The 1,153,433-nt window shown below is 37.6% G+C and overlaps 3 protein-coding genes, 6 long non-coding RNA genes and 5 pseudogenes across 23 annotated transcripts; 4 read left to right on the forward strand and 10 right to left on the reverse strand.

Moving 5' to 3' along the window:
- Nucleotides 1–15,841: 15,841 nt before the first annotated feature.
- On the reverse strand, nucleotides 15,842–23,127 carry LOC145542200 (uncharacterized). Its single transcript, XR_014079649.1, has 4 exons — nucleotides 21,775–23,127; nucleotides 20,727–20,756; nucleotides 19,913–20,006; nucleotides 15,842–16,059 (listed from the first exon to the last, which is right to left on the reverse strand). It is a non-coding gene; the product is annotated as an uncharacterized LOC145542200 (long non-coding RNA).
- A 2,123-nt stretch (nucleotides 23,128–25,250) lies between these two features.
- Nucleotides 25,251–479,829, reverse strand: MBD5 (methyl-CpG binding domain protein 5). 4 transcript variants are annotated; one of them, XM_081580531.1, is made up of 16 exons: nucleotides 479,259–479,829; nucleotides 312,921–313,012; nucleotides 272,283–272,430; nucleotides 173,455–173,576; nucleotides 94,624–94,797; nucleotides 84,358–84,617; nucleotides 83,945–84,223; nucleotides 79,023–79,125; nucleotides 77,710–77,890; nucleotides 71,234–73,369; nucleotides 58,032–59,057; nucleotides 56,236–56,444; nucleotides 51,210–52,418; nucleotides 40,303–40,376; nucleotides 31,405–31,480; nucleotides 25,251–26,393 (listed from the first exon to the last, which is right to left on the reverse strand). In XM_081580531.1, exons 7-16 carry the CDS (start codon nucleotides 84,055–84,057, stop codon nucleotides 26,322–26,324), a joined length of 5,199 nt encoding a protein of 1,732 aa, XP_081436657.1. In that variant the 5' UTR covers nucleotides 84,058–84,223; nucleotides 84,358–84,617; nucleotides 94,624–94,797; nucleotides 173,455–173,576; nucleotides 272,283–272,430; nucleotides 312,921–313,012; nucleotides 479,259–479,829; the 3' UTR covers nucleotides 25,251–26,321. The 4 variants fall into 4 exon arrangements, 3 of the variants coding, with proteins under 3 accessions (XP_081436657.1, XP_081436656.1, XP_081436658.1); XM_081580530.1 differs by having other exon boundaries at nucleotides 83,945–84,617; XR_014079644.1 differs by having other exon boundaries at nucleotides 25,799–26,393; nucleotides 51,039–52,418; nucleotides 83,945–84,617.
- Nucleotides 318,935–323,597, forward strand: LOC145540788 (uncharacterized). Its single transcript, XR_014078552.1, has 2 exons — nucleotides 318,935–321,118; nucleotides 321,194–323,597. It is a non-coding gene; the product is annotated as an uncharacterized LOC145540788 (long non-coding RNA).
- Nucleotides 479,830–480,220: 391 nt separating the features above from the next.
- Nucleotides 480,221–580,332, forward strand: ORC4 (origin recognition complex subunit 4). Of its 9 annotated transcripts, none has more exons than XM_081580551.1 (15): nucleotides 480,221–480,289; nucleotides 526,454–526,527; nucleotides 534,667–534,743; nucleotides 535,234–535,324; nucleotides 543,823–543,898; nucleotides 544,449–544,534; nucleotides 548,692–548,740; nucleotides 550,586–550,737; nucleotides 556,501–556,674; nucleotides 565,812–565,898; nucleotides 571,553–571,661; nucleotides 572,358–572,453; nucleotides 572,540–572,607; nucleotides 575,571–575,761; nucleotides 580,091–580,332. In XM_081580551.1, exons 2-14 carry the CDS (start codon nucleotides 526,471–526,473, stop codon nucleotides 575,757–575,759), a joined length of 1,311 nt encoding a protein of 436 aa, XP_081436677.1. In that variant the 5' UTR covers nucleotides 480,221–480,289; nucleotides 526,454–526,470; the 3' UTR covers nucleotides 575,760–575,761; nucleotides 580,091–580,332. The 9 variants fall into 9 exon arrangements, with proteins under 9 accessions (XP_081436677.1, XP_081436681.1, XP_081436682.1 ...); XM_081580555.1 differs by lacking the exon at nucleotides 580,091–580,332 and adding an exon at nucleotides 542,950–543,217 and having other exon boundaries at nucleotides 575,571–576,150; XM_081580556.1 differs by lacking the exon at nucleotides 580,091–580,332 and adding an exon at nucleotides 542,950–543,173 and having other exon boundaries at nucleotides 575,571–576,150.
- LOC145544072 (U2 spliceosomal RNA) lies at nucleotides 551,358–551,525 on the reverse strand (annotated as a pseudogene).
- A 1,068-nt stretch (nucleotides 580,333–581,400) lies between the features above and the next one.
- Nucleotides 581,401–674,912, reverse strand: ACVR2A (activin A receptor type 2A). 3 transcript variants are annotated; one of them, XM_081580546.1, is made up of 12 exons: nucleotides 674,599–674,912; nucleotides 674,219–674,352; nucleotides 618,953–619,160; nucleotides 612,717–612,826; nucleotides 612,371–612,525; nucleotides 594,714–594,857; nucleotides 592,695–592,838; nucleotides 591,545–591,690; nucleotides 589,732–589,846; nucleotides 586,549–586,687; nucleotides 583,205–583,335; nucleotides 581,401–582,269 (listed from the first exon to the last, which is right to left on the reverse strand). In XM_081580546.1, the coding sequence occupies exons 2-12, from the start codon at nucleotides 674,271–674,273 to the stop codon at nucleotides 582,075–582,077; spliced, it is 1,542 nt and encodes a 513-aa protein (XP_081436672.1). In that variant the 5' UTR covers nucleotides 674,274–674,352; nucleotides 674,599–674,912; the 3' UTR covers nucleotides 581,401–582,074. The 3 variants fall into 3 exon arrangements, with proteins under 3 accessions (XP_081436672.1, XP_081436673.1, XP_081436674.1); XM_081580547.1 differs by lacking the exons at nucleotides 674,219–674,352; nucleotides 674,599–674,912 and adding an exon at nucleotides 631,012–631,305; XM_081580548.1 differs by lacking the exons at nucleotides 618,953–619,160; nucleotides 674,219–674,352; nucleotides 674,599–674,912 and adding an exon at nucleotides 614,462–614,627.
- LOC145542195 (protein RUFY3 pseudogene) lies at nucleotides 601,629–608,863 on the reverse strand (annotated as a pseudogene). Its single transcript, XR_014079645.1, has one exon. The product of XR_014079645.1 is annotated as a protein RUFY3 pseudogene (transcript).
- Nucleotides 650,774–659,359, reverse strand: LOC145542204 (uncharacterized). Its single transcript, XR_014079653.1, has 2 exons — nucleotides 656,468–659,359; nucleotides 650,774–651,136 (listed from the first exon to the last, which is right to left on the reverse strand). It is a non-coding gene; the product is annotated as an uncharacterized LOC145542204 (long non-coding RNA).
- A 381-nt stretch (nucleotides 674,913–675,293) lies between the features above and the next one.
- LOC145540456 (large ribosomal subunit protein uL24 pseudogene) lies at nucleotides 675,294–703,255 on the reverse strand (annotated as a pseudogene).
- Nucleotides 703,256–756,209: 52,954 nt separating this feature from the next.
- Nucleotides 756,210–756,925, reverse strand: LOC145540457 (NADH dehydrogenase (ubiquinone) complex I, assembly factor 6 pseudogene; annotated as a pseudogene).
- A 134,667-nt stretch (nucleotides 756,926–891,592) lies between these two features.
- LOC145540458 (TBC1 domain family member 17-like) lies at nucleotides 891,593–892,719 on the reverse strand (annotated as a pseudogene).
- Nucleotides 892,720–991,722: 99,003 nt separating this feature from the next.
- LOC145540961 (uncharacterized) lies at nucleotides 991,723–998,052 on the reverse strand. The gene is made up of 3 exons (XR_014078670.1): nucleotides 997,692–998,052; nucleotides 993,300–993,439; nucleotides 991,723–992,685 (listed from the first exon to the last, which is right to left on the reverse strand). It is a non-coding gene; the product is annotated as an uncharacterized LOC145540961 (long non-coding RNA).
- A 35-nt stretch (nucleotides 998,053–998,087) lies between these two features.
- On the forward strand, nucleotides 998,088–998,662 carry LOC145540962 (uncharacterized). The gene is made up of 2 exons (XR_014078671.1): nucleotides 998,088–998,383; nucleotides 998,473–998,662. It is a non-coding gene; the product is annotated as an uncharacterized LOC145540962 (long non-coding RNA).
- Nucleotides 998,663–1,013,869: 15,207 nt separating this feature from the next.
- LOC145543032 (uncharacterized) lies at nucleotides 1,013,870–1,023,790 on the forward strand. The gene is made up of 2 exons (XR_014080363.1): nucleotides 1,013,870–1,014,539; nucleotides 1,022,995–1,023,790. It is a non-coding gene; the product is annotated as an uncharacterized LOC145543032 (long non-coding RNA).
- The last annotated feature ends 129,643 nt before the right edge of the window (nucleotides 1,023,791–1,153,433 follow it).

Consider the following 1,153,433-nt stretch of genomic DNA (forward strand, 5'->3'; position numbering starts at 1 on the left):
TCACAATCACCTCTTAATATCATCACATTGTGGGTTAGGATTTCAACATGTGAATCTAAAGGGACACAAACATTCAGTCTGTAACGGCATTCTGCCATAGAGAAGGCCCTAGGTAGAAGCTGGCTGCCCCTATGTCTTGCCCAAAAGGGGCCAAGTTGGGCCAGTCTTTTTGTCATTCATATCAGGTCCCAGGGAAGCCTTTATGACATTTCACACAGTGAGCTGGTGGGTTCTCTTTTCTCTTATTGCTTCGGTCTGAACCAAGTTAAGTAAATAGTTACATTATGGGTTGAATTGTTTCCTCTCCCCAATTTGTATGTTAACACCTTAATCCCCAGTATCATCTCATCCTTGGGCCTAATTGCCTCCATTTAGAACCATTGCTTTGGAAACATTTTCACCAAGCACCCCCAACCTCTGAAGACACCATAACCTTGGTGATCTGACCCAGATCCCAGGGTCTCCCACAGAAGCATAACTTTCTGCTAAGCCTCCTCTGATAATAAAAATTCACATGGATTGTACATTCTATTCTGTAACACAGCTGGGTTCTCACCTATATTTTGAGCTACTCGCATCTGAGTGGTACAGATGCTTTCTGAATATGTGTCATGTCTATGGTGGCTTTCAGTGCCTTTGGCACATCACTGTGTATGTCCCGGGTATCTGTGTACCCCCAAGTGATCAGCCAAGGTTTAGGCCAGGGTGCATAGAAAATATTTGAACTCCTACTCATAGGTATTTTCAATTGTGTCATTTTAGTGTATGTTCTACCCATATTATTAATGTTATAGTTTAGAAAGTAGTACATGTCAATAAACAAACACATTGCAAGTGCCTTCAGACACAGTTTTCACTAGGGGTTGGTACTTTCAGAAACGTTGGGAGACTTAGCCAAGACTAAGAACCAGGTGTCCCTGCCCAGCCCAAGGTCTGGACCCCAGGCCCCCACATTGGGGTGCCCATGCTCACAGTGGGAGAGCACTTGAGAGCTGACTTTCCTTCTTTCCCTCCCTCCTCCCCGCCCCTGCCCCATTTCTCTCTCTCTCTGTTGGTTGTAGTCATAGCTGATGAGGAAAGACATGGGGTACAAAGCACACCCTTGGGCAGCTTTCTGGCTGACTTACGGAGAATGCAAGGCCTGGCTTTCCTGATCCTTCCAGCTGTACTGCTCTCTATTTCTCAAGCAGGTAGCCAAGCCCTTATTCTTGGAGAGTCCATGCCCTTTGAAAGGGTGAGGAAGAAGAGGAGACAAGGAGAGAGCAGTGTCTCCTAGGAAACTGGTCCACAGGGAAAACTGCTGCTGCTGCTGCTGCTGCTGCTAAGTCGCTTCAGTCGTGTCCGACTCTGTGCAACCCCATAGATGGCAGCCCACCAGGCTCTGCTGTCCCTGGGATTCTCCAGGCAAGAACACTGGAGTGGGTTGCCATTTTCTTCTCCAGTGCATGAAAGGGAAAAGTGAAAGGGAAGTCGCTCAGTTGTGTCCGACTCTTAGCGACCCCATGGACTGTAGCCTACCAGGCTCCTCCATCCATGGGATTTTCCAGGCAAGAGTACTGGAGTGGGGTGCCATTGCCTTCTCCGCAGGGAAAAATAATTTGCTCCTTTTAACGTCGGGGAGGAGAGGAGGTCTATGGGCTCTGCAGGTCCCTGTTCTCTGCCTGCTCCTGGCGGCACCCAGGTGGACTTGACTTCCCACAGGAGTGGCTTGTGACTCCTCACCCCAAGCAGGCTGCATGTCCTCCTGGTGCCTGGGACAAGGGACATCTCTCACAGGAATCTCATGCGTATTGCGGAAAATGAACCCCAGGTCAGAAGGGACTTAGAGAATCTGGAGTCCAACTCCCTATCAAAAAATGCAGAAACTACAGCACTGAGAGGTTAAAATGATTTTCTCAAGGCCACATAGCTAGTTAATGGCAGCTTCTTATGCTTTTTTAAGCAGTAGTTTGGTTTACAATAAATGTTGGAGAGGGTGTGGAGAAAAGGGAACCCTCCTACATTGGTGATGGGACAGTAAATTGGTGCAGCCACTGTGGAGAACAGTATGGAGGTTCCTTAAAAAACTAAAAATAGAGCTACCCTATGATCCAGCAATCCCACTCCTGGGCATACATCCAGAGAAAACCATAATTCTAAAAGATACATGCATCCCAGAGTTCACTGCAGCACTGTTTACAATGGCCAAGACATGGAAGCAAACTTAAGGTCCATTGACAGATAGATGGATAAAGCAGATGTGGTATATATATATAATGGAATATTACTCAGCCATTAAAAAGAAGGAAATAATGCCATTTGCAGCAACATGGATGCATCTAGAGATTATCACACTACGTGAAGTAAGCCAGAGAAAGACAAGTATCTTATGATATTGCATATATGCAAAATCTAAAAAAAAAAAAGGTAAAAAACAAATGAACTTATTTACAAAATAGAAACAGACCAACAGACATAGAAAACAAATGTATGGTTACCAACAGGGAAGGTGTGGGGAGGGATAAATGAGGAGTCTGGGATTAACATGTATGCATTACCATTATAAAACAGATAACCTGAGGGTAGGACAGGAACTTGGAGGTTTATTCAAGGATGGGGGCCCAGAGATGAAGACACCTGGACTGAGGATTTGGAGAACAGCCAGAACATGCAGACAGTTCTCGATAAGACCTCAGCCTTTCTGCCCATCACCTGGGACATCTCAGTGAAGGCAACCCGACTCTTACCATTGGACTCCCTGCCTTCACTCTGGGGCTCCCTGCCAGACACTCCTGCCACATCTTTCTCTCACAGTCCTTTCACAACTCAGTGTTGACAAACACTCATGAACCATCTGCTTTATGCAAGGCCCAGTGTTTTTCCAATAAAATGCAAACATATATAAGACATAAGCTCCTCCAAGATCCTGAAATCCAGGGTGTGGATCACATTTTAGATAATAATATATCAGAACCGGGAATTATGTCTGTCAAGCCTCCAGTGGCTTCTTCAAATGCTTTCTGAGCTTCCGAATGTCTGGAATCTCCCAGCTTTTTCTGGCTCCAGCATCCCATCTCTCCCAAGAATTGGACTTTCAAAACACCCAAGGGCCATCCTTTCACCTCTTGCTGCTTTCTCTCCAGGGTCTTCTAGCCACTCTCTGGGCCAAGTTTACCTATGGTGACCATGCGTGCATGCATGCTAAGTCACTTCAGTTATGTCTGACTCTTTGCAACGTTATAGACTGTAGCCCGCCAGGCTCCTCTGTCCATAGGACTCTCCAGGCAAGAATACTATAGTGGGTTGCCATGACCTCCTCCAGGGGTTCTTCCGGATTCAGGGATCAAACCCACATCTCCTGTGGCTTCTGCATTGCAGGCAGATTCTTTGCCATTAGTGCCACCTGGGAAGCTCCTTGGTGACCATACTTCCTAAATAATAAAACCAAGAGAATTCCCTGGTGGTCCAGTGTGGGGGATGGGGGGAACCAACAAGTACCTATGGTATAGCACAGGGAACTACACCCAATTTTTTGTAATAACCTGTAAGGGAAAGGAATCTGAAAAAATGTATATATATAACTGGATCACTGTACTGTACATCTGAAGCTAGCATTATAAATCAACTATACTTCAATAAAAAAGATGAAAACAAAATGCAGAATTGTATACTTTAAAAAATTAAATATAACACATTTTAATATTTTATAATCATTTTGTCATTTCAAATGATTGTCCTGTTTCTCCCCTTTGATTTAAGCATGTTTAAGACCCAGAACTGGCTACATTTCTTTAAAGTATTCTCTCATATAAACTAATTCTTCTTCCTTTTTTATGAAGAGACTTTCTCTGTCTTGGCTTTCTCAGCACCGCCAGCACCCCTAGCTTGGATTACACAGTCACTGACTATCTGTTTAGTCACCTACATGATGTCACCTGGAGGTCACATTTTCTCAACCACACATTTGGAGATTGTGTACCTAGGGGAGAGTTTTCCTCTCTCAAGCTGTTCGTTCATTCCAATAACACAGCTGCTGCTCAGATGCCGCCTGAAACGCCCTTCAGAATTGCCTCAACCACTGTCTTTGGAGGACTTCCCTGATGGCTCAGTGGTAAAGAATACTCCTGCAATGCAGGAGACCCAGGTCTGATCCTTGGGTCAGGAAGATCCCTTGGAGAAAGACATGGGAACTCACTCCAGTATTACTGCCTAGGAAATCCCATGGACAGAGGAACCTGATGGGTTTCAGTCCATGGTGGTCACAAAAGAGGTGGACATGACTTAGTGACTAACCAACAACAACAACAACAGTCTTTGGAGTAACTTTGATGACAGCAAGTCTGTGTCATTCAGGAGGTTAACTTAGTTTTAAGAACTACAGAAAGTCATTTGGGCAAGCCTGGTGGATCAAGTGGGTAATTTATCTAGGGGATAGCATTTGGAGTCAAACATAAGAGGTGACTATGAAGCTATAATATATTCCACCTTCACCCTATGGCTATGCAGGCTCTCCCAGAGATGTTCAGACCAGGGACAGCAGCATTGGAATATGTAGGAAGGTCCCAAGGGGCCAGTTCAGATGGCACTGGGGGCTGCATTACCCATGCCATAGACACTGCTTGTCCCCTCAACTTCTCTTCAGGACCAGACTTACTCATGGGCATACTGATGACTGACTATGGGAGATATTCTAGATATTCTAGTGTTATTTAGATAAAATGACACTAGGAATGATTTTCCCTCTTACTCTCTCACTTGTTCATTTACTCATAACACATTATTTAACAAATATTTATAAAGGCATTATTCTGAGCCAGTCACTGTGCTAAGTAGTAGGAATACAGTGAAGAACAAGAAAAACTTGATCTATGTTCTCTCAAGATTATTTATGATCTGACAGGAAGATATAGTCATTGAACAGATAACAATGAGAAAAATCACAGAGTTAAATTTTTGAAAAATTCTAAAAGAAGCTAATTCTAAAATAACTATTTTAAATATTCTTAATAATGAGTTTAAAGTTTAAAAAGAATTCCTTTTAGTGAAGGGATATTCTACTAAGTACAAATAAAACTTGAGAGGAAGGCATATTGGGATGTGACTAGTCATTAACACTTTAGTATGAATCAGTTACTGCACTTTTCCCTAGATTACAGCAGGACCAGTCCTCTTCTAGGGGTCATATGTACAAATGAGACCTAATTAAACTTAAAAGCTTTTGCACAGCAAAGGAAACCATAAACAAAATGAGAAAACAACCCACAGAATGGGAGAAAATATTTGTAAATGAAGTGACCAACAAGGAATTAATCTCCAAAATAGACAAACAGCTCATGCAGCTCAATGACAACAACAAAAACTAGCAAACAACCCAATCAAAAAATGGGCAGAAGATCTAAATAGGCATTTCTCCAGAGTAGACATACAGTTGGCCAAAAAGCACATGAAAAGATGCTCAACATAGCTGATTATTAGAGAAATGCAAATTAAAACTCAGTGAAGTATCACCTCATATTGGTCAGAATGGCTATCATTAAAACTATACAAACAATAAATGCTAAAGAGGGTATGGAGAGAAGGGAACTCTCCTATACTGTTGGTGGGAATGTAAACTGGTATAGCCACTATGGAGAACAGTATGGAGGTCCTTAAAAAATTAAAAATAGAGCTATTCTATGATCCAGTAATCCAACTCCTGGGCATATATCTGGAGAAAACCACAATTCAAAAAGATCCATACACTCCAATGTTCATTGCAGCACTATTTACAATAGACAGGATAGGGAAGCAACGTAAATGTCCATTAACAGAGGAGCGGATAAAGAAGATATGGTATGTATACACAATGGAATATTACTCAGCCATAAAAAGAAGGAAATAATGCCACTGACAGCTACATGGCTGGACTTGAAGATTATCATATTAAGTAAGTAAGACACAGGAAAACAAATATTGTATGTTAGATGTTAGCTATTTGTAGAATCTAACAAAATGGTACAAATGAACTTGCTTATAAAACAGAGTTCCAGATGTAGAAAACAATTTTATGGTTACTGGGGGCAAAAGAGGGAGAGGGAAAAATGGAGAGATTGGGATTGACATATACACACTATTATATATAAAATAGATAACTAATAAGGACCTACTGTATAGAGGTCCTTCTCAATACTCTAATGACCTATATGGGAAAAGAATCTAAAAAAGAGTGAATATATGTGTGTGTTTAACTGATTCCCTGTGCTGTACAGCAGAAAGTAGAACAGCTTTGTAAAATAACACTGTAAGTTCGTGCTGGCAGCAATGTGAATTCTCAATTAGGAAGGGCTGAGCTGGAGCAGTGGGCCCAGAGAGGAAGCAGTCGCAGGCGTGCAGGATGGGGTGATTGTGGCCTGACCTAAGACAGTGGCAGGATGAATGGAGATTTTATCTGGGGTACAGGGGACCTTCTGGTTGGGGGGAGCTACATTTCACTGAGAGGGAAGAAGGTGGGTGAGGAGTCTGTCTAAAGGGCAGCTGGTGAGCACCCTAGAGCGGAGGTTCTGGTGGGACAGAGGGACACAGAGATAAGCCCTAACGGATCCAACAACAAAAAGGCTGGTGGCGAGCTTGGTGCACTGGTTTCAACGCAGAGCCTCAAAGTGACTCTCAAAGTTTCAAGCGAGCCTCAAAGTGGAAGGGGGGCATGCCTGAGGCTGCCCTGTTCCCCACTCCTCACCCCTCCTGGCAACAGAATAGCAAGTTCAAGACCTCTGCTCTCCGCTGGTGACCCACCCACAAGGATAAAGGATACAACAGAATTGATGCTGCAAACCAAGGAACCTAGGCATGTAAATACAGAATATTTAAAAAGTGAATGCAAGAAAAGGAGTGGAAATGGCAATGGCATGCACTCTTGACAGCGTTGTGAACAGGGAGAAGAGGGGGACGAGGGGCTTTTCATGCAAAGTTTTGTTTTGACCCTGCTAGCTCGGTTGGTAAAGAATCTGCCACAACACAGGAGACCCTGGTTTGATTCCTGGGTTGGGAAGATCCCCTGGAGAAGGGAAAGGCTACCCACTCCAGTATTCTGGCCTGGAGAATTCCATGGACTGTATAGTCCAAGGGGTCACAAAGAGTCAGACATGACTGAACGACTTTCACTTCACTTCACTTTGATGAGGAGGGGACCTGTTGACTGAGAGGGGCGGGCAGAAAAGGAGAGGTACCCAGGAGAGTCAGGAGGGGCTGGTGCAGACAGGGACTGGTCTTAGACAAAGGGAGCAAGGGTTTTTCTGCAGCAAAAGTCAGGAGGGAAGGACACAACGTACATAGCCCAGAGCAGTTTTGTCTGGGGAGGTGAGCGGGCTTCTCCATCCCAGCTCACAGGCTCAATCACTCGGGGCCACTCCTCCAGCTAGACCTCCCCACCTGGCTTCTCACCCCACCCAGCCCTCCATCCCTCCTGTGGGGAGTGAATGGATGGATGCTGAGTTGAGGAGGAGTAGCTGAGGACCCTCCCCTAGGCTCCAGCTCCACTGGCTCCCCCTCAGTTTGGGGAGATGGGACTACTGACTCCTCAGAGATTGCAGACCGGAGGCCAGAGGAGGATTTCAGAGATGATAGTAAAGTGATTTCAGAGCCTGGTCTGCAGAGCCTGGCCTTGCTGGGCAGGATTCTGGAACTCACCCCTCCCCTTTGATCCAAGCAGCTCAGCTCATGTGTACTTCCCTTCTTTCTGCTTCCTGGTAAGATTTTCTTTGAAGAAAGCCTTCTTGTGGTTTTTTTTTTTAAACCACAAATCTAGTACAACTGCCTCATTTTTCACATAAGGCCCCTCTCTTACCTTTCTCGTTCTCAGTTTTCAGTTTAGATATGGGCGTTGAATACTTTCTTAAATTGGGTCATACTTTTTAGCCAAGTTCCAAACTGGGATCAAAAGAATTACAGTGAAACAAATGTCCCTTGCGAGCTGAATTCAGGTCAGTGACCTTAGCAATGGCCAACAAGCAAGCACATAGGTGGCGGGAAGTGAAGAGGGGTGTGTGTGTATGTAGCTGCTTCTCTTCCCTTTACTTCCTCAAGTGCCTGCAGCTGGTGACCTCTGGCCTGAAAGCCGATTGGCAAAGGAGCGCTGGAGGCCCTGGTCTCCAGTGTTACACATTTGTGTGTCCACAGTTACATGCACCCTTGGAAACCCATCTCTGCCAGGCGTCCTCTGGCCACTGACCATCCCCTCCAGGGTCGGATCGTGTGAGGCAGGAAAGAGAAGAGAGAGAAACAGGGAACACATGTGGGTAGGTCTTGCCTCCTGCACCAACCTTCTCAGCCCATGGCTTCCTGCCTCCCTGTCTCAGTCAGCTGGGGCGGCCATAACAAAACACCACAGGCTCTTTGGTTTAGGCAACAGAAACGAATTTCTCACCATTCTGGAGGCTGAAAGTCCACCATCAAGGTGCTGGCGGTTTGCTTTCTCCTGAGACCTCTCTCCTTGGCTTGCAAGCGCCTCTTGCCAGGTCCTCAGGTGGCCTCTGTCTGTGTGTACTCCCCTGAAGTGAAGATGCCTCAGGCATAGGCTTATCCTCTCATTTCATCGTGTGTCTCCCGAATCAGGGCTGGGGCAGTTCTCAGTGACGAAGCCCAGACATGGGCTGGGGACACACATGCTGCAGAGAGGCGTTTCTATTTCATTCTGGAAGTGCTGAAATCCTCCAAGCCCAGCTGCATGCCAGGAAAAGAACGTGTCTTTAACATGACACACCTGAGACTCCACTGCCCACTGGAGATTTAGGTTCAGCTTGGCCCAGACTGTGATCCAGCGTTCTCCCTACAGTTTCCTTGCCTCCTTATCTCCAGTTTCTCTCTGACTTTTTAAGTTCCTTGGATTTCTTGGCCCCAGACAAGATACAGGAGTCCCTCCCTTTACAGTCTCCACATACACACATGCAGACACATGCAGCATTTTCACAGGTTACATACTTTCCCAACAATTTCAGGTGGGGACAAGGAGAGAGCTTATTAGTACAGAACCTTCTGCAGTCTCCTCCTGACCACTTTCAGTCCCCACTTTCCCAAAGCCCAGGCTCCCTGCCTGATTTGGCCCTTGAAAAGTAGGGATTCAGTTTTTATGTGTTGCAAGTACCACTCAGATCCCCTCTTTCAAGACTGAGGCATTCTCTCCCGCCCCTCGCACCCCGATCTGCATGGAGTGTTCCCTGCTGAAGCTCTCACAGCCGTGTCTCTCCCCAGGATCTGCCCCCTTGACTCAAGGGAGCTGCCACACCTAACAGGGCATCCCAGGTACCTTGACTTCTCAAAGGGGGTGGGGTTCAAAGGCTTAGCTCCATCCTCAGTTAGGGATGGCTCTGCGCGGGCCATCCCAGGTCCAGTTCCCCAGAATCGACTGCTGTCTTTGCTGTAACTTCTACCTCTGCTTATTCTGGCTGCCCTCAACCCTCAAAGGTGTCGCTCCAGAGAGCATTCCCCTACACACTGCCTGCTCTCAGCCCTCCCCCTCAGAGACCGACTCTGGAAAATCTGACTCGAGACCTTGGGTCTGGCTGCCACAGTGGGCAGCCCCACCATGGTGCTCTGTACCTCTGCAGTTTCCCCAGAGTCCTGGAAAGTCAAATTCTCTCCACTTATTAATCATCATCCCCATTTTATTGACAGAGAAACTTGGGCTCAGAAAGAAGGAGGCATGCAGGTCCAGCCTCACCTGTTCCATTCATTAGTGGCTAAGCCAGCTGGAAAGGCACAGCCACTGGACTATGTGTAACTCCTGTAGGTTTGGTTAGTTGGTTAACTTGTCATGTGGCACTGTGGGAGCCTGATTGTAAAACTAAACCATATGGTTCTGTCTGTGGGACAAGAAAAATCTCTCCCTCACCCTTAGTTACACCCCTTTGTGCTTCCTTATAGGTCTGCTCCATCAACAATCTCCTTTTCTCTCTAACATTTCCAGTTTGCCTTACTCAGAAAACTCCCAAATCTCCCCATCTGATTTGGTTGAGTTCTTTTGGATGACAGGAACTAGAAGCTGTTCCAGATGGTCAGATAGGCTCAGACGATCTCAGGAAATCCAATAAAGCTCAAGCATATGAGCTGAGGAAGGGTCGACTCCCAGGAGCTTAAGGGAGTGCCCCTCATCTCCCTTGGGAGAGGCAGTGATCAAAATGGCTCAACAAGAGGACAGTCTATGGTTTTTATCATGGCTCTACTTTGTGCCTGAGTCTTCTCAGGCACAACTCCTTCGTGTCTTGGGTTCCTAGAATGAGGACGATCACAGCACTTGTCTCATAGAATTGTTATGAGAAATAAGGTGATATTCATGCAAAGACTTACATCATGAGGCACCATAGATTCATTATTGCCATCTTTTACTCATGGCCTCTCCACTTTTCTCATGGTATCTGTTATTCTCTGTTCTTTCTCAGCCACTTCCTTTGGGTCCTCATGAGTTAGCTATGCACATGACTGGATAGAGGCTGCTCCATTCTCCTGTACCTATTTTCAGCTCAAGGATCCATTCCCAAAGAACATCTTTCATCGGTATCTCTTGGCTTAGGGGCCCTATGAGAAGGAATGTGATTGTCCCCAGTCACCTTTTTGAGCCCAATCATTCAAGCGTTATGTCATTAGCAACTTGGGTTGGCCCTTCTCAAATCAGGTGCCCCCCTTGGTCCAATCACCTGAGGCTGGAGATCACGGATCCCATCTCCTCTCAGCAAGCGCAGTGGGTGGAGTAGACTCTATGAGGGAATGTAGGGAGGGCAGAAACCCCAAGTGCACTTGCTTGCTGCCTCATCCTGGAAAACAGCGCACTCCTGATCTCCCCCATCACTATGGTTTCTCTCACCACACATGTTGAAAGAGAAATCTTTCTTGATGGCTTTGCTTCCTCTCCATCTCCTTTAGCCCTTGATCACCGCCTCTACTCCCTCATCTGGAAGTACTTCCTCAAAGCCCCTATTTGTCTCCTAGAAACAAAATCCACAGATCTCTCCTTGGTCCTTTTTCTCTTTGAACTCCCTGCATCATTGAGCCTCAGATCATCCATCCTCTCTGAAATCTCCCCTCTTATTTTCCATGCTGCTAATCAGCCTTGTGGTCCTCTTGCCTCACTCATCAGCTTGGCCACTTCTGCTACCTTTGCAGATACTTGTGTGTCTAACCTTCTTAGATTATAAGCTTCTGGAGGTCAGAGACTGTGTCTTGGACAACTCCATATTCCACAAACCTTCCACACAGTAAGTGTGTGATTTACATTATGAGTGTTTCATAACAATCCCCAAATCCTAGTGGTTTACAATAGCAAAGGTTTATTTCTTGCTCACATTTCATGACTCCTGCAGGTCAGTTTCAACTCTGCCCAGCTCCGTCCAGCTCCAGTCTCCAAATCTCATCTCTTTTGTGGGACTGTGACCAAAGGAATAACAACCTTCTAATTTATCTGGTACCCACCACAGAGCTTTGGGTTAATCATGAGTACTTGGAATTGGTTTCATAAACTCACTGAAGAATTGTTATGTATCTGGACTGAGAGGGACCTAGCTTCCTGGTAGATTTCTCAGATCTAGAGTGGGCAAAACAAGGTGAACAACCCATTGTCCACTATTTAGTCTTACTGAGATTTGTTAGTATCTGGGTGTGATTGGTGTTACAGGTGCTCAGTAAGCATTTGTTCAGTGGAAGAGATTTCCTGTTCCTTGAATGGACTGGGCCTGATGTCAATTCCTGGCAAGGATAAAGAGTCCTAGTGGGAATGCAACTAGTTAATGAATTCCATCACTCTGTCAGGTATATGAACTACCTGTTAGAGGGTATGATTTAAGAACCCAGAAGTGAATGCCCGCCTCTTTTAGCACTAGCTGATTCTGAGTCATTCGTGATACAAAACTCAGTCCCTAAACTAGTTCTAACAATAAATCCAACTACACCAAAACCCATCGTGATTTTTTGCAATTTCACTGAAGATTTTCAGAGGCATGGGGGGAGCTCACGTTGCATAGCAGATAGCATCTTTCTTGTAAATCTCTTTATAGGAAAGCAATCTTTTTTAGATAAGTCTCTTCTCAAGTCTCCTCTGGCTTCGCCTGTGGGAAATGGGGTGGATGAGAGGGTGGGAGGCCTGCCTCTTTCTGTCCTCCCCCACAACAGTCAGCACCTCCTCCTCCAAGCTCTCTCCTGCCCTGTCATGTGGCTGGGGAGGCTCTCTCATACTTCAAAAAGGGATTATCACGGCATCTTCTTAAATCCAACCTCTTCCCTCCAGAAACTTTCACATAAGAGCTACCTGGAAGACATTTTCTCCATTTTGTTAGGAACTGTACAAATACATTTTTTGTGAGGTTGGATACAGTTATATACCCACTCATTAACTGTGAGAAATCTCTTTCACGTGCCTGAACTTCATCTTATATATAAGCCTTGGGGAAACGTGACAGTTTGGCTTAGTGGATAAGTGCTTGTACCCGAGTCTGCCCAGGCTCTTCCCTGGGGGCTGCCACTTTCTACCTGGGTAAAACAGACAAATTACCTCAGACCTTTCAGTTTTAGATTCCAGATCTGTGAAATAGGGAAATAATAGTACTTGTCCCATAGGGTGGGGAGTGGTGTGTCATTTAACTCTCTCAACATGTAGAGAGCTTAGCATCGTTCCAGGCATATGATCAGTGTTTCCAAAATATTAGCGATTATTTTTATCTTAGCAATAGTTATACCAGCAAAAACAATATATTTCAAGCACATATTCTGTTAAAAACATATGTAGAAGTTTTAAATGTGTCTGCAAGTTTTTGTCCACTCCATCAGGAGAGGCAATCAAATTCCCCTCTTCCAGGATATGGGCTGGCTTTAGGGCCTTGCTGCTAATGAAACAAATTAGGCAGAAGAAATAACATGTGACTTAGGAGGCTAGGTTAGTAAAGGCAATGTAGTTTCCCCTGGCTCTTTCTAATGTGTGTTGGGACACTTGCTGTTGGAACCCAGACACAATGCTGTGAGGATGCCCAGACCACAAAGAGAAGCCATGTGTTCTGGCCAAGGGTGCCAGCTGTGGTCCTGGTTGACAGCCAGCATCAATCACCCACTGGACACATGGGCAGGAAGCTTTCATCAAGACTCCTCGGCACCATGTGACTGCAATCAAGACCTCAAACGATAGCCACCTAGCTGAGACTGGGGTAGGCACACCCAGGTGATGTGGCCATAGTAGTGGCACATCTTGACCAGAGTCGCTACTTACATTCTTTGCTATTTCCTAGCTGTTCTGCAGCTGTGAATATCTCAGTTGCAGAACAAAAACATGTGTGTTATATGTCATCATCTAAGTGGCCTCATTTTTAGGTGTATTGGCAAGAGCACCACCTTTTTGTCCCCTGTGATGAGAGGATGTAACACTGGAATGTCCTACCCCCATATTTCCTGCTATCTTCTATACAATTATCTGGCATTCAGGTCATTTCTTTGATCTTACAGGGACTTGTAAATCTCGGCCATGGAAATTACATGGGACAGACATTGACATCGACTAGTGAGGGTCTCTGGTGCCCATCAAAGTTCATCTTATGTGACTTCCTGCTCAGGTACCGGGAAAAGCATTATCTTCTTGCCTTGGGAATTTTGCCTCATATAATCTGTTACAGTAAAAAAGAGGCAAAATCCATTCCAAGGAAGATAATAGCCTATTGTGAGAAAAAAGGGGCAATATAAGGACAACATGTACACATTAATTGGATTCTTCCTTGTCACCCCATCTGTTTGATTTAACTCAGTCCAACGAAAAGTGTAGGTGTGGAGTGAGAGTGGGGGACCCAAGTTATATGGAGAAAGTGTCTCAACAGATTTTCTCTTCACTGTCAGGCCCTGAGTAGGTAGAACTGATAAAGGTGAACACTGTAAACCCTAGCAGAAGTCTCCTTCATAGACATGGAGTAGCTAGAACATGCTGATCACTAGCCCTCTTTCATAGAAATCTCAGAATATTGTTCTAAAAAGAACTATATTATTTCCTTATAATCATGAGGCCCAGTGAGTAGTGTGACTTGCCCAAAGTCACACAAGTAATCAGGAACAGAGCTGAGATCACAGTATAAGCCTTCTGACTCCAACTTCATGGCTCTGAGTTCCAAATATAACCCTATTAAACTGCTGACCTTAACCTTCCCATTCCCCATGTCTTAACTTTGGAGTAGCCTTAACAGCGAGAAAAGCTGCTACAATGAGAAGCCTGCATGCTGCAATGAGAGAGTGGCCCCTGCACTCTACAATTAGAGAAAGCCTGTGCACAGCAGTAAAGACCCAGGACGACCAAAAATAAATAAATAAACAAAAGAAAAAAAAAATATATATATATAATTTAAAAATTAAAAAAAAAAGACCTGCTGGTACCCTAGTCTTACCATGAGTTGGCTTCTGCTTACCTTGTCTACCCCTTTCTTCTTAGACATCACACTCAAGACTTACTAGAGTTCCCAGAAAACCATGTTATTCTCTTCCCATTCCCACCCTCCACTCTACCCCTGGCCTTTATACTTCATTCCCTCTCTCTGGAATGTCCTTTACCCTTCCTGGCAATGTCTGAATTCCTATTCTTCCTTAAGTCACTAACCTGATTCCCCAGTATTTAAGCCTCCCAGTATCTCTGTAATTCATAACTGGCGGTGGCTCTTGTCAGTGTATTGCAATGATTGCTCACAAGTCTTTCTCATTTACTGGAACAAGAGCCCTGGAGGGAGGGGCCTTTATCTCAGCAACAAGTTGCTCTATAAATATTTACTGAAGGAATGAACAGACAACTCACCTTCTTTGGAAATCTTGGTGTTATCTGGAGAAACGGAAGTCTACCATCTCCATTTCCAAAAAATGGAAATCTGCTTTATGAGTATTATCATTGTTCATTCGGTTTATTCTTTAGGCTTATAAAGCCTCCAGAACTCTAGGTTCAGATTAGAAATCTATTATAAGCCAATATCCCTCTGAGCTGGCCTCCTCATGAGAAAGTTTCTCAGGATAGTAAACTCCAAGATTTCTAGGAAATGTCTGTCTTTTTGCCTTGAAATGACCTTAATACATAAGACTAAATATGTTATGACATTGAGGTACTATGTTTTGCTTTTTTTGCAAAACAGCTTCCTAAGTGCATTCACATGAACTTCATGACAACCCTCTGGGGCCAGTAGGGTGATATCGGTTTCTCTCAGTATAGATGAGAAAACTCAGGCTAAGAGATGGTAAGGCACTTGCCCAAGGTCACACAACAGAGCTGAGACTAGAACCCAGTTTAGCTTCTTTTGTACAATACTATGACCTTAAGAATGAGCAGCCTAGAACCATAGATCTTGGGTGTGAGAAAGGTCCAGGACTTTCCTGGGGCTGGGAGTGCATAGAATATACATGCATGTGCACACTCAGGGCGCCTGATCTGCTGTGTGAGTGGTCAGGCCTACCATGGTATTGGCCTGCCCTCTCACTTCTACCAGAGGTGGTGTCAGCAGTGCTGGGCCTATGGTCTGGCCTTTGCACACTGGGTCAGCAATTCTCCTGAGCAGGTGACCCTGTCTTACATGCAAAGAGGTATATTTGATAGACACTTGGTGCCTCAGATAGTAAAGAATCTGCCTGCAATGCAGGAGACTCAGGTTCAATCCCTGGGTCGGGAAGATCCCCTGGAGAAGGGAACGGCAACCCACTCCAGGATTCTCGCCTGGAGAATCCCCTGGACAGAGGAACCTGGCAGGCTATAGTCCCTGGGGTCACAAAGAGTCAGAAATGAATGAGCGACTAACACTCAAACTTATAGAAAGACAATGTTATTCACTTCACATAACCTAATATAAAACACAGATTCCACATCAGTTATCAGACTTTAAGGAATGCTTCCTTCATTTCTTTTTTTTCCTTTACCTACCATTTAATTAGAATTGAGCACAGAAAGTTGAATAAGGAAAACCAGGTCCTTCCTCAAGGAGCTCCTGTTGACGGTCTGTTCCATCGCTGCCTTTGCTACTGGAGCAACATGCTATGACCTCCGAGCATTTCACCACTTAAGAGTCATCTCCAAAGTTGAGTGCACACACCCCAAGCATGGGGCAAGATAATCCACTGGGGTAAGAAAGAGGGAAAAGTTAAGATTTCTATTTCTGTTTGGTTCATCTCAGTCTTTCCTAATTTTTATTTTGGGTGTTTCATAACACACATTAATTCAGTAGTATACATAATACACACAAATGTGTATATTTATATATAGTATGTCCTCAATTTTATTTTTATTTTACTGATAGGAATTTCTGATAATAAAGTTTGAAAACTGCTGCTTTAGAACTAGGAAAGGAATTCTTTGAGGCAGAAACAACGTCTCTTTTTTAAAATTATGTTCTCTGCTCTGAAAGCTGTGAGCTCCTCACAATGGCCATGGCTACACGGCCTGATCTCTTGGCTGACCCGATTGCCTTACGAAGCACAGAAACGCAGGGCACACACTTTCTCCTCCTCCCAGGATGCCTTACCGGCTTCATCATCACCTTGGACATTTGGGAGGAGCTGGAAAGCCAAGAGAAAGGTGGGGGTGAGGGAAGAGTCTCTCTTCAGTTTGCCATCTCTCCCTCAGATGGTGGCTTGGACTGTCCAGGAAGAGCTGGCGTATTACTCCACACCCATCCTCGCACACTTTCTTTCCCGGCTCCTGTGAATTTTTTGCTCCCCATTCTGTACCAAATAAACCAGAACAGTGAGACTCAGGCTGCAATCACAGGCTCCTGAAATCACATGACCCTACATGCTCATGTTGAAATTGGAAGGAAACCACCAATGCAGGTAATCCCTATTTGATTGGAAAAGGGGGACAGAGCTTGTGACAGACCTCATTAGACTTCCTAAGGATATCTTCCCTGACCATGAAAGCTTTTAAAGATTAACTTGGCAGGCATAGCTATGTTCTGGGAGGATTCCATCTCAGTCTACGGACCAAAGCCTTGGGCGATGAGTCATCTTGGCCCTTTTCTCCATAAGCAGTTTCTTTGGTGGCCCAGGGAGCTGAAGTTGAAGCTACCCCTGACAACTGAGTGTTCAGTTGAGCCTATTCCCTTCCTTCATCAGTGTTTGACAAGCTCTGTCCCCTGTTTTAGCAAGATGTGCTTCAGGTTTCGCAGTCTCAAAAGTGTTTTTCACATACTTCAATAGTGTACCTAGCCTTTTTTGTCTATGTACAAAAAAAGGCTAGGTACAGTATTCAGACATGAATTTCCAGTTAAGAAACAAATAGTAATCCTTAATAGCACTAAAAAAGACTACCAGATTATTAGTTCTTTCCTCTTTGAATATTTATTTATTTTTAGCTGCACTGGTCTTCACTGCTACGAGAGGGCTTTCTCTACTTGCAGGGAGTAGGGGCTACTCTCTAGTTGCAGTGCACAGCAGGCTTCTTGTGTGGTGGCTTCTTTTGTTGCGTAGCATGGGCTCCATGGCACACAGGCTTCAGTGGTTGTGGTGCATGGGCTTCAATATTTGTGGCCCGTGGGCTCCAGAGTGCAGGCTCAATAGTGTGGCACTTGGACTTAGTTGTCCTGCAGCATGTGGGATCTTCCTGGACCAGGGATCGAACCAGTGTTCCTTGCACTGCAAGGTGGATTCTTAACCACTGGACCACCAGGGAAGCCTTCCTCTCCTCTTTTAAAAGCATGCCTCAATCTATTTTCTGTTTTCATTTTCATGCATGTCTGAGAACAGTTCAGCCCAGTACAGTTATGAACATTTTTTTCCCACCCTCTACATTCTCAAATCATTTGGGAACTTCCTGACACTTGCTTGGTTCAAAGGTTTACCCCTCTCAGGAGCACCTGTGTTGAAGTCAGGGAAGAGAAATAAATGCTTCAATGTGAACAGCAGGACCCTCTTAAGTGACTATCCCACAGAAGACTGGTTCTTTCTTCAAGATAAGTGAAGACTTTCTCATTCCCATCTACGGATGAAGGAACTGAGTGAGGCTCCATTTCTACTACTAACAGTAATAACAATACAGTAGCTTGACTTGCATAGCATTGACTCCAAGTCTATATTCTGCTAAGTGCTTCATGTAGATTAATCTGTTTAACTCTCAAAGTTCCGATTCTATTATCCCCACGTTCAGATGATGACACTAAAGCACTTAGAGGTAATTTGCCTGAGATCACACAGCCACTGAATGACTGGACTCACACCCTAGGAGTTTGGCCCCAGAATCTTTTCAGGGATTTGTCCTAACACCAAATTTCAGGCTCGCCCCTGCCATCCCACCCAAAGTCAAATACACTTTCCCCTGGAGCAACCCACTCCAGTATTCTTGCCTGGAGAATCCTCAGGGACAGAGGAGCCTGGTAGGGTACAGTCCACAGGGTTGCAAAGAGTCAGACACAACTGAGTGATTAAACACACACACTTGTAGTAAAACTCTGCATTCCCTGACCTGACTGACTGTAAATTGTTCAAACTTTTCACATCTTGAGCTACTTATTTAAAGAGCTGGTTCTAACTTCACTCTGAGGTTGAAGGTTGGAAGTTCTGTTTCTGTTCTGGTTATTACAGCCAGTGCACTTGGAGATATTATCTTCCAGACTAGTTTCTTGGGACATCATTTTGCTGGTCCACTTCTGAATGTGGCATTACAGGCAAAAGAATTCATCTAAGAAACACCTCAGGGAGCAGATTCAGAAATTGGGTTGGACAGGAAGCACCAGAAAAGGCCTCCGTGTCACAGTTTGCCCTGGACAGGGAAATCACTTTACCTTTAAAGGCTTCCTGGGGAGACAGCAACTCTACACACAACTCCTCCTCAGGTTGGACAACCCCTTTCCCTGACAGCAAGTTCCCTTTTCTAATCTAAACCTTTTAAACTACAGCTTAAAAATAAACTTCCTGGAGAAGGGAATGGTAACACACTCCAGGATTCTTCCCTGGAGAATCCCATGGACAGAGGAGCCTGGTGGGTTACACAGTCCACGGGGCTGCAGAGAGTTGGACACGACTGAGTGACTAAGCATGCACACACAGATGCCTACTGTGTGACAGACATTTGAGAGTTTACCTGCATTATCTCATTGTATCCCTCATCAAACCCATGAGGGAAATACTGTTATTATCCTTCTTTTTTAGACAAGGAAGCTAAGCACAGATAAAGTAACTTTCCCAAAGTCAAACAACTAGTTAGTGGCACAGCCTAGATATGAATGCAGACGAACCCTCGCCAAGGACCAGTTTGGAAACTTTATAATGGGCTGCCTGCCCACTGAGGCACCATTTCTTGTGCACAGGACACTGTGCAGAGAGAAGGGCTATTTGTTCGCATCTGGATCATAGGATTAGATGCCTGTTATTGCATTGCTTCTGCCTTTTTTCTTTAAACAGATGATTAGCTTTAAAAAGCTCTCAAGTTCAATGATCATTGAATGTAGGAGGTGACTAATTGTGGCTGGGGATACTTTGAAGGGCATGTACATAATCATGGACTGGCATGGATGATGAAAGGCCACTGTGGTCTCCCCTGCTGTGAGGCAGAGGTCCTTGTAGCCAGATGGCCTTGTTCTGGGCCTGACTCCCTGCGGTCCTGCTTTCCTGTGTTTTCATAACCCCTTGTGCTCACCTGGTACCTCCGACAACTCGCTGCACGCTCCTCTGCAGCTTCCTGTTTTCCAGTGAGATGTGCAGGATGAGGCATCATGCCAAGGACCTAGACCTGATGTACATTTACCTGTGCATTCTGAGAAGCAGGCCTTGCTTTCTAACAATCTAACAAAATGCTTTGGGACTTCAAACTTTCCCAACCTCTGATCATCCTAGTAGAAACATCATTGCTCTTCTAACAGAGAACTAATTTGTGTGAAGACACTGAGAATCATGTTGTTAGAAGTAACTGTAAGTGTGCTGAGTGGCATTTCTTCATGACTATTAAAGTGAATTTACACAAATATAGTTATATACATACCTCGACTGGGATGGAACTTGTTCAACAAATGTAATATGAAGAATTATGGTGGGCCCCGATCTTTTAGAAATTTTGCTTTTAAAAAATGCTGCACCTGGAATATAGCCAATATTTTATAACAACTTTAAATGGATATACTCCATGAAAGTCTTGAATCACTAATCACTACATGGTACTACTGTAACTAATATAATATTATAATCCCCTATATCTCAAAATAAAAAATGCTGTTGTCCCCTTCCATATTCCTGTTCTTCACCCTGCAGTCAGAATAATCTTTCCGAACCACCAACCTAGTCATGTCATGCATGTCCTTAAACCCTGCAATTGTCCCCATTACTGTCATGCGACAGTGAGGTCTTTTTTTAAAAAATTAATTACTGGCCACGCAGTGTGGCTTGTGGGATTTTGCAGCTTGTGGGATTTAGTTCCCTGACTAGGAATTGAACCCAGGGCTTTGGCAATGAGAGCAAGGAATCCCAACCACTGGCTCACCAGAGAATTCCTGATAGTGCAGTCTGACCTGCCCAAACCCCTTGCCCCGCATCCTGTTCTTTGCTTAACCTCTCTCATTTTCCCTCACATTCCACTCTTTAGCTGGTCTTCTCTCCTGCTTCCTCTAACCTCCAAGTTTCACACTAGCCCTTCTCTCTGCCCATAACAAGCTCTCCTTTACCCTCCCCCAGAACACACACTTCTCCTCTCCCTAATTCCGATTCACCTTTCCCTGACCCTCCTTCAAGCCTCCATTCCCATTAAGCTAGGTGAGGGGCCTGCAATGCACTTCCCTATCCCAGGCCTTTTTCATACTTACATGTTTAAGTGATCTCCTCCTTAGGCAGCTCTGTGAGGGCAGAAAATGGGTCTGTCTTATTCATATTGCTGCATATTGGGTGTGGCATAGAGTGGGACTCAACAAATATTTACTGAATGAATAAATGTATCAGTGACATCTCCAAGATCTATCGAAATGCTTCTGTCAGAACTTCAAAGAGGATCACACAAAAACTACTAATACCTGAATCAGCCTGCTGTAGAGAGGGTTTAAACTAGATCCTTATGTACATGGGCTTCCCTGGTAGCTCAGTTGGTAAAGAATCTGCCTGCAGTGCAGAAGACCTGAGTTCAATGCCTGGTTGGGAAAGATCCCCTGGAGAAGGAAATGGCAAACCACTCCATCATCCCTGCCTGGAAAATCCCATGAACAGAGGAGCCTGGCAGGCTGCAGTCCATGGGGTTGCAAAGAGTTGGGCATGACTGAGAGGATAACACTTCACTTCATATACATATATTCATACACATCCCCTTAGCCATAGTCATCATTTTGACTCAGAGGAGACAGCTATGCTGTCACCAGGAAGCCTTCCACCAAAGTGGGCCATCACTCTTCCTTCAAACTCTGAACCACACTATTTAGGTAATTCTAAGCCCTACCTGGGAGTTCTCAAAACGGATTATCCTGGGTCAATCTGATAATCAAAAGAATCAAACAAGTTCAAAATAAAACTGAAGCTAATACACTCACTTCCTTTAACCATGGACTGAGAAGCACTTCTTTGGCATGGGTTTTGTTTTGGATTTTGATCCTGGAATCAGTTTCCTGTTGATTATAGCATGCAAAACATGCCCATATTTTACACAGACATATGTTCCATAACTGATTCCATCAATGCTGTGGTTTTCAAATCTCACTCTGTCTCTCACCCCCATTCCTACCCCCAGAGATATTTGGCAAGGGCTGGCGTCATCATTGTTTGTCACAATTTGGAAGGGACACTCCTAGCATCTGGTGGGGAGAGGTACGGGAGGCTGCTAAACATCCTAGGATGCACAAGGGCCCCCACGACAAAGAATAAGCTCACCCACAATGTCACCAGTGCTGGTGCCGAGGAACCCCGAGTCGAAGTGACACTCTGTAGACACCTTGGCGCACAAGAACTAGGCCCTCTTTGTCTATGTGGGGCTCTTCATGAAGTATGGAAACAAAGCAGGAAAGAATAAGTTAAAAAGCAGTAAGAGAGCTGTGGATCTTCCCCTGCCTGTGATTTAGAGATTAAGATGTCCAGCTTGTCTCTAAAGTAGAGTTATTCAGTTTGGGGAGGTTTCCTAGGTAGATCCCAATCCTGAATCAATGAATCTCCTATGGAAATCTCATAAAACAAGGCATTTAGTGTGCAATTGAACAGACTCTTGCGTGTGAAAAGGACTTTTGGTGAATTCAAAACCATATTTGTTTTTCATACTGAAAATGTTCTGGTCATTTTCTTTTTCTAATAGGATAACCATTTGGACAAAAATATCCATCTGATATGCAGGTGAAATGTAAATTGCTACTCTTCTGCACAGATAGTCCAGTATATTTATACTTAATCCATAAAGGCATGATGTTACAAAACACATTTGTATATTGTGAAGCCATCTGGCACCAAATTTTCCAATTTATAGACAACTTTGTATTTACATAACAAATTATTAAATCAACCACTTTTCCGGCTTATAAAAGGTCACTGAGGTACACACACAGTGTGTATAAAAGCAGATAAGGCTGATAATACATATTTACAGTAGATACAAATTAATCTTTCATATTTGAAGATAATGCTTTTTATATTTTTTCTACATCAGACTCCCCACTGTCAGCAGGTTTTCCCATGCTTGAGTTGTTTATTGCTTTTTGGCTCACTGGTTTAATATTCACTTCTGGGTTGTTTACACATATGAATTACTAATATTCTTATCTCTTTGGCTAATGCAAATGTGATATAATGAATGAAAGAAAAAGATAAACGATAATTCAACATTACAGTTCTGGTTGGTTGATAGTATTTGTTCATGGTCCCCAAATGAGTCAAGTAATGCACCACTCATATATGACAATGAGAAGTTTTGGGTCTCGCATTACACCATTTGGGCAAAAATGGGCAAAGTAAACAAGATATCAGAGTTTTGGTAAGGTCTAAAATCTTGGCTTTCTTTTCAGAAAGAGTAATGTCATTAGCATGTTAAGCATCTTAGATTTAAAAATCTCAATGCAAAACCACTTGTGATTTACAAGGGAACTTTGCAAACTGAATGGAAGATTTCCAAAGTTAACTACAATATGTTATCATGGTCTGAAACGAAAAAGAATCATCTCGTGGGATAAGTCAGCTGAGAATCTCCATAAACCTTACAGAAAGCAGAAAAACCACTCCCCACTCATCTCAAAGTTCTGCAGTGTTACGTTCAAAAAAGAAGCTTGTGTTTACTTAAAAAACAGACACAGCAAATAACTCAAAGTTGGGGTTCAAATAAAAGACTAAAAGTGGCCCATGATATCACAAGGGATGAATATTCTTCTCAAAGAATTTACATGCACAATAGGACTGAAAAGTACAAACCAAAAATGTTCCTTTAAATAAACAGAAACCCTGACTGCTTTTAATACTACAAACAAGACAAATTAAATAAGAACTGCTCAGTTAGATTTCACTCATTTGAAATAATCTTAAAAACCACTTAAAGGTATAGTTTATTCTTCTTGTGCATCCTAAGACTGTTAAAAGGCACAAAATATAATTAGATTTCCTTTTCCAAGAGGGGCTATATGTTTTTTAAATGAGCAAAAATTTTTCATTCTGTTTTCATTCTCTGATTTGTTGAAAAAATTTTATTCTAAAGGGAATTAAAAAATGTAATAATGTAGAGGGCTAGCCTTCATTTTTAAAAAATGAATAGGCTTTAATACAAAGAGAAAGAATGGCTCTATGGGCAAAATTCAAGTATGAGTGACCAATTTTTTAATTGTAAAGTAGGTGCAACATTTAAAAAGAAATGTTACAACTGCATGACTTGTAATGCTAACAATATTTACATTAACTGGTTACATGAAAGCATAGAACTATAGAAGAGAGAGAAAAAAAAAAACCATGTGGACTGAAACAATACCTAGAACTCACAACCAGCGGTAAGCAACCAGTGAAATCATGGGCACAGACATACTTTACATGGTCTATTGATGTAAAGTATACATGGGTGGGGGAAAGCACAAACCTAATTAGCTCAAAAATACCCAAAAGAAGGCTTGGTAGACACAAACTTAGTCTGAAGAGAAAAAACTAAAGGCTAAAAAAATTTCCACGTCAACACACACGAACATCCACATTTACGTAGACATACCCAATACACACACACACACATATGCTGTGAATCTGTAAATAAAAACACCTGTGTAGACAAAACAAGAAAAAAGCAGGTTGGTGCAAAAAAAAGGGACATTAATGGTTTAAACATACCAAACACATCAACTTATAACAAAAATATGTCAACTAAAGTACACAGAAGATGACTTCAGGGGACTGTGGGAAAGACCAGGCAGGCAATCCCACTATTACATCAAAGACAACTCAACCTACCCCTAGAAGGAAGGGTTCCTGCCTCCGGGTCGTGAAGCCCAGTGTAGCCAGTTGCATTCTGTCAGGCTTGGGAGGTAGGAGTGAGGGTGGAAATGGAAAGGACAGAGAGACACAGGAGACCTGGTGAAGAACTAAGAGCTGTTGATATCAAAAGTGCGCCCCGCAGGGTGCTCTGTGCTGTGGCCCCGAGAAATCATATGGAGGAATGACCTTGGTCTCCTTTTTCCTGAGTGACTGGAACTCTGCTACATCATGGGATGGAGGAGTTGCAGGGGTGGATGAGAGAAGAGGAGAGGGAGGTGGTGGACATCAGGGGTTCAGAGTTGGCCACTGTCTCCCAGTGGCTGAAGCATTAGGCAGTTGAATGAGCCCCAAGCTGGGGGAAGAGGCAGTCCTCTCCAGGGAGTTAAGGGTTTGGAGGTGGGGCTGGTGGTTCTACACCAGAACAAAAGGAAAAGGAATCCCTTCCTTTGACAATCCATCAGTTGAATCCAATCCAATTAATTTCAGGCAGGGGGCCTGAAACTTGGCTCCATTGCCTGGGAGATAGGGTCACACCACCACCACAAAAAAAAAAAGAAGCAGAAGAAAATGTGAAAAAAAGACGGAAAATTATGTTGTGCTACATTTCTTATTAATAACCTTGTACTTTACAATGGCTCACAGTTTTAGGTTTTGTATACTTGCAATGTAGTATTTTCTCTCTACATTTGTTTCACATTTTTTTACTTACTTAATATAATATAAATAATTTGGTTAATAGATTCAACCTGCACATTTCAGCCACATTAATATATATAAGAATCTGTTAATGGTATAAATAATTCTTTAAATAAAATAAATCTGATATGTTACATAATACTGATAAAAAATTACCATTGCTAATAATTTTGTAAGCCACCTTAACTTCTGGTATAAGTAATGCGGATGAATGGATATGAAACTTGGTTTGATGATTTGCATTTATTTTTGCTACTACAGAAAAACTGAATTATAATCAACCTTACCTCCGATAAAGGTTTCAAAGTGGGGGTTTGCCTCCAGGTATGGAAACAGAAAGTTTTATCTTGTCAGGTACTGTTTGCAAAAAGCCTCAACTCTGAGCATCAATGGTGGTGCAGCATAAGTTTTCTAGTTCAACAGGTGGCTATCAAATGTTAACTACAGAAATGACTGAGTAAAATATCCCATCTAAGATTTTTTTATAAAACCTATTCTACTTTAAAACTTAGGTAAAAAAAATATGCAACAAATGGTTGCAGTTTCTGAATTCTTAATTTAGATCTGTGAGCCCTCGTCCCTTTAGAAATCTGCAAGGTTTCAATTTCCTAGACACCCAAAATCAAGTCCAGTGCTTCCAGGCAAGGTTCATTCCAAACAGACAATATAAATGGACATTCGATGGTGTGCAGTGTATGTCATAATTCAGGTAATACATCATCATGCCTTTTCTCTGCTGTTAAATACAAAAACAGCATCTTTTACATTATCATAGAAAAGCATTTAGGTTGTATTTTTATTTATCACTTTACACTTGTAGTCTCTGGTAGGTGTACTCCATAGAAACCAAAGAATTTTGTACACTATTTCTTTGTACAATAAAAGATAAAGTGTGCATTAGGTACGCTTGTACATGACAATATTGTACAATATTTACATTTCTGATGTCACCATGAAATTCTGCATTTTCTATATACAACATTGAAAATTCTTCAGAAACATCTGGACTATTTCTTATAATCACAATTTTAGTATTATAGAAAAAGAGTTTCTCAGTAATCTCTTGACCATTTACCACTCTCATCATTCAGGGATTCTGATTGGTTTTCCAGCATTCTTTATCCTTCCTGATCAAAAAAATATTGTATCACCGTTTCTTTTAGCACCCTGTGGTGGTGGTAACTATCTGCCATAGAATAAATATTGATATAACAGTGGCTATATCAATACTTATCTACAGACATATCTGTGCACATTCCTTTAATAAACACTGTGCATTGGTGGAGTAGTCCCTGTTATCTGGAGATCTTCCTCCTCTTGGGTTTGGGGGGTCTCATCTGTCTGTCTCCCTGTGGGATTTGGTGAACCTGGAAATAAAGAGGTAGGGAAAAAACAACAACAACAGAGATTGATATCACAAACACCATAGGATTTCCGACAAAGAAACAGGGTAGGCAGCAGACTCTGGCTTTCATTTTCAATCACGGCTATCTTGAGGCATTTAACACTTTTACAACACTCAGATGTCAATGTGCCTACAGTCACTACAGAGGATAAGAAATCTTGGAAACTGACAAGCAGAGCAACACTCTGTGGATCTCCCAACCAGTGGAATACAGAGGAGGAACTGGAAAAAAAATCAAAGCGGGAGAGGGGATGTGCAGTTGCTACCCCTGCTGTCCATTGAAGATGAAAATAAGATCTTTCCCATCAGAGATCTCTGGATTACTAACTTCACTAGGGTTCTGGAAAAGTGGATAAATATATACTAAACATTTTCTTCTTTATTTCATCACTGTACTTATTTTATAACTACTAAGAAGGGTCAAAGATGATAAGAACATGCACACAGCTCAGCCCAAGGAGGTTTACTTATGAGAAGAATAAGGATGGAAAACAGAATACCACTACCATCTGTTGGCAAATCTAAGCTTGTGTAGTCTGGGAAGAGCAATGCATACAACTGATCTTTATATACTAACAGGGAAGCTAGCAGCATTTAAGGCTCTGTATCAGATTGAACAGAGGTGGATAAATAGCAGAACTTGATTCCCAGGTATCAGACAGCAGGTCTGGTTTTAGGGGCAGAGGACAGGTGCTAGGGAGGTGGTCAGGTGTCCCACATTGTATTGTGGCTGTTGTGGTACCGGTAGGAGGGGTCAAGGTCAAGATCCAGGAGAGGCAGGATGCGCCCAAGGCAGTGGTATAGTACATGCTTAATAACCAGCTCCCCGTGGAGCAACATAAGCCCATTGTAGTGTATGCCAATCTCTGTGGTATAAATGTTTTTACCATGGCCAATTTCAAGCTACCAATGTGATATCACAGAACTCAGGCTTAGGAAGAGATGGGCACAGTCAGCTCTGAAGATCCACTACAAGTTGGCTCAACTGCATGTTGTAAAGATAATGTAACAGCAAAGACCATTGCTATTCAGAATCAAATACAGAAAACTATTTTTTAAAGATTTTTTTTAATGTGGACCATTTTTAAAGTATTTATTGAATTTGTTACAATATTGCTTTTATTTTATGTTTTCATTCTTTGGCTGTGATGCATGTGGGATCTTCACTTCCTGACAAAGGATCAAACCCACACCCCCCTCCACTGGAAGGCAAAGTCTTAACCACCGGACCAGCAGGGAAATCCCCAGAAAACTTTTTAAAGTATTACATTTAAAAAATAACACCAATGAGTTTCTCACACTGCCTCATCCTCCTAAATGCTCCATATACTTTCTTTAACTCCACTAGTCTCTGATAAAGAGTCCATTGAAACCTTTTTTAAATTGAGGAAAGAAGCCTTTATTCAAAGCTGCAAATTAGTAACCTGTGGACCAAATGCAGCCTAGTAAGGGATTGTGTTTAGCCCTATGGTGTTTTAATATGTTAAAAATAGCTGGTAACACTAAAGAATGAGAAATTTTACTTTCACACTTGCAATGTCTCATGAAAAAATGGGAAGATCTTGCAACACTGGCACAGTTCCCCACATGGCTCGAGCTTGCTGCAGCACGGAAGCAGAAGCTCCTTCTAGAGAGAACACACCCCCAGGTTGCCACGGCCCCCATCACTCCTGAATGCTTGCTGGCCACAAAGGCCAAAGATCTTGAGAGAGAGATTAGCGAGATGCCTGCCAAACACATTTCTCTTCTTCCTGAGCAGGCATGGTGTACAACACTTTTACCAGTCCCCTGAATTAAGAAGGGGCTTCCCTGGTGGCTCAGAGGGTAAAGCGTCTGCCTGCAAAGCGGGAGACCCGTGTTCGATCCCTGGGTTGGGAAGATCCCCTGGAGAAGGAAATGGCAACCCATTCCAGTATTCTTGCCTGGAGAATCCCATGGACAGAGGAGCCTGGCAGGCTACAGTTCAGTTCAGTTCAGTTCAGTTCAGTCGCTCAGTCGTGTCTGACTCTTTGCGAGCCCATGAACCGCAGCACGCCAGGCCTCCCAGTCCATTACCAACTCCTGGAGTTTACCCAAACTCATGTCCATCGAGTCGGTGATAAATAAAAAATAAAGTCTGACACTGTTTCCACTGTTTCCCCATCTATTTCCCATGAAGTGATGGGACCGGATGCCATGATCTTAGTTTTCTGAACGTTGAGCTTTAAGCCAACTTTTTCTCTCTCCTCTTTCACTTTCATCAAGAGGCTCTTTAGTTCCTCTTCACTTTCTGCCATAAGGGTGGTGTCGTCTGCATATCTGAGGTTATTGATATTTCTCTTGGCAATCTTGATTCCAGCTTGTGCTTCTTCCAGCCCAGGGTTTCTCATGATGTACTCTGCATAGAAGTTAAATAAGCAGGGTGACAATATACAGCCTTGACGTACTCCTTTTCCTATTTGGAACCAGTCTGTTGTTCCATGTCCAGTTCTAACTGTTGCTTCCTGACTTGCATACAGGTTTCTCAAGAGGCAGGTCAGGTGGTCTGGTATTCCCATCTCTTCAAGAATTTTCCACAGTTTATAGTGATCCACACAGTCAAAGACTTTCGCATAGTCAATAAAGCAGAAATAGATGTTTTTCTGGAACTCTCTTGCTTTTCTGATAATCCATCGAATGTTGGTAATTTGATCTCTGGTTCCTCTGCCTTTTCTAAAACCAGCCTGAACATCTGGAAGTTCACGTTTCATGTATTGCTGAAGCCTGGCTTGGAGAATTTTGAGCATTACTTTACTAGCGTGTGAGATGAGTACAATTGTGTGGTAGTTTGAACATTCTTTGGCATTGCCTTTCTTTGGGATTGGACTGAAAACTGACCTTTTCCAGTCCTGTGGCCACTGCTGAGTTTTCCAAATTTGCTAGCATATTGAGTGCATCACTTTCACAGCATCATCTTTCAGGATTTGAAATAGCTCAGCTGGAATTCCATCACCTCCACTAGCTTTGTTCATAGTGATGCTGTCTAAGGTCCGCTTGACTTCACATTCCAGGATGTCTGGCTCTAGGTGAGTGATCACACCATCATGATTATCTGGGTCATGAAGATCTTTTTTGAACAGTTCTTCTGTGTATTCTTGCAACCTTTTCTTAATATCTTCTGCTTCTGTTAGGTCCATACCATTTCTGTCCTTTATTGAGCTCCAGTTCACAGGGTCGCAAAGAGTCGGACACGATTGAGCGACTTCACTTTCACTTTCTTTCACTTGAATTAAGAAGGCCACATGACTGGGTCAAACCAGTGGAAAGTCAATGGAACAGATGAACTTCCCGGTCTGGCCCATGAAACCTTATCCTGCCGTCCTCTGGGTACATGGTCTTCTCTCCCACTGCTGGGCTGGATGCTAAGGATGTGGTGGAGCACTCTGAGGCCCTAGGGAATGGGGGACACTAGATATAGAAAGAACCTGAGCCCCTGAATGACTGTGTGAAGCAAGACTTCCTCAACCAGAATGAGACCCAAGTGAGGAACAGCCTTTTTAAAGCATTAAGCCTCTAAGACGAGAGTTGGTATGCAGCCTACCTTGACCAGGGCATCTTGGTTGGCATTTCTTAATTCACTAAAATCACTGTTTCACTCAAACCTGATCCCTTGTACTTAATGATACTATTTGCCCAGCCCTAGAAGGTGTTTCAGGGGGCTTTCCTGGTGGCTCAGACAGTAAAGAATCTGCCTGCAATGCAGGAGACCTGGGTTTGATCCCTGAGTCAGGAAGATCCCCTGGAGAAGGGAATGGCAATCTACTCCAGTACCTTGCCTGGAGAATTCCAAGGACAGAGGAGCCTGGTGGGTTATAGTCCATGGGGTTGCAAAGAGTAGGACACGACTGAGTGACTAATGCACACACACAGAAGGTGTTTGAGTTTATAATCTCTGATCCAGACTTTTCCTGTAATTCTATCAGGAAATTAAACATCTCAGGGGCTCAATTTACCCATCTTTGAAATGATGGTTCGGATCACAAAATCCTGTACCAATCCCAATACACTATGAATGTGTAAAAACTTATTTCTGTCATTCAGTAGCCACTGGATGGCTTGTTAGGATTCAGATAACCTTGTTAACACAATATCAACTGAAAGTAAAAGAAATAACCCTTTCATTGCTGAGTAGCTTTTGATAATTCACATTTTTTAGAGATTATCAAAATTATAGTTTGAGTGTTTGTTTATGTTAGCCAATATGTAAATTAGAGAATGATGATTAAACTCACATTCAACACTATTACATGCAACATTCAATAAAAATGTAAAGAAAAAATAGACACTTTAAAACCAGAGGTTATGGGTGGGGGGTCCAGGAAGGGGAACACATGTAAACCCATGGCTGATTCATGTCAATGTATGGCAAAAACTATTACAATATTGTAAAGTAATTAGCCCCCAACTAAAATAAATAAATTTATTAAAAAAAAAAAAATCCAAAAAAAAAAAAACCCAGAGGTTATAGTGTTAAATATCAATAATTTAACAACAGGATTTGTGGCCAAATATTTAATTTTTTTTAGGTAATAGCAGAAAGGAAATGAGATGACTGTATACTCTTGATCTTGACCCTATGTTCAATTTCCCTTTTTGTTCTATGGTAGAGTGAAATTTATATTATTGAATACTTAGGCAATACTAATAATCACTGCTATTCTCAGAGTCAAATGCAAAAGCTATGATTTTAACTTCAATGTTTTGCTGCGTACATTTTAAACGTATTTTATGTGAGGAAAAAAGTTACTTACCTCAGAAAAAATACATAGTTAATACCACTAGGTTATTTTTTCTTAAGTTATTTTTAATTTTTTTCTGATATCAGTCTTTTTTGAGCCCAGTAATTTAGTATTGCTATGTGAATTGCCTGACAATATTTAAGAGACTTTACCAAAAAGTATAATACAATTTATTTTCAAAGAAACACAGTATAATGGAAAAATAAATTAACTTACAGTCCCAGACATTTTGTCCAGTTCACTCATGGCCTCATGAATAGCAGCTTCTAAATGGTTATTTAGCTTTCCACTTCTGGAATTAATGAAAACAACACAGCAGATTAAAAAATTAAAGAAACAATAATCTCAATTTAATTCCCTAATCAGAAAACAGAAGTACCAATTCCATGAGAGAAAGTCAATTTATATTCACATTTGGAAAATTCCGATGACAAAACACTATGGGATTCTCATGACTAAACACCAATGATAAGGTCACATAACTACAGAAAGAAAAAAATGAACAGATGATTAGGGAAAGTGGATTCTTTCCCCTTCCACATGTTTCTTCGACTGTCTGATGATTTTGCAAGGAAGCTTGGCAACAGGTCTCTATTTCTACAGACGAGCTTGTGTTCTTAGATTCCAGCCTGCTCCACATTGCCTTTTGTTCTGGCTTGTCTTTCTCAGGCTGTGTGGCTGGAGGAAGGGCCCTGAACTGCAGGCTCTGGCCACTAGGGAGCTCCCTCTGCCCTCTCTGGAGCATCCTGGCTTTAGGAGTTCAGCAAATGAAGGCTGAAATCCTGGTGCACTTTCATTACAGGTGGGAAACAGCTTAACTCGCCACACCTGAGGCTCTACCACATTTCCCCGCCCCCGCCTCCCCAAAACCAAAATGACAAAACTATTTGAGAAGATAAAGGATGATGGTCTCAGAATGTCTATCACTTGTCTGATCTTTTCTCTCTACTCAGCATACCAGGCTTCCCTTGTGGCTCAGATGGTAAAGCATCTGTCTGCAATGCAGGAGACCCAGGTTTGATCCCTGAGTCAGGAAGATCCCCTGGAGAAGGAAATGGCAGCCCACTCCAGTACTCTTGCCTGGAAAAGTCCATGGACGGAGGAGGCTGGTAGGCTACAGTCCATAGGGTGGCAAAGAGTCCGACATGACTGAACGACTTCACTTTCACTTTCAGCATACCACTACAGGTATTTAACACAAGGAGCATCTGCCATGACTGAAACATTTAACTAGGAAGCTACTGAACTAATTACTAAAACAAGGCAACTCCACACTATCCACCTCTAGGAATTATGTCTACTCTAACTTTTCCTTCTTGGTGCATACAAAGAATTACCCAATTATTCTGAGTACTAAGGTGATTCATTTCATTTATCTCATCACAACGATTACTAGAGAAGTTGTAGAGGTAAACGGCTTTCCAAGAGTTAAGTCCTAGCCCAGCATTTACATGGAGATCGGAAATTTGCAGTTGTAGAAGAATTTGGCTCATAGTCCCATTTAGTTTGGCTCACATTGTGTTTAAAAACATATTTGAACTTTAGTGGAATGCTTCTAGATGAGGCCTTTTGGTTTACCACAGTCCTCACCAAGTTTTACCCTCATACACCAGGACTGGACAATTCACGCATTTAGTTTCTTTATACAATCATGAGTAGTATACTGCTAGGTATACACATCGTGGATGCTCCATATGGTGTCTAAATAAAAATGTGTCCAAAGCTAAAACAACGGCTCTGTGTTCTGGGAAACTTATATGCATTTAAGTCAGCTTAATTGAAAGAAAAGATTGTAACTGAAATATAAGAGCAATGCAGCATCAACCTTACCTTTTGTCGGCCTGAAAGCTAGCCTACAGCTTTTATATTCTTCCCGTTTACTTTAAAAATGTAAACAATGCAGAAACGTGCATAGAATAAGTTATCAACCCCTATCAAACCTATTTCCAAAAATAAACTAATAAATTACATATTTCTTTTCTTTTTTATTAAAAAATTAAACCAAAAAAAAAAAATTAAACCAAATTTCCCATTTGATATCAATTCCTAGTCTCATTCTCTCCCACCCTCCTCCCCAGAGGCAACTGTGTTGTGTATTCCTATAAAGAAAGAAAGTGAAATAGTTCAGTCGTGTCTGACTATTTGTGATCCCATGGGCTGCAGACCACCAGGCTCCTCTGTCCATGGAATTCTCTAGGCAAGAATACTAGAGTGGGTAGCCTTTCCTTTCTCCAGGGGATCTTCTCAACCCAGGGATTGAACCTGGGTCTCCTGCATTGCAGGAAGATTCTTTACCATCTGAGCTGCAAGGGAAGCTGTGTATTCCTACAGTGTGTTTTAATATTTTATATGATATATCCATGAACAGTACCTAGTATTGTCTTTTATGTGTTTTTTAAATATATATCATACAAATGTGTCCTCATATAAGTACCATTCTACAACTTATCTCTTTCCCTTTTATCGCTATTTTTAAATATGTCCAAGTTGACATCTATTCACATGCTATCTTTTATTCACCTACTTATTCCAGTTTTACAGGGCCCTGGTCATCTCATGGGGTCAGGCTGAGTTGTTTTCCCACCGAGGAGTTTGCTAAGCATGATTCTGGGGAGGAATGCAATCCCAGGACTCTGTAGGGCTATTTAAGCTGAGCTAGAGTTGGGCTGGGTTGGGGCCTCTTTTGTGGATTGTTTAGCAAAGGTCTTGACAGTACCACATACTGCCCAGCTATCTGACAATATTACACTTTGTGCAATGTGTTAAACAGTTTTATCTTTACTATCTCTTTTGTATTTGTATAAAAGTATGAAGAGAAGTTTTAAAAGATATTTGTCATGCATTTTTATTATACTATCTTATGGGTTTAAAATTGACTACATAAAAGTCTAAATGTCTAAAAAAAAGGAAAATATTTCAGTGAAAAACCGTCAGAGAATCTTGGTTCTCTCATCTTTAATAACAAAAACAGCTAGTATTTATTGAATATTTTAAGGCTTCTCTGATGGCTCGGATGGTAAAGAATCTGCCTGCAATATGGGAGACCTGGGTTCAATCCCTAGGTGGGAAGATCCCCTGGAGAATGGAATGGCAACCCACTCAAGTATCCTTGCCTGGGAAATCCATGGATGGAGGCTACAGTCCACGGGATTACAAAGAGTTGCACACGACTGAGGGACTAACACTTTCACTTTTTTATATATGCCAAGAATTGTATTAAATCTTTATATATATTATTTCATTTAAACCTTATAACAACTCAGTGAAGTAGGTATTACAACAGCTGTTTGTATGTCACACTTGATTTTTTAGGGAAAATTAGTGAAATCAACTATAATTTTATGACAAAGAAGATGATATTTAACTATAAATAGTCTTCAAAAGTAATAGAGTCATAAAAGTTTTGTCCTTTAATATGAAAAATTTCAAATTTCAACAGCATCATCATTAAAGTATAAAAATAATTCAACATTATTTGTTGAATAAATAGACAAAATTTTAGGAGTTTGTGAGTTCTTTCTTCAACAAGATATTTAAAATATTTATAAACTCCTTGTATTAGTTTAAGGTAATTAGTATAATGTTTTTCCTTTAACACACTTAAGTAGTTATTAGAGGGTGAAATGACTACTTTTGGAAGAGAGAATAAATACAGAGATATGGGGCATGAAATTACATGAATACATCATGGGAATCAAGAGGTATAGAGAGACTTTTCGCATGTCAAACCTGCATACCATATTCACACTAGCTGGTCAAGTCAGGAAAGAATGAGCTTAAAAGAGGAAGAAAAAGCTCCATGAGTCCATGAAATGAATAATTAGTCAAAATTCAATCTTCTAGTCCAGAGGCCCTCCTTGTGGAGTCTCTTCTACTATTTTCTCTTCCCCACTGACATTTAATAATAAACATTTTTACTAATGGACACTCTAAAAGCTACTTGATTAAGCAATAGATGTTCATATAATCACATTTCTAGTTATTAATGGAGATAATTGCCACTTCTCATCTTCATTGCATATACTATCACACATTATCCTTATCTTTATTAATAAAAAAAAAAGCCAGGTACACATCTTTGAATAGTATGAGAAATCAGAGGGAAGTGAGAATTGCACATTGCTCTGGACTATCAGTTCAGCATTTAAGCAACTCACTTCATGTAGACCACAACAAACTTGGACCAGACCTAAATGTCAAGAATCTTGGATTCTAAAACCTAATCCATAGGGAAAGTATGCAGATTTAAGAAAATTTAACATATGAGAGATCAAGATGGTAGTATATGAGGATACTGAGCTTACTTCCCACCTCCACCCCCAATGAATATACCAAAAATACAACTACATGTTGAGTAGCTTTCACTGAAAATGACGCGGAGACTGGCATAACAACTTTTCTACAACTAAGACTGTCCACATAGAGCCTGGTAGGAAGGGAGGAAAAGCTATTGGAAGCCACATACAGAAGAGGAATGCAGTATCACAGGCTTGGAGATCTTCCCTGGGGAGCATGGAGTTCAATATGCCTTTCAGGCACCCTAGCCCTGGCGTCCAACTCTGGGAAGATGAGCCCCTTAGCTGGTTTGAAAACAGGGCTTACTGGAGGGCTGTAAGAAACCAAGACTCTGCTTTTGAAGTGTGCATGCACATGCACAGACTTGCTTACTCCCATCCCCACCTGCCTCCCCGCTCCAGCACAGTGGAGAGGCAGCAGACTGGAAATAGCCTGGTACTCTGGCTGGCTTGCCAGCACACTCTCTGGCCTGCACTAGACCCCTGCTCCAGCTCTTCTTGCTCTGGCACCACCCTCCACTATAGTAAAGGCTGCCATTGCCAACAAGAGTACACACACTTAGAGGGAACAGAGCTGCACAGACCCTCTGACCAGGGCAGAGGCAGTCATTGCCAGTGTGCATATCCCTGCCCACATCTGGAGGGAGGAGAATTAACTCAAGTGAAAACACTAATTCAAAAAGATGCATGTACCCCCATGTTCACAGCAGCATTATTTACAATAGCCAAGATACGGAAGCAACTTAAGTGTGTCTACCAATAGATGAAAGGATAGAGTGCTATGTGTATATATATACACCACAATGTATATACACACAATGAGACTACTACACAGCCATAAAAAGGAATGAAACTTTGCCATTTGCAACAACATGGATGGACGTGGGAGGTATTGCGCTTAGTGAAGTAAGTCAGTGAAATAAAAATATTGTATGTTTTCACTTACATGCAGAATCTAAAAAACAAAAAATGAACATAACAAACCAGAAGCAGACTCACAGATACATAGAACAAACTAGTGATTACCAGTAGGGAAGGGGTGGGGTGAGGGGCAAGATAGGGGAACAGGATTAAGAAGTACATACTATTAGGTATAAAATAAGATACAAGGATATAATATACAGCACAGGGAATATAACCAGTATTTTATAATAACTTTAAATGGAGTTTAATCTATAAAAATATTGCATCACTATGTTGTACACCTGAAGTAATATAATACCATAAATCAACTAATTTCATTTTTAAAAAATAAAGAAAATTTAATACACAAGTATCATTTCTTGGTTTTAAAGTGTTTACTTAAGCATTTTTATGTTTATGTTATCACTTTATCACTTTCTAGATTCACAAAAATAAGGTTACTGAATACATATATATGTACATATAGACAGAAGATTTGATCCTCACTTTAAAAAAAATTGTAACATATCTAAAAGTTACACAAATCTTTTCTTTAATGAAGCTATTCCCACTTTTAAGTACAAAATGACCCTAAGTTATTGAGAGGCCTGGCATGCTGCAATTCATGGGGTCGCAAAGAGTCGGACACGACTGAGCGACTGAACTGAACTGAATTCTTTAATAAATATGTAAATATTTCTTTTGTGATTAGGCAGTAATAAGCGAATCACTTTAAAGATATTTATTGTATAGTATGATTATAGCATATTGAGGGTTAAATGACTATATAATGCTCTAAATATCTAATATGGTGACAGAATGTTTCAAATGGTAAAAATAGGTAATCATTTTGTTTCACCTATATCTTTATCAGAAAAATAATCGTTTACTAAATACCATGTGCCAAGAACTGTGCTAAGGCTCTCTTTATAACACTTCTCGGAGGCTGGTATTAATATCCCACTTTAGAAATGAAGTATTTAGACTCAGAGAGGTTAAGCAACATACTCAAGGGTACACACACTAGGTAATGATGGAAACATTTGAACTCAGGCCAAAACCCAAACTTTCAGCCACTTTGCTCCAGTGCCACCTTCCTTTTTTAGTTTCTTTCTCCTTGTCTATAAAACTAGCCAGATATTTGTTAGCTCAAATTTCTTTCCAGTTATTCTTTGGGAACTTTTCACATAAAGGGTAGAAAGGAGAGTAAATAATAGATACCAACTCTCTCTGTTCCTTTTAATTTACTCTCCAATCCATGGCCATTTTATTTTTATATGTGCTATTCTACCAGAAACTGTTTTCACTGAGGTCACCAATGGCCTCCAAACTGCCCAGTCCAAATGGAGATGTTTCAGATCTTCTCTTACTGGACCTCTGTTTTTCACTGTATTATCCCAGAAATTTTGGGTCTTTGGCTTTTAACACCCTACTCCCCTACCCCCTGGGTTTCCTCCTCCTTTCTGATCATTATTTCCATCTCTTTCATTATCTCTAGTAAATATTCAAATACCCCAGAATTCGCTCTTTAGTCCCTTGTTCAAATTGGCCAAAGTACCTCTGCGTGACTGAAGTCATTTTTCATAGTCGAATATCATTTCTTCCCAGTTTCAGACTTGTGTCTGTGGAATCACAGGAACCTCATGTTGCACTCGACAGTTTTCTCCTGTATGCCCCGTTTCAGTGCTTCCACTACCCACTAAGGCACTTGAGAGTTGTCCTTGATTACCTGTTCTTCTTCACATTCCAACCAATCACCATGATGTTTTGTCGATTTTATCTCCTAAATATTTCTTGACCACACTCTTTCTCCTCTGTTCTCATGGATCCCCTCCTGGTTTGAGTCTTCCTCCTCTCTTGTCTCCTGACATGGCCTTCTAAATGGATATCCTTGTCTCCAATACTGTTCCCCTAAAATTTATCTTCCATACAACCATAGCTAAAGTGAAAAACTCAACCATCTGTCCCCTCAGGCACTTCCAATAATGTAAAGACCTCTGAGGTCTTACCAGGCCCTTCATGGTCTGGCTCCTGCTTATTCGTTTGGTTCCATCTCTTATAACTTCCTGTCCCCTAAAGCGAACTGCTGACCTCATCTAAACACTATTCCAACCCATCCCATCTTGTCCTGTTTCCTGTGTCTGGCTAATATCTATGTAGTGTGTAAGGCTTGGCTGAGATATCATCTCCTCCAGGACATCTTCCGTTACCTGAGTTTAATGTCACTTCTCTGTGACCCCAAAATATACTACACTTATTCCTGTCACTGCAAATTTAACATTTTAATTATTTGTTTCTAAATCTGCCTCCTTCACTAAACAGTGAAGTCCTGGGACTACAGCATTGTGCCTGGTTGGCATAAATTCTTTTGCTAAATCAGTCTCCTTGACTTGGGAAATAAATAAATGATTGGGTTCAACATACCATTTATCACTTATGTGGCCTTTACCTAATTATTTAAGCTATTTGGGTCTGAGTGTCGTCATCAAAAATGGGTTCAGTAATTCTGGCCCATCTTATGATTGGGAGAATAGAATAATGGATTTTAAATCATACATGCAAAATGTAAAGTATTCTACTAGGCATTTATAAGGCAAGTCCTTCTACTTAGACAACAGTCTGATAAACAAAGCTGTTTTGCTTCATATTTTTGTCTTTTACCTCTGTTCCTTTAGATAATGCTACTTAGGATCCATGTAAATTCACCTCAAATAGTAAGCTGACTTTGAAGGAAATTTTTTACATTGCTGTAAAAAGGTAATGAGTAACAAACTCATTACCTTTGAGAAACTGCTTAATAACAAATATATGAGGAAAATACAGCTCATTTCAAGGCAGTATATCTAAATATTTGTATTATCAACAGTTGTGGATATGTTTCACATATCCAGCTAACTGGCATATCTCACTAAAGGAAAGATTTCAGGGATATTTTACTTCTAATAAACAAGTACTATTGAATATTCTAAAGCAAATGGCCAATGAAAATTCGTGATGTAGGTAGCTTGCATTGTGTGGTAAAGAGAGTCTCCCCAAGATTTGTTGCATTCTAAAATTTTAGCTCTGGCAAGAATTACTGAGGACACCACTAAGAGAATGACTACCCTTTAAAAGATGTCATTATCATTATATAAGTCTTTTATACAAGATACACTGCTAATAATTACAATTTCATAATTCTTAGATATTTGATAATATGAAAATTATAGTAGCTGAGTAGGTATATTGATGCTATATATTAAAATAATTTTCCATGTACATATACATAAGCACATTTATAGTTCTCTATCTTAAAATGAAATAATAGTTATGATATATGACTATATTGTATTACCTACAAGTTGTGTAATAAACATCATCTACTTGTCAATACTACATTTACTCAAAATATAAAGATCTGGAAACACTTGAATAATTAAGAATAACGTCCCAAAGTTCAACTTATTATAATTCCAAAGAAAGTCTATTGCCCCTGCTCCAAGAAAATAATTACTTATCATCACTTTGACTAACTGCCAAAATTATTCACATGTGTACAAGGGGGGTTATTCCCCCTCCCAAAGTATTTGAATTACAAAGGGATACACTTTCACTACACTTTTAGAGACTATTTCATTGCTACATGTTGAGAATATTAATCATATTTTCTTTCCCCTCAAGTGAGAGGGATGGAGATGGAGGGAGTAAGGGAAGAGCTGATGAAGAGGGAAGTCCCACAAACGGTATAAATTGTTTCAGAAAATATTTTCTGTAGGAGCTAATTCATCTATAATGGTCCTCTTGGATAATAACTATTAAATTGTACTTAAGCAGGGCTCAAGATGGACTAAATCAGTGAGATTTCATTGTCACTTTGAAGGAAAGCCAGTAAATTATATCCTTGAAAAATAAAACGGGAAAAAAAAATTGTGCTTACTTTCTGTTCCTTTTCCGGGCTCGGCTGTAGGCTTCTAAACCTTCCGTTAGTGTCTTCAACTTCTCGGGCTCCACCTGAGTGAAGGCATGAAGACCAGACCACATTACCCAGACCTGCAATTGTTAACACTGTTTTTACTTTCCTGCCAGACAAGCAGGTGCTTGTACGGCACTGGGGGTAGGGAGGCTTAACTCTCACTGTCCTGTCAAGTGGCCTGTCCTCGCTGGGGTAGAGGTTGATTCCGCTTCTCCAGGCTGCAACATCAATGGAAATGAAAGACTGGGTGGCTTTCAAAATGTCAACATTTTCAAAGTAATGCTTGAAGAACAAAACATGTAACTTAAATAACCTTCAATTCACAAAATCATGTAAGTCAGAGATCCTGGTCTGCTTTTTGCACTGCCTGACGCTCAGCAACTGTGAATCTGTATTCCATCAGATGAACAACAACAGTGGTGAGTGAGGGTGCTGGGCTTTGTAGATAGCACATAGAAGTTTGTATCTGACCTTCTCACTTTCTAGCATGAATAACACCCTTAAATTTCCTGAGCCTCCTAAAATTTGAATAATTTAGAGAAATATTTAGTTTGTTAAATCTTTGCTGTTAGCCAAAGCTTCGGCTTTTAAAAATAAAGACACTTCAAGAAAAATTTCCTGAGGACATTAATACCTACCTTCCTGCTAGAATTGCTGTGAGAATTAAAATGCAACAAGCATGGTGAACACAGCCAAGCACAGAACAGCTAGTATAACATAGTTGTGTGTTAGGCTCTGCAGAGGCCAGAAAAAAACGAGTAGGGCAGTAGGCTGCATGTAGTCCCTAGTGATGCGGAAAGAGGGTGTGGCTACACCTGATGGGCGTGTCCTCTCCGTGGTCCTGCTTTAACACTGCCAGCCTAGGCTATATGAGACTTGCTGCCTCATCACTGTGAGCCATCAACTGGTGGCTGGGGGATTGGTAGGGGAGGGAGGTGCAGTCTTTGCCACCTGCCCCTAATAATCTCTATCATAGTTCTTGAAGTCACTTCTCCTAAGGAGAACAATTAACAAATAGGAAATTTAATATGCAAATAAAAACACATTTAGAAAAGCACTGTAACTTTTACTGATCTTAAACACAATCTCAGTAGAAACAGTATTGCTTGCTGTGTAAATATAGCTTCAAATTAAGTCCCCCCCCCAACCCCTTAACCCAGTTTTCCCCCACCCCACATTCCTTTAATAAAAAAATTCAGAGGTTGCCAAGACACCTAATGGGTAAGAAAATACACTCTAATAAACAAGGAAATGATTAACTTTTGCCTTTGAATCTTCCTGACTCATGAATACTGTTCATAAATAATTTTCTTTGACCTCTTCAAATCTAGTACACAGTGATGATTATTAACAAAGGGTCTCCATTATCAAGTCTGAAAACAAGCATTTCTAAATATTCAATGAGAATAACAGTCAAATAATGGAAATAGTTTCCTTTTCATGACTTTTGTATTTTGTCCCAAAGGATCCAAATATCTTACACACACAAGTTCACTGCAGATACTCAATCTATTGTGTGCCAGAACAAGAGATAACTTTGTTCCAATAACATTTCCACAGGAGTAATGAAGTGTCTTATTGGAATGACTGGAAAAGCTTAAGTAAGATGAATATATCCATGTGTGTGTGTTTTTTTTAAAGGTGCCTGGATATCTTTTCACATTTCATGTTAGAAATGGGATTTCATCCTGTACTCACTCACACAAAGAAATTATGAAAGATAGCTCACAATTAATTTATAGCTAATTCCCCTTATATTTAAATTAGTTTCTTGGCAGCAAGGAGAAAGCTTTCCTATAATAGGACCTTCTGTTAGACACAAACTGGTATAGTGAGAGATCTCAGAAGGGACTGATACAGGCAACAGAAAGCAGATTCAGAGTGAAATAATGCAACATGCCACAATGAAAAGTTATCCCATTGGTCTTGATTTTAAAAAACTAACTTAGGCCAAATGATTTTTTAAAAATCATCTATTTTTATTTTTAATTAAGTAAGAAATAAGGGGCAGTAAAAGCATTTATTGCACATTTATTATGTAGAAGCCACTGTTTTATTATTTAATGTGGTAATACTACACACTAGTATTGTTATTTTCCAGATGGGAGTAAGTGAGTTTAAGTTACATGGCCAGCATCAAAACTCAGGATGACTCCAAAGCAACCTTTCTCTACCACACGAACCCTAATATATGCTGAAATATACATATATTATATATAGAGATGTATATGTGTATATGCATATATACATACACATGTAAGTATATATGTCTATATATAATACTCAAAAATTAGGTTAAATTATAAATCCAATTTTTATTTATAGAAATTTAGATGATGCTTGCTCAAATTTATCTTCAAAAATTTTTTTTATACTTGAATAATTTTCTGGTGATTTTTAAAACTAATTCTCCACCATGATTTCTTCATTTAAATATGCCTCTAAGGTTCTAAGGTACTCATAATAAAATATATTATTTATAAAGGATTCAATGACCTTGAAAGAGAAAGCAATGAGAGTGATTTCTGAAACTATAAGATACACATTGCTTTGTATTTCTAACATGACAAGATCATACATATCCAGAGGTAAATGTTCAGTTTATTTGGTTTCAGAATTTCAGTACTCTTCTGTATGGTGAAATATAATACACGAAGAGTGTGTGTTTTTTGGGGGAAAATATTCATCCACTTACACAATATTCAAGAAAGTCTTTAAAGATAACCCCCTACAAAGGTATCAGGAAACAACAAAATAAATTCCATTTCTAGTCAAATATAAACCATATTTAATGATTTAATGAACACTCATAAATTGATTAGCTACCTTGTAAATAAAGAAAGTACTGGGAATCAAATACATAAATATAACATTAAAAAGATTAAACACATACATATTTTTAAATAAAACTTACACTGAAGGAGCAAGTAATTTAAGATACTTACTATTTTAATCTGGAATTTAATAATCTTATATTCCTATATACTCACAAGCCAGAAGTTTCATAAATTATTTGATCGTTATCTTGGTGAGAAGTTGGGGGAGGACTTTATAATATATCTTTACTCATAATCGGCCAACATATTCTTATTCTAACAATGATGATGCTAATAGTAATGGCTATCATGGTATAACTGTGTACCTATATGATTTAGGAATTAGAAAAAGATAACCAGACTTTATGTATTTATAGTACACATATTATCTCATGTATAAATATACACATATGCTGAATTTTTAACTCCTAAATCCCTTCTTTCATTCCTTCAGATTCTTTAGATATAATAATTCTTTGGCTTAACTAGACCTATACCATGTTTAGTAAGGTTAGAAACATACCCATAAAGCCAGACATGATTATATGGTGGATGTTTAAGAGTTTCCTGAACAAGTCTGAAACTCTGGCTGCTTATTTTGTTCACAAGGCACATATTAAACATTTGATAATTAAATTCAGTTTGATTTGAGGTCAGCACAGTAGCATGGAGTGTATCTCAGAAGTAGTCTATGACATAAAAGAAAACATAAACATTTCAGATAGTCAGATTGACCCTCTGAAAGTGAGCTACAGTGTATATTAGAAGAACCTGGATTAAAGATCCTAGATCACTTTTGAGCCAGTTAACTAGAGAAGATGTCAAAACTCCCTTCAGGTGTTAATCCCCGATAACAGGATTAAATCTCTTGGTGATTCCTTTGCTGGTACTTAGCGCTGAGGCTAAGATGTCACACAAAGGTCAAAAGAGCACAGCCATTATCACAGATTTCACAGCAGAGAGAAAGCAGCTGACCTCAGTTGCCCCTGTTCCTTCTTCACTTCCCCATCCTTTTTTAACAAGTCATCAGCTCCTGTTGTTGGGGGAATGGTATCGTGCAAAGAGTACTAAGCTGAGAGTTAGGAGACCAGGGTTGGGCCCTGGTTTAACTGCTTGTGGTTTGTGTCTTTAGAAATGCCTCTTTCCTGAGCTCCAAATGGAAATAGTTGTGCACATCTTTATAAGTCATCGAGATTATCTACTGGGATTATCTAAGTATGAAGGTGCTTTATAAACACCAAAGCAGTCTTTCCCAAAGTGCCACTGCTAGCATGTGAAATTGTTTCAGGTGGAACATAGACCATTAAACATTTTTAATAGTGATATATTCATATAAATTTATATTAGAAAAATACAAAAACATTATACCTATGCTTTCACATATATCTTAGAATAAGACTAGGTATTATTTTTAAAGTGGTTTGAACAGTGCCTACTACATAACGTGTCAAAAATGTTTGTTGAATGAATAAAAAATTAGTAAATAAGAATTTAAGGACAGATTTTAACTAAGTATTTGTACAGGTAACATGTGACTTGAGCTGAAATCTTGGAAAATCAATAAGCAATAAGCAAATATGAGGCATTTATTAGGTTTATTATCAAACATTTATTAAGTAGTAACTACTTTAAACTGAAAAAGTCCTGCTAACTTAAGCGCAATATTTCAATATTTTTTCAAGTATGGGAATTAATGATAAATAATTTGGGGTAGAAAGTTGACTCACCTGTGACAGAAAGGATGAATTTAACAACAATACTTAAGGAAAAATTCATAAAGTAAACCATAGTTTTTTCAAATGGACTAAGCCAATTGACATTATCGCAGTTTTAGTCAGTGGCACTATCTGAGGGTTTTTTTTTCCTTTCATCTTCACTTCAGATAGAAGCCTTTTTAAGTACTAGCGAACTATACTACAGGACTAGAGTAAATCTATTCTAAATGTGATAACAAATTTTATATAGATCCATAATACATACAGAATTAAATGTTTTGAATAAACTTGTATTTTTAAGGATACACTGTTGAAGAGTTCATGTAACAGAAGCATGTATTTGCCTCATACTTGAGATCCCATTTGCTAGTAACCACATGACAACTGTATTGACAAGCTCAAGAACTCCATACTCAGTCTCAGTTATCTAGGAATGGAGACAGGCCTCCTCCTTTTCCTCTTTAATTTTCCTCAGGGGGAAGAAGACTTCACAATATTCCACAATTACTAAAGTTTACCTAAACTTTGTACTCAGTTTAGTCTTTTCCCCAATATTCATATTTTTGGTGTTACCTAGTTTTTCCTTTTTATTATTTTTCAAATTTTGATCAGGTACTGCCTTTGTCTGGATTTTAGCTTGCTTATCACTTTCCAAAAATTATTCTTCTTTTTCAAAGAGATTTTGTTGCTGCAGACCATTGACTGCCCCAGCCATCCCACCAGTCAAAATGCAGCCCAAATATCATGGATATTGATTGGGTATAGAGAAAATAATTCATTTCCAGAAATGGTTAAGAAAATATATATGGCAAAGGAAATATACAAAGAATACTTTCAACAGAGAATGACTGTACCAAAGAATACAAATAGCTAGCACTGATAAGCCCAGAAAGAATATTCTTCAAAGTAAAAGTGTTTAAACATCACAGAAGGGCACACCTCCCAAATTTAGTTACCAGGCTCAACTTCTTAGGTTATACATCTGCAGAATACCACGGTAAGCTGTCTCTGGTTTTGCTCCATAGCATCAAAACATGAGTGCATGTGATACTGAATGACAAACAGAAAGTGACTGTCCCAAAATAAATCTGGCATGAGTTTTAATAATGATGAGTTCTGTCTGTTTTGAACAACGTTCAGAAAGCTACTTATATCTCCTCCTGCCAAATATAACCATGTGAAAAAAGTCAAAGAGTGAGTCTAGAGAAGGAGCACCCTACCCATTGCTTTTAAAAACTTCATTTAACCAGGTGATTTTTCTGGATAGAATTTTTCTGGATAATTAGGACTGTCTCTACCTGTCCAACAACAACAAATATTTCATTGAAAAGAAACATTTTGGTGCCAATATAGAAATAAATTCTTTCTTAAATGTGCTTCCAGTCAGAACACACACTGAATATAAGAACAATGAAATACGAAGACCAATGGGACAATGTTCAAAAAGAGTAAAAATTATCCACTCAGAAGAAAAAAAGAATTTCAGTTTTTTGATTATTATTTGAGTCAACAGTTTTAGGCTAGTTAATGTAAGATCAAAGATGGTAGATGATAATTACAAAATATGTTTTAGAAAAAAAAAGAACATTTTTTTTTTGCTTTAAAATAATTATTGAAATACATACATAAAGATAAGCATCTCCCCCCACAGTTGCACAGGGTTAAAATGTCTGTACATTATAGTGTATAGGTGTAATGCCAGCAGAAGCCATTTTCCTCTCCAAGAATTCCTTAATACTGTGTCAAGATCTGGCAGTACATTTCTCCAGCTCTGACTAAGCACTGAGGTCTTATTCTTGGCTGCTAAATCTGAAACTATAAAGGGTTCATGGTTCAGAGAGAAACCTGCACCACTTCTTTAGAAAAAGTACACATATCTTCTAGGGTGTTCTTATTACAAACTGATAGGCAAGGGAAAATGTATTAGTAAGGAGATACCACTTCCTGAATGGTATTATATAAGGCACATAATATCCTTCCAGTGCTGTAACATAGCTTCAGTATTGGGACAGTATTAAATAGGGGTGATTCAGTCCAACTTTTCACAGACTGTTAAAAATATCTACTAATTAATCCTGTTGAGTGTTTTGGTGGGTTGGAGGGTAGAGGAAGACTGTCTGAGTTTATAGTTTTTTGAAACACTGAGGAGAGGGGGACTTTCAAGTTTATTCACAAACTAAGTCCTTTAAAATGTTTTCAAGTAGAACTCTTGCCTAAAATGAACAGTTAATATTAATTTATAATTAAATATGCCAATTTGTATGCAATGTCCTGAGGTCCATAAAAAATAGTTATAAACTATTTCATTCATTAAATATGTTATTACTATCCTTTAATCCCCAACTTGGTTAGCAAGTTCTTTATTTATGGATAATTCATGGATAGGTATACAATAATGAAGGTCAAATGACCACAATTTCATAATGGTGAAATACAAATTCATAAGGTTGTTTAATACAGAGAACAGAGAGGAGGAAGTTAATTTTTACTGAGCCTCTTTTGTGTATCATCTATTTATGGTGGTGGATGGTTCAGTCACTAAGTCGTGTCTGACTCTGTGACTCCATGGACTGTAGCCTGCCAGGCTCCTCTGTCCATGGGATTTTCCCAGGCAAGAATACTGGAGTGGGTTGCCATTTCCCTCTCCAGGGGATCTTCCTGACTCAGGAATCGAACCCAGGTCTCCTGCATTGCAGACAGATTCTTTACTGACTGAGCTATGAGGGAAGCCCCATCTATTTATAGTATTGCATTTAACATCATTCTGAGTAGGAATTAATACTTCCACTTGAGGAGCTCTGGAAATTAATACACCCACTCAGGACCATTTAGGTAACTGGTAGAGCTGTATTTAAGCTCACATCAGAATGCTCGAAACCCAGGCCTCTTCTTATCACATTGGCTTTCTCTCTAGTCTCCTCTGACTGTGTTCACGCAGTATTTGATATTTAGAAATCCTACCTCCTAGAAAGTAATCTTGAAAACTGCAGGATATTTCTAATGCACTATTAGCAATTCTACTACATTTAACACCCTGCTGAAGATTTAAAAATGTCTTTCTAAAATCATAAGCTGACCAAGTCATTTACACTCATGACAAACAGTTGGCTAAAGTATCAGGTTATGGACGACTTGGAGATCTCAGTCTCTGCTCCATTCACAGCCCTGACCTATCAGTCCAGAGACTATTCAGGCAACCTGAAGACATGAGAGGTGTCCAGCTTATTCTGAATTAGTTACCTGTAATCGTGGTAATTATTATTATTTTTTCTAGTTTTTGTTGTTCAGTTGCTCAGTTGTGACCAACTCTTTGTGACCTGTGCTGGACTGCAGCATGCCAGGCTTTCCTGTCCTTCACTATCTCTCGGGGTTTACCCAAACTCATGTCCATTGAGTCGGTGATGCCATCCAACCATCTCATTCTCTGTCACCCCCTTCTCCTCTTGCCCTCAATCTTTCCCAGATTTTTTTCTTCTCTGCTTCCAAAAAGAATTTGAAGTGACTTGTTGAGAACAAAGATACTAACAAAAAATAAATGATAGGTTTGTGAGATATAGGGAGTGGGAGGAGATAATAAACCTGTTCTAAAATTTGAATTAACATAGATGTTATCTGGTGGGGTCTGACAGCATTCTGGATTAATTTACTCAGGTGAACATAGAAATACTAGTATGAAAAATGGAGAGGCTAAAAAGGTTTTAAATGATTATGTGTAAGAAAAATTTTCAGCAAACCCTTTCTTCTGAGATATTACAGAGAGAATTACTGGGGAAAAGGGTCCACATTCCACATCAGCAAGATGGAATTAATAAGATTTTACTATAATAAACAAATTGTTCATGAAGTCAGTCTCTGTCTTTCTCTCTTGACTTTATTAAAATGTCAGGCACTGCGACAGTATATGGAAGAAAACCTACTGTACTGCTTATCTTTTTAAAAGCAGAAGTCTGGTTATAAATGCACAAGGCTTTATGTATATGACATTGTGAGAACTAAGAGGTTCAATGTAAATGAAATTTACATCATAATTGGTTCACAGTTTTAAACCAATTTTAATGTAAAATATGTTTTACAGGAAATCTTTTCAAACAGATCATGCTTTGTCTTACACAGATAACTACAGTTTAATATTTTCTACATGAACCAGGATCAACAAGACATCAGGCAAAGGACATTTAGCTGAAGTCAGAGAGACCTGTTTTTGAAATTTCACCTTTTCTTGTGTTATGAATTGAGAATGGTGTTTGACTAGCTGGGCATCATTAACGAGGAAGACCTTCCTTTGTTTTGTGAACTGTAGGAGAAAAAAGGGGTTGTGAAGTAGCACTTTGCTTTTTTATGTAAAAAAGTGAGGTGTCCTGAAAAGACCAGAGATATTTTAAAATATTAAGTGCCCTAGAGCTTTTAAGACTGATATACTTTGCTTTTTAATGACAGATAAATATTTCATGTGTTATTATTAATATTTTATTATAAATTTTTAGTTTTTCACCTCTAAATGTATGCTTTCAATTACTTTCTCTGATTTACTAAAAGTATTTTTAGTGTATCTTTTTATCAAGATTTTGATATCAAAGTTGTGAGAATGCAAAATTACAATGTCAGCCAATGGGTGAGGGGATATTTGAATTTACATAAACAATTTTATGCTCCCTGTTAGGAATTCATCTATTGTCAATAACAAGGAAAAAGAATCTGGATTTTGTGAAACACTTTTACAGTGATTGAAAACCAGCTGATTATTTAAATAAAGTAAAAAAATGTTTCTTGGACTCTTAGATAATGATTTGTCTTTTTAGGTGCATCTCCCTAAACATCAGTGAGGAGTTCAATCCCAGGAGTTTGCTAACACAGACTAAGCAGAAGATTAGGGTCATGGTTTAAAGTGAAATGTGTTAAAAGTACGTGCCTTTATTCTCCTGAGGACATAAAAAGATATTTAGACAAGGCTTGTAGGACAGGAAGAATGTTTCCAGGGAAGGGAAGCCATAATCTTTTCATTAGTTAAGCTTTTTTTTTTTTGGTAAAGTGGTACATAAAAAAGACTTGGTTTTATTTGCACAGATTATAAAACAGTTCAATGTCTACATCTTGTATTTGTAGCAATTTCATTTGTATCATAAAAGCCCAATTTTGCTGTTTCTAATTATTTCTTGAATAAACTGTCAAAAATATTTAGGTTTATCAACCCAAAGTATGTTTGTCTGGTCTTAGAGAGACTAGAGAGTAAAATGTTTTGTGAATAGGAATATGGAATTCATTTTCTTATCAAAGGTAGAAACATTATGCTGAAAGTGTATCCTGACAAGTATATATTAGGCATTATAAGCAATGGGTTTAAGGACCTCCCGGTCATTTGGAGAAAGACAATCCTTTTATTGTGCTGGCAAAATGCTTTTGGTTTCCTTTGCCATTAAATGCCAGTGGAGGTTTGAGCAGAGTTGAAATAGCTTTATACAATATAATCTTTAAGAGAATAATATATACCTGTAAAAGGAATTTTTATTTCCTAAGGAGATGAAAAATTACATGTTTCTTCATCCTATGTAGGGAATGTGCATTATTTTCATCTCCTGCTCAGATATAAATTTTTCTATCTACTTTGAACATTCTGCATTTTTCTTGCCTAGTGAGTCAATTCTACCAATTGTGGGGAGGGGGAAAGCTCAGAAGACCCTTACTAATTTCTTCTAAATTGAATGGTAGTTTCATGGAGTTTTCATTTAATTTATGTGATCAGATTGTGTTAAGTAGAACCAGACTATGGGGTTAAACAGTTCCATATGTTTCAAAGACCCAGAACCTTTCCTGAAAGGAGACACCATTCTAAACTCAGATGTTACCTCCTGCTTCCAGAAATGGCTGCAACTCCATCCCAGTTTTAGCTTCTCCCCAGCTTTGTGTATCACACATCAGCACATGGAAGAGTTCCAATCCCCTGGTGCTTTCTGTCACCTGGGAGGACCCCTACCTCTGCCACACTGCTGGGTTCCAACAACCGCCAGATTTTTCTCCCCCCATCATTGTTACTTGCCTTCATTCTCTGTATGAATGAAGAACTAGGCACATGCAAGGAAGAAAGGCCAAGTTAACCAAATTCTGGAAATCTGGTTCCTGGGTCAGAGCCATGCTGAACCCTAATGGGATCTACAAATGCTTTACAACTCACCCCTTGACGATACGACATTTTGGTGACTACAACCATCCCCTCTTCATTTTATGCTCCAGAAGTTTGTGAGACCTCAATGAGTCATGAAGAATCCAAAGTGATGATAACAGAAAATAAGAACTGACATCTGAACACAGGTTAGTATTTGACAATGGATAAAGATTGGTATACCTTCCCTTCCTCGGGACTTTGTTGACAAGAACTGTGAACGTCGTCTTCTCTGACTAATTTTCCAGGCCAGGAAGTCAGTCCTTTGATTTGGCCCCAGACCAAGTCGCCAACGTTGAACGTCCTTGGCCTATAAGGGATCAATTCATTTGAAGAGGGGGAGTCTGGGTTCCTTAGATCATCTTCACTACTAATGCTTTTAGCGTCTGAAGGGCTAGGTACACACCCGTTAATGCTTTTGGCATTAAAGTCTCCATTGTAATGGATGTAGTCTTTGACCAGAGAACTCTCCAAACTATTGGAGGAGCTTGGAGATTGCTCCTCTAGGACAAGGTCTTGCTTTGTGGTGCTCAGCAGCTCTCCAAAGCCCCGACTCTGCCGAGATCTGTTCCCATTAATGTGTGTGCATCTTTCCACAGTGTTCTCTAGTCTCTCCTTAAAACTCATCATAGTTCTTTTGTAGTTATTATACCTGAAATTCTCCTCCAAAATTTTATCCCCTTGACAGTTTCTTGGTGGTAACAGTATTGGGTGCTGTTCGCCAGGAAGAAACGGCAGTGTAGAGACATTGTTGGGCCTTTCGTGACAAGGACTATTGTGGATGTGGCCTGGATGATCTAAAAATTCCTCACACTTCCACCTGTTTCGCTCCCCTCCAGGGCTTTGCTCCCCATCCCACTGTTTTTTAGATGTGTGGCAACCTGCTGACTTGAAATATTCAAAGCCGTCTCCTTCGCTGGAGTTCTTCCCATGGTCCAGACTGCTGGGGAGCCGAGCCCCTCTTGCACTCCTCAGCCGCCCATCATGATCCACACTGCCCATGTTTCGTCCATGAATGACTGCACTGACAGCACTGGGGAGACTTAATGGGTCACCAATGGAAGCAGTGAAGGCACTCATGGCACTCAGAGCTGGAATGGGGCTGATCTGAGTTGTACTGTTGACAGCAGTGGTGATGACAACCTGCATTCCTTTGCTGGCTGCATCCACGACTGCTTTGTAAATGGCATCTACGGAAGCATTGCCTTGGCCCCCCACGATGAGGCCATCCTTCACTTGCTGACCTAGAGATGGGTCAATCCGCGATTGCAACTCACAAGAGGTGTCTTGGAAAGGTGGAAGTGTAGTGTTTGGATTTTCAGGAAGTGCTGTGAGCCCCGGTTGAGTGCTTATTCTTTTGTTTAGGAGAGCTGCATCTTCCTGCATTCTCACCTTAAAGAAATAGACAGGAAGTAGTGAGACAGAGAGAGAAAAAAAAATTCAAGTCCTTAAAGTGAAAGACTGTAATTTTAAGATTTACCAGAAGACCAATGACTATAACAAGGAAGGCCATATAAAGAAAGAATAAGACTCAAAAATGAAATTAGAAGTCACTCTGTATAGAAAGACATGTCTTGATTATACTTGGGTACTGTTTCTTTGATTGGAATCATATTACAGATTAAACAAAAAATCATATTACTAAACATTCTCTAGAAAAATTACAGTTGAGATGGTTGGACACAAAGGGTTTCCAGGCGATGATTCCATGTTTTTAGTGTCACTGCAGGTTTTCAACTTGGAATTCAAAGAGAGAAACAAGTCTGTCACGAACACTGCTCACATTAAAAAGGGAAACGGGTTTTAAAAATGATCTCTAACTCATTGATATTTCTACTGAATTAAGTGAAATATAAGATAAAACAAAACAAAACAAATATATATATACCCCTTTCTTAACAATGAACTATTTCTGTTGAGTTGTGCTCAGTCATGTCTGACTCTTCGTGACCCCACAGACTGTATCCTGCCAGGCTCCTCTGTCTATGGGATTTTCCAGGCAAGAATACTAGCCTTGGTTACCATTTCCTACTCCAGAGGATCTTTCTGACCCAGGGATTGAACCCGTGACCCTTGCATTTCCTGCACTGACAGGAGGATTCCTTACCACTAGCACCACCTGGCAAGTCCCCAAACTATTTCTGAGATGACACTGAATTTTTGAAGTCTTTAGATAGGGTAGTAACACCAGCTCTTCAGCCTTACTGGGTCACTGCCTGAGGGACATTCCCATGCTGTCAACAGTGACAATGGCTCTCCTCGGAGGTGATGCTTCATTGGGAAGAGGTGATGGGAGGAAATGGACAGTGAAGAGTATCAATGCTCCGCATGGGAGTGATGAGTGCACTTTGAAAAAGTCCACAGGTTATTCTAATTTCACCAAACCCAGCTAAGAATTGCTCTCCAGAACCTTGATACTTTGGATTTCCTGTCCCCCCACCCCCTGCTTCACTTACCCATGATCATTCCCTTTCTGTCTTTACATCTTTTCCTGCTAAACCAAAACATCAGCAACATAACTACTTTCCTGCCATTCTCCGCTTATCTACACCTACCAGATAAAAATCCCAATCTTGGGTCAATTTAGCTCCCTGCCTTATGTATCTTTATGCACAGTGAGGATGCTGAGTATCTATCTATAGGAACTTATGGCTTCCAAGCTCAGCTGGGGTTTTGTATTCCCATCAATCCTATGATCCTCTGGTTAGGTATCATGTTCCATCACAACTATTCAGATTTTATCCACTTCCTCAAGCCAGCTGCTATACTATCTTCCACATTACTCTTAGTAATTGACCCTACTTAACAGAGATAATCAAGTTTATAGGTTAGGAATTCTCATTATTCTTATACTATGTTACTCCCTGCCTTCTGGCAGCACACAGTTCCCCGCAACAAATGTCCCTGATCCTGTCCTGCTTCCCAGTGTAAGAGGCGATCCCTCTGCTCTCTAAGAGTAAGTCCTTTGTTTATGCTCTGGATACCAAGCCTTGCCTCAGGGATCTTGCCTTATCTGTTACTTCTTCTCTTTTTATGTTCAATCTCTTCTATTTTTTCATTTTTTGTCTCTTTTCTTTAGCATTCAACTATATGCATGTCTTCCCTATTTTATCAATAAAAGTTTGCATTCAACCTATGCCTGCCTTGGGGCACTATTTTATTTGTTATGTTCTTTGTAGTTAAGTTTTAAAAAGTTTTTAAAAGAGCAATCCAAACTCTAGTTTATTTTTCATTCTTCCATCCATTGCAATCTGGCTCCTGCTCCCACAACTCTGCAAAAACTGCATTCTACGAAGTTACTGATGTTCTAACTGCTAAATCTAACAGATTCCCTTCAGGCTTTACCTACTTATTTACTCAATGACATGGTTGAGAGCTTATTCTCCTCTTCTAAATTATTTTATTCTATGAGTATCTTTTCATTGTCGCTTTCTTCATCACTTTCCCACCCAAATCTATACTTTTGCAGCCTACTCTGATTCCATTTCTTTATCAAAAGTCATCAGTGTTCGAGTACATCCTCATAGACTTGTTTTTAATACCTTAAGTGCGCAGATGTACATCTAATTTCCCTTCTTTCTTTCACACCTTCCTTTTCCCTTGCCCCATTTCTTTTTTTCACATAAGTGGTATTATATTTTAGTATTGTTCTATAATACAAGTGTTGGAATTCTGTAATCTTGTGGATCTTTCTACATCAGATTATATAAACCTACCTAATCTTTGAAACTACTAGATAGATGAAGATAGCAAAACATACTCAATATTTAACTATTTTCTTACTGATGGTTGCTTAAGTGGTTTCCAATTTTTGATACCACAAATCAAACTGCAACAAAACATTCTAGATTGTGCCTTGATTTCTCCAAAATATAAAAGTTGAACTTGTGGGTCAAAGGACACACACATATATAGACACACACACGTGTGTGTGTGTGTGTATAAAATTGATAAACTATCAATCACCCTCTAAAAGGACTATGTCAGCATACAATCAGACAAACAATATATCTGAAAGAATTCATTTCCCCACACCTCTGTCACAAAGGATATTATTTATCTGATGGCCATAGTAATGTTGTAATTTGTATAATTCGGATTATTCTTTTCATGTTTATTACTAATTATTATTTAATTTTCTGAAATGTCTGTTCATTTCTATTGCTCATTTTTCTAATCGATTCTTTTTTCTTCCTAATTTGTAGGAGCTTTTTAAATATTATGAATGGAAATTATTTGCTATTATTATGCATGTATTAGGTTGGCCAAAAGTTCATTTGGATGTGGCCGATGAACAAACTTTTTGGCCAACCCAGTAACTTCTGCTAGGTTGCCACCTTAATCAAACTTGGGTCTCCCGCATTGCAGGCAGATTCTTTATCCTCTGTGCCACTAGGGAAGATTCAACTTTGTTTAGAATATCTTTACTCGTACAGATTTAAAGTTTTATGTATTCAACTCTGTTACCTCTTTTTTGACTTCTTGATTTTGTGCCTTGCTGAAAGAGCCTTTTCTACCCTAAGATTATTTTACAATCTTCTATATTTTCTTCATGTATTTATTTAATGTTCCTCCTTCCATCCAGCTCCTTAATCTTTCAGGAATTTATTTGTTTTTAGAACTAAAAGAAGACCAAGTGGCTGAAGCCAGGGAGAGGGTGGTGTGAACTGGTGCTGGAGAGTGAGGCAGGGTAAACACGTTAAGGATGTGGATTTTAATCATGGGAGCAATGTTGTTGTTTAGCTGCTAAGTTGTATCCAACTCTTTTGGCGACCCCATGGACTATAGCCCACCAGGCTCCTCTGTCCATGGGATTTCCCACAAAAATACAGGAGTGGGCTGCCATTTCCTTTTCCAGGGTATCTTGTTGACCCAGGGATGGAACCCCAGTCTCCTGCATTTGTAGGTGGATTCTTTACCACTGAGTCACCAGGGAAGCCCTGGGAGCAATGGGAAACCACAAAAGGGTTTAAGAGGGTAACATGATCAGTTTTTAATATCAACTTCTAAAGGACCACTGAGATGCTTCAGACAAAATAAAATGCTTCAAACAGAAAAACTGAAACTTTAACAACATTCATTACTGAGGAATAATAGTAAGTAGAGGTGAAAAGGTACATAATCACCTTCTTTTGTCTGTTCCTCCCGATTTAGCAAAACAAGTAGTAAGCATTGTTTTCTACTAAAGTAACCCAGGAAAGGAGAGTACCTGGAAGTTCTGAAACAGACAAGCCATGGGGTTATTGTTAGCTGGGCAAGGAATTGTGGACTGTCCTTGAAATGCCTGGAGATTCTGGTACCCCTGAAGAAGTTGCTGCTGCTGTTGATTTGGAGGAAACATCTGATTGTTGTTTAACAGCGACTGTAGATGAGTCAGTTGATGGTTATTCAAAGTACTGTTTATTGAGGACATGTCACCTATAGTATGAAAAATATAAAATATAAGTCAATGTGGTTCTTTGGAGGTCCTATGCCTATCTTTCTTGAGGATTCCTAAAAAAACTAGAAACTAGACTTAAATGGTAACTCTTTTCTCTTTTTCTCCTCAAAGACTTACTAAGTGGTAAGAAAGACTAATTTTATTATATCTTTCGTAATTAGTGTTTTGATTTTGTATCATGGAGAGACTAGTTAGTCTTTGGTCTATCCATCAGCCAATCCTTATATATTGATCTTCAGTGTCACAGAATTCCTTGAAGCCATTTTTGTTAAAGCAACCACAGTTGAAGGTTAAAATTAGCCCTAAATGCTTTAGCAATCATAAGATAGTTAAAATACATGGGCCTGACCAGGCCTGTTCACAAAACTTAGTTCTCAAGCCATAATAATAACTACCATCAAATCAAATTAAATTTGGTTTATAAATATGTATTAATATGTATTTTGTCTTTAATATATATTTTGCTTTTACATAAAATGTGTATTTGGTATTTTGGTTACCTAAAATTAAAATTGTAAAGAAAGCTGGTAATACAGAAAAATTCACTGTCATAGTCATAAAAAATAAATGTTATATAATCAGATAGGATAGTTAACACCAAAGTTATATTTGAATTTCAAAATTAACTTGTTTTGAAATTACATTGACATTATTTTGAGGATAATGTCATAGAAATTGTCCTATGACTTGAAATCTGTAGTGCTTTTTAGGTTCTTTACTACACTAATTTGATTGCCAAATAGGACTAATTAAACGATTTTATAAAGGTGCATAAGAAAACTAGAAACATATTATTTTTTTAGATACTGAAGATGCCCTTAACAATATCATGTACATTTGCCTATGTTTCCAGATTTTATGGGCACCATCTCTATACTACAATTACCTGCATCAAACAGCTGAATATACTTGACATGATTCTATAAATTTTTTGAGATAAGATAATCTACATAAAGGATTTTGTTTTTAAGCCACAAAGTTCTAAAGAATAATACTGTTTGAGAAAACTGAGCAGTAGCTATTTGTTTCCTTGAAATTGGGCAAGCATTAACTTTGAATGTTTTTACGTCTTGTTTCTTATTTTGCTGGATAAGCATTTAGTTTCATTAATTTAGGGATCACCTGGAAAAGCACTTCCTCAAACTGTTTTCATCCACAGTGCAGCTGCTCATACTAACCCTGTGATGCCACATCAACTAAAATTCAAATAAATGTTATTTTTAAGGTGTACCTGTGCTTTAATTATTTGAAAAATAAGACACTACTTGGCTTAAGAGAATGATGAGTAGGTTAGGTTTAGGTGGCATCAGAATTAGAAGAGAAAGCATATTAAAATGACATTTAGTATTTCTAGAATAGGGGAAAAGGAAAAAGTCATTTTCATGTTTGTATAACTATGGTTGTGTGTGGGTGTTATTATATTTAGTTCTTCCTTAAGCAAGCTGTGACATAACAAAAACATTTTTAAAAATAGTGTGACAAAATGGAGTTTTTTTTTTTAAAAGGAGAAAATAGAATTAGAAAAACGTTTCTTTTGTAAAAATTTGTGAAAAAATTTAACTTACCAAGCAGACCTGTCCCCAGTAGAGGGTTAAGTAGCTGTGGCACCACAGAGTTACTGTTGAGTTTAGCTGGACCAGGTGTATTCCCAGCATTATTAGATATATTCAGCAATGTTTCTGCCATTGACACCACTGCTGTCCCACCAAGTGTTGAGACAGTCAGTGCTGCCACTGCTGATGATGTAGTGGTTGTGGTAGTGGTTGCCTGGGAAGAAGTTGCTATGGAAACCTCTGGATGATTAGCGGTGTTGGCCGATGCCGAGTTCAGGACACCTCCCAACAGCTGGGGATTCAAGGCCATTAATCCTGAGGCCCCAGTGACAGCTGGGAGGAAGAGGGGGTTAAAAGTAGTGTCACTGCCTGCAAAGCTTGGTAAAGGGTTCCCCAGGGAGTTGGTTAAAATGGTCTCAGCTCGGCTGTTCTCTGACTGATTGCTTGGCAAGTGGTCTGGTGGGGCTGTCATCTGTGTTAATGAGGGTAAGGGGGTATTTTGCTGTTGCAAAAGATCTGAGATGGCCAGATTGAAAGATGGCAGGGGAAGCATGGCAGCTGCGTGGGCTTGGTTCTGAAGCAGGGCTGCTAAGAGTTGAAAGTGAACAGGCTGCAATACCTGCCCATCCATGTCACCGGAGAGAAAAGCTAAAGCAGCGTTTACATTCGGGTTGAGAAAACCTAAAGGGTGGAAGTTGATCTCAGACTTGCCTTCTCCTGCTGAAGGCTGGAGGATATTTAATAGATTCTGGTTTAGGAGATGCTGTTGATTCACTGGCAAAGAGATAGGTAGAGAACTGAGGAGGCTGGGGTTCAAGGGGTGTGGAAGATGGTTGTTTGAAGTGCTGTTGGATGGAAAATGAAGTGCGTGCTCCTGGCCAACAAAAGGAAAATCACTCCCAATGGGCAGCTGACTCTGCAGTGGGTTTCCAGCTGCGGTGGTGACTATGACGCCGTCTTGAAGAACAGATGTTGTCTTTGTGATGGCAGGGTGGTTGATGCCAGCTATGGCTATGGAGGAGGATGGTCCTGAACAGCCTGAAAGAAAGGGGAAAAAACCCACTTATTAATTACAGAGGTTAAGGAAGACTTCTCTATAAAAATACATTGAGATACATTTCGATGAATATATTACATGCCATCTTTGTAGAGGCCAACCAGATTAATTGTAATTAGAGATGATCTGACATGTTAATGTAACAAGTTCAACTTCATACTTCTTAATCTACTTTGAACATAAATATGCTGGAGAAGTTTAGCACTTTAAGAAATAGCTGTTCTAACTGTCAAATATCTTGTTTCTCACAGCCAGTCAAAGTGAAAATGGGGGAAGCTATGTTGTAGACCATTCATTTGGGTAGAAAAAAGTAACAAGGCTTCATTTTTCAAAATATACTTTTACATTACAAAAAAGTTTTTGGTCTTTATTTATACTACTAGTGTTTTCTTTTAAGGGAAAAAAACAATAGAATATGCATGAGAATACAAAACAGAAAATAAAAAGTACCTATGTAGATATAACTATTAATATTTTAGTGTATAGTTAGTTTTCCAGGTTTTTCCACCTGTATGTATGTATTACATATGCAGACACACACACACATATATATATGTTACATATATTTTTAACAAAAACAGAATCATATTGTTTTGTAACTTTTCAGTTATCAATACACTGTTACTATTCTTTCATGTTAACTATAGATCTATTTTACTAGTATCATGTATGGATATACCATAATTTATTCAATCCATAGTTGTGGATATTTGGATAGTTTACAATCTTTTACTATTTTAAACAACACTATGATAAACATTCTTATTTACTCATCTTTGCTAATATGCTCAATTGTTTTCTAAGGAAAAATTATTAAAAGTAGAGTTCCAAGGACAAAAGGTTTATATATTTTTTTAAAGCTCTGGATACACATTGTCAGACTGCCCTCCAGTGTAGCTGATCAATATGCATTCCATTTATATTTCTATAAACAATGTAGGTACTGCTCATTTTTCTCACCGACACTGTGTTTTATCATTATTTTCAAATCTTTGTCATTCTAATAGCATAAAGATACATTATACTCATGATTCCTTAAAAAGACCAGTCTTCATCCAAATAGTATTCTTAACTGTGAAAGTCTCATGTATGCTAAAGATGAAAATTCAAGGAATTTAATAATAAAATTAGAGTTGTGTATTATAATTGTTTTAGTTGTTACCAATCCAAGCTGGATAAAACAAACAAACCAACAAACCAACCAATGTCTGAGCCCTAACCAAGATCAGTAGAGAACTCATCTCGTGGGGTACAGCCTGGGCAGTAGTATTCTCTGAAATCACCCCTGGTGATCCAGATGCACAAGCAGGGTGTGGGGAGGGTGAGAATCACATTCTGTTGAAAAGGAACCTACAAGAATCTTTTGGAAAAATGTCTTACCCTAAAGAAATGCATTGTTTTATAATAATACATACATTTAGAAAATACTAATTATTATAAGCACATACATTTATTAAAGTATTAAACATGTATGTTATAATGAACAATACAATGTTACTGAAAATCTAAAATAATTCAAACTTCTGTGCTATGCCATCACAACAAACTTTATATATGACTGTGTTACCATTGAGGCCTTGTCCAAATACACAGAAATGTTTCCATAGTTGTAATAGAAGTACAAATACAAGGATATATTTTCCTTATTTTCTCCTACCAAAATAACACAAGGGTTTTTCCTTTTTGAAATATAGACTCCATATGAATACTTTTAACCATGTAGCATATGGACTGATCATATTTATTGAACTATCTGATAAAGTTTGGCATTCATATTTTGATTTTTTTCATTATTATATATAACACGGGGATGGACATCTTCCTGTATATTAAAGTTTCCTACCTTTGAATTTTTCTAAGGAAATTCACTGCATGATCGTTGTGAGCATCAAGGACAGGTAAGAGAAAGGCTTGCAACATGTAAAAGTATACAAATAAAAGGAGCTATTATTGTCATCATTATTGACATTAGTAGCTAAAGTTAGTTGTGATGATGTGGTAACAGTAGTAAGTATAAAATCAGCATATCCAACACATATATCTCTATAGCATGACTTTGCAAGTCTTCTAGCTGTTGTGGTCTACTTTATTTATTTTTTTAAAGCTCTCACTGTTGCATTTAAAGGAGATAAGATGCTGAGGTAGGCACAGGGTATACAAATCTTTAAATATTAATTCAGATCTGTAATAAAAAACAGTAACATCTTAAACATTTCGGTGCTCCTTAAATCTTGCTGCCATTTCCACAAACAGGTACTTTGCTTTATTTGCATTTGGAAACCATTTTTTTGAACAAGCTAATAAACTCTTATTTACTCGTAATCACTATCTATGGCTTTTTCCCCTATCTGCTAAATAATAATGACTTATTTAAATGTACAGATCACCATTCCTCTAATCACAGTCAAGAGTACATTTCCGAAATAGTCTAGTGTGTATATGACAAGGCTTTGTAGATGAAGGATTTCCTTGGAGGTTATTACCCTTTTATCTTTATTTTGTGAAAGAGAAACATCCATTTTGAGGATTTATGAAAGTAGTCATTTGGGGACATTATTCTAAAAGTTCTCCATCTAAATATTCTTGAGAAATTACAATAAAGACTATACAGTTATTCTGGGTATATTTTTGCATTACAAACAAGGTGGTGGTATCACAAGCTTCTTAAGAGTAATAATGGATCAAGGCATATTTTTTATTTTCCCTAGTTTTCAACACACCAATTCAACAATCAAGTATACTCTGCTGAACAAAAGGGTAAAAATGATGATACAAACAACAACAATAACACAACACCCTGCCTATTCTTTCAGGAAAGTAGAATTTAGACAATGAGATAAACACACAGATCTACCTGTCTGTCTCAAATAAACATTTATTGAGAGATTATGAACCAGGAAATTTTAAAGCTCTTTTCATATAGTTAGTATAACTACAAGGCAATATGCTAGAACTATAGCAGGTATATAACAAGGGGACAATTGTAAAACTGAAGGTATTAGGAAAAACTAAGCAAGTGGTAACCTTTGATCTGGGATATGAGAGTGGAAAAGGAGAGAGAATGGGCTTCTAAGTGGAAGCAAAGTAATTTTTAAAATAGACAAGGAGGTAATAAAGTGTATGGAGGGTAATAAGAATCCTATGTATCCTCAAAACAAAGAAATATGACTGAAAATATCGTACGCTGCTTTTCTATCCACCCCAGCCCTCCCAATCCTGGTTAAACCTGCTGCCTTAGACAAGCAGTAAAGGTATTTAAAATCATCTTTCTAAACCATTAAAGGCAAGGATCACTTATTTGTCTCTGTATTTCCAAGACTTAAGAGTCTCTAACACATGGTTGGCATTCAAAAAATGTTGGTTGAATCAATCTATTAAGACTGTAAAACATGCATTCAACTTCTAGAAATGAGATCACTTGCTCTCTATGTGTGGCAAGTGTGTATGTGGAGGAAAGAACACCACCCATTTGTAGAGAAAGTGAAAACTGACTCTTGTATCATGTATTGTGACTTTTGTATTGTGAAAACTGACTCTTTATCTCCTGGTCCAGTGCCAGGAGATAAAGGCTGCTGGAAAGGAGATGGTTGGAAGATGTCAAGTTACTTTAGAAGACTCCCAGATATGCTGGAGAGTTAAAATAATCTTACAGAGGAAGAGGTCCATCCCAAAGTACTCTGAATTCTTACAGTCACTCATTATTGCTTGGGGTCACCGAAAGAGGATCCCGTCAATTTTTATAGCTGGAAGGAAAACTGGAAATTGCTTATTTTTGAACCACTTAATCCTGAATAGGCATTCTCTGGTGAACTTACTACTTATCTTTGCATAAAAAACTATGATCTGTTGAAGTATGTGGGGAAAAATGTTTTCTCAAAGCTGATTTTTTTTGGTGGGAGCAGCTGTTTTGTGCTTAATCTAATGAAGGAGATAGTTTTTTTTTTTTTTTTTGAGTTTTTTAAAAAGCAAACTATTCACTGAATATTTAGCAGTTAAATAACTAAAAGGCAGCTGGGAGCCTGGAACAAGTTAGCGAGCTGGAGAAGTCCTTTAATTGGAAAGAATTTTTATTTCACACCAGCCAGCAGCACCACAAACTGGCATAACTTCTTTTTCTCATTGTTCCTCTTACTTTTAAAGAAATAAGAAATTAAGACTGTAAAGGCACCCAAACAAACATTCCTGGTGTGAGATCATATTCCTAGACACCCAATCAGAGACTGAGATAGTCCAGTACAATTAGGAAACAACAGTGGGAGCTTTTTCCTGTGGGGCAGATTTCCAGATGTAAACTGTATTCTTCACACACACACATAATTTATAATGTCTGTGTCTGTATATGAGTGTATATACAGAAATAGCATCAGTAATTTATTTTTAGGATTTTTTAAAGCATATTTTTCCTATTACTAAATTTCGTTCTTGAGATGTTTCATCTCATTTTTAAAAAATTGCTTTTCAAAACAAAGGTAATGTCTACCTCTTTCAATTTTTTTTCTCTTGTCACTAACACTGAGAAAAGTCATTGTTCATATTAGGGTAAACTCTTTCACAGTTGGCCCTTAAGTATTAATACTGTTGCACATGTCTTTGTATGTGCACAGAGAGGGCATAAGGCTCATTCCAATTGACCAACAGGTGTTTTTAAAATATCATTATAATGGGAATTTGCTGTATGACTCAGGGAACTCCAACTGGGGCTCTGTGACAACCTAGAGGGGTGGGAAGGGGTGGGAGGTGAGAGGGAGGTTCAAGAGAGGCGGGACATATGTACCTATGGCTGACTCATGTTGATGTATGGCAGAAACCAACACAATATTGTAAAGCAATTATCTTTTAATTAAAAATAATTTAAAAATGCCATAACACCAGTTCGGCCTACATTCCCAATTTTGATAAATATAACTTCATGCTACAAAACTTTTTCTAAATTGATAAGCCCCAATATTGATTTTTAGCCACAAAATTAAGAACCTAAGAAATAAATCATATAGAAGGTACTCCTTCACTATCTGACCTTTATCATTTGCTTTGGCAAGTGTATTTCAATTGCAAACAGGATCAATGATAATCCTTAATAAAAATGAATGCTTCTAGAGACAAGAGAAAATATCATGCCCTAGTGACTCTAGTAAATACACTTTTCAATCCCATGAAAATAGAAAAAATTTCTCTTCTCTATTTAAAGGATTGATTTAAAAAATTGAAAGATAACTTTTATGAGCAGTCTAGATCTTCCAACATTAGTTTCCCAAGCCTTAGTAATGACATGGTAACATGTATTTACAAAGAGATACTGATCTCTGTCTTGTGCCTTGGATATTGATACCAGAAGTAGGCAGGAAGCCCTAGGAACTAGTGTCTATTTGTTCTTCATTCAAAACCAAAACAACTTAGGAGAAAAAGAGCGGGGAGGGATTGGTGGCAGTATCTGAGAAAATACTCTCTACCGTCAACAGGGCCAACCTCTTAGAGAAGAGGCAAGACCAGTGGAAGGAAGGAATGTAGCCTGTACCTTGGAGTATGAGGTCAGTGATGATGACTGGATCGAGGAGGCCATTCTTATGGGGTCAGACAAAATTGTGTGTTTTATCACTGATCATTTCTGCTTCCTTTATTAACACATAGGATTACTCTAAAAGCTGTTGAAATGAAAAAAAAAAAGCTTGAGATTTTTCAGTTTCTCAAGTAACAATGGTTTTTTTGTTTTGCAAATGCTTTTTATCACATTTTTCTTAATAGTTATTGTAAAGAAACAAATGCTGAGAGGTTAATTCCCTTGGTTGGTAGGATTTCTGTTCTCTCTGTATGCTAGAATAACAGTTAATATGCTCCATCTATCAATATTCGAACTGGGAGTTTATCCCATATTGTTTAATGAGCAGAGCAAGTAGTTTCTAGGTTATTAATAGTTAACTTTGTGTCCTTCCATTGTATACTATTTTATCTTCAGTGCTAAAGAGTGCTGAGCACATACTAGATGCACAATAAATACTGAGCTAACTACTTCATGAATATTTTAAGATAGTGTTTAGAGCTATTTAAGGGCTGTAAAATCAATTTCATATACCCTCAACCAGTATATTTTGATAAATGAAACAGTAAAGAAAAAAAAAGGACAATGCATAGCCATAATATTATTTTGTGGAAACTGATTCTGTTAACTTATACATGTGAATGCTGGGGCATGCTCTATTAGTGGGTGATGAAATAATTTCAGTGGATCATGACTGTCATAAAAATAGAATGAGATAGGATAAGATAGGATGAGATAGAATGGCCGAGTGCATCACATGGAGTGTTTTCTCAGGAAATTTTTGTTGTACATTAAAAACTTATCTTTGGTGAAATGGAATCCAAGTTAATTTCTTGTTAGAAAGAAATTAGATGTAAAAAAAAAAGTTTGAAAAACACTGCTTTAGGATCAGGTCTCTCAGTTGCTCAGCTCTGTGGGGGATGATCTATGGAGCTGTGTTTCAGGAGGCATACTTATCAGACTCTAGTGTGGCAGGTATCCCTGTGGAGTTATGCAGTCCAGGAGCCCTGCTCTAGGGCATCTGTGATAAATACTGCTCTCTCCTATACCTGTACCCATGGGTCTTGGAGAGATATTCTGAATTTCCCTGGATTAGCTCCTACCCCAGGAGTATCTCAGCAACACCTGCAGACTTCTGTCTAGTCCCATTCTAAATCTGTAAAATGGTGAGTTGTTACTTTGGCTTTGCCAGAAGTATAATTCTTAGAAAATAACTTTTACTCTGCTCTTTCTTTCGTTAGCATTAATGTTGTTTGATAGAAGTTCCTAGAAGGTACAAATTTATGATTTATTTAGTCCTACATGCACATGGAAATGAAATGTTTTGATGACACTGTAGGAATTATGTTTCAGCATTATTTTAATGAGTCAGATCTTGGTAGAGTTAACTTTACTGCCTAGAATTTGGGTACTTTTAGAGGCTACTTCAATATTTTTAGACCACTTGATTTTAGTAAATAAAGCTTAGGCATCTCCTTGAGATCTTAAGGATTTATAGGGGTTTTATAAGTGAGCTTAGTGTATTGCAATAGAATAAAATTCTCCCAATTTGCACACTGGGACAATTTATTTCTTGAAAGGTACAAAATAGATCATTGAATCAGCAAACATATCACACCACTATGAGTTCTGTTATCATTTTTGATTACACAGACTCAATGTCTAAATTCAAACATATTTTAATTCCTTTTTTTTTGTACACGAGGAAACATTAAACCTGGATTACGTAAACAAAGCAAGTGGTGTAACCCTGATATTAGGAAACCTTCTTAAACAGCAAGACATTGTCTGTTGTAAAAATATCTTACAGCAAAGAAGAAATGGCTCATTTTGCAAAAATTTATCTAAAGAATAGACATAGATTTTTATCACATAATCAAGAATTTAATATAGTTTTGGTATTTGGTTAAAAAAACAAGAGCAAAGGGCAACTTTCAACCTAGAAGTCTGTGCATCAATCAGATGAGGAATCTAGGCATTTAAAAACTTAGGTGGAAATACTTTCAATAGCAACTATTGTTAATTTAGTCACAGCCTTAAAGGAATCTTTGCCTTTTTTCACTCTATGTAAATCTACATTAGACAAGAGGCTTACTTCCCTTCAAACGCCCCATATCCTGAGAGAGCTAACATGTACAATAATCCATCCTGGAGTATTTTCATCCCATAACCTTTTTGCAACTATAACCTCAAATGAAGGGAATGACAATTTGCCTTTCTTTACTGGGATGTTCTAAGAATAAATAAATACAGAGAACAAAAAGCCAAGCTTATATTTGCAGTATCCTTTTGTGGTCTCTAAGTTTCTTATACCTACCAGTTCAGAGGCTGCACTGAGTTTCAATCAAATGTATTTTGTGCTGAAAAAACACTTTCTTTTCCAGAGTTAAAAAAGATATATATAAATATTCATGAGCATATATTTATTCACAGGTTTATTTATATTCTTGTTAGTTGATGTATATCTTTAAGAGTTAAGGCAAAGAAATGATTGAATTATTTACTCTTTTGGTACAAACTCATACTCTGCCCCTTCAGAGGACTTTTTTTCATGTGTTTAGAAGAGCTGATCAAATGTTTATTACCAAAAAATGAGAATATAAAAGGCATTTTAAAGTGAAAAAGTTGTATTTAATGACTTTATCATTTGGAGGAAGGCAAGCTTCAGTTATTAAGTTGGTTAGCAGAATAGTCTAAATCTTATTGCTTCTTTGAAAATTGTGAAAACCACAGGGCCATGAAAGGCTGGGTCCTCTGCAAAGGCCCCAGTTACTGGCATGTGTGTTTTTGTTCTGTGGTAAACAGGCGGGCAGCGGTCAGAGGCCTGAGAAGGCATGGCCCTGATGAATCTGCCTGTCAGGGCACTTGATTTTGAATTCTACCCTAAACCAAACAACAGGACACATGCTGGAACCACTTAAGTGTTGAAATTCATCTAACTGCATAAACTGAAAGTTGCTTTAAATGTATATAAGACTGATGGATTTCATAACATACCTGCATTCAGCAGTTTGAATGTTTGGACTGAGACTCAGGAGCTGACTGGGTTTGGTTGCTAGATCCACCAGAACTTTGTTTTACAACTTGAGGAATGTTACCAAGTATCCTACTGGTCATTTTCTAAATCTGTTACATGGAAATATTAAACTTCATTTGTAATTTCATAGCCAAAACGTTAATAGAAACCTTTAAACTTTGCAATGCAAAGTGTTCAGAGACCTTTAGTGGAAAGGCAATTTCAAAACACCAAATATAATTAATAAAACCTGATATCTTCTAAGTTTTAGAAGTGTTTTCTAAGCATTTTGTATCTTTTATCTGATTTTTTTTTTTTTTTTACCATCTTTGCCTTCGATTCTCATATATGAGTTATAATACATTTTAAATATGGACTGGTATTCACATATAGGCCTAGAACATGAATATTTGGGTTGTTTATAATAAAAAGCTCTCTATAAAAGAAGTTCTTGAAAATAAATAATCTATCAAGTTAAATGTTTTCAGAGTGATTTCTGGTCTTCAACGAAGTCTTAATGTAACAGTTTTGAACTGCTGCTTAGGGGAGTGGAAAGAAGGCACCGGGGTGAGCAGGAGGTATCTGAGTTCTGTTCAGGCTCCACCACCACAAGGAAGACTTGGGCCATGTCACCTGCAGCTGTCCCTCACCCTCCCTGGGCTATCAAAACTGGAGTGATAGGGCTGGCATGGGCACAGCTGTCTCCTACAAAGGCCCACTGACACATCACCCACTAGGAAACCCATTCTTATCTGAGTGAGGCAACACAAAATCATTTACATAGAGGTTACCAAATGTAATTCACAAATGAGGGGTAGTTCTTTTGATATTGTGGACATTTTATCTGCATTGACACAAACATCCTAGTTATTGTATACTAGGATATCAAAGTCCAGAGAAAGAAGGCAAAATAAGTGACTTTGGTCTAAAAGTGCATCAAAAGTTTACAAACATGGTTTCTAACATGCGTTGATGTGCTTCAATTTACTGTCTTTTGTATATTTTTAAAGATTTGAAAGGGAAAACAATATTTTTGACAACTAGATGCTTCCAATGAAGAACTTATGCAGCTGGGAAGAAAATGGATTTTAGGATCAGATGAACCTGAATTCAAATCCTTATTCAATTATGTATGACTTTGGATACTCAAGTTCTCTGGGGCTCAATTTACCCATCTGTAAAATGAGCACAAGAACACCTTATACTTTGGAAGACTGCACAAATTAGAAATAATACAGGTAAGTCACCTAGTACATCATAGGTACTCAAGGATAACTAAAAGCAACATTTTAAGAATAAAATATGTTTTCTTCTAATGTCTTCCTAGTATGCTAGGAACACTTAGCAAAACTTGAAGGGAGAGTTATGTCTCTCATCAGCTGTCTCACTGTAAATGCCCACCTCTGGTGTTTATTTGATGGATGCTAAGCAATTATCATGACAGTACATTTAGCTGACACAGTTCACTGTGTATCTAAAAAAAAATGATATTAGAGACCTCTTCAATAAATCAGCTCATCAAAAGAGCTACATTAGTAAATCTACCCATTTTTATTACCAGCTGCACATCAGATCTATGTACATTAATTAGTATTTAATTTTATTAAGTTTAATACTTAAAAAAATTCTAAATGACCTAGATTTTTATCAAGCATGTTTTCTGTTATCTTACACATGATTGGTCATATCCATATCATTATTACACATTTATTCTCATCCCTTTTAGCTATTTATATGCTAACACTTTCCTTATATTAATAAATTTTCAACATATGTGTTTTAACAATCCCAGCACTGGCAATCCAGATCTGATGTTTTACAGAGAGGCATGGAACAAGAAATACATGTCTAAGACTATATAAAATAAGTCTAAACTTGACAATCAGAAGAAACAAGAACATAAATAAATGTCGGTCTTTTCCATTATAGATAAATTAAAATACATCATTAATAAAATACGTACACTTTGCAATATGAACTTAGACCTGAAACAAAGTAAGTTGAGGTAAGGGGTATCAAAATTTAAAAATATAATACAATGAGACAAACAATGTCTCATCCAAATGATTGAAGGTATGCGTAATAAATATAGTGTATTTTTAAATAGTTACTGACTTTATGTAACTTTAATCTGCTAAATGCATAAGATTAAATTTTCATTTATTTGAGATTATCTAAAAAGAAATATGAAGTCACTGAGAAGCTGGAAGCCCCTTTGGAATAAGTATCCTGTTAAACACATAAAAAATAGCTTCATGAGATTTCTTAGACTATCAAGAAGGCACTAATCATTTCAATTATCTTTTTTACCTTATATTCTTTTTAACACAAGAGGTCAATGAACAGTTCTTCATTAAATACTGACATCAAACATAACACATAACAGAAGTTGTGGAGAACGGCAGGTATAAGTAGTGACACCAGGAAGGAAAACACTTGATTTTACTATCAACAACAAAGACATGTAGGTCATAATGCCTTTCTATCATGGTGGTATAACACAGTCTATATATAACCAAACAATAGCTTACTATTAAAAGCCTCAGCAGTTTTCTCACTTCCAGTAGCAATCTGGTTTTAAAAGCCCACTGTTTTCATATCTGAGTAATACTGTCTCTATATTCATTTTTTATTTCCACCTTGTCATTTCCCACTGATCTCTCAAATCATTATTGTCGGATTCTGGGTATTTCTAATATTCTTATGGTCAAATTTTCAGATGTCTCCATGAATTTATCTCTGTAGTGCTTCTTTAAAGTTTTTCTTTTATAACAATTTCTGAGGACTCTACTGAACAAAATACAGTTCTTTCTAATGTGTCTACTTTCAAATAAATCTGTCTCCATTAATAGCAGATAACGAGATACAATAATGTCAATGGTAAAAATAATGGTTTAGTTCTATAAGAAAACTGCAAAATAATTTCAAGATCAAAAATTCTGGAAATCAGGTTTTCAAGCCTTTTTTATTAGAAAACTTAAATTATTACCTTTTTTAAAAAAGGAAGTAGCCAATATCCATTTTTGAATTTTTTCAAACAAATAGTAATAAAGGATAGCAAACTAGGATAAGAAAACACATTAGAAGACAGCTCTCTACTTCATACAACTTCTAGTTAACTCCTCCTATTCATTCACCTGTTTCTGGTCAGCAGCAAGAACAAAAAATATCCATTTATTTTTGCCTCTTTTTTGGATTTTCCAAGGTGAGCTTCATTTACCTGAATACAAACAAAAGCTAGGGGAAACGGCTTTTATATTGGCATTGACCAGTACATGTCTCATGAACCAGGAAATCCTGCCTTCTATGGCTTCTTTTGTAGTTTAGAGTCCAATGGTTATTGAACCAACTGAAAGTCGAACGAAATTCAAAACGACAGATTGACAACGAATAACGGAAACACATGGAATCCTCTTGGTTGTTATTTTTTCCTAAGAGACAAATCCCTAGCATTCTGTAAATAAAATTATAAATACTAAAGAAATGATGAGAATTTCACATCGGGGAAAGGATCATTTCTTATCATAATAAATATTTTGGTACAAATTTTAAAAAACGTATAAAAGTTTAGTACCTTTGGGTACTTTTTTCTAATAAAACCATACCTGCTTCAGAACTTGTTTGATTATAGCTGCTAACAATGCTGTTTGGTATCACTGGAGTGGAGGACGTTGAAATTCTTGACTGAGGTGGATTGGGATGTAATGAATTTCCTAAAGCCATGCCCGACTGACTGAGCATCCCACAGTTCCCGCTAGCCTGAATCTGATTTATTAAACCTGTAAGATGGTGGTTTGGGACTGGACTGTTACTGTGAACAAAGTTAGTGTTTGCATTGTGGCAGTGCACGGCTTCCCCTCTTAAAGGTATGTTCTGTGTCAGTGAATTCTGAAGAACACTGGAGTTCATACTGGGATCTGTAAAATGCAGCTGGTTAGCAGAGCAAGGCAAAGCAGTATTTGAGCCCCCACAACCCGGGGTACTATTGCTACTCAAGTGAGAGCTTTGACAACTCATAGACTGTAGTAACTGAGACATTGAACTGATGGGAAACGACCCCTGACCCTGCTTCCTTAGCAAGTCGGGTCCAGGTTTAGGAACTGCAGAACTATCCATTTGAGACTGTCTGAGCAAACTCAACACTGTGGTAGGTGGCTGTTTTCTTTTCCGCAGGGAGTCTTTTTGCTGAGACATCAGCTTATCTCTTAGTGCTGCTCGACCACTTTGCCCTTCACCTGACGGGAGAAGCATGTTGGCAGTAGGAGGGAACATGGTGTTTAAAGTGCTATGTCCTTCAGTGTTGCCACTGCCAGCAACAGCTCCAGAATTGCTACTGCTGCTACTGTTGTTACCAGCAAGTTTGTTTTGATTTGCTAGCTGTGCTTTGGCTGCTGCTGAGAGTAAACTACTTGCTGGAAAGGAGGCAGCATTGTGCTGGTTCAAGATCTGATTTAAAGGCATTCCCAGCAAACCAGGCTGACTCTTTACAGAACCACTTCCGGCAGATGCAGTAGGAAAAGCTGCACTGCTTGGGGGATTTAGTACATTACTCATTCCAGCAATTAATGGATTAGGGATATCCTTGTACTGATGATGTCCATCGGACTTGGTAGAAGGGCTTGATGGCATTGATGGCCTTGGGGACCCTATTGTTGACCTTGGTGACCTGGGTGGAACCTTAATACCACTGCAATTGGCCTGGGGTCCTAGAGGTGGCATCATGAAATTTCCGTGATCTGATGATGTGGAAGATGAGCGTGATCTTTGGGGCGATGCCTCAATCCTTCCAATTCCAGTCCCCATCATGTGCACTGGGGATGTCACTGGAGAAGGGGACAGGGAGGTTGAAGCTGAATGCTGAACTCTTTGTACATGACTCCCATGATTCATATGACCAGGTTTTACGGTTGGCAAAGGGAGATTACTTGGCAAAGGAACAACAGCAGGAGGCATGCTTACATTCATCACAGGTACCTGAGAGTGGACATTTGAATGGAAACTAGTTGGATTAATGATAACAGGGTTCTGATTCACCGGTTTACTAGGAATAGGGTCAAGAATGCCAAGTGGATCTTTCTCAGATGTTAATGGCTTTTTCTGAAGAGCACAAGAAGGTGGAGGAGGGGGAGGTGGGCCTTGGGGTGGTTTGTGGTGGAACATTGCTCGTGGTATTTCCATATTAGTTGAAAAATTACACATTGGTTTTTTCATTACTGGACTCTTTGTAGTCAAGGTTGGGGAAAGAGGTATATTAGTCCTTCCAGCCATTGCACAGGATGACTGTACAGGAGAACCATGTAGCATTACTGAAGGTGGAGAAAGAGGAGTCCTATTCAGGTGAATAGGACTAGAATTGGGAGCTCCGTGAAAACCAGGATTATTTCTTGTGAACACATCAGGGCTTCCAAGTGGGTCAGTCCTTGGTGAGATTGAGCCGTCTCCATATATCTGGGAACCTGACGACGCGGGGCTGGGCAGGCCTCCATGGCTGCCACGGAAGGGAGACTTCTGTCCATGCTCATTGCTGCCCAATCTCTGCCGGGGGTAGACAGGGTGGAGTTCCTGTTGCTGGCTTCCAGGCAGTTCTTGTACATATAGCCTTCCCATGGCATTTGATGATCCAATCATTAACTTGAAAGGATTCTTACATTCAGGCATTACAGAATTTGTAATTCCTTCATGTGACTTATTTCTTACAGATCTTGGAGTTGCTGCCCGTGAAGGTACTACTGGAGTTGCATCTGATGTGAAAGAGAGAGAGAGAAAAAATCTGTTAGTAGTCTCAATCCTTTTGTGTGAGAGTGGAGGAAAGGAAGGAAAGGAGAAAATGAGGAAGGAAGGGCATCTGGAAAAAGAAATTTGCAAATAGAAACTGTGACTCTGCAATTAAAAAAAAGTTTGTATTCTACAATAAATTTTGACTGAAAAAAATGCACATTAGTCTCCCTTAGTTGACCAAAGGTTCTCAATAAATGCTCATTATGCTTGTTTACCTCCTATCGGTTGAGAACGGATGGGGCTCTGAATCTGTACATACAGACATTAGTCATTCTAATAATGTTTATCACATGGAAAATCAAGAATGACAGCCCAGATGGAAATGATAATGTTAGTATCACTTGGATTTGAACTTTTTTAAGAATACAGTTACAAGAGAAAATTGTAATCTGTCTGGCATACTATTTTCTTGGATGATTTAAATGAACTGCCATTTTCACCAGAAAATTTGTTACCTTATAAATGTTTCTATAAACCTCTACAAGACAGCTACAAAAACTCTTTCTTATCCCAAATTTTCACTGTGAGAGTAAAAGAGTTAATTTTTGTGAATTAAATAAACAGGATTCTGAATCTTTTATAAAGGGAGTGCTAACAACAGTAAATACAGTGAAGTTAAAACAATCATGCTAACTTCACATCAAGTTGGTAATATTGCAGCACTTCAATTACTTGACCCTTAATCAGTCATTGTTGTAAAAACAGCTGTCATCAACCAACTTTGGTGAAAGATTGCAATTCTTTTATTAGGATAGAATTTTTATGCAAAATTTAGTCAGAGTGCGACAACCTTCAGTATTGGGTTCCAATTGAGTATTCTCTTTTTAGAGTGCATTGCTCCCTTGCTGGTTTCTTGGAATCCCTTCAGTTCTTTCGGAGATCAGACAGAATACAGGCAACAAAAGCAAGCTGGTTCATCATACAGAATTTTCATTCAATCATGTCAGAATTCTAGTTTTAAGTTTTTTTAGTCCCTAAAGATGTTTAACTATTTTATAAAGTTGTGACATCTAAAACAGGGGTGGCAAATAAAATTACATTCATATGCCAATTCTCATCAACTGGTAGTGGCTGCTTACAGACCTGTGCTGAAAAGGATGCTGAGTTCTAGGTGGGCTGCATGAGAAATTGCCAATGATTCTATTAGAGACACAGGATATGGGAGTGGTACTGTTCACATTATATACTGTCCATCCCAATTCTGAGACCTACAGCATATCAGCAAGTATACTCGGATTCATTTGCAATCAGAGGTATATTTGCTTGAATGGATAATTACACATTTAAGACAAATGTATTTCTACCTGCTGGGTACTATACAGGTTGAATCATAACGTAACAATTTCTGAGACAGTGGTTTTCAACCTGGATAAACAGAAGTCTTGGTAGGTTACAATTAAGAAGTAAAAGAATGCAGTGAACATATATAATTTTCTTGGGAGGTGTGGGCTTTCTGTTTCTGGCATGGTAGAGATTCTTTGATAGACTGATTTCTGGACAATACATGAAAATTAAGAGAAACAATCATATAAGAATTGCAGTAGATAAATTCAACTGAAATCATTTTTTTGTTAAAGAAAGTTTTAAAGTTCGTAACCAAGGAAATAACACATGAAAATGTTTGTGGCACTAAGCATGGTATTCAGTGAGAACAGAGTTGTCTCTATTAACATCACTAACATCATCACAGGATTGACTGTGTCCTCTTCAGTAATAAAACCACAAAATTGTGTCTTTTCTTGTTTATTTATATAGCCATCTATGGTTCAATGATAAGAAATATAGACATTGGCATTTTTATATTCAACAGAATTTAGAAAGGAGCTGATGTTTAGAAAGATTTCTTCCCTACTGGGGAAAAATAGTTACCATTTTTAAAAAAACAGGAATACTAAACAAATAAATGTCATGCTGCTGTTATGTGGCAGTAAGGAATTAAAGCATTACAAGAGTTGGGAAATGTAAATGCTGTGCACCCACCGAGTGCTTTCCTATATATCAAATAGACCTTTTGAAAGAGATAAGTTACATGTTTATGCACGTAAAACAAAGAGAGGTGAAAACTACTGAGCCTTTTTAATCCTTAATTATTTAAATTCTAACCTTTTAATATAGTTTAAAATTAAAAAATTGAAATAAATGCTATGTCTGAAGCTGGTACAAGAGGAGAAATTAATCCAATTAAGTATATAGTTTTAAAAGGAGATGGAGTTATACCTTATATGCCTATACTAATTTAATTAAATATTTATCTTTAATTTCATTAATGAAACTAGAATGTATAGAATATGACAAAGGACCTAGATCAAGATTCTGCTTCAGTCATTAAAAAGGCAACAAGGCAGACTCTATAGGCAGGACTGAAACTGCTATGATGTGAAGTGAGAATAGCAGTAGATATGAATATGTGAAAACACATGTGCAAGGTAAGGTGTGAAAATGAAAACATACTTACATCAAGGTGGCAGGACAATGGTAAATTTTAAATAGCTTATTACTATTAAATGTTTTTAAATTGTTGCAATACCTTTTAATTTAAAAAATGTAGCTTGTTAAAAAAAAAAGGAAAATTCACTAAAATGTTTTTTTCTTACATACCTTAGTGGAGCAATTTTTCTGATCATTCCTGTTAAAGTTTAAAGGTTAGTTTAAAGGTAATAGGGTTACTAAGAGGAACTCTCTGCTAATAATTACCAAATTTGTCTCTCCCTGCCCTCTTCAGAGTTCTAGGAGTGACTATATGGTATCACAACTGCTTCTCTTTGTATCTAAAGCTATCAATAATTTGGCCCCAATTCACTTAGGCAGGTTTAATTTTCCACTTGTGTCACATTAGTCTCCACCTCATTCCTTAACTATTCTATAGTTGTTCTGGACAAGAATTTTATTTTTCTTATATGTCTAAATCCTACCATTTTCCAGGGCTGGTTCAAATCTGAGTTCTACAATAAAGCTTTCTGATCACTGCAGGTTACACTCCTCATCCCTATTTTTTTAACTATGCAGAGCAATGTTACTTATCTTTCACAAACAAATGCTTTGGTGTTCAGCCACATTTTATCCAGAATTACTATTCAAGTGTTAACTGTAATATTTTAGAGAGTTCATATTCTAGCCCTTAGAAAGAAAAGTTCCTCAGCCTCAGAGTATAATTCCACAAATTACATATGAATCATAAAGGGAAAATGTACCTCAGCAATGACATAACTTTAACCAAGCAATCAAACTCGATGTCATCAATATGGGATAAACTGCCATTATGTGCTTCCTAATGAAGACATAATGTCGCCTATGCAGTATTCCTACCAAACTGTGTTTAACTTGAGTAAAAATATAAGGAAGCAATCAGGCAAATCCAAATTGAGGAACATCTATAAAACTGGCCTCGACTATTAAAAAAGATCAGTGTCATGAAAGATTTAAAAAGACTGGGGAACCAGTCTAGATTAAGGAAATAAAACAACTAATTACAGTTGCATCATCTTTGCATTCTGCATTAAAAAAAGAGATTGGGTTGAAAACAGCTATAAGAATATTATTAGGACAACTGGAGAAACCTGAATATAGACTGCATATTAGATAATACTATTATATCAGTTTTAAATTTCCTGAATGTGATAATTAGACTGTGGTTTATGTAAGAGAACATCCATGTGTGTTGAAATACTTATGGGTGAACTGTCACAATATCTGTAGCTCCTGAAACAAAATATTGATTGGTAAGTCTAGGGTATTCAATGAATTGTTTATGTAATTTTTCTGCAGCTTTGAAATTTTAAAAACCTGAAAGCATGTGTGCATGCATGTGTTGGATGGAGGTGTAAAAAGTTCCTGGCAAGGTGATTTCTATTAGTAGGTATTCAATATACAGCTATTAAATGACTCAAAGAACAATACTGCTAGTTCTTGACAACATTGCTAGCTGCATTTGTGGACTGATACTACATATTCCAATTCGGCTCTAGGACAAAGGCTCCATTTGTTTCCTAAAAACCAATGACACTTTCTCTTTTGTTAGCTCAGCTCTGTATACCTGCATAGTATTTGTAGGTGCTATTCGGTGTTTATTCTGCTCATTTAACTAAATGACTTGGATAGGAAATTTTGGGAGACAACTTCATGGGAATTTTTCAGAACTAATTATCAACTGTAGTGAAAAGATAAAACATATATAATTTTAAATGCATTGTGTGTGGTTGAAAAGTAGAATCGGAAAAGGCTTGGCTAACTGGTTTCTAGTGACTCCTTCTCCAGGAGAAGAGTGGGGGAGGAAAATTCCTAAACCCTTCACCATATTACATACTTGTTCCTCCTCCGGGACTGGTGAGCACCAGAGAAGGGTGTGGGGTTTCCATGCTTTTATGAAGTGTGGCCACTGCAATGATTTTTCTTTTATGTATGCATAGCTTTGTGACATCTTCATCTGCTTTAACATCTTCTGCAGTTCTTTGTTTCACAGCAGCTCCAGGATCAAAATTAAACACCTGGAAAAAGCACAGCCTTTGTTTAAAATATGTCTGTAAAAATATTAAGTAAAAAGATCCCCTTGTTAAAAAATAGAAGTTCTGCATAGATTAACCCATATATCTGAAGAAAACTTTCTCAAGTTTTTAAATTTAAGAAAAGCAACTATATATATAATGTAATAAATACCTTCTGCTGAACTTACAGGTTTTAGTGGCAGGGAAAATAATGAAAATTATTCTAATTCTATGACAGCCAAGATAAATACATGGAAAAGTGTAGTATCTGATAATGTTCCCAATTTTAGATACTTCCCGCTGTTACAATAGTACAAAAAACATATGAAATACAGTTAAAACCCCTAAAATCTGACATTGCTACATGCTAATTTTTTCTTTGACTTTATTTTATTGCTATATTAATATTACCTTTTTACTGATTTAAAAAATCTACTACTCTATTTAAAAAATATTATATATATATATATATATATATATATATATATATATATATATATACACGAGCTGTTTCAGGTGCTTTTTCTTGAAAGAGGTGACACAAATAAAAAAGAAAAAGTTGTCTATTGATCTTTAGTTCTAAGATTAGCACTATTGCAGGTATTCAGAGAATAATGACCTGTGTCTATGGTATATACTTATAATCATTTAAAATGATTTTGCCTTTTACTTTGCAAAAGAGTAGAACAGTTTCACTTTTGGCTAGAAAGGTTCAGCTTTGTGATTTTAGAAATATTTGTGGCAGATTTATCAACACCAGCAACACCAGTGCTAAAAATAGCATTGCAGACTGAGCAGTAAGGAAAGAAAATACTGCACTATTAAAGAGTGAACATGGGTATAGCTCTAAGAAAAATGTGCAAAAGAAGTTTTTATTTTTTTGCAAAAGAGATTTTGATGAAATATTTAATAGGAATATAGGTTTGTCACCTTTGAAAATGACTCTTGGACTTGAACTATTTTCCACAATCTTTAAGCATTCCAAAATGCATGCAAAAGATATCTAACTTAAGACTTTAAAATGCATATATGATTGGAGAAGTAATATAAAAATGAAATGCCAAATGAGAAAAGCAAATATATGAAACACCTAAAAAATAAAAAATTGCTGATACATCTATTGCAAAATGGTTACCTTGGGAAGTATAAGAGGACATTCCAAGCCACACTTGCAAGTTCCGTCAGTAAGCAGGTATGTTTTAACCTGCTCCAAGCAAGATAACAAAGACCCACTGGGACTGTAAAAATAGTTTAAAAAAACATCAGGAAATAATTCTGACTGCACATATTACACGAAAAAAAAGGCATAATTTATAGTCTCACTGTCCTTCACAGGATAATATTTTCCTACTAAGGAAAAGCATTTTCTTTGTCAATATTATGCTAGCTACTAAATTATAGCCTTTAACACTATTGCTCTTTCTTTTGAACCAAAATATTTCTCAGAAAAATACAGATCTTCATAGAAAAACAAAAGTACTTTGACAACCAAGAGCAGAGTAAGGATGAGAAAAATGATATTCTTAAAAAAGAGTAGGTAAGAAAGGAACAAGAAAACTACATGAAAGTAATCATTATCATTTTGAACCAGAAGATCTATTTTGAAAGCTGTTTGGAGAAAAACTGAAATTTAGGAGCGTGTTGGAGGTCAAACCAGAAAGTCACTAAGTCTATGAAACTTTGGGCTAACAAGTTCTTCCCTTTAATCTTGCAGCTCTAGGACCAAGCTGTCCCTCTGTAAAAACAAGTTTCTCTTGTTTCCCCCTCATTCATGTGCTTCTTTGAAGATAGATTAGTGTGGCCAAGCTCAAATTCCAGTGAAGAGGACTGATAAGGATGGGGAACTCAAGAAAACAGTTTTAGGTGGCAGAAAAGTGCCTTGCAGGCCTTCCAGCTGGTGACTGGGTAGTGCTCTCAATGTTACTACTCTTTGGGTGACAGAAGTCAGTATTACGTGATTACTGATCAAATGTAAGTCCATACATTAGGTACTAATTCTGATGACAAGTTAAGTCTTTAATGTTTATTTACAATGAAGATTAGTTTAAAGTGGGCAGTTATTATCTTAGGACTTTCATTATTACTGTATTGATTTTACAACTTGCATATATATTATGTTTTGAAAATTATTATATACTTTTCATTCAAAAATATCTTTTATTTACGACTATTTACCAAAACTTTCACTTAACGCCTTCTGATAAAATTTTTCCAGAAACAGTGCTCTCCATTTTGTAAACAGAGCATCACACTACTTATTGTTGTTGTTCAGTCGCCTAGTCGCATCCGACTCTTTGCGACCCCATGGACTGCAGCATGCCAGACCTCCCTGTCCCTCACCATCTCCTAGAGTGCCCAAGTTCATGTTCACTGCATCAGTGATGATGTCCAGCCATCTCATCCTCTGACACCCTCTTCTCCTTCTGCCCTCAATCTTTCCCAGCATCAGAGACTTTTCCAATGAGTAGTCTGTTCTCATCAGATGACCAAAATACTGGAGCTTCAGCTTCAGTATCAGTCTTTCCAGTCAATATTGAGAGTTGATCTCCCTTAAAGACTGACTGGTTTGATCTCCTTGCTGTCCAAGGGACTTTCAGGAGTCTTCTCAAGCAACACAGTTTGAAGGCATTAATTTTTTGGCGTTCTGCCTTCTTTACGGTCCAGCTCTCACAACTGTATGTGACCACTGGGAAAACCATAGCCTTGACTATACAGATCTTTGTCCATAGAGTAATGTTTCTGCTTTTCAGCACACTGTCTAAGTCTGTCATCACTCTGCTGCCAAGAAGCAATCAATCAACTTCTGATTTCATGGCTACAGTCACCATTCACAGTGATGTTGGAGCCCAAGAAGAGGAAATCTGTTACTACTTCCACCTTTCCCCCTTCTATTTTCCATGAAGTAATGGGGGCAGATGCCATGATCTTAGATTTTTTTTAGTATTTAGTCTTAAGCTGGCTCTTTCACTCTTCTCCTTCACCCTTATCAAGAGGCTCTTTAGTTTTTCTTTGCTATCTGTCATTAGAGTGGTATCATCGGCATATCTGAGGTTGCTGATATTTCTCCTGCCTATCTTGATTCCAGCTTGTGACTCATCCAGCCTGGCATTTCTCATCATGTGCTCAGCATATAGGTTAAACAGGGTGACAGCAGACAGCCCTGCCCTACTCCCTCTTGATCTTGAACCAATCAGTTGTTCCATACAGGGTTTTAACTGTTGCTTCTTGACTCATACACAGGTTTCTCAGGAGACCGGTAAGATGGTCTGGTATTCCCCTCTCTCTAAGAGCTTTCCACAGTTGTCATGATCCACACAGTCAAAGGCTTTAGCGTAGTCAATGAAACAGAGATAGATGTTTTTCTGAAATTCCCTTGCTTTCTCTATAATCCAATGAATGTTGGCAATTTGATCTCTAGTTCTTCTTTCTTGTTTAAGCCCAGCTTGGACATCTGGAAGTTCTTGGTTTGCTGAAGCCGAGCTTGCAAGATTTTAAGCATGACCTTACTAGCATGGGAGATGAGTGTGATTGTCTGATGGTTAGCACATTCTTTGGTACTACCCTTCTTGGGAACTGGGATGAGGATCGACCTTTTCCAGTCAATCTTTTACACTGCTTTTTATAGACCTTTTACACTACTAGGTGTAGACTATTCTGCTTCTACAAAAATACAGGTAGTAGTTTGGGATGTCTATAAATAAACCTGCTTTAGAATGCAATTCATATTTTATTTATGGACAACCATATAAGTGACTTAGGCATGTAGAAAAATCACAATTAAAATCCTCAACTTTGTTAACTCATTCATTTATCTTGGCTAACACTTTTTTCCAGATGATATGCAAAGAATAAGAATTCCCATATTACAGATTGGAATTCCACCCAATGGGAGGGCCAGCAAGGTGTTTTTGGAGGTCTGGTAACTTTGATAAAACAAAATCACTAGTTATCATGTGAAGAATTCAAGAATATTGTGAAAAGAAACTGCCTCATGTGTTATGGTTAAAGAAAGTCTATGAATGAATCCTAAAGGATTTAATTGTAACTTAAACTTGAATACAAGAATTCCTGAATTCTATAATATTAGAGTACTCCAGACACTTTAGAAACACTTCCTCTCAATCAGTCAGTTGGGTTCTTTCCTTCAGTTGCAGCTCTTTAATTAACTTTTGGGAGTAATAATTAACATAAAAATAGTTAGAAGTCTTATGGCACAGATAAAGCTTAGAAGATTGGAAGCAGGTGGGAAATTTAATGTGCAGCCTCAATGCCACCCTGAGGCAGGAGCAGCTGGAAACTAACCTAAAAATTATAAGCAAACTACACTTTACAAAAGAAGCTATAGAAGGAGGGCTAGCCTCTTATATATATTCAAGTGGTAATTTAACCAGTTACACATACACACAAATCAAACCTATGCTGGATTGAATTTATCTGAAGGTGTTTTACCTTATCTGGCAAAGTTAGTTTCCAAAATAATCCCTAGATTTGGGTTGGGAGAATTCAAACTAACTCACACTAACAGTAAAGTCTACTCAGACTTGGGATGTCATGAGCAAGACAACTGATAGACTTCCAGACTTAATTTGCCTTAAGTCTCAGCAACCTAAAAAGCTGATTTATCTTTCACAAGGATAAAGAAGAAACAAAACAAAACAAATAAACTGAAATTATCAAGATTTTTGGAGTTAACTGCTCTTAGTTGTAAATATATAATATTTGCTCTTTACAGACTAGAACAACTGAAAATAGGAACACAACACCAGTATCTTGCTACATTACACTGATAAAGTATTTCTGGAAGCTTGGTAACAGGATTGGCAATAGAAACACTTTGGGAAAGTTATCCCAGGTGTCCTAATCCATCTAATCTTTAATGGGGTCAGCTCCACATTCCCTGCTTTCTTATCCCTTCACTTCAATTAATATAGAGCACCTCCTAAATATTACAGAAATTAAAAAAGATGTTCAAAAGAATTTCAATTGGTCATTAAGTTTACCTCAAGAAATAACTTCTACCAAACAAACAAATCCAGGACAGGATCTGAACTGACTTCTGAGATGTTATAGTATGAAGTTGTTTGGGTATGTATCATGGGAAATTCCTCATTTATATAAATACAGCTTTGCACAAACAAGAATTCTATTGAAGCTGAGATACAAATAAAAGTAATACTGATAAACTGAAAGCAACATCATTAATCTAATGATGCAATGCGATATCTTTTAAAAAGTTCTCTTCATCATAGCTTTTTTTTTATTACATCACAGAGAAAGATTTATGGTATCCTACTCACATATATACTGATAAACTACAAAGTAATCTACTTACATATTTACTGATAAACTACAAAGTAAGGAACTTAGGTGCCGATTCTTTAATAATAAGACTAAAAGTTCTTGCCAATAGTTATTTCATTCAACTTGTTCAACATAACAAAGGCCATCAAAATTTAAAAGAACAGGTATATACATGTAATCTGTATGATTTTTACTTGTTAGATGACTCCATCATGACTTTTTCTTTTTTATTATCATATGCAGGGAATAGATTAAAAACTGCACAGGAAAAACAGGTAAATTATTTTTAGTTAATATCAGGCATTAAGAAACTGGTAATTGAAACTGCCTATAGAGAAAAACACAACCTTACATCAGAGTAGCCAGCGGAAGCACTATGAAGGACAATAATATTGTCAGGAGACATCGGGTCTATTTTCAGTATTTTACATTCTCCTGCGAATGTGGTAATGACGCTCATGGGTTTCTTTTAGAAATCTTCATCTTTTTCTTTATCCTTGTTAGAGAGATAAGCAGGGCGACACTTTATATAAACAAATAATGCATAAAAATCCTCTCTTGTAACCTAAAGCAGGTTTTATATTGCAAAATAGTATAAATAAAAACACTTAATATTTCTAGCACAAAGATCACTTATTCAAATTGATTTGAGGTGCTACCAGTCACAATATTTTACGTCCTCAGAGGAACAGGCTGTACCTTCTTTATTTGGTGGCTGCAAACTTGGAGATAATGCAGGTAATAGGAAGGGCTCACCTGACGTAAAGCACTCCATTTTGATCCACACGACGCTGCCAACCCACAGGAACTTGTATAGCTGGAAGACCTCCATCCTTGTCCCCTCCGTCACACTCCTTGCCTCCATTCATTTTCTGTGTCTGCTTGGGACTCCCCAAAGATATCAGCAATAAGATGATGTCCTTGTACTACAGGGCATCGTGGCCTTCAAAAATGGCCAATGCAGCACAGTTTTCCCCAGACTGTACAAAATGCATTGAGAAGCTTCGGCTCAGTTTGGAACCAAGTCCTTGAAATCTGCCATTGTAGAAAAAATCAGTTTCCCATTATAATCTACATTAAATAACCAATATTTAATTCCTAAGGATGGTCTACATGGGTAAAAACAAGTGCTTCTGACTAAAGAAAATCATATTCAGCAATGCTGGTACCTGTCTGAAGTGGGAGAGGGGAGGAGTGTAAGTTTTTAGTTCAACATTTTGTCTTGAATCTTCATGTTGGACTAGAAGAACCTCTATTGTTTAGAAACCGGTCTCATTTTTACAGTGTGAGTCAGTTAATATTTCCAGGTACTACCCGCCTTTATAGGCCACATTCTTTAAAGTTTCTCTTCATCTTCCTATCTGAATCCAAGATGTTGCAGGTTGGTTCATCTGATGTTTTCATGTCTTCAAAATGCCAATAAGGTAGCCTGAAACACATATAAATATGTAAACACTATATTTAATAATGAAAAACTGAGAAGCTGCACACTTATAAAAATGGAATAAACTGGTAAGTGTACCAAGCCATTTTGATGTCCTTTGTTGTCAAAATCACATGTAAAAGTCAACTTTTCCTCTTCCAGCTTGATCCACTTACTCCAGATCAACCAGTTTGCTGGCTCTACAACACATGTAGCTTTCTAATTACTAGAGACAGACTCATACCATGGCATTACAACCTCCTTCTGACAATAAAAACATATCTATCACCTCTTGTGACCTAACAACTAGAAAGCTGTGTGTTAATACAATCACTTTTGATTTCTCTTTAATTCTACAGACCCCTACGATTTACTTTTCTAATCATTATATTCACCTAAACAAGAGGGTTTCTTTATGTTTTTTTGAAGAGAAAATTAAAAGGAAATAAACACATAGTGCATTCCCAAGTATGAGAAGACTTGCCCCCACTGTTCTTAGCTATAAGAGCGGGAATTGCTTTACTTAAGATTTATAAATTCCCTTCTATTATGTAGTATTCTCTTAATTCCTTTTTTGTGTCACAAGGTGCTGTCTGGGGTGAAGATACACTGGCCTGAAACAGCAGCAGTCAGTGCTAAGGTGGAATGCTTTCAAGAGGTCATCTTAATGGAACTGGTGAATAAAGAAAGATGGCAAATAAAATTTTTAAAAAGATTTAGTACTTAATTCTGGCGAAGAATGTGATACCACAGTTGCTAGCATTGTTGTGGCAAACAAGATTTTTTATAATCAATCTAATACACAGTGTGTGATTACCTTGTGGAATTCACAAAAGCACACTAAAGGATGAATGAAAAAAACTGTTCTAGTGTTATATGAGTGGAACTTGTAGTTTGTTGATAAAAATTTCTGGTGACAGCATCATCCACGATTAAAAATGCTGAATCTTAAACAACTTAACTGAAAGTAAAGGTAACATGCTCTCAAAAACTGTGTTAAATGACTTAAGATTCATATCACAGTATTAAGACTATTTAAATTTTAAATAAAAAATAATACTTTAGATAGTTTTATATATGCATGTATGACTCAGTCAACAAATTAAATAAATTAAACAGTGTTAACAGACATAAAACTACTCAAGTTCCAAACCTTTCTTCCGATTTTTTCATTGGGAAAGTAGGAGAATGCTTTATAGTAAAAAGCATTATGTATTCAGGCATATGCCTTATTTGTAGCCTTGGCTGTGAGGCAGATTAAAGGTGTTGTAATGAAGCATATACTAATTTAGCTGAAAGTCAAGAACCATAGGGATGGGAGTGGGAAACACTGGCAAGCAGTGGGAAAAGTAGCAAAAATTTATTGGGAAAAATGTGGAGTATAAAGGAAAGTGCCAAGTAGTGCATTCTCAGTGGTGACTCAAGGTGCTAATTACATTGCTAGGCTCACTCCACTGGGTCTATGCCTCTTACAGAAATGACCTGCTTGCAGGCATAGCACCTTATTTCTGTCTCCCATTCACTACACCTTTAACCATGACTCCTGTTGATCATGTATGTGTTTATTCATGTTTCATTCCACAGTTCAGTTCAGTTCAGTCGCTCAGTCGTGTCCGACTCTTTGCGACTCCATGAATCGCAGCACGGCAGGCCTCCCTGTCCATCACCAACTCCTGGAGTTTACCCCAATCCATTCCACAGTTAGTGAGCAGCTATTATGTATGAGGCCTATGCTATGTGCGGGAGTACAAAGGTGGTGTGTGTGCTTAGCCGCTTAGCCGTGTCTGACTCTTTGCAGCCTCAGGCTCCTCTATCCACGGGATTCTCCAGGCAAGAATACTAGAGTGGGCTGCCATTTCCTCCTCCAGGGGATCTTCCCAACCCAGGGATTGAACCCTCATCTCCTGAGGCTCTTGATTCTTCACTACTGAGCCACCTGGGAAGTTCCACAAAGGTGGTAAGACACCACTTTCTCCAAAGCCCAGGGAAATGTCTGGCACTAAAGAGCTGCTGAGGAAAAAAAAAAAAGAGCTGCTGAGTGGGGAAGAACAGAAAAGAAAGATGGAGGGAGGGGGTCAGGAAAGGATGGAGAAAGCAAGGAAGGGAAGAACAGTCCTTCTTCTCAGGAAGTTTCCTGCCTAGTAGAGCTCCTGGTGCTAGTGAAAGATGGGAAGGAATTCTGTGTCATCCTGGACTCCCAGTCTGATCAAACAGCAACAAACACTGATGAGTAAACATGATTTTTACAGTCTTTTTCACGCTCATTTTATTACCTTACTTTTTCCTAAAGAAAAGTCTGTGGCTTTTGGTCTTTAGATTGGACCAGCTCTCATTTCCCTTACTTTCAAGCTTTCTGATCATTTGATGCCAATTTCTATTTCTTTTTGGTTTGCCTACTCTTGTGTGTGATTCCAACTTTCCTGAGACAGACTGGCTCACCCCCTTAAGTAATTTGTGGATCTGCCAGATAATGACATCAGACTGATTTCTGCCAAATATCTTCCTCGTATTTCAGTAATCAAAACTACAAAGATCTGACGGCTGGGCTTTAGTTAGACCTGCAGTTTTGAAAGCATGGTCCTGGGACCACCATCATTACTGTTAACAGCTGGGATCCTGTTACAAATGCAGAATCACAGAACTGACCCCATACTTTCTGAATCAGAAACCCTGGAGGGCAATTTTTTAAAACAAACAAACAAACAAGCTGTCTAGGTGATTCAAAGGCATGCTCAAGTTTGAGACCCACTGACTCAGATTTCTGGACCAGCTTCCCTTCCCAGGACAGGACCCGTTTTTACATTTCCACAGCTGGCCCACTTCTTCCTTTTGTTCCTGGGAGGGTCATCCTTTTTTTTGGCTGATACTTTGGCATTTTAGAGGCAGCTTAATTGAAAGGGCCTTAGGAACTCCTCACAGAGTTGAGGTCCAGTGACTTTATCATTTGTTTATCTCTAAGTGGGACTGATTTCCTCAACATTTATTTTGTAAATTTGGAAAATTCAGAGATGTTTGTGATGAAAATTAAAATTGAACTCTAATCTCACTGTTGAATAATAACCACTGCAAACATGGATGACTTTCAATCATTGTTTTAAAAAGTTTTAAAAGCACACATTAAAAAGAGTCTAATAAACAATGAGCCACCACTCCAAATTTACAATGCCTTTTGTCACTTTGCTTATTTAAAAAAAAAAAAACACTTAGAAAATATTATAGATGAAGTTCAATACTATCCTTCACTCCCATCCAGTTTCTCTTTTTAGTCCTGTTCCCCTCCCCTCTGGCCTAAAGAAAACTAACACTCTTATTCTGGTCTGTAGAGAGCCCCCTGGACTGCAAGGAGATCAAACCAGTCAATCCTAAAGGAAATTAACCCTGAATATTCATTGGAAGGACTGATGTTGAAGCTGAAACTCCAATACTTTGGCCACCTGATGTGAAGAGCTGACTTACTGGAAAAGACCCTGATGCTGGGAAAGATTGAGGGCAGAGGGAGAAGGGGATGACAGAGGATGAGATGGTTGGATGACATCATCAAATCAATGGACATGAGTTTGAGAAAATTCTGGGAGATGGTGAAGGACAGGGAGGCCTGGCGTGCTGCAGTCCATGGGGTTTCAAAGAGTCGGACACGACTCAGTGACTGAACAACAATCAATCCTTCTAGGTTATGTTTTTATATGTTTATTCCCTATGTATATAGGTAAACAATATTTGGCTTTGTTATATGTATTTTAAAGTTTTTACATAAGTACTATTATACATATATATTCTTCAACTTGCTTTTTAAAATTCAACATTGTTTAGAGCTATCTCTGCTGACATATACAGATCTATCTCTTCTGCAGATATATAGATCCAATTTGTTCATTTTAAACATTTGAATAATATTCTATCATATAAATTTACAAATATTCATCTATTGGAATATCAATCATATTAATGTTGGGTCTGCACATTTAAACTCTGGAGGCACTGCCAAATTGCTCTTGAAAAAACCTAAGCTAATTCCAATTTTTTTCTATGTATAATAGTGCCTTCTTTAAATATTGAATTATTATCACTTTGCACTTTATTTTCAACGTAAGCATTTCACTATGGCATTCAATATTTACTTCTCTTTTGTGGAAATAGATTTTTCTCCTAAATTTTCAGTTACAAATAAATCTGAGATAAATATCTCTGCACATAAATCTATTGCCATTTTGATAGTTCACTGAGAAGGCCATGCTTCTCAAACTTTTGAAAACCCATGCATGCCCTCTTTTGTTAAATATTATAGTCTATTCTATTTGCCTCTGAGATTCTGATAACTTTATCTTCTATACAGACCAATTATTCAAGACTCATTCAAGTTTTATGATTAAAAACAACAGTTTATCCTTTTTTTCAAATTTAACATAAAAACTACATATCCACAACATTTTCCCTTCACCTCTCCTGAAGATTTCATATGACCTACCCTGTTTACATGGGCTTTAAGCCCAAAAGACACAGATTAAAACAAAAATGATACGGAAACATGAAAGGCACTTTTGTCTCACTAACACTGAGGATCAGGGATAGATCTTACACATAGGACATTATTTAAATTGATGTCACAAACATTTCTGGCAGAAATAAAAATAAAATTAAAAAAGTAGGGTATGTGCTGTGTATGTGTTCTGAGGAGAATATCTGCCACCATTCCACCAACATTTTCATTTTCCAACCCCCTTTCAATATGCAAATAAGTCTATGAGAGCTGGCTTTTGTTGAACTGAATTTTAGTGACCTGATTTAATTCTTTGCATTGGCTTCATTCAGAATTCAAATTAGACTTCACCTCCTCAAAGAGACACTGTAAACCCTAAGTATTCTCCCACACATTGTTAATTCACTGATACTTCTTATTAACTGATTTTTTTTTTTTTATAATTTATTTGTTTGTTAATATTTCCCCACAGGAATGTAAACTAACTCCTCACACTGTCAGGGACCTTGTTTCTCTAGGTTCCTCCAATAGTTTCATTTCCTGGTTTAGTGCCTGGCCTACAGGAGGTGCTTAAATACTTGATGAAGACTACGTATATTCCAATTAGCCAACAGAGTTTTACATTCTGATTTTTACCGTGTAGACTTGTAAGGTTTTAGCAACACAGGCATCTGAAGTGAAAGAGACGCTTTAAAAAGAAGTCAATAGAAGCTAGTGACTATGCGCGTTGACAAAAAACACAAAGGATTCTTTTTTTTTGCTCTAGCTTTGTCCCTAATGATCTCACAATCTCTGAGTAATAATTTTTGTGTAGAAAAAGTATGATAGGGCTTCTAAGAAAAATAATATGCTAACGTCTTATTTTATTTGTTATTTGATAAATTCTTATTTATCAGAATTTTATTTAAATAGCTTATATACACACTTTAATTGGATTAATAAAGGAACCACTAAAATGAATGCAACCATATAAAAATGAAACCTGTATTTCAACATGATGCTAACTAAGGCAATAGACGGTTTTTTCTCTCTCTGCTTTACCAACATTCTTGTCAGCCTAAGAATAAACTCACTGTGTTATGCAGTGTTAAGTGTATATTTTAAAAGTTATACCTACATGTATATTATCATATGTGAAACAGAACACCATTCCATGTTCGATGCATGAGACAAGGGCTCAGGGCCAGGGCAATGGGATTACTCAGAGGGATGGGATGGGGAGGGAGGTGGGTGGGGGGTCCAGGAAGGGGAACTCATGTAAACCCATGGCTGATTCATGTCAATGTATGGCAAAAACTATTACAATATTGTAAAGTAATTAGCCCCTAACTAAAAAAAAATAATAATAATAAAAAATAAATAAATAAATAAAAGTTATACCTAAAATACCAAGAAGACTAGATATCAGAGAATATGACATCATGAATAATGTCACAAACTTGATTAATGGTGAAAACAATGAATTGATTTTTAAGTCATGTGATACTATGAGTAAATTCTATTAAAATGTTTATCATATTAATCACACATTAATCTTGTGCTCAATGGCATTACTTGGATACACAGTAGGACAGAATGAATACTGAATGAACTACTGATTTATTAAAATGAGACCATGTAAATTAGATAAAGCACCAATATTTAACAGAAGTGTAAATTATCACGTATACTTTATATACAATGATTATAAAGCTAACTTGTGAAATATTCAAAGTTTAGAAGTCTCCTCCAGTAAATCAACTATATTTCAATAATAAAAAAAAGGAAGTCTCTTCCATTGTGACATTTGCAAGGGTTAATGCCTCATGTTCAACACTTGAGAAAATATGCTCATATGAAACCTACCTCTCTACCTAAATTCCAAAACAATATGTACATGCAACAACAGATATGATTGGATTAAGAAATAATATGAGCATTAGCATTTTGAAGCATAATGTCTGAGTAGCTACAACATTATTATTATTATTTGATTGGGTAATAAATGGATATACTCATCCTCTTTCTATCATTATTAGTTAAATTATGCTTGTTAGGGTAACCCTAAATGATATATGCCCCTTTCAGTTATCTTTCATCCTCATATCAATTTACACAGTTCCTTTATAGCACTTAGCCAGCCCTCCCATCCAACCTTGCCATCTGTTTCACCTTTCACCTATTTGTTTAAACTATGCATTTTTATTTATGAGCACGCTCATCTTACAGTTTTATCTTCTTTCATTAAAAAAAAATCTTCCCAATAAATTAGCTTCATTTCAACTCTGGTTGTTATTTTCATTTGGTTCTTATCTTCACTGTGCAGCCATCTCTTCCAAAACAGACCTCTCAGATACATCTTTTTTAAGAGACCTAATGCCTCTGCCAGGCTCCACTTACTCACCCCAAACTACCCCAGTGCATTTACATTTGTTTTACAAAATTTATCAGGATATCATAAGCACATCTTTCCTGCCATGATCATTAAAACTCTCTGGTTTCAAACATCCTTGCCCTTTCAGTGTAGAAGAGTGTTAATGTTCAAAAACTGTGTATGAGGATGACATCAATGTAAGAAGGTTACATTCTTTCATGATCTCACACAGGGCACAGGGATAGGCTCCTGAGGATGGGGCCAGTCCTCAGAAGCAAGGTAACAAGCAAACTGAACTCTGCCCATCAATGGTCAGGAGGATAATTTATACAGGTCATTTCATGTTACCAACATTCAGCAACTTACACATTCCAGGCACAGAAGCCTTTAGAAGACTAAACGCTAAATGTAGGAGGCTGCAATTGGCCACAAACATCTTGTAGTTCCTTCCACTAGGAAATGAGATTTATTACTCTGCCCTTTGGATCTGGGCTGGCCTTGTGACTTGCTTTGATCAGTAGAATGTGATATAGCTCAAGGGATGGGCCTAAGCCTCAAGAGGCCTTGTATCTTCCACTCTTGCTTCTTGAAACGCCACTGTCACACGAAGAACTGGAACTGGCCCTTTGAGGATAAGAGACCATGTGGACAGAGAGAAATTCAGCTGGTCCGTCTGAAGGCCCAGACACATACATGAGTCCATCCAGCACCATGTGGAACAGGGATGAGCTGTTTCATGGAGCGTAGCCTAGCCTGCCAACCCACTGAATCAGCAGTATTATTTCAAACAGCCAAATACTACACTGGAAGTGATCTGAAAGTCTAAAATAGGGTTTTATTTAAATTAACTACAGTATTGAGATGCTATGTAGCTCTATCTTTTCTTTTCCTAAGTTTTGTTGAGGATAGTCATTTCAGTTTATTTTGTTTTTATTTTTTTAATTTTTTTGCCACACTATGCATCATGTGGAATATTAAGTTCTCTGACCAGGGATTGAACCTGTGCCCCCTGCCTTGGGCACTTGTAGTCTTAACCTCTGGACTGCAGGGAAGTCCTGTAGCTCCATCCTTGTGACCTTGGGTAGGTTTTAAAAATTTCCTTTCCTTATAAGATGGAGATTTTATAGAACTGTTGTGTTTGGGGATACAATAAGCTAAAAGTCTTAAGCCAGTACCTAGCACATAATAAATATCTACATTATTATTTATGTGTGTGCATGCTAAGTTGCTTCAGTTGTGTCTGACTCTTTGCAACCCCATGGACTGTAGCCCACCAGGCTCCTCTGTCCATGGAATTTTCCAGGCAAGAATACTGGAGTGGGTTGCCATTTCCTTCTCCAGGATATCTTCCCAACCCAGAGATCGAACCCAGGTCTCCTGCATTGTAGGCAGATTCTCTACTGTCTGAGCCACCAAAAAGCCCACTAGTATTATGCTGTTACTTCTCTACGTGGAGAAAAAGGAGAGTCAGAAAGAACACATTAACCAGAATGACCTACATAGCACAAACAAAAACTAAGGCTATCCCTTTGACTGCTTCTAAAAATGCCTCAGCCTGTCACCCTTACTTTTCTGCTTGGAATGCCATCTCACCACCACACTCATGTTCTTCATTAAACCAACTTCTGTTTATCTCAGTTTAAACATCTCTTCCTCAGAGAAGCCTTCTCGGTTTCTCCAGTCATTATTTGACTTTCCATCTAAACTGAGTTCTCCTTATAATTCTCCCTGATAATATTCAGGAATTCACATGTATTACTACATACCACTGAGCTCTTTCTTTGCCCTCTACATGACTACAAAGAAAACACAATTGAGACAACTAAGCTAAAGCTTCCTTTTGTGCTTTTGAAAATATAGAAGGAAAGTGAGGGTTTGTATGCACATGAAGAAAATGCTTACTATGCATTTTACTTTCTTAACAGTTGAAAAGAGAATAATCACGGATTCCAAATACATATTATTTAAAAAAAATTCAGAGAATTATCTTAAAGTATAGTAGGTCACACCAGAACACCTAGGACATAATAAACTCATTATAACTCTGAGGGAAAATTTATTTATGATTTACTTCTGTATATTAAGCATCAACATACTTGGCTATTTTTGCTATTTTATAGTAAAGTTTCTCATAAGGATTATTTATAAAAAAAATACTTGCCTTCGTTAACATGATCTTTTTAAGAGTGCAGTAAGCAAGCTGAAGGGGTGATTTTCACATTTTATCTGTGCATGATTGGTATTCTGGTTACTCAAGGTATAGCTCAATAGATTGAATCATTGTTAAAAAATAATGTATATCAGCTTTTTAAAAATTAAAATTGTACTAAGAATGAAACAAACATGACTTTGGTCCATTTTTGGGCTGCACAACATATTGAAACAGCTAATGTTTATGTACTCTTTTACTTAAAAAAATGTTTAGCATTCTTCAATTCACCTGGCAATGGGGTTACTCAAAGTGAAAACAGGGAGATTCCTCAGCCACTGGAGAAACAAATACATTGTCTCTAAATATGTATAAATATTTAGGAACACTCAAGTCTAATCAACATCTCTAGCAAATATAGTTAAATGTTAAAGATAACCATAGTTTAATTAATTATCTGAAAAGTTCTCTCAAGATGCAAGAGGAGGAAGATGGTCTCTGTGTTAATTCTAGAAGGGGGAGCCCAAAGCACACAATCTCTAAGTTCCATGAAATAAATGATATTTTACTGTGTCTATTTAGCTTACACATCAGGAATGAAATGACTAAGTAGTAATACCTGTAGATGGTTAGGGGTGTCACATGAAAAGTGTCTCAAGGAGACTCCATTTAGCATATGACTGCTCACTGCAATGATGAAGGTAGCAGAGAAAATGTAGCAGACAAAGAAAACTTACGCACAAAACATTCAATTTAGAGAGGCAGGTAGTTTCAATAGTACAAAACCAGGCATAGCATATTTTACTGAACATGCTGAAGAAAAGCAAAACCTGTAGAAAATAAAGTCTCCAATTCAACAAACAGGAACTGGAGAGCAAAATATAAAACCAAGTTACAAACAGGAGGGCTCTAGGCCAAATCTCACCAGTGGTAGTATTTTGGTGCACGCATGGTTAGAGAATAATAATACAAGTGAATTAACTGACAATATTTAAATCAGAAGGCATATGAAAATTTGCATTTCTTGCTTTACCTGGGAAACTGGACAATGTGGTAACACCAGGTCAGCATTCCTGCCTTGCAACAATTATCTGGAACAGATCAGTGGCTGCTCCTTCAGACAGGACTCGGCTCTCCAGTTCACTGCAGTGACTTCCTGCTTCATTCCCACCAGCCTGGCCTCTGTAGGCACTTGGGTTTCCAACCTCTGGAATAGAAAGGACCTTGAGGTAAGGTTTGAAGGACAGATTCTAGCCCTTGACAAGAGGTACAACTTACTCTTTTTAATGACCACTTAACCTTTACTTCACAGTTTCTTCACAAGGGTAGAGGATAAACTCTCAGTGGATATGCATTATTAGTTTATGAAGGAATGCCAGCCAGTAAGCCAGCTAAAAACACAACCACAATCAACTTTCTCAATGAAGTTGATTTGACCCCCAGATGCTCGTGATTGTTGAGTTAGAGGCAGAGGGTACAGAGAATGCTCATCCAACTTTAACCCTTTTTCTTTCTTTCTGTCTTAGTATCACTGTCAGCAATACCACTATTTCAGGAACTTAATGTTGGGATCAGAGAATTATGGAACCAAACTGTAAATTATCAATACTGAGTTACAAAATGACATTGTCCCTCTGACATTTAAAAGTGCTTTCTTTTAGCAAATAAGAAAAAAATTTGTAAACACTTTCAAAACACTTGAGACCTTATTACCCTTTACTTAATTTTCTCCTAGCCATCAGGGAAACAATGACAAGGCTGTTCCTCAGCTTCGGTTAAATTATCCTTGGTGCAGTTTAACTCATTTTGCTCCGTTTCCATAGTCACTGAACCATCTTCTGATTATTTTATGGATTTCACAGGGGCTTTGATATCATTAAGTTATGACTTAGGCATCAGATACAAGTATTTCAATCAGTGTAAACAAACCAATCAACAAATGGTCAACTGGTTTATAAATTAAGTTCTTGGAAATATAGATGGCCTGTGTCAGACCCTAGAGGCCCATCACCTTGAGATGAATGGCAAAACCAATGTTTCTAAATTGGAAGAGTAGGGGTCACATCCTGGACCATAACTACCCGACAGGATGCTCCTCTAACTTTGGGATCTTTCCAAATATCTGGCCTTCTTTTTCTTTTTCATTTTGGGCCAAAGAAGGACAGGGACGATGTAGGACAGGGGTAGCAGCATGCTTGAGCAATGCTATTTCTCAGAAAGCAGCCAAGAGAGATAAAGAAACAATTAAGGGATGTGGGACCAAGGTTAAATAACTAAGTTTCTATAATCTTGATATGTTAAAGGTACTCCAGGCATTATACTGAATGTTTTAAGTATTTATTGATAATCAACTATATGTGAAGCACTGTAATAGATACTCAGGACACAGACATAAAGAGAACCTAGTTGCCCTGGTGTCCACCACCCATCCCAGACCAAGGAGCTTACTGCCTGAGAGGTGGGCATAGGGAATTGGGAAGTCAGGTAAACAGGTAATTATAATACTGAGTAATACCAGCTGTGATAGGGCTAGGTTTGGAGTGCTAAAGGAACACAAAGAGCAAGTCTAGTTTTCAGGGAAAGGGGGAGGCAGGATAGATTTAAGGATGCACAGAGGTTACACAGGCAAAGAAAGGTTACTAGGAGACCTGAAACTTTAGCTAATCTAAGCAAATGATTTTAGTTTGAAAAGATTAATATTGAAGAATGGCTGCTATCCAAAAGACTACAAGCAATAAATGCTGGAGAGGGTGTGGAGAAAAGGGAACCCTCTTACATTGTTGGTGGGAATGCAAACTAGTACAACCACTATGGATAACAGCGTGGAGATTCCTCAAAAAACTAGAACTAGAACTGCCATATGACCCAGCAATCCCACTGCTGGGCATACACACTGAGGAAACCAGACTTGAAAGAAACACGTGTACCCCAATGTTCATCACAGCACTGTTTATAATAGCCAGGACATGGAAGCAGCCTAGATGCCCATCAGCTGATGAATGGATAAGGAAGCTGTGGTACATATACACAATGGAATATTACTCAGCCATTAAAAAGAATACATTTGAATCAGTTCTAATGAGGTGGATGAAACTGGAGCCTATTATACAGAGTGAAGTAAGCCAGAAAGAAAAACACCAATACAGTATACTAACACATATATATGGTATTTAGTCAATCGGTAAAGATAACCCTGTATGCGAGACATCAAAAGAGACACAGATAAATAGAACAGTATTATGGACTCTATGGGAGAGGGCGAGGGCGGGATGATATGGGAGAATGGCATGGAAGCATGTAAATTATCATATGTGAAACGAATCGCCAGTCCAGGCTCAATGCATGATACAGGGTGCTCGGGGCTGGTGCACTGGGATGACCCAGAGGGATGGGATGGGGAGGGAGGTGGAAGGGGGATTTTGGAAGGGGAAAACATGTACACCCATGGTGGATTCATGTAATGTATGGCAAAACAAATACAACCTTGTAAAGTTAAAAAATAGAAAATAAACTAATTAAAAAAAAAATTGAAGATTTTATATTTATTTGGTAATAACAATTCCAATATTCTACTCATTTTTAGCTGGAAAGCAAGCATAAAGGTCTCATTTTCTTAGACCTATTAACCTTGAGATGTAAGTGATGCGGGATTAATGAATATTTTCCACAGGAAGATCTGGATGATCTGGATGCCTGCTTGATGACTTAAATAGAAAATGACCTGACATCTAGATAAGCAAATATTGTTCTGCAGAAGAAATACTATGAAAGAATGATGATTTGCCTCTAAGAAAGTGATATCAGAAGTGACTGTATTGGAACTAGAAGCTAGAAGAAGCAAGAGATGGATGAGGGAGTCTTATCCTGTATATAAAGTAGCTCAAAACTGTAACTATATCCTTTAATAAAAGAAGTCCATAAGTGATGAAAATAAGATTACTACTTGCTAAAGTTGTTTTAGACAAATGTATAAATATTATTGGCTGATATCCTATCATCTGGGACTTTATACATACACATATCTCATTTAATCTTTGTCACAACCTTATAAGTAATCCCCACTATTTTTCTAGAATTGAGAAAATCAAGGCAAGAGAAATTAAATAATTTTATCTTCCCTTTTCCTCTCAAATAATTAATTTCCCCTCTCTTCTAACTTTATATTTTCTTCTTAGTATTTATCACTATTAATAACATGCTATATATTTTACTATCTATCCTATTATTATCTGTCTCCTCTGATGAGAAAGTAAGCTTTGTGAACATATGGATGTATTAGTCACCATAACAGGCAAAGGATTTTCTAGGTGGCCCTAGTGGTAAAGAACCTATTTGCCAGTGCAAGAGACACAGGAGACATGGGTTTGATCCCTGGGTTAGGAAGATTCCCTGGAGGAGGAAATGGCAACCCACTCCACTATTCTTGCCTGGAGAATCCCACAGACAGAGGACCCTGGAAGACTGCATTCCATTGGGCCGCACAAAGTTGGACATGATTGAAGTGACTTAGCACACATAATAGACAAAAACCTTGCTAATTAAAATGAACAACTGAAGTATAGTTGATTTACCATGTTGGGCCAATCTCTGCTATACAGCAAAGTGAATCAATTATACATATATATACATTCTTTTTCTGAATATTCTTTTCCATTACGGTTTCAGTTCAGTCGCTCAGTCATGTCCAACTCTTTGTGACCCCCACAGACTTCAGCATGCCAGGCTTCCCTGTCCATCACCAACTAACAGAGCCTACTCAAACTCATGTCCATCGTATCGGTGATGCCATCCAACCATCTCATCCTCTATCGTCCCCTCTCCTCTAGCCTTCAATCTTTCCCAGCATCAGGGTCTTTTCCAATGAGGTGGTTCTTTGCATCAGGTGGCCAAAGTACTGGAGTTTCAGCTTCAGTATCAGTCCTTCCAATGAATATACAGGACTGGTTTCCTTTGGGATTGACAAAGTGGATCTCCTTGCAGTCCAAGGGACTCTCAAGAGTCTTCTCCAACACTAAAGTTCAAAAGCATCAATTTTTCAGCACTCAACTTTTTTTATAGTCTCTCACATCCATATGTGACTACTGGAAAAACCATAGCTTTGACTAGACAGACCTTTGTTGGTAAAGTAATATCTCTGCTTTTTAATACGCTGTCTAGGTTGGTCATAGCTTTTCTTCCAAGGAGCAAGCGTCTTTTAATTTCACGGCTGCAGTCACTACCTGCAGTGATTTTGGAGCCCCCCAAAATAAAGTCTCTTACTGTTTCCATTGTTTCCCCATTTATTTGCCATGAAGTGATGGGACCAGATGCCATGATCTTAGTTTTCTGAATGCTGAGTTTTATGCCACCTTTTTCACTCTCCTCTTTGACTTTCATCAAGAGGCTCTTTAGTTCTTCTTTGCTTTCTGCCATAAGGGTGGTATCATCTGCGTATCTGAGGTTATTGATATTTCTCCTGGCAATCTTGATTCCGGTGTGTGCTTCATCCAGTCTGGCATTTCACATGATGTACTCTGCATAGAAGTTAAATAAGCAGGGTGACAATATACAGCCTTGACATACTCCTTTCCCCATTTGGAACCAGTCTGTTGTTCCATGTCCAGTTCTAACTGTTGCTTCTTGACCTGCATACAGATTTCTCAGGAGGCAGGTCATGTGGTCTGGTATTCCCATCTCTTTAAGAATTTTCCAGAATTTGTTGTGATCCACACAGTCAAAGTCTTTGGCATAGTCAATAAAGCAAAAGTAGATGTTTTTCTGAAACTCTTGCTTTTTCGATGATTCAGTGCACGCTTGCAATTTGATCTCTGGTTCCTGTGCTTTTCCTAATTTCAGCTTGAACATCTGGAAGTTCACAGTTTGCATCCTGTTGAAGCCTGGCTTGGAGAATTTTGAGCATTACTTTGCTAGCATGTGAGATGAGTCCAATTGTGTGGTAGTTTAAACATTCTTTGGCATTGCCTTTCTTTGGGACTGGAATGAAAACTGACCTTTTCCTGTCCATTATGGTTTATCCCAGACTAATTTTCGCTTTGGGTTCAATAGCTCCTTGAACTCTGGTTTTGTATCACTACTTTTTTTTTTTTTTTTTACTTCTTATAGCACAAAGTATAAAATCTTATACATGCTGGAGCCAAAAGTATTGATTGAGTGAATGATGAGGGTAATTAATCAGTAAGGGTATACAGAGCCCTTGCCATTTGTGGTACTGCACTTGTCATCATGAGATGGAGAAGTAGTGTTCTTAAAGAACTTAGGAACATAAACAGGTAGAAGTATGAGGAATACTTGGGATACAGTATAAAAAGTCACATTTCATTACTTTTGCTGTTCAAGCATATAATGATGCCTAAAAATGCTTATACACCACACTTCTCAAGACATCCTAGTATTCTGCTGCATTAATCTTTCTCGAAAATGCCAGAACTGTTCAGAACTCTGCCTATGAACCTATTGTTCCCTGGGCATAGAAAGATTTCCCCCCACTTTTTTAAAGCAAACTTCTATTCTTAAAGAAGGGTCTACTCCTCCATGATGGCTCTTCCAGTCCTGCTTAGAGTTACTATCTCATTCTACAGTGCTGTTTTTATGTAACAGCACTCACCATATTCTCTTTTACATACTGACATTATCAGGTACTTGGTATAAATATAGTATGATTTGAGTTGACTTTTTTGTTTTTTTTTTACCTAGAGAACTTTTTTACTCCCCCCAAATATAACCATAAATAAAGAAAAGTTCTCAATGATACGTTAAAATCACTCAGTGATACACAAGCCGGTTATTTAACCAAATCAAATGAGGGCTGAATAGAATCTACTTTTCTTATCTTATTTTCAGCTCAACTTCTGGGTTCAGGGACTATCTTCATTGACTAGAAGAGTACCTGGCAAACAGATATTACTTGTTGAATAAATAATGAATGCCTGTATACAAACCATGGCAATAAATGCTAAATGGAAATAAACTAATAAATAAACTAAAATGCTAAATGGTATAAACTAAATGTACTATAGGAACTCAGAGATAAGAAATACTAGAAAGAACAATGAACTAACAGGAAGTTTAGTATCCACAATTTTCTAGCTGTATAATTGAGCAAGACATGTAACCTGAGCTTTATTTTTTCAATTTGTTAAGATTAATGGGCTGAACTAGAATAGCTGTTTTCAAATTATTTTAGGTGTAGCTCTCTATTGTCTAATAAAAATCTAAATGGAACCCCCATTATATAAATAAAGAGACCACATTATAGTATTATTTATTAGCTTTATAATATTGAGACAATTGTGATTATCACAGAAAAGCTATTATAAATGGCAACTCTAAAATAATAGCAAATTTGACTTTGGCAATATTTAAGACTGTTGCAGTCAAAATGGTCTAGAAGCTTGAAGGGAGGTAAAGAAAATCTCGTTTCCACTACCGAATGACTTACCTAATCTTTACTCACATCTCTGGTCACGAAAATAAAATATGGGCAAGAACCACCCAAAACTTAAATTAAGCAAGAGGACTTACTTTAGTATAATATTGTCTGATTTGCCACTGCAGAACTATAAAGGAGCGATAAGGATATACGGTAGAAAGATGCCTCTAAGTCATATTTGTATTTTTTTAATGGAGCATACATACACTGTAGCTGTTCTCTTGCTTGCATAATTTGATTTGGATATATAACAATGGTGGGCTCCCCTGGTGGCTCAGACTGTAAAGAATCTGCCTGCAATTAGGAGACCCAGGTTCAATTCCTGGGTCTGGAAGATTCCCAGGAGAAGGGAATGGTTACCCACTCCAGTATTTTGCCTAGTGAACTCCATGAATAGAAGAGCCTGGCAGGCTACAGTCTGTGGGGTTGCAAAGAGTTGGACATAACTGAACAACTAAGCACACATATAACAATGGACTCAATTTTTTTTTAAAGGCCAGGTAAAAACTTAAAAATAAAAATAATACTCTTAAGAAGTCTAAATATCTACATGGAAGTTGGTGGCTTTAGTCAGCAGTTCATAAAATATAAACAAGCAGCATAGTTTTTGTTTCACGATGTGTTTATGTGTTATAATTTGGTATACATCTGAGTGGACATGTTGTTTTTATGACAGTGTTAAAATACTTCATATAATTTTAAAATTAAAATTTGTGTCCAACATTGGGAAACTCTGAAGAACCTCCTCCGAGTTAGATGTTCTTCTGATCCTCCTAATGCTGTCATTTCTATGTAAGCTAGAAAAGCAAGAAAGACTATAAAGATGACTTCAATGTCTTCAACTCAATTTATCTATGTTTACCAAGATAAGATACCCATGGGACAGAGGTGATCAAACTGAAGTGGAGAACTTGTGCTAGGGAGTATCAGAAATACAGCTTTAAAAAACATGTCAGGGCTTCCCTGGTGGTTCAGTGGTTAGGAATCTGCCTTGTAATGCAAGGGACACTGGTTCGATCCTTGGTCTGGGAAGATTCCTTATGCTGTGAGGCAAATAAGCCTGTGTGCCACAACTACTGAGCCCACATGCAGCAACTACTAAAGCTGGCACATCCTAGAGCCCATGCTCCACAACAAGAGAAGCCATGAGAGTGAGAAGCCCGCGCTCCACAACTAGAGAGTAGCTCCCACTCTGCGCCAACTAGAGAAAGCTTGCACACAGCAACAAAAACCCAGCACAGCCAAATAAACAAATTAAAAAAAATGTCAGTCTTCCCAGTATTGGATGAATCTCTATGCACATAAAGCTGAAAACAGTTTTTGTATCAGAGATCCATGACATTTCTAACATCAGCATTGCTGGTATACAAGTATCTAAATTTATAAATGTAATTTCATTCCTATGTAGTAATTCACTGACAGTGACATCTGTCAGATGGAGAATAACTTTTCAGTGATTTTTGTTTTTATTTATTTGAAGAACATATTCTGATTTCAACTACAGAGGAAAGTCTCTTAACTGACCGCTACATAAACAAATCACTGAATTAATCAAAACAGCATTTCCATTTGAAAACAGACAAATGTTTACTTGTGCTCTTATCACTTGAATCATATGCTGTTGACTATCAGCTGTGTTGTCTGCAAAGCTGTCTGAGTCAATAACATTTGCTGGTGTCATTTAGGCATTTAATAAAATGTTTTGTAAATAAATGAAATATAAATAAAAAAAGAGAAAGACTATGTCCATGTAAATTAAGTTGAAAGCATAGCTTTTAACACTAGCCTTTTAAAAAATGAGGTTGAACAAGATGGAAAAGAGCAGAATCTTGCGAGGAAAACCCTAGAAATCGTGATTAAGAGCACCAATTCCATACCCAGACTGCTGATATTAAAATTTCGGCTCAGTGCTTGGTGTATGACTTAGGGTAAGTTACATGTCTGTTCTTCAATTTTCTCATGTGCAAAATGAAGGTAATACTAATACCTACCACAGAGTGTTGAACAAATTGAATAAGTAAAGATTTGTAAAGTACTTCGTGTCCAGCCCACAGTAAGCACTATGTAAATATTTGGTAAATAAATAAAAATAACTGGCCATAAAAAAACTCAATGGCTCTAAACAATTGAAATCACACACAATGTATCATCTGATCAAATTTCCATAGAACATCACAAGAATGTGACATCCTCAAACATCCCTGTGTTCATAAATTTAAAAGAGTCACCTATATATAGCGGTGAAAGCCAATTTGAGTTCAACAATCGTAAATTTAAGGCAGAATCCAAAATGTGACCTTATTCACCAGAACGTGAGTTCTCAGACAAGACAGCAGTATGGACGGAACCAGACCTCTGACTTGCTGAGTATATAGGCATAGGAAAAAACAGATTATATAATTTCTGCAATTTACTAGCAAACTATTCTAAAAAACATACACAAACACTCACATAGAGTGGGGCAAGAGAGAATGATATAGTAAATATGGCAAAATGTTAATTGCTGAATTTGTGTGAATAGAGTTCTTTGCACTACTGCAGCTTCTTGGTAAGTTTGAAATTATCTCAAGTTAATAAGTTTAAAAAATGTAAGAAAATCACAAACAAATAAAATAGGACCATGGTTTTGAAGACGGGTGAGTAAAAGACAGAGGGGCAATGAAGTCTGAGATATGGCAAATGTGTTACTAAGATACAGAACATAGAATCTAAGCTGGAATAACAGTTTATATGAAGTTAAAGGCGCTTCCCAGGTAGTGCTGCAGTAAATAATCTGCCTGCCAGTGCAGGAGACACAAGAGACACAGGTTCCATCCCTGGGTCAGGAAGATCCCCTGGAGAAGGAAATGGCAATCCACTCCTGTACTCTTGCTTGGGAAATCCCACGGACAGAGGAGCCTGGTGGGCCACAGTCCAGGGAGCTGCAAAGAGTTGGACACAACCGAGCACACACACACACGCGCGCGCGCACACACACACACACACACACACGAAGTTAAAGAACATGCAGTACAGGTACCCGAGGAGGAGGAAAGGAACTGTGAGTATATGAGAGGCAGGAGAAATAGTCTAACCTGAAGAAGTTAAAATGCTGGGGAGACAAAACATAGACTTTTAAAAATTATAAGGCAAAGTGATCAAATGCTCAAACAAAGAAGAAAGAAAACTTCCATTTCAGGTCAGAGAAGGTTAATATAATGGGTTATTTTACTTTTGAATCTCTTTTCTACCTTGCTAACTACCCTAGCCTCATATCTTGGTTGGAATAACTCAAGCTTAAAGAATTGTTTATACAAAAAAAAAAGTGGAAGAAAGAAAACTCCAATTCATCTTGCATGAATGGAGGACTAAATTTGAGACAGGGACAGGTAGAGAAGGAAAAAACCTCCTGGAGCAGTTGATAAAAATATGTCTTTTCCTAGGTGTTTATATAGAATTGGCTTGGTCTTGAATATTTAGTCAGACAAATGAGGTATAATTAATAAAAATAAAGACAACATGATCATTTTCCTAGAGAACCCAAATTGGAAAATTATTAGAACCAAAGATGAAGGGATTCAGAAGGTAGTTGCTGTTGTTCAGTTGCCCAGTCTTGTCTGACTCTTTGTGACCCCACAGATTGCAGCTTGCCTCCCTGTCCCTTATCATTTCCTGGAGTTTGTCCAAGTTCATGTTCATTGCATTGATGATGCTACCCAGCCATCTCACCCTTTGACACCCTCTTCTTCTTCCACTCTCAATCTTTCCCAGCATCAGGGACTTTTCCAATGAGTCATCTGTTCACATCAGATGACCAAAATACTGGAGCTTCAGCTTCAGTATCAGTCCTTCCAGTGAATATGCAGGGTTGATCTCCCTTAAGATTGACTGGTTTGATGTTGCTGTCCAAGGGGCTTTCAGGAGTCTTCTCAAGCAACATAGTTCGAAGGCATCAAGTTTTTGGCATTTTGCCTTCTTTACAGTACAGCTCTCACAACCATACATGACCACTTGACTATACAGATCTTTGTCAGCAGAGTAATGTCTCTGCTTTTCAATACACTGTCTAGGTTTGTCATCGCTTTCCTGCCAAGAAGCAATTGTTTTCTGATTTCATGGCTGCAGTCACCATTTGCAGTGATTTTGGAGCCCAAAAAGAGGAAATCTGTCACTACTTCCACCTTTCCCCTTCTATTTGCGTTGCAGTAATAGGGCCGGATGCCATGATCTTAGTTTTTTTAGTCTTTAGGCTTAAGCCAGCATTTTCACTCTCCTCCTTCACCCTCATCAAGAAGCTCTTTAGTTTCTCTTCATTATCTGCCTTTAGAGTGATATCATTCATATATCTGAGGTTGTTGATATTTCTCCTGCCTATCTTGGGGGTTCTGGCTTATAACTTATCCAGCCTGGCATTTCTCATGATGTGCTCACCCTGTTAAACAAACAGAGTGACAGCAGACATCCCTGTCCTACACCTTTCTTGATCTTGAACCAATCAGTTGTTCCATACAGGGTTCTAACTGTTGCTTCTTGACCTGCATACAAGTTTCTCAGGAGACAGGTAAGATGGTTTAGTATTCCATCTCTCTAAGAGCTTTCCACAGTTTGCCATGATCCACAGAGGCAAAGGCTTTAGTGTAGTTGATAAAACAGAGATAGATATTTTTCTGAAATTCCCTTGCTTTCTCTATAGTCCAGCGAATGTTGGCAATTTGATCTCTAGTTCCTCTTCCTTTTCTAAACTGAGCTTGGACATCTGGAAGTTCTTGGTTCGCATAATACTGAAGCCTAGCTTGCAAGATTTTAAGCATGACATTACTAGGATGGGAGATGAGTGCAATTTAGAAGGTAACGGGGTATAAAACAAGAACAAAACAAAACAAGAACACAAAAAACAAGAAGGGGATAACTGCTCTATCAGTTAAATATATTAATAAGCTGTAGTATTGGTGTTAGAATAGGCAAATAGTATAATAGAAGAGTTCAGCTCAGTTCAGTCACACAGTTGTGTCCGACTCTTTGCGACTCCATGAATCGCAGCACGACAGGCCTCCCTGTCCATCACCAACTCCCGGAGTCTACCCAAATCCATGTCCATCGAGTCAGTAATGCCATCCAACCATCTCATCCTCTGTCGTCCCCATCTCCTCCTGCCCCCAATCCTTCCCAGCATCAGGGTCTTTTCCAATGAGTCAACTCTTCACGTGAGGTGGCCAAAGTATTGGAGTTTCAGCTTCAACATCAGTCCTTTCGATGAACACCCAAGACTGATCTCCTTTAGGATGGATTGATTGGATCTCCTTGCAGTCCAAGGGACTCTCAAGAGTCTTTTCCAACACCACAGTTCAAAAGCATCAATTCTGCAATACTCAGCTTTCTTCACCGTCCAACTCTCACATCCATACATGACCACTGGAAAAACCATAGCCTTGACTAGACAGACTTTTGTTGGTAAAGTAATGTCTCTGCTTTTAAACATGCTATCTAGGTTGGCCATAACCTTCCTTCCAAGGAGTAAGCGTCTTTTAATTTCATGGCTGCAATCACCATCAGCAGTGGTTTTGGAGCCCCCCAAAATAAAGTCTGACACTGTTTCCACTGTTTCCCCATCTATTTCCCATGAAGTGATGGGACCAGATGCCATGATCTTAGTTTTCTGAACGTTGAGCTTTAAGCCAACTTTTTCACTCTCCTCTTTCACTTTCATCAAGAGGCTCTTAAGTTCTTCTTCACTTTCTGCCATAAGGGTGGTGTCATCTGCATATCTGAGGTTATTGATATTTCTCCCGGCAATCTTGATTTCAGCTTGTGTTTCTTCCAGCCCAGGGTTTCTCATGATGTACTCTGCATATAAGTTAAATAAACAAGGTGATAATATACAGCCTTGACGTACTCCTTTTCCTATTTGGAACCAGTCTGTTGTTCCATGTCCAGTTCTAACTGTTGCTTCCTGACCTGCATACAGGTTTCTCAAGAGACAGGTCAGATGCTCTGGTATTTCCATCTCTTTCAGAATTTTCCACAGTTTACTGTAATCCACACAGTCAAAGGCTTTGGCATAGTCAATAAACAGATTGGGAAAGACTAGAGATCTCTTCAAGAAAATTAGAGATACCAAGGGAACATTTCATGCAAAGATGAGCTCGATAAAGGACAGAAATGGTATGGACCTAACAGAAGCAGAAGATATTAAGAAGAGGTGGCAAGAATACACAGAAGAACTATACAAAAAAGATCTTCACAACCCAGATAATCCCAATGGTGTGATCACTCACTTAGAGCCAGACATCCTGGAATGGGAAGTCAAGTGGGCCTTAGGAAGCATCACTACAACCAAAGCTAGTGGAGGTGATAGAATTCCAGCTGAGCTATTTCAAATCCTGAAAGATGATGCTGTGAAAGTGCTGCACTCGATATGCCAGCATATTTGGAAAACTCAGCAGTGGCCACAGGACTGGAAAAGGTCAGTTTTCATTCCAATCCCAAAGAAAGGCAATGCCAAAGAATGCTCAAACTACCGCACAATTGCACTCATCTCACACGCTAGTAAAGTAATGTTCAAAATTCTCCAAGCCAGGCTTCAGCAATACGTGAACCATGAACTTCCAGATGTTCAAGCTGGTTTTAGAAAAGGCAGAGGAACCAGAGATCAAATTGCCAATATCCGCTGGATCATCGAAAAAGCAAGAAAGTTCCAGAAAAACATCTATTTCTGCTTTATTGACTATAATAGAAGAGACTGGCCACCAAAAACCCCATAGATAAGCAAATTCAGTTTATGATAGAGGTGGCATTTTTATTTTTTGTGGTGGCATTTTATAATCAGTAGGGAAAAGATGGCCAATTCAATATATGGTGCTGGGACAAGTGTATACTCAGGGGAAAAGATGAGTTACTTTTATAACTCATGTCATTCACAAAAATGCATTTCAGATGATACAAGATTTGAGTCAAAACAAAAACTAAATCAGATTAAAATATCAATGCAGTAATACAATATAAAAGAATATGTGTATCTGTACCATATTTATGAAAGTCTTCTAAAGGAGATACAAAAAGCAAATGTCATAATGAAAAAGACTGCTGAATTTGACTACATCAAAATTTAAAACTTCTGTTCAGCAAAACAATCACCAAAAAACTGAAAAGACAACTGATGGCCTGGGGAAAACACCTGCAACATATATAACACTCTAAAGCATTAGTATCTAGAATATATAAAGAACTTCCAAAAAGCAATAAAAAAGATAAAAAACCCCAAAGAAAAACTGACAGTAAATATGGATAGGCTGAGAAGAGGACATGTGAAAGACCTGTGAGCTTAAGATGCTCAATGTTAGCAGTAATCAGAAAATGCAAGATAAAGCATTTTATGCAAGATAAAGATAAAGAAGTATCACTTTTCACTTGTAAGATGCACATTTTTAAAAGATTGCCATATGACCCAGCAATCCCACTGCTCGGCATACACACCAAGGAAATCAAAATTGAAAGAGACATGTGTACCTCCATGTTCATCGCAGCACTGTTTATAATAGCCAGGACATGGAAGCAACCTAGATGTCCATCAGCAGACGAATGGATAAGAAAGCTGTGGTACATATACACAATGGAATATTACTCAGCCATTAAAAAGAATACATTTGAATCAGTTCTAATGAGGTGGATGAAACTGGAGCCTATTATACAGAGTGAAGTCAGCCAGAAAGAAAAACACCAATACAGTATACTAACGCATATATATGGAATTTAGAAAGATGGTAACGACAACCCTGTATGCAAGACAGCAAAAGAGACACAGATGTAAAGAACAGTCTTTTGGACTCTGTGGGAGAGGGCAAGGGTGGGATGATTTGGGAGAATGGCATTGAAACATGTATATTATCATATGTGAAACGAATCGCCAGTCCAGGTTCGATGCATGATACAGGGTGCTCGGGGCTGGTGCACTGGGATGACCCAGAGGGATGGGATGGGGAGGGAGTTGCGAGGGGGGGTTCAGGATGGGGAACACATGAACACCCCTGGCAGATTCATGTCAATGTGTGGCAAAACCAATACAATATTGTAAAGTAATTAGCCTCCAATTAAAATAAATAAATTTATATTAAAAAAAAGACTGGCAATAGCAAGTTTGCTCAAGAGTATGGGAAAACAGCTAACATTAAACTACCGCTAGAAGGACCAACTGTTAACTCCTTTTGGGAAGGTAACGTATAGCATCAATACAAACTTAAGATATACATATCCTTTGAAATAGCAACTCCTCTTCTTCATCATGCCTGGAAAAATAATCAAATATGAGCACAAAAAATTATGTAAAATTATATTCACCAGCACTGATCATTAGAGTGAAAAATACAAAACAAGTTAAATGCCTATTAAGTAAGGAATGGGCAAATAAAATTCATGATATGGAAGATAATACAACACTTAAGAGAGGTGGTCTTACAGTGATATGGAAAAATTTCTAAGACATACTGTTAAGTGAATTGAGATTCTAAAAGTGAAAACATTTAGAATAGAGATCACTAATGTACTGCTATGGAGAGATCAACAGGACAGAATGCTGTTCACTGAAAAGGCAAGAAGCAAAGACAAACCATTAACAATGAACATTCCCAGCATAAGACTAAAGATTTAAAACACCACAGTCCAACTGAAAGAAACCAGACCTCCAGTTGGCTGTGATGCACAGACTTAAGGCAGGAAAAAAAAAAAAACCAAATTCCGATGAATTTTCCTAGGCATTGGAGGGTGATTAATGTACTACTATTTAGAAGACATCCAGCATCTACCAGGCAATGAAAGCCACTTTAATGATTTATTTAATTCTGACAATGCCAGGGTAAGCATTATGGGTTCCATTGTACAGATCAAGAAAGCGAGGCTCAAAAGTTAGGTATCCTTTTCCTAACTTAAAAGGTCACTTAACTAATAACTGCTATTTGAAGTGAGGTCTGGAAAACACCATCAGTCTGTAAGAACAGTGTGTGAAAGTGTGAGAAACTGTGCTATCAATATACAGAGTCATGCTATGTTTGCTGAATCTTAGAATAACATCTGTCCTTGAAAAAAGGATGTAGAATTTTTAAAAAATGTATTTCTTTTTCTTTAAAAGAATGTTCTTAAAAAAAAAAACCAAACAAACATTTAGCTACATTTAAAATCATACATAAGGATGTAGTACTTTTTGTATCTATTGATGGTGAAACTAGGTTCCTTTCAATGTCTAATGCCATGAATTTTCAACCTTTCTTCCTTGGATGGCTTTAGCATGTTATCTTCAGAGACTAAAATTACACGTTAGTTCAAAGAAACATGTACTGAATATCTACTGTATATCTAGGTGCTCAAAAACAAGTAACACAAGGTATGCTCCCTCAAAACCTGAGGAATAACTTTTGGAAACCACTTGGGAGCTTCACTCAGGAGGAATGAAGCAGTTAAGTACTTAGGACAAAATTATGTTTATTTGTAGCACTCTACAAAAGCTGAAGTTCTACTTTTCAGAACCGAATCAGGTATGAATTTTAACATATTATACAAAGGTGTATATGGTCCAATTACTCAAATCAAATACTGTTTTTATCGCCTATTAATTTGGATTTTAATATTTTATAGCAAAAAACTGAGGATATTAAGTATAAGCCTTTATAAAATCATTTGATTTTGTTTATTTGTATTATATAAATGTCCTTGGAATTCTTCAGTTTATAATTCAATGTCTTTCCTTGATGACTTAAGGTATTTAAAATTCTTTTTTGGACTAAGAGTGAAAACATGGTAGTAACCTTAATACTAACACTGAACACAGAGTGTGTTACATTTGAGTTTCAGGAACACTAAGCATGGCAGAAATCTTGGGAATCTGGAGCAACTTAAGAGGTTAAAACACTAAAGTTGGCTTAGGAGGCTTTAAAGGAATATTAGGAGATGAGATGATACAAGCAATTTTATCTCTGGAAAAAATCTAATGTTAATGAAAAAATTTCCATGGCAACCTGATACAGAGGTAAAGATGCAGAATAAAAAGATAAAAGATGTTTTTAGTTCTAACTATGGGTATTGTTTGAAGACTTTATTAAAGCTTTCTGTTTCTAAACTTCAATTGGGATATGTTTTAATATCTTTATTTTTACAGTTTTCAAGAAGGATACTGATGACCCAGATTAACCTGTAAACTAATAAACTAGTCTCTATTGACCCAGAGAGTCAAAGTTACTGGAATAAATTATGTAACTTTTAGGAGCCTTTATTAATTCTAGTTCATAGTTGAGCAGTAATACTATTTATTGATCCTTTTTTTTTTGGTCAGAAAGATATTCAGATTTGAATTAGAAAGCAGATGTTGACATATAAGTCATCTAAACACAGCAGGCAACAATAAAACACACCTATGAATTTTTACAATAAAAACAAAAGAGACAAATAAAAGGAATTTACCTAGTTTATAAAAAAAAATCATGAAAGCTTCAAGTAAATTTCAAATTTAAATTACTAGGTCATTTCTTATTAGTAATAAACAATTAATAAATAAATCCAAAGACGTGACTGTAATAATAATTCTAATGTTTCAGGCATGAATACTTCAAAAGACAACTGTAGCAATAATTTGTATACTTTAAGTGTGAACACTTCAATAGACAACATCTTTTTCTTTTTTTTGCTGCACTGCATGGCTGATAGGATCTTAGTTCCCTGACCAGGGATCAAACCTGGGCCATGGGTGTGAAAGCGCTGAGTCCTAACTACTGGGCCACAAGGAACTCTCCTCTACCCCGATTTTTTTTTCCAACAGACACTATCATTTTTTGGAAAAAAAAAATGCCAGGATATTGTAGTACAAGTATACTGATTTAACTGTATTATAAAATTAGTGCTGAATGATAGATAAAATCCCATGGTATTTCATATTTTCAATCTTGTTTTTTATCAGACATCACAACAGCTCACGACTACATAAATTGTATTTTTCTAGAAAAAAATTTGGAAGCTTCAGTCTACTTCATATATATATGACCATACATATAAGTATAAAAATAAACACACATACAGATAAAATGCCAGAGAGCCACTGAGAAATTTCATATTACCAACTCTTCATTAATCTGACAAAATACAAAGACTTGCCATTAACAATTAAAAGTGAAATTATATGTTGTCAAAATGCATGTTGTGAGATGTTATTGTTTTTAATCCTTTTCATTTGTTCAGCTATAGATGTGTGAGAGTACTTGGGTCAAACTGAACCAGTAATTCAGATAATGAGAATTTTACAATACTTTTATCCCTTTCTTTCAATGGACTTTTTAATATTTCAGAATTAAAGAAAATCTTTGTTGAAAAGAGAGTATTTTTCTAAGTTTTATGATTGGTTTATAATATGGTTATTCATTCATTTGTACAAAAGTACATGAACTGGGTATAAAATCAAATGAAATAAAATCCTTCATTAGGGCCTACTATACACCAGACATAGTTCTAGGTACTAGGGATACTACAATTGGGAGGCTTATGCTGTAGAGGTTAAGACCAAAAATCAATAAATGAATATATAAGTAAAATAACTACCGGCCATGTGAGGTGCTATGAAAGAAATAAAGAAGGATCTAAGAGAGAACAAGGGTAAGGAGTGGGAAAGATCTCCTTTACAGGGATCCCTGAAGAAGTTCTCTCTGAGGAGATGAAATTTAAATGAGACCTGAAAGATGAGAGAGAAACTGGGCATGAGAAGGGAATAAGGGGAATAGTTTTCTAGGTAACAGAAACAGCATGTGCAAAATCCCAGAGGTGGACGAGTTGGGTGTGTTCCAGAAACTGAAGAAGATCCATGGTGGTGGAATGTAATGAGTGAAGTGGGGAGTGGCATGAGATGAGGCTGGAGAAATAAGCAGGGAGGGAATCATGTAGAGCCTTATTTTTCATAATCATGTCGTGAATTTTACTTTAATTTCAATGGGAAGTTGTCAAGAATATAAGCATAGGAGTAATATGACTTTAATTGCACTTTAAGAAGGTATCTCTTTTTTGCTGTGTTAAGAATGGATTGGAAGAAGCAATGGCTAGAACTCTTTGTGATAAAGGCTGACAGCCTGGTAAAATTTTGGATGCTTGTTCATAACTGCCTCTTAAAACTACTTCTTTGTATTAAGCTGTGACTAACAACAACAGGCGGAGAAGGCAATGGCAACCCACTCCAGTACTCTTGCCTGGAAAATCCCATGGATGGACAGGTATGGGTTTCTCAGGTTGTTCAGGGGTGAAGACTCCACCTACAATGCAGGAGATGCAGGTTTGATACCTGGGTTGGGAAGATTCCCTGGAGAAGGAAATGGCAACCCACTCTAGTATTCTTGCCTGGGAAATCTCATGGACAGAGAAGCCTGGTGGGCTACAGCTGACAGAGCTGCAAAAGAGTAGCACATGACTTACTGACTGAATAGCAACAACAATAATAACAGGTTTAATTATGATTCCCCTTAATGGATCACAACCTTGTCGTGGCAAAGGAGCTTGGGTAAATCAATGAAGCTATGAGCCATGCCATGCAGGGCCATCCAAGGGCCAGGGTCATAGTGGAGAGTTCTGAAAAATCATGGTCTACTGGAGGAGGAAATGGCAACCCACTCAGTATCCTTGCCTCGAGAACCCCATGAACAGTATAAAAAGGCAAAAAAAGATGACATGGGAAGATGAGTCCCCACAGGTTGGAAGGTGTCCAATATGCTACTGGACAAGAGTGGAGAGCAGTTACTAATAGTTCCAGAAAAATGAAGCACCTGTGCCAAAGTGGAAACAATGCTCTGCTATGTATGTGTCCAGTGGTGAAAGTAAAGTCTGATGCTGTAAAGAACAATATCGCATAGGAACCTGGAATGTTAGGTCCATAAATCAAGGTAAATTGGAAATGGTCAAAACTCCCCAAATAGATGACCTTTTAAAACATAAGGATAAGAAGACAAAAGTATGGGGGCCACTTCATGGCAAATAGAAGGGGAAAAAGTGTAAATAGTGACAGATTTTATTTTCTTGGGCTTCAAAATCACTGTGGACTTTGACTGCAGTCATGCAATTAAAAGACACTTGCTTCTTGGAAGAAAAGGTATGACAAACCTAGACAGTGTATTAAAAAGCAGAGACATCACTTTGCCAACAAGGTCCATATGGTCAAAGCTATGGATTTTCCAGTAGTCATGTACGGATGGGAGAGTTGTACCAGAAGGAAGGTTGAGTGCTGAAGAATTCATGCTTTTAAACTGTGGTGCTGGAGAAGACTCTTGAGAGTCTCCTGGACGGCAAGGAGTTCAAACTTGTCAATCCCAAAGGAAATCAACTCAATACTCATTGCAAGGACTGATGCTGAAGCTCCAATACTTTGGCCACCTGATGCAAAGAGCTGACTCATTGGAAAAGACCCTGATGCAGGGAAAGACTGAAGGCAAAAGGAGAAAGGGGTGGCAGAGGATGAGATGGTTACATAGCATCACCGACTCAATGGTCATAAATTTGACCAAACTCTGGGAGATAGTGGAGGACAGGGAAACCTGACATGCTGCAATCCATGGGGTCACAAAGAGTTGGATATGCTTAGCAAATGGACAACAACAACAATTATGGTTGGAGAAATGGGTCATGTTGGAGATTGTAATACTGTTGGAAGGGTACACTGGGCATGGTCACACAGGTATCTTAGACTTTGGAAAAGCATACTTCAAAGTATTCAAAGAGAGATAAACGCACATTTTTAGCATCTATTATAAGGAATGCAAAGAAGGTTTTGAAATTAAAAAATAAAAGGACACTCTGACCATGATCATATATCTAGCATAAGCAGAAAGCTGAAGGAACCAATGTTATGTAGAGGCTCAAGGAGTTGCACAGAGAGCTTTCCATGTGGCTTAAGTATAAAGAGGTAATAATTCAAAAGCAAAATAAAAGTCATATAAACCTAAGATTCAGCTTTTAAGACCTTACGTGATTGACTTCTGAATACTTCCCGACTGCATTTTGTATCATTCTGTTCTTTGTAAATGACTCTAATTGTGTCCTTCTTTCAGTTCCTTGACTGTGTATATAAGCCCAAACTTATTCTTTGGGTTTTAGCAGTTGCTGTTCCGTCTTCTAAACTCTTCTAATACTTCAGTTCAACTATCACTTCAAAATGCCATCATGTTTATTTTAATCACAGCCCACATTGTTAACTAAAATAACCTGTTTTTATGTTTACTGTCTTTCTCTAAGCAATTGCATTTATGCAATAGAACAAGGCCTTTGTCTACCCTTTCATGACATGATCCTCAGTGCTTAACACAACTTCTGGCACATTATACGTTTTCAGTAAATACTTTCTGAGTAGAAAGGAGGAAGAAAAGTAGAAGGAAAAGAAGGGAAAAATCAAAAGGCATCAGAGAAGAATACAAAATTTTTTTATCAAGTTCAGAATGAACTGAGCTTTAGAAAAATCCTAAAAATACAAAAGGAACTTTTAAAGTTATGATTGGAACAAGAAGAGGATTAAGAGAAAATCTTTTACTTTGATAAACACTAAAGTAATAAAATGAAATTAAAAGAGAATTAAATTTCAATTTTGTTTTCCTCAAAGAGAACAAATCTTACGTCAAAATGAAAAACTAATTTGATTAAGAATAAATCAGAGAGGACTCTGGCTTGTAGCCAAGATGGAACAACAGTGGTCATATTTGCCCTCATGCCTGAAATAATAACAACAACAAAAAACAGATAAAATATATGAAGGAAGGGGTTTTTAAGACATTAGATATCAGTCAATCAAGGACAGTGACTTTTCAGAAATAGGAAGCAAAGGAAATGAACTGTAAAACTGTCCTAGGTTATTGCCTCGGGTGAGTTTCCAGTCTGTGTGCAAAGACGGTGAACCCAGTTGAAGCCCAGTAGACTAAGTTGAGGAGATGTAGCTGAAGAGTCAGTGACAATCAAGGCAATAGGAATCTACAGGGGAGAATGCCAGAGAAGGAAGAGCTGCAAAGAGAGAAATAAAGAACTCTGGGGAGAATTCCCTTTGAGCATCCATCAGAGTACTTCAGTGCATGCATATCAGGAAAACAGCAGAGGCTGAGGAAAGAAGCCTGGCTTGGAAAGTTCTCCAAGTCAGGCTTCAACAGTACGTGAACTGTGAACTTCCAGATGTTCAAGCCGGGTTTAGAAAAGGCTGAGGAAAGTGAAAGTTGCTCAGTCGTGTCCAACTCTTTGTGACCCATGGCGTATACAGTCCATGGAATTCTCTAGGCCAGAATACTGGAGTGGGTAGCCTTTCCGTTCTCCAGGGGATCTTCTCAACCCAGGGCTGCATTGCAGGCGGATTCCTTACCAACTGAGCCACAAGGGGAGCCCAAGAATACTGGAGTAGGGAGCCTATCCCTTCTCCAGTGATATTCCAAACCCAGGAGTCAAACCAGGGTCTCCTGCATTGCAGGCAGATTCTTTACCAACTGAGTTATCAGGGAAGAGGAACCAGAGATCAAATTGCCAACATCTGCTGGATCATCGAAAAAGCAAGAGAGTTCCAGAAAAACATCTATTTCTGATTTATTGACTAAGCCAAAGTCTTTGACTGTGTGAATTACAAAAAACTGGAAAATTCTTAAAGAGATGGGAATACCAGACCACCTTAACTGCCTCCTGAGAAATCTGTATGCAGGTCAAGAAGCAACAGTTAGAACCGGACATGGAACAACAGACTGCTTCCAAATTGGGAAAGGAGTACGTCAAGTCTGTATATTGTCACACAGCTTATTTAACTTATATGCAGGATACATCATACAAAATGCCAGGCTGGATGAAGCACAAGCTGGAATCAAGACTGCCGGGAGAAATATCAATAACCTCAGATATGCAGATGACACCACTCTTATGGTAGAAAGTGAAGAAGAACTAAAGAGCCTCTTGATGAAAGTGAAACAGCAGAGTGAAAAAGTTGGCTTAAAACTCAACATTCAGAAAACTAAGATTGTGGCATCCAGTCCCATCACTTCATGGCAAATAGATGGAGCAACACTGGAAACAGTGAGAGACTTAGTTTTTTGGGGGCTCCAAAATCACTGCATATGGTGACTGCAGCCATGAAATTAAAAGACGCTTGCTCCTTGGAAGAAAAGTTATGACCAATCTAGACAACATATTAAAAAGAAGAGACATTGCTTTGCCGACTAAGGTCCATTTAGTCAAAGCTGTGGTTTTTCCAGTAGTCATGTATGGATGTGAGAGGTGGACCATAAAGAAAACTGAGTGCCAAAGTATTGATGCTTTCGAACTGTGGTGTTGGAGAAGACTCTTGGGAGTCCCTTGGCCTGCAAGGAGATCCAACCAGTCCATACTAAAGGAAATCAGTCCTGAATATTCATTGGAAGGACTGATGTTGAAGCTGAAACTCCAATACTTTGGCCACCTGATGCAAAGAACTGACTCATTTGAAGAGACTCTGATGCTGGGAAAGATTGAAGTCAGGAGGAGAAGGGGACGACAGAGGATGAGATGGTTGGATGGCATCACCGACTCAATAGACATGAGTTTGAGCAAGCTCTGGGAGTTGGTGAAGGACAGGAAAGAGTCGGGCATGACTGAGCGACTGAACTGACTGAACTGAACTAAGGAAAGAATCCCCTGAAAGGAGAGAGAGAATAGCACTTGGAATTCACACTGGGCTAGGAACTAGAATACTTCATAATTCATGAGATATACAGTACATACTCAGCAGTGTCTTACCCAGTAATGAGGAATATACAGACTTAGACTAAACACTGTTCTGGTATTAACCTACTGAGTTTCAAAAGCTAGATCTGAAAGGATCAAACTGCTATTTCCAAGTAGCTTAACTGCATTCCAGAGCAAAGCTGAAGAATATTTTAAAAGCATTCACAAATACCCAGGACCCCACAAGGAAAAATTTACAGTGTCTAACATGAAATAAAAATGATCAGACATGGCATAAAGCAGGAAAATAAAACACATAGTGAGGAATAAAATCAATTAATCTTGAATGAAATCCCAGGGAATTATGCTGAAGATTTGATGCTTTTGAACTGTGGTGTTGGAGAAGACTCTTGAGAGTCCCTTGGACTGCAAGGAGATCCAACCAGTCCATCCTAAAGGAGATCAGCCCTGGATGTTCATTGGAAGGACTGATGTTGAAGCTGAAACTCCAATACTTTGGCCACCTGATGCGAAGAGCTGACTCACTGGAAAAGACCCTGATGCTGGGAAAGATTGAGGGCAGGAGGAGAAGGGGACGACAGAGGATGAGATGGCTGGATGGCATCACCGACTCGATGGATATGGGTTTGGGTAAACTCTGGGAGTTGGTGATGGACAGGGAGGCCTGGCGTGCTGCGGTTCATGGGGTTGCAAAGAGTTGGACACGACTGAGTGACTGAACTGAACTGAACTGAAACTCAAGCTGAGGGACATTAAGCAAAATGCGTAACTAGCTGGTACTCAAAGTGTCAAGGTCATAAAGGGTAAGGAGAGATTAAGGAACTCTAACAGATTGGAAGAGACTAGACTAAGAGGACATGAAAGTAAGTGTAATGTGGGATCCTGGAGTGCATCTTGAAAAGAAAAAGTATACTAAAGGAAAAACTGGTGAATTCACAATAAAATATATAGTTTAATTAATAATATTGCATCAATATTAATTTCTTAGTTTTGACAGCTGTATTATACTTATGTAAGATGTTAACATTATGGGAGACTAGGTAAAACCTACATGGAAATGCTCTGTACTATTTTTATAACCCTTTTGTTAGTCTGTTTCAAAACAAAAAAATTCAAAATAAAAATCAATCACATGTTCAAGCAGATGAAGAAAATAGTAGCAGAACTCTTACCTGCTTTGACCGATCTCTCTTTGGCATCATGACCTACAAGACTGCCTGAAAGAGATGAATGAGAGAATCTGGAGATGAAATGACTGGATGGATGATGGTAATCTTTGAAGAACTACAGAAACTAGAACAGACGATGAGAGACTAGATAATGAAACTTTATAATGGTTTTGAAAAGGAAAAGAATGTAGAGATCTCAAACTATAAACCAGTCAGGCTTTAAATTGTGCTTTTTAAGCCCTGCATATTTCTAGAAAGAATTAGTGAACATGTAGTTTTATATATGATTAGAAAGGAAAACAGGGATAAATATGAGTTAGGTCAGTTTCACCAAGAACAAGTCATGTTAGGCTAACCTCAATCATTTCCTGAAAGTATTGCTTGCTTGGCAGATCTGAAAAATACTATAAACCTAGTAAATTTGATTTTAAGGAGGTATTTGGCAGAGTCATTAGAACGCTTGTGGGCCAAATGGTATAAAATAAGAGCTAGATGACATTTCAAAAGTAATATATATTTACTATTGATTGAATGACTACAGATTTATGACTCAATGTCCAAGATCAATCTCCTGTTAGAATTCTCTACTGGGAGATCAAAAGGCTTCTTCTCTGCAGTCCTATCCAAATAAACATTTTCCATTAACTAGGATGAGGAAACACTTAGATGGAAGGATGGCTGATGGCTGCATAATAGAATTAGGATCCTAATATCCTTAAAGGAATTTAAAAAATCAGATAAGGTATTGATGAACTTATTTACGGGGAAGGAATGGAGATGGAGATGTATGGAACGGGATTATGGACACAGTGGGGAAAGTGGAGAGTGGAATGAATGGAGAAAGTAGCATTGTGTGTATATATATATATATATATACACACACACACACAAAACCATGTGTAAAATAGATAGCTGGTGATAAGCTTCTGTATAACTCAGGGAACCCAGTTTGGTGCTCTATGATGACCTAAAGGGGTAGAATGAGGGGAAGGGAGGGAGACTCAAGATGAAGACGATATATGTATAATTAAGGCTGATTTGCGTTGTGCGGCAGAAACCAACACAGCATTGTAAAGCAATTTTCCTCCAATTAAAAAAAAAAAAGATCAAATGGAAGATAGAGGAGATATATAGTATATGACATAAAAAACTTTTCCTTTGGTTAATTCCAAGTTCAGTAAGTTTTGCTGTACAGTATGGATGGTATTGGACCAATGGGATCATACTTATCAGAGAATAATAGCCTATATTAGAATGGGGAATTTTGAAAAACTGTAAATGTTGCCATATTTCATTCATCAAATTTCTTTCATAGAAAAATGAGAATAAGGAAACTCTCATGACAGAATTTCCTTATGCCTTTGAAATAAGAATCTTTCTTAAAAAGTCATCCTGTACAAATAGAATGAGAGCCAGGATTTCATTTTAAGCAGTTTCTGATTGTCTTGGTGAATATGGGGAGAACAAACTCTATGTTAGTATTACAGACCAGCCTCTTTATTAATGTACCATGGCTAAGGCTGGGTGAGAATATCTATACATGCTAATTTGGCACAGCACCAGGATGGCAGTAGCATTAGAGCTGGAGAAAATAAACAGGAGAAGACAAATACTTATTAAGTTCTGGTAACAGATGCTGAGCAGTAATTTTCCTATTGTGTCTGAGGTGCTAACCTTACTTTAATGAAAGCCAGCTCCACTTTCATTTTATATAAAAGGACTCCATCTGAAATTCCATTAGATAAAAGCTTCTTATATTTAAAATAAAGCAACACCTCCCAAATCAACGATCTTTTAAAACATAAGGATCAGAAGACAAAAGTATCAGGGTCACAGGATACACACTCATGAATTAACCAGAGAATAATACTAATAAAACCAAATATAACCCAGTAGGCCATGTAATCAGTTTGGCAGGGATTGGCAAACTTTGTTAAACAGTTTGTCTCAATACCAATCCTTTTCCATTTCATATATTTTTATCTTATAGAGAGATACTGAGGGCCTGAACTGGGATTTTGAGAGTGAGAATAGAGAGAAGGAATACAATTGAGTGGATCTGAAATAAGCAAATCTTAGTGATTACATGGATGTGTGGGGTCTGAGGATAATGTAAGGAGTATAGGAAAGGGATGGAAAATGAGTTTTAATTCACATGTTATCTGATATAGCACAGACCTCAGCAGAAACAGAGTGTACTCAAATTGGGTAATTGGTGAAAAACTTTACCTGCAAAGATGTGGGCAAGATTTAGGGGAAATGGCAAGAGGTAGTATATGACACCGGGGCTGGCAAAACCAGGGACCCATTATCGCCCCTGAGTGAGAAAAGAGCAGTTTCTGGCATTGAAGTGGGTATTGACAGAAGTTTGTCCTTCAGTGAAGCCAATCTGTGACAACTCCTGTAAAAATACGTATCTCAATAACAGTTTTCTCCCACTCTCTGATCTTGTGTACATGCCTCTCAGCAAACCCACCCAGAAGTTAAGAGAACAAGAAAGCTCTTGATATACTCCTAAAGGTGACTGCACAAAGTGCTGGGTGAAGAGAGTCCGAAGGATAATAATTCATACTGATCAACAGTAGTTGCCTACATCATGTAGAAAAGGATTCTGTGATGTCATCCAACCTCACCAGGATGAATAACCATGAGAGCCATATGACTTTCCTGAGAATGGGATGAGGCAATATCAGCATGTGCTCATGAATCCTATGTCTGGAAAAAGCATGTAATTGAGGAATAGCACCCTGTGTATCCTATGCTTCCCAATCCTGGACTATGAAGACTTTCACACTTCTAGTTTGTCTGAATGATAAATACCTATACTAACAAATGAAACAAAATATGTAAGAGAAACATATTAGGGAGCAGGGATGATAAATTCAGTTTAGGTTATCGTGACTTTGAGATGCCCAAAGATCATTCATGGATAAATGAATCTGAAGTTCAGTGGGAAAGTCTAGACTAGAAATCAGAATTTTGGAACAGTCGTTTATACATGATAGTTGAAACCATAAAAGTGGAGAGAACACAGAAAAAAGGGAGTCATGGGTAAGTATGAAATCTGGGGAATCTCAACATTTTAAGTGAAAGGCACAGAGAAAAGAAAAACAGCTACAATAGTCAGAAGGTTACAAGCAGCACCATGGGATGTAAATTCATAGAAACCAAGGGAGTAGAATGTTCGTAGAAGAAAGTTGCCATGAATGTCAAATGTTGAAGAAAGGGCACTGAAATAAGGACTGAAAAATTTTCACTGCATATGACAATTAGAAGATTACTGGTGTACTTGGTGAGAGCAGTTTCAGGAATTTAATGAAAGAGGAAGCCTAGTTTCAGTGGGATGAGAAGTTAATGAGCGGTAAGGATGTGAACACTGCAAATATTGCTCTTCTGAATACAATGGATGAGGTGAAAAGGAGAATGAGTTGATGTAGCTAGAACAAAAATAGGATCAAATGAGAATTTTTTTTATGACCAAACAAAATTAAACTATGAGGAGAAGCTGCTAATGGAGTGAAACGGAATAAGTAAGAATGAGAGAACTACTAGAGATAGCTGGAGACTAGTCTACCAGTACATCCCTAAGGGAAAATGTTTTGCCCACAGCTCTTGATACAGGTGACTAGCTATATAGCAGGCATATGGGTTAGTTAATGACCTATTAAGAAAAAATGACTTGAACCAATTGGATTCTCTTTGTCAGGAGGATGAACTATGAAATACGGAGGATGAAATATGGAAATAATTGGTTGATTAGCAGTGGAAACTCAAATGAAAGAGTAATGATTAAAAAAAGAAAACAGAAGGAATAGCACAGCAGTAATGAGTTAGATAAAATAAAACTATGAGTAGATAATGGAAGCATTTATTAGGTAGAGCATGAGGAAGTTAGACGTTAGAGACACAGAAGAGAACAGAGATGTGTGGGAGAGGCAGAGGCTCCAAGAGAGGCCATGTCCCTCTAAAGGAGTGACAGAGAGCGCTGCTTTGGTATCTGATAGCTTTCCAGTTATGGCTCACTGGTATCCTACACTAACTCATCTTTTCTCTTAATATGAATGGGTTTCTGCTCCTTGAATTTCAAACTCCAATACTAACACAAGGACTAAAAGCAAAGGAATGGAGGAGGTAGGAAAAGTTGAGTGAAAAGGGTTGCTTTGCACAGTAAGTGAAAATCCAATGCTCAGTGATCCAAAGAAAGAAAGGACACAGGCTGATGCAGGAGTTAGAAGGAAGTCCATAGTCTAAACATTTTTTTTTTAGAATAAGGATTAAAATTAAATGAGTTAAACATTCAGCTAAAGAAGTTTGAAAAGAGCCACAGAGAAAGCTCAAGGAAACATGAAGGAAGGAAATATAAATACAGGGGCAGGTGATGCAGAGAACAACATCAACAACCTCCATAGCAGTAACAAACAAGAACAGAAAACCGAAAGCTGATTATTTGAAAAGATTACTTCAATAAGCAGACTTTGGACAAGAAAGAAAAAGAGACAAAAGAGAATGTGCAAAGAAAACACAGAATGAAAAAGAGGAAATAACTACAGACACCACAAGATTTAAAAAGGACTACTATGAACAAGTATATATTAAAATATTTGAAAATAGAGATGAAGTAACTTCCCAGGAAAATATAAAATACTGTAACTGTTACAAGAAGAAATAAAGAGCCTGAATAAGCAATACAGAAATTGAAGTAAGAGTCAAAGAGCACCCCTCTGAAGAAACCCCAGGACCAGAAGGCTATGCTGGTAGGTTAACCAAATTTTAAGACATATGGAACTCTTATTCCATATAGTTGTATCCAGAAAATATAAAAAGAGCAAAGGCTGCCCACATTATTTATGAAGCTAATATAATTTTAGCTAACAAGATAAAAGCACACTGCAAAAAATAATCTAGCTGCTTGATGAATTTAGTATGGAATAAAAGCAAAAATATGACCTTACATGTTTGTTAATGCAAAAATGCATTTGCTATTTGTAAAAGATTTTTTAACATGCAGCAATAAAAAGTATAAATAATATACTACACAGTAATTAGTTAATATTGCCTAAATGTCTGCCTTAGAGTTAGAAGCACAACCTTCTCCTTCCAATTCAAAACTACAGTGGATCCTCAGTGGTTCTCAACAACTTCTTTTCTTACTTTCAATCTGCCAGCCTTCCCTCCTCTGCCATCATTGCTACTAATCCCTCATGTGTGTCAGGTTGAACATGAACTTCAGAACATCTGCTGCATTTGTAGTTCATCTCGGAGGAGGCTGAACTTTTTCTTCCAAGCCCGTGAACTTCTGAGACTAAGAAAATCAGATTTCCCAAATTGGGATGAAAGTGAGAAGAAATCAGAATCTTGGACAAAGAGATGTCTCTACCATTGGTGCTCCAAATCTGGTACATCTGGTTAACCTGTTAGGATAACTTAGAAGCACTGGTTTATAATGCATAAGAATCAATGAAATGAGCAGTTTGTTGTTTTGACTGCTGGGGGTGCACAATCTGTTTTTCATGGCTTCAGCGTCTACTCTCTGTTAATCTGTGAAGAGGACATAAGGCTAGTAACGCCTTTGGATTAGGGAGATGTCAATCACAGACCACGTTGCTTTTCTATTTTGTTATTTTAACTGGTTAGGGGTAGAAAAAGTTTGAGTACTGTACTATCCTTAATTTCAGATTTTTGACTCTGGAGGTGATTTCTTTCTTTTTTTCAAAAAGTTTTTATTTTGAATTGTGGTATAGCCAATTAGCAATGTTGTGATAGTTTCACGTGAACTCATTCATACATATACATACATCCACTCTTCCCCAAACTCCCTGGAGGTGATTTATTTCTTTATGTTAGTATCATAGGGATTGAAGAGGAGATTCTAAAAATTATGGAAAACAGATTAGGTGGACATACTTTTAAAAAGAGTATGTAGGAATATTCTTCACAGATTGTCAAACTTCTCAATGCTCTAAAACATGCTGATGGTTTGCTTTTTCTTTTTTCCAGAAACTCTTACAGAGTGAGAGCTGAATAATTTGCAAGAAGGTCTTTATCTTTACCTCCCTTGATCTCTATCTAACAAAAAGGATATCAAAAGGCTTGTAGCCTATTAGGTTTCTGGAACTAACTAAATCCCAGTAATGCAGAGTTAAAATTAAATTTAGAAATATACCATAACTCCTAATTGAGAATTACAGGCTGTACTTAAGAGGCTGAAAGGAAGTGAATTTTTCTGAACTTAGTTAAAAAAGGACTTTAATGTGCAGTTACACTGAGTGAAAGAATGAAAGTGAATCTTTCATTGTAAAACATTATCCTGCAAGTTAATACTGAACTTAAATATTTCTTTTAATAAATCAAGAGATAGTACTTCCTACACTCATTGTAATAAGAAAGAAAGGGACAGATTTTTACAAACGCTATCTATACTCTAGACCTGACAAACGGCAGCCATTGGCTGTAAAGGTTCAAGAGAAATTCCTTGGGTAAACTAGTACAGAGAAGACCATTTAGCTCAGAGCCAGAGCTGAGGCTAGTTTGCCTTGGTTTAAGATGCTGTCTGATTTAAACCAAGGTATAAAAGCACTGTAATGCAAATATAACACCATTAAGCAGTAACTTGAAAAGATGTTCAACATCTCTGTCATCAAAGAAATGCAAATCAAAAGCACAATGAGAAATCACCTCATACCTGTCAGAATGGGTATTATCAAAATGACAACTTTGCAATATAAACAAATACTGAATAATGCTGTATACCTGAAACTAATATAGTATTATATATTAATTATCCCTCAATAACAAAGTAGTAACTTGGAAGATGAAACATACCAAAAAAGGCAGAGAAAAAAAGTTTTTTCAGTTCTCAGGCTATGGTGTACATTAGTGGTTCCGGAACTAGAGTGCTTAAGAATCATCAGTGATACTTGTTAAAATGCAGATGTGCAGGCTAGATTCGACAGTACTCTGACCGAGAAACTACAGGGTAGCATTTAGGCATCTGCATTTTTTAACAAGCATTTCCACTTCCAAGTGGAAGTCTAAATGCAACATATTGAAAAACACTGGTCTAAAAATATAAAAAAAGGTTGACCAATTTTCCCAGCACCACTTGTTAAAGAGACTGTCTTTTCTCCATTGTATATTCTTGCCTCCTTTGTCAAAGATAAGGTGTCCACCGGTATATGGATTTATCTCTGGGCTTTCTATTTTGTTCGATTGATCTATATTTCTGTCTTTGTGCCAGTACCATACTGTCTTGATGACTGTGGCTTTGTAGTAGAGCCTGAAGTCAGGCAGGTTGATTCTTCCAGTTCCATTCTCCCTTCTCAAGATTGCTTTGGCTATTTGAGGTTTTTTGTAATTCCATACAAATTGTGAAATTATTTGTTCTAGGTCTGTGAAAAATACCATTGGTAGCTTGATAGGGATTGCATTGAATCTACAGATTGCTTTGGGTAGTATACTCACTTTCACTATACTGAATCTTCCAATCCATGAACATGGAATATTTCTCCATCTATTTGTGTCCACTTTGATTTCTTTCATCAGTGTTTTATAGTTTTCTATATATAAGTCTTTTGTTTCTTTAGGCAGATATATTCTTAAGTATTTTATTCTTTTCGTTGCAATGGTGAATGGTATTGTTTCCTTAATTTCTCTTTCTGTTTTCTCATTGTTAGTGTATAAGAATGCAAGGGATTTCTCTGTGTTAATTTTATATCCTGCTACTTTACTATATTCATTGATTAGCTCTAGTAATTTTCTGGTAGAGTTTTTAGAGTGCAGACTAGTACAGCCACTATGGAGAACAGTGTGGAGATTCCTTAAAAAACTGGAAATAGAACTGCCATATCACCCAGCAATCCCACTACTGGGCATACACACTGAGGAAACCAGAATTGAAAGAGACATGTGTACCCCAATGTTTATCGCAGCACTGTTTATAATAGCCAGGACATGGAAGAAACCTAGATGTCCATCAACAGACGAATGGATAAGAAAGCTGTGGTACATATACACAATGGAATATTACTCAGCCATTAAAAAGAATACATTTGAATCAGTTCTAATGAGGTGGATGAAACTGGAGCCCATTATACAGAGCCAGAAAGAAAAACACCAATAGAGTATACTATATTGAAACTGGAGCCAATATAGTATGCTGCTGCTGCTGCTGCTAAGTTGCTTCAGTCGTGGCCGACTCTGTGCGACCCCATAGATGGCAGCCCACTAGGCTCCGCCATCCCTGGGATTCTCCAGGCAAGAATACTGGAGTAGGTTGCCATTTCCTTCTCCAGTGCATGAATGGGAAAAGTCAAAGTGAAGTCGCTCAGTCGTGTCCAACTCTTAGCGACCCCATGAACTGTAGCCCACCAGGCTCCCCTGTCCATGGGATTTTCCAGGCAAGAGTACTGGAGTGGGGTGCCATTGCCTTCTCCGCAATATAGTATACTAATGCATATATATGGAATTTAGAAGGATGATAACGATAACCCTATATGCGAGACAGAAAAAGAGACACAGATGTATAAAACAGTCTTTTGGACTCTGTGGGAGAAGGCGAGGGTGGGATGATCTGAGACAATAGCATTGAAACATGTATATTATCATATGTGAAACAGATCACCAGTCCAGGTTCGATGCATGAGACAAGTGCTTAGGGCTGGTGCACTGGGATGACCCACAGGGATGGGATGGGGAGGGAGGTAGGAGGGGGGTTCAGGATGGGGAACACATGTAAACCCATGGCTGATTCATATCAATGTATGGCAAAAACCACTATAATATTGTAAAGTAATTAGCCTCCAACTAAAATAAATAAATAAATTTAAAAAAATATAAAAAAGGGGAAATAATCCTATTTGGCAGTTCCCCAGTTGATTTTGTTAATAAAAACCAATCAAATCCCATAACAAAGATTTGGAGTTTGGAATTATGCTATGTTGCTATGTACTGCCTACATTGCTCTTATTACAGAAATAGCTATGGTAATAATAAAATGTTATATCATGTTTTTCAGAAAACCAGAAAAACATTGTAATATACAATTTTGTCTGTATTACTAGAACAGATATTTGCAATATTTTTTTTATATTCAGGAGAAAACCAATGAGAAATTTCTACTTTGTGAGCAAAAATTAAACAGAAATTTATATAGCATATATACCAGACTAAGGGAGGTGTACAGTAAAATATTGTTAAATGTTCTATTTGGTTTTCAATAGTTCAATATATCAGAGAACTGAAAAAAATTAGATATATAAAAGGTCAACAGAAATAATCTTTTAGAGAATACATATTGTTATCTATATCCTTTGAAAAAATGTAAAACTGAAGACAAATGAATATTAACTTATCTGTTTTCAGAATGATGATTTGTAAATATTTGCTTTTATCTGACAACTTTACCAATATATCTATTAGGTTTCAGGCTATTAAGCTTTGATAAGATACAGACTAACTGAAGAAATATGTCTATTGTAAGAGTATCTGGATGCTTCCATTAATTCTTACATGCTTATTAATATCAGGCAGGTTGAACATATTAGATGAAAATGCAGTGTGCTGTTAAAAAATGCTTTTTGTTTTAGGTGACCCCCCAAAGGCATTACTGGTGAAATACATGATGTCAAAAGAAAAGCATTCTAGAGTCAAAAATTACTTTCAGGCAGGAAAAAGATTTAAATAGTATAAATTATATTAAATCATTGGATATTTGCTAAAATTCCTCATATTCAATGCAGAGACATATTAAGTCACTGAATCTAGTAAAGTAAAAATATGTCAAAAATATAGCTGCCTGCAAATTAAATCTGTAAAAAATTTTTGTTTGTGTGCTGAAATACAAATTCATGTGATAAAACAATTTTTAGATTTTTTTCCCTAGTAAGTACTGCTAACATTGTTGTCTTAAACATCTAAAAAATAAACAATATTTCTCTAAATCCTTTATAGAAGATAAAAAATACCATGAAATATAACCTGTGAATATCTAAGATTAAATATTCACAAATCTCACAATGTTTTCTTCTCTGGTCTCTTCCATTATTAGGTTTTTACAGAGTCCTGGGAGTATCAATTTACTGGCTTGAAATGTAGACTTTACAGACTTATGTGGTTTATGAATATGCCTGTTAAAAGGATGTAACCATTCCTAAGGCAATCAGTCCTCTTTTCTTGCTTTTTTGCAGTTAAGTTCAGTTCAGTTGCTTAGTCATGTCTGATTCTTTGCGACCCCATGGACTGCAGCACGCCAGGCCTCCCTGTCCATCACCAACTCCCAGAGTTTACTCAAACTCATATCCATTGAGTCAGTGATGCCATCCAACCTCTGTCATCCCCTTCTCCTCCTGCCTTCAATCTTTCCCAGCATCAGGGTCTTTTCCAATGAGTCAGCTCTTCGCATCAGGTGGCCAAAGTATTGGAGTTTCAGCTTTAGCATCAGTCCTTCCAATGAATATTCAGGACTGATTTCCTTTAGGATTAACAGGTTGGATCTCCTTGCAGTCCAAGGGACTCTCAAGAGTCTTCTCCAACACCACAATTCAAAAGCATCAACTCTTTGGTGCTCAGCTTTCTTTACAGTCCAACTCTCACATCCATACATGACGACTGGAAAAACCACAGCCTTAACTAGATGGACCTTTGGTGACAAACTAATGTCTCTGCTTTTTAATGTGCTGTCTAGGTTGGTCATAACTTTTCTTCCAAGGAGTAAGCATCTTTTAATTTTATGGCTGTAGTCACCATTTGCAGTGATTTGGGAGCCCCCCAAAATAAAGTCTGCCACTGTTTCCACTGTTTCCCCATCTATTTGCTATGAAGTGATGGGGCCAGATGCCATGATCTTTGTTTTCTGAATGTTGAACTTTAAGTCAACTTTTTCACTCTCCACTTTCACTTTCATCAAGAGGCTCTTTAGTTCTTCTTCACTTTCTGCCATAAGGGTGGTATCGTCTCCATAGCTGAGGTAATTGTTATTTTTCCCGGCAATCTTGATTCTTGCTTGTGCTTCATCCAGCCCAGCATTTCTCATGATGTACTCTGCATATAAGTTAATTAAGCACTGTGACAATATGCAGCCTGATGTATTCCTTTCCCAATTTGAAACCAGTCTGTTGTTCCATGTCTAGTTCTAACTGCTGCTTCCTGATCTGCATACAGATTTCTCAAGAGGCAGGTCAGGTGGTCTGGTATTCCCATCACTTTCAGAATTTTCCACAGTTTATTGTGATCCACACAGTCAAAGGCTTTGGCTTAGTCAATAAAGCAGAAATAGATGCTTTTCTGGAACTCTCTTGATTTTTCGATGATCCAGCGGATGTTGGCAATTTGATATCTGGTTCCTCTGCCTTTTCTAAATCCAGCTTGAACATCTGGAAGTTCACGGTTAACATACTGTTGAAGCCTGGCTTGGAGAATTTTGAGCATTACTTTTTTAGTGAGTGAGATGAGTGCAATTGTATGGTAGTTTGAGCATTCTTTGGCATTGCCTTTCTTTGGGATTGGAATGAAAACTGACCTTTTCCAGTCCTGTGGCCACTGCTGAGTTTTCCAGATCTGCTGGCGTATTGAGTGCAGCACTTTCACAGCATCATCTTTTAGGATTTGAAATAGCTCAACTGGAATTCTATCACCTCTACTAGCTTTGTTCGTAGTGATGCTTCCTAACGCCCACTTGACTCCACATTCCAGGATGTCTGGCTCTAGGTGAGTGATCACACCATCATGATTATCTGGGTCATGAAGATCTTTTTTGTACAGTTCTTCTGTGTATTCTTGCCATCTCTTCTTAATATCTTCTGCTTCTGTTAAGTCCATGCCATTTCTGCCCTTTATTGAGCCCATCTTTGCATGAAATGTTCCCTTGGATCTCTAATTTTCTTGAAGAGATCCCTAGTCTTTCCCATTCTATTGTTTTCCTTTATTTCTTTGCATTGATCACTGAGGAAGGCTTTCTTATCTCTTCTTGCTATTCTTTGGAACTCTGCATTCAAATGCTTTTCTTAGAGAAAAGCATTCCTCTCTTGGAATTCCAAGAGAGGTTAATATAAGTAGATATCCCCAAAATTCTTTAAAACCCTGTTATAGTTTTTCACTGGAATCACATTGATTTATGTGAATCTAATATATTAGTGTAACTCTCCACTGAGATCTTTACTGTTGTTCAATAAAGTTTACAATTTTTTCACAGAGATCTAGTGTACTTTTGTTCATTTTATTTCTGTGTACTTTTAGTCTTTGTGGCTGTAGTAAATAACATGTTTTTAAACTTTTTCTTTTAATGTTAGGAATTCAACTTGGTTTTGTATATTGATTTTATAGTCAGTCATCTTGCTAAACTCTCATGTTATTTTTAACAGCTTGCCTGTTAACTATTTTGAGTTTTCCATGTAGACAATCATGTCATCTACAAATGAGTGCAGTTTTATTTCTCCCTTTCAAATGCTTGTACTTGATACTTCTTTTCTGTTCTTGCTGCCGGGACTCTGACCTCCACTACAACGTTAGATTCTCTTGGTTAATTTTAAAGAAAATGTCTACATTACATTGGTAAGAATAATATTTGCTGCATATTTTTGATAGACACCCTTTATCAAGAAAATCCCATGCACAGAGGAGCCCTGTGGGCTACAGTCCATGGGATCGCAAAGAGCGATCAACTAACGACTGAGCAACTAACACTTTTTCACACTTAATCAAGTTAGGGAATCTTCCCTTTTTTCCCAATTTCATGAAGAGTTTTTTTTTTTTTTTTCCCTCCCGTAATTTAGGTGAATGAGTCAACTAAATTTTTAAAAAATCTATTGAGATGACTACGTTTTTTTCTCCTTTAATCTGTTAATATGCTAAATGACACATACAGATTTTTCCCTCTAATGTTAAACCATACTCACATTCTTTTGATACCCTTCTTAGTCCTGATGGATTTTTTGTTTTTATACATTGTTGTATTCAGTTTACTAATGTTTTAAGATTTGATATTAACATTTATGAGTGAGAATGAATCGCAGTTTTATTTTCTCTTGCTGCCTTTGTCTGGTTTGGATATTAAGATTTTGATATATATGTATCTGCTGAGTTTGGGGGTATTTATTCTTTTTCTATTCTCTGAAATGGTGTGTAAGTTTGAAATGTTTTTTTTTTTTTAGAAATGTCACAGGTCAGTTGTACTCTGCCAGAGCAGTGTTTTTTTTTTTAATTTTTTAATGAAAAGGTTTTAACAGAGTATTTAATTCTTTAATGATTACAAGATTATTTTGGCTTTCAATTTTTTTGAGTCATTTCTGGTAAACTGCAATTTGTAGCAATTTGTATATTTTACCTAAGTTTCCAAAATTTATTGGTATAGAGCTATTATAGTATTCTCTTACCTCCTTTAATCTCTACTTGATTTTAAGGTGTGTACCTTTTAAAAAAACTGATAATAGAATTTATTTTTGCCTTTTCTCTTTAATTTTTAACTGATTAAACTTCTAGAAGTTCATCTGTTTTGTAGGTCTTTTAAAAGAAGGAATTTCAGGCTTTGTTGATCCTACCTACTAAATGTATACTTTCTATTTCATTTATTTCTGCTCTTTGTTATCTCATTGTTACTTTTTGTTTCTAAAGCTAATGTTCATTTTCTAACTCATTAAATTGGAAGGAAGCCTAGGTCATTAGTTTTCAACTTCCCTCCTTTCCTAAGGTTCTTTCGCTCTAAATGTAATAAGCATTTAAGGTTATGTATCCTGTACATTTGATATGTTTAGTTTTTGTCCAGTTAGGATTATTTCATTTTGTTTCATGAGTTACTCAAAGAACTTTTTCCTTTAAATTTCCAAATGTATAATCATTAAAAAATTTATCTTTCAGCTATTGACTTTAATTTATATGTCAGAAGATGTGCTCTGTTAGATAATTCTGTGAAATTTATTGACAATTTGTGGTTTAAAACATGATACATTTTTTAAAATGACTAATCACTTGAGAAGAATGCATATTGTCTAATTATCGGGTACCCAGTTCAATCAGCCAAATGTATGTTAAAATTTATGATTCTGAATTGATCCATTTCTTCCTTCAGTTTTATTGAATTCTAATATATTTTGAACTCATGTTTTTATGGGCATAGAGGATTAACATTATTACATATATTTTTTTCTTTTATCTCTTTAGTTTGCCCTGATTGTTGGAAAGTTTAGTCATGTCAGTTCTCTAATATTGTTTTTGTTTAAATTTCACTCATTTCTCTCACTCCCCAAACTCTACTTCATGCAAGCACCAATCTGTTCTCTATATTTATGAGCTTGATTTTTTTTTTTCTAGATTCCACCTATCAGTGAGATCATACAGTATTTGTCTTTCTCTGACTTACTTCACTTAGCATTATGCCCTTCAGTTCCATCCATGTTGTCTCAAATGGCAAGACTGCATTCTTTTTTATGGTGGAATAATATTCCACATTTTCTTTATCCATTCACCCACTGATGGACACTTAGGTTGTTTCCATCTTTTGGCTAATGTAACTAATGTTGCAGTGAACATAGGGGTGCATTTATCTTTTCAAATGAATGTTTTCACTTTCTTCAAATAAATACTCAATAGTGGAACTACTGGATCATTTGGTAACTCTATTTTTAATTTTTTGAGGAACTTCCATACTGTTTTCTGTAGTGGCTGCATCAATTTACACTCCTACCAACAGCACACAAGGGTTCCATTTTCCCCATGTTAGTCAAGACATTATTTCTTGTCTCTGATGACAGCCATTCTAACAGGCATGAGGTGATATCTCATTGCGGTTTTGATTTGCATTATTTATATATTAATGATGAAAAGTGAAAGTGAAGTCACTCAGTCATGACCAACTCTTTACAACCCCATGGGCTGTAGCCCACCAGGCTCCTCTGTCCATGGGGATTCTCCAGGCAACAATACTGGGGTGGATTGCCATTTCCTTCTTCAGAGGATCTTCCTGACCCAGGAATTGAACCCAGGTCTCCATGTTGCAGGCAGACTCTTTACCCTCTGAGCCACCAGGGAAGCCCATATTAATGATGTTGAGCATCTTTTCATGTACTTGTTGGTCATCTCTATGTCTTTTTGGGAAAAATGTCTATTGATCTTCCAATTGATCTTCCTCTCAATTTTTACTTTTTAATTTTGAAAAATGTGTGCTACTGAGTTCTTGTACATTTGTCCCTTATCATATGTAAGATTTGCAATAATTTTCTCCCATTCAGTAGGTTACATTTTCATTTTGTTGATGGCTTGTTATGGAATAGAAGATTTTCAGTTTTATGTAGCTCCTCTTGTTTATTTTTGCTTTTGTTGTGCTGTTTTTAGTGTTAAATTCAACAAATCATTGCCAAGACCTGTGTCAAGGAGCTTACTGTCTATGTTAACTTCTAGGAATTTTTATGGTGTCAGGTCTTGATTTCAAGTATTTAATCTAATTTTAATTAATTTTTGTGTATGGTGTAAGGTAGTGGCCCAGTTTCATTCTTCTTCATGTGACTGTCCAATTTTTCCAACTCCATTTATTGAATAGACTATCCTTTACCCATTGTATATTCCTGGCTCCTTTGTTGTAAATTAATTGACCAGACATGCATGGATTTATTTCTGGGACCTTTATTCTGTTCCATTGATCTCCATGGCTGTTTTTTGTTAATACCACATTGTTTTAATTACCACAGCTTTGTAACAAGAGTTTGAAACCAGGGAGCATGTTATATAACTTTCTAGTGAATCGAACCTTACATTATTATGTAGTGACTATCTCTAGCCATGCCTGTCACATTAAAATTGACGCCCCAGCTTTTGTTTGGTGTTTGCCCAGAATAACTTTCTACTATGCTTTTACTTTCAACTTTTTCAAGTCTTTATGTTTTCAGAGTGTCACTGATTGTAATTGCTAATGTATCTAGACTTGTTTCAACTGCCCTACACCTTTTGCTTTCTGTTGGTCTCACTTGTTTCTATTTTTTTAAAACTCTTTTTATCTTAAAAATTGATTGTTACAGTTCTTACTTGTTTGGAACTATTTCTGTTTTCTCCCTTCTACTGGACTGGACATCATGCACTTTTTTTTTTGCAGGTCTGAGTGGCTTGTTGGATTTTAATTCCCTAACCAGGGATCAAACTCTGGCTCTGGCAGTGAAGGTGCCAAGTCCTAACCACTGGACTTATAGGCAATTCCCCTTATATACTCTTTTTATACTTTTTTAATTTCCTTGGAAATTTTACTATGCATACTGATAATCCCTGCTGTAGTCCTCCCCAGGCTTTCATGCTATTATTATCTAATACTACATTCTTTACGTTTTCTTCAACCTCTGAAACTTTAAATAATTATCTATTATCACTACTACTAGAATGGTATTTTTATATAGATCTTATTGGATTTATTTTATTTGCCAATTTTTTTCACTAATCATTCCTTCTAGCGTAATATATTTGCCTTTGAAATTTCCTTTTTTTCCTGTCATTTTACTGATTTTTTCATAGTTAATCGTTTCCTTTTAAAGTTTCTTTAGTTTATGTCTGTTGGTAGTGAACTCTGCCTTTGGTTTTCTACCTTTTTTTTTTTTAAGAACTTCGGCTTGAAAAAAGTATTGTTAGGCACACAATTTTAGATTGACAAGTATTTTCTCTCAGTACTTTAAAGACACTCCATTGATTTCTAGCTTCCATTGTTTCTTCTGAGGGGTCTGTTGTCCCTTTCATTGTTTTTTTTCAGGTGATATGTTTTTATCCCTTCAGGCTGCTTTTAGTATCTTTTCTTGTCTTTGATATCTTACAGTTTCAACATACAACCTCAAGGTATGGATTTCTTTTTATTTTTCTTGCTTGTTACATTTTGTGCTTCTGCTATTTGTAGGCTCTATTCTTCACCATTTTTGAAAAATCATCAAGTTATTAGCTCTTCAAATATTGTCTGACCTTCATTTCCTCTATTTTTTCTGTGGGAGACTTTGATTAGTCTCAATATTGTCCATTTAAGCCTCCAAATTGCTCCTTTATTTCATGTTTTTTATGTATTTGCTTTTCTCGTGTATTCTGTCATTTTAAAACATCTCATCTAACCCACCAATTCTCCCTTCCGCTGTGTTCAAACATGCAAAACCCATTCTGTCACAATTTGTTTACTGACTATTTACTTATATTTTAATTTTTGGCTATGTTGGGTCTTTGTTGCTGGGTGGGCTTTGTTCTAGTCGTAGTAAGTGGGGGCTACACTCTAGCTGCAGTGCACGGGTTTCTCATCATGGTGGCTTCTCTTGTTGCACAGCATGGGCTTTAGGGTGTGTGGGCTTCAGTAACTGTGGCACATGGGCTCAGTAGTTGTGGTTCCCGGGCTCTAAAGAACAGACTCAATAGTTGTGGTACGTGGGCTTAGCTGTTCCATGCCATGTGGGATCTTCCTGGACCAGGGATCAAACCTGTGTTTCCTGCACTGGTAGGTGATTCTTTACCACTGAGCCACCAGGGTCTGTTGACTCTTAAAGTCCTCTTGTTTCCAATGTTCTATGATCTCCTTTGTACTGTATGGGGTGAGGAGTTGAATACGCCTGGTTCACCTGACAAGTTTCTTATTAAATTCTTCCAATAAAAGGCACCAGTTGCAGATTATAAAGAAAGAGTTGCTATTTCGCCAATAGGGAAAAGGTGATTCTGGAACCTAACACTTTGGGAAGAGGAAGTGATTTTTTGATAATTCTGGTCATGGTTGAGGTAATACAACTTTGGTGGACCCAAAAGTGACTGCAACAGCACCTCGGTGAGTCTAGGATTACAGGCTCCAACCAAGAAATGCTAACAGCTTCTGAGCTCTGGCAATCACTCCTGTTTCTTTTTTATTTGATCTGCCATTCATTCTTTGTTTTTCTGGTCCTTTCTAAAAACCAATTCCATGTATTAAATTGTCTACATATAAAATAATTGTGTGCTCAGTTGTGTTTGACTCTTTGCAACCCCACAGACTGTAGCCCACCAAGCTCCTTTGTCCATGGAATTTTCCAGGCAAGAATACTGGAGTGGGTTGCCATTCCCTTCTCCAGGGCATCTTCTGGACCCAGGAATTGAACCTGCATCTCCTGTGACTCCTGAATTGGCAGGAGATTTTTTACCACTGAGCCATCTGGGAAGCCCACAAAATAATTAGAATGGCTTTTATTTTCCTGAATAGATACTAACACACCTATCCATTGAGGATTTCTTTTTCATTTCAATGATTACGTTTTCCACTTGTAAGTTCAATTCTTAGGATTATTTTTTTAAAAGCATTTCAGATTTGCTTTCAATATTCTATATCTGATAATTTCAATATCTGCAGTCTTTAGGGTATAAATTTGTAATCTGCCATTCCTACTGTAAAAATTGATAAACAGAAGCCTCGATTAAACAGAGCTAGGATACCAGAAGAGGGAGCTCTCATGCTCTGAGATGACAGCAGAATCCAAGAGGACTCTTCTTTCCTGGCAACAACTCCACCAATCATAAATTCTTAGTTTACTATAGCCCTCCTAATGTCCTTTCCCCCTCCAGAGAGGAGTTAAGTTTTCCTTCTCTTGCTTTGTGGAGACTTGCATGTGGCTCACCATGGTTGCAGAGTCCAAACTGCATTTCTCTGCTGATCTTAAATTAACTTTGTGTGTGTGTGTGTGTGTTTTGCTGGAGAAACAACAGGTAGTCTTTTTTTTTTAGTTCAATACTGCTAAATCTCACACATGGTGGGTTATTTCCTTATGTGTTTGCTGGACTTTGATTACGAACTCATATATGGGTGACATAATTTGAAACAAAATAGGAGGGAAAAAAAGCCCACTTGGGAGTTTTAAGTGAGCATAGTTTCCTTCAGTTTCTTATCTTGCTGTTGGCCTACAGGTCTCTTCTTGGATTAAGTGTTTTTTAGTTTCATTTGCCATTAAGACAACATCCTTGTCTTGCATGTTTATGGGTCATGCTTCAGTTTCAGTCCAAGTTTTTGCTTTCCCTGCCTGTTGAAATTTTACTTCAATCTATGGAATCTAAAATGACACAATATTAAGTTTTATGCAAGATTTGGTTATTTTGAAATAAGACAGCCCTTCAGAGCAATCTGTAACACTGCTAAAAATGGATGTTTTTATTCTGATTTTCTACTTACTCATCTTCAAAATAGCATTATTTTTATAATAAAGACAATAGTTGCTAAAAAATTTAATGCTAATTCAGACTTGAGCAAGAATGTTACTTTTCTTTTTCCAATTATTATTACATTTTCTTTCCAATTAAATATTTCCTTTCATTTTAACCATAAATAATAAAATATGAATACCAATTTCTTAATTTTATTTTATATGCTGTACCTTAATCTCTCCAAATTCTTTTTATTTCATGTTTTATGTAAACTACTAATCTCACTAATATTAAAAATAGAAAGATGTAAGACACAAAATATTTGTTGCTTTCCAAACAGGTTAATGGATAGGAAAAAATTATATGTTTGTGATTACCTAATCACACATTTATAAATAAGTACTTTTCCTATATTTTCCTATATTATTAAAATATATCTAAGCTATAACAAATTCTAAGTGAGTTTAATTATAATAATGGACACTCTGGAGATAATTCAGATGAAGCTAGCTAAAATTAATAAATAAAAATGTATTTTTTAGAATTAGTGAGTTATTTTAAGATGGAATGAGATCAACATTTCTCTTTTTTCAATAATAGAAAAACCTTAAGTATTTCTGGTAAGGTGAAAAAAATCTTTTTAACACAGCTGATGAGCTATTTATGATACAGTATAAAAACTGAAATTATTCTGATAAAAACTTGATTTATTCTATTTAGTAGCAATACAAAAAGAAATTTAATCATGCTCTCATAACTTGCAAAGCTATAACTTATTAAGCAGTAAAAGAAAGGCTTAAAATAAGGAAATTACATGCTACTTTTCAATTTTGGAAAGGCATGCTCCTAAACTTTTAAAACAGGTTAGAAATTTTGGAGGTTAATTTGAAAAAGTAGCAATATGTCTCATGAAATTTATCAGGAAACCAAATGTCATTAAACTGATTTTTTTTTTAACTTTTTATCTTTGCTTGAACAGTTAAGGATTAATATAAAAAAACATTTTTCTCATATAAACTTTTTTAAGGAGTGAAAATATATATAAAGTAATGAATACTGCAGTAAGCATGAAAAGAAAAAGGCAATTTATATGGCTTATCTACATTTCCTTGCATATGCTCTGAATTACAAAAGGGAATATAGAAAGGCTTTTTAAAGAGGGCTTCCAGGCTCAATACCAAATCTCGACTACATAATAGCTAATCTCTGTATTCTGGGAACATTTTTTCAAGTAAATTTAATGTACTGACAAAATGGATACTTGTATTTCATTTGTTCCCATGATAAACTTAAGAAATATGTAGTCACTCAATTAACCAAACTTCTGGAACATAAAGTTTAAATTGAAAATATGAACTAACTTTCCTTCTCCCTTCCTTCCTGGAGGTACCCACTGTCAAGAATACCCTTGAAGAAGGGAGAGGATGTAGAGTATTTACACTGTGCAGAAGGGACAGAAGACAAGGTAAAAGAGAAGTATTGGAGGAAGCTACACAGAAGAGATACTTTCTTAATCTCCTTTCTAGATTGATGCAGTTTCTTACATTTCGATGAAAAGAATTTAGGGGAAGCAGTGAGACAAATAATTACAACATCAATGTTAAGACTGTAAGAAACCCAGAGTAGTCAAAGGTGGCTTCTATTTATTTGTGTAAGCTGTCCACTTAAGTAAAAACATGGTTGTATCATAGTGGATCCAACTAGCAGTGATTTTGTAGCCCAAGGGACATCTGTCAATGTCCAAAGACATCTTAATTATCTTTATGGGTGTATATGTGTATGTGCGCACGTGTGTTTGTGTGTGTGTACACATATATGCTCCTTGTACATATGCTACTTGGGTAAAGGTCAGAGATACTACTAAAATCCTAGAAGGCACAGGAAAGCCCCCAACAACAAGAAATTATCCATTCCAAAATGTCAATAGTGCTGAGGATGAGAAATCTCATCTTACAACCACAGACGTGCTCTTTTCCTTCAGTTCAAGAATGAATGATGGTTAGAGGAGTTAATATTTGGTGGGGGACTTCCCTGATGGCTCAGTGTTTAAGGGACTTCTCCAGTGGCTCAGTCAGTAAAGAATCTGCCTGCAATGCAGGAGACCCAGGTTTGATCCCTGGGTTGGGAAGATCCTCTGGAGAAGGAACAGCAACCCACTCCAATATTCTTGCATAGGAAATCGCATGGACAGAGGAGCCTGGTGGGCTACAGTCCACGGGGTTTTAAGAGTCAGACACAACCTAGCAACTAAACCACCACCAACAGTGGTTAAGAATCTGCCTTGCAACGCCAGGGACACGGGTTTGACCCCTGGTTGGGGAACTAAGATCCTACATGCCGCAGAGCAACTAGAAGCTGGCGGGCCACAACTACTGAGCCCCTGCATCACAACGAGAGACTCCATGTGCTGCCCCAAAAGATCCCACATGACACAACAAAGATCTGGTATGCCACAACTAAGACCTGATGCTGCCTAATAAATAAACAAATATTTTAAAAATATCTGGTGGAAGTGATTTACTGGGAAAATAATTTATTGCTTATTGAAGGTAAAAATTGGGATACATTTACTATATAAAGACAATGACCTATATCTGACCCCTAAAGATTTTAAATGCTACAATGAACATTTAAGATGAAAATTAATCTAGTTCACTGTCATCTATGGACACTGGTCACCTTGGCTGCCAGAAAGTTTTGAACACTTTATCTCTGGTTAACTTTCTACAACATGATTCCAATCTTCTCAAGGCAGAGACTAGAAAACTAGTATTCTCAGACTGTCTTGCAGCTAGGCAAGTGTCTTTGGTCCCAACAATCAAATTCAGAGTGTGATTTGAAATTGAGAGCAAACAGCCAGAGAATGCAACTCTTCTTGGAAAACTTGATTTGATGGTAGAAACATGAGGTTCTTTGGGGATAATAGTGGTGTTTAGATGGATGCATCATTAAGTGCTGGGAGCCACTGGAAAGACTGTTTTCTTTTTTTTTTTGTTAGAGGAGCTCCTAGAAGATGCTTAGATAATGTTATTAACTTCAGAGTCAGCTCTCTGGTCCTAATGGAGTCTGTTAGCAATTTATTTAATTATAATTAAATTTATATAAATGTAAAATATCTACTTTATAATTAAATAGTACAATAATTTTATATTATTTATTATATAATAATATAATAAATGTTATTATATAACATATATTTTATATTTATACATAACTGATATAACAAAATAATTAGAAATATACAAATATAAACAAAAATACAATTAAAAGTTAATACCTTTTAATGTTTTCTTTAATGTTAAACTGGTCAGAAAGGATTACGTTACTAATATTTATAATAAAGAATCTTGAGTGATACAAAAACATATGATTTAAAAATATTTCTTCCCTAAAATCTTGTTACTAATCAAGATTCAGCAACAGACCTGATATGCTATTAAAACATGGTGTTCTGGAGCTGGTGCTTATAGACTTTTTATTAATTACACTATGATACTTAAAAGACACTTGTTCCTTGGAAGAAAAACTATGACAAAGCTAGGCAGCATATTAAAAAGCAGAGACATCACTTTGCTGACAAAGTTCCATATAGTCAAAGCTACGGTTTTTCCAGTAGTCATGTACAGATGTGAGAGTTGGACCATAAAGAAGGCTGAGCGCTGAAGAATTGATGGTTTCAAATTGTAGGCTGGAGAAGACTCTTGAGAGTCCCTTGGACAGCAAGGAGATCCAACCAGTCTGTCCTAAAGGAAACTAGTCCTGAATATTCACTGGAAGGACTGATGCTGAAGCTGAAACTCCAATACTTTGGCCACCTGAAGCGAAGAGCCAACTCATTGGAAAAGACCCTGATGCCGGGAAAGATTGAGGGCACAAAGAGAAGGGGATGACAGAGGATGAGATGGTTGGATGGCATCATTGACTTAATGGACATGAATCTGAGCAAACTCTAGGAGATAGTGAAGGACAGGGAAGCCTGGTGTGCTGCAGTTGGACATGACTGAGCAAGTGAGCAACAACATTATACTTTGGAAAGGATGCTAAAATAAAAGGCTAGGGCTGTGGCATTCAGGATCTATATTTAATATAATATTTGTATACAACAGGCACTAAATAATGTTAGCTAAGAAGTTAATTTGAATTCAAAATAAAATCATTATGCTGCAATAATGATCAAGTATTTGAAACAGTATTATTTTCTAATGTTAAGAAAAAAGCACATTTAGGAGTAAAAGAAAGAAATGCTTTAAAATATAAGTATAGTGACATGCATTTGTGATTGAGATGAGGCTAGATATGACCATTCAGGAGGACAGTATAATTTGTATTATTATTATTTTGTATCTGCTGCACCAATTTGCACATCTCTTTGAAAGACCATCATCTTTATCCCAGACTCTTGAGAGGATGTACTCTGTCCTCCACACCTCAACCCCAGGGCAAGGGAGCAGACTGGTCACCTGCTGGTGCTCCTACTATGAGAAAACACTTCAAAAGAAGGTCAACAGGGGCCCCGGTTTCCTTTTCTTCTCTTTAATTTCACTTATTTAAACTTTAGGTTACATTTAGAAAGTGTTCAACAAGCACCGGTTGACAAAGAAATTTATTGAGGTTAAAGAAGAACTAAGGAACCAGGATTCCTTAGACCCATATCAAGAAATAACAGAACCTGGTCTTATATTGCTTAGTGGTGCTCAAGGGTCTTTCACATTGTAAAAGATAGTATGATGATTGAAGATTGTTAAACAATACATATACATTCAGAATTGTTCTACCCTCTATCTTTGCAATAAAGGAATACATGGGCATACACGTGTATACACACATATACAAAGATACTTCTTTAGTCTAGAACCAGTAAATAGGCCTGCGTGCCACGTTCTAAGCTTTGCAACATTCTAGGTGTGGCAAACTGGCATCTGGTAAGTTACTCCGATCCTATCAGATATCTCAGTATATTATATTAGTAATATCATCAGGTAAGCCTAGATTCAACATGTACAAAGAATGCTCTGAAAAAGGAGAGTGTGGAGGAAAGACACAAAGCCTATGTTACAGTATTAAGAATAATTCCAATTGGTAAATACGAAAAAAGGATTATAGTCACCTGATGTCTATTGAGTATATTTTACTTGGTTCATGCTTTAATTGGGGATTTTTCAATAAATGTAAGTGGTTTCAGAGTTTCCTAAAAAAGTAGACTTGCAGGTAGACAGAAGCTTATTCATTTTAAAATTTAAGCCAGGATTTCCCTGGTGGTCCAGTGGTTAAGAATCTGCCTGCCAATGCTGGGGACATGGGTTCAATCCCTGACTTGGAAAGGTTCCACACGCCGTGGCCGGAGCAACTCAGTTCGAGTCCCACAACTACTAAGCTTGCGTGCTACAACTAGTGAAGCCCATGTGCTCTAGAGCCCATGATTGACAACAAGAGAAGCCAGCGCAATGAGAAGCCAGTGCACGGGGAGGAAGGGTAGCCCCCGCCTGCCACAACTAGAGAAAGCCCATGCACAACAACAAAGACCAAGCGCAGACAAAAATAAACAAATAAAATTTAAGCTATTATCAACATTAATGTTATATCGATACCATCAGTTTGAAATTTTCAAAATCTTAAAGGTTCCAGCATACTTTCACCAAGAAAGTTTTTACCAATAATTTATCAATTATTGAAAAGAACAGATGCAATATATGATAAGTGAAAGCAAAAATAGGATTTGTAAAACTTCTACTTTCAATAGCAAATACAGATGAACGTGTTTTTATTTTGCCCCATATTAGACAGAAATCAGTAAGAATCATTATTGTTCTAGGTCATAATCTTGGTTATTCACTAGGTACTTCTCACTGTAATGAAATGGCATCATTGAACAAGAGGTATTATTCCCCCAATGACTGAGATATACCAAGATCATGAGTGTAAATAAAAAATAAATAAACAAAATCTTCTCAAAGATATTCTGCTTCCTGAAAACTTTGAATAGTTGAATTTATTCATAAATTAGGCCTTCTTGCTTTCCCGTGACATTATAGAACTAATTTGTCATTTTCCACTAAAGCCTCTTCTTAACAAAGTTACAAATTTATTTTGTAGCCATAGCAACACATAATTCTTTTAAAAATTAGATGATTATATACAACTAAACTATGGCTTATTCCAGTATGCAACTAAAGATAAAATATAGGTTTCCATTACACTAAAGAGAGCTAATTACGACAACTGATCAAAGACTGTTAGTTTTCCTCAGTTACTGTGCTAGCAGAGTTAGTGAAGATCACAGACAGAATTGTAGAAAATAACAAAGACTGCCCAACATCCCAACTTCAAGTACAAGTGACTTTCCATTAAGTCCTTCTGCATGATATTTAACTATTAAACTCCTCAAACTTGAGCCCACTACACTTTTTTCCATTTACCTTATTTCACTGAAACTCATGTCCTCTTTGCTAACCTTTCCCACTTTCTTACCTTTCATCTTAATTTCTGTATTATCTTTTTCTTGTATTTGGAAGTCGCCCTCTCTGTTCAAGGTTGCTTCTTCAAATTTATTACTACTACTTTTCAGAAACACTACATCCCAATACTTTTTCTACTAGTGAGGGCTCACAGTGTAATCAAGACTTACTGTTCTTCAAACATAAGGATGAAATGATCCAACAATCACTGGTAGGACATGAGTTTGAGCTGGGGTTTACAGCAGTACAGAATGAATTTTTACTAACGAATCCATAGTTTTCTTGGGTACCCCCAAAAGTCTATGATACATGTGAGTTGTGTGGTTGGAAGTGGTGTATACAAGCTAACCATAGAGAATCCAATAAGCAGAAGGAATAAAACAAATGTTTTCTTAGGGGAAAATCCTCAATATTATTATTTAAGATATATGATAGATTGTATTTACTGTAACATTTAACATATCATAGACATTCAATAAATTGGTAACGTTAGTAAGACTAACATTTATCTTGAAAAAAGCTGACGTGATATGAAATTCACTTCGTATTTTACTAACCCCATCTTTGGTAGTCAAAATCACTGACTTTCACAACTACCAGTGTGGGTTAGGAGCTATTACTACGTAACTACATAACACATTGTGCTTATTTTATCACATTTATTGTATGCATTGTTATGGTTCAATCTGCTTGTCTTAAGCAACATGAGAATGTGAACTATATCTTCTGTGTCTGCAGTGTTACTCCAACTACAGAACCTGACACACATGTGCATGAATTATACTCAACAAATGAATGAATGCCAAAGCAGCTTTTCCAACTGCGCATTCCATCATTGACAATAAGGGTAAATTTAACACAATGATTTTTTTAAATGGGAAGGCCATTAGATGTATAAAAGAATCACAACACTGGTATTATGGGGGAAAATCACTTTTCTATTCCCAATTGAACTACTTCTTTGAACCCACCCAACCAGTGAGGAAATCAGAGATCCAAAAATGGCTTTAACAGAAAGTTTAAGAGGATGATGAAACCATCTGAAGTATATAGACCTCAACCTGAGATTCTATGCCTTTCTTTCCCACTCTAAACTATGATTTTCTTACTAAAAGATCAGACAGTTTATAGAGGCTTTAGCAAAAATCTGAAAATCTTGAAATTCTGGAATTAACCTAGTATTTATAGCCTAGCTTCCAAGAGCTTTTTTTTTTTTCTCTCCATCTGGTAGCTGTTGATAGGGTATAACCTGGTATCCAGATTAAAGAAACACAAGAAGAATGAGTTTCTCTTCTTTAATATATTACAATAAAATTCTGGCTTCAAATCTTGGTGTGAGACAGTTATTCTCTTGTTAAAAAAATCTGAGAAAAAAAAGTAGGTCAACACTGGTGCTGAATCCCTCCTTATGTAGATAAGAGTGCCAAGATTTAATTCTCTAAATAATTTTACATGATGACATGGACAAATTTCTCAGAGAAGTTATATGGTTGCTAACAGGGCAAGAATGTTATTGACATACTTTATTCAATAAATTTTGAATGTAAACTATAAAATTCTTGGTGGAATTAAAAAAAGATTCAATAGAAAAAATAATTTGCTGAAACGCTTATACATTTACATTTCTTAGAAAGCTATTAAATTTTCTGTGAGAAAAAAAATCTTTCATCTCTCTTAATATTTATAATGTTAAGAATATTCCTTCCTGGGAGGTCCCTGGCAGTACAGTGGTTAAGACTTTGTGCTTCCACAGCAAGGGGACATGGATTCAATCCCTGGTCAGGAACTAAGATTCCACACGTGGCATGGCATGGCCAGAAAAAAAAAAATCATTACACAGAGGCATCAAAGTAATTTAAAAATCTTGTTTCAAACATACTCATATATTCACATATAATTTGGTCCCTCTTAGTTAACCACTCTTAAATATTTGTTTTTGGTTTAGACTCTTGGATTCAAAAATTAGGCCAGCTGTTATCTGAATCTATTATAGTCTTTGTCTTTTGATTATCTATTAAATGGAAAATATCTTAAAAAATTAAACCATAAAACAATTCAGTCCTCTGGATTTTACTCTGACTTGCCAACTCTGATGTCAGCCAAAAAGTTATATTTAACTTCTGAAAAAAACCCCAAATATTGATTTGTGTATAAAGACTATATAGCTTATGGGTACAAACAAGGTGGAATTTATAATTTGAGAAAGGTAAAAGAAGTAAAACATATTACTTCTTCTACATAAAAATATATATAACACATGCAAATAACATACATAATGTAAATATACGTATTGTGCCAAGTTTTAAAAAATGGTGATACTCTCAAAATATTTAAAATTGAGGATAATTTAAAGATTATTCCACTTAAAAAATAAAACATACCATAATTTATGACCTAAAGAAAATATCAAAAATTAGACAACTTTTTTTAGTTGAAAGTCTTTTAAAAACTATCTCTCTCAATTTAACACATAATCTATCACCTTTATAGAATGGTGACAATGATTACAAAATACAAAAAGATTGCTGGACAGAGTTTTTGTTGCACTTAAATTAACCACATAAAGTGGAGGCTGAGGAATAAACAAATGTGTAGCAGGTAGGGTGGAGGCTGAGGTAAATGAATGCAGTCTAAATTTTATTTGTCTCTCGAAATAGCTGTCCACTGTACATTCTCTAAGTGTATTCACTTTAAATACTAATACTCTGAATTTACATGTTATATTTAACATAAAAGATTTAACATGGCTCACAAATACACTATAAACTACCTTTTCTTGAGGGAGGGGGATTAATCATCATATTTATTTAGCTTTATAGTTTTATCAATTTGGACAAAGAGTAAAGAGTACATTTCTAAGGTCTGGTCTTTTTTCTTAAATATTTGGAACAATTTGACCTTATAATAATAAAATGGGCTTTAAGTCTCAGTAGCATCAGTTCAGATCAGTCACTCAGTCATGTCCAACTCTTTGCGACCTCATGGATTGCAGCCCGCCAGGCTCCCCAGTCCATGGAATTCTCCAGGCAAAAATACTGGAATGGGCAGCCATTTCTTCTCCAAGAGATCTTCCCAAACTAGCGATAGAACCTGGGTCTCCTGTATGGCAGGCAGATTCTTCACCGTCTGCGCCACCAGGGAAGATTCTTTAGTGTCCTTTAAAACGGATCTTTTACTTGGCCTTTCTTTGTCTTTCCTGATCTGGACATTTGTGAAGAATTCAGTTCAGTCACTTAGTCGTATCCCACTCTTTGCGACCAAAGGACTGCAGCACACCAGGCTTCCCTGTCCATCACCAACTCCCAGAGCTTACCCAAACTCATGTCCATTGAGTCAGTGATGTCATCCAACCATCTCATCCTCTGTCGTCCCCTTCTCCTCCTGGCTTCAATCTTTCCCAGCATCAGGGTCTCTTCCAATGAGTCGGCTCTTCCCATCAGGTGGCCAAAGTATTGGAGTTTCAGCTTCAGCATCAGTCCTTCCAATGAATATTCAGGACTGATCTCCTTTAGGAGGGACTGGTTGGATCTCCTCGCAGTCCAAGGGAATCTCAAGAGTCTTCTCCAACACCACAGTTTAAAAGCATCAAATCTTTGGTGCTCAGCTTCCTTTATAGTCCAAATCTCACATCCATACATGACTATTGGAAAAACCATAGCTTTGACAAGACAGACCTTTGTTGGTAGGGTAATGTCTCTGCTTTTTAATATGCTGCCTAGTTTGGTCATAACTTTTCTTCCAAGGAGCAAGCGTCTTTTAATTTCATGGCTGCAGTCACCATCTGCTGTGATTTTGGAGCCCAAAAAAGTAAAGTCTCTCACTGTTTCCTCATCTATTTGCCATGAAGTAATGGAACCGGATGCCATGATCTTAGTTTTCTGAATGTTGAGTTTTAAGCCAACTTTGTCACCCTCCTCTCTCACTTTCATCAAGAGGCTCTTTAGTTCTTCTTTGCTTTCTACCATATGGGTGGTGCCATCTTCATATCTGAGGTTATTGATATTTCTCCTGGCAATCTTGATTCCAGCTTGTGCTTCATCCAGCCCAGCATTTCTTATGATGTACTCTGCATTTAAGTTAAATAAGCAAGGTGGCAATAAACAGCCTTGACGTACTCCTTTCCTTATTTGGTACCAGTCTGTTGTTCCATGTCCAGTTCTATCTGTTGCTTACTGATCTGCATACGGATTTCTTAAGAGGCAGGTCAGGTGGTCTGGTATTCCCATCTCTTTAAGAATTTTCCACAGTTTGTTGTGGTCCACACAGTTAAAGGCTTTGGCATAGTCGATAAAGCAGAAGTAGATGATTTTCTGGAACTCTCTTGCTTTTTCAACGATCCAATGGATATTGGCAATTTGATCTCTGGTTTCTGTGTCTTTTCTAAATCCAGCTTGAACATCTGGAATTTCTCAGTTCACGTACTGTTGGTTCCTGGCTTGGAAAATTTTGAGCATTACTTTTTTAGTGTGTGAGATGAGTGCAATTGTGCGGTAGTTTGAACATTCTTTGGCATTGCCTTTCTTTGGCATTGGAAGAAAACTGACCTTTTCCAGTCCTGTGGCCACTGCTGAGTTTTTCAGATTTGCTGGCATATTGAGTGCAGCACTTTCACAGTATCATCTTTTAGGATTTGAAATAGCTCAACTTGAATTCCATCACCTCCACTAGCTTTGTTCGTAGTGATTTTCCTAAGGCCCACTTGACTTCGCACTCCAGGATGTCTGGCTCTAGGTGAGTGATCACACCATCGTGACTATCTAGGTTGTGAAGATGTTTTTTGTATAGTTCTTCCGTGTGTTCTTGCCACTTTTTCTTAATATCTTCTGCTTCTCACAGGTCCATACCATTTCCGTCCTTTATTGTGCCCATCATTTCATGAAATGTTCCCTTGGTATCTTTCATTTCCTTAAAGAGATCTCTAGTCTTTTCCATTCTACTGTTTTCCTCTATTTCTTTGCAGTGATCACCGAGGAAGGCTTTCTTATCTCTCCTTGCTATACTCTGGAACTCTGTATTCTAATGGGTATATCTTTCCTTTTCTCCTTTGCCTTCACTTCTTTTCTATTCACAGCTATTTGTAAGGCCTCCTCAGACAACCATTTAGCCTTTTTGCATTTCTTTTCCTAGGGGATGGTCTTGATTCCTGCTCCTTTACAATGTCACAAACCTCCGTCCATAGTTCTTCAGGCACTTTGTCTATAATATCTAATCCCTTGAATCTATTGAATATATTTTGAAGAATGCAGGCCAGTTATTTTGTTAAATGTCCTTCATTTTTTCCCTGAATTTCCTCAGGATTAGCTTTGTGTTATGCATTTTGGTGGGAATACTACAGAGGCAAAGTTGTGTGCTGTTCAAGTGCATCACATCAGGAGGCACATGAAATGTCAGTTTAATATAATATAGGTAGTGTTATGTTTGATCAGTTTGTTAATGTGATATCCATCAGTTTCTCCATTGCTAATCTACTTTCCTTTGTCTCCTTTATAATTAAAAAGTTATACATGGGGAAAGATTTTGAAAATATTTTATGTAAAATTTTACTCATTAATTTTAGCATACCATTGATGGTTTTCTAACTCCATTGTTTCTTGTTTTAGCTGTCATTATAATTTAAGGAAAAGCTTTTGCTCATATTGTCCCAAATTTTGTCAGTGCGAATCTCTTCAAAAGGTCTTTTACCCCAAGTAATTTTTGCAAGTAAATTTACCTTAAGAAAACCTGAATAATTCTGTGTTCTACTCTACCACCATAGAAATAAAATATCCTTCCATTATTTTTGCTTTTTTATAACAGAAAGTTACTACAATGTCACATTCTGAAATGTTTTAGAAGAATATGCAAAGATATGTGACACTAAATCTAGTGACATAACCCAACACTGCTCCTATTTTCGAAAATCTATTTCTTCTTTAGCTGTTACTTCCTTTGAGTTGTAACATGCAAATTTTTAAAGTAAAAAATAATATTTGCATAATTTAGAGTATTTTATCTAGAAACCATAAAGACCAATACTACATATAACTTAAAATTTTTTCACACTCTAAATACCCTAAAATCATGCATATAACATTTTTAATTAAATAGATTTAATTACATGTGGAGTTGTTATAAGACAATTCTGCAACCTAAGTCATTTTTCTTTGCTTATAAATATATAATCCTCTTTTTATGTAAGGAGAAAAATATAAATAGATAACTTAAAATCATTGAATATAACATTTCAGAATTACAAGAAATTTTGGAATATATTTAGTCCTGTATTTCCCAATCTATGTTTGGAGGATCACTTAAAATACAAGGTAACAGAGAAACTTTCAATACTATATCCATCTTTTGGAAAGTCACATTAATATTGGATATAGAATGAGCACAGAACTTAGAATTTTTTAGAAGTTCATTTTTAATATCAAGCTGGGAAGTGGCAATCTCCTCATTTTTCAGATAATGTCTATAATGTCTCATAGACAGCTGATGGCAGATTCAGAACAGAAAGTACAAATCTGGCTACTGGCCATTCTGTGTGTCTTGGTGAGACAAGATCACTTCAGGAGCCTTTTAGTTGGAGTCCTCTTTATAAGGAAGTACTAACAGCACAGTATAATTGTTGTGAAACATGATTTGGGGCTATTATTAATGTCTAGTGACTGCTGCCCAAAATATAGGATCAGTGGTTCTGTGTTGTGGATTCTAGCTTATATAACTCAACAAACTAAGTGATCTTTAAAAATCAGTAGCTATGGTGATTTCCTATTTGTTTGACTATACAAATAATGTGAGCCTTTCCTATATCAAAGACGGGATCCTGTGCAAAGTTGAAACAGCTATGTTAGCAAATACTGACAAATTCATTCATTTATTCAGCATATACCTTACCTTTTAAAAATGGCTTTGCCAACAGTTTACTGAAGTACTCATAAAAAAACGATAGTTAGTTTCCCAAACTGGTGTCCTGGAGAAGAAAGCTCCAAAGGGTGGGATTTGATGTGATGCAAAATAGTGTTCTAGGTCTAACAAGTTTAGCAAAGCTTGGGTTCACAGATTTCTTTTTTCTTGGACTGCTAAGAAACTTACATGATAAGGTTAAGGGCATTGTGAAGTTTCAAGAAAGAAAATATGAAGAATATATGTGTGTGTATATGTGTGTGTTTTAATTTTCCAGATTTACTTGACAACTGATATTTTTTCCCGGCCTTCATTATACAGCTTTTAGAAGACTGTTCTATGAAAAAGAAATAATGGTTTGGAAAAAAAGGAAGAGAAAATTCATCCGGGAGCTGGAGACAAATCAGAGCTAGATGACTATTAAATTATAAGAAGTTTCTAGTCCTGATATGCTTCCCATTCCCACTTTCCAAAAAGGTATTAAAATGTTCTTGCCCTTACTTTCTATTAGAGCCCTGGTTCTGGGCCACTCTCGTGTATTTGCTTTTTGTTTATTTGTTTATTGCATCACATTCTGCTCAGCTTCTGGCTAACCTGGTTGTACTCCTTACATATTTCTGCCTCTCCTTGTACTTCAGACTGGATTCTACACACCTAGTTTCCAGTTTATGGTCTTAGACTTCTCAATAAGGATTCTGGTTACCTGCCCTGGTACTTGGTAGCTTTCCCTGACTACATAAAGAAACTTATGAATTAGTTTGGTAAGCTAATCTTTCTGTCATCAAGAAGACAAATAAACTACAAAGTTGATCTTTAGCACATTTATGCTTTAATTTTCTTAGCTGAGAATCGTGATGTAATCAGTTATTTCTTCTTTTGTACAATATTTTTATAATGAGTAAAGAAAAAACAAATCAGGTCCTTTCAGAACATATATGACTTGAAAGTTAGTCACTGTTCAGATGATTTAACTCATTCAGTGCTTTCCTTTCCAGGTTTTATTTTTTACACATAAATATTAAAGGGTGAAACAACTTTTCTTGCCGGGAGAACATGGCTTCCTGAATGCAAAACCTGATTTCTTGGAAGAGATGCTGTACATTAATCTGACAGATGATAAAATAACTTCTCTTAATGAGCATAATTTTATACTGAAGATTCTAGATATTATTTTATTTTCAATTAATTTAACAGAGTTCACCCAAAATTAGGAAATAACAAAGCACTAACTGCACCTTATTGGGTTGGATTTCAAAATAAGTAGATTACTGTAATTCTAAACACAATGTAAACAACAGGGAAAAGATCCATAATGAGTCTTACCTAGCAGATTTAAAACTTTAAAATGAACAATGATTATGTGTGTATTTTTAACTGGAACACAAATGCATTCTCTTTTATTATTTGAATATTTTAAAACAATATTTTAATGTCAGCTTTAAAAATGATTGTACCGACTTTCAGAGACCTTTTAAAATACCAGCAATATTAAACAGTGTGCACCCTGTAATTCTAGCATGTGGAAGCAGAATGTTTCCAAGGTTTCACAGTAAATATCAGCAATGCAGCACACTCTACTTCAATTTTCAATATCTAGGTCACATGGACCACTCTGAATACTGTGAATAGAAAAAAAAGCAAGCAGAAAGATTTTTGTAGCATTATCAAGGAATCATAACAACATTCAAATCATGAAAAAAAATAGTATAATATGAATTTAAAAATAATTCCCATGTAAAATAGAAGCTAGTGCCCTAAAAAATGAACTTCTGGTCTATTATTTAAACTGAATAAAACCTTTGACGAGTGTTACTTAGTTAATAAAATACCTTTTGTTTTTACTACTCTCTCAGTTGTGTGTGTGCGTATCCACACTGTATGTGTGCATGTGAGTGTGTGTGTGTGTGCACGGACACATTGAACACTCAGAAAGAGACAAGAACGTACTGAAGATTTCCACTTTCAATAAAGGCAACAAATAGGTATAATAATGATATCTGAAATTACAATCTTTTTATTTATATAAGGAAACATGAAAGGTGGACAATATATTTTAATTATGAAAAATGCATAGTGGTTTTGCAGTATCTTTAATCCATAATCACACAGTTGAAGATATTTGGAATCTGGAATCTTCTTTATTGTTATTTTTATTATTTTTCTTGAAATCTACTGAATTTATTAGTTTATGGATTTAAAATTTCCCCCTTTCCCTTTACCAGGTTATGTGAAAGACAGGGAGCAAATGAGAGATCCTAACAGTCTATAATAAGCCTCTGCCACCACTTATACTTTTTATACATGTGTAGGTCTTTTTAAGGGAGATTCAAATGAAAGTAACTTGTCTAAGTGCATTTTCCTTAATCTATTCAATAACACAAAAGAGAAATCACACGACAGTGTAGTAATTAAGATGGGAAATACTAAAAAAACTGCATTTAAGTGACTAGAATTTATAGAGCTATAACTTTGATATAGAAATTATTCATAGCATAAAGATTTAGCAATAATCAATGAATATTTCTTTAACAGCACTAAAGCTTACCAGTATTTTTTAATCAAGTACACAAAAGAGCTGAAGAAAGCAGGAAGAACACTTTTTATACACATTTATATATATTCCATTGGAGAAGGAAATGGCAACCCACTCCAGTATTCTTGCCTGGAGAATCCCAGGGACGGCGGAGCCTGGTGGGTTGCCGTCTATGGGGTCGCACAGAGTCGGGCACGACTGAAGCGACTTAGCAATAGCAGCATATATATTCCATAAGTTGGCAAAAGCCCCCTTTAAAGCACCAATATTTTCAGACAGATACAGATTAGGGGATTTGGATTACCAAGTTGACTCTAGTAATGGAGATATTCTAGAGATAGTTTAAAAATGGGCTCAGAGTACAAAGAAAAAAGGGGAAAATGAAATCATGTATTTTATCTCAGTTAATCATCATTGCCACTGTAATGAGATAGTATTTTGATCTTCAAAGCTGTGTCATTTTAAAATCCTGCAAATAGGATATAAAATTAACACACAGAAATCCCTTGCATTCCTATACTCCAATAATGAGAAAACAGAAAGAGAAATTAAGGAAACAATACCATTCACCATTGCAACAAAAAGAATAAAATACTTAGGAATATACCTACCTAAAGAAACAAAAGACTTATATATAGAAAACTATAAAACACTGATGAAAGAAATCAAAGAGGACACAAACAGATGGAGAAATATACCATGTTCATGGATTGGAAGAATTAACATAGTGAAAATGAGTATACTACCCAAAGCAATCTATAGATTCAATGCAATCCCTATCAAGCTACCAACGGTATTTTTCACAGAACTAGAACAAATCATTTCACAATTTGTATGGAAATATAAGAAACCTCGAATAGCCAAAGCAATCTTGAGAAAGAAGAATGGAACTGGAGGAATCAACATGCCTGACTTCAGGCTCTACTACAAAGCCAGTCATCAAGATAGTATGGTACTGGCACAAAGATAGAAATATAGATCAATGGAACAAAATAGAAAGCCCAGAGATAAATCCACGCACCTATGGACACCTTATCTTCGACAAAGGAGGCAAGAATATACAATGGAGAAAAGACAATCTCTTTAACAAGTGGTGCTGGGAAAACAGGTCAACCACTTGTAAAAGAATGAAACTAGAACACTTTCTAATACCATACACAAAAATAAACTCAAAATGGATTAAAGATCTAAACATAAGACCAGAAACTATAAAACTCCTAGAGGAAAACATAGGCAAAACACTCTCCAACATAAATCACAGCAGGATCCTTCATGACCCACCTCCCAGAATATTGGAAATAAAAGCAAAAATAAACAAATGGGACCTAATTAAAATTAAAAGCTTTTGCACAACAAAGGAAACTATAAGCAAGGTGAAAAGACAGCCTTCAGAATGGGAGAAAATAATAGCAAACGAAGCAACAGACAAACAATCTCAAAAATATACAAGCAACTCCTGCAGCTGAATTCCAGAAAAATAAACGACCCAATCAAAAAATGGGCCAAAGAACTAAACAGACATTTCTCCAAAGAAGACATACAGATGGCTAACAAACACATGAAAAGATGCTCAACATCACTCGTTATTAGAGAAATGCAAATCAAAACCACAATGAGGTACCATTTCACACCAGTCAGAATGGCTGCTATCCAAAAGTCTACAAGCAATAAATGCTGGAGAGGGTGTGGAGAAAAGGGAACCCTCTTACACTGTTGGTGGGAATGCAAACTACTACAGCCACTATGGAGAACAGTGTGGAGATTCCTTAAAAAACTGGGAATAGAACTGCCATATGACCCAGCAATCCCACTGCTGGGCATACACACCGAGGAAACCAGACTTGAAAGAGACACGTGTACCCCAATGTTCATTGCAGCACTGTTTACAATAGCCAGGACATGGAAGCAACCTAGATGTCCATCAGCAGACGAATGGATAGGAAGCTGTGGTACATATACACAATGGAATATTACTCAGCTATTAAAAAGAATACATTTGAATCAGTTCTATTGAGATGGATGAAACTGGAGCCCATTATACAGAGTGAAGTAAGCCAGAAAGAAAAACAACGATACAGTATACTAATGCATATATATGGAATTTGAAAGATGGTAACGATAACCCTATATGCAAGACAGAATAAGAGACACAGATGCATAGAACAGTCTTATGGACTCTGAGGGAGAAGGTGAGGGTGGGACGTTCTGAGACAATAGCATTGAAACATGTATATTATCATATGTGAAACAGAACACCATTCCAGGTTCGATGCATGAGACAAATGCTCAGGGCTGGGGCAATGGGATGACCCAGAGGGATGGGATGGGGAGGGAGGTGGGAGGGGGGTTCAGGATGGGGAACACATGTAGACCCATGGGTGATTCATGTCAATGTATGGCAAAAACCACTACAATATTGTAAAGTAATTAGCCCCCAACTAAAATAAATAAATTTATTAAAAAAATAAAATAAAATCCTGCAAATAAATGATTATAAGCTTCTAGAAGTCAAAGGCTGGTTTAAGACTCATTTATTGATATTCTATGTAAAATCACATTTATATTCTATTATAAGAGAGGTTGGTATTCAGCAATAAGAGTAAGTAGAGATGCAACAATTTCTGAATAAATTGTTTGGCATGGGGATAATATATAAATAAAATCCCTTAATATTTAATGTTTGTATAATACAACAATAAGTATATTTAAATTAATATTTTCACTAACTATTGATCTATTTATATATAAAAATATATTATTTAGGTCATTATTTTAATAAATAGTTTATTACCTATATCATGTACTGTTAGAAGCATCACATAATTACTTCCAGGAAAACCTAGTCTGTTCATTTATGCTGCTATACTTCAAACTATAGTTAGAGTGACCTTTGTAAAATAACATTTGATCTGGTCATTTTCTGCTTACATACATTCAATGACTTCTAGTTCAAGAAGGGAGATAGACTATACATGTTTCTACTTCTTTTAAGAACTACTAAAATGAGAGTATAGGAATAAAAAGTAAATGATACCATAAGGTATGCAGGACAGACCATCATCAGATGAGAGATTTTGGAAAATAAATGTGAACAGGAAAATATAGTGAGAAAAATGATGTGAGGCACAGGAAGCCTCAGCCTGTAGTAGACATGCAGTGACAAAAGCTAAGATGGGACCCATCAATTTGCAGAACCCCAGAGAGGTTCAGAGGCTCACAGAGGCCCTGAGTGAGGTGGGCAGCAGTAAGAGATGGGGCCGAAAATGGGGGGATTAATTTAATGTTTGTACCAGGAACAGTTGGCATATGCATCCACTAGAGCAAGGCACTACTAAAGAAAGAATCAAAGGGGAAAATCAATCCCAGAGCAAAGAATAGCTTTTATCTCTGACATTTAGGGACTCTCAATTGAAATAACTGGGTCCCTGGCCTTGTCACCCTAAACACCTGAAATCAGGAAAAGCTGCCTTTGCATGCAAAGCTCCCAATAGCCTGTTTATTTTCTCACTGCCATCTATGAATCTGTAACCAAGAATTGCCAGATATTTAAAGGAAGCTTCCTGCATAAAATAGAGGGGGAAAAAAGCAAACATAAAAAAGAAGTTTATTGTAGAAAATGGGTAACTTAAAGAAAAAAGATTAAATTTAAAAAGATCTCTAGCTAGGATCCTCAAGGACGGTGAGCAGACATTATATGCAAAATAATAAAAATGATGATTATAATAGTAATGATAATAGCACATACATATAAGGCTTACTATATTCCATATTTTATTCTTAATGTTTTATGTTTACAAAATCATTTAAACCTTAGAACTCTGAGGTAGGTAGACTGTTATTATCTCCATTTCAGATTAGGATAGAGACAGAGAATTAAAATGCTCAAGGTCACAGAGTTACTAAGTGGGAGATGGGTATTAAAACTTGAGTGTCCCAAATCTGTGCTCTTAATCACAAGTACAAAAAAGATTATCATGACCCAGAAAATCACAATGGTGTGATGACTCACCTAGAGCCAGACATTCTGGAATGTGAAGTCCAGTGGGCCTTAGAAAGCATCACTACGAACAAAGCTAGTGGAGGTGATGGAATTCCAGTTGAGCTATTTCAAATCCTCAAAGGTGATGCTGTGAAAGTGCTGCACTCGATATGCCAGCAAATCTGGAAAACTCAGCAGTGGCCACAGGACTGAAAAAGGTCAGTTTTCATTCCAATCCCAAAGAAAGGCAATGCCAAAGAATGCTCAAACTACCGCACAATTCCACTCATCTCACACGCTAGTAAAGTAATGCTCAAAATTCTCCAAGCCAGGCTTTAGCAATACGTGAACCGTGAACTTCCAGATGTTCAAGCTGGTTTTAGAAAAGGCAGAGGAACCAGAGATCAAATTGCCAACATCCGCTGGATCATCGAAAAAGCACGCGAGTTCCAGAAAAACATCTATTTCTGCTTTATTGACTATGCCAAAGCCTTTGACTGTGTGGATCACAATAAACTGTGGAAAATTCTGAAAGAGATGGGAATACCGGACCACCTGACCTGCCTCTTGGGAAACCTGTATGCAGGTCAGGAAGCAACAGTTAGAGCTGGACATGGAACAACAGACTGGTTCCAAATAGGAAAAGGAGTACGTCAAAACTGTATATTGTCACCCTGCTTATTTAACTTAAATGCAGAGTACATCATGAGAAACGCTGGGCTGGAAGAAGCACAAGTTGGAATCAATATTGCCGGGAGAAATATCAATAACCTCAGATATGCGGATGACACCACCATTATGGCAGAAAGTGAAGAAGAACTAAAAAGCCTCTTGATGAAAGTGCAAGAGGAGAGTGAAAAAGCTGGCTTAAAGCTCAACATTCAGAAAACTAAGATCATGGAATCTGGTCCCATCACTTCATTTTAATAGATGGGGAGACAGTGGAAACTGTGTCAGACTTTACTTTTTTGGGCTCCCAAATCTCTGCAGATGGTGACTGCAGCCATGAAATTAAAAGATGCTTACTCCTTGGAAGGAAAGTTATGACCAACCTAGATAGCATATTAAAAAGCAGAGACCTTACTTTGCCAACAAAGGTCTGTCTCATCAAGACTATGGTTTTTCCAGTGGTCACGTATGGATGTGAGAGTTGGACTGTGAAGAAAGCTGAGTGCCGAAGAATTGATGGTTTTGAACTGTGGTGTTGGAGAAGACTCTTGAGAGTCCCTTGGACTGCAAGGAGATCCAACCAGTCCATCTTAAAGGAGATCAGTCCTGGGTATTCATTGGAAGGACTGATGTTGAAGCTGAAACTCCAATACTTTGGTCACCTCATGCAAAGAGTTGACTCGTTGGAAAGGACTCTGATGCTGGGAAGGATTGGGGCCAGGAGGAGAAGGGGATGACAGAGGATGAGATGGCTGGATGGCATCACCGACTCGATGGAGATGAGTATGGGTAAACTCCGGGAGTTGGTGATGGACAGGGAGGCCTGGCGTGCTGCAATTCACGGGGTCACAAAGAGCTGGACATGACTGAGCAACTGAACTGAACTGAACTAATCACTATTCTCTTCATCACTGAACAAAGAGAAACAAACAAAACTCCCAGAGAATATGAAAAACTCTTGGAAAATGAACGCATAATTTTATATTTCAACATCCTCTGAAACTTTTTTTTTCAGGGGGGGGATTGGTTTTAGGAATTGAGAGAATTGCTTGGAAACAGATTTAAAAAGAAATAGAAAATATCATTGTAAAGAAGAGAGATTAGATGTTCTGCTCATGTCATCCTTCACAGAATAACAAAAGTTACAGAAGGAAAGAAAAACAAGAAAAAAAAGAGAGGACACTACTAAAGAAATAGTAAAAGATGATTTTCTAGGGAGTAAACACCTCAGATGACAAGTGTTCACCGAACACAACATCAACAGAAAAAAGCCTACCCCAAGACACGTCACAGAACTGAAAAACAAGAAAAACAAGAGTGGACCCCAAAAGTTACCAGAAGGAAAAAGCAGATGAGCTACAAAGGACTAACAAGCTGCAATTAAATAAGTTTTAAAAGACTGTGAAGCATTGCCATCCAAGTTCAGAGGGAAAATGATTAGTACCCTAGAATACCAGACAAACTAGAATTCAGATGGCAAGCAGTTAAGACAGGCAGCAACTAGATATCCTCAGCACATTAGTCAAAGGCAGTACCTTTTCTATCATTTTAAACACAATAATTAAAAATAATATTTACAAAAAATTTAGTAGTAGAGGTGGTGTGTGTTTGTGTGTGTTCTCAGTCATGTCTGATGCTGTGACCCCAGGGAATATATAGACTGCCAGGCATCTCTGTCCATGGGATTTCCCAGGCAAGAATACTGGAGTGGGTTTCCATTTCCTTCTCCAGGGGATCCCCCCACCCAGGGATCGAAGCTGTGTCTCTTGTATCTCCTGCATTTGCAGCCAGATTGTTTATCACTGTGCCACCTGGGAAGCCCCAGTAGAAGGGGTATAAAATGTCAGTTTTTAGATGGTGTCTCATGTACAGCAGGTAGTCAAAAATGTGTCATCTTTTAATGCTTTTTTTCCCTTTCCAATACTGATGCACAAACCCTACTCTCCCTTCTCCCCTAGTCAGGCCCTTCTCCCACCCTTGCGCTATCCATGCTAGAAGCTAGATACATTTCATGTGAGAATAAAATAAAGAACATTCAAACATGAAAGTTCAAAAAATTTATCATCCATATATTCTTCCTTAGAAAGTTGCTAAGGGATATGCTTCAATAAGGAGGATGTACAATGAAAAATAGAAAAAATATGGGTTGAGAAGAGGACGAAAGAAAGCCTTAGGGTAACAGCTGTGTAGTCAAAGAATGAAAGGATCTAGAAGAACAGTTCCCAGGGAAAAGAACAAAATCAGAAAGAGATGCCCACAAACGTTTCACATAATGAAGAGCTGGAAAGAAATGGGAATATGATAAAGAAAAACAATGCAGGAAAAACAAAAATAGGCAATTAGAAATTTTAAGAAAACTGAAAAATGCCTAAGGAAATACAACCAAAGACGACTACTTGGGACTATAATTAATCATTAATTCAAATGACACTGTATCTGGTACTATTTTAGCCACTGAGATTGTAACAGTGGGAGGAAAATAATAAAACAAACAAATAAAAATCAAACAAAGTAGGTAATCCTTGTCTTTTTGAAGCTGTAGTCAAGAATAAAAAGAGTGACAATAATTTTAAAAATTAAGTGAAATACAAGATATGATTTGTATTAACAATAAAACACTACAGAGAAAAATACAACAGAAGGTAAAGCAAGAATCGCGGGTAGGAGAGTTGCTATTTCCGATAAGATGGTCAGGAAAAGCCCTACTGAGCAGTCGCCCCTTTTGTCAAGAATTTAAGGAAGGGCTGCTGCTGCTGCTGCTGCTGCTAAGTTGCTTCAGTCGTGTCCTACTCTGTGCGACTCCATAGACGGCAGGATCAATCAATGTGGTCCTGTGGGTGAATGGATGTTCCAGGCTGTGGGAACTGAAAATGCTAAGGCACTTTTCACATAACAACAGAAACACTTAACTGTGGTTATAAAATAGCATCATTTTTAGAAATGCAAAAATGAAAGAACTGAGAACAGAACCACAGAGAACATGGGTGTACTTATCCTCATCTGATAGAGGGGACAATCCCAAAGCAGCATGTATAGTTAATGGGACAAGAAATAATGGTATTTATCATCCACAGTACAACAGTGAAGAATGACAGAGAAAAGGTGGAGGTGGGGTAGGGTAATTGAGTAAATTTATAATGTCCCCTTTATTTGTATGTATATATGTGTATGTGTTACTGTATGATGTCTAAAAGTGGTAAAAAATCTAAGGTGGAAGCAAATTACTTTAACCTGGATAAATGAAGACAAATATCAGAAGGAAAAATAGAATAAGAAGTGAGGGTTCAGAGGGAAAAGCTGAACCAAAGAACTATTGATATTAAATCATGTGCGTATATTAATTTAAGCATACACACCAACACACACACAGATAACCCCTTTGAAAATTTTCCATAGCTCTTAGGATAAATAATATGGCTACAGGAGAAGGGGGTAGCAGAAGATGTGTTGGTTAGATAGCATCACTGACTTAATAGACAAGAATTTGAGCAAACTCCAGGAGAGAGTGAAGGATAGAGAAGCCTGCAGTTCTTGCTACAGTGCATGGTGTCATAAAGGGCTGGACATGACTTAGCAACTGAACAACAACAGGGCCCTGCCTGCTTTACCAGCCTCACTTCATGCCTCCCTCCCCCACACTCTCTCTCTGGCCATTCTGGCCCCCTTTCAGTTTCCTGAGCAAGCAAGCCCCTATGTTGTTCCTTCCATCTGAAATGTTTCTGGCTCAATATTCACCTCCAGGCTAACTTATTCATTAGGCGCAGTGGGCATAAGTGCCTAGGGTCCAAAATACTTTTAGGAGTCTATGAAAATGTTTTACTATCTTTTAAAATAAGAAAAAAAAAAACCCTTTTAGGTCAAAGAAAATGTTTTAGTATATAATATTAACATATTTGTCTTCATACCAGTATAATGACAAGACATGACTTATAATACTTTTAAAGAGGAAGGGACCCATGAAGGCAAAGATGTTTAGAGCCTACAGAAGTCACAATGTGGCTCCTGCCTATCCTATTCCCCATCTCTACCTGACCATGGGACTCCCACTCGTCCCTCAGCCCCAAAGCCCCTTCTTTGGAGATTCTTTGCCTGATTTTCGCAGACTATATATGAGTTCCCTATATAAGTTCTCGCATTACCTTATAATATGGAAATGAAGTAAACTGTATAATTTTCTGTTTGATGGAATCAGGAACTGTGCCTACCTCATTTACCAATATATCCCCAGCACAAAGCCTTATATGCAGTGATGTGAGACTGTGAAGGGCAGAATTTTACTGTGGCTCTCTGAAGCCCTGCTTCAGGTTTCTGATCCTGAATTTACTACTTAATCTTTTACTGACTCAGTTTCCTTACTTAAAAATGGGGATAATGATGGACTTTTGAGTTAGAATGTGAATTAGAATAGTGCCTGACATACACTAAAGCCTATGTAAAGCCTAGTTACCCTTTCTTCATGTGATCAGATGATTATTAGAACACTACCCCTTTAATTACTATTATCATTACCATTATTATTCCATACATTGGGTGAGTTAAGTAAATGTTTTGGTTTGCTAATTTCCTCCCTCTTACCATCTATTATGTAAATATGTTTTAAAGGAGGGAAGTCATTTTAACAACTTAAGTCACAAAGTTTTTAGAGACGTTAGAGCAAGCAGCTATAAGGATGAAAGGAAACTTGAGGTTTTGGTAATTGACAATACATAATTATCCATAAATTCAAAATTTCAGGGCTTTCAAAATATCCACACTAACCATTCATGAGTTTGAGTAAACTACGGGAGACAGTGAAGTACAGGGAAGCCTGGTATGCTGCAGTTCATGGGGACACAAAGAGTCAGACACGACTTAACGACTGAACAACAAAACCAGTTCATAATTTCACATGATAAGATTGTGCAAGAAGAATGTTTTCAGTGAAGAGTAGTAAATGAGAATCCTCTGAAACATAAATTTCCATGAAAATCTAATAAAAATGAGAGGTAAATTTACTGAAAGTGAAAGTCGCTCAGTAGTGTCCAACTCTTTGAGACCCCATGGACTGTAGCCTGCGAGGCTCCTTTGTCGATGGAATTCTCTAGGCCAGAATATTGGAGTGGGTAGCTGTTCCCTTCTCCAGGGTGTCTTCCCAACCCAGAGATTGAACCCAGGTCACCCACATTGCAGGCGGATTCTTTACCCTCTGAACCCCCGGGGAAGCCCAAGAATATTGGAGTGGGTAATCTATCCCTTCTCCAGCGGATTTTCCCCACCCAGGAATAGAACTGGGGTCTCCTGCATTGCAGGGAGATTCTTACCAGCTGAGCTACCTAAATTTATTTTTCTTTTTTTAAAAAAACCTTACCTGTTTTCCCCCAATAGATGCTCTACACAGTTGATAACAATTTTCAATAGTGATATTACTTTCTTGGGGTTACAATTCTTTACACATAATTCCTTCTGCACATAAATAAAAATACACACCTCAAAGCAGTAAAAATAAAATGAAGCAACAGTAAATGAAATGACTGTTAAGGGCTTCCGTTTTGGTAAACATTTATCTTAACATTTAAGCTTCAGACTCCTGAGATGACCCTTAGGATGAAATGACAGACTCAGGTTTGATTTCTTCTCACAATTCAAACAATACTCCACAAACTAAGGATCATTTTTTTTGGAGGATAAATGACTGGCTAGGAGCATTAATGTCCTCAGGCTTTGCTAGAGGCCTGTAATCTCACCTCATTATTATTCACAATCACCCAGAAAAGCCTCAAGCTAGAACTATGATTGTTACTTAGAACTAAACTTGCAAGTTCATTAAAAGAAAAATCCTTCCTTCTTTCATGATCTCATTTTTTTTTTGTTTAATTCATGTGTATCTTTAGACATGAACTTCAGCAAACGTTAAAACCTAGAGCAATAGTCAATTTGAGTGTTGCTTTAGTCACTAATTTATAAAATGATAAGCCCAGCTTTCATTTGAAAGACCAAAATAAATTTTTATAAGTGTAAAAATGAATTGAGGGATGCAATATTCCCTGAAAATAAGGTAATAATCTAGAGTCAAATTATGTCACAAATACCTTGATTTTTTTTTTTGTTACTTAGGATGTAACTGCTTGCCATCTATTTTGCCAAAACTTTCCATTCCTGCTTTATTTCTGGTATTGATGGTTTGCAATCTTCTTTCTGTTCTTCCAATAACTCTGTCTGCTTCAGTTGATAGAGAAATACAATTACTTACTGATTATAACACTTAAGAGTCTCTTCTCTGAATAAAAGCAAATAAGAGTTAGGGCTCTGTGTCTTGGACTGCCTAGGTTAGAGTCAGATTCTTTACTTCTATAAAAGGTGACAACAATAATTTTTACCTCAAAGCACACTGTAAGGATTAAATGAAACAAATGATTCAAAGTATTTAGTAGATTGTCTGCTAATCAGTAAGCACTGAATAACTGTTATTATCAATAAGGATAACTTTTTAGAACCTTTTATTAGTTCTTAAATATCTTCTGAGAAAATTGGATAAAAAAAACATTTGTGTGACTTTGGACAAACCTGAGTTAAGCTCTCTGCTCTTCTGTTTTCTCATTCATAAGATGAAACATTTTGGCACTATTAACCTGATGGACTCCCTTAACTATAAAAACATGATTTTACTAGCTATGATGAGGATTCAGACTTATTTTCCTTTTGTGTGTTTGATAGGTATCGACAATCCTATTTCCAGCTGAGACTAACTCTGGTTTTGTACCATTATTCTTTGAATAGGAATCATAGCTAATAATGCTATTCTGTACTCTTTCTGGTATTAGTAGTCATGAGATACTTCTTGAATTTCTTATGATGAACTTTTATATTCAGTATTTATCCCCAAAGAAGATCGCAAGATTGTATTGCTTATTCTGAAATGATAGCTCAAACACCAATCATATATTAATTACATATAACATAAAATTCTATCTAGTCCAAAGATTAAAAAAATGCTGTTACATTTCTGGAGAGGTAAATACAAACTTTTATTCAAAAGGCTTGCAAAATATTTTTAATATATAATATAATTCACAGTTTAGGACAGTGCCTTCTGAAGACAACAAAATTTATATCATGGTATAAAGAGATTTATGGGTTCTAATAAAGTCTAACTTTAGAAAAAAGGAAGCTAAAGCTTTTTATTGAGATATAACTTTAGAAACAAAAATGTTATACAGATTTCCTACAGATATGTATATTTAATCCATGAGAGATGAGCAACATAAGTATTTACTATAATTAACTTCTCATGGAAACTATTTTAAAATCCTAAATTATGTAAAAATAATCTTAACTAATGCTGACAATTGGTTTAACACTGTAAGTATCTTTCAGTGAAAGTCAGTGATTGTAGCAAGACAAACTATGTCAGATGCAAACTACAGGTTAGTTAAAAATACCTTTAAAGTCAGTGTGCATACTGAAATATTTAATGACAATGTCTGAATTTGCTTCAAAATAATATAGATGGTATAAACAAGATTAGCTATGGGTTCTTAATTACTGAAGCCAGACTGAAGTACATGGGGGTTCATTATACCATTCTGCCAAATATTCTATGTTTGAAACAATCCGTAATACACACTTAAAAAAAAAAAGCCAATATATAGGCAGACATCAAAACCAGAACCCACGAGGAAGATGACAGATTTAATCTCATAAAAACGTTAACTTTATAGGGCAAAAAGAAAGTACATAAAACAAAAACAAACAGCTTTACAACAAATGTTAAAGGCACTTCCCTAGGTGGGAATGAGATCAACAACTTAAAACAACCTTGTACACATCTAGACTGCCATCTCAAAACCTCATGGGATGAGCAAACCAAAAAATTACAACAGATATACACACAGAAAATGCAACCCAAATATAACACTAAAGCTAGTTAACAAATCACAAGAGAAGAGAACAAAGGAGGAACGGAAGGAAAAAGACATATAAAAACAAATCGAAAACAAGAAAATGTCAATATGAACATACACAGATCACATGGACCACAGCCTTGTCTAACTCAATGAAGCTATGAGCCATGCCATGTAGGGCCACCCAAAACGAACAGGTCATGGTGGAGAGTTATGACAAAATGTGGTCCACTGGAGAAGGGAATGGTAAACCACTTCAGTATTCTTGCCTTGAGAACCCAATGAACAGTATGAAAAGGCAAAAAGATAGGACACTGAAAGATGAACTCCCTAGGTGCCCAATACGCTACTGGAAAAGAGTGGAGAAATAACTCCAGAAAGAATGAACAGATGGAGCCAAAGCAAAAACGAAGCCCAAGTGTAGATGTGACTGGTGATGGAAGTAAACTCCGACGTGGTAAAGAACAATATTGCATAGGAACCTGGAGTGTTATTGCCTGAAGAACTATGGACAGAGGTTCCTGACACTGTATAGGAGGCAGTAATCAAGACCATCCCTAAGAAAAAGAACTGCAAAAAGGCAAAATGGTTTGTCTGAAGACGCCTTACAAATAGCTGTGAATAGAAGAGAAGTGGAAGGCAAAGGAGAAAAGGAAAGATATACCCATTTGAATACAGAGTTCCAAAGAATAGCAAGGAGAAATAAGAAAGCCTTCTTAAGTGATCACTGCAAACAAATAGAGGAAAACAACAGAATGGGAAAGACCTGAGATCTCTTCAAGAAAATTAGAGACACCAAGGGAATATTTCATGCAAAGATGGACTCAATAAGGGACAGAAGAGGTATGGAACAAACAGAAGCAGAAGCTATTAAGAAAAGGTAGCAAGAATACATGGAAGAACTATACAAAAAAGATCTTAATGACCCAGATAACCATGATGGTGTGATCACTCACCTAGAGCCAGACATTCTGGAGTCAAGTGGAAGCAACACTGTGAATAAAGCTAATGGAGGTGATGGAATTCCATCTGAGCTATTTCAAGTCCTAAAACATGATACTGTTAAAGTGCTGCAATCAATATGCCAGCAAATTTGGAAAACTCAGCAGTGGCCACAGGACCGGAAAAGGTCAGTTTTCATTTCAATCCCAAAGAAAGGCAATGCCAAAGAACGTTCAAGCTACTGCACAATTGCACTCATCTTAGACGCTAGCAAAGTAATGCCCCAAATTCTGCAACCCAGGCACCAACAATACGTGAACCGAGAACTTCCAGATGTTCAAGCTGGATTTAGAAAAGGCAGAGGAACTAGAGATCAATTGCCAACATCCATTGGATCATTGAAAAAGCAAGACAGTTTCAGAAAAATATCTACTTCTGCTTTATGACTATGCCAAAGCCTTTGACTGTGTGGATCACAACAAACTTTGGACAATTCTTAAAGAGATGGGAATACCAGACCACCTTACCTGCCTCCTATGAAACTTCTATGCAGGTCAAAAAGCAAGTTAGAACCGGACATGAAACAACAGACTGGTTCCAAAATGGGAAAGGAGTATGTCAAGGCTACATATTGTTACCCTGCTTATTTAACTTCTATGCAGAGTACATCATGAGAAATGCTGGGATGGATAAAGCACAAGCTGGAATCAAGATTTCTGGGAGAAATATCAGTAACTTCAGATACACAGATGACACCACCCTTACGGCAGAAAGTGAGGAGGAACTGAGGAGCCTCTTGATGAAAGTAGAAGAGGAGAGTGGAAAAGCTGGCTTAAAACTCAACATTCAAAAAACTAAGATCATGGCATCTGGTCCCATCACTTCATGGCAAATAGATGGGGAAACAATGGAAACAGTGACAGACTTTATTTTCTTGGGCTCCAAAATCACTGTAGATGGTGACTGCATCCATGAAATCAAAAGACACTTGCTCCTTGGAAGAAAAGCTATGACCAACCTAGATAGTATATTAAAAAGCAGAGATATTACTTTGCCAACAAAGGCCTGCCTAGTCAAAGCTATGGTTTTTCCAGTAGTCATGTATGGATGTGAGAGTTGGACCATAAAGAAGGCTGAGTGCTGAAGAACTGATGCTTTTGAACTGTGGTGTTGGAGAAGACTCTTGGTAGTCCCTTGGACTGCAAAGAGAACAAATCAGTCAATCCTAAGGGAAATCAGTCCTGAATATTCATTCAAGGAACTGATGGTGAAGCTGAAACTCCAATACTTTGGGCACTTGATGGAAAGAAGTGACTCACTGGAAAAGACCCTGATGCTGGGAAAGAATGAGGGCAGGAGGAGAATGGGACAACAGAGGATGAGATGGTTGGATGGCATCACTGACTTGATGGACATGAGTTTGAGCAGGCTCCGTGAGTTGGTGATGGACAGGGAAACCTGGCGTGCCGCAGTCCATGGGGTCGCAAAGAGTTGGACACGACTGAGTGACTGAACTGAACTCAACTATCGATAATGACCTAAACATAAATAGGTTAAATGCTCCAATCAAAAGACATACTGGTTGAATGAATACAAAAACAAGACCTGTATATATGCTGTCTACAAGTGACCCACTTCAGATCTAGGGACACACACAGAACAAAAATGAGGGCATAGAAAAAGGCATTTCATGTAAACAGACACCAAATGAAAGCTGGAGTAGCAGCATTTTTATCAGACAAAATAGACTTTAAAATAAAGACTTATAAGAGACAAGGAAGGACACTACATAATGATGAAAGGATCAATTCAAGAAGAAGATATAACAATTGTAAATATATATGCACCCAATGTAGAAGGACCACAATATATAAGCCAAATGCTAACAGCTATAAATGGAGAAATCAACAGTAACACAGTAACAGTGGGGGACTTTAACACCTCACTTACACCGATGGATCATCCAGATAGAAAATAAAGAACACAAGCTTTAAATGCTACACTGGATAAGATGGATCTAATTGATATTTATAGGATATTTCATCCCCAAACGGTAGATTTCACTTTTTTTTAAAGTGCACATAGAACATTCTTCAGGATAGATCATGCCTTGGGCCACAAATCAAGCCTTGGTAAACTTAAGAAAACTGAAATTATATCAAGCATTTTTCCCAACCACGGTGCTATAACATTAGACACTACCTACAGAAGAAAAAAAAGAAAAACCACAAATACATGGAGCTTAAACAATACTCTTCTGAATGACCAAGAAGTCAGTGAAGAAATCAAAGAGGAAATCAAAAAATATTTAGAAACAAATGACAATGAAAACACAACAACTCAAAACCTATAGGATGCAGCAAAAGCAGTGGTAAGAGGGAAGTTTATAGCAATACAAGCCTACCTCAAGAAACAAGGAAAACACTGAATAAACAACCTAACCTTACACCTAGAACTAGAAGAAGAGAAAAAAACACCCCAAAGTTAGTAGAAGGACAGAAGTAAGAATGGTCAATGCAGAAATAAACAAAATAGAAACATAGAAAACAATAGCAAAGAGCAATGAAACTAAAAGCAGTGCTTTGAGAAGGTAAACGAAATTGATAAACCTTATGTCAGAGTTATCAAGAAAAAAAGGGAGAGGACTCACATCAGTAAAATTAGAAATGAAAAAGAAGTTACAAGTGACACCACAGAAATACAAAGGATCATAAGAGACTATTACCAGGAACTATATGCCAATAAAATTGACAACTTAGAAGAAATGGACCTCCACAAATCAATCAATATGATATACCCTATTAACAAAATGAAGAATAAAAACCATATGATCATCTCAAGAGATGCAGAAAAAGCTTTCAGCAAAATTCAACTCCCATTTATGACAAAAACTCCAGAAAGGGGCATAGAGGGAACCTACCTCAACATAATAAATAAATAATAGACCTACCTCAACATAATAAAAACCACACACACACACATACACACACACACACACAACAAATCCACAACAAATATAATTGTCAACAGTGAAAATCTGAAAGGATTTTCTCTAAGTTCAGGTACAAGACAAGGATGCCTACTCTCACTACTTTTATTCAGCATAGTTTTGAAAGTCCCAGCCATGGCAAGCAGAAAAGAAAAATAAATACAAGGAATTCAAATTGGAAAAGAAGAAGTTAAACTGTCACTGTTTGCATATTACATGATACTATATATAGAAAATCCTAAAGATGCTACCAGAAAACTACTGGTGCTAATCAATGAATCTGGTAAAGTCGCAGGACACAAAATTAATACACAGAAATCCCTTGCATTCCTGTACACTAACAACAAAAGAGCAGAAAGAGAAATTAAGTAAACAATCCCATTTACAATCGCATCAAAAAGTTAAAATATGTAGAAAGAAACCTACTTAAGACCTGTACTCTGAAAACTGTAAGCCACTGAGGAAACAAATCAAAGATGACACAAACGGGAGAGATATGCCATGTTCTTGGATTGGAAGAATCAATATTATCTAAATGACTATACTACCCAAGACAATCTATACATTCAATGGGACCCCTGTCACCAATGGCATTTTTCACAGAACTAGAACAAAAAATTTTACTATTTTGCATGAAAACACAAAACACCCCAAATAGATAAAGCAATCTTGAGGAAGAAAAACAGAGCTGGAGGCATGAAGTTCTCTGACTATGGACTATACTACAAAGCCACAGTAATCAAGACAGTATGGTACTGGCACAAAAACAGAAGTATAGATCAATGAAAAAGAACAGAAAGCCCAGAGATAAACACACCCACCTATGGTCAAATAATCTATGACAAAGGTGGTTAAGAATATATAGTGGAGAAAAGATAGTCTCTTCAAGAAGTGGTGCTGGAAAAACTGGATAGCTAACATGAAATTAGAATACACCCTAATACCACACACAAAAGTAGACTCAAAATGGATTAAAGACCTAATTGTAAGGCTGAATGTTACAAAAAACTCTCAGAGGAAAATATAGGCAGAACACTCTTTGACATAAATTGTAGCAAGATCTTTTCTGTCTCACCTCCTAAAATAATAAAAATGAAACCAAAAATAAAATAAATGGGATCTAATTAAACTTAAAAGCTTTTGTACAGCAAAGGAAAACATAAAAAAGAGAAAAACCCTAAAAGACAAACCAAAAAGGAATTAATCTCCAAAACATACATGAGCTCATGCAGTGCAATTACAAAAAAACAAACAAAAAAACCACCCTCAATCCAAAAATGGGCAGAAGACGTAAATAGATATTTCTTCAAAGAAGAAATACAGATGGCCAAAAAGAATATGAAAAGATGCTCAACATCACCAATTAACAGAGAACTGCAAATCAAAACACAATGAGGTATATGACCTCACACTGGTCAGAATGGTCATCATCAAAAATCCTACAAACAAGGCATGCTGGAAAGGGTCTGGAGAAAAGAGAACCCTTTTTTACTGTTGGTGGGAATGAAAATTGGTACAGCCACTATGTAGAACATATAGAGGTCCTTAAAAAACTGGTTGTTGTTTAGGTTCTCAGTCGTGTCAATTGTTTGTGACCCTCATTACCATATGATCCAGCAATTCCACTCCTGGGCATGTATCTGGAGAAAATCGTAATTCCAAGATACATGCACCCCAATCTTCATTGCAGCACTACTTACAACAGCCAGGACATGGAAGCAACCTAAATGTCCATCAACAGAAGAATGGATAAAGGAGACATGGTACATATGTACAATGAAATATTAGCCATAAAAAAGCACAAAATAATGCCATTTGCAGAAAGATGGATGGGCTCAGAGATTGTCATACTGAGTAAAATAAGTCAGACAGAAAAGGACAAATATTGTATAACATCGTTTATATGTGGAATCTAAAAGAAATGATACAAATTAACTTATTTACAAAACAGAGTTACAGATGTAGAAAATAAACTTAAGGGGGAAGGAAAGGGGACGAAGGATACAGTGGGAGACTTGGATTGACATATACACAGTACTATATATAAAATAGATAATTGACAAGGACCTACTGTATAGTTCAAGAAATTCTACTCAATGTTCTGTAATAACCTATATGGGAAAAGATTCTGAAAAAGAATGAATATAGGTATATGCATAACTGAACCACTCTGCTGGACACTGGCAACTAACACAACAACATAAATCAACTATATAATATTAAACTAAAAAATTAAAATAGAAGCATTCTAGGAGTTCACTGGTGGTACCAAGGATTAGACTCCACCTGCCAATGAGGGGACATTGGTCTGATCCCTGGTCTGAGAAAATCCCACATGCCATGGAGCAACAAAGCTCGTATGCCATAACTACTGAGACACGTTCTAGAGCCCGTAAGCCTCAACTACTGAGCCCATGGGCCACAACCACTGAGCCATGGGCCACAACTACTGAAGCGTACACACTCCTGGGCCCATAAGCAATAACTATTGATCATGCATGCTGCAGTAACTAAAGTCTGCAAACCCTAGAGGTCACAAACTGTCAACTACTGAGTTCATGGGTTGCAAATATAGAAGCCTGCACCTAGAGCCTGTGTTCTGCAACAAGATAAGCCACTGCAATGAGAAGCCCAGGCACCACAACAAAGAGTAGCCCTTGCTTATTACAACTAAAGTTGAGCACAGAATGAAGACCTAGTGCAACTACAAATAAATAAATGAATAAATAAATAAATTATTAAAACATAGAAGCATTCTAGCCAAAGAGCATTTATATCCTATTATTTCTAGTCATAATATGTATGTATATGTGCATATAATAACATATGTGTATACAATAGTATACTATATATAAAATACATATAATAATATATACATATATCAATAAACTCAGAAAGGCAAACAAAATACAAAGAGCACTTATCTCAAGATGGTAGGATTATTATACATTTTCTGTTTCTTTTTCTTTTATTTTTTACAATGAACAGGTATTAATTTTATAATAGAAATATATTTTAGAAGTGTTTTTATGTCTTAACTATTTGGAGATGTGTGGCATTTAAGTCTATAGATGTCAGGTGCTTTTCAGATTTAATAAAAATTAAGTTCATAGACAAGAAAACTGTAATTACGTGAAGAATTCATGGAGAGAAAACAATTCCTACCTTGTGGAGAGAAACTGATAAAAACATAACATGTGCTGTGGGACCCAGCAGCGTAATGGAGGCAGTAAATCTCTAGATGCTCTATGCCTTTATGAGTCCCTATAAAGGAGTACCTCTTCTCTCTGTAACAGGAATAACATAGACACACACATTTATTTAAAGCAGAGGCTAAAAGAAAATCATCCTTAAGTACACACTGCAGGTCAATAGGCTGCCTGTTTGCAAGTGGGATCTCAAAGAGAAACAGCTGGATGTATCATTTATTGGTTGTATGCCCTTAGGAAAGCTATTTATCCACCCCATGCCTCAGTTTCCACATCTGTAAAAGGGGATAATTATAGTACCAAAGTAGAAAGGTTATTATAAAGATTAACATTCTTAAATACAACACTGTCAGGTACAATAATAATAGTAAATACCATTTGTGTGCTAGGTGTGTGCTTAGTTGCTCAGTCGTGTTTGACTCTTTGTGACCCCATGGGCTACAGCCCGCCAAACTCCTCTGTCCACGGGATTCTCCAGGCAAGAATACTGGAGGGGTTGCCATGCCCTCCTCCAGGGGATCTTCGCAACCCAGGTATCGAACCCTGGTCTCCCACACTGCAGGCAGATTCTTTACCAGCTGAGCTACCTGGGAAGCCCATATATCATTTATGTGATTTTAAAGATAAATAAATGGGTGGGGTTGATTTACAGAACATATTACTGTCAGTGATATTTTACTTCTGTTAGCATCTCAAGTATTTCTCATTTCAGAGTTTTGAGTGGATATTATTATGACCTGGCCCTCAGATTTGCAAATCAGAAATTTGATTTTATCAGAGCTACCCAAACTTACAAACAAACTCACAGGAACAGATAAATTTAAAAAGGGAAATTTTTTGATTTTTCAAAATGATAGCCAATGGACTAGATAAAATATTATTTACTGATAGTTGATCTATTTAAGGACAGACCACTTAGAAATTACCTGGTTAGTGTAAAATTAAAGAAAATAGAATTGAAAACCCAAATTGGACCGTCTATCAAATCACAGCAGTGTGCCTTTCTACTTTGTTACCAATTTCTTCTTATACTTGATATGAAATCTTGAGAAGGCACAGCATTACCAATGGAGCATTCTTGTCAAGAATGTTTAATTTGAACCTAATAATTTAAAAAAAAAGTCAGAAAAATTTTAATTAAGGGACATTCTGCAATTTGTCTAGACTTTTAAAAAAGATGTCAACAACATGACATAAAAAGGCTGATAATTTTAATATTTTTTAGGATTAAAGGATGCTAAAGAGGGGGCCTTCTGGGACTGTGGCTGCCAGTGTCCCCACCCCTACTGCATGCTACTGCCAACCCATGCCTCTATGGGAGATGCTCTAATACCAGCATTTTCCCAGTCAGAAATGAAACCTGTGTCCCCTGCATTGGAAGTATGGAGTCTTAATCACTGGACCTCCAGGGAAATCCCATTAAAAAAAATTTTTTTTTTTATATGGGTTTTGTACAAAAGTTTTGAAAATCCATCTCTGAAATTGTTTTCAGAGACGTTTTTGAACTCAGTTTCATTAATACATGATACCATACTGATGAAGGTAACAAAGACAGTGGTGACCTCCTTCAAAAGATCTCATGCAGGCACTGCTACACTCAGTCTCCCAACCCAGCAGCAGGACACTGCTGACCTAAGTCTCAGCTGGAGACTCCTGGACACACACAGGCAAGTCTGGGTCAGTCTCTTGTGGGGATACCAGAGACTGAGACAGAACTGTGTTTGAGTGTCTCCTGCGGAGGTATGGGTCAGCAGTGGACTGTTGCAGGGGCAGGGGCTCTGGGTGCAATAGACCTGAGTATGGTATAAGTCCTCTTGGAGGAGGTCACCATTAACCTCACCATAGAGCTGCAAGAACTTACACAGGACTAGGAAACACACTCTTGGAGGGCACAAAAAAAAAACCTTGTGCACACCAGGATCCAGGAGAAAGGAGCAGTGACCCCACAAGAGACTGACTCAGACTTGCCTGTGAGTATCCAGGAGTCTTTGGTGGAGGTGTAGGTCGGTGCTGGCCTGCTGCAGGGTTAGGGGCACTGTGTGCAGCAGTGCCTGCATGAGACCATTATCTTCATTACCTCCACCATAGATTAGCCTCAGGTCAAACAACAGGGAGGGAACACAGCCCTGCCCATCAACAGAAAATTGGATTAAAGATTTACTGAGCATGGCCCCGCCCATCAGAACAAGACCCAGTTTTCTCCACAGTCAGTCTATCCCATCAGGAAGCTTCCATAAGCCTCTTATCATTCTCTATCAGAGGGCAGACAGAATGAAAACCACGAGCACAGAAAACTAACCAATCTGATCACATGGACCACAGCCTTGTCTAACTCAAAGAAACTATAAGCCATGCTGTGTAGGGCCACCCAAGACGGACAGGTCATGGTGGAGAGTTCTGACAAAATGTGGTCTACTGGAGAAGGGAATGGCAGACCACTTCACTATTCTTGCCTTGAGAACCCCATGAACAGTATGAAAAGGCAAAAAGATAGGACACTGAAAGATGAACTTCCCACGTCAGTAGGTACCCAATATGCTACTGGAGATCAGTGCAGAAATAACTCCAGAAAGAATGAAGAGATGGAGCCAAAGCAAAAACACCACCCAGTTGTGGATGTGACTGGTGATGGAAGTAAAGTCTGATGCTGTAAAGAGCAATATTGCATAGGAACCTGGAATGATAGTGCCTGAAGAACTATAAACAGAGGTTTGTGACACTGTACAGGAGGCAGTGATCAAGACCATCCCCAAGAAAAAGAAATACAAAAAGGGAAAATGGTTGTTGGAGGAGAACTTACAAATAGCTGAGAAAGAAAAGATGCAAAAGGCAAAGGAGAAAAGAAAAGATATACCCATCTGAGTGCAGAGTGCCAAAGGATAGCAAGGAGAGATAAGAAAGGCTTCCTCAGTGATCAATGCAAAGAAATACAGGAAACAATAGAATGGGAAAGACTGGAGATCTCTTCAAGAAAATTAGAGATACCAAAGGAACATTTCATGCAAAGATGGGCTCAATAAAGGACAGAAATGGTCCTTTATTAACAGAATGGTCTTTATTAACAAAAGCAGAAGATATTAAGAAGAGGTGGCAAGAATACATTCACCTCACACGCTAGCAAAGTAATGCTCAAATTCTGCAAGACAGGCTTCAACAGTACCTGAATCATGAACTTCCATATGTTCAAGCTGGATTTAGAAAAGGCAGAGGAACCAGAGATCAAATTGCCAACATCCCTTGGATCACTGAAAAAGCAAGCGAGTTCTAGAAAAACATCTACTTCTGCTTTATTGACATGCCAAATCTTTGACTGTGTGGATCACAACAAACTCTGGAAAATTCAAGAGATGGGAATACCAGACCACTTGATCTGCCTCCTGAGAAATCTGTACACAGGTCAAGAAGCAACAGTTAGAACTGGACATGAAATAATAGACTGGTTCCAAATTGGGAAGGGAGTACGTCAAGGCTGTATATTGTCACCCTGCTTATTTAACTTATATGCAGAGTACATCATGAGAAATGCTGGGCTGGATGAAGCACAAGCTGGAATCAAGATTGCCGGGAGAAATATCAATAACCTCAGATATGCAGATGACACCACCCTTATAGCAGAAAGCAAAGAAGAAGTAAAGAGCCTCTTGATGAAAGTGAAAGAGAGTGGAAAGGCTGGCTTAAAACTCAACATTCAGAAAACTAAGATCATGGCATCTGGTCCCATCACTTCATGGCAAATAGATGGGGAAACAATGGAAACAGTGACAGACTTTAATTCTTTGGGCTCCAAAATCACTGCAGATGGTGACTGCAGCCATGAAATTAAAAGATGCTTGCTTCTTGGAAGAAAAGTTATGTCCAACCTAGACAGCATATTAAAAAGCAGAGACATTACTTTACCAACAAAGGTCCATCTAGTCAAAGCTATGGTTTTTCCAGTAGTCATGTATGGATGTGAGAGTTGGACTATAAAGAAAGCTGAGTGCTGAAGAATTGATGCTTCTGAACTATGGTGTCGTAGAAGACTATTGAGAGTCCCTTGGACTGCAAGGAGATCCAACTAGTCCATCCTAAAAGAAATCAGTCCTGAATATTCATTGGAAGGACTGATGCTGAAGCTGAAACCCCAATACTTTGGTCACCCGATGTGAAGAGCTGACTCATTGGAAGAGACCCTGATACTGGGAAAGATTGAAGGCAGGAAGAAGGGGACGACAGAGGATGAGATGGTTGGATGACATCACCAACTCGATGGACATGAGTTTGAGTCAAGCTCTGGGAGTTGGTGCTGGACAGGTAAGCCTGGCATGCTGCAGTCCATGGGTCGCAAAGTCAGACACCACTGAGCAACTGAACTGAACTGAATGTTTAAAAAATTCATTCTCACAATCTGAAATTTTATATGTCTGCATATTCAGACTGCTATTTTATTCTTAGTTTAAGATTTAATTATAGGGGAAGACAAAAAACAACATTTTAAAATCTTTATTATTATTTCATTCTTTCCCAGAAGCACTTTGGAACATATTGACTTCATGGGTTCTGCCTGTTCACAAAATATTTATGTAATTGCTTTTGTTCCTAAAAATGTTTTACACACACATACTGGTTTCATCTGAATTCTTAAACCAACTAAATGTCATCTCAAACTAAGCTTAGTTTAGTGGGTCAGAAGTTGTGTATGCCTTTTGGGGTCAAAAACAAGCGGTCTTGTGTGGTGGAAAAGTTAATTGCAGAGGCAGTTACAAAAGAGAAATTCCAAAAATATTTTGAACAATTCTAGCATTTCTAGCCTCCAAAGATAACCATTTGAGCAACAAAACTGACTTAAAGTATATTTATTAAAGTACCAGATTCTTCATAGTCCCAGTCTGTAACTTTAGTTTATTAAAAAGAGTTGTTGGTTTTGTTGGACTGGAATTTAAACATTTTATTGTTTCCTACTTATTGAATACTATTTTAATTGGTATTAAACTCTTACAAGTGACTCTGATATTATAACTTGTCTCTAATTAAATAATAGTATACTTATATCAGCAATTTCATTCTCCAAAAAAATGCCTTTACAGCTCAGTTTTATTTTTTGTTTTGTATTTGGTATTTTCCATTATGAAAAAGTGTATACATTCATGCTCATAATTGTTTCATTATTATAGTCCTTGTTATTTTTAGATATTGATAATGAAAGATGAGACCAAAATTATCCTTATTATCCAATTATCTAATCCTTTATCTAAAGAAGCCTAATCTAGATATAAGACTAAGGCCGTATCAGATGGAGCAGATACCACAAAGCAGCATTTGTTTCAACTGCATGCACTTAATTTCTGAGAAATGAGACAGGAGTTGAGCTAAAACTTTTGCTTTAGCCAGAAAGAGAGCAATTGTCAGTAAAATTAATGATATAGACATGAAGAAATGGATGTATTTTAAGAAAACAAATGCATTTTCATAGCCTCTGTGGTCATCTGTGATATTTATTTCTAATTTTTATTCTGATTTCAGAGAGTTTTATTTTACAAGTTTATAAAATTGGCTTTTATAGGGACTAGGTACCATTTTTCAATTTTTCTTTAGTTGGTGTTGTTTTACTTATAAGTATGAAAATGATTTTACTTTACTACTCATTTCACACACTAGCAAGAGTATCCTCAAAATCCTTCAAGCTAGGCTTCAGCAGTACATGAACAGAGAGCTTCCAGAAATACAGGCTGGATTTAGAAATGGTAGAGGAACCAGAGATCAAATTGCCAGCATTCCCTTCTCCAGGGGACCTTCCCAATCCAGGAATAGAACCTGCATCTTTTGCATCTCCTGCTTTGGCAGGCGGATTCTTTGCCACTAGCACCACCTGGGAAGCCTTGTGCTTAGTCACTCAGTGTCTGACTCTTTGCGACCCCATGGACTGCAGCCCACCAGGCACCTCTGTCCATGGGGATTCTCCAAGCAAGAATATTGGAGTGGGTTGCTATGCCCTCCTCCAGGGGATCTTCCCAACCTAGGGATCGAACCCAGGTCTCTCACACTTCAGGTGAATTCTTTATTGACATGAGCCAACAGGGAAGCCTTGGATCACAACAAACTTTGGAAAATTCTTAAAGAGATGGGAGTACCAGGCCACCTTTCCTGTCTCCTGAAATACTTGTACGCAGGTCAAGAAGCAACATTTAGAACCAGATATGGAAGAACTTGTTCAAAATTGGGAAAGGAATATGACAAGGCTGTATATTGTCACCTTGTTTAATTAACTTATATACAGAGTACATCATGCGAAATGCCGGGCTGTATGAAGCACAAGCTGGAATCAAGATTGTCAGGAGAAATATCAACAACCTCATATATGTAGATGTTACCACTCTAACGGAACAAAGTGAAGAGCAACTAAAGAGCCTCTTGATGAGGGTGAAAGAGGAGAGTGAAGAAGCTGGCTTGAAACTCAGCATTCAAAAAACTAAGATCATGGCATCCAATTCCATTGCTTCATGGCAAATAGAAGGGGAAAAGTAGAAACAGTGACAGATTTTACTTTCTTAGGCTCCCAAATCACCATGGATGGTGACTACAGCCATGAAGTTCAAAAATGCTTGCTCCTTGGAAGGAAAACTATGACTAATCTAGACAGCGTATTAAAAAGCAGAGACATCCCTTTGTTGAGAAAGGTCTGTAGAGTCAAAGATATGATTTTTCCAGTAGTCATGTACAGATGTGAGAATCAGACTAGAAAGAAGTCTGAGCACCGAAGAATTTATGCTTTCAAATCATGAGGACTGGAGAAGACTCTTGAGAGTCCCTTGGACTGCAAGGAGATCAATCCAGTCAATCCTAAAGGAAATCAACCTTGAATATTCATTGGAAGGACTGATGCTGAAGCTCTAATACTCTGGACAGCTGACGCAAAGAGCTGACTTTGATCAGAAAAGACTCAGAGGCTGGGAAGGGCTAAAGGCTAAAGGAGAAGGAGGCAACAGGATGAGATGCTTAGATAGCATCACTGACTCAGTGAACATGAATTTGAGCAAACCGGGAGACTGTGGAGGACAAAGGAGCCTGGCTTGCTACAGTCTAAGGGGTCACAACAAGTCGGACACAACTTAGTGACTAAACAACAGCAGTAGCTGATTCATGTTGTTGTACAACAGAAATAGCACAATATTGTAAAGCAATTACCCTTCAATTAAAAATAAAAAAAATCAAATTAAAATTCTTAAATGTTAAGGCATATGAATTGTTGGGTAAGTTTCTAGAAAGCAGGTGTTACATCAGAAAAACATCTGCCATGCCTGCCAGCACAGCCTTGTTTCTGGTCCAACTCTAACATTTGTAAATGACTATTGAAAAAAAACCATAGCTTTGACTATACAGACCTTGTCACCAAAGTGATGTCTCTGCTTTTTAATAGCTATTTGGATTTGTCATAGCTTTCCTTCCAAGGGGCAAGCATCTTTCAATTTCATGGCTGCAGTCACTGTCCACACTGATTTGGGAGCCCAAGGGGGGAAAAAATCTGTCACTGCTTCTACTTTTCCCCTTTTATTTGCCACGAAGTGATGGGACTAGATGCCACGATCTTCGGTTTTTGAATGTTGAGTTTCAAGACAGCTTTTTCACTCTCTTCTTTCACCCTCATCAAGAGGCTCTTTAGTTCCTCTTCACTTGCTTCCGTTAGAGTCATATCATCTGCATATCTGAGGTTGTTGATATTTCTCCTAGCAACCGTGATTCCAGCTTGTGATTCATGAACAACTGACTAGTTCAAAATTGGGAATGGAGTGCAATAAGGCTGTATGTTGTCACTTCTCTTATTTAATTAATATGCAGACTACATTATCGAAAATGCCGGGCTGGATGAGTCACAAACTGGAATCAGCTCCAAGTATACATATATCCCCTTCCTCTTGAACTCCCTCCCGCCACCTCATCCCACTCCTCTAGGTCATCACAGAGCACTGAGCTGAGCTCTCTGTGTTCTTTTATCAGCTTCCCACTAGCTTTCTATTTTATACATGGTAGTGCATATATGTTAGTTGCTAAGTTTCTACAGACCATTGTTAATGTTAATATCACGCTGTTTGGTTTTGAATTTACACATGCAGATAGTTTAAAAAATCAAGTAGTCCTATAGACTCATTTTTTACACCATTTTCTCAATATCCAGAAGCAATCATTTTCAACTGATTTTAGGTATTTCTTTTGGCATTTATGAAGAAGAATATCTCTAAATAAATGACTGTATTTCTAACTCTTGATTAATCTATTAATTTCCCACAACTCACATTTAAGGAGGTAAGAAAGGGATTATAGATAATACATAACTGGGGCTTGATGACTGTGGATTCCATAGAACTGATTATGCTGTTTTGTTCAGTAACCTCCAATATCAATTTATTGAGAACCATCTTTTTAATCCAGTTAAGATTCTCCAAAAAAGAATCTTTCAATCTTCTGCCTAGCGTTACTAGCATTTTACAAACAAAATAGTAAGGACTTGGGGTCTCATAGCAAGAGTGTAAAATCTCAGTCTGGTCTGTTTTCAGTAAAGTACTCTGCCAACTAGAATTCTCCAAATTTCCCAATTTGGGCACCTTCTGATTTACCAAAGAATAAACATTGTCTTCTGCTAGGATGATAGGTGGAAAGGTACTTGTCCAGTTGCAGATGACAGAGCCAGAATGCAAGAGACTGTCTTATTAAATAGACTTCCAACCAGGCTTGCTCTTATTTTTCCCTTTAACCTGCTTCTGTAAGTCTGGGTGGTACTAATACTTAAGTTTCTTGGAAACCATAATGCAAACAGAATTGTTTCCTGGCTTTACCTACCGCTGGTTTTAAGATTCAACTTGCTTGGATTTGCTAAGTCATTTAGCTGTAGACCTTCTGCCGTCTAGTTTCCACACTTTGGTACTATCATTCTTCTCTTACTCTTTTTCTCTTCTTGTTTCATCCTTCTTAATAAAATATTTAATATTATGTTGTATTTTAATGTGGTTTTGAAAGGGGATGGAGTTAAATATATATGTTCACTCTACCTTCTTTAACCAGAAATCAACATTGCTAATTTTATTATCTACTGAGTAGTTTCTTCTTTTTAACATTTGTTAGATTTGAGATAAATACTTTTTTTAAAAAAAGACAATTTCTATTTTAAGAAATGGGAAATTACCATAACCAATCCCTATACTCAGTCTCAGAGTAACATTGCTCAGAGATTGCTATTTATATATCATCTATTTTATATTGAATGCTTTTATTATGGCACAGGCCTGAGTTCTTCACAGCATGGGGGGATGTTTGGCACTCTATTGCCCTGGTAACAATAACTAAGAGTCATATGTTACAGAGCTCAATCTGTTAAGAGTCAGGACATGGACAAGATTATCAAAATTTCCAAATCAAAAACTGGGCACACAGATTAACCTTTAGAGGAAGTAAGCAGGCCCACCAATCATGGGCTGGACAATGTACTATGTTTGTTTCATTATCTTACTTAATATATATATATATATATGCAATGATTTTTAGTTATTAAAGACAATGTCATATATACATTTCATGACTTCACATAATACATGTATGCCATAGTTTTTACTGTATAAGCTTTATGAAAAAAATACGTAATAATGCAGCTCTGTATGTACTCAAGTGATCAACTGACAAAACATAGTAGCTAAAGAAAGTAAGGTATAGAACAGAGTGTATAACCTGCTGCATTCTGTCAATACCTATATAGATGGGGCGACGCATTCAGCATTTCTGGAGGAATGCATGAATGGTAGCAGGGACTGCCTCTCAAGAAGGAAAATAGATAGCTGTGGGACAAGACTTGGAAGGGTAATTTTTCACTGCCTTTGTATACCTCTCAAATTCTATGTCGTGCAAATAACCTATTCAAAAATAAATAAAAGATAATTATAAAACATGTATAATTTGGCTTCTTCAGTCCTGCCAAGCTCCAGATCATCTGATTGTCAGCCACAGACAGAAAGTAGCTCTTTTGGAAAAGATATGTTTTTTTCCCTTCCCTGCTTCCTGATGTGCCCCTCTTTTTTGTCAAACTTTATTGAAACTTCATAAAGCAGCAATTGACTCCAGCAATCTGAATTTTTCTCCTTCATTAGAAGTGAAAACACTTTGGAAAAAAGATGGCCTGACTCTCAAATGTATCAGATGATGGCTTAGATACTTTGCTAACTTACCAGACTGAGATGGTGGGTGGGGTCCTCATCACCCTTCACCTGACTGCTTTGGCCAAGCCAAGATTGTATTTTAGGGTCTGTTACTTGCAAGAATTTTTGTTATCTGCAGGCCTATCACATTGAATAGCTTATCAAATTATGGTAAATATAAATGCATAAATGAATAATTTTCTTTATAGGATTAATACACCTAATTTTAAAAGGATTATGTAATAGAGGTTTTTCAGTCTGTATTTTAAATTTCCCAACTGTTTAGTAATTATAGCTGTCTTCTTTCCCCGATTCCAAGATCTAGTCAAGGGTCATGCATTTTACTCAGTTGTCATATCCATTTAACCTTCCTTAATATTTTTTTGATAGCAGTATGGTCAGTCAGTTCAGTCAATTAAGTCGCTCAGTTGTAATTCACTTTTTGCGACCCATGGACCACAGCACGCCAGGCTTCCCTGTCTATCACCAACTGCTGGAGCTTACTCAAGGTCGTGTCCATCAAGTTGGTGATACCATCCAACCATCTCATTCTCTGTTGTCCCCTTCACCTCCTACCTTCAATCTTTCCCAGCATCAGCGTCTCTTCAAATGAGTCAGCTCTTTGCATCAGCTGACCAAAGTACTGGAGTTTCAGCTTCAACATCAGTCCTTCCAATGAACACCCAGGACTGATCTCCTTTAGGATGGACTGGTTGGATCTCCTTGCAGTCCAAGAGACTTTCAAGAGTCTTCTCCAACACCACAGTTCAAAAGCATCAATTCTTCAGCTCTCAGCTTTCTGTATGGTCCAACTCTCACATCCATACATGACTAGTGGAAAAACCATAGCTTTGACTAGATGGATTTTTTTGGTAATGTCTCTGTTTTTTAATATACTGTTTAGGTTGGTCATAACTTTTCTTCCAAGGAGCGAGCATCTTTTAATTTCATGGCAGTTATTTTGGAGCAAGTCTGTCACTGTTTCCATTGTTTCCCCATCTATTTGCCATGAAGTAATGGGACCAGATGCCATGATCTTAGTTTTCTGAATGTTCAGTTTTAAGCCAGCTTATTCACGCTCCTCTTTCACTTTCATCATGAGTTTCTTTATTTCTTCTTTGCTTTCTGACATAAGAGTGGTGTCATCTGCATATCTGAGGTTATTGATACTTTTCCCAGCAATCTTGATTGCAGCTTGTGCTTCACCCAGCTCGGCATTTCGCATGATGTACTCTGCATATAAGTTAAATAAGCAGGATGAAAATATACAGCCTTAACGTACTCTTTTCCTGATTTGGAAGCAGCAATTTTTTCTCTGGTTGCTCTGCCTTTTCTAAATCCAGCTTGAATATCTGGAAGTTCATGGTTCATGTACTGTTGAAGCCTGTCTTGGAGAATTTTGAGCATTACTTTGCTAGTGTGTGAGATGAGTCCAATTGTGCGGTAGTTTGAACATTCTTTGGCATTATCTTTCTTTGGGATTGGAATGAAAACTGACCTTTTCCAGTCCTGTGGCAACTGCTGAGTTTTCCAGATTTGCTGGCATATTGAGTGCAGCACTTTCACAGCATCATCTTTCATGATTTGAAATAGCTCAGCTGGAATTCCATCACCTCCACTAGCCTTGTTTGTAGTGAGGCTTTCTAAGGCCCATTTGACTTTGCATTCCAGGATGTCTGGCTTTAGGTGAGTGATCACACCATCATGGTTATCTGGGTCATGAAGATCATTTTTGTATAGTTCTGTGTATTCTTGCCACCTCTTCTTAGTATCTTCTGCTTCTGTTAGGTCCATACAATTTCAGTCCTTTACTGTGCCTATCTTTGCATGAAATGTTCCTTTGGTATCTCTAATTTTCTTGAAGAGATCTCTAGTCTTTCCTATTCTATTGTTTTTCCTCTATTTCTTTGCAGTGACACTGAGGAAGGCTTTCTCATCTCTCCTTGCTATTCTTTGAAACTCTGCATTCAAATGGGTATATCTTTCCTTTTCTCCTTTGCCTTTTGTGTCTTTTCTTTTCTCAGCTATTTGTAAGGCCTCCTCAGACAACCATTTTGACTTTCTGCATTTTTTTTTCTTGGGGATGGTCTTGATCACTGCCTCCTGTACAACATCACGAACCTCTGTCCATAGTTCTTCAGGCACTCTATCAGATCTAATCACTTGAATCTATTTTCCATGTCCACTACATAATCGTAAGGGAATTGATTTCGCTCATACATGAACGGTCTAGTGGTTTTTCCTACTTTCTTCAATTTAAGTCTCAGTTTTGCAATAAGAAGTTCATGATCTGAGCCACAGTCAGTTCTGAGCCTTGTTTTTGCTGACTGTATAGAACTTCACCATCTTTGGCTGCAAAGAATATAATCATCTGATTTTGGTGTTGACCATCTGGTGATGTCCATGTGTAGAGTCTTCTCTTGTGCTGTTGGAAGAGGGTGTTTGCTATGACCAGTGCGTTCTCTTGGCAAAACTCTGTTAGTCTTTGCCCTGCTTTGTTTTGTACTCCAAGGCCAAATTTGCCTGTTACTCCAGATATCTCTTGACTTCCTAACTTTGCGTTCCAGTCCCCTATAATAAAAAGGACAACTCTTTTCGGTGTTAGTTCTAGAAGGTCTAGTAGGTCTTCATAAAACCGTTCAACTTCAGCTTCTTCAGCATGACTGGACAGGGCACAGACTTGGATTACTATGATACTGAATGGTTTGCTTTGGAAATGAACAGAGATCATTCTGCCATTTTTGAGTTTGCATCAAAGTACTGAATTTTGGACTCTTTTGTTGACTATAATAACTAGTAGCTTATAAAAATTAATTCAACTCTATATTCAATGTATTCTGTATTTCTATAGGAGTGCAACTATAATCAGTTCAGTTCAGTTCAGTCGCTCAGTCATGTTCGACTCTTTGCGACCCCATGAATTGCAGCACATCAGGCCTCCCTGTCCATTACCAACTCCCGGAGTTTACCCAAACCCATGTCCATCGAGTCGGTGATGCCATCCAGCCATCTCATCCTCTGTCGTCCCCTTCTCCTCCTGCCCCCAATCCTTCCCAGCATCAGGGTCTTTTCCAATGAGTCAACTCTTTGCATGAGGTGGCCAAGTATTGGAGTTTTAGCTTCAACATCAGTCCTTCCAATGAACACCCAGGACTGATCTCCTATAGGATGGACTGGTTGGATCTCCTTGCAGTCCAAGGGACTCTCAAAAGTCTTCTCCAACACCACAGTTCAAAAGCATCACTTCTTTGGCGCTCAGCTTTCTTTATAGTCCAACTCTCACATCCATACGTGACTACTGGAAAAACCACAGCCTTGACTAGAAGGACCTTTGTTGGCAAAGTAATGTCTCTGCTTTTTAATATGCTATCTAGGTTGGTCATAACTGTCCTTCCAAAGAGTAAGCATCTTTTAATTTCATGGCTGCAGTCACCATCTGCAGAGATTTGGGAGCCCAAAAAATAAAGCCTGACACTGTTTCCACTGTTTCCCCATCTATTTCCCATGAAGCGATGAGACCAGATGCCATGATCTTAGTTTTCTGAATGTTGAGCTTTAAGCCAACTTTTTCACTCTCCTCTTTCACTTTCATCAAGAGGCTTTTCAGTTCTTCACTTTCTGCCATAAGGGTGGTGTCATCCGCATATCTGAGGTTAATGATATTTCTCCCAGCAATCTTGATTCCAGCTTGTGTTTCTTCCAGCTCAGTGTTTCTCATGATGTACTCTGCATATAAGTTAAATAAGCAGGGTGACAAAATGCAGCCTTGACATGCTCCTTTTCCTATTTGGAACCAGTCTGTTGTTCTAGGCCCAATTCTAACTGTTGCTTCCTGACCTGCACAGAGGGTTCTCAAGAAGCATGTCAGGTGGTCTGGTATTCCCATTTCTTTCATAATTTTCCACAGTTTATTGTGATCCACACAATCAAAGGCTTTGGCATAGTCGATAAAGCAGAAATAGATGTTTTTCTGGAACTCTCTTGCTTTTTCGATGATATGATCCACCGGATGTTGGCAATTTGATCTTTGGTTCCTCTGCCTTTTCTAAAACCAGCTTGAACATCTGGAAGTTTACGGTTCATGTATTGCTGAAGCCTGGCTTGGAGAATTTTGAGCATTACTTTACTAGCATGTGAGATTAGTGCAATTGTGCGGTGGTTTGAACATTCTTTGGTATTGCCTTTCTTTGGGAGTGGAATGAAAACTGACCTTTTCCAGTCCTGTGGCAACTGCTCTGTTTTCCAGATTTGCTGGCATATTGAGTGCAGCACTTTCACAGCATCATCTTTCAGGATTTGAAATAGCTCAGCTGGAATTCCATCACCTCCACTAGCTTTGTTCGTAGTGATGTTTTCTAAGGCCCACTTGACTTCACATTCCAGGATGTCTGGCTCTAGGTGAGTGATCCCACTATCGTGATTATCTGGGTCGTGAAGATCTTTTTTGTACAGTTCTTCTGTGTATTCCTGCCACCTCTTCTTATTATCTTTTGCTTCTGTTAGGTCCATACCATTTCTGTCCTTTATCGAGGCCATCTTTGCATGAAATCTTCCCTTGGTATCTCTAATTTTCTTGAAGAGATCTCTAGTCTTTCCCATTCTGTTATTTTCCTCTATTTCTTTGCATTGATTGCTGAGGAAGGCTTTCTTATCTCTCCTTGCTATTCTTTGGAACTCTGCCTTCAGATGGGAATATCTTTCCTTTTCTCCTTTGTTTTTCATTTCTCTTCTTTTCACAGCTATTTGTAAGGCCTCCTCAGACAGCCATTTTGCTCTTTTGTATTTCTTTTCCATGGGGATGGTCTTGATCCCTGTCTCCTGTACATGTCACGAACCTCTGTCCATAGTTCATCAGGCACTCTGTCTATCAGATCTAGTCCCTTAAATCTATTTGTCACCTCCACAGCTTAATCACATGGGATTTGATTTAGGTCATATCTGAATGGTCTAGTGGTTTTCCCTATTTTCTTCAATTTACGTCTGAATTTAGCAATAAGGAGTTCATGATCTGAGCCACATTCAGCTCCCGGTCTTTTTTTTGCTGACTGTATCAAGCTTCTCCATCTTTGGCTCCATCTCCATCTCCATTTTGGCCAAGTATAATAGAAAACAGCAAAATAAATAATAAATAGGCCAGGTCCTCAGAGCAAATATAAGCTAGTGGAAGAGAGAATTATGTACAATATTCAGTACAACATTCCACTTCCATTCTAGACTTGGAAATTCTAAATGAAATAAAATCTTAGTTATAGAAGCTAATTTACGTTCCAACATTCTAGTCCACAGTTTTTCATGTCAATCATTTTACCAATAGTATTGTGTACCATTATAAATACATATCACATTACATTATACAAATTTGTTTATATATCTGCTTCCTCAGCTGGTTTATGAGCTCCTCCACAGCAGGAACTAGAGTTCATGGCTAACATCTACTATAGTGTACACACAATAACTGTGTGAATCACAAGGTAGGAAGTTAAATTGTTGAATGAAATGTAAAGTGGTATTAGAAGATTAGATAAGGAGTAGTTTTAATTCCCACTGGATAGCTTGAAGAAAGCTACAAAAACAAGGGAGCACTTAAAGAAAACTGAGATCTTAATATATAAAAATATAATGAGACAGAGGATTATGTGCAGACAGAACAGGAAAACTCTGCAAAAGTATGAAGGTAAAAAAGGTACTGGGTATGCCTTACAATGTTCATAATCCAGTGTCATTGGAATTTCAAGTTTCTGCGACTGACTGATAGATGTATTAAATATAGGGAGGAGTAGTGGGAATAACACCTACACAAATTAGCAGTGATCTGAGTGGGTCATCTTTCCCAGAGCTGTACTACTGTGGCAAGCATAGTACAGGTCTATCAAAATGGTGCACAAAATGGCCTTTGAGAATTTATCCATATGTCTGAACACAATTCAGATGTCTATATATTATCTTGGAATAATGTAGAACACCCTTTACCAATGGCATTTCATGGAAATAATATACTCCTAGAGAAATGCAAACATCTGAGGAACCGAGTTCAACCCAGTGTATTTTCCCAAATAATCTGACCATGGGAAACTTCTGTCATAAAATTCCTATTAACATCTCAGTTTGGAAAATATTATTGTTATTTCCCTACATTTAATATATAAGGTATCACTACTACTTTGAGTCATCAAATGGGTCTATTTCAAGCTTTATGATGTTATATTACTACAATATTACTACTTGGAACAACTCCTAAATATTTACCAATTTGGTATCAAACAGAGGATATGAGCTAGTATCAGAAGAAATTATCACAATAAGTTTACTTTTGTCTTATATATCCAGACTACACGAATTGTTTAAGAGTTTATGGTGGTTTAACCTAAGCTATAGTGAAATTTAGTCAGATAAACATAAAGTTTAATTTAGCTATACTTCACAAAAAATATAAAGAAAGAGGAAACAAGATGAAAGTCTACAAATAGGGGAATAGTTAAATAAACTTCTGTACCTCATACAACACAATATTGCAGTCTTAAAAAAAATAAATTAGAGCTATTTCTACAATGTATTGAAGGGTGAGAAATGCAAGGTGAAGGTATGTATGTATGTATGTGTGTGTGTGTGTATGTGTATGTAATCCCATCTTTTAAAGCAATGAAAAATTCCTCTCTATGTATGTGCATGTACATATGTGTTATACTAATTGAGAATAGGAAAGATACTAGGTTAAGAAAAGAAGATTGCATGGTATGAATATGATAAGAATTTTATAAGCATATAAAAATAAGATCTAAGAAAATCAAGAAAACCTAGAGAATTTACATCAAAGTTGATTCTAACTAATACAATAAATCTATTCTGATTTCTTTGATGACTTCCTATTAATTACAGTAAAGGCTTGGGCAAGTGGGATATAGCATAAATTACATATTCTATCGTGATCTGATTCTTATTTTTCTCACATTCCCAGTATATATTCTACATTCCAGCTATAATAAACCACTTAGTATTTACTGGAATACTCTGTGTTACTGCATATTCCAGTACCTTGGTATATACCAGGTCCATTGCCCAAAATGCCCTTTTATTTTTTGTTTCTTTGCACGTGGAACTCTTACCTAAAAAATCTGCATAAGACATAGTTGAACGAATCTTAAAAATACGTGATGCATAATAAGCATTAGGGCTTCCAAGGTGGCACAGTGATAAAGAATCCACCTGCCAATACAGGAGATGCAAGAGATGCTGGTTTGATCCCGGGGTTAGGAAGATTCCCTGGAGAAGAAAATGACAACCCACTTCAAGTATGCTAGCCTGGAAAATTTCATGGACAGAGGAGCCTGGAAGGCTACAGCCCACGGGGTCCCAAAGATTTGGTAGTGACTGAGTGACTGAGCGCATATATATAATAGGCATTAAGTATGACAGAAATTCAGAGTCCCGACTAGAGTTGTCAGGAAAACATAGTATATGAATTAGTTCTTGAAAGATCAGCACTTTAACTGAAGTGAGAAGAGAAGGTACAGGCATACTTTAGATATATTGCAGGTTCAGTTCCACATCATCACTATAAAGCAAATATTATTCTCAACAAAACAACTCACACAAATATTCTGCTTTCTTAGTGCATAAAAAATTTATTTTATGTTATATTTTAGTCTATTAATTGTATACTAGCCATATATCTAAAAAAAAAAGACGTGCATACCTTAATGAAAAAAAAACTTTATTGCTAAAAAACACTAACCATCCTCTGAGTCTTTAGTGGGTTATAATCATTTTGCTGGTGGAAGATTTTGCCTCACTGTTGATGGCTGCTGAATGATCAGGGTGGTGGTTGCTGAAAGTTGAGGGAGTACCACGGCAGTTCCTTAAACTAATGAAGCAATGATGAAGTTTGATGTATTGAGTGACTCTTACTTTCAATCGAAATTTCTCTGTAGCACACAATGCTGTTTGATAGCATTTTACCCACAGTAGAACTTCTTTCAAAACTGGATTCAATCCTCTTAAACCATGCTATTGCTTCATCAACCAAGTCAATGTAATAGCCTAGATTTTTTGTTATTTTCAACAATCTTCATAGCATCTTCATTATGAGTAGATTCCATTTCACTCAAGAAACCACTTTCTTGTTTATCCCTAAAAAGTAACTTCATCCATTCAAATTTTATCATGAGATTACTGTAATTCAATTAAATCTTCAGGTTCCACTTCTAATTTTAGATCTTTTGCTGCTTCCACCACACTCACAGTTATTTCCTCCACTGAACTCTTGAACCTCTCAAAGTTATCTATGAGAGTTGGAATCAATTTTTAAGCTCCTGTTAATGTTGATATTCTGACCTCTTCCCATGAATGACAAATATTCTTAATGGCATTTGGACTGGTAAATCCTTCCCAGAAGGTTTTCAGCTTACTTTGCCCAGACCCATCAGAGCAATCACTGTCTATGGCAGCTATAGCCTTATGAAATGTATTTTTTAAGGGGTAGGGCTTGAGAGTTGAAATTACTCCTTGATCTGTGGAGCTACAGAATGGATATTGTGTTAGCAGGCATGAAAATAACATGAATCTCATTGTACATCTCCATCAAAGCTCTTGGGTGACAGGTGTATTGTTAATGAGCAGTAATATTTTGAAAGGAATCTTTTTCCTAAGCAGTAGGTCTCAACAGTGAGCTAAAAATATTCCGTAAATCATGTTATCAACAGACTGTTGTCATCTAGGCTTTGTTGCTCTATTTACAGAGCACAAACAGAGTAGATTTAGCACAATTATTAGGGTCCTAGGATTTTCAAGAATGGTAAATGAGCACTGCCTTCAAAGTCATAAGCTGCATTAGCCCCTAACAGGAGGGTCAGTCTGTATTTTGAATCTTTGAAGGCAGACACTGACTTCTCCTCTCCAGCTATGGAAGTCCTTAACAGCATCTCAATATAAGGCTACTCTGGAAATCTGTTGTACAGTGCATCAATCTTCATTATCTTAGCTAGATCTTCTGGATAACTTGCTGCAGCTTCTACATCAACACTTGCTGCTTCACCTTGCACTGTGATGCTATGTTATGGAGATAGGTTCTTTCCTTAAACCTCATGAACCAAGCTCTGTTAGCTTTAAACTTAACTTCTGTAGCTTCCTCAACTCTCAGCTTTCATAGAAATGAAAAGCACTAAGGCCTTGATCTGGATTAGGCTTTGGCTTAAGGAAATCTTGTGACTGGTTTGATCTATCCAAGCCACTAAAATTTTTTCCAATCAGCAATAAGATTGTTTTGTTTTCTTGTCATTCAGATGTTCTCTGGAGTAGCATTTTTAATTTTCTTCAATAGATTTTCATTTGCATTTACAACTTGGCTTACTGTTTGGCACAAGAGGTCTAGTTTTTGACCTATATCAACTTTTGACATGCCTTCCTCACTAAGCTTAATAATCTAGTTTTTGATTTAAATTGGAGAGATGTGGAACTCTTCCTTCCACTTGAATACTTAGAGGCCACTGTAGGGTTATTAATTGGCCTAATTTCAATATTGTTTTGTCTTAGGGAACAGGGAGACTGAAGGAGAGGGAGATAGGGGAACAGCCAATTAGTGAAGCAGTCAGAACACACGCAACATTAATTTCTGCATCTTATACGGGTATGGTCTTGGTGTCTCAAAACAAGTACACCAGTAACATCAAAGATCACTGATTACAGATCACCATAACAAATATAATAATAAAGAAAAAGTTTGAAATACTGCAAGAATTACTATCAAAACTTGGCACAGAGAGATGAAGTGAGCAAACGTGGTTAGAAAAATAGCACCAATAGACTTGCTTAATGCAAGGATTGCCACAAGCTTTCACTCTCTAAGAAATGCAATATATGTGAAGTGCAATAAAGTGAAGCCCAATAAAATGAGGTATGGTTGTATTACAAGCAGGGAGAAAAGACAAAAAACAAGGTATACAGGTGGTATACAGTAATGACATCTTTAGGAGGGCGTGTGGCAAGTAATTGTGGATGGGGAGATGAATGAATTTATCAGAAAATTAATACAGGGAAACAGCAAGTTATAAGATGGGAAGGTTGGAACAGGGCCAGCTAATTTAGACTTAAATATGAAGCAAGGCACCTAAAATTTAGCTTAAATACCTAGGTTCTTCAAATAGGACAATGTAAACCTCATGTGATCCTAGAAGGCCCAGAATACACATAAAGCGTCTTTCTGAATCATGAAATTTATTTGGAAATTCTAAGAATTAAGTAATTTAAGGATCACATGAGCTTTACATTGTCCTATTTGAAGAACCCAGGTATTTAAGCTAAGACAGCATATTAAAAAGCAGAGACATTACTTTGTCAACAAAGATCCGTCTAGTCAAGGCTATGGTTTTTCCAGTGGTCATGTATGGATGTGACGGTTGGATTATAAAGAAAGCTGAGTGCCGAAGAATTGATGCTTTTGAACTGTGGTGTTGGAGAAGACTCTTGAGAGTCCCTTGGACTGCAAGGAGATCCAACCAGTCCATCCTAAAGGAGATCAGTCCTGGGTGTTCATTGGAAGGACTGATGTTGAAGCTGAAACTCCAATACTTTGGCCACCTGATGCAAAGAGCTGACTCATTTGAAAAGACCCTGATGCTGGGAAAGATTGAGGGCAGGAGGAGAATGGGCAGAGGATGAGATGGTTGGATGGCATCACCGACTCAATGGACATGGGTTTGGGTAGACTCTGGCAGTTGGTGATGGACATGGAGGCCTGGCATGCTGTGGTTCACGGAGTTGCAGAGAGTCGGACACAACTGAGCGACTGAACTGAAACCTCATGTGATCTTAGAAGGCCCAGAGTACACATAAATCATCTTTCTGAATCATGAAATTTATTTGGAAATTTTAAGAATTAAGTAATTTAAGTTTTAACTTAAATTTAAAGTACTATTTAAAAACATTTATTTAAATTTAACATATTATTTTTATATTAAAACAAATACAGACATTTCTCCAAAGAAGATTAATAGATGACCAAAAAACACATGAGGCTTCCATGGTAGCTCAGCTGGTAAAGAATGTGCCTGCAATGCAGGAGACACCAGTTTGATTCCTGGGTAAGGAAGATCTGCTGAAGAAGGGATAGGCTTCCCACTCCAGTATTCCTGGACCTCCCTGGTGGCTCAGTTGGTAAAGAATCCCACCTGCAATGCGGGAGACCTGGTTTTGATCACTGAGTTGGGAAGATCCCTAGGAGAAGGGAATGGCTACCCACTCCAATATTTTGGCCTGGAGAATCCCATGGACTGATAGTCCATGGGGTCGCAAAGAGTCAGAAATGACTAAATGACTTTCACTTTTCTTTCAATAAACACATAAAACGATGCTCAATATGACTAATTATTAGAGAAATGCAAATCAAAACTACAATGCAGTATCACCTCACCTCAGTCAGAATGGTCATTGTGAAAAAATCTGCAAACGGTAAATGCTGGAGAGGATGAGGAGAAAAGGGAACCTTCCTACACTGTTGGTGGGAATGTAAACTGATATAGCCATTGTAGAGAAGAGTATGGAGATTTCTTTAAAAACTAGAAGTAAATCCACCATATGACCCAGCAATCCCACTGGGCATATACCCTCAGAAAGCCACAATTCTAAAAGACATATGTACCTTAATATTCACTGTGGCAATATTTACAACAGCCAGGACATGGAGCAACTTAGATGTCCATCGAGAGATGAGTGGATAAAGAAGATGTGGCATATGCAAGCAATGGAATATAAGCCATAAAAAAGAATGTATTTGCATTAGTTCTAATGAGGCAGATGTACCTAGAGCCTGTTATACAAAGTGAAGTAAGTCAGAAAGAGAAAAACAAGTATTGTATATTAAAACATATATATGGAATCCAAAAATGGTATTGATGAACCTATTTGCAGGGAAGGAATGGAGACACAGACACAGAATGGACTTGTGGACATAATGGGGGAGGAGAGAGTGGGACGAACGGAGAAAGTCGCATCGACATATATACAATATCATATGTAAAACAGATAGCTGGTGAGAAGTTGCTATACACCATAGGGAGCCAAGGCTGGTGCTCTGTGATGACCTAGAGGGATGGGATGGGGGGAGGCTTAACAGGGAGGGGATATAATTATGGCGGATTTACTCTGTCTGCCCTCTGATGGATAAGGATAAGAGGCTTGTGGAAGCTTCCTGATGGGAGGTACTAGCTGTGGGGCAAATCGGGTCTTGCTCTGATGGGTCATGGTCATGGTGGAGGGTTCTGACAAAACGTGGTCCACTGGAGAATGGAATGGCAAATCACTTCAGCAATCTTCCTATACTAAAAAGATCTTCATGAACCAGATAACCATTGTGGTTATCTCAGTAACCATCACTCACGATGGTGTGATCATTCACCTAGAGCCAGACATCCTGGAGTGAGAACTCAAGTGGGCCTTCGGAAGCATCAGTAGGAACAAAACTAGTGGAAGTGATGGAATTCCAGCTAAGCTATTTCAAATCCTAAAAGATGATGCTGTGAAAGTGCTGCACTCAATATTCCAGCAAATTTGGAAAACTCAGCAGTGGTCGCAGGACTGGAAAAGGTCAGTTTTCATTCTAGTCCCAAAGAAAGGCAATACCAAGGAATGTCCAAACAACTGCACAATTGCACTTAATTCACATGCTAGCAAAGTAATGCTGAAAATTCTCCAAGCCAGGCTTCAACAGTACACGAATTGAGAACTTCCAGATGTTCAAGCTGGATTTAGAAAAGGCAGAGGAACCAGAGATCAAATTGCCAACATCCGCTGGGTCATCAAAAAAGGAAGAGAGTTCCAGAAAAATATCTACTTCTGCTTTATTGACTATGCCAAAGGCTTTGACTGTGTGGATCACTATAAACTGTGGAAAATTCTTATAGAGATAGGAACAGCAAAGCACCTGACCTGCCGCTTGAGAAACCTGTATGCAGGTCAAAAAGCAACAGTTAGAACTAAACATGGAACAAAGGACTGGTTCCAAATTGGGATAGGAGTACGTCAAGGCTGTATATCATCACCCTGCCTATTCAACTTATATTCAGAGTACATCATGCGAAATGCCGGGCTAGATGAAGCACAAACTGGAATCAAGGTTGCCGGGAGCAATATCAATAACCTCAGATATGCAGATGACATCATCCTTATGGCAGAAAGCGAAGAGGAGCTATAGAGCCTCTTCATGAAAAAGTGAAAGGGGAGAATGAAAAACTAGCTTAAAATTAAACATTCAAAAACTAAGATCATGGCATCTGGTCCCATCACTTTATGGTAAATAGACGGGGAAACAATGGAAACAGTGACAGACTTGCTCCAAAATCACTGCAGATGGTGACTGCAGCCATGAAATTAAAAGACGCTTGCTCCTTGGAAGAAAAGTTATGACCAATCTAGATAGCATATGAAAAAGCAGAGATATTACTTTGGGGACAAGTCTGTCTAGTCAAAGCTGTGGTTTTTCCAGTAGTCATGTATGGATGTCATAGTTGGACCATAAAGAAGGCTGAGTGCCAAGGAATTGATGATTTTGACTGTGGTGTTGGAGAAGACTCTTGAGAGTCCCTTGGACTGCAGGGAGATCCAACCAGTCCATCTTAAAGGAAATCAGTCCTGAATATTCATTGGAAGGACTGATGCTGAAGCTGAAGCTCCAATACTTTGGCCACCTGATACAAAGAACTGACTCATTATAAGGACCCAGATGCTGGAAAAGATTGAAGGCAGGAGGAGAAGGGGATGTCAGAGGATGAGATGGTTGGATGGCATCACTACTTGATGGATATAAATTTGAGCAGGCTCCAGTAGATGGTGAAGGACAGGGAAGCCTAACATGCTGCAGTCCATGGGGTTGCAAAGAGTTGGACACAACTGAGCGACTGAACAAAAACAATGGCTGGTTTGTGTCGTTGTATGTCAGAAACCAATACAACATTATAAAGTAGTTCAAGAAAGAATGTGAAAGAAAGTGTTAGTCGCTCAGTTGGGTTCGACTCTTTGCAACCCCATGGACTGTAGCCTGCCAGCCTCCTCTGTCCATGGGATCTCCAGACAAGAATACTGGAGTGGGTAGTCATACCCCTTCTCCAGGGGTTCTTCCCAACCTAGGGACTGAACCCAGGTCTCCTGCATTTCAGGCAAATTCTTTACCATCTAAATTACCAGGGAAGCCCTGTGATGTAGAGGGGTGGGATTGGAGGAAGTTCGAGAGGGAGGGGATATATGTATAATTATGGCTGATTTGCATTGTTGTTCGGCAGAAACCCACACAACACTGTAAGGCAACTTTCCTCCAATTAAAGAAAAAAAGACAAATGGATGTATTACCAAGTGGGATTTAAAATATGTGCAAATTTTTAAGATAAAACAGGAAACTTCCAGGAAATACTGAACTTGTCATGAGTTGTTTCCAGCTATGCTACCACATCAAATCCTAGTGGGTTTTCTCCTTTACATCTTGTCCTGGCAGTGGAAAGACAGTTATGAAAGGGATTTGGGCAAGGCAGTAACCGGATTTAAGTGATGACTTACTTATATTAAACTAGCAGCAGGATGCAGGCTGGCCTAGAAATGGGGAGAAGATTAGAAATATGTATCCTAGGTAAAGAACTACTGCACCAGTCCAGACTAGCACTACTAGAATGGAAAGAGGTTTGACAAGCTCCATTAAGGAACTTAGTATTTCAACTAATATTGCAGCCCTTGCAATGTATTAGAATTGGTTCAATGATACTAGATCTTCTTTATATTGAGAGGTCGTTTACTGTTGGTTAAATATCAAATCTGGTGCCAGAATTCTTAGGCTTAAATTTTGGCTCAAGCACTTACTTGCTGTATAACTTTGTACAAGTTACTTAACTGTTCTGTATCTCTATTTTCTCATCTGTGTAATGGGAATAACTATAGTACTACCTACTCCACTGTAGGACTAAATGACTTAAAACATATAAAACATCTAGAACAGAGCCTGGCACAGTAAGTACTATTTAAGTGTTAGCTGCTGTAATAACTTTTTAAGAAAATTGTTTATATTAACTCTTATCTTTCCTGAGATTTGAAGTTTTGGGAAATTATGGAGATATGCAGTGTGAGTGTATATTCTCTAATTCTATGATGACTCTGGAAAAATCTCTGAATCCTAGAGTATCAGCCCAGAGATCAATGAGGGCTTTAAAAGCATTATATGTTGGGTTAGTTCATCAGTACATTTTGTACCCTGTTGTACCTTCATTATCATTAAAAAGTCTCTTATAAATTTGATAATGTACTTTAAAAAGCAAGTGTTTTTGGTACCTAATAAGATTAAATTTATTTGATAAAAGATAACTGTTGATACTAAAATAGTAGAGAAAAGTTATACATATCTTGCCAGAATGGGCAAACTCAGTGATTTGCTATATATTATGGTATGGTACAGTGCAATGGTAGTTTTATTAATATTAGGGTGGACCACATAAAATTGTTATAGTCAATCATTTTTAACTTACAAAAAATGACAAATTCATATAGTTCAGGTTAATACTGCCTTAAATGTATTGTGGACAAATAATATATACTTTTGTTTTTCTCTAACAAATTCTACACTTTTGTTTTTAAAAATAATCATGGAATGATTTGAACAAACGAGGTCAACAATAGCAAACAAAGTCACTCGTAAGTAAGATACCTGTCTGGAACCTGAAAAACTCCTTTGTCTCAACCTTTAACCCCTGATTCCTCTCTTAGTTCCTGCAGTGCTGTTGTGAGCAGGCTGGCTCAAAGGGTGGCCTTAAAGATGTCTCTCCACCAATTTTGCATACATTAGCCACCAAATGCCTTGCTTTGTTTGGGATATTGATTTTTAATAAATTATTATAGAAGTATAGTTGATTTATCATATTGTGTTAGTTTTAGCTATACAGGAAAGAGATTCAGTTATACACACACATATACATATTTTTCAGATTATTTCCATTGTGGGTCATTGTAAGATATTGAGTATAGTTCCCTGTGTTATACATTGTTTCTTATCTATTTTATACATAGTTTGTGTCTCTTAATTCCATATTCCTAATTTATATCTTTGGTATGATAAATGATATCATATGATAAGTGATATCATATCAAGCTAAAAAAAAAAAGTACAAATGAATCTATATATGAAACAGAACAGACTCATAGACTTAAGAGACAAACTTATGGGATATTTCTTGGAAAGATTTTCTAGAAGGGTAACATTATTCCTCAGAAACTTAAAGGGTTTTGACTACGCTAATGAATGAAAAAGTAAAATGACTCTCCACTGAATGCCTTTTGCTATGTTTTGGGGGATATGCTAAAATTCAGAAGGTCATACTTATTAAAATCAGTAGCAGCTCTAATTATTTGACTGGCCATCTGCAATCATTGTTTCACCCTCTGAGACCAATTGAAAATACAAACACTACTTCGAACATATAATATCTCCCAGTTAAAAACCTTCAATAGCTTTACATTCTTCAGCTTCAAAATAAAAATGTCAGATGGTCCTGTACAGCTACTATGATCCAGTTACTTAATTCCTCTAATAACTTTCTATCCATTGACATCTTTCACCAAGTAGTTTACTTTATCTCCTGGCTACACTGTCCCTTCAGTGCCTGGTATTCTCTTATGTTCCTTCTGGTGACATGGCTTCCTACTATGTCTTCTGACTAAAAATACTCTTTTCTTCTCTCTTGATGGAGCTAACCCATATTTTACTGGCAATTAACTATAAGACAATATAACTCATTGCCATGTTGGCCTGTGAATGAAGAATAATGGGGTGGTTATTCTATTAGGTGTCCCTGTATCTTAGTTACTAGCAGTAGAAACCAACTCAGTGTAATCTCAGCAGAAAATTTTTCTTAAAAGATAGGAAGCATCTCACAGAATTCCAGGAAGTTACAGAATCAGCTTTGGAGGCTACCTAGCCAGGAAAAGAGGCAGCAGTGTACAATGCTTCTGCCTGGGTGCTGCAAGCTGAATGCTGCCACTAGAATGACTTTTCTGTTATACCAGACACTGGAAGCAGCTGCCACTGCTAGTACTATTTTTCTCCATGAAAATAGTCTGTGATCTGTTTTTAAATGTCTCTGGGTTTTGCTTCAAAGATGTGTGTATGCTTGATTGGCAGAGTCCTGTTTGTGGAGTCACACTCAATATGTAAGGAAGGCTCAGAAAGTAAGTGGTCAGCATTTTAAGTCTTTAAAGTAGGAACTAGCTCTAACTCAGAATGTAGGGAATCCTCTGAGCACAGAAAAAGGACTCTAATACTAATGAACCAAGAGCAACAACACATATCCATTAGATTTAGAATGGAGACAGAATTGACAAGTTTTTTTCAGAGAAGGTAATACTTTAGTTGGATCTCTCTTTCTCTTTCTTGCTTCTGTCAAATAAGAATTTGTCAGGAAATGTGAAAGCAAGTGAAAGGGAAGATGCTGCAGAGAGAGAAAAGAGACTAGCAGTGGTTCCTACGCAGCTTTATGATCAAAGGAGCTTTTAAAAAAATTCATCACCTATAAAGAATCTGATTCAGTAGTTGTGGACTGGGGCCACAGCATCTCTTACCATTATCAGGATACTTTTGAAATCACTTGGTTGAGCAGATCTGAAAGTAAAGGCATGAACAGGTGAAGTAAATGATATGTCTGGAGAAAGTAGCAAGTTTTTGACTCAGTGTAGCCAAAGCACAAGAAGATCAGAGATGAGGCAAGAGCAGTAAACTATGGCCAAATAGGAAAAGTTATAAAAGCCTTCCAAAGCAGTTTGAAGTTTATTCTACAGGCCACCAGACATTTTTGAAAACTGGAATGATATGACATAGAAACCGTTAACTCTGTATGTGAGTGAAATGTAACACCCCAGTGAACAACAGGGAATGGTTGGATATCAGTTATCAAATAAAACTGAAAAATTATCACTGAGAACATGGAATAAAACTGAGCCTTTTATATATACTGTATGTAGGTGTCTGAAGGCTTAATCAAGCAGTAGATCTAGAAGATTTTTTACTCTAGTTTTCTTGGGCAAATCAGAGTGGAGGACTCATAGACTAGGTGGGGCGAAGTGAGAACTCTTCAAATTCTTTAACTTCTTACAGTCAAATTCTTCAACTTTAATTTCACAATTCTTAAAATTCTAAAGAACCTGAGACAGACTACTTTAAATGGAGGACAGAACAAAGATCAACTTTTGCCAGGGAAGCTATGGGAAGAAAATGGCTGCTGGAAAAGGAAGGAGAGAGCCTGTCCCATCCTGGCTGGTGTAGCCTAGGTTAACTAGAGAATTATCTTCTCTTAGAGAAAGGGGAAAGCTTCCTCTTGGGCTTAGTCACATTGTGGATGGATGAAGGCAATAACATGTCAAAAAAATAAGATTGGCTGTGACCCAGAACTGCTTATTTCTTTTCCTTGTATGTGACTTACAAAGCATCATATATATAAACAGGTGATCTGAAGTTAGGCTGAGTATACCTATTCATACTGTTGGCCCTAAGTCTATACATCATTATTTTTATTTCCAACAAAAATTAATTTAAAAAAGCCTCAATAAATTTAAAAGGATTGACTCATACAAAGTATGTTCCCCAGTCAAAATAGCATGAAATTAAAAATCAGTACCAGAAAGAAATTTGGAAAATTGAACAGTATATTGATACTAAACAATACATTCTTCAATAATCAATAGGTCAAGAAAAAAATAAAAGGCATAATAGAAAATATTTTAAGATGAATGAAAACAAGCTATAATGTACCAAAATATAAGGGATGAAGTAGTGCTTAGAGGAAAATTATAAGTAAAAGCACCTATATGAATAAAGAAGAAAGGTCTCAATTCATTAATCTAACTTTCTACCTTAAGGTATCAATAAGAGAAACTGAGAGTAAGTTGAAGGAAGGAAACAATTAAAGTTATAGCAGAAATAAATAAAATGGAGAATATCAAAAAAATGGAGAAAAATCAATAAAGTTACAATTTGGTTCTTAAAAGGTCAACCAAATTGACGAACTTTTAGCTAGATTAATCAAAGGGAAAAAAGAAAGAGAGAAGGTGAAAATTGCCAGTATGAGAAATGAAAGAGAGGATGCCACTGACTTGCAGAAAGAAAAGAGTATAAGGCAAAACAAAATAAAAATTAGATAACTTAGATGAAGTGGACAAATTCCTAAAATATATAAACTACTACAAACGACTCAAGAATAGAAAATCTGACTAGACCTATGACAAATAACATGCTTAGTCACTCAGTTGCGTCCAACTCTTTGCGACCCCATGGATGGTAGTCCACTAGGCTCCTCTGCCCATGGGATTTCCCAGGAAGAAAATTGGAGTGGGTTGTCATTCCCTTCTCCTGGGAATCTTCCTGACCCAGGGACTGAACCTGCATCTTCTGTATTGCAGGCAGATTCTTTACTGCCTGGGTTACCAGGGAAGTGACTGAATTAGTAATACAAAAACTTCCCACAAGTGTTAATGTAGATTCATCAGTTATTACAAATGTACCACTCTGGTGGAGGAGGTTGATGATGGCAGACACATGCATGTATAAGGAAAAGGGAGTCATGGGAAATCACTGTATCTCTCCCTAAATTTTTCTGTGAAGTTAAAACTGCTCTGTAAAACAACAACAACAAAAACTTGCCATATATAAAAGCCTATATAAAAGCCTAGGCCCAGACAGATTCACAGAAGAATTCTTTCAAATATTTAAAACATAATCAAAACTATTTCTTCACAAACTCTTCCAAAAAACAGAAGAGGAGAGAACATGTCTCAATTCATTCTGAAGCCATTATTATCCTTATACAAAAATTAGACAAAGTCATCACAGGTAAAGAAAAGTACAGAACAATATCTCTTATGAGTACAGACACAGGTATCTTCAACTAAATAGTAGCAAACCAAATAAAGCAACATATGAAAAGGTCATACACCATGACTATGTGGAATTTATCTTACAAATGTAAGGTACGTTTAACATACAAAAGTTAATCTAATACCACATCAATAGAGTACAGACAAAAATTCATGTGATCATCTCAATAGATGCAGTATATGCATTTGACAAAATCTAACACCTCTTTCGGAGAAGGCAATGGCAACCCACTCCAGTACTCTTGCCTGGAAAATCCCATGGACGGAGGAGCCTGGTAGGCTGCAGTCCATGGGGTCATGAACAGTCGGATACGACTAAGCGACTTCACTTTCATTTTTCACTTTCATAAAGTGGAGAAGGAAATGGCAACCCACTCCAGTGTTCTTGCCTGGAGAATCCCAGGGACGGCAGAGCCTGGTGGGTTGCCGTCTATGGGGTCGCACAGAGTTGGACACGACTGAAGCGACTTAGCAGCAGCAGCAGCAACACCTCTTTATAATAAAAGCATCCAACAAATTAGAATCAGAAGGGAACTTCTTTAACTAACAAAAGGCATTTATTAAAAATCCAGGCTTCCCAGATGTGCTAGTGACAAGAATCTGCCTGTCAATGCAGGGGATGCAACAAATGTGGGTTCAATCCCTAGGTTGGGAAGATCCTCTGCAGTAGGAAATGGCAACCCATTCCAGTATTCTTGCTGGAAAATTCCATGGACAGAGAAGCCTGGAGGGCTACAGTCCATGCGGCTGCAAAGAGTCAGACACGACTGAGCACACAACACACATACTAAAAACCCATGGCTTACATCATACCTAACGAAGTAAGAATGAGTGCATTCCCCTCAGATCAAGAAGAAAACAAAGGATGTCCACTCTCACTATTTTGTTTAACATTGTACTAGAGGTTCTAGCCAGGGAGACTAGGCAACTAAATGTAATAAAAGGCATCCAGATTTGGTAAAACGTGTAACTACCTGTATTTCAGATGGTATGATTTTATATACAGAAAATCCAAATAAATGCCTTGAGAAAGTATAGAAATAAACAAGTTCAGCAAGGTTAAAGAATGCAAGATCAATATACAAAGAAAGAGTCATATTTCCCTATACTAGTTACGAACAATATGAAAGGAAATTAAGAAAAATTCTATTTAAATCATTTCAAAAGAATAAAATATTTAGGAATGAATTTAATAAAAGAAGTATAAATTTATACTTTCAAAAGTATAAAATATTGTTAAAAAAATTAAAGAAGCCAAATGAATGGAGACATTTCATGTTCATGGATGAACATGAGCCTTAATATTTTTAGGATGTCAGTATTCCCCAAGTTGGTCTTTAGATTAATATCTATCAAAAATTACAACTGGCCTCTACAGAAATTGACAAGCTGAACTAAAGATTCATATGGAAATTCAAGGGAAACAGAATAGCTAGAGTGAAGAAAAACAAAAGCAAAGGTAGAGGTCTCATACTATCTTATTTCAAACATCAACAAGCTATACTACTTAAGACAATAAGGTATTGGAATAAAGACAGATATATAGATAAACAGAACAGGACTGAAAATTGAAAACCAAACCCTCACATGTATGGTCAGTGAATTTCAAGAAGGGTGCTAAAAACAATTCAATGGGAGAAAGAATATTCTTTTAAAGAAATGGTGCTATGATAATTGGATACTCACATTAAAAGAAATGACACTGGGTATATTCTTCATACCACACACAAAAAATTAACTCAAAATAGGTCCTAGACCTAAATGAATAAGCTAAAAGTATAAAACTCTTAGAAGAAAATACAAAATTAAATTTTTGTGATCTTCAGTTAGACAAAATCTTAGATATGATACTAAAATCACAAGTGATAAAAACAATAGATAAATTGTACATGATCAAAACTGAAACTTGGTTGTGCTTTACAAGAAATGTATTTAGAGTATAGAAAGAACTCTTAAAATAATAGTAAAGGCAACTCAATAGCAGGCAACCCATCTAAACAGGCATTTCTTCAAGAAGATAGACAAATGGTCAATAAGGACACAAAAAGATTCTCAACATCACTTGACACTAGAGAAATGAACAACACCACAATCAGGTACCACTTATATCTATTAAGATGGGTTATAATAAAATAAAAGATACTAGTAAGCACTGACAAAGATATGAAGAAACTGAAAGCATCATATGTCCTTGCTGCTGCTAAGTCGCTTCAGTCATGTCCGACTCTGTGCGACCCCATAGACGGCAGCCCACCAGGCTCCGCCGTCCCTGGGATTCTCCAGGCAACTGGAGTGGGTTGCCATTTCCTTCTCCAGTGCATGAAAGGGAAAAGTGAAAGTGAAGTCGCTCAGTCGTGTCCGACTCTTAGCGACCCCATGGACTGCAGCCTACCAGGCTCCTCCGTCCATGGAATTCTCCAGGCAAGAGTACTGGAGTAGGGTGCCATTGCCTTCTCATATGTCCTTAGTAGGTTGCAAAATAGTACAGCCAGTTTGGAAAACTGCCTCAAAGTTCCTCAAATATTAAAAACAGAGATATCATAAGACTAGTAATTCTATACCTAGTTATATACCAAAGAGCAATAAGAACACATGTTCACACAAACACTCGTACACAAATGCTCATAGCAGCATTATTCATAATAGCTAAAAAGTAGAAACAATCTAAATGTTCACCAACTGATGGACAAATAAAATTGGTATATCCATAAATGGAAAATTATTTGGCATTAAAAAGGAACAAAGTAGTATTAAATTTACAAAATCGATGAACATTAAAAATACTGTGCCTAGTGAAAGAAACCAGTCACAAAAGACCACATATTGTATGATTCTATTTTTAAGAAATGCCAGAATAGGAAAACCTATGGAGATAAAAAGATTACTGGTTGCCTAGGGTGGGGCAAAGCAGGGAACACAACTTGGGGGTAACTGAGGAGCTACTGCTAAAGGATTTCTTCTTGGAGTGAGGAAAATGTTCTAAAATTCATTGTAGTGATGATTGCAAAACTGAATATACTAAAAAATATTAAATTATATAATTGGGAGAATTGGATGATACATGAATTACATGCCAGTAAAGCTCTTACATATATTTTTAGAAGTTAATGGCCCAACCATACTAGTATGTACAAATTATAAACAATAATGCCTGAACTAGAACTCTGATGTGAGTTGAGTTTCAGAAAATAAAATTTTGTGTCTTTATTTGAGCCACCCATGTCAGTGAAATTAAATAATATACGGGAGATATAAAGAACAATTCGTCTCAAATAGAGGCAAAGCTTTCCTTTGGTAGCTCACTAGTCTCTTAAAACATGAGGGTAGACTCAGCACACATAATTAGATCAAAGCTACTGGGACAATTTTATCCTGTCTCATAAGAGGGATATGAAGAGAAAACAATGGATAGTAAGGGCAGGAGTTTGGAGCTGCCACACTAAAATGGGCAGGCATTTGCTCAGACTCTAGTGAGTCAAGAGAAGGCCTATAAGGACCTACAGGATAGCACTGGGAACTCGACTCAATATTTTGAAAAGACCTGTATGTATAACTGATTCACTTTGCTGTACAGCAGAAACCAACACAACATTGTAAATCAACCATACCTCAATAAAAATTTTATATATATTTAAAATTTTTATTGTAATATAGTTATATATATATATATATATATACGAGAGAAGGCCTGTTAGGGCATGCAAAGGAGACTGATGATTTGATTTGTACTGGGGTCTCTTTCATTTGGAAGGAGGAAGAGTCATGGTACTGTGACTGTAAATTTGATCAGGTCCTCAGTATTTTAAAGTAGTTCTAGTTTTCCTGTTTTATTTTGAAGTTGCTAAAAACTACTAAAAGGCAGGGCTCTCATTTTCTAAAAGTATGTCTTCCCCCAAAGAGATACAATTTAAGTATTGCTTCTTGGATTAAAAAAAAAAAGCAGCTTGTTTTTTGCATTCCAAATTTTATAGGACTTTTAGAGAATACAAATAAGTATAAGAAAGAAGCAGTTCTACCACTCAAAACAAATCATTGTTAAACTGTTAATTTTTTTGCATAGCTTCTTCCAGATGTTTTCTTCTATGTCTTTCTTTTGTAAAGCAATGATAATACTATACCTAAATTTTATACATTTTGAAACAAAAAGGTCCATGTTTCAACAAATTATTTGCAAACATTATTTACAACACCACCATATGATTGCACTGTAATTTGCCTATTTCCATTCACTCTTATTTGTTTCTCAGGTTTTCTCCAAAGTTAATTATTATAAACTATGTTGCAGTTTCCTTGGAATAATGCTTTTTCTATACCTCTTTAGAACAGATTTTAAGAAATTGGGTCAAAGGATAATAATATCTTTAGGCTTCTGGTATACATATATATCTTAATTGCTTTCCAAGAGTTGTACCAATTTACATCCACCAGCAGTGTCAGAAAATACTTGCTTCTGCACACTTTCACAAAGATGTCACCTCATCTTGATGAGCACTATAGTCTCAGAAAGTCTTTAGAGTGTGAATCTGAAATTCTACTCACAATGCATATTAGGAGAACTTACTATAAGCTTAGTAATGGGGTGTGGTTAATATTTGCTATAAAGGCTTTGTGTAGCTTCGTGAGAGTATTTTACCACACATTAAATAAAAATCAAATTAATTTTTCTTATTCTGGAAAAGAATGGGTCTGTAACAGTCAAATCAAAAAAATACTTTGTCCATGTCTACCATTAACAAGGCATAATAGTAGAAGCTGAAGAGTATGATGGAAGCTTAGATTTTGGTTGGAAAGGTATGAGCACATAAGGAGTTCAATAACAATATGACATTTAAATGCATTTCAGAATATAGCAGAAGAGTTTTTCAGGGTTGGTATAAAACTATCTGTCAAAGAAGCAATATGGACAATGAAACTTCCAGGAGTTCGCAGGGAAGAGAAACCAGTTAATGTGAGATGAGCTTTATTTGCTAATCACTGATCTTACTATATATATAGGAAACCTAGAAAAGTCTTTGTCTTAACATTATTCAAAAGTCTTTGAACAATAAATGACAGAATTTTTGAAGTTCTGTCCAATTAGTGTTTTATAACATTTGGCCATTATATCCCTCATTTCTAGATTACTGTTCTTTCATTTCGGAGAAGGCAATGGCACCCCACTCCAGTACTCTTGCCTGGAAAATCCCATGGATGGAGGAGCCTGGTAGGCTACAGTCCATGGGGTTGCTAAGAGTCGGACACGACTGAGCAACTTCACTTTCACTTTTCCCTTTCATGCACTGGAGAAGGAAATGGCAACCCACTCCAGTATTCTTGCCTGGAGAATCCTAGGGACGGCGGAGCCTGGTGGGCTGCCGTCTATGGGGTTGCACAGAGTCGGACACGATTGAAGCGACTTAGCAGCAGCGGTTCTTTCATTTTATTATTTCTACTTTAAGACTCACTTCTAACAAACTAAGTTGTGACAGATTAACTAAATTCATCCCTGCAGTGAGTGGTAAACTACACGTGCAGTTCATCTAGTACTGTCATCAGGGCTTTGTTTTCTTTGGTATGGACTTAACTTTGGTGTATCTATTGTAATATATGGGCTTCCCTGGTGGCTTAGACAGTAAAGAATCTGTGCAATGCGGGAGACAAAGGTTTGATCCCTGGGTCAGCAAGATCCCCTGAAGAAGGGAATGGCAACCAACTTCAGTATTCTTGCCTGGAGAATCCCATGGACAGAGGACGCTGGCAGGACATAGTCCATGGGATCCCAAAGAGTCGGACACAACTGAGTGACTAACATTTCATTTCACTTTTATTGTAATGTACATCTGACCTGTCTCTTGAGAAACCTGTATGCAGGTCAGGAAGCAACAGTTAGAACTGGACATAAACCAACAGACTGGTTCCAAATAGGAAAAGGAGTACGTCAAGGCTGTATATTGTCACCCTGCTTATTTAACTTATATGCAGAGTACATCATGAGAAACGCTGGGCTGGGAGAAACACAAGCTGGAATCAAGATTGCCGGGAGAAATACCAATAACTTCAGATATGCAGATGACACCACCCTTATGGCAGAAAGTGAAGAAGAACTAAAGAGCCTCTTTATGAAGGTGAATGAGGAGAGTGAAAAAGTTGGCTTAAAGCTCAACGTTCAGAAAACTAAGATCATGGCATCTGGTCCCATCACTTCATGGGAAATAGATGGGGAAACAGTGGAAACAGTGTCAGACTTTATTTTTTGGGGCTCCAGAATCACTGCTGATGGTGACTGCAGCCATGAAATTAAAAGACGCTTACTCCTTGGAAGGAAGGTTATGGCCAACCTAGATAGCGTATTTAAAAGCAGAGACATTACTTTGCCAACAAAAGTCCGTCTAGTCAAGGCTATGGTTTTTCCAGTGGTCATGTATGGTTGTGAGAGTTGGACAGTGAAGAAAGCTGAGCGCCGAAGAATTGATGCTTTTGAACTGTTGTGTTGGAGAAGACTCTTGAGAGTCCCTTGGACTTCAAGGAGATCCAATCAATCCATCCTAAAGGAGATCAATCCTGGGTGTTCATTGGAAGGTCTGATGTTGAAGCTGAAACTCCAATACTTTGGCCATCTCATGCGAAGGGTTGACTCATTGGAAAAGACCCTAATGCTGGGTAGGATTGGGGGCGGGAGGAGGAGGGTACGACAGAGGATGAGATGGTTGGATGGCATCACCGACTCGATGGACATGGGTTTGGGTAGACTCCGGGAGTTGGTGATGGACTGAGAGGCCTGGCGTGCTGCAATTCATGGGGTCGCAAAGAGTCGGACATGACTCAGCGACTGAACTGAACGGAGTAGTGAGTCAACTGGTGCTACGTTTTATTGTCTAACATCTGTTACATAGAAAAATTATCTTTCTTGGCCGGGAGGATATTATTCATGCTAAATGAATACCAGTTTCAACACTAGCAGTCCAGTTTAACCAATGCTATGAATGAATTTCCATCTTATTACTTTGAAGAAATCTATTCATCTTTTTTCAAAGTCTAAAGTTTATACTTTCTCACACACACTTTTTTTAAATTAACTTATTTATTTTAATTGGAGGCTAATTACTTTATAATATTGTAGTGGTTTTGGCCATACATTGACATGAATCAGCCATGGCTATACATGTGTCCCCCATCCTGAACCCAGCTCCCACCTCCTGCCCCATCCCATCCCTCAGGGTCATCCCAGTGCACCAGCCCTGAGCACTCAGTCTCAAGCATTGAACCTGGACTGGTGATCTATTTCACATATGATAATATACATGTTTCAGTGCTATTCTCTCAAATCATCCCACCCTCACCTTCTCCCACAGAGTACAAAAGTCTGTTCTTTACCATCTGTGTCTCTTTTGCTGTCTCACATATAGGGTCATTGTTACCATCTTTCTAAATTCCATATGTATGTGTTAATATACTGTATTGGTGTTTTTCTTTCTGACTTACTTCACTTGTATAATAGGCTCCAGTTTCATCCACCTCATTAGAACTGATTCAAATGCATTCTTTTTAATAGCTGAGTAATATTCCATTGTGTATATGTACCACAGCTTTCTTATCCATTCATCCGCTGATGGACATCTAGGTTGGTTCCATGTCCTAGCTATTGTACACAGTGCTGTGATGGACATTGGGGTACACATGTCTCTTTCAATTATGGTTTCCTCAGTCACACACACATTTTTATGGTACTTGAATAAATATATAGTTGATGACTTTATGTCAGATAGGAAGTTTTATATGAAAATTGAAAAATTTAGAATTTGCCACCCAGAAAGCCATAGTTCCCTATCTAGAACACTAAAGACAAAACAGAGTCCCCATTACCTGAATATTTATCACTCAAGCCAAAGTTCCACATCATAAAATACTAACTGCATTCATCACTCACTGACTGTGGCCTACTCAAATATTCTTCCCAGCTCAACACTAAAGCCTGTCAAGTGAAGTAACTCAGAAAGAGGAAAACAAATACAGCATATTAATGCATATATATGGAATCTAGAAAAATGGTACTGATGAACCAATTTGCAGGGCAGGAATAGAGATGCAGATATAGTGAACGGACTTGAGGACAAACCGGGGCAAGGAAAGGATGGGACGAATTGAGACAGTAGCATTGAAACATATATATTACCATATGTAAAATAGATAGCTAATGAGAAGTTGCTGTATAACAGAGAGCTCAATCCAGTGTCTGTGACAATCTAGAGGGGTGGGATGTGGAAGGGAGGTTCAAGACGGAGGGGACATAGGTGTACTTACGGCTGATTCATGTATGGCAGAAACCAACACCACATTGTAAAGCAATTATCATCCAATTAAAAATAAATTTTAAAAACTGTAAAAAAAAAGAAAGAAAAAGAGCTGTCATTACCCATAATGACCAAAGTTCTGCTGATCAGTCTTTCCTTAATCACTGGATGATGTAAATGCATATGTTCTTTGGGATGCTGTTTATGGATATAAATAATGTAATTCAAATTAACTCAAAGTCAATACTGGGAAATGCAGAATTTCATGAAGTTAATGAAAGTGATATTTGAATACTAATCAAGTCACACATAAAGCCAGTTAGACCAGTTAAAATGAAACAGAGAAAATGGATGATGATTCAATGGGTGCTACAAAGAAGAATAATTTTAGTATCAAAGGATTGGAAAGGCCATTGGGAAAACTGGAAAAAGTGCTCTGAATATTTTTGCAAAAAAGGAACCTTTTAAAAAGCATGCTAGAAAGTTAAACATTAAGGATAGGATATCATACTGTGTTATCAACTGTGTTAGAAATCACAAAAAAGAAAAAAAAATGTTATTCACTCTTTGTTGATTTTTGTTATTTCCACAGTTTAAATTATAACCTGTTTTTAAATAGCATTTGGTTTAATACTTTTCATAATAAAGCCTTACTAAATCTTCCTTCTCCACTCCCATGCCCCTACTATTTACCATAAATCTTTAGTTCCTATTTCTTTAGATTTCTTGTCCTGGTACCACTTATTCTTAGATAACAATAATAATACAGGACAAGTCATAAAATGAATTTTGATTTTTAAAAGTGAATAAAATCTGATTTAAGTGAATTTCTTTTAAATATAGATGCGAACCTTATTTAAATGTGCTCATACCCAAAACATTCCATAGTTCTGATAGAGTGTTAACAAAGAAAGCAATGTCCATCATCTTCAATCTTTGTTTATACCATGAGTGATTTTAAAAGTGTAGGGAGTTAGGTGAACAAGTGATTAAAGCTCACCTAAATAAACAGAGATCTGAAAAATCTGGAAGATTAAAATCAATGAGAAATTTTATGGTTAAGTCAGCTTAGGGATCGAAATGCAGAAGAAATATGGTCATAATTCTGATGAACTTTGCTGTAACGTTTCTCAGCAACTAAGGTATTTTAAAGATACATACTAGAAGTCAAATGACATGGATATGGAATAATCTATCAGGTGAAAAAAAGTAAGAATTATTTGGAAAGTGATGAAAATAAGTGAAAATTTTAAAGAACGGTAAGAAAATACATTCACTTATTAAGAAGAAAAAAAAAATCCTCTATGTTACATAGTCCAACCATTAAATCAAATGTCAGATTTAATGTTTGTAAGAACAAATAGTTTAATCATGATAACTATTTACTTTGCTGAAATATTACTGCTAAATACTCCGCAGAAACCTAAAAATATTGGTCATAAAAACAAGATTTGTTGACATTAAAACCTGTTAAAATTAAATGATCATAGTACTCTGAAGAAGATGTAGGAAAAACTTAAGTGAAGTGGCCATGTATAGAAATGTAGTGAATTACAGTGTACATCCCAATCAATAGTGGTTATTCAATAATATGGGTAATTGTGGTCAGATATTCTCATTATTCAAGATAAGCTGGAGATTTGGATTTTAATGCAAAACGTTTCAATTTTCAAAGATTATGTGACACAGATGATACAAGCCTGCTAGCTGAATCTAGCCTGTAGGACAGTTGTTTCCAGACTAAGTAAAAAGGAATGCTATTTTGGTTATCTATGGCTGATTTACATTTATAGTACAGAAAGAAAACATTTCAAACACTTTAGTCCAATTTTCTCATGTCAATCTTCTTTTTTTAGTAAATTCACAAATGAAAATACAAAACTGAAATATCATTCTATTCATTTCTAAATGTTTTGACACTTTGCGTATGTGCCAAGTCGCTAAGTCATGTCCAACTCTGTGACCCCATGGACTGTAGTCTGCCAGGCTCCCCTGTCCATGGGATTTTCTAGGCAAGCATACTGGAGTAGGTTGCCATTTCCTTCTCTAGGGTATCCTGACCCAGGGGCTGAATTTGCATTTCCTGCATTGGCAGGTGGATTCTTGCACCAACTGGGAAGCCCCATTTTGACACTGGGTAGGTGGCAAAAGAGAAAAGAGAAGATACAAGTGCATCTGAACTTGGCAACATTTAGTGAAGAACAGTTACCATCTCAAAGACATACAACTTCAATCTACACTACTTTTTCTGCTTTCCTTAGTTATTCAGAAAGACAGAGTGCTGTAAACTGAGCTGTCTATTTGTTTCAGGAGCAGATGGGAAAAATAGCTACTTTTAAATGTGATTAAAATGTGAAGCCTCCGTTTAGTACTTATTTTTCTTTGTAAGCTTCTGATTTTAGGCTTAAGCAACTTTAATCAAGAGAAGATAGATCAGACAGCTGCTGCAGCCCTAGTCCACTGCTTATGTCTCTTCATGGAGAATGCTATAACAACAAACAAATGCAGCAAACAATCAACTCTATCTTTTGCCAAAGCTGTGAGACAGTCATTCATATGTTACTCGGGGAAGTCCAGTGAGGGTGTAAAACGTTTGAAGTGGACAGCAACTAGTCATTTTACTTTATTTATTAAAATAAAAATGTACTTACTATTTTGTATCCTGATTATGGTGGTTGTGACACAAAACTACATGATGTTAAAATTTATAGAACAAGACATCAAAAAAAGAAAGAAAGAAAATAGTTTCTTTATGACAGTAAGAAAACACAGCAAGTGAGCCTAGCATGTAGGCATCAGGGTTGTGGACAATTTCAGGTTGATGACCACAGTATCTACTTTGATAGTCACCCAGTTGAGACAGGGGCCAGTCTCCAACTTTTGCAAAGGAGCACACCAAGGTCCCATGAGAGGGGAATGACTCACCCAAACCCACATGGCCAGGAAGTAAAGAAGCCTGGACCAAATCCAACAGGCTATATTACGGATGCCTCCACTCTCTATTGTTTTGACGTGTTTGAAACAATACAGTTATTTTTAAAAGAATGTATTTACTCTTTCATTCCATAAATCTTATTGTGGCAATTTATCCTATAGATATCCTACACGTGTACAAAATAATAATATTCACTTTTTTTTTCCTGCTTACTATAGTAATGTTTATGCCAGCAAAAGATTGAAAACAACTCAAATGTTCCTATGAGGACTGATTAGATGAACTGTAGCAAGTATAATACTTCTAATGGAATATCATGAATGGTATTTTAAGAAAGAATGAAAAAGCTTTCTATGTATTGATATGAAAACAAAATCAAAATAAAACTCCAAGATACACTGTTTGGTAAAAAAAAAAAGCAAAGTGCAAAACAGTATACAGAGTATGCCTCCATTTGTGTAAGAAGCGTAAGAATGTATCTATTTACACTGCTGTGTTTGTGTATATAAACAAGTACCGGAAAGATACATAAGGAACTATTAATAGCTTTGACCAGAGCTGGTGATGGTTGGGGCAGATGGGGACAGGAGTGAAAGTAGCTTCGCAGTGACTACTTTTTCATACTGTTTTGATTTTTGAGCCATATATGGAAAGATAAGAAGACAGTTAACAAAGAGGTTAAAAGGAGCTGAGTGGAACTACAAGTTTACATGCTAACCTTTTACTGGGCTTCTAGTAATTGTAATTTTAGTTTAATGTTTATCTGGCTCTGGTAATAACAAAGCATGTTCCACTTGTTTCTGCTACATTTGCGTCTGGAGAAAGAAGGAAGAAACTTTATTGGAGACTTAGGTGGGGAACACATTTTCTTGTGACTTAAAATAGAGCCATCGACTAGGGATAAATAGCTCAGCTCTTAGATTTGTTCAGCATAGTCCACTAAAGGTATGTAATAATTTTATCTGAATAGGGAAGGAAATGCCTGCTCAGCTGACTTCAGAACTAAAATTAGGATTCCTTTATTGTTGTTCCAAACTGCTAAGAACTAAATATTTTATGCTGCGTTTGAAAGGGCAAAGGATTCTAAAACTTTGGTCTCAGCACTTAAACGGTCATATACAAACACTAGATAATGTATATCTACTTCACTGCCGTCCCCCAAGAATCATTCTTCAAAGACTCCTCACTGAGAGCTTTTCCTTATTACAAAAGTACAGGATGGATTGCAAGTGATACCGACTTTATAGGCTTAGGGTAACCTGCCTTCCACATGAGTTCAGTAAAGCCGCTCTAACGATGGCAACAATCACAGTTTTTATTTCTAGACTGATGTACAGTTTACAGATTGCATTCTCATGTCTTATTTAACCTCTCCAAACACTGGTATGTGAGTATTATTATCTCTGTTTTAGAAATTAAAAAACTGAGGTTCAAAGAGATGACGCTGTTGAATAAAATCCACTTCCAGGGACCAGCCGAGTCCAGACATGTACCCAGATCTTCTGATTCTGAACTCAGATCTATTCAGTTCAGTTCAGTTGAGTCGCTCAGTCGTGTCCGACTCTTTGCGACCCCATGAATCACAGCACACCAGGCCTCCTTGTCCATCACCAACTCCCGGAGTTTACCCAAACCCATGTCCATCGAGTCAGTGATGCCATCCAACCATCTCATCCTCTGTCGTACCCTTCTGCTCCTGCCCCCAATCCTTCCCAGCATTAGGGTCTTTTCCAATGAGTCAATGCTCCGCATGAGGTGGCCAAAGTATCGGAGTTTCAGCTTCAACATCAGTCCTTTCACTGAACACCCAGGACTGATTTCCTTTAGGATGGACTGGTTGGATCTCCTTGCAGTCCAAGGGACTCTCAAGAGTCTTCTCCAACACCATAGTTCAAAAGCATCAATTCTTCGGCGCTTAGCTTTCTTCACCGTCCAACACTCACATCCATACATGGCTACTGGAAAAACCATAAACTTGACTAGACGGACCTTTGTTGGCAGAGTATTGTCTCTGCTTTTCAATATGCTATCTAGGTTGGTCACAACCTTCCTTCCAAGGAGTAGTGTCTTTTAATTTCATGGCTGCAGTCACCATCTGCAGTGATTTGGGAGCCCCCAAAAATAAAGTCTGACATTGTTTGCACTGTTTCCCCATCTATTTCCCATGAAGTGATGGGACCAGATGCCATGATCTTAGTTTTCTGAATGTTTAGCTTTAAGACAACTTTTTCACTCTGCTCTTTCACCTTCATCAAGAGGCTCTTTAGTTCTTCTTCACTTTCTGCCATAAGGGTGGTGTCATCCACATATCTGAGGTTATTGATATTTCTCCTGGCAATCTTGATTCCAGCTTGTGTTCCTCCCAGCCCAGCGTTTCTCATGATGTACTCTGCATATAAGTTAAATAAGCAGGGTGACAATATACAGCCTTGACGTACTCCTTCTCCTATTTGGAACCAGTCTGTTGGTCCATGTTCAGTTCTGACTGTTGCTTCCTGACCTGCATACAGGTTTCTCAAGAGACAGGTCAGGTGGTCTGGTATTCCCATCTCTTTCAGAATTTTCCACAGTTTATTGTGATCCACACAGTCAAAAGCTTTGGCATAGTCAATAAAGCAGAAATAGATGTTTTTGTGGAACTCTCTTGCTTTTTCGATGATCCACTGGATGTTGACAATTTGATTTCTGGTTCCTCTGCCTTTTCTAAAACCAGCTTGAACATCTGGAAGTTCATGGTTCACGTATTGCTGAAGCCTGGCTTGGAGAATTTTGAGCATTACTTTACTAGTGTGTGAGATGAGTACAATTGTGTGGTAGTTTGAGCATTCTCTGGCATTGTCTTTCTTTGGGATTGGAATGAAAATTGACCTTTTCCAGTCCTGTGGCCACTGCTGAGTTTTCCAGATTTGCTGGCATACTGAGTGCAGCACTTTCACAGCATCATCTTTCAGGATTTGAAATAGCTCAGCCTGAATTCCATCACCTCCACTAGCTTTGTTCGTAGTGATGCTTCCTAAGGCCCACTTGACTTCATGTTCCAGGATATCTGGCTGTAGGTGAGTGATTACACCATCGTGATTATATGGGTCGTGAAGATCTTTAGTACAGTTCTTCTGTGTATTCTTGCCACCTCTTCATAATGTCTTCGGCTTCTGTTAGGTCCATACCATTTCTGTCCTTTATCGAGGCCATCTTCACATGAAATGTTCCCTTGGTATCTCTAATTTTCTTGAAGAGATCTCTAGTCTTTCCCATTCTGTTGTTTTCCTCTATTTCTTTGCACTGATCGCTGAGGAAGGCTTTCTTATCTCTCCTTGCTATTCTTTGGAACTCTGCCTTCAGATGGGAATATCTTTCCTTTTCTCCTTTGCTTTTTGCTTCTCTTCTCTTCCCAGCTATCTGTAAGGCCTCCTCAGACAGCCATTTTGCTTTTTTGCATTTCTTTATCACGGGGATGGTCTTGATCCCTGTCTCCTGTACAATGTCACGAACCTCTGTCCATAGTTCATCAGGCACTCTATCAGATTTAGTCCCTTAAATCTATTTGTCATTTCCAGTTTATAATCATAAGGGATTTGATTTAGGTCACACCTGAATGGACTAGTGGTTTTCCCTACTTTCTTCAATTTCAGTCTGAATTTGGCAATAAGGAGTTCATGATCTGAGCCACAGTCAGCTCCCAGTCTGGTTTATGCTGACTGTATAGAGCTTCTCCATCTTTGGCTGCAAAGAATATAATCAATCGGATTTTGGTGTTGACCATCTGGTGATGGCCATGTGTAGAATCTTCTCTTGTGTTGTTGGAAGAGGGTGTTTGCTATGACCAGTGTGTTCTCTTGGCAAAACTCTATTAGCCTTTGATCTGCTTCATTCTGTACTCCAAGGCCAAATTTGCCTGCTACGCCAGGTGTTTCCTGACTTCCCACTTTCGCAATCCAGCCCCCTATAATGAAAAGGACATCTTTTTTGGGTGTTAGTTCTAATAGGCTTTGTAGGCCTTCATAGAACCGTTCAAGTTCAGCTTCTTCAGCGTTACTGGTCGGGGCATAGACTTGGATTACCGTGATATTGAATGGTTTGCCTTGGAAATGAACAGAGATTATTCTGTTGTTTTTGAGATTGCATCCAAGTACTGCATTTCGGACTCTTTTGTTGGCCATGGTGGCTACTCCATTTCTTCTAAGGGATTCCTGCCCACAGTAGTAGATATAATGGTCATCTGAGTTAAATTCACCCATTCCAGTCCATCTTAGTTTGCTGATTCCTAGAATGTCGATGTTCACTCTTGCCATCTATTACTGCACAGTTATATATAATTATTAATGCCTGTCATAAATACAGACATGATTAGTTCAGATATAACTAGTGATATTTATATCTGATGAAATGATTTAGTCTTAAAGTTGGTCTATTAAGGTAAAAAAGACAAAAAAGATTCAAAATGACCATTGAAGAAAATTTAAATCATACATAAAGTATAAACATAGTATGGGGAGTAGACAGTCTTAGCAATATTTAACTTCACAGTACAAATTAATATAACACATATACCTATACACCTAAAAACAATTATATATATATATATATTATTTACACATATTTCACTAAAGGATGGCTCTAGGTGAATTTATACAATTAAATGTGCGTATCTGTATGATAGTCACATTTAATTGTATATGTACGTAAACTGTACTGACAGGACTTATGATAAAGATGACCGTATTTGGGGAGGACACATTTTAGAGATTTTTGTGTTTAAAATACCTAGTAATTATAGATAAAATATCTAGAGAAAAAAGCTCAACATCACTGTAAAAATAATACCTAGTTCATTGAGGGCTTACTGTAAGTTATGGCTGACTCTGTGACCCCATGGAGTGTAGCCCGCCAAGCTCCTCTGTCCATAGAATTTTCCAGGAAAGAACATATTAATATTATACTAATGTTTTATATATTACCACATTTAATCCTTTACAGATGTCTATGAGGTAGATACAAACTCATAAATACAGATGAGGAAACAAAATGCTTCAAAAGGTAGAATCACACAGAAAGTAAATACCAATGCCATGATTTGAATCCATTCACTTTGAGTTTAGAAATCATGCCCCTAGAATAAGAAGTGTTCATATTCTTGTTTGATGCACCAAATCTATGACATTAAACAAGGCAGCAGGATGAATCTTACATATATAACAGACAATGGTTTTGACAAAGATTCATTTCCTAACTTTCAAATTCTTAACATAAAAACTGAAATGATAGCACTTATGATCAAGATGACCATAGTAGGGGAACACACATTTTAAAGATTATTCTGTTTCATAAACCTAGTAATTACAGATGAAGTATCTAGAGAAAAAAATTAAAAGATACAGTTGTATAAAAAATTCTATGTAATAGAACACAAAGTGGTAGGCAAAGCTGACAGCATAGACTAGTTTGGTTCCAGGTCTGGTAGCAATCAGAGGCACCAAGGGTTGATACTGCATGGTGGTGGGGATTAAAAATAATTCCCTGGCAAAAGACTTGAGCCAGTCTCAGTGCATGGAATCTATACTGAGGAATGACTCCTCTATGAAAAGAGCCTGAAAAAAAGCTCTTGGAGCTAAAGGTTATAAAAACCCAGGCGACCAGAGGACACAAAATTTACTTCTTAAAATCAGGCCAAGCCACATACTGACTCAGGTAGAGTCAGTGTGATTAAGATAGAAAAACAGAGAAAAAAAATTTCCCTTCAATATGAACCTGCAAAATCATTTCCAAAGTACATGAGGCAAATTAAAGCTAAGAAAAAAAGTCAACAACCTCAACAATTAGGAAAGTATGCACATCTACCCTGGAATAGTGTCTATTTAGGTCCTCTGTCCATTTTCTGATTGGGTGTCTTGTTTTGTTTTGTTTTGTTTTTTGGATTTGAGCTGCATGAACTATTTGTAAATTATGGGGATTAATTCCTTGTTTGCAAATATTTTCTCCAAATCTGTGGCTGGTCTTTTCATTTTGATATGGTCTCCTCTGCTGTGCAAAAGTCTTTGAGTTTAATTAGGTCCTATTTGTTTATTTTTGTTTTTATTTCCATTACTCTAGGAGACAGAGTGAAAAAGATACTGCTGTGATTTATATCAAAGGGTGTTCTGCCCAAATTTTTCTCTAAGAGTGTTATAGTATTTCGCCTTACATTTAGGTCTTAATCCATTTTGAGTTTATTTTTGTGTATGGTGTTACAGAATGTTCTCACTTCACTTTATACATGTAGCTGTACAGTTTTCCCAGCACCTTTTGCTGAAGAAACTGTTTTCTCTATCATATAGTCTTGCCTACTTTGTTGAAGATTAACTGACTATAGGTGCATGGGTTTATTTCTGGGCTTTCTATTGTGTTTGATTGTTCTATATTTCTGCTTTTGTGTCAGTATCACACAATTTTGATTACTGTAGTTTTATAGTATAGCATTGAGAACTCTACTTAATATTCTATAATAACATAAGTGAGAAAAGAATTTGAAAAAGGATATATATATAACTGAATCATTTTGCTGTACACTTGAAACTAATGTAATGTTATAAATCAACTATAGTACAATAAATAAAAATTTTAAAAAGACTATGTAAAGTTTAAAGAAAAAGTACGCAAAAACAAATATATACATGAGGAATCAGAAAACATTTTAAACATAAGAGTTTAAGATTCACAAAGATATGTTATAAACATCTATAAAAATCAAAGGAAAAATAGAAAAAAATCAAAAGAAAAGACAAGAGTAGATTTATATGGAAAAAACAAACAATTTTTGGAGATGAAATATGCTAGTTGAAAAAGAAAATTCTAGTATACAGTAGAAATTCTTGACTGGATATAGTAGGAAAGACAGTAAACTGGAAGACAGGATTAAGAAATTCACAAAAAGGAGATTCAGAGATGTAAAGAGATGAACATTGTGAAACAGCTATTAATGGTCATGGAGGACACAGGCTTTAACATATATGAAAACAGATTATTTCAGACATAGAATATAAAAGTCATGGCAGATAAGCATATATAACATACGTCTGAGATAGTTCTAGTAGTAAAGATCATTATGATATTTAAGATCAAAAGCATCATCATTAAATCTACAGAAAGATACATGAAAATAAATCCACACCTCAACTCCCACATAGAGCAAATAAAAGGATAAGAAAGCCTTAATACTATCAGAGAGAAAAAAAGATTATCTGTAAAGTAATAATAATTAAATAGCAGATTTCTTATTGTATCCAAAATGCTGCAAGATAATAGAGGAAGATCTTCAAAGTGCTGAGGGAAAAATAACTGCAACCTAAACATTTAAAACTACCTACCATTAAGCAGTAGGGCCAAAATAAAGAAATTTCTAGGTTTATAAGACTTGGTTTACCTGCTAGACACGTTTGTTGAAATAACTACTTCTTTTTTTTTTTTTTTTATAAATTTATTTATTTTACTTGGGGGCTAATTACTTTACAATATTGTAATAGTTTTTGCCATACATTGACAAGAATCAGCCATGGGTTTACATGTGTTCCCTGAAATAACTACTTCTTAAGGCAAGAAAAACACCACATTGCGAGAAAGCATGGGACATAAGACGTAATTGTGAGCACAAAAATTAACCAAATCTTTTAAAAAATAAAAGAAAGCACAAAGACATTATTAACATTCTAGAAAAAAGAAAGGTGGAAGGTAAAACATGCAGAGATTACTGAGGGAGAGGATATACAAAATGATTTTAAAGCAAGAGAAAATACTATAGTACTTATGTATATGAAAATTTATGGGTCATGGTTAAAAGGGTCAAAATATAAAGTTACAGCTTCCAAACCAGCAAAGGAGAAAAAAAGCAGAAAAAAATATCAGCTTAACAGAGTGCATGAAAGGAGGAAAAAAGGAAAGGAAAATTAAATAAAACCAAAATAAAGTGGCAAAAATAAGTCAAATATATCTATGTCTACAACAAAGATAAATGCATTAAATTAACTTTTAATAAATAATATGAGAATGGAATTAGAAAAATGAATCTAACTTCATGATGTTCAGATGAGATACACCTAGAACTAAATGATTCAGCAGTATACAAACAAAGGAAAATGGAAAAGATATTCCAGGCAGCATTAGCTAAAAGAAAGTTAAGAATGCAGAAGATTTGAACAACAGAATTAATAAGTTTTTGTAGCAGCTATATATATATATATATATAACACAGCACCAAAAAATAGAGAGAATTCCTTTTAAGTACAGATGAGGCCATTGATAAAAAATGAGAACATATTAAACTTCAAAATAAGCCTCAAAAAGTATCAAAGAATCAGAATCATATAGACCAGTCATCTGATCATAATGAACTACTGATTCACGTAAAACCACAGACAAATTTCAAGTGTATTACATTAAGTGAAAGAAGACAAAATCAAAAGACTACAGGTGATATAATTATATTTATACAATAATATGGAAAAGATACAAACCAGTGGTTTTCAAGGACTGGAGTTGAGGATATGAAAGACTACAAAGGGGCACAAAGAAATATTTGTAGGTGATGGATATTCTATACTTTGATTATGATGGTGAATAAAAGAAAGTAAGAATGTAGAAGATTTGAACAACAGAATTAATAAGTTTTTGCAGCAGCTATATATAGAATACAGCACCAAAAAATAGAGTGAATGAATGAATATGTACATTTGCCAAAATTTGCCAAATGAATATGTACATTTGCTAAAGCTCAGAGCTGTATACACTATAAAGGTAATTTTATTCTATGCAAGTTATACCCTAATTAACCTGATTTCAAAACCCTGCTCAATTAATAAATGTATTACTTCAGATGTACTTATTAAATCAGAAAAAAGTTTTAAAACATTTGATTAAACATTTCAATCAAAGACCTGGAGAAGAAAATGGCAACCCACTCCAGTATCTTTGTCTGGAAAATCCCATGGACAGAAGAGCCTAGGGGTTGCAGTCCATAGGGTGGCAAAGCACTAGGCATGACTGAGCGACTAACACTTCACCTCTTCAATCAAAGAAGTGAGAATAAAAGAGTAAATGTAAGAAAGAAGAAGGAAGGAAAGGATAAAGATAATGTAAACCAATCTCTAGTCAGCTTCATGAAGAAAGCAAACAAAACACATTATGAATGAGAAGGGGACATTATCACACATAGATATGAAAAATAACAAAATATTAAAAACAACTTTAGGAGGTATTTGATACTTTGGAGGAACTGTACAAGTTATGCCTGTTTTTTTAATCTTTAAGTAAAGGGGTAGGTTTTAAAAATGCTTCATAGTGTCATAATACAATCAAATTTTAATGATCTATATTCCTCCTGAGATCTCACCAGGAACACTACCCCTACTCAAATCTTACACATCTTTTCAGTCCCAAGGCTCTGAGCTTTCTGTAAATTGTTCCCATTTCTCATAACTGCTCTCTGATTGCCTTCTCTACATGATTATTGTCCATTCAATCAGACTTTATGCTTACTTTGCATTCTCAGATGGGCTTAACAAAATGATCTATAAATACTATGAATAACAACTGAAAATTGTTTCTCAAGAATGATGCTAAAGAAAGGAAGACACAATTGCTCTCTAAAGTTACAAGAGTAACTCAACTGAGTATACTAAAACTAGAAAAAAAGGTAAGCTTCCCCTTTTCCTCTCCCCTGGGTTTCAAGTTTTTGAAAGGACTAATACAATCTTTATCAACTTCTGAACTCCTGGTACTGGATACATATAGAACTCCTCTTTATGATAAGAAAACAAACAAAAAACATGCTTCATCATATACATGAAAATTAAGTGTTTGTTCTGAAGAGTCACACTGAATAGTTCCCTACAAAAGGGATGTATGTCAAGAAAGAACATATCACTTAGAAAAAAAAATCTCCTAAATTGTAACTAATGGCAATTCATAATTCTTGACTGGAAACTAGACTGGAGAAAAAAAATTACTATAACAGGACAGTGTTGAAATAATTGCCAAATTTGAATATAGATTGTGTATTAGATAACAATTTTTTAGCAATGTTAAGTTTAAAGTTTCTGATTTCAGTAACTGTTTTAAGACATGTAAAAGAATGTGCTTACTTCAGGAGATACCTACTGAAGCATTTAGAAAAAAGTCAAGGTCTGTAATTTAGTCTCAAAATGTTTAGCCAAATAATGATAAGGATGGATGGATATGATAAGAGATAAACCAAATGTGGTAAATGTGTAAAACTGATCAAGGTGAAGAGTATATTGATATTAATTGAAGTATTCTTCCCAATTTTCTGTAGCTTTGAGATTTTTCAAAATAAAAAATTTTTTAAATAGTCAAATATATAAGTATCCAAGAAATACTTCAAATTAAATCAGAACATTTATAAATATATGAAATCAGTAAATACATTCTAAAATATATAATCACCAAATTTATAAAATATAATAAATGCTATAAGCAGCAAATATGTGAATTTAGAAGATTATTTTGAGAACTTCTCCTAGAATTCAAACTAAAAGAAAAAAGAAATCAAAGACAAAGAGAAAGTGATTTAGAGGATTATTGCTGTTAGTCGCTAAGTTGTGTTTGACTCTTGCAACCCCCATGACTGCAGCCCACTAGGCTCCTCTGTCCATGGGATTCCCCATGCAGGAATAATGGAGTGGGTTGCCATTTCTTTCTCCAGAGGGTTCCCAACCCAGGGATTGAACCCGTCTCCTGCATTGGCAGGCAGATTTTTATGACTGAGCCACCAGGGAAGCCCAATTAAGAGAATATGATGGTTAATTTTATGCTTCAACTTGGCTGCATTGTGCACACTGGTGCACAGTGGTTTGATCAAATACCAGTCAAGATATTCCTGTGAAGGTAATTTTTAGATGTAATCAACATTTAAAATCAATTGATGTTTAATAAATCAGATAATTTTGGTAATGTGGGTAGGTTTCATTGAATCACTTGAAGGAATCTAGAGGAAAGACTGAGGTCCTCCAAGGAGGAATAAATTCTATCTACAGACTGCTCTGGGATACAAGGCTGAAACCATCTCCTGCTGGAATTTTCAGACTGAAATCTCCCTACAGATTTCAGACTTGTCTGTCAGCTGCCACAACTGCACAAGCCAATTCCTTAAAATAAATCTCTTTATGTAAAGTAATCTCTCTATACACACGAATATGTATATATACATCCACATGTATATGTATATATATACATATATACATCCCACTGTTTCTCTGGAGAACCCTCATACAGTGGATAACCCAGGAGGTCCAGTATAGTAAGAATTTGAGTGGGAGAAGAGATAGTAGGAGAGATGGAAGCAATAGTCGAATAAATGATACTAGAAATTTTCCTGAGATAAAATAAAATATGAATTTTTTACAATAAAAAGGGTTACTGAAACTTAGGCAAATAAGACTTAAAGTCCTGGTGATACATTTAAATTTAAAGAATTTAAATAATAAAGAAAAGACAAAACCCTATATGGGCTTCAAGCAGAAAAAACAGCACCTAAAATGAAAATCATCAGCTTGACAACAGACTTCTCTCATACCATATGTAATAGTAGACAATGGACCATAATCAATTAATTTTTAAAAGTAAAAGATTTCTACCCAAGAATCTAAAACTAGCCTAGCTCTATTATTCATTCTGGAAGACACAAAGCCATTTCACAATCATTCAAAGACTCAGAAACTTTACCATCCGTCATGAAAACAAATGAGTTTAAGAAATGCACAATATTTTAATAATGAAGTATCACCAATAAAACTATTAAAACTTTGGGTTACACACCCAAGTTAACATGGTTCAAAGGCAAATAACATGCTAAAATAATCATTTAACAAAATTTACATCATGTGAAAAAGATAACACTGATTTAAAGCTAAGAGGCAAGATTATTGCAACAAAAAAGTGGTATGTATGCACACACACATGCAAATGCGTGTGTGTTTGCAACAAGGGTAAGAATGAGAATAAGTAAAATGTTGAATCTCTCATTGTACTTATGGGGAACTATTATATAATTTTATTCATGAGCTTGAAAGAAGAATAAAGCACTAGTAGAGTAAAAATACAATGTAAAACTTCAAAGTAGGAACCAGAATAAAGAAAGATCAAGAAAAACTCAGCAGGTATAGCAAAACAAAGTAAGAGAAAAAGAAAAGCACAAACTAAATAAACAGCCCAGAAAGTGAGGCAAAAAACCTCAACTAAATATCAGCAAATCAAATTCAAAAATATGTTTTAAAAGGATAGTATATCATGATCAAGTAGAATTTATCCTAGGAATGCAAGAATGGTTCAGTATCTCCAAACCAAGCAACAGAGTATACATACCACATTAACAAACCAAAGAATAAAAGTCATATGATCATTTCAATAGATGTAGAAAAAAGCTTCTGACAAAATTCAATATCCATTTATGATAAAAACTCTCAAAAAAGTGGGTATTGAGGGAATCAACTTCATCATAATAAAGGCCCTATATGACAAGCCCTTTTTGGTTACCTGATACAAGCAGCTGACTCACTGGAAAAGTTCCTGATGCTGGGGAAAAAAAGGGAGTCAAAGGATGAGATGGATGGATGACATCACTGATGCAACAGACGTGAACTTGGGCAAACTTCAGGAGATGGTGAGAGACAGAGAGGCCTGGGGTGCTGCAGTCCATGGGGTCGCAAAGAGTCAGACATGACTGGACAACTGAACAACAACAACAACAAAACAAGAACATGACAAGCCTACGACTAACATCATATCCAATGGTCAAAAGCTGAAAGTATTACCTCTAGAAACAGGAATAAGACAAGGACACTTATTTCTATTCAAAATGGAAAAGAAGAAGTAAAACTGTCATTGTTTCCAGATGAAATGATACTATACACAGAAAATTCTAAGGATGCCACCTAAAAACTACTAGATTTAATTAATAGATTTGGTAAAGCTGGAGAACACAAAATTAATATGCAGTAATCTATTACATATCTATATACTAAAAATGAACTATCAGAAACAGAATTAAATAAGGAAACAATCACATTTATAGTTGTGTCAAAAAGAATAAAATACGTAGGAATAAATCTAACTCATGTGGTAAAAGACCTGTACTCAGAAAATTGTAAAACACTGACAAAATAAATTGAAGATGACAAAAACAGATAAAAAGATATACTGAGTTCATGGGTTGGAAGAATTAATATAGTTAAAATGTACAGAACTACCCAAGACAATCTACAGAGCCAGTGCAATTTCTTTCAAAATATCAATGGCAATTTTCGCAGAACAAATAATTTTAAATTTTGTATGAAAACATCAGTTCAGTTCAGTCGCTCAGTCGTGTCCTGACTCTTTGCGACCCCATGAATCCCAGCACGCCAGGCCTCCCTGTCCATCACCAACTCCCAGAGTCAACCCAAACCTATGTCCATCAAGTCGGAGATGCCATCCAGCCATCTAATCCTCTGTCGTCCCCTTCTCCTCCTGCCCCCAATCCTTCCCAGCATTAGGGTCTTTTCCAATGAGTCAACTCTTCATATGAGGTGGCCAAAGTATTGGAGTTTCAGCTTCAACATCAGTCCTTCCAATGAACACCCAGGACTGATCTTTAGAATAGACTGGTTGGATCTTCTTGCAGTCCAAGGGACTCTCAAGAGTCTTCTCCAACACCACAATTCAAAAGCATCAATTCTTCGGTGCTCAGCTTTCTTCACTGTCCAACTCTCACATCCATACATGACCACTGGAAAAACCATACCTTTGACTAGATGGACCTTTGTTGGCAAAGTAATGTCTCTGCTTTTAAATATGCAATCTAGGTTGGTCATAACTTTCCTTCCAAGGAGTAAGTGTCTTTTAATTTCATGGCTGCAGTCATCATCTGCAGTGATTTTGGAGCCCAGAAAAATAAAATCTGACATTGTTTCCACTGTTTCCCCATCTATTTGCCATGAAGTGATGGGACCAGATGCCATGATCTTAGTTTTCTGAATGTTGAGCTTTAAGCCAACTTTTTCACTCTCCTGTTTCAGTTTCATCAAGAGGTTCTTTAGTTCTTCTTCACTTTCTGCCATAAGGGTGATGTCATCTGCATATCTGAGGTTATTGATATTTCTCCTGGCAATCTTGATTCTAGCTTGTGTTTCTTCCAGCCCAGCGTTTCTCATGATGTACTCTGCATATAAGTTAAATAAGCAGGGTGACAATATACAGCCTTGACGTACTCCTTTTCCTATTTGGAACCAGTCTGTTGGTCCATGTCCAGTTCTAACTGTTGTTTCCTGACCTGCATACACGTTTCTCAAGAGGCAGGTCAGATGGTCTGGTATTCCCATCTCTTTCAGAATTTTCCACAGTTTATTGTGATCCATACAGTCAAAGGCTTTGGCATAGTCGATAAAGCAGAAATAGATGTTTTTCTGGAACTCTTGCTTTTTCGATGATCCAGCGGATGTTGGCAATTTGATCTCTGGTTCCTCTGACTTTTCTAAAACCAGCTTGAACATCTGGAAGTTCATGGTTCATGTATTGCTGAAGCCTGGCTTGGAGAATTTGAGCATTACTTTACTAGCGTGTGAGATGAGGGCAATTGTGCAGTAGTTTGAGCATTCTTTGGCATTGCCTTTCTTTGGGATTGGAATGAAAACTGACCTTTTCCAGTCCTGTGGCCACTGCTGAGTTTTCCAGATTTGCTGGCGTATTGAGTGCAGCACTTTCACAGCATCACCTTTCAGGATTTGAAATAGCTCAACTGGAATTCCATCACCTCCACTAGCTTTGTTCATAGTCATGCTTCCTAAGGCCCACTTGACTTCACATTCCAGGATGTCTGGCTGTAGGTGAGTGATCACACCATTGTGATTTTCTGGGTCGTGAAGATCTTTTTTGTACAGTTCTTCTGTGTATTCTTGCCACTTCTTCTTAGTATCTTCTGCTTCTGTTAGGTACATACCATTTCTGTCATTTATCGAGCCCATATTTGCATGAAATGTTCCCTTGGTATCTCTAATTTTCTTGAAGAGATCGCTAGTCTTTCCCATTCTGTTGTTTTCCTCTATTTCTTTGCATTGATCGCTGAGGAAGCCCTTCTTATCTCTCCTTGATATTCTTTGGAACTCTGCATTCAGATGGGAATATCCTTCCTTTAAAGACCCCAAATAGCCAAAATAATTTTGAGAAAGAAAATGCTGGATGCAGCATGCTCCCTGACTTCAACTGTACTACAAACCTACAGCAATCAAAATGGTATGGTAATGGCACTAAAACAGATACACAGATCAATGGAACAGAATAGAGAGACCAGAAATAAACCCACACACTTAAAGTCAATTAATCTACGACAGAGGAAGCAAGAATATACATTGGGAAAAGACAGCCTTTCATAAAATCATAGGCAGTAAGCTCTCTGACATTAGCCTTAGTAATGTCTTCTCAGGCAAGGGAAATAAAAGCAAAAATAAATAAATGGGACTACATCAAACTAAACAGCTTTTGCATAGTTAAGGAAACTATCAATGAAATGAAAAGGCCACTTATTAAATGGGAGAATATACTTGCAAACAATATATCTGATGAGGATCAATATCCAAAATATACAAAAATCTCATACAACTCAATATCAGAAATACAAACCACCCAATTAAAAGATGGGCAGAAGACATGAATAGACATCTTTCCAAAGAAGACTATAAATGGCCAACAGACACCAGAAAAGATGCTCACCATCACTAATCATTAGGGAAATAAAAATCAAAATGAGATATCACCTCACACCTGTCAGGATGGCTATTTTCAAAAAGACAACAAATAACAAGAATTCTCAAGAATGTGGAGAAAAGAGAACTCTTTCGTTCTGTTGGGGGGAATAAAAATCGGTGCAGCCATTATGGAAAATAGTATGGAGTATCCTAAAATAAAAAACAAAACAAAAACTAAAAATGGAACTAGCATATTGATCCAGCAATTCCATTCTTGGTTATATTAATATATCCAAAGAAAATAAAAGCAATAAATCAAAAGGACAAAAAGATATATGCACCCCAACGTTCACTGCAGCATTGTTTACAATAGCCAAGTTACAGAAGCTACCTAATTCTCCACTGACAGATGCATGGATAAAGAATATATAATAGATTACTGTTCAGCCATAAAAAGAATGAAATCTTGCCACTAGCGACCATATGGATGGAGCAAAGGGTATTATGCTAAATGAAATGTCAAGCAGAGACATTTGTCAGACAGAGAAAGGCAAAATATCGCATGATTTCACTTATATTTAATATCTGCAATCTGAAAAACAAGTGAACAAACATAACAAAAGGGAAACAGACTTACAGATACAGAGAACCAGGCGGTTGCCAGAGGGGAGGTAGCAGGGGCAAGGTGGTGGTGAAGAAGAACTAGGTGGAGGAGAGTAAGCAAATTTCCAGTTGCAAAATAAATTAGGATATGAAATAGATCACGGGTATGAAATTGTGGGGAATATAGTTAATAACTATGAAATATCTTTGTATGGTGATAGAAGATAACAGACTTACTGTGATCACTTTGTAATATATAAGCATATCAAATCATTATGTTATGTAACAGGAACTAACAATGTTGTAGATCAATTACACTTTAAAAACAAACAGATTTAAAAAAAACCTCACAGAAAAGAAATCAGATTTGTGATTACTAGCAGCGAGGGTAGGAGGAGAGAGAACTGGATAAAGGTACAACCTCCCTGTTAAGCACTAGGGATGTAATGTATAATATGACAAATAAATGATAAATAATAAACACTACTGTATATTACACATGAAAGTTGTCAAAAGAGTAAATCCTAAGTATATCAATAGTCATAAGGCATACTAATGAATTTTATTTTTCCATTAAAAGATAATGATTCTAACCAAAAAAAAGGAAGAAAAAAAAGAAAACCCAGTGATATGCTAGTTTAAAAATGCCTACTTTAATCAATATGATAGAGACATGCTGAAAATCAAAATACATAATAATCTTTAGTTGGACGGTGAATAAAGCTGAGCGCCGAAGAATTGATGCTTTTGAACGGTGGTGTTGGAGAAGACTCTTGAGAGTCCCTTGGACTGCAAGGAGATCCAACCAGTCAATCCTGGAGGAGATCATTCCTGGGTGTTCGTTGGAAGGACTGATGTTGAGGCTGAAACTCCAATACTTTGGCCACTTCATGCGAAGAGTTGACTCATTGGAAAAGACCCTAATGCTGGGGAGGATTGGGGGCAGGAGGAGAAGGGGACGACAGAATATGAGATGGCTGGATGGCATCACTGACTCGATGGACATGGGTTTGGGTGGACTCTGGGAGTTGGTGATGGACAGGGAGGCCTGGTGTGCTGCAATTTATGGGGTTGCAAAGAGTTGGACACAACTGAGCAACTGAACTGAACTGAACTAAATATTTAGAAAAATGTTTTCTCTACACACACACACACACACACACACACATATACTATTAACAATATATGTACATGCATACACACAAACACACAAATGCCAGGAGAAATAATCATATCCACAACTATGGCAGGAAACTAGAGGGCTCTCATAAATCAATAATCCAGTAGTCAAAAATACATGGCAGAAAAATCAAACTGAATCAACAGAGAATATGTATTATATTTAGATGCTCATAGAAAGTGATTATATATTATGCCATAGAGGAAGCTTCAATAAATTCCCCAAGTAGAAATTATACATACGACATTATCTAAACTAAAAAATAAAACTATAAATCCATAACAAAAGACCACATTACCTAAATTAATAAAACTGTAAATCCACAACAAAACCCAATAAACCCTTAGAACTAAAAAAAAAAAAGCATTTTCCTAAATAATATCTGTATTAAAGGGGAAATAAATAAATTGTACACTATTTAGAAACAATTGACCTCTGAAGAAAATGTAGAACCTTAAATCCATTTATTAAAAAAATAGTTTTAAATGTATATACCACGCATTTAATTTAAAAAGTCAGAAAAGAATAGTAATATAAATCTCAATAAAAAGAGCAAAAAAAGGAGACTATGATAAAAAATAGAAATGAATGCAACACAACCCTCAAAGTTAGACTTTAACAACCACAACAAAAGCTAGCTCTTTTTAAGACCAATAAAACAGATAGTTCCAGTGCTACTTCAATAATTTGAATGATTTAGAGAAAGAAGAAAAGTCTTTAAATACATTTTTATGAAACTACTGTACTGTGGTAAAAAACATGAAAATGAGAAGATAAAAAGAGAAACTGAAAAGTTATCTCATCTGTTCTTTAATTCAGTAAATATTTGCCACGTGTCTACTCTACGTCAGGCACTCTACCAGAAACTAAGGGCAAAAGATGTAAGTAAAAAGACAAATTCCTGGTCTAACTACACAGAAATTAGATTTTAAAATAAGCGAATCAAATATATGACCAAAGAGACTTTACATGAGAATTGTGAGATATCTATCCTTGGAAATTTAAGAAAATATACTATTAAATTCCTAGAGTAGGAAATGGCAACCCACTCCAGTATCCTTGTGGAAAAATTCCATGGACAAGGATACTGGCTTGATGGGCTACAGTCCATGCTATTGCAAAGAGTCGGACATGACTGAATGACCGAGCATGCATGCACTATTAAATTAATATGAGGTGAACCCACCTCATATGATTATCACCATAAATGATTCAAGTTATTTGATGAAGTTCACTAGCTACTTCTATTTTAAATACTCTAAGAAAATAAGAAACTGTACACTTTTCAACATTATTTTGTAAGAATTAGCCAATGGACCTGAATGAGAAAATCATGAGATACAAATATTAGAAAAGATCTGTAATTATCATTATTGCTAATTATAAAATTATCTACATAAAAAACCCTAATGTAACAACTAAAGTAATATGGTATTTCACGAAGGCAGTTTGTTAAAAATGAAATTAGAACAAAAATAAGAACAAGAAGAATCTCAAATAAATATAAAGAGTAGAAAATGTAATAGGAAAGAAAGTACACAATAGCAACAAAAAAACATACAATTATTAGCTGGTAATGCTAATAAACCTCATTAAAATCAGTGGGAATAGAATGGGCTCTTTTGGACAAAATGTTATTCATGTGGAAAAATTAGATCCCATACCTTAAATCATATGTAACGCATGTTCCACGTGGATTTATGCCCTGCACATGAACATGGACTTAAACATAAGTTTAGAAAAAGTAATGAATACTCTTGTTTATCAATATACATTTAGAAAATATATGAAAACATCCATGCATTTGAACATATTAATTTCAGGAGAGTGGTTACTTCTGAAAAGGGAAGATTGGACAAGGGATAGAAAATGGATTTTAGCTTTGTCAGTAATATACTATTACTTTTTTAAAAGTGAGAAAAAAATCATTGAAAGTTACTTACTCTATAGTTTATCTGAAATATTTCATAGTGAAAAATAAGATGAGAAAAACTGCAACTTTAATCCATTTGATCTTTACTTAGGTGTAAATTATGAGACTAATGTTATTAATGGCACCCCACTCCAGCACTCTTGCCTGGGAAACCCCATGGACAGAGGAGCCGGGTAGGCTGCAGCCCATGGGGTCGCGAAGAGTTGGACACGACTGAGCAACTTCACTCTCACTTTTCACTTTCATGCACTGGAGGAGGAAATGGCAACCCACTCCAGTATTCTTTCCTGGAGAATCCCAGGGACGGAGGAGCCTGGTGGGCTGCCATCTATGGGGTCGCACAGAGTTGGACACGACTGACGCGACTTAGCAGCAGCAGCAGCAGCAGTGATTAATTTCATTCCAAATTTTCACAATACTATTTATTGAATAATCCACAATAATTTATTGAATAAATACCGAATAAATAAAAAACATTTCCCATGTTTAATTTGAAATGCTTCTGTGCTATGTTGCATCTTTTCCATAAATAGTCAAACCAATATATATCTGTTAATGTGTTTTTAAATCTCTCTCATCAAAGCTTTGTAATTTTATAATTTTCTTCAGATATACTGTTCAGAACATTCTTTTTATGTTTATTCTTGGTATAATTTTTATTACTAATATTGTTTTTACCTTTTTAAAAAGCTGATTATTAGTAGATGGGAGAGTTACTGATTTTGTGAGTTTATTTTCTACCCAGAAAGTTTGCTGATGTGTTATTTTAATTCTACACAGATAACAGTAACAATTACAAAAAATGAAATTTTGTTTTTGTTAGCCAATCTGTGTATTTGTCTCTGTTTTATTTACTGTATTGGGCAGAACTTTTAATATGTTGAAAAGCTGGAATAATAGGCAATATTTTATTTTATTCAGACTTTCAAATGGCCTCCTTGCTGGTTTTTGCTTTACTCATTTAAATTTTTTTTATAATTATTGCTATATCTAATTGAATGTTCTTCTCACATTTATTATGTTAATCATATAATTTTCCACTTTAATTTGTTCAATGTAGTAGATTACCTTGATAGTTTTTTTTTTTTTTAAAGAACTGAACTATTCTTGAATTCCTTTCATAAAACCTACATGGTCTGGAGATACTAACACTCACACACAAACATTACTTCAATTTGCCAATATTTTATTTAGGAGTTTTGCATCATACTGTTCCTGTGAAACTGGCCTATAACTTTTCAGATTTGTATTATCTTTGCCTTACTCTGATATTAAAACAAAAAGAGAAAAGCTTTCTCACTTTTCTTGAAAACCTTCTGTCCTCCTCTACCCTAGTCCAAGCCACCATCTGGATTATCCTCTAATCCTCCCTTCTTTGCAAATGCATTTAAGTATTTTTTTCTTCTCTTTCCTAACCCATTTTTCTTACCCTAAGGCTACAACCTCATGCACTCTATACAATGTAAGCTCCACAAGAATAAGGAACTTGTCTACTCCCAGAAGTTAGGCCTGTGTCCAATCTATGGAGCAAGGGCTCAAAAGATGTGTTTAATTAAAAAAAACAACCCTACTCTTTATCAGTCAGAATAGCAAAGACAAAAAGCTTGAAATGTCTGCATTAGAACTTTGGGGAAAAAATGAGCACATATTTATATGCATATATTCATACAGTTTTCTGAAGAGTAACTTGAAGATAACAACCAAGGATCTTTAAATGTGACGCCTTTTAACAAGCAAGTATATTTCTAGCAGTTTATTTTTCTAAAGTAATATGATAACATGGAAAACATTTACAAGCTCTATTTATGATAAAAGACTGTAACAACCTACGTGTTCAATGATACGTGATCTCTGAATTATGATACATCTATACAGTGGAACAAATATGTATTTGTCATACAAAATGTTTAGTAGAAACTGTAAAATTGCTGGAGTTCTGGTAGAGAAATTAGAAGTAACTTATATAAAGCCAGATGGCTCAGCGGTAAAGAATTTGCCTGCCAAGCAGGAGATGTGGGTTTGATCCCTGAGTCAGGAATATTCCCTGGAGGAGGAAATGGCAACCCACTCCAGTATTCTTGCCTGGGAAATCCAATGGACAGAGGAGCCTGGTGGGTTACAGTCCATGGGGTCACAAAGAGTTGGACATGACTGAGCAGCTAAACAACAATATAAAGCCAGGCTGCCTTTTAGGCATACTCATAATACTCATAATACCATAAAAACAAACATCAGCCTATATCCCAAAAGCACTTCAGTGAAAAGAGATTTTAAATGTTTACTGAACTCTCATGAAGAAGGATTTAATTGTTAATGCATAATAAAACATCTTAAAATTCTCTTTTGCCCAGAGCAGGGTGCGTGTCCCAGAATCTCATCTTATACTCCCAATCTTCCTCAAACTCTCTCTCCAAGTTCCCCCCAATATGACATTTTTCTCCAATACATCATCTTCTTCACTCTTTCTGGATTGATTCTTTTCTCCCTCTAACTTCCTAATGTTAATCAGTCAAGATCTTTCAGCTTCTTTCAATTCTCCTCCTTTCCCAATTTATAAAACAGCACAAAGAATTGGCCATGAAGCTAAGCAGACAAGCAGGAAAAGATTTATTAACTTTTAAGTATTTATAACCTTTTATCCTACCTGCCTTTCCAGATTTCTCCTTTCTGTTTTCCTCTCCCAAACCCTGTCCCCCTTCCACCTATCCCCACCCCGGCCAACCATCTCTCTATTTCTGTCTCTCTCTCACACACACAACATACACCATAATTTTAAAGATTTGGGCTAAAATATATTTTTATCTAAAACCTCAACTGTGTCTTTAAAACTGCTTGGCAATCTTACATCCTCATTGCAGGAGGATTCTTTACCATCTGAGCCACCAGGGAAGCCCAAGAATACTGGAGTGGGTAGCCTATCCTTTCTCCAGGGGAGCTTCTGAACCCAGGAATTGAACAGGGGTCTCCTGCATTGCAGGCAGATTCTTTACCAGCTGAGCTATATAGATTAGGCAGCCTTTCTGTACTTCAGTTTCATCTATAAATATGTACAACACAGTTTTTTGAACATTAGATGATATAAATAGACTCATGTCACATTCTCTGTTAAAGCATTTCCAGATCTCCCAGTTATTCATGTCAGGAATAAATGTGTATGCCCCCACTGCACCAATATGTATTCTACATAACAGTATTTATCATATGTAGTTACAGTTGACTGCTTTTGTGTTTCCCCCATCACACTGGATGTTCTTGGGTTGAAGGAGCTACATATTCTCTAGCAGTTTTCCTACCGTATATCATAGCAAAATTTTATTTTACAAATGAATGAATATATCCATAGTACCTTTTCTAATGTCTAGCAAATAGTAGTTGGTCCATATGTGACAATTCCCTTTATCAATTTTCTCAGTCTATGGTGTGGATGGTAGTATGACAATCTCCAACTAGAGTTCTCTAGCTTTGAATCTTGATCTTTACCAGATAAAATACCAGGATATTTAGTAAGCCTTTTTACCTGGATTTAAACCAATTGTTGATGTTGAGTTTCAGTATCTCTGTGTTAATAATCTCCTAATAATAAAGAGATTAAGTCCCTATTTCCATTTCCTCACTTTTTTCTTAAGGGCCAACACTGGAGAAAAATGCTTCCAGGAACAGTTCAGGAAACATTGTTCAAACACCTACTGCCATGTGACATGGGTAAATTTGATATATACGCAATAAACATCCTCATGAGTGGAGAAGGTTTGTTCAGTTTAAAGATTTAGCCTTGGAAATCCCTGAACTCTCAGAGACCTCTCATAAAGTTACCTAGTATCTTACACTTGTTCATAAGTAGAAATATGAATCAATATCTTTCAGTGTTTCTTAATGGAGACATCTCTGATATGCTGGATAAGAAAGATCTTTGTTAGCTAGGACTGTTCTATGCTCTGCAAGAAACTTAACACTATTGGACCCTTCCAGTAGTGCTCACCTAAGGCAGTAGTTCCCTCCAACCATTGTGACAGCCAACCATGCCTCCAGATCTATCCAAACTCCTTCTTGCATGGGTGAGGGGTAACCAAAGTGAGCACACTTAGTTGAGAATAATTTTTAGTAAGATCATTCACATAACCTCTAAAATATATCCATTTCTCTAATATACTTAATACTTCGTTCCCGATTTCCTACTGATGAAAGCAAGGCAGGAGTTTCAAAGGTTATGACAACTTATTCCCCCTCTCAAATTGACTTATACTCTTGACACAGGTAAGTAAAATGTTAGAAGAAATCAATATTTGCATTAACTATTGAATAAATATACATTTTAAAAATATTACCTTTGATATGCTTTTACATTTACTCAGTTTTAAGTTACACATGCAGAACTAAAATTAGTTTAATTTCTATTAAAATTAGGAATAATTCTTCTGAAAAATGACTGCAACTCTTAGAAAAAATCAGGACTAACAGATACTTTAAACTGAATAAAAATGTAAAATGTATGCTTTAAATCAATTAATATAGACAATTGCTTATAAGGTATAGTAAGCTATCAAAAACTTTCTTTTATATTATGAATAGTTATTGAATATTTTCAAATGACTTTTCTCATTTCATCAAAATGCTCATATAGACCAAAAATATTATGAGAATGAAGACCAATCATTTTTTATTTTGATGATAACAAGAATGGTGAGTCACAAGGAAGTTCACAATGCATGGGAGGTCTTGCTTTTCTTTACTCATCATGACACTTAATCTCACTGCAACAAGAAGATACAAATCAGTAAAATAAATGATTCAAATGTATCAAGCAGTAAGGGCTTCCACAACACAGTATTTCTTGAGTCAAAAGGAAATATAAACAAAGTCCTAATTTATAATGCAAACCTAGCCTTTTCTGTTTTGAAATAACTGCTCTGGCAGATTTCTTATTATATTGTTTTGAAGAAGTAAATCATTCCTACCTTCCCTCTTTATGCTCATCTGCCACCAACCTGTTTTTGTTTTTTCCTTTTTAAAGAATACTTGTTAAGCATTTTTGTACCCATAGCACTGGCACTCTGAATTATGGCAGAGTGAAAAATGAAGAAAAGGGGAAATGCAGATTAAAACAATGAGATACCATTACGCTTTTAGAATGGCCAAAATGTGAATACTGACATCAAACGCTGGGGAGGTGTAGAGCAAAGGTCACTCTCATACATTGCCAGTGGGGATGGAAAATGGTACAGCTACTTTGGAAGACAGTTCAGTGGTTTCTTACAAAACTAAACATATTCTTATCATGTAACCCTGTGGATCCTTGGTATTTACCTGAACGAGTAGAAAACTTAAGGTTCACAGGAAAATCTGCATACAGATTTTACAGCAGCTTTTTTTAAATTGTCAAAACTTGGGGGCAACCAAGATGTCCCTTAGTGATGAATGGATCAAGTATTGTATATCCAGACAACAGAAAAGTATTATTCAGTGACAAAAAGAAATGACGTATTAGGCCATAAAGAGACACAGAGGAATCTTAGGTGCATGCTAAGTAAAAATCGCCAATCTGAAAAGGCTACATAGTGTATGATTCTAACTATATGATGTCTGGAAAACACAAAACTATGGAGATAGTAAAAAGATCAGTGGTTGCCAGGGATGAGGTGTGTATAGGGATCAGTATACAGAGCACAGCAAAAGAATTTTTAGGGCAGTGAAAATACTCAGTAAGATATTATAATGATGGATATATGTCATTATATTTTGGTCAAACCTATAGAACGTACCAAGAATAAAGACTGCTGCTGCTGCTGCTGCTAAGTCGCTTCAGTCGTGTCCGACTCTGTGTGACCCTATAGACGGCAGCCCATCAGGCTCCCCCGTCCCTGGGATTCTCCAGGCAAGAATACTGGAGTGGGTTGCCATTTCCTTCTCCATTCCATGAAAGTGAAAAGTGAAAGTGAAGTCGCTCAGTCGTGTCCAACTCTTAGCGACCCCATGGACCGCAGCCCAGCAGGCTCCTCCGTCCATGGGATTTTCCAGGCAAGAGTACTGGAGTGGGTTGCCATTGCCTTCTCCAGAATAAAGACTAATGTAGGTGATTATGCTGTGTCAGTGTAGGTTCAGGCTTGGTAAAAAATGTTACCATTCTGGTTAGTGATACTGATAATGGCAGAGGTTATGCATATGCGGGGTCAGGGGTTATATGAGAAATCTCTGTAACTTCCTCTTAACTTTGTTGTGAATGTACAATTGCTCTAAAATAGTCCTTTAAGAAATGAAGGAAAGCAAGAAAAGAGGACTTATTATTTTTTGTTAAATCACACTATTTTTCAAATAGTTTATTTTCTGGAAAACAGAATCAAATCTTAAGAACGAACTACATAAAATAGACATGTTGCAAGTAATAAAGTTTAAAGTGGTCGAGTGGGATAGTAGAAAGAACATTAAACTTGAATTAGAAGTCTTGGGATCAAATCCCAATTTCTGTGTGAAGCTGGGCATGGCATTTATGTTTACTTAGTTTCTAAGTCCCCGTTTTCCTCTAAAAATTAATACTAATAAGCTTTCTCTTAGAGTTGTTTTGAGAGCCAATGAGCTCAATTGTGGCAAACACTATCTTTGTATAATGACTGGCACACATAACTAGCCACTCAGTAAATGTTTTTTCTTTCCATATAGTCTGAGAATGAAAAATAAGGCAGGATCACTATGTGTGTTTCATTAATTTTCTTAAAGATCACAATCTACAGGGTGAAAACCTCTGATACAGGAAAGCAGGAAACAGGAAAACCTATTTCTGCCATTCCACCCTCCACTTTCTGTATTATTTTGTGGCACCCAGTGAAGATAAAGGCCATTTCATGGCTAGGCATTAGTTGTAGTAACAGAATTCAGAACATAGTATGTATCACACATTAGGAAGATGGCTTAGAAGGGCAGATACATCCAGAAGAGCGAAAAATAGAAAGAAGATAAGAATGATAAGAAATTATCTAGACAGGCAGTTATATAGGGCAAGGTTTCTCAACTGTTTCTCCAACTATTTACATTTTGGGGGAGATAATTCTTTGTTATGGGAGGCTGTCCAGTGCATTGTCTGATGTATAGCAGCATTCCTGGCCTCATATCATATTGCACTCATAACCACCCCAAATGTCACTAGGCATTGCCAAATGTTCATTCAGGAGAAAAAACTACCCTTGTTTGAGAACCACTGATTTAGATGGTAACAGCAGAGGGGAGAAAAAGAGTAAGGTAACTAATAATACTGTCCAAAAAGATTCACAGTTAAAACAGGGGACAATTTAAAAAGATTTATCAACAACAACAAAAGGATATATGTTTATATGAATCATGTCTGGGGAAAACTATCAGCAGGAACTCTCAAGTAGATAATATAGTATCTACTTGATATTATAGAAGAATGATGAATGTAATGTAATGACCGTGTCAAAGGTCAGAAACAGAGAAGGGACTAATGGATTGAGTGGAAGTAGGCAATGGCAGCCCACTCCAGTACTCTTGCCTGGAAAATCCCATGGATGGAGGAGCCTGGTAGGCTGAGTCCATGGGGTCGCTCAGAGTCAGACACGACTGAGCGACTTCATTTTCACTTTTCACTTTCACGCACTGGAGAAGGAAACGGCAACCCACTCCAGTGTTCTTGCCTGGAGAATCCCAGGGACAGGCGAGCCTGGTGGGCTACTGTCTATAGGGTCGCACAGAGTCGGACACGACTGAAGTGACTTAGCAGCAGCAGCAGCAGACACAGACATGAGAGTGAGTCAGCACAGAGGTAACTTTTCCAGTTTAACAATTTAAGTATTCTCCTTAATTTTTCCCCCCAAAACAATAAATGAGGAATTCAAAGTAGTGGATTTTTCCCCATTAGATAAGTGGGCAGGTGGATAAACAGGTAAAAGGCTTAGAAATAAAAGATCATTTGAAAGAAAAATCTAAGTAAAAATATAGGAAGTATTTCTGTCATGTCTTCCCTTACTGAATAATCAATGAGCCCAAATCATTTATCAAATAGTCAATCCTTATCATAATACTAGCTCTGTTATATTTTAAGTTACCATCCACATAGATATTCCTGGGCTATCTTGTTTCACTGGCCAATCTATTTATCTTTGTGCCAGTATATCGCTGTATTCAATTACTAAAACTTTATACCAAATCTTCACATCTGGTAGGTGAAGTCTCCCCACTTCCTTATTCTTCTTTTACTACCTTTTATTTCTTTATTAAAACAGATTTGTTTCATTTTGTTTGATAATTTTAATTTCTGAGATTTTTGCAAATCTTACTCTCTTGAATATGGTTTCTCATACTTGTTTATGACACCTTACTTTTAAATTTTTGATTGTAAACTCATTAAAAAAAATTACCTGTGGGAATTTTTTGAGTCCTGTATTGAATGTAGAGTCCTTCAGAGGGGATTTATGTTTGCTTCTGCCAGGTACTTGAGGGATTTTAAACTTAGGACCACTGTAAATTCTTGCTTTAATTTTATTATTTGTAACACCTAAGTAGTGTGAATTTCAGTAGCAAATCCACAAGACCAGCTCGGGGTTAAAAGTGATTAGGGAAATATTCTTTTCACTGTATTCAGTGCTAAGGTTTCAACCAATCATTTTTACTTGCAGTGCTGTGGGAGGTGACAGGCTGATTTTATTACGCACTCCTACAATGAAGGTATGGAGATTTGGAAGTCTATACTGAGGGGACCTCATGCTTAAACATAAGGATTTTGACTGTCTTCTGTTCCTCTTTCAGTAAGGAACACGTATGTGAAAACTCAAGCCCAGGGTTTCACAGGTTCAATAAATACTCTAAGGCATACATGACTGAGTTGCATTTCTACCTAAGTTTTTTGTTGTTGTTGCTGTTTGTTTGCTTTAACCTCTTAGGCTGAACAACCATCACCAGCTTCCACACCATGTTTCTAGTTCATAGCTGCATGCAAACACTATTTTTAAACTATCACATCCTTTTTATTCATTTATGCTGAGATGTTAGGATATGTAGTTTGCCATACTAACAAGACGTAAAGGTTAAATTTTCTTTTTTCCTTCAGGTTTATCTATCTTTTACTAATTTCTTTAAAATATCTCACTTTTTTTTCTAGTTTAAAAAACCCAGTTACTCACCTTGAAAAGAACCTCAAATTATATGGAAAATAAAAAGTAAAAAGTTGCATCCCTTCACCCCAACTGCAAATAACTCTACCAAAAAGACATTTAATAATTTGTTCTCATCTGATATATATTTTTATTTTTACAAAGTAGTATTATACTTAACTCATATTCCTCTACTGTCTTTAACACTGTTTTAAAAAATTAACATTGTATCAGGCAGAATTTAACATGTTAATTATAGCTCTTCATCAAAAAACTTTTCAAAAGGAAACACTGTTTTGCAAATCTTGAATTTATTTCTCTTTTGTTCAGTTTAGAATCCTACTTTCTGAAAGGTATCCTGGAAGTATATTTTAACACACTTTATTGAATATGCAATGTTTGATTGCAGACCTTCACTATTTCACTTACATTATTTATTAATACATGATTTAAATAGACTCAACATGACTTATTTCCAAGGTCTGACATACTCATTTATTTTTTTATAAATTCCATCATCAGGGGTTACTAGCACCAGTGGATTTAGGATTTTATAAGTCATTAGGTATAGTGGGACTTCAAAATATTCTCAGTATACCCAATATACTACATAACTTATTCCAAAGACGCTAAGTAGATTTAAAGGGCTTCCCTCATAGCTCAGTTGGTAAAGAATTTGCAGGCAATGAAGGAGACCCGGGTTCGATTCCTGGGTTGGTAGATCCCCTGGAGAAGGAAATGGCAACCCACTCCAATATTCTTGCCTGGAGAATCGCATGGACAGAGAAGTCTGGCAGGTTACAATCCATGGGTTCGCAAGAGTAGGACACAACTTAGCAAGTAAAGAGAGAAAGATAGATATCTGTTATTTGTGACTAATTGTGGCAGCTGCGTGGGGCTGGAGTGGTGGCTATGTGGTGCTGGAACTACTTTGAGGAGATACCCCATGTCCAAGGGCAAAGGAGAAGCTCCAGCAAGATGGCAGGAGGGGCAAAATCATGTTCAGAATCAAACACTGCCAGAGATGCTCAGAGGGCTCAAACAAACCTTGTGTGTACCAGGACCCAGACACCCCACAGAGACAGACGTAACTGTGTTTGAGTGTCTCCTGTGGAGGTACAGGTCAGCAGTGGACTGCTGCAGGGGCAGGGGCTCTGGTGGCAGTAGACCTGGGTATGGCATAAGCCCTCTTGGAGGAGGTAGGCATTAACCCCACCACAGAGCCGCCAGAACTTACATAGGACTGGGAGACAGACTCTTGGAGGGCACAAAAAAAAACTTGTGCAAACCAGGACCCAGGAGAAAGGAGCAGTGACCCCATAAGAGACTGACCCAGACTTGCCCATGAGTGCCCAGGAGTCTCTGGCAGAGGTGTGGTTTGGCAGTGGCCTACTGCAGTGTTGGGGGCACTGTATGCAGCAGTGCCTGCATGGGACCTTTTGAAGGAGATCACCATTATCTTCATTACCTCCACCATAGTTTGGCCTCAGGTCAAATAACAGGGAGGGAACACAGCCCTGCTCATCAACATAAAATTGGATTAAAGACTTAATAAACATGGCCCCACCCATCAGAACAAGACCCAGTGTCCCCCTCAGTCAGTCTCTTCCATCAGGAAGCTTCCATAAGCTTCTTATCCTTCTCCATTAGAGGGCAGAGAGAATGAAAACCACAATCACAGAAAACTAACCAATCTGATCACATGGAACACAGCCTTGTCTAACTCAATGACACTGAGCCATGCCATATAGGGGCACCCAAGACGGAGTGGTCATGGTGGACAGTTCTGACAAAACATGGTCCACTGAAGAAGGGAATGGCAAACCACTTCAGCATTCTTGCCTTGAGAACCTCATGAACAGTATGAAAAGGCAAAAAGAGAGGACACTGAAAGATGAACTCCCCAGGTTGGTAGATGCCCAATATGGTACTAGAAGTCAGGGGAGAAATAACTCCAGAATGAAGAGACGGAGCCAAAGAAAAACCACTACCCAGTTGTGGAAGTGACTGGTGGTGGAAGTAAAGTCTGATGCTGTAAAGAGCAATAATGCATAGGAACCTGTAATGTTAGGTCCATGAATCAAGGAAAATTGGAAGTGGTCAAACAGGAGATGGCAAGAGTGAACACACCGATATTTTAGGAATCAGTGAACTAAAATGGACTGGAATGGGTGAATTTAACTCAGATGACCATTATTTCTACTTCTGCGGGCACGAATCCCTTAGAAGAAATGGAGTAGCCACCATAGTCAAAAAAGAGTCCAAAATGCAGTACTTGGATTATTTCTCAAAAACAACGGAAAGATCTCTGTTCGTTTCCAATGCAATCCAGTCAATATCACGGTAATCCAAGTCTATGCCCCAACCAGTATTGCTGAAGAAGCTGAAATTGAATGGTTCTATGAAGACCTAAAGACCTTCTAGAGCTAACACCCCAAAAAAGATGTTCTTTTCATGACAGGGGACTAGAATGCAAAAGAGGAAATAAAGAGATTCCTGGAGTAACAGACAAATTTGGTCTTAGAGTACAAAACAAAGCAGGGCAAAGACTAACAGAGTTTTGCCAAGAGAACGTACTGGTCATAGCAAACACCCTCTTCCAACAACACAAGAGAAGACTCTACACATGGACATCACCAGATGGTCAACACCAAAATCAGATTGATTATATTCTTTGCAGCCAAAGATGGTGAAGCTCTATACAGTCAGCAAAAACAAGGCCAGGAGGTGACTGTGGCTCAGATCATGAACTCCTTATTGCCAAATTCAGACTTAAGTTGAAGAAAGCAGGGAAAATCACCAGACCATTCAGGTATGACTGAAATAAAATTCCTTACCATTATACAGTGGACATGATAAATAGATTCAAGGGATTAAATCTGATAGACTGTCTGAAGAACTATGGACGGAGGTTCGTGATATTGTACAGGAGGCAGTTATCAAGACCAATCCCAAGAAAAAGAAACACAAAAAGGCAAAATAGTTGTCCAAGGAGGCCTTACAAATATCTGAGAAAAGAAAAGATGCAGAAGGCAAAGGAGAAAAGAAAAAAATATACTCATTTGAATGTCGAGTTCGAAAGAATAGCAAGGAGAGATAAGAAAGTCTTCCTCATTGATCAATGCAAAGAAATAGAGGAAAACAATAAAATGGGAAAGACTAGAGATCTCTTCAAGAAAATTAGAGATACCAAGGGAACATTTCATGCAAAGATGGGCACAATAAAGGACAGAAACGGTATTGACCTAACAGAAGCAGATGATATTAAGAAGAGGTGGCAAGAATACACAGAAGAACTATACAAAAAAATCTTCATGACTCAGATAACCATGATGGTGTGATTACTCACCTAAAGCCAGACATCATGGAATGCGGTCAACTGGGTCTTAGAAAGCATCACTATGAACAAATTACATCAGTAGTGGAGGGGATGGAATGCCAGTTGAGCTATTTCAAATCCTAAAGATGATGCTGTGAAAGTGCTATACTCAATATGCCAGTAAATCTGGAAAACTCAGCAGTGGCCACAGGACTGGAAAAGGTCAGTTTTCATTCCAATCCCAAAGAAAGGCAATGCCAAAGAATGCTCAAACTACCACACAATTGCAGTCATCTCACACACTAGCAAAGTAATACTAAAAATTCTCCAAGACAGGCTACAACAGTACGTGAAGTGTGAACTTCCAGATGTTCAAGCTGGATTTAGAAAAGTCAGAGGGAGGAACCAGAGATCAAATTGCCAATATCCATTGGATCATCGAAAAAGCAAGGGTTCCAGAAAAACATCTACTTCTGCTTTACTGACTATGCCAAAGCCTTTGACTGTGTGGATCACAACAAACTGTGGAAAATTCTTTGAGAGATGGGAATACCAGACCACCTGACCTGCCTCCTGAGATCTGTATGCAGGTCAAGAAGCAACAATTAGAACTGGACATGGAACAACAGACTGGTTCCAAATCGGGAAAGGAATATGTCAAAGCTGTATATTGTCACGTGCTTATTTAACTCAGAAGCAGTGTACATCATGAAAAATGCTGGGCTGGATGAAGCACAAGCTGCAATAAAGACTGCTGGGAGAAATATCAACAACCTCAGAAATGCAGATGAAACCACCCTTATAGCAGAAAGCAAAGAAGAACTAAAGAACCTCTTGATGAAAGTGACAGAGAAGAGTGAAGAAGTTGGCTTAAAACTCAACATTCAGAAAACTAAGATCATGGCATCTGGTCCCATCACTTCAAGGCAAATTGATGGTAAACAATAGAAACAGTGGCTGACTTTATTTTTTTGGGTTCCAAAATCACTGCAGATGGAGACTGCAGCCATGAAATTAAAAGATGCTCGCTCCTTGGAAGAAAAGCTATGACCATGCTAGACAACATATTAAAAAGCAGAGACATCACTTTGCCAACAAAGTTCCGTCTAGTCAAAATTATGGTTTTTCCAGTAGTCATGTATGGATGTGAGAGCTGGACCATAAAGAAAACTGAGTGCCAAAGAATTGATGCTTTTGAACTATGGTGTTTGAGAAGACTCTTGAGAATCCCTTGGACAGCAAGGAGATCCAGCCAGTCCATGCTAAAGGAAATCAGTCCTGAATATTCATTGGAAGGATTGATGCTGAAGCTGAAATGCCAATATTTTGGCCACCTGATACGAAGAACTGACTCATTGGAAAAGACCCTGTTGCTGCGAAAGATTGAAGGCGGGTCAACAGAGGATGAGATGGTTGGATTGCATCACCAACATGATATACATGAGTTTGAGTAGGCTCTGGGTGTTGGTGATGGACAGGGAGGCCTGGCGTGCTGCAGTCCATGGGGGCGCAAAGAGTCGGACACGACTGAGCGACTGAACTGAACTGAAGTAGATTTAAAGTAATTGTTATATTCCTTAAGGGCTTCTCTGGTGGATCAGTGGTAAATAGTCTGCCTGTAATGTAGGCGACATGGGTTTGATCCCTGGGTTGGGATGATTCCCTGGAGGAGGAAATGGCAACCCACTCTAGTATTCTTGCCTGGTAAATCCTATGGACAAAGGTGCCTGGCAGGCTACAGTCCATTCGGTTGCAAAGAGTCGGACATGATCTAGGCAATGAACAACAACAACATTCCTAAAGGGACTAAATATTCTCACTGGCTTTGAGCTACCATCTTCTGTAGCTGTTTCTATATGCCGCAAAAGGATAGCTTTTTTGAGGGATCAAATGAACAGCTAATGCCATCTACCATTTCAATATTTTGGAGGTCCACTAACCAAGAGGGTATCATTATACATATTTCTAAGCTGTGCTGAAAGCCATTGTTAATTTACTTAAAATACTTGCTGTTTAAAATAAAATATTGCTCCTACCATTGAAGCTATTTACTGTGAGGAAAAGAGCAACGATCTTTGTTTAAATTTGTCTATCAAAAGATGTTTTAAATGTGGATTTTGGCAAAATTTTGCAAGCAAGAGCATTGGCTCTTTAAGAATTAAAATGAATTTCTGGCAGGGATCGGTTGCAGAGTCTGCAAGAAAACATGCTACAAGTTTAATAAAGAAACTAACTGGATAAAAATGAACATTTATATCAATCTCAGTTTCAAAGAATAGTGATAGATATAGGAAAAGGAATAGGTGAAAAGAAAATTTCTTTCCTATTATAGAAAGCTCTTAACAGAGAATGAGAGAAAAACTTGAGGCAATAAAAAGTGCTATAAAAGAAAGTAAAGGTAATTACAATGTATTACTTGGTTTTGCAGTGAATAATATTTATATAACATCAATAAGGTAAATGTTAATTTTTAAAACTATATTGCAAGCTAGGGGCACAGTGAGCTAAGTCATCATCTATGATAAAATGTAATTTCTATCAATAAATAATGTCTACCATTGGTAAACACAGACACAGCAGTGATAAAACACACATGATTTACAATTAGGTGGCTAAATACTTGAAAAAATTTAAAGCAATTGAGAACTAAAAGCAGTTATCTTCAAGTGGATTCCTATGTAGGGGACACTCAACATTATTTGATTTTACATGTACCTATAATGAGTAAATTTTTTAAAAAGAGGAGAAAAGAGTAAGGCCATAACAGGGACTTGAAGGCTGCATATGCTTTCTCACTCCACTCCTGTATTTTAGCATCCAATAGAGAGAGGCAATATGGTGCAACAAGCACTGGATTCAGATTGACACAAACATGGGTTTGAATTCTAGCTGTGCAACTGACTATTTCAAATACCTGTGGAAAAGTCAGTTAATGTTTTTGAAGACCATATTCTTTTATACATAATTAGGCAATAATTATTCATATCATGCAGAGTTACAGTGAGGACTACCAAAACCAACAATCTATATGAAGCATATGGCACTTAGAAAATGCTTAATTAATAGTTGTGGGTGTAATAATTCATTCTTTCTTGCCAATTAAAACAATAGCTAGCTATATCAAAGTTCATACTTTCTAAAACCTCATCCTTATTTTGAGATATGAATCACAATACGATCCAGTAGAGGTTTACCATCTGCACCGTATAGCTGGGCAAAAAGGGGCAAGCATATTTGCTCAAGTCTTCCTATTGGTAAGAAATTAAACTCAAAACAAAACTGAAAATGCTTAGTTTGTTCAGTCTCTCTCAAAAATAGTTTTGTTTCATTCAAACAATAAATAGGAAAGCAGAGAAGGAAAGGATATATAGGCCTTTCTGAGGTTTAGTATACTGTTTTCATCAACAAAGTTCTTTCACAAAGGTAGCAACAAGGGGATTAATGGTGGAGAAGCAGGAAGAAAAGTTTCAAACAGAAAATAGCTATGAACCTGGGTACCAGTCCAAGGTTCAAACTTTTCTAATATACAAAAGATAGAGAAACTTACTTATTTTTACTTAATGTAGCCTAGATAATTAACAGAACTGTAACAGTAGAGTTAGATTCAATCATGTACTTCCTGACCTCACTTTATTTATTTGTACCTAAGCCCTCATAATTTCCTAAAGCAGACTCAAAAATGGATCTTTCCTTTAAAATGACTGAGGAGAACAATTACATATAACTTTCAGGAATGTGGGCTAAAATGTAACTTCTCAAGACTATTGGTGTCTCGTCGTGTTATAATTCATGGATTCCAAAAAAGAATCATCATGTGACATCTATGTCTAGGACACTGCTCATCACCTGTGAGCCATCTATGAAGGGCTGGACTTCCAAATCTAGGTCTGTGAACAGTGAACTAGAATTTCTTGAAGGCATGTTAGTCATGTTCACTGCTATCATCAATGCATACCTAATGCCTGGTAAACAGCAGATGCTCAATTAATAATTGTAGAATGGGTGAAAGAGTAAATAATCATTCCTAAGTGGCTGAATTTTCACTCTACAAAGACAAAATTACCAAGTATAAAATCAAATAATAAATTTATTTATAACTCATAATATTTTTCCTTATTTAAAAAATCAAGTATTATAGATAAAATGAAGTATTACTCCATTTGGAGTTAAAATTCTGCTACTTATATGCAATGTAAATGTTATGGTTTAACTACTTCTGTTTCATAATAGGTACTTTCTCTTATTTGCAAAAATAATGAGAATACTCAGAGTAATTGTAAATTTGTACATTTTTTTGTAACCTAAACTATTATAGCCACTATAAATAGGCCTGAAATACATCATCTCATTTACTCTTTACAACAAATTTGTGAGATAGATACTACGGTCACATAGGACACATGAGGAAAACTGAGTTAAAAACAAAGGCATACAAGGTCACAAAGATGGTAAAGTCCATATAAAATTTCTCTGTGCTGAGTTCCTCAGTTGTGTCCAACTCTTTGCAACCCCATGGACTGTAGCTCGCCAGGCCCCTCTGTCCATGGAATTTTCTAGGCTAGAATATTGGAGTTGGTTGCCATTTCCTCCTCCAGAGGATCTTTGCAGCCGAGGGATTGAACCCAGGTCTCCCATACTGCAGGCAGATTCTTTACCATCTTAGCCAACCAGGGAAGCCCATGTAAAATTTCTCTAATTCTAAAATAACTGGTTTAGTAACAGAGAGAGTCAACACACATACCCAGACTCAGAATACTCCTACCCTGTATCCAATCTCAAGTATGAGAGAATATTCATCTACTCTTTCAACATTCACTGAAAGCTTGTTACGCTCCAGGCACTGTGCTGGGCAATCTTAAAGATCACTTGTAATTCTGAAATAAGCAGCATACAACACTGCTCTAAGAGCTTACTGTTGGAAACTATACTCTGAAAGTTTCTCCACTCTGTTCGTATCGAGGTGTGACACGTGTGCTTTTGCTTGTCCTTCTAGCTACCTACTTCTTTAAGGCAAGGTGTACGATATTCACTTTTTTCATATTCCCTAGAAATGCCTAGCACAGTGTAATGTTATAAAAAGTTCTTAGTAAACACAGTTTGAATCAAATTTCTTGAGCTGAGAAAAAATGTAAATAAAGATTTTATTTTCAAATCTTCTTTGCAATTATCTTATATGTAAAAAAAGAAAAAATGCCTCAAATAAGACACTCTTAGTATTTTAATATATTGGTAAGTTTTAATAAAATTGTTAAATTTTTACAGAGGCAAATATAAAATATATTCTTATAAATTTAATGTTTTATGTAAATAGGCTTTGCTTGCTTTTCATATATTATAAACTTAGGTAATGCTCTTTTTATAATATGGCCTTTCCCTACAATCTGAGTTTGTGCATATGACTGCAAAAGGATAAAAGATTCCATTTTAAAAGGAATAAATAATAATTTATCTATTTTCTCAGTCATTATTATGATTATAGAAATATGAATGCCTGATTTAGTAAGAATTATGTATAAAAAAAGAATCCACATCTTGACAGGAATTATTTTATTTCCTCTTCTGACATTGCATTTTGCCTTTTAGTCGAGATAAAAATAAAATGAGTTCGAAAGGACAGATTTTAATCTCAGATGCAACTGAAGATTTTTTTTTGTGGAAAAAAATATGTGGCAATTCATAACATGCATTAGAGATCAGAATCTGGCCCTAAGTTTACATGATTGATGGGTTTCTATTTGAACAGGCATAAATATGAATAGTAACTGTAATAATGCTTACCAGAGAGAGAGCTGATGGAACATCAACCAGTTTCCTCTTTTATCTACAGCATTAAATTGCTACACTATAGAAAAATACTTAAAAAAAAAACCTACACACAAAATCCTATGCATTGCTTAAATACAACCCCAAACAATACGTAAGGACAGAAGAAATACTGATGTTAACTATTCACGGAGAAATTCACTCAATAACAAATTTCTGAAATTCCATGTTTGTCCAGGGTACCAATTATCCATTTGTGAGTCATAAATAAATCCAGAGGAGAGAACAGTTCATTACATAGTGGTACTCAATATTTACTGACCATACATATGAGCACTTACCTTGCTGGACCTAAGTATTCTCACTGAATATTCTGGGTGGCTCTAAAAAATGGAAATTTACTTTAGTCTCATTATTCTCTGAGAGGAAAAATAAAATGCTACAGTAGTATCTTCTGGTCACCAGTCAGTTGGCTGGCTCTTAAATGCTCAAAGAAGAGAAATGGACATTGCCTAGAACGTTGACCTCACAACCTTACTGTTAGTATCCTGCTTTTCTATTCCTTATTTGAATCATAATCTGATAGGTTCTCCTTAGTATATGGATGATACTGATATAGGAACCCCTGGGAGGCATATAACTATCTTGCAGAATTGACTTACTTAATCTATACTCCTATAGATCTTACTCCTTACCTAGCAGTGCGATCATAGTAAGGCATCCCATATGGTAATAGTTAACCTTCTAATCTTATAGAATCATTATGTTAAGAAGAGTAGCAGCATTATGAGTGCCAGTGAGGTTCTGGGCCCTGTGCCATATGTTTCACATATATTTTCACATTTAATATTAGCAACTAACCTTTTATGGTACATAGGCTCATTTCCATTTTACAAATAAGGACATTAAAGATCAAAAATTTGAAGTAATGACATAATAAATGTCAGAGCCAGGAATTAAATTTAGGTCTAAGTGACTAAACTGATCATGAACTGAAATAATATACATGAATGCAAAATAATGAAGCAGATAAATATGAAAATAAAAAAACTCCAGGAATTTCAATTCTGGTAAATGAGGAATATTTGATTCAGACTTGTTATCCCACTGATAATAATTATGAACTGTGGAAAAATACTAAACAAATAAAAAAGAACTATTTGAAAACACAATAGAGAGTGACCAAAAAATAGGCAGAAAAGAAAGAATTTTACCCTTGAAAGAGAAGAATGTCACTGGGCAAAAATCTACATTTATATGAGTTTCCTTGAGGGAAAAAGATGGGGAATAAGCTAGAATTAAAGTAAAAGCCACACTTTTACTGGCTGAGGTATCAGAGGACAGAATTCAAAGCTGAGAGAATGGCTGATACTTGAATGTTCAGGGAGGTGGATTTCAGAAAAGAGAGAAACACAGAGGAGTTAACAATTTGCATATCTACTCCCATCATAGTTGACCCCTGAACTGTGCATTTATGGGGAATATGCTAAAGAGCCCATGGAAAGTAACAGATGGAAGGTTGAAACAGGGATTACTACTGCTGCCCACTGTGTGAGACAGAGTTTGAAGTTTGAATCTCACCAAATTAAAGCAGGTTGGTGAAAAACCCAGGCTTTCCACAGAAATCCCTCAAGGGCCAGGTTTTAGGAGTAAAGATTATACCCTTGTACTGAAAGAGTCACTCTTGGATTAAGGGCAAATCCCAAAGAGACTACTCTAACATAAAACCAAGCCTTTACTAGACAACGACTAGCAGCCAGTGATTTAATTGTTAGGAAATAAGTCAATACTCTTCAGAAGAAGATATGGAGTCCAGAATCTCTAACATTTATCATCTATTCTGTATAGAGTAAAAAACAAGAATAAACTGTAAAATGTGACCCAAAGGCCATAGCAAAAGCCTCCAAAAGAGCAGGTTCTGAGAAGACTCAGACAAATAGTTTAAGGAAGCTGTTAAGAAATTTGTCAGGAATACAAAGGAAAATATCATCATAATAAATTCACAAACAGAGATTTATCAGGGAAATAGAAACAATAAAGAACAATTGAATACACTTACAAATAGTTAAAGTAATATATCTCGTTATATATATTTTGGGCTTCCCTGATAGCTCAATTGGTAAAGAATCCACCTACAATGCAAGAGACCCTGGTTGAATCCCTGGGTTGGGAAGATCCCCTGGGAAGGCTACCCACTCCAGCATTCTAGCCTGGAGAATCCCATAGACTGAAGAGTCCATGGGGTTGCAAAGAGTAGGACACAACTTAGCAACTTTCAATAAATACAATATGTATATTTTACCACAATATATGTTTTAAAAAAGAATCAAATTGAAATTGTAGAAATAAAAAGCGCAGTATCAAAATGAAAAATTCACTGGTTGGCCTTAACAGCATATTGGAGAGGATAGAGAAACAGCAGAGAACTTGAATATGGATGAATAAAAACTTCTCAAGGACAGACAGAAAAATATTAGGAAAAACAAATCCAGTCTCAGTGACCCATGAACATATCAAACAATATCAAGTAATCTATCACACACATTATTTGAGTCTCTTAAGGAGAAGAGAGAGAAAATGGGGGAGGAAAAATATTTGAATAAGTAAAAATATTTGAAAATTCCCCATCTGTGGTAAAAAAAATCAAACTACAGATCCAAAAAGCTGAGCAAAACTCAAGAAGGAAATATATAAAAAAAGATATTCTAGGCACATCATGTCAAATTGCTGAAGATCAAAGACAAAGAGTAAATCTTACAACAGCCAAGGAAAAAGAGACAGTTATCCTTTTAAAAGTAATTATATTAATATTTTCTGAATATACTAGCCAATTAAAATGGAGAAGAAAAATAAAAGATATAAATATTAGGAGGAAAAGGCACCCTAGTCAACAATGGATAGGCCAATCTATACAGAGACCAAATAAGGAAATATTGTATTTGAATAATGTGTGTGTGTGTGTTGCTTAGTAGTGTCCAACTTTCTACAACCCCATAGACTGTAGCCCACCAGGCCCCTCTGTCCATGGGATTCTCTAGGCAAAAACACTGGAGTGTGTTGCCATTTCCTTCTCCAAAAGGAACTATAGAAAGAAAGTAAGTGAAGTTGCTCAGTTGTGTCCAACTCTTTGCGACCCCATGGACTGTAGCCTACCAGGCTCCTCCATCCATGGAATTTTCCAGGCAGGAATACTGGAGTGGGTTGCCATTTCCTTCTCCAGGATTTGAATAATACTATAGACCAAATAGACCTAAGAGACATGTACAGAACATTCCACTTAGTTGTGACAGAATATATATTCTTTACAAGTATATATGGAACATTTTCTAGGTAGATCATATGTTAAGCCACAAAAGAAATGTCAACAAATTCAAAAGAGAGAAATTACACCAAGGATGTGTTCCAACCATAATGGTATGCAATTAGAAATCATTACAGGAAGAAATTTGAAAAATAGACAAATACATTGAAATTAAAGCGTATGCTCCTAAACAACCAATGGATCAATGAAGAACTCAAAAGGGGAATAAAAATTACTGAAACAAATATATATGGAAATACAGACCACCCAAACTAGTGTGATACAGCAAAAGCATTTCAAGCAGGAAGTTTTATAACTATAAATGCAAACATAATAGAAAGATCTCTATAAACAACCTAATATACTTCAAGGAATTTGAAAAAAGAACAAACTAAGCCCAAAGTTAGCATCAGGAAGAAAATAGTAAAGATGAGAGAAGAAATAAACAAGATAGAGAACAGGAAAAGAATAGAAAAGATTAACAAAACTAAGACTTGGTTCATTAAAAAGATAAACAAAATGGACATATTTTTAGCTAGACTAACTAAGCAAAAAAAGAGAGGACTCAAATAAATAAAATTACAAATGAAGGGGCAGACATTACAACAGATACCACAGAAACACAAAAGATTCTAAGAGACTGCTATGAACAATAATATGCCAGTAAGTTGGGAAACTTAGAAAAATGGATACACTCATAGAAATATGCAACCTGTCATGACTGAATCATGAAGACATAGAAAAACATGAAAGAGCAATTAAGGAGATAAGAGTCAAAAATCAATAACTTCCCAACAAACAAGAGGCTAGGTAGGCTCAGATGGTTTCACTGGTGAATCCTTCACAAACCCTTCCAAAAACTGAAGAGGAGAGAAAATGCCTAAACTCGTTTCACAAGGCCAGCCTATCCTAATTCCAAAGCCAGATAAGACTATCACAAGAAAAGAAAAATATAGGTCAATATCTCTAATGAAAATACATGCAGAAATTCTCAACAAAACATTAGCAAAGTGAATTCAACAGCACATTAAAAGGATCATACATAATGAACAGGTGGGAGTCATCATGGAATGTAACGATGGTTTAATATACGCAAATCAGTAAGTGTGACACATCACATTAACAGAATGAAGATCAAAACCATATGATCATATCAACAGATGCCAAAAGCAAGCATTTGAGAAAATCCAACATCCTTGCATGATAAAAACTCTCAATAAAAAAAATCTCAACATAATAAAGGCTAATATATGACAAGCCTACAGCTAACACCATACTTACAGTGAAAGGTTGAAACTTTTCCACTAAAATCAGGAACAAGAAAATGATGCTCATTCTCATCTCTTTTATTCAACATAGTACTGGAAGTCCTAACCAGAGTAATCAGGCAAGAAAAAGAATTAAAAGCTGTCCAATTGGAAAAGAAGGGATAAAACTTTCCTTGTATGCACCAGTATACAGGATCTTATGTAAATGGGAAAACCTTAAGATTACACCAAAAAACTGTTAAAACTAAGAAAAGAAGTCAGTAAAGTTGCAGGAGAAAAATCAATATGCAAAAATCAGTTGTATTTCTACATTCAATGAATAATCTAAAAATGAAATAAAGAAAACAACTTGATTCAAAAAGAATAAAATACTTGGGAATAAATTTAACTAAGGGGCTGAAACATCAATACATTGAAAACCAGAACATGCTGATGAAAGATATTGAAGAAAACACAAGTGAATGGAAAGATATTTCATGTTTAAGGATTTAAAGAATTAATACTAAATAAAATGCCCATACTATATCAAAAGCCATCTTTAGATTCAATACAATCCCTATCAAAACTTCAATGGCATCTTTTACAGAAGAAAAAAAAAATGCAACAATTTGTACAGAACATAAAAGGTCCCAAATAGTCAAAGCAATCTTGACAAAGAAGAATAAAGCTGGAGGCATCATGTTTCCTGATTTCAAACTATATTAAAAAGCTTTAGTAACAATATAGTATGGTATTAACACAAAACAGACAGAGACCAATGGAACAGAATCAAGAGCCCAGAATAAACCCACGAATTCCGTCAGCAAGGGACCAAGTTGATAAGGGAACCAAGGAAAATCAGTGGGGAAAAGATAGTGTCTTCAACAAACGGTGTTGAGAAAACTGAATATACACTTGCAAAAGAATGAAAACGGACCTCTATCTTACAGCACTCACAATAAGTAATCTTAATTGGATTAAATGCTTATTGTAAGACTTGAAATCATTAAACTCCTAGAAGAAAACTTAAGGAAAAAGCTCCTTGACATTGGTCTTGGAAATGATTTTTTTGTATGTGATATCAGAAACAAAAGCAAAAATAAATTAGTGGGACTGCATTAAGCAAGCATCTACACAGTAAAAAAAAAAAAAAAAAAAAAGATCCACAAAATGAAAAGGCAACATATAGAATAAGAAAAAGCATTTACACATCATTTATCTGATAAAGGGTTAATATGCAAAACACACAAGAAACTCATTCTACTCAACAGCAAAAAAAACCCCAAACAACTCAACTTTTAAAAATGGGCAAAGGAATTGAATAGATTTTTTTTTCAAAGAAGATATACAAATGACTAACAGTTCCATTAAAAGGTGCTTAACATCATTAATCATTGGGGAAATATAAATAAAAACCATGAGATATCACTCTACACCTGGTAGAATGGCTATTATAAGAAAGACCAAGAGATAAACAAGTGCTGGCAAGGACTGAAAAAGAGGGAACCCCTGTGCACTGTTGAAAGAAATGTAGATTGGTACAGCCACTATGGAAAACAGTACAGTGGTTACTCAAAAAATTAAAAGCAGAACTAGCATATGATCCAGCAACCTTACTTCTGGGTATATAGCTGAAGATAATGAAATTGGTATCTCAAAGAGATATTTGTATCCCCATGTTCACTGCAGCATTATTTACAATAGTCAATACATGTAAGTAACCTAAGTATCTGCCAATGAGTGAATGGATATACAAAATATGATACATATAAAAATAAATGGAATAGGACTTCTTTGTAAAAATGAAGGAAAGTCTGCCGTTTGTGACAACATGGATCAACCCCATCGTCATTATACAAAGGAATCATTTATACATGGACTCTTTATTTTTTGGGCTCCAAAATCACTGCAGATGGTGACTGCAGCCATGAAATTAAAAGACGCTTACTCCTTGGAAGGAAAGTTATGACCAACCTAGACAGCATATTTAAAAGCAGAGACATTACTTTGCCAACAAAGGTCCATCTAGTCAAGGCTATGGTTTTTCCAGTAGTCATGTATGGATGTGAGAGTTGGATGGTGGAGAAAGCTGAGCACTGAAGAATTGATGCTTTTGAACGGTGGTGTTGGAGAAGACTCTTGAGAGTTCCTTGGACTGCAAGAAGATCCAACCAGTCCATCCTAAAGGAGATCAGTCCGGAGCGTTCATTGGAAGGACTGATGCTGAAGCTGAAACTCCAATACTTTGGCCACCTCATGTGAAGAGTTGACTCATTGGAAAAGACCCTAATGCTGGGGAGGATTGGGGGCAGGAGGAGAAGGGGACAACAGAGGATGAGATGGCTGGATGGCATCACTGGCTCGATGGACATGGGTTTGGGTAAACTCCAGGAGTTGGTAATGGACAGGGAGGCCTGGCGTGCTGCGATTCATGGGGTCGCAAAGAGTCGGACACGACTGAGAGACTGAACAGAACTGAACTTGAGACAAAAACAAAACAAAACAAACTGAACTCAGAAACAGAGTAGATTGGGGTTGCTAGGGGTGGGGCGAGATGAGGCTGGGGAAATGGTACAAATTTCCAGTTTTAAGATGAATAAGCTCTAGGTATCTAATGTACAGCATAGTGACTATAGTTAATAACACTATACTGTATACCTGAAAGTTACTAAGAGAACAGATCTTATAAGGTCTCACCACACACACAAACACACACACACAGAGTAGCTATCTGAGGTGATGGATGTGTTAACTAACATTATGGTAATCATTCACAGCATATACATACATCAAATCATCACACTGTATAGCTTTAAGTTGCATAATGTTTTATGTCAACTGTATCTCAATATACTCAGTAAAATAAAAAGAGGAGACAATTATATCCTAATTTTCATGATGACATGCTGTATACTTGAAAAACTAAAGAAAATCAATGGAAAACTAAGGGGAAAAAAAAAGAATCTAGAAATGCAACTAGTTATATATAATAAGTGTAGGGAATCAATGACTTTCCTTATAAGCGAAGCACAGTTTAAAAAAAATAGAAATAAATCCATTTAATAAGAAAAACAGAAGAAAAGTAAATAACTCAAACAAATCCAGATATCTGAGAGACATGCAATTTGTTTTCAGAATAGATATAGTCAATATTTGAAGACTGCTGATTCTCCTAAATTAATCTATTAATTTAATAAGATTCCGATTAAAATACCAGTAAGAATTTTTTTATTTTGAGAATTGAAAGATGATACCAAAGCTCATACGGCTAATAGCATGTCATTATCTTGGAATATTTTGAGAAAAAAGAAGTAAAAAAGTCATCAGTCATTCCAGATGTTAAAAACATTGTAAAGGTATAGTAATCAAAGAGTTTAGTTCTAGAGAAGAAACAGACAAACAGAAAATGTATGAGAATCCTGAAATATACTACGATATATATAAGATTTTGATATATGATAAGGGTGACATTTTAAGAAATGGTTACTTCAATCAAAGCTGCTGGAATACAAGCAAAATTTCAGGTGATTTAAAGACTTAAACACACAAAAATTTATGAAATAATTGGGGGGTTGGTGGATAGGCAGAGCATAGATTTTTAAGGCAGTGAAATATTAGGTATGATACTATGGACGGTGAAGACACGGCATTATACATTTTTTTCAAATCTGTAGAATATACAATACCAAGAGTGAACCCTAATGTAAACTGTAGACTGTAGATGATAATGATGTGTCAATAGGTGCATCAATTGTAACAAATATACCCTATTTTGGGATATTGACAATGGGAGGCCATGAATGGTTTGGTCAGGGAGTCTATGGAAAATCTCTGTACCTACCTCTCAGTTCTGTTGTGAAACTAAAACTGCTGTTATAAAAAATTAAGCCATAAAGTTGGAAAAGATAAAATGATGTTACATATTTCATAATCTTGGACATAAATTCCAGAAGCTGTAATAGAAAACAATGATAATCTGACTAAAACAAAATAAAAAATTTCAGTGTGAGAAACAGAGACTACCATAAATCAAATTGAAGGACAAAATTAAATGACAAATTAATGTTCAATTTAAGCAACTGAAATGCATAAAATATACATATTTTATTAGCATAGAAAGAGCTCTTAGAAATCAGTAAGAGGCAAATAGCAGAAAGGCCACTAGCAAAGAACAAAGAATTTCCTGTGTTTATGTAAAGAAAAAGGTATAGAAAAGTATATGTATGTGTTTGCATGCATATCTGTGTCACATGTATGTCCATACATGTACTTGTATATGAATAGATTTCTGAAATGACATTTTAAAAAGTTAACAGAAGTTACTTGTGGGAAGTAGAAACAGGATGGTTTCAAATTTTACTTTTTATTTCATACCTTTCCATGCTCTACATTTCTTATCTTAAAAACCATGAGTATATATTGCTTTTATAATTCAAAAGCAAAACCTAATAGAAACACATTACTTCTGGAGAACCCCACCAGTAAAATGCTGACTGTCTGAACCAGTATATTCATTTCTGTCATCCTTCTCTTCATTCACTGACATTACATGTTGAATAATATTATGGTGTTAAAAACATTTAAAAAAAAGAGTGTCTTAGTAAAATGCAGTAAAACTAGACTTATGGAAGTTTACTAAATAAACATAGCACCATTTTACTTATGAACTTTTTTTAAGCCTTAAATTATTTTTGAAATATACAGCAGAAAATGATTACTGCATTTTCATTTTGGCTCTTTAAAGTCATAACTAGAGAGTTTTGTCTCTTTCCTTGTGGGGTTCTGAAATCAATCAAGTTGTGCCTTTCAAGGCCCATCACACTCAGTCGTCTCTCTTATGGATCCATTCTCTCTATCCTCAGCAGTTTTTCTTCCAGGAAACTGGTCTCTCTCCCCACGATTTTAGCTATTAACAAGCAACAGCTGCATCAAAAGCAACTTGATCAGTTGCATGCTCAGTAAACAAGCATGTAGACAAGGGACAATGACAGTAATTCATGTAAGGATCTGAGTCTGACCCATTAGTAGAGTAATTTGAGATACAGCAAATTGCATATTGTAGAGAGTGTAAGAAGTTTTTCCTCAAAGATCCTGGATCAGGATGACACTGTTTCTCCAATAAATTGGACAACCTAGAAGATATGGACAAATTTCTAGAAACATACAATCTGCCAAGACTAAAGCAAGAGGAACAGATAATTTGAACAGGTTGATCATTAGAAGTGAAATTGAATTTTTAATTAAAAAAAATCCCAGCAAACAGAAGTCTAGGACTGGACAGCTTCAAAGGGAATTCTAATAAGCATATAAAAAAGTTAATAACTATCCTTCTCAAACTTCCAAAAGACTGAAGAAGATGGAATACTTCCAAATTCATTCTATGAGATCACCATTACCCTGATAACCAAAACCAGATAAAGACACTAATGTAGATATAAAAATCTTCAACAAAATGTTAGCAAACTGAACCCAGTGATATATAAAAAGGATCATGCAGCATGATCAAGTTAGATTATTTCAGGGACACATGGATGGTTCAGTATTCACACATCAGTCAACATGACACATCACACTAACAAAAGGATAAAAATCTCATGATCGTCTCAACAGACACAGAAAAAGCATTTGACAAAATTCAACATGCATTCATGATTAAAAACTCATATCAAAGTGGGTACAGAGGGAACATATCTCAACGTAATAAAGACCATCTATGACATATGCACAGCTAAAATCATACTCAATGATGAAAACCTGAAAGCCTTTCCTCCAAATTTAAGAATAAGACAAGGATGCCCACTCCCAAGACAAGGATGCCCACTTTTGCCATTTTAACGGTGTTGGAAGTCCTAGCCACAGCAAGCAGACAAGAAAAAAAAAAAAAAGGCATCCAAATTGGAAGAGAAGTAAATACATTACTATTTGAAGATGACATGATACTATCCATATATAGAAAACCCTAAAGTCTCCACTAAAAAAATATTAGAATCAATAAATTCAGCAAAGTTGAAGGGTACACAATATACAGAAATTTGCTTTCTATACACTAATAATGAACCATCAGAAAGAGAAAACTAAAAAACATTCCTGTTTAAAACTGCATCATAAGGAACACCTAGGAATAAACTTGACCAAGAAAGTGAAAGATCTATAGGCTGAAAAATATAAAGCACTGATGAAGGAAATTGAATAAGATATAAAGAAATGGAGATATCCTGCACTCTTGGATTGGAAGAATATTATTAAAGTGGCCATAAATACCCAAAGCAATCTACAGATTTAATGCAATCCCTACCAAAATACCCAAGACATTTATCATAGAACTAGATCAAATCATCCTAAAACTCATATGGAACCATAAAAAACTCCAAATTGCCAAAACAATCTTCAGAAAGGAGAACAAAGCTGGAGTTATCATCTTTTCAGGCTATACTTAACCTACAATAATCAAAACAGCATGATACTGACACAAAACCGACATAAATCAATGGAACCGAATTAAGACCCCAGAAATAAACCCACAAACCTATGGTCAATTAATTTATGACAAGAGGCAGGAATATACAATGGAGAAAAGACTGTCTCTTCAATAAGTGGTGGTGGGAAAACTGGAGAGCTAGATGTAAAAGAATGAGATTAGAACACTTCTTCACACCATATACAAAAAGAAACTCAAGTGAATTAAGATGTAAATGTAAGACCTAAAACCATAAAACTCCTAGAAGAACATAGGCAGGATACTCTGACATAAATTGTAGCAATATTTCTCTTGGATCTGTCTCCTAAGGCAAAAGAAATAAAAGCAAAAATAAACAAATGGGACCTTATTAAATTTAAAAGCTTTTGCAGAGCAAAGGAAACTATATACAAAATGAAAAGACAATCTACAGAATGGGAGAAAATACTTGCCAAAGACATGACTGAAAAGGGAGTTAATATCCAAAATAAATAAACAGCTCAAATAATGCAGTATCAAAAATGTCACCCAATCAAAAACTGGGATAAGGATTGGAACAGATATTTGTGTAAGAAAGACATTCACACGGTTAATAGGTACATGAAAAGATGCTTAATATGGCCAATTATTAGAGAAATACAAATCCAAACAAAGAGATATCACCTCACAACTGTCAGAATGGCTGTCATCAAAAAGTCTACAATTAGTAAATGTTGACAAGGATGTGGAGTAAAGGAAACTCTTGTACACTTGTTGGTAGAAATAGGCATTGTTGCAGCCACTTAAGGAAAACAATATGTAGGTTCCTTAAAAAACTAAAAATAGAACTACCACATGATCCAGCAATTCCACTCCTTGGGATATATCTGGAAAAAGAAATCTCACAATTCGAAAATATACATGCACCTCAATGTTCAAAGCAGATGTATTTATAATAGCCAAATATGGAAGCAATCCACATGTCCATCAACAGACAAATTAGTAAGATGTGGTCATCTATACAATGGAATATGTCAGCCATAAGAAAGAATAAAATTCTGCCATTTGCAGCAACATGGATGGATCCAGAGAATAGTATACTTCGTAAAATATATCAGACAGAGAAAGAAATACTATATGAAATCATATGTGTAAGCTAAAAGATAAAACAAATAAATGTATAGCAAAACAGAAACAGACTCACAGATATAGAAAATAAACTAGTGATTTCAAATAGGGAGAGGGAAGGTAGAGGGAAAGAATAGGGGTAGGAGATTAAGACAGAGAAACTACTATGTACAAAATATTTAGATAAGGAACAAGGATATAGTATTTAGCACAGGGAATTACAGTCATTATCTTGTAACAGCTTTTAATGGAGTATATATGTAAAAACACTGATATACTATGCTATACATCTGAAACTAATATAATATTGTAAATCAACTATATTTCAGTTCTTAAAAAAATGATACTTTTTCTAATAATCATAATGTCTTTCTGAACATTTAATTACATGGAAATTCCTATTTCATACATTTCAGTTAACTCCTAAATGGTAACAGAACATGTATATAAATGAAATAGAATTATGTCATTTAATTGCCTCCATTATATTGTTCTGAGCCTGGTGGCTCAGAAGGTAAAGCATTTTGCTTACAATGCAGGAGACCTGGGTTCGATCCCTGGGTCGGGAAGATCCTCTGGAGAAAGAAATGGAAACTCACTCCAGTACTCTTGCCTGGAAAATCCCATGGATGGAGGAGCCAGGTAGGCTACAGTCCATGGGGTCGCAAAGAGTCGGACACGACTGAGTGATTTCACTCACTTTCACTCACTATATTGTTCATTCATTTCATTTCAGTTGCTCAGTCAGGTCTGACTCTTTGTGATCCCATAAACTGCAGCATGCCAGGCCTGCCTGTCCATCACCAACTCCCAGAGTTTACCCAAACTCATATCCATTGAGTTGGTGATGCCATCTAACTATCTCATCCTCTGTCATCCCCTTCTCCTCCTGCCCTCAATCTTTCCCAGCATCAGGGTCTTTTCAAATGAGTCAGCTCTTCGCATCAGGTGGCCAAAGTATTGGAGTTTCAGCTTCAACATCAGTCCTTCCAATGAACACCCAGGACTGATCTCCTTTAGGATGGACTGGTTGGATCTCCTTGCAGTCCAAGGGACTCTCAAGAGTCTTCTCCAACACCACAGTTCAAAAGCATCAATTCTTTGTTGCTTAGCTTTCTTTATAGTCCAACTCTCACATCCATACATGACCACTGGAAAAACCATAGCCTTGACTAGACGGACCTTTATTGACAAAGTAGTGATTATCAAATATAGTATATTCTATTTTTCCTCACATCCATAAATTTTATCTTCCAGTACAGTGTCTGGCACATACAAGTGTCCAAAACATATAGAAGAATAAGTAAGTGCAAAGAAAAGACTGCTATTTACAAATATAGTATATCAGAATTGGAAAGGATCGTAGAGGTTCCCAGTCCATGAGAATTCCATATCACCTATCCTAGACCTAATCATCACCATAACTACTACTGTCATAATCCTAGCAAATGGTAATTCAGTCCCACTGGGAATACTCCATTGATGTTAAATCCTCCAACCTAAGAAATCAGTCCATTCCAGTTTCAGATGTATCCTTGGCCTCTGAATACCGACATTTGAGGGCAAAATACAATTTCCTTAAATTTCCACCAGGTTTTTTGTTTTGTTTTTTTGCCATAGATAGAGGATATTTACTGTTACTGATCTTCTTCATACTATAAAGTCTTTATTGGTTTTTTTTGCTTTTTTAAAATTTCAAATCCCCTATTTTTCAGTTCCAAGTTTTCTTAATTAGATCACCACATCTCTAAGTAAATATTTTATTCCCAATTTTTGTGAGGTACATTCTCATCCAAAAGTCTGCTATTTAATGAAGTATACTTGATTTACAATGTTTCAGGTGTACAGCAAAGTGATTCAATTATACACACACATATATTCTTTATTCTTTTTCAGACTTTTCCATTATACATTATTAGGAGGTATTAAATGTAGTTCCCTATGCTATATGATAGGTCCTCATTTATCTATTTTCTATATAGTACTGTGTATATGTTAATCCTAAATCCCTGCTTAAAGCTCAACATTCAGAAAACTAAGATCATGGCATCTGGTCCCATCACTTCATGGCAGACAGATGGGGAAACAGTGGAAACAGTGGCTGACTTTATTTTTCTGGGCTCCAAAATCACTGCTGATGGTGATTGCAGCCATGAAATTAAAAGACGCTTACTCCTTGGAAGGAAAGTTATGACCAATCTAGACAGCATATTAAAAAGCAGAGACATTATTTTGCCAACAAAGGTCCGTCTAGTCAAGGCTATGGTTTTTCCAGTGGTCATGTATGGATGTGAGAGTTGGACTATAAAGAAAGCTGAGCACCAAAGAATTGATGTTTTTGAACTGTGGTGTTGGAGGAGACACTTGAGAGTCCCTTGGACTGCAAGGAGATCCAACCAGTCCATCCTAAAGGAGATCAGTCCTGGGTGTTCATTGGAAGGACTGATGTTGAAGCTGAAACTCCAATACTTTGGCCACCTGATGCGAAGAGCTGATTCATTTGAAAAGACCAATGCTGGGAAAGATTGAGGGCAGGAGGAGAATGGGACGACAGAGGATGAGATGGTTGGATGGCATCGCCGACTCAATGGACATGGGTTTGGGTGGACTCAGGGAGTTGGTGATGGACAGGGAGGCCTGGCGTGCTGCGGTTCATGGGGTCGCAAAGAGTTGAACACAACTGAGCGACTGAACTGAACTGAAATCCCTGATTTATTCCTCCCCTTCTTTCCCATTTGATAATCCTAAGTTTGTTTCCTAAGTCTGTGAGTCTATTTCTATTTGTAAAAAATTCCTTTGTATAATTTTCTTAGATTTCACATATAGAGGATATAATATGATACTTGTCTTTCCCTGTCTGGAAAATCTACTACTCTTGTATCAACTCCACTTACAGAGAATTTGATTCTGTGGACTAAATAATGCTCACAGTCATGCAACTAGTAACTGGCAGAATCAAGATTAACCAGTAGAGAGAGGACCAAAACATCTGTGTTTTTAAAAAACTTTCCCAGGGTATGTGTGAAGAACCAGCACCTTACTAATTTGATCCATAGTTTGGAAAATCAGATCCCATTCCTGAAATACACAGTCAACTGGTCATTTAACCATGCATTTTGCTTTTTTTTCTCCACAAAGTTTCAACTTTCTTTTAGAAAATTAGATAAAAATAAAAACCAAAGCCTTGAGTTCTTAAGGATTAAGTTCTGGGAAATACAGAACATATCTCATTTTTATGCACTGCAAACTTTCTAGTGCCTACCTATGTTTATCTTTTATACCAAATTCAAGGAAAATATTTAACATGAATGGTGTATAACTGAGTTTGTTTTAGCTTACCTTGCAATAGCAATCCTTCTGGATGCTGTCTATAAGCAAAGGCATGATTACAACATTCTTCATTTAATTCATCAACATTATTCAGTGTCTATTACATGCAAAGAATAATTTGAGCAGGTTTTACCTGCAAGAAAAGTATGTTTTGGAAACTTTATGTGCTTCATGCAAAAATGGAAAAATACAAGGACCCTACAATAGGATTTTATGTTTTACCTTCCTTCCTTTCAGAAGCTCAAAGAGAAGAAAACATATATAAAATCCTTTTATTGAAGGGCTGAAATAAGAGTACACACCCTGAATAAGTTTTATTATATGAAAAATATATGAAAATTGTCTAAATACATGGGAAATGAATACAAAAAAGACATGATAAAAATGTACTGATGATCTGTATACCACATGTTGTTGCTGTTCAGTTGCTAATTCATGTTTGATTCTTTTACAACCCTATGGATTGCAGGCCACTAGGTTCCCCTGTCCATGGGATTCTCCAGGCAAGAATACTGGAATAGGTTGACATTTCCTACTCCAGAGGATCTTCCCAACCCAGGGACTGAACCTGTGTCTCCTTCACTGGCAGGCAGATTCTTTACCACTGAACCACATGGGACGCCCAGCATATATATGTACATAAAAAGACAGCGTTATTGTTGAATTGTGTTCCCCAGAAAGATACATTCAAATCTTAATACTCAACACCTATGAATGTGACCTTAGTTTGGAAATAGCGTCTTAGCAATTATAATGAAATTAAGATCAAGTCATGCTGAATCCAACATGATTGTGTCCTTACAATAAGAGAAGAGACACAGACACACAGGGAGAAAACCATGTGATGAGGGAGGCAGAGATTGGAGTGGTGAGTCTATAAACCAGTAGATGCCAAGGAACATCACTATCACCAGAAGCTAAGAAAAAGGCGTAGAGCAGATTCTCCCCAATGCCATCAAAACAGCATGCCCCTGTGGACAATTTGACTTCAGACTTCTGGTGTCAAGGATCGCAAGATAATACATTTTTGTTAATTTCAACCACCCAGTTTGTGGTATCTCTTATAGAAACATTAACAGAGAACCAAACTGCCTATTCACTTTTATCTTTCCAGTGAAAGATCAAATCAGTTTCTCATATTAAATAAATACCTGATCAATGTATATATAAAAGATATTTAATCCAAATGAGAAAATTCGTCAAATCACTCTGCCTTGCACATGGGATATTTCTTCAAGTAATAGTGGTTGATATGAAGTCAAAATTTTAAGCAGGCAGTGACTCCATGAATATCCAAGAGAACTTGCTTAAAAAATTTGGAATATACATAGTTTTCATGAGGCTAAAAGGTTAACAACAATTTTTTAAAAAATATTTTTTAATGATTATTTTTGGACAATCTATATTTTACATGTCTAAAAATAAACTTTAGAATTGCTCATTGGGAAATCCAATGTGAATAAAATTTACTAGCAGTACAACAAACATGATGCAAAAGAAATTTGGCATGAGCATAATGGATAAATTCATTATTGCTTTTGCAAGAGTTCAGCTTACTACCACAAGGAAAGTTGTTTACATTCATTTTGCAAAAAGTAGAAAAACTTCATCACTTACTTATTGAATTATAAAAGCGTTAGGCACCTAAGCTATTTACGTACATTATCCATCCCATTTAACCCTTATAATTATTATTATCAAATTTAAAGATGTACAAATTGAGGGACAAATACAATCAATAATCTGCCCAAGTTAACACAGCTGGTGGGTGCAGCACAGGTGTGGTTAGTCAATCTGTTCTATGAATTTGTGTTCTTGAATAGCAAGCTTGTAAGTCATACCCACTATGTTCTAACTGCCTAACTACTAAAATGTTTATGAAACATAATTTGCAAATAAACCTTAAAATATGTGAAATGAGTCAGCACTTGTGATTAGAATTATAAATATCTGTGGCTTATTAATGACATGGTCATAAATAGAATGCAATTCAAAGAGTAAAAAGAGCTGATTTTTAATATAATGTGGAAGAAATATAAATTACAGCTATATGACACAAGATATGATGCTGTGATTAAAGAATAACTGAACACCAAAATAAGATATGACATGTGGCTAAGTTATAAAAGGAAATATCAGAGAACAAAATTCAACAACAGGTGGCTTATACAGAAGCATTGTTTATGGGAACCATTTTCATTAATTGAGCAATGGGTCAATTTGAAATATTTTCTTAAATAGGTGAAATATGTCTACCAAATTAAGCGAAGATTTACGTCATGATTAAAATGTAATTCTGAGAAGAGAATTTTTAGAAACAGTCACTGAATAAAAGGGTAAAGAAAGATCTCCCTAACTCCTGACAGCTGTTATATTGGTTTACTGAAGGAAGCAATGAAATCTATTTCTTTGAAGATCCTTGAAAAGAGAAGGCATATATTATCAGCAGTTCAGAAAGGCTGAGGTGTCTCTCTGCCAGAAGGCAACCAGTGGATAATCATTTATGGTTCTATAAAGCCTAGTGTCTGCATAATAATGCTATTCTTATAACTATGAGGAAAGGGTAACACAGCTGCTTTTTCTTTTCTTTGGAGATCAGGATTTGCTGTCCAAAAAGTTGCAGAATAATTTGAATGTAATTAGATGAAATTTTCCCCAGCAGAAAAGCAAAAATTAATTTTGACTCTAGTTACTGAAAGAAAACTCACTGGGCTTTTTAAACATTTATGGTCTCCTTCACTTAGAAAGCAGTCCTTTATGTTCAACTTAAAAAGCAAACTTGTTTGCTGGATGACCTCAGGCCTATGAGTTGAATTAACACTAAATTTAAAATTCTCAACATCTCTATGGTTTCTTAATTTGTATAAAATGCTTGGAGAAATTCACTTTTACTGCATTCTACTCAAGTTTTTATGAGTTTACCTTTATTTCATTTCACATTATTTACTTAATCCTTTATTTTTCATGAAAGTGGAGAAGACAGATTCCTTATATTTATTATTTTTTTCTTTATAATGCAGTCAATTTCTTTCCAAGCAAATCTCCTTTAGAGGGTAATGCAATTAATTTCAGTTTTGAAGATGGAACTGTGGTCTACAATTCTTGGTCTGCTATTTTTGCAGGAGCAATAAGAGCTGTTATGAAAGTAATGAAAAGTTCAATGGGATCTTATGATGGATGATTCTCACAAAATATAAAGCTGCTAGAGATGTAAAATCACTGCAGATGGTGACTGTAGCTATAAAATTAAAAGACGCTTACTCCTTGGAAGGAAAGCTATGACAAACCTAGTCAGTGTTTTAAAAAGCAGAGACATTATCTCGCCAACAAAGGTCTGTATAGTCAAAGCAATCGTTTTTCCAGTAGTCATGTATGGATGTTAGAGTTGGATGGTAAAGAAGGCTGAACACCAAAGAATTGATGCTTTTGAACTGTGGTGTTGGAGAGGACTCTTGAGACTCCCTTGGACTGCAAGGAGATCAAATCAGTCCATCCTAAAGGAAATCAACTCTGAATATTCATTGGAAGGACTGATGCTGAAGCTGAAGCTCCAATACTTTGGTTACCTGATGTGAAGAGCCAACACATTAGAAAAGACCCTGATGCTGGGAAAGATTGAAGGCAGGAGCAGAAGGGGACGACAGAGGACAAGATGGCTGGATGGCATCACAGATTCAATGGACATGAGTTTGAGCAAGCTCTGGGAGATGGTGAAGGAGAGGGAAGCCTGGTATGCTGCAGTCCACGGGGTCACAAAGAGTCAGAGACGACTGAGTGACTGAACAACAACAGGGATGTAAAGGGATGACATCCCAAGGTTTTAGAGCACTTTAGAATAGTTGTTTAAAATAAGCAGGAGGAAATGCAGAAATTAAAAAAAATTATATATGGTATAAAATGAAAGTGAAGTGGTTCAGTTGCATCCAACTCTTTGCGACCCCATGGACTGTAGCCTTCCAGGCTTCTCAGTCCATGGGATTTTCCAGGCAAGAGTACTGGAGTGGGTTGCCATTTCCTTCTCCAAGGAATCATCCCAACCCAGGGATCCAACCTGGGCCTCCCGCATTGCAGGCAGATGCCTTACACTCTGAGCCACCAGGCAGGCCTGCGATATGGTATAGATACTTTTAAAATAAATAGAAAATAATTCTAACTTCATGAACTTTTTAGTATTTGTAGTTCTATATGTGTCCAAGATAGACATAAAGAGCCCTGTTTTCAAACATGGGTACTTATTTGCTATTCATTTTTTTTGTATTTAGGGATATAATGAGTCCTATATACTATATAGTACTCCAGGGTAGGGTAAAAGCAGCTTACAATAATTTTTGACATGAAATAGTGCTCAGGGGAAAACACAGGAAGGGAGAAATAGTTATGATAGAAAAAGTATTAAAAATACTTTTTATTTTTTCTAAAACATAATTATATTTATTTCTATAGACTTAATAATATAAAATTCATAGCACATATATTTCATTACTTGCCTCCAAAAAATTGTTGACATCCTCTGTGGCCATCTGTCAAGGTAGTCATTCCTTTGTATTTGATGAAATTAGAGAAGGATTGCGCTTCTATGGATTGATGAGGGAAAATATTCTGTGTTCTTGTTTTCTGGTATTTATTTCCCTGGTCCTGTTAAAAAGGAAATAAGCATAGATTTTGAACAGATAGCCAGTTATTCTACATTTCTTTAGATTTATATTTAAGAACATTTTGAGATTCTTACTGAGGTCTCATTAAGAATCACTGAGTTTTAGTCTTACACACAGGATTTGCTAAATATATAATTCCAGGTAAGAAAGAGTTATATCATATGATCCAATCCCCATATATTTAAGGATAGGAAACTGAAATCCAGACAGGTTAAAGAGCTCAACCATTTTTACAATCAACTGGTGGCAGGGCCAACACAAGAAACCAATTCTTATCATTTCAAGTTTAGGGCTCTTTCCTCTAGATGTCTCCCAGTAGGCAGAACAGAAAACTCTCTGGAACAGGGAAGAAGATTGGGAATAGTATTATCATGACCAAGCTCAATTTCTCAGCCCTAATAATGAGAGAAAAATCTAGAAGGAAAAAACATCATAGTTAAATAACATTTAGGTTATTAATTCAAGTACAGCATGTACTCAATGGATATCTAAGATATTTTAAAATTAAAGTACGATCAACATTATTTGGTTTAAAATGACCAGTTACCATTTAATTTCTCAGTTTCACCTAGTTATGATCATTTATTTTTTCTCATCTTTGGTACTATAACAATCTATTATCCACAGAGCAAAAGAGGGGCATTTTTATTATCTACAGAGCAACAGACCAATATTTTTAAAAAGAAAATTGGATTTTAGACACTATTAGTCAAAATCTTTCAAAGATATCCTAGAGCATCCATGATAAAATCCAAAGGATCACATTGCCTTAGATGACTGGGCGCCCTCTGATACCTATCCTAACACATTTGCCCTTGCTGGGTGTCCTACAGCCTAGTTGATCTTGTTTTTCCTTAAATATGCTAAGCACACTTTCAGTTTACGTCTCTGACCCTGGTCCTTCCTTAGACTGGAACACTTTTCCACATAGCCACATGCCTGTTCCCAACGACTGAAACATTCTTTTCTCTGACAGCAACACCACGTTTCAAGAATTTACTCAAACGTCACCACCCAGAGAGGTCTTCTTTTATCACTAGCTAAACAACTTTCCCACCCTCCACCACTCATCCCTCTCCCTAATGACCCTCATTTTCTATACCCATACATGCTTCAGTTCCAGGCAGAGTACTTTTTAGATATTATACAACCCAACATAATCCCTAAGGGACCAGATGGGTCTTGGAATTAAGTATTGAGTTTTTATAGGTAATATAGTAAACGTACTATAATTATGGACCCTCTCTCCTGACTCTGAGCACTCTGAAATGAAATGTCAGTATCTTTAAAAGCAAAACATATATTATTTCTAAGTGATATTTATAAAAAGACAACAAATAGTTCTTCTTATCAGTTTTACTACTAAACAAGTTAATATTCAGTTCAGTTCAGTCGCTCAGTCGTGTCCGACTCTTTGCGACCCCATGAATTGCAGCATGCCAGGCCTCTCTGTCCATCACCAACTCCCGGAGTCTAGGAGTCTACCCAAACCCATCTTCATTGAGTCGGTGATGCCATCCAACCATCTCATCCTGTCATCCCCTTCTCCTCCCGCCCCCAATCTTACCCAGCATCAGGGTCTTTTCCAATGAGTCAACTCTTCGCATGAGGTGGCCGAAGTACTGGAGTTTCAGCTTCAACATCAGACTTTCCAATGAACACCCAGGATTGATCTCTTTTAGGATGGATTGATTGGATCTCCTTGCAGTCCAAGGGACTCTCAAGAGTCTTCTCCAACACCACAGTTCAAAAGCATCAATTCTTCGGCGCTCAGCTTTCTTCACCGTCCAACTCTCACATCCATACATGACCACTGGAAAAACCATAGCCTTGACTAGACGGACTTTTGTTGGCAAAGTAATGTCTCTGCTTTTAAACATGCTATCTAGGTTGGCTATAACCTTCCTTCCAAGGAGTAAGCATCTTTTAATTTCATGGCTGCAGTCACCATCAGCAGTGATTCTGGAGCCCAAAAAAATAGTCTGACACTGTTTCCACTGTTTCCCCATCTATTTCCCATGAAGTGATGGGACCAGATGCCATGATCTTAGTTTTCTGAACGTTGAGCTTTAAGCCAACTTGTTCACTCTCCTCCTTCACCTTCATCAAGAAGCTCTTTAGTTCTTCTTCACTCTCTGCCATAAGGGTGGTGTCATCCGCATATCTGAGGTTATTGATATTTCTCCCTGCAATCTTGATTCCAGCTTGTGTTTCTTCCAGCCCAGCATTTCTCATGATGTACTCTGCATATAAGTTAAACAAGCAGGGTGACAATATACAGCCTTGACGGACTCCTTTTCCTATTTGGAACCAGTCTGTTGTTCCATGTCCAGTTCTAACTGTTGCTTCCTGACCTGCATACAGGTTTCTCAAGAGACAGGTCAGATGGTCTGGTATTCCCATCTCTTTCAGAATTTTCCATGGTTTATTGTGATCCAATAAGTTAATATTAGGTCAGGTTTTATCACTATATGAGGTGCAAAAACTTTGTTTCCGAGCTTTTGGATTTTAGAATTGCAGGTAACTGCTACTGCTAAGCCACCTCAGTCGTGTCTGACTCTGTGCCACCCCATAGATGGCAGCCCAGCAGGCTCCGCCATCCCTGGGATTCTCCAGGCAAGAACACTGGAGTGGGTTGCCATTTCGTTCTCCAATGCATGAAAGTGAAAAGTGAAAGTGAAGTCGCTCAGTCATGTCCGACTCTTAGTGACCCCATGGACTGTAGCCCACCAGGCTCCTCCGTCCATGGGATTTTCCAGGCAAGAGTACTGGAGTGGGGTGCCATTGCCTTCTCCAATTGCAGGTAAAGAACAGCGGAATATAATATATATTTATTTCTCTATTGCCTGTTTCCTTTAAGTAATGTAAGCTTACAAGACCAATTTTTTTTTCCTGCTGTATGCCCAGTGGCTAACAGATAAGTATTCAAAAATATTAGATGAAAGAGTAAGTAATCTTCTGTAAAGATAGTTTTAATTCTTAACATTATAAATAAATCCTATTCTATAATAATAATATTCTTCTCAACCGAAGGAAAAGTTGAAAAACTTTGAAAGATTCTTAAAATGACTTCTTCTTGTATAGTTCATTGAAAGAAAAAAATATGATAAATAGCATTTAGATAAAACTACAGGAAACAACACCTGGGCTCAATAGAATTCTAGAAATCTAGGTGCTTCCTTGCGTTCCCATTTTTCATTTAACTACTTATCTATTTATCACTTAACCATCCATCTTCCATCTGTTTACCTTTTTCTCTTTGATTTAGATATTTCACCATTCTTGGCCCAACATATTATCTCTAAAATGAGAGGGCAGAACTCAATCTTTAGTAGTTCCACGACTTTACTAACAGTTAAATAACCGAGGCAGTAATCATTCTGACTATCCCAGAAGTTGACTGGCTGGTCTCAAAGACATATAATCTTGCTCATCTAATCTACAATTAAAAAACAGAAACTAGTTTTTACTTAAATTTAAGCATGTATGTTTAACTAAAATGAAGTGACACACTTGTCAAATAACCACTTTATGTCACAAATACAGAATACTCAACTTTTGTGTAAGTTTCTGCTGAAGAGTATGCCTAATAGTAACAAATATTTATTTAGCATTTACTGTGTGGCAGGTATTATTCTAAGTTCTTACAGTATATTATTAAACTTAAAACAACTGTACTAGCTAGATACTAATATCAAACCCCTGTGGTAGCCTGAATTACTCCTCCCTTTCCCCACCACATGACCATGGGAGGTGCATATACCTCTCTGCTCTTTGAGTTTGGAACTAGCCACATGCCTTGCTTTCACCAAATGGGGTAATAGCAGACAACACACAAGCAGAGCCTTGAAATATGTATGCTTTAGCAACTTGGTTTCGTCCTTGCTATCTTGCCTTTGTCTCTGAGGAAAAAATGTTTCAGGTAGCTACAGGTCCAAGGAAGATGAGACATGAGGCACAGACCCAGATGCATCTTCCACTTGAACCCACATCTGGTTGAGTTCAGTCTGGATCAGACTTACTCTTCTTACCCACAGATTTCTGAGCAAGAACTAAATGCTTATTGTGGTATGCCAGTGAGATTTTTGTGGTGGTTTGTACTGCAGCAAAAGTTCACTGATAAACTTCCTCTTTATAGACAGCAAAAATGAGGGTCAGAGATTAATTTGTCCAAACATTCATAGCCAATAAAGTGGTAGAGCTGGATATGAAGCCATGCAAGTCTAGCTCAAAGGTCTATACTCTTAAGTCTCTATGCTATATTGCCACTGCATTAAATTTGCTGTATCATGAGATATTAAGCCATTAATTAATATGGCAGTGGGTGATTTGGCACATTAAAATTCATAATTGTAAATTTATCTAATTGTCAGTGGACAAAGATGTCCTGCAGCATTCAGTATAATATTTCATCTTCAGACATTAATAGATATAAAATAAATGTAGTTTCTGAAGTCTGATTAATAAGACTACACATCTCATGATGTAGCTTTTCAACTCACCCTGGCACTAAACAGTGGCTCTAAGGACTGACAGCTCTACTGCATGATTCTACTCTCTGACTTTGGCTGACCTTTTCAGGCATGCATTAGTGATCCAAGCTGAATTTCTATTTTAGTAGCCTGAAATTTGGACGTGTGAGTGGGAACCCTCATCAAATGCTCTACTCTAGGGAAAGATGAAATCCCCAGAGCTACCCTTGTTCCTTTTCTTCTCGCCTGTCAATTGCATGATACTTTAGTATCTTCTCAGGCAAATGCCCTTTTTAAATAAGTTTGCCAAACTGTTTTTCTTGTTGCAACCAAAAGAAATTTAACCAAAATAAAGTTAAAAAATCCACTGTTCTTTTTGTTATAACTTAAAAGTGCAGAGGAAGGACTTATTAAAAGATTGAATAAAGCTTGCATTTTTTTTTTTAATCCTGTTGAAGTAATTTCGCAATTATAGTTATGGATTGTGTGTCTGCTGATACAAGTTAAATATTCTTCTATATTTTAAAAACTAGGGCTCATGGACCCTAAAGGATCTGTGGCTAGATCTACATTTTATTAAAGCTGCAAAAGGAGATTTCCTTTGTAAGCCTACATATTTTCTGTAATTAAATACATTTTGTTTTTAATGTATTTAATGAACTGTCTATATTCCTTTTGATAATGAAAGGCAAATTAACATATGGGATTATTTTTGTCATTGATTCACTCAAATTATTTATGAGACTCAAATCTATTCCAGATATTGTTTTAGATACTGAAGATACAACAGGGATGAAACAAAGTCTCTGCCCTCATAAAAGAATAAGAATATGAGGCATATAATTTAAAAATTTCATAGCACTGTTAGTAATGAATTTGATACATCTATACAGTAAGGAGATGAGAGTAGCTTAAAAGTATGAAAGTATAAAGGTAAAATGCCTGTGAAAGTTTATGAGCGATCTTTAATCTTCAAGGGGAATACATCATCATATATAGGAAATTCTGCAAGAAATCATATGTATGAGTTAACAACAGAGTACAACCATCACCACAAAGGCAATGTTTTACACACTTTTTTACTTTACCAGTGATTTCATATTGACTAGCGCAATGGAGCCTCTCAATACTTCTTACAGAGGAGCAGGAAAGAAAATGGAGCCTCAGAAGTTTTAGAAACTTCAGAATTTTGTGTAGTGGTAGAGCCAACCATGGGCTTTCCTGGTGGCTCAGAAAGTAAAGAGTATGCCTGCAACACAGGAGATCTGGGTTCAATCCTTGGGTTGGGAAGATCCTCTGGAGAAGGGAATGCGTACCTATTCCAGTATTCTTGCCTGGAGAAATCCATGGTCAGAGGAGCCTGGTGGGCTACAGTCCATGGGGTCAAAAAGACTCAGACACAACTGAGTGACTAAGCTTAGCACACAGCACAGAACCAACTAGGAGGGGCATCTCTGGTGGTTTGGTGGTAAAGAATCCGTCTGTCTATTCAGGAGACACATGTTCAATCTCTGGGTAACGAAGATCCCCTGGAGAAGAGAACAGCAACCCACTCCAGTATTCCTGCCTGGAGAATCTCTTGCACAGAGAAGCCTGGTGGGCTATAGTCCATGGGGTCACAAAGGAGCTAGATGTGACTTAGTGACTAAACAAGAAGAACCAACTACAGCCTGGTTTCCAAGCTTCCTAGCTTTTGTTTCCATTATTGATGCTTTTGAACTGTGGTGTTGGAGAAGACTCTTGAGAGTCCCTTGGACTGCAAGGAGATCCAACCAGTCCATCCTAAGGGAAATCAGTCCTGAAAATTCATTGGAAGGACTGATGCTGAAGCTCCAATACTTTGGCCATCTGATACGAAGAACCGACTCAATGGAAAAGACCCTGATGCTGGGAAAGATTGAAGGCGGGAGGAGAAGGGGACGACAGAGGATGAGATGGTTGGATGGCATCACCGAAGCGATGGACATAAGTTTGAATAGGCTCCAGGAGTTGGTGATGGACAGGGAAGCCTGGCGTGCTACAGTCCATGGGGTTGCAAAGAGTCGGACATGACTGAGCAACTGAACTGAACATCATCTTAACAAAAGACAATTAGTTTCACGGCAGGCAGTGTTGAAATTTCCTTTTATTTACTTTTGTGAGCTACTTGTGAAGTGGGACAAAGAAGCAACATTATTGGGGTCACACAGAAGCTGCTGGTAACAAGTTGAACATCTTTTGTCATCAGGCATAAGCTCAAATCACTTTGGGACAGCATGAGAGAATTGGTAGTAGAGGAGTTTGAGAATGTAATACTAAAGCTGGTTTTCTCAACCATTAGATTTAACATAGAGCAGAGGCTGGCAAATTTCAGCCAGTGAACAAATCTGGTTTGCCACCTGTTTTTGTATGCCCCCGTGCCCCACCCCCAAGCCAAGAATAGTATTTATATTTTAAACATTTCAAAAAGGATCACAAGAACAAAAATTCACAACACCTGAAAATTATATGGAATTTAAATTTCAGTGTCCATAAATAAAGCAGAAACGCCATGCTCATTTGTTCATGTATCACCTGTCACTGCTTTCAAAATGCCCTAAAAGCAGTTGAGGACCTGCTGGTCAGCCAAGCCTAAAATGTTTACTATCTGGCCTTTAACAGAACGAGTTTGCTGATCCCTGATCTAGAAGGTCACAGAATTTTCCAAGGAGATCATAATTTTAGAGGCAGTAATAACATCTGTTTACAACTTTAATTTAAGAAATTAATAACTGTATAGTTATTGGAATTAATGGAATGATTTGAGAGCCCCTGAAGCATATGAGTCAGTGACTATCCTAGGGCCCTGAGAAGCATGCTTGTATCTTAGCCACTTGGGCAGCTGATCACTTGGATGACCTCCTTTGTCCCATGCTGTTTGTGATTATTACAGAAGTTTAAATTGTTTAACTACTAGTCCTACATTTTCAAATTTGCTGTCTCATAGATTGTTGGTTTAAGACAGCAAGCACAAAGAAACTTCTGGTGACATATAATCAATGAGTAAAAACAGTGTGGAAACAGTGACAGATTTTATTTTCTTGGGCTCCAAAGTCACTCCAGATGCTGACTGCAGCCATGCAGTTAAGAGACGCTTGCTTCTTGGAAGAAAAGATATGACAAACTTAGATAGTGTATTGAAAAAGCAGGGATAACACTTTGCTGACAAATTTCCATATAGTTAAATGGTTTGTACAGAGGTCATGTATGGATGTGAGAGTTGGACCAGAACAAAGGCTGAGCACCGAAGAATTGATGCTTTTGAACTGTGGTGTTGGAGAAGACTCTTGAGAGACTCTTGGATGGCAAGGATATCAAATCAGTCAATTTGAAAGGAAATCAATCCTGAATATTCACTGGAAGGACTGATGCTGAAGCTGAAGCTCCAATACTTTGGTCACCTGATGCAAAGAGCCAATTCATTGGAAAAAGGCCCCCATTCTGGGGAAGAATGAGGGCAAGGAGGAGAAGGGGGCGACAGAAGATGAAATAGTTGGATGGCATCACAGACGTAATGGACGTGAATCTGAGGAAACTCTGGGAGATAGTGAAGGACAAGGAAGCCTGGTGTGCTGCAGACCATGGGGTCACAAAGAGTTGTATACAACTTAGTGACTGATCAATAACACCAAAAAAAAAAATCACTGAGGGAGCGTTCCTGGTGGCTCAGCAGTAAAGAACCTGCCTGCCAATGCAGGAGATGCAGATTCGATCCCTGGGTCAGGAAGATCCCCTGGGATGGCAACTCACTCCAGTATCTTCGTCTGGAAAACCACATGGACAGAAGAAGCCAGGTGGGCTACAGTCCATGGGGTCATAAAAGAGTCAGACATGACTTAGGAACTAAACAACAACGATAATTAACGAGGAGCATAAAAATCCTATGAATCCTGTAAATCTGCCTTAGATGACAGTCATCAAATCTGTAAGTTGCATTTATCTAATCAAAAGTAACCGTTAGAAGACTCAAATATTCTAAAAGTCAGTATAAAAAAGAATATGGTGAGGATCATATTCAAAATTTCCTTGATCAAAAGAGACACAGATAAATAGAACAGTATTATGGACTCTATGGGAGAGGGCGAGGGCAGGAAGATATGGGAGAATGGCATGGAAACATGTAAATTATTGTATGTGAAATGAATCGCCAGTCCAGGTGCAATGCATGATACAGGGTGCTCGGGGCTGGTGCACCGGGATGACCTGGACGGATGGGATGGGGAGGGAGGTGGAAGGGGGGTTCTGGAAGGGGAAAACATGTACACCCATGGTGGATTCATGTCAATGTATGGCAAAACAAATTAAAAAAAAAAAAGAGAAAAAAAAATTTCCTTGAGCAAAATTTTCTCCGATTTAGAAATTAAAATCAGCTGATACTAAAAACAGATTTACAGGCTTCATAGAAGTTTTATGTAATAGTTTTCTAAACTTTATGCTTTTGCAACTTATCATATTTAGAAATGTTATTTCTCTGAATGTTCACTATAGAGGTCCAATTCCCCTTGATTTGCAATCGTACCTCATAAAGTTCTGGGTTGTGATCTGATTTTTAATAATAAAGGTTCCTAACATTTTTTGTAACTGAAAACAATGACATTTCTTGAAAATTTTAACACTTATTTTAAAAATGTTGATAAACACTGTACCAAAGATTAGGAAAAATGAGATAATATTTATTCACTCTACATATTCATTCATTATTTCTCCGGTAAACGGATGAGTAGAAACTCTTTGCCAGCCTTGTAGAAAAAAAGAGATAAATGATAGTTTTTGTTTTCAAGGAGGTTACAGGAAAGTAGCTAGACAAGTGACAAGTATACAGATTTTTGAGATTTAGTCTGTTAACTTCTTTAATAGATGTGAGCTGCTCACAGAGGTAAAGAAGCTGCTAGAACTACCTAGAACAAAAATGAACTTAGTTTCTGGTGGTGAAGGCAGAAGAGAAACTCTCTTTTCAAAAAGGATGCACTTTAGCTACAGAAACAAAGCAGGCAGGGTTAAGTGAATGTTTACCTAGAAAAAACAATAAATATTCTTAATAGATGACCAAATTCTCCTTTTCTCTTAATTTACAGATAGTTTACACAATACCAATCCAAAACCTTTGGGAGTCACATGTGTTTTGGAATTCAGAACTTTCTAGTTTTGAAAGGGAAGTTTAAATCCATTATAATGGTTAAAAACATACCAAAACTGAAAAAAAAATTCGCCAGTTTTTAATGTCTAAAACATACATCAAAGACTGCTTGGTATCAAATGACAATTTGAGAATTCTTGTCACTGATAATAACTGATTCAAAAAGAATAAACTATCATGAATTGCTGAATTAATACATGAAATGTAGTACCACCCATGCGATGGAATATTATTTGGTCATGAAAGGAACGAAAATTTGACACAAGGTACAGTATAAATGAAACTTGAAAACATTATGCTAAGTAAAAGGAGAAAGACACCAAAAGCAGTACAGTGTATGACTCTATGTATGTAAAATGTTCAGAATAGGCAAATCCATAGAGACTAAAAGAAGACTTATGTTTGCTAGGGCTTGGCATAGAGGGGAATGTAGACTGACTGGTAAGGGATACAGAATTCCTTTCTGGGGTGATGAATATGTTCTGAAATAAGTGGTAATTGATGTACAACAAGGTGAATACACCAAAAAGCATTGAACTATATAATTTAAAATTGAAAAATCTATAGCATATAATATACCTGTCATCAAAATTTTTTCTATGAAAAGAATGAACTCATTTTATTAGAGAATTTTATTTTTAAAGTATTAAAAATAAACTACTAAGATAAACTACTAAACTATAAAAATAAACTACTAGGCACATATGAGTACCTATGTGCTAAGTTGCTTCAGTCATGTCCGACTCTTTGCAACCCCCTGAACTGTAGCCTTCAGTCTCCTCTGTCCATGGGATTCTCCAGGCAGGAATACTGGAGTGGATCTTCAATTTTTCCTCCAAGGGATCTTCCTGACACAGGGATCGAACCCATGATTCTTAATGTCTTCTGTGTTGGCTTTGGGACCTTTACCACTAGTGCCACCTGGGAAGCCCAAGATGAACTATACTAGGGAACGATTTCAGTTTATGACTATGAATAACTACACAGTTCTAATAAGACCTCGCTAAAAGAAAATAGTAATAAAGCTCTTCAGACACTTCATATTTCAAAATCTAAGCACAAAGACAAAAATCTAATCACGGAACATGTATAATGAATATGGATAAATAAAGAAACATAGAAAAAGAATAAAATAATAGATTAAACCTGGTTTAGACTATAGTGTGTCCTTATTTCAAAGACATTATTTCAAAAATTAAAAATTCCAGATGCTGAAAACAGTTATGAAGAATTAATCTGGTATTTTTTCTTCTAAATTCAAAGTTCAAAATCTTTATATTCCAAATTAAGTTAGGAAGTATTTATAAACCAATCTAAACCCTTAAAATAGAATCACTGTGAACAATGGATTTTGAAAACAAAAATAATTTGAAGATTTAAATTCAATAAACTGAAGACGATTTAAAAGAATAAATTGAAAATTTAAAATTGAAGATTCAACCAGAAGAATGAAAGAACAAAGAAATTAGAATCTGTCTGAATATGAACAATTTTAAGTTTCAACATGCAAAATGTGAATTATTGAGAAAAAAGAAACCAGAAAAGAAACAGACAGCAAAGTTTGCAAAAATCTATGTTCATTTACTTGGGTCCCAAACTGATGTTCCAGTCAGGACTGAGCTGAAGATATTACTCACTAGAATACATACACTGGTGAGATGATTCAGGTGTTAAAATTAATCGAATGAATGCTTCTATTGGCAGATGACATCTAGTCAGCAATGGGTAAAGAGAGAAATTTGTATTCCAAAACTGTATTCGTAAAGTCAACACTGAAGTTGTAACTGCATAATTTTCACACATATAGTGGAGAGTTCTCATTAAACGTGGTCCACTGGAGGAGGGGATAGCAAACTACTCCAGTATTCTTGCCATGAAAATCCCATGAGCAGTATGAAAGGCAAAAAGTTATGATACTGGAAGATGAGCACCCTAGGTCTATGGGGTCCAATATGCTACTGGGGAAGAGTGAAAGGTAATCTCACATAGCCCCAGAGAGAATGAGTGGCTGGGTCAAAGCAGAAACAACACTCAGTTGTGGATGGTTCTGGTGGTGAAAGTAAAGTCCAATGTTGTAAAGAACAGCACTGCATAGGATCCTGGAATGTTAAGTCTGTGAATCATGGTAAATTGGATGTGGACAAGCAGCAGATAGCAACAGTGAACAGCAATATCTTAGGAATCAGTGAATTAAAATGGATGAATTCAGTTCAGTTCAGTTCAGTCGCTCAGTCATGTCCGACGCTTTGTGACCCCATGGACTGCAGCACACCAGGCCTCCCTGTCCACCACCAACTCCCAGAGTTTACTCAAACTCACGTCCATTGAGTTGGTGATGCCATCCAACCATCTCTCCTCTGTTGTCCACTTCTCCTCCCAACTTCAATCTTTCCCAGCATCAGGGTCTTCTCCAATGAGTCAGTTCTTTGCATCAGGTGGCCAAAGTATTGGAGTTTCAGCTTCTGCATCAGTCCTTTCAATGACTATTCAGTACTGGTTTCCTTTAGGATGGATGAGTTGGATCTCCTTGCAGTCCAAGGGACTCTCAAGAGTCTTCTCCAACACCACAGTTCAAAAACATCAATTCTTCAGCACTCAGCTTCCTTTATAGTCCAACTCTCACATCCATACATGACTACTGGAAAAATCATAACTTTGACTAGAGGGACCTTTGTTGGGAAAGTAATGTCTCTGCTTTTTAATATGCTGTCTAGGTTGGTCATTGCTTTTCTTTCAAGGAGCAAGCCTCTTTTAATTACATGGCTGCAGTCACCATCTGCAGTGATTTTGGAGCTCAAGAAAATAGTCTCTCAATGTTTCCATTGTTTTCGCATTTATTTGCCATGAAGTGATTGGACCGGATGCCATGATCTTTGTTTTCTGAATGCTGAGTTTTAAGCCAACTTTTTCACTCTCCTCTTTCACTTTCATCAAAAGGCTCTTTATTTCTTCTTCACTTTCCGCCATAAGGGTGGAGTCATCTGCATATCTGTGGTTATTGATATATTTCCTGGCAATCTTGATTCCAGCTTGTGCTTCATCCAGCTCAATGTTTTTCATGATGTACTCTGCATATAGGTTAAATAAGCACGGTGACAATATACAGCCTTGATGAACTCCTGTCCCGATTTGAAACCAGTCTGTTGTTCCATGTTCAGTTCTAACTGTTGCTTTCTGACCTGCATAGAGATTTCTCAAGAGGCTGGTCAGATGATCTGGTATTTCCATTTCTTGAAGAATTTTTCACAGTTTGTTGTGATCCACACAGTCAAAGGATTTAGCATAATCAATAAAGCAGAAGTAGATGTTTTTCTAGAGCTCTCTTGCTTTTTCGATGATCCAATGGATATTGGCAATTTGATCTCTGGTTCCTTTGCCTTTTCTAAAACCAGCTTGAACATCTGCAAGTTCATGGTTCATGTACTGTTGAAGCCTGGTCTGGAGAATTTTGAGCATTACTTTGCTAGTGTGTGAGATGAGTGCAATTGTGAGGTAGTTTGAGCATTCTTTGGCATTGCCTTTCTTTGGGATTGGAATGAAAATTGACCTTTTCCAGTCCTGTGGCCACTGCTGAGTTTTCCGATTTGCTGGCATATAGAGTGCAGCACTTCCACAGCATCAACTTTTAGGATTTGAAGTAGCTCAACTGGCATTACATCATCTTCACTAGCTCTGCTCATAGTGATGCTTCCTAAGGCCCACTTGACTTCACATTCCAGGATCTCTGGCTCTAGGTGAGTGATCACACCATCATGATTATGTGGGTTATGAAAATCTTTTTTGTATAGTTCTTCTGTGTATTCATGCCACCTCTTCTTAATATCTTCTGCCTGTTAGGTCCATACCATTTCTGTCCTTTATCAAGCCCATCTTTGCATTAAATGTTCCCTTGGTGTCTCTAATTTTCTTGAAGAGATCTCTAGTCTTTCCCATTCTATTGTTTTCCTCTGTTTCTTTGCATTGATCACTGAGGAAGGCTTTCTCATCTCTACTTGCTATACTTTGGAACTCTGCTTTCAAATGGGTATATCATTCCTTTTCTCCTTTGCCTTTAGCTTCTCTTCTTTTCACAGCTATTTGTAAGGCCTCCTCAGACAGCCATTTTGCTTTTTTGTATTTCTTTTTCTCATGGATGGTCTTGATCCCTGTCTCCTGTACCATGTCACGAAACTTTGTCAATAGTTCTTCAGGCACTCTATCAGATCTGATCCCTTAAATCTATTTCACACATCCACTGCATAATTGTAAGGGATTTGATTTAAGTCATACCTGAATGGTTTAGTGGTTTTCCCTACTTTATTCAATTTAAGTTTGAATTTGGCAATAAGGAATTCATGATCTGAGCCACAGTCAGCTCCCAGTCTTGTTTTTTGCTGACTGTATAGAGGAATCAGAACAAATTGCAAACACTTACTGGATCATAGAGAAAACAAGAGGATTAACAAAAACATCTACTGCTTCATTGATTACATGAAACCTTTTGATTGTGTGAATCAAAACAAACTGTGAATATTCTTAAAGAAATGGGAATACCAGACCACCTTGTCTGTCTCCTGAGAAACCTGTATGTGGGTCAAGAAACAACGGGCAGTACCTTACAGGGAACAACTGATTGTTTCAAAATTGGAAAAGGAGTAGGAAAAGGCTGTTTTTGTGACCTTTCTTATTTAACTTATAAGTCGAGTACATCACGTGAAATGTCAGGCTGGATGAATCACAAGGTGGAATCAAGATTGCTGGGAGAAATATCAACAACCTCAGCTATGCAGAGGATACCAATCTAATGGCAGAAAGTGAAGATGAACTAAAAGCTTCTTGATGGGGGTGAAAGAGGAGATTGAAAAACAGGCTTAGAACTCAACATTCAAAAAACTAGCATCATGATATCCAGTCTTATCACTTCATGGCAAATAGAAGAGTAACAGTGGAAATAGTGACAGATTTTATTTTCTTGGGCTCCAAAATCACTGTGGACAGTGACTGCAACATGACTATGGACATGAAATTAAAAGAGACTTGCTCCTTGGAAGGAAAGCTGTGATGAACCTAGACAGCATATTAAAAAGCAGAGACATTACTTTGCCAGCAAAGGTCCATATAGTCAAAGTTATGGTTTCATGTACAGATGTGAGAGTTGGACCATAAGGAAATTGAGTAGTGAAAAACTGATGCTTTCAAATTATGAAACTGGCGAAGATCCTTGAGAATCCATTGGCCTGTGAGGAGATAAAACCAGTCAATCCTAAAGTTAGTCAATCCTGCATATTCATTGGAAGGACTGATACTAAAGCTCAAGAACTAGTACTTTAGTCACCTGATGCCAAGAGCTGACTCATTGGAAATGACCCTGATGCTGGGAAAGATTGAAGGCAAAAGAGAAGGAGGAGGCAGAGGATGATATGGTTAGGTAGCTTCACCAACTCAATGGATGTGAATTTGAACAAACTATGGGAGATACTTCAGGCTGGTGTGCTGAAGTCCACAAGGTCCCAAAAAGTCAGATGCAACATAGTGATCAAACAAGAACAACACATGAAAATTTATATATATACTAAATTTTGTAACAATAAAAAATCTTTATATACATCTATTAAGAAACACTTTAATATTCACAGCAAATAAACTGATCCTAAAAGATGATGCTGTGAAAGCGCTGCACTCAATATACCAACAAATATGGAAAACTCAGCAGTGGCCGCAGGACTGGAAATGGTCAGTTTTCATTCCAATCCCAAAGAAAAGCAATGCCAAAGAATGCTCAAACTACCACACAATTGCACTCATCTCACCTGCTAGTAATGTAATGTCCAAAATTCTCAGAGCCAGGCTTCAGCAATATGTGAACTTCCAGATGTTTAAGCTGGTTTTAGAAAAGGCAGAGGAACCAGAGATCAAATTGTCAAAATCCGCTGGACCATAAAAAAAGCAAGAGAGTTCCAGAAAAACATCTGCTTTATTGAGTATGCCAAAGTCTTTAACTGTGTAGATCACAAAAAACTCTGGAAAATTCTGAAAGAGATAGGAATATCAGACCACCTGACCTGCCTTTTGAGAAACCAGTATGAAGGTCAGGAAGCAACAGTTAGAACTGGACATAGAACAACAGACTGGTTCCAAATAGGAAAAGGAGTATGTCAAGGCTGTATATTCTCACCCTGCTTATTTAACTTATATGCAGAGTACATCATGAGAAACATTGGGCTGGAGGAAGCACAAGCTATAATCAAGATTGCTGGGAGAAATATCAATAACTTCAAATACACAGATGACACCACCCTTATGGCAGAAAGCGAAGAAGAACTAAAGAGCCTCTTGATGAAAGTGAAAGAGGAGAGTGAAAGAGTTGGCTTAAAGCTCAACATTCAGAAAACTAAGATCATGGCTTCCGGTCACATCACTTCATGGCAAATAGGTGGGGAAACAGTGGAAGCAGCGGCTGACTTTATTTTTCTGGGCTCCAAAATCACTGCAGATGGTGACTGCAGCCATGAAATTAAAAGACGCTTACTCCTTGGAAGGAAAGCTATGACCAACCTAGACAGCATATTGAAAAGCAGAGACATTACTTTGTCAACAAAGGTCCGTCTAGTCAAGGGTATGGTTTTTCCAGTAGTCATGTATGGATGTGACAGTTGGACTACAAAGAAAGCTGAGCGCAGAAGAATTGATGCTTTCCAACTGTAGTGTTGGAGAAGACTCTTGAGAGTTTCTTGGGCTGCAAGGAGATCCAACCAGATCATCTAAAGGAAATCAGTCCTGGGTGTTCATTGGAAGGACTGATGTTGAAGCTGAAACTCCAATACTTTGACATCCTGATGTGAAGAGCTGATTCATTGGAAAAGACCCTGATGCTGGGAAAGATTGAGGGCAGGGGGAGAAGGGAACGACAGAGGATGAGATGGTTGGATGGCATCACCGACTCAATGGACATGAGTTTGGGCAAACTCTGGGAGTTGGTGATGGACAGGGAGGCCTGGCGTGCTGCGGTTCATGGGGTCGCAAACAGTAGGAGACGACTGAGCGACTGAACTGAACTAAGTGAAATTGATTCAGGATAAAATTCTTACCAAATTAGCAATATTTAGTTATCTATTTTTAAAATAATTCATGTGTTTTATTCATATCAAACAATGCAAGTAAAATAAGTAAAAGTTTAAGTATACCATAATGTGATTACTCAGTTCAATTCAGTTGTGTCTGACTCTTGGCGACCACATGGACTGCGGCATTCAGGGTTCCCTGTCCTTCACCACCTCCTGGAGCTTGCTAAGACTCATGCACATAGAGTCGGTGATATCATCCAGTCATCTCATCCTCAGTCATCCCCTTCCCCTCCTGCCTTCAATCTTTCCCAGCATCAGGGTCTCTTCCAGTGCATCAGCTCTTTGCATCAGGTGGCCAAAGTACTGGAGATTCAGCTTCAGCATCAGCCCTTCCAATGAATATTCAGGACTGATTTCCTTTAGGATTCACTGGTTTGATCTCCTTGCTGTCCAAGGGACTCTCAAGAGTCTTCTCCAACACCACAGTTCAAAACCGTCAACTCTTCAACACTCAGCCTTCTTTACAGTCCAACTCTCATATCCCTACATGACTACTGGAAAAAACAAACCTTTGACTAGATGGACATTTGTCAGCAAACTAATTTCTCTGCACTTTAATAATGCTGTCTTGGTTTGTCATACCTTTTCTTCCAAGGAACAAGCGTCTTAATTTCATGGTTGCAGTCACTGTCTGCAGTGATTTTGGAGCCCAAGAAAATCAAGTCTGTCACTTTTTTCATTGTTTCCCTATCTATTTATCATGAAGTAATAGGACTGGATGCCATGATCTTAGTTTTTTGACTGCTGAGTTTTAAGCCAGCTTTTTTACTCTTCTCTTTCACCTTCATCAGGAGACTCTTTAGTTCCTCTTTGCTTGCTTTTTGCCATAAGGGTAGTGTCTTTTGATAGCAGAGGTTACTGATATTTCTCTCAGCAATCCTTAATCCATCTTGTCTTCATCCAACCTGACATTTCACATGACGTACTCTACATAGAAGTTAAATTAAACAGGGTGAGAATATACAGCTTTGACGTATGCCTTTTCCAATTTTGTACCAGTCCTTGTTTCATGTCCGGTTCTAACTGTTGCTGCTTGACCTGCATACAGGTTTCTCAGGAGGCAGGTCAGGTGGTCTGGTATTCCCATCTCTTTCAGAATTTTTGATAGTTTGTTGTGATCCACTCAATCAAAGGCTTTAGCGTAGTCAATGAAGCAGAAGTAGTTGTTTTTTGGAATTCTCTCGCTTTCTCTATGATCCAATGGATGTTGGTAATTCGATCTCTGGTTCCTCTGCCTTTTGTAAATCAAGCTTGTACATCTGGAAGTTACCGCTTCATCGGCTGTTGAAGCTTAGCTTGGAGGATTTTGAGTATTACCTTGCCAGCATGTGAGATGAGTTCAATTGTGTAGTAGCTGGAATATTTTTTGGGATTGGAATGAAAATCTGACCTTTTCCAATTGTGACAACTGCTGAGTTTTCCAAATTTGCTGCCACATTTGAGCAGCATTTTCACAGCATTATATTTTAGGATTTGAAATAGTTCAGCTGGAATTCCATCACCTCCACTAGCTTTGTTTGTAGTGATGCTTCTTAAGGCCCACTTGACTTTGCACTCCAGGATGTATGTCTCTAGGTGAGTGAACATACCATCATGGTTATCTGGGTCTTGAAGAATTTTTTTTATAGTTCTTCTGTGTATTCTTGCCACCTCTTCTTAATATCTTCTGCTTCTGTTAGGTCCATACCTTTTCTGTCCTTTACTGTGCCCATCTTTGCATGAAATGTTCCCTTGGTATCGCTAATTTTCTTGAAGAGATCTCTCGTTATTCCCATTCTATTATTTTCCTCTATTTCTTTGCATTACTCACTTAGGAAGGCTTTCATATCTCTTGTTGCTATTCTATGGAATTCTGCATTCAGATGGGTGTAACTTTTCTTTTCTCCTTTGCTTTTAGCTTCTTTTCTTAGCTATTTGTAAGGCCTCCTAAGACAACCATTTCTGCCTTTTTTTTCATTTCTTTTTCTTGGGGATAGTTTTGATCATTGTGTCTGTGCAGTATTACAAATTTCTGTCCATAGATTTTCAGGCTTCTATCAGATCTAATTCCTTGAATCTATTTGGCACTTCCACTGTATAATGTAGGGATTTGATTTAGGTCAGACCTGAATGGGCTAGTGGTTTTCCTACTTCCTTCAATTTAAGTCTGAAATTTGTGATAATGAGTTCATGATCTAAGTCACAGTCATCTCCAGGTGTTTTTTTTGCTGACTGTATAAGGATTCTATATCTTTGGCTGCAAAGAATATAATCAATCTGATTTCAGTATGATTAATAGATTCTAGTAAATGACAATGATACAAATTCAAGCAGCTCCCAATATTTAATATGGTGTATATCATAAGACTCTTAAAAATTTTTTTAGTTTGTTTGGTCTTTTAAGATTGTAAGTTTATACTGAAAAGTTTAATAATGTAACATATGAAATATAATTAGATCTAGATAATTTAGCAAAATATGATCTTCCTAATTATTTTATAGAACCTACTGTCTCTTGAATAGTTTATATAAAATCATGCGGTGTGTCTGAAGTATTAGAAACAAAGAATTCAGAATTCTTTCATAAATAGCACACTTATAACCCTGGAGATAGAGATGACGGGTAGATATATATACATGTGTGATGGTAACATATCAGCAGCAACTGACTTGTATGAAAATCAGTCTCTCTATAGGTCCCATTTAGGATGAAGAAATTGGATAATTCTTGTAGTGCAAGTTAGCAGATTTATGACTTTACTTTTTTTTTGGAATGAAAAAGATATCAAAATAAAAGATATATGTAAAACAAAAAGTAATACGTAAAGATACTATGAATCATATAAAGATACTATGATCATATAGTATTTACTAAGCTTCTTAAATAAAATGTACATTAGAAGTTTAGCTGAAACTGAAAAGCAATGAAAAACTAATGCCTTCCTTCAGTAGGTAGTAGTTTTTGTTTTATATTTTTATTACTAAGTGACACATGACAATAAAAATTTCAAACAACACAAAAATAGATACAAGACAATCATTTGTAGCAAGTGAGCTATATGAACTACTTCTATTGTCATAATCAGTTTTTGCAGATGATAGAAAAAAAAACACAAACCTATGTATTCAGGATACTTCTAAACACATTCTATGCATCCAGCATTACCTTGATACCAAAACCAAAGACAGCACATAAAAATAAAACTAACAGGCCAACATCACTGATAAACACAGAAAAATTCTCAACAAAATATTCACATATTGAACAATGCATTAAAAGGATGATACATTCAGATCAAGTGAGATTTATCCCAGGGACACAAGGATGACTCAATATCAGCAAATCAGTCAATGTGATATACCACATTAGCACATGTGCAAATGAGGTATATGAATCAAATGATCACCTCAACAGATGAAGAAAATGCTCTTGACAAAATTTAACATCTATTTATGATTTAAAAAGCTATGAATAAAACAGTTTATGATTAGAAACTCTCAACAAAGTGGGTATAGAAGGAACATACCTCAACATGTTTAATATTTGTCATAAATACATGACAGATCTACAGCTACCATCATACTCAATGGTGAAAGCTGAAAGCCATTCCTGTAAGATCAGGAATAAGAAAAGGAAGCCACTCTTGCCACTTGTATTAAACATAGTTTAGAAAACCTGGGCAGAATAATCAGACAAGGAAAAGAAAAAAAAAAATCCAAATTGGAAAGGAAGAAGTAAAATGTGATTGGTTGCAGATAACATGATACTTTAGAGAGAAACTCTTCAACCCTCCAACAAAAAACAATTAAAACTAATAAATAAATTCAGTAAAATTGCAGGATACAAAATTAATATACAGAAATCTTGCATTTCAATAGAGTAACAATGAACTATCAGAAGAGAAATTAAGAAAGCAATACTGTTTATAGTTAAATCCTATAAATGAACCTAAGAAAGTGAAAAATCTATACTTGGAAAACTGTAAGACATGGATAAAAAAATGACAGAAACAGATGGAAAGACATTTCATGCTCACGGATTAGAAGAAATAACATTGTTAAGACAAACATACTACTCAAGATTCATTGAATCATACAGTTTCAGTGCCATCCCTATAAAAATGCCTATGGCATTTTTCACAGAACTAGAACAAATAATTCTAGAATTTGTATGGAAACATACTAGACCTCAAATAGCCAAAACAATCTTGAGAAAGAAACAAAACTGGAAGTGTCAAGCTTCCTAACTTCAAGCTACACTAGAAATGTCTAGTAATCAAAACAGTACAGTGCTGGCACAAAAATTGACACAGATTTTTGGGATCAGTGGGATCCCATTAGGATTAATGGGGACAGAACAGAGAGTCTAGAAATGAACCCATCCTTATATGGTCAATTAATATGTGACAAATGAGGCAAAAACATAGCAAGGAGGAAAGACAGCCTCTTCAATAAATGGTGCTGTGAAAATCGGACAGCCATAGGCATAAAAATCAAATTAGAGTACTTCCTCACACCATATACAAAAAGAAGCTCAAAATGCATTAAAGGCTTAACTGTAAGAGCTGAAGTCATAAAAATTCTCAAAGAAAACACAGGCAGTATGCTCTTTGACACCAGTCTTAGTAATATTTCTTGGGACACATTTCCTCAGGCAAGGGAAACAAAGGCAAAAATAAACAAATGGGATCATGTCAAACTAAAAACTTGTGCACAGGAAGAGAAAATTATCAACAAAATGAAAAGACTGCATCCTGAATGGGAGAAAACATTTGCAAGCAATATATATGATAAGGGGTTAATATCTAAAATATACAACTCAATAACAACAACAACAAAACAAAGTCCTATTAAAGAATGGGCAATAGCTAGGACATGGAAGCAACCTAGATGTCCACTGACATATGAAGGGATAAAGAAGCTGTGGTACATATATACAATGGAATATTACTGAGCCATAGAAAGGAATGCATTTGAATTAGTTCTAAGGAGGTGGAAGAATCTTCACTATATAGAGTGAAGTAAGTCAGAAAGAGAAAGACAAATATCATATATTAATGCAAATATGGAATATAGAAAGATAGTACTGATGAACCTATCTTCAGGGTAGCAAGGGAGACACGGACATAGAGAACAGACCTATGGACACAGTGGGTAAAGCAGAGGATGGGACGTATTGAGAGAATAGCATGGAAACATACATATATTCTGATATGTAAAACAGATAGCCCGTGGGAATGTGTTGCATGATGCTTATCTAACTGCTTATTTAACTTCTATGCAGAGTACATCATGAGAAATACTGGGCTGGATGAAGCACAAGATGGAATCAAGATTGCTGGCAGAAATATCAACAACCTTAGATATGCAGATGATACCACCCTTATGGCAGAATGTGAAGAGGAACTCAAAAGCCTCTTGATGAAGGTGAAAGAGGAGAATGAAAAGGCTGGCTTAAAACTCAACAGTCAAAAAACTAAGATCATGGCATTGTAGTCCCATCACTTCATGGCAAATAGATGGGGAAACAATGGAAACAGTGACAGACTTTATTACCTTGGGCTCCAAAATGACTGCAGATGGTGACTGCAGCCATGAAACTAAAAGACGCTTGCTCCTTGGAAGAAAAGGTATGACCAACCTAGACAACATAATAAAAAGCAGAGACATTACTTTGCCGAGAAAGGTCCGTCTAGTCAAAGTTATGGTTTTTCCAGTAGCCATGTATGGATGTGAGAGTTGGACCACAAAGAAAGCTGAGTGCTGAAGAACTGATGCTTTTGAACTGTAGTGTTGGAGAATACTCTTGAGAGTCCCTTGACAAATCCTAATTCCTGAGGATTAGTCAATCCCAAAGGAAATCAACTCTGAATATTCATTGGAAGGACTGACACTGAAGCCGAAGCTCTAATACTTTGGCAACCTGATGTGAAGAGCTGACTCATTAGAAAACACCCTAATGCTGGGAAAGACTGAAGGCAGGAGGGGAAGGGGATGACAGAGGACAAGATGGTTGGATGGCATCACCGACTCGATGGACATGAGTTTGAGCAAGCTCTGGAAGTTGATGATGGACAGGGAAGCCTGGTGTGCTGCATTCCATGGGGTTGCAAGGAGTCGGACACAACTAAGCAACTAAACTGAACTAAAAGTAGGATGAAATCTTGCTGTCTGTCACAACAGGATCAACCCACAGGGTACTATACTATGTGAAATAAATTAGAGAAACACAAATTATTTCACTCATGTGGAATCTAAATAACAAAATAAGTGAAGAAACAGAACAAAACAGAGTCACAGATTCAGAGAATAAATAAGTGGTTGCCAGAGCGGGGCAGGGAAATGAGTGACAAAGGTGAGCAAATTTAATAGGTACTTAACTTCCACTTATAAAATATGAGTCATGGGAATGAAACACATAGCTTGGGAAATACAGTCAATAAAAATGTACTATATTTGGGGGGAAAAGTGCAAAAAAAAAAAAAAAACTGATCAGAGTCCCTAAATCATTAACTCATTATATACCCTAGGGTACTCCTCTCTTACTTAAAATAGCCTTTTCACCTGTAATATAGCAGTAATAAATCTTGAAGTGTCATTGTAAAGAGAAAAAAAATAATGTACTATATTTGTATGGTGACAGACAGAAACTAGATTTACCGTGGTAATTTTGTAAGGAATACCAATATGGAATCACTGAGTTGTCACCAGGAACTAATCTAGTGCTGCAGGTCAATTATACTTCAAAAAACAACCAACCAGACTCATAGAAAAAGAAAACAGATTTGTGGTTACCAGAGGGAGAGAGGAAACTGGATGAAGTTGGTCAAATGTACAAACTTTCATTTATAAAATATAGGAATACTAGGGATGTAAAATATAATATGAGTAACATGATTAACTCTGCTGTATATTATATATAAAAGTTGCTAGGAAAGTGAATCCTAAGAGTTCTTTCTCATCACAAGTAAAAAAAACATTTCTTTCTATCTATACAAAGTCATGGATATTTATTAAACTTATTGTGGCAATCATTTCATGATGTACTTAAGTCAAATCATTATGCTGTACACTTGAAACTTATACAATCCTATATGTTAATTATATCCCAACAAACCTAGAAGGATAAAAAACCTTCAGTATTCATGGAGAAATCAAATGAAGACACTATAACATATTATACAAATATTAATGAAAATGAGAAATAATAACAAAGGTAAATATAACATTTGGAAATTTTCTATATTAAATACAAAAAAGATGTTGAATAAATCTTATGCAGAAACATTCCTGGAGACACAATTACAATTTGCTTCAAATAAATTCTTTTACTATAACTTATAGAACAGAGGCACATGGTGACACTATTTCTACTAACTTTATACTTCATGAAGAAGACGGCACGGTGACCCACTCCAGTATTCTTGCCTGAAGAATTCCCATGGACAGAGGAGCCTGACGGGCTATATACAGCCTATGGGGTTGCAAAGAGTTGGACATAACTGAGCTACTAAGCACACAGACACATAGTGCATTAAAGTACTTGATTTGTTATTAAAAGTTTTGGTTTAAATTTTCTAAATAAAGTAATAATTAAAGAGAAAAGCTGGAAAATGAAGAGTCCATGTAAGTGACAAATACACAAAAGAATCTATAAAAATAACCAGTAGTTAAGTGATGGTGGTAGACAAGTTAAAATTACTGACAGCTAGAAAGTAAAACAAGAATTAGGTATACAGCAAGATCACAAAATTGTTTCTCTTCACACATTTCACCTAGAAGAAATGAAGTCTTATAGTTAGAGTATTAAAGTAGTTAATGGGTGAAGTAAAAACACAGTACAATGTCTTTATTTCATGTCTTCACAATTGTACAACATGCCAGCTATTTAAAATTCATTGATTAATTCATAAAGTGAGGGAAGTTCTACTAACTCTACACTGTAGAATTTCAAGTCCCATACACAGATATTAAGCTATATTTGCATAATATAAAGTAAAAATAAACAAATTTATACAATTTGAAGCTCAAACAAACACATTATACACTATATGTATTTTCATCTAGTATCACCCTTCCTTTGGGTTTGCTCTTCATTGCTTTTCTTGTTCTCTAACCATCCCTACTCCCTCATATTTTAAAACTTTGCCCAAGACCCAAATTTATACAGTCCATCCTACCCACTCTAGAGCATAGTATGTGCCCCTTTCTCTGGACTCTTGGTTGAGAATACTACCCACTTAAAAGTCATATCATAGAGTTAAGAGCAAATTGAGCTTTTCTCCATAGCTTACGAGACAGTCTATCATATGTTTATTTCTAAGGTTATTTTAAAAAATTTATTACAGTAATCAATAACACTGGTAAAGTTCAAAGAGCATTGAAGGTTGAATAGAGAAAAGCAAAAGCCTCATGTCTCTGTAGATGAATACCATTATAATTTACCCTTAGAAACTCTTGGGGAAAAGTGAATCTGGAGTTTTTCAGATTTAGAAAGGTTAATTTGACGCATTTACAACATAAATAATTTCACATAAGTAACTTTTTTTTTCCCTTAGAGGATATGTTTCTTTTCTCCAGCTCGGTTGAGATATAATTGATATATTTCTGCACAATGTGACAATTTGATACACATAGTGCAAAATGATTACCCCAGTAAGGTTAGTTAACCCATCCACCACCTCACCTAATTATATTTTGGTGTGTGTTTAAGGTCAGGACATTTACGATCTATTCTCTTTGCAACTTTCAAGTATATAATACACTACTGTTAACAATAGGCACCACGCTAAATATTAGTTCCCAAGAATTTACTCCACTTATAACTGGGAATTTGTACCCTTCGACCATTTGTACCATTTCCCCATTTCCCTCACTTCCCAGGCCTTGGCAATCACCCTTCTAATCTGTTTCCCTGAGTCTGGCTTTTTTCTTAAAGATTCCATATTATATGTGAGATCATGCAGTATTTGTCTTTCTCTGTGTGACTTATTTCATTAAGCATAATGCTCTCTAGGTACATCTATGTCACAAATGGTAAGATTTCCTTTTTTAAAAAAAATGGCTCAATAATATTCATGTATCTATATCTATATATATTCATGTGTAAATATATATGTGCCATGTAATATCTCACATTTTCATATATATGTATCACATTTTCATTATCCACTCATTCACTGATGAACACTTAGGTTGTTTCCATGTTGTGGTTATTTGTGAATAATGTTGCAATAAGTATGGGTGTGCAGGTACACTCTGAGGTAATGATTTCATTTCCTTCCAATATATTCCAGAATTGGGATACATACACAGATGTGGGGCCATATGGTAGGTCTATTTTAATTTTTTCCATAATGGATGTACCAATTTACATTCCACCATAGGGTTCCCTTTTCTCCACATCTTTGCCAAGGCATTATTTCTTTATTATTTTTTGCTTGTTTGTTTGTTTGCTTTTGATAACAGCCATTTTTACAGGTATGAGGTGATACATCACTGTGGTTTTGATTTGCATTTCCCTGATGATTAGTGATGTTGAACTCCATTTCATGTACCTGTTGGCCATCCATGTCTTTCTGAAAAATGACTATTAAGGTCCTGTGTGTGTGCACACACGCTCAGTTCTATCTGACTCTTTGCGACCCCATGGACTGTAGCCAGCCAGGCTCCTCTGTCCATGGAATTTTCCAGGCAAGAGTACTGGAGTGGGTTGCCACTTTCTACTCCAGGGGATCTTTCCATCCCAGGGATTGACTCCCTGTCTCCTGCACTGGCAGGTGGATTTGTTACCACTGTGCCACCTGGGAAGCCCATTCAGGTCCTACACCAATTTTTTAATCAGATTGTTCATTTTTTGGCTCAATATTGAGTTGTATTGAGTTCTTCCAATACTTTGGATATTAACCTCTTATCTGGTACGTGGTCATAAAGAACTTTTAAATTCTCAATGAACATAAGTGGTTAGTCAGGTTTTACCACCAAAATGTACTGAGGGAAAACAAACCTTTTGTATTTCTGAATCTTTTTCCTTTTAGAGTTGCCACTATAGACTTGTATTAACTCTACACATAGAAACACCATATATTACTATATACTAAATGATAAATTGTATCCTTTTATTCATTCATACGCTTCATTATAAATCTTATTCTTAGTCACAGTGTTCAATGATTGAAATCTAAGAACACTACATATTTGACTCTCCCTAAATACAGAAAGTAACTTAGTACCCACTATTAGAGGGTCCCATTGTTGACCTATTTCTGTATTATTTCCTGGAAGCAGCTCATACAGAGAATTTGGAAAAGAGAGCTTGTATAGTGAGTCAAGTGAAGATTCTCTATCACATGGTACATGGTGTATTCATTCAATGTCTAACTATTGTCTCCAACATCAAGCCTTACATTGCTTCTAGATGTATCCTACACACATTCCCTCTTTGCTATTGATTGTGGGTTATTATTTAAATCTCCTGTATATGTTTGATTCAGTCTTTGATATTTGCCTCCTTTCATTTTCAACTCCCCCACCTTTTATGTTCTCTTACCAGCTATGTTCACTAGATGTTTAATCTGGCTGTTAATTCTTTTAACTCTCTTGATATTTTCTTAAGTATTTGTTTCATAGTCTCATAAAGTTTTGCACACTAAATTTTTAAGCATTTTAAGTAAACATATGATTAGAAACACATAAAATTCATATAAACAATTTTATATACGTTAAGTTGAAAATAAGTACCATGTTTATCTTTTAAATTGCATCTCTCTCTCTCTAGTTGCAGTGAGTGAGTACAATCACTCAGCTGTGTCTGACTCTTTGCGACCCCATGGACTCTAGCCTACCAGGCTCCTCAGCCGATGGAATTTTCCAGGCAAGAGTACTGGAGTGGGTTGCCATTTCCTTCTCCAGGTGATCTTCCCAACCCAGGAATCGAACCCAAGTCTCCCGCATTGCAGGCAGACGCTTTACCGTCTGAGCCACCAGGGAAGCATAATATAAGCTTAATTTATAAAGAAGATTAAATAAGAAAGCACTCTAAAATGTATTCCTGCCTTTAAAATGCTCATTACTGGTCTGTCATCTCAATTTTTATCTTATTTTCATTTATTTATTTTTGCTAGACAGTAGGCCCTTGGTGGTTATCCATCTTAAACATGGCAGTGTGTACATGTCAATTCCAAACTCCCAGTCCATCCTTCTCTACTCATCTTAATTTTTAAATTGAGACCTATCTTATATTTGCCATCTGCTAAATAGTAAAAATAAGAAACATGGTTTATTAAGGATCATTTGATGCTCATGCAGTTATGTCTAGAATTAGCATATAAAGACCATATTCAGCTAAACCTTGGGGGAAACTATCTAAATTTTGTATAAACATAAATCAGCATATATGCATTCCTTTTACAATTAATAAGGTGAGAACATTCTATATATAATATCCTACAATTCACTTTAAAAAAAACAAATTTAACAAGAGTACCCTTCCATTATTCCACAGAGATCTACATTTTAGGAAGGGATGAGACCTAAGTTAACAAGAGTACCCTTCCATTATTCCACAGAGATCTACATTTTAGGAAGGGATGAGACCTAAGTCATGCAGCTGAATTAACTGGAGAAAAACCCATGACTCACTTTTAAATTCAGGAAGAACTCAAGTGGGCTCTTAACACTTTCAGCCAATCAGTATAACTTCCTAGTCCATTCAGGCTCCCATTTTCCTAGATAACGTTTTCACACCTTCTCTTCTTTGAGTCCTCTCTCTCGCACTCCACCTCTGGTCTGTCAGGAATCCAGTTGACAATTTCAAATTACTTCCAAAATCCAACGACTTCTCATCACTTCAATTCCTGGTCTAAAGCGCAATTATTTCCAAATTACCTCCCAGCTTTTACTCTTACGCGCCATCAGCCTATTTGTAATACATATAATAGGTAAAACCAGAGCAACTTTTCAAAATTTTTCAGATCATGTTACTCCTCTGCTAAGACAAAGTCTGATTGATATCATTATCTTTCTGGCCCCATATCTACCACTATTCCTCTGCTCAAGACACACTGGCCTCTAACCCTTTCGTTTAAAACATCTGACATGTTCCTTTCCCAATGAGTCTACACTGGATGTTCTTCCTACCTCAGAACATTCTTTCCTCACATATCCACACAACTAACTCCCTTGCTTCTTGTATGACTCTCCTTCAATCTGTTCTTTTTTGATAAGACTTTCCCTGCTAATCCTATTTAGTGTTGCAACACCTCCTCCTAATTCCACTGACATTGCCAATACAACTTACCCTGTTTTATGCTTTTTGTCTTTTTTTCTTATAACACATGTTATTTTCTGAGGTACAACATTATGTCTATATTATGATTATTTTCGAGCGACTAAGCACAGCACAGCAGCATGCACATATAGACATACATAATACAAGACACAGAGATCTGATAGCTTGGGCTTCCTTGGTGGCTCAATGATAAAGAATCCGTCTGCAGTGAAGGAGACCTGGGTTCGATCCCTTGGTTGGGAAGATCTCGTGGAGGAGGGCAGAGCAACTCATTCCAGTATTCCTGCCTGGAGAATCCCCATGAACAGAGGAGCCTGGTGGGCTACAGTCCATGGGAGCAGAGTCAGACACGACTGAGCGACTAAGCATAGCATATGGATATTTTCAAATGTCTGTCTCTCACCACTTGAATGTAGGCTCCACAAGGTTTCTGATTTTTATGTTTTATTCACTAATCCCCAAACTAAAACAGTGCTGGCACAAAGCAGGCCCTCAATAAATATTTGAGAAATAAGTGAACAAAAGTTTACTCATTTAATATAAGTAGTTAAGATAGGTATTTATTTTAATAATTTTTAAGAGCTTAAAATATTTTATAATAAAATTTATCTCCCATTCTGGTTCTCCAATTCCTATTCTCTCCCCATGAGATAATGTCATCCCTGATATTATTTCCTTGTGTGTCCTTGCAGTGATTTTTCTGCATAAATAAGCATATATAAATGAACATTCTCTCCCCTATTATACTATATGTACTGTTAAGCATCGGTAAGGTTGTACTTTTAAGTATAATTTGAAAAACTAAATAGATCATGAAGATTTTTCTTTATTAGAAATAACAAGTTTCCTGGTTTGTTTTTAACAGCTGCATAGTATTTCATCTGGACATCTTACAGTTAAATTTGTCCTATATAGATGCACATTAGGTCTCTCCAACATTTGGTATTAAATATTGCTAAGAATAACTTTCTACCTGTCTCAAAAGTAATGTATCAGTGGATAAACTGCAAGAAGTAATTAACTAGGCCCATGGAAAATGTGTTTTTCTAATTTTGACAGCTATTGCCAATTATCCTTCATATGATTTGTGTCAATTTACATTCTACCAGAAACATAAAATAATGCCTCCTTTCTCACCAAAACTATTATATTCAATTTTAAGAATTTGGGAAATCCCAATATGTGACAAGTGGTATTTCACAGTGGTTTCTATTGAGAGTGAAGTTGAAATTTTCATGTGCTTAAGAGGCATGTATTTCTTTTTTTCTGTAATCAGCCAGTTTATGTACTCTGCCATTTGTCTGATAGCAAAGTTGGTCTTTTATCTTCTTGTATTTTTTAGGTTTAGTTAAAAAAACAGCCACTTCAGTGTTTGGAAAGTTGGACAGCCACATGTAAATCAATGACATTCAAATACTCTCTCACACTATACACAAAAATAAACTCAAAATGGTTTTAGGACTTAAAAGACATGATACCATAAATTTTTCATAAGAGAGCATAGGTAAACATTCTCTGACATAAATTGTAGCAATATTTTCTTAGGTCAATCTCCCAAGGGAAAAGAAATAGAAGCAAAAATAAAATAATGTGACTTAATCAAACTTACAAGCTTTTGCATAGCAAAAGAAACCATCAACAACAAAAAGAGAATCTATGAACTGAGAGAAAATATTTGCAAATGACATGACTGACACGGGTTTAATTTCCAAAATACACAAACAGTTCATACAACTAAATAATAACAAAAACTCAATCAAAAAATGGGCAGAAGACCTGAAGACAAAGAAGACATACAGATGTTTTCCAAAGGAGACATACAGATGGCAAATAAGCACATGAAACAATGTTTAAAGTTGCTGATCATTAGAGAAATGCAAATAAAAACTATGATGAGGAATCACCTCTGTTCAGAATGGCCATCATTAAAAAGCCTATAATTAATAAATGTGGGAGAGGGTATGGAGTAAATGGAAACTTCCTATACTATTAGTAAAATGTAAATTGATGTGGCCCCTGTGGGGAACAGTATGGAAATTTCTTAAGAAACTAAAAATAGAGTTACCATGTGATTCAGCAATCCCACTCCTGAACGTGTATTTGGAAAAGATAAAAAGTCTAATTCAAAAAGATATATGCACTGCAATGTTCAGAGAAGCACTATCTACAATAGTCAAGATATGGAAGCAATCCAAGTGTCAATCAACAGAGGAATGGATAAAGAAGATGTGGTAGATACACACAAAGGAATATTACTCAGTCACAAAAAAGAATGAAATAATGCCATTTACAGTAATATGGATGGACACAGAGATTATCATATTAAGTGAAGGCCAGACAAAGAAAGATAAATATCATGATATCACTTATATTCAGAATCTAAAAAATCATACAATTGAACCTATAAAACAGAAACAGAGACATAGAAAAAACTTTATCATTTTCAAAGAGGAAAAAAGAGGAAGGATAAATTAGGCATTTGAGACTAACAGATACGTACCACTATATGTAAAATAGATTAAAAATAATAAGATCCTATTATATAGCAGCAGGAACAATATTTACTATCTTGTAATAATATATAATGGGAAAGAATTTGAAAAAGAATGTATCTGTATCTATATGAAACTGACTCACTTTGCTATATAAAACTTATATATGCCAATTACCCTCCATATGATCTGTGTCAATGTATATTCCGCCAGGAACATTACATATATATATATATATATACACACACACACACATATATATATGTGTGTATATATATATACATATCTGAATCACTTTGCTATATATCTGAAATTAACACATTGTAAATAAACTATAATAAAATAGTTTTTTAAAAATTAGCCAGTTCAGTAAGAATTACAAACTTGTTTTTTAATATTTGTAGTTTGTCTTTTGATTTTGGTTGTGTGTTTTGGAAAATGTGATCAAATTTATTAATCATGTCATTTTGTGGCTTCTAGATCTTGTTTTGAAGAGATTTTCTGCTTTAAAGTCATAAGAAAAAAAAAACACTCCTGTGTTTGCTGAGTACCTCTGTGATGTAATATTTTACATTTAAGTATTTGATCCATTTATAATATACTTTGGCATATGGTGTGAGATATGGATTCAGCTTTTCTTTCCAGATGGCTGTGCAGTTGTCTCAAAATGTATCAAGTAATATATCTTTTCCCACTGATATGAGATGCCATCTTTATCATTTTCAATATTCTTGCATTTATTAAATCTATCGGTGAAGTTTATAATCCTGTTCATTTTGTCATTTCATACACCAATAAAGCCTTTTACAACTAGGTTTCTGTGAGAGAATTAAATTATAAAAAACATGTAACTAAATCATGTGAGAACACTGTCCTGGATTAATCAAGGTAGGCCCTAAATGCAATTATAAGAGTTCTGATAAGAGAAAATCAGACACACAGAAATGGAGGAGGCAATGTGGCCATGGAGCCCAAGGTTGAAGTGATGTTGTGGCCATAAGCCACGGAATGCTATCAGTCACCAAAAGCTTGAAGAGGTGAGGAAGGGATCCTCCTAGAACCTTCAGAGGAATAACAGCCCTTGGTTTCGATTTGGGCCCAGTGACACTGCTTTAAGACTTCTGCCATCTGGGAACTGTGAGAGAATAAAAATCTGTTGTATTAACCCCTAAATTTGTGATAATTGTTATAGAAGTCATAGGAAGATAATAAGCAATATTCTTATGTTTGTGGCACATAAACAATATATGTAGGCAAAATATGGCACTAGGGCTTAATCTAAAATTACTGTTATACATGAAAATTACCTATATGGACACATTAATCTTGTTTTACAATAACTTAGTGAATTCTATTATTTCTAGTAGTCCATCAGTTGATTAAATAAAATCCACCGGATGGTAGTTCTAGGTATATAATCATATGATCTGCACATCGAGCTTTTCACTTCATCTTTCTAAATTTCATTTCAAAGTTCTAATATTTTTCTCTTGGCTTTTCCCCTCATCACAATGCTAAATAATAGTCATGACAATGGGAATCTTGCAAAGGTCCTGATTTGTGCAAATGCTTTCAATGTTTCCTCATTCTTCCCTCACCCCCATGCCTGGCTGACCTGTTTTGGACTGAGACAATGAATAAACTTTCAAGTCTAGTGTGTTTTTGACTATTTTCCCTTGTACCTGCTTTATTTTTGCTTTGTAAATGTTGGTACCATGTTATTATTTGGTTTGTAGATATTTGTAATTGCTACATCTTCATTGTGAACTGCATTTTTTGTATTAAAAATGACTTTATTCATCTCATTTGATGTTTATCTGAGCTGATTCACCTGGTCTGACATTAAGTATTTGCTTGCCTTTGTTGTTCAGTCGCTCAATCATGTCCAACTCTTTGTGACCCCATTAATTGCAGCATGCCAGGCTTCCCTGTCCTTCACTATCTCCCTGAGATTGCTGAAACTCATGTCCATTGAATCAGTGATGTCATCCAACAATCTCATTCTCTGTCACCCCCTTCTCCTCTTGCCCTGAATCTTTCCCATCTTCAGGGTCTTTTCCAATGAGTCAGCAGACCAAGTATTGGAGCTTCAGTTTCAGCATCAGTCCTTCTGATGAATATTCAGGGCTGATTTCCTTTAGGATTGACTATTTTGATACCCTTGCAGTCCAAGGGACTCTCAAGAGTCTTCTATAACACCACAGGTCGAAAGCATCAATTCTTTAGCACTCAGACTTCTTAATGGTCCAACTCGCACATCCGCAGGGGACTACAGGATAAACCATAGCTTTGACTATACAGACCTTCATCGGCAAAGTTATGTCTCTGCTTTTTAATATGCTATCTAGGTTTGTCATCGCTTTTCTTCCAAGGAGCGACCATCTTTTAATTTTGTGTTTGCAGTCACCATCCGCAGTGATTTTGGAGACCAAGAAAATGAAATCTGTCACTGTTTCCACTTTTCCCCCATCTATTTGCTATGAAGTGATGGACCAGATGCCACAATCTTAGTTTTTTGAATGTTGCTTGCCTTTATCTGGCTTAATTTTTTATCCTTCAGTTTTCAACATTTTAAAAGCAATTGATTGTGTTACTTGCATATAGCATTTTCCTCTGTGATTTAGTTTAAAATCCACTTTCTAAAATACCAACACAAGCCAAAAACCCATTTACATTAATGTTTTCTCTTGGCTGATTCCCTTCAGTACAATGTTAAATGATAATTGTGACACTTAGCATCTAATAAATACAATTGCTTTTCACTCTTAATATTTTAACTTGTTTTAGGGATTTTTGTTTAAAGAAAATATTTTAACATTAGTTATCTCATTTTTCTTCATGTGTAGTTTCTCTGTACATGTCTTTGTTCCAGTAGTTATGATCTTATAATGATAACTTTATGAAACTCTGTATTAACTTATATAATTTATACATCTTTGTTTTTTATTTCTCTGTTGAAACTCTGTTAGTTTACTTCTATGAGCAATAAAGGTATTAGCATATTTCCTGTTACTCTGTCCTTCTCTTTCTTTCCTTCACTATATTTGTTAGTATTTTTTTAGTATTTTTCTCTGTACTGTTAAATTCTGCTTTTATTATTTGCACCTTCATGGACATTCTTTGACTTGCAAGTGTTAAAGAGGTGGAAATCAACAAACTACAAAACCCAGGAAGAAAAGGAGAGAAAAGAGGTCAAGGTAATATGTCATTTCTATTTTAAGGGAACAGAATACAGTGTTTCCATTTTTTTTCTCCTTTGTATTTTATAGTCAAATCCTTTCAGGGCTCACTGCTCATCCTTCTGTGGTAATTTTTAAGTTATTTCAATGTAAGTGGCAGTAGTTCATCTTCTATTTTTTTTCAAAACAATATTCTTTGATTTCAAAACTATGTAGTCTTTATACCCAAAGACACTTAGAATTTAAAATACAAAATGCTCTATTTCCATATGATCATATAGATGTCATTCCACTGTCAACTGGCCCTAAGAGTTGATGTTGATAAATAAGAGAGAAGACCAAATATTTTCTCCCTTTACATTCCAATCAGTAATTTAATCACTCTTCATGCTTGAAGTCTGTAAGTTCATGAAGCTATGTCTTGGTATTGACAATTATAGGTTAATTTCCCATGGCCTTTTCCAGGTGTGGATTCAAATTATCTTCTATTTTACAAAAGATACTAAATTTTATCTTTAAATATTTATTCTCTTTTTTCTTTAGTGTCTATCTCAATTTACCTACTTTGACATATTAACACACACGATTTTCCCTATAATTACTTAATTATTTATTTGGTTTCTCTTATTCATTCTTCTCATTTTAATCTTTTATATCCTTAAAAGTACTTTCCATAATATCTAGTCACACTTCTGTTCTTTCCATTTCATCTTTTTCTTAATTTATTTTTTACTTGGAGGAAAATTGTTTTACAATGTTATATTAGTTTCTGCTGTACAACAACATGAATCAGCTATAATTATACATATATCCCGTCCCTCCCCTCTCCTCATCCTGCCCTTCTCGGTCATCACAGAGTGACAGGCTGGGCTCCCTGTGTTATATAGCAACTTCTAGCCAGCTATCTATTTCACACATGGTAGCATATATATGTTGATGCTACTTTCTCTGTTCCTCTCATTCCTTCCTTCCCCCACTGTGTCCACAAGTCTGTTCTCTATATTAGCATTTCCATTGCTTTCCTGCAAATAGGTTCATTAATACCATTTTTCTAAATTCCATATATATATGCGGTAATATTGTACTGTATTTGTTTTTCTGTAACTTACTTCACTCTGTATAATAGGCTCTATGTTCATCCACCTCATTAGAACTGAGTCAAATTTGTTTTTTTATGGCTGAATTATATTCCATTGTATGTATGTACCACATCTTCTTTATCCATTCATCTGTTGATGGGCATCTTGCTTTCATGTCCTAGCTACTGTAAAGAGTGCTGCTATGAACAATGGGGTATGTGTGTCTTCTTCAGTTATGGTTTTGTCAGGATATATACCCAGTAGTGGGACTGCTGGGTCATATGGTAGTTTTATTCTTAGTTTTTAAAGGAATTTCCATATTGTTTTCCATAGTGGCCATATCAACTTACATTCCCATCAACAGTATAAGAGAGTCCCCTTTTCTCCACACCCTCTCCAGCATTTATTGCTTGTAAATTTTTTGATGCTGGCCATTCTGACTGGTGTGAGGTGATACCTCATTGTGGTTTTGATGTGCAATTCTCTAAGAATTAGAAAAAAAGATATTGAGCATCTCATTATTGGCCATCTTCCATTTTATATTTGAAGTATGTATTGAAGGTTGTTTTGGCCAGCTCATAATTCATCTTCTGTCATTTTACAACAAGAGTCCTTGCTTTCTGGATTAGTTTTGCTTCTAGAGTTGATTGCTTTATTCATTTTCTCTCATCTCCTTCTCTTTGTGTCCTATCCATCCCTCCCTGTCTGTTTCCTTTTCTTTCTTTATGAAGAAATCAACTCAATATGTTTTCAGAAATATTAGGATTCAGTTGTAATACCCATACTCTGAAATAGGCAAAAGGACCTGAGACCTAATAGGAGCCACATGAGAGAATAAATGAAGAGAAGCAATTTAGGAGAAATGTAGTGGTAAAGGACACCATGGCGAGGATCTCAGAAAATGATGGCAAAAAGTATGCCCTGAAGGTACATAACACACCCTAAGTTGCCACAGGCTCTGTCTGTAATCACAGGTATGGGAACAGAGTTGAGTTGGCAGCAGAATGCAGTAAACCCAGTTAGATTTAGAAAATTAAAGAAGGTAGGAGCCACATAGACAGTACACAAACAAGTCATTTTTACAGGAAACATTTTGTGTCTGTGGCAGCAGAGAAGACTAGTCCTTGGAAAGCAAACTTGAAACAATATCCCAGACCCTTCCCACCAACACATACATACATACACACCCCCATGTACATGCCAGGTAAAACCATTACATCCAGTCATGAATAATAAAAGGAAGACTAGCACAGCATTGATAACAAGGGTACTCTAAGCAAATGAAAAGAAATAGCAAAACATAGCATTAGGCAGCAACTGATCAATAGAAAAATGTTACTACAATGCAATGGAGAGGCTGGAAAATTGAAAATGTTCATGTCTATTAGTCATTTGCATTTCTTCTTTGATAAACTATATGTTTTAATATTTTATAAAAATGGGTTGTCTTTTCCATATTGAATTGTTGACACTCTTTGTATGTTAATAAAACCAGCATCTTCCTTGTTGTAGCTACCAACTATTAATTCTTAGGTTTTGAACTGCCTTTGAATTTATACACATTTATAATTATTTAAAAAATTTTAGTAAAAATTACAAATCTATTATTTTATGGCTTTTAAAGAGTTCCTTTTAAAACAAAATACTGAAGTCATAGCTATGTTTTCCAAAGATATTTTAAATTTCACAAAGCATATCCATTCCATGTGATTTGTAGGTTCAAAACCTATGAATGGCTTCTTGAATCGTTAAAATAAAACTTAAACTTTAAATTCCTTAAAAAGACCTCTAAGTCCACTACACATCTTGGCCCTGTAAGATTCTTGTTATGGGAGATATATAAAGTTTAAGTAAGAAAGGATTAAAAAGAAATAAAGTACACTATGAAAGTGTGTAAGAAAAACTGAAATAAGATCTTAGGTATAAACATTAAAATGCATCAAAAATTATAATAACTATTATGTTTATTGATCACTTCCTTTTGTTATTGGATCTATGAACTCTCTGCTAATGCTCTCTATTACTTTTTGTTTTTGTTAATGAAAATACCTTTAAGTATTCTTCCAATAATAAATAATCATAAGAAAGTTTCAAACTCTGGAGGTAAGTGAAAATCTTCTAAAGTTAACTATAATTTGGTATATACTGTACAGGACATTAGACTAGATGACTGTCTATTTTTTTCTGAAAACTTACCTTCCCTGAACATAACAACCTTACTTAGTCTTTTTCAAAATATTTGTCTTTTACACAGCCTTGAGACACATAACCAGTATGTAAAAGGTTTTAAGAGATGTAAAGACATCAGTTAAGAGCACTGTTAACCAAAGTCTCTGGTTATAGAATAGTAGAAAACTAATGGAGCTCAGCATTAATCTAGGTATGTGTCAGTGGGACTTTAAGTCAAGCAAGATTGGGCATATCAGGCCAATGATGAGGGTTAAAACATTAAATTCCTGGTCAGTTCAAAAAGAGAGTGACTATTATGTGGCTCAGATGTGGACACTGAGATTGTCCAAGTATTTCCTGACTAAAAGGAAAGTGTGTCTGGTCTACACTGGTAGGTGGGGAGACCATCAGGTGTTACCGGTAACCAAAGCTGAAGAGAAAACTTAAATAGATCAAAAAGCATTAAAGACATAATTAGCATTCAAAGACATCGCTCAACCAGATACTTTACACATGAGTCTTAGCACATATTAAAGAAACAGTAAATTCATATTATATAAAGCTATTTTAGAAAACAGAAAAGAGTAAAAAGTTGCTCATCTCATTTTATAAGGCTGGCGTAATCTTAATTGCAAAACCAGACAAGGAAAATGAAGGAAAAAAGTATAGTACATTTCACTTAAGAATGTAGATCCTAAAATCCTAAATAAAATATCTGCTAACCAAATACAATAATGTATGAAAATAATGCACCAGGAGATACATAGCACAATCCATTTATGCATATTAAAATTTCATATGTATAAGTGGGGGAGAAGGCAGTATAGAGATATAGTTAAGATGAGTTCAGCCATGAGGTAACTGTTGAAGCTGAGACATGGGCACACGAAAGTTCATGATATTATGCTCCCTTTTCTTTTTTACTTGAAATTTTCCATTTAAAATTAAAAAAAATATTTAAAATAATATGTTATGAAAATACATATAAACAAAAGAGAACAGTGCAACAGATATTAGACTACATATCAGAATGATTTCCTATGAGTCCAGGTCAGCAGCATGATAATGGAAATGAGAATAAAAGAAAATATACAAATAAAATAAGTGCTTTGCAAGGACCAGTGATGAAAGTGTGCCTTGAACTAAGAAATGTGATTAACTCTATTTTCTATGCAAAAGGTACAGTGAAAAGGGAACCTCTCTTTTAAAAAAATCAGAAGGATCTATGACTATGGAGATAAAGGAACTATAAAAATAATTGCACAACTATTATAATTCAGAAAACAATTGAATAGCTATTCTAAGCAACCAACTCACCACATAAAAGTATAGATGAATTATAAATAAGTAATATAATTAATATTTTCAAGAAAAGTCATTTCTGACAATAATATTTATCATAAAAAACTAGCAAAAAATCACTAAGATGCTAATCAGAAATTATGGAGAAAAAATAAAGTCTAAGTACTTGTACTCTACAAGAATAAAGAAAAATAGAACAAAGGAAAATAATTCCTGCACCAGAGGCTGTATACTGTTTTATTTGATTCACACAGTTGCAAAAGTGGATACTGTCACAGGAAAAGTTTTATGCTGTTTTTGAAAAATTAGGACTTTTCAAATTCTGTATTTCTGGTTTCTTCTGGAAAAAAGTCATGAGATTTGATATTACTGGTCTCTTATTCCCACTTAGAAAGGATTTTAGAGCTAAACAGAAGTGCCCCATTAAGAGGTTACACACTCTCCAAGGTTCCCACTGTAACTATTTGACACACAAAATTATTATTATTTTTTAAATGTGTTTAATTTTTAAATGTGTTGTAATTGCTTTACAGAATTTTGTCATTTTCTGTCATACATCAACAAGGATCAGCCATAGGTACACTCATGTCACCTCCCTCCTGAACCACACAAAATTATTTAAAGTACCCTTTTTGCATTTTGTACTCTGTATCTCACTCAAAATTTTACCAAATGTATTCAGAATTTACTTAGCAACATAAGCATGTAAGCAGTCAAGGGAGACATGAACAGAATATGGTAAGTGAAAGGATATGGTAGGTCAAGACAAATCTTCAGGAGCTCAAGCAATAGTGAAAAAGAAGTTAGGTATTCAGAAGTAATACTATGAGTGTTTGAAACTGTCACAGGGTTTTTTTTGGAGTGGTTAAAAAACAAGCTCTTAACATGGTTAAGGACATAAATATTATTAAAAAATACAGTGCATAGCAGGTTCTGAAAAATTATTTTTTCAAGTTAAACTCTGAGTTGGGCACCCAGTTTTGATGGATGCTACTTAGTATCTTCTTCATTCTTTTTAATTAGTTTGCACTCTTCCATAATACATCAATTTTATCAACTGCCTGTTATAAATGAAATCTGATACTTTCTGTCAAGATGGTATTAAGGCATAACAATTTGCATCTGAATATGAATGAATGTGGTTGTCAGGGCCAGTGACAAAAAAGTAAGCAAGTTTAGCAAGTTAAATTATAATCTGGCAACACTAACCATTTAAATTAGATTATTTATGAGGCTATGGTCATTACTTACCTTCAGTGTCTATTTTTAAAGATCTTGTCTGTAAACCAGAAACCTTCAATATCTACTTCCCACATGCAGAAACTGATCTCCTCAATAATCATCTAAAAGAAAAACATAAGAAAATATCATGACTTTGAGGTTATAAGTATTTTTTCATTTATTTTAAATATTAAAGGAAATCTTAAAATTATAAGTATGGGCAAAGGGAGGTGTCTATTGTAGGACATATTTTATGCAATTAAACGGTAATAATAATTTTTCCCTTTAGAAGAGTTAGAAAGGCCTGTGAAACATACATTGACATTTTGATCCCTGGCACAAAGTTTAGTATCAGTGGACATGAATTTAAGCAAACTCTGGGAGATAGTGAAGTACAGGGAAACCTGGCATGTAGTAGTTCATGGGGTGGCAAAGAGTCAGACAAGACTTAGTACCTGAACAACAACAACATGGAGTCTAGTACTTTTTATAGTACCAATTTTATCTTGCTAACCTAGTTTTGTTCATTTTGAAGAAATATAATTTTAAACACATTAATTCTGATGTTCTACAGGAATGTAGCCCTACCCTAGAAAATACTTTCCTTGTTTAGAATGGATAATTACCAAAAATATATTCTTGATTACACTTGAGTTGCCTGTAAAAGTCAGAACCATAGAAATCAATTAGCTAAATATTCTGTTTTCATGAAAAGTGAAGTGAGTGAGTAAAGTCGCTCAGTCGTGTCCAACTCTTTGCAACCCCATGGACTGTAGCCTACCAGGCTCCTCCATCCATGGGAGGAATCCAGGCAAGAATACTGGAGTGGCCTAGAGGAAAACATAGGCAAAACACTCTCTGACATGAATCACAGCAGGATCCTCTATGACCCACCTCCCAGAATATTGGAAATGAAAGCAAAAATAAACAAATGAGACCTAACTAAAATTAAAAGCTTCTGCACAACAAAGAAAACTATAAGCAAGGTGAAAAGACAGCTTTCAGAATGGGAGAAAATAATAGCAAACAAAGCAGTGGACAAAGAATTAATCTAAAAAATATACAAGCAACTCCTGCAGCTCAATTCCAGAAAAATTAACAAATGCAATCAAAAAACGGGCCAAAGAACTAAACAGACATTTCTCCAAAGAAGACATACAGATGGCTAACAAACATATGAAAAGATGCTCAACATCACTCATTATCAGAGAAATTCAAATCAAAACCATAATGAGGTACCATCTCATGCCAGTCAGAATGGCTGCTATCAAAAAGTCTACAAACAATAAATGCTGGAGAGGGTGTGGAGAAAAGGGAACCCTCTTACACTGTTGGTGGGAATGCAAACTAGTACAACCACTATGGAGAACAGTGTGGAAATTCCTTAAAAAACTGGAAATAGAACTCCCATACGCCCCAGCAATCCCATTGCTGGGCATACACACAGAGGAAACCAGAATTGAAAGAGACACATGTACCCCAATATTCATTGAAGCACTGTTTACAATAGCCAGGACATGGAAGCAACCTAGATGTCCATCAGCAGACGAATGGATAAGAAAAGCTGTGGTACATATACACAATGAAATATTACTCAGCCATTAAAAAGAATGCATTTGAATCAGTTCTAATGAGGTGGATGAAACTGGAGCCTATTATACAGAGTGAAGTAAGTCAGAAAGAAAAACACCAATACAGTATATTAATGCATATATATGGAATTTAAAAAGATGGTAATGATGACACTATATGTGAGACAGCAAAAGAGACACAGATGTATAGAACAGTCTTTTGGACTCTGCAGGAGAAGGAGAGGATGGGATGATTTGAGAGAATAGCATTGAAACATGTATATTATCATACGTGAAATAGATCGCCAGGCCAGGTTCAATGCATGAGACAAGGTGTTCAGGGCTGGTGCAATGGGATGACCCTGAGGGATGGGATGGGGAGGGAGGTGGGAAGGGGGTTCAGGATGGGGAACACATGTACACCCATGCTGATTTATGTCAATGGCAAAAACCACTACAATATTGTAAAGTAAATTAGCCTCCAATTAAAATAAATGAACAAATAAAAAAAAAAAGAATATTGGAGTGGGTTGCCATTTCCTTCTCCAGAAAATCTTCCTGACCCAGGGATTGAACCTGGGTCTCCCACACTGTAGGCAGATGCATTACCCTCTGAGCAACCAGGGAAGTCCCAATGAAAAGGTCAATATTATTCAACCTTTATCACTTAAACTGACCAATCAGTGCTTTACATCAACCTAGTTAAGCTTAGCAGAGGCCTTTTAAAAGAAACTGCCATCTAATAGAGAATTGGGATTATTCAGAAAAAATGCTTTGTTGAAATGATTTTGATTCTGATTTCCTCTGATTGTGTATATAAGCCTGAGACAAGCAGTTAGGGAAACAGACTTTGGATGCCACAGTGCCATACCTTTAGCATGTGGTTTTGAGTATATGGATTCCAAAGTAAATCAAAAATTTTTTGATTAGGAACATCACTGTTCCTTTTGTTCATTAGTGGATACCCCTGATTCATTGCAGGTACACACTAAAAACATGTGGGACACTTCTAAATGTATAGAGACTCAGTCTCTCCCTTAAATAGTCAGATTTTAATTGGTATCACATGGGGCTACACCCTAGCTAATTTTCAAAAGCATTAAGGCAGGATATTCTACTGGTTAAGACACAATCTCACTGCAACTGTCTGATTTAATTTCTACAGATAACTAATAAGACATTAACTTAAAAAATACTGCCTACAGATGTTTATGAAAATTAGTAAGATACTTGCTAATCTGACTACTCAATATTTAAAATGACTTCAAAACTTCCATCACACACACAAATATACACAAACCTATAATATCTTAGATTACATGGATCCAAGCACAGCGTAAATGGTAGTTACAGTGAATTTAAATTATAATGCACTTAAAGACCAAAGGTATTACTTTAAAATGTAGATTCTCAGGTGTCCTGACCAGAGATTTTCATTCAGAAGAACTAGGCTAAGGCCAAGGAGTTTCTATTTTTATAGATGTCTCTGGTGATTATAATATAAAAGGTCTCCAATCCCTGTAAAACAGTTCTCTAAGTCTTTATGAACAGTGACTACTACCAGAACTTCAATATTAACATTTATAAAAATATCTCTTAAATTTGTTCTGAGTTATATTTCTAATCTTAAAAGATAATCTCAAAATCCACTGGTAAAAAATAACTTTAAACTTAGAGGAAATAGGACTTAAGCAATACATCAACACAGCTAAATCTGAGATAATGTTTATGGATCATATATTTTGGTAAGCCTTACTAGCCTTCTAAGTAAATTGTACTGGTAATCAATACAGTATAATGATTTTATTGTATATGTGTATATATATATAATATACATTGTGGCCAAAAAAGAGAGAAAACTAGGTTATATTCTATAATGAAAATTTAACTTAAAACCTCATATATAACTAGAAACATGTCTTCAAAGTCTCAAAATTAAAATTTTTTGTCCCTAAATTAGTGGGGTGGGGGGAAGCTCCTCTAATATCATCATTTACTCTGTTTAAATACAAAGCCAAAATATTAAAAAGAAAGTCTTAATAATTCATTTTCCTCAAGAACTACACATACGCAACTTACTAAAAATAACATAAAATAGAGTGTTAACATTTTAGTTTTGAAAATTCTTATAAACAGGCCCAGAAGTACTCCACAATAAAAATAATATATTCAATATCATATACTCTTTAGATTCTTTCTGAAAATGAAAAGTCTAATAAACAGAGGTAAACATCAGAGTCTCTGCTATACCCAGTAAGGAAGATGATACACAACTACTAAACCTTGAAAGAAAACTATACATAGTTTCTCTTATATGCCTAAAATGGAAGTCCTTCTAATATTTTTTCTATATGCACATGCCGCTGAAGACTTCAGGTTTTTCTAGTAAGTTAACATCAATCTTCAGTTTGTGACCAAAGTTGATTTCCCCCCCAGGCTTAGTGCTGCTTAGTAGCAACAGTCATGGACTTCTCAAATGTCTTCACAAACAGGGAGCTAGTCCATCTCTCAAATCTGTAGCAGAGGCTGTATGTCTACCTATGTGATTTACAGCTATGAAATGAAGCACCAATGTCTTTTGGCAAGACTCTTGATCTTCTATTATCTGACCTCAGCTGCCTTTTGCTGTTTATCTCTCATCTCCTGGTCAACCAAAAATTAGCTCAGATACTGCTCCCTCCTTAAAGGAAATTTCCATCAACTTGATACTAAAGTTATCTTTCTATTACTGATTTCCTACGCTCATTATTGCAAATTACTTAGCTAATTAATCAGGTACTAACTTACAGTCCCTTATTTCCACCTTTTTTTTTTTTAATTACTTAAGACTTGGCATATTTGTTAGTGTTTCTAGTAATTAAGTATAGTGTTTTACAGTGATTAGGTGAGGCACCCAGCTTTTCTCTTGAGTACACTTTATGATGATGAAGGATCTAAAACTTGTAATCTCCCTGTGCTGTATGAACTTTCTCATCTGTTCTGAGGACTACTGCATCTAACTCTCTTAATGTCTAAGCCAGGTAATTTTGCTTGAGAGTGACATTGTAATTACTACTGGTATTAATAAAAACTAAATTAAAAAGAATGAACAATTTTCAGTAAATTAGAATCTATTTAAACATATTTAACACAGAAGTCACTGGGAACACGGTTTAGTGTTTCCTTAGGAACACTATTTTAAGAAGAACCAATAACTCTGTAAATCACAAAATGCTATATATCACAAAAGAATTCAGCCTATACATATTACTCTTAAATGATTAAAAATACAGACTTCTAGATAATGGACACAGGTATCTCTAATATTGGTTATGTAAGTTGCTAAAACTTATTCCTTGTTTTTAAGTAGAGTAGTAAGAACAAATATTTATATATTTCTAAATTCTAATTACCATTAATTAATTTAGTCCTCACAACAATCAAAAGAAATGTTACTATCACCTACATTTCATAAGCAAGTAAGTTGAGGAACAGAGAGAATAACTTGCCCAAGGCTTCACAGCTAACATTAATAACTGGCAGAGCTGGGTTTCAAAACTCATGCAGTCTACAATTAACTACAGCATTTCTTGAAGGTCTCATACTTAAAACTAAAATCTTCAGTAGTTTTGGAAGCCTTACCTAATACATCCTCATATCATTTCTGCCTCACACTTTCCACTCTTGCAGTTTATCAGGTTTCACACTGACTTCGGACCCTTCCTCACAACAAGATTACCTCTAAGTTCTCTTTTTGATCTATATGCTTTCTAGTATTTCTGTACTATTTACATAATAAAGCCTCTGTGATATTAGGGTTTATCCTAAAAACTTCAGTCTTGCTTCTGAATAATGTTCTATAAGCCTAATCACATTAAAATCCATGAAATATGGTTCAATACTGGGATACAAAATTTATGGCTTTAACTCAATTTTTTCTACAAAAAAATTCGCCTTCTTAAAGTATTACTGCACTCTCAAGTTTAAAATATGGCAGATTTTACAGGAAGAAAATAGACTGTCTAAAACTTCCCTGAGCTATGGAATTATGTTCAATCTAAACTTTTACCAGTGATTGCTTTCATACCATTAGCAGTATGCAATTTCATAGCCCTCAACATCCCATTTATTCTGATCTGATAGTGACTTAGTAATTTTTTTAATTCACAAGTTTCATATATGGTTGAGTAGAAACAAATTACAGCAAGAAATTATAGAATAAAATAAAACCTCATAAAATCTCAACAGAAAAGATTCAAAGTATTTTTATTTATTCAAAGAATTAAAAATATTTTTAGCCTATGTTTGCTTCTCTAAAGTTTCCAATTTCTTCTGTACAACAAGAACTCTAATCATGCAATTCATGGACCATTTGTTTTCTCAACTGTTTTTATAAAAGTAATAATCTTAGCTGGAGCATATTCAAGCTATTCTTAGTAACAGGACCATTATTAGATTTATTCCAGATCACTCTTTTAGTGGATCTGGGATAACTTTTCTTTATTTCTTTTTTGTAGTTATTCTATGTTTCTGTGGTAAACAGCCTAAGAGTCCCTTATTGAGTATGGCCAAGTCACTTTCAAAAACAAAGAACCATAGGTTATTCTAAATTTTGTCCACCAAACTAAGCCTTGTCTTTAGCCCTCCTGCAACTTGTCTAAATGATCTGGCTTCAGTAAGAAACTATATTTAAAGTCCAAAGCAACTGAAGTTCTATGAAAGTTGATAATAACCAGGCAATTCAAGGTATTCACAGTAAATGATACATTTTCATTAGATAAAAAAAAAGCCACCTTCTCCTTCCCTTTCTCCCTGCTACTGCTGCTGCTGCTGCTAAGTAACTCAGTCGTGTCCAACTCTGTGCAACCCCATAGACAGCAGCCCACCAGGCTCCCCCGTCCCTGGGATTCTCCAGGCAAGAACACTGGAGTGGGTTGCCATTTCCTTCTCCAGTGCATGAAAGTGAAAAGTGAAAGTGAAGTTGCTCCCTGCTACTAGCATTCTCTAAAAACATCCATATAGTTCAGGCAGGGTATCTCTTCAGCTAAAATACATCATCAGTTTGGTTCTGATAGACCTCCTTAATTACATCTGTTATTTGGGGAATACTAGTGAGTGATGTTTTGGCTACACTAATATGCAAACACTGACCTTTCTGGAGAGAAACAATTAGGTACAACATTTTGCCAAATATGGTACCAAGAATACACATATTTATATTCTGGCAATAATAAATTCAACTGTAGTTTTATCTTATTGGACTTCTTGATAGGCAATTAATGAGCAAATAGAAGTGGGACCAGTAAATGGGTTGGCAGTTCATTTATCACTTTAATTCTACATAGTCTCACCCAACCTCAAAAATAAGGTTCTTGAAAACTACTATGAATGATAACTCAAGGTTGAGAAAGATGAGTATGTTGTGGGGGGGGGGGACTATTGGGAGAATAAAATCATGTGAATATGAAGGTCTGTGTCAATAAGCTCACATCCAGTAAAACAAATTTTAAAAAGGGATCATTTCATTTATCCTTCCATGTATTAGAACTTTTCAAGGACTTCCTCAGTGGCAGTGTTACAGAAAAATACTATAAAGCTATGTTGTATAGCTTTATTATATTTTATAAAGCTATTTTACTTTTGGAAACAATACACTATAGACCTTGCTCTCTGCTTCCCTCCAAATGTTGACTGTTAGAAGTTTATGACTAGGATGGTGTTGATGTTATCTTCTTATCTTTTCAGGTTCTGTCTCTTGCCTCCCAAGTCCTGACTCAGTAGTCTCTCAACACATTTTTAGCAGTCTGACTCCACTTCATCTTTTTTTGTGATTCCCTGAAGAAGTCATTACTATTGACATTACATCCATTTTCTAAAACATCATATTTGTTTTCTCTCATTCTCATCACCAATAGGAGCTGCCTATGTTTCCAGAACACCAGAAATGATCTGTTTTTCAATGCTGGAGAGTTCTATAGAGGAGGGGAAAGAAGGGAAGAAAAACAAGAGTAATAGCTACTAGTGATTTCATTGCTCAGGATTATGCTAAAAGGGTAGATGGAATTGCTGGACAAGAGAGAGGGATATCAAAGAAGGAAATTTCAACATCAGAGGGTATGCTTCAATCCTTCTAAAGGCCTCTTCCAACTCCATGATTCTTTGAATTTATGATGAGGAATTACAAGCAATTTCATTAGCAAATAAGAAAAGAATTTTTTTTTTGAAAAAAGCATTCAGAAGTCAAACACAAAATTTGCACTGCCTCTTTTTAGAGAAAGAAACAGAAATTCATGAACATTTAACAGAATATCATTAATTTTTAGAATTCCAAAGCAACATAGCAAGATATAGGCATGAGTCATATCCAGTCAGCAATTTATTACCTAACATATGTATCTAACAAACAAAATACTATAAACTGATGGTGAGCCAACATGAAGAATAAAACAAAAACCTGGGGAGTGATGCTGAAATTCATGCCACCAAATGAAAGAGTTGGAATTTCGCCCAACAGAAAAAGATGTTCTGCTGCTGCTGAAACAGAAAATGGCTCCATGGTCGTGTGTGTGTGTGTGTGTGTGTGTGTGTGTGTGTGTGTCTGTGTGTGTGTGTGTGTGTGTGTGTGTGTGTGCATGGTCGTGTGTGTGTGTGTGTGTGTGTGTGTCTGTGTGTGTGTGTGTGTGTGCGTGTGTGTGCATGGTCGTGTGTGTGTGTGTGTGTGTGTGTGTGTGTGTGTGTGTGTGTGTGAGAGAGAGAGAGAGAGAGACAGAGAGAAAGAGAGAGAGAGAAAGACCACTGTTTTTGTGCACAAATATTACGAGGCCTTAAGTAAGTTTCATATATCTTCAAGTATTTTAACAATGCTGTAACAACATTTTGAGGTATCTGCCACAAAAGACAATGACATTTCAAAGAAAAACAGTCTTATGAAGATAGATTCCATGAAGCTATAGTAAACCCATTTAATGTCTAAAAAGAAATCCGGATTCAGAACTATGAACCATAATGTTTTATTTACATGGTGGTAACAAAGATTATAATAAGTCTAAAGTAATAGCTCCACTATATTTAATTGAATAAATTACTAGGTGTTATAGGAAGTTTAGCTGAAAATACTGAATCAAAACTCAGAAAAAGTCTTTTTGGAATATATTCTCTATATAAAAACAAAATTGTTATGTAAGTTAAAAAATTAATATGATATGCTAGACTGATTAATTAGTACTTCTTAATTAAGACTAATTTGAGAGAAAACTAATTAGAAGGAATATATGTTTAAATCAACTTGTAGAAAAATTTTAAATAAATACAATTTTAAAGTATGTGCATATAGACTAAAAACTGCGCTCTTGTAGATATTTTTAAAATAAGATGCTTCATATTACAGCTATAGATTTTTAAAACTGGCATACAAACTGCTGATAGGGAAACATCAAAATTATGCTATAAGCCTTTTAAAATGTCCTTTAATATGTATGACATTGATAATGTAAAGAAAGCATGATCTTGGACTTCCCTGGTGGTGCCGTGGATAACAATCAGCCTGCCAATGCAGAGGACACAGGTTTGATCCCTGGTCTGGGAAAATTCCACATACCACGGAGTAACTAAGCCTGTGTGCCACAACTACTGAGCCCTAGCACCTAGAGCTTGTGCTCTGCAACAGGAGAAGCCACCACAATGAGAAGCCTGAGCATCACAACTAGAGTCGCCTCACTCACCAGAACCAGAGAAAGCTCACACAAAGCAACTAAGACTCAGTGCAGCCAAATAAATTAATTAATTAAAAAATTTTAATGTGTTATATAAAGCCAAAGTGACTTTTCAAATTATAAATGGAACAACCCTCCAAAATGATGACTCATTACTCCTCTCTAATGGAAATAAATAATCAAGGTAATATCATAAGAAAAGAGACTTTAGCCTATATAATTGAAAAAAAGCAACAAGTGGTTGCATCTTAGGAAAATATTAAAAAGTTATAAAAGGAACAGGGAAAAAAAAAACAAAATGAAAATTACCTGCATAACCAAATCAAATTCTACCACAATTTCCAATAGAAAAAAAAGATAGTGGGGAGAGGTGATAGAGCCCTGTGCAAGGAGGTAATGTTCCTATTTATCAACCCATTTAAAGAATAAAATAACAAGCAGAAAAATGCAAATAAATGCACACAAGAATAGGAATATTGTCCTTAGTGATGTCTGAAAACAAAAAAAACGTTCATGTGACTAAAGTATCAAAGCTACCAGTGCTGGGGGAAACTCTAGGCTCTGACTTTCTGCAGATTTTCGGTGCAGGCACTCATAACAGCAGAAGAAACCATATTATGTGAGAAATTCTATGAGCCAGTAGTAATACCTAATTTTATGATGTCTAGAATCAGCTATCTTTTACCAAAGAATGATGTTTCAAATCCCACTAAGAACAGCTTAATATTATGCCAACCTGTCAAATAATGAGGGACTTCATCAGGGAAAAGAAAACACTGACAAACGAATAAATTCTTTATAAATAGAAAAAGATGTCTGGATTATACAAATTACCTCTAGGTTACTGTAAACAAAGATGGGTTCGTTACTGACATGGTGAAAGATAACTGAAAAATAAAACAGTGAAATCTAAATATATATAAGCAAATACAACCAAAAAGAGCTTCTGAGTCACTCTTGTTTATTAGCGATTTTTCAGATTTAGAGGATTGTCCTGTCAAGGTTATGTGGGATGTGTAAAAATTAACAGGATCATTTTAGATCTTTCAAAGATGACAAGTCAAATGCTAAACATATAAAATGTAAAGTATTTCCAGAAATTTGTTTCACCTTCCCTGCGTTTATAATGAACTGAATGACTATGCAGAAAAATATCTGAATTTTTAAGCCAAGACACTATAGGCCATCTAGGGGCATCCCTGGTGGTTCAGAAGGTAAAGATTCTGCCTGCAATGCAGGAGACCAGGTTCGATCCCTGGGTCAGGAAGATCCCCTAGAGAAGGGAATGGTAACCCCCTCCATTACTCTTGCCTGCCAAATCTCATGGACAGAGGAGCCTGGTGGGCTACAGTCCATGAGGGTCACAAAGAGTCAAACATGACTGAGCAACCAACATTTTCACTTTTCACTTTCACAGACCATTTTGCTCTGAGTGATGCAAGTCTTAATATTACCTCTCACATACAGCTTTAAATGCTACTTAAAATTAGTCGAATATTAAATGTTCCCAATGTTGCCAACATTTATAATGCTGTGATTTTCTGATCATTCCTTATCATGAGAACATAACTGTAGATACCATGGTAGATACAGAAATAATAAAATGCACCCTATATAAACATATAGTAAGTAGATTTTAAACTAGGTACAGTAAACTGCAAATCGGTATGTGGAAGTAAAACTTAGTATGGTGGGTTCACGCTCAGTAAAAACTGAACGTAAAACATTTAATGTATCTACTGATTGGCTGGTTGCAAAGAGCAAATGAAGCAAAAAATAAAATAAAATATTCAGTTCTTTCACATAAAAATAATAAACACAAATGACCTCAAGGGAGTGAATCAGTTGGCAACAGAGGCCCCTCTATTGGACTGAACAAGGTGAAATTGTCTTTTTTACTGTTTAAAAAAGGCTGAATACTGGTAATTACATACGTTTCAAAGGAAAAGCATTAGCTAACAGTTAATTCATTTAATTTCATGAAATACTGAAACAAACCAAGAAACAATGTATTCATCTACTGAAATCTGCATTTTAAGTAAGTTTCCTATCACACAAAAAAACAAGAATAAATATTCTCGGTGATTTCTGTTGCTCCCAGATTATAAAATTAAGAGATCAGGTTTCTAACAAATTTGAAGATATACTACATAGATTAACAGGTAAAAATCATCATTGCTTTATTCTTATCGGATGTGAATAAAGAACATATAGCAAGAAGGTTGCTTAGGAGAGCAAATTCACATTTGGAAAAGAAAACCAACAAAGTCTTTACAATAACATAATGAATATTTTTTGGCCAAAAAACCATAAATTGCAAGCTTCTTCTAAACTATTGCAAGTTCATAATTTTAAAAAAAATTGATGACTATAAATAAAGGCAATGTATGTTAAGTGGAGACCAATAAATCAATATAATTGAAAATCATACAATGAATGTTTAGCAGAAATCTCAAGGATGGAATTCTCAATTAGGCCTGATTCTATAAATGTGTCTTAAAAATATTAAAAATTAATACAGTACTCAAATCTTAACATACCTATCCTGTTATTAGATGCATCAAAAGTACCTATTTTGAAACATCTAATATTTGATTAGAATGAACACTGTGGCTGTACTAGCTAAACATGAAAAGACCTCCATAATTGTTGAAAAGTGGCCACTGCTCTAACCTCCCCATATGTTCCCTTCTTTAGGGACCTCTCCCCCACCAAGAGTTCTCCAAGTTCTAATCCTTAAGGAGATAATACCTGGCAGAGCATAAGGCCTCTAAGACTCTTCCATCTACTTTGGTTGGTCGGTACCTGGGTCATGCCAGTCCTTACATAGTTTGAATCTCTCCTCTGTTAGTAATACAGGGAGAGTAGCACAAGCTTTAACCCTGGAGTCAGAGAGACTATATTACAGAAGCTCTGAACCATTCTGAAATTTCAACTTCTTTTGAAACAAAGTGATTACTAGCTACCTGGTACCGCTGTGGATTATGTGAAATGACATAAAGTGTTTATTATTAGCACATGGTAGGCATACCATTTACTTTCTCCTCACCTTAGCAGAAACATAGTAAATATCACATGGAAAAATAAGCAAAACCTGCAGTCCTCCTTTGTCACAAATGGGTCACATTTTTTTTTAATTAATTTATTTTTTAACTTTACAATATTGTATTGGTTTTGCCATACATTGATATGAATCCACCATGAGTGTACATGTGTTCCCCTTCCAGAATCCCCCTCCCACCTCCCTCCCCATCCCATCCCTCTGGGTCATCCCAGTGCATCAGCCCTGATCACCCTGTATCATGCATTGAACCTGGACTGGTGATTTAAATATTCATTTTTGAAATGAGTAGAATTAGAGTGCATTTTCCCCATAGTTGGGCTTCCCTGGTGGCTCAGATGGTAAAGAGATTGCCTGCAATGTGGGAGACCTGGGTTCGATCCCTGGGTTGGGAAGATCCCCTGGAGAAGAAAATGGCAATGAACTCCAGTATTCTTGCCTGGAGAATTCCATGGAAGGAGGGGACTGGTGGGCTATGGTCCATGTGGTTGCAAAGAGTTGGACACAACTGAGCGACCAACACTTTCCCCATAGAATTCATTATATGAAAGTAGTTATGTATCTCAACATTATAAATTTCAATTTTATCCATAATTCACTGTTATCATACACAAAAAATGTATTGGGAATAAATATATGGTGAGCAATAGTCTAAGAATTTTATATTTAAGCTATTTAATCCTCATAAACTCTTATGGAGTAGCATGTTCTTATGATGCCCACTTAACAATCCAGGAAATCAAGGCAAGGTAAAGTAACATGTGCTTGCTGACATTAGCAAGTTAAGTGGCAGATTCAGCAATGGACCAAGGGCCTATGCTTCTAATCACTATATTGCATTGTCTTTGCGGTTATTTTAATCATAAAACCTATACATACTTAAAAAATCAAAACACTGAGATAAATGCACAGTAGTTTCTGAACTGATCAAACTGAGCAAATAAAGTGTTACACTAAATTTATCTTGCATGCTGATGGCTAGGTAAAAAGCATGCTATAACATATTAGATTTGGGGAGATATAAAGTGGATAGTCTGTTATCAAAGGTTTTAAATGCTGCTATCATCGGCTCTTCATCACAGTTAAAGTTCTTGCGTTATCTTTCCTTTTTTTATTACATATCATAGGCTTTTACAAAATGTTATTTAAAGGGTGAGAAATGCAGCAGTAAGTCTATAGTCCCTGAAATGGGCTTGTTTTCATTCTCTTCTTTCAGAGTGTCTTTTTAAACATAGTCTGCAAATAGTTTGCAACTGGTTTTGGGGGCTCCCCAGCTCGGATTATCAACAGTGACCAGGCTCTTGCTGGGCACTGCCTGATTCTCATCTTCTTCAAACTAGACCTAGTGCTTCTTTTACTCTTGAGACTCCTCTGAATGATCTGTGTCCATTTCTGGTTTTAAAAGATTGCTTTTTAAATTCACGTTTTCATGTGCTAAATGATTTATATCTAACTCTTAGTATTTTTAGATTGCTCTTAACATTTCACTCTGAGCATTTAATTACATTTTACTTCTAGTATCAAGGTAGCTGTTAAATATTTTATTCATTTATTTGGTATATTATATTCTCTGAATACTAGTTCTTGTCTCTTAGGATTTTATTACTTTACTATTTTGTTTTCAATTCTTAGCAATTTTAGGCATCCCTAAACATTTATATTTGAGTGTTATAAGGGTATTGGGGTTTATTTTAGTTTAGACTGTGGGTCTCAGTAAAATTTTTGTAAGAACTATATTCAATTTTTTGGTTAAAATGCATTTTTTCTTACTTCCAGTATTAAGACTTTGCTATTATATTGACTCTAGTATTTTAAAGCTATGCTTAGAATTTTAATAAAAGGGTGGCCATTTAAGATACTTTCATTTACATAACTTAGCCTACTTTTACTAGTATTTGATGGCTAGTGATTTGAATTAACAATTTTGTGTCACAATAAATAGAAAGGGATCTATCATACTAAATATTTCTAGTCCCAAACAATTAGCAGATGAACTTTATAACTGCCCATTTACTCTAGACAATTTATCATAACAGTATAAAATAAATTATACCAACAAAATAGGAAGGATTTTCATCTTTGGTTTATTAGTTATCTTAGTGGGGTTTCCTAGGAAATCAGACCCTGAGACTAGGACTGAGTGGGAAGTTTATTTGAGAGGTTCAGCATAACTGGTAGGGGAGTGGGGAAGGTGATAACAACGGCAGGCAGCTAATACAGGGTATGCGATTATGTTAGCTATTGCAGAGACCAATGGAAACTTAATCTAACAGGGGAATCTGAAAATGGTATAAGATACATGTCTCAGAATTGTCTAAGCCAGGACTGAGGAAGCTGAAACCTGTCAGCCATTGCTTAAGGTCTTCGCCCAGTGGCTTTCAGCTGCTCAAAGGCAGCCCCACGACTTAGACGTAGGTGCTGCCCTTTGGAAGGCCTATGTGTACAAAACGGCAAAGGGCTACAAAAGCAATGGACAGAGCATATATGGACATATACAAAAGCATATGGACATTACCTATTAAAACTGTCAGGTAGCTCCCAATCACCAGAATCATCATTCCAACAAAATCAATTTAGCCCAAAATGTTGGTGAAATTTTGGCAAACCAATTTTACCTGGAAGCTGAAGGTATGCTGACATACTAAGTATTACTAATAATAAGGTAGCTTGTAACTTTCTCAATACAAAATGCTAACACAATAGGAGCCTCGTACAAAGATACTAGGAAACATACATTATAAGTTCAAGGAATAATAACGGCTTCTGATTTAGCTCTTTCAGGAAATAATCCTTATAGATTCCTAAAATGTCACAAATAAGGACCAACAACTACCAGAAAAAAGAATGTGAAGCATCATAGCAAATAATCAATCTGGCTGGGCCCTGATAAATGGCTACATTCTTACTGAAACTTGAAGGCCTATACTACTAAAAAAAAAAAAATCAATTTATGGATAAAGTCAGGTGGAGGATCCACAAATACTTTCTCCAAGAAAATAATATTGCCTTGACCTAAGCAAAATTTCTCTTACTCAGATTTGAATTCTTCCTCAGCTGTAAAGGCTTTCTTGGCTCTTCTCAGCATCTGTCCAACTTGCATCTTAGGGTTGCATCTCCCTTTTGCGTGTCCCATAGTATTTATGTTTCTTGGGGTCAGGTGATAGTTGCTGACCAGGAAAGCTCAGGTCCAGGTCCTGGTACCATTACCATAATGCCAGAGCTCCTGTAAGCAATGTGATGCCAAATCTGATGGATTGGTATTTCTGGATCTTCACTCTGCTCAGTGTCTCACTTGGATTAGTGCTTACAGCCAACTGAATACCTAAAACAGACTGGATGGCTAAGTCTTGAGTGCTGTGGGCCATATAAGGGAATCTTTGGTCACCTACTACACACTAATGTAGGTTTATTAAAGTTTATTTATTATTTGGTGATCTTCCAAAAGCTAAACATACCACTGGGAAAAAAAAAAACAACTGTACACAAATTATGTATCTTAACCAAGAGCAATAATGTAGCTGTGAAACTGACTCTAGTTGTGATTTTTTGCAGAGAACTGAGAAAAAAGGTGGAAACAAGTGTGTGTGTAAAAGAAATGACATTTCTCTTTAAGCTATGCTATGCTACATATTGTGCTATTCATAATTTCTGAGTAAAAATAATCATTTTATGTATACTATGCCTAATTTCATATCATCTCAAATTTTAATAACAAGAATAACAGCAATGTATAGCTGGGGAGCAACATGGATGGACCTAGATATTATCATACTAAATGAAATAAATGAGAAAGAGACAAGTACCATATGATATCACTTATGTGGGGAATCTAATATATGATACAAATGAACTGATCTATCAAACAGAAATAAACTTAGAAAATAGAATTGTGAATGCCAAGGGGGAGGGAAGATGGGAATTTGAGATTAACAGATGCAAAGTATTATATATGGAATAAATAACAAGGTCCATAATCAATATCCTCTGATAAACCACAGTGGAAAAAGAGTATGCAAAAGAATACATGTGTATGTATAACTAAATTACCTTGCTGTACACCAGAATACAACATTGTAAACCAACTACATGTCAATAAACTATATTTTAAAAAGAAGAAATTTATAGAAGAAACTTAACAATCTCCCAGGGCTTGGTTCATTTTCAAGAAGAGAAAACAAGCTAAAAGGTTGACTTGCCAAAGGTTATAACAGTGATAAAAGGGCTAGGATTCAGGTCTCCTTATTTCCTCTCAAATATCCTTTTCACAAATAACTTCAAAATATTATTAACAGTTATTATGCAATTTCCAGAACTTTTCATTTGTGATCCATAACATAACACCTTCTTCATATATATAATACTTGTAGGAAGTATTACTAGCATTGCACCAGTTCCCAACATGGACAAAGTAGGACAGAGGAGCCTGGCCTGCTACAGTCCATGGGGTTGCAAAGAGTTGAACATGACTCAGTGACTTTGAACAACAACAACCTCCCAGTATGAGCATATTTCAAATATGTGTATCTCTTTTAATTTTCTAAGTGAAAATCAGGAAAAAATGTTTATGTATGGCTATATATTAAAACTACACTGTTAACAATTCCATTAAATGAAATACATCTGAACTACTATAATTCATTTAAATTTTATAGCAAGTCACTCAACTCAAAAGATAAAGAGCTATTTTCTAAAAGTCATACCTTCTAAGACTAAGCAAAGTGTGGAAAAGGGGGATGTGGACTTGTTGATTTAAAAAAAAGTTACCTGAGCACTTGAATACGAAGTTTTTCTCCCCCCACCATTATTTTTTTTTAATTGTTTTTCACTTCTCTTGAAAACTCATGTAATATGAGTAAAGTGCTTCTAACAGCTTATCAATCTATATAAGGTTTTTAATCAACAATACACTACTATTTCATTAACAAGTTCTCTGGGTACAGAGTTTTTTGGCTTGGACATGAAACAGGCTGAAAGAACTTCCAGTCTGAAGAAAAAGCTGACTCAGAATCAAGGTCAACATGAAGGTAACTAGTCTAGTCCACCTGAGGGAAAGGCACATTTACAATAGGAAATACAGTGAGTACAGTTGTTTAATTATGTTAAGAATACAACAACTTTGGCGGGGGGAAACATGAAAATCAATCCTATTAACAGCACAGCTCCTATAAGATGTGTTTAGGTTCCTAATTCGGAGGCTTGCAGAATGTTGTCTATGGGCAGAGGAAACACAAAGACTCAAGGAATAAACCTTTTTCTGTACAGGAAACTCTGAGGGCACGGCACAAATGTGGCATTCATTAGATCTTCACAAGTCAGATGCTCAGACTCCAGAATGCTTAGACTCATTCCTTGTGAATGGGACAACCTATATTCAGTCACAGGAATTAAAGGTTTTAAATGAAGAGAAATCAAAACATGTTTTTCCCAACCTGTGAAAATCTGATCTGGATTAAAAGAATATTTAACTGACTTTCTAGTTTATTAACACACTTTCTAGTTCATGCCATAAACTTTCCCTAGTATAATGCGATTTAAATATTAAAAGCTTAGGGTATAGGTGTTATCATTCTCATTTAGCAGATGAGAAAAACAGAGGAACTGGGAGGCCAAAGCTCTGGCCCTAGACTGAAAATTCTGGTGGTAGAACCCAAGCCCTAGTCTAGTACTCGGCTCCACCTTTCCACATGGTTTTGTTAGTTGTTAGCATCAAAGTTAAGGTTTATTACATTTTAAAATTATATGTCTGTTATATTACAAAGTGATCAAGAGAGCTTCTAAAGCACCTGTATGCATAAATGGAATTTATAAAAATAGCACAAATTCTTGGTACAGAAACTATTTGCAGAGCAGGAAGAGACACAGATGCAGAGAATGGACTTGTGGACACAGTAGGGGAAGGAGAGCGTAGGATGTGTTTAGAGTAGCTCTGACATACCTACACTGCCATATGTAAAATAGATAGCTAGTGGTAAGCAGCTGTATAGTACAGAGAACTCAGCCTGCTCCTCTGTGACCACTAGATGGGTGGGGCAGGTAAAAGGGAAATTCAAGAGGGAGGGAATATCTGTATACTTACAGGAAAAAAACAGTACCAGTGCCATATATTACTGTGTGGATCACAACAAACTGTAGAAAACTCAAGAGACTGGAATACCAGACCACTTTACCTGCCTCCTGAAAAGTCTGTATGCAGGTCAAGAAGCAAAAGTTAGAACTCGACATGGAACAAAGGACTGGTTACAAATTGGGAAAGGAATATGTCCAGGCTGTATATTGTCACCTTGTTTACTCAACTTATATACAGAGTACATCATGAGAGATGCCGGGCTGGACAAATCACAAGCTGGAATCAAGGTCGCTGGGAGATGTATCAGCAACTTCAGATAGGCAGATGACACCACCCTTATGGCAGAACACAAACAGGAACTGAAGAGCTTCTTGATGAAAGTGAAAGAGGAGAGTGAAAAAGTTGGCTTAAAGCCCAACATTCAAAAAAACTAAGATCATGGCATCTGGTCCCATTAATTCATGGCAAAAAGATGGGGAAACAATGGAAGCAGTGACAGGCTTTATTTTGGGGGGCTCCAAAATCACCGCAGATGGTGACTGCAGCCATGAAATTAAAAGACGCTTGCTCCTTGGAAGAAAAGTTATGACCAATCTAGACAGCATATTAAAAAGCAGAGACATTACTTTGCCAACAGAGGTCCATCTGGTCAAAGCTATGGTTTTTCCAGTAGTCATGTATGGATGCGAGAGTTGGACCATAAAGAAAGCTGAGCATCAAAGAATTGATGCTTTTGAACTACGGTGTTGGAGATGTTGACAGTTCCTTGGACTGCAAAGAGATCCAACCAGTCCATCCTAAAGGAAATCAGTCTTGAATATTCATTGGAAGGATGGATGCTGAAGCTGAAGCTCCAATACTTTGGCCACCTGATGTGAAAAACTGACTTATCAGAAAAGACTTTGATGTTGGGAAAGACTGAAGGCAGGAGGAGAAGGGGATGAAAGAGGATGAGATAGTTGGATGGCATCACCGACTTGATGGACAAGAGTTTGAGCAAGCTCCAGGAGTTGGTGATGGACAGGCAAATCTGGTGTGCTGCAGTTCATGGAGTCACAAAGAGTTGGACACAACTGAGCTACTGAACTGACTCACTGACAGGGAGATATTAATATAAGACCTGCTTTAGCAACATAGCACTTTTTTCAAAGTATCATTAAAGCAGCAATGTTGTAACATGTAATCTCTGAGAATCCTTTTTTATGGGTTCATCTATTTCCAGTGATATAGTTGTCAACAATGATACAAAAATGAGAGAAGCCTTTCCTTTTCACAGATGGTCAGGTTGATGCAATCTCTGGGAACTCTGTCCTAGGAACCTAGCTACATTTACTATTAATACATGGTTTTCAAAGGTAGAAATATATTTCCAATTCCAAAGAAGTAAATTACCAAAAACAAAAATAAAACCCACATAATTTGGAGCTTGAGGGTTTCAGTTATCCTGTTTGATGGAATATTGCAGAAAAGTCTACAGGAGAATTAGTAGAGGGATCAAGAACATCTACACAGTTGTTTCTAGTTTCCAACATATTCATTTCCAGAAAATTCATTTCAATAAATTACATTAGTATGCGGGCGGGCATGCTAAGTCCCTTCAGTTGTGTTTGACTTTTTGTGAAGACATGGACTGTAGCCCACCAGGCTCCTCTGTCCATTGGGTTCTCCAGGCAAGAATACTGGAGTGGGTTCCACTTCCTCCTCAAGGGGATCTTCCCGTCCCAGGAATCGAACCCTGGTTTTCTGTCTCTTCTGCATTGGCAGGGGAATTCTTTACCACTGAGACAACTGGGAAGCCCATTATATATTACATATGGAAAACAGAAGGAAGAAATCAAAGCCTACCTTCTTCTAAGTGTCAGCACTTTTCAGAAAAACATCTATGCAATCAATCTCAAACACATCTTTTCAATTAAATATTTATTAATTAGAATTCAAAATACAGTTGCCTCCTGGGAAGAAACAGAGTGTATGCATTTTATATAGCACAAAAACAGCAGACATAACCAGGTTTACAAGCCTGGTTTTTACCCTATAAATGTTTTTGGATCTTAAGAGATAACAAATTCTTCATTATGGTAAAGAAAGCTGACACACTCCTCAACTGGGCTAAGGGTCAAGTGTCAAGGGTATCTACCAGTATTTAAATTCATGTGCGTCTGAAATGACTGATATAGTGGGAAAAATGCAAGGGGAAAGAAGTACAGCACTACTCCTGCAAAGCACCATTTGCATGATATGCTCCTGCTCAGCACACACTTTCGTTTGCCGAGTAGGTGTGGTGCTTTTTGGTTTACTGAGAATCTGACATTCCAGGTACTCTGCTTCCAAGTCTGCCACTGTAATATCTTGTGAAGGGACAAAATTACACAATACACATTTTAGATTCTCCTCTCTGCTCATTTATTTCTCTAGCCTGTTTCCTTTCTTCACTCTCTTTCTCACTTCAAAGACAGAGATTAGATATGGTATGACTGACTTCTCCAAACAGACTATGGGAATAAAGAACGTCATTAGGTTTGACACTAAAAAGAGATGGAAATACCAGACCCCCTCACCTGCCTCCTGAGAAAACTGTATGCAGGTCAAGAAGCAACAGTTAGAACCAGACTTGGAACAACAGACTGGTTCCAAATTGGGAAAGGAGAACAACCAGGCTGTATATTGTCACTCTGCTCACTTAATTTACTTGCAGAGTACATCATGCAAAATGCTGGGTTGGATGAATCACAAGCTGGAATCAAGATTGCCAGGTGAAATATCAACAACCTCAGATACACAGGTAACACCACCCTTATGGCAGAAAGTGAAGAGGAACTAAAGAGTCTCTTGAAGAGAGTGAAAAGAGGAGAGTGAAAAAGTTCGTTAAAACTCAATATTCAAAAAACTAATATCCTGGCATCCGGCCTCATCACTTCATGGCAAACAGATGGGAAAAAATTGGAAGCAGTGCCATATTTTATTTTCTTGGGCTCCAAAATCAATGTGAATGGTGACTGCAGTCATGAAATTAAAAGATGCTTTCTCCTTGGAAGAAAAGCTATGACAAACCTAGACAGCATGAAAAAGCAGAGACATTCCCTTGCTGACGAAGGTCCATATAGTCAAAACTATGGTTTTTCCAGTAGTCATGTATGGATGTGAGAGTTGGACAGGGAAGAAGGCTGATTGCTAAAGAATTGAGACTTTCCATTCTGTGGTGCTGGAGAAGACTCTTGAGAGTCCCTTGGACAGCAAGGATATTAAAACAGACAATACTAAAGGAAGTCAACCCTAAATAGTTATTGGAAGGACTGATGCTGAAGCTGAAGCTCTAATACTTTGGCTACATGATGCGAAGAGCTGACTCACTGTTAAAGACCCTGATGCTAGGAAAGAGTGAAGGTAAAAGAGGAGGATAGCAGAGGATGAGATGGTTAGATTGCATCACCGACTCAGTGGACATGAGTTTGAGAAAACTCTAGGAGATAGTGAAGGACAGGGAAGCCTGACATGCTGTAGTCCACAGGATCACAAAGAGTCAGACAGGACTTAGCAACTGAAGAACAACAACAAGGTTTGACACTAAAGTTTAAATGACTAAAAAATGCATCTTGGAAGAAATAACAAATGGTCACCTACCAAAAGCATTTCCTGGTTGTTAATAAGACCTAGCTCTTGAAGCTACAAATAATTTATTAACTCCGCCGTAGATATCTCAACATAAACCTAATTTTAGACGTCCATATTGTTAGTATTATATATACATCATAGTTCCTCTATTAAACCAACATCAAAGAACATAATTGGGTCTTCTCTTTCGATTCAATACAGTAACATTTGGAAACTCTACTATATATGAGACTGGTTTCAGGGTGCTCTTGCGCGTTTTCAGGAGAACAAAGAGCTGGAGATATCAGTCTGTACAAATCACCAAAAAAGCATATATACAAATAAAATACCATGGAAGCTAATAGGTAGGACAGAGTAATAACTCCTTTGTAATCCTTAAAGAAACAAGATATAAAGCAAATCAAATTCTGGTGGATGGAGATCCAAAATCCCATATTAAGGAACTCAGATGCAAGTCTATCTCTAAATATAACTTTCAACAAAAATTTTAAACTCCTCTGCTTATTTTTCTCAAAGATTTTTCCCACTGTAGATCCAATGTCTTGGAATGATCCCACTTAACAGGTTCCTGCCATATTTCACGTGACCTCTGAAAATGCCTTCACTTCTAGGAACCTCTCTTACGTGGTCTGAAAATGTTCTGGTTGTTCTCTGTAACACGTAATGACTACTCTACCCACATTACTTTCTAATTATTTATACTATCAGTGTATACTTATATATCTACCTTAAACTTTGGGAACTTTATCTTTCAGGTACTGTGCTGAACTGCTTTGCTTGTATTTATTCTCTTGATCCTCAAACCAACCCTGAATGCTACTTAACAAAATTTACCGTGTTTCATGCATCAAGAAACTAGGGTTAACACAAATTACATAACATGCTCAAACTGACACAATTAATAAATTATAGTCAGAAAGTAAAGCTCCATAGGCCATATTACCAATCAATAAGCAATACTACCTTGTTTAACATTGTTGTAAACATTAAAAACTGCCAGATATGAGAGCCTGACCATTACAATTCTATTTGCTTTGTGTATACATGAGACAACTGCACACCTAAATCATTTGTGGAACTTCTTAACACAGACATCCATTACTCACCCTTGAAGATAATGATTCATTTGTCCATAGCCGGATTGGGCCTCTATATGTCAAGAAAACCCCACAAGTATTTCTGATGTGTAGTGGGTATTTCTGATGTGTAGACAGGGTTGACAACCAATGTACATTACACACTTTTAGAATGCAGAGAGATTTTAAATCTGTGTCAATTTGGGTTTCTTAGTGGCTGCCAGGAACACTGTGTTAAGAATGATACCAGGGCCAGTGTAAGCTCAGATTATTTGGATTCAAATTTTGGCTTTGGCAGTAATTACCTATGTGACCTTGTGTTCGGCTTCCTCATATAAAAATGTGAATTATACTGGTATTTACTAGGGTTGCTGAGGTGATTAAAATGGTTACCAAGAATTTAGAACAGTGCCTGGCACATGGAAAATTTCAATAAATATTAGCAGTTGTCATGGGAGTGGCACTCTAAGTATTAAGTATTTACCAATTCAGACCTGAGAAACAACACACTTGAGAGTTGACCCTTAATGAGCTTAATGCTCTATCTACGAGAAAAGATGTTTAATATGTACACTTCTAACTGAGAAACATACTTAGAACAGAATTTATTTGCAAACTGAGGACTACTCATACTTGAGGGTTTGTGGTAGTGAGGTGTATTGTGGTGCAACTAGTTGTGGAGCAGAAAAAGCATGAGTTTAGAAGTAGGATACTAGTGTTTGACCCTCAGTTTACTGTTCCTCAGTTTAGTAATTTACTCAATTTAGTATTCAAGTGTATTCAATTTACACTCACTCTGTATAAGCTAGGGAAAAATGTTTTACTTTTTTCCATCTGCAAAGTGGGTATATAAAGTTTTAACTATGCAATGTTTCCATGTAGATTATAGGAGATGATGAATGAAAATGTATTTAGCATACAGTTGGATCAATGGTACATATTTAATAAATTTGATATTCCCCACAAGTAAGCCCTCCAATACTATTTAACTTATTTACAGGTAAAAGACAGTATAAACTGCCAAGTATAACTTTCCAATGCAGTATGTTAATAACATTTTCTTTATTCTGGCTCTTTGTACCATGATGGTTAAGGTTCTGGATATAATGAACAGACTACTGACAAAATTAGAGCCCCCATGGCTGATGATCTTAACAGAGTCATCTGCAACAGATTCGAATGGGAAGCATGCCATTTAAACTTTGGTACAAGGAAGGGCTTCAAGTATTAAAGGAGCTCAGTTCGGTTCAGTCACTCAGTGGTGTCCTCTCTTTGCAACCCCATGAACTGCAGCATGCTAGGCCTCCCTGTCTATCACCAACTCCCGGAGTTTACTCAAACTCATGTCCATGGAGTCAGTGATGCCATTCAACATTTCATCCTCTGTTGTCTCCTTCTCCTCCTGCTTTCAATCTTTCCCAGCATCAGGGTGTTTTCAAATGAAGTCAGTTCTTTACATCAGGTGGCCAAAGTATTGGAGTTTCAGCTTCAACATCAGTCCTTTACATGAATGTTCAGGACTGATTTCCTTTCCACAGTTTATTGTGATACACACAGTCATAAGGCTTTGGCATAGTCAATAAAGCAGAAATAGATGTTTTTCTGGAACTCTCTTGCTTTTTTGATGATCCAGCGGATATTGGCAATTTGATCTCTGGTTCCTCTGCCTTTTCTAAAATCAGCTTGAACATCTGGAAGTTCACGGTTCACGTATTGCTGAAGCCTAGCTTGGAGAATTTTGAGCATTACTTTACTAGCATGTGAGATGAGTACAACTGTGCGGTAGTTTGAGCATTCTTTGGCATTGCCTTTCTTTGGGATTGGAACGAAAACTGAACTTTTCCAGTCCTGTGGCCACTGATGAGTTTTCCAAATTTGCTAGCATATCAAGTGCAGCACTTTCACAGCATCACCTTTGAGGATTTGAAATAGCTCAACTGGAATTCCATCACCTCCACTAGCTTTGTTCATAGTGATGCTTCCTAAGGCCCACTTGACTTCACATTCCAGGATGTCTGGCTCTAGGTGAGTGATCACACCATCATGATTATCTGGGTCGTGAAGACCTTTTTTGTACAGTTCTTCTGTGTATTCTTGCCACCTCTTCTTAATATCTTCTGTTTCTGTTAGGTCCATACCATTTCTGTCCTTTATAGAGCCTATCTTTGCATGAAATGTTCCTTTGGTATCTCTAATTTTCTTGAAGGGATCTCTAGTCTTTCCCATTCTGTTGTTTTCCTCTATTTCTCTGCACTGATCGCTGAGGAAGGCTTTCTTATCTCTCCTTGCTATTCGTTGGAACTCTGCATTCAGATGGGAATATCTTTCCTTTCCTCCTTTGCTTTTCGCTTCTCTTCTCTTCCCAGCTATCTGTAAGGTCTCCTCAGACAGCCATTTTGCTTTTTTGCATTTCTTTACCATGGGGATTGTCTTGATCCCTGTATCCTGTACAATGTCACGAACCTCTGTCCATAGTTCATCAGGCACTCTATCAGATCTAGTCCCTTAAATCTATTTGTCACTTCTACTGTATACTCATAAGGGATTTGATCTAGGTCATACCTGAATGGACTAGTGGTTTTCCCTACTTTCTTCAATTTAAGTCTGAATATGGCAATAAGCAGTTCATGATCTGAGCCACAGTCTGCTCCCGGTCTTGTTTTTGCTGACTGTATAGAGCTTCTCCATCTTTGGCTGCAAAGAATATAATCAATCTGATTTCGGTGTTGACCATCTGGTGATGTCCACGTGTAGAGTCTTCTCTTATGTTGCTGGAATAGGGTGTTTGCTATTACCAGTGCGTTCTCTTGGCAAAACTGTATTAGCCTTTGCCCTGCTTCATTCTGTACTCCAAGGCCAAACTTGCCTGCTACACCAGGTGTCTCCTTGACTTCCTACTTTTGCATTCCAGTCCCCTATAATGAAAAGGACATCTTTTTTGGGTGTTAGTTCTAGAAGGTTTTGTAGGTCTTCATAGAACCGTTCAACTTCAGCTTCTTCGGCGTTACTGGTCGGGGCATAGACTTGGATTACTGTGATATTGAATGGTTTGCCTTGGAAACGAACAGAGATCATTCTGTTGTTTTTGAGATTGCATCCAAGTACTGCCTTTCGGACTCTTTTGTTGACAATGATGGCTACTCCATTTCTTCTAAGAGATTCTTGCCCACAGTAGTAGATATAATAGTCATCTGAGTTAAATTCACCCATTCCAGTCCATCTTAGTTCGCTGATTCCTAGAATGTCAACGTTCACTCGTGCTATCTCTTGTTTGACCACTTCCAATTTGCCTTGATTCATGGACCTAACATTTCAGGTTCCTATGCAATATTGCTCTTTACAGCATTGGACTTTGCGTCTATCACCAGTCACATCCACAGCTGGGTATCTACTTCTACTTTATTGACTATGCCAAAGCCTTTGACTGTGTGGATCACAATAAACTGTGGAAAATTCTGAAAGAGATGGGAATATCAGACCATCTGACCTGTCTCTTGAGAAACCCGTATGCAGGTCAAGAAGCAACAGTTAGAACTGGACATGGAACAACAGACTGGTTCCAACCAGGAAAAGGAGTATGTCAAGGCTGTATATTGTCACCCTGCTTATTTAACTTATATGCAGGGTACATCATGAGAAACGCTGGGCTGGAAGAAACACAAGGTGGAATCAAGATTGCCGGGAGAAATATCAATAACCTCAGATATGTGGATGACACCACCCTTATGGCAGAAAGTGAAGAAGAACTAAAGAGCCTCTTGATGAAAGTGAAAGAGGAGAGTGAAAACGTTGGCTTAAAACTCAACGTTCAGAAAACTAAGATCATGGCATTTGGTCCCATCACTTCATGGGAAATAGATGGGGAAACAGTGGAAACAATGTCAGACTTTATTTTTTTGGGCTCCAAAATCACTGCTGATGGTGATTGCAGCAATGAAATTAAAAGACGCTTACTCCTTGGAAGGAAGGTTATGGCCAACCTAGATAGCATATTTAAAAGCAGAGACATTACTTTGCCAACAAAAATCCATCTAGTCAAGGCTATTGTTTTTCCACTGGTCATGTATGGATGTAAGAGTTGGATGGTGAAGAAAGCTGAGCGCCGCAGAATTGATGCTTTTGAACTGTGGTGTTGGAGAAGACTCTTGAGAGTCCCTTGGACTGCAAGGAGATCCAATCAATCCATCCTAAAGGAGACCAAGCCTGGGTGTTCATTGGAAGGACTCATGTTGAGGCTGAAACTCCAATACTTTGGCCACCTCATGTGAAGAGTTGACTCATTAGAAAAGACCCTAATGGTGGGTAGGATTGGGGGCAGGAGGTGAAGAGTACGACAGAGGATGAGATGGTTGGATGGCATCACCGACTCGATGGACATGGGTTTGGGTAGACTCTGGGAGTTGGTGATGGACAGAGGCCTGGCGTGCTGCAATTCATGGGGTCGCAAAGAGTCGGACACGACTGAGCGACTGAACTGACCTGAACTGATTTCCTTTAGGATGGTCTGGTTTGATCTTCTTGCAGTCCAAGGGACTCTCAAAAGTGTTCTCCAACACCAGAGTTCAAAAGCATCACTTCTTCAGCGCTCAGCTTTCTTTATAGTCCAACTCTCACATCCATACATGACTACTGGAAAAACCATAGCTTTGACTAGATGGACCTTTGCTGGCAAAGTAATGTCTCTGCTTTTTAATATGCTGTCTAGGTTGGTCATAACTCAAGGAATACTCAAAATTTTCCCATGTTTTTCTATGTATGCTTGTTTTAAAAAACTGTCCAAAAGTATAATTTTGTATTCTATGTTCCTGATATGACATATTGCCTTGAGCATTTCCCCATTTCATTAAAAGTTTTTTACAAATGTTATTGCAATAGCTACATAGTTGGCTAGCATATAGGTATATCATATATAATTGCTCCCTTTCTATTAAGCAATGATTTTGTTTATAATTTTTTGCTATCAAAAAATGCTGAATGGAATATCCTTATTCATTAACATTTCTGCATTATTTCCTTAGGATGAATATTTTAAAACAATTTGAGGTAAAATTCACATAATATAAAATTAAATATTTTACAGTGAACAATTCAGTGGCATTTAGTACATTCACAATGTTATGTAACCACCACCATTACTTCTAAACCATTTCCATCAGGATGAGATTTTTAGGCATTCATAAGTATGAACATTAAACAATTTTCAATATATACTGTTAAACTGCTTTCAAAAAGCAGGCCAATTTATACTTTCATCAGTAGTATCTGAGAGAATCCATCTCACAGCACACTTATTTTCAAGTGTATTGCTAGTATTAAAAAGTAAAAACCTCTGCCAGTGAGAAAGGCTTGAAAAATCCATCTTTATTGTCAGTGATCAATATTAAAGTTTTAATTTTTAAAAATATTTACTTGTCATCTATGTTTCTTCTTTTTAGAACTGCCCATAGTGATAAGACAATTCTGAGATTCTGAGGCATCTGTAGTAGGTTTTTACAGTGGGTGCTTTAATGGCTTCTATGGAAGGAATACATGAGCATGGATGAGGTGAAGCTTGAGACTATTCAAGGTCTCTGGAAGTGCCAGGAAGGCTAGTTTTGTGTTTCAGGGATACTTATATACCTACATTGGTGAAATCATTTCACTGTCTATGATTAAACATTAGATTTTTAAAGAATAGTTACCAGAGATGGAAAATATAAAGCATTATTATAAGAAAATAAAAATGAACCTATATTGATTCAAATATTAATTTACAAAATGATTTAAATATTTCATTGTGAGCCTATCACTTCATGTGACTAAAAGAAAGGAATTCTAAAGGTAATAAAAACAGTGAAAGTGGACAAGTATGACAGGGAAATTTCTGCAAGTTTTGAAAGTAAAAACTAAAGACATTGCTAAATTAAGAATATAATGCCTTTAGACTCTTTAAAAAGATGCAAGTTATATTCATATATCAGACTGACTTTGGTGGGACATTCTCTGAGGAATGTCTGATTTCTTTGCTAAAATGTGCTGAGTGCTATCAAAATCTTTTGATTTAAATGAGCTATAAATGAATGTTATTCTTTCCTATAAATAATTCTCATTGTTTTTTGGTCAAAATCAACTGAGCTTTCCTTTATAGTAGTTAAATTCACTAAATGTTTATTAAGTATGGCTAAGTGCCATGTACTCAGGATACACAGATAGAAACAAAAACAAAAAGCCCAGAGACCTTCAGAGTTCACACTAGTGGAGACGTTTAACATATAAACAAACTGTTATAGATTGAGATAATTGCAACGAAAAGATCACACAGAAGTGGGTGGCAGCACAGAAGAGGAAATGATTAGCTTTGAGTTTTCAGGGAAAGATTCTCAGGGAAGATGACATCTGAGATTAATTTTGAAAGCAAAAATGAATTTAAAAAGCTGGCAAGGTCCAGAGACTATTCCAAGTATTTGCAAAGGCCTGGAGATTTAAAATTTCTCTCTTTTGGAGGGCAATTACAAGGAGTTCTACACTACTGGTATATAAACATAAGAGTGGGGCCTAAGGAAGTGACACCGAAGAGGCAAAAGACAGATTAATGAATCTTGTGTGCTGAAAAAGGAACTTGCAGAGACTGTTGGTGGGAATGTAAACTGGTGCAGTCACAACAGAAAACAGTATGAGGATTTCACAAAAAATTAAGAACTGAACTATCCATATGATCCAGCTATCTCACTTCTGGATATTTACCCAAAGAATACAAAAATTCTAATTTGAAAAGATATATGCATTCTTATGTTCTCTGCAGCATTATTTACAACAGCAAAGATATGGAAACAACCTAAGTGCTCATCAACAAATGAATAGAAAAGAAGACGTTAAAAGATATATATTTCTTTTTAATTTATATTTATATGTACACACATATATAAGTATATGGGATACTACTCAGCCATAAAAATGGATGAAATCTGTCCACTTGTGACAACATAAATGGACCTTGAGGGAATTATGCTAAGTGAAATAAGTCAGATGGAGAAAGACAAATATTTGTATTAATTTCATTATGAGAATCTAAAAAACAAATAAAATAAATGGACAAACCAAACCAAACAGACATGTAGATACAGAGAACACAGCAGAGGTTAGCAGAGGGCAAGGAGTGGGTGGTGGTAGGGGTGTCTGAAATGGGTAAAGGGGATCAACCAGATAGCGATGAATAGAAATTAAACTTTTGGTGGTGAGTACTCTGTAGGGTATACAAAAGTGGAAATAAAATGTACACATGGCACTTCTGTTATAAACCAGTGTTACAATACAAAAGAAATGAAAAAGAAGGGAATGTATGCTATATTATAGAACTTGAATTTAACCTAAAGTCAATAGGAAGACAAACCTAGACAGTATATTAAAAAGCAGAGACATTACTTTGATGACAAAGGTCCACATAGTCAAAGTTATGGCTTTTCCATTAGCCGTGTACAGATGTGAGAGTTGGACCATAAAGAAGGCAGAGTATCAAAGAAGTGGTGCTTTCGAATTGTGGTGTTGGAAAAGACTTTTGAGAGTCCCTTGCACTGCAAGGAAATCCAACCAGTCAATCCTAAAAGAGATCAGTCCTGAATATTCATTGGAAAGACTGATGCTGAAGTTCCAATACTTTGGCCACCTGATGCGATGAACTGACTCACTGGGAAAGACCTTGACGCTGGGAAAGATCGAAGGCAGGAGTAGAAGGGGATAACAGAGAATGAGATGGTTGGATGGCATCACCCACTTAATGGACATGAGTTTGAGCAAGCTCTGGGAGATGGTGAAGGACACGGAAGCCTGGTGTGCTGCAGTCCATGGGGTAAGAGTCTGACAGGACTGAGCGACTGAACAACAACGGTAGGAAGTCACTGGTGGATTTTAATTCTGGGAGATACATTACTATATTCAAGTCACAAAACGATCATTGTGGTAGCAACTGGATTAACTGAACACTTCAAAAGGACCTTAAGATACCAGACATGATCTGGCTCCCTTGTACCTCTCCAGCTTGAGTCTGAGCTACTCTTCTCTGTCTTCTAGCTGGTCACATTATGCTACCTTCAGTTCTATTATCTGGGCATTCACAAAAGCAGTCCCTTTGCTTGGAAACACTTTTCTCCTTGAGGGTCTAACTTCCAGTTATCCTTTAGAGTTCAAAAGAAAGATAATCTCTCCTAGAAAGCTTGTGCTAATCCACATATATCAGTTGCCCAACAATCACTAAGTACTAAGAGTGCTTGTACTTCCCATCTCAAAGTACTTATTATAGTCATTTTACTAACCGCCTGTATGATTTTCTCTCCAATTACTGTGAATTTTGTTAAGGACAATGGCCATGTCTAGGTTGATGACCATTATATCCACAATACCAAGCACAAGGCCTAGAATACAGAAGTTGTTCAAAACGATCTCTTGCATGAGTATTGAACATGAAGTGTGAGGCTAGCAGCATATCAGCTAGTTGGTCGATAATAAAGGCCTGAACTAGGGCAAAAGCAGTGAGAATGAAGAGGATAGACAGGAGAGTAATATAGGCGCTGTAACCCATAAAATTTGCTGAGTTACTAGAGATAAGAGGAGGAAATGAAATGAGAATGATAGACTAAGTACTGAAGGATAGTTCCCAATTTTTAAGAAAATTTGTAGACAGGACTAACACAATCATGTTTCCTATAACTCTAACCTCTCTCTGCTGCTCTCTCCCTCAACAAGCCAGGCACTATGGCTACCTCACTGTTTCCTCAAAATGCCAGACACACCCTTGCCTCACAGTGTGCAGCTGCTATTTCCCCATCCTGAAATAACCTTCCTCCAAATATCCACATCACTGGCCTCACCTCCTCAGATCTTTGCTCACATGGCACCTTTTCAGTGATTGGCTTCCCCAAAAATCCTACTTAGAACTGCAACTTATCCTCATCTTGTTGCTGTTCAGTCGCTAAGTCACATCCAACTCTTTGCCACCCGTGGACTACAGCATGCCAGGCTTCCCTCTTCTTCACTGTCTCCTGGAGTTTGCTCAAACTCGTATCTACTGAGACAGTGATGCTATTCAACGGCCTCATCCTCTGTTGCCCCCTTCTCTTCTTGGCTTTCCTCATCTTGGCTTTCCTTAGTTCTCTTCCCTGCTTTACTTTTCTCCACAGAATTTATCAGTATCAGACACACAACAGATTTTATTAGTTTTGTCTCTCTCTAGAAACAGGATCCCTGATGGGTAAGGATTTGTAATTTGTTTACTCCACTACTGTATCCTCATGGCTTAGAATATAGTAGACACTCAATGAATATTTAATTAATTAACTGAAAGAATGAGCAATGTCCATATGGGCAGAGAGAAGAAAGAAAAAGTATGCAGAAGATGATTATAACTTAATTCTTAGATATACTCTGTTGGGAGAGGTCTCTGGGATATTCCCAATGGTTCTTGGGAAAATGGTTTCAGCTGGTGTCATGAAGCATTTCATACCTAGAGACAATGCATAAGAGGAAAAAGAAAATTATAAAGACCTAAAGAAACTGGGCATGAGTTTGAGTAAACTCCGGGAGTTGGTGATGGACAGGGAGGACTGGTGTGCTGCGGTCCATGGGGTCTCAAAGAGTTGGGACACGACTGAGCGACTGAACTGAACTGAAGTGAAAGAAACTGGGAAACACCAATATTTAAGGAGGGGACAAAGGAAAAAAAGCAAGCAAACAAATCTGAAGAATACCCACAGGAGTAAGAAGAACTCTAGAGAAGGAGAAAAGAAAGAATTTATGAAGGTCAACAGTACCAAATACAGTAGAAACTAAAATAATGTATGAGTAGGTAGGATCCATAGGATTTTGCAACTAGGTCAGTGTTGACTTTAGGCAATGCAGTCTTAGAGGAGCACAAAACATCACAAGAATAACCACCACTTACTGGGCACTCACTTATATGCTATGCAAGATGCTTCACACTAAAATACAGCATATCTTGAATCCTCCAAACCACATTGCCAGGTAACTATTCTATTACTTAAATTTTATAGAAGAAACTTAGGCTCAGAAAGGGTAAGTAAAATGGCTTAGAGCTGTATAGATGAATAACAAGTGAAAGAGCTAAGGTTTGGATTATAATGAAAAAACACTTAAAAATATTTTATTCATTTGACATTCAATATAAATTCCACATAAATTAATTTTCCAGGTACAAAAAGCTTGCCACTTTAAGCACCAACACTCACATATTTTAAATATCTTCAAAAAAAAAAAAACTTTAAATCTTACACTTGATAACTCAAGAATGCAATTATGAATATCAATTGCTGTGTTTACGCCTTTGGGAACTTGTGAGTTGTCTAGAATTTTTGCTTTTATCATGAAAGGCACTACAATGATTTTTTTTTAATTGAGTATCTATCCTCATCTTATAATTTTCTGCCTATGGGCCTGAACAAGGCTAACTGCTATACATACGTCATTTTAGGTAATCCTCAACACGATTTTGTAATGTAAATTCTATTATAGGAAAAAGAGTCACGGAGAGGTTAAATAACTCACCCAATGTCACTTAGCAGTCCTAGTAAAGGTTCTAAGTGTCTGAGCCTCCAACGTCAAAGCTCAGGCTTAATTTTGACTCAGCTGTTTTTCAGGCTAGTTTTACAAGACCGTCCCTTGTCATTTTGCAGATAGTTCAAATTTCCAGGTAAGTAATTGCAGATAGAAAATGTTTGGCCTAAATAAACTCTGAGTTATTAAACTTCCAAAAAATACGTTAATTGGAAAAAAAAGTTAACCTTTTAGAATTTTGGACAAATTCTAACAATTTGAGGAAAAAATGGAAGCGTGTAGCATAGTAAGCATAACTTTACACACCTGTTAAACCATCAAGCAAATCTTCAGTATTTGTGAGGGCTCTGTCCTAATTGTTTAGTAACTGCATTAATTTCCTATTTGCTGCCAAAATAAATTAACACAAACTTCTGCCTTAAAACAACAAAATTTATTACCTTATTATTCTGTAGGTTAGCAATCTTGCATGGATCTCATGGGGCTAAAATCAAGCTGCTGGTAGAGCTGCATTCCTTTCTGGAAGCATTTAGTAAGAATCAGTTTCCCTGCTGATTCCCACTTCTAGAGGCCTCAGACCACTCCTTGGCTTGTGCACAAGGGCAGGCTGAGTCCTTCCTTTTCACATGAAATCTTTCTCGCCTCCTCACCTGCCTTTCCCTTTCACGTTTAAAGACTCTTGTGATTATATTGGATCACCTGCATAATTCAGGATACTCTCCCTATTTTAAGGGTTAGCTGATTAAGAATTTTAACTTCACCTGCAACCTGAATTCCCCTTTGCAATTTAAGGTAACACGGTCACAGCTTTTGAAGATTACAACATGGATATCTTTGGGGGGCTGTTATTCTGCCCACCATAGTAAGAAAGAAAATCCTCAACTATAGCATGATATGATCCTACTAATTGAAGAACGGGATGGAGATATGTCTTTTCCATTTCTTTTTATTTCTTTTACCGATAGAAAAAGAAGGAAAGAGGTGCTAGGGTGATTGCTGCTGCTGCTGCTAAGTCGCTTCAGTCGTGTCCAACTCTGTGCGACCCCATAGACGGCAGCCCACCAGGCTCCGCCATCCCTGGGATTCTCCAGGCAAGAATACTGGAGTGGGTTGCCATTTCCTTCTCCAGTGCATGAAAGGGAAAAGTGAAAGTGAAGTCGCTCAGTTGTGTCCGACTCTTAGCGACCCCATGGACTGTAGCCTACCAGGCTCCTCCATCCATGGGATTTTCCAGGCAAGAGTACTGGAGTGGGCTGCCATTGCCTTCTCCGGCTAGGGTGATTAGGAAATACTAAATTGGATTACACTATCTGCCAGGAATATTTAGACTGAATTCAACATATCAATCTTGCAGATCTAAAAAATAATCTTCAGATATCCTTAGTCTAGGCAATAATATTTAGCAGCATATTGCTACAGTCCCGGAAGGTTCTTTTACCTTCTGTAAAAGTAAAAGTATTTTTTTGTTAGTTGACATTCCTTCATCCTTTGCTCTTGGAATTCACAAAGACTTCTGGAATGCCCTTTGGCCTCAAAATATACAATCAAAACTCAAGCTATTTGATTGAAAAATATTAGTAATTCACATAATTGTCATGTAAGGACTATACTTTTCAGAAGTTTTACTGTATTTTAGAATAGGTAGTTATCCCAACTAATTTTTGCAGCAGTAGAAGAAACACATGCGGGCAAGACATTTTAAGCCACGAGTAGGGAAAGCTTTGGTATCATCTACATATCATAGCTCACCTGCCTCTCTTTTGGTTTCCTTCAATTTCTCAGAGGGTAACTTAAAACTACCCCCACTTCCACTGCAAGAAGTTTAACAAGGAGGAATTGTTAACCATAAATAATAATTCACAAATTGCCAAATAAAGGAGGAATGACTCTGATATTTGCATTGTCATTTCTGACAACTGCACTCATCTCACATGCTAGTAAAGTAATGCTTAAAATTCTCCAAGCCAGGCTTCAGCAATATGTGAACCATGAACTTCCAGAGGCTCAAGCTGGTTTTAGAAAAGGCAGAGGAACCAGAGATCAAATTGCCAACATCGGCTGGATCATCGAAAAAGCAAGAGAGTACCAGAAAAACATTTATTTCTGCCCTATTGACTATGCCAAAGGCTTTGACTGTGTGGATAACAATAAACTGTGGAAAATCCTGAAAGAGATGGGAATACCAGACCACCTGACCTGTCTCTTGAGAAACCTGTATACAGGTCAGGAAGCACAGTTAGAACTGGACATGGAACAACAGAATGGTTCCAAATAGGAAAAGGAGTACGTCAAGGCTGTATATTGTCCCCCTGCTTATTTAACTTATATGCAGAGTACATCATGAGAACCGCTGGGCTGGAGGAAGCACAAGCCGGAATCAAGATTGCCAGGAGAAATATCAATAACCTCAGATAAGCAGATGACACCACCCTCATGGCAGAAAGTGAAGAAGAACTAAAGAGCCTCTTGATGAAAATGAAAGAGGAGAGTGAAAAAGTTGGCTTAAAGCTCAACATTCAGAAAACTAAGATCATGGCATCCGGTCCCATCACATCATGGCAGATAGATGGGGAAACAGTGGCTAACTTTATTTTTCTGGGCTCCAAAATCACTGCAGATGGTGACTGCTGCCATGAAATTAAGACGCTTCCTTGTTGGAAGGAAAGTTATGACCAACCTAGATAGCATATTAAAAAGCAGAGACGTTACTTTGCCAACAAAGGTCCGTCTAGTCAAGGCTGTGGTTTTTCCAGTGGTCATGTATGGATATGAGAGTTGGATTATAAAGAGAGCTGAGCGCCGAAGAATTGATGCTTTTGAACAGTGGTGTTGGAGAAGACTCTTGAGAGTCCCTTGGACTGCAAGAAGATCCAACCAGTCCATCCTAAAGGAGATCAGTCCTGGGTGTTCATTGGAAGGACTGATGCTGAAGCTGAAACTCCAATACTTTGGCCACCTGATGTGAAGAGCTGACTCATTGGAAAAGACCCTGATGCTAGGAAAGATTGAGGGCAGGAGGAGAAGGGGACAACAGAGGATGAGATGGCTGGATGGCATCATTGACTTGATGGACATGAGTTTGTTTGGACTCAGGGAGTTGGTGATGGACAGGGAGGTCTGGCGTGCTGCGGTTCATGGGTTCGCAAAGAGTTGGACACGACTGAGCGACTGAACTGAACTGATACCCATTATAACAAAAGCAACAAAAAATAAGATGTATAAGAATAAACTTATAACTTAAGTAAGATCAATACAAAGAAAACTATGAAACTCTACTGGGAAAACAGGACAAAAATGAAACAACATATTTTGTTGTTAGAATGATATTAACACTGGATGTGTAATAAGTATCAAAAATGAATGCATAAATATATTTACTACAGTGTTTCTCAAAGTACAGTGCCTCAGACCAGCAGCATCAATGTCACCCTTGAAATTTATTAAAAATGCAAATTCCCAAGCCTCAACCCAGACTTAGTGAATCAAAAACTCTTTAAAGGTGGAGCCCAACAAACTATGTTTCAACAAGTTTTCCTCATGATGCTGATTGAAACCTGCCAAGATTTGAGATCACTGTTTTTTTTTAAGGTAACCTCAACAAAAGTAACAACAGGATTTTTTTTCCTCCAAGAAGGAAACAGAACTAGACTAGCTGATCCTAAAGGTCTTATGGAAAAATAGACATTAAAATTCTGGCACTAGAGAAGGGACAAATTGTCAAAGACATCAATGAAAAAGAATAAAGAGTCCGGAAATATTTTTAAGAATTTAATGCCCAAAAAGAGTGGCATTTTAAATCAGAGGGAAATGGTGCAGAGACAACTTGTTAGCACTCATAAACAATGAACCAGCCAAATAAACAAATACATGGAACAATAAGTTCTTGGAAGAAATTATGCTTGAATTTTCATAAACTGAGAGAAGCAAAGACCTTTCTAAAAAGACAAAAACCATAGGAAGAAGACTAGAAAATTTGGCTGTTTTTAAAAAATTAAGGAAAAAAAAAATTCTGTAATTATGCCAAATGAAATAATCAACTAGAAATAGGAATATCTGTAATAAATAAAACAGACTAAAAATCTTATCACCCTAACTCACAAAGATCTATTGCAAAATCAAAATCTTCCTAAAAACATAAGTGAAGGTTATGAAAACAGGTACTCTTACGGTGGTGTGTGGTGTGAAGGAAGATTTACAAACATGTAAAAAGAGAAGAAAATTAAAACAGTAAAGGAATTTTTCAATCTGAATTTGGCAAAATATAGTTTGTAATACAATGTGGTAACAGTGAAGAGAAACAGTATTCTTTTTTACTGCAGGCAGAAATACAGACTGATGAAACATCACTGGAGTAGCAATTTAGCAACATCCATCAAAATTTAAAAATAAATACATCTTATATTACATGGGTAAGATGTTTTTAATTGTTTAAAAATTATTTTATTTTAATTGGAGGATAATTACTTTACAATATTGTGATGGATTTTGCCATACATCAACATGAATTGGCCACAGGTATACATGTATCCCCCCCATTCTGAACCCTCTTCCCTCCCCACCCTATCCCTCTGGGTTGTCCCAGAGCACCCGACTTTTGGTACCCTGCTTCATGCATTGAACTTGCACTGGCCATCTATTTTACATATATTTTCCAGTGCTATTCTCTCAAAGCATCCAACCCTCAACTTCTCCCACTGAGTCTAAAAAGTCTTTTACATCTGTGTCTACTTTGCTCCTACAATGATCTACCGTCTTTCTAAATTTCATATATATGTGTTAATATACAGTATTTGTTTTTCTCTTTCTGATTTACTTGATTCTGTATAATATGTATCCTACAGTAATATCAGTACACATGGTCAATAGGTAAATGCAATAATGTTCATTTCATTCTTGTTTGAAATAACAAAATAGTAGACAACAAATATCTGATACTAGAAAATGTGTAAATAATGGACTATCCATGAAGGAATACCAAAGAACTATAACAGCTGCAATAACAGACTGAGATAGCTTCATCAATATGGATCAACATGGACCAATATCTAAGGTAAATTACCAAGTGCAAAGAAAATGGTACAGAATATATAGCATATTTCTACATGTATAAAGGAAACAGAACTTATCTCTACTACATACATGCTTTTCTAGGCATATATTTATGAAGAACATAGTAATTGCTAGTACTAGCTAATATTCCGGATAAGGCAATGGCACCCCACTCCAGTACTCTTGCCTGGAAAATACCATGGACAGAGGAGCCTGATAGGCTGCAGTCCATGGGGTCGCACAGAGTTGGACACGACTAAGCAACTTCACTTTCACTTTTCACTTTCATGCATTGGAGAAGGAAATGGCAACTCACTCCAGTGTTCTTGCCTGGAGAATCGCAGGGACGAGGGAGCCTGGTGGGCTGCCGTCTATGGGGTCGCACAGAGTCGGACACGACTGAAGCGACTTAGCAGCAGCAGCAGCTAATATTCTGGTTGGGACTAGGGCAGAAGGTGTGTAGGGTAGACATCTTATTTACAATACTCCTTTGTTTTATTGGTACCATTTGAATTATTTTCAAAAGACACAGCAGAATATTTGGAATGGTGGAATAAAGACCTCCAAAAACAGCTTCTGTATAAAAGCATGGTATTACTGGAAAAAATGTCACAATCACTGTTTTCAAAACTCTGGAAATTAGCTGAAGGCTTAATGACAATCTAGACTGTTTATTCAAAATAACTAGCTGAATCTTGGTAAGAAGAGCAAATCTTATGACATTTTAATTTTCCATGATTTCCTTCCTCTCTCAAGTCCGGCTGGAGCAGCCTTGAAAACGAAGAGCCACTAACTCTGGTAGCTATATAAACTTGCAGCCTATCAGCCATTTAAGGGATTAGTACAGATTTAGAGTTCTCCAAAATGTCCAACTCCAGAGGACTGTCACTATTTGACTAATCTTGCAGGTCATTAAATGGCCCCATTTTCAGGGCACTTCACTTCATGTGATTCAGCCCTACCTCTGTGAAAACAGTCCTATCCCGAAGGAACTTGTTGAGAACAGTAAGCAGTAAGTGTTTAACAATAAAGCTAATTGGTGGTGGCTTTGATAATTGGGGCTAACAAGAGGATGATCAAAAAAAGTAAATGGAAAACTGGAGAATGGAATGTTCACGGAAGACTACAAAAAGGTCCAATATATTTTTGAGACTTTAGATGGTGATGAACAGTTGGAAAAGGCAATGGCAACCCACTCCAGTACTCTTTGCCTGGAAAATCCCATGGACAGAGGAGCCTGGTAGGCTGCAGTCCATGGGGTCGGTAAGAGTCATACATGACTGAGCGACTTCACTTTCACTTTTCACTTTTATGCATTGGAGAAGGAAATGGCAACCCACTCCAGTGTTCTTGGCTGGAGAATCCCAGGGACGGGGGAGACTGGTGGGCTGCCGTCTATGGGGTTGCACAGAGTCGGACACGACTGAAGCAACTTAGCAGTAGCAGAATAGGTGTAGGGCTTTGTGCATGACCATGAAAGACTTGAGAGGTTTTATGCTTTCACTGCTGGCTGACTTTGAGGCTCTGTGTGAGCAGAAAGTGAAGGCTAAGTCTAAGGCAGGGTTGTAAACTGCTCGTGGAGCATTGAGAACATATTCCAACATGTACACAGAGCCTCCTCAGCAAAAAGCTAAGAGATTTATCAGTTCAAAACCCTATCAGTCATTAGATGGCTAAAGGAGTACATCAAGGCTGTATATTGTCACCCTGCTTATTTAACTTATATGCAGAGTACATCATGAGAAACGCTGGGCAGGAAGAAGCACAAGCTGGAATCAAGATTGCTGGGAGAAATATTAATAATGTCAGATATGCAGATGACAACACCCTTATGGCAGAAAGTGAAGAGGAACTAAAAAGCCTCTTGATGAAAGTGAAAGAGGAGAGTGAAAAAGTTGGCCTAAAGCTCAACATTCAGAAAACTAAGATCATGGCATCTGGTCCCATCACTTCATGGGAAATAGATGGGGAAACAGTGGAAACAGTGTCAGACTTTAATTTTTGGGCTCCAAAATCACTGCAGATGGTGACTGCTGCCATGAAATTAAAAGACGCTTACTCGTTGGAAGGAAAGTTATGACCAACCTAGACAGCATATTAAAAAGCAGAGACATTACTTTGCCAACAAAGGTCCGTCAAGTCATGGCTATGGTTTTTTCAGTAGTCATGTATGGATGTGAGAGCTAGACTGTGAAGAAAGCTGAGCGCCAAAGAATTGATGCTTTTGAACTGTGGTGTTGAAGACTCTTGAGAGTCCCTTGGACTGCAAGGAGATCCAACCAGTCCATCTTAAAGGAGATCAGTCCTGGGTGTTCATTGGAAAGACTGATGTTCAAGCTGAAACTCCAATACTTTAGCCACTTGATGTGAAGAACATTCTCATTGGAAAAGACCCTGATGCTAGGAAAGATTGAGGGCAGGAGGATAAGGGGACGACAGAGGATGAGATGGCTGGATGGCATCACTGACTCAATGGACATGAGTTTGGGTAGACCCCAGGAGTTGGTGATGGACAGGGAGGCCTGGCATGCTGCAGTTATGGGGTCGTAAACAGTCGGACATGACTGAGCGACTGAACTGAACTGAACTGAACTGAAAGTAACAGAACAGACTTTCATGGTCACAAATAACAAACAACACAAACTTCACAGAAAAATCACTTATAAAACAAGCAGCAAATGTATGGCAAAAACCACTACAATACTGTAAAGTAATTAGCCTCCAATTAAAATAAATAAATTTAAAAAAAAAGAAAACAAAACAAAAAAACAAGTAGCAAAACAACAAAAGAGACAGCTACAACCAACAAATGCTTCTTTGATTTTAAATCACCTATAACAAATAGATTCAAAGAACTAAAAAACCTATAACAAATGGATTCAAAGAACTAAAAAAAGAATTAAATGAAAGTATGTAAATATTATTTCACCAACTATTGAATTAAAATAAAGAGAGAAATTAAAAAAAAAATTCTGGCATTGAAAAGTATACTGAAGTGAAAGACCTCACTATTTTGAGTAGCATATATGAGCTGGCAGAAGAAGGTATCAGTTAACTTAAAGTCAATGAACTAAAGGCAGGTCAATTGTGATTATATCATTCAAGAAGCAAAAAGAATTTTAAACTAATTTAAAAAATAAAAATAAAAATTCACATAAATTTGCTTAGATAGAAGGAAGAAGCAAACCCACAAGTATATAAAAAAAAAAATTCACAGAGCCACCGACACCAGTGGAACATCATCTAGCATCCCACTGCATGCAAAATGGGAATCCCAGGAAAGCAGAGATAGGAAAAGAAAGAATATCAAAGAAATAACGACTGAAAACTTCCCAAAGATGTTGAAAAAGCAACGTTAATCCTAATATCCAAGACGCTCAACAAAAGTACAATAAAATCAAAGGGATCTGCACTCAAACACATTATAGTCAAAATGTCAAAAAATATTATAAACAAAGACAAGAGATAATCTTGAAAATAGCAACAGGAAATAGACTCATTGTGTCCAGGGAATCCTCATTAGGATTAAAGGCTGATTTCTCATCAGAAGCCATGGAGGCCAAATGGCATTGGGATGACATATCCAAAGCACTGAAAGAAAAAGACTATCAAAAAAGAATCTTACATTCAGCAAAACTATTCTCTAAAAATTAAGGAGAAATTAAGATATTTCCAGATAAACAAAAACTGAGGGAATACGTTGCTAGCAGTTCTGCCCAGGAAATAAAAGAATAGAATCCTTGGGACTAATACTAGACAATAACTGTAACCTACATTACAAAGAACACCAGTAAAGGTAACTACATAGGTAAGTATAAAAGATAGTATATTTTTCATTATAATTCTTTTCTTCTATATGATTTAAAAAGCAGTTGCAAAATTTTAAAGCTTTTTGTATGGGCTGATAATGTATAAAAATGTAATTTTTATGACAGTAGTACAAAGTAAAGAAGGGAATGAAACCACAGTGAAGCAAAGTTTTGCAATGAAATTAAGTTGGTATTAATCTAGACTAGACTGTTGTAGGTTAAGATGTTAATTACAATCACCAAGGCAACCATTAAGAAAGTACCTCAAAAACATAGTAAAAGAAGCAGTAAGAGAATTGAAATGGTACACTAAAAAGAAAAAAACAAACAACTATCAAACACAAAAGGTGAAGATGACAAAGAGGTGGAGACATAAAGGACACAGACAGAAAGCAAGTAGCAAAATGGTAGATGTAATTATCAATAATTACATTATATAAATGGGATAAACACCCAATCAAAAGTCAGAAATTGGCAGAATGGATTAATATACATGATCCTATTATATAATGTCTACAAGAGAAATACTGTCTATTCAAAGACAAAAATAGGTTGAAAAAAATATGCCCTGCAAACAGTAACCAAAGAGAGCTGGAATGGATATACTAATATCAGACAAAAGAGACTTTAAGACAAAATTCTTTACTAAAGGACATTTTATAATAACGAGTCAATGTATCAGAAAGACTTATCTATTGTAAATATGTATGGAGATAACAAAAAAAAAAATCCCAAAATACCTGAAGCAAAAACTTACAAAATTGAATGGAAAAAACAGACAACTGAAAAATAATAGTTGGAGAGTTTGCTATTCCATCTTCAACATGCAGTGACTAGGGAGAAAATCAGTAATGAAATAAAAAGAGTTAAAGGGTACTAAAAATCAACTGGACCTAACAGAGATCTACAGAACATTCCACTCAACACTAGTCTATCATTCTTAAACGCACATGGAAATTCACAAATATGTGGAAATTAAATGACACATTCCTAAACAGTCAATAAGTCAAATAAGATATTGTAAGAAAATCAGAAAATATTTTAGAGAAAAAATAATGTAAACAGAATGCACCAAAACAAATATGATTCAACTAAAGTACTGTTAAGTAAAATCAGGAATAGAAGAGGGGAATCACTACTAACCTCACAGAAATAAAATGGGTTATAAGGAATACTATGAACAATTGAATGTCAATAAATTAGAAAACTGAGATAAAACAGGCATTCAATTAAAGACTTTTTCTGTTGCCTTTAAATGTGTATTATGTTCGACAAAGTGCCAAAACAATGCACAATTAACTCTTACTTTCACAAAAAGGAGGATATTGTATTTTTTAAATTGATTTAACTTTTATTGAGGTAACATAGGCATGTAGCTTATGAAGTAAAATAATATTAAAAGACTTACAGTGAAAAACAGTACTCTTCTGCCACATATCTTTCTACTCTATATCCCCAGAGGCAATTGTCCTCAATTGTTCTGGCTTTTTCCTTTGGGATTAATCTATGAACTTCTAAATGATATTCTTATTCTTCTGATATTTACTCATTTATCAATTTTAAACAGTATTGGTTGACTCCTCATCATATATATGAAGACAACTCTTCTATACACTTATCTCGCATTTCTACACATTGTTGATGCCAAAAATAAAATTTTGGGTTAACTGAATAGCCAATATTTACATATCATGACTTATAAACACTTATAGGCCAAAAACTGAACTAGGCCCATGCTATTTTTTTCTAGTGGCATTAATAATTTCCTCTCTTTTTCACTAACCAAGGTTTCTAGGTACTTAATACAATTATTATGTACTCCTCCAACATCCCTGCAACATGTATACGAATACTTTTTCTATATGCTCAAATATATCACTTTCCTTTGTCTCCTGGGGGAGTTCCTTCCTTCAGCTTTGCTGAATAGCACCCATGCTGACATTTTTATTTATCCCTTTCCTGACTGGGATCCTTTATTTTCAGTTGTCTGTGTCTTCTTCCTTCATAATTTACTTAACCATCTAGCATAATCACATTCTGCAGTAATTTCCTAGAAATCAGTCCATGGAAGGTATTTTTTAGGGTGTTGGAGGGAGTACTCATTCTATTCTACCATCACACTTGATTTGTTTAGGGATAAAATTCTAAATAATGAAATTGATATCCTTAAAGCTTTGAAGAAATTGTTTCACAGCGTATTTGTGAGAAGTCTAATGCCATTTATACTCCTTTGGATGTGAACTATCCCCATTCTCTGCCCTTGGGAAGCTCTTACCATTGTTTTCTCTATCCTTGGTATGCTGAAATCTTGTGATGATTTTCTGTGGTGTGAGCATTTTTCATTTACTGTGCTGGATATTCAGTGGGCTTTTTCAATGTGAAGACATATATCATTTAGTTCAGAGAAACTGAGTAACATTATTTCACTGATAATTTCCTTTTCGAATTTTTCTGTTATTTTATGGAAATCCTATTTGCAATATCATAGGCCTCCTGGGTTAAGATGTGAATCTCATGTTTTTTTCTGCCATTTGGTTTTTTATCTCTCTGCTTCTTGTTCTCTTTTCTAGGAGCTCTCCGAACTTTTTCTCAGCCTATTTAAATTTATCATTAAATTTTATTTATGTTATAGTATTTTAAATTTAAAAGTTCTGCCTTTTTTTTTAAGTGCTTTTTTATTTTTATTTATTTATTTTTTTTATAAATTTATAAATTTAAAAAAATTTACTAATTAAAAAATTTAAACAGCACCTTGCTTAATGGATTTTCTATTTTCTTATTTAATGGACTCCATATTTTTTAATGGACTCTCTTGCTTCCCATTTAGCTCAGCTGGTAAAGAATCCACCTGCAATGCAGGAGGACCTGGGTTCAATCCCTGGATTGGGAAGATCCCCTGGAGAAGGGCAAGACTACCCACTCCAGTATTCTGGCCTGGCGAGTTCCATGGACGGTATAGTCCATGGGGTTGCAAAGAGTCGGACATGACTGAGCGACTCTGACTTCACTTCATATTTTCTCTTAATGCTCTGAGGATAGTTTGTCTTACCCTATATTGTGTATGTTTCTTTTCTTTTTACTTTTGTATTTTAATTATTTGGGTACTTTTGGTCAGTTTCCTCTGTTTAGACTTACGTTTTTCATGTTAGAGGCTTTTCTTAAATTACTGGACAACTTTTGGAATGCACTATTGGACATTTACTCCCATTAAGGATGAAACACCAAAAGAGATGTCTGGGTAAGGTTTGTCAATTGTGGGCTTGACTGAGAATTAAGATGTACTATTTGTAGGAGGATCTCCAAATGTTAGGATCTGAAGATCTCTTACTTGGAGGATACTGAACAGGGATCAACAGTAAAGTGCTATTTTCTTCCTCTGTTTTGCTGTACACGTTGAAACTATTTCAAGCAGGCTTTGCAAAACTATTTCATAAATACATTCACCTAATCTGACATTACAAAAATTATTTTATAATTAATTTTGATGAAAATTTTAAGTGATTTTTCAATTTAAAATGATTTAGGCAAAATAAAGTTCAAACTAGATGAGACATTTCCACAGACTTTCACAATATGTTAGATATGTTTTATACTCCTTCTTACTTTTAAATGCATTATGAAAAAAGCATTTTGGACAACACAGCATTTTAAAATTCAAGTTTTAGATAACTCTGCTTTAGATAAATATAGACCAAGAAAAGATTTTGAGCTGTTATTCCTAATCAACTATCTCATTCTGTAAATAGAAAATAGCATCTGAATCATTCTTCCAAGGTAAACAGATTTTGGAATTTCAAAACCTGATGTTTTACCAGTTCTTCAACAAGGGTTTATCTTGTAGGGTTCTATAGACAGAGAATTGGGGGATTTGAATTATGTATCCTCTCTCTCTTTTGCTCTCCATATCCATTCAAATGTCAGGTACATATATATGTTCACCTTCTATATGTCAAACATTCAAATTCCCCTTTGCTTTCCTATTGCTCAATTAGTTAAAAATCATAATATTTTTGATTAGATTACTGTGACAGTTGTCTAACCTCCCACTTCATACTATGCTACCGAATAATCCCTTGAAATACCAATTTTCCCATCGTATTTAGACAACATTCTTCTATATTGGTATCAGTTCAGATGGTCACTCAGTTGTGTCTGACTCTTTGAGACCCCATGGACTGCAGCCCGCCAGGCTTCCCTGTCCATCAAGAACTCCTGGAGCTTGCTCAAACTCATGTCCATTGCGTCAGTGATGCCATCCAACCACCTTGTTCTCTGTTGTCCCCTTCTTCTCCTGCCTTCAGTCTTTCCTAGCATCAGGGTCTTTTCCAAGGAGTCAGTTCTTCTCATCAGGTGGCCAAAGTACTGGAATTTCAGCTTAGCATCAGTCTTTCCAATGAATATTCAGGACCAATTTCCTTTAGGATGGACTGGCTGGATCTCCTTGCAGTCCAAGGGACTCTCAAGAGTTTTCTCTAACACCGCTGTTCAAAAGCATCAATTCTTTGGCACTCAGCTTTCTTTATAGTCCAACTCTCACATTCATACATGACTACTGGAAAAACCATAGTTTTGACTAGATGGACCTTTGTTGGCAAAATAATGTCTCTGCTTTTTAATATGCTGTCTAGGTTAGCCACAGCTTTTCTTCCAAGAAGCTAGTGTCTTTTAATTTCATGGCTGCAGTCACCATCTGCAGTGATTTTGGAGCCCCCCAAAAATAGTCTCTATTTCCATTGTTTCCCCATCTATTTGCCATGAAGTGATGGGACCAGATGCCATGACTTTAGTTTTCTGAATGTTGAGCTTTAAGCCAACTTTTTCCCTCTCCTCTTTCACTTTCACCAAGAAGCTCTTTAGTTCTTCTTCATTTTCTGCCATAAGGGTGGTGTCACCTGTGTATCTGAGGTTATTGATATTTCTTCCTGTAATCTTGATTCCAGCTTGTGCTTTTCACATGATGTACTCTGCATATAAGTAAAATAAGCAGGGTAATAGTATACAGCCTTGACATATTCCTTTCCCGATTTGGAACCAGGCAGTTGTTTCATGGCCAGTACTAACTGTTGCTTCTTGTCCTGCATACAGGTTTCTCAGGAGGCAGGTAAGGTAGTCTGGTATTCCCATCTCTTAAGAATTTTCCACAGTTTGTTGTGATCTACACAGTCAAAGGCTTTGGTATAATCAATAAAGCAGAAGTAAATGTTTTTCTGAAACTCTCTTGCTTTTTCTATGATCTAATGATGTTGGCAATTTGATCTCTGGTTCCTCTGCCTTTTCTAAATCCAGCTTGAACATCTGGAAGCTCAAGGCTCATGTACTGTTGAAGCCTGGCTTGGAGAATTTTGAGCATTATTTTGCTATCGTGTGAGATGAGAGCAATTGTGTGATAGTTTGAGCATTCTTTGGCATTGCCTTTCTTTGAGATTGGAATGAAAACTGACCTTTTCCAGTCCTGTGGAAGTCCACACTGGTATAGGTCAAGCCATTTAGCTATATGCTACATTATAAAAGTTTATGTGGACATGCAATTTTTAGACTAAGACTTATTCATAATGAATTAAATAAAATTCCTTGGTGAATATCTATTTTCTCCTATATTGTGATACAAATTTAAGTCTCTGGTTAGACTGCCTGGATTTGAATGTGATTGTCAACAAGCGTCTTTACCTATTAAGTGCCTCAGTTTTAATATTTGTAAAATCAGAACAGTAAGAATATCTTATAGGATTGCCTACAGAAAAAAATGTGTAAAAATACATATAAGTCTTAGAATCACGTGACATTGTGTAGGAGGCTTTAGTAGGGTACCTCGCACATAGGAAATCACTCCTAGTTCTACTTTTTTTTTTCTGCTACATTTTATTAGCATTATCTTTGTTACTGTTGTTACTTGAGATATAAGTTTCTTTTTTAGTCAATATTCTGACAATTTATAATTCACACTCTGACATTAATACACAGTTTCATTCATCATAATGTACACGATGGAGTTTTAGAATTGACCCTGAAGGACAGGTAAGATTTTAACAGGCAAAAATGGACAAGAACGATGCCCAAGGAGAAGGGAAGATCATCACAAAAGCAACAAGTTAGGGGCAATGTAAAGATCCATGGAGAGCAGAGGGGCTTCCATGATATCTCAGATGGTAAAGAATTTATTTGCAATGCAAGAGACCCGGGTTCGGTCCCTGGGTCAGGAAGATTCCCAGAAGAAGGGAATGGCTCCTCACTCCAGTATCCTTGCCTGGAGAATTTCATGGACAGAAGAACCTGGTGGGATACAGTCCATGGGGTCGCAAAGAGTAGGAAACAACTGAGCAATTAACGTTAACTCACTAAATTAAGATTTCATCTTAAAGATAGCTACTGCCTGATTTAGTTACTGCCTTTACAAACAACCAGATAAAACCACACATTTTAGACGAGTAAATCTACTGATTCAATGTATGCTTTACTGCCTTCTTTTCAGTATGGGAGAAATTGAGTTACAGGACCAAAGATTTTCTGGAAGGAGACATCAAGTTCCTGGTGATGGTCATAAAAAATGTACCCAGAAAGAGACTACTGTCTTATTAGATTTTGTTTAACTTGTTCATTTGTAAGTTTTGTCAGTATCAAATTTCACTAATGTTTTATTCTTTTAGCCAAACTTTCTATTTCTCCTTTTTCTAGTTATAATTTGTCTGGGAACATTCTTTCCATCCAGCTTCCAAGTTACAAATTGGATCTGAACACACTGAAATTCAGAATATAGTTTCTTGTCTCAGGTTCTTTAACTGTAAACCAAAATATCACAACCAGAGGACATCTAAGACTATCATTCTATAGTTTTCTATAAAAGATGAAATTTAAAGTTACATAAATTACTTCCACTTAACTTGTTGAGAAAGTGGCCACCTAAGAAAGTGTCCCCTGTGCCTTTTATCTTCCAATTCAAGATATCCTCCCTCTGATGAGTACCAGGTTGGTGATGAGATAGCTCAGAAAATGTGCAAGACCATACGATGTGCTGAGATTCCAGAAGGAAGGATCAAGTATCCAATTTTGTTCCCTTCTGGGACTGACAGAGGCTGGAGAAGCTGTGGCTGACAGGCCAGAGGGTCTTACCAAATCTCCCGAGTTTGAGAAATCTTGGCCTTTGCTGAAAGTAAGTATAGACCAATGTGTGTAGTCCTAGGAGTTCTGGTTGATGTTTGTGGAAGACCTTCTAAGCAAACATAAAGATGGTCAAAGTTACCCTCTATTCCTTAGGAGGACTTTAACCCTTCTGTTGTCTCAAGAAATGGTGAATAAGCTTGCCAGTCTGTATATTTAAAGATCACAGAGCAGACAACGTTAGGCCTCTCACCACTCACTCAAAGGTTGCACAGAGCCATTATTAAGCAAAAGGAGACAATAATATACACAAGGGGCTCCAATAAGCAGAGAAAGAAAAAGCAAACAAGCACCGAGATCAGCAAAGCACCAAGTTATTAGGTCTAGTAGACTGGAATTGCTAGAGGAGAAGGAAAAAAATATTAACAAAGTAATACATAAAGATCCCTGGGTCAGGAAGACCCCCTGGAGAAGGGAATAGCAACCCACTCCAGTATTCTTGCCTAGAGAATCCTCATGGACAGAGGAGCCTGGCGAGCTACAGTCCATGGGGTTACAAAGAGTCAGATACAAATAAGCGACTAACACACACAATACATAAAGATATTCAGCTTTAAAACATACCCTGTAATTTAGAAACCTGACTTTTAAATTTAAAAATAGAGAACAAACTAGTGGTTTTTGGTGGGGATAGGAAAGGGGGAAGGGGCATGTAACGGTAAGGGAGTAAAAGGTACAAACTATAATGTATAAAATAAGCTACAAGAATATACTGTAAAACATGGGGAATACAGCCCATATTTCATAATAACTTAAAAATGATTAAGATTATACATTTCAAGGCATGTATATTTCACCACGATAAAATCTTTTTAGAAACAGAAGAATTGAAGTATGTACCTGTTGAGCCTAGAATTATTATTGTAAGATGAAATGGAAGAAATATCTCAAAATATAGAGCAAACATACAGAGAGATCAGAAATATTTAGGAAAAACAGACTTGAAAAATAACTCCAAGAGAAATATCATGTAAGGAATATAATAATCATAAGAAAAATAAAACCAGAAAAAAATACAGATGGAGGTTAAGTATGAAGAAATAATGTAAGTTCCCTAGTTTGAAGAAAGTGAGTTTGTGAATGAAAGAGCTCACTAAGTTCTCACAAAGGATACAGTTAAATATATTTTGGTAAAATTTCTATATTATAATGAGTAAAAGAATATATTACAAATTTCAAGAAAGAATGAACAAGTTACTTAGCAAAGAAAAAGAATCAGACTGCTGTTTTCTTATCTGCAATGGTTGAAACTAGAGGATACCAAGGACAGAAAACAAGACTGTCAACAAACAATTCTATGCCCTTCCTGAATATTCATTGGAAGGACTGATGCCGAAGTTGAAACTCCAATACTTTGGGCACCTGACGTGAAGAACTAACTCCTTGGAAAAGACCCTGATGCTGGGAAAGATTGAGGGCAGGACGAGAAGGGGACGACAGAGGATGAGATGGTTAGATGGCATCACCGATTCAACGGACATGAGTCTGAGTAAATTCCGGGAGTTGGTGATGGACAAGGAGGCCTGGCGTGTTGCAGTCCACGGGATTGCAAAGAGTCAGACATGACTGAGCAACTGAACTGAACTGAACTGAAAGGAAAGTAAAAGCACCCTAAAGGCCTCTTTTGGTGATGGGGATGGAATGAGGAATTAAAATATTCTAAAGCCTTCATCTAGGAGAGGGAATAGAGTGAATACCTGTGGGGAAATACATGTCAGATAGTGAGTGTTAAAATAAAAAAGCACATTATTTCCAGATTAACAAGGCACAAAAGGAAATAAAAATGAATTTAAAAACATCAGTAAAAATAAAGGGAAAAGAGCAAAAAAAACAAAATAATGAACATAAAGTAATATAAAAGAAAATAATAATAAAGCAATATACTCCAAGAACTGTATCAGTTGTCACTGCACACAGTGTTTAGAGTATATTCCTCTTAACAGAGGGAGTTTAAGACTGGGTTAAAAAGCAAAACTTGTTGATATATTTTACAAAAAAGACATTCAAATGAAGATTACTATATATATTTCTTGTTTTAAGAAAGTATTAAGAATGTAAAAATATAAATGTAAATAATTGCATGTCTGTCTGTCTATCTATAGATCTATCTAACATTAAGATAGACAAGAGCTGGGCATGTTAAGTAGTTATCAAAGTCAAATTTTGTTCAAAGATTGAATGATACATAGCTATTTAGAGGAAAAATATTTTCTACATTTTCCAGAATACTCTTAGAGGAATATTTTCTTTGCAACATTCATGGCAATTTAGATATGTCTCCTATTACCCTTGCTTTGCAAATAAATTTTTCTAATATAATATGAATTTTGAGACAATTATTTATCTTTTCAAAATAAGTTAAAAATAGTCTAACTTGCCTTTTTTCTCTAAACAGTTTGGTTTTACATTTACATACTATTTTCTCTATTTGACAACCAAAAGACAAGAACAAAAAAGAAAACGAAGTAAAGGCAGAAATGCCATGTAGGAAAGCTTATCCAAATGAAAATTAAAACTCGGGGATAAACAAGGGCAAATTCATACCTTAGTATTCTACTGAAAATACCTTACTTGAAATGATATAATTAGTAAATATAAGGTTTTTAAGGTAAACAACACCACCAAATCTCTTGAAATATGAAAAAAATGTATATATTCTGAGAAGAGGACGACAGAGGATGAGATGGTTGGATGGCATCATCAACTCGATGGACGTGAGTTTGAGTAAAGTCCGGGAGCTGGTGATGGACAGGGAGGCCTGGTGTGCTGCAGTCCATGGGGTCCCAAAGAGTTGGACATGACTGAGCAACTGAACTGAACTGAAAATAACATTTAATTACACCAAGAAAAACTCATACAAAGATTGTCTTAAAAACATGTATGCTTCTTCAAAAGATGAAGAAACAAATTAAACTACTATTGGACCTCAGGAATAGCAGAGGTGAACTTTTTGATTTCTTTTATAAATGGCTGTATAATCTCTCCAAATTACATTTTCTGAAACATTAACAGTTCATTTTAATTTCAAAGTAACATGATGGTATAGTCCTATCAATATCACCACTTTCCAATTGAAAAATTTGTTAATAATGGACCATCAAATTATTTTTATGCAGTAAGGACAGGATATGAATACATAAGATATGTTTTATTACTAAGACATCCTTCAGATAAGGTTCCACTGTTTCATTCATAATAAGTAAACGAATAAATATTCTTGTGTAAATATATGCATATGCCTGTAAAAGAATGAAGGACATAGTAGCTAAAGCCTACAAAGCCAGGTTCCGATAAAAAGAAATCATATGAGATTTTAATATTCCAGTTATACACAAAATATCTTAAAAAATGATGTATGACTAATGATTAAAAAATTTACCAGTCTACCTTCACTGAACTAACCTAGATGAAAAAGTAATTACAACTGAAATCTCACTTACACTCCTGCATAAACTTTCTGAAAGACTTGTTTGGGGATTGTCTCATGCTTAGTCATCCTCTAACTATATATATATTTTGGCTGTGCCATGCGGCATGTGGGATATTAGTTCTCTGTCCAGGGATCGAACCTCCACTCCCTGTAACTGGAAATATGGAGTCTTAACCACAGAACCACCGGTTCAGTTCAGTTCAGTTTAGTCGCTCAGTCGTGTCCATCTCTTTGCGACCCCATGAATCACAGCACGCCAGGCCTCCCTGTCCATCACCAACTCCGGGAATCCACCCAAACCCATGTCCATCGAGTTGATGATGCCATCCAATCATCTCATCCTCTGTCATCCCCTTCTCCTCCTACCCTCAATCTTTCCCAGCATCAGGGTCTTTTCCAATGAGTCAGCTCTTTGCATCAGGTGGCCAAAGTACTGGAGTTTCAGCTTCAACATCAGTCCTTCCAATGAACACCCAGGACTGATCTCCTTTAGGATGGACTGGTTGGATCTCCTTGCAGTCCAAGGGATTCTCAAGTCTTCTCCAACACCACAGTTCAAAAGCATCAATTCTTCGGCACTCAGCTTTCTTTATAGTCCAACTCTCACACCCATACATGACTACTGGAAAAACCATAGCCTTGAATAGACGGACCTTTGTTGACAAAGTAATGTCTCTGCTTTTTAATATGCTGTCTAGGTTGGTCATAACTTTCCTTCCAACGAGTAAGCGTCTTTTAATTTCATAGTTGCAATCACCATCTGCAGTGATTTTGGAGCCCAAAAAAATAAAGTCAGCCACTGTTCCCACTGTTTCCCCATCTATCTGCCATGAAGTGATGGGACCGGATGCCATGATCTTAGTTATTTGAATGTTGAGCTTTAAGACAACATTTTCACTCTCCTCTTTCACTTTCATCAAGAGACTCTTTAGTTCTTCTTCACTTTCTGCCATAAGGGTGGTGTCATCTGTATATCTTAGGTTATTGTTATCTCTCCTGGAAATCTTGATTCCAGCTTGTGCTTCATCTAGCCCAGAGTTTCTCATGATGTACTCTGCATATAAGTTAAATAAGCAGGGGGACAATATACAGCCTTGACGTACTCCTTTTTCTATTTGGAACCAGTCTGTTGTTCCATATCCAGTTCTAACTGTTGCTTCCTGACCTGCATACAGGTTTCTCAAGAGGCAGGTCAGATGGTCTGGTATGCCCATCTCTTTCAGAATTTTCCACCAGGGAAGTCCCCTAAAAGCAGCTAGCTATTTTTGTGTTATACAAGATGGGAAAAGATGTATGAGTATTCTTTTTTAGGCAACATAATTTGACTTTTATGCTTATTCAATATAAAAAAGCAGTTCATTTTTACATTTTAGAATTATCATATGGATGCACTTCAGTGAAGATCCATTCCTATTCAAAGCCTAGAGAACTTTTGTTTACAATAAGAGGTAAAAGCAACAGACGATAATATATGCATTGCCTATGTAGATTTTATTTTCATTCCAGTTTTTGAACAGTAGACTTTGAACAGTAGACTAAATACATTTAGTCTACATAAAAATAAAAATATGAAGGAACAGATCCTGAAAAAACTACCACAATACACATAAAATTCCTTTTCTAGTTTTCTAAAAATAGTTTTGATGGTTTACTGAGAACTTTCAATGTTGAAGACACTGTTCTTAGCGAATTATCTCATTTAATACCCATAATAGATCTATGCAGCAAGCATAATTATTCCCATTCTACTAGTTAGGAAACAAAGTTGGAGAGGTCACATGGGAAGAATCACAGTTCAAGTTTGACTTCAAATCTCTTTCCTCTAAAATAATATAAAGGTCATTACTGAAAGCATTTAAGATGACAATATCCAAAGTAGTTGTTAGTGAACCAAACACTAAAAGAACAGACACACACACACACATACACACATAGATGCCTTAAGTGAAGAGGTCATCATGCTGAAAAGATCTAATAACATCTCAATCATCTGGAACCATCAAGAACTTAGAAACTAAAAGGACATTTTTCCAGATAATTAAAAATAATTTCCAGATAATTAAAAATTATCTATTCATCATTAAAATATTGAAGGGAATTTTTCTAAGTACACATTATACATTTTCCTATATTCGTAACAGAATAAACTTTTAATAATCATATAACTTTTCTTGATGATACAAATTTAGTCTTACAAAAATTGGAATCTCTTCTGGTAAAAAAGAAAAGTTAGTGCCTGTGCTGTAATTACAGAGGTGACCTTAGCTGTCAATGAGAGTATTTGCCCTTATTGTGACAGGAACACCGTTGTCCATGTTTTTTGATTTCTTAAATCTTTTCTAATATTTTATGCCCCTCATTCCATACTAAAAAAAAAAAATCCCCAAACAACTGCAGGTTGGGAAACAGAGAAATAAGTATATCTTTCAATTCTTCTAACATCCTTCCTCTCTTTTATCTATTCACTCAACAGATATTTTGTAGCTACTTTAGGAGCTGGGCACTAAGGTAGATGCTTGCTAGAATTAGATTTTACGTTCTAACAACTATGAACATGACTGATAAACAATTTTTCCTGGCAATACTTTATGAAATCACCCAGCCAACATTGATGCTTGTGGCTCAGGATCTACATTTTGCTAAATACAATATTACAGGAAACTGGGGTAAAAATAGTATCAATATATACTTGAAACAGAAAGATAAAGTTTGATACAAATTGGAGAAAGAAGAGAGGATGGCTGTGGCAGCTCAGATATGAACTGGGTACAGGTTTGGGTGCAGTGTCTCTCAGCATGGCTCAACTAGTACCTGTAAAATAACCCATAATGCTTATTAATAAAAGTGGATTCCTCTGTTTTATCCCAGATCTGTTGAATAAGAAAAGGCAGGGGCTAAGCCTGAGACTGCATTGCTAAGAAACTCACTTCTAAGAATCTAACCACAATCCTTTATAATAAACAGCGATAACAGAAACCTATATTAGAAACAAAATACCCTTACAACTAAGTCAAAGTAGATTTTCTATCTTACATACATATGAAGGCTATTTTTTCATGAAAGAGTTATAGAACACTCATCATATGTCAAACAATGGATCTAGATGTTGACAGTATAAAGATGACCACAAGATAGTTCCTAAACTAAAAAAGCTTAGAGTTTAGTGTTTTTTAAAGACAGTAAAAGCAATAGTTCTTTCACCTAATAAGCTCTAATTAATTTCTATTTTAGAATATGGACAAGTGACCGTTGTAATTAGTTGATGATATAACTTGACTAATAAACCCTCTTTAAAAACAGGAACAAAATAAGTCCTTTTGAATGGCCTCTGTAACCACATTTTATGATAAAGAATTCCTCATTCATGCCTTATTATGAGGAAATAAGATGTTACAGATGAATGCTGTTTTCCGGTAAGTGAAGCTTCCTTTAATAACTGCCCAAACTATTTTAACTCTAATCACTTTTGGAGAGCTTTCTAAAATATATTACACATTAGCTGGTCTTCCCAACCTTGCCCAGGAGAATAATTAGCTATCATTAGGTGAGTAAATCCTTGTTGCTACTCTGGAGCACACAATATAAGCAAAAGCTAGACAGTAAATCAAAGTCTGCAATATGGCAGGTCCATCTTTGGGAAATTTGATTGCAGACATAGTTAACCATTTTCTCCTTGTACAGTGTCTTAATACATATGCCTGTCTCACCCGATCAGAAGTCATAACAACTTTTTCAGTATAATTTATCTGATCTGTGAGATAGGTTCCTTGGGTTCCCAGAGTGAATTCTGATTACATCACATGGCTTATAAGTTTCAAATTTGATGAATTTTGATGAAAATTTTCTACATGCTTATATCTAGATGTTTGTATCGTGACAGAAATACCCCAGTTATAGGAAACAATATTTGTTGTTGTTGTTTAGTTGCTAAGTCGTGTCCAACTCTTGTGACCCTATGGACTATAGCCCACCAGGCTCCTCTGTCCATGGTATTCTCCAGGCAAGAACACTGGAGTGGGTTGCATGCCCTCTTCCAGGGGATCTTTCCAACCCAGGGATCAAATCTGCGTCTCCCGCAGAGCAGGCAGATTCCTTACCACTGAGCCACCAGGGAAATCCTAGGAAACAATATATTGAAACTAATTTTGCATGGTTTCACTGACCTAATCACTTACTGCATTGTTCTATAAAAGATGATACTCTAGATGCATTTTGCGATGTACAGGGTCATTGCTCTACTGTGTCAGCTTCCAGAAGTACAGTGTTTCTAATGTACTACGGAGGAAGAGTTGAGAGTTGTCAAAAAACCAAAAGACAAAGTTTATTTAATCAATTTACCTAAAACATACTAACTTTTTCTCAAAATAGTGTATTACATTTTTTTTCAAGATAGTAAGTAAAATTTTCTTTCAGAAAGTAATGCATGGGCTTTGAAACTATTAGGCTTTCCTGGTGGCTCAGCTGGTAAAGAATCCACTTGCAATGCGGGAGACCTGGGATCGATCCCTGGGTTGGGAAGATTCCCTGGAGAAGGGAAAGACTACTCACTCCAGAATTCTGGCCTAGAGAATTCCATGGACTGTATAGTCCATGGGGTCGCGAACAGTCAGACATGACTGAGCTACTTTTCCTTTTGAAAATATTATTTCCCTAAGTGTTCCCAGAGACTTTGCTTCTAGATCCATGGAGCAGACTTTCCTCTGCCCATATAACGGAGCTATTTCAAAGCCTATAGAAGCCACCAAATGTCTGCAGTGTCACAAAATTTCTTAAATTTGACAACTATTTGAATCACATAATTTCAACAACAGAAGTTAAAACTTCTTTAAAGTGTCAATTAGGGAGGTAGTCCAAATTTCAGAAGGCTGTTAAATTATGTTTAAATATTCTAAAGATGGAAATCAGTAAGAAAGAAAAAGGAATTTAAAGTCCCTTATTAATTATAAATTAAATATTAAAACCACAATCTGCATTTGTCTAGTCAATTATTTAGTAAAATATATTTACATTACCTGAATTATCAATTTTAATAGTGTACAGCCACAAAACAAAGAAGCTAAGGTGTAGAACAAGTTCTTCCTCCAAATTTCAACATTTTCATCAATTGCCAAATTCTTAACTTATTACTAACAAAATGTTCCTTTTTTGTAATGATCAGTGATGTTTTCAATACAGTGACAACCTGCCTTGTTCAATATGTCAGCTATATTTCCATCGAGCCTATTTTTTTAAGATATAACTCTATGATCTGAGTATTTTGGTTAAGAAATTCCTTAAGTTTCCTTCAGCTATAACTTGTGTTTTCTTGTTCAGGACTGCTAATAGTTCTGTGTTGCTTTTAATTCTCCTGAACTGTAGTATCTTTAAAATTTGGATTGGATGTATAAAGGCATTTTGGAGATAATCATAAAAATGACAAAAAAGCAATATGAAATTGATAGCCTAAAAAATATAGAACTAAACCTTCAATTCTTATAAGATCAAAACTGACAAAATCTACAGTTGTGCTGATAGAAGCATTCAACGAGAAGCCAGACTTTTTTTTTTCTTACAGAAACAGAAATTGTGCTAGTATACTGAATAAGTGCAAACACTCATACAAATGAAACTATTAACTTTAACTAAAGTTTTTCTAAGACAGAGGTGGAAGTGAAGCTTCAGATATCTGTTGCTGGTAGAAGAGTTTTCAGATATTTAAAGAGTGACTCACAGATAACAATGCATATACTTGAACTAAGTATCTGAGTGTGTGTGTATATGAAAATTTACACGCTATATTTTTGTTGCTGATAGTCACTTTCAGTCCATGCAGGGATATGTGGTCTGAAGGAAAAATGACAGGCCCATAAAACAAGAAACTTGGGACTCAGTTTCTGCTCCAACCCTAATTAACGTCTGACATTGGACAGACAAAGGCTTGTTATTGTCCTTCAGGATACCAGGGCCTTTTTTACCCCAAATATAGGTCTACTGTAAGGGTGAAAAATGTATGCATTTTATTATATGCATGTAAAGAAACATATGTTGACATGGTTTTTAAAGTAGTTTCTCAACTAAGGTGTCATTGTAATTTATTATTAATAATTAAGTACTGAAACATGCAATTTTAAATTTATTTTTAATTCAAGGAATATTTAATATTATCATTAAACTGTAAGCTATCTTATTTCTCTTTTAGTTAAGTGCATTCTGATATGTTTTCTGGAGTATGGAATGTGTTGTACATGTGACTACTACCCATCATTCAGTCATATTGGATAACAGATTGTCAACTTCTATTTAAATATAAACTCAAGGAGAAAGAATGCAAACAGAGGAAAACAATAGAATGGAAAAGACTAGAGATCTCCTCAAGAAATTAGAGATACCAAGGGAACAGTTCATGCAAAGATGGGTACAATAAAGGAAGGAAATGGCATGGACCTAACAGAAGCAGAAGATATTAAGAAGAGGTGGCAAGAATACACAGCAGAACTATACAAAAAAGTTCTTCATGATCTGACCCAGATAACCATGATGGTGTGATCACTCACTTAGAGCCAGACATCCTGGAATGCAAAGTCAAGGGGGCCTTAGGAAGCATCACTATGAACAAAGCTAGTGGAGGTGATGGAATGCCAGTTGAGCTATTTCAAATCCCAAAAGATGATGCTGCAAAAGTAGTGCACTCAATATGTCAGCAAATTTGGAAAACTGAGCAGTGGCCACAGGACTGGAAAAGGTCAGTTTTCATTCCAATCCCAAAGAAAGGCAATGCCTAATAATGTTGAAACTAACACACTATGTCACTCATCTCACATGAGAGCAAAGTAATGCTGAAAATCCTCCAAGGCAGGCTTCAACAGTACGTGAACCAAGAACTTCCATATGTTCAAGCTGCATTTAGAAAAGGAAGAGGAACCAGAGATCAAATTGCCAAAATCTGCTGGGTCATAGAAGAAGTAAGAGAGTTCCAGAAAAACATCTACTTCTTCTTCATTGACTATGCCAAAGCCTTTGACTGTGTGGAACACAAGAAATTGTGGAAAATTCTTAAGGAGATGGGAATACCAGACCACCTGACCTGCCTCCTGAGAAATGTGTATGCAGGTCAAGAAGCAACAGTTAGAACTGGACATGGTACAACAGACTGGTTCCAAACTGGGAAAGGAGTACGTCAAAGCTGTATATTGTCACCCTGCTTATTTACCTTATATGCAGAGTACATAATGTGAAATGGAAGGCTGGATGAAGCACAAGCTGGAATCAAGATTGCCGGGTGAAATAGCAGTAAGTAAGTTCAGATATGTAGATGACACCACCCTTATGACAGAAAGCAAAGAACTAAAGAGCCTCTTGATGGAAGTGAAAGAGGAGAGTGAAAAAGTTGGCTTAAAACTCAACAGAAGACTAAGATCATGGCATCGGGTCCCATCACTTCATGGCAAATAGATGGGGAAACAATGGAAACAGTGAGAGACTTTATTTTTTGGGGCTCCACAATCACTGCAGATGGTGACTGCAGCCATGAAATTAAAAGATGCTTGTTCCTTGGGAGAAAACTTATGACCAACTTAGACAGCATGTTAAAGAGCAGAGACATTACTTTGTCAACAAAGGTCCATCTAGTCAAAGTTATGGTTTTCCCAGTAGTCATGTATGGATGTGAGAGTTGGACTGTAGAGGAAGCTAAGTGCTGAAGAATTGATGCCTTTGAACTGAAGACTCTTGAGATTCCGTTGAACCACAAGGAGATCCAACCAGTCAATCCTAAAGGAAATCAGTCCTGAATATTCATTGGAAGAGCTGTCGCTGAAGCTGAAGCTCCAATACTTTAGCTACCTGATGAGAAGAACTGACTCATTGGAAAAGATCCTGATGCTGGGAAAGATTGAAGGCAGGAGGAGAAGGGGATGCCAGCAGTTGGATGGCATCACCAACTAGATGGACATGATTTTGAGTAAGTTCTGGGAGTTGGTGATGGACAGGGAAGCTTGGTGGTCTGCAGTCCATGGGGTCACAAAGAGTCGGACACGACTGAGTGACCGAACTTAACAAAAACTTTTCAGTCAGCATTTTTAAAATCTTTGGAAACATTAAAAAACACTTCACATCATTATTCATTCCTTCACTATTTACAGACCTATCAAGCGGCAGCTACAAGTTATGCTAGCTATACAGTCCCAGATCTTAGGGAAGCCTAATATAAGAGAGAGAAAAATAAATAAGGTATGTGTAGTACAATTATGAGAAATATTGAAAGGAGTTCAGCACAGGGGGCTATTGGGCTATGCTGGAGACACCATTAAGGTTGAAGATAGTCTTCCAAGATGACAAGGCTGAGTCCTGAATCTTCTTGGGCAAACAAAAATTTAAATAGGGTAATCAAACGAAGCGAATATCATACGAATTTTTATACTGCATTATATATTTTTCATAACTACATTTACCTTTTAGAATGATTATTATGACTGAAATAAGGAATATGAATTAGAAAAAGGCAAAACCAAGAAGTTAACCACTATTCCATTTTTATAACATACGTAAATTAGCAATGTAGCTTATAAGCACTTAAATAAAATGAAATAAACACATTTAAAGGAGAAAAACATTAAGTAAGCCATGTTTCATAACAGTAAAAAGCTAAAAACGAAACAAAAGCAAAAACCATAAAGAACAATAATGAAAACCTCTAATTTGTAAATAAGGAATTGGTTGACTCATATAATGGAATAATATGTAGCCGAGAGAGAATTAATCACTGTACTTTTGAGTCTAAGATACTAGAAGTGGTAAAACAGAACCCAGATTCAGAGACATTAAAGTAAGAAAAAAGTACCTCTTGAATGTATGAAATATGAAATTATATATATATGAATTTTTCTATATTTCAAAATTCTTAAAGTTAAAAAGCATTATAAATATATGTATATTCCTATTTCCACTTGGATAGTAAAAGGTCATGTGCTTATATGTATTTTATTGTATATCACTTTATATATTTTATTTATACACATATATATTTCTTATGTTTAGATAACTTTATTTTCTTCATTTGTTATAAATACATGTGTACTTTTATTTTCATTCACATATATATTATTTCTATTCCTAGATTTTTCAGTATATGCAGGAAAAATGATTAGCAAGATGCAGGAGAAATTAAAAATTTAATAATCCAGGGAAGAATACAGTGGGAGAGGGACACTTATTTGTCACTTTTTATCTTTCAAAAGTTTTTTAGTAATTAAAAAAAAAAAGATACTACTCTGGAAATTAGTTTCTTAAAAAAATCACTATGAACATTTGTCTTAAAGTTCATCATTTAAGTATCTATCTTTGGTCTTGCTGGATCCTTCACTATTCTGAGTTCCTGCTTTTCTTAGTGTTTAATTTGATTTCCTTTACTGCATCCCCTTTTAATACCCAATTTTCTATTTGTTCCCCCACGTTTCAGTTCTGAGCAGTCTTCTTCCTATATGGATAGCTCCTTTGGAGATTTTATCTATTTAATGATGTCAGCTCATATCTACATGTTCTTTAGGTCTCACTTCTCATATGTGAATAACAGATAACATTGGAAATAGCTTACTACCAGTTGTCTGGGGGGACATTTCCAAGTGGATATCACACAGTCAACACACAATGAATACATTTTATCCATTCTCAATTTACTTTTATAATTGCTCTACATCATAGTTAATGGGGTTCCCTGATAGTTCAGTTGGTAAAGAACCCGCCTGCAATGAAGGAGACCCTGGTTCGATTCCTGGGTTGTAAAGATCCCCTGGAGAAGGGATAGGCTACCCACTCCAGTATTCTTGGGCTTCCTTTGTGACTCAGCAGCTGGTAAAGAATCCGCCTGCAATTTGGGAAACCTGGGATCGATCCCTGGTTTGGGAAGATTCCCTGGAGAAGGGAAAGACTACCCACTCCAGAATTCTGGCCTAGAGAATTCCATGGACTGTATAGTCCAAAGGGTTGCAAAGAATTGGATATGACTGAGGAACTTTCACTTCCACTTTTCACGGTTAATGAATCAAACTTTTATGATAGAAACCCCAGAAATACCTCTAATTCCTACCCTTTTTACAAGGTTACAAGGTCCCAAATACAGGCAGTCATCAGTCAGCAATCACCAAAAAATGTTTAACTTATACCTCTTCAACATTCTGTCCCTTTTATAACAATCTGTCCCTTTCAAAGTCCCATAATTGCATTCATCTCTCATTTGGATTATCATAACTTTCTGAGTTCTCTTATTTCTAATCTCCCCATGCCAATTTATGTTATCAAGTCATTTTCCTAAAATACAGTAAGTCTACTCAGTTAATATTCTTAATCTGAAAATCTGAAAAGCTTCCCACACTGTAAAACTCAAACTCTTCATTTTCTAATATATCCATAGTTTTTTACTAAGTATATATTATGTACCTATATATGTCATAAACAGGAGAAAGACTTAAAAATCAGGATTGGAAGTTAAGAGCTAAGGAGAAGAATGGCACTTGATGAGACCACAAAGTTGCATGTCCTTAGCTACTACTACAGCCCACCCATACAGTTTCTGTCCATTATTGTGCCCATCTTTGCATGAAATAGTCCCTTGGTATCTCTAATTTTCTAAGATCTTGGCATCCGGTCCCATCACTTCATGGCAAATAGATGGAGAAACAGTGGAAACAGTGACAGACTTTATTCTCTTGGGCTCCAAAATTACTGCAGAAGATGACTTCAGCCATGAAATTAAAAGAAGCTTGCTCCTTGGAAGAAAAGCTATGACAAATCTAGACACCAGATTAAAAAGCAGAGACATTACTTGGCAGACAAAGGTTTATATAGTCAAAGCTATGGTTTTTCCAGTACTCATGTATGGATGTGAGAGTTGGATCATGAAGATGCCTGAGCACTGAAGAATTGATGCTTTTGAGCTGTGGTGTTGGAGAAGACTCTTGTGAGTCCCTAGACAGCAAGAAGATCAAACCAGTCAATCCTAAAGGAAATCAACCCCGAATATTTATTGGATGAACTGATGCTGAAGCTGAAGCTCCAATACTTTGGCAAAGATCAACTCATTAGAAAAGACCTTGATGCTGGGAAAGATTGCAGGTAGGATAAGGGAATGACAGAGGATGAGATGGTTGAATGGTATCACCGACTCAACAGACATGAGCTTGAGCAAACGCCAAGAGATGGTGAAGGGCAGAGAAGCCTGGCATGCTTCAGTCCATGTGGTTGCAAAGAATCAGACATGACCAAGCGACTGAACAGCAACAATAACACCCCACCTAACTCACCATTGCCCACCTCCACCTGTCCCACCCTTCCTGGATTCTACCTTTGGCCAAATCATTTGGCTGATATATGACCTCTAATATTCACCTATCCTTCTTGAAGAGACAGTCTTATAGGTGATAAAAATGGCCAAGAATTAACTGTATATAACACTTAAGATTTTACAAAAACTGCTTTCATATGGACTACATTTAACATAATTATTGACCATTTACTTCACATTTTGAGTCTAATAAAGCATAGTTTATGATACAGGCAAGAGAAAAGATAAAGGTATATATTATTTTCATCAAGCTAATCTTAGGAAAACTGAAGAAAATAAATCATTTATAAGTAATGAATATTCACCTCTTCAGATACCAAACTTTAAAAAAATTAACCAGTTGTGAAGAAAAATATTCTATAATGTACCATACACATTCCTAACTTGTTAAATAGAAAGATAAAGAATAATTTTAAGTTTATTGAATGATTCCAGTCAATATGATACACTGTCATAATACCATTATGTCTCTTTTTTAGATTCCTATTTAACTAAAGATTTTTCCTTTTTCCATCCAAATATCTTTACCTACCTCTATATTTAGGTATTGTTTCTAATCTTTTTTGTACTGGACAACTAGAAAATGATGTTGGGGTTTAATAAACTTAGTGTGGGCCTAAAGAGAAAGGAAACTGCTTCAATACAAGAACTTCATGATAACTATTTTCAATACTCAGAGTCTTCATATTATTTCACATCTGTATTAGGAGTTGTACTCAAATGGTAGCTTGTGCTAAAATTTATTTCCTATCAAAAGTGGGGGGAATCGATTAAATTAAAAATTTCTCTAGATAGTTAAAGAGTAATTTAAAGATGATATTTAAATTTTATGAAAATAAATTATATTTCATGATTTTCCCTAGGTAAGGAAATTCACATGCAGAAAATGATGCTCTCACCTGACTTCAAAGAAATCATAAGAATGTCATCTTAAAACGTCTTAGCTCTTTTTGTCTAACTCATAAGAACAGGAGATAACAAAACATTTTATCTGTCTCCTTTCAATTTACATCAAAGTAATTCTCAGAACACAAAAAGATTTTTTTTTTGGTAGCTTAACTGGTAAAGAATCCGCCGGCAGTGCAGGAGACCCCAGTTCAATGCCTGGGTTGGGAAGATCCCCTGGAGAAGGGATAGGCTACCCATTCCAGTATTCTTGGGCTTCCCTGGTGGCTCAGATGGTAAAGAATATACCTGCAATGCGGGAGACCTGGGTTCAATCCCTGGGTTGAGAAGATCCCCTGGAGAAGGAAACAGCTACCCACTCCAGTATTCTAGCCAGGAGAATTCCATGGACAGAGGAGCCTGACTGCCTACAGTCCATGGGGTCCCAGAGTCAGATACAGCTGAGCAACTTTCACTCCAATGGTGGTGTTAGTGGCAAAGAGCCCGACTGCCAATGCAGGAGATATAAGAGACATGGGTTTGATCCTTGGGTCAGGAAGATCCCTGGAGAAGGGCATGACAACCCACTCAAGTAGAAAATAAATAAATAAAAGGCCTAGAAACTCAGTTCTTTAAATTTTAAGATGCCCTTAATGAATCTAGACCCTCATGGCAAGATGTGCTGCTTTTCATAGCTATTCATTCATGTTCTAGCTAAATAATTAAATATCAAAATCAGGAAGATGGATCTCAAGACTTTTTAGACACAGTACATAGCTTTGTAAAAGATACATTATCTGAGGAACCAAAGTCATCTTTAGGAACACGTAAGACATACTTACAAATGAAACAAACAACTTTTCAAATATTAAACAAGGGTTTCGCATGATACAGGGTGCTCGGGGCTGGTGCACCGGGATGACCCGGAGGGATAGGATGGGGAGGGAAGTGGGAGGGGGGTTCTGGAAGGGGAACACATGTACACCTATGGTGGATTCATGTCAATGTATGGCAAAACAAATACAATATTGTAAAGTTAAAAAATAGATAAACAAAAAAAAAGAAAAAAATAAACAAGGGTTTCTGAGTCTTACATCATCTAATTTTGTAAGTGCTAGACATGAACCCTCAGACAAGCTTGTTTAAATATTTTTCTACTAAGACAGGTATTTATCACTGTGAAAAAAATCCAAGAGATTAAAAATTAAGCTTTGAAAGAAATGTTATTTTCTCAAATCTCTTCTAAGTAAGGTGTACATGTGAAAAAAATGTACTGGGATTAATTAATGCATTAATTATGCATATCCTTATTAAAAACTAAAATATTATGTTTACAATGGGACCAGCAGCTATCCTAAATGCTCTACTTGTAAATAGTTCAGTCTTTTTCTAAAAATCTTTGTAAGGTAGGTAATGAAATGAATCAAATCCAGGGTTGCAGATGAGGAAACTCAGAAGTTAAAATTGCCCAAGTTCATACAACTGGAAAGTAGAAATATTTACTAGAGAGCAGAAGAGCTAATAACATAACTGAAAGATACTTTAGTTACTGCAGTCTCCATATGATGTGGATTCTAAAATACAAAATGTTAAATCCAATGTAAAATTGGATTAATGAGTACTTTTAATTCAACAATTTAAACATTGCACTAAACAAACTAGAAATAGAAGGGAACTGCCTTAACTTTATAAAGGGAATCTATGAAAAATCCACAGCTATTATACATAATGATGACAGAGACTACATTCTTTCTCCCCAAATCAGGGATGTCTTGCCACTTGTATTCAATGTGGTACTAGAGTTTCTGTGTTTGTGTGTGTGTTAGTTGCTCAGTTGTGTCCAACTCTTCATCACCCCATGGTCTGTACCCGCTACGTTCCTGTGTCCATGGAATTCTCGAAGCAAGAATACCGGAGTGGGCAGCCATTCCCCTCTCCAGAGGATCTTCACAACCCAAGGATCGAAACCAGGTGTCCTGCATTGCAGGCAGATTCTTTACCATCGGAAGCATGAGGGGCGCCTCACTAGAGTTTCTAGCTAGAGCAATTAGGAAAGAAAAAGAAAAAAAAAAGGAAGAAAGAATGAAAACACAGCCAGATTTGAAAGGAAAAAGTAAGTTGATCTTTATTTACAAAGAGCATGATTTTATATGTAAAATTCTAAGGAATCAACTATAAAAACTATTGGATCTATAAATGAGTTCAGTAAGACAACAGGATAAGACTCAATTGTACATCAATACACTAGCAATGAATAATCTGAAAGTGAAATTAAGAAAACAATTCCATTTACAAGAGCATGAAAAGAAAATATTTATGAATCAACTTATAAAAAGTGTTAAGATTTAAGCTCTAAATTTTTAAACTATAAAATATTATTTTAAGATATTAAAAAAACCTAATTAAGTTGAAGAACATGCCACACTTTTGAATCAAAAGGCTTAATATTATTAAGACAGTAACAGTAATATTCTTGAAATTATCTACAGAATAAATCCAATCCTTAGAAAAAGTCTATCAAAATCTGCTGAGTTGACAAGTTGATTAGGATTCACATGGAAATGTACAAATAACCAAAATAATCCTGGAAAAGAAGACCAAAGCAAGAAACCTACACTTCACAGAATGAAAATAATGTGGTGTTGGCATAAGGATACATGTGTGGACTAATGGAATAGATCTAAGAGTCAAGAAATAAACCCTCACACTTATGGTTAACTGGTCTTTGACAAGGATTCTAAGACCATTTAATGGATAAAGAAAGGTCTTTTCAATAAAAGATGCTGAGTGCAATCAAATATCCATATGAAAAAGAAAAAAGTGAACTAATTCCATATATCATACACAAACATTCACTCAAATGGACAGCAGATTTTGATGTAAGAGATAAAATTATAAAGCTCTTAATAGAAAACACAGAAATAGGCTTTGTAACCTTGGAACAGACAAACCCTTCTTTAGATACAAAACCAAAAGCACAAGTGATAAAAGAAAAAAAAAAGACAGACTTCACCAAAATTAGGAACTTTCATGTTGTAAAGAATACCATCAAGAAAGTGAAAAGATAACCCACAGAATGGTAGAAAATATCTGTAAATCATGCATCTAATAAGGGACAATCCAAATGTCCATCAACTGATGGATGTACAAACAAAATGTGGTGTACCCATATACTGAAATATTATTCACCAACAAAATGAATGAAATTAGGATACATATTATAACATGGGCAAGCATGATCTTAAATGGAAGAAACCAGCCACAGAAGACCACATAGTATATTATATTACATGATTTCACTTGTATGAAATGTCCAAAATAAGCAAGTCTATAGGAAAAAAAAAAGAGTAAATTAGTAATTTCTTAGAGCTGGAGGGTGGGGGAGAATAGGGTGTGACCACTAACGGGTACTGAGTTTTACTTGGGGAGGGTAATTAAAAGTCTAAAAATTGTGCTGATTATTGTACTATTCTGTGAGTACATTAAAAAAATCATTGAATCATACACTTTTATTGGGTGAATTATTTGATGTAAGCTAGACTCAATAAAGCTGTTAAAATAACTTAAATATCATATGTTTACCTTATATAAACTACTTATGACTGAAAGCTATTTTAGCTGACCTGGGGAGATGCCCTCTTTGTGAAAAAGAATAAAAAAAGTTAAGATCTTTTTTGTCATGTGTTCCCTACTTTGACCAACACCAAGCTAGAACAGTTCTAGCATTAAACTATAAACTATATTATCACATATAATGGTTTAATATTAATGATTATAAAGCTAAAATAATTAACTTTTAACAGGATTTTTTTTGGAGGATACAACTGTATTATAATAATAATACAGAAAATTAGTTCATTCCTGAAATTGGGAACCCATTTTTGAAAACAACTTATTTGACAGAATTAAACTATGTCACCCATTGTTTTAGTCAGTCCTTGGGAACATTACATAGGTACACTCATCTTTTGTGAATATTTGTTGCATACTGATTATGGGCTCAACAGTACTGTGGTTAAGTGCTGACTATTCAGCAGTGACCATTTCTTGAGGGGTATAGTGGAATAATGGTAAATGTCTACTCTAGTAATAAGCAGGACATGATGCTTTGTGTTGTTTTATGCTCTATGGTAATGATTACCAGGACTCAATCAAAAAGTTTTTTCATGTGTCCTGGTTGTTGTGTTGTGCAGCTGCTAAGTCATGTCCAACTCTTTGCAAAATTCTTTTACTGAAGATGCAGCATGCTACAAACATGAATTTTTAATTAAATCTGTATGACTTTTTTTTATTCCTAGGTATAATACCTTGAGCAAGTTATTTAGATTCTCTGTGCCTTAATTTCTATATTAACAAAATGGGGATAATGGTTATCTACCTTATTTAATTCTCTTATGAAAATTAAATGCGATAATTCATTTAAATTCATTTAATTCATTTAATTCATAGACTATTGCCTATGTGCCTGAGTAAAAACTCAATGAACATGATTAATGATCATGAGGATGATGTAAGCAGTGGTGGTGGTTTTATATATAGGTATTTCTTTGTGTACGGAGGCAAACACATTTTCCATCTAGGTCTGTGCTCTTTGTCTATCTGGCTTTCAAAAATATATGGATATCCCCTGTACTGGCAATTATAATCAACTAGTTTCTGTCTAAATTGTATGCAATGTCTAGCTGCAAGAAGTGATATGTAGAAAATTACTTGAAGGTGATATCATTTGTCCATTCTTCCACATATTCTAAGGTCTATGGTTAGATAAAACATAATTGCCAAAAGGCCACAACCTTGGTATGTGTATCTATCTATCTATATATCTTAGCCCTCTGCACAAACACCATTTTTATTAATAATTAAAAAATAATAAATAGCCACAAGGAACCAATTTAAAGACTTTTTATTGAAATACTGTAGATGCTACAGCTACGTACCTTTCATCATAATCTTAAAAAATGTTTTCGCATTCTAGAAATCCTTTTTTTCCTCAGCTTCTCTTGTGAGTAATTAAACAAAACAGTAGGAGAAACAATGTTTATGGAAAATAATTTGTAAGCTACGTTTTTTTCAACCCTTTCAGATAGTATTTCTTAACATTCATTACCAGAAGGCTATATACAAATTCAAACTATATGATCATATCTATATTATATAAAGAGGTATAAAAAAACAAGGAATGACTTATTTGACCACTGTAATTTATGGAAAAGGACTGAACCTCTATTGATCATATTCAGCAATAAAAATTCACTGTTTCCCAGCCCACTGCTGCCAGGGAACCCACTTTAGCCTATCAATATGCTGAAGAAGTCCAAGAGAGACAATAATACTATTAATGGAGATCTCACTACACAAATAAAAATTATTGGATATAAAAGGAAAATTAGCAGCTCAAAAGAGAAGAGCAAAGTGAACATGCTGTGAAAATGGCACCCAGTGAAGAGAAATAATTCAAGAAACAGGAGAGGTGACTGAAATTTTCTAATTTTGTTTTCAGTTATATGTGAGGGGTATTGTGGCAATAAAACAAGAATAAACTCCCATGGAAAAGCAGCAATCAACAACACAACAACAACAAAAAGGTTGTACTATTCAACATTCTCCTCCTGGTATATGAAATTTAGTTCTTCTCTACATACTGAGGTGTTACTATTTTTGAATCCACTTAATCTGAGAAGCAATACATTAAATCCACTGTTATTTTTATTTTAATTCTTAGATACTTAGTTTTCAAATGTTTCTTATTGGCAGAAAGCAATGGTAACATTCAGAGGTCTGGCAGGGCATTTCAAAGTCAACTAGGACTCAGAAATTCTTTGCTGAGGGAAGTTCTGTGCAGTGAAAGAGTCTGGCAGACATCCCTGGCTCCTGACCACTAAATACCAGTAGTGCCTTCTCAATCATGTTGATAACCTAAATAGGACGCTAGCATTTTCAATATGTCCCTTGGGGGAATACATGAGTTGAGAAGGAGCAGCCCTTAGCAACCCCCTTCCCGCCAACACACACACAAAGAGGTAAATACTTAAATGCAGAAAATAAAAATAGTAAGATCTCTAGAATAAAACAGAGGATGACAATTTTATAACCTTACAGTAGAGATTTCCTTTCTTAGGATGACGCAAAGAACAGAAACCATAAAAGACTGACACACTTGAGCAAACCAATATGTAAACATGATAAATTAGGAAAACATAACTTACAAAAAGGATGAGTAAATATCCTTAATAGAAAAAATTTCCTGAAAAATTAATAATAAAAAAAAGCTCTTCAAAAGAAAAACAAACAAAAGAAATGACTGGAAAACTTACTAAAGAAAATTTACATAGCAATAGGGATATTTTAACACCTATTTCCTGCCAGGTGCAATAGGTACATAGCAACTGCCTTACATGAATTTTGTTATTAAGGAGGAGATACAGAATTCAACAATTCTATAAAGTGTTTTCTAATTTCAGATCAATTTTATAGTAAGGTCAATTAGCGTGCCAAAGTTACACAGCACGTCAGTGATGGAGGCAAGGATTCAAGCTTTAATACCAGAGCTAAGAGTTTTATCACTGTTTTCTATCAATAACAATTCCACTACTGCAAGTGTATTTAATATGTGGAGTAATAAGGCAGACAGATGTCTGTACAGTAAAATAAGTGCACTCAATTCATAATTGAGAAAAAGTAAACAATCTAGATAATTATCAATAAGGAATTTATTTACTAACGTACAGTATATCCATAACATGTACTATTCAGGAACTAAAAACAGTAAGGTAGATCTATGCAGCAATATAGGATGATCTTAGAAATAAGTTGGCAGATTTTTAAAAAGCAAATTGCAGAACAGAATTAAGAGTATGATGCCATTTTTTTATTATTAAGAATAATCAATAAAACATCCCCATTTTGAAACAAAGAAGTGAAAACTACATTTATAAAATCATTTCCTACAGACGGTCACAGCCTTTATATACTGGTAAAATGTCAGGAGGAATCCAATATACTACTGGGGAAGAGCGAGAAGTAGCTATATTAAGAATGAAGAGGCTGATCTAAAGTGGAAATGATGCCCAGTTGTGGCTGTATCTGGTGGTGAAAGTAAAGTTTGATGCTGTAAAGGAACCTGGAGTGTTAGATCCGTGATCAAGGTAAATTGGACGTGGTCAAACAGGAGATGGCGAGAGTGAATATTGACATTTTAGGAATCAGTGAACATGGACAGGAATGAGAGAATTTAATTCAGATGACCATTATATCTACTACTGTGGGCAACAATCCCTTAGAAGGAATGCAGTAGCCCTCATAGTCAACAAGAGTCCGAAATGCAGTACTTGGTTGCAATGTCAAAAATGACAGAATGATTTTGGTTTGTTTTCAAGGCAAACCATACAACATCACAGTAATCCAAGTCTCTGCCCCAACCACTATGCCTAAGAAGCTGAAGTTGATGGATTCTATGAAGACCTCCAAGACCTCCAAAAACTAACATCAAACAAAGATGTCCTATACATCATAGGGAACTGGAATGTAAAAGTAGGAAGTGAAGTAACAGGCAAGTTTGGTCTTGGAGTACAAAATGAAGCAGGGCAAAGGCCAGCAGAGTTTTGCCAAGAAAAGACACTTGTAATAGCAAACACCCTCTTCCAACAACATAAGGGACATGGACATCACCAGATAGGCAGTACCAAAATCAGATTGATTATATTCTTTGCAACTGAAGTGGAAAAGCTCTATACAGTCAGCAAAAACAAGACTTGGAGCTGACTATGGCTCAGATCATCAGCACCTTATTGCAAAACTCAGGATCAAATTGAAGAAAGTAGGAAAAACCACTAGGTCATTCAGGTATGACCTAAATCAAATCCCTTATGATTATACAGTGGAGGTGATGAATAGATTCAAAGGACTAAAATCTGGTAGATGGAGTGCCTGAAGAACTATGGACAGAAGTTCATAACACTCTACACAAGTGGTGACCAAACCCTCTCAAAGAAAAAAGAAAAGCAAGAAGGCAAAGTGGTTGTCTGAGGAGGCCTTACCAATAGCTGAGAAAAGAAGAGAAGCGAAAGGCAAAGGAGAAAAGGAAAGATATTCCCAACTAAATTCAGAGTTCCAGAGAACAGCAAGGAGAGATAAGAAAGCCTTAAGTGATCAATGCCAGGAAATAGAGGAAAACAATAGAATGGGAAAGACAAGAGAACTCCTTAAGAAAAAACTGGAGATACAAAGGGAACATTTCATGCAAAGGCAGGCACAATAAAGGACAAAAATAGCAAAGACTAACAGAAGCAGAAGATATTAAGAAAAGGTGGCAAGAATACACAGAAGAACTGCCCAAGAAAGATCTTAATGACCCAGATAACCACGATTGTGTGGTCACTCACCTAGAGCCAGATAACCTGGAGTCCGAAGTCAAATGGGCCTTAGGAAGCATCACTGCAAACAAAGCAAGTGGAGGTGTTGGAATTCCAGCTGAGTTATTTCAAATCCTAAAAGATGATGCTGTTAAACTGCTGCACTCATTATGCTAGCAAATTTGGAAAACTCAGCAGTGATCACAGCAATGGAAAAGGTCAGTTTCATTCCAATCCCAAAGGCAATACCAAAGAATGTTCAAATTAGCATACAATTGCACTCATTTCATATGCTAGCAAGATTATGCTCAAAATCCTTCAAGCTAGGCTTCAGCAGTATGTGAACCAAGAAATTCCAGATGTTCAAGCTGCATTTAGAAAGGGCAGAATAACCAGAGATCAAATTGCCAACATACACTGGATCATAGAAAAGGAAAGAGAATTCCAGAAAAACATGTACTTCTGCTTTATTGACTATGCCAAAGCCTTTGACTGTGTGGATCACAACAAACTGTGGATTATTTTTACAAAGAGACGGGAATACAAGACCACATTATCTGCTTCCTGAGAAATCTTATGCAGGGGACATGGAATGGACTGGTTCCAAACTGGGAAAGGAATACACCAAGCTTTTTAAATACAGTTTGAAAGAAAACAGCTGCAGATGTCATACAACAGAGTGGCCAGCTTACAGTACGTTAGAGCAGAAGCAATACTGGTGACTGTTTTCTACATATCTGATCTAATGAAACTTTTAGATTACCAAACATATGCCTGAATTTTTAGAGCTAGCAGAACTGAGTCTCTAAGGATTTCTGAGTCCAACTGAAAGACTTTTTTAAATTTCAAGTTCAGCACTAATAGAAGATCAAATAAGACCAACAAGCCATAAACACAATGATGATGGAGATAAGATTTAAATACAAACTAGTATAACTGGATGGCAAAGTAGATAATGACTGAATCATAAGCATTTAAAAGTTGTAAATATGTTAAGAGAAGAAATAGCACTTTAGACTCTTTATTAAGCATCAGAGACCATGAGCTGCAAAGAGGCTGCTCCTGTGATAATTCCTCAAAACTTTCAAAATTTTGAAATGTGGGAAAAATTCATAAAGACAGTCATTTTACACCAAGTAGAAAGTATCTGATGCAAACGTTTGTTAGGCCATTTTAGGAAAACAACTCAAGAGAAGCTAAGAAATGGTATAGCTTCTTCTTTTTTTTAAAGAAAGAATATTTTAGTTCAGGATATTTATGACAAAGCAGAACCTCTAATAAAAAATACACATGTTGAGGAGATTCCTTGAAGAACAGGATTTTAGTAGAGATACCAGAGGAAATGTCTCACAAAAATGTGTACACACACCCACTCACACAGACATACACACACAATTTCTTACATAGGCTGAAAAAAAACCGGAAACTGAAATTGTTAGAGAAATTACTACTGAGATATAGTTGTAGATATAGAACTCTGCATGCTATGTGCTTAGTCACTCAGTTGTGTCTGACTCTTTGTGACCCAGTGGACTATATTCCTCCAGGCTCCTCTGTCCATAAAATTTTCCAAGCTAGAATACTGGAGTAGGTTCCCATTTCCTACTCTAGGGGATCTTTCTGATTCTAGGATCAAACCCATGTCTCTTGTATCTCTTGGACTGAAAACCTTCAACTTTAAGGAAAGCTCCAATAACAGTACCTTCAGAGAACACCTAATATCTTTCACCTAGTTTAAGGTATTTTCAATCACTTGCCACATCTGCCTTCCTCCCTTTAAAGGTATGTGCTTCTGTATGTGCATATCTGTATCTATACAAGTAGTTTTTGTTTTTTTCCTTTACTGTTGAGAGTTACTTGTATACGTTGTGGCAGTTGATAAATACTTCAGTATTTATCAGCCAATAACAATGATAATCCACAAACTTGTGATAATATAATTATCACATTCAGGACACTTTACATTGATATTAATATGATGTAATTTACAATCCATATTTCCATTTTACCATCTGTCACCAAAACCATTTTGTGGTTTTACTGTTTTTTTTTTTTTCCTTTTCAAATTTGGATTCAATCAATATTCATTCTCCTTTCATATAGAGCAATTCCCCAATCTTGCTCAGTTTTTCACATCACTGTCATTTTGGAAGAGGCTAGGTCAGTTTTTCAGACTGTTTCTCAATTTGATTGCATCTTATTAATTCCTCATGATTATATTTAGGTTAAACATTATTGCAGGAATATAACAAAAGTAGCATCTTTATGTGCTGAAGTGTAACATTTTAGGAGGCATATGATGCCAGACTGTCCTTCATTGGTCTTCTGAAGTTTAATACTATGGTTAAGATGGTACCTGCCAGATATCTCCATTTTCTAGGTAACTTTATAATTAACAAGTGATCTGTGAGGTGATACTTGGAGACCATGTGAATATCCTGTTTCCAAGTGGTCCTTTACCCAATAATTTAAGCATTAACTTGTGACTGTTGTCTTAATCAATTATTACAGTTGTTATAAATAAAAGTGATTTTCCATTTCTTTAATCCTTTCTACATTTATTAGATGGCATTTTATAAAAAGCAACTTTCCCTTCATCCATTCTTCTAATTTCTTTAATGTATCAGCATGGACTTATGGATTATTCCTTGCAATTCTTTCTGTTATCATCCATTTCTATCGTTGTTTGACTGGGACATAATTGTCCCAAATACGTTCAGAGGAAGCTTCCTTAAAGCAGGCTACTGTGTCCTTAGGACATGACTCTTCAATTTTTGAACCTGTCCCAAGACACACTATAAAAATAATGACATTTCAAAAGAAAAGTCAATATTATATCAAATAGAACTCTAAGAGAAGTACTCCTTCTAACTCAGTGGTAAAAATAAGAATATTAATTATTACCAACATTATTCAAAACAGTAAAATATGTATTACAAATGCAAAACAACAGAAAAAAGAAACATAATGAACTGATAAAACACACAAAGAGGCAAAATATTATTCTGATACAGTGTATGCTGTGAAATATAAAATAATTAGTTCAGAAATTATAGAACTGATGAGTTTAATATTTTTTCCAGATGTAAGTTAAATATGCTAAAATAATATCACCAACTAGGCAGAAAATAGGAAGAAGAGACTTCATTCTAAATAACAAGGGAAAGCTGCATTATTTAGAATGTAATTTAATAAGAGCTGCATTTAACCTCTATGAAGACAACCATTAAACTTAATTAGTAGATTTAAACTATGACTTAAATGTTCTTGGATAGGTGGCCCTAATATTAGAAAATGAATATTTCAGTTAAACATAGAGGATTAAACATGTTCCTCTCTACTCCTCTTGAAATACCATTTAAATGAGAGTAAATATATATACATATATATATTTAAAATTATAAGAAAAAACAAGAAAGGAGACAAAAACAGAAGATATCAATATACTTTTGAAACTGGAAATTAGATTAAAGATAACACAAGGATGAGAAAGGTAAAGGAGAAAGAGAGGGAGTAGGAAGAGAGGGAGGGAGGAGAGTGAGAGAGACAGAAAGAAGTTTTACTGTAGAATCTCAGAAAAGGTAGAGTATTTTTGGACAGAAGGGTATAATAAGGTAGGGCATTAAATGGAAAGATTTGTTCACAATTTTTTTAAATAGCATGCCAAACTGAGCTTTCCTACTCTGAAGCCAGGTGACTGCTTAAGTTTTACTCTGCAAAAGTTTGAACCAGAGAGGCTTTAGATTATTAAGTCACAAAGAAGAGCTGAAAGTGGAATAAGCAGTCTTGTTTAACAACTGGGATTGAATAAAGGTTTATTACACCACTCCCGTTCTTCCATTTCCACTGAAAGCTTCCCAGAATGCTGACAACCAGGCTTTTCCTACAGTGACAAGATACTTGGAAATTCCTCTCTATGTAATCTGAACTGCCTGAGAGTATATTTGTTGTTCTTCATCAGTTGTTCAGTTGTGTCTGACTCTTTGTGACCCCATGGACTGCACGCCAGGCTTTCCTATCCTTCACCAGCTCCTGAAGTCTACTCAAACTCACGTCCACTGAGTCCCTGATGCCATCCAACCATCTTGGCCCATACTGCCCCTTCTCCTCCTGCCTTCAACATTTCCCAGCATCAAGGTCTTTTCTAATGAGTCAGCTCTTCGCATCAGGAGGCCCAAACATTGCAGCTTCAGTTTCAGCATCAGTCCTTATAATGAATATTCAGGATTGATTTTCTTTAGGATTAACTGGTTTTATGTCCTTGCTGTCCAAGGGACTCTCAAGAGTCTTCTCCAACACCACAGTTCGAAAGCATCAGTTCTTCAGTGCTCAGGCTTTCTTATGGTCCAGTTCTCATTCTGTCGATGACTACTGGGAAAACCAAAGCTTTTAATATATGGACCTTTGTCGGCAAAGTAACGTCTCTGCTATTTAATACACTGTCTAGGTTTTTCATAGCTTTTCTTCCAAGAAGCAAGCATCTTTTAATTTCATGGCTGTTGTCAAAGTCTGCAGTGATTTTGAAGTCGAAGAAAATAAAGTCTGTCACTGTTTCCATTGTTTCCCCATCTATTTACCATGAAGTGATGGGATAACATGCCATGATCTCCATTTTTTGAATGTTGAGTTTGAAGCCAGCTTTTTCACTCTGCTCTTTTACCTTCATCAAAAGACTCTTTAGTTCCTCTTCATTTTCTGCTATAAGGGTGGTGTCTTCTGCATATCTGAGGTTACTGATATTTCTCCCACCAATCTTAATTTCAGCTTGATTCATCCAGCCTGGTATCTCACATGATGTACTCTGAATATAAGTTAAATAAGCAGGGTAACGATATACAACCTTGATGTACTCCTTTCCCAATTTGGAACCAGTATGTTTTTCCATGTCCATTTCTAACTATTGCTTGCTGACCTCCATCCAGGTTTCTCAGGAGGCAGGTAAGGTGGTCTGGTATTCCCAACTCCTTAAGAATTTTCCACAGTTTGTTTTGACTCATATAGTCAAAGGCTTTAGCATATTCAATGAAGCAGAAGTAGATGTTTTTTCTCGAATTATCTCGCTTTTTCTATGATCCAATGGATGTAAGAGTACACATCTGGGAAATAACTGATATTTGGTGATCTCCCAACAAATAGATCAGCCCAGTGCTCATTCAAATCTCAGGGTAGCTCTCCAATCAAATGCGCCACTCACAGAACACAGAGACAAGAATTCAAACCATAGAAAGAGAAAAAGAGTGAATGTGGAGAAACTGATACTATTCATGGAACAGAAGGAACTTCAAAAATATGTATTTAAAAATCTCACATAAATAAGAAACTATATATTATCCAGGAAGTAAGAGTCAGAAGACATTAAAAACAAAGATCAAAATGGGAGAAAAAGCATAGAGTGGTAAAGAGGATTCAGAGATAAAGGTGAAAATTCTTCTCTAAGGTAGAAAGAAAATGAAGGAGAAATGAAAAGGAAACAAAATACATGACAATCAGGGTCAAAGAGTCCAGTATCCAAATAAAAGTGCTTCCCAGGTGACTCAGTGTTAAAGAATCTGCCTGCCAATGATGGAGATGTAGATTCAATCCCTGGGTCAGGAAGATCCCCTGCAGGAGGAAATGGGTATCTACTTTTGCATTTTTGCTTGGAAAATCCCACAGACAGAGAAGCCTCGTGGGCTACAGTCCATAGGGTTGCAAAGAGTTGGACAAGACTTAGTGACTGAGCACACACACAAACACCAAGCTGCAACAATAACAATATTGTCAATAACAGCAAACTTAGAAGACAGGAAGCTATCAAAGAAATACAACATGAAAAATTTGCAAATGAGTACTCAGATCAAAGGATGAAAATCTAACAAACAAGTAGGAGAAACATCAAGAAAGTAGAAAGCATTCAGAAAAAAGAGATTCTAAAAGAGTACAGAGACTGGGCAAGGAAAACTATGCTTAAGATGAGATTGTGAAAGGTTTTAATAAACAATATTGGAAACTAAAAGACAATAGTCTTAAAAATTTTAATACCCAATTCAGGAAATTGAATTAAAACTATTTGTCATCCCTGTTAATATATCCTGTTAACAATTATGGAACACAATTTTAGAAACTCTAGTGGAAAAAGCTTAGATAAATCAGAAATACACTCAGATAAACCTGAACTGAATTCTAGCTCAACTTCTCACTAGCTTTGCAATTAATGAGTTATTTAGCTTCTTTAAACCTGTTTCATTTTAATAAGAGGACAATAATGCCTAACTCTAAAAGTGTTCTACGGATTAAATATTACTTTTATGACACACCAAAAAGGTATCTGATAAAGTTACTAATTTTCAGAATTATCACTGATATTATTTAATCGATGTACTAGCCATATTAGATAAATGCTAAAAAAGTAAACATTTAAGCAATTGCAGAAAATATATTAAGTTTTCAGTTCAGTTCAGTTGCTCAGTTGTGTCCGAATCTTTGCAACCCCATGGACTGCAGCATGCCAGGCTTCCCTGTCCATCACCAATTCCTGGAGTTTACTCATACTCATATCCATTGCATAAGTGATGCCATCCACCCATCTCATTCTCTGTTGTCCCCTTTTCCTCCCACCTTCAATCTCTCCCAGCATCAGGGTCTTTTCCAATGAGTCAGTTCTTTGCATCAGGTGGTCAAAGTATTGTTTCAGCTTCAGCATCAGTTCTTCCACTGAATATTCAGGACTGATTTCCTTTAGGATGGACTGGTTTCCTTTAGGATGGACTGGTTGGATCTCCTTGCAGTCCAAGGTATTCTCAAGAGTCTTCTCCAACACTACAGCTCAAAAGCATCAATTCTTCAGCCCTCAGCTTTCTTTATAGTCCAACTCTCACATCCATACAAGACTACTGGAAAAACCATAGCTTTGACTAGATGGACTTTTGTTGGCAAAGTAATGTTTCTGCTTTTTAATATGCTGTCTAGGTTGGTCATAGCTTTTCTTCCAAGGAGCAAGCATCTTTTAATTTCATGGCTGCAGTCACCATCTGCAGTGATTTTGGAGCCCAAAAAAATAAAGTCTGTCACTGTTTCCACTATTTCCCCAACTATTTGCCATGAAGTGATGGGGCTGGATGCCATGATCTTAGCTTTCTGAACTTTGAGTTAATATTTAGAAAAACTTTCTGCATATTAAATTTTAGTAATCAAATAAATAAAGTGGTCATCAAATGGATCACTGCAAAACTATGTAGAAACATGAAATAATTAGAAATTCCCAAAGAAAATGGCAGTTAAGTCACTATACAAAATTATAAATAGTTAGAGTATTAGCTTTTTGAATTATGATTCTTCTTTAAGAATTCATTTACTAGCATGTTACTATTTTTAACAGTGTTCATATTTTTGTAGAAAATAAAAATAAGCAAAAAAGAAAATGTGTTAAAAATCAGCCTAAACCTCATGCCCAAGCACTATTTTAACTTTTGAGATTATGATTATATAAATATATATATGTTTATACATGTTTGTCTGTATTTATACAATACATTAAATAATATATACATTAAATTTATATTTATAATATAAATTATATACTCACACACACATACATAACACCTTTTACTGAACTTTTTATTTTGTATTGAGATATAGCTGAGGAACAATGTGGTAATACCTTCAGGTGAACAGTGAAGGGACTGGCCATACATATATATGTATCTATTCTCCCCCAAACTCTCCTCCCATCCAGGCTGCTATGTAACAGTGAGCAGAGTTCCATGTGCTGTACAGTAGGTCTTCTGCAGGTACACACCACTGTTTGTTAAATAACAGGTTGTTTGTATATTTTAACTTGCAACCATGTTTTCCCTTCAACAAATTATCACAAACTTCGTTTAGTGGCATAAATACTACAAAGAAATCTTTTAAAATTGCCATTTAGCATTTCATTATATGGATATTTCACACAATGCATTCTCTTGCTGTGAGGCAAATACTTGTTTCCAACATTTTAATTTTCTATTAAGTGATATAAAAACCAATCTTATGGCTAAATCTCTATACATCTTTGTTTTTATAAATTCTTAGAATTTTAAAAGTATTTGTCATAAATATAAATTTATGTGTCATAAATATAAATGTTTTAACTTGGATACACACTGCCAAATTGTGCTGCACAGGAGTTGTAGCAATTAACATCTTTGCCAATAAGAGATAAGAAGGTATATGGATTTTTGAATGCTTGTTAATTTGGGGTTTCAAGTTTCTGTTTCCTTACTTCTTCCTTACTTTTCTTAACTTTTCTAATTTGATAAGAACAATGATACTGTACAGTTACTTCCATCAGTATTGGGTTATAATGGTTTTAAATATTAGAAACATTTGTGTCTATGTTGTTCCAATTTTCTTGAAGCACCATGCTCAGAGTCAATTTAGGATTTTAGTCTTGGCACTGCCATTTACAAGCTATATAATGGATTTCTATTCTTGGAACACGAGTATCACTTGAAAACAACTAAAATAACAAAAATAAAATAAGTAACATAAAAGATATTTCTTAAATGTGCCCATCAGGTAAGAAAAACAGTAAGGAATTCTGAGGACAAGACTAAGTGAAGACTTGTATTCAGAGTAGTAATGTGCACTTGAGTTCTCTTTTGTCTGAAGAATATTTGCTGCATCAGCTGAAAGTGAAAGTGAAGTGAAAGTGAAAGTCGCTCAGTCGTGTCCAACTCTTTGCGACCCCATGGACTATACAGTCCATGCAATTCTCCAGGCCAGAATACACGGAGTGGGTAGCCTTTCCGTTCTCCAGAGGGTCTTCCCAACCTAGGGATCGAACACAGGTCTCCCACATTGCAAATGGATTCTTTACCAGCTGAGCCACAAGGGAAGCCCAAGAATACTGGAGTGGGTAGCCTATCCCTTTTTCCAGAGGATCGTCCCAACCCTGGAAGTGAAACGGGGTCTCCTGCATTGCAGGTAGATTCTTTACCAACTGAGCTATCAGGGAACTTGAGTATTAATTTTTGTGGCCTCAAAAGGCAGGATGTATAACAGCAGAAATCCTCTAAAAATGTTCAGACCACTAAGTACTACTCCCTTAGTATAAGAGGTCATTAGACACAATAATGAAGATTATAATATACTAGGAAACACTTCTAGAACTTACGGTGTTCTAAGTGCTTCAAAGATATTAACTCATTTTATCCTCACAAACAACAAAATAGGCACCATTTTAATCCTTATTTTGGACACTATGACACTGAAGAACTGAAAGGTTAAGTAATTTGTTCAAGGTTAGTAGTAGAGCCAAAATACAAATTCAGATGGTCTGATGTCCAGAGACAATGCTCTTAAGTGTTATTCCATACCACAGCCACCCACTTGCTTCCTTCCCTAAGAGGAAATGTAGGGGAAATTGCCTATACAGAACTTTGGCACTGGATGGATGGGAAAAATAAGTCCTTTCTGATCATTTTTAACCATAAGCGATCCTCACTGGAAGTGTCACTCTCTTCAGTTACATAAAATCTCAAGCCAAGAATTTAAAGTGATGGTATATTAATCATTGTTGCTGTTGTTGTTCTATTGCTATTAATAGTATTGTACTATTTTTTAGACATCTGATAAAAACAAATGTAAACCTTGAAAAATTCACTTTTAACACAGGTATGAAAATATTTTCACATGTAAAATTCAAAGGAAAATGAGTATTTCAAGATGTTAAAAATCATTTAAATACATTAAAAAATAAGACATATGTAAAACAAACAACACATGGCAGAGTCACTCCTAAGTAGTTGCCAGATATTAGAATAGCTGCACACACAATAAGTATGTCTACTGTTTCAAGTAATAAAAAGTTTAACACTCTAAGAAAAGAAGATTGATTCTGAAAAAGTAAAGAGAATTTTTTAACATGCAAAGTATGATACAGTGAAAAAGTCAATCAACAGGTTAAGCAATAACTTCAGTCTAGTTGAAAAGAGAATTAGATAATTGTGAATAAATTATGTCAAATGTAGTCCTGAGAGGTAAAGAGCACAGAAAATACTGTAAAAAGATATCATATACATCTGAATTAGAGCTGTAGCAAAGCAAGAAAGAGATTGAGGCTACATTGGAAGAGGAAAATTGTTAATACAAGAAAAAGAAAAGAAATCAAAAGAACAAAAAAAAGATAAATTACATTCAAAGGACTGACAGGACCAATAATTAAACTTCTGAAAAAAAAAAAATAGAATCCACAAGACAGTGAAATAATATATTTCATGAGCTAGAAGAAATTAACCTAATAACCTAGAATTCTATACCCAACAAAATTCTTCTAACAATGAGAGTGAAATAACGTCAATTAGAGATAAAGACTGAGAGTTTATTACTCTCATATCCTCACTGAATATACTTTCAATCAAAAGCTCTGAAATAATCTGAGGAATGATGAGGGGAAAAAAGTGGTAAATATAAATAAATAACATTAAGATTATGAAATATAATATTTGTTTCTTACAGAATTAAAAACACTAATAAAATACATAAATTTGGGAATGGTAAGCAAATTTAAAATATTCTCTTCTAGTAAGCAAATTTAAAATATTCTCTTCTAAAGTCTTTTCATTTTAGTAGAGAGTAAAGGTATGTACATAATTTAAAAAGTATAAATGAAAATATTTCTAGGTTAAGTATAACCTCCAAACTAGGTAAGGAAATTAAAAAATGAGAAAAAAATACTGAAAAATACAAAAAGAAGTCAATAAAAGAAAGGAAAATAAACAAAGAAATGATGGAAAAATAAAAACACTAAATAAAATGGTAGAAATAAACCCAAAGATATCAGAAATTACAATTAAAGTAATGGGCTGTATATTCCAGTTCAAAAATGAAAAAGATATTAATGCAAATATTATCAAAATTATATTAATATCAGGAAAAAGGCATTGCTAGAAATAAGGATCATTATAAATGATAAAAAGTTCACTTCTTCAAGAAAATATAACAAAGTTGTATGTAACTAACAACCTCAAAATACAAAGACCAAAATTTGACAATGAAAACTAAACCATGTGAAAAGGAAGATCCATAATTTGGCTTAGCAATTGAAAGGTCAAGAAGACAATGTTATAAAAACATAAAAGATTTGAACAGTTAACTTTATCTAATGGACATGTATATGAAATAGTACCAAGAGTTGTAAAATATACATTATTTTCAAGTACATTTCTAAAACAGAACATTTAAAAACCTGATCACAAATAGGACACCAAAGCAAGACTCAGCAACTTAAATAATATTATACAAAGCAGATTCTTTCACAACCATGAGATTAAGAGAATTTAATAACAAAATGATAACCAGAAATAACTCAATTGTTTTGAAAATAAACAGCATATTTCTAAATAATGCAAAATGGAAATTAGAACTAAATATTCCTTTATATGGAATATTTGACCGTATTAAATGACCATATCAAAAGAATTAAATGAACCCTTAATATGAAAACTTGTGGTATACACTGTAATCAATAGTTGAAGAGGATTGTACCTTAAATATCCACTATGGGAAAGAAGAATGAAAATTAGTAATCTGAGAATCCAATAAAATAAGATTGTATAAGAGAAGCAAAATAAAGTTTAAAAAAAAAAGGACTTGGAAAAAAAGCAGAGGATAATTAAGTAAGAACAGAAGTTAATGAACTAGAAAACAGAGATAAAAGAGAGGTGACAGGAAAGCTAAACGTTGACTCTCTGAAAAGCCTAAAACTTCAAACCTCTGGAAAGATTCAGCAAAATGTTCTAAGAAAGAAAAGAAGAAAAAAAAGGGGGGGGGGAGTGGAAGATAAGGAGGAAGGAAGGCATGCAGAAATAGCTAATGTCAAAAACTACACGATTTCAGATTCTGTAGACATTAAAATGACAATACATTTGAAGATAGATGAAATGAACAAACTCCCAGAAAAATATATTTAGCTTACTGACACTGATTCAAGATTAAACAGAAAAATCTGTACAAAATTATTAAAGAAATAGCTGCTGTTGCTGCTGCTGCTAAGTCTCTTCAGTCATGTCCGACTCTGTGTGACCCCATAGACGGCAGCCCACCAGGCTCCCCCATCCCTGGGATTCTCCAGGCAAGAACACTCGAGTAGGTTACCATTTCCTTCTCCAATGCATGCAAGTGAAAAGTGAAAGTGAAGTCGCTCAGTCGTGTCTGACTTTTAGGGACACCATGGACTGCAGCCTACCAGGATCCTCCGTCCATGTGATTTTCCAGGCAAGAGTACTGGAGTGGGTTGTCATTGCCTTCTCCAAAGAAATAGAATCGATAGTAAAAATCTCCCCACAAGTAAAATTCTAGATTCACTTGTAGAATCTAAGGTGTTACTTAAACTCTATGATTTTTAGTTCACTTATGACATCCTATTAAATAATTTCGTATTATACTACCTCACAAGAAACTTAACTTGAAGATTACGTTAAAAAGTACATAAGGCAATCTGTGAACTCTAAGGTATTACAAAACCTATAAATATTTTTCACCCAATTTAAATTAAAATCAGAAAGCCCATAATTTTAAAAATAGATAAATTCCAAAGAATCTTCCACAAGGTCAAATTTTCTCAAGGCAAATCTTTCTTTGCTACTGCATCCACTAAATACTTAATGACACATTCTTTCGGAGGTAAAATGGCCACAAAACAATACAAGTGCAAATTTAAAATGCTGAAAAAATTTAGATTTTTAAAAACTCAATATTGTGTTAAAAACTTACTGACAAAAGAACAAAATGTAATTTAAGCAGTAGCTATTTTTTCTTTGGTACTATAGGTTAAACAGGGCTTCCCAGGCACTGATAGTGGTAAAGAACCTTCCTGCAATGCAGGAGACTTAGGAGAGGAGGGTCAGATCCCTGGGTTGGGATGATCCCCTGGAGGATGGCACAGCAACCCACTCCAGTACTTTTGCCTAGAGAATCCCATGGACAGAGAAGCCTGATGGGCTACAGTCCATGTGGTCCCATACAGTCAGACATGACTGAAGCGACCTACCACAGCACAGCACGTAGGTTAAATATACAAAGGAACAAAAATAATATTCCCAAATGGGATGAGGAAGCACAATGACAGAATGTTTCATGGGTAATGAGTTAATGCATTTTTCCTCCTGAAACATAACCTTCTATAATTGTGTTTTCATAAAATTCATGTGAATATATTCATATTCATCTTTTCATGTTTGTATTCATTAAACAAAGATGGTAGTGCCTAACAGGTATGAGGCACAGGTATAGATGCTGAGGATACAAAGATGAAAAACAGTGAATCTCACAATTTTACAATCCAGTGAGGAAGAGAGAGAAATATAGAGAAGTACCTGGGTGTACACAGAGTACTACAGATCACAGAGGAGGTACATCTAATGCAAAATGAAAAGATCAGAGAATATCCCTAAAAGGAATGACTTCTAAGCTGCACAGTAGAGAAGAAATTAGAGATAGCCAGGGAGAATGGAGAAGGTGGGCCATTCGAGAAGAAGGGAATGAAGCCATTACTGCCACAGCTCCTCATACTACTTCTTACACCTTCACCATGCACATGTTATATTACATTGTTCAAGCATGGCATTTGTCACAAAAATTTCATAAAGAGCAGGATTTTAAATTTAGTATTGAATAATGCTAAAAAGATCAAATTGCAACATCCACTGGCTCATAGAAAAAGCAAGGGAATTCCAGAAAAATATCTACTTCTGCTTCATTGACTATGCAAAAGCCTTTGACTATGTGGATCACAACAAACTGTGGAAAATTCTTAAGGAGATGGGAATACCAGACTACCTTACCTGCCTCCTGAGAAACCTGTATGCAGGTCAAGAAGCAACAGTTAGAACTGGACATGGAAAAACAGACTGGTTCAAAATTGGGAAAGGAATATGTCAAGGCTGTATGCAGAGTACACCATGCAAAATGCCAGGCTGGGGGAAGCTCCAGCTGGAATCAAGATTGCTGGGAGAAATATCAATAACCTCAGACATGCAGATGACACCACTTTTATGGCAGAAAGCAAAGAGAAACTAAAGAGCTTCTTGATAAAGGTTAAAGAGGAGAGTGAAAAAGCTGGCTTAAAACTCAACATTCAGAAAACTAAGATTATGGCATCCGGTCCCATCACTTCATGGTAGATTGATAGGGGAAATGTGGAAACAGTGACGGATTTTATTTTCTTGGGCTCCAAAATCACTGTGGATGGTAACTACAGCCATGAAATTAAAAGAAGTTTGCTCCTTGGAAGAAAACCAATGATAAAACTAGACAGAGTATTAAAAAGCAGAGGCATCATTTGGTCAACAAAGGTTTCTGTAGACAAAACTATGGCTTTTCCAGTAGTCATGTAGAGATGTGAGAGTTGGACCATAAGGAAGGCCGAGTGCCAAAGAATTGATGCTTTAGAATTGTGGTGCTGGAGAAGACTCTTGAGAGTCCCATGGACTGCAAGGAGATCAAACCAGTCAATCCAAAAGGAAATCAACCTTGAATATCACCAGAAGGACTGATGCTGAAGCTCAAGCTTCAACACTCTGGCCACCTGATGCAAAGAGCCATCTCGCTGGAAAAGACCCTGATGCTGGGAAAGCTTAACTGCAGGAGGAGATGGGGATGACAAAGGACGGGACTGTTGAATGCATTACTGGCTCAATGGACATGAGTTTGAGCAAACTCCAGGAGACAGTGAAGGACAGGGAAGCCTGGCATGGTACAGTCCATGCAAAGAGTCGGACAGGACTGAGCAACTGAGAAACAACAACGATAATGCTAAAAATGAACTCTAATAATATGAATTACATAATGTATTTGAATTATTCTTCTGACAAACATCTTAAATTTATTTTGCAATCAAACTTTAGAGATTCATGTTTGATTAGTATACAATGAAATTTTTAAAAAATCATGCACATCTTGTTTCCGTTTTCTACGTACAGTTAGAAATTCTAAGAAGCCAAGTGATCTATAATGGGATGGAAAAGTTGGGCCTATCTCTTGTCTAGAACAAAGAAAGGGCACTTCACTGAATAGCATTCTAAAATAGTCCATGTACTAATTTGCCACCTTAGCATATAGGATGTATCAGAACATCAACAGGTTGTGTTTTCCTGAAAAGGTTCCCTTAACAAAGGCCACTATTGGCTCTTCTTCCCATGGTAATTGTTTCTTATACCAATACTTCTATCTTTTCTATGACTCCAGTAGTATTTACTCTTGAACCACTAAGTTAAATATTAAAATAGTTTCAAGGCTGTAATGTTTTCAATTATATTAATTTTGATCTCCGTAAGAAATGTGACCCCACCATTAGGGATATCTGTTACACTGAAGAGGAAGAAAAGCCACCAATGGAAAGCAAAATAGAAAGATCAAGCAGGAAGTAGCAACACAGCTGGGACTGTGTTCAGCTTTGGTTTAAAAAAGAAAAAATAATACAAGTGAATAATGTACATTTTATTTTCTTTATGCTGCTTACATGGATATATGACGAATTTATTCTAAGGCAACAGTCTGATTTTTCACAGAATGTTATATTTTCTTATAGGAACTTATACTCTGAATAAATTTTTCCCCTGGTGACTAAGAATGTTCTAGTCTTTTACAACATAAATTATGCTTTTCATAGTTTCTTCTGTATACTTTTTTAGTCATAACAAGGACCTTAAAATTTCTTTGATTCTCCAATGAACAGACTGTGAGCTCCCAGTAGGGCCAATGTTCTGTTCTTGTAAATCTTCTGCTTTGTAAATGCCTGAGACAGCAGGGAAGCCCAAGAATACTGGAGTGGGTAGCCTATCCCTTCTTCAGCTGATCTTCCCAACCCAGAAATTGAACCAGGGTCTCCTGCACTGTAGGTAGATTCTTTACCATCTGAGCTACCAGGGAATCCCACAAAGAATCCAGGTTTACATATTCAGCTAGCTGAATAAACTAAGCAATTCTGATTACTCACATAAATGTTACATCAAAATCAAAATACTCAGCTGAGAAATAGTCCAGGAAAAACTACAGGTACTAATACTTTATTGAAAGAACTCAGCATTTGGAATCAAACAGATCTGGCCTAGAATCTTACTGTATCCATGATGCCACAGATGTGTAACAGACAAGCTACTTTATTTTCTCTAGGCTTTTGCTTTTTTTTTCTTGAAATAGAGGGAATAACATATACTCTTCTGAGTATTAAATGAGGTAATAAATGTACAGCAGTAAAACAGTGGAGATTACCATTTTCAACTCTGCTTTTTATCAAAGTACATGCAGAAGTATTTCTTAGGTCAGTGACTCAGAGATTTTGCTAAAGTAGATAAAAGCACTATGTTATTTAACTTCATGCCCAGATCAACCTTATTCCTACAATATTTCTGAGGCAGAAGAAAGGAGGATGGGATGAATTAGAACAGCAAATTGTTACATGACTTTAAAAAATTTTCCTTCTAATTTAATTCTGGCCTACCTGGATCACTTTAAGTCTGAAGACTCTGTGAGTGGTTAACACCAGTAAGTAAAATAAGAAAGGGCTTGCTTTGTGTTTATGGATATGTATTATGTATACAGACACTGTTCAACATATTTGTGTATGTATACATATGCACATGCACATGTGACACATGTATATACATAATACCTTACACAAAAACACACATATAAGACAAATCTACATGGGAAAATCAAGGCCAAACAAAAACAAAGAGTAATGTAATGAGTCGTAGCTTAAATTTTTAACATGTATTTTTACTGGAAACAGAATTTTTAAGAAGTTTAGTATTCAGTTCATATTATAGCTGAGGCTAGTAGTCACTATAGTGAAATAAAATGAAGCTTTTAAAAAAAGCAACCCCAAGCTCTCCAATTTAACTCTCCAATCTAACTAGCTAGCTTACATAGATGGTAAAGTAGTACTGAAATTCATTTACTTAAAATTATTTTATGTTCCAAAAGGATGTACATTTAATTCTGTTTATTTATATGTTTACAATGACATCATACAAGCAGTAGTTATAGTTTTATCACTGTTTTAATTTTAAAAACTTTGTTGATCTTTCTTTGTACTATGTCTAACTTTCTTTTCTGCTTTTGCACTTATTAGACAGATGGAGCTACTAATATTTATAAAATATCTCAAAAGTAATATTAAAGATATCATGGATGAATAACCAACAGTTAAGCTATACAGGACAATTAGTGACTGCTACTGGTGCAGTAGAATATAGATTTTTTCTTAATTGTGAACATCAAGTGAGGAAAATGAAAGATTGTACTTTACAAAGATGCTAATCAATAAATCAATCTTTTGCCACATTCTCTTCTTACAGTGTGACTGACGCTTCTCCCACTGAGAGGTAGATGCTATTTTCACTTCTCTTCACATAAGCCCATGACTGTTCCAACAAGTAGAATATAGTAAAGATGAGGTCACCTGAGGTTAGGTCATAAAAAGTGTAAAACTCCTACCTAGTTTTCTTCTTCTTTAGACACTTGCTTTGAAGTGGTCACCATGCTATGAAGAAGCTCAAATTAGCCCAGGAGGAGACCATACAAAGTGCCCCTTTTAGAGAAGAATTAATCCCTCAGCCAACATCCAGAATTAACTGCTAAAAAAGATGAATGAACAAGGATGCAGATGATTTTACTCCTCAGAGCCTTTCAATCAAGTTGGACCTCAAACATCATGGAAGTGACACAAACCATTCCCACTATGCCCTGTGTGAAAACCTGACCAAGAATCTATGAGTATGATAAATGGATGTTTTAACCAATTAGTTTTGGGTCATTTGTTATACACCATTAGATAACTGGAATAAGGTACTTCTATACATGCAAGTTTGAGACTCTGGCATTGAAGGCTATTTATAGAGGGCTATTTGTACAGGTTTGTACTTGTATGAAAATCTGAATATATAGCTCTGATGATGGAGATGGGGAAGACAAAGGGAGGTTAACTTCTGAACCAATTTTCCCAGTTATATGGCTCTTGCTTTCTCTTGCCTTAGGGACATCCTGTTCTATTCCCTCAGCCTGAGCATTCATCCTCCTCTGTGACCCAATACTCACTCTGATCTTCACTGGCAAATTCCTGCTTTCCTCAAAGGTCTTAGGTCTTACATGAAATGTCACATTCTCCTGGAAGACTAATCTAACTGTTAAGGAATGGGTTTAGGAGCCCACTCTACTAGAATGTGGTTAGTTTATCTCATTATATTCCAGTTATTTATCTCTCCATTCTACTATTCTGTAAGTTCCTTGAGGGTATGAACTTTCTGATTTACTAATACATACACAGCATAGCTCAGTTGGTAAAGAATCCGCCTGCAATGCAGGAGACCGTGGTTCAATTCCTGGGTTGGGAAGATCTGCTTGGGAAGGGCTAGGCTACTCACTCCAGTACTCTGGCCTGGAGAATTCCACGGACAACATAGTCCATGGGGTGCAAAGACAAAGAGTCGGACATGACTGAGTGACTTACATTTTCACCCAGCATCAAGTAGTGATTGATAATCTATAAAAATCAGTTTGATGAATGAGAATATGAGTGAATGAATGCTCCTTTCTACCTCTACCCTGCACACGGACGGCAAGGGAAGACACTGGAAAATAAGAAAAGGCAGATACTCAGAAATTATAGGAGGTTAGACAGGAATGAACAAAGACACAAGGAAAAGTTAGCAGCTTTTCAAATGAGTCTTTCCTAATTCAGAGTATCCCAAATATACCAAAGGTTTCGGGTGGTCTGATGAATTTCAGAGATAAAAGTCTTCATCCTGGTTTCAGAAAACTCTGTAAATCAGACTCAGTTCTCCCTGTTTGTTTTACCTTTCTCTTTTGACACATACTCTCATTTCAAGTCATCCTGGCCTGTAGACCCTCATGATAACCACCAGAAATTCAAAATATCCTAATTTACTGAGGTCTGCCATTAAAAATGCCCCATACTGGTGGGATGGGGAGGGAGATGGGAGGGAGGTCCAAAAGGGAGGGGATAAATGTATACCTATGGCTGATTCATGTTGAGGTTTGACAGAAAACAGCAAAATTCTATAAAGCAATTATTCTTTAAATAAATAAAAATTTTAAAAATGCCCCATACTTAGGATCATACACCTGGCAGATTTCCAGACTGTATTGATTTCATATATTTTATTCTTTTCATTCACTAAAACAATCTACATGAAATAATATCATTATAAAAACTACCATATAAACACATTCATGAATTGACAAAAGTTTAAGATGGATCCCAATTTTCTGGAGAAAAAATAAGGACATCTGACTAAAGATTACAAAATTATGCTCCAATTCTTGGAAGTTTTTGCTTCCATTCCTTAGTGCTGATTTAACCTAAGTATTGATTTAATTACAACAATTAACTCAGGAGTACAAATCACTTTATCCCTCCCTAGAGTTATTAATGGAAATGAGGGACTTCTTTCATTAAACAAATTAGCGAGTAACAATCACTTTTGAGTTAGGAACATCTTTCAGCATTTACTGACTACTGGAGGTAGTCTTATACAATAAGTCTCTTCAAGGAGTACAAGTCCATGCTTTTTGTAAGCTTTTGTATTTATCCCTCTTCCTCGTTGTCAGCTACTATATAACTACCTCTTCAAAAACTCCTCTCTTTTTTTTATCCTTTGGCACCTGGTTCATAGACTTTTCCTTTTACCCAAAAGTTGCAGTCAACCAGAGTAACCAATATGTGCTGCCTTCAATGACCCTGTACATATCTTCCATTTCTTGATTTTTCTTAATGACTCAATCTGCCATTTCTTTACATGGACATGCCTCAGATATCATTACTGCTCTACCTTCAAATAACATATTTAGACATTCTGTATTACTCTCTAATCATGATCCACCCCCAACATTGCAGCATTCTCTTCTAATTACAATCCAATATATATAGATTCTCAAGGCAAGTCATCCCTGAAGTAGGAAGTATAGAGTACAGTAGGAAGTATAAAGTCTTAGAACTTCTTAATCTTTTAGTTATTTACACTTTATATTTTTATAATGTATGGTTTTACAAAATATATAAAGTAGATATTATACTAGTATAATTTAATGTACTTTTAGTAAGCTTTATATAAAGTATATGAGTATGGAAATTAAAACAATAAATTTATAAATACACGTATACATTGGTGGTATGTGTTAAAAAAAATTGGAGAGGACTTCACTGACTACTTTCTATATTTTGTCCTTTCTCTTACTGGCTTCCCTATTCTGCCTTTATTGCATTGTACATCACTTAAACCACTCCCCTGTCAATGTATTCAATTTCTCTGCCACACTGTCCTCCCATCATACCTGGGTTCCTGAGTGCTTCAAGAGAAAAATTACAAAATATAAAGCTCTAGGGATAGTGGCCACCATAAATCCTTGGTTAGCATCCTGAATTTGGGCCTCAATGATGCCTGGTAATCCTATTAGCTTCTCCTCTTTAGCTCTCTCATCCTCCATAGTGATTATTTGAAACATTCATCACTTTTCTAAAAACTCTGCCTTTACCATCTCATCCCTCACACCCAACTAATCATATAAAGTGCTGTTTGACAGGGAAAAAAAAAATCATTTTCCTTAGATTATACTAAAAGCTAATATTCACAGATTTCCAACATTTCTTCTTCCCTCCTCTTAGAATGGAAAGGTATGTCTGTGTCCTGGTTTCGAAGTCTCACTCTTCTTACCTGTTTATCATTTCTGTTGCTAATTTGTTTAGTCTCTCTACTGCCCTTAGCAGTTAAGCACAAGTCACTTCCATTATAGCAACAGCCCTCCTTCAACCTCAAGCTCTGTCTCTCCAGCTAGTACCCTTTTTTTTCTCCTTCTTTTTACAATCAAACTCCATGTAAGAGTGGAGACATCAACTGTCTCCTTTTCTCCACCCTTCACTTACTACTCAATTACAGTAACTAGCCTTCCAAGACCATTAATTTAGGTCATTAATTCATATTTATATTGGTAAATTCAAAGACACATTTTAATCATTATTTTTCATTACATCTCATCAGCTTTTGACCCAGCTGTTTCTTCACCTTGGAGACACCAAAGAGTTTTCCTCCTGTCTCACCGATTATTATTCTTCTTTGTGCTCTCTTCATCATCAATGCGGAGAAGGCAATGGCACCCCACTCCAGTACTCTTGCCTGGAAAATCCCATGGACGGAGGAGCCTGGTAGGCTACAGTCCATGGGGTCACTGAGAGTCGGACACGACTGAGCGACTTCACTTTCACTTTTCCCTTTCATGCACAGGAGAAGGAAATGGCAACCCACTCCAGTATTCTTGCCTGGAGAATCCCAGGGATGGCGGAGCCTGGTGGGCTGCCGTCTATGGGGTCGCACAGAGTCGGACACGACTGAAGCGACTTAGCAGCAGCAGCAGCAGCAGCATCAATGATTCTGAAGCTGTGGCTGAGTCACCCGGGAGCTTTTGAAACAAAGATATCTTAGGATACACGAAGACTAACTTGAATCACAATCCCTGGAGAGTGGAGCCTGGGTATCATATTTTTAGAAAGCTCATTAGGTGATTCAGATACAGTGTGAAAATTAAGAATCTCTGCTTTAAAAGTTGTCCACAGGGCTCTGCCACAGGCCCTCTTTCCTTCTTTTAGTACACATGTACAAACTCACCTAATCTTGTGGTTTAAGTTATGATTTACATACTGATAAATTCCAAATGTGTATCTTCAACTCAGATCTCTCTTCTGATCTCTAGACCAATGTATTCAAATCATTCATTTAGACAAAAAACATTCTGATGGCTTGCATGTTTGTATATCTCAAACTCAAAATGTCTCTGATTGCACCACTCACTCACTTCCCATCCCCCATATAACCTGCTCTTAATACTTTCCATCCAACAAACTATTAAATTCCAACAACTATGCCTCTTAAATTATCTCCCCAATCTATTACTTTCTAATCTCATTCTTCCTAAAAGTCACCATTTTTGCTTAACTGGATTGATGCCAGAGATTCTTAACTGGCCTCCCACCTGTGATCTTGCTCTTTCCTGTAATCTATACTCTTCAATGTAACCAGAATGATTCTTCTAAAATGCAAACTCTATTGCATTATTCTACTCCCATTACTCAAACTTTATCATGCTTTAAACCTTCCAGTGGCTTCTCTTTGCCTTCAGAATAATTTTTAAATACCTCACCAGAGCTTATAAAGCCCTTCATGACTGTGCCCCTGCCTGCCCTTCGCCCACCTTCAAAGTTTAAATACTGAACCTCCAGTTCTTTAAAGGGCCATCATTCTCACTCCACTAGGCACTGGCGTAAGATTATTTCTACTTGAAATAATTTTTCCATCTCTTTACCAGTCTAGGTGACTAATTATTTTTCAGGTCTTAATTTAAATGCTGCAGCTTCCAAGGAGGCCTTTCCTAAATTGTCCAATCTGTGGTAAAGACCAGTGGCACAGCTGATACTCAACAAATGGTCAAATGTAACTCCTCTGATTTTCTAGTATGCCTTCAAAAAGTTGGAGAAGGAAATGGCAACCCACTCCAGTTTCCTTGCCTGGAAAAATCCCATGGACAGAGGAGCCTCGTAGGCTACAGTCCATGGGGTCCCAAAGAGTCGGACACAATTGAGCGAATTCACTTCACTTCACTTCACTTCAGGAAGGTCAGGGGAATGAGACTGATTTCTGGCCAGTAAGATGTAAAGGAAAAAGATGTAAACAACGTACAGACTGTTCTTAAAAATGTCCAATTCTCTACTTCCTACAACGTACAGACTGTTCTTAAAAATGTCCAATTCTCTACTTCCTACTACCTCTGTCATGACACCTGAAAAAGTCATAATGTTTCTGCAAGATGGAGAAGCAATGCTTGATATAAACTGGACACTTACTGTGTGAAAAAACAAATTTCTTGTGTATTAAATTACTGAGATTTCTGGGTTAATTTGCTACCAAGTTTAACCTAGCCAACACTTGCTAACAATAATACAGGGCTCCAGCTATATACTCTCCCATCAAGATTCTTACTACATAGCACAGTTTGTTATTGCTTATCTGTCTGCCCTGATAAGACTCTGAACATCTTAAGGAAAAGTTTTGTGCTTCTCCTGCTCCCTGACTTATCTCTAGCATTAAAAAAATATTTTGGTACATAAATGAAAGTATCAATATAACCTACTTTGTCTAGAAGAATACAATAGAACCAGCAGTTTGAATTTATAATACTATATACCAGATATTTTATCTGTATTTTTTTTCTGTATCTTTTACTCTTAGTTAAAAGCAGTTGTACATATTTTGAATTGTTTTATTTTTTTCACTTAACATGAGGATGTACCTTTGTAATTACAAATTCATCACAAACTTCATTTATAGTGAGTACATAATAATTCTTTATGTATAAATACTGCCAGGTGCCCAAACATGTCCTGTTCTTGGACATTTAGGTGGTTTCCTGCAAACAATTTTAGATACAAGACTGTTTCTATGCTTGTTGAACTTACTTTTTTAATCTTTTCTCCTACGATTTAAAGGCTTACTAGATGCCTTGAATTGAATGAAACACTGATAATATGTATTGATTAAGTTTTTAGTGGGGAAAAATTATATCAATTCCAAAACAAAGGGTACTACCAGATATTGCATAAACAAAATGTCTGAACAAAATACAAACTACGATAAAGAGGAACATAACCAAAATGAAGACAGCATTGACTTTGATGATTCTCTTGCTCCTCCTCTACTCCACCCTAATTCTCCAATGATAACTGAAATTTTAATTCTAAGGAGAGTAAGAATCAAGGAAAGCACAATGCTTGGCATCAGTTCAAGTTCTGGCCACTTCATTTAGTAGCTGTACAGCCTTATACATGATCTCTCTGTATTTCTATTATTTTTGAGAGGAGTGTGTCTCTTTCTACAGCAGGGTTTCTCAATGTATGTAACACTATGGATATTTTGGACTGGATAACTCTTTGTTGTTGGGGGCTGTCTTGCACAGTGTAAGATGTTTAGCAGCATATCTGACCTCTCAGCATATCTGACCTCTACCCACTGATGCCAGTGGTAATACCTTGCTACTGTCAGGTGAGGAAAATAAAAAATATCTTCAAAGATTATGAAATGTGCTATGAGGGACCGAGAACTACTGCTTTAAGATAAGGAAGAACAATACTTTTTAGTTCTATGTGTGTGTCTGTGTTCAGTTGCTCAGTTGTGTCTGACTCTTTATGGCCCCACTGACTGTAGCCTGCCAGGCTCCCTTGCTCAAGGAGTTTTTCAGGCAAGAATAGTGTAGTGGGGTGTCATTTCCTACTCCAGGGACCCTTTCAGACCCCAGGGATTGAACCTGGGTCTCTTGCGACTCCTGAATTTACCACTGAGCAACCTGGGAAGACTTTATAGTTCTATATTTTTGTTATTTCAGCAATTTATTTCACAATTTTTCCAGAACTCCTAACAAATTATCAGGTTAAATGTTTATAGTCTGTCTATATCATTTTCCTTTTCCTTCTTTGTTCTCTTGTGATTTGCTTTTAAATTGTCAAAAGCATATTAAAGAAAGAAAATGGAAAAGTGTAAATGTTAAACTATACAGTTTGTCCTAGGGTAATTAAAAATGGATAATATTGCTCTTTTAACTCTTAACAGTATTTCAATTACTTTTCTATATTCTCTTTTAAGAAGAAAAGGGTTACTTCAATTTTCCTTCTCCCACACATGACCATTAATGGTGGTTTTATAGTTCAGGGATCCCAATTAATATTTAACATTGCAAGCACTGAAAAAAACCTAAAACTGCTTCTTCTCTCTGAAAACTTTTTTCCCAAGTGTGTTGAAGGTACCAAGAATACTCCAAAAATAATCTAACTCATATTAATAGAATTTAAAATGATCATTATGCAGAGACATTTATTGCTCATATTAAGCAATTTGTATTTATATTATTCCACACACTCTCTAAATACTTTATAAATGTTAAATCTACTTATTAAATGTCCCCACTTTTTATACAAAAGGCATAAATTTTAAGCAAATAAAAATGAAGTCTTCAAAAAAAGATATTTCCTTAAAATACAATCTATATTACTAAAGCACTTTGACATTAAATAATCCAGGTAAACTTATTACTTAAATAAGGATTATATATAAATTAAAGGGATGAAATAATGCAACCAATCATATGAAATATGACAGGTGGTCAGCCATAAACCAAATAACAAGTAATTACATTTAATTTTGTATTTCCCTCAATATCTAATATACAAATAACATGAAAAGGTAGTTTTAATTTCTAAAGCAATAGAATAAGGGAAAATTTGCTCACTCTCAAATGCTTCTTTAAATAATGTTATCTTGATATTCACTGTGTTCTTTTAATAATTTGAAAATGAACATTTCTATCACAAACAACATTTTCCCACCTGTTAAAAAGAGTTGCTGAATCTGGATTTCTTAACTGTGATCCAATATTTTCAACTGATTAGGCATATGCTGAGAGTAATGTTAACCTTTCAAGTATATTTAGTGAATAAAGAGCATAACTCCCCATAATTTTATTTTTCATTTATTATTTATACCCTGCTGGCTTCTAGTAATGTTTTAAGATGATTGACTTGGTCTTTTACATTGGAATTATGAGGCACCTCTGAATGGTAGAAAAATCACTGGCTTTGGAGACAGACACAGTTAGGTTTGAATTCTGTCTTGGCATAGTACCCATGGAACTTGGATCAAGTCACTTATCTTACTCTCTGAACAGCCGATTCTATACCTAAGAGTCTGCTACCTGTATGTACCTGGCTTGTGGCTGCCATTCCGTAAGTTACATTTCTTCCTCTTAAAAACTGGTTAGACTTTTAGAAAATGAGGTATATTATTTTTCATAGTATTCTCTTCTAGCTCAGAAAAAGATAAGGCTTCGGTACTGTGCCTAATAGAAAAAACATCAGTATCTCAAAATACCAAAGCAGATGCCATTCTGGATTCATTCTTTTTTTGAACTACTTTATATGTACTCATACCACTAAACTTAGTTGAATACTACTTAATGGGTACATATGAAAATGAGAGTAGAAAACTGAGAGTAATATTTCAAGACAGACAAAATGTTAAGTGGGCTTGTGAAAATATTTTAACATCCTAAGGTAAACCTTCAGTTTAGAGCAGAGGACTTCAAATATAGTGCGCTGTACTGAATTTTCCTTCTGAAGATTTATATGAGATACTATAGTAATCCTTAGAAAGCCAATGCACTTCTTTGATCAAGTTTTGTCTGAAACTTATTAACACATTTACTTACTCTTTGGAGAAGTTAGCCTCTGTTTTAATTAAAAAAAAAAAAAAATACTGCGAGGTCCTACATCCAGAGTTTCTGATTCAACAGGTCTTGAGTAAGGTCCTTGGAATTTGCTTTTCTAACACATTCCCAGGCTGCTGCTGTTATGTAGGCTATTTTAGCAGGATATGAGAACAGGCCGGGCAGTATATTAAAAAGCAGAGACATAATTTTGCAGACAAAGGTCCATATAGTCAAACCTATGGTTTTCCAGTAGTCATGTACAGATGTGAGAGTTGGATCAAAAAGAACGCTGAGCATCAAAGAATTGATGCTTCCGAACTCTGGTGCTGGAGAAGACTCTTGAGAGTCCCTTGGTCATCAAGGAGATAAAACCAGTCAATACCAAAGGAAATCAACCCTGAATTTTCACTGGAAGGACTGATGCTCAAGCTGAAGCTCTAATAACTGGGCCACCAGATGTGAAAACCTGATTCTTTGGAAAAGACCCTGATGCTGGGAGAGACTGAAGACAGGAGGAGAAGGGGGTGCCAGGGGATAAAAAGATTGGATGGTATCATTGACTCAGTGGATAAGAGTTTGAGCAAACTCTGGGCGATGGTGAAAGACAGGGAAGCCTGGTGTGTTGCATTCCATGTGGTTGTAAATAGTCAGACATGACTGAGTAACTGAACAACAAATGAGAACCACTGGTCCAAATATCTCTAAATCGATATTATTCCTAGTCTTCTGTAATCTGAATCAGTTCAGTTCAGTCGCTCAGTCGTGTCCGACTCTCTGCGACCCCATGAATTGCAGCACGCCAGGCCTCTCTGTCCATCACCAACTCCCGGAGTCTACCCAAACCCATGTTCATCGAGTCGGTGATGCCATCCAACCATCTCATCCTCTGTCGTCCCCTTCTCCTCCCGCCCCCAATCCTACCCAGCATTAGGGTCTTTTCCAATGAGTCAACCCTTCGCATGAGGTGGCCAAAGTATTGGAGCTTCAGCTTCAACATCAGACCTTCCAATGAACACCCAGGATTGATCTCTTTTAGGATGGATTGATTGGATCTCCTTGCAGTCCAAGGGACTCTCAAGAGTCTTCTCCAACACCACAGTTCAAAAGCATCAATTCTGCGGCGCTCAGCTTTCTTCACCGTCCAACTCTCACATCCATACATGACCACTGGAAAAACCATAGTCTTGACTATACGGACTTTTGTTGGCAAAGTAATGTCTCTGCTTTTAAACATGCTATCTAGGTTGGCCATAACCTTCCTTCCAAGGAGTAAGCGTCTTTTAATTTCATGGCTGCAGTCACCATCAGCAGTGATTCTGGAGCCCAAAAAAGTAAAGTCTGACACTGTTTCCACTGTTTCCCCATCTATTTCCCATGGAGTGATGGGACCAGATGCCATGATCTTAGTTTTCTGAAAATTGAGCTTTAAGCCAACTTGTTCACTCTCCTCCTTCACCTTCATCAAGAGGCTCTTTAGTTCTTCTTCACTTTCTGCCATAAGGGTGGTGTCATCCGCATATCTGAGGTTATTGATATTTCTCCCGGCAATCTTGATTCCAGCTTGTGTTTCTTCCAGCTCAGCGTTTCTCATGATGTACTCTGCATAGAAGTTAAATAAGCAGGGTGACAATATACAGCCTTGACGTACTCCTTTTGCTATTTGGAACCAGTCTGTTGTTCCATGTCCAGTTCTAACTGTTGCTTCCTGACCTGCATACAGGTTTCTCAGGAGACAGGTCAGATGGCCTGGTATGCCCATCTCTTTCAGAATTTTCCACAGTTTATTGTGATCCACACAGTCAAAGGCTTTGGCATAGTCAATAAAGCAGAAATAGATGTTTTTCTGGAACTCTCTTGCTTTTTTGATGATCCAGTAATCTGAATAAGCTGTTATAATTTCAGGACACAATTCATTCATTTATTTCTCTAGCTATTACTTGGCCAAGCTATCTAAGGTTCTGGTGATCAAGTGATGGGCGAGATAGACAAGGTTTCTGCTCTCATGGAACTTAAATTCTAGCAGTCAGGGGCACAATAAATATATAAATAAAGGAAAATACTGGTAGTAGTAGGTGCCATAAACAAAATTAAAACAATGCAATGTGACCTGAGTGATTTCTTTAGATTTGGTGGTGGATGGAGAAAACTTTTCTGAAGAGTTAACATTTAAGCTAAAATCTGACTAACAAAAGCCACCTATGGAAAGACTGAGGGAAGAGCATGCTAGGTAGAGGGAATAGTTGTGTAAATGTCCTAAAGGAGAAACAAGTTTTAAGTTTGGTGTGTCAAGAAATAGGTTAATTTGCATCGCAAAGGAGAGTGTATAGACAGTGGCCAAGTCAATCATGTAGTATCATTTGTGGTGGGGTAGTTTGGAGAGTTTTCTATAAGTGAAGAGCTCCAATACACCACACCGAAAAATTCTGCTATTAGAGTACAAATAATGAATACAGAAATTATCTGATGAGATTGTATCTGTAAGAAAAGGTCTCACCATATAAATAATAGAATATACAACTAATTGTTCAAAGGATGGTAGGCATGGTCTAAAAAACTTAGGACTAAAAACAAAAGTCAAGACTTAGAAGGCTCTACTACCTACTAGCTATGTGATCAAGGACATGGTAAAGTCTTCAGTTCTCTGGATCTCAGTTTTCTCATCTATAAAAAGGAACAGAGTAAGTATATCTAAGAACTGTTATGAAGATTAAACATGATAATGAATATATCATACCCAGTAATTACCCATTATTTTGTGGGTACTTAATGTTATTCCAGATCAGTCTCTTCTATTCATACAGATAAATTCATTACCTCAAAGCAACTAAAGAACAATTGAAACATGCTGCGTTTTCAAGAAAATTCTTTCTTTTGTATCTGAATTTCCATAGCTTCAACTTTCCAACAATTCCATATCATTAGAAAGTCTATATCTGAATGTTTAAATGTTACATAATAATAAACCCAGGAATAGTAGGTATTTTAAAATCAACATACAAGAACCTATATACCAAATAAATGTAGCTCCATTCAAAGTATGGGGTTACATGGACTTCCCTCTGGGTCCTGTGATAAGACTCTGTGCTCCTACTATAGAGGGCATGCGTTCCATCCTTAGAGCTCTGGTCAGGGAACTAAGGTCTCACATGCTGCATGGTACGGCCAAGAAAAACCCCAAAAAACAAAAAACAAAGTGTAGGGTTGCTGGGCTACAGTTGTTCTGAATAGCTTTGAACCTCCTCTTCTAGAACTATTGTAAGAATCTATTTAGAAGCCCCACAGAGGTCTACTGATTTTAAACTTTCACTTCTTCTTAACCAAGAAACAAAATGTAAAAACTCTGCTTATCAGACATTACTCAGAAAGACAGTTGTTCGTAAACTCAAACTTAGCTTTCAACAAATGACCGATAACATTCATCATGTCACACTGTTTATAGACAACCTAAGGAGTTCAAACCTAAGTATTTATTTGAATCTAAGCATTTAATTGATTAAAGGGACACAGTACCTCAAGCATCACCATCTGGTAAAAGAGCACTTCTATAGTAAACAGATTCTGAATAACAAAACTGATATACAAATTACTGACTATCACTCTCTTCAGGATGATGAGGCCTGACATAAGTAACAGTTACTAAACAAGTAATCCCAAGGTCATATAACTAAACCTACTAACAGTCATAATATATTTCACTCAAAACCACAGGGGCCAGCAGAATTTCAGCACTGATACATATTTTTTTCTTTAATTTTAGAAAGGCAATATAGTGCATATACTATATATGATGTGACATCCTCAGAGGTGACGGGGGCAGCACCTGAGAACCAAACAAGTATTTCTGCAGTAAAATACAGCAGTATTCACATATGGGAAATATAAAGCCTATAAACAGCCTCACATAAATTCAGTTCTGGATTTGCCAACTGAGTTAAGTTTAAGTCAGATTTTGCTACCTTAACTAAATATAGTTTTCCTTAATTTTCTATTTAAAAAAGTGTAGGTTCCTTCCCTCCCTCCTCTGAACGTTATACAGTTCAGAGTTATGATAAGGGACTATGGACCCATATCATTATCTGGAAATGTTCTCTCAACATGCTCCATGGTCACTTTTAAAAAAGAAAATTTGGAAGGCTTCTTGACTAGCTAAAGACAGGGACAATAACCAAAATGCTTTTAAAAGCCCTGGATATCAGTAATTGTGCTAGTGACAAAGAATTCCTGCAAAAGTTTCAAAAGGCTGAGGTAATACGAAGAATGGTTTCTCTTGCAGTTGATGTTAGAAAATGCCATTATTCAAATATGAGATTTAGATTAGCTTTTCTGCCACAAGCAACAATAATTACTATAATAATCATTACAGTGATGTGGGAAACCTTGCTTTATACTGGCTGCCAAGAAAACCAGTCATTCCTTGTTTCCTCAGGTTTAAGCAGAAATGCCCTGAACCTGGAGAGCGCTGCTTAACCCTGCCCTCGTCTCAGTGGTCAGGACCTGCTGCAATTGGTTACTCAGACCAAAGAGATATCTGTGGCACAGAAGACCCATCCTTGGGTCACCCTGCCTACTGTTTCCTTCTCCCTCCTTCCTACTGCCTCCTTTTCTGTCAGCTTCTAACTGAGTAGCTGGAATCTACTCACTTCTGCTTTCAAGTGCTTCTCTGATTTAAATTAGACCCCACCTTCTATTATCAGAGAATTTATATTTTCTCTAGAGTAGCTAATTTTCTGCTTGAAGTTCTCTGTTTGCTGAGACCCTCACTATCTGTCACCTCTTATCAGCCTAAATCAGCTTTGGTCCCATGCTTCTTGTGGCCCGCCTCATCCTGTGTCATTGGTGGTAAGAGAAGTGCTGTTATTCTGAAAGTATTGGTTTTCAGTTAAAAATATGTCTTCCTTGTATGTTTTCTCTTCTTCACAGATCTCCCTTCAACTTCCACAATCAAATAAAATGGAAGCCATGAGCCAAATATTTCGAAAAAAGACAAAAATGTTTTATTAGAAAAAAAAGAACAAATTTAAAGGCAATCAAAAATGTTTAATAAAACTCTTTAAAATGTGTCAATTTTCAACCAAAAAAATAAGGAAAAATGATGGCAACTAGAAAATGCTATTAGTTGAAGATGGAAGATAAGGGAGTGGATTGCTTGAGAATGAGAGAAAAAAGGCCTCAGGAAAAAAAATCTGCCACCACTGAATGTCAAAAATATTCTATAAATAGAACAAGATACCCTGTATTTACATAATGACTTTCTTCCAAAGAATTCATGATGATGTATTTTTTTGAAATGAAGACAAGTTTTTAAAGAAGCTAAGCTAATGTAGGGTAAGCTTGAATCACTCTTGAAAAGTATATATTTGTGCAGTGTTTCCAAAATAAAAAAAACAAAAACACAACTGTATTAAAGACATTTTTTTTTTTAAATCTGAGATGAAGATTTTATCAGGCCTAAGTTTCCACTGAAAGGTCAATGTAACAATGATAAAAAATTTATACTTATTGAAATAATGACTTGGAAATCAACAAACATTTACTGAAACATTTAAATATTTTTAAAAGCTATATTTTAAGAGGTAGAAGATAAGGGAAAGTAATATCAAAGATCTGCCAAAATTGCTTTATTTATTCAACAGCTATTATAGTATCTTTTGTTTTATGTGTCCTTGTGTTTGGAATATTTTAAATTCTAGTTGGGTTAATTTTATAATCCCCAAATAAAGATGAAGCTTCTAGTTAGGCATGTCATAGGGAGTTGGTGGCATCTTTTATGAGAAGCATGGGAAAGGTTAAGTGATTTGCCCAATATTAATGGCAAAACAAGGTAGAGATCTTGTTTCTGACTTCAAGTACAATGCTTTTATGTATTACATAAATCTGTAATCCACAAAATGAAACTAAGTATTAAATTGAAAACAGGCAAAAAAATTTTATATAGTATTTCTAAGCCAGGCTGTCAATTTTGGGGGGTAATCTTTATCTAGCAGGAAAGTTTCCTGATAGCAAAAATGTGAAGGATTAAAAAATATTTGTTATAAATGATATAAACAATGGATAAAAAGAAATATTTCAATAAGGGCATGGTGGAATATAGGGCTTTGATTGGGATGCTCTATATCTAATTTTTGGGTGAAATACTATAAATGAATATTATAAAGTAAAAAATATACATAATATACTTGGGGAAAGAATGTATGATATCTTTTCATCTTCTCATTTAAAAAAATATTCAACAATGAAAGTATGTTTACTGACTCTCAATCAAGCAGAGGTTATGATTTAAAACCATAAATCAATATGCAATCCTTTTACAAAAATATTTTCCACTTGAGAGTATTTCTCAATATTTCAAAAGTCATAATCATAATCTTTCATAACCAATCAAAAGTAGCTTTGTGAATATGCTTATATCTTGATTTTTGAAACTAAGATTCACTAACATGTTATAGAGCAGATATACTCGATGGTTATTAAGAACAAAGTGAAAGTGAAGTCGCTCAGTCATGTCCGACTGTTTGTGACCCCATGGACTGTAGCCTATCAGGCTCCTCCGTCCATGGGATTCTCCAGGCAAGAATACTGGAGTGGGTTGACATTTCCATCTCCAGGGGATCTTCCCGACCCAGGGATTGAACCAGGGTATCCTGCATTCCAGGCAGATGTTTTAACCTCTGAGCCACCAGGGAAGAACAAAAGGGCAACACAAATTTTACACATTTGACTTCTGATTAATTTCACTATAATCAGAAGTCAAAATTGCAATGTGCTGCTGATGGAAATCAGCAAACATGGGCAATAACAGAGTTTACATTCTAGGACTGAATATATTTGGTTTGAACCTCCACTCTCTCACATAGTATTTGAATAACTATGGGCAAGTGACTTCTTTGTGCCCATTTCTTCATAAATTTGTTGTGAGGATCATAGGAAATCGTGCCTAAATGAGCAAGAAAGCATAATGCTTAGTAAATATTGGTTATAATTACTCACAAGAACTTTATAGAGGATAACATATTCATTCTACTGGAAACATGCCAAATGTTTTGAAATTGTGCCAAGGCTACTAGCAAAAAGGTAACATTATTTTGTTTCTTTTTGGGTTGCAAATGCACAAGACAGTTCTGTAATAAAAACCTCCTTCCCCTGAATTCTCATGCAGATTAAGAAATGCACGTATAACAATTACATGAGGTTAATGTTTTATCCTTCAACTGGACAAAAAACTTTGTAAGGTTTCGTATCATGTTTGTTTCTTTTACCACTTACCCTAATACTAGTGCTCTGGTGTATGGCAGTGACTCCGTAAATAACTGTTGAATGAGTAAGTGAATGAATGAGCTAGTATCAATCAGAGAAGATACAGAAGGGTCAAAAGATGAATAATGGAAAATATGACCATCCGAGATAAAGAAAAATCCACAATGAGATGCTAGTGATCCTGGGCAAATGGCAAAGACCTGAGAAGTTTAAAGAATCTGAGAGTCAAAAGGAATAAAGACTTGAAATCTTGACAGGGAGACGGATATAGGCTTTAGAAAAGGTAAGATAACACAGAAAACACTGAATGAGTGACAAGAATCTGAAAATCCAGGTTTTATAATGAGAGATCCTCACATATAAACATTGCAGTATTTCTGGAGAGAGCAGTTTCAGTCTAAGACTACAGAGTCCTAGTCTACTCTAGGACCAGAGAGAGGAAATTATACTTTCACAAAGTCTGAAGGATCCAGGAAAAGTGCCTTTGGTTTTGCATAAGAAGGATGAAAAACCTTCTGTATCTTTCCCTAAAGAGGAAAGAAGCATGGAAGGACACAGCACCAAAAAGAATGAGGCTACAGAACAAATGAAAGCAGAAAGGTTCAGAAGAGTCTAAAAGTTATTTATATAGTATCACCTTGAAGTGAATAAAAGGAAATATTAAGTATACTGGCCGTGTGGAAGATTAAGTGATTTACCTACTAAATTAATGTAATCACTTTCAAAATGAGTAGTTACTGATATTTTATATGGTTTATGTGCTAAAATACCTGAAATTACCCCCACAAAGTTCTGAGTGACAGTTCAGTAGGCAATGTGTAAAAGAAACAGAAGGATTAAAGCTATGATTCTGGAGCAGACCCAGAGTTAGGGGCATCAGGTCATCTAAGCACATGGGCATCCATCTGGAGAAGCCTTCTGAGTGAGTGCCGCCTTGGGTTGTGCTGCAGAACAGGATCCCTTCACAGAGAGTAGATTAGGATTTATGGGGTGTGCCCATCACCTGTCTCGGAGAAGGCGATGGCACCCCACTCCAGTACCATTGCCTGGAAAATCCCATGGATGGAGGAGCCTGGCTGCAGTTCATGGGGTCATGAAGAGTCGGACACGACTGAGAGACTTCACTTTCATTTTTCACTTTCATGCAGTGGAGAAGGAAATGGCAACGCACTCCAGTGTTCTTGCCTGGAGAATCCCAGGGACAGGGGAGCCTGGTGGCCTGCCGTCTATGGGGTCGCACAGAGTGGAACACGACTGAAGCGACGCAGCAGCAGCAGCAGCAGCAGCAGCACAACTCTCCGCGCTGTTGACTGCGAGTAGTCCCTTGGTATTTGCAGGGGAGTGGTTCAGGACCCATGGAGGATCTGCAGATGCTCAAGTTCCAGAGTAGGTTGTTTCACGGAGGGCCAGCTCTACTCTTATTCCTCCTCAGAGCCAGATATTTTGCTATGAGTAACAGGGATGTAACAGTAACTGCTTGTCAAGGTTGATTTTGCTTGGCTTCATTTTCCATACATTCTCTATAGTTCAAACTATCTTTAATCTTTGTGAGAAATTTCATATTCCTCTGATTTTACAGCTTAAACCACGGAGACAGTAAGGGAGCAGAGAACATAGGTAATTTCCACTGGAACATAATTAATTAGGAGTTAACTGCATATATCATATGTTACATCCTAGAAATGATTATAAATTTACAGGTATAACAATTTAAAAAGACAAGAACTCCATGTTCACAGAATTTTAATTCCGATGTTTGGGAGAATGCAGAGGTTTGAAGTGAAAGTAGCTCAGCTGTGTCCTACTCTTTGCAATCCCATGGACTATAGTCCATGGAATTCTCTTGGCCAGAATACTGGAGTGGGTAGCCATTCCCTCTCCAGGGGATTTTTTCAACCCAGGGATCGAACCCAGGTCTCCCACACTGCAGGTAGATTCTTTACCAGCTGAATCCAAGAATTCTTTACCAGGGAAGCCCAAGAATATTGGAGTGAGCAGCCTATCCCTTCAGCAGATCTTCCCAACCCAGAAATCAAACCAGGGTCTCCTCCATTGCAGGTAGATTCTTCACCAGCTAAGCTTCCAGGGAATCCCATGGTAGCAGAGGTTTAGAGGAGACAGTCAATAAGTGAACATTTATTTAACCACTTTTACTTTGCCTAGCATTCTAACACTATGAGCCATGAGCTGCTTCTTATAGTGATATATACTATAAAGAAAATATGGTCTTTAGGGTACAGGAATTATCCTTACATTTAATATAAATGCCTCTGCAGCAAATGCTTCTCGATATTTAATCCTAGCTTCCTTTATTGCATTTTGCAAAAATATATTTATTCTTCTCATCATAAAAGTAACAGCTACATTACAGAAATATTGGAATCTACAAGGAAAAAAAAAATAAGGTCCTAATCTTAGCAACTGAATACAACCATTTAGCATTTTGCTACATTTTCTTCTAACATTTTTTTTCTTTTCCTTTTCTTTTTAAAATTAATTAATTCATTTTAACTGGAGGCTAATTACTTTACAATATTGTAGTGGGTTTTGCCATACACTGACATGTATCAGCCATGGGTGTACAGGTGTTCCCCATCCTGAACACCCCTCCCACCTCCCTCCCCATCCCATCCCTCAGGGTTATCCCAGTGCACCAGCCCTGAGCACCCTGCCTCCTGCATTGAACCTGGACTGGCGATCTATTTCACATATGATAATATACATGTTTCAATGCTATTCTCTCAAATCATCCCATCCTCGCCTTCTCCCGCAGAGTCCAAAAGATTGTTCTTTACATCTGTGTCTCTTTCGCTGTCTCGCATATAGTGTCATCGTTACCATCTTTCTAAATTCCATATATATGCATTAATATACTGTATTGGTGTTTTTCTTTCTGGCTTACTTCACTCTGTATAATAGGCTCCAGTTTCATCCACCTCATTAGAACTGATTCGAATGCATTCTTTTTAACGGCTGAGTAATATTCCATTGTGTATATGTATCACAGCTTTCTTATCCATTCATCTGCCAATGGACATCTAGGTTGCTTCCATGTCCTGGCTATTGCAAACAGTGCTGCAATGAACACTGGGGTACATGTGTGTCTTTCAATTCTGGTTTCCTCAGTGTGTATGCACAGCAGTGGGATTGCTGGGTCATTTTCTTCTAACATTTTAAATGCTTAAATAGCTCTATATTTTCCTAATTATGATTATAATTCTTTTAAATATTTTCGTTTTAAGCATCTCCCTTACCTCATAATTTTTATTTATTTGAAAATTTGGCAGATCCACAAACTAATGAAAGAGCCACTATGTATTTGTCTTTCTCCCTGACCATCTAAAAACTTTCAGAATGAATGTAAAATGTCTATTTTAAGGCTGATGAGTCTTTAAATTGGGGCTCAGTGATAAAGATTTTAAACCTAAACAATGCTAGGTGAAAATATGATGCTTGATATATTTTTAAGTATTATTAAATGTAGTAAGTGTTGTATTTACATTACCACACACTTTTACTTTAGATTTACTGTTGGAAAAAATTAATGAGAAGATCAATGAGATCAGTTTTTTTACTACATTCCAAACATGTTGCTCAAAAATTCAGAAAAACAATCACACTTTTAAAATAAAAGAATATTTATACAAAGTAAACTATCGAGTTTCTCATGACTCAACATTCCTGGGTCATTTTTTGAGGTTACTTGAAACTTGTTACCTGCAGAAGATATGTCTAAAACTAAATACAGAATACACTGAATTTTCATATACACTGATTTCACTGAAGGGTACGATTTTAATACATCTCTTGCATCACAAGATATAAATGACTCAGTTAGACCACCACTGACTCATGTTTAGTATATGGTCACCTGTCTCCTCTGAGGGAATCACTTGCCCCTACTTCCATACTTTCAGACTTCACTTTTGCTTTGATTCTAAACTTCCTTTACACAATAAGACTACTTTTCATTTTGTTTTGATTTTGTCTTAGTAATTTCCAAAGATCCACCAGAGATAAAGCAGTATTTATTAACATGAAAACATGGTTTATTAAATTAAAATTAAATTAGCTTCTGGGATCTGGACACTAATGAAAATAGGCAAAGGCAAGTTTTAATAGGCAGGAGAGTGGTCACAAATATAACCGAGACATGGATGCCATGGATGGACAGGGACTGCCTCTGACTGGAGAATTTCAGGAACACAGAAATGGTTTATTTTCTGTATTCATCCACCAACAGAAAATATTCTGTGAAGCTTCACTTTCTCTCATTTGTATTATCAAAATTAAGTTTGCTTCTTTAACTACAATATCCTCGGGGTGGTTACCCCTACCAACACTACTGTCACCCTCTAAAACATCTGAAAGTCACTGATATATATAGCTGATATAAGGCAGGATAAGACTGATATGTTAGGCCAAACCCAGTACAGTAAGACCCCTTCATGCCCACCTTCAAATTATGAACTTCCAAAAATGTGAACTCACATTTGCACATCCAGTCACATAAGTTAGTTCTCGTGCTTGGTATACATTGCCCTTTGTGTACATCCTCCACAAGTAGTCGTGCTTTTGTGTACAAGCTAGATCTGAAAGAGGACAACTTCACTGAACTCCTTGCTGTGCAACACAAGGAGCTTACTAATGAAGACCTGACCCTATGGACTGTAGCCTGTCAGGCTCCTCTGTCCATGGGATTCTCCAGGCAAGAATAATGGAGAAGGTAACCATTCTCTTCTCCAGGGGATCTTCCTGACTCAGCGATCAAACCCCTGTCTCTTACATCTTCTGCATTGGCAGGTGTGTTCCTTACCACTAGCACCACCTGGGAAGCCCCCAAGAATTACATAGAGCAGTAGTCAATAGCAATGGGAAGTGGATCACACAAAATTTAAAGTAAAAACTGGCACATCTGGTGCATTTAGAGCAATCTGCTGTTCCTGAAACAAATAGATGACTAGCAAAATATTATGCCAACAAGCATCCACTAAGTACACAGACCGTTTAGTATAAAAGCTCAGAATCTGATCAGAATTATTGGAATCATAAAACTGAGTCTTGTCTGTCATCCAGTCACAGTCATAAAACTAGAAAGATTCTTAGGAATTATTTGGAAAAATATGCTTCCTATTGTTAAGAAAACAAACTCAAGTATTTGTAAAACAGTTGAAAGGAACATTAAAGGGCTCAAGCTCTGAAGCTCTAGATATGAATGAAAATTTTCTGCAAACCTATAAAAATCTGGCTCCTATAAACTCAAAAGAAGAGAAGCTGACCTTGGCTATGAATTCTACAGACTGTTGTTAAACAGGTATTTTTGGCATTTACAATCTACACTCTATATATTAGAATGCCTTAAGTAGATTCTGAAACTGGTGTGGAATCTGTCAGAGTTCTAAAATCTTAAATGCACACAAAAAAAAGAAATTTAGGATATAATTGAATTGATCTCTGATGATCAATGCAAGACTGTGTGAAGTATGAGCTCAAGGTACCTCCTCATGCTATAAAAAGTGGTGTATTTAAAGGCTTTTCCTCCAAAATTATTGTAGAATAAACCAGCTTTTATACAATTTCTCTCAACCTGAATCAGAATTCCCTCCTCTTTTATTTTGAACTTGAAGTACGGGGAGTGATTTTTACTTGTCCTTCAGTATCAAGTACCTCATTCATAGTAGGAAAATTACACATAATTTTTGAAGCCCATATACTTTGAACTGCAGCATCTTGTTCAGTTTAATAAATATCTACACTTATAATCCTTAATTGAGAAGCCCAAGCCATAGAATGGAAAATAAAAAATCTATTTCATCTACTGCCTTTGATTTTCAAAGTCCATAAAATTTAGGTCTTGCTTCTCCAAGGAAACAGATATCTTTCTGTTGCTTTACATTCTGTTTCTAAACAAATCATTACTTAATATCTATATATACACACTCGGGGCTTCCATGGTGGTTCAGTAGGTAAAGAATCTGCTTGCAATGCCAAAGACTGGGGTTTGATCCCTGGGTTGGGAAGATTTCCTGGAAAAGGAAATGGCGACCAACTCTAGTATTCTTGCCTGGAAAATCCCACTGACAGAGGAGCCTGGCAGGCTACAGTTCATGGGGTCATAAGAGTGGGATATGACTTAGTGACTAAACCACCATCACCACATACCCACTGAGGGATGTGACCATCTGAGGTTACCTAACTATGTATCAAATCTAATACAGATCCCATGTTTCCAATGCTTACGGTGAGACCACTCAAGATGCCAATGAAGTCACCATTCCAACAACACAGAAAAATACTTATTTTTCCATAGAAATGCAGTATCAGGTCAAACAAAAGGCACATAGTTACAAGATAAATGTGTGCTTTTTATCTGACAATGTCTAGAGAGCAATTATTTTGAGGAGCTTCAAATTTAAATACACATGTGACAGAAGTCAACAAACATTTCTAGTATAAAGGGTCATATAGTGAATATTTTTGGTTGTGTGGACTACTTACAATTTCTGTTGAATATTCTTCTATTGTTCATTTATTTTTTCAACACTTTAAAAATGTAAGACATTTTAGCTTAAGAGCTAAAACAGGCTGCAGGCCAGATTTGGAGGGTGGGTGATACTTTGTTGATCCCTAATAAAGAATAACCTGCTTCTGACTCTACTAGACTGAGAACCTAGAAAGAAGGAATGGAAAGTGCTCAACCCACTTTAATATTTCCACTGTCCAGTACAGTGACTTGCACAAAGCAGCCATTCAATAAACATTTGATTAAAGAATGAATGAACAAGTAAATGAATGAATGGATGTCAGAATTATTACTTACAATGTTATTTCTACTGCTGATGATAGTTAGTTCTCTACTATAAGGCATATACACGACTAACTTCACAGCCTCCTTGAGACTGGATGTGTTCTTTCTGGTCTGGATCATTTAATTGCAGATGTGAGATCTTCCACTGCTCTTCCTCCCCCTCCCCCTTTCTTTCCAGTTTGATGATAAGTGATGACTGAAATGGTGGCTGTTTCATAAAGTCCCTAAGTGATTACTGAGAACAGAGAGATACTCTGATCATGATGGTCATGCAAGGATATCAAGAAACAAATTTTCACTGTTACCATTGTTTTAAATTTTCTCACTACTTCATAATATAGTCTATCCTGATTGATACAGTACCAGTCATACTCATCACCAGGCTAAATATATCCTATTTTAAAACGTACACGTGGCTGTAGTACAAAGCAGAGAGACGAAAGCATCTCTCTGCTGAAAAAATCAAGTGCTCGGAGCCTTCAAGTCATTTCTAAGGGTGATGGAGGGTAAATCACCAGTCATTTCAACTTTATGACCTGTTTTTCTAATCAGAATAGGATAATCAGGATACTTAACTTTCTAAGACTACACTTGCAGGGCAAATTAAGATGGCAACTATACAGGTGCTATTTACAATTGAATAAATTGGCTAATTACTAAGATTTCCTAAAACTACTGACATTGCAAAATAATTATTTTGATCATTAATACATTGATGTGGAAACTGAATAAAAAACTGGATGTGTACTGTCTCATATATTTCTTACAATATAGATGGCTATTTGCTAAAATCTCTGTAAGAGAAATTATACCTATACAAGTATGGCTAATCAATCATTAATCATGAGACAGAATAGCTACAGATTCAGAAACACTTAAGAGACACATCAATGAACTGCTATGTATAGATCTGATTTATCTCCTGATTCAAGCAAACTCTAAAAAACCAAAAAACAAACAAAAAGCCCTCAAAAAGGCAAACTCACAATTGGAAAGGAAAAATCTGAAAACTGGCATGTATGATAGTAATTAAGGATTATTTCCAACTTTTTAAAGTGTGATAGTAATATTTTTAAATAAATATTGAGTTTCTGATTTTAGATATACATAAATATTTTATATATAAAGTTTTAATAAATACAAATATATAAATAATATCTATTTATATATAACAATATATAAATAAAATAAATATATATAATAAAATATATAAATTTATATATTTAATATATAAAAAGTTTTTTTAATAAATATTGAGTTTCTGCTTTTAGATATACATATAGAAATATTTATATATAAAAAAGCTCTAATATTATACACACCTTTCGGGACAAATATTTCCATTTCTCTTTCCTTGGTCTAGAGCTTATACAAAGAAAGGTAATGGGACAGAGGTCAGACAAGGAAAAAAGTTTAAGTGTGCAGGATTCTAGACTTTTACTTCGATTTTAAATGGAGTAAATCAGTTTTTAGTTTTGCCTGTGACTACCAAAGAAGCCCAAGAAACAAATCTGACTAAATTCAGTTTATTCTAGTATGCCCTGCACTTCCTGACTCATCTACAGCAAGAGTCCCCAACCTTTTTGGCACCAGGGACCAGTTTTGTGGAAGACAATTTTTCCACAGACCAGGGTGGAAGGGGGATGGTTTGGGGATGATTCAAGTGCATTACATTTACTGTGCACTTTATTTCTATTATTAATACATCAGCTCCACCTCAGATCATCAGACATTGGATCCCAGAGGTTAGAGATCCCTGATTTATACTCCTCCCTAGTTTGCCTCATGCTAGTCTTGGCTCCTTTCCTGAACCATCTTTTCAATAATCCTTTCTGACAATGCTTTTTCTACTGCACCTCTGTTACTGCTGCTATAATTACTAATTAACAAATGACAATCCCCCATGCCTCACTGTCTTCACAAAATGCTCTGTCTAGAGACCTATTTGCCTTAATAGAAGCCCAGAGGACACCTTTCTCTGGTAGCCCTTTCTAAAGGAAGAAGTCCTTACTCTCCCAATACCCTTTTATTAACAGAGGCTGGGGTAGGGCAGAAGGTTAGCATTACTCCAGCCACTCGTCTTCAAATCATTACTGCCACCTCTTCATGTAAAAAAATTTATTTCTTTTAGGTTTACTTTCCATTCATACCACCTACATTTTTTGTTTTCACCGAGGTAATGTTTTTAAATGTAAGAGCAAGAGGTAAGAAAATCATTTACACAGTTTAAAACTGATTCATGAAAAACAATTACAACACTGAATTTTAATATTAACTTCAAATTCACCAATGTTAGCAATGTCCCCTCCCCTTAAGTCCAAGAGTGTTTTATTTGTACATCAAGAGAAAAGGTTTAACGGCCAGTCTGACTTAATCTATACTCTCCCCTCCCCACCCCAAAAGCACAGTAAATCTAAAATTAAGGCAACAGTAACCTTTTTCTCTTCTAAACTGACTTCATCACCACAGTAGAATCTTTTATCTATTGTCTTGTCACACAGTAACAAAAAATCTTCACACTTTTAAGGAGAGCAGGCAATTTAGATGAAATCAGCTACTATGTAAGAAAATATTGCTTTGTGAGGACGATTCTTGGTCAGTTCTATAGGAGGGGTCTAAGGCCTCGGGTGTAAGGCCTCAGGTGTGCAGAGAACCCAAGGTGGAGTATTTACTCCATCTTATCACTTCATCTCCAGTGCCATTTTTGTTAAAAGAGTAAACTTTAGGGCTACATATATGCACTTCAGAACATTAACAGGATGTTAAACAGAAATTTAATTAAAGTAAAACAAATTTATATTTCTCAGTCAAATCACTGTGGTTTAAGAAAACTAACAGAAAACATACATAAACATTTAACCTTGGTAAAGGAAAAGCTACCCCCAGTCAGACCCAAGTAATCTAGTTTTCAGGGGATATGAAAATTTAGAATGATAAAACTTCAGTGTTAAATAAATCTGATACATTTAAAATACAAGAGCCTGTCATGGAAAGTAATGATCTATTGTCAGGGACAATCAAGAGCCATTTTATTCAGTTTTTTTTTTACAACTAATTCAGGTGGCCCCTGAAACTCTAAAGTTACATATTATGTCATATGTTAAATCTAAAAGCATTCAACTTACCATTCAATCAAACCTTTAGTTGGTATAGAGGCCAAATTCCCAGGGGGAAAAAAATGATAAGCCAAAATTAATCACAATAAAAGGAACCAGTATTTTTCTTTATGTTGTATAACACAGATACTTTGAAAAACATTTTTTTTAGACATAGAGGAACCACATTGATAATTTCTAAAATAGAAATTTTACCTATAAAGATAGAAGTATGCATTTTGGCCCATACATTTTCCAAATGTTTATTCCTTGGTAAAACAGGAATCTGTTTTGCATCTAAAAATATATTATCCTGAGGGATGACACTTTGTGAGACGGTATGACTTAGTAAACTTATTTTTAACTAAATGATGACTCATTTTCACTATGCAGATTTCAGGTAACTACAATACACGTCTATGTAGTCCCATTGTTGAGTATCTGACTTTCAGTAGATCTCAAGACATTTATCTATTATAATAATAAATGTTACTATTATGTTGGATAGTATGAACAGGGTAGAACCTATATTTGAATTAGCATACTGAATTCTCTAGATGTATATAATGATTAAAGCAAAGTGAACAGATATGTACATTTAGCCATAATTTCCTCCAGAAGATAACACCGATCATGTAAGACATTTTGTAAACATGCACTATCCAGAGAGCTTAAAATTTTTTCTTCATATAATCTTTCCAATTTACTACTTGATCTCACAACGATCAGTATGCAAAAGCAAACTTAATGATTACAAATCTCACAGTGTTAACCATTTATCCCATTTTCAACTAGAAAAAGTTATCCAACATAACATCTTCTACGAAAAATTTGTAGGACATAAACAACCATCTTTGTTCTTTAAAAGTGTTTAAAACCAATGCATTTTTAAAGACAATGGGCAGCCTAAGAGAACTTAAAGGACAGAAATGGGTAATTCTGAATTAACATAGAGAAAATATCTAAGATCATCTTTAATGAACAGATAGTCAAGAGGTAGAAATATATTGGGCATATATATTAGTTGTAACACCATAAGCATTGAGAGATCTCAGTCTGAGTCCCAATGTCTATTATTTAACCATCATGTGACTGTGGACAAGCCACTTCTCTCTACATGTGAATTTTATCATCTCAAAGAAAGGGTGTAGACAAATACCTATCGTATAGCACATGGAACTCTGCTGAATGTCATGTGCCAGCCTGGATGGGAGTGGGATCTGGGGAGAATGGATACATGTATACCTATGGCTGAGACCCTTCACTGTTCACCTGAAACTATCACAACACTGGTAGTTGGCTATACCCCAATACAAAATGATTTTGGTGTTAAAAAAAATAGTACCTATTTCACTGGATTATTAGATGGATTAAGTGAGAATATAAAGTGACTCAGCACCATATCTGCTTCATAACTGTGACCATCTGCAACTTCTTCACATATATATACACACATATACATAAAACCATATCATATATGTATACACATAGAGAAAAATACATTATACATAAATATCTAGGTATATTTACATATAAAGACGGAGTGTGACATAAAGAGGGAGAGAATATCATAATCTACTAGGCTACTATTAGTGATTTTTTACTTTAAATGAAAATAATTCTCAGTGTTTTAAGCTATGTATACTGTGTTTTGTTAAATTATTACTTGGAGTTATTATCAAATTATGGTAATACTAAAGTTTTATGCTTACATTTTAAAAGACTGTTGTATAAACAAAATAGTATTAAGATCTTGTTTAATGTTATTTCTGTATTTCTAATTTTCACAGTAGTGAAGTTGCCAGAAAAGTGAAAGTGAAGTCGCTCAGTCCTGTTTGACTCTTTGCAATCCCATGGACTGCAGCCTACCAGGCTCCTCCATCCATGGAATTTTCCAGGCAAGAGTACTGGAGTGGGTTGCCATTTCCTTCCCCAGGAGATCTCCCCGACCCAGGGACCGAACCCGGGTCTCCGGCATTGCAGGCAGATGCTTTACCATCTGAGCCACCAGGGAAGCTCGTTGTTGCCAGACTTTTCTCCATAATTCTAACAATCTAGAATGTGCTAGGAAGTACCAGCTTTAACAATACAAAAATGAAAAAAATCTCCAAATTATATTTTGGAAAAAATGGTGAAATGTAAACTAGAGATATACGTTCAAGCTTTTATACCTGGTACCCTATCCATTTCTTCATTAAAGAACCTTGATCCTACAATGATAAAAACAGAATTTTACCTGAGGATTTTTTTTTGGTTTGTTTTTCCATGGGTTCTTAATGATTTTAGTTTAACAGTTGTGGTGATACTTTTGAATAAAGCAGCTGAGATTACTCTGTCCTACTAGTAGCAAATATTCTACAAATATTAAATTACTGAAGTGGATATTACATATATCATCACATAAAAGCACCAGAGATTTAACCTCACCCCTAAAGTAGAGTGCTATGTTGATATAGAGAGAAGTCTTTAGGGAAGTGTCACATGTTTTGTCCTTTAATCTTATTCAGTATTTGCACTAATTAATGAAGACTCTGAAAAGATAAGGATAAAATGGCTTAGCAATAATTTGTATAAATAGGAACCACGTCCCATCACTTCATGGGAAATAGATGGGGAAACAGTGGAAACAGTGTCAGACTTTATTTTTTGGGCTCCAAAATCACTGCTGATGGTGACTGCAGCCATGAAATTAAGAGACGCTTACTCCTTGGAAGGAAGGTTATGGCCAACCTAGATAGCATATTTAAAAGCAGAGACATTACTTTGCCAACAAAAGTCCGTCTAGTCAAGGCTATGGTTTTTCCAGTGGTCATGTATGAATGTGAGAGTTGGACAGTGAAGAAAGCTGAGCGCCGAAGAATTGATGCTTTTGAACTGTTGTGTTGAAGAAGACTCTTGAGAGTCCCTTGGACTGCAAGGAGATCCAATCAATCCATCCTAAAAGAGATCAATCCTGGGTGTTCATTGGAAGGTCTGATGTTGAAGCTGAAACTCCAATACTTTGGCCATCTCATGCGAAGAGTTGACTCATTGGAAAAGACCCTAATGCTGGGTAGGATTGGGGGCGGGAGGAGAAGGGGACGACAGAGGATGAGATGGTTGGATGGCATAACCAACTCAATGGACATGGGTTTGGGTGGACTCCGGGAGTTGGTGATGGACAGAGAGGCCTGGCATGCTGCAATTCATGGGGTCTCAGAGAGTCGGACACGACTGAGCGACTGAACTGAACTGAACTATTGAGTTTCCCACAAGCTTCTTATTATCCAGCATTGTGACATAGATGGTAAACAGATTAAGATAGTATAAGGTGACATTTATATAAATGTTAATCTAGAAGAAAGCACTGTCTGGATAACCATTTAGTGTGATCTCTTAAGAAAGACTCCTGTCAATAACCTTAAAATTATAACCAGAGAATGAAAACCTTTCTTATAAATGACTTCAAATTTTAAAGGAATGGTCAATTTTTAAATGAAAGAATTATTAAATAACTGTTAGCAAAGCTAGATGAAAAATTAGATACAGAATCTATCAATATGGTACAAACAGCAATGACATAGTGAAAGCAAAAATAGGGACACACTAAGTGCTGATTAGTTACAGCTATCACTCATAACCTCCTCACTTAAGATGACTCCCAAATCATAAAAGCAACAAAAAAGGAATCTATCAATGCACTATCAGTGGGAATACTTGATGAACAAACAACTGCAATGTACAACCAAATCAGACTTTCTTCAACAGAAGTTACTTGTTGGAAGTATGCTACAACCTAATGGAGAAAAAACTTGGATTCAGATATGATCTCAAAGGGACAGCATAACACTGAAATAACTAATCTAAGATCTGCTTCTTCAAATATGTTCCCCAAACAGTCTCTCCTTAGGGTGATCCCAGAAAGTTTATGTTGCCAGATCCCTCAATATCACTAAAAATATCTTTTTAGGTCCAACTGAACATGCAGATTCACAGGGCAACCACAAGGGACCCCAGACAATAGTCTTCCCAGAATGTTACAAGACAAGTCAATGTTTGCCAGCAGGGCAGTGTCAGCTGTTCCTCTTCTGCAGGAGACCTTGTAGCAGTCCACACAATGGTTCACACAGCTATCGGGGAGCTCTTTTCTGGCCTCCTAGATCAAGGCTTCATTACAAGATGAGACCCATATCGGACAGATGAGGAAGCTGCACTGATTTTAGAGACCTCATACCCTATCAGGTGTCAGTATCTTTGTATCAATTCCATGGGCCTCGCTTCTAGGACCCATTTATGAAAGTCACCACATTCAGGAAAACCCAAATATATGGCTTCCTGCCAGGTATTAATAGTGCTATCAGTACAGATGAAGTTTATCAATTTTTACCACAAGCAATGTTGCCTAGTGACACAGCTGATATATTACCCATATCAGGTTACCAAGGAAACAGAGCTAGCAGTTAACAGAAGGTCAAACTCTCATGCTGAAGGGGAAAGATTTGTTAAACCTTTGCCCACACAGGGCAAGACACTTTCTTATAGCACGGGTGTGAAATGAGAATAAGAATGACCACTCAGTTACCATGAGATTTTAAAACTCAGCTTTGGAAGACTGAGGGGCTGGGCGAGGGATGAAGTTAGGTGTAGTATAAGACGGGACAGGAACTGAATGAAATTATTTTGTAACTCTGAACAGCATCCCACTTCCATTTGTTGTAATTCCAGTTAACAGTCAAATAAAAACAAAAACAGAATCTAAATTCAAAGGTTTTGTTTTTTAAGTAAATCTATATTCAGTTACACCAATACTTATTGAGCACCTTGACATATAATGATCTGTGCAACATGTTGGGAATGCCATCTCTGCTCTCTAGGTGTCCCCAAAAAACTTTAACAACAGAGTACAAAACTGGTGGTGCCAAAAATTCTCTGAAGGACAAAAGAAGCCAGAAAGATGTTCAAGTCAAATCTGAAATGGTAAATAAGAAAGAAACAAGCAGAGAAATGAAGTGCATTCTTCACTAAGGTACAGCTTGAGCAAAGGTGAGGAAAACATAGTGAATATGGTAGATTTAAAAACAGTTTAGTACTGCTGAGGGAAATACTAAGGTGAATAGTAGATTGTGAGACATGAGGCATCATTATGAGATGAACATAAAATATTTACCTATTAACACAGTATTTAAAAAATCAACAAATATGTATAAATCTAGCCAGTGAAAATAATGCTGTAACTGCCTCTTGGCACTCGCTACCTCCAAAACTTTAACAAACCATCTAGTTAATTTTGGAACATACAAATAACGGATATGTTTTATTAACCACACATCAATTAAATGCTAAATTTATCTTTTCAGCTCTGCTTTATATATATTCCAGCCAATGAGCATTAATAGAAAATCTTCCGATCTTTAAGAAAAATCACACAAAGGACAGAGTTTACAGCGTTTTCTACTAAAAAAACTATAATCCATGGAATATTCAAATTTAGCATTTTATTTTGTAACTTTCCTATCCCCCACTTTCCATGTCAGCTCTCATTTATCTAACAGGTGGTCACTTACACATTCAACTTCGAGAAACTTCACATTTTAATTCATACTGTGATATCCCCTATATTAATTTCCTTTCCTAAGAATGGGTATCCTGCATCTTTTTTGAATGATGATCTGAAATGCTCATGTCACTGCTGCTGATTTGTTAGGAAACACTCTGGTTTCAACTATGGGATGGAGGATGTTCACAGGCTAGAAAAACATAGAAACACCACAAAAACTCCTAAGTTTGCTCTTCTAAGCCGATAGCTGGAACTTTAAACAACAGGTTTACGCAGCCTACCAGGGTCCATCTTCCTCCAATCTTAAAGCTATTCTCACTCCACCTTCCTCCCCTTTCTGTCTTAACAACGTTGGGAAATACCAGGCTATATGAAAAGAGGAAAGCCTTGATATGGGGTTCCATGTGGCTAGAAAGAGGTCTGCTAGGCCCTTCTTGGTACATGCTCCAGAATAAAGCAAAGATGGTTTACCCTTTCCTTGTTCCTGCCCTGAGCAGGTAGGGCTTATACATGAGAAAACTGGGGATGAAGTTGGGAGCTATCTAGTTCCAAATCTTTTTTTGGAAAATGTGATGTCTAAATTTATTTTCTCTGATGCAGGCTATGCAATTCCATCTCTGTCAGACTCCAATGTATTGAAGAATCTCACCTGCTCAGTGGGTAGTAGGACTTGAAGGAGGCAAAACAAGCAAGAATCATGATTTTAGGTATTAAGAAGTGACCACAATATATAATTTCACCTCTTACGAATGTGTTCAGAAATACTTTAATATAAGAGCAGTGGACTATACATAAGAACAAACTGCTGCCAATATTTTAAGCATTGTTTTTAATACATCAATTACTAAAGGAATATAGGAAGGAAAAAAGGACAGAAGGGAAGAAGAAACGAAAGAAGGGAAGCTGGCCAACATAAAGCCTCCAATTATTTGTCAGGTAGTTATGTCAAAGCTTTTGGGCTTCCCTTGTGGCTCAGTTGGTAAAGAATCCAACTGCAATGTGGGAGACCTGGGTTTGAACACTGGGTTGGGAAGATACCCTAGAGAAGGGAAAGGCTACCCAATCCAGTATTCCGGCCTGGAGAATTCCATGGACAGTCCATGGAATTGCAAAGAGTCAGACACGACTGAGCGACTTTCATTTCACTTTAACTTCAGTGCTCTTTTGTTTGTCACTAGGTAAGAGGATGAGGGTGAGTTCAGCTGTGAGGCTTGACTGTCCCTATGAAAAATGGCTGGGAATGGACAAGGTTGGGTTGGGGCTGGGGGCATTAGCGAGCCTCAGAGAAAGGTAAGGAGCAGGAAAAATTAGTGTGTCCAAGGAGTTATGAGAAAGAATGCAGATTTGATCTAGGGTAGCACCAACTTCTAAATGATCTTAGCTTGCAGAAGCAGCAATGTGGAAGAGGTCTTTGTGCAGTGGTAACACTTGAAGATAAGCAGTAGGAGCAGTAAGTTCTTGTGAGATCTACTTTATATAAAGCAGAGGCATAAATATTATCTGCCTGGTATTAGAGACTGCAGTCCCATGAGAACCCAGGAAAAGGAAGTTTATCAGTACTGAACAAGTATATCAAGTCTCTAGTCTGATCAAACAGGGTGACAATAGTGGGAGAAGGGTATATTTTATTGGCATTAAAGCACTTACAGACTCAACCTAGGAATTTAGACAATGGGCTAAAAACAAGAAGGATCAATGTCCATGCAAGAATGAGCTAACTAATATGTTGGGCAGGGTCTGCAGTCAAAGGTCTCAGATACAAGTAAATAAAAAAGTAGCAATATTATAACTGGTATAGTCATAGGTTTTATAAGATGTATAAATTGTACAGTGGTGTCAAAAGCTGCCTTTAGAGAGGCCTCATCAAAAGCACCAACTTTTTTTTTTCTTTTAGTTAGTCAGCCCTAGTTCACACAGAGACAGACTCATCCAAAACAAGCATTAGCAAAGCAATCAGCAAACTAAGCCCACTGTCTGTTTTTGTTAAAAAAAAATAAAATAAAATAAAATTTCTATTGGAACAGAATCATACCCATTCATTTATATACTGTCAGAGGTTTGTTTTGTGCTACAAAAGCAAAGGTGAGTCTGGCTTATAAAACATACAGGGCCTTACCTCATGGCCCTTTACAGGAAAAAATGTTTTGACCCTGATAAGAAAGAATCCTAATGATACCCAGCTTCCGTTCCTGCCATATTTTACTTCTATTTCTCAGGTAAATTAAAACCTGGATGTTTTTCAATGGCAAGATATAAACTAAAACTGAGACAAAAAATGTATACAGGTCCTAAACTTTCAGGAAAGATAACAAGTTCAGAACATCTGAAGAATAACTTAAATTCTGAAGAAACCAAAGAAATATTGGTACTCAATCCATACACAATTCCTAAAACAAATTCTAAAAGTAACATATACCTCAAATTTCTTTAAAAATATTTTTTTGTTTTTCTCCCTGTTAGTGATCAAGATAATTCTCAAAAATTTTATTAGAATACTAAAAGAGAGACAGGCTAAGTGTATTGCTTCTCAAATTGGGTCTCAGATCCTAAGAAATTTGTAAAGTCTTCTCAGAAATTCTTGTGTTCTTCAAAACAATTCATAATTTTCTAGAAAAAAATCTGCTATATATATTTCCTTTTAGAGTAGTATAAACAATAGTAAAATTTTAGAAATCCTTATCAGAATATACCAGTGGTGGAAAGAAAAATGACATCCCCCCCAAAAAAATTATAGTAATATAGTTAAAACTCAAGGGTGATTTTATAATTTAAGTACTATTAATTATTAAAAATTTCTAAGCACAAATTCAAACTAGATATTTTGTTTGTTTATAACAGTAACCGTATATCTGCAAAACAAAATATCATTTACATGAAGTTAAAACAAGACTTCAGCAAACATTTATATTATTCTGAGCTTACTGAACACAGAAAAAGTGTTAAATATTTAAGTTACTGAACACAAAATATAAAATTATATACATTTTGAAAGCATGTTAAGGGACTCAAATTCCAATGGTTAAGGCAGCTCAAAATGCAGTTTAAAAATATGCAAATTTGGAATAAAGACTGTAAACACTTTAAAGAGCAGGAATTGTGGTTTTTTTTTTCTTCTTCTTACTTTTTAGAAATTAAGATTCTAGGAAGCAAAGTCAAATTTTTGCATCTTGCAAATTTCCTCTCAACAGAAAAAGTGAAAATGATGTTATTCATTAGTGTATATACATATTATTTTATCTATTCATCTGAAGCTTAAGACAATAGAAAAAGAATTCGTAAAGCAATTTTATGATAATTCTGACTTCAATCTAATAAGCAAACAAACTGGGAAAATATTTTCAGCCAACATGACAAAATTTTAATATCCATTCTATAGAATACATTTTTACATATTCATACTCAATAAATAAAAAATTAAGCCCTCAATAGATAAAAAAAAATAAATATCAGTGTATACTCTATTAAACCAAAAGGAAGTATCAATGGTAAAAAAAAATACATGAGAAATATTTAACATCCCAAGGACACAAAGAAATAAAAATTAAAGATTTTAAAGAAGAGAAAATCCAAAGCTTTCAATGGTACAATAAGACAGTCTGATATAGTGCCTAAGTATATGTCTAAATTAGCTTCATCTAAGTAAACTGACAATATGAAAGATAGCTTTAAAAATCTCCATAGCGATTTCCCTGGCATTCCAGTGGTTAAGACTCCATGCTTCCACTGCAGGGAGAGAGTGTTTCTAGTAGGGAACCAAGATACCGCATGCCGCATGTCTCAGCCAAACCATTAAAAAAAAAAAAAAAAAAGCTTATAAACTTTAATTCAGGAATTTCATTTCAAAAATTCTAGTCTTTGGAAATTGAGATGTTGATAAACTCTCATGTAAAAGAATATTCACTGCTGTGGAATAATAATGAAATATTAGAAATGATCTAAGATCTAATACTAAGAGAATGACCAAGTTACAGTGTATACACACAAAGAAATAATACATTTAAAAGCTTTGAATAAAATGGCAATGTATTAACAATACCATAAATTCCTCCTTTTCTTTGATTAAAAAAACTAGGTATACATTGCACATGCAAGCAGAGGGGAAGGTATATAGAAAAAAACATAAAGGAAGGAAAGTGTAGAGGAAAAAAAAAAAAAAAACAACCTGCCAAAGTCTTAACAGTGATTCCTTCTAATTTTATGTATTTCCTAGATTTACCAAAGTGACGATGAAGTAGACTTAAAAACAGGAAAGGAAAACATAAAAAGAAAAAGAAATTCACCACTATGCCACTGATCATTTCATTACTATTACCAGCTACTTATAGTTACAATAATATTGTAATTACTGATCAGTCTGACTTGTATCTCTGATAGGCAAGGAAGGTTATTTATGACAAAGCAAAGAACATTTTGCAAAGGAGTTACATTCTCAATAAAAATTGTATAGGACTGCAAATATTTAAATGTTTAAAGTGAAAAATCAGCCAAAAAATTACTTATATTATTTTTAAACACTTCAACAAAATTAAAACACAAAAACTATTTCGAAAGCTTTATCACTTAGACACTAGGAAACTTTTTCGCAATGGAGAAGAAAACATGTAACACACAAAGAACATGAGAAGAGACAAAGGATATCACCATCAGAAATTAGTCCTATCCAATCATTTCATAATTATGGTGGAAATATATATAAAGCCTCTTTAGTTAGAAAATGAACAGATAATAAAGTGGCAGAGTGACAGAATAAACAGCAGAACCATATCATCATCTATAAAGGCTAGGTAAAATGGTACACAATGCTTTGACTGAAGTAAGGTCATGTAGAGAGAAATGACAAAAATATTTCTAAGGAACAAATAATCAGTCTTTGTAAGAAAAAGAAACTTGTAAGTAGTATTTTTTTCAATGTCCTTTGTGAAGTACTCAGTTTAATACTCTAAATTCTGGGCATTACTAAGAAGGATGGATTCTAACAAAATGAGTATCTTTTACTTTAAAATTTTCAATAAATTCAAGAATGGCAGTCCACACTTCAGTTAGGCCCTAAAATAATCAGTTTACAAGTGTATGCAACATAAAAACAGATTAGTACAATTAACCTCACCACTACAGAAAAAGTATGAGGAGATTTATCAAGTCCCACTGAATAAATGGCAAAAATTGGTTCTGTTCAGGGCATACTTGTAATTAAAGATTTGTTAAGTGGGCCTCCCTAGTGGGACATTGTTAAGGCATGCATTACAAGGATCATGCATTGGAGGCTTCCAAATATGTGAAAGCACGTCACCAGTTATGAAGAACTAAGATCTCTCTTTGCCCTGTTCTAGAGAAATCTTTTAAAGAATTGAGAGAATTTCCTTTGGTTATTTCTTAATTGGAAAGCAATTTTAAGTGTATTCAAATACAGACTATTAAACAACATTTTAATTATACTAGTATACTGGCACAGCTCACTTAATATTAAATTTCCACTAGTCTAATGTATTAAAGTAACACTGCTGAATTATATCCAAACTTAAGAGGATGATGATAGTTCTAATGTATAACATAGGGACTACAGTTGATAACATTGTATTATATAACCAAAATGTGCTAAGAAAATAGAAATTAAATGTTCTCATGAAAGAAAGAAAGGAATGAAGAAAGGGAGCGGGCCAAGAAGGTAGAAGAGAGGAAGGATGAAAAGAAAGGTAAACATGTGAGGTGAATGTGTTAACTAACCCAATAGAGGGAATCCTTTCACCCTGTATATGTATACACATTATACCCTTTAAATATCTTATATTCTTCACAGTTATGCCTCAGTAAAACTGGAAGAAATAGTTTGGTGATGCCAATAGGGCAGAAAAGCTGATTTCTGGCATTCCATTACTAAATGTAACTGCTGCAGCTTACTATATATATGGAAAGCAAACAGTAAATTCCACTTTTTTTGTCAGAAAAAAGTAAATCATACTTCAATTGTCAGAACGAGGTATCACACATGTGCAAATATTTTCATATTAAAAAAGCCACTGACAACTCTTCAGTTAAATATATATTCACAAATGATGGTATGATAGCTTTTTTTTTAATACCATTATGAAGGATTGATAAGAAGTTTTTCCAGGGTTCTTCATCCAGAGTCTTCCTGCTGTTATTGTATCTATTAATATAACATTAACAACATTACAAAAGTTTGCACACAGGAGACTAGCTACAAAAACAGAACTTACATAAAAAGTTTTCATTTATTTACTCACTCATTCACCCATGCATGCAACTATCTATCCCATAAACTTCATGAACACTTTCACCGTGTTCCAATGACTTAATTTTTTAAATGGCCAGGAGATGTTTTGACCAACCTTACATAAAGCAACTATGTTCTTCTGGATGCCGTGTTTATTAATACACAAAAAAATTCATTCTCCTAGGAAGTTTTTAAAACTAGTAAATCAAGCAAATTTTTTGCCTAACAGACATTCTTTGAACAAGTCTTTTAAAATCAGACAGAAATAATGAGATCTACTTGAGAAAAAGTTTCAAGCACTGTATCTATCCTACATAGAAGCGAGAGATAAATAGAAAAGTTTGTGGGGAGACAGATCAAACTTCATGACCAACACTTTGCTCGTTTTTTTAAACGAAGTGATGAAACGAAAAATAAGCGACAGTGGGGAATATTTGCTGCTAAGTCGCTTCAGTCGTGTCCGACTCTGTGCGACCCCATAGACGGCAACCCACCAGGCTCCACCGTCCCTGGGATTCTCCAGGCAAGAATACTGGAGTGGGTTGACAGTTCCTTCTCCAGTGCATGAAAGGGAAAAGTGAAAGTGAAGTCGCTCAGTCGTGTCCGACTCTTAGCGACCCCATGGACTGTAGCCTACCAGGCTCCTCCGTCCATGAGATTTTCCAGGCAAGAGTACTGGAGTGGGGTGCCACTGCCTTCTCCGGGGGAATATTTAGTAGTAAACAAATTAGAGCCTCTGAAAACTTTTTTAAAGCATTTGCAATGCAAATAAAATTAAGGCAATCTGAAAAATCAAAAGAACTATTTATATACTGGGCCATGTTAAGCCACTCATGATCTAAACTTGCTTTACGCATACTACAATATCTACAGAACAAAAGAACAAATAAAACTGTTCGCAACACTGGAGTGAGATGGGTTTGAACTCTGGCTTGTCTACATACCAGCTAAGGGACATGAAACAGTTAAATTTAGCATCTCAGTACTAGTTTCATTATCTGGAAAGTACAGACAGTATTTAATTTGTGGGTTATCTGTGAGTATCTAAGATACAGTGTCAGAAAAAAAAAAAAACAGCTCATGACACTGTTAATCTCAAAACAATGTCTTTAAAAGCAGAAATCAATAACAAGAAAGATACTCTTACAAGCTTGGGACAAAACAAAAATTAAAAAAAAAAAAAAAAAAACTCAGAAGCTGCTGAAGAAATCACAACAGAAATTTGAAAATATTTATAAGAAACCAGTATCAAACACCATATATATTGAAATCTGTGGGATACAGTTGAAGACATATCTAGTGGACATTTAATGGCCTTAAACACTTTCATTAGGGCTTCCCTGGTGTCTCACTTGGTAAAGAATCTGCCTGCAATGCAGGAGACTGGGGTTTGATCCCTGGGTCGGGAATATCCCCTGGAGAAGGGAATGGCAACTCACTCCAGTTTTCTTGCCTGGATAATTTCATGGACAGAGGAGTCTGGTGGGCTACAGTTCACAGATCGCCAAGAGTCAGATATGACTGAGAGACTAACAAAAACACATTAGGAAAAATAAATGGCTGAAAATTAATAAGAAAGCATCTAAATTAAAGTATTAAAAGTCAGCATAATACATAATGTATAAAGCAAAACAGAAAAGTAGAAGGAAGAGAATAACAGAGATAGTTACACAAAAAAATTAAGTAGGAAATAAGCATTCAATAGTAAGTAAGTATCAATAGCTCTTCAAAAAGATGAACAGAATTGATAATGCTATTACAGGGTTAATCATGAGCAACATTTCTGAAAAGCACAAATTAAAAAGTTAGATAAGAGAAATGGAATATAGCAAATAATGCACATGATTAAAGAGATAAGAGAATATTAGGAAGAACTTCATATCAATAATGTGAAAAACATAAATGCTATGAATGAACCCTCCCAAATCCAATGAATTATCTAAAGAACAAACTAGGATTTTAAATATACTTTAATCAGTTGTATCAAAAGTTAAACATCCCACAAGAAAACAAGAGCTCTGTGAGTTACAGGTGAATTTCACTATGCATTCATGAAATAAAACTGTAATCTTATACAAATACTTCAAGAGAACAGAAAAAAAAAGAATAAACCCATCAACTAATTTTACAGAAATACAATTACAAGACAGCCTTGCTCTATGAATAGATGCGGGCTTCCCTGGTAGCTCAACTGGTAAAGAATCCAAGTGAAATGCAGGAGATCCTAGTCTGATTCCTGGGTCAGGAAGATCCCATGGAGAAAGGATAGGCTATCCACTCCAGTATTCTTGGGCTTCCCTGGTGGCTCAGTCGGTAAAGAATCTGCCTGCAATGCGGGAGACCTGGGTTTGACCCCTGGATTGGGTAGATGCTCTGGAGAAGGGAATGGCAACCCACTCCAGTATTCTTGCCTGGAGAATCCCCATGGACAGAGGAACCTGGTGGACTACAGTCCATGGGTTCACCAAGAGTCAGACACGACTAAGTGACTAAGCATGCACAGCACAAAATACCCAAAGTAAATATTTAAAAATCTAATCCAGTGTTGAATAAAAAAGATATTACAACATGACTAAGGTGACTTTATAACTGGAATAAATAATTTGGAAAACCACTTCATTGTAATTTAACATTTGTATTAACAGATTAAAGGAGGAAAAATATATAATCATCTCAATAAATGCACTTAATATAACTCAGTATTTATGCATGATAAAAATTTTAACACTAGGAAAAGAAGAGGACTTTAAAAATCTAATAAAAGACATCCATAAGAAAAAAGCATTCTTTTTAAAATCAGCAACATTACAAGCATGTCCATTACCATCAGCACTGTAGATTCTAGAGCCCATATAAAGCCAAAGATAAGAAATAATAGGTATAGAGGGGTGGGTGGGAGGGACATTCAAGAAGGTGGGGATATGTTTTTATATATATATATATGTGTGTATATATATATGTATATATATATATATGATTCACTTCATCATATAGAGGAAACTAACACAACATTGTAAACCAATTATATTCCAATTAAAAAAAATAATAGGTATAAGTTTGGAGAGAAACAAAAGTTTTCTTATTTGCTGAGAATGATTGTTTTAAACATATCCCAAGAATGCACAAATAAATTATTAGAATGAAAAAGAATATTTAATAAACTTTCTGGATAAATAAGAAACATATAAAAGAGACAAACTGATCATAAAATTTCCATGGAAGAACTACATGATAATATATAAACTATCTGCTATCTAGACTTATTTTAAAGGTGTAGCAATTAAGGAAAGGATTACACAAATTGACCAATGGAACACAACAGTGAGTCCAGAAAGTGACCTATATCAATATTAAAACACAATTTAAGGTCAGTTGGATATTGAAAATCAATGGTAAATGAGATTCTGTTCAATAGACAATCCTGAGACCCTTAACCATAGAGGAAAAAAATAAAATTAGATCTTTATCTCAAATTCTACACAAATTAAATTCAAGTACAATTGGGCACAGATATCTAAATGTGAGAGACAAAACTTTAAAACAAAAGACAACTTACAGGAGAATTAAACATGACACAAAAGGAAGAACTATCAACTTCTGCTCAATAAATAATCATAAAAATAAATTGCACATAGAAGATATTTGCAATACACATAACCAACAGAGGTATCCAGACATACAGATAATTCCTAAGATGACAAAACTGAATCACAAATGTACTATATACATATGAATATTTATTTAATATCATTAGTAATTTGAGAAATGCAAATTAAAACTGTGAGATGCCATTTCACACCTAACTGAAAAGTAAAACTTAAAAAAAAAAAAAAGGAGGCGGGCAGTACCAAGGAGCAGAGAATCAGCAGAACAATGGAAACTCTCATTCCCTAGAGGTGGAATTACACATTAATACAATGATTTTAGAAAACAGACTGAATTTATGTTGCAAATGTTGAATATATGCACACAGACTCTGATCGTGCAATTCTTAAGTAAACCAACTTCACAGTAGTACTTCTCAAATTACCTACCATGAAAAATAGTTGTATTTTTAAAAATTTCCAGTCTATCACAGATCAATACAATGTAAAATACAATCAAAACTAATTATGAGGTAACTAGTCATGTGCTTTGATGGTGTGGCTATGAGTTTCTAAACATTCTGAATTCTGGACTTACTTTGTCATAGACCAGTGACAGACTGCAGATCAGTACTGGTCAATGGAACATTTTAAAGAGCATTATGTTAGAAGAGTGTTACCCAAGAGAATTTTCAATGATAATAGAAATGTATATCTGAGCTGAAAAGACTGAAATAAAGCGCATGAAGTGTGTTCTGATCACAACAGAATATAGTAAGAAGCCAACAGCAGAAGAAAATTTGGAAAATTCACAAACATGTGGAAATTAAACAACATATGTTAAAAAATCAATAGGTCAAAAGAGAAGTCACAAGAAAAATTAGAAAATACTTTAAGTGAAAATGAAAATAAAACATATGAAAACTTATCATATGACGTGAAAGCAGTGCAAGAAGATTTGTAACTGTAAATGCGCACATTAAGAAAGAAAAAAGATTTCAAATCAATAACATAATCCATACCTTAAGAAACTAGAAAAATAGTAAACTATATCCAAAGTAAGACAGTAATAAAGATTAAAGCAGAAGTAGAGCATAAAGAATAGAAAGTAAAAGAAATACATTGACAAAAACCCAAAATTGGTTCTCTGAAAAGATAAACAAAATTGATGCAATTTTAGCTAAATTGACCTACTATAAAAGAAAGAAGACTAAAATTACTAAAATCAGGAATGAAAACAAGGACATTATTACTGACTTTATACAAACAAAAGGAATCATAAGAGAATACTAGAAACAGTTCTATGCTGAACAAATTACACAATCAAGATGAAATGCACAAATTTCTATGCTGTGCTGTGCTTAGTCGCTTAGTGGTGTCCTGACTCTTTACAACCCCAGGGACTGCAGCCCACCAGGCTCCTCTGTCCATGGGGACTCTCCAGGCAAGAATACTGGAGTGGGTTGCCATGCCTTCCTCCAGGGGATCTTCCCAACAGAGGGACTGAATCCAGGTCTCCCACATTGAAGGCAGATTCTTTACTGTCTGAGCAACAAGGGAAGCTCCTAGAAACACATAATAACCAAAACTATCTAAGAAGAAATAAGTACCTAAAACAAGTAAGAAGATTAAATCAATATTCAAAAAAATTCTAACATAAAAGTCCAGGACTAGATGGCTTCACTGATGAATTGTAACAAACGTTATAGAAAACTAACACCAATTCTATTCAAGCTCTTTCAAAATATAAAATAGAAAAGAATATTCCCTAACTCATTCTGCTGCTGCTGCTGCTGCTAAGTCACTTCAGTCATGTCCGACTCTGTGCGACCCCACAGATGGCAGCCCACAAGGTTCTGCCCTCCCTGGGATTCTCCAGGCAAGAACACTGGAGTGGGCTGCCATTTCCTTCTCCAATCTAACTCATTCTATGAGACCATTATACACTGATAACAAGGCCAAAGAGAAATCACAAGAAAACTACAGACCAATATCTCTTATAAATACAAATGCTACAATTATCAAAAAATACTTTAAGTCAAATCCAGCACCATCTAAATGGATTACACAAGATACCCAAGTGCAGTATATTCCAGGAATGCTTGGTTGGTTTAGCATTTCAAAATTAATCAATGTGAAACACTAACATATCAATAGAATAATGGAAAAATATGATCATTGCAATAGATGGAAAAAAAACCAAACATATGGCAAAATCCAACACCATTTTATGACCAAAAAAAAAAAAAAAAATCAACAAAGTAGAAATAAAGAAGAAATTTCCTCAAACTGAACAAGCGTCTAACAAACACAATAAGATCATAGTTAAATGATGAGACAGTGAAAGCTTACCTCCTAAGATAAGGAACAAAAAAAGAATCTTTATTCAGGCTTCCTCTATTTAACATGATATTAGAAGTTCTAACTGGGGTACTGGCTAAGAAAAATAAATTCAAATGGTTCACACTATAAAGAAAGGAGTAAAAGTATCTCTATTAGCAGATAACAAGATCTTATCTACATAAACCCTGAAGAACCCATAAATATTATTAGACATAATAACCACAGCAAACTTGCAGAATATAAGATCCATCAAAAAAAGCAAGTGTATATCTAAAGCTTTTTGTTCACAGAGAGTGAATAAACCAAAGAAACAATTAAGAAAATAATTTCATTTGATAATAATTCCACTTGACTTCCTAAGGCAAGCGGGCCTTAGGAAGCATCGCTGCAAACCAAGCTAGTGGAGGTGATGGAATGCCAGTTGAGCTATTTCAAATCCTAAAAGATGATGCTGTGAAAGTGTTGCACTCAATATGCCAGCAAATTTGGAAAACTCAGCAGTGGCCATAGAACTTGAAAAGGTCAGTTTTCAATCCAATCCCAAAGAAAGGCAATGCCAAAGAATGTTCAAACTATGACACAATTACACACATTCAACTTCTGAAAGACATGGGAATACCAGACAACCTGACTTGCTTCCTGAGAAATTTGTATGCAGGTCAACAAGCAACAGTTTGAACTGGACATGGAACAACAGACTGGTTCTAAATCAGGAAAGGAGTGCATCACGGCTGCATATTGTCACCCTGTTTATTTAACTTATATGCAGAGTACATCATGAGAAACATTGGGCTGGAGGAAGCACAAGCTGGAATCAAGATTGCCGGGAGAAATATCAATAACCTCAGATACACACGTGACACTGCACTTGTGGCAGAGAGTGAAGAAGAATTAAAGAGCCTCTTGATGAAACTGAAAGAGGAGAGTGAAAAAGTTGTCTTAAAACTCAACATTCAAAAAACTAAGATCGTGGCATCCGGTCCCATCACTTCATGGCCAATAGATGGGAAAATAGTGGAAACAGTGACAGACTTTATTTTTTTGGGCTCCAAAATCACTGCAGATGGTGACTGCAGCCATGAAATTAAAAGACGTTTGCTCCTTGGAAGAAAATCTATGACCAACGTAGACAGCATATTAAAAAGCAGAGACATTACTTTGCCAACAAATGTCTGTCTAATCAAAGCTATGGTTTTCCCAGTAGTCATGTATGGATCTGAGAGTTGGATTCTTAAGGAAAGCTGAGCACTGAGGAATTGATGCTTTTGAACTGTGGTGTTGAAGAAGACTCGAGAGTCCCTTGGACAGCAAGGAGATTCAACCAGTCCATCCTAAAGGAAATCGGTCCTGAATACTCACTTGAAGGACTGATGCTGAAGCTGAAACTCCAATACTTTGGCCACCTGATGCAAAGAATTGACTCATTGGAAAAGACCCTGATGCTGGGAAAGATTGAGGGCAGGAGGAGACTGAAGGTGGGAGAAGGGGATGATTAGAATGAGATGGTTGGATGGCATCACCGACATGATGGATATGAGTTTGAGTAAACTCTGGGAGTTGGTGATGGACAGGGAAGCCTGGAGTGCTGCAGTCCATGGGGCTACAGAGTCGGACACGAATGAGCAACTGAACTGAATTGAACTGAACTGATTCTGACAATGGTGCTAGGACTCTTCATTGGGAGAAAAATATTCTCTTCAACAAATGGTGCTGGGGAAATTAAATATACAAAAGATTGAATTTGGATCCCTACAACATATACAAAAGCTAACTCAAAATAGGTCAAGGAATTTCATTCAAGAGATGAAGAAGCAAAGAGAGGTATAAATCTTTGTGACTTTGGATTAGGTACTGGTTTCTTAAAAAGTGAAAGTGAAATTGTTTAGTCGTGTCTGACTCTTTGCGACTCCATGGACTGTAGCCTACCAGGCTCCTTCGTCCATGGGATTTTCCAGGCAAGAGTACTGGAGTGGGGTGCCATTTCCTTCTCCAGGTTTCTTAAATAAGACACTAAAATCTCAATTAATGAAAGAAAAAGTTGACTGACTATACAATCTAAAATTTTTGTGTATGGAAAGATATTATAAAAAAAATGAACAGACAACACATAGAATGGGAGAAAATATTTGCACATAAATACATGTATTTGATAATGGTCAAGTGTCCCTCTACTCCAAAATATATTACTACTCCTGAAACTCAACAATAAAAAGGCAATGAAGACAAAGGACTCATTTTAAAAATAGAAGGGCTTCACTGGTGGCTCAATGGTAAAGAATTCACCAGAGAATTCAAGAGACATGGATGCATTCAAAGAATGCAAGAGACATGGATTCGATCTCTGTCCTGGGTAGATCCCACATGCAGCAGTGCACTACTGAGCCCCTGCTGTGGAGCCCAGAAGCCACAACTACTGAAGCCCATGTGCCCCAGAGCTCATGCTCCACAACAACAGAAGCCACTGCAATGAGAAGCTCACAGTCTGCAACTAAAGTGTAGCCCCTGCTCTTTGCAACTAGAGAAAAGCCTGTGCATCAATAAAGACTCAGTACAGCTAAAAATAAATAAATAAACATACTATATAAAAATAAAAATAGCAAATTTTTGAATAACTATTTTTTCAAGGAAACTATGGAAATGGCCATTAAGCACATGAAAAGATGTTGAAGACTGTTATCCATCAGGAAAATAAAAATCTAAACCAAATGAGATGCAACTTCACACCCACTAGGATTGCTATAATAAAAAAGACACATAATAAATGTTTGTAACCCTCACATACTACTAGTAGGAATGCAAAATGGTACAGCACTTTGAAAAACAGTCTAGCAGTTCCTCAATGCCAGTTACCATCTGATAAAGCAATTCCACTTATAGGATTAAACAAAAATATGTACAGCATTATCCATAACAAACAAAAAGTGAAGGCAACTCAAATATCTATCAACTGATAAATGGATAAACAAAATGCGGTGTATCGATAAATAAAAAATTATTCAACCATAAAAAGGAGTGATGTATTGAGGTATACTACTGTATGGATGAAATATGCTAACTCAAAGAAGCCAGATACAAAAGCGATATATTGAATAGTACCATTTTTATGAAATGCCCAGTATAAGTGTATCTACAGAGAAAGAAATTAGATTAGTGGTTGCCAGGGGATGGGGGATAGGAAAATTCTAAGTGACTGCTAATAGATTTCTTTTTAGAATGATGGAAATATTCTGGAATGAGCAGTGATGGTTTCAGGACATTATTTATATACTCCCAAATTACCAAACTGTAAACACTTAAAAATGGTGAAGTTCAAATTATGTGAGATATATACCTTCTCCGCACTCCCTCTCCAAAAAACACCCCAACCAACAAATGGAAGGTAAATGCTCAAAAATTTCAGTTCTTTTCCTCTTTGCATTCTTGTTCATGACACTGCCATAGGATCTCCACCGTCGTGGAAATACAGTTGTAGTGTAAAACCATAGTACAACAATTATTCTATGATAATATCTACCAAAGATTTCGAGAAACTTTTCAGCTCAGTTCAATCACTCAGTCATATCTGAATCTTTGCGGTCCCATGGACTGCAGCACCCCAGGCCTCCCTGTCCATCACCAACTCCTGGAGCTTACACAAACTCATGTCCAACAAGTCAGTGATGCCATCCAACCATCTGACCCTCTGTCATCCCCTTCTCCTCCCACCTTTAGCTTCTCCCATTATCAGGGTCTTTTCAAATGAGTCAGTTCTTCACATCAGGTGGCCAAAGTATTGGAGCTTCAGTTTCAGCAACAGTCCTTCCAATGAATATTCAGGACTGATTTCCTTTAGGATGGACTGGTTGGATCTCCTTGCTGTTCAAGGGAGTCTCAAGAGTCTTCTTCAACACCACAGTTCAAAAGCATCAATTCTTCAGCGCTCAGCTTTAAGAGTCCAACTCTCACATCCATACACAACTACTGGGAAAACCATAGCTTTGACTAGATAGATTTTTGTTTGCAAAGTAATGTCTCTGCTTTTTAATATGCTGTCTAGGTTGGTCATAGCTTTTCTTCCAAGGAGCAAACGTCTTTTAATGTCATGGCTGTAGTCATGACATTCCTCTCTTGAAGAATTTTCCAGTTTGTTGTGATCCCCACAGTCAAAGGCTTTGGAGTAGTCAATAAGCAAAATTAGATGTTTTTCTGGAACTCTCTTGGTTTTCCGATGATCCAACCGATGTAGGCAATTTGATCTCTGGTTCCTCTGTGTTTTCTAAAACCAGCTAGAACATCTGGAAGTTCATGGTTCACGTACTGTTGAACTGGGTTGGTAGATTTTGAGCATTATTTTGCTAGCATGTGAGATGAGTGCAATTGTGTGGTAGTTTGAACATTTTTGGCATTGCCTTTCTTGGGATTGAAATGAAAACTGACCTTTTCCAGTCCTGTGGCCACTGCTGAGTTTTCCAAATTTTCTGGCATGTTGAGTGCAGCACTTTCACAGCATCATCATTTAGGGTTTGAAATATCTCAACTGGATTCCATCACCTCCACTAGCTTTGTTTCCAGTGATGCTTCCTAAGGCCCACTTGACTTTGGATTCCAGGATGTCTGGCTCTAGGTGAGTGATCACACCATCATGGTTATATGGATCATTAAGATCTTTTTTGTATAGTTCTTCTGTGTATTCTTGCCACCTCTTCTTAATATCTTCTGCTTTTGTTAGGTTCATACCATTTTTGTCCTTTATTGTGCCCATCTTTGCATGAAAAGTTCCCTTGGTATCTCTAACTTTCTTGAAGAGATCTCCAGTCTTTTCCATTCTATTATTTTCGTGTATTTCTTTGCACTGATAACTGAGGAAAGCTTTCTTATCTCTCCTTGCTATGCTTTGATACTCTGCATTCAAGTGTAGAGTATATCTTTCCTATTCTCCTTTGCTTTTGGCTTCTCTTCTTTTCTCAGGCATTTGTAAGGCCTCCTCAGACAACCATTTTGCCTTTTTGCATTTCTTTTTCTTGAGGGGAAGCTCTTGATCACTGCCTCCTGCACAATATCACAAACCTGTATACATAGTTCTTCAGGCATTCTGTCTCTCAAACCTAACCCCTTGAATATGTTTGTCACTTCCACTGTATAATCGTAAGGGATTTGATTTAGGTTATTTTTGAATGGTCTAGTGGTTTTCCCAACTTTCTTCAATTTAAGTCTGAATTTGGCAATGAGGAGTTCATGAACTGAGCCACAGTCAGCTCCCGGTCTTGTTTTTGCTGACTGTATCGAGCTTCTCTATCTTCGGCTGCAATAAATATAATCAACCTGATTTCGGTATCGACCATCTGGTGATGTCCATGTGTAAAGTGTTGTCTTGTGTTGTTGGAAGAGGGTGTCTGTTATGATCAGTGCATTATCTTGGCAAAACTCTGTTAGCCTTTGACCTGCTTCATTTTGTACTCCAAGGCCAAATTTGCCTGTTACTCCAGCAACCTCGTGACTTTCTACTTTTGCATGCCAGTCCCCTATCATGAAAAGGACATCTTTTTTGGGTGCTAGTTCTAGACGGTCTTGTATGTCTTCATAGAACCATTCAACTTCAGATTTTTCAGCATTACTGGTTGGGGCACAGGCTTGGATTACTGTAATATTGAACGGTTTGCCTTGGAAATGAATAGAGATCATTCTGTCCTTTTTGAGGTTGCATCCAAGTACTGCATTTTGGAATCTTTTGTTGACTGTGAGGGCTATTACATTTTGTCTAAGGGATTCTTGCCCACAGTAGTTGATATAATGGTCATCTTAGTTAAATTCACCCATTCCAGTCCATTTTAGTTCACTGATTCCTAAAATGTTGATGTTCACTCTTGCCATCTCCTGTTTGACTACTTCCAATTTACCTTGATTCATGGACCTAATATTCCAGGTTCCTGTGCAATATTGTTCTTTATAGCATCGGACTTTACTTCCATCATGTCACATCCACAACTGGGTGTTGTTTTGCTTTGGCTCCAAATCTTCATTCTATCTGGAGTTATTCCTCCACCGTTCTCCAGTAGCATATTGGGCACCTGCCAACCTGGAGAGTTCATCTTTCAGTGTCCTATCTTTTTGCCTTTTCATACTGTTCATGGGGTTCTTGAGGCAAGAATACTGAAGTGGTTTGCCATTTCCTTTTCCATTGGATGTTTTGTCAGAACTCTCCACCATGACCTCTCCGTCTTGCGTGGCCCTACAAGGCATGGCTCATAGTTCCATTGAGTTAGACAAGGCTGTGGTCCATGTGATCAGATTGGTTAGTTTTCTGCGATTGTGATTTTCATTCTGTCTGCCTTCTGATGGAGAAGGATAAGAGGCTTATGGAAGCTTCCTGATGGGAGAGACTGACTGAAGGGCAAACTGGGTCTGTTGTGATGGTTGGGGCCATCCTCAGTAAATCTTTAATCCAAATTTCTATTTAAAGGCAAGGCTGTGTTCCCTCCCTGTTGTTTGACCTGAGGCCAAACTATGGTGGAGGTAATGAAGATAATGGTCACCTCCTTCAAAAGGTCCCATGAAGCATTGCTGCACTCAGTGCCCCCAACCCTGTAGCAGGCCACTGCAGACCCAAGCCTCCTCTGGAGATTCCTGCATGCCGGAAAAGCCTGGCATGCTGCAGTCTATGGGGTTGCAAAGAATTGGACACAACTGAGTAACTGAACTGAACTTAAGCTGCGAGACTCTGTTTTTCCAGTTCTGTGTTAAGTTCTGGCAGCTCTATGGTGGGGTTAATGGTGACCTCCTCCAACAGGCCTTATGGCATACCCAGGTCTGCTGCACCCAGAGCCCTTCTCCCTGTGGCAGGCCACTGATGACCCATACCTCCGCAGGAGACATTCAAATACTCAAAGGCAGGTTTGGCTCAGTCTCTGTGGGGTCTCCTCTTGCGCAGAAGGTTTTGTTTGAGCCGAACATCTCTGGCGGGTATGGGGTTTGATTCTAAATGTGATTTTGCCACTCCTATCATCTTGCTGGGGTTTCTACTCTGCCATTGGATGCGGGGTATCTTTTTTTGGTGGGAGTCAACACTCTCCTGTTCACAGTTGTTCAGCAGCGAGTTGTAAGTTTGGAGCACTCGTAGGAGAAGATGAGTGCAAGTCCTCCTACTCCACCATCTTGTTGTGGTAGAAACTTTCAGCACTATCCAAATTCCTCCTTTGGTTCAAAGAAAGGTTAAGAATGGCTGAATCTGAATATTCATTGGATGAATTGATGATGAAGCACCAATACTTTGGCCACCTCATGTGTAGCACCAATTCACTGGGAAAGACCCTGGTGCTGGGAAAGACTGAAGAGAAGGGGACAACAGAAGATGAGATGACTGGATGGCACCATTGACTCAATGGACATGAATTTGCGCAAACTCCAGGAGACAGTGAAGGGCACAGAGGACTGGAGTGCTGTAGCACACGGGGTCACAAAAAGTTGAACACGACCGGGCATCCCACAAAACTGACATGATTTTTAGCTTTTAGAGAGCTAAGGTGCTGTCCAATTATTGAGTACAAACCAGTGGGCTATTGAGAACTAGTGAATATACCTCTGTGCATCAAACCAATCTAGTCAATTTATCACACGTTTCCAGAAACTTTCAGCAACCACAGGAAATTTCTTCTTTCTTATCGTCTCTCTGCAACATAGACAGTTTTGCTGTTGGCGTCATCTCTCAGATACTAACATCACTAATGAACTCCCCACTCCTTTGTTCCTTCTGTCCCCCCGACCCTGTGACCAGTGTTCAGAGGACTTACAGTGTTTTCATGCCTGATGTGCAGACGATCTTTGCATCCCAACTGGGACAGTGCAATTTTTCAGGTGTTTCTCTCATATTCAACCTAAAAGATTTATCATTTCTCTTCTGTAGAGAAGTAAAACTGTAACTTTAGGTCCTCTGGGAGACTTTTCAACCACAGAGAGTTTCATCTGAGAAGATTCAGTTCCTTGCATGTTTTCTACTCCTGTTCTTTGCTCTTTTAGAGTTTTTTCTACCATTTGTCTTTCTCTGAACAAGTCTTCTCTTCCTTTTGAATAAGCTCTTCCTTTCCCTGAAATGCCTCACTCCTCTCCATTCTCCAATTCCAAACTAGCCAACTGTTTTTCATTCAAGTAGCAGTTTTTCTTGATAAACACTTCCCTAATGATGGAAGGGGGTGGAGACAAGGTAACTCTCTCTTACACTGTTGGTGGGAATGTAAATTGGTACAGCCACTATGGAAAACAGTACAGAGATTCCTTAAAAAACTAAAAACAGAGCTATCATATGGCCCTGCAATCCCACTCCTGAGCATTTATCCAGAGAAAAACACAATCAGAAAGGATACATGCACCCCAATGTTCATTACAGCACTGTTCAAATAGCCAAGGTATGGAAGCAACCTAAATGTCCATCGACAGAGGAATACACAAAGATGTGGTATATATATACAATGGAATATTGCTCAGTCATTAAAAAGTGAAATAATGTAATCTGCAGCAACATGGATAGACTTAAGGACTGTCATACTGAGTGAAGTAAGTCAGACAGAGAAAGAGAAATATCATATGCCATCCTTTATATGTGGAATCTACAAGGAAATGATATAAATAAACTTATAAAAGAGAAACAGACTCACAGACTTAGAGGATGAACTTATAGTTGCGAGGGGGAAGGAGAGGGGAGAGGATAGTTAGGGAGTTGGGGATGGACAGGTACACACTGTTATATTTAAAATGGATAGCCAACGAGGATCTACTGCATAGCACATGGAACTCAGCTCAACGTTATATGGTAGCCTGGATGGGAGGTGAGTCTGGGGGAGAACATGTATATGTACGCCTGAGTCTCTTTGTTGTTCACCTGAAACTATCACAATGTTGTTAATTGGCTAAATCTCAATATAATGTAAAAAGTTTTAAAAAATATATAGCACTGGTGGCTCATGTAAAGAATCTGCCTGCCAATGCAGGAGACACAAGTTCAGTCCCTCAGTCAGGAGGATCCCCTGGAGAAGAAAACTGCAACTCCAGTATTCTTGCCTGGAAATCCCATGGACAGAGGGGCCTGGCATGCTATAGTCCATGGGTTTGCAAAAGAGTTGGAAAAGACTTAGCAGCTAAAAAAACAACAACATAGTGTATGTACTAACTAAATTATAAATTTGTCAGAATTTATATAAGGCCAGAAGTTGTGCCTTACTTGTCTTTGTAATTCCAGCACCTAATAAATAGCAAGCACTCAATAGATCACTTCTTCATTAAGTTCTTCAAAAAGGCCTAGCAGCAGCCACAACTCAGTTAACTTTTACGGAGTCCTGCTGAGACCTTCTTATGGACCAGGCACTGTGCCAAAAACCTTGCATGCACTCCCTCTGAATCTTCCTAAAAACCCTGCAGGATAGGTAGAGTTAATAACTCCTTTTTATAAATGTGTAAAATGATACTAAAAAAGCTAAGTATTTGAGGATTTGAACTCAAATTCTGATCTCTAAAATTCATGCTCCTATCTACTCTATACTTCAAGGGGGAAAATGTAATAAATAAGTTGATATGAGGTTTCAAGGAAGCATATGTAAACATTAAATTGGGCTTTGTCTATCTTGCCTAGAGAATCCCAGGGACGGGGGAGCCTGGTGGGCTGCCGTCTATGGGGTCGCACAGAGTCGGACACGACTGAAGCGACTTAGCAGCAGCACCAGCATGGTATCTTAGTAGTGGCTGCTTTGTAAGGCTTTCTAAGATAACCAAACTCATAAAACCTTACAAACAATGGTTTCTCTACTTTTGCTGCTTCTGTATGTCATGCCTTACTATGTGTTGTTCCCAGTCTACCAAGTCCTTACCATATTACCCATCTGTAGAATTCCAATTTATACTTTACAACTTTCCTAGGGCATCACGTATGGACTTGAGGTTTTTCTGCCAAAGGAATTATTCTCATAGGGTGTTTCTGTTCCTTATAATTACTTTATTAATGTAAATTTGTAGATGACACTATATTTACTTACATGTCTATTTTCACTATTCACTCTTAACTTTTTCAAAAGCAGAGCCCTTTTGTTACTCATCTTCATACCCTTAGTGCTTGGGTAGCAAAAAGCCATGCATTCATCAAGGTGTTTAGTAAAAATATTGGCTAGTTGAATTTCTGCCGGAGAAAGCAATGGCACCCCACTCCAGTACTCTTGCCTGGAAAATCCCATGGATGGAGGAGCCTGGTAGGCTACAGTCCATGGGGTCGCTACGAGTCGGACACGACTGAGTGACTTCACTTTCACTCTTTTCCTTTTCATGCACTGGAGAAGGAAATGGCAACCCACTCCAGTATTCTTACCTGGAGAATCCTAGGGACGGCGGAGCCTGGTGAGCTGCCGTCCATGGGATCGCACAGAGTCGGACACGACTGAAGCGACTTAGCAGCAGCAGCAGCAGAATTTCTGCCTCCCAGTTGGACCTTCTGCAGGTTTTGAGGTTATTACCTGCCTCTCACCCCAGCCAAGCAGGAAGAAAAAAATATCCAGACTGGCCATTGCCCAAGTTCCTTCCCTTTAAAAACTTCCCTTTTCTTCATACAAAATGTATTCTTTTTTTTTTGGTTGCAGAACCCTCATTCCAATCCAGGTCTGTCTGACTCTTTGCAAAGCCTAGGTTCTTAATGATTACAATATACCCAGGACATGTACCTATTATGACTTGGGTTGGATTTGAAAGTACAAATAAAAACAAAGCAAGTACTTCATACTCTCAGGGGTAGACAGGCACTAAAAGTAGAGATAATTACTTTATATGATGATAAAAGATAAATGTGCATGCCAATAACTAAGAGGGAGTAAATTTATTCTGCTTGAGGAGGGTTAGGATTATATGACAGGAAGTGACATCTGAGTTAGGACTTGAAGTAAAACTATCTCCTTTTGGGTTATTGGGAAGGGGAGCAGGCAAGGCAAGAGGCATTATATAGAAGACAGAACCTGTGTAAAGGCAAGGCTACCTGAAGAAGCACAATTTAAGTTTCAAGAGGAATCAGATGGGTGAGCTGCAAGAAAAGATATAGGAGGAGATGTAATGGGAGAGAAGACTGGAGGTCTAAGTGGAAGGAAAACAGTGAAGATAGAAGGGCTTATGTGTCAGACTGAAAATCAGATTTGTATATAAGACAAAATTAAAGGGCATCCCTTAAGGTTTATAATCAGGGTAGTAACATAAGTAGATTCATCTTTGGTGCTAATTTTAGTAAAAGACAGAATATGGACTAGTGCATAGAAATCTAGAGGTAGATGAATTAACTAAAGAGACTATTTACTATCATTACTGAGCCAAGGAATGAATTAAAGAAGAAGCAATAGGCTTAAAACAAAGACAGAACTAAAGAGACTTATGGATTAGGATGGAAACATTCTATAATATCTGGTTAATCTAATGACTATAATGTAGAAAAGGAAAAAAAAGCATGCTTTTTCTGAACCCTGATATTATCCACTTAATAGGTCTTATAATAATGCTTACTATCTCTCTCTATATATATATATTTTCTATAAAACAAATTGTTAAAGCCAGAATACTATATGCTAATCACTTATTTGCAACTAAACTGATCATCTGAGGTTTAGTAGCTAAATACTGTATATATCTTCTTTGGGAAAGTAGTATGACAAGGCTGTCATACTACTTTCATACTATAGTATGACTGTGGTATGAAAGTAGTCATATCACAGTCATACTATAGCCATTTTACTGTCATACTATAGTATGACCCCGCTTATTTAACTTACATGTAGAGTACATCATGTGAAATGCTAGGCTGGATGAATCACAAGCTGGAATCAAGATTGCTGTGAGAAATATCAACAACCTTGGATAGGCAGATGACACAATGCTAATGACAGCAAGTGAAGAGGAACTAAAGAGTCTCTTGATGAGGAAGAACAGGAGAGTGGTAAAGTGGGATTAAAACTCAACATTCAAAAAATTAACATCACGGCATCCAGTTGCACTACTTCATGGCAAATAGATGGGGGAAAAGTGGAAGTAGTGACAGATTTTCTTGGGCTCCAAAATCACTGTGGACAGTAACTGCAGCCATGACATTCAAAGACGGTTGCTCCTTGGAAGGAAAGCTATGACAAACTAGACAGTTAATTAAAAAAAAGAGACATCACTTTGCTGACAAAGGTCGTATAGTCAAAGCTATGGTTTTTCCAGTAGCCACGTATGAATGTGAGACTTGGACCATAAAGAAGGCTGAGTGCTGAAGAATTGATGCTTTTGAACTGTGGTGCTGGAGAAGACTCTTGAGAGTCCCCTGGGCTGCAAGGAGATCAAAACAGTCAATCTTAAAGGAAATCAAACCTGAATATTCATTGGAAGGACTGATGCTGAAGCTCAAGCTCCAATACTTTGCCCAGCTGATGCAAAGAGCTGAAAAAGACCCTGATGCTAGGAAAGATTGAAGGCAAAAGGAGGAGGTGGCGGCAGAGGACAAGATGGTTAGATAGCATCACCAACTCAATGGACATGAATTTGAGCAAACTCCATGAGACAGTGGAGGACATAGGAGCCTGGCACTCTGCAGTCCATGGGGTTGCAGAGGTGGACATGACTTGGCAACTGAACAACAACAACAGGTCTTCTTTATCTGTTTGCAATGAAAGCTAGATAGCAAACCAGGAAGGGAGCAATCCCCTTTAGGTGGCAGAGCTTCTCTATCCATATCGCTCCCAGAGTAAAATGTTAGCTAAAGATACGTTTAATTGGGTTGAGTCAGGATGACTGTTCTCAGTTATCTAGCTCTTGTCTCAGAGTTCTAGTCTCAAGTCAAGTTGAGGATCCAGAAGCCATCCTCACAGGAATTCATCGCTTAGGTGTCATCCAAAACAAGTTACAGAGTTCAGATTCTGCAGTTTCATCAGCACTCAAGCACCCTGTGACCCTGATGTTTAAAGATCTCTTAAGAGCAAGGCATGAGAATTTGAATATAGTGGATCTTAGCCCTTACTAAGAACAATAATTAATACCTGCTGCACTTTAGCATCATCTGAGGAACTTTTAAAAATAACAATACGAGAGTCCCCCACTTTCAGAGACTCTCATTTAAATGTAAGAGGTTGGCCCTGAATGATTTTAATATGCATCCACCAGAACTATCTTAGAACTAGAAGAAAGAGTATATAAAAGCACTGCTTTAACATGCCAAATTGTTAAGGATGGGGTAAGTAATTAATAAACTAATGAATTATATATGGTAAAGATTAAATTGTATGTCTTATGAAAACTGACAGTATTGTTTGGACAAATAAAATAGAAAAAACAACTCTTTTTAAAAACCTATTACTGTTTTTACTATCACGTACAGTAATTATCTAGCATACTTTCCTAATTACCATGAATTTCAACAATGATTATGAATACCATTAAATATACATCAAATGGGTTTCCCTGGTGGCTTAGCTGGTAAAGAATCTGTCTGCAATGTGGGAGACCTGGGTTCAGTCCCTGGGTTGAGAAGATCCACTGGAGAAGGGAAAGTCTACCCACTCCAGTATTCTGGCCTGGAGAATTTCATGGACTATACTGTCCCTGGGGCTGCAAACAGTCGGACACGACTGAGTGACTTTCACTAAACTATACATCAAATTAACTGTTAGTTTTATTTAATTAGATGACAGAACTGTAGAAACAAGAGAATCACAGGGCTAGATACTTATCTCTAGATGTATTACATGCTCAGACTTAAATGGACATGAACTTACATATAATTTAGAAAAATTAAAGAATGTATTAGCTAGCAGGTTGCTCTGACTAAATATCAAACCAGACAACAGCCCCTTATAGACTACTGAATTACCTGTTATTAAATAAGAAACAACAGCAGGTGCCCAAACTATCAAATATTTTGAAATATAACTGACAGGCCAGTACTCTTGTGTTTAACAGATACTCACATAATAATGTATTTTTTTACATATGAAACTCTTTACTCTGTATACTATTTCTGGATAGAATCTACAAATTAATTTCAAAGTTAATAAAATAATATACAGTAGTAACTTACTTGATGAAATGAACATATTCAGAAGTTAGATGCAAATGGAGCACTTTTTCATTAGTTTATGATTAAACTTTCTGAAATGATTTATCCTCATCTCTCATTACTATTCAAGGAGCAGTGATTTCTGACCTTTCACCACTGAGTTTTCTTGTGTTTCTTTTCAGCCAAGGGTAGGAAATAATTTTTAAAACCCTTAAGTACATCAGAAGAGCTTTCTATTTAAAGGAATTCTTTTTAGTGAAACTTTTTCACCATTTACTTTCCAGCCTTTCTATGTTCAATATTACATGTAACAAATTTTTAAAAATCTGGCACAACAATATAGTGAAAATAGTATGTGTCCCTGAGAGACAAAACCACAAATACGTACCAGAAAAACAGTGAAGTTTTACAGGAGACATTACACCGTAACTATAAATGATGTATAAATATGAAGTAAGATACTTTTAGAAAAAAAATTTTTCTTATACATTTAAATATGTCTACATCGTCATATTGTATCTGAGAAAGAGATATAGTACTATTAGTTCTGAGATGACAGATCTAAGGTTGTAAAGCAGAATATGCATTTTTACTTCCAGTTATTATTTTTGTCTGTAGTCTGTTGCACCATATTTCTCCTTTGCCATATGCATTGTAGGTGGGATGTTTCTTGTTGTTACTACATCTAGCTTTGCAGACTCAACTTTCAGTTTATTTATTTCTCAAACTGTGATCCTACAATTGTGCTTTGCTGTCCCTAAGTCAAAGTAATATCCCTTAAAAAAAACCAAAAAAACAAAATTCAAATCTTCGTTAACCTAAACGAATTAAATAGTAACAGTAAAAATGAAATACAAAAATTACAAGGAAACAAAGATGAAATATGTAACTTTTTTCCAATCCTTGTATCATTTAGTCAAAACTTTATAAGTGATTGGAATACCTTTTAATAGCTTATTACAAAGAATTTTTTTTATCAGCCATAACCAGAATTAGTCTACAATAACAGGTATTCAAACCAGTGTCAGATCAAAACCATCCCAGAAAAATTTGTGCCTTTTATCTGGCACCATCCATTGCTTTTCTCTCACTTTTTTTTTTTTCTATAAACAAGTAAATTCAAGATAATTAAAGGAAACAATTTCACTCACTGAGAAAAAGAAAATACCCCTGAAAAGTTCTAGTACATAAGCACTTCAGGAACCACAGGACCAACATTTAAGTGCCTCCCAGGGGCATAGGATCCCCTTTCGAAAATTTTGTACATACATGGATTGAGCAGAACTGAAAGATCATTCAGTCAATGTTAAGGAAAACAAAAAGAAATTTTTAAAAATTTAAATATCATAAGAACAAGCATATAGAAATGAGTTTAAAAAGTACAATTCATCATATTATATTAACTATATTCAAGTCTAAAGTGGCTGGTCAAAATTTCAAGGCATCTTATCTTCTTTTTTAGCTTCTTGCTTTAATCCAAGTGCCAAATATAAGGGGGAGGAAGGAGATCTTGGTCCTAAATATACCACTTGCTATATGACCTGGGATAAATCGTTTACCTTTTCTGGGTCTCTATTTCTTAATAAAATTGAGAGGTTGAAAATTACATGCATTTATTATTATCACCTACAAAGTCTGTCTTTTACAACTCAACTTATATCTCCATTCTCTAAGTACCTGAGAGAACTGTTCTTTCTAGAGCTGATCACTCATAAGCTCCATGATCCCCGCCTGTCTTTCCTATTGCTGAATATCAGGCTTACGGCAAGCAGTTAACATATGTAGAACATACAACTGAATTAATATTTATGCTTTTTTTATACCACTACAAAAAAATCTGAGATTGCTTCCTGAGTCCTAGACCTCTCTTCACCTATCTGAATATGTAATATGAATATATAGACAATAACGTACATCTTTTATCTCTTAGAGAAAAATTACCGCTTATGAAAATATTACTATATTCCTGAGTCAGGATCTGACATCCCTTGGCAGCTGATATAGCCTTAATAATATTCTAAAAATATCAATAACATTCTTATTTAGAGAGAATAATCCTTTTCACAAGCCATAACTTTTAAAAAGATTATTTTAAACACAACAATATTTTTAGTAGAAACTTAAAAGTGGTTTAATCACATCAGGATTTACAAAATAATTTGAGTTTTCAAACTAGTTTATTAGATAATTAGGTTCCTTGAGTCTATGCCCTTAATAATTGGCAGAATGAATATATGAAAACACTAAAAAGAGAGAGAGAGAAAACATTTTGAAGAACTTGTGTAAAATTTAGACATTATTTCACGTGGAAAATAGTAAAGACATTGTATCCTTGAATGAATATCTTGCTATTTTAAACATATATAGAGTTATCTTTGTTTAGTTTTCTGAAATAAGTGGCATTTATGTGAAAGTCCTCACAAAGGCTTGCAAATTGTTAGACTAAAATACTAATTTTAAGTTTTGTTACTTTTAAAGAGAAAATTAATGATAAATTATTTTACATAAAAGACTTCCTAAGCAACTATTAGACATTCTTCTATTATTTCTCTAACCAACCATTTACAATTCTCTCTTAAGAGAGATGGTTTTGAATTTTCTGGTCATCATCATTTATTATTTCTAGGTTGCAACCAAACTGTTTATCACTTTCTTAAAATGATGAGTTATAGACACTATGCAACATTTTAAATGAGAAAAAACAAACATCTATTTAAAATGTTTCTCTAATATGTCTTTCTAAAAAACAGAAAGTTCTTACAATCCTGCTGCTTTTCAAAAGTTCATTGTACAATAATTTATTCTTTGAAACTTAGAATCAGGTTTTACAGAAACAAATTATTAAGAATGATGGTTAAATTACTTGAGTGGCTCATAAAAGCACATTGAAGTGATAGCACTATTTAAAGGTACTATGAGAAACAGGAGAGAAGGTTTCCATCTAGCTCATCAAAGTTGGGGGGAGGAGGTAGGAGGAAGTCAGTTGATAACTTAAAAAAAGATACTCAACCCTTAAATGTCCTAAGGGATAGTAGGCCACCTCTTAGCTTTAATTAGTCTAATCCCACTTAAGACAAAATTTTTCATACAATCTTTCCAGTGAATCAACCTTAAGTAAGTTAAGTTCTAGTTACTCAGTCGTGTCCGACTCTTTTGACTCCAGGGACTGTAGCCTTCCAGGCTCCTCTGTCCATGGAATTCTCCAGGCAAGAATACTAGAGTGGGTAGCCATTCCCTTCTCCAAGGGATCTTCCTGACACAGTGATTGAACCAAGGTCTCCTGTACTGCAGGCAGCTTCTTTACCATCTGAGTCACCTTAGGTAAGAGGACATTAAAGGAGCCACAAGCCAATGAAAGTTTTGAAGAACAGAATAATACATCTTTAACGTTTAGTTTGCCAACTAGTAAGTTTGTTGTTTCAACATGTAATAAGGAGTAGAGATTTGTGGCTCAACAAACTGGCACATGGATTATTCTGTTTCTAATGTCAGTCTTTCTACTGACTTTAAAAACTGTCAGGCTTTAGAAGGTCCTGAACTTTATGTCTTTTTCTTTATCTGATATGACAGGGATTTCCATACCCCCACCACCACCACTCTCTCTCAATAATAGACTAAGAAGTAAAAATAATGTAAAGAATTTGGCAAATATAAAATGCTACAAAAAGTCTGATACATTTTTCAAATAACTGTAGATTAAACTGAATTTGTCTTATCCTGCCAAATGAGAAATTATCAAATTAGACCCTTATCATATTAGTCAAAATTTTAGATACAGATAATATATATAATCACTATTAACACCTAACACTTATATGGTACTCAATATATCTGAGGCATTTTTAAAGGTGAAATATATTAATATATACATATATTCAAATCCTTACTCTACCACTTGACTATGGAGCATTTTGTGCCTCAATTTCCTCATCAGTAAAATTATGTATAATAATTGTGCCCACTTAGGGTGGTCTAGAGAAGTGACTCTTAATTTTTTTGCAATATTGTTGGTTTACTGTGCAATTGTAACATTGTCTATTTACACCTGCAATTAAGATCAAAAAATTAAAAAAGGAAATTTATTCAATATTATTTCACGTAATAAGAATTACCAAAAGCACAGCTGTGAGCTATCGGTAGAGTATCTACATGAACAAAATGTGACCATTTATTACCTCTATTACCTGAGTTCAATAACATTTATAAATGCCCATTTTATTAACAAAGTACAGAAAAGCAAAAAGATGAAGTAAATCAAGCCCTCATCTACAAAATTACAGAAAAGTCTCAAAACAGTTTTAGGACCCATTAAAAAATTTAATGCATATATAATTTCAGAAAGATTCTAAAACATGATTACTATTAATAGAAGAAGCAGAAAAGGAAAAGGAAAGGGAAACAACGTTTTAGTGAATGTTCACAACATGCTGGGATTTTATATGCACTTGGTACTCTATCATTTAATAGTCACAACTCTGTGAGAAACTTTATCACTATACTAATTTTACAGACAAACTAAAGTTTGGAACTCTTAACAGTTCACAGTTGAATACTACAGAAGTCAGTATATGGAACCTGTGTTCAAACCCAGGCATGTTTCTGAAGCTCTAAAGGTTGTTTCCTATTTATAAAAAGAGTGTAAAGGTAACACTGATCACCTGTGAATACTGTGGTTAGAAGAATATAGAAACAACTATTAAGTTCAATATTTATATGAAGGACAAATTTCATAATTGTTCATTCCCTAAGTTGTAGGATTTTTATTAATAACAACAGAAAATGTATTTGTCTCACTTTTACACTCTTATCAGAAGTTCCAGGATAGGTACATTCAAGCTGTGAAGAAACATAAGGAAACTTCCTGAAGTATGTTCCTTGAAATGTTTTTAGAATGGCGAGTGACACAAAATAAGCACTCAATAAATGTTAGTGATTACCACTGTAGTAAAAAACAAAACCAAACCTCCTGTAATCACATTTTTAAAATTTTGATGAAGAAATCTTACTGGGGCGGGGGGGGGAGTCAAACCTATTATCACAGAACTAGGGATCTTTGGAATAGACTTTGACAGAAAGATAAGTAGAAAGTTGTATTAATAAAACAGAGGAAAGACATAAATCACAGAATAATTCCCAAATCATTCTCTGGTTTTGTTGATGAACCCTTAAGAGTTATCAGATAAATTTAGTAAACTGCCTTTTCAAACACTAGTAAGCTTTCCAAATACTTATGGCCTATGAATCATCAGTAATTTGCTAGACACTGTAGTAAAATAAATCAATGCTAGTGATACTGTCTCATTTAGAATGTTTTATAAATAAGTAAAAAAGCAAATACATAAGTAAATAAACAGTAAACTCAGTTATATAGTTCTTAATTTTACATGTTTATCTGCTTTAAAAATCATACATGAGAATGCCAGAAAGGTAACTTTAAGATCACCTGACTGGGGCTTCCCTGGTGGTTCAGTGGTTGAGAATCTACCTGCCAATGCAGGAGACACAAGTTCGATCCCTGGTTTGGGAAGATTCCACATGCCATGGGGTAACTAAACCTGTATGCTGCAACTATCAAACACATGTGCCCTAGAGCCTGTGCTCCACAAGAGAAGCCACCACAATGAGAAGTCCATGCACTGCAATGAGTGGCCCTTAGGTAAAGCCCCACAGCAACAAAGATCGAGCACAGCCAAAAATAAATTAATTAATTTAATTAAATTTAAAAAAACCCTCACCTGACAAAAGATACATTGGCAGAATTCATCAAGAGCAATGTGATGGCACCCTGTCTATTCAGCAAATGCTCACATGTATTTTACCTTTTCCTTACAATGTAACATGTTTTGTGATATTTTGGTCTTAATAAAATTCAAGTAATTTATCCATCTTTTTATAATGTTCTTAATACTTTGGGCATTTCTTGAAGCTTTAGTTATTAATTAGATTGTTTATTAATACAGACAGAAACTGGTGTTCAAACAAGCTTAAAATTTAAACCTCAACAAGAAATGAAAATATCTTACTGACAATGTTCTAAGTTATATGGAAAATAAGAATTTAAAACTAAACTTCTTCAATTTTGTCTTTAAAAGTAGGACTTCAAGAGAGATACACATTTTCAAGGGCCTGAAATAGTTAACTTAGAAATTTGTAACTACTTCTGGCTGCTGAATTATTCTTAAAAAAAATAAATACAGTTGGCATTGTATTGTTACCATTTTGCAATTCTACATTTTTTGGCCACACTACTGGGTGTGTGGGATCTTAGTTTACCAAGACAGGGATTGAACCTGTGCCCCCTAGAGTGGAAGCGCAACCCTCTAATCTCTAGACTGCCAGGGAATTTCCAAAATTCTGCTTTTAAAAAAATTGTGTTCTTATAATGTTAACAAAAATATGTCAAGATTTGGAACATTCAATTTGTGAATGTGATGTCTTCTACTTTCTCTTTCTTGGTATGCTCCTGACATCACACTATTCTATATCCAGGTGCCAACTGTGGGTCTTCTCAATTTGTCCAGTTGAATATGACATCATACATTATGATTTCTTATACTGGCCTGGTATACCTGCAGACTTATTCTTTTTCTTAGTTATTCAAACTTAGTCAATCATACCCAGAAGATTCTCTCAAGCACATTGAGACAACAATTTTAAGCCCCCATTTTGCTTTTCTTTTCTAAGTTCCACCTAGGTACGTTTAGGGCACAATGTTATATTCACTACTTTTAATTGTTAACTCTAGTAAAGGGATTTTAGAAGACTTAACCACTACGACAATGACTCACTCTATGGGAGAAAGTATGAGTTTTAAAATGAAATAAAAATGAACTGTAACAACAACCCTTTTACAAGTAGAGCTGACACAAACAAGAGGGGTTTCAACCAAATGGGTCCACTTATACAGGGATTTTCAATAGTAAATACTATAGTACTGCAAGATCTGTGATTAGTTGAATCCTCCAATACAGAGGAACCACGAATAAAATGACCAACAATAAATTATACTCAGGTTTCTGACTGCTTGAAGGGTTGGCATCCCTGTCTCAGAGCTGTTCAAAGATCAACTGTGGTAGTAAGTTTTTTTGTTGAGTATATTAGTTTAAGTTTATATAGATAGTGACTCTACAGATAAGAAAATCTTGGGGACCTCCGTGGTGGTCCAGTGGCTAAGACTCTGCACTCCCAGTGCAGGGGGCCCAGGTTCAATCCTTGACCAGGGAACTAGATTCCACATGCTGCAATGAAGATTGAAGATCGCGCATGCTGCAACTAAGACCCGGTGTGGCCAAATAAATAATTAAAAAAAAAAAGAAAGACAGAAAATCTTGGCCTACAACGTCCTGTAATTTGGCTCTTACATAACTCCTCAGCATTACTTCTTACCATGTACTCTCTAGTTCTTAGCTTCTGTCACTCTGACCTTCATTTAAGGTTACGTATTATGCTCTCCACCATCAGGAGTTTTGAACAAACTGTTCCTTCCACAAAACATTTTTCTCCCTCTTGATCAAGGTGACTCAAATTCATCAAGATTTCAGCTAACTAAACAGTTTTTAAAACAAAACAAAAGCTTCCCTCGGTGTTACTTATTGATTAAATTATCCTTCTAAAAGCCTTCATATTAAATACCATGTACTTCTATACAGCAAATGAAACAGTTTCATTTTGCATTAATTTATACAATTTTCTGATCAATATCCTTCCTTTATTTCTAGGACTTAAGTTCAAAAGAGCAAGACCCATGTCTCTTTTCCCTTACTATTCCAGAAAGCACATAATAGGTGTCAACCCACATTTGTTGACAAAAGACATTAGCCAACTGCTGATTAAAAAAAAAGATAAACACCAAGTCAATGACCTCTACATAGTTTTGGAGGAAAAATTATGATGACTTTTTGGATGGAACAAAACACAGAGTCATATTTGATAGAACTTGTTAAAATTGCTATTCTTCAGGGAAAAAAAAGTTCAGTAAATGGTGGTAGGGAGTAGGTGGGATGGTAAGTTACATGAAGAGACCGGCTGGAAATAAATTTAAATAAATCTTATAAAGTGAATGGAGAAAACATAAACTATCCTTTTGCTATTTTTTAGAATTTACATACAAGATTTATACTTTTAATTGTATATTACTGATCTTAGTAACCAACCTAGTATGAATTTTAATTATGAAGGGAAAAAGAACCTCAGTATCCTTGGATAAAATTTTCCTATTTTAACTATACTGTTATATTTCCAACTCATACACTTGCTTCAGACTCTGACGTATTTTCCAGTCATAGTTGCAAAGAACTATTTTCACTGTCTGACTTTTTTATGCAAGTTATTTTTTTCCCTATTTCTTTTCTGACTTGCATTCTGGGAAATAAGTTTTTAAAACATAAATGCAAAGTATATTATCTCTAACCACTACCCTAATTTACCAGGTTATTCTGAATTTCAATCCTAGCTTTCAAACTAGTAAAAATGAGCTTCTCTATCTCCTTATTCCATTGGAAACTTTGTCTTTACTTGAAATACTCTCTTCTGAGGACCCCTCCTCTACCTAAATTCTGATTAACTCAATGTCCTCCCAAGAAATGCACTGTGACTTACTCTACAGAATTCTAATTGCTTCTTTACTCTGAGTATTTATATACTCAGTTTGGTGTCATTTTACAAAGGTTCCTTAAGTGTTTTTCAGTATAAGTTTCAGTCACTAAAAAACAAACAAAAAAAAAGACTTAATCTTAAAAACTTCTGTTTTATTTTTGTCTTCTATTCAAACCAGTTGGCAAATACAGAAAACATCATAAAAATGTTAAGTGACTATGCCATCTGTATTTTGAATGAACATACAATAATTTGGATTACTGATTAAAATACCAAAAGTCCATCTTAGGTCCACACATTTTATCTTATCTGACACCGAAAAACTTACTGTCTACCACTTTTAAGACTGACAGTCTTCACTGGTTCTCCAGTTTATATTTTCCCAGGATAGTGAGAAATGCATTTTGCAATAAGAAGCAAAATAAAAAACCAGTATAGATTACATCCACTATTCCTGCCTCAACTGACTAGGCTTTTCACCCTGTTAGGTAAGATTAGATCAGTCTAACAGACCTAATTCTGTATCAAGCTATGATGATTGTTAGCTAATACTCAATTCTCTTCAAGGTAGTCATGTGACAATTGATTAGGGGCTAGGACTGCAATTTTCCTGAGTCATTCTTTTTCTCTATCCTTTAATACATAAAATTATAAAATTAGCAAAAAAATTATAAAAAAATTAAATTCCATTATAAAATCAGTACATGTATATGAGCTGATTCTTAAAAACAAATCCAAGAGTTGGACATGACTTAGCGACTAAAGCGAGAGAGAATACTAAAGTATGCAAAACAGTTAAGAATTTTTCAACCTTCCAGCATCCCACATAGATACTTTCTATAAGCTAAGGAGTCAATTATTTTTTAGAACATTTCTTAATGTATTTACATAACTATAAGGCATATATTTCACACAACTTTTCGTTTTATAAAAATATATGCATATAAATAAAATTGTGTTACATGCGTACAAATATATCTTTATATGTTGTATACATGTTAATCTTTTTTTTTTTACATAAATGGAATCATACTATACACATTATTCTGTGACTGGGTTTCAGTTTAGCTTTAGCAATCTTTCCAGGTTTTTAGCCCACAAGTCAAATTTTGCATGACTGTTGTTAGCTCTTATCTTTAGACATCATAGGTAGTATTTCCTAACTTCTTACCCCATAATATTCCAAAATGAATGGATTATTAGTTTCAGTGCCGAGGAAAATGAGTAATGCAGCTTTTTCCATTGTAATGTTGCTTACTTAAGAGTGTTATAACCAGTTTTCATTCAATTTAATATCATTTTTCATCATTCCCAAAATGTTTAAATCTATAAATTTATATTTTAGTAAAAATATATGTAAATACATAAAGAATATATACATTTAGTAAATCAAGGTTTAAAATTAATAAAAACTAAAATTTACCTTTATAAAAAGCAAAAGCAATATAATATAGCAAATCTGCCTGCTAATTAGAAAAACCGGACACATACACAATTCATTTTCTGACTCAATTGTACAAAAAAACAGAGAAGCTGCTGAAAACTGTTTTCAGAGAATTCTTACCAGCTTAAAGAAAACTTTAAAAACAGCTTATCATCATACTAAAAACACAGAAACCACAAACGGTAAGAACAGCAGACCAGAAAAGCAATATGAGATTAAAATCTGTATTATGTGGATCGAGTCTCCTCTCATATATATATAAGAAAACTGTAGTAATGTGACTGATAGTTTTGTTTTTTAACAGACCAAATAATACTATATTCTTCAAACTAGAAACAGGAGTCAAATCAACTGGATAGCAAAATGAACACCTACTAAAAATTTACTAATCTTAAAAAAAGCTAACCTGGATCACTTAAATAAGATGTGCAATAATATAAGCTGTTAGGTTTTATTATCAAAAAAGATTGTTAAAAGAAAATGCTATAGTACTTGTAGAAGAAAATACAGTTCACTTTTACATTTCTATAAAATAATTAAAAGTTACTACTTGCTAAATAAAAAAGGAATTCATAAGGATTGGCATGAGTTATGAAAGCCTATGGCCACACAAAATCATTGCCATAATTACTGGTGGTATTTGTAGCTGGTAAGAGCTTTCTGATATACAGTGAACTGAACACTGTAGCTTTAATTGAAGTTTGAATGTTATAAACAGTTAGATGTCTGGCTCTGGCCTGCATTCTAATACCATCAGCAGAACAGAGATGGGAAGCATAAACAAACCTTTTAACTAGATTACAGTCTCCAAAATGGCCAAGAAATCCTTCAGCACAAACTCCAGTGTGACGAATGTAGAAGAAGGAAAATGACTTTGGAATAATGCTAAAAAACAACCTCTAAATTTCTGTCATTACTGGAATATGTATTTGATTTCTCCTAACTATTTTGATGTTACTTAATATTCAGTAATGACAACTTTATTCATCAATAATTGAAGTTTGAATGTTCACTGTGTTCACTGAATGTTCACAACAGTGTTCAGTTCACTGTATATCAGAAAGCTCTTACCAGCTACAAATACCACTGGTATGATAAATACCCAAATAAATAAAAATCTTTTCTATTTTACATAACATATACTTTTTAGATCAGTGAACTTTTCAGATTAGTAAAGAAGCTATGTAAAAATCAACACGTTTTGTTGAATGTGGAATATCTCCCTCCTCCACCACTGAACCTAGATTATTATTTTCAAATACTAGAGATATTAAGAATGTATGGATTATGTTAATTAGTGGTCAACAGAGTAGCAGATACTTCTGGAATCAAGGCGTAGAAAACAACAGCTTTGAATACAAGGAAAAATCACAGAATTTAATTACAAGTTCTCTTAAGAAAAGGTTACATAGGTCAAGCCAAGTAAGGACTCAAATCAGAATTATAACCAACTCTGAACTGTATGCTTTCCGCCATGTATGGTATCATTAGTGAGTTTCTTTTCTGTCCAGCTACATTAGAAGATAAACCTTAATATATGTTAAGCCTAGTTCACCCTTTGTCTGTCTGAAGAATTATACTGAGTCATTCCCACCTCTAAAATCTTACATGATATAGAAATATCTCAAAGAGAAATGCTAAAGAGTTAGAATCTCTACTTTCAACTGAATTACCTGTAGGTTATCTAAAGGAGATTATTTAGGACCATAGATTTTTTTTCACTCCCACCAATTATTTAGATTAGTTTAAAAGCAATAAATCACATTTATTATAAAGTTTCTTTTCTGAAGAATAACAGATGACATAGAATAGTTCTATAGCATTTAAAAATATTTCCAAACTCTACTGGTCATAATGCATTGGTATAATATTTATAGGATAATAGAGTCAATGTAAGAATATAGAATGAACTGCATTACTTAGGATGGATATGAAAGTTACTTGATTAATAAAATAGAATTTTTTTAAATTATTTTTTTCTCCTAAAAGTAAAGGATGTAAAAATCATCTTTGCTAGCTGGATCTTAATTCAGTAGCTGCTTTAAAGAACAACTACATAATAATTTCGGCATCTAGAGAATCCAAGTCGTACATTCTTGTACCAAAAAAATTTGACTTTAAGCAATACTAAAAAGAGTATGTTAAACTTCATACTATATTCATCATGTAGTAATTATGAAAAATATTGTAAGATAGAGGGTACAGAAAGTACGCATATATACATACCAAAACATTAGGCAATATAAACTCTGTTTTGTTTATAGGTTTTCCAATATCAACAGTTATACAAAAATTTTTATAGTAAATATTCACTGGATCACAAATTGTTGAAACCTCCAAACTTCATGAAACAAAATGCTAAATTTAATTCCATGCAAGGCAAAGGAAGTTCAATATCTAGAAGGTCTAAGTTTCATTTTTGCTGTATGATGAGAAGACTGACTTTATGTATATTTTATTTCCAAGTTGTACACTGGTCTGCATCTACGTTCCTTATAAAGAACCGGATTTTTTTGGTTTGTTTTTCTGTCCTTATAAATTTTGAGAAAATTTCCATTACCCTATCAACAAGCTATTGGGGCCATAATTTTATTAATGTTTACCAGAGTACTTTCTGACTGATAAAAATTCTTTACTGTGATTGTGTGTTTAATTAGAAAGTGTCATCAATTTACCATGATGGAATATTTTGTCACTAATAGGTTGTTTTTTTTGTTTTATTACTAATAGGTTTCCTCATTTATAACATGGAGACAATGTTACAAAGTTCACAGGACCACTTTAAGGACTGACTGTGATTGATAATATTTATCACAGTGCTAGTAAGTTAAAATGAATAGTAAGTAATATAATATTACTAAAACAGAAAATTAAGAATGAATGTGAAAGAGAGCAGAATTGACTGACCCTCAGAAATCTATTTACCTTCACAAAATACTGTACCCAGCAGGGGATCCCCTCCTTTTTTTAACTAGTGAAAAAGTATTATTCTAAAAGGTATATAAGAGCAAAGGAAATTCAGGAAATCTCTAACATGCTTTTAAATTTATATATAAAAACTTCGACAGAACTAAGATAGTATTTTTTGTTTCTAAGAAATAATTCAACTAAGAACTCATTTTACTAAGGTACTAGAAATGATGTCACATTTAAAGATTAAAAACTGCAACTGATTTAAAACTAGAACTGGGAAGTTTCTTATGAGGATATTGGAGAAATACATGAAGTACACATTAAAAATTCCGAAACTAAATGGTATGTGTGTGTTAGTTGCTCAGTCATGTCTGACTCTTTGTGACCCCATAGATTGTATGTAGCTGCTCTGTCCATGGAATTCTCCAAGCAAGAATACTAGAGTGGGTTGCCATTCCCTTCTCCAGGGGATCTTCCAGAGCCAGGGATGGAACCCTGGTCTCCTACTTTGCAGGCAGATTCTTTATCATCTGAGTAACCAGGGAAGCCAATTAATTATTCCATTTTAAGTAAATCATACTGTCAGCTTAAACTACGGTAGAAAATAACTAAATGCTCAAGACGATAATGTACAATGTCGTCCAATGAACCATGAAAGATAACCTCTTATATGAGATGTAAAGAGAAAGTCACTTTAGAAAGAAAAAAAGTTTAAGATCAGAGAGCTGGGTTTTTAGGAGGGGATAATTTAGTAAAAAACATATACTTTAATGAACAGTGTTGGTCACCTTCAAAGAAAAGTATATAGCAATAAAATACCAGAAGCGATAGCCATATACACTATTTTCATGGTCTAAAATTACTGAATTATATACAGAATAGAAATCTCCAGAATACAGTATTAAGTGCAAATTTTTTTCTTTATATTAGTCTGTTCTAATAAAATACACCAATATCCTTTTTAAACATGCATTTTTCTACCTGGCACTATCCATTTAGTTCATAAAATTAATTTAGGTAGAAACATCAAATAAAGATATGACCAATACACCTGTGTAACACAATTAAGATACCTCTCCACAAACTGTAGGGACCCATCCTTGTTTCTCAGACGCCTAGTATGGTGCCTGACATACATCAGATACTCGATAAATGTTTAATGAGTGAGTACAATCTGTTTTGCACATACATTTAAAATACAGACAAGTTTGCAAAGGTTCATAGGTTGCACATAGGCTTTCTGGCTGACTTCCTGGGGTCCCACTGATGACTAGGAATAATCTTCATATCCACAGAAAACTGGAAAGTTGGTAATTGTCTGGGTAAGGACCGAAAAAAACAAAGGGAAACATGTCACCTAAGTTACAGTTGCTTTATAGAGCTGGTAAATGCAGGCTAATCATTCCAATAACCTATTCTGCCAGTTACTCAATGAAATGAAATTTAAGTATATTCCGAACATTTGCTAGTATACTCTTAATTGGAATTTTTTTAATCCCTTATTTAAAATAAATCACTTTTGTCAAATTGCATCCTGTACAGAATATGTTTTTACTTCTTACGAGTACTATTTGTTAACAGGATTTAATTTGGCCACTAGAAAAAGTGAGAACCATAGTAAAGATAAAGAAAAAAAATCATGGTAGTGAATACACTGTAGCAGGAAGAAAAGGAAAAAGGAAGAAAATGAAGAAATTCTACATCTAAGAGTCAAGAAATTCAAATACGTCTAACTATAATATCAAATATGACAAACAACCATTAGGGCCTACTGTGTACTGAACACTGTGCTGAGGGGGATATAAATGCCAACAAGAAAAAAAAAAATTTAGTCTTACTTAAGTAGTTCATAGAGCAAGAATCATAAAAAAGCATTTATAATACAATACGCATTTTTCATATATATATATATATATATATATATATATATATATATAACTTAATACAGGAGTAAGAAGTATATTCACTGATTAACTAGAAGTTCAGGGGGGAAAATAACCATTAGGGAAAGCTGAAATAATTCTCAAAACAGTCACAATCCACAATGAGAGAAATCAGTACCCCCCCTAAAAAAAAAAATCAACAATAAATTACTGAACTGTAAATGGACAAAATTACAGCTTTATAGCTATTTATTTTAATATTCTTAGAATATGACCCCATATAAAACCCTTAAGTGTCATGTGCATGATAGTTTCATTCCTGATAAAAGAAAATGAGATAGTGTAGCTTAGTGAATGTCAAGAGACCAGAGTTCTCTGGTCCATGTGCTGTCCACTTATAGGCCTTAGAACTCTGTGTAAGCTTCTACAATTCTCTGAACTCCCGCAATATGGAAAATGAAGAGTTGGACAAACTGACCTCCAAGATACCACCTCCATGAAACTTACAACTCTAAAATATATCTTAATACTTAAGAAATAAGACATAAAAAAATAAACAGCTTTTTTAAAGGTAAGTCATTATTCAACTTAGAGGCAGTCTAAAATCTTCAAACCATATAGGGTTACCCTGAGGGTGGTAGAATAAGAAATGTTTTCAAATAAAAACAGAAAGTAAGTAAAAGTATTATAATCAAGCTACAAATATTCTCTCAGCTGCATACTGGGAAACTACCACCCCAATAACCTACTCAATTCGCTTTACTTAAAAGTTATTTCTTCATTATGTTCTACTTCCGTCTTTTATGTTAAGGTTGCTGAGGTATTAAGGTGAGGACAAGAAATCCTAGGTGGATCTGAAATACTATTATTGGGAGACAAACTTGAACTTGGCACAGATTTCTGCCAAAGTGCACCAAGTACATCTCAGAGAAAGGTAAGAAATTGTTCAAATTCACAACAGAAAGGAGAGAAATAGGACCATGTTGTTTATTGCTACACAGCTTTTCCTTCCCCTGTGTAAATGCCTACTTTTGCACACAGCTGGTAATTAAAATTTTACAGAACAAGCTTCTACACATGCAATGCTTTCCTGTCTCTAAAGTGTAAATATATTGTGTTTTCGCTTTACCATTAAGAAAATCAAAAAATTAAAAGTAGTATCATGTCTAATATTTGTGTCAAATATCCTTCTAGATTTATTTTTCTTCAATCCTTTCTAGTTGATCAAACTGCTGTTTTCACATTGCCAGTCTGATCACAAAATTGCTACTTTACAGGAGAATATTTTTTGCTGACATAAATTATGGGATCAGAGATACCAATGCAGTTACAAAAAAGGGTGTGTATGTGTGTGCATGTGTGTGAGAGAGAGAGAGAGATTGTGTGTGTGTGTGTGAATGTGTGCATCCATCTTTAAGGAAAGGATAAAGAAATGTACATATGAAACAAAATACCACTTTCTAATGTAAGCCCTAGTAAAAGGCCTACATCAGAAACATACTTTCTAGCATTTCTGAAATCAAATACAGTACTGAATTTGAAAACCATTCACTGAGAACATACCATGTAAAAATGAAAAATAGTTATTTTTATCAAGACTGTTACTCTATAAACCTAAATCTGATTTATCTTTCAATTTATATCTCACTACAATGCATGTACTAACTATACCATCATGATTTCCTTGACTCATGAAAACATTTTAGGAATTTGTATCCTTTCACATAGAGTGAGCAATTTGGTTCAGTACCCCCCAGAGATGAAAAACTCATCTCAATTTACAACAGTAAATAAATAATTCAGTTAAAACTGCAAGTGGTACCAATCCAGCAAACTATTGATGGAGAGGTTTGGCCTTCCATGAAGTCAGAACAACATAAAAGTTTTCAATGGGGATTACTTGTTCAGACAAGTTACAAAGATTAGAAAAATACTCAGATTAATTATGAAACAGATAATATTCTCATCTTATGTAAAATAAATATCACGAACGTATATAGGGAGAAACAATACCAGTGATATTTGACTTAAAGCATTTTAAGCTTTTAACTTTAATATGCTGATATATGAAACAAACATTAAACAAAAAAAGCAATAATACAAGTCAAAACCTAACCAAAGGCCTCTATCAACCAAAATTTTGAAATTTTCTATGCAAGTCAGACAAAACGAAAAAAAGGAAAATTAAACCCAGGAAGCAAAAACCAATTAAGTCTGTTCCAACACTGAAGTCAATATCCAAATCACATACAGAACCAAAAACGGGAAAACACTCAGGTCTACAAATGGATAAGCAGTTCCGATACAATCCAGATCCCGACATTTTCCCACTGAGAAACAAATGCAGTGGAGCTTTTCCTAGGGAAAAAGGAAAAAAGCTCTCCAAATGATTTTTTTAAAGTGACATCTAGAAAGTGTGCCTCTTTCTGTCTCTTTCCCTGGCGCCTCATTGGAGGAAGGAGGGGGTTGTTTTTGTATTCTCCCCCACTGGAGCAAGACACAATCAGATGTTAGCTGGAGGAGAGAAACCACTTTTGACAACAGCAAATAAAAATAAAAAGTGCCCTTCCTCCTCTGACAGGATGGGCACCCACCTCACACACCCCTCCTCACTCCAGCCCCTCCTTCACCACCCCCCCAGCACCACCCCCTCCTCACCCCGGAGCTCCACTGCGTATGTGGTTTGGTGCTACTGTTGCCCCGGAGTTAAAGTCAGAGCCAGAGGAAGGCAATGAAGCCCCCACAGACACACTTACCTTTTCTGCCCCCCACTTTTGAGTGCCTTCCCTGGAGCTGTGGAGGATGACACAAAGGGTAATAAAGGGGGGGGGGGAGTGGAGGAGGAGGAGAAGGCGAAGGAGGAGGAGAGCTGGGGAAGTGGCTGCTCCTGGGTGTAGTGAGATGTCTCCAGCCAGGGCCAAGCAGCAGCAGCAGTAGCAGCAGCAGCAGCAGCAACACCAGAGAAGGGTCTGTGTTGCTAAGAGGCTTTTGGTCTCTTTCTCTTCTCTCACGGCCAAAGAGAAGGAGGATGGAGGGGGTTCGGGAGAGAGGCTAGTGGAGGGGTGAGGGGGTAGGAGTCGTGGATGGGGGTTTTCGAAGAAGAAGAAACTCCTTCTCCTTCTCTCTCAGGCTCAATCCCCCTCTCAGGTCTCAGGGCTGGAGGGTGGGGGAAGGAACTCAGCCGCCTTCCCCCCACCCCCCTCAATTCAAGGTTGAAGTGGGGTAAAATTAGTGTCCTGTCTCTTTAAAAATAGAAATAAAAGGTGCCCCCCCTCTGCCACTGCCTCTCTCTTCATCATCAGCTGCTGCTGCTGCTGGGGTCTCTCTGCTTGGGGGGGGAGGGGGGTTCGGGTAGAAGAGACGGGAGGCACTCACTGCGCATGTCCCTCTCTGACGGGAGGCTGGTTGGTTGAAGGCAGGAGGAGGGGGAGGGGAGGAAATGAGATGGTTTCCCAGAAGGCTCCGAGGCGATCGCGACCCGGAAGACATTGTAGCAGGGGGTAGCGAGGCGGGGGCGGAGAGTAGGAGGAAGTCGCTACTCTTTAACACCCCCAGTCCCCTCCTCCCTCCTAAGGGAAAGTGGAGGAACGGAAGTGGGCGTGGACGGAGGCGAAAGAAGGTCACGTGTTTGGGCAGGAGAGGGGCGGGGTGGGGAGGCGGTGCCTGCGCGGAGCATGCCGGGAGTCTTGGTGAATTCGTTGGCAGCTGCAGGTGAAGCAGAGCAGAGAACGCTGCGAGAGGAGCTTGTGGAGCGATTCCACCGTCTCCGAAATCTCTCTCTGCCCTGGTAAGAGCTAACTTTTCCATGAAAGGTAACCAGGAGTGGACTAGCCACAGCCTTGGGCGCCTGTGGCGAAAGGCGAATCGAAAAGGAGAGGAGGGAACGCTTTGGAGACTGGGAATGCGGGAAGGGGGGCAGGCTTGTCTAGGCCAGGCAGGCCAGAATCTAGGCGGGCTCCTTCCGTCTCGTGGCTTCCCTTTGAGCCAGCCGGCGGCGAATCCTGGACGAGCGTAGGGAGCGTAGATGAGCTCATGAACCTAAATCTGTGGCATGTGGTGACTACACTCGGTAATGGTGAGAAATGTGATGGTCCAGGTGTAAGAGATAAATGGGAATCTCAGAACCCTCAGCAGATGACTCTGTTAACTGCTTCTTCACCTCAGAGTAGGGCACCTGTCCAGGGAAAGAAACAAGCTATGTGAATTTTGACAACTTCTGTCATTCGGTGTATTGTTTATATTGGGTGTTACTACCATCAGCCCTTACTTCGTTAACCTCCCAGGAATTCTGGAGTGGCTTTGAGGAGGGAGCAAGCTGACACTTGGTTCTTTAGTAGAATGTCCTTCCGTGTTTTGCGTTGTTTCCACAACAAAATGCCTCTGGCATTTCTCAGAAGGGGTGTATGGAATTGTGTAATTCTTGATACTGTGTGTTATCGTTGATAGAGAAGGGACATCATCAAAGTTTTCCCTTTCTGTCGTGTAGATGCGAGATTTTTAAAAGGATGTTCTTAGTTTCTTTGGTTACTAGCCTCAGATTTAGAGCCGTTGGTTTCTCAAATGCTACTGTTTTTACTGGAAGTAATGTTTGCCTCATGTTAATTCAGAGGGTTTAAGAGAGACGGATTTTCATTAATAATTTTTTTTTAGTAAAATAGCACCGTTTCTGTCTCACATTCTGTCCATACAATCATAACTGAAACCATTACAGTCTTTCAGTTATAATTTTTTGTAAACGTGCATTGAAAGACTGTAATTTACGTATGTATTTTTTAAAACCAAGACTCTGAAATTCCTCATGTTTATTGTGTTTGTATTACTTAATTCTGTAGTGATTTCTTTTAGGGTAGGCCATCAGTTAAAGTTACTTCTTGTTCTTGTATGTTTTGACAGTGAATTTTGTTTATGCACCACTGACTATTGCTTTTCTGTGTGTGCAATAATCCTGTCAGATGGAATAAAAACTGGACTCTGGTGCCTTAAAGTTTTGTTTCTATTGAAACCAAATATATGACACTTTAGAACAAAAAATTTATAACAGAGCCGTAAAAGTGCCATAGATAACAAACTTTAAATCGTTCTTTGTGACAAAATACTAAATGTGCAAAATCATAGTTATAAAATATAATGATTAGTTCTAATGATTAGTAAACAGATGTGGAAAAATGCACAAGCCACAGATATACAGTATAATAAATAATTGTGAACATAGTATTCTGTATCAAAATGAAGAATTAGAACATTGCTGTCCCCTTTACTTTTATTTCAAGTATTTTTTAACCACCTTTGTCAACATTCCTAAACAATATACATTGGTTTTGCCTTTTATTTTTAAATAACCTGTATGTAACTGAATTACATGTTATGTATCATTTTCAGTCAGTCCTGTTAGGTCTAGTTCATGTATTTTCATTGCTGATAGTAATGTTTACAAGTAAGTATAGTGTAGTAAATCTTTTTGTGAACGTGCACACTTAATTTAACTAGTCTAGTATTGTGGACATTTGGATTGTGGCTAGGTTTTAGCGCTTAGAAATAGTACAACTCTGTGTAATCTTACACATGCATTTTATGTACATAGCATGCATTTCTGCAGAATGTAGATTATGCTAAACTTTTCAAAGTGAATATATCAATTTATACTCCCACCAACAATGTATGATAGATCCTTTTTCCTACAGTTTTGAAAAACAGTTGGTAGTTTTTGTTTTTGCCAATCTGATGAAAGTTGCTTTATGTTATTATTTTAATTTGCAGTTCCTGATTGTTAATGGGGTTGAACAGTTTTTCAAAAATTTATTGGCTATTTGAGAGTTGAATGTTGTGAGGCCTTAGGTTCCTGAAACTGTCTTTACTATACTGTTAGTTTGACTGGGTGTATAATTGTAAATTGGTAATGTTTCTCTTCAGATTTGAAGAGAAACTCTTAGTGTTTGATAAAAATTGGACTCCATTCTTGTTTTTAATGCTGCATTTCACTTTCTTCTCCCCTATGGAAGCTTCTGCAATATTTTTGTTTGAAGCTTATAGATTGTTCTCTTTGTTTTATACAATGTTCTGAAACATCACAGTAATGTGAGATAATTTATGAGTCCATAGAAATTTATATACATTTCATGTGTTCTTTCAGCCTAGCAACCTGTATCCCTCAGCTCTAAAGTTTCTGATTCACTTTCTGTAATTTCTTTACCTCAATGTTTTTTGTACCTGCAATTAGACATTGTACTACTGGACCTATTTCTTTTCTCCCATTTTTCATCTTTTTTCCAGTTTTTTGCTTTACACTTCCTGGGAAATTTACTTGATTTTTCAAACCTTGAAATTTTCATTTCTCCTATGATTTTCAGTACCATTTTTTCATCTTCGTATTTTTTTTTCCCCACGGCATTTCCAGTATTTTTTTCTCTTTATGGATTTAAAGTTTTGTTTTGAGGTTTTATTTCTCCCAGCGCACTCTGTGTTTTCTAAGTTATTCTTTGTGTTGGTGTATTTTAGTCTCACTTTAGAGGCTTTCCTCGGCTCTGTTGTGATCCTTGATTGTGTTCAAATTTTTGTAAGGAACGTTGGAAACCTATTTCACGCCTCTCTTAACTTAGCTAAGGTTTGCCAGCTGTTGATGGTTCTCACTGTGGAAAGATTTGGTGGGACAAATTTGGTAGGGAAACCCAGAAATCAATTTCCTTAAAATTTCTTTAGGTATTGGGAAGTTTTTTCTCTTGGGCTAGTAAGAGTCCAACAAGAAGGATTTTCTAATCTTCTGCCTCAGAGTCAGTGGTTCTCAGCTGTTTCAATATGATCTCCCCAAGACATTTGTCAGTGTCTCAGAGACACATTTGGTTATCAGAAATGAGTTGCTACTGAAAACCACTGGATAGCTGCAGGTGGTGTTGAACATCCTACGATGCATAGGGCAGCCACTCACAAAAGAGAAATTATCCAGTTCTAAAGGTCAGTATTGCCTCTTGCTCCAAGGTATAAGCCTGATTTCCAGTGCTCTGAGAACCAGGTGAAAACAGAGCTCAGGAATCTGAACATTCATTTTTTTTTTTTTATTCTTTGGTACTCTCATCCTCTACTGTGCCTGCTGTCCCCTAGTGTAGGACCCTTCTGTATTATCCTCTCTGGAACCACTTGTTTTCTGATGGAGTGGAGTAAGGGCTTCGGCTTAATTTTGACCATTTTAGCACTGCAGGCCTTTTGGAGATGGTTTTGTCAATGAATTTTAACCCAAACTAAAATACCGGCTATTAAGTGACCTTGATGTTATGTGTTTATCTTATTTGAACAGGATTGGCTGATGAGTCTAGATAGCTTTGTACATTGTACTAATGCTTTAATGGAAAAATAAGATATGAGTTGAACATTATAAACTAGGAGGTGGATGAAATCTGGAATAGATAGTTGGCTTCCCTGGTGGCTCAGATGGTAAAGGATCTGCCTACAGTACAGGAGACCCAGGTTCAATCCCCGGATCGGGAAGATCCCCTGAAGAAGTGAATGGCTACCCACTCCAATGTTCTTGCCTGGAGAATTCCATGGACAGAGGAACCTGGAGGACTACAGTCCATGGGGTTGCAAAGAGTCAGAGATGAGTAAGCAACTAACACTTTCATTCTCACATTCCCCATTCTTTTATTTCAATTTGCTTTCCCCTTTTCACTCCTAGTGTGGCTTAGTTATTTTTCACACAAGCATGTGTTGAGATTGCTAGTTTTTTCTAATATGTTTCCCTTAATCTCACATAGTTCTCTTTCTTCTTCTTCACCTCCAATAAAGTCTTTGTCTTTTGTATTTTATACTGCTTCTTTGACTAATACTGGAATTGAGATTACTATGATGTTTTGTCTAGTGAAGTATGAAGATTGAAGTCAGATTTGCAAGATTAAAATTCTAAGTGTGTTAGTTTTCTTTGGGCACACTCATACACGTGTTCAGTTTTCCTTAATCTTTCCACAGTGTAGAAAAATAAACACTTTTTATATGGATGACCCAGAAATGTCAACTTATACTGCTCTCTTAAAATAATCACTTCTCCTAATAGTTCCATATATATCTATATCAGCTGACTTTATAATGAGTAAATACCTAAAATATTTTCTCTAAAACCTGTTGGTTTGTATTATGTCCAGGTGTGTTAGCACCACTTTGATGCAATGTCTGATGGCATAATGTATTTAAAAAATTATGTTGAAATAATTTTATGTGATATACTTTGTAAAAGTTAAAATTTTGTTGTTATGGTTACTACTCATCACTTTGTATACTCAAATCATAAGATCCATTACTTAAGTATGCAACGTGATTAATTTTTAAGTTCCCAAAAATTAATATACATTCAGTGTAAAAATGAAAAAATGAAATTCACCTGTAATCTCTACACTCATAAATAATTCTGTTAATATATGTTGATATATGTTATTTCAGTATTTTTTTACCTGCTGTACATTTATTAACAAAACTGGATTATAGAGTTTTGTTGTATACTTTTAAAAGAAATAACATTTAGCTAGCATCTTTCCATTGTATTACATACTTGTATAAAATAATATGATACTTATTTGCTTTATATTACAGAAATCTGCCAGCCTCTGGGAGCTGTGTTCCTGAATAATGCCTTGATCAGTGTTACTTCTCTTTAAAATAAGATATTAAAAAAATTTCACTTTCCCTATGTAAATGCTCTTCAAGCATCTGATTTTTAAAAACAACAACAAATAGATGAATTAATCTTAAAGTAGCTAGCATTTCCCTTGAATTACCGTTCATTGTTTTGCAAATATTCCTGTAGGGTCACAATCTGCTAAAGCAAATTTTGCCTGTACATTTTTTTTTTTTTTTACTTCATTTTATAGATTATCTGTCTTACTGACTTAGACTGCCTTTGTGCTTACATTTCATTTTCACAAATCTTTTATAAGATTGTATTCCCACCTGGTGTTTTCACAAATTTTGACTTTGAGTGTGCCTTTTTTTCTTTCTTTGAAATTTTTTAACAAATATGGGGTTTTTGATTTGTTTTCCAGAAAAATTGAGTATAGAGTATAGTGAATTGCTATATAGCCACACCAGCTCATCTTACTATAACCTAGTTTCCTTTATTATTAATATCTTACCTTAGTGTGGTACATTTGTTGCAATTGATGATTTAGTATTGATACATTATTATTAATCAAAGTTCATAGCTTACATTAAGGTTCCCTCTTTGAATTGAACATTATGAGTTCTGACAAGTGTGTAATGACATGTATCTGCCCTGACAGTATCATACAGAATAGTTTAACTTCTCTAAAAGTCCCCTGTGTTCTATGCTCCCATTCATACCTTGAACTCTTGGCAACTAATGATTTTTTCATGATCTCCCTAGTTTTGCTTTTTCTAAATTGTCATATAGTTGGAATCATACAGTGTTTACCCTTTTCAGGTTGGCTTTTTCCCTTAGCAATATGCCTCCCAAGTTTTTTCCATTTCTTTTCATGACTTGATAGCTCAGTTCATTTTAGCACTGAATATTTCATCTGATGGATGTATCACAGTTTGTTTATCCATATACCCACTGAAGGACATCTTGGTGCTTCCAGAATTTGGCATTTATGACAGAAGTTGTCATAAACATTCAGATGCAGGTCTTTGTGTGGACAAATGTCTTCAGTTCACCTGGGTAAAATACCAACGTTCCTGATTGCTAGATTATGTGATGAGTACATTTAGTTTTGTAAGAAACTGCCAAACTGCCTACCAAAGTGAGTGTACCTACTATTTTGCACTCCAGTCAGCAGTAAATCAGAATTATAATTACTTCATGTCATCCTAGCATTTGATCCAAACAATCCATTGTTTTGGATTTAGTCATTTTGTTTGTTTATTGGCTGTGCTTTCTCTAATTGTGGCAAGTAGGGACTACTCTTCATTGTGGTGTGTGGACTTCTCATTGCAGTGGCTTCTATTGTGGATCACAGGCTCTAGGCGTGTGGACTCTAGGGTACCTGAGCTTTAGTAGTTGCAGCACACAGGCTCAGTAGTTGTGGGCCACAAGCCTAGTTGCTCCGAGACATGTGGAATTTTCCCAGACTGGGGATCGAACAGTGTCCCCAAAATTAGCAGGCAGATTTTTATCCACTTCACCAATGGGAAGTTCTGGATTTAGTCACTGTAACAGGTATAGATTGTTGTTTTAATATGCAGATCCCCAGTGATACATGATATTTCTGGAAATATACCCAGGAGTTACATCATATAGTAACTTTATATTTACTTTTTTAAGGACCCTACATACTGTTCTCCATACTGGCTGTGGAACTTACATTCCCACAAACAGTGCAAGTGGGTTCCCTTTTCTACACATCATCTCCAACATTTATTGCTTGTAGACTATTGTTGATAGCCATTCTGACCTGTGTGAGGTGATAACTCGTTTTCTGTCACTCAGGTGTGTCCAACTCTGCAACCCCATGGACTGCAGCATGCAGGCTTCCGAGTCCTTCACCATCTCCCAGACTTGTGTCCATTGAATTGATGATGCCATCCATCCATCTCATGCTCTGTTGTCTTCTTCTCCTCCTGCTTTCAATCTTTACCAGCATCAGGGTCTTTTCCAATGAGTCAGCTCTTCGCATCAGGTGGCCAAATATTGGAGCTTCAGAATCAGTTCTTCCAGTGAATAATAAGGGTTGATTTTTCTTTAAGATTGACTGGTTTGATCTCTTGCTGTTCAAGGGAGTCTTCTCTAGCACCACAGTTTGAGGGATCAATTCTTCCGTGCTCCACCTTTTTTATTGTCCAGCTCTCACATTTGTACATGACTACTGGAAAAACTATAGCTATGACTGTACGGACCTTTGTTAGCAAAATAATGTCTCTGCTTTTTAATACACTGTCTAGGTTTGTCGTTGCCTTTCTTCCAAGGAGCAAGCGTCTTTTAATTTCATGGCTGCAGTCACCATCCTCAGTGATTTTGGAGCCCAAGAAAATAAGATCTGTCACCATTTCCATTGTTTCTCCGTTTATTTGCCATGAAGTGATGGGACCTGATGCCATGATCTTCATTTTTTGAATGTTGAGTTTTAAGCCAGCTTTTTCACTCTCCTCTTTCACCTTCATCAAGAAGCTCTTTTAATTCCTCACTTTCTGCCATAAAGGTGGTGTCATCTGCATATCTGAGATTACTGATATTTCTCCCCACGTCTTGATTCCAGCTTGTGCTTCATCCAGCCCGGCATTTCACATGATGTACTCTTCATAGAAGTTAAATAAGCAGGGTGACAATATAAAGCCAGGACGTACTTCTTTCTCAATTTGGAACCAGTCTGTTATTCCATATCTGGTTCTAACTGTTGCTATTTGACCTACATGCAGGTTTCTCAGGGGGCAGGTAACGTGGTCTGATATTCCCATCTCTTGAACAATTTTCCACAGTCTGTTGTGATCTATACATTCAAAGGCTTTAGCATAGTCAATGAAGCAGAAGTAGATGTTTTTCTGGAATTCTGTAGCTTTTTCTATGATCCAGTGAATGTTGACACTTTGATCTCTGATTCCTCTACCTTTTCGAAATCCAGCTTGTACATCTGGAAGTTCTCATTCATGTAGTGTTAAAACCTAGCTTGAAGGAGTGTTAGCATTACTTTGCTAGCATGTGAAATGAGTGCAATTGTGCAGTAATTTGAAGATTCTTTTACAATTGCCCTTCTTTGGGATTAGAATGAAAACTGACCTTTTCTAGTCCTGTGGCCACTGCTGAGTTTTCCAAATTTGCTGACATAATGAGTGGTTTAACAGCATCATCTTTTAGGATTGGAAATAGCTCAACCATCACCTCCACTATCTTTGTTCATAGTTATGCTTCCTAAGGCCCACTTGAACTTCACACTCCAGGATGTCTGGCTCTAGGTGAGTGATCACATCATCATGGTTATCTGGGTCATTAAGATCTTTTTTGTACAGTTCTTCTGTGTATTCTTGCCACCTCTTCTTAATATCTTCTGCTTCTCTTAGTTCCATACCGTTTCTGTCCTTTATTGTGCCTGTCTCTGCATAAAGGAATAGCTCATAAAGTGTAGTTTTGAATTTTATTTCTCTTAACAGTTGACTGGGTTGAGCATTTTTTCGTGTGCCTGTTGACAGTCTGTGTACCTTTTCTGGAGAAACATCTGTTTAGGTCTTTTGCCTATTTTTTGACTGGGGTTTTTTTTGTTTGTTTTGTGCTATATATTTTGGAAGTTAATCCATTGTCAGTTCCATCATTTGCAAATATATTTTCCTAGTCTGCTTGTCATTTCATTTTGTATATGGTTTCCTTTGATGTGCAAAAGCTTTTAAGTTTAATTAGGTATCATTTTTTTTTTTTAGCTCTTATTTCCATTACTCTGAAAGTGAAAGGGAAGTTGCTCAGTTGTGTCCAACTCTTCAAGACCCCATGGACTGTAGCCTACCAGTCTCCTCCGCCCATGGGATTTTCCAGGCAAGAGTACTGGAGTGGGTTGCCATTTCCTTCTCTAGGGGATCTTTCCAACCCAGGGATTGAACTCAGGCCTCCCACATTTTAGGCAGATGCTTTACGGTCTGAGCCACCAGGGAAGTCCATTACTCTAGGAGATCCAAAAAAATGTTGTTGCTGATTTTATGTCAGAGTGTTCTGCCTATGTTTTCCTCTTTAACCCATTTTGAACTTATTTTGTATATGGTTTTAGAGAATGTTCTAATTTAATTCTTCTGCATGTAGCTGTCCAGCTTTCCCAAAACCAGTTGCTGAGGAGACTTTCTCCAGTATGTTTTTGCCTCCTTTGTCACAGATTAATGCAGCAGGTTAATTGACCACAGGTGTGGGTGTTTATTTCTGGACTTTCTATCTTGCTCCATTTACCTGTGTGTCTCTGTGCTGGTACAGTACTGTTTTTCATTACTGTATTTTTGTAACATAGTCTGTAGTCAAGAAGCACCATTCCTCTTAAGTATTCTTTCTCAAGATTGTTTTGACTCTTTAGGGTCTTTTATGTTTCCGTGTGATGTTTAAAATTGTTTATTCTAGTTCTGTGAAAAATACCATTGGTAATTTAATAGGGATTGAATTGAATCTGTAAAATGCCTTGGGTAGTATGGTCATTTTAACTGTATTGATCCTTCTAATTCAAGAACAGGGTATATCTTTCCATCTTTGTGGGTCATCTTTATTTCATCAGAGTCTTACAGTTTTTGTAGTACAAGTCTTTTGCCTCTTTAGTTAGGTTTATTCCCAGGTATTTTATTGTTTTTGATGTGATGGGAAATGGAATTGTTTCCATTTTACTGGCATAAAATTGCTTGTAGTAGTAGTCTCTTTGGAGAAGGCAATGGCACCCCACTCCAGTACTCTTGCCTGGAAAATCCCATGGACAGAGGAGCCTGGTAGGCTACACTCCATGAGGTCGCTAAGAGTCGGACACGACTGAGCAACTTCACTTTCACTTTTCCCTTTCATGCACTGGAGAAGGAAATAGCAACCCACTCCAGTGTTCTTTCCTGGAGAATCCCAGGGACGGGGGAGCCTGGTGGGCTTCCGTCTATGGGGTCGCACAGAGTCGGACATGACTGAAGCGACTTAGCAGCAGCAGCAGCAGCAGCAGTAGTCTCTTATGATCGTTTATATTTTTGTTGTGTCAGTTGTAACTTCTCTGTTTTCATTCCTGTTTTTATTAATTTGGGTCTGCTTGTTGTTGATGAGTCTGGCTAAAAGTTTATTTTATCTCCTCAAAGAACCAGCTTTTAGTTTTCTTTTTTAATTAATTTATTTTTTAAAATTAGAGGATAATTACTTTACAATATTGTCATGGTGTTTGTCATACATCAACATGAATCAGCATTAGGTCTATATGTGTCCTCACCCTCTTGAAACCCCCTCCCACCTCCTTCCCCATCCTACCCCTCTAGCTTGTCACAGAGCATTGGTTTTGTGATCCTGGTGTCATACACTGAACTCCCATTAGCTATCTGTTTTACATATGTATATGTTTCAGTATTATTCTCTCATATCATCTCATTCACTCATTCCCCCACTGTGTCCAAAATGCCTGTGTGTCCTTTGATGCCCTGCAAGTAGGATTATCAATGCTATCTTTGTAGATTCCACATATATGCGTTAATATATGACATTGTCTTTCTCTTTCTGACTTACTTCACTCTGTATAATAGGCTCTATGTTCATTCAGCTCATTAGAACTGACTCAAATGCATTCCTTTTCTTAGCTGAGTAATATTCCATTTTGTATATGTACCACAGCTTCCTTATCTATTCTGTTGATGGACATCTAAGTTACTTCCATGTCCTGGCTATTGTAAATAGTACTGCAATGAACATTAGAGTACATGTGTCTTTTTCAGTCCTTGTGTCTTTTTCAGTTCTGGTTTCCTCAGGGTAGTGAGTTTCCCAGTAGTGGGATTGCTGGGTTGCATGGTAGCTTTATTTCTAGTTTTTTTTTCTTTTTTTTTTAAAGAATCCTCATACTGTTTCCATAGTGGCTATATCGATTTGCATTCCCACCAACAGTTTAAGGGGCTTCCCAGGTGGCTTCTGCTAGTGCAGGAAATGTAAGAGATGTGGTTTTGAACCCTGGGTCGGGAAGATCCCCTGGAGAAGGGCATGGCAGCTCACTCGAGTATTCTTGCCTGGAGAATCCCATGGGCAGAGGAGCCTGGTGGGTACAGTCCATAGGGTTGCAAAGAGTCTTACATGACTGGAGCAGCTTAGCAAGCATGCATGCACGCAACAGTGTAAGTGGGTTCCCTTTTCTTCACATCCTCTCCAGCATTTATTGTTTGTAGACTTTTTGATTATGGTCATTCTCAACAGTGTGAGAGGATACATTATTGTAGCTTTGATTTGCATTTCTCTAATAATGAGTGATATTGAACATCTTTTCATGTGTTTATTAGCTTTTGGAGAAACGTCTGTTTAGATATTCTCCCCACTTTTTGATTGGGTTCTTTTTCTGGTATTGAGCTGCCTAAGCTGTTTGTATATTTTGGAGATTAATTCTGACGTCGTTTTGTTTGCTATTAATCTCTCCCATTCTGAGAGTTGTCTTTTCACCTTGCTTATAATTTTCATCACTGTGCAAAAGCTTTGTGAGTTTAATTAGATCCCATTTGTTTATTTTTGTTTTTATTTCCATTACCAAATGGCATGGGTCATAGAGAATCTTGCTGTGGTTTATGTCAGAGAGTGTTTTCCTCTAAGTATTTTATAGTTTCTGGTCTTACGTTTAGGAAAGAACCAACTTTTAATTTCATTGATCTTTTTTTTGTTTGTTTGTTTGTTTTAACATCTGTACTTAATTGATTTCTGCTCTGGTGCTTACTATTTCCTTCCTTCTACTAACTTTAAGTTTTGGTTGTTCTTGTTTCTCTAGTTCTTTTAGGTGTAAAGTTAGATTGTTTATTTGACACTTTTTTCTTGTTTCACAAAATAAGCTTGTATCACTATAAACTTTCCTCTTGTAACTGTTTTTGATGTATCCCATAGGTTTTGTCCCTTTTTTGGCCTCAAGAGACAGCATGTGGCATCTTAATTTCCAGACCAAGGTCAAACCTTCTCCCCCTGCATTGGAAGGGCAGAGTCTTAACCACTCAACTGTCAGGAAAGTCCCAGGATTCCATCAGTTTTGGATCTTTGTTTTCATTTTTATTTGTCTCTTGGTATTTCTTGATTTTCTCTTTGGCTACATCAGTGATCCATTTGTTACATTTTCCTGTTTTTTTTTTTAATTTTATGTATGTGGTAGGTTGTTAACGTTTTTCGATATCTTGGAGAACTGATCTTCTGTAAAAGACATCCTGTGTGTCCCCACAGTGCTCTCCCCTCTTCTCACCTAAGCTATATGTTCTAGGGTGTTCTCCTAAGAGGGCCTCATGAGTCCTTCTGTTGTGCCAGGTTGAGTACATGGGCAGTATGGTAGGTTTGTTGCCCCTTAATCTGCTTGGTTGCTACATCTTACCTTGTTTGGATGTTGCTGGCTGTTGTTTAGTGGGACCTGGTCACAAGGTGTCTGGTTGCAGAACCCTTAGGGGCACTGGGCCTAGTACCAGCTCTACTGGGCAGAATCAGGGTCCCCAGGCTACTGGGACTGTTGCCCATCTGCTAACCTGAACTAATCTGAGGTTAGTTCTGGGCTACTGGCAGAGAGAGCTGGTTTCTGGAATTTGGCTGCAGGCCTCTGAGCTACCAGAGACCATTTCTAATCATTGTTTGGGCAGGGAGGGTTGGTTCCTGACATAGCTGAGAGTGAGTCCAAGGTGTCCCAGCGTTTTCATTTGCCTGCTAGTAGACAGGACCAGCTGGTTCCTCTGTAGGGTCTGGCTTGCTGTAGGTGTGTTGTTCATAAGCTACAGGGTTGTAGTTTTCTGGTCTCTCCCTGCTGATGGTTGAAATTTTTCCAGAGGCTGTTGCAGATTTCCTGGTGGAAGGGCTGGTGCTTGCCCATTAGTGGGTCGGGCTGTGTCTTGGCCCTCTGGTGGGCAGGATCATATATAGAGTGATGTCTAGAGGCAGCTATGGGCTCAGGAACAGTTTAGACATCCTGTCTACTGGTGGGTGGGTTTGTGTCCCCACCCAGTTAGTTGTCTGACCTGAGGTGGTCCATCACTGGTACCTACAGGCTGTTGAGTGGGGCCAGGTGTTGGTGCTGAGTGAACATGACAGTCGCTGGAAGTCATGTTCATGTTGTTAAATGTTCCCAAATAGGTCAGTTACCAGTGTCTTATGTCCCCAGGGTGAGCTGCAGCCTCTTGCTGTCTCTGGAGGAGACTGAGATCATTAAGTAGGTCTGACCTTGGTTCTTGTCAAGTTACCGTTTTTGTGCTGGATCCCAATGTGCATGGTTTTTTATATTCACCTTTTAAGAGTTTCCTCTTAAAAGTTTCTGAACTGAACTTGAAGAGTTTCTCCCAGCCCTGTGGGGCTCGTGCAGTTAAACCTGCTTGCCTTCAAAGCCAAATGCTCTCCAGGCTCATCTTCCTGGTGCTGGACCCCTGGGCTTGGGAGCTGACATGGAAATCAACTTTCATGCCTGTGGTAGAACCTGTGCAATATAATTATTCTCCATTTTGTGGGTCACCTACCTGGGGGAAATGTGATTTGATTATATCACAAGTCTGCCTTTTCTGCCCATCTTGTGGCTCCTTTATGTCTTTAGTTGTAGATCTTTATTGGCAGGTTCCAGTCTTTTTCATATGTGATTGTTCCTGCAGTTAGTGTGATTTTGGTGTTCTTACGAGAGGAGATAAGCTCAGGATCTTTGTACTCTGCCATCTTGGCCATTCTCTCCTCCAAGTTCTTTGATGTTCAAGATGGCATTTGGAAATGGCACACTTTTAAGACCCGTGGTGAACACAATGCCATCAGGGCTTTCACTGCAGAGCTTGGATAGCAGACTGATCTTGCCATAGCGTATGAAGCCTGTGTAGACCAGGTCATCCTCTGGGTATGCAGGCAGTGGTCCCTTGCAGCAGAGTGCTCTAAAACAGAAGATTATCTATGTATGGAAATGCCTCAGTTATCTGCGGATCAGACATTTGGCAGTCTAAGGCATCTGGAATGGCTTCGAACTCACACACACAAAAAGCGTTGTCGTATACAAGTTTTGATTTTTCTTTTTTGACTTTTAATCTCTGTATTGTGATTTTTTTTTAGCTATCTTTTTTTTATTCATTTCTAGTTTATTTCCATCATGGTATTAGAACATACTTTAACATGATTTCTATTCTTGTAAGTTTTAGGTGTGTTTATGGCCCAGATTTGGAGAAAGGCATGGCAACCCACTCCAGTATTCTTGTCTGGAGAATCCTATGGACAGAGAAGCCTGGCAGGCTACAGTCCATGTGGTCGCACAGAGCAACCAGCACACATGGCCCAGAATGTAGTCTCTCTTGGTGAATGTGATGTGTGAACTTGAGAAGAATATTTATTGTCTTATTGGGGAGTTAATTACTTTATCAGTAGTAATGTCTCTTTATTCCCGGTGCTGCTTCTTGCTTAATCTAAATTTAATATAGTTACTTAAACTCTTTTTTGGATTATTTTGTGTCTTCTTCCATTTCTGTACTTTGTGTCATTATTAAAGTTGGCTTCTTTAGAGAACATAAGGTTGTTGCTTGTTTTTTTTACCTACTATTTTAATTAGTCCATTTATTTAGACCATTGACATACAGTCATTACTGATATAGTAAATAATATTTAACATATTTATTACTGCATTGTCCCCCCCCCCGCCCCCGCCTTTTGTTTTTTTGTTTTGCTTTTTTGACTGCCTCATATGGCATGTAGGAATCTTCCCCAACCAGGGATCAAACCTGCATCCTCTGCATTGGGAGCACAGAGTCTCAACCACTGAACCACCAGGAAAGTTCTGGTTTGTTTTTCTTATTCTTTGTTTCTTTTTTGTCCTCCTCTGCTCTTTTCTTTAATGCCCTCTCTGGTTTAACCAGGCGTTTTGCATTCAGGTTCTTTTCCTCTTTCAAGCTATAAATTATACTTTTTAAAAACTTCTTTCAGTGGTTGCTGTAGTATTTGCAGTATAGATTTGTAAGCAATCCAGGTCCACTTTCAAATAAAACTATACCTATACTGTTTAACAGGTAGTATAAGTGTCATTTAACAAAATGTTTCCAATTCATCACTTCTGTCCTTTATAACATTCTTTCTCTCATCATTACTACATTTTAAAGCATATCAATTGTATCTTTTTTTTCTATGCCACTGTTTTCATTTCTGGCATTTCTTTTTGATTCTTTGGTTCCATTGCCTGTTGGTAGTTACCAGTTATCTGTTTTTCTTGTTAGATCCCGTAGCATATTAGTCATAGTTGTTTTAAATTCCTAGTCTGTTAATTCCAAATTCTATGTCATGTCTGAATATCATTCTATCTCTTCTGTCTCTTCAATCTATATGTGTTTTTTTCTCCTTTTACTATGCCTCGTAATTTTCTGTTAAAAGCCATACTTGATGTACTAGGTATAAGAAACTGAGGTAAATAGGTCACTAGTGTGATAATTTTTGTTCCTTTATCTCAAAGGTAGGCTGTGTTTATTGTTTACTGTACCTGTAGGTTTCAGAAGCTAAAATTTCTTGTGTCCTTTTATTTCTGCTCTTTTCTTTGAATTTCTTTAGCAGTTTCTTAAATAAGGTCTGAGAGTTGTTCTTTCAATTGTAATCCCCTGTTAATGTACCCACTCCCTATTGATGTACTCTGTGACAGGAGGGGAAACATTTCATATTTCTGTAATTTGGTCTCACTTTTTTGTGTGTTTGTGAGAATCTGTGTGCCTAGGATGTGACCTTCACACATGCCTCTCAGCTCCCTTCCTCCACCCCCCAACATAACACACATTAAGCTCTTTAGATAAGTCAGGAAGACTAAAAGGGGCTAGAGTTCTATATTTTTTTCCCTTAGGTCATTAAGGCTCTGGTAAATAGTTTTGTTTCAGGGCAAGCCCTGTTAAAGAGGACAGAATGCTCTTGGATATATTTCAGTATGGTACTTTGTCCTTAAACCTGTTGAAGCAGGAGGAGATTTTTCTCTGGTCTTCTCTGAGAACCTAGCAAGGTTCCTGGAGATAAAATTCAGGAAAGTTTGGAGACCTCCCTAAGACTGGGTCCTCTTGGAGTTTTTAACTTAAACTACATTGAGTCTCCAGCAGTTTGTCAGTTACATTTTAAGTTTTCATACCTTGAGTCTGGCTTCAGTATAATTTATGTTTCCCAGCTTCTGCTCCAGTAAGCTGTCATTGTCTATATCTGCACCTGTCTCTAACTTTGAAGGAAACAGTTTGTCTTATGACCTTATTCTCCTATAGATCAACGACGAGTTGTTGTTTTTTAGTTTGTTCAGCTTTTTTCATGTGAGGACAAGAGCATCAACCTCCAAGCTCCTTCCATCCAGACAGAAAGGCTTGATCCTTTTTAAACAAAAAATTGCATGTTGTTGTTGCTGTTTCTTAAACCAAATTCACCAAGACTATAGTTGAAGAGCAATTGTGTCTCACTGTGTTTCTATTGTGACTTAGTTAACTAATTTTCTACTATTGGATATTTTACTTTTATTGTTCATAGCCAGAGCTATATTAAACATTGTTTTAGCTAAGTATTTGTGCATATCTGTAATTATTTCTTTTGAGTAGATTCTTAAAGTGGAATTGCTGAATGGAAAACAGTCAAGTTGTGACTTCTAGTAATGTGTGTTTGTAACATTATTGTGTGTTAGTCCCATTAACCACAATTTCACCAACCCTAAGTATTTATCTCAACTGAAACAAAACACTTTTGTGTCCCAAAAATGGTCTCATCTAATCTTTTTTATTTAGTTTTAATAAAGAGCTTCATTTTAAAGATATTTTTATTTTCCTAAGTTATTTTGTACTAATATTAGAATAATACTTAATAATTTTGACACTGACCAGTCAGTGGTCGTTAATAAGTGGAATGTTAACAATGAAACTTTACAGTTTACTACCTTAATATTGTTATTACATATTCTATTCATTAGTCACTGAAGCAAGAGCTACTTACAGATGCTTAATTATACAATAAACTGATTAACAAATTTGTACATTTCTATCAATAAACATACGTAATTTAACAAAGTAAATAAACATTTTGTTACAGTGGTTAAATTGATAGTGTGGTTACTTAAATTGAGCATTTTCAGTTTAAAGAAATCTTACAGTCTAACTTTTATTGGGATAAGTGGTAATATTTAAACTCATATATAGGAACCATGTAAACTTGGGTTAGTGCGTTTTTGTTGTTGCTTGTTTTCTCTAGAATGCTATTAAATATTGGTGGTAATAGTAGTGAATATATTGGGCTTCTGTGGTGGCACAATGGAAAAGAATCTGCCTGCCAATACAAGAAATGCAAGTTTGATCCCTGGGTTGAGAACATCCCCTGGAGAAGGAAATGACAACCCACTCCAGTATTTTTGCCTGGGAAATCCCATGAACAGAGAGTCCTGATGGGCTACAGTCCATGGGGTTACAAAAGAGTTGGACACAACTTTGCAAATAAACAACAACAATGAACATATTGTTCATGGTTTTATTTGCAAAACTGTTTCTAATGGATTTTTGGTACCTATCCTGTGTCAAATTAAAGAACCAGGTTTCTAGCATTCTCAAAGATGCTCTTATTTATGTATTTGCTAATAAATATTTGAGTCAGAGTCTTTGTTTCTCTGTATGGTTTTTGTGTGAGCTTTATCTTTGAAAATTTTTTATGCTTTGTCTGGTTTTGACTCTCCCTCCTTGGGCTTGATTAATTTGCCCAAGTGGCTCATAGAATTCAGAGAAACATTTTACTTACTAAATAAACAGTTTTTTTATGAAAGGATGTAGCTGAGGAACAATCTTTTGGAAAAGATACATATAGCAGGGTATGAGGAATTGGAAGTGGTACTCTGACACCATCTCAGAGTGGCCGCTACACTCCTCAAATATTCACATGTTCACCAACCCAGAAGTTCTTCAAAACCAGTATGTTTTGGGATTTTCATGGAGGAGGCTTCATTACATAGGCGTGATGAACCATTAACTCCATTTCTCATGATGAATCATTAAGTCCTTTCTCCCTACTTAAGAGGGAGGCATGGCCAAAAAATTCTAAGCTTCCAATCATGAATTGGTCTTCCTGCTGACTAGCCCCCATCCAGGACACATACAGGAGCCCACTGAGTCATCTCATTAGAACAAAAGACACTCTTATTACCCAGGAAATCACTGGAGTTTTAGGATCCCTGTGTCAGTAACTGATTTCAGTAACCAAATATTAAAGCAAAAAAAATGCTCCTGGTGCTCTCATCACTTAGAAATTGGCAAGGGTTTCTGAAGCTCTGTGCCAGAAACCAGGGATAAAGACTAAATTTTATCTCACAAATATTGTAAGCTTTTCTCTAAATTTTACCTTGGTCACATCCTCTAGATTTTTTGACATTTTTGTAGTTTTGTTTTTCCTTTTTTTTGAGGAGGAAGTTTACAGTATTCTTGACTGATTCTTAGTATCAATAACGGTTTATCATTACTTTTATGTTTTTAATAAATTTTGAAGAAAAGTGTATTAGATATTTGTTGATGTGTAGCAAACTACTCTAAAACAGTTACAATCAGTAATTGCTTAAAAAAATACTTATTTTCCCACACAGTTTCTGTGGATCAGGAATTCAGGGATAGCTTAGATAGATGGTTGTGGCTCTTGGTGTCTCATGGGTTATAGTTAAGATGTTAGCTGTAGTTGCAGTCATCTGAAGGCTTGACAGGAGGTGGAAAATCTGCATCCAAACTGGTTAACTCATGTGGTTGGCAAGTTATTACTGACTCTTCAGTTCCTTACCATGTAGACCTCTTTGTCGGGTTTCCTGACTGTCTTCCTTACATGGCAGGTAGCTTTACCCAGAGCAGATGATCCAGGGAAAGTCAAACCTTCTATCCTCAGAAGTCACCCTCCATAAATATTAGGTTGGTGCAAAAGTAATTGAGGTTTTACATTGTTGAAATTTGCCATTTAACTTCAGATACACAGATGACACCACCCTGATGGCAGAAAGTGAAGAGGAATTAAAGAGCCTGTGAAGGTGAAAGAAGAGAGTGAAAAAGCTGGCTTAAAACTCAGCATTCAAAAAATTAAGATCATGGCATCCAGTCCCATAACCTCATGACAAATAGATGGGGAAACAATGGAAACAGGGACAGAATTTATTTTCTTGGGCTCCAAAATCACTGCAGATGGTGACTGCAGCCATGAAATTAAAAGATGCTTCTTGGAAGAAAAGCTATGACCAAACTAGGCAGCATATTATAAAGCAGAGACATCACTTTGCCAACAAAGGTCTGTATGGTCAAAGCTATGGTTTTTCCAGTAGTCATGTATAGATGTGAGAGTTGGACCATAAAGAAGGCAGAGCACTGGAGAATTGATGCTTTTTAACTGTGGAGTTGGAGAAGACACTTGAGAGTCCCTTGGACCGCAAGAAGATCAAACCAGTCAATCCTAAAGGAAGTCAACTCTAAATATTCATTAGAAGGACTGATGCTGAAGCTGAAGCTCCAGTACTTTGACCACCTGATGTAAAAAGCCGTGTCATCAGAAAAGACCCTGATCCTGAGAAAGATTGAGGACAGGAGGAGAAGGGGGCGACAGGATGAGATGGTTGGATGGCATCATTGACTCAATGGACATGAGTTTGAGCAAACTCGGGGAGATAGTGAAGAACAGGGAAGCCTGGCATGCTGCAGTCCTTGGGATTGCAAAGAGACATAACTGAGCAACTGAACAACAACAAATTGGGGTACATTCTTAAATGTTGTTATGTTATACATCATTTTAATGTTCATTTCTTGCTTTATGTTGCTTGCTAATGACTTACTGTGCTGTACTGTGGTTAGTCACTCAGTTGTGTTCAACTCTTTGTGACCCTATGGACTGTAGCCTACCAGACTCCTGTGTCCATGGGGATTCTCCAGGCAAGAATACTGGAGTGGGTTGCCATGCCCTCCTCCGGGGATCTTCCCAACCCAGGGATCAATCCCAGGTCTCCTGCCTTGCAGGCGGATTCTTTACTGGTTGAATCACCAGGGAAGCCCAAGAATACTGGAGTTTGGTAGCCTATCCCTTCTCCAGGGGATCTTCCCAACTCAGGAATTGAACCGGGGTCTCCTGCATGGCAGGCAGATTCTTTACCAGCTGAGCTTCCAGAGAAGCCCAATGACTTATTACTTGCTGTTTATTTAATGTATTTTTGACTATGGAAATGATGTTATACAAGAAGCAAATTTGAGTTCAAAATGGGTCCTAAAGCAGTGGAGAAAACTTGCAACATCAACAGTGCCTTTGGCTCAGGAACTGCTGGCAAATAGACATTGCAGTGGTGGCTCAAGGTGTTTTGCAAAGGAGACAAGAGCCTTGAAGATGAGGAGCAGCGGTTGGCCTTTGGAAGTTGACGATGACCAATTGAGAGGATCATGGAAACTGATCCTCTTACAACTACTCTAGAAGTTGCCGGAGAACTCGCCATCGACCGTTCTTCGATTGTTCAGCATTTGAAGCAAAAGATAAAAAAGCTTGATAAGCGGGTGCCTTGAGCTGACCGCAAATCAAAAAAATTATCGTTTTAAAGTGTCATCTTCTCTTACTCTGTGCGTTAACAGTGAACCATTTCTCCATCGGATTGTTACGTGCAATGAAAAGTGGATTTTATACAACAACCTGCAATAGCCAGCTCAGTGGTTGGATTGGGAAGAAGCTCCAAAGCACTTCCCAAAGCCAAACTTGCACACAAAAAAAGGGTCATGGTCGCTGTTTGGTGGTGTACTGCCGGTCTGATTCACAACTTCCTCAATCCTGGAAAAGCCATGACATCTGAGAAATATACTCAGCAAGTCAATGAGATGAACCGAAAGCTGCAACACCTATAGCTGGCATTGGTCAACAGAAAGGGCACAATTTTTCTGCGAGACAGTGCCTGACTGTGTGTAGATGTGTTTGAGCCTAGTTATAATGATTTAAAATTCAGGGTCCAAACCGCAGTTACTTTTGCACCGATCTAATACCACAATAACCTGTTGGTTATACTAGCCAACTTATAGTGTGATAAGAGTTTACTCAAAGCAATTAATACTGGAAGATGGGAACAGTTGGGGGCCATTTTGGAGGCTAGTTAGAATAAATAAAACCTTGCATTTGAGAATAAGATCTCTTTTAGAGGGCCAGAAAGTTATCTAGAGTACCATCTCCCCTTCTCAGATCTTCGTACCTACTCCATGTATCTTCTGATGCAGTTTTCATTTTACCTAGAGAACTGTAAGTGTTGCCTTCAATTGAGATAAATGAAGCTCTGAGTATTCAAAGTTGGATATTGGTATACTTCTTTACCACCATTCACTTTCCATGTCTTTGTGATCTGTGTCCTGCTGCTACTTTATTTTTTGGCAGCATTGCTTGTGGGAGTTTAGTTCGCCATCCAGGGATCAAACCTGACCCCCAGCAGTAAGAGCACAGAGTCCTAACCACTGGACTGCCAGGGAGTTCCCTGTCCCTGCTGCTACTTTAGATCTTACAGTTATTATGGAGTTCTGCTGAGCAAACTTTTTTTTTAAGTTTTCTTTTACTAATACTGGGTTGTAACCCCCTCTATCCTAGTGGATTTTTAGTTCATGTGCTTTATATCCTATAGAAATTCTTTAACACTTTGGTCATCTCAGCTTTTTTGCTTTCCAGATGGCATAGGTAATGTCCTTTTTATTATTGTTTCTTCTGTGGCATTTCCAAAGGAAGTCAAGGTAAAGTGGTATACTCAGTCAGCTTGCTTAAAGGGGAAGCCTTTGGTTCTGAGCCTATACTTTTGTTAAGTTTGACTCATTGTTATGCAGTCTGGTCTACCTCCTAGGGGAGAAAAGACTTTCCCCTGTGTGCTGTCTTGTGTTTACTTAGAAAAGACTTTTTTAAGTTAACAGGTAGATTGTACCATAAATCCAGTGTTGGAGATCCCATGTTTGTTTACCTGCTGCCTTTTTAAGGAATAATCTGGCTATCAGGAGCTAGCTCTGTCTTATTTAAGAATTAGGGAATGGATTGGTCAGGATGTATGTAAGTGTTTTTCAACTAGATTACTGAGTTCTCCCTGTAGCCAGTTAATGCGACTGGTCCTTTAGTTTATGGTTGTTGGGCATTTTTTGTTTCAATGAGGATGAATTTTATTGTTTTCCTTACATCTGTAGTTAAGGAATAGTGTTTTCTCAGGAGAGAGAATGGTGTATACATGAGAAAAGTTGTATAAAGAATAATATCGGTATAGGAAACAGTATATTTGAACCTGGACTTCCCTAGGCTCAGTGGTAAAGAACCCGCCTGTCAATGCGGGAGACACAGGTTCGATCCCTGGGTGGGAAAAATCCCCTGGAGAAGAAAGTGGCACTCCAGTGTTCTTGCCTGAGAGATCCCCTGGATTAAAGGAGCCTGGTGGGCTACAGCCCATGGGGTTTCAAAAGAGTCAAGAGGGCTTAGCGAATAAACAACAACAACAATATTTGAACCTATTTGCTCATAATTGGTCATTCATTCGTTGTCTTACAGACAGCCCTTTAACCTTGGGGGTAGGAAGATTTGCAGTAAAGGATAGATGTATTGCACCCTAGTTCTTAACCTGGATTTGCTTGCAATTGAATCTAGGAGTAAACTTTGTGTCTCAGTTTTTCCTGTGTGAAAATGAGGGTGTTGTATTTAGTGGTCTTTTTTTTAAAAGTGAGGCTATAACTTTTATGAAGACAGTTTGAATATTCTCTTGCCGTAAAGTCATGATGAACGGTTATTTTGCAATACAAAAAATAACAAGTTTTTTTGCACATTCCCCTAGTTTAGAATATGAAAAGGATAACGCTTTCCTCTGTATTGTATAATGTTCTATTAAGAAAAAATTCTGTCTTTTTAAAACAAAATAACCAAACAAAACAAAAAAAAATTTTTTAACATGCCATCCCATAAAAAATTTAAAAAACAACTATTTTAAGATCTTATTACAGTAAAAATGTTTAAACTCAAATTTTCAGCTGTTAATGACAAAGTTACTTAAACATGCTCTTGGGATGGGGTGGGGGCCCTGTACATTCATTGTTGTTGTTCAGTTGCTAAGTCGTGTCCAACTCTTTGTGGCCCCATGGACTGGACTGCAGACTGGACCTGGACACCAGGCTCCTCTGTCTTCCAGTATGTCCCAGAGTTTGCTTAAATTCATATGCGTTGAGTCAATGATGCTATCTAACAATCTCATCCTTTGCTGCTCCCTTCTGCTTTTGCCTTCAGTCTTTCCCAGCATCACCATTTCCAGTGAGTCAGCTCTTTGTATCAGATGGCCAAAATATTGGAGCTTCAATTGGAAAACATAATTTCTTTGGCCCTAGTACTCAAATTGTAGAAATTTAGTCTCCTTTTATTTCCTGCATAAGTGAAAGTCTCATTAGAAATATACTGTTATTTAAGTTTTTAAGGAAAATTCTAAGAGTTTTTGTTCACATGGGTAATTTCTAGAAATTCTCAAATGTTTTCTGTCTAAGGCAATGTTATTTTCAGTTTTTCCTTCTAAAATAATTAACATTATTAATTAACATTTGCTAATTAATTCACTGGGGTTGTAGCATATCATATTTACATAAATTCAACTGTATGAGCATGTCAAAGGAAAAAATATAGTAATAGTGGGGAGGATTCTAGTCATCATTTTTCTCAAATGAACATATGCCCTGGAGTGATTGATCTTTCAAAAAAGTACAATGCTTCTTTATAAGTGGTTCAGAGCTTTTCAGATAAAATTTGCCTATGTGTGTTCTCTCTTTACTTACTAGCTTTAGTGCCCAGGTCTTTCTTAAATCTTGAGTCCCATGTTTGATACTCTCCTCTTTCCAAAAAAAAAAAAACCAAAAAATTAGCTTTGATTCACAAGTTTAATTCTTCCTCCTATTTAGCACATTGCTAGTCAAATTCTATGTGCTCAGAAAATACAGATAGACTACTGTTGGTGTTTGTGATTGTTGTTCAGTTGCTAAGTTGTGTCTGACTTTTGCAACCCTATGGTCTATAACCCTCCAGGCTCCTCTGTCCATGGGATTTTCCAGGCAGGAATACTGGCGTGGGTTGCCATTTCCTTCTCCGAGGAATCTTCCTAACTCAGGGATCACACTCCAGTCTCAGGCACTGCAGGCAGATTCACTGAGAGATACAGTTATAATGTAAATCAGTACCAGTAAAGTAATGTAGTACATTCCAAAAGCTGAAAGAGTTTCTAGATTGTTTGCAGACATATTTTATCTTGAGATAATGTGCTTTAAAGAAGTCCTCCCAATATTACTTCTTTTTTATTCATTGTTTTACACTAATGCAAAGTTTATACTTCTCATCATTCACAAGGGATGTTCCATGGTTAATAATCACAAAACACTGTGGTAACTTATAAATGCCTGTTTTCCCCTGAAGATTTTATGTTATTAAACCTATGATTTTCCCAGTTGTTTACTTATTTTGTGACTGTTGATCTACTGTGTTCCCTGAAACAACTCAGTGGGCATATTTGATGTCAGGATTGTAATAGATACTTTACAAACAAATACATTTACTAAAATATATATGTATAGTATCTGTGCACATACATCCATGCATAGATATACATGTATTTGTGTTAGGACGTGTGTCCATGTATATATGTAGTTCCAGGCACTCTGCTATGCAGTATTGAAAACTCAAGAGTTGAGAAATGGAATGGCTTTTCTGGAGAATTGCAAACATTTCCATATGGTTGTTTTTGAGTATTAAACATTATAAAATATTTTTCTTCCTTTTAATATTAGTGAAGAAAGCAGCATGTTATCATATGATTAAATATTATTAAAACTTGGATTCATCTTATTCTCTGGGAACAAATGAGGAGGAAAAAAAGATAAAATTGTCAGCAACTACCACAGTTTGTTTACTATGGACAAGAATATCTGGAAATCACAAAAGGCTGTTATTTCATGTGGAGTTATGCTTCAGCTCTGGGGAAATCTAGCAAACATCTTAGCAGAAACTGTTTCCCAACTTGACTTACTAAATCTGCATAATTTCATAGATAACATTTTCAGCCTGATCCCTTTAGGAATACTAAAAATGTGTTTGCTTGTCTGTTAACTTGGAATTTATACCTATTTTATTGCTTATTTCCTCCACCTTCAACATTTCCCTGAACTCTGTTTTAATCTTTACCTTGGTATAAATGTTCCAAGTGGAAAGAGATGTGAAAATTAATTCTAGCTGATAGAAAAATAGCTTAAATTTATTCTTATTAATACCTAAGTTTCATCTCAAAGAACATTAACGAAAGATGGAAACCACCCACAGATTTCTTCTAAAATGCCTTTGTTTTATATTATTTTACTGTTTATCTTATCAAAAATATTTCTCTAACTGAAGAGAGGCAAAGTTTTAATCTTTTGTTCATTCTTACTCTACTTTGAAAAATGTCAGCCAGAGTTGGACATTAGATAAACAGTTGTAGAATTTGTATTTTTTAACTTGTACCTAAATTAGAGGAAGTTGATAGTAGTAGTATTTTCAGTGTTTTCTTCAGCCCTTATCAGAAGTAGAATAGTATTACTTTTTTTTTAAATGCACCAAAAGTTCTTGTCATAAGTATGCTCCTCTGCTGAAACTTTAGAGTTTTGCACCACCCCCGCCAAAAGGTTATTCAAGAAAATAATGATCGTTTGTATGCTTTTAATTTTCAGTCCCATCTTCCAGTTTTACAAAATGTTTTGTGAAAATTTCGTTAATAATTTTTATTTTTTCTAATATAATTCAGTTATTTTTGCAAACTCATTGGAAAGTGGTGTTTTTATATTTTTAACAAATGGTTATAAAACTAACTCATACTCTTTGTACTCTCTGTTAATAGACTAGGAAGTCCTCTTTATAAGTGTTTTTAAGTGCATATGTATGAGAATTTTTATACATAATACAAATTTTTATATGTAATACACATGCTTTTTATATACAATATTATTTTATACTTAATTTTTATATACAATACAGCCTTTATACATAATACAGCATTTTTGACCACAAAATCAGAGATGAAAACATTGTTTTGAAAACAAGTGTTCTCTCCATAGTTCAAGTTTCTTTCAAAAAGCAATTTCTTTTCTCTATCAAGTATTTTTGTTTGGGATTGTTTGTTTTATTTTTGCTAAGCAGCATGCTTTTAACAGGCGGCCAATTTTCCTTCCAGGAAAGATCTGCAATTTATTGGAAAACACCTGAATCATTTTTCTTTCATTTAAAACATCATAACAGCACCTTAGTTCACCAACTCAACTGAATTTATTAATTCCATCCAACTGGGCCCAAATACCTACATTGTGTTAAAATAAGCTGAAAGTGAATAAACATGTGATGGTACTCTTGTAACTGCTGTTACTGATCTCCCTCTCTTTCCTTAGGACTCCTGGGTTACTGGTAGTGACATGACATGCTGTGGTCACTTTAGGGATAAAGTGAAGATATTACTGTCATTTTATATATTAAATATCTAAATTTTATTTTTTATAAATATTTATATGGAAAAGTTATAAGATTTTCCTTCCTTTTTAAGATTTAATCAGTCCCTGAATTTGGAAGATTCCCCTGGAGAAGGGAATGGCTGCCCACTCCCATATTCTTGCCTGGAGAATTCCATGGACTGGGAGCCTGGCAGGCTACAGTCCTGGAGTCGCAAAGAGTTGGACATAGCTGAGCAACTAACACTTTCACTCATTCCATTGTATGTATGTACCATATTTTGATTATCCATTTATCTATCATTGGACACGTAGGCAGCTTCCATGTTTCATCAGTTGTGAATATGCTACTGTAAACAAGAATGTGTTCTTTTCCTATATACCCAGTTCTTTATATATACTCAGTAATGGAATGACTACACCATATGGTAACTAGAGGAACTGCCATACTATTTTCCACTGCCTGCAGTACCATTTTATGTTTTCAACTAGCAGTGCTAAGGGCTCCCATATCTCCACGTTGTCTTAAACACTTGTTTTCTGTTTTATTGTTTCTGTTTTTGTTTTTAATAGAGCAGTCAACCTAATGGGTATGGTATTTCACTGTACTCTTGATTTGAATTTTCCTAATAATTAGAGATGCTGAGCATCTTTGCCTGAGCTTATTTGTATATCTTCCCTGGAGAAATGTTCATTCAAATACTTTCCCCATTTTTGAATTAGTTTATTTTTTTGTTGCTGAGTTTTAAGAGTCTTATATGTATTAACTTTCATATGTATTTTTTTAATCTCTTATCAAATATTTGCAAAATGATTTGCAAATATTTTCTCCCATTCTGTGGGTTGCTTTACACTGTTAATAGTTTCTTTTAATAAACAAACTTTAAATTTTTCATGAAGCCAAATATATCTTTTTTTCCTTTTGCCTGTGCTGTTAGCATCATATCCAGGCAAATATTGTAAAATTAAATGCCATAAAGTTTTTGTTGTTGTTGTTCAATCACTCAGTTGTGTCCAACTCTTCGCATCCCCATGAACTTTACCATACTAGGCTTCCCTGTCCTTCACCATCTCCCAGAGCTTGCTCAAACTCACATCCATTGAGATAGTAATACCATCCAACCATCTCGTCCTCTGTCATCCCCTTCTCCTCCTGCCTTCAAGCTTTCCCAGAATCAGGGTCTTTTCTAATAGTCAGCTCTTCGCATCAGATGACCAAAGTACTGGAGCTTCAGCTTCAGCATCAGTCCTTGTAATGAATATTCAGGGTTGATTTCCCTTAGGATGGACTGGCTGGATCTCCTCGCAGTCCAAGGGACTCTAAAGAGTTTTCTCCAACACCACAGTTCAAAAGCATCAATTCTTTGGCACCCAGCCTTCTTTATGGTCCAACTCTCACAGTCAACATGTCTACTGGAAAAACCATAGATTTGACTATACGGACCTTTGTTGGCAAATTAATATCTTTGCTTTTTAATACGCTGTCTAGGTTTGTCATTGCTTTTCTTCCAAGGAGCAAACATCTTTTAATTTCTTGGCTGCAGTGTTCTTGGGGCCCAGGAAAATAAAATCTATTTCTTTTTCCCCTTCTATTTGCCATGAAGAGATGGGATCAGATGCCATGATTGTAGTTTTTGAATGTTGAGTTTTAGCCAGCTTTTTCACTCTCTTCTTCATCCCTCATCAAGAGGCTCTTTAGTTCCTCTTCCCTTTCTGCCATTTAGAATGGTGGGGGCTTCCCTCATAGCTCAGTTAGTAAAGAATCTGCCTGCAATGCAGGAGACCTAGGTTCAACTCCTGGGTCAGGAAGATCCGCTGGAGAAGGAAATGGCAATCCACTCGAGTATTCTTGCCTGAAAAATCCCATGGACAAAGGAGCCTGTGTCCATGGGATCACAAGAGTCGGACAGGACTTAGCGACTAAACCACCACCATCATCTGCCTATCTGAGGTGGTTGATATTTCTCCAGGCAGTTTTAAATCCAGCTTGTGATTCATCCAGCTTGGCATTTCCTATTATGTACTCTGTATGTAAGTTAAATAAACAGGGTGACAGTGTACAGCCTGTCAAACTCCTGTCCCAATTTTCAACGAGTCAGTTGTTTCACCTAAGGTTTTAACTGCCATTTCTTGACTCGCATACAGGTTTCTCAGGAGACAGGTAAGGCAGTCCGGTATTTCCATTTCTAAGAATTTTCCAGTTTGTTGTGATCCACATAGTCAAAGGCTTTAGTATATTAAATGAAGCAGAAGTAGATGTTTTTCTGAAATTCCCTTGCTTTTTCCATGGTCCAGCGAATGTTTGCAAATTGATCTCTGGTTCCTCTGCCTTTTTTACACCCAGCTTGTACATCTGGAAGTTCTTGGTTCTCCTACTGTTATGCAAAATGATCGCAGTTGTACAGTAGTTTATACATTCTTTGGCACTGTCCTTCTTTAGGATTAAAATGAACTGTGGCCACTCCTGTTTTCTAGTCCTGTGAGTTTTCCGAATTTTCTGATATATTGAGTGCAGCACTTTTAACAGCATTGTCTTTTAGGATTTTAAATAGCTCAGCTGGAATTCCATCACTTCCACTAGCTTTGTTCATAATAATGCTTCCTAAGGCCCACTTGACTTTACACTCCAGGATGTCTGACTGTAAGTGAGTGACTACACCATCATGATTATATGGGTCATTAAGACCTTTTTTGTATAGTTCTTCTGTGTATTCTTGACAACTTTTCTTAATCTCTTCCTCTTCTGTTAGGTCCTGCTGTTTCTGTCCTTTATTGTGCCCATACTTGCATGAAATGTTCCCTTGGTACCTCCAATTTTCTTGAAGAAATGTTTGTCTTTCCCATTATGTTGTTTTCCCCTATTTCTTTGCATTGTTTACTTAAGAAGGCTTTCTTATGCAAACTGGAGTAGGTAGGCATTCCCTGCTCCAGGGCATTTTCTAGACCCAGGGATCAAACCCAGGTCTCCTGCATTGCAAACAGATTCTTTACCTCCTGAACTGCTATGGAAGTCCACTTTCATGTAAAAACCCATCAGTTTCATCCCCAAAATTGTCATTCCCAAACTCCCTAACATCATTTAAAGGGAAGGTTCTGAGTGACTAGTTTCCCACTTTAACCCACTGACTTTTTTTCTTAATATGATGCCTGGAAGAATCAAAAGTTGTCTATACCCTAACTCACTCCAAACTTACCTCTTGGTTGAGATATTATTTCCTTTGGAATACTTTCTCTAACATCCCTATACACTCTTCAGTTCAGTTCAGTTCAGTCGCTCAGTCGTGTCCGACTCTTTGCAACCCCATGAATTGCAGCACGCCAGCACTCTTATTCTGGGCAAAATCTGAGGGTTACATGTCCCTGAAGTGCTATCTTCCCCTTTCAGGGAACCTGATTAGCACACAGTGATATAACTAACTTCGTTTACTTATGTTTGATCCACTGGACCATGGGCTCCTTGAAAGAAAGACTCAGAAATCATATTATCTTTGTATCCAAATTAAGTACTGCAATATTGGCATATAGTTGGTTTTTAAGAAAATATGTGATGAATGAATGAATGTTAGGCAGTGGAGAATATCCATAGGTAAACTAGCCATTAAAAAAAGTAGACCAGTTAGGTTAAATCAAGTACTTAAGCTAAATTTTAAAATATTGAGTAATCACATGTGTGCATGCATGTGTGCTCATTCGCTCAATCATTTCTGACTCTTTGTGACCCTGTGGACTGTATCCCACCAGGGATCTCTCTGTCCATGGGATTTCCCCAGCAAGAATTCTGGAGCCAGTTGCCATTTCCTTCTCCAGAGAATCTTGCCAACCCAGGGATTGAACCTACATCGTCTTTGTCTCCTGCATTACATCTGTATTCTTTACCACTGAGCCACCAGAAAAGCCCAATTACATGCCATGACCCTCAAAAAAGCCTGCCAAGTGTAAAATAATAGTAAATTACAGAAATATTACATATAAAATTATATATATTCATATATGTATAGGAATATATATTATATATAAATATATAAAATAGATTTTATATGTAAGTATAAATAAAGATATATAAATACAAATGATTTATGCTTCAAGTAAAATACATGTAGTAAAATATTACCATGGTAGTGTCCAGCAGTGGAAATTCAAACTGGTTAAAACATAGGTAATTTGGTTACAAAATTTCTTTCTTTTAACGGAGAGATCCCAAGATTAACAAAAGATAAAAGTTTTTTTTTTTAATTGACAAATAACTTTAATCAGGTGGCATATGCAGCTCTAAGTCTAGTGATGTAAGAGAAGGTAAAGTGAATTATCTTTACAAAAAGATAATCATTTATTTCTTTTTATAATTTTGGATTGATGGTTTATTATTTATACATTAAAAAAATTAGTAATACATTCTCCATTCCAGAATTAGGCCAGTATATTTCATATTTTATTTATACTGCCTTCAGTTAAGACTTGGAGGATTAAAAGGAGTATCTGAAGTGAATTTTACATTTACTTGTCAAAATCTACACTTGTTTAATTAATATTTGCAAGTACTCCAGACATCTTCCATTTCTCTTTAATTTTGCTGTGATTTGGGGTACTGTCCCTACTCATTTCAAAGTCGCAGTTACTGAATTCAGGTTTCATTTCAGTCACTCAGTTGTGTCCAACTCTTTGAGACCCCATGGACCACAGCACGCCAGGCCTCCCAGTCCATCACCAACTCCTGGAGCTTACCCAAACTCATGTCCGTCATGTCGGTGATGCCATCCAACCATCTCATCTTCTGTCATCCCGTTCTCCTCCTGCCCTCAATCTTTCCCAGCATTAGGGTCTTTTCAAATGAATCAGCTCTTCGCATCAGGTGGCCAAAGTACTGGAGTTTCAGCTTCAACATCAGTCCTTCCAATGAACACTCAGGATTGATCTCCCTTAGAATGGACTGATTGGACCTCCTTGCAGTCCAAGGGACTCTCAAGAGTCTTCTCCAAAACCACAGTTCAAAAGCATCAATTCTTCGATGCTCACCTTCATTTATAGTCCACCTGTCATATCCATACACGACTACTGGGAAAACCATAGCCTTGACTAGACAGACCTTTGTTGGCAAAGTAATGTCTCTGCTTTTTAATATTCTGTCTAGGTTGGCCATAACTTTCCTTCCAAGAAGTAAGCCTCTTTTAATTTCATGGCTGCAGTCACCATCTGCAGTGATTTTGGAGGCCAGAAAAATAAAGTCAGCCACTGTTTCCATTGTTACTCCTTCTATTTGCCATGAAGTGATGGGACCGGATGCCATGATCTTAGTTTTCTGAATGTTGAGCTTTAAGCCAACTTTTTCACTCTCCTCTTTCACTTTCATCAAGAGGCTCTTTAGTTCTTCTTCACTCTCTGCCATAAGATTGGTGTCATCTGTATATCTGGGTTTATTGATATTTCTCCCAGCAATCTTTGATTCCAGCTTGTGCTTCCTCCAGCCCAGCATTTCTCATGATGTACTCTGCATATAAGTTAATTACGCAGGGTGACAATATACAGCCTTGACGTACTCCTTTCCCAATTTGGAACCAGTCTGTTTTTCTGTGTCCAGTTCTAACTGTTGCTTCCTGACCTGCATACAGATTTCTCAAGAGCCAGGTCAAGTGGTCTGGTATTCCCATCTCTTTCAGAGTTTTCCACAGTTTATTGTGATCCACACAGTCAAAGGTTTTGGCATGTCTAAAAAATTAAGCAACACAGATTTTAAATCTAATTGGTTATAGAAATAGTGAACATATGAAATAAGGGAGTTAATGGTTTTTATTTCTGAAGTTAAACCAGAAAAGCAAAGGCAGACGTGAAGGTGAAGATACTAGAACTTTTCTAAATCATACATGATGAGATAAAAGAAATATCTGAGGCCACTATTAAAATCTGAACTTTAAGCAAGATGTCTAAAAAAGGCCACTTATGTGTCATATTTAAGAGAAATGAAAATTCAGACAAAGTCAAGTAGAAGGAGAACTTGAAAACTCAGATTGATAGTAATATCAGCTGTCCTTATCAGCTCTGTGTTCACTAGAGCCTAGTGTTGAATTTTTGGTTCTGTGGTGTGACCTTTGCAAATTAACCTTCCTAATCCCCAGTTTTCTTCTCTGTGAAATTTGAAATAAAAATATTACTTAATGCATAGGGTTATTGTGGGAATTAAAGTAAAGTACTTTATCTGATAATGCTGTCAAAGGCCACCTTGATGATACAGAGTACCTTTTATAAATTATCATATTACATTGGAGAGGAGAACCAAGACAACACTTCGAGTTGGTTGGAGGGGTGGGGTGGGGAAATAAAGCTCGAAATTAGGATTCTTGTTCAGAACAATTGCTTTGAGAGTACTTTGACGGTGGAATGAAGTATCAAATACAGCTTCAACTAAGGTGCCAAAAACTATGATGCCAACCTTGTATAGACTATTTCTCAACATAAAAAATACAATTTTAAATACTAGTAATGAAAAGGAATTATGGGTAGATCAACCTATACAGAGTTACATGGACCTTGAAGACTCCATATCACTAGTGCCCAAAGCCATTCAACACCTGGAAGTGATTAACATTGCTGCACCTCAGCCCCAGATTTCTCATTTGATAATGAGTCTGGGGACAGACTTGAGAATTTCATTTCTGATAAAGTCCCAGGTGATGTTCCTGTTGCCAGTTCTGGAACCACACTTTGTGAGCTACTGAGAAAATTGACTTGATTATTGTTCAGTCTACATCAAAGCTGATAAAACTGATAAGAGGCCATAGAAGATGGAGAAGATGGAGAAATCCTGTATAGACAGCATCTCTCACCGGGCTAAGTGTAAGGTAAAAAGTATTTGAAGATCATGAGGGGAAAACAGGAGAATGTGGAATAAAACAGATATCAGGAGGCCAGTGGACTTTCATCATAGTAAATAAATAAGCTCTGAGGCCCTAGAGGGTTTCTTAGTAGATAGAAAAAGAGATCACAAATCATAAAGCATAGGGGAAAAAAAAATGACAAGTTGTTTCTCTTTCTTCCTGTTTCTGAAAAATAACAAAAGGTTTTTGTCCTACCAGCTGATACTTTAGAGACCTTTCTCAGGGTATTCCAAAATAGTACACTGTTCTGTGATCTACTTGGGAGATTCTTGTGGTTGCCTGAATATTCATACAAACTTTTAAAAGAATAAAAAAAAAATTTACATGAATATTTTATGCTTATATGTCATCCACTGATTAAAAGAAGAAAAACCTAAACTTTTATTTCTTGCAAAGAATTTTTTAACTGTTTTTTGATATGTATATTTCAGTAGCATTCATCAGTATTTCTTGAGATAAACTTACATGCCTAGGCTAAAAAAATTAAAAGTAAAAATTAGTACCTAAAGAACAAAATACTTAAGAAAGTTGTCAACCGAGTACCAGTCTAAGACTGGTTGGTATCACACAACATGAAAGATTCCTAACTCAAAAAGGCCAAAAAAGATGTGCTTAATTCAGGAGATGAGGAAAGACATTTGCTCTGATGCAGCCAGCTAAATAATGGAGCTAATGGAAGATTATACTCACTGTCCTATTTACACGATGAATGGGGAACTGGTTAAGCACTAATGCTGTACTGCTATTGGACAGGCTGTGTCAGCTACCATGATGCAAAGTATGTAGTAGCCAGGAAGGCATGAGCAAAGCAGATGGATGTCCACTGAAAAAAAAAAATTCCCTGGGCAACCTACTTGAATCTTTAGGGGTAGAAACTCCTCTCTTGGCTTTTTGAAGCAGTAAGTGTTATACAGAGTTGGGTGAAGAAATGGATTAATGTCAAGGAGCGTGCCTGTAGAGTTATTGGTAAAGGTCAGTGGGATCTTTTTTTATAAAACCTAAGCAACCTGATTGTGCTTTGCTTTGCCACTTCCTCTGGACATTGATCTACTGAGCAGTTAAGTGTCACATGAAATTTTCACAGTTGTAGTGAAAATGGAATGGAGAAATTTACTGAGTTTTAACCCTTAGCACTAAAGGAATGATTAAAAGATGAAATATTGAAATATATTCATTGACCACTACTTACCATAACTATACGTGGAATTTTAGACTTTAAGAATATGTTAACCAAAGTGGGATAATTAAGCAAGTAAGTTCAAGATTCAGTCATGTATACATTCAGTTTCCACTTACCAACTGAGATATTGTTATTTATCATGATAGTTATCCATTCCATGCTTTCTAAAACCTGCATGTTGATAAATCCCTGAGGATTTTGAAATATGTCCTTTTCTACTTCTGAGATTTCTGAGCAATTATAGGTCTTTTTCTTCTAATGGTGACTTCCTCAATTTCAAACTTCTACTAAGAACAAAGTTCTTCTCCTTTATTGTTTCTGCGTCACATATTTTAGATAAACTCTTATTTGGCCAACATTAAAAATAATTATTTAGAGAAACCTCTTCTAAAAAACTAATTAGAAAAGAAACAAATGTCACTAGTAACTTATTTTCAAATACGATTCAATATCCAGTCAGATGTCAAGTGTTTTCCTACTGTGCAGGTGTTAAAAGCTTACTCAGTACGTATAGCCTTCATTTTAGGCTAGTTTGAATCAGTATCTTTCAGACTAACAGAGTACTAAACCACTGAGGGAAAAAAACAGTGTGGACAGATTCCTGACGTAGTCCTTCAAGACAGATTTTTTTTCTAATGTCTGTTCAACTGACAGAATATTTCTCAGCTTACTGACTTGTCACAACCTACAAAATTTATATTATGACAAAATTCAACCTAACTTGGATTTACTGTCTTAGACTCACCAAACATTGCAAGGGCAGAGATCATGAGATGTGCTTTGGAATACCACCAACTATATCTAAGAATAAGCTGCTTAATAAATCACTGAATTAATACAATAGTGTTTTGAAATCTAAAGCAAATTATTGCTTCACCAAAATACTGTTGTCTTAAGTCACAAGCGCATGCATGCAACAGATATTAGGTATTTGTTGTCAGTTACGTAAACTAGATATAAAATTTTGGGTGATATTATTATATGTTGATAACATTTAAAGATTAAGTCCCTTTGGCCCAAGAAATTAATAATATAAAGTAACGGCTGCACAGCATATCTTTGGTATATCAATTGTCGTGTGTGTGTGTAAGAGAGACTTTATCTATATACATACAGGATACATATATACATAGGTAGAGGTGTATGTGTATAGGAGCCTATGTATGTAGGTAGGAGCCTCTTGATGAAAGTGAAAGAGGAGAGTGAAAAAGTTGGCTTAAAACTCAGCATTCAAACAACTAAGATCATGGCAATGGGTCCTGTCATGGCAAATAGATGGAAAAACAATGGAAACAGTGAGAGACTTTATTTTGGAGGGCTCCAAAATCCCTGCAGATGGTGACTGCAGCCATGAAATTAAAAGATGCTTGCTCCTTGGGAGAAAAGCTGCGACCAACATAGACAGCATATTAAAAAGCAGAGACATTACTTTGCCAACAAAGTTCCTTCTAGTCAAAGCTATGGTTTTTCCAGTAGTCATGTATGGATGTGAGAGTTGGACTATAAAGAGAGCTGAGCACTGAAGAATTGATGCTTTTGAACTGTGGTGTTGGAGAAGACTCTTGAAAGTCCTTTGGACTCCAAGGGATCCAACCAGTCCATCCTAAAGGAAATCAGTCCTGAATGTTCATTGGAAGGACTGCTGCTGAAGCTGAAACTCCAATACTTTGGCCACCTGATGCGAAGAACTGACTTATTGGAAAAGACCCTGATGCTGGGAAGGATTGAAGGCAGGAGGAAAACGGGACAACAGAGGATGAGATAATTGGATGGCATCACTGACTTGATGGACATGAGTTTGAGTAAACTCTGGGAGTTGGTGATGGACAGGGAAGCCTGGCATGCTGCAGTTCATGGGGTCTCAAATTTGGACATGACTGAGCAACTGAACTGATATGTAGGTGGCATATATATGTGAACTTTTGGCTTCAGTTTCAGATACTGTTTAAAGAAACATTTTTGATAACACTAAAACACAAATGTTATTGGGAATGACATTTCAAATGGCACAGCAAATAAATGCATTCTGAAAAGAGAGTAAATAAATACTTATTCTGTATAGCTGTCTCCTTGTATTATATTTAATGAGGCAACCAACTAGTTCCAGGTTGATTTGTAATATGCTGAATCAACTTAATCTAACAAATATTTAGTGAATGTTTACTTATTATAAGACCATTTGACAAGTGTTACAGGAAAGATTAAATATAAAAGTTTGTCTCTATCAACAAGAGGCTAAAACATGATTTGCATAAGATATATAAATATAAAGAGCAGAAAAGGCAGTACAAATATAAAACAATGAATAAACTCATAGATTTAGTGGTGAAAGAGCCCATGAAGAACACAGAGTCTACCTTTTATAAAAGTGGAAATTGTACAGATATTTTAAATGACTTGCCCAAGATTATACAACTTAAAAGCAGCTGTTAGATCTAGTAACACCTATACAATGCTCATTTAGTCTCAAGAGGCAACAAAAAACTCCTATGAATGTCAAATAAGTCATCAAAATCATCACTGGACTTCTCTCTGAAGGAATAAAAATAGCAGAAAGACGGATTCTGAAAGAAAATTGTTAGTATTCCAGAAGTTCAAGACTGACAATTCATTTCTTCAAGTGTGTATATATACAATTTATGCTTTTTATAAGGCATCTATATTTTTAAGACCATAAAATAATATTTTTACTCATTAAAAAGTAACAGGTTTATCATAGATATTTTGGAAAGTCAAAAAGGAATCATATAGATAACAATTGTGTTATAAAATAGAATGACAAAGTCTGCCCCTGCAGTATCTTTCTTTTTAATTAAAGTATACTTGATTTTTAATGATGTATTAGTTTCTGGTATATAGCAGGGTTATTCAGTTATACATATATGTACATATTGTATGTACATATTTTTTCATATTTTTTTACATTATGGTTTATTACAGGATATTGAATACAGTTTCCTGTGCTACAGAGTAGGACTTTACTGTTTATTTTATATATAGTAGTTTGTATCTGCTAGTCCCAAACTCCTAATTTATCCCCTCATATGCTTTCCCCTTTGGTAACCATACATTTGTTTTCTATGTCTTGTCTGTTCCTGTTTTGTAAAAAGCCACTTTGTGTCATATTTTAATTCCTACATATAAGTGATAACATATTTGTCTTTCTATTTCTGACTTAACTTCACTTAGTATGATAGTCTCTAGGTCCATCCATGTTGCTGCAAATGCCATTATTTCATTCTTTTTTACACTGATAGTATTTCATTAAGCATATATAACACATCTTCTTTATCCATTCATCTGTTGATGGACATTTAGTTTGCTTGTATATCTTGACTGTTGTGAACAGTGCTGCCGTGAACATTGGGGTGCATGTATCTTTTTGATTAAGAGTTTACTCCAGATACATGACCAGGAATAGAATTGCTGGGTCACATGGCGACTCTAATTTTATTTTTAATGAATCTCCATACTGTTCAGCATAATTATTGCACCAGTTTACATTCCCACCAGGAGTGTTCCCTTTTCTCCACACCCTCTCCAGCATTTGTCTGTAGACTTTTTTGATAATGGATATTCTGACTGGTATAAGGTGGTACCTCATTGTAATTTTGATTTGTATTTGTCTAATAATTAGTGATGTTGAGCATCTTATGTGTCTATTGGCCATCTGTATGTCTTCTTTGGAGAAATGTCTATTTAGATCTTCTGCCCACTTTTTGATTGGGTTTTGGGATTTTTTTTTTTTTTTTGTCATTGAGTTTCTTTTTGTTGATATAAAAGCTTATAAGCTTGATTAGGTCCCATTTGCTTATTTTGGCTTTGATTTCTGTTGCCTTGGGAAAATGAGCTAAGAAAACACTGCTGTGATTTACATGGTAGAATGTTTTGCCTGTGTTTTCTTCTAGGAATTTTGTAGTGTTAAGTCTTAAGGTAAAAATCTTTAAGCAATTTTGAGTTTATTTTTGAGTATGGTATGAGGATGTGTTCTAACTTCATTGATTTACATGCAGCTTCCCAGCTTTTTCAGCACCACTGACTGGAGAGACTGTCATTTCTCCACTATATATTCTTCCATCCTTTGTCAAAGAGATGTGTGAGTTTGTTTCTGGGCCCTCTATTCTGTTCCATTGATCCATGTCTGTTTTGGTGACGATACCACACTGATTTGATTACTGTCGCTTTTTAGTATTGTCTGAAGTCTGAGAGGGTTATGCTTCCAGCTCTGTTCTTTAACTGTCAAGATGGCTTTGGCAATTCTGGATCTTTTATGATTCCCTGTAAATTTTGGATTATTTGCTCTAGTTTTGTGGAAAATGTCATATGTAATTTGATAGAGATCTCATTATCTGTACATTGTTTTGGGAAGTCCACTTTAACAATATTGATCCTTCCAATCCAAAAGCATGGGGTATCTTTCCATTTCTTTGGGTCATCTTGAAGATTTTGGAAACAGTATTAAAAGGCATAACTCTGTGATATCAACAACTGAAAAGGGTAGGGTGGAGCAGTAAAGGAGCAAAGATGTTGGTATGTTATTTAAGTAACATAAACTAGAGTGTTACACCTTTAGCACTTTAAAAGCAATCTCTATGATAACTATAAATAAAATACTTGTGAATATACAAGGGAAGAAATAAGAAAGGAATTTAAATGTTTCCCTATCCCTCAAGGCTTCCCACATAGCTGAGTCCGTAAAGCATCTGCCTGCAGTGCAGGAGACCTGGGTTCGATTCTTGGGTCAGGAAGTTCCCCTGGAGAAGGAAACGGCAACCCACTCCAGTTTCTTTCCTGGAGAATCCCATGGACAGAGGAACATGGTGGACTCTATAGTTCATGGGATCGCAAGAGTCAGACACGACTTAGCACTCTCTCTCTCTCTAACCCCCCAAAATCAACTAAGCGCAAAAGTAGATAGTAATATAGAGCATGAGAGAAAAAAAAAAAAAAAGACATATGGAAAACAAATAGCAAGATGAAAGAATTCCTTATCAGTAATTAGTTTAAATATAAATAATGGGGAAATAGTGGAAGCAGTAGCAAGTTTTATTTTATTGGGCTCTAAAATCACTGTGGACGGCGACTGTAGCCATGAAATTAAAAGATGCTTGCTCTTTGAAAGGAAAGCCGTGAGAAACCTAGACAGCATATTAAAAAGCAAAGATGTCAGTTTCCCGGCAAAGGTCCATATAGTCAAAGCTATGGTTTTTCCAGTAGTCATGTACACATGTGACAGCTGGACCTGAAAAAAGGCTGAGTGCTGAAGAATTGATGCTTTTAAATTTTGAAGACTCTTGAGAGTCCCTTGGACAGCCAGAGATCCAACCAGTCCATCCTAAAGGAAATCTGTCCTGGGTGTTCATTGGAAGGACTGATGCTGAAGCTGAAGCTCCAATACTTTAGCCACATGATGCGAAGAGCTAACTGATTGGAAAAGACCTTGATTCTGGGAAAGATTGAGGGCAGGAGGAGAATAGAGCAACAGAAGATGAGATGGTTGGATGGCATCACCAACTCAGTTGACATGAGTTTGAGCAACCTTCAAGAAATAGTGAAGAAGAGGGAAGCCTGCAGTTCAAGAAGTTACAAAGAGTTGGACAGGACTGAGTGACTAATACTTTCACTTACATGAAAATGGGGGTAAGAGTTAGAGATGAGAAGAAAGCTGGCATAGATTTCCAATCAAGAAATAATGGTGATGTAAAGCAGGATGGAAGCAGCTAGTTACAGGAGTGGATTGGTTTTAGTGTTTTTAGGCAATTTAAATTAGACCAGTTATTACTTGAAACTCTGAAACTGAAAATTTAGGTTTATTCTCCTGAGCAAAATGTAAGTTGAGAGGAGGATCTACCAGAAACCAATAATGTAGGAAGTATAAACTCTAAAGAAATAATATTAAGTAAGCTATTCTTTGGGATTATCCTTTTCACTGCTCCTCTTAATAGTAAAAATAAAATAGTAGTTTCTACCAAATTTTATGCACCTAAATAATTGTAGTCACCTATTTTTGCATTTGATGACAACATGAGTAATGACTTCATCATGCATAGACCTTCAGCTTCTTTTACACTTTGTGTCTATTTACAATAGTAAGTAACATCATAGTATCAGACAGTAGGAAATAAGAGTCCCATGATCCACTGGTAAAATTTGAGGAGGAATTCAGTCAAACTTAATTTTATAATCTATTGGCAGATAATATATTATTATCTATTAGCAGATTATAATAATACTACCTATTGGCAAATAGTAATATTCTCTTCTTTTGTCATTAAGCAGTTGAAAGAAACTGTATTAGACTTTTATTTTTATTAAACTTTTTATTTTGAAATTATTATAGACTCACAGAAGTTGCAAATATAGTTCACAGTGTTCCATAAACCCTTCACCCAGATTCTCTGTAGAGTGATGTCTTATGATATTGCAGGTCAAAACCATGATATTGACATTGGTATAACACTGTTAACTGAACTACAGACCTTATTCAGTTCTCAACAGTTTTTACTTGTACTCATTTTTGTGTGTCTGTTTAATTCTCTGTGACTTGATCCCATGTGTAGATTTTTTGTGACATTGCAATAAAGATACAAAATTGTTTCATCATTACAAAGAAAATTCTTTATGTAACTCCTGTTTATAATCATACTCATTCCTCAGTTCTGTTTCCTGGCCATCATGCATCTGTTCTTCATCTTTATAATAATTTTCTCATTTCAAGAATTTTTTAATGTAATCATGCAATATGTAATATTTTTGAGATCAGCCTTTATTTTTTCTCTCAAAGCATAATGCCTTTCAGAGCCATCCACGTTATTGCACATATCAGTGGTTAATTTTTTTTTGTTGCCTCAGTTATAGTCCCTCAGTGTGTGGATGTTTCCATTTCTTTTTTTTTTTTTTTTTTTTATAAATTTATTTATTTTAGTTGGGGGCTAATTACTTTACAATATTGTAATAGTTTTTGCCATACATTGACATGAATCAGCCATGGGTTTGCATGTGTTCCCCTTCCTGGACCCCCCACCCACCTCCCTCCCCATCCCATCCCTCTGGGTCATCCCATTGCCCCGGCCCTGAGCCCTTGTCTCATGCATCGAACATGGAATGGTGTTCTGTTTCACATATGATAATATACATGTTTCAATGCTATTCTCCCAGAACGTCCCACCCTCACCTTCTCCCTCAGAGTCCATAAAATTGTTCTATGCATCTGTGTCTCTTATTCTGTCTCGCATATAGGGTTATCGTTACCATCTTTCAAATTCCATATATATGCATTAGTATACTGTATTGTTGTTTTTCTTTCTGGCTTACTTCACTCTGTATAATGGGCTCCAGTTTCATCCATCTCAGTAGAACCGATTCAAATGTATTTTTTTTAATGGCTGAGTAATATTCCATTGTGTATATGTACCACAGCTTCCTTATCCATTCGTCTGCTGATGGACATCTAGGTTGCTTCCATGTCCTGGCTATTGTAAACAGTGCTGCGATGAACATTGGGGTACACGCGTCTCTTTCAATTCTGGTTTCCTCGGTGTATATGCCCAGCAGTGGGATTGCTGGGTCATATGGCAGTTCTATTCCCAGTTTTTTAAGGAATCTCCACACTGTTTTCCATAGTGGCTGTACTAGTTTGCATTCCCACCAACAGTGTAAGAGGGTTCCCTTTTCTCCACACCCTCTCCAGCATTTATTGCTTGTAGACTTTTGGATAGCAGCCATTCTGACTGGTGTGAAATGATACCTCATTGTGGTTTTGATTTGCATTTCTCTAATAATGAGTGATGTTGAGCATCTTTTCATGTGTTTGTTAGCCATCTGTATGTCGTCTTTGGAGAAATGTCTGTTTAGTTCTTTGGCCCATTTTTTGATTGGGTCGTTTATTTTTCTGGAATTCAGCTGCAGAAGTTGCTTGTACATTTTTGAGATTAATTGTTTGTCTGTTGCTTCATTTGCTATTATTTTCTCCCATTCTGAAGGCTGTCTTTTCACCTTGCTTATAGTTTCCTTTGTTGGGCAAAAGCTTTTAATTTTAATTAGGTCCCATTTGTTTATTTTTGCTTTTATTTCCAATATTCTGGGAGGTGGGTCATGGAGGATCCTGCTGTGATTTATGTTGGAGAGTGTTTTGCCTATGTTTTCCTCTAGGAGTTTTACAGTTTCTGGTCTTACGTTTAGATCTTTAATCCATTTTGAGTTTATTTTTGTGTATGGTGTTAGGAAGTGTTCTAGTTTCATTCTTTTACAAGTGGTTGACCAGTTTTCCCAGCACCACTTGTTAAAGAGATTGTCTTTTCTCCATTGTATATTCTTGCCTCCTTTGTTGAAGATAAGGTGTCCATATGTGCGTGGGTTTATCTCTGGGCTTTCTATTTTGTTCCATTGATCTATATTTCTATCTTTGTGCCAGTACCATACTGTCTTGATGACTGTGGCTTTGTAGTAGAGCCTGAAGTCAGGCAGGTTGATTCCTCCAGTTCCATTCTTCTTCCTCAAGATTGCTTTGGCTATTGGAGGTTTCTTATATTTCCATACAAATTGTGAGATGATTTGTTCTAGTTCTGTGAAAAATACCATTGGTAGCTTGATAGGGATTGCATTGAATCTATAGATTGCTTTGGGTAGTATACTCATTTTCACTATATTAATTCTTCCAATCCATGAACACGGTATATTTCTCCATCTGTTTGTCTCCTCTTTGATTTCTTTCATCAGTGTTTTATAGTTTTCTATATATAAGTCTTTTGTTTCTTTAGGTAGATATATTCCTAAGTATTTTATTCTTTTTGTTGCAATGGTGAATGGTATTGTTTCCTTAATTTCTCTTTCTGTTTTCTCATTATTGGAGTATAGGAATGCAAGGGATTTCTGTGTGTTAATTTTATATCCTGCAACTTTACTGTATTCATTGATCAACTCTAGTAATTTTCTAGTAGAGTCTTTAGGGTTTTCTATGTAGAGGATCATGTCATCTGCAAACAGTGAGAGTTTTACTTCTTTTCCTATCTGTATTCCTTTTATTTCTTTTTCAGCTCTGATTGCTGTGGCCAAAACTTCCAAAACTATGTTGAATAGTAGTGGTGAAAGTGAGCATCCTTGCCTTGTTCCTGACTTTAGGGGAAATGCTTTCAATTTTTCACCATTGAGGATAATGTTTGCTGTGGGTTTGTCATATATAGCTTTTATTATGTTGAGATATGTTCCTTCTATTCCTGCTTTCTGGAGGGTTTTAATCATAAATGGATGCTGAATTTTGTCAAAGGCTTTTTCTGCATCTATTGAGATAACCATATGGTTTTTTTCTTTCAATTTTTTTTTTTTTTTTGCCTCAGTTATAGTCCCTCAGTGTGTGGATGTTTCCATTTCTTTAACCCCATTAACTTATTGTATGGAGTCGCACAGAGTCGGACATGACTGAAGCGACTTAGCAGCAGCAGCAGCAGTACATTTGATTATCTTCAGTTTTTTGGCTGTTCCAAATAAACTTATTATTGAGACTCATATTACAGATTTTCATTTGAGCATAAATTTTAATTTCTGTGATATAAGTACCCAAAAGTGTAATCACTGTGTCACACAGTAAGTGTATGTTTGTTTATAAGAAACGGCCAAAAGAAACTGCAGAATGGCTCTAACTCACATTCTCACCAGTCGTTGTATGTGAGATCTACCTTCTCTTCATCCTTACCAGCATTTGGTGTTTTCTCTGTTCTATTTTTGCTTTTCAAATAAGTGTGTACCTTGTTGTGGTTGCAATTTGCCTTTTTCTAATGGCTAAAGTGTTTCAGGTGTTTATTTGCTATCCATATACCCTCTTTGGTTGAAATGTCTGTTTAAGCCTTTGGCCCATTTTTCTAGTTGGGTCGTTTATTGTTGAGCATCAATCTTTTGATTAATATTTAATTTGCAGTCAAAATTCATATGTAGGCACTGACGTGCAGCGTGTGCGTGTCTCTTTCACGAGTGATCACCAAATGACCGCGTCACCGTGTGCCTGTGTTTAGGGACTTACCTGAATTACACTCAATACAAGGAGGCAGTTTAGACACCTTCCCTGTGACCACAGACATTTTACTTAGCTCTACTGAGCATGTTTTCTCAGTCCATGAAATGGGGGGAAATATATTTTAATTCCATTAATACTGTGAAATAGCTAACATAGCTCTGAAAAGATAAGGTATATTGTCAAATCTCTCCCCCATTTTTTTTAGAATTTACTTTTTATTGTCTAGGGGACAGTTGTTCCATTGTTTCCTGTGATTTCAGACTGAAGATGTAATTTCATGTTCCTGAAAGGGTCTTTTACCCACACACAACTCTGATTTAAGAGAAAAAAATTTAGTAGGATAAAATTAAAATGATCAGTGTAAAGATTGTCAATCAAGGTGCCTTGAATACAGGAAAGGTTGCTAAAAGGTGCCCTAAGGCAGCTGAGAAAACCACTTTTCTCCTAAGAGGGAAGCTTAAGGAACCAAAACATCAGGAGAGTACTCTGTTCTTGTACTCTATTCTGGCCTGGAGCCAGAATCCTTTTGGGGCTTAGGCCTTGGCTATACTGTAAGGGAGGATACAGATTTGCTTGCTATCTGTAAAGCATTGCTCTGCTGCTGTCCTGTAAAAACTAATTCCAAAGGTTGTTGTCTAAATGTCAGTATATGAAATTAGTAAGTATGAATATAAGATATTATCACAGGCAGATCTTCCTTCAAGTTCTTGAAATTTGTGCTTTTTAAAATCAGATGGCTAAGTAGCAGTTACATATAATAAAGTATATATACTTATAACTATGTATATAATATATATGTATTTTCTATATGTGTGTGTGTATACATATACACACATATATAGATAGATAGATAGATAATAGTTATGTATAATGAAGTATAACTAGATTGGATTTGAATCCTGACTCTTACCTATGTACTGTTGAGATTTTGGTCAGGTTACTTAACCTTTCTGTGTCTTCTAATCTGAGAGAGGTATTAGGATTGTTCTATAGAATTATTCTGAGGATTAAATGATATCATAAATTCAAAACACTTGTAACAATTCCTGGCTAAGTTATTATTACTTGATTAGTGAAGTACTTCTCTAGGAGATTGCTGGTGAGAAAATTATATCTTTTGGCTGAAGGTGTTTATCTATGAATATATTGCCCTCAAGGACAATTTTACAGAACTTTTTTTGTGTTAGTATATATATACATATATATACACACACACATATATGTATATCACTCCAGTTAATGCTTGGAATTTTTAAGTATCCTCAGTTTGGTGATATGTTTATGAATAAAGAGAAGTACAGGCAGTTCTGTATGTTTGCAGAAGAAGCATTTTACCTAGTCTGTAATGACTGTATATGATTGATGAGTGGAGCAAGAAAACGAAGTTTTTCTGGAACAGATGATCCTGTGGGATGAATGTGGGGAGAAACATTCTATACAAAGGAAGCGCATCAGTTGTTTTTTGTTTGTTTGATTTTGTTTTTAAAGGCAGAGAAAGGAAGCTGAATACTAGATTGAAAAGAAAGGTAGGACTAATTATAAGAACCATCTAAAATGTGAAATGGGAGTGTCAAATAAACCTGTAGTTAGGAAAAGAGGAGCCATTGAGTTTTTTTTGTTTTATTGAGAAATAACTTACATATATCACTGTGTAGTTTTAAGTTGTGCAGCATAATGGTTTTATTTACATATTATGAAATGATTCCCATAGTTAGGTTCAACTGAAAATTTTTAAAGTTTCAAAAATTTTAACATTTTTCATGTTTTAGAACTCATTTGAGTCTGTAATAGTAAATTCTTAATTTCTGTAAGCCAGTAGTCCTTATATTCATGCTAAAATTTTTTATTATTTTTTTAAAGGATTGCAGTTTGTGGAAATGAGCAGTCGTAAATCAAAGAGTAGCAACTTAATACAAGCAGACTACCTTTCACAGGTTAGTGTATATTTTCATTAATCTGAAGGCCTATTACCATGCAAAGGTGATAAGAGAAACAGTAATCTTAACTTGAATTCTCCCCTTATTATGAAAAACCACTCTTTCCATTGTCAAGGGGAAAGTGTCTTTGCTACTTCCTAATTTCAACCTCTGTAAATAATTGGATATATGGAATACTAATTTTATTCATGTCTTCCTAAATGTTCTCAAGTTTCAATTTAGTTTACTATTATCTTTAGAATTTTTCACTTCTTTAGGTAAGTTTATTGAAAAGTATTTTATTCCTTTTGTTGATGTTGTAAATGAAATTGCTTTCTTACTTTTATGTTTTATTTGTTGCTAGTGTATCTAAATGAAATTGATTTTTTCTATATTAATCTTGTATTCTTTAACCTTGCTGAACTCATTTATAATAGTTTTCTTTAGTTTATTCCTTTGGATTTTCTGTATATAAGATCATGTCATCTTCAAATAGATATAGCTTTACTTCTTCCTTTCCAATCTGTATGCCTTTCATTTCTTTTTCTTAACTAATTGCCATGACCAGAACCTTCAGTATAATACAGAGTAAGCTAGCAAGAGCAGACCATTTTTTATATTGGGAAAATGTGTTCAGTCTTTTACCACTGAGTATGATGTTAGCTGTGGGTTTTTGTGGATGTTAACAGGTTGAGAAAGTCTCCTTATATTCCTAGTATGTTTAGTGTTTTTATCATGAACATTTAATATTTCTTAAGTGTGTATATCTCTTGAGGAGTCTAGTTGGGAATGGGTATGATATTTCTACACTGGCATAACCAGAACTACATTTTTTTAAAGCAAAAACTAAATATTATTGACATTCCTTTGTAAGACCTTACTTACCTTCTGTTTAAAGGAAAATATTTTAGTTATGCTTTTAAAAATACTGGACTGAAATGGATGAATTTAACTCAGATGACCAATATATCTACTACTGTGGGCAAGAATCCCTTAGAAGAAATGGAATAGCCATCATAGTCAACAAAAGAGTCCAAAATGGAGTACTTGGATGCAATCTCAAAAATGACAGAATGATCTCTTTTTGGTTCCAAGACAAACCATTCAATATCACAGTAATCCAAGTCTATGTCCTGACCAGTAATGCTGAAGAAGCTGAAGTTGAATGGTTCTATGAAGACCTACAAGAACTTCTAGAACTAACACCCAAAAAAGATGTCCTTTTCATTATAGGGGACTGGCATGCAAAAGTAGGAAGTCAAGAAATACCTAGAGTAACAGGCATATTTGGCCTTGGAGTACAGAATGAAGCAGGGCAAAGGCTAATAGAGTTTTGCCAAGAGAATGCACTGGTCATAGAAGACACCCTCTTCCAACAACACAAGAGAAGACTCTACAAATGGACATCACCAGATGGCTCACACCAATATCAGACTGATTATATTCTTTGCAGCCAAAAATGGAGAAGCTCTATACAGTCAGCAAAAACAAGACCGGGAGCTGTCTGTGGCTCAGATCATGAACTCCTTATTGGCAAATTCAGACTTAAATTGAAGAAAGTGGGGAAAACCAGTAGACCATTCAGGTATGATCTAAATAAAATCCCTTTGTGATTATACGGTGGAAATAACAAAGAGATTCAAGGGACTAGACCTGATAGGGTGCCTGAAGAACTATGGACGCAGGTTCGTGACATTGTACAGGAGGCAGTGATCAAGACCATCCCGAAGAAAAAGAAATACAGAAAGGCAAAATGGTTGTCTAAAGAGGCCTTGCGAATAGCCATGAAAAGAAGAGAAGCTAAAGGCAAAGGAGAAAAGATATAGCCATTTGAAAGCAGAGTGCCAAAGAATAGCAAGGAGAGATAAGAAAGCCTTCCTCAGTGATCAATGCAAAGAAATAGAGGAAAACAATAGAATGGGAATGACTAGAGATCTCTTCAAAAAATTAGAGATACCAAGAGATCTTTTCATGCAAAGATGGGCACAGCAAAGGACAGAAATGGTATGGACCTAACACAAGCAGGAGATATTAAGAAGAGGTGGCAAGAACACACAAAAGAACTATACAAAAAAGACCTACACAACCCAGATAATCACTGCGGTGTGATCATTCACCTAGAGCCAGACATCCTGGAAAGTGAAGTCAAGCAGGCCTTAGGAAGCATCACTATGAACAAAACTAGTGGAGGTGATGGAATTCCAGTTGAGCTATTTCAAATCCTAAAAGATAATGCTGTGAAAGTGCTACACTCAATATGCCAGCAAATTTGGAAAACTCAGCAGTGGCCACAGGACTAGGAAAAGTCAGTTTTCATTCCAATCCCAAAGAAAAGCAATGCCAAAGAATGCTCAAGTTCAGTTCAGTCGCTCAGTCATGTCCGACTCTCTGCGACCCCATGAATTGCAGCACGCCAGGCCTCTCTGTCCATCACCAACTCCCAGAGTCTACCCAAACCCATGTTCATCGAGTCAGTGATGCCATCCAACCATCTCATCCTCTGTCGTCCCCTTCTCCTCCCGCCCCCAATCCTACCCAGCATCAGGGTCTTTTCCAATGAGTCAGCCCTTCGCATGAGGTGGCCAAAGTATTGGAGCTTCAGCTTCAACATCAGACCTTCCAATGAACACCCAGGATTGATCTCTTTTAGGATGGATTGATTGGATCTCCTTGCAGTCCAAGGGACTCTCAAGAGTCTTCTCCAACACCACAGTTCAAAAGCATCAATTCTTCGGCGCTCAGCTTTCTTCACCATCCAACTCTCACATCCATACACGACCACTGGAAAAACCATAGCCTTGACTAGACGGACTTTTGTTGGCAAAGTAATGTCTCTGCTTTTAAACATGCTATCTAGGTTGGCCATAACCTTCCTTCCAAGGTGTAAGCGTCTTTTAATTTCATGGCTGCAGTCACCATCAGCAGTGATTCTGGAGCCCAAAAAAGTAAAGTCTGACACTTTTTCCACTGTTTCCCCATCTATTTCCCATGAAGTGATGGGACCAGATGCCATGATCTTAGTTTTCTGAACGTTGAGCTTTAAGCCAACTTTTTCACTCTCCTCCTTCACCTTCATCAAGAGGCTCTTTAGTTCCCCTTCACTTTCTGCCATAAGGGTGGTGTCATCCGCATATCTGAGGTTATTGATATTTCTCCCGGCAATCTTGATTCCAGCTTGTGTTTCTTCCAGCCCAGCGTTTCTCATGATGTACTCTGCATATAAGTTAAATAAGCAGGGTGACAATATACAGCCTTGACGTACTCCTTTTCCTACTTGGAACCAATCTGTTGTTCCATGTCCAGTTCTGACTGTTGCTTCCTGACCTGCATACAGGTTTCTCAAGAGACAGGTCAGATGGTCTGGTATTCCCATCTCTTTCAGAATTTTCCACAGTTTATTGTGATCCACACAGTCAAAGGCTTTGGCATAGTCAGTAAAGCAGAAATAGATGTTTTTCTGGAACTCTCTTGCTTTTTCGATGATCCAGCGGATATTGGCAACTTGATCTCTGGTTCCTCTGCCTTTTCTAAAACCAGCTTGAACATCTGGAAGTTCACGGTTCACGTATTGCTGAAGCCTGGCTTGGAGAATTTTGAGCATTACTTTACTAGCGTGTGAGATGAGTGCAATTGTGCGGTAGTTTGAGCATTCTTTGGCATTGCCTTTCTTTGGGATTGGAACGAAGACTGACCTCTTCCAGTCCTGTGGCCACTGCTGAGTTTTCCAATTTTGCTGGCATATCTAGTGCAGCACTTTCACAGCATCACCTTTGAGGATTTGAAATAGCTCAACTGGAATTCCATCACCTCCACTAGCTTTGTTCGTAGTGATGCTTTCTAAGGCCCACTTGACTTCACATTCCAAGATGTCTGGCTCTAGGTGAGTGATCACACCATCGTGATTATCTGTGTCGTGAAGATCTTTTTTGTACAGTTCTTCTGTGTATTCTTGCCACCTCTTCTTAATATCTTCTGCTTCTGTTAGGTCCATACCATTTCTGTCCTTTATCGAGCCTATCTTTGCGTGAAATGTTCCCTTGGTATCTCTAATTTTCTTGAAGAGGTCTCTAGTCTTTCCCAATCTGTTGTTTTCCTCTATTTGTTTGCACTGATCGCTGAGAAAGGCTTTCTTATCTCTCCTTGCTATTCTTTGGAACTCTGCATTCAGATGAGAATATCTTTCCTTTTCTCCTTTGCTTTTAGCTTCTCTTCTCTTCCCAGCTATCTGTAAGGCCTCCTCAGACAGCCATTTTGCTTTTTTGCATTTCTTTTCCATGGGGATTTTCTTGATCCCTGTCTCCTGTACAATGTCACGAACCTCTGTCCATAGTTCATCAGGCATTCTGTCTATCAGGTCTAGTCCCTTAAATCTATTTTTCACTTCCACAGTATACTCATAAGGGATTTGATCTAGGTCATACCTGAATGGTCTAGTGGTTTTCCCTACTTTCTTCAATTTAAGTCTGAATTTGGCAATAAGCAGTTCATGATCTGAGCCACAGTCTGCTCCCGGTCTTGTTTTTGCTGACTGTATAGAGCTTCTCCATCTTTGGCTGCAAAGAATATAATCAATCTGATTTCGGTGTTGACCATCTGGTGATGTCCACGTGTAGAGTCTTCTCTTGTGTTGTTGGAATAGGGTGTTTGCTCTTACCAGTGCGTTCTCATGGCAAAACTCTATTAGCCTTTGCCCTGCTTCATTCTGTACTCCAAGGCCAAACCTGCCTGTTACGCCAGGTGTTTCTTGACTTCCTACTTTTGCATTCCAGTCCCCTATAATGAAAAGGACATCTTTTTTGGGTGTTAGTTCTAGAAGGTCTTGTAGGTCTTCATAGAATCGTTCAACTTCAGCTTCTTCAGCGTTACTGTTCGGGGCATAGACTTGGATTACTCAAAGAATTACAAAGAATTACAAAGAATGCTCAAACTACCACACAATTGCACTCATCTCACATGCTAGCAAAGTAACACTTAAAATTCTCCAAGCCAGGCTTCAGCAGTACATGAACCGTGAAATTCCAGATGTTCAAGCTGGATTTAAGTTTAAAACAGGCAGAGGAACCAGAGATCAAATTGCCAGCATCCTTTGGATCATCAAAAAAGCAAGAGAGTTCCAGAAAAACATCTACTTCTGCTTTATTGAGTATGCCAAAGCCTTTGACTGTGTGGATCATAAGAAACTGTGGAAAATTCTTAAGGAGATAGGAATACTAGACCACCTGACCTGCCTCCTGAGAAATCTGTATGTCCTGAGAAATCTGCAGGTCAAGAAGCAACAGTTAGAACTGGACATGGAACAGCAGACTGGTTCCAAATCATGAAAGGATTATGTCAAGGCTGTATATTGTCACCTTGCTTATTTAAGTTATATGCAGAGTACATCATAAGAAATGCTGAACTGGATGAAGCACAAGCTGGAATCAGGATTGCCGAGAGAAATATCAATAACCTCAGAGATGCAGATGACACCACCCTTAAGGCAGAAAGCGGAGAAGAACTAATGAGCCTCTTGATGAAAAGGAAAGAGGAGAATGAAAAAGTTGGCTTAAAGCTCAACATTCAGAAAACTAAGATCATGGCATCCGGTCCCATCACTTCATGGCAAATAGATGGGGAAACATTGGAAACAGTGACAGACTTTATTTTTTGGGGCTCCCAAATCACTGCAGATGGTGACTGCAGCCATGAAATTAAAAGACGCTTGCTCCTAGGAGGAAAAGTTATGACCAACCTAGACAGCATATTAAAAAGCAGAGACTTTAATTTGCCAACAAAGGTACATCTAGTCAAAGCTATGGTTTTTCCAGTAGTCATGAATGCATGTGAAAGTTGGACTATAAAGAAAGCTGAGTGCCAAAGAATTGATGCTTTTGAACTGTGGTGTTGGAGAAGACTCTTGAGAGTCCCTTGAACTGAAAGGAGATCAAGCCAGTCCATCCTAAAAGAAATCAGTCCTGAATACTCATTTGAAGGACTGATGCTGAAGCTGAAAGTCCAATACTTTGGCCACCTGATTCGAAGAACTGACTCATTGGAAAAGACCCTGATCCTGGGAAAGATTGAAGTTGGGAGGAGAAGGGGGTGATAGAGGATGGGATGGTTGGATGGCATCACTGACTCAATGGACCTGAGTTTAAGTAAACTCCAGGAGTTGGGGATGGACAGGGAGACCTGCCATGCTTCAGTGCATGGGGTCGCAAATAGTCGGACCTGATGGAGTGCCTGATCTGAACATATCTTTGTAAATAGTGCAAATCTTCCCTGTGCACCTAAATTAATTTCTATACATATACATACCTGTGTAACTTTCACATCGACTCACTTCAGAATTTTGGAACCTCTGAATATTCACTACATCTTCACTTCACTTTTTCTCTATCTTGTATTTTATTCATACTTGTCTCAATATAGACTTCAGTGAAATTTAAAATAAGAAAAACACTGAGGTTTGTCTTTTGATTTGCAGTGATCTTATCTAGGGGGAGGAATATACACTATGATTAGTTGAACGTATGTTTGTTTCCTTAGGTTTTTTATAGATATCAGCTATTTCCTATATAATAACTATATTGTATTACAGATTACTACCTTCTTTAATCTTCAAAACAGGCCTGCCAGAATAGTGTATTTTCTCTTGGACACCAATCTTCCTATTCTTTCCACTTCCTCCTAAACGCTAAGTAGGGATTATTTTATCCCCAGTGAATAATTTGCTTTGCTGTGCCTCTAGTACGTATAAAGAGAACTCAGATTTTTTTTTTGTTGATACATCAAGGATCACTCCCATACTGCATACTTCAGTCTGCAAGAAGCAAATAATCTTGGCAACTTCTTTTTTCTGCTGATGGAGCTAAATCTGAAATAACCTCTTAAGGTTTTTGCCAATGGACACACTCTTTGTTAGCAGCAGATGCAGAAAAAGAACGATAATTTTGATGGTCCATCTTTTTAAAGAATGTGATGGATTGACATTTCTTTTTTACAGCTGTGTCTAAGTCCTTTGTTTTAAGGCAAAATAAAAATTTAGCTCTTTAGAAGAATTTTAATTAATTCCAGTGATTTCTTATTTTCTATCCTAGATGAGTATGATTTCTTGCATATATTTGAACATCTCCGTATATGCTAGGTTACTAATATTTTGCAGATTACTGACTGTGTCATTTCTTGCTAATATATATGCATTGTTTTAAGGCATAGATAATATTCTTTTAGTAGTTTTGTGCTCTGCATCTAATAGGTCCTCAATAACTGTGTGGACTTTTTAATTTCTTTTGTTTCCTCAGAATCCTGACTTCTATGAAAGGTGTAGAAAGAGAGGACTTGAGCTAAATCAGTTTAGATATGTTGGTCTCTAGGTGGTTCCAACAGTAAAGAATCTGCCTGCAATGTTGGAGACCTGTGTTCAATCCCTGGGTTGGGAAGATCTCCTGGAAAAGGAGCTGGCAGTCTACTCCAGTATTTTTGCCTGGGAAATCCTATGGACAGAGAAGGCTGGTGGGTTACAGTCCATGGGATCACAGACTCAGATAAGACTGAGTGACTAAACTCAAAGACTGAGGTATGGTTCATGAGCATTATTAGATGAGATTACATTATTAAATTCTCTCCTTCTTTATTCCTTGACTGACATGTTACACAAAATGAGGTATTCATTTATTCACATACATTAAAACAGCCCTCAAATTGCTGATGTAGCTAAAGTAACTAGTATCTCTCTTGTTGAAAGCTTCATAACTAAATTCTTATGCTTTCTCTGGGACTTGCTGCTGCTCCTAAGTTGTTTCAGTCATGTCCGAATCTTTGCAGCCCTACGGACCATAGCCTGCCAGGTGCCTCTGTCCATGGGACTTTCCAGGCAAGAATACTGGAGTGGGTTGCCATGCCCTCCTCCAGAGGATCTTCCTGACCCAGGGATTGAACCCACATCTCTTATGTCTCCTGCATCGGCAGGCAGATTCTTTACCACTAGTGCTGCCTGGAAAACAAGAACTGTTGATTTTACCACTTGGGAAAATGCCAGACGTCATGATGACAAGTTATTTAGGGAGAGCTGAATTGATTCATTAATACCTAACTCTAACTCTATAAATATATTTACTTGTTCATTTTTGATTGCATATATAATGTTTTCATTTTTATTCACTTTATTTTTATCAGGTACAAAGAATTTTACGTGAAAGATTTTGTCATCAGAGTCCACATGGTAACCTATTTGGAGTTCAAGTACAATATAAGTAAGTTTAGATAGCCACTTGTCTGTTATGAAACTTATAGATACCCTTTAGGTTTTGCATTAATTGTCATACACAGATTTTGTCTTAAACAAGGACAGTGAACATTTTTATAGAGGTAAAGTTTTGCTTTGTGTGTAAAAAAACAACTTGTTGTGAAGCAAGAGCAGATATATGTATTTCCATAATGAACAAAACCCTTTAACTTTCAATCTTGTATCATTTCTGTCATTTGGTATTATGGAGAGATTTCTGAGCTTGCCCCTAATGCTCAGCAGCCAGCTGTGGAGTGAAAGGTCCTAGGAATTGCCACAGTTGTTCCTAGTCCATACCATCATAAAGACCACAATATTTCTGTCTTACTTGGTTTCTTCTTGAGGTATCTAGAGAGTCAGTATTTCTGTTCTTCTCTGTAGGACTACTTTAAAAATTATTACCTAGCAAATTATTTCAGCTTTGCTTTTTAAATTTTGGCCTCTTTATATCATTTCAGACACTTAATTGAGCTGCTAAAAAGAACTGCTATCCATGGAGAAAGTAACTCTGTTCTCATTATTGGACCCCGAGGTTCAGGAAAGACCATGGTAAAAGCTGTTGATTTCTGGCATTCCTTTGCTTTGTAGGCATGTGATGATTCTTGTGGACAACAATTGAAAATGTTTTTGATTATATTCATCCTTGTGTTACTAGCATTTTTTTTTAAATTTTAAGTCGTAGAATACATGCAAAGCCTTTATAAAGTTAGACTTGTTTGTTTGAGTTGAGTGATCTTTTTTTACCTTATTTTTCCTCACAGTAACAAATTTTCAAATGTTATTTGTTCCATTGTGGTCTTTGGTCCTCCAAGAATTTGTGATTGCCAATGGACAAAGCAAACTGGCATTTATTGAGCATGTTCCTTTTACCTTTTATTTATATTCTGTTATTTATTCTTTATATTAACCCTGCAAGGTAGGCATGATATTGTCTCTATTTGTAGTTTAGGTAGCTATCATATCAAGCATTTTTTTTCTTTTAGTTTATTTGTAACCCTAACTCAGGCAAGTTTTTTTGATATATACATTCACATATTCTAGAGTTCTCTTCTACTTTCCATCTTTATTATATTACTTTTGTTGCCTTAAAAAGATAACTCTTGCTTTTTTACCCTTGCCTTCTCTTTTCACTTTCTTTATTCAGTAAATAAGACGAGTTGTGGCTGTTATATCACAAATAATACTATGTAATTGTATAATATACTTTTGCTATATTCCATGCAGTAAATTTAGATTTCTCACTAATATGCATTTTTTACTATGTATACAAGTAAAATTGTGTATTATGTATTATTTTATATTAAGTAAAACTATGTAAAATAGAAATAGAATTATGTTTTTATTTTTTAAGCAATACAATTTGACCGTACGTTATGTAAAGATTGGGAAATTAGGGCTTTAGGATTTTACTGTCATCACCTGTTTCCAGTATTGTTTATAGTACATAAATTGGGGATTTAGATCTAAATAATTTATTTTCTTTTAAAATTTTTTCATTTATTATAATCACATTTATGACAATATTTATTTTTTACTCTGTTTAATTTAGTTGAGTCCTTTGGCTTAGTCCTTGTATACAACCACTGTTCCTTTATTCTCAACTTTTTTATTATGATTTTTCTTTGTGTTTGACTTCAGTGCTATTTAGGGTAGTTTTTATAGGAAAACTATGTGAATAATATACTTTTGAGCTATGAGACTATTATTAAAACAACAACTCTATTAACAGTAGAAAAACTGAAGAAAGATATGCACAGAAAGGTCATAGGAAATTAAATACAAATCAGTTTTAAACTTAGAAACATGTTTAATTTTACTCATAATCTGGTAAGTAAATAAAAGTTTAGTATTTTTTCTGTCAGGTTAACAAATAGATCTATAAAATTGATAACATACTGATGTTCTTGCTGGTGGTGTAAGTTAGAATTAGACAAAATCTAACCATATTACAAATGTGCATACCTTTTGACCAAGCAACATTTATAGGAATTTATCTTTGTGAAATGGTATGTGTACAGTTACTTATTACAACAATGTTTATTAGTAGTGCAGGATGAGAAATAGTATAAATGACCCTCAGAATGCTGATTAATAAATCTTGTTACATCCATCTTTGTAATGGACTATGATACTGCAGTAAAAAGAATACAGAAATATTTGTATATAGTCCAAAAAAAGGGAAAAAATCATATAGTTGATATCTCTGTAAAAAAAGTTCCCTGAAATGTATATATTTAAATTTTTATTGGAGTATTGTTGATTTACAATGTTGTGTTAAGTTCAGATATACAGCAGAATGAATCGGTTATACATATACATATATCCACTCTTTTTAGATTCTTATCCCATATAGGCCATTACAAAATATTATGTGTAGTTCTCTGTACTATACAGTAGATCCTTATTAGTTGCCTATTTTATGTATAGTACTATGTATAGGTCAACCCCAGTCTCCCAATTTATCCGTCTCTCCTTTCCCCCTGGTAGCCACAAGTTTGTTTTCTACATCTGTGACACTACTTCTGGTTTGTAAATAAGTTCATTTGTACCCTTTTTTTAAATATTCCACATATAAGTAATATCATATGATATTTGTCTCTGTCTAACTTACTTCATTTGATAGGACAATCTCTAGGTCCACTCATGTACCTGCAGATGACATTATTTTGTTCTTTTTTTTATGGCTGAGTAATATTCCATTCAGTTTTCATTCCAATCCCAAAGAAAGGCAATGCCAAAGAATGTTCAAACTACCACACAATTATACTCATCTCTCACGTTAGCAAAGTAACACTCAAAATTCTCCAAGCCAGGCTTCAATAGTTAGTGAACTGTGAACTTCCAGATGTTCAATCTGGATTTAAATTTAAAACAGGCAGAGGAACCAGAGATCAAATTGCCAACATCCACTGGATCATCAAAAAAGCAAGAGGGTTCCATAAAAATATCTACTTCTGCTTTATTGAGTATGCCAAAGCCTTTGACTGTGTGGATCATAAGAAACTGTGGAAAATTCTTAAAGAGATGGGAATACCAGACCACCTGGCCTGCCTCCTGAGAAATCTGCAGGTCAAGAAGCAACAGTTAGAACTGGGCATGGAACAACAGACTGCTTCCAAATCGGAAAAGGAGTATGTCAAGACTGTATATTGTCACCCTGCTTATTTAAATTATATGCAGAGTACATCATGAGAAATGCTGGACTGGATGAAGCATAAGCCGGAATCCAGATCCAGTCCTATCACTTCATAGCAAATAGATGGGAAAACAATGGAAACATGACAGACTTTATTTTTTGGGGCTCCAAAATCACTGCAAGTGGTGACTGCAGCCATGAAATTAAAAGACGCTTGCTCCTTTTAAGAAAAGCAATGACCAACCTAGACAGCATATTAGAAAGCAGAGACTTTACTTTGCCAACAGAGGTCTGTCTAGTCAAAGCTATGGTTTTTCCAGTAGTCATGTATGAATGTGAGAGTTGGACTATAAAGAAAACTGAGCACCGAAGAATTGATGCTTTTAAACTGTAGTGTTGGAGAAGACTCTTGAGAGTCCCTTGGACTGCAAGGAGATCCAACCAGTCTATCCTAAAGGAAATCAGTCCTGAATATTCATTGGAAGAACTGATGCTGAAGCTGAAGCTCCTATTGGAGCTTGGAGTATTCTTTGAAGCCAAAGTATTCTTTGGCCACCTGATGCGAAGCACCGACTCATTGGAAACGACTCATTGGTGATGCCGGGAAATATTGAAGTCGGGAGGAGAAGGGGATGACAGACAATGAGATGGTTGGATGGCATCACCAACTTGATGGACATGAGTTTGAATAACTCTGGGAGTTGGTGACGGACACCTGGTGTGCTGCAAGCCTGGTGTGCTGCAGTCCATGGAGTCTCAAAGAGTTGGATGTGACTGAGCAAGTGAACTTACTGAATATTCCATTGTATGTAAATATATATATGCACCACATCTTCTTTACCCTCTCCTCTGCTGATGGGCATTTAGGTTGCTTCCATGCCCTGGCTGTTGTAAATAGTCCTGCAGTTGAGCTGAACATCAAGGTGTATGAATCTTTTCAAATGATGATTTTCTCCGTGTAAACGCCTAGGAGTGGGTTTTCTGGGTCATGGTATTCTATTTTCAGTTTTTTAAGGAACTGCTATACTGTTCTCCATAGTGACTGTACCAGTTTACATTCCCATCAACAGTATAGGAAGGTTCTGTTTCTCCATACCCTCGCCAGCACGTATTGTTTGTTGATTTTATTGATGATGGGCATTCTGACTAATGTGAAGTGATACTTCATTGTAGTTTTGATTTGCATTTCTCTAATAGTTGGTGATGTTGAACATCTTTTTAAGTGCTTTTTGGCCATTTTTATTTCTTATGTCTTCTTTATGGTGTGCTGCAGTCCATGGGGTCACAGAGAGACACGACTTAGCCACTGAACAGTGTCAACAAATGTCTTTCTGAAATATTAAACAATAACATAGTGGGTTATTTGTTGAGTGGGATGTGGGAACAAAGGTTAAGGCTCTTTTCACTATATATCTCTTTATGCTTTTTGAGGGGTGAACTATATGACCATGCAGTCTGTTTTTAAAACTAGAGTGGGAAGTTGGTTGAAGGCAAGGGGAAAAAACCCAGCAACCTAGTTAACAGAACAAATCACTAAACTACTTCAGAACACATAAATATAAAAGAGGAAGTTGAGTAACGGAAATGTAAAAAGAGTATTTTAAATCAAAAAATTATTGTGCATGTTACTTATAGATGACTGGGATTAAACTCTTCCGTCACTTTTTTTTCTCCCTTGAAATCACATACAGTTTATTCAATTTATGTTTTATGGGTAAATTCCAAGGGCAGGCTTTTCTTTTCCCTTTATAAACTGCTGTTTCAATCTGGATAGTTTAGATTATGCAGTCATACCAACCCTAAATTTCAGTGTCTTGACACAAGTTTATTGTTTGCTTTTGCTGTGTCCCCATTGTGTAACAGCAAGGGGGCACTATTCTCTGTCTTCACTCAGAAGAAATGGTGATGTTACCTCAGCATGTTCCTCCACTAACACCCCAATGGAGGAAAGGAAGCCTGATGGATCAGGGACATTCTTAAAGTTCCTACCCAGAGGTGCTCAAAGCACATATCATACTTCTCTGACCAGAGTGAGTCACTCGGTCACACCTAGTTTCAAGAGAGCAGGGAAGTGTATTTTTACTAGATACCTAGAAAGGGAGGTTAACCAGAAGTATGGTGAACCTCATTGATGACCACCACAGCTAACTTGTTAGAGTTTATATGTGATTTTTCCTTGTCTAGATGCTTGTAGAATTTCTGTTTCTTAGCAGTGTGAAAGTTTCACAGATGATATCAAAGTGTAGGTGATAAAAACCGTAACTCTGCAAACCCTCTTGATGCAAATTTAGATCTTTCTTTAGTAAAAGGATGATTTTCCTTTTTTCCAGTTTTAATTAACTTGTTGTTTTTGGAAAACACATTATATACTATGTTTGAAGAACATTTTTACATGATACTTTAATTCTTCAAAGAGCTCTATAGTGATACTCTTGTATCTGTATAGGAGAAAACGAGATTTAAGAAATTAGTATATTAGACTTGTTATTCCATCAAACACTCTGCATCTTGAAATAAAATGACCTACAACAGAGAAGTTGAATCTCAGTGATTCATGCATCAAAGTGTCAAGTCTAAAAGTATAATTTGAACAGCTAATGACTTAATTTATTCTGAACTTTCATCTTGGAAGTTTGTCTCTTAAGGCATATAGAAAGTTTACAAAAAAGGAAATAGAGCTAGTGAACGCTTACAAAAATATATAAGTAAATACAAATTGGACCTGTATACTCCATTTCATTAGTAAATTCGCTAAAATAGATACATTTGTTACAGAAAAAATAAGCAGATAGTACAGAGTTCCCACGTAATCTCTCTCTCTCACAGACACACTGCTCATACACACGCACCCTGGCACAGTTGTCATTAACATCTTGCCTTACTGTGGTACATTTGTTAAAATTAATGAAGCTATATTGAAACATTGCTAATTAAAGTCCATTGTTTACATTAAGGATTCTACAAGTCTGTGGGTACAACACCATGTTCTGGTGCTTTGAAATAATTTATCTAATGTGACTTAACTGAAGTATGGAAAAACCCATACATGGTATTCCATTATGGTATAATTTAATTTATTCCTACTGCGCTCCAATATTGAGAGGTCAGAAAGCTGAGAAGCATTGTTTAACTCCTCACTTTTATGATTTGTTGTGTGTGGAAGTATCTTGAGGTATAAAATAGGTTATTCTTAGATAAGAATATTATTAAATCATACAATTAGCATAATTATATATATCATAGCTTAGTATAATCATGTGTTAGTAATATTATTAGTATAATTACAGAAATTTGAACTCAAAAAATAAGATTGCAGTATATTGAAAATACTACCCTTAGCCAAACTGTCTAAAATACAAAAATTGAAAATCTTCAGTTAAGTGGTAAAGATAACAAATTCTATGGTTTGTTGTATTTCAAACATTTTATTTTAAAAATAGGTATGGTTCCAAATGAGAGATTTGACTCTGGAAAATACTCTTCTACATAGAAATTAGACTTGCTAGATGGTTAAAGTTTCTTCTAGTTTGTTTCTTCTGGTTGCATATTGTTGAATATTGTGTCCCTGAAAATATTTGGGAATAGTAATAAAAGCATAAAAACCTCTGGATGCTGGCAGTTCAAAGCAAACTATACGAGTATATTTGTAACATTAATTTTTAGCTACAAAGAATGTGGAAATGGGGTATCCAAATTGATTATGCTGGTTAATGTAACATAACCAACTAAGGTTTTTTTTAGTACATAATATAATGTAGTATAAAATATTGAAAAGATGACATTGTCTCCTTGGGAAAAAAAAAATCTGACTTATATGATTGTTAACCTATCTAATTACACAGTAAATTTTAGCAATATCCAGAGTGGAACTAAAATTATTATTTGAAGACATGCTTCCTAATATATTTAAATGATCATTTCAGACCACACATACACACCTCATGAAAAAGTTGTGAGCTAATTCACACAAATCATAGTAACTTGATGTTAAAGTAAATTTAGTGGAAAGAAGGCTATAAGCCTGTTATAACTCTCCCCTTGCAAATGTAAAATGAAGATATTATTATTAACCTTGTTTCATTTTGAGAAGAATTTGAAATGGTTTTGAACAATTTATCAAACCTAAAGTGATTTTAAAGATAAAATCAGAGCCAGGGAAATATAAATATTATGTAAGTAAAATATCAAGAAGTAGGTACAACAACATAGCAGATTGCTAAGAAAATGCCATATAGGCTATATTTTGAGAAGCAAGTTAGTGTCATTTGAGGACTAACTCTGGTGATAGGATCTGACTTGATCCAAAGACAGAGAAGTACCACCTCATCTTCTGACAGTTTTCTCTAAGAATGTAACTTTTCTCTGCTGGGCTTTTACTCATAGTACGACAGTTGACATTCGAGGTTGTCTTTCTTTTTTATTTTTAAAGGACAGATTACCTATAATATGAGGTAGACTACCATGTGCTTTAAATATGTTTGATATCCTGTTGTGAAACCTGATGATTTGAAATGAGGGATTTTGCTTTTTGTTGTTGTTGCACAAAGATATTGCAGTGACAAATAGAGGTAAAATACTGCAAATACAAGTACTATTTTGTTTTTCAAAATAGTTTACCAGTTGTCTCAGTGACTTTGTGGAATAATCCTTTTTGTCCTCATTAAGTTTGATGCCACTTTTGTTGTATATATAGCCTAATTTCCTGAGCTATATATTTTGTGATAGTACCCTTCTACTTCTATTTTCATGTTAGCAAGAATAATCCATCGCGCTTCCTTTTTAAAATCTTCTTGTTTTTTCTTAATTCTATTTATTTTCAAATTTCAGAAAATATATGTAGTAAATATGAAGAGATACATATGATAGTGTAGTATGAATGATAAGATGTCACAAATAAAAATTATAAAGAATGTTAAGTATGTGTCATAGAAAACTGTAATTATAAAAATGTGAAGCTTTATAATTGAACAGTTTAAGATGGTTTAACACTTTCTGAGTATTTTTAGTAGCAATTATTATTATATTTTGGGCTTCCCAGATGATGCTAGTGGTAAAGAACCCACCTGCCAGTGCAGAAGACATGAGACATGGGTTCGATCCCTGAGTCGGGAAGATCTCCTGGAGAAGGGAATGGTGACCCATCTCAGTATTCTTGCCTGGAAGATTTCATGGACAGAGGAGCCTGGCAGGCTACTGTTCTTGGAGTTGCAAAGAGTTGGACATGACTGAAGCAACTTAGCACGCACACACTTTATATTTGAAGTATATTGCTAGTAGTAATAATTTTTATTATTGTGAGATCTAAGGTACTAATTTAATAAGGGCTTTCTCTGCTTACCTAACAACTAACAAAGGCAACATCTCATATTTAGCTTAACCTCTTTATTTCTTTTTTGATTTTCATTTCAACGTAACATGCAAAGTAGTTCACAGTATTTCACAGAAATTGATGTATTGAGGGTAGGTATTTTGCAGTCATTTAGTATTGTTCTGGTACTTATTTTCAATAGCTTTTAACTGATTTCAATAATAATTTTGTAGAGTCAGTACTGTAGACATGTAATGAACTGACTGAGACGTAAAGTTCTTAAATGCCTATAGTTTTATGTGACTTCTACTGCAAAGAAGTATTTCCTTTGAAAACTTAAGGGTTATTTCTAAACATTTATCAGAAGTTTGGGTAGCTGATTGAGAGAATGTGGCATCAGTCCTGGTTCTGACATCTTACTAAATCAGACATTAGAAGTTCTGGTTGAACTTTCTGTCTATAGAGAATCTGCGAATTTAATTGTTAATTTTAAATGACAGCTATTAATATTCTGTTCCTATTACTCATAGCTTAAAAAAGAATATGGGCTTATCATCTTTTACTTGTTATTAAATATTTCATAAACATTTTAATATTATTTAGTTAATAAACCATGCTTTGCAAGAACTAATGGAAGTAGAAGGAGTGAGTGAAAACGTATTGCAAGTTCACTTAAATGGTAAGTATGTTCTCATTTTGCCATTGGAATGATGTAAACATATGAGCTTTTTTACATTATGAGACTAAATATACTCATATATTTTAAATCTGCATTAATAACTAAAACTAAATCTTTGTTTAACAGACTTTTACTTTAGCACACTGTGCACAATATTTTTAGAAATTTAAAAAAATTATTAATAAAGGCACATAAAGTCTCATTTTTTTGTATTGATTTTTTTTAATTTATTTAATTTTAATTGGAGGCTAATTACAGTATTGTAGTGGTTTTGCCATACATTGACATGAATTAGCCATGGGTGTACATGTGTTCTTATCTTTTTTTTTTAAATAACACTAATTCCAAGTAAGATGGTTCTTTGAGTCTATTAAATGTTTTCACTATTAAATTTTAAAAAGGAAATAATGTAAACTAAAAAGTTTTGACTTTTTCTTCCTAGTTAAATTTTTAAAAGCATAAAAAAACTTACTTGACTAGAAAATAATCTGCATTGTATCAAATACTTATTTCATTTTTATGACCTACTTTTAAATGGGCTTTATTTCAGGACTGCTGCAGATCAATGATAAAATTGCCCTAAAGGAAATCACAAGACAGTTAAATCTGGAAAATGTAGTTGGAGATAAAGTTTTTGTAAGCATCATTTTCATTTTTTTATTAAATAGGATTCAAAGTAAAGTCTGTATAGCATGGACCTGTTTATATTTTGGAAGAGTAAAAATTGAAATATACAAGATTCTTATCATAAGAATGTACAATGTATAGGATGCATTTATTCATCAAATCTTTTAAGTTTAGACTTTGTGAAGTAGGTTTTATTGGTTATATTAGGGTTTCCTTGGTTGCTCAAACAGAAAAGAATCTGCCTGTAATGCAGGAGACCCGGGTTCAATCCCTGGGTCAGAAAGATTCCCTGGAGAAGGGAATGGCAGCCCACTCCAGTATTCTGGCCTGAAAAATCCTATGGACAGAGGAGATTGGTGGGCTACAGTCCATGGGATTGCAAAGAGTCAGACATGCCTGAGTGGCTTTCACTTTCACTTTTCATATTAGTTATAAAATAGTTGAAGAAATCAAGATTAGTTTAAATATTATCTGAGTTGTTTCTTTGTAAGACAAATATTCTGATCTCTACCCTTGGAGACAGATTAATTTGCTTTTAAAAATATTACACTCTGTTAGTCTATTTCTGGTCTTAGGAGACTTGGATAGCATGGGAGTAGTAGAAGATGTACTGAATTTGAAGCTACAAACAGTAGATTTGAGTCTTACCCTATAACTATTGACTACCTGTATATCTTGTCTAATAAGTACCTATGAATTACAGATCCCTCACCAGTTACATTGGCATTGTCTTATTATACTTCACACATTTATTCTAAAGATGAAAAGAAGTATAAAACATCATTTTTGTTTGTTTGTTTTTTAAATTGGATGCTAAGATACTGTGCAAATGTCAGTTATATAAAATGTTCTCAGAAAGATACCCACATCATTATTGTACCTTGGGATCTCAGGGCAGTAAACATAAATAACTTGATTAGAAATGTTTTGAAACTTATATTAAACTTTTTACCTATCAACTTGACTTATTAGGCTCAAGGGAAACATGATTAATTTAACTTGAAGCTGAGGTAATTTTCATCATGAAGTGACTCCTCAGCTTAATGCAATTGAAGTGGGTTCATTTCAGATTCATTTTCTGGTCACTGGTGATGATACAGTGGTATTCCTCTAAACTGTGTATTATGGACTGTAGTTAACACTGCCATTGTTGTGTGAGCCACCTAACATCTAGTAATTTTATTCTTTAAAAATTAACTATAAGTAAAGTTGAACTATGTATAAAATACATAGCTAGTGGGAAACTGCTGTATAACACATGGAGCTCAGCTCAGTGCTCTGTGATGATGGGCAAGAATGAAAGGGAGGCTCAAAAAGAAGGGGATATATTAATGTTTATACTTATAGCTGAATCATGTCATTATACAGCAGAAACTAAGACAACATTGTAAAGCAGTTGTCCTCCAGTTAATGAAAAGTTATCTATAAAATGTTGAGCCAGTGCTTTGTTACCTTCCATTATCTACAGGTTTTTGAAGTGCAAGTTCAAATGTTCCTTCTGAAATCTGTTGTTTTCCCCTTGTCCAGAATGTAGTGTAAAAGATAGTGGCCTCCTTGGCAAAGGAGAGTTACTGTTACATAGAATCCATTTGGCTTTTGGTTTCCAGTTGATGTAGGTTTGTGTTTCTAACTTTTCTAAATATTGCTATTTGTATTGGATTGTATGAAATAATAATGGCATAGCCGCTTATCATCCTAGTCATTACTATTGATATCATAATCCTCACATATACAGATTATTAGTTTAACTCCTACATTATATAGATTAGGCACCTGGAGGCTAAGAGACATAATTAGTGTGTCTAAAGTCATAAAATAACAAAGGCTAGACATTAAGAATCCAAGTCATTTAAACCCAGAGCCTTTCTGTTTTGTGTATTTAGAGCAAATTTGTATATACTTTTATACACACACACACATATGTACATGTATGTGTATACTTATATAAATATATACTTACATAAGTAAATTCTTATAATATGTGCATATGAATTTACCTAAGTATATACTTATTGTAAGGTGTAATAGTCTTTTAAAGAAATAAGGCTTCCCTGGTAATCCAGTGGTAAGAATCTGCCTACCAATGCAGGGGACACAGGTTCAACCCCAGGTCCAGGATGATTCCACATGCCACGGGGCAGCTAAGCCTGTGTGTCACAACTGCAGAGCCCACGTTCTAGATAGAGCTCATGCTCCGCAACCAGAGAGCCACAAAAATAAGAGCAGCACCCGCTCTTTGCAACTAGAGAAAGCCTGCATGCAGCAACAAAGACCCAGCACAGCTAAAAATAAATAAATTTAAATATATATATATAAATACCAAAAGATAAGCAATCTTTGAATAACTTTTGACCACTGATTTTCCAACAGTTTGTCTCTGAGCTTTTGTTTACATTATGGTAAATACCTCTTGCCCTACCTACTTTGGGAATAATATTTCTTGACAGCATGTAATGATCACAAAATATGTAGAAGCTCTTTAAAACATATGTTATGTCCGATCTCTCAACTGGGAAACAAACAAGTTGGGTATCTTTTGTCCTTTACATCTCAAGTTTAAAGTTGACTGTTTCTTTAAATTAAGAAATTTAAATGAGTAAAAATTAAGGACTTCAGTGAAAAAATATTTTATTAAGGCCTTTATCCACAAGCTGGAACATCTGGATAATGCATCTGCCACTCTATTAATTTCCACCCAGAATATTTAAATTGTACCCAAAAATGTATTGGCTGTGTTCCAAGTCAGTCAGTTCAGTTCAGTTCAGTCGCTCAGTCGTGTCCGATTCTCTGCGACCCCATGAATTGCAGCACGACAGGCCTCTCTGTCCATCACCAACTCCCGGAGTCTACCCAAACCCATGTTCATCGAGTCGGTGATGCCATCCAACCATCTCATCCTCTGTCGTCCCCTTCTCCTCCCGCCCCCAATCCTACCCAGCATTAGGGTCTTTTTCAATGAGTCAACCCTTCGCATGAGGTGGCCAAAGTATTGGAGTTTCAGCTTCAACATCAGACATTCCAATGAACACCCAGGATTGATCTCTTTTAGGATGGATTGGTTGGATCTCCTTGCAGTCCAAGGGACTCTCAAGAGTCTTCTCCAACACCACAGTTCAAAAGCATCAATTCTGCGGCACTCAGCTTTCTTCACCGTCCAACTCTCACATCCATACATGACCACTGGAAAAACCATAGCCTTGACTAGACGGACTTTTGTTGGCAAAGTAATGTCTCTGCTTTTAAACATGCTATCTAGGTTGGCCATAACCTTCCTTCCAAGGAGTAAGCGTCTTTTAATTTCATGGCTGCAGTCACCATCAGCAGTGATTCTGGAGCCCAAAAAAGTAAAGTCTGACACTTTTTCCACTGTTTCCCCATCTATTTCCCATGGAGTGATGGAACCAGATGCCATGATCTTAGTTTTCTGAACGTTGAGCTTTAAGCCAACTTTTTCACTCTCCTCCTTCACCTTCATCAAGAGGCTCTTTAGTTCTTCTTCACTTTCTGCCATAAGGGTGGTGTCATCCGCGTATCTGAGGTTATTGATATTTCTCCCGGCAATCTTGATTCCAGCTTGTGTTTCTTCCAGCCCAGCGTTTCTCATGATGTACTCTGCATATAAGTTAAATAAGCAGGGTGACAAGTAAGGACAGCCAAATTTGATATGATACATACAAATTCTATAATCTGCTCTTCAATAGAGAAACACCATTGTATTGTCTAATGTTTGAGGCAGGTTTCTTCTTCCTTGTCCTTTAGGATCTCATTCAAATTCATGGTCATTTTTTAGTGGTTCAGGTTTGAGACTCGCAACAGACTGACACATTTGAAGATACAAAATACAGTGAATTTCTTTTTTTCTCTGATTGTGTTTAGAGTATAGCAACTCTTAAAAACTGCCTTTGGTTAAATTTTTACAGATTTTATCCAGAAAATATAAAATTTTGAACATGGCATAATCCAATTTTCAGTGTTACGCCATCTCTACTTTTATATTAAAGTTTTAGATTGTAAGCATTCAAGAGATGGAGCTCAGAATCTGGCCAATGACTTTCATTTACTAAAAAAATAGATAAACTATCTATACAATGTCTGGAGTCATATAGCCCTCTTTTATTATTTATTTTGCTAAACTTCTAGTCATGGTGTCTTTTTTTGTTATTCAGGGTAGCTTTGCTGAAAACCTTTCATTTCTTCTGGAAGCTTTAAAAAAAGGTAAATATTAGCTTATTTAACAGTATCAATAGTTTAGCTTTATTTTTCCCTTAATCATATGTTTTATAGAAAATAAATATAAAAAAGAAATAATGACCACTGAAATCCCTATTAATAGTGATTATTCCAATTAACATTTTATTTCATATCTTTATTCACCTGTAGTATATCATTAGTATAATCTTTATAAGAATGAAATGTTTTTTATTTTATTGTGAGATATACATCTTTTTCACTTACTCATAGTATGTTGTAAGCATCTTTCCATGTCTAGATATTGAATGCATGATCATTTTTATGGTTCTCATATATCTCATTTTAAAAATATAAGCTATTTTAAAATTGTAACATAATAAATTATAACTTATTAATCAACAGCTATAAACTTTTATTTCTGACTTTGTATAATTAGAAAGAAATGCTTAAATGATCATCCAGATATCCTGGGGTAAATTTCAATGAGTAGAATACTGGGTTAAAAGGTTTCACATTTAAAAGTATAAATATTAATTACCAAATTACCCTAGAAGATCCATTTTCTAAACCTATTTTAAAGTACTTTTTTTTTCAGAACTTCAAAAGCGATTTTTTTGTTTGCTTTTTTAATAGAAAAAAATTTTCAGTTTAATTTTGATAATTTCGGTACTCATGATGTTCATATCAAATTTTAATTGGCCACTGATATTTCCTGATTTGTGTTTTTCCTGTTCTTTGCTTTATTTTCGTGGTTTACCTCATACTTACTATGAGAATTCTTGCACTTGTTTTTTTTTCTTTTCTTAATTTTGGTTTGGACTTTTCTGATGAATAGAAGTTTTAAATTATTTACATAGTCAAAAGTTTTCTCTTCTTCACACTTTAAAGGCATTCACTTACATTTTCATCCAGTATGTACACTTATAATTCCTAATTTAGCTGGAATTTGTTTTGGAAAGGTGTAAAGTGGAGTTGGCTTGAATATACCAATTCTCACATTGTTATGTAATACTTTATTTTATCAGAAATGAAATTTCTGTCTTATGTAGGTCTATGTCTAGACTTCTGAATGGTCCCTGTGGTTTTAATCTCTTTCAGGTTAATGTATATGTTTTATTATCTTTTAGATAGTATTATCCAAGCTATAATATCTGATAATATTAATAATTAAAATAATTATTAATTAACCTGTTTATTACCAGGTTGTTTTCACTTGTTTATGCAGATATAAAGCCTTTCACCTTAAGGAAACAGTGCTTGTTCTCCTAAAGCACTTTCCATTGTTGTAGTGAGAAAAATGAATCCAGAGTCATGTGGAAGTTTTCCCTATTTTTGAAATGTTGACATTATCATTAGTAGGAGTTAAAGTAGCTTTGGTTAAACTTCATAGTGTTACCATTGTTTATAAAAATTATTTCCAGGGAAGATTTACTTTACATGTCTAACTAAAAGTGAGTCTATTTTGAAGTAATAGTTTTATGTACTTTTATATTTAATCCCAAAGTATTTTAGTCTATGTTGGTTAAAAAATCTTTGTCCATTTTCTGATGATACAAGAATTACTTACATAATTTAAAAAAACAATTGTCTTCAGTCATTTAAATGATTTTCTTAACTTTTCATCAATAAAGCTACTAGAAGTCTGGTAATTAGACTGAATTACTTGAGGGCAATAGGAGCTATTTTGTCTTTTGAATAATTTTTTTGTTGAATAATTGTACATGCATTGCTAAGTGCCCTACCCAGAGTAGGTTAAAAATGTACTTTTGTTGGATTGAATTTTAGAAAATGAAACGTACTAAGTAGTTTGGAAATTTAAAAAAGGTTGATATAACTGGTTATTAGTATAAAACTCTTATTTTCTCTTAGGTGACCGGACTAGCAGTTGCCCAGTGATCTTCATATTAGATGAATTTGATCTTTTTGCTCATCATAAAAACCAAACACTCCTCTATAACCTTCTTGACATTTCTCAGTCTGCACAGACTCCAGTAGCAATTATTGGTCTTACATGCAGATTGGTAAGTCTTTCTATTTAAAAAAAATTGATTATAATATTTAGAAAATTAAAGCTTAATTACTGACTTAGTTACTATGTAGCTCACTAATGTATTTAATTAGTGCTTGGCACATTTATGCCACTTTTTAACTCAAAGGAAACAGGGAAACATTTATCACACATGCTTGTAGGCTAATACCTCTTTCCATTTCACTCAGATTACTGAATAAAAAATGTGAAGTGAGATTTTGCTAATAAATATTATATAATTCTACATTAGTAAATAAAGACAAAGTTAACCTCACCACCATTTTATAAAATTGCTAATGGTTTCTCATGCTTTTTATATTTAAGATTCTTTCCATAGTTTAAAAGTGCTTGGACTCAGCTCAAAATGATACTAACCCAACTTTGTAGGTGCACGTCTCTGGAAATGGAAAGGATTATTTCTGTCAGGTTATCATAGTAGTCAGTAGCTTCTTTGCTCCTTGGCAGATTTTAGAATGATTTTAATTAAAGTCTTAATGTCACTGTCACATTACTTTGTGAAGACTCCATGCATGTTAAACCTTGTGTACTTTCAGACAGTTTATGTAGGTATATTTGTGTTTACTCTGTCTTTTTTTTAAAATTGTCCCTGGAAGTGGGTGTACCATTCTTGAAAGTACTGCAATACCAGATCAATGGGTAGAGTGGATGGAGCAAGCTCCCTTTCCATCTCCTAGTTCCAGAAATACATTTCATTCATTGTTCTCAGAATATGTATCAGATACTAAGCTGACAAGAATATAAGGCCAAAAAGCATTATGTTTACCTTCTTTTACTCTCCTTATATGAACTTTCTTATTGAATTCAGGTAAAACTGGTATTTAAGAGTCATCTTAATACTGATACGAGTCATCTTAATACTAATACTATGGCTGCCATGCATTCATAATTTTTAACCTTTTTCTTCCTTCATTTTTAGCAGGCTTATGTCAAGCCCTTTCACTTATTTTCCTTTTCTACAGCTGCTTCTCTTTTTTAGAAATGTGAAGCGCTTTACTAAGTCATCTTTCAACAGTCCTGCTAGTACTGTTTCTCTAAAGTTCAGTTCAGTTCAGTCGCTCAGTCGTGTGCGACTCTTTGTTGACTATGAGGGCTACTCCATTTCTTCTAAGGGATTCCTGCCCACAGTAGTAGATATAATGGTCTTCTGAGTTAAATTCACCCATTCCAGTCCATCTTAGTTTGCTGATTCCTAGAATGTCGATGTTCACTGTTGCCATCTCCTTTTTGACCTCTTCCAATTTGCCTTGATCCATGGACCTAACGTTCCAGGTTCCTATACAATATTGCTCTTTACAGCACTGAACCTTGCTTCTATCACCAGTCCCATCCACAACTGGGTGTTGTTTTTGCTTTGGCTCCATCTCTTCATTCTTTCTGGAGTTATTTCTCCACTGATCTCCGTAGCATATTGGGCACTTAACCGATCTGGGGAGTTCATCTTTCAGTGTCCTATCTTTTACCTTTTCATACTGTTCATGTTTCATACTTTTCATACTGTTCATCTGATCGCATGGACCACAGCCTTGTCTAACTCAATGAAACTAAGCCATGCTGTGTGGGGCCACCCAAGATGGATGGGTCATGGTGGAGAGGTCTGACAGAATGTGGTCGCTAGAGAAGGGAATGGCAAACCACTTCAGTATTCTTGCCTTGAGAACCCCATGAACAGTTTCTCTAAAGAGTAGCTTTCTATGTCCTCCTTCCCCAGTACTTTAGAGCTTTTGATGTATGCTTTCATAATAAGCCTCTCTCAGACTAAATCTGGCTGGTTCTCCACATATCTTTATTCTTCTTTCTGAAAAATAGCAATATAACTACTGGTTAAGGAAGCATGTTCCTTCTTCCTAAAAGCTCTTCCTTTGGATGGAAGTGGCAATGGCAGATCCTGTTGTCCCAGCGAGGACCCAAATAAAGGGTTAGTGGCTCCTTAGCAGAGGCTCTTTTTTATTCTGTATGTTTAATTTTCCAACTGTGTAACTCCAACTGTGTGATTGAAGTCCATCTAGGTGTCCGTTTTTAGAGGGAAAGAGCAGAAGGATTGATGGAGTAGTGAGTTTGCTAGCAAAGCTCTTTGCATCAGGTGGCCAGAGTTTTGGAGTTCAGCTTCAGTACCAGTCCTTCCAATGAATATTCAGGATTGATTTCTTTTAGGATTGACTGGTTTGATCTCTGTGCAGTCCAAAGGATCCTCAAGAGTCTTCTCCAGCACCACAATTCAAAGGCATCAATTTTTTGGCACTCAGCCTTCTTTATGGTCCAACTCTCACATCTGTACATGACTACTGGAAAAACCGTAGCTTTGACTATACAGACGTCTATCTTTTCCCATTCCCAAGTTAAGGCTCTTAATTCTGTTTGCCCAGTGTTGCTTCCACTACTTTTCAACCACCTACCCAGAAGGGTGATCTAAAACTCCTTCTTAGTAGAAAATTAATGTATAGTATTTCTGAAATAACTTGTAATTCTCTTATGCTGACACTGTATTTTTCTGTACCTGTAAAAACATCTCAGCACCCTCCCACTTCAAGCCCCAAACTATTAATCTTTCGTGTCTTCCTTCCCAATTAGCCATGATGCCTTAAATTCTTCCCTATGTATCATTGGTTTCTTAACCTAGAGTCGTCTGGGTAGATTTGAAATTCCATATTCCTGGGCCTCACCACCTTTTTGTTTCTCGTTTTTCTACAAAACTGACACAAAACTTGCTCCCTCTCTTAAGGGAAAATACCACATAGTTTCTCAAATGTTACTATAAAAGAGCCAGAAGACAGGATAATTTATTTTACCAATGTAATCCTATATTCCTGCCAGTTTCCTTTTCTATACTTTATTTCTTGCATCTAGTATCAGTTCAGTTCAGTCGCTTAGTCGTGTCCGACTCTTTGCGATCCCATCAACCGTAGCACGCCAGGCCTCCCTGTCCATCACCAACTCCCTGAGTCCACCCAAACCCATGTCCATCGAGTCGGTGATGCCAGCCAGCCATCTCATCCTCTGTCGTCCCCTTCTCCTCCTGCCCTCAATCTTTCTCAGCATCAGGGTCTTTTCCAGTGAGTCAGCTCTTCGCATGAGGTGGCCAAAGTATTGGAGTTTCAGCTTCAACATCAGTCCTTCCAATGAACACCCAGGACTGACTCCTTTAGGATGGACTGGTTGGATCTCCTTGCAGTCCAAGGGATCTCAAGAGTCTTCTCCAACACCACAGTTCAAAAGCATCAATTCTTCGGCGCTCAGCTTTCTTTATAGTCCAACTCTCACATCCATATATGACTACTGGAAAAACCATAGCCGGACCTTTGTTGGCAAAGTAATGTCTCTGCTTTTCAATATGCTGTCTAGGTTGGTCATAACTTTCCTTCCAAGGAGTAAGCGTCTTTTACTTTCATGGCTGCAATCACCATCTGCAGTGATTTTGGAGCCCAGAAAATAAAGTCAGCCACTGTTTCCACTGTTTCCCCATCTATCTGCCATGAAGTGATGGGACCGGATGCCATGATCTTAGTTTGCTCAGTGTTGAGCTTTAAGCCAACTTTTTCACTCTCCTCTTTCACTTTCATCAAGAGCCTCTTTAGTCCCTCTCTTTTTGCCATAGTCCCTCTCTTTTTGCCATAAAGGTGGTGTCATCTGCATATCTGAGGTTATTGACATTTCTCTCGGCAATCTTGATTCCAGCTTGTGCTTCATCCAGCCTAGAATTTCTTATGATGTACTCTGCATATAAGTTAAATAAGCAGGGTGACAATATACAGCCTTGACGTACTCCCTTTCCTATTTGGAACCAGTCTGTTCTATGTCCAGTTATAACTGTTGCTTCCTGACCTGCATACAGGTTTCCCAAGAGGCAGGTCAGGTGGTCTGGTATTCCCATCTCTTTAAGAATTTTCCACAGTTTATTGTGATCCACACAGTCAAAGGCTTTGGCATAGTCAAAAAAGAAGAAGTAGATGTTTTTCTGGAACTCTCTTGCTTTTTCGATGATCCATCGGATGTTGGCAATTTGATCTCTGGTTCCTCTGCCTTTTCTAAAATCAGCTTGAACATCTGGAAGTTCTTGGTTCACGTATTGCTGAAGCCTGGCTTGGAGAATTTTAAGCATTACTTTACTAGCGTGTGAGGTGAGTGCAATTGTGCGATAGTTTGAGCATTCTTTGGGATTGCTTTTCTTTGGGATTGGAATGAAAACTGACCTTTTCCAGTCCTGTGGCCACTGCTCAGTTTTCCAGATTTGCTGGCATATTGAGTGCAGCACTTTCACAGCATCATCTTTCAGGATTTGAAATAGCTTAACTGGAATTCCATTACCTCCACTAGCTTTGTTCCTAGTGATGCTTTCTAAAGCCCACTTGAATTCACATTCCAGGATGTCTGGCTCTAGTTGAATGATCACACTTTCATGATTATCTGGGTCGTGAAGATCTTTTTTGTACAGTTCTGTGTATTCTTGCCACTTCTTCTTAATATCTTCTGCTTCTGTTAGGTCCATACAATTTCTGTCCTTTATTGAGCCCATCTTTGCATGAAATGTTCCCTTGGTATCTCTAATTTTCTTGAAGAGATCTCTAGTCTTTCCTATTCTGTTGTTTTCCTCTGTTTCCATTGACTTTGGAGGAAGGCTTTCTTATCTCTCCTTGTTATTCTTTGGAAATCTACATTCAAATGGATATATCTTTCCTTTTCTCCTTTGCTTTTGGCTTCCTGTCTTTTCACAGCTATTTGTAAGGCCTCCTCATACAGCCATTTTGCTTTTTTTCATTTCTTTTTCTTGGGGATGGTCTTGATTCCTGTCTCCTGTACAATGTCATGAACCTCCATCCATAGTTCATCAGGCATTCTGTCTATCAGATCTAGTCCTTTAAATCTATTTCTCACTTCTACTGTATAGTCATAAGGGATTTGATTTAGGTCATACCTGAATGGTCTAGTGTTTTTCTCCACTTTCTTCAATTTAAGTCTGAATTTGGCAATAAGGAGTTCATGATCTGAGCCACAGACAGCTCCCGGTCTTGTTTCTGCTGACTGTATAGAGCTACTCCATCTTTGGCTGCAAAGAATATAATCAATCTGATTTCGGTGTTGACCATCTGGTGATGTCCATGTGTAGAGTCTTCTCTTGTATATAGCTTCAGCTTAATGTGTATAGTTTAGTGAACTGAATTTTTCTTCATTACATATGCTGCTGCTTGAGTTTTTGTTACATAACACGATGAAAATAATGTTGTAAGTTTTCATGAATGTTAATTATTAAGTCTAACGACATTTTATAATCTTAATTTTTGTATATGAACTTCATAGACTGTAATTCCTCATTGAGACTCTTCATGTTACTCTGGCATATAGCTATATTCACTATGGTTATAATTTTTTAGCAATTATTGTAGGTCTTGCAGTGTTAAAGATTAGCTGAGAAAAACATAATTAGAAATGGTTAATCTTGACATCACCAGGCCTACAAGTGCTTAGAAGACAATTAAAAGTAGCTTGTATTAACAATATTTTTAGAGGTTTGGTTTATTTACAAGTCACATTGTCTTATCTGTACTAACTTGTAGTCCCAAGTATATCAAGGGAATAATTAAAGTCTTTAGAAGCTTGCATAGGTTTTTTTTTAATGCTTAATTGTGTATTACAGGGTAAGCATTGCTAATTATAAGTGATTGCTCAAATCCTTATACCTGTAACATTGGTATGGTTATTTTAAACATGCCTCTCACGGAGATTTTTGTTTGTTTTTAAGGATATTTTGGAACTCTTAGAAAAAAGAGTGAAGTCACGATTTTCCCACCGGCAGATACACTTAATGAATTCATTTAGTTTTCCACAGTATCTTAATATATTTAAAGAACAATTATCTCTACCTTTGGTATTTCCAGAAAAGATTTTCGCCGAGAAATGGAATGAGAATGTAGAGGTAATTTGGAACAAAGAGTATAATATTAAAGAAATTCTTGTGTCTTGCTATACCATTTGAAAGCAGTTGAAACTTGAAAATTTTTATAATCTGTAAATTAGCATAACGTTTCTAATGTTGCTGTGCATAAAACTGCGTTAATATATACTCTTGTGTGTATTTTATTTTAAAAAACAGTTTAAATGTCATACTTCCTGTTGTTTTTCTCAAAAGAACTTTTATGAGATTTGCTTTATATCTTGTTTATATTTTAGATTACTTTGTTAATGAATTTCATAATTAAATATTTTCTTTATTTTACAAGTTTAGCAATATACTAACTTAGTAAGGTTCATACATACCTGTAGAGTGTGGATTTTTCTTTTCCATTTCTTATGAACAGCTTAAGCTTTTTGCTTCTTGGATCTCTTAAGATGATTTTAGACTGGCACCTTTGGTTATCTTATCTCTATTGACAAATCCCATCTTTGAGTTCTTGCATTTACTAAACCTTGTGGACTCTGTAAATTTATTTAAGTTGATGAGCATAACTTGTGCAGGCTATTGTTGTATCAGCTAAGCATACTAGCATCCATTTATCTTATACTGACAAGTTTTAATTGTTAGGGAGAAGGGAGAGAGTGTATGTATGTGAATATGTGATTAATAATGTGTTTGGAAAACAGTGTTCCTGAGTAAATCTCACAGATTAAAAATATGGGCCTTGTAGAAAATATTGGAGTCCTTGGTTTTGTAAGAATTGGGAATAACTGGTCTATAATATTAAATGCTAATGTGTGAGGATGATTAGGTCTGCTTAGAGTTATACAGTCTATTGGAGGAGCAAATGGCAACCCACTCCAGTATTCTTGACTGGGAAATCCCATGGTCAGAGGAACCTGATGGGCTACAGTCCATGGGGTCACAAAGAGTTAGACACAACTGAGCAACTAAACAGCAGACATAACAGAGTCTATATTCACTGGCTCTAAAAAGATTGTTTTATTTTATAGCAATAATGGTAGTTTATATTCTTTTTACTATAAAATCTTTAATATCGATACCAAATTAAAAGTGAGACTGCATTTATTTTGCTCTTTAACAATTTTTTTTTTCCCATCTTTGTTGAGGTATGTTTGACAAATTAGAAATTGTTCATATTAAAGTGTACAACTTGATGTTTTGGTATACATTGTGAAATACCACAGTCAAGCTATTTAACATATCCATCACCTCATATAGATTTCTTTCTTTTCTCATTTTTTTTTTTTAATTTTGTGATAAAACAGTTAGGTTTTATCTTCTAAGCAAATTTCAAGTACATAGTACTATATTGTTAACTATAATCATGTTACTGCACATTACATGTGCAGAACTTACTCAGCTTGCATAACTGAAACTTGATTCTTATTTTGATCTTAAAATACTCTGCTCATGTAAGCACTCTTAATTTTGACATTGTTTTTAAAATTAAAATCTCATATAATAAAATTTAATCAGTGCTTAAGAATACATGATAAAAGGTAGAATTTTCCCTTATGTTCATGCCCATCTTCCCTCCTTTCACTGCAAAATAATTTTTGATTTATAGCATTTCAGACCTTATGTACATGCTGAAGTTGTTTTTACATGAAGGATTCAAACCTTAAATGTTATTCTCTGGTTTATCTTTTTTACTTTGATCTACCTTTGTTCTGATTGTTAATTGCATATTATTTTTCCTAATATAACTATACAGAATTTTATGTCAAAATAATTGAATGTTTTCCTTAAAACCCAGATATTGCATCATGCTATAACTAGTAAGTCTTCCCTTCTACCCTCCTCCCCAAATTAATTTTGCCTGGAACTCAGATATTTACTACATCATGTAAGTTTTTCTTGATACGACATCTGACTGAAGGATTCCATGCTTTATGAACACTTTATAGTTGGTGCTCTTATATTGTTTTTTTCTTTTCCTGAGTCTGAAGTGCATCAGGGCTCTGGATCTTTGGCCTGTGAATCCACTTTTGAGTGTGTCAGAATCTTTCACCTTTTCTAAATCTTGAAGTGATTGTCATGTTAACAATAGTTATTTTTCTGATTTCTTTAGTGATCAGATGCAATCTTTCCTAGTATTTAAATGTCTGTAATTTCCCAGGGCTTTTTTTATTCTTATCTCTGCTCACTTTCTTTTCCTAAAATGACTCCATAAGCATTGATTGTACTGTCCTGTCCTGGATCTTTCTGTCCTTCCCTGCTGTATTGCATTCTGAGCATCTTACATTGGATATATAAAGGAAGTAGATGGTGACAGTTTCTGTGAAGTATAACTTTTGATGACTCAGAAAATGGTAAGCATGTGATAACAGAGTTGCTTGCCCATATTTTTTTTTTGTCCTTTTCTGAGAACTGAGTTAAGGGGCAGGATGATAGGAATGAATGTGAAAACACTCCAGTTATCTTTTTGATTATTTTATGGTTCTTTCTTTCTTAAGGTAGAACTAGTACCACTGGAGTTTCTGTCTCTTAGCACTGATATTTTCTTGCCCCGTCCTAATCATCATTTGCCACCTCCCTTTGGAATATGCCCAGAAACAAAAACAAACAAACAAAAAAAAGCCCAGAAAACTAAGTATACTATATTTTCTGGAGTTAAAACTGTATGTCTCTGCTTCCCACTGGAAGAAGATCCAGATTCAGGAGTAAGTTCCAGTCTAACAGAATGAATTCTCCAAGCCAGGTTTCAACAGTACATGAACTGTGAACTTCCAGATGTTCAAGCTGGATTTAGAAAAGGCAGAGGAACCAGAAATCACATTGCCAACATGTGCTGGATCATTGAAAAAGCAAGAGAGTTCCAGAAAAACATCTACTTCTGCTTTATTGACTATGCAAAAGCTTTTGACTGTGTGGATCACAATAAACTGTGGAAAATTCTTAAAGAGATGGGAGTACCAGGCCACCTGACCTGCTTCCTGAGAAATCTGTATGCAGGTCAGGAAGCAGCAATTAGAACTGGACGTGGAACAACAGACTGGTTCCAAATTGGGAAAGGAGTACATCAAAGCTGTATATTGTCACTCTGCTTATTTAACTTATATACAGAGTACATCATGAGAAACGCTGGGCTGGCTGAAGCACAAGCTGGAATCAAGATTGCAGGGAAGAAATATCAATAACCTCAGATATGCAGATGACACCTCCCTTATGGCAGAAAGTGAAGAGCCTCTTGATGAAAGTGAAAAAGGAGAGTGAAGAAGTTGGCTTAAAGCTCAACATTCAGAAAACTAAGATCATGGCATCCGGTCCCATCACTTCATGGCAAATAGATGGGGACACAATAGAAGCAGTGAGACACTTTATTTTCTTGGATTCCAAAGTCACTACAGATAGTGACTGCAGCCATGAAATTAAAAGACACTTGCTCCTTGGAAGAAAAGTTATGACCAACCTAGACAGCATATTAAAAAGCAGAGGCTTTACTTTGCCAACCAAGATCCATCTAGTCAAAGCTATGGTTTTTCCAGTAGTCATGTACGGATGTGAAAGTTGGACTATAAAGAAAGCTGAGCACCGAAGAATTGATGCTTTTGAACTGTGGTGTTGGAGAAGACTCTTGAGAGTCCCTTGGACTGCAAGGAGATCCAACCGGTCCATCCTAAAAGAAATCAGTCTTGAATATTCATTGGAAGGACTGATGTTGAAGCTGAAACTCCAATACTTTGGCCACCTGATGCAAAGAACTGACTCATTGGAAAAGACCCTGATGCTGAGAAAGATTAAAGTCAGGAGGAGAAGGGGATGACAGAGGATGGGATGGTTGGATGACATCATTGACTCAATGGACATGAGTTTTTGTAACTCCAGTAGTTGGTGATGGACAGGGAAGCCTGGTGTGCTCCAGTTAATGGGGTCGCAAAGAGTCGGACACGACTGAGCTACTGAACTGAACTGAATGGGTTGAACTAAATACACTATCCTAGTTATTATAGTCCCCAATCCGTTGTTACTGTTTTTAGTCTTTATCTTATTCAGGGAAGCTATCTAGTCCCTTTTTGCCAATATCATTTGGAATATGCTAATAAATGAGCTTCAGTTGAAGAAAAAAATTAAAATGTCAGCACCATGGCCAGAGGTCTTGCCTGAAAATGGGGTTTTGCATTGAAGGAGCTATCCTTTCTCTCAGTGCTGACTATCCAGCAAGTTTTTTCTAATTCCAGGCTTAAACAAAAAGCAAAGGTATAGCTAACAAGTCACCGTGGAATCACATCCAAGAAATATCTTCATGATAGGCTTAACCTAGACATCCTACCAACTTGAATGTTTGTTTTAGCCCTATGCAAATGTGTAAGTAAGCAGGATAAACACCATCTCAGCAAGACAGTGTAAGAAAAATCTCCGTGTAAAAGCATCTTAAAAGGACCATGGCTAATTCTCTTCAAGGAAGTTCCCACAAAGTGCTATAGCTAAGTTCAAGAAAGATACTGTGCTCTCTTAACCTTTCAGTTAACAGGAGGTGAGAATGTTTAACAGGAACTAACTAGGAGACTTGGTACCTATACTGCTGCCAGTAAGTTGTCCCTGGAGCAGCATGAATCCTGCTGTTCCTATATAACATTGCTGTTCCCCTATAACATTCTCCTGAGAAACTGCCTGTGAAGCACACTGCAGTAAACATGTTAACAAGTTGTTTCTGTAACTGCTACTCCTGTACTAATTGGTGAAAAGGGACTCGACAGCTTCCATGAATAAGGTAAAGATAAAAAGAGTAGCAAGGGTTGGGGACTATAATAACTAGGATAGTATATTTACTGAGAGCATAAAACTTCATCCCATTAGACTGGAATTTATTCCTGAATCTGGGTCTTCTTCCAGTGGGAAGTAGAAACATACAGTTTTAACTCTAGAAAATACAGTATACTTAGTTTTCTGTGCTTTTTTTTGTTATTGTTGTTAAAGAATTCTTATTCCTTGCAGATGATTTTTGAAAAATTTTATCAATCTTAGCCAAGCCTTTTTTGTCTCTGCCAACTCTGAATTTACTGTTCTTCCATCTAATCTTTTCTTCGGTGCCAAATGAACCTCACAGTTCATTGATCCTTATTTACTGTTTTTAGTCTTTTCTTTCTCTCTTAAAGGGCTTGCTGTTGCTGTATAAACAGGGCCAAATACCCTTTGGAAGTACACCAGATAAGCGTAAAATAATAAAGCAATACAAATTAAAAAAAACTTTTGGAAATTAACTGTAGTCCTTCTAAAATTGGACTCTTACCAAGTAACTTATAAAGTTGATATATTAAGTTTATATTTAGGTAGTGCTTTTTCAAATGGCCCTATTGATCTCTAAATTTCTGAAGCCATCAACCTTTCAAAATATATCTTAATTTAGTTATACAAAGTATATAGTTTTATTACCACTTCCCTCTTGAAGTGTGTCCCTCTTGTTTTCTTCCCGTGGTTTTATTGCTCTCCCTTGGATTCTGTTCACATGTTCAACATCTTTCTCAATTCCTTACTTTGCTCCTTCTTTTCCATTAACTTTTTTTTTTTTGAAAATTGTTTTATTTTTTTCTTTTTTAAAAATTTATTTATCTGTTTTTTTACTTTACAATATTGTATTGGTTTTGCCATACATTGACATGAATCCACCATGGGTGCACATGTGTTCCCCTTCCAGAACCCCCCTCCCACCTCCCTCCCATCCCATCCCTCTGGGTCATCCCAGTGGTGCACCAGCCCTGAGCACCCTGTATCATATCAGTAATGCAAGTTTCACTTCTGACTACATCTCCCTCTTCACTCTTCCTCAGACATTCTATTCCCTATAGTTTCATCTTTTCATTTTTTTTCTATCCCCTCTCCAACCCTTCATCTCTACTTCTCACCAGTAGATTCTCCATCAATGTGTCTTCTATAAATGTTTTTCTTTCTTGTCTTCACACCACTGTGCTAATTCAGACTCATTTTGTATCTTATATGGAGAATTGCAGTTATCTCCAATTAAGCTTTGCTGCCTTTGTCTTTCCATACAATCACTCTGCCAGTAACTGAACCTCAGGATGTTGTGACTATGCTTCTGACCATATGCCACAGTCTCCCTACAGTGCTCATGTTGTTCCCTATAATTTTAATGCTCTATCTTCTTTGTAGCCTGTATTACCTCATGCATTTTAAGCATTCTTTGTAATACTTTACCTTGTTTTTGAATGCTTGCTTCTCTGGTGGCTCAGTTCAGTTCACTTCAGTCGCTCAGTCGTGTCTGACTCTTTGCAACCCCATGAACCGCAGCACGCCAGGCCTCCCTGTCCATCACCAACTCCCGGACTTCACCCAAACCGATGTCCATTGAGTCAGTGATGCCATCCAACCATCTCATCCTATGGCATCCCCTTCTCCTCCTGCCCTCAATCTTGCCCAGCATCAGGGTCTTTTCCAGTGAGTCAGCTCTTTGCATCAGGTGACCAAAGTATTGGAGTTTCAGCTTCAGCATCAGTCCTTCCAATGAATATTCAGGACTGATCTCCTTTAGGATGACTAGTTGGATCTCCTTGCAGTCCAAGGGACTCTCAAGAGTCTTCTCCAACACCACCGTTCAAAAGCATCAATTCTTCGGCGCTCAGCTTTCTTTATAGTCCAACTCTCACATCCATACATGACTGCTGGAAAAAACCATAGCTTTGGCTAGATGGGTCTTTGTTGAGAAAGTAATGTCTTTGCTTTTTAATATGCTGTCTAGGTTGGTCATAACTTTCCTTCCAAGGAGTAAGCGTGTTTTCATTTCATGGCTGGAGTCACCATCTGCAGTGATTTTGGAGCCCCCCAAAAATAAAGTCAGCCACTGTTTCCACGGTTTCCCCATCTATTTCCCATGAAATGATGGGACCAGATGCCATGATCTTAGTTTTCTGAATGTTGAGCTTTAAGCCAGCTTTTTCACTCTCCTCTTTCATTTTCATCAAGAGGCTCTTTAGTTCTTCACTTTCTGCCATAAGGGTGTGTCAGCTACATATCTGACATTATTGATATTTCTCCCTGCAGTCTTGATTCCAGCTTGTGTTTCTTCCAGCCCAGCGTTTCTCATGATGTACTCTGAATATAAGTTAAATAAGCACGGTGATAATATACAGCCTTGATGTACTCCTTTCCCTATTTGGAACCAGTCTGTTGTTCCATGTCCAGTTCTAACTGTTGCTTCCTGACCTGCATACAGGTTTCTCAAGAGGCAGGTCAGGTGGTTGGGTTATTCCCATCTCTTTAAGAATTTTCTGCAGTTTATTGTGATCCACGCAGTCAAAGGCTTAGTCCAGTCACCTGAAGTAACAGGCAAATTTGGCCTTGGAGTACAGAATGAAGCAGGGCAAAGGCTAATAGAGTTTTGCCAAGAGAACACACGAGTCATAGCAAACACCCTCTTCCAACAACACAAGAGAAGACTCTACATGTGGACATCACCAGATGGCCAACACCAATATCAGATTGATTATATTCTTTGCAGCCAAAGATGGAGAAGCTCTATACAGTCAGCAAAAACAAGACCAGGAGCTGACTGTGGCTCACATCATGAACTCCTTATTGCCAAATTCAGACTTAAATTGAAGAAAGTGGAGAAAACCACTAGACCATTCAGGTATGACCTAAATCAAATCCCTTATGATTATACAGTGGAAGTGAGAAGTAGATTTAAGGGACTAGATCTGATAGACAGAGTGCCTGATGAACTATGGATGGAGGTTCGTGCCTTGTACAGGAGACAGGGATCAAGACCATCCCCAAGAAAAAGAAATGCAAAAAAGCAAAATGGCTATCTGAGGAGGCCTTACAAATAGCTGTGAAAAGACAGGAAGCCAAAAGCAAAGGAGAAAAGGAAAGATATATCCATTTGAATGTAGATTTCCAAAGAATAGCAAGGAGAGATAAGAAAGCCTTCCTCAGTGAACAATTCAAAGAAATAGAGGAAAGCAGTAGAATGGGAAAGACTAGAGATCTCTTCAAGAAAATTAGAGATACCAAGGGAACATTTCATGCAAAGATGGGCTCAATAAAGGACAGAAATTGTATGGACCTAACAGAAGCAAAAGATATTAAGAAGAGGTGGCAAGAATACACAGAAGAACTGTACAAAAAAGATCTTCACGACCCAGATAATCAGCATGGTGTGATCAATCACCTAGAGCCAGACATCCTAGAATGTGAAGTCAAGCGGGCCTTAGGAAGCATCACTACGAACAAAGCTAGTGGAGGTGATGGGATTCCAGTTGAGCTATTTCAAATCCTGAAAGATGATGCTGTGAAAGTGCTATATTCAATATGTCAGCAAATTTGGAAAACTTAGCAGTGGCCATAGGACTGGAAGTTTTCATTCCAATCCTAAAGAAAGGCAATGCCAAAGAATGCTTAAACTACCGCACAATTGCACTCATCTCACACGCTAGTAAAGTAATGCTCAAAATACAAGCCAGGCTTCAGCAATACATGAACCGTGAACTTCCAGATGTTCAAGTTGGTTTTAGAATAGGCAGAGGAACCAGAGATCAAATTGCAACGTCTGCTGGATCATTGAAAAAGCAAGAGTTCCAGAAAAACATCTATTTCTGCTTTATTGACTATGCTAAAGCCTTTGACTGTGTGGATCCAATAAACTGTGGAAATTCTGGTCGCTCAGTGGTGAAGAATCTGCCTGCCAGTGCAGGAGCCAGTGGTTCAATCTCTGAATCGGGAAGATCTCCTGGAGAAGGAAATGGCAACCCACTCCAGTAGTTCTGCCTGGTAAATCCCATGGATAGAGGAACCTTGCAAGCTGCAGTCCATGGGGTTGGAAAAGAGTAGGACACAACTGAGTGAGTAAACAACAACAAATAACCCTTATTCTCTGTTGCATTTACTACTACATTTTGATCATCCCACTACTGTGATTGAATAAATTTTATGGTAGCAAGGGTTATGTTTATCTTTGTGTCTTTGGAATTAACATAAAGGAAAGAGGATAAGGGGAAAATCAATATAGTAGAAATTTTTTTTTGATTTTTTGTTTTCCCCAAAAAGACCAGCACCTATTTAATAATGAATAAATACTGGATAGAGTTAATGAGGTACACCAACCCATGAGGCACAATATTATATTTAGGTTTTAAACTGCATTCTTCCTTAATTCTGTTTTGATTTTTTCCCTCTAGAGTCTCTCAGAAGATAGAAGTGTGAGAGAAGTGCTGCAGAAACATTTTAATGTCAGCAAAAACCTGCGTTCATTACACATGCTACTGGTTTGTATTAATTTTATTTTTATCACTCATTTTCTTTCACCAGGTAATTATGTTCTGATGGGAACTGGCTAAATCTCTTGATAAATTTTGGGAGAATTAACATATCTACTACATTAGGTCTTCCAGTTCCTGAATATGGTACATCTCTTCTTTTATTTAATTCTTTGATTTCTTTCATCATCATTTTATAATTCTCACCTCACAGATCCTGTGCATGTTTTCAGTGTATACTTAAGTGTTTGATTTCCTTTGAAACACTTGTAAATAATACTTTGTTTTTAATTTTGGCTTTAACATGCTCATTGTTAGTATATAGAAATGTGATTTTTTTGTGTGTTGATGTTATTTTCTGCAATGTTGCGGAACTCATTTACTTAAGATTTTTTTTTAATATAATAGACTCCTTGAGATTTTCTATATAGATAATCATGTCATCTGCAAATAGTTTTTCTTATTACCTTTCTAATTTTTATATGTTATATTTCTTTTTCTTGTCTTTTTTGCAGTGGCTAGAACTTCTTGTACTATGTTGAATTAGAATGGTGAGGGTGTATAATTGCCAAGCTTAGGGCAAAAGCTTTCAGTCTTTTACTATCAAATATGATATAAGCTGAAGGTTTTTAATACATGTTTTTTGTCAAGTTATGGCAATTCCCATGTATCCCTAAATTGCTGAGAGTTTGTTGTGATTGTGTTGGATTTTGCAAAATGTTTATATTTTGTATCAGTGAACATGATATATGACTTTTCTTGTTTAGCTTGTTATGTTGAACTACCTTGCTTGATTTTTTTGTTTTTGCCATTTCAAAATCTTTTTTACTGTAATGAGTAAATGGAAATCGAGTACACACACTTAAGTGCATGAAATGTGCAAATCACTTAACATGACCTGATTTTTTTTCATAGATATTTATTATGGTGTTATTTCTCACCTTCTAATATCTTGGATCCAAATGTTGAACTAGCTTTACATGCCTGGACAAATCCTACCTGGTCATGGTCTTTCACCATGTAATTATATCTTAATTTTAAACAGTATCAAGAAAGGCGTACTTAATTGTTCTGAAAAGTAAACTTCCTTCACTAAGAGTATTTGATACTATACTAATATTTCTAGAAAGTTATTTATTCATTATTATGAAAGGTATAGCAAATACCTTTCAAAGAGAAAATAATTTTGGTTTCATGAGTTTCTTTTTGGTCACTTCCATTTTATAATAATAATGGGTATCACTTATTAAATAGCACATAAGTCAGGTGACCTAGTTACTTTGTGTGTTAGTCGCTCAGTCATGTCTGACTGCGCGACCCCATGGACTATAGCCTACCAGGCTCCTCTGTCCATGAAATTCTCCAGACAAGAATACTGGAGTGCGTTGCCGTTTCCTGCTCTAGTTATTACCAGCATTATATCTTACCATTATATTAATCCTGTTTTTTTGTTGTTACTGTTTTTGGTGTGTTTTTTTTTATGTTTGGGTGTTAGTCTTACCTTTGAGGAAACTGATATTCTTTGAGGTTAAATAACTTACCCCATGTCACACAGCTAGTAGATAACAAACCCAGGACTCAAATCCAAGTCTCTCTGGCTTCAGGCTTATCCTGCTTTACTCTTACATGGTTCTGCCATGGTTTTGTTTTTTCTTTTTACAGATTCTCCTTCTCCATTTCTGGTTTTGCTTAGGAAACTTGAGAGAATTTTCCTCCCTATGTACTTACCCTCTGATTAGCACATCCTCCTCCCATTTATCAAAACCATACTGCCATTTTCAGCAATAGCTGTCTTTATCACAGAGGTACTACAGAGACTAAGAATTTTTAAAATAGAGACTTTAGTAATGTAGGTACCAATGTTTACTAACTTATGGTATTTGGAGGATACACACACACATATACACACAAACACATACCTCTCATGGAGAAGTGACAGGCTACCCACTACAGTATTCTTGGGCTTCCCTGGTGGCTCCATCAGTAAAGAATCCACTTGCAATGCGGGAGACCTGGCTTCAGTCCCTGGATTGGGAAGATACCCTGGAGGAGGGTGTGGCAACCTTGCCTGGAGGATTCCCATGGATAAAGGAGCCTGACGGGCTACAGTCCATGGGGTCACAAAGTCGTACATGACTAAATGACTAAGCACAGCACAGCATACTTTTTATTCTAGAAAAATGTCTGGCTCAAAATTGTCAACATGAAAAAACATAGTTTTGCTAGTTTCCTATTATATTTTTAATTCAAGGTGATGGCTCAATTTTTGTTTTAATTTTTCTTGTTTAAGAAAACTTTTATAATTGGTAGAAATTATAAAGAAAAAGAAAGATTGAGGTTAAATATAGTTTGGTAATTTTTCAAAAAAAATCATGAGTTATACACATGGGAAAAAATACCCTCAAATGCATAGCCTAAAGTTAATTTCAGATTGATAAACCTAAATATATGTATAAAAAACAAAACTTTTTTTGATTAGAAGAAAAATATGTTTGTATACTTGAAGTAGGGAAAGATTTCTTAGAGAAGTTACACAAATTACATGCCATAGGAGAAAAGATGGTTAATGTTAATTACATTGAATTTTTTGTTAAATGTCTGGACACTGGAAGATACCATAGAAGAAGTGATTAGGATAGGGAAAATGCAATGCATGTAATCATCAACACTGTCCATAATATATAAAGAGCTTCTACAGTAATCAGTAAAGGAGCAAATTGTGAATATGAGTGAATGAACTAAGATTATCTACCAGTGTAGAATCCCCCATGATTTATAATTTGCAAAGATATTTAACCTCTCCAGTATTTAGGGAAATGGTGTACTATTTAAATTTTACAATTAAACCTTTTTTTTCTGCCAGTTTGGTGGGTGTGAAAAGTTTATGTCTGACAATGGTGTCTGTGTTGCATAAGTTCAAAATGATATTTATATAAAACTTGAAAATTACTCTGTATTGTCTAGGAATACAAAGATATGTAGTAGAAGGATGAAGACATGCATGATTTTTTTTTACCTGGAGAAGAGTAGAGAGTCCCACCAGGGCAAGAGACAGGGGCTTCAACTCTGTAAGTTTATATTTTGTAAGCTGAGGAAGTGGTCATGGATATTCATTATATTACTCTCTTGCCTATTTATATATCGAAAATATTTTATAATAAAAGCTAAAGGTAAGAGAAAGGGAAGGAGCTACTGCATTTCTGGGTCCCTGCCAGTAGGGGAAGCAAACTCTTTTGTTCAATTAAGGACCCTGGGCCCTGGTTAAAAAAGGGAGAGCGTTCAAGGCAATAGAAATAAAAACAAAAATAAACAAACGGAACCTACTCAAACTTACAAGCTGTTGTACAGCAAAGGAAATCCATAAACAAAAAGACAAGCTGCAGAGTGGGACAAAATTTTGCAAATGGTGCGACAGACAAGAGCTTAATTTCCAAAATACACAAACAGCTCATACAACTTAATAACAACAAAAAAGCCAACCCAATCGAAAAACAGGCAGAAGAGCTAAATAAATACTCCAAATAAGATATACAGATGGAAACAGGCACATGAAAAGATGCTCAAACTCACTAATTATTAGAGAAATGCAAATCAAAAGTACAGTGAGGTACCACCTTACACCAATGAGAATGGCCATCATAAAAAACTCTATACATAACAGATGCTGGTCAAGGTGTGAAGAAAATGAACAGTCCTACACTGTTGGTGGAAATGTAAATTGCTCTACCTACTATGGAAAATAGTGTGGAAGTTCTTTAGGAAACTAAAAATAGAGTTGCCATATGATCCAGTAATCTCACTCCTGGGCATATGTTTGGACAAAACTATAATTCAAAAAAATATACACAAACACATTGTCATAACAGCGCTATTCACAGTAGCCATCACATGGAAACAATCTAAATGACCATCAACAGATAAATGAGTAAAGAAGAAGTGGTATGTACATACTACAGAATACTGCTGCTGCTGCTGCTAAGTCGCTTCAGTCGTGTCCGACTCTGTGCGACCCTATAGACGGCAGCCCACCAGGCTCCGCCATCCATGGGATTCTCCAGGCAAGAATACTGGAGTGGGTTGCCATTTCCTTCTCCAGTGCATGAAAGGGAAAAGTGAAAGTGAAGTCGCTCAGTTGTGTCCGACTCGCAGCGACCCCATGGACTGTAGCCTACCAGGCTCCTCCGTCCATGGGATTTTCCAGGCAAGAGTACTGGAGTGGGGTGCCATTGCCTTCTCCACAGAATACTATTTAGCCATAATAAAAAGAATGAAATAATGCCATTTGCAGCAACATGGATGGACCTGGAGATTGATTATCATACTAAGTTAGGAAGAAAGACAAATATCATATGCTATCACTTCCATGTGGAATCTAAAATATGACACAAATGAACCTATCTATGAGACAGAAATAGACTCGCAAACAGAGAATAGATCTGTGGCTGCCAAGGGCAAGAGTGGGGTAGGTTGGGAGTTCGGAATTTGCAGATGTAAACTATTATATGTAGAATGGATAGACAGCAAGATTGTACTATAAGCAGGGGGAACTATATTCAATATCCTGTGATAAACCATAATGGAAAAGAATATGAAAAATATATGTATGTATAACTGAATTAGTTTGTATAGTCGATATCAACCCAACATTGTATATCAACTATACTTATATAAAATAATTTTTTTAAAAAGGGAGGGAGTTTCTGATGTAAATGTTCCAACTATTACATTACATATATAATACTTAGACTAAGGAATTACTCATTATTTATGTGGAATTCAAATTTAATCAGATATGCATTTTTATCTGCTGATTTTATCTATATGAACTAAATGCAGAGTCAGTTATATTTCAGTGAAAAATAAACTTTTTTTAAAAAATTTAGATGTTATCAAAGTTACAAATAAAGAAACCTTCAAATGCAGAAGTTTTGTTAGTTGTTAAGCAGACAACTTGCTACATGAAAGCAACTTGCTCCCTGCTTTCCAGGAGAGTTGTTTCTGGGTATAACTTTATTTTTGTTTTTTTGTTTTTAATACAATTGAACATCAAAGTAGCTGAGTTCTGTCTGTCACATAAGACTAACCTGGATTGGTTGATTGGGTGGTGAGAAAGTTTATAAAAGTCATAATTCTGCCTTTTTGTTCTGGAGCTTTGAATAGTATTCTTCCTTATTTTTGGTCTCCTCATTCCTTTTAAAATGTTTTTTTTTCTTTTGAGGAGTTGTAATCAAACAAGATATGCAAATAGGAAGAGGTCGAGAGAGCAGCAAGAAGTTTTTAATGCTTTATTTACATTTATACAGTTATGTGGCTTATGAATTGAAATATTGTATTTGCTGCTGCTGCTGCTGCTAAGTCGCTTCAGTCGTGTCTGACTCTGTGCGACCCCGTAGACGGCAGCCCACCAGGCTCCGCCATTCCTGGGATTCTCCAGGCAAGAATACTGGAGTGGGTTGCCATTTCCTTCTCCAGTGCATGAACAGGAAAAGTGAAAGTGAAGTCGCTCAGTCATGTCTGACTCTTAAATAGAGCTAAATTTGAGAGTTACTTTCCCAAGTATTAATATTTACTCTTTCATAACTCTAAATTAAGTTTTGTTCAATAAAATCCCCCAAAATGCCCATGTAAATATGCAATTCTTTTTCTGATCTGCATTTCCCTAGATGCTTGCTTTAAATCGTGTAACACTGTCACACCCATTTATAACTGCAGCAGATCTGATGGAGGCAAACCAGCTGTGTAGCATGGACTCAAAAGGAAATATTGTGCATGGTGAGAAACCTGCTTGATTAGTAGTTTTTAAAATAAGTTTGAGTTTATGTAATGGTATACTTTTTGAAATTACAATTAACATTGGTGTAGTGTTTTTATATGCAGAATATTTTTATATCTATACATCCTTTAACTCACTTCTCCCATTTAAAGTGAAAGAAACTTGATGCACCACCTGCCTTGCTGCATAGGAAATACAATTCTCGATGTACCAAGTGTTACTGAAGAGCACTGGCTTTTAGCCATTGGGTGTTGACTGTCCCTTTGGAGAATCTAGTGAACTTTATCCCCTCCAAGAAAAAGAAATTAGATGTAATTTCCAGGGGTTAGAGATTATCAATAATCGAGGGCCTTATGTGATTGAAAGTTAAATTATAATTGCAGCTCTTGTTCATGTTTGCTGTAGGCCATATGATAAGTGCTTGATAGTATTGTCTCTAATCCTTATAACAATCTCTAGAAGTTTGGAAAGATCCTTATTTTACAAAAATGAAAACTAAGCTCAAGGAGGTTGAATAACTTGCTTAAGATTATTCAGATAATAGTGGCTGATAACACATCTGAACGTAGGAGTGCTGTGTTGGCCTCTCCCCACCCCTCAAAGCCATAACCTTTCGCATTATCCTCCTATTTGGAGGATTTATTTCAATCAGTACATAAAACTATACCTCATAGTTTGTTCCCCTTTTACTATAGGTCTGTCAGTCTTGGAAATCTGTCTTATCATAGCAATGAAGCATTTAAATGACATCTATGAAGAGGAGCCCTTTAATTTTCAAATGGTTTATAATGGTGAGATGACTCATTTGGTCGTTTCTTTCTGACCGTACTCCACTGCTTATTTGAAGGAACTAACAATGTCATTGCTTTCTGTCCAGAATTTCAGAAGTTTGTTCAAAGAAAGGCCCATTCTGTTTATAATTTTGAGAAACCTGTTGTCATGAAGGTAAGATTTTAATTTTTCTGCAGATTGGCTTATTTTTGTCTACTTTGATTGCATATATCATAGCTGCACTTTTATTAATTTTGAAACATTAGGTATTATCATAGGAATTTTATTCAAAATAGAACCCCCCCAGAAATTCTAAAAATGAAAGAAAGAAAGTGAAAACGCTCAGTCGTGTCTGACTCTTTGCGACCCCATGGACTGTAGCCCACCAGGCTCCTCAGTCCATGGATTTTCCAGGCAAGAGTACTGGAGTGGGTTGCCATCTCCTTCTCCAGAAGATCTAACCTACCCGGGAATCAAACCCGGATCTCCCACATTGTAGGCAGATGCTTTACTGTCTGAGCCACCAGGGAAGTCAAAAATAATTCTGAAGAATGCGATTCTGTTTTACAGTTTGTGGGGATATACTGCCCTCTACTGTCTCTTCCTAGCAATTGCGTCCTGAAAAGGAACTACTCATTAAATTCTACCTAAGACACAGATATAGAGCTTCCCTGATAGCTCAGTTGGTAAAGAATCCACCTGCAATGCAGGAGATCCTGGTTCAATACCTGGGTTGGGAAGATCCGCTGGAGAAGGGATAAGCTACCCACTCCAGTATTCTTGGGCTTCCCTTGCTGGTAAAGAATCCGCCTGCAGTGCAGGAGACCTGGGTTCAGTCTGGTTTCAGAAGATCCCCTGGAGAAGGAAGCGGCTACCCACTCCAGTGTTCTGGCTTGGAGAATTCCATGGACTGCATAGTCCATAAGGTTGCAAAGAGTCAGACACAACTGAGCGACTTTCACGAGACACAGATACAGCCCTATCCTTTTATACCCTTAAGGTTGGCTTTATAAAATCTCAGCAGTAAAAGGAGATAGAATGAGTCATTAAGAAAATAAAAAACAATCTCATTGGTTAGTGAGGGTATATAGAGACAGTTTTGTTAGGGCTTGGGTAAGGCATGAGTTTCAAAACTTGAGGAAATTTATTCTAGCATACCATTGTCCACCAGAAACATGAGCTACATAATGTAATTTTAGATATTCTAGTAGCAACAAAAAAATTTTTAAAAAAAGGTGAAAGGTGAGATAACTTGGACAGTAAGTTTTATTTAATGTAACAAAATATTTAGATCTGTAGTCAATATAGAAAGGTATTGATGAAGTTTTTTATTTTCTTTTGTGTTAAGTCTTTGAAATCATGTGTGTTTACACTTAAAGCACATTTTGATTCACTGATGAGTCATTGGAAACAATTGCTGTTTAGATTCTTTAAATTATTTGTTTAGACCCTTATTTAGCTGAATAAGTAAATTTACATTCTGAAATTGTTTCAAACATAACTTAAAATTTTGTTAGTTTTTAAAATAAACTTTATAAAAATAGAGTTCCACATTTCAGATCCTCAAGAGCTCATTGAAGTTACATTTTGAACAGCATAGCTCTAGAGGATTTTATAGGAAGAAATACCTTTTATGAATTTTTTAAGCAGTGCACCCATAAGTTTTTTACTATACTTTATAAGGGATTAAATACTCTTGCCTGGAAAATCCCATGGACGGAGGGGCCTAGTAGGCTGCAGTCCATGGGGTCACTAAGAGTCGGACACGACTGAGCGACTTCACTTTCCCTTTTCCCTTTCATACATTGGAGAAGGAAATGGCAACCCACTCCAGTGTTCTTGCCTGGAGAATCCCAGGGATGAGGGAGCCTGGTGGGCTGCCGTCTATGGGGTCGCACAGAGTCGGACACGACTGAAGTGATTTAGCAGCAGCATAAGGGATTAGAAGTCAGAAGTTTATTTTTTAGGGCAACCAAAAAAACATGAGATCAGGGCATTGCCATTTTCTTCAAAACAATAGGAAAAATACTTACCGTACTGGAGGTTAGTTTTTTCCTCCCTTCCTAATGATAGTCATAGTTTATGGGAATGTATTAGTGGAAAGGGTTAGCTGAGCACTTAAATTTTTACTAGTAGCTTGAGGCTGGTCATTTCTGTATTTTGTTTAAGAAGTATTTTGCTACCTAGAAATATTTGAAGTCTCAATTTTATTCAGCCAATACCTAGAGCCTCTAGTATTTTCTCATTTTCAGAAATTGTCTGAACTATTTTTATTTTCATCAGAAGAGTTTTTCTAGTTTATAAAGAATGTATTCCAGTAGTATTTTTCTCAGTGAGGCTTAAGAATAGAAAGGTCAATAATCTGTTTCAGTGTATCAGTATTTAATAGTTGATTGGTCCTAATTTAGTGTTTTCTTTTTTTTCTTCATATTCCTATCAAAGTAACTAAAACAATGATCATGGTTAGAAAAGACATGGTACATGAAGGGCTAAGAGGAAGTGGACAGTAAAGAGCCCTGTTAAGGTGGGAAAGATAGAAGAAAGGGACTTTCTGACAGGCCGTAGTGGTCTCTGTCAGACTTATTAGGGAGGGAGGGGCCTGTCCTCTCCTCCATACCTCCACCACTCTGCTGAATCATTTACATATAGGATCAGCTAAACAGGTGTGCTGCTAGAGGTCTTCCCTGCTGCCCTCTGTTTTTACAACTTTATTAAACTTTAACATAGCAGAGTCTAACAAAACAAACAAAATGTAAAGGCCAATTTGAGTAACCTGGGCCATTAGTCAAAAAGTACTGGTCTTATCAGACTTCAGGTTTTTAGAGAACCAGAAACTCTGTTAACTTAAGTACTAGGAAGAGATATGACAGAATGAGCTGAGGAACAAAATCAGATTGTGCAGTTGAGTTTTGTCCTGTTTACATTCAGTGATGTAGGGCAGCTCTATACTGACACTACCTCATATGATGTGTGAAGTTTTTATGAAGTTGATGAGAATTGTTTTTGAACTTTACTGACATCTATTACATTTTGTTTCCTAGAACTCTGTTCTAAAACTGACTAAAATCCTAACTGTTCTCTGGCTTAATGTTGTTTACTTCCCTTATTCAACCTAAACTATTTGTTTCATCTTTCAGGCATTTGAACACTTACAACAATTAGAATTAATAAGGCCCATGGAAAGAACATCAGTAAACGCACAGAGGGAGTATCAGCTGATGAAACTACTTTTGGATAATACACAAATTATGAATGCTTTGCAGAAATACCCCAACTGTCCTACAGATGTTAGGCAGTGGGCGACATCCTCCCTAAGCTGGTTATGAGTGTAAGCATGGTTTCAGTTATGGAGTTTCAGGCAGACTTCTCTAAAGAACTAAAAGCTGTTGTCCTTTAACAAGATATGTTATTTCATTTTCTTATATTTATAAAGATGTATTTTTGTATTTATGGGAGACTGTTAAACATGTATCATGGCTGTGCCTTGCCTTTGAATCATATGAGCAGTTACATGATTATAAGTTTTAATTCCAGTGATATGTTGTAAGTAATTGTTCAAAAAAATAAATATGACTATCTTAGGGATTGAAACATATGCTTATTTAATACTTGTAAAGTATTTATGTGGTACATTTGAAGAGTTCATTTCAACCCAGCAGCCAGATATTTTTACAAACTGTAAACAAAGCAGTAAAGAAACAGTGGTAAGAGTTGAAATGTAATGAGTCATCTTTTGGTCCATTGGGAGGTGCTGCAGTTTTTCTGTATTCATGAAAATTTCAGATTCTCTCCCAGACCAAGGTCTTTTAGTTTAGGAGCCTGATCAGTTTGGCTAGAAGATGGTTCACATGTAAGAAAAAACCCAAAAGTTTGAACATTTTCTTCCAGGCTTCTTAGAATATGGTACTCATACGATCTACAGAAGAATCTTTTGTAGGATGTTTTTAAATGAGATTCTTGGGCATGTCTAAGAACTAGCATTTGTCTAACAAGCACTTTAGCAAATTCCTGCATATGACAGTGTTAACTAAATGTTTGTATCAAAAAGTAGACCCCCCCCCCAAAGAAATGTACCTTATAAATTCAGGAATCCATAAACTAATGTTAATATTGGTATATGTTTAAAGTGAAATTTAATAAGCATTCGTGAAGTGTTAGTGACTTCATTTATTCAGGAATATTTGTTTATTTTTTTCATAGAAGGGTTACAAAAGACAAAGTCCCTATCCTTGTACAGTTTGCTATCCTTTTAAAACTGTCAAAGACCCTGATAATTAGTTACTGTTGTTTACAGGTGAGAAAACTAACACAGTAGTGGCCCTGTCCAAAGGGTTGACAAACCCTGGAATTCAACTCATTTCATTGACATCAAAGCTCAGTAATGTGTTCCTTAGTGTGTCTTTTTAAAAGTATACTCTAAGAAACTATTTTCTTGGTTTTAAGAGTTACTGCGTTTAGAATGGAATATGAGATTTCTATGCATAAAAATAGCTCTTCAGTACCTGCAACCTATTCTTTGCATACATAGGCATTCTTAGTTTCTAGATCACTGTCATTTACTTTTCAGCAGTGTTTTATGAAAGCCAAGGCTTGCATCCTGGTTCTGTGCAATAGTCTACAGATTTTTAGGGGATATTTTGCCAGAATACTTACCATGGTCACATCGCTATTAAGAAGCAAGGGTTTTTTGCACTTGAGCTAAAATTGTCCCTTAAAATTTTTTCTGAGCTGTTTTAGGGGAGTACCGTCTGCTTTAAAAGCACTGACCACAAAAGCACCTAAAGAACTGGCTTGAAGACTGCAAATTTTTATCCACTTAGGATGCCACTAAGGTTTGAAAGCCCTCATCCACTTACCTGGCTACGTAAGAGCTACAGAAAATCCATCACCATCAGTGAAAGAGCTATAAAACAAACTAGAAAAAGTAGGTTAGCAAAAGTCACACAAATGAACATAAGCCTACATTCAAAAGCAGTTTTTCAGAGGAAGAATGTTGTTCCCCTTTCCATATTCCTTGATACAGAGAAGCTAAAATAAACGTTTTAAAACTAACTTCATCTTTTAAATTGTTTAAACCATCATCAATAAAATAAAAACCAAATCTGAAAAGCCCTAGTAAAAACCTTTCAAGAATAACGTAAGCAAATGTGGCTTAAAGATATTTTCATTTACTAGAAAAGGAATGCAGCCTGTTAACCACACAATCAAAAGACAAAACCAGGTGAGGAGGCATGTTAGCAGCATCAGTGAGGTTATCCCTCCTGTGATCCCTCCAGGTGCCCAACCAAAAACATTATCTTAAGAAAAAAGTTTCCAGTTTTGTGGACATGCAAATGTGAATGACTCTGAGGAAGTTATGTGCTGTTTCTCCAAACTTACATCATAATGCTGTATATATTGATTACATACTATTAACTTTCTGAAGAATCAGTTTTGCAGAACACCAGTTAGAAACAGTTTTGGTCTTTCTGTAGAGATTCCTTGCCGATTCCACCATGATTTGCATTTTCATTTGGTTTTAGAGGAAAATGCAGTTTCTTTCAAACCAGTGTAACCTAAGTGTTGCCCCTTCCTTCACCTTTACCCTAAAAAATTGAGAATCCATTGGTGTGAACTTCGACATTAAATGTGAGTAGGTGGGGCTCTTCCACCCCCATTTGCTTGGAAAGTCAGGGGATAAACCAAAATTCTAAGTGTTTAGAATTTGCAACACTAAAAATACAAATGAAAGCTTGCTTCCTTAGTGATCCCTCTTACTGATTACCTTAAGTGGAAAATACCAGAATTCTTCCCTTCTGTTGTTGGTAAACTGTAGTTGGGAAGTGTAATTTATATCTTTAATGTCTATTACCTAAGTCACTTTTTAAGAAAAAGTTTGTATGAAAAGACAAGGTAACTAATGCCATTTAGCCTCTCTTAAAATTGGCAGGACCAACATCTGTACTTTCAAAGAACACAATCTGCTTACACAACAAAGGAGAGAAATGCCATAATCAACAAACCTCCCTTTCAACCTGTCCCCATTCTTGGACATTCCAAGGTGTAAGGCTCACTATCAATTGTAAAGCTGCTGTTCCCGTCCTTAAGAATGTATAACTAAAGAAAAACTTCATATGCAAATCATACCATGTTTATTTTTTTATTTAACTTGGGAATGGAATGGGGATAGCATACATTTTATTTGTACAATATTTAACAATCACTTACCCAAGGTGGGGTTTTATGGGACTTTTTTTTTTCTTTTTTGACTTTTTGTTAAATACTTGCAGAAAAAATAGCAAGTACAATTTGACAGTAGTACAACAACCTGTGCCCAAAACACTGACAAGAAATACAGAGTAAAGCTAAAATAATTGTTTACCAATATTTTGAGAGGTAACAAATAGGATATGGGTTGAGACTGCATAAAAAATGTACTGCTGGTTGAATATCTGAGGTAAATGATGTTCAATCAAGATGCTACTTGTATCATTTTGCCCATAAATCAGTAAATAATTTTATGCACATTATACCAAATGTTCCTAAAAAGTAATATTTTAAAAAGGTAAAAAAGAGAGACCGGAAAATATCTGTGGCAAAGCATCTTTTTTAAACAGTTAATCAGTTTATTCCACTAAACTATCATCTGGCCAGGATTTTTTCCCCTCCTACCTGCATTTTACTTAAATGTAGCTACCTAGGAGTAAGGATGGGGGAAGAAGAGTTTCTTTAGACTTTCATGATTTATGATTCATCTTTAAGTTCTAAACTTTTTTCTTCCTGATTGTATTTTCAAACATCACCATGAAGGACAGTGCCAAGTTCATGGGACCAACAACTGTGAGGCACAGCCTCTGTTCTGGAATTCACAAGGTACCTGTAATAAACATTCAAACAAGAGTCACACGTCACATGCTAAAAACTGCCTAGCATCTAAAATACATACAAGAGCGGTGCAGGGCATAGACTTCGAATACAGCCAAACACTGGTTAGTCCATCAGTCCTATGGCAGTTGATCATAAAGCATTCCTTACACGGAGATCTGGGCAAGGTCAAGAGTGTAAGTTAGAGCAGCAGTTCTGATGTGTGTCATAAAGGCAAAATACAAGACGAATAATAAGGAGCACCATACACATGAGGAAAAAATTATTGGGGTCTGTCTACCCCCAAACAAATCATTTTTCTTTCTTTGATCTTTTTTTTCAGTATCCCTAAGCTCAAACTTTTTATTAACTTGCCCACTCTACGCTGACTGTAAACCAAACGTGAAAATGCCCTGCAAAAGAAAGTTTTAACAAGACTAGGTACAGGACAGGTAGTCACTGGAACATTCTTATTTTACTGCTTACAAAAATTATTTTTCTACCAATGTAGTTCTCAAAAGGATACAGGTTTTATTGTAAAATTGGTTAGCTCGAGTTAAGTACAATACCCAGGATTTCTAAAAATGTTTTCTAACATGAAGAGGAAACTTTATTTTGTGAATAACTGGTCTTATAAATGTAACTCTTTAAGTGTTCACATAAGCCAAACATTCATCATAATACTCCTTGTTTTCCTTTTTTTTTTTTAACTTTTAAAAACAGGATTAAATGTTCAGAACAGGTAGAAATCAGTCTTCAAGAGATGAACAATTTTCATGTATGAACATTCTCATTATTTTCCCTTCTTGATTAGTTTCCAGGTAGAAGCAAAACCAAGAAATTGAGAAGCCAAGTACTTTTTGAAATGAAGGTAAACTCAACACTGAAATGGGAATTCTTAGAAATACAACAAAGCCTTGGGTACATTATGTGACCAAGAACACAAAGTTCTGTATGGTGTGTGGCACAGACAATGCTGTTACTCTTCGTTCCCTCCCTGCTTCGAGTCTGTTGACCTATGTATTATTTATAAATAATATAATTTATTCCCAGAGATTAAGTGCACGTTTTATGTAAAATGTAGTGTACTGTGTGGTTAAATAGCCATTTGAAGAGAACACATTCACAGTGAGCTCCTGATAGTGACACACAAAAAATTTTTATAAAATTAACATGGATTTTAAAATGACCTGACAAAAGTACATAGCATAATACTGACTATTTGTTGGTCAGTAATCTAATTAATGTTTTGCTTTGGCCTGTAAATTTGAGAAGGAATCCAATTATATTCTAATGTAATATTGTTTTGAAAAGCACTTTGGCACCTACCTATCAGTTCCATTTTCTCATCAAGGATAAGGCATGAACTATCCTAAATTAATATCAGTTAGTTGTAAAAGCAATTTGTGGAAGGAGGCTAAGCTATGTTACCTATATCAACATTGGTTACCTCTAAATGTCATTGCATATTTTAAGTTATAAGTTTAACTTGTTATCCCTGATTTGTTTTAAAGCAGTAACATCTGAAATCTGTGCTTAAAAGTTTAAATCTCTATCCTAGGATAATTCTTGACATATCACAGACATCAAATATTACTCTGACAAGATGGCACCAAGCAGAAATGTAGTAATAAAGTTACAAGTCTCAAAGCAGAGAGTGAGGAATTCTGGGTAATGACACTTCCTGAGGTGATTCTAAAACAGTGATCAAGAATGTCCCACACACTGTTTGGTGAAAAGAAATACACTACAATTTTACATATATAAATAGGAAAAAAAATCTATTTTTAAAGAATAAAAATGAAGAGCTTTCCAGTGTTACAGCTCACTTAAAAATTTTAAATCATGCTTTAAATTTTCAAATAGTCCCCAAGCACAGCACACCTAAAAAAATATGTAGCTAAGTATGCAATATTTTGGGAACTGGATATAAGATGAAGCTTTTTTTTTTAAACATGGGAGAAAAGGGGGAAATACACCATTTTTTCATTTCAAAAAACAGCACTTTTCCTTAAATCACAAGCTAGCACAAGAAAAGCTAAAACACTGCTTTACGAATGGCCACTTACTGTTGGCACTAAGCATAGCTTACCTTTTTTCTTAAATAACACAGTGAATTTGTAATACCTTGTTACAAAACATGGGTCAATTTATTATTGAAATTTTGTTAGTGTTTTCAATTTTATAATTTAGCAACCGTGGAACTGAGGTATACCTTGTTGAGGGAGGTTAAAGTAATGCTTGGAAGCCTTTTACTGTACCCCACTTAGATGACTTTGTTTATGTACACAGAACAGCAGCACACTAAACATTCACAAGCTGTGTCATATTGGCATTACAATAGTCATTTATAGAAACACAACAGCAAATGCAATAAAAACAAGTTACCCTTTTAAAATCTGAAATGAAAAGTTTTTGATTAAAAAAAAAAATAGCAGTAGTTCATTTAAGGAATTAGTGTCTTCGGACAGACATTAAGAAATCTGATGTCAGTTTTCAAACACATGATTAGCCAGGTCCAAAAAGATCCTTGATTTGGAGAGGGCCACATTCTTCATGTACATTTTTTCAAAAGTTTCTTTATAGTTTACAACTTTTCTCTTAGTCGCGTGTCCTTCATGTCTCTGCTACAGGCAATGCCATAAGTCTCCCAGAGCCACCTTTTGAAATGAGGGTCTTCTTTCTGAGATGTCCAGGAGACATCCTACTCATTTCACACAGAAAATAAACTGTAAGCAGTTTCATTAGCAGCTCCAGTTGAGAGTCCTGTTTCTCAGTGTGTACACATGGTGCAACCATCATAGACTAGATTCTTTGGGAGGAAAGTCAACATTTGTCACCATCGTGACCACTGTTACAATGTCCTCTGTGGTAATGATATTTGTTAGTCTTTGCATCTGAGTAATTCTTTCACCTACACATCCAGCTGATAACCTGGCTTCGGCATCGTGATCCCAACATTCTTCTATCGTTTCACAGAGCATTGCCATTCCCTAAAAAGGAAAAACACATTTAAATATCATAGCAATTTTTGTTTTCTATTGGGAACTAGAGTAAAACTCTCATAAAGAAATTGCTATTCTTGTGGGTTAAAGAAAGTCTCAAGATTAGCCAAGTTTGATATTTGTCAACATTCACTTTCAAATATCTCATATGCACTAACATGGAGAGAAGCACTGAGAGAAAACAGTATTTTTTTTTTTAAGCACTGGAGATGATCACAGCAGATGATTTGTTTAATTCCAAATATCTCTGATCATTGTTCACAAAGCAGGTAATTTAAATTTAAGCTAACCTTTGAACTGAATTCAAAACTAAGGCTTTGAGAAGTTTACCAATTTTTATTCTTTTCTTAGTTAATATCAGCATTTCTACCTTGCAGATAAGTAGGAAAAAGGTTAGGAACCACACTTAAGGATTCTCTACTTGGCTTATCCATGTTTCTAGTTATATCTAAAACAAAATAACCAGGGCAATATTGTTCCAGCCTTCACATTCCTAGTCTCTTATGAACTTGAAAACCATCCAATCAAAAATCAAAATGCAGTTAACTGTCATGTAGAGAATAATACTGGGTACTTCACTTTTTAAAATGACATCATATGTGAAGGTGGTGATCAGCAAGGTTACCCAACTCTCCACAGGCTCACAGGTACTTGTTTCCCTTGGAAACCTTCCAAATAGGGGACACAACTGTGACATAGGAGCACAAAGCCAAGTGTCCCCCACAGCTCTGACTTTACCATCTCCCTCACGAGGGTACAGATGTGGCCTTAACTGCATTGTTTCTAGGACTCGAGTATAGAATATCTTGTACCAAGATCTCTGCCTCAGGAAATCCAGAAAGAAAATGTGCAGAAATATAAATCATTCCTCTGATGAGCATTTTTTTATTGGAAATTAAAGTGAAAAGCTAACTATAACTTACAGCATGTTTCTGCCAATAATCTCTTAAAACAGGCCTCTTTTTTTTATGCACAACAACTTCCTGCATGTCTTCAAGAGAGGGATGCTGGCCAATTTCTTCCTCAAATGGCAGCATGTATTCATCTACAGGTCCTGAAATGTAAAAAAGGGGGGAAAGTCATTTTAATTCAAATCATCTTGCCTTCCTAACTGGAACAAGTTTTCTAAAAGATATTCTTACCACCTTTTCCTAACTCATATGCTATAATGACGGGAGAGAAACAAACACTCAACTGTAGTTACAACCACAAATTTTAATTTAGAAGAAATCAAAAAGTCTGTAATTTGGCATGTAACACTGCTAAGGATTGTAAGGACCTCTCACCTACTGCATAAGGAATACCTACCTCTGTATATAGGACACAGGGAACCGTGGATATGTGCATATTAAGGATATAACATCTCTATAAGGTACCCACTCCTCCTGCAATTCAGATCAGACTATAAACAGTAGTGCTTTCATTGAAGACTTTGGGTTCGGTCCGTTACAGCCGTCTTTGTTCTGACATGCCCTAACCCCCTACACAATCATACAAGGAGGTATGTACTCCAGAGGTACACCTCTGCCCTCACAAAAGCTGCCAAATATTTAGTTTAAAAATCACAAATGTACTGTATAAACGGTTCCCAACAAGTCAGAATGGTGCTTTCACAGAAAAGCAAGATTTATTCTACAATTTTTTTTTTTTTCTTTTACTTAGGCCTACTCAAATACAGAAATTCAGTTAGGAGTTAGTAATAACTAATAGTCAATAAACGCTTATGCTGACCAGAAACTTTATATCCCATTTTATCTTCACAGAGTGCAGGTGGCATTACTGTACTTTATAGATGATAAGCTCAAAAAAAGTTCCATAATTTGCACAAGAGCAGACAGCTGTGAAGGAAGAGAGCTGAATCCACCTCAAAGACTCTAGAGTCTGTGAACCATCCGCCCTTGATGGAAATTGGTCACTAATGAGCAGCTTCAGGGACCAGATGTGACTGTATATAGATAACAAACCCTGGGCAAATTCTCAAGACATACCAAATACTCCTGCATAGAATTAAGTTAACAGTTGATCATGAAGGAGGCCATCTAATTCAACCCTGTCTAACTGTACGAGTACTTGGTGGCTGAATAGTTGGGCTCTGCTTGTGCACTTCCAGTCACTTAGAGTATTGACATTCTAAGGTGTCTGTTACCCTCACTACTATAAATGTGGTCCACAGGTCAGCAGCATTGACAGGCAGCTTGTAAGAAATGTAATTATTAGGCCCCACCCCAGACCTACTGAGTCAAAATCTGAATTTTAAGATTCCCAGGAGTTTGGTTTGCACATTGAAATTTGAGACTCACTGAACTAAACCAGTGATTAACCATCAAAAAAATTTAAAATCACTACTTTAGTAATGTTCACACTGTCCCCTATAATTTTTGACTTGCATCAGAAATGCCTCCCTGCAACTGAGTATTCCATAGCACATGCAAGGTATTTAAGAAATCTAAGCATCTATCCTCCTCTTATTCCATAAAAACTTCCCTGATACAAAACAAAGCAACTCCTCACTCCTCCAAACTCCAATAATATTTCCTTACACTTCTCAGGTATTAACATTTATCCCTGGCTCAGCAGGTAAAGAATCCACCTGCCATGAAGGAGACACAGGAGACGTGAGTTCGATCCTTGGGTTGGAAAGATATGCTGGAGAAGGAAATGGCAACCTCCTCCAGTATTCTTGCCTAGAAAATCCCATACACAGACGAGCCTGGTAGGCTACACTCCATGTAGTTGCAAAGAGTTGGACACGACTGAGCACATAAACTCAAAAAACATTTACCTACATAGACAATTCATACTTACCTTACTCTAGAATTAACTGTCCAAGATACATTTTTATCAACTGAACTGTACACTGTTTATCCCTCATAATACTATATCCAATTGATTTGCTTCAGAGAGTTCATATTACTCAAATTCTAAGCAATATATTTTCCCATAACATCTGCCATCTCACCTGCTGCTTTCTGCCTCCATAAATGCACATAATTGCGTTCATCTTCCACTTTGACCCAAAACACACTGAACAGTTTATTCTTCTTCCTATAGACTTTTAAGCTAAAAATATCCAAATTGCTTCAACCTCTTAGGTTCTGGATCCACTCCCACAACAATTTTGGAAGAATGAATGGCTGTCCATTCCTGACCACTGTCCACTAAATTCCCTTTGAAAGCACCTTATCCCAAGGCAAATTTCATATACCAGAGGTAGTCTGTCACACACTGAGAAACTATTACAGTACTCAGAAGATACTCTTGGAACATAGGTTAAGACAGTTACACCTTTTAAAAATTAAAATTAAGAAAAACCAAAACATCAAACTAACATTGGTTTGGGGGTTAGCAGTCGGAAAGTTTATCTTATATTCTGATATCCCAAAAAGTATAACATAATTGGAGAAAAGAGAGACCTTCTGAGGGGCACTGAAGACAGTACCCACAACACTGTAATTCCTTCACACCAGGAATATAACATGCAGGTTTATAATCAATCAACATGAATATCTGTTTTTGAAAAGGATTTCAAAAACAAGGACTAGGAATCCCTTGGAACCAAGGTGATGTGCCAGAGAACATAACTTATGTTTATAATAATGTCTACAGTAGATCAGACTTTCAAAGCTTTAAAGAGGCAGAATCTAACCAGCAGTATAATGTGCTCAGCCATGGAGGATAGAATGCTAATTCAGTCTGTTGCTGAGGTATATGTTGCCATCACGCAAGTGCTGAATAGCCTCCCAGGACAATGTCTGGGAGGCCAAATCTACATGCAACTCTCACCCAAGAGTTGACTTTAACCCTTAGGTGTCTTAGGACCCATATGACCTGACCAAGGTAGCAGCCCTCTCCCTGAATCTGGATCAGAGTTTCAAATCTAGGCTCCATCACTCACCAACTTGCAGCTAAAAAAGACAAGCTACTTAATTTCTACTTAAAATTTGAGTGTCAAATTCTTCACATATAAAACTAAGCTAATAATTACTTCCAAAGTTGTTTTAGGAAATAAGCTAAAGGTATGTGAAGTGCCCAGCAAAGCATCTGGCAACCGTAATGAATCAACACATTTCAGTACCTTTCCTTTCCTGCCCTCCTATCCCCTGCCTCCTGAATTTTCTTTACGCTACCACTTCTGGGAGTCTACTTAAAAACAGCTGTGCTTTATAATATTACCTTTGAGAGTCATCAGCCCTTTTCTTACATGTGTAGCAGATACACACACATACACACACATATGTATCTTTTTAAAAAATATTTGTTCCCTTACCATCTGCAGCAGTACAGCGAGAAGCCAGTTCCCACAGGACTAATCCCATGGCGTACATATCTATCCTCAAAAACGCATCCCTTTGGAAGTTGATAGCACCCTCTAACACCTCTGGAGCCATATACCTTCGGGTACCCACCTGAAAAAGTGTTAAAAGCAAATAGCAATTACTAACTTTGTGAACTGACACTCTATCATTTGTAAACAGAATCAAAACCGACCGTGGTCTACTATCAGGTAAGATAACTAAATTTTGACCACCAGAATTTTATTCCATTTCAAGTAATACAACAGCGAAGACCCTAGAAACAGTGGACGCAACCATGAGTAGGGTATGCTTAAACAAATAAAAAGTACTATGCAGCTTTTAGAAAACCATGAGGTAGATCTATAAGGACTGACATGGAATGAGTTCTAAAAATACTATAGGATGAAAACAGCAAAGAACAAAGCAGTGTATATACTAAGATCCCTTCGGGATACACTTAACAGATATATCAACACACACTATGCTGGTTTAGGCTTAAGACTTTTTCCCCTTCTGGAAGGAATCACAAACTGAACAATGGTTATTTGTGGAGAGAGGACGAAACAGAAAAAAATCTGTATACTTTTCAAATGTACACTGTTTGAAATGTATCCTTAAAAAAAAAATAACTCTTTTTGAGTATAACAATACAAAACATAAAACAAATTAGCCACATAAAGGATAGATAAACTTTCTAAAGTTCTATTTGTACAAAATCTATTTGTTTCGTCATGAATTCTGTCATATTCTTTATTGATATCGGTCCCTAACAATTTGCTATTTCTTATTAATGTAACTATGGTTACCAAGCTAGTACAGCTGACTCTGGTTGGTGCTTGACAAAATTCATCTATTTAAAAAATTTCTGTGTGATACTTGGTTAGATCACAATCCACTTGAGTTTTAGTAGGTCTAGGGAGTGGCCCAGATATTAGTATTTCCAAAAGCTACATTGTTAAGTTATTGTGATCTACACTAGAAATTGGGCAATTACCTGTAAATACACATTTAACAAAAGTATTAAAAAAAAATAAGTATAGCTCACTAAGACCCTAAAGTTCAAGTTTCTAATTCATTTATTAATAATAAGAATAGTTTAAAGAGTAACTTTCTCTTTTTTGCTACTTTAAATAACATTTAATTGTGCTATAAGAAAGCTTTTCCCAAAAGTCTACTTTTCTCCTAAAAATAAGTGTATTGAATCGGTTCTACTGAGATGGATGAAACTGGAGCCCATTATACAGAGTGAAGTAAGCCAGAAAGAAAAACAATACAGTATACTAATGCATATATATGGAATTTGAAAGATGGTAACGATAACCCTATATGCGAGACAGAATAAGAGACACAGATGCATAGAACAATTTTATGGACTCTGAGGGAGAAGGTGAGGGTGGGACGTTCTGGGAGAATAGCATTGAAACATGTATATTATCATATGTGAAACAGAACACCATTCCACGTTCGATGCATGAGACAAGGGCTCAGGGCCGGGGCAATGGGATGACCCAGAGGGATGGGATGGGGAGGGAGGTGGGTGGGGGGTCCAGGAAGGGGAACACATGTAAACCCATGGCTGATTCGTGTCAATGTATGGCAAAAACTATTACAATATTGTAAAGTAGTTAGCCCCCAACTAAAATAAATAAATTTATAAAAAAAAAAAAAAAAATAAGTATAGCTCACTAAGACCCTAAAGTTCAAGTTTCTAATTCATTTATTAATAATAAGGAGAATAGTTTAAAGAGTAACTTTCTCTTTTTTGCTACTTTAAATAACATTTAATTGTGCTATAAGAAAGCTTTTCCCAAAAGTCTACTTTTCTCCTAAAAATAAGTGTATGTCATCCAAAGTACTTCTTTTTTTATGAAATGATGACATCATTATTTTTAGTGTAAAATGTCCTCTCTTTTATAAATTGATGATGACAAAAGATAAAAATCATTTTTTTCCAGTGGTCTTTGCAAAATATAAAATATGCAATAACATGCATTTGAAATTTTATGGTCTATGAAATCTAAAGTCAAGGAATCAGTGATGTATTATTTATTATTATGCATGCATGTAATTAAGTATTATTGTTATGTATTATTATTTTTACCCACGTCATGTAACCCAATCATGAGGGCATTAAAAGATATGAATGAATCCCCCCCTTTTTTTTTTAAAGTGAAGGATGGTATGTCAAGTTTATAAGGCACCACAGGATTGAATTCTTTGGAAAACTTAAGTCTTAAAATAATCAGCTCAGAAGATTGGTCCTAGACTTCCTACACAATCTCCCATCTCAGCAATACTCCACAAAACTGCCTTCCTTCCAAAATACATATGCTGTCAACTTTCTAGAACTATGACTGTTGACTAACTTCTTAAATCATTAGTCAATACTGCCAAAATTTGTTGTGCTATGTTCTTGGAAGCCAACAGCATACACTGGGAAGAAAGAAAGCTGAGAATCAGGTGATCAAATAATTTGCATAATTTGAAAGAAGCAGCAATGATTATACAAAATCATTTGGCTTTGTAAGGAAATAACACCTTTCGGTCAAACTGTTTTGAAAACACCTTTCCTAGCCTCAGTTTCTGAGAATAAAACGTATGGATGTTCTTTTCTTCTCTGGCCTTCCTTACAGGCGCCTATTGCTGAGATTTCTGTGTAAACTTCGATTAACTATAGCCCATCAGGCTCCTCTGTCCATGGGTTTCCCAAGCAAGAATACTGGACTGGGTTGCCATTTCCTTCCCCAAGGATCTTTCCAACCCAGGGATCGAACCCAGGTCTCCTGCGATGCAGGAAGATTCTTTACCACTTGAGCCACTAGGGAAACCTCAAGTTAAAACTAGTGAGTTAATAATATTTATTAAGAACTCCCTAAAAGAATGAGGCCTATTAAAAATGTTTTAGATTCTCCTTTGATTAGTTTTAAAAACAGAGTCCTATAACATCTGAATTGTTTTAGATGAATTCCTTGATCTAAATTACCATATGAAAATATCTTCCTTAGCAAATTTAAAACTTACTCAAGACAGTTTTTCTTGTATTAGATGCCAATTACCACCACAATAATTTTAAACCAACTGATTCCAGATCAGCCATGTAAGAAAATATGGGACAGGATTATTTTTCCTTAAGAGTTTATAGTTATCATCCTTACCTGTCCATGGGTATCGCCTGCAGACTTGCCGGCCTCAAACTTTAACGCCAACCCAAAATCAGCAATGCAGGCTGTCAGATTGTTTTTCAACAGCACATTTTTACTTTTGATGTCCCTTGTAAACAGAAAGATAGACAAAGTATTCAAATTCAGTTTAAACAATTTATCTTTTAAATTTTTTGACTATGACTAGGAAAAGAAACTATGTATGCTGTAAAAAAAAAAAGTTAATTCAAAGTATGAAATACAGAAAAGGGAAGAGGGGAAAAAAGCTGAAGTCAAGTCTCCATATAGCTTGAAGCACAAGGGTACAGTGACCAAGTCCTATCCACCACAGGGACAATATAAAGGAATTCTCTCCATAAAGCCATTTTATTAAGAGCTGCCATTCCAAAGATGCTGTCCAGCTTTCATGTTATCTATGTCACTCCAATCTACCAATCAAAAAATTGTTTTTTAAGATGATAAGCATATTTCAGTTTATAGCTTAAAAACTCTCATTGAAACTTCAGTTTAAAAACCAAAATGAAAAAATTTTCAAATAACAGCAGAATTGGAGTCTTTTGCCTATTGGCACAGGCCTACATTTTAAAATAGTCCTTTATTTTAATGGTTCTTATTATATTCATCAACCTGGCTGTACAAAAAGCATCCCTAGGAATGTTTACCAGATAAAAAATTTTCACCATAAACAATACATGCTCCAGCTGGATCCTGGTGTTCCAAAAAGAGTAACCATTTTAAGGCAATCAGATCTCCTTCTCTACACTCCAGCCTCAACTAGTTCATGTTAGAGATAACTATACCCCAGGCAAACACATCTATGTCGTAAGCAATGGTTAAATTTATGTGTGCAGACACAGAGACCAAAGTGAGGCAAAGGACACAAGACACCCACAAATGCTACGAAATCCAGTTTTAGACTCAATTGATTTTTAGGTACTGTACTTAAAGTAACCTTTGGGGGTTCACAAGGATTATTTCCCATAGGACTATGTGAGGCAAGCAAAAATCCAGGAAGAGGCAGTTAGACTGTATGCAGGAAGATGAAGGGGAACTATTTCAGAGGTGGAAGTCATTTAAGGTTTTCAAAATTGGAAGTGAAATAAAAGTAATGCTTCCCTGCAACCTAAAACATCACCTGACAGAACTCGATTAAGTATTAGTTCCAAGAATTGGTTAATTTAAAACAACCATCTTTAAATTGAACGTAAGATGATAAACTGATCACAGGTTCAAGGAAGTTAAATTATAGTGGCAAACCGAATCCCATGTTTAAAGGGAACTAATGTTTTCCCTTTAAGGATCTGACAATTGTTGGGTCCAAGTACTATTTCTTCACTGAAAAAGGAAATTTAGTCAACCCAATTATTCAAATCACGCCTCCCATCACCTCAGCTTTGGTAATGATCACGTGGTCATTCAAAACACAACCAAAAATATATTCAAAAATCTCTCCTTAATTACATCCTCTTATACCTATTTATAATCACCTTTGAAGTAAATCATGTTTTGAGGCAAAATAAATTTCTCCTTTGAGATAAATACACTTTCATTCTTAACTATGTTTTAGGAAATAAGACAAATTGAAACATAAGTCGATCATTAACCTTTGATAATGATGTTAATATATACACATCAGCCAAAATACTTCCTGGCCAATCTCAAAGCTAATTTGAAAAACAAATGAAAATCAAATGCCTCCGACAGCATGATTAAGTAACTAGGGGAAAATTTTTGCCCAATGGTTTGAAAGTTTAAGTAATAAACAAATACTGAATTATTGGGGAAAATAATATAAATTCAGCTCTACCTGTGAGATATGGCGGGTTTGTGGCCATCTTTTAGGCCAGGTATATCCTCATGTAAATATGCCAATCCTCTAGCCATGGTTTCTGCAATATGACACAATTCATTCCAAGAGACCACATTAGCCTTAAGAAAGTCTGATAGTGAACCCTAAAGAAAGGGGGAAAAAAAACAACTTATGTTCTTGATAAAATCCATGTGTATATGGAGACTTTCCTTTTTACTTTTAAGAGGTTATGGAAGGCAACATATCTTTCCTTTCAGTGAATAATATCCAAAGTCCATTTCTTTCTGAATGGTTTTAAGTTTCACGTTAATAAACATCTGAAAGGAATACCACTAATCTTTAAAGGTTTACTATAAGCACAGTCAATTTCTCATTTAGAAGACAAAATTTAAAAGAAAAAAAAAGATGATTGGAAATCGAAAATTCTAGAAAATACTTCAGAAGTTAAAATGTACTGACTATAGAGATGTTATATCATAGGACTAGGAGAACAAAAAATTAAAACATATAAACAACTAACCTAAAGGGTCTTCCTCTGGAGATCACTGCCAACCTTTTGGTCAAGAATCAGAGAAATAAAAGAGCCACTTTTTTTCTGACAATGATGAAACTGATTGGCAAAAGTAACCCAATTTCTTACTTCATTAATGTATACTTTCATACTAACTCTGGAAGTAGAAAAATCGAGGAAAAATAGCAAATGTGTTTTGGTGGTAACTACTCTACAAGTTAGTGACAAATCAAAGATCAGATAAATGTCCTGACCCTACTTTTGTCACTAAGCAACACTGATTAAAGAATTTTAAGAAACAAAATTCAAGTTGAAAAATGGCTTGTGTAACAAATGTGGATGGTAAATGGCAAACGAAAATTACTAAGCGTTGGCTATACTAAAATAATTATTTGTAAGAGAAATAACTGCAGCACAAGAAATCAGGGACAAAAGACATATTATATAAGTAGAGGGTTAGGTGAAAAAGTTGTCATCTTTGTTTTTCTATTTATATAAATTATTTTTAAAACAGGTTTTTATTTATAAAGATTAACCAGTAACACCCTGTTCCCAGAAAAGTTTTGTAGCCAACATTAGGAAAGTAAGCCAACCCTGACTTTACTGAGTTAAAATGGGACGTATTGATAGTTCTACCTTTTCATGAAATGCTGTGATTAGCCAAAGATCCACATCAACACTGGTGCCTCGTTTCTCTGCACCAATGAACTGTAGTATGTTCTCATGCTTCATTCCAGGCAAACTATAGACTTCATATTCATTCTGCCACGACTGTTTATCCTAGAGTTAAAAAGAAAGAAAAATAAGAATGCAAAGGACACAGGCAAATAAACCATATCTAAGAGACTACTCAAGTAAGTTCTAAGACAATTTTTTTTAAAGGCTAAGTATTAAAAGATTCTTTGGTTTTCTTTTGTCCTATTTTTTAATAAAAGAAAACTCTGACAACAGGTAACAGCTCCATGCTAAATGCCTGCCCTGCCCCATTCCCTCAAACATACTTTTTTGTGTCTCTAATTTGTAAATGTAGGAGTTATCAGAAATGCTGCACTTCTGAATCTTAAAAATGGCAACATGTTCCATACACAAGTTAGTAACTACAGTGTAATTTCATCATGGTGTGAAGTTACCTATGTTACTATTAAGAATAATCTCTCTGAGACATGAAATTCAGGGAGAATGACTTCACCTAAATAGAACATAAATTTTTTTTTTGAAGACTAACAGTATGTCAAACATTCTTAACAAAATGTTTAGAATACACTGCAGAGTCGATAAGAAAGCAATGGGGTATAAATATGCAACACAATAATTTGAAACACCACAGACTCACTTGTGCCTGCAAGTGATCCATGCCTCTTATGTGTTGTGTCTACTTACAAAGGATTAGTTTCTTTTCACAATGAGAGAATAATGAAAGAGGGAGGCATAATGGTTACGAACCCTCTGGATCCAAACTACCTAAGAATCTCTGGCACATCACATAATCATTCAGTTTCCTAATGAGTAAAACAGGGACTGTGGTGTCTGCCTCACAGAGTCATTGTGTTATACGTGTAATGTGTTGTGTATTATATGTATGAGTAATACATGGATACATATCAGTGTGTACTTACATATGTAAAGTACCTCTATCTGACACAACAGAACCATTCAATAAAATGTTAGCTATGGTCATTGTTGTTGTTACACTTAGGTTAATCCAAACTCATCCTCACATGAAATAAGAACACTCACTGGCCCAATAGACTTTTCCCAATGGAGAACTAAACTATACTTAACAGTATCTGCATTGCTACCAAAAAAAAAGTAATAAACTTCTTCACAGACTCTGAGAAACAGGCTTTCAAGGAGGTAAGAGGGCAAAAGTCTAGGTTACATTAGACAAAGAAACTGAATTATTTTGGTATAAGGAAGATCTACTCTATAGGTGCAGGGGAGGGGTGAAACCTGCATCAAAACACCCAGCCAGGATCCCAATACCATGCATGGCATTAGCCACAGGTGTGAAGAAACAGATGACAGGAAGAAAGGAATCATCACAGATCTATACCACGAGTGGAGCAAAACTAAAGGGTATCTCAGAGGTGTGTGAGACCAGGGTTTTATGAGGTTGGCCTCTAAAACAAAAACAAGTTAACAGTAAACCAATTATTTGGAGTCAGCTGACTGCATCTGAAAATTCACCAAACAAAATGAAATGATTACATCAATACTCAAAAGTAGAACAAAATCCAATCAGTCTAGTAATATTGATATATCTCCGAACAGCAATTCTAAAACAAAGCACACTACTCTTTCATTATTCTGTTTGCTTTTTCTGGTAATGTCAACAGAACATTAAAAATTAACCAAACAATGAATTACATTTTTAAATTAGAATCATCTCTGCATTTCTGTACAACTTTTATTGGCAAAAAATTCTCCAATATGTGCATATACTGAAGTTCCACCCCTCCAAACAAACATGACTGTTGTATGATTAATTCCTCAGATGAGCAGACAGACATAAAAGGGCTAACCATTTTCCCCAGTAGCACAAAACCACCCTGAAACATATGGCTTGTGTTTTCAGACTATTTCTGAGTTACAATGACCTAACCAGTTGCATCTTTTAACAAATAAATGCATATCAGAAAAGTGCAATAAACATACCTGTATTGGAAATATTTTTACAGCCACATATTCATTGAGTAACTGGGCTTTCCACACACAACCAAATCTTCCCCTTGCTTTCACTTCTAGTAACTGTAATGGCTTCAAACCTAGTAATGGAGAAGGTGGGGGTGGTCCTGGGTCCTACAAACAATAATAGTATTATTTTAAAAAGCAGCACATGATACATATCACTTCTAAATATCAGAAAAAAAGTGAGTATACTAAGGAATCAATTGACAAAAATGGTAAACACATACAAATGACATTAACTTCAATCTTGCCAAAACTGAGTTCTCAAGCATTACTAATTATCTATAGTGATCACAAAGCAAGGTGCTGGAATTCAGTTTTCATAATAACATTCAACACTGTGTGTGTGTGTGTGTGTGTGTGTGTGTGTGTGTGTGACTGCTACATATACATAGCAGTGTGTGTGTGTGTCTGTCTGTCTGTCTGTGTGTGTGTCTGTGTGTGTGTGTGTCTGTGTGTGACTGCTACATATACATAGCAATCTGGAGAAGAGATCTTTTTGGTCCAGTCTCATTAATTCTAAGATTTTTCTGTGACCTCCCAGGATACTACTAATAGTATCTCAATTTCATCCAGTTGATACCTCTTTATAGAGTAAGGATTTGAAAGGTAACAGAACAGCAAATTATGGCTATGCATCAAAAACCCACTCCTCAAAATCCATTACTTTCCCCAATGAGTGTTTAGCTTCAACTCTTTTTCGCTAATATCAGAAATACCCACGGCTATTCTCAAATACATTACAAGTAAGTATTTCAAATACAAAGCACATATAAAAATATGTAAGTTAGTGTTGCTATAACCAAACTGCTCTGTTCATTCTAATTTTTCCACCCAGTAAAAATTATAATTTTTGCTTATAACTTTTGCTTATAATTATTTCCCAGAATTGACTGAGATAGTATTCTGGGACTTAATGGCAAAGACAATACAAATTATAATTCAGAAAATAAGTGGTCACATTAGATGATACGGTATGGTAAATAAAAGAGAAGTATACTGCTATAATTAATTTTAAAAATGGAGCAAATATATCAATAGGAGTACAGCATCACCAGGGAATCCTCCTACACAAAGTGAAGTGGCAACCCTTCACAGAAAGCATTGCATTAGTTCAATATCTGCAAATACAGCATGAGGCAGGAAGCCTTTTGGAAAGCTTCCAGAGATGTTTGAAGGCCTGGGTAATGAATACTGTAAGAAGTAACTAAAATTTCTGTGGCAACAGACTTTATGGCACTGGGTGGAGCCTAAGACACTCAGAAATTATATGTCACCCCCTTCATCAATGCATGTCTTTCTGCCTTTACTCTCCCTTTAAAAACAAAACAAAACTCCTCTTCTAATGCCTCAAGACAGTTAGTGCTCCCTTTAGGCATTATTCAGCCCCTGAGTGCCACTCAAGATTTTTTAAAAGTTGACATCTATGTTACAAAGACTCTCAGCAATAGAAACATTGCAAAGTATTAAAGAGAAAAAATAATGTAATTTCTCCTTCTGAAGTAGACAATCTTTCTAAAAATGCTTTGTGAATTCCTATTTTAAAACAGTATGATAAACCAGAAGGCTTCCTGTGACCCATTCTAACATCAGATAATTTTTAAATGTCTACAAAAGTTGCATTTCCTTCACACATTCAAAATATGAAAGGTTAGTAGAGCTAAAGATTGTTTTAGCTAACAAAGTGATAAGTACAGGAAGTCAAATGTAAACCTTACAGAAGTATGGCCCCTCAGTGGGAGGGGAAACAAGACTGTGACGTTTACCAGTATTAAGCCCTCCCTCCTTCCCTCATCCCCTGACTGATCAAGCATGTCTGTAATAAGAGATTCCACTGATAGGGACATATGACTTCTGTGAACGTGGAGAAGGAGGGCAAAAAGCTGAAAACCACTCTTCTAAAGGCAAAGGAAACCACTCAGTCCTCAAAATTCAAGAATTATTGGATAACTGCATAAAAGAATAATTAGACTAACTAAAGAGGAAAAGTTCAATTTGAAAAACTTTCTAACTACAAGGTTAAAGTCAATGATTCCCTCATCTTTTAGAGATAAGTTAGAAAAGTTGAGTTTTCAAAGCAGGGATGCCAAAATTAAAGCATGCAGATAAGGGCTGAAAGCTGAAGAGGGAAAATAACCAAGTAAAAAGTAAAATGGGACTATATGTACACACTAAGATTTGTAATAACTTTTATAAACTGACTGATAAAGTCTCTTTAGATAACATACACATTATCCATTCTCTTTTCTAAAAAGTACCAACCATATGGATACGATTCAGTCTATAAAACAGGTTTTAGATGACTTAATCTATGTCTCAAATTAAGAATATATTAACCGTTCAAAATAAGATTTTCATGTAATATCAAACTTAATTTTAGGAAACAAAAATTTCCAATGCCTATGTTTAGAATAAAAAAAAAAAAAATCACTGGATGTTTTCCAAATGTACAGATAAACTTTAAAAAGTTCTTGTTAGTTTCCAAGACTCTACTTACAAAGTTTTGAAGCTACCATTATTTCGGTAAGAAATCTTAGATCACTCTCTTAATGATGTTACCATTATGGTCAACATTATATACTAACAGCCTGAAATATACTTTGTCAAAATTACCTTAAGAAGCTTAAACTGACAGGAACACAAGCCAATTTTCAAAGGGCGAGGAAAAGGTCTAAAAAGTCAGCACCTACAGAATGTCAGAACTTTTAGAAATATGTGTTTTTCAACAATATTCTATAATTCTTGGAAAGGTCAGGTTTAAAAATGAGAACTCTGTAAGATTATAACGATAAAATCTATAATACCAATCAATATATCTTTTTGCTTTTCTAGTAAGATTTAATACCAATCAATATATCTTTTTGCTTTTCTAGTAAGATTATTAGAATATTCTTCTAACTCACACTTTTCAGCTCTTTATTACATTTACACGAAGCTTTAACAGCTTTTCTTACATCTAGCTTTTATTTATCCTATAATCTAAGAATATTAAAAATGATTTTCAGTTTATTAGCATCATTTTACTAATTTATAAAAAAATCAACACTTGATTGTAGGAATAAAGATTTATACCTTTAAAATACATGAACACCTCGGGAGACAAATTCAAACTTAAACTTCATAATGACAACATTCTAATGTTATCCATAAAACATGGTCTTGCCCTGCCACAGAGAAAAACCACTTCTGAAGGGGCAACTATAAGGACTACAGAATTCCTGAAAACTCCCTAAGTTCCAGTTCTCTTACAGTACCCAGGCTATTTTGCCCAGTGAAAAAGATACACATTAGAACACGGCTCTGATCACATCTCTTCTTTACCCCATTTGTATGTGAAAATTACGGCAGCAGAAGACATCATGCTGAGAAGCCCCATGGAAACAACAGTGGCCACCACCCCAGCACCACTACCCAGCATCATCCATATAACCAAGAATGGATAAAAGATTAGAAGTGAGGAGCTGTAAAGCAGTCTGCGACCATTTTACTCATTCTGAGTTCTCCACATGAAAGGCGAATTCTAATCTAAATAAAAGCCTTAAAACTTTCAGACAGCAAAAGATCAAGTTCTAATTCCTCTAGCCAGTACATTTACTAAAGATGCCAAAGATGAAATAAACTACCTGAAAATACAGATTTCACATTAAAAGATAATGGGTTCAACAAGAAAGTCAGCACCTGTTAAAAGTGAGCACATGCTGACATTAATGACATACTATAAAAATTAACCAATCCAAGGTTTTAAGGCTAAAAATTTAGCCGTTAGGTGTTAACTTATAATCAACTAAAACAACTGTTTCCACATTTCACCTTAGATAAGCATAAACACTGTTAACAATTCTTTAAAACCCAAAACTAAAGCTATGATAAAATAAATGTTTTTAATATTGTAAGTGGAAAAAACTATAACATAAATTTATAAACTATAAAGGATGCACAATAAAGCAACAACAACAACAACAAAATCTAAGAACAAAATGTTTAGTATGCATCCACAAAGTTCCACATCCATAAAACAAACATCAATGCATCTTACCTCTATCATTATATGAAAGGCGTGCTTGTGAAGAAAAAACATAGGCAAAAGAAATTACGATTTATATCCAGAATGAAATGAAAAATGACACATCAGTTACAAAAGTGAAGGAAGGAGAATAATGACTTCGTTTTTTAAAAGTTGGCAATGATCCAATGTATCATATTTTTAAAATGAGAACTAAGAACACTTTCCTTATAAACAGAGGAAAGTAATATATTTTTTAAAAAAACTTTGGACATTATCAGATAAGAGGTATTATATAGATGACTCTAGTATGATCGATCCCAAGTTACTTGATCCAACGGACTTCAAGCCAGCAAATAAACTAAACTGAAAGTCTTAAATAATTTTACATTTTTCTAAGAAGTTTTAAGGTCTAAACTGTAAAAGTGGAAAAAAAAAAAACAACAATTTAATTAAGAAGCTATGGGTTGGAATTGGATTGTGGACACCAGAGGGCAGTATTACGTTTAACAAAAACTGTAGGAGCAGAGCAAGAAATTTTTATATAGCTAGACTTGAGTTTCTCAGACAGTTGTCTTCAGAAACTAGAATCTCCAACTTTCTGAACTACTCCATTCTCCTTTCATGGAAGATAGAAAAATCCTTACAGTGAGACAGAAAAACATTTCTGATGCCTGTGTGGGTGTGTACAACATAAATAATACAACTAGGGTAAGAAAGTAAGATAGGAGAAGAGTTAAGATCAGAACTGAGTAGATCACAGTGACAGACCAGGCCACCGCTAACTATTTACCCAGCCACAACCAGGGTAAAGAAGTCAAGCAGTGGTGGCCTGGGAAGAAATCCATGCATTCTTTTCAGATGCAGGACACTCAGATACTGAACAAGATTCTCATTTTCCTAGTCATCCCAAAATAAGTAAGGCCCTAATTTAAAATGAAGAGAAATACTGTCATGAGTGTAAAGAAAGACTTCAAATCCCTCCAATCACTGATTATATTTCCCCAGTTTCCAACATTTCTACAGAAAACAACAGCACTGACGAAAAAGATTTGACAACTTGTTTATGTGTACCAGTTGCTTAACTAGTTTTTCTTGCTTCTTGATTTTCTCTTGTGATAATGATTCAGAATTATTTAATAATTCACATAAAAGGCTTAGCTAATCCCACTATCAAAACATCTTCTCAGTACCCCAGAGTAAAATTTATCCCTTGAAAGGAATACTTGCCAAATAAGTACCTAGACTGTAGATTCCCAAAGCTTCAACATCTCTGTTTTTGTTTCTATACCAGAACTTTCAGAGACAAAGGTGTCACTGTGCAAGCAGGTGCTGTCCACGCATCTTATCAAAAAGTGTACTTTTGCTCAATATACCTCTCAATAAATGAATATTAGGATAAGCGGTAAGACAATCCAAGCAAAACAAGAGACACCAAGAACAGGCCTCAGTAGCAATCAAAAAAAAATTGACTGAAATAGACAAATAGATGAAAAGCAACTGAACAAATTAGTCTGGATTCACAACTTGGAAAATGAAACCTGAACACCATGCACTGCGACTGGAGATAAGAGTGAAAACAAAATCAGCGCATTAACGTCAAGTAATTAGGTTGCCAGATGAGAAAGAGACTTGCTGCTTATTCCTTAAGGGAAAAAGAAATTTAACTATTGACAAATATCAGAAAGGAATGAATAATACTCCTGTATTGATTCAACAAATCTTTACCGAGCCCCTAGTATGTGCCAGGCACTGGCTACCCAGGCTCTCTTGACACTTAACTATACAGTGTGGGGAAGAAAAACCAACCAGTGAATCTTACTAATTAATGTACAATCATCACAGAAGAGCAATAAAAAGGAATTTGGTTACCGTGAGCATCTATAAGGAGAAACCTAACAAATACTGGGCAAAGTGAATCAGAGTTTTCCTGAGGAGAGCATCTCTGAGAAATATAAGTACTAGAGGGTGGCAGATTAGGTAGAAAAAACACAGTATTGGGACATATCCTAGATTTCTGACTCGTGTAGCCAGATGGTTACTGTTCATTTAGTGACAACTAGGTTTGAGAGAGAAGATCATTACCCTTGTCTATTAAGTGCTTGGAGACATTTAAATGGAGATATTCAGTAGGCAGTTATATATACAGAACCAGAATACAAAGAACTCTTTCTGGAAATATGGATTTTACATACTATAAATAAAAATATAGGAAATGTACTATAAGTCTTCTCTTACTATTTAAACCATTCCAAGATTTATATTTATACATACTTTTTAAATAACTCACTCAACAACTTCTTCGGACCATCAAGAAGAATTGAGCACTCTTTAAGAAAAGTATTTAAAAATCGACAAATTTGGGACTTGTCTCCTCTAATCATATATTCTAAGAAATTTTACAATTGCAAATTTTAAAAAGGACTACTGCCAAGCTGACAAAAATAGAATATGTTAAGAAATAATATAGTATGTGTATCAGGACAAATGTTTCTGAGCTAGGGAAAGCAAGACATTATACATTAACAGATTTGATAATACTGACACTGTCAAATGCACAGCCATGATTCTATCCAATCAGGTCTTCAAAATTTCTCTGTGATATAGCAACTCCTACTTTCCACAGTTTCTCCTCATCTAACTCTTTCTGAAAGTAAAGACAGACCAAGGTGGCTGAATGAGGATTTTGAATAAGCTCCCTAAGAAGTGATTAGCTCATCAGCGAAGGCAGCACTGGGGTTGTAAGTCTGAAAGAGATATTGCAGCCATGCCCATTCTTCTGGCTGCTGCTTAGAAGCACCAGGTTTACTACTGTGTACAGAAGAAATTTTATTTTTATTTAGCATTTGTATTCTGCAAGTAAAGGAGAAAAAAGGAAAAGGACCATGCTATACAGTAATAATTGTTATATGGTAAAATTGATATGTTGATCTGCAAGGCATTATATATATAGTCACTATAGAAACTATTTTAAATTTAATTTCTATACTCTAATCCCTCCCTTTATCTGACTTTAGTTTTTTATGGACCTGACCTAATAATTTATTGAAATAAGCCGTTCAATTAAAATTAACTCAATGGATAATACTCAGCCATAAGTGCCCAGGCTTTGCCACTCAGCAGACTGACTCTAGGCCAAGTCACTTCACTTATGCATGCCTTGATTTTCTTATCTCTAAAATAAACGTAATAAAACAGAACCTACATCATGAGTATTGAAAGATTACATGAGCTAATATGTATAAACTGCTCTGTACAAGTGCTTGACAGAGTACTCAAAATGAAATTTTTCCACTATTTGAAATTAACTTCAAAGTACATGTATGTGTGTGTGTCTCAATACTTTGAAGTTAATTTCAAGTAAAATGATTTCAATAAGTCAGTTTTGATGTTGAAATCATCAACTTCAAAAAATTCCTCCTTTGGAGTACAATTTTGAGGTGGCTGGCAATTAACAGCTCACACTTATTGAGCACTTAAAATGAGCCCACCATCCCACATGTGGTGGTTCTCCCTATCACCACAGAACTCGAATCCTTTCCTCCATCTTTGCCCAAATTTATTGAGGCAACTCCCTTTTTACTCTCTTCACCCTTCCTTTCCAAGCTGCCAAGTCAAACAACCAATCAACAAAACCTATTTTTAGTGCACCTACATGTTAACTGTGGGCTCCAAAAAGGCCAGCAAAGACTGGCCCTGAGCCACTTAATACTATGCATCAAGCACAGTGCCTGGCATACTCCACACAGTGGGCACTCAAACAATAGGTGAACAGTTCAGCAAAAATAAAACGAACCAATGTGAACACCTCCCAGCCTATCTGATGCAAACAGCTTTCACTAACAAACAAATGGACTTCTTCATTTTTATTATCTCAAATTAATAGGAAAATGTTTGACAGCAATGAAGTAGCTAGGAATGGTGGAACAAATTGAGGATGAGACTCAGGAAATAAAAAATACAGAGAAAAGCAAACTCACTTCTTCCTACCTACCATCTCCTTGGCAGACAAGGAAAAGTAGATATTAAGCACTCTGGTCTATATGCAACAGCCCCATTTGCAAACTGGCAAATGGGATGGGGCCCTCCACAGGCCAAAGGAAAATTGATCTCAAGATTTTTTAATTTAGTATGTCATTTTTAGAAATAAGGTGCTTTGATTAATTTTAATGTGCAGCTTTGAAGCTGAAACTCCAATACTTTGGCCACCTCATGCGAAGAGTTGACTCATTGGAAAAGACCCTAGTGCTGGGAAGGATCGGGGGCAGGAGGAGAAGGGGACGACAGAGGATGAGATGGTTGGATGGCATCACCAACTCGATGGACATGGGTTTGGGTAAACTCTGAGAGTTGGTGATGGACAGGGAGGCCTGGCGTGCTGCGATTCATGGGGTCGCAAAGAGTCAGACACGACTGAGCGACTGAACTGAACTGAACTGAACTGAAGCTTTTGATACAGACTCCCCCTCCACACACCCCCAACCCCTTGACACTTGCACTTCTTCTTCCCTGCTCTTCTTTTTCGCTTTTGGACATGGAATTTCAGCCAATCCAAGTGACTTGTCTGTACGTCTGTAAGAGAAATAACTTACACACACCTAGAGCAACACTTTGTCAAGCTGCAGCATGTCTATCGATCATTTATGACAGCTCTCCCTACAATTAGTTTAAAAATATACATAAAAGTTGTAATTTAGGTTATAATACAAAAATAATGAACACAGCATTTCTAGTAGCCCTGTACTACTTTTTAGGCATGAACGGGGGGAAAATATGCTCAAGAGTATACAGTAGCATTATATCACCATATTTTAAATATACTAAAATACTACAATTAAAAACTACTTGTGAAATGTAAGTTCTAGCCCTTAGCAGAAACCTAACACAAACTCTTAGCCAATAAAACATCAACTTTTGGTATTTCATGAGCAAACATTTATGCTGCACTAAACTTCACTTAAAAACATCACTCAGACATCTAACGTGAGTGGATACATTCTGGTCCAGATCCTGGCCTCCATCTTATGATGGACTGGTGGAATATTGTTTCATCAGATGCTCGTGGCAGGGATTGCAAACTCGCTCAGGCTTGATACTTGAAGGAAGAGGCAGTTCGTTTGTTGAGCAGATGTTACAGAAGGTTCCTCGGCAGTTCCTACATACATTCTTTGTTAGGCTGCAGTCTTCCTGGCATAGCTGACAATACTTCGGTGGCTTTTCGGAGGGCAACGGTTGACCCTGTTGATCCACAAGGTGAGACTGCAGCCTGTGGCTTTCTTCCAGGGGCTTGTTTAGTTTAACATTTTCCTCTTGAATTTTGTGCTTCCCATCCATTTTGGGTTCTGGTTTCTGGGATCCCTTTCCTGGGATGCTCCTGGTGTTTTGTAACCTTCTTTCTCTTTCCTGTTTTAGTTCTAACTCAAGATGATTCCGCTGCCTGGTGAGTGCCTCCACTTCCAGCTGCAGACTGTTGATCTTGTCTCCGAAGTCCTGCTTGAAGAGCCGGTTGTCCAGTTCAGCAGACTGGCGGCCTCACTCAGCCTGGCACAATCTTTGTTCCAGTTGTTTAATGGTAGCAGCCATCTGATTAGTCTTCTCTTCTAAGCGACTGTTCAGTTCACTTTTCTGTTTTACTCCCAAGTCCGAACTCTGCAGCTTGAAGGCAAGTTCATGCTTAAGAGCCCTGAGATCGTCCAGCTGCTGCCGCAGAGACACCAGCTCGTCCTGCTTCTCACAGATGTCCTTCTCCAGCATCTTCATAGCCAATTCCATCTCCTGTCTCATGCTGATATGGATCTCCAGTTCTTTTTCAACATCCAGTCGTAGTTGTGTCTCTTCCTTTAAGTGCTTCCTGGCTTCACTCAGCGCTTGCCCTTCTGAAGTTCGGTCTGGCTTAGGACCCTTCGATTAGATTCCAATATGTAGGAGCTTTCCTCTTTAACTCGTTCCATTTCTTCTTGCAAGGTGATAATTCTGTTATTTGCAACTGCAAGCTCCTCTGTCAGTTTAGTGTTGGATTTTTCTAATGCATCCACTTTTGCCTGAAGATTGTTTACAGTAGCATTCAGGTGTCTGTTGAGTTCCTCCACATAGTTCTTCTGATCCAGAATTGCAGTAATCTGGCCATCTCCTTCACTACCTTTACTGCTGTTCCCATCCTTGAGATACATTGAAAATCTATGACGCCAACCTGAGAGTCCAAATCTTCTCCCTTCATGCAGAAATTGGCATCAATGACATTCAGGCCCACCAACAGACCAGCAATTATAGCTCCTTCTTCTTCCATCATGAGGGCATTGGGTTCATAGAATTCACTGAGAAGTTCCTTCTTATTGATCAAAGCTTTCATGTATTCGGAAAGTTTCTTTTGCATTAGTGCCAGACGAAGCCAGGCTCTTCCTCTGCCTACAGGTGTTTTAAGTCCTGGAAGATCTTTAACACTTGCTGTTATCTCTGCAGCTTCTGGAACAAGCTTTTCTACCAGTTCTAGAGGTCCCCAGAAGGATTTATTTTGTCCAAGAAAAGCTTTCTTAGCTTTCAAGCCGTGTTTCAGGCAGTGCTCCATCACCACAAAGAACTGCTGCAGAGGTGCGTAGTCAGAATCCAGAGTTCTCCCCAGGTTCAGAGCTGATTCGATCAATCCCTTGATACTCAGCTTGGCCATGTTCATCAGGTTCATGCGTTCGTTAGCCATGAGATAATTAGGATGTTATTATCACGTTAGATGTCAGAATCCCCTAGAGCCGACTTTAGAATCAACTCGAGTTGATAGGAGTGCTTTAAATAAACCAGGTCCAGGAAGAAAAGGCAGTGGTTGGCAATGCTGGAAATTTTGCGTGTTTTCTCTAATGACTGTATGAATAAAAGTTACTCAGTTGAGCCTCTCTCTGATAAATCTAAACAACCCCACTTTGAAGCATTGATCTTATAGCTTGTCTTTGGAAGGGCTATTCATTTCTATGAATAGTGATAGTAATACTGAGCTGCATGTTAAAGGAGAGAGGGTCCCCAGTGAATAACAATAAAAAGGAAAACGATCATCCCTTTATTATATTTGGAGATTCAAGAGGGAAAGATCATTGTTAACCGAGATTGAAATGATAGAGGTTACGTGTTCTCTCAGGTGCTGCTAGACATAAACATTTCCTCTTTACCCCCACTACCTACCTCTTCTTTATAGGATCTCTACCAAACTGTGAACCCAAACTCAGGGAAAAGAAATTAAAGAGTAATATAAATTTTGACTGTACTTAAAACAATATTATAATGTATTCTAGTTTTAAGACCAGAATTTTCTAGTTCTGGCCTACATGTTTTCACTATCAGAATAAAGAGGAAGAATGTTTGCCGTTTTTCCACTTACTGACTTCAAAAGTAAATACCTGCCCTTTTCAGAATCTGCTACACAACAAGTCAGCTCTTCCCTAGTCTCCCTCCTCTGGGAGGGAGAGGGTTTTAAAGATAGGGTTTGACTTTTACAAACAGGAAGTACTAAACCAAAGCCATGCCAGGTGGAGAGTGAAAAAATTTGTCCATGGCTGAGAATATTTGTTAAATTTTTTTGTGAATAAGGGATTCCTTATTCCAAGCCAAAATTCAGAACTGGTAGACAGGTTTTTTGGAAAGTATGATACTCAAAAGAGTTCTTAGTAACAAACCCTTTGGGGAAAAAAAAGAGACATGCATTCAGCAGGGGAAGGCAGGAAATGGTCTATGCTCCTTTGATTATTTTGCATGTACATAGATTGTTTGATTCCAATTAAGACCTAAGAAGATAAGATTCTGTTAACTGGTTTAGAGTTATGGGGTGGAAACATCCTGGAACTATGATATTTGATAACTTCTGTCTCCTGAAAAGAGTGACAGCCCAGGAAAATTGTTATTCCAGAAGTCTGACCTGTTATTTGGTGGAGCTGAGTTTTAAGAGTCCTAGGGGAAAATAAAATTAGTAATTCCAACGTCAAAAAAAAAAAAAACATCACTCAGTCAGAACGAGATAGATCAGAAAGTACTGAGCTGAAAACCTTTCCTCAGTATACTGTTAAATAAGAGGAAAGCAACTATAGAATAACATTTTATAGTTTATAAAAAAGAAAAATATATATTCAAACAAGTGAGATTAGAGAAAGATGTCAAGAGATACACACCAACCTAAAACTGGTTATTTCAGTAAACTGATAAAGAAAAAAGAGGAACAAATGATGCTTTTTTTGGACATACTTCTTTCTGTATAATTTGTATTGCTGTAACAAGCAACCATTTGTAATTAATTTTTAAATAGAACAGAAGGTGAAAGAGAAAAATCAAGAGAAAAGTGTTCATAAACCTCAACCATTTAGCAATCAACCTATTTCAAGATGCACTTCTACAGATGTAATATTTATTTTGTAAGTATAACTGAATATTAGCATATTAAATATTCATGAAACTCAGTAAACTTCTCCCTGCATTCTTCCAAAATAAGGGAGCAGCACAATTTCCTAAACAGACTTGGCTGGATACTATTATGCTACCCCTTTAGTATCTTCTTAATTTTAAACATATATAGACTCAACAGGAAAATCCTACAAACCATCGTCAGAGATGGCTTGGTTTCCTGGTGGATAATAATTTGACATAGCGTGAAACATCAACTTATTATTACTTTAATATTAAGATCAACAGGATTATTCTGTATGCTCAACTCAGTATTCTAAACATCTAAAAGCCTTTAGTCCTTATCAAAACCTAGAAAAAATGTCACGATGCCAAGAATGAAGAGACTGATGTCATTTAAAAAGTACCAATGTTGCAATACTCTAGTTCTATTATTATAGCCTTCAAAAATTAACAGAAGTTAACTTCATACTTTCTTAAAGGCAAGCAATTTCCAGCCCCTAAAATGTATTTTCTTATCAAGTGGTATTTTTTTATTAGCACATAGATTTTATAAGCAGAAAACTTAAGCTTACATATGGTTATAGAAACAATGCAAACAGTTTTATTGAAATCACATTAACTCTAACCACAATAAGATTTAATGATAGAGTCAGTGCATCAATTCCCTCATATTCGTGACTCACTGGTACTAAAAAAACAAGTTTGCATTCAGTTTACTGACTGGAGATCATAAGAGCATCAACCTACATGTGGAAAGACAGTTTCAGGACAGATAAAAGAAATGTGACCCAGGTGATGCAAATTAAAAGGATGTTTTCATACCTGTGATCACAGAAAATTGAATAATGGCATTCTCTTGTAAAAGCTTGAAATACATCAACTTATCTTATCCCCAAGAAACATGGTCCTAAGATTTATCTTAAAGTAAAGCCCTAATGCACCTCAAACATTCATGAAACAATTCCTGAATATACTGCATTATCATCTTAGTATAACATTAAATGAAACAAAGTCAATTCAGCAATTCATTACTTACAGAATGGTTATTACATAGAAACACTGTGTGAGATGCAGTAGTGATTATAATATATACCTTGTCTTTAAGGAGCTTATAATCAAGTATGAGAATGGAACATGCTCACAAATGACTAAAACCTTTCTTAACCAAGGTTATTCATGTGAATCACAAAAGAGAGAGACTGACTTGAGCACTAGTTTCTCTATTCTTTCAAGGATGGCACATAACTAACAGCCTTCCAGATGTATATGATGGATGGCTTAGGGTGCTAATGAGAGAAAATAATCAAAAGGCCAAGTGTGGAAGACCACTGCCAGACTCCAAACTTTGTATTCTTGCTGCTGGATCACTGAGAGCCTTCAAATATTTTTAAGCACAGAAGTAACATAATCAGACATGTAAAATGTTATTGTATAGCAAATAGTATAGATGGAGAGAGAGAACTGGAAACAAGACCAGCTACGAGACTGCAGAAATAATCTCAGCCTCCAGTATAAAAATGTCCTGAAAACAAGAGGATCAAAAAGGATGAAAAGGTAAATGAACAGACTTCATAAATAACAAGGTTAGGAACAGAAGTAGCTGTCTCTAAGGCTTTCATCCAGGATGACAGGGAAGACAGTGATGACGTGAAACAATGTTAGAAATATAGTGGCTACAGGTTATAAAGAAAGAAGAACAGTTTTTGTTTTTTTTTTAAAGCATGTTACTTTTTTCTACGCCTTTAACTATGATAGATCTATTTTAGAATATTTATTTTAAAATAAATTAAAACCATCATTAAAGACTAGATTTTAAAGCATGTATATCTCTACAGCACTTCTGCAGGATAAAATACGAACAAAATCATAAGAAACTTTAAACAACTTGATGTCTTGGAAATAAAGAATTCCACCATTTAACTATCAGAAATCAGCTTATTAAGAGATTCATTTAGATATATCACTTAGTCCTCTAGAATACCTCCATAATACTGATCAATATTTATCCCCAAAGAGAATAAAAGACTGAGATCAGACCAATGAATGAGCACAGTATATGTAACTTTAGCTTGTTCTGCTGAGAATCACTGTAAATTCTCTTCAAATGTACTTCTTATTGAATGATCCATCAATAAGCTATCACCAGTCTTTAGCCAACATTTTAAGAAAAACTTTCCCTAAGAAAAGGAATGATAAATTTTGTCTAAAAGTGTTTGAAGAAATTAGAGGGAGAATTTGCAGAAATGCACGACAAGAATGTAAGATCTTTCCCTAACTGGTCCTGAAATTAAACTTTGAATATGGAGACATGAATATGGGGTGAAACACAGAAGTCAGCATAAGACTTCAACTGTATAGTATGTTTCCCCTACATACTTCTCCTACCCCTCAAACAAGTCTTGAATAACTAGGGCATTGGCACCATCAACTCAGAAACACAAGAATCTTTACCTGAGACCCAATCTATCTTCATAAACCCTATTCTAAAATGTGTGCTAAAAAAAATTTAATGGAAAACACATGAATATTCCTTTCTATTTATCTGTTACTTGTTTATTTCCGCTTCTGTCCTCTGTGAGACAATGTGATCATGTTATTGTTCCTTTTTGTAGTCAGATTACTCAATGTATCAAAGTAGGAAAATAGCTTAGAGAATGATTTTGAGATGGCAGGGATATTTACTGAATTATCTGAGGCAGCAAAAGTATCTGCTTTCTGAAAAGAGAGAAGCAGAATAGGATAAGCAGCAAGAACAAAGATTTAGTGTCAGAGTCCTTGGTTCATATTCCAGCTCTGATACTTGTGAGCTTTGCTATGTCTCAAGTTCTTTATCTATAGAATGGGCATTATAACACTACATAAACAACCCTGTGAGGTAAAATCAAATCATTGCTTTCCATACCTGGCTGGTCACCAGAAGTGCCTGGGAAACTTTTATTAGAATCATAATATCCCAAGCCCCATTCCATACTTTCAGGGGTATGGTCCAGGGGTATTGTTTTGTTTTTCTGAACAAATTCCAAAGATGATCCTTAAATACTGGTTACAACTGGAAATCAAGGGGAAGTTTTACGTGTTTTTTTATATTTTTATATAATGTATATATTAATACATCTATGTAACTTACCAGTACTCTAGTACACTATAAATGTACAATTAATGCTTGATACAACTATCAATCTTTTTTTGAAGGAGAAATAAAACTGAGCATTTTGTGACAAGAGGGCCACTGAGTAGTCTTACAGAAGTAGTTTGCATAAACCTCACCAAAAATGAGATAGCATGACACTATACTGTTTGAGATAGTGAAAGAAGACATAAATGAAGTTCCACATTGATGACAATGCTCCTTTTCCACAACACGGTTCATGACAGAAGGAAAGCATAAAGTCAGGCATGTCTTGTATTTTCCACAATAAAGTCTGACCATCTCAGTCATTCCATCTCAAAACCTTTTTAAGTTTATTCCTTATTTTTCAGTAATTCATACAATTCATACAAACTGTGTGTATGTACAGAACACAAGCACCAAATAAATGTGTACAAAAATATTAACGACTGTAAAAAATACCTAAAGCCCACAGAGATGGATACTCATTGAACATTCCTAGTTGTCATTTATGAATAAGGATTCATCTTTCCTTTTTATAAGTCCAAATCCAGCATTTCTAAATAAAGTGGCCTCAAATATAAGATATCCAGACTTTTAAATAAAAATACCCAACCAAACTTTTTAAGCTAGTATTTTATATAAATCAATGTTATCTATAGGATTATATTATTATATTTAAAGTTTTATGATGAAACTTAATAAATCTGTTTTTAAATGTAGTGTCCAGTTTGTTTCTATTATATCACAAATTCAGGGTAAATTCAGATACTATTACAGTATGAAACATTCTTTCTTTCAAATGTAGATATTAAATAAAAAATAGTTACCACCAGTAACAAGCTAAAGTGTATTCTATGGGCACTTGGAGTAAACTACATATATTTATTAGGCACTATATTTTTAAAATTTTAAAGTATTTTTAAAAGATGATTTTTAACAAACCCACAACTTATCTACTAATGTTAAAAATTAAAATATTTCAGCTATATAAAACATAGTGTGTTTACCTAATTTACTAAATAAAGAATGTTACCTTTAGGCTTATTTCTCTCTATACATATTTTACAAAGATTACAAGGATCAATGATCTAATGCTAACAGATTGGTTCAAGCACCAAGAAAAGAATATGTTATGTAAATAAAGATTAATGGGAAGAAGTTGTTTTGATCATTAAATTATAGGACTTAACCATTTTCTTCTACCAAGTTTTAACCATTAATCCTACTGGTATTAGAGAAACAAAGTTAAACCAAAAGATCCAGAAGGCGGAAGTAATGTGATCCTAAAAGTCAAAGAAATACAAATTAGAGTTTAAAGACATCTCAAGTAAGTAAACCAAAAATTACCACTTTCCTCTCTGCCTGTAGAATATTAACTACTTTTATTAAAAATCCTTATAAAGCACTGAATCAGCTGCCACTGTCCTCATAATAGAGAATGAAGAAAAACTTCATGATTTTTATTCTGACTACCCACAATATCTATAGTTTCAGATATTCGGTGCTGAGGGAAAAAGAATCGAGGGCATTAAAGAAGTTTTCAGACTTCAGTTACACACTTGATATGCTGCAAATAAAATATATATACTTGGAACTACAACACATGATGAGAAACGCTGCCCTTTTGCTCCTCTTCCCTAGAACATTTTCCAGGTGTATCTTCTTCAGGCCTGTGTGAAACCTCTTTATTCCAAATTCCTGGTTCCTTACCATTTTCTCCTCCATGATTAAAAGAATGTTTTGAGAAGTCTTGAAAAAGGCACAAAAACTTAGGAATGGGGGAGAAAATAGAAGGGAAAGAAAAACTTTCGATATCACTTCTCCATCATCAATTACTTCTCAAGAAACACAGCAGAGTGTATCCCACATTTATAAGTACTATAATCACAGTAAAACTCTCCAAAGAACAGGAATGGGAATACTGTTCATTCTACTCTATCTCAACGCCTAAGTTTAGGATATAGCAAATTAATAAATTTGCAAAAGTAGCTAAGGTTCCCATGACAAGAAACATTCAAAAATTAACTCTAAAGGAAAATGATTTGTAACTACCTACTGTGGTTTCTCCACAGGAATATTTCTTTAAAATATACAATCAAAAACAGCATTAAGTATTAGACAATAACTTACTTGAGTTGGAACGAGCACAGGAGGGTAAGCCATCTTATGATGCCTGTACACCCAAAATGCACAAATGACAATCCCCGCAATTAACATAAGTGGCACCAAAGAATAGAGCAAGATGTTGTAATAGGGAGGCTTAGGTGTTACTGGATTCGAAGTAGCTGTGGAAAAGAGGAGGAAGAAAATCATTCAGATTTGGTCAATAAAATTCCACAATAAATATTTATTAGAGTGCCAAATTATAGGAGAAAAATAGAGGAAGAGAAGGTGGGAGCAAATTATTCTAACACAAACATGCTTTGTTTTCAATCTACTAGTTGAACAGACTTATGTGTTTTCCCTGTGAACTTACGCTGTGTGACCTCCATCTCCGGAAAATAAGAAAACCTTTCGTTACACATATTGCCCTCACAGCAACAAAAATATACTTCAGGGCTATCTTTTTTTTCTATACAATCAGTCCTATAAATAAAAAGAGAAGAAATAATTAAAACCAACATTATTATTCTGAATCTACAATAGGTGTTTTACTAAAGTTCTTCTCAGAGATAAAATAATGAGGAAGTCATTTATAGTCAACTTTGAGATTTTTATTAATATTCAACAATCAAGTCAAAAATGTTCCTTGAAACCAATTACGAAATATCATCAGAAAAAAATCCAACAGATGATTTTATAACAATCACATTGGCTCCATGAAACGACTTCTTTAATTTGGATTTTAATGATCAATCTAAGGCAACCATCTTTTGATTGTTTTCTTTAATTATTAGAAAAGCTTGAAGAGGAACATAAAGTCAATGAAGAAATTTGGTCTAAGAGTGCTTTATCCTCACAGGAAATAGAGCCTTTCCATTTTATGAATACAAAAACTGAACAATATATATAAAAAACTGTATGTGTGCATACACACATAAATACATACACACACACACACACACACGTATACAGATAAATGAGCTTCCTTGGTGGCTCAGACAGTAGAGAGTCCACTTGCAATGCAGAAGACCAGGGTTAGATCCTTGGGTCGGGAAGATCCCCTAGAGAAAGGAATGTCTATCCATGCCAGTATTCTTGCCTGGAGAAATACATGGACAGAGGAGCCTGGCAGGCTACAGTCCATGGAGTCTCAGAGAGTCAGACATGATTGAGCAACTAACACTTTCACTTTCACTTCTCATACATATAAATACACAGGCACAAAGAAATCCTTGCTCATATCTCATGGCAGAACACATTTCAACACCAGAGACTTAAATCAGGCTTGGGAATTAAGCCATTTTTGCAGCAGAATTAAATTCCCTGAACACAATGAACAGGGCTAAAGATTAACAAGTAAAGAGCAATTTCTAACAACAAACATAGAGGCCCGAGTAACTCAAAAACTGACTAGAGTTGGGTTGATTTAGAGAGCAGGAAGGCAGCCTTCTATATAGGAACTGAGTTACCAAAAAGACAGAGATTTAGCCTCTAGATCAAACCCTAATCAACCACTAAAAAAATACTTATACCTAATTTTTAAAAGCATATATTTAAATTTCTAATAACATCAGGTATATTTAAAGACATATATTACAAATAAACTGTAAACTTTTACAATGGTTGTTGAAAATAAGGTTGAATTTAACTCTACAGTGAAAAGCCCAAGAAATTTCAGGGAGAAGGCAATTTTACCAAAATCAAACTTTGAAATAAAATTTATACCAATATCTATTTAGTAGAAAGTAAAAGACAAATGAAAGTTAAATTTTTAATAATTTATAAAGACAAATATATAAATTCAAAATTTAATATTCAGAATTATGCCTCAAATTATAGGTTAATATAATTAAATACTAGCCTAGTTAATGCAAGGAAATTACTTTTCACCAATTTCATTCTTCATTTTCCCTGTCTCTTCCTCCATACTTTGACATTTCTTGAATCTTCTTTTTCTTACTCTTATTTATCTGACTATTCTTAACATTTCCTTTTTAATCAAATTCAGAACATAAAAACAAAAATTCACGTATATTTAAATTAGCACTTAACCCTCAGAAACAAAGCTGGTGTAGTAATTATCCCTGTAAGAGCAGGCATTTGCACTGACCAACTCACCATTATCTAGCAAAGTTTAATCTCAAGCAATACTGGTTTTAGGTGAGAAGCCAGTACCTTTTCACAATAAAAAGAACAGAGATACTTGAGCTCAACTAATAAAAGATAGTCTTGAATTAGCTTAAGTTGAACGGTTCTTTGAAGACCTACAAAACCTTCTAGAACTAACACCAAAAAAAGATGTCCTTTACATCACAGGGGCCTGGAATGCAAAAGCAGGAAGTCAAGAGATACTGGAGTAACAGTCAAGTTTGGCCTTGGAGTACAAAATGAAGCAAGGCAAAGGCTAACTGAGTTTTGCCAAAGGACACACTGGTCACAGCAAACACCCTATTCCTACAACACAACAGATGACTCTACACAGGGACATCACCAGATGGTCAATACCGAAATCAGACTGATGATATTCTTTGCAGTTGAGGATGGAGAAGCCCTATACAGGCAGCAAAAACAAGACTGGGAGCTGACTGTGGCTCAGTACACGAACTCCTTATTGCAAAATTCAGGCTTAAATTGAAGAAAATAGGGGAAACCACTAGACCATTCAGGATGACCTAAATCAAATCCCTTATGATTACACAGTGGAAATGACAAACAGATTCAAGAGACTAGATATGGTAGAGTGCCTGAAGAACTATGGATGGAGGTTGGTAACATTGTACAGGAGGTGGTAATCAAAACCATCCCCAAGAAAAAGAAATGCAAAAGGCAAAATGGTTGTCTGAGGAGGCCTTACAAATGGCCGAGTAAAGAAGAGAAGCAAAAGGCAAAGCAGAAAAGGAAAAATACAACTATCTGAATGTAGAGTTCCAAAGAAGAGCAAGGAGGTAAGAAAGCCTTCCTCAGTGAACAATGCAAAGAAATAGAGGAAAACAAGAGAATGGGAAAGAAGAGATCTCTTTAAGAAAATTAAGAGATAACAAGGGAATATTTCATGCAAAAATGGGCACAATAAAGGACATGGTATGGAGCTAACAGAAACAGAAGGTATCAAGAGGTGGCAAAAATACACAGAAGAACTATACAAAAAGGATCTTAATGACCCAGATAACCACCATGGTGTGATTACTCATCTAGAGCCAGATATCCTGGAATGCGAAGTAAAATGGGCCTTAGGAAGCATGACTGTGAACAAAGCTAGTGGAGGTGATGGAATTCCACTTGAGCTATTTCAAATCCTAAAGGATGATGCTGCGAAAGTGCTGCACTCAATATGCCAGCAGATCTGGAAAACTCAGTAGTAGCGAAAGGACTGGAAAAGGTCAGTTTGCGTTCCAATCCCTAAGAAAGGCAATGCCAAAGAATGTTCAAACTACCACAAGATTGCACTCATCTCACACGCTAGCAAAGCAATGCTTACAATTCTCCAAGCCAGGCTTCAACAGTACGTGAACCAAGAACTTCCAGATGTTCAAGCTGGATTTAGAAAAGGCAGAAGAACCAGAGATCAAATTGCCAACATCTGTTGGATCACTGAAAAAGCAAGAGAGTTCCATAAAAACATCTCCTTCTGCTTTATTGACTACGCCAAAGCCTTTGACTGTGTGGATCACAACAAACTGTGGAAAATCCTTAAAAAGATGGGAATACCAGACCACCTGACCTGCCTCCTGAGAAATCTATCTGCAGGTCAGGAAGCAAGAGTTAGAACTGGACATGGAACAACAGACTGATTCCCAATTGGGAAAAGGAGTATGTCAAGGCTGTATATTGTCACCCTGCTTATTTAACTTAGATTCAGAGTACATCATGTAAAATGCTGGGCTGAATGAAGCACAAGCTAGAATCAAGACTGCCAGGAGAAATATCAATAGCCTCAGATATGCAAATGACACCACACTTATGGCAGAAAACGAAGAGGAACTAAAGAGTCTCCTGGTGAAGGTGAAAGAGGAGAGCGAAAAGGCTGGCTTAAACGTAACATTCAGAAAACTAAGATCATGGCATCTGGTCCCATCACTTCATGGCAAACAGACAGGGAAACAATGGAAACAGTGACAGACTTTATTTTCTTGGGCTCCAAAATCACTGCAGATAGTGAATACAGCCATGAAATTAAAAGACACTTGCTCCCTGGAAGAAAAGCTATGACCGACTAGACAGAGACATCACTTTGCTACAAAGGTCCGTCTAGTCAAAGCTGTGGTTTTTCCAATAGTCATGTACAGATGTTGATAGTTGGATCATAAAGACAGCTGAGCACAGAAGAACTGATGTTTCGAACTGTGGTGCTGGAGAAGACTGTTAAGAGTCCCTTGGACCTCAAGGAGATCAAAACAGCCAATCCTATAGGAAATTAGTCCTGAATATTCACTGGAAGTCTGATGCTGAAGCTGAAGCTCCAGTATTTTGGCCACCTGATGCAAAGAGCCAATTCACTGGAAAAGACGCTGATGCTGGGTAAGATTGAAGGCAGGAGGAGAAGGCGACGACAGAGGATGAGATGGTTGGATGGCATCACTGACTCAACGGACATGAGTTTGAGCAAACTCCAGGACATTGTGAAGGACAGGGATGCCTGACGTGCTGCAGTCCATGGGGCTGCAAGAAGTCAGACATGACTAAGCAACTGAACAACAAGTTTTGAATAGAGATTATCTTCAAACTTCATTTTTCCCCAACTTCTTTCTCTTTAGCTTTTTTTTTTAAGTTGAGATATAATTGGCATATAACAATAGTTTCAGGCATACAAACTAATGATTGAATATTAAAGTATATTGTGAAGTGATCACAATAATCTAGTTAACATCCCATCACCACACATTTACAATTTTTTTTCCTTGTGAACAAAACTTTTAAGATTTCCTCTTGTAGCAACCTTCAAATATACAATATGGTATTATTAACTATAGTCCCCATTACACCACATTCTCCATTATATCCCTAGGACTTATTTGTTTTATAACTGATAATTCATACCCTTTTGATTCCCTTCACCCATTTTGCCCACTTCTCACCCTCGGCCTCCAGCAACCACAAATACTTCTCTCTATATATATATGGGTTTGTGTTTGTTTTTTCTTTTTTAAGATTAATATACAAGTGAGATCATATGGTATTTGTTTTTCTCTGTCTGACATTTCACTTAGGATAATGCCCTAAAGGTCCATCAGTATTATCATGAATGGCAAGGTGCTCTTTTTCACAGATGAAAAAGATTCCATTGTATATACAAAGCATATTTCCTTGATCCATTTATTCACTGACAGACACTTAGGTTGCTTCCACATCTTGGCTATTGTAAATAATGTGGCAATGAACGTGGTGGTGCATTTATCTTCTCAAGTTTGTGTTTTTCTTTCCTTTGGACATATACTCAAAAGCAGAACTGCTATATCATTGCTATTTTTAATTTTCTGAGGAACCTCCATACTGTTTCCCCAGTGGCCCTACTTATCCTTTCATAATAGCAAATACCACTAAATGATCACCTCTGTTAATAAAGAAGCAAATAATCAGAAATACAGCTAAAATGTGTAATTATCCTTGGAAAATTCACAGATGCAGAAATATACCCTAACTACTATGTACCTAAATGACTATTTTAATTTCTCACCCAAAGTGGAACTAATTCAATTTTCATGAGTTTATTCAACACGTTTTACTATTGATCACATATGGGCAATCAACCACAGATTTACAGTAATCAATTAAAGTCCCTGCAAGTAGATCAGGACATAGCTAGATTCTGTGAGTGTTATTAGTTATTTGGCTCCAAAAAATCTGGTTATCTAGGATTTTTCAGCTTCTGCAGTCATCAGCACCCACCCACAGTGAAAATCTTGTGGCCTGGGCAGTTTAAGTGATCGGCTCAACATCTAGGAACACTTACAGAAAGATCACAGGCAGTCAATAACATATCCACTGTATCCCCTGTATTTTATTTCCAGTACAGAATAAAACAATTTAAGCAAAATCTTTTAAATAAAACGTAGCTTTCTATGAGGACTGTGTTAGTTCTGATGTAATTCTGAATGTCAAGTTAAAATGTCCCTTGGGATAAAGAACAAAGGCCTACTCTGCAAGGAAAAAAGGAGGAAATGTAGTGAGATCAATTTCTTACAGATAAATAAAGAGGGAAACTAAAAGGAAATTTAATACTATGATTAAGCTTTATTCTCTTTCAGGATAGATTTTCAACAGATATACTCTCTTTTAAAGCAATTTTAAAAATCCCTTTTCATTAAAATAGCTGTTTAAAAAAAAAAAAACATAATCCTACAACATAGGGAAATAAATGTTTCTTATCTAAAGTTTTCACTACTTGGTAGATAATTCGAAGTAACAGAAGATAAAACATAAATATGCTGTATTTGTTTTATTACTTCAAAATATGTATTTTGTCATCAACATTTATAATGATCTTTATACTCTCTCTCATCTTTAAAAAGAAGCATTTAAGTGAAAATCCATGCATTGATCCTTCCCCTTTCAAAAAAGAGGGAGAAGTGAAAATTATTCAACACTACCATAAACAAAATGCCTTCTTACCTGTCATAGCAGTTGATATCATCCAGCCAACAACCTTGCTTCACTATTTCAATGGAACCAGAAATATTCTTCCATGTAGCAAAACAATGCCGCCGTTTATCTTTGTCACCGTAACAGGATTCAACACCAGTGCGATTGGTTCTATCTCGTTCCCAATTAGCATTATAGAAAATACACTCCTGAGTTTCTGATCTACCGAGTATAGCACCTATAAGATAATAAAACAACAACTTAATATAACTATATTTGTTCTTACACTGTCTCCCAGTATACCAAATTTCAGATCTTCCTAAAATGTCAATAATTTACTGTCTTACTATTATAATATTGGGTTTAGGTTTCCAGGTCCATCTTTGTATTTAGGTATAATAAACATAGTAGAAAGTGACCAAATAAAGCACATTTTCTCTGTAAAAGACCAGCTTTACTTAAGAATGTCCTTGATGAAAAGCAGTAACATTGTTAATTTTCTTAAATGTTGACCCTTGAGTCAAGATTTCTTCTCAATATTCTGTGTGACAAAGTGGTAACTCACCAAAAGCACGTCTGCTGCACACTGCAGTACAATGACTGCCTCCAGAAAAAGCCCCTTGCATGACTGAGTTGTGAACTAAACCAATCATGGTTATTCAGACTTGAGTATCTGGCAAAAATGTTCCCAAAATGAACCAAATTAAACCTGTTACTTCAAGAAAAACAATTGACAGTATGCACTGCCAATGATAAAATATGAGTTTCCAAGCAAAAATAAGAATTTTGGAAAAATTATATCAACCACCACCATTAGCCTGACACCTTCCCAATATTTAAAGAATTTTCTGATGAGGTCATTGGTAATATTAACAAATATGACTTTTAAATACAGAATAATAAGATGTGTCAACATTTAAAAGGTCTATATAATTCAGAGAACCAATATTTTCCAAGTGAATTCTGTGTGACATCAGAAAAACACTCATGGGTTTAAAAAAAAAAAAACCCATTCAGTGTTCAATATAGCCAAGTAGACTCTAACATTACAGAGGACAAAAAGTTCATTAGTGGTTTCAGATTCCACACTGTACTAACTTTTAAGAAACCATCTCTTGCTTTATATGGAAAAGTAAGAGAACTGGAATACTCAAAATAATTCTGAAAAAGATGTACAAAAGAGAACTCATACTACTTGATTTTGGGGCAGTTTTTTTGGTCATGCTGCACGGCTTGCGGGATCTTAGTTGCCCACCCAGGGATTGAACCTGGGCCATGGTAGTGAAAGAGCCTAGTCCCTAACCACTGGACCACCAGGGAGTTCCCCATACTAATTGTTTTTAAGTCTTACACTAAAACTTCAACAATCAAGACAATGCCGTCTTAGTAAAAAGACATGCACCTAGGGGACAGAACCGGAGAATCCAGAAACAGACCCATACACATACGGTCAACTGATATACAGCAAAGGTGCCAATGCAATGTACTTAGATAGAGAAAATAAAGTCTTCCAATAACTGACGCTGGAACAATTAGACGTCTATATGCAGAACAAAGAACCTCAACTCATAACAACTCATAGCTCATGCCATATACAGAAATTAACTCTAAAAATATCACAGACCTAAAATAAAACCTTAACTATTATTATACAACTTATAAAAACAAGAAAAATCTTGTGACCCTAAATTATTAACATGAAAGATTTGTTAAAATCCAAAAAATAGGAGCTACAAAAGAAAAAAACTGGACTTCAAAAGCTGAACTTCATTAAAATTGAAACTTCTCTTTGAAAGTTAAGGGAAAAAATTCAGACTGGGAGAAAATACCTGCAAATTATATACCTAAAAAAGAACAGATATTCAGAAAATATAAAGATCTATCACAACTCAGTAAGAAAACATATTACCTAATTTCTAAAAAATAGGCAAGAGATTCAGACGCTTTATCAAAGAAATATGAATGGGATATACTACATAAAAAGATACTCAATATCACTAACCAGGGAAATGCAAACCAAAACTAGATCTAATATTGATTAGAATGACTAATATAAAAATAAAAAACATACAGTCTCAAGTTTTGGGAAATATGTAGAGCAACTGCAACTTCCATACATTGGTAGTGGGAATGCAAACTGGCTCAGTAACTCAGGAAAAAGTCTTCTTACAGTGAAACATGCATCTACCATACTACACAGCAATCTCATGCCTAGGTATTTAAGAAACGAAAATATATATCCATACAAAAATCTGTAATTTTTAGAGTGGCTTTATTCAGAATCACCAGAAACCACCCAATATCTAGCACTGAGAGATGTAAAACTAAACATCTATACAATAAAAATAAATGAACTGGTGATAGCTGCAACTAAATGGATAAACTGTAAACACATTATGCTAAAAACAAAAATGGACTGAAAAGGCTACATACTGTATGATTCCATTTACACAATATTTTGGAAAAGGCAGAAGTACAGGTATGAAAATCAGATCAGAAGTTAAGAGTGAGGGGAGAGGGCTAATTACTAAAGGGTATCAGGAAACTTTTATTGGTGATGGAAATATTCCACATTTTTATTGTGGTGATGGTTATATAATTCATGAGTTAATCAGACCTCACAGACTTGTGTATCTAAACAAAATATATTTTATTCTCTGCAACGTATACTTCAGTCAACTTGACTTAAAAAAACAAAACCATCAAAGAAATTACCACTTGTTGAGTTATGGTGTACCATCAAAGAAAAATATCCACAATGATCTTAAAAAGCTATTATACTCCCCATTTTTCTAAATATATGTCGTGTATGGCCAGATTTCCTCCATGTCAAAACATCACAAGTTTTTGCATCACAACAAACTGAGTGGAAAAACAGATACAAGAATTCAGTTGTCATCTACTAAAACAATTATATAGAAATTTGTAAAAAATTTCTCATTTTTTAGAAAATATTTTCCATAAAAATCTATTCTTTTGTTAACATATAATGGATTTATTATTGACACTTTTAAATAAATATTTTTTAATTTTCTGCCCTAATTTCTAATATGATGATATTTATAGATACAAACCACATAAAAATCTCCTTGGGCTAAGTCTAAAGAAGTTCTCAGACCACAAAGTTTCTAAATTATTCCTTTTCAGAAACCTGTTGAAAAAAACAGCAAATTAAGTTTCCTCCTTTACTAAATAACCCAAAAGCAAACATGCACTACCTATATTATCTCACAACAGAGACTGGCAAACTTTTTCTGGAAAGGGTCAGGCAGTAAATATATTAGGCTTCGTTGGCCTTATGGTTTCTTTTACAACTACTCAATTCTGCCAATGCAGCACAAAAGCATCCAATGGACAGTAAATGAATGAGCATTGCTACATTTCAATAAAACTTTACTAATGGACACTGAAGACTGAATTTCATGTAATTTTTATGTCACAAAATATTCTTTTAAAAAAAAAATTTTCCCCCACCATTTAAAAATGTAAATATCATTCTGAGTTCACAGGCTGGATTTGGCCTACAGGCTCTGTGGTCAGCTGTCTCTTGAAACAACATTCTAATTTCCAGCTAACTGGACTTTGCTTTTGCTTGTTTTGTTTTGCTGGGGGCAGGGGGTCTTCTATGAACTATCACTTGTATAACTCACGTTAAAAACAACTATTAATTATTTTTAATTTCCAAAAGAAGACTCCACTGAGGCACACAACAACATTTAAAGTAAACAAAACTGAAAGTACATTGCCAAAAAAGTACATTGCCTAGAACAAAAATGGCAAATACAATAGGTTTCGTCTTCGGTGTCAATTCCAATCAGTTAAGAGTGGCCGCCAGAAGCAATGTACTGAGAAAGACATTGCGGTAAAGCACCTTGGAGTTGGTATAGAAGGAGGGGAGAAAACACCAGTTTCATTTCTTTGCCACCTCTGGTCTAGAAAAAAGATAGCGATTACTTTTTATTTCTTTTAATACTTCTCAATATTTAATGATAAGTTAAGATTTCAGAATGACTTTCTAGATCTAGACTATCATTTGATATTATTCACACATAGAAAATTGCTTATGGGGAAAACTGAAAATTTTGCCAACCCCCTTCCATATCCTCAAGTTGATTCAGTAATCAGTCTTTATCCCATCATATCTCTAACTGACCACTAAAGACAATAACATAATTATAAAAATAAAGCACGTTACATGTACTGTTATGTTCTTATGCTCACCTAGTGACTTTAAAGGTGTACTTCTAAAAAGCATGGTAAAAGTTACCTATATTTTCTAGTTTTTAATAGCATTTCACAATTTAAGATTTTCTTAAACTGTAAATTTCTACCATAGGTTTATTCTAAAAAAGTAATTACAGATAGTTAGTACGATTTTCAAAAGAAATAAATGGACATAAAAGGTCTATGTGCAGGGTTTATTATAATGGTTCCTAACCCATAATGTGCATCAGAATCCCCCATGTGTTTTTCTCATATTGATCTTTGAGTACCATTTTGTATGCCCCAGGAATGAGCAGCTGAAAAGTACATGAGGTCAGCAGGGGGGTATATAGAGATACAGATACTATGTGTATGTTTTCTTTGCTTCTTTTGGCAAAGGCTCACTGGTGATCTAATGTTCCTTCCCAGTTCAGATTTGGCTTAGAAGACTGTGAACTGAAGGAATTTAGTTTACACACTGTGACCTTGAACAAGTTACCAAATCTTGCACTGCTTTGTTTCCACAATTGATTCAATCTCCCTAACAATTCCAAAATTACTATGGATAATCCTGTAGTTTCACAACTCATACTCAGGCAAGTTATAGCAAATCAGTAAGTCTATCACAGAATCAAGTATTAGAATTATTTTTGATAACTATTTCAGATAATAATTCTATTTCCAACCTACTTCTTATACATAATAATTGATACTGACAATTTCACTTTTTCCTACCATTTAAAAAAATAAAAAAGGCAATACACAGGACCTAAAATTTGTTAAAACAGCCCTGTAAAAGTCATACTCATATCTAAGATACTCCTCCAATGAGGAAAAAGTAAATTTTATCTAATGTGAATGCATCTGAGAACAATTGGGTTTCTGTTTTTTAAAAGCATGAAGTAGTAAAATAATACACCAGCATTCAGTTCAGTTCAGTCGCTCAGTCGTGTCCGACTCTTTGCGACCCCATGAATTGCAGCACGCCAGGCCTCTCTGTCCATCACCAACTCCCGGAGTCTACCCAAACCCATGTTCATCGAGTCGGTGATGCCATCCAACCATCTCATCCTCTGTTGTCCCCTTCTCCTCCCGCCCCCAATCCTACCCAGCATTAGGGTCTTTTCCAATGAGTCAACCCTTCGCATGAGGTGGCCAAAGTATTGGAGTTTCAGCTTCAACATCAGACCTTCCAATGAACACCCAGGATTGATCTCTTTTAGGATGGATTGATTGGATCTCCTTGCAGTCCAAGGGACTCTCAAGAGTCTTCTCCAACACCACAGCTCAAAAGCATCAATTCTGCGGCGCTCAGCTTTCTTCACCGTCCAACTCTCACATCCATACGTGACCACTGGAAAAACCACAGCCTTGACTAACGGACTTTTGTTGGCAAAGTAATGTCTCTGCTTTTAAATATGCTATCTAGGTTGGCCATAACCTTCTTTCCAAGGAGTAAGCGTCTTTTAATTTCATGGCTGCAGTCACCATCAGCAGTGATTCTGGAGCCCAAAAAAATAAAGTCTGACACTGTTTCCACTGTTTCCCCATCTATTTCCCATGGAGTGATGGGACCAGATGCCATGATCTTAGTTTTCTGAACGCTGAGCTTTAAGCCAACTTTTTCACTCTCCTCCTTCACCTTCATCAAGAGGCTCTTTAGTTCTTCTTCACTCTCTGCCATAAGGGCGGTGTCATCCGCATATCTGAGGTTATTGATATTTCTCCCGGCAATCTTGATTCCAGCTTGTGTTTCTTCCAGCTCAGCGTTTCTCATGATGTACTCTGCATATAAGTTAAATAAGCAGGGTGACAATATACAGCCTTGACATACTCCTTTTCCTATTTGGAACCAGTCTGTTGTTCCATGTCCAGTTCTGACTGTTGCTTCCTGACCTGCATACAGGTTTCTCAAGAGACAGGTCAGATGGTCTGGTATTCCCATCTCTTTCAGAATTTTCCACAGTTTATTGTGATCCACACAGTCAAAGGCTTTGAAATAGTCAATAAAGCAGAAATAGATGTTTTTCTGGAACTCTCTTGTTTTCGATGATCCAGCGGATATTGGCAATTGGATCTCTGGTTCCTCTGCCTTTTCTAAAACCAGCTTGAACATCTGGAAGTTCACGGTTCACATATTGCTGAAGCCTGGCTTGGAGAATTTTGAGCATTACTTTACTAGCATGTGAGATGAGTGCAATTGTGCGGTAGTTTGAGCATTCTTTGGCATTGCCTTTCTTTGGGATTGGAACGAAAACTGACCTTTTCCAGTCCTGTGGCCACTGCTGAGTTTTCCAAATTTGCTGGCATATCGAGTTCAGCCCTTTCACAGCATCACCTTTGAGGATTTGAAATAGCTCAACTGGAATTCCATCACCTCCACTAGCTTTGTTCGTAGTGATGCTTTCTAAGGCCCATTTGACTTCACATTCCAGGATGTCTGGCTCTAGGTGAGTGATCACGCCATCGTGATTATCTGGGTCGTGAAGATCTTTTTTGTACAGTTCTTCTGTGTATTCTTGCCATCTCTTCTTAATATCTTCTGCTTCTGTTAGGTCCATACCATTTCTGTCCTTTATCGAGCCTATCTTTGCATGAAATGTTCCTTTGGTATCTCTAATTTTCTTGAAGAGATCTCTAGTCTTTCCCAATCTGTTGTTTTCCTCTATTTCTTTGCACTGATCGCTGAGGAAGGCTTTCTTATCTCTCCTTGCTATTCTTTGGAACTCTGCATTGAGAAGCATTAACTTTACACAATCTCTTTCAGAACCAGATGAAGAGGGACTACTTCACAACTAATTTTATGAAGCACGTATTACCTTAATACAAAAATCAGTCAAAGAACAAAAAAAGGTGAACAGGGTATACAGACCAATATCTCACTAGGACAGTATCACCAACTCAGTGGACATGAGTTTGCACAAACTCCAGGAGATAGTGAAGGACAGGGAAGCCTGGCCTGCTGCAGTCCATGGGGTCACAAAGAGTTGGACGTGACTTAGCAACTGAACAACAACAACAAATTAGATGAAAAAGTTCTCAACAACATTTTAGCAAACAGAAATCCAAAAAATATATTTTAAGTAATGTACCACAACCAAGTAGGATCTATTCCAGGCATGAAGGCTAATTTGATATTCAAAAGTCAATAAATGCACTCTGCCAACAAGCAGACAAAAAGAGAAGAATCATATGGTCTATCAGTCTAACAAGAATAGAGAGAAACTTCCGCAAACTGAGAAAGAGGACCTACCAAAAAACTTAGAGCTAAGATCATACTGTATGGTGAAAGACTAAATGCTTTCCAACATCAAAAAGAAGGCACTGATGTCTACTCCTACCACTTTTATTTAACATAGTATTGAAAGTTTTAGTTATTGCAATAAGGCAAGAAATAAAAAATTAAAGACATACCAACTGGAAAAGGAAATATAAAACTGTTTCTATCTGCAGATAAAATGCTTATCTATTCAGAAAATACTAAGGAATCTTCAAACAACAAAAAATGCTAGAATTAAGTGAGTTCAGTAAGGTCACAAAAAACAAATTAACACACAAAAATCAATTATGTTTCTTTACACTGACAATGAACAAGCAGAACCAAAATTAAAAATTAAAAGTATCAGTTACTATTGCTTCTAAGAAAATAAAATACTTACATATAATTTAATAAAGAACATATAGGATTTATATGATGAAAATTATAAAATACTGATGAAAGAAATCAAAGAAGACCTAATCTCTTGGAGAAACACACTGTGTTCACAGATTGGACGAGTCCACATAACCAAGATTTCAATTCTTCTTAAACTGATATATTCATATTTATATATACACACACATATATACACACATCTATATATATAATATACAGTTCATATTAAAATCTCACCAAATTTCTCTGTAGACAATAAAAGAGCTTTTTCTAAAATCTGCTGAAAAACAATAATAAAGAGAAAAATCATTCTTCCTGATGTTAAGGCTTACCACATAGCTGCAGTAAATATGACAGTGTGGTACTGGTGGAGAGATAAACACAAAGATCAATGGAACAGAAGGAGAATCCAGAAACAGACCCAAACAAATTTGCCCGTTTAATTTTAACAAATGAACAAAAGAACTTCAGTGGAGGAGAGATAGCCTTTTCAGCAAATGGTGCTGGAGCAATGGTTATGGTTCAAGCAAATATTTCTTTAATGCCCTACCCTTTGCAATCTATCATCATCTTAATCATTTCTGAAAGCCTAGCTCTTGCAAAAAGTTTTCCAGGCTAAATCTTGCACATGCGACAATTTTCAAGTTTTATCATCAGAACTCCTGCTTCCCTCCCACAAAATGCACACTACTTGCCATTCAACATAAAATATTTTATTTCATATTTATTCACTGTTTTAGATAGTTGTTTATATATGCCTTTTCATACATTAAAATGTCATTCGGTCTAAGACTATCTTACTTGCCCTCCAAACATTTATCATTGTTCAGTCACTAAGTTGTGCGCAACTCTTTGCAACCCCATGGTGGCACCACATGAGGCTCCTGGGTTCTCCACTCTCTCCTAGAATTTGCTCAAATGCATGTCCATCAAGTTGGTGATGTTATCTAACAATCTCATCCTCTGCTGCCCACACCCTGCCACCCCGTCTCCTTTTGCCTTCAATCTTTCCCAGCATCAGGGTTTTTTCCAATGAGGTGGCTCCTTGTCTGCATCAGAGGCCAAAGAATTAGAGCTTCAGCATTAATCCTTCCAATGGATATTCAGGTTTGATTTCCTTTAGGATTGACTCATTTGATCTCCATGCAGCACAAGGGATTCTCAAGAGCCTCTCCAGCACCACAATTCAAAAGGATCAATTCTTCAGTTCTCAGCTTTCTTTATGGTCCAACTCTCACAAATCTATACATGACTACTGGAAAAACTGTAACTTTGACTAGACTGACCACTGTCTACAAAGCAAGGTCTCGGCTTTTTTAACACACTGTCTAGGTTTATCATAGCTTTCCTTCCAAGGAGCCCGCATCTTTTAATTTCATGGCTACAGTCCCTGTCCACAGTGATTTGGCAACCCAAGAAAATAAAATCTGTCACTGCTTCCACTTTTCCCCTTTCTATTTGCCATGAAGTGATGCGACCTGATGCCATGGTCTTAGTTTTTTAATGTTGAGTTTCAAGCCAGCTTTTTCACTCTCCTTTTTAACTCTCATGAAGAGGCTTTTTAGTTCCTCTTCACTTTTTGCCATTAGAGTGGAATCATCTTTATATCTGAGGTTGTTGATATTTCTCCTGGCAGTCTTGATTCCAGCTTGTGCTTCATCCAGCCCAGCATGTTGCATGAGATACTCTGCACAGAAGTTAAATAAAAGCAAGTTGACAATATACGGCCTTGGTGTACTCCATTCCTGATTTTGAACCAGTCCATTGTTCCACGTCTGGTTCTACATGGTGCTTCTTGACCCACATACAGGTTTCTCAGGAGACAAGTAAGGTAACTGGTACTCCCATCTCATTAAGAATTTTCCACAGTTTGTTGTAATCCAATCAAAGGCTTCAGCACAGTCAATGAAGCAGAAGCAGAAGTTTTTCTGGAATCCCTTTGCTTTCTCCATGATTCAACAAATGCTGGCAATTTGATCTCCAGTTCCTCTGCCTTCTTCAAAACCCAGTTTGTATATTTGGAAGTTCTTGGTGCACATACTGCTGAAGCCAAGCTTGAAGGATTTGGAGCATTACCGTGTTAGCATGTGAAATGAGCATAACTGTAAGGTAGCCTGAACATTCTTTGGCACTGCCCTTCTTTGGGACTGGAATAAAAACTGACCTTTTCTGGTCCTGTGGGCACTGCTGGGTTCTCCAAATGTGCTGACATATTGAGTGCAGCACTTTCACAGCATCATCTTTGAGGATTTTTAAATAGCTGGGCTGGAATTTTGTCACTTCCACTAGCTTTGTTCATAGCAATGTTTCCTAAGGCCCACTTGACTTCACACTCCAGGATGTCCGGCTATAGGTGAGTGATCACACCATCATGGTTATCTGGGTCATTAAGACCTTTCTTGTATAGTTCTGTGAATTCTTGCCACCTCTTCTTAATCTCTTCTGCTTGTTAGATCCTTACCATTTCTGTCTGTTATCGTGCCCAAACTTGCATGAAATGTTCCCTTGATATCTCTAATTTTCTGAAGATATCTCTGGTCTTTCTCATTCTATTGTTGTCCTCTACTTCTTTGCATTGTTCATTTAAGAAGGCCTTCTTAGCTTTCCTTGCTATTCTCTGAAACTCTAAATTCAGTTGGGTATATCTTTCCCTTTCTCCCTCACCTTTCACTTTTCTTCTTTCCTCAGCTTTCCTCCAAAGAGAAACAGTACTTAATAATAGATTAAAATGTAAAAATGTGATATAACATCTGAATTTTAAAAACCCACCAACTACTATTGCACCCCCATCTCCTCTGAAACAAGTAGATGGAATTAAAGAATCTTTTACAACTACAATTTGTTTTCTTATCTGATTAAGATGGCAATGCTTCTTTTTCTATTTTTTGGTCACACCTTGTGGTACGCAGTGTACCTGATCAGGGATCAAACTCATGCTCCCTGTCATGGAAGTATGTTGTCTTAACCACTGGACTTCCTGGGAAGTCCCGAGATGATATTTTTCACAGCCTTGCAACCAGCCTTATCCTATCATAATTTTCCTATATATGCACCCAACAATAAATGTAAAGAAAAGAACTGCTTTGACAACTTACAATTCTGAGGCTCACTTCTGGAAAAGTAGTTTAATACTGTCTGAAACTATCAACAAGTCATTGAGAACAGAATATCAACAGGCATGCTATTGAATGTCTTCCTTAAACTTGTGCCTCCCAAAGGCAACTTAGCTTGCCAGGAAGGATTAACGAAGTTTCAAAATTAATAAATACAACATAAAAGCAATTCTTGTTTCTGCTTCACATGCCACTGCTTCCTATCACTATAGGGATAGAACACATGTCCAAAGAGAATCATCTATGGAATTATGCTTTTAACCCAAAATATAATATAGTACAAATCAAGAAATAAAGTTGTTAAAAAAAACATTATGCAGAAGAATGATTTTAAGCAAATAACTGGGAAATTCTGGTATAGCATCATCCCCATGGTACCAAGAAAATCTTAATAAATGTATAGAGCATTTTATTAGTTCAACATGTATTTTTTAACAGCTTCTCTCTATGTTAAATAGTGTTCTAACAACCCATAAACTTTCAAGTTACCTACCATAAATGAATACAACCCTCAATATGATGGATGCCTTAATTTTTACCAATGAGAGGATATTTTTAAAATCTTTGGACCAATTTGAAATATACAAACCTTTGCATATTTGTATGAAAAGCCCAATATATATTTATTTTAACCCATTAATATACTTTTATCAATGTTTTAAAATCATGAAGCACAAAAATTTTAAAAACAACTTTGTTCAAATTTCACATATATCTTTCAACAAGTGTCATCTCATTATCTTCTGCCTGAGTCATTTAAAAGTATCACAACTTGAATTATCTTCATTTCCATTTAAGTTGAGAAGCAATACTTTTTGAAGTCATATAGAATATTGTCACTGGAAATACTTTTCCATCCCATAAACTTCCATTCACGTAATACTAACATAGTGTTTTTTCCCCATTGTTTTATAGTATATATTATGATGTTCATAAATTACTTACAACATTGCTCTTTAACGTGAGATTTTTAAAGACTTTTTAAAAAACCTTTGTGAAAACTTTAAGACTAATTATGACAGTAAATCAACCCCCCTCAAGAATAATTTATTTGTCTAAATTCTTTATTCCCCTTTTACCTCAGGAAATTTCCATAAACATTCAAAACTAGTACTTACCGACATCATCTCAAGCCTGTCTTCTACAAAACATTATACTTCTATTCAGAATATAAATACTGACAGCCTCAAAACATTAAAAAAAAAACCATGCCAAGTCTCAAACATAAAATGACTCTTCTTTCTGACAATAATCTTTGTAGAAAACTTTGCTTTTATATTGAACATATTCAGATAAAATGATCATATCCTTCTACTATAAATTAAAAAAATCAAGATAAGGGCTGTCAATAAATGCCATAGGAATTTGCAGCTGATAACCTGGACCTTCACTAGACTAAGAGCTTCCAGAACAAGCTCTGTTATCATTGTTGCATCACCAATACTTAGCACAGTGAGTGAAAGTTGCTCAGTCATGTCTGACTGTTTGTGACCCCATGGACTATCAAGTCCATGGAATTCTCCAGGCCAGAATACTGAAGTGAGTAGCCTTTCCCTTCTCCAGGGCAGCACAGTACAGGAACTCAATAAACATGCACTAAATCAATCATTTCAAAAGGAAATGAAAAAAGAATGTTTTATGGAGGAAATAGGACTAAAGCAGGACTATTAAGGCAAGCGACAGAACTGAAATAAACAGAGATAGAGAAGATCATGACCAAATAAGCAGGGCTGTGATTAATCAGTGTTTGACAAGATTTCTTTCACTAAACATGAACGTTACATATTCTTTAGTATTGGATATAGTCAAGTCAGGTTTGCAAGACATTAAAAGTTAAGAATGGAAGTGATATTTTTAAGATTAGCCTGAAAATCGGTAAACTGTTAGAATGGAAATAGTTTGGAAACCCAATAAAACCCAAAAGTCTGTAATATCCATGCTTACCCGATGACCACAGGTACCAAAACGACTGACAAATTAGAATATGGAGATCAAGTTTTTTGCTTTCCATAGTCTCTTATTTGATCTAAGTATAAATAAAATATAAGTGATCTGAGTTAAGTATTTGGCAGTATAAATGTTTATCTTACGCTGACAAAATAAAACCTTATTTAATCTATATTTACCCTATGATTCTCTTTGTTGCTAACTCTCCTTCTTGTATTTAGTCTTACTGTCGTGAAAAATATGCATTATCCGGGATAAGCAAGATACCTTCAAAGACAATGCACAACAGAAAAGCAATTTTGCCTATAGCCACTAAATGGGTGGGCTATCTATAAATGCCCAGATCTCAAGATTAAAACAGTTCTATGCAGTTCTCTGGCGCTCATTCAAAATGTGAATTACATCAAAACAGGTACAAGTAGATATAAGTGTCACACAGACTGCACAAAACAGATTTCTGATATTTGATGTTCATTTTGGGGGGAATGAGGGGATCACGATGCTATAGCTAGAGGGCAACACTCCCATCAGAATAAAAGGACTATTTTGAAAATTGCACAGTATTTCCCTGGTGGTGGTTAAAAATCTGCCTGCCAATGCAGGGGACTGTGGGATTGGTTGGATTCCTGGTCTGGGCAGATCCCATATGCTACAGAGCAAATAAGCCCGTGCGCCACAACTACTGAGCCTGTGCTCCAGAGACCAGGAGCCATAGCTACTGAGCCCACATGCTGCAACTACTGAAGCCTGGGCGCCCTAGAGCCCGGCCTCTGCAACAAGAGAAATCACTGCAATGAAAAGCCTGCGCACCACAACAAACAGTAGCCCCAGCTGACCACAACTAGAGAAAGCCTGGGCAGAGCAACAAAGACCCAGTGCAGCCAAAAATAAATAAATAAAAATTTAAAATAAAAGTCAACTTAAAAAAATAAATAAAAATAAAGTTGCACAGAAGCCAAAATTGGGCATAAATTTAGAATAGAGATAAAAGCTAAATCCTCAGAATCAAAACAGATATCCTTAGATTAAGGAAAAACAAACACATACATTTACAATGGGCTTCCCTGGTGGCTTACATGGTAAAGAATCTGCCTGTAATGCAGGAGACCTGGCTTCAATCCGAGAGTTGGGAAGATGCTTTGGAGGAGGGCATGGCAACTCACTCCAGTATTCTTGACTGGAGAATCCTCATGGGCAGAGGAGCCTTGCGAGCTGCAGTCCACAGGGTCACAAAGAGTCGGACACGACTGAGTGACTAAGCACAGCACATACACACACACATAATACAAAGTAGTTTCTATTAAAAACAACCTACAAACCTCAATTATTCTGAAAAGACACCAGGTATATTAAGGGGTTTTGGTGCTTTATTTACTTGGGAAGATGCAGGCTTTCTTTTCAGTAAATCATCAAACGCTGATATAAAAATGGATCACTTCAGCGGCTAAGAAAATAAGGTGAAATATTGCCCTTGAGGAATCAATAGTATTAAGAGAAACTTAACCAAAAGAAAAAAAAAAAAATCACAAAAGTTTTCATCAAAGTAACATCTGGCAACTTAAAACCAGTTAACTGAAGAAAATTAGCAATAGTTGTTAGAAGTTTAAATAGCAATCAGTTCAGTTCAGTTGCTCAGTCGTGTCCGACTCTTTGCGACCCCATGAATCGCACCAGGCCAGGCCTCCCTGTCCATCACCAAAAGCCTTTAACTGCGTGGATCACAGTAAACTGGGGAAAATTCTTAAAGAGATGGGAATACCAGACCATCTGGCCTGTCTCTTGAGAAACCTGTATGCAGGTCAGGAAGCAACAGTTAGAACTGGACATGGAACAACAGACTGGTTCCAAATAGGAAAAGGAGTACATCAAAGCTGTATATTGTCACCCTGCTTATTTAACTTATACGCGGAGTACATCATGAGAAACGCTGGGCTGGAAGAAACACAAGCTGGAATCAAACTGCCGGGAGAAATATCAGTAACCTCAGATATGCAGATGACACCACCCTTATGGCAGAAAGCAAAGAAGAACTAAATAGCAATACACTTCTATTAATGGGAAAGAATGCAAACTAAAAACACACTATGATATTAAATAACAGATATATCACTTAAGTAGTCTTAACTCAAAAACCACCAACAGCCTTCATATTTACAGATAAGATTCTAAATACTAAAAAAGAAAAATGTAAAATTCATATTTATTACTTCTCTGTTATGTAACTTCGTTCCCACTAAAACTCATTTTAATAATTTGTTTTTATGCATCTATAAACACATCAAAGGTCTTCTGGTATCCTTTCTTTTCTATATCAATAAGCATTATAGAAGACAAATCACCTTCCCTATTTGGCTGCTATGGACTGTTCTAAAGTATTAGGAAAAAAAGTAAAGTTCAAAATGTCCCAAAAGACTTCTGATAAAAAGTTAGAAATATGAGGAAGGAGAATAAACTTTCAAATAAATTTCTGCATGGCATCACAACATGTTCGGCCCTGTCAATTTGATTTTTAATTTTTTAAACTAAGCACCTTCCTACCACCAAACAATCACTTCCAAAGGATAACACAAACACTTTCTGGCAATCTTCCCAGAATTTTTTTTTTTTGCCTTGCCTGTACTTAGTACTATCAGTCTGACAAAATAGTGTAAGATTCTGCCCATCTAGCTTAAGTAATATAAACTGAAAACACAACATGGAATAAAATAAAAATATAAACACTGAACACTGTGAAACCAGACACAGAGTGTGAATACATGAGTGTGAAAAGAAGAATAAAAGTAGAAGTCAACATTTAACCACTGGTTATCTAAGGACTCCAAAATCACTGCAGATGGTGACTGCAGCCATGAAATTAAAAGACGCTTGATCCTTGGAAGAAAAGTTATGACCAACCTAGACAGCATATATAAAAGCAGAGACATTACTTTGCCAACCAAGTTCCATCTAGTCAAAGCTATGGTTTTTCCAGTAGTCATGTATGGATGTGAGAGTTGGACTATAAAGAAAGCTGAGCGCCGAAGAATTGATGCTTTTGAACTGTGGTGTTGGAGAAGACTCTTGAGAATCTCTTGGACTGCAAGGAGATCCAACCAGTCCATCCTAAAGGAAATCAGTCCTGAATATTCATTGGAAGGACTGATGCTGAAGCTGAAACTCCAATACTTTGGCCACCTGATGTGAAGAACTGACTCCTTGGAAAAGAGCCTGAAACTGGGAAAGACTGAAGGTGGGAGGAGAAGGGGACGACAGAGGATGAGATGGTTGGATGACACCACTGACTCGATGGATATGAATTTGAGTAAGCTCCAGGAGTTGGTGATGGGCAGGGAAGCCTGGCGTGTTGCAGTCCATGGGGCTGCAAAGTTGGACACAACTGAGTGACTGAACTGAATTAAGTGCATATAAGGATGGTTTTTCCAATAGTCATGTATGGATGTGAGAGTTGGACTATAAAGAAAGCTGAGAGCCAAAGAATTGATGCTTTTGAACTGTGGTGTTGGAGAAGACTCTTGAGAGTCCCTTGGACTTCAAGGAGATCCAACCAGTCCATCCTAAAGGAGATCAGTCCTGGGTGTTCATTGGAAGGACTGATATTGAAGCTGGAACTCCAATACTTTGGCCACCTGGTGTGAAAAGATGACTCAATGGAAAAGACCCTGATGCTAGGAAAGATTGAGGGCAGGAGAAGACGGGGACGACAGAGGATGAGACGGTTGGATGGCATCACCGGATGGCATCACCGACTCAATGGACATGGGTCTGGGTGGACTCCGGGAGTTAGTGATGGATAGGGAAGCCTGGTGTGCTGTGGTTCATGGAGTCGCAAAGAGTCGGACACAACTGAGCAACTGAACTGAAATTGAGTGCATATAAGTCATGTTTACACTGTACTGTAGACTATTAACTGTACAAGAAGACATGAGACAGAGACATGCTGTGAGCAAATGCTGTTGGAAAAACGGTGCTGATAAACTTATTTAAAACCAGGGTTTCCAGAAACTTTCAATCTGTTCAGTTCAGTTCAGTTGCTCAGTCATGTCCGACTTTTTGCAACCCCATGGACTGCTGCACACCAGGCCTCCCTGTCTATCACCAACTCCTGGAGTTTGTTTAAACTTACGTCCATCAAGTCAGCGATGCCATCCAACCACCTCATCCTCTGTCATCCCCGTCTCCTCCCACCTTCAATCTTTTCCAGCATCAGTGTCTTTTCCAATGAGTCAGTTCAGGTGGTCAAAGTATTGGAGTTTCAGCTTCAGCATTAATCCTTCCAATGAATATTCAGGACTGATTTTCTTTAGGATGGACTGGTTGGATCTCCGTACAGTCCAAGAGACTCTCAAGAGTCTTCTCCAACATCACAGTTCAAAAGCATCAATTTTTCAGCTCTCAGCTTTCTTTATAATCCAACTCTCACATCCGTACATGACTACTGGAAAAACCATAGCTTTGACTAGATGGACCTTTCAATATGTAAAATATGCTATATCCACGCAGTGCGATAAAGCCTGTATAACCAGTCAGTAGTTAAGAAATTTAGTTATCAAAGAGTAAAAAAGAAGCATGATAAATGGAGCACCAACAGTTTTCATCAAGTATCAAAGAAATAGCAGAACACAGACATTCTAGACTAGGCTTCTTGTGAAAGCTTTCCTATAAACTAGAAAGCATATCACTCACTATTAGTCTACAAATTTTATCACCTTCACTAATATAACTTTCATCTGAAATGTAATGTTTACATTGAAAACAAGTTATGTCTACTTTAACAATACTCGATAGCTGGTAAGATTTCCTATCTGTATGAATGACTTTTTACAGTTTGGGGGCTGCAGGATCCTAGTTCCCTGACTAGGGATCAAATCCCCACCCACGGCAGTGGAAGCTCCAAGTTTTAGCCACTACATCAACAGGGAAGTTCCCTATATGAATGATTAAACTATTTTCTAATAAGCCACCACCTATAACCCATTAACAAAACTAGAAAAACACCTCTTTACTTAATCTAATAGTAAAAGTAACTTTTTACATTCAGGATTATAACAGACAATCCTGGAAATATAGAACTTAAGGATAGTAAATAAAGTTAAAACTATGTATAATACTTTTAAATCCAATAGCGGAAGGGGGTTAATCTGCTGATACATCCTTGCTTATGTCCTAAAAAGTTTATAAAGTTAATAAGTTAAAAAGACCTGTTAGCCCATCTTGAATGCCATTCCACCATTTTTTCCAACATCCTCCCACCGAGGAATGTTTATATCCATCATTTTCTTAAGGACAAAAGATCCAAAGAACCCTAACAACTATTGGGGCTGTTCCTAGTCCTTTATTTGTGAAACATTTAAACATGAGGTAAGAAAAAAAAAAAATCTTATTAGTAAGTCACTGTAAGATACCAAAATAAGATTCAAAAATGTTCAAATATAGGGCACTTTTCTCCAAGCTAAAAGCTACCTTCCCCATGCCAGAAACTAACTAAGGCCACAGCTGGCCAATGTGTAGCTTTAGGGCTACCCTAGAAATGGAAATTTGGGTTCAGACATGTATAGCAGAAAGCAAAGAAATTCACACACATAAAAGCTTTAGTAGTTAACACTACCGTTGTTGTCCTTGTTCATATTCAGTGATGTATTTGAGCACGGGGGAGATGGAGGAAGGGCAGGAGCAATGAGAAAGAAAAGGATGGAGACAAAAAGCAGCTGAAAGGACATGGGGAACAACTGTATCCATCTGAGTTGCTCTTGGTTAAGCAGCTGGCTGGCTGGTGACTCAGGGGTCAACAATTCTAATCCCAGGTCTCCACTAAATCTGAAAACCAATTCCTGGTGGTATTTACATACCCTCTTCCCGTTTAGCACTTATACCCACCTGCCCTAATTTTCAGTGAAGAACAATTCTGCTTTTTAAAAACAAAGAACAGGGAATTCCTTTCAATAAAGTCTGAGCCCAACAGGAACTTAAATATTCAGCAGGTATTAAAAGTTTCCTAAATCTGATGAAGAGAATGGAAGTGATAGGCTGATGAAAATTATGCACCATGTGCTACACAGTCTATGATTCATCTTTAATACTAGCATTTTTCAAATATAAAGTAGCACTTACAGCATATACTTAACACTTGAGAAGAGGTTTGAAAGTAAATACCTAGGAGAAAAGGAAGCAGCACTGGTGTAAGTAAAGAAATGGGTTTTATCAAATCAATTTTTAATTTTTTGATTAGTCTGATATTTAGGAATTTTAAATTTGTAATAAGCTATTTCATTAATTATACCATACAGTAAAGAGGAAAACTAAGAAGCCAGGAAGGGAGACAAAAATTTAGATATATTACCAGAAAAACAGAAGTAAAAATGAGTGAGCAGACTGTTTAAGAAACTTGAAAAGACTGAAAACTGAGGATGTTTCATGGGAATAAAGGCATTTAATCCGTTCAAGAGGTGAATGCTGGTATTGCATCCTTGCCTGCAGGAGCCTAGTACTAGGCATACAGTAAAGCTCAATAGCTTTTTTTAGGAGAAGTACTAGACACTGCCTATCTTATTTTCTGCTTCTCTGTTTATTTTGCCACACAATCTAAAATTTCCATTAATTGATGGCAACATTTTTTAATCTCTGAAACTAACTTTAAAAGGAAGGCTAAGAAATACAGACTCATTCAAGATCCAGCCATGTGCTATGATTTCCTTTCTTATAAAAATGTTTTCTGTGTTATTAAACAGCTTTAACCTGCAGGTGGTAAGTTTTTCCCTTTATCTGTGTTAACACCATTTTGAGTTCTATGGAAAAAACGTACACAAACACATGTGGAGTGCTGATGTGCAACATTTTTATGTTCACTTTCAAGCTGGAAGCATACTATTCCTAATTTATGTTGTGCAGCCAGTGCCTACAATTTATGCCTCTGGAGGCAACAGGAAACAGAGCCATGTTTCTCAAAGTATGAGCCAATGTACAACCTAAATCTAGTGTCTTGTACAACCAAGACATTGATTTCTGGCCCCAATCCAAACCAACTAAATCAATTTAAATTCTCCAAAAGTGTGTTGTCTGGTCAACACACTGCATGTTTAAAAATCATTTAATAAGTATTTCTATGTATTAAATTATGTGTAAGAATTAGACAGGGGATATCAAAATAAGTATGTTTTTAAAGCATGAAACACTATAACCAACACAAAATAGATACCTATTAACAGTCTGCCCTCTCTAGAAATGGTAAAAATGGGGGATTATATTTTATCCCCAGAAAATACCCTAGTGGTGGGAGTACGTTTCTTTGTTGAGAGCAGAGGGTTTAATTGATGGAAAAGAGTATGAAAGAGTAGAGATAATCTCTAAATAGGACAATCCAAACAACTGAATCACAAAGATTGTTTTTAAAAAACTATTCCAATATTTGTAATTTGTAATAATAGGAATTATTATTCCTACTATTAAACACTTTAATTTGTAAATTTTAAAATCTAGAACAGACATTAGTCTTCAAGTTATATATTCACTAGTTTGAATGGCTATAATCCTACTGGACCTCCTGGCAACTAATAAAAGCAAAAAATTAAACAGAAATCAGGGAAATAAAAATAAACTCATAATTTTTTGATAAGAATTTGATATCAAATACTTAGTACTGTGACTCACCTAATACAGAAATCATTATAGATTTATAGCTAAGAGTCACTGCAAATAGACACACAAACACATACACAGATATGACTCCATTAATTAGCTGCTCAGTCATGTCTGACCTTTTGGAACCCCACGGACTACAGCCCGCAATGTTCCTCTGTCCGTGGAATTCTGCAGGCAAGAATACTGCAGTGAATAGCCATTCCCTTCTCTAGGGGATCTCCAGGGATTGAACTTGGGTCTCTTGCATTGCAGGCAGATTCTTTACCATCTGAGCCACGAGGGAAGCCCATAAGACACCACAGGAGTCTAAAATTTAATTATCTTTTCACTTATTTTTACAAACTGAAAGATATCTTACTGTTTCTCACAACAATCCTACAGGGTAAACAGGAATAGATATCATTATTCCTATCCAACTCCTACTCTAGGCTTATAATACAATGAACAGATTCATACTTGAACCGAAAAAGATCTCCGAATCATGCTTTCTGGTAGTTCTCAAACTAGATGTGTTTTAGATCAGCTATACTTGAGTGCGAAGGAAAATTTCCTTGACTCTACTCTCAGTGACTGACTCAGTGGGTCTAAAGTGGAGATCAAGAATCTGCAATTTTATCCAGTACTCAAGGTGATTCTAATGCTGGGAGGTCCTCAAACCAGAGCTGGAGAAACACTAATTCAATTCCGACTGAGTTCCAGAAAGATAAAGTGATCAGGTCACTGTGGTCAGTCTCTCTTCATTTAATAGGAATTACACTTAAAGAAATTTCTCATCAACTATTAATCAAGAGTTTTCACCAACCTAAACTCTGAAAACTGCTTTAAGGGATAATCGCTTAGAAGATGTGGTGTAAGCATGTATTCCAAGAAAACATTGTATTAGCTCTTTTTCTTCCCTTTGGATATTCTAAACTTAAGAGGAATAACAGGAAGATGTAACATGCTGGCCAAAGTCACTGAATACATAATCTTATTCAATCGATGTAATTCTATGAAGTAGATGCTATTTCTGCCCATTTTATGGATGAAGAAACTGCAACTTGGTGGTTTTAATTTGCCAAGAAATATAAAGTTAAATGGTCAGGATAGGACTGGACCAAAATTAAAAGTATGAGCTCTTAACCTCACTTATATACTGTGGCCAAAATCCCTATCACTAGGTCCTCTTATTCACTCCCTAAGCAATAAATTTTCATATAGTATTCTGCATAATCTTTCATTTGCTCTTAAATTACTAAGAACTTCGCCCAGTGCCTATTTCATAAAAATCAATCAATTACCTCAGACTCTTCCTTTCTACTGTATGAGTGTAAATCATCCTCCCCTGCCTCCCTGCTACCCACACCCTTTCTCTGCAATTAATTTTACCTGTTGACCTCAATGGTTTCTCTTTGGGTGCCATTATGAGTTAACTACTGTACTGCTTTCCTCCAAACTAAATGACATGGCCTACCCCAAAAAGCCCTTGGCTGGTAAAGATGTTTTCTTTAAAATGATAATCAATTATTTTGTTCATCTTATTGAATACTAGCCATTGTCAAGTCCTGCCATTTCCTACTTTTATCTTTCTAATCTAGGCTGTTTTCACCTTCCAGCTGGTTTCCTACCATCTACCAAAGTTCTGTTTCACTCCAACTTCTCAATGTGACTCCCCCCTGAAATTAAAAACAATTTCATACAAAATTACCTACACCAGGTCTATCTTAGAGATTCAAGTTTGCTTCTTGATATTCTGGATATCACCATAATTTCTGGGTATCACCCAATTTCTGGATATCGCCATAATTTCACCAAATACTCTATACCTGAGCTGTCTAATACAGCAGCCACAACCATGTGTAATTAGCCAGCACTAGGAAAGATCACTAATCTGAATTAAGATATGCCATGAGTATAAAACATACACTGGATTTCAAAGGCTTAGCACAAAAAATTTTTATAGTTTTCTTATTGATTATATGTTGAAATAATATTTTTATTATAATGCATTAAATGAAACATTAAAATTAATCTTTTTAACTTTAATGTGGCTACTAGGAAATCTAAAATTATATTTTGTGGTTCACAGTTATGGCTTGCATTATATTTCTTTTGCAGCACGCCAGACATTCTACCATCCTGAGCTTGATTGGCCCAGAGCCCTCATTATAACACATGCCATATGCGATCTTCTTAGAACATACCCGCTTTATCTGTTCAATCATTTCCTAAAAACTATAACAATTAGTTTATTTTAAAAAAATCCCAAACAATGTTTTATTCACAAATAATATACATGTACATTTTAAGGAACACCATCTGGAAATAAAGCTACCACGATTGTCTCCAAAGTAGGAACTACAAGTTAGGTATCAAGTAAATGAGCATCCAAAAGCACATAAACCACTCTGCCTATCCTAAAAATAGTACCCTCCTATGCCTGAAAATTATTCTTGGGAATTTCTTTCATTGCTTTCTCTCTTTTGTACTTAAAAGGTGCTCCTAAGAAGTAGGGCAATGGCTATCTTTGATAAAGGAAAAGGAAAAACCTAGAAACCATAGAAAGATGACTATAACTTATATCACTAAAATATCTATATGTAAAGTCAGATGAGTAACATTTTGGGAGTTACAAGATACATTATTAAGGAAGAAAATATGCAAAAGAAAGGATGCATTTAACAAAAATCTGTCACAAACCGTGCTCAATCAGATAATGTGGAGATGGTAGGATGTGACTCAGACTACTACCATGATCACCTGGTAGCACTCTGTCAAAGGAAGAAGTCACAGCAATACTTCTTTAATTGTATGAGCCAAGAGATGCCATCAGTGACAACTTCTCTGAATTTGCAGAAATAGTAATACTAAACCAAAAAACATTAGATGAAAAACTGAGGCAGTCTGTTAATGTCAGACTGATAAAGAAAGAAAAGAGAGGTTTCTCTTGAGGAATATTCTGAAAATATAACAGGACACAATGTAGACTACCAATGCTTTAAATCAACTACTTAACATAGCATGGAATCCAACTTTCCATTAAGATATAACAAGCTTTTTTACATCAAGTATATTTTACTTTTAACTGGGCTTTACATAATGTGTTCAATGTGGAGAAATAATACATGACTCCTTTCTGACAGGTGCAGAACTGGTAGGCAGGACACATTTAAGAAGTTAGCTATCAGTCATTTAAATTTTACTGGATAGAATACATACATAAGAAGCCATGGGCTCTGAGTCTTCCATGCTAACTCAGAGGAGGAAACTGAAGGTATGTGACCAGGTTTGCTGCTACCGTTTGCATCAGAGAGCAAGCAATCTTCGCCAATAAGAGTCTCTAACACAGCAGCCATTCAACAAACTATTTCTCTCCAACAAACAAAATCAAGTTACAAAGAATGTAAATGGGAAGTAACAAGAGAAGAGAACGAGTAGAAAAATAAACAGGATGTCAACTTGAAGAAGAGCAAGAAGATGGCAATGTGAGCAGTGTTTTAAGATGATCCCAAAAAGCAGGAGGCAAGTTTGTCTTTAAAATGAAATCCTAACAGATGGTTAAGTAGGGGACTTAGTCCTCAGAATATTTATAAAACAAGTTTTTCAATACATATCTGCTCAGTTCCACTGACACCAAAAAGACAGTACAAGGCAGCTGTTCCACGCCTCTGCCTGCTAGGACTGACCTGCAGCAGATAGCACAGCTTTTTACCTTTTTTTTTCTTTCACAAAATATTGATATATCAGCTGTCAAAATTTATTTATAATTAAATACACCATATATACATAAATGCACAGGCACCCAGGTTAGATATTCTGCAAAATTTCCTAAGAGGGATAAAATACAAATTTTTTTTTTGCATGTATGTTTTTTTAAATCTTTTTATTGAAGGATAATTGCTTGACAGAATTTTGTTGTTTTCTGTCAAACCTCAGCATGATTCAGCCATAGGTATACATATATCCCCTCCCTTTTGAACCTCCCTTCCATCTCCCGCCCCATCCCACCCCACCCTCTAGATTGATACAGAGCCCCTGTTTTGAGTTTCCTGAGCCATACAGCAAATTCCTGTTGGCTATCTATTTTACATACGGTAATGTGAGTTTCCATGTTACTCTTTCCGTACATCTCACCCTCTCCTCCCCTCTCCCCATGTCTATAAGTCTATCCTCTATGTCTGTTTCTCCATTGCTGTCCTGTAAATAAATTCTTCAGTACCATTTTTCTAGATTCCATATATATGCATTAAGAATACAATATTTATCTTTCTCTTTCTGACTCACTTCACTCTGTAGAACAGGTTCTAGGTTCATCCACCTCATCAGAACTGACTCAAATGCATTCATTTTTATAGCTGGCTAAGATGGGAATACCAGACCACCTGACCTGCCTCTTGAGAAATATGTATGCAGGTCAGGAAGCAAGAGTCAGAACTGGACATGGAACAACAGACTGGTTCCAAATAGGAAAAGGAATATGTCAAGGCTGTATATCGTCACCCTGCTTATTTAACTTATATGCAGAGCACATCATGAGAAATGCTGGGCTGGAGAAAGCACAAGCTGGAATCAAGATTGCCGGGAGAAATATCAATAACCTCAGATATGCAGATGACACCACCCTTATGGCAGAAAGTGAAGAAGAACTAAAGAGCCTCTTGATGAAAGTGAAAGAGGAGAGTGAAAAAGTTGGCTTAAAGCTCAACATTCAGGAAACTAAGATCATGGCATCCGGTCCCATCACTTCATGGCAAATAGATGGGGAAACACTGGAAACAGTGGCTGACTTTATTTTTCTGGGCTCCAAAATCACTGCAGATGGTGATTGCAGCCATGAAATTAAAAGATGCTTACTCTTTGGAAGGAAAGTTATGACCAACCTAGACTGCATATTAAAAAGCAGAGACATTACTTTGCCAACAAGGGTCTGTCTAGTCAAGGCTATGGTTTTTCCAGTAGTCATGTATGGATGTGAGAGTTGGACTATAAAGAAAGCTGAGCGCCAAAGAATTGATGCTTTTGAACTGTGGTTTTGAAGAAGACTCCTGAGAGTCCCTTGGACTGTAAGAAGATACAACCAGTCCATCCTAATGGAGATCAGTCCTGGGTGTTCATCGGAAGGATTAATATTGAAGCTGGAACTCCAATACTTTGGCCATCTCATGTGAAGATCTGACTCATTGGAAAAGACCCTGATGCTGGGAAAGATTGAGGGCAGGAGAAGACGGGGACGACAGAGAATGAGATGGTTGGATGGCATCACCGACTCAATGGACATGGGTCTGGGTGGACTCCGGGAGTTGGTGATGGACAGGGAGGCCTAGCATGCTTGGGTTCATGGGGTCGCAAAGAGTCGGACACAACTAAGCGACTGAATATTCCATTGTGTACATGTACCACAACCTCTTTATCCATTCATCTGTCAATGGACATCTAGGTTGCTTCCATGTTCTAGCTATTGTAAATAGTGCTGCAATGAACAATGGGATACGTGTGTCTTTTTCAATTTTGGTTTCCTCAGGGTATATGCCTAGGAGTGGGATTGCTGGGTATATGGTGGAATCTCCATACCGTCTTCCACAGCAGCTGTATCAATTTACATTACCAACAACAGTGCAAGAGTGTTCCCTTTTCTCTACGCCCTCTCCAGCCTTTATTGTTTGTAGACTTTTTGATGATGGCCATTCTGATGGGTGTGAGGTGATATCTCATTGTAGCTTTGATTTGTATTTCTCTAATAATGAGCAATGTTGAGCATCTTCTCCTGTTGTGTTAGCCATCTGTATGTTTTCACCTGTTTAAGTCTTTTTCCCACTTTTTGATTGGGTTGTTTGTTTTTCTGGCATTGAGTTATATGAGCTGCTTGTATATTTTAATCCTTTGTCAGTTGTTTCATTTGCTATTATTTTCTCCCATTCTGAGGGTTGTTTTTTCACCTTGCTTACAGTTTCCTTTGCTGTGCAAAAGCTTTTAAGTTTAATCAGGTCCCAGTTCTTTCAAAATTCTTTATTTAAATAAAACTCTGATTTGAAAAGCAGACCAAATTAAATTATTTCATGATGTCCCTTCAGATACTTAGGACTTAGGTATTAAAATGCAAGGAGAGTGATTAGCAGAAGGTAAGAGTAGGAAAAAGCTAATGTAACAATTAATTTAGTAATGAGGTACTAGCTTGTTGGCATTTACTCAACAATGACCAAAAAGAAGGAGAAAATGTCTTCTTAGCAAATTCTTAGTATCATAAAAATCCACAAGTGTAAGAACTAGAATGTGCAACATTGTGGGAGAAACACCTCTCCATGTATGAGTTCCAAACACAGGAGGGGAGTTCCAAACAAGAGATGGATGGACACCCATATCCAAGTGCTCAGAGTATGCAAAGTGTAGGGAAACACACCAAAAGAAATAAAATAGTCCTTTTCTGCCCTTGGGGAATCTGCAATTCACTCTGGATATTAGATATATAAAAATTTTAGAAATTATTTAAAATAACTTTTTGCTTAGTTGCAAACAAAGTACATGAGGAACATGAAGACAAAGTGATTAAAAAAAAAAGGATTAATCTGAAAAGGCTTCACAGAAGAAGCATTTATGAAAAAGATTCTAGATATATCTGGAAAGTAAAGATACCTATTGAAGGAAGAGGGTACTCAGGGAAAAGAATGGCACAAATGCAAAAGCAGCCTATACTGAGAAACAATGAAAAAGGAAGCTCATTAAAAGGCAAGAAGGAAATAGTGGAGTTTCCACAATACAGTGAGTGGATTAACAGAAGTAAGAAATGGGAAAACCCAGGCAAAACAGGTCTTCCAACTAAAAGATGTATGATAATTACCTATTATCCTATGGTATCTATTACCTACCTATTACCAATTACCTATGGTATCAGAGTGCCCGTATGGTGATTTTACAGGCCAGCAGGCCTGAAAGAGTAAAGGGTGAAACTGTGTCCTAAGCAGCTCACAGGGTACTAGACAGTGAAGAATTGTACAAAGTGTAACAACTGCTCTCAAGATGTAAATGCGTAAACACGAAAAATCAAAATTTAACGGAAGTGCTTGTTAAATTCAGCACTCTGGCAAGATACACTTTTACTCAAGAGACAGAACTCAAAAAATGCAGATAGGCAGTTACCTGAGAATAAAAGTACATTTTTGATTAAGCAAGTAATAGAGATCACCAGATAGAATATTAAAGGGAGGAAGAAATAGGCCTACACTTAATGTGATGAGTGAGAGTGACAGTCACTCAGTCATGTCCAACTCTTTGCAACCCCATGGACTATAGCCTGCCAGGCTCCTTTGTCCATGAATTCGCCAGGCAAGAATATTGGAGTGGGTTGCCATTTCCTTCTCCAATGCTACATGAGAGCACCACAATGACTAACAGGCATGTTTGAATATTGATGGTTTCATTATACTTCAGACATTTTTCACTCCACTAAAAATTGTTCTTTGCTTTGAGGAGAACACACACTGACACCTTCCACACATACCCTCCTCTCAAACCCACACATTCCCCCAAAACACACCTTCACACTCCCCCCGCTCCTCTCACATCCCTACACATACTCTCTTGCATACCATCATATCCCCACACACATATCCTCAACACACATCTTACTCTCACATACCCCACAATACCTTCCCACCCCTACACACTCCTTCCTCTTACACACCAGTACATACCTTCACAACTTCCACACACCCTCACATCTCTTCTCACACATCCCCACAAGCTTCACACAACCACACAGTTCTCACATTCCCCATATCCACCCTCTGCTATACCCCCAAGCACATCCATACCTCACTCAATACAAATATATGCTACCTCACTGTCCCTCCCTATTTTAGCTCCTGTCCCTACCTTTACCCTTTCCTTCCTCAACTCTTAACCCCTACACACAACCACTTTCCCATCTATCTAAATTTTAATTTATCTAAGGCTCACTGAAGTCCAGTTTCCTTTATGAAGTTCTTAGGGATACATTTACCTTTTCATGATTTTTTTTGGTCTTGAATTTCATACTCAACTGGTTTCATACTCAAGCTGTTTTCTCATGCAACTTAGCATTTAAATATAAACTCTATCATAACATTTACTGTTGATTTATATATAGAATTTTCTCAACTACAGCATAAGCATAGGTCACAGGTTTCGTTTTCTCTACAGGAACACAGTAAAGGGCACACCCCTTTGAATGACTGTTAAACCCTACATGCTATTCCCTTCTTTGACCTAATCTTGTCTAACAGTTCCACAAAAACATTCATCCCTGGATTTCTTTCCACATTTTCACAGTATCACACTGTAACACAAGTGAAAGTATCTCACAACTATAATTGGTCACTGCTTTAAGGGAATATACAAAAGGCAAGAGTCAACATTGAGGCTCCCTTATGAATGATGTACAACCAATTTTAATATTTTTACAAACAATCTGGAAAAGCACAGGTATAGCAATACCTCCAGACTTACAGATTTCAACAAACAACTCTAGGAAGCAAGTTACCATGCAAAAAGGGAGCAACTTTAGAAAGTTCTCTTAAGGGTAGAATTTGTAATATTAGAATATTAAAGGAATTAGTATTTTTCCTTTAATATTAAAATGTAGAAATTTAATATTTTCCCTTTAATATTAACTTCTAATATTAAAGGAAAAACAATGTAAACTGGCCTTATTAACTGATAATCACTTTGAGGGGGAAAAAAACAGAAGTCATCATGGATAATTTTTAAAAATATTAAAATAACAGAAAACAATAATATATCCCTAAAGGGCAGCATATTATAATCCTTAGGAAATGAATTTTTAAAAAAGCAGAAATTTCTAAAACTTTGCACAAAATAGACAAGTTATTCTACATCGATACTTCAAGAAGAAACAGAGCTTTTACTCAGAATTCAAGAGTTGGTGTTATGTCTCAATTTAAAAATCCACAAGGGTTGCTACGGGGGGGGAAAGGAAAAGAAAAATCTTAAAGAATAGCAGCTAAGGCTTTATCTCATCTGTACCCAAGTTAGTTTTTGAAATATATTTCCTATTACATTTTCTACCTTTTCTTTCCTGTCTAAAAGAAGTATTCAGCCTATCTATAAATATTATATTTACCATCTCAATGCTCTTACATTATGCTGGTCACTCTGTATTAAATCTTCTTCCTCATCAAAGGCCAGTTGTTGAAATCTTACCATTCTTCCCAGGTCCAATCAAAGGCCACCCCCCCATACATACAATTCTTTTTATATCTAATCAATGAACATGAGTTGAGCACCAACTCTATCAGCACTGAGGCAGGCAGCAAGAACTCAGAGACAAATTAGACAAATTCCTTACAAATCTAATGTAAACAGAGAAAACTGGAGCAAGTGCTGATAATGTAGGAGAAAACTGGAGCAAGTGTCAATAATTTAGGAAGTATAATAATAATAAGTAGATGAGTAAGACGCTATGGGAACACAGAAAGGAGTACATCACAGTTTGCTAGGAAAGAGCAGCCCCACAGGAACTGCAGGAAGTAGAAAATGAGTTGAGTCTGGAAGCAAAAAACAAGTATGTGGGGAGAGGGGAGAAAGAGTTTGGCAGGAGAAAGAAAGAGTTTGGCAGGAGGGGAGAGGAGACAGGAGTTTTCTTAGTGTTACAGGATCAAAGCAGAAGGTGGTGGTGAGAGGAAATAAAGTTGGAAATGAAGAGTTCCAGAGGGTACTACTGTTGTTAAGTCACTCAGTTGTGTCCAATTCTTTTGACATCCCATGGACTGTAGCCTGCCAGGCTCCTCTGTCCATGGGATTTCACTGGAATGGGTTTCCATTTCCTTCTCCAGGGCATCTTTTCTGACCAGGGATCTATGTCCCCTTCATTGGCAGGCGGGTTCTTTACCACTGAGCCACCAGGGAAGCCCAAAGAGTGTTATCAGTTCAGTTCAGTCGCTCAGTCGTGTCCAATTCTTTGCGACCCCATGAACCGCAGCACGCCAGGCCTCCCTGTCCATCACCAACGGTCAGAGTCTACCCAAACCCATGTCCACTGAGTCAGTGATGCCATCCAACCATCTCCTCTGTCATCCCCGTCTCCTCCTGCCCTCAATATTTCCCAGCATCAGGGTCTTTTCAAATGAGTCAGCTCTTCGCATCAGGTGGCCAAAGTATTGGAGTTTCAGCTTCAACATCAGTCCTTCCAATGAACACTCAGGACTGATCTCCCTTAGAATGAACTGGCTGAACCTCCTTGCAATCCAAGGGACTCTCAAGAGTCTTCTCCAACAATACAGTTCAAAAGCATCAATTCTTTGGCGCTCACCTTCGTTTATAGTCCAACTGTTACATCCATACATGACTACTGGAAAAACCATAGCCTTGACTAGACAGACCCTTGTTGGCAAAGTAATGTCTCCGCTTTTTAATATTCTGTCTAGGTTGGTCATAACTTTCCTTCCAATGGAAAAACCATAGCCTTGACTAGAGTATTATAAATCATGTTAAAAAGCTTGATGTTAAAAATCCTGTGTAGGTGAAGTCAGTGCAGGGTACTTAAGCTGTTGAGTGTCAGGGTCAGATCTTCACATTCATGATAGATCTCAGTATCTAATCGTCTCCATGGTTTCTAGCACAGAGTATAGAGGACATATTTTCTTTTTCCCTGGTGCCTCTTTGTTTGCTTTGTTTGGAAGTGGGGGAGAGAAAGGTCCATTTAAGAGTCCAGGCAAGGAATAGTAAGGGTAGAACTAACACACTGGTGATTGGAACAGGCAAGCAAGACAGATTCAACAAATACCCAGCAGGTAAACATTTTGTGGGTTTGGCGGAACACTAAGAAGTAAAGCACTGAAGATGGCACCCAAGTATCTGACTCCAAAAGGTTTAAATTTTAATCTTCCCCTTTCTATAAGCTCTCTCCTGAACCAGCTCCTCGAACACATAAACATCTCAACTTTAGCTTTCTTTCCATCTCTTTACATCCCTGCTCAGCCAACATCTCCTAAAAAGTAATCTACCACTGCCAAACCTATCTCCTTATCCACAATGCACTCCCCATCTTCTTCTACAACACTGTTTTTGTCTCCACCATTCCACTGAAATGTCTCTTGTTAAAGTTACAAATAATCTCCAAATTTAAAAATCTAGTGGTTAACTTTTCAGGTTCTGTCTTATTTGAGCTCTCTGGCACTGTCAAAGATTTTCTCCATCAAGATTTCTTACAATGACACTAGTTTTCCTTCTACCTTTCTGGCCACATTCGGGTCTCCTCTACAAGTCCTTCCTTGTCCTTTCCCCCTATCCTGAAAAAGTTAGTATTTTCCAGTGTTTGATCTTTCGTTTTCTTATTTCTTTCTCCTGCCAAATTGATTCATGCCTGTAAATCTACTGGCTAAAAACTCAAATCCTTCTCCAGTTTAGATCTATATCATCAGCTACTCTATCAGAGTAAGCCACAAGCACTTTGACCTCTCTCTGATGAAAATTTAACGCATCTCTTTATGTTAAATAGCACTAATCTGACGAAGCACTCTCTGGCTCAAAATGGCCCTTCCACAGCCTTTAGCATAAAGTTAATGCGGTGTATGGTAAGTCGCTTTAGTCATGTATGACTCTTTACGACCCCATGGGCTGTAGTCCACCAGGCTTCTCTTTCCATGGGACTCTCCAGGCAAGAAAACTGGAGTGGGTTGCCATTTCCTCCTCCAGGGGATCTTCCCAACCCAGGGATTGAACCCATGAGTCTTGTGTCTCCTGCTCTGGCAGGCGGGTTCTTTACCACTAGCGCCACCTAGGAATACTCCTTCAGAAATCAAGTTCTGATCCCTGTCTATCTACATTCTCACCCATCACTGCTCTACCATTCCCCATAATATGCCTTATGATCTAGGTCTCATGAACTAATCCCAGTTCCTCAAACATGTAATAGTTATTCATGTCCCATATAAGCTGTTTCCTCTCCATTTGTCTGGCCACTCTTGGCTCCTTTGGTCTCTTCTACTCAAAGTACAGGGACTGACAGCATGGCATCACCAGAAGCTTATTAGAAATGTAGACCCTCAGGCTTCACTCCAGACACAATGAATCAACATCTGCATTTTAATATTATCTCCAAGTGATTCACATGCCTATTAAAGCCTGAGAAGCTCCACATTAATTTACTATGTGTGTGTGTGCGTGTACACTCAGTCATGTCCGACTCTTTGCAACCCCATGGACTACAGCCCACCAGGCTCCTCTGTCCATTGGATTCTCCAGGCAAGAATACTGGAGCAGGTTGCCATTTCCTTCTCCAGGGAATGTTCCTGATCCAGGAATCAAATTTGCATCTCTTGTATCTCCTGCATTGGCAAGTGAGTTCTTTACCAGCTAAGCCATCGGGGAAGCCCTAAAGTACTATGGCCACTATTAAAATATACAACAGGTATCACAGAAAAGGGCAAATCTAGCACACATCACTTTCAGAGTCTTAGTTGAGATCATTCCCTTACACACACTGCTTTTGACCGAGTAGTAAAGAATTCTGTAAATGACTCTCTTGTTCTTAGTCACCTCTCTCCCTCTAGACTTAATACTTCATACCATTTTGCTGGCACAGACAATGGTTTCACTGACTGAACAATTCTCACTCTCCGTGCTGAGGCTTTACATCCTCAGACCTTGAGGTTTCCATAATGGCTGTCTCATCACCAAAAAGCACATGCACCAGACTTCACGACACAAACAAGTCCTCCCACTTTATTCACCTGGTAAAATCCTCAACATCTTTTGATTATCTCAAGCAACATTGAGGGAAAACATTACCTGACTCCCTCCAAACTGAATTAGGCTATCTTTTTTTATAGTCCCAGGCACTCTAATATAATGTGCTGCATAATTGCTAGTTTACTAATCATTCTCCTCCAACTAAGTTGTGAGTTCTCTAGAACAAAGACTATATCTTATTAATCTCTATATTCCCAGTTCTGACATATACTTAATATTTACTGGATGACTAATAATTAAGTCTGGAGCTCCAGAGGGAGATCAAAGTTAGAGATTTAACTATGGACACCTACATTTAGTTACAAACGAAAGAAGAGAGATGGGATTACTTCAAGAAAGAAGAGTATATAGATGAGAATTCCTTGGGGATTGAACCCTGAGAAAGACAAACTAAAGGGATGGGCAGATTGAAAACTGACGTGTGAGGAGCTATAGTCAGAAACACTGAGAAAGTAAAACAGACAAAAGAATTTCAAGAAGGAACAGGTAGACAATAGGATCAAAGTTACAGGAAAGTCAAGTAGTAACCAAATATGGATAACAAGAATCCTTTAGATTAGGCAATCAGAAAATCATTAATCTTTGAGGGAATTATTTCACTTACTTCAGAATAACAAGTCAAGAGAAAACAAAACGTAGATATGAAGCCAGTGTAGAACAGAAACTTTTGAAGAAGAAGAAAAAGAGAGACTCTTTCATTTTAATGTATTCAATAAATATTTATTGAGCACTGGACACTAGGAATGCAGTGATTAACATGAGAGCCATAATCTCTATCCTCATGGTGCTTTTATTTTAGCAGCAATAAATTCAGAAAGCAAGCCAAGGCCTCAAAAAGACTAGACCAAGTAGAATCTGAAAAGATTCCTCACCTAGTGAAGTCCTAAAAGATAACCAAAGCCACCACCCCCCGCCCCCCGCTTCAAAACAGAAGAGAAAAACATCTGTTAGTGTCTAACACCATTAATTTTAATAATTAACACATGAAATGTTTTCTTCTATTACATTTTCAGTTTCAGAATGTTTATTATATTTAGAGTGTAAGGTTTATCACCTCCAGTGACTCATTTCTTAGACAGTCAACGACTTCATATTCCTTTTGTAACCTCCACAATTGGCATACTAACCTTGACAGTACATTAAAAAGCAAAGACATTACTTTGCCAACAAAGGTTCGTCTACTCAAAGCTATGGTTTTTCCAGTAGTCATGTATGGATGTGAGAGTTGGACTATAAAGAAAGCTGAGCTGAAGAATTGATGCTTTTGAACTATGGTGTTGGAGAAGACTCTTGAGAGTCCCTTGGACTGCAAGAAGATCCAACCAGTCCATCCTAAAGGAAATCAGTCCTGAATATTCATTGGAAGGACTGATGCTGAAGCTGAAACTCCAATACTTTGTCCATCTGATGCAAAGAACCGACTCACTGGTAAAGACCCTGATGCTGGGAAACATTGAAGGCAGGAGGAGAAGATGACAGAGGATGAGATGGCTGGATGGCCTCACCGACAAGACAGACATGAGTTTGAGTAGGCTCCAGCAGTTGGTGATGGACAGGGAAGCCTAGGGTGTTGCAGTCCATGGGGTCACAAAGAGTCAGACACAACTGAGCAGCTAAACTAACCAAGAAGCACACAGTAGGTACACTTTAAATGACAGATAATTTCAATCATAGCTACATGGGTTCAGGATACAACAACATTTAAGTTTTCCTATAAATCCAGTCACTTAAATTCAAATCAAATCACTATGGATTTATTAATTCTACCACTCATTTGCCAACTTTTATTCATTATTCCTAGTTTAAGAAACAGAGAAATAAGGGATTTCCTTTCTTTTCTATTCTCTTCATCATCTTTCAGTTTCCTGCAAGCTAATCTATAACTTAAAAGTTACAGTAAGAGAAAACTGAAGTCCTTGGATTCGGAAAAACAAAGTATATCTTATTTTTTTTTAACCAATTTGTCTTAATATGAATGCAGGCAAAGGAATCCCAAATCCAAATGCCAGAAACACTCATATTTATCTATTTAACACATTCTTCCTTACCCACCAAGCATAGGTAACAGGCACCGAGTAAGTCATTAACAACTACTATCACTAAATTCTTTTTCAAATGTGAGTCAAAAAGAACCTTGGATTTCTTGTTCAACATGAGCAAATTTCAATTAATTCAACCTCTCTGAATCAAGGTATAATTTTTAAAAGATGCATTTACTTTGATCCTTTGATTCACTAATTACCCAAGTGATGATCAGAGCAAATGAATTCTGACCTAGTTCTGATTCTGGTTCACTATACAACCAAAAGGAACAACTCTGTTTCTCAGTCTTTAAACAGCTGTGCACAAACAATTAGTTTCATTTAAGAGGTGGAAAGTTCTATCAGCTACAGTACCCATAATATATTATCAAAAACTCAATTCGATAACTCAGCATTTTCTACTCGGAGAAGGCAATGGCATCCCACTCCAGTACTCCTGCCTGGAAAATCCCATGGACGGAGGAGCCTGGTAGGCTGCAGTCCATGGAGTGGCTAAGAGTCGGACATGACTGAGCGACTTCACTTTCACTTTTCCCTTTCATGCACTGGAGAAGGAAACGGCAACCCACTCCAGTGTTCTTGCCTGGAGAATCCCAGGGACAGGGGAGCCTGGTGGGCTTCCGTCTACAGGGCCGCACGGAGTCGGACACGACTGAAGCGACTTAGCAGCAGCAGCAGCAGCAGCATTTTTTACTGCATATCAGGTTTTGAGGGGTACCACAAATAGCAGCTGCTGTTAGGGTGGAAGAGGGGGAAGAAATTCTGGCAGAATAGATTCAAAGGAAGTCACACTGCACTGAAATTGGTCATTCCTGTTTTAATAAACATTTCAGAATGTCTGATTCAACAGAATAATAGAATTAATCCCTGCAGGCCTTTGCAGTATTGTCTCTGCTACTTAGTTAGGCAAGTCACTGAGTCTCAGTTTCTTCATCTATAAAATGGGGATAATATTTATCTCACAGGGTGAGTAACCTATATTATCACTAAAACTTAAAAGTACTTAGCCCAGAGCATGCAAAAAGCAGTGGCTATCAATAATGGTGTTTTAACAAATGATAATCTTTGTTTTATATAATGACTGAGCTATGACATAACCTGCCAGTTCCAATTGTGACCAAAGAAATGCAATAATGTAAAACTGTGCAGGCTTCCATGGTGGCTCAGTGGTAAAGAATCCACCTGCCAATGCAGGAGACACTAGTTCAGTCCCTGACCTGGGAAGATTCCACATGCTGCAGAGCAATTAAGCTCACGTGCCACAACCACTGAGCCTACATGTTGCAACTACTGAGCCTATGTGCTGCAACTACTGAAGCCCTCAACACCCCAGAGCCCATGCTCCACAACAAGAGAAGCTACTGCAATGAGAAGCCAGCACACTGCCACTAGAAGAGTAACTCCTGCTCACAGCAGCTAGAGAAAAAAGTTTGCAGCAATGAAGATTCAGCACAGCCAAAAATAAGATAAATGTAAGTATTAGAAAAAAGTAAAATTGTGATGCACATCTAATGGAACGTACCTAATAATGACCCACTAGGAAAACAATTTTAGCCATTCTTCATCAAGAGCAAAAGTAATTAATAAAAGCACTTCTGAAGCAATCAAAGGCAGGATTTACCTGCAAATTTCCTTCGGCAATAATTAACATAGGTGAATTTATGGTTACCATCAAGCTATGCAAGCAAGAGTAAAACAACCTCTGCCCTGGAATTAGAGCTCACTTTAGTGCTTCCTACTGCTGTACTGCTACTTCTGGCTCCTCCCTTTCCCAGCATCAAGCATAAATTTCTCAAAATATGGTACAAGGATTACCCGCAAAGTAACTACCTCTAGTACAAATAGTTGCAAACATTTCCTCTTCTAAGGGTGGGAGACAGCAGAGGATAATGAGGCAAAAGTTGGTCTTTACTTTTAAAAAAGAACACAGAACTTAAAAATCAGGGTTTACGTTCTAGCTCCACTGGTTTAGTGACTTCAGACTAATTCTACTATCTTAGAACCTGAGCTAAAACAAAAAGAAACATGAAACCTATCTCAAACAGGTTCACAAAGTATCAAATACGAACATATATGAAATCACTTAGAAAACTTTATAAAGCATTAAGAAAAAGAAGGGGCCTCCCTGGTGGTTCAGTCAGTTAAGAATCCACCTGCAATGCAGGAGACCTGGGTTTGATCCCTGGGTTGTTGGGAAGATCCCCTGGAGGAGGGCATGGCAACCCACTCCAGGATTCTTGCCTGGAGAATTCCCATGGACAGAGGAACCTGGCAGGCTATAGTCCATGGGGTCGCAAAAGAGGCAGACACGACTGAGCGACTAATCACAGCACAGCACAAGAAGAAGCTAGTCTCTCAGAAGTGATGATATTCAAATATTGAGAAAATACAACTAAGTACACTTTTGGAAGTTACAGTTATCCCCCAACACACCCACTTCCTTTGTCTTTACCTCATTTTGGAATAAAAGGTTTTGAGGTGCTCTCATTTGGGAATATACTACTGAATGATGCACTATTCCACTCTCTAGTTTTCTGAAAGGATCTCCTGAGATTTACATATAAAACAATTTTACCACCAAATTACATAACTGGAAATGTCAGTACGGTTGCCCCGTGGTATTCGAAGGGAACTGGTTCCAGGACACCTTTCCCACCCTGCCCAAGGATACCAAAATCCAGGATGCTCAAATGCTCAAATCTTTTCTATAAAATGGTGGAGTATTTACATATAACCTGTACACCCTTCTGTATATGTTAAATCATCTCTAGACTACTTATAATACCTAATGCAATATAAATGTTACGAAAATAGCCATAAATGTAACATAAATGATATGAAAATAATTGCACTGTGCAGCAAGTTCAAGTTTTGGTTTTTGAAACTTTCTGGAATTTTTTCCTCAAATACTTTTGATCCTCAATTGGTCAAATTCATGGATGCAGAACCTATGGATAGGAAAAGCCAACTGTATTCTTCCCTGCTGAAGAATGATATTCTATCAGCTGATATTTTAGAATTAAACCAGAGTCCAATAAATATATAAATAAATTTAACTGTTATAATGAAAAAAAGTATTGTATTCTAAACAAAAGAGTGTAGCTATCTGCCAAATGTCAGTTTCTCACTAAATGTACTAGGATGCCCTCAGATTTTGGATTATAATTTTACTATATTGCACTTATTCATAGTCAATAAACAGTTTAAACCTGTATACTGTGTTGGACAAAATCAACAAGCAGCATTAGCAACTATTTTTCTTAAGACTTTTTTTAGAGAAGTTTTAGGTTCACAATAAATTGAAAGGAAGGTGCAAAAATTTCCCATATACTCTCTAGCCCCACACATGCATAGCCTCCCTCATTATCAACATCACTCACCAGAGTGCTGCACTTGTTACTAAAGACCAACCTACACTGACACATCACAATTACCCAAAGTCCATGGTTTAGGGTTCACTTTTAGTAATGTACATTCATTCCATGGGTTTCGTCAAATATATATGACATATATCTGTCATTATAAAATCATACACAGTATTTCTACTGCCCTAAAAATCCTCCATTCTCTGCCTATTCATCCCTTTCCTCCCACCCAACTCCTGGCAACCACTCATCATTTTACTGTCTCCATACTTTTTCCTCTTTCAGATATCACACAGTTGTAATCATAGTTATGTAGCCTTTTCAGACTAGCACTTAGTAATATGCATTTAAGGTTCCTCCACATCCTTTCATGACTTGAGAGCTCATTTCTTTTAGTGCTGAAAAATACATCATTGTCTGGAGGTACCACAGTTTATCAATTAACCTACTTAAGGACTTTTAGTTCTTCCAAATTTTGGCAATTAGAAATAAAGCTGCTAGAAACATCGACATACAGGCTTCTGTGTGAACATGTTTTCAATTTCCTTGGTAAATACCAAGATGTGTGACTGCTGGATCATATGGTAAGAAGATTTTTAGTTTTTTAAGAAACCACCAAACTGTCTTTCAAAGTAGTTATACCATTTTGCATTCCTACTAGAAATGAATGAGAGTTCCTGTTGTTCAATATCATTGCTAGCAGTTGGTGGTGTCAGTGTTTCAGATTTTGGCCATTCTAATAAGTGTGTAGTGGTAACTAGTTGTTTTAAATTCCATTTCCTTGATGATATCATATGCTTATTTACCATATGGTATTTACCATCTGTATATCATCTCTGGTGAGGTATCTATCAAAGTCTTTGGCCCATTTTTTAACTGGGTTGTTTGCTTTCTTCTTGTTAAGTCTTAAGAGTTCTTTGTTTATTACAGGTAACAAATACTGTGAATATTATCAAACATTGTGAATATTTTCTCCCAGTCTGTTTTATCTTTCAACTAATATTTTTGAGCTATTCAGAATGCTTACTATATACCAGACATCATTCAATGCGCTTTACTATGTTAACTCACCTATACTTTATAACAACTGTATAAAGTAAATACTATTATTATTTCCATTTTCCAGATGAGAAAACCATAGTACAGATAGGTTAAATAACTTGCCCCTAGATCTGAGAGACAGAAAATGTGGAGCCAAGATACATGATCTATCACTCTGGCTCCAAAGCTCTTGACCTACATCGAACACTAACTTAACATTACAATGAATGAATCTAAAAAAATTCCAGGTCAGCTGGAAGACAGACACACTAGCTGGCAATTATAATACAGAACATGGTAAGCAGTACCATCAAGGTAAGAGATAAGGCTAAAAATATTGGTAAGGCTAAAAATATTAAGTCCAAATCTTCAGGTATTACCAGTTGAAACTTTTTCTCTATAAATTAGTATTTCCCATTGCAAAATCAAGACTCTCAACTCAGCCTGAGAACACTTCACAAGTGTTTGTCATCCTTCCATTCAATTAACCAGGTATCTGTCTGCTATGACTTTGTTACTTTTCTAATTAAGAACAGCCGCCTTCCTATCAAATCTACCTCTCCCCAGGTTTAGGTAGGTTTAGTCACTAAGTTGTGTCGAACTCTTATGACCCTATCGACTGTAGCCCATCAGGTTCCTCTGTCCATGGGATTTCCCAGGCAAGAGTACTGGAGTGGGTTGCCATTTCTTCCTCCAGGGGATCTTCCCAATCCAGGGATCAAACTGGGGTCTCCTGTATTGCAGGCAGACTCTACCAACTGAACCACCAGGGAAGCCCCAACCTCTTCCCAAGACAATTCCAAATCAAGCTAGACATCAGAATCAGCATAAATTTGTTGTCACCATATTTCCTAACTCAACACATAAGAGAAAGAGATGTTCATTCCTTTTGAAATTTAAGTACTTAAAATGGGTAATGAAGTCTAGTTAACCAAGTACTGCTTAAGAGAGGTTTTCCTTTAACGACTAAAAAAGAACTATTCTCAATTAGCATATCAAAGCTACAAGTCTTCAAAGTCAAGGTTTCTGCTTGTACCACAATTAACAGCAGGTCCTTTTCTATCTATACACGCTTACACACTGCCACTTGGAACAGCCAATTCACCTGGATGACCAGGTGGCCCAGCTACTTGGGTTTCCCTCCTCATTCTCCTTTCAGCTAAAGACAAGATTATGATCCTCTTCCCCACTAGAAACCCTTGCTGTTTCTAATATGAGTTAGGAGCCCATATTGGCGGTGAGGTATGAAGAGGCAGGGAGAACAAAGGAGAAAGAAGAAAAATTAAAGGTAAAATGATAGAGCCCCTCTTTTCTAACACACCATTTCACTCTTCATATAGTTCCTATTTTCTTCCAGTGGCCCTGTCCTAATACTTAAATCAATGTCTCAAGAAATCTGGTGAGTTGCCAACAATTGTGAGTTTTTCCAACACAATGGAAGTCACACACAGCTTCTTTCCTTCTTTCCCTACAGGGAGAAACAACGTGGTATAATGGATGAAGCAGATATTCTTAAGCAAGGTAAGAATACATGTTCAAATCTCAACTGTGATGCTTATTAGCTGCATGACCCTGTTTTCTCATCTCTAAAACAGGTAACCATCTCATAAGGTAACTTTACCAGAAACACACTGTCCTAAGTGGTCAAGAGGCTTACTTTATATTTTTCATTTGGCTCTCACATACAATAAAAGGAGAAAAAAGATCTCGGGATCTGTACCTCAAACCCTCAGAACACAGGCTTTCAAACATTCTGATCACCAATCACAGTAAGAAATAAACACATTTTCACTGTGACCCAGTTCACACACACACACACAACTAAGGTTTCACAAAGCAATACTACCCTTACTGTGTGTGATTCATCTTGATATTTTGTTTTCTTTCATGCTTCTTTCCCCGCCACCTTTCTCCCACCTAACCACATACACAAAGCTTTTTAGTCTTGTGACCACACCACCCTACTGAAGTCCCAGGGAGCAGGGTACTCGAAATGAAGAAAACAGGGAGGAAGGAAATTCTGATAGTGCTGGGAAAAGTCTGTGTTCCTTCTGGTCCAGGAAGGAACATTAAATCCATATTCCCTCAGAGACAGTGTTATTCCCGGGGATAAAGTTGTACTGCTGGAATACAGAACACTGAAGGTAAAACAGGCTTGTAGATTGGTCTGGGAATGTAACCAACACAGATGACGATGATCCTATAAGAAAATGCTTCCTGGGTTCAAAGCAAACTTTTTGGAACATAATATATTTATTTCTAAGCTGGGGGAGGGTGCTACTTATACAATATGCCATGCCAGGGGTTAGTAAACTATTGCCAGTGGGTCAAATCCACTTTGCAACTTGATTTTGTACAGCTGCTGAACAATGGTTTTTACATTTTCAAATGGTTGAAAAAAAGAATACACTATTTTGTGACATATGAAAATCATATGAAATTCAAGTTTCAGTATCTATAAATAAAGTTTTATTGGATCACAGTCACACTGATCCATTTACGTACTGTCTCTGACTGCTTCTGTGTTAAAACTAACAGAGCTGAGTAGCTGCAAGAGAGACTGACTAAAATATTTACTATCTGGTCCTTTACAAAAAAGTCTGTGGCCCCTATCCTAAGCACTTGAAAGCACTCAATATTCATTCACAAATATCTGTTAAACACCTATTAGGTGTCAAACACTGAGGAAACTACCATGAATAAGCTGGATATGGTGCTCCTCCTCATAAGTACTAATGCAAGGCAAGTGGGTAAAAAAAGCTTGGAGGAATAAGAAGCAGTTGATTTGTTGTAAGAACCGTCAGTCACTGTCAAGGAATGGATCTTCCTCTAAGATTTTATATTCGGTTGCTCAGAGTCAAATCCTTTATTCACAGAAAAATTAGGATAAAAATAAATGTCTACTGATGAAGAACCACAAATTCTAAATTAAAAGTGTTATTGTAGTTCACTTGAACCTTTCCTATTGCTCTCCTTGAAAAAAAATCACTGTATCAATTACAAATACTTGGAAAAGGAAATGGCAACCCACTCCAGGATTCTTGCCTGGAGACTCCCATGGACAGAGGAGCCTGGCGGGCTATAGCCCATGGGGCTGCAAGAGGCAGAGACGACTTAGCAATTAAACCATTTGGAATAATATTTTCAAGTTTTAAAACTCCCATATACGTGTGTGTATACATATACACATATATACGATATGAGTGTGTTTATGTCTATAGCCTTTGATCCTCACTGTAATCTTGTGAGGCAGTTATTATAAACTCCATTTTACAGATGAATAAACTAAGGTTATGGAATTTTCCCAAGTTCACATGGTATATCACATCATGATAAAGCAAGGCCCAACATCCAAGCCTTCTCCCTACAGAATGCTTGTTCTTTCTAATGTACCTGTCCCCACACCGCATAATTAACTACTTTCACTGAATTTGAGATGAAGGACCTACTGTTGTTTGTTTTTGAGAAACCCATTCTTTTCAAGCAATAGCTACCCTTGTACCAACAAGACGGCTTCTATAACTAGTCCTTACTAAGTAACCACATGTTCCAACAGCAGAAATTCTACAATTTTGTAACAGACTAGGTTCATCTACTCTTAGGCTCTCTAGCTTAGTGAGCTGGTATCTTTCCATATCATGGAAATACAACTAGATATTAATTATAAAAATACTGCTTAATAAGTGTTGCTAAATATATGCTGCTAGACTAAGAATTACAAATTTTGATGTAGGGCTATTTTTGAAATGAAAGATCAGATCTGTGGATGAAAAATCAAAACTACCTTTCACTGATTCAAAAAGAAAAAATATAACAACATTCTTCTCTGACCCTAATCTTTTCATTTTATTTCATTCTTCAGTTTGAACAGTTTATTCTTCAGAAAAATAATTCTAATAAGGTAGTTAATGGAGAAAATAGTATGTGATAGTCTGTCAGGTCCTCTTGGGAGTTAAACTCTCCTAATTTAACTGCTTCTATTATTTCTAGCCCCCTCAGGTAAGAGGCAATCTCCAATTACATTTTAACAAACAATATAAATAACAATTTATTCCCTAATTCAACACCCAAGCCAGGTATTATACATCTCTAAAGAACTAAGGAAGAGAATATCTTAAAAGGCTACCTGGAAAGATTTGTTATATAACATTCATATGGAATAAAAGAATGATTGTTTAGAAAGGCATTTTATTCTTCTGAATGCTGCTGCTAAGTCGCTTCAGTCGTGTCCGACCCCACAGACGGTAGCCCACCAGGCTCCATCATCCCTGGGATTCTCCAGGCAAGAATACTGGAGTGGGTTGCCATTTCCTTCTCCAGTGCATGAAAGGGAAAAGTGAAAGTGAAGTCGCTCAGTCGTGTCCGACTCTCAGCGACCCCATGGACTGTAGCCTACCAGGCTCCTCCGTCCACAGGATTTTCCAGGCAAGAGTACTGGAGTAGGGTGCCACTGCCTTCTCCGTCTTCTGAATGACTACTAACCAAATTGCTTTACTATTACCATGCCCATCTTGAATAATTAATATCTTGTAACTACCCTTACTCATTTTTTATCATTTTCTTTTAGTTTTGACTTATCATTTCTCCCCAAACCATTTAAAAGTGAACTTACAGAAGTTAATTTCAACTCTAAGCTTAAACAGAAATAATTAGCAAATTACACGCACTAATCTTGCTGTGTGAAACTATACTACCAAGTAGCACAAAGCCTAATTACTTTATTTAAGGTAATAATAAATAAAGTCACCTATAATATTTACAGGGTGAATTAATAGAAGAAGGTGGCTAACCAAAGACAGACAGTTAGCTTTACCTACATCCAAAATGAAAAGAAACAAAATGAAACCAAACGAAAAGAGGCAGCCACCATTATATTTCTAAATTCAGTGATGTTTAATGTCTCTTTTGGCTTTATCTCTGTGTAATAATGAAGTTTTTCCTAGTCAAAGATGATGCTGCTGAACTTCTGCCAATACAGTTGATTGTGCCAAGCACCACCTCCCCCTCCCACCAACAGTACAGGCTTGAAATCTTGCTGATAAAAATATTCAAGCTAACTACTTAACAGAGGCAATAGCCCTGAGTAAAAATAATAGCCCATAGTATTAACTATTCTATCCTTTCAGCTTTTAAGATCTTGATAAGCAGTAAAGATATCAAATTCCTAAGAATTAAGATATAAAATATGCTGGTTTCTGCTCCTGAATCTTCAGTCATGTCAACAATAGTGTATTACATGATAAAACAATCAAAAGGTGCTATTCTTTAAAAAAAAAAAAAGAAAAAGAAAAAAATAGACATTTGAAAAAAGAAGTAAAGCCAAAGTTCCAGAGAGAAATCAAAATGGTGAGTAAGTAACTAACCAGCAGATGCATAGAATCTAAAGACAGGAATTTGCCACAAAAAATTCAGTAATCTCTGGCTTGTATTTTGTCTCTCTTTGAGTTTTTTGGGAGACGTATTCAGTTCTCATATGCACAATAAGCTATCCATTTTTCTTAAGTAAAAAGCATGGGGGGAATGGGGTAACTAGTAAAATAAGAGAGTAAGACTGGAAAGTGTAGGCAACGACTAGAATACAAAGCTAGAAGGGATCTTACAGAGTCTCTCTAGCTTAGGCTGGCGTTAACAGTCTCCTAACTGGTTTCACCTTCTCACTCCTACACACCTTCAATATACTTTCCAGACAGCTGCCCGTGACCTTAACACACAACACAGGTCAAGCTCCTCCTTAAAACTCTGCTTTCCACTGCCCTTTGGATTTTAGTCTCTTTCCCAGCTTAGATCAAAAGCCCTGCATGATCTTGACCCTATCAATCTCTCTAGTCCCATCCTTGTATCCATTTCTCCAGGCAGGCAGGCAGATATTTACTGAGCTTCTACTCTGTGCCAGAAACCATGCCATGCTCTAAGGATACCGTGATGAATAAGTGAGAGAAACCCTCTCTCACAGAATTTACACTCTAGTAGTGCAAAGGACAGATGATAAATAGGTAGATAAATAAACTTGAGTAATTAAAGATTGTGGTATGGGACATGAGGCAAAATAAAGTTACCTTCTCAGAATTCTGTTAGAGCACATATGACAATTCTTAATTATTTTATTCATTTGACTACTTACTTTATGACTGTAAGTTCTGTAAGCGCATTATCACGTATGTCTTGGTCACTGCTCCATTTCAACCACTTAGCACTGTGCCTAGCGTGTAGTTCAACATTTATTTGTTAAACAAATGAATACTTATTTCATCCTCTTTAATTTAGTGATGAGTAAAGTCTTCACAGTTGCCAAGGTCAAAAAAGAGTCAGTAGGAAAGCAAGAATTTAAATGAAAGACTCACGTTTTAGTCCAAAATATTATACCACATACAAAATACTGACCTCAAAACTCTACTAACTATGTTTTGAAAGCTTGTATCTGGTAGCTGGTACCTCAAAACTCACTTGAGAAGCTTCCAAGACTTTATATGAAAAGTTTTAAAACATTTAATGTTTAGGTGAAATTGTCTATGAGAAATATCTTAAATTCCAACAAATACAGATGAAGGTTTATACCAATGCTTCCTTTTAATGGATGCTAGAATAACGAGAACTTAAAGAACTCTTTATAAAAGAACTATGAAAGCTGAATGTTCTAAATATTTCCTGGCACCTATTTGGCAGCGTTACTAATATCTTCTATGGCCGAATCATTTAGTCAGAATATTATTTCACATTAACTTAAAAGTAATTTACCAGCAAATTTTAAAAATCTCCCAAAAACTAAAACTTTATTTTAAATATTTTACATACTACATTTTTAAAAATAAGACTTAAAGATAGGTTAAAAACTGACATGTACATAAGATTTACTATGACCCAGCTCCTGTATTATATAGCATATTATTTCATTTACTACATCTTGGTTTAGAAATTAAAAAATATTGTTTGACAGAAAACAACAAAATTCTGTAAAGCAATTATCCTTCAATTAAAAAATAAATAAATTTAAAAAAATTAATCTCAGAGTTTTAGAAGCTTGCCAAGATCTGATAATTTACCCATGCCTCTTCCTCTTGAAATAATGCCTTGGAACAAGCTTGAATTACAATGTATCATAAAGATGTGAAGACCAACAGGTTTTTCCCAGGACAGGGCTCATTTCTATAAAATATAAGCTTAGTAATCATTAGTAGGAAAATTTTTTTCTTAAACCTTTAGATAAGATAGGCTTATTACTATAATATGTAAAGATGATTCATTTTAAAAGGCAACCCCTCCTTACGTAAGTCCTTCAAATAATTATCTCATTGCTTTATGATTATTTTTGTTCAGCAACATTTGAGAATAAAATGATTCCCAACATGATTACAAGTACTAATACCAAAGAAACTTTTATCTAGTCCAAAAAGAGAATTGAAAAGGTTCAGGAAGCAGGCCTGAATCACATATACCAACTTTCAGAAAAGTTTCTAAAACTACACAGTACAATTGACTGTGAAGAAAATGCCTCACATAGATTTCAAAGAATATAATCTGAATGACCAATATGAGCATCACTGCAATTACTGGAATCTGACCATTATTTAAATACAAACAACATATTGAGCTACCAGAGCTTAGAATTAACCTCACAATGGAGACATACCCATCATACACTGTACTGTATGTAAGAGAATAATATATGCTCTCATATTTTTATGTATTCTTATTTTCCCAAATCTATATTTATATTTTCATCCATGCTTATACTTTAAATCCATCTCTCACTATGAAAGTGCTTCCTATTTTCTTCTGTCTTGCTATTTCTTTACCAATCTTTTTAGTAGTGCTGCCATTCTACATAATCTTTAAGCTGTTTTTCTGTTCTATATTCCACACACTATAAGTATTTAGGATAGTCATCAGGATGTCTATCATCCACTCCTACCTCTTCTTGGTTTTAATAACTTTTCATTTGGATTTAACTCCCTCAACTGAGACTGTTCTACTTCAAGCAGTTATAAACATTTTTCCATCACAGAAATTAGATTTAGTCAAATTTAGTCAAAAATTCCTCCATCTCAACTTCCCTACCATCCATAGTCAGGTTTACTCACAAATGCTTTCTGTATTCCAGATACCATTTTGTCCCTGTTCCCACATAGTAAGATGAATATGGTTCTCAACCTCCTGCCAAGATATTTTTTTTTCCTATTATTAGGACCTATCTCCTCCAGCAAGTTTTTCCTAAATGAAAAATTTGAACTATTCAAAATTACAATATAATTTTGTTTTAACACCTTTGTGTGTGCATAAGTCATCCAGGTAGTTCAGAAGAGAGATGAGCTCAGCCATGGCAGGTCGACATTCTGCCCTGGAACCAGTTTTCCCTATATTCTGTATGGAGGCACAAGTTCTCCATTGCAGATTAAATAATGAGCATATTTTCCAGTGCACATATTTTTCATTGCACATATTTACTTATAGTTTCCTTCTCTACTCTGAGTACTGTGTGGAGAGAATAAAACCAGAATTTGGGGAGAGCTTAGAACTCATTAGTGGGTCACTGAATTAATTAATGGTGTCATAATCAAAAATTTGTTAATGAAATAGAATATAAAAACAAACAAAAACGTCCTGCACACAGTAAGTTCATGAAACTTCTATTTCTGATGCGTATACCTATTTACATATATGAGAACTGAGTCATGATGCAATGTGTATTTCTTACTGTTGGTTATGGTCATAAAAGCTGAAAGCCACTGAATTTGAAATACTCTAACATGTCTTTTAAATCTATACAATTTAAATTATATTAAATGATTTAGTCTAAGGATCAGAGACACAGCATTTAAAAAGGGGGCAGAACTTAAGGATACTCAAAAAACAACCAGCAAAATCACTTTTTCGTAATAAAATGTCATTATTAAACTCTACCCTTAGAACTAGATTCATAAAGCTTTTACAGTAGGAAAAAAGTTTAGAGATCATCTAATCCAAGTTTATTGCTTTAATACATAAAAGGAAAACTCAGGCCCAGAAATAAAAACATTTCCCTTCATTCATTCAAGTAAACATTTGCTAAGCACATACTGGATATCAGGTTCTAGGTGTGAGTCTGTACATAAAGAGAAGATGTCTTCAAAGAGCTCAAAGCCTATACTACATATATGCAAGCAAACATTAAGAGTAATTACTGGAATCAAAGTCATTTATAAAGAACAGAAATTAACTAATTCACTCTAGGTTAAGTGGCAGAGAAATGTTTTTTTTGAAGAAGTGGTACTTATCAGTCTTACAAACAAGGAGTTAAACAGGTAAAGGAGGAAGAAATAACATGTACAAAGGTACCATACTAATATACAATAAAGAATGACACATTCAGGAAACCATATGTTGAGTCTGTATACCTGGAGTATAGGGCACATGCTAAAAAGGAGCCACAGCAGAATACCTAGCATTTATGTGACATTTCATCTGCAAACCACTATGTGAGGTAGGCACTATTAATATTCCCATTTTGTAGATGACAAAACTGAAGCACAAAAGGTGAAGTGATCTGCCCAAAGTTAAGTCGTGAAATGAGAAGGTAAAGCAAGAAAGTCAAACTCTAGAGCCTATACCCTTATTCTCTCTGTGCTTAGTTGCTCAGTCACATCTGACTCTTTGTGACCCTTCAGATTGTAGCCTGTCAGGCTCCTCCGTCCATGGGATTCTCCAGGCAAGAATACTGGAGCGGGTTGCCATTTCCTTCTCCAGGGGATCTTCCCGACCCAGGGATCGAACTAATGTCTCTGGTGTCTCCTGCACCGCAGGGAGATTCTTTACCTGCTTTTAGAGAAAAGAGGCAGGATTTAAGTGATAAAGGACTTTGTATGCCAGTCTAAAGACTTTAGATTTTATGCTAAAGGTGACAAGGGAAAGGTTTTAAGCAGGAGTGACATATTCAGACATTTTTTAATGAGGCTAATCTGACAGCTATGTGGTTGGACTGGGGGAGGAATTAGTGGCAGGGAAATTAGTTATAGCCAGAAAGGTACTATAACAAGTTCAGGTGACAGAAATGACAGTGGCAGTGCTGGCACCAGAACTCTAGTCTACTGACCACCACAACCACTTTCTTGTCCAGTATCCAGAAGAACCTCCCATCGTCCCATCTTCCCCTCTTAACTCACCATGCTAATAGTTTAAGAAATCCAACCTCAGAAACAACAACACATTCCTTTCAGGTCCCTTTATTAAACAAACCATGATCACTAGATGTGCTGCATTTGTGAAAGTGACTAACACAAATCCAGTGGGAGAACGACAGAAAGTCTACTGCTATCTGCAGTTTTCCTACCTTCTTGACTTTTTCTCCTTCCTCTATACATTATTCCTGGAACTTTCATGTTCAATAGTCGATTTGAAATCAATGTTCTGTCTAGACATGACTATTATAACCTAACAATTAAATCTACCACAGAGGAAGTGTAATGTGGTCCCAGCTATGGCAAAAAATACTACTTTCTGGTCTGGTCAAATTTTGGCTTAAACAAAGATGATGAATGAATAGTAACAAGAGATAGACTTTTTGAAAACAGCACGAGTTAAAGAAAAACAGAATATTAAAAAGGTATGTGAATAAGAGCAATCTAACGTTCAAGCCATTTGATTTCAAGAGAGTAACACCAGTCCCAAGTGTGTGCAGTATTCCAGAAACCAACAAATGAAAAGAACAGTAGAAAAGACTATCTGGTCAATTCTCAAGCAATCTAAATCTGATCTGTTTTCATTTAAACCAAGCTGAGCCCTCTTGAGCCACCCTTGATACTAAGTAACTGAGTAGGTTCCACAAGTAAGCAGCCTACAGTACAGGGGCAACAGAGAAGATAAACAAGAGAGGAAAGTAGAAAGGGAAATCACAATGAAAAGGAATGGAAGAAATGATAAGTTACAGAATATGGAATAAAACTGAGGAATACTAGTAACCTTAGTATCAAATGTTGCCAACCTTGCCTAACTGACTGAACGGCACCAGGACAATGGCAACATTAGGGAGCATGAAAAGACAAATTTGAGTCACAGATTTATGAGACACCAAAGATGAAAAATGAGAGTAATGACAAAAGTCAAAAAGCGATAAAAGGGTTTTAGCATCTGAAGAGACAATTCAAAGATTACTAAAATCTCATTTGGTTGAGTTATGCTTTACTTTTCATGAAACAATGAGTCCAATGGACACAAAAGATGAAAATTTCAGCTAGTACCAGAGATATGTCTAGGGAGGTGTGTTACAAAGAGTATGAGATTTATTTGCATGCTTTTTTTGTGAGAGCAACTTCCGAATTTTTCCTCTCTGTGGTGTATAGCACTATTTACTTTAAGTACTTCACTGTAATTCTTATCCTAGCTGGCTAACTTCCTTAAAACCAGAGTTCAAAACAAGGTAAGCACTTATTAATTATGGTCAAATTTTAACCTCAAAAAGGACAAGGGTCTGCAATAGATCATAGAATATTACTTAGTAGTATAGCCTAAATGAGTCTAATGGTAACCAAAATCCAGATAACAGATTCTCAAGAAAATTATGTAATTAAGAAATCACTTTAAAAGTTTTTTACAATTAAAAATTTGCTAGATAAAGGAAATATTCTTTCAAAAAAAAAAAAACTCAAGGTGTAAATTCAGTTTTTCCATTCAAGGAAGATGTAATAGTGAAAATATTTCTTCCATATGAAACTTACAAAACTTTCAGGCATCATATTAATCCATCTCTTTTCTTCTCCCTCTGTCACCCTCCCTTCCTCCTCCTCCTCCTCCTCTCTCTCTCACACCTCTGCTGTCACCACATCATTCGGTGATTTCAATAAGGATAGGAGGAAACAGTCTTAAAGATGATTATTAAGAGCAAAGAAACTACTGGATCAAAAGCAAAAACAATTAAACTTGATACCTTGACCAATCACTCTTCATATCCATGAATATACAGTCTTCAAAAGTACTCCATCGTGACAAATGATTGGAGAAAGTTTATTCGTAACAGTCAGCAAAAGTATTTTTATTAAAGTACAATAGGATAAAATAACGTATATACCTATAGTCTATTCTCCTAGTAATTCTAATTTTTAAAGATAATGAAAAAATGAAAACTCTCAATACAAGGTCACCTGGAGATCAAAAATGCCATGTACTTGTAAAATTTAGATGACTAACTGTGGGAGGGACAGCAGAGACCTTTTACAAATTTACTAACGCTTTTTAAAATTAAGAATTTAGAATAGGGCTTCTCACCCTGAACACTACTGACATTCTCAGCCAGATAATTCTTTGTTGTGCAAGGCTGTCCTGTGCATCACAGGATGATTAGCAGCATCCCCGTCCTCTACCCACTAGATGCCAGTAGCACACCCTCTCCTCCTCCCCCACAGCTGTGACAGCCAAATATGTCTCCAAAGGGCCCCTGGGGAAAAGCTGCCGGCTGGGGAGCAAAAGTCACCCAAGCTTGAGAACTACTGGCTTATAAGCAGAAAAAAATGAATTGAAGAGAGGGTGCTGTTTTGTTTTTCTTCTGGTATTAATGTTCCAAGATAATATATTTGAATCTGATCACAGACTATATTTAAGAGATTCTGCCTTATAGAAAACAAAAGCATTTAATATCTATCACTTGTTAGTCAAAGTTCAGAAGAGTTCCAGAAGATTCACTGTACTCCAATGACCCCTCCAATCACACATACATGCACATATCCACGCACACCCACACGGTATTGCCATGCTGAACAGAAGAAAATGCACACAACTACTTTATCTCCATTTCTTATTTCATTAAATATATAGACCAGACTGCTTCAGTTTCCACAGAATCCAAAGGAATTCTCAGCTTATTCAATGCAACTCAAATACCACAATAGCTGCATCACTCTAGAGAGGATAAACCTAAACACTACAGCAAGTATTAAACTCTTCCTATTTCAACAAATTTGGAGAATGATACAAATTAACCACGATGCTTTTAAAACAAAATAACTAAGAAGTATATTTGTGTTTTGAAACAGAAGCTGAGTAAGGATAAGTGCAATGAAAACATTCAAAATCAAAAGGAATCTGAAGGCATTTCAGGATGAGGGCAAAACTCAAAAATATTTCCCCCAGAATGAAAGGAGTAAATTATACACTTGGCCATATCCTAGAGGAACAGTCCACATAATCAGTCTCCAGTATCTACACAATGGGATGGAAAATGAAAAATCCAAGTCCACAAAATATTAGAGAACAGTAAACATCCATCCTAAACACTCTTCACTGCTCTTCACTATTATTCTTCATTTGATTTTTAAAAAATCAAATATCCATAAACAAACAAACAAAAAAACAACTTTGGAAATGTTTTCTCATAAAGATAGCCATCCTCATACTTCCAGCAGGCCAGATTAAATATTACATAGAAAAATCAATTAGAAAAAAAAAAAAATAATCCTCTTTGAGAGTGCATCTGATGCGTAACAAAAGACCTTTTAAAAAATCAGACATTTTAAGTATTTAAAAATCTTCATGTATAAATATGGATTAAAGTCTTTAAGATTTATTTCAATTATCTTCAACAGAATTACACTTTAAACTAGGATTTTTTTAAAAACCTATTCAACAATACTTAATTAGTTTAATGTAAGTGCAATATATATGTACTCTCTAGTAACAAAATTACTTTATTGGAAAATTTTAGCCCTATTAACCTCCTGACTCAGTGAAAATAATCCTACAAGAAACTAATGCTCAATTCTTTTTTACTCCCAAGCCAAGCAGAGGAAGCTGTAAGATCTGTAGCGACAGCCTGCTTTTCCAGAAGTAATACCTTGAGACTGCTCAAGAATAGCCTCCTTCAACAATTAGTGTGACTCCGGTGGGTTTGGGAGGGAATAATGTCCACAATTCCTTGGTCAGTGGCCATGATGCCCCTCCTCAAGGGCAGGAGATCAGAAAAAGGGATATGCATAAGAGGAGTCCACCAACCAGAACATATAGGGGCAGAGGAGGAAGAGTACTACAGGAAAAATAAAAACTACATGGTTAAGTTATGTCACAAAAAGCAAGAGGTTTAATGCTATCCAGTATTCATTCATTTCAGAGATACCATTGTTTATCTTCCTCCCCAAACCCTGCACAAAAAGAACCGTCAGCCTGCCTTAAGCATGTTCCTTCTTCCATTTAAACAGACATGATTCTTTTGGTTAATCTCTGGCAATGATCGCCATTTCACAAACACATTCAGCCCACCCGGAACTGATCAATACCACTACAGACATAAGACTAGACTTTATCCATTTATTAACCACAAGGAAATGTACCATTCAGCAAATTCTATACATTACAAAAGATTCTATTAAAAAAGGGAGCAGGGAGGATGGACGGACACCGACACACACACACACAAACACACACACACCACAGAGGTACACAAAGAAAAGACTACCACCCTCTAATTTCCCTGTGACAAACGAGATAAAGACATGGCCATGAAACCTGTCAATTCGTTGTCCCCCTATAATTCTATCTCACAACATAGTAACTGAATATTGAATTTTATGATAAATATATCCCCTGCCACTTTAAAATTGTTTCATCTACAAACTAACTCTCCTCTTATGTACATCTGCACACCTTTGAGCTAGATGCTGTATTCATTTACAGAATTTCAAATACAAAAGCCTAGATAGTTTTCCAACCACTGGTTGCAACCACAGAACGTTCTCACAAAATCAAAATTTCAAATATAAATGGGCCAAATTCTTCTTCCAATCCTGGGCCAAAACCCATTTTATGACTACAGTGTACCTGACAGTACGTACAATTTCAAATGGGCTGTTCTAAACCGAAAACAATGCTCCAACACAACGCGTTTAAAATAAGTATTCCGTAGGTAAGCAAAATCTATGCCAGAAAAGAGCACATAAATGGTGGTTGAAAGCCAGCACATTAGCAACACACAGTGGCATACCTCTTCTGCACTGGGTTATTGTTAATACTCCAACAACAACAACTACAACTATTTTTAACACTGCTGGACACTGAAGTTGCAGAAAACGTGAGGGGACACCAAGATGAAATTGCTGATACAATGCATTGTTTCTCACGGTCAAAATTAAGTAGCAACTGACTTGATCTGCTGTGATAGTCACTGAAGCACTGATTAAAAGACGTTAAAAATCAAGCAAACAAACAAACAACAACAACAAAACACCCTTATTTTTGGAATATGACACACTAAAAGGACGTTTTGGAATACGCCTTTCAGGTCTCAAAGCTTTGCATAAATTGTCACTTGTGGTATTTGCGGCTTAATTGCAAGCCAACCAGCGCTGTCATTCAGCGTTACGGCCACAAACCATGACTTTCTCACTTCCACAACAACAGAGCAGTCACTCTTATCAGTCGCCAACCAAACTCGAAAAGAGAAAAATTCATGGAGGTTTCCAGATCATAATCAGCCCGGGGAGGGGGGGGCGGCAGCCGAGGGGCTCGGGGTGGGGAAACCTCCCCAGGCTCCGCTGGAGCTCGCCGACCCGACAACAACCGCGGCCTCCGGCAGCGGCGACAGCCCCGCCGCGCCGCGCCGCGCTCCATGCACCTACCTGAAGAACAAGAGATAAGAAAGACGGCAAACGCCAACTTTGCAGCAGCTCCCATTTTCCCGAGGCGCCGGGGAAGCCGTAGGAAGTTCTCGCTAGATATCCAGTTCCCTGGGTCTTCCTCGGAGACAAACCTCCTGGTGTAAAATCAACCGTCATAAAACATATTCGGAAGCCCCGACCAAAAAAACGTTCACGGGGTCAAAAAAAGAGAAAAAGAAATAAAAAAATAAAAAGAGCGAGCACAACAATAAAAAAAAAATGCACCACGGGGGGAAAAAACCGCCACACACAAGCACAACACACAAAACCAAACAACGAAAAGCCAACAACAACAAAAGCGGGTTTAAATCACTGTCAAAATCACTGTCAGCTCCGCTCGCCTCTCGGGTCTCTCCGAACAAAACGCCAGGCTGAAGCGACGAGGAGGCGGCGGCGTCCGCTGCCGCCTGGACAGTCCGGGAATCGAGCTGGGTCCGACGTCCGGACCGACCTTCAACCCGGACACCCAAAGTCCGCGGACCACTGGCGGCCGAGCTCGCGGCGGTGGCGGCCGAGACAGCGGCGGTGGCGCGGAGAAGCAGCGGCGGGCGGCTGCGGTGGTGCAGGCGGCGGCCAAGTTCTGGTCCAGGCTCTGGCTCCGGCTCCGGGCTCCAGGCTCGGCCGCGTTTTCGGTCCCCTGGCCTCCGCCGGCCCCGCCCCCTAGACTTCCGGTTCCGGCCCGAAGCTGGAAGCCAGGCACGGCGAAGGAACGCTCGGCGGCGGCGGCGGCGGCGGCGGCGGCGGCGGCGGCGGCGGCGGCGGCGGCGGCGGCGGCGGCGGCGGTAGCGGCGGCGGCGGCGGCGGCCGGGCGCAGCGCGCGTGCCGGGCCGTGAGCGCGAGGAGATTGTCGGGGAAGCGAGGCGGGAGCGGGGGAGGGGTAAGAGAGCGAGGGCGGGGCCGGCAGGAGGGCGAGGAGGCGGGGCGGACGGAGGCTCTTTACCGCGAGGCCTCGTCGTCCGGCCTGCTGGGCCTGCTGGGCGGTGGGGCTCGAATGGGTGGCAAGTGAATGTTGCTGGGGACTCGAGTGCATGGTTTCCTAATCGTGCTGCACTGACCTTTCAGCGGAGCGCACGCCCGAATGGTCAGGGGAGCCCGAGAGGAACAGGACCCGGGGCGGGGCGGGCGTCTGCGGCGCCCTGTCTTTCCTCTGGGGGGACGCCTCGTCCGCTCTTAGATCCCGGGCGCCGGGAAGCTGGGGTGGGACTTGGTCCTCCGCACTATGCCGACCTGCGAGAGCTGGTGTTTGTACCCCCAGTGGTAGCGGTGCGTCCTGCCCCTGTGGCTTTTGCTTTATGCATTTTGTATTTCGGTTAAAAGGGAAAGAAAAGGGGTTGGGAGGCGGGTGGAACTCGAGGAGGATGGGCTATCCACCCGGCCAGGATTTCCACGGTAATTATCGTGATGTGCAATGTGAATCCATTCCCTCCTTCCCTTTTGTACACAAAGCATTGTTGAGAACTGTTCTGCGTATAATAGGTTCTCAAATATTTATTACTCGCTGAAGAGAAAGCCTGCAGATTTTGATCGACATATTTGATCAGACTAGTGTTTACTTTTTCGAATTTTAGTTCGTTTAGGGCTTATTTTTACCCCTGAATCCAAGTTGGTTTCTTAAAAGATGCTATGCTAGGCACGGAATGGGATCCAAAACGTAAAAGTAGGATCTCTACCTCAGGGAGTTCACAGTATTTGGTATAGTCGCAGCTGGCTACAGAATACAAACCGAAGAGAGTATTAAAGGTACCAGCTTTGTTATTTACCACACTTCAGCGAGCTCCGTGTAGGTGCAGGTCTTATTTGTGCTTCCCCGTTTTATGCCAGTATTCAGTGTCAAGCCTGATGTGATAGGTGCTTAACGTGAATAATTGTATAAGTGACTAGGGAATAACTGCTTTTTTCTTAAATACAGTATTCCCACATGTAATCTACAAGTTTGGGGGTTTTATTAATAAATAAATAAAACATCTTTTTTATATGGCTAATTCATGTTGTACTTGTGATTTACTAATTCCCACATTTCCCCACAAAGCCAAGCCTTCTCCCTTGTATTTAGTGTCTTATTTTTCTCTTCCTCTAAATTACTGTGTTTCTATTAAGTTCATCCTGTAATTATCTGCCCATTTCTACAACTTGTCAAGGTTATTAGTAATCATTGTGGCTCTTTAAACCCTCTGCAAGATTTCCAGTTCTCAAGTCGTGATGCTCAGAATTTGATATTGTGCAACAGTTAAGAAAAGTCACTAGTTGGTCTTCAAAGTGTCAAAATGGTCTCATGTTATGTAGTTCTTTGGACTTTATGAGCTGGTCAGAGGAATAAATAGAAGCCTTCCATTCTCTGATTAAGACTTGCCACTAACATTTCTAGAATGGAAGAGTGTATTTTATTTAGTTCATTCAGGAATTTGATGTTAGTTATGCCCTGAGTCAGGCCCCACTGTTGTCTTATCTCTGCATCACCTCAGTATTTCTTAAATTGTGAAACCAGAGCAAGTGCAATAACAGGAATGACTAGCAATAGGACTAAAACTTGAAAAAATATTCCTTATCTTACCACCCAAATTTCCAGTATAAGAATGCAAGAAAAGATGAAAAATATTTTTCCATAATATGAAAAATGAGCAACAAGTCAAAGTCTTCATTAGACTATTCTTCTATAAGGAGTTAAAATAGCTCCTTGGTAGAAATTGTTAACATCCAGTAACAGTATTTATCCATTTTGTTCCTGAATGTGTGTTCATTCCCACCCTCTGCATTAAAAAAAAAAAAATCTAAACTAAAATAGATAACCAACAAGAATCTACCCTGTAGTACAGGGAACTATACTCAGTATCTTATAATAACCTATGTGTGAGTATGAATCACTTTGCTGTACACCTGAAACACAACATTGTAAATCACCTATATTTCAGTAAAATTTTTTAAAACCTAGGAATAATGAGAGTATTCTATTATATGTTGTTTCTAAAGACGTGGCTATATTAATTAGATCAACAAAATAACTTTAATACCAGGTATCAACTTAATATTGTTTCCCAGTTCACATGAACCAGAAATTCATTTTTGGCTAGTTTCTTTCATTTTTAGAAATATTTAGTTTGTAAGTGCAAAAAATTCAAAAAAAAATTTTAACATAATAAGACTTGAGAGTATATGACTAATTCCCACTTGAATTCCAAAGCTTAAAAAGAAGATAGAAGTAGCTGCAGCTAACACTACTGCCCCTTTTTCCTTCCTATTTTCTATAATCACCTTTTCTTATCTACGAATCCAACACTTTACTAACAATGCAAGCTGAACAAACGGGATTTAGGAAGGAAGGAAGGAGAGGAAAGGAAAAGGAAACATGAAAGGAATTCTGGTTTGCCTGAGCTTTAGACAAGTATGCATTAAACAGCTTTAGCTAACATCACTCAAACCTGATACCGAGGCTTGCAGTCACTGCAGTGCTAAGAATTTCAAGTCCACAGCCCTGACAGAAGTTCAATTAAACTTCCAGGTCTTCCCAACTGGAAGACACTCAAGAAACCAATTTACCCTAGAGAGTCAAGTGTGTGTTGACGGATAAGGAAACAGGTAAAAGAAGTGTAGACTGCTTCCTGAACAAAGTTGATTGCTTCATATGCTTGAAACTCACAAGGTTCAAAAACATACAGATTAAATCTCCAACTCCAAGGTAAGGCTGCAATTGAACTGGGCTGAATTGACCTCACCTTTGAGACTGGGTAGTATGCCATACATTGTTCACCTTAAGGTGTTCACCTGCCTTTGGATATACCAACAGCCACAAATAAGGAAGACATGCCAAATCTCTCTTTCTTCATCTTCAGGAAGATGACAAAATCCTTTTGGAGAATGTAGGATATTGAATTCCCCTTATGTGAAGGATTTTAAAGTACTGCTGCTGCTTTCACCTACTGTAAAAATCTACTGCTACTACTGCTATGTTCAAATAACACGGACATTCCTGCAGTGGCACAAGTAATGAATTTGTTATATACCTAAACTGTAAGGCATAGTACAAGGGGAACAAATTTAGTAACTTGGTAAGTCAAAGGAAGGCAGATAATAATCATCTTATCTTCTGTGAATATTCTAGCTTTTACTACTGTAACTCTTTCCTTTTCTACATAGCCATAGCATTGCATTGTGCCAATCAGGCAAAACAAGACATGTACGAGAAGAATAAAGGATGTGGAAATGGCTAAGGGACAAAACATTAAGACAGAATGTTTTAGGTCACGAAAGTGAGTTAGAGGAGTTAAGAGAAACTAGCTATAATGGAAATAAGGTATCCAGCACTTTGATAAAAAATCTATACCAACCCAGCTAGTAATAAAATCTCAACAACCAATTGGTTTCTCTGTAACATCCTAGGGTGATGGTTGAGTCGCTAAGTCGTGTCTGACTTTTGTGACCCCATGGACTAGAGCCTGCTAGGCTCCTCTGTCCATAGTATTCTCCAAGCAAGAATACTTGAGTGGATTGCCATTTCCTTCTCCAGGGGATCTTCCCGACCCAGGAAATGAACCCAGGTCTCCTGCCTTTCAGACAGATTCTTTACCAACTGAACTATGAGGGAAGATATCCCAAGGGTAACATTTGACTTTTTCTCCCACTGGCAACTTGTTCAAAATCAAGTAAATGTGTGGGAGATAGGTTTAAAATTTAGGGATGATTTTTTTCCCCACCCTCCAATTTATATCCATGACAGAGGACTTAGTTTTCTCTCTTATTTCTAATAGTTTACTATTTTATTTCTAAATGTTATGACTATTTTATAAATGCTACAACTCTTTTATTGCTTACTTTTTTAACTATTTTATTTCAAGTAGTTCTCAACTATTATTCATATTACAAAGACTAGTTGAGGCTTTGAGATACACTATGTAAAGCAATGCCAAGGACTTAAGTCATTCAAGTTGAAGTAAAAAAAAACTACTCAAAGTACAGTTCTCGAACAAATGTTAATCTCAAACTGTTACTGATCTTCAGTGAGACTAGCATAGTTGACAACAATCATTTACATTTTGTAGAAACTCGACAGAATAATTTTACTTCACTGAAGGTAATAATAAAGGGCTCATATTTTATTTTTATTTCACGTTTTTAGTAATTCAACATTACTGTATTTTATTAAAAAACTCATAGATTGGAAATTTGCCAAAACCAATTTGAAAGGCACCGACTCTTCGCGACCCCATGGACTGCAGCGTACCAGGCTCCTCCGTCCATGGGATTTTCCAGGCAAGAGTACTGGAGTGGGGTGCCATTGCCTTCTCCGAGAAATAGAGAATAGGCTATAAACCCAAGACTCTTTCTCAGAAACAGTGCTCTTCCTCCATTTTGACAAATACTTAAAATTTAAATAAAGCTTTGATGCTTAGTTCTAAAATAGTCCTAAAATATTCTATAATGCATGACTACATAATAATCAATCATTTTCACTATATTGTCCATTGTTATTCATTTATTTGACATAATTATTACATAAGATTTGTGTGAGGTGTTGATTGTATAATGATAAATGAAATGGATATAATCTCTTCCCTCACTGAGCTTACAGTAACATAAAGAAGACAGAAAAATAGCAAGTAACCAAATAATTGTCAAATGGAGAGGATTATTTATAAAAATTGACAGGATGTTGAGATACAGAACAAGAATGGTAGTATTAGATATGAAGAGAGTTCTTATATAAGAGGATGATTCAGGAAGGACTTACTAAGGAAATGGTATTTAAACTGAAACCTACAAGATGAAAAGGCGATAGCTACGAGAGGAGCTAGTTAAGAAGGAAAAGTATATACAAAACCTACAATATGTTCAAGAAATTGAAAAGGCTCTTGTGGCAGTGAAAAGAGTGTACGAAAAAGGAGAGAGAGGGAAACAGGCCCCAGACTGACGATCTTATAGGTCAAAATAAGGTTCTTGGAGTTTATTCAAAGTGAAGCATCAAGCCATCAGAGGATTTTTTTTAATTATTTATTTTTTAATTGAACAATAATTGCTCTACAGAATTTTGCTGGTTTCTGGCAAATATCAACATGAATCAGCCATAGGTATACATATGTCCCCTCCCTCTTGAACCTTCCTCCTATCTCCCTCCCATTCTACCCCTCTAGATTGTTATAGAGCTTGAGTTCCCTGAGTCACACAGCAAATTCCCATTGATATCTATTTTACATATGGTAATGTAAATTTCCATGTTACTCTCTCCATACATCTCACTCTCTCCTTCTTCCCACCTCCAGTGTCCATAAGTCTGTTTTCCATGTCTCTCCCATTGGAGGATTTTAATTGAGGTAGTTATATGATCTGGTTTATGTTTAAAAGATTACTCTTGCTTTTAAATGGAGAACAGGTTGCAAGAGATTATCAAAGAAAGCAGCTAGTTAGAATGATGCTGCATTAAGTAGATTATGGTACCATGAACTATTATGGAAAGGAGTAGACAGATTCAAGATGTATTTTGGAATCAACAAGATTTGCTGATGAACCGGATGACTCCTACTTCTTATCTCCAGCAAATGAGCAGCAATAGTTTCATTTGTTGCCTTGGGCAAGATTTAGGGGGAGAGATACATTACAGGGAAGGGAATAGACATTAATAGTGGAAGATTTCAATTTTAAAAGTGTTAAATTTGAGATGCTGTGAGACATACAAATGGAAATGTAGTATAAGAAATTGGATGTGGGTAACTGAAGTTTGGAGGGACATGCAATCTCAAAGATATAAATTTGGGGATTGTCAGCACTCAAATGGTATTTAAGGCCGTGGAAGTGAATGAGAGCCTCTAAATAATGAGTGGAGAGAAAAAAGATATGTAGCAAGTAGAGGATTAAAAGCCAGGAAAGGGGATGAAAAAGTAATGAAAAAGCCATAGAGATGAGATAAAAACCAAGACAGAGAGATGTCATACATGAAAGTGTTTTGTAAAAGGGAAATAGCAGTAGTATTAAAATCTAGAAAGACATAAATAAATTGAAGAGTGAAAAGATAAGGGCCATTGGATGTGGCATCATGGGGAGAACAGATCCCCTTGACAGTGGTTTCAGCAGAAGCCATATTGAGGCAGGAGAGAGAAGAAAGGGCAAGCAGAAACAGGTGAGCTTGTAGAACTGGATACTGAAGGGTGATGAATTCTCCACCGAGAGCTCTAAATCGCCTAAAATATTGATATAAAGCAAGGTTTTCAACTCAAAGTGGAAGGGGCATGATGAAAAGTTACAAAATCATCCCAACTGAGATCAGAGAGAGAAGTATTAAGGTAAAATTGCCAAACTTCAGCACCCATATGAGGTTGGAGATCATGTTTATCACGACCCTAGTCTGCCCAACTGTGTAGTTATCTCCCAGAACACATCATTATTGGCAGGCACAGAAAAGGCGGATGATTGAGTTCTTCAATGGCAGGATTTAAGTAAGCAATTTTAAGGAAGAGAGAAATGGAAGTTATGGGAGTTGTTATGGTAGTCATTGGAACAATGAATAATGGAATTTGAGTCATGTCGTCTAGAACAGGCTGCTGTGGATAGAAGCAATAGGTGTAACGGATTAGAAGGCTGACACCACTCAGAGCAGTCATTGCTTCCTGGCAGATATTTAAGCAAGTGAGCTAGAAGGATAGCTCAATAACCTCAGATATGCAGATGACATCACCCTCATGGAGGAAAGCAAAGAAGAACTAAAGAGCCTCCTGATGAAAATGAAAGAGGAGGGTGAAAAATTTGGCTTAAAACTCAACATTCAGAAAACTGAGATTGTGGCATCTGGTCCCATCATTTCACGGCAGATAGATGAGGAAACAATGGAAACAGTGAGAGACTATTTGGGAGGCTCCAAAATCACTGCAGATGGTAACTACAGCCATGAAATTAAAAGACACTTGCTCCTCAGAAGAAAAGCTATGACCAACCTAGACAGTATATTAAAAAGCAGAGACACTACCTTGCCAACAAAAAAAGGTCCATCTAGTCAAAGCTATGGTTTTTCCAGTAGTCATTAATGGATGTAAGAATTGAACTATAAAGAAAGCTGAGCGCCAAAGAATTGATGCTTTTGAACTGTGGTGTTGGAGAAGACTCTTGAGAGTCCCTTGGACTGTGAGGAGATCCAACTGGTCCATCCTAAAGGAGATCAGTCCTGAATATTCATTGGAAGGACTGATGCTGAAGCTGAAACTCCAATACTTTGGTCACCAGATGTGAAGAACTGACTCATTGGAAAAGACCCTGATGCTGGGAAAGATTGAAGGTGGGAGGAGAAGGGGACGACAGAGGATGAGATGGTTGGATGGCATCACTAACTCGATGGACATGAGTTTGAGTAAGCTCCGGGAGTCGGTGATGGACAGGGAAGCCTGTTGTGCTGCAGTCCATGGGGTTGCAAAGAGTCAGACATGATTGAGCAGCTGAACTGAACTGAACTAATAGTCTAAGGATAAGGATTCAATGTGTTGGAGGGGACCTGTGATGACAGTGAACAGGGATTTACCATGACAATGATAGAAAAAAAAAATAGTCACTGGCAATGTGGAAATGAGGACACTGGATATCAAAGAGTCCAGGAAGTTGGATGGGTCATTTGCAAGAATGTTGAAAGCACCTAGAATGGTGACAAAGATTATGCTGGTAAGTAAAAGATGATGCTGTGAAAGTGCTGCACTCAATATGCCAGCAAATTTGGGAAACTCAGCAGTGGTCACAGGACTGGAAAAGGTCAGTTTTCATTCCAATCTCATAGAAAGGCAATGCCAAAGAATGTTCAGACTAGCACACAATTGCGTTCATCTCACTCGCTAGCAAAGTAATGCTCAAAGTTCTCCAGGCCAGGCTTCAACAGCAAGTGAACCAAGAACTTCCAGATGTTCAAGCTGGATTTAGAAAAGGCAGAGGAACCAGAGATCAAATTGCCAACATCCCTTGGACCACTGAAAAAGAGTTCCAGAAAAACATCTACTTTGGATCATCAGAAAAGCAAGAGAATACCAGAAAACATCTACTCCTGCTTTATTGAAAACGCTGAAGCCTTTGACTGTGTAGATCACAACAAACTGGAAAATTCTTCAAGAGATGGGAATACCAGACCACCTTACCTGCCTGCAGAGAAATCTACATGCAGATCAAGAAGCAACAGTTAGAACCGATCATGGAACAACAAACTGGTTCCAAATTAGGAAAAGAATATGTCAGGGCTGTATATTGTCACCCTGCTTATTTACTTATATGCAGCATACATCATGAGAAATGCAAGGCTGGTTGAAGCACAAGCTGGAATAAAGATTGCCAGGAGAAATATCAATAACCTCAGATATGCAGATGACACCATCCTTATGGCAGAAATTGAAGAAGAACTAAAGAGCCTCCTGATGAAAATAAAAGAGGAGAGTGAAAAAGCTGGCCTAAAACTCAGCATTCAAAAAAAAGGAAGATCATGGCATCCAGTCCCATCACTTCATGGCAAATAGATGGGGAAACAGTGGAAACAGTAACAGACTTTATTTTCTTGGGCTCCAAAATCACTGCAGATAGTGACTGCAGCCATGAAATTAAAAGACGCTTGCTCCTTGGAAGAAAAGCTATGACCAACCTAGACTGCATATTAAAAAGCAGAGACATTAACGACAAAGGTACGCCTAGTGAAAGTTATGGTTTTTCCAGTAGTCATATATGGATGTGAGGGTTGGACTATAAAGAAAGCTGAGCGCCAAAGAATTGATGCTTTTGAACTGTGGTGTTGGAGGAGACTCTTGAGAGTCTCTTGGACTGCAAGGAGATCCAACCAGTCAATCCTAAAGGAAATCAGTCCTGAATATTCATTGGAAGGACTGATGCTGAAGCTGAAACTCCAATACTTTGGCTACCAGATGTGAAGAACTGACTCATTGGAAAAGATCTTGATGCTGGGAAAGATTGAAGGGAGGAGGAGAAGGGGATGACAGAGGATATGATGGTTGGATGGCATCACTGACTCTATGGACATGAGTTTGAGCAAGCTCTGGAAGTTGGTGATGGACAGGGAACCCTGGTGTACTGCAGTCCACGGCGTCACAAAGAGTCAGACACAGCTGAGCGACTGAACTGAACTGAACTGAACTGAACTGAACTGAACTGAAAAATATTAAGACTTTGAGAATACCAAGATGTTACTTGGAGCTGTTCAATAACAGCATTCCTCAACATTATCTCTAACAAAATAAATTATTTTTAAAGAATATCATATACATTCTTACTTCATTTTCATTACAACTTTGTGAAGTAAGTAGCCTTGGTAATATTATTACCATTTCATAGATAAGAAAAAAACCTGAGTCTCAGAGAAATTACAAACATATTAGAAGCAGGTAAATGGAGGCACATGGTAAAAAGAGAGAATTTATTGTTTTCTATTTTAAATTAAATTCAAGTTTTCAAATAAATTAAGGATAATTTATTAAATATTTTAAAGCATTATTTTTATGGTTTCCTTTCAATGGCACTTTTCCAAAGTATAAGTATATTTTAACTTTCTCTGTATACAAAACATTCAGTCTTCATACTTTCTCAAAAGCATTCACTGCAAAGTAAGATAAAGTTCCAAGCAAATGTGTGATTTGAACATTTCCCTTCTATAATATGGTGAGAGCATTTAAAACCGTCTGTGCTGATATATAATTATCATAAAAATTAAGAATAATTATTATTAAAACTCCATTTCTGAAAAATTATAAATAGGAAAAGGAAAATAATAGATGTGAGTTTATTGCTATTACTGTGTACAAATGTGAATTTTTGCAATTGGCAATAGGGAATAGTACATGTGTATAATATATAATACCTTTACAATTAAAAATAACAGTGGAGAAAAGAAAGATTATTTTTTTTCTCTATTTTAAAAATATTTTTGTTTTCTCAGGCTAAACTATATGGGATTTTCCTACCTGTTTAAGTATGCAAATTAAGCAAAACACTTAACTGCACTTTATTGTGCTTCACTTTAACTTAGAAAAATTTTAATCAAAGCACTACTGAGGCTTCAGGGGAAACAATTGTAGGAATGTTTGTAATAATCTTAACTGGTCAAAATATGTTACATGCATTTTTTCACATTCAAAATCAGTTATTACTAGCTACTCTTGCAAATAAGTGATAATTTTATCTCATTTTTCAGGTGAACAAATACGAAGGTTAAATAGCTTGCCCAGGGGCACAAATTGAATCAGTAGCAAAAGCAGGATTATAACTCCAAATGACTGACTCAAAGCTTAGTCCAATGAGCCATAATGTTTCTCAAGTAGCAAGCATTTTAATTGTCCCTCCAAGCAGGAAACAGAGCTCTAAATGGAGCATGTCCCATCCAGAAGGCCTATGGTACATAGTAGAGAGACCTACTTCTCTCATTAAAAAAAAAAAAGCCACCAAATTATTTTTCAGCCTCACCTTTTAGTAAGGAGAATATATGTTATACATTCAAAAAGTAATGAAAAATATATGTTATAAAAGGAACTACATTTTGTACTTTAAAACAAAAAAGATGTTTTTTTTTTTGTTTTTCAATACTGACATTAGACCTGGGATACGCAGAACAGTGAATTTGCAGTATTAGATAAATACCTACATAACTCAGGAATCCATCTTCCCTTTGTGATTTAGGCTAATCATAGAAAAACAGCAATTGTACAAATTTTATTTAATATTTGAATAGATGCTTTCCTGACTTATTTTCTTATTTCAAGTCCACCCAGGTACATAATTTTTCTGACTCAATTTTAACTTTGCAGTTTTAAAACCACAACTGAGAAGACTATGCTGAAAGTAGCGATTAAGGAAAATTGCAGATTGAAAGTAAATGGTTCAACTTCCACTTCTGGCTATGATAGAAGAGCTTATACTATAACTCTCCTACTGAGAACAACTATTTAAAAGTATGTAAAGCAATTGTATGAAGTCACCAAACAGGAACAAAGGAGGCTAGTACTGCAGGAACCTAGTCAAAGCTATGGTTTTTAGTCTAGTCAAAGCTATGGTTTTTCCAGTAGTCATTAATGGATGTGAGAATTGAACTATAAAGAAAGCTGAGCGCCAAAGAATTGATGCTTTTGAACTGTGGTGTTGGAGAAGACTCTTGAGAGTCCCTTGGACTGCAAGGAAATCCAACCAGTCCATCCTAAAGGAGATCAGTCCTGAATATTCATTGGAAGGACTGATGCTGAAGCTGAAGCTCCAATACTTTGGTCACCAGATGTGAAGAACTGACTCATTGGAAAAGATCCTGATGCTGGGAAAGATTGAAGGCAGGAGGAGAAGGGGATGACAGAGGATGAGATGGTTGGATGGCATCACTGACTCAATGGACATGAGTTTGAGTAAGCTCCGGGAGTTGGTGATGGACTGTGAACTAAACTGAACTGGGGGAACCAAGATCCCAGAGTGAAGAAAACTATAATGAAAGAGCTCCACATCTACCTCGAAATTTCACTTATGTATTTGTAGATTCGTGGCATCAGTAATAGAGGCTAAGAAAGTGTCAGCCTGGGCTTATGGCAGTCTTGCTGGGGTAGGGAGACAGATGTCAAAGTTTGAGTCTAACAAGGTGATTAGGACTTGAAAGACTAAGATCCAGAAGTTGAGAAAACCACAGAGGAGGAAGCCCAGACTTCTGTGCAATTTCCCCTTACAGAATGTGCTGTCTCCTAAACTATGCAGGGTAAAATGTGGAGAAACTAAGTGTAAAGTAAAGCTTAGAGGTGAAAGAGTGAGCTGAGATTTTTGGCAGTCTTGGAGAGCTTAAGCAAAAAAGATGAAAATTTAGACACCATCAAGATGCAAGAACCAAAGTAAACACTTCAGGATTTCATAAGAAAACCAAGAAGTCTACTCCTTAAAAATTAAAGGCTATGCTTTAAGAGTTAGAACAAACTAGAAGTTGATGAGGCTAAAAAGTCTAAAATCCAGCCTCAGTTGGAGGAATGTAATAAGTCCATACATTACATGACTATCGCATATTAAATCCTTTCTGGAAAAAGGTAACTTCTTGTAGAGTCTGCAATTTTTGAAATACAATGTTTAGCATTCAATATAAAGAAAGTCTAAAGGAATTTTTTTTCAGGTTTATACATGGAACTGCAGGAAAAGATTAAGAACACAGGGGAGGGTACCTTAGTAAATCTATGCAAATAATAGTAGTAATATATTATGTAATTTAAAATGTATGCAGAATGAAAATAAATGACAACACTAAAAGTGTTATCCAAGAAGTGTAAATATACTACTTCAAGGTAGATTGTAACAAGCAAAGGATGAATGTTGGAATTTCTTGTTTATGAAAACCAACAAAATAACAAATATATCACTAACAATCTAATGAAAAGTGAAAGTGAAATTGTTAGTCACTCAATTGTGTCCAACTCTTTGTGGCCCCATGGATTGTAGCCTGCCAGGCTCCTCGTCCATGGAATTCTCCAGGAAAGAATACTGAAGTGGGTAGCCATTCCCTTCTCCAGGGAATCTTCCCAAACTGGGGATCAAACCTGGGCCTCCTGCATTGCAGGCAGATTCTTTATCATCTGAGTTACCAGGGAAGCCCAACAACCTAATAAATGTGGCAAATGGAATAATAAACATTTGATTAATCTAAAAGAAGATGGTACAATATAAAACATACAGTAAGAAGGTAGATTTAAATCCAAATACAGCAAAAATTACACTTAGTTGGATTAACACTCCCATTAAATGAACAAGATGGTCAAAGTGGACAGAAAAACAACAGCCAACTGTATGTTGCTTATAAGAAGTATACCTTAAATATAAGGACTCTTAAATATATAAAGTAATCGCTATGAAAAATATAACATGAAATAATAACTGAAAGAAAACAATGTAAAACTATACTCATATCAGGTAAAGCAAATTCTAGGGCAAAAAGTAATACTAGAGAAGAAAATGAGTGCTTCATAATCAGAAAGGGATCAAGATTATACATTTAATTTTTTAAAAAACAAATTTTAATATACCTCACCTAGTAATAAAGTCTTAAATATGTGAACAATGATGTTACAGAGATAAAAAAAATTCAGTAGTCTGTGTCTTTCTTGTACTTTGTCCATTTCATGTTGGTTATCTAATTTGTTGGCATACAATGTTCATAGTGTTCCATTACAATCTTTCCTATATCTGTAAGTTTAGTATAAATGGCCCATTTTTCATTTCTAATTTTAGTAATTTGAGTCTTCTTTCTCAGTTCTTTAATTTTTTTGATCAATCCAAAGGATTGACAATTTGTTGATATTTTCTTTTTTTTTTTTTTTGACGTCTGTTTTATTTTATTTTATTTTTTTTATAAATTTATTTATTTTAGTTGGGGGCTAATTACTTTACAATATTGTAATAGTTTTTGCCATACATTGACATGAATCAGCCATGGGTTTACATGTGTTCCCCTTCCTGGACCCCCCACCCACCTCCCTCCCCATCCCATCCCTCTGGGTCATCCCATTGCCCCGGCCCTGAGCCCTTGTCTCATGCATCGAACATGGAATGGTGTTCTGTTTCACATACGATAATATACATGTTTCAATGCTATTCTCCCAGAACGTCCCACCCTCACCTTCTCCCTCAGAGTCCATAAAATTGTTCCATGCATCTGTGTCTCTTATTCTGTCTCGCATATAGGGTTATCGTTACCATCTTTCAAATTCCATATATATGCATTAGTATACTGTATTGTTGTTTTTCTTTCTGGCTTACGTCACTCTGTGTAATGGGCTCCAGTTTCATCCATCTCAGTAGAACCGATTCAAATGTATTTTTTTTAATGGCTGAGTAATATTCCATTGTGTATATGTACCACAGCTTCCTTATCCATTCGTCTGCTGATGGACATCTAGGTTGCTTCCATGTCCTGGCTATTGTAAACAGTGCTGCGATGAACATTGGGGTACACGCGTCTCTTTCAATTCTGGTTTCCTCGGTGTATATGCCCAGCAGTGGGATTGCTGGGTCATATGGCAGTTCTATTCCCAGTTTTTTAAGGAATCTCCACACTGTTCTCCATAGTGGCTGTACTAGTTTGCATTCCCACCAACAGTGTAAGAGGGTTCCCTTTTCTCCACACCCTCTCCAGCATTTATTGCTTATAGACTTTTGGATAGCAGCCATTCTGACTGGTGTGAAATGATACCTCATTGTGGTTTTGATTTGCATTTCTCTAATAATGAGTGATGTTGAGCATCTTTTCATGTGTTTGTTAGCCATCTGTATGTCTTCTTTGGAGAAATGTCTGTTTAGTTCTTTGGCCCATTTTTTGATTGGGTTGTTTATTTTTCTGGAATTCAGCTGCAGAAGTTGCTTGTATATTTTTGAGATTAATTGTTTGTCTGTTGCTTCATTTGCTATTATTTTCTCCCATTCTGAAGGCTGTCTTTTCACCTTGCTTATAGTTTCCTTTGTTGTGCAAAAGCTTGATATTTTCAAATAATCAAGTTTTAGTTTGGCTGTTTTTCTCTATTTTTCTGTTCCTTATTTTATTTATTTCCTCTCTAATCTTTGTTTTTCCTTTCTGCTTGTTCTGGATTTAGTTTGCTCTACTTTTTCTAGTTTTCTATGGTGGAAGATTTGATTATTTATTTGAGATATTTCTTCTATTTTATCTAGGCATTTATAACTATAAATTTTTCCCTGAGCACTTCTTTCACTGCATAAGTCTTAGTAAGTTGTGTTTTCATTTTCATTCATCTCAAAATATATTCTATTTTCTTTGTAACTTTTAAAATCTATTTATTATTTAGGAGTATGTTATTTAATTTTCACATATTTGTGAGCTTCTCAAATTTCCTTCTGTTATTGATTTTTAATATCAGTACACTGTGTCCAAAGAACATATATTCTATGATTTCAATCATTTCAATTTTATTGTGGCTTGTTTTATGGCCTAACATATGGTCTACCCTAGAGAATTATTCCATATGCACTTGAGAAGAATGTGAATTTTGCTGTTGCTGGATAGAGCATTCCATGGATGTATTTTAGGTCTAGTTGTCTTATACCATCATTGCACTTTTCAATTTTCTTGTTGTTCTTCTCTCTTTCTGTTCTATCCATTATTGAAAGCAGGGTATTGATGTCTCAAACTATTGTTTTTGAATTGTCTGTTTCTTTCTTAAATTCCATAGGCTTTGATTTATGTATTTTGGGGCTCTGCTGCAAGGTGTGTATATATTTAAAATTGTTACATCATTATGAGGGATTGATCCATTTATTATTATAAAATGCCCTTCTTTGTTTCTAGTAACCATTTTTGTCTTAAAATCTATTTTGTCTCTTTGATTACAGTAACCAAAGAGATAGTTTTCCTATTCTTTTACTTTCAACCTCTTTGTTCTTTGAATCAAACATGTCTTTTATAGACAACATAAAGTTGGATTGTTTTTTTAAGTCCATTTTTCCAATATTTGTCTTGCTTCAAATGCTTAATTCATTCACATTTAATGTAATTACCAGTGAGGTAGGATTTACATTTACCATTTTGTTATTTGTGTTCTATGTCATGTCTTTTTTCACTTTCTGCAGTCTTTGGGTTAGCTGTTTTCTAGTGTATTACTTTAATTCCCTTGTTGTTTTTTCTATTATATTATTTGAGTGTTTTAATGTTTGCCATGGGCATTACTATTAACATACTAACTTAAAACCATCTACTTCAGATTAATACTAACAATTTCAATAATGTACAAAAACTCTGCTCCACTGTAGCTCATTTTCCCACCCCAACTTTTGTGCTATAATTGTCATACAAATTATATTTTTATATACTAAGTCCATCAATATGATTTTATAATCTATGTGTATATCTTTTAATTCATATAGGGAAATAAAAGCATTACAAACAAAAGTACATTTTTACTTTATCTTTTGACAATTTGATTATGATTTGTCTGTATCAAGGGGTGAAGTAACAGTATGGAGATTTCTCTAAAAACTAGGAATAAAACTACCATATGACACAGCAATCCCACTACTGGGCATATACCCTGAGAAAGCCATAATTCAAAAAGACACATGTACTCCAATGTTCATTGCAGAACTATTTACAATAGCTAGGACATGGAAGCAACCTAGATGTCCACTGACAGATGAATGGATAAAAAGGTTGTGGTACATACATACAATGGAATATTACTCAGCTATAAAAAGGAACAAATTTGAGTCAGTTCTTTTGATGTGGAGATTTTTCCAAGAGGCTTTGTGTGTGTTTGTGTTGAGGCATGCCTTCAGTACTCTGACATTTTATTTCTGCCTTAGTCTTCACTCCCTGTTTGCACAGACTCTTGGGTTGTGCTAGAGGTGAGAGAATAGGGTCTTCTGTGGTTTTTCTGGGGCTTCTGTGGTTTTTCTGGGTCATACACACAGCCTTATATATGCATGTGGCCTTCTAGGTCCCCCAGGAATATGTTGGAACTTTTCAAAGCCCACTATAGACATCTGTTTTCCAGAGTTCCCTTTAAAGATTTTTGGCAAGCCTCTTACTTGTCTCAAATGGTATCTCTGTTTTAAACAACTGTAATGTTAAACAACTGCTTCTGAATGTCTTTGACAGTGCCCTGGGGATGGAGCTCTCCTCAGTGACTGAGCAAACTCTGGGGTAAGTAAACTAAAGACAAGCCTCATGAATGGGGCTTTTCCAGGAAGTTTCCAGACAGGTCAAATAATCACAATTGACTGGACTTCTGGGGATCTCCAAATCCATTCTGCCCCTTCAGTATCTACTAGGATGATTTTCACAGCTATTATGGTGTGAGGCTGCTTATTTTCAAGGTTAGCATGGACCTGGAGAGAGGGAATCAAAATAAAGCAAGTTAAAATGTCACAAAGCTCACTGTATTTATACAATTAAATTGTTTTTCTTGAATAAATTGCTCTTCAGATTGCTTCAAATCTTTGGTTTATTTCCAGAGGTCTGAAAATTTTTATGTCAACAATTTTTAGTAGTGTTCTCATTGTTTTTATAGGAGAGGAGATTTTCAGAGTGCCATTGCAAAAGGAATTCTGTTTTGGTATATCCTTAAAGTGAAATAACATACAGCAATAAAAATAATGAACAACTGCTTCATGCAACAACAACTATGACTATCACAGAAATAAGGTTAAGCCAAAGAAGCCAGACACAAATAATACGTACTGTATTATTTCATTTATATGAACTTCTAAAACAATTAAAACAAATCAACAGTAATTAAATTTAGAATAGTGGTTATCTTTGTAATAGTTTACTGGAATGAGGCATGAAGGAATATTCTAGGATGTTGATAATGTTCTATATCTTGCCTTTGATGGTGGTTACATTGGTGTATTCATTTATAATACTAAAAATGCTAAATATTCTTTGAGCAATACACTTTGTGAACTTTATTGTATGAATGTATACTCTCATAAAATACTTTCAAAATAAATGAAAGTAAATGGTTAACCTCAGGCCCATCTTTAATTCTTAGATATAGGTTCCCTTGAAGAGTTTTATGCAAAGAGTAAAAGGTTTCATTTTCAGAGTTGAGAGATTTATATATGTGCCATTGAGATATAAGAATGATTTGTTTTTAAAATCACTGTTTATACTGATAACATAAACCTGTATATCTGCAATGCTCTATAGTTCTTATATTGCTTTCACATATATTATCTTATCATCTGTACAACTCTTGAAGCTAGAAGTCAAATATTATTATTTTCCCTATGAGTAGTTTCAGATATAGAGTCAGAATTTGTGAATACTTAAGATTGATACTTTATATATCTTATTATCAGATGATTATGCTTCTTTGCCACACTTACATTTTCTTTAGAATATTGATATTCACTAACTTATCAAAACCAGATGGGTTCCCAAGGTTTTAGAATTCTCTATTAAATCATGATATTAATCCTTGATTCTCTAGGTGATCTCTGGATTATAGGAATAGACAGAATTTTAAATCTTTTGTTTTAAACCTCTCCATGATATACAAGATATTTGTCATTCAACTCAAACATATCTTTTGATGAGATTTCACAATGCTCACTCATTAAAATATCACATACTTTTTATAAAAAAGTTGTCCCATGATTATACTAAGTCTCTGTTTCTGCAGCATGCTCTACTCAAATGTAGAATGATTGACTACCATCTGTGATTCCTTTTTAGGTATTTGAGGAATATTAAGAACTATCCTCACATTAATGATCTTTTTCCTACTACATTTAGGCTTTCCTTCTGTCACTCACTACACATGTTGATTGAACTTCTCCCCATCAGGAAGAAAAGATCCTTGTCTTGTCATTCTAGCTATGATATAAAGCTCTATTCTAGAAAATAGCACTCTGATTAAGAATTGGTCAGTGATCAATATAAAGATTTTAGTATTTTTTAATTGTTTTAGATATATCATGATTACCAGATAATATTCTGTCATGTTTGTGTAAATTTCTAACATATATTTCTTTTATTTAGGTGATTTAATTTGCATTTGTCTCCACTAAAGGTCATTAGATTTGTGAAGAAGATTTTGAATTTAATCATGTTTTCTTAAGTAATAGGCATGCCAGCTACCTTTGCATCTTTGGCTAGTTTCTTAAGTATATTCTCAATATAAATTCTGAAATCACAAATGAGAATAATAAATAAAGCCGGACCTATGAAGTTGCTATGCATTTGTGGATAGCTACTAGGAAGGCTTAATTTGCTTTTCAGGCAAATGAAGAATAGCACACAAGTGAGAAAGGGCTATTATAAAGAGAATAGGGGGCTTGAGAAATTTATTTATGCTTTCGCAATTAAATTCCAAATGGCTGATGAAATGCCATTCAGATCCCAAACAGAAAGCAACTTTAGCTGGATTTTCTCTATCCTTATCTTGATCAAAAAACTTACCTTCTCAAACCCTTAAAGATTCAAGAGTGGGGCAAGAGATTTCTCCTCTAAATATTTCTCTACAACCAGATAACCCTTTTCCCACTCTAAAGTATACCTTTCCCATTATATCTACCAAAATACAGTATATCCAATCTGTTCAATTCCACATCTGATATTACTATCCTTTTGGACAAATTCAGTTAAAAAAGTTAAAAAATATAAATAGGTGAAATGAGTTACTGATGAAGATATTGCTTCATTAGCTTAGTACAGTCTGAAAACACTAAGCCATCTCTCCTAAGCTATCTCAGTTCTTTCATTTGTTGCTCTCTCCTTGAGTCCAAACCATTGAAATCAATGCCTTTTCTTTCTAGTTCAGTCTACCCCCATTCTCAAGCTGAGGGAGGATAAACCTTTTTGGAAAACTGTATCCTTAAAGGTGCAGGGTCCTTTCCTGCCTGGATCAGTTTCAGGCTAAAACTGCAGTCCTTGCAGGCATCTGAATGTTCAGTGTGTTCAAGGTCATTGGGATCACACTCACAGGGATCCCATGATAGCCTTCTTTCCTTTATTCTGGATATGTGATAATATGCAGAGATTGCCTGAGCTCAGCTTTTCATTATCAGCCCTTCCTGAGTTTGTTCTTCAGCTTCTTTTTCTATGTTCTTTACCATCTGGATCTAGAGTTTTTAAAAAATCTTATTTCCTCATATCACCCTTGTGTTATCCACACTATGGTCCCCTCTTTTCTCCTCTAAATATATGCAAACAACATCAACGACCTACTTGAGTGGCCCCCAGTTTCCAGCTTTCAGGGATTACCACCACTTTGCTATTATCTCTACTTTTCTCATCAAATTATTAACTACAGTAAAGTAATAGTACATTTCACCTCAAGTATACTTTAATATCTCTCTCTGGACATAGATCCAATTTGGAGGATGATGCCAAGGGTAGTATATAGGATATCTGATAAGATGTACTACAGCAAAAGAGATTGAGATTGCACTTAAATGTTTACTTATATTTTTTTGTTATAGAAAATGTCCAAAATACACCAAAGGAGAGGAATATTATATTGAATTCTCACATATCCATCACCCAACTTCTACAATTATCATAGTTATTTTTTAAAAAATTTTTTGGCCACTGTATTGTATGAAAATTGCTTTTTCAAAGATTATTATTTCCCATGACCAATTTGTTTTTTATTCTTACTCCAGTCCTGAAAGCAAACTAAAACACAGGTGGAAAAAGTGAGAGGAAAAAAAAAACAACAGAATACAGTTCTTTTAATTTCAAGAATATCTCTTTCATATTACTGTTACCATATAAAGCAAGTTGCAACATAAAATGTCTTAAAGGTTCTCCCTGAACACAATGGCTGAAGGAAATTCTAGATTATTGGAGTTTGCTTTTCTTTTATCATACTAGTGTTGTCATAGTTACCCTACACTGTATACTTCAGTGAAACCTCTGGACAAAAGATTGAATCAGTTTCAATATAGGCAGGTTAGGGTCTGTGGATATCTATTTATGAGGAAGTAGTAAAAGCTACAGCGTCACATCAATAAGAGAGAAGAAGCTTCCAAAGAGCTAAAGTAGTCTGGTTTATACCACCTCTGGGTAATGGAAGAATTTGACAAAGTTACAAAGAGTAGTTAGCCATCACTGTGTTTCCAGTGATTCATACGATGACAGTGAATCAAATGATAATTAGTGGAAACCTGCCATGAGGATGGTTTCCTTCACATCCTTATTGGTGATAAAAGAATTCAGAGCATACTGTTAAAATCATAGGGAGCTGAATTAGGTGAATAATATCCTAAGGCCCAGAGAGAAATGACCTTGAAAGTTGGTAAAATGTTAGTGTGAAAACAGGGCATGAAATCAGAGGTGACAAATAGAAGGTGAGGTTTAAGTACAAAGAGACTCCCTTAAATTCAGTTTGAAAGAGAATTTTTCCACTTCCTTTTGGGAGGTCTTAAGTTATGAGGGTGGAGCCCTCATGAATGGCATTAGTATCCTTATAAAAGAGGTTCCAGAGATATCCTCAGCCCCTTCCTCCACATGAAGATACAATGAAAAGTCTGTGATCCAGAAAGGATCCTCAACCAGTCAGGTTGACATCCTGATCTTGGATTTCTAGGCTCCAGAATATGAGAAATAAATTATTTCTGCTGTTTATAAGCAGCCCAGTCTGTGGCATTTTGTTATGGCAGCCTGGATATACTAAGACAAGGAAAACACTGAATGGCCATTTTTTTTCCTTCGGCTTTTTGAGGTTGTTTTGTTTTTTGTTTTTTGGGGTTTTTTGGTAGAAAAGATTAAAAAGAAGAGAAAAATTTAAAGGAGGATACACTATATTTGGGCATAATTCCCTTACTCTTAGGAAAAGGAACAGAAGTAAGTAAAACATGTAATCTACTTGGTTCTCTGTCTAATGTGTAGCTTTGAAGGTGTACTTTTTAGTAGAAAGAGACCACTGGCAATGAAGAAGATAGTTTTATTTATTTGTCTATTAATTTGGTGGATTTTTGTTTTTTTTAATTGAATCATAATTGACATATAATATTATATTAGTTTCAGGTATAAAATATATTTATATATGTCATGAAAAGATCATTGTAAATCTAGTAACCATCTCTCACCATACAAAGTTATTATAATATTATTGACTATTATCCCTATGCTGCATATCACATCCCCATAACTTATTTATTTTATAACTAGAAGTTTGTACCTATTAATCCCTCTGACCTATTTTTCCCATCCTTCAACCCCCACCCCCTCTGGCAACCATTGGTTTGTTCCCTGTATATATGAGTCTGTTTCTGTTATATTCTTTTATTCTGTTTGTATATTCCACACATAAGTGAAATTATACAGTGTTTGCCTTCCTTTGACTGACTTACTTCACTTGGCATAATACTCTCTAGGTCTATCCAAGTTGTTGCAAATGGAATGATTTCTTTCTTTTTTTTAACTGTTGAGTAATAGTCCATTGTATATATACCACATCTTACTTGTCCATTCATCTACTGGTGAAAATTTAGGTTGTTTCCAAATCTTGGCTATTGTAATCAATGCTGCAACAAACATGGGGGTACATATCTTTTTGAATTAGTGTTTTTATTTTCTTCAAATAAATACCAAGAGCTGGAATTGCTGGCAGTTGCATTTTTAATTTTTTGAAGAACCTCAATACTATTTTCCATAGAGGCTATACTATACATTTCTACCAACAGTACATTAGTGTTCCCTTTTCTTCACATCCTCCCTAAGAATTGTTATTTTTTGTCTTTTTGATAATAACCATTGTGACAGGTATGAAGTTGCATCTTGTTGTAGTTTTGGTTTGTATTTCCCTGATTATTAGCATGCAGAGCATCTTTTCATGTGCCTGTTAACCATCTGTCTGTCTTTGGAAAATGTCTATTCAGGTCCTCTGTCCATTTTTCAATTGCCTTTTTTTTTTTTTTTCATATTGAGCTGTATCAGTTCTTTATATATTTTGGATATCGATCTCTTATAGGATATATTGTTTGCAAATATCTTCTCCCATTCAATAGGTTGCCCTTTTGTTTTGTTGATGGTTTCTTTTACCATGCATAAGCTTTTTAGTTTGATGTAGTCCCATTTGTTGATTGCTGTTAGAAGATAGTTTTAGTTGACTTTCCACTCTCCCCAGCAGCAAATGGTTGCTTATGACGAGGGCCCTAAAGGTATGGCTCCTCTTGGGTAGCAAAGTCTTTCCTGGTCCTGTGACATAAAATGTCATATGTTCAGATAGTTCAAATTAAAAAAAAATATCTATATCTATATCTATATCTATATCTATAAAGGTATACAGTGAAAAGTTTTGCTCTCATCGTGTCCATCATTTACATAACTCTTACACACACATACACAGAGTTCCATGCATGGATGCTAAGTCACTTCAGTCATGTTCGACTCTTTGTGTTTCTCTATGGGATTCTGGAGTGGGTTGCTATGCCCTCCTCCAGGGGATCTTCCCAACCGAGGGACTGAACCTGCGTCTCTGACACCTCCTGCATCAACAGGTAGGTTCTTTATGACTAGCACCACCTGGTATTTGGGCCTATTTTCTATTACATTGTTGGTCTTTTATTGGTATCCAGTAGTTCTTCACACGTAATGGAGATTATTATTTGTCTATGATATGAGTTTCTGTTTGTAATTTACTATCTGACATTGTTTATAGTTTTATATACTGTTAAATTTATTATTCTCTTTCATAGGTTATAGATTTTGAGTCATAAAAATCTCCTCCACTGAAATACTAAAATGTAACTTCTGTAACTTCTTCTAATATTATATGCTCTCACTATTTTGTAGGAACATCTTTCATTCATTTGAAACTTATCCTGGTTTTACTAGAGTAATGGTATGTGCTAAGAATCCAAGATCTTTTCCTCACAGGCAGTTTGCCATCATTTATTGAGGTGTTTACCTCTTCCCCACTGATTAGAAATGCCATAATTTTCATAATTGCTGCATGCATTTGGAATTAGTTTTGAATTTTGTATAATATTCTATCAGTCATTTTGTGTAATGATTAACTAGTACCACGCTGTTTTAGTGTTCAGGTCTTTATGTTTTAATATCTGATAGTGCTGGATTTAGAAAAGGCAGAGGAACCAGAGATCATATTGCCAACATCCTTTGGATCGTAGAAAAATCAAGGGAATTCCAGAAAAACATCTACTTCTGCTTCATTGACTACACTAAACCCTTTGACTGTGTGGATCACAACAAACTATGGAAAATTCTTCAAGAGATGAGAATACCAGATCACCTTACCTGCCTCATGAAAAATCTGTATGCAGTTCAAGAAGCAACAGTTAGAACTGGACATGGAGTGACAGACTGGTTCAAAATTGGGAAAGGAGTATGTCAAGGCTGTATAGTGTCACCCTGATTATTTAACTTACATACAGAGTACATCATGTGAAATGCAGGGCTGGATGAAGCTCAAGCTGGAATCAAGATTGCTGAGGGAAATATCAATACCCTCAGATATGCAGATGACACTACTCTTATGGCAGAAAGTGAAGAGGAACTAAGGAGTCCCTTGATGAAGGTGAAAGAGGAGAGTGAAAAAGCTGGCTTAAAACTCAACATTCAAAAAAAGAAACAAGAAAATCATGACATCCAGTCCCGTCACTTCAAGGCAAATAGATGCAGAAATGATGGAAACAGTGAGAGACTTTACTTCCCTAGGCTCCAAAATCACTGTGGACAGTGACTGAAGCCTTGAAATTAAAAAATGCTTGCTTCTTGGAAGAAAAGCTATGACAAACCTAGACAGCATACTCAAAAGCAGAGACATTATTTTGCTGACAAAGGTCCATATAGTCAAAGCTATGTTTTTTCCAGTATTCATGTATGGATGTGAGAGTTGGACTATAAAGAAAGCTGAGCGCCAAAGAATTGATGCTTTTGAACTGTGGTGTTGGAGAAGACTCTTGAGAGTCCCTTGGACTGCAAGGAGATCCAACCAGTCCATCCTAAAGGAAGTCAGTCCTGAATATTCATTGGAAGGACTGATGTTGAAGCTGAAACTCCAAAACTTTGGCTACTTGATGTGAAGAGCTGACTTATTGGCAAGGACCCTGATGCTGGGAAAGATTGAAGGCAGGAGGAGAAGGGGACAACAGAGGATGAGATAGTTGGATGGCATCACTGACTCAATGGATGTGAGTTTGAGCAAGCTCCGGGAGTTGGCGATGGACCCAGAAGCCTGGTGTGCTGCGGTCCATGAGTTCACAAAGAGCTGGACACAACTGAGGGACTAAACGACACCAATGACAATGTAAACAGTGACTGACTTTATTTCCTTGGGCTCTGAAATCACTGCAGACAGTGACTACAGACATGAAATTAAAAGATTCCTGCTCCTTGGAAGAAAAGCTATTGACAAACTTAAGCAGCATATTAAAAAGCAGAGGCGTTACTTTGCTAACAAAGGTCCGTCTAGTCAAGGCTATGGTTTTTCCAGTAGTCATGTAGAAATGTGAGAATTTGGCCATAAAGAAGGCTGAGTGCTGAAGAACTGATGCTTTTGAGCTGTGGTGTTGGAGAAGACTCCTGGGAATTCCTTGGACAGCAAGGAGATCAAACCAGTCAATACTAAAGGAGATCAACCCTGAATATTCATTGGAAGGACTGATAATAAAGCTCCAATACCTTGGCCACCTGATGCAAAGAGCCAACTCATTGGAAAAGACTCTGATGCTGGGAAAGATTGAGGACAGGAGAAGGGAGCGACAGAGGATTAGATGGTTGGATGGCATCACCCACTCACTGGACATGAGTTTGAGCAAGCTCCAGGAGATGGTGAAGGACAGGGTAGCCTGGCGTGCTGCAGAGCATGGGTTCACAAGGAGTCAGACATGACTGAGTGAGTGAACAACAACAAATCTGATAGTGCTAATTTGCCCTAATTGCCCTTTACCCCTCAGTTTTCTGCCTATTTTTGATTAATTATTTTTCCATATAAACTTTATGATAATTTTGCCTTATGTTAAAAACCTCACTGTCAATATTTTTCTTATTGGGCTCATGTTGAAATTATAAGTTAACTCAGAAAGAATTGACATCCTTTGGTATTTACCAACTAGGTACATCTTCCCTTTGTACAAAATTTCTTGTATGTTTTCAGTCATGTTTTAACATTTCTTATTAAGTTTATTAATGTGACTCTCATCTTTTCTTTTTTAAATGAGTGCTTGAATCCATTATATATTCATGCCATTTTTTGTTTTTTGTATATTAATTTTGTGCCTCACTACTTGGCTAAATAGCTTTTTGGTTGAGTCTCTTGGGTTTTCCAGTTATTTAATTATAATATTTAGCAGAATAAATCCTAATGGATGCTACGGAGGAGAAGAAATTGTGCTTTTCAGTTTAGTGGATGGAAGTTCCTTCTGAAAAATCTCAGGAAGGACAAATATGGACAAGGTGTGGACTCTTTGATACTCTAGACCAGTCCAGATAATGCCCAGTATTCAAAAGCTGTAGAATCATTTTAGGAAGAATATACTGAAATAAGGATTGCTTTAAAACAAATAGTTCATTATTATCTTAATCTCAGTCATCATAATTGTCATCACATGTTACATTTAAACATCACATCTCACAATTAAATATCAATTTAAATATTGAAATTAACTAACTTTTTGCAATTAGTTAATCAAAAAAGTTAACTAATATAAAGGTACCAATTTGTTGCCACCATTGTTATTGCCAAAAATTTCAAAGATATCTCTAGGATATCCATGTAAGTTTCAGTGTAGTTTAATACAATATGGTAAAGAAAAAAATCCAGTTGTATTCAACTAACTGCCCACAAGTCTTACAGTAGAATTTGTGTTTAAGTAGTGTAAATGAGTTGCTTTGTGATGGGCATGGCAAATTCTCCTTGCTGAATTGACTAAACCCTCCTTACCTAACAATGATCTCCTCTGTTGATCTTTAGGGCATGGTGTCTCATCTGTTTAGTTTGGCCTTTTATTTGACTTTCATTGACTTTGTGGCCAAGCCTGTTTTCTTTGGTTGATATGTTAACTCAAATATGTAGGTGAACTCAGCCATTTAGGAGGGACATGTAATTTTTAATAATAACACGTATTGTATTTGACAATAGGATACAATTTTCACTGGTAAATGGAGAAGCAAATGTTTGAGTTTTGAGTAATAGCTTGCTCTCTTTAAAGGAATTGTCCAACTGTCTTTTGCTAGGAAACATAGACTTCTGATTGCTAAATTCCTGCCAACATTCTTTCCCCTATATATATCATTCAATCTTAGATCAGATATATACAGCTTGAAGTCTTCTTAAAGTGCTTGCTGGGATATTGGCACCTTTTAGAGCTAGTTTCTGGAGAGCTGCAGCTATCACCCAAATCTTAGTACTAAGCTGGCCATAATAACATTTGGCTATTGAAACAAAGAAATGACATCTCACTATTCTGTGTGCATTGAGAGATAATGTCCTTTGGAATCAATAGGGGGCTTCTTTTGGCTCCAAATGTGAATTAATTATATAAATGTCCCTTTAGAATCTATTTATGTAGAGACCATCCAGAATGTTAGAAGGTATATCCACTTATTTCACAGGTCTTCTGATTTGCTAACATACTTGAAGTTTTAATACTCAAAAGTCATTCATGTAACCATTTCTTTTATTGAGGTGGTTTTTATAAGTTTCCGGTACCTACTTGGAAATGCTTCAGAAGCACATTTCCTTATGTATGGGGTGTGCTATGACTTTTACCCTCTTTCTCTGACTTTTCTGAATTATTATTTTTTAAATAGTAGTTTTCAAACATCTTTCAGAGTAAAGAAGAGTTGGAGAAGAGCAGAGGCAAAGTCAACCTCATGTTTCTTCACATGGCCAGCAGAAGGGCAAAGGAAAGCCTTCTTTACTATACGACCAACCAAAATAAGAGACCTCTTTAATAAAAAGGTCCCTAATTTTATTTCTGGCAGCCTTGGATTATCTCAGTGGTCTGGTGCAAATTGATAACAACAAATCAACAGGCAAGATCATAAAACAACTTCTCATCCTTTTGCACAATGGGAGTATGGGACGGCTGGTAGGGTTAGGGAGTTGGGTTTTTTGTTTCTGTTTTTGTTCTCATTTTAGCAGGTATTAATGAAGGTTGTATATAAGATTACTTTATTTCCACATCTTCTCATATATTTCTTCCTTTTTTGGCCCTTTTCCTTTCTTACTTTGCAAGATTTGGCTTTACATCCAAAGCTCTTTTTGCCAACTTTGTTCACGTTTGGCCTGGTGCTAACCACCTTGCTAGACTGAACACCCACATGGACAGTTGTGCCATAGGCTTCTCCTGCTGTACATGTTCATTGTAAATGACACATGTCTTCCTGCAAACTTGAAATACTTTGCAAAATTGTTGACCTTTGTAATATCCTTGTACAATCTGAACTTCATCATCCTTTCAGATGGACAAGGATTGGACTTTGTACTCGTATCTCAGCTCTTTGGAAAGAGGGAAAGAAATAATCTTAATGTGAATGTGGGAAAGTGAGTTTAAATGTTTTTTATGGTTCTTGCTCTTGTCTCAAGTCACAAAGGGACTAAGTCTCATTTTTGGCTGTTGCCACTTCAATGATGACCACAACAGGGAAGAGAAGATGGTGTCTTAAGAGAAGTTTCTCTAACTATAATCTGTTTGCTGTTTGAATGCTCAGTTCTGCCTGTCTAATCTCTTCAGGCTTTTGCCTGACCTACTCAATATTCTTCCTTTGAAAAGCTGGGATTTATAATTTTCACACAGTTGGAATCCTAGCCAAGCATTTAGTTGCCCGTTTTTAAATGAAGGTTTGTTGTAATCTTTTTTGTTGCTGTTGTTGGTGGTGACTTTTTTTTAAGTTTAAAGAGGCATGTTGGGTAAAGAATGACCAGCGTATCAGAGTATGAACCCATATTCCCCATTTATTGACTAGGTACACAATATCTCACCTATAAGTTGGTTTAATAAGACCAATAACATAGGACCTGCTATGTAAATTTACTGACATCACACTTGTAAAATACTACCTGGAGCCTAACACACGGATAACACTCTATACATATGAGATTCTTTTAAATTTATTTGAGGTATTCTAATGCTTATTTATTTTTGTGAAAGAATTTATGTTATATATATACTTTCATTCATTCATTCATCAAATACTTGTTGCACACCTTCTTTATGTCAGGCACAGATTTAAGAACTGGAAATATGTAGTAAATATTTAATATATGTTAAGTTTATACAAGATTTTGCATTCTTATGGGAAAAACAGACAATAAACACAATAAACATGCAAAATATATGTCAAATGATAATAACTACTATGGAAAGGCAGTTGTGCCTTGAGCAGGTAATGCTTGAGAGGAGACTAAAAGGAGATTAGAGAGTAAGCCATGCAGACATCTAGGGGAAGAGAGTGTAAAAGTTAATAGACAGTAACATGGAACAACAGACTGGTTCCAAATAGGAAAAGGAGTACGTCAAGGCTGTATATTGTCACCCTGCTTATTTAACTTATATGCAGAGTACATCATGAGAAACGCTGGGCTGGAAGAAACACAAGCTGGAGTCAAGATTGCCAGGAGAAATATCAATAACCTCAGATATGCAGATGACACCACCCTTATGGCAGAAATTGAAAAAGAACTAAAGAGCCTCTTGATGAAAGTGAAAGAGGAGAGTGAAAAAGTTGGCTTAAAGCTCAACGTTCAGAAAACTAAGATCATGGCATCTGGTCCCATCACTTCATGGGAAATAGATGGGGAAACAGTGGAAACAATGTCAGACTTTATTTTTGGGGGCTCCAAAATCACTGCAGATGGTGATTGCAGCCATGAAATTAAAAGATGCTTACTCCTTGGAAGGAAGCTTATGGCCAACCTAGATAGCATATTTAAAAGCAGAGACATTACTTTGCCAACAAAGGTCCGTCTAGTCAAGGCTATGGTTTTTCCAGTGGTCATGTATGGATGTGAGAGTTGGATGGTGAAGAAAGCTGAGCGCTGAAGAATTGATGCTTTTGAACTGTGGTGTTGGAGAAGACTCTTGAGAGTCCCTTGGACTGCAAGGAGATCCAATCAATCCATCCTAAAGGAGATCAATCCTGGGTGTTCATTGGAAGGACTGATGTTGAAGCTGAAACTCCAATACTTTGGCCACCTCATGCGAAGAGTTGACTCATTGGAAAAGACCCTAATGCTGGGTAGGATTGGGGGCGGGAGGAGAAGGGGACGACAGAGAATGAGATGGTTGGATGGCATCACCGACTCGATGGACATGGGTTTGGGTAGACTCTGGGAGTTGGTGATGGACAGAGAGGCCTGGCGTGCTGCAATTCATCGGGTCGCAAAGAGTCAGACACGACTAAGCGACTGAACTGAACTGAAATGAACTGAACTGAACCTCAGTTAAGATACAGTTTTCTATTTTAAATGTCAAGGGGGTACTCTTTTGCCCTACTACAATAGCAGAGCACACCAAGAAGAAGAAAACTCTTTCTTCTTGCCTGAAAAGAGCTTAGCCAATGAAAGAGTGTCACGACTCATTCAGTGAAAACTCTCAGTTCTTCCAGTGGACTCTTCATTTACTACAGCCCTCCCAACTTTCTTTTCTCTTCTATAAAGGACTTCTTCTCTTCTCCTTGGGGAGACTTTGCATGTGGCTCACTACAATTGTGGTTCCTAAATTGCTCTTCTTTGTTGATCCTGAATAAACGCATTTTTGCTGCAGAAATAACTGGTAGTCTACTGTTTAAGGTCAACAAAGGGGATGGTAAGTACATTATCCTGCGGCAAAGAGATCAGTGTGTCTGGTGTGGAGTAGGAGATGTGGTCAGATAGAGGCTCTGTCATGAGGAACCTTCTAGGCTATAAATAAGGACTTAGGGAAACTGGATCCAGTAGAGGGGTTTGAACAGAGAAATGACCTGGTCTAAGACTTTAAAAGAAAGCACTCAGGCTGCTCTGTTAAGAAAAGACTATTAGAAGGACTAGGGCAGGATTAGGGGAGACCAGTGAGGAGGCTACTGCAGTGAATTGCAGTTTCTGGACCAGAGTCGTAGACAGCAGAGGAAGCGATGAGAAGTGATTGGAAGCTGGATGTATTTTGTGTCTAGGGCTGATATGACTTCTTGAAGGGTAATTGTAGTGTGTGGGGAAAAAAAAAGATAGCAAAAGATGACTCCAAAATTTTTGGCCCAAGAAACTGGAGTTGTTAGTTGCTGACAGAGAAAACTGGAACATTAACATATTTGAGATAGAGGTAAATAAGGAGATCAGAAGTTTGGATATGAAAAATTCAGGATTAAAAGGCCTATTAAGCTTAGAAGTAGAAATCTTCATTTGCCTATCAAATCACGAGACTGAATAAGAACTACCAGGGAAAGAGTGTACGTAGAGAAGGGATGAAGTCCTGGGCCCCTCTAGCATTAAGAGGTGCTGGAGATGAGGGGGAAGTATCTGATTTGCAAATATGTTGCTTGTAGAGAAAATGTAGAGGAATACATTTTGAGGAAATTTATCTATATTTTATCTTGCTTCCCAATTCAAACCCTAAGAGAGTGAGGTATTGGCTTCCTAAAAATCACAAATATTTCATATCTATTGCTTAAGAAGCACATAACTCTAGAATTGGTCAGGGAATTTGTACAGAAAGTAGATAAAAAAGTAATTGCCACACTGGAGATACTAAAACAACTATATAAAGTCTACAGCAAGCATCAGTAAATTACCTGAGATATCCAACACTTTATTATAAAATAGGCTTTGTGTTAGATGATTTTGCCAAACTATAGGCTAATACAAGTGTTCTGAGCATGTTTCAATTAGGGTGAGCTAAGTTGTGATGTTCAATAGGTATATTAATGTGTTTTAGATTTATGATATTTTCAACCAATCATGAATTTATTGGGACATAAACCCACACCGTAAGTTGAGGAAGATCTGTGATTGGATAACTTGACACTAGATATAGGGAGTTAAAATTATCATTCTAGCAAAATAGTCACTCCCTAACTTACAATTTTTACCCCTTCCATACACTGTTTCCTGTTAACGTCAATATTTGCAGCCATTCTCTTTATGACTCTAAAATTTTCTTACTACATACATCTCATGAATATTTATTTAGTTCAACTATATAAGTAGAGTTAGTAAGGTAAGGTAGTCTAAAGAAAACAAGTCACAAATTTAAAATATTCAGGATGTGTCAAGTTATATTGAAAATGATCTTAGAACAAACTTGATAATCTATTAGGAATATGCCAGTCATCTGCAAACATCCATCACTTTCTTCTAAGTGCATGTAGTTTTTCTCAAGGACTGTCAACTGTCCCCTAATATTGATTTTCTCCTTCTTTCTTTAGCAAGAGAACTCTCAACATTCAGCTGAGCACAAGCCTGCTCAGATAAAGACTACATTTCCCAGTCACTCTTGCTGCTATGTTTGGCCATTTATTTTAGGGTCAACCAACAGTATGTGAGCAGAATGCAGCCACACTGGTGACAACTGCAAAAACCATCTTAAACCAGGGATTAAAGCCATGACTTGAGAATGGTAGAACAACAAAGTAGTAAGTGTCCAGGTCCTCAAGATCACAGAGCTGCCGTATGAGTCCTGGATTGCTTATGACTTAGCTTTTACATGAGAAAGAAATTAATGTCTATCTGTTTGAACTATTGTTTTTTGCTTTTAGCTTTTCTTCTTTTCTCAGCTATTTGTAAGCCTTCCTCAGACAACCATTTTGCCTTTTTGCTAAAGAGAAGCTAAAAGCAAAGGAGAAAAGGAAAGATATATCCATCTGAATGCAGATTTCCAAAGAATAGCAAAGAGAGATAAGAAAGCCTTCCTCAGTGAACAATGCAAAGAAATAGAGGAAAGCAGTAGAATGGGAAAGACTAGAGATCTCTTCAAGAAAATTAGAGACACCAAGGGAACATTTCAAGCAAAAATGGGCACAATAAAGGAGAGAAGTGGTATGGACCTAACAGAAGCAGAAGATATTAAGAAGAGGTGGCAAGAATCCACAGAAGAGCTATACAAAAAAGATCTTCATGACCCAGATAACCATGATGGTGTGATCACTCACCTAGAGCCAGACATCCTGGAATGCAAAGTCAAATGGGACTTAGGAAGCATCATTATGAATGAAGCTAGTGGAGGTGATGAAATTCCAGTTGAGCTAGTTCAAATCCTAAAAGTTGATGCTGAGAAAGTGCTTCACTCAATATGCCAGCAAATTTGGAAAACTCAGCAGTGGCCACAGGACTGGAAAAGGTCAGTTTTCATTCCAATCTCATAGAAAGGCAATGCCAAAGAATGTTCATACTAGCACACAATTGCACTCATCTCACACGCTAGTAAAGTAATGCTCAAAATTCTCCAAGCCAGGCTTCAACAGTATGTGAACCGTGAACTTTCAGATGTTCAAGCTGGATTTAGAAAAGGCAGAGGAACCAGAGATCAAATTGCCAACATCCCTTGGATCATTGAATAAGAGTTCCAGAAAAACACCTACTTCTGCTTTCTTGACTATGCCAAAGCCTTTGACTGTGTGGATCACAACAAACTATGGAAAATTATTCAAGAGATGGGAATACCAGACCACCTGACTTGCCTCCTGAGAAATCTGTATGCAGGTCAAGAAGCAACAGTTAGAACCAGACATGGAACAATAGACTGGTTCCAAATCGGGAAAGGAGTATGTCAAGTCTGTATATTGTCACCCTGCTTATTTAACTTATATGCAGAGTACATCATGTGAAATGCTGGGCTGGATGAAGCACAAACTGGAATCAAGATTACAGGGAGAAATATCAATAACCTCAGATATGCATATGACACCACCCTTATGGCAGAAAGTAAAGAAGAACTAATGAGTCTCTGAACATGAAAGAGGAGAGTGAAAAAGCTGGCTTAAAACTCAACAGTCAAAAAATCGAAGATCATGGCTTCTGGTCCCATCACTTCATGGCGAATAGATGGGGAAACAATGGAAACAGTGAGAGACTTGATTTCCCTGCAAAAATCACTGCAGATGGTGACTGCAGCCATGAAATTAAAAGATGCTTGCTCCTTGGAAGAAAAGTTATGATAAACCTAGAGAGCATATTAAAAAGCAAAGACATTATTTGCCGACAAAGTTCTGTCTAGTGAAAGCTATGGTTTTTCCAGTAGTCGTGTATGGATGTGAGAGTTGGACCATAGAGAAAGCTGAGTCCTGAGGAATTGATGCTTTTGAACTGTGGTGTTGGAGAAAATTCTTGAGAGTCCCTTGGACTGCAAGGAGATCCAACCAGTCTGTCCTAAAGGAAATCAGTCCTGAATATCCATTGGAAGGACTGATGCTGAAGTTGAAGCTCTAATACTTTGGCCACATGATGCAAAGTGCTGCCTCATTGGAAAAGTCCCTGTTGCTGGGAAAGACTGAAGGTAGGAGGAGAAGGGAGTGACAGAGGGTCATGGCAGATGGTTGGATGGCATCACCGACTTGATGGTCGTGAGTTTGAGCAAGCTCCAGGAGTTAGTGATGGACCCAGAAGCCTGGTGTGCTGCAGTCCATGGGGTTGCAAAGAGTTGGACACGACTGAGCGACTGAATTGATACTGATTGTTTTTTTGGCCTTTGTCACAGCAGGAAGACTTGTATCTCAATTTACTCATGGCCCTTTTAATAAAGGCCAATGTGCTAAAGTACAATAGAAGTTGCATTTATTATGTGTTGATAGAGAACACACATAATGACAAAGTGGTACTATAAATGCAAGAAGATTTTAAGTGAATTTTTAAAAATTAATCACAGCTATGTACATTTGAAAAACATAGGTGAGATATATTTCTTATTCACTCTATTGATAATGCTTGGACTGGCACGTGGATGTAAGGACTCTGCCAGACCCCTTCCCAGCACAAATATTTGAAGTCCATGGACTTAGACTTTTACAGAATTGAATATGAGATTAGGCAGTAGAAGAGCTAGCTCAGAAGATTCCAGTAAAATCTGAAATGCCAGGTCAACTATATAGCTGTAGATAATAACCAGGTACATGAAGAGAGTTGAGGTCCAGTGTCCAGCATCTAGAGTAGACCCTGTGGGAACCTCCTCAGCATCACTTTACTACTTTCCTATCACAGAGCAGTCATCTCACTTGGCGCATGGGGTGCTGGGTTGAATAGTGTCCCCCAAATTCATGTTCACCTGGAACCTATGAATGTGACTTATTTGGAAATAGGATCTTTGCAGATATAATCAAGTTAAAATGAGGTCATGCTGGACTAGTGATCCGTAATCCAGTGATTGATGTCATTATAAGAAGGAAATTTAGACACAGGCACATAAATAATCATCATGTAAAGACAGAGGCCGAGATTGGAGTTAGCTGTCACAAACCAAGGAACACCAAGGACTGCCAGCAACCACCAGAAGCTAGAAGAAACAAGAAAGAATTCTTTCTTAGAGTCTTTGGAGGGAGCATGGCTCAGCAAACACTTTGGTTTTGGACTTCCAGCCTTCGGGATGATGAGAGAATACATTTTTGTTGTCTTGAGCCACCCAGTTTCTGGTATTTTGTTATGGCAGGCCTACAAAACTAATACAGTGGGATTGATCCTACTCTCAGTCGCAAGCTGGAAATATATTCATGTTTGACAACTAAGGAATCCTAACAGAAGAGATGCCTGCTGCATTGCTGAAGCAGAGTCTGAATGGGTCCCCAATTTGCAGGTGTTTACTTTTTAGTTGCTGGATAAAGAGAGGTCAGAAGGATTCCAGGCTGATGCAGTGAGGAACACCTGGGGGACTTAGAGCACTGGCAACTTATCGCCTGGTTTAGAAGCATTTCAATATTTTAAAAACCTATGGAGTTATATCAGCATGTTCCAGGCATATGCCTTGGTTGGTCTTTCCTTCTTGCCACTACAGGTGATTCAAGAGTTGCCCAAGTTGGGCCAATCAAAATGAGGTTCAGGACTTTTATTCTTTGATGTGGGGAAAACATGCCCTTTCTCAGGAGATATAAATGGGAAACACCCCTGGTTGCTATAAGCTGAAATTTGCAACCTGGAAAGAAAGTAGGCTAAGGGTAGAGTCAACAATCAAAGAAGGAAAAACTAGACAACTGTAACCAAATCATTTGAAACTTTGGTCATTTGCACCTAAATCTCTCCAATCCTTTGAACTATTAGTTATTTGAGCCACTAAATTTGTGTTACTGTTTCTGCAAGTTTGAGTTGGTTTTTCTGTTGTTTGTAATGTTAACTGATAAAGTCCCTGGAACTTTCTTAGCAGATATTTATAAGGTCCTTCTCTTTGAAACATCTTATTTGATGTCCACTAGTGCTATTATTTTCTAATTACCTTTAACCTTGGTGTTTTGTTAATAAATGAAACACCAGCCAGGCTTTAAGGAAACAGGACTGTGATGAAAGACTGTAGTCATCAATTTTATACTGAATCCTTATTTTAGAATACAACTCAAAAGCAAAGGGACACATGTATTCTCACACAAACACACCTGCACTTTCTGTCACTGCATTGCATGCCATACATAGTAAGAACTAACTTTTACTACAGATGCAATTGAGGAACAAAATGATACAAACAAAGGGGTGAGAATCTGCCATCTATGGGGAATAGTGGAAAAATAAAGGGAAGCATTAAGTCAAAGAAATATGGCTTTATGAATAAAATTCTCTTTTATAACAATAACTGCAAAATAAATCAATGGTAGTGCAAGGGCCAATTTAAATACAGAGGCTAGCAAAGGAATGGAGATGGAGAAAGATGAATAGAGGCAGGCAGGGAAAAAATCATGAAGTTTAAACTCCTTTTCCTCTGTCTAAGCCTTCAAAATAAATCTTTCTTTTGCAGGGGCCATTTCAAAAACAGGGCTAAGAAGGGGCAGAAACAAAACTCCAGCATCCTCTGCAGTTCCTAAAAAATGAAAAATTTGAGCTAATCAATTGACTTATGTTACTTTGAATTACTGTTTGTCTATCTACAGACTGAATTTGAGGCTTCTTGCTTTATACTCTGCAGTTACTGTCTATACATTGTTAACAATAAATATTAGAAAATGTAGTTCTGGATTTAGCTAACACTTCAGTCAGCATTGATTGATTTTGAAATTGAATTATTGCTTTCAATAATAACGAAAAAGAATTTTAGAAAGGAAACGGTGAAGATGAGAAAGTAGCTTTTCCCAGTATGTAGTTCATGTTAAATCGCTGGTGTCTGAAGAATATGGAACTGAGATTTTATCAATACATGCAGTACCATACGTTTCCTATTTTAGTTGCTAATTAGTATTCAGGTGTGCAGCTAAACAGATGCAATTAAGTGCTAATGCTATTGCATTTGTGATTTAACATGTTCAAGTTGTTACTATATACAGCATTACCCTGTCTAGGCACATGTATAATTGTTTTTTCTTTGTAATCATACTATCTTCATGTATTCATTTCATTCAGTCTTCTAAGGGCGTCATATGAATAAATCTTGGTTAAAAATATCATTACCTTCTATAGTTTACAAATGAAATAAGAGCTCTCTGAGAGTCATTATTAAAAGGCTTCAAATGAAGACTTAGTTTAATTGGCCTACTAGTATAGAAATTTTAGTATTTTCCTATATTTTGTTTCACTTAATTTGTGATTAACAGCTACATAAAATTGAGATGCACCTAATGGAAGTGGTTTTACAAATATTGCATGCCATTTTATTGTACTTGCCTTATCAAGTATTTTTATGTTAAAAAATTTCAAAGTTAATGTGTTAGGAAGTAACTAGCTACTTTAGTTAGTTAGATTTCTCTTCCTTGAGGAAAATTACTATAATGGTTACTTTTGCTAAAATGCAATTACTGTCACTGTAACAATCAATCATATTTTTATATAAGAAATTTTAACAACTTTGGAATGCATTAAGAAAAGTAAATGAAAAAGACTCAGTGTGAAGTAAGACTAGACAACTAACCTCCCTGCACCCTGACATTTGATGTGAAAAAAACTCAGTTACCGTTCTTAAAATTCGTTTTAATGCCTTACCTAAGATTGCTGTCAAAGTTTTACAATATGTGCGTGTGTGCTTAGTTGCTCAGTCATGTCCGACTCTTCATGACCTCATGGACTGTAGCCCTCCAGGCTCCTTTATCCAAGGGGATTCTCCAGGCAAGAATATTAGAGAGGGTTGCCATGCCCTCCTCTTCAGGGGATCTTCCCAAACCAGGGATCAAACCCAGGTCTCTTGCATTGCAGGCAGATTCTTTACTGTATGAGCTATCAGAGAAGCCCATTTTATAATATAGTAGTAAGCAAGTTTCTTAGAGGTGGGCTTCCCAGGTGGCTCAGTGGTAAAGAATCTGCCTGCCAAGCAGAGATGCGGGTTCGATCCCTGGGTTGGGAAGATCCCCTGGAGAAGGAAATGGCAACCCTCTCCAGTAGTCTTGCCTGGGAAATCCCATGAACTAAGGAGCCTCGTGGGCTACAGTCTATGGGGGTTGCAAAAGATCTGGACACAGCTTAGGAACTAAACAAGAAGTTTCTGAGAACATCACTGAAAAATGCTATGTGCATTCAACAAAGAATAGCTATTGTTGTTTCTGATGAATAGTTTACTCCTAATCTGTAAGAATCTGTACTCCTCAAATTTTGCGAGTTAAACGAAAAGACATATTTGAAAAGGTTTAACATTGTTATATTCCTATGGATGACAATGTCTCCACATGAAAAGTGAAGGTTAGGAAATACCAAACTGGACCAGTTCTCAGCTTCAGTTCAGTTCAGTCACTCAGTCGTGTCCGACTCTTTGGGACCCCATGAATCTCAGCACGCCACACCTCCCTGTCCATCACCAACTCCTGGAGTTTACCCAAACCCATGTCCATCGAGTCGGTGATGCCATCCAACCATCTCATCCTCTGTTGTCCCCTTATCCTCCTGCCCACAATCCTTCCCAGCATCAGGGTCCTTTCCAATGAGTCAACTCTTCGCATGAGGTGGCCCAAGTATTGGAGCTTCAGCTTCAACATCAGTCCTTCCAATGAACACCCAGGACGGATCTCCTTTAGAATGGACTAGTTTGATCTCCTTGCAGTCCAAGGGACTCTCAAGAGTCTTCTCCAACACCACAGTTCAAAAGCATCAATTCTTTGGCGATCAGCTTTCTCTATAGTCCAACTCTCACATCCATACATGACCATTGGAAAAACCATAGCCTTGTTGAGGTCAGAAACATTTTTTTCTTGTCTCGAAGTATCATGTGGTCACATGGAGATATTTTTTTTCCCCCCAAAGCACCTGTAATATCCTCATGAAGACAGTCTAATAAATATACATGAGAATGTTTTAGTCACTCAGTTGTGTCCGACTCTTTGTAACTCCATGGACTGCAGCCCACCAGGCTCCTCTGTGCATGGAATTCTCCAGGCAAGAATACTGGCTTGGGTAGTCATTCCCTTTCCAGGGGATCTTCCCAACCCAGGGATCAAACCTGGGTCTCCTGCATCGCAGGCAGATATTTTATCATCTGAGCCACTAGGGAAACCAAAATTCTAAAAGTCTCCTCGTGAAGATAGAATACTAAACACGCATGAGATTACTGCTATAAAAAATTACACTCCTCATAGAGTATTGGGAATATAAAAACAGATGACTTGGTCCATATTGTTATTTAATAATGTGTGTCGACATGATGAATATGTTTAAATGGGACATTAAAATATACTAAAGAAAAATATATTATGGATAAAATAGACTATTTTATGTAGCTATTGTACTAAAACACAAATTACTGTCTTGTAGTATAGGCAATCACAGATGTGTTCTCTCGTCTAATCCTCTCTGTCCTCCTCTCTACCCCCATGTCTGTTTTGTCTTTTTCTCCTAATACCTCCAGTGATACCTCCATCCAGTTAGTCTCCAAAGCTGGAAACATGAAAGGTATTCTGATCTCTCTCTCTTTCTTAGCACCTGCATTCAATCCACTACTACTAGTTTCCATTTGAACTTTGCAGGGTGTCTAGTTTAGCCCCATGTCAGGTTTCTCTGTAATCTCTATAAGATCTCTGTGTCCCTCTTTTGTCACTGCCGCTTTTCCCCTCTTTCCAGAGTTATCTTTCCAAACTCCATGACATAGTTAATCTGTAATGTCCTAGAACAATGGGTGCTGTCTTTTCTTCCTGGAATACCATTTTCTAGGGCCTCTGATTAGAAAATGACTGTTTCTCCATCAAGATCTTGGTCTAAAAGTCTTTCTCTGACACTCGAGGCAAAATGGAACACTTCCATTGCATAGTGTTGTCTGTGTTTCTTGAGCTTTCCTTCTCTCCATAGTTGAGCTTCTTGAGGGCAAGGATGTACCTTATTCTTTTTGGTATCACTAGTACTAAGCCCAGCACATGACAACATAGTAGGCTCAAAATCATAGTGAAGAAATGAGAGAATGAAGAATCCTTTAGTTATGAACCAATTTCAGTGTTATCACTTATGGATTCACATTATGTCTGAAAACAAAGCTGCTAAGAAAAACGATAATTTTAAGACAAGCTATAAAAAGTTAGCTTTTACCAATTTACCTCAAAGTAAAGTCCATTACAATCAAAGGTCATTCTTCATTATTAGGAAGCCTCTCCATTCTTATGGATTCTTTTGTTTTGTATTAAAAAATATGAGCTGTGCATGACCAATAGGTAATAGCTGCATGCATCATTATTTGTTAATAAAAAAATTTCAAGCCAAGGCAAAACATTCCAGGATAGCTCCTGGACATTCGATTTCTTTCATTTCCCTCAAAGCTAAAGCTGGCCATAAAGTTCATCTGGTGGCGATGTTTTTAATGTATTTTAAATTAAGATAGCAGCAGGCCAGTGCTATCTATAGAAAACTGCATTTGGTTCTATTGCCAATATGTGCTTTTTTTTTTTTTCCTACACTTCATCTGTTATCAGAGAACTAATAAAGGTGTTTATTTGTGTTATGGTCATACTTTCTAGAAAAGAGAAAAGAATAATATAAATTTCAACATCTTCTCTATTTCAATTAACAAAGACTTTATAATTCTTTGATTTAAAGTACATTTGCATTAATCACTTTAATCTGGCCAGGACTCCTGTATTATTTCAGGAATGACTCCTCCTTCATTCTATGGGTTTGGTGGAAATGACAGCCTCAATGTCCTGCCAGCTTCTGCTGTGGGAGTGGGCAGGAGATCCAAAACTGTTCAATCATAGTATCTCATCCTTCTGTCTTACAGTGTTTGATGCAAGTGGTGGGCGTATGACCCAGACAAGGCAACTTGGAATCTTTCAAAGTGTGTGTGTGTGTGTGTGCGCGTGTGTGTGTGTGTGTGTCGTGGGTGGAAGGAGGAAAGAAATAGCTTATTTATTTTTTGCATCTCAAGATGTAAAGACGCACACGTGGGAAATACTGGCAGTTATGTTTTCTGACACGTGGCACTAGCCTGCTTAGAGTAGAAAAACATAGACCTTATACACAAAGAGAAGCAGAGATTAGCATAGTTGAGAGATACTGAATAAATTCTAATGATATTTTTTGCATCCCTGAACCTAGCCATGCCTGAAGTGAGAGCTATTCTTATATTTCCAGGTATACAAGCCAATTAATTCCCTTTTTTCCTTAAGCTTGTATGAGTTCTTGCAACCCAAATAGTATACATCAGAGTGACATTATGATGAAAGAAAACCTAAGTGTTATGGTTTTTTATGAAATGTCAGGCTTAAATAAATAAACTCACGATCTGTTTGTTACTATATGGGAAGAAGCTTCTAGACACAAATACTCTGACATCTCTCAGTATTTTCCACTCTAGAACACTTGAAAGTTCTAGCAAATCATTTCATTCCATACTTACTGTTAAATACAACTTTTGCTTAATTCACAGTAAAAATCCTAACATGGTGTGATGGCTTTCCCCATGTCAATTTCCCCACATTCTCTTCCCATGTGGTTCCAGGTTAGGGTTGGTGTTGGCGTTCAGTTGCTCAGTCGTGTCTGACTCTTTGCAACCCCATGGACTGCAGCCTGCCAGACTCCTTTGTCCATCAGATTTCCCAGGCAAAAATACTGGAGTGGGTTGCTATTTCCTTCTCCACCAGGTTAGGGTTAGCCACAATAGAGATCTGAGTGGGATTTGGCACTAAGAGGCAGCCATTTCTAGGCTCCAAGCATTATTGCAGGACAGGTGCTGTTGGACTCTGTGCACATTGTCACAGATCTGCTGCTGGCAAGGGGCAGCATGTGGGCCCACAGCACTTTCAGCTCCCATCAGCTTCCTTCAGCTTCCAAGAATCTCAGGCCACGGGCACCTACAGCTCTGTGGTACAGGACGCTGGCTTATCTTACAAGTTGTCCAAATCATTGGGACTGGAGGCAGTGGCTGATTAGGTGAACTTCCAGTTTTTCCGCACAGGCTGCCCCTGGTTGCTCTACTTCATGTCCATCTTCTCTTCCTGATTGCTGATCCTCTGGCTCAGCACCAGACTGCGAGGCAGCAGGCATCCATGATTGTATAAGGCTAATGCCTACAGTAGTGGATTTCTGGATCTCTATCACTCTATCAATATGCCTATGCCTAGCCATAGGCATATTGGCTATGCCTGTCTGATATAACTCTAGCTAATAAGCAGTCTGTTTTTTGTTGTTAATTTCTAAAGCAATCTGGAAGCTTCTCTATTATTGGAAAACAACACTGATGAGGTTGAAAAAATTCAGGCTTTATGTGCAGGCTTTATATGCTACCTTTGGCACTTGTTATCTGTGTGTCTTTGACCAATTTTATTTGATCTCTTGATGCTTCAGTTTCTTCAGCTATCAAGAGGGGAAGAGTCTACCAGTGGGATTGCTACTAGGATACACAAAGAAATGGGATTTGTTTTGCCACTAGACTACTATTCATTATTGCAGTCTCATCATCTAGCTCAAAAATTACTATATGGTACCTATTCCATAATTTTTTCTAAATTGATGGATAAATAAGCATGTGCTTAATTCATGTTACACTCCTTTTTCTTTATCTGAGGAGGTATAATAGAGTAAATTACTGCTCAGATAATACTTAGTCTCTCCCCCTTCAACATCTCCAAGAGAGAAGTGTATTTCCCTCTCCTGTTGATGTTGATCTTATCCATGTGACTGGGCCCATGGGTTGTTAGAAATACGAGCAAAGGTTTGACACATGCATCCATACTAAGATTTTTTCACTTTCTCTCATGTCTCCTTCAAGAAAAGAATTTACCCCAAGTAGCCACTGCTCCTTCAGGCTGGGCCTCTGAAGGAGACCAGGAATGAGAGCAATTCTTGTCCAGTCTGAAAAAAGACACTCCAGCCAACCCACAGATACATGACTAAGAATTACTGCTTAACTATGACTTGAGAATTTTCTACAGAACAATTACTGACTGATACAAAGAGGCTTAATTATAAAGACAGAATATATATTTATAGATTTAGCATGTAAAAGAAACTTTAAAATTCATTTGAGTCGATGTGCCTATCCAAATTAGATAGATTTGAACAACAGTTTAAGACTCTCTTTGGCCAGATTAATCAATCCACTAACCTAGTCCATAAGTATCAGTTCTGGTCATGGTCCTGAAATAGCTGGAATGGGCATTCAAAGAGCATAAGACTTGGCAGCTATCCTCAAAGAGTACAAAAATATGTCTTTTAAAAAAGCGAGAATCTTATTTAGAAGAAAAACAAAAATCCTCATCTCAGAGCCTTGCAACAGGCTCAGTAGGATCTTTGTGCTGCTTATCACTTGGACATGTAGAAAGAATTCTGCAGTACCTACAGGCTGTGACATTGGAGAAGAAAGTCAACTTCATTTCCTCATCTTTAAAATGAGGATAGTAATAGTTACCACCCAATAGAGTTGTCAAGCCTAACCGAAAGCATGAATACAAAGCTCTTAGCACACTACCTGACACTTAATAAGTGACCAATAGAAGTTAGCCCTTGCTATGGTTGTCATTCTTGTGAGTGACAGAATGTTTAGGTAACAGGCCAAGCTAATTCTGCCATTCTAAGCCATGATGAAGGAAAATGTATATCATAAATTTTTTTACAACTATTATTATGGAACCTGTTGGATCAGATTTAAAATTTCCTTTCCTTGAGTAAGGAATCCAAATACTTTTCATTACCTTTGCTGTTCATTTATGAATTATCTACTTTTTTTTTTCACATTTCTTATTTTATTTGTGAAGACTGGATCAAGGAAGTTATGATCCGAGCCAATGGCAGTAGAACAATAATAGCCTAGTACAGAGAATATATGTTACTATTTGGTTATTTTAGTTTATTTTTTCTGGCAATATCCATTCCTATCCTATCTTTCTCTATTCTTAGCCAAAGGTGGGACATACCCAATTTTCAGCCTGGACTGGAACTTGTTTGGTAAATCAGTGTCTCTTCCCCATGGCCCTTGTGATTGGTTCAGAGTTAGGCATGTGATCCAAACTGGATCAAAAAGATTTAAACCCAAATTTGTACTGGACTGTTGGAGCCTTTCTTTTCTTGACTGGCATGACATTAAGATGTCATCTTTGCAGTGGCCGTAGATGGGGCCACTAAGGGGAAACATGTGGAGGTGGAGAATAAAAGCATCAGCAAGGAAGGTAAAGTGTGGAGCTAAAGACAGTTGGCTCACAGGTAACATCCCTTGGACTGCAAGGAGATCAAACCAGTCAATTCTAAAGGAAATCAATCCTGAATATTCATTGGAAGGACTGATGCTGATGCTGAAGCGCCAATATTTTAGCCACCTGATGCAAAGAGCTGACTCATTAGAAAAGACCCTGATGCTGGGAAAGATTGAAGGGATGAGGAGAAGGGGACAACAGAGGAGGAGATGGTTGGATGACATTACCTACTCAATGGACACAAGTTTGAACAAACTCTGGAAGATAGTGAAGGACAGAGAAGCCTTGCGTGCTGCAGTCCCTGGGGTCACAAAGAGTTGGACACAACTGAGCAGCTGAACAACAAAAACAACATCCATGAAGCTGCCAAATTCAGCTTCACCAAAAGTCAGAACTTCTGGATTCGAGCTCCTCAAGCTTTGTTTAAAGACAGCTTGAGTTGGGTTTTCTGTTATATGGGACAGAAACAGTAATGTACCTACATGCCACACATTATTTACATGCCCTGTGAAGAGTTCAAGTGATCAATAATAATGGTAAGCTTTTTTAAAAATATTTTTTCAAATAAATGAAAGTTTTGCTTTAGCACTGTGACACATTCAGCTGGTTGTCCATTTCTCACTATTTTTTCCCCTGCCTTTTGACTTCGGGTGAGTAGCAGAATAAGGATCTCTTAATCACACTTTCAAAACACTTAATATATAAGATCAAAAAAGCAGGACAAAAATTTCTATATACATGTACATGCTAATTCCCTTTAGACATGTCCGACTCTTTGAGACCCCATAGTCTGTAGACCTCCAGGCTCCTCTGTCCATGGGATTTACCAGGCAACAATACTGGAGTGGGCTGCCATCGCCTCCTCCAGGGGCTCTTCTTGACCCAGGGATCAAACCTGCATCTCAAGACTCCTGTGTTGGCAGGCGGGAACTTTATCTCTAGCACCACCTGGGAAGCACCTCTATATACATACATAATACATACATACATATAATACGTGTTTAATTCTATATGTAGTATATTCCCAACTATGTAGACATACATAGGAAAATGTTACTTTCATAATTAAAAAAATAATAAACATTATTAAAAGTACTTCTTACTACCATGGCACTATTTTCCTCTTTTTATTATAACTTTCTTTTAACATCACCAAATTTGGTGCTTTTATCAAAATGATTGACTCCTAAATTGGAAGATTTGTCTGATGGTTAGGCTCCATATCTTGAGTTAGAGAGTTTTGCTTAAGATTTACAAGAGCCAGTGAATGGCGTTATCACCACCAGCCTTACATAAAACATATATCAGTTACAAGATTTCCCATTCCTGAAAGTGTAGTTTAGAAACAAAGAGAAAGTGAAAGAAAGCTTTTCCACTTTTGAAGGTAAGTGTAAAATGTAGTAGTGATTTTCTATGTGCTCTCTAACCATTACTAAATTTTATTTTTCTTATCTAGACATTTACCTTCAACAACAGTTGTCCTTCTGGTGAAGCAAACAAAACGAGTTGTTCAAAGTGGAGGGCTAATAAAGATGAAATTAATTTAATAAGAATTTTGAAATATCATTAACATAGTTGATTTGTAAGCTCCATGACTAATTTTGTTGCTTTTAACTGTCATGAAAGTATGTTTGTACTTCTAAGGGTACAGATGATGGGATGGAGTTGTTAACACAAGGGAAAAAAGTAACAAAAGGATATAATGCGTATGTCTTCCAATGAGTGATATAATAACTAAGGTGTTTTAGAAATTTGAGTTATTTTCTAATGCCTTTGACCACATATAGCTTCTTAGTGCTGAGCCTTTTACTCTTTTAGTTGCAGGGTTGAGGGGTTGTGGTGAAAGAAGAAAGAAAAGCAGAAAACAGTCTTGAGAATTTGCTCTGTGCTGGTTCCACAAGGAGGTGAGAATTCTGTAGCTTTCTCAAAGTTGGCTTTTAAAATTCTGATGATACAATGGAGCCATTGTATGTAACATTGGTGACAGAGGTAAAATTTACATTCATCATTGAGGTGTTTTCTGTGTTTTAATGAATGAGCTACCACTATTTGGACTAAAGTATAAATCTAATCTACAGTAAAATAAAACAAATTATCACAGGATGATACTTACTTTGATTCAACCTAGATGTTAAGTCATGTATCTTGACACATTAAATCATAGTAAATGATCATTTCCTTTTCTGTCAAGATGTTTATACTAACGTACTCAATTATGGTGGAGAAGGAAATGGCAACCCACTCCAGTATTCTTGCCTGGAGAATCCCACAGACAGAGGAGCCTGGTGGGCTACAGTCCATGGGGTCATAAGAGACGGACATGACTGAGCAATTAAACCACCACCTAATTATAGATAGGATGATAGATTTCTATCAAGATATTTATAATATACTCAATTATATGATATTCTCTTGCAAAGATTCATAACAAGACTTAATAGATAATAGTGAAGTGAAGTGAAGTCATTCAGTCGTGTCTGACTCTTTGTGACCCCATGGACTGCAGCCACCCAGGCTCCTCCATCCATGGGATTTTCCATGTAAGAGTACTGGAGTGGGTTGCCATTTCCTTCTCCAAATAGATAATAGATAATATGTGCATGGAAAATGCTTATCAAATATCCACTGAATTTATTATAATATTTGAAACAATATATGTTGACCAATAGCAGTATTTTTGTTTACTTCCTAATAAAAAGACTTTGCTTCACTTGTTCTTAGCTTATATCACACACACACAAACACACACACACACACACAGGCACACACACAAATCCTTGGGTACTTTACATATCTGAAGAATAAATTTTACATATGGCATTTTTTTCCCACTCAGTGTTAAGTTTAACAGTTGTTTTAGAAGTTATTAACAGATAAATTGACAAATTAAAAATTCAAGAATTTAACCATGGTTAGTGGCAAAGAATATTTTTAATATATGTGCATTTAAAATAATTATCAAGCATTACAATCCATATTGAAAATACGAAATCTATCATTGTTTTCCTCAAAATCTGTAATGGTGCCAGAACTTTAGTTCATTTTCTATATTCATAATTAAATATGTTTAAGACTTCTTAGGCGGCCTAGACAGATTGTATCCTAATAACTGTCCATGGGCCTTTAACTTACAATCTTTTAAAAAAACTTACTCTCAGTTGTGACTTCAATAGTATCCTTTAGAGCATAGACTCTGGAGCCAGGCTGCCCAGCTATCTAACCTTGTTCACATTAGAACAAATCTTGTCTCAGTCTCCTCATCTTTGAATCAGATCACTGGGGATCATTGTATACTTCACTATAGGGCTGTTAGCAAGATTATATAAGCTGATAAATGTAAACCATTAAGAGTTATGTCTGGCACAGAGGAAGTTTGATAAATATTAACAATTTTGATGATTTTATTACCCTCTCTAAAGGGCTGATGTAAAACAATCCAATTCATATTACTTTATGCTTTCAAATCACAATATGAAATATACATTAAGAGCCTCAGGCCCTGTATTATCCTATTTAAATAAAAATTTCTGAATATATAATGAATACTTTCAATAACACTTTCTACTGTATTCTGTAAAGAAGACAATTAATTAGTTAAAATGAGATTTTCCTCATTGGTGTCACAAATATTCTGATAAACTCAAAATAAAATATTTAATATACATGTTAAAGGAAGCATGTGTCTAATATAGGAACTTTCTTTCTCATTTCCAAGGTGATGTTTAATTAGTTAATGTTTGAAAAGTGCTTTGCAGATTTTAAATGCTATATAAATGCTAAATCTTCATTGTTAGTAACAAAAGATTAAGTTAGAAAGAACACATCAAGAATCTTTTACAAAGGAACTATATTCTATTGTAACTTTTGCTTTTCAACTTTGTAGAAAACTGCCATTAAAGTTTATTCTCCTAAAAGATAAAAGTAAAGCACTCTCACTAGAAATCTCAGTGCAGTTAACCCAGTGACAAATGGTAGGACTTTGACTAAGCCACTCAAAACCAATGCCTTTTACTTTCATTATTACTGAAGTGAAGGTAATTATACTTAACCCCTACCTGCTTAATGCATATATGAAAATAAATACTCTTGTAAGGTAACAACATTAGCTTTGAGCTCTCTGAAGGACAGTGCAATTTATCAATGCTACGATTGTTGCTCAGGGACACCACATTCCCCAAGTGTTTGGTGCTAGGGTGTTGAAAGAGGTGAAGAGTCTTTGCCTTCAGCACTGATTGCAGAGCCAGGCAATCATGGCCTCAATGACCCTCCATTCCCTCATAAGGGCAAGTGGGAGAGCTCAGCAAGCTGGAGAATCCCTGAGCTGCAAGTGCCCTTAGAGACTACCTAGTCCAACACTTTTATTTTCCAGACAGCAGTAAAATCCACTTTGAAAAGAAAACTGTAATTGAACACTATATAGGGGTGAATTGTGTGGTATATGAACGACATAGCAATAAAACTGTTTTTTAAAAAATACCTGTGTGAGCAACTGTGTTGTTGTTGGGGTGTGTGTGTGTGGTGTAAATGTCTATTTCTTGGCCAGTCCCTAAACTGAGCAGCAAATCTGCTTTACTCACCCTGTTCTCATTCTATCTGAGGTCTTTGATGGATTGTAGACTGCAATGATGTTGGTCAGACAAGGACCCCAGATGATCTCTTGTTTCTTAAGATCTAATGGCAAAGAGTGAAGGGAAGTTATTTAGGCTCTTTTTTTTTCCCCCAAGAGGCTCTGAGAAGGTCTTGTTTATGTTTCAAACTTTCCTTTCCACACTCAGTTCCTTACTCAGTCTCTAGCTGTTGGCTTCTGACATTTCATCTAGGAGCTCCATGGAGTTCTTCATGGAGCATTTGGAAATGAGAAGAGACAGTGGAATTGTTACAACCAACTGGAGCAGGGAACAGAGATGATGGTAAATGCCTTGCATGGGCAGTCATATGTATGAAAGAACTATCCTACCCCAGATGACAACAGTGTATGTAATGAGAGACACTAAAGAGGCTAGCTTAAGATTTTGGTTTCTTTTACTATATTGATTCTGGAGTTGTCATTTTTACTCAGAACTTACCATAAGTTCAAGCCAGGTCTTATACCTGGTGATTTGAATGTGTACATACATGTATTACTCCCCAAACTCTTCCTTGATGCTGTGAAGCTAACAGTGCAGCTGCTGTGGGGGCTGAACAATTTTCCCAAGGCAGCTGAGAGGTAAATCTTGGGCACAGACCCTCTATTAAGGTGGAGTTGAGTCTCCCTGCTTCTTGGGACCAAGGAAAGAGATGTGATTGACTGTGCTTCCCCCGTTGTTTAAAGAGGATCTAAGGTGGCTTATATACAATAAGACAAAATATAAAGGAAATTTTAGGGTAAAATGAAAGAAGTAAGAATATGAAAACAAGATTCAGTCTGAATTATAAATGTTTGGAGAAAACTTGCTGGATCATGTCTAACTAGAAGGAGAAAACTAAGTAATTCAATTTTAAGCTAACAGAGAACTGATCAAAATATTTTATACAAATGACTTGTCTTTGTCTTCACTTTTTTCTATAAAGATGGCAATATATATAATTTTTATCAACAATGTGTGTAGTTTTATGTAAGCATATTGTTAATCTCAGTGCTCAGGAATGCATATATCCCAACATCATCTTGTAAATGTATGAGTTTTCTGAGATTGGATTACATCATTACACCCACATAAATATGTAAACTTCATGCTGCATTTGTTTAACACAACAAGACCCAGTTACTAAAACATCCTTTGTTCCTTTCGTTTTCCACCACATGATATTGTTTAGAGGAGTGTTTTGGTTATAAGCACATAAGGCATTTTTTAAAAATAAATGATAATTTATTTTCTTTATGAGGATGTGGATTGTCTGAAGCACTAGAAAAGCCACTCTTTCAGGCTTAATGTTTTCATTTGCTGAGAGATCTGCAATAACATTCAATGAGTTATTGGAAGTGGGTACATAGTATCTTTTAGTGTTCAAATAGCCAGGGTTGAAGAAGTCCTTTCTTTGCTTTTCCTCCTTTCTCCTGTTCTTACATATATGTATGGGCCATAAACAGATCCTATTGACTCAGCCATAAATGGGGGTGGGTGGACCTATGATAGTCCTCTACCTGTTTTTACCACTTCTATTTGTGAATCATATTCCAGGTCAGATTGAGAAATACAAGGAAGACAAAGCTGACTAATTCTCATTCAGAGATGTAGCCACAGAACTTCATTCTTCTTCACAAAAAGGCATATATAAAGATGTTCTTCTTTGTGATTTTGCATGTTCCTTTAGCATTTTTGAAGCTGGAGAGGTTAGATACAGAACAGATGAAAGTACTAAGGAGAATTTGTACAAAAACACTGTCATTGGTTTATCAAAGCGGTTCTAGTGTAGTGAGTTGAAAAAGTATCATTGAAACTAGTTTTTTTTTCTTTTTAAAATACCTTTTGTCATTTATTATAAGATTTGAGATTGCTTTTTTTCTGTAATATAGTAAAGATGATGAAAAGATTTCTAATCACAAAAGGCTATTAAACAGACTTTTTAAAAAAAAGCAGACTACAGGGTTTTGTTTGTAAGATTCACAAACACTTTAATATTAAGTACTTGGTGGAAAAGTTGTTCAAATGGGAAACAAAAAGAATAATAAAAATTTACTTCATTTTTGTGTGATAGAGGAAAATAGAGCTAAGAACATTTGCAGGTAATCAGTATGCCATTTTAGTCTTAGTTCTGCAATTAACAATTTATCCTTTGATGTGCTTTGAAATACTTCTAAATGCGAAGGCATGTTCCATAAATAAATAAATAGGCTTACTCTACTTTTTTCATTTTGCTGTCTTATATTGAAGACCTTAAATTATTTTTATTTAAAAAATTAAATGAAATTTTGTGAAGCTTGATTTACTACACATTTATATAGTGAATTATTATGAGAGAATGTTACTAGTTTTTGTCTTTTTCTTCTTTCTTTGCATTGATCTCTCCTGCAATGTGGGAGATCTGGGTTTGATCCCTGGGAGATCCCCTGGAGAAGAGAATGGCTATCCACTCCAGTATTCTTGCCTGGAGAATTCCATGAAGAGAGGAGCCTGGCAGGCTACAGTCCATGGGGTCACAAAGGGTCGGACATGACTGAGCAACTAACACTTTTTTCACTTTTCATAATGAAATTTGGTGGTTATGATGCTCAACGTATCTCTTCTATTTAAATGCATTTATATCTATGTGAATGCATGCATGCTAAGTTGCTTCAGTAGTGTCCGACTCTTTGTGACCCTATGGACTGTCGCCCACCAAGCTCCTCTGTCTATGGGATTCCCCAGGCAAGAATACTGGAGTGGGTTGCCATTTCCCTTTCCAGGGGATCTTCCTCACCCAGGAATTGAACTCACATTTCCTATGACTTCTGCATTGAAGGCAGATTCTTTACTACTGAGCCACTGGTGAGGCTCATTTATATCTATGTTGTTAAAAGGGAGGAATGAATAATTTCTTTTATTTTCAGGAATAAGGATTATTGAAATTAGAAAGATATTTATATCTTTGTGTTCACATCCATGGTTGATTTTTTGATTATTCTCCAGATACTTTGTTCCATCTCAGTATGAATTATTTGAATGATTGATTTTCCATAATTGGAATAGGAAAATATTTTATGATGGAGTAGGGGAAGATTTCTCAGTGTTTGTTTTGGGCCTTAAATGGTATGGGAACATTTGAGTATAGGTGAAGTTTCCTCTTCTGTTCTTGAGATGACTGAACAAAGACAGGTTTCTGATATCAGTATTAAAGGATATTTGAGTGGCAATAATGCATGTGGTACTACTGTGCAAGAGTGAGCCAAGAGAATCAACAAGACATGGTCTCCAGGTACTTGAAGCTCATAACCTAAAAATACCACCTGCCTGTTCCCAACTATTTCTCAGAGGTGGTCAGAGCCTGCCTGGACTACATTCAGGACTTGGACCATAATGTTTGTGGTGGAACGAGATGACTAGTATTTATTACATGCCTGACAGGCACTGTATATATTCATATTTTTCAAAAGATACTATTAGTTATTAACTATATGACTTATTCAAGTCAATCTCTCTGTGACTGTATTTACTTGTAAATAAAATAAGGACAATAATACCCCTACAACTATATATCTACCTATCCATCCATACATCTAAGGGACTGGGAATTTCTTAAGTGAGAGTCTCTTCTGTGCTTATTATGTATAATGAATTCAACAAATATTTGTTCAGTGGATACTTAAATGGGCTATTTTGAGGACCAAATGAATCAAATAAAAACTGAGAAAAGTCAAGAACAGAGTGATACAGAAACAAAGAAAAAAAAATCCCTTTCCTCTGCTTCCTTCCCCAGTTCTTTGCTGAAATTACACTAATTCCTGATCTGAGTAGAGAATCATTCCCACCTCAGATTCACACTACCCAACCTGAGCTAGGCCACTCTAGCAGAGATGCTTACATGGTGTCTGCAATACAGGAGACCTGGGTTCAATCCCTGGAAGAAGGAAGATCCCCTGGAGAAGGAAATGGCAACCCACTCCAGTATTCTTGCCTGGAAAACCCCATGGATGGAGAAGCCTGGTAGGCTACAGTCCATGGGGTCGCAAAGAGTCGGACACGACTGAGTGACTTCACTTCACTTACATGGTGTTTACATGCTTACATGCTTATATCTTACCATAGCTAAGATGCATACCAAACCCATTTCCTTTTTATCCCTGGAAAACAGCTAAACATTTCCTTATCTCTCCTACAATAGGTGCATCTATGTGCCTTAGTTCTAGCTTATGTTATGGGGGTGGACACGATACAGAGGCACAGCCCCTACAGTTTCCAGAAAATGATCCTGAGATCTCCTGCAAGATTCTCACATTCTCTCTTTCCCCACTTGCTGGCTGGATGACACCCGGAGACTCAGAAGTCATATTAGTTTGCTAGGATGGCCATTACAAAGTACTATGGACTGGATGGTTTAAAATAACAGATTTTAGATTTTCCATACTTCTGGAGGTCAGAAGTCTGAGATTAAGGTGTCTACAGAATTGATTCCTTCTGAAGTCCTTAAGATAAGAGTCTGTTCCAGGCCTCTCCCCTTGGCTTGTAGATCATTGTCTTCTCTCTGTGCCTTCACGCCATTTTCTGTTTATACGTATCTATGTCTAAATTTCCTCCTCTAATAAGAATATAGACATATTTAATTTTGCCCACCGCAATAATCTCATTTTAGCTTAATTACACTGTAAAGACCCTATCTCCATATATAGTCACATTCTGAGGTTACAGGAAGTTAGTATGTAAATGAATTTTGGTGAGGGGGACACAATTAAGCCCATAACAAAAGTCATTATGTTCTAGTTGGGAGTATCTAAGCCCCCTCTTTGTCCCTAAAATGCTATGACTATGACATGAACTCGAAACCTTTTTTATTTAACTCACTAAGATGTTGTGAACAACTAGGATATCTTGACTAGTACAGAAACGGATACCAAGACTGCTGCTGTATAATAAAAACCTAAACTATATGGCATTGGCTTAGCAAGGGGAGTAGGTAGCAAAGAAACCAATATTAAAGGCTGAAAAAAAAGACAACCCATGTTATATAGTAGCAAATGGTTTGATAAAAGTGTCATCACTTATATTTTGGTGGCAGATGATGTCTCTATTGAACAAATAGCTCTAGAGGAAATAGTTGGAAAGAATCAAATTGTCAGTATATATTGACTTCTGTTGACTAATTTCTGAAAAATATTTCAAAAGATAGATAAGGTCAGGAAAGAACTAGCCACTTAGCAAGAAGAAATTAAAATAATAGAGCCTAGAAATTTTGGGCCTTGAAGAGTTGACAAAGATGACCATTACTAAAAGCCCCAATCAACAGAAAATAAGATTGAAAAAATTTTTAAAAATAATCATATTCAAGCACTTGGTAAAGATCAAATTAAGGGTGTGACTTTCCAACCAAGCTTGATGGCCCTGACTGCCATTAAAATGAGTCTGCAAGGTGCAGAGTGAGGAAAAGAAGAAATAAAGTATACTTAAGAATTATGTCTAGAAAAAATTTGGGGGGACGTTTACTTAGCCAATGGATGAATACGAATAAAGTAGAACAGAAACATACTATGCTTTTGAGGGAATTACATTACCAAAGAAACTGCAAACTGCAAGCTTGGATTAAAAACAAATATCGATTGTATAAACAGTAAGACGACTCTTGGGTTTCCAAGTTGCTCTAATAGGAAGCAGCTGGTAAAAAGCATGCAGTTTGCAAGAAGGGACTACTCCAAGGTACCCATTTCAGACATGGCCAGAGGAGACGTTGGATAGTGAAGTAGCTCCCAGATGGTAGAGACAGTGGCCATGGATAGGACAGTCAAAGGAGTTCTCCCCAAAAATAGAATCAGGGCCTGTCTAAGAACATCTTCCCCACTCCCCACCCCACTCTAGGATAGTAGGCCCTCAGAGTGTCTGCCCAGCAAGGTTTTAGGATTGCTTTAACTCGTTGTCTGTTTCCTCTTCTTAAATGGGAGTGTTTTAGTGGTAATTATGTGCCCATCCCGCCACTGAATTTTGGGAGTATGTGTGCTGAGAGGCAGATGATTTGTGCCTTTTTTAGTTCATAGTTTACAAGAAGTTGAGAAATCCCATTTGGACCAGATGGACAGCCTGATCATTACTCAGAGATCCTTGCGTTTGGGCTAGATGCAGTGATTGAATAGGAACTGGGGCTGTCTCTCATGGGAGGCAGTGATTTTGTTCTGTGTACTGAAAGAGGGGCTAAAATAGGCATGAGGTGACCTTATTGGTCAAGAATATGGTGGAGACATTTTCATGTCCTCACCAAATCTGTTTTATTTTCCTACTGGCATGCAGCAAAATGCATTTCCCAGCATTTCCTGCAGTTAGTTTAAGCACTATAACTGACCAGTGGAGTGTGGGTGTATGTGTGTGTGTTAGTTGTTCAGTCGTGTCTGACTCTCTGTGACCCCTTGGACTGTAGCCCACCGTGCTCCTCTGTCCATGGGATTCTCCAGGCGAGAATACTGGAGTGGGTTTCCATTTCCTTCTCCAGAGTGTAAGTAGAAGTGATATATACCTCTTCTGGGTCTGACCTTTAAATGTCTTATAAATCCTCCATAATTCCTCTTTCCTCATCCTCCTCTTGGAGGAAGCCAGGATGGTCTTGACACCAAAGCTGAACAGTGGGGTCCCTGAGTGGTTACATGGAACAGAGTCAAGCCCATTACTTACCTTAACCTTTTGCTCTCTCTAAACTCCACTAACCCTCATTGGACTGCGACATAAGTGAGAAATATATACAATGTTCTTGTGTTAAGCCACTAAGATGTGAGGGCTGTTTGTTAAAGCAATTGACGTAGACTGATGGACAGGCACTTGACATTACTAAATAAATCTTTTACTTTTTCTTGTTTTACACCTTCTCACATTCCTCACAATTTCCTTTTCACTGAGCTCATAAATTCAATGGGAGGACAAAAGATACAGTCAGCCTACTCTCAAATTTAAGGCCCCAGTTTATTCCAACCACCTCAGTCTCAAAATATCCAAATTCTCTTGAGAAGTCTTGTGTACAAATTTCAGTAGTACAATTCTGGATGACCCTAAACCCATCTCTTCAGTTGTGACTTCTCTCCTGAATTCCAGATCTTAATTTCCAACTGGCTATTGAGCATCTTTCCAAGATCAGCTTGAGTTTGATTTTCAAGTAAAAAATACATCACTACACTCATCATCTTTCCCTCAAAATCTAGACCTCCTTTTCCAATTAATGGGGTCACAAGTCTTCCTGTAATCCAGCTAAAGGCTTGAGTCATTTCAGCCCCTTCCAGCATTTGATCCTTCATCTCCACTCTAATACCAGACAGTATTTCTTTGCTGTCTCATACATATTCCAACCCTGAATATTCATTGGAAGGACTGATGCTGCAGCTGAAGCTCCAATACTTTGGCCACCTGATGCGAAGAGCTGACTCATTGGAAAACATGCAAATTCCTTAATTTAGCATTTAAAGATTCTTATTTCTTTACCCAAATCTAACCTTTAGTCCCTACTGTGTGCTCCAGCCACATAAGTCTTCTCTATATTCCTTGTCTCCACTTTAACATCCCCCATTACTGCTACAAGGTGCTAACAAAGGTTCTCAACTACCGTCAGTGGTGTCTACCTCAGGATCACTAGAGAACATAAAAAACTTATATTCCCAGGCCACACTCTTATAGATACTTTGGCCCTTTTAATATGTTTCATACCAACTATGCAATGCAAAGTCTCTAGTTTTTTGGTGGGTGGGGGTGGAATAAGAATTTATAAAATTGCAGGAACTTTTATTTTTTTAAATAAGTTTCTTTCCCATCTCTTCCATTTCTCTCTCTTTCTCTTTTGCTGCAGGAGCTTTAAAAACAGAGTTTCTTGGGTGTTTCATGGCTGAGTCAGAATTCACAGGGTTAGGGTTTCCCAAGGCATTTCTGATATGCAACAGATTTGGGAACTTCTGATATGCAAGTTAAGAGTAAGAAAAAATAAAATAAGGTATTATTAATAAATAAAAGGTAAATATTATGAAATCAGGGAAGATTTTGTTGAGTCAGTATGTTTACAAAAAACTAGATATAATAGCATTTAGAGCTTGAAAAACAAAAGTCCCCTTATTGTATAGGATCTTCAATCACTGGGAAGAATATGAATGTAGATATACCTTGCTTTGATTTACTATACTTTACAGATGCTGTTTTTTTTCCCCCAAAAAACTGAAGGTTTGTGGCAACCCAGTGTTGAGCAAGTATTATCAAACCAGGCTCAATCACCTAATGCACAGCAAAGCAAATGCTGAGATGCTGAGGTTGGAAACAGCAAGAACAGAGAGTTTATTCATGAGGCAGCCAAGTCAGGAGATGGGAGGACAAATCTCAAATCTGTCTCTTCAAAGTTGAAGGGATATTTATGGGGTGAAGCTGAGGTGTGGGGAGTGTGGGGAAAGATGACTGGAAATAGGAAAAGGATGAGATAATCTTCGTTCTGGGCAGGTGCATCTAAATTTTATGTGACTCACATTCAAAAGATGGCAGTCTTAGTACTTTCTGAGGGTAGTTTTTGTCCCTCTGACATCGAAAGATCACCAAGAGGAAATTCATTCATGCCCAGTTGAAGGGTGCACGGTCCTAACCAGTTTTAACAGTCTGGAGCTTGAACTGGACATCACTGGCTCCAAGTTCTTAAAAAACAATTGGGGCAAATAATTTCTTGTTTAGGCTACAGTCCTTGATGCTTGGAGGACATGCATCTTTTTTTTATAGCAGCGGTTAAAGGACCTTAATCAGCGAAGGCAGGTTAGAAGTTTAATGGATCCGATGATTACTCTTAGTGTCACAAGTGTTTCAGCACCATTTTTCCAATGGCATTGGCTCACTTGTTTACTTTGTGTTGCGTTTTATCAGTTCTCCCAATATTTGAAACTACACATTTTATTGTATTTGTTATGGTGACCCATGATCAGTGATCTCTGATGTTACTATTGCCAAAAGATATGACTCCCTGAAGATTATTAACACTTTTTAGCAATAAAATACTTGTCATATCATAAAATGATATGATATGATGATTAGCACTTTTTAGTAATAAAATATATTGTAATTAAAGTATGCACATTGATTTTTTTAGACAATGCACACAATAGACTACAGTATAATGTAAACAAATTTTGTAAGCACTGGGAAACAAAACAACACTGTGTACTTCACTTTTTGTGATACTTGTTTTATTGTGGTGGGCTGAAACTGAACCTGCAATATCTCTGAGGTCTGGTTGTAAAGGGAAAGTGACTTCTTTAAAGTAGGTAAATTACTAAAATATGTATTAAACTGTACTATGGTAAATGTCATATCTTGCAACAAAGAGAGCATATGTGCTCTGGAAATCAACCCTCTCAGAAGACGAGACAAAAGCACACTGACAAGTGATTAAAGCAGGAAGGCATGAGGAGGCGAGATGACAAAGGCATTTGTGTCCAACGGGCTACGTAAGCCAACTAACTAGCCTGTCAAGTGGGGAAACGAGAGAAAAGAGCCATTAAGGACTCTATTCTCTCTGGTCTAGACCTTATGTTTCTGCCCTGAATGAAGAAAGAAAGAAAAACAGCAATTGTATAGCTCATAATAACAAATGAACAGAATGATGGTAGAAAAGACTGTGACTTGCTATAACGACTCTATGATGAGTCAGCCTCTCTATTCTGACCTCGACTTATGAATAGAATTATATCCATTTTGCTTTTGTTCTTGCGTTTAGCAATCAGAAAGCCATTGGATGCCATTTGGTAAGTAATTTAAGGTAGAAGGTGGCCACCATGGAATGTCATATTTTGAGATACAAGCAAATATTTGCATACAAAGTGATTTTCTGTGATACTTTTTCTCCTTAATGATGAGGATAATGATATCAAGGAATTCTGAATCTTGAAAAGGGTTAACAACATAGTGTTTTGAGACAAGATCTGATCTGTTTTTCAAGCTGTGCTGTATTTAGAGATATATTTAGCTTTGCAGATGTCTTGAATCTATCATTGAAATTGGACTTTCCCATCAAAACCAGACATTGCTTCTCGGGGAGCCAGAATAGGGTGTCCAGTGCTATTTGGTGCGACCATTTTCATTTTGTCTTCCACCGTGAAATGGCACAGAGCTGATATAGTTCTTTTTTTGTCTGACTCAGAGAAGTTATCTCCAATCAATTGCACAAGAGAGGGTATAGAGTTTTATTTGGGGATTACCTTGACTAAGAAAAGTCCTCTTGAGTTGTATAATTAGACCAGTCTCAAAGTTTTTAGTAAGTGTAGAAATAGGAATTTAAAAACATGATTCAGAGATTAATCTTTATTTCTTTCCAGAGAAAAGCTGTCGAAAATGGGAGGTGGGGTGGGACTAGGATGTGATGCAAAAGAGAAAAGTTATTTAAGATTCTGGTGGTACAAGATTTTATAATGAGCCTCCAACCAGTCAAGGGGTGGGAAACCAAGATCTGAGAAACTCAAGATTATATCTGAGGTTGGAATAAACAAAAACAAGGACCATTCTTTTTTAAATTGGAGGCTGAATTTTTAAATACTCTAGGAGTCATTGAGTATGGCAAAAAAGCCTCACACATATATCATCTAACTGAATAGATGAAAAAATATCATTCAGGGTAAAATGGTTTTCTATTGTTATTGTGTTATTTTGTCCATTTTTTTCCCCAAAGGTGTGATTTACATAACAAAGTTAGCGAAAATTTCCAGGCCTAATTATCACTTTCAAAATAGAACCTGGAAATCAGCCATTGGTAACTGAAGATTACAGACTGTTTTTCAAAAAGCAAATCTTGAGTTCAGCTCAAATTTTACCCTTAAAACTGGATTGTATTATTTTTGCCACATCAAATCAAATGCCTTTTTGGCATCAAAGAAAGCAGCTCCCAGGGTAATTCATAACTTAAATGCTGTCAATTTAGGCTATACTAAAGCTTTAGCTTTTTTAAAGTTTAAAAAAATAAAAGACAATATAAAAACATATTGTTTAGAATGACAATTTGCCTGTGTGGTATTCTATACAGTCCCTTCTACTTTGTAAAGATTTTTTTTTCTATGCTCTATTACAGGAACAGTAAAGGAGGTGGTAAAGACCATAGAATATTGGTTAGGTTGCCTGAAGTTATATTCTGGCTGTGTCACTCCCCAGCTGTGAGTCCTTGAGCAAGTTTTGAAACTTCTCTGTGTCTCAGTTCTTTTATCTATAAAAGGGAATAACAATAGGAATTCTCTCATGGGGTTTATTGAGAGGATTAAATGAGTCAATACCAGCAAAGCACTTAGTGGCTATGAAGAGAAAATAGTCAGTATTTATCATACTCTAACACTCTCTACACTGAATTCAGGAATATTCAGACTCCTGTGTGCAGAAAGGTAAAAAAACTGGTTTAAAACTCAAAAAAACAAAGATCTGGCATCTGGTCCCATCAGTTCGTGGCAAATAGATGGGGAAACAATGGAAACAGTGACAGACTTTATTTTCTTGGGCTCCAAAATCACTGCAAATGGTGACCACAGCCGTGAAATTAAAAGATGCGTGCTCCTTGGAAGAAAAGCTATGACAAACCTAGACAGCATATTAAAAATCAGAGACATTACTTCATTGACAAAGGTCCCCCTAGTGAAAGCTATGGTTTTTCCAGTAGTCATATATGGATGTGAGAGTTGAGCTGAGCACTGAAGAACTGATGCTTTTGAACTGTGGTATTGGAGAAGACTCTTGAGAGTCCCCTGGACTTCAAGGAGATCAAACCAGTCAACCGTAAAGGAAATCAGTCCTCAATATTCATTAGAAGGACTGATGCTGAAGCTGAAGCTCCAATACTTTGGCCACCTGATGTGAAGAACTGACTCACTGGAAAGGACCCTGATGCTGGGAAATATTGAAGGTGGGAGGAGAAGGGGATGACAGGATGAGATGGTTGGATGGCATCACCGACTTGATGGACACTTTTTGATTTTTGGCAAGCTCCGGGAGTTGGTGATGGACAGGAAAGCCTGGTGTGCTGCTGTTCATGGGGTTGCAAAGAGTCAAACATGACTGAGCAACTGAACTGAACTGAACTGGTGTACAAAGGAATATTTATCACACACTAAGCTAGCTGAAAAAACTTTTTAACATAGAAGTGCATTGCTGCTAAGTCGCTTCAGTCGTGTCCGACTCTGTGCAACCCCAAAGACGACAGCCCACCAGGCTCCCCCGTCCCTGGGATTCTCCAAGCAAGAACACTGGAGTGGGTTGCCATTTCCTTCTCCAATGCATGAAAGTGAAAAGTGAAAGGGAAGTTGCTCAGTCGTGTACGACTCCTAGCGACCCCATGGACTGCAGCCTACCAGGCTCCTCTGTCCATGGGATTTTCCAGGCAAGAGTACTGGAGTGGGTTGCCATTGCCTTCTCCTAGAAGTGCATTAAATTGGTACAAAAAGAGCTTTCAATGTGAATATGATTTAGTTAATATTCTTGCAAAGCTAACTTAGACAATATCAGTAAATATAGGCTTTTATATTCAACTTTTCTTTGACAAGATTTTTTTCCCCTAAAATATTTGGATAGCAGCTTAACTTTATTGTGTAGTTTGATTAGTAAAGAATAAATATCTTCTGAATTCTTATGAAAGACAAAGCACTGTGTTAATGATTACGGACCAAGGGGTATTGATAATTAAAGAAGTCACACATATAAATAAATATACACACTAATGCTACTCTATGGGAACTTACTTATTTTTGGTAATTTTATATCCATCACAAACCTTGGAAATCCAATATGCTTTAGGCTGTACCATGAGAGAGAAACTTTTTCTGCTGAAGTAGTGAGGTTTGGGGGTTCTCGTCTATGGTAACGATAATTGTTTACATTAACTAATAAAGTTGGGTTCTGAAATCTCTAGTAGGACTAAGAATATGAGATTTGGAACTACTTTTGAATCCAGTAGTGTTGGTGGGTCTCAAGAAATCCTGCCTCAAGAGCAGAGCAGATAAAACTCTTTTGTTCATATTTTAGAATTGGGTTGAGGATCCACTGTATAAGTAGGTGCTAGGTAAGACACCAGGGATAAAAGGAAAAATAAGACATGGTCTCTGTGTGCAAGGAGTTCATGGACTAACAGCAGCAGCAGTGACAATAATATAGCTAACATTTATTGAGTAATTTCTACAGACCTTGCTTTCATTATTTTCTCCATTCCTCATTAAAACTCTTCTAGGTGACCATGTTGAAGATGAATAAAATGGGACATAAAGAAATGAAGAAACTTGGAAATGTTTCCATGTATTGATATGATTATAGAAAAAATATACAAATAAAATATAATGGGATTAAAGCAAATTGAATTTCTAAAATTCTTAGGGCTTGCTGGGCATTGTGTTTTATTATTTAATCCAAATAATGTCACACTCTCTCTAATCTGTTCAGTTCTATCTGACTCTTTGCAACCTTATGGACTATAGTCCACCAGGCTCTTCTGTCCATGGATTTTTCAGGCAAGAACACTGGAGTGGGTTGCCATTTCCTCCTCCAGTGGATCTTTCCAACTCAGGGATTGAACCCAAGTCTCCTGTGTTTCCTGCATTGCAGGCAGACTCTTTACCTGCCGAGCCACTGAAGAAGCCCCAATGTCATATTTAATCCAAATAATACAACCACAAAGGTGTTTATAATTATCTTCAAGTCATAGAGAAGGCTATAAGAGTCAGAGAGGTTAAATTACCCTCAGCTCAGTTCAGTCACTCAGTCATGTCCGACTCTTTGTGATCCCATGAATCGCAGCACACTAGGCATCCCTGTCCCTCACTAACTCCCAGAGTTTACCCAAACTCACGTCCATCGAGTTGGTAATGCCATCCAGCCATCTCATCCTCTGTCGTCCCCTTCTCTTTCCACCCCCAATCCTTCCCAGCATCAAGTTCTTTTCCAATGAGTCAACCCTTCGCATGAGGTGGCCAAACTATTGGAGCTTCAGCTTCAACATCAGGCCTTCCAATGAACACCCAGGACTGATCTCCTTTAGGATGGACTAGTTGGATCTCCTTGCAGTCCAAGGGACTCTCAAGAGTCTTCTCCAACACCACAGTTCAGAAGCATCAGTTCTCGCATCCATACGAGTACTGGAAAAACCATAGCCTTGACTAGACGGACCTTTGTTGGCAAAGTAATGTCTCTGCTTTTTAATATGTTGTCTAGGTTGGTCATAACTTTCCTTCCAAGGAGTAAGCATCTTTTAATTTCATGGCTGCAATCACCATCAGCAGTGATTTTGGAGCCCCCCAAAATAAAGTCTGACACTGTTTCCACTCTTTCCCTATCTATTTCCCATGAAGTGATGGGACCAGATGCCATGATCTTAGTTTTCTGAACGTTGAGCTTTAAGTCAACTTTTTCACTCTCCTCTTTCACTTTCATCAAGAGTCTTTTTAGTTATTCTTCACTTTCTGCCATAAGGGTGGTATCATCTGCATATCTGAGGTTATTGACATTTCTCCCAGCAATCTTGATTCCAGTCCAGCGTTTCTCATGATGTTCTCTGCATATAAGTTAAATAAGCAGGGTGACAATATACAGCTTTGATGTACTCCTTTTCCTATCTGGAACCAGTCTGTTGTTCCATGTCCAGTTCTAACTGTTGTTTCCTGACCTGCATACAGGTTTCTCAAGAGGCAGGTTAGGTGGTCTGGTATTCCCATCTCTTTCAGAATTTTCCACAGTTTATTGTGATCCACAGAGTCAAAGGCTTTGGCATAGTCAATAAAGCAGAAATAGATGTTTTTCTGGAACTCTCTTGCTTTTTCGATGATCCAGTGGATGTTGGCAATTTGATCTCTGGTTCCTCTGCCTTTTCTAAAACCAGCTTGAACATCTGTAAGTTCACGGTTCACGTATTGCTAGGAGTAAGCAATCCAAATTTGTATCTTTCTAGTTTCAAAACCCAAGTATGCTCCACTACATCAAGTGGTCTTTGCAAGGTTGGGAAAGGAGAGAAACTGCAAGAAACATGGCCAGATCATGGTGACCTTGTGGGTGATGAGTAGCCATCGAAACATTCTGACAGAGGAATATCAGATTTGTGTTGCAGAAAGAGCAGTTTGGTAGCATTTAAGAAGACTGATTATATCTTTAAAAGTTTCCTAAACTACAGTTATTATATTCTTTTCCTTGTTGACTTAAAAGCATCACCAAGATGAAGGTTATGAACAAGATGCTTCACCATCCCTCTTGCATTTTGGGCTTTAGATTTTTTTGTACTTTCTCTTTCTTCCAAGAGTAGGTCATGACTATCCAGTCTTGAGTCTAGATTCACAGTTTTTATGAGAGTGTCCACTATAGTCCTACACCCTTTACTGTATGTACTTATTACATTTTATATCTTTCTTTCTTATTTACACCTTGACATTGTCATCTAGATTTGAGTATGGTTGATGTTCTCAAATCAGTGTGGGAACAGAGGTATCCATTGTGTATCATGAGAGTGTAATAAGGTGGAATATATGTTGATTTGATGGAATAATCAATGCTGTATTGTTTATCCAGCAATATATAGTACTGAAGAGGCAGAGGGACCAGAGGTCAAATTGCCAACATTTGTTGGATCATGGACAAAGCAAGGGAATATCAGAAAAACATCTACTTCTGTTTCATTGAATACACTAAAGACTTTGACTGTGTGGATCAAAACAAACTGTGGAAAATTCTTAAAGAGATGGGACTACCAGACCATCTTTCTTGTCTCCTGAGAAACCTGTATGTGGGTCAAAGAGTAGCAGTTAGAACCTTACATGTAACAACTGACTGGTTCAAAATTGGGAAAGGAGTATGAAAAGGCTATATATTATCACCCTGCTTATTTAACTTATATGCACAGTACATCATGGGAAATGCCAGGCTATATGAATCACAAGCTGGAATCAAGATTGCCAGGAGAAATAGCAACAACTTCAGATATGCAGATGATATCACTCTAATGGCAGAAAGTAAAGAGGAACTAAAGAGCCTCTTGATGAGGATGAAAGAGGAGAGTGAAAAAGCTGGCTTGAAACTCAACATTCAAAAAATTAGGATCATGACATTTGGTCCCATCACTTCATGGCAAATAGAAGGGGAAAGAGTGGAAGCAGTGGTGGATTTTATTTTCCTGGGCTCCAAAATCACTGCAGATGGGGACTGTAGCCATAAAATTTAAAGACACTTTCTTCTTGGAAAGAAAGCTATGACAAACCTAGACAGCGTATTAAAAAGCAGAGACATCACTTTGCCAGCAAAGGTCCATATATTCAAAACTATGGTTTTTCCAGTAGTTATGTACAGATGTGAGAGTTGGACTATAAAGAAAGCTGAGTCCTGAAAAATTGATGCTTTTGAACTGTGATGCTGGAGAAGACTATTGAGAGTCCCTTGGACTGCAAGCAGATCAAGCCAGTCAGTCCTAAAGGAAATCAACCCTGAATATTCATTGGGAGGACTGTTATGGAAGCTGAAACTCCAATACTTTGACCACCTGATGCAAAGAGCTGACTCACTGGAAAAGACCTGATGCTGGGAAAGATTTAAAGCAGAAGGAGAAGGGGAAAGCAGAAGAAGGGGACAGCAGAGGATGAGGTGGTTAGATAGCATTGCTGACTCAATGGACATGAATTCAAGCAAACTCTGGAAGATATTGGAGGACAGCGGAGCCTGGTATGCTGTGTAGTTCATGGTGTTGCAAAGAGTTGGATATGACTTAGCAACTGAATAACAACAGCAACAACATTGTACTGAGTAAGAGTTAGGGCCCCAGACAAGAACTGCCTGGGTAAGAATCCTGCCCTCCAACTTATAAGCTGTGAAGCACTTTGTTTAAGGTCATTTAGCTAAACAAATACCTGAAACAGGGTGAACCATTTACTCTAACAGAGAAACATACACAGAGAGTACAATGGAAACTCTCTTTGAATGCTTACAATGCAAAAAGTATGCTAGGCATTATGCTGCATGCTTCACATATCTCACTGTATTTAAGAAGAACATGGAAGACCTTGTACAGCTCCATACTTTCAGTTCAGTTCAGTTGCTCAGTCGTGTCTGACTCTTTGTGACCCCATGAGCTGTTGCATGCCAGGTCTCCCTGTCCAACACCAACTCCCGGAGCCCATCCAAACTCATGTCCATTGAGTCGGTGATGCCATCCAACCATCTCATCCTCTGTCATGCCCTTCTCCTCCTGCCTTCAATCTTTCCCAGCATCAGGGTCTTTTCAAATGAGTCAGCTCTTCACATCAGGTGGCCAAAGTATTGGAGTTTCAGCTTCAACATCAGACCCTCACATATATACTTTTTCACTTAATGAGACTATGATGGACTTGGAAAGCTGGTTATTTCCTAATGTTGACTTCTTTGTGCATTACTTTTCTTATCTTTATAAGGATAGTGATGGTAAGTGCGTCTAAGGGGTATTATGAGGATTAAATGAAATAATTTAATACTGTGTCTAGCTTAGAGTAAACTCTCAATCAATGTTAACTATTACCTGAGGAATCGAAGAATGATTTGAAATAAAAGCTTATGGCCGTTGAGACAGAATGATAAAGTATCAAGGGGCCATGTTCATATAGAAGAAGAAAAAGAAAGAAATCCAGCAGAGAGAACAGAACCATTTTTCCAGCTGGTTTATTAGATTAAAGTAGAGCAAGCTGACTAGCTGCAAAAATTGTGCGGTGTATCTATGACCACAAGTATAAAAATAGTACTGGTTTTTAGATTTTAAGCATCTTTGATAATTTATTGAAAAATCTTATAAAATGAATACTTTAAGCAATTATATGTTCACTGATTAAACCTCAGAAACTAAACTTTAATGAAAGAAAATCAGCTTAACTCTTAAGTGTACCAATCTAATAGAATCCAAGTCAGAAAATGCTAAATTTAAATTCTATGAAACTGAAAAATATGCAGATGAAATTGCCTGTAAATATCAATTGGATGTCATTTTGATTTCTTAACCAGTTTTATATATGTAAATAACCTTAATTTGCATAAAGAGAATATTAGGTGAAAATGCAACTTTACCAGGAAAAACTTACAGGAAAATAATCTGTAGAAAGTAAAAGGGACAGTGCTCATCAAAGTCAAACTGAACCGAAAACCTGAGTGCATGAGCTCTCAGACACAGTGTTCCTCTAGTTCAATATTAGAGAAATATTAAAATTTTCTTCTACTAAACACTGAAATGATCCTTGACAAATCTAAGTGGCCACGATGATCAGTTTTCCCATGGTGAGGCATGGTCCAGTGAGGGTTGTGTTTAAACTGGTCTTTGTTTTTTCTAATAGTTTATTGAGTCAAAAGTACCGAATCACTTAACCTTCATTCTTCTGAGTACTCAATAGCTATTCCATTTCTGATATACTGGTAATTTTAATTTCTTAATTCTTTTGGTGTCCAGTCAAAGAGGAAATTTCAGAGATGAATTTCAAGCTATATTGTATAACTACTAAGGAAAATTTGGGTCCGTTTTCTTATTTCAAATCATTTTTTTCATGGAGTTGGATTTCTGTGCTGTTTTGCAGTTAGAGCTGTTCCTGAATACAGAATCAATTTGGGAAAGGATGAAATCTCAGAGTTTGGAAACTAAATGGCTGTTTATATGATGGAGACAATGTAAACCAGGAGATGGTTCTCAGTTAATACTGAAAAATAATAAAAAATGAAAAAAAAGGGAAAGGTTCAGGAGACCTATTAATGAAGAACTAACCTCCCACCCCAGCCAGGTAACATTTAGGAATCGACAGAAACTAGAGATGGTTGGTCTATATTGCTTTGCCTTTTTCCTATCATCAGCAGATATCTGTTTAAACATGGTGGTGGAAAGAAGGTTGTATGATTGTGTGTGTGTGTGTGTGTGTGTGCATGAACGCGCGTGCACCTTTGTGGGTGTAAAAGAACCAAAGCAGGGCCTGGGGAAAGGGTTCCACAGGGACCTTCTTTTCTGAAGGTTTAATTCTTAAAATGTGTCTGTGTGGTGCATCTGACACTCAAGGAAAAAGTCCAAGTTGCTGGAATTTTAATATTTGTTCTGCCTCTGTTTTTATTCTCTTTTGAAATTCCACTAATCTTTTAGGAAAGAAAATTGCTGAAATCTGTGCAGTCTGCTGGGTTATTCTTGTGGAAACTAAAAGATTAGTGTGGCAAAGGAAAGGAGATCCATTCTATCCATTCCTCTCCAGGTTCCAGTAATGCTCGGAGTTTCGTGTGAAGGTCTAGTGCTGAAGGGCACCCCACAGGGAATCCATTGTGAAAGGAGCAGCCCCTGGAGAGAAGGTTGCCAGTAAGAGCAGCTTCTGACTGCACCCAGAGGACACAAACCACCATTTTCCTGAAGGAGGAAGTAGTGACTCCAGGAACTCCTGGGATCCATCCCACCATCGTTCCTTTACCTCCTCCCCTGATATGTTTTCTCCATCACCCTTGTCACCATCCTCATATACTCAAAATTCATGAGCGCAGGGTTTTTATCTTTTATGATCACTACTGTGTATCCCCAGTCTTAGAACAATGCCTGTGTCTACTGGTCACTCAATGAATATATGAGAAATGCTGATACAGATGACAAATGAAAGCACCCAATTCCCTCCTGTCTATGCCCACAGTATCCAAGTGAGTCCCAGTCTTAGTCTGAGCCGTCCAGTCCCATTGGAACAGTCACATTTGCACAGGTTTTGTACACCACAGGGAGAGTGTAGCATTGCCAACTGTTTCCTTCAGCAAATTTTGCTTTATGCCTTACTCTGACACCCTTGGTCTCTCAGAATCCTCTCACCGGCTCACATACCACCTACTATTTGCTAAAGTAATGTGTTTGAGTTATTCTGGCTTACCCTTCATTGATCTCAGGCAGAGGTGCTACTCCTGGAACCACAGATAGGACTTCTTTTTTGCTGATTTCCTGAGACTTTTTCAAATGCTGCTTTCACCAATTTTGCGTTTGTCGTCATTATCTTGGACACCTTCCACATCGCTCCTCTCCCTCTCTCTCAGAGACAATGGATTGTTCTCTGATGCTGATTTTGGGAAAGAAACGAGCACTCCAAGCTAAAAACTGTTTCTAGAAGGGCAGGCAGACTTCCCAGATGGCACAGTAGTAAAGAACTTGCCTGCCAATGCAAAAAGCACAAGAGACTTGTGTTTGATCCCTGGGTTGGGAAGATCCCCTGAAGAAGGAAATGGCAACCCACTCCAGTATTCTTGCCTGAAGAATGCAATGGATAGAGGAGCTTGGCAGGCTATAGTCAATGGGGTCGCAAAGAATCTGACATGATTGAGTGACTGAGCAAACACACAAAAGGGCAGGCACCTGAATTCTATAATCTCCCACTCTCATTCTGATAACTTGGGAACTGAGCAAAAAGAAATCTGGCCAGGGCCATTAACAGTTCCTTGCCTGCTGGTACATTTGTGAGTGGAACAACATCAAAGTCTTCCTCCTTCACTACATCACCACAGCTCTCTCTGACCCCTCTGGCCCTTTGCTGTCTATTGCAAATCTTGTACTTGGAACTAATTCTGGTTCTGTGCTTGATTCTTGGGCTGCCTGGTCCAGGACCAGGACTCTTAGTTCTCTTTAACCACAGCCTCAAGCTAGTTCTGCTTATTTTTGTTTTTTTCCTCACTGCTGCTACTCTTGGAGCTAGGGAGGTTGAACTCAAAGGCTTTCTTCTCCTGCCTTTTCACTCCCTATTGAGGATGCTTGGCTTCTACCAAAGTAGAGATGAGAATGAGAAGCCAAACACATTAACGCTTGTGTACTAGAGCACTGGCTCTGCTGATGACAGAAATACAATTGACTCTGAGTAGATTTAGACAAACACTCCTCAGACCCGTGACACTCACTGCCACCATTGCTCTAGGTCAACTTTCAGCAGCTGATAAGTCTTCCTTTTTCCAATCAGACTTAGGCTGTGGAACCATTTTCCTAAAGCACATGCACACTATCTAAGGAACTCTGCCTTTTCTTGTCCAGGACAGCATTAGATTCCCACACAGATTAGAGGGCTGGGAAAGTCTAGAGGGGTTTCTCTGGGACTCTGTTTGTCCTTGGAATAAAGCACTGTTCACAGCTAAGCTCTCCCCGCAGGGACACTCAACCTTGGAGAACTTAGTACATATTTGGTATCCAGAGCAGCCTGGGGGGTAAGTAAGGAGGAATGTTATATTGCTCAATCAAACAGCAGCTTCAGGCCAGTTAGAGGAAGGGGAAGGTGGGTAAGGTATTGCTTATACATCATGTGCCCACTTGGAACTCTTGGTGTCATCTTGGCTGTGATATCAACAATTCCCTATTTTTGTATATAGAAACAAATGCAATCTTTTGCACAGTTATTAATTTAAGTTTTAAAATATTTATGAGCCAACATTTATTGAAGTACAATGCCTACTCTATCCACTTTGTTGGACTAGGAGATGGGAGTGCCTAAATCTTCTAATGAACAAGACCTATTTCCTGCTTTACCAAGAGTTTACTGTCTTGTGGGGGTGACAGATAGGGGCAGAAATAATACAAAAGGGTAAAAGGGGGGCATGGCAAGCAATGAGTATGGGGTTTGAGAATAGAAGTAGCCAACAAAAATTTCTAATTTTGAGCATTAATGTTACAGTGCATGTGGCTTTTATTTCTTTTTGCAAAAGGAAGAATAAAAATTCTGTGATTTTTTTTAAAATGATTATTAAGCTAAACTACTTCCAACAACTTAGAGAAATTTGGATATTCATGAGAATAACACCTTTTCTAAAAGAAATAAAGTTAATTTTCTACTCTTCTGCAAAGGAGGTCATTAATTATACATTTTAGATTTCATCAATTTCAGTTAGATGAGACTAACATTTTAACTAGATGTCAAAGAGACATAAGGTATTAAGTTAAATACACTGGATGGCAATAAATGGTTATTAAAAAACATAATTCTGTTACTCTAATAATATTCTCACTTGGGTGTCTCATTGAAGGCTTCAGTTTCACATTTAGGCAGTCAAATCAATGTATAGCAATTCTGTGAGCTTTAAACAAAAGCTTGCAAACCATTGAGTCATTTCCAGATTAAGGACAGATGGATGGTATTTTTTTTTTTTTGAGCACTTAAAAAAAAACAAAATCAACAAAAACACTGGCATCCACAGCAGTAACTATCTATCTGCAAAAGAATCAACATACTTATCATGCTCCCACTAGGAATTTACTATTTTTGAAATAGGAACTTTATCTTGAAAAAGTTTAATGCATGTAATCCTGTGTTTTGGTTATTCTCATTGCCAACAAATGTAGGAAAAGAAAGAAGGAAAAGCTAAGAGCGCTAGCTGCTTGACTTGCTTAGTGATTTTCCCAGGTTGCTGTTCTGTGTTCATTATCTACTATTTTTCAAAAATTGCCCTCTGTGTGGACAGCCCCCTATCAAGATAAACAGGAGAGGTAGCACCATGCTCTCCAGAACACTGCTTGGATAGCTAAAGCCATCTCTCATTTTTCACACTGTCTTCTGCTCACTTGGCTGAGATTCACACATGGAGAATTGTTTCTTTTTAAAATTCTTTTTTCTTCAGGAATCCTGTGAAAAATATTAATCAATTTTAATTGTTTTTATTAAACCAGTGTGGAAGAGACAGGGGGAGCATTCACTTTCTAATGAAAATTTAAGTTAATGGTTTTCTAGAATATAGTTTGGGGATTAAAAAGTTACTTTAAAACCTCTGAATTCACACATTTGGAGGGAGATTTGAGAGGTCAGATTTGGATAATGGTGTGATGAGAGGCTGATACATGTGGGTAGCATCTGTTGGACCCTCCTTTTCTGTCCTATATAGACTATATAGACTACAGGACAGTAGAGCAAAGCAGTAAAGAGGAGTGAACTGAACTGTACTCCAGCAGGTAAGATGGTAAGTTAGACTCATCTTTGATTTCAGTCCTGCATGAAATACTCAGACTACTCATACATATTTCCCCTGTATTTTTGCCATGTCATTACCTTTGTTTTTGTTCAGTGTCTGTGAGATTTGTTCTGTCCCTGTTACATTTTGAGTTCTTCAAGAAGTATGGTTACTATCTTCTGCTTCCCGTTTCCCCACACAGAATCTATTTCAGCACTCTACACATGGTGGCTGTTTAATAATTGTTAACAGACTGATCATTTTTCTCCCAGTAGCTGATTGAAATTGGGTTCTCAGTGGTTTTTTTTTTTCCACTTTTTTCTATGCAAAATCAGTGACCTTAATCTGTAGTGTGGTATGTAAAGAAAAAGGATCACCAGAGTTGACATGAATTTGAAACAGCAAAGAAATGGGTGATCCAAATTGAAGTAAACAACATGGAGATTTTATGCGTAAAAGAAGCCTCTGCTTTGTAAGTGGTCACTTACAAAGTAATTGCCTCTTGTTTTTTGTTTCCAGTATTATGGACTTGATTTTCTTCTGAGTGGATCTGAAAGAGCTGAGGAGATAAATTCCCAAATGAAGGGGGAGGGGGAGACCTTGTAGTATTCTTTAAGAGGAAAAAGAAATTACAATTTTGTAGGTTTTGGAGAGCTTTTCTTCTTTTCCTTTTCATTCTGTCATCATTTTGCTTTATTAGAAAACAAGTACCCATCTGTTTTTTATGTGAAAAGAAAATGTTTCTTAATTGTGTTTATATGAAAGCCAATAGTTCCAAGTAACATGATTAAGGCAATAAATAAATGATTTCAAGAAAGTACTTATAAAGGACACTACCCTTCAAGTTTTCAGTTTTTCTCACATTATCAAGTTTCTTGGGTAAAATTCTTCTTGATTTCCCAAATGCTATTAATTTTCATTGCAATTATTGCTGAAAAAGGAAGGTCAGTAGGAGAAAAGCGAATCATGGCTCAAAAGAGAAAATTTGTAGCAGCTACCTGAGCTAGGGCTTATCTTTCAGAAGGGCAATTAGATAAATGCATAGTCAAAGGAACTAGTACTTAAAAATCCATTTTAACCATGTCCTCATAGGAAAAGACTATGTCTAGACAGCATGGTCTATTAGTCCGGTCAAAAAAAGTTAGACTTTACAATGTGATAGAAAAATTAATCCACATAATTATACTGGAATATGGAGTCTAGAAATATCAATTCTAACATGTGAAATAGTTGAGATAATCCCTCAAACTTTCACTGGTTAAATGTTTCAGTTCAACTCTTTGTTAGATGGTCCTTGTTGATTAATTCACTTGAATACACTACTTTTAGAGCATATAGTTTTGGGCTTCCCTGGCAGCTCAGTGGTCAAGAATCTGCTTGCTGATGTAGGAGATGTGGGTTTGATCCCTGAGTCAGGAAGATACCCTGGAGGAGGAAATGGCAACCCATTCCAGTATCCTTGCCTGGGAAATCCCATGGACAGAGGAGCCTGGCAGGCTACAGTCCATGGGGTTGCAAAAGAGTAGGACATGACTTAGAGACTAAACAACAAGAACATATAGTTGGTTATATAAGTAAACATGAAGTTTCCATAAAACATAAAGTTTTCGTAAAACATAAAGTTTTCGTAAAACATAAAGTTTTCAAAAAAGTGTTCAGACAAGGCAATTGTGGGATAAATATGAATTTCCTTCTCATCCTCTTGGTTCTAAAGTAAATTATAAGAATAAATTTCAGGAGGAAAAACAATATATTCAGAATGCTTTGCTATTTGGACCTTAGGCCACCTCAAATACTTTGGAAATTTGAAATTCAGTTATCATGCATTTTAACATACATCCAAGAAACAGATCAATGATAATCCAACACCAAAACATAATTTAACAAATAGTGCTTGTGAAGCCTATATGTACCAGAGACTGTGCTAAACTTGAGAGACACAAGTTTCTTTCCTAATAAAGGTTAGAGGCTAGAGTTCTGAAACTAGAGAAATAAATGGCATCTGAGATGGGTGTGAACATTCTGAGACTTAATCCTCTGTTAATTGTTATTCTTCTAATAACTAACAGATGCCGTGAACAGAGTATGAGGTACACTTCTGAGAATGAGTAGATTATCTCAGTCTTGGTGAAGGTAAATAGAGAAGAAGCCTTAGATATCTTTGAATTTGACTAGGGGAGAACAGAATAGCTTTTTCACTATCTGGTTGAGGAAGTGGAAAGGAGACCTGAAAGTAGAAATGGGTCACCCACGTATATGAGGTTTAAAAAGAAAATGGAATTAAAAAAACAAGAGAATGGAATATATTTTCAGCTTTTTGTGTCCATATTTTATACCTAGCATCTTGAAGAGAACTTTTTTTTTTTACCTTCAGTTCGTGTTCCAGTATGAGAAGCCAATAACAAAAGCAATAAATCCCATCCTCATTCAGTTCTGAATCCTGGTCTCCTTTAGCTTATTGACATGGCTTAGGAAACCCAGTAAAATATGTAAGGCTATTGATGGTGATGGTGTAGTCAAGACCAGTATATAGTTTAGCAATAATACACGTGTTTATCGTTCAGCATGAATTAATAGTTGTATACATATACTTAATTTGTGTGTTCAAGTATACTTCAATTTCTTCTTGATATACTGATGGCCAATATTAAGGATTAAAAAAATTATCAAATTCACACATTTTCTCCATAACACATGGTAAATTATACAGCTGAGGGATCAAAGTCCTGTGCTATGAAAGTATGTTTGCTTTTTACACTAGGGAGCCAAGTTCAGCAGCACTTGAGGAATTCAAACAGAAACTGTTTACTAGTCAGAGGCCTGGTAAAGGACATAATTAGATAAATGCCTAGGGAATAGAAAGACAAGCAAGGGCACAGTCCATCAACTTTTGCTAATAGTTCTTTTTCCTTAGTGCCTACTACCTGGGTTTCCATCTTTCATCTGTAAATTGGTCAGTTTTCGTTGCAATCCAGAGAATTTACTCTGGCTAGTTTAAAGAGAAAAAGATTTATTAAGATAGTTCAGGTAGCTCACAAATATTCTGCAGGAGCCATCAGACCAGGTTTGAATGCAACACATTCTTAAACAATAAACTGCTGCAGGATTGTTATTACCAGGAGGACACTGCTGCCACCCTCCACTGATTGTACTTGGTTCCATGTGTCAGACACTTTCTGAAGAATCAGATACTACCATTCCACATTTGCCAGAAGATCAATTTCCCCACATGTGGCCACTGGTTCATGTTGCTACCTTCATGTTTTACTTCTGGAATCTTCTATGGGTGTATTTGCTTGGCACAACCTAGGTCTGATGCTTGCACTGTAGCTGCAAGTGAGACTGGAAGGAGTAGTATTTCTACTGTGGCAGGGATAGATTCATAATATAAGAACCAACTTAAATACTCAGAATGTTTACAAGATAACCCGCAGCTACAAATGATAAAGTTCTAAAAGGCTATGACTAAAGAAACAGTGAGGACACATTTATTTCAGGATGAGCTAGAAATTAAAATTAGGTGGCACATTAACAGGATTGCTGACTAAAAGTTGGAGGGTAAGATCTTTTTTGAATCTTGATGTGCAGGATTTGGATAAATTGTAATTTCTAAGTTGCAAACATCCAAAATACCTAAGGATAAACCTAGCATGAAATATGCATAACCTATGAATAAAGTGACAAAATGTGCTGAGAGGCATAAAAGAAGACAAAGAATGGGAAGACATCTTTTCTTGGCTAGAAACAATAACTAGTATTAAGAATTCCATAATCTCAAAGTCAATCAAAGTGTGAATGGTGGCTGTTGCTGTTCAGTCACTAAGTCATGCCCAACTCTTTATAACCCCAGGGACTGCAGCACACCAGGCTTCCCTGTCTTTCACTATCCCTGGAATTTGCTCAAATTTATGTCCATTGAGTTGGTGATATTATATAACCATCTCATCCTCTGTTGCCCCCTTCTCTTCCTGCCCTCAATATTTTCCAGCATCAGGGTCTTTCCCAATGAGTTGGCTCTTCGCATCAGGTGGCCAAAGTATTGAAGCTGCAGCTTCAGCATTAGTCCTTCCAATGAATATTCAGGATTGATTTTCTTTAGCATTGACTGGTTTGACCTCCTTGTAGTCCAAGGAACTCTCACATCTGTACATGACTACTGGAAAAACTAGCTTTGAATATACAGACCTTTGCTGGCAAAGTGATGTCTCTGCTTTTTAATATGCTGTCTAGGTTTGTCATAGATTTCCTTCCAAGGAGCAAATGTCTTTGAATTTCATGGCTGCAGCCATGGTCCAGAGTGATTTTGCAGCCCAGTAAAATAAAATCTGTCACTGTTTCCACTTTTTCCCCTTCTGTTTTCCATGAAGTGATAGGACTGGATGCCATGATCTTAATTTTTTGAACGTTGAATTTCAAACCAGCTTTTTCACTCTCTTCTTTCATCCTTATCAAGAGGCTCTTTAGTTCCTCTTCACTTTCTGCCATTAGAATGATATCTGCATATCTGAGGTTGTTGATATTTCTCCTGGCAATCTTGATTCCAGCATGTGATTCGTCCAGCCCAGCATTTCAAATGATGTAATCTACATATAAGTTAAATAAGCAGGGTGACAAGCAGGGCAACAGCCTTTTCATACCATTCACGGATCACAGCCTTGCTGTGGCTAAGGGACTTGGATAACTCAATGAAGCTATGAGCCATGCCATGCAGGTGCACCCAAGATGGACAGGTCATAGTGGAGGGTTCTGACAAAACGTGGTCCACTGGAGGAGGGAATGGCAACCCACTCCATATTCTTGCTGGGAGAACTCCATGAACAGTATGTAATGTGTGAATGGTAAGCTTAGCCATAATTTCAAATGCGATTTTTTTTGACGGGAACTTGACTAAATGATCTAAAGATTTCTTACCTAAAAATAATATTGATCATAAGTATATTCAACAATATTCTGAAACATATAATAGTCAGTAAGCGTAACAGCTAATAAAATTCTGTAAAAGAAAACGGATAAAGGGTAATTTTCTCTAGTATCAAGGCATTAGTAAGTAAAGCAATGTGATTTTGCTAGGACAGGAGCAGACAGAAGATGAGATAAAACAATAAATCTAGAAGGAGACTCAAGTTAGTGGAGGAATAGAATATATGATAAAGATGACAATATCAAAACATGGATTCTTTAATGAATAATGTTAAGAAAAGTAGTCATTCAGAAATGAAAACGAACTCACTATATTAACATAAAATCCAAATAAATTAAAGATTTAATGTAAAAGCTAAAGCATTGAATTAAAAGACAAAATCCAAGTGTGGCCAGTATTACACTCTTGTGGTAGAGAAAGCCTTTCACCATCACACACACACACACACACACACACACACACACACACACTCTCTCCCTCATATATACTTGAAAAAAAATTAAAATTTTAAGTATAAAAATTTTTTAAAAATCGATTACAGTTAAAGAAGCCATGAAAAACAACAGGAAAAATATAAAACAAATTGGGAAAACTATTTGAAACAAATGTTCGAGAACACATCTGAAAATAAAACCAGGTGACAATACATTCTTGTGTTTATGGAAAACAGTTTTCAATCTTTTCACACACACGCAACATGTATGGACTGACAATCTGTGTCTCTTCCATAATTTAGTCCATTTATAGAATAGTCACTGGCTGCATGTTTTATAGAAACTAGTGAAGCTATGCTGAAAATTTGTTAGAGTTGGTTAATTCATCTGGAAAAATTTTAAAGTTTAAGGAATATAGTTGTTTTTTAAAAAAGAGTGTGTTGTCTGCTGTATTAAATCAAGTTTTCTATATTGACTATGTTTCCCCTGACCGAAAAAAAAATCTTTAGATAAAGTTGCATTTCCATAAAAAGTAATGAAAAGTCTGCTAGTATTATGCAGACTCTTCTAACTTCTTTTGCTTCACTGGATCTGAGGAAGAGAAAGTAGGATTTTTAAAAGGGGGATTGTGTTCCCTTCAGATTGTTATTCTAAATCTGACTTGATGGCAGAACCCAAAGTACATCATCTCCTAGAGAAAGCTAGCTGCTTGCCAGACTGCTCTGTTACAATTGAACTGTAAATGGCTCACATCAGCACATTCTGTCAACTTTATATAAACCCCACTTTGTGTAATGTGATTATAGATCCCCTGAACACTGCTCTGTACCTGCAGCTTGCAAACTGATTCTCTTGATATTTCCTATCAGCTATGATGACCGGGAAAAGCAGCATGGGCTGGTGTTGAGCACACCGACAGAGATAATAGATGGTTATGATTGCTTCGTTTCCTTTTTTCTAGAAGTCTGTTACCCCATGTTCAAAAGGGAGTAGGTAACTGTGTCCTTTCTTCCACTTACTCCTGAACTTTACTCCTTGATCCCTGTATCTATCACACCCAGAGATGTTTTGGGGCTGGCTTACTTTGACCAAAGGCCATGAGCACTCCATATGAAGAGCGAGTGATCCATGTGGTCAACATGCCTGTCTGCACAATGTGATTTATCCAGGAAAGCTTCACTCTCCATGGCTCTTTGACGATATGATCCACTCTTGTCCCTGACAAGGCTGACTTGATGGTGTGAAGAGCTCTTGGGAGATTCAGTTCAGATCAACAAACATTTATTGAGCCTCTGTTGTGTGCAGGCCCTGAGTGAGGCACTGGGGATGCCAAGACATATAACGCAAGATGCCCCTTTTGTGGAGGCAACAGTGGGAAGACAGACAAAAATCTGAGTTTCAATGCAGTGTGATTAGTGCTAAGACTACTGAATGCTGCATATAGGAGGGGGTACTTAGTTTAACTTGGAAAGTTAATCCAGGAAAGGTTTCTTGTGGAAATGATGCCTGAGCTGAGTCTTGAAGATTGAAAAGAATTGTATAGGTAGGAAGGGAAATTCATACAAAAATTATAGCCTGAAAAACATCATAGAGATGAGAAACAGCATGGGCACATAGGCAAGAAAACTCCTAGAATTCAGAATTCCTGGAAGGAAAATTTTCAGATGGGGGTGGGAGATGAAGATGAAAAAGAAAGCAGATGTCAAACTGAGAGTGAACTGGATGCTGCATAATAAAGCCCAACAACCTTGGGCTTTATTCTATAGGAAGTGCTGAGTCTTTTATTCCTTGCTTTCTCTCACACCCACCCACATTCAATCTTTCAGCAAATCTTCTTAATCAGATATGCCAAATTTGACTACCATCACCATCCTAGTCCAAGCTACCAAGGATCACAGCAATAGGTCCATAGTTATAGTGGGGATAAGTCTTCCATTTCGGCTCCTCTAAGGTCTACCCTTTTCACAGAAGCGAGAGTGGTCCTTCTAAAATATAAATCAGGTAATGACATTCCCCAGTAAGTGCTCAAACCTCCCATGGCTCCTTCACATCTAGAATAAAATCTACATTCTTACCAAGGCCTGGAAGGCAAGTCTTTACTTGAACTGGCCTGTGCTCTGCTCCCCACTTTGCCTTCAACCTCCTTACACACTGGGTTCCAACCTCATAGGCCGCCTTGATGTGCTGGAACATGCAAACATCTCTCTGACTCAGGCTTTTGTACTCGTTAATCGCTCCGCCTGGAGTATTCTTGCTTCCTCCCTGTCCATCTGTCTCATGGCTGACCCTTTCCCCTCACTCCCTTCTGTTGAGAAATGACCCTCCTGACTACCCTTTCTAAAATATCCCCACCTCCATCACTCTCTCTTTCCTGCTACATATGTCACTGTAGAGTTGTCTTCTTACTGCCTGTCTCACCCACAGTAATATAAGCTTCAAGAAGGTAAAAACAGATCTGCTTTGTTTACTGCTGTATTCCCAGTGCAGGAGCATGAACTGATGAATGAATTCAGAACCATTCAAAACTTGGGAGTGAAAGGGTCATTTGTGTATTTTAGACCAGCCACTCTGGCTGCAACATGGAGAATGTAGGTAAGTAGGTATATTCGAGGTAGGGGAGGTGGGTAGACAGGAGTTAGAGAGACCAGTTTGGAAGTTCCTGTGTTAGTCCAGGTGAACAGTATGAAGGACTGAAGTAAGGCAGTGGTATTTGGCATGAAGAAAGAGGAGATAGTTTTGAGACGTGTTTTGGAGATAGAAATTGGCCAAATATGATCAAATTACATCTGGGTCTCTCTTCAGATTCTTGGCTACAAAGGGGATGCTAAAGGATGCTGGAACTGGAAGTGGTCCAGAATGAGAGGGAGCAGGATGATGTTGCCTGAGTGCCTTCTGAGACCAGTGCTTTTCCATTTCAGCATTTCCCTGGATTAAAACTGCTAAGGCATTCAAGTGTCCCTTGTGTAGCGCAGAAACATTGTCTTGCTGTAGATCCTCACAACTACAATGAGTTGGATGTATTTTTGGCACCAGATAGATGTTCAATAATAGTTTTAATGATAGTTTCTACAGCAATTGGGTTTACTCTGGAGGCTGCCCATCTCTCTAATGACTAGGGCCAAGCAAACTTATTTTATAAGATCTGGCAAAATTACAGTGTGAACTGGTAATGCCGTGGGCTGTTATACAAATTATACCAGGTCTGTCTCTGAGGAACTTATCCAAGCCTCTGGAGACTTCAAGAATATTAACTTCAAAGGAAGTACGTGCTATTATAAATATTACGAACCAGGTATCTAGCAAAACAAGAAGCAGACCCACAGTGCCTAACTTGCAGGAGTGTTTGATCTACTTGAAATTTCTGAAAATAAATTTGAGCTGTTGAAATTGACATTTTGTGGAGTGTCACATTTTTTTTTCAACATGGTTTGGGAAAGTTCTTTTTAGCTTGGGAAAATTTATTATTTTAGCCAAGGAAAGAATTGTGTGGCCTCAAATCTATAAACTTTCTATCCAAGAGAGATTATGAAATTATTTTGGATGATTGAGACAGAGGTCGTTCCAAAGAAAAGGTTCATCACATGGGTGATTTAAAACACTACTAAAATTGCCTTTCTAAGCAATGACCTAGAAATCTGACAATGTGATAATGAATTCTCAAACAAATAAAACAAACAAACACAAAAATCACACTGGAACATTTCACAATTGGCAGGACAAAAACTGGCAACAACTGACTTCTGGAAAAGTGAATTGGATCTTATAGCATTAAAATGAGTTTGCGGACTATAACATGAAGTCAACACTTCTGTGAGAATTTTGGAATGCTCAATTTCCCACAATCTCATCATTTCTCTGCCTGACAATTGTAATTATTCTTCACCCACTTGACAATCAAACTTGCTTCCTGTAGTGATAATATACCTGCTACCATCCTGACCATACTGGAGAAATGGCTTTTTCTTTGATGGGTTTGTTCATTTTGAAACGAACTTTCTTTGTTATTCTAATCACTCTCTTACATTATTCATTAACTAATTGCCATCCATATCTCTTTTTTCACTTTTTCAAAATATCTTTTTCTCCATGACTGAAGATACAAAGATAATGGAAGTAAAATATTCTTCTGCTGTAAAGATGGGTGGAATAGATCAAAATCCACTTGTCGGCTTTTCTTTAAATAGTTCTCCAGAGCAACCGTCTGCGCAAAAGCAGGAAGTGCTTTCACAGGAACACTCTCGTGGAAGGACCTAGCGTGCTGTAGGTGCAAGTATGATATTGCCTGGCTGGCAATATCATATACCACATCTCTCACATTTTCGTTTTGGCTCTTTTGTAGAAAATCCTCTTGTGAAACACCACGCAGCATACAAATACCGATGGGAAGGAACAGCTTTCTTCTGCTACCATGACAGGGTGTTGCTCTCAAGCAAGTGACAATGCCTTGCGTTTTTCCAATGTGATTTGTGGCATGATCTGCATGAAGAGCCTTTATACCCAATATTTCTAGTGTTAGATAAAGAAGAGAGCTCTGAGTGTTTTTAGCATAATTTCCTAGTTCCTGGATGTTATGATATACTTTGTCATCCAAATTCTTTTCTCTTTCATCAGTGATTTTCACAAGCCATCTTTTAGTCAGATTATGTTTACTGACAGCCTTCCATAGTTCAGTGGCCACACGCTGATGTGGTGGACTGTCACACTATAAATCATTCAGTTGTTTTTTCCCCAAAACTGCATTTGCATAGTCCAGTTGTTTTCTCAGAGACAGAGTCCATAACTAGCCTGAGCCAATTCCACACTGAAGGCTCTCAGTGCAAAAGCAGAGCTTCTGGATTCGGCAGGGAGAAGCAAGGAGCGTAAACAGCCTTCATAATCTTGTTTCCATAGTGGCTCCAAGCAGTAGTGGCCAATGCCTGAGGTGTCAGGTCTGCTGGCATGGCCACACTCCACCTGGAGAGCTACCAGATGCATGCCCACAGGCCCAAGGGCGGCCAGCGGCAGGACAGGTCAGGGATGCCAAGCTGTAACGGTCCCCACGTCAAGTCTAGCATAGAGACCACCAGGACACCCACCGCCATCCATATTTCTGATAGTAGTTTACAACTTTGGAAAAAAATGAGATACAAGCTTGTCTCCCTGATTACAAAGAAAAGACTACTTCACTTATGTCACATATTAAAGCTAATTAATGTCTGAGACAAATTACCACATACTACTTCAGAAAACATTGGACATTATTGTATGTTTCCAAAACATCTAAGGTCATGAAGTAATCATGGATTTAATGAATAAGACATTGTAAAGGAATCTAATTCTGCACAGTTTGAGAATATATGGATGGGACACTAAGACCAGGTCATATGCTTTAAAAAAGAACAATAATAGAATAATTATAAAGTAAAAGTGATTGATAGTTATAAAAGTTATTGATTTGAAATCTATTTACTTAATTGTTTATTCAAAAAGTTTTTACTTCTGAGAAGGTGACATTCGAGTAAGACTTAAAGGAGGTGGTAGAGTGAACTTTGCAGAGATATAACCTGAGGAAACAGTTTCCTAAACAGGGGGAATTGCCAGTGCAAAGCCCTTGAGGAAAGACCACACCTCGAGTATCGGAGCAGGGGCAAGGAAGAGCATGCCTGCTGCTGGCTGGAGCAGAGCAATGTGCCAGGGGCAGGGGGATGAGGTGAGGGGGTGACAGGAGGCATATAGGCCAATGTGGGAAGTCTGGTTTAAGTTTTAAAGATTCAATCTGTCTCGTATATTGAGAATAGGTTATAGGGGGCATAGGTGGAATCAAGGAGACTCTTTCAGTTCAGTTCAGTTCATTTCAGTCGCTCAGTCAGGTCCGACTCTTTGTGACCCCATGGACTGCAGCACACCAGGCCTCCCTGTCCATCACCAACTCCCACAGAGTTTACTCAAACTCATGTTCATTGAGTCGGTGATGCCATCCAACCATCTCATCCACTGTTGTCCCCTTCTCCTCCCTCCTTCAATCTTTCCCAGCATCAGAGTCTTTTCCAATGAGTCAGCTCTTCGCATCAGGTGGCCAAAGTATTGGAGTTTCAGCTTCAACATCAGTCCTTCCAATGAATATTCAGGACTGATTTCCTTTAAACAAGAGACTCTTTAAGGGGATAATATAGGATGGTGGTTTTGACAGGTGGCAGCAGTGGAAGTGGTGACCAGTGATCAGATTCTGGATGTATTTTAAGAGTATTAATTCTTTACCACTGTTAGGTAGCTTGGTGACATGAGAGAAAGATGCAAGTTAAGGACAACCCTTGGAGTTTTAGTGAGCAACTGGAAGGAAAGAGTTGTCCTTTCTGTTAGATTTTTAGGAACGCTGTAAAAGATTACCACAAACGATGACTTCAAATGACAGAAACGTATTCTGTCACAGTTCTAGAGACCGTAAGTTCAAAATCTTAGTGTTGGTGAGCCTGCACTCCCTCTGAAGGTTCTAGGGGAGAATCCAGTTCTTTGTTTCCCCCAGCTCTGGTGTCTGTTGGCTTTCATTGACACTCCTCAGCTGTATTATTCCAGTCTCTGGTTCTGTGGTCACACTGACTCCTGCTGTCTGTCTCTTAGGGTGCTTGCCTTAGGCCCCTCATGAAGTAATTCAGGATGACTCCATCACAAATCCTTACTGAAAGTCTCCTTTATTAAATAAGGTAATGTTCACAGGGTCTAAGGATTTGGGGGGGCTCGTTATTCAACCCACTACACCATTCATTAAAATGAAGGAGACAGTGAGAAAAGCAAATGAGGTGAGAGGGAGGGATGTATATAATTTTAATTTTTGCTGAGAGGGCACCTGGTGGCTGCCTGAGTTGTTGACTTACATAATTAGTTATTATTATTAAAGATATTCATTATATTGGTCATGTAAAAGAAAAGATTATAAAATCCCTATAAAAATCCAAATTCTACCCAAATTTAGCAATAACCCTCATTCGTCATTTAACATTTTTAACTCAAGTTGTTAAAACAAGTTGTTCATGTTTGAATTTTATTTCCCCTCCCTTCCACCAATCTGTGTTTATTTTTTTAAAAACCCATTTATTAATATTTGGTGTCTAGAGTGTGCAATTCACCATTCTAGGCAATTCAGACTTGCAAAGATAATTAAGAAATAATTTCTTTCACTAAAGAACACACAGATAATAATTTGGCTCAGACTAGTCCCTCCAATACACACACATTCTGTCCTAATGTGACTTGGTATGCATATAGCTTATTTACAGTAGGTATCTGCTGCGTGAGAATATAGGTGGCTGGCTTTCCTTTGGTAATTAAGATTTACAGGGGTCACAAATCCAAGTTTTTCTTTCACACAATCTCTTTCCCTCATTACATTGAGAAGGTTTAGGCAATCATAGACAGTGAGCTGTAGGCTCCAAAAGTGCTTCGAAATGCAGGAACAAGACACCAGAATGAATACATGGTGGGTGGAATCAGTTTATTTGAAGAAGCTTTTCCTAGAAATAACCCATCCTACACTCTGATTTGGAGAAGAGAGAGTTTGCTGAAGAGACAGAAGTGCCGGAAAACAAGCACCATAAAATGTAACTAATGTAAAAGAAACTGTAATCTTGGAAATGGAAACATGTTAGAGACAAATGATCCTTATGGAGTTTAGCAAATGAAAGTTGGTGCATAATTTCAGTGTTTATCCCTGACTGTTCAATAGGGGCAAGAAACTATGTTTTATGTCACTAGTAATCATGACTAGATCTCTTGAAAGGTGATGAATTCTCTGACTTCTCGGATAGCTTGATTTAAATAGTTCACAGGACTGTCTAACCTTCTTTGCAATGAACCTGGGCTCCGCAGACAGCAGACTATTATTATAAAGGGCTTGGAGGGCAGTGCCTGACATACAATATAACCCCTACAAAGATTAGCTGTTATTATGGATTATTATTTTATTTTCCTGGCTACTTTATTATTTCTCCCAGTGTGATCAAACTGTTGGGGGTGAAACTGAGTTTGTAAACCTTCTTGGCCCAGTCTAGACTGTGATGATTCTGGTCAGGATGTGATTAGTGGTATTTATAACCACTCCTGAAGGTAAGGTTAACCAGTTCTCTCCTAATATTATGACAAGAATATTTCCTCACACTGAGCTCATATTTGTTAATAACTGTCATGTATCATCACCTAATGATTGTCTCTTTGTTTAATCACACTGAAACACTGTTCTATTATGTCCTTCTTTCACAAACACCTTTCAATAGGTCAACAGTACCCTCCAAATAGTATAAATTCCTTAAAGTAGTTAAGATCTGCTTGTTACCATTTGATTCCAAAGTGATTCCAACTTATTTTTCACATCACACCACTATTTTATTTCCAGGTGACCATCAAAATAGATTATTAATCATTCCTCCTTTATAAATGTATGCTGTCTTGCCTCTATGCCTTTGCTTATGTACTTCCTGGAGTGATCCAACTTCCTACAGTTACTCATCTCTTATTAGGCTCCTCACTGTTGCTCAAAGGCCAGCTCAAAGGCCATCTCCTTCACCAAACATTTCCAGTTCCCTCAAGCTGGAAATGACTGCTGTAAAACATTGAAGTTCATGGGTCTACTTTTATAATGTTTGCCATTTCACAGTAATTTGTCTACATGTGGGAGACGCAGTGTGCTATCACAGAAAGGAGCTACTGCTCCTTAGACTCAGATCCACAAGTACTGCTTACTAGTTTTATAAACCTAGTGAGTGAAAGTCGATCAGTTGTGTCCGACTCTGCGACCCCATGGACTATACAGTCCGTGGAATTCTCCAGGCCAGAATACTGGAGTGGATAGTCATTCCCTTCTACATGGGATCTTCCCAACTCAGGGACCGAACCCAGGTTTCCCACATTGCAGGTGGATTCTTTACCAGCTGAGCCACCAGGGAAGCCCTTTATAAACCTAACCACTTACTTAAACTCTTGAGCTTAGTTCCTTCATCTGTAAAATAAGAATAGTAATATGAGTTAGTAATATGAATATAGTTAATATGAGGGTTAAATGAGATTGTACATGTGCTGCAAAACTCTTGGTGCAGTTCTTTGTATGTTTTATGTTGTGTGTGTGTGTGTTAGTTGTTGAGTCGTGTCCGACTCTTTGTGACCCCATGGACTATAGCCCGCCAGGCTCCTCTGGCCATGAGGATTCTCCAGGCAAGAATACTGGAGAGGGTTGCCATGCCCTCCTCCAGGGGATCTTCCCAACCCAGGGACTGAACCCAGATCTCCTGCACTGCAGGCAGATTCTTTACCGTATAAGCCAATTTATGTTTGAAATGATTATTTTATTGCTATTATTATGTTCTCCACTACTTATAGTCATTTTGAGGGCAGGGATCATGCAGTCTCATTTCTCTTTATATCCTGCTTAGCACAGCATCTTATATATAGGCTCTCCTTTGCTAAATTTGTGAGTGTATATATATCAGTTTTGTCTCCTCAGCTATATTATACATTTCAGGAAGTTAGGGACAATGCCTTGTGCACTATAGTAAACATGTTCAGTGCCCAGTTAATGGCTGGTGTAATATGTATACACCCAGGTAAGAATAAGACCTGTTTAAGTACCCTCTGCTGGAGTAGGAAATGGCAACCTACTCCAGTAATCTTACCTGGAAAATTCCATGGACAGAGGAGACTCGTGGGCTACTGTCCATGGGGTTGCAAAGAGTTGGACATGACTGAGTGCACACACACACACACACACACACACACACACACACACACACACACATGCACCCTCTGCTAGGAATGACACTCCTACCCCAGTCACTTTGAACAACCCAATCTTGACTGCAGTTGTTACTTTGAGTCTTGAGGATCACCTCTTTCAGATAGCATTCTTTAATAAGGTTTGAAGAAATTGTGTGCAATTGAAAATAACTGAACCCAGATAGCAAATTAGTATTATTATACTTAAACTAAGTTATGCTTGAATACATGCCAACAAATTACAGTGAGCATTGAATGTTATTCTGATGGTGACATTCATCTCTTTACATGAGGGAACTGGTGATATCTTAGCTAAGTGTGGATCAGAAAAATATCTTTGACCTAGTGCTGGTCCCTTTGTATGGCTCCTTTTAGGATTAGGGCATTTGGTTGTTACATTTCCAGTTGCTTAGAACAGCCTTTAACTAGAATTTTCATAAATCATATCTTTAGGTAATTGCATCAGATGTAATTTGCATAAAATCCATGATTGCATCAAATGTAAGGAGGATTCTTAGAATCCCTTATATTCTACAAAATCCTTGCCCCCTTTTTGGCAAGCACTACTGCAACTTGGTTTCTCTGAGAGTTTTTGGATTTTCCCTATATTGAAGGACTGAAAAAATTTATATATTTCCATGGAGTTTTGACATAATGAAGCAGCCACTGGTTGGATTCAATGATGCAAAATAATGTTCTGTTGTGCAGAAATCATTTCTATGGCTTTCCATGTGCCATAGAGAAATATCTTCTATGCCTACTTATAATTTTAAAAAATTAAGCACTGCTTGAGCTACATGTCACTATTACGCTCTCAATACTTACTGAGTGACTATGCCAAAGCCTTTGACTGTGTGGATCACAATAAACTGTGGAAAATTCTTAAAGAGATGAGAATACCAGACCATCTGACCTGTCTCTTGAGAAACCTGTATGCAGGTCAGGAAGCAACAGTTAGAACTGGACATGGAACAACAGACTGGTTCCAAATAGGAAAAGGAGTACATCAAGGCTGTATATTGTCACCCTGCTTATTTAACTCATATGCAGAGTACATCATGAGAAATGCTGGGCTGGAAGAAACACAAGCTGGAATCAAGATTGCCAGGAGAAATATCAACCTCAGATAAGCAGATGACAGCACCCTTATGGCAGAAAGTGAAGAAGAACTAAAGAGCTTCTGGATGAAAGTGAAAGAAGTGAAAGAGGAGAGTGAAAAAGTTGGCTTAAAGCTCAACATTCAGAAAACTAAGATCATGGCATCTGGTCCCATCAATTCATGGCAAATAGATGGGGAAAGAGTGGAAACAGTGTCAGACTTTATTTTTGGGGGCTCCCAAATCACTGCAGATGGTGACTGCAGCCATGAAATTAAAAGACGCTTCCTCCTTGGAAGGAAAGTTATGACCAACCTAGATAGCATATTTAAAAGCAGAGACATTACTTTGCCAACAAAAGTCCGTCTAGTCAAGGCTATGGTTTTTCCAGTAGTCATGTATGGATGTGAGAGTTGGATGGTGAAGAAAGCTGAGCGCCGAAGAATTGATGCTTTTGAACTGTGGTGTTGGAGAAGACTCTTGAGGGTCCCTTGGATTGCAAGGAGATCCAACCAGTCCATCCTAAAGGAGATCAGTCCTGAGTGTTCATTGGAAGAACTGATGTTGAAGCTGAAGCTCCAATACTTTGGCCACCTCATGTGAAGAGTTGACTCATTGGAAAAGACCCTAATACTGGGAAGGATTGGGGGCAGGAGGAGAAGGGGACGACAGAGGATGAGATGGCTGGATGGCATCACCGACTCGATGGACATGGGTTTGGGTAGACTCTGGGAGTTGGTGATGGACATGGAGGCCTGGTGTGCTGCGATTCATGGGGTCGCAAAGAGTTGGACACGACTGAGCAACTGAACTGAACTGAACTTTAGAGTTTATTCAAGAAGCTGAAACTCCAGTACTTTGGCTACCTGATGCAAAGAATTGACTCATTTGAAAAGACCTTGATGCTGGGAAAGATTGAAGGTGAGAGGAGAAGGGGATGACTGAGAATGAGATGGTTGGATGGCATCATCGACTCAATGGACATGCGTTTGGGTAAACTCTGGGAGTTGGTGATGGACAGGGAGGCCTAGCGTGCTGCAGTCCATGGGGTCGCATGTCATGGGGTCGCATGTCGAAGAGTCAGACACGACTAAGCAACTGAACTGAACTGAACTTTGGAGTTTATAGTACTATTCTTACAGTTTATAAGATGTCTGAATCCTAACAATAACAAAATTCCTAAATACTAATTTATCTAAATTCATAGTATCTGAAAAGTGTCCTGTGACAGTCATGTAACCTATCAAGCTTCATCCTCACAAATGAAGCTTAGGCAATTCTATATCACTATGGAAGTGGAAAGATTACAAACTAATTGTATTAAGTCTGGTTGTAATAACATTATCAATGTGTGAAGGAGTAAATTCAGAGATGAAGGTGAGATGCTAAAAGGAAATTAATAAGAAATTTGAAATGCCTTAAAGTTTTCCTCTGTTGGATTGCTCCCCACAGTCTCTCTTAATTCTTCATCAGTTAGGTGACATATGTTACTTATGATTTTGCAACATTAAAACCACCTCTCCTATAGATACTGTAAGTTATTTTTAGTAACAAAACTGAATTTTTGTTTGGAAAAGATAATTTTTGAAAGGGAAGGGAAGTTATAATTCAATCATACTTTCACAGCTGGATAGAAATTAATTCAGTTGCTGTTAGAAAAATTAAGTGCTGTAACATTTTTTTTTCATTGAACAAATGGAATTTTATCTCTGATAGTGAGTCTCTAGACTCACTTGTCTTATTTTCACAAATAGAAGAAACTGAGAGATATTGAAAGACACACAGGGCATTTTTTACTACTTTTTATTCTTTCTATAATTCTTTTAACTGTAAAAATTATGTCAGAAAGTACTAGTGTTATGGACTGAATGTTTATATCTACCCCAAATTCATATGTTGAAGTCCGAACTTCCAGTGTAACTGTATCTGGAGATGGGGCCTTTTTGGAAGTAATTAGGGTTACATGATGTCATGAGGATAGGGCCCTAAAGATGAAATTAGTGCCCTTGTATGAAGAGACACCAGAAAGCTTGCTGACTCTCTGTATACCATGTGAGGACACAAGAAGGTGAATGTCTGCAATCCAGGAAAAGAGTCATAATTAGAAAAACAACCATGCTGGAAACTTGATACTGGAGTTTCAAGCTTCCAGAATGGTAAAAAAAAAAACAACCAAATTTCTGATGTTGAAGCCACCCAGTCTATGGTATTTTGTTATGGTAGCCCAAACAGACTAATATAAAAAATGGGGAGAAAAAAACCACAACTTTTTGCAAACATGGCCAAACTTTGCTGTTTTCCCATTCATTTGGTATTGCTGTAAGTTCAGACATTGCCTTAATGAAGCACAGTTAGAAGGTAAGAAGGAAAAAAGAAACTCAGCAGTGCATGCTAAGTCTCTGCAACTCAAATTCCCATCTGTAGATAGAGGTATACTGCATGATTTATGTGTACTTTCCACTCTTGGACCTGCCCTAGAGATTGATTTACTTATGCAAACAAAGATTAACTTGATGAAAAAGAATATTTATTATGCCTTAAAATTTCTCTTTCAAGTAAGAATATGTTATCCACTATTGAGTGTTCAGGGCTAAATTAGGGGATTCCTTATTATCTTGGTCAAAAGTGTTAGTAGTAGAGGAAGTTTTGCAGTTCTTATTCTTCAGGGGACCCATCCATGCTATTGTCCCAGCTTCCAAAGAGATAAGAATTATCTGAGAGGGGAAAATTAGCTCTACTACTTCTACTCAATACGTAAGTTTAAATACTTAGAAAAGAACAAAAATAAAAAGAACTAAAAAGAACTAAAATTGATGGCTTCTTTACAAATTTTTATATGGGTGTTCTTTATAACAACAACAAAAAAGCTCTTGATTTTCCTATTACAAGTCAAATCTGGATGGGTCATGTGTTTTCGGGAACACTGTGGTTAACATTTGTATTAAAAAGTACCAGGAAGGGCCAAGTAGATTTTGCTTAAGTCCAAAGCAAATATGTGTAAGGGTATTGATTATGACAGAGAAATATCTGGAAAGATTTGAAAATGTACTAGTTACTAGTGATTGTCTCTGGGAAATGAGACTAAAAATAATATTTTATTTTTATAATGTATGTATATTTATATTATCAAAATAATGTTAAAGCAATGATAACCAGTAGGACTTTCTTACAGCTTTTTTAAAGCTATAGCTTTAAAATCAAAAATTTTAAGCCAAAAATATATATATTTTAATTTGGAAAAAAGAGGCATTTAAGAAAGCAGCAATATAGACACATCTAGAATATAATACAGGTTATATTATTAAAAAAAGACCAATAGAGCTAACACTAAATCTTTAGCTTTCCAAAAATACTTCTTTTAGAATTTCTTCAGCAGTACAAGGGTGCTTGGGTAGTAATTACAACAGTGATACATCTTACCCAATAGGGTTTTATAGTGTATCAATTATGAGACATTCTTTCATTTGACTCCAATTAGAATACTCTTCAATTGGTTGGGCAAATATGACAACATCTTACTCATGCAGTAATTGCTGCTGCTGCTGCTGCTAAGTCATTTCAGTCGTGTCTGACTCTGTGTGATCCCATAGAAGGCAGCCCAGCAGGCTCCGCCGTCCCTGGGATTCTCGCAAGAACATTGGAGTGGGTTGCCATTTCCTTCTCCAATGCATGAAAGTGAAAAGTGAAAGTGAAGTCGCTCAGTCGTGTCCGACTCTTCAAAACCCCATGGACTGCAGCCTACCAGGCTCCTCCGTCCATGGGATCTTCCAGGCAAGAATACTGGGGTGGGTTGCCATTGGGGCTCACAGAAATCAAGTGATTTGTCCAGACTGAAAGAATTAGAAATGGCTGAGTCAGAAGTAGAAAAAAAATCCAATGTTTTCCCAGTACAAAACTCTGGACTCACTATCACCATGTACTCAACCTCCCACTCACTTCAAGGTGTCATCAGATTTTCATCCCAATATCAGTCCAGTGGACTCAACTTTATAAAGATCACTAGGAAACTCCATCTTGTCTTACCAATGGTCAATTTTCAGTCCTTAATTTACTTGACCTCTTGGCAACATTCCATCCTCAAAAAAAAAAAAAAACTTAAAAAATAGAAATATATAGATGTGTCATAAAATTCAAAAGGTACAAGACATAACCTTATAACCAGATTATCGTGTATCCTTTAAGAGATATTCTGCTGCTGCTGCTGCTAAGTCGCTTCAGTCGTGTCCGACTCTGTGCGACCCCATAGACGGCAGCCCACCAGGCTCTGCCATCCCTGGGATTCTCCAGCCAAGAACACTGGAGTGGGTTGCCATTTCCTTCTCCAATGCATGAAAGTGAAAAGTGAAAGTGAAGTCGCTCAGTCGTGTCCAACTCTGCACGATCCCAAGGACTGCAGCCTACCAGGCTCCTCCATCCATGGGATTTTCCAGGCAAGAGTACTGGAGTGGGTTGCCATTGCCTTCTCTAGGCAGATACAAATATATATGTAACTATATTATTTTCTTATAAAAGACACAGTAACATAATAAGGATACTAATCTAAATTTTGACTTGTTTCACTTAATCACATATCTTCAGGAGCCCTCCATATGGTACCTATAAATCTGTCTTGTCTTTTTATTAGCTAAATAGTATTCTGAGATGAGCCATAATTTAACCAGCTCTCATAATTTTATCGTATTTATTTTAGGATGAGTCATAATTTGTTTAACCAGTTCCTTGATGATTGTTTCCAACCTTTTGCTATTGAATGTAATTGTTCAATGTATATCCTTGTACATTTTTCACATGTATAAACATACTATAGGATCAAGTCCCAGAAGTAGAATTGATTGGTCAAAGAGCATATTTACTCTTAAAATTTTGTTGTCAAATTGCTCTTCAAAGAAAATGTGCTGGTTTATACACCCATCTGCAATACATGAGACTGTTTCCTTACAACCTCACCAATATGGTATGTAATTAAACTTTTTAATCTTTGTTAATCTGATGGGTCAATAATGATATTGCAATGATGTTTAAATTTTATTTTCTCTTGTTATGAAGACTATCCAAGAGCCATTCATATTAAAATTTTATTTTATATAAGTTGTACTCATTTGTTTTCTTCTGGATACTCTATGATTCTTGATTTCCTACCCTCCTGGTTTTCTTGCTGCTAGGCTGGTTTCTCCTTATCAGTCTCTTGTGTTGGGTCTTCCTCATTAATAGACCTCTGAATGGTAGAATGACCTAGGGCTCAGTCTCCAGCTCTCTTTTCTTTATTTTCTACTCACTATCTAGTGATCTAAGGGCTAATGTCTTTCAGACTTACACTTCCAACTCCAGTTTCTTCCTCAGACTTTTGCCTAACTGCCTGAACAACATCTCCACTGAGGTGTCTAATAGGCATCTCAAATTTAACATGTCTAAGTTATAACGGGGACTTCCCTGAGGGCTCAGTGATAAAGAATCCGCCTGCCAATGCAGGGGATGAGGGTTCAATCCCTGGGTGGGGAAGATCCTCTGGAAAAGGAAATGGCAACCCACTCCAGTATTTTTGCCTGGGAAATCCCATGGACAGAGGAGCTTGTCAGGCTACGGTACATGGGATTGCAAAGGGTCGGATACAACTGAGCATGCACACACAACGTATAACTGAGGATTTAACCCCCCTTTTCTCCAAGTCTTCTTTCAGTTCATGAGAGAACTTACATTCCACCAGTTAAGCAAACCAAAGCGAGTCATTTTTGATTTTCCTGTTCGTCTCACTCCCAATAGCCAATTCATCAGCAGGCCTACCAGCTCTATCTTTAGATTATATCCTGAAACCTACCAATTCTGGTGACTACTATTGCTGTTACCACTTCTACTGCTGCTGCTTCCACTACATCAACCAGGTCCAACATCATTATTTACCCACATGATTGCAATAGCCTCCGGTTCCCAATCTTGTCTCCTTCCAGTTTATTTTTCACAAAACATTCAGAAAAATCTTTTAACAAACTGGATCATGTCATTTCTCTATTAAAAGTATCCAATGACTTTCTATTATACTTAACAACAAATTCCCAAACCCTAGGTTTGGCTTCCGTGATCTGACCGCTGTATAGCTCTGTGAGTTCATCTCCTGCTATCCCTCCATCACCCACTCTCCTGTAGTTTCCAAACTGGCATTCTTGCTATTCTTTGAGCACAATACTCTCTTCTCAGAACGTCTGCCCTGGCTGTTTCATTGGTTAGAATGCTCTTCCCCAGATTACTGCGTGCTGTGCTTCCTCTTCCATTTTGGCCTCAAGCACCACCTCCTCAAAGAGCCCAGCCTATCTTAAGTATCTCCATGTCACTCTCTATGCCTTCACCTTGCTTTATTTTTCTTTATAACATCTGTCATTTCCTGAATAACATTACATATTTATTTGATTATATTCCATTTCTCCCCACTTGTTGTATTTCCAAGAGGTCAGGGTTTTGTCTTTGCTCATAGAAATATCTCCAGCACCTGGAATAATTCCTGGCACATAGTAGGCACTCAATAAATATTTATTGAATGGATTATGGGTAATTACATATTTCAAAAAGCTCAGACTAAGTTCCAAAGTACCAAGTATAATATACTTTACCCCCAAATTTAACTGCAACGCTCTCCTTCCCTTTCTCCTTCTTCCCTTTCATAATTTTTTATTTCAAGAATATAGTATACTTATTTTATTTTAAGCCATAGCACATGATTGAGATATATGCTTTTAAGCTATGGTATATTATTGAGATACAAAATTTTTTTCTTTAATATTGAATAAATCTTTCCAATATTTCAGATTTGGGGTGAGGAGAGCCAGGAATATGTTTTGGAAGGAATTAGGAAAAGAGGAAATCAGTGTTATTTTCAGTTCCACCACTGATCAAAGTAACCACTGTGGCCAATTTGTCTCACATCTCAGAACATTTTAGTATCTGTAATAAAAAGTTATTAACAACATAAATTTTAAAAAGATCAACTCTTATTGAGTGCTTATTTTGTTCCATACATAATAGTACCTATGAGGTAGATACTATTATTATGCCTGTTTTAAAGATGAATCACAGAGAGTTATATTCTTCCCAGTGTTTCATGGCTAGTAAGTAGTGAAGCCAGGCTATCTGTTAGACAAAAACCTGGATGGTTGTAGAATGTTCTGAAAACTATTGAAACAATTCTAATTTTTCACTTCTACCTCTTGCAGTTTTATACCAGTGTGGAGGTACAGAGAGTATTCTCACATGGATCAGAGAATCACTCACCATGTGCTCCAGTTTCATTGTAAAATGTTGGTAGGAAGTTGAAATAACCCATGGAGAAGTGTGCTTGATCTAAAGATTCTTGGTTGCCTAGAGATTCTCATTGCTTATTAGACTGGGAACACTTTGGCTTATTCATCTCTGTATCCATAGCACTCGGAATAGGACCCAGTATGTAACAGGTATTCAATTAATGCTGGGCAAATGAATAAATGAATGACCTGACTATAATGCCAGTGAAGCTCATTAACCACAAATCATTCATTCAACATATATTTATTAAGAGTTTAGAGCATAAGCTCATCTAACAGTCTCCGCATTTCAGGTCATTTCAATTGTAGCAGAGAGTACAAGGTTCTTGAGCAAACCCCTCACTCTTTGACTCCATAGTTCCTTTGATTCTCAGATGGAACCACTGCATTAAGTCTGCTATCTCAAGCCTGTTTTTTAATTAGAGACTTTTTTAAAGGAATTGATCCAAGAGTTCACAGTTTATGCTTTCTATGACCTCCTACCCTCTGTGGTATTCAGGCTATTGTTTTGCTTCAGTGCCCAATTCCAGTAACCAAGTGAGTCGTTGTCTAACTAGGTCACCTTGATAGTTTGCTTGATATAGCTGTTGCTCTAGGATATATCTGACTTTAGACCCTTTTCTGGTTTACTAGAGTCCTGCCTCTGGCTGAATACTTGATCCTAAGTAGCAGACCTAACCAACTCTTTTCCCAGACCAGTGCTTGTTGCCTACTGCTTGACTTCTTAAAACTTTCCCATGATCCCAAGTTTCCCTCTTTCCTGCCATGTCGGTATGGCAGACCTCCAGGTCTTGCCACCTCTGGTTTGGTTTGCCAGTCAATTTCCCACTGACCCCCTATTTGACCACCTATATTGGGGTAGAAGGAATGAAAAGTCTACTTGCATCCTTTTTTTTTTAAACCTGAGGGTGATTCCAGGTGGAAAAATCAGGGAGATGACTTTTTTCTCCTTTATCCAATTCACAAGCACCATGGACATTGTTGCTGTTGTTTAGTCACCAAGTTGTGTCTGACTATTTTGTGACCCCCATGGACCATAGCCCACCAGGCTCCTCTGTCCATGGGATTTCCCAGGCAAGAATACTGGAGTGGGTTGCCATTTCCCCCTTCTGTGGGTCTTCCTGACCCAGGGGTCAAACCTGCATCTTCTGAATTGGCAGTCAGATTCTTTACCACTGAGTCACCAGGGAAGCCCACTAAGTGCCCTAAAAGCTGTAGGTTGATTTCTGCCTGTGTTGAATTCTTACAAAACATTTTTGATGTCCCAAGTTCATCCTCTTCTCACCATTTAGATGTCCCATGTGAGTTAGTTGTCTCTTCCCAACAAGATAGCAGGATTTTTGTGACTGGATATCTCAAGTCTTCTTATTCTAATATCAGTTGCAATCAGTACAAACTGACCATTTTTGAACACTTACACTGTGCTATGTGCTTGGTTCACATTAACTTAGTCATTAGAACAATCTAATAAGGAAGGTGTGACTATTCCTATATCACTGGAGAAGAAACGGAATGTGATGGGGTTGCAATTGAATCCATGTGTGTCCAGTTCCAAATGTCTTCAACAACAAAATGCAGTACTGGGTTCAATTAATAAATAATCTTTGTCTTTGACTTTAGGCAAATATTTTTTAAAAATTATTCTTTCTCACATCCATCAGGATAGTTATTATCAAAAAGCCAGAAAATAACAAGTATTGGTGAGGATACTGACATATTAGAACCTGGGTGCACTGCTGGTGCAAATGTTAAATGATGTAGCCACCGCAGAAAACAGTATGGTGGCTCCCCCGCAAAATTTAAAATAGAATTACCATATCATCCAGCAATTCCACTTCTGGGTATATACCCAAAAAAACTGAAAATAGAGTCTCAAAGAGATATTTGTATACCCGTGTTACCTATGTTTATAGCAGCATTATTCACAACAGCTAAAATTTGGAAGCAACCCAAGAGACCATAGAGGGATAAACAGATAAGCAAAATGTGGTATATATCTACAATGGAGTTTTATTTAGCCTTCAAATGGAAGGAAATTCTAACACACATTTTAATCTGGATGAACCTTGAGGATATTATGCTAAGTAAAATAAAGAAAGTAAAAGTGAAGTCACTCAGTCGTGTCCGACTGTTTGCGACCCTATGTACTGTAGCCCACCAAGCTCCTCCATCTATGGGTTTCTAGGCAACAGTACTGGAGTGAGTTGCCACTTCCTTCTCCAGGGGATCTTCCCGACCCAGGGATTGAACCCGGGTCTCCCGCATTGTGGGCAGACGCTTTACCGTCTGAGCCACCAGGGAATTTCATAAGTAAAATACGGCGGTCATAAAAATATTGTATGATACCATGTACATGTGATATCTAGAGTAAGTAAAATTCATAGAAACAGTTAGTATAATGGTAGCTGATAGGGGCTGAGAGGAGAGGGAAAGGGAAGTTGTTTTTAATAGGTTTCAGTTTTGCAAGGTGGATAAGCTCTGGAAATCTGTTATACAACAATGTGAATATTCTTAATAACACTGAACTTTACACTTTAAAAAATAGTTAATATGGTAAATGTTATGTATTTGTATTTTACCAGAATTAAAAAAAAATTCTTGGAGGGTAGACTGAAATACTATACAAGTATTGTGCTATGTCCAATGATACATACTCAATATGTACATGTAACTTTGCTATTAAAGAAAGCAGTTCTAATAATGAGAGTAGTCAAATTCTTACACAATGCAATTATTTTAAATTTTGGACTTAAATTTTTACCATATTAAAAAATGCATATGGACAATTTTTACACTAACTGGTGAAAGCTCAAGCCAACGTGTCATGTCTTTAAAACTTAGATGGTATTTTTCTTGGGGACATATACAAACATATATTGTGTGATGCAGACACACAGCTACACCACACAAATTCTGATTCTTTAACTTATTCTAAAAATGTGTACTATTTAATGAGTCAGTACCTTCCATGTGTGACAAATGTGGCTTGTTTATACTTTCCTTTCTTACATCTAAAATATTTCACATATTTGGTGCCAAATATCATGGTCAGACTTACCATATATTTCATTACATTTGAAAATAATATTCTATCTAGCTTATGTAATATATGAAAAAATTGAAAAAGAAAACTACATCGTGAGTGAGAAAATACCTTCAACGTCATAGCTTTCTGGTATATTGAGAGGTAATCCCATTGTGTGTCATTTTCTATTAATAAAAGTTCATATTGACTTAGTATTTATAATATCATGATGTATTGTTTCTAATTCTTAAAATGCCAAAAAGTCTGATGTGTTTCAGTTTCTGTAGCATGAATAGATGTCCGTGGATTTGACAGGAAGCTGGGAAGTTTCACTGCTCAAAGATATTGGCCTACTGTGGATATCTGAAGTGCACCAATAATGATTCATTGCTTTCTGTTAAGCTTTCCTCTAACTTAGTGGCTCTTTTCTAAATTGCAGATACTCCAGGAAGGAGTAATATACTAAGTAACTCACACCCTATTATGAAATAATTGATCATATCTTTTCTCTGATAGGAAGAGCTACAGGGGAAGTCCCGATGCAGGACTTGTGAAAGAAAACTGGCTAAGGAAGGTTCCAATCAGGTAAAGACTGCAAAGATTTTCTCTTCTACCTGAACAGAGAACCAAGTTCCTTGTCCTTTTTAAAAATGAATTTCTCAAATGTAAGTTTAAGCCTTGTGGATACAAGCAATGTGAAATGGAAATCTGGGACAATTACCTAAATTATTTCATTTTTAAAACCCCTCATTAAGGCTAAACAGGGATTTTTGGCTTAAATTATTCAACTTGACTAACTACATTAAAATTATCTAAAATTGCCTTGTTCTCTATTTCACCTTATCTGTTTAGAGAGACAGACCTTAGGCTGTGTCTGCTTTACCCTGTATGGATTGATTTGGGGCCAAAAAATTCAATTAATTCTATTCACAAAGGCCCTTCATGGAATGGAGCAAATGGAAAAATGAATGCTTCTGGTTTCTGGCTGCCCCCATTCTGCTCTCAAGCTTGGGAGGGTTTGAGCCTGATGTATTTAATGATCTCAGTTCTGCTGGTTCACTGTGGGTCTGCATGGGTGTACGCTTGGCATATTATTTTAAACATATGATCTTCAAAACCTGTTTTGCTTTGGGACAATCAGCAGAGCCAGTTCATTGTTCTGGAAGCAAAGAAAACACACTGAGGCAATGTGTTGCTAGCTTACATCTACTGGATGCTTACCATGCATCGGGAATTTATTATGTCATGAATTTGAAGGTTATTGCCAAGTGGTGCAGCAGCTTCAACTCTATTCAACTTGGCTCTTCAGCCATTGGCTCAAGCGCAGGTCAATGCTTAAAGGCCAGGAGTATGGGCTCCAGACTTGGGGTTTACATAACCATATGTGCCTCAGTTTTTCTCTGTAAAACAACAGTAATAATACTTCCTGTCTCACAGTGTTGTTGGGAGGATAGAAAGTGAAAAGAGTAAAACACTTAAAAGAGTGTCTGTGCATAGTAAATTACTTAATAAATAGTTCCTGTTATTATTAATGTCATTATTACTATAGTCCCTATAGTTAATGTAAGCAACACTTCCCAAAGGAACGTGTGGAAATTCCTGTATTTGTCACTAAATTTACCCCTACCCTGATCATTTATTCCCCCTTGCACCACTCCCATTCATCCACCATTATACATTCTTAAAAATTAAGGTTAGCTTTGGGACAGAAAATTTAGGCAGAGTTATAAATCAAGATCAAATTAGCTATTTTGGTCCATGTGACAGTCACACACTATTTATCTTTTTACTTAAAAAACTATCCTAAACGTCATCACAATGATGGGATTTGTGCAGCACTTTATGGTGTTATCATATTTTTATATTCATTATTTTATCTGATGTAACATCACTCTGTAAAGATTGTGCGGGTATGACTTCCTTCAGTAGAAATTATGTTTCAGAGAAGTCAAATCTTTTGCAGAAATACTCCCCACTGGTGGGGTTGAGGGAATTCTCTGACTGTGGAACCTGGGGCAATAGAAGTTGAGGGAAGAAGCAAGAAAAATGTTTGGTATTAGCCTAGGAGTCTTAAGCTATTGGGATTGTCGATATCAGGCCTAAGTCCCAGGGCAAGGGTGAAGGAATGCTCAGAAAGGAAAAAGGGAGGGGGACAAAAAGTTTAGGAAAGCAGAAAAGGGAAAGAAAAAGCAAGCCGGGAAGAGGTGGAGAGACTGAGATGAATGCAGGGTGCTGACAGCAGTTTCTCCCAAGTTGCTGACTACTTACACCTAAAAATGGAGGTTCCTCAACAACAGGGTCTTTATCTAGGTCCTTAATTTCTCCTCCTAGCACTTAGTGTAGTATTGTTGAGTGCTTAATGAATTGTTCTCTCTTGTGCAGAGGACTTCCATTACAGCAGCCTCTGTGAGCTCAAATGATGGGAAATGGATCATTTGTCCCATTGAGAAGAAAGGAAGACCTCCTATGAAGTCAAGGAATTGGATGAAAATGATGGGTATTCTCTGGGGTGGTTGAAATTAGAGCTCTGCGGTCTGGAAAATAAACTGTGCTTCAGTGCAGATACATTTATGGAAACATCAATAAACACTGTGATTAAACTGCAGATAGAATTCCATCGGAGGGAACAATTCAAATAGTATACAAAGTTATTTTAAACCCTAAACTCCTATTCATATTTGCAGGTAAAAATTACATTTGAATCAACCAGATGGATTATTTAGACAGTTTTTTTAAATTCAGATTCCATGAAAGTAAAAATCTAGTGCCACAGGTTACAAAAAATTTACTTTTCCTACCCTTTCTTTGGTGTGCATTCGGCAAATAACAGCTTGTTAACATTGAAAGTTTTGGTGGAGGCAGAGACTGTTTCATTCAAGAAATAATTATTAAGTAGCTATTATGTGGTGAGTATTAGGCTTATACTGGGGGTGTCCTGACAGAGTTTTTGCTCTTGAGGAGATTAAAGTCTTTTGGACATTAGAACACAGTGTGACAATGACAAAGGCTCCTAGAGATTCAAGCACAAAGGATGGTGGGAGCTCACTGGAGGGACAGTTAGGAGAATCAGCTTGATCTGTGCTCTAGCTCTCTACCTGGTAAAAGAGTTGGTAATGGTGATGAGCCATTCTCTGTAGAGAGCTGCAGATGTGCAAAAATATAGAGATGGGAATATTCAAGAGTTGAGGACGCTGGCTGGAGTACAGATGGGGACTGGAAAAGGAGACAAGAATAGGAAAAGTTGGAAGTTTATTTGGAATGCCATGGGGGCACCATTTCAGGAATTTAAGCATCTTCTCAGTGCTGGGGGCAGAAGGAGGAGGCAAAAGAAACAGCATAAAAGAAACAAGAAAGAGCTGCTTAGATACAATTAGGTGATAAGTTCTGCATTTTAAATAAAGCCCTCTGGGCTGCCAAGGGTGGAATGGGTTGGGAGAGAATAGGTGTGACTGAGTGCAGTTGGGGATGAGTGAAGGAGGCTAAATAAGAGGCCATGGAAGCTGTGGTACACATACACAATGGAATATTACACAGCCATTAATAAGAATACATTTGAATCAGTTCTATTGAGATGGATGAAACTGGAGCCCCATTATACAGAGTGAAGTAAGCCAGAAAGAAAAACACCAATACAGTATACTAATGCATATATATGGAATTTGAAAGATGATAATGATAACCCTATATGCGAGACAGAATAAGAGACACAGATGCATAGAACAGTCTTATGGACTCTGAGGGAGAAGGTGAGGGTGGGACGTTCTGGGAGAATAGCATTGAAACATGTATATTATCATATGTGAAACAGAACACCATTCCAGGTTCAATGCATGAGACAAATGCTCAGGGCTGGGGCAGTGGGATGACCCAGACGGATGGGATGGGGAGGGAGGTGGGAGGGGGATTTGGGATGGGGAACACATGTAAACCCATGGCTGATTCATGTCAATGTATGGCAAAAACCACTACAATATTGTAAAGTAATTAGCCCCCAACTAAAATAAATAAATTTATTTAAAAAAAAAAAAAGAGGCCATGGCAGTAATGGAGAGAAGGGGACAAGTTTAAGCAACACGAAAGTGGAAGAGTTATTGGAACTTGGTGAGTGAGAAGGAAGAGTCTAGAAGACACAGGTTTTAGGCTGAGGATCCAGTGCTTTCTTTTAAGAGATGGTGTAAGAGGGAAGATGATTTAAGATGGCTGAACTAGGGAAAGAACTGTTGAAATTAGCATTTTCTGAAATGGTAAGCATCTTGGTTTCTTGGCTCTGTCTTCTGGTAACTTCTCTAAAACATTGTTTTTTTTATTATCCTGTCCTATCTTCCCTTTCTTTCTGTCTGTGACTCCTTCTTACTTTATCTCATTGCAGTTTTCTTTCATCCTCACCTGGCCCTGCTAATGCTTCTTTCCTGATTCTCCTCAGTTCGCTTCCTCCAACCCACCCCTACTGAAACTCAGCAAACACACACACCTTACAACAGAGATAACAAATACTGAACCAACATTTTTGTTACATAGCTTAACTGCTTTGTGGAGAGGGATATGTCAATGCATTTGTTCTAAAGAATTTTCTTTTAATAGATAATTTTGTGTGTGTGGAAACCAGATCAGCAAACCACTGTTACTATGGCCTATCCACAGAGACCTGGAAATTGCTATACTAAGCGGAACTGATTAAAAGGTATTTTACCTGTTTGGAATAAAACTCACAATCTGTTCTTGAAAATTGTTGCTACTACTTGACCAAGGGTAATTTAGGATAGGACTATACCGTTTGTTATATATTCTAGGGCTGTGACTTGTGATTTTTTGTCTATAGACAACAGACTCCCTCCACAATCAGATAAACGCAACACATGAACACTGAAGGGGACCCATTCAGAACAGAGGGAACCATGGAACAGGGAGTGCCAAAGCTGATTATCAGTGGAAATAGGGATACCACCAGATACAGAGCTATGACACAGGTCGGGCAGATCCACCACAGAGAAATAGTGTTTCATAAGCATACCCTTCTGTGATGTTGTGTAAGGGTCTTGCTTACAAATCCAAGAAAATCTGAACGTTGGATCATTTGGATGTGTGAGTTCTGATGATGTCTGACCCACTGAGTGAATGCTACCCTGTCTTAGGAAAACAAAGGGGTAAAGGGAGTCTGACAGCCTTTCACAGTGGAAAGAGGCAAAGCCTGCCTGGTCTTCACCCAGAACACGGACACACACCTTAGAGGTACTATGGTAGATAACTAAACTTCATCCGTCCAGGCAGCCTGACACAGGCAATTTAAGGGCAGGGATTCTACCAGATAGGGGCCAGCTTGTTCCTGCCTCCATTGCTCACTTCCCAGAAGGGTGACTTTGAATAAATTACTTAAACTCTCCAACTGAGTAAATGAACTCTCCAAGCCCCATTTTTCTCTCTGTAGATGGAGAATGACATTATACACCATGTTGGGTAGGGATGAAAAGTAACTGAACTACTCTGCTTAGTCTGTTGCCTGGCACATAATGAAAGTTAGATAAATGTTAACTGGTGCTGTTAGTGGCTATCTGATGGGAAGATGCAATTGGAACCAGAGAATTCCAACAAAGGGCTCTGTAAAATAAAGATGTTTTCATGTCATGGCATTAAGAAACTGGTCTTTGGGGATCTGATTACAGTGGATTTGCTACAAGAAATAACCCTATACTACAAAAACATTCTTGGGCTTCCCAAGGTGGCGCAGAATCTGTCTGTCAATGCAGGAGATGCAAGAGACACGAGTTCAATCCTTTAGTTGGGAAGATTCCCGGGAGTAGGAAATAGCAGCCTGCTCCAGGATTCTTGCCTGGAATTCCATGGACAGAGAAACCTGGTGGGCTACAGTCCATAGGGTTGCAAAGAGTTGGACATGACTGAGCACACAGCTCACAAAAGCATCCTTGGGGTTTGTAAAAGTCTTGTTTTCCTTTCACTCACTGTCACCATAATCAACAGTATTCTATAAACTGCTGTCATTTAAAATCACTTTTAGTCTCTAGCTCTGATCACTCTTCACCCAAAATCAATTACCAGCTTGCATAAAGAGTTTCCATGGTGGCTCAGGCAGTGAAGAACCCTCCTGTTATGCAGGAGACCTGGGTTCTATCCCAGGGTCGGGAAGATTCCATGGAGAAGGGAATCACAACCCACTCCAGTGTTCTTGTCTTGAGAATCCCATGGACCGAGGAGTCTGGTGGGCTACAGTCCATGGAGTTGCAAAGAGTTGGACATGACTGAGCAACTAACATTTTCTTTTCACTTGTTTCATAGGGCCTTTCCATATGACATGTGAAGAGTCTGCCACAGAAGCCAGAATCCTGACTCTGGTTTAGTTCATCTTTAGCATCTCTTCATTTCCTTCTTTCTTAATGTGGATTGCCAGGGAAATTCAGAATCTTCTGGAAGAGAATAGAGCAATGGTCCTCAATTCTGACTGCATCACAATTAGTTAATAAAGGTAAGTGCCCAGGTGCCTGACGCTGAACCCACAGAGGGCAGCCTACCTAATTCACCATACAATGCCCCATGTTGTCCTTGTCAAATCAGAAGCCAAGGACCTTGGCTGTATTAAGCAACCAAGAGACCTGTAAACATGCCCCTGAAGTTATGGGGTTCTGCATGTGCCTCTTGGGGCCAGCGCCCAGGTAGGAATCGGACCTGTCTGGACATCATTCTCTACTTACAGGCACTTTCTGACTTCACACATGACCTCTGTCTCTGGCATTTGTCGTTGACTCAAACTTTTCCCATTGTTCTTGTAAAATGGGAGAAATATAGGAGATGTGTTTTCCTTCCAATGTGAACGTACTCTTTAAAAGAGCCTCACAACAACACTTGCTTCCATACCTAAAATAAATTTGTGAGGAGTTATCTGGGTAAAGAGAAGATGATCTCTTGTCTGTCTATCTTCTGGAAGGTTTCCCTTTATTGGTCAGTTCTTTCCTCTGGGGCAGTCTACTGTCTCAGGCTCTCAAATGTACCCCCTCCCCCGACTAAACTTGGCTGTAATAGCTGAGGTTACAGACCCAGGGAAGCATGCCTCACTGGAGCTCTGTCTTTTAACAGTTTAAAGCTAGCATCTATCAAAGCTCGAGCTGCCTCTTTACTATGAAGTTTATTCATAGGTAAAATTTAAGGTTAAAATGTTTTTGTCAGTACTAATTTGAAAGTTGTCATTTTTTCCCATAAATCTGGTTGCATATCCTTCATTGCCCCCAAATTAAAATAGACTTGTGAGCATTTTTCCAAAAATGCTTCTTCATTCCAAGGTATTTGTAAGTGGTACTGGAAAATGAAAATGTTTCCTGATGAAGAAAAGATTTGAGAAATTCTAGAAAAACACATTGGTTTCTTCTCTACAGGACTTATCAGAGCATTTAACAATCACAGGATTATTCACTGTGGTTGTAGTATTTCCCTCAAGTTATTTTCCCATAAAAATCTTTTTATCACAGAGCATTTATGAAGACTAGGTTTTGGGGAAACTGCTTTGGTAAAATGGTGTCCTAAATTTCTTAAATAAGAACTGTAGAAAAGAGAAGACAGAAGATATATATCTTGACATAAAAATTGGTATACATGATCTGACATGTTCTATGACAATAGGACAATTTGAAATTGGATCTGCTTCAAATAATCCAGAACTTTTGATCAATGTGTACCTCATGCCAAGATGGAGATGGGAGATGACATAGCCATGGCCAGCTTTGCCACGCAGCCATCTGAAGACAAAGGTCTTTGATATTATTCTCAGTAGCTGGCAGCATCACTGAAAAAGTGTGTGCAAATATCAAAAATGAGGTGGATCCAGACCAATCCTAACACTGCTGCCTAGGGAGTTAAGAGATTTGGAGCAAAAATCATGAGACCTTTTCAAAATAGGCACAGCATTAAATTGTACCAGAGATAAGCAGGCAAGATATAAAGTGTGGGACAGCTGTTGTGGCTGATATTGCTCGGTAGACAGGCAGAAATATTGTATCAACTCCTTCGTTAGCACCAGTGTAGTAACCATTAAGAATGAATCATATTCACATTGTTCTTGTTTAAAGCATCTACTGATTCACTCAACAAATATTTACTGGGTGCTTACAAAGTAGTAGCCTCTGTCCTAGTCACTTGGGTTACAGCGGTGACAAAATAGGTAATGTCTCTGATCTTGCATGCCTACTGTCTAGTTTAATCTTTATAATGTCCCCATTTAATAGAACAGAAAACTATGAGATTGTGACTGTAGATTTTCAAGCCTGCAAAGTATTTTAGAAAAATTTTTAGTCACTCTCTTCATTTTACTCATGAAGAGATAAGTTTAAAGGGTTATCCTTTTTAACAGAAAATAGTGACAGCAAGGATGAAAAACCAGGTCTCCTACCTTCCAATTCTGGTCTCTCCCTGGTGCTGTATGCTGCTTAGAAAACTGATATGAATTTGTATGAGGTAGGCAGTCAGTAAAGGTATAATTCTCAGAGAGTGGCCAGTCTCTGCCCTAACACAGTAGGAATTTGACTCTGTCAGCTCAAGGTGCTAACTGAAAATCCAAAAGAAGCAGTGGCTTGAGGACCATGCCAAATAGTATTTCTAAGGTTAAAAGGGAGAAGGGACCCCCCCCCCTCCATTAACTGAGAAGGATGAAGCAAATGGTCCCAGAACTCCTGCTTACATTTTGCTGGATTATGAAGGCACAGTGAATGTGCTCCAATTTAAACTTGGCCAGACGCTGGGGGATTAAGTTTCACGACACAAGGAGTTGGTACTGCAATCCTTGTAAGTTCCTCATGAGAAGATGAAGCTCTTATATGTCATTACATGTAGGGAAGAGATTTAAGAATCATATTCCTGTTATAAACAGTATTAGAAATCAGTATTTTATTTCCCCTTGATTGCAACACTAAATCTAGGAATGTCAAGGGAGAGAATGTACTTCATGGAATGCAGAAAACTTGATTAAAAAAGCCTTAATGGTGAAAATGTATCAAAGCAAGTGAAGCAAATAGCACACATTTCACATTTCAGTGTTCTTTTTTGATTTGAGTTACCTGAAAAGATATTAGATTGATTGACTAAATGGATGAATGAAAGGGGATTTGGTGACTATCAATCAACAAACATGTATTAAGCATCTACTATGTGCAAAATGTTGGGTCCGAAGAAGCCAGTTAGACATCTGCTACCGAAATTATGGAATCACACGATTTACCTTTTGGAAACTTAATTTGGTATGGATGGTATGATTTAAAATACCATTTGCAGTATGACCTATAATAATTGCTGTTATTTTTTGAGATGATGTTATATTGGCCCAGATCCTTCTGAAGTTGGTTCTGACATTTATAAAGGAGCAGTTAGCTCTTTTGCAGACAGCAAGCTCACCATCCTTGCATACTTGTATCTAAAATAGTCCTAAAATTCTCTTTATTGCCACTACACTGTTTCCTAAAATGAAGCATGAGATCATGGTAGTATTTAGTTATTGGTTCAGTTTTCTGTCTTCTTAGATCTTTTTAAAGCTCCTACGTCCTTACAGAATGACCTCCTATTTAATGTCTGATCACATGATCAGCTATTTACAAAGTGCTGGTGTTCTAATTTGATTCCTTTTGATAACATAAGAAGACATTTGTTGTAGGGTCTTTGATAAGGATTATTTACTCTCATAGTCTTTTGAAATTGTGCAATGGCAGAAAACAGATGAACTAAACAGTAGTATTTTATAAGAAATTAAGTTGATCCTTCTGAAAAGGAATTTCGTCCAACTATTTCCCTTTATTGATTATATAGTTCTAAATAAAACAGATAAAAAACTCAGCCAGTGAATGTGCCAAGCCATGCTTTGTTAACTTGATTATGAAAATATATTGTATCTATGTATTACATATATCACATTTTATTTGCATAGGAATATATGCATTTAATTTAAAAAATTGATTTGTACTTATACTATTTGTAGTATTATTTACTAAAATTCTCATCTTACAACCCATGGCTGAAAGTTTCTTTAAGGCAAACTTGTTAAATACCAGTCCCCAACTTTATTGCAAATCTATTTTGCATACATAATGCATTCCACACTCTTGCAAGATGCAAGTCACTATTCCCTAATAACATTCTTACATAGCATATTACATTTTTTTCCTTTGCAGGAGTGAAATATCCCTCTGAGTTTGCATTATCTTGTTTTGTGAAAGTTTGGTAAATTTTACCTCTGATCTTAGACAATTGGTTGTGATCTTATGGAGAGGATATAAAACATTATTCTTATGCAAGTCTCCATGAGTGGCTATTTTTGCTCTTAGTTCTCAAAAGGAACAAGTAAATACTGCAGGACAAGTTATTTTTAAAGGTTTTTAAATAGTGTTTGTTATTTCAAGGCATTAACGTGTAAAATTTCTTAGAAAATACTGGTCAGTTGTGTTTATTGCCTTATGTCAACACGCTTGTCATTTTGAGAAAGTGTCATAATCTTAGAAGAAGATGGTTTGCACTCCTTGGGTCAGATCCTAATCTAAGAAGTGTTCTGTGTATCCCTGCATATCTCTCAAAGTACCTGTGGCTGTACAACTGTAAGTATCTCGCTTCTCATAGCACAGCACATGCATATTGGAAATGCTTAGATTCTTCACAGTGCAAATGCAAATTGGGTACCAATATGGAATAATGGAAGGGTGCTTATCCACTTGTAATTGTCTCCCTTTTTATCCTTTCCATCATCTTTACATTGTTGGCATAGTTAGGGTAAGCCAGTTATATTGAAGGGTATAGACTGAGCAGAGACCTGGAATCCAAGTTTGGATTTGCCCACAAGTAGCTACTAGACTCGGAGAAGGCAATGGCACCCCACTCCAGTACCCTTGCCTGGAAAATCCCATGGACGGAGGATCCTGGTAGGCTACAGTCCATGGGGTCGCTGAGAGTCGGACACGACTGAGTGACTTCACTTTCACTTTTCCCTTTCATGCACTGGAGAAGGAAATGGCAACCCACTCCAGTATTCTTGCCTGGAGAATCCCAGGGATGGCGGAGCTTGGTGGGCTGCCGTCTATGAGGTCGCACAGGGTCGGACACGACTGAAGCGACTTAGCAGCTGCAGCAGCAGCAGCTACTAGACTTTGAACTTGAACTGCTGAGCTTCAGTGTCCTTAGAAATGAAAGATTTGTAAACAGGCAGCTCATGGCTTAAATCTAATGTGCACAGGCATTTTGTTTGGGCTACATACTGTTTTAAAAGTCAGGAAATTTTACCTAAGACTTCTAGTATCTCTTAAGAAACAGAAAGATGTGACACATGGAGCCTGCATTCTCAAACAACAATTTCCTGGGCCCTGTAGATTCTTTGGTTTGCCATCCAAGCACTTGTCTGAGTTTTATTCCCTTGATCTTCTATAATGGTATGACTCTTTGGCTTTGTTTCAAGAAACATGGTGGGAAAAGTTTAATTCCTCTTAAAATTCATTTGACATGTTACTTTTTTTGCTGCTTTACAATGTCTTAGTTTTTCTTTGATTCCACTCTGATCTTATACACTTAACAAAAGATACAGCTCTCTACCTATGTATGGCCTGTCCTCTGCCCCCTCTGTATGGGCAAAAGTTGGGGGAGAAACCTTGGCTTTATTTTTCATACCTGCATTTAAATTTTCTCCTTCAATGATTTTACCTCCAGATAGATAATGTAAAATAACTTATTGTCATTTCTGTGAAAATTAGAGAAATTGTGACTCTCTGCTTATGAAATCCAGAAAGTATGTAGAATAGAGAATAGAATAATGACTCTCACTTTTTGAAGCTGTGCTCCTTCACATTTTTCAGTTACCGTACTGTATCTAATCAGATTCTCACAAAGCAATGCTATGCATGCAACGATTCTCCTATAACTCTCTTTGGAGACAGAGGCCAGCTGCTGTGGTGAGGGTTAGCTGCTTCTTATGGCTTGGGATCATCTTTCATTAAAAATCACAGATGGTAGTATATCCTTCTCACCATAAGAACTGATATAAGCTTTGGTCAGGAGAAGGAAGAATGCATGACCATGAAAAACTTCTTCAAATAAAATATCCCTGAATCAATTGACATGTGCCTTCAGTTGAATCCTCATCCCTAATTCTTGGTGAGAATCAATATAGTCAATAAAAATCCAGGTTAGTGAAATAACCCTGGATCTATGTGGAAGGGGTAAAGGGGGGGAGGAATGCTCAATGAAAGAAATTTATTTCTGGTTGATTTATTAAGAATTGATTTTATATTGACAAAATATAAGTAGCAACATTAGAGAGATGGTTTAGAGAAAGACAATGCTGCTGTGGCTGTTTAGTCATAAAGTCATGTCCAACTCTTTGTGACCCCATGGAGTGTAGCCATCAGGCTCTTCTGTCCATGGGACTTCCCAGGCAAGAATACTGGAGTGTGTTGCCATTTCCTTCTCCAAGGGATCTTCCTGACCCAGGGGTAGAACCTGCATCTTGTGCTTGGCAGGCAGATTCTTTACCGCTGAGCCACCTGGGAAGTCCCAGAGAAAGACAATATGCATTTGCTAAACTAAAACATTAGTTTCTAATTAGATTCTTACAACATGACCACTCTTCAACAGCTGTGGAGCAAGGCAAATGTTGCTTTTCTAGTCAAATGTGATCACTGAAGAACTTGGTTACTGACAGCTAAGGACCATCTAAAGATAAAGCAAAGTTTTGCAAGATGATACTCTTTCACCTGCTGATTAAACTGTGAAAAATCTGTGAGCCCAAATGCAAATTTCCCTGTTCCCGTTTTACTGGACAAGCTCCCAGGACTAGATTAGAGCTAATGCAAATTAGAGAATTTCCACCAATTGATTCAGGGAAATAGCTAGCTTGAAACACAAACCTCTTGGCAGTGAGGTCCTGCACAAAAATACAGAAATATGAACTTTCATATAGTTAAGGAGCATAGGGGGCAATAAGGTTCTTTACTATAGAATTATTTCTCTGTATAGGAAGCAGATTAGGAACCAGATTCTCAATTTGTGGTTTGATCCTTTCTTTTTTCCTCCTCATCTCTTGTTTGGTTCTCTTTGCTCAGTGTTGACTATCTGCTGAAAGTGAAACAGAACATCATAGGATAGACTCTCTTTTTCAGTATGTGCTTCTGCAGTATGCATTTCCCTAAGTCTCTCATTGGGAAATTCATTCCAAAAGAATGTTGAAAGCATAAGGGGGTACATTTTGTGAGATATATAGGCAGCAAATAAACGGGGTAAAAAAGACTAGTGAATTGATCTCTGCTTCATATTTGACTACACCTTTAAAAAAATTCCATGGAAAATGAGTGTAACATTTAAAATATTTTGTTTTGAAAACCTAGACATGATTCCACAAAAGATAAAAATGTCTGGAGGCATTATTTTTATGGATGTTAATCTCAAGCTCTTTCATATCCAATCATGACTGGGCTCCAGAAATTCCTTAATAATATAAGGAATTTGGTAAATTTTTATAACAGCTTGTTCTCTGGCATCTTTGGAGCCCTCATGATCTGCTGTAGGATCATCATTTGCCAAACTGTTCAGGAAGGATAATAATTAGTCCTGGGCAAACATTTAAAAAGTGAATTAGCAAAATAGAGGTGGGGCTAGAGACTATTCTATAAGCTTCATTTATATTTAAGCTTGAAAGGGGTCCTAGGGTCAGATGGACTAACACCTTTATTTTACAGGTGAGAAAACTGAAGACCAAAGAACGTAAATGCCACAATTTACGTTATATAACAGCTGTAGAACCAGAATGAATTCTTGATTCCCAGCCCAAGGCTTTGTTATTAGGGCCTGCTGCCTTAGATTTTCCTACCAGATCTGTTGGCTTGGGTAGAATTCTAATAATTCTGATAAAAGTTTGCTTTGTGAAGCCTGCATAACATTATGTCCTTTCAGCATTGTAAAAAGGAGCTTAATTTGAATTTCCTTGTAGCATACTGCACCAACAAGTGTACCAGCTTAGCCAGTACAGTACCATCACTAGGCTCCAAGAACACTGTGTAACTTTTCCCACCTGATGCTAGCCCCTATCTGTCATGTTCAGATTTAATTCTGAAAGACTCCCAATTTCTCCTGTATGTGACTAATCTTACAGAAAATGCTACTGTTAGTGTATGGTGATTTTCAAGAAATCTCCCCTCCCCTAAACCTGCTTCAAATTAATGCACAGAAATAAACTGAGTTATTTTTTCCATAGAAAATATCAGCTTAAATAACCAGAACATAAATGACAAACTAGTTGAATATTAAGTTGAGATATCTAAGTTTACATAAAAATAGCTATTGTGCTAAATCATGGAGCCAAAGCCAAGTATGCATATGAGACCTATCCTTGGGGTTTCTTAAGCTGTCTGTTTTGAATACTAGGCATCTTGAAATCATCATTTTGGGTATCCAACTTGTCCCTCTTTTGTTTTTGTTTTCTGAAAAATTTATAAAACCAGACTGCTCAGTGCAAATGAAATTCTTCCTCCAGAAAGAAAAGAGAAAAATCTGAACATAGAGAAGGCCCATCTTAGAATATCTGTGACTCAAAACTATCTTTGAGTATTATTTCTGGGTTTGAGAAATCTTCAAGGGTTATAGGTGCCATAAAAGTCATGGCATGGAAGAAGGAAAAGATGGTGATGGAAAATAAAAAGGAAGAGTAGGAGAAAAAGCAAAGGAGAGAGTAAAAAGGAGAGAATGGGAAGGTGGTAGAGTATTTTTAGAAATGTTCCAAGTATATTTGTCCTGTCGGACACGACTGAGCGACTCCACTTCCACTTTGTATCTCTTATTGAGATACTCTTTTTGCTGAATCACTGTCATCATATTTTCTTTTAATTCTTTAAATATTATAGTTTCTTTCATCTTTTGAACATATTTATAATAACCATTTTCAGGTCTTTGTCTGATAAGTCCAACATCTGATTATCTCAGAGACCGTTTCTATTGACTGCTTTTTCCTCTGAGTATGGGTCATAATTTCTTGATTCTTCACATACTCATAATTTTGTTGTTAAATACTGGACACTTTAGATAATCTCTTGTAGCAACTCTAGATTCTGAATTTTTTTCCTTGAAAGATTTGTTGTTTGTGTGTTTAATAACTTGCCTGGAATACATGTGAAGTCTGTCTCCTTGCAATGCATGGCCCCTGATATCTGTATTCTCGTTCTCTTCACTTTTTTCTTATTTTATTTTTAAGTCTGACTTTGTAGGGATCATTTCTCTGCCTATGTAGCTTAGTGTTCAGCCAATAATTGATCAGAGGCTGTCCTCAAATACAGAGTCAGTGTGGCTTCTATTCACTGCTAATTTGTTTGTAGGTAGGCCAGAAAGTATATTCAAACTTCAGGTAACTTTCAAGTCCACATCAGCTTTTACTTTCTGCTGGGTTCTCTTGTTTTTCCTCTTCATATACCCAGACTCAGCTTCATCAGCCAAGAACATACAGGTGGCTGTGCACATGCATAACCTCTGATCAACCCAGGATAATTGAAGAGTTTATCCCATATATATATTTCACTTCTCACAACTCTCTATTAAAACTCTGGCTAGTCTACCAGTCCAGTGCTTGCTCCAAACATGCCAGCAACCTCAGGCTAATGGAGTCCTAGTCCTTCTTTGTCATCAGATCTCCTTTTTAACTGTTCTGTTTAGTTCAGTTGCTCAGTTGTGTATGGCTGTTTGTGACCCCATGGACTGCACCATACCAGGCTTCCCTTTCTATCACCAACTCCTGGAGCTTACTCAAACTCATGTCCATTGAGTCGGTGATACCATCCAACCACTTCATCCTCTGTTGTCCCCTTCTCCTCCCACCTTCAATCTTTCCCAGCATCAGGGTCTTTTCAAATGAGTCAGTTCCTCACATCAAATGGCCAAAGTATTGGAGTTTCAGCTTCAACATCAGTCCTTCCATTGAATATTCAGGGCTGATTTCCTTTAGGATGGTCTGGTTGGATCTCCTTGCAGTCCAAGGGACTCTCAAGAGTCTTCTCCAACACCACAGTTCAAAAGTATCAATTCTTTGGCACTCAGCGTTCTTTATAGTCCAAATCTCACATCCATACATGATTACTGGAAAAACCATAGCTTTGACTAGATGGACCTTTGTTGGCAAAGTAATGTCTCTGCTTTTTAATATGCTGTCTGGGTTTGACATAGCTTTTCTTCCAAGGAGCAAGCATCTTCTAATTTCATGGCTGCAGTCACCATCTGCAGTGATTTTGGAGACCCCCAAAATAAAGTCTGACACTGTTTCCCATCTATTTGCCATGAAGTGATGGGATGGGACCAGATGCCATGATCTTAGTTTTCTGAATATTGAGTTTTAAGCCAACTTTTTCACTCTCCTCTTTCACTTTCATCAAGAGGCTCTTTAGTTCTTCTTCGCTTTCTGCCATAAGGGTAGTATCATCTGCATATCTGAGGTTATTGATATTCTCCTGGCAATCTTGATTCCAGTTTGTGCTTCATCCAGCCCAGCATTTCTCATGATGTACCCTGCATATAAGTTAAATAAGCAGGGTGACAATATACAGCCTTGACGTACTCCTTTCCCGATTTGGAATCAGTCTGTTGTTCCATCCAGTTCTAACTGTTACTTCTTGATCTGCATACAGATTTCTTAGGAGGCAGGTCAGGTGGTCTGGTATTCCCATCTCTTTAAGAATTTTCCACAGCTTGTTGTGATCCACACAGTCAAAGGCTTTGGCGTAGTCAAACTGACAGTACTCCAAAACAAGGGAGTCCTCTCCAGCAGCAGCAATGGCAACAGTGTTTATTGTTTTCACAGCCTGTCCCACTCTGGCTGAACTACTGAAGAAGGGGTGGTTGCAACCCCAGGCAAAATGCCACAGATTGGTGCTGTTCTTACCCCAAGTTTAGTTATTTTCATGAGTAAATACTTCTCAGTTTGTTATATGTTTCTGGCTAAATTCCAGAATGTTTAGATAAATGCTTTAGATTTTTAGTCCGGCTTTAGAGCTGCTTTTGGGAGACAGGATTTTTTTATTTCCTTATGCTGTCATACTGGAAGTTGGAAGTCTCCTACACTTAGTTTTCATGACAAGATCTTCATTGAAGATGTGTCCATATCTTTTGCATGTGGATATATTAATAAAAGGTCAGCCCCTGTTCTAAAAGTCATGCACTATATTTGCTATTATGTCCCCCCAAAAGAAATACTCCATTCATCATCCATACATCAAGAAGCAAACGGGCTTAAGCTTTATCCATAGCTCTTTCTCTATTTCCTTGTGAATGAATTTTCAGTGTTCTGATTTCTGATTGCTGATAACCAGGGTGCAGAGGATTATTTTTCCCCTTGGCAACAATAGCTGCCATTTAGTTTTCAGGTTGGGAGATTTGACAACAGAGAAGAGCATTATTTTTCTGCCTTTTTGGTAACAAATATTTAAAAAGAAGTAAGAATGTCTACTATTTAGTGAGTGCTTACTATGATGCTAGGAACTTTGTTAAGTTTTTATACCTTTATGTGTAATTATCTCCATTATAAGGCTTAGAAAAAGTAACTTACCCAAGGTCACTCAACCAGCAAGTTGTGAAAAAAGGATTCAAATCCAGGTCAGTTAGATGCCCAGTTCCATGTTGTTAGTAGCCATTCTAGATTCCTTTGGGATACTACTACTCCCAAGCATCAAGCAGGCAAACTTGATCCATTCTTGTTTTGAGAGACTTGTCTCAAATAAGGTGCCATTGGCAATGATCTGCTATGGAGATTCTTGTCTCTCTCAACTGAAAACTTCCTTCTTCAGCCTTTCTTTACTGGCTTATTAAGTTTAGTAGTACTCTGGATAATAAAAGAAGGGATTTAGGAAAAGATGTGTTGGGTCTCCTGGGAAGCAGCACCTGAAATGGAGATTAGTATACTAGAGATTTATTAGGAAATGCTCAAGGAAATGGAAGGAAGTAGAATTGGGCAGAGGAACAAAATTGAGCCATGGTGAAATTTCAACAGTGTCCTCGGACAGCCCTAAAGGGAGTTCAGATATGATAATCTATTCAGAGTTGTAGAGTAGAGGCTTTTCAACCACCAAAGATTTGTCACTGGATACAGGCCACCCTGGGGTAGGAGTGTGATTTTAGGTAAGGTAGTGCTCTTTAGACTGATAGCTCTTAGCCAGCAGCACTTGCCACAAGCTGGAGAAAATAAGTCCTCTGTTCTTAAGGGAAATCTGGGCATCCAGCACAACTGTTTATATACACACTTTTTCTTTCTGGAATTCTTTTCTTCCTTTAATTTCATCAAAATTGTTTGTTTGGAGAAAGTATTTTTTAAAATTGAGGTATAATTGACATATAACATTATACTGGATTTAGATGTACAATATAATGATATATGTATATATTATAATTCTTTATCCTTTCAATTATTTAGGCAAAATAAAATTTTTCAGTGTGAATTTTTCTGCCAGGCTCTGTGTGAGAGGTTGGGGAAATGACAATGAAAAATATGTACCAAGTTACTGTTCTTGTAATGTTTATAGCCTAAGGGAGGATATTTGTATTTAATCTCCTTCCTTAAAGTCTCTTGGTTAATCAGAAATTGGTTCTAGGTCAGTAACTCAATGTAGCCTAATTTAAGCCAATTTTAATCACTCATCCAAGCCTTATGCACTTGGCTATTGTTTTCCAAATCCTTTTAAATTAGTGGATAGCTTTCTTGGGTTGAATTATACTAGACTATGTTTAGAAACTTTTACCATTTATAAATTTACAATTATCAGCTTAATGGACTGTTAGCTGAGGGAAAGAAACATCTGTATAAAAAACAAAGCATTAAAAATTAATTACGATTTTTGACAGAAAGTTGAGACATGAGCAGTTGAATTTGTTGCTCAAGATTATTCTAGCTTCTTAGTGTTATCCTATTATCCTTAAAGAAGAAATAGTGTATTTTAATTGTAATTACTTTTGATAATTTTTTCACCGTAAGAGTAAATTATTAATTAGGGTGTGCATTATAAATTACTTTTTTATTAGGTGATTTCTGTCTGCCAATAGTTTCTAGTTTTTTTTTTTTTTAATTAAACTATATCTCCTGGATTTATTATTAATAGCTTTGGGCTCTATTAAGAGGGAGGCTAATCTGATTTCCACCTTATGACTTCACATACAACTAGAAAAATGATTCTACCTAACTGAGATAACTAGTGAACTATGTGTGGCCAATATAAATGGCTCTGGGTGAGGAACCACTTCTAAATCAAAGTTTCATTTTCACATTTTTTCACCACAGTATTTCACTATAGATTTTAAATTAATTTGCCTCACCATTGTATGTATGCCAGGAGGAAAAGACCCAGGCCTTTAAAAAACTGGTCCAGGCATGGAAAGAAATCAGGAAGAGGACAAGTCAATATAGAATCAACACCAAGTGATAAAACAAACAAATTAATGGATCACTGATAATTTTCCTGTTTGTGTATAAATGGGGTACCTTGGATAAAACTGAGTCCTAAGACTTTTTTTTCTTCGAAAATTTCATAGGTATAAATGGGGAAGAAAAAACAACCAATAAAAACCTTTAACAACAAAACTATTAAAATAGCAACACTCAAAATTGTAAATCAATTCTTTACTTTACCTTTTGAGCAATCAATCTATTTGTTTTGAAAACATCCTTTTAAAAGAACAGGGTCTTGAGACTTCCCTAAGGGTCCAGGGGTTAAGACTCCGTGTTCCCAATTCAGGGAGCCCAGTTTCATCCTTGGTCAGGGAATGAGATCCTGCACACCGCAACTAAAGATCCCATGTGCTGCAGCTAAGACATGGTGCAGCCAAATAAATAAATTAAAAAACAAAACAAAACAGGGTCTTGGGGTAATATGTATCTCATATATTACATAACACCCCAGGAAGGTCTGAGACAGCAAGCACCTCATAAACAAACCCTTTAATATTTCTATACTAAGTAGACAATAAAGATCACATGTAGTCAGTTTCAGTCAGTTCAGGTTGGGTTTGCAACATAAGTAATCAGCTGTCAGCTTAGGAAAAAACACTGATTTTTAGAAGTCTTTGGATTCTAGAACTGTGGGTAAGAGACTGTGCGTCTTTATTAATATGTGTATTCCTGTCCCTAGAAACCTGAAGAGTCATTTATTCCCTGGAAAATATTTGGAGACCTTCATCTTGAAAAACTAAACTAACCCTTGGAAGAAAGTTAAGGTTTCTGTGATGATACCTGTATTCATTGTTTGGGGATGGTAGGGACACAGATATAGTGCCACAAAAGAGAAAGACCAAGATAAACAGAAAAAAATTAAACCTGAAACCAAGATTATTTAGGAAACAGAATAAAACTTTAAAAGAAAAACATTCAGAGAGTCAAGAAAATATTCCATGAAATAAGAACAATCAGAAAAGTGAGCACTCTTAAAGAATAAAACTATTATTACCTACATAAAGGAAATTTGGTGCAAAAGCTTGAAAATGAAGTAGAGTAAATCTGCTGAACTATAAAACAATAAGAAGAAGAAATAGAAATTCAAAATGCAATGAGATAAGAGACCAAACCAGGAGGTCCAACATCTTATGAAAAGGACAGAAAATGAAGGGGAGGAAATACTCAAAGCAGTAAGAGAAGACAGTTTGCCAAGTTGAAACATGGATTTTCAGCTTGACAGAGGCCACTCAGTGCATGAAAAAAGTCCAAGTTCTGAGCACTGAGGAGTACAAAGAAGAAGACTAGGGCTTGGCATGCGTTCTTGAAGAGCACAGTGTAGGGGGCAGACAGACCTGCCACATTTGGTGGGCTGTTCTTAATCCTATTTGAAGAGTCAATTGTGATTTATTTTGTGAATAAAGAGTGTTCTCTGTATCATCTGACCAAATGGTGTGTTGGTGGTAAGGTGCAGAGAGAGAGAGAGAGCAGCAGTCTTTTTCTACCAGAAAAGACAAAATGTTAGAATCAGATTATGCCAGCATTTATTAAGGCACTTTAAAAAAGAGCTTTGAGGGCCCTTATGAATGCTATAATACAGAGAAAAAAGGCAGGTTATTCTTGCATGGTCTCATTCACTTGTATAGGCATGTAAGTTCGGAAAGTAATCCTGAAGGAGATATCCCATCCCAGAGATGGTGGGATGATGGGTGATTCTTATTTCTTTATAATTCCCTATATCTTGCAAAGTAAGTATGCATCTTTTTATAAAAAAAATGATTACATTTCTTCTTTTTTTGGGGGGAAGGGAAGATTTTTATATTTAAGATGCAAATACTCCTGGGAGGAGACCTGGTGAAAACCTAGGGATAGTAGCTTATGAAGGTAGGAGATGAAGGAGGAGCCCTTCATAAGCACTGAGAAGGCCCATGGAGGGGGGAACTACCCAATGAGGAGGTTATAAAACCCCAAAGGTCAAGCTAAAGATAAGCTTCATTTACTTCCTGCTTCTCTCAAAACTCTTAGCAAATGTCCTGAGATACAAAACTTTTTTATGTTGACATCACACTACCTGAGGACTGATGTTCTCCAAGATTCTCTACCGAGGGGCAGAGGAGAGCAGAACTAGAATCCAGAAAGACTCTGGCCAGGGCTCAGCTGAGAGAGTGAAGGGAAGGAGCCAAGGGCTTACAGTGAGGGGAGTGGGGCTGGGCTCACATAGTCATTCTGTGAGTGCAGAGATCTTTCTGGATTATTTAAAAATAGATACAAATTGCTTTACTGACTGTGCTAGTACCCTTGAAGAAGGTTTCTGTGACTACTATCCCTACTGCCATCGTGAAGATATATTTATTCTCAATTGATCTGTGTGGAGTGCTATTTTGGGCACTTTAAAAAAGCAGGTTAACAGAAATGATTTGTTTTTTCTTCTAAGAGCTTGCAGATTATGACTGAGAACAATTTAAAAGCTTACTTTATGCAAACAGAAATTATAAAATGTAGCTCTTCACAATGATGCCCTGGAAGGCCATATGGTGATCCAATTGGCTAAAAAATACGCTTTAGTGAAGTTCAGGTCACTAATTTTGGCCTAAGAAGGGGAAAAAGCCTTGACTTCCAGGATAGCCCAGATTTTAATAATATTTAGTACTAAATGCATCTGGATTAATTTGATAATCTATCTCAAATAGTAACGATGGAGAATTGCTATAGAATTTTCTTCCCAGGTTAAGATGAGAAACAAATGATTCAAACTCTAAAAGTTACTTTACCCTGCAAAAATACTATTGTAGAATTTTATTTTTTTTCAATACAAAGAGTAACAAAATCGGGGGAAGGCAGAAAAGGAACAGAAAAGTCAATTTAAGAGATAATGTATTGCATTTAAAGAACCTGAATGCCATTACTTTTCATCACTTAACTTTTCAAAGAACACTTTCAGCTTCCTTATTTGCATGTTTCATTGTTTTCCAGCCTTTACACTGTATGCTTAAAATGCAAATGGAATAATATAAGAATAATGAGAAGTAATACTTGAAAATGTTCTGAAAAAATGTTGAAAAAAGGATCTGGTTTCCATCCGATTGAAAGGAGGTGAGACTTGGGAGAACATTCAGGTTAGATATAATTTTATCTTAAGCTCTAACTAGAAGCACCATTGCTATCCTTCTTTCTCCTTTGCACTGTGGAAAATTAGTGATTATTTCTCTATTTTGACTCCCTTATTCTTTATTCATTTCTCCTTCACATTAGGTGCCTACCAATCAGTTAATCACAGTCCAATTAACGTTTGTTTGAGCTAGTCATTGTCACATTTGGAATACCGAAAGCAGGGTTTAGGGAAGCACTTGTCAGTCTCCTGCTCCAAAGCCTTAATATTTGGCTCTCCACTGAATGGGCTTAAAAATCAGACATCTTAGGTTCCAATCCCAGCTCTGCCATTTCCAAAACATGTTACTTACCTTCTCTGAGGCTCTATATCCTCATCTGTAAAGTGGAATAATGACATCTGTGATGATTGAAACAGTACAAAAAAGTGCCCATAGAAATACCTAGGCTGCTCTCTCTGTCCTTTGGCTTGTGATCTAATAAAGGTGTAAGGTGACCATCCATCACAGTTTGCCTGATACTGATGGGTTTCCTGGGACACAGTTCTTTCGGTTTTAAAATGGTGATGGTGCTGGACAAATCCAGATAAACTGGTTATCCTAGAGCCATAAGCACGTTTTTCCATTAGTCAAAATCCCAAATGCAATAAACCAAATATGCTAGAAGAACAAAGTTGTTTTGAGGTACAGGGCAAGGCATGGCAAATTCCTTCACAAAAAGGAAGAGAAGAGTATTCCATCTAGAAGGAACTGAAGAAGCAAAGGCATAAGGTGAGAAGCAAAGGCATAATGGCCTGCTTGTGGAAGCCTTAGGCAGTTTGGTGTGGGAAGCCTTAAGGGCATATGAGAGGATATAATGAGGTAAAGGTTCAAGCAAGTGTAGTGTGGCCAGACTTTGTGTGTTGTGCTCAGTACTGTGGATCTGTTCACACAGGTAATGGAGAGGCGGCTATCAAGGGAGATGACCATAATTTAAATCTGCTGGACTCCACTCTTCTAATAAAGAGCTCGTGTGGCCACTTCATAGAGATTAAAAATGAACAAGTTGTTTTTAAGCTCTTATTCTGTTACTGAGTAATCATATAATTTTCCTTTTGTGTCAAAATATTTAAGATGGCTCTCCTTTTGTGACGGTGGATGAAAGGTGCAAAGCCATTTTTGCTACCTTCCAGATCAAACTTGGGGGCATCTTTGACTCTCCTCCTTTCATTATCCTCCTTATCCAATCAATGACACAATATTTTGGCTTTTGTCTTCACAGCCACATTTTCTTTCTCTCCATTTCCTGGCTCAGGTTTCTAGTCATGTTTCTCTAGATTCAAGAAATAATTGTATATGGTCCATTCTTTTGGAATCTCTCCAGATGTAAATATTCATCCTGAATATTGTATCCAATTAATCTTGTTAAACAGCATTTTTGTCATGTCATTTTTCTATTCAAGAATCTATCAGGATTCCTATTAACACTTGGATCTAGGCCATTCTTGTCAACTTGCCTTTAAAATTTTTCCATCAATGGGCCTTTCCCTATAACTACTCTGATTTCTCAGAAACCATTTGTACTATTCAGATCTACGTTATTTGTCTTTTTGCTTTGGTTTTGTCTAAAAAATTTTTAATTGTGGTAAAATACACAACAAAATTTACCATCTTAAGCATTTTTAAGTATTCAATTCAGTAATGTTAAATATATTCACATTGTGCAACCACGAATCTCCAGAAACATTTCAACTCTTTTTGCCTTTAACACTAGGCCTTACTCTCACAAATCCAGCCCTTCTAATTTTTCAAGCCACTCACCACACCATTTCTCTTCTTTTTCTCTTCCTATTTAAATCCAACCAAACTCCAAGAAGAGAAATCCTATGTAAAGTATAGTCTATGAAAGAGAAAATAATCAATAAATGGTTCAAATGCTATTACTGTATTGTATTACTATTACTGTAATAGGAATAGTATTGCTATTACTGTATAGCATATATATACTGTATAGTATTTTGTATTGTTTTCCATATATTGCTTGTATGTGGAGAATACTTTGTCATTCACAGTTCTCAGGCACACTGGTCACCTCATCTGATCCTTACCACAGCCGTGTAAGGCAGATGAAGTAGATGCTTTTATGTAGTTTTTAGATGAAAACTTGAGAAAGACTGAGGTACTTGCCCAAGATGATGCAGTTAGTAAGTGACAGAGCTGGTAGCAGAATCCAAGTAGTCTGGCTCCTAACTGAGCTCTTTGCACTATTTCTAGCTGCCTTGTTTCTTTGAAGGGTATCTTGTCTCTCTAATAAGAAAGCTCTCTGAGAGAAGGAGCTATTAGAATTCTTTTCAGCTTCCCTAGCATGAAGCTGAATCTTGGGCACAAAAACTCTATTTCTTAGGTATTTGTGATTATATTTATAACTCCCTATACTATTATTATCTATGGTTTCTTAAGTATTTTATATCATTTTTTATATATTAAATGCACTTTCTTACAAAACTCTTTGGGGAAGACTTCGAGTTCTCACTTAACTCATCCCAGTACATGGGAAAACTTGCCAGCACCCCACCCCCACACTTAGGAGAAGTCATGTGACAAACTCTGGCCAACAGGTTGTGGTCAGTGGTCAGTGGTCCCAGTCTCTCCTGCCACAGCAGTCACGAGGGGGGACAAGTGTTGAGATGGTGGATCCTTAGGACTTAAGTATCAGGGATTGCTACCCTGCTTCTTGGAGAACAGGTACTCTGAAGAGTGACCCAGGTCTGCCCTGGACTATGTATGAGGTAATCAACTTGTGTCATGTTAAAGCACAAAAGTTTTAGTTTAGATCTTTTTTAACCACAGCATAATTTAGTCTATCCTGACAATGCAAAATGCAAATGTTCAATGACAAGCATGTTAGCATCTTAAACTCTCAGAGTTGCCCTAAGAATATAAGGAATTGTTTTTAATTTACAGTTAGAACAAACAAGGGCCCAGAGAGGTTTAAAGAATGACCTTGAGCCACTCATCAAATCAGTCTCTTAACACAAGCTGCTGATCTTTTCCCATATACTTAAGGACTAGCATAAGAAATGTAAATCAGGTGAAGAAAAACGTAGACTAATACTTCAACCTCTTTGCTTCTACAGTAACGTCCTCCAGTTTTATGACTTCACTCTAACTCACAGCCATCTTGCCTTTTTTTTTTTTGGTTTTCTCCTTAACTATCACTGAAGCCTTTACTGGGGCTGCTGCTGCTGCTAAGTCACTTCAGTCGTGTCCGACTCTGGGCGACCCCATAGACGGCAGCCCACCAGGCTCTGCAGTCCCTGGGATTCTCCAGGCAAGAATACTGGAGTGGGTTGCCATTTCCTTCTCCAGTGCATGAAAGGGAAAAGTGAAAGTGAAGTCGCTCAGTTGTGTCCGACTCTTAGCGACCCCATGGACTGTAGCCTACCAGGCTCCTCCATCCATGGGATTTTCCAGGCAAGAGTACTGGAGTGGGGTGCCATTGCCTTCTCCATTTACTGGGGCAAGTTACGTTATTTATCAGCTTGTTGCCAGAGTAATAACACCAGCTTGTACAAAGATCCAGTTGCAGGATTGGAATGGGTACAAAAGATAGTTCTGCTGGCCATGTGTGGACTTCTCAATCATGCATGCCCTATGCAAGGAAGAGATGGGGATTAAACTTGCTGTCTTTTAAAGAGGAGCATGCCTCAGCGAGAGAGGACAGAGATTGCATAATCCCATAGTGAGTTTCAGTCCAGTGACAGTAATTATGTCTTTTCTGTTGCTTTCCTAATCAAATCAATTTTTATTAGTATCTCCAAATAAAGTGCAGTTACCTGAGTTTGAGCATTCTTTGGCATTGCCTTTCTTTGGGATTGGAATGAAAACTGACCTTTTCCAGTCTTGTGGCCAATGCTGAGTTTTCCAGATTTGCTGGCATATTGAGTGCAGCACTTTCACAGCATCATCTTTTAGGATTTGAAATAGCTCAACTGGAATTCCATCACCTCCACTAGCTTTGTTCATAGTGATGCTTCCTAAGGCCCACTTGACTTCACATTCCAGGATGTCTGGCTCTAGTTGAGTGATCACACCATCATGATTATCTGGGTCGTGAAGATCTTTTTTTGTACAGTTCTGTGTATTCTTGCCACCTCTCCTTAATATCTTCTGCTTCTGTTAGGTCCATACTATTTCTGTCCTTTATCGAGCCCATCTTTGCATGAAATGTTCCCTTGGTATCTCTAATTTTCCTTAAGAGATCTCTAGTCTTTCCCATTCTATTGTTTTCCTCTATTTCTTTGCATTGATCACTGAGAAGTCTTTCTTATCTCTCCTTGCTATTCTTTGGAACTCTGCATTCAAATCGGTCTGTCTTTCCTTTTCTTGTTTGCTTTCACTTCTCTTCTTTTCACAGCTATTTTTAAGGCGTCCTCAGATAGCCATTTTCCTTTTTGCATTTCTTTTTCTGTGGATGGTCTTGCTCCCTGTCTCCTGTACAATGTCACGAACCTCTGACCATAGCTCATCAGGCACTCTGTCTATCAGATCTAGTCCCTTAAATCTATTTGTCACTTCCACTGTATAATCATAAGGGATTTGATTTAGGTCATACCTGAATGGTCTAGTGGTTTTCCCTACTTTATTCAATTTAAGTCTGAATTTTGCAATAAGGAGTTCATGATCTGAGCCACAGTCTGCTCCCGGTCTTGTTTTTGCTGACTGTATAGAGCTTCTCCATCTTTGGCTGCAAAGCATATAATCAATCTGATTTTGGTGTTGACCATCTGGTGATGTCCATGTGTAGAGTCTTCTCTTGTATTATTGAAAGAGGGTGTTTGCTATGACCAGTGTGTTCTCTTGGCAAAACTCTTTTAGCCTTTGCTCTGCTTTGTTCTGCACTCCAAGGCCAAATTTGCCTATTACTCCAGGTGTTTCTTGACTTCCTACTTTTGCATTCCAGTCCCCTATAATGAAAAGGATATCTTTTTTGGGTGTTAATTCTATAAGGTCTTGTAGGTCTTCATAGAACCATTCAACTTCAGCTTCTTCAGCATTACTGGGGCATAGACTTGGATTACTGTGATAGTAAATGGTTTGCCTTGGGATTGAACAGATATCATTCTGTTGTTTTTGAGTTGAATTTAAGTACTGCATTTCAGACTCTTTTGTTAACTATGATGGCTACTCCATTTCTTCTAAGGGATTCTTAGCCACAGTAGTAGATATAATGGCCATCTGAGTTAAATTCACCCATTCCAGTCCAATCCAGTTCACTGATTCCTAAAATGTTGACATTCACTCTTGCCATCCTCTGTTTGACCACTTCCAATTTGCCTTGATTCATGGACCTAACATCCAGGTTCCTAAGCAATATTGCTCTTTACAGCATCGGACCTTGCTTTCATCACCAGTCACATCCACAACTGGGTGTTGTTTTTGCTTTGGCTCCATCTCTTCATTCTTTCTGGAGTTATTTCTCCACTGATCTCTAGTAGCATATTGGGCCCCTATGGACGAAGATAGACCTGGCCTGAGTTCATCTTTCAGTGTCCTATCTTTTTGCCTTTTCATACTGTTCATGGGGTTCTCAAGGCAGGAATACTGAAGTGTTTGCCATTCCCTTCTCCAGTGGACCACATTTTTTTAGAACTCTCCACCATGACCCATCTGTCTTGGGTGGCCCTCCACCTGACCTGCCTCTTGAGAAATCTGTATGTAGGTCAAGAAGCAACAGTTAGAACTGGACATGGAACAACAGACTGGTTCCAAATTGGGAAAGGAGTACGTCAAGGCTGTATATTGTCACCCTGCTTATTTACCTTATATGCAGAGTACATCATGAGAGATGCTGGGCTGGATGAAGCACAATCTGGAATCAAGGTTTCTGGGAGAAATAACTTCAGATATGCAGATGACTCCAGCCTTATGGCAGAAAGTGAAGAAGAACTAAAGAGCCTCTTGATGAAAGTGAAAGAGGAGAGTGAAAAAGTTGGTTTAAAGCTCAACATTCAGAAAACAAAGATCATGGCATCTGGTCCTGTCACTTCATGGCAAATAGATGGAGAAACAGTGAAAACAGTGAGAGACTTTATTTTGGGGGTCTCCAAAATCACTGCAGATGGTGACTGCAGCCATGAAATAAAAAGACGCTTACTCCTTGGAAGAAAAGTTATGACCAATGTAGATAGCATATTAAAAAGCAGAGACATTACTTCGCCAACAAAGGTCCATCTAGTCAAGGCTATGGTTTTTCCAGTAGTCATATGTGGATGTGAGGGTTGGAGTATAAAGAAAACTGAGCACCAAAGAATTGATGCTTTTGAACTGTGGTGCTGGAGAAGACTCTTGAGAGTCCCTTGGACTGCAAGGAGATCCAACCAGTCCATCCTAAAGGATATCAGTCCTGAATGTTCATTGGAAGGACTGATGTTGAAACTGAAACTCCAATACTTTGACCACCTGTTGCGAAGAGCTGACTCATTTGAAAAGACATTGATGCTGGGAAAGATTGAAGGCAGGAGGAGAAGGGGACGATAGAGGATGAGATGGTTGGATGGCATCACCGACTCAATGGACATGAGTTTGAGTAAATTCCGAGAGTTGGTGATGGACAGGGAGGCCTGGTGTGCTGCAATCCATGGGGTCGCAAAGCATTGGACACGACTGAGTGATTGAACTAAACTGAACCTGAGTTTAGGGTTTCCGTTTCATCTTCTTTGCAATTTTGGTTGAAATTTAGACTTCCATGTAACCATAGCTCTATAAATTTTAAAATACATATATAATATTTATTTTATTTATATATGAAGTGCATGAAATTTTCCATACATTTGTAAATATATATATATATAAAAATATATATGTAAATATACATATTATATATGTAAATATATACACATACAATATATATGTAAAATACATATTATAAATATTTATGTAAAACTTTATGCACTCACAGTGTATATTATGATTTTTAAAAATTTCTCTCTTTCTTCTTTGTTTGAATTGAGGCTGGTTTTTTTGAGAAGCCAAGGCATGGTTATTGAAACATTGAAATTATAAATTAGCATGGCCTACTGGGAAGTTACTGATTTTTCTTTGCAGCATTATAAAGTTGAACAGATTATTTAATTCATATTTAACCTCACAATTTATAACTATTAGGGAAAAGCTTAGAAGGAGACAGAAAAGATGTTCCTTGGGGGAATTTTCATTGCTGAAATAAAAGATACCAATAGATTCACAAAAAGTTTCATAAAACAAATGGAAAAAAATGTTATACTGAAGATACAGATAATTTGGGAAGCTGCAGCCATCTGGTTATGGTCAAAATAGCTGCTTCTGGTGTCCTTAGATGGTACAAATTACTGGCAGACCTCAAAAACCAAAACAGGAATCCATTTTGAGATCACATTCCTTTTGCCTTTAAGACATGTTTACAGAGAAATCAAGATTAGAGGAACAGAGGAAGAACTCAGTGTGGAGAGGACATAACACCAAAGAGTTACTTAATTTGGCCAGTGATGAACATAAACTGAATTTGGGTGAGAAGGCAGGTGGATGTCCAGCTTAAGGTCATTCATTTGACTTTTTCATTTTATTGTAGCCATAAGCACCCTCAACTTCTCACCCCTGAGCTGGTTGGTGATCTCATAACGGATGTTTTATCAGTGGCAACCAAGAGTCTCCTTCAAGTCAAACAGTGGACATCAACCATGGAAGACACCAACAGGTTACTAGTAGACAGTTGTTTTTAAGCAGAAAGTACTCACTTCTTTGGGGGTTCCACAAATAATGTGGAGGTAGCACTTTGCAGGGGTTGGGCAAGGAGGCTAAGAATTTCATCTGTTGAGAGTACTATTATGATTTGAGCATTAAAAGTTAATATACTCTGAATTTATAATTCACAGGTCAGTGAAACCATAACATACTGGTCACATTACTGAGCTGCTTCAAGAAGCCTATGAAGGGGTGTCCCTGACCCATCCTCCCCTTCAGTCACTGCATAACTAACTACTCAACACCTACAGCTTTGTTTCCAGCCCTTCATTGCCTGTTTGTCTGAGCGTGGCACTTTCTTTCTCTTGTTTTCAAGCTTAGCTCTTCTTTCTTTCCCCTCGTATTCTATCTTCCTCCTAATCTCCCTCCTCAATTTCTAGGACTGGCCTCTGCCCTGAACCCTATTCTGATTTCCAGTTCCAGCAATCTGTGAAGTCAGAAACTAGGGAATTAAATAACTTCCTCAGAATACTTGTTCTTCAACAGTAGGGAGGGGAGGGTAGAGAAGGGGGCCTTGGTGTTCTTGCATGTGAACTAATAATTTGCATACTTCAAAAGATAATTTATACATGCTGTTTATGCAGATTTTTAAAAAATCATCTTAAAATGTTTTTTTGAAACCACTTAAAAATACTTCAGAGTAATTACATGGAATACTGAAGAAAACAGCGTTTACCTTACACTAGTTTTATGCACATTGTTTTCTAGTTGGTCCTCACGTTGTTCAAAAAAACTAAAAATTCTTTTTATGCTTTCAATTGAGATGGGAATTAATGCACAGTTTGTTTAAAGAAAGTTAAGTAATCTTACTCAGGCAATTTCGATATGGCATACCAGAAATTCACTTGTGAGTTTCCTGGGGGCCACTTCAAAGAGATAGGTATTCATTCTCTAGATAGGCTGAGATGGAGGCATCATTAGAAACTGTTGGCCTGTGAATCTGAAAAGCTACTTTGCATGTGTCAAGGCTCCCTGGACAGAGAAAACTAACAGGTGTTTCAAAATGAATCTTAAGTGAAAAGTCTCAAGGGCAGATGTTCTGATTTACAGATGTTAATTTTCAGTCAAGCTACTCCTTGTAGCTTTGCTGTTAAGTAAATAACAATAGGGACTTAGCTGTTGGTGGTTAATGCCTCTACTGAGTCACACCTAGGAGGTCAGTCAAACCCAAAATGATTATAACAGATTTGGAGCTGATTTTTGCCTGGAAAAATGTGTCTGTATTAGTTAGGATAGACTGACTGCCAGAAGAATAGACTCCAAAATATATTATGGATAAAACACAATGAAGTTTATTTCTTGCTCACAGGATGATATCAGGCAAGTGAACAGGGCAGAAGGGTGGCTCTCTTTCATGAAGTCATTTAAGCGCTGAGGTGTGGGGAGTCTGTGCCATCTTTACCATTTGGCTCCAGGTGCACAGCTGGTAGGGAAAGGGGCAGAGAGGAGTAAGCATGGAAGGCTCTTACGGGCCTGGAAGTGGCACCCATCACTTCTGCCCATCCTCCCCTGGCTAAATGGTCACCTCTAACTGCAGAGAAGAGTGGTGAACACAGGCTACCTGTGCTTCCAGGAAGAAGGATAAAACACAGATTTTAATGAGCAGCTGGCAGTTTCTGCCACAGTGTTCATTTATCTATCAACGGCTGTTGTGACCTATGAAAACAGATAGGTTTTATTCAAGGGATAAATTTTTTCAGAAAGAGTTAAAAGGGAGCTTCTTTTACAAAACATTCATATCACTGTGACTTCATCCAAGAAGAAATATTTGTTTCAGTATGAAAGAAAGTGAAAGTGAAGTTGCTCAGTCATGTCCTACTCTTTGTGACCCCATGGACTGTATGTAGCCTGCACCAGGCTCCTCCATCCATGGGATTTTCCAGGCAAGAGTACTAGAGTGGGTTGCCATTTCCTCCTCCAGGGGATCTTTCCAACCCAGGCATCAAACCCGAGTCTCCTGCACTGCAGGCAGATGCTTTACCCTCTGAGCCACCCGGGAAGCTCATATATTTCAGTATACAAGCTCACAAAACTTCAGTACTCCATGCTGCCCTAAGCTGTCTGCTTTGCCCCTATATCAAATAGGAAGAGCTTTCTACCTTTATTCGCCAAGACAGTCATTTAATATCCTCAGGCTAATACTCAGTTGTTTTTTTAAACAAAGAGTTTAACAAAGCTTTACTTGATTCAATATATTATCATTGCAAACATTTGTTTGAGTATGTATTTGTATGTGTGTGTTTGTATATTTTCTCTCACCAAGACAAGGGTCTATACCCAGAGAATGACCAAACTATGAATCCAAGTCAATTGTATTAAAGCTACACCCTTTAAGATCCATGCATTATTAAGATGAGCAAGATCTCCTTCTTTAGACTTTTCTGGTGTTTGAAAATGAATAAACACACCCTGATTAGGTAGGCAGCAGGAGTAAGAGGCCTAAAATGACTTAATGACCTTGTTCATTATTGGCCTTAAATTGTATTTAATCTAAGGGTGGGCCCTTACTCTTATACAACTTGCCAAACCAGTTATGTTTCATACAGAATGACTTTGTTCATCTAAAATCAGAGGTGAAGTCTTTGTCTAGGCTAATTAGGTGGGTAAAAGAGCAAAGCAAACAAAACTGCTGTGGAGCAACTTGATTATGCAGGTTTATGAAGAACAGTGAACACGTTTGATAACTGAAACATGCAGATAATCCTTAAATCTCACTCTACCCATTGGTTTTAATTACTTCCTCCATGGGTTTGGTACCGGGTGTGTCAGATCAATTGTGTGCTTTTTCCTTCTTCCCCAGCCCTTAGCCCCTATGCATCTGTTCTTCTCAAGGAGGGTCTAACAAACTCGTGCTGGGAAGAAAGAGTTGAGAGGTTGGGTAATCCCTAAACTGTGTTAAGAGCCCTGGGCAACTCAAGGCTGACAGCAAGTAATTTTCTATTATCTTTGGGTTTATGGCATAAGCCAGGATAGAGAAATGGAGTATGGGTTCTGAAGCCAGACAGACCTTGGTGCAAAGCTCACTGCCACCACTTACCAGTTATGTGATTTCAAGCAGTATTTTAACTTCTCTGAGCCCTGGCTTCCCCATCTATAAAAGGAGATTGAAACTGTCCCTTTCTCATAGAGTTGTGGTAAGAATTAAATATCATGTGTGTCACATTCCTGGTCAGGTGCCTGGCAGGCAGCAAGCACTTAATCAACGTAGCTATAATTATTATCCATGAAAAATTTGGGTATCCTTTTCTTTCTTTCATGTTCCACACCCTTCTCTTTACCTGATAAGAACCAAAGGGGCAGGTACTATTGAAGTTCTTTAACTCAGTGCTGTTTCAGCAGTTAATGCAATAGCCCCTATGCCCTCTGTGACCTTAGGGAGGAAACAGCTTAGTAGTTCAGAGCAGCTCTTTCTTCTCAGCTCTATTTTGTTCTTGATAGAGCTGTTCTATTCACACACCTTGCAATCTGTGAAGTTAAAATTAACCTATTTGCCAACCTGCGTCTCAGTGAGAAACTGAAAAATTACACCTTCTCTACGCACTAGACAGTGTTTTCTAGTGCATCTTTGATGAAGAATATGTTAGAGGAAGAGATGACTGAAAGGGAAAAGACTGAGCTCGATCTGTGCTTAGTTTACTCCCTTGGAAGAGTCCTCTGCAAATGTCAAAAGCTGGATTGAGAGAACAGGATGTGACATGGAAGCCGCTCAGTTGCGTCTCCACACACGTTTTTGAAATGGGGAATCAAAGTGTGCCAGTGTAACTGTCAGATTTGGGCATATGGAACAATCTAAGGAATCTGACTCTTTCCAGTAACAAGTTTAGAACTTCCTTTTAAAAGAGAGAGGAAGAAAAACACTCATTGCGCTCATAACCAATGGTTATCTTCAGTCATCAGTTCCAAGCAGTCCACTTTTCCAGTTTGTATCTGAGCTGACATTTCCCTTACTTTAAGAAGAAGTACTTCAGTTGACCTGGATGTTGCTATTCTTTGATCTTAAGTGCCCCAGATTAACCTGGTTGTCTTTGAACTCCCTGTTATTTCAGAGCCATGGGTAGGTGGCCAAAGATGAATTGTTTGCCTTGATCTTGTCCTGGAGGACAGCTGGGTGTTATCATTTGTCTCCAAGACAGCCTGAACCACAGAGCCAGGCTGCACAGATATATACTATTCCTTTTTATTTCTTATCTCCTTCAGCAGGCCATTGTGAGATGTTTCTCAGTCCTCTCAGGATTTATCTCCCCTTCCTCCCCCACCTCTCCCCAATAATTCTTAGAGACTCTGAAGTTCCAGGTTTTAGAAACTAGGTCAGTGGGGATGTGGCCCAGACTGAGAGGTCTTCATGGTCTAGGCCCAAGAATTTCTAGGCCATCAAAAAGCTACTTGAGATCAGACCTTTAGTTATACGGTAAGAGGAGAGTAAGAGTTGGAAATAGCTCCTTTCTGCCTGGCACAGTGAATTTAAAATCAGAATAGGTAGGTGTTAATATGTTGGATAGACAGAGGTATTAGGCATAACTCTCTGCCCTGAAATAGCCTAATAATATTTATAATTTTACCATTAGAAATTCATTCATTTGGATCTGGAGATGCTGTAGCTTCCAGAAATTTCTGTCTGTATGTATCTGAGAAATCAATTTTAAAAAGTGCTATTACATATTTTAATCCTCAAAATAATCTTGTGAGGTAGTACTCTTATTATTCTCATTTTCCAAGTGAGAAACCTAAGGGACAGAGGCATCAGTAGCCATGTGTCCAAGATCCCACAGCTAGGAAGTGGTGCAGCAAGAATTTGAACCCAGCCTGTCTAGCTGCAGGGCTCCAGCTCTCAGCCCTATCCCCAGTGTCCTATACTAGTAGCATTAATTCTTATTCTGTTAGCTCTAGCACCTAATTACTACTGCAGAAACTCCAGCCTCCACCAAAGTCCCCTCTGCCCCCACCCTCAACTATTCCCAGAGACTGTCTAGAAGGTGTACCAGTGGATACTGGTAGGACATATAGTATCTTCCAAATCCTTTTCTCCTGTTTGGGTGTCCCCATGACATTGTCTTGTTGCCGTCTCTATATTTCAAGTTTAACTCAAAAGGCTAGGTTCTTTACAGTCCCCAGTGATTTGAAACCACGTAGTGTTCCATACTGATGGAGTGGGGATTTTTTGCCAACGTGAGACACTGGATCTTTAAGCAGCACTGTGCTGTGCCACTTGCAGAGGACATCTGGCATCTGGGAGTGTGTGCCAAGATCCCTTTGCTCAGCAGTGCCTCTTCCCTTTTTCCTTATCTTCACAGTTAACACAGGAATTAACACCTGAGTATCCTTTCACGTCTCCATTCCCAGGCTTTACCTGCCAGGTCCACCCTGGGAACTGAACCAATCCCAGCAGCCCTCCCTCTGGCCAAAGTGGACTGATCCCGGGGCTGATTTACGCTGAGGTAATGAGTACTTTTCTGGGGTTCAGAGAGAGCTTGAGGGCAGCCTCTTTCTAGGGGTAAGTCTGTAAGATGTGAAACTTAGCAACTGTCATTTGAAAAAAGAAAATCATTCTGCAGGGGAAGAGGATGAAGTGGACAGGCAGGGACAGGAAACAGAGAAAAAGCACATTGTGCATTTGAGTACCTAATTCCAATAATTTCAGAGGTTCAGCAGGACCCCTGAACCTAGCTCTTCCTATGTCTCTTTTCCTGACTATCATGAGCCAGCAAAGTCCCATATTTGCTCAAGATGATTTGTGCTTTTCTCACTTGCAACAAAAAGAAATCTGAAAGTCCAGCAGGTGACAGTTTCTGGTTTAAGTACCTTGATGTCCATTTGTATCCCTCTCTCTTGTACTTTTGACAGGCGAGTTGACAAATGGAGAATTTTCCAACAAAACACTTTCCTATTTTCTACCCCACTCCCTCCCCCAACCCGCCACCTCCCCCTTACTCATATCATGATTAGCTTCTTAAACCTAAGGCTGATGATTTGAAGCTTTCACTTATAGATGCAAATACACCTGGGAAAAGAAACACCTTAAACCAATATCAGCTAAAAGCCATTATCTGTAGAAAGAACACTTGACAGTCAGCTAGGAGTAAGACTTCTGGGAAATGAAAACTGGTTGGAGAGCTGTAGAAATCTGATGTGTCAGGGAAATGGAAGACAGAATTTGTCAAGGACAAGTCTTACTTACTGAATATCTTCTTTACTGTAGCAGGAACATTTGTATCCTTGTTGTACTTTTCCTATTGAGAATGTGATCAAATTAAAACAAAACATATATTCTGTGCTGTACTTGATACAGCCCAGGAGATTGATATTTTATTATGTATGCTTTAAGTTTGGGCCTTCTAATACAATATTTAGATGTTCCAAGTAGGATGCAAATTGGTAATATTCTTTTTGAATTAAAGCCTCCAGAACTTTAAAAGAATCAGATTACAATACCTCAAATCCACCTTTCTCATCATGATTTAAACATTCATTGAACTGGGGAAATGGGTGGGGTTAGGAACAGCTATTACCATAGGATTTTCCCTGTGGTTGACCAAAGCCAAATTAAGCGTGTTGACCAAAGCCAAATCTATGTTTCATTATCCTTTTGTTTCCCTTTGCCTACCTTTCAAGGCAAAGCTGATTCATTTTTGCTAATGTTTAATCCCCCAGTAATTTTAAAGGTCTTGACCTGGGTTAGCAGGACGTGGAGAGTCAGGGGCTATTGGGTCGGTGGGATTGGCTCACTGACTGCTAAAAGCAGAGCCAAGGGAGCGCCAAAAGCTGTCCAGATGAGAATCTGAACATAGGTAGGAACTGAATAGATATGAAAATCAGTTACATGGCCATGGGCTGCAGGATGCAAATCAGTGAGAACCAGGAGGTTGAGAAGGAAGTTCTGGAAGGTGGAGCTGAAGGAAACGCCTGAAGCCTCGTTGTATCATTGAGACATTCCTTCCCACCTCCCCCTGCCCACGCCCCTCCTTGAGGATATAGGGGTTTCATCTGGACCCACAAGATCTCCAGTAATTAAATGAAACAGAAACCTCCTTTATCAGAAACACTGTGATTCCAGATGGTATTTTTGGCTGAATATTTGTCAGGCCTGTTTGTCCCCTGATAGACAGCATGGTTGTGTTTGAGAAGCCTTCTTAAGTCCATGGGTCTATTGTGAGCCTAACAGAAATCATTACAATCAAAGAGCTAGAAAGTTTGAAAAGCAATACTTTTACATATTTCAAGGAATGTATATTTTTGTGGCAAGTTCTTGATGTGCTTCCATGCAAATAATTTATGATTAAAATTCTCCCACCCTTCAGTCTGACGAATCGGTGTTGAAATTAAAATGATGAGTCCCTTGAGAACAGCACTGGAAGAGAATTGTAGAAATATGGATTTTTGTGCTGGCACAAAACTAATTTCTCTGTTCCCTGCCTGAATAGGAAAGGGCATGGAATGAGGAAATCTGTAGGGAGACCTCTAGTTAGAAAATCATTTATTTTTCTTCTTCTCATCCTTCCCGATTCTTCCTTTTCTTCCTCCTTCATTTGACCTGAACTCAGATGTTAAAATTTCAGAAGCCATGAATCAATGAATACTTCTTAGAATAATGTGATATATAAACAAATGAAAGTGTTTTAAACTTACCTGGCATGTGATGAAAGTGCATGACATGTAAATTGTTTTTGTATAATTGATTAGAATAAAGGTATAGTCACAATTTGAGGAAAGTAAGTGGGCTGATTCTGTGCACTGGCTAAGTTCTCTCTGTTACTGATACAGAACCAAGCCTATACTTGCTCTGCCAGCTCGTCTCATTACCGACATTTTCAGTCCCCCCTTTCCAAGCATACTTTTGAAGTTTTGTGTTTTGACTGTACTTTACAAAACTGTGGTCACAAATGACTAGGAGATTTAGAGGGAGTTTAGGGGAGGGAGTGAAGAGAGGTAGCCCAGAGAGTGGCTTGCTGCTGTGATCATCCTGGGGGTGAGGGTAGGTGGTTGATATAGAATCAGTGCCAATGATTCTGGTTGGGCCATTTCTCTTCACTTCACAGATTTGTGCAGATAAACTCTGGTTAAAATGATTATCATGTGAGTCACTAAGGGAAATACTTGCCTTTTCTCCTGATCTATGACCTCCCTGAGGCTCCTCCAACTGCTTTCCACATAGCAGAGAAACACTCTCCCCCATTCCCTGTGTGCCCACTCCCCACAACACTGGGAGCAGAGAGGCACCTTTGAGCACCTCCCAGATACACCTCCAAACTGTGCAGGATGAATCAAATTTCTGGGGATACATGCCTTTGTGGGTGCTTTTCTGGTTGTCTTTGACATACTGTTCCCTAATTCAATTATCTGTTTGTTCCTTTATTTTGAGGAGGTCACGGTTTGGGGATTTGGCTGCAATAGTGTCTTCACTCTAGGATTTGGATGTTCTGGCACTTTGCTTTCTGTGTTCTGTGGATGTTCCGCCTGATGTGAAGAGGTGTTATAAAAAGTGTTCAGGGTATGAGCATGCAGGGTGGATTCTGTAGCTCACAGGTCCTTTCCATCTTCTGCCCAGTCATTCTCAGTGTGTTGGTATTTGGCTCTTGTGCTGGTTAACTCAGGGCATAAAGTGGCTGCCACTACTCCTGGGAACATGACCATATTCCAAGGCCTAAAGGAGGGGTGGGAGTAGCAGCAGGTTGGAGAAATGGCTTAAGCTAATTCTGTCTCCATCTCACTCTACAGAGTGCTATATTAGACAGATAAGATTTATAAGTAGATATAGATATGTAGATATATTAAAGACTGCATAAGACATTTACTCATTTCTCATTGGCCAGAACCATGTCCAATGGCACCCATAATACAAGAGTCTGGGAAAGCTAGTATCTGGCAAAAATGAATGAGATTTCTAGGAATGGCTTCACTAATCATGATTCAAACAATGGAGGCTGGACACTTCACTGTTCTGCACAAAAACAATGGTTCTGTCGGTAAGGAGGAAAGGGTGGACTGCTGTTGAGGGGCAACCAACAGCCCCACTAACAGAATCATGGTTTTGTTTTCTCCTCCATACTATCACAGGAGTGTGACTCATTTGTGCTGGGAGGCTACCTTCCCAGTTTTAGAGAATGAATCAGGGGTGTAAGTGATTTAAGCCAATCATGGCGGCCCAGTTCCCCTTACCAGTGACTGGGTTAGGTAGGGAAATGTAGTGCTATCTTGGCCAGTGAGATGGGAGGGGAACTAGGCAGGAGGCTTCTGGGACTGATTTGCCTTTCTGACTGGCATGTATGATTTTGATGGCTGGTGCTGCTGCAGCCCTGAAGGAAACCACACAACACACTGAAAGAAGAAAAAAAGAGAGAAGTTCACAGGGCCTGATGACACCACTGACCAGCTGAATTAACCATCCCTGGAGACAGCCAATGAAGAACTTCTTATTATATGAGATAATAACTCTTACTGGTTGAGCCATTCTAAGTCATTTTCCCTGTTACTTTCAGTCTAAAGCATCTCAATATAAGAGGCAAAGGTTATTAATTAGGTCAGCTTCCCAAAATGTGTGACTCAAAATATTATTCCTTGGCTATGCTCTCCAACCTAAAGTAACCCATGATCAAATAAATATGGGAAATTTGAAAACTATGTGTGGTCATGGAAGTTAATGATCATATTAGTATATCAAAGATTTAGAGCAAAATCTTTGCCTCTGCTTATAACTGTAGAGCTCCCTTTTAAGAAAGGAGTGAATAAGTAACTTGTAGCTAAGAGAAAATGCTTTTAAATAGAAAATATATTTGATGTATTAATCCCCCCCACCAATAATAAATCTGTAAAAAACACCTGCTCTTGTCTGCCTCTTGACTTGAATCTATCCATGGCACTAGGAAATTACTAGCAGGACTCTTGTGCTTCACAAGTATCTTGAGAATGGTCTGTTGTCTCCACCTAAAGCCATTCAGTTATGGCTACACAGATCAGCTGCCCTGACTTTCACAATCATCAAAGTATCTTCCTGTCAACCAATAAGCATTGATTATTGATCACCAGCCATAACCCCCCAAATCTCTGAAATCTGAAGAAATAAAAGTAAAAAACATGGTCAATGTATTAGTTCCTAGAGCTACTAAAACAAATTACTAAAAACTGTGTGGCTTAAAACAATAGAAATTTATTCTCTCATAGTGCTGGAGGTAAGAAGTCTCAAATCAAGGTGTCAACAGGGCCATACCCCCTCCAAAGGCTGTAGAGAAGAATTTGATTTTGACTGTTCTAGCTTCTGATATTTCCTGGAAATCCTTGGCATTCTTTGGCTTGTGGTAGCATAACTCTGCCTCTGTCTTTTCTTGGCTGTCTTCCCTCTGTGTTATCTGTGTTTCTATCCTTATAAGGACTTTAGCCCTTAGAATAGGGCCCACCCTAAGCCCAAATTTCATCTTAACCAATTATATCTAGAAAACCTCATTTTAAAATAAAGTCACACTCTGAGGTTCTGGATGGACACATATTTTAGAGGGGGCATTATTTAACCCTACACAGTCTGTGGTTGAGAAGCATTTACTCTGATTGGGTTTTCCCTAAATTTTTTTATTGAGGAAGCTTGTTACTATGGGAGTCACGTGGCTCAGAAAGAAGAAAGCATTTCAGTCATCTGCTGGATCAGGGAAAATGTGTGGATGATGTGGAACTTGAATGGAGCCTTAATGGAATTTAGCCTGATGCAAGGGACAAGGTAAACTATTCCGGATCATGGATATGAAAAAAAATTCATGAGCAAGGACTATGAGTCAATAGCTCTATTGTGAACAACTGAATTATTCGACCTCATATTCACTCAGACTGTGATTCTTGAGGACATATGTTTTCAGGCAAGAGTACTGTTCCAAGGCCTAGCCTCTTCTACATAGCTGGGAAGGATGGCTGTTTGGAAAGAAGATAAGTGTGTGAGTGTGTGTGTGTGTGTGAGTGTGTGTGTATGTGTGTGTGCATTCAACAGATGGGGCATTGGGGAATTTAACTTTATGCAATGAATACAGCTTGTTTGTCTCCTTGCAAGGAAGAAGCTGAGGATACTAGCAAGAGGGCATTATATACTTTATAATCATAAAGCCTTAAGATAGAAGATGGGTGATACTCATTTAATATCTGATAAGAGTAAAAAAAGCACATGAAAAGATGCTCAATATCACTAATTATTAGAGAAATGCAAATCAAAAGTACAATGAGGTATCACCTCACACCAGTCAGAATGGCCATCATCAAAAAGTCTACAAACAATAAGTGCTGGAGAGGGTGCGCAGAAAAGGGGATTCTCCTACACTGTTACTGGGAGTATAAATTGGTACAGCCACTGTGGAGAACAATATGGAGGTGGCTTAAAAAAATAAAAATAGGGGCAACCCTGGTGGCTCAGTGGTAAAGAATCTGCCTGCCAATGCAGGAGACATGGGTTCGATCCCTGATTCGGGAAGATCCCACATGCTGTGAAGCAACTAAGCCCATACACCAGAACTATTGTGCCTGTGCTCCAGAGCATAAGAGCCACAACTACTCAGCCCACATGCCATGACTACTGAAGTCCGGGCACCCTAGGCCCATGCTCCGCAACAAGAGAAGCCCCCACAATGAGAAGCCTGTGCACCACAACTAAAGAAAGACCTGCATAGCAATGAAGACCCAGCACAGTTATAAATAAATAATATTATTTAAAGAAAACTAAAAATAGAGCCACAGGAATGGAAAAGATCAGTTTTCATTCCAATCCCAAAGAAAGGCAATGCTAATGAACGCTCAAACTGCTGCACAATCACACTCATCTCACACGCTAGTAAAGTAATGCTCAATTCTCCAAGCCAGGCTTCAATAGTACGTGAACCGTGAACTTCCAGGTGTTCAAGCTGGATTTAGAAAAGGCAGAGGAACCAGAGATCAAATTGTCAACATCCGCTGGATCATCAAAAAAGCAGGAGAGTTACAGAAAAACACCTACTTCTGCTTTATTGACTATGCCAAAGCCTTTGACTGTGTGGACCACAACAAACTCTGGAGAATTCTTAAAGAGATGGGAATACCAGACCACCTAACCTGTCTCTTGAGAAATCTGTATGCAGGTCAAGAAGCAACAGCTAGAACTGGACATAGAACAACAGACTGGTTCCAAATAGGAAAAGGAGTATGTCAAGGCTGTATATTGTCACCCTGCTTATTTAACTTATATGCAGAGTATGTCATGAGAAACGCTGGGCTGGATGAAGCACAATCTGGAATCAAGATTGCTGGGAGAAATATCAATAACCTCAGATATGCAGATGACACCACCCTAATGGCAGAAAGCGAAGAACTAAAGAGACTCTTGATGAAAGTGAAAGAGGAGAGTGAAAAAGTTGGCTTAAAACTCAACATTCAGAAAACTAAGATCATGGCATCCGGTCCCATCACTTCATGGCAAATAGATGGGGAAACAGTGGAAACAGTGGCTGGCTTTATTTTTTGGGGCTCCAAAGTCACTGCATATGGTGACTGCAGCCATGAAATTAAAAGACGCTTACTCCTTGGAAGGAAAGTTATGACCAACCTAGAGAGCATATTAAAAAGCAGAGACATTACTTTGCCAACAAAGGTCCGTCTAGTCAAAGCTATGGTTTTTCCAGTGGTCATGTATGGATGTGACAGTTGGACTGTAAAGAAAGCTGAGTGCAGAAGAACTGATGCTTTTGAACTGTGGTGTTGGAGAAGACTCTTGAGAGTCCCTTGGACTGCAAGGAGATCCAACCAGTCCATCCTAAAGGAAATCAGTCCTGAATATTCATTGGAAGGACTGATGTTGAAGCTGAAACTCCAATACTTTGGCCACCTGATGTGAAGAGCTGACTCATTTGAAAAGACCCTGATGCTGGGAAAGATTGAGGGCAGGAGAGGAAGGGGACGACAGAGGATGAGATGGTTGGATGACATCACCGACTCAATGGACATGAGTTTGAGTAAACTCTGGGACCTGGCAACGGACAGGGAGGCCTGGAGTGCTGCAGTCCATGGGGTCGCAAAGAGTCGGACACAATGAGCGGCTGAACTGAACTGAAAAATAGAGCTATCATATGATCCAACAATCCCACTCTTGAAAATATATCCCCCCAAAATGATAATTTGAAAAGATATATGCACTTAAATGTTCATAACAGCACTGTTTACAATAGCTATGACATTGAAACAACTTAAATTTCCACCAATAGAGGAATGGCTAAAGAAGATGTGGTACACATATACAATTAAATATTGTTATTTTTAGTCACTAAGTCATGTCTGACTCTTTGTGACCCCATGGACTGTAACCTGCCAGGCTCCTCTGTCCATGGGATTTCCCAGGCAAGAATACTGGAGTAGGTTCCCATTTCCTTCTCGAGGGGATCTTACTGACTTAGGGATCAAACCCACATCTCCTGCAGTGGCAGGTGGATTCTTTACTCCTGAGTCACCAGGAAAGCCCACAATGGAATACCACTCAGCCATAAAAAAGAATGAAATAATGCCATTTGCAGCAATATGGATGGACCTAGAGATTGTCATATTGAGTGAAGTCAGAGAAAGACAAATATATGGCATTGCTTTTATGTGGAATCTAAAAAAAGGGTACAATGAAATTATCTACAAAACAGAAATAGAATTACAGATGTAGGAAGCAAATTTATGGTTACTGGAGGTAAGAAGTGGGGGAGGGATAAATTGGGAGATTGGGACTGACCTATATACACTACTATATATAAAACAGGTAACTAATAATGACCTATTGTACTGTACAGGGAATTCTACTCAATGCTCTGTAATGGTCTATATGGGAAAAATATCTAAAAAAGAGTGGATATATTGAATATATATAACTGAGTCACTTTGCTGTATATCTGAAACTAACACAATATTGTAAATCAACTTATATTCCAGTAAAAATTAAAATAAATGAATAAAATAGATATCTCAACACCAAACCTGTAGGTGACATTTATACGCAGATTTTTTGGCTTAAATCCAAAGGAAAATTTAAGGTCTTTACAATGATTATTTATAGTTTTTGGTCAGGATTTTTTAGTCATCATTATGATTTGTACAATATGTCTAAACTTTTCCCCTAAATGTCCTAGTAACTGCTTATTTATAACTATCTAAATGCCTGTAATATTGTTTGGGTGCTCCAACTTAACCTTAGTGACTTTAAAGTAACTACTGCATGGTTTCACATGCAAAAATTACTAGAGAAGACTTTGCTCTGCTTCATATAGAACCAGCTGAATATTTTACTTCCTTTATATAGCTTCTTTTCCTATATATAGAGGGAACAGTTTTTAAAAGTATCTCTAATTCCTGGTCTTCAAAGCTGGCAAGAGCAGCCCTGAAAATTGTTTCCAGAAATAAGTTTCTGTGCAACCTACTAATTTAAATCAGCTGTTCCCAAATTTACGAATGGTGTTTGCTCTAAATGACACCCTTTTCCTTCACTACAACCATAACTTTGATTCAATGCACTTTTGACTACTGTTCCCATCCACAATGGTAGTTGGAGAAGGAAATGACAACCCACTCCAGTATTCTTGCCCAGAGAATCCCATGGACAGAGGAGCCTGGCAGGATACAGTCCATGGGGTCATAAGAGTTGGGCATGACTTATCGACTAAACCACCACAATGGTAGTAGCCCAGGTGGTGCTACTGTTAAAGAACCTGCCTGCCAATGTAGGAGATGTAAGAGACGCAGGTTCGAACCTTGGGTTGGGAAGATCCCCTGGAGGAGGGCATGGCAAACCACTCCGGTATTCTTGCCTAGAGAATCCCATGGACAGAGGAGCCTAGTAGGCTACAGCCCATGGGGTTGCAAAGAGTTAGACATGACTAAAGTGACTTAGCATGCACCATTTGCAATGCTCCCGTATAGACACTAACATTTTACCTGGAAATTTCAGATAATATGGGAATGTGTCTCTTGCCTGTCACTGGCTTCTTTAATAAATTTCATCATATCTTGATGAAAAACTTTGGGTTTCAATGGCAATATCGCCTTTATTCCCTTTCACAGGATGGGAAAAATATGCACTATCCAGTTTAAACTGATGAAGTTAAACAGAATAGAAAAATATTTAGTGATTTGAGTAAAAAGAAAGAATCTATATGAATATTAAAAGGAAATGATTGAAAGGGGTGTAATCCAGGGGTAAGGCACAGACACCAACAATCAAGATGGGGGCTGGGTGTAAGCATCTGGTACAATTATCCTAGTGCTTCTTGATATCAACTGCCCTTTCTAAATTGTTGGTATTGTCTGAATTTCTCAAGCCTGGGGTCAGTTGGTCTGTTACTAATATTTGTGATGGGCTGCTATAAAGAGAGGTGTCTTGCTTCCTAAAGTACTAAGTGGCTTTCCTCTTTGAAGAAAGTTGCTACCTCCATTTCAAGGATTATTTTATATAGAAATTATTTAAGGGATCTCCCCAGTATGTTAGTTTGAAACTGACTTGAAGCCTTTTAGAGAAAAACTTTGGAAAGCTTCTGGGAGATCATCTCTTCCACCACAGAGGCTGAAGAGAAGTGAAAGACTTGAAGTAAGAGCTAGGTAACGCTTTACAGCTAAAATTAGTATAGAAACTTCTAGGATTTCGGGGATTCCAAAGAAATAAAGGGTATCTGAAGTATGTTGGCCAAAATGTTAAATCAGAGCTTAGTGTTCTTATGTGAACCAAAGCCAAGACAATTGTGTATCATGAATTCTCTGAGGTCAAGGACTAGGTCTGTCATAACATCTTAAATACCTCGCTCAGTGACTGGCACAAAATAAGCCCTCAAAAGATATTTGGTGACTAACAATAAATGAATGAACAAATGAATGCTTCTGAGTTTTGCACATAGTTGGATCTTACAGGTAGATGGAAAAGACCACCGTTATTAATTCATTTCTCTGTTTGAAACACTGCCCTTGCTTTCCTACACCTCCTGTTGAAATAAAAACACTCCTGAATGAGGTGACATTATACTTCCAATACCTCAGGTTTAATGTGAGTTAGTTTATCAGATCATGATGCTGTATGACATTCTTGAAAGAGGAGAAATGTTAAATGCGGGCTAATTGGTGAAGAAAGTGAGGCCAGAACACAGGAGACCAATTTGACTGATCAGTGTTTTCTCTAGGGTTGATCATGTAAGAAGAATCCATTCCCAGCTGCTATGGTAGTTTCTGCAAGCACCCGCAGCTTTTGGAAAGTAGCACACATTAGAGATAGAGAAGATAGGTGGTTGGAGAATGGACCTTTTTTTATTCTGACCTAGTTTTCTATTAATAAAATGTATTTATCACTTAGGCAACATTTTTCCCAGCAGGCAAATTATAACTAATAACATACAATTTTAAGCTAACATTCTTTTTGCTAAAGGCCTCAGTCATAACAGGTATTATTAAGGGTAACAAGTATGTGAGGAGGAAGAAAGGACAATTCTTTCACTGTAGTGTTTGTGGAAGGTCCAGTCAATGCAGTTAAGAATATGACAAGTACTTTATTTTTCAGCTCTCAGGGAAGACCATGATCTGTAAGTGATTTTATAGTGCTTGGGGAATGATGAATTCTGGTATATACAACTGAAACAGTCCTGTGAATGATTGCACCCTGAAGGTAATGACACTGGGTTTAAGGCAAATGGATATTCATATGTAGAAACTGAAACAAACATTGAATGTGCAATCTACGATGCTACAAATTATTAAATTCCTGAAAAGAGAGAGAAATCCTGTATTTTCACAGCTTAGAATAGAGTGTGAGGAAGAAGAGAGCTGGGAGATGCGAGTCAGACAGCAGTCCTTCCTATGACCAGTAATGGTTGAGAGAGAGGGTTCCTGTGACCTTTGCTTTTTGCTTTCTAACTGGGCCTGGGTTTCTGACGTACATGGAGTTGGAAGAGGGGCAGGGATGACATGCAGGTCATCTCTGCCACATCTAGCTCTTATAGCCTAAAGAATATAGGACAACTGTAATAGTCATTTATCATAGGGACATTTTATTGGATTTAAAAGTAGACTCTAGGTTAGTTATAGAGACTCTCCTTTAGATGCAAGGGATATACAGTTTTATTGGAAAAAAATTTATGTTCACACTGATACCAGGTTGGTTCCATTCATTTAATTAGTAGGCACACTTAGTGCCTACTATGTGCTCTATTCCAGGACTGGGTATGCTGTTGTGAACAAGATAACAGGGTCTCTGGATTCTCAGAGCTTATATTTAGTGGGGGTGATACATAATAAACAATAAATAACAAGGATGCAGAACTATCATGTGAGAAATAGTTTCTATAATACCTGAGAGGAGCTCTCAGTATAATTGGAGAGACTAATATATCTTGCCTGGAGAATTCCCCAAACAGAGGAGCCTGGAGGGTTATAGTCCATGGGTTGCAAAGAGTTGCACATGACTGGGCGACTAAACAACGTATGAGCATATTCTTACTAATCGGATAAATATAGTAATACACTTCAGTGACTTAGAAGACCTTTATGGATCTCTACTTGATATCCAGTGTGTCCTGTTCACAACGGAGTCCTTAGACTTGAAGTCAACTCAGGTGTATCTGAAAACTTTCTTCTTAATGCCCTACCCCTTTCTGATGATGTTACTTTACTGAAGAAATTAGTATTCTGATGAAATAGGTCACTGTCCCACAGTGACTGATGACTAGCTTGCTTTTCTCCTACAGAAAGTAGGAGTACTGGACCAGTCCTCACCGTGGCTAACAGTTCCCATTTTTCAGCTCTCAGCTCAAATCTCATCTCGCAGAATGGCCTCTGACCACCCAATCTCTAGCTGCCTCCCACCCCTAGTTATTATTTATCTCTTTGGTTTATCCCAAGGTGTTCACAAACAAGAAGAGGAGGTAAGAAAAATATGAGGCTAACTATAAAAAGAAGGCAAACTGCAAAATGCTACAAATAATTACAAATACTGTTATGTAGATTTAGTGAAAAAAGAGGTCAAATCTTTTTTATTCCACATTTTAAAAGAGTTTCACCCTTGAAGAAGATTAGACCTTTTACAAATATGTATATATATGTCTCTGAATCATTGGACAAGAAAATAAAGGACCTGAAATGTTAACAAGATTTATGAACACAGGAACAAGGTCTTATAAAGGCGATTGAAATATGTGACAAGCATTAGTATTTCAGAGTAGTGATGAGCTATTTGTATAGATTGATGTGGCTAAAAATTAGACAAGGCATATTAAAAGCTGAGATCATTCAGGCTTAGGAGCAGCTGAATATGAGCAATTATGAAGCAGTTAAGCCATTAAATAAAACTGAATATCTTGTGAACTGCTGGAGCAAAAAGGCACCTCCGTGTGACCGAGAGCTTTATCACCCACACTCTCCTCTCAAAAACGTAAACATTAAGAAATGTTGGTGCCAAGGGCGATAGGCTCTTTAAAGGCAAACCATTTTACATGTTGCTTGGGACAGCAGTCTCATGCAGAGAAAGGCATCTCTAACTGGATATACCAATTGTGTGAGGAGAATGTGGGGATGAAGCGATTAAGGCCAGCCTTTTGGGTTTGGGGCCGACATGGGATCTGGATAATACAGAATCCTGTGGAGAATGGCTCACCTGGTTTCTGTCATGCTTCTATAATTGTACAGACTGGCTGCCTCCATCAGCTGATTCCCTCCTGTGGACAGGATTGTAAACATGGGTAATGTTGTTTATGTAAAGACAGTTATTCTATTCCCATTCTGCTCGGGTATTAGGCACTTTAGTATGAGGAGGTTTCAAGAACACACTATAAGATGGGAAATAATCCTAAAAACTGTTCTTTTCCCCAGTCACTGTGACTTGGCTACATCATTTGATAGTAAATAAGATTATTCCATGAAGAAAAAGCTGAGACAGTTTCAGAGTGGATCTGCCCCCATGCAGTAATGCTGTGACTATATACATCAGTCATTTTGAATGGCTTAATTGACTGTCAATAGAAACATCTAATATTTATTAAAAATCTGCCATGTGCTAGGCATGGGGTAGGCATGTTTACATATTTATTCAGGGGAAGCAGGGTGTCAGAGTAGAAAGAACATGATAATTACAGCTCCAATTTTGGCATAGCCTCTAACTAGCTGGAGAAACTAAGCAAGTCATTTAAAACACTCAGCAATGTGGAGAAGGAAAGCAAAATCTCTAGATCTGTATTTATTTTGCTGTTTGAAGGTGTGTGTACTGTGTGTGTACTGTGTGTGTACTGGAAGAGATTATCATTCATACTCCCTCTAGCTCTAAAGGTCTGTAGACTGTACATGTATACAACTTTATTTATATTTGACCCTTCTGCTATTTCTTGGATAATATGCTTTCCATTTGCTGTATTTTCCTTTTTCCACACCCAAGTTGGTCATCAATTTCATTTTGATTCTTCTTTGAAATATCTCTACTTTCCTTTCAACCTATCATTCCATATTGGGAAGCCTAGTGGTTAAGAGGGCAGGCTCTAGAGCAGGGCAGATTTGGGCTCAAATTCCTCCCTTACCATTTGTAGCTGTGTGGCCTTATGATCTTGTGCTCTTTATTATTTATTTAAACTGTATGAAATTCAGCTTTCATATCTGTAAAAGGGGATGGTGACACCAGTCTCTAAAGATTGTTGTGAATATTTAATGAAAAAGTGTATATAAATTGCTTAACAAAGTGACTGGTACAAAAAATTCAATGTTAGCTAATCCTTATACTACTACATTATTAGTTGCAGTAGTAGCTGTATTAATTTCCTGCCATCAGTATTGCTATTTTCACCCTGTCATCTTCTTCATTAGACTGGTTTGCTACAATAGCCTTGTAGTTGGTATTCCTAACTCCACTTACAGAGTATCTACTATAATAAATAACTGTACAACATGGTAGAATCTGTGTTTCATTTTGGAGTATTTCTATTGCTTCAGATTTAGGTTCATTAAAAGAGATCAAACTAGTTAACCCTAAAGGAACTCAACCCTGAATATTCATTGGAAGAACTGATGCTGAAGCTGAAGCTCCAATACTTTGGCCACCTGATGTGAAGAGCTGACTCATTGGAAAAGACCTTGGTGCTGGGAAAGATTGAAGGCAAAAGGAGAAGAGGGCGGCAGATGATGAGATGATTAGATAGCATCACTGACTCAATGGACATGAATTTGATCAAACTCCGGGAGATAGTGAACGACAGGGGAGCCTAGCGTGAGACAGTCTATGCGGTCGCATAGAGTCGGACACAACTTAGTGACTGAACAACAACAACTTCATTAATATTTTTTCTGCAGTGTCTAATCTGCTGCTTGTTTTACTCAGTGTGTTCTTCATCTCAGACATTGTGTTTTTCATCAACACAAACTGTAATTGGGTTTTTAGGTATTACCGATATCTCTCCTTAACGTTGCAAAGAGTTGGACATGACTGAGGGACTGAAAAACAACTCCTTAATGTGCTCATACTTTCTTCCATCTTAGTGTTTCTCAGCCAGGGGTGATCTTGTCCCACAGGAGACATATAACAATTTCTGGAGACACTTTTGCTTGTCACAGGTGAGTGGCAAAACACTACTGGAACCTAGTGGTTAGAGGTTAAAGGCGCTGCTAAACATCCATCCCATAATGCTCAGGACAGCCCCCACAATGAAGAATTATCTGTCCCCAAATGTCAGCAGTGCAAAGGTTGAGAAACTATGTTCCACCTTTTTGAACATATGGAACCTAATTACAGTATGTTTTAGTATCTTTGTCCACTTGTCCTACCATCTGTGTCATTTATGAATCTGTTTCCATTAATTATTTTTTCTCTTCATTATGCTTCTTTGCATGCTTGGTGATTTTTCACTGGATGCCAGTTGTGAATTTTATCTTTTTGGGTGCTGGTTGTTTTTGTATTTTTAAAAATATTCTTGAGCTTTGCACCGAACACATTTAAGTTACTTGGAAACAGTTTGATCCCATAGGCTAATCTTTAAACTTTGTTGGATGGGGCCACAGTAACCCTTAGTCTAGGGAAAAAGTTTCCTCACTATGAGTCAATAGCCTTATGAGTACTCTATCTGGTGCCCTGTGTGTTATGAGGTTTTCCATTCTGATGGGGATGAGGGAAAATGGAACTATTTCCAGACACGTGAGCTCTGTGCATTGCTTCTTTACAGTGGTCTTTACTTGGCCTTGTGTTGATAGCTTCCTCATACACATGTGTAAGTTAGAACTTAGCTGAAGACACAAAGAATCCTCTGCAGAAGTCCTGAGCATGTGAAGCTCTCCTCTCTCCAGAACCATGTTCTCTGAATTTAAGCCTTCTTGGGGACCTTTGTTAAATAATCAGCTCTATCTCCTCCAATCAGGGAGAAAGCCAGGCTCTGTTAGGGTTTCCTCTCTTTGTTTCAGCCTAGAAATTATCTCTAGGTGGTAGAAGGGGATGTTGGAGGTAGAACTCATCTGGATTGTTTCCCTTTACTCAGGGATCACTGTCCTTGCTTCTGTGGCTCAATGTCTGAAAACTATTGTTTCATATGTTTAGTCCAGTTTTTTTTTTTTTTTTTTGATTTTTATTTTTATTATTTTTTTTTTATTTATAAATTTATTTATTTTAGTTGGGGGCCAATCACTTCACAACATTGCAATAGTTTTTGCCATACATTGACATGAATCAGCCATGGGTTTACATGTGTTCCCCCTCCTGGACCCCCCACCCACCTCCCTCCCCATCCCATCCTTCTGGATCATCCCATTGCCCCGGCCCTGAGCCCTTGTCTCATGCATCGAACATGGAATGGTGTTCTGTTTCACATATGATAATATACATGTTTCAATGCTATTCTCCCAGAACGTCCCACCCTCACCTTCTCCCTCAGAGTCCATAAAATTGTTCCATGCATCTGTGTCTCTTATTCTGTCTCGCATATAGGGTTATCGTTACCATCTTTCAAATTCCATATATATGCATTAGTATACTGTATTGTTGTTTTTCTTTCTGGCTTACTTCACTCTGTATAATGGGCTCCAGTTTCATCCATCTCAGTAGAACCGATTCAAATGTATTTTTTTTAATGGCTGAGTAATATTCCATTGTGTATATGTACCACAGCTTCCTTATCCATTCGTCTGCTGATGGACATCTAGGTTGCTTCCATGTCCTGGCTATTGTAAACAGTTTTTAAAAATTATTTAAGGCAGGCAGGTAAATCTGGCCTCTGATAGTCCAACATGACCAGAAGTGGAAGCTCATGGTAGACTTTCATAAAAGCACATAGGCAGTGCCATATGTTGCATTCAAAACAAAATCCCATTTTCTTTCTACATCTATGCTTCTAGAAATACATTGTCTTCAGAATCAAACTGGCATTGGTGCTGAGATCTAAACCACAAGGTATGCATTTATCAGAACAACCTCTGATCTTTTCTATGTTGCTTCTCTTCTATTCCCTCTCGCCATTTGGAATTCTCTTGAGAATCTACACTTCAGGGCTTCAGTTGCTTCAATTTTTAAACCTTTTACCATCTTGTATCCTATTACTTGCTCAGTTAATTTGGACCTTTTTTTTGTTTGCTTTTACCCTTTTCTGCAGGTAGGCCCTGATGTTTAACTATGGCTCAATAATTCATATGTCTATTTGTTGGTTACAGTGCAATTTAATGGTATATTTAATTGCTGTATTTATTAGCTTTGAAATTCCTAACAGGTATCCATTTCCTGCCCTCAGGCCATGGTCACTTTTTTTAAAAAATTAATTTATTTTTTATTGAAGGATAATGGCTGTCTTAGGAGGCCTTACAAATAGCTGTGAAAAGAAGAGAAGCAAAAAGCAAAGGAGAAAAGGAAAGATATACCCATTTGAATGCAGATTTCCAAAGAACAGCAAGGAGAGATAAAAAAAACTTCCTCAGTGATCAGTGCAAAGAAGTAGAGGAAAACAATAGAATGGAAAAGACTAGAGATCTCTTCACAAAAATTAGAGATAGCAAGGGAATATTTCATGCAAAGATGGGCTCAATAAAGGACAGAAATCGTATGGACCTAACAGAAGCAGAAGATATTAAGAAGACATGGCAACAATACACAGAAGAACTGTATAAAAAAGATTTTCATGACCCAGATAATCACGATGGTGTGATCACTCACCTATAGCAAGACATCTGGAATGTGAAGTCAAGTGGGCCTTAGGAAGCATCACTACGAACAAAGCTAGTGGAGGTGATGGAATTCCAGTTGAGCTATTTCAAATCCTGAAAGATGATGCTGTGAAAGTGCTGCACTCAATTATGTCAGCAAATTTGGAAAACTCAGCAGTGGCCACAGGACTGGGAAAGGTCAGTTTTCATTCCAATCCCTAAGAAAGGCAATGCCAAAGAATGCTCAAACTGCCGCACAATTGCACTCATCTCACACGCTAGTAAAGTAATGCTCAAAATTCTCCAAGCCAGGCTTCAGCAATACGTGAACCGTGAACTTCCAGATATTCAAGCTGGACTTAGAAAAGGCAGAGGAACCATAGATCAAATTGCCAACATCCGCTGGATCATCGAACAAGCAAAAGAGTTCCAGCAAAACATCTATTTCTGCTTTATTGACTATGCCAAAGCCTTTGCCTGTGTGGATCACAATAAACTGTGGAAAATTCTGAAAGAGATGGGGACCAGACCACCTGACCTGCCTCTTGAGAAACCTGTATGCAGGTCAGGAAGCAACAGTTAGACCTGGACATGGAACAACAGACTGGTTCCAAAAAGGAAAAGGAGTACGTCAAGGCTGTATATTGTCACCCTGCTTATTTAACTTATATGCAGAGTACATCATGAGAAATGCTGGGCTGGAAGAAGCCCAAGCTGGAATCAAGATTGCTGGGAGAAATATCAATAACCTCAGATATGCAGATGACATCACCCTCATGGAAGAAAGTGAAGAACTAAAGAGCCTCTTGATGAAAGTGAAAGAGGAGAGTGAAAAAGTTGGCTTAAAACTCAACATTCAGAAAACTAAGATCATGGCATCCGGTCCCATCACTTCATGGCAAATAGATGGGGAAACAGTGGAAACAGTGGCTGACTTTATTTTTCTGGGCTCCAAGATCACTGCATATGGTGATTGCAGCCATGAAATTAAAAGACGCTTACTCCTTGGAAGGAAAGTTATGACCAACCTAGAGAGCATATTAAAAAGCAGAGACATTCCTTTGTCAACAAAGGTCCGTCTAGTCAAGGCTATGGTTTTTCCAGTGGTCATGTATGGATGTAAGAGTTGGACTATAAAGAAAGCTGAGCACAGAAGAATTGATGCTTTTGAACTGTGGTGTTGGAGAAGACTCTTGAGAGTCCCTTGGAGAGAAAGGAGATCCAACCAGTCCATCCCAAAGGAGATCAGTCCTGAGTGTTCATTGGAAGGACTGATGTTGAAGCTGAAACCCCAATACTTTGGCCACCTGATGCAAAGAGCTGACTCATTTGAAAAGACCCTGATGCTGGGAAAGATTGAGGGCAGGAGGAGAAGGCGATGACAGAGGATGAGATGGTTGCATGGCATCACCGACTCGATGGACGTGAGTTTGAGTAAACTCCGGGAGTTGGTGATGGACAGGGAGGCCTGGAGTGCTGTGGTTCATGGGGTCGCAAAGAGTTGGACATGACTGAGTGACTGAACTGAACTGAACTGAATCGCTTTACAGAATTTTGCTCTTTTCTGTCAAACCTCAACACGAGTCAGCCATAATACCCTCCCTTTTGAAAGTCCCTCCCACCTCCTTCCCCATCCTACCCTTCTAGGTTGATACACAACCCTTGTTTGAGTTTCCTGAGCCATACAGCAAATTCCTGTTGGCTATCTATTTTACATATGGTTATGTAAGTTTCCATGTTACTCTTTCCATACATCTCACCCTCTCCTCCCCTCTCCCCATGTCTGTAAGTCTATTCTCTATGTCTGTTTCTACATTGTTGCCCTGTAAATAAATTCTTCAGTATCATTTTTCTAGATTCCATATATATGTGTTAGAATACGGTATTTATCTTTCTCTTTCTGACTCACCTCACTCTGTATAACAGGTTCTCGGTTCATCCACCTCATTGGAACTGACTCAAATGCAGTCCATTTTATGGCTGAGTAATATTCCATTGTGTAAATGTACTACAACTTCTTTATCCATTCATCTGTCGATGGACATCTAGGTTGCTTCCATGTTCTAGCTATTGTAAATAGTGCTGCAATGAACAATGGGACACATGTGTCTCTTTCAATTTTAGTTTCCTCAGGGTATATGCCTAGGAGTGGAATTGCTGGGTTATATGGTGGTTTTATTCCTAGTTTTTTAAGGAATCTCCATACCATCTTCCATAGTGGCTGTATCAGTTTACATTCCCACCAACAGTGCAAGAGTGTTCCCTTTTCTCCACACCCTCTCCAGCCTTTATTGTTTGTAGAATTTTTGATGATGGCCATTCTGATGGGTGTGAGGTGATATCTCATTGTAGTTTTGATTTGTATTTCTCTAATAATGAGCGATGTTGAGCATCTTTTCATTTGTTTGTTAGCCATCTGTATGTCTTCTTTGGAGAAATGTCTGGTTAGGTCTTTTTCCCACTTTTTGATTGGGTTGTTTGTTTTTCTGATATTGAGTTGTATGAGCTGCTTGTATATTTTGGAAATTAATCCTTTGTCAGTTGTTTCATTTGCTATTATTTTCTCCCTTCTGAGGGTTTTCTTTTCACCTTGCTTATAGTTTCCTTTGCTGTGCAAAAGCTTTTAAGTTTAATCGGGTTCCACTTGTTTACTTTTGTTTCTGAGGTGGGTCATAGAGGATCTTGCTTTGATTTATGCCATCGAGCATTCTACCGATGTTTTCCTCTAAGAGTTTTATAGTTTCTGGTTTTACATTTAGGTATTCAATCCATTTTGAGTTTATCTTTGTGTATGGTGTTAGGAAATGTTCTAATTTCATTCTTTTACATGGAGCTGTTCAGTTTTCCCAGCACCGTTTATTGAAAAGGCTGTCTTTGCCCCATTGTATATTCTTGCCTCCTTTGTCAAAAATAAGCTACCCATAGGTGCATGGGTTTATTTCTGGGCTTTCTATCTTGTTCCATTGGTCTATATTTCTGTTTCTGTGCCAGTACCATACTGTTTTGATGACTGTAGGTTTGTAGTGTAATCTGAAGTCAGGAAGCTTGATTCCTCCAGCTCAATTCTTCTTTCTCAAGACTGCTTTGGCTATCCAGGGTCTTTTGTGTTTCCATATGAATTGTGAAATTTTTTGTTCTAGTTCTGTGAAAAATACCATTAGTAATTTGATAGGGATCACACTGAATCTGTAGATTGCATTTGGTTGCATATTCATTTTCACAATATTGATTCTTCCTACCCAGCAACATGGAATATCCCTCCATCTATTTAAGTCATCTTTGATTTCTTTCATTAGTGTCTTATAATTTTCTGTGTACATTTCTTTTGTCTACTTAGGTAAGTTTATTCCTAGATATTTAATTCTTTTTGTTGCAATGATGAATGGGATTGATTCCTTAATTTCTGTTTCTGATTTTTCATTGTTAATATATAGAAATGCCAGTGATTTCTGTGTATTGATTTTGTATCCTGCAACTTTGCTAAGTTCACTGAGTAGGTCTAGTAATTTTCTGATACTATCTTTAGGGTTTTCTATGTACAGTATCATGTCACCTGCAAGCAGTGAGAGTTTTACTTATTCTTTTCCAATCTGGATTCCTTTCATTTCTTTTTCTTCTCTGATTGCTGTAGCTAGGACTTCCAGAACTATGTTGAATAATAGTGGTGACAGTGGACACCCTTGTCTTGTTCCTGATCTTAGGGGGAATGCTTTAAGCTTTTAACCATTGAGAATAATGTTTGCTGTAGGGTTATCATATATGGCCTTTACTATGTTGAGGTAGTTTCCTTCTATGCCCATTTTTTGAAGAGTTTTAATCATAAATAGGTGCTGAATTTTGTCAAAGGCTTTTTCTGCATCTACTGAGATGATCATATGGTTTTTATCTTTCAGTTTGTTAATATGGTATATCATATTGATTGATTTCCATATATTGAAGAATCCTTGCATCCCTGGAATAAACCCAACTTGATCATGGTGTATGAGCTTTTTGATGTGTTGCTGAATTCTGTTTGCTAAAATTTTATTGAGGATCTTTGCATCTATGTTCATCAATGATATTGGCCTGTAGTTTTCTTTTTGTGTGTTGTCTTTGGTTTTGGTATCAGGGTGATGGTGGCCTCGTAGAATGAGTTTGGGAGTGTTCCTTCGTCTGCAATTTTTTGAAAGAAGGATAAGCATTAGCTCTTCTCTAAATGTTTGATAGAATTCTCCTGTGAAGCCATGTGGACCTGCGCTTTTGTTTTTTGGGGAGATTTTTGATCACAGCTTCAATTCCAGTGCTTGTAATTGGGTTGTTCATAATTTCTATTTCTTCCTGGTTTAATCTTGGAAGATTGAACTTTTCTAAGAATCTGTCCATTTCTTCCAGGTTATTCATTTTATTGCCATATAGTTGTTCATAATAGGCTCTTATAATCCTCTGTATTTCCACATTGTCTGTTGTAACCTCTTCTTTTTCATTTCTAATTTTGTTGATTTGATTCTTCTCTCTTTTTTCTTGATGAGTCTGGCTAAAGGTTTGTCAATTTTGTTTATCTTCTCAAAGAACCAGCTTTTAGTTTTATTAATCTTTACTATTGTTTCTTTCATTTCTTTTTCATTTATTTCTGCTTGGATCTTTATGAGTTCTTTCCTTCTACTAATTTTGGAGGGTTTTTTTTGTTCTTTTTCCAGTTGCTTTAGATGTAAAGTTAGGTTGTCTATTTGATGTTTTTCTTATTTCTTGAGGTAGAATTGTATTGCAATAAACTTCCCTCTTAGAACTGTTTTTTGCTGCATCCCATAGATTTTGAGTTGTCGTGTTCTCATTGTCATTTGTTTCTAGATATTTTTTGATTTCCCTTTTGATTTCTTCAGTAACCTGTTGGTTATTTAGAAACGTGCTGTTTAATCTATGTTTGTATTTCGTACAGTTTTTTTCTTGTAATTGATATCTAGTCTCATAGAGTTGTGGTCAGAGAAGATGCTTGATATGATTTCAATTTTATTAAATTTACTGAGGTTTGATTTGTGACCCAAGATGTGGTCTATCCTGGAGAATGTTCCATGTGCACTAGAAAAGAAGGTGTATTCTTTTGTATTTGGATGGAATGTCCTGAAGATATCAGTGAGATCCATCTCATCTAATGTATCATTTAAGACTTGTGTTTCCTTATTAATTTTCTGTTTTGATGATCTGTCCATTGGTGTGAGTGGGGTGTTAAAGTCTCCTACTATTATTGTGTTACTGTCAATTTCTCCTTTTATGTCTGTTAGTGTTTGTCTTATGTATTGAGGTGCTTCTATGTTGGGTGCATAGATATTTACAATTGTTGTGTCTTTCTCTTGGATTGATCCCTTGATCATTATGTAGTGTCCCTCCTTATCTCTTGTAATCTTCTTTATTTTAAGGTCTATTTTGTCTGATATGAGTATTGCTAAGCCAGCCTTTTTTTGCTTCCCATTTGCATGGAATATATTTTTCCATCCTCTCACTTTCAGTCTATATGTGTCTTGAGGTCTGAAGTGGGTTTCTTGTAGACAGCATATATATGGGTCTTGTTTCTGTATCCATTCAACCAGTCTGTGTCTATGCTTACATTTTAATTACCACTTATGTATTAAAGAATATTTCTTTACATGTTTCCAGTAACTTTTTTCTTTCTTAATGTCTTTCATTAAGATATGTTTATTGAAAAAGATAAGGACAGAAAAAAATGAGACTGAGAAATAAAAGCAAATAAAATACAACTGAGTCCAAAATTTCAGAGCTTGCAAGCTGTTCCATGACTTTTTTTTTTTTTTATGGCATTATGTTTTCAGATTTTCTAAAGCTAGAGAAATGTTAGCTCTTCATGGTTTATGGTCACTAGCCTGGAAGTTACTAATCCTGATACTGTTATACTATAGCTTGAATGAGCTTGATCTGGTTAGGAGTTTTTTATGCTGCTCCATGTAGTATAATGCTTGACAATAAAATCCAGGATTTAGGTTGAGTGGCTCATAAGATTAGAGTTGGGAAAAGTGGAGTCTTTCATCTTTTGGTTTCTAATTCAGAGTCAATCAAGAAGTCATTGTATTTAATGACCTCCAGTTAGAGGATCCTGTGAAATAAGCTGTTGCTGTCAATCCTATTTTTAATGCACAGGAATCCCCATTATTCAATGCCACATGGTATCCTTTTTTCCATAGGGTTGATAAATTAGCTGTGAATTGAACGGTTTCTGGAAACAATTTCTCTCTCCCTCTTCAGAGCTTAGGCAATTTGATAGGATAAACTACAGAAGTGTAACCAAACTTTATTACTGCTCCAAATATGTTATTTGGAGTTGTTCCAGGATTTGGGGCTCATATGTAAAATGGGACATGATAGAAAGCAAATACATTGAAAGTTAAAGAAAGCTGGGATCCATGATTGGCTCAACAACATAAAGAGCCCTATGGGAAGACGTCAGCTATCCTCAATCCAGAGAACCCTATTCATTCACAGGTCAGCAGCTGTTTGAGTTGCCAGAGTGAGGGCTAGGGGTCAAGGTCAAGAAGATGGTAAAATGCTAGCACACAACTGAGTAGCAGACTGAAGATACTAGTAACAGAGAGTTTGAAACTGAGGTTCCCCTCTTGACATCTTGATAAAAAGTCTCATATTTTTCCCTACAGTGAGTACAGATGAGAAAATATAATAAAATCACGTAGATTAAGCAGGATAATGCAGAATGAGGACAGGTTATGACTAATGGCAAGAGGTCCAAACACACCTGGATTAAATTACTGAAATTCAGCTCTATCTACTTGGGCAAAGAGAGAGAGAAAGAGAGAAATAATTTAAATGGAGTGGCTTGCCATTCCACCTAATGAATGAGTAGAGACAGGAGATGTGAACCCAAGTTGCTCCCTGGGTTGGTCTCAGTTTTGATGTGCTTCTCACACAGGGCATTTCTCTGCACCAAGGGTTACTGAAATGTTTAACGAGGCTTAATTTCATACAGCATGGCCATTAAAGGCAAGTTAGCTTCATCTGGCTTCTCTAGCGGCTCAGTGGTAAAGAATCTGCCTGCCAATGCAGGAGATGTAGGTTCAATCTCTGGGTCAGGAAGATCCCCTGGAAGAGGAAATGGCAACCCACTCTAGTACTCTTGACTGGGAAATCCCACGGACAGAGGAACATGGTGGGATAAAGTCCATGGGGTCGCAAGAGTCTGACACAACTTAGTGACTAAACAACTTCATCTGGTGCTCAGTCAGAGATAAAACTGGGGGACATGGGATTATACCTTCATAAATAATTTTTTTCAGAGGGTAATTTTGATTCTGGGAAGATGATTTTTGTTTTAAGTGATGAGTCCAGAACCCAGTTTTCACAAAAGATGCAACTCCACTGGAAAGGCATAATACCTGGCACATGGTTGGCACTCAACAAGTATCAATTAAATAAATGAATATGAACATTGATATATGAGCAGTGTGATAGGAGACCCTGATTCTAGAATATCAAATAACTCTGCTAGAAATGTCTCTAAGAATTGCCTAGCCACCACATGTGTATGTGTATCATCTGTATATCAAGTAATTGATTGATCTATTTAAAATACAATTGTAACCACCACCCATATTGGGTGCTAAAGGATAGCTCTGGTAAAATTTTAGTAAAATTTGAGCTGTAATACCGAGTGGTACATTTTGTGTCTTATTCATCTTTGAGTTTAAAAATAAATTTTAGTCATTAAGATGAAAAAAAAAAAAAATGCAGAACAGTTGTCAAAAGTGCACATTGTGGAAATAGTCCACATAGATAGAAATTCACCTTGCAAAGTAAAATGAGTACAAGAACAGCCAAGAGGTTCATTTTAACCGTTGATTGACCCTCCTAGCTGACTGACTTTGGATGAGACGGAACCTTTCTACTCTCAGTTTCCTTTTCTGTAAAGTAAGAAGGTTGGATCAGAACAGATTCTGAGACTCTTTAGAGTTTAAACATTCTGTGGTGAGTTTTAAAGAATCAACTTAGATAGAGATTCAGCAGATGAAAAGATTAAGGGATTTTTACTATATCACTTTTCTTCTTCAGAATTTCTAGCATTATGATTTGGTACTAAACGGGGGGGGGGCAATCTCTGGGAGCTAAGATTTCCGCATAGATACCTAATTTGTACCTATTTAGAAACACTCAGCAATATTGTCTGGAAGTCTCTTCTTACAGTAGTTGTTCTTAAATTTTAGGACACATAAATATCAACTAAGGGGTTTGTTAAAAACATACGTTCTGGGTGATGCCTAGGAATCTTAACTACTTATGAACTCCTTAAGTAATTCCAAATGATGGCTCTTGAGCTTATTTTGAGAAACATTGATTTAAGGTATAAATAAAATTGTCTTTGAATAGGAAGAGTCAAGAAATAATCAAGTTCCATCTTCTATCCTCATAGGCAGAATGAGTTTACTCTAAGTCTACCATGGAAAGGGTTATATAAAGTTCTAGTTTTAACTTATCCAGATAGTTAGGAATTCTTTCTTTCTGTTAAACCTAAGCCAATCCTGTTTCATTTAGAGTTGCCCCCAACTATAAATATATAGTTGTTGGCCCCAATACTTCTAGTAAAAATTCTTAAGTGGCCAAGAAGTCTTGAAATTGAAAGTGACATCAAGGGATAACTTTATTTAGTCCTCTGCTTCTTGGTTGGACTAGAATGAAATTTAAAAAAAACAAAACAAAACAGTGAAATGATTAGAAGGCCAACATAACAAGATTTGTTTGTTAAAGGAGCTCAAAGGCATTTTATTTTGAAACATACAAAAAAACTGGATAAAAATGAGGAAGCAATTAGAGATGCTTCAAAGCCCAGAATTTTCCTAGTCAGCTATCTTCAGGAAGTCATCTTTAAAAATAAACAACTCTCTGGGAGGTCAGTAGGTATAAGGTAGGTAAGTAAGATCTGTTCTTGGAGATTTGTGGGGGTATAGATGGGCCACAGCTTAAGTGGCAAAGAAAGTTAAGGGAAATAAGTCTAAAAGTTCTTATTCACTGGTACTTGGTATCACAAAGTTTCTAGCTAGCCAGTGTACACGCTTCAGTCTATATTGGTGACTAATGACCTGAGAAATGTCAAAGTCAAGCAAGGCTTACCACTCTGTTTTAGGGCACAGTGGGGTTGGGAGTCTTGGGAGGTAGTGGGAGAGAATATGAGTTTATCAATGCCCTTTGTCATAAACCTTCATGGGTATGAGCCTTAAAGTTGTGTTGTTTATTTTGGCTTCCTTGCCATTTCTTATGGTGCGAATGTTCTCAAGAATTTCATCATCTTCCAGAGGTTACATGAATGGCTGTTCTTTGTAGTAACCCAGGGTGGTGGTGGGGGGCAGGGATGATAATGGGCAAGGAAGTTATAGCTGTCATTACTTTCCCCTTTTAATCCCCACAAATGCATCCCATGGACAAATTCATTTTTGTTCTCCAGTCTGAACTTCATCTTTGATTTCTGAATTAAAAAACATAACATAAAAACAGAAGAAGATGGAGTTGCAATTGGGATCTGTGCTTAAGGAAAATAATAGAAATATGTCAGATAAGCCTGGCCCAGGAGTTTACTCTAAGTCTAAAGTAAACTGAGACAGTCTCAGGTCAAAAGTAAACTGAGACAGTTTCAGGTCGGTGTTTTCAGAAAACATCTACCACATCCTTTGTTTCTCTCTTCCCTTTTTTTTTTTAGTGAAGGAAAATCACATTCTTGAAAAACAAATTTTTAATTCAAGTACAGTTAAGAGAGCGCTAAACAGAAACACCTCTTTGCTGGTTTGTTAAACACTGCATGTGAAGTCGTTAAGTTTATTCTTTGCTCTACAGCTCTGCACTTATTCAGAATTTATCTTCATGGTCACTTGTCTTAATAGTTTTAAAGTTTGTATTGAATTAAAACAAACTACCAGATTAAATAATTTTCAATGTGGATGGATGTGTTTCCCCAAATCACTTTTCCTCAAGTGAAATGAAATTTTCTCAATCCTAATATTAATGTTATAAAAATAATATTTAATTCAAATGTATTTGATAATACTGGGAAAAATCCTCCCCGAAGGAAAAAAAATAAATGGCCTCAAACTCAAGAACTATTTTCCCCCAAATTTCTGAAGCCCTAGCTAAGACATGGGTTCCTTATCTCTGCTGCCACAGTTTCCCATGGATGCCTTTACCATAACTCTTACTCCAAGCACTCTAAGAAAGTAGTACAGCTGGGAGGGCAAGTGTATAAGGTAAAACCTAAAGCCTGAAGTCCAATTCAAGCTTTAGTATTCACTATCTGTGTGACTTTAGACAAGTTAAGTAACTGTCTTAGTCTTGCTTTCTTCATCTGTCATATAAGGATATCACTTGTACCAACCTCACAGAACTAAAATGAGGATTAAATGAGATAATCCATGTAAAGTGCTCAGAACACTGCCTGGCATACACTGGATGCTCATTAAATTTACTAGCTATGATAATTTTCTGGCCCCTCTTGTGCCCCATGAGTTCCTACAGGGCACAATTCATATGTCAGCATTCATGTTCATTCCTTGAGTTTCTGGCATATATTCTGTACTCAACAGATGCTGAATGAAAAAAAATGCTCTACTATTGGTGACAGTGTGGAATCCAGCTTGCAAAAGGAATTAAACCAATACAAACTAAGCCTCAAAACTAGTATTGTGGAATATCCATACCTAGAAACAACAAATGTTTTATCTCCAACACGGCATTGTGTGTGGTGGGAGAAGCAATGGAGCTTTAATGACAAATCCTCTACTCCTATTCCCTACCTCCTTCAGTAGCTTCTAAATATACACAAAATTTTAATACTTAGGAAAAGATTTGCGTTGCACCAATGACAGAAGACTGCAAAAGATTATGGAATTGTGATGCTAGGAGAGCTCCAATTCTCCCATTTCATCGATGTGACTTTTTCCCTAGTGGTCCTGTAGTTGATGCAAAGATAGATAACCAATTGTTTGGAGATCTGGAACCAATACCCAGGACATCTGATTTCCTGGCAAAAGCTTTTGTGAGCAAACATGAATAACTGAGGATAATGTGATAGATTATTGGGTAATCTTGATCAGCAAAAAAAGGCAGAAGGGGTTACATAAAAGCCTCCTAGAAAAATCACTGACTCAAGGCCCCAGGCAGCAAACTAGGATCTTTGTGACCAAGGCACTGGGCTGTTGTGAGGTAGAAGAAAAGCTTTGACTTTGAGGTAGAAGGATAGTGCTCCGTAGTGGCTTGGCCTTGGCTGTTGAGTCAGAAAAACCTAGGTTCTGCAACTCTGTCATTTACAAGCTCTGGATGCCTAAAAATATCTAAGTTTTCTAAGGCTCTGTTTCCTCAACTTTAAAATGCAGATAGTTTTATTTACTTTATAGAATTTTTATGAGGTTTCTATGAGAAAATTTATATAAAATACATAATGTTCAATAATTGGTAGATTACCTGTGTGACCTTTGAAACTTCCTTAGTCTCTCTGAGCCTCAGTTTTTGTATCTGTAAATTGACATAATAATCTGTAATCTTCAAGACAGTTTTGAGGATTAAATGAGATAGTGAATGTAAAATTTCAATAAATGTTCTTTTGAAAATACCTACAGTTGTCTGGGGGGCTTCCTGGGTGGCTCAGATGGTAAAGAATCCGCCTGCAAGGCGGGAGACCTGGGTTTCATCCCTGGATTGGGAAGATCCCCTGGAGGAGGGCATGGCAACCCACTCCAGTACTCTTGCCTGGAGAATCCCCATGGAGAGAGGAGCCTGGTGGGCTACAGTCCATGGGGTCGCAAGGAGTCTGACATGACTGAACGACTAAGCACGGCAGCGCAGTTGTCTGGGTGCATCAGATTCCTTCCTACGTTCTTTTGTCTCTTCTGTCTGTGTTCCCTCTTTCTTCTCTTCTCCTACTCAAGGATCATAGACCTTATATTACCCACTAGTGGTCTAATACTTCATGATGATGTGCCAATTTAAACCTGAGCTTCTTGTTAGTGCCTTGTGCTTCTAGGTTTTCAGCCAAAAACTTACAGTTCTTTTTTAGTCTTCATCTTATCGGAGTATCAGTAAGGAAAGCAATCTGATTAAAGCAGTTCACAATGAAATCTAGATAACTGATAAATTAACTCAGGGGCATTTGCATTTTACAACTTATGCTAGGAGAAAAAAAATCTTACATGAAAAAAATCAATAGGATTTATTCAATAAAAGAAGTCAGGAACACCTATGTGGAAGATAAAGATAAAAAGATATTTTGTGAAAGAATTCTTTTGGGACAGTATACTTTCCCTCCTCTGGCAACGTTTCCCTCTATGCGTACAAAAGAAGGAAATGGGTCAGCATCCCCAGTTTGGAAAGGTGGCCGCCAGCAAGAACAGTGTAGGTTTTTTGGTTTTGGGTACTTTGTAGGTCTAAGTGTCCCTCATTTGTATGTCTTCTATAGAGATGTATTCTGTAAGATCTCATTTTTGGAGGCAGCCCCAAGTTCCAAAAACATAAACTTTTTTTTCCCTTGAGAGCACAATGGAACCCTCTATTCTTGTCTTGGCTGGAAATGCAAGGGAATGCTTCCAAATGTTTCAAATCCTCAGATGTCTTTAGTTTGGAAGGAATAATATGAAAAATGAAGGCTGGCAGGGATGTGATTGAAGTCTATAAAGTCACGAAGGGTCTGAGCAGAGTGAGTATAGACATGCTCACCAGATCTTTGAAAGCTAAAGCCAAGGGCAATGCTTTAAAGCTTCAACGGGCTAACTCATTGCATTTAATTGCACCTTAACAAACATCTGTTTAGTTATATAAACGAAATACAGTCGAATTCTAAGAGGATGATGAGGTTGGCAAATTTGTAGAAGTTTACCTCAAGAGATACTAACTGAACATGTGGCTGACTGTGGCACAGACCATGAATTCCTTATTGCCAAATTCAGACTTAAATTGAAGAAAGTAGGGAAAACCACTAGACCATTCAGGTATGACCTAAATCAAATCCTTTACGATTATACAGTGGAAGTGACAAATAGATTCAAGGGATTAGATCTGATAGACAGAGTGCCTGAAGAACTATGAACTGAGGTTCCTGACATTATACAGGAAGCAGGGATTAAGAACATCCCCAAGGAAAAGAAATGCAAAAAGGCAAAATGGTTGTCTGAGGAGGCCTGACAAACAACTGTGAATGGAGAAGGGAAAGCAAAGAAGAAAGGGAAGATATACCCATTTGAATGCAGAGTTCCAAAGAATAGCAAGGAGAGATAAGAAAGCCTTCCTCAGTGATCAATGCAAAGAAATAGAGGAAAACAATAGAATGGGAAAGTCTAGAGATCACTTCAAGAAAATTAGACATACCAAGGGAATATTTCATGCAAAGATGGGCACAATAAAGTACAGAAATGGTATGGACTTAATGGAAGCAGAAGATATTAAGAAGAGGTGGCAACAATACATAGAAGAACTATACAAAAAAGATCTTCACGACCCAGATAATCACAATGGTGTGATCAACAACCTAGAGCCAGACATCCTGGAATGTGAAGTCAAGTGGGCCTTAGGAAGCAACACCAGGAGCAAAGCTAGTGGAGGTGATGGAATTCCAGTTAAGCTATTTCAGATCCTAAAATATGATGCTGTGAAAGTGCTGCACTCATTATGCCAGCAAATTTGGAAAACTCAGCAGTGGCCACAGGACTGGAAAAGGTCAGTTTTCATTCCAATCCCAAAGAACGGCAATGCCAAAGAATGCTCAAACTGCTGCACAATCGCACTCATCTCACATGCTAGTAAAGTAATGCTGAAGATCCTCCAAGCTAGGCTTCAACAGTACGTGAACCGTGAACTTCCAGATGTTCAAGCTGGTTTTAGAAAAGGCAGAGGAAACAGAGATCAAATTGCCAACATTTGTTGAATCATCGAAAAAGCAAGAGAGTTCCAGAAAAACATTGACTTCTGCTTTATTGACTATGCTAAAGCCTTTGACTGTGTGGATCACAACAAACTGTGGAAAATTCTGAAAGAGATGGGAATACTAGACTACCTGACCTGCCTCTTGAGAAATCTGTATGCAGGTCAGGAAGCAACAGTTAGACCTGGACATGGAGAAACAGACTGGTTCCAAATAGGAAAAGGACTACGTCAAGGCTGTATATTGTCACCCTGCTTATTTAACTTACATACAGAGTACATCATAAGAAACACTGGGCTGGATGAAGCAAAAGCTGGAATCAAGATTGTTGGGAGAAATATCAATAACCTCAGATATGCAGATGACATCACCCTCACGGAGGAAAGCAAAGAAGAACCAAAGAGCCTCCTGATGAAAGTGAAAGAGGAGAGTGAAAAAGTTGGCTTAAAGCTCAACATTCAGAAAACTAAGATCATGGCATCTGATCCCATCACTTCATGGCAAATAGATGCTGAAATAATGGAAACAGTGACAGATTTTATTTTGGGGGGCTCCAAAATCACTGTAGATGGTGAGTGCAGCCATGAAATTAAAATACACTTGCTGCTTGGAAGAAAAGTTATGACCAGCCTGCTGCTGCTGCTAAGTCGCTTCAGTCGTGTCCGACTCTGTGCGACCCCATGGATGGCAGCTCACCAGGCTCCGCCGTCCCTAGGATTCTCCAGGCAAGAATACTGGAGTGGGTTGCCATTTCCTTCTCCAGTGCATGAAAGGGAAAAGTGAAAGTGAAGTCGCTCAGTCGTGTCCGACTCTTAGCGACCCCATGGACTGTAGCCTACCAGGCTCCTCCATCCATGGGATTTTCCAGGCAAGAGTACTGGAGTGGGGTGCCATTGCCTTCTCCCTATGACCAACCTAGACAACATATAAAAAGCAGAGACATTACTTTGCCAACAAAGGTCGGTCTAGTCAAATCTATGGTTTTTCCAGTAGTCATGTATGGATGTGAGAGTTGGACTGTAAAGAAAGCTGAGCACTGAAGAATTGATGCTTTTGAACTGTGGTGTTGGAGAAGACTCTTGAGAGTCCCTTGGACTGCAAGGAGATCTAACCAGTCCATCTTTAAGGAGATCAGTCCTGAGTGTTCATTGGAAGGACTGATGCTGAAGCTGAAACTCCAATACTTTGGCCACCTGATGCGAACTGACTCATTTGAAAAGACCCTGATGCTGGGAAAGATTGAGGGCAGGAGGAGAAGGGGATGACAGAGGATGAGATGGTTGGACAACAGAGGATGAGATAGTTGGATGGCATCACCGACTCAACGTACTGATTAAACTCCAGCAATTGGCAATGGACAGCCTGGCCTGCTGCAGTCTATGGGATCACAGAGAGTTGGACACCACTGAACGACTGAACTGAACTGAACCTCAAAGATGCTAACTGGACATGTGAATAAACCTGGAGAAGAGTTTAGATATGTTCATGTTCCACACTGAATTTGCAATTGAAAGACTAATTCTAATAGGATTAGAATACTTCTAAGCATCCGACATTCTGTGCCTTCGTATATATTTAGTGAAAGTTATGGGATGCTTCCGGGTGCATCCCTACTTTTCAGAGGCTGACATACTGTAAGAAAATAAGTTTCTCAGTGTCAAAATTGGAGACTCCCTGTGAGATCTAAGGGCCTCAAATTTGAAGTTCTTCCCTTATCATAATGTTGGGGGAAAGCAAACACACTTTAAACTAATTTATGAATCCTTCGTTACTCACACCATCGTGTGAAAAAACAGAACAAGGGAATATTCAAATCCTTGAGACATATGAAATGCTTCTGATGAAATCACATTGTTATTAGCAACACAGACATACCTATTTAGTTAAGTTCCAGTGTTTGTTTTCTGACCTACAGTCATTTTATTAGTTTTAGGAAAACGCAGTGCTTAAATCAAAATGGACTGTGTGATTGTTATTGCAAATGTATATTGATTTGATTAAAAATGCATTAATTTCTTTAAATTTCAATAATAAAGGATTCAGTCTCAGAAAGAAAGGGCTGGAAAACGTGCAGTCATGTAACCTGATAATCTCAGATAAGTGATATTTAATATTGCTCAACAGGAAATTTTCCTCATATACTTTAAAAACAAAAATCTCCAATATTAAGTCATGTATGTAGTACATATGAAGCATTTAGAAGAAAAGAAAGCTCTCTAATTTAACTCAAGGTAACATACACACTGTCAGAGCAAAGAGAGAGTTGTGAAATTATCCAGGGAACTTGAAACAGTCTAGACAGTCAATCCAGATCATTTAAAAAGATACGTTAAAGATGCTCATAACAGTATGAGGGTTAACTGCTAATATGAAGATGCAGTTTGGGGACAAATCAAATTTAGTGTTGTTTAAAAGCCTTAAGGTCTTGTCTTGAAATCTGTGTTAATAGAAACATGTATTTAAAATATTCCCATAGATAGGGCATTATTTAATAAATTAATATATTTTATTCATTTATTATACATATACAACCAAAGAGTCACAGAAATATCTTTACATATAACCTAATATATGTAAATATTTAATTTTTTTCATGTAAAATGGATGAAATTAACAAAGCTTATAAAACTAAGTGCATTATGTAAAAATCTAAGGGACTCCAGAAGAAGCACTTTCCTAGGAGGATAAAGAGTTCTGTCATCAAATCATCCACTGGCTATATTTGGCAAGTCCTTTATTCTTTTACAATATTTTAATTTGTAAAATGGAGAAATGAGAGCTGGAAGGACACTTAGAATAGATAACCTCTATGTATGGCTTAAAACAAAATCTAATAAAATATATCTATACACATTTATATCATATAGATACACAACAATATAAGTCTGTAACACTTATCTAATTATATAACTGGGAGAATAAATAACAAATTAATAAATTATGATCTTGTTTACTCTTTTCCCAAGGATAATTGCTGAGTAGTTCAAGCTCCCAATTAGTAGGAACTCATTCACTGATTGTTGAATTGAACTGATTGTGACCCAAAGTACATAAAAATGTGTTTAAATTCCGCCAAGTATGCTTGAATTTCACAAACCTTGCCTTCCACACTAGGGAAATCAGCTTCACGGCTTAGGTGAAGGTAGTAGATTTCACTAACAAATAGCTATTTTTGCCAACAGAAATATAAACAAAATCACAGCTTGTATGTGAACCAATTCTTTCCAATGCAGACTGAAGGCCAAATGTATAAATATACATACCATTTCAAAGGCGCTGTCTTAGATAAACAGACATGCTAATTCTGCCAGTGGAATGTCATGCCCTTGCCTGTCTCTCCATTCTCAATTCTGTCATCACTTCATGACTATCATCATCCTGGGTTACTCCCAGATGATTTTTTTGCCCCAAGAGCTGAACTGTTCAACATGGTAGTCACTAGCCACTATGTCTATTGAGCTCTCGAAATGTAGCTAGTTTAAATTGAGAGATACATTAGGTGTTAAATACATGTTAGATTTCAAAGATGTAGTATGAAAAAATAATATAAAATTACCTCATCACTATTTTTTATATTGACTACACATTGAAATGTTAGTATTTTTGACAAGTTAGGATAAATAAAATGTTATTAAAATGAATGTCACCTGTTTTATTTTTACTTTTTAAAATGTAGCTTTCAGAAAAGGTAAAATTACCTAAATGGGTCCACATTTGTGACTTACATTTTATTTCTGTTGGACAGAGCTGCTCTTGAGTATCTGCTGAACACATATCTTCCCCACCCGCTCTTTCTCAAAAACTTTCAGTGGTACTTTAATCCATCCATGTAATCTACATGTTTCTTTTAGCTCTCTAACCTACACTGTTCCCATTTAACTGTTTTAAGAAGAAGCTGCACCTTCACTCCTTGAACGCATTGTTTCCTGCCCTTTTTCTCCCCACCCCATTGATGCCACGGCTCTGAGTAGTTTCATTCATCTCGCACTTACTGATTTTATTGCTCTGAACAAAAGGCTGTGCGGGACTCACCTGCAGTCCCTTCCCGCCCCCTTTAGAAGATACAGTATAATGGAAGAAAGAATCATGTAGACAATAAACGGGGACTTCATTGGTGGTCCAATGGTTAAGAATCCACCTGCCAATTCAGGGACACGGGTTCAATCCCTGGTCCAGAAAGATCCCACGTGCTGCAGGGCAGCTAAACCTGTGCGCCATGACTGAGCCCACACTCTAGAGTCTGGAGCCGCAACTACTGAGCCTGCTCACTCTAGAGCCCACGTGCAACAACTACGGAAGCCCGCGTGCCCTGTAGCCCATACTCCAAAAGATAAACCACTGCGATGAGAAGCCTGCGCTCACCACAACTAGAGAAAGCCTATGTACAGCCATGAAGACCCAGTGCAGCCAAAAAATCAATTAAAAAAATACAATAAATGACAATACAGATCATAGGTATCATGATGAGGTGAGAACAGGATGCTGAAGGTTACACAAATGGGCCCCTAACTCGAGTTCAAGAGATTAGAAAAGATTTACTAGAGTTATTTTAGCCTGAATTGAGCCCTGAGGAATGAGTCTCAATTTATGGGTTAAATGTCAGGTGAGATGGGGAAAGACAGGGTCTTCTAGGCAGAGAGAAATGGGGCTAGGCCAGGCAGTATGAGAATACTTAGGTTCCTTAGTGAGATGAAGAAAGTGGTATGGGTGGGAAAGGAGACAGAAAGTTTGAGCTACAAGTCAGAGCTGGCCAGACTGTGAAAGCAGTGCTAGGAACTGCTTGGTCATGTATACTCTCTTCTCTCCTAGCTCTCTGCTATACACTGGTTCTATTTAAGGCCCAATTCACACTTTTCTGTGTCTGTGCCCCTTGCCACGTGATGCTGTTTACCTTTCATTAAATATGTAGTCTGTTCTCCACTCTGAATCTGGATTTGGTCATATGATTTGTCATGGTTAATTCTACTTGTGCATTTTGCCTGTGCTTTTGTACTCTGCTGTTGTCATGGGAAGGGCATGGGAGGGGAGTTGAGTCACTCTGGTCAACCTAGCTAAGGCCATATTTGACCTTAGCCTATAGCCAGCCAATCTGTAGACATGTGAGAGAACCTAGCCAAGACCAGGAAATCCACCTGACAACCCCAGATATATGTGCAATGAATGCTTACTTTGCATGTAATTAATTGTTATTCTCCATCCCTGGGTTGGGAAGATCCCCTGGAGAGGGGCATGGCAACCCACTCCAGTATTCTCGCCTGGAGAATTCTATGAACAAAGGAGCCTGGCGGGCTACAGTCCATGGGGTTGCAAAGAGTCAGATGCAACTAAGCATGCATGCACGCACACATTTGTTATTCAGCACTGCTGTGGGAATGTATAACTGATACATGACCCAACTAGACTGTATGCTCTTTGAGGGCAGGATTATGTCTCTGCTACCCTTTCCCCAGTGCTTAATAAACAACTAGTAAGTAATAGATATAGACTTTCTTGGATTGTCAAAGATTTTAATGCCACAGTTATAGTCAGGAAAATGGGAACTTTCTCAAGTCAGCATTGATAACCTTTGTAAAACTTTCCAGCAAGGAGAAAGAGAGCACCTATATTTTCTCCCCTTTGCTCTACTGAAAAGACCTATCAGAAGCCCCTGAAAGAATGAAGGTAAGGAGGCTTAGTGTGATTGCTGGAAGGGTTTTCTGGCCCACCCCGCACCGCTGGGCTCTGGTGGGATTTAGCATACCTTACAGGGTGGCACATGTACTCTTTAAAGATAGCTGACATAGGAGAAATGTCCAGTAAAAAATCTGAAGACTAAATCTCATTTGACAGCTCTTCTAGATTGTATGTCCTTCCCAGTAAAGTTTGGCTCTGACAGATGATAAGTAGGCTGCCAGGGAAAATAGCTGAGCTTCATGGACTTTGGTCAGGTGGGTCAGAGTTGATGGCACAGTGTCATAGTCACTTTCCATCACCAAAGGAATGAGAGAGGCTGCTCAAAAGATACAGCTTCACTCTATTTTGTGTAGCTATACTTCAGAATGCCACTACAAATCTAAGAACTGATGTTAGTCTCTGCTTCAGATCTCCTGGAAAAGTATTCTAGATCATCAAGAGTTACTGAACATCTAAAGTTCCTTAAGTCAGTAAGCCCAGGTGACATATACAAGCTGAGAAAGGCACACAGACACAGATGTGAGAAATAGCAGTCTACTTTGTAGTGTCAAAACTTTGCTGTGGTATGAAGAATGAAATAATGTACCTAAACCTATGTGAGGGAATCCCTGCTCTTATGACTCTTGCTTGGTGAATCAGAGATGAGAAGTGGCTTTGCAGTCACATTGCCTGGGTTTGAATCCAGCTCTGCTACTTATGTGCTGCATGATCTTGAGCAGAAAAACTCAGTTTCTTTTCTTGTAAGATGGAAATAAGAATAGTACCAACTTCATTGACTTGAGGTGAGAACAAAATGAGATACAGGATAAAAAATTTTAGCCACCCATAGTATCTGACACATAATAAGTTCTCAATAAATGGTGGCAGTTATTTTGAGGGATTTCTGCAGTCTGTGCTGAGAGCCAATTAGTCAGAAAAACTAGTTCAGCTTGTCCTATAAGGGAATGAATAGCAGAATGCTGTATTTACAGGAGATCAATCTTTAGAGGAAGCTAAGTTTCAGCTTAATGGTGAATTGTTTGTTCCATTATGTTTTCACTGGTTGTAGATGATGCTAGTGTACCACCGTTATTGCTATCTTCCCTAATATGGGGGGCAACAAAATTATTCTGAGAGTATTTTATGTTCACTACCCTATTCTCTTAAGGCCGGACCACAGTCTACTAGAAAAGGAATTTTGTCAACTGTGGAAGCTGTTTAACCACATTCACTGCTCTAGGATAACTATTCACCCCCATTGGCTAGAGTTTAGCATGATGGTAACTTTGGATGACATAGAAACCAAGCATTTCAATAGGCAAATGTCCACAGATGACTAGTATCTTAGTTTTAATAAATGCAAGTATATGTCTCTGTGGTGCATTTATGTGTGTAAGAAGGGTATCTGGCTTTTTCTTCTCCTTTAGTTGTTCAATCTTTCAATAAATGTTTACTAAATTCTACTGTATGCTAGGCACTATACTATAAGTAAAATAGATATGCCCCCACTGTCCCGTTTTTGCAAACAGGTTCATTTCCTGATTTTCTGCTGCAAATTATATTTTCCAAGTTTCCTTGCCAAGTGGCTTCTTGCTAAATTCAGACAATGGGAGACATTAGAAGAATGTAATATAGCAGGAAGAAGAGGAGAAGCAATGGTATTTCTCATGATGGTCCCATCTCCTGCTTTGAGAAGTGGCTACATCTCCTCTGTGTCCTGCTTTCTGCCAGTTTCTATCATGAGTCCTCCTCTCACTAGGCAGCCCATAATTTGGAATCATATAACAGTCCCTGCTTTCTTTGCCCTTCCAGCCCTAGGACGGTAGTGGTTTCTTGCTCTTTCTTAACTCTGGGTTGTTTCAATTTCTTCAACACCTTTGTAGCTAGTTCCCTAAAATTAAAATCCTATTGAACCATCTGATGTGGTCTCTTGTTCCCTAACTAGACTTTGAGTGGTATAATCTCAACAATTAACATTTCTGGGGGGGAATAGTTAATATTCAAATAGTCCTACAAATACACAATGATATTCTGTGACATGCTAAAAAGAACTGTTACAATGAAGGCATGTAACTGGGTGGGGAGCTGTATTAATCTAGTTCAAGAACTTCCTACTCCTAGTGAGGTCCATACATCGGCAGCATTGCCATCTGCTGGGGGGCTTGGTAGAAATGAGGAGTCTCAGATCCTATCCCATTTACAACTGGTTCAGAATCTGCATTTTAACAAGCTTCCCAGCTCAGAAGAGTGATCTGGGGATAGCATCTACTTTCAGTCTGATTACCGTGGTTCAGACCTCCTAGCTCTAATCTATTGGGATTGTACAGAAACAGTGGTGGCTCTAAATCTCAGCTCTATTTGAATGAGGAGATTTTGTAATGCCCACTTCTTGATTCTGACTGCACAAACACTGTAGGCAAGACTCTAGGGCAAATGTAAGACAGAGGGTGGAGATTAGAGAAAATCATGTAGAAGGGCCAGGAAACTGCTTCTCTGCTGGCTACGTTCAAGTAGTTGGAAGCAGAGCCCTAGAGAACTGGGTCTTTGAAATGTACTGAAGCATGCTGTGGGAAAGTAAATATCTTTCCCAAAGTGACATCTTATATCAGCCAATATAGGACATTTGTTTACCATAACAATACCAATAAATTTCAGGTGAGATTCACATGCATTATTTTTAAACCACAGTGAAAGAAACAGAGAGACAGAAATTGTTCAAATGTTATAGGCAGGTTTTTAATGATGATCTCTTTAATTGCTACATAGTTTTCCCCTTCCCCAGACCTAATCACTGATTTTGGATGTATTATTCTTTTTGCTGTGATCATTACCCAGAAATGAAAATAGTATAAGAATAATAGAATTTGGAAGCAGAAGACCATGTTAAGACTTCCCTGTGTCATTTTGTGAGCTACTTTGGGCCACTGTCTCAACGTTTCTGATGCTCAGTTCTTTTATGCACCAAATGAAACTGAAAACTTCTTACTCATTGGTTTGTGGTGTGGTTCAGATAATGTAAGAATGTGGTCTAAAAGGGAAGGGTACCAACTAGTGTCGAAAAATTATACTTAAAGCAAACTGACAAAAGTGGGGGAAGTAGTAAAAGGTGTCAAAAGGGTGATTAAAGTGTGATACTCAGTAGCTTCTGTGCTTGGGTCAAAAAGACTAAAGACTGCAAAGTGTCCAGTGTCCTCTTGAAAATACCTGTGTGTGTGTATATGTGTGTTTTAATATTAGCCTGAAGATCATTCAACCAACCATTGCCTCTTGAGCCTGCTTTGATTTTGTGGCTGCTAACTCCTTTCTTTCCTACTTGTGGCCATACATGTTGAGATTCAGTCAACAACTGTTTTCTGAGCACTGATGCTATGCCAGACACCATTACAGGTGTTTGGAATACTCAGTGAATAAACCCTAAACTCCTGTTCTCACAGAGTTAAATTTTAGTAAGGATAAGTTGGTGTAGCAGGATGCTTCTGCTTACACTTAAGTCTATCTAATTTCTATCAGCTCTGCTTAAGGACATGGAACTGGTCCTAGGTGGTCCTAGGTGGGATGAGTATGAGGCCCCTGTTTGAGTTACTTGCTCATTATAAACTGCTGTTTGTCAATGGCCAACACCTCAGAGATAACCATTGTGTATGCCACTTAGAGCACGGCACTGGAGTGGCAAGTGGCCAAGAGGAGATACCCCACGTCCAAGGTCAAGAGCAGCGGCCGTGAGAGGATACCCCACATCCAAGGTCAGGAGCAGCGGCTGTGCTTTGCTGGAGCAGCCATGAAGAGATACCCCAAGTCCAAGGTAAGAGAAACACCCACTAAGATGGTAGGTGCTGAGAGAGGGCATCAGAGGGTAGACATACTGAAACCACAATCACAGAAAAATAGCCAATCTAATCACATGGACCACAGCCTTGTCTAACACCATGAAACTAAGCCATGCCATATAGAGCCACCCAAGACGGTCAGGTCATGGTGGAGAATTCTGACAAAATGTGGTCCACTGGAGAAGGGAATATCAAACCACTTCAGTATTCTTGCCTTGAGAACCCCATGAACAATATGAAAAGGCAAAAAGGTAGGACACTGAAAGATGAACTCCCCAGGTGGGTAGTTGCCCAATAGCTACTGGAGATCAGTGGAGAAATAACTCCAGAAAGAATGAAGGGACGGAGCCAAAACAAAAACAACACCCAATTGTGGATGTGACTGGTGATAGAAGCAAGGTCTGATGTTGTAAAGAGCAATATTGCATAGGAACCTGGAATATTAGGTCCATGAATCAAGGGAAATTGAAAGTGGTCAAACAGGAGATGGTAAGAGTGAACGTCGACATTCTAGGAATCAGCAAACTAAAATGGACTGGAATGAGTGAATTTAACTCAGATGACCATTATGTCTACTACTGTGGACAGGAATCCCTTAGGAGAAATGGAGTAGTCATCATAGTCAACAAGAGTCCGAAATGCAGTCAGTACTTGGATGCAATCTCAAAAACGACAGAATGATCTCTGTTCATTTCCAAGGCAAACAATTTAGTATCACGGTAATCCAAGTCTATGCCCCGACCAGTAATGCTGAAGAAGCTGAAGTTGAATGGTTCTATGAAGACCTACAAGACCTTTTAGAACTAACACCCAAAAAAGATGTCCTTTTCATTATAGGGTACTGGAATGAAAAGTAGGAAGTCAAGAAACACCTTGAGTAACAGTCAAATTTGGCCTTGGAGTACAGAATGAAGCAGGGCAAAGGCTAAAAGAGTTTTGCCAAGAGAACACAGTGGTTATAGCAAACACCCTCTTCCAACAACACAAGAGAAGACTCTACACATGGACATCACCAGATGGCCAACACCAAAATCAGATTGATTACATTCTTTGCTGCCAAAAATGGAGAAGCTCTATACAGTCAGCAAAAACAAGATCGGGAGCTGACTGTGGCTCACATCATGAACTCCTTATTGCAAAATTGAGACTTAAATTGAAGAATAGTGGGGAAAACCACTAGACCATTCAAGTATGACCTAAATGAAATCCCTTATGATTATACAGTGGAAGTGAGAAATAGATTTAAGGGACTAGATCTGATAGACAGAGTGCCTGATGAACTAAGGACGGAGGTTCATGGTATTGTACAGGAGACAGGGAGCAAGATCATCCACAAGAAAAAGAAATGAAAAAAAGCAAAATGGCTGTCTGAGGCAGCCTTACAAATAGCTGTGAAAAGAAGAGAAGCAAAAAGCAAAGGAGAGAAGGAAAGATATACCCATATGAATGGAAAGTTCCAAAGAATAGCAAGGAGAGATAAGAAAGGCTTCCTCAGTGATTAGTGCAAAGAAATAGACGAAAAAAATAGAATGGGAAAGACTAGAGATCTCTTCAAGATGATTAGAGATACCAAGGGAGCATTTCATGCAAAGATGGGCACAATAAAGGACAGAAATGGTATGGACCTAGTGGAAGCAGAAGATATTAAGAAGAGGTGGCAACAATACACAGAAGAACTGTACAAAAAATATCGTCACAACCCAGATAATCATGATGGTGTGATTACTCACCTAGAGCCAGACATCCTGGAATGTGAAGTCAAGCGGGCCTCAGGAAGCATCACTACGAACAAAGCTAGTGGAGGTGATGGAATTCCAGTTGAGCTATTTCAAATCCTAAAAGATGGTGCTGTGAAAGTGCTGCACTCGTTATGCCAGCAAATTTGGAAAACTCAGCGGTGGCCACAGGACTGGAAAAGGTCAGTTTTCATTCCAATCCCAAAGAAAGGCAATGCCAAAGAATGCTCAAACTGCCGCACAATTGCACTCATCTCACATGCTAGTAAAATAATGCTCAAAATTCTCCAAGCCAGGCTTCAGCAATACGTGAACTTCCAGATGTTCAAGCTGGTTTTAGAAAAGGCAGAGGAACCAACGATCAAATTGCCAACGTCTGCTGCATCACCAAAAAAGCAAGAGAGTTCCAGAAAAACATCTATTTCTGCTTTATTGACTATGCCAAAGCCTTTGACTGTGTGGATCACAATAAACGGTGGAAAATTCTGAAATAGATGGGAATACCAGACCACCTGACCTGCCTCTTGAGAAATCTGTATGCAGGTCAAGAAGCAACAGTTAAACCTGGACAGAGAACAACAGACTGGTTCCAAATCAGGAAAGGAGTACATCAAGGCTGTATATTGTCACCCTGCTTATTTAACTCATATGCAGAGTACATCATGAGAAATGCTGGGATGGAAGAAGCACAAGCTGGAATCAAGATTGCCGAGAGAAATATCAATAACCTCAGATATGCAGATGACGCCACCCTTATGGCAGAAAGTGAAGAAGAACTAAAGAGCCTCTTGATGAAAGTGAGAGAGGAGAGTCAAAAAGTTGGCTTAAAGCTCAACGTTCAGAAAACTAAGATCATGGCATCCAGTCCCATCACTTCATGGCAAATAATGGGGAAACAGTGGAAATAGTGGCTGACTTTATTTTTCTGGGCTCCAAAATCACTGCAGATGGTGATTGCAGCCATGAAATTAAAAGACACTTTCTGCTTGGAAGGAAAGTTATGACCAACCTAGAGAGCATATTAAAAAGCAGAGACATTACTTTGCCAACAAAAGCCGTCTAGTCAAGGCTATGGTTTTTCCAGTAGTCATGTATGGCTGTGTGAGTTGGACTATAGAGAAAGCTGATCGCCAAAGAATTGATGCTTTTGAACTGTGCTGTTGGAGAAGACTCTTGCGAGCCCCTTGGACTGCAAGGAGATCCAACCTGTCCATCCTTAAGGAGGTCAGTCCTGAGTGTTCATTCGAAGGACTGATGCTGAAGCTGAAACTCCAATACTTTGGCCACCTGATGCAGAGAGCTGACTCACTGGAAAAGACCCTGATGCTGGGAAAGATTGAGGGCAGGAGAAGGGGACGACAGAGGATGAGATGGTTGGATGGCATCACCGACTTGATGGGCATGAGTTTGGGTAAACTCTGGGAGTTGGTGATACACAGAGAGGCCTGGCGTGCTGTGGTCCATGGGGTTGCAAAGAGTCGGAAGCGACTAAGCGACTGAACTGAACTGAAATTATGCCAGGTAAATCACCTCTATATGGCTGTAAGAAGCACTTGTGAGTTGCCTAGTCACACTATGTAATCTAATAAAAGGCTCCCAGATGAAGGAAGAGAAGTTGTACCCAAAATTCAGATGTTACTTCCCAAGAACAGGGTATTATGAAAGGAGTTTCTACAACCATTAAAATGATTATGCAGAAACAGTCTCACAGACTTAGAGAATGAAACTTATGATTGTGGGTATCAAGGAGGATGGGGGGAAAGGATATCGTTAGGGAGTTTTGATCAACATGTACATACTGCTATATTTAAAATGAATAACCAACAAAGACCTACTTTATAGCACAGGGAACTCCGTTCAATGTTATGTGGCTGCCTGGATGGAGAGGAGTTTGGGAGAGAATGAATACATGTATATATATAAAGGCTGAGTCCCTTTACTGTTCACCTGAAGCTATCATAACATTGTTAATTGGCTATATGCCAATATAAAATAAAAAGTTAAAAGATGCTGTTTGTCTGCCTCTGACTTCAGAGTATGTAAAAGTATTAAATATTGACCCTATTTCTATGTATCCTCTTTATGCTAACCTTCCCAGCAATTGAGACTTCTCTCATGACTATGTCTGCTGCTGGCCTCCTGGGATGAGGACACCTTCTGCTTATAAGGTGTTCCTCCACTCACTCATTTGTTCACTCATTCTTTAATTGACTGACGTTGAAGCTGTTGAAAGCATCATGCTAATCACTACACTAGGAACTGAGGGAACAGCTATAAATAAGACAGAAAATGATGCTGTCTTCATGGAACATCCTTTCTAGTGGGGGAGCCAGTGGACACAATTACTCAATCATTGTTGTGAAAAAGACCACAGAGTAAAGGTGTGCCATAATAGTAGAGTCTCTAACAGAGGTACTTACATTAGTTTGATTAATTCACTTTCTTGAGGAAGACATTTGAACTGAGTTCTGGACAGTTGTATGCGGGTAGAAAGTGGCATTAGTTGGTGAAGGAGGGAAGTAAGAACACTCTTTGCAAGGGAACATCATCTGTAAAGGCTCCAATGTAGCAGAGAAATTGGCATATTTGATGAACTGGGAAAGGTTGGTATTACTAGATCAAAAAAAGTGAGTACAGTTAGGGAACAGGATGAGCTGGAGATATATGTAATTTTGTAAATCATCTAAAGGATTTGGGTGTTAATGCTAAAGGTAATAGAAAATCATCAAAGAGTTTTATGCTGGGGTGTGGTATGATTTCATTTATTTTTCAAAGTAAATATTTTGGCTGCAAAGTAGAAAATGAGTTGGAGGTATGACAGGAATTGATGTGGGGAGACCAACTGGTAAGCTTTATATTTGTCCAGACAAGAAATGGAGTTTGCTTTGATTAAGATAGTAGCCTAGGTAATGGAGAGAAGTAGATATTCAACAAGTATTAGGAGTAAACACTGCCAGGATGGTGACTGAGTGGATAGTCAGTGGATGGTGACTGGGTGGTGCTAAAGAAAAGGGAAGATCAAGGATTCTGGCTTGAGCATTTGGGTGAACGGTGGTATCCTTCACTGAGATGAGACATCCTAGAGAAAGACTGATGTTTGGGGAACAAAATGACTTTAGTTTTGAACAAGTTAGATTTGTGCTTTGTTAAAACATCCAGAAGATACTGAGTTGGATATAAAGGTCTAGAGGTCAGAGGTAGTTTGGGCTGCAAATTGCTGCTGATAACTACCTCAATCATGGTTGGATAAACATTTCAGATATTGGAATTAATACTTCAGATCTTGACTGATGGCAACAGCATCCTTATCAGCCCTCTCCATGAAATGAATATTACTATTCACATTACTTTCCATGCCTCTTGACAGATTATGAGGCTTTTACAATGCCTCCATATGAAACCTCAGTCTTTTATTAACAGACTGCCAAATTGGCCTGTACTGCCAACAACCTGGTACCTAGTTAAGACAATAATGAAATGCATTTGCTGCAGATTTTGCTAGTTGTCTCCCTATGTTCATTCACTCTTTCACCTTGTTAACAGAAACTGAGCTACATTTCCTAGCCCCACATGAAGTGATATGTGGCCCTGTGACTGAAGTGCTGGCCAGTTAGATGTGAAGAGTTAGTATTAGGTAGGCAGAGACCTTAATGGTGGGAGGATTGGGTGGGGAGAGGCTCATGTCCTCCTGCCTTCTGCTTGGAATCCAGATGCAATGGCTGGAAAACAAGCTGCCAATCTGGATTATGAAAGTGATGTGTGGCAGGACTGAAAGACAGAAGGAGCATGGGTCCTTGATGACTTCATGGAGCCTTGATATTAACCTTAGGTTGACCAAAGGAACTTAAAAAGGGGGTGGAAATCTATGTGCATTTAAATTGTACTTGGATCTGTTATTAGCAATTGAATTCAATTATTTTATTCCATGTTTGGTTATTACGTGGGTATTTTATCATAATGCAACCTGTCATAGTATGAAATCTGGTATAAAGAGAGTAGGTTTGGATCTCATCAAAGAAGTGTATTTCTGGAGTGCTAGTGGAATCTTTTATACTGTTTATCTGTTGCCCAAGGCCCACTCAAGAGCAGTACAAAGGCAGGGACCAGGAAGATCAGTATCTGAGATTGAATGGCAAACAGGAACTTCAACAGAAGACAAGGAAATGAACTAGTGATTTTTAAAAAATATTTGCAGATAGTATCAGTGAGTTTTTGCTGCATAACAAATCACCCCCAAATGTAGTGACTTAAAACAATAAGTATTTGTCCGGTTTATGCTTTTTTTTAAAAATTAATTTATTTTTTATTGAAGGATAATTGCTTTACAGAATTTTGCTGTTTTCTGTCAAACCTCAACATGAATCAGCCATAGGTATACATATATCTCCTCCCTTTTGAAACTCCCTCTCATCTCCCTCCCCATCCCACCCCTCTAGGTTGATACAGAGCCCCTGTTTCAATTTCCTGAGCCATACAGCAAATTCCCGTTGGCTATCTATTTTACATATGGTAATATAAGTTTCCATGTTACTCTTTCCATAGATCTCACCCTCTTCTCCCCTCTCCCCATGTCCACAGAGAACAGACTTATGGTTTATGCTTTTGCACATTGGTAATTTGGGCTGCGCTCACCTGGGCTGTTCCAATGATCGGGGCCAGACATGGCTACTCTTGGCTGGAGCTCATTCCAGTTCTGTGATTGGCTGCCAGGTCAGCTGAGGTTGATGGACTTTTGGCTGGGGTGCTCTGGTTTTCCTCTACACAGTATCTTATTTTCCAGGATTTCTTCACATGATGGTGGTGGCAGGGGTCCCAAAAGAGTGAGTGGAAGTGTGCAGAGCTTCTCAAAGCCTACGCTTGGAACAACCACAGAGTTGTATCTGTACCCATCAACCAAAGCAAGTCACAGGCCAGTCTAGGTTTAGGAGTAAAATAATAAATTTTATTTTCTGATGGATTTAAAGAAATTGTGGGAGAATTTGTAGCTGTTAATATAATCTACCACACAAACACCTAAAGATCTAATTTAAAGGAGAAATGACAAGGGAATACAGACTCTAGCAGGAGCAAGATATCTGAACAAACTCTGGAGGAAATGCAGCCTGGGAGTTAGGAGTGTGGTTGAGGAATTACACAGAACTGAATTCAAATCCTGACTGTGTTGTTCACTGGCTGGTTCCTCATTAATAACAGCTATCTCATGGGTTTGTGAGGATTACATGTATGTAAAACTCTTAGCATGATGCCTGGTATGTGCTGAGGAATAATAAATGGCACCTGAAATAGTTGTTATCACTATAGGATACTTCAGTGGCATAAGGCCTGGGTTGGAAACAGGACTAAACAGAACTGGAGATGGAGAGCCAGGCAAGAGAGAGGTTGGCTCAGGTTGGCAGAAAGAAATTAGAATTATTACAGCATTAAGTAGTAGAATAGGGCAGGACACAATGCAGAGTCAGACAGTCTAGGGTCTCATCAGAGGCTTAGGCACACAGGTCAGCACAATACCAGCTGATGCTTACTGAGCACTTACAATATGCCAAGCACAATTCTGAGTGTTTTATAGTTATTTACTCATTTAATTTTCAAAATACCTATATCAAGCTGCTTTCCCCATTTTATTTTTGGGGAAATTGAGGCACAAAGAGATATTTTTAGATTTTAGCCCAGCATAACCCAGGGGTAGGATACCAACCAGGTCTGCCTCATTCCTGACTCCAAGCTCCTGCCACCCTCACAATATCCTGGGGGGTGATCCCAGGCAAGAGCCAATATCAGGCAAATGAGGTTCAGAAGTTTTCTGAGAGGCAAGGAAAATTCAAGCAAGCCAGTGGTACCCAAAAAACAACAGCTGAGGAACAGGGGGAAGGGGGAAGACTGTCTTAATAATTGAGACCTTTCATATAGCTCAGCACTCCCATTTGCACTATTTCTGGCATGAAAATTTCTAGTCCTCAAAATGAGGAAGGTGAGAATTACTTCTCTTTCACAACTCAGGTACTCGAAAGAATAGTTCCCACTTGTTAATTTTGCTTCCTCCTCTCCTACTACTTTAGTCCCCTGCGGTAGCCTGACTCCCAAACTTTACATTGGTCATCTTATGACCTGAGATGGCCACATCCAGTGGACCCCATTCAGTCCTCATTGCTTGGTGTTGAAGAGCTCTGGTTATTTGTTTACTGAAATGCTTTCCTTCTGCCTGGATAATCTTGACCTAGACAAGGAAACTCCCATCTTTTATCAAGCCTGGCCTCAGGTAACCCACTCATTCTCCTGGCCAAGTCCAACTCTGCTGTTCAACTTTTTGTCAGATATTTACAGCAACTCATTCTTATTCTTATGACCAATTTCAGGCATCTAAATGTTTCAAATTTTTTTTTCCTATTTCTTTGAATGATAAGAACATACTTACAGACTGAGACTTGTAGTCTTAAGTATGGGAATCTGAAGTAAGGGCACTGACTATCAATAGCTGAGCCCATATTGCAGGACCTCTTTATACACAATGTAATCAGTTTTCATCACAACAAGTCTGTGAGCTAAGTGGAACTACTTTTATTTTATAGATAAAGAAACTGAGGCTTAGACAGAAAATTAGCATACAGCTGGTAGAGGAGGAGTCTGGATTCAAAGATACGAAGGTTGTTTTGACATTAGAGCCAGGGTGTTCCTGCTACCTCATGCTGCCACTCATAACTCACAAATTGTATACCATGGGATCAACAGCATTATCTGCAATAACACAAGAATCTAATTTGCATTTATTTATTTGTTTTTCTATTTATTCAGTCTTATTGCCTTTGGTACATAGTAGAACCTGGCTGACTGATTAAGGAGAGTTTAAAAACAGGCCTGCTTCCCAACTGCCCAGGGTGTGAACGACCAAAGGTCTGAATTCTATTTGGATACCTGGGTGCTGACTTTTCTGTAATTTGTAGCCAGAGCCTATCCTTAATTGGAACATCCCTGGGATTTTATGAGCAGGAGGAAAATGCTATAGTGTGATTACAGATCAATAGCTCTTCCACAAGACACAGATGTAGAGCAAAGCAATAGTTCAGAGATTAGAAACTGCAATCCAGGCATGAAGGTACCTAGGAAAAACACATATTTTATTCCACCCTGCTTTGGGATCATTGAGTGTCACTGAAGCTGATAAGCTAAAACTTAATATGTGAAGCTTAATGGGCAAAGCAGCATATTAACAGAGGGAAATGAGAGGCAGTTTTTGACCTGGTAATTTGGAAGGAGAGTAGGTGAAGTGTGTAAATTAGAGAAAATTCAAAGGTGAGTCATTTTGGAAATGTATAGTAGACATATATCACACTAACTGCAGCTCAGAATTGTGGATCTCGCCCCGAAATCCATTAGAGCAGGGCTCCTAGGATTTTTACCATTTTAATACTTGCATGGTTGTTTGTTTGATTTTGTCACATGTGGCCGATGTTTATTTAAAACTTCAAATGAATTAAACTGATTCTTTCTCTGAAGTTTTAATGATGTTCCCTTGAGGTAATTAGAGGCACTTTGTGGTAGGAGGTGTCCCAGGCTGGGAATTATGGCATTATGGAAATGAAACCCACGTGCTGCCTCCTTCCATTTTTAATTTAGAAGGAACAGCTGGATGTAGTGTTTAAGAGCTGAGGCTAAAAAGGAGGAAGCTCAGTGATCCAAAGAGTTCTTTGGATCTTTAAAGAGTCTGAAAAGAGGTGGGAAAACCTTTGGGTTTGCCCAAATCTATGCAGGAATTTGTATAATTTCAGGAAAGGAAAACACTATGGCATCCCATTCTGCCAGGAATTTAATTCCTGCCAATATTTAGGCTGCTATGTCTACGAGTTCACTCATTCAACAAATATTTGATAAGGGTCTATTATGTGCCTGGCTCTATGGTACAATCAATAGTAAATCAGGTAGAGTCCCTGTCCTCAAGAAACTGAAATCCATTTGGGATAGACTGACAACCAACACATAGAGTATTATTATGTCAGCTGGTACTAAGTGATATTAAAAAGAGAGAAAGGGAAAGAAAGAGGAGCTGGGTGAGGGAGAGAAGTGCTTTTTTATACAGAGAGATTAGGGAAGGACTCTCTGAGATGGTATTATCTGAATAAAGGATGGGTTTGTACAAAACTCACTGGAGTAAAAAGTAACAAGTACAACGTACTTGTGAACCTAGGTCACAGGACACCTAAGAGAGACAGTTCATCAGAATTCCATATGAATTCCAGCAGTGCTCTTGGCTGTACTTTTTTTTTTTTTAATTTAAAAAACCACATTGGCTCTATTCAGCGATTCATGCATCAGGCAGCATCCAATCTAGCAGACAGAAGTTCCAAGGAGCTGCATTAAATGTATATTTAGAAAAGACCTTTGAGTGCTCATAGGGTCTCATTGACAGAAAGCTACTCTACCCTGGTGAAACTCGGCTGCCGAGTTCTGTAGGCTTGCTAATAACATGAACGTGTGATAATAAGGACCGCTGAACAATCCCAGTTTGGATGTTGATTTCGTTTATCATTGTACCTAGTCCCAGTGACGACAGGAACAAACAAGGCAATTAACCAACTCTAGGGAAAAACAAATCATGAAGTTCAGTCCACATGGTGCACTATAGTCATTCTTTTTGACAGGCTGTCATGGTATGTTAAATAAAATCTCTCATCTACTCATCTGAGGATGAGAAATAGTAACATGGCATAGAAGCTTCAGCAAGAATAGAATTGGCTATTTGGGGGGGAGTTCTACCTTCAAGACAAAAATCACTTGTTTACTTAAGCCATTACCCATCTGCCTTCTTATGCCTGCATCTTCTCTAGTATTTTTCAGGTATTTGCCATGGTTAGGAATTTTTTTTTTTTGTCTGTAAGAAACAGAACCCACTCAAACAATCTTAAGAAAAACTGGAGCGATTTATTAGGGAGTTACAAAGCAAAAGCATCGAGCCCAAAGGGAGGAAGTCAGTTGGGATTCATAAGATACTGGAACTTCAAGTAGGCAATCTTAAAGAATGGAAGTTACTTTCTCCAGTTCTCTAGGATCTCATGACCTCTTCCTGCTCATCTGCTTCATTTGTCTCTCTCTCTCTTTCTGAAGAGTGACTTTCTAGGTTTCTCTGAGCACATGACTGTTCTGGCTTCTGTCTTAACATTACTTCCTTGTTCATTCTTTAAAAAAAAGACTCACTAGGAACTAGTCTTATCCAATGAACAAATACGTGTAAAAAGTAAGTTAAAAATAAATACACACAGTGCAGTCTTGCTCTATAAACAGTTTTAGTATGTGTAGGTATGCTCAGGAAAAAAAATGGAACAGAAATGAACTAAAGTGTTTTTAATGGTTATCTCCAAGTGATAGAATTATGGGTGATTTAATTTTTTCTTTTAGCATGTCTGTACTTTTCCATCAATCAGTACCATATCTATTTTTGTAATTGCAAAAAAATTATTGAAAAAATTAAAGTGAAATCCACGTAGTGAATCCAATTAGTCTAGAACTAAACCTGACAATGGAGCAGGCACATGCCAGATCTAGAGTAAGGGATAAAGGCTTATGGAAGGCGGTGGCCAGGTGCACAGCAGAAAAAACTTCACATACACGGAGGGGCTGGCTCTTTATTTCCATATTTATTTGTTTTCAGGAAAAAACCCTCAGTTTTCAGTACCATTGTGCCAAAAGAATTTGCAAATAATGATGCCATGCTCCTCAGATCTCTGGATTTTCTCTTTTTCCTTCTTGCTCTACTTGTGCAACTATATGTTATCTAAGAGTCAGTCATCCACAGCGTCCCATGTTGTAGAACCCACCACTCAGTGACATCCAGGTGATAAAGCTGAGGGTAGGGACTTAGGGTAGGGAGCCTGCATCCTTCATGACCAAATCTAAATGGCCCAAACAAAGACTCTTGTTGCTATCAAGCATACAGTAGCTTCCAAATGTAGCTTCCCTTGTCCATACAATTCACTATCTATAGATCCATAGTCTTGGACCCTGAGTGGCCCCCCTGACCATCTTTACTGCTAGGTATGATAACTGGCTCTGGTTCATCTCTGAATAGGTTTTCAAAGACTAGGAAGCAGAATAGGAGAAGACCTAGTATGGGGCACAGCTGAAATAGGACCTTGGACCAGCAATCAGGGTAGTAGATAGGACCAACGAAAGCACCAGAGGATCCAAAGTGAGCCACAGTGGAAGGTCTGACAAGGCTGGCTAAAGTCTAGAGGCTAGTACAGTAAGGGATGCACTAAGTGGGCAAAGGAGAGTGAGGGCAAGGGATGAGGGAACGGTTAAAGGTTAACCAAAGACTTAGAAAGAGCCAAGATGGCCTTCCATGAAACCAACCTGTCAACAGTCATTTATCAATCAATATTCAGATATTCACAATTACCTACCAACCCTGAGATGTGCATGCGTCCTATCGGAGGGTACATGTGGGATAAATGAGCTGTGTAAATATTTGTGAGCCAGAGAAGAAACCTTGCTTACAAAGGCCTGCTTCCATTGGAGAACTGGACTCTGAGTTCCCAGTTAATTCACAAAAACCACTTCATAGTGAGGACCCATGAGTGATTTATTATTGACAATTGTTACATCTTGGTCAAGCAATCTCCTGGAACCCCAAATCCATGCTCCTGCATGAATGTGGATGCAGTTCAGAAAGTCTGGTGTCCATATGTCCCCTGAGAGGGAGACTGACCCTTTCTAGGGAAGAAGCAGAGAGCAAATGAAGTAAACTAGATATTAGGGAGAATTTCCTCCCCCAGAGATTGAGGAGCCACTGATGGGTCACTAAGGAAGGAACTGTTAGATTCTTATTCCCTGCAGATTTCTAAGTTTTCTTTCAGGCTTAAATTCCGCTTGGCCTAGAGGCAGGGTAGGACTCAGACGGCCTCTTGGATGGTTCTCTAGTTCCAAGTTTAGTTCTGTGTTTATGCCTTAGAAAACCCAACACCTTAACTGGTCAGATATCCTAGACACTGAATGTTTTTCACAGATTTGGTAGCAGAAACACCCTACCTCTTTGTTTAGCCACTTGAAAAGGAGGATTAAAGGGAAAAAAAAAATCAGAGACTTACTACGAATAGATGGAATGAGGCTTGTTTTGTAAAGCAGAGCCTCTAAATTGTGCCTGTATTCGTTATGGAAACTAAAGACAAAGCCAAGTTTGCTTTGTGCAAATTCAGCAGCACTGAGACCCCTTGGCAGAATGCCACATCACCCCTTGCTAGGGCGACATTTGTGCAAAATCTTACTTGGTGAGGCTTTGCTTTTTTCCAAGGGACAAACAGGGTGGAAATTCCTAATCTACCTCAGAATCGCCAGTAATCTGACCTGCAGGCTTGTACCTGAATACTGAAACCTTGGGGTTCACTGCTCAAATATAATACTTGGGAAAAGAAGAAAAGGAGTAAAGAGACTCTTCTTAACCTTTGCAAATGTCATCCACTATTTATATAACATTTACCACTTTTATTTTCTACAGCCCAGGATTTTGTGAGTAGAAAGGAACAGGCACTTGAAACTAAGCTGCATTCCAACAGGTTTTAAATTGCAGCCTTTCCTCTCAGAAGGCTAAGTTTATTGTATGGACATCATTCTTCAGGGGCTGACTGTCTCATAAACAATTTGAATTCTATTTGTTGGATAAATCCTGCAATTGGTCTTCTAATAGCTTCAAAAGAGAAAAAATTTCCCCTAAGTCCAATAAACTACCAGCCCTAAAAGAAAAGTTGCTATCTGTTGGATGGAAATTTGGGAATTCTTTCCCTCTGTGTCATAATAACTGAAACAAGTTTTCATTTTCAACCTTATTAAATAAAAATTGCACTTTTACGAAGACTGGACTCAACTTTCTATTTTCTTGCTTGTGTAACCACTAGAGGCCTGAACTTGGTTGAACGAGTTGCCTTGTGAGGGCTGGTATTTTATAAATTCTTGAAAGGAGGAAGCCACAGAGTCTCATTTTGACAACCTGACTAACTTCAGGTAGATAAGAAAAGAAAACACAAGTTAATGCCACCCAGGGATAGAGAAAATATGAACCTCCAGGAAATGTGATAGACAAGTATATAGATGCTAAGGCCTCACTGAAGGCATTTGCTTCAACCAAAAATTCAGGTTTAATATATATGATCTTTTAATAAAAGTAGACATTTTTATACCGAGAGTTTCTAAAGAGCTGAAGTGTTGGGATGTTTTAGAACTAAGACACTGCACCTTGTCTTAAAATGACTGCTATCACTATAGTCAGAGGCTGCCAGCTGGCCATGCTCAGTCTGCCTGTGACTTGAAAGTTGTACTCTGTTTGACTCTCACTGTGTTTAGAAATAGCTAGGTGTAAAATCTTAAAATGAGGATGTTTCAAATAAAAATGCAGATTTATGACTCTCTTGAAAAATTATAGGTTCTACAAGGATTAGCCACAATCACAATTTCGTGACTGGGTGGAACTAGGTAGAGGGTGCCCCTTCTCTGGGGCACATACTTTCCAGTTTGGCACAGGTTGCCCAAGGCCTACTTTACTCTATATGTTGCCTCTTTGCCCCCTGCGAATCTTTGGTTCTGACCAAAAACCAGAGCTTGAAAGCTTCTGCTAGCTCAGAGGTGGCAGTCTGTGGCGGGAATGACAACTGGTGCCACTGCAGACAACTCTGTGTCTTTCTCTTTCCACACCATGGTGAATATATTTATTTTCTTTTTCTTCTTGCAGAGGCCTCATGCCATAGATAAGGGAGGGCTGGATTAGGGGCGGGGAACTTGGCTCTAGTGATAACTTCTTTTATCTAATTGAGTGAATTCATGAGAGCCTCTTAATCATTTAGAGTCTCAGTTTCTTTACATGTAAAATGGGTTCAGTGATTTATTGCCTAACTTTTAAAACACATCTACTCTGTTCCACAGATTTGAAGATGCACCAAAGGACTCAATTATTAAAAAAAACACAAACCAATGTTGTGCATATATGCTCTTTGTGTCTAACATCTTCTTAAAAGAGGGGTAAGTTTGAACACCTTTTGCCGGTTTCCCACAGTCCCCACTGCTCGTAGCCAGGCAGGCTCTCCATTACCTACCCGGTCTGGCAGTCACTGAGTTAAAGAATGGCTCCTGACTTCTAGGTAACTTTCCTGCTAAAATGTCCTGTGGTGCTTTCTTTTCCAACACCCATGTCTTCTTCCACCTTGCCTCCTTCTTTGTTCTCTTCCCCATCTCCATCTCCCCCAGTGGAAAGCTTGCCAGGGGCTTAGCTTTTAAAGTCTGCCATGGTTGCTGGAGACAGAATTCCTCTGGCTTTGTCCCTTTGTTGCTTTTCATTCTCACCTTGACAATAAGGACATGATTCTCAGTTTTACTCTGTAGCTTGGTTTACTGTTAACTGAAGTTTCCCCCCTTTCTTTGCAGCAGCTGTTCTCATTCTTCTAACCAGTTTTTAAAAGGCTTGAATTTGGAAATATGGTTGCTGTGTGCCTCTTCAGAGATTCATCCATAACTGTCAGAGCCTTTTCATTCCCTGGCTTTTGTATAGGTTTCTTTTATGAGCAGAGTAATTTGCATTTGTCTTTAATTCTTAATTTGTCTTTGCATTTGCTGTGGATGTAACATGCAGCTGAATTTGCATTTTCTTTTCACTTCCATTCTCATGGACTGGGGCTGTCTGAGGTGTAAACTACAGAGAGATTCAGGAGCCTGTTTGCTGAATGGTAAACTTGGCTCTTCTGGTTTCATCTTATCTCACCTTCCCCTTACCTGAGTTGTCTTATTACATTTGGATGTTCTAAAATGTGATCAAATATAGCCTATGGTTTCCATTCCACGGGCTGCTTAATCCCATTATCGGAATATTAGACCTTTAAATAGCAGTTGTACTCACTTATCAGTAGAAGAAATCCTGTTTAAGAGGATACTATTAGATTCTGGAATATAGAATCCTTGGGATTTAATTCTGTCCCTACCGTTAACCAGTTGGGTACATATCCTATACATTTCTGGTACTCAATCTGTCTGTAAAAAGGAACTAATAGCAATGTTTCTGGGTATTTCACAGAGTTCTTCTGAGGTGAAATGGGTAGGGGGGTATGGAACCCTGTAAGGAGCATCATATTCTAGACCAATATGAAATATGGTGCCCTGAGGACTGCAAGCAGTACTGCCCCTGAGAACTCTGTTTAATTTCTGTTTGGTTGATGATAGATCTTTGGTTCCATGGAGTTTCACCAACAACGGCCACTACGTTTCAAATCATATCAGTTTCCCAGTGAGGGGAAAAGGACCAGTTTAAAATCTACCTACAGTCTCACGCTAGGGGCTTCTCTATTGCTGTGAAATAATATTTAAACAGAAGGTTAATGCCTTACACTAAACCTGTAGTCCTAATGTGCCTACAAAAAGTTAGTTCTAATTACTCTTTGTAGAAAGGCAGACTAGAAGTGGCCCTATATATTCTAACATTCAATTAAAGGGCCGTTTTTGAGAAGTAGTTTTTTTTTTTTTTTTTTTTTTACTGTTGTGTAGAATATTGAGAGAATTATTAGTTGCCTCTATAGCCCACTCTGCAGTAATTGCAATTATTTTGCCTCTCAAAGAGAGAGAATTTCTAGTCAGTGTGAAGTAATTGTATGGTATACAGAGGTAGTTTTTAGCAATGTCCAGTGATCCCTCCTCACTGCTTTTCTTTGTCAAGAGTTTAATCAACAGAAGGCCCTGGAGGGGGAAGAGGAGTATCTGGATTTCCTCTATAATCTGTAAGGTCCTAGAGAAAGGATTGTCTCCTCAAACCATGAACCTCTTTCTTCCCCCACACTCATACTGCCCTGGGCTTAGGCCTTTCTCTATTTGGAACTAGGCCTTGAGACATAAGGAATTGATGAATTATCTGAATCAGAGGTTCAGATAGTTTAGATAGTGGGGCAGTTTATTCAAGAATCCATTCTCCCTCAATTTTTTCTGTCTTCCCTTTATTACTCCCAGAACCCTTGTTTCTGGGTTTTTAGGAAGAGAGAGGATCTCAGATTACTTTTCAGAGACCACTGTTCCAGATGGTTCAAGTATGGATAAGAAGGACTCCTGATGGGAATCTAAGTCCATTGCTCTTACACCAAAACTTGGAGGCCAGAGTATAAAGAGAAGAAGAAAAAAAGTTCAGGCTAAGAAGTCAGAAAAGGTACAGATACCACATGCAAAGAAAAAAGAAATCCAAACCAAAACACAGTAGTGTTGGATAAACTGAAGACAACATTGCTTTTTTTGAAATTTTAGAATGAAAATTTAGGTTTAGAGAATTATATTTTATTTTATAACTTAGGAGCAACATTTCATTGAAGCAGGAATGTTCTTCACTGCAGTCTCTGTAGTTGCAAAAGACACTGCTGTTTTCTAGGGGTTTAACAGAACTTTTTGACACTGTTATCAGTTAACTGTAAATCAGAGTTTAGGAAGTAGATTTATTGTCCTGTTTACCTTTGTCTGGGTAGATGAAATGCAAACTTCATTTCAACTGATTTCTTTGGAAGCAGCTTCCCAATTTCTGTGGTTGGAGGACGGGCCATTTGTATTTTAAAACTTCATGGGCATCAACAGGGCAACTATAAATTCTCTTCTGACCTAATCTCTCACCTAGAGGTGAGTTATTTTCTTTCCGGATTGCTGACTGATTTCCTTCCTGTAGTGCTGGAAAGCCTTGTTCAAAGATCTCAAAGCCTGGCTGCATCTCTTTCCTAATGAAGCACCCTTAGCTTGAAGCTGGGGGAGAAGGTCCATCTGGCTTCTGCCATATGTGTGTATGCTGTCACACCAGTAAACACGGCAGAGTTTGCCGACAGTGCGGAGTTTCAGTTAGTCAGTCATAAATTAGAGATGAGATATGCTGTGTTCCTGCTGCTGCGAGCTTTCGCACTCCAGAAAGGAATCTCTACTTACCTATCCTAAAGAAGAAGAAAATGTGGATCAAGAAACCGTCAGAGGGGATGCCACACCAAGTCAGATGCACACACGTTATTTAGAGATGAGGAGAATGTGCACAGGCTTAGGAAATCAAAATCATTTCCTAAGCACCTGATTTGTATCTGTTTATTCAGTTGGTACATTGGCTCTTTTGTTTCAAGGTGTATATATGTAATCAGTTACGTTTTTTTCCATTTGGGGTGGGTGCTGGGGAACAACTCCTTGAAGAGTCTTAAAAACATTCTTAAACTGGGTGAACATATGTGTAGTTTTCCCCCAAATGTGCTTTATTTGTGTCTGATGATTAGACAGGGAGAAAATAATTAAATTTTAATGCATCTGTCTTTTTAAAGACAAAAGTGCTTTCTGACTCTTAATAGCAAGATTTCATTATTATGATTTTAATGCTTTTAGATTAAAGGAGAGTTTACATTTAGGCTGCAAAGAAGCACAGCTTAACTATTCCTCTAAGACATCTTTGTTTCATTTATGGGCTTGTGTGGAGGTGTGTTTTAATGTATTACGTTTAAAACAGACTGTGATACATTAGAGTATTTAAACATCTTAAACCAGAATAGCTTCATATAACACTGCTGTCTTGTATCTGACAGTATCACCGCGGGAAAGTCACAGCTTCTAAAACAGATTATCATACTTTTTTATCTTGAACATCCATTTCACCCAAGAGGTTCTGTGACCACCACACATTTTCAAACCTTCTCACTTCAAAAAAAAGTAAGATCTTCAAATTGTTTCAATGCTACAATAACTGGAAAACTATGGCAATCTATTTCATTTGATTATTTCAGAACTGGTCAGACCTTGACCTCAAGTAAGTTTTGTTTCTTTGAGGTTGAGATTTAGGGCAGCGAAAGAAAGGTGATGATGGATGTTGTGAGCAGAATAAGTTAAGTTTCTAATTCATAAAAAAAAAAGACTGGGAAAAAGGAGGAAAGGCGGGGGGTGGGCAAGATTGTGGCTTGCAAGTAAAGGGAGCTATTGATTTTATTCTGGTACCACTAATAAAGACTATAAGCCCTTTGAAATTCCCTGATACCTACCAATAGGATTGACATGTTTTTAGAAAAACTTCAGGCCCTGCATATATAAATGGTTGTACCTATCATTTGGTAACACCAAAAATTATGTTGCTGCAATCCCTTCAAAAGCCATGTCCATTTCAAAATGTCATCTTATTTGGAAATTGGTAATTTTTAGATGTAACTAGTTAAGGGTCAAGATGAGGTCATATTGGATTAGGGTTGGCCCTAAACCCAATGATCAGTGTCCTTATGAGAAGAAGGGAGGACACAGAGATATAGAGAAGAATGAAATGTGAAGAGGAAGGCAAAGATTGGAATCAGCCATCTATATGCCAAGAAACCCTAAGGACTGCTGGCAACCATCTGAAATTAGAAAAGAAGCATGGATCAGATTCTCACTCAGAGCTTCTAGAAGAAGCCAATCTTGTTGATACCTTGATTTTGGACTTCAGGACTGTTGATTTTGGACTTCAGGACTGTGAGCAAGTAAATATCTGCTATTTTGAGGCACCAAGTTTGCCATAATTTGTTTTGGGAGCCCTAGGAAGCCGATACAGTTGTTCAACAGTTTTATTCTAACAGTTAATAGCCATAGCTTCAAGTGCTTTACCAAACCAAACACAGTTATTTTCCTGTGCTGAATCTTTCAAGCACTGTCAAAACTGGATTTATGGGAACCTCTTATGAAAGGAGTTTTTGCAAAGGGGACCCCAGTGCTTCTTATTTTTCTGTGGAAAGGTGAGGGCACAGGGGTCCACTGTGCTCCCCAGCGTGCAGTGCGCTGTGCCTCTTCTTAATACAAATTCCTACACCATCTTTAGTGTGGAAGAATGATAGCTGTGGTCCAGCTCTCTATACTTGGAAGACCATGCTTCTTGTTTAGGGAGGATGTATAGAAAATCTAAGTTGTCATTATAATAGAGATGAGAGGCCTCATAGTCATCTGTCTAGGCCTCTGGGTGAGGGGACATGATGTGTTGCTAAACTAGCTGACTGCATTTCCCAGAACACTCCCAGGTGAAAGCATCCTGTTGACATTAATGCCTGTTTATGGTTCAAGATTCATTGCATTTGCCCCTAAGTAGAACCATAGATCAGAAACAAAAAGGCAAATTTTGTGTTTCTAAAGAGAAAGTTTTAGTACATTTTCCCTTCAGGGTAAGTACTTGTATTCTGTATTTATCTGACTTCCCAGCCCATTTTAATGATATCTTCACCCCTAGATTTTCTCAGTTTGAGGTTGCCTTGGAAGTAGGTGAAGGGACTTCCTTAGGGTCTAGAGAAATTCATCTAGAATGCTCATCTGCTTGGGTTAGCTGAGGTGCAGTCTCTTTGGAAGAGGGTGGTCTTTGAAGGATGATGAACATCTCTTATACATAAATTTGGAACTATGTGGAGGAATGTTCTTATGTTCCTCGTTTTGGTAAATAGAATTCCAATCTGCCCAGTTGTTCAAATTAAAACCCAGAAGTCACTCTTGACTCTGTTCTCCATCCTCTCTCATACCCAATCAATCACCATATCTGACTGATTCTTTCTTTCTCTAGATAGACTTACACCTCTCCATCCTTTCCAGCATGTCTGTTGGCACTCTAGTTCAAGTGGCCATCACCTTTGCCTAGGTTATTGCAACAGCTTCCTAATGATTTCATCACCATTAGTTTCTTTCCTTTTCTCAAACCACAGCAGAGTGACCATATTAAATGTACTAGTCAGATCATATTCCCTGCTTAAAAGATTCCCATGACTTCAAGATAAAACATGAATTCTTTAAGAATGATGTGATGGCCAATTTTATGTGTCAGCTTGACTGGGCCATAGTGTACCCAGATATTTGGTTAAACATCCTGGGTATGTCTGCAAAGGTATTTCTGAGTGAGATGAATATTTGAATTGTAGACTGAATCAAGCAGTTGCCCTTCCCAGTGTGGGCGTGCCTCATCCAATCTCAGGTCTGAAAAGAATAAAGGTGAGGGAGAATTCACTTTTTCTCTGCCTGTTTTTGAGCTAGGGACATCAGTTTTCTTCTGTACTTGGGCTGTAGCTAAACCACCAACAAATAGTAAGATCTCTAATAAATTCTCAGCCTCCATTATCATGTGAGCCAATTCCTTACAATAAAACCCTCTATCTATCTATCTGGCATGTCCTATTGTTCTGATTTTCTCTGGAGAATTCTAACACAGTTCTTACTGGATTTGTCTTGCAATTTTCTCACCTGAATTAAATGCTCTGAATTTCCTTCAGCATCCTGAATGGAAAATCCTGTCTCTATACCGCTGGTTCTCCTTGTTTGCACATTGGGATAACCTGGGGAGCTTTAAAAACTATTGACGTCTGGGTCCTACACCTGTGCTGTGCTTAGTCACTCAGTCCTGTCTGACTCTTTGCAACCCTATGGACTGTAGCCTGCCAGGTTCCTCTGCCCATGGGGATTCTCCAGGCAAGAATACTGGAGTGGGTTACCGTGCCCTCCTCCAGGGAATCTTCCCAATCTAGATTCTACCCCTAGAGATTATTATTAAACTTGTGGGGATGCAGTGGGGAGTTTAAAACAATGTTCCCAGGTAATTCTAATGTCTGACGGGCTAAAAAACCATGAGGCTTCGCACATAAATCTGGATTTTCACCCCCTAATCTGTTTATCAGGCTAATATTCACTTATCCTTCAGGTCTCCATTTAATAATCATTTGCTCCAGAAGCTTTCCTTGATAACCCTTAGACTAGGTTAGTTCCATCTCTATGTATTCCTCTAGCATCCTGTACTTCCCCTGTCATACCACTCATTACATTTAGCCATGATCATTTCTTTAATCCTTTGCCTTCCCTATTAGAAGGGAAGCTCCATGGGCTAAGGAATTTTGTCTAGTTTTGCTCCATATTCTATTCTAGCACCTAACTTTGCACCTGGCATTTATTGGTTAGTAAATATTATATTGAAGGCATAAACAAAGGTAAACGTATATGGCAGTATACACTGGGTAAAGTTCTTATTTGTTTCAAGTAGTTTGTTTGGGGGAGTTTCCCCAGCCTGGTCTGGAATTCTCAGTCACTTTCCAGGGTGATTACCTTTGAGTGACTGCACTCCTTTCCTATCAGGGACCTACTGTGGGGTGCAGTCTTTGTGACCCATCTTTTCTAGTTGGCATATTTCTTCAGTCACCAGATCTTCAGGATATCTTTTTCCCATCCCTGACCTTTACCTACATCCCATCCTGTCCCCAGTGATTGTGAGATAGAGACTTGCATTAGAATTTCTGTGGGACCATTTTCAAAACATACTTGTTAAAATATCTACCACTTTCCAAATTCTGACTTGGTAAGTCTGGGGTGGACCCCAGGCACTTATATTTTATATAAGTTCCATAGATGATTCTGGTATACAGTTTCATCTTTCATGCTTTATAACTGTGTGAAATGACTACTAGGTTATCAAAGAGAGCAATGAAAAAAAACATCTGGGTCTCTACATTAGTGAAGGAAGGCCAGAGGAAAAAGATATTGTCTGGGACTTTTGTCCATCAGCTAAGACCTGTGCCCTTAGTTGTACCTGTGGCACATTTAGGTATTACTAAGTGTCCTTCCAGGAATTATGATTCTTACTGTCTAATCCAGAAAAGTGACTCTATGATGGCTCTTTCAGAGCATTGGCAAGACTGCGGTAGACAAGGCAAGGAGATATTTGGGGTCAGTGTGAGACTGTAGGAATCTCCAATTATAAACAGGACTGACCTCTTTTGGGTTTCATATCACAGGGAAGTTTTCCTCCCAGTTGCCTAACTGAGGCTGCTGCTGCTGCTAAGTCGCTTCAGTCTGTGCGACCCCATAGACGGCAGCCCACCAGGCTCCGCTGTCCCTGGGATTCTCCAGGCAAGAACACTGGAGTGGGTTGCCATTTCCTTCTCCAATGCATAAAAGTGAAAAGTGAAAGTGAAGTCGCTCAGTCATGTCCGACTCTTTGCAACCCCATGGACTGCAGCCTACCAGGCTCCTCCATCCATGGGATTTTCCAGGCAAGAGTACTGGAGTGGGTTGCCATTGTCTTCTCTGTAACTGAGGCTGGCTTCTGTCAATTTGCAAGAAAGGGGACTTGGCGTTTTGCTGTGGTGTCACTAAGTGTTCCACTTTATGTAACACAACCTTTAGAACATTGCTCTTAAATATATGTTAGGGTTGGGCTATTTCAAGCTCAAGACTTATGCTGCTCAGACATGAAGCACAACACTCTAACATAGCTTTAAGTTATGCAAATTGTTTCTTCTCAGTTGCTGCAAGAAGCTTTGTTTTGTGATATTGGCCTAGGGCCAAACAGGTAGCGTGATATGAGTAGGCAGCCCTCCTACTACCTCTCAAGTCGAAGGCTTCAGCGAAGTGCTATTCTCAAACATGCAAACAGGGTAGAAACAAGTCTTAGGAAAGATGTGTGGGGCCGTGGCACAGTTTGGTTACATGTAGCCAGGCTGGGCTGCTGCACAGGGAGGAAGTCCTCTTACTCTCTGCTTGTCACTCTCCACTTGATCCAAGAGAGGAGCTGGACTGGGCCATCTTTTCTAAACCTAAATTTTATCCTAAAAGCTTGATTTTAATATTGGTGTGTTAGTTGCTCAGTTGTGTACGACTCTTTGTGATCCCATGGACTGTAGCCTGCCAGGCTCCTCTGTCCATGGGATTTCCCAGGCAAGAATAGTGAAGTGGATTGCCATTCCCTTCTCCAAGGAATCTTCCCAACCCTGGGATTGTACCCAGGTCTCCTGCTTGACAGGTAGATTCTTTACCATTGAGCCACCTGGGAAGCCCCACAAACAAAGTAGTGTAGTTAAATAAAGCGCTACAAACCAACCAACAAACAAAAAAAGAAGTTAAAGATGACTAAGATGAACATTGAATAAGAAAATTCATCTGCATTGCAGGCAAAGTCTTTACTGCCTGAGCCACCAGGGATGTGCATAAATAACAAGCAGCAATGGGCATCACATATCTTTATCCTCATGTCAGCCAAGTCCCTTTTTTCCGCAGAGATTTAGTCTAGTTTACTTGGAGCCAAGTCAGTCCCAAGTCATTGCAGGTCCAGATTCTCTCATGACTTTTGTCATTTCTCAGGCTCATCGACTAGTCTCTGCTTCATTACCCCCATCTCTGTGGGTGCAGATTCAGTCAGGTTTACCTAAGAAATCCATTCACTCCTAGCATTTCGTAAGCTTTGGTGAAGTTTATTGATAACTGGGGAGGGGGAATATGGAGAAGTCATTTCCTGCTGTGCACGGCCTCCTGCTACCTTCCTGGCTCCATGTTCCTTCTTTGTATCTCTGCCTCTGCCTTCTCTCTCTTTTGACACCCTCTGTCCCCAACCTGAAATCACCTCTGTTACGCAGAGTAGTCTGGTCTCTGGGGGCAGTGGAGGGAGGCGGGGTTCAGCCTTGATCCCTCAACTTACAAGCACAACCTCACAAGACTTCCTGCTGTTGTGATTCACACTTCCTAGGGAGCAGTCTTAGTTATAGATAAGATTTTTCCATCCCTGTCATATAGTTGTTTAAAAATCTTTCCATGAGCTCAGGTTTATCATGCATATGTATACAATGGAATCTGTAGAAATTTTAGAATGTACAGGTGGGTCCTCCTGCAGGCAAGCTGTGTGATGTTATTAGCCCTGAGCTATATAAAAGCACAAGACTTGAAAGCTTGAGCCTGCACTATTTTGGTGCAAAAAACAGAGTAACGTTGAAGAGTAAGAGAAGAATTCAAGTCTTTTAGGTATAGATGTGCAAATTCCAAAGCAAAAGGTGGAAAACTATACAAGCCACTCTATGAATATTAATAAAATACACAAAGCATTCTGAGTTCTCAGAAGAAAGACACTATATAAGCACAAATATACCTCATTAATCCTAACAGCATCCCTGTGAGAGCCAAAGCAGGTTATTCCATTTTAAATACAAAGAAATGGATAAAGGAGGAGACATAACTTGTCCCCAACATCATCATTATCTCTGTTGTAGAGGTCCTGCTGACCCCTCCTTTGCTAAGCCTCCTCACCCAGGCCAGCTTCACTGCTGGATGCTGTTCATCATTTCACCTATATGTCTCATCCATTCAGCCAGACTGTGAGCTCCTTGAGGGGAGCTTTTGCATAATTAAAAGCTATTTCCTTTGCTTTTCTCCCTCTTACTGCATCCTCCAGAGCATCAGGGACTTAATATGTACTCAAGCAAATGGCTGATAATTGATAGTCATTGTATTATGGAAGTGACAGTGGTTTAACTAGCTATATTTTCCCTTTCCAGTCATTTTCCTTTTTCATATTAAATTTTAAATAATTACGGAAGACAAATACCTGTTTTTTTGCTAAAAAAAAAAAAAAAAGAAAAGAAATGCAGAAAACATTCTAGACATTCCTTTTGTCTACCGTTCTCTTCCCAGATTTAATCAGTTATTTATGATAGAATAAGGACAGTTTTAAGAAACATATGTTTGGAAAAGAAATTACATGTACACAGAACAAAATTCAAAAGGTATTGTAAGAGGTTAATCATCTCTTTATTCTTTTCCAGGGCCACCTATTTCCTCTTCCCAGAGGCAATTGCTATTACCAGTCTCTTCTGTCCTTCCAGGGATGGCCTATGTTTACACAACCATATGATGCTTATAATTTTTAATGCAAATAATATTATAACATATCATAAACACTGCTCTGCCGCTTGCTGTTTTTGCTTAATGATGTATCTTGGAAGTTGTTTCATGTCAGTATTTATAGCTGCTTCACTCAAGGATTTCTTTTTATGCATATATATCGTTTGTCTACTCTGCTACTAATGAACATTAGGCTATATTTCCATCTTTTCATATTACCAACAATGTTACTATGAATGTTTTTCTACCTATATCATATAGCACATGTGTTAGCTTATCTATGGGCTTCCCTTGTGGCTCAGCTGGTAAAGAATCTGCCTGCAATGAGGGAGACTTGGGTTCAATCCCTGGGTTGGGAAGATCCCCTGGACGAGGAAAAGTCTACCCACTCCAGTATTCTGGCCTGGAGAATTCCATGGACTATTATAGTCCATGGGGTCTAAAAAGGTGGACATGACCGAGTGACTTTCACTTTTACCTTCACAAGCATATCTATAGGATAAATGCCTAGAAGTAGCATCGCTGGCTCAAAGAATTTGTACATTTAAAATTTTGATGGATATTGCTAAATTGCACTCTATAGAAAAAGTTGTACCAACATACATTCCCAAATACAATGGAATAGAGCATGATACATTTTAGAAAAGCTATATAAATTAGATGAAAATGTGGGAAAGGGGCAAAAATCGGATTATAGCATAGCAGTATGTCCCACTGTAGATGCTATTGGTTGCTATTCCTATCTAGAGTTTATTATGTTTCAGGCTCTGTTGTGGGCTCTTAATTAGCTCAAAGCAATTCTATAATTAATTATTAGGCGATTTTATTTAAAGGGACTTTAAATTGGTACCTTGCACAACAGTTAACTGTTAACGGTTAGCTGTTATAAAAGCACAAACATTTATTGAATATCTCCTGTGTGCCAGGAACAGAAAGAAACACTTCCAATTCTATGTTATTTAATCCCATGAGATACGTATTATTATCCTAATTTTCTGATGAGGAAACTGAAATTCAGATTTGGCCCAACATATGCTATGGAATTAAAGAAGGTGTCTCTAACTCTTTCAGCTGTGTCACACTGGCTTGTGAGACCTAGAAGATTGAGAATACTCAGTCAATTGAAACGACATTTTTCTAAGGAAGAAGACTATGAGTCCAATAGCATTGCAGCAGGGAGGATGTCCAAATATATGTTCTCTGAGCTTGTCAGCAGAAACAGAAACCACCTGGTAACCAAAGGATGTTTTCTGATATAAAAAATCTCAACAATACTGCCATTCTCTGTCAGATAGTAAGGGTCTAAGAGACAGATCTGTCATTACACGTTATGACCCTGCTCAAGAAGGAACAGATTTTAATCGCAGCATCATTTTAGGAACTGGCAATTGCAAGAAAGGGAACATAAGGGGGTGGAACACAAGTTTCATTTTCACATTAGGATACACAGCTGAGCTGAGACTCTATCAGTGACCAAAATTTGAGTCCCATGGTTACCACTCTGATGAAATTCTGTGGAAAGCAGAGTTTCACTTCCAGACAGATTGACCACCAACAGAACCAAGAAGACCCAGGCAATCATCTGTTGGTTTTATTCTACCAAAGAAAACTGCTGAGGAACTTTTGCTGGAAGCCAGGGATGGCAATGTGTGTCTTCTGTTGAGTTTGTGTTCAAAAGATGGTGGTGCTGGAAATTTGAAAGTACCTCTTTAAGAAAAAATTGTATTTTATTTTTAATTGTAAGATACTTATTTTATCTACAATAATGTGATGGTTTCTACCATACATCAACATGAATAAACCACAGGTATACACATGTCCCCTCCCTCTTGAACCTCCTCCCCACTTCCCTCTCCATCCCACCCCTCTAGGTTGTCAGAGAGCACTGGCTTTGGACTCCCTGCATCATAGAGCAAATTCCCACTGGCTGTCTATTTTACATATAGTCATGTATATGTTTCAGTGCTACTCTCTCAAATCATCTCACCCTCTCCTTCCCCCACTGAGTCCCAAAGTCTGTTCTTTATGTCTGTGTCTCCTTTGTTGCCCTATAAATAGGATCATCAGTTCCATCTTTCTAGATTCCAATATTTATGTGTTAAAATACAATATTTGTCTTTCTCTTTCCGACTTACTTCACTCTGTATAATAGGCTCCAGGTTCATCCACCTCATTAGAACTGACTCAAATGCATTCCTTTTTACAGCTGACTAATATTCCATTATGTATACATACCACAACTTCTTTATCCATTCATCTGTCAATGGACATCTAGATTGCTTCCATGTCCTAGTTACTGTAAACAGTGCTGCAGTGAACACTGGGGTACGTGTGTCTTTTTCAATTATGGTTTTCTCAGGGTATATGCCTAGTAGTGAGATTGCTGGGTCATATGGTAATTTTATTCCTAGTTTTGTAAGGGATCTCCATACTGTTCTCCATAGTGGCTATATCAATTTACATTCCCACCAACAGTGGAAGAGAGTTCCCTTTTCTCCACACTCTCTTCAGTATTTATTGTGTGTTGACTTTTGATGATGGTCATCCTGATCTTTGTGAGATATCTCATTGTACTTTTGATTTGCATTTCTCTAATAATGAGTGATGCTGAACATCTTTTCATGTGTTTAAACTTAAAAGATTTTGCATAATGAAGGAAACCATAGGCAAGGTGAAAAGACAATGCTCAAAATGGGAGAAAATAATAGCAAATGAAAACAAGTGACAAAGGATTAATTTCCAAAATATACAAGCAGCTCATGCAGCTCAATATCAGAAAAACAAACAACCCAATACAAAAGTGGGCAGAAGACCTAAACAGATATTTCTCTAAATAAGACATACAGATGGCTAATAAACACATGAAAGTTCCTTTTTAATAGGGATATTTTGCACACTGCACCTTGATGAGGCCTCAATACTATCAAGTAGCTTAGTTCAACAAGTATTTACTGTGTCTGCCAATATAGGAACATTTCCATGATGAATCAGCTGTAAGATATATGAAATATAAATTATTCAATTTATATGCAGAGGAATATTTAGTCTACTTGTGCAGATAAAAACACATACACATGAAAAGCTACAAGACTTCTTCCAACAAATATTTGTTCATAGAATCTACTATGTAAAAGGCACTGAGCCAGGTTCTCAGAATACTAGGTTTAGAGGAAAAGAGACACAGATCCTTGCCCTCCTTATTTACAGTGTAGATGGGGAGACAGATGACTGAACAGTTACATCAAGTGAGTATTACAGGAATATGTGCTGCAGAGATTCATAGAGGTTATGTTAACCTGTGCTGGGGACAGAAAGCTTTAAGTAGAGGGTAGATATGAAAGTCAAAAGGGCAATGATCAAATATTTTTATCATCTTTCTTCTGGGTGAGGAAATCTACTAGAATATGTTATTGTTGTTGTTTAGTCACTAAGTTGTATCCAACGCTTGCATTGTGGACTGTAGTCTGCCAGGCTCCTCTGTCCGTGGGATTTTTCAGGCAAGAATACTGGAATGGGTTGCCATTTCCTTTTCCAGGGCATCTTCCCAACTCAGGGATCGAACTTGTATCTCCTGCACTGGCAGGTGGATTCTTTACCACTGAGCCACCAAGAAAGCCCCCCAGAAAAAATAGGTATGGAGTTATAAGTGCTGATAAGCAAATATTTCCATCTTTTCTCCTTCTGGGCACATGGATGATTATACTTCCCCACACTTTCTGAAGTTAGGCTTGGCTAAAGACATGAAAGTAACCTAAATGTCCATTGCAGATGAATGGATAAAGAAGATATAGTACATATATACATTGGAATATTACTCAGCCAGAAAAAAGAAGGAAATAATGCCATTTGCAGCAACAAGGATGCAACTAGATATTATCATTCTTACTCAAGGGAAATAAGTCAGAAAGAGAAAGAAAAATAACATATGATATCATTTAGATGTGGAATCTAAAATATGATACAAATGAACTTATCTACAAAAACAGAAACAGACTCACAGACATAGAGAACAGATTTGTGGTTGCCAAGGGGGAAAGGGGGTTCAGGGAGAGATGAAGTAGGAGGTTGGGGTTAGAAGATAAAAGCTATTATATATAGAATGGATAAACAACAAGGTCCTACTGGGAACTATTCAATATCCTATGATAAACCATAGTGGAAAACATAAAAAAGAATGTATAGGTGTATAACTGAATCACTTTGCTATATGGTAGGAATTAATAAACACTGTAAATCAACTATACTTCAATTTAAAAAATAAAGGAGTTTAGGCTTGGCTATATAACTTGTTTTGGTCAAAACGAGCAAAATTGCTATGTGCCACTTCTTTCTGGAAGTGTTAAGTGTGAGTGTGCTCAGTCGCTCAGTCATGTCCGACTCTTTTTGGCACCACGGACTGTGGCTTGCCAGGATCCTCTGTCCATGGAATTTTCCATGGAAGGATACTGAAGTGGATTGCCATTTCCTACTTGAGGGGATCTTCCTGAGTGTTAAGAGTTATGTGCAATTAAGCACACTTTGTCCCACTGAGGTGTTGCTCCTCATGGATACATATGTTGAAAGGAAGCCTCAGTCAGTCATGGTCCCTAAAGGACCACAATGAGCAGAGCCCTATAGCCCTTACAAGGTATACATTATTATAGTTTTAGCCCACTGAGATTTTGGAATTATGTTTCTATTAGCCCATCTTGACTCATGCTGCTGCTGCTGCTGCTAAGTTGCTTCAGTCATGTCCAACTCTGTGTGACCCCATAGATGGCAGCCCACCAGGTTCCCCCGTCCCTGGGATTCTCCAGGCAAGAATACTGGAGTGGGTTGCCATTTCCTTCTCCAGTGCATGAAAGTGAAAAGTGAAAGTGAAGTCGCTCAGTCGTGTCCGACTCCTAGCGACCCCATGGACTGCAGCCTACCAGCCTCCTCCATCCATGGGATATTCCAGGTAAGAATACTAGAGTGGGTTGCCATTGCCTTCTCCCTTGACTCATGCATGGTCCTTCTATTCAGTAAAAATTTTGATATGGAGGAACCTAAGCACTATTCTTTGGGGTGAGAAATAAACCATTGAAGAATACATACAAGTTTCTTCTTTTAGCGCTTATGTTCTGGTTGCATGGAGGTTAGGAGATAAAGCTAGAGATAGATGACAAACAAGTAAACAAAAACATAACTAATAAGATTCTGAATTATAATTACTCTTACTCTTAGATAGAAACTTTTTAATAAGGAATGTTTTTGACAGGGTAGTCTCTGAGAAGATATTAGAAACTAAAATCTGAAGGATAAGGTAGTATTTACCATGTGAAAACTCAGCAGAGAGCATTCCTGATGGAGGGAACAGCAAAAATCCAGAGATCAAGAAACAGCTTGGCTTACATAATGAGCAAAAGACCAGTGTGGTCTGAATAAGATGCTTGTAGGGAGATGAATGTGGTGCCAATGAGATGAGAGAGTCGAGAGACCAATATTACAGGCTACAATAAGAAGTTTGAATTTTAAGTAAAATGGGAGATCAGTGAAACATTTTAAGTAGAGGAGTTATATGGTATTATTTATATTTCAAAAAGATCACTCTGTTTGCTATGGGAGAAGGCCAAGCATAGATGCAGGAAGGCCACCTGGGGGACTATTATAATATCCCAGGAAAGAGAGTTTGATAGCTTGGTCTAGGGTGGCAGCACTGGTGATGGAGAGAATTGGGCACATTCAAAATATATTTTACTGGTACAATACACAAGATCTGCTGATTGATTGAATGTGGGGGGATATTAAAGATGATGTCTAAATTTGTGGTTTGAGTTAAATGAATAAATTTGTTGAGAGAGGGAGGACTGGAGTAGAAACAGGAAGGAGACTGGAGAGGTATAAGGAGACTAAGCAGTTCTATTTAGGAAAGTTTAATGTGCATACTAGACACCGTATTAAGATATCAAGTCAGAGTCTGGGCTTTAAAATTGATGTTATGCCTGGAGAAAAATAAGGAATCACCAGCAAATAGATAGTATTTAAAGCCAGTGAGTAGATGAGGTCATCCAGGAAATGTGTGTAGATATTAAGAGGAGAGCCCAGGTCTGAGCCCCATGGGCACTCCAAAATTTAGAGGCTGTGTGTGTATCAGAGAAGGCAATGGCAACCCACTCCAGTACTCTTGCCTGGAAAATCCCATGTACGGAGGAGCCTGGTGGGCTGCCGTCTATGGGGTTGCACAGAATCGGACACAACTGAAGTGACTTAGCAGCAGTAGAACAGAAAAAGAGTCATGAAAGAAGACTGAGAATACAAAGATCAATGAGGTAAAAGAAGAGCAGAAGAGATGGAAGTCAAGACAAGAGTGTTAAGATGGGAGGAATGGTTAGACATGTTAATTGCTACTGAGAGGTGGATAAAAGGAGAAGACAAACATTTTCACTGACTGTGGCACAGAGGTGGTTTTCAGTGAACTGAAAAGAGCAAATTCAGTGGAGCTGGAAACTAGATTGCAAAGGATTGAAGAAGGAATGAATGTGTAGTAAAAAGAAGTTGCGTGTATACAAGTTGTAAAAGCAAGCAAAGAAATGGTCTGATTGACAGATGGTCAATGCCTGATGGTGCATGTGGGTCAACAGAACTGCTTTTTAAAGGATAAGAGATTCTAAAGCATGCTGTACAGTGATGAGGAAGACTCAGTAGAGAGAAGCAAAGAGAGAGAGAGGGAAGGAGGGAGGAGGAGAAAGGAGAAGAGGTGGAGGAAGAACAGGAAAACTTGAAACACAAAGTGCTTTAGAGTATATAGAGTTAACAAGCATGGTAGAAAAGAAGGCATTGACATTGATGTCAATGAATTTTGTGTGGGCAGAAAGAAATGGCAACACCATTGACTAATGCCCATTTGTAGTATCTGAGATGGTATTTTGGTATAAAAACTAGTAGGATGGACTGATTGTAGTCATGGCTTTATTAGAGAAATAGTAGGCCTAAAGATTGAAAATACCTAACTGGAGAGTGGGAAAGGAAGACCACTCAGTACAGGAATCTGTTCTACCACTGCCTTTGATAGACACTCATCCAGCCTCTGCTCAAAAGTGAGGGCAGATTTCAAAGCCACTAATATTTGAGCAGGTCTTCCCCAGTGGCTCAGCAGTAAAGAATCCACCTACAATGAAGGAGACGAGGCAGGAACCACGAGTTCGATCCCTGGTTTGGGAAGATCCCCTGGAGGAGGAAATGGCAACCCACTCTAGTATTCATGCTTGAAAAGTCCCATGGACAGAGGAGCCTGGTGGGCTACAGTCCATAGTGTCACAAAAGAGTCAGACACAACCTAGCAACTAAAAAACAACAAAGATTTGAGTTAGCTTTGGGACTTTGTTATTTAGGCCAAAGTGGATCTGAGAGGAGGGGGCTTGATGAAAACAGCTTCACAAGGGGGAGCATTTAGGAGGGTGGGAGCAGGGAGGCCATGCAAGTAGAGAGGCCAGATGGGAGGGCTGTGGGACAGAGGACAACCAAAACAGCGGCACTAGGGTTTTAGAGAAAGGGAGACAATGGGGCAGATGACAGGAAAGGCTGTACGAGGAAGCATTTAAGGCTGTTGGTATCTAGGAAGAAGAGCTAGAAATGGGAGAGGGTAAAATATGATCATATATTTTTAAGCTTAGAGAAATTATGAACAGAACAGGATAAGTTAGAGATATAGAACTTGGCCTTTGGGAGTGATTTTCTTATAAGTGGTTTTTGAGCCAGTAAGACTAGATGAATTTTCAGAGAGAAAGTATGGAGAGAGAAGAGCAGGACATAAAGGAGAAAGAAGAATGAGTGAAGGAGGCAGAAAAGGACAGTGGGATAGAGAATAGAATTTCAAGAAGAAAGTATCCCTTGTGATCAAATGCAACAGGGAGCAAGTAGGCCCATACTGAAGATCTCTAACAGTACTATATCTGCTTAGTTTGTAAAGTTCCTTCACAGTGATCCATTTCATTTACAAGTTTTAGGTCTTTCCAGTAATTCTCTGAGGTAGGAAGAGGTAGGTATTCTCATTTTCAGAAAATAGATTTGTCAAGGTCACCTGGCAGTTTACACAGATCAGTGGTTCTCAAATTGAGGTTCCCAGAGCAGCAGCACTGGGAATTGGTTGGAGATGCAAATTCTTGGACCCCATTCCAGATCTACTGAATCAGACACAATGCGGATGGAGCCCAGCAATCTATGTTCTAACAAGCTCTCCAGGTAATCCTGATGCACACTAAATTTGGGAACCACCAACTTCCATATAGTCAGCACATGGTGGAGAGAAGACAGATGCCAGAGGGTTAAGGAGTGAGTGGGAAGTAAAAAAGGAAGACAGCTAGGGTGGTCACTTTCCCCAGTTAGGTCTGACCTCATTTCCTGTGGTTGTGGTTTGAGGATGCTCATTCAAGAACTCTGAAGTCTGTTTTTTCAGTATTATCTTGACTTCCATTTGATTATAAATCACTTTGTTAATGCATTTGTTCAGTGCCATTATATTTGTGGGAGTACACACTTTCCAATGAAAAATAAAATTTTATTAATGGAAGGAAGAACTTTACTAAAAAATTTCTTATAGTATATAACGTGGTGATCAAAATTCTATGGTTTCTTAATAAAGAGTCACTAACATCTTTGTGCATCTAGAAACTACAATGTTCAGGCATAATCGTGCTATAGCTATTTAAGAAAAATATGAACAAAGACTTACAGAAGAGCCCGACGCAATAAAGCCTAAACCAGGGTGGGAATTGGTTGTGGGGATATTTGGTGGTCCTGAGAATCAGTGACAGTTGACTGATGAGAGATGATTATTAATTTGGCACAAATTAGCGAACTGACACAGTGTCAGTTCAAGAAGTATTAAGAAAACTTGCCTCTTTAATGATTTGGCTTTCTCTACGGAAGAGAAGAAACACACTTAACATGATGTTTTATATCTCTGCCCCTGTTTATCAAGACTTTCCCTTGCCCCAGGGTCAACTGGGCAGCCTACTTTTTGTCCTGGACAGTAAGCCATTGACCCATTCAACCCCAAGTCCTAGGCCTCTACCTTCTCTCCTTGGCATTAATGTAATTTCTCTTCTAACCTTCTTGACTCCAGTCTCTAGTTGTGAAGCTTCCTATCGCTCCTTACAGACATGATTCTTCATCACTTAGACTGAATGTCTTTGGGTGTTGTTTTCTTTGAGTGTGTGTATGGCTAGAAGAAGGAAGTAAACAGACTCTGAAGGTTCCACTTCTTTGCATCAGTCATTTTTCTGCCTCCTATTTCGGTCAGGTATGTCCTCCATAGTCCAAGAGGTCAGTCAGGGTAGGAGCTAACACATCTTTTAGTCCTCAAATAACTTCTGCCTGAGAGAATTTTTGATCGACTGACTTTAAGAGGGGGGAAAAAACCCTAAAAAAATGCTTTTGGCAACCTTCAACAGGACAGATGGAAATGTGCCTGGCAGGGTTTGATGTTCTAGGATGAAGTTTCTATCATCTTTTGTCTAGTCACAGAAGGTACTTTGGAGTAAGGAAAGAAAAACTGAGTTTGATGTGGGCTCATTTGGCTGGATACATGCTAGTCGGACGTGTAATTTTTTGGCATGTCTGCCTGGTGTTTTCTGTAGTAAATGGGGAGCTCAGTGAGCATCTGATGAAGAAAACATAAGACCTCAACAATTGCAGCAATGAAAACATTAAAATAGGAAACCAAAACCCACATGTGTGCCTATAAGTTTCTACAAATGTAGACAAAAGATATTTATGGGCCAGGCAGAGCCACAACTTAAGGAAAGATCTAGGTAAGATCAACTAAACAATGAATGCTACTGGCATTTACCAAGATTAGATTTACCAAGATTTACCAAGTTTAGGGGCTGAGCAAAGGTATTCTTCAGTTTTTGATGTGTGTTATTAAGTGCATCTAGCCTTCCTGCGAAGTGAATCAGTGTTCCTTATTTCATATGTGAGGAAACAAAAGCAGAGAGAATAAATGACTTGCCATTTTGCCAACCGGTAGTATCTCCCCAGCCACACTGGGAGAATTTCCAGTGGAGTTTCAAAGGATGACTTTAACTTCAAATTTAGTCTGGGTTCATGCAAGGCCACTTAGGTGAAATTTTCAGGTCTCTGAAGTCATTCACTGGTCCCACTTGGGAGGCTCATAATGGTCAGTAAGGGTCTACTAGGAAGGTGTGGGGTTTTAAGTGCTTCTCATAGTGATTTAAATGAGCACTTGTCTTACTTTCTTAGTATAAACTTGCCATCCCTGAGTGCCACTTATGTGCTACACAGAACAAAGAGCAAGCTGGCTGGAAAATTAATTAATTCAACAATTGGTGGTAAAGGAACCCAAAAGCCTGCCAGACTAGTAGCCCAGTGTGATTTGTAGCAACAGAATAGACAAATACCTGAGGAATGAATTTCATGTTTATTTTTTGGGTATTCTTAACAGTTAGCAATAAGGGAAGGGGCTATAGAGAGCAAACATTATGGATTCAATTTTTTCTCTTACATGATGGGAGCTTTCCATGTAGAGTGACCCCTATGAAGACAGAAGATTCAGAGTGTACTGGTAGAAAGGGAAGGAAACAGATTGTCACGGGAGAGCTAACTGTGCCTTGCAAGTCTGGATCAATCCACATAAATTAGTGAGGACAGTGTGTCTCCTTAAGCAAACTGTGCAGAGAGGGCACAGAAACTATAGTGTTTACAGACGGAAATGGGGGTTGGGAACATCACGATTTTGAAGGATAAGATGTCACCTTTTGACAGTGCTGGTGGAGTGGCAGGGAAGGAGGATAATGAGAAACCAGTATTAGGATAGAGACAGGCATGCTTGGAAGATGGGAATGCTTAGACAAGAGGGCAGTGGAAGATTCCAGACATGTGCTTCATTCCAAATCTGTGAATACAGAGATTATCACTCCTGCATTTTGCCAGTGGGAAAGGGAACTAATTAATTAAAGGAAAAGAGGATGTTACAGTATTGGGACATTTTGAATTTCAATGGAGAAGTTGTCAGATTGTTTCAGAATGAGTCAGAAGGAGCTAAATGTTTAGGGGTGCGTGGTTTGTGAGTGCATGATTCAGAGGGGAATTTTATGTACTAAAAATATCATTGAGTAAGTGGGCTTTCCTTTTTTTTTTTTAGGTTCAAATTTGCCTTATTAGCAGCAAAATTCTAACATGCTGTGATTACACTGAGAGAACTATGCTTTAAAGATCTGAAACTCAAATACTTGTATAGATGAATTTTAATAGGGTCATTTCTTATAATGACCTTTCTTAAATGAACCTTGATAAAAAACATCAGGTATTGATTGGCTGGATGAAGAACATCATGTCAATTTCTGAAAGGAGAATTCAGAAAGGGCTAAGTAAAGATATATTCATAATCTCTCTTTCATGATACATCAAAATGCCCAAAGATTTCTATATTATTTCTGCCTCTCATCTCTTTCAGGGTGGGTCTATCTAATGGAAATAATCCAGAATATGGCAAAAGTTAATGTACAAAGAGATTAATCTATCATTTACAATTATAAAACAGAAAACATTTTGAAAAACAAGAAGCAAACAGAATAATGTTCAACTAAATTACAATACACCCATTGTGTAAATCATGCTATTTATGTACTATTAAACTTCAATAAAATGATAGTTATGAAGACTAGATAATGAATATATGAAGAGCATTTAAATTTATGATTAATGGAAATGGTAAAGAATTAGCCTGCCAGTGCAGGAGATGCAAAAGATGTGAGTTCAATCCCTGGGTTGGGAAGATACCCTGGAGTAGGAAATGGCAACCCACTCCAGTATTTTTGCCTGGAAAATACCATGGATAGAGGAGCCTGGTAGGCTACAGTCCATGGGCTCACAGAGTCTGACACGACTGAGCACAACACACATACAAGGGTAATAATAACTAACATTTATTTTGCATCTATTTAGGTAATATCTCACTTTAAGTCCTTTAGAAGTTTTAACTCATTTAGTTATTATAACAATCTCAGGTGGTAGTAGGATTATCATCCCCATTTTGCAAATGAAGGAACCAAGTTAGAGAGAGGCTAAGTAATTCCCCAAGATTACACAGCTAGGGAAGTGTTGAGTCACATGGCTCCAGAGACAGGATATAAAATTGTATCTATTATATGCTTAAAACTACTGATAAAGCATATGTGAGGAGAGAATACACTAATTCTAAAAACTGAAAACACTTCTTAGACACAACCATATTTCTGCAAGGCTATTATCTTCTGTGGTCCTCTATTCAACCAACCATCTAAATAAACATGATCTTACTAGGGCTGAAAGTACTGAATGGATTGTGTGGCTCCCTCTGAGAACTTGAGCAGTGTTTTCCTGGCACTGCATGTAGTAATCTGCAGGAGTTTTAATATAGCTCACCATTTGTTTTCTCTCTTGTGAATCTAGTTACACACAATTGGAGACCAGAAGAAGTGGCTGATATTGGTATGGATATAGCCAAATACAATTCTATAAGTTGGTACTACTTTTGGAGGACTTTGTAGACCTGAACTTCAGATTCACATAAGACTGTATTATGATAATATTATTCTATGACATTTGATTACTATTAACAGTTCAAAAACCATTTCCACATCATCTCATTTGATTTTCACAAAAAATTGTCTTTATTTTGCAGATGAAGAAGTGAGGTTCAAAGATCACTCATATTTCAGAGCCTGAATCCAAACCCTATTATTCTTTTATACAAAAATGTGATCATACTATATGTATGTACACCTATGTATTTATATAAATGGATGAATACATCTATCTATCTCATCTATCATTGTTTATCTGTCTGGTTGTCCTGAAACTTGATTTTCTCACCTAATATTATGTAATATCCGTGTCTCTAAACTAAAATGTAAATCTGATTTGTTCTTTTAGTAGACCAAATGGATACATCTGTCTACTCAATCATTCCATTCTTGTGGATGTGTATGCTGTTCCAATTTTTTTGCTATCACAAATACAACTGCAATAAACATCCCTGTATGCATGGCCTCATGTACTGGTACCTTAATTTTTACAGGGTTGATTCCCAGAAGTAAAATTGCTAAGTCAAAGGATACAGGCTTTAAAAATTTTAATATATAGTTAAATATATGTATATATCAGATTCCTCTCCAAAAGGCTGAGTCAAGCACTTTCCCACTGATGATGTCTGGAAGTGCCTGCTTCTCTGCACCCTCACTAGACTTGGGAGTTGTTACTCCAGTCTCTTAAAAGATCAACTCTGGTATTCTAACTTTAAATCTAGGCCTCTGTCTTTTCAATTAAGATGTCTCAAATAACAGAGACTTTGGGTAGATTTTTTAAACAGTTATCTTTAGGAGATTATTCACAATCTAATAGGCTTGGGTTCTGTCAGAGTCTGCTTTTGGCCTCAGCAACTGCTTTGTATACACATAACATATCAATAAATAATAACCATTATGGTCAAACATTTGACAGTGTAGTAAGTTATGAACAAATCTCCTCATTAGCAGCACTATTATTTTGGTGTTTGCAGCAATCTAGTAGTCACAGCTAAGTTGAAACAAGAGCCATTATGTATGTAAAACATTTTTAGCTCATTTACTCTGAACTCACTTTGCATACAAGAGCACTTGGCCCATGCCATATGGTGTAATATCAGAATAAGATGCAAATTGAAGTGAAGAGGAATAGGACCTCTTTGACATGAGAGTGTATTATTATGTGCTTGGATGCTAGTAGCTTTAGAACTGAGTTAACAATTGCTTCTGAATAGATTTGGCTTTTAACTTCCATCTGAGTGACCCACATATTTTCTTATTATTAAAATGGAAAAGTTATTGTCCTAACACATTTATGTATGTCTATGTTTGCTGATTAGTCAAGAGTTGAAATCGTGACATTGCATCATGTTACTTAATTTCCCTTTTAAAAAATTCCTGTCAAATATCTCACAAGCTGAGTTTGAGGAGTTAATTAATTTGAGTGCTGGATGCGGCAACTTTTAGCTTGTCTGGTATCCTTTTATCTTTTTCTAGTAATAGCACCTTGATTTTACTCTGGGGACGTTCTCTCCTCAGCTCCTTCTGTCTATAAGAATGCAGGTTAAGTGCAACACCTTCCTTCACCCCAGATCTAACACATTATATTCTTTTGGCATGTGGTTGGTTCAATTGTGGGCATGTAACCTAGTTTAGGACAATGATACTCAATTCTGGGACACTGAGAAGAAGTTTCCTTCCTTCTTGGTCAAAACTAACAACTTTATGGAATTTTTTTAGGTTTTTGGTCTTCCAGATAATAGCATGCAGAACCTTATTACTGTAGCACATTAAAAATTGCCCTGGGGGGAGAGGGGCTGAGAATAGAGCAAAAGCTACTGATAGCACTGACTGAAGCCAGTTCCCTTTTCGGGGAATCATACAATTGAATCACAAATTATTTCTTAGCTTGCCCTTTATTGTGTCTTGTTCCAGACACCTAAAACACAGTTTGGAAATTAATAGTCTTTCTTCTGAACTGAGATAGATTATATGTTAACTGTTTTAGAACAGTTAATCAGAAATAAGGCATAAGGGTGGGTGAGGAAGACAGTATATTTCACCGAAACAGAGCTAAGGGAGGGCAAGTCATCCTCTGTTTAAACCTCAATCTGAAAAATACTTTTCACAAAACAAACATTTCTCCAATTGTCTCATGGAGACCAAATGTAGGAGGCAAGACTAAGAGTCACCTGAAGCACAGACATACAGGCAAGAACAGCACTACAGGACCATGAATGTTGAAAATGAAGTCTTTCCTGAGTTGAAACACTCTAAAAGGCACTGGAGGAAGCCAGCGTTCTTAGAAATACTATTGCTATAAACTCAAACCATGTCCTACATAAGGCAAAAGCAAAGGCTAAAAATTGCCTGGAATTAGAAATAAGGGAACTGATATGAGAAAATGACACAGGCATGACAAGGATAGTGTGGAGCACAGAGTATGATGGACAGTGTAAGGAGAGACCTGAACTGAAATTTACAGCAGAGACATTTCCCTCAGCTCGGGGAAGTCTTCCCAATTCTTTTCTTCTCTCTCTCTCTTTTTTTGGTGGGGGCTGTTAAACACGAGTTATCTTTCTCACAGAACAAGCTGGTAGACAGGATCCCAAGACTAAGCAGCTCTGTAGGCCCTTCATCTCCGTTATGGCCAGGATGCATCCCGCGGAGCTACTAAGTGGCAGGTCGAACCGAGGCACCCCCACCCTCTCTCCTCCAAAAGCCCCAAACTCTGGCAGGTAAGGGAGCCCTGCCTCCATGACCCCCGCCACTCACCCGGGCATCCCTTACACTTTACTGACCGGATTGAGGTCACGAGATCAACCCGGCCGAGTGGTCAGAGGGTACTAGGGGCCCCCAGGCCTCGCCATCCAGGCCCAAGCACACACACTGGCTCAGAAGGCCCAATAGGGTTAGGAGCCTGCAGCTTCCTCCCCCTCCTCTGGCAGGATCTCCAGGCTAGCGGTCTGGTCCGTGTCCGTGGGGAGGGCCGTAGCACGTGGGGACGTGTGGGGCAGTGGGGAGTCAGGAGCGAAAGGCTGTTGGGCTCTGAGGCCAGCGCCAGACCTAGGACCTCCTGCACATGGTGAGGCAGTTCATGGAGGGTTGAGGGGTGGGGAGGAAAAGCCAGAGGTTTGGCGGGAGCTGCAGGTCAGGGACTCACCAGGCAGCTTGTGGGCACGTCCTCCATACTCAGCTTCAAGGTCAGCTCGTCCAAGTGCTTGAGGATCTCACCACAGCCAGAAGGCACGCGGTGTCCAGACCCACGTCCGGTGTGGGGGTGGGGGTGGGGGGCTGTCCACATCCACAGTGCTTCTACAGCCGAAGGCCATCAGGGAGGGAGCATATTCCCTCCAGACGCTGAAAAGGAGAGAGCCAGTGTGGTGGGAGTCTGGGAAGAATCAGAGGTGCGGATCCAGCACCTTCAGGAGCAGTAGGAGTTGCCGCTTCATTATCTTCTGAGTTCCCGCTCTTGAAGCCATAAAAACAGCTGGAGGCACCAACCTCGTGAGGAGTGACCCGGGCCGATCGGAGAGAGAGAGACGGTCAGTCCTGCCCTGGACATCGCAGAACTCGCTGTGACACAGGCCGCTGGTGGGGAGGATGTTGTGCCGCAGGTCCTGCCCCAGGTTCTCAAGACTCCATAAGAATGTTGGTCCTTTGGGAGTGGCTCTCGCTCTTGACTCTGGCGACAAGGCTACGGTATCATGTGGGGCAATTTCCTCCACTCCTGCTCTGGTCTCAAGGATTTCCACCGTAACTGCAGGAGGAAATCCCCGTTGGTTTTCTCGTCCAAGTGGGCCTTGTGCTCCTCGGTGGGGCCCTCTCACCTGAGGTACTGCAGGAGGAGCCACAAGCCTGGCACCTCAGGCTGGGACTCAGACCCTGGGGGGCCTCTCCCTGATCACCCGCTGGTCCTGCCCAGCCCAGCGGGTGCTCGGCTCCTCACCCCTGAGAAGAGCCAGGCTCTCTCAGCTCAGGGACCTGCTGCTGGCGGCCCTCAGAGCCCATGTGGTAGGCCTCCTCTGTGATGCCTGCAGCGGCTCCAGCTCCACACCGGAAGTGACCTCCAACCCAGGTGGGGCACGTCTTCAGATGCCGGAAGAGGGTCGCTGGAGGCCTTTCCAGGTGGCTGCAGGGATTCCTGGAAGAAGTCAGTCATGAAGGAGAAGCTGCTGAAGTAGGAATCCTGGAGGAAGCTAGACGTCACGTTGGAGGTGTCCTGGTCAAAGAGCTGGAGATGGTGGAAAGAGTTGGAGAGGATAGAGGAGTCATGAGGAGAGATGAGGTAGAGGTGGTGGCCCTGTGGGGAGCTGGTGGCCCTGTGAGGAGCTGACCAACAGCAGACGATGGCTGAGGACATGGAGAAAGGCGCAAGTGCCCCACAGTAGATGTGCAGGGCGGGCAGGAGCCTCCAGCCTGTGTGACCAAGACCAGGCAAGCTCAGTTGAGGCCTGACTTTGAATGGTGGATGGTTTTACCCTCCTCAAACTCACTCACGGAGAAGACCAGAGAACCCCTGCGGGAGCTGGGCTCTGCACTTCTAATGACTTTGAGTGACAGCCATGGCTTCCCCCGCCGCTGAGGGCTGCCAAGTGGGGCTCACAACTGCCCGGTGGGGCTCATAGCTGGGGTCAAAGGTCAGTTCCTCTTCAGAAGTGTAGGAGTCATCCCCACCTGGAGGAGAGGATTTGAGTGAAATCTCCAGCCTCCTCTACAGGAGCCCAGTGCAGGAGGATGTAATTTGTCCTGTGCAGCATGGATGATGCGGTTGATGAGGGAGCCCAGGTAGAGCTTCTTGGTATGTAGGTACATGCCTCTTCACCAGTTCTTTAATGAGTGGAGTTGATGTGAAGGAAAAATATTTATAGAGTGAGCAGGATTGGTGGAATACTATGTTAGATTGTTCTAAGTCAGATGAACATTAATTTTTCTTTTGTATGATTTTTGCTTAGGTTAAGTATATAGAACACTGTCTATGGTCATTATTCCATAGGAAGGAATCTATTGTCGTTAATCCTTTGTCGTTTCCATGAAATCTTTAGACTGATTCCTCAGGGGTACAGTTAAGATCCTGATGCTCAAAGTGGGTCGACAAGAGAAGCTCACCCTTGGTGGGATGTGGATGGTCTTGTTGAAGTGATTTCCATGTGGTTGTGCCTCTTTAGCAATCTTCCCAAGCAGTGTATTCCAGGAGGTAGTAGGCTTTGTATTTCCAAAGCTAACACATCTGGGCATGTACAAAGCCAGCTCTGTGGATGCTCTTTTAAATAGCTAAACTGACTGATAGGAGTTCAGTTCAGTTGCTCAGTCGTGTCCAACTCTTTGCGACCCATGGACTGCAGCACACCAGGCCTCCCTGTCCATCACCAACTCCTGGAGTTTACTCAAACTCATGTCCATTGAGTTGGTGATGCCATCCAACCATCTCATTCTCTGGCGTCTCCTTCTCCTCCTGCCTTCAATCTTTCCCAGCATCAGGGTCTTTTCAAATGAGTCAGTTCTTCACATCAGGTGGCCAAAGTATTGGAGTTTCAGCTTCAACATCAGTCCTTCCAATGAACACCCAGGACTGATCTCCTTTAGGATGGACTGGTTGGATCTCCTTGCAGTCCAAGGGACTCTCAAGAGTCTTCTCCAACACCATAGTTCAAAAGCATCAATTCTTCGGTGCTCAGCTTTCTTTATAGTCCAACTCTCACATCCATACATGACCACTGGAAAAACCATAGCCTTGACTATCCGGACCTTTGTTGGCAAAGTAATGTCTCTGCTTTTTAATATGCTAAGTTGGTCATAACTTTCCTTCCAAGGATTGATAGGAGAAAGACTCCCTAATGGGACCTGTGCATCTTCTGTATTCATATGGCTGTCTTCTTGATCCGTTTCCCTCTTTTTTTTTATTTATTGTGGTAAAATGCACAAAACATAAAATTTACCATGTTGACCATTTTTAAGTTGTCAGTTCATTGGTGTTAAATACATTCATAATGTTGCATAACCGTCACCACTATCCATCTCCAAGGCTCTTTTCATCTTCTAACTGAAACTCCATACCCTTTAAATAATAACTCCCCATTCCTTTCTCCTTCTAGTCTCTGGGAACTATCATTCTAATGATACTTCCTGTGTCTATGATTTTTTTTTTTTGGTAGAGGTGGTAAGATTCGCTTCTTGATAACATTGTAGCTAGTCAGGGAGACTAGTGGGGGGAGTCAGTCAAAATATATGGAGCTATAGGAAATGCAACAAGGAAGAATGGAACTTGTACTCTGTTAAGCATCCAGGACAGTTAGTTGAATGACCTTGCACGAGTTCTTTAATCACTCTGGCCTCCATTTCCTCATTTATAAAATGGGGACAGTAACAGTGCTTACCACATATGATTTTTATGAGTAAGTAATTGAGTAATACATGTAAAATGTATAGCAGTAACTGGCACATCCTAAGCACTAGATAAATTTTAGTGATGGTGACAAGCTCTCAGGGAAATTGTCCTTGGTTAAATTAGACAGTTCAAGCAGAAAAGGAAGTGGTAGCTGACACAACCCCACCAGGCTGTGTGCGACTAGAGATCAGCTGTGAGGATAGTTTGGTTATTCAAATGGCCTATTTACTATTTCATGTTTATGTCAGCTTTTTCACTTTGTAAAGACTTGAAATATTGTTTTTTGTTGAAAGCACCCCATGGAAATGTGAAATATACAAATAAATCAGCATTTCTTAAGTGGAAGGGAACTCATGTGTTCATCACTGACTTTGACAATCATGTTAGTGACCGTATCACTGTCTAGAAAATTTTGGCAATTACCAGAGAAAGTATCCACAGAGCATTATGAAATTACTGTTATAGAAATCAATATTTTCTTTATATAACAACATTTCTTACTGCTTACAACTTGGGCTTTAAATAGCGTAAGAGGTGATATTGAGATTAAAAGGCCAAACTCAACATGTGCTTACACATGTTCCACTAATGCTTTACAGACAGTGACTAGAGATTTTTTTAATTCCACTTCTACCTAGATGCTGTTGTTTCCATGACACTAGTTTTGGGAATGGTGCTGAGCACATTCAGCCACTGCAAGTGATGGATTAGATAGTAATTGATGTGTGTTATGAAACTCACATCTGGGCCTTCTACCAACTGAGAGTCTGTTTGATTTGATCTGGCAAAAGGAGTTTCAAAGCATTTGGTTTTTAAATTATAGTGATTTATAGAAAAGTGCCTCTTCAGATGACTATCAGCTGGTAACAGGTTGAGTTCCCAGAAAAAAAGGGCTCTTTCATTGTCCTGATTTTTCCAAATGGCACACCTACCAGGGTACTTCTTTTCAACGTAGACTCCTGGGGCTATCTCTTCCATTTGTTGAATATGCTGCCTATAGATTGAACCAGTGATGCTAAGATTGTAGTTCACTGTGCTATAAACTTATTTTGGGTTATTGGATAAAACTTGGGCTATCAAAACCATGGAAGTAAAGTACTTCAGTATAAAGTTAGGATTTTAAAAATATTCATGAATTTATGTGAGCAATATTTTTTCATTTCAAAGTGGCTAATGTTAGCTCTACAAAAATTTTCCTGCGTTAAATTCTGTTTTCTCATTCCTACATTCCCTTCCCTTGTTTCTGTCTTGTTATCTCAATAGTGAACAAGATACAAACACTAAATACCTTCTCCTCTCTTGACTCCTTTTTTAGCAAGGCTTGCAGATACTAAAATCAGTCTTTCATTTCTGTTTTTGGATTTCACTTTAGTATGTTTAACTTTTTGTCTCTATTTTACCTTTTCTGGGCATTTGCCCTTTAGGCTTTTTATTTCTTTGGGAAATAGAAGGTTTATTTTTTTTATTTGGGAAAGATTTACTTATTTATTTGGCCAATGAAAGATCCTTCTCCTCTGTTAAAGGAATTTCAAGCATCATTAAGCAGCACAGGAACCTTTTTGGAAGGGGTAAACAGTCTTCCAATTTCATACTAGACCTTATTGTAAGACAAGTGCTAAAGGCAAACCTGATTTAATCACACTGGAGGGCTCTGAAAGAGAATCATTAGGAATCACCTTCCACTCAGCTATGGCTACTGGTATCCTATACCAGATGAAGAATGATGGTGTTTTGGTGTTTTCCCTAAATATAAATTTCCTCTATAGGTCCCAAGGGTAGTACTTCACAAACTTTAATATGCTTGTGAATCACCTGGCATCTTGTTAGACTATTTTTTTAAATTAACTTTTTAATTGAAGGATAATTGCTTTACAAAATTTTGTTTTCTGTCAAACCTCAACATGAATCAGCCATAGGTATACATATGAACCCAAGATTTCTGGGTGGGGCCTAAGATTCTACATTTCTAACACCCTCCCACATAACACTAATGTGGTTGGTTCTTAGACCACACTACTTGAATAACAAGGGTCTAGAAGGGTCTGCACTTTCAAATCTTTCTTGTCTCCTTTCGATTTTTTTTGTCCTTTTCTTGAGGTAGAGTTTATATTGATGTGCATTATGGCATAGTTTTGTTAGTACTCTCCAAGAGTCTTTTTCCCCAGTCCTGTGTAAGTTCTGTAATCAAATCTCACTGGCCTCCAAAGTCAAATTCTTTGGGAGTTCTCAATCCCTTTGCCAGATCCCCAGGTTGGGAAATCTGTTGTGGGTCCTAGAACTTTCTTAACTGTGCGAGAATCTCTTTGGCATAATTGTTCTTCAGTTTGTGGGTCGTCTGCTTGGTGGCTCTGTGGTCGGGTTAATGGTGACCTCATTCAAGAGGGCTTATGCCACAGGCTGTGTGACCAGGTAGCTGCACTCAGAACCCCTGCCCCTGAGGGGCTGCTGACCTGTCCCTCCACAGGAGACTCAAACACAGGTCTGAATGTTAGTCTCTAATTTAGCAGCTTCCTGTTTGGACTATTTGATCTGTATATAACTGATTTGTATATAACTCTGTATATTCATGGAGAAACAAAGGGTCTGAATTAGCATACTTGTTTGATCTTTTCCCTGAAAGGTCTTAAGAACATTATGTTTAAAACTCTATTCAATTTTATCTACTGAAGCACTCTCTGCCATTTGCTACAGTGCAGGGTGAAGAGACCAGGAAGCTGCTAAATTAAGAGACCAACGTTCAGGGTCCCACAAGTGGAGCTTTGACCATTTTCCCACCTTTTTTACCTCTACAAAACGAGGTGATTTGCTTTCTTATGAATCCTGAGGACAGTGTCAAAGCCTCTGACCATGCAGTAAAGTGAGAAAAGCGAATAAAGGGATTCTTTTAAAAAATATATATTTTTAGGGCAGTTTTAGATTCACAGAAAACCTGAGAAGTTATAGAGATTTCCCATATACCCCTTTCCCCATACGTGTATAGCTTCCCCCATTATCAACTCCCAAGTAGTATAGGTTCCTATCATGTCTGCATCATAGCATCTGCACTTGGTTAGTGCAGAACTCAGGAAATAACAACAATAAAGGGACATCTTTCAAATAAATTAATGTTTAAAAAAAAAGAATTGATGGTGATGTGGTATGGCCAGTATGGTTAAAAATAAGTGTAACTTCAGAGAAAAGCAGCTTGTGCTCCATGATGCATTTTTGAAAAATAAAAGAAGAATGAACTTCCCTGTAAGTTTTGCATTGCAAGGAGAATGCAAAATTTGTGTTGTTACTCTAAAAATAAGTAAATCAAGAATGTTTACATTTTAAAAATAGGATTATCGATACTAACATTCCATAAGCTCTTTTGATGGCTGATGAAGCTGCAACACAAGCAACCTCATTTTTTTTAAGCCCTTGAGCTGGCCACTTACACTTGCAAACAATATAGGTAAGAAGCAAGGAAAAACCATCTGGCCAATATGTCTTTTTAATTTAAGATTGATTTCTATTTGTTTTGGAATTTGAATCTCTGAATTTACCTCTGTTTGATCCTTCAGCCAGAGTACTTGAATTTGTGTTTGTGTTGTGTTTGTGTTTGCCCTTGTTTGAAGACTATGTACGTATAACAAAGAAAATTAATGTTGCAAGAGCGTTTCCTGTTGCTTAAGGTTTTTGTTAGTTTTTTTTAAAGAACAGTGACTATAGTTACAATCACTGATCATTTTGGAACCATCATGTGAATTATACCAATGGTAATTCCTTTAGAAAGATAAAATTTTGAGAGTTTTGCCAATTGAAGTATTCAGTGTAAAAACAGATTTCTCCAAATGTAGCAAATTGTTGGTTCATTTACTAACCATGTTTGTTTCATGTATTTGCATTTGCCAGACAAACACTGAGAATATATATTTTAATTTTATTGCAGAACTACCATTTCAAGGCATACCGTGAAATTATAATTTATGTTCCTGAGATTTTTTTGTAGTTTTAGAATGATCATTTCAATTTAGCCCTGGGTACCTTATACTATTATGCTAGGAACACTTCCAGTTTAAACATATATAATTTATTTTTAACAGATTTTGCTTGGAGTACACAAATGAAATGTAACAGTCATTACAGAGATTGTCTTAGTTCATTTACTAAACATGAATCCATGTCCTCCGTTTCCCTTATTTTTTGCATGACTTTCAGCTGGGCTTCTGTTCTCTGCTTTGATGCAAACTGCAGGTTGAAGAAGGAGGCTCCCAACACGAGGTCCTTTTCATGGAACAATTCTGGCAAGTGATGTGTGTGTGTGAGTGTTATTCAGATACTCTGTATATTTTAGATAATTCATTCTGAAAAATCAAATTTCTAAATCAATCCATCAAGCATTCTTAACCTTTTTATGTGTGTAACTCTTTACTTCAAAACCCCCAAACAGAAAACCTTGATCTTGAAACATTTCCTCTTTGGAAGATGATGGTTTCATCTTTTGAAGTTATTTTACCTTTATTCAGGAAAAGTTATTCAAAATTCAACTTATAATTAGAGTCCTCATTCTCTCATCAAGCAGAACAGATCAAACAAACTAAGCATATACAGCTCCATGAATTTCCAGCAGAAATTACCCAGTGGTATGCATATAAATATAAATAATGTGAAAACATTGTGTGATATGCTCTGTATGGGACTTATGCCCAGCAAGTTTTGGCCTCTGGGTATTTATATTGGGTTTGTGTTACCTTTGCACATGAAATCTCCATGGTTTATTATGTATTGTCAAGCTCAGCACATGTGGTGTACAAAATAGTTCCTTTATTCTGTTCTTAGGTGAATTTTTGAGGCAGGTTTCATTGTGTAAAGCTGTTTATTGCTTGGACAGATTTTATGCCATTTGAAACTGGAATTATGTAGAGCAATTATCAAGAGTGTAACAGAGATTTTGGATTCAGCAAATAGGCGGGGCTCAGAAATTAGGTTTTCATCAGTAGTGAATAAATCTCTCTAAAGGATTAAGGTAGGAGAGCAAGCTTTTGCAGATTTGTATTCACTGTGTACTGAGCTTTCATAAGATGCCATAAGGAGTTTTAGAACTTCCCTGGCAGAAACTAAAAAATAAAGATGGGATTCTGTGAGCGTTATGGGTTGTTAGGTGACTTTGCTTCAGGCTATCAAATAGAAATGGCACATGTCATTAGGCTTATGAAGAGAGGGTTTTAAATATCTTTTTTCAAAATTATGTCCTCTTTTGATTTATTCTATGGTCCTTTTTATTAGTTTCATATTTCTGAAAGAGGCCTGTGATGGGGGGTGCCCAAGGGATCATCCCTCTTGTAGTCTGACATGTTGAATTCTGTATGATCCACACATTTTTTCCTTTGATATTGGACACTTTCCAAGCACTGAATTATTTCTGCTGTTTAAAAAAAAAAGCCAAACCCAAACAAAAGTCTTCTTAAGAGAGCGAAAAAGCCTCAAATATATCTGTGTTTTTACAAAGCAGAAGCCTCAAGATCACAATTGAAAAACTAAAAATATTTAGCCCTGAATGAGATCCTCTGGCCTCTTCATGGATGATGTTTTGATTGTCCTTCCAGCTTTCATTCATGTCTGTATCCTCCATTATCTCTGATATTCAGTCTTCAGAGGAGAAAGATGAATAGTGTCTTCATTGGGAGGCACATGGGTAATATGAAGGTGGAAGTGACTTCAGTAGATAAAGATTCACCAAATACTGGCCTGCAGGCTCTCATTACATAGAGATTGGAGGAGTGCAATAAAAAGATCAAATTCAGCAGAGAGAAACAGCACACATCATCTTAGCTGATCAATAACCAGCTTCTGAGAGTAACAACTGTCAGCTGAGCTGTATCAGTCGCTCCTGGAGACTTACCAACGAGTGAAGATCACATCCCTTTCAAGCTTGGAGGCCTTTAAAATAAGCAAACCTAGAAGGATTAAGGCTTGTTGCAAGGATTTCTCTATAACATTTTGAAGATCTGCTTTACTGATGGAAAAATATTTTCACCAATGTAAGTGGTGTGAGTTAAAGAAAAAGCAAGATAAATTAGGCCATTATTGTCACATTTTTCACACCCACCCTACTAAACCCTGATGTTTAAAAGGAGTTTATATAAAGGGGAACATTATTTTTGATACAATACTGAACTTGCAGGTTGCTAAAGCGAATACTTTGGAACAGTCTGAGCATGTTCTGACTAGAACAAAGTCTTAGCAATGGCTTCCAGTCAAGCATAGCTACATACTTCACTAAGACATTTCTAGAATGAAAACAAGAGGAAACTTTTAAGAGTCTTTAAACCCTATTTCTCCACCCACTCCTTCAAGTATAAATTTAGATAAGTGTAATGTACAGAAAACAAGCATCCAAATACACTCACTTGATTATATAGCTTTTCTGTCTAGGAATTATGGAAACAGGATGCTTTATTTGATCTCAGAATATAATATTACTGAAAGTTTTTGCTAAGGTTAATAAAAAGGGAATTCAATAGATGCATTAAAATGCCTGAAACAAGCTCATGAGTTAGAACACTGAGCTCATTGCACTTTAAGACTGGAAGTCAGAATTCTGATGCCACTCAGCAGTGTCTCTGTGTGTGTGTGTGATTGTGCATGTTAGTGTATGCGTGCGTGTGTCTGTGTGTGTGTATGTATGTGTGAAGTGAGAGGTTGCCCTAGGAAGAGAAATTTCTTTGGCTCAATATTTTAGAGCATGTTACTTCAGAGAAACACCTTTTAATTGGGATTTAAACTCTATCGATACACATTGTATAAGAATGACAGTTTTCTTTTCTGGAGACTATTTATTAGTGGCTCAATATTCTCATCAATATTTAACCACTGGGAAGCAAGAGAGGTCTATTAGGTTATCTCAAGAATTGTTTGAAAATCTGTAATAATTTGAATCAAAATTCAATCTGAGAAAACTTGGGAAACCTGTCTGACTAGAAAGCTTTTCTTCTTTTCTCCTCCCCTCCCCCGCCCTTCAAGTTCTTCAGATTTGTGAGCCCAGGGCAAGTTTAATTATAATTAGTTAATGTTAGTTAATTAGGTAATGTTCATATAGTGCTTTGAAGATGAAAAGTGTTTTAGAAATGCTAAGTGCTATCATTATTAATATCAGCAAAGGGGGAAAATTAAGCATGACAAACACTTTCAGAAACTGCAGAATCTGAAAGTGAAGTGCTTGATGGCATGTGACTCTCGGTTCCACCATCTCTTCTCTTCCTGCTGAAATATGAAGCAGCCTTTTGTCTCCATTGTTTGGGTGTCCAGAGCTCCCTTCCTCCTTCCCTGTCATGTGCTGACACTGTTCAAAGAGGTGAGCAGTCAATCTTAGGCTAAACACTTCTCCAAATATATGTCTTAAGCACATATATTCACATATATGTATGTTTACACATACATAGTCCAGCCTTCAATGTACGGTCATGCTCATGTTTATTTCTGAGCTCAGAGATGTTCTATAGGTTCCCATTCTTTCTATTTTCTTTAATCCTTCTTGTTCTGTATTGCCGAAGAAAACAGTAGAAAGCTAACAAGGACAAAAAGAATCACTGTTCTTTGGATTATCTAATCTATTTAAGGAAATAAACCTGCCAAGTGGAAAAGTGTCTCGTTGTTGCAAGCATAAGGCATTCTCTTAGTTGTAACTAAAATGCAAACTTGTGAGGCACATTGCTTCTAAGCCTTAGAAAAACGCATGGCTGTCCCATGCAATCTGCAAAACAAAAGGCGTTCATAGACCATGTTATCTCTGGTTGGAGCTTTATACAATCTTTTATTAGCTATGCTGAGGAAAGTAGGTCAATATAATTTCCAAAGTACAGAGGAAAGTGGGCCCTGGCCAGAGGAAAGTGGGCCCTGGCCAGAGTTAAGTCCAGATGAGTTTGGAAGTTGCTCTTTGGAGAGGAGTGCTAATTGGAGGCAGTGCCTTCCTCAACCTGTCTTCCAAACTGAAATTACATTTCTTGTAGAATTTAATTTTGAAGAGGCTTATAATGAAGAATAGGTTAAAGTTTGGGGTCTTGGAATGAAATAAACCAATGTATGGTGGCAGAGAGACCAAGGAGCAGAAAGAGGGTTTGGGGTCTATATTGCCATCTCACACAGAACCTCTACATAGAAAGTATAGATGATATTTGAGTCAAATCAAAAGGTATAGAAAGTCATATAGGAAACTCAGCTCAATTTCTCACTTCTTTGTTTAGCCCCTTATTCCTTGTTACCTTTCCTTTATATTAAGTGTTTAGTTGGGAGTAAATACCAGGGAAATGGCATGGAAGTGTCTTGGAATTGAGTTAAATTATTCCCAAGAGTCCAAATTGATTTCTTGCTGTTTGGTAGAGTAATTTGTGCATCTCACCAAAGGGCTAATGAACACTTCACTTTGGCACTTGGAAACAGACACATTCAGATCATGTTAATCAAACATAATTAACTTTCAAGGAAGGAGGCTGGAAGAGTGGGCCAAAACAAATATGCTGAAACAGAACAGAGATGAATGCAAAATCTTGCAGTTAAAAAAATAAAATCAACTACACGTACATAGAATAGCTATGTGGTTTATTAAAACAAAGCAAGACAAGACAGCATCCACCCAACTGTAAAGGCTTGAGTTGACTAAAAGCTCCGTATGTATGCAGTAATGTGGCCCAAATGCTAAAGACTAAGGCCTCAGTTTCATGTGGCAAGTTTCTAGCACCAAGGTTGAAGGAGAGCTGCTCTGGCCTGTTAAGGCCACATCCTGGGCTTTAAATTTTGAGAATTCTTGAGTATCTTATGAGGAATGATTTAACTTGGATGGATTTAGCCTAGAAAAGTGAAGATTCTAGAAATAGGATAATCATTTCAAATGAAAACGAAAAAAAAATTTTTTTTTCAATATGAAAAATCCTAACATCTGGAGGAGAGATTAGACCTAAATGGCTGTGGCTAAAGAAGAAATAACCAGTCAAACTATGGTTCTAGACTTTAAAGTTCTCTGTATATTGATCCAGACTTCCTCCCTCATGCTGTTCTCCCCTGCTCTCTTACCAGAATCCTTTACCCATCCACTCTGGATTGTCTCACTTTTTTCCAAACACACCTTTCTAGTTACCTGGAGGGCCTCCCCTCACCTTTATATTGTCCCTACTACTTTTCTGTCCAGTTGAATTCTTCAAAGTCTTGCCTAGTGGTTTTCAAGCTTGGCTGCATATTAGAATTACCTAGGCAGCCTTTAAAAAGTCTATGCCTGGGCTCCTTTCAGAGCTTCTAATTTAATTGGTCTGGGGTGGGGCCCAGGCATCAGTATTATTTAAACTCACCAGGTGATTTTAATGGAAACCTGGTGTCAAGGACCAGCAGTTTAGTCCCAACTAAATTTTGATGATGCATTACTCCATTTGACTTGTTCCTTTGACTGCCTGCTAGAACATTCACTTGTAATTAATATAATGTCTGACTTAATTCACTTAAGAAGAAAGAACTACCTGTTTTTGTATTGTTAAGCATCTTTCAGGTTCCACACATCTCATTTCTCCTAAATCCCTTGGATGTGTTTTATATTCCATATTCCATCCTCTCCAGTACAATGCCTTACACATAGGACTATGTATGTGTGAATTTTAAATTATTATAGAAAATCAATAAAATATTTCTTACTTAATTGGCAAATAAAATATTAATTTTGATAGTTGATACTAAACTTATGAAAATCATTATATTTAGCTGCTGCTGCTGCTGCTAAGTCACTTCAGCCGTGTCCGACTCTGTGCTACCCTCTAGACGGCAGCCTACCAGGTTCCCCTGTCCCTGGGATTCTCCAGGCACGAACACTGGAGTGGGTTGCCATTTCGTTCTCCAGTGCATGAAAGTGAAAAGTGAAAGTGAAGTCGCTCAGTCGTGTCCGACTCTTCGTGACCCCATGGGCTGCAGCCTACCAGGCTCCTCCGTCCATGGGATTTTCCAGGCAAGAGTACCGGAATGGAGTGCCATTTCCTTCTCCTATTATATTTAGAAATATATGTAAAAAAAAGGATGGGTCATGAAAATTTAGTTAAATTATTGAGTGAAAAGAGTATCTGGGGTGCATTCAGTTTTGCAGGGTATATCATGGAGAGTAATTGTGATGGTTCACCAAAGGTGACACCCAAAAGACATGGAATAATTGGGTTTGGGTTACCTGGCAGTGGTTTATCTTGACTTTACTCATGAGAAGTTGGGACATGAGGCTGCAACAGCATGCAAGGTTACTTTTCTATTTCTGGCCAGTGGGACTATCTTTGCTTTCTTTATTGCCTGAGACAGGGTGACATTTTGAGTCACTGGACTGAATTTTGTTTTAGCCCTACAGGTGGATTTGTTCAAGCCAGAACAAAAACTACAGGCCAAGAAACTGATGGAGTAACTAAACTGTTAATAAATTCCAGTGCCACCTAATAATAATACTTTGTATTTATATAGCCTCTTTCTTGGAGGAGCTCAAAACACTTTATAGGCACTGAAAGTTAATCAAGTTGGGAATTTTTCAATCATAGTGGGAGTGAGATCCAGGCCTACAAACCCCCAAGCAAGCTTTCCTTATTTACACATGTGGACCCTGTTAGTGTGGGGACTTCAAAAAGTCTGAGGCTCTTTGGGTTTAGAGACGTTGTAACATTAAATGAGCTGAAATTCATTTCTGGCCAGCTGGTGTAAGGATCCAAACAACGTTTAAAATATTTTAACAAATGAAAACATTAAAAAAAAATAATATGCAGCTGTCTGGCATTACTTTGTAACTATGACAATTGCTGAAATATAATGATCCCTGTGTTTGTGTTTCTAGTTATTATAAGAATAATTGTGAGGATGGAGAATGAATTTTACTTTTTTAGCTTATTGAAATTTCTTGTTTCTCTTTAATGTGTATAATCTCTGAGCAATAAAAGGGACTAGAGAAGTAGAGGTTTCTACAGCATAGTTAAAGGTAAGTGGTTAAAAATAAAGATCTTATGACAAAAATGTTAAGTGGTACCTTGATTATTCTCATGGCAATTAGGGTATCATGTTATGGAAGAGCCCTTTAAATAAGAGCTTTCAAACATGAACAAGAAATGTACTCTGTGATGGAATTTTATACTTTTGGTTAATAATGAGAATCATGCAAATGATCCATGTCATCAAAGACTGATTAGTTGTATGGCTTAATCTTGAAATCTGTGCCTTGTGGTCTGTTGCATTCCTTGCTTCAGAACTCCTTTCTTAGCACTTGGACTTAACATGATTTGCTTGTTTATTGTGGAGTTGGATTTTGTCTAGGCAACCATTTTCTTTTTCTGGGGTCTTGGGGACTCAAAATGTGTGACATGTAGCAAGGTTTTATGTATCTTCCAAAGACACAGATGGAGTTGATTTTAGCATCTGCCGTATTGTAGTGGAATGGGTCTTACAAAATTAGAATATCATCTCTTCATTCAAAGAGGCTTTGTAATTCCAAATATAATGTAATTCCAAATAAAAATTATGGGTTCAGTAAGCATCTGTTGATTGATTTTTCTTAATATGGTGTTCCTCAGGGTAAGATGAATAGCACTGTGAGGGTCAGGATGACTTTATGTGTAGGACCCTACCTGGAGTAACAGGCAAGTTTGGCCTTGGAGAACAAAATGAAGCAGGGCAAAGGTTAACTGAATTCTGCCAAGAGAATGCATTGGTCATAGTAAATACCATTTTTCAACAACACAAGAGATGACTTTACACATGAACATGACCAAACGGCCAATACTGAAATCAAATTGATTACATTATTTGTAGCTGAAGATAGAGAAACTGTATACAGTCAGCAGAAACAAGACCTGGAGCTGACTGTGGTTCAGATCATCAGCTTCTCATAGCAAAATTTAAGTTTAAACTAAAGAAAGCAGGGAAAACTACTAATTCAGCCACATACGACTTAGTCAAATCCCCTATGAATATGCAGTGGATGTAACAAATAGATTCAAGGGATTAGAACTTCTAAACAGTGTGCCTGAAGAACTATGGACAGAGGTCCATAATACTGTACAGGAAGCAGCTAACAAAATTCTCCCAAAGAAAAAGAAAAGCACGAAGGCAAAGTGGTTATCTGAGGAGGCCTTACAAATAGCTGAAGAAAGAAGAGAAGTGAAAAGCAAAGGAGAAAGGGAAAGGCATATCCAACTAAATGCAAATTTCCAAAGAACAGCACAGAGAGACAAGAAGGCCTTCTTCAACGAACAGTGTATAAAACTAGAAGAAAACAACAGAAGGGGAAAGACTAGAGATCTCTTCAGGAAAATTGGAGATATCAAGGGAACATTTTGCCCAAAGGTGAGCACAGTAAATAACATAAACAATAGAGACCTAGTGGACACTGAAGAGATCAAGAAGAGATGGAAAGAATACATGGAAGAACTGTATAAAAAAGATCCAGATGTACCAGATGACTGTGAAGGTATGGTCAGCCACCCAGAGCCAGACATTCTGGAGAGTGAAGTCAAGTGGGCCTTAGGAAGCACTGCTGTTACTAAAGCTAGTGGTACAATAGAAGTTCAGTAGAACTATTCAAAACCCTAAAGGATGATGCCATAAAGATGTTGCTTTCAATATGTCAGCAAATCAGGAAGACCCAGCAGTGGCCACAGGACTGGAAAAGGTCAATCCTCATCCCAATTCCCAGGAAGGGTAGTACTAAAGAATGTGCTAACCATCAGACAGTTGTACTCATCTCTGATTCTAGTAAGGGCAAGCTTAAAAATCTTGCATGCTAGGCTTCAGAATTATGTGAACCAAGAACTTACAGATGTCCAAGTTGGATTTAGAAAAGGAAGAGGAAACAGAGATCAAATTGCCAGTATTCACTGGATCATAGAGAAAGCTAGAGAATTCCAAAAAAAATCTACCTCTGTTTCATTAACTACAACAAAGCCTTTGATTGTGTTGATCATAATAAACTGTGGAAAGCTCTTAAAGAGATGGGAATACCAGACCATCTGACCTGTCTTCTGAGAAATCTGTGTATGGGTCAAGAAGCAACAGTTAGAACCCTGTATGGAACCACTGATTGGTTCAAGATTGAGAAAGGAGTATGACAGGGCTGTCTGCTGTCACCACGTTTGTTTAATATGTACACTGAGCATATCATGAGAAATGCTGGGCTGGATGAGTTACAAGCTGGAATCAAGATTGATGGGAGAAACATCAACAACCTCAGATTTGCAGATGATACCTTTTTAATGGCAGAAAGAGAGGAGGAACTAAAGAGCCTCTTGATGAGGATGAAGGAGGAGAGTGAAAGAGCTGGCTTAAAACTAATATTAAAAAAAACCCTAAGATCATGGCATCTGGCCTCATTACTTCATGGCAGTAGAGGGGGAAAAGGTGGAAGTAGTGCCAGATTTCCTCTTCTTGGGGTCTAAAATTACTGCAGGTGGAGACTGTAGCCATGAAATCAGAAGACATTTGCTTCTAGGCAGGAAAACTATGACAAGCCTAGACAAACCTAGGCTTTGGTCTTCCCAGTGGTCATGTACAGTTGTGAGAGCTAGACTGTAAAGAAGGCAGAGTGCTAAAGAATTGATGCCTTCGAACTATCATGCTGAAGAAGACTCCTGAGAGTCCCCTGGACAGCAAGGAGATCAAATCAGTCAATCCGAAGGGAAATCAACCCTGAGTACTCGTTGGAAGGACTGAGGCTGAAGTTGAAACTCCAGTATTTTGGTCATCTAATGCGAACAGCTGACTCATTGGAAAAGTCCCTGATGCTGGGAAAGATTGAGGGCAGAAAGAGAAGAGAGCATCAGAGGATGAGATGGTTAGATAGCATCACTGATGCAATGAACACAGACTTGGGCAAACTTCGGGAGATGGCAAAGGACAGAAAGGCCTGGTGTGCTACAGTACATGGGGTTGCAGAGTCAGACACAAACCAAAAAAAAAAAAAAAGGAAAGAAAAGAAAACTAAAAATAACCTGCTGAATTACCTGAAATCTCACTATACAGCAATGACTGTGATCAACATATTAGTATATTTCATTCCTGTGTTTTTCTGCTATGAATACTTAAAAACTTGGAATGCTTTTGGAAACGTCTGCTAGAAGCTCTTAGCGACTTCTCAGGGCTATAATTTATGGATCGGCTTCTGTGTGAAGAGCCTGCGCTATTGGAATATCAGTCCAGTTCCCAGGACAATGGTCACAAAGGCCCCATTTTTGTAGATGAGGAATCTGAGACTGGTGAGGTAATTGGGCAACTGAACAAAAACAGGACCCTACATTTCATAAAACTGAATTATGCTACATTTCATAAAACTGAATCACGTAGAGTTCTTTTTCCAATTCTTCTTCCATTTTTCTAATTATATAAAGGAGACAGGCTTAGCTGGGTACTGGTATATTTTTAACATTCAGTTCAGTCGCTTAGTCGTGTCCAATTCTTTGCGACCCCATGAACCACAGCACACCAGGCCTCCCTGTCCATCACCAACTCCCGGAATCTACCCAAACCCACGCCCATTGAGTTGGTGATGCCATCCAACCATCTCATCCTCTGGCATCCCCTTCTTCTCCTGCCCTCAATCTTTCCCAGGTCAGGGTCTTTTCAAATGAGTCAGTTCTTCGCATCAGGTGGCCAAAGTACTGGAGTTTCAGCTTCAACATCAGTCCTTCCAATGAACACCCAGGACTGATCTCCTTTAGGATGGACTGGTTGGATCTCCTTGCAGTCCAAGGGACTCTCAAGAGTCTTCTCCAACACCATAGTTCAAAAGCATCAATTCTTCGGTGCTCAGCTTTGTTTATAGCCCAACTCTTACATCTATACATGACCACTGGAAAAACCATAGCCTTGACTAGACGGACCTCCCTTTTAAACAAAGAGAAATGTGAAAAGAAAAAATGAAAACATTTAAAGAAAATGTTAAATAAACAAAAGCACAGGTGGTATGTATGGGCATATACACATATACACAGGTGTGTATATGTCACAAAAGTTGGTATATGAGCATGACTGAATTCCCCTACTATTTGGGTTTACTCCTAAGTCTAACACATGTTTTCACTTCCTCATATTTTAGTCCCTTTTGTTTGCTATTTGTTTCATGTTTGACTTCTTAGTACACCTAGAGTATATGTTTATGAGTGGCAAAAACCATTAATTTCTTCTAATTTCTTACTATCTAGGTACAGAGGTAGCCCTTTCTCAAAGTTCTGTGAAAGAGTTCAGCATCCACTCTGTGATGAATGAACTTGTCACTCATGCATTTAGAATAATACCACCTTTTTTGGTGGATAATATTGTAGTTTTACATTTAATTTCTGTTTTAAAAATTTTATTGGAGTATAGTTGATTTACAACATTGTGTTAGTTTCAGGCATATAGTAAAGTGATTCTGTTATATAATACATATACATATATTCATTGTTTTTCAGGTTCTTTTCTCATATAAGTTCTCATAGAATATTGAAGAGAGTTCCCTGTGCTATGCAGTGGGTCTTTGTTGGTTATCTGTCTTATATAATACTCTCTACATACCATTCTTGGGAGAATTAGGAAGAGAATTGTTTTGTGATTCCAACAAAGAGTCTTGATTGAAAAAGATTTTTGAAGTTTTTTGTCAAGTCCAATCTATTAGCCTAACTATCTCTGCCTTGAGAATATACAACATAAAACATGCTTGAGAACATGTTTCTTTATAGCACATGTAAAGAAAGGGAAGAAATGTCAGGGAGAGGAAAGAAAAGGGCGGAAGGTGGAAGAAAGAGATGGGTATATAGAAATGGCAGGGAGGGAGATAAAGTGAAAGAGAAGTCCAACAAGAGCAGAGGAGGGAGACAGAGAACCATGTAAAGAACCATTGTGAATTAATGTTTGTTTATGGAGTACTCGATGTTAAGAAAACTATTTTTTAAGTATTTTGAGATACAGATGATTTATATCCTGAGAATGTTTGTTCTCAGGAACTCAGTGATTTCAAAAGTGGAGGCAGATCTGGGCTCAAATTCTGTCACCTGCAATTGGCTTTGTGACCTTGGGCAAGTTGTGGCACTTTCCTCATAAATACAATTATAGTATCTTACTTATGGGATCACAAGGCTTTCTTCGTGGCTCAGCAGTAAAAGAATCCACCTACAATGCAAGAGCCGCAAGTTTGATTTCTAGGTGGGGAAGATCACCTGGAGAAGGAAATGGCAACCCACTCCAGTATTCTTGCCTGAAGAATCTCGTGGACAGAGGAGCCTGGTGGGCTACAGTCCATGGCATCACAGAGAATGGGACATGACTGAAGTGACTCAGAATGCATGCACTTACGGGATCACTGGGAGGATTAAATGTTAGATGTTATAGGAACTCTAACAGAAACTTTATTACAATGAAACTAACAAGAGCATTGTAGATCTGGAAACACCAATACAAAACACGGTAAAGGTTTCCTTAAAAAGCCAACAAATAATATGAAGGAACATGGGTTTCTCTGCTCTTTTTGTCAAGAGCCCTTTGTATCTCATGTTGCCGAGGCTCTCTCCCTGGTTGCAGAACAGAAAGCATACTGCTACCACTATGAGTTCATGACACCGGGCTCTGGAATCTGCCTCGGTCACCATCCAAGGGTTGACTTTAGGTGTCATAGAGTGGGGTCATTGAGATAGTTGCTATGATGTTGTATGTTGGTGAATGTAAAAATGAGCAAGAGAAGTTGTTCTTCCCTAGGGTAAACTGTGGCATAAGAGAATTTTATTTCAGACATCCTTTTTGCCTTATTCCTTCACAGGGCATCTCCTTTTCAGGTACACAGGATCCTTGTCTTATGTCTCCTCCCTGTTATCACTCAACCTTCACCCTCACATCAAAACCACTTTCAAGAAAGCAGCTATTTAGACTTTGTGTGAAATCAAGTTAACAGTGTTACCTTTCCCAGGTGTGCTAGCAAATTGAGGTTTTTATTGCACATTGTGGAACTACCCCTGTAAAAGAGATTTCAGGCAATGCTAGACTTTTTGGAAAAAGGACCATGGGGGCAGGGTGTGATAGGCAGAATCCTGGAAGAGAGCTATATCCTCAGGACTCATGGGGTAGCTTTCTGGGCTTGTCCTCGGTACTCAAGGCCAATGTTTCCCAGAGCAGTTCTCATTTCAAAAATTCTACTCTTTATATCAAATCATTTTCTTGTTTTGCTAGGTTTAGTTTGGGGAACATAATTATGTCTGGTGTACCATAGGCACTTAATTCTTACTTTAATGAATTTGTTAGCAGTGTGTACAGGCAATGTATATATATGCAAGTGCCTCCATTTGTTGGTACTAAATTGACCCTCTACCTTTCCTGGGGTAGCAGCAGTTCCTGACCCTCTTCAGGCCTCCAAGACTGTAACTTGCTAAGCATATTCGCAGCAGGCTCAATTCCATGGAGTTATTTTAACTGTCTGCCTGTCTGTCTATCTATCCATCTATCTATTTCCCTGGTGGCTCAGATGGTAAAGAATCTGCCTGCAATGTGGGAGATCTGGGTTCGATCCCTGGGTTGGGAAGATCCTCTGGAGAAGGGAATGGCCACCCACTCCAGTATTCTTGCCTAGAGAATTCCATGGACACAAGAGCCTGGCGAGTTACAGTCCTTGGGGTCACAAAGAGTCAGACATGACTGAGTGACTAACACTAGATCAACTGATGGATCAATTGATCTATCCATCCATCCATCCACTCAACTATCCATTATAAAGAAAATGGGAGGAGGGAGTAAAAGGCTTTCAGGTCTTTTCCTTGGACAGTTCCATATTTGGGGAACTCTTCTTACCTTGCCCCTTTGAGAGTCCAGGCTTAATAACTTTTAGGACAAAGTGTGAAATGCTGCCTCTTTCAAGAGTGCTGCATGGTGGAAAGGCCTCTTGAGATTTGCTGTTGCAGGCTGCTAGCACTTAGTTTTGGTGTTATTGCTGCTGTTCTGGGTTTTAAATATTTTAATGAAAATTTTTATTGTGTTTGTAGACTGGCTTTTAGCAAAGACTGCAGTTTAAACAAATCTAATAAGTGAATGGGAGATGTGTATAAAGAGAATTAAAATTGAAACCTGGTTAACTCACAGAGTATTTTGTAAAACTTGATGAGACCTCATGTTGTGTTTGAAGGTGAAGTGTGTGACTAGGTATTGGAGAAACAGATTATACCTCTCTTTCAGAACTTTTACAACCACAAAAAGTATGCACATTCTTGTTTGGTTTGGTGAGTATTTGATCGTCTCTTCTTTCAAGTGGATTATTATTGTTGTTGTAATGGGGTCTCCACGTTTCAGAGCACTGCCTGATTACACAAAGAACAGCGACAATGAAGAAAGTGATGACCTCCCTGGAAAACCTGGCCTTGTGTAATTGTCTTTTTCCTGTTGCAAACAAGTGATGAAACCTTATCCACAAAAACTCTCTGTTTATAAATCTTATGAATAGGCCTAAATACCCAAACCTAAGTATAAAACATTTCCAATGAGCAATACAGCTCATTTTGTGAATTGTACTCTTTCCTCCCACCTCTGGTTTTGATGCCTTTAGGGCCTTTCCATAAAAAATGAACTTATGCAATCCAGCTCGGTGGTATTCACAGAGCTTTAAAAATGCATTCTCTTTCTGGTGTGGTGGTGCCAGGAGCACTGTAGGATTGTGTGGGCTTATCCCTCTCTATGCTCCCAAATGTTGAAAGACAAATTGGAAAATAATTACGAAAAGTGATGGTGCTGGTCATTTCCCTCCAACTGATTCCTTGCCCTTCCCAGGCTCTTGCTTAGCATAGTCAGGGTAAGCCAAAGGGATAATGGGATAGGAAATAGGAGCTTTGGAGGAAAGGAAAGACCTGGGTACTCTGTCCTTTTTCTGCTCCAGTGTTTTCAGCTCCCAAGTGGCTCCTTGCTTTGTGATCCCAGCTCCTCTCTGGCAGGATTGCCTGGATCTGGTTGTCTTCAGACCTCTCCAGCCTCTGGGGTCTGGTACTACCACTTCCCACTTTTCTCCCTCCATTTGTTAAAAAAAAGACAGCGACATTGTTTCTTATTATACATATTACATGGCATTGTTTAAAAAAAAAAGGAAAGAAAATAAAACTAAAAAAGCCTGCTGAATTACCTGAAATCCCACTATCCAGCAATGACTGTAATCAACATATTAGTATATTTCATTCCTGTGTTTTTCTGCTATGAATACTTAAAAACTGGGAATGCTTGTGGAAACGTCTGCTAGAAGCTCTTAGTGACTTCTCAGGGCTATAATTTATGGATGGGCTTCTGTGTGAAGAGCCTGCGCTATTGGAATATCAGTCCAGTTCCCAGGACAATGGTCACAAAGGTCCCATCTTTGTAGATGAGGAATCTGAGGCCAGTGAGGTAATTGTATGACTAAAGCCACTGACACAGCATCTTCTGACTCCCAGAGATTCTTGATTCCATAGGTTCTGGAGTAGGGCCAAAGAATCTGCATTTCTCCAAAGTTCCTCTGATGTCAGTGTATATCCAGGTTTGGGAATTGTTGCAGTAGGAACCTTGTTTTGTTTGCGTTGACTAATTTAGTTGTTTAAACTCATGTGATGCATGGTCTTTGTGAAATTATTGTGTTCTTCGAAATGTCACTGCTTTAATCTTAGAGTGATTAAACTGGGAATATTCAGGTCTTTCTTGACCATGATCCATCTTCCTGCTTCTGGTTTTCTGTATAGATGGTTGTCGGTGCTTGTGGCCTTGCCTTATTGGGTGCAGGTGAGTCTCATCTTGTAGAAGCAGAAGGTGGGCTTCTGCTGTGATAACCGAGAGGCAAATTCTGTGTAACATTAAAACAAAGGTCAGAGCCAGATCAGAGCCCCTCTCTGGATTCCTCCCATCTCCTTTTGGGCCCTTCTGGCTCTGATGTCGTAAGATTTCCCATGGCACTCTACCCTGGCTTGTCGCCCCTGTTAGCATGTGTTGGCCTCTAAACAATTAAAGGATCCAAAATATCTGACTTTTCCGTCTCTTTAAAATACTTGAGTCCTAGGCCTGATTTCTTCCATGGCTAGACTGAGTGACTAGCTAATCTGAACTAATACATTTGTGGAGGAAAGGTGACTGAATTAGATAACTCTTGCTGCAAAACTAACCCAGCCTGAGTGGCTTAAAACAACAAACATTTATGATCTCGTAGTTACCTTGGGTCAGGAATTTGGGAGGACTTTGGTTAGATGATTCTAGCTTGGGGTCTCTTATGAGGTTACAGTTAAGATATTGGTTGGGGCTTCAGTCAGCTCAAGACCTGAAGGCAGTTGGAGGGTCAGCTTCCAAGATGGCTCACTTGTATGGCTATTAGCTGGAGGCCTCAGTCCCTCTCCTTTTAAGTTTATTCATCGAGCTGCTCAAATGCCCTCATGGCATGGCAGCCAGTTTCCTTCAGAGCAGGTGACACAAAGAAATAAGAGGAAGCCACACCACCTTTTATGTTCTAATCTCAGAAGTCACTCAGTATCACTGTCACTTCCACCACATTCTTTTAGCTGGAAATGAGTCACTAAATACAGTCCACATTTAAGAGAAGGGGAACTGGGCTCCACTTTTTGAAGGGAAGAATATAAAAGAATTTATGGATGTATTTTAAAACTACCACAGTGGGTAATATGCTAACCCTTCTAGATGTCATATTTGCATATTAATAAGGCCTCAAGCTTAATAAATCCTAATGCTCCCTTCTCTGATCTATTGACTTTAGAGAGGGCATTAGGCCTTTAGAGAGGAAATAATGGGGACATTTCAGTCTCTGGTTGATTGTTGATTTCTAATACCCTCCTTTGTCTGTGATATACACACAGGCAAGTACACCACCCCGCCGCGCCCCCCTCCACACACACACACAAAGTCACGGTGGCTAATTCTGGATCCAGTCCATATCTGGTGAGTCATCTGATCATTGTAGCAAGCAAAACTTTCTCTCCCACAGGGCCTTCCCCACCCCCGTTCCCAGTCAGCCGCTGGTCTCTCTGGTTTCTGACTTTTATTTTGAATACTTCATCCTGGTAATCCTATGCTTTGTCCTGAGTTTGGCCTTGAAGAAAAGCAGAGCAAGAATTGGACTGACATTTGTAAGGAGGAGGAAAATCTTTTCCTTCCGCCTGTGTATTCAGGAGTTGTGATATCCCCTATATCCTAGCAACAGTCTTGGAGGTGAGGCAACGCTTTGTGAGAATCAAAGCAAGTCTGACTGTAGCAGTATTCATATTGAAAAGGCCTTTGAAAGATGAAAAAACTGCCAATTTTATGTCTTTGAATTGGATTCCCTCCAAGCCCTCCGTGAAGGAATCCCATTTGCCTGGTGTCTAAGCAGGGACAGGAAGGGAGGAAGGATGCCTGGAACTAGGCGTGCGTTGCCCAAGAGCATGAAGCAATTTTCTTTTGATGAAGATGGTATCTGTTTCCCAGGTTAGGTGAGTGAAATGTGCCTGATGTATACATCAACGATTATGGTTTTGTCATGCTTCAGTCAGGATATCGTGAGTTAAAGGCTGGCAAATCACCTGAAAAATATGCCATTAATCAATGGTAAAGAGGAATAAGAAAGCTTCTTTGTGTAGGTCAAAGATGCAAAGGAAATTGTGAAGGAAATTGCCATAGAGGTGGCTCATTTCCTAAACCCCCCTCTCTGTGTCTAGTCTAAGGGACACATGCTTTTGTAAATCCCTTGGAGTAAAGACTTCATTATTATAAAAGATAAAGGAACAGTGTGGCGGATTTTAGAATTTTCCTTCCTAGGGACAGAGATGGAATCTTACTTGGTTTGTTATTTCATTTGGGTGTGTTTATGAGGGATGTTAATTAGGAAGAGCAGGTGGCACTGTGTAGTTTTGTTATAAAGCATCCTTTTCTGCATGGTTACTGAGTGCCAGCCGTCAAAGCAAGGCCTGTTACTTACATCATTTTACTTAACTATTAGAACAACCCAGAGAGGTAGTTTATTACTAGCTCTATTTTTTGTAGGTAAAAAACCTGAGTTTCAAGTGGGTTAGGTAACTTGCCCAATGTGACACAGCTGGTAAGCAGCCAAACCAGAACTTGAAATCAGGTCTATTGACTTCCAGTGCCCTGGGTATTCTTCTTTGCCTTGTAGCCATAAATGTTACTTAAACTGGGATGGTGACAAAAATATCCCACTTCCCAACAGGAATGGTTTTAGTCTTTTCTGGAAAGTGGTGAAATGAACTTTTCCCAGTATCTTAATCTGTAAAATGGGCTAATGACTAATGTAGGGACCAAATGAGCTGTTAAAGCATTTTTTAAACTGGAAAATACAATTTAAATATACGACATTATGCTTTCACTTCGAGTGGTCAGGTTAGCCGGTAAACATATATTGGGTGGTGGTTGTGTCCAATGCATTCCATTAAGATTGAATTTTTGCAGAATTTAGGGGCATATAGGATTTTCACCTAGTGCCCTTGTTTTATTTCTTGAGGATTGGAAAGTAATGAGTATTAGTGCTAGCTGAAATTGTCACAGCAGAAAGGTGTACCTGTTTACATGAGTTCTGTACTCTCTCACACTTTGGGAGTTGAGCTATGAGTAGTAAATCACCACCTTTGTAGAATAAAGGCTGTTGCCCATTTTTAAATATTAAAATCCAAAAGAGGCAAAGGAAAATGTGTGAAGATGATTATTCAGTGCAAAATGCAGGAATGACCCTGAGTTTCAAGTACAAAAGAAAGAACAACCTGGGCTCTTCTCCCCACATAATAAATTCAATTGGGAAAGAGCAGTATACAATGAAGTAATTGAATAAATAACATGAGATATTTATAAGATGAAATTTCTCTTTGTAGAGAGAAGGTCCTGAATACAAAATGTAAAATATTTATCTTCTTGCTATTCACCATTGTCTTTTTAAAAAAGGGTTGTCTAGTTCTTTAATAATGAAGAAGACAGCAGAACACCATCATTCTTGAGATGATTGTACAAATTTATAATAATTTATCATTTCTAGGTGGTTACTTTTGTTTATTAGTTTTCTGTGCATCAATATCTGCAAAATGGAGGCTATCAAAATTGTTCTTACTTAATGGATTCAGGAATTCTGCATTCCACAGAGATGAGCTTCCTGTGATGCAATACTTTGAGAAAGGAATGGATAAAAGAACAGGGGTTTAGGTTTGCTTTGGTGTCTAACATGCAAAAGCCCCCAGTCCTTCACTTCTCACCACCTCATCGTTCGCAGTAGGCAATTAAAACCTCAGTGAACAAACCAGTGGATGAAGGAACTGTAACCAGACCCTAGTACTCTGTTTCTTGAAGCTCAGTTTTGTTCAGTCCTAGTGTGCCTCACTTTGAGCCACTCCAAGCACTACATCATCAGTGGATCTGCTCTTCCAGCCTCTGCTTTGCTCTCTGGATGGAGGAGCTGAGCTATGTGAGGAATGGTGGGTGCATGCAAGTTTGGACACAAGGGGAGTCAGACTTGTAAAAGATTTCAAAACTCCTTAAGTATTTTTTCAGCCCACAACATTTGCATTGGCTTCAGTCCCTGCCCACCTAATCATCATCTTATTCCCCATCAGACAACACATACAAATGCCGGCAGCCACAGCTTCAATTTTCCCAAAGCCACTAGTTCCTGTAAAGCCAAAGGGAAACAGAGAGGAGGGCTGAGCACTCGGATCAGTTTCTTCTTGGAATTTGGCCCAAGTTCCTTCTCTTTCCTCCAGATCGCTAGTAGTCTCTCTAGTCACCTGAGCTTATTTTTGAGGCTGGTGCGGATGGTAGAACACAGGACCATGTGCCCACGTGTAACTGCAGGGGCCAAGATGGTGACGTAAGTTAGCTGGAAGCTCCCAGAACCAGCAGATGGTTGTAAACAAGGTGCAAAGTGAGTCTGAGGGTGGTTCCCAGCAGGAAAAACGAAAGATGCAGGTAAAGCACAGGAGCAGCTGAATCTCCAGTCTCATCACTAACGCCCCTACTTTAATTCAATGCTATATTGGCTTGCCCCCCTTGTTAGGACCAGCTGCTTTAGGGGCAGAACAGCAAACATGTTTAAGATCTTGTACTCGGTGCTGGAAAAAACAGTCAAGGACAATACCCATTCTCTGTCCTCCATAGAGGTTATAACTTTCATCAGCATCACCCTCTAAAACTTCAGACATCTGAGCTCCACTCCAAATCTGCTGAATCAGAATCATGGTGGGTTGGGGCCAGGGATCTGTTATTGAAACAAGCCTCTCTGGTTAATCTCCCTAAAGTCTGAGGGAAGGCAGGAGAGAGATCTTGGATGGCCCCTGATTAGAAGTGGAGGGACCCTTGTGTGTCCTGGTTGTTCAGGCGCTCAGTCATGTCTGACTGCGACCCCATGGACTGCAGCATGCCAGACTTCCCTGTCCTTCACTATCTCCTAGAGTTTACTCAAACTTACGTCCATTGAATCAGTTATGCCATCCAACCATCTCATTCTCTGTCGTCCCCTTTTCCTCCTGCTTTCAATCTTTCCTAGCATCAGGGTCTTTTCCAATGAGTTGGCTCTTTGCATCAGGTGGCCAAAGTATTGGAGTTTCAGCATCAGTCCTTCCAATGAATATTCAGGCTTGATTTCCTTTAGGATTGACTGGTTTGATTTCATTGCAGTCCAAGGGTCTTAAGAGTCTTCTCCAACACCACAGTTAAAAGCATCAATTCTTTGGTGCTTGGCCTTCTTTATGGTCTAACTCTCACATCCATACATGACTACCGAAAAAAATCATAGCTTTGACTGTACGGACATTTGTCAGCAAAGTAATGTCTCTGCTTTTGAATACTCTGTCTAGGTTTGCCATAGCTTTACTTCCAAGAAGCAAGTGTCTTTTAATTTCATGGCTGTAGTTACTATCTGCAGTGATTTTGGAGCCCAAGAAAATAAAACCTGTCACTGTTTCTTTATCTATTTGCCATGAAGTGATTTAGGGACTGGATGCCATGATTTTAGTTTTTTGAATGTTGAGTTTTAAGCCAGCTTTTCTACTCTCCTCTTTCACCTTCATCAAGAGGTTCCTTAGTTCCTCTTCTGCCATAAAGGTGGTGTCATCTGCATATGAGGTTATTGATATTTCTCCCAGCAATCTTGATTCCAGCTTGTGCTTCATTCAGCTGGGGATGAACCATACTGAGATCCTGATACCTGGAGGGACAGAATCCTTGACTTTGGAGCTATGGGGACTTGTGGGTGATTTGCTGGGCTTTTGTAGGTGTGAGGAATGAATATTTGACACCACTTACAGGATTTTTTGTTGATTTGGATACCCAAATCAAGTCACAGAACATTTACTGATACCTACTATGGTCATGGCACTTTGGGATGCATTTGAGGGGGGTCATGGCACTTTTTAAGAAGGAGTCAAAGGCAAGCTCTTGTCTTCTATTTTGTAGTACACATAAGACTTACCCAGGTAATGTGAAAGATAAAAAAATACCACATTTGAGGGTGTTCCTCAAAGGGGAGCAGGGAGTATGAGGAACATTATCTTGTACGGGGACATTTAAATGTGCAACTGAGAATCCTGGGAGCAATATCAGCATCATACTGGTATAAGACTTTCTCTTTTTTGTCTCCCCTTTCAACAACAAATAAGGCATCCATGCATGAACAAAAGTGCCTCTGTGGAAATATGGGACACTGAGCCATACACAAAGGGACCTGGGAGGAGTCTCATTCACCTGTGCATCCAGAAATGGGTAGACAGACATTGGTACAGGCTAAAGAACCATCAGGAGCCAGTGAACCTGTCCTGGCCCCTCTGGGCTGCAGTTGGGGAAAACTTGGAGAGTGCTGACTTGGACATACACCTATGGCCCAGGGAGACTTTGTAAAAGTCCAGCCTTCCCAAGGAGAGATTCCAGCACTTTGCTGTAAAATCCTGGGTAAGAGGGAAAGGTGAACTGAGGCGGATGACACAGCTGATGGGGCACAGCTACTTTTGAAGGATCATGCAAAAAAATGAGTGCTCCTCTCTGCCAGCTAAAAATACTGAGTGCTTTCCATGGAGACTCTTCTAACAGCGTGTGTTAACCTTTCATTCTCACAGCAATGTGATGAGTTAGGTTTCATTACTCACTCGTTTTCCAGATGAGAAAACCAAGACACAGGAACATTAAGTTGATTGCCCAATGTCACATGCAAATAAGCAGTAGACTCAGGATTTGTGCCTCAACATTATGCTTCTGGGGCTTTTGCACTATGCTCCTCTGTGCCTCAGCTCAGGGAGTTTGTTGGAGGGATGTACACAGCCTGTGCTCTCTCTTCCTCTGGCCTTCTCCAGAAAAGGTTCATGCTGGGATCCTGGGGGAGGGAAGGGAGTGCCATAACCCCTAGGAAAGTCCACGTGAAGGAGAGGAAGAGAGAAGTCAGAGGGAGCTGGGATAAGTTAAGACATTTCCTGAGCCAACAAAGGTAGTGCAACACTTTCGGACATTTCTTCTCTGTTTAGAGGAGAAAGGCAACCTGTCACCTTTCTTGGTGGGACTCAGGTATGTGTCTGCATAGAAGGCAGTTAGTCCTCTCCTGGCTACTAGTTTTGCTGACCAGTGCCAGCACCTCAGGGCAAAAATGAAGAGGCATTATACACTCTATCCAGCATCAAGAGTTGGTGATGTGACTTGTGTAGGTGGAAAAGGTAAAAATTTTGAGAAATCCCAGGGTGCTGGCAAGCATGTGGCAAAAAGTGAACCTGAGAGATTAGTGGGTTGGAAACTTGCAGGGTTGGTGTCAGCTCGGGGACAAAGAGTATCAGCATGGGGTGAGTTTGGAAGCTGGGGGGTGCTGGGGGGTGCTGACTGCAGCAGGACTTGTGAGTGATTGAAAGTGATCCAGGTACAGCTGGAGTTCATCAGTGAGGAATTGAGCGGCTGTTGAAGAAATTATTATGCAAATGATGAGGTCACTGGGTCTGTGGTCAGTGCTAGAGGAACCTGGTAGAGGCCTCTTGGAAGCCTCCTTGAGTTGGCAGAGGCAGTGTGATCTCAGAGGTTCTAATTTACCTCTCACAAAGCCACCTGTGATCAATGGGCAATTATTAAGTAATGGTGGTAGTAAGAGGCAGGACGGAGAAGGCAATGGCAACCCACTCCAGTATTCTTGCCTGGAAAATCCCATGGACGGAGAAGCCTGGTAGGCTGCAGTCCATGGGGTCACGAAGAGTCGGACACGACTGAGCGAGTTCACTTTCACTTTTCACTTTCATGCATTGGAGAAGGAAATGGCAACCCAAACCAGTGTTCTTGCCTGGAGAATCCCAGGGATGGGGGAGCCTGGTGGGCTGCCGTCTATGGGGTCGCACAGAGTCGGACACGACTGGAGCGACTTAGCAGCAGCAAGAGGCAGGAGAGACAACTGTTTAGGGGAAGATTTATAGAGGATGCGGTACTTGAGCTAAGCCTGAAAGCAGGAAAGATTCTTGATGGACTGGCCTAACAGGAGGGCCATGAAGGAGGAGGAGAAGCATTGATGAAGCAAAACATGAGAAGCCATCTTAGCTTGTCTCATGACAAAACGGCTGCTTAGAACTTATCTCACCATATAATTGTTGTACTCTGTCATTATTGTTCAAATCTATGTATTACTTATTAATATAAATTGCATTAAGGGGCTTGCCATGATGATCTGGTGTATAGCCTTTTAACTTTAAAACCCTGAAGGACAATGCATTATGTTAGCACAAACACTGTAGTTACAAAGGGGGCAAGTTTTTTTTTTTTATTTACATATTTGAATTTCTCAGACAGGCAAGTGTATTCATACACAGAAATAGGGAGCCATTTACAGATCCTTATCACTTTCGTATCATATTGTCAAGATGTTCATTTATTATGTTTTTTATCCAGAGAGAGAGAGAGATGGTTTTTAAAATTTAGTGATCCAGAAAGTTAACTTTTCTTCCCTGATGAATAACTTTGGACAAATACTTCCATCACAGAACCTGCTTAGGGCCATTGCTGACATATCTTGGTTTGGAGACGTATAAAGGAGCATGTGGATCAGAGATGCGTTTCCAGAATATATCTCAAAATATATTTATCTTTGTCAGTCTTAAGACATTTCTAATGACTCGTTAATACTTACTGTTTGCTAGTATTTTGCAGATTTGGTGAAAATTGAACTATGTTTAAATGGGAAAGAAACAGAGGAGGGGGAGGGTGGGAGGGAGAAGAAAAGAGAGAGGGAGAGAGACCTTGAATACAATATCCCACCCCTTTCTAGAGCTGGCCCTAGCCCTTCCACTGCTCAGAAGTGACTTTTCCTTGAGATCCTGATGGGTGAAATAACTATATCAGATATTATACCTGTTACTGGATACTAATGTTCTGTGATGTATCGGTTAGGAAGTTGGTTTAGAGAACTCACTTATAAGAGTCTTCTAAAACAGAATAAAAAGGCTTTAATGTTTTGGAGAGAAAAGAAAAGGTGACTTTTGTGTACTTCTTAATGCATATGTGTAGCTTTGAATGGATTTATTATAGAAATCAAGAACAGCAGATTAAGAAATTAAGGATCATGATGCTTAAAATAGATATCACTGGTTTTTTTTTCTCACTTCAAGCAAAGCAATCTGCTAGCCAGGTGAGATTTCTGAAATTATAGTAATAAAGTATCCAGAAGCCTGGGATGCTGCATCTCTACAAGCAAATATTTCCAAATGGACTTTTGATGAATATGTTAAATTTTCCCTAGCAACATAAAGATAAGCAAAACTAGGGAAAACAATTTTCTGACGCCCTTCATTGTTCATGCTTCCCAAAGTACATGAAGAATAAAGGACTGTGATGCTTTTAAAAATGTTCTTAATCTCCTACAAAATCAAATCAGTGCCTAATTCTCTGCTTTCTTTTTAAGATTACATATTTGTCTTTTGTTTTTGAAGTCAGTGACAGCTAGGAAGGAACAAAAATCACTCTGGTATTTTTATAGGCTATATAATTGCTTTTTTCCCCCTCATCTGATGACTTTCTGTTTTTACTTGCTATTACTGCCATTAGATCATAAGCAGAGATGGGGTGAAGCCTCACTTGTGTTCCAGTGAGACTAGTGTACGTAGTTGGAAAAGTATCATCAGAACTATATGTGTGTAGTGTCTGAAACTGATCCTTAATATATGCAAACACTCTGCTGCTCAGGAGGAAGTAGTGCTTATCTCTTAGAAAGTAATACTCTGATTTACTCTGTTTACATGTTTCTGCATAGTATTTTTTATGTTCATTTCTTATCTACCATATTGCAAAATCCTTAAAGGCAACAGTTCTCTGTCCTCTTCAACATCTCCAGCTGTGCCTTGCTATTAGCAAGAGCTAATAAATGTTTCTTTAACAAATGAAAGATAGAGATATAAGGCAAAAAATCATGTAGGCCTACCCTACTAATAAACTATGTGATTTGATTTGACGGATTCCCCAAATCCATTGTCTTCAAATATATTTTCTCAGATTTGAAATTTCTTCATTTATCTTTACTGTTTGTGGGTTAATTTATTATTTTCCCAGAAAGCATCTGTTAAAACAAATGTTTTACCTGGGAAGAGCCTTGGGGGCATGGGACACAGGTGTGTTTTGAATGGGAAAGAAATGGTGGAGAGGATGTGCAGTTGAGATGTTGGAGGGAACAGTCCTAGGCAGAGGACATCTTGGGGAAGAATCTGCTGAGGGAAAGTAAGATGGTATCAAAAAAGGTGTGTTTTGCATCTTTCATGAGATTCTAAACATGAGTTACAGAGATTTTAAAAACACCAGGCAATCCAAAAATCTTGCTTGTTAGGTTCTGCAATGCAGTTTGGGGCTTATATTCAGAACTGCCAGCTCACAACATAGTCCCCTAAGTGTATACCCCCTTTCTTGTGCATTTCTAATGACTGCTTTCTGCAGAACTGTAGATAGCTATAATCAGGTCAAGTGAGCTATAACCTCTGAGGACGTTCACCCACTCCAGATCCCCAACAGTTGATTCAGTACCTAGGAGGAATTTCCAAAAGCATTTACTTCCTTTAAAATCCTCCAAAAGACTTTAACAGGATGTAAACCCAGAGCATGATCCTGAGGGACCATCATACTCCTGAAAGTGAAAGTGAAAGTCACTCAGTCGTGTCTTACTCTTTGCAGCCCCATGGACTGTCCATGGAATTCTATAGGCCAGAATACTGGAGTGGGTAGACTTTCCTTTCTCCAGGGGATCTTCTCAACCCAAGAATTGAACCAGAGTCTCCCACATTGTGGGTGGATACTTTACCAACTGAGCTACACTCCTAGAGCTTTCCAAAGAGGAAGGAAACTCTGGCAACAATCAGAGGCAGTGTATCCCAAGACACCCCTCACTGCATCCCCCACAACCAGCCTTCTGCTGCTGCTCCCTTGCCATCTTTCAGAGCCCTTTACACAGTTAGCAAGGGACTCAGATATGAAGAGTTGGCAGAGTTTGTGTCTTTTCCGCCCTTCAGAATCTCTAGCTAAGTGTGTCCAGGGTCACACAAAGTAGATGTTGTAAGACAACATGTTCCGGGACAGACCAGTCCATCAAAGATCACATAGCTTTTGGCCAATAAATCATATTATTTTTATGAGTTTTATTTGAGTACATTAATCAAAAGCTGGTCAAAAAATAGCTTAATTATCTTTTGGTAGTGGAATTAGGAGGAGCAATGGAAAAGGTGGGCAAGAAAGAGAGAGAGAGAGAGAGAGTGGGAGTCCCTGGGTACTGCTGCTATAATATTGCAGGATCTGTCAACATTCCTATTACTGAGACCTCAGGACACTGTAATTTAATGTAACTATAAAAATTTACCCTCTGAATTGAAAGTTGTCTCCTTGGAGCTTATTTTTCTGATAGTTTTCATTTTTTTTGAAGAGGGAGAAGGATTCACTCCCCTCCTCACCATGCTAAAATTAGAAGAGAAACAGAAATCCTACTTCATTTGGCTATTTTTGAGAAACTTCTGAAATAATATAATATGGTCTTAGAATTGAAGATTTTTCCATTTCCACAGCTCTTTTTTATTTTTAAATGTTGTCCTAACTTACATCCTCTTCTTTGCTATCCAGAATGTATGCTTACATGTTTGTATAAAATATAATTATTCTTTATATCAACCCTCTTGCTACCTCTTCTCCACTAAACAAACATTTTTTCCTTTCTGCAAGGAATTATGCTTTGGTCTCAGAAAAATAAAGAAGAATAAAATGTTCTCTGTCCTTAATAGAAAGGTTCTCTTCTCTTAAAGAAACATTTGGCTGGTTTTATATTTCTATGTTGGGTTTTAACCTCCTTAAGAGTAAAAACTTGCATTAAATGCATAAATGCACTTAATAAAGGCAAAACATAATGCAACCTCATAAAAAGCTTGTAAGTCTTCAAAAATAGTGACTTTCTTTGGTGTCATTAATTTTCTCCCTTTAATTTTCTTCCTTTAAGTCTCATGTGAGCTCCAGAAGGCAACCAAGGTGTGATCTATAGTGTAATGGTCCCTCAAAGATGTCTACATTCTAATCCTTTGAACCCGTAAATATGTTGCTTATAGGGCAAAGGGGAATTAATATTGCTAATCAGCTAACCTGCTAATATGGAGATTGCTCAGTTTTTTCTGGATGGGCCCAATATAATCACAAGGGTCATCAAGAGCAGGAGAGAAGGAAACCAGAATTGAAAGAGACACGTGTACCCCAATGTTCATCGCAGCGCTGTTTATAATAGCCAGGACATGGAGCAACCTAGATGTCCGTCAGCAGATGAATGGATAAGAAAACTGTGATACATATACACAATGGAATATTACTCAGCCATTAAAAAGAATACATTTGAATCAGTTCTAATGAGGTGGATGAAACTGGAGCCTATTATACAGAGTGAAGTAAGTCAGAAAGAAAAATACCAATACAGTATATTAACGCATATATATGGAATTTAGAAAGATGGTAACAGTAACTCTATATGTGAGACAGCAAGAGACACAGACGTATAGAATAGTCTTTTGGACTCTGTGGGAGAAGGCGAGGGTGGGATGATCTGAGAGAATAGCATTGAAACATGTCTATTATCATATGTGAAACAGATTGCCAGTCCAAGTTTGATGCATGAGACAGGGTGCTCAGGGCTGGTGCACTGGGATGACCTAGAGGGATGGGATGGGGAGGGAGGCGGAAGGGGGGTTCAGGATGGGGAACACATATACACCCATGGCTGATTCATGTCAGTGTATGGCTAAAACCACTACAATATTGTAAAGTAATTAGCCTACAATTAACATAAATAAATTGAAAAAAAAAAGAAAAGATTCCTGCTGTCATTGTAGAACTTCATTACCAGTATGGATAGCCCACTTTTGAGTTTCTTATATGTAGAAGAATAAACTCTAAGGTATTAAAAAAAAAAAGAGCAGGAGAGAGAGGCAGAAGGAGGGTCAAAGAGATAGGATATGAGGATGCAGCCCTCCACTGTTTGCTTTGAATATGGAGGAAGAGGCTACAAGCCAAGGAAAATGGATGACCTATAGAAGCTAGAAAAGGCAAGGAAATGGAGTCGCCCCTACAGCCTTCAGAAAAGAAGGTAGCTCTGCTGACACTTTGATTTAGCCCAGTGAGACACATTTTAGACTTCTAACCTCCAGAACTGTAAGATCATAAATTTTCAGTCACTAAGTTTGTGGTAACCCATTGCACAAACGAAGCCAGTGGTGGTGATGACATGCCAGCTGAGGTATTTCAAATTCGAAAAGATGCTTCTGCTAAAGTGCTGCACTCAATATGTCAGCAAATTTGGAAAACTCAGCAGTGGCCACAAGATTGGAAAAGGTCAGTTTTCCTTCCAGTCCCAAAAAAGGGCAATGCCAAAGAAACTTCAGACTACTGCACGATTGTGCTCATTTCACATGCTAGCAAGTTAATGCTCAAAATCCTTCAAGCTAGGCTTCAGCAGTACACGAACTGAGAACCTCAAGGTGTACAAGTTGGGTTTAGAAAAGGCAGAGGAACGAGAGATCAAATTGCCAATGTTTGTTGGATCATAGAGAAAGCAAGGGAATTCCAGAAAAACATCTACTTATGCCTCACTGACTAGGCTAAAGCCTTTGACTGTGTGGATCACAACAAACTGGAAAATTCTTAAAGATATGGGAATACTAGACCACTTTACCTGTCTCCTGAGAAACCTATATGCAGGTCAAGAAGCAACAGTTAGAACTGGACATGGAACATGGACTGGTTCCAAATTGGGAAAGGAAGTACATCAAGGCTGTATATTGTCACCCTGCTTATTTAACTTATATTCAGAGTGCCTCATGCAAAATGCCAGGCTGGGTGAATCAAGCCGGAACCAAGACTGCCAGGAGAAATATCAACAACCTCAGATATGTAGATGGTACCATTCTAATGGCAGAAAGTGAAGAGGAACTAAAGAGCCTCTTGATGAGGGTGAAAGAGGAGAGTGAAAAAGCTGGCTTAACAATGAATATTCAGAAAATGAAGATTGTGGCATCCAGTCCCATCACTTCATGGCAAATAGAAGGGAAAAAAGTGGAGATAGTGATAGATTTTATTTTCTTGGGTTCCAAAATAACTACGGATGGTGAATGCAGACATGAAATTAAAAGATGCTTGTTCCTTGGAAGGAAGGCTATGACAAACCTAGACAGTGTATTAAAAAGCAGAGACATTACTGTGCTGGCAAAAGTCTGTATAGTCAAAGCTATGGTTTTTCCAGTAGTCATGTATGGATATGAGAGTTGAATCATAAAGAAGGCTGAACACTGAAGAATTAAAGCTTTTGAATTGTGGTGCTAGAGAATACTCTTGAGAGTCCCTTGGACAGCACGAAGATCAAACCAATTAATCCTAAAGGAAATCAACCCTGAATATTCATTGACAGAAATGGTGCTGAAGCTCCAATACTTTGGCCACCTGATGTGAAGAGTTGACTCATTGGAAAAGACCATGATGCTGGGAAAGATTGAAGGCAGGAGGAGAAGGGGGTGACAGAGGATTAGATGATTGGAAAGCTTCATCTGACTCAATGGACATAAATCTGAGCAAACTCCAGAAGATAGTGAGGGACAGACAGGGAAGCCTCGTGTGCTAGAGTCCATGGAGTCGCAAAGACTCAGACACGACTGAGTGACTGAACAACTACAATCAAACTGTACTAATAGTTGTTGGATTTTTCACTACCACATACTTGGAGACCAAATAATTTCTTTTAAAGAATATCCTTGGGCTTCCCTAGTGGTACAGTGGATAAGAATCTGCCTGCCAATGCAGGGGACATGGATTCAATTCTTGGTCCAGGAGCATTCCACATACTGCGAAACAGTTAAGCCCATCACCACAACTACTGAGCTTGCACTCTAGAGCCCATGAGACACAACTAATGAGCCCGCCTGCCACAACTACTGAAGCCTGTGCACTCTAGGGACCATGAGCCATAAATACTGAGCCCATATGTTGAAACAACTGAAGTGTGAGTGCCTCAAACCTGTGCTCCATGACAAACGAAGCCACTGCAACTAGAGAGTAGCCCCTGCTAGCTGAAACTAGAGAAAAGCATAGGTGAGGCAACAAAGACATAGCACAGCTATAAATAACTAAAATTACAGTGGGCAATGTTTCCATTTTGTTTTTTATATTTGTTTATTTATATTTATGCTGGGTGTTTGTTGCTTCACATAGGCTTTTCTCTAGTTGCAGTGAGCAGGGGCTACTCTCTAGTTGTGGTGCGAGGGCTTATCATTGCAGTGGTTTCTCTTGTTGTGGAGCACAGGATCTAGGGCCCTCAGAGTTCAGTAGTTGCAGCACTTGGGCTCAGTAGTTGCAGTTCCCGGGTTCTAGAGCACAGGCTCTGTAGTTGTGGCACATGGACTTAGTTGCTCTGTGGCATGTGGGATCTTCCCGGATCAGGGATCAAATCCATGTCTCCTGAATAGCAGGTGGATTCTTTACCACTGAGCCACCAGGGAAGCCTCAACACTGCCCACTTAAAATAGAATATCATTGATGAATCAGTAGAAATGATGACTTTTATAAAATTTCAAACCTTGAATAATGTCTTTTTAATATTCTGTGTGATGAAATGGAAAGAATGCATGAAATAATTTCTGCTGTGTATCCAAACGTGATGGTTGTTTTGAGGAAAAGCAAGTGTGCAGTTTAAGTTGCAAGCTGAGCTAGTCACTTTTTTTTTTCCATAGGATAACATTTTAAATGGCAAGAATGATTGACAAGCTGTTGTTATGCCAACTTGGGTATTTGGTACACGTTTTCTAAAAAATTAACAAAGTGAACCTGCCAATTCACATAAAAACTGAGCATTTTCTGCCAGAGATAAAATTCAAGGTTTCAAGTAGAAATTAGAATTTTGGAAAACTTGTGTCTGCTAATATGATCTTGACCACTTCCCAATCCTTAAAAGACTTTTCTAAGGAGATTGCTAGCAATAACACTAATATGACTTTTTTATAATTATGATGAAGTATGTCAGTAAGAAGATCTAATAACCCAGTGAATTAGTATTTTCTAGGTAACCAATGCATGTTGTCACAAAATTATTTATGGATCAGAGATCCATTTAAAGTTCAGTGGATTGTAATGCAGTAGAAGACAAAATGCACATTGATAGGGTTTCAGACTTTTACATCTCAGCTAAGCTTTAAGGTACTGCCACATGTTGTGTTTTGGGTACTATCAAAGAAGAACTTTCACAGATACATGAGAAAGCTATTAAGATTCTCTTTCCTTTTTCAACACCTGTGTGAGGCTCTGTTATGTATCTGTATCTTTATCGATCTACCTATCTATACTTCAACCAACATATTACAACAGATTGAGGGCAGAAGCATGTGTGAGAATCCAGCTGTGTTCTAGTAAGTCTGGCCATTAAAGTGGTTCGCCAAGATGTGAAATAATGCCACTTTTCTCACTAAATTGTTTGTTTTGGAAAATATAGTTATTTTTAACAGGATCCCATATAGCTGTGAAAGTGAATACACGCTCTCTCAATATAAACATAGACCTCTAAAAAATAATGTTGCTCAGCAAACTACAGAATGACATAATATGCACATTTTAAAGCCACACCCACAAAATACATATATGTTGGGTTGAAATACATAAAATTGTATTCTTTAGGTCAAAAAAAGTTGACTATCACAAATTTATATTATTCAAGCTAAATGCATAGATTTTTAAGAAATAGCTTTTAGCTTATCACACTGAATTCCTCTGGGGAGAAGATAGGCTGACCAATGAGAAGAGACTTCAATTTTATCTCTAATATATAATTTCTTTCATAAAAATGAGGGGAAAAGACAAAATACCAAAATACCAAAGCTATAAGCTCTAAATGAGAGGTACTTTATTATTTTACCTTTGTATTCTAACAAATTATTTTTTAAAATAGAATTGTGACTCACTTGAAGTGAGTCAAGAGGTAGTTTCTCTTTACTTGCAGTGTCCAGGGTATTGTAGGTGACATGCAAACATGCAAATACTCGGGGAAACCTGCTGCCTTTACTCAAAGGACTAAATATGCTTAAAGTAGCTTCAAGTCCCTTGGCAGCCTGTTGTTGTGGGGAATATATCAGGAATCTATATTCCTGATATATTCTATCAGGAATATAGATTTCTTTAAGTAAGTGTGTGTGTGCTTAGTTGTGCCTGACTCTCTGCAATCCCCTGGATTGTAGCCCACCAGACTCCTCTATCCATGGGATTCTCCAGTCAAGAATACTGGAGTGTGTTGCCATTTCCTCCTCCAGGATATCTTCCCAATGGAAGGATTCTTTACCACTGAGCCACCTGGGAAGCCCATGGATTTTTTTTACGTTTACACTGTATAAATCCCAGTATCTAATTAGGTTCACAAAGACTGACTTCCAATGCTGAGTGAAGGAGGATTTTTGTCTAGCAGAATCTTCATTTTTAGCAAAGCTTAAAAATTCTCCACACAACCATTCTAAGAGGGCTCATTTGGATATTTTTCACCAGCATTGTAAAAGTTAGAATGGTCAGCTGAAAGTGGATAAATGGACTTATGATGTAAGTTGTAGATCATTAATGACATGCCAACTAATGTATAGTAAGCATCTTCTTTGAGTTGTACTGTTTTTCCTTTTGTTTGAATTGCTTTAAAAGTAGAATTTTAAATGGAATTCTCGCCAAATTGAAAACGAATGACAAATAAATAAACATTTAAATCTTTTAAGCAGATACTACTTTCGGAGCTCTGACTGGATAGCAAGAACACATACTCATGAAATTGCTATGAAATGAGCCATAGAAAGTGATAAAATTGGGTCTCGGCAACCAAGGTTGGAGAGAGCATTAACGCATCATAGAAAGACCATGAAAGGAGCTTGAGAGGTGCTTATTGAGGAACAGCTTCCCCAGGGATACGTGACCCACAGAGGATTGAAAAGGGAGATGGTCCAATTTACCTGTGTGAGGAATGATTTACTGTGGGACTTGAGATTTTCTGCTGAATTTGTAGGTTAGTTCTGGAAGAAAGCATTGAGCTAGCAACACAGAGTGATTCATGGCTGAGGTTTGACTCTTGCAAATGAGTCGGGAAATATGAGAAGTGTGAAATATAGCAGGTGATGGCTAAATAGTTCAGGGATGGTTATTGTTATTAGAATGTGTGAGGCAATCTTCTATTTATAGCATGCTGTTCTGAGCGTTTTTTCAACACCCACTTCCATCCGAAGAACTCCATGTGACATCAAGCTAGAAAGCCGCTCATCTACGTGAAATTACATAGGGGATTTCAATGGAGCTTCAAATTATTCACATTTCAATGACATTTCCTCATGAATGATATGGGACTGCTTATAGCCAGCTGTTAGACAGTGACACTGAAATGTGCTCTGAAGAGGGCCCTTGATACTTCATGTTTTTATTTCTCTAGGTTATGGCCATATCAAGGTAGAATCTTCAGCAAGTCTCTGCCCTTCTCTTGCCCTGCTCTAGCTTAAATTGACCCAAATGAATCTCCTTTTGTAATGTATCTGAAGAACATCTTATTCTTAAGTGATCTTCGTCTTCTTAGTTTAGCATCCAGATAGATTACTTGTTCTCTAATTAATTCAGTCATTCATTTATTTAAAATGTGTTGAGTAGTATGCTAGATGCAGTTAAATATGAGTAAGAAGTTTGGCATCTAGTGAAGGAGATAACAAACATCCTCAAATAATCTTAAACTGTAATGGGAAGTGCCATATCAACTAAGAACAAGGAGAGTTCGGAGAAGGGTGATGGTGGAGGGGAGGGAGATATAAGGAGAATATAATAGAGGAGGTGATATTTGAAAGACTTACAGTAGAAGCAAGACAAAGGTATGAATCCTCTGACCAGGTTTGTGGTTTGGTGGTCCTTCACACTGATGGTTTTAAAATATTTGCTTAACATTTGTTCAGTGGAAGAGAATAAGACCCACATGAGCCTTTTCTGTACTGCCTACCAAGACTCTCTAGTCTCAAGATTGTCCACCCTATTTAGCAAGATAAAAGCCCTGCGGTTACCTGGACCCACTCTCCCTGGAACGCAGTCTAGCCACCTGCCATCTGTGATTATTCACACTTACCTCTGCCAATGCCCCCACTCCCAAGCGGCTTTATTAAATTATTCCTTCTTAACACCTACAGTGCTGTTTCTGAATGGAATTCTGGTAAACACTGTTCGCTTGAGCACTGTTAGAGTAGTTCCCATCTGGCCCACCCCCTAATCTAGCTCTGGGAAGAAATAACAGCCTGAGCAAAGGTACAGAGGCTGGAGAGCTTGGGAGTAACATACCGGAAAATGAGCTGTGACTTGGGGAAGAGAAGTGGGAGAAACTATGACGAAGGAAGGGGCATCAGTATGTAGATACCTTTAAAGGCTGGTCTAAGTATTGGCCTCTGCTGCTCACTAGTCATAGTAAGGTGCTGAAGGATAATGAGATGGGATTATGAATTAAATAATTGGATTTGTAGTTTTAGGATTATGTTTCGGTTAGTAAAAGGTACTAGTGGACTTAAAGATGTATAAAGGTTATGCATTTTGATTATAATTTTTCTTTATAAATTCATATGTTTCAAAATTTTCTGTAGCCACCAATAATTGTAATTATGGTTTATATTTTGCTGTTTCTATCTAGTTCTATTTCTTTGTGTGTGTGCTTATATGGTTGAAATTACACTATATACAATTTATTTTTAGTTTTTATACTTAATACAACTGCTATAATGTCCCATATTAAAAAAAATCCTTCATGAACATTGTTTTTTTTTTTGGCTATATAATATTTTGTGTAAATATTGTCTCTCCAAACTTTTTTCCTGTTATCCAGCATTCAGGTAATATATTTATTATTACCTAGTGTTAGAATTATTTTATTAAGATTCATTTGGCAGCAATATGATTTGGGGAAGGAGGTTATGTTACACAAATAACACATGACTAGAAATGGGAGCCAGTGATAGGAAGAGGTTTCAGTGATTCAAGGCCTAAATTGGGTAGCAACAAAGGAAAGGAATAGAAGAAATCAAATGGATTATTGTTACCTTCTCAGGCTTTGATTTTCTTAAGTCTTGAACACTAGGTTTTCTCCCACCTTTATACCTCAGTTCAGTTCAGTCGCTCAGTCGTGTCCGACTCTTTGCGACCCCATGATTTGCAGCACGCCAGGCCTCTCTGTCCATCACCAACTCCCAGAGTCTACCCAAACCCATGTCTATCGAGTCGGTGATGCTATCCAACCATCTCATCCTCTGTCGTCCCCTTCTCCTACTGCCCCCAATCCTACCCAGCATTAGGGTCTATTCCAGTGAGTCAACTCTTCCCATGAGGTGGCCAAAGTATTGGAGTTTCAGCTTCAACATCAGTCCTTCCAATGAACACCCAGGATTGATCTCTTTTAGGATGGATTGATTGGATCTCCTTGCAGTCCAAGGGACTCTCAAGAGTCTTCTCCAACACCACAGTTCAAAAGCATCAATTCTGCGGCGCCCAGCTTTCTTCACCGTCCAACTCTCACATCCATACATGACCACTGGAAAAACCATAGCCTTGACTAGACAGACTTTTGTTGGCAAAGTAATGTCTCTGCTTTTAAATATGCCATCTAGGTTGGCCATAACCTTCCTTCCAAGGAGTAAGCGTCTTTTAATTTCATGGCTGCAATCACCATCAACAGTGATTTTGGAGCCCAAAAAAATAAAGTCTGCGACTGTTTCCACTGTTTCCCCATCTATTTCCCATGAAGTGATGGGACCAGATGCCATGATCTTAGTTTTCTGAACGTTGAGCTTTAATCCAACTTTTTCACCCTCCTCTTTCACCTTCATCAAGAGGCTCTTTAGTTCTTCTTCACTTTCTGCCATAAGGGTGGTGTCATCCGCATATCTGAGGTTATTGATATTTCTCCCGGCAATCTTGATTCCAGCTTGTGTTTATTCCAGCCCAGCTTTTCTCATGATGTACTCTGCATATAAGTTAAATAAGCAGGGTGACAATATACAGCCTTGATGTATTCCTTTTCCAATCTGGAACCAGTCTGTTGTTCCATGTCCAGTTCTAACTGTTGCTTCCTGACCTTCATACAGGTTTCTCAAGAGACACGTCAGATGGTCTGGTCCCCATCTCTTTCAGAATTTTCCACAGTTTATTGTGATCTACACAGTCAAAGGCTTTGGCATAGTCAATAAAGCAGAAATAGATGTTTTTCTGGAACTCTCTTGCTTTTTCGATGATCCAGCGGATATTGGCAATTTGATCTCTGGTTCCTCTGCCTTTTCTAAAACCAGCTTGAACATCTGGAAGTTCACGGTTCACGTATTGCTGAAGCCTGACTTGGAGAATTTTGAGCATTACTTTACTAGCATGTGAGATGAGTGCAATTGTGCAGTAATTTGAGCATTCTTTGTATACCTTTATACCTAGTGAGCCCTTATTTACATATTTGTTTAGTGAATGAATGAATGAGCAAATGAATGGTAAGCTTTGGTTGTACTGTACTGCTGTTGCTAAGAACCATCACATACCATCCATTCTAAATAAGTTTCTTGCTCATATGGCCTTCTCAAAGAAAATGTTATCCATCCTTGGCAACTGTTATCCAAACAGTCCCAGTGCACCAATTCCCTCTGGCATGTCTGATGTATTTATTTATTTTAGAAACAGAGCACCCATGAAAACAAAAAAGTGGTTAATAAAGCAGTCAGTATATTTGCTTCTCTCTTTAAATATTTCTTATTTACTTCTGGTTAATCGGAAAGTATTTATAAGAATTCCCCATAATGTGCCCAGCACTGTGCTCAGTGCTTTGGCAAGTAAAGTGTGTATTCTGGTTGTGCACAATGTATAATTCAGTTGTGTAGCAAAAACTAACATGCAGGAATAAAAAGAGAGTATGATTAGAGATAGTGTTTAGTTGAGAATGCATTTACTGTGTGCTGAAGCTTAGAGGCAAGAGTAAGCAAATGGGATAGGAATATTGGTAAACACAATAGAAGGCAATGAAAATTTTATGAACTAAATTGAAACTCTGTCACTACTGTGATTTTGCCTAATTCCATAAAATGGAGGCAGGCAACAGCTGGTCCTCACTTACTGTGTAGTACATCCTTCTTTACTCCCTGTGATAAATGGAGAGCCCTAAACTCATGTAACCAGTGATTCACCCCTTATTCTCAGCTCAGATGTTGGCTTGCATATACAATCCCAGAGACAGACAGACCTATACCTAAGACTTGCTATAATCTATGTGAGTAATCAATATTTACTGGTGCAATGATCTCACTCTGGAAAATAATGCTTATGAGCTAATTGAACTAATGAGACTATATTAGCTATTGGTGTAGTGAAAGTGATGGCAGAGTAATCTGATTCCTATTGGCTCCTAGATAACCTTCAATTTAAAGGTAATGGCATTAAGAAATGTTAAACTAAGTATGCTCAAGTGTGCATAGTATATACTCTTTCAGTGGCAAAATTGGCTATCAGGAAGACATAATGATTCTTTACAGCAGAAATTCTTCATCTGGGGTCCATGGATAGAATTCAGGAGTTCTGTGGACTTGGACTGAAAGGAAAGTACACCTTGATTTTCCATAATTTCTAATAACATTTAGCATTTCCTATCATTATGAATACAGGCGACTAATTACAATAGTATTCAAAGTACCTGTGATGCAGCCATTAGTAGAAACCACAGATATTTTTGTATCACATTACAGTCATTTCCTGTATCATAATGTATTATTTACATTCAAAAGTACTTCAAAAAACATGACAATTATCAGACCTGTAAATCTATTTTGTTATTTCATATATTACTAAAGAGTATATTGCTATACCATTAATTTGGTTTTTAACATTTTGATGTTAGTATATAAATTTAATTGGTTTCCTTTCTATTCCTATGTTTTATTTTATGCTTTTAAAAACATTATTGTCAGAAGGAATCACAGACTTAATATGACTGAAAAGTGGTCTATGCACAAAAAGATTAGGGGCCCTTTCTTAGAATGAGGACCTTGGAGCCTTCTTTTCCCTATAGAAACTTTGCTACTTGAAATACAAATTCTTTCTGTTTTTCTGACACAGGGGGATCCTACCAGCCCTTTTCTATGGGGGAGAACTTGGAGTGGTTCTGCTGTCAGTTTACACAGTGAGATCTTACACCATATGTAACTCTAGAGGCTGGAGAGATGACACTCTGCCAAAATGGTTGGGAAACATGGAGAAACAGAGAGCTGGTGGCTGGACCATCTTACAAAAAGTGACTTCTGTAAAATTGTATTGCCTTGCAGACCACTGCCTTTCCTCCTTGGCTGTTCTGCTTCTGGTCTTACATCATATTAACAAAAATTTTAAACAAATATACTAGTAAAACATAGGGATGCATGAGCCAGCCTTTCTTCCCAGCTATGTGGTTCAGTTAAGACATGGTAATAGAGTAAAAAAGGAAAACCACATGGTCAGGGCTAAATATTCATTTCATCTCTGATTTGAGCCTTCACTGGCAGTGTGACCTGAGTAAGCACACATTGTCTCTAGACTGTGTTTTCCTTGTAGTAAGACCAGAGGCCAGCTGTGATTCTGACTGGGTCCTGAGGGCTGGAAAATATGAAACAGTTCTTCAGGGATCAAATGTTTGCTCCTTTAGGTCTGACCCTCTGACAGCACAGACATGTGATAAGAGGAATCAGGAGAATGGTTGGAACTTGGCTTCTGCAGCCTCTTAGATGATGATCTGGAATGCTGCAGGGTCTGCTGGGTGAGGAGAGAACACAGGGAGGCTCTTTCTGGTACTAGCTTCCTTGGTTGGGTCTTAGAAGGTGAAATGAACCATTTAGCCTCAGTTGAAACAGTGCAGATTCTATTTCACAGAGACCTTTGGAAAGCAAACTCCTTACCACCCATACTCTTGCATGGCTGATCTGTGTCAGTGTGTAGGGGCAGGTTGTAAGAGGGTCCAAGCATAAGCCTGATTCAAATAGTGATTATTTTCCTTAATGCTTACTTTACTTTCTATAGCCTATCTCCTTGTTTATTTTTTTTTTTTCATTACTTCTGCTGATTTTAAAAATTACACACTCAGTTCTGAGGATGAAAATAAGTCTGTTGGGTAAGGTTTTATAGCCTAAGCTGGGAAAGTAGACTGAGTGCAAAGGAAAAAGGTACAGCATTTGAGTGTAAGCTTCTAGTTTATAGGGTAGGGTTGTGAAAATGTGGGGCTACTCAAGCTGCATATCAATTTGTTACAGGTTTAAAATACTTATAGTAAATAGTTCATGGTGACATCTTGACTCCATAAACATAGATCTCTGTGGTTTGAGCAAATAGTTCTAATTCCTTTCCGAATCTGAAACCAGACCCCTCTTTTTGAGAACTGCATCCCTGCTTTTGAATTCCAAGATAGGGAACTGCTTGTGAACTCTTCGAAGGTTTTTAGTTCAGTTCAGTAGCTCAGTCATGTCCGACTTTTTGCAACCCCATGAACCACAGCACACCAGGCCTCCCTGTCAATCACCAACTCCCGGAATCTACCCAAACCCATGCCCACTGAGTTGGTGATGCCATCCAACCATCTCATCCTTTGGCGTCCCCTTCTCCTCCTGCCCTCAATCTTTCCCAGCATCAGAGTCTTTTCAAATGAGTCAACTCTTCGCATCAGGTGGCCAAAGTATTGGAGTTTCAGCTTCAACATCAGTCCTTCCAATGAACACCCAGGACTGATCTCCTTTAGGATGGACTGGTTGGATCTCCTTGCAGTCCAAGGGACTCTCAAGAGTCTTCTCCAACACCATAGTTCAAAAGCATCAATTCTTCGGTGCTCAGCTTTCTTTATAGTCCAACTGTCACAGCCATACATGACCACTGGAAAAACCATAGCTTTGACTAGACGGACCTTTGTTGACAAAGTAATGTCTCTGCTTTTTAATGTGCTGTCTAGGTTGCTCATAACTTTCCTTCCAAGGAGCAAACGTCTTTTAATTTCATGGCTGCAATCACCATCTGCAGTGATTTTGGAGCCCAGAAAATGAAGTCAGCTACTGTTTCCACTGTTTCCCCATCTATTTGCCATCAAGTGATGGGACCGGATGCCATGATCTTAGTTTTCTGAATGTTGAGTTTAAGCTAACTTTTTCACTCTCCTCTTTCACCTTCATCAAGAAGCTCTTTAGTTCCTCTTCACTTTCTGCTATTAGGGTGGTATCATCTGCATATCTGAGGTTATTGATATTTCTCCCAGCAATCTTGATTCCAGCTTGTGCTTCCTCCAGCCCAGCATTTCTCATGATGTACTCTGTATATAAGTTATGTAGCCAAAAGATTCTTCTATTAGAAGTTGTCTAGTTCTGTGGGACCCACTAGGACCATTTTGGCTGTTCTTAAAGCATGAAGGCCTTAATTTAGCAGAATCTTTAGTTGATTGCAATTTTTGTATAACCTACCTTTTGGAGAAAAAGGTAAAGAAAAAGAAAAAGGTACCTACTGGTGCTTCGTTCAAGAAACTACCTTTCATATTACAATTTGGGATCAGTGAAAATTTTGTTTAATATCCTATACCTGCTATTTTATGACTGTACTTTATCACTATGATTAACATTCAAGAATGACCAAAGGCACAGTAAAGGCTCGAATCATTAAAGAGCCAGAAAGGTCTAAGAACAGCAAAGTTGGAAACTCCATATTTTCTTGCTTAACAACCCTGATTATCAAATCTTATGTTGAATATGATGATTGATATAAGTTTTACAATCCTTTAGAAAAAGAGCTAAATCTTGCTAAGCTAACTATTTAAATGGAATGATCTAACCTTCCATATAGGATGAAAGACAGTATATTTAAGCTTTAGGTATGTTTTGAGAGTCCCTTAGACTGCAAGGAGATCAAACCAGTCAATCCTAAAGGAAATCAACCCTGAATGTTCATTGGAAGGACCGTTGGAGCTGAAGCTCCAATACTTCGGCCACCTGATGTGAAGTGCTGTCTCATTAGAAAAGACCCTGATGCTGGGAAAGAGTGAAGACAAAAGGAGAAGGGGGCAGCGGAGGATGAGATGGTTAGATAGTATCACCAATTCAGTGGACAAGAATTTGAGAAAACCCCAGGAAAAGTGGAGGACAGAGGAGCCTGGTGTGCTACAGTCCACAGGGTCACAAACAGACATGACTTAGCCACTGAACAACAACAACAACAGTGTTTTGCAGACTGTAAATTAAACTTAGATTTAGTCACCTGTGAATCTAAGGAATTGATATTCATTCCGTTCTTAATTTATTTAACTTGCATATTTTGTAGAATAGAAGAAAATTATGCTGAGGAAATATTCAACTGACTAAAGGAATAACCATGAGCATAGGTTTTTAGCTTCAGAATGAGAAAGCTTCTGGAAAGGAAATAAGAAAGTGAAGCAAACTTTTTATAATTTTAAGTATCTGACCTTTATTCTCTTGTGGGCAGCAGTGATAGGCTGAGGATACTCTTCTGATTTTTGGTGCATGTAATTCCCATGATTATTGATAGGATTTCTGGAATTTAACACTGTAATCACGAGATCTGGACTGGACTAAGAGTGGTATGAGATTTGTTTATTATTTAATTTTACTTGAGACTTTGCAGGAATATTATTCATAGCTCTGGACTTTCTTTTTTCATCTGCATAGCGTCTCTTTTTTCATCTGCATAGCATCTCTTTCAGCCTCATTATTTTATGCCTGTTACTGGATGAGTCATAAAGTCAAATGCAATATGTTCTAGTTTGCACCTCTGGACAGAGGAACCAGTGTATAGCTCAGTGAAATGAGGCAGCAAGACTCATACTTTTATGCAAAATATACAAAAATACATACCTTTGTAAATGTACTTAGAGTTTTAGTTCTGGTGGTTTAATAGAGCCCTTAAGTTCATGAACAATCCATGGATTCTCCAGGCCAGAATACTGGAGTGGATAGCCTTTCCCTTCTCCAGGGGATCTTCCCAACCCAGGGATCGAACCCAGGTCTCCCGTATTGCAGGAGGATTCTTTACCAGCTGAGCCATAAGGGAAACCCACTTTGGAAATCAGCAAATCCTACTTTCCTCAAATCAGATAAGGACAACCAAATGCAGGTGTATAAAAAGTGCTAATTTCCTATTCATTCCGCAAATATTTATTAGTAAGTCGGATACTGGTATATATGCTGAGAATGCAACCTTGAACAAAATGGACACAATTCCTGCCCTTGTGGAACTTGTGATCTACTTGGGAAGCAGATGTTAATTAAATGAAAATTCTGTAACTTCAGATTGTTGTAAGAACTGTAGAGGAAAAATATAAGGTATACTCTTTGATTAACAATTATGATTGATGCTAGTTTGAGAAGTCAGGAAAAACCTTTCTGAGAATGACACTAATGATTTGAAGGATGAATAAGAATTAGCCAAGGAATAAGTTGGAGAGACGATTGCTCCAGGCAAATAAGCACTAGAATCAAGGCCTTGGGGAGGGGAGGAACTAGGAGCATTCAAGGAATGGAAAGGCAGCCAGTGTGGCAGAGCATGATGTGTGTGCAAGGGCTTGAGGGTTAAGGGATAAGTCTATGGGCAGGGGCGAGATGTGGTCCATTTTAAAGATTTTATGTTTTATCCTAAGAAGAATGACAAGCCATTGTAAACTTAAGTAGAGGAATTACACGATTGGATTTAAGTAGCTGAAGACCACCCTTGCTACTATGTGGAAAATCAGTTGGAAGAGGAGGCAAGTATGAAAAATGGAGTAAAACTTCTTTAGTTTGAGCTCAGATTACAGCAGCTTGGGCTACAGAAACAGCACAAAGATGGGCAAGAGTTAATAATTTCAGATATAATTTGTCAGTAAAGTAGATAGGACTTGAAATGGCTTGGATGAGAGGATAAGGATGAAGGGGAAATTTCATCCCCTTCATTAGTGCAATTAAGTGGGTAGAAAAGATTCCATTTACTGAAATAAGGAAGGCTGGAGTTGGGGCAAATTGGAGAGGAAATAAAAATTTAATTTTAATCTTTTATGGTTGAGATGTATTTGAGACATAGTAGTGATGTTAAAGAATTAGTTGGATATGAGGATCTCTGTTTAGGAGAAAGAAGAAGACATTCAGGAGAATATGGTGTCACAGAGCGAAAAGAACATTTCAACAAGAGAGAAGTCAGCTTTGTTGAATGTGGTTGGTAGTTTAGTAAGATGAGAAGTTAATGATTTTGAGGTAATTGGTGACTTTAGTAAGAATAATTTTGGAAGTAGAGACAGGACTTAGATTATAGTAGGCTGAATAGTAACTGAGAACTTGCAGATGTTCAAGTTGGATTTAGAAAAGGCAGAGGAACCAGAGATCAAATTGCCAACATTCTTTGGATAATAGAAAAAGCAAGAGAATTCAAGAAAAACATCTACTTCTGCTTCAGTGACTATGCTAAAGCCTTTGACTGTGTGGCTCACAACAAACTGTGGAAATGTTTTGAAGAAATGGGATTACCAGGCTACCTCACCTGTCTCCTGAGAAATCTGTATGCAGGTCAAGAAGCAACAGTTAGAACTGGACATGGAACAACCGACTGGTTCCAAATTGGGAAAGGAGTACTTCAAGGATGTATATTGTCACCTGGCTTATTTAACTTCTATGAAGAGTACAACATGTGAAATGCTGGGCTGGATGAAGGACAAGCTGGAATCAAAATTGTGGGAGAAATATCAATAACCTCAGATATGCAGATGACACCACCCTTATGGCAGAAAGCAAAGAGGAACTAAAGAGCTTCTTGATGAGAGTGAAAGAGGAGAGTGAAAAAGCTGGCTTAAAACTCAGCATTCAAAAAACTAAGATCATGGCATCATGGCATCACTTCATGGCAAATATTTGGGGACACAATGGAAACAATGAGATAAAATAACAACTTTATTTTTTGGGTTCCAAAATCACTGTAGATGGTGATTGTAGCCATGAAATCAAAAGACATTTGCTCCTTGGAAGAAAAGCTATGATAAACCTAGACGGCGTATTAAAAAGCAGACACATTATTTTGCCAACAAAGGTCTGTCTAGTCAAGGCTATGGTTTTTCAGTAGTCATATATGAATGTGAGAGTTGGTGTATGAAGAAAGCTGAGCGCTGAAGAATTGATGCTTTTTAACTGTGGTGTTAGAGAAGACTCTTGAGAGTCCCTTGGACTGCAAGGAGATCCATCCAGTCCATCCTAAAGAAAATCAGTCCTGAATATTCATTGAAAGGACTGATGTTGAAGCTGAAGCTCCAATACCTTGGCCACCTGATGTGAAGAACTGACTCATTTGAAAAGACCCTGATACTGGGAAAGATTGAAGGCAGGAGGAGAAGGGAATGACAGAGGATGGCATCACCTACTCAACGGACATGATTTTGAGCAAGCTCCAGGAGATGGTGATGGACAGGGAAGCCTGGAGTGCTGCAGTCCATGGGGTCGCAAAGAGTCAGACATGACCGAGCAACTGAGCTGAACTGAACAGTAAATGGGCAGTGAGGTAGTGGATAGAGAATGCACAGAAAATCGTTTAGGGGAAGATTAGCTGTGGAGGCAAGCAGAGAGGAGTGGTCTCAGGTGAGGCTTGTGAGTCAACAAGAAAGGACTTTTCAAAAGATGAGAGATATTAGAGCAAGTTTGAATCTGGATGGGAATGTGCAGGAGAGAGAAAACATTTGAGGATGGAGGAGAGGTTCGTAATGGAGCAGCCTCTTTGAGAAGGTGGGAGGGGTGATAGATGAAGAATGAATCATGCCAGGATGCCGCAGTCAACAGACTGAGATTTTGCTAGACAGAGTTATAGAAGCACAGAGGGACAAGGGATTTTCAGCTATTTGCCAAGATGTAATTTTAATGAGATATCAAAGATTTTAATCCAGGTAAGAAGGAAAAGAGAAGACATGAGGATCTTAATGAATAGAGAGAAGTGAAGTCAGTTGATCTGCAAAGTGAAGGCAATGAACTACCATAGTGAGTATAAGAAAGTCCCTGCATTGGACATGGGCTTCACCCATGCATGTCTAAGTTCTTTCTGTTCAAGTTCCCTAACTTTTTTTTTTTTTTGCATTATGTATTGCAAAATATCTTTAGAACTCCCGAACAAAAATTCTTATGCTTCCAAACTAAAGAATAAGAGTGAAATATGTCAGCTTATTTTAGATTTCACTTAGTCTTGCTTCCCATCTTAACAAACTTCTTTTTGGTCCAAGGAACATTGATTATTTATATGTGTTTGTTGGAGAAAAATTTTTATTGGAATGTCAGGATCTGTTCTCTTACTTCTGTTTCTAGTTCAGTACCTGATTTTATGTACCCCAAGTTGTAAACTCTATGTAAAAATTACATTTTTATGTTTTAAGTATAAACACCCTCTAGACCCAAATGTATTTCTTGGCTGAGACCAAACTGTGTCTTAATTTTTAAAGATTTTTTACAATTGGTTTCTTCCAAGACTAGGTTCTTGAACTTCATACTTACATTTAATAATTTTTTGAGTGCCCATCAACTGACAGTATGCTTGATGCTAAGAATGAGGAAGTTAAAAAACTAATTTGCCCCAGAGAAGGCATGCATGCATATCACAGTTCCTGTGGTATGTAGTATGTAGCATGTAAATGCTCTAAGTATGTGCCTATCAGAGGGTGAGATGGTTGGATGGCATCACTGACTTGATGGACATGAGTTTGAGCAAGCTCCAGGAGTTGGTGATGGACAGTGAAGCCTGGCCTGCGGCAGTCCATGGGGTCGCAAAGAGTTGGACATGACTGAGTAACTGAACTGAACTGAGCTGAGGTGCTTATCAAAGACTAGGGGAACACCCAGGAAGGGAGCAATTGATTCTCCCTTGACAGAGCACTTAGAAAAGGCTGACCAAGGAAGATATTTTTAAGAAGGGCCCTAAGGGCTTCCCAGCTGGTGCTATTGGTAAAGAACCTGATGGTCAATGCAGGAGTCTTAAGAGACTTGGGTTGGATTCCTGGGTTGGGAAGATGCCCTGGAGGGTCAGTTGTGTCCAACTCTGTGTGACCCTATGGACTGTAGGGTCAAGAATACTGGGGTGGATTGCCATGCTCTCCTCCAGGGTATCTTCCTGACTCAGGGGTCAAACCTGTGTCTCTTATGTCTCCTGTGTTGGCAGTTGGGTTCTTTACCACTAGTGTCACCTGGGAAGACTTAAATGGTAAAGACATGAATATACATGATAATGTTGCAACCTGGAGAGGAATCTGTTGTGGTTTGAGACTAAGTTGTATGGATTGAGTTAGGAAAGTTTGGCTTGAGCAAATTCTGAAGAGATTTATAGGTCAAAGTAATATTTGCATATTATTCTATTGGATAGAAAGCTATTAAAGGTTTTTAAATAGAGGACTGATTTGATCAGTTGCTTTTCTTTCTCTGTTTCTTGTTTTCCTTCTAGTCAGTATATTTCAGTTAAGCAGCTACTTTTCACCTTAGTAAAAATTGTCCCTCAGAATTGACAACCACTAAGCTCTAGATGCCTCAGTTTGCACTGCTGATGCTGCCGAGTCTAATGTCCCCATTGTTTCTTCATCTCTGCTGCCAGAGAAGGTGGACCTTCTTATCAAAGAAGTACTACCTAGCCCCAGAATAATTTTCCACCATTCCTGCTTCTTTGAGTCAAAATGGGTGACTCAAAGTGGGTGAATCTGTCTAGATTTGACTATGTGGCTACATCCTATGGGATGATGAATGTCCCACATTTCTAGTTTCCATACTGGGAGGCTAGACTCTGCCTTGCACCAAGATTCATAAAGGGAGAGTCTCTCCAAATATAAGTAGGGCTACAAATAATGATAAAAGAAAAAAACAAAACAAAACATAAGGGGACCACCAGAGAAATCTCCCTAAAAAAGAATCAGTTCAGTTCAGTTCAGTTGCTCAGTCATGTCCGACTCTTTGTGACCTCATGAATCGCAGCATGCCAGGCCTCCCTGTCCATCACCAACTCCCAGAGTTTACCCAAACCCATGTCCATCGAGTCGGTGATGCCATCCAACCATCTCATCCTCTGGTGTCCCCTTCTCCTCCTGCCCCCAATCCTACCCAGCATTAGGGTCTTTTCCAATGAGTCAACTCTTTGCATGAGGTAGCCAAAGTATTGGAGTTTCAGCTTCAACATCAGTCCTTCCAATGAACACCCAGGACTGATCTCCTTTAGGATAGACTGGTGGAATCTCCTTGCACTCCAAGGGACTCTCAAGAGTCTTCTCCAACACCACAGTTCAAAAGCATCAATTCTTCAGTGCTCAGCTTTCTTCACTGTCCAACTCTCACATCCATACATGACCACTGGAAAAACCATAGCCTTGACTAGACAGACTTTTGTTGGCAAAGTAATGTCTCTGCTTTTAAATATGCTATCTAGGTTGGTCATAACTTTCCTTCCAAGGAGTAAGCGTCTTTTAATTTCATGGCTGCAATCACCATCAGCAGTGATTTTGGAGCCCAAAAAAATAAAGTCTGACACTGTTTCCACTGTTTCCCCATCTATTTCCCATGAAGTGATGGGACCAGATGCCATGATCTTAGTTTTCTGAATGTTGAGCTTTAAGCCAACTTTTTGACTCTCCTCTTTCACTTTCATCAAGAGGCTCTTTAGTTCTTCTTCACTTTCTGCCATAAGGATGGTGTCATCTGCATATCTGAGGTTATTGATATTTCTCCCAGCAATCTTGATTCCAGCTTGTGTTTATTCCAGCCCAGCTTTTCTCATGATGTACTCTGCATATAAGTTAAATAAGCAGGGTGACAATATACAGCCTTGATGTACTCCTTTTCCTATTTGGAACCAGTCTGTTGTTTCATGTCCAGTTCTAACTGTTGCTTCCTGACCTGCATACAGGTTTCTCAAGAGACACGTCAGATGGTCTGGTATTCCCATCTCTTTCAGAATTTTCCACAGTTTATTGTGATCCACACAGTCAAAGGCTTTGGCATAGTCAATAAAGCAGAAATAGATGTTTTTCTGGAACTCTCTTGCTTTTTCGACGATCCAGCGGATGTTGGCAATTTGATCTCTGGTTCCTCTGCCTTTTCTAAAACCAGCTTGAACATCTGGAAGTTCACGGTTCACATATTGCTGAAGCCTGGCTTGGGCAATTTTGAGCATTACTTAGTAAAAAAGAATAAGGACAAATGTTCACTAGTAACCTTTTATAGATGAGAAAAGTAACTTACCCAAGGCCACAGTGCTGTAAAGTAGTGGAGGCAGGACCTGAATTCAGGAAGTCTGATTCCAGAACTCATATTTTGACTGCTATGTCATATAGTTAACCTGGAAGCTGATAAAAACTTTGATAAAACGTGTACATGGGTGATAGTGAGGTACTGCAGAGAGGGAGGCTATCTTTGGCTGTGAAACAGAATGAAAGTAATGGGTCTATACCAGAATTGAGCTCTTTGGTCTTATTTGGACTCATGATATTTTCCTGGGGGACCCAAGTTTTTGTAGCATAGTCAGGAACAGATCAAAAGAGTGCTTGTTCAGTTTAGAGTGTTTAGTTAGGACAAGTTAACTTTAGCACCATAGCCCAATATTCCTGAGACTGATTCCTGGCAACCATGGTGTCTGTTGATCTATTCCTCCCTAGATCTTTGCACTTTCCAGCTTCACTCCTTGGATGCCTAAGCCCCTGCTCCCATGACTGGCTTTTATGTAATATTCTTCTAGGTCACTGAGAATCAGAACACGAGAGAATATTTAGAGGGTCTTTTCTGGGAGAACAAACATCAATTTCTGTCACATATATACATATATACCATACTAGATGTAAAAACAAGAATAATAAAAATATGTAATTTTAGATAGAGCCAAATCTGGCCATCATATGCTTCTAAGAAACGATTCTTTTTTCAAATAAATCTTGGATGTTTTGGATCCTCTGATGAAAATAAGCAAATTGAAAAATTTTTTGTAAACACCAGTCAGAATGTTGCAATAAGTCTTCTAAGCTACACAAACAATTATGTAATTTTTTTTTTTTTTTAATCTTGAAAAACATAGCTGAGGGAGATTTTTGGGAATAATCCCTGTACTTTATCCATTTACAAAGTTATGCCCTCTCAGCAGTGACTTTCTTTTAGGTTTGTGGAGTGTGATACCTTTCCTTTGGGAATGAATGTGGGTTTCCAAAGCATCTTTCTTTCCTTATTTTTAACCTCATAGAATTATCCAGCTATGAATGTAAAAATTTCTTACAGTGTTCTTTCTCTACCTGGAAGCCCTTAGTCTCTGGGCTTCTAGTTAAATTTTGAAACAGTAGGAGTTCTAGTTAAATTTTTAAAATTCAAGGCCATTGCCGAATGTTTTACAATAATAAATACTTCTTATTCCTTTTGTAAGCAGTTTTCTTTGTGGAAATCAGAAGATTCTTGGCAATTGAGGAAAATATATACTTAGACATCAAATACTCATGAAATCCTTGTTCTTTTACAGTATGAGATTCATTAGTGTTGCTCATGGATCTGAAGACAGCTTTTTCCTTTTCTCTCAGCCACTGCCAATATTTATTTCTCATTTCTTCTGTTTCCCACAATTATCCACCTCTAAACATTATCAGAATTGACCCCAGGCATCTAAACTTTAAATGAGATTGTAACTTTTCCATTTGGGCTTGTTTCATTAAACAAATATGTGGGTGCTACATGATTTTGCAGCAGATACTATTTATGTGGGAGTTGGATTTGTACTGTGTTTACAGCTAAAGAGAAAAAAATTCAACACTTTATTGGACATGTACTAGCATGCGGGTGAAGTTGAAGATAATAATTGAGTGTTGAAATCAAACACATGCCTGGGAAAATATTCCTTTCTGATGGAACATGCAGGGAAGGCCAACAGCTGGCACACATGGAGGTCTTTAAGGGTTAGCCTCCTTTTTCAGAATGTTCCTTCAGAATGCTCAACCTCCTAACTGGCATGCATTGCTCCAAAAGAATTCAAGGCAAACTTCTGTCCATTTCAAAGCAAGACATTTTACCACAAAACAAAAACCATGTGTCTTTATTCCTTTGTATATGATCTCTCCCACACCTCTAAAAGGCATTTATCTATTTGTCATCTCTCCCTCTCTCTCTCTCCATCCTTCCATCCATCCCTTTATTTATTTTCAGGGCATGAAGCATGCTTAACATTTCTGATCATTGTTCTTTTGGGATAATCTCATTGCAAACTACCACATTCTGGTAGTTTTAACACTGACTGTTTAAAATATGCCAGTCCTGAGATCAAGGACTTGCAGGTCTTGTTCACTGCTTTATTCCCAGTCCTAGAACAGGGCATGGCACAGAGCAGCTTCTCATTAAATACTTATTGAATGAATCAGTGAGTGATTGTGAATGATACTTGTTGTACAGAATGGCATGATTTTCTTTCTCTCACACTGACTTCAAATGAAACCATCTCAGAAATCTGAAACTATCTCTACCATGTAGGTTATCTTTGCACACAATCTTCAAAGAAGAGAAATAAAAATGTAATAATTATATCATTTTGCTCTGTGGAATCAGTGAACCCCAACTTAACCATCAATTTAGGCAGGTAAAAATCCATCTCCATATTTTCTCCTCATCTCCAACTTCCACCCCAAATTAGAAGAATCTACGACTTTCTAAAGTATATACTTTGGGCATCTGACGCGAAGAACTGACTCATTTGAAAAGACCCTGATGCTAGGAAAGATTGAAGGCAGGAGGAGAAGGGGATGACAGAGGATGAGATGGTTGGATGGCATCACTGACTCAATGGACATGAGTTTGAGTAAACTCTGGGAGTTGGTGATGGACAGGGAGGCCTGGTGTGCTGCAGTCCATGGGGTCGCAAAGAGTCAGACACGACTGAGCGACTAAACTGAACTTAAAGAATTTTATCACCTGAAAAATCTTACTGTTTTTTTCTTTTTTTGATGAGAGCTTTTTATCTTATTTATGTTAACTTTTTCCTCTCTTTCTCTCTTCCTTCCCTTCTTCCACCCTCCTATCATGTCTGCCTCTTCCTTCTTTCCTTCCTCCCTCCCCCACTTCTTCCCACCTCCCTCCCTCTCTCTCTTTCTTGTTTTTCAGTAGTACCAGAGTAAACAGTAGCTCTATACATCAAAACCTCTTAGATTAACAGGTTGTAATCTTCAATTTCCCAGGCAAAACAATGTGTGTCAGTCTCTTTTGCTGAATATTAATTTACAACTATGGAAATGTCTTTAGTCTTTATATGCACAGTTCTTTTTTGAAGTGGATTACTGGCTGAATATATTGCTTTGGGGAGAGTGAAAATGGGATTCTCTGTGTTCAGCAAATTGTTTAACCCAACATATGCTGAGAATTGTGTGAAGAGCAAATAAATTTTCAAAAATAAATAATAAAGATGAAAGAAACTACATTTTTAGCTTGGAGGTCAAGTTGAGGTATGTAAAGTTAATCTTATAGAGTAAAAGAATATAGAACAATGTATAATTCAACAGAAGGGTTAGACTTATAAGCAGCAGTGCCTTTAAAACTCTTCAGATATGGGAGGAAGTAATTGTGTGGCTGGAATGAATTGCCAGGGAAGCTGCTGTGACTTAATTGTATGAACCATGTGGTTCTAACTAGTGTTCTAATTCTAGGGTTTAGTTCCTCATAACCCTGGAGGTAGTGTATTGCCTGGTATAGGTTGCTGATTGAATATTATAAACCTGTTCTCTGAAGACTATACGAGTGTTTGGGGAACTCTCTGAGGTAGGGTGGTTGAGTTGAGGGGCAAGGTTACTGGGAATACTATTATAATAGCTGCCATTTATTTTCAGGTATCATAAGTGCTTTATTTTTATGTTCTTATTTAATTTCATAGTTCTTTGAGGTGATATTATCTCTATTTTATGTTTGAGAAAAATTCATCTCAGAGAAGATAAATAACCTGCCCATGATCTCAGAGTTGGTTTAGGGGCAAAATAGGATTCTAATACAAAGTTTCATGACTCCAAAGTCCAGGCCATGTCTTTCCATCTAAAATGAAAAATATACCAATACGAAGGAGCAACTTATTATATTTTTCTGATTATGAAAAGCAATATATGTTTATTGTAGGAAATTTAGAGAGTTTAAATGATGAAATAAAAATCACCTACAGAACTGTGTTTTGATCAAGATCTGTTCAATTTCCTTTTAGTCTTTTCCTATGCCTTATATTTATATATTTTCATCTATATCTATATTTATTTATGTAGATATGTATGAAAAATATGTGCACCAATGTGGAGGGATATTCTCTCTGTATACACACACATGCATAACTGGAAATATATGGCACATAATAATTTTACAGTCTGCTTCAACAAACAATATAGTACTAAATTCTTTGAAATAAACATGCTTAATGATTACTTAATGCTTTATGGATTATATATACTATAATGTACCTATTTTTGGATATTTTGATGGTTCTAACTTATTTTAGTCTGGTAAGTGATAGTCTGGAGCTTCCCAGGTGGTGCAGTGGTAAAGAATCAGCCTTCCAATTCAGAAGATGCAAGAGACATGGATTCAATGCCTGAGTTGGGAAGATCCCCTGGAGTAGGAAATGGCAACCCACTCCAGTATTCTTGTCTGGGAAATTCCATGGACAGTGGAACCTGGTGGGCTACAGTCCATGGGGTCTCAAAGAGTTGGACACTACTTAGCAACTGAACACATACAAGTAATAGTGTGGTCAACACTGTGGTTTAAAAGTATCTGAATCTCAGATTATTTCCTCATGAGAGAGACTTAAAAGTAAAATTACTGGATATAAACACAATTTTTAAAACTCTATATTCACAGCCAAGTTGACAACCCCAATTCATACACTTATTTTCAATATAGGGGTGTGCCAGTACCATTCACTGCATGCTCAGTCGCTTCAGTCAAGTCTGACTCTTTGCACCTTATGTACTGTAGCCCACCACCCTCTTCTGTCCATGGGATTCTCCAGGCAAGAACACTGGAGTGAGTTGCTGGGCCCTCCTCCAGGGGATCTTCCCCACCAAGGGATCAAACACAGGTCTCCTGTGGTAGAACTGAAGGCAGATTCTTTATTGCTGAGCCACAGGGGAAGCCATCACTCACTGCATATATTATTAAAAATCACTTGGTAATTTTTGGTTAAAATGGTATATTGATATTTTACATCCTTAATAGTGTTTAAACTATTTTGATATGTTTTTAACTTCATGTCATCTTCCAAAGCATCATGTTCATCATTTTGTCTCTTTAGTTGGCCTCTATAATGGCAACCCACTCCAGTACTCTTGCCTGGAAAATTCCATGGACGGAGGAGCCTGGTAGGCTGCAGTCCATGGGGTCGCGAAGAGTTGGGCACGGCTGAGCGACTTCACTTTCACTTTTCACTTTCATGCATTGGAGAAGGAAATGGCAACTCACTCCAGTGTTCTTGCCTGGAGAATCCCAGGGATGGTGGAGCCTGGTGGGCTGCCATCTATGGAGTCCCTCAGAGTCGGACATGACTGAAGCGACTTAGCAGCAGCAGCATAATGTGACTTACTATTTACCTCACTGTGAGTATCTCTATCTTTTGGCTCTTTATTATGTGACCTTGAAATCACCATGCCTGAATTTGTGTCAGTTTTTCTGACACAGGGACATTGGCCTTTATGTGGTTTATGGGAACAGCCCTAAATGAGTGGCATATCTCTGCCTGTCCTTACCCCCATCTAGCTGCTACATGCAGGTTCAGCCTCCTCAGCCAAGGAACTAGTGGACACTAAGTGGACTGATGTCTGTAGCCGCATCTTTATTAAAGGTAGGGTTTGGCAGACATTTCTCCAAAGAAGACACACAGATAGCTAACAAACACATGAAAAGATACTCAACATCACTCATTATCAGAGAAATGCAGATCAAAACCACAATGAGGTACCATCTCGTACCAGTCAGAAAGGCTACCATCAAAATGTCTATAAACAATAAATGCCAGAGAGGGTGTGGAGAAAAGGGAACCCTCTTACACTGTTGGTGGGAATGCAAACTAGTACAGCCACTATGGAGAACAGTGTGGAGATTCCTAAAAAAACTGGATATAGAACTGCCATACAACCTAGCAATCCCACTGCTGGGCATACACACCAAGGAAACCAGAATCGAAAGGGACATATGTATCCCAACGTTCATTGCAGCACTGTTTACAATAGTTAGGACGTGGAGGCAACCTAGATGTCCATCAGCAGACAAATGGATAAGGAAGTTGTGGCACATATACACTATGGAATATTACTCAGCTGTGAAAAAGAATGCATTTGAGTCAGTTCTAATGAGATGAATGAAACTGGAGCCTATTATACAGAGTGAAGTCAGAAAGAGAAACATCAATACAGTGTATTAACACATATATATGGAATTTAGAAAGACAGTAATGATGACCCTATATATAAGACATCAAAAGAGACACAAATGTAAAGAAAAGACTTTGGGACTCTGTGGGAGAAGGCAAAGGTGGGATGATTTGAGAGAATAGCACTGAAATGTATATATTACCATATGTAAAATAGATGACCAGTGCAAGTTCCATGCATGAAACAGGGCACACAAAGCTGGTGCTCTGTTGGGGTGGGGAGGGAGAAGGAAGGGTTCAGGATGGGGTGACACATGTATAGCCGTGACTGATTCATGTCTATGTATGGCAAAAATGACCATGGTATTGTAAAGTAATTAGCCTCCAATTAAAATAAATAAATTAATTTAAAAAAAGATAGGGTTTGGAAATAAGGTTTGGTTGTCCAAGTGACTGGAAGCTACTGTTGTCTTGGTCTAGTGAGAGGCTCATACTGAGGCCTTTCCATCCACGTGTGGCCAGGCAATCCCCAAAGAGCTTCTAACCAAATTCTAGCCTCTCTTCTGCCTGCTACATTCCCTCTAATGTGGAAGATGAGTCGGCTCCACTGTTCTGGGATTTATTTTGGACCCCCTGTCAGCAGGCCAGGAGTCTCTCTTATACTTGGTTTCTTCTTGTCTACTCCCTTGCTGGTAACCTTGCTCCCTGACAAGAACCAGCACCTTGCAAGAAGGTCTTAATATCCTCTCTCCTGCCTGTAATCTATCACTGCTTGAGATGGACTTGAGTTTGGCTTCTGTCCTTTGGACTTATGACTTTGGACTCTGACTTCTTCCCTTTCCCCACTGCAGGATCTCACCACAGTGTTTCTTTCTTTTCCCCTCTTATTCCCTACCTCCCTCTCTCCTTTTATCATTGCAAGATTGGATGTGGCTCTGAGCTGTGCTGGTAATGATGGGGACTCAGAGATCTGGAGTTCAAGCTACGTATTCTAAGAGTGTGATCTGGTCAAGATATTTAAATTTTCTGAGTTACAACTTACTAGTCTTTAAAGTAGATTTATTATTCAAATCAACATTGTATATATATACCAGATATGCGTACTAATGTTACTTTACTAAACACATGAATAAGATGATTCAGGCTATGGATTCTCCTGAAGCCTCAGTCACCTCACTTTGGGAAATGTTAACTAGCTCCCCATGGTGGAAAACTATATCATAATAATTCTAATCGTTCTGTTTTTACTGTTTGCTCCCTGCATCTGTAACTGTGTTGCTGGGTTTGTTTCTAACCATCTGAAAGCTTTTAAGTTACAAATGGTTGTCCATGCTCCTTCCAGTGCCACAATCTCCTCCAACTATTACTTGGGGGCCCTGAATCAGAGACCCTCAATATGAGGGTTAGGAGAATATTTTGCCTCAACAATTTAGGGACCATGCCCCTCAACAGTAGGAAGTAGTTATGGAATGAAAATGCCCCTTTCCCTTGGCAACATAATTCTCCTAAAAGAAAAGGGGGAAATGAGAGAGTCAATTCCTAGGCAGGTTGATAAGAAGTCCGGGGTCCCTGAGGAGGAGAAAGGGATCTGGGGCTCTCAAGGAGGAGGAAAGAACAAATTTTTTTTTCCTTTACATTCCTTAGTCTTAGTCACATAAAACAGCTTTTTTCTTTAAGTCTGAAACTGATGATTACACAACAAACAACTCAGTTTAAACTCTGTACTGGGGATTATACAACAACAATGTATCCTTCTTGAGGACAGTTTCTCCTTCCTGAAAACCTTCTGACTAATCCTAGTATCTTAAAATGTATATTATGGGAGTGGGTCTGGTAGGATCTTTCTATTGTTAAGTTCTAATCCTGTTATCCTAAAATGTAACTTGTGGGAGTGAGTCTGGTAAAATTTTCACAAACTTGAGCCATTCTTTTGATTTATTGTAATAATTAATTAAAAAGTTCATAATTCCCTTGCTAACACAAGTGAGGGGGGCACTCTGTCCCCCTTATGATGTCTGTGTCAGAAGCTTTCTCTGTCCCTTTTCTTACTTTAATAAAACTCTGCTGCACACACACACACAAATTACAACTGATGTGAAAACACAGTCCCTCTATTTGAGGGACTGCTTTTTCTAGGAATAATGACAATACTGTGCTCATGGTACTATAAAAGTTACTCTTGTCTTTTTGTTCATTCTGGAAAAAACAAGCTTATACCTCATATTTGTGTCTTGAGAGAAACTCATAGAGTCTACGCTGTTGCCCACCCAACATTTCTTCCAAAAATATATATGAGCAAAGGTATGCATAATATTTACTGTCATCATGAAAATTAGTGAGATTTGGTCTTTTAATGTGCCAAGTATAAAGTTCAAGCCTATTATAAAAGTTACATGAATGTATGTTGATTTCCTTTTTAATTTTTTCAGCATATCATTGATTGTTTGTTACATGTGGAGTTGTGGGACATGAAACTTTTGATAAGGAATTTAGTTTGAGTGGATTATTTCAGACAGTTTTAAATGTGCAAAAAATGATTTTCTACTAATCATGTATATAGTAGTTACTTTTGCAAAGAGCGATATAATAGCTTTTATTAATGATATCTATCCATGAAATAATGCCTGCATATCTTATCAGTAGACAGATCATCACTTTTTTTTTTTTTTTGCAGATCTTCCAACTTAAGACACTTCAGGGTCAAAAAAGAAATAACTTACAAAAAATAAAACAAATTATGACAAATTTCCTTTATGAATTTCTAAAAATTGTGTTTGACAATTGACAACTGTCTTAGTCCATTCAGGCTGCTATGAAAAATTACTAGGTGACTTATAAACAATGAACATTTATTTCTCACAGTTCTAGAGGCTGAGAAGTCCAAGTTCAAGGCATCAGCATGGTTGCCTTCTGGTGAGGACTCTTTATGGTTCATAACTGGTGCCTTCTCCCTGTGTTCTCAGAGGGTAAGAGAGACAAACGGTATCTGTGAGGTCTCTTTCATAAGGGTACCAATCCCATTCATGAAGGCTCTACCCTCCTGACTTAAGCAGCTCCCAAAGACCCCACCTCCTAATATCATCACATTGAGCACTGGAATTTCAACATATGAATTTTGAGGGACAGAAAGTTTCAGACCATAACAATAATTATATTGTTTGACAATTAGTCATTTCTTTGGAGCAGAGAAAGTAGAACTCTGCATGAAATCTGATAACGGGTTAAAGTTACATCCTATGGTCTCCTCTTACTGCATTATTCTCTACCTTCCCAGTCATGAACCTGATGTGGAGGCAATGGGAAAGTAATATAAGGATGGTGGCAACACAGGGTCTCACTTGAATTCTGCTGAAATAACTTCACCATCATAATCTTACAACAAAATCATCACATGATAAAACAGATGTTGGGCAATAATGTTATTTCTGTAACGCTTTAAATTGGGTGCTAACATGAGGCTCACTTCGATGGAGAATTCATGTCATGGATATCTTTTGAAAAAAGATATTATAACTCAATTTCTACAGATGCTCGTTAAGAGTATTTTGAAATTATAACATTATATGATTGTAGGAGTCTCAGCCTCCCTGCAGACTTATACTGAAATTGTGATATCTTTATTACTTTGTGTTTATTGTACATAAGTGTTTTCTAACAGACCTTGAACTTTCTGCTCACATTGAGAAGTTTATACTTACTAAAATAGGAAGACTTGCTGGCAATGTAAATTGATACCAAGAAGAGTGTTCCACTATTTTAAACATGAAGCTTCTACAAAATAAGGACTAAATTGTAAAAAGATAATTCCACCCAGTATAAACCTAAGAGACCTATGAACCATTCTGGTGATATTTATTTGTAGGAAGTGGACACTCAATAAAGCTTACTGATTGACTGACTGTGTTCCATAAGTGATTTTCTCTCAAAACAATTCAATCCAACAGAAAAACATAAGATACAATCCTTTCCGTAAAAGCATTTATAATCCTGGTGAAAATTCACACAAAAAGAAACTTAAAAATACAAGGCACCAGACTATCAGAAAGAAGATATATAATACTGGTGGATTCAACTTAATGTGCCATGAGTAGAGGGCATATTCATTTAGTCTTGGTTAAATGGCCATCAATGAATGAGATGAATACAATAGAAACAAAGCTAGTGAAAGAACAACTAAGCTTATTTTTTTGCTTTTTTGGATCATGTCCTGAGATAGCTACTTCACGAGCATTTTATTAAATCTTTACAATAATCCCATGAGCACAATTACCCTATTTTATAGATGAGTACACTGAGGCCTAGAGAAGTTAAGTAATTGTCACACACTGAACAGCTAAGGAATGGCAGAGATGTGATTTGATTTGGTATCTGCTTCAGCTCAATAAGCTCTATTGTTTTTCTAGGGTCTGGTGAGATGTTTGCTTAGCAAAACTTACAATGTTTACAATTGGGATGGAGGCGCTGCAAACAAAATGAAGGAGAGTTAGGGCTCTTGCCAATCAATGCATACCCTATGAATTACCCTATTACTCTAAGTATATTTGTAAACTCCATATCTATGGCTGTTTTTTGAGGTTGTGTATTTTTTTTTAACCATCCCAGAGCCTTGGGCACGAATACATTGACATCATTAAGAGACTAAGGAATGTGAGGACTGCAAAGGAGGAGTAGAGACAATGATAAAAATATTTCCTGCCTTTCTATTATACAATAAATTGAGGAAGTAGAATATTTCTAAAACATATTGGATGAAATACTGTTTACTGAGGCTTAATCATTGTGATCCAAGGTACTGAAAGGATTCAGTGCATTTTAAAATTTTCCTTATATAAAACATGAGTTTGGGGGGGAGCAGAGGAAAGTAAAAAGAGAATTTTTAAATGCATTTAGGGAATGCATTTAAATGGAAAGTTAAGTACTGCTTTAACTATGTGTGTTTCTTTTACTGTGATCACACCAGTCAATAAAATTCTAAAAAAATTTAGTGACTGCCAAAATATAGTTTTGGAATGTTTTTTGGAAGAGGTATGGAAGAAGGCCTAATGTGTACATTATTTTTTTACACAAGATGCTTCCTGGAGACTGGTGCTAATGATTGCAGTGGAGTTCCTATCTTCAAAGTCCTAATAGTAGCTTTCTTAGGCAGCAACAAAGGTTGGATTTCATTCTCTTAATGATTCATGCTCTCTGGTGACCCTTGAGGAAAATGATAATTATTCTTTGCATGATTGTGGCTGCTGAGAATCAAGGTTCATTTCAAGCTGCTTGTTTATCCCAGTTGGACTTTACTAACTTGACATACTGAACTTGGAAAGTTTGTAGAGAGAAAAGAGAGTAGGAAAATGCTAGAAGCATTTCAGCTTTCATTGAATGATATATACTAATCATAGGCAAATTTGTAGTTTTAAAAAAATCAAGAACTTAAGGACTTATCATAAGATTGCAGTTCTATTCCTTTTGAGTGCTGTAAGTATATTTCCACTTAAAATAATAATAATAGTAATCTATTTCAGACAGCCCCTTTCATATATTAACCTATCACTGTTACCTTTGAACAGTTCTACAACCTCCCATGGTGCAAATGTCTCTGTTTAACTAACACTCTTTATTTTATTACATTCAAAATGTACTTGTGAAAATGAAAGTGCTTTGTATTGCTGTTATAGCTCCAACAATGTGATTATTTAGCACTTTTCAGAGACTGATTTGCTCGTTAGTATTTATACAGCCCCAAGTACCTGCTATGAGCATTGGAAAGGTGCAAACAGCATTGGAAGGTTGGAATTATTTAGCATGTTTTAGAGCAAGAATGACAAGGACTAACAATTAGAGGGGAACAAAGAGGAACATTTCTAGAAAGTGACACTTTTGGGCTCCTGTTGTCAAAACCCTCTGAACATATGTAGAACATAATCAAATAACCACTCGCTGCATCTGAAAACCAAATTCTGGTTGATGAAAAAGTTAAGGTCTAAACCACTAGACCATTCAGGCATGACCTAAATCAAATCCCTTATGATTATACAGTGGAAGTGAGAAATAGATTCAAGGGATTAGATCTGATAGACAGAGTACCTGAAGAACTATGGATGGAGGTTCATGACATTGTACAGGAGGCAGGGATCAAGACCACCCCCAAGAAAAAGAAATGCAAAAAGGCAAAATGGTTGTCAGAGGAGTCCTGAGAAAAGAAGAGACGTGAAAGGCAAAGGAGAAAAAGAAAGATAGACGGATTTGAATGCAGAGTTCCAAAAAATAGCAAGGAGAGATAAGAAAGCCTTCCTCAATGACCAATGCAAAAAGAAAAAATAGAAGAAAACAATAGAATAGGAAAGACTAGAGATCTCTTCAAGAAAATTAGAGATACCAAGGGAACATTACATGCAAAGATGGGCACAATTAGGGACAGAAATGGTATTGACCTAAAAGAAGCAGAAGATATTAAGAAGAAGTGGCAAGAACAAAAAAGATCTTCATGACCCAGATAGTCACGATAATCAGATAAGTCACTCACCTAGAGCCAGACATCCTGGAATGTGAAGTCAAGTGGGCCTTAGGAAGCATCACTATGAACAAAGCTAGTGGAGGTGATGGAATTCCAGTTGAGCTATTTCAAATCCTAAAAGATGATGCTGTGAAAGTGCTGCCTTCAATATGCCAGCAAATTTGGAAAACCCAGCAGTGGCCACAGGACTAGAAAAGGTCAATTTTTATTCCAATCCCAAAGAAAGGCAATGCCTAAGAAGGCTCAAACTGCTACACAATTGCACTCATCTCACATGCTAGCAAAGTAATGCTCAAAATTCTCCAAGCCAGGCTTCAACCGTACTTGAACCATGAACTTCCAGATGTTCAAGTTGGATTTAGAAAAGGCAGAGGAACCAGAGATCAAATTGCCAACATCTGCGGGATCATTGAAAAAGCAAGAGAGTTCCAGAAAAACATCTACATCTGGTTTATTGACTATGCCAAAGCCTTTGTGTGGATCACAACAAACTGTGGAAAATTCTGAAAGAGACGGGAATACCCGACCACCTGACCTGCCTCTTGAGAAACCTGTATGCAGGTCAGGAAGCAACAGTTAGAACTGGACATAGAACAACAGACTGGTTCCAAATAGGAAAAGGAGTATGTCAAGGCTGTATATTGTCACCCTGCTTATTTAACTCATATGCAGAGTACATCATGAGAAATGCTGGGCTGGAGGAAGCACAAGCTGGAATCAAGATTGCTGGGAGAAATATCATAACCTCAGGTATGCAGATGACACCACCCTTATGGCAGAAAGTGAAGAACTAAAGAGCCTCTTGATGAAAGTGAAAGAGGAGAATTAAAAGCTAGCTTAAAGGTCAACATTCAGAAAACTAAGATCATGGCATCTGGTCCCATAACTTCATGGCAAATAGTGGAAGCAGTGTCAGACTTTATTTTTCTGGGCTCCAAATCACTGTAGATGGTGATTCAGCCATGAAATTAAAAGACGTTTGCTCTTTGAAAGAAAAGTTATGGCCAACCTAGACAGCATATTAAAAAGCAGACATATTTCTTTACCAACAAAGGTCCATCTAGTCAAAGCTATGGTTTTCCAAGTAGTCATGTATGCATGTGAGAGTTGAAGTATAAAGAAAGCTGAGAAAGAATCGATGCTTTTGAACTGGTGTTGGAGAAGACTCTTGAGAGTCCCTTGGACTGCAAGGTGATCCAACCAGTCCATCCTAAGGGAAATCAGTCCTGAATATTCATTGGAAAGACTGATGCTGAAGCTGAAACTCCAATACTTTGGCCCCCTGATGCAAAGAGCTGACTCATTGGAAAAGACCCTGATGTTGGGAAAGAATGAAGGTGGGAGGAGAAGGGGAAGGCAGAATATGAGATGGTTGGATGGCATCACTGACTCAATGGACATGAGTTTGAGTAAATTCTGGGAGTTGATGATGGATAGAGAGGCCTGGTGTGCTGCAGTCCATGTGGTGGCAAAGAGTTGGACACAACTAAGTGACTGAACTGACTGACTGATCCGCTCTGAAAATACAGATGGAGGCCCAGTGTTGCCTGATGTGTTGTAGGATGACAAAAGCTTTGTTCAGCCTACCCAAATGCTTACAGAATGCCAAGCAGAAGAAGTATGTTATTTTAGGTGAGTACATATTTAATAGATTGCACCCAAGAGTCCATCCTTAATATTTTTCATTTCCAAAGCTTTTGAGTTTATTTCCAATTTATACTTTTTGAAAGAAGAAATTACTTTTCAATTGAGTTCAGTTCAGTCGCTCAGTCATGTCCGACTCTTTGCAACCCCATGAACCACAGCATGCCAGGCCTCCCTGTCCATCACCAACTCACAGAGTCCACCCAAACCTGTGTCCATTGAGTCGGTGATGCCATCCAGCCATCTCATCCTCTGTTGTCCCCTTCTCTTCCTGCCCTCAATCTTTCCCAGCATCAGGGTCTTTTCCAATGAGTCAGCTCTTCGCATCAGGTGGCCAAAGTATTGGAGTTTCAGCTTCACCATAAGTCCTTCCAATGAACACCCAGGAAGGATCTCCTTTAGGATGGATTGGTTGGATCTCCTTGCAGTCCAAGGGACTCTCAAGAGTCTTCTCCAGCACCACAGTTCAAAAGCATCAATTCTTTGGCATTCAGCTTTCTTTATAGTTCAATTCTCACATCCATTAATGACTACTGGAAAAACCATAGCTTTGACTAGACTAAAAACCATAGCTTTGACTAGAAAAATAAAGTCTGACACTGTTTCCACTGTTTCCCCATCTATCTGGCATGAAGTGATGAGACCAGATGCCATGGTCTTAGTTTTCTGAATGTTGAGCTTTAAGCCAACTTTTTCACTCTCCTCTTTCACTTTCATCAAGAGGCTCTTTAGTTCTTCACTTTCTGCCATAAGGGTGGTGTTATCTGCATACCTGAGGTTATTGATATTGAGTTACTTCTATAGTAATACTTGAGTTAGATTTTCCTTGAAAGCAAGACTGGAGATAGCTAAGAATCACTTGGATATGGCAGCTTCTACAATGTGAGAGCTGTGATCATAATCTGATGGGACTGTGCTGGCTAAAATTTCCAATTATCTCCGTACTTAGAGACCAAGTTAGGCTGAAAAGCCCTTATATATTGTGCATTTTGCACCTTTCTTGCCATATATATTTTCTAACCTTAGACTATCAAGAGTGACTCTGTAATCTGCTGACCCTTGACCCAGTGATAATGAGAGAAAAGGAGAGTATTTTGGCAGTTCAAAAATAGGCCTTCACAAAGGAGAACTATAGCCCCTGGCATTATGACTCTGATCTTTTCTCGATGCTTAATCTATGACTGAACTATAGTCAGTCAGGGAATTGTTATTGAACTACAGTGCATCAACATAATAGAATATTATGCAGCCTTTACCAGTTGTAACTGGAAAGAAAGTGCACATGTATATTAATAGTTTACAAAATAATTGAAAACCATATTGCAGATTGATGTGGACACCAGGAAATAGCTGCATAAAGTATCCGTAGGAACTGGAATGTAGTTTACAAAGTTGAGACTAGAGCTACAGTTGATTTATTTGGGGATTAACTTTTGCTGTTTTTACAAAAAGTCATTTACTATAGTATCATCATTTCTTCAATATGTAATTTTTATACAAACAACCCACTGGTAACTTGGTATAATTTGGGGAACTATGAAGATTACGAGTTTCTAAAATATGTGTGCTTAGAAATAGCTCTGAGGCTAAAAGACTAAAACTGGGCCAAAATCATAAAGATAATTTGGTTAAAGTGACTCTATCATATGTGCCATGCTAAGTTGCTTAAGTCGTGTCTGACTCTTTGTGACCTTATGGACTGTACCACTCCAGGGTGCTCTGTCCATGGAATTCTCCAGGCAAGAGTCCTAGAGTCGGTTGCTAATATCTTATATATATTGCTATAATAAACCATTTTTAAAGCGCAGAACTGAATTAGTGCTTGCTTTCTGAACTGTCATGATAATCTTTCTTTTCTGAAAGAAGTGTAGCCAGGTATTTTACTAGGGGACTTTAAGTATAACAAGGGAGGATGTAATGGAAAATACTAATAATAATCACTCTAACAGCACAATAAACTGTGGAAAATTCTGAAAGAGATGGGAATACCAGACCACCTGACCTGCCTCTTGAGAAACCTGTATGCAGGTCAGGAAGCAACAGTTAGAACTGGACATAGAACAACAGACTGGTTCCAAATAGGAAAAGGAGTATGTCAAGGCTGTATATTGTCACTCTCCTTGTTTAACTTATATGCAGAGTACATCATGAGAAATGCTGGGCTGGAAGAAACACAAGCTGGAATCAAGATTGCCGGGAGAAATATCAATAACCACATATATGCAAATGACACCACCCTTATCGCAGAAAGTGAAGGAGAACTAAAGAGCCTCTTGATGAAAGTGAAAGAGGAGAGTGAAAAAGTTGGCTTAAAGCTCAACATTCAGAAAAATAAGATCATGGCATCTGATCCCATCACTTCCTGGCAAATAGATGGGGAAACAGTGGAAACAGCGGCTGACTTTTTCTTTCTGGGCTCCAAAATCACTGCAGGTGGTGATTGCAGCCATGAAATTAAAAGACGCTTACTCCTTGAAGGGAAAGTTATGACCAACCTAGACAGCATATTAAAAAGTAGAGACATTACTTTGCCAACAAAGGTCCGTCTAGTCAAGGCTATGGTTTTTCCAGTGGTCATGTATGGATGTGAGAGTTGGACGGTGAAGAAAGCTGAGCACCGAAGAATTGATGCTTTTGAACAGTGGTGTTGGAGAAGACTCTTGAGAGTCCCTTGGACTGCAAGGAGATCCAACCAGTCCATCCTAAAGGAGATCAGTCCTGGGTGTTCATTGGAAGGACTGATGTTGAAGCTGAAACTCCAATACTTTGGCCACCTGATGTGAAGAGCTGACTCATTGGAAAAGACCCTGATGCTGGGAAAGATTGAGGGCAGGAAGAGAAGGGGACAACAGAGGATGAGATGGTTGGATGGCATCATTGGCACATAGGTTTGGGTGGACTCTGTGAGTTGGTGATGGACAGGGAGGCCTGCTGTGCTTGGTTCATGGGGTCGCAAAGAGTCGGACACAACTGAGTGACTGAACTGAACTGACTGAACAGCTGCAAATGGATTTCCTATATTCTGTGACCTTTCAGAAAGTATTTTCTCCAAAGAAAAGTCAGATGGACTACAATGGGTTAGAGTCCTAATATAGAGCTTTGTGATTAAAAAAGACCTTTGAGATAACCTTTCAAGAAATTTTATTATAAATTCTGGAGCCCCAGTGGAACCTGGATATCAAATCAGGTTGTAAGAAGAGCTAGTCTGGCTAAAGCATGGGAGCTACGCTAACTCCCAACACTTGACTGACTTACTCTTGTTGAGACTGTCTCTGAGCTCCTAGATCATTCTGGTCTTTCTGGTTTCTACCATGAGACAGCTTGACCTGAACTCCATTTCTAAATGAGAATCTGGGTCTCCCAGCCAATGGTCTTTATATTAAAATAATGGTTCTCAGAACTTTTATGGATTACCAGGACACTATGAAATAGTCTCTGTGACTGACGAAGAAGGAGTACTTGACATGGGAGATGGAGCAAAAATTGGGGTCCTTTATCCTATTTTGACCAGAGCAGCTCTACTTTTACCTTCTTATATAATGAGGCTGATTTTAATATTCTAAAGAAAAGCATCCCATTGCCAAAAAATAAAATATGAGTCAAGGAAAAAAAGATACCCACAAGACTAGACGGTTCTTTCCTTACTCTATTTTTTTCTAAATAGTCTAATCTTAAAGTGTCTGTATCTGTTATCTATTTCAGAGGTGATGATGGTGAGATACCCCCCCACACACAAGCATTTCAGGAGAAAATTGCTAAATAATAGAAGTTGGATGGTGAAACAAAATTCCTAACGAGAAAGTGGGTGGTTAGCAACAGGACCATAGTGTTTCTGGCCTGGCCACGTGGATTGATTTTACTTTTTAAAGCTCCGTTAATAGCTGAAGACTATCCTGTGGTCTGGATTAGTGATTGCCTGTGTGTCTTTGTGAGGTTATTTTGTTTAACAGGCAGCATTCAACTTTCCTTTTAGTTCACTTCTATCTACAGAGGACATTTTGGATCATTTGCCTAGTCTTAGACCATCATAGAACTTGTGGATCACAAGTTGTGGCAGCTGTTCTGATCCATAACCAACAGGTTTCTTAAATGGAGAAGGATGGGCTGTTGATTGGCAGAAAAGACTCTGATTACATAGTTCAAAGATACAGTGAAAGGAAATAGATGTTGACATGATTTATGGAGTGGGAGGAAGAGTGGGGTGTTCAGCTAGGAGATGAAGGAGAAGGCATGCTCTCAATACTGATGGGAAAATATTTTATGTGATAGATTACACTCTAAATAAAATCACTGGTAATTTTTCTAGATATATATGGAATTTGAAAGATGGTAACGATAACCCTATATGCGAGACAGAATAAGAGACACAGATGCATAGAACAATTTTATGGACTCTGAGGGAGAAGGTGAGGGTGGGACGTTCTGGGAGAATAGCATTGAAACATCTATATTATCATATGTGAAACAGAACACCATTCCATGTTCGATGCATGAGACAAGGGCTCAGGGCCGGGGCAATGGGATGACCCAGAGGGATGGGATGGGGAGGGAGGCGGGTGGGGGGTCCAGGAAGGGGAACACATGTAAACCCATGGCTGATTCATGTCAATGTATGGCAAAAACTATTACAATATTGTAAAGTAATTAGCCCCCAACTAAAATAAATAAATTTATAAAAAAAAAAAAGAATGGGTAGCCTGACATCTTACTGTGCTTGGAAAGCATGTGCTTTCATGTTGCTTATCATGAAAGCAACAGTGATACTACAGCACACGTATTTATGTTATTCCTATGGAATGCTAATGACTATGATGAAAGTTTTTTTCAAACTAACCTATAAATTTAGAGAAGCTACTCAAGTAGGAGAATTTTAAAAGTATTATAGTAAACACTGATAAAGTAAAAAAGTTTGGCTAAATTTGCAGATAATATCTCATGTCAGTGAAAGTTCTTTGTCTGTTTGTGACTGTCTTGCATGTTTGTTTACATGTTTGATAATTTAACTATCTGATCTAGCAGATGAAATCTTTTAGGCCTCGTAAGAGTTAAACATATTAAAGAACCCCAAGAAATGGCTATTCTGTTGTCGAAAACCACCGAGGAAGTAACCTTTTTTTGGACCTATTTTGAGTGCTTATAGAAAGCATAGAAAATGGTTATGAAAATGGTAATTTCTCCATTCCCTGTCTCCCCCCTCCTCTTTGGCCAGGTAGTCTATAGCCCCACATTCAGCAGGACATATGCTTTTTCTCAATCCTGAGGCTTTCTGAGGGGCATTTCCCCAAATTCCAAGCAGCCCTGCATTCCCAGGCACCTGTGGAGCTCCAGTTCCTTTTACATTGAGAAGTTACTGCCCTTCAGTCGTTTGGCTTCTTGGCTCTGCTTTGAGTGTAGGGGTGTGTTTTTCCTGTTTTCTAACTCACATTTTGTTTGATGGGGTTGGATTATCTTTGTCCAGATGGTCCCCATCCCAGGACATTTTTGCAGAGTATCTGTGAGCCAGAAACCACCGGGAATTCTTTTTTTTTTTTTCTTTTGTTTCAAGAAGGTCCCTCAGTTTGCTCCATGTTGCTTATTCTTTTTGTAAATCTCAAGGCACGTTCTCTTTGCAAAACAACTCTCTGAAAATACACACGAGCACACACACATGCACATACACACAGTATTATTAGTTAAAAAGTCTATGGCAAATTCTTGCAAAAGAAAACTATTAGAAAAGGATAAATTTTGCCTCCTCAAAGAGGCTGGAAAACCTTTCACTTTTGTGACTTTGCTTTTTAAGCAAAACTCTTGACTTCCAGAAATGCTCTTGGAGTACATGTTCCCATGTAAGATACCCCACAGAAGCTTATCCCCAGGACACAATATCAGCCTAACCACCTCCCACCACCCTAACCGAGAATCAGGAGGAATAAACCAGATTTCAAAAGAAAGTTGTACGGTCTATTGGAAGCAGCATAATTTGTGTTTATTATGGTTTTTCAAGTGATACCATATTCCCTTTTGTCTCATTTCTGTGTTGTACAATAGACATCTGCTTACAACTAAAATGCCCTAGAAGAACTTGATTCCTTCAGGCTTGGTGAGGTGAGGGTAGAATAGGGGCCATTTCATCTAAATATTGCTTATAAAACCTCACTCCTGTAGTCTTTTACAGGACAGTCTTTCTTCTTTAGCACAGCACTCCCCTTTCCCCATTGTCTCCAGTGAGCAGGATCCATCTAAGTAAAGGATGTTGTTGTGTTGGATGACTACACTGATGAGGGCTTTTAACCATTTTAACATGTTGCATCATCCTTATAGCTGTCATTGCTGTATTGGAATTTATTCTCAGCTCTGAGAAAGGCTTTTAGCTATGTGTCAGGCAGCACGTCAGCAGAAACTGCCAACAAGCATGATTTATATTCAGTCTTTTAGGGCTGTTAGAGTGCTGCCTCAGGCTGCTTTAGGTCTGAAAGAGGTTAGAACCACATGTTGGCAGTTTATAACCTACAAATGCCCTTGGTCAAGCAAATCATTTTACTTTTAGGATTACAGACATTTTCAGTGGCATATTCCTGAATCTACTTTCCTTGATGAAACATAACTTTAAAGAGTGGTCTCCCTCTTACCACCTGCCCATCCTATTCCACCCTATATTTGTACTTCTGTTTCCCCTCAGAATTCAATCACTTTAAAGAAAAAAATCAGCCCCATTCTAGTTGCCCGACTCTAATTTATAGTGAGACAGAATTGCTTAGATTTGTCTAAAGGGATGTTTATTGCAGGATAGTTTGTAAATAGGGAATTGGATTAAGAATTATGGTACATCCCACTCAATGAAATGGTTCTTCTTAATCAACGGAATAAGAATGCATTAGTCCATAGACATTAAACATGATTTGTAATTGCATGTTAATAAAAAATTAATTAGCAAAAAACCAAGTTACCAACCCAAATGTCCATCAACTGATGAATATATAACTAAAATGTGGTATATCCATACAATGGAGTATTACTTGGCCTTAAAAAGGAGTAAAGAACTGATACGTGCTACAAAATGTATGAACCTGAAAACACTACGTTACATGAAAGAAGAGAGACACAAAAGGCCACATACTGTATTATTCCATTTATATGAAATGTTCATAATAAGCAAATAAACAGAGACAGAGAGTAAATTAGTGGTTGCCAAGGGCTGGGCAAAGGAGGGAATGGGAATAACTGCCCATGACTATTGAGTTTCTGGAGTGGTGAAAATTTTCTGCAAGTATATGGTTGTAGACTGTTAATATACTAAAAACCACTATACTGTATACTTTAAAGGGTTGAATTTTATGTTCTATGAATTATATTTTAATAAAACTTATTTTAAGAAAGTCTAAAAAGAAAAAAGCAAATAACCTAACTCAATGTACTTATTTTATTTTTGTAAAAACAAAATATAGTAAGATTAATGAAAAGTATATGATTATTTACATACAGATAAAATTAAATATATCAATTATATATACTAATATGTATTAACAAAAAGACTAGAATGGTATGCTTACCACTATGGATGGAATTATGAGAAAATTGCATTTTGCAATTCTTTGTGTTTATTTGATTTATTCTAATTACAAAAATTCTGCTCTTAATCTTTATTATAACTTTGCAGATGAATATCATTTTTAAATTTAAGAAAGAGGAGGATAAATGATGGCTGCTTTAGACATACTTTAAAATGTTTCTCTTTTTCTTAGAGGGGTGCTGTAGGCCTGGGAATGGAGAATCAAATGGAAATCTTAAAATATGGTACTAAGAGCAGAAAGGTCAATTTCTTGTTCCTCTACTTCCATTTTCTCCCACTTAGAAAATAGTAACACATTAAACGTAATGTTTTAAGTGCATGATAGAGATAACATGGGATAGAAAGTGACTTAACATTTACTGAGCGTACCTAGTTGCCAGGAACTCTGAAAGAGCACTGCACTGTCAGTTACATTAACAAAAATTTTTATGGCTAGAGTTTGTTACATTTAATGTTTCCATTCCCTTTCTAATAGAACTTAGTCAAATAGCATATGTAACTGAAAGAAAGGTAGGAACACATACCTTCTAACAAGTTGGCCATAGGCCTTTAAGAACTATGATAGTTTGGAAAAAGGGATGGACTTAGGGGGAAACTAGCAGACTGCCTCCAAGTTGTTTAGAGAATTTTTTCAAATGCAGCAAAACTATAATTATAAATGAAGAAAAATACCTTGAGCAAAAAGATAATTCTGGATTACTATGGGAGGCAGTAGGCTTCCTGGGTGGTGCTAGTGGTAAAGAATCCACCTGCAATGCAGAGACACAAGAGACATGAGCTTGATCTCTGAGTTAGGAAGATCCCCTGGAGAAGGAAATGGCAACCAACTTCAGTATTCTTGCCTAGGAAATTCCATGGATAGAGGAGCTTGACAGGCTACAGTCCATGGGATTGTACAGAGCATGATGTGACTAAATGACTGAGCACAGCACACACACAGGAGGTAGTATAATTGTTGGAGCTCATTAAAAAATGTGTAAACAATGCTTTGATTCGAATACCTGGTGGATATTCATCTGCCTATAGGCAGATTACTAAATTAAATGACACATAGAAGTCATTTGAGCTATATGATTATTAGTACCCTTGATCTTTGTTCTTTTTTATTTTACACAAAGATGAGATTCCCTAGCACAAAAACTCATGTTCTTGTTTACCTTTGGTATCTAATTTTTCCTAAGTGATGTGACATCAGGATGACTTTTCTATTCAAAGAATTCATTATGTTAACTCAAGTCCTGTAGTAATTCCTCTGTTAGTTAACATAATCTTAGCTGTAGTAATGAATAAATCCCCTAATTTCAGTATCTTGATGGAGGAAAAAATTATTTATTGCTCAAGCAATAGTGTAATATGTGTGTTCAAATGGGCAGCTTTCAATGTGGTGAGCCAGGGACCCAGGCTCCTTCCTTCTGTCGACTCTACCAACTTTGAGATCTCTGTAGTCATTAACCTCTAGCTGGTAATCTGGGAGAAAGAGAATCTGGAAAATAGAATGGGAGGTTTTTATGGCCCAGGCCTGGAAATGTAATAAAAACTTTCACTCATAGCTCATTGGCCAGGCAATAGTCACATGACCATGCCTAACCAAAGGAAGGCTGGGAAATGTAGTCCACTGCAATCTCTTACCTAGGAAGAAAGGAAAGAGAATTGGGGGATAAGTAACCAGTTTCTGTCACAACTCTATCTCAAAGGAGACAGAATCTAAATTCTTTATTAAGAACTACAGGATCACTTACGGTTTGTTCCTGTTTATTTTAGAGCCTCATCTAGCCTCCTGAACTCTATTCCATTCAGGTTACTAAATCATTGAGATCCTGAGGTGTTGATAGTTTATGTAATAATATTGTTTACCGGTAGAATAGTGACTAGCAATTATTTAAATCTTTTGATCTTCTTATCTTTAGTTTCATGAGACTAACCAGCTTTTATTAGCACCTTTCCCACCAAACAAAAAAGACAGTGCATTGTGAGTACTATTGCTTAACCACGGTTTGATGTGTTGTGGGATATGTGTTTCTTTGCATCCAAGCAAATCTTAAAGACTAGAAGACAAGGAGTTTCCATTTAAATATCTGAGAGAATTTGTTACTTTCCCAAAGTTCTCTCTGATTTTTATCCTTTTATTCTTCTAGGTGGAAAATGGTTTAACTGGAATTGCCTAATATACTGGTTCCCACTTAAGAATCACTTGGGCAGTTTGTGAAAAAGACGGTTTCAAGACCTCATCAAAGAATCTGATTCAGTGAGACTGCTGTGGCATCTGAGAAGTACACTTTCATGATCCATTGGTTATGATTTGGAAAATAATAAACTAGCAGATTAAAGAGTATAGATTAGTGGACAAGACTACTCAGGCAAATTTATTCAGCTCTATTACTGAATAGTTCTGCAGTCTTGGCAAGGCTTCTTAAATTTTATGAGTGGCTTGATAGGGACTAATGAAATGATACTAGAAGCTCCTGTTAATGCCTCACTTGCTTTGCTTCTAGAGGCCTGTCCCCACCCCTTCAGTATTCTTAACTGCACTACTGCAATTAGACTCCCACTCCATGCAGCTATAGTACGTATTAATACATTTCTCAAGAATGGGTGATGTCTTCACACATGAGGGCTGAAAATTTGGATTTTAGAACCTGGAAAGAGTTTAGGCTCAATGAAAGAAAAACCTAGGGTCCTGGTCCTTTTCTTAAATGTTCTCTTTTAAAGCCAAGTCCTTGGCTTCTTGCACATAGGGAGCCACTGGTGTGATGTAGCTGCTGAAAATTCAACATTGTCATAGATTGCACTAAGAGATGTTACAATTCATATCAACAAAGAAAACTCTGCTACACTCTATGGTGACAACAATATGTCTGGAATCATGCTCGTTTGTGGAAGCACACTCTCCACCTAAACAAAAGCTTTGGTAATCTAGAGCACATCCAGAGGTGAATGAAAAAACGGCATGAGGTCTGGAAACAACATCCCTGGAGAAACCATTCAGTCAAATTGGGAAGTTTAATTTTTCTGAAGAGAAGACTTGGTGGTAGCTCAGGGTGATGGGTCAAGAAGGCATTTAAAATATTTAAGGAGACAAAAACTGTAGGAAGACTAGACATATTATTTGATGCCTTAGAGAGCAGAATAAGGATATTGGTAGAGACAGATCATGGTAAAAGATGTTTCCATGCTCAGAAATGTCCAGTTGTGGGAAGAATAGAGTCTGCTTATGACCAGATTTGGAGGTGGTTGTGAGCAGCATTTCTCTATCAAGAGTTAGTTAAGTTACATGGGGTTTCAGATTCTGTGGTTGGACTGAGGGCCTGGGTGACTTAGTGGATGTACCATGGTACTTCTGTTTCTGCTAACGCTGTAGAAAATATGTCAGGTGATTTTGGACTCATAATTTTCCATATTTTCATCTATTCTATGGAAATAGTCCTATGAAAAGCCAATATACCTGCTTCTTGTGAGGGCAAATTTATAGAGAGTGGTTTTCTTTAAGTATAACTTTATCCTCTCCCATCCGAATTTGGTTGGTGGTCTTTCAGAGTAACTGGGCAATGTTATCCCTATTTCTCTGCTTCTCCCCAGCAGTGGAGAGAGAATACTGTTCCTTATTTCCATCTTTAAGAAGGAGAAGAAAATTATTAGGAATTGGGTAAACTTTTGATGGTATTGCGGGCAAAGAAAAAAGAATGCCTTAATCCTGTATTGGTCTAAGCAATCTTCTCCAAAAGGTTCCTAAGGCAAATATGCACACTATGGATAACAGGAAATAAAGTACTCTTTTTAAAAATACCTTGGTAATAGACCCACAGACATAAAAAACAAACTTATGGTTACCAAAGTGGGAAGAGGAAGGAGGGATACATTAGGACTTTGGGATTGACATACACATTACTATATATAAAATAATAACTCAAAAAGACCTACTGTATAGCACAGGCAATTATACTCAAAATTTTGTAAAAATCTATAAGGGGAAAGAGTCTGGAAAAGTACATACACACACATACACACACATATACATGCATGTGTGCTAAGTAGCTTCAGTCATGTCTGACTCTTTGTGACCCCAGGTACTGTAGCCTGCCAGGCTCCTCTGCCCGTGGGATTCTCCAGGCAAGAATACTAGAGTGGGTTACCATGCCCTCCTCCAAGGGACCTTCCCAACCCAGGGATCGAATCCATGTCTCTTATGTCTCCTGCATTGGCAGAGGGTTCTTTTATAGGCTTATATATATATATATGTGAATCACTTTGCTGTATACCTGAAATTAATGCAACATTATAAATCAACTATACTTCAATAAACAAAATAAGCTGGTAAAAGTAAGGCAAAGCTGTTTGGTAGAGGATGACTTAATGTGATAGAAATTTAGGGTTAGGTTTTGATGGTATTAAGATATAGTACAGTCAGGGAACCTAAGAATACATGCATTTTTACCTTGGTAACATGTATTGCAGGAAGTTTCCCAGGAAGCTCCACCTGTGAGGAAAAATGACAAATGGGAAACCAAATTTTACTTTGCTAATGCCTGGGAGAATGCACACAAAACATTAGATTCACGCCTAATAGGCTCACTAAAAGTTAGCTGTTTGATTTTGTTTTTCAGGGAAAAATAATCATGTATCAATTAAAAAAAAATCCTCAAATTCTTCAAATAAGCCCCTTCCTCTAAGAAGATCAAAATGCTTTCCCACTTTTAATTATAAGTTGTCTTCATGGTATCTTGGTGATTTGAAATAGTTTAACATAAACAAAACATTTGGAACTCAACTAAGCCCAGTATGTATTCTCAGTATAAGAAGACTTTGATTTTTGGTAACATGCTTTAGGTGATATGAGCAGTGCCATATGGATAGAACCCAGAGGTGCTGCTCTCTCTTCCCCTGTATCATCCATGATGGGCTAAACTGGTCTTTATTGCCAAAGTGAATCTGCATTTCTGTGGGCAGCATCATCTGACCCTTGAGACCAAACTTGTGAACCATCTTGCCGGTCACACTGGGCTGCAGAGCCAGAAGGAGAGAAGGGAGAGAGATAAGCGGTAGGCCTGGCATGTCTCTAGGGTCTGTAATAAACTTTCTGTCTCGTATTTCTTGTGACTACACTTGATATTATCCATTCTAAATTCCAGAAACAAACAGGCCACCAATTCTAAGAATTCTGTTATTTAGAATCGCAGGATGTTACAGTTTGCAAAGACATTCAAGATCACCTTCTTCAGCCCCCTGAGTTTACAGATTACAAAACTGAGTCCCAGAAAGTTCAAGCAACTTGTCAAAGGCTATAGAACCAGTTACTGGAAAGACTCAGATTATAGTGAGTGTTTTATAACACAGTGGTTAAGACTGGTTAAAAACACAGTTTCTTGGAACCAGCCAGCCCCTGTTCAGATTACCAGTAACAGCATTCTCCCAAACAGGAAACTTATGAAAGATAATTAAGTCCTCTCTGGTCAGTATACTCATATGTACCATGAGTAATAATGGTTCCTACCTCACAGATTGTATGAGGTTTAAATTGGGAACATATAAAGGATTTTTAGAACGAAGCCTTATACTTACTAAAACAATAATGTAAATTCCCTGATGGCTCAGCTGATAAAGAATTCACCTGCAATGTGAGAGACCTGGGTTCAATCCCTGGGTTGGAAAGATCCCCTGGAGAAGGGAAAGACTGCCCACTCCAGTATTCTGGCCTGGAGAATTCCATGGACTTATAGTCCATGGGATCGCAAAGAGTCAGACATGATTGAGGAACTTTCACTTTCTTTAGATTAGAGTTCTTTCAGTCTGGGCACAAGATTTTAGGCAACAATACAAATGAGTCACTAACTCTTACTATATAAAAACACATCCTGAATGTTAATAATTTTCAGCCCCTCTACTGACAACAACCTAATCTAAGCACCATTCTCTCTCACCTAGATTACTGCAGTAGCTCCCTCATTGGTCCTCTGCTTCCTTTCTCATTCTTTGTTCTAGTTATTGATTATTGCATAACAAGATAACCAAATGTTTGCTCACAATTTTATGGGTCAGAAATTCTGACCTGCTCATCAGGATGGTCTGTCCTTGCATTGTCTCCTCAGATTGTCACCTGGGTAGCTTGACTGAGGTTAGAGGAGCTACTTCCAAGATGGCCTACTCACATGGCCGGAAAGTTGCTATTGGCTCTTGGCTATGAGTTTAGCCAGGGCTATCATCTGGGGCCTTGGTTCCTCTCCATAAGCACTTTTCCTTGAGGCTATCTGGGCTTTCCCATAATATGGTGGCTGAATTACATATAAATGAACATTCCAAGCCAGTAGAAGTAGAAACTTCTAGTTTCTGAATGCCTGGATCTGAAAAACTGGCAAAGCATCACTTCCATTATATTTTATTTAAAACTATCAAATTCAATGAAAGGAAAAATAGACCCCATCCTTCAGTGAGTGTCAAAAAATTTGTGATTGTCTTTAATATTCCATGTCCTTCTATAATCAGTTATTTTCAGAGTATAACAAGCTAGCTTTAAAAAATGTAAATCAAATAATGTCACTTCTCATTGCTTTAAAGTCTTATATGTCTACCTACCATATTCAGGATACAATTCAGACTTTACCATGGCCTATGAGGTTCTACACATAAGGTCTTTGGTTGACTTTCTAATGTCATATCCTTTGTCACCTTTTCAAATTGTGTTCTCTCACACTCTGTCTAAAATAGTGTCCTGTTATTTTCTACACCTGTACCCTGCATTATTTTTTTCATGCACTTATTACTAGAGGGGCTTCCCTGGTGGCTCAGTGATAAAAAAAAAAAAAAAAAATCTGTCTGCAATGCAGGAGATGCAGGTTTAATCCCTGGGTCAGGAAGATCCCCCGGAGAAGGAAAAGGCAACCCACTCCAGTATTCTTGCCTGAGATATCCCATGGACAGTGGAGTTGGCAGGCTACAGAAGTCCATGGGGTTGCAAAAGAGGTGGACACAACTTAGCAACTAAACAGCAGCACCATCATTACCTGATATATTCTATTCTTAGATATTGATTTATCCAACTCAGTCTCTAGAGTGTGAGTCCATGAGGGCAGGGCAATCCCTTATTTCCATTGCTAGAACAGTGTCTGGCCCTTGAGTAGTAGGTGTTCTCTAAATATTTTTTGAATTTATGAATGACACCTTTTGAATTTTTTCTCTCTAGGAAAAAAAGCTTCTGTTTTTGTGTACATTACTTTCTGCTATACTTTCTTTCCTTTGAGAGAGACTAGTCTTGGTGTCAATCAAGTTTATTTACCTGTGCAGTAAAAGGAGGGAAAGCAAGATGAAAGATACACTGCTTTTAGCAGGGGAAAGGGTTGGAAATCAGTTGGCTAATAGTAAATGGGGAGTCCCACTATTAACTTAAGTGTTCAGGCCAGGTGTGTGTAATAAAAAGCAAATGATATAATCTGTGGTATTAAAGAGTATGTGTGTGTGTGTGTGTGTGTGTGTGTGTGTGTTGGTCGCTCAGTCGTGTCCGACTCTCTGTGACCCCATCGACCGCAGCCCGCCAGGCTCCTCTGCCCATGGAATTCTCCAGGCAAGAACACTGAAGTGGGTTGCCATTTCCTTCTCCAATTAAAGAGTTTAGGATTAGAGAAATGTCAATGTGATGATGACTCAAGTGTTGCAAAAAGTCTATGTGAAAATATTGGTGGCATTGGAATTGGACAAACTTGGACTTCTTTTTGTAGGCATAGACCCAATAATCAACTTGCTTATCCTCTTTGAACCTTGGCTTCTTCATCTATAAAGGAGACATACTAATATTCTCTAAACATTTCTGTGTCATTCTATCTGTTTAAAACGTGACTGCAGATTTTTGGTCACTGCTTCCATTGAGAGGTTGCGGGGTAGGTATATTCACCCTCCCTTTAAACTTAGGCAGATTGTGTTTGCTTGGGTCAAAAAAGTACAGCACAAGTGATTGTATGCTATCCCCAAAGCTAGGTCCTAAATGGCCAGACAGAGTTCTCATCCTTGGAACACTGAGCTACCATGTAAGAAGTCTGACTACCCTGAGGCCACCATGCTGGCATGACCACATGTAAGCCTTCTGGTTGAGTCCTAGTTGAACTATTTTTCAGCCATCCTAGCTCAGGCAACAGATACGTGAGTGAAGAAGCCATGTGGATCCTCTGGCTATTCCAGTTCTTGGTTACTGAGTCACTCCTAGCCCTGAGTTACTTCAGCCAAGGCCCCAGACAAGATGAAATGAGAACAGTCCCCACAGTTCTCTTTCCAAATTCCTGACACACAGAATTCATGAACATAATAAACTATTTCAAGTCCCCATGTTTTGTGGATGGTTTGTTACACAGTGAGAGACAACTGGAATGGAATGGAAGCCACCCAACTGTCCTTTGTGTGAAGTAGGTGACCTTAGCAGGTTGGTTTCTCTCCCCTTTCCTTCTAAATGTAATATGAGGTTTAGGAGGAGAGACATACCTGCAGATTTTATGGAGTGGTCAGTTTTGAGCTAGGTCTTAAAGGTAGCATAGGATTTCAACAGGGAGATGAAAGGGTGTCACAGAGAAACATTCCAGGCAAGGAATGTTGGTGGGAGTAAGCGTGACCAGCACTGGAGACTTAGAGTAAGTCTTTAGATGACTCACTGTTAGAAGTATGCAGTGGTCAGCCCTGGTTCCTGCAGACAGGAGATAAAACTGCCCAGAAGGAGGAGACTTCCTAAGTAGCCCCTGCTTTATTTTATACTGAGAAATGAAATGTAGTGATCAGACCTTCCCACCTAGGCCTATCACCAGCCCTCCAGGGCTAGTCCTCAACAGGAGTAAGTCATAGACACTGCAGGGCTGCTGGTATCCTCATACTGGCCCCTTGCTTCTGGCTTGTATGTATTCTTTATGCCTGCCTTTTCTGCTCCCTTCTCTGGTCTAAACCTCGGGGCCTCTTCTTACCCACTCTCTTGTGTTTACTGCTGAAGACTCTCCCATTTCTTTATGGTCCAACATGTTTTTCCTCCTATTTCTTCTGTAGGTGTAGAAATAAAAATGCAATTTTTCCACTTTCTCAAGCTTTGCCAAAACATGGACACCTTTTTAAAAGGGAGAGTATTTGTGTGTGCTTGCATATACCTACCATTCATGCTCACCTTTATTTCAGGAGGGGAATTTATACTAAAAACACTGTATTAGATGGCAGTCTTTTCAGAGTGAAGATCATGAATTTCAGGTAAATTATGATTCTTGCCTAAGACAGTTCTCAAGTGAAGATCATGACTTTCTGGTAAATTATGATTCTTGCCTAAGACAGTTCTCATGAGTTACCATGAAGGAATTTTAAATTCTTAGTGTGCAAGAAATCCTTTCCAGTTTGCTGGGGCAGCAGAGTTGCCACCATGTTAGAATTGAATCTGAGAGCTGTATTTATTGAGCACTCCAGCCATCTTTCCTTTCCCCACTAAGATGGAGCCAAGAGTCTGAGATTCCCCTGGGAACAGAATTCAGCACAACCTGATGGCAGAATTTTTGATCCTGGCCTGAGCAGTATTATCAGTCATTACATAGGACAATTTCAAGGCTCTCCTCAGCTACATAATTTTCTTACTTTATTCTTTCATAAACCTGATGTCTTCTTTTTATAAACAGGGCAAATATTTCTTGGTGTGTTGAATCATCATTAAAATCCCAGTAACTCTGATGTTCAAAGAACAGACTAGTATGGTGCCACTCTAAAGCAACTCTATATTTTCTTAATAATGCTTCTGTAAACCCTGCTGGCTCCTTCCCTATCCTTGGATAAAATCCTGGCTGAGCTTGGAAGTTATCCTCTTGTTTGCAAATAATAAAATGTTTTCTAGTCACTTTTGCTGGAAAGAAAAAAAAATTCTAGACTCAGTTCCATTTATTGGTTCAGTTTAGCGTAATAATGAAAAGCAGGAACCCACACAAAGGTAAAACTTTAGGCCATGCAGGAAGAAAGCTAAAAGTGGCAAAGGGGACAGAATAGGGGGTACCTGAATGTAGGGGTATCTACATTTCTCAGTGTTATATATCTACCCTTCCTCTCCCAGCTTGCTAACCATGTTTCTGATCTTCATCCTCACATTGGCAGCTTGAAGTTGGGAGATGGGTACGAAAGGGAAGAAGGGACAGGCGAGGGCCTATACAACTCTAACTTTTGTGAGCTGGTATTGGAGCACTGTGGGCTAGGCAGAAGTTTGAAGCAGATTCTCCTGTGGCATGTTTTCAAGTTTTTGAAACTTCCCTCAACAACTCATCACTGAAGATCTTTAGCCTGCTGTGTTCTATCACAAGAGAAGTACATTCTGGCTGGCTGCCTGGGTTACCTTCCTCTGGTCTGGGCATCTGGTGGCTTATCTCCAGCACATTTCTGCTGAGGTTTCCTTGCTCTCCCAGAGGATCCTTGTATTACTTTTCTATTGCTGTAAAAACAAAGTTGATGCTTTTGAATTGCGGTACTGGAGAAGACTCTTAAGAGTCCCTTGGACAGCAAAGAGATCAAGCCAGTCAATCCTAAATGAAATCAGCCCTGAATATTCATTGGAAAGACTGATGCTGAAGCTCCAATACTTCAGTCACCTGATGCAAAGAGCTGAATCATTGGAAAAGACCTCATGATGGGAAAGATTGAGGGCAGGAGAAAAAGGGGTTACAGAAGATGAGATGGTTGGATGGCATCATCAACTCAGTGGACATGAGTTTGAGCAAACTCTGGGCGATAGTGAAGGACAGGGAAGCCTGGCATGCGGCAGTCCATGGGGTTGCAAAGAGTTGGATATGACTGAGTGAGTTAACAACGACAACAACAGAAGTACTACAAACTTAGTGGCTTACAACAATGTAAATGTATCTTCTCACAGTTTTTGTTGGTCAGACGTGCAGGCACAGCACAAGCGGGTCCTCTGCTCAGGGTCTGACTAGGCTGAAATCAAGGTGTTTGCCAGAGTGGTGATCTTGGATGTGATTAGGGGCTCTTTTTCAGCCTCACATGGTTGTTGGCAAGATTTATTTCCTTGCAGCTCAAGAACTCCTAGGCTGCATCTTCCAGGCCAGAAGGAGAATGTCTCTGTGCCAGTTTGCTTTCTTTTAAGGCTCATCTAATTAGGTCAGGCCCACTCAGAATTTTTCCTTTGATCAACTCAGAGGATTGGTAGTCTAATCATGGGGGTGATATTCTATCACATTCATAGGTCTTGACCAATAGGGACAATTATACGAGAGGAGTGGGTTATATAGGAGTGTACACAAGGGGCTGGGGGGAGCCTAAAGATGACCATACCTCTCTTGGGAAGGGACTATAATTCCTCTCCACTCCGCTGTCATCTCTCTAATGTGGCCCATGTCTGAAATTCTCTTTCTGTAGCAATACAATTGCTTTCCAGCTATAGCTCTCTACTCTTCTACAGGCTGCTTTAGCTCTGACCCTTTCTGTTTCTCATACATGGCCCAGTTTCCATTTACTTTGTCTCTGGAGACCTCTAACAAGCTCACCAAGTGATCTCCTTGAAGCCTCTCTCATTAGTACTGAGGTAAGGGTAGAAATTTCCAAAAAATTCCTCACTCCAATCTTCAATTCTTCCAGCCTTCTCAAATGATTTCTTTATATACCCATGAGCAGGTAAGGGGACAAGTGTCACAAAACAGTTTGAGGACACCTCTTTTGTAAATCCTGCTCAGGTTGTTATCTCACTTTGAAATTTGGGGATAATTGGCACCACTCTAGAGGTCTCAGTTGAAACTGAGACTGAAAGAGTTCCACAACATTCTGGTATTTGAAAATTATTATTGCTCACTTTTATTGAGTTCTTATTATGTGTTACACTCCACTAAGAACATAAAATGGGGAAACTGAGGCTTACAGGTTAAATTACTTGTTCAGAGCCACGTTGTTGATAAACAGCAGAGCTGTAATTTGAATCCAGTTCTGACTTCCTCCCAGCCCATGTCTTAACCACCGTCTGTCCTGCCTTCCTAATATTTTTGTTCCCAACTTTTAATCCCCAAATAATCCCCAGATAATATCACTTGGGTTGCATTGAATTAAATTGCCTAGTGATAATTAGACTGCTGAATTTATCATTTTGATTCTATCTCTTCCATGTGTTATATGTTTATGGGAAATCTCTTGACAAATACTGATACAGTTAGGGCTGTGTCTTTCCTCCTTCTCTGGGAAACATCCCTGGTGATGTTCTGATCGATTAGTTACAATCAACTGACTGCAGATCTGGCACTTTGTTAACTACAAGGTGAAGAAAGCTTATCAAATTCAGAGTCTGAGAATACGATTGAGACAGTGGGCAAAGGCAATCCAAGAAGCATCTTGTTTATATCTCAGGCATTATTCTTATAAGCACCTAGGTTTATTTGGCAGTCTTTGAGCAGATCACAAGTGGAAATTTTGAGAAATTCCATTCCACGGATGGAGGGCTAATTGTGTGTGGTATTGATTTGTTTGTCTTCCCTCTGTCACCACTAAAGAAAGAGCCCACACTTGGATGTGGATATTTATTGAATATATTTCATAACTGACTTTTTTGAAGCGTCTGGTTGCCTTATGTTGGTTCAGAACATTCATCACCCTGCTATACTCAGCTGTTTTTTTTTTTTTTGTTTTTTGGTCACAGGCAGAATCAACCCACCAAATAGAGCCAAACCTCAGGATTGCAGGATACTCAGTCACTCTCTAGGGTGGAAAACGTGTCTTAGTAACAAGAAACTACCTCAAGGCATTTGAAGTGGCCAGCTCTCTTCGGCTTACGCCAAGGTGGCAGAGAACAGGGCAATGCTTGCATCTCTTGTGGAAGGATTTCTGGGGTAACTTTAGCCCCATGGGGATGGAAAGTTTTGGAATGGTACCAGGATAAGATTTAAGACCAAATGTGCAGGCAGGAAGGCGGGCTTGAATAGACTCTTTCTTGTTTAGCAGGACACTGAGTGCCATTTGTGAGCTAGAGCTTAGAAATATTCAGGTTTATACCAAAGATGTGTTGTTCCTGATTAGCCACAATCTCTTTTTTTCTGTAGCTTTTCATAGTGAGAATTTAATCTCAGGCTGCCTTCCCTTGTTATCAGATGAAATATTCTCAGGGAATGGAAATTAATTTCAATAGTTGACTAAATAAAACCCAGTTAAGAAGATTAATCTGCTCCCAGTGAAGCGTGAGTCATACATTCTAGAACAATGCAGAAATGGCTTACTTTGGAGGGTCTGGTTTTATTCCTGTTACCTTCTCCATATTTCTGTTCCCTAATTAGGGAAACAGCCCAGAGGAAACTAAGAGGAGAATGGGTTGCCATTTGTAAGCTTTAAACAGTCACCGCAGGCCCATGGATTTAAGTCCATGGAGCAAGGAAAGTGATGGAGAAACTCTGAGCTTGGATGGGGTTTTGTGGTTAAATATGATGCAACCAGAAATGAGTGTTGGAAGTTATGGTCTCCAGATGGTTCATGTCTCAGACCAGGCCAGAGATATTTAATTCCCTTGAGCTGCTTGTATTAACTAGGTCTGGGATAGAAAACACAACTAAGTTAGAAATCTGTGGAGGAAGAGCTGAGTTCTGGGAAATTCCTTTCCATGTATCTGGTCTCAGCCCTTTGTGGGGGATTTTTCTGGGGAACAAGATTCCTGGGTAGTGAATGATCACCTTTATCAAATAAAATCCTTATTGGGACAGTGTTGACAAAAGGAACCTCACCTTTGCTGAGAACTAGTGATGTAGCCTGAATTTAGTACACAAATGACTGAATGAGAATATATAGAGAAATTTTTTATCCTTGTTTTACAGAATGAAAACTTGAGTCAAAGAGTGGCTACATTGTCCAGGGGTGAGTGAGAAAGTTTGAACTGAAACAGATCTTCTGAATCCCGTGTTTGGTCTAATACTGTGCCATTGCAAGAACATCATCATCATAGTTAATATGTACTTAGCACTTTTAACATTTAAAACTTTTCATGTTTATTTCCTCATCTAAATAAGGTGGGTATAAATGAGATAAGGAGAAACTGAACTATTTGTCTAAAATCACTCAGAAAGTTGAGATCAGTATCAGAGCCCAAGGGCCTGGTGATTGTTTCAGGGAATTGTACATCAGGTCTTACCTGGGAAATCTGAAGATGAGCTACCTAAGTTGTCAGAGACTTTTGTGGCAGTACTTTTTCTCAGCTCTTATTCAAGCTAGGAATGTGCTTAGTGCAATACTGTCCTTGAAGTGATACAAGGAGCATTTACTGAACCACTTTGCCCTTTTTCTTGCAGAAGAGGCTTTTTCTGGGTTATCTTTCTCCTAGCAAAGTTTCATTCTGGTCACTGTGTTACCTGGACAGAGAAAAGATTGCTGGTCAGAGCTGTTGTGTACTGCTGTGTAGGCTGTATATTGCACACAGAGTCTCTGATGTGTAGAGTGTCTTTGAAGTTGTGCAAATGGCAGCTGCGCCTAGTAGTTGATTCCTCACATTCTGACACTGAGCTGCCCAGAAAAAGCAGTAACTGGGGTGTTGGGAACAAGTTTTCCTTCTTACAGTGTATCAGGCTGAACTTCTACTGAACACATTTGTCAGTCCCTTGGATCCACTAGAGTCTCGTTAGATTCAGAGTTGTTCTGGGCCCTCTGATGATAGACAGAAATGCATTACTTTGTTGAAGACCCTGACTAAGACAACCTATTTCCTTGAATAGGAAAGGGATCTTCAGGTTCAGTGTTTCCCACTGGCCAAGTAACAGTAATGATTTATTATCTCTCATCTGTCTATCTTATCTATCTATCCACCTATTGATCTATCATCTACTCATCTACCCACAAAGAAAGGAGATTCATTCATTCTAAGGACTATCTGATTATAAGAGTATTTGGCCTTTCCTCTTTACTAATCTTGTTTCAGTCTGCAACTACATTTGTTTATGTTCAACTCTCTTGAATAAGTATTGGCAAGATTTTATGGGCTTGCTCACAATGATTGTTGATGTAAAACAGTGAACAGTGTAAAATTATGAGGAAGCTTTGACATTCTCAAGGACAATATTTGCATTGTCAGGAAATTTGTAAATAGATGGGGCAAAAGAAGAAGCTTTTGTGTCTTTCTCCTCTATGCTTAGCTCTTCTCATTTGATTTCTAAGCAATAACAGAAGGATGGCTGGTAACTTTTTATGTTTAGATTGAAAATAATATCACTCTGTTAATAATCACCTTTGGTTGATGCAGCAGATTAGACTGCTTTATCATTAAGAATAAATCTGCACAGGTTTTAAGGTTTATGAATTATAGACTTTTCTCTTCTAGAAAATATTAAAAATAAAATAACCTGGGTTTCTATGTTTAAAAGATCATAGTCTGGTCAGAAGTGCCAATTTATTTGTAATCAAAAGGCAATGGTTGTTCCATGATTCAGAAGCTACATTTGTGCCTTTATGAGTAAGAAACAGAAGAATTTAATTTATTAGAGACTGAGTGTAAGCAAACATTCTTGCATGATTGCTTTTGTCTGCTGCCTGTGGTTCTGAATGCACTGCCATTTATTTGCATTAGAAAGAAAGAACTCTTCTTACATTTTTCTATTTTGGCCATGCTCCATGGCATGAAGGATGTTAGTTCCTTGACTAGGGATCAAACGTATGCCCCTTGCAATGGAAGCTCAGAGTCCTATCCACTGGATCGCTAGGGGGTTCCTCTTCTTACACTTTTAGACCTGGGTTGTCGTGTACAGGCAAATGATTGAAGGAGTAAGAGAAACTACACAGGTAGTGCATGTGTTTGTTTGATTTATCTTCTTTTGTGAGGTATTTTAAGTTTATATTGAAAAGTGGGCTAATCACAGACTAAGTTTGGAGTTTTGTTGATCAGAGTTTGAGCTAGAGCTGCCATATCCCTTTCCTGGGATTCCATCTCCTATAATGTCCTTGCTGTGTATCTTGGAAGAAGTTCCTTTCTCTGTGGGTCTCCTCAAGTCTTCCTGTGACCCAGAAGGACAATTTTTCCAGTGTCTGGTTGGGACAGCAGGGCCAGACCAAAATAGTCCACTCCTGGGCTCTGATTCCTGACCTTTTTGAAATTACAAACACCAGATCTTTTGACTTCATGTCACCCTCCCACTCTTCTTAAAAGTGTCATGCAGCACTTTTAAAATTAAAGTGAATTAACACTCTTTGTTTTCAGAATTTGGGACAGTGTAAAACTGGGGCTGGAACTCATTGCTTTAAAGATTCTTGGAGGGCAACAGCAGCTTATGTTGACTGAGTTCTTATCTGTGGGTCTGAAATTGGGCCAAGATTTATATCCTCTCTTCTACTATCCTGCATGGTAGGTCTTGTTATGAGCACTGCTTTGAGAGATGATAAACTCAAAGCAGAAAGAGGTTAGATTCATTGCCAAGGTCAACAAGTAGGTATGGTAGTAAAGATTGTATATGACCCTGGAAAAAATGAATCTGGTCCTACTTCAGGCATCAGGAGGAAGCTCTCACTGTATTTGAGGCCCGTGAGAGAATTCATCCTCATGGTCTCTCTTGGTTACTCTGGGGAGTCACCAGACAATATTCTTTCAGTGATAGTTCTCTCTTCCTAATGGCATTAGGACTGCTGGAATCGAGCACAGCTACTGAAACAACACTTCGGGAAGGCGTGGAAGGTATTGGAGTCACAAGAAAACATTAATTATTTTTCAGTTATGCTAGACCAAGGGCACAACCAAATAAAATGTCAATTCTCTAAAGGCTTCTAGATAGACTCTAACGGGTCAGTGAGGCAATCGGATAGTATGTTTTAAGACGGGAACTTCTCCAAACCCTTCTTGTTTTAAATTCACACTATTCAGTGCAATCATTCATGAGTTAATAACCAAGACCTCCAGCCTGATCACATCCCTGAACTGTGGTTGAATTTCCCAGGTGGGCGTTGTGTAGGTTATTCTCCTGGCTTGGAACAGTATGAATGGAGACAATTCTGAAATGAAATGTCACAGAATTGTTCAACCCACTGCAATAAGAATTTCCTGAGCGCCTACTCTGAGCAAAGATGCAGGACAAAGGTTGCAAAGACAAGCGAGACTTAATCCTTGCCCTGAAAGGGGGCTGTGATCTAGCCTGGGTTTGGGACACATATACAAATAACCCTTTTGCAAGGAGAGAAATGTTGCGTTTCAATGATCAGCCTTGTCCAGCATCTAAATCATCCTCTGAATGTTGAATTCATAGCTGATGATTCATTAGCTGTGGAGAAGGAGATGGTACTTATGTGGATACTTTCATTTTTAATCCAGTCATTTGTTTATTTAATTGATGGTGGCTCTTTTCCTCAGAAGTTTGTAGCAGATCAAAATATTATGTTATCAGATGATCAACTGTTGTGTTCACTTTGCCGTTGTTTCTATTTCAGGCGTTTGTTTTTCCAACCTTTTTGAACCTGTCACTCTGTTAACACCAAGGTCTGCCACTATTCTTAGGATAAAGTCCAAAAATGACAGTGTAACCACTACCAACTTCTTGTTTGCTCAGTACACACTCACCTTCTCTTATTTATCAAATACTTCTATATGGCTGAATGGGTGCCAGGCACTGTTCTAAGTGCTTTATATCAGTTAACTCCTTTAAACCCCCAAATAATCCTATAGGGTGGTTGTTGTGTTCCTCACTCCCCTTTCACAGATTGGGAAATTACAGCACAGATTAAATAGCTTGCTTGAAGTCAGGCAGTTAGTGACCCAGGTGGCCTGAATGAAATCTGCTCTCAGCTCTTCACTACATTGGTTCTTTTAGAGCTTTACCATCTTCTTACTCATTTAAGAGTCTTCACAGATATGTTCCTTCTGTCCAGAACTGGAGGCCCTTCCCACTCTGGCTCCATCACCACCTGTTTTTCCTTCCTGTCTTCGACCTCTTATGTCACCCTTTTAGCTCTCAGTTTAAATAGCACTTTTCCCTGACCATTACCTCCAATGGAGTTACTATTGGAGGAAGGGGAGCCCCTTCCAGGGCCCGAAACTGGGCTCTTGTCTAACACTTGGAAATGAATTGTCTGAGGAGACACATGTGCTGACAAAGCAAGAGATTTTATTGGGAAAGGGCACCCGAGTGGAGAGCAGTAGGGTAAGGGAACCAAGGAGAATAGCTCTGCCACTGGCTTCCAGTCTCAGGTTTTATGGTGATAGGATTAGTTTTGGGATTGTCTTTAGCCAATCATTCTGACTCAGAGTCATTCCTGGTGGTGCACGGCTTGTTCAGCCAAGATGGATGCCAGAAAGGATTCTGGGAGGTGGTTGGACATATGGTGTCTCCTTTTGACCTTTCCCGAACTCTTCCAGTTGGTGGTGGCTTATTAGTTCCACGTTCCTCACCAGGACCTCCTGTCATAAAACAACTTATGCAAATGGTTACTATGGTGCCTGACCAGGGTGGGCAGTTTCAGTCAGTGTGCTTCCTCTAACATTACTACCATATTACTTACTGTAGAAGCACCGTGTATCTTTCTCTTATTGCACATAACATATGTGATTAATTATTTGAGTGATGAAGATATCTTTTGTTTCTATTAGACAGTTATGTAACTTGAGGATAAGGCCATGTCTATGTTTTCTGCACTTGGCACAGTACCTAGCCCACTGTAGGTGCTAAATTAATGTGTATTAATTACATTTAATTATACTAGTTAACTACACTTAGGTTAAATAAACCATCAGACCGGGGACAGGCAAGCAGGGAGACTCTTTGTGGTTGAGGAATGAATGTAGATGCCTGACAGGCAGAAGGCCTGACCACTGGTCCTGCCTTCCTCACTGACTGGCTGAACAGTATTGGGTAAACCCCCTACCCTCTTGAGTCTCCTTTTCCTTATATGTAAAATAGGGCCCCAAACAGCTGTGCATCCATCCTAAATGCTATTATGAGGACCACACGAAGGAGGGGAGGAGCACTCATGAGGCCACTCTGTCCTACCTTTTTATTGGTTGTCATGATATTTCTGTATTTACTGAAATGGCATATTTGACTCCATTTGCTTTCTGTAGGTTGTTCGTATGAAACTTGCATAAGAAAAATCAACCAAAGCAGTCTGATCAAGCCTCTGGACTCAGCTTTAATTATAGGAAGCACTTAGGACAGAGGAACATGTTAAACTGCACCATGAATATGTAGTCAGACAGATCTAGACTATGAGGAATTCCCTGGCTCCAATGCACTGGCACCTTCAATAGACAAGTTGTAAAGAAAACAAAGAGGTGGAGGTGGTGATGGTGGGAACTATAGATTAAAGTGACTTACTTGTTTTTTTTAATGAACCAGATAAAATTAGTGTCTAGGGAAGCACACTTGGGTGATAAGCTTATAAAAATTCAAGAAAAGGATTACCATAAATGTTAGGATATTGGTTATGCATTTGGAGAGAGGACACATGAAAAGGTACCTGGCGTGGCTTGTCAACTTTCAATTTCTAAGTTTTTGTCTTATAATAATTCATTATACTGTATGTTTTTGGTGTGTGTGGTTTTCTTTATATCTGCTTTATCATTCAATAAAATTCTTTTTTTAAGAAGTTAAAACAATAGAAAGAACCCAGCCAATGAACAAATAATAATAATATAGAGATATAATATGAAACAAAAGAGATGGTTGAAAACTCATAAATATCAGCAAGTTCATACACTGGTGATAGACCAAGTCAGGTGTGGGTACTTCAGAACAGGGCCAGATAACACACATTTTAGGCTTTTATGGATTGTTCACCTCTGCCATTGTAGGTGAGGGCAACCAGAAACAAAATGTAAACAATGAGCAGGACTGTGTTCCAATAAAACTTAATTTGTAAAAAATAGTCCAAGGATTGGATTTGGCCTAAGGGTGCTGATTTCCTGACCCCTAATTTACAATTTTAAATCAGAATGCTGTCTGACATGTCTTCCTACTGTCTTTCAGGTGAAAATAAACCCAACCTACACCCAAAACTTCCTTTAAAGTAGTTAGTAGAGGGGAGAACCCAGTTATTCTAACGCTGCTTTGTCTTTCAAAAGGCTTTGAAAAAACTTCATCTTTGGGAATTGCTCTCAGAGATGAGGTGATAGTGGTGGCAAGTCTTTGTCTTTTTAAGTTGAATTTGAGTTTTGGAAATACTGTATTGTACCTCTAATCATTCAGAGCTAGTGTTGATGGGTGGTGTTTGATATCAGAAACTTTCAAGGAAAGCTCATTGCAAACTAGAGTTCAAGATGTGCTGTGGTTCATTCCCTTTTATGGAGCAGACACTTTCAAATCCTTCAAATAGTTTCATGCTGAATCTGATAGTCAATCTGGCTGTGGAGATAGATTTTTCTTCAGATAATGCTACTGACATCAGAGAAACAAGTTCAGCATCATATTTATTTGGTTGTGGACATTATTTTGTTGTTATTGTTTCATTTTGAAGGACTCTGAGGACTGCCTGTTGGAGACTTATGATTTATTTTCTGGTCATGCTAGAAACACAGTGTTTCATCATTGTCTATTACTATCCTTAAAAACAGGGTGTTTTTAATTTTCCTTGATTGATGAAAACACACGCTGTCATCTCTGACGAGTCCTACGAATATGTGGTGTAATCTTTACCAAAAAATTGACTGGGTTCATTTTTTTTCCCACAGTGAACCCATATCTTTCTCTTCTTTTGCTTAATAAATATTTATTGCACAGTGTAAAAATTCAATAATGTATATCTTGTGTATTGTATGCATTATATACATACACTCTTGTGCATGTTTTATGTAAATTTACTTGTATTTTTTCAAACTGCTAAAATTTCCTTTATTTATTCATATAACTCATACAATCTTCCCTCTTTGGTGCTTTTCTTGCTTTAGTTTTTTCTTTTTAAAAAATTAAAAAATCTTTTTCTGAACCTCTTATCTTTTAGCCATTTTTCATAAGATAACATGATCAGTATCATGTTCATTTTCCCTGTACAAATCTTTTTCTTTTGATATTACTTTATCCCCTTGACATTTTTAACAATTTCTACTGGATTACTTTAAGATTTATTTAATTTTGTCCCATATTTGACATTAATGATTTTTATTTAAAAATCATAATATGCAAGTATATGAACCAGATCTATCCTGACAGGCAGCCATGTGTTACTTTGAAGGCTGACACAAGTTGCAACATATCCTTGCCATAATTTTTCCCTTTGCTTTCAGAAACTTTATGAAATAAACATTCTCACTACTACAGAGTCCCATCTTATATACTGCATCATGATGGTTGGAAAGAACTTGACATAATTAGCCTTTTAAAAAATTCACATGAGATATGAGAGATGAATTCAAGTATTTGAAGAACTGGTCATGGGGAAAGTGATTAGATTTGTTCTGTAAATCAGAATCCATGGGTGGAAGCTACAGCAACAGAGTTCTTGAGTTCTGATAGGGTCGGGTCAGCACTTGTCTGATTCATCATTTGTAGCAGATTGGTTACAAAAATGATCCCAGTTGTTCTTGCCATCCTGCTGCCATATCCTATGTAATGTGACTTTTCAGTTCCTCACATTAAAAGGCAGATCTTATTATCTCATCTCTTGTTTCTTTCAAGCTGTTCTTGTCCTTGTTCTGGTGAACAGAATGTAGTGGAAGTGACAGTGTGCAACTTCTGAGATAGACCTTAAGAAGCACTGCCTGCTTCTGCTTGCTCTCTTGGTCCCCTGCAACTACCTGCTGCAGGATAAAAGCTATGTGGTCTAGTCACCATGTTGCCCTAGCCAACAGACAGTCAACATGTGAGTTAGGCCATCTGGGACTACTCTAACCAACCATCCCACCAGCTGACCAGACATAGGCTGGCTTAGATCAATAGACCCACTCTGCTGACCTGTGATCAATAATAAATACATATTGTTTTAAGTCACTGAGCTTGGGGGTGGTTTGTTACACAGCAACAGCGGATATACTATTGTAATTCCAAGATCTAGCTCAAATAACTATCTGTCACAGAGAAAGCACCTAATGCATATTTTCATATTTTATATATGTGAAAGAATGACTATAGATCACAAACTAAAAATTAGAGCCATCCAACAGTGGGTGGAGCCCTTCAGGAGAGAGTGTGTTTTCAACATGGTCAATGGCATAGACTGTCAGGATCATTTTTGTATCTTAATTCTGTCATCTATTTTTCAATTATCCTCTCCCTGCCTCATGTCAAATGCAGTTTTAGTGTGAAAGTACACACACTTACAAATATCACATTGACACTATTCAGCCTCATCTCATTAATATTTCCCCAGTGTCCAGTGATGGCCATGAACATTAGCGGTACAAGCAGTTGGACTGGTCTGATAGAAGGATCAGTGAATGAACAAATGTTAAGAAACCTGGAATTTTGTCTCAGCTCTTATAACAACTGTATAATATTGTGCAGACATTTCATTTAAGCGATATTACACATTTCAAATTTTTCTTCCAGTCCCTCATAACTTATATTTCAAAATTGAAAAAGATGATATTAATATTTGCCTAACATATAACATGAGAATTTTGTGAAAATATAAAGAATTAACAGATGAGATGTATTTTTGTCAGAGTCTGTGTGCTTCCATAACATTGATTTTACTTAAATACTGGCTATTATTAGCCTGAGACCAATGTTGTCATGTTGTTAAGCATACTGTCAATTTTAATTATAATTCCTACTTATGTGGAACACATTCCCCAGGACCTTGTGTAACTTTTCTTTTCTAAGGCTCTTATTGGTGGTTACAGGTTCTAACCAAAACTGCTTTATATCTCCATATTAATTTTTGTTGTTTTCCGGTTACCATCAATGAAGTATTCATATTAGTGAGAAAGTAATGAAGTATTCATATTATAATTCAATTATAGAGTTAAAAGTATTTTTAATGTCTTACTCTAATTTTATATTGTTTTGTTAAACAAAGTACTCTGTAATATCACTAGACTAACTGCTATAATAGAGTTTTATTTTGATAAAACATATTAATTGGAGAATTGGTTATCTGAATCTTAGGCTTTTGTCATTAAACCACAACTTCTTACAGAGGAACCACCCCTCACAAGAAGGGCATTCCACTAGTACTGTCAACGTGACTCCCCACAAATAACTTCTTGCGTGCTGAAGTTAAGAGTCTTAATCTATAAAGTGAAAATTGTGGACATCACAGAATCTATGATTATGAATTCTTCTAATATAGACAGCCTCTCTCACTGTACATTTTAGGCTGCATCAATTGCCGTGTAGATTCATTTTGCCTTGATATTTAGAGAATCTCAGAAAAAAGGGGAAGTTCCCTTAACATGTTCATGAGCTAGGTTTTTTTTTTTTTTTTTGCTATTAATTCTTCAAACTCGGAGCTTTGGATTGGGTGGTAGGGGTGGGGAGGGCTGGCTTCAGAGCACCTGATGTTGGTTAACTCAGTTTATCATGTGCAAAAATAAATCTGGCTCAAACACTGAACTCTGATTGCTTTTCTAAATAATTCTTTGCCAGCACCAGGCCTCAAATTAACACCTCTCTCCATATCTCACTCTTCTTTCATGCTCATTCTGAGCTTTCAGTCATAATAAATCAGCCCTCAGCATGATTCCAATAGACACATCTTGGAAGAATTTTTACAGCAGTTTTGACCCTAATCCTAGAAGAAGGAGGTGACATAAGGTTCTTTGGACACTCCACGATAATCCCTGCACAGCAACTGACTCCCCTGGACAAGAGAACTGTAAGCCGCTCTTCTCTAACATGACATCATTCTTCCAGAGGCTGCCAAGCTCCCCTCCCCTCCCCTCACCTCCCCTTCCAGAAGGACCATGCTGCTATTTCTTCCCAGGTCCAGAGTCAGGGCAAGGGAGAAACAGAAGGCAGAAGGGTACTGCCCACATTTCCTCTCATGAGTTCCCAAGAAATCTGTGATTTCAAAGATAATGATAAAAAAAAAAAAAAAAGAAAAGGATTAAAATACAGATCAGTCATTTTGTGCTAAGCAGGCCAAAAAAGCATATATAAGATTATTTATTCATGGGTACAAAGAAGCCATCTAAATATTTTAAACACAAATTAAAATTTTAAAAATGCATGAAATGAGATTACAGTGTTTAAGCTAACCTTAACTCATATGTAGTCGCAGGTATAAACCCGCTTTTGAGAATAAATGGTGCTATTATCTTTCTATAAGTTTGCCCTTCCTGATGAAATTAGAAATACAAAGGCAGTTTTGTGGATATATGAGATATTATATTTTACCTCACTATGAATTCCCACATAATTTTGCTTTGGATTGTGCTGAGCAGTTTTAAGAAACTCAGTACAGTGATTGTTAGGACAGGTTAGGACTCTAGGGTACCTGTCTGATGTAGTAGAGTGATGCTGCATGACAATTATGGCCCCAATGCTCCCTTTTCCCAGTCTTGCTATGGTACCTGGCGTGGTTTGGTGGCACTTTTGGGGGGTAAATGATCCAAGGTCCCAGTATAAATTGTAATGAGTAAAGTGACATGTTAAGGCCACTTTAGCATACATACCTTATTGTTATGAAAGGAGCTCAGCCTTTAGCAACAAGTGGTGGTGTTTGAATCCTGGCTTTACTGCTTACTACCCATGTGATCATAGATTATTCAGAACCTGAGTTACATCATCATAAAATGGCCATATTCTTCTGTACCTGCAGGCATTTGGAGATTAAATCAGATGTGCATGGCACACAGAAAATGCTCAACAAATGCTCCCTTTCTGTTCAGTGAACAGGACCCATGGGAATGAGCCCAGACATGTAAGTTATTTTATGAGCAGAGAGGTCAGAGGATCAGGACGATGGTGACACAAACAAGGCTTTCTCTTGTCAGTTGTACAGCACCTGGGGCACCTTTGACCAGGACAAAAGCTCTGGTTACATATGATCTGTCCCCTGAAACCAACTCACTGGCTGGGGGGAAAGGATGCAGCCGGAAGGGTGCTGGTGGCTCTGAAAACAGACTTTGCTTATCTCTTACTGATATCTTATGTGGACTCTGGTGATGGTCCATATTTCTTATAGCTCCTTATTCCCCAAAACGTGGAAATAATGCCAAGAGGTTGTATCACCAAATATCTTCTAAGAACCCAGTAACAAAATAATAATGTAATTTGCATGCTGTTAATTTGTACTTCTTCATCCCTGTGATTATCCAAAGGTTTATTTATTTTTTCTGCTGCCTGCTTTTTTTCCCCTTCTTGGGCTGCAGAATCTCTAGTGTTAGAATATTCTATTCCTTTGGCTTCTCTCCAGTCTTTAGAGAGAGATCGAGAACACAGTCAACATTGGCAATTTCCTGTCTGCCTTCCAGCTACCTCTGTGAGGCAAAGATTCCAAAGCCAGGTGCTTTTTGTTTTTCTTTATAGTTCTTTTGCATTATCTTTCTCTACTATGTATGTGTGGGTGGATACACACACATATACACTCTCACACACACATCTCTACTGTGTTCCAGCCACTAGGATAGACACTGGAGGTACAGTGAAGAAAAAGAAACAGTTCTTGCCCTTAAGCAGCTAGTGTAATTTGTCTCTCTCACACACACACGTATTTTATATATATATATAATGCTGATGATGTTATGATACTGAAATGCTTCAGGAGGCTGAGAAGAAACATTCAAGTCAGTCTGGTTTTTTCTGTAGAAAAGCTTTCTGAGTGGGAGGATGCTTGAGTTGAATTCTCAAGGACCCAGGAGAAGGAAACAGCCTGTGCAAAGACACAGAGAGAAGTGAGAACGTTGTTTTGTGGGGTTTTTTTTTTGTTTTTTTGGGTTTTTTTGCTTATAAGAACTATTAATTGGTAAGTAGTGTAGGATGGTTGTAAGGAGATGAGAAATGAGACTTGAGGTGTATTCAGCTGCTGCTGCTGCTGCTAAGTCGCCTAAGTCGTGTCCAACTCTGTGCGACCCCATAGAGGGCAGCCCACCAGGCTCCGCCGTCCCTGGGATTCTCCAGGCAAGCACACTGGAGTGGGTTGCCATTTCCTTCTCCAGTGCCTGAAAGGGAAAAGTGAAAGTGAAGTCGCTCAGTCGTGTCTGACTCTTTGCGACCCCATGGACTGTAACCTACCAGGCTCCTCCATCCATGGGATTTTCCAGGCAAGAGTACTGGAGTGGGGTGCCACTGTGTATTCAGCAGTTCCCTCCAATAGAGGCAATGAGCCTTGTTAAGCCCTGGACTCTACCTTAATAAATAAGGAGTTAGTGTGTGATGGTGATGGTGTGATGAAGGGTATCACCACAATAAGGAGGACATTGAACAGGAAATGACATGATCAGATATGGGTAGCTGTGCAGATTAGGGCCTGAACTACGTCAATGGTGGTACAGGTTGAAACAGGAAAACTGTTACTGGGCTTAGAAAAGATGTTTCCCTAACAAAGATGCAGACCTTCAAACACAATATGTGTCTAGAAATGCCTTAGTGTGAGTGAGTCAAAGTAGCCCTTCTAGAGTGATATTGCCACTATTCTTCTCAAGGAGGCAGTATTTTCCAGAAGGCTGAAGAGAATCATTCCCCAACATTTATAGTAGCTATTCATTCATTCAACAAATACTCATTGAGGCACTATACTGTTTTGGGCTCTATAATAAGTCCTTCAACGTTTTTTCAAAATGCTGTTTATTTATAGGGTTACTCCTCAGCTAAATTTTTTAAACTCTAGGTCCATTCGCCAATACCCTTGCTTGCCTGTGATATTCATTCCTGTAACCACTATCTAAGTATAGTCTGAAATAAAGTAAGCTTGTAACAGATGTTTTCTGAATGAATTGGTTGTTAATCCTGCTGTACAGGAGGAAAGGCAATGGAGAACGACCAAGGTCATATAGAAGTAGAGAGCCCCCCACCTCATGCCTCCTGTTATTATTTCCCCTCTCAGAATCACATAGTGGCCTCTTCCTCTCTCTCTCTCTCTGGTAACCTTTGAAGAAGCGAACCATGGGAGGAAATCAACAGGGCCTCCAGAATACCTTTGACGATAGAAGTATCTAATTATAGTAAACCTTGAAGGGGATAATCACTAACAATTAAATAATAACTGAGGAGTGGTCTAGGAAAGTGACAGTGATGTACATTTCTGTCTGGAGAATTGAATTGTGGGGTGACACTCATCTTTGCCATGAGTCTGGGATATAATATTGTTTTGGATTTGATAACTTGGTTGGGATGGCGTTGGTTTTAGGACTTCCACTTAGTCTTCCCCACTTTAATGGCATTTAAACTTATAGGCCAATATAAGAGTTTTGCCATTACCAATATGTTATTTCTAGCTAAACATTTTGGAACAATGGCAATGTCTTCCAGGTAAGTCTTTGGACCAAGTAGATTTACTTTTTGTAAATCTGGTGCCAGGGCTCCATTTATTATCTGGCTGCCAAAGGACCCCACTCTAATAGGGGGCTAGGATGACACTGATATCAGCGTCTCCTTGGATATTATGTTCAACTGTTTTCAAAATGTCTGGATATTTCTCTTTCCCACTATGTGGTTATTAGAATAAACAGTTGTAATTTCCTTTGTAAGAAAACTGCTCTGAAACCTTGGTTTCTTCCTCTTGGCTGCTTACAAGGGCTGAAGAAACTTTTGTGTAGGCAGAACATTTTTTCCCAAAAGGATGCCAGAAAGAAAAAGATATTGAAGGATATAGGAAGACATTAAAAGCATTCAAGATGTCGATGACTAGAAGAAGATGACATGAAGAACAAAGATGAAATAAGTTAAACTCCACATCCCTGGAGTTCTGGGAGAATGCTGAATTTATCCCCTTAACAGGGAAACCTGGAGTCCTCTATAAGAACCAGCAGTCTGTCTCACAGAGCCATGGAGAGGGCTAATACTAATTAGCATTTTTTTGCACTCTCGTTACTGGTGTAAAAGGGGTATGGCACAAATTGCATGGAGGACCTAAAATGATCAATAGGAAATTGCACTGCCTCCCATGACTTGGATTAAATGGGTGAATGAATGAAAGTACTTAAAATCTGTGCTTGGCACTTATTGGGTCTTCAATAAGTGCTAACCATTTTCATTATTATCATTTTCTCTTCAAAGGCATCTAGGATGCAAGGCAGAGCCTGAGAGACTCAACAAACCTGTAATCTCTCTGCTGGTGGACCCCACCAGTAACCTTCGCTTGTATTTTCCCATCCAAAATATTCTTCATTATCTATAAAAATCAGGGTCAGGAATTTCAAGAACTCCTGGACATAAATGATGTTTTCAGTTCTCCTTCAAGTAATGATCATAATTTTGAAAGAGAAAAGAAAATCTGAACAGGTGTTGTCTAGCTCCAGAGATGCTATCAAAGATTGAGTTTTCTCAAATATGGCTCATGAAAGCAAAATGACAAGAGGAAGAGTACACATCAAAAACACTAGGAAGAGTAAAGAATACAGTAAAAGGGCAGGAAGACTCACCAATCTAGTTAAGACAGCTTGAAACTGAAATTTGAGGGGGAGAAGAAAAGAAAACCTATAAACTAGATATTAAGGAGACAGCCAGCATGGCACAGAGAGAACAGCAATCAGGGAGGTGCCCAGTAATTTACCGAAGAAAATAACAGGGGAGATGTCTGAGAACTGTATTTATGATCTTGGATTATATACAGATTATAAGTAATAAATAAAGTTAACCTGGAGTCTTAACACTAGGAACAAAATCCAGTGACATAGAAAACGCTAGGAGTTTATGGGCTAAAATTTAGAATAGCATGCAAATATTTGTCATGTTCAAAGGAAACAGACAAATTAGAAATGATGGGTGTGCCCCAAAGCCTCAGCTTTTAATGGACATCCACAAAATTGAAGCTTAGATGCATAGTAGAGACCACTACTGAATATAAAAGGACAGAGAATATAAGTGACTTGGAGACTAGTGGTGAAGGCATAAATATACCTTACCTGGCCAGGTGAAAACCGCAAATGCTGATGTGGTAACTAAAACAGGATTCAAATGGGCAAATTCTACCATCCAAACTTCTGTTGACCTTTCCTTCTGCTGGAAGCTGAGGGTTTGATAAAATGGCTTGAGGACAATATCACTTATTAGAATTCATAAACTATAGAACTATGGACTTGATGCTGATCCCATGGAAAAAATTTGAGAAACTCTAATATCTAAAAAATTTAAGTAACTAATGAAATGAAACAGGCCTTAGATGGGAATACAAAGATGAGTAAGACAGACATGAAGTTTGCCTTCTAGTGGAGGATATAGACTTAAATATTAATAACTGACTCTATGATTGAATAAAGTTCTATTGTGAGGTATACCACAAAAGAGTACTGTGTGATGTCAGACAAGATAAGGGGGATCCACTGTATGTGGGGGCAGGGGAGCTCAGAAAAGACTTTCTGAGAGAAATGACATTTATTCTGTTCTTGGAAGAATTTACTCAGCAAGAAAGTTCTGAGATGGGATGTGGCAGGATGCTGGGTCTACATGAAGGGTAGAAATTGAGGAGGAGAGTGTAGGAGATAAGGCTCCATCTTGGGTTTCTTTCAAATTAATCTCTTCAAAGGAATGAAGTTGCAAGGTCATGTCAGCTTCAGACGATGTCTCCAGGAGCATTCCACAGGCCTCTAACCTCAGGGTAGGCACTGACATGTGGAAAAAGGGTAGGGTTAGAACTATTTTTAGTGGTTCCGGGGGGCATAACTGACTGCAGTGTGCTTGTTACAGGGATGTGAAATGTATGAGAGGTCCTTCTACAGCTACAGCTACCCAGGGATGGAAAGACCTGCCTGGGAGGAGAGAGCTGCTTTACCTGAATTCATGTGACAGGATTAAGTGGGGGTCAATAAATACCTTTGAGGGTTATCTTATCATTTGGGAAGTTGGACAATGTAAAATAATACCTACTTTTCAAGCACCTACTCTGTGGTCGACGTGGTTTGTTTAGGTGACAGGAACATAGAAGTGAAAAGAGTACCCCCTTTTGTCAAGTGGCAGGAAAAAACATGATATCATAGAGAAAATGTTCTTGCATGTGCTTTTGACCTACAATAATATCCTAGCCCCAATCCCAACACCCTGTCCCACTTCACCAAAAACATTCTTACACTTGCAGCTGACATGCCTAGATGGGGCTCCACCCGCACAGCCTGGTTATAGGTCTAGGGTAGCCCCCTCTCAGATCCATGCCCTCATTTGTTCCCACTTGCGTTTCTCTTCTGCTTTTTGTGGTTTTCCATTGACCTGGTCCTTGATGTCTAACTGCAACTCTGTTTTCAATGTGATAGCCTGTTGGATCAAGGCAAACTTGGTTTCTTACTCTAGGCACTGTCTCTGGGCACAATGCACCATACTCTTCCTTTTACTCCTGGTACCTTTGCTGCTGCTCCCTCAGCCCCCGGCTTCCCCACAGCCCCTCCTCACCATCCCTCCATTGGGAAGAGTGGCCCATTAATGCTGGAAAGGTCATTTGAGAGCTGTGGTCATTTCGGCTGTCTTGGGAGATCAGACTTTGGGGTTGAGCAGAAGTTCTTTGGAGGGAGAGGGCTGGAAGGGAATTTCAGGTAGGAAAACAACTAATACATCCCATCTCTCCAAGAATGAATTTCTCACTCTTCAGGTGGCAACATGGAAGAGCATTACTAAACTGGGTGACAGAAATCAGGAGTTGCGACAACTCAGTTCCCTGACCTTCACCATATCTCATACCCAGTTTACTACCTGAACATAAATGTATCTGTCATTCTGGCCCCAACATGTCAGAGTTTTAAAAATGATGTGACGTGGTATTGTGACTTAGATTCCCAGAAGAGATCCTTGGAGACAGACATTTTAATCTAAATTAATCCATGACTATTAACTAGAGTTCCATTGTGATGCACACAAGAGCTTTTAATTATTGATTTATTTAAACAAAGTCTTGGTGGAAAGGCCACTTGGGTAAGAGCATTATTTGTAAAACCAGACACTGACATAGTTACAGCCCGCACCCTGCCTTGTAAGGACAATCTCAGAAAGAGCAAGCTTTTCTTTCCTGCTTCCCAGGCCTGGGGTATCTCATTCTTAATGAGTATCTTCTCTGCTAAGCTGTCTGATCACAGGCTGCCAACTAGACCTAATTGAAGAGAATAATACTCTCCAAGGTGAACCTATGTAATTTTTTTCTTTGGAGTCTTTTTAGTTACACTTATCTTCGGCAAATGTTTTTATATCTAAATTGTCAAACTAAAAGGAATGAAATGCTGTTAAGGTATCATTTACAGCTGAGAATTCTAAAGGGAAAGTGGGCTCCTAGGACCCAGAGCAAAACACTGGCACTTGGAACATTCAAGGTACCCTGAATGACGGTGCTGAGCTTTGCCAATCTAATGAGATATTCAGAAAGCATGTAGGGTAGGAGCCCACTTGTCTTGCAACATGTATGTGCTTGGATGGACCTACTCAACTCTTGCTCCAAAACAGTGCAAAGAATCAGGAACACCTCTGGGCACATCTGGAACAGACAGAAGACCGGCGGCTCTATGCATCCTGAAAAGAGATTCAGGCTGCAGATCGGGAACATTGTGTTCTCCTTCTCCTGCTGCTTCTGTAATCAGCCATGTGACTTCAGACAGGTCACTGACCCTGAGCCTTATGTTAATCACCTATAAAATGTGGTGGGGGTACCCATAAGGATTTTTTCTGCTGGAACAGACTCGGTTCAGTTCAATTCAGTCACTCAGTCATGTCCGACTCTTTGCAACCCTATAGAATACAGAATGCCAGGCTTCCCTGTCCATCACCAACTCCTGGAGTTTACTCAAATTCATGTCCACTGAGTCGGTGATTCCATCCAACCATCTCAGGCTCTGTCGTCCCCTTCTCCTCCCGTTTTCAATCTTTCCCAGCATCAGGGTCTTTTCAAATGAGTCGGTTCTTTGCATAAGGTGGCCAAAGTATTGGAGTTTCAGCTTCAGCATCAGTCTTTCCAGTAAATTTTCAGGACTGATTTCCTTTAGGATGGACTGGGTGGATCTCCTTGCTGTCCAAGGGACTCTCAAGAGTCTTCTCCGATGTCACAGTTTAGAAGCATCGATTCTTTGGCGCTGAGCTTTCTTTATAGTCCAACTCTCACATCCATATATGACTACTGGAAAAACCATAGCTTTGACTAGACAGACCTCTGACAAAGTAATGTGTCTGCTTTTTAATAATTAAAAGATGCTTGCTGAAACAGACTAGGATTCTATATATGACTTATTTCCAGATACTTTATAGTAGATTGGGCTAAATCTGCTTCAGAATGTTAACTTGGTGCTGAATGAAATTCAGGACTCTATAGAGAATTATTTCTAAATAATCACTATCAGAATCAAGGTTTGGATCCTGATGACCTGGGTCAGAGAGGTCCCTTATTTTTGTTTTTCCAAATTGTTCAGAATATATGGCACTATTGTGCCAGAATAGATGTTGAGAGTCAATCTTACATTTATGAAGTACAAAAGAATAAGCAAACTACTGTAAGGGAAGAAAAATTTTCCCTTCTTGCTTTCTCGTTTCCTTACCTGATCTAATGATTAAATATGACACATTGATAGGAGAAAAATAAATTCAATTTCATACAGACAGAAGCCCCACAAAGATGTGAGAGGCTCCCCAACAACTGAGGCTTACATGTCATCCTGAGCTCAGGAGAAAGGGGTAGGGGTCTGGGTCTTCAAAGGGGAGGAAGAAAATTCACAGCAAGATGAGAAGAGCAAATGTTTGGTACCATGCAGATAAGTCTTCCTGATGTAGAAAGTTATCTCTGGTAATAGCCTATTTCCGAGTACAAGCCTGCTATCTAAATTCTTTTAGGTAGTTAGAGAGGAGGTAAAAAGCTGTTCTTCAATCTGTTGGGCTTAGATTGTCTCCAGCTTGGAATCATCCTCATTCCAAAATGGCACATTCTGGGACAACCTACCCTGAACCCCATCAGTACAAAATAGTTCTTTGATAGGCTTTTATGGGGAATATATTTGATTTTGTGGGGGATTGTGGGAACAGTATGGTATCATGGTTATGTTACAGATTAAATTGTGTCCCCTCCCCTCCTCAGAAAAAACATATGTTGAAGTTCTAATATCAAGTACCTGTGAATGTGTCCTTATTTGGAAATAGGGTCTTTGCAAATTTAATCAAGACGTTAATGGGCCTTATTCCTTTAAGACTAGTCTCCTCATAAGGAGAGGGAATTTTGGACACAGACATACAATAGGATGTCATGTGAAGGCAGAGGCAGAGACTGGAGTGATGGATCTATAAGTCAAGAAACACCACAGATTTTCTGCTGTCACCAGACGTTAGGAGAGAGGCATAAAACAGATTCTCTCTCAGAACCTCTAGGAGGGCCGACGCCTTGATTTTGAACCTCTAGCCTTCAGAATTTGAGACAATAAATTTCTGTGTTTTAAGCCACCTCATTTGATGGTACTTTGTCATGGTAACTCTAGGAAACCAATCAACATTAGGTATACAGTCTCCAAAGTCAAGATGTCTTAGGTTAAAAAATCTGTATTTTGACTTACTGTGTGGAAGCAAGTTAACCTCTCAGACTCAGTTTCTTTATCTATAAAATGGGGATATAATTATACCCATCTGATAGTAAAGCTATGAAGATTTAATGGGGTAACCCTTGAAAGGAGACTGGCAGTAGATTGTGATAACTGTTAGCTGTGATCATCATTGTGTTCTTGCATCACCTGGAGATTGGCCCTTCAGGCCTTTGAAAGTAGGGAACATATTTGATACCATTTCACCTAGTAGTGAGTGTTCCAAATAGTATCCGCTCAACAAATATTTGCCACTGCTAGTAACAGAAGTATAAAGTTACTTCAATTTTGTTAAAGCCCAACTGAATAAGAATGAAGATGAATATAGCCTCCTCTTAGGGTCTCCTCTCAACACCACTGAGTTTTTTTGGGTAACATTCAGACATCATAGTGAGGAAAGAAGAGAGAGCATGGATTAGAGGCTAATTCTGGTTGCATCATTTAACTGATTTTGTATCCTTGGTGCAGTTGTTGCATCCTTCTGAGCTTCAGTTTCCTCCCTTGGAAAATGGAAATGAGGAGGGAAAGAGGTTTGATGTTTACCTTCCTTGGTGCTCTGCCTCATGGAGGGGCCTGACTAGGTCTGGTTATTCCCACTCAAGGTCTTCTCCCCAAACTCTCCAACCCTAGACACTCTCTGAGCAGCTGCATTGTTTTGAGAGACTATCTACATGAATAATACACCTTAACAAGAATTATAACTAACAGTTTAATGGTACACACACACACACACACACACCACCAACAACAACACACGCACAAAATAATGAGACTCAATAAAGGCAACATCATAAGTTTGGGTTAACCTTGGTAGTTTTGGCTATTGTGGAAAATGTACCTTTGGCAGCCCACAGCTGCATTGGTGTGAGAATCACTGGATTTGGGGACATGTCTTGTAGAACACATGCTTTGGCTGAAGAGACCCCTTGTAGCTAGCAGATGTCATGTGTGTGTGCTATGTCATTCAGTCGTGTCTGACTCTATGCTACCCTTTGGACTGTAGTCCACTAGGCTCCTCTGTCCATGGGATTCTCCAGGCAAGAATATTGGAATGGGTTTCCATGCCCTCCTCCAGGGGTCTTCCTGACCCAGGGATTGAACCCCCATCTCCAGCAGCTCCTGCATTGGCAGGCGGATTCTTTACCACTGAGCCACCTGAGAAGCCCCAGCAAATGTCATGGGGCAGGCCAACTTTAAAGGCCAGGTTTCATTGTCATTTGGCAAACATTTAAAGTCTGTTAGCACAACGTGGAGAACTGTGGAGGGAGAGGTGCTCAGAGAGCCCTGGGGAGAGCAGGACTTGTGAGAGTGATAGATGAGGTGTGTTTAGTGAGGACTGCACAAATTGTTTTCTTTTAACAAGACATAAAACTCACTGAAAATATCAACTGATTTTGGCTTGCTAATTATGCTTTGCCTTTCCTAACTTAACTAAAGCTTTGACGGCCCTAAATTTCCTAAAAGGCCTTGTTAGGAAAAATAAATTTAGGGTTTAATTATGTAAACATACTATGTGTATATTATTTTTTAGACTTTCTAGGCAGTATCCCACATTTTTGTGGATTCATTCATTTGTTCATTTAACTACTTTTAGTGGGTCCCTATTCTGTCCCAGATATACTTAAATACAAGAATTGTTAGCTACATGCTGGCTGCAACTAATTAGCTTGTTCAGTGGTCATTTAATTTTTAAAAAATTTTCATTGAGATATAATCAACATAGAACATTATATTAGTTTCAGGGGTACAACATGATGATTTGCTATTTGTATGTATTTCCCAATGATCACCATAAGGTCTAATTAATATCTGTCACCAAAGTTACATATTTTTTCTTGTGATGACTTTCAAGATCTATTCTTAGCAACTTTCAAATATGTAATACAGTATTATAAACTGTAGTTACTATGCTACTATATATTACATATCCAGGAGTTGTTCATTTTATAACTAGAAGTTTGTACCTTTTGACTACTTTCACTCATTTTATCACCACCTACCCTGGTGGCTCAGACAATAAAGAATCTGCTTGCAATGCAGGAAACTTGAGTTTGATCCTTGAGTTGGGAAGATATCCCGGGGAAGAGAATGGCTACCCACTCCAGTATTCTTGCCTGGATAATTTCATGGACAGAGGAACCTGGTGGGCTATAGTCCATGGTGTTGCAAAGAGTCAGACAAGAGTGAGCAACTAATATTTTCACACTTTTCCCTTACCTCCTACCTCTGGCAACCACCAGTCTATTCTCTACAAGCTCAGGTTTGTTTGCCTGTTTTTAGATTCTACGTATAAGTGAGATCATGTAGTATTTATCTTTCTTTGTCTGGCTTATTTCACTTAGCATAATACCTGCAAGTTCTATCCATGTCATAAATGATGAGATTGTCTTTCTTCTTATGACTGAATAATATTTGATTGCATGTATATACCACATTTTCTTTATCCATTCATTCATCAGTGGATACTTGGATTGTTTGCATTTATTTTCTATTGTAAATAATACTGCAGTGAACATTGGGGTGCATATATACTTTTGAGTTAGTGTTTTCTTCAGGTAAATACCCAGAAGTAAAATTGCTGACTCATATGGTAGTTCTGTTTTTAATTATTTTTGAGAAACCTCCATACTGTTTTCCATAGTGGTTGCGCTAATTTACATTCCCACCAACAGTGCAGAAAGGTTCACTTTTCTCCATGTCCTTGTCAACATTTGCTATTTCTTGTTTTTTGACAATAGCCATTCTAACAGGTGTGAGATGATATCTTGTGGTTAGTGATGTTGAGCATTTTTTAATGTACCTGTATGCAGGTCTTCTTTGGGAAAATATCAATGCCGATTCTCTGCCCATTTTTTAGTCATATTTTTTTCTATTAAGTTGTATGCATTCCATATTTATTTTGGATATTAACCCCCGTAACCTTTAAAAAAGGTCTTCATGTTTCATTCAGTTGCCAGCGACCTTTTTAGTGCTGGAGCTGACATAAAGCCTAGATTGAGACTAATCTTGCCCTCAAGTGTTACCCATCTAGTTGGGTAGCTTGCAGCTACCCAAGCAATAATAGCAGCGATAATAGCAGTGTAACCAGAACAGTACAAGTAATCGTGATAACACTACTAAGGAAAATAGCTAACCTTGATTGATTATTATGTGCCAGTTCATGAGTGGTTTAAATAGATCATGTTATTTAATCCTCATATGAACCTGATGAAAGAGTTGCTAATATTATGTCCATTTTATAGATGAGAAGGGACTGAAGTGAAATAACTTGCCTGAGCACGTGTAGGTAGGAAGTAGCAACACTGTGACTCCAACCAAGGTGGTCTGGCTCCAGAAACTGCACTCATAATCAATTCTCTGTGTTGCACACATGAATTCTACTTTAAAAAGTGTTACCAACCACAGCTTTATATACGTAGAGCTAGATTATTCACTTTTATTGGAGGGTTTCATGAAATGTTTCTATAAATAGCATATGCTCTTGGTACACTCAAAATAAGATTTAGTTGGCAAAAGGTTGATTTATGCACTTGTCTTCAGGAACATATCATTCTTTAATGGGAACTTCTTCTGTTTATAAATTTTAACCAGTTTATGTACATAGCAAAGGAGAATTTAAAGTAATACAGTGGACAGCTCTTTCCCTCTACTCATGAAAACATTTTTATTGACAGTTTTTTCTAATATAGAAAAAATGTAATGAAGAGAACCAAAATGAAAATTATCCTACTGCACAGATAACCATATTCTTTAACTTTAATCACATGTGTATATTACTTTTATTTTTAAAAAATACAGAAAGATATAAAATGAAAAAAAAGATCTATTTTCCATCTTGACCTGCTAATATCAAGGAAACTGGTGTGAAGTTGGATACTCAACTTGAGGGTGTTAAAAGGAGTTGAAAGACACTTTCTATTGTGTGCTGAGTGTTCTCTGTTTCCCCTACCCCTGAAAGTGAAAGTGAAAGTGAAAGTTAGTCACTCTGTTGTGTCCAACTCTTTGGGATCCCATGGACTGTAGCCCAGCTCCTCTGTCCATGGAATTCTCCAGGCAAGAATATTGGAGTGGGTTGCCATTTCCTTCTCCAGGGATTGAACCCAGGTCTCCTGCATTGCCAGCAGATTGTTTACCAACTGAACCACTAACAGAAATGAATATCACTTTATTCTGGATGTTAGGTGTGGGGGTGTGCGTGGAAAGAAAGATTGTCAAAGAAAAAAAATCCTAATCAAGCCTCATGTTGTTCCCCAAATGTCTCCACCTGAATCTTAGCAGACATGAGTCTTTTGGTTCCTCATTAGCTGGCTATGATCCAGGCATGTCTTGCCCTTTGCCATCTCATTTAACCATGATTCGTATACTTTTATTAATCCCCCTAACCTATTTTCTAATTTTAATCCTTGCAACTTGGAAGGGAAGATTTACTCTAAAATCCATTGCAGATTCTCCCTTCTACTTGTACTTGTGCTCCTGTTCTCTCTCTCTGTCCCTCTCTACTTGTTCTTCCTTTCTCTCTCTCTCTCTCTCTGTCTCTGTCTCTCTGTGTGTCTCTCTCTTTCTGTCTCTCTCTCTCTCTCTCTCTAGCGCACACACACATATTCCTACTGCTGTACATTTCCACTAAATTTTAGACCCCTGTCATATTTTCTGCATGTGAACAGGTACATTTGACAATACATAATGGTGATGTTTGTGTGCTTGTGTCTTTCTAACAATAGTCTATTGCTCACATGATTCTGTTTAAGTCCTTAACAGCATGTACAAATCCTTTGTGGGAGATGTCTGGAGTCAAAAGAGTCCTCACTCTCATTCTGCAGGCCATCGCTGAGTGCTTCTTTCATCAATACACCATTGCTAGGCGTGAAATGGGCTATTTAGTATTTTAAGAGGCAAATGTAAATGTGTTTAATGAGCCTCGAGGGAGCTGTGCCATGGCCAGGGAAAAAAGGCTTTTAGCAGCAGATGCAGACAAAAGTATTGGATTTCATTCTCTGGGTCTCCTGAAAAGTAAAAGACAAAGAAAATGGAGATCTTGGCCCCTGATAGGGTAGGAGTTAGTCAAAACCTAAAACCCAAGCAACTGGTGTCTCTTGACATTTTTCTCTTTGGTAAAGAATTCAACAAATGGTGGTGGGACAGATGGAGTATGCTGATATATTACAGGAGTGTGAAGCCCTGGTACTGTTGGGTATACCCTTGAGGAGCTTGAGGACACTAGCCTTGGAAAAGCAATCTTTGCAGTAGTTTTAAGGTTCTGAGCGGTGATTTTTAAAAATTGTGGATTTTTAGAAGAGTTTAGAAAAACTCATGAGTATTCCAAATCTGACTGAAATCTCTTTTTGGCTCTGTCAAAACAACATTCTTTGTCTCTTTACTAGTAAATACAAAGGCTAGTTCAGGCATCTCAGCACATTAGAAATCTGTTGAATGTCTCAAATTTACTTTGCTGTAGCTTGGGGCTGGAGTCTGGGAGACTTCCTGCCTCTGACAACTGTTCTATGCCTACCCGAGTTGGGCCAGCTCTTCTCTAGTGTGTTAAAAGTGGCGTGTTTCTGAATATAACAATGCTGATACTTGATCCTGGCAGAAAAAGAAGTGAAAAATAACTCATAAATTTTTTTTTTATGGCTTTAGGCAAGTCAGTAACTGGGCAATCCGTATGGTTTACATTCTGCAACAGCTGAGCTTCCAACATTCTCATCCCATGGGAGAAGGAGAAAGGCAGGGTCATCCACACTGTTTGCCGTGCTACCCATGCTCCTCCACTCTGGTTTGGAAACTTGAAGCTGCTGTGTCCACGCTAAGCCTACACTCTGCCACTCTCAGCATTCCTCCTCCAGTTTTTATTCACTTCTTTTATCTATTTGTATACCTGTGTGTCTTGCACTGGCTGACAAGCTCTGGCAAGACAAGGGTGATGTCTTTTTCTTATCTCTCAGAGCATGGAACACAGAAACACAGATTTTTTTCCTCCATAGAAGCCACTAGGTAGATATTTGCTAAATAATATATACCTAGTATATATATATATATATATATATATATATATATATTTAAGTAGTGCATTTTGGTCTTTTTGTAAAGTCCCTATTCTCTTGACAAGTCTAGCTAAATGTATATTCTTTCCAGTGCTATGAAGATGTTTCACTTAAATGTTATGTGCTCATGAGCTTAAATCCTTTTTTTTTTTTTTAATGTGCAACTGGAGGAATATTGGATTATTGGATTGTGTGCTCTGGAATAAAATAGTTAAACTCTTGGTGTCTCAAGTTTCTGTCATTTTAAAAGGATAAGAATTATTATTGCAACTGAACCACCACCACTCACAGAAAGATAAGATTGAGAGTAGTAGGGAATGATTATTGCAGTACTGGCTTTCTGACTGTGTGGTCTTAGGCAGGTTACTCGAACTCTTTGAGCTTATTTCCTTTTCTATAACTTAGAGATACGACCTAATTTACAGGGTTTATGGTAAAGACTGGATGAAATTCAGTGAGGCAATACATACACAGAGTTTGGAGCTGTTCTTACAGTTAACAAGTATCTGGTAAACTCCACTGAGGACAACTGATTTTCTTTTGAAGAAACATGTAGAGATCTGAGACTCAAAAGTGATTCCCTCTGGGCCTGTGAAAGGGAGAACAGATCTCTAGGTCCCTGAAGAAAGGGTCACATAGCTTTCTCCCTTGCAGGATCATGAGGTGAAAGTACAGTTTCAGAAGGAAATGTCAGAGGTTGCCAGAGGGATAGACTGTAGGCCAGGACTCTGGCCTTGCTCAACATTTCCAGGCCCCAAGTGCACCTCAGAAGCATGGAATGGCAGATCTGTAGAGATTTTACAGGCTGGGGACAGAGGGTGTCTTAGCACCAACCACTTTGGACAGATGGTCAGTGACCACAAGGTACTTCATAATGCCTTGAAATTCTGAAAGACTCTGAACCTCAAGCCAACATGAGGACTGTCAGAATGACTGAAGCTGAATTTCCCACCACCCAAGCAGAAGGGGAACTCACAATTAAGTCGGTTTGTAGAAAATGAAGGGATGTGGTGTTTCTTACATCCTTACTATCTATACCACTAAAAATATTAAATCTGCCACAGAATTTCACATAGATATTGACCCTATTTCACAATATTTGAGAGCTTTGAGGGAGGATGAATTTTTAAAATAATAAGTTCAAGATTACAAATTTGGCATTTTCATAAAGTGATTTTTTAAATTTTTTTAATGATAATTTTTAGTAGCCAAAATTCTCTGTAAATTATGACTTCTGCTCTCTGACATAACATGGCTACCTCAAATCTTACATAAAGTCAGACAGAATAAAAAACATTCTGATATAAATAGACAATGTATCATTGATATATAACACATAATATAGTGCAACAGAAAGTGAAAGTCGCTCAGTTGTGTCTCTTTGCCACCCCATGGTGTATACAGTCCATGGAATTCTCCAGGCCAGAATACTGGAATGGGTAGCCTTTCTCTTCTCCAGGGGATCTTCCTAACCCAGGGATTGAACTTTCAACACCTAATATTGTTACTATAAATTATAGGTCTTCAATAAATTTGGGGGAAATGAATTAATGGGCAGTTTGTTGACACATATTTAGAATTTCTGACAAAACTGTAAGTTTTATTCACATTAGCTTTAATGTTAGTAAACTTTATTATATTATAATCCTTCTCAGATTAGTCATTAGTATATGGCATATATGGTCCTTTACTCTAGTACTCATCTCTTGTGTTTGTGTTTGTTCTACTTTCTAATTTTCTTGACATAAGATTTATGTACAAAGATGCAAATTTCTATTTTAAATATAATGGTTAAAAACTGGGATTACACTAAACTTCCAAATAAATTTTGAGATATTTCCAAAATTGTTATCCTGCATATATTATAGATAATGTTTTAAAAAATTATTTAATAGCCTGAGGAAATGTTAATGTCACCAATTCAAAGGAGAAAATAAGATACAGCTTAAGTGTGTGGTTCTGTAGGCATATTAGGGTGGACTTTGGACTATAAAAAGAAATTATTGGGTTGCACTTGCCTTGGAACATACTTGATCAAAAATTTCTAAGTGGAGTTTTTGAAAAAATATTAGGTGAGGGGAGTGACTGCAAGCTTACACTCTGTTTCACAAGCACCTAAAATTCAGTCTTTCTATATTGCTGGTTAGGTGTAAGGTAGAGCCAAGGTGGGGTTGGTTAACGTCCTTGTTTGAAAACTAGGATGCATGCTTAAATAAAAGACCCTCTTACCTGGGCTCAGAGGTGAATAGAAGAAGTATCTATGAATGGGATAAAGAATTTCTTTAGAAAATAGTTTTGGATTTCTTTTAAACCAGAGGTAAATGACTGATCAAGGAAGCAGATTACAAAACTGCCTAGCAGTAACTATAGTTATCTCTTGATAGAGTTATGAGTTATTTTAATTTTCTCTTCAATACCTTTATTTTCTAATTTCTCAGCAATGAACATGTATCAGCTTTATAATTAGAAAAAAATAACAATTAAGCCCTCTAAATAGCTTGTATGCCTAAGCCCTCACTGGCTTCTGTATCTAGAACTAGGTAATATTTTCATTCATATGCAAATTATGACTTTGTCCCCACCTACCCGTGTGTGAAGGAATTTCGGCTCCTCTAACTGCTCTCTGGATCTTTGTAAATAGTCTTTGTAAGAAGGTACTTTCCTTCTGAGCATCACTTTCTTGCATTCTGACTTCCTTGTCAAGCCATAGTGTAAAGGCTGACACTCTTACAGTGCAGGATAAGTGACCCTTTCTGGGTGACATTTATCTGCACAATGGCCCTGGCCAAGGGAAAGGGGTGCTACTCCTTCCTTTATTCTCTTTCCTCTGCATGTTCTAGGATCATTCTTCAAATTCCCCAGAAGCATGGCTGAGAGTAAGGTTTTACTAAAGCCATGGAACATTGGAAGGAAAATACATTCTAGATGTTAGGATATATCTGTGGCTACAGGGTATTGCCCTCAAAACACACAGAGCAGGGCAACCCTCAAAATCCCCTTTCTACTTCTTTACTGTCCACTTGCTCAGCCTCGCCCCACTCATACCTCCTGGGATGCTCACAGCTATTTAGGTCTTAGAGATCACATCTACAGGCATTTCAAAGAGATCAAAGTGCTTCTCCTTCCTTCTAGACTAAGATTCACCTCCTCAGGCCTCATTTTTGGTCTCAAGGATGATTAACAGAGAATATCTTCTCCCTGGAAAGAATCTCAAGACTTTCCCCTCAAGGGAGTGTGGCAAGGTCCTCTAATTCCAATGGAAAAATGACTGTGAATTATCTAAAAATCTCTATGTTATGTTAATTCTTTCTGGAGGTTTCAGTCTTAAATAATGCTATATATAGGACCTCAAAGGTCCAGGGCAAGTCTCTTTGTGATTTCCCAGTCTAGTTCTCTTTACTGTCATCCATCATGAGGTCAAGATCAGGTTAGTGTGACCTTTATCTCATCCTCTCACATGCACACATGTACACAAACTCACATCTTCACAAGAGCAAGCAGTGGGTTTTCTGTATCAAGCAGTATAGTAAATGAAATATTCCCCTGCAAGAAACAAGCTTGCCTTGGTTTTGAAATGATAGTTTTCCAACCTGTATGTAAGAAAGCTTAAAAAAGAATAATATGAGGGTAGACTTTTAATTTCATTGGAATATCCTTTTACACCAAGTGTTATAATTATTTATGCATTGAAGTTGACTTTTCCTGTGCCATGTTTCTACAGGACTTGATTTTTGCTCTGACTAACCTAAGAAATGAATCAGGCAGGCAGCAGCAATTGAAAATGGCTTACCCTCTTTTTCTTGTCTGTTACCATTGGCAATTTAGAAGCTGCCTTTAATGCTTTAATCCAGAGGAGTGACTGGCGTGGAGACTTTCAGAATCAGGAAGTCTTATAGGTACTGAGGTGGATGTGAGATGGTGCAAGGGTTCCATTCTCATCATCAGTCTCCACTATCAGTATAATCAACCAAGTGCCTGGAAACACAGCATATGACAGAGTCAGCATTTCTCAGCTCTGCTCACATCTCTTTAGGTCTTCCATGCCCTAGGAACTGGAATGGAAAACTGGATTAAAAGCAGAGGAGAAAAAGGCCCAGTGAAAACCTATTGTATGTATGGGTGATTCATTTTGAGAAAGGAAAGCCAATAATAACTTCAAGTGAGTTTCAACTATTATGAAGTTTATTACAAAGATAGTTTATGATTGGAAGTAGAGAGTCAGAACAAAAAAGAACATACTTGTGTTGCTCTAAGAATGTTACTAAGAGACTAGCAACAACTTCTGATAATAAAAGAGATTTGGTACCATGGGAGGCTGTGGCATGCTACCCATAGTTCTGTGTTTTACCACAGATAAGCCAATTTCCTCTGAAGTTTGATACCTGTCCTCCCCTCCCTGTGTCCCTTAATCAAACTTATGTTTTATTTCTCTTTAAAAAATATAGTGTCCACCCTAGGCCAGGTGACTGCCTTACTTCATGTGGCATATCCTATCTGCCTTACCCCTATGAACTCCTTACAAGTAATGCCACCTCCTACACCCATCTAAGAGTGATGCATTCTTCAAGGCCCAACTCACACTTTTCCTGCACTGACTGTACTTGAATGTCTACTCTGAAGGTCATACTGCATGTATTTTAGCGTGTAATTGTATATAGTAAATACTCCTTTCCTTGTGTGCTTATGTAACCCTTTTAATATGTAGAAGGGTTATATTTGTTATCTGGAGTTTTGCATTATTCATTTCTGACTTATGTCCATTCAGTCATTCAGTAAACATTTATTTATTGAATATTTGCCTTAGTCCAGGAACTGTGCCTGGCATTGGTAGCAGGAAGAAGAGTAAGGTATTGTATCTGATCTCAAGGAATATTTGTGTTAGTGGAGAAAACAAATGCAACCAGCACTCTCTGATAGTGCCTTAAGAGAAGTATGAAGTGAGTGCTGTGAAACATTTCAGAGGAAGAAATGCCTAACTCCAACAGAAAAATCTTCATGGAGACTGGGCTCAGTCCTAAAGAATGGATTGAAATTTTCCAGGCAGAGAAGAAGGAAGGATATGTCAGGCAGGAGGAGCAAGAAGTGCAGAGCCAGAGCTATAAGAGAATGTGATATCCTTGGTGACTGATGAACTGAACAGTGGAGTTTAGGCCCATGTTATGTGTGCGTGTGGTTTGGAGAGTGGGAGAGGAGATTAAAGTGATAGCCTGGGGCCAGCCTGTCAGGGTCTTTATCTGCTATGTGGAGCTAAGAAGTTTGTACCTTTAGCTTTCAGTATGTTGAAATTTATAAGAAAAGCTCTGATATATTCAGATTCACTTGATAAGAAGAGAATTCTTGTAAAAATATGGATTATGGACAAAGTGGACTGGTGGGAGAGAGCCAGTTATGAGACTGAGTGTAGCTATGAGATGCAGAGTAACTGGAAGTTTCTCAGTCATGTCTGACTCTTTGTGACCTCATGGACTGTAGCCCACCAGGCTCTTCTGTTCATGGAATTCTCCAGGCAAGAACACTGGAGTGGGTAGCCAATCCCTTCTCCAGGGAATCTTCCTGACCCAGGGATCGAACCTGGGTCTCCTCCATTGCAGGCAGATTCTTTACCCTCTGAGCCCAGGGGGAAGCTGGCATTGGTAGCAGGAATGTATCACACAGGGAAGCTGTGTGATACAGAGGAAAGGCTGGGTTATGGGAAACAGAGAAAGAGGAGAAGAAACTTTTGTGGGTATGGTAAGCTAAGTTAAATTGCACACACCAGGAGGAGATGTTCAGTAAATAAGCAGAAATTCGGACTTTTTCTTGGGAAAAAATTCTCTGCATTGGATGGAGATGGGAGCCATGACCAGGGCATGGAGTCAGGGCAGTAGAGGGTAGATAAGATTGCTTTCGGGAAAGTGAATAGCCAGAGAGGAAGGAGGCTAAGAGGTCAGATAGATGATACAGGAAAGTGAGGGATAATTGCTAGAACAAGATCTCAGAATAGACAGAAGAAAATAGAATTCAGTAACTAGATAAAAGAAATTCTCCCTAAATATTAAGCGTTAAATGTTAGTCGCTCAGTCATGTCCGACTCTTTTGTGACCCCATGGACTACAGCCTGCCAGGCTCCTCTGTCCATGCAATTCTTCAGGCAAGAACACTGAAGTGAGTTGCCATTTTCTTGGTGCACCCTATTTGAGGAAAGGTGAGAACTGCTGAAATAGAAGAGTACTAAAGCAGTTTGAGAGTAAAGACTGTGTCATATATATATACATGTGTATGCTCAGTTGCTCAGTTGCGTTCGACTCTTTGCAATCCCATGGACTGTAGTCTGCCAGGCTCCTCTGTCCATGGGATTTTCCTGGTGAGAATACTGGAGTGGGCTGTCATTTCCTACTCCAGGGGATCTTTCCGACCCAGTGATTGAACCTATGTCTCCTGTATTGGCAGGCGGATTCATTACCACTGAACCATATTTATTTATTTATATTTATCCTTTATTGCTCATATGAAATTGCCTTACACATAATAAGTCCATAATAAATGTCTGTTGATTTATAATAGTTTACTTTTTGTGTATAAAACTCAGCTGTCTATCTTCCTTACACTTGATCTGTTTCCTCACATTGCCAATGCTTTTTAGGTTTAATTCATAGCAATTATTTCATAAATATTTATTGTTAAATAGTTTCCTATGTTGAATTTATTGGTTCCTAGGAAATAGGCTACTAGATGCTTGCTACTCAAAATGTGGCCCACAGAGTTGCAGCATCAACATCGCATGCAAGCTTGCTAGAAGTGCAGAATTGTTCCCCCATCTCAGACCTACTGTGTCAGAATCTTCATTGTTACAAGAGTCCCAAGTCATCTGAGTGCACATTATAGTTTGAGAAGCACTGAATTTTTGATACCTTTCAGATTCCTTTCCTGTCCAGAATTTGTCATTTTCTTTTTCATTAGAATCTCACTATGGCTCCTGCAGGATCACTTTGGTGCTTCCAAGAACCGTTGCCTCTCGATGTACTGAATTTTACAAAATAGCAGGTGAAATTATATCCATTCAACTGAGGTTCTTCTTCATGTCATTATACAAACTTAAAATATCCATAATATTCATTTTATAGTCACACAAAAAAACCAACGTTGATATTATAAATACATTATGCTACATAGAACTCCAAGGGTTTGTTTTAGGCAGAACTGAGAAATTCTCAGTTGTGTATCTGCTTTGTTGCTGTTTTCTCTCCCACTGACATATAATTTGCAAAATCACCAGTTCCACCTTTTATGATGCGAAGAGTAAGTCAAATGCAGAAAAGAAGAACAAATTTCCCCTGAAGAGCTAGAATTCCAAGTAGATGAGGAAGCAAAAATATTGGAAGGGACAAATCTAGGGATGCATTCACCTTCCATTCTCGTTGGTTCTTACACAAGAGCATTTGGCTCAGTTTCCAGGGGCACTGTGACTACCAGGTTTTTGCTTGTTCGACTGACTTTTATTGCTTTGCTTCACACTTTTAAAATGTTTGCAACCCAAGAAAACCTTGTGTAGTTCTGGGTACTGATACATGAGTGTAAAGATCTTTTGAAAACAGTTTGTTACAAATAACACAGTAAATGCCTTACCCACAGTTTTAGTATTTCACCTGGTACTTTCATTTACACTATCACTATATGAATAGTAACTTCTGGACTTGCTTACAATAAATTGGAGGAAATTGTCCTTTTTCAGAATTGTTGCTTCTGTTTCTAGAATATCAACAGAAACCCAGTTGTATCTATCTGTATCTAGACCGTCTCCAACATCTACTTTATTTGTATCATTTGTTTTCAAAAAGGGAGCAGAGTTTCCTCTTACTAGATTAAAATATGTCATGAAAAGTAAAAGCAAATTATGCTGAGCATGGAATTTTAAACCTGAGTGAAAAACATCTGAGCACTGGGTGTTCATCTTTCTAACAAGCTTAGCAGATGGATGGGAAGTGATGTTTGCTGTTTATTTCCTCAACATATCAATATGTGAGGATGTGGTGTAAAATATGGTTTTCCTGCAAATGAGCAAAACCATGCCAGAAGAGTACAAGCAACAGAGTTTGTACTCTAAAAGAACTTTAGAAATTGAAGGGCCACTATTGGCTTAAAATCTGCCCAATGCTTTTTACCCATCCAAATCTTAGAACGGTTATGACTGGGGTTGAAAAGATGTAGTTGTTTCTGCTCCTCATCTAACTGTTTCAAGAGCACTTTATTAAAGGGTTCTTTCAGGCAAGGAACACGAGGACAACTGAAAGCTATCTGCACTGATGGTCTTTGAATTAAAAAAAGGAAGAAACTGTAAATCTGAGCCACCAAAAGATGCAGTGTGTGTCAAGTGATTTTTCCAGACTTATAGCATGTATTTTTGTGACCAATGACCTTTCTTTGACTGTCAATCAGTTAAGAATTAGGCCACAGTCATGGTTTAATAGTTGGCACCGTTTGAGAATAGTTATGGAATTAGTCACAGCAGTGATGTAGTGATTTTTGCAAGAGTATCACCACTGATAAAGGGAAGTTATCAGGAAGGGTGGAATGGCCAAGCAGCATATAAAATCCTGATCACTGTCTACTTTTTTGGGGGGATAAGTAAAACTTTCTTGTCTTTTTAGCTAAATTCTTGGTGTGAGTCCAAAACCTTTATTTTTCTTTTGTTAATTATTGTTTCTCAATGACTCTTGTTCTTAGTGTATTGATCACGGGTTGCGTACATTTCCTGGAAACTAATAAAAATTCCTCCAAGCCAAGTGAAAGTTATCATCCCAAAGAGGATAATGAAGTAGCTTAAATGTTGAAAGATTCATGTTCCTGTAGGTCAAGGTTAGACATTTTAGTCACCATCTTGGTACTAGTAACCTATAAAATTTTATGCCTGGGACTGAGATATCTGGATGCCTGAGATATCCATTGTATAACTTATTCTTTGTTACAAGTTTTCATTATCTTGGTGTCTCTGGGATGGAAGAGGGAATATCCTAAGACACTTACATTAAGAGAAATGTTTTCATCTCAGTTTTTGAGTTGAGAGCAACACCTTTAAACTGAGAGGTAGCATTGTGATTGCCTCAGGAGCTACTGTTGGGTTTAAGCAGATTTTCTGGGAAGACTGACCCTGGGACTGATGACAGGTCCTGGTGATTCCAGCCCTGGTTTGATCCCTTTTTGCTAAATAGCAGAAAGATGACTCTTTGATTTGTCAGAGGGTTCATAGGAACATATTATGCTTTTAGAGTGGATGAGGCAGTGACATCTGGTCTTGGGAAGTGTTTAAATTTGCCCACAATTTTGTTTTGTAGCTTCCACTCTCTCTACTCTGCTGAACTGTTCTATATACAAGCATTGAATTTTACAAAGACATTTTGTAAGATGAGTAGGAAGCTAGGTACCATAAATTGATAAAGGACTAAAATAGGTAGGGGACTTTTGTTAGAAAATCTGGATTCTAGGCCCAAATACTTCTCCATGATACTTGTTCATCCTGGGCAAGTCACTCAGTTTCTTTGACTCTAATTTTGACATTTGTATAATAGAGATTCAACTAGCTGCCCTATCTATGACCCTGTTCCTTGTTGTCTAAAAAGTGTTGAGTTGCCCAACATTCCTCTTGGTGAAAAGTACAAAAAAAGCTGACTATAGAGACTGATGCCTATTTTAGACAAAACAATAGGGAGAGAAGTATCGGTGCATTCTAAAATTTTTGGTATAGGAAGCTGTATAATAAATTCTAGAGCAGAGAGAGGGTGATTATGTCTTAGATATAAGGCTAAAGTTATAATTTCATAAGAAATCAGATCACATGCATATGGTTATGAGGGACAAGTTTGTCTTGTAGGCCAGACAGGTAGGTCTTCTTTGGAAAGAAATAATCTATGTGGTGGCAGGGTGTGATTTTACCTAGGTTAGGAGAAAACAAGCCATGTGCATGCTTAGTCACTCAGTCGTGTTTGACTCTTTGTGACCCCATGGACTGTAGCCCACCAGGCTCCTCTGTCCATGGGAATTCTCCAGGCAAGAATACTGGAGTGGGTTGCCATGCCCTCCTCCATGGGATCTTCTAAACCTAGGGATCGAACCCAGGTCTCCCACAATGCAGACGGATTCTTTACCATCTGAGTCAGAAAACCAGCCATAGCTAGTATGAAATCCGCCATTATATTTTCTGGACCAGAAGTTAACTTTAATCTAGGTAGAATCAGTTTTCCATGAAGCCAACAGAATAGAAGTAAAGGCCATGGACATTCCACAAATATGTGAAGCTTTCCAGTTTACAAAATGAAACAACAAACCAGGGAACTGAGAATATGTATAACCATCTAAGCTGGAGGAATAATAAGGCCAGTTAATCCTCTGGTATTTCCTCTTTTCAGAGGGTACTTGAGGCACACATTGTAGGGCAGAAAGGAAGAGGCTGGTACTTGAATTATACGAGGTTTTCTCAGGAACATCTAACTCCCTCATCCCATAGCTCCATAATGTGTCTCTTTTGAGTGCTGCGCTTGGTCGTTCAGTCGTGTCTGACTCTCTGCGACCCCATGGACTGTAGCCCACCAGGCTCCTCTGTCCATGGGGATTCCCCAGGCTAGAATACTGAAGTGCATTGCCATGCCCTCCTCCAGGGGATCTTCCAAACCTAGGGATCGAACCCAGGTCTCCTGCATTGCAGGGGAATTTGTTACCATCTAAGTCACCTAGGGAAGCATCGCAATGTGTCTCTTTTAGTGCTGACCATATTTTGAAGTGTAAAATGCAAATTATATAATCAGGCCATATGGTAACAACAGAAAGTAGCCAAGAGTTTCACACTGTTTCATGACCTTAAACAATAAACTATTGAGCTTTCTTCTGAAAAACATTAACAAGAACATAATGCAAAAGAGACCCTCACTTTATCTTGAATCCTAGAGAAAAGCTATGCAATGATTTGGTACTCTCTGCTTCTGACCCAGAGCCACATCCAAATAAACCAATCCTAGTTTTCAAGTTAGACCCTCAAAAGGAAAAGAGTAAAGGATCATTGACTCAACGGACATGAATTTGAGCAAACTCTGGGAGTAGTGAAGCACAGAGGAGCCTGGTGGGCTACATTCTATGGGGTCTCAGAGAGTCAGACAAAATTTAGCGACTGAACAGCAACAACAACAACAAAGGGTGTCATGAGAACAGCATAGGGCAGTGAGCACTGGGAATGGAGTCAGGAGGTCTATTTAAGTTTTACTTATGTTTCTTTTATTCTGCATGTTTCCATGTCCCTTATGTTAAAAGAACCAGCTTCACTGTTGTCATCCTCCTGGTCTAACTTTCCATGTTTCTGATTTCTGCTGAGAGACACCATTTGGTTGGGTGACTCATTTCTATTGCCTTTTCTAGCTTTCTGGTCAACTCCACTCATGACTCTGGATGTGTTCTTAATTTCACAAAGTCCCTGCTCTAACCCAGTGTAATCCTCAATGATTGCTTCTGTTCCATCTCTCAGAAAAGAGGGATTTGGACACTATCTATGTTGTCATGGGCTTCCCAGGTGGCACTGGTGGTAAAGAACTCGTCTACCAATGCAGGAGAGGAAGGAGAAGCAGGTTCTATCCCTGGGTCGGGAAGATCCCCTGGTGAAGGAAACGGCAACCCTCTCCAGTATTCTTGCCTGAAGAATCCCTTGGACAGAGGAGCCTGGTGGCCTAAAGTCCACAAGGTTGTACAGAGTCACACAATGACTGAAACGACTTAGCACACATGCACATATGTTGTCACATCCGATGAGATGATCCCATTCCAGTTAAGAAGTCCTGTTCTGGTTGAATGGGTGAGGGTCCTCACAGACAGGATGGCAATGACGGTTAGTCCTACTCTTTCAGCAATCAAAAGAGTTCCGTGGTCAATGACTGCTTCAGAACAGCACACTGGCCAATTATACTAAAACAATCACAACAATAACAACTGAAAAATGTCCTTAAAAAGTCAGAGAATTTTCTGGTGGTCCAGCAGTTAGGATTCCACACTTCTTCCACTGCAGAAGGCATGTGCTCAATCCCTGGCCAGGGAACTAAGATTCCACAAGCTGTGTAGCCTGGCCAAAAACAAACAAAAACTCAATAATCTCCATTGTATATTAGAGTTCGTTAAAATTAAATTAGGTTGGTACAATTAGGAAGTTCAAACATGTAGTTTTTGTCTCCTTTTCTGAAAGGGAAACACCTTTAAAAGTGCTGTTAAGCCTGTCAAATTATGGGTGACACATATAGAAGTCAGATTCAGAGAGCAAGCCCTTCAATGGTATCTACCTGGCTTATGGTGAAAAGGTTTCTTTCTGTGTTTGTCAGAAGAGGAGAAAACCTCATGCTGGATGCTGTGAAATCCTAACGTAATTATCTTAACAGTATTCTTCACATATGGCTTGTGATACTCATACTAAATCTGTCAAGTAGTGCAGTTACTGTTGGCACTGTTAATATGAATTCATTATTGTTAACCTTTAATCCCATTTTATAGCTAAACAGTACTGTTAGACACTTGATTACTTCTCCCCCCCCCTCAAAAAAAAAGGATTTCTACCAGACCTTGAACAAGTGAGTGTAGGTGGGTAAAGCACAAGCTCACTCTGTCTTTGGGACCTAGTCAGAAGACTCTCTGGATGTCTGTTTCCATATCCAATAGTACAATAAGCTCCAGGTACATTTTGGAGTTTAGTAAGGAGCAGGAAGAGAAGGTAGAAATACCCCCAATGGAGAAGTAAGAGAGCGTGATGGAGAAAATCTGCCAACTTTCTAATGGTCTGTCTTTCATGATAGGTTCCGTGTTTTGAATCATTTTGGTCTTTCAAACTATCATCTTCACTTAGAGTGTTAATTAATTCCTTTATTCTTTTTGGTCATCAAAGGCCTATGTAATTGATGTTCTGAGCACCCTGAGACATACATCATATATTTACTTTCTCTAAAGCAGGATAGTTAACCAATCATTCAATCACAAGTATCTTTTAAAAAAAATTAATTAATTTAGTTAATTCATTATACTAAAATTGATTGTTAGTGTTTTGTAATGTTAAAAATATTTTTAAAAGTTCCCAAACCTTGTTTCTGGGCTTGCAGAATTTTTACAGGGTGAGGACCTCAGATTGATAAGCACTGGGTTAAAGTTGGTGATTTTCACCTGTCTGTCTCTATCTATGATATGCATGTGCTTACATAATATTCTTAGTCCTCTTCTACAGGCAGATGATAGGTAACTGGGACAGTTGTAATGGGTCAAAAGAAAAAGAGAGTTTCCCTTTGCTTTTACACTTGTGGATCATCCATTTGTTACTCATGAAGACTGTTACTGAAAGAGAATTTGACTCTCTTTCCCATCACATTTGCCTATAGATATAGAGGACTAGAGGACTTCCCTGTAGCTCAAATGATAAAGAATCTGCCTGCAATGCAGGAGCCAGGGGTGATCCCTGGGTTGGGAAGTTCCTCTGGAGAAGGGAATGGCAATACACTCCAGTATTCTTGCCTGGAGAATTCCATGGACAGAGAAGCCTAGCAGGCTACAGTCCATGGGGTCGCAAACAGTTGGACACGAATGAACGACTAACACAAACACACACATAGAGGATACTTCACAGGCTTTCACTAGATCATTGTATGGAGACACCAGAATATACAGGTTTTCAGAGTTCTTTCTTCTGTGGAATTAGAAAGAAATATGGGGGGAAGACTTCCTTGATAATCTACTGGTTAAAAATATGCCTGCCAGTGCAGCATACATGGATGGATTTGATCCCTGTCCTGGGAATTTCTCACATGCCGGGGAGCAAATAAGCCTGTAAGCAAATAAGCCTACTCTGTAGAGTGCATGCGCTGCAGCTGCTGAAGCTCGAGTGCCTAGAGCCTGTGTTCCACAACAGGAGAAGCCACTGAGATGAGAAGCCCTTGGACCACAATGAAGAGTAGCCCCCACTTGCTGCAACTAGAGAAAGCCCTTGCAGAGCAACTGCAGACCCAGCATAGCCATAAATCAATGAATTAATTACTTAAACAAGAAATATGGAGACTAATATGGGCTTCCTAATGTTTTATTTTGCCAAAAAAGGATACTTACTTTTTTAATGAAAAAAGGAAGTAGGTTATATTTTTATTTTTAATAGATTTTTATTAGAGTATAGTTGATTTTCAGTGTTGTGTTTCAGGTGTATAGCAAAGTCAATCAGTTATACATATACATATATCCTCTCTCTTTTTAGGTTATTTTCCCATATAGGCCATTACAGAGTATTAAGTAGAGTTCCCTGTGCTGTACAGTAGGTCCTTATTAGTTACCTGTTTTATATAGTGTGTATATGTCAATCCCAACCTCCCAATTTATCCCTCCCCCCACCCCCTGGTAACCATAAGTTGTTTTCTACATCTGTGGCTCTACTTCTGCTTTATAAATAAGTTCATTTGCACCCCCTTTTCTTTTTTAGATTCCACATGTAAACAATATCATATGATATTTTTGTTTCTCTGTTGACTTACTTCACTCAGTATGACAGTCTCTATGTCCATCCATGTTGCCACAAATGGCATTATTTTGTTCTTTTTTATGGCTGAGTACTATTCCATTGTATGTATTAAATATGTACCACATCTTTTTTATCCATTCCTCAGCTAATGGACGTTTAGGTTGTTTCCAAGTCCTGGTTGTTGTAAACAGCGCTGCAATGAACACTGGGGTGCCGGTATCTCCTTGAATTATGATTATCTCTGGGTATACGCCCAGGAGTGGAATTGCTGGGAAAAGGACACTTCTCAGAGCAGCTTCTAAAGGATAGTTCAAGAATCTTCATCACTTCATAAAAGAAAGGATGTTTTAATAACAGAATCCTAGGAAGATCACAATCTCAGAATTGTTAGAGTCAATATTGATAGAGAAAACTGTACTTTCTTTTTAGAATAAGACTTGGGAATCAACCCCAGCTCTGACAATTATTACCAGCAGGACAAAGGCCAAGGTAAGTAATTTTTCTGAATCTCATAATGAAAATGAAAACATGTACCCCTCATGATTGTCAGAAGGTAACTACAGAATATATTCACATTCCTATGGTGTTTGGTACATAGTAGGTGCTCAGTAAATATCCATTCCCTCCCTCCTGCGTCTCTGTCTTCCCATTTCCTTTAATGTATTCCAGAGGATTGTTTTGATGATCAAGTAAGGAAAGAGTTAGAAAATACTTTGTGAACCATAAAGCACTATTTAAACATAGGTTCATGAAATATAAGTTGCTTTGCTTTATGCACATGCATTTTGCTTTTTATAAGAAGTGTTGCTAAATAGCTCAGTAACCCTCAGGAAATTATACTTGTGCCTTTGTCTGATTCCTTAAGGACTCACATGGCCTTTTGGATGAAACTGTATGTATAATATAGATGTTATTTTAATAAATACTGTCCATATAGTACATATAGTGTTTCTTTTGCATGTTCTTTAAACAAAGAACATTAACCAGTCACCTCACAGGTTTTTCTGCATGGTCTACAAGGTGTAGTTATAAAGTCCATTGGCATTGTAAAGTGTTTGGAGTTATATTGCATTAAGCACTATTGCATTCAATCTTACCAAGCTATTAGGGTGTTTTATAATGGGATGTAAATATTTATGGCCTGTTTGAGAATAACCAAAGAAAAGTGCTTTTCATTATTTTACTTTGTATCCTATTAGCCAGACGTATCTTTAGTATTTCAATTCTTTTCCGGCTTGGGAAAGTGATGTCAATTTTTGTGCAAGGTGAGGCTGGGGAGGAATTTGGCTACCTTTTGTCACCGTGTCAAATTGCCCAGGAACTACTTTGCCTGATAGCCTGCCTGGTGCACATATTACACTTTTTCTGTCTTCTGTAAGTACCGAGTGGAGCTGGGATAATTCTTCCTTAGGTGCATCATGAGTAATAATTGTCCACAGCTAACAAAACACTCTTACTTTTTGCAAGGAGACTTGGAAGTATCACATTCTAAACCTGGTTTACATACCTCTCAGACATGGTTTTAAGTTGAGAAAAAGTATTTCTGCTTTTAATTATTTTCCCTTAAAGAAAACTTGAAAAACAATTGCACGTGTTTCTTCAAGAATCAAATTCTATCTTTAGGAATCAATCTGGGTTCTGAAGTTTTAGTACATATCTCTATTATAACAATTGGAGATAGTTAATTAAAATGAACTTAAGCTATTGCTCATCACTCAAAGTTATAGGAAGATACACTTTTTAGTAAGGAAATAAGAAAAGCTGGTACTATTTTCATGATCACATACTGTACTTGAAAACAGCTAGTTATAGGTAACAGGAAAGGTTAAATACCCAAAAGTAACAATTTAAAACCACTTTGTTCTCAAATCTGTCACTGCAGTTTTTGACAGATAAGTTTAAATCCTGGTAATTGGTTTATGCCAAAGGACAGAGGACAGTTATTTCAAAGCTTTCCTGTTCACAGACTATTAAATTGGCAGAAATAACAATCACAACAGAGTGACACATAATTTAGAAAGAATGCAATGCATGCTTTTAATCAGAACAACAATAACAACAGAAAGGAAAAAAAAACCTACTAATAAGTATGGAAAAGCTAGTCCAGTATTGAATCCAGCCATGGTCACAAATAAACAGCAACTGCTTGACAAGGACAGCTGTGAATGATCTGTGTGCCCTTCATATCCTCACTCCCCTCAATAAAAACGATATTCTCATTGGAAATATGGTTGAAAATGTAAATCTCTGACTTCTTGCAAGACCATGACGGCTCTGTAATAAATATCAAATCGGTCCATTTTAGGTCCATAAAAGAATTCTTTCAGATATGAAGACTTGAGAACAACTGTGAAGCTGTCTTTATTTAAATCCTTTGAAATTTAAAGCTGTGATCTTAGACCACCAAGAACTACAAGACGTGCCAACTGATGTTTATAACAACTTAGCCTTCCTGTTCTTCATATCTGATTTTATTAAATGTCTGTCAAGGAGTATATTTAACTTTGATGTTCCCAACAAGAATGCATTGTCTTTAATTTTTATTTTATTTTTTTAACAGGCAGATAGTGAAAAGAATTATTTGCATGTTGGATTTGTACCTCAGGGTATCTCTGCAAAGCAAAGAAGCCTAAAGTTATTGTTATGGTGTGATTTCCTTTCTTAATTCTGTTGGAAAAGGTAGGGATATCATAAATATGAGGTTGAAAAGGAATTTTCAACATGATTTCGATAGACATGAAAGGATTTACTATTATTTATAAAAGTGGACCTGTTTAAAACAGATCCTTTCTTAATATAATGTAGTTAAGAACTTAAAAGGGAAATGGGGTTACTTTCATGTGATTTCCATGTTAGAGACTACTATATGAAGAAATTCCTTCATTTGCAACCCAGCAGACAAGACCAGGCATGCCCCCCAATTTTTTAATGGAAATTAAGAGGCAGACAAGCTGATTAAAAACAGATAAGACTGTATTTGCTTAGAAGTAGCAAACTGCAAAAATCAAATCAATAAAATTTCATTGCAAAATTTTGTTGTTTTTAATTTACTGTCATCACTTTTTTTTAAATTACTTAATTTGAATTCAATTCATTAAGTCAGCAAAAGTGAGATAAAATAAAATAAATTTGTTGTTTTTCAAACCTTGAATCAAACTTTGAAACTGCATGAGTCCTTTCTGCCAATGTGGAACTAGGCCAGTTTCAGCCTGTGAAATCATATTCTCATTAAATATATTTAATGCAAAGATCCTGGTAATATCTTGTCCAGATGAAAATTAATTTCATTAACAACAACAACAAAATTCAAGAAGGGATTTTCATAGTTACTTTTCTCACTTAAACCATTTCTACTTCTGAAATGTTCTCACTTTGGACCATTCTATAATGTAAATATTTTATTTTCCATTCATCTTAAAAACAGCTGTTGTTGTTGTTCAGTCGCTAAGTCATGTTTGATTCTTTGCGACCCCATGGACTGCAGCATGCCAGGCTTCCCTGTCCTTCCCTGTTTCCTGGAGTTTACTCAAGCTCATGTCCATTGATTTCAGTGATGCCATCCAGCCATCTCATCCTCTGTCATCTCCCTTCTCCTCCTGCCCTCAACCTTTCCCAGCATCAGGGTATTTTCCTTATGCAAAAGTATAATTTGCATACTGTAAAATTCACTTATGCAATTCAGTAATTTTTAGTAAATTTTAGAAGTTGCGCAACCATAATCTTGATACAATTTTTTAAATTTATTTTTAAAAATTATTATTGAAGTATAGTTGCTTTAAATTATTGTGTTAGTGTCTACTGTACAGCAAAGTGAATCAGCTATACATATACATATATCTCCTCTTTTTTGGATTTCTTTCCCATGGTCCAATTTTAGAACCCTGTTCATGTTTACCTTGTTTTAACATTTCTGTTTTTGTTTTTTTTTAGTATATTTATTTCCCAGTTGTCTAAGATAAAAAGAATTTTAGTGACCAGATAAAGGAAGAGGGGAAATGACTTATAGGCAAAGGGTTAGGATTCATTCATTTGTTCATTCATGCTTCCATTCATTTAATAGTTATTGAGTTCTTAGTATGAGTCAGACAGAGAGTGAGCATTTGTAATAGAAAGAATTTTCAGACATGGGTAGAAAAGCAATTTAGCCTTATTATTACTATAAACGTTACAGGTGTTATCACTGGCGCATTCACAGGGCAAAAAGGGGATATATATTAATAGAAGAAACCTAAAGACAAATAGATCAGGGAGGGCTTCTTGGAGGAAGGGCATTTTGAAGAATAAATAGACAGGACCAGGCAAAAAGCAATAGCTCTGTGTCTCTAAGTTTATTGACTTGGGGCTTTGATCAGACATACTAGAGGGTGGAATCCAGGCCAGAGGAAGTGAGAGGAGAGGTGAGGATAAAGAGAAAAAGAGAGACCAGATCCCAATGGAGCTTTGAGAACAGGCTCACAATAAGTCTTTGTTTGCAGGCAAGAAAAGTCAGATTACTTATTAGGTTTTCCTGGTTATGAGGATTTGAGAAACATATGTTTTGACATTAAGTTTTTTGCAGGGTTACTGGATGGAAATGTCTGAAAGTAATTGGGATTTTATGTGAGACACTAGGATTCTAATCTTATCTTTCAAGGTCAACAACATGTGATTATTAACCTGACTTCCATATAATTTACATGTAGTTCTAAGTCTCTGACCCTGTGTGTTGGGGGATGGGGGAGAGAACTGATAGAATTTAGTAATATGCTTGATATGGAGAGGATTTCTAGCAGTATTTTTCAATTTCAGTATTTAAGTTGACTTTGGTCATTGTTATAGGATTGATTCCCAGAGTCAATGTTTTGAGGAAGCTGAGGGAGGGGTGCCGGTATGGACTCCAGGGATACAAGACTAACACCCTGCTTAACGTGGCACTACATATTCTTCCGATGTTAACTTGCAGATCTGATACCCGCGTGGACACATTGTGTGTTTCTCTGTATCTCTCACAGTCAAGAAGCCAATGGTCAAGACCCCAGTATGTATGGTTTCAGTTGGCTGTGAATAATTAGTATATCTGCTTCATTCACTGGGAGCAGAGCTAGCTCAATCCATCGGAATGGATTGTTCTGCTAGTGTAATGTGATGATCAATTACTGCCCACCCTGTTAAGCAGACTTTTGTCTCAAGATAACTGAAACACCCTAGAGTCTTTGACTAGTCCACCCTCTGCCAGAAATGCGAATGACATACTGGCTAGGTGAACCTCTTTAATCAGAAAATGTATTTTACTCCATGCAATTGGCTACCATTTTGGTCAAATAAAACCAGTATTTCCAATTAGAATCCAAAATGGTTTCAAGAAAATTTTTCTTCAGAGAGAGCAAATTCTAAAAAGTGCTTGTTTTTTTTTCATCACTGAATCTACACACCAGGAAACACTGTGGATAGAGGTGGAAAGGCCAATCCCTCTTATCTAGTCTGACAGGAATAAAGCCGTTAACAAGGTCCAACTGGAATGACAATGGATAAGGAATGAAGAGCTGAATTCCTTAAGATCAGTCCTGTTAAGTTAGACAGATGTCAAGTTTAATCAATGTGGAGACCTTAAGGACTTTGGCAAATGTCCTTTTTTCATATCTTAATGCTGTTTTCAGTTGTTGCATCATCCTGTTTACATAGATATAATTATCCTTCATAGATATTACATAATTAGAGAAGTTTTAATTAGTTTTATTTATCTGTATCTTATAATAGAAAAGCTTCCTAGTACATTCATTTTTTTTTTTTTAATGTAAGAATCAGCGTGCCCACAAGGACTAAAAAACTCCCCTACATGGCAATTTATATTTAAGATATCCAAAAGTAGAGTTGGAGATGACATTTAGTTATGGTTTGAAACAATTGATTTAATACATTCATGTGATAATAGGTAGGCCTGCTGCATCTTTTGTTAACAAAGAGTACACTTCTTTCAACTATCATTTAAAGGATTTATTGCCAGCCAACTCTTTCTAGCTATTTCTTTCTCTAGTGGCTGATACCTGGGAATCTAATGTTTCACAATTAGAGATTTGTTTCCTTGACTTGTGCTTTCCATCAAAAGTGATAACAATTTCAAAAGAACTCACACTTGAACTGACACACTCATTTTTTTTTATAGTATAGTCTTATGGATTGAGGACAGAGCATGAAAATAATGGGCATTAGTAAGGGCTGAGGTGGTGGAATAGAATTGATGGCAAGAGATAAGCAAAGAAAGGAGTAGGGATAGGGGTTGGGGACTTTGAAAACTGATATCATAATCCTTCCTGGGCTTTGGAGTTGTTAATTCCACCCATGGGTATTTATTAAATATCAACTCTATCCTCATTACTGTGTTCAAATTTATCAACCATTTCCCCTTTGATTGAACTGTACAGATTAAGTAAGTAGGTAAGTGATATTGTGGAGATTGTGGATTCAAGGGATAGGAATAACCTATGGATATTCTCCTGCCTTTAGTTCCCTAAAGTAGGCCTGTAGCAGAAGACCTCTATTTTGTCTCACTTTTGGTTGGAACTAACAGTTTTTTATAAGTTAAAAATCTGTATTCAAGTGAGGTTGGATAAATATTGGTTCTTTTTCAGATCCTAGACCACAAGGGACTTCCAAACTTAAGGAGCCTCACACAACTCCATGAGGAGCCTTGTTGTACCTTCCTCATGTGCTGGATGTAGATTTTTCCCAAGATAAAAATGTATTTGTTTTACATATAGTGTCTAGGACAAATGAGGAAGCACTCAGTAAGTGATAGATGTTATTGTTGCCTACACTGGTAGGAGAAACATAGAGAAAAAAACAAAAAACATAGGAAGTCTTGATCTAACTGAAGGGTGAAGAGGTCTTGCTTAAGGGAAGGCTGTGGAAATGGGAGTGATGTTACTTTTTAAAAGAAGAATTACTTATTGTATAGATAATATTATAGCAATAGTGTGAGAAATCAAATCAAAGCAAAACCTACCCCAATACAATTGTTACCTCAGATTCTAACAGTCCTTTAAAAAATTGTTCATCTGACCCTTTGCTTGTTTACATGGATACACAAAAACATAACCATTACGGATATAATTATGCATTCTCTGCTTTTTCCTTCCATATGATTAAATTCCTCATTTATCTGATATTGTATACTAAATTTCTTCTAGAACTTTTCATTCTAGTGAATCTGTAGCAATGAAAACCTTTTTGTTTTGTAGTTGTGTATCTTTAAGGCTGTCTTCTTAGAAGAAATTTCTAAGGTGGTTATACTGGATCAAAGGATATGAGCATTTTATGTTTTTAAGGTTATTTTCGAGTAAATTTTGGAAAGGATTTCCCAGTTTGTGCTGCCACTAGCAGAGAATGGATGAATGAACACTTTTCCTGACAGCTTCATTGATGTTGTTAAGGCAGTGTCATTATTTTTAATTTTCCTTCTGTAATAGATGTAAAGTATCTCTTAATCTTCAGTTCTTGGGTAACTAGTGAGGTTGAATATTTTCTCATTTTTGTCTCCTATGTTCTCTCTAATATAAAATTATTTTTTCTGGCCTTTCCCCACATTGATGTTGGAGCAGTTCAGGGGTAAAAAAAGGAACTTACTATGTTTTAGACTTTGTTCTTGTCACTTTAAATGCATTATCTCACCTAATCTATATAGTACTTCAGCAAGGTTGGCATTCCTACCTGAATTTTATAGATGAAAAGACTGAGCCTTGAAGAAATTAAATTTCATGCCCCAAGTTGAATTGCTGATAAGTGGCAGTCGTTAGATATTTTTCCTTATCATTTTATATGGGTTTTTATGTAATATAAATATTAACTCTTTGAGGAAAATATTTTCAGCAAATATGGATGACAATCTGTTGTTTTCTTTTTTCTGAAATTATGCTATTTTTGCTCTGCAGAAGCTTAAAATTTTCCCATGAAGTGATGGATTGGAAAGATACTGGGGTGGTAGATAGGGTCTCAGCTTCTGTTTTATTTCAGTACCAAGATTAGTTCAGTGAGGATTAGAAGCAGCCAAGAGACAGAACTGTACGTGGATCATTTGCTAATGATTCTACCATGGAAAGTGTCTCCCAGCTTCTCCCATGATTTCCCACACGATGGAAGTGTGGCCTGTGAGTCTGTCAGAGGTCATCTGCAGATAAGCTGTGCTCTTAAACTACTTGTTGGGTGGCCTCTGAGTGGTTACTGTGTGGTCACTGCATTACTGCCTTTCCTACTCCTGCCAAAGAATATAAAGTGTCCCATGACAGACTACATATAAGACTATTGGCCCTCGCAGTAGGACTGCCAAAGATATATGGCTGGTATCCAGCACCAACAAGGTCATTAGCTATTGAGTTTAATATTATTTCTGTTCAGAGGAAGGAAAGAATGCCACTGAAATGCGTGGAGATCCTAAAAGCTTGTAGTTACATTGTTGGAGGCATCATTTGGAAGTTTTTCATTGGCCTGTCCTAGAAATGGATGGTTTGGACTAGGTTGGGAACAGCAGTGCCAGAGGATGTGTTTTGGAGCAGAGGAATTTTGAAGTCTTCCTTGTAAGGCAGAAGGGCTATTTGTCACATGGCCATTTAAAATACCTCAGTGTATCACTCAGCCTGGCCTCCCTCCTCATGCAGTTGACTCCAATTCAGTGTCAAGGGGCATGGTGTCACCCCCAGGCCTGAGTCTAGTGGGATAGGAAGATTCAGCAGCTTCACCTCAAGGAGGCTCAATCCAGAAGATAATTAGAAGGAGCCTTTTCAGCAGGGGAAAATTGCAGAAGACCCTGTAAAGTCAGGCCTTCAGCCAGCATTGCCTGGGCTATTAAGTTCTGCCCAGCTCAGCTTTGCAGACACTGTGGCAGTGCCTAGAAAAATGCTTTTGGCTTTCACCCTCATCACAACACAAGATATTTTTCCTGACCAGTGAGAAACCGCAGCAGTTTTTTTTTTTTTTTTTTTAAATCTCTCCGTGAAAGAGTGATGACTGGTCTCTAATCGGGGGTAGAACAAAATTCCCAGTGTCCCAAACACTCCACTTCTCAGTTACTTCAAGGACCAGGGGCTTTTGAACAAATGGCATCCAAGTAAAAATGCAATTCAGAAATGTCCTTCTCCCTTGTGTCTGTGTTACCCTCCATAACTCTGACCTGAAGGAGATCGCCATTATCTTCATTACCTCCTCCATAGTTTGGCCTCAAGTCAAGCAACAGGTAAGGAACACAACCCCACCCATCAACAGAAAATTGGATTAATGATTTACTGAACATGGCCCTGCCCTTCAGAACAAGACCTGGTTTCCCCCTCAGTCAGCCTCTCCCATCAGGAAGCTTCCATAAGCCTCTTATCCCTATCCATCAGAGGGATGACAGAATGAAAACCACAATCACAGAAAACTAACCAAACTTATCACATGGACCACAGGCCTGGCTAGCTCAAAATGAAACTATGAGCCATGCCATGTAAGGCCACCCAAGATGGACAGGTCATGGCGAGAGTTCTGACAAAATGTGGTCCACTGCAGATGGGAATGGCAAACCATGTCAGTATTCTTGCCTTGAGAACCCCACTAACAGTATGAAAAGGCACAAAGATATGACACTGAAAGATGAACTCACCAGGTTGGTAGGTGCCCAATATGCTACTGGAGAACGGTGGAGAAATAACTCCAGAAAGAAAGACGAGATGGAGCCAAAACAAAAACAACACCCAGCTGTGGATGTGACGGGTGATGGAAGTAAAGTCCAATGCTGTAAACAGCAACATTGCATAGGAACCTGGAATGTTAGGTCCATGAATCAAGGCAAATTGGAAGTGGTCAAACAGGTGATGACAAGATGAACTTCGACATTTTAGGAATCGGTGAATTAAAATGGACTGGAATGGGTGAATTTAACTCAGATGACCATTATATCTACTACTGCGGGCAAGAATCCCTTAAAGAAATGGAGTAGCCATCATAGTCAACAAAAGAGTCAAAAATGCAGTTCAGTTCAGTTCAGTCGCTCAGTCGTGTCCGACTCTTTGCGACCCCATGGATCACAGCACGCCAGGCCTCCCTGTCCATCACCAACTCCTGGAGTTTACCCAAACTCATGTCCATCGAGTCAGTGATGCCATCCAGCCATGTCATCCTCTGTCGTCCCCTTCTCCTCCTGCCCCCAATCCTTCCCAGCATTAGGGTCTTTTCCAATGAGTCAACTCTTCGCATGAGGTGGCCAAAGTATTGGAGTTTCAGCTTCAACATCAGTCCTTCCAATAAACACCCAGGGCTGATTTCCTTTAGGATGGACTGGTTGGATCTCCTTGCAGTCCAAGGGACTCTCAAGAGTCTTCTCCAACACCACAGTTCAAAAGCATCAATTCTGCGGCGCTCAGCTTTCTTCACCGTCCAACTCTCACATCCATACATGACTACTGGAAAAACCATAGCCTTGACTAGATGGACCTATGTTGGCAAAGTAATGCATCTGCTTTTTAATATGCTGTCTAGGTTGGTCATAACTTTCCCTCCAAGGAGTAAGTGTATTTTAATTTCATGGCTGCAATCACCATCAGCAGTGATTTTGGAGCCCAAATAAATAAAGTCAGCCACTGTTTCCCCCATCTATTTGCCATGAAGTGATGGGACCAGATGCCATGATCTTAGTTTTCTGAATGTTGAGCTTTAAGCCAACTTTTACACTCTCCTCTTTCACTTTCATCAAGAGCCTTTAGTTCTTCTTCACTTTCTGCCATAAGGGTGGTGTCATCTGCCTATCTGAGGTTATTGATATTTCTCCTGGCAATCTTGATTCCAGCTTGTGTTTCTTCCAGCCCAGCGTTTCTCATGATGTACTCTGCATATAAGTTAAATAAGCAGGGTGACAATATACAGCCTTGACATACTCCTTTTCCTATTTGGAACCAGTCTGTTGTTCCATGTCCAGTTCTAACTGTTGCTCCCTGACCTGCATACAGGTTTCTCAAGAAGCAGGTCAGGTGGTCTGGTATTCTCATCTCTTTCAGAATTTTCCACAGTTTATTGTGATCCACACAGTCAAAGGCTTTGGCATAGTCAATAAAGCAGAAATAGATGTTTTCCTGGAACTCTCTTGCTTTTTTGACAATCCAGCGGATGTTGGCAATTTGATCTCTGGTTCCTCTGCCTTTTCTAAAACCTGCTTGAACATATGGAAGTTCACGGTTCACGTATTGCTGAAGCCTGGCTTGGAGAATTTTGAGCATTATTTTACTAGCGTGTGAGATGAGTGCCATTGGGCGGTAGTTTGAGCATTCTTTGACATTACCTTTCTCTGGGATTGGAATGAAAACTGACCTTTTCCAGTCCTCTGGCCACTGCTGAGTTTTCCAAATTTGCTGGCATATCGAGTGCAGCACTTTCACAGCATCATCTTTCAGGATTTGAAATAGCTCAACTGGAATTCCATCACCTCCACTAGCTTTGTTCGTAGTAATGCTTTCTAAGGCCCACTTGACTTCACATTCCAGGATGTCTGGCTCTAGGTGAGTGATCACACCATCGTGATTATCTGGTTCATGAAGATCTTTTTTGTACAGTTCTTCTGTGTATTCTTGCCACCTCTTCTTAATATCTTCTGCTTCTGTTAGGTGCATACCATTTCTGTCCTTTATCGAGACCATCTTTGCATGAAATGTTCCCTTGGTATCTCTAATTTTCTTGAAGAGATCTCTAGTCTTTCCCAATCTGTTGTTTTCCTCTATTTCTTTGCATTGATTGATGAGGAAGGCTTTCTTATCTCTCCTTGCTATTCTTTGGAACTCTGCATTCAGATCAGAATATCCTTTCTTTTCTCCTCTGCTTTTCCCTTCTCTTCTTTTCACAGCTATTTGCAAGGCCTCCTCAGGCAGCCATTTTGCTTTTTTGCATTTCTTTTCCATGGGAATGGTCTTGATTCCTATGTCCTGTACAGTGTCACGAACTTCCATCCATAGGTCATCAGGCACTCTGTCTATCAGATCTAGTCCCTTAAATCTATTTCTCACTTCCACTGTATAATCATAAGGGATTTGATTTAGGTCATACATGAATGGTGTAGTGGTTTTCCCTACTTTCTTCAATTTAAGCCTGAATTTGGCAATAAGAAGTTCATGATCTGAGCCACAGTCTGCTAGACAGCACATTAAAAAGCAGAGACATTACTTTACCAGCAAAGGTCTGCCTAGCCAATGCTATGGTTTTTCCAGTAGTCGTGTATGGATGTGAGTTGGACTATAAAGAAAGGCGAATGCAGAAGAATTGATGCTTTTGAACTGTGGTGTTGGAGAATACTCTTGAGAGTTCCTTGGACTGCAAGGAGATCCAACCAGTTCATACTAAAGGAAATCAGTCCTTAATATTCATTGGAAAGACTGATGCTAAAGCTGAAACTCCAATTCTTTGGCCACCTTATATGAAGAACCAACTCATTGGAAAAGACCCTGATGCTGGGAAAATTGAAGGCGGGAGGAGAAGGGGACAACAGAGGATGAAATGGTTGGATGACATCACCAATGCAATGGACATGAGTTTGTATAGGCTCTAGGAATTTGTGATGGTCAGAGAGGCCTGGAATGCTGCAGTCCATGGAGTCGCCAAATGTCAGACACAATTGAGCGACTGAACTGAACTGAACTCTGATTGCATTTTTGGTCTGGACTCTGATCACAGAAAGCCACAAAAGCACAGCAGCCTCACACAAAGAGAAATTTGGAAGAAGTGTATGAGGAATGGTTGATGACATATTTTTAATCTACATCCTGCCTACAATGATGTAAATTTTTTTTCTTATTCTATCGTTAACTTGAGCTTGTAGGAACAAATAGGAAAGAAGCTAAATCGGCTGGAGCAAATTCAGTAGTGATGGCCAGGACACCCAGAAATCTGACACAGCTCCCAAGATGATCTAGCCTGTGAATCGTTGTGGTTAATTGGTGGGTGGCTAGTGGTTATGACACTCTCTGGTCGCCCCAACAGGATTGGAACCACTTCCAACAACACTGCTTAAACACATACAAATTATAACTTTGTCTTCACATTCCACCTCACAAAATGAATGGTCTCCATCATTTACCCATGTTACATAGTTATTATTTCTATTTAGCTCACTGTTTTCTCAACTGCTTCTTCTTTTTTGTATGCATGTCAAAGTTGGTGTTTTCTCTCTTGGGGTTCCTCACTTCTCCACAATATAAGCCTCATTTGTTTAAGACAGTTTATGTCTTAAGTAAAGCACATGGGAATTACACTCAGGGGCTCTCTAACTACTTTTAATGATGATGATGGTAACTACTGGCCAGCTGTCCTATTCCTGAAAGCCAGAACCCACTGTATCCTGGTGGCAACATCTCAAGGCTTGCACATCACATCATAGGCTGATTGTAACCTTGTGTGCGTGCGTGCTAAGTTGCTTTAGTTGTGTCCGACTCTTTGTGACCCTATGAACTGTAGCCCACCAGGCTCCTCTGTCCATGGGATTTTCCAGGCAAGAATACTGGAGTGGGTAGCCATTCCCTTCTGCAGGATTGTAACCTTAGGGCTAGTTAATCCCAAATACTCTCCATTGCAAACTCCTCTCCTGTTACTAAGATGTGCCTTTCATCTCCCAACTTCCTCCTTCCTGCATTCCTGTTATTTATAGTACCCCAGGAATAAACCACTCCCAAATTTCTCAAAAGGATTTACAGTTGCTGCTTGCAATTCCTCATCCAGCTCACGCCTCCATCCCTTGCAGCCTGGGTTCTGCTATAACAATTCTGTCCTCCCAAAGGTGGACAGTGACATCTTTGTCAGTCCAAAGTCTGTTTCTCAGTCCTTCGCTTTTTGATCAGTGTTTCCCTATTTGTCCCCTTAATACTAACTGTTAGCTTCTGGGACAGTTCGTTTTCTCTCCTTTCTTCTCTCTCATTGCCCCTTCTTTGTTCTCTTTCTTCTTGTGGAACCGAAATATGAGCAATCCTCAAGTCCTTACTTCTCTCAAACACATTCTCTCAATGACTTGACAGAACCTGACAGAACAATGACCATGACTATCACCTCCATTTGGACAGTGCACCTACTTCCTTGTTCAAATCCTTCAAGCTTCAGACTCACATGTTCAGTCTTTTGCTTGCTCCTCATCAGCAAAATCTGATTGACACTTGAGACTACATATGCCTGTCACTTAAATAACCTTTACCCCAACTGTTCTCCTTCTGACATCTTTGTTTCTGTTGATTCTGCATCAGCTCTCAGATACTTCAGAGTGGACTTTTCTTGTGGGAGGCAAGTCCTGTTTGGGCAAAATCTCTTAAACCCTTATTTTTATTCCCATTTTTATCACCATATTTTATCTCCTTTTTACTTCTCACCTGTATTTTTGCAACAGCTGTCTTGCCAGGATTTTTCAACTTTTATTCACACCTGAGGCAGACTGCGTATTGTAACCTTTGCTTGCAAAGGCAGTGATTCTCAATTACTAGTGTGAATGGAGTGGGAAGGGTATTCTCCACTAGGAGCCATATCAAAATCTCTGGGATCAGAGTATGCCATTTGAAAAAGCCCTACGTGTGAGTGATTCATATATGCCCCAAAGGAAAGCCATTTACCTCTCCTTCTCTGCCTCTACTACCTTGAACATCATTCTTTTAAAGATTTTATGTTCCCTTTCTTTATATGCTTCTGGCAGATTAATTTTCTTGATACTCACTAAAGATTAAGATATAATTTCTTCCCTGCCTAAAAGCCTTCAATAATTCTCTGTTGCCTACTAAAAATTCTAAACTTCTTAACCTTGCATCCTTGACAAACCTTATCATTATGCCACCTCAGTTTTCTTCTATACCTACCTATATTGTACCCAAACTGAGAAATTTCTCTGAATACCCCCAGGCTATTTCATCTCTGTTTGTACCACATCACCGCTCTGTTTGGAATGCCCACTCCTTTTGCCTCCACCTGGTGAAATTCTACCTGGATACAATATTACTTCTATCAGGATGTCCTTCTGCTCCTGGGCCTTGAAGGACCAGAGTGGTCCTTGTGATCTCCCATAGGACATTTTTTGTAACTCTCCTTCAACACTTGTGTTATAGTTTTTTTAGAGGCATCTTTCCTCCTATAGCAGAGTGTAAATTTCTGGAGAGCAGAGATCCTATTCCCAATTTTCAGTACCCAGGATTTTAGTGAATTATATCTCAGCTGTCAATAATATAGAGTTCCTGATCTTTGTTTTGCTCTTTTTTTTACAATTTTTTCCTCTTCTACTCCAATAAAATGTATTGAAGTGGCTCACTGTAATAAACAATGTAGAACGTTATAATAAAAATTAAAAACCAGTATTAGAAACCTTTTAGATCAGGGGTCAGCAAACTAAAGTCTATGGCCCGTATCAGCCCACAGTGTGTTTTTGAAAATAAAGTTTTATTAGAGCATATCATGTTCATTTGTTTATGTATTATTTATGGCAAAGTTGTGTAGCTGTGATAGATTCTGCAGGACCTACAAAGTCTCAAATATTTACTATCTGGCCCTTTACAAGAAGTTTGCCAATTCCTGATTTAGATCAGTGATTCTTAACTGGAGTGAAGAGAGAGGAGGAACAAAGAAATAGAGGGGAATCTGTAAACTCAGGATAATCAAGGATAGGAATCTATGTGAGAATCCTCATTTTTGTAGAAAACCAGCTACTGAGAAGAATCTGCTATTTTTTCAAGGTGACATCCTTGCTCGATACAAAGACCTTTTTCTGAGGTTTTTAGTCACTTCAGGGTCAGTGCCTTAATTGTAGTGAATCAGTGTTACTGATGAGCCTGTGCTGTATCTTTTTAGTGTGGTAGGAGAAAAAAGAAAAAAATTGATATAGAGAGAGGGGGGATATTATTATATCAAGAGTTCTCAGTGTGCTAGTTATGGGAATTGAATAGTAAATTTAGTGCTTTGATTCCTAGCTGCCAAAGCAAAAAGCAAACATGACAAGTTAGGTAGCTCTCCTTAGCTAACATATGGAAGTATACCCATTTGCTAAAAAGGAAAAACTTCTCAATGCTAAAATCAAAAAGGAATTTTTGAATTGTCTCAGAGAGACATGGGAGACAATATGTTCAGCTACAGTTTTGCAAAAGATCTAGCCAATATATTGAAATGGCCAATTCTCATTACATAAAATTGCAGTTCAAGAAGGATTTGTTAGTACAGTCTAGGGCTATTGTTTGTTGATGCCCTAACTTGTTATGAGAATAAAGCTCAGAGTCTCTAGAGAATTTGGTAGTTCATGTATTTCTCCATTAGAACATTAGTTGATTCTGGCTGGCTCTGAATACAGGACAAATAGGCACAGAGTTCCAGTGATTACTGGTAGTATAGGTTTTCTGGCATGATGACTGAAGAGTGACCCATAAACTGGAGGCGGGTGGAAAAGCTGACATTCTGGTATGAATGTCAGTGAAGCCTTGGGCATTTTTGCCTGGCTGGTTAACCAATACAACTCCACATGCTGGTCAGTAGAAGCGATGGGCACCAGAGCAATTTTATATAACTGTGGGGACAGCAAAATAATTGACTAAAGGATAATGATGGCAACACAAAAATCACAAGCTATCACTTGAGTTTATATAATTATTAACAGCTGCAAAAGTCATCTTATACAGTTATTCTGGACCTCAGAAAACTGAATGATATCACTCATTTGTGCCAGTTGATTATTGCAGAGACTACAGGTGGGTTTGATTTGACAGAGTTAATACTTGTCATCTTTTGGTAAGCCTCCAGAAAATAATGCAAATTATAAATATGCATGCATATTATTTTTCTATATAAATAGTTTTGAAGATAAGAATATCAAAGCTTACAGTACATTGAAAATATATATCTTTACCTGACAAATGTTTTCAAAGTTTATGGAAAATTTTTGTCAAGTGAACATGAAATTTGAATTTCCTTTTCTTCTTTCTACATAGTGTATGCTAAGGTAGTGAAACTACTTGTTGGTTTTTGCATAAGAGAGTAGCTCTATTTTAAGTAGTTCCTTTAAGAAGTTCTGAAAAGGGTGGCTTTGGTAATTTAGTATATTTTGTATTATTTCATAGATAGAGTTATAGTAAGTAAAGGGATATATTCATGAAATGATTTTTGAACAATATTTATTAAAATGATTAGAATGTAATTTCTCAGTCTAGAAGACCCCCATTAATCTTACTCACATGATGTTTGTTCTTCCAAACACACCAAAGGTAGGGATGTCTCAGATTAGTTCTCTATGAGATTTGCAAGTTGAACCTCCTGGCATGATCCATATGATAGTAGCCACAGACAAAGGTAGCCCTCTGCTTACAGTACAGCTGTCATGTATAAGACCACTCAGGTATGTGAAGATTTTATGCTAAGCACAATTTAAACCTCTGTTCACCCCCACCTTCAAACACAATGGAAAGTGTTAAGTGAGGGAGTGTCATGAGTAGAGAGGCATTTAGAAGCGTTTGTTGTTATCTAGTCACTCAGTCGTGTCCAACTCTTGTGACTCCATGGACTGTAGACTGCCAGGCTCCTCTGTCCAAGGAATTTTCCAGGCAAGAATACTGGAGTGAGTTGCCACTTCCTACTCCAGGGGATTTTTCCGACCCAGGGATCTAACCCACATCTTCTGCAGTTTCCTGTGTTATAGGTAGATTATTTACCACTGAGCCACCAAGGAACCCATTTAGAAGCACACATATCCATATAAAGAAAGGATTGGAGATGTATGTGGGAGGTCAATTAGAAGGTCACTATAACTGCCCAGGTAAAGGATGCTAATAATTTGAACTTCACTGTCAGCAGTTGTTGAAAGGAGCCGGTATATTTGAGAGACAGAGTCCACAGACCAGATATGGTGCTTCTCAAGTCAAGGCTAACTCTGAGGTTATTAGCATGAACAATGAGTATATATAACAAAATCAAGTGCTAAGGTAGAGGACATTGAATGAGTGGCCAATATGAAGTGGGAGCATATATCAAATGTTGAGTTAGGGCTGTTCTGAGATACCTGGGAGACAATCAAGAGGAAACACCACATAGTTAGGCATGCTGTTCTGAAGCCTTGAACAAGAGATTCAGCTGGAAATATAAATTCAGGAGCCTTTTCATATATTTGGAATATAAATCAATAGGAGTAAATGAGATTGCCTGAAGAGGGAATGTAATATCAGGAGGAAAGAATGTCCAAGACACCTTATATCAGGTGGAAGAGGAAGAGCCAGCAAAATAGTTTAAAGAATAGCCACAAAGAAATGAAAGCAAAACTGGAGGGTGAAGTGAAATGATAAAGAAGCCAAGAGAAAGAAGAAAGGAGTGAGTGGTCACATGTATTGATCGCTGCTGAGAAGTTGAAAATGATGAGGATGAAAAGAGTTCCAGTCACTCAGGCAATATGAATAATTCTTATCAAAGGATGGGTTTTAGTGTGGAAAGATGCCTGATTGGAGTGGAATGCAGAGTGTGTGAGTTTAAGAAGCTGAGGCCAAATGTCTATCTTTGATATTCTTGGTCATACAGAGTTCAAGAGGAAAGAGAACAATAGCTAAAAGAAGATGTGTTTTCCCCAGACTCCCAGGTGAGAAATACTAGATCATCTTTAAATGATAGTAAAAGGAGCTTGAAGGTTGATGATACTGCAGAAACAGGGGCTTATTGATAGGGTTTCTGGAAGGTTGGAGGGTTTGGAATCTGGAACTCAGGTGTAATTCTTGAACTTTGAAAGGAGGAGGGACATTTCTTCATTGCAGTTGAAGAGAAGGACAAATGGCTGCAGACATAGCTTTTGGTGTTGGAAGGGTGTGTTTAAATGTACATTGTGCAATATTTATAAATAAGTACTCATAATCATGATTCATAATAAGAGACAGACTGATGAAGTGTAAATTGGAAGTAATTCTATGTAAACATCAGTTTGGGTGCTTGTATTTTCACATCTTCAAACAGAAATATCTTTAAATTAAAGCAAATGGATCTTTTCTTACATCTGAACTTCTGTTGAGTGGTTATTATATTGTTGTTGGTTCCACTTTTCTCTTTTGGCTCTGATCTGCAATACTTCAGTTTTCTACAATCCTACTGAATGGGAGAAAGATCATTCTCTCTACATAAACTTTCAGTGCTCATAAAGATATGCATTTGTAATATTAGAGCTGTCACATGCCTTCTTTTTCATCTCACAGTGCAATTTACCTCTACCTGTAGTTGTAAAAAGGAACAAACTTAATCTTACTCTCCACTTTTCTGACAGTTTTAAAGTTATGTAAAAGTAACATAAGTAACCTTGCCTCCTCTGGCAGTTCTAAAATGTTGTCAGGCAACCAATCTATCAAGAATAAGGAGATTGTCTTTAAATTCAATGATTTGGTTTCATTCATTCCTGTAGCAAGATAGCAGCAAAATGATATCCTAATTTCAGATCCTATTGGGTACAGTCTTTCGTGATGCTTCTGGCTACTCCATTTCACACACAGTTAGAGCAAAGTTATGTGTTGGGACCCCTTTCCCTGCCTCACCAGGATTCCACATACACCCAGATTATTATAAATTTTCTGTGTCTGAGCCTGTATTCTACTTGTTCCAGTTGTCTGACACATCACAATAATGATAATTACAAAGACTCATTCGATTTACAGTTACAGTTGTCAAGCTTCTTTCAGGTATTCCTCCTAACAGCCTTATGAGGGAGAATGGGTAGTGATTAGTTATTTTTCCAGAGAAAGTTACTGAGGCACAGAGAAATTAAAGTGGCTTGTTCAAAGCTATAGACCTGTAGCTGCTAGAGCCAGGACTTAGATCCAAATATTCCATTTTCCTTTTTTATTTATTTATCTTTAAATTGGAGGAAAATTGCTTTACAATGTTGTGTTGGTTTCTGCCACACAGTGCAGAATCAGCCATAATTATACATTTATCACCTCCCTCTTAAGCTTCCCTTCCCTCCCCCTGTCTCACCCCTCTAGGTCATCACAGAGTGTCAAGCTGGCTCCTTGTGTTATATAGCAACTTCTTACCAGCCACCTATTCTACCCATGGTAGTATATATATGTCAATACCACTTTCTCCATTCGTCCCACTCTCTCCTTCCCCAACTGTGTCCATAAGTTAGTTCTATACATCTGCATCTCCATTCCTTCCTGCAAATAGGTTCATCAATACCATTTTTCTAGATTCCATATATATGCATTAATATACCATATTTGGTTTTCTCTTTCTGACATACTTCACTCTGTATAACAGGCTCTAGGTTCATCCACCTCCCTAGAACTGACTCAAATTCATTCTTTTTTTGTGGCTGAGTAATATTCCATTGTATATATGTACCACATCTTCTTTATACATTCATCTGTAGATGGACATCTAGGTTGCTTCCATGTCCTGGCTATTGTAAATACTGCTACAGTGAACATTGGTATACATGTGTCTTTTAGAGTTGTGGTCTTCTCAGGGTATATGCCCAGTAGTGGAATTACTGGGTCATACGGTAGATTTATTCCTAGTTTTTTAAGGACTCTCCATACTGTTCTCCATAATGGCCATATCAATTTAAATTCCCACCAACAGTGTAGGGTTCCCTTTTCTCCAGCATTTATTGTTTGTAGATTTTTTGATGATGGCCACTCTGACTGGTGTGAGGTGATGCATCATGGTAGTTTTGATTTGCATTTCTCTAAGAATTAGTGATGTTGAGCATATTTTCATGTGCCTATTGGCCCTCTGTATGTCTTCTTTGGAGAAATATATGTTTATGTCTTCTGCTCATTTTTTAATTGGGCTGTTTGTTTTTCTGATTTGAGCTGTATGAACTGCTTATGGTCCTATTTCTTCAGTAACATGACAGAAAGTACCGAAACTTCAGAATCAAGTCCACTGAATTTCAAATTCTAGCTGAGACTTCCTGAGCTTCAGTTATTCGGCCTAAAAAGTGGAAAAATATACTGAATTTATATGATTTTTTATGCAGAATAAATGAAATAATATATATAAAGTCCCTGATAAAATTTACGCATATAGTAAGCATCACTACAAACAAAGCTAGTGAAGATGATGGAATTCCAGTTGAGCTATTTCAAATCCTGAAAGATGAGGCTGTGAAAGTGCTGCACTCAATATGCCCACAAATTTGGAAAACTCAGCAGTGGCCACAGGACTAGAAAAGGTCAGTTTTCATTCTAGTCTCTAAGAAAGGCAGTGCCAAAGAGTGCTCAAACTGCTGCACAATTGCACTCATCTCACACGCTAGTAAAGTAATGCTCAAAATTCTCCAAGCCAGGAGGAGGGGGCTAAGATGGCGGAGGAATAGGACGGGGAGACCACTTTCTCCTCCACAAATTTATAGAAAGAACATCTGAATGCTGAGCAAACTTCACAAAACTACTGAACGCTGGCAGAGGACGTCAGGCATCCACAAAGACAGCGCATTATCTTCGAAAGCAGGTAGGAGAAATTATAAAAGATAAAAAGAGAGACAAAAGAGTCAGGGACGGAGACCCATCCCGGGGAGGGAGTCGTAAAAGAGGAGAAATTTCCAAGCACCAGGAAACCCTCTCACCGGCGGGTTTGGGGGAAGATTTCGAATCTCGAAGGGCAACATAACTGGGAGAAAAAATAAATAAAAGCCACAGATTATGTGCCTAAAGGCAACTCCCAGCAAAGAACCCCAGGCGCTCGCATCTGCCACCAGCAAGTGGGGGCTGAACGGAGAGGAGCGGGCGGCACTGCTTAGGGTAAGGACCGGGCCCGAACGCCCTGAGGGCAATCTGAGGGAGCTAATGTGAGATAGTAACCTAAACTGTGGGACAGCCAGAGAGAGAGAACTATCCTGCGAAAAGCTCAAATCTAAGGCACTGCCGGCCCGCTCACAGAACAAAGGACTGAGCGATACCAGAGGAGAGCTAGCCGGCTGCGGACCGCCCCATCCCCCGCCAAACACAGCAGGCAGACGGGGCCAGCCAGAGCCGGAAAGGGGCAAACTCGGCCCCAGAGAGGGCACCCCCTACCAATCTGCAAACAGGCTCCCAGTTTCTAAGCAAAGACTGCCTGAGATCCCGGAGGGTTGACAGCCGCCGGGAGGGTCGCAGCCAGAGACCAGCTCCCTAGAACCGACACAAAGAACACTGGAGCCGCGCGCGCCGTAAACCGAGGCGGGGACCAGGGAGGTGATAAGCCGCACCGCCCCAACAGGAGAGTGCGCTCGCCAAACTCCTGGCTGCCTGAGCTGCTCCGACCGGGAACGGCACAAACCGCGGGCTCAACCGAGTCTGCACCTTTGTGGAGTACCCGGGAACCTGAACCTGAGCGGCTTAGACCTGGGAAGTGCACGCATCTCAGGGCCCACTCCCCGGCCGAGTAACCTGAAGCCTGAGCAGGGTAGATGGGGAAAGCACACACGCCGTGAGCGGGGGCGAACCCAGTGCAGCCGAGACACTGCGAGCTCGCCACACACACGTCAGTGATATAGGTTTGCAGTGTTCCTCCCTCCCCACAGCACGACTGAACAAGCGAACCTAAAGAGACCACCTCCGCCCCTTTGTGGCAGGGAGGAAATTAGATACTGAAGAGACCTCCAAACAGAAGCCAAATAAACAGAGGGAAGCGCGTTGGAAGTGACAGGCCAACAGATTAAAATCCCTGTAGTTAATACGGACTGCATTGAAAGGGGCCTATAGATCTTGAAAAGTATAAGCAGGAACAAGGATCTATCTGAAACTGAACAGACCCCACACTGCTCACAACAGCTCCAGAGAAAGTACGGGATATATATTTTTACTATCATCAGTTTTTTTTTTGATTTTTAAAAAATTTTTTTTCTTTCTTTTTTCTTTAAGTCCTCTATTACACCCTTAATTTTCATTTTCATAACCCACTAATACCTTGCAAAAAAAAAAAACACCCTATTTTTAAAGCAAACTGCATACATGTATCTTATACCTTTTGTGTTTTCTTTTTTTTTTACTGTTTCTTTCCTGTTTTACTTTTTTTTACTGTTTCTTTTTTTACTGTTTTACTGTTTTTTTTCTTTTTACACTTTTTTTATATTGTTTGTTTTATAAGAGTCTAACCTCTACTCTAGATTTTTAATCTTTGTTTTACATATTTGATATCAATTTTGTACGTTTAAGAATCCAATCTTTAGTACCCATTTTTACTCAGGAGTGTGATTACTGGCTGGATTACTCTCTCCCCCTATTGACGCTCTTTCTTCTCCCCCAGGGAACCTCTATCTCCCACCCTCCTCCTTCTCTTCTCAACCCAATTCTGTGAATCTCTGAGGGTGTTCTGGGTACCGGAGAACACTTCGGGAACAGAATACTGCCCAGATCTCTCTCTCCCCTCTTGATTCCTCCCTTTCTACTCACGCTCACCTCTATTACCTTCATCCCCCCTCTCTTTGTATCTCTGTGAACCGCTCTGAGGGTTCCAGACTGTGGAGAGCACAGAGGGAAGTGCTTACTGGCTAGACTGCTCTCTCCACGTTTGAGTCCCCCTCTTCTCCTCCTGGTCACCTCAACCCCTCCTCCCCCACTTCACCTCTCCATGTAACTCAGTGAACCTCTCTGGGTATCCCTCATTGTGGAGAATCTTTTCACCATTAACCTAAAAGTTTTATTATTGATGCTGTATGGATGGAGAAGTCTGGAGGCTACTGCAAGAATAAGACTGAAAGCCAGGGGAAACATTAATTAATAAGAGATCATCCAATAGCCTCCACATATACACTGAAACCAAGCTCCACCCAAGAGCCAATAAGTTCCAGAGCAAGACATACTACGCAAATTCTCCAGCAACGCAGGAACATAGCCCTGAGCATCAATTACAGGCTGCCCAGAGGCACACCAAATCCATAGACATCTCAAAACTCAATACTGGACACTCCATTGCACTCTAGAGGGAAGAAATCCAGCTCCACCCACCAGAACACTGACACAAGCTCCCTCATCCAGGAAACCTTGACAAGCCACCCATCCAACCCCACCCACAGCGAGGAACCTCCACAATAAAGAGGAACTTCAAACTACCAGAATACAGAAAGGCCACGCCTAACACAGCAATCTAAACAAGATGAAAAGGCAGAGAAATACTCAGCAAGTAAAGGAAAATGAGAAATGCCCACCAAACCAAACAAAAGAGGAGATAGGGAATCTATCTGAAAAAGAATTTAGAATAATGATAATAAAAATGATCCAAAATCTTGAAAGCAAAATGGAGTTACAGATAAATAGCCTGGAGACAAGGATTGAGAAGATGCAAGAAATGTTTATAAAGGACCTAGAAGAAATAAAAAGGAGTCAATATAGAATGAATAATGAAATAAAGGAGATAAAAGACACTCCGGAGGGAACCAACAGTAGAATAATGGAGGCAGAAGATAGGATAAGTGAGGTAGAAGATAGAATGGTGGAAATAAACGAAGCAGAGAGGAAAAAAGAAAAAAGAATCAAAAGAAATGAGGAAAACCTCAGGGACCTCTGGGGCAATATGAAATGCCCCAACATTCGAATCATAGGAGTCCCAGAAGAAGATAAAAGGAAAGGCCATGAAAAAATACTCGAGGAGATAATAGTTGAAAATTTCCCTAAAATGAGGAAGGAAATAGTCACAGAAGTCCAAGAAACCCAGAGAGTCCCAAACAGGATAAACCCAAGGCGAAACACCCCAAGACACATATTAATCAAATTAACAAAGATCAAACACAAAGAACAAATATTAAAAGCAGCAAGGGAAAAACAACAAATAACACACAAGGGGATCCCCATAAGGATAACAGCTGATCTTTCAATAGAAACTCTTCAGGCTAGAAGGGAATGGCAGGACATACTTAAAGTAATGAAAGAGAATAATCTACAACCCAGATTACTGTACCCAGCAAGGATCTCATTCAGATATGAAGGAGAATTCAAAAGCTTTACAGACAAGCAAGAGCTGAGGGAATTCAGCACCACCAAACCAGCTCTCCAACAAATGCTAAAGGATCTTCTCTAAACAGGAAACACAGAAAGGATGTTTAAACACAAACTCAAAACAACAAAGTAAATGGCAACGGGATCATATTTATCAATAATTACCTTAAATGTAAATGGGTTGAATGCCCCAACCAAAAGACAAAGGCTGGCTGAATGGATACAAAAACAAGACCCCTATATATGCTGTCTACAAGAGACCCACCTCAAAACTAGGGACACATACAGACTGAAAGTGAAGGGATGGAAAAACATATTTCATGCAAACGGAGACCAAAAGAAAGCAGGAGTCGCAATACTCATTTCAGATAAAATAGACTTTAAAATAAAGGCTGTGAAAAGAGACAAAGAAGGACACTACATAATGATCAAAGGGTCAATCCAAGAAGAAGATGTAACAATTATAAATATATATGCACCCAACATAGGAGCACCACAATATATAAGGCAAATACTAACAAGTATGAAAGGGGAAATTAACAATAACACAATAATAGTGGGAGACTTTAATACTCCACTCACATATATGGATAGATCAACTAAACAGAAAATTAACAAGGAAACACAAACTTTAAATGATACAATAGACAAATTAGATTTAATTGATATTTACAGGACTTTCCACCCCAAAACAACCAATTTCACCTTTTTCTCAAGTGCACACGGAACCTTCTCCAGGATAGATCACATCCTGGGCCATAAATCTAGCCTTGGTAAATTCCAAAAAATTGAAATCATCCCAGCCATCTTCTCTGACCACAATGCAGTAAGATTAGACCTCAATTACAGGAGAAAAACTATTAAAAATTCCAATATATGGAGGCTAAACAACACGCTTCTGAATAACCAACAAATCACAGAAGAAATCAAATTATGCATAGAAACGAATGAAAATGAAAATACAACAACCCAAAACCTATGGGACACTGTAAAAGCAATGCTAAGGGGAAGGTTCATAGCAATACAGGCATACCTCAAGAAACAAGAAAAAAATCAAATAAATCAACTAACTCTACACCTAAAGCAACTAGAGAAGGAAGAAATGAAGAACCCCAGGGTCAGTAGAAGGAAAGAAATCTTAAAAATTAGGGCAGAAATAAATGCAAAAGAAACAAAAGAGACCATAGCAAAAATCAACAAAACTAAAAGCTGGTTTTTCGAGAAGATAAACAAAATTGACAAGCCATTAGCCAGACTCATCAAGAAACAAAGGGAGAAGAATCAGATCAACAAAATTAGAAATGAAAATGGAGAGATCACAGAAGACTACACAGAAATACAAAGGATCATAAGAGACTACTACCAACAGCTATATGCCAATAAAATGGACAACTTGGAAGAAATGGACAAATTCTTAGAAAAGTATAACTTTCCAAAACTGAACCAGGAAGAAATAGAAGATCTTAACAGACCCATCACAAGCACAGAAATCGAAACTGTAATCAGAAATCTTCCAGCAAACAAAAGCCCAGGACCAGATGGCTTCACAGCAGAATTCTACCAAAAATTTAGAGAAGAGCTAACACCTATCCTACTCAAACTCTTCCAGAAAATTGCAGATGATGGTAATCTTCCAAACTCATTCTATGAGGCCACCATCACCCGAATTCCAAAACCAGACAAAGATGCCACACAAAAAAAGAAAACTACAGGCCAATATCACTGATGAACATAGATGCAAAAATCCTTAATAAAATTCTAGCAAACAGAATCCAACATCATATTAAAAAGATCATACATCATGACCAAGTGGGCTTTATCCCAGGAATGCAAGGTTTCTTTAACATCCGCAAATCAATCAATGTAATACACCACAATAACAAATTGAAAGATAAAAACCATATGATTATCTCAATAGATGCAGAAAAAGCCTTTGACAAAATTCAACATCCATTTATGATAAAAACCCTCCAGAAAGCAGGAATAGAAGGAACATACCTCAACATAATAAAAGCTATGTATGACAAACCCACAGCAAACATTTACCTCAATGGTGAAAAATTGAAAGCATTTCCCCTAAAGTCAGGAACAAGGCAAGGATGCCCACTTTCACCACTACTATTCAACATAGTTTTGGAAGTTTTGGCCACAGCAATCAGAGCGGAAAAAGAGATAAAAGGAATACAGATAGGAAAAGAAGAAGTAAAACTCTCACTGTTTGCAGATGACATGATTCTCTACATAGAAAACCCTAAAGATTCTACCACAAAATTACTAGAGCTAATCAATGAATATAGTAAAGTTGCAGGATATAAAATTAACACACAGAAATCCCTTGCATTCCTATACTCCAATAATGAGAAAACAGAAAGAGAAATGAAGGAAACAATACCATTCACCATTGCAACAAAAAGAATAAAATACTTAGGAATATATCTACCTAAAGAAACAAAAGACTTATATATAGAAAACTATAAAACACTGATGAAAGAAATCAAAGAGGACACAAACAGATGGAGAAATATACTGTGTTCATGGATTGGAAGAATTAATATAGTGAAAATGAGTATACTACCCAAAGCAATCTATAGATTCAATGCAATCCCTATCAAGCTACCAATGGTATTTTTCACAGAACTAGAACAAATCATCTCACAATTTGTATGGAAATATAAGAAACCTCGAATAGCCAAAGCAATCTTGAGGAAGAAGAATGGAACTGGAGGAATCAACCTGCCTGACTTCAGGCTCTACTACAAAGCCACAGTCATCAAGACAGTATGGTACTGGCACAAAGACAGAAATATAGATCAATGGAACAAAATAGAAAGCCCAGAGATAAACCCACGCACCTATGGACACCTTGTCTTCGACAAAGGAGGCAAGAATATACAATGGAGAAAAGACAATCTCTTTAACAAGTGGTGCTGGGAAAACTGGTCAACTACTTGTAAAAGAATGAAGCTAGAACACTCCCTAACACCATACACCAAAATAAACTCAAAATGGATTAAAGATCTAAACGTAAGACCAGAAACTATAAAACTCCTAGAGGAAAACGTAGGCAAAACACTCTCCGACATAAATCACAGCAGGATCCTCCATGACCCACCTCCCAGAATATTGGAAATAAAAGCAAAAATTAACAAATGGGACCTAATTAAAATTAAAAGCTTTTGCACAACAAAGGAAACTATAAGCAAGGTGAAAAGACAGCCTTCAGAATGGGAGAAAATAATAGCAAACGAAGCAACAGACAAACAATTAATCTCAAAAATATACAAGCAACTCCTGCAGCTGAATTCCAGAAAAATAAACGACCCAATCAAAAAATGGGCCAAAGAACTAAACAGACATTTCTCCAAAGAAGACATACAGATGGCTAACAAACACATGAAAAGATGCTCAACATCACTCATTATTAGAGAAATGCAAATCAAAACCACAATGAGGTACCATTTCACACCAGTCAGAATGGCTGCTATCCAAAAGTCTACAAGCAATAAATGCTGGAGAGGGTGTGGAGAAAAGGGAACCCTCTTACACTGTTGGTGGGAATGCAAACTAGTACAGCCACTATGGAGAACAGTGTGGAGATTCCTTAAAAAACTGGGAATAGAACTGCCATATGACCCAGCAATCCCACTGCTGGGCATATACACCGAAGAAACCAGAATTGAAAGAGACACATGTATCCCAATGTTCATCGCAGCACTGTTTACAATAGCCAGGACATGGAAGCAACCTAGATGTCCATCAGCAGACGAATGGATAAGGAAGCTGTGGTACATATACACAATGGAATATTACTCAGCCATTAAAAAAAAAATACATTTGAATCGGTTCTATTGAGATGGATGAAACTGGAGCCCATAATACAGAGTGAAGTAAGCCAGAAAGAAAAACACCAATACAGTATACTAATGCATATATATATGGAATTTGAAAAATGGTAACGATAACCCTATATGTGAGACAGAATAAGAGACACAGATGCATAGAACAGTCTTATGGACTCTGAGGGAGAAGGTGAGGGTAGAACGTTCTGGGAAAATAGCACTGAAACATGTATATTATCATATGTGAAACAGAACACTATTCCATGTTCGATGCATGAGACAAAGGCTCAGGGCTGGGGCAATGGGATGACCCAGAGGGATGGGATGGGGAGGGAAGTGGGAGGGGGGTCCAGGGTGGGGAACACATGTAAACCCATGGCTGATTCATGTAAATGTATGGCAAAAACTACTACAATATTGTAAAGTAAAAAAAAAAAAAAAAAAAAAAAATTCTCCAAGCCAGGCTTCAACAGTACATGAACTGTGAAATTGCAGATGTTCAAGCTGGATTTAGAAAAGGCAGAGGAACCAGAGATCAAATTACCAACATCCATGGGATCATTGAAAAAGCAAGAGAGTTCCATAAAAACATCTACTACTGCTTTATTGACTACACCAAAGCCTTTGACTGTGTGGATCACAAGAAACTGTGGAAAATTTGGAAAGAAATGGAAATACCTGACCACCTGACCTGCCTCCAGAAAAATCTGTATGCAGGTCAAGAGGCAATAATTAGAACTGGACATGGAACAACAGACTGGTTCCAAATCAGGAAAGGAGTATATCAAGGCTGCATATTGTTACCCTGCTTATTTAACTTATATGCAGAGTACATCATGCAAAATGCCGGGCTGGATGAAGCACAAGCAGGAATCAAGATTGCCGGGAGAAATATCAATAACCTCAGATAGGCAGATGACACCACCTTTATGGCAGAAAGTGAAGAACAACTAAAGAGGCTCTTGATGAAAGTGAAAGAGGAGAGTGAAAAGTTGGCTTGAAACTCAACATTCAGAAAACTAATATCGTGGCATCTTGTCCCATCACTTCATGGCAAATAGATGGTGAAACAGTGCGAGACTTTATTTTTGGGGGCTCCAAAATCACTGCAGATGGTGATTGCAGCCATGAAATTAAAAGACATTTGCTCCTTTGAAGAAAAGCTATGACCAACCTAGACAGCACATTAAAAAGCAGAGACATTACTTTACCAACAAAAGTCCATCTAGTCAAAGGTATGGTTTTTCCAGTAGTCATGTGTGGATGTGAGAATTGGACTATAAAGTAAGGTGAGTGCAGAAGAATTGATGCTTTTGAACTGTGGTGTTGGAGAAAACTCTTGAGAGTCTCTTGGACTGCAAGGAGATCCAACCAGTCCATCCTAAAGGAAATCAGTCCTGGATATTCATTGGAAAGTGTGATGCTGAACTGAAATTCCAATACTTTGGCCACCTTATGCAAAGAACCGACTCATTGGAAAAGGCCCTGATGCTGGGAAAGATTGAAGGCAAGAGAAGGGGATGACAGAGGATGAGATGGTTGGATGGCATCACCAATGCAATGGACATGAGTTTGTGTCAGCTCCAGGAGTTGGTGATGGACAGGGAAACCTGGAGTGCTGCAGTCCTGAGATCGCAAAGAGTTGGACACGACTGATTGACTAAACTGAACTGAAGGTAAAATAATATTTTGCTGTGTTAACAATAATTGAGTTGATTTTACTCAGGGGCTAAGAAATCAACACAAAATATGAGCACTTGCATTCATATATATATATATCGGGAGGATTCAGATTTTACCTCTTTTTGGTTATGGTAGCACTTTGAGTCAGTTTCCCTGTGTGAAAATCAAGGGTTTGGGGATGTAATTATACCTATTCTTTGGCATCCTATCAAACATGATATGATTCTGACCCATTTTAAGTAAGTAGTGGAACTCCTTGCAAGGCAGTCAAACATCCTTGTGTGTCTTTTCACCCACTCTTATCCCTTCCCTACTCTGTTCTATCTTTCTAAGCAGAAATGGAATTGGAGTGCTGACAACTTTCTATGATCTCTGTAGAGATGGTTGGTGAGGTGGGCATTTGAAATTTGTTTGAATTACTAACAATTACTGTTTTGGATTATGAAGCCTGTTCATGAGTGATGTTGGTACAAGTGTTGTTTATAGTTTCTGATTTCTACTGTGGAAGCTGAAGGGTCCAGACTTTTCCTCTCCCCATTTTCTGGTACCTACAGTTGATTGATCTGCCACTCTCTGGATGGTAAGGGGTCTTTGAATCCTGAACATGTGATACTGGATAGAAGAAGCGTTTGGGGTCATTCATTAATTATGGTTGGAGAAGGAAATGGCAACCCACTCCAGTATTCTTGCTGCAAAAACCCAATGGACAGAAGAGCCTGGCAGGCTACAGTCCATGGGGTAGCAAAGAATTAGACATGACTGAGCATGCACATGGCGGGGGGGTGGTGGTGGTGGCAGCATTCATTATGGTGGTGCTGTGCTGCTCAAATTCACCCTATGTTGGAATCATAGGGTGTGGAGCCTACCTCCTAGCCCTCTAGAGTGCTTGTTCTTTCCATCTCTTCTCAAGCCTCCCATCAACTCTGTGATCTCTTTGATATCTTCTAATAATTTCTCTTTTGCTAAAGCCATCCCGAGCTGGTTTCTTTTGTTTGTCACTGAGAATCATTTTTTTTTTTGTAATTTGTAGAGGTTATCTAATCACACCATAACAGTGAGGGAAAAAAAGGTGTTAAAGAGAAGGAAATTTTGTAGCCTAATTATTATATTAGAACATTGTAATAGTAAGATAACTTATTGGAACTGATTTTTTGATCCAGTTAGCACAATGTCTTTGGACCTGGTTTTGAGTTCTTTTTCTGCCAATAATTGCCTATGTGACCCTGGACAAAGCCCTTCACATCCCTGAATCCTAATTGTCTTACACATAAAATAAGGGACCAGAAATGGAAACATTCTAACTTTTCTTTCATTTAAAAGTTCTATGATTCTAAGCATTTCTCAAAGACTCACTCTGCCAAATGTGTGCAAACTGTTGAGTTGGTTGTAGAATTAATATGGCCCCTATGAGCTTATGGTTTTATTGTGAGGACAGCATATAATTATCTGAAGCGAGTACATATCTCTCAATGTTGAGAATGAAACTATATACCAAAATAGGTGGTGCTGGACGTGTGTATCTCAGACATTCTGAGTTGCAGTCATTGAGAAGATTCTCAGAGAAGAGGATATGCCCTTTGAATTAAGACTCAAAGGACAAATTATATATATGGTTGATATAAAAGAAGAAAAAGTGTCATTTTGGGAAGGGTGTGGCTGAGAATCAAGAATGAGCCTTGTATGTTTAGGGGCAGGTGGGGCGATTAGCTGGTTTTTTGAAGGTGGCTTTAATATTAATACTGGGGCCATATTATGATGTTCTTGATTAAAGAGAGAGAAGAGAATTTGTACTTTATCCTATGCTCAGTGGTGAGCAAATTGCTTCCTATTCTAAAGAAGAACAATAACATGGATAGGTTGATGTTATGGGAAGATCAGTTTGGCACTTCTATTATAGACCTTGGAGAAACTGGGGACAGGAATACCATGTAGAAGATTGTTGTGATGGTCTGCGTATAAGGAAACACAGGTGAAATCTAGGATGGGACTGGAAACAGAAGGATGGATACATGAAGAAGAATCAACTGAATTTGGGAACAAAAGATAAAGGATAAAAATAGGAAAGAAATGAAAGGGATTTTTAATTCCTATTGGATGGAAATTCTTTTAAAATATAAAGCAGATCATGTCATTTCTCTTCTCAAAACCATCGAATATCTTCCAGTGATACTTAGAATTAAATCCCTCTTTACTATAGCCAACATAAGAAGCTACACATCTGGCTGCCTCTCTGACCTCCTTCCTAGCACCCAAGCTCCCTATGGCTTAGTTACACTGATCCCCTGAGAGCAGCTCTCTTATCCAAGGGCCTTGGTCCTTGCTGTTTGTTACCTTTGTCTGGAATGGTCTGTCCCAGTGTTCATGTGGCATTACTGTTTCAGCCATACAGGCCTCTATTCAAGAGTTACTTCTCTAGAGAGGATTTCTTTTATCATCTTATATTAACTGGTGTTTATCCTCTTACTGTGCTTTATATTCAACATATCTTAATAGCAATGCATATGACAATATAGGCTATTTTCATTTATTTATTGTTGATCTCTTGTGCAGCTCAATGAGAAAGACTTTGTCAGCTATTGCATGGTACTTTGTAGGTGCTCAATAAATGTTTATGAATGAATTGTTGATTTCTTAATTTGTGGATGGCAATCAATCTGTCCAAAAAAATAAGGAAATTGGTCTGAGGATGGAAGATCCTGAGTTTGGTCTTGTGAATGTGAAATGAATTTTGGTGCTCAACAGTGTAAAGATTTTTCTGTTATTTTTTAAATGACATACTTTTTTTCCCAACAAATTAACTCCTCTTCCCACCTCTCTTAAAAAGCCTTTTGATGCTTGCAATAGAAAAGCATAACGATATGATTCTAATCAGGGATTTAGGAACTTCCAAATAATTTGTTAAATTCATTTTCAGTGTGCCCAGAGCTTTTAAATAGGGGGTTAATTTGAACTAAAGGTGATAAAGGTGAGGCATGTTAATTGAATGTCCTATCTATCTGTCTACTTTAATAAAAAAATCAATTTTTAAAGTACAGTTATAAGGAGAATTGATTTGCCTAATTTATAGGCCAGACTGTGTTTCCCTGAAGCTGACACTACCCCCACTTTCAGTTTCTTGGCAGTCCTGCTCTCTGAAAGGGCCAATTCACTCATCTTTCTGGAGACATTTATGTCATCAAAGCCTCCTCACTGTCATGGCAGCAAACAGCACATATATTTCCTTATCACTTCAAATATAAACACACAGAGCATCCTCTTGTCAATTTGTAGCATCTAAGCAACAAGCATAGGTATTTGGCAACCCTGGAAGGAAGCACAGATCTCACTCTATCCTAGTCCAATATAATCAAGTGAAAGCTACCCTATAGATGTGTAAAACCCATGAGATGTGTTGAAAAAGATATATTGGAGTAAAGCCCCTCAGAGTGAATAAGATTGTTGGTCTCTGGCCAGTAGAGTTGCCTGACCCCAGTTGCTTTGTTCCTCCAGGGCAAAACAAGGTAGTAATGGTGGAAGTGATGGAACTAAGAAGGGAGGACATGGCCTCTCTATATCTTGAGGCTGCTGAACATTGGCATTGGCATTAGGGAAACCAAATGTGGTGGGATAGTCTGCATGGAAGAATTGCATAGGGTTCAGCGGAAATTAGAAACTCCAGTCATGTGTCAGTAAGATTCTCAATAAATCAGACAGATCACATGTTTAAGTCCTGCTCAGAATCCCATAGCTGTATAAACTGGGTTGAAAAATGTAAACTAGGACTATTATCCTAGTCCAAGGATAATATGAAAATGGAGGTAAGTGTTAAGTCCTTAATTTGGGGGGTTTCTATTTTCACTGAAAAAAAGTAAGTTTATTGTTTTAGTAAATCCTTAGCATCTTCCAGATTAGCCTTCAGAGTGCTCTGCCTAGTCTCACTGGAAAAGCTTTGTGGGTGCTTTAGATAATGCATTCTCTGTAGGATGCTGGTTAATTACTTTACAAATCATAGCAGGTTTCTTAATAGGGAAAGAGACTGTATTACTGCTGCTGGCAGATATGGTTGATTGCAGCTCCAGGGGAGTGGGCAGTGGGAAAAGAGGGAGGAGAGGAATGGAAGTTGTCTTTATATTCCATTTAAATATACTACTGTTGACCTAAAACAAATATAAGCTGCCAATTATTTCTCCAGTAAAAATGAATTTATTTGGGATCAACAAAGAATCACAATTCAAGTTCTACAGCCATGGTGAGCCATGTGCAAGGCCACATACAACAAAAAGAAGAGAGTCCTTTTAAAAAGGGGAAAAGGAAGTTCAGAGGGCTACAGTAAACAAAAAGTCCATTGGAAAAATTGACAGTTTGAAGTACAGTAGCTTCTCATTGGTTGAGTTGTGACAGTTCTCGCTGGCTGAGCTTTTACCAGGCAAGAAGAGGAAGTCTTTCCCCTTCCTGGTGGGCTATGCTATTGTTATAGGGCATGAGAGTTCCTCCTTCTGGTCTTCTGGCTCTATTTTAATTGAGGGGGTTCTGTTTATTAATTTACATTTCCCTCTTTTGATCAAGATCTTTCTCAAAAGCAACATGGATCAAGAGTCAGGTTTTATGGTTTCAAGTCATTCTGTCCCTCAATGCCACGAAGGACTATTCCTAGGTATAGTGTGTCCCATGTTGAGGGGGGAAGGCACAGATTGGTAACCTTTTGAGGTCACATTCAATAAACAAGGAGAGGTAGAAAGGAGAACTCTCAGGCACTTTCCATATGTTATCAAAGTCATAGACACTGGAGATCATCTAAAATATTATGTCATCATCAAAGGTTTAGCAGACAAACTTCCAACAGACCTGAGCTTAATGCCTTGGGAAAGTTGTCTCATCAGATATTGTCTGCTTCAGTTGACAAAAACTTTACTTTTAGATGACCAGATGAAGTATAGGTCTAGTGAGGGTTTGGTGCTTTTTTTAGGGTATGTCACATGAACCTAAGAGTCTTTATCCTGTAAACTGACAGCACTAGGGTTGGCTAACAGTCTGACAGAGGCTTTCTCCAATGAGACTGAGGAGAATCCTTCTGGACATGTCTTTTTAAGTACATGAAATCTCCAGGTTGCAAGGTGTAGAGCTTTTATTCATTAACTGGAATACTGAAGAAAGAACTACATAAGTAAATTACAGTAAAGAATTTATGTCTGGTGGGCATGGATGCTAGTAACAGATAAGGGTTAGGGACAAAAGGATGTTGAGGGATAACAATGTTGTTTATTGCTCTGAGGTCCTGGAAAATCCTCCACCCTTGTCCCTTACATTTTCTCACTGGTAAAATGGGAAAGTTACAGGACAGGTACAAGGGATAATGGGACTTTGAGCCTTGTAATCCTCTATTATGGACTTTATACCTTGAAAGACTTCTTTACTTACAGCTGCTACTGCTGCTAAGTCACTTCATTCGTGTCCAACTCTGTGCGACCCCGTAGACGGTAATCCACCAGGCTCCCCCGTCCATGGGATTCCTATTTCCTATTTCTATTCCTTCTATTTCCTTCCCCAGTGTATGCAAGGGAAAAGTGAAAGTGAAAGTCACTCAGTCATGTCCGACTCTAAGCGACCCCATGGACTGTAGCCTACCAGGCTCCTCTGTCCATGGGATTTTCCAAGCAAGAGTACTGGAGTGGGGTGCCATTACTTACAGAGTATTGATTAATTTGGGGAAGAGGTTTTGAGGGATATATTTGAATCTTAAAGGGAGGTATGCTGTGGATTTTGCCAATATCAGTTGGAAATTTTTCCCACAAGGAAGATGGTAGCTGATTCAATAGGGACAAATGATCACCTGGTTGGTTATACTGATGGCTACTGTTGAGTTTTAGAATTTTTTCACTGTCTTTGGAGAAAAAAGTTTTTTTGTATGATACTTCTGTGAGAAGTCTCAGCCTAATAAATAGATATGAGTGAGGAACTAATGGAAAAAGATGGGCCTCTCTCACAGAACCTAGTTCAGTTCAGTTCAGTTCAGTTGCTCAGTCGTGTCCAACTCTTTGCAACCCCATGGAAAACAGCAGGCCAAGCTTCCCTGTTAATCACCAACTCCTGGAGCTTACACATTGACTCAGTGATGCCATCCAACCATCTCATCCTCTGGTGTCCCCTTCTTCTCCCGCCTTCAATCTTTCCCAGCATCAGGATCTTTTCAAATGAGTCGGTTCTTCACATCAGGTGGCCAAAGTATTGGAGTTTCAGCTTCAGTGTCAGTCCTTCCAGTGAATATTCAGGACTAATTTCCTTTAGGATAGACTGGTTGGATTTCCTTGCAGTCCAAGGGACTCTCAAGAGTCTTCTCCAACACCACAGTTCAAAAGCATCAGTTCTTTGGTGCTCAGCTTTCTTTATAGTCCAAATCTCACATGTATACATGACTACTGGAAAAACCATAGCTTTGACAAGATGGACCTTTGTTGGCAAAGTAATGTCTCTGCTTTTTAATATCCTGTTTAGGATGCTCATAGCTTTTCTTCAAAGGAGCAAGTGTCTTTTAATTTCATGGCTGAAGTCACCATCAGCAGTGATTTTGGAGCCTCCAAATCCAAAGTCTCTCACTGTTCCCACTGTTTCCCCATCTATTTGCCATGAAGTGATGGGACCAGGTGCCATGGTAATAGTTTTCTGAATGTTGAGTTTTAAGCCAACTTTTCGCTCTCCTCTCTCACTTTCATCAAGAGGCTCTTTAGTTCTTCTTCATTTTCTGCCATAAGGGTAGTGTCATCTGCATATCTGAGGTTATTGATATTTCTCCCAGCAATCTTGATTCCAGCTTGTGCTTCATATAGCCTGGCATTTCACATGATGTACTCTGCATATAAGTTAATAAGCAGAGTTAAGTAAGTTAAATAAGCAGAGTAACAGTATGTAACCTTGATGTACTCCTTTCCCGATTTGGAACCAGTCTGTTGTTCCATGTCCAGTTCTAACTGTTGCTTCTTGACCTGCATACAGATTTCTCAGGAGGAAGGTCAAGCAGTCTGGCATTCCCATTTCTTTAAGAATTTTCCACAGTTTCTTGTGATCCACACAGTCAAAGGCTTTGGCATAGTCAATAAAGCAGAAGTAAATGTTTTTCTGGAACTCTCTTGCTTTTTCAATGATCCAATGGATGTTGGCAATTTGATCTCTAGTTCTTCTGCCTTCTCTAAATCCAGCTTGAACATCTGGAAGTTCACGGTTCATGTACTGTTGAAGCCTGGCTTGAAGAATCTTGAGCATTACTTTAATAGTCTGTAAGCTGAGTGTAGTTGTGTGGTAGTTTGAACATTCTTTGGCATTGCCTTTCTCTGCTATTGAAATGAAAACTGACCTTTTCCAGTCTTATGGCCTCCATTGAAAGCATCATCTTTTAGGATTTGAAATAGCTCAACTGGAATTCCATCACCTGCACTAGCTTTATTCATGGTGATGCTTCCTAAGGACCACTTAACTTCGCATTCCAGGATGTCTGGCTCTAGGTGAGTGATCACACCATCGTAGTAATCTGGGTCATGAAGATCTTTTTTATATAGTTTTCTGTATATTGTTGCCACCTCTTTTTAATATCTTCTGCTTCTGTTAGGTCCATACTATTTCTGTCCTTTATTGTGCCCATCTTTGCATGAAATGTTCCCTTGGTATCTCTAATTTTCTTGAAGAGATCTCTAGTCTTTCCCATTCTGTTGTTTTCCTCTATTAACAGAAACTAAACAAAAGGGAATTGGTTTAGAGACAGAAACCTTTTGAGGTTCATTAGAGATTCTCACTATTTGAACTATTTTACTACTCTAGGGTAGGGGCTGCTTAATAATAAGTGAGATTGAACACTGAGAGTGTGGTTCTGATGTCAATTAGGACTAGAAGGCATTCATTCCCGATCTAGAGAAATCTTTCTCCAAGCTGATTAAGAGAGAGGATTGGGAAGAGCCCCAGTGGTCCCTCAGATCTCCATCACAGGGAATTGAAAGGGTGTTGGGAAGACTTTTTAGAGGGCTGAGGGTACCTGAAGCCACAGGAGAGGAGCATGAGGCCTTGGAAACCATTTTATCTTTCTTTCTATGTTTGCCTCAGTTGATCTTAAAACTTTATTTTGCAGAGTGGCAATTTTAGGCACTTGATAACATTTAGACACCCCAAAATACTAATTGATATAGGTATTCCATTTAGTTTTACAACATTTAGAGCTATGATTCTCCAATTTGGTTTTAAGAAAATTTGGTTTGGGGGTTTAAATATCCCCATAATTGCCATTGATGTTCTAAGTTGCATTTAGGTAGGTTGGTTTGTTTAGTTACAAATGAACATGGGAAAGGATTCTTTATTTTAAAACATAAAATTGGCCAAAGTACCTGAAAGGAGCGGTGACTTCAAAATATTTAGATGACTGGGATTCCATTTCTCAGATGTTTTTCTTTAGATAAAAGAGTAATTTTCAAACAACCTAACAGCTCAACCAGTCTAACAGCTGAAACAGCTTAAACAGCCTGCAGGCCTATGACCAACCAGTCCTAAAGGAACAGTTTAGACCCAAAGGGACCAGGCCAAAGGCTGATCAGCACAGCTTTACTGAGTAGCCAATCCTGAGGAGTCAGGTGAAAGGCTTAACAGCTCAGTTCCAATCTAAAAGTAGTCAGACTGAAGGCTAGACCGAAGGCACAGTTCCAATGAAACAGCCATGTATATTCAGGAAGAGCCTGATTTTAAAAAAAAAAAAAAATGAGTACTCTGATACCAAACAAGCCCTTAATCATAAAGGATAAAGCCTTAAAAAAGATCCCAAATAAAATCTAGAGAGCTTCAAAGTGCAAAGAGGTCAGAGATTAAGATCTAAGAGAAAGACTTACCCTCAAACCCCCAGGGTCAATAAGAAAATCAGTGAGCAACTATGGACTCAATATGGGTATTGTACCTGTTTGCCCACCAGCTCTGGAGTCATTAGTGGTCTTCTCTGGATCCCCATATGGGCCACCAAAATGTTGACCTAAAACATAGACTGCCAGTTATTTATCCAGCAAAAGTGTCTTTATTTGGGATTAGCGAATGATTGCAATTTGGGGCCTGCAACTGTGACAAGCCAAATGTGAGTCTTTACACAGCATGGAGAGAAGAATTCTTTTAAAGAGGGAAAAAGGAGGTTGGAAGGGCACAGTGAACAAAGAGTCCATTGAAGGAATTGAGATTTTTGAAGTACAGTGGCTTTTTATTAACTGAATTGTAATAGTCTCTTACTGGTTGAGTTCTTGCTAGGCAAGAGGAGAAAATTTTTCTTTTTCCTGTTGGGCTCTGCTGTCAGTATAGAGCATGAGAGAGCCTCCTTCTGGTCTCCTAACTATTTTAATTGAGGTTCTGTTTTTATACTTATATGTCTATATTTATATTTTTATAATATCAGAGTATTGGAAGGATGAAATTCTTTTAAAGTATAAATAAATGCTTGGTAGATTGTCAATATTTACCTTAAAATATATGGCTTAAAGTGGCACTTCTACATCTCATGAATGATTGGACTACAGTGTGGAGTGCTAAGGCAATGCTTGCTTTCTCTAGACATTGGTCTTTGTTTCCAGTAATTTGTAGACCATATTCATGTTGTAAGGTCCACAGTTTATTAAACTTTTGATTTAGGAGATATGTCTCCAGGCTCAGGGCCACTGGGCTCTTGTCCTAGATTTTCCATTAATGACCACATGACGGTGTATAGGCGTCTTAACATCCCTGAGCTTTGATTTGCTCATTTACATTAAGAGGGGTTGGATTTCAATCTTTCTTGTGGGACAGACCCTAAAAATAATTTGATAAATCTGTGAATTCCTCTCCCATATGTGTGTGTGCAAACAGGCATGGAATGATTGACAGGTCTCTGGAGCCCAGTAGGACTCTTAAGTTAAGATCCTCTGGACTGGGTCATTCTTCTCCCTTTCAAAAGTACTGTGGCATCAAATACAAATCACATATTTGAACCCAAAACAATTTTATTAATTGTTGATTTGTATCCTGCTGCTTACAATTTCATTTCCAACTAGATTTTCCATTTATTATTAGTAAGACTGATTGTTTCTTAAATCAAGCAGAAAGCAACAATTCCCAATTACCTGAGGGTCCCAGGGGGCTGATTTCTAGGGAAGTTCATTACATATACAATAGATGTATTGCTAATATAGTTATGTGGAGGGTGGTGTGCTGGTCCCTAATGTTTTATCTCCATACTTCACTATTGGCTAATATCTACCATAATTGGAATTGCCTTGTTAACACATTTTCTAACAAGTTAATTGTTTAGCAGAGAGCATTGATTATAGATTGATTAATGACCACTGACAAACACACTGCTCTTGAATTTCATTTAATCAGTATTCTTACATGCTTTTTCTACTGTGATGAAAGGTAATGATTTACTTAAAAAATAATCACTAATCTCTAGAATTAGGAGAAAACAAGATAATTGGAAAGCTGACCAATTAACATCACAGTGTAATAGGTAAGATCTGGCCTTAGAAGGCATATGGATCTGGGTCCAAATCCCTCCTGTATCTGTAGAATGAGATAACAATAGTCACAACTCAGAGCACTGTGATGATAATTAAATAAGATAATACACCAAAGCACTTATCACAGTGTTTAAAATACAATCTAGTTATTATTATTATTATTGTTATTATATTTGCAATAATGAAAGAAAAACCACATTGACAGACTGAAATCTGTCCCCCAAAAGATATATTGAAATTCTAACTCCCAGTACCTCAGAATTTGACCTTATTGAGAAATAGGGTCTTCACAGAGGTAATCAAATTAAAATGAGGTCTTTTCAGTTCAGTTCAGTTCAGTCACTCAGTCGTGTCCAATTGTTTGCGACCCCATGAATTGCATCATGCCAGGCCTCGTGTCCATCACCAACTCCCAGAGTTCACCCAAACCCATGTCCATCGAGTCAGTGATGCCATCCAGCCATCTCATCCTCTGTCGTCCCCTTTTCCTCCTGCCCCCAATCCTACCCAGCATTAGGGTCTTTTCCAATGAGTCAACTCTTCGCATGATGTGGCCAAAATATTGGAGTTTCAGCTTCAGTGTCAGTCCTTCCAATAAACACCCAGGACTGATCTCCTTTAGGATGGATTGATTGGATCTCCTTGCAGTCCAAGGGACTCTCAAGAGTCTTCTTCAACATCACAGTTCAAAAGCATCAATTCTGCGGTGCTCAGCTTTCTTCACCACCCAACTCTCATATCCATACATGACCACTGGAAAAACCATAGGCTTGACTAGACAGACTTTTGTTGGCAAAGTAATGTCTCTGCTTTTCAATATGCTATCTAGGTTGGCCATAACCTTCCTTCCAAGGAGTAAGCGTCTTTTAATTTCACGGCTGCAATCACCATCAGCAGTGATTTTGGAGCCCCAAAAATAAAGTCTGACACTGTTTCCACAGTTTCCCCATCTATTTGCCATGAAGTGATGGGACCAGATGCCATGATCTTAGTTTTCTGAACGTTGAGCTTTAAGCCAACTTTTTCACTCTCCTCTTTCACTTTCATCAAGAGGCTCTTTAGTTCTTCTTCACTTTCTGCCATAAGGGTGGTGTCATCTGCATATCTGAGGTTATTGATATTTCTCCTGGCAATCCTGATTCCAGCTTGTGTTTCTTCCAGCCCAGTGTTTCTCATGATGTACTCTGCATATAAGTTAAATAAGCAGGGTGACAATATACAGCCTTGACATACTCCTTTTCCTATTTGGAACCAGTCTGTTGTTCCATGTCCAGTTCTAACTGTTGCTTCCTGACCTGCATACAGGTTTCTCAAGAGGCAGGTCAGGTGGTCTGGTATTCCCATCTGTTTCAGAATTTTCCACAGTTTGTTGTGATCCACACAGTCAAAGGTTTTGGCATAGTCAATAAAGCAGAAATAGATGTTTTTCTGGAACTCTCTTGCTTTTTCGGTGATCCAGCAGATATTGGCATTTGATCTCTGGTTCCTCTGCCTTTTCTAAAACCTGCTTGAACATCTGGACGTTCACGGTTCACGTATTGCTGAAGCCTGGCTTGGAGAATTTTGAGCATTACTTTACTAGCATGTGAGATGAGTGCAATTGTGCGGTAGTTTGAGCATTCTTTGGCATTGCCTTTCTTTGGGATTGGAACAAAAACTGACCTTAGGGTGGGCCTTAATCCAGTATGATGGCATCCTTCTCAAAGAGGAAATTTGGACAGAGATACAGACACTCACTGAGGTTGGATGGCATCATTGACTCGATGGACATGAGTTTGGGCAAGTTTTGAGAGTTGGTGATGGACAGGGGAGCCTGGTGTGCTGCAGTCCATGGGGTCACAAAGAGTCAGACACGACTGAGCCACAGAACTGAACAGACACTCACATGGGGAAGATAGTGTGAAGAATCAAGAAGACAGAGAGTAAAGACATAACTAGATTGATAACATCTTTAAGTCAAATACCTAGGGCTACCAGAGCTAAACGGACTCTCCCCTACAGGTTTCAGAAGCAGCATGGCCCTGCTGACATCTTGATTTCGGACTTCAGGCTACAGCCTCAAGACTGGTAAGGCAATGAATTTCTGTCATTTTAAGCTATTAATATTTAGTTTGTGATGTTTGTAATACTTCATTATGGCAACCCTAAAAAACTATTATATATACCATATTTTAGAGTCAGGTACAAATGCAGAATCATAAATTTTTAAGATAATAATATACTTTTGTACCTTCTTTCTTTTATGTGTGAATTAAGGGTGATGACACACAAATTTTTGGTTTCTACCAAGAGGCTGAGCAATCAGCAGAGCACACAATATAAACATACTGATGGGTGGAGTAGAAGCAACATTGGGTTGTGAAACCAGTTCTGATTAGAAGCTACTAACCAGCTAAGTGATGAATCTTCCTAGTTTTCATTTTTTTAATTGTCAAAGACAGGTTAGGTTTGTCTCCCAGATCTCTTTTGAATCACACATTCTGTAATGCCATGTTTGGGTCAAGCACTTTGAAATTGTGAAGTTATTTTGAAAGAATTGTATATTCATATGCAGTTGTCAGAAATACTATAGAGAAATCCTGTGAATGCCTTACCGAGTTTTTCCAAATAATAACATCTTTCAAAGCAGTTTTTAATACAAGCTATACTTATTGTAATGAAAAGTTGAAGACATTTTCACAGGCAGCTCTTTTACCTACCTGTGTTAAGATATTGAAACCTGACCTCGGATCATCTCTGTGATAAAATCCTTGGTTTCTTGGCTTCATTGACTATTTGTCCCTTTGTCCTACTTAATTATCTTCGATCAAGGTGGCTCTAGCAATGGAGACATTAGTCACTATTTTACTGCTTCCTAGAAAAATGTGCATGGCAGCCAAAGTATGTATTCTCATCATGGTCTGCTGCTTTTATAGAAATTTGTATAATATTAATAGTAAACATCAGGACTTTTTGAACACAGTATATGTCAGATCAGCCTGAAGCTAAGTACTGGAGAATTATTATCTTATTTAAATTTCGATCCTGTGAGGTAGATACCCTTATTACATCCATTTTACAGATGTAAAAACTGAGACCCAAGGTTTCTAATGAATGGCTATAACTTGGGTTTGACTGACTCCAGAGTGTGACTTAACTGCCATGCCCCAAAGTGCCAGTGAGTGAAAATGAACACATTTACAATTGTTAAAATTTAGTTAAGCTTTCAAACTGAGCCTAAGACTTCTCACTAAGTTCTGCTCATTACAGACAGAATTTTGCATTGTGATTGCACGGGCACAATAGCACTTCTTCCCTGCCAGTACTCCAGGTGAGAAGAGAAAAACCTCTTTTTTTCTGGTCAGAGTTTTGGGCTCTGCAGTTAAGCCTAGGACTGAGGAAACAGAAAAGAAAGTGAATTTGTTGAGCTGGTAGCCTCCTCCCTCTCCTTTCCTTGGATCCAGGTCTAACCCACAGTGTTACTTTCCTTTTTAGAATGGGAGGAGAATTTCTACCTGACTTCATTCTCATGGGTAATAAATTATGCCAAGGGGCCACTACTTTCAAAGGTCATGCAAAGAAACCCCAAATCATGTGCAGTAGGCTCCTGTCTAAATTATTTATTTGGCGTGTGTTGTTAATGACCTTGCTTGTTAAAAACACTGTAAAATGACTCATAGGGTGATGTGCTGTTAAGGATCGACTCATGCTAATTAGCCATTTTTGTTTTATTTATCAACATGGTTCAGAACTGGTGCAAGAGTCAACCCACTTTAAAATGTTTGTTTGCATTTTTAAACCTTTATTCATTTGCTCCAGGGTAATTTGCATACCCTTTCCTCTCTTCTTTCATTTTCCTGATAAATTTTCTCTTGTCTTTCTTGATAACATTTATCCTAGTCGTATTTGTGTACATTTAGTACATAGCTTTTCTGTATATTTTATCTTCATGAGTCTAAGAAGAAACTATAATGACCAGGCTACATTATATTCCACAGCCCATGTCCAACTCAGCCTTAATTTAAAATACAAATAATGTGACATCAGAGTATGTAGTCCTTGATGATGTGACATTATTGATCCCCTACTTGGGATCTTTGGGAAGATCTTAAAGATATCTTCCCCCCTAGAATTCCTTTTTTTTCTGCCAGTGAAGTAAACCCCTAGAAGCCAGATGATTATTTCCAAGGTCTAATACATGAAGAATCAATATCCATTAACTGCATTATGAACTGGTTAATGAATGGCTAGCACTGGCCTAACAGTGTTGGAGAAGATAGGATGAGTGAGAAGTATGTCCTAATGAAAGTGGCGAGGTGTGGGGCCTGGGCATTGTCAGCTGTGTGTTTGCCTCATAATGTGGACACACAGGGAGGAATTGGAAAGACAGGGAAGGGAAGCAAAGGCCTCCCACCCACCTCTCTATTCTGCCAAAAGTGGGTGCTATCTCCATAGCCCCAACATGTACTGGTCAGCTCCCTCTTTTCGTTTTTCCTTCATCCTATGTGACTCCATCACTATAGTATCCTTGGAATTGGACACCCCACTTCACAATGCTGCTGTGGGGAAAAGGGAGCCTGCCTTAACAGAGGCTTATCCAGTGCTTTGGAGAGCTAAAGTAAGGCCTGGAATTATTTGGAGCCAATTGCTTTCTTATTCAGCAGCTGAGTAAAAGCAAGATTGACTACCTTAGAAGCCTTCTTTTTGGTTTGTACCTGCACCAGGTGAATAGGATTGTTAGCTTGAGATACATTTCTAAGGTAACGGAGGGCTGTGCTTGAAAGCTCAGGTAGCCCGTTAGGGCTTTGTTTCAAGCATTTATTACAATTAATGTTCCTGTCAAATATATAAAATATTTACAGGGCCTATGGAATAAAAATTATTTTTTTTTGTTAAGGTGTTAAATAAGACATATGCTCCATTTGTAAATATTAAAGAAAAAGCCCAGATCAGATTTAGAGTGAAATCTAGTTCTGTTTGATAACCTGCAGCTTTTGTCAGGATAAGAGATTCAGCATAGAGATAATTAGAACAGACCTCCCCCTGCTCCCAAATATCAGTGCTACTTCCTAGATTATGACAGACCCAAGGTAATTTACACAGTGCAATGCATAAAGCTTTACTAATGGTTATTCACTTAGATGTGCAAAATACAGAAAGGTTCTAGGTTGAAGCAATGGCAATGAATCATTTATGAGATATTATCTACTGAGATGGATTGGGTCCATCTGTTATAGCTGGAGAGGGTTTTTTTGTTATTGTTTATAGAATTTTATTTAATTTTGTTTACAGTATTCAAAATGAAGGAAGGATTAGGGCAGATAAGCAAGTAATTTTTCAACTCACAGATAACTGGAGTTTGCTGTTTTTTGTATAAAAGTCAAGTGCTGTCCATATGTCTTGGGAAACCACAAAATAATAAAGCCTGAAAGGATAAGAACGTGAAGCACAAGTTTGAAGTTGTCCACTGGTATTCTACCGGTGAAAGTCTTTCTGCTTTTGGTTTTGCATTGAGCTCATCTGGTCTCATATTCCTCCCCCTAACGAGACAGGCTTCTTTTCTGAGATGCGGCTGTGGAAAATGCAAAGTCTGAAAAGGATGTAGGTAAATCTGTGTCCAACACTAAATCCATCACGTGAGACACCTGAGGTTTGAACTGACTTTCTGAGTGAAGTTCAAGATGTCTGTTTAGAGAGTAAGCTGGGAGCTGTCGGATTTTTCCCCCAAATAGTCAATGAGGAGGACAGAATGCCTAAGAGAATAGAAACTGCTGGCATACAGGCACTGTCTACAGGTGAGCATCAAAGGTGGAAGGTACCAAAGGGTGAAACAGAATATATTTGCCCTCATTTGTGCTCTTCTTAAACATTCATCATTTCTTCAAATAATTTATAATTACTTAAGTTCAGAAGTCTTATATTTTTCTTTATACTTTGTAGGGTTGACTGGTTATTTAATAGATTATATCTGTATGCAGGTCAGGAAGCAACAGTTAGAACTGGACATGGAACAACAGACTGGTTCCAAATAGGAAAAGCAGTACGTCAAGGCTGTATATTGTCACCCTGCTTATTTAACTTATTTGCAGAGCATATCATGAGAAATGCTGGGCTGGAAGAAGCACAAGCTGGAATCAAGATTGCCAGGAGAAATATCAATAACCTCAGATATGCAGATGACACCACCCTTATGGCAGAAAGTGAAGAAGAACTAAAGAGCCTCTTGATGAAAGTGAAAGAGGAGAGTGAAAAAGTTGGCTTAAAGCTCAACATTCAGAAAACTAAGATCATGGCATCTGATCCCATCACTTCATGGCAAATAGATGGGGAAACAGTGGAAACAGTGTCAGACTTTATTTTTCTTGGCTCCAAAATCACTGCTGATGGTGATTGCAGCCATGAAATTAAAAGACGCTTACTCCTTGGAAGGAAAGTTATTGACCAACCCAGACAGCATATTATAAAGCAGAGACATTACTTTGTCAACAAAAGTCCGTCTAGTCAAGGCTATGGTTTTTCCAGTAGTCATGTATGGATGTGAGAGTTGGACTATAAAGCTGAGCACCAAAGAATTGATGCTTTTAAACTGTGGTGTTGGAGAAGACTCTTGAGAGTCCCTTGGACTGCAAGGAGATTCAACCAGTCCATCCTAAAGGAGACCAGTCCTGGGTGTTCATTGGAAGGACTGATGGTGAAGCTGAAACTCCAATACTTTGGCCACCTGATGCGAAGAGTTGACTCATTTGAAAAGACCCTGATGCTGGGAAAGATTGAAGGCAGGAGGAAAAGGGGATGACAGAGGATGAGATGGTTGGATGGCATCACCAACTTGATGGACATGAGTTTGAGTAAACTCTGGGAGTTGGTGATGGACAGGGAGGCCTGGTGTGCTGCAATTCATGGGGTTGCAAAGAGTCGGGCACAACTGAGCGACTGAACTATAGAACTATATAATATTAGCTAGTTCTGTTTTTTAAAGGTGACGACTTAAATGGCCTGTTTCCTTAATGTAGTTGTGGGATGTCTGGAAGAAGTTGTTTATTGAGTACTTTCTGAGATGCGTTTTATTGATCAGTGTACAGTGGGATCCAGACATTTCTAGTCTCCTCTCTGCATCTTTTCCATGGCCATTCATTACATCAATGTGAAAGAGAGAGAATCACTATATTGCAGCAAACGTATCTGAGAACTGGAAAAATAGCCTACAGTCCATGTTTAACTCTCTCTTTTACATTTAGATTAAACAATTAATACCTCCTAGGTGGACAGCCTATAGGGGTCATATAGAGAATGACTAAGATACCAAAAAATATGAACACCACGAAGGAAAACAACAGACAGCTCTACACTTGAGATAAAGAAAAAGGCACATGCAATTTATCTCTAAGCAACTGAGGAGAAATAGACATGTATCTTAAGGAATTGGGAATTAATAAGAGGTTAAACCAGGGATTTAAATGTATGAATGAATGAACAAATGAATATACCACAGGGAACTGAGTACTAGACAGGACAAAGGATGCTCACAGTCGGATGAGGGGACTTAACTTCACCGTATCCAGGTGAGAGGAAAGGCATATGATAAAGGTATCAAGGAAGTAGGGAGGGTATGTGGCAGAGAATAAAATGTTTGAGTCTGCAGAAATAGAAAACAACAAAGAAAGTTAGAGTGATGGAGTCATGGGATGAATTTAATGAGGAAACAGGGCAGAGAAACAGCTGGTTTAATGTGCAGAGGGCACACGGCTCTATTATAACTCCCAAATTGCAGATCAGCAAAGGCATCTAAGTCTGAAACCAACACATGACTGATCTTTTTTTTGGGGGGGGGGGTTGTTTTTGGAGTGGGACTGTAAAACTTTAGTCCTTGAAGAGTTGTATCTGTGTTTTAAATTTTTTCAATAAGAGAGAACTATGACCTCAAAATTAGACTTAGGAATGGTGAATATACTTATTCAGAAAATTGTCTCTCCATCAGGTGTTTTGCCATCCTTTCCTCTGTGGCAGATATAAATGTGTGATGTAGGAGAAGAAAAGATGTCTAATCAAATTAAATAAAAAGTGAAAAACTTATAAGTATTGATTGGTGTAAGTAGATTTAAAAAGCCCCAATTTTTACCCTTAAAAATCTTGTCTTCTACAGGGTGATGTGAGAAATGCCTATGTATTACTGTAATTAGATGTAGAGTTATCCATGTTCCATAAAAAGTATTCAGGAAACTTTGAGGGAAGCCAGATGCATTTAAGATAATGACCTGAAATACTCAGTACTAAAACCAAGGTTCAGGCCCTACTAGTGTAATTAGAAATCACTGTTCGGGGTGACCATTGGAAGAAATTTTAAACAGGTGGCTTCCACGCACTCAGAAACTCTCTTCTCACCAGGCTCACCCCATGATAAAAACACATTTTTACATTCAGTTCAGTTCAGTTGCCCAGTAGTATCTGACTCTTTGTGACCCCATGGACTGCAGCACACCAGGCTTCCTTGTCCATTACCAACTCCCGGAGCTTGCTCAAACTCATGTCCATTGAATCAGTGATGCCATCCAACCATCTCATCCTCTGTCATCCCCTTCTCCTTCTGCCTTCAATCTTTCCCAGCATCAGGGTCTTCTCCAAGGAGTCAGTTCTTCGCATTAGGTGGCCAGTGTATTGGAGCTTCAGCTTCAGCATCAGTCCTTCCAATGAATATTCAGGACTGATTTCCTTTAGGACAGACTGGTTGGATCTCCTTGTAGTCCAAGGGACTCTCAAGAGTCTTCTCCAACACCACAGTTCAAAAGCATCAATTCTTCTGTGCTCAGCTTTCTTTATGGACCAACTCTCACATCCATACATGAGTACTGGAAAAATCATAGCTTTGAATAGATGAACCTTTGTTGAAAAAGTAGTGTCTCTGCTTTTTAATGTGCTGTCTAGGTTGGTCATAGCTTTTCTTCAAAGGAGCAAGTGTCTTTTAATTTCATGGCTGCAGTCACCATCTGCAGTGACTTTAGAGCTCAAGAAAATAAAGTCTCTCACTGTTTCTGTTGTTTCCCCATCTATTTGCCATGAAGTGATGGGACTGGATGCCATGATCTTAGCTTTCTGAATGTTGAGTTTTAAGCCAGCTTTTTCACTTTCCTCTTTCACTTTCATCAAGAGGCTCTTTAGTTCCTCTTCACTTTCTGCCATAAGGGTGGTGTCATCTGCATCTCTGAGGTTATTGATATTTCTCCCAGCAATCTTGATTCCAGCTTGTGCTTCATCCAGCCCAGCATTTCACATAATGTATTCTTCATGTAAGTTAAATAAACAGGATGACAATATACAACCTTTTCCAATTTGGAATCAGTCCATTGTTCCATGTCCAGTTCTAACTGTTGCTTCTTGACTGGCATACAGATTTCTCAGAAGGCAGGTAAGGTGGTCTGGTATTCCCATCTCTTTCCGAATTTTCCACAGTTTGTTGTGATCCACACAATCAAAGGCTTTGGTGTAGTCAATAAAGCAGAAGTAGATGTTTTTCTGGAACTCTCTAGCTTTTGCTATGATCCTATGGAAATTGGCAATTTGATCTCTGGTTCTTCTGTCTTTTCTAAATCCAGCTTGAACATCTGGAAGTTCTTGGTTCACATACTGTTGAAGCCTCACTTGGAGAATTTTGAGCATTACTTTGCTAGCGTGTGAGACGAGTACAATTGTGCAATAATTTGAACATTCTTTGGCATTGCCTTTCTTAGGGATTAGAATGAAAACTGATCTTTTCTAGTCCTGTGGCCTCTGCTGAGTTTTCCAAATTTGCTGGTATATTGAGTTTTTACATTAGCCTTTCACAAACTGAGGTATCTATTAGTGAAAGGGAGATTTCCAGCCTATACCACTTAAAACTCAACAAGGAGCCAGCAGTCTAGATGTCAAAAATACCAAGGTAAATTTGTTACAGATAATGAGGCATTTTGGTCTCTCTGGAACTGTTTGCTTTTGATGAATAAGATATTTATCTTTTGATGGTGGGATTGGTGTTGCTGCTGGGATATGTTCCATTCAGTTTTACATCAGACTTGTTTTGGGAATAAGCAGAACTTTATTGGGGGAAATTAGCATATATTTCTCCCTGGTAGCTCAATCAGTAAAGAATCTGCCTGCAATGCAGGAGACCTGTGTTTGATCCTGGGGTTGGTAAGATCCCCTGGAGAATGGAATAGCGGTCCTCTCCAGTATTTTTGCCTAGAGTGAGAATTCCTTGGACAGAAGAACCTGGTGGGCTACAGTCCATGGGGTTGCAAAGAGTTGGACATGACTGAGAGAATAATACTTTAAGTTTTCACTTCAGCGTATATGTCCCTTGAAGGCTCTGCTGAAGATGTGTTTCCTCTTCTATCTTTAAAACAAACAAACAAACCTTAGGCAGAGCTTAGGGAAAGGAGTACAGGGACATTTGTGATAAGCACTTTAGGTGATGTCTTTACTCAAAAAATACCTCTTAGGCTCCAGAATCCCATAACAAATGTCCTTAGTCAGTCTTTTAGGTTGAAGCATTGAAACCCATGTCAAAGTGCTTGCGTTACCTGAAAGGATATATCAGTTAGGGTACATTTATCTGTAAGATGAATCAAAAGCCATCCAACCAAAGTATATCTATGGTATACAAGGATTTGGAATTCAGGTCACCTCAAACTTGGCTTACCTGCTCAGAGATACTGTAAAGTTTCTGCCTTTCTGGGTTATCAGTCTCATGGTATTGGCTTTCTAATCTTGATAACAGTCATTTTATTGTTGCAAAATAGTAAACGTGACTTTAAGCATTTAGTTCTCATACCATGTCAAAGCCAAGAAACCAAACAGTGACAGCCAAAGGAATTTCCTCTTAACAAAAGGGCGTTATCTCTCATGGGGGTAGGATCAGTCACATACAAGGGAGTCTGGGAAGTTGAGCCTATAAAATAAGAAAATGATCTGATACAATTACAATTCATCTGACAAACAGGAAGAAGGGAGAAGGGCTGTTGGGTAAATCTCTCCCAGAGGGATAATGTGTTATCCTCCTTTATTCATTGGCAGGATCTTTCTTGTTGATGATGATGTTAGTCTCAGAAAATGAATATACGAGAGGTGGGAATGATGGGATGCTGCCAATGTCTCTGAGGGACCATGGGCCTCAGGATATGAGAATGAGGGAACCTATGGACAGGCAAGATAGGGAATGTGGAAAATGAGACTAGAGGTTGAACTTTAGAGACAGTAGAAACTAGAGTATTTTTTAGATCCCTTCTAGTTTTAACACTGTGGTTCAACAAAGTGGAGGGACACCAACTATGCTTTTTCTACTTTCTCATTTTGCCAGTGCCTTGTTGTTGATATTGAATTTGTAACTTATATAGTTATTTAGAAGTAATTATAGAGGGGCCTTTTAATTTCATGGCTACAGTCACCAGGTATGGTTTTTCCAGTAGTCATGTATGGGTGTGAGAGTTGGACCATAAAGAAAGCTGAGCACCAAAGAATTGATGCTTTTGAACTGTGGTGTTGGAGAAGACTCTTGAGAGTCCCTTGGATTGTAAGAAGATCCAACCAGTCCATCCTAAAGGAGATCAGTCCTGGGTGTTCACTGGAAGGACTGATGCTTAAGCTGAAACTCCAATACTTTGGCCACTTGATGGGAAGAATTGACTCCTTGGAAAAGACCCTGATGCTGGGAAAGATTGAAGGCAGGAGAAGGGGACGACAGAGGATGAGATGGTTGGATGGCATCACCGACTCAATGAACATGAATTTGAGTAAACTCTGGGAGTTGGTGATGGACAGGGAGGCCTGGCGTGCTGCAGTTCATGGGGTCGCAAAAAGTTGTACACGACTGAGTGACTGAGTGGAACTGACAGAGGGGCCTGCTTCTCAGCTTATTTTTGGACCCTGTTTTCGGGAGCTGGGAGAATATATTTTTAGAAGAGTGCATTGTGTGTATTTTATTGATGAATCTTGAGAGCCAAGAAAACTAGTAAGTATAATTTCAGACTTTCTTTACTTAAAACATTCAGGGCTTCAAGTTTCATGTGGCTGTGGACTCCACATTCCAGCCAAATGTTGTGCTCTGAAGACCCTCCCTTGAGACAGGAAGATGATCTGACTTTAGGGTGCTCATCCCCTTGGACTAATTTCTGTTTAGGGCAACCAACTTATACAGAGAAGTGTATACCAAGGTCGGGTCATCTCACTTCTTTGTTTCTTTTTCTGTTCAGTGGGAAATCTTGCTGTGATTACCTCAAGGGGTTATTGTGAGAAGAAAATGAGACAATGTATGAGACAGTTCCTTTGAATGGCTGTATGGATGGCATAATGATCAGATTGCTGCTTCTGATTCAGAGTGTCTGCAGAAGTGTACAGTGATGGGTTTGAAGTACCACTGTCTATTAGTGTAACTTCAGTGTCAGCTCTATTTTGGTTCACTCTTAGCTCTCATTTTTTGTTTTCCATTTTATCGCCAATGCTTCCCCTCTGTTTTCAGGTGTTTTGGCCACTGGAAAAAGCCATGTGGACAATCTTACTTATTTCTGATTTTTTTCGTAAGGACATTTAAATCTATTTATATTAGCAATTTTGCATACATTTATGGGAAGGAATCAGTGATACTGTCTAATGCAAAAACATTGTGAGGAAGCTTAAATAATTGCAAAATAAAAGAAAACCATGATATTAACATGAAAGAGTTATATCCTAGGAATGAGTGAAGCAGGTCTGCAGATATTTAAATGCTCTCCTCAGGAGATTCATTGGGGCACTGAACACAGCACTAGGCCAGGAATCACCAGGTATAGGAAGAGTGCTGGCTTCAGAAGTAATGTTCTGTTTGTAACTTAGCAAGTCACAGGATCTCCATGAGCCTCAGCTTCCTCATATGAATGGTGGGAAAGAACAGAATGCCTTATAAACCAGATGATCTCTAAGACCTCATTCTTTCAAACTAAAAATTCATTATCTCCCCACTGGCTTCATCTTTACGATTGTGACCCTACTCTGAATCATTTGTGGAGCATATTAAACTTTTAGGGGGCTTAAAATCAACTGTTTAACCTCTTTTAGGAAGGATTCATAGTCATGGAGACCACAACAAAATCTGGGCCTTGAACCATAGACTTATGATATCAAATTTATTGTACCTTCCATTGTGCAAGACTTGGAACCTTTTTCAAAGGAAAGATTGCTGTAAACCTGAATGCTTTTGTCTTATAGAACATATGTAAAGTTTAAAAATTGCCCTCTAGCAAAGCTAGTAGAGAAATGGAAAGGAAATCACCATATGTGCAATGATATGTGTGAATATGTGCATTGGAAAGGTCATTTGAAAGGGCAGGCCAAATGTTCAATAATATGAGAAAAATCAAGCAAATTGCAGCACATCTCCTTAATAGAATATTATGCAAATTTTAAAGATGATGTTTATAAAGCTTATTTAGCAAAATGGAAAATGCTTATTCTATAATATTAATTGAAAAAAATGACATGAAATTTTATAAATACTTTAATTACAGCCATGTTAAGTATGTATCAGAAATGCTGTAAAGAAATATATCAACATTACAATGGTGTGATGGGATTATGGATAATTTTTTCTTCCTTTTTTCAGCATAGTTTTATTATATCTATCATAAATGTTTTTTTGGAAATTTTTACAGATTTCTTTTTTAAAAGGAAAGGCAATACTAGTAAGCAGGTAGATATTTCAGTCAGGGTTCTAGCAGAAGACAGATGGCATTCTGAGGTAGGAGGACGTTTTAATGAAGGAACTGTATTCAGAGTAACATGAAAGTTAGTGATATGCTTGGGGCTGGTGGCATGGGGACCAAGAATACCACAGAATAGAATCTTCTGAAGGTGCTGCCATGAAAGAAGCTGTGATATTTAGTTGAGGAATGAAATCAGTATAGAGAGGTGACATCACAGAGAGGAGGAACTAAGGAATGCCAACCTCTCTCTCTTTCCTCTCTCCAATATTCTGCCAGCAGTCCTCAACAGCCAAGCCCAACTAAAAGCTTGAGGGCATGGGAACCCCTTGATGTAGACCATGCAGATTTCCCAGGGCAGAGAGTTATGTGGAAAAAGGTGGAGACTGTCCCAAGACAGGTAAACCCAGCATAGCAGGACACAGAGGGCTGCCTTGCCTGCTAGATTGTCACAGAGTTGCCCTCAAAGCCTGGATCTTAACCTTGTTTTCCTAAAAGAGATGACCATACGGGTCTTCTGGCTCTTTGGAGTGATAACCCATAGTCTGATCTATTTACAGACCATTTCTGGGACTTCTGATATATATTCTTAGGAACTGGACACACATAGTGTCATGCCTTGGTTTCTTTAGTAGGATGTGACAGTAATCAGATAGAAATAAAGATGTGGTGAAAGATCAGGATTGAAGAATCACTGACATGTTGAGAGGTGATTGATGCTACGGAAGGGGATGAGATGATTCAGACGGAGTAAAAATGAGCTAAGAACAGAACAGATCCCTTTGGATTACCAACTTTTCAGGGACTAGTAGTGGAGAAAGATGACAACAAAAGACACTAAGTACCGCTAAGAAACATTAAAATAATAGTTAACATTGACCAAGTATTTATTCTGCACCTAGTTACTTATGTGCATTATTTCATCAGATCATCACTGTATTCTTTGTATATTATGTGTCATTATTATTGCTGTTTTACAGATGTAGAAACTGAAACTAGATGATTCAGCTTGTGTAAAGTCATACTAGCTAGTGAGAGGCTGACTGAGGGTACGAATCAAGTTGGTCTAGATTCTAGAAACTACTTCACAGGAAGCAAGAAAAGAAGCAGGGATGGCACATTGTAAGAATCCAAGGGAAAAAGAAGCTTTGGGGCAGGAGCAGGAGCATGTTAGATGTTAGATGGTCAGCAGTTTTAAATATGTCAGAGGTCAGGTAGGATGATGGCTAAATAGAAGTCATCTTAATATGAAAATCCCTCAATCTGTTTTTAAACAGTTAATGCACTATAACTAGGTCTAACACACATTTTTGGTATATTTGCTTTTTGTTTGTTTTTATCCTGAGCCTAGAATTTAAGCTCCACAGATGCTATATTAAAATTTTATTATTTTTATTTTGAGTACAATCTCAATTTTCTGTCATAAGCTTGTTTTTTTGTCCAGGTTCCTTTGGAGATTTTTGCCTTGAAAAGTTTGTTGCTGATAAAGCTTGATAAGTTAAATGTTGGCTTTAGGAATGTGTCTATTATTTAAGGTTATAGATATGATTTTGGTGTTTTTGAGGGAATGAGACCCAAGCTTCTGAGAATCATTCCATTCACATATGTAGACAGGAAACAGCATGTGTATTAACAAACGGGTTGGAATAGGAGTTATATCTCATACTCTGAAACATTTGACTCGGGAGCCATCAGGCATTAAGCTGTTGCCACATTAGAGTGCAATAAAAAGGCAAATTTGGGAAATTCCTGAAAAGATGATTTCTCCTATGATCTGATGATGGTACAGTAAATTCTTAGTTTCAGAGTATAGATGCCATTTCAAGTTAAGTATATGCAATTTAAATTAAAGATGCTCAGATGTTAGCTGGCTGCCACAGCATATTGGCAACAGCATGTGTTTGAACTAGAGCAGATAATTCAAATGGCTCGTTATCCACTTACATTCTAATCATCTGTGAGGTGGCTTCTCTCTGGGCAGACTCAGCATGCTCTCAGGGGAGGTTTTATAGCTTCTGAACTTGCAGAAAGGGAAAAGGAATTGTTCTGGCTGCTGTGACTCAGCCAGTCCCACCTAGTTTCTGGATTACTTCAGTTCTCCCTCTTTATTAAGAAAACCTAACTCTTCTTTGGGCTTTAATCCTCCTGTTAACATAAAGTGGCTCCTAAGCCTGTTTCAGGCTGGGCATTTCAATTACTAGTGTGTGTGTGCATGTGTGTGTGCTCAGTTGCTCAGTCATGTCTGGCTCTTTCAGATCCTGTGGACTGTAGCCCACCGGTTCCTCTGTCCATGGGATTTCCCTGGCAAGATTATTGGAGAGGGCTGCCATTTCCTCCTCCATGGGATCTTCCTGACCCAGGGATCAAACTTGTATCTCTCGTGTCTCCTGAACTGGCAGGCGGATTCTTTACTACTACACCACCTAGGAAGCCCCTTCAATTACTAGTGCTGCATAACAAGTCACCCCAGAACTTAATGACCTAAGCATATCAATCGGTTTATTATTATTTTTCATGGTTCTGAGGGTTCATTGAGCTCAGGGAGCTGGTTCTCTCTTGGGTGTCTTCTGGATTGGAGTGGGATGGTGGCTGGAGCTGGAACCATCTCTGAGACTTCCTCATGCACATGTTTGGTGTTGATGCTGGCTGTCAGCTGGGACCTCATCTGGACTGTTGGCTGAAACACCTGTCTGTGCTATCTCCATGTGACTCCTTGGCTAACAGCCTAGTTCCAAGTATAAGTATCCCAGGGGGATCAGACAGAAGTTGTATGACCTTATTTGACCTAGCCTTGGAAGTTACATAGTAGTCTCATACCTGCCCAGATTTAAGGTTGGGGGGGGCGGGGAACACAGGCTCGCCTTTTGATGGGAGGAATGTCAGTGTCACACTGTAAGAAGAACGTGTGGAACGAGAGATTGTGTTGTGCTATCTTGGGAAATACAATCTGCCTCACTGGGGACTTTTCTATAGACATATCCTTAGGCACATCTGTGAAGTTGCAAAGTCATTTTCCCATTTCCCATTTTAGATCCCTCTTTGCTTTCAGAAAGCTTTCTTTTCTTAACTTGCAGGTTCCCCTGAGGAGCCAGGATTCCATGTTGCCCTAAACCTATAGCTTGGTTTACCAAAGCTGCCCCATGATAAGACCTTCCTCTAGGCTTCCTCTCACCAAAATGCACCTTTTCTTGACACTCAAGGCCCAGGTTCCTTCTCTGTTCCTTATGAATGGCTGGAATGTGGCTGCTTGTAGCAATCCTCCTATATAACATGTGTGGCCTACTTTTATGAGAAGAAAAAGGAGATTCTTAGCTAACATGTCCCATTTTAGAGGTATTTTAGTAGTTTGTGCCCAAAGGAGCTATGAGAGCTCATATTAGGTAGGCCAGCTAGCCTTTTCTGGAAGAAGTTGGCCTATGTGGGATGGTTACAGGAGCATCCTGGCCTGCATTTACAGTCCAATAAACTTACATTAGGATTGAGTTCTGTCCCAAACATTGTGCTGGGTGCTCAGAATACATGTATAAATGAGATATGCATTCTGCCCCAGATGCATGGGCATCAGTGGTCAGAATCCTACAGTAATTATTACTTTGAGTTAAGCATTAATAGTGTGTGATTAAGTAAAAACCATTATCTTTAAGAGATAACATGCTATATTCTCGGTGATTATTATTAAAGACTTTGCTTTAATGATAATACTTTTGGGGTTATCAAAAATGATAATTTTATTTTTTATTTATTCTTGGCTGTGCTAGGTCTTCATTGCTGCACAGGCTTCTCTCTAGTTGCAGCAAGCAGGGGCTACTCTCTAGTTACAGTGCACAAGTTTCTCATTGTGGTGGCTTCTCTTGTTGTGGAAGATGGGCTCTAGGGTGTGCAGGCTTCTGTAGTTGTGGCACGTGGGCTCTGAAGTTGCAGCTCCCAGGCTTTGAAACATAGGCTCAATAGTTGTGGTGTAGTTGCTCCACAGCATTTGGAATCTTCCTGGATCAGCAATAGAACCTGTGTCTCCTGCATTGGCAGGCGGATATTTTACCACTAAGATGCCGGGAAGCCAGATAACATGCTATTTTTATTAGTTGACCCTTAGTATGGATTCTATGAAGCAGTAAACATCAAGATTCTGAGGAATTAAATATCAGATGCATGAGCTTTGATAGGAGAAAGGGGAGGTAAGAAAATGTCCTAACTTGGTGAAAGGAAGGAATGAAATGAGATATTGGGAGAAGTCATAGAGACACTTTCTCTGCAATACAGTTTTTTGGTAACAGATGAGAGACTACAGATGGTGGGGGTTAACCTCATGAACCATAGGGCCAGAGTGCTGCTTTGCATCCTTCTTTCTTGCTTACTAATTATATGGTCTTTGGTGTGTTACTTTTCTACGCCTCATTTTTATCATTTGCAAAGCAGGGATGGTGATGGTGGTGGTACTGTTTAGTCTCTAAGTTGTGTCTGACTCTTTTGTGACTATAGCCCATCAGGCTTCTCTGTCCGTGGGATCTCCCAGGCAAGAATGATGGAGTGGGTTGCCATTTCTTTCTCCAGGGGATCATCCTGACCCAGGGATCAAACCCAGGTTTCCTGCATTGGCAGGCAGATTCTTTACCTCTGAGCCACCAGGGAAGCCCAAAAGTAGGGATACAAATAGCAAATCTACCATAGAGTTGCTATGAACATTAATTAAATGAACTAATACTGGCTATTTATTTTGCCCAAGGCCCAGTATGTGGGAGAGACTCTTCTTGATTTGTTAAATAAGCAAGATTGTTTTGTCTCATATATTTTGTGCTCTATTGTCAAATTCACTAAAGAATTGACTTACTCTCACATTGATGTTAGAGAGTGTTATATTTTTGTAGAATCTCTTCCCTTTTCTTGTCTATTTACAACATAGCTCAGTATAACGCTTTATCACCCTGTGGACATATATTTGGGAAATTTGATTCTTTCATTTGTAGATTTTTCTTCTTCAAACTTTCTTTAATATGATTGGGAAATTGTGAGGGGTGCAGTAGGCTTTCTGTTCTGCGAACTCATCAATTTAATGTGATTCCATTTGACAGTTTTATATTCTTCTGTTCTTCTATTCTCTGCCAGTTAACCTATCTGCAAGGTGAGAATCTTGAACAAATTGTCTACCCAAAGTACTGCTCTGTAAAATAGATGATGTGCCTGGAGTGGATGTATTCTATTGTCATATGGATGGTCAAGGTTAGAGAGGACATTTGGAGTTCATATTTAAAAGAATAATAAAATACAGGAAACTGGGGAAAATATTTAGATAATCTTTGTGCATATATCTCAAAATTGTTTAGACCACTTGTGTAGTGCCTTCTTTTGGGGTGAAGATAATATTTTTGCCATGAAAACTTAACCCTGGCCTCATCCTTCTGCTTGGAGCCTTGGAAAAATGGAAAACCCATTTGCTTCTCATATCACAAAAGACTTAATTCCTGAAGGCCAGACTAGACGTGTGATTCTCAGCCTTGTTTGGGCATCAGAATCACTTGTGGGGCTTTAAAAAATTTCCCAAGTACTCATGACATTCTGAAATTCTGTTTTATTAGAACTGGAGTGAAACCAGAGGTCTTTTTATAAAATTTTTATTTTTAAAATACCTCCCTAGGTATCCAAAGAACAATTAATTCTTTTTTTACTAATTGTAAAGAACAATTAATCCATATGATATCAACTTAATATCACATCAATACAATAATACAAATACAGGTATCTTTGGTTACATAATTATCATACTTTAGAATCTGCAAGCTCTTTGAAAACATGTCTATTAATTTGGATTTATTGCCATTTTCTGACTGGAGTTGATTCATCCGAAGATCTTGGTCCATAGTAATGGAGGGTTATTTCTTTCATCTCTAAGTTATGACTTAGATTCAAAATGGTAGAAGTACCTCTTCAGTATCAGTATGACTTGCAAGTAGACCAAAGAAATTCAGGATTCACAGGAAAACATCTTTACCCCTTAATTAAAATGAAATCCTTTGGGATCCAAGGAAATAAGAAAACAAAACTAACATCCTGGAAAGTATAATGGGAGAATGTTAAATGATGTCTGCCAAAATCTCTCCTTGTATTATTCCAGTTGTGGTGCCAAAGGCCAATTGCAACTTGTTTTGTGGTAGGAGATGTGTCTGATTTAGACAATAGCAAGATTATAGTTGAATACTGAGAATTTTCACAGTCAAAAAAAAACTTAGATCAATCTTTCAAGATATTTGTAATGCAATAGAATCTTTCTTCCAAAGATTTAAACTTGTACACTTATACAGTGTTGCCATTGTTTCATTCTTTCTACTTTCTCTCTCTCCCTCTCCTCTTAATTCCCTTGCTTGGCTATTCTTTGTCATTGATGACTGATAGGGAAATAGAACGTAGAAAAAGTTTTCGATTCTGGTTAGAAAAAATGATGCTGGAGTAGTTGTTTTACCAAACAATATTGTCGTATTGCAAAAGATTCACTTTGGTCTTTTGTCTACTTGGGGGCCCTTCCCAGTACAAAGGAAAAGAAACATACTCTTCTTAAATGTTAATTCTTTCATTGAAAATATGTCTGAATAAATGAGAGGATTGTAGTTAATTTATAGTCTTTCTCAGCGTCATTTTGTGAGATGAAAATGTTCCCTCTCACAAGAGGATGGAAAGAGAGTGACAAGCCATTTTGCTCCAGATCAGGCCAGCCAAGGTCTTGGTTCCAGGATAAGTTAGTTAGCTGTCTCTGTGGCATACATGGTCTTCCTCCACGCCTCTGGTCTGGTAATAAGTTCTCTCTTAGCATTCTACCCCAATCTCTATTATCTACTGAGAGAAAACATACCAAGTTGCCAAATTTCCCCCATTTTCTGATTACTTCCTCTTCTTTCAAGTCCATTTCCAGGATTGAAGTTGGAAAAGGACTAGGAGTTGATTTTATGTTTCTAATCCATATTTAAATGGCTCTTGAGTGATGGTCTGATTTTCCCTCTAAACCACAAAATGAGATTACCCCTTAGCTCCTTTCTCTTTGTCTGCTGGATACAGTTTTAATGAAGTTCTCCAATAAACAATCAACAAATTTATATTAAATTACCTGTATATAGTGACCTCCTTCAAATGAATTACCTTCATTCTTCTTGATTTCTGTATTTCTCCAACATTCTTGTCTCCTTGAGGATCAGGACTGTGTCTTGTCTATATCTGTATAATGTTTTATATAATAATGTTCAAGAAATATTTATTATAATAAGAACTTCACAAGGTCCCACAAGGTCAGTTGCTTTTCGGAGTCCTGGTAATTCTACACTTGCTTCTTGATTTTTTTCCTTTTTTTCCCCCCCGCAGTGGGCCTGTGGGGAGGGGTGGTGGTTGTATCATGAAAGAAGTGGGAGGGGTGTTGCCAGGAGATTTCACCCAAAAGTGTCATTGACAGTTCACCAGGAGCAGCCTAGTTAAAATTCACCTTGAGAGCAAATGGTGATTCTGTGCCCCCTGAGCAAATATTAGACCCAGATGAGGAAAGGGCTGGTTCAAGTTGTTACTGGTAAAACTTAAAGTCATTTGCAAAACAATTTTTTCTTTTCAGCCTACGGCCTGATACAGAAGTCCACTTCAAGTCATTAGTGTATTACAGGCATGCTTTTTTTCAAGCACTTTAAACTGTAATAATATTCCAGTGGAAAAAGTAGAAATTTGACTCATGGCTCATCAGTTGTCTCATTACAACATGCACATTGCCATAATCTGCTTTTGCCAAGTGTGTTGTTTGATTTTTTTGTCCTGACTTCCTCTCTTGTCCTGCTGTGTCACTGGTGGGATATAACTACTGTTTGCTGGGTTTTGCTAAGAGGGTAAACAAACCTGTACTGCCATACAGATGGGTCAGTAAATAGGGCACGTGAAGCTGTCTAGTGTTGAAGGATTTAAAAGAGGTTAGGAAGACCTGGCTTTTAGTATTATCACTGCTACTTTACTAATGACTTAATGAGTTCAGTGTTTCTTTCTCTAATCTTTACTTCTTAAAGGAAAAATAACTAGAAAACTTCTTTTTTTTCTAAAGATGGGCTGTGTTGCATGCACCAGAATCATGTGACTGGATAGAATTTCTGCCTAGATTTCTTGAATGTCAACTTTTTTTCCTACTGATGCAAAAACTGTTGGCCTTTTCTGCTGTGGGCTGTAAGTGAGGAGTGCTTCTTCACTGCAGGGAAGAATAATGCCTTGAGCTCCCTTGTTTTGCAGAATTCCAAAGGCTACATCATCATAACACATTCTGAAGTTTTCTGACCATCTTCTTCAGGGAGAAAGGCTGAGAGAGCGCTGACTCTAGCGTAGGAGGTAGATTGAGTTCCTGAGATTTATAATAATCAAAATATTAATGAAGTAGTCGATACAAATGCTGTTTGTGTAGAATGCCTAAGTAACCGGTTGTGTAATATATCAGGAAGAGATCCAGAGATGAGCAGAGGCAGAGCATAATAAATCAGGTCATTTGTTTTGCAATAATGGAATGATAATTGTGATAATTTCAGAAGTCACTATCATCCTGCAGCGTGAAAGAATCTTTTTGCTGGCTTCCCATTGTTTAAATATTCATGTGATGTCTATGAGTGACTTCCTGCTGAGAAAATCTTTGCATACCTCCGGCTGGCACAAGAACTAGAAATTATACTTTTCTTCAAGCCTGGCAGGTTTTGCAGGAGGCTGGGTGCTCTCTTGGTTTAGAGGGGAGACTGTTCCTCAAAGAACAATTTTTTCAGGGAAATAAAAATCCATGTTGTTGAGTTATTTTCCAAATGCTTTCTCCCAGGCAGCAGCTGTGTGAATTTATAGGCACTCACCTCTGCCCTTTTGCACTGAGTGATGAGGCAGAGGCAAAAATAACCATGCTAGTTTATCACACAGTTATACTATAAGAATATAAACATAGCTAATGACCCCAAAGAAGAAAATCTGCAGTTGTCACCCATGTGTGCCCTCCCTCTCCCCCGCAGCTCCCAACATTTTTTCTTGGTGTGGGTGAATGGGGCTGTTTTAATTGAGTTCTCTAAATTTGGCAGGCCATACAACCCACTGTCTCATATCCTAGGACTTAGGTCCACCTGTTGTCATATCCCTCAACCAGTGCAGTAGGAGATAGACAACAAATGCTTTCAAATTCCTTTTCTCTACAAAAACCTAAAAGAATTGCAGCAACCGTTTTGGAATTATTTGGGTGCTGCAGTGAATGGGAATGTGGGTTCTGGCAACAGGGGTTATTTTGGAATGAGCAATATTGTGTTACTGCTAATATTGTGTTACTCCTTCGAGCAAATTGTATTTTTAGTATGTATATTAGATTATACATTAGATACTGTGCATTACAGTGTACTAGAGTTTGGTATTCTGGTGGTATTTAAACTTTTGGCTTTAGAAGCGATTCTTAAATGACTGACTGAGGGGAAAATAGAAACAATAAAGAGGTAATGGCCCTTTTCTAAGAACTCAGGTACTATATATTGACTGTTTTGTTAAGCTCCTGAATTCTTATCCAGCATTAAGAAAGCATCAGAGTTCTCTTTTTAAGGAGAAAAAACAAACAAAAGAAACAGAAAGAAGCAACTCTTTTGCATAAAGAACAAAAGAGCATAAACCCAGAGTGCTACAGAAATTAAAGGTGGAGCTGGGATCTCTTCATCTCTATGATAGAATTCTGACTGCCAACTGAGTTTCCTTCCTTCAAGAGTTAATGGCCTCTAATGGTGGTTTGATTTGGAGGTGATTATGCATCTAAACTACCTGATTAAGAAATATGTTTCCAAATGTGGCTGATTACTTATTTACATATTGCTAGGGTTTAGGTGAAATCGTGAAGTTTAGTTGGGTGGTGATTTTCTGAGAAACTATGGAATGTGCAGAAGCAAATGCTGTTTTTAGCCTCATGATTAGATTGGACACCAGTTAACGTTTAAATTGATAGTCATTTTTCCACTGAGTTAAAAAGAACCAGTCCTGCATATATTTTTTCATTCAGGATAAAAGCAATGACAGCAATTTGTGAATGAGGTGGAGGCTGGTTGGCTGAGGCTGCAGGAGGGGAGGGCTCTGGTAAAAATCACTAAGACCAAGGCGAAATCTACAGCATTTGTTTAGCACAGATGGGGATGGCAGTGGGCCCTGCAGTGAGGTTTATATCCACTTAATTGACCGCCCTCTGGTATTTTGGAACCTAAAGCAAATCACTCTAGGGTGGGATAATCTTAAAGACGATAAGGACACTTAAAATGGCAAATAAATTGAATAACAATGCAGGAATAGAGTAACCTTACATATACAAAGAAGTGTTGCTAGGCAACAAGTGAGGGGGTGTCAAGGTTTCAGATCAAAGAGGGCTGGTTAGAAAATAAAATGACATCCTCTCTTCTAATTAGTCCTTCCCAATCACATGCATCATGATAATTTTGTGGTTTGGGGCTGTAGCCTAGTTTACAAAGCATGATGCTTTAATCTCTTTCTTAATAGAGCCATTTCACTTTCTGTGTTTCAGACTTGGCCCATTGGCTGCTGTTTCATCCTGGCAGGCTACAGCAAAGCCAGTTAACTACAAGACAGAAGTGTTTGGTAGTGATAGTCAGCTCTCCAGATTCATTCTCTAAGCAAATGTTTCCAATTTGTTGAAAGACAAAGGCGATGTATTTGTCTGTATAGATAGATAGAAAAACAGAGTTAGCTGTGCAGTTAAAACATTAATTAAGAAGAATTCAGTGGGTCAATTCTGTAAATTAATCTGGTTTTCCCCTGCACATAATTTTTAGAGGAAAACATATTTTAATATGGAAATTTAGTAAAAAACAAACATGTAATACATCTATGTTATATTCAAAGAGTTACCCAATTTTCTAATGCAGTGAACCTAAAGATCACCAGAGGAATTTTCCTAGACCACACACATTCCTGAATCTTAAATGGGGATAGACATAAGTAATTAAAAAAAAAAAGTCTTCATCATGATTTTTACGTCTTTACCCCTAATCCTGTTGAGAGCAGCTGTCCTATATCTTTGCTATATCTCTATCACCTATATTGATATGGAATGTTCTGTCTTGAAGCCCCGAAAGACCATACATTTTTAAAGAAAGGATTGATTCTCTTTAATAATATGTATTTACTACAGTAGGAAAATATTAATTCACCTTGTAAAATTCATTGTAAGAATTTTTAAAGACAAAATATGGACAAATTGTTTTATAATAAAGCTTAAGATAATAAGGAACACTGATTCTTTTAAAATTGATCAGAGTAAGTTAAATAGCTTCCCTGGTGGCTCACACAGTAAAGAATCCGCCTACAATGCCAGAGACCTGTGTTTGATTCCTGGATTGGGAAGATCCCCTGGAGTAAACGAATGGCAACCCACTCCAGTATTCTTGCCTGGAGAATTCCATGGACAGAGGAGCCTAGCGGGTTACAGTCTATGGGGTCGCAAAGAATCAGACCCCACTGGAGGAGGTGTTCCCCCCATCAGAGGACAATCCTTCCTCATTTGGGGGGACTTCCCAGATGGTGCTAATGGTAAAGAACCTGCCTGCTAATGCAGGAGATGCAAGATCCCTGGATCTGGAAGATCCCCTTGAGGAGGCCATGGCAACCCACTCCAATATTCTTGCCTGGAGAATCCCATGGATAGAAGAGCCTGACAGGTTACAGTTTATAGAATTGCATAGGTTCAGACATAACTTAAGTGACTTGGCACACTTCTTTTTAAATTGACCAGAAACGTGAGTTAGTTAGCTTTAAATAGACTACATTTTTGTCTTCTGATGAATTGAGGGTTTATTATTTGGGGTTGAAAAGAAGCAAAAATAAATATACCAATTTCCAACTATCTTGTTAACTCATGAACATGCATGTTCACTGTATTTGTCTTAGAATTTTACAACCAGAAAGATTATGATGAAAGTACTGTGTTTTTCAGTGCATATTTTGATAATTAAAAAAAATTGCAATACAGAAAATGAGAATCAGAAACATTTGAAAAATTATTTCTCAATAGGAAAAGACTGAAAAATAATAGGCAACGTTTGCAGAGCTGAAGACCAAGCTCTTTCTTTTCTTTGGTTTATGGGCCTATGCTTATTTTTGATTATTGAAAGTAAATAAAATAATATTTTATGTTGATATTGTGTTTATTTCTTATAACTTCCATTAGTGCATATGCCTGTTTACTAAAGATATTTTGAGTCTTTAAGTTATGATTAAGATGGAGTGGAGATGAATTTTGTGGAGATAGCTGTTCTTTATGATAAATCATTTATAAACCTTTCAACAAAAGTAAAAAAAATAAGAAATGATGAAAAAGGGAGTCTTTTCATTCTTTATTGTAAAGGAAAAATAATTTGTTAAGAAATAATGGATGTGAATTTTATTTTCTACTAGGATTGATTTGACACCAGCCTGTCTTAACCTGTAAGTCTGTTCAGTGTAGGGACTTACTGATATGGTTTGATGTAGATCTGGGAAACTTCCTTTAAAGTGGGGTCCTATTCAGTTCCTAGAGGAAATCAGTTCTGAATATTCATTGGAAGGACTGGCGCTGAAGCTGAAACTCCAATACTTTGGCCACCTGATACGAGGAATGGACTCATTTGAAAAGACCCTGATTCTGGGAAAGATTGAAGGTGGAAGGAGAAGGGGATCACAGAGAATGAGATGGTTGGATGGCATCACTGACTTGATGGACATGAGTTTGAGTAAGCTCCGGGAGTTGGTGATGGACAGGGAGGCCTGGTGTGCTGCAGTCCATGGGGTCGCAAAGAGTCGGACACGACTGAGTGACTGAACTGAACTGAACTGATTCAGTTCAGCACCAGCAATCCTTCTGGACATGGAAAGAAATGAACATAATGTTCCGTTCTCTGCTCAGATCTATCTTTGTCACGTTCCTTTGACTTTTACAGGCTGTTTCTAATCCAGGTTCTCTGCTGTCCATCCACCTGCGTTGAAGAACAATGGCATTTCTGTTCTTGGGCTCTCTTCTCATATCCAGCAGCACTTCAAGTTTAGGAGAAGGTTTTGCCAGATTAAGGACCTACAATTATATTTCTGCCAAGATGTGTCCAAAATATGGGGAGTGACGTGGGGTTTGAAACGGCTAATTTATTCCCTAGTTTGTGAAGATACTTCCCTCATATTTGGTTGTTACTGGTTTAGAGTGCAGAGAAAGGCCATAATTTCCAAACTATGCAAGCGACCACCATAATTTAGTGACTTTATATTAATAGATTATATTTTTGCACTAAAGATGCCAACAGCTGGATACGGCTTTGTTCAGGAAAGGTGAGGTAATGTTTGCATATGTCTCCATTCTTCAATATTTAATTCCTTTAGCTAAAAATGCTCATCTTAAAAATGCTTTTAGATCAATCTAGTTATTTCTACAGCTTCCACTTCACAGGATTATTAGGTTTATAAACCTGCTTTGAATTGGCTGGGTTTTGTTTGGTGTTAAAAATCACTGAGAGCTTAGCTGCAGGGTATTGGAGATGATAAAAAATCATGACAATAGTTTTATTTTTTTCATGTCTATTTCTGACAAGTTTACAGCTGTTATATACTCATAAACATTATTCACTAATAGTAATTTCTGAAAAATATCTATGATGAAGGCAAAAGTATTTTTTCCAACATTTCCTCTTAGACCCAGTGTGCTATAAATATATAGAAAATTCTGTTTAGATGAAACTGCAACTGGTTAACTCCACACCCAGCGAAGAGCATAAGAACTCTTTGTGAACAGAACCTACTCTTTGAAAAATCTTATTATTTGTTTATTTAAGCATTAGGAATTTTTACAAAATTGTACTATAACCAACAGTATCTGATAGCCTTAGACTAATTATAATCAGTAATAACAACAATGTATCAGTCAGGTTAGGCTAGGTTGTGCTGCAATAAGAAGAACCCCTTCAGTCTTAGTGTCTTAAAACAACAAAGTTATCTCTTGCTTACAACACATGTTCACTGTGGGCAGCTGGGGCCTCTGATCCAGGTTTCCTCAATCCAGACCCAGGCTGATGAAGCCTCCAAAGTTCAGAGATTTGTTGGTCACATTGATGGGAGGATGCTGCTGCTACTGCTTAGTCGCTTCAGTCTGTCTGCCTCTGTGCGACCCTATGGACTGAAGCCCGCCGGGCTCTTCTGTCCATGGGATTCTCTAGGCAAGAGAACTGGAGTGAGTTGCCATGCCCTCCTCCAGGGGATCTTCCTGACCCAGGGATCAAACTGTGTGCCACCGGGGAAGCCCTGGGAGGATGGAAACCTGTGAAAGTGGAAAAAAAAAAAAAAAGCCTCTCAGTCAATGGTTTAACCCCAAAGAAATATACATTATTTTTATTCACATTCCATTAACAAAACATCACTGTCTCTGTTCCATTTCAAGGAAGCAGGGAAATGCAATCTCACCCTGGGTCTCACAGGAGATCTGGAATATTGGTGAACAGCCTTAGTATCTATCAGACAAAACAGTGAAAAAGTCAAGACACTGTTTACTATTGCCTCACTGAAGGAACAAGACAGGATACAGAACAGAGGATTACAGTGGATAGAAACATGAAAACAAAAAGTCTTAAAGTAAAAATAGACTTAATAGCCAAACAAACACTTTCTCAATCTTTCTTCTTTAAGCAGCAAAATGGCCTAATCCCTGCTCCCCAGGCTCCTCTTCTTTTTCCCTCTTTTTCTCTATCTTTCCTATTTCTCTCTTTTTTATCTCCTATCTCCCCTTGCCATATCTTTCTCCTCTCTCTCTTTCTCTCCCTCTCTTCCTCTTTCTCTGCCTCACTTTGTCTTATGAATTTGCCTGATCCTCTGCCTTGGGATGGTTCCCTGCTAATGGGCCTCAGCTGAAGATGTAGCTTCAGGAATTTATTCTTGTGCAGGCTGTAGCAGTCTGCCTCTGTCCTGGACAGTTATTTCTCAGATACACATCATTGGTCATGGCATGAGAAGACCATATCACAAAGTGTGCATTTTAGAGGTATTTGTGAGTAATTCCATCCTTTCATGGAAAGGAGAGCTAGTTCTATTATGACTCAGGGCCTCTTGAAAACACAATTGGGCTCCTCAGTTCAAGTAACTAAGCTCCTACTATATATTAAAGTGCATAGAATCCTATTTCATTGTGAATCATTCTACCTCCTTGGTGAAAATCAGATAAAAGATTAATGAAGGGAAAAATGACCTCCCAGAAGGTGCTCAGTAGCTAGGGTACCTGCATGCACTCTCACCTCCCTTTTTTTTTCCTCTTTCCCTCCCTAGCTACACCATCTGTGGTGTCTTAGTGAGGAATCATGGAAAAGGGCTGAAGTGGAGGTGAGAGATGTTAGTCTGGTCCTTAATTGTACAGATGAGGACCCTGAGTCTCAGGAAGATTTATGTGTTGCATAGGGACTGTGCTGTGATGTGCTTACTTGCTCAGTCATGTCTGACTTTTTGCAGTCCTGTGGACTGTAGCCTTCCAGGATCCTCTGTCCATGGGGACTCTCCAGGCAAGAATACTGGAGTGGGTTGCCATGCCCTCCTCCAGGGGATCTTCCCAACCCAGGGATTGAACCCAGGTATCCTGCATTGTAGGCAGATTCTTTACCATCTGAGCCACCAGGGAAACCTATGAATACTGGAGTGAGTAGCTTATCCCTTCTCCAGGAGATCTTCCTGACCCAGGAATGGAACCAGGATCTTCTGCACGGCAGGTGGATTCTTTACCAGCTCAGCTACCAAGGAAGCCCTGCAGAGGGGCACCGGGCCTCAAACTCAGATCTTGCAGCAATGTGTTCAGTGTTCTTGCTTTCTCACTGATATAGCAGGCTTCTAGAAACTGGTGTGCAGGTCATCCTAGAAATTTGTGCGAAAGGTGAGTGTCCGGGAATTGAGACAACCTTCCCAAAGCAAAATGACATGTTCTGTGATGCCAGGTCAATGTGGCTGCTTCTTAGGGAGGGCGGGTCACTCTGGATCTCTTTATTTCCTGTAAAGTTCACAAAGAAGTTACCTCCCAATTACCAGGCAAAGTGAGCTCAATGTTGGGGGAACTCAATATTGGAAGATCGATCCTAATAGGTGCCTTAAGGAAGAAATAGTAGCATCCAGTAGACTTATGTTTTTAAATTGGAAAACTGTTTTCCATGTTTATACTCATTAAACAATTCTGCCCTTTCAAAACTTTCTCCTGACACTGGATTGTTTTCTGAAACCATTAGTGGAAAGAAAGGAAGAGATGGTTGAATAGTGAGTTAAAACACTAGCAATTAACTGTTAATCACTTTTTAAAAATAGGATGCAAATGGCACCTGGGAATAAACTGCCACTAACAGTACAGGTAAAATGCTGATTTTTCTTTAACGATGAAAGCCAAATCCCATAAGAACGTTTCCTTTCCTCTCTTAATGATTCTATTTTTTTTTTTTCCTTTTGGGAGATTTTATATTATTGTGTGAGGAAACAAAGAAACCTCAGAGATAGTACTCCCTTTTTTGTAAAATGTGGGCAAGCTAATGCCCTGGCAGCAAACACTATTGCTGTGAAAACCCCACCCTCTTATATAAAAATGCAGATTTCAGAGTATTTAATAGACTAATTCCAGATCAATCAAGGAATCACTTAATCCTCAAGTCTTTACTGAGTACTTTTTGGTAATTGGAGTAGTTTCTGAAATAAGTAAGCCATGGCCTGGGAGCTGGGCGCTGTGTTGCGTTACCTAGAGAACACTGTCTTAATGGTGTTTGTCATAACTGCTTTTTGGCTTATAGAATGTTTTCTGTAGGCAGTGTATATATAGACTTGTTGATGATGGTGCTTGAGCAAATGATGTAACCTCTGCCAAGGAGAGCAGAGGGCAGAATAAAGCCATTCCTCTTTGGTGTGCTGGATGGTACATCAGCCAGATCCCCTGGGGGAAATCCCATCCACAATGGCAAGGCACTAGTTTCCTGGGAGGCCAATGAATACAACTGTTGTTTTCCTGACAGGCACAGAAGCCATCTCCCCGCCCCATCTCACTCTCTGGACACCAGTCAGTGATAGTGCTGAGTGTTAAAATGGATACTCCACAGTGGTTTGAGCCTAGGAGCTGTGTTAGTCAGCTGCTTGAGGTAATTAGGAACTGGAAAGTAACTTTCTAAAGGCATCCAACAAGAGAATAGAACATCCATAGGAGGAAATGGTTCTTGGGGATGACAGAAGAGCAGGCTGAAAGGAAAGCTGGGGCTCCCGGGGGAATTGCTGCTGGTGTGTAAAAATAGACACTTGTAGCTTATGTCTAACTGCTTATAGTTGAGATACAAGTTGTCTGATGATTTTAACATCAACACCAGGCTTCAGCTCATTGACAAGAGTTGGAAAAGTTGGGGCTAAAAGCTAGGTTACATTCTGGGGAAGTATTTCCCTGACTCATTCTTTTCCTCAGCCTCTGCTAATTGAGTACCTGAGTTCTCTAAGTTATGCATTTCTTCAGTATTTGGTTTTTAAATAAGTTGCTGCTACTGCTAAGTCGCTTCAGTCGTGTCCGACTCTGTGCGACCCCATAGACGGCAGCCCACCAGGCTCCACCATCCCTGGGATTCTCCAGACAAGAATACTGGAGTGGGTTGCCATTTCCTTCTCCAGTGCATGAAAGGGAAAAGTGAAAGTGAAGTCACTCAGTCGTGTCCGACTCTTAGCGACCCCGTGGACTGTAGCCTACCAGGCTTCTCCATCCATGGGATTTTCCAGGCAAGAGTACTGGAGTGGGGTGCCATTGCCTTCTCCGACTGAATATTCTTTTGATGGCAATATTATTTTTATCCTGACATTCCTGATAAGATTATATTGAATGGAAGCAAAACAAAGGAAGTTCTGTTTTCCTTGTATGATCTGTAATTAAAAATGCTGGAGTGGTCTATATATGGCTCAATAATCATTTTTCATTGCTCTTCAGTTGATCTATGCAGTGATTGGGATGGTAATAGGTGAGGAGAATATTTGCGTAAACCCCTTCCCTTGAGGTGGAGGTGGGGGTCTCTTGTCACAATGAAATGTAGTGGAGGGGTGGGTTCAAGGACTTTGGTGCAAAGGCAATGGACGTGAGGCCTCCATAGAAAACCTGTTAATATGGCTTCTTCTGATGTAGAACCCTCGTGCTATTCAGGCCCCTGGATCCCCTTGAGTCTTGGGTAAAAACTACTGATGGTAATAAATGCAGTTCCACTTTATGACATGAATAAATTCCCAGAAGAGATTCTAACTTCCCTGAGCCTAAAATCTCATTGGAGCAGGTACTCTGGAGTTAAGGTGTGGGTCGTGAATTCACTGAGCTGCCTCAACCCAAGTGGAGTTGTAGCTGGTTTGACTCACACTTTTATTCAAATAAAACCACCCTCCTGAAAAAATCATCAGTTGTAGATTACTAGGAGAAACAGTTTAGTGGAGGAATACGAGGCCTCAGAAATTAGAGGTTTTCTGGCAGTTCTGAAAAGTGCTTATATTCCAGTTAACAATGATGGAGAGTCAGGTGCTGGGCTAGCAACCTCCAAGATGTTCCATTTTGTCCTCACAGTAGCCCCTGAGAGGCAGGTACTACTATTATTTGCCGTTAGAGCCGAGGACCCTGACACTTTGTTGAAGCCATAAGTGATTTGTCTCAGGTTAGTCAACCTGAATAACCTGAATCAGATTTTGAACCAAGGTCAGAGGAGCCTGGCAGGCTACAGTCCATGAGGTCACAGAGTCAGACATGACAGAGCGACTGAGCACACACACACCATTCTTATTTTGGTGTAGTCCACTTTGAGACTGTTCTGCACAGACAATTCTTAGCACAGCAACAAAATGCAAGCCAATGGGATTGAAGTCCCTCTGGCTTGCATAAAGCAATTAGCTCCTTATATCATAATTGCTGGTCAGCAGGTCCACCTTCCCATCTTCCCTCCCCAGATGGGAATCACCTTGAGAAGGGACTGGATCTCATTTTTCTTGACTTCGTAACACCTAAATCAGAGCCTGGCTGTTGAAATATACTCAGCAAGTCCATATTTGAGGGAACAAATGGGATCCAAATGTCTGAGCATAAAGCTTAGGAGGAAAGGGGAAGAGAGAAATGTACATGTCATTCAGACTATCCCCCATTCTGTGTCAATGAAATGACCAATTACAACCATCTGTGAACCAGCTTAGACTGGGCAAATACCAACAGCAGCCCTGGGACCTTGAGGAAGGAGAGGCAAAGGGAGCAATCAATAAGTATCTCTTATGGCTGCTGCTGTACAGGTCCTCTCTGTTAGGCTCCAGGGTAAGATTATAGAGAGCAGCCATCTTGTCATTATCAAAAGCAAAGTGAAATTGGAGCTTAATGACATGAGTGTTCAAAGGGCAGTGGGAGAGGGAACAATGTCATTAGAACAGGTAAGGAGGGGGCCTGTGAAAGGGGCACTTTTAAAAGCTGATGGTGTACTGAGACTAATAGATTTACTGGGCATGGTAAATAGGGTGAGACAAGGTCTATTGTGCAGGGCTCAGCCAACAGTGTCTCACAAAGAAAGATGGATTAAGAAGAGAGGGGGGGAGGATGAAATCAGAGACCCAGGGAAACAATGAGGATATGAGAAGCAATGGTAAGGAAGAAGTGCCGCTGAAATGGCAGGCAGAGTTCTTTAGTCAAGTCTGTGAAAAAAGGAATTGACTAACAAGTGTGAGAATAATTCATGATGACAATAATCATTGGTGAGGTGGGAGTAGAATGTGCCTTTTGGATATAGCTTTTCACAGATTAATAGGATTGGAGAATAACTTGTCTATCTCTACTGCAGGGCTGTATTTAAGTATTGCCCCTTTCATTTTAAGTGTATGTGGAATCAATCTCTCCACATACACATACATATATAATATATACATACATATATAATAAAGATATATTATATACACATGTATATATACCAACACACATAGTTTGATGAGAAAAAGTCTCCAGGGAAGATTTTTAGAATGTCCTTCCATAGCATGTTTTTATTCTTGCAAACTGTACTGTGGGGCATTTTGTTCCCAGATATAATCCTGCTGCCTATCATTAGTGGAAAGGAACAGCTGCTAATGACAACCATGTACTCATCCCTGATAAATGGAGGCTGTTGTTAGTCTCTGCTTTTTCTTCATTTTTATTTAGTGGCTCTGAGAAGCTCCTGTACTTCGCCCTCCATGGTTGTGCTCTCTCAGGCAACAGTTGCTCTTGCTGATGCTGAGCAGGATCCATGGGATACACACCTAGTGGCTCATGGGCAGCTCATCCAACCCTATTGCAACCTGACTGAATTGTTTTCCGGGTATCACCAATTCTGTGAAAGCTTACTGACAGCTAGTTGGGAGGGGCACTTTATGTTTGTGTATAGGATGAGATAAGGTGCATTTCAGCAAGGACATAGATTCTCAGGAGATGTATGAGTTCAGGGGCCATTTTTTTTTCCCCTCACAGCATTGCAACTGAATCTGAGGTCCCACTAAAAACATTCTGGGGATATCCATAAGAGATTTAATACGAGCAGCTTGAATGGGGGCTAGTAGCTAGTCAAGAGAAGTAGAATATATATGGGAAGGGAGAGTCAGTAACTGGAAAATGGTCAGGACCTGAAGATTCTCCCAGTTCCTTAGTTCCTCCCCTTTCTTTGTACAGCCCACTATCAGGATTGGTTGGTTCCACAACTGCAGATTCAACTAACCTTGGATTTCATTTTGCTGTTTGTTGAACCCTCTATGCATGGATGTGGGATCCTGATTATACTAAGCCATTTTATGTAAGGGATTTGAGCATTCTCAGGGCATCCTGGCACCAATCCCTGGCAGATAAGGAGGGACAACTGTACTAATTTGCTGTTTCTTCTTCTCTCTTTAGTCATATGCCTTTAGGGGGAATCATAGGATCGAGAAAGTTGGACTATCTCTGTTATCTTGGGCTTCTTAGTCTTAAACAAGACTAAGGCTTCTGGGGTAAGGATATCAGTTAAGATGCACTCATCTTCAGAAGACAGAACTCAAGATGGTTTAAACAATGTGTAAATTAAGTAGCTGGAGCTTCCCTGGTGGCTCAGTGGTAAAGAATCCACCTGTCAATACAGGAGACACAAGCTCAATGCCTGGGTCAGGAAGATCCCCTGGAGAAGGGAATGGCAACCCACTCCAGTATTCTTGTGTAGGAAATCCTATGGATACAGGAGCCTGGTGGGCTATAGTCCTTGGGGTCACAAAGAGTCAGATATGACTTATCTACTAAGCAACAACAAATTAAGTAACCCACTAACAGGAAGTCTGGAGGGTTTCTTGTTAGGATACATTCTGGGTTTATTATATTTAATGTTTCATCAAAGACTCATGTTCTCTCTATCCTTCTGCTCTTACATTCTCACCATATTGATCTATCTTCTAGATTTCCCTTTATGAGTTCAAGCTAGCCACTGTAGTTGCAAGTGTAACATGCAAATACAAAAAGGGAGATTTCTCTGTGAATGTTTATTTTCAAAAGTGAAAAGCTTTTTCTCCAGGTCTCTTGTTAGACTTCCTGTGAAGAATGGGAACACCATCATTAGCTTCAGTCAATCATGATTTCCCACTTGGGGCTGGAATTGTCCTCACCTCTTTGAAGCCTATGGCCATGGGTCCCCTGAATAAAATCTGGGTTCTCTTAGCAAAGAAGGAGAAGATGGGGAGGGGAAGAATGTGGGAAGTTGGTAATTGCTGTAGAGTAGGCAATAACAGTAGAGAAGGGCATGACAACACATTCCAGGATTCTCTTCTGGAGAATCCCATGGACAGAGGAGACTGGCGAGCTACAGCCCATAGGGTTGCAAAGAGTTGGACACAAATGAAACAACTTAGCATGCATGCACGCATGCACACATGCAACAACAGGGTCTCTCACAGGAAATTTGATCCAAAAGCCAGCCAATTCACTCATATTTCCGTTGAGTGATACATAGTTTCAGTGTCAATATAAGCCACTATTTTTGGTCCCCCCTTATTCGTAGTTTTTCTTTCAGCAGTTTCAGTTATCCACAGTCAACCACAGTGAAAAATATCACATGAAATATTCTAGAAACAAACAATTCAGAAGTTTTAAAAAGCACTCTGCTCTGATTATCATGATGAAGTTTCATGCCTTTTCCCTCCTGCCACATCCTGCCCCAGATGTGAATCATCTTTTTGTCTGGAGTATCTCGCCTATTGGTCACTTAGCAGCCGTCTTGGTTATCAGATCAACTGTCAGATTATCTCAGTGCTCCTGTTCAAATAACCCTTATTTTACTTAACAATGGTCCCAAAGTACAAAGAGTGGTGATGCTGGCAATCCAGATATGCCAAAGAGAAGTTATAAAGTGCTTCCTTTAAGTGAAAAGGTGAAAGTTTTCAACTTAATAATGAAAGGAAAAAAATTGTATGATGAGGTTGCTAAGATTTATAGTAAGAACAAATTTTCTATCCATGATATTGTGAAGGAAAAAGAAATTCCTGCTAATTTTGCTGCTGCTCCTATGACTACAAAAGTTATGGCCACATAAATGATTAGTGCTTATTAGTTAAGATGAAAAAGGCATTAAATTTGTAGAGTATTTTGACAAGGAGAGACTACATTCACATAGCATTTATTACAGTATATTGTTGTAATTGTTCTATTTTTAGTTATTGTTGTTAATCTTATACTGACTAATTTATAAATTAAATTTTATCATAGGTATGTATGTATAAGAAAAAAGTACATATAGTATATGTAGGATTTGGTTCTACATGTGGTTTCAGGCATGCATTAGGCATCTGAGAATTTATTTCCTATGAATAAGGGAGGATTATTCTATTTGGATTACAAGATTGAGATCATGGTTCATTTTGTATTCATTTGGTAGCCCAGCACCGATTAGTTGAGCATTTGACTTTGTTCTCAAAATACATAGGCAATAGAAATTAAATGGCAATTGTGATTCTTCTGGGCTTCCCTGGTGGCTCAGATGGTAAAGAATCTGCCTGCAATACAGATTTTAATTTCCCCCACCCCATGGACTGTACAGTCCATGGAATTCTCCAGGCCAGAATACTGGAGTGAGTAGCCTTTCCCTTCTCCAGGGGATCTTCCCAACCCAGGGATCGAACCCAGGTCTCCTGCATTGCAGGCAGATTCTTTACCAGATGAGCCACAAGGGAAGCCCAATAGTGATTCTTCTATTAATGAGAAGCTAGTACTGAATAACTTTATTCTTATTGATAGGAATGTACCTATATAACTTAAGAAGTAATCTTTTTTATCAGGGAAGTCTTAGAGATTATGAAACAATTATTATCAAATACAATAGTAGTTACTATTAAATGATTACTTATTATGGGCCAGGAACTACATGTATTATCTCATTTAATTTTCATGTCAATTCTGCAAGATAGATAGTATATCCTCCACATTATTGATGAAGAAACTGAGCCCCAGAAAAACTAAGTTGCTCAGAGCCTAAATCCAAGAGAGAAGAGATCACAGGACATAAGGATTTAGGGGCATGACATAGACATAGGACCAAATCCTGATACTATTCCTTAGTGTAACCTTGGCAAAGTTACTAAATTTTCCGTTTCAATTCTCATCTGTCAAATGAGGACAAGAATAATACCTCACAGAGTTATTGTGACATAGTATTGGTAAAGCAATTTCACCAGAACTAGTTTTAGGAACTGCATAATTAATAAAAATTAAAACTTACACCTAAGTGATAGAGCTGGATCTGGCTGAAGGGTTGGCTAGTTGCTTCCTTTCCCTTTTTCCGCTGCCTTCAGGGACTAGCTGTGCAAACAATGGGCCAAGTGGCCACAGGAAGTTTTGTGTTATTAAACAACCGGAAAACATACTTTTCCAAGAAACATATTTTGGGTTAAGGGTGAGAGAAAACATGTAAACATGTCACTACCAGATACGCCTTGGTTATTTTTACTTCTTTTCATCTTTCCGTTTAGAATATTATCATTTTGATAAACCAAATAACTCAGAGATACAGTTAGTTATTGTTAAGTAAAAATGAATCACCTGTACATCCTGAGCAAGGACTAATCTTTTAGCTAATTGGGACTCATGGGGACAAGTTATCACAGTTCCCAGGCATGATATGTTAGCTCTACAATTCATTGCCATATTATTGCTGAATCTTTCTTCAAGATCTGACTATAGAAATAGATATTTCATTTCGCTAAATAAATATTATCTTAATGTAGGATTTATTCTTATTCCATTTTGAAAGTGCTTTTTCAGAAACAATTATGAAAGTTATGCATGCTTATATATAATTACATGGTTGGCCCCCATGAGCAGGATCTCTGAGAGTTGACTCCCTTTATCATGTCTATCTTCAGGGCACAGAGAGGAGTCATGGAGGCACAAATTGTTCTATTATTTACTCCCAAGACTTCTTTGTAGCTTGGTGTCAGATTTCTGCACCCATTTTTTCCCTTGAGAAGGAAGAGATATCCCCATCATATGGGGAGCAAATGCAGGTAAAAGGAAGCTTTTATGGAGCCCTTATCTGACACTGTCATGTCTGGTCTGAGAAGAAATGAAACTCCTTCTTCCTTCCGCTCCCATTTTATTCACGTCTTTCTTATCCTTGTTTAACTCCCTGAGATTTTTGATCACATCTCTTAGATAACTTCTCATTCCTACCTCCATTTATGTCCCTCTTGGTCTTCTTTTCATAGTTGTCTACTCTGGTTTGCCTACACCTTTAGCCCCACAATGCATAATATCTTATTGCAAGGCTCTTCTCTTTGCTCTGCTTCTTTGGGAGTTCCCATCATGTTCTTCCTCACTGTTCTCATCTTTGGCCTCCACCTGGCTCTGCTCAAGTTTGCCTATGGCATTCTTGGCATCCATCCAAGGATCCCATCCTGGCCACACATACTTGCCTTTCAACTAAGATTTAACCCATAGGATGAGGTTCAGTTACTCCACTGCATATTATAGTTCATTTTTTAATGTGTCTGCCACATAATAGGTGCTCATGTACTCCATGTTTTAAAATTCAAATTCGTACTCTTTGTTCTATATTCTTCTTTCTTCCTCTTTCTTATTATAATAAGAGTAAACCATAAACCTATCTTAAATAATAAAATGTAAGACTCAAATGTGGAAACAGATTTTAAATTTCTACAAAAGAAGAGCCTCATAGTCCACTATAAGTTACCACAATGCCCTTCTTGGAACTTCTCTGAATGCCATAATTATTACTGCTTCACTAACTTATTCGGTGCTTTAATTATTCTAGGTGTATAATTATAGAGCCGTTTGTGTACATGTTTTGGCTCTAATTTGATTATCAACCCCAAGATAGAGGTCTCCCACATAGTGTCCAGCTCAATTCCCAGCACATTCCTATGCAGTAAGTTGAATAGAGAGGCTATTGAAGAGGGAAGATGAGTGAGGCCCTGCAAGAATGGAACCTCTGAGAAAGACCCATCGAACTTATCCAGGACACCCCTTCATTTTCTCAGTGGATATCTAGAAGATTATGTTTTCTCTTATGCGGTTAGGGTAAGTTACCAGTTTAGTAACTTGTCACAAATCAAGGCCAAGTGAATAACAGTGAGAATGGTACTGCTTTAGTGCCTACCAGATCTGATATTAGGATCTAGTTTTCAGATATTACTAACTTGCCTCAATTCTTAGTTACTTGTTCTTGTTTTTTAGTTGCTGAGTGACCCTATGGACTGTAGCCCACCAGGCGCCTCTGTCCATGGAATTTCCCAGGCATAATTACTGGAGTGGCTTGTCATTCCTTCTCCAGGCAATCTTTCCAACCCAGGGATCAAAACCACATCTCCTGCAGGTGAATTCTTTACCACTGAGCTATCAGGGAAGCCCTCTTAGTTGCTATTGAATTCAATAGGAATTCCCTCTAATCCGGTGCAGAGATGGACACCCACTGGTGCAACTTCAGCAGGGCCTCATGATGGTTACTTTGGCTTCTGATCACCTTGTTTGAACACTATTGACCAAAGTGAACTGATTTGGCATCATATTAAGCCAAACTTGAATTTGCTGCCCGTAATTTTAATTTGACAGTATAAAGTAATCGTGCAGTAACTGTCTTGACCAACTCAGGCTTTTAATGTTTAAATTCTGTGTTAAATTGAAAAAAATTCTTAGAAGAGAAAAGAAGAAAGCCTAACACATTTTAAGAAACCACAAACACCTTGTGAAAAGTCAACTTGTAAAATCCCAGCTGTTGAAGTAGTATATTTAGTAACTCTTCATACCTACAGTAGGTATGAATGCAGGGTATGCATGTGTGCACACATATGTTTTGGACTTATTTCAGTAGAAAAAAGTGCTCAGGGACAAGTTGATCAAGGTCTGTCTATAGTGCTTTTTCTTTCTGTGATAATCCTGTAGCTGTTGGATATTCTGGGACAACCATTTTACTTTTTTCAAATCTTAGTCTCTCATCTCCAAATTATGAGGATGTGACCATATGCTTCCTAAGGCTCTCTCAAGCTCTCACTTTATGATTAATTGTCAATAACATGGAAGAGTCATGAAGATACTTTCTTTCAGAAGATGCTATCTGGACTAAAAATAATGATGACTAGTAGCTACATTTTAACCCGAAAAGGGTGGATATTTATTTAATGTTATAGACTGAATGTTTGTGTCCCTGCAGCATGCGTACACGGAAACCCTAACCCCTAATGTAATAGCATTAGGATGTGGAGGTGATTAAATCATGAGAATGCAGCCCTCATGATGGGATTGGAAGTGGAAGTATTAGTCACACTCAGTCAACTCTTTATTACCCCATGGACTGTAGCCCTCCAGGCTTCTCTGTCCATGGAATTGTCCAGGCAAGAATACTAGAATGCATTGCTGTTCCCGTCCCAGGGATCAAACCTGCGTCTCCTGCATTGCAGGCAGATTCTTTACCATCTGAGCCACCAGGGAAGCCTGATGATGGGATTAGTGCCCTTATAAAAGAAATTCCAGAGTACTCCCTCACTCATTTTGCTTTGTGAGAGCACAGCAAGAAGATGACAATCTATGAACAAGAAAACATGCCCTCAGGAGACACTGAATCTGCCAGCACCTTGATCTCGGTCTTCCCAGCCTCCAGAACTGTGAAAAATCAATTTCCGTTCTTTATAAGTTACCCAGTCTATTGTATTTTGTTATAGCAGTTCAAGAAGACTGAGGCACATAGTGACAGAGATTTTTTTAATCACTTGTTCTTCCTCTGGCTTTACTTTGTGCTCCACAAGTGTACATATTTATTCTCCCAATTCCATTTCTGAATTTATCTTTCTCATTCCTTCATCTATTCATTCATATATCAAATAGTAAATATTTTGGGTTGTAACCTGTAGAAGAGACATTCATCTGCCCAGCCTCAGTTTCTTAGCATGTGAAATCAGGGATTTGGGGGTAGGTGGAGTTTCAGTTCTTCAGCAGCACTAATGTTCTTCAACTCCATGAAGGCATTTCCTACATAATCTTGTTAGGAGGAAGAGGCCATCCAATCCTTCACCCTCTGTGCATTTGTTCTTCCTACAGGTGCACTGTTTTTTTTTTTTCCTGGTATGTTCTCTCAGATGGCAGCAGAGCAAAGAATGAGGTAACTGTTGAGGATTGGCTGCCAAAACCTTATGTGGGAAAACAGAGTTTTCCAGAATTGATATTTCTAGGAATGATTGAAGAAAAAAAAAAAAAAATAGGCGCAGTTCAACTTGGCAGGGTTAACAACACAGGCAGAAGGCTCTTGGGCTCAGCTGCCAGCATGACCTCGAATAAACCAGCTTTGCCTGACAGGACACCTGAGAGGAACGCAGGGTGCGGAGTGGCCCGCAGGCTGCAGGGATGGCATGGAGAAAATGGAAAGCTGAAGAACTGCTGGGCAGAGATGTAGGATGTCTCTAGAGGCTTCCAAGTCAGCACTAGCCCGAGATGACTGCTACAGACTTCAGATGTGAAGAAGTGTGTGGGGCCAACTCCTGAGTACTAAGGGAATATGGTCAATTGTTAGCTGTTCTTTCTGATTTCTTTCAAATCTCATTTCAAGTCTCTTTGAGAGGAATGGCTCTTCCTCCTGGTTTCTCTGGAAACTGGTCTGTAATGGAGAGAGTCATCTCTCTGGGGAGTTGTCTTTCAGTATTTTATTACTGTTTGTGTGTGTGTGATGCACTTTCTGATCTCTAGCTGTGACTGTGTTTTATGCAGATGGATTAGGTGAAGAATTGGAATTCAGGAGTTCTGTACCTTTTCTACTTGGTGGTTGATCTCTCCTTGCTAAGAGACATCTAATTGATGAGAACTTGTATGAAGGCCTGAGAAGTTGAGAGAGACCAGCAAATAGAGCTGGCAAGAACCTCAGTGACAACCTAACCTGGCCCCTCTCTTTAGACATGAGGGAAACATCCTGCATCTTGGTGGGAGAGTCAGAACCACCAGTCAGGGCTTCTGATTTCCACTTCACTCTTTCTGCCATCTTCATTTCCTTAATTTAAAAGAGGGCAAATGTGCTGTTCATAAGCATGTAGCATAAGCAGATGACCTTTGGGGCCAGCAGTGAAATAGGACATATGTCAGAGAATTCCCCAAAGTAAGGTTAGAGCCAGATTTGGAAGCAGCTGAATTTTGAAACCTGCTGTAGGGTATAGATATTTGGAGCTGAACTAGGCCTTAACAATCCTGTCATCCATAACTCTCCCTTTACAATTTAGGCCTAAAGAGGTGTAGTGATTTTTGTACTCTGTTGAAAAGTAGCTTTATCAATACAATACTGTAACCTCTTTTTCCATTTTGTAATTTGGCTCTCTGACCCCAGTTTTCCTTCCCTTTCCCTCTTTTTGACTATGACTTGCCAATTTTTAAATTTTTTTTAATGGGGTCCCATCAGTTTTGCTTATATGCCATTTACTGAATTTCTTTTATGTCTCTGTTTTTTTTTTTTAATGCAAATCCATAAATAGTACCTTAGATCTGCTCTCACACACCCTTCCTGGAGTAGGTAAAACAAGTCTTTGCCTGATTCACGTGATGTGCATGGCTTGCAGCTACAGCACATTGTTGCTCTGTCATGCAGACATTCCTGTCACACTGGCCACCCTTCCTGGCTCTCCTGGCAATAGTGCTTTTTCAGACCTTCCACCACTTTGTAATGTTTATTCCCCTAGGTGTATTTGTCTCAACTATTTTTTGATGCCAAATTTCAGCTGGTTTCCTCTCCTTGTTTTCAAGGTCCTTTTGCCTCCAGCTGCTGGAGACAAACACCATTGTAATCACAATAGCAGGACTGATTTAACTGATAATTGACAAAACAGCCTGGAGTAATCATCACCTCTCATTCATGACTTCTCTATTCAAAATTTCCTCCCTAGAAATCATGGATTTGACTAAGGTTTTCTGGTCCAGAAGTCTGTCAATATCTGGATCCTAAGCCAGCACAGAGTATTTCTGGGCCTTCTCACTCTTACCCTTCTTCCGCTTTCCCTGAAACAATGCTTCTCTTCTTAGGCTTCCTCTTCCTCTTCTAGTGGATTGATGCTAAGTGGCCCAGCCCTTCAGTATTTCAGATTCAAAAAGCTCCCCTGGTTTTAGGAGCAGCTTTAAAGTCCTTTCTTCAGGCCTGTCTGCAATATCATTTGGGCCATTGAATCTAACAGATGAAAGGAAGGCTTTCATTCTAAGTTTTCCATGGCTCTCAATTAGTACTGCTGGAGATTAGAATGACCCAGGTAGCCCCATTCTCAGCACAGTCTTCTTGGGTTTATGCACTTGAGGATTGCAAAATCCTCTGCACTTTCCCACTTCCACTCAGTCCTGTGGGATCCTGTGTACCTCTCCCACCCATGCCAGCCATGTGTGGTCTTCTGTACCTCTCCCATCCACAGCCACCCCTGCAGAACCCTCTACATTTTTCCACCTATGTCAGTTCTACAGGACTCCTCTTTCCCACCATGGCCAGTCATCAACTCAGGCTCCATCCAGCTGCTTGGAATGACTTTTCAGAATGTAGATTGCCTGAAGTGGCATGTGATGATGAATGTGTATTTTTTCGTTTATTCTAACTAGTAATTTTTTCCTCAGGCTGGTGACTTAAAAGCAAATTTTTCATGGCTTTCTTTCTGTTCCAAGCTATAAAAAGACCTAGATCAGATAAAGTAGGCATCAGTCAACACTGTTTCGCTCCATGCAAAGGCATTATGAAATCTATAGGTCCTTCCAATTGTTTTTTTTGAAGTTCATTAACAGAGGGCAAAGCATATCAGTGGCAGCTTTGTACTGTGAAATCAGTCAATTTTATCTATCCCAAATCATCTTCAAAACACAAAATATATTCTCAGTAAGGTTCTCTGTTTCCCAAAAGGCTTATTTCAGCAACTCGACTTCCAGGTGGTTTGTTTTCTCTGTCTTCAAGGATTTCATTCTGGCCTGAGTAATTAGGATGTTTTGTTGGCGTGGATCTCCTCAACCTGCCCAGAGCCATTTGTCCAATGAAAATGTTTTCCTAAAATTTATTATCAAGGGAAACTGAAATACATGAGTGCTTAGTTGCTCAGTTGTCAGTCATGTCTGACTTTTGCGACCCCTGCCAGGCTCCTCTATCCATGGGTATTCTCCAGGCAAGAATACTGGAGTGGTTGCCATGCCCTCCTCCAGAGGATCTTCCTAACCCAGGGATCGAACCTAGGTCTCTTGCATTGCAGGTGGATTCCTTACCATCTGAGCCACCAGGGAAGCCCAAATCCTCCCTAAGCATCTCCTTAAGTCATATCCAGTTTTGCTTAACTGGTGATATTATTTTAACTTCTAATATTTCTAAACATTTTTATTTATTGTTGCCTTGAGAGCTCTTCTAACAGATGTTTTTTAAAAATTTCTAGAAAATAAATTAGGGCCAAAAGTGCATCTGATCTGCTTAAGATCTGATTTTGATAGGACCTGAAATTCTTGCATAAGAAAGGAAGATACAGATAGAAGAAGAGGATGAGAGAAATTTTGAGACCATTGACTTTCTGTCTGCTTGATGCTGGTACATTAGCCCTTATCAAAGTTAGGAGAGCTGATACAACACAGCCTTTGTACGTATTGGATCAATACCTGGCAAACAGCCTGAAGGTCAGATAAAGTACTTAGGCAGGCAGTTTGCCAGACTAAAGAGATGTCAAGAAAATCAATTAGACTCTAAAGAAAGAGTAGCAAGCTAACTAAAAATCACATCTTGAAAGGCTCTCTGTATTTCAAAGGTGTTTTATATACTTGTACAATATCTTTATCTCGTTCATAAAATTACATTTGATAAGCAATTAAAACTATCCTTGGGTTGCCTGAGGTCATCTTACAAATGACTGTAAACACCTGCACTGCCCTAGATTAGAAATAGCTACAAAGGATAGAGATTTAATCAGATTCTTTCCAGGGAATAAGATTACATAACTTTCGATTAATTTATTCTTTTTCCGTATTGATTACTTTATATGCATTTGGAATGCTAAAGATGCCCTTGTTATTTGAGTGGTCATAGACAACATGGACTTTGAGTACTCAAGGATGCCAGGTAATTTACTTAATTATAGCTGTTTCAAGTCAAAAAATAGAAGGGGAAAAGCAGGACTGATTGCTTTGGTAAATTTTTTCATCAGCAAGCAAAAGAAGCCTACTGTTTACTATGTGGAAGGCAGAAATATTCTTGCTATTTGTTTATCAGCAAAATCTTTTTGTTATATATATAGTCCCTACTCTGTCCCAGGGAACTTGTGGGCACATTTTAGTATAAATAACGTGATGATACTCTATTTATCCTGTGTCATATGATTGTCCTGGTGTTGTTACATAAGACTACTGACAGTTTGTATTTGTAGTACATATTTCTCAGCTTCAGGAAGTTTTCGTTCAGTCTAGGGGAGAATTAATTTAGGCATTTCAATACACTGTCAATAGAGATTTATTCATAATGGATAATTGCCAAGGACAAATTTATGAAACTGTGCTAAGTCCTGGGTGGAGATACCATGATGAACTAAGCAGATATCATCTCTGCTTTCATGGAGCTTACAGACTAGTGAGGGAAACAGGCAAGGCACATCACTCTAAAACTGTGTATAATTAAAAGGTAAGGTAAATGTGACAAAGCAAAAAATAAGACAAAATGCAAAAAATGTAGTAAGTTCAGTCACAAAGACAGCAAAGAAACAGGTGGTGGTGAGCATTTCAGGGAAAGGGAACAGCCTGCACAAGAGTCTCAGGTTGAGGGACCATTATGCGCCAGATCACACAGATCCTTGTAGGCCATTTCAATTTATTACAATTAAAAAATTAAAGAGTTTGCCTGCAGTGCAGGAGACCTGAGTTTGATCCCTGGGTCAGGAAGATGCCCTGGAGAGGGGAATGGCAACCCACTCCAGCATTCTTGCCTGAAGAATTCCATGGACAGAGGAGCCTGGCGGACTTGCAAAGAGTCTGATAGGACTGAAAGACCAACACTTTCACTCTCACCACAGAAGACCACAGTTTCCTTTTTTTCCTTTTCTTTTAACCTTTATTGTCTTTAGTTGATAACAGGTTAATTGTAATAACAATAAATAGTGATATATGTTGTTTTGGATTTAAAGAACTTTAAGATTCATGTCAAAGCAATGTTGCTGGAGAGCATGCCATGGGGACAAGACTGAAGTGGTTGGCTGTGTGGGTGTCTGCACAAAGGAATAAGGGAACACGTGTACGTGCCATAGGATTCTGGAGTGGGTGGCCATGACCTCTTCCAGGGGATCTTCCCAACCCAGGGATCAAACCCACATGTATTACATCTCCTGCACTGGCATAAGGGTTCTTACCACTAGCACCACCTGGGAAGCTCCTGAATACTCTTTGGAAGGACTGATGCTGAAGCTGAAGCTCCAATAGTTTGGCCACCTGATGCGAACAATTGACTCATTGGAAAAAACCCTGATGTTGGGAAAGCTTGAAGGCAAAAGAGAGCAACAGAGGATGAAATGGTTGGATGGCATCGCTGATGCAATGGATAAGAACTTGGGCAAACTCTGGGAGATGTTAAGGGACAGGGAAGACTGGCATGCTGCAGTCCATTGGATTGTGAAGAGTTGGACACGACTTGGAAACTAAACAACAAAAAGATTTATGTATTTGAAAGGTCTTCCTGGGTCCCTGTCTTACAGATCTTGAACTCTAGTAGGTTGATCTAACAGAACTTGACTTTTCAGATGAGTCTCACTTTTTACCCTGATCACAGTACAGACCAAGGATCTGCAAAGATCTACCTTTACTGATGCAATAATTGTGCAGCTCAGCACTGAGTCAGTCACATTACTCTCAGTATGGACATAGGGGAATCACATTTCCCAGCTTTGTCTCTATACCAGACACCATGATGTTTTAAGCTGCTATCCTGATACAAATTGTCTGCCCATTTGGATGCCTATCAATTATCCCCTACTTAGTTGTCCACCTGTTCATACCTTGAATTCCAACTATCACCTTATGCTCCTTTGACCCTGGTTAATTGAACTCAAATCTAGTGTGTCTTTTTGCCTTTGACCAATCACCCTGTCTAGGTTCTACTTTCCTTCCTTATGAATCTGTAGACTCATACATAATGGCATCTTCTAGAATCTACATGCCTTAGTCCCAGTTACAACAGCCTCAGATACTAACTCCTTTTCTTGCAAGGGCCAAAGGATCATTGAAAATAAATGCAAAGCTTCCTATTGTATATATGTGCAATCCAATTACTTATCCTGTTCAGGTAGTTTATCACTGACTTCAATAATATTAACATAATGTTATGAAACATGAGCCTTGTAGCTAGAGGGCCTGGGCTACACCATTTACTGTTGTGTATAGGTTTTCTCAAGTTATTTAACTACTCTGGTTTCCTTATCTGTAGAATGGGGGAATAATTGCTGGGAGAATTAAATAAGTAAATACATGTATAACACCTAGAATGTTGCCTGGTAGTTTGCAACATCTTCATAACTGTTAGCTAGTAAGTGGTAGAATTAGGATTTAATCCTGGACCAACGTCCAGAGCACATACTTAAGCATGTATTTCCCCCCAACTTCTTAAGACAGGTGTCTTCAAACCACCATCTTTGGACCAAATCCAGTCAAGGAGTTAAAAATAGTTTTTATGTTTTTAAAGGGTTGTAAAAACAAACCAGCCAGCAAAGAAACAAAGAAAAATATATGACAGAGAACTTATGTGACTCACAAAGCCTAAAATATTTGTTGTATCTTTATAGAAAACATTTTTTTTGCTGATTCCTGGTTTAATGTCTTGCTCTGCATCTTCCATGTTCTGTGATTTGGGGCAAGCCTCTATTTTCTCATCTGCAAAAGGGAGATTATAAGACCCATGTTGCAAGGTTATATAAGGACTAAAAACAATAGCGTACAGGCAAGTACCAATAAAAAGTTCTAAAGGTAATAGATGCCTGCTAAGTGTAAGATTCATTCCTTCCTTTCCTTTGTGAGTATTATGTTGACTTCTCTTAAGATAACATTAAAGCTATTTTTAATATTATAAAATTATAATTATGTCATTCTGGATAAGCAGCCTGTGGACGGGCTTCTGAGTGATGATTTACCAAAGAGAACCAGAATATGTGGAAGGGGCTGTTAACCTGAAGCCGTAGTAATTTAGAAGGGCTCAGTAGTGTCTGTAAATTAGCTGTGAATGGGAGATGGCCCTCCTGGGAAACGGTGAAAACAAAAACAAAGCGTTATTTGCTATCAAGGTCAACTTTACGTTTGGGTGAATTTAAAACAATATGTGTTGTCTTATTCTCCTGAGAAAGGAGAGCTAGAAATTCTCAAATATTCTTGCACTGGATTTTTTTTTTTTTTTTAGCTTTTTATTTTGCATTGGGGTATAGCTGATTATACTGTGGTGGCTAAGAAGGTAAAGAGTCTTACCTGCAATGAGAGAGACCCAGGTTCGATCCCTGGGTCAGGAAGATCCCCCAGAGAAGGAAATGGCAACCCATTCCAGTGTTCTTGCCTGGAAAATCCATGGACGGAGGAGCCTGGCAAGCTACAATCCATGGGGTCACAAAGAGTCAGTCAGGAATGAAGCAACTTCATTTCATTTCATTTCATAGCTGATTAACAATGTTGTGATAGTTTCAGGTGAACAGTGAAGGAACTCAGCCATGTATATACATGTATCAGTTTTCCCCCAAACTCTCCTCCCATCCAGGCTGCCACATAACATTCAGCAGAGTTCCCTGTGCTGTGCAGTAGATCCTTGTTGGTTATCCATTTTAAATCCAGCAGTGTGTACATGTCCATTCCAAACTCCCTAACTATCCCTCCCCCACATCCTTCCCCCGGAAACCATAATCTGGCTAAATTTGTGAGACTGATTCTGTTTTATAAATAAGTTCATTTGTATTATATTAGATTCTATACATATAAAGGATATCATATGATATTTCTCCTTCTCTGGTTGACTTCACTCAGTCATGTATATTATTACATTTTCTTTTGTGCAAGTATGAAGTGTTCGCAAAAGTATGTTTGAATCTTGTAATACTGTACTTGTAATACTGTAAACAGTATCCATTTTGATTTTTACATTCAGGCCTATGTGAGGCCATATTCTAGATGCTTTCCAATAATGAGGGAGCTAAGAATGGTAAAGAATAAATCATTCAAAGACAAGGTATAATGAGAATACAAAATTATATACCGTGGATGAATCACAAGCTGGAATTAAGATTGCTGGGAGAAATACCAACAACCTCAGATATGCAGATGAAACCACCCTAATGGCAGAAAGCAAAGAGGAACTAAAGAGCCTCTTGATGAAGGTGAAAAAGAAGAGTGAAAAAGCTGGCTTAAAACTCAAGATTCAAAAAACTAAAATCATGGCATCTGGCCCCATCACTTCATGGCAAATAGATTGGGAAAAAATAGAAACAGTGGCAGATTTTATTTTCTTGGGCTCCAAAATCACTGAGGATGGTGACTGCAGCCATGAACTTGATAGACACTTGCTCCTTGAAAGAAAAGTTATGACAAACCTAGACAGCATATTAAAAAGCAGAGACATCATTTTGCCAACAGAGATTCATATAGTCAAATCTATGGATTTTCCAGTAGTCATGTATAGATGTGATAGTTGGACCATAAAGAAGGCTGAGTGCTGAAGCATTGATGCTTTTGAACTATGGTGTTTGAGAAGACTCTTCAGAGTCGCTTGGACTGCGAGGAGGTCAAACCAGTCAATCCTAAAGGAAATCAATCCTGAATATTCATTAGAAGGACTGATAATGAAGCTGAAGCACCAATATTTTGGCCACCTGAGGCAAAGATCCAACTCATTGGAAAACATCCTGATGCTGGGAAAGATTGAGGGCAGGAGGAAATGGGCTGACAGAGGATGAGATGATTCAATGGCATCACTGACTCAATGACATGAGTTTGCAATTCTGGGAGATAGTGGAGGACAGGGAAGCCTAGTGTGCTGTAGTCCATAGGGTTGCAAAGAGTCGGACATGACTGAGCTACTGAACAGCAACAACATTGTTAATAAAATTTCTATGATAATGAATTATGTAAACTTGAGCAACATTTATATATTATAAATGGAATAAGAAGTATTTTAAAATAAAATTCATGTATCATACATAAAGGCCAAAAAATAATTTTTTTGTGAAACAAACCGACTTCATTACTCTTAATTGGCGCAAGAGGCAAGCTAAAGACATCAGAGAGAGGTGAGACCATTGTGAGGGTGATTCCCTAGAGAGCTCTGGATAGAGATGAAGATGACTGCATAAGCAGTGCAGGATGTTTAGTGGGTAGGAGAAGAATATGGGGGGGCTGGTTGAAAAGTGCCTCGCTTTCAAGGCTCACAGATCAGAGCATGTCCTTCAAGAGTGAGAATAGAGTTTTGGCAGAAATGGAACATATTTATGATCAAAAGGAATGGGATGGAAACTACAGCCAGAATATGGACTAGGGCAATGTGTAGGGAGACATGGGAATCTCATTTCTAGAAGTGAAAGGGATCCAGGTCTGTCTGGGCAACGACCTTTAAGTTCATATTGTGTAAAATGCAGATCCTTACACAGCATTTTTTCTATCCCATAGTTAATATTTCATATGGTCCATTTTAATCTCTCCAAAAATCAGCTATTTAAAATTTCAAGACTTTAGGGGATTTGAAAACTTTTTATTGAAGTATATTAAAGCATCTGCCTGCAATGTGGGAGACCCAGGTTTGATCCCTGTGTCGGGAAGATCCCCTGGAGAAGGAAATGGCAATCCACTCCAGTATTCTAGCCTGGAAAATCCCATGGATGGAAGAGCCTGGTAGGCTACAGTCCATGGGGTCGCAAAGAGTTGGACACGACTGAGCGACTTCACTTTCTTTCTAATACATATATAGAAAAGTAAGTTAATTAATTTTCACAAAACAGCTTACATTTAATTAACCAACATCCCAATTAAGAAAGAGGATATTATCAGCATCTTAGATGCCTTCCTCATGTTGCCTTCCTGTTCAGTTCAGTTCAGTTCAGTCGCTCAGTCGTGTCCGACTCTCTGCGACCCCATGAATTGCAGCACGCCAGGCCTCTCTGTCCATCACCAATTCCCGGAGTCTACCCAAACCCATGTTCATCGAGTCGGTGATGCCATCCAACCATCTCATCCTCTGTCGTCCCCTTCTCCTCCCACCCCCAATCCTACCCAGCATTAGGGTCTTTTCCAATGAGTGAACCCTTCGCATGAGGTGGCCAAAGTATTGGAGCTTCAGCTTCAACATCAGACCTGCCAATGAACACCCAGGATTGATCTCTTTTAGGATGGATTGATTGGATCTCCTTGCAGTCCAAGGGACTCTCAAGAGTCTTCTCCAACACCACAGTTCAAAAGCATCAATTCTGCGGCGCTCAGCTTTCTTCACCGTCCAACTCTCACATCCATACATGACCACTGGAAAAACCATAGCCTTGACTAGACGGACTTTTGTTGGCAAAGTAATGTCTCTGCTTTTAAACATGCTATCTAGGTTGGCCCTAACCTTCCTTCCAAGGAGTAAGCGTCTTTTAATTTCATGGCTGCAGTCACCATCAGCAGTGATTCTGGAGCCCAAAAAAGTAAAGTCTGACACTGTTTTCACTGTTTCCCCATCTATTTCCCATGGAGTGATGGGACCAGATGCCATGATCTTAGTTTTCTGAACATTGAGCTTTAAGCCAACTTTTTCCTCTCCTCCTTCACCTTCATCAAGAGGCTCTTTAGTTCTTCTTCACTTTCTGCCATAAGGGTGGTGTCATCCCATATCTGAGGTAATTGATATTTCTCCCGGCAATCTTGATTCCAGCTTGTGTTTCTTCCAGCCCAGCGTTTCTCATGATGTACTCTGCATATAAGCTAAATAAGCAGGGTGACAATATACAGCCTTGACGTACTCCTTTTCCTATTTGGAACCAGTCTGTTGTTCCATGTCCAGTTCTAACTGTTGCTTCCTGACCTGCATACAGGTTTCTCAAGAGACAGGTCAGATGGTCTGGTATTCCCATCTCTTTCAGAATTTTCCACAGTTTATTGTGATCCACACAGTCAAAGGCTTTGGCATAGTCAATAAAGCAGAAATAGATGTTTTTCTGGAACTCTCTTGCTTTTTCGATGATCCAGCAAATTTTGGCAATTTGATCTCTGGTTCCTCTGCCTTTTCTAAAACCAGCTTGAACATCTGGAAGTTCACGGTTCACTTATTGCTGAAGCCTGGCTTGGAGAATTTTGAGCATTACTTTACTAGCATGTGAGATGAGTGCAATTGTGCGGTAGTTTGAGCATTCTTTGGCATTGCCTTTCTTTGGGATTGGAATGAAAACTGACCTTTTCCAGTCCTGTGGCCGCTGCTGAGTTTTCCAAATTTGCTGGCATATCGAGTGCAGCACTTTCACAGCATCACCTTTGAGGATTTGAAATAGCTCAACTGGAATTCCATCACCTCCACTAGCTTTGTTCGTAGTGATGCTTTCTAAGGCCCACTTGACTTCACATTCCAGGAGGTCTGGCTCTAGGTAAGTGATCACACCATCGTGATTATCTGGGTCGTGAAGATCTTTTTTGTACAGTTCTTCTGTGTATTCTTGCCACCTCTTCTTAATATCTTCTGCTTCTGTTAGGTCCATACCATTTCTGTCCTTTATCGAGCCTATCTTTGCATGAAATGTTCCCTTGGTATCTCTAACTTTCTTGAAGAGGTCTCTAGTCTTTCCCAATCTGTTGTTTTCCTCTATTTGTTTGCACTGATCGCTGAGGAAGGCTTTCTTATCTCTCCTTGCTATTCTTTGGAACTCTGCATTCAGATGGGAATATCTTTCCTTTTCTCCTTTGCTTTTCGCTTCTCTTCTCTTCCCAGCTATCTGTAAGGCCTCCTCAGATAGCCATTTTGCTTTTTTGCATTTCTTTTCCATGGGGATGGTCTTGATCCCTGTCTCCTGTACAATGTCACGAACCTCTGTCCATAGTTCATCAGGCACTCTGTCTATCAGGTCTAGTCCCTTAAATCTATTTGTCACTTCCACTGTATACTCATAAGGGATTTGATCTAGGTCATACCTGAATGGTCTAGTGGTTTTCCCTACTTTCTTCAATTTAAGTCTGAATTTGGCAATAAGCAGTTCATGATCTGAGCCTCAGTCTGCTCCTGGTCTTGTTTTTGCTGACTGTATAGAGCTTCTCCATCTTTGGCTGCAATGAATATAATCAATCTGATTTCGGTGTTGACCATCCCCTTAAAAGTAACAATTATCCAAACTTCCAATAGAATATGTTAATTTTTCCACCTTTTATTCTTTACATCTATAGAATCATATATTATGTGTGCGCGCATGTGTGTATGTATGAGTTTGTGTGTTTTATTCTCCACTATGCTTGTGAGATCCATCCCTTCTGTATGTAGTTGTGGTTATTCATTCCAATGGCTGTAAAGTATTCTTTTGTGTGAATAGAGCACAGTTTATTCATTCTACTGTAGTTGGACATTTGGAGAGTTTCTGCTTTTGGACATCACAAATTGCACAACTATAAATATTCTGGTGCATGTCTTTGGGTGAACACATGTAGGCATTTCTAAGTTAAGCTTTAGTAAATATTGGTTTTTCTAATATGGTTATGCCAATTTAAATTCCATACTGGTAGGTTTTTGAGGAGAAGGAGTAGATGTTTCTAGGAATCTATCAGAATATGACCTACTAAAGAAATCACGAGTGTTTGATATGGATCATCCTGTGAACCAAGGGGAATTCAAGGAACGGGCAGATCAAGATTTCCTTCAAGTACAGAATCAGGACAAGCTACTGCTATTGGTGCACCTTAACTTTGAGGGGCTTTTCAGAGTGACCTATTGCAAGAATTAGCTTGAATGTTGCATTTGTTGGATGGATGATATTTTAACAGGAGTTGAATGTAGAATTTCAGGTATCATCTATTAAACAATTCTGTGTACCAGATTGATTACTTGGATTGTTTCCTTTTCCTATTTGAATACATATTAAATATTAGCCACCTGCTTGTGACAGGAAACTACTATCAGTGAGCCATCTGAATATATACTCAAGTTACTTCTGATGTTGTTGAGTGCTATCTACAGTTATTAACTGTAGAATATTTTCTGCAGAAGACAAAAGTGCCCAAAGGTGGAAAAATATGGTGTCTTTTTTTAAAATTGGAGGAAATATTAGCCCTTGAAGTTATGAATGCATTATCATGTTTTTGAATCCTAGAAACATAACTAGCAAGTCATCAGGTAATTGGTTCCCTGAATTTGCAGTGTGAGGAAGTTACCACAATAGTTTGGGATAAGCTTATGTCAGATCAGTTTGTTGTCATATTTTGACTGAATGCCACATAAAAAGGAAGCAGTTGACATTATCTAGATTTCTGAAATTTTCGATTTCATCCCACGTGGCATTTCTATTAATAAACCAGAAACATAGAGAGTATTTGAAAAGCAGCATGGTCATTCATGAACTTTGGAGTCATACAGACCTGGATTGGAAATCCAGTTCTGTTACTTATTAGCCAGAAGTGTGTGACCTTTGGATAAGTTACCTACCCTATTAAATGCTGAGTTTCTTCATCTTTAACTCTGGGCTAACCATACTTGCCATACAGGGTTGCTGTGAGGATTAAAGCGGTTAGTTTATATATTTGTGAAGATTCTCAGGATTTTAGCCTCTCCCTCTTCTGAATTCTTTTGTTTGGAGGTCAGGTGGTACTACAAAATGCACCCGCAGCTTCTAGATCAATAATTCTCCCTGTGCCCAGTCTCATTTTGTCCTGTTGCTGCCTGCCCTTCCTGTCACAGCACTTATCATAAAGGGCTGTCGTTTTCTATTTTCTTATCTCTATCATTGATAGACTCCAATCTATCAGGAAGCAGGAATCATGTTTGTTTTACCCCCTAATCCTTAGCAGAGAGCCTTGTACACAAGTTAAAAGAATTATTGAGCTTTCTCCCAACCTTTCATATCCTTTGATTATTTGAAAGTTAGAAAAGAAAGTCTTCATTTTGGTAGCATTGTTGATTTATGAACTTCAGGACAAGTTCAATGGACCCTTGAAAACTGAGAAAAATGGTCAACTAAACAGGATGAGATTAAGGAAAAAAGAAACCAGGCTGACACAAGAAAGGGAATAATTATGTAGGTACGAAGGAAGTAGAAACATGCCCGAATGTGAGTCAGCAGCCTAGTGCAGTTATTAAAAGTGTGAACATGATCCTAAGATGTATTAATAGATGTATGACATGCAGAAACCATGGAGTAATCTGCCTATTTTGACTTGGCATTTCCTGGGCACTTAATGAAGAGTTGTGTATTTTTTAGTGCTCCATATTTATTAGAAGTTGCAGAGAAATTGGGAAGGATGTGGAAGGTGGACAAAAAATGGTCAAAGGCATCAAACTTAGCTTCTGTGAAGGAAGTTTAAACCTAATGTGATATTTTGCTCTATAGAGGAGTAAATGAGTAAATATAGAGTGTATTGTATTTTTCAGGATGTTATGTGAACACATGATGAATATGACATAATGTTATTAACTTACAAAACTGGAAATATTCATGGCAGAAGATGCAGTGAATCTTCCTTCCTGAGGGAAGCTGAAGGCCTAAACCTTTCAAAATAGACAATTTTCAGTCCTTTCTGGAAGTTTTCATAACCTTGCTCCATAATCATCTATTGGTTTACCATTCACAAAGTCAAGAGATCCTTTTTCCTAAGCCCAATGTCTTTTTCTTTGATTTTGATAGTATTCTCTGTTTTTTCTTAAATAACTTCATTAATTTATTTAGGCTATGCTGGGTCTTCATTGTTGTGCGCAGAGAGCGGATGGGATTCAGTAGTTGTGGTGACAAGCTTAGTTGCCCCATGGCATGTGGAATCTTCCCAGACCAGGGTTTGAATCTGTGTCCCCTGCTTGGCAGGGGGATTCTTAACCACTAGACTGCCAGGGAAGTCTCATATCCTCTGCTTTTGATCCATCACTGACAGGGAGAGTTTGGGTTCCTTTTATGTTAACATCTTAATATATCTGAAATTATTAGTCAGCCCCTTGCTGTGATTTTGGCATCTCTTCCCTAGCCTAAAATTCTCTGACTTTTCCTTCTGCTTAGTATTCTTTGTAATTCTCCTCTGAACCTTCTCCTTGATATTGACGTTCCTTAAGCGTGACCCTGATGACTTAAACTGGACATCATGATTTAAAGGCTTTTGACCTGCTAAAACAAACAAATAAAGAAAAACCTCCTCACCTTCATTATTGCTTCACATTTTTTTTCCCTTTAAAAAGAGGTTTCCAACTATTTTTTCTTATTATATTGAGTTTTACCACCAGGATTTTACTCCTTAAGAAATTATTTATCATTTTTACATTTATCTTTTTCTATTTTCATAGGAATATTTTCATACAGTAAAGGTAAGTCTGAATCTTACTCTGCCCATCACAGATATCAGCATACATTTTGTGAACAGGGCATTGGCTCCCTGGTTTAGTTCTAACTCAAACAACTTGCTAGAACAGACTCTAGGACTGATTCTTATGGAGCTTCCTGGAGACAGCACTCCTGACTGGTACAGAGACAGTGATAACAATTTTTTCAGTAGTCTTTAAACCAGGTGTTCCTTTACCTAATAGTGATAAGGTAAATTAGAAAATGAGTGGAATGGATTGAAAACTTTTGTTATCATGTGATAAGTCATCTTTTGTTTATTTCTTGTCTGTGTGGGCCATCAGTTTAGAATCTGGCTCAATCTGTTCCTCCCAAGGTTATATGGGATACAGTTTAATATAATAGTTATTGCCTACTTACTATTTTTAGTTTTCCTTTTATCTGCACACTTGAAAAAACATAGATTAAGATTAGAGATTTTTGGCAATAATGATTTTCAATTTGGTATTAGGCCATTGTAAAAGTGAAAGTATTAGTCACTGAGTCGTGTCTGACTCTTAGATATCCCATGGACTATAGCCTGCTAGGCTCCTCTGTCCATGGAATCTCCAGCAAGAATACTGCAGTGGGTTGCCATTCTCTTTTCCAGGGGATTTTCCTGACTCAGGGATCAAACCCAGATCTCTCACATTACAGGCAGATTCTTTACTGGCTGAGCCACCTGGGAAGACATTGTATGCATATTAAAAAAATTTCCTGGAGATTCACGTAGCATCCATTCACTTAACACATGCTTATTGTTTGCTGTATATGGTAGGTGATTACACTAGAAGTGAATAACATTGAATAACATAGAATGCATAATTTTTTAATTAGTGAAGGGGGAAAACATGGAAAAGAAATTAAAATGAAGAATCTAATAATATCAATTTGTTGTTGTTGTTATTTAGTCGCTCAGTCGTGTCCGACTCTTGCAACCCCATGGACTGCAGCACGTTAGGCTTCCCTGCCCTTTACCATCTCCTGGAGCTTGCTCAAACTCATGTCCATTGAGTCAGTGATGCCATCCAACATCTCATCCTTTGTCATCCCCTTCTCCTCCTGCCTTCAATCTTTCCTAGCATTAGGATCTTTTCTAATGAGTCATTTCTTTGCATCAGGTGGCCAAAGTATTGGAGTTTCAGCTTCAGCATCAATCCTTCCAATGAATATTCAGGACTGATTTCCGTTAGGATTGACTGCTTTGATCTCCTTACTGTACAAGGGACTCTCAAGAGTCTTCTCTAGCACCATAGTTCAAAAGCATCAATTCTTTGATGCCCCACCTTTTTTATTGTCCAGTTCTCACATCTGTACATGAGTACTGGAGAAATCATAGCTTTGACTATATGGACCTCTGTAGGCAAAATGATGTCTCTGCTTTTTAATACTCTGTCTAGGTTTGTCATTGATTTTCTTCCAAGGAGTAAGCATCTTTTAATTTCATGGCTGCAGTCACCATCCACAGTGATTTTGGAGCCCCAGAAAATAAAGTCTCTCACTGTTTCCATTGTTTCCCCATCTACTTGCCATGGCATGATAGGACCAGATGCCATGATCTTAGTTTTTTGAATGCTGAGTTTTAAGCCAGCATTTTCACTCCTGTTTTTCACTTTCGTCAAGAGGCTCTTTAGTTCCTCTTCACTTTCTGCCATTAGGGTGGTGTCATCTGCATATCTGACGTTATTGCTATTTCTCCCTGCAATCATGATTCCAGCTTGTGCTTCATCTAACCCAGCATTTTGCATGCTATACTCTGCACATAATTTAAATAAGCAGGGTGACAATATGCAGCCTTGATGTACCCCTTTCCCAGTGGGGAACCAGTCCGTTGTTCCATGTCCAGTTCTAGCTGTTGCTTCTTGACCTGCATACAGATTTCTCAAGAGGCAGGTAAAGTGGTCTGGTATTTCCATCTCCTGAACAATTTTCTACAGTTTCTTGTGATCCACACAGTCAAAGGCTTTAGTGTAGTCAATGAAGCAGAGAGAGATGGTTTTCTGGAATTCTCTAGCTTTTTCTATGATTCAACAGAAGTTGACAATTTGATCTGTGGTTCCTCCGCCTTTTCTAAATACAACTTGTATGTCTGGAAGTTCTTAGTTCACATACTATTTAAGCCTAGCTTGAAGGATTTTGAGCATTACTTTGCTAGCATGTGAAATGAGTACAGTTGTGTCCTTCATTGGGATTGGGATGAAAACTGACCTTTTCCAGTCCTGTGGCCATTGCTGAGTTTTCCAAATTTGCTGGCATATTGAGTGCAACACTTTCACAGCATCATCCTTTAGGATTTGAAATAGCTCAGCTGGAATTCCATCACCTCCACTAGCTTTGTTCATAGTGATACTTCCTAAAGCCCACTTGACATCACACTCCAGGATGTCTGGCTCTAATGTTATCAAGAGTAATACTAATTCAGTAAAAGTAACTAAGGCATAGAAGAAGGGCAGCTACCTATGTTAGAATATGAGAATGGAGGTTTCACAGAGAAGGTAGTGTTTAAGCTCTATTTTGTAACATACTTAGAGGGAGACACACAGGAGTGGGAAAAGAATGTTTCATGCAGAACAAACAAAAGTATCAAATATATATAGAATTAAACCGATTATAGCATTTGGGAAGGCTGTAAGAAGTTAGCTGTGGCTGGAGTTATGTTTCAGTAGACTGCTTTGGAAAATGAGGCAGGGACTAGATCATAAAGCTACAGCCTTACATACCATGCTTAGGAGCCTAGGATTTTATCCTTTGGGACAGTAAAAATGCTCCTGCAAAGATATTATTTATAGTTCTCAAGATATGGAAGCAATCAAAGTGTCCATCAACAGATGAATGGATAAAGAAGATGTGGTATAGACATACAATGGAACACTACTCAGCAAAAAAAAAAAGAACATTTTGCCATTTGCAGCAACATGGATGGACTTCAAGGGCATTATGCTAAGTGAAATAAGACAGATGGAGAAAAACAAATATTATGTGCTATCACGTATATATGGAATCTGAAAAATACAACAGACTAGTGAGTATAATAAAAAGAAGCAGACTCATAGATGTGGAGAAAAAACTAGTGGTTACAATTTTAAAATTTTATTAAAATAATTTTAAAAATAATGAATAGAAAAGGTTCAGAAATTGAAAAAAAAAAAGCACTCCTACAAAAATTCCAGACCCTCATTACTTCTCACATGGGGAGAAATAACACCAGTGAGGCTAGAGAAAAGGGCATTTATTTGTGGCATATCATGGAGGTAAAATCAAAGAGACTAAGTGACGGATGGTTGAGAGAGAGAAAAGGAACTGTTTAGGGAACAAGGCTGATAGCTTGGGAGATTGCATAAAGCTTTTGCCATTTATTGAGAGAGGTGATTTAATAATATATTCAGTTAGAGGAAGAGAGTGAGATTAGTTTTAAAAGATTGTAGTATAGATGCTCTAAGAACACAGAGGCAGAGCTGCCTAGTGAAAAACATAGGTACACTTAAAGTTTGTAATAGATGGCTCGCTGCCATGGAATGTTGCTTCTACACAGATCCACACTCAAGGGCAACAACTGTTGTAAATAATAGAGAAACCAGGATTTGGATACTGAAATACTCCTAAAGAGGATCATGACCTTGAAAAACAGTTGTTTGATAAAAAAAAAATAGCTCTTATATGGAGAGCTTCTTCATGTGTTTCTTCAACTTCGTTTTATAGATACCTATGGACGCCTTCCAACAATGCAGTACTGCATGGATGTGTTCTACAAGTCTCATGTTGGCTCTATTCTCTTTCCTGGAATTTTCTTGTCTAAGCTTTCACACCAGGCTGCACTGACTGTACAATGCTCTTTGGATGCTTATATTTTTATTCTTGTTATTTAAAGGGAGAATAAATAGATACAGGTCTTTTGAAATCGTAGGAAATTCAGAAATTTCTTGACTTGTTTGGAAGGCAAAACATTCGCAATCAGGCACACATGCACACACACATCTTGTGCCTTCTGTTCTGACAGTGTTCCTTGTCCAGCTCGGTCTCGTTGCCAGCAGCCTAGGATTCGGCTGATGAGTGGAGTCAAGGACACTGTTTTTCAAGCAAATCTACAGCTTGGCTCCCCCAAGTTTTTTTTTTTTTTTTTCTTTCTATTTTTAATCTTTTACCTACCATACCAGGTTATTGTAAGAATCAAAGGAAATAATGCTTGCAAAAGTTCTTTTTTAAACTATAAAGGGCTATACAAATGTAAGAAGGTAAAGAAACACAGAGAGCTATTCGTTTCCATTTCCACTTTAGAAGTGTACCTGTTTGTAATTTTCTTCTTGCTAAGGATGTTTAGTCATAAGTGGGGCTGTGGGAAGACTTTTGATCATGCATAATTTCTCAGGCGCACAGTGCTTAAAGATACATTTATCTTTCTCTGACCTAATCCCTTTGTGTATTTCACTTCATTTGAAGTTTCTCACAGGCTTGTACTGCTTTCACTAAGTTTTTTCCATAGTACTTTTTTATGCACATCTCTATAGACTGTAATAATGTATCAGATAATTCTGGGACAGAAAAGCCCTGAGAATCTACTTCAGGGAGAATTGTTTTCCATGAATATGCTCTAGTGCCACTTCTCCAAGAGTGTTTAAGTTAGTGTTTATTTACGTTCATGATTTATTTTGTTAGCTCTCTATCAAATTGCCTTGTAAAATCCCAGATCTCTAGATTGTTTCTGTATACACCATGTTATCTCCAGCTGATATTTGTAGGGAAGCTGCCAAATGGCCACAGAGCAGGTGTTTTCAGGCTCCCTCCTGAAAGTGCCTGGCCAGATGAGGGTCAGGAAAGCTTATCCAGGAGCCACTAAAGCCTAGGAGTTTGGCTGCCTACCCAGAAGGGATGATGGCATGTCCTAGATGATTTTTAGACCTGGTAACTTTGGGAGGTAAACTGAGCAAGAGTCACAGTTCCTAATAAGTAGCTGTCAAAGTGGTTATACCCATGGATCCAGCTTAAAAGGTCAGGGTAGATTTTAAATATTGTAAAATTATTTCACAATGATAAACAGTTTTTTTCTAACTTATAACTGCGCTGTCCTTACACCTCATACTTACATTTTCTTCTCAATTAGATAATGAATGCAGATGTCATCTACACTTGAACCTGACCCCAACTGTCTAAGGAAATATTCATGCTCATCTAGAGGAGAAATCTTATTAAGCAATCCTAAGTCAAAATAATTACTGTAAGAAAGCAGAGAAATGCACAGGCTTTGCATTTCTGTGAGACAATAAGCATTTGAACAAAAATTTCATTGAATCTTACTTAGTTTTTATAGAAAAAAAGAAATATACTGAATATTACAAGGAGAAACAATGTATGCTTTTCCGTGCATTTGCAGTGATCAGAAAATGACATGTAATATGTTCATACAGTCATATGTGTGGAAATTACATTAATTCATTTAAAAAATTTTAAACTTAGCAAACTCATTTTTATGCCTCCATTTCAGTGAGTCAGAAAAGCATTCCAAGGGACTCAACCCAACAAATGCCGGAATTTGAAAATGAGTTTAGCTTATAAAATTACATGTTAACAAAATAGAAATAGCTCAGAGGGAAAAATAATCAGTGGTGAAAGCACCCTTCAGTATGTTTAGCTTATCAAAATGTTCTTAAATGACTCAAAATGTGGTTCTTATATATGATAAATATTTTCTATACTGCAACTATATGTTGACAAATGAACAACATGTACTGTTGGTGAAGAGGCTGTAAGTGTCAAATACTAATTATCATGATGATGATTTGAACTTGTCAGAACTAACATCTTGAAATCATGAAGAGGGTTTGCAGAAGGATGGGAACAGAGCATGTTACAAGTTATTTTTTACTTGGTTATTATTCAACTACTGAGAGTATACAAGTAGTATACATGATAAATGCCAGTGCTATGTCATAACCTGCTATACCTTCATTAAAGAGCATTTTGTGTATCACTGCCAGGTTCCTCCGCTCTTCCTCCACACTTGTTTTGAGAATTTTTACATGAATTTTTCTAGATTTCTTACCTTTTTTAACTTAAAAAGAAATATGATTTATTATCAGGCAAGAGAATTCTGACCATCTTTTTTTTTTCTACCCACACAAAACTGATTTAACATTAGAAAACCTCCTCAGATGAATACCTCCTGAGTACGCATCAGGACAGAGGATAGATTGAAATATCTTTTCAAGTCTAAAGTAAGTTTGATCAGACTTCCCTTGGTACTTACTCAGAAGAGAATTACTTCCTTTGTTTTTTATACTCTTTTCTCTTCCACTCAATTGTCTACCCTAACTTACATAATCTCTCTAAAACTTAGATCCCGTCATTTTACTCTCCAACTCAAAAGCCCATGACTCGTGGCCTTCTTCATATAATATTTCTGTACAACTCCCTCTGTACACTATAGAATCCTCACTTCTTTATCATGTTGCTTCTCAGATGGCTGCTATGACACTCACAACACTTTGTGACACTTCTTTGTCTGAATATTCAGATATCTTGTGCTCTGCTGTACATTTCCTGAACACAGAAACAAGAGATGTCATTTCTACATCCCCAGCATTTAGCAGAGAGTCTGGCCTGGAGTAGGTTTTTAACAAACGTTTCTTGATGCTATTAAACAACATCGCTTTCATTACATTCAGGACCCCTTGAAATCTGGCTCACTCTGTTTTCCCAGTCTCATCTCCTTCTCCTGGTACTCAGCTCAGCTTCCAGATGGCAGCCACCCAGGATCATTTGCTGTTCCTTGAATATGCTGAGCACTTCCAAGCATTCAAGTTCTTGCCGTATGCTGGTCTCCATGTCTTTTCTTGCTGAAATCTCATTTATCTGTTTCAGCCTAATTTAAATACTTATGTGTATGTCCAAATGTCTGTAATGTGTGAGAAAACTCTGTCCCTTCCCTAACCCCAGCTAGAATTAATCTTGTCTCCCGTGTGCTATCCTGTAATTTGTTTAATCACAGTTGGCTTGCATTATAGCTAGCTATGTTCATGCTGATTTCTACTACTGGCTGGTGAATTCCTTGAAGATAGGAACTGTATTTTTACATTCACTCATTTAAAATATGTATTGGGTATTTTCTCTGTGCCAGGCATTTTGATAAGTTCTGGGCACAGTGTGGTAATTTTAATAAACAAAATTCCTGTCCTCAAAGAGTTCACATTCTAGTCAGGGAATAAAGGCAACAAAAACATAAACAAATGATACACATATATCTGATGATTAAGAACTCTAATAAGAAATAAAGCAAGAGCAGAGGAACACATACTAATCCCAAAAAAGTTTTTCTGAGGAGGTATACTATGGTCAGTGATCTGAAGAAAGTGAGGGACATCTTGGTGACAGTGGAAGCAGGTTAGGAACTGGTGAGTAGGTTAGGAGGCTGGTGCATCTGTTTAAGCAAGAGATGTTGATGGCCTGAATCAAGGTGGTGGCTGTGGAAGCTGGAGAGGTGATTGGACATAATGCAAAGGAACTGCTAACACTTTTTGCTGAAGGATTTACTGATAAAAAGAGGGTGATAAAACATGATTGCGAGGATTTTTAGTATGAGTCTGTGGCATAATAAATATACCTGCCGCTGAAATAAGACTGTAGGACAGGTGGGAAGGGAAGACCAAACAATTAGTCTTGACTATGATAAAGCTGAGATGCCTCTTGGACATCAAAGTGGAGAAGTTAAGACATCAAGCAGATAGGTTTATAGTTAAGTCCAGAACACTGGGCCAAAAAGAAAATTTTGTGATTTTTTCCCCCTGTAAATAGATAGTATTTAGAACTCTGGAACTGGATAAAACATCTAATTGAGTTAAGTGTAAATTGTGAAGAAATCTATTCACTGCTTTGAATTAAAAAAAAAACGAAAAAGATGAGGGTAACTCACTAAGGAGACTGAGATGGAGAACCTAGTAAGGGGTGGTGGTTCAGTAAGGACTCCTTGATTTTAGGAGCAAATCCTCTTATTCTACTTTGGATGGTCTTTATGAATAAGAGAGGACTTCCCAGGTGGCACTAGTGGTAAAGAACCTGCCTGTCAATGCAGGAGACATGTGAGACCTTGGTTTGATCCCTGAGTTGGGAAGATCCCCTGGAGGAGGGCATGGCCACCCACTTCAGTATCCTTGCCTGGAGAATCCAATGGACAGAGGAGCCTGGCAGGCTACAGTCCATGGGGTCACAAAGAGTTGGACATGACCGAAGCAACTTAGCTCACACATATGACTATGGAAGCAGCCGAAGAGTGCTTTTGCCATCTGATCCTAATGTCAGAGTTTTACATGTAGATGTCAGCCTGGAAACGTGGTTCCTTCCCTACCAGATGTGCTCTCTTTGGATCCTCACTTCATCCTTAAGGCAAGGGAATACTCCTGCTCCTCTCCCTTTGCTAATTCAGAGGGGAGGTTTTTGTGGTTTATCACCTTTACCAGGTTCCTTTTGATATTTATTTTAATTGATTTCACTTTTATTGGAAATGTATTACAGTTTGGCCAGGGGTCAATTCTATGATGCCATGGTTGGCTTTGCGGCTATATCAGGACAGTGAGGTTTTTCAGTGCAGGAACTCATATTATCTCCATCATATTACCTAAGTCATGGCAACATCTTTAACAAATCCCTCACTCCCTCAGGATTTTCACATTGGGGTGTGTTGCTGTCAAATATTCCAAACTTCAAATGTTTCTGAGGATATAAATGAAGCCTGACTCATCATGAACCTGTGAACTCACCCTAGTCACTAGAGCAGATGGAATGTGAACAAAGGTCAAAATAGATTCATCTCAGTAGTATGTCTGCTGACATTGTAACATGTACTTAACTGCCTCTGTTCCCTTGCCACAACAAACTATGAAAATTATCCATGGTAGTTTAAAGTAGCATCTTACTCTATCCCAATGGCATTTCTTAGCTTCAAGGTGGAGGCTGCCATCTTGCTACAGTAATGGTCAATTTATATATACATGTATCTAGCTTACAATAGGTCTTCCCAGCTAAATTTGTCATGGAAGTCATTGGAGATGGGCTAAGAAAGCATTTTATAAACCTCATGCTGGCAATGTCATAAGTGACCTTTAAAAATGGTGGCCTCCATTCTAGATTTTAGAAGGGTCAATAAGCAATTTAAAATTAAAACCAAGTTTATTTTTTACAACTTGTACATCATGGCAAGTTTTTCTTGCTCTTTGCTATGTGAACTTTCATTAGAATCTGTTAAGCACAATGGGAATAGTATTTTTTAGTGATAACAAATCAAGCTAGAATCAAAATAATTGGGGAATTTTAATTATTAATAATGATGAACAGTTATATAGCACACTTGATTAGTGTCATTTATCCATCATTAAAACCTGTAAGGCAGGCAGTTTTATGCTTTGCAGAAAAATAAATGGAGGCTTATAGAAGGTGAATGATAAAGCATAGAGTCATTAAAAATATTCAGTAAAAATACAACATTGTAAATCAGCTATACTCCAATAAAACTTTTAAAAATAATGTAATTGATTCAGAAGACTAAAAGGTAAAAAAAAAAAAAAAATCAGTAGAGCTGTGTCTGAAACTAAGATCTCATTCCAAGGCTGTATTTTTCCCTCTACACTATACTACACTATGATCCAGTGAATAATCAGAGACTGTTTTCCATGTATTTATTACAGGAAAAAACTCTAAAAATGGTTGAAATGTAGGAAATTTTCTAATGGATCTATTTTGCCTTTCTTTTAGAAGCTTAACTAAAAAGATCACTAAAAGAGGGCACAATGTTATATCTTAGAAATGTAATTCTATAACTCTTTGAAAACAATATATGTGAAACAGAACAGAATAGAGAATGGTATAAGCTCATTTCACTGAGCTGTCTAATTCTCTGAGGAGATACACTTTTATTGTTCCTAGGTCTTTGAGGGAATATGTGTCCAAAAACAATTTATGATGTTATATATCAGAGTTTCATAGTTCAAAGAAAAATTAAGGCAAAATTGAAGAAAACAAAAAGAGAGAAGGGAAAGACTCAGTAATCTAGAGGCTATGGGGGAATATTAAAGAGGCAGCATATATCCACCAAGTGACTTTTAGTATTGAAATATGCCCTGAAGTTGACCCCAACAAAGATGATGAAATAGTCAGTGAGTTAACTTCTAGCAAAGTTATAGTTGACCATAAATTTGTCTTGGAAATGATGCAGAGAAAATGTCTTCAAATATTTATTTTAGCAGAGGAATTTTAGATGAAGAAGATAACTGGAAGGATAAAATGGATAGCTGCATACTTTAAAGAAATCATGAACAAGAAAAAAGAAAAAGGTCTTTTAAGAAACTTACATCATGGAGTAGGAATATGTGTGTGTGGTGTGTGGTGTTGGTGTTGGTGGTGATGATGGTGCAAATCCATTGAACCACATCGGGATCTGTTTCTAGGCCACACTCATTGGGAAGGAGCCTCTGAATTATCAGGCCATTTTTTTTCTGCTGCCAACTTCCAGCCTCTCTCTTCCTCTCCACAGTTTATTGGCGATTGTAACATTTTGGTGTACAGCACAGTTTTTACAAAGTCAAGTTCTCCTTTACATACTCATATGAAGTATTTGATAAGAATTGTTCAACCTGAGCACATTTTTCTCATTAAAAATAATAAGTATTAAGATTATTTTTCCATGAATATGAGATGTTTCATGCTGAAAAGAGATTATTCCTGTTCAATAAGCATTATTATTAATAATAGTGTGCCAGCTAAAGGACAAAGTAGAAATTTTGTAAGGTAGGGACTGTTCTATTTCTCCATCTCTTTTTAAAAATAATGTTTATTATTTCTCATTAGAATATTGAAAAGTATGCAGAATACGGTGCAGAAATTGCCTATGATTTCAGCTTCTGGAGGTAATAACTTAATATTTTGGTTTTTTTTTTAATATGTGTGAGTATATGTGTATATTAACTGAGTCCATCCAACATGCACAGTTTTGCAACCTGCTTTCTCAGCCTACCTAGCAATGCATGCTGTTTTCCAATCACTCAATGTTATTTGAAAATAGTATATATTTATTTTATGTATGGCATATGTATTTATCACTTAACTATGTCTCTACATAGATATGTACATTTATCTATTGTTTGTTTTATACTATAAATAAAGCTATAATAAAAGTCCTTGTGTACAGATCAATCCAGCAAAAACTGGATATTTTTGTCTAGTTTCTGAATCTCATGGAAATGCTTCTATTGTCTTATTATCTTCAACATTTCTTCAGCTTATTTTTTGTAGAATACAAATACATTGATGAATAGATGTATACCACTAATTAAAAGATTTCTGTTGTTGGAGACTTTACTCCTGGTCCAGTGGCTAGGACTCCAAGCTCCCAGTGCAGGGGGCCTGGGTTCAATCCCTGGTCAGGAACTAGATCCCAGATGCTGCAGCTGAGAGTTCAGATGCCTCAACTAAAACCACGTGCCACAGCTAAGACCCAGTACAGCTAAATAAAGAAATAAAATGCTTACAAAAAAGATAACTTTTGTCCAATAAGTTTGTGAAATGCTGAGCTCAGTGAAGGTGTAAAGCTTTCTTTTCTTTAGGGCTTCTCTATCTTTAGTATGCAAATGTGTACTTTGAATTGCTAAGAAGGAGGACACGTATGCAATGGACCACTTTTCCAAAGATCACAGAGCAATTGTTTTGTGAGATTTTGCTTTGGGAAACATTATGATACTGCATTTTGATTAAAAATAAATATTCTGTATCATGGTAATTTAGGGTTAGTTGTTCTAGTTTTATTAGTTGGGGTAATACAAGACAATGTTGTAATAACAAATATACCTGAAATCTCTACAGCTTAATACAACAAAAGTTTATCCCTTGTTCATGTCGTAGTATGTAATAGGTAAATCTCCTATGTGGTTCTTTTCCACAGACTGTCCCAAGGACCCAGGCTGCTTCCAAATTCTAACACCATCATTTCTGAGATTTCTGCTTTTAGCTATTTAAATGAGACTGAATGTGGAGAGCAACTTCTTTTAGCTTCCCTTTTCCATTTTGACTGTGGAATTAGTCATATACATAAATCATTTAGATTCATGGGGACTGGGAAGGGTGAAGGAGCATATAAACATTTGATGAATAGTAATCATTTCTGCCATACTGTTTTTGTTGTTTTCTAGTAAGTAATGGATATTGGACTTTGCTCTATTAGTCAGGGTTCTCCAGAGAAACAGAACCAATAAGGGGGAAAGGGAGAAGGAGAGGGAGAGGGAGAAAGAGAGAGAGAAAGAGAGAGAGAGAGATTATTATGTTTGGTAGAATTCACCAATAAACTCTGGACTTTTCTTTGTTAGAGGGTTTTTGGATTACTAATTAAATCTCCTTACTTGTTATTGGTCTGTTCAGACCTATTCATGATTTACTTTGGTGTATTTTTTGTTTCTAGGAATTTACCCATTTATTCTAGGTTGTCCAATTTGTTGGCATGTAAATCACAGTAGTTCTTTACGTTCCTTTGCATTTCTGTGGTATCCATTATAATGTTTCCTCTTTCATTTATAATTTTATGGTTTTGAATCTTCTGTGTTAGAGAGCATTTAACAGGAGGCTTCCTGTGTGCTGTTTTCTGTCTTGTATAAATCCTCTGTTCCTTATTAGCTCCTGAATACAAGTGCGAAAGGAGCCAGCAAGCTGCTCCCAGGACTGAGAAATGCAGGCATTTCCTTCGTTAGCTTTTCCATGTGGTGAAAAGTACCTATTTACGACCCTCTTCCTTTCTGATATGGAAAGTGATTACTTACAACCCTCTCTCTTTGAGCCTTATGTTTCCTTGGTGATTTGTAAGATTTTTGATCCCTATCTTTGCTGAAAAAGCTATCTTGTAAGACAGTATATATATGCCCACAATATGTTGAATAAACGCCCTTGTTCCATCAGAGTATGGGTCCCCGTGTCTTTCTTCATTTCTCTCTCTCGCTCCTTCAGACTAGTTCTCTGGAATGTAGGGGCCCACTGTGCCTACTTACTTGCCCAGGCTTTCAAGACGTCTTCGAGAGGGCGCCCTGAGCCTACGTTGGCAGTGCTAACTCTCTGTCTTAGAGTTATATTGGTGTTCTGCGTAAACCAGAGACTATCAGCCTCTTTCCTTCTTTCTTTCTTTTACTTTCTTATCGTAGACTCTGTACCACCAGGTTTCGGTCCATTGAAGGACCTCAACACTTCTGTATTTTCTTCTTGCCTAGGCTAGCTAGAGGTTTGTCAATTTTGTTTACTTTTCCAAAAACCAACTCTTAGTTTGGTTTATCTTTTCTGTTCTCTTATTCTCTATTTCATTTATTTTTGCTCTAATCTTTTACTTTTCTTTCTTCTGCTGATTTTGGGCTTATTTTATTATTTTTTTAGTTCCTTGAGGTGTAATGTTAGTTTGTTTATATAAGATCTTCCTTGTTTCTTAATATACGCATTTATAACTAGAGACCTTCCTCTTAGAACTGCTTCTCCTACATCCCTTAAGTTTTAGCATGTTGTGCTTCCATTTTCATTTGTCTTATGGTGTTTTTTGAATTCCCTTTTGATTTCTTCTTTGATCAGTTGTTGTTCAGCAGTCTGTTGTCTAATTTCCATGTGTTTTTAAATTTTCCTCCCATTAATTGATTTCTAGTTTCGTACTTTTGTGGTTGGACAAGTTACTTGATATAATTTCTGTCTTCTTGAATTTGTTGAAACTTGTTTGGTCCTGATCTATGTGTGCTTGAAAAGAATCTGTATTCTGCTGTTGTTGAATAGACTGTTCTGTGTATAGCTGTTACGTTTGTTTTGTGTATAGTGTTGTTCAAATCTGCTGATTGAAAATTGATTTTTGTATTTTTATCCTCTATGTTGCAAATTTATCAAACTTACTAGTTTTAGGAGGTTTTTTGTTTGTTTTGTTTTGTTTGTAGATTCTTTGGGATTTTCTATGTAGAAAACCATATCACTGCAAACGGGAAGAGTTTTACTTTTTTCTTTCCAATCTATTTGCTTCTTACTGCTTTTCTTGTATATATTATATGGGTAGAACATTCAGCCCTATGTTGAATACAAGTGATGAAAATAGACATCCTTGTATTGTTCTAGTTCTTGAGAGGAAAATATACAGTCTTTTACAATAAGTGTAATGTTAGCTATAGGTTGTTTAGTAGATGCTTATCAGGTTGAGGATGTTTTTCTCTATGCATTTTTCTAAGTTTGTATCATGAATCAGAGTTTAATTTTGTCAAATTCTTTTTTCTGCATCAGTTGATATAATCCTGTGATTTTTCCTCTTTAGCTTCTTAATATGGAGAATTACATTGAAAATCTTTGATTATTAAGCCTGCCCTGCATTCTTGGAATAAACTTTACTCACGGGGTATAATCATTTTTGTACATTACTTAATTCTATTTGCTAATACTTTGTTAATAATTGTATGCATTCTCATGAGAGATATTGGTGTGTTTTTCTTTATTTGTGCTCTTTGTCTTGTTTTGATATTAAAATAATACTCATTAATAAAATGAATGGGGAAGTGTTTGCTCCTTTTTACTTATTTATTGATTTCTAGAAGAGACTTTGTAGAATTAGTGTTAAATTATTTTTAAACCTTTGGTAGAATTCTCTGAAATAATCTGGGCCTGGAGCTCCCTTTTTCGGAGTTTTAAATTAAAAGTAAATTTCCTTTATAGTTATAGGACTATTCAAATTATATATTTCATATTAAGTGAGTTGTGGGAGTTTGTGTTTTGTGGTAGCTATGTTAGTTTGGTCCATCTCATCCAAATTGTCAGATAACCATGAGTAAATTTGTTTATAATTTTCTTTTATTATCTTTTTGCTGTCTGCAGGATCTCTGGTGATATTTTTTATTTAATTCCTGATATTTCGATAATTTGTGCCTTCCCTGTTTTTATTTCAATAGTCTTACTAAAGGTTTGTCTATCTTACTAAAGGTTTGATACTGTCAAAGATTCACTTTGTTTAATTGATTTTCTCTATTATTTTTTGGTTTTCAATTTTATTGATTTCTTTATTATTTCCTTCCTTCTACTTATTTTTATTTATTTTGACTCTTACTTTCTAGATTTCTGTAGCAGTAGCTTAGGTTATAGATTGGAGATCTTTCTTCTTTTCTTTGTTTCTATTTAGTGCTACAAATTTCTCTCAGCACTGTATTAGCTATGTTCTACAGATTTTGACAAGTTGTATTTTCATTTTCATCCAGTTCAATGTAATTTTTTATTTTCTTGAGGCTTTCTCTTTCATCCATTAACTATTGAGAAGTGTTATTTAATTTCCAACTATTTGGAGATTTCTGTTATTTATTTCTATTTTGATTTTTTTATGGTCAGAGAACACACCTTCCACTATTTCAATTATTTCATTTAAATTTCTCGAGTTTTTTTTTTTTTATGGCCCAGGATATGGTCTTTTAAAATGTATATTCCATTGAAATTTGAAAAGAATGTGTGTTCTCTTGTTGATAGATGGATCATTCTATAAATGTTGATTAGGCCTTGTTGGTTTATAGTGTTGAATTCTTCTAGATTTTTCTTGATCTTTTGTCTAGGTGACTGATCAATTGTTGAGAAAGAGAAGAGGAAGTCTCTCAACTATAACTGTGAATTTGTTTCTCTTTTTATTTATATCAGTTTTTGCTTCATATATACAGTTCTCCTATTTGGTGCATATACATTTTAAATTTCTGTGTCTTGGTGAATTGACTCTCTGTCATTCCATAATATCTTTCTCTATCTCTGGTAATTTTCTTTGCCCTTAAATCTATTTTTTATGATATTAAATAGACTTAAATTAGATATTAAATCAGATCATTCCTGATTTCCTTTGATTACTATTTACATGGTATATCATTTTCTATCCTTTTACTTTCAAACTGCCAGTATAATTACATTTGAAATGAGTGTCTTACAGACATGGTATAGTTTACTTAACTTTTAAAATTTATTACCAATTGAATAATTGTATTTAGGTTGCTTATCGATACATTTAACAGAATACAACTATTAGGGTATAAATGTACCATTATTTTTCTGCTTGCTCTCTATGTTTTCTTTCTCCATTCTCTCTTTCCTGCCTTCATATTGGTTACTGGAACATGTTTTGGAATTCTGTTGATTTATTGACAGTGTTTTTTAGTGTATCTTTTTTGTATTGATTTTTTAGTGGTTGCTGCAGGTATTACATTACTTTATATAACATATCTCTATGTACTGATCTCATTTAACTAGTTCAAGTTATATATAGAAAATTCACCTCCATTTATGTTGCATTACACTTCCCAATCTATAATGATTGTTTTAAGTATTTGCTTTACATACATTTAGAATCATATGAAGCAGTGTTATAACTTTGCTTCAACCATCAAACATAATTTAGAAAATTCAAGAAAAGGAAAGTATATTGCTTTTACCATATTCTTGTTCATCATGATCTTTCTGTCTCCTTGATTTTCTAAGGATCCTTTTATCATTTCCTTTTTGTTCATAGAAATTCCTTTAGATATTCTTTTAGGAGAGTTTGCTATAGGCAAATTATCTTAGTTTCCCTACATATTTTTTTGGATGTACTGTTCTTGGTTGACAGTTGTTTTTTTTCAGCGATTAAACAATATACCACTTTATTGCTAGCCTTCCTGGTTATTGATAAGGAATCCACTGTCACTAGAATGTTTTTCTTTATGGGTAGCTGTTTTTTAAATTTCATTACTTTTATGACTTATTTCTCTGTTTTTGAAAGCTGGACTGAGTGAGTTATTGTGTATTTTTTTTAATATTTATCCTCTTTGCGATTTACTCAGCTTCTTGAATCTCTAGGTTTGTGTTGCTTGCAGAATTTGGAAATTTTTCAGCTATTATTTCTTTGAGATTGCCTGTTTCTTGAGATCCAAATCTGGGATATATGAGGCATAAAAAAGACCCAGAGAACCCACCACTGTGCTGTTTCTTGGGTCCTGAACCTTCTATTCAATTTGCCTTCTTCTTTCCACCTTTCTTCTGAGGTTTATTTTATATACAATGTTTAGGGTTTTTAGGTGTACTTAAAGGAAGGAGACAGAAGTATTTCTATTCCATCTTTCCAGAAACCACATATGTCTTTTAATTTTATCTGTTGTATGTTTGTAGCACATAGGTTTACTTGTTCCTTTGCCCTTTGAAATAATTTACTAGTGAAAATAGTTGACCCAATATTTTTAACTTTTTTCAATATTTCATTATCTATTAATTTTTTCTTCAATTAGAAATTTCTTATTATAGACAATTTGGCAAATATAAAAGGACATATAAAACATCAAACATTTTCACATGACTGATAGAAAGTACCAATAATCTTTTGTTAGCCTCGAATTTATTTACGCTTAATAATAAGGGACATTTTTTATGTTCTTGTAGATGAATCTGTATTTAGCTGGTTTTATTGTTCACCACTGGTCATTTTAGACCACACTGTTTCCATTCTTGAGCTCTTAACTCAATTAATATTTTAAGTAGCTGATGTGATGACCTAGAGGGATGGTATGGGGGCGGTGCAAGAGGGAGGGAATGTATGTAAACATGTAGCTGATTCATGTTGTTGTATAGCAGAAACGAACACAACATTGTAAAGCAATTATACTCCAATTAAAAATAAATTAATTAAAAATATTTTGAGTGAAATACAAACACACACACACACACACACACACACACACATTCTCTTAAAAATCGGATATGAGTAATATTTTTCAGGCTTCCCTGGTAGCTCAGATGGTAGAGAATCTGCTTGCAATGAAAGATACCTGGGTTTGATCCCTAGGTTTTGAAGATCCCCTGGAGAAGGGAATGGCAACCCACTCCAGTAATCTTGCCTGGAGAATTCCATGGACAGACTATGTGGTCAAAAAGAGTCAGATATGACTGAGCAACTAACACTTAATAAATTTTTCAAGCTCATACATATGTAAATTTTTGTGAGTTTCATTCATTAATGTATTCATCTGTGTAACAACTATTTATTGAATATCTACTATGTATCTAGCATCATACAGTAAAAATCTTTGAGGAGGTTTAATATGAGGATATTATTAATTATGCATTTTAAGTACTCTGAATATTGAATTTGCTTTTAAAATTCTGTGTATTGTGTCCCTTTGTCTTCTGCAATTTAATTTACAAAATGGAAGTGTGAAGCTAACTTAATTTTGTTACTTTGAGTGTACCATACATTTTTTTAGATGTTTATGGGAAATTTCCTTATTTTTGAAATATAAGCATTCCCCAAGGGTTTCTCTAAGTATAGATATTCTTTACTTAATATTTTCTGAAACATTATGAATTGTATATATCATGTGTGTGTGCTCAAACCTCAATTCAGTTCAGTTCAGTCGCTCAGTCATGTCTGACTCTTTGTGACCCCATGAACCGCAGCACGCCAGGCCTCGCTATCCATCACCAACTCCTGGAGTTTACCCAAACTCATGTCCATTGAGTCGGTGATGCCATCCAACCATCTCATCCTCTGTCGTCCCCTTCTCCTCCCGCCCTCAATCTTTCCCAGCATCAGGGTCTTTTCAAATGAGTCAGCTCTTTGCATCACGTTGGCCAAAGTATTGGAGTTTCAGCTTCAGCATCAGTCCTTCCAATGAACACTCAGGACTGATCTTTAGGATGGACTGGTTGGATCTCCTTGCAGTCCAAGGACTCAACCTAGACAGCATATTAAAAAGCAGAGACATTACTTTGCCAAAAAGGTCCATCTAATCAAAGCTATGTTTTTTCCAGTAGTCATGTATGGATGTGAGAGTTGGACTGAAAACAAAGCTGAGTGCCAGAGAATTGATGCTTTTGAACTGTGGTGTTGGAGAAGACTCTTGAGAGTCCCTTGACTGCAAGGATATTCAACCAGTCAATCCTAAATGAAATCAGTCCTGAATATTCATTAGAAGGACTAATGCTGAAGCTGAAGCTCCAGTATTTTGGCCACCTGATGTGAACTGACTCCTTGGAAAAGACCCTGATTCTGGGAAAGCTTGAGGGCAGGAGGAGAAGGGGACGACAGAGGATGAGATGGTTGAATGGCATCACCAACTCAATAGGCATGAGTTTGAGCAAGCTCCTGGAGTTGGTGATGGACAGGGAAGCCTGTAGTGCTGCAGTCCATGGCGTTGCAAAGAGTGGGCCAGGACTGAGTGACTGAACTGAACTGAACTGTGTGTATGCTCAGTTGCTTGAGTCTTGTCCAAATATTTGTGACCCCATGGACTGTAGCCCACCAAGGCCCTCTGCCCATGGGATTTCCCAGCCAAGAGTACTGGAGTAGGTTGCCATTTCCTTTTCCAGGGGATCCTCCCCACCCAGGGATCGAAACCACATCTCCTGTGTCTCCTGCAGTGAAGGTGGTTTCTTTACCACTGAACCACTGGGGAAACTGTATTTTTATATGTTTATTTTTTCAAGTCTAGAATGTTTTCTTTAGTTATATTTTTACTTTTTGTTTCAATACTCAATTTAAATTGTTTTCTTCCTTAAGAAGCTCTATGAAAAGCGAAAGTGAAAGTTGCTCAGTTGTGTCCAGCTCTTTGCAACCCCATGGACTATACAGTCCATGGAATTCTCCAGGCCGGAATACTGGAGTGGGTAGCCGTTCCCTTCTCTAGGAAATCTTCCCAACCCAGAAATCGAACCGAGGTCTCCTGCATTGCAGGCAGATTCTTTACCAGCTGAGTTACTAGGTAAGCTCTATAATTCTGTGACTTCTATTTTTATTTTTTCCTGTACAAGCATACCTCAGAGATATTGGATTCCAGACCATATCAATAAAGTGAGTCACATGAATTTTTTGCTTTCCCAGTGCATATAAAAGTTATGTTTATATTAACTGTGTAGTAGCATTATCTCTAAAACAGCAATGTGCTATAACTTAAACAAAAAGTATTATATTGCTGAAAAATGCTAACCATCATCTGAGCTTTCAGAGAGTCATGATCTTTTTGCTGGTGGAAGGTCTTGCCTCGATGTTGATGGCTGCTAACTGATTATTAAAGTTGAGGATGGCTGTGGAAATTTCTTAAAATGAGACAACAATGATATTTGCCACATTGATTGACTCTCTTTTCAAGAACAATTTAAGTAGCATGCAATGCTGTTTGATAGCATTTGACTCATAGTAGAACTTCTTTCAAAATGGGAGTCAATTTTCTCAAGCCCTCCCCTTGCTCTATCAGCTAAGTTTATATAATATTCTAAATCCTTTTTGTCATTACAACAATCTTCACAGCATTTTTACCAGGAGTAGTTTCCATGTCAAAAAACCATTTCCTTTGTTCACCCATAAGAAGCCACTCTTCATCTGTTAGTTTTATCATGAAATTGCAGCAATTCAGTCACATCTTTAGGTTCCACTTCTAATTCTAGTTCTCTTGTTGATTCCACCATATCTGCAGTTACTTCCTCCACTGAAGTCTTGATCCTCTCAGATTCATCCATGAGGGTTGGACTCAAGCTTCTTTAAAACTGCTGTTAATGTTGATATTTTGACTTCTTTCAATGAATCACAAATGTCCTTATGGCAGCTGGAATGAGGAATACTTTTCAGAAAATATCCAGCTTACTTTGTCCAGATCCATCAGGGGAACCACTACTTATGGCAGCTATAGTCTTACAAAATGTATTTCTTAAAGAATAAGACTTGAAAGTTGAAATTATTCCTTGATCCGTGGTTTTCAGAATGGTTGCTGTGTTAACATAATGAATCTTGTACATTTCCATTAGAGTTCTTGGATGACCAGGTATATTATCAGTAAGCAGTAGTATTTGGTAAGGAATGTTTTTTTTTCTGAGCAGTGGATCTCAATAGTGTGCTTAAAATTTTCAGTAAACCATCGGTAAATAGATGTCCAGGTTTTGTTGTTCCATTTATAGAGCATAGAAAGCAAAACTTTAGCAAATTCTTAAGGGCCCTAGGATTTTCAAAACAATAAATGAGCATTACCTTCAATTTAAAATTATCAGCTGCATTAATCTCTAACAAGAGAATCAGCCAGTCCTTTGAACCTCTAAAGCCTGGCATTGATTTCTCCTCTCTAGCTATGAAAATCCTAGGTGACATCTCCTTCCAATAGAAGGCTGTTTTGTCTGTATTGAAAATCTGTTGTTTAGTGTAGCCACCTTCATTAATTGTCTTGGCTATGTCTTCTGGATACTTCGCTGTAGCTTCTATATCAACACTTCCAGCTTCACTTCGTACTTTGATGTTACAAAGATGACTTCTTTTCTTAAATCTCATAAACAACCTCTACTAGCTGAAAACTTTTTCTGCTGCAGCTTCCTTATCTCTCTAAACCTTCATAGACTAGGAGAGAGTTAGGCCTTGACTCTGGTTTAGGCTTGGGGTTAAAGGAATGTTGTGGTTGGTTTGACCCATCCAGACCAATGAAACTTTCTCCATATCAACAATAAGACTGTTCTCTCTCTTGTCATTTGTGTGTTCACTGTAGTAGCACTTTTAATTTCCTTCAGTAGCTTTTCCTTTGCTTTCAGAACTTGGCTAACTGCCTGGCCCAAGAAACCTAGATTTCAGCCTGTCTTGGCTTTTGATATGCCTTCATTGTTAAACCTAATCATTTCTAGCTTATGAGTTGAAGTAAGAGACATGTGACTCTTCCTGTCACTTGAACACTTAGAGGCCATTGTAGTGTTATTAAGTGGCCTAATTTCAATATTGTTGTATCTTAGGGAATAGGAAGGCCCAAGGAGAAGGAGAGAGACAGGGAGGGAGGGGGAGAATGGTCAGTCAGTGGAACAGTCAGAACACACACAATTGATAGTTATGTTCACTATCCTATATGGGCACAGTTCATGGCACCCTCACAAAATTACAATAGTTACATTAAAAATCACTGATGACAGATCATACTGAGAATTAGAAAAATGTGACACAGACATAAAGTGAGCAAATGCTGTTAGAAAAATGGTACTGATAGACTTACTCAATGTATTTCAGCAAGTGTTTCTATAGACTTTCAATTTACAAAAAAATATAGTATCTGCAAAGTGCAATAAAGTGAAGTGCAATTAAATGAGGTATGCCTGTACCTACCATCATTCTCATTTTATGCACACACATATACACAAAACACAAACACACAGATACTCAAGCATATGCATGTACATATATATGTATACATATTTATATATATAAGCACATATATAGACACATACACATGTCTGTGTCTATATATGCATAACTACACAGCTTACGTGTGTGTATGTGTGGAGAGAGATTTAGAAACAAAGTTCTTATCTTTTTCTCTGCCCTCTTAGGGGATTTTCATTCAAATTTAGGAGGTGTTCTGTCATAAGTGCCAAGTAAATGCCATTTTAGTCTGAAATTGCCATTCTGTTTTTGGAAATTTCCATTTGAAAACTTCAGAAAAGATATAATCCATGCAAAAGAGGTTCAGAATTTGTTTAGTGGTATTGAGAGTGTTCCAAGGGATATCCAAAGTGAGGGAAGGAACAGTGTGTGACTTTGTCATTTGCTGAGTTGAATTCTCATCCCATTTTATTACAAGGATAGAACTGCCCTCCTGAGGTTATGGAGACCATTAATTAGCCTCCTCTTAGTAATTCACCAACCCATTCTAGACCTGTAGCATTCTACTGTATTAAAAATCAGCAAAACAAAATATAAACACGCCATCTAGAAGAGCAATTTCTATGAGTTGTTTTTAGAAGCTCATTTTGGGAGACAGAAAGGTCTTCTGGAAGTCTAATCTAATCTAATGGACAGGTCTTTTAGAAGCCTGTTTCCTTTTCCTCTCTTCAGGAAATACAGAGAATAGTGTTCTTGAAAAATGCCTAATTTCTTGCTGGAGATAAGATTCCTTGATTGATTTTGAGTCACTTATGTATTAGGTATATCTGTATATTAAAACTTTTTTCTGCTTTAGCAGACCCTTCAAATCTAGTCCCCTTTAACATGCTCCTTTTTTGTGTGTAGATATTATGTAAATGTCTTTAATCTAAAGGGATTATTTATAATTATAAATTTTTGCTTTTGACACTTAGTATATTATTTTTTTCTGCATGTTAAGCTTAGTTTGAGAGGAGTAGAGTACCCTGATGAAGAATATGTACTCTAGAGCCTGAGGCCTGAGTTGGGGGTCTCACCTTCACCTCTTACTAGTACATGTCCTTGGAAAGTGACAATCTTTCTGTGTTTCAGGTTTCCCATCTGAAAAAAAAATGTATTTAATCACATGAAACAAGTTCCTATTGTGTTATTCATGTAGTGACTCTTTCTTTTTATGTAATCATTGGTACAGCAGATCTGTTTATATTAAATTGATACCAACATATCTCCTACAGAAAAAAATTAAATTCTTAATAAATATCATCTCAGGAGCAAAGCTAAAGACTTCTTAAATTATATAGATTATTATTAAAGGAGATAAATTATTTTATATCCTTAAAATTGTTGGTTAAATTTTTTGAATTCAGTTTGTTTCTAAATCCCCTCTATAATTGTTGTGGACTTCCCAGGTGGTGCTAGTGGTAAAGAATCTGCCTGCCAATGCAGGAGTCTCAGGAGACATGGGTATGATCTCTGGGTTGGGAAGGTCCCCTGGAGTATTCAGCGCAAAAGTATCTTGAGTGGTCTTCATTAAGGAACATGACTAATTTCTTCTTTTTTTTTTTTAATTAGTTTATTGATCTATTTTTTAACTTTACAATATTGTATTTGTTTTGCCATACATTGACATGAATCCACCATGAGTGTACATGTTTTCCCCTTCCATAACCCCCCTCCCACCTCCCTCCCCATCCCATCCCTCCAGGTCATCCCAGTGCACCAGCCCTGAACACCCTGTATCATGCATCGAACCTAGACTGGCAATTCATTTCACATATGATAATTTACATGCTTCAGTGGCATTCTCCCATATCATCCTGCCCTCACCCTCTCCCATAGAGTCCATAATACTGTTCTATTTATCTGTGTCTCTTTTGATGTCTCGCATACAGAGTTATCTTTACTGATTAACTAAATACCATATATATGTGTTAGTATACTGTATTGGAGGTTTAACTCTTGATATTCTGAGAAACCGATCTTGCTCTTCAATTAATTACTCTCTCAGTAATATTTGTGTTTTTTATGTTTCATTTCTGTTTGTTTCATTTTTCTAATAAATGGCTTCTAAAGTATTATTATTCCTTCCAGTGCCTGTTGATTCAGAGAAATTACCAACAAGTGGAGTTTGTTGCTGTGATTTTGAATCTTGTGGCAGTTTTCATTATAATTCAAGGTGCTGTTTAATTCCTTTGCTTAAAAACTACTGGAGTGAAAATGTTCATGTTGCATATTACTTTTTGACGATGATGCATGGGAAGATTATTGTGCAAGAACCAGAAAATATGACACTTGCTGGAAGAAATTCAATGTCACAACCAGATGAAATAAAGAATGCCCAACCTCACATGCTAACAAAGTGGGGATTCCTTTCCAAAGCTTTGTACTATGCAAAGGATACTTTTCTGGTGTGCTGAGAAGTTGTCTCTGGGACCATCACACTTGGAATTCCAGCAGATTACCCTATCATCAAGTCATCAGTATGCTGCTATTTGAATAAACACAGCTGTTGTTTTCCAAGAAATATGGCTAGGAGCAGCAAGGAAAAAAAGGGCAATTAGTGTTATTGAAATGGAGGGGTACTCAGGATGGCATATATGTATCTATGAGAGTTTTCGTTTCCGAATAGTCTATTTACCATGCTGTGACTTAACAGTGGGGGTGTAATGATCTCCTCTCCAAGTCCTTGGTACTTTACTGCATCTTGCTATTTGCCTAATATTAATTATGAATATTTTTCATAATTAAATAAATACATATTTTAATTCATATGACCTTGTGCTATGTTCTATCTAAAACATCTTAAAATCTTGATGGCAACTTGTTCTAAGGACCCATATATATGAGAATAGATGAATATGATTGCATATTTTTAAAATTTTACTGATTGATTTATATTAGTTTTCTTGCCTTCAGAACACCTGAAGAACAAAGATATCATGCGCCAGTTCTGGGAAAAAGGCTTGTTTTTAGGGGGTCAAGGAGAACCTTTAGCATATTGTAATGAAAAGAGCAGTGTACCAGAAAGATTAGACCATAAAATGGCTACGTGGCCACAGACAAGCGATCTCCCCCACTGGATCTCAGCTTCTTTATCTGTAAGCTGTCAGGACAGGATGATGTGGCCTTTCAGGTCCCTTCAAATTCCATATAACTTTTAATTTAAGCCATTATTACTCAGGTCTGACATTCCATGCTGGGTAAACATTTGTTAGAAAGATCCACTAGAACTAGTGTTTTATCATTTTTATAAATTAAACCAGCAAACTGACAAATACTTTTGCTGTTTTTGTGCTTTTGTATAAATAAAGACAAACAATGGGATGAGTAATTAAGATGTTCTCAGTGTGCTTCACTCATCTAAAACAGCTTGTTTTGTGCTTGCATAGTTTTAGGTTTTTAGACAGTGGGTAAGAATGCTGATTCAGGAGTATTGGCTTGGCAGGTGGGAGAGGAATGAGGGGGAAACTATACAAAGAAGGTCAAGGTTGTGTTTCTGTGGTAAGCTTGTCAAGATAAAGTAGAGATAGGGAGGCAAAGGCTTCTCTTGAGAGGGCCATTGCTTTGGTGTACTTTAAAATCATCTGATTAAAGAGAAAACATGCCAGTACCCACTTCCTTGGTGACCGTGGCTGCCTTAGTGTCATTCCAGTAACCATGGTGACCAAGTTATGTATCTTCTACTTTTATTACTTCTAAAGATGGAGTTGAACTCTGACTTAAAAGTTAGTCCTCATATGTTTAGACCACTGGAACTGAAAGGTTTTAAAGAATCCTTACAGACAAAATGACACACATCAAGGGGGTGGGTGTGTCACTTTCCACTGTTTTAGGTAGGTGTGAAAGAAAACTTCGTTTAAATCTCGTTCAGAAATCAACAAAAACCTTTGCAAGAATGACGAAGCAGCATGAGTAATGTTTGGGGTCCAAACAGGGACGAGGATGACAGAGGGCGCTTGTTCCTTAGTCAGAACATCAACCATCTATGCAATGTCTGAGGTCTGTGCGACCTTGAGCCCAGCAGTGAAATGCTGTCACCTGAACCCAACCCCTCCTCATTAATAGTAAAAACACACAGTAGTTTAGTACTTTATACTTTCAGAGCTCTTTTGCATTTATTATCTCATCTTTGATCCATTTTTAGGGTGGCATTAGCTTACCTCATGTTCTAGCATTTTATCATTTCTTTGCAGACATTATGGCCTAACTGATAGGTCTGGTTTTTCTACTCACATTCCAGGCAACCTGTTGGGGGGATAAAAGTGGCATTTTGGTTAGTGGTTTAACTAAATAACAAAGTTAAAGTGAAATAGTAAGTTACTAATGGGCTCAAATAATATGTTCTAAGAGATGAAACTGAAGAAGGTTTTTGCAGTGGTGGTTTCTTTCACTTTGACCCCATGTTATGCAAACCCTTTCCTACTAATTTTCTCATTTGATCCTCAAGGTAATCCCCTAAAGTAGGAGTGTACTTGTGTGCAAGCTAAGTCATTTCAGTCATGTCTGACTCTTTGTGACCCTATGGGCTGTAGCCCACCAGGCTCCTCTGTCATGGGATTCTCCAGGCAAGAATATTGGAGTGAGTTGACTCCAGGGGGAGTCAACCTCCTCCAGGGGGTCTTCCTGACCCAGGGATCGAGTCCAAGTCTCATATGTTTCCTGCATTGGCAGGTAAATTCTTTGCCGTTAGTGCAACCTGGGAAACCCCAAATTAGGAGGGTTTATTGTTATCCTCAATGCATAGATGAGGAAATAGATAATTGGACAGTTTAAATGGCTTTTAGAGGTCACAGGGACAATAGCAGAACTGATACTAGTAAGGACTTTTTTGCTTTGTTGGACCTAGGTGCTTCCCTGTGCATAAGAAAACTTTTTTTTTTTAAACCTTGCATTGTATAGAGTTTATATTCTCCAACTTGTATAACTGACAAGTAAAATGTATATATTTAAAGTGTACAACATGATTATCTGATGTATGTATTCTTGCAATACATTGTAAAATAGTTACTAAAACCAAGTTAATTAAAACATTCATCACCTTACATAGCTGTCTTTCCTGTTTGTGTGTGTGTGTGTTTTCAAGAGAATTTTCAATTTGGGGCATTTTTCTGGCATACTTTACTTTCCCTCCCCAAATTAACACTAGCAACACAGGAAACCAATTCTGAGTAATGTTAACAATGCAAGATTTACTGCATCTTCTGCATTACCAGAGCAGCATGATTTAACTAAGAATTAGAGGAAAATTTGAGAGATAGTAGATGTTAAAGGAGAGCTGAGAGTGAAGTTTTCATTCTATCATTGGGTATTTTTTTCTATAAAGAGGAGAAAATTCCTCTTTCTTTGATATATTGAGTGCTGTGCTTCTCTTTGAGTCCTTCAGACAGAAGGTTCAATACTTGTAGTTAAAATTGCTAATCACTAATTATTATGTTATACCTAGTATCTTGATGTTTAGTATTAAGAAATTCACCATGTTAAAATTTGTCCACTCAAAAGCTGTTATCTGTTGCTTTTATGGATAAGAGCTCCATGAGTTTTTAAAAAGGTTATTGAATGATGACAGAAAGAACTATGAAGAATAAAAAGGTTGATTAGGCAGTTTTCTGTATGAAGTACCTGTGGATGCTATGGAAGTCATGCTGTTGTTTAGTTACCCAGTCGTGCCCTATTCTTCATGACCTCATAGACTAAAGCATGCTAGACCTCTCTGTCCTTCACCATCTTCTGGAGTTGGCCCAAGTTCATGCCCATTGTTTCAGTGATGCCATCTAGCCATCTCATCCTCTGTCATGCTTTTCTCCTGCTGTCAACCTTTCCCAGAATCATGATCTTTTCCAATGAGTCGGCTGTTTGCATCATGTGACCAAAGTTTTGGAGCTTCAGCTTCATCATTAGTCCTTCTAATGAGTATTCAGGGTTGATTTCCTTTAGGATTGACTGGTTTGATCTCCTTGCTGTCCAAGGGACCCTCAAGAGTCTTCTCCAGCACCACAGCTCAAAAGCATCAATTCTTTGGTATTCTGCCTTCTTTATGGTCCAACTCCCACAACCATATGTGACTAATAGAAAGACCATAGTCTTGACTATACAGACCTGTGTCAGCAAAGTGATGTCTTTGCTTTTTAACCCATTGTCTAGGTTTGTCATAGCTTTCTTGCCAAGAAGCAATCATCTTCTGATTTCATGGCTGCAGTCACCATCTGCAGTGATTTTAGAGCCCAAGAAGAGGAAACCTGTCACTGCTTCCACCTTTTCCCCTTCAATTTGTCATGAAGCGATGGGGCCGGATCAGTTCAGTTCAGTTCAGTTCCTTAGTTGTGTCTGACTATTTGAGACCCCATGGACTGCAGCACTATAGGCTTCCCTGGCTGTCACCAACTCCTGGAGCTTGCTCAAACTCATCCACTGAGTCGGTGATACCATCCAACCATCTCGTCCTTTGTCATCCCCTTCTTCTCATGCCTTCAGTCTGTCACAGGGCCTTTTCCAATGAGTCAGTTCTTTGCATCAGCTGGCCAAAGTTTTGGAATTTCAGCTTCAGCATCAGTCCTTCCAATGAATATCCAGGACTGATTTCCTTTAGGTTTGATGGGTTGGATCTCCTTGCAGTCCAAGGGACTCTCAAGAGTCTTCTCCAGCACCACAGTTCAAAAGCATCAATTCTTCAGCACTCAGCTTTCTTTATGGGCCAGCTCTCACATCCATAAATGACTACTAGAAAAACCATAGCTTTGACTAGACAGGGCTATGTTGGCAAAGTAATGTCTCTGCTTTTTAATATGCTGTCTAGGTTGGTCTTAGCTTTTCTTCCAAGAAGTAAGTGTCTTTTAATTTCATGGCTGCGGTCACCATTTGCAGTGATTATGGAGTCCAAAAAAATAGTCTCTCACTGTTTCTGCTATTTCCCCATATGTTTGCCATGAAGTAATGGGACCACATGCTATGATCTTAGTTTTCTGAATATTGAGTTTTAAGCCAGCTTTTTCACTCTCCTCCTTCACCCTCATCAAGAGGTTATTTAGTTCCTCTTCACTTTCTGCCATTAGAGTGGTATCATCAGCATATGTGAAGTTGTTGATGTTTCTCCTCCCAATCTTGATTCCAGCTTATAACTCATCCAGCCTGGCATTTCTCATGATGTGGTCAGTGTATTAGTTAAATAAACAAGGTGACAATAAATGACCTTGTTGTACTCCTTTCTCAATCCTGAACCCGTCAGTTGTCCCATATAGGGTTCTAACTGTTGCTTCTTGACCCGCATACAGGTTTCTCAGGAGACAGGTAAGATGGTCTGGTATTCTCATCTCTTTAAGAGTTTCCCACAGTTTGTTATGATCCATACAGTCAAAGGCTTTAGTGTAGTCAATGAAACAGAGAGAGATGGTTTTCTGGAATTCTCTTACTTTCTCTATAATCTAGTGAATGTTGGCAATTTGATCTCTGGTTCCTTTGCCTTTTCTAAACACAGCTTTGACATCTGGAAGTTCTTGGTTCACATAATGCTGAAGTCTAGCTTGGAGGATTTTGAGCATAACCTTACTAGCATGGGAGATGAGTGCAATTGTTCAGTGGTTTGAACATTCTTTCATACTGCCCTTCTTGGATATTGAGATGAGGATTGACATTTTCGAAGGAAGCTCATGTCCCACCCTATGAAACAGAGATGGAGGGGCCCTTTTAGCATGAAAGTGAGCAATAGTAAGAGGTCCGGGCAGAACTGGACATAAATGGGGAGGCCTTGGCAGTCACTTATTTCAGTATCGCAATGTTAGGAACAGTTTTATTTTTTTTATTTTTTTTTTAATTTTTGTATTCTGAAATGTCTTTATTTAGAATTGATTTTGCTGATTTTACTTCAGTTACCATTACTACTTAACAAAAAATACTTGGGCCATCTATTTGTTTTATTTATTCATTCATTTATTTATTTATTAAAGTCCACATCTGCTGCAATCCAAATCTAGGACATCTTCCAGGGGACCCAGGGTCTTGTGACCTCTCTGTCACTCTCGGTCATTCATAATAATAAATTAAAGTCCTTTAAAAGTCAGGTCATGGGAAAATGCTGCTCCTTTTCTTCCCAAGATTGGATAGGTTGGTGAGGGATCTGCTTGGCAGGGCAAGGGGCAAAGCCTGACCCAGGGTATGTGCAGAGTAGGCATTATTACTGAAGTATGCCTCAAAGAGGGCAATTCATGGTTCAAATTCAGAGTTCCAGAAAAGGACTAAATGGCATGCTGAAGAAACCAGAGACTAGAAGGCAACGAATTAGTCAGGTTTCTTCATGCCCATGTAATAAAAAGCATGAAAGTTTCATCAAATATTGGAGTATATATAAAGATACAGAGGAGTCTCATTCTAGATAAAAAAAAAATCAGCTGGTCTCCAGTTATGACTTTTGGGAACCTGTGGTATTTTCCTTGTGCTTCTCTGTCTCCCTCTCTGCACCTCTCTCTCTTATGTTGGTTACATTCTAGACATTTACGTTTCTTTTTTTCTACAGATATTCTTTCACTACCATTCAGTCTACATAGTAGAAAATATGCTGTTCTTACCTGCTGAGCTTACATGTTATAGGCCCAATAACACAAGACATTATCATTTCCAATGTCAGTTTCCTAGGAAAGAATATGATTGACCTAGTTTTAATCATGTGCCCATTTTTGCTTTGTTCAAACATGATTTCTGAGATCTTACTTTCCAACCCTGTGAAGGTGTGGGAAGTTCCTGGAGAAAAAAGAATCACGGTGAGCAGAGATCATGCCATAAAATATATCTACTGTAGTTAGAACCGTAAATAAGAGGTGATATCAAAGATTAGAAATAGGAAATTTTACCCAAAGAAGAACAAGTGGAGAAAAAATTTGGAGGATGTGGGATTGCCTTAAATGGGTCATTGTGATCATGACTCATCCCAATCAGTTGGTGGGCGTTGGGCAATGAGCATATTAGGTGTACCTACCATCCTAGAGCTGTCAGGACAAGAGGCAGGTAAAGGGAGATGGGAGGAACTGGGTTCATAGCAAGACTGAAAATATTTACTAGATAGGGGAGCTGTAGAGCTGATAGAAATCCAAAGCTCCAGTTGCTAAGAGAAAAGCTCAAATTAGGTGGTAAGTGGCCAACAATCAAGGAAATCCCTGTAAGTGGGCATGTACAGAGACTCACTCAAGAGAACAGGTAAATGGCACATTCAGCAAGGAGGTCCCACCTAGGGAGGTGGTATTATTACATCTATCTGTTTCTATCTCAGTTTCTTCCCTCATTCCTGAAAAGGTCCTGTGTGCCAGGTGGAACAAAGTGACAGGAGCATAGGACCAGGAGCATGAAGACCACAGCTGGACCCAGTTAATCCTTTTGAGGTTGAGTCCAAGCCAGTGTCTGGAGTTAGTGGAATTGAGTCTGGGCAGAATATCTAGATCACAGCCAGGAGGCCCAGGTCCTACCTTCCCCATTTGCACATTGATCTAAGGCCAGAGGATATTTTCCAGCTCTTTCTGTTGGGCCAGCTAACTTTGTTGATATACTTCAGTGTTGGCCCAGGAGGTATAAATGCTCTGGCTAGAAGGTCTAGGTGAACAATATGTAAACTTTTGACAGTAATGTCATTATTATTATTTGAGTCTACACTTAGTGGCTTATATAATCCCTGACCAAAAAAAAATTAGGGGACTTCCTTTTATCTTTCATATGTCTTCTAGTTTTCTTTCCCTAGATTCTTCTCTTCTCTTCAGTGGTTGTAAATCAATAACATTTGAACTGCGCTCTTGAAATATAGTAATTTAAAAAATGCATGAAGTCTTTTGTAATGGAATAGTTCTTTTCTAATGCAAATAATTACTTCCTAATTGTTCTGTAAATCTGTATTTTATTGCATATATTTTTAAAGCAGTCAGCACCTGCAAAGTGAACACCTTATTTACCATTTTTTCATCAGGCAGCAAGTCTATAGGAAAATTCCAATTAAATTAAAAAAGATTCAATGATAGAAACAGGGTGAGGAAAATGAGGAACATATATTACACAAAGCCAAATTGTTTTGAAACAGAGCATTTTATGCAGCCTCCCTCAGGCTCCAGTGGCTTTTTAAAGAGATGGCTGTATACCTTGATTTACTATCTATCCAAAAGTTTAAATCCAAGATTGTTTTTACAATGATGCCTCCATTTCAAAGTGTTCTTATTAGGAGCTGAGAGCACCCAAACAGAGAGGTGAACGTTTCAAGCATAGAGAACATAATGAAGCTGCTCTAATATGAAGCAATTGCTCTGCATTAGACTCCAGGGAATTGAATTACACAATTCATATCCAAGAGTAAGATGATCTCCATATTAAGCATTTCTCTGTCTCTGAAATCAGGCAGAAAACTTATAAATGCACCTCAACTATCCTTCTGAAAGAGCATTATTACTGGACTGCAGCTACAGAGCACTCTGTTCTCTCTTGACTGTTCTGATTATTAAGTCTCAAGCTATTGAAAGGAGGCCTTGAATTGGAACCTATCCACAATGCCCTTTATGTAGCGTGACCCTCAGAGGCCCCTGCCTCCCACACTTTGGCAAAGACTCATTTAACTTGATATGCTTACATGTTATCCTTTTCTTTCTTTTTAATGGGAGTGGCTGGGGCTAGGCGTGAGGTAGAATGGTGGAAGAAGATTCTGGGTTTATTACAAAGGCTTTTGGGAGAGTGTTGAGGAGAGATTAGATCCGGTGGAAGAGCAAATCTTTCAAATGTGGTATGGCCTGACATTTGTTCTGGAAATAATCCTATCCACAGGAGGTATTTCTACTTCACCCATAATTCAAAGGGATTGAATATTCATACAAAACTTTAAATTAAAAAATCTGAACCCAACCTGGGGCTTGCACAGCTAAATCCATCATGAGACTCTTTTCTCTA

Source organism: Giraffa tippelskirchi, chromosome 3 (genome assembly GCF_054371585.1).
Source record: "Giraffa tippelskirchi isolate mGirTip1 chromosome 3, T2T-mGirTip1v1.2.pri, whole genome shotgun sequence".
Classification (NCBI taxonomy): domain Eukaryota; kingdom Metazoa; phylum Chordata; class Mammalia; order Artiodactyla; family Giraffidae; genus Giraffa; species Giraffa tippelskirchi.

What these genes read in the sequence shown, in the direction of transcription:
- MBD5 (XM_081580531.1), bottom strand. Translation starts at nt 84,057, where the DNA reads ATGAATGGAGGCAAGGAGTGTGACGGAGGGGACAAGGATGGAGGTCTT. An exon ending in AATGGAGTGCTTTACGTCAG is followed by an intron (nt 79,126 to 83,944) that starts GTGAGCCCTTCC and finishes CTATTTTTACAG; the next exon opens with TCCCAGTGGGTCTTTGTTAT. An exon ending in GCCCGGAAAAGGAACAGAAA is followed by an intron (nt 31,481 to 40,302) that starts GTAAGCACAATT and finishes CATTAATTCCAG; the next exon opens with AAGTGGAAAGCTAAATAACC.
- ORC4 (XM_081580551.1), top strand. Translation starts at nt 526,471, where the DNA reads ATGAGCAGTCGTAAATCAAAGAGTAGCAACTTAATACAAGCAGACTAC. An exon ending in AATGGAATGAGAATGTAGAG is followed by an intron (nt 556,675 to 565,811) that starts GTAATTTGGAAC and finishes TTTTCCCTCTAG; the next exon opens with AGTCTCTCAGAAGATAGAAG. An exon ending in AGAAACCTGTTGTCATGAAG is followed by an intron (nt 572,608 to 575,570) that starts GTAAGATTTTAA and finishes TTCATCTTTCAG; the next exon opens with GCATTTGAACACTTACAACA.
- ACVR2A (XM_081580546.1), bottom strand. Translation starts at nt 674,273, where the DNA reads ATGGGAGCTGCTGCAAAGTTGGCGTTTGCCGTCTTTCTTATCTCTTGT. An exon ending in GGAGATGGAGGTCACACAGC is followed by an intron (nt 612,526 to 612,716) that starts GTAAGTTCACAG and finishes TCTTTTCCACAG; the next exon opens with CTACTTCGAATCCAGTAACA. An exon ending in ATTATTGGCAGAAACATGCT is followed by an intron (nt 582,270 to 583,204) that starts GTAAGTTATAGT and finishes TTTCCTTTTTAG; the next exon opens with GGAATGGCAATGCTCTGTGA.